Below are 995,562 nucleotides of genomic sequence, written 5' to 3'. Positions count from 1 at the left end.
ACGTGTAATTACAATAATTAGGTAAAGAATAATCCATTTCACTGCAAGAACATATAATAAATAAAACTTAACATATTGTTGACCGGCAATTTTATTGAGAATTTATCTCGTGTTACCGACTATTATTTCGTAATTGGATGTGAAAGTAAAACAATATAAATAAACTTTAATAAATTTTATATATTCTTATTTTTATTTTAACTTCTAATATTTCTTTCTCGTATGATAAACAGTGTAACAATCACTTACGTGTAATGGTACACAACAGCTTTTGCGGTCGGCAATGTTAGGCCAAGAAAACACGAGTTAACTCGTGACCGTCAAAGATGTCAAAGATGTGTTAAATATGTACCAATAACTGTAATTCGATTAAACTTCATTAATATTTACTTCCACCTGTTCGCTTGTCTCCGCCACCGAGTGTACGTGTCTGACCTGAACGTATACCATCTACTTGTGTTTCGACGAAAGCAAAGAGCTTCATATCGCAACAAACTGTTATATGAAACGAATTGAAAATTTGATTTCGTTTGAAGGTAAAGGAACATTCTATCTGTTGCGTATGTATCGAGTTAACTTTAATGATCCAAAGCCAGAGTTTCCAGGAGGAATCTCGTATCGTATGCAAATGTGACCACATTTGTTACAAACGTGAACTAACAAGCGCGTTGTAACGTTAAACTGGTTGCATAATGCAGGCGGCTGATATCCGATACGAACATTAAGCAATATTCGGTGGTTTAATTTTCGAATAAACAGTGTGAAAAATTTAAACAAATTGGTTTTATGCTTCTGGCCAACGAAATTGCTCTGGCTGACTGAAATTTCACGTTGAAATCGTCACATGGAAATGTTCGTGTCTCTTCGAATGGTGGTCAGGTGTCTGATATTTAGAGAGGTACACGGAAGGAAAATAACGTGAGATCTCGAGTATCGATCGAACGTGGAATTCATGACGACGACGTGGAAAGTCTTTGGAGAAGAATAAGGAACACGTTGGCCATGATGGTACCAGAAAGATGGAAGTAGAAGTCTGGTGAAGAATCGGTCACGTCTAGAAGAAGTGGCGCGCGTGAATTGACCGCGCAAAGTGGCCGTTAGAAGTGAGAAACTGTGTCCCGATTCTCGAAACGAACAACCAGGCGCGAAGGCTAATTACCGTGGCACGAAGCGAATGAGATTAATATTGGGTCAACACTGAGGATAACTATGGAGTTTCAAAGAAAACAATTTCGCGAATTTATCTCGGCGAAAACAACTTGTCGCGAATCTAGATTAAAATTACAATTACGAGAGGGCGAGAAAGACGGACACTTAATTGAATTTAAATAGCGTAAGAAAATTAGACAAGTTGAGAAATTAATAATATACCCTGAAACACCCGTAAAATCTAAATTGAGTATTGAAATTAAATAAGAACAAATTTAATAGTAAAATTAATAAGATTTTTATCATAACATTTTATTTTTGTTTTTTTGAAGGAAATAATAATTTTTACGAATCTGGCTATCTTAAATAATTTGCAGTTAATCAAAAACTAATATCCCATAGCTATACCTATTGTCTCTTTATAGAATCAACATATAATATATTTTAGTTATTCGTTCGAAAGTTGATATCATATTAAAATTTGAAATGCGATTCATCGATATATCCACCGGTTGAATTAACCACGATACAAAAGAACCTTTCTTATCTGATCCGTATTTCAGAGACCACGTAGATTGTAGATAGTCCGGGAATGAATAACTTTTCCAGACAGTTTCGTTATAGATTTTATTGAAAAATTGTACCGTAACTTGTTTCATTCTTGCAGACGCCAATATATATGGTTGCATATCGATTAATTATTTAAGACGAATTTTATCATGTCGAAATAACGATTTTTACTTGTAATAAGCAAACACAATTTCTCTCTATAATTCTGTAACAATATTATATCAATAATAAGCATGTATTAGGTCGTCCGAAAAGTTTCTTTCCTTTTAGAAAGAAATAATGGATGCATAACGTTTTTCGTTTTATATTATTTTATCAAATTACGTATGATCCATTTTTTTCTATCAAAATAAAGATCACAACGTTCGACAGATTAGGTTTCATGTTTGTATGAAGATGCATCGTTGTAAAAGACGTATCTGTAAAAGAAAGACACTTTTCGAACGATCTAATATTACGATACTTTTAAGAATGTGTAAGATTACTTCTATAAAAAGGCACCGATTCTTCGATCTAACGTTATTCCATTAAAAACGCACGCTTCTTTTCGAGAAGCACACACTTGTGGAGATGAAGCTTCGAACGAAATTTATTCCACTGACCTAGCAAAGAATGAAAGTTCATTTCCTAACACAAAATGTTGCGCGATAAACTTCCAATCGTTATCTCTTCGTTCACGAAACTTCCGAAATTTCCATTTCACATGACGAACATCATCCCCGGGGAATATCGACGATAGAATCATCGATACGAGTAGATTTACACTGTAGAAAATACCGTGATAGACATTAGGAGGTGGGAAAGTAGTTTTTCGTTGTTATTTTGATGATTTTAGCTACAGTTCGCTATTTATCGACTTTCGATTCGGGGGAAGGGGAGAGGTCTGTTCACGAGGGTGGAATGGTACAGCTTCCGGCGAAATGAAATAAGGAAACTGGGTAAATCGAGTTCCTTAGAGGATTCCCACAGAATCACGCGTATCTGCATCAAATTACTTTAATCGACAGGCTTTGCGGTTGAATGAAAAGGGATAAGTTCTTTCGAACTATACAAGCAAGCAATGGTATCTGTGTAATTTTAAAACGAAAAAAAAAAAAAAAGGATACGGAAGAAGCTTTACACTGGAGCAAACTCGTCACTAGGCTTCTTTAATTAGTTAATACCACGAGGACGTTTTCGAGATGAAACGGAATATTAGCATATCTTGCGAAGGCGGAAAAAAATTCATTAAAAGTTACGTACTTTAACCTGTTAATTATCCTCTAACAAGATGCATCATTTTATGGCGTCTGAAAAGATCGGTAGAATTTTATAATATTTGTTTCACACAGGTAATTACAAAACGAAAAGTGTACATCTTTTTCGAGGGTATTAAGTAGCTTCGTGATGTTCAAGAACAAATAAAGTTTGGGACTATTTGTTTAAATAACAAATGCTTTTTTAATAATTGCAAAATGAAAAGTCTAAATTCGAACTACATCGAGGTGTCTACTTTCTGGGAAATTCTATAGAGGAAGCAATCATAGGACGTCTGTTCGTTTTATACAGTTGAAAACGAAATGAATTGCAATGGAACAACCGATAATTAGAGAAAAGAAACGGGCGATTTTCAGTTTACAAAGAGGTTCAAAGCATTTAATTCGATCCGGTATTAAAGGCTGCGAAATTGTCGATAGAAGCTAACTCGCCTGGATTAAATGCAACGTTTACTGTACAGTACCTTCGCAAATGAAAACGATCAGTTTTAATTAAATACGATTCATTACGATCGGAATGCCAGAAAGGAAGGAATCAGAGCCATTTCATAATTGTGTAGCGAATAAAGATTTCCTAGTTTACCTTTGTCCTCCTTGTCGGAAAAATGCTCCTGAGTGTCGACGAAGAAATATATTTAACGAAAATATTAAACATTATTAAATCTGGAGGAAAGGTTCAAAGGAAACATGCGATTAATTTAACGTCGATTAGATTCCTTCCTCGCTCATTTATTCTTTCTCTCTCCCTCTCTCTTTCTCTCTCTTTTTCTCTCTACCAGCCTCTTATTTTTCCCCCAAGTGCAATGTTTTCTTCCTCTACGGTGCGTCAAACTACAATTATAGCGAATGAGTTCTTTCTCTGATACTGTACACATACTCCACCTTTCCACATCGAGTAAATAAAACTCGAGTTCAATACACGAGTTCAATAAACTTGAAAGATAGCGGATTTTATTGCAACGTTTGATAGGAATCTGAAATATCTGACTGCGTTTGTACACACGCGGCATACTGATTAATGATGATAATTCGAACTAATCAACATATTCCCTTGTCGTGGAAAACAATTAGCGCAAATATACGTGCAATATGAAAATTTATTATTGGATGCAACTCTAATGAGCAAATCAATACTTTCTATTCGATTGCCCCGACTTTTGACCAACTTCTAAAGACCCGCCTTTCCTTTTGACATATTTTCGAGCAGTAATTAATCGTGAGACGAAGACCTCTGATCCTGCTCTCGATCGATAACCTTCCCACTAAGCAGAAGAATCAAGGTTCTTCTCCGTGATATTTCATTCCCTCTGCTCTCTCCCTCGCGCGTCAGCTGCTCTCGTCGGGTTCCACCGGAACCGTATAATTTTTCTGTGGACCAGTCGCGCCATCCAAAAGAACGAGCATCACGTAGTAGAGGCTCATCGAGAAATTCTCTTCGTAGATAGGGGAGAAGGTCTTTCATCGTTTGTGCGATGAACGATCCACAGTCTATATCCTCTAATATCAGAATCATGGCGTGTAGCTAGTGGATAAAGATTATACGGATAAAGATCGTCAAGACACGGCTAAGATTTTAATTTCTTCGTGATACGTGTCTCGCATCGAACGTACTGGCTTGCGAAAGTATTAATCGAACATTCGTGGAGACTTATTTCGAATATACTATACTGGCTCGTAGAATATACTTTGATAAATATATTATGTGTGTTATACGAAACTTGTTGAAATGTAATGAGATGTAATGAAACACTATTATCATGATTCGATAACTAATCGTATATTTCGAGCATGTTTATGAAGTATATGCTTGTAATAAGTATTTTCCAACTTCTACGTACATTTACAAAGTCTTTTAAGACTTCATCGATACAATCGCTGTAAATGTGTTTCATTGTGGTTTCAACGAAATTTCAAAATGTGTAGATTATTTCCTGTCGTTGTTAAAGATAATGAAAAACAATTGTTCGTACGAAACATGCGTTTCTGGTGGTATCGCACGTGTGAGATGCAAATCGATTCTATGTAGAGGCATATAAAGCACTACGCTAATTACGCTAAATCCTACACACGGTGTATAGGACAGATCAGCAGCTGTGTCAAAGTGATATTGCTAAGAGATACTTGTTACATGATCGATAATTACCTCGTTAATGAGAAAATCGAATACGACGATCAATTGGTAGCTTTTCCTATCAATAATTGCTTTTTCCAGAAGATTTAATTAGTAACTTTCAATAATACGACGAAAGCACTAAAACGGCTCTAAATGGGCGAAAAGTCAACTCTAGTAACAAGAACGTGACAGGAAAATTCAATGACCGGTCGATCAAAATCGAGTTTGTCGTCTGAAACGCGTTCCCTTTTTGATATTTACCTTTATCCTTATCGGCGAGGATAAATGAAATTTCTTTTTTATCGCGTCTTAAATACATTAGCGATGCATTCTTTTTAATTACCACGAGCTTGTTTCCGAATTCAGTTACTCGAATGACAATCAATGGATTAAAGCTCTTTGCTAGTCGCTGACAACATTATAACGCAATTCCCTCGATAAAGTAGCTGTCATTCAGCCGCTTGTACCTCGTAGACGATGAATCGACAGAATTTAACGCCTTTGCCGAGACAGTAATGTAATTCGTTAGTTTAGTAACTCTATTCTTTCGCGGACGTGAAATTATTTACCTGAAATATGAAATTGCTAATTGGGAAGAAGATAGATGTAAAAGGAAGGTTCTGTATTTACAAATTAAAGCACCCCTAAGATAAACCTAAGAAAAAGAGAGAGACAGACAGACAGACAAACAGAGAGATAAATAAGAGAAATCTAACCCAAACCTAACTCTTATAAATATTTCTTCTTCGCCCATATTTAATTACTGTTCGAAACACTCGAATTTTGTAAAATGAAATACTCGTTGTAATAAATAATTCTTATCCTTCGGCATCTTTAACTTCTATTTAATACATTTGAACGTATTTAAACAAAATATTCATTACTCTTATACTTCAGTATCTTCAATTTGTATTCGATACATTTTAATTTTCTTATTTACACAATATTCATTATAATACATAATCCCAGTAAGTGTCTCTGTAATTATATCGCAGAAGAAGTATATTTAATAAGATCGTGAAGTTGTGGATCTTATGATGAGCGTGTTTACATCACCGTCAATTTTTATTCAACAACAAATGAAGATATAGGTCGTTCATGATATCATGTTCGTAAAATTTTGCATAGATATTCATAGTTCGTTATTAAAACAGATTCCTCTTTTTCATCTACATATTTTTCCCTCGTTTTCCTGCTTCCATCGGTAAACAGACGAATGTTCAACGATGTTATGAAGAAGTATGATATGCTGAGGAAAACACGGAAATATAGAACACGCGCGCGTTATTTTGAAATGAATATCACGAACGTGTTAGTGCGCGTAGGTGCTTCCGGTAGTTGATATCAGCTGGATTTATTACCAGAAAACGACGTTGGAAATCTCGGCGTTGCAGTGATTAGAAAGAATAGTCTCAACGAGACTATTTCTGTCAAAGAACGAACCTCTGCCAATGTTAGTTTTTCCCCTGCTTTAACCCTATACAGCCATTAACGAGAGAATCTCGGAGTACTGCGAGTTAAGGGATGAACTGGAGTGGAAAGTTTTCAGCGGGATTGCAAATTTTATTAAATCCAAAGCAAGGTAAAAAGTTTCCAATATATCAAGGCTATTATACCGCGAATGGTAGTGCTGCAATTCCGTCTCTCTCCCTTTCTCTTTGTATACTTTTTTTTATTACTTATCTTTAGCGTCGTTAGGCTATTTTTTATTGATGGAACTACCCTCTTTGGTGTTCCTGTTTCTTTATCATTAAAACTTCAGTTTAGTGTTCTCGTCCAGTCTTTTCTTCTACCTCTTTTTTCGTATTTCCTTCGGTGATATTCTTGATCTATTCTTATTCTTCGAACTTCATATCAGTTTTGTTTTTTATTACTAGAATTTCTCTTAATGTCCTTAACATTTTTTTTAGTCCTAGCATATTCCTTTTTCGATATTCTTCGTTTAGATTGTGAAACTATTTTTTAGCGTCAATTTTTTTCCTCCTGAGTGTCTCCCTTTTGTTTGATAGAATCTGCATCTCTGATAGCGAAAATTGTTCTACGTTCCAAATAAGGTGCCGATAGCCTGTTTATTTCACTAATCTGGGATAGACAGTGTCTGTGAAAGTAGGTGAAACTACTAAGAATCCCCCGGAAAGTTTCACAGTGATCAAGTGGTCGACAATTTTGGTGAAAGTAAGCACTAAATAACCACGAAATGGACGTCGTCCACAGAAGATGATTTGTCAAGGAAATAGTTGCAAGTTTACACGGTAGCGTCTGCAGAGAGATTGCTCGCGAGGCGACGGATAATTCTCCGCCATCGATGTAGGTAGTGGACACTGTCCAAGAAAACAGTTGGAGCTGGAAGTGCACCCTCGAGGCATTGAGCCATGGAACGATTTTAGTGAAGGTGACCGGTAACTGGAGTTGCTGATCAATGGAGTGAACATTGCCCAGGGCAGAGATTCGAGTAAGGGTTAGTTATTACAAGTTACTAGAGAGAATAGCTTCGGACATTTTAGCTGATTTACAGAGAAAAATCTGACAGACTCGAAATTTGCATTCGATCCCAGTGACAAGACTTGGATGAAACTTTGTAGGCTTGAAGGACAGTCACATTTATAATTGCACATCTTTTGTAGTCGCGATAACTCGAGTTCAAGGGGTGAAACCAGAATACAACACGAGAGTAGAACATTTTATTAACAAAACTTGAGTGCTATTTAACATGTTGGAAGTCAACATACAATTTTCCAAAGTATACAAAGAATCACGATCAGAAATTTTATTCAGAAATGAATTCGATGGTCCATTTCGAAAGTAAAATAATAATTTTTTATTAGAAAGAATAATGGAACAATCCGTCCATAGTTCGACCCGCCTGTGTACATTTGACAAACAGAGTGTTCCATAAAAATGCGGCAATCGAGAGATGCGCGACCATAACCAAATAGATTTGAAATTGATATGGAAACGGAAGGTTTCCGTTGCAAATCATGTTAGTTCGATACGTTTATCAGCTGACTGACAAATTCTGTGATCACTATCCGGAGAAATTTTCGCTCGTTCCAATAATCGTCGAAGATATAATTCTAGTTTGATTCCAATCTCGCGAATATTGCAATTTGGGAAACTAATGAAAGTGGAAAGCCCATAAAATCGTGTCGCGATATCGACGCGACAGGTGCTTGCCAATTTTAATGGTATATTTGCTCGGTTTGCTTCTATATGTTCTCTCAATTTCGCTATGACATCACGCAGAAATCAATTCCTAACGATCACCCTTTACATTGGCGTAAAATACATTTTAATCGTACCCAAATGTATTTTACACTTTAGAACTAAATTAAAATTATCCATGGAGTTTTAAGAACTTTTTCGACTTCTTCGGCAGTTCGCAACTTTCACGAATTACTTTCGTAGGACGCTGAACTTCCACATCAACACGGTACTTGTTCCTTTCCGTTCGGTTCATTTGCACACGAACTAATGAACGGAGATTTCGATTTGAAAGTTCAAATTCTGTACCTAATTGAAAAAGTTATATTCTGGAGATTGTCACAAAGTGGATAAAGTTTCTCGTTAACTTCGTACCTCAAGATATCCGTCGTGATGAGTTTTCGCGTTGCCAGAAGGAAGAATGCGAAGTGGAACACTTCTGTAGCTAAAGAGTTAGAGAAATGGTTGCAATACATTTGTCAAACCCTGATTCTTCTTCCTAGATATAATCAAACCACAAAGTCATAGAAAAATTATTAAATTCACGCCATTTATTTTTTTTAATTTTTTACTTGGGAAAGTACTTTGTTATCAAAGATGGCTATAACGTGTCTGAAAGATTTAAGCTATTTATCTCGTTGATTGCATAACACAATTTTTAAAACATTTTACCGTAACAAGAGACGGAGACGTACAAATGAAATAAACTAATTTGATAGTATTTTTATGTCACTTGTATCGAACTATGTGTAGTATAGTGATTTTATTCATAAACTCACATTCAGAAGGAATATGCTTTAGTCTATCTCTGCTAACAATGCCTCGCATGTATCTGCTATGTCAAGAAAAAAGTTTTATTATCAAATGACGACACTATGCATTTAAGGATTAATAATTTATACCCAAAAGATTACCTCGTGTACTAAGTGGTTTCGCATGTTCTTCTGCTTCCAGGAAGCGGTATTTACATCTTGCAAAACCCTTTAGCCACGCGAACTCTGCCTTAGAGCCCCGCTTTGTGAAGCTTCGCGCGAACATTCCATAAATTACGGACCAAAGAAAACAGCCTGCCTTGAAGAACTACAAAACCAGCGCCATTACGTTTCTATAGTGTATCGTGCATTTACTCGCCTCAAATAGCTTCGATGCATCGTAGTATTTTATCTACGAGCGTATTACGAACGTATTACGAACGTCTATTGAGAATATCTCTTTCATATCAGAAAATTTTCAACTTTTACACACTAAGGGAACGATCCACCGATGCAATTTCTGTGACACAGAGACGATCGTTAGGGAAAAGTTAAACGATCCCATAGCTCGTAAAAGAATATAACAGAGAATATGGTCGATAAATATACGTAAAGTGAATTTCGGGTCGGACCTTCTCTGTAATGGTTAACTCTTAACAGTCGTCCATTTCCTTCGACGCGGCGATGTATCATTCATCTTCTTCGTTAGGGCGACGTCTCGCGACACCGTACATGGTTCTACAAATCATTATAATTCGACACAACATTTGCAAACTTGCGTGAATATTCCATCCAAAACACTTTAAAGTTTAAGGGAAGCTGAGACATTGATTAAAGCTACACAAGCTGTGGAATATCACCGCATCGCAAACGTGGAAATAGTATGTTCATCTATCGAGACTTAATGCTAGTTCATCCGCAAACACGACATCGACAATACATCAGGAACTTTCTTCTAAAAGAGCATGCTTCAAACTCACAAGTTCCGACTAGTAAATAATTAATGGAACCTAAACCATAGCTTGGACTCTCCGAATACCAATTTCTGGTTATCCCGAAATTAATGGGCCACCATTCGGTTTCCATTGCAATATCATCTGCAGTACAGAACGCTATTACTGTCTTGGAGCTTCTGTACAGGCATTTGTTTCTACATACATATGTATATTATTGGTTAAAATGTTCCCATAAGTTGGTGCGTAAAAACAAACTTGAAGATATTTCATTTGTGGTTCCTCTTAATATAGTTATTACCATTATACGTACACGGTGCATCGATACGATTATCTTATTTGAAATTGTACATCTTTTTTTATTGGAAATGTCTTCCCTTCGTATTAAATATAAAAATATTTGTTCCAACGTATTGTCCATTGTCTTGTTAAAACGAATAAAAACAGAAACGTAACAATTGTATCAACGTCATTATTTAACTCGTAGAATATACTTGAAATTAATCAGTATATTTTAATACCGTTGTTACCTCTCGGATTTAACTCATTCTAAGAAATAACATCAGGTATTTGTCCATTAGTTTCCATAAGGTTTTCATCTGGGAAATGTTCTAATGTTTGTACACAGAGGACGTCTAAAATAAGCACATCTCTCATATTCAAACTAATTTTTTGCTATTCTAAGACAGAATTACAATGGAGTATGTTAGAACGAATATAATTGGTTTCAGAGCCTAATTCAGCTATTCGTTCCAGATCGGCTAGAAAACAAATTCACCATTCAATACACATAAGATAGAAATACTATCGAGTTAGTTTATTAATTTTTCTGTATCGTATATCCGTATATAATATTAAACTGGGCAAATTACCTATAACAGGTATAGAAAATCCAACACTCGTGAAAACGATAAATCAATATCGTAATATCAGCTGCTTTTATTGCGTGCTGATTCTATACATCAAACCAGATTATCGCGTTTAAGAATAAAAGAATAAAATCGGGTTTTTCGCACGACTGGTCGAATTTGAACGAAAATGAATATGCGTGGCCCATTAGAATGGATCGTTGAAACGTCGTTACACATACATCGTCCATTTTTCGGCCACACTTCATCGGCAATCGGTTTCAGTTGGTTGATTGTGGCACACCATAGAATATGTATATGACAGACGTATTTTTACAATGTTAAATTTGTGCACCGCAATCGCCATTTCGCTCGTAGCGAGTACAACCAGGATTATCATTATTAAAAAATTACATTTAGTCGCGTCCCGCTGCGTTATATTTACAACATGACACCTGTTACCCTCTGTCGCAACGAATTCACGGCATTTCAGTCCGAAGCAATTTCGAATAATCACTTTCAGCGACAGGGCGGATAATATTTCTATAACGTCATTAACATCAATTATTGCAAATGCTACTGCAACTATAAATGCAATGACAATCCTTTTAATTTCACGTGTGAGCTATAGTAGTAGGGCGATTTTTAAATGCGTGTCCATATTCCTGTGAAACAATTTTTACCAAATTTTGTGTATTTAACTTATGGAAAGAATAGTATAGTATAATAATAGTATAGTTTATAGAATTGTGCTTCACTTGCATACTGGAACAAGACGACTTTACTATTACATTATCGGAGGGAGTTACATCTTTAATATTATAATATTTCAAGTTCTATGACTTCTGTAATTGGATTATGTCAAACTTGACACATTCCCATGAATTTACTTCAACTGGCAGAGTTCGATACAAGGTATATTCCTATCACGATCATTTCTCTTTGCGACCGAGAAATTCCAAAACCGCAATTCAATTTCACCCTACCATAAGAAGAGAGAAAATAGATAGCTTGGGTGTCTACGATATTGAGAACAGATACATCTTATTCCGAACGTCGAGGGCATGATACTGGTGCCATTAACGAGTCTGAAACTAGCAGATTGAATGTTTCGATCGCAAGTACGAGAGTTATTTTTCAATTGCTCTAAGAGAACGTAATACGATAGTTCTTTCATCTGGGATCGTAGACGATTAAAAAAACACTTTGAGGACTACATTTTTAACACGATACTTGTAACAGGATGATGAAAAGAAGTGGACGACATTTACAGTGTATCATTCAACAGGTCGAAATGTTCATACACAGGAAGGTTTAAAGCTTATTTTTTTTTTAAATTTATGAATTATAGATTTTTCTCTTTATTTTACGCGAACTTTGCGTTCCTCTTGAGAAAACAAACAACAATAGAATTTCCATTGTTATGTATTTAATTTCTATTTGACTTAAAATGAGAAACACGAGATGTGAGTAGAATAAAGAGAAAATTTCATCAGCTGATTCATCGATCTGTGCAGCTATCAGTAAATTTAAAATGATTTTCGTATAACTATCTTGGATAAATATTTATTTCGAAAATAATTCGTGTAACCAACTATGTATGTTAAAAAATAAGCCTCGAATAACATTTTTATAGATAAGTATTTTTTCATTATCTTCACGTTTGACATGTAATATATAAGATCCTATAAATATCGTCCATAGCTTTAACACCCTGCATATCCTTTTATATCATAGCCACGGTTGATTTATTTCACTGACTGTTTGAAAACTAAGTTGGACTCTTTTAACGCGTGACACGAAACTCGTCACACATTGTGTTCGCTTCAAACTCGTTCATGAAGTTCAGGCGTAAATCCAGTCTGATTCATGAGACATGGAACATCGCGCTGAAGCTGCAGAGATCTTCGTAAAATTCTACAAACAGGGAATCGAAAGGAATATATTACCAGTCATGAAATCACGAAAGCGTGACGAAATCGTTGGAAATGTTTGTGAAATAACGAAGTTTCAGCGATTCTATGACGTAGATAAATTAAACTCAGACGGTGCAATTTCTTTTGAACGCGGTCGACTTCGTTCCATTTCTCTTATTTATCAACTTCGTGAAATATCACTTCGGGAGACACCACGTTTAACTTCGCCGGTAACGAAGCGAGACAATACGTAGTTTCACAGACGGGAGAATCGTTATGGGAACCCATAAAGTTTCGAAGAATACGATCGTGCAAGATACGCGACTCAGCTCGTGAAATTTACACATACGTTCGTCGATGGTATCGTTACTATAAAACACTGTTTCCTAAGAAGATAAGAAAGTCCTTCGGAAATCAAACGATGTAGAACGAGATTTCATTAATTCGTGTGTATCTGTGTTTTATTTCATTAGAAGAGTTAGAACTCTTTTTCAAATATCGTTAAAGCGATATCGTTAATATTCGATTAATATAATCACACATCTATTACACATTTGAATCACGTGAAAATTAAACTGACCAACTCTATCAACTTTTATTGTTTGACTTCTGAAAAAATTTTTCGATAACGATCGACTATATTGGTACGAAACTGAAAAAATTTTCAAAAATTGGAATTACGTATTCAGTTTGCCTTCAAAATTATTTATTCTTTTGAATGCTGCGTCGTATTATACAGCCGTACGTTATGATAGTAAATTTGGAATTATCTTTCTAATTGTACATTTTTATATTGAACGATTCGTTCATTTTACCATTAGGTAGTTGGAGACTGATGCTATAAATATCAACAATAGTAACATTTTTCCATGGAAAATTGACTTTCTAAAAAATTTGTAGGTTCTATGGTTAGTTACTTTTGTATTGATTTCTCGTCAGAATATGAAGTTTCGAAATAGCATCGACGAGCGTTTTCGAGTCGAATAGTTCTCAATAGCGCCACGCAGGTTGATTTTTTACCACACTCGTCTGAAAAAATTTTTTAAATTACATGAAAACTCTGTTCTTTACTAGGTGTCTATAATATTTGACAAAAATCTTGTTTTTTTTAATTTACAAAAAGGAGCTAGACAAAAACAATAAATATGATATTTAAACTGAGCCAGGGAGTAGGGAAAATACTAAGGGAGATTTGGTAGACAGACTTTTATACATCGAATTCCCTGATATCAAATTTCTGGAAAACTGCATATTATATGTATTTAAAAAATTTTTGTCCCGAATCCTCATTCAAACGCCGCACTGTAGAACTTGAGAACGTGGCCTGCGAACGTGCAAACGTGGCCAGCAAATTCTGATTTTTGTCCTAAATCCTCATCCAAATGCCGTACCGTGCAGCGTTCGAAGCTGTCGTTGTCGTTGAATTTATATCAATTTAAAATGGTAGAAAGGTCATATAGCAACGCGATCGATCTGATTAGTTTTTATTGTGCCGCGATTCGTTATCGAGCATCCAGATATGGACGCGTGGGTTTTGCATGGGACAAAAGGAACGGCGTATCGGAAAATGAAAAATGACACTATAGCGCAAGGCTTATTCCTTTCCATTTCCAACTAAAATATTTTAAATGATAAATATAGAAGAGACTTATTTAAAGACTTACGAAGATAAAAAGGAATAAAAAACCAGGATGGAAAGCGAAGTTAAAAGGCAATTACACGAATATCATTCCATTATATTGCATTCTTGAATCGTTTTTCCAGCATAAATTGTTCTCTTCTCCTTTAAAGGATTTTCTAGGATGTTGGCGTTTTTAGATCAGCAAGATACAACGTCGCAATTTGCAATTCTAACGTGCAATCTTCAACGTATATTATACTTCGTTAGTAAGCATTTTCGCTTACGTTCGTGTCTTATCTTTACAATCGCGTACAACGTTTACCCGTTTGCGCTAACTATAGTTACCCCTAATCTTCATGCTTGATCCCCAAGAACTCTTGTATCTCGTGTATACGCTGAGAGAAAATTTCATAGTTACGTTCCCTTTGTGCCTATCCAACTTTCAGCTGATTGCAAAAGAAATTGAAATTGAAAACGTCTAAAAATTGTAACACGCAGCGTGAATTTCCTTATGGCAATTAACAAATTTTAATGAAACACGCCGCGTGGCAAGCCACGAAAAAACTACGTTCAAAATGTCTTCATGCTAATTTATCCTTGAGTATTATAGTTTAATATTCAAAAGCTTATGGGAGCCCTTTGAAACATTTGGAAATTTCGCTTTGAGTAATGAGACTCAATTATCCTGATTAGATTGGTAAAACTTAAAACAGGCTAGAAGGTATTTATTGCAATTAACAATTACTGTTATCGCGTTGAAGCGCGTCAACGGGAGTCGTAAATTCCTGTTAGGATTATAACAATCGACACCACAAACAGGTCGATCCCCTTATTTCTTGTGGGATAATAGGGGTGTTTGTTGTGTCATAAAACTGTAATCAACAGTTTTATAAAATTTATATTTTCAACAATTTATTACACAAAAGGGAGGAGACGCCTCCTGCAGATGCGACTCATGGGTGTCCTTGTTCATGGAAAAAACCTGCTATTTCGTTAGACAAACATCCGCTTTCTCCGTGATTTGTAAAAGTGTGCAATAAACATAAGGACTGTTCTAAGGACAATCCATAAACCGAAAATACTTATATGAATAGAGATTAAGTTAAAAGGATTTGGTTTAGATGTTAATATTTAATAGATATTCATTGTAATATAGTATTCACAGCTGCAATTATTCATTATATTAATGAATACAATGTTGAATTATAATATTGTTAATATTGTAGAATTGTGTTTACCATTAATTATATATTTAAGATATACTTGTTTCAACATACAGCGCTATTACTACCATAGATTAATTATTCACCGAGCAAGGAAATAACTCGAAAGTTCAAACAAATTTGTGCTTTACAACAGCATATGTGATCGAAATTTAAAAAGCAAACGTTGGAAAAATATTTTACAAAAGAAGATACACAGATATATATCCATCTGACGCGGGTGGCTCAACTACATTAATTCGAAAACAGGATGCTGCAGCGATGGAACCGTGATATTGCAACTTCGTCTGTAACTTGCTGGAAATAACAAACAGACGATGCAAAAGTGAATACACAAGATGTTCGCTCGCTTGAAAAAAGTATCGTGGAAAATATGCAGATGCCAAAGTATTTGAACGTTCCGTCAGATTCGCTTACATGAAGTTATTTTCGTTTTCATTACTCTCTTGTTGTGTTTAAATAAAAAAAAACACGGACCACGAACAAACAAGCGATATATTTTAAATACTAATGGAATTTATAGGAATGCATAAACCTTATTTATAAAAACATTTTTCATGAAAAAAAAAAAATAATATTTCAATGAAATATCACTTGTTGGGCGTACGAGCTTCGTTTTCCTCGTCCCTCTACCTGTTTTTCTATTTTAAAGAATACACATTGGATTTTTGCGCCATTGTCGGGGAATGATATTAAAACAACCAGACAAAATTTAGTCAATAACTGAAGGAAATCGCACTCGACTGGTAAAAGGGACCTTTTCTTCTCTCACGTGAAGAAAAATCCATCTGGTATCGAATGATACATCTTTTCTCTTTGCTTCTTTTATCTACAGTGGTTCGCCACACTACATGTATTTGAATATTTATCGTAGGAAATTTTATGCATATATTGTCTGTGTTATATAAAACAGTTTGGAATTTAATTAGAACTATTAACGGGACACTATTATGTATACGTAATATAATAATTACTTAATAATAAAAAATTGCTTGAAAAATACTAGAACACTTAATACAAAAATTAGTATTTAGTATAAATACTTATTTTAAACATATAATAAATGTTAAAAATAGTCTGACTGAATATCTAGGCTTAATAACATGATAAAATATTTAAATAAATATTGCGATCTCTACGAAATATTATTGGCACGCGGCGATATAAGTGTACATCTTGTAGTTTCTGTATACATTTACAGATTTCTTTCAAACTTTACCGATGTAACTATAATAATTTCATATGAAATACATAATATTCGTAAGTTTTCTATAAATATTCCAATTTTTCCAAAATGCAATTTAAATATTCGTACAGCCTCCTTATCGCTGCAAACTACAAAGCTTTCGATTACAGGGTATTACCACGTGCCATTGGGCGAATAATTTGTTTAAAACGCACACACAGGTATCGAGGTAGTTTTCCTGAAATATCAAAAGAAATGGATAATTTCTTTGCCTGCCTACCTTCCACGGGAACGTTCAGTCCTCTCGTTTTATTTCTAGTGAATAAACACACACGTAAATTCACATTCGCCCACATACCAATTTAGCTAACCTCCATGGAAATACACAGAAAGTAGAACGTTTACAATACATTCAAATGACTGTATAGTTGAGTGACTAGTTTTACGAGGGAGAAAGGCACGTTTATTGGTATCGTTTCAATTTTTGAACTAGTTGATCGTCGAAATCCGAGCGATTCTCCGGCTCGATGAGAAATTGTTATCCAATCATTCGATAGTTAGACGTAGAAGCAGCGTGAGGAAATAACGATCGACAACCGGCGCAATTTGTCGAAGGGCAATCGATCGAATTAAAATAAATAGAAATATCAATTTCTGATTGATGAAATTCATGTTTAATTTCATTGACAAATAAAATCTCGTCTCTCTATAAAAATGTATACGTGTAACGAATAGAGTTAGTACGCGCGTTCAACGTTTGAAAATGGAAATAAAATACATAACGCATAGTTTTCTTTGTTATTGCGCGGAAAAATAAATAAATTTGCTGGAAAAATGTTGAAGAATTTCAAGTTGTCCTTAACGTGGTAAAAGGGGAGTAAATTGCAGTAACTGCGGTTGAATATTCAAGAATAGAAAAGACGTGGATTTATTCTTTTACAGATGGCTGTGAATCTGAATGCAACGATCTCCAACAAGGAGGACAATAATTACGTTCCATACGACCAACGCCCGGAAACGTACATAGTACCTGTGATATTCTTATTAATCTTGGTGGTGGGTGTAATTGGAAACGGAATCATGGTGTTTACTTTGTTGAGCGACGCCAGCATGAGAAATGTGCCCAACATTTACGTGCTTTCGTTGGCTTTGGGTGATCTTTTGGTAAGGAAGGACAGGATGTGTATATATTATCTCTAATGTATCATTCAAGACCGACATTAAAAAAAGGTATCCCTGACGTCGAATAAAATGGAAGAAGATTTCGTGCACGTTTGAGAAACGTTCAGATGGGCAAGACATGTCGAGAGTTTCCTCCCGTAAAATATAGAATGTATTGAAAAATTCATAGCATAAATTTTGTGAAAACATATTTCTATATGTATAATTAACTGGGTAGAATTAAACTAATCTATTATTATTCTTGCAAGCCACAATCAAAAGATTCATCAGTTTACTAACACGGAAGGGATAAATATTTAATCGTACTTTTGTGGTTATGATTCATATATCTTGAAAAAGCCCTCTGATACCCATTGTATTTCACGTATAAATATATATAATAAATCAAAATGAATGTCCAATAAGTTGGAAATAAATTGCGACAAAGCTGGAATGGTGGAAACTAACAATCCATGAATATTCCGAATATAGATGAGAAAAATCTTTCCTTCCTTCGTCGGGATCCTCTTTACATTTCGATTTCCCGTCAATCGGAAAATGTTGCTAGGACCCCATGTCATTTGTATCCTGGCGATATATCGAATTTATTCAGACTGTCGGATCGCGCGTATAAATCTGTCGCGAGCGAGTTCAGAACATCCGGTACTTTCTCCGTCATCGATTTCGCGTAGAATGTAAGTAGGTACGATAACGCACGAAAGCATCTGAAGGTCCATCATAGAAAATTTTTCTGAATATATATTATGACAGTTTTATTGCCATTGTCGATTATCGTGGTTATATTGATAAAATGTATTATATCGTATAAATACGTGGGAAACGCAGACATTAGTCTTTATTATCACATATAATATAGCAAAATTTAAGTCTCTTAGAAGTTCATAATTATTCTTGTATAAGACAATATATTTTTATATAATATAGCGATTTCTGTGAATTGTATGCTTGATATAAATATCTTGTAACTTCTATACGTATTTTTTAATTTGTTACATATATTACCAGTATAATCACGATAGTCTAGTAACGGAATTTCAAAATTTTTTGTATCACACGTGTAATACATTCATAAAAATTTCTAGAAATATTCAAATATTTTCATAAATCACCGTATTATTCACTAAATAATACGCGTCTAAAAGAAGCACATGCTATATGATACCTTGAATCAGCCGTTAAAATTCCGTCGTTCTGGACACGTAATCGTGGACCAATAGCGAGTTCGATTATAAACACGCTTATTTTCGTGGATATCGAGCTTACTTTATGATATATGTAGCTATACATGCTGATCCATGAACGATTTATAGCCGGACGGAGAATAATCAAAGATTAATGCGATCCATACGGTATCATCTGTGAAAATCATAAATAAATATTTTCTCGATTATAGTGTTCGAACGATCATGCTTAAACACAAAGAAAATGTGTATTTCACGATTACCACTGAGAAAAGAGAGCAATAGTATAATTGAGTGTTCGATCATACGACGGAATTTGTACATCTCGCATAAAATTGCAGAAAATTCGCTTAATCTACGTATTTTATTATAATATTCGATACAAAACCTTCCTGTTAATATCCCCCTTTTATCTCGAAATTCATCAGAGATGTCCGTATTTCAGATGAAATTTAGCGAGTTAATGAAGGAATCTTTTTTTCGCAAATTGGGTGAACGTTACACGGTGTGTTAAAAGGATGTGGAACGTGAATTCATTACGAATATTTTTAATAGACATTCCTGTATCATTATCGCGAATTCCTTTTTATTTTAATTCTCTCGATAACAATGAATCCTGATAAATGTTTCTCTAATAATTTTACTATATGCCCGATGCCGTACAAATATAATATCGAGTATTGTTTATTTTATCGCTCTCACCTATCGAAATTTCAAAGGCATCATTTTCAACGAAACAGATTTTCAAACGTTTCCCATATATTCGTAGCATTCAATCAAATTTTGCAAAAGTACAGAAAAATACTCGAATAAAATTTCGATAAAGGGCAGATTGAATAACACGAGTACAATTGGCCGTGGAAATACAGTACAATACAATACGCGTGTACCTTCTCTTTTTAACTTTCGTGTATTTCAGGTGATCATAACGAGTGTACCGTTCACGTCTCTTCTATACACAATCGAGTCATGGCCGTGGGGCCTGGCAGTTTGCAAATTATCGGAGTGCGCCAAGGATATTTCGATCGGTGTCTCAGTTTTCACTCTGACCGCGTTATCAGCCGAGAGGTAAGTTGTCAAACCCAGTTACGGTTGAGGAAATTGTTGTCTCAGGGATAGGCTGGCCGTCCTAACTTTAGTGAAGTTCCGCCCCATTAATGGACCAATCGACCGACTGGTTGTTCGTGCGTTTAATCAGTAATCGAAACGAAATCTTAAACGTCCAATTTCCTTTTCGCCATTAAGAAAATCAATTAATTTACATTAACAAGAAAGTTCAACTTTAAAATAAAGTATAACTGAAGAATTGATTTGATTAGACAAGATGATCTTAACCCTGCAATACTACATTTGTACACAATCCAATTAACGCTATATTGAAAATTACGTATCATTTTATTAATACAACGCTCATTTCGAACAAACGATACGTTGCTAAATAATTTTGATTTCCTTCATGTCAAATAATTATCAGGATCTATCTGTACATTTGAATTAGTATCGTTAGTGAAGTTTAATAAAACAGAAAGCGTTAAACACCCTTGCTCAATAGTAATAAATTTAGTAATGAAACAAATAAAGTAATATAATAAATAAATTGTAAAACAGAAGCCTATATATAATCTAAGATTTCTATCTTGCCAATATATTAATATTGTTACACGAGACAGCTCGGGACGTATAAACAACAACCATTTCTCAACAGTAATAAATACACCCACAACAAACATCTTTAAAAGAAACATTTAAGTGGGGTATAAATTATTCCGTTCTGTAGTATTTCAGGGTTAAAGTTCAAATAAAAATTGATTTACAAATAAAAGAAAGATATGTTCGTGTTGCATCGTAGGTACTGCGCGATCGTAAATCCCATTCGCCGCCATGTAGCCGGATTGAGTGCAAAACCATTAACGATACTAATAGCCTGCCTTATTTGGGTGCTGGCGATTATTCTGGCGATGCCAGGTGCTCTTTTCTCTCACGTGCTGATCGTAGATATAAAGACTAACTACAGCATCCAGATCTGTAGCCCTTTCCCCGTGGAATTCGGTGAGTATCTCACATGTTGAAATATTTCTATTCGGATTAAAAAACTATTCTACTCAATCCTGGAACGAATAACAAGAGCAAGTATACTTCGCCTAAACTGAACACACAGAAAGCGAAATAGCTGCCCGTTTATGATCTCCGCTTGAGCATTTCTCCGTGTGTCACACCCACGAAGTCGTATAATTTATTTCTCGTTTTGAAACGCAGGGAAGAACTATAAGAAAGGGATGGTGTTATTCAAGTTCCTGGCTTACTACGCCATACCGTTCCTCGTTATAACAGGATTCTATCTGGGAATGGCACGACACCTTGAACTGTCCACCAGAAACATGCCCGGCGAATTATCCACCGGATGTCATCGGCTGGAGCAAATTCGAGCACGCAAAAAGGTAGAGTGAATCGATATTGTTATGAAATTATACAATTTTCAAGTAAAATCTAATTTTGAAACAAAAGATACACAGATATACCAGTGAAAAAGTGTAGAAAGGAGAAATTGAAATTGCTACCTGTATGATATTTTTATGAAATTACGCTGCTTACATATGCAGCCAATTTGTAAATAAATTTAAATTGTAACAAATTGTTACTTAAACTGTGATGTAAATTGAGTTATAGATGAAATTTCACGCTCGTCATGTAGCCGAGTAACAAGGTGCAAGAAGAAGCGGAATTAATTTAGCGCAAATCTCGAGTCGATGGTGCAATTGTTATAAACTATACTTTACTTACGCAATCTTCGATACGATCAATAATAAGATTGTGTAATACAAGCTTAAGCCAATATACAGTTAAGCATCGATGAAACAAGTCTAGTCCAACAACTCGAAGAAAGCGCTCCATAACTTCCGGGATAGAATGCTAATTATAAATCACTATAGATCGGAATATTCTCTGGCAATACCTTTAGCATGTAATCCAACTTCACTTTCCGTATTGTATTTGAATGAAAAGTGACGGTCGATCATCTTAAAGTATCGACGTATCGACCAATGAAGTTTCTTCAACGAGCCAACTCTTCGTCTTCCTTGTTTCTATCGTATATAAAATAATAATTTACTTGTAAACTTCGTACACAATTTAAGATGAATATCGTTCGCATATTTGATCAAGTCTTTCGACCAATTGTTATTTCAATATAAATTTATTTCTTTTTATGCAACGTGGGTGCAATGGTTTGATCGAATACACCAAGTCAGTATATTAAAATACTCGATAACAGAATGTCATTGTTGTCTGATTTAAAAATCACTTCACAGGCGGTTCGATATTCTGATTCACTTCGACTGATTCGATAGAAGGTGGCATCGAAGCGTGTCTAGCGAAGATACGACGGAACCTTCAAGAACCACGGTTCTTACTTCTACTTTTCCAATGTTCTCGTCCGTCAAATGCATTCAACCGTTCTCTAATCCACTTTGATAACAAAAAGCCATTTCGTAGTAGTAATAACGGTAGCTATGTTTCGTGAAAATAGAGTTTCGAGATTAATACAATTTCATGGAACAATTCGGACAAATAATATAATCGATTGGCCTATAAATACAGCGATGACAAATCACCTCTAGATAACGGCTGAGAATTACGCCTGTACGAGACATTCGATTTAACTGGTATCCGCTGGCAATCCATACCAAGACACGCTGCATGCGAACCAAAATGATCCATTCGCTCGAACGACTACGAGTTATCGCCTCTTTATTTTTCGTAGATGCCAGAACGCCTGCACTCTTCCCAGATTTGTTCCTCGACTGTGAAAAGACTATTTCTCTTGGCGACGTTTTCTTCCAGCTAATCTCTATTTATCTTTCAGATAAAAAAGGCTTCTGTGAAAGAAGTTAAATATCGAACTTGAGAATTTATTTGACGTAATATTTCAAAAGTTGAAGCAAAGGCGTATTATCTAACGACATCGGTGTCGAGATGTTAAAAGCATATTTACAGGATCGATTGAACGATGACTAAACCTGCTAAGGTCGCGATCGATCTGAGGCAGATACCTGCGAAATCTTATTATAGATATTTTTAAACGGACATATCGTAAAGCTTGCTGACAAGCGTTAGTTATCACGTCAAATCTTTACTTGTTCATCGCGTAAGATGACCGAAAAGAGGGAGAAAGAAAAAGAAATAGGAAGAAAATGGAAGAAAAGGGGATGAAGCGAAGACAACGACAGGAAAAGGAGGCAACTAAGGGAAAAAAGAAAAGCGAAGCTAAAAGTAGAAAAGGAAAGGAGGAAAAAGAAAAGACGGAAATGGAGAGAAGCAAGGAAGGAAACGAAGCGAAAGAGTAGGAAATGGATCATGGGGAAGAAAATGACGGAAGAGAAAGATAAAAACGCGATAGAGAAAATCTGCTTATTTCAGAATTTAAGAAGTAATATTGTAATGCCTAATTCAAATTTAAAAATTTATCTCAGATTTTTTACTATCTTACTAAAAAATATTCTAATCTAGGTTTCTAATAATTAAATTTTAACCAATTAGGCCAAGTTCCAGGTTAGTTGTCCCAGTTTAATACGTATCTTTCGTTCGCTGTGATCAACAGGTTGGAAAGATGGTGATCGCCTTTGTAGTTATCTTCTTCGTCTGCTTCCTACCGTACCACACGTTTATGATGTGGTTCCACTTTTGTCCATCATCCGAGCAAGACTACGATGACTATTGGCATGCCTTCAGGATCGTTGGTTTCTGTCTGAGCTTCATCAATAGCTGTGTCAATCCCATCGCTCTATACTTTGTCAGCGGAACATTTCGCAAAAGGCGAGTATGACAAGATAAGCGACCAATCAAATGTCAGCCATTAAACCTAAAACATTGTAGAAAGAAATAACAAGTCGAAGCACACATTCTCCTTAAAATATTATACAGAGACTGGAGATGTTTATGCAAATTTATGTTCTTACGAACACGATTAGAAAAAATGGAACCTAAACAGAATTTTGTTCCACTCCCCTTCTATCTTTTTCCATGTTATTTAAATATTTTGAAATGCATAAATATCTGCATTCTAATTACTGTATTACATTCTGTACTACATGTTGCATGAAATGATAACATATCTATGCTATAACTGACTAAACAAACAACCAAGCAGTATAAACGAGTATAAACACGTCTGTAAACAAACACGTTTGTAAACCGGAAACGTAAAAAAGCAAACAAACAATTCAATAACAAACAGAAAGCTTTTCATATCTAAATATAAAGTTTCGTACTGACCGATGAACAAGGTTTTGTTTATAGATTCAACAGATATCTTTGTTGTTGCCTGAAGAGGAGGAGGTTAAGCGTCTGTCGAACAGAAACGAACAGTTCAGACAGGAATGGTAATCGAAGAGCGAAATTTTCACAAAGGAAACGAATGGTTGGGCGAGACAACTACAACGAAACCAGCTTCGGCTCGATATTCCGTAGAAACACTCAGGAACTGAATTCGACCGCTCTTTACGAGTTAACAAGTGACGGAACCACGAGACCGACTTGAAACTCTAGATCGTAATTCATTTTTTAAAATGATCTCGAGGTGTCAACACGACGAAGACTAACGTTAAACGTTGTTAAAAATCGAGGACCATTCGCAAGTAAGGTAGATCTACGTTGAATGTTTCAATTATGATTAATGATCGATTATGATTGAATCACGAGAGACAATGAATACATGAGTCGAATTCTTCGTTGTAACTATAAATATACGTAAATCTGTACGTGCAATCGCGATAATTTTTTATTTGATCGACGAAGTGCAGCTTCAGCTTTCGAAATTTAGCTTAAGGATTTTCAACGTCGTTAATTGACTTCGACATAAAATAATAGTGTAATATAATTGATTACCGCAGTTCGGTATCAGGAGGGACCGGTTCTCGAAACAAAGCCATTGATACAAAGAACACTTTTGACCAATTGCCTCGTTCATGCCTGTGTACATCGGTATGGGTACGCGAGCACATAACACGAATAATAGGACATTCTCGAGACAAGCGGTAACTAATATTCCAATCGCTTTGAACAATTATCTTTCGATCGTTTGACTAATTGTCGATAACAAACCTGAACTATTTTTGAGCTTACCTTTAGCGATATCGATTTATCGCTAAGTCAATTTCCAGATTAAAAAAAATAGTCCTCCTTTATCGAATCCCAGTTATCCTCTTCTCGAGCCGATGGAAACGAATTAATTCATTGCAGCCTGTCGATAACCTCAGCCATTTGCAACTCTTTCCTCTTCCCAGCCTCTCCCCATTCTTTCCAAATTCTGGTTCCCGCCGTTTCTCCGATCCTTCCCTTATTACGATACTTACCGCGTTGCATCGCGTCGATCCTTGAATGAAACCATTCGACGGATTGTATCGCGGCAAACTGAACAACGCACGTAAGAGAAGAGACGATCCCGACGTTATTGAATCGCGTGGTGAAATTTAATTAGAGAGGGCGTTAGAAGGGACTGTGTGCATTAATTGTGTTCTGTCTGACGACCTTGCCCCCTTCGCTTGTTAATCGAGAATTCCTGTTTGACGTGCACCCCTGTTAACAGGATTTAGCATCGCACGTCTATTGGCCGTCGCGTTTCCGTACGTTATAGACGTTCTCGTCGTTCAGATAACGTCTGGACGTCTTCTCGATACCCCCATTATAACTGTAATTAGGCCACGCAACGACGGAAGCGTTTCCAAGTGAATCGATACAAGGTTGGAATATGTAAATGCCCGGACATAACCAACTGACTTGTACCATACGACCCTAATCTTTCTGTGTGGCGAGAATAAAAATTCATATCTACGGACAGGACTCGGGTTTGTTATTCCCACTACACGTAGCGTGCTGTGTGCTAAGTTGGCTTTCTGGACCGGACACTGCGCGGACTGTGCCAAATATGGCCTAACGCTTAGCTATTCGAGTTACTATATTTATTTTTTTAAGTAGATTTAGTTTATTACGAGACACAGTCCGTAAATAGTTTGCAGATACGATACTTATATTAGGTTGTTCTGAAAATTCATAGCGAAGGTTAAGAAAGATCTAAAAGGAATGTAAAATTAGCATCTTATAATAAGATATGCACCGTCTCTTTCCATGATTTTTTGTCATCTGTAACTTCATGAATCTTGTCCTCAAAAACTATTCGTCCTTTTTTGTCAGCGTAAATAGTTCTTACAAGATTCTTGGGTATTTAACTTTTTGCGTGTCTCTTTTCAATAAGTTTCTTTAAATGACCAGACTATTGTATATACTATATCCAGTAAGTGAAAGAGTTCGTCACGCTGGGAAAAGGAAATTGTTTTATCAACGAGTTTTCTATGTTTCTCTTCGATTCTCTTTAGTAGCCAACTTGGAACAATATTTGTTCATTATTCGATAGAAGTTCATAATAACAGAACTTTCTGAACAACCTACTAGTAACTGGGTATAATTAAATCATGTTAACATGTAGAGTGTTGACAGTGTCCGTGAATTTGAAAAATTTATTGCAGGCGAAAAATAGCACTTGACTTTTATTGTTAAAGTTATGATTTTTTCCGGTAAGAGACAGCCACTTTAACAGACTGTGCGGTGTACTGTTCTCCACTACGACGTCGTTTCGGGCCGAGATCGCACTAACGTTGCAACGACGTCCGTTATAGAAGTACATTGTTGTATGTTGGAGCGACTCACATTCCCAGCCTGTGCGCTTCAATATACGACAATATATTTCTGCAACGGACGTCGTTGCAACGCTCGTGTAGCCCTGACCTTACGAAGAAAATGAACGTGCCACTCGTTTCGAGAGCTCGAGTTTTACTCGGAACAGACGAAGGCTGGTTAAAGGCAAAAATGGGAAGAACTCGAGAGAAATTTCTATGCAACGTGCAAAATGGAAATGAAATGATGCTGTGATCGATGATGATGCGTAATCCTGAAAAAAAGCACGGTAAGCCACGTGTTGAAACTTTAGGTGGAAAATTATCGAGAAAGGTATTTTTCTAAGAAATTTCAAATATCTCCTTTCCGCGTTGACTGCAAGTAAGATACGAATACCAGACATGCACTAGCAGCAAAAAGTGTGCAATCAATATGTGTTTCATAAAACTGAAGAATGTTCCAAATAACTCAGCGTAGAATTTCATTAGCTTATATCAAGTACCCTAATACTTATGAACAGACGTATACGTAATATGAAGGACTTAAAAATCTGGTGCAGATGCAAACGACCAATTACCATAACATTAACAAACCAAAACCCTGTCCAGTTAACACAGCACTTCCACGTCCTTTCAAACTTACTTCCACGAATAAATCATTCTTTATTCCACTCTACCGTTTTGTTTCCATTTTGCGTAAGAATCGATAGTAACCAGTAGGGCAAGATTTATCAGAGTCTTATCCCCACAATCTTCGACGAAACGAGTAACCAACACCAGTTCTATGGCTACTGTTCCGGGATGTCTGTAACGTATTCGCTGCGAGTTTCGAGTAAGGGGCGCGTGCCAGCCGTTTTTATCGGGCACAGGGCACGCGTCGAACAAACAGGGGTTCCCGATACAATAGTTCGCATCTGCAGGGGTGGCCCAGTGCAAGGGGCACGTTTCTAGGGGTTTTGAAAGGGGAGCGGAGAGTGGGTGAAGCCATGGCAAACCGTCACCCTCGCAGCAGTCTCTACTGCAACAAGGGACTGCTACGATTTGGACGTGGTTAGTCGATGCCCATCGACGCCAGTCAACGGTTTTCGTAAACTACATTCGTAACTACCGTACTCTGGAACGAGGAAAGAACCGTCTTTTGGGGGAAGGAGAAGAATCTGGATGGACAAAAGAACCATTAGCTCGAAGGGGAAACATCTCTGATCCAGGGAGGAAGAGAAAAGCAGCAGAAGCTTAAGACCGAGAGCAGGAATTTATTTTTGACTGCCGTTAATTCTGTGCCAGAAAGAAAGTGTTATCGCGTGAAGTCGTTCGTGAAAGGTCGTTAGTGGATCGATGGTGAAGTTGTTTTGTGGTTTCGTTGTGTCTCAGTAAGAATGAAAAGATATTCGTCGGTAAGTGGTTCGAGAAAAACGCTTTCTGTGTACACGTTTAGTTTTTAATTGTGTTCTATTTGTACGATACAGGCTCCGTGTTTGGCAGATGGAAACAACGATAGCAAGAAGGCCAAACCGATGAAGGTAAATTCCATGAGTACAGCGCGAATGTCGATTATGAGTGAATTATCGATCCTGGAAGTTGTAAGATATAAACTAAGTACTTAAGAGCGTGTATACTCATGTGGTGTTTATACAGGAGCCGAATGCCAGAGAGTATCTGCAGTTGGCGCTGGCCAGAATCTTGGAACTGCAACGAGAGATCAAAGAAGGAACGTACACAACGGACCATACCAGCGATCTCGGTAACATTAATTTATAAATTTATTATTCGACTTTTCCAGCATCTTCTCTGGTCTCTTTATGAGGCCTCTTTGCCATGATCATTAATTTCCTATGCTCTTTAGAAATTTGAAACCACTCTGGAACCCAAGTATCTCGTATCTGTTCTTTGAAAACTGTCTTGATATTCTATTTAGTTTTCTTGCAAGCTAATTTATAACGTAAAGCATTGAATGTATAATGATTCAATCCATTTTTCTCTCGTGTATTGAAAAACATCGTAAGAAGAATTTTATTTTTTGGAAAAGTTTCCGATCAGATACATTCTTCGCTCCATGTTATAAAAGTGATATCCAGAAGAATTTTAATATTAAGTACAAGTAAAAGAAAATAATACAACAAACAAATATCTTGTGATATAGTTATGATATTAGGAAAAAAATTTTTAAATATTGTTTTTGGAATGTAAAGAAGCCAGAATCGTCCAAATTATAGAATCAAAATATAATGGACGTAGAAATCGATATTTTTACTAATTTTCATTTTTTTTTTTTTTTTTACTATCATGGAAAATAATAATTCTTTAAAATTGGTTTACAAACCAGAATCGATATATAACAGTTTTCGTGCCTCATTCTGCCTTCTTACGTTTTCACAGTTAATTGAACCAGACACAAAGTTAACACCTGGAATTTTTTTGCCAGGTGAGTCCAGCAGCGAAGAAGACCTGACAAATGAAGTTCTTCGCAAAGTGTTCGAGGATCTTCCTGGGACACCCGATTCCGTTGGAACAATCATGAACAGAGTGACTAACAGCAAATTAAATAAGCCTCAATTAGACGCGATTCACGGTAAAAGGATTCAGCTGCTGGGTTATGACACCTGTCGCAGAGCTACAGTGGGCTTCATGAAGAATGTTGTTCGCGAGACGAAATGGGAAGTAAACTCGAAGTCGTCTCAATCGAATTACTCTGGCTTTCGATTGGGGATTTATTCGAGAAACGAGCCGAGAGTGGCGCATTGTAGAACTGGTTTACGCAAAAATACGTCGTCTCACGACCAGGAAATTCAAGACAGAATGCTGAGAAGCTTGGACTTGCATTTAGCGAGTAAACAAAGAGATTATACTGCCAAATTGATGAGGTCGGGCATTTAAAATGGATACTGTCGTAGTTTTATTGATTCTCGTCGTTTCTCATTGAAACGATGGCGAAACTTTTTGAAATATTTGTATTTTTGCTGATTTTTGAAGTTCTATGGTTAAGACTTTGTCTAAGTTTCCATCAAGGTCTTGAATAGTAAACTGCGAATATTTATACAAATTCATATTTTTATGAATACAGCTGAAGAAATGCAACCTAAGCAGAAACTTGCTTGACTAAATATTCTAACGACTGCTCTATTTTGCGTACTTTATATATTTTTGCATATTACGTACGTTCATAAGTTTCTCATAAATGCATGTTCGCAGTTTACTTAATAATCACTTTTTATCTAGTCAAACTTATTCAAAGCTGTACCTGTTTCTATTGAATCACTCTAGTCATACACACGAGTCATCGAATGTTAATTGCGGATGTTATGTTAAGGAAATCACGATGTGAATTATTTTCATATATTAACTATATGTACCCGTAAATGTAATTTGCATTATAAATGAACTGATATTGAATTATGCTAAAATTGATTATCGCATGGATGATAATTTACGATGAGTCATACGAAGATTGGTCGAGGAATGTAGAGGTACCACGATATTTTGTAAAAAACGTTTATTCGTAATATACAATTAAAAAACAAACAAACAAAGGAGTTTAAAAGGTATTAATACGACTTAACATTTAGAACGCTCTATAATTTTTTATTTCGATGCCCGCATAGCAAAAGAGAAAAAAAAGAACGCCAGAATGTTCAGCAATGAATGGACTAGATAACTTGTGCCATTTGTTACGTGCGAATCAAAGACAAATAATCGTTTTGCTTGACTTGTATAGAAAATTAATTTTCTCTCTGTAGTACTTAATTCATCTCAGAATAAATTAATTTCATAAGGCTTATTTATTTTTTATTCTATTCACATTTTGCGAATTCTCGAGCTTGTCTTGGATAAATAGATTGCTCGAAGATTTCCACGTGATGCCTAATAAAATATTATGCACATTTATATGCGGTCTACAAGATAGAATCCTAATCCTAAGTGAAACGTAACAATGTATCGACGGAAGAAGGCGCCATTCTGTTCTTTTCTTTCTTAATCACCTCTGTCGATTATTTCTCGCGCTTTTCTTCGTAGAGAAAAATACATTGCACCCATGTTACTTTGACATTTCTTAAATGAGAGCGTAGCACAGTATATCGCTGATTCTGTGCGTAAAAATATACATCTATCGTTCGAACACTCATACACACTCGAAAAATACAATATTCGTTATTTCCTTGTTAACAATGATATCAGGTCCGTTTTATAGTCAAACTTTATATAACGCTACGGTACAGTATCTTTCAATTGTACTTTACAGTAATAAAAATCCTAATATCGTCCAAATCTCAAGGCTTACAATCGTTGTGCTAGGAACTAAGCAAACGAAAATACATAAATCTAAAATTCTATCACCTATAAATAGTACAATACTAAAAAGACTGTCTTTCGTGTGTTCGTTGTATATATTATAACAATATTTTGAAATAGAATTTAATACGAGAGACATGTTTCGCATTTCTACAATTTAAAAGATTGCCTGTCTTGCTGCATTTTACAATGTACAATTAAGATATTTGTTGCGATAGTCGTCTGCGACATATTACAGCTAATATAACATTTGACTTGTATGTGATTAATAAAATTAAACTGCTTAAACATAACGTATAGAGGGCTCCAGCAGCAGGATACTAAATTATTGCCAATGGGAACAGAATCAACGAGGAAAAACACGATAATCGGAGTACATCCCGCGAAGATAACAGAACTCGATGATAAACAAGTCAAAGTTGAAACGACTAAAGTTCCTCAGGGTTTCTGAGAAAACGAAAATTTCAGAAATAAAATTCCAGCCTCGATAACAATTATTCGATCCTACATGTCGTTTCTTTCACGCGATCTATCCAATCTATTCATCGAAAAATATATTCTGAATTGACTCCAATATCATCATCTTCCGTCTCATCGAATCTGTAATTCTTAAAGATACCTTAAAGCGATCTACTTATACATATATACATACTAAAAATATATTCAATCCATCACTTGCATGATATTTCAAATCTTCATCCCCTGCCTGAATTCAAAAGCAAAAATATTCCAAGAAGATATCACTGCTGAAAGCTCCAGGGGTTACAAACAAATAGACATCGAATTTTCGACATGATCGTAGATCCCCGAGCGGTTTCTCAGTGTTGTTGCACGAGAGTGGGTCCGTTGCCAAGATTTCGCCAAGGATCCGGTATGTCGAAATGTGCTGGCACTGTGAGTAGAGCATCGTCCGCGGTTCTGTCTGCGCTGCAATTCTGCGGCTTCACGCGAGTCGTGTTCACACACTCGATGGGTAACTTGAAGAAGTCCACCTTGTAATTGTAACCCTGGCTGCTGACTCGGATGATGGTATGCAGTGGCACCTCAGCGTAAGGCACCTCTTCCGGTTTTTTATCTGTGAAGAAGCCGATGATGCAGCGCAGAATAGCTTGATGAGACACGACCAAGATGTTGTTGGATCTCTGTAATTCAGCAATAACCGGTTCCACGCGGTGCATCGCGTCGATGTAGCTTTCTCCCCATGGATAACGATAGCGCAGCTTATCTTGATCGCGCCATGCAAATTCCTACGCAAAAGCATTGGGTTAAAGATGTAGAAGGTATATACGCTATCTATGTACTATATGCTAAAGTATATAGACTTTTGCTTGTAAGTCATGGAATAGTTCGTACATCGAGGTTCCTAAAGCATTAAAACCTAGCTTATGCAAAATCAGGGAACAATGGCTAATTTTAAACATAAACTTTAATAAAGTAAATTTGCGATATAATATTCAAATTATGGTATAATTTAAGTTTCGTTATAATACACGGTTAATAAGTACACGTCAACTTCGTATTGTAATTATAATATTCATTTATGCGTGTTCTAAAACTTTGTCCAGATTAATCCGACTGATTGAATTCGATCTAGTAACGCGAAACGTTTTGGTCATCGTGAATGTGCTATTTACTTGACTGGAGATATTTTTTTGAACTTCAACGCTCATTCTCATTAACTAAGCAAATATTTCGTGGACGTAAGTGGATAAATTTGCATACAACTGAGTTTTAATCAGTTACGGACTGTTAACGCAGACATTGAGTCACTCGATACTTTTCCCCAGTGGCCGAGTATTCAATACCTGAGTCATCCGCAAAGATTTATGTTATTACTCGTTTTCTATGATAAATATATATATAATAAATATTCCATATCTAGAACCATAAACTTATCGAAATATAAACTATAACTGCAGTAACTAATCGACCACTACGGAAATTTTTATCAAATATCAATCTTAAATATATCAAGTATAGTATATAATGTTTCTAACGTAATACTGATATGGTTATAATAAATCAAAAAGCTTATACTATGTACTCTATAACCTACAATGATAACTGTTACAGCTACCACCATCTACTACTTATTACACAAATAAGTTAAAGCTAGGGACTGATAAATCCAACCAATTGAAGGCTCGTTTAAATACAGCCAGAAGTTTAGGCAAGTAACAAACGAAGCCGAATTTACACGTTTTTCGATTAATCATACGTAGTGACCCTTCAAAGTAAACGGTATAAATTATCTTCACTCGATATTTCACTAATCTACTGACAGTGTCCGAATAAGGCTTTGGTCAACAACACTTGAAACGGAATTCAATGCAAGCAGTGACGAAATTTCGAGGAGGAAGACGCGTTTGATCTGAAATTACCTGCGGGTAATGCTCCTGCATCTCTTCATAAGACAGACCCTCACAGATACCGGCGTGGAGTTCGTTGAGTGCTGCCACGTGTTCTTGAGGCGCTTCCACGCCACGAGCAGTCGCGATAGTCCTTCGAAGGCGACTAGTTAGCACGCGCAGGTCGGGAATACGCATAGCGTTGAACTTGGTGGCCAACGCTTGTGCATATCTCTCGCCACGTGCGCTTAAAACTGCGTCACCACCAACCTTACCCAATACGTTGTATTCGCTTTCACCGTGCTGTAATCAAGAGAGAGAGGGAGGGCTTTAGTTTTACCAAATGATAGAATATTCTGGTTTCGTTCAAGAAGGATTGGGAATATTACATTCTCGTAAGAGAGGCGTAGCAATGATAAGATTACAATCAGATGAGAAGAAATCGCTTTTGGAACCAAGCCCTGATAAGATAGCAAGATTTTAAAAATACAATATGTATGTTTTTACGTATACGTATGTTTTTAAAACAAGTTGTATGTAAACAATTGAGGGCTCGTCATGCTAAATGAAGTGCTCAGTTATGTACATTGATCTTTTTAATAATTGCAAGCGCCACGACCTGGCTCAATTGTCCTTGACTCAACTCGTAATCTAAGAACAAACACGTTTCTTCATTATCGTTATCATTATCACTTGTCGAAAAATTCTTTTAATTAAGATTAAAGACGCGAAGACTGGGCCTCTAGGATTAGAACATCTGAGATAAGGATTAAACGATGACAAATGTGAAATTTGATGGATTACTAACCCGAGAGAAATAAAGAGTATGCGGTTCAACAGTAACGCTTCCAAGATATCCAAGGACATTTGTCTCCACGTGGCCTGACACATTGCAGGACTCGATGTTCATGCTGCCGGTGTCGATACGGATTCGTGGATACGTCTTCTCATCCATTGGCTCGTAAGATCGAATGTAATGAGCTATCTTCAATCGTAGATCTTCTTCAGCTGTTATTGAATCCATGCCAACATAGTCAGCGCTGTACCGCAATATCTCCTTGCAATTTCGCTCCAGTACAACCGGATCGTCGCAGACGCACTCGATGAAGAGGACGCGATAACCAAGCTGTCCGGAAAAATATTCGAAGACTTCGGCGCGCTGCGCTCGCATCACCAGCGTGGCATCCAGGATCTTCAAACAGGAAAATTCTTAAATGCAACTAACTGTGACAACTCGCAAACTCAAATTTCATATTTATTCCTACGCGTTTTATTTAAATAGACATTAGTCTATATCGATTTTCAGTTATTTTTCTTTGTATTGTATATTTGGAGAGATTGCTGCAACAAGGAGGTAGCTTTCCAATAATTTGTGTAAACCAGCAGAATGCAAGTTAAAATTAACCAAAACTATTTTGACACGCGCTATAAACTAATATTTCTATTATTTAAACACATTTGAATATGAAACCTATGCCTATGTTTTTCTCTTCCAATAAATACAATATAAATACTGAAAGTGTCTTCATGTTGCTGCAGGCCCTTCGTCAAAATTAATTATCGCTTTATTCAATTAAGAACACCGCAAGCCATAAGTATTAGGGAACATATTGATATTTAATACGAATGGAGTGCCTTTCGTTTCTAGTTATTTCGTTATAAATCTGTTATTTCATTCGCATCACTTGTACTTTGTAATATAATATATACCAGATAAAGAAAAATTCGTCAGTGTTCCAATCGATGCTTCTAACGTGTAGATGTCCTAATAATTATGGCGAGTAATTTATATATAAATTTACATGTTGGTTTCTCTTATTGTTAACTTATATATCAAGACCACATAGGAAGAATACGATAAATTAGAATAAATAGGAATATTTCAATATGATATAATTTGGAAAGAAAAATGCACCGTTAATTCCAGAATTAAATAATTAGTTTCCTATAATATCTGAGATGCGTTTCCACATAGAATTTAAAATTTACTGAAGACACGTTTTACCGTTGTAGTCTTCATATAGAAAGCGTGTCATATTTGTTCAATTCTCGACTATTTCTAAAGCGTATAATATCGAGAAAATAACGAGCCGATCTTAAGCTACTTTCAACACCATGAACTATTGCGGTTTCTATCATGGAACGTTGGTACATGTTGTTAAAAATATTAAACCAGGTAAAACTCGTACGACAAGATTCGGTTCAGTTGGAGAAAGGTAGACCGGCTTGACTAGCCTCGGTTTAATCGCGTCGTCCACCGTTAGCGAGATCTATGTATAAATACGACCCTTGACCGTTCTAATATTCTAATCTATTCTTGCAGCCTCGGTTACATAATAACAAAAAAAAAAAAAAACACGTGTTTTATCTTCCGGTCGGATTTTTCAAATGCGCAACGATTAAAATTCTTTCTTAACTCTGTTCTATTATTTTCGATCAAATGCAATCGCGCGTGCTTCTACTCGTTTCGACATCGAATCTTTCTCAACTTTTTTCGATTACTTTCAATCAAGTACAACCGAGCGTATTCTCGTTCTCGTGTTGATACCGAATCTTTCTCAACTATTTTCAATTATTTTCAATCAAATACAATCGCGCGTGTTGTTGTTCTCGATTCGATACTGAAATCTCTTGAACTTTTGCGATTATTTTCGATCGAATGCAACAGCACGCGTTCTCGTTTCGATATTGAATTTATCTCCAGATTCTATTCAATTTCACATCTTTACCAGACGTTTGTCACACATCTAATTGATACTTACAGCTACGGAATTCCCGCCTGCGAGCCATGTAGCGCACTCGTGCATCGCGTCTCGTTGGGCCAGAGCTCTCAACGCTGCGTTCGTCGTATGATCCGGAAGAAACAGCTCGTGCGATACGGCCTCTCCGTATGGTTCCAGTCTTTTCCTGCGGTAGTCGCTAACCCTCATCACTAAAGCAATAATTAAATGTAATTCATTAGTCGTTGGAAGGGTCTAGGAGAGCTTAGATAATTGGGTATTTTTTGATTTAGGTTTGTATCGTTGAATGGAAACAATATAACAGTACGGTCGTAAAATATAGTGAACTAACCTACCCTTCTTTGTCAATGTCTCATTTATCATTTTGAAGCATTCGAGAAAATTGAAATTACGCTACTTTCCCTGTGATTCTTGTTTTTCATCGATTCAATTCGCGAAACATTCAGTCATTATCTAACACGTTAAATGCCATGGGGGTCACCGGTGACCGGCACTCAACTTGGTCGTGGCATAGTGGGGGTCACCGGTGACCGGCACTCAACTTGGTCGTGGCATAGTGGGGGTCACCGGTGACCGGCACTCAACTTGGTCGTGGCATAGTGGGGGTCACCGGTGACCGGCGCACCAAGATTAGTAGAAATACATATTTTGAATAATTATATGATAATATAATAATAATTATATAATAATAATAAGATGATGTTTTTTTCGATCGTGTTATATAGTCTCCACCTGGTATACATACATATATGCGTATGTAGAGAATATATCTATCTGTAGTATTTTATAGGGTTGTAAAAACTAGGAAATGCACGATGTAATATATTACAAATTAAAATTTGTTTAAAGTGTCGTAAATTTACGTAACAAGTCTATTAAACGTATATAATAAATGCTCTTAACGACCGCGTTGAAAACAAAAATGGGAAAAATGAAAAATAAGGAATTAATGATCATACACGTAACTTGTATACATAATACAATCGCGAAATAGGAAGTTAAAAATGAAAAAAAAAAAGAAACACGGATAATTGATGGTCGAGTGGAAATAATATTACGAAACCGCTTATTCAAGATGACTAATATGATTTAATGAACAGGTTTCGTCTTCAAGCGTAGCGATTGTCAGTAAACGAAACAGAATTCCCTACCTTTAGTGGAATCACCGTTCCAGTTGAGTCTGCGCGAAAGGCATTGTGCCACTTGGCTTTTTCCACGACCTGGTAAACCGCACATTGCGATTACAACCCCTGAAAATTTTCGGGGAGACTTCATTATCCCCGACGTCCTTACTGGGATTTTATCCTTGGGTTCTGAAAGCAAGAGAATCTATGATACTCGTGTAATCAATTGCATTTTCATTTGCTCAATGTGTAGACGCATGGCCATTGATAAACCTTAAGGAGACAAAGGATTGTGCAACAAAGACGCGAGTATAAATGTACAGATCGTGAACAAATTTAACAACGCCAATACGCGATTACGATAGAAGTCAGATATTTTCTAAGGCATTTCATTGTAGCATTCGGTTATTTTTATGTGTATAATAATATAATAATAACGACCAATTTTAGAAGATGCACCCAAATGACTATGATAGATCTGACTCGGTGCCAAGTTACTTTGTTAAGCCAGCCAACGGTCGAATGATCATTAACAATGTGAACGTATGTGACGTAATTCGATAGAAAATTGAACAATGTGATTGTATAGTAGTATAAGAATGAAATTAGCGAGAAAATTATCGTTTCCCTCTGACGTATCTTCGATTCACAAAAGAACTCTTTCTCGGGCACTATGAACAAAATATTTTAGATTTTCATTTTGTTTTCGTCGAATGAAATATTTAGGTTTCTACGAAACAGTGAACGTAAAAGTGAAAATAAAAGATCATTTCCATGAGCGTTCTGGATTTTACCCGTACATTTAGATTAATATCTTTTTCGCTATTGATCGATGGAAGAATAATCCTTACCGATCACACACATGTTCTTTACAATGTACCGTTAACAACACTGTTCGACCATCAACTAATGACGAATCGATAATGACAAATGCGTTTCAATGGCACAACCGGCTAGACGAACTCGCGAGCTTTAGTGTGCGAATTTCAACTGAGTACTGATGCCTTCCTGTTGGGTTCCACGTTAAAAACCGAGCGTTGGTGAACTTTATATTTAGAATTCTCTCCTCATGCACGAGAGCTTTTGGCTGCACTTTTGCGACTGCCGCTTCTTTCGCGGTATTAATCTCAACAAGAAATTTTGTTTTTTGTTTGGTCGATATTCTGACTCATTCTATTCTCATTTTTCGAATACGGATATTCATGCGAAACATTTGTGAGAAACATTTGTTTCACTTGCTAAATATAGCAATTTTATAGTTCATATATTAATCTATATTTATATTAGTTGGAAAGTTCGTAGTGAAGTTCAAAGAAAATGTATTTTCATATATTTTACATTCTATCGAATGTAAAATACAATATTGTTTCATATAAATTAAATTTATGAAACCTCTATAAAAAGTATAAATTAACCCCTTGCAATTTTATAGCAATCGATTACAGAGCATATCAATTCTCAGAGATGCTAGGAACTTTTCAGACAGTTTAATATTTTCATATATATTATTTTATATAATTGTGTAATTATTTGGATACGTATTTGATTACTATATTTTCCAACACTCTATATGTCAAAGTTTCTATGTGTCATGTGATAATTTTTATAATATATCGTGTAATCGTTCGTAATCGATATATAATCGTTTAGCTGTGTATGGAATGAAAATTCAAAGCAAGATTAAAGTTCAAGTACGAAAATACGTACGACGACCTGTTTGTAACGTTATAATTAACTCGTTGTTTACAATATAAAAAATTTAAATGGAGTAAGAATTATCGAATTATCTGGGTTCACGAAATTCGACATAGCGATAGAAATATGCGTTATCGCGTGTTGTTTCAAATTGCTATGTCCTCGTGCGTAATAATCGAAGCTCGAAAAGCGATAAAGGTCATTACATTTGGACTAATTTAACGAATCTCGAAGTAGATTTTTTGCCATAAGCAGAAGCACGTACGCCAAGAAACGATTTCGTCATTCGTGATATCCGTCTTCATTTTTATTTGCGTGTCTGTTTTTCCCAACTTAACGCGTGTCAACAAAATAATTACGAATTAGGCCGCTTGATCTGTGGATAAAAGAGCTTTGATACACGTTTATAAATTATACAAATGATCCGCACGTTTCGCTTTGAAAAATAAAACGTATTGAGAACGGAAGTTTTTCAACTCAAACAAACGGATGATACACCGATATATGTATATTGTTTTATAATTCAAAGTGCAGCTTCGAGTGTCGTCTTTACCAAGCTATTGCATGCGATACACGATCAATACCGATCATTCGCGTATACCAAACGACGTACTATCACCTATCGAGAATCCCCATGAAACCAACCTTAACAGTTGGTGCGTTGACCTGAAACGTGTCGTCACTCGATTCATTATTCAAGCGTTGAATTGTAACAACGCACGTGCTCTCGCCACGCTACAGCTACCAACGTATGCGTGAATACTAAATTATTTCATGGAATACCGTGCCGATAATATTTATTTATCTACGAACAAATGGCAATGAAACTTATGTCGACAGAATACAGTAATTAATTATGAAAATAAGTTTTTCGTGTCGTCGTTACGTCCTCGCGAAGATTCATCACGGTCATTTCCATACGCTTTCACGCGCAGGATAAGAACAAGGTCAGTGGCAGAAAATCGATAATCGGTCTTGTGGAGAAAACCACTTTCGTTGCATCGGAACAGCGCTGCAACGTCAGCTACCGTTACATCGCATTTCACCAAATTTCCCTCCAGTGTTTCGTTAGAAAAAAAAAAAAAGTAAACGGAAAAATTGAACTGACAGCTACTTGAACTAGATAAAACAAGGTAATTTCTGGAACTCATCGTACTCGAAAACTCTTGTCAAAATTTTACGATAGAGAGGAGCTTAAGTTATCGAAGCTTTATAGAATTCGAAAGCACTTGAGTTTGATAAGATGAGATACTCGTGGGACCTGGTACGATCGTTCAGTTACCAAGATATAGAAAAAAGAAACGAAACCTTTGATAAGAAACTACCGTGCTCCGAGATAAGGAGCATTTGCGTCAACTGAATATCGTAACACGTTAGTGTTACGATATAAGATACAATTCTTTCACAGCTGACAACAGCTACTATTTTGCCACTGTGTATTTATAAGCTGTGCGTATCTACAAGGACAATACAAATAATTGACGTATGCTGACGATAATGCACGTGTAACGACTACATGCACGGCTGGTCACGAAAGTAGCAGTTCAAAGAAACACAAGGGACACACCCTCGATCGTGGAGGTTTTAGTCTTATTGGCGTACAACTCGTACGGTGTGCAATGTGCACATTCCCGTTTCTCAAGCTAAGATAATATCCCGCATGGCATATCCTTGAAGAAATTTTACCTTTCGTTTCTCTGGTTTTTCCTCTCTCTCTCTCACCCCCTCTTCCTCTGTCTCATTAAATTCTTTTGCGGTTTATCGCAAGGTAAACATTGGGGAACGTGTAACGAATTCTTACTAGCAATATCCACGTTGTCAAAAGACATCGTTGTCTCGAGTGATTCTTTGTTTAAGTTCAATTAAATAACGAAATTAATAGCGCGTCTTTGAAAATATCAGTGACATTTCTATGTGGTACGATGCCGATTGCAAATTTAGAAATATCAGACACCCGTTGATACTCAAAGATCGAGGATACTCGAAGGTTTAATTTATCCCATCGAGAATTTTGCTGTGCTTAATTTATGTTACTACGACTAGCAATAAGATGAATTTATTATACGATATTTCGACATCCTTCGGTGACTGGTACTGAATAATTTCCATTCATTCGCGAATAACAGCTTTTGTGCTCGAGGTCACGTTTAGAGGAAACATAGAAGCACGCAATTCTTTCTCCGCTATTGATTAATCCCTTATCTTCTAATATTCAGACACACTTATGAATACAAAGATTATAATTGTAAATGAAAGGAATTCAAAAGGAACCTAATGCCAAGTCCCCATAATTAAATCTTTTAATTGCGAATAGCTAATGTATAGTTACCTAAGTATAGTTACAAAAGAAAGTAACAACGCAAATGGTTAAGAAACGATATTCCCCTGGGACTAGATTACAGTAATCGCAGGGATTAGGATAATCCATGTCATTACCATAATTTTCTCGTTTACATCTCTGAATCCTACTGACCTTGGTGATCTTTTCTGCTTTTACGAACTGTGTGACTATACCCGTCGAGTTTTTCACTGACACGCAATTTAACGTCATTAAAAGAAAACCGGGGACAACCTTAGGCGACAGAAACGCCTCTTTGAAAGGCGCACGTTGATTGGTCCGACCGGACTGATGATAAATGGAAAAGGACAAAATATTTTTTTATCAATGCATACTAACTTTTGAGGCAACAGACCTCCGTTATTAGACGCCGTAAACTTACCTCTCGCGATAAATTTATCTGTCAGATAGCGTGGCAAGTGCAAATCTATGTACAGATTCTCCGTTTTTATACCGTGAATCTTTCTTTGTTTATCGTTTTCATTTTCTACGTGAGTTCAATGAAAACAACAAGTTTATCTGTTTTAAGTTATTTCTTACAAGTTGGATTTTCTTTCGTCGCACGCGTTTCGAGCATACGACACGGATATCTATTTAAATCGCGTTTTATTTATAGTCACCACTCCGATTACAAGTGGAGATCACAGATTCGTGAAACCGTGGCCTGGTTTCGTGGGAATTTCGGTGCAATAGCTAAAGATCTGTCTGACACGAGTCGAGAAATTCAAAGAGAGCGAGCGAAAAAGCGTAACGCGTTTCAATGAAAAAAATAAACGATGAACAAAGCCATTATTTCGTCCGGTATTCCGCAGATGGCATTTGCTAATTTCGTTTGCATATTGCATTTCCGTGCAACTTTTTATGATGACTATTGCATTGCGTAACTCACAGTAATTCGATGCTTTCGTTTTCGATAGATAAGAAATAAATAACGTTCCCCATCGAATGTTTCGCAACCTGATTACCGATTGAATTGCTATTAAATAACATCGTTACCTATCGAATGTATCGAACATGGAGTGATTGTACGAGCAAATAATATCAACTAGATGAAACTCATATTACTAGTGCCCCATTTGATCTTCCTACCTTGGCGTTGTTCCTCGATACTTGGTGCCATCGTATCGGCGCACGATGAAGTCTCCTCTTTTGTAGTCGACGTATTGGTTGCTTGTGTTATGATTGGTTTGTTGGTTTCTTCGTGGAAAAAGCCGGCTTGCAGTGCAAGTTTCCTCACGGCCAAACAGTAACCCAAAATCGGTGCCGCCAACAGGTCGAAACAGGCGGCAACCCAGGGCATAACCCAACGGTAAACTATTCAAATTGGGGTCTTTAATTTCCCTTCAGGAAAACACAAGCCAACAAATAGACCGGTCGAAAAATAGACAATTACAGGAAGAGAATGAAAGTAATCCTGGTAACGCTTTTGTTTGAAATATCCAGCAAACAAGAGCCCTCTATTTGTATAAAATACTCGGAAACAGTTGTCTATTGCTAGTCTCCTTTGTACTCGTTTTACTGCTCAATCTTCGGCTAGAGTTCTTCCGAAAAATGATCGCTGCTTGTGTGCCGTATTATGGACAACAGGTCCTCCCTCATTCCAATTTGCTTGATCCTCACCTCTGGAGCCAGTTTGCGTGCTTCTTTGCCTATGCTCGAAGAAAAGCCCACTTCTCCGATATTGTCCTCTTCTTTCTTTAAATCTTTTTTTACCCTCGATTTACTTGATTGTTTGATCGTCGTCGATCTATCACGTTACGATATACCTTTATAAATATTGTCGGTACAGACGTTGCCCGACTGTGCGCACGCGCTGTCACAAATATATGCTAGTAGTTTACATAGTCACGGTGCTGCCTCACCGTTTTCCAGCACACCGGTGTTCCCTTCTCGCCGCCACTTCAATTCTAGTTATGTTTATTTATATGAAAGGTATTCCTTACCCTTTTTGGCTTCTTTTCTCTTCCTTTGCCGCCCACGACAACGCGGTTTTACTCGGACAGTCTGTAGAGTCACCTCTGCAGAATCAGTTCTCGTACAACCGGTTTACCAGATTAATTTTATCCACCAAAGACCTTCGAATATAACTGTCGACTCTTTATTGCTTGATTCTAATTTCTGCGTTTGTTGATGTCTTGTTCACTGTATGTTGCGTGCAGATCTGCCTAACCTTCTGTAACTATCGATGCACAAAACTTTAAAAATTAAAGTGAAAACGAAGTAAAAATGTGTTGTTGTGAAGTGAAAGGACTTGTCTGTAGTCCGATCGACGAGGTATTAACGACTGATGTTCCCTCATTTGCTGCAGCTTTTAGCAACATCGACCCGGACCTGCTAGGCGCCCTCTGTTGAAACTGGCCAATCAACGGCTCGCTCACCCCACCACTAGTACACAGCAATCATGTTGGGAACACGTCGAATGTATTTACGTTTGAGGACAAAACGTTGATATTTACTGGGCCACTGCAACCTTAGACAATGCGATTTTTACATAATATTTTACAAATCTGCGTAAAAATATCAACAGCAGTCATGAAGAAATCGGCTAGAATTTTTATTATATAATATCGTATAATGTCTCAACTATAATTTCGACAGACGTAAGCTATGTTCCACCGAATTTGAATCGCCGTTATAGTGCATTTTAGGTACGTTTATTTTAGTCTGTTAACTATAATCGCTTTACTTAGACATTGTATTATAGAAACTAGTCTAATTTGGTCCATTAACGTGTTAATTCTTGAAACGATGACAACATAGAATTTCGTTCTTAAGAGTTCAATTGTACGCGCCTTCAGTTCACTCGAACTGATATTAGAATCATTCTTTCGTCTCGTTCCATCATTGGACCTTATGCATCATAAATTGTTACCGTAACGTGTCACGTAATTCCTAATTGCACGGCTTAAGCATTTTACTCTTGCTTCCTGGGTAACAGTTTCGACGTCACCCAAGTATTATTTATTACAGGCAATAGATTAGATAATACGTGATTTGAACTGAAAACACGATTGCAATAATAAATGATAATTATTTATAATCTACTTGGATGACAAATTGCAAACTTTGAGTATCATTTCTTTTGCAATTCTGCGACGATTGAAATAATATTTGCTTTGATTGGTATCTAGCGTTCACGAATCGACCTTCTAATTTTTCTTCGTCTGTTAATCGACCAAAGTCCACGTTTGTTTCTTCTATTTCTCTGATGATATTTAGCGGACACGAGCGGTCAGACTCGTGTACTTCACATTCAGTGTCATTTAGTTCAGTCGGTGAATGGTAACGCATTATTACCCTGTGAAATTGCAGTAGGTACAGACTAATACGGCATAAATTATGGAAATAGTTCGCACACTGATGTGAATTTGAATCATAAGATTTCTTGGAATTGATTCTATAAGTTTGATTATAATGCGTATATTGCTGCATCTAGTTTATTGAAAAATACACATTTTTATTTGACAGATGATTTGTAGTCATACGATTTGCGTAATTACTGGGGAAATGAATCAGAGTACCTTGTGATTTATATAGAAAGCTAAAATTAAGGCAATCGTTATCGTTGTATATGAAAAATATTATTATCTGTTAGGGGATGATGAATGATTTGAATGAATTCGTGGAAGATCTAAATTAGTCGAGGAAACATTGGCTTTGGAACAATTTTCCTATATTGTCTTGTTGCCAAATAAGACGTACATTGTACATGTTGGAGACTTTTCCTAAAATTAATGATAGTTTTGTCTCAAACTTTTTTTAATCCTAGCATAATGCAATATTTTCTACAGTTGCATAAACGTGACATTTGGAACACGTGATTCACGCGTACTTTCCGCCGACGCGAGTTTAGTCTGTGGTGCAATTTTTTGCAGTAATACAACGCTTGTTCGAGGCTGTGATTTAGCATAGCTTTTGCTGAATACTTATCGTCTGCAAACAAGAAAAATTTTTGCGCACGTCAAATGCGTTCGTGACTTTCATCACGATATGGAAGATTCCGACTTTTCTTTGCATACGCAAAACGATATCAGAATATTAAAATCCACGAATATCCTTACACGTGATAAACGTGTGCCTCGAACGCCGCGTGATAAAATGATGATAGAGGTCATGAACGATCGAGGGTAGCATGAAATGAACTCTAAGTTCTATAACTAAATCGGCACACATGAATTGTTAACGTAACTCAATTGAGAAGGGAGCGTCGAATCGTCTAGAAACACTTGTACTCCTGTTCCAAAAGCGTTAGTGCCAAGAAGGTGCGCTTTGTCGTTCAATTATTATAAATAGAATAATGCTCCTAACCATCCGTTGTATTATCGCGTTGTTAAGTTACTTATAAAGTCTACCAATTCTTTCGAGTATCGTTTTAACTCTTAGTTTCCATATCGTACTATTTCTGCAAGCATTTGTAAAATAATATCGATGAAATTCAAGATTTTCGAAATCTTGAGCGATGTTTAAATCTCGAGATTATTCTAAATGTATTTTGACATAGTGGAAATAAATTTTAATTCAAATTTCCCGCATAACGCCACTGTTTTAATTGATAGTTTCCAGCGGAACACAGAAGATGGCAGGACGGTTCCTAATCGATACAAATTGATTGGTTGATGCGTATGAAGCTGTTTTACCTTTCCTTACGCTAGTGGCGCTGCGTGATATTCTCAATGTTATCATTCATCATATCGATATAATATGGCGTTTACACTTTGGACACTTTTTGAAGCGACTATGTTGTGTTTGAATGCGATCTGCGTTTTGAACGAAGAAAGATTTCTTGCAAAAGGTACGCAATATCGTCATATTTTTGTTTGTATTATTCTTTTATACTGAACTTTTTCCCTGCATAGAAATGAAGAATTTGTAGGTTATGCTGTCTATTGTATTTACATATATCGCGTTATATGATAAATATATAAATCATATGTATATATTTTTACTTGTATATTGAAATACATTACTTAATTTTTGTTTAAACATTGTTACAGTTGGTTGGGCGTCGTGGCAAAATGTTCAAGGCTTCGGAGAACCTCCTACAGCAAAGTCACAAATTTTGAACCTTATTAGGTCGATACGAACAGTTGCACGAAGTAATTACAAACAAATTATTTTCATTCGTTTGATAATTAATTTAAATATAATAACAATATATTGTTTGTTGCAGTTCCATTGATATTCCTAAATATCATAACAATAATTGTGAAATTGGTGCTTGGGTGAAAGAAACGATTGATGGTGTAAATAAAAGGACAATGAGCTGTGAAAAGTGATGTACATAAACGCAAAATTACATTCTTTTATTTTTACCTTTGTATCGAAGAGTAAAGTATTTTTTATCATATCACGTTTCAGCGTATTCTTGTACTGCAAGTATTTTAAAAGATAGCAGTATTTATATATGTTGCTTCTGTCTACATCACTTCTTATTTATTTTTATATTATGTTGTAAACTTCCAGCTGTTTAATTATGTTGGATATGTTCTACATATTTTTTAATCACCAAAGTGAAGACAAAAAATTCCTTATACGATAATGCGGTAATACACAACAAACCTTTTATCATATCAAAATACATATATTTCCATATATACTTAAATATTCATCTAAAATATCATTCAATTTTTCGAACTTTTTAGAATATTTCTTTCCACGTTATCCAGCAGTTCCTGTTCCATCTGCACTAAACATCTGCTTTTTCCTACACTAAACAACATCTATTTACTTCATTTTGCCAATACCTACAAATAAACTTGAAACAACCGTCGAATTTCATATTGCAACATCAACTCTATAAAAGGAAGTTTGTCATGCGACTTCAACATGTAACTGTAAGTTGTAATTTAGTTCCATTTCTTTTTATCGACGCCAACAATTAAAAATCTCATACTTCATTAGAAGAATCGTCAAAGAATTGAATATTTTTTTACTTTTGCTTTATTTCGAAATTCTATTTACTCAAGAGATGTGCTAGGAACTTTTTTCATTTTCTTAATTAGTCATTTACATTTTATTCTTGAAAGTACGGAGAAATTTCATGGCGAAGAGATGCAACTATGGCCAACTTCCGTTATAGGACGTCTCTTTCCGTTAAGTGTCTTCGAATGTACTCTCACGGGTAATTTAAATCATAAATCAACAGACGAACGTACTGTAAATTATGTTCGACTTGGTGTGAGGTGTAAGTAGTTGGACAGAATGCTCATGCCTGTTTGTCTTCGTGTCTTCATAGACGTCGTGATGGCACACGCGGGAAGCCAATGATTTTCTCGTAACTTTCTCCCCTTCTTCGCTTTCTCGGGGTGGAAGTAACATACATGCATACATACAGTAACACACATCTCCGTGCAGTCAATAAACAAGTGTCATGTCGACTTTGCATTCTGTTATTAGCTGCTAACAATTCAATTTTTGTCACATTTCAGCAACGTGCAAATTTCCTAATTTCTTAACTTCTTATTGCCAACTTTAAAATCTTTCGTTTCTTATTTCTATCATTAAAGGATCAATTTATTTTCCTCGAGTTATACCTTGAAATATAGATACATATCTCACGTCTAAAATAGATTCACTAAACACGGAAAATCGCCACTGAAACGCACATTTGTTTACGTCCGCTTAATCATATATTCAAAACGGTAAATAGAATGATTTAACTATTTCAATTTCCTCCGTTAGATTTAATTTATAGTGTCCATTAATCTTGGACGCCTTCGCGGTCGATTGGAACGGAAATCGTGAGGCAATATAACGACTGGATCACTTCTGGCTGATCTCCTTCACCGTAATAGTCATAGAAGTGATAAACACGTTTGTGCAATCGAATCCCTGCGATTTACACAATTTCTGAGCACGTATGGGCCCATCAAAATTGCACCGCTTTTTTCTCTCGTGCAAGTTCCACAGTTGCAAGTGCGACCTGCATTCCCTGGGCTCTTTCGTGTAATGCTTGTCCAAGTTACATAACCGACCCTCATCAGAGAATCTCTCTTTCCTTCTTTTTTAATTTTTTCCTACGAATGGCTGAAGCTGCTCGATTAGCTGCGCTGATCCACGGCAGTGCCTATTCCATTTTTCGCAGAATACAAACCTGTTGCGTAACCTTTCCGACTTGTACGTGCACGTGCGTACTGAACAACGCGGAATGCACATGTGTGTTCACAAGATACCAGAAATTATTAGAAGCGCTAAAGATATAATTTGAAGAAAAGAGGAAGAGGAAAGAGATATTCGTGGAACTTTCTTGACATTCTGGCGAACGAATTCCTCCGTTCTTCTTTGTTTTTCTTTTCAAAACCTGTGAGAGGATGTTGTGCAAGTTTGTTATCTATCGACCGCGGTTGTTTATGCAAACTCATCCACGCGTTTATCAACGCAATTCAATAAATAGACTTGAATAAAAAAGTAGAGATTTGTTTTGCTTATCAAATACTATATTATGATTACTGTATTTTAGATATTTTTTATATTTATCTATTGTTACGTCCGGTGACCCAGAATCCCACGCGCAAGCGACTGGTAATGAGACGATCAACACTCGGCAATAGTTTTCCTCTGCGACAGCATCGTCACCGAACTTCACTGGTTTGTCATCCTTAGATCAGTCAACAACTCTTGACTGGTTTGTCCTCTTCAGATCAGTCAACATTTCTTGACTGATTTTCCACTCTTAGACCAGTCATCTATTTAACTTGCTTGTCATTCTTTCAAAAGAATGATTGAAAAGTAATTCTGTTATATTTTACAATTTTTATCGTTTGCAATACATGGTTATTTTTTCAGTCTTTTCATCAGTGTACAAATTTAATTAACGCATTAAAATTAATTAACGTCTGTGTATAAGAAAAATGGCAGTATTTTAAAAAATATCACAAGAAAAATCGAGTTACATGCAACGGATGAAACCAACGGAAAGTGTCGATACAATTGTCGGCAGTAGTATTGTTACCAGGTCCCATAATTATAGAAGGCGACGTATCTTGGTTTAAGAAGCTCGTTAAAAAACGCATCCGTTGTCGCGTTAATGAAGACATCAGCCATATGTTGAGCAATCGGCATTAGGCTCAAAAGCTTGTGGCGCAGAAACGGGATTAGCGAAAGTAAAACAGACAGGGCCATTGTAAACGCGCACATTTTACGAGCCGGCTGCTCGACAAATCTTCTTCCCATAATTGGCCGAGCAGATCGCATTGTGCGTCATCGTGCCCGCGTTTTTCTCTCCTTTCACACGCTGCGACTTCTCCGGATCTGATAGATCGTCCGATTACGTGTTTCTCGTGGAAAAAAGTTCGTTATGAGCTTGGAGACTGAAAAAGTTGAGAAAGGAATTCGAATTCTACGTTGTTTAAAATTGTTGTATTAAAATTGCCGGGAATTATTATCGTATTAAATCCTAATCTTACATTATTTAGAATTAACATATAAATTTTCAATATTAAATTACTTGGAATATTTTTATCATTTCAATGCGAAGACAAAGAGCTTTCTATGTTCGCGTTAAAGTATTCATTTCTTTTAGAAAAGTACATGTAAAAGAGATCGGATATCGGTTTACTGGATGAAAACCTCCGTGCGATTGGCTTTTTAAAAGAATCCTCTTTGGGACATGGAATTCCACTTTGCAATTTCATCCAGAACTGGAGCACGGATGGACCTCATTGCGTGAGCGTTTTTCCTCCTTTCGCACGGCTTCTGCCTGGCAGGCACGTTTATGGATTATGTACGGCTCTTACAAAATTCCACAGAGAGTCTCACAGTTCCTCTTCTTCTCTCCTTTCCCCTTTCTCGACCTCGCCATCCCTGGCGAAGAGTCGCGGCACTTTCCCTGCTGGACGTCGTACATACGTAAGTCCTTTTAAAATGGCCGAATCGGAATTGACATTCCGATTTTCTCGTTGTTCATAGAAATAACACTTTCTCAATCGCTACTATTCCTTTGTTAATTCCAAAGACTAGAACGATATTTGTATATACATGAAAAATAGTACTCGATAAATTTCGTCATTTGTTTAGCTATTTCATATTTTCCCTTTAAACAATCAGATGAATATAGAAGATGATAGTTTCACAGTGCATAAAGAAGTTGTTTGAGCAGCGAAGAACGTTCTACGAAAGGCTCCAAGCCTTTTCGCGCAATATCTCCTCCACGTTTTTACTATTAACGCCTTCCGCTTTCTCGATAGTATTTTTTTTTTTTATTGTCCACGATATCTCGCCGACATCAAATATTTATTTTTCTTCTGCAATGTGTTACACGCTCTCTTGCGCAAAATCAGCTCGATTAAACACAACGACGTTACCAGGAATACGGAGAAATATCCAGCTTGATGATTTAATTTAGCTGCAGTATAGCGTTCACGACTTATTCTTCATCACGGCGTGTTTAATTGCACCAGGCCCGCATTGTGTCCGAGACGCTGGCTGATTACTTAATTCTAGCACACGTTACTCAATTTCTAATTACCCGAGCCGCGGAACTCCTGGTGATCCTAAATCGAAATTGTTTCGAAAGCCACAAGAATTTCCTATTTCATGAGAATTTCTATATTATCGATTTAATCGCTTTCAAACAGTGCAATGGGATCATCATAAAAGACAGACATTCCCATTGAACATTATGGATTTCATAAGGCAGGCACATGAGCTCTTCTAATGGAGGAAATTCTAGCGCCTGACTTCAATAAATCTGTTACGTGTAGCGATTGCACAAACAACGAAATCTAAACACGCGTAAGCGATTTCACGAGGCGTATCGCGGCTCGTTGCTCAGCGTCTAAACGTTTCCATTAGTTACGGACTTACGTACGTCGAATCGCAGTTGAAAAATTTCCTGTAAATTTCTGATAACACGGAACACTATCTCGTCGAATCGATTTATAAAATTCGAATGACGTTAATAGTAGAAATCTCCTGATCGGTTATTATTTGCTTCTCAAAAATACATTTTTCGAGATAAAATTGAAACCTCGAGAGAAAATTTCTGTCAACACAAGATACTATTTCGTCGAATCGTCTGTAAAATTCTAATGACGTTCGTTAGAAATCTTCTGATCGATTATTATTTGCTTCTCGAAAGTATGACATTATTCGGTAATAATTCAAAATCAAGAGTACATAACGTGCGCACGTAGTAGAGTCTCGCTCACGTTGGAGCGAGTAGAATAGCGAAGTGAAGCCACTTTCGAATCCCTGACCGGTGTCCAGGCTTCTTCGATCCGCTTTACGAGCATCTGTTAAACGCAGTTCGTGAGAATTTACGTCATGTCCAGGCTGGAGAAGCTCGTGAGCCCAGAGGCGGTCTGCGAACGAACCATCGCGGTCGGTTCTGATCGGTACAGTGAAAGGAGAAAGGCGTCTGCTGAACGAGAAGAAAAAAAAATTGGTCGTCTTTAAAGGAGGAGGAATATTCACGTAGCTGCGAGCGAACGCCCAGAGGTCACGAATGGCATGGGACCTAGAGTAAGAAGTTGGTGGCTGTAATTCAGGAAGAGGCCAAATCGATAAGGAAAAGAGAAATTAAGGACAAGGAAGAGGAACAGCGAAGGATGGAGCAGCGACCAGAGAGTCGTCATTGGTGAAAAGACACGTCGAAATAGAACACAGGCGGCTGTTTCAACGGTGGCGACGTTTTTTTTTATTTTTTTCTACAAAAAAGCCTTTATACAAGTATAAAAAAAGATGCATAGTTAAGGAATAGCGTTTAAGAGACATATAAAAAATATAATGTATTTGTGTTGTGTTCCTTGTATGTACGTATGTATTTCGTGTCAGCGTTCGCTCCGTTCCTCGAACTCATTTTTATCTTTTATTCCTCGTTTTTCATTACTTTTTTTCTTTTTTCTTTTTAGATAAGTTGTTCGATCTTCCTTGAAGTAACTGTTAGACCAGGTTCGATGATGTACGCGTTCAGTTCCTCCTCGTACTGTCGGATGACGCAGCGAACGCTGTGGAAAGCGTGTGTAAATTGTATTTACAAGGCGCGTTCTCGCGCCGATCACGGCTTCGACTTCGGCTTCGGCTCCACGGCTATGCCATCTCGAAGTCATAACGAATGTAACTTACGTCGAATCTCCTATGAGATCGTTCTCTATAGCGATTTGTTTCTTTTCGTGTTTTCGACTCGTATGTTTCTATCACTGGTTACGTTTTTGGATCCCTCGTGGATCCGACCGCGACGACGACGATTTTGGTACGATAAGAAGATGGACACCTCGTCGACGCTCAGATCGTTAGATCTATGTGGCCGGTTCGTTCGAACGTTCAAGTTCACTCCTCGAACCCTGTCCCGTTGAAGCGACGACCTTTTATTCTCCAACGAGCCAGTAGCCAGGAGCTTCTGTTATCTTCTAGTACGTACACCCGCGATTCCTCGGAGGATCGTGGCCCGTTGAAACGACGACGAATTGATTTCAACGAAACAGGAGCCTCTGGAATCCCTGCTCGATGTTAGCTTATACGTACACCTTTGATTTCATCCTCGTCCTGTACCCCTGAGAATCCTGATTCGTCGAACGACGACGACCCTCGTGCTTTGAAAATAGCACCATCTTTCTATTTTCTATTATAGTATTCTTTTTAACGATCCGTCCATTTTACGACGACCTTCCGAGCGGACTTTAGAAGAGGATAGGTTTCGCTTGAAAGAAATTCTTCTGTCCGGTTATAGAAACCTGGATTGTCTTGTGTTTTACTATCGATTAATCTATTTTTGGTTTTTCTCGATTCAACCTTAACCTTCGTTTCTCTCGTTCGTTAGGAGTTTCAGCTCGGAAGATAGTCGCGGTGGTCGACTGGTGTCTTCACTCGCTCTCACTCTTTCTCTCCCTCTCTTGCTCTCCCATCATCCAATCTGTAGTTTAATCTGATGTATGACCGTTTTAGTACGGTGCACCGTAGCTACCGCTTGGCCTGCTTGGTACTCCGTAGCTTCCGCTTGGTCCGCTTGGATAGCCACCAGGCCCATGGGTCACTTGGTTGAACTGTGCCACTTGGATGGCTTGCCTGATTCCTTCGAGATCGATGCCTACAACGCGTGTCTGGTAACTTGGTACACCGTAGGACGAGCTTGGTACACCGTATTGACTGGATGGAGCGCCATAGCTCGAGCTAGGGGCATAACCACCACCACCACCTATGAATCCACTGCTCTGTTCTTCCCTCAGCAAAATCTGACGGATTTGTTCGAGCAACGCGCCATCGACGGATGCTCCCTCGCTGGTTTGGTAGCCGGTTGATACGGCGGTGTATCCACCACCGCCACCACCTATGGAGTAACCACCCCCTCCGGATGGTCTGCTGTAGCTGTAGCCGGACGAGATCGGTGGTTCAGCCAGGGCGAACCCTGCTAGACCGACTATCATACACTGGAAAAACGAAAGACATCATCAACCACGTTAGTGTCTATTGTATTCAAGATTATTATTCTGAGATTATTTTCATTATAAGATATAGAAAGCAGTTAGAAGCGCGATTCCTTCGAGAAAGTGCCGTTTGAAAGAGGAGATTCGGATGTACGAGGTTCAATCAACCATAAGGAAAAAGAAGACGCGAAATCGCCACGATCGTTGAAGCGTAGTTGAAGTTAAATAGAAATCACACGACCGAGAGGGAAAGCGGGAGTGCAAGATATCGTTAACGGGGAAACTCGGTAAATACATGCATCGAAGTAACCGAACAGATAGAACGTAATCCCAGCGGAACTTAACGGAGTTTCCGGTTCGAAAATAGGTACAGGGACACAAAGTTCTAACAAGAATCGGGGACACGAATCACTTTTCAAATATCCCGTGGATCTCACTTTTTTAAAAAGACGTCTACACTTTGTCCATGCACACTCGCATTCGCTCTCTCTTTCTTTCTTTTTTTCTCTGTTTCATTCGATTCAATTTAAGAATAATGTTTAAAAGATTTCAGCGTGCTTACCGCGATCAGAGGATTCATGTCGGCTTCTGCGATGCCGCTCTGTTCTGTGACTCTGAGCAAGGTAGACCAGGGTCCTTTATACCCCACGAGAAGCAGGGGGATACTTGAAGCCCCCACAAAGAAGAAGAGACGGGGGCCTCTCAAGTGAGAGTAATTCAGCTGTGAGACGATTCTCTCCTCCCCTCTCCCTCCATGCCTCTCCTCTGTCCTTTCAATTGTGTTTGTTTCTCTCTTTCTCCGGTGGACGTTACACCTACCACGTTCTCGTTGCCCGTCCATCCACAATCCCTCGACCCTCTGCCCTCAGAATTAACCGATTTTGGACGATCCTCGTGTTGCAAAATGTCTCTCTCTCTGTGTCTTTCTTTCTCTCTTTTTCTCTCTCTAGCATCCATGCGACCAACGGGCCTCAAGTTGCGTCCTAGACCTAGACTCTTGGTACACACTCGAGACATCGAGCCTTTGGATGATTTCACAAATGTAGGTTTCGAGCCGATCGTATGGCGATGCTCGATCTTGGTCCGGGTTTCTTTTACAATTACATGGCGCAATAACGCTTCGAAGAAATTTAACGAACAGGTGTTCGATAATTTTACGCTCCACTTCGTCATTTTTTGGTTTTTCTCCTGTGAGAGATCTAAAAGACTACAATGTATTTTTTAAATTGAAATAAGAATATCTTTTCGATTATAGTAATATCTGGAAATTATAGATTATTTGAATATTTATCAAGGTACGAACATAGATATAGGATATTTATTTATTTATATTGGAATTAGAATATTTTGCAAATAGGTGAAGTGTAAATTCTATATGATTGGAATAATTATTTAAATATAAACTCAGATATGGAATATCGATCTATTCAGAGCAGAATTGGGATATTTTTTAAATGTACATTCGTATTTTTTAAATGTAAATCGTAAATTCATTGCGAAAAGATTACGAAGAAGTCCGATGTCGTCAACGTTCTGGCGTAATCGTCCAAGTTCTAACTCGATATCGATTGATTCGTACGTTGGTTAATAAATACGCTTCCAAATCTTGCTAAAATTCCCGTCATTTATATTCCACCTGCGTGTTCGCAAAAGGCACGTAGACCCATCTATCTAAGTAACATCGCAAGTAGACCATGGTGATTCTTCGTTTCTTTCTTTTTCATGATACTTTAATATATTTATTCTAGTTCCTTACAATTTAATTCTACGTTCATCCTCAACGTCTCTATTCTTCATCTTACTGAGAAATCCGTTTTTGTCCAAGGAAATTTCACTCTAGTATCGAATGCAATAATACGACCAAGCGATTTATGCCACGAACGGAAATCTCATAACCGATTTCCGTGTTCTCGTCGAACCCGTTTTGTTTTTAGATCGCAGGAAGCGAGACGATATTTTATTTTCATATTTAATCCGTTAAATACATCCATCTTTCTACTTTTCAACCTAACAACTCTCTGAAAACGATATTCTTCAAATAATCCAATTACCATTAACGATTTCTAGATGTTTTTCACATCTTACTAATGACTAATCTCATCATGTGACAAGCTTATGGAACATCGTTCACTAACGAGAAGATTCGATCCAGAAGTTTGCACAGTTCTTTGTGTTGATTTTATGTAACCTGGTTACGTAGTCTTAGCCTGAGCGAAACATGTCGTACGAACATGTCGTACGAATATGTCGCAGTCATCGAGCGTGTCCTACAGCCACCCGTTAGATCGTTGATCCCTGATCTCCAGAGGGAGAGTATCAGGAAGAAAAGTGCGCGATCAACTGTCGTATCATCCTTGTCGTAGAATTTCCTTGCGTCTCGAGTAATCATCGTCGGCTTTCCTAACAGCGTGTTCATCTTAAGGTGCATCCTTACTGGTATTCATCAAGATCTCGTGATCAGCTCACCGCCTGTTACTACACTATAGCAAGTACCATAATCAAAGTATCTTATATATTTTACATTTCTGGCACATTCTAAGCAATTTTACATCTCCAAGTTTCCTGCGAATGCGTACAAATCCGTAGCCTAACAGTAAGAAAATTTGTGCAATCGTCTTACGACTACTATTAGCGAATATCGTTCGCGGTGAGTACGCGCCTTTATTCATCTTCGACCCATACGTTTGTATACATTTACGTCCATCTATTTGCAAACACACACGCATACGTTCACGGAGAAATATCAGACGATATCGAACGGTTGTTCAGCTGGTTGGTCAGCGCGTTGGCGATGGTACCACGAAATGAGAGGGAAAACGCTTTCTTCGTTGAGGAATTTAATTATACGGCTCGTGAACTCTTGACCCACTTTTCGACACGATTCCGATCCAATGTTTCTGTCATCCTTCGCCTCTTTCTTTGCCTCTGTTCACCGGGTTCGCCTTATTTCCGGCCAGATTTGCGCGTCGTACGAGCGCGTGAGCACGGTCAGTCGTTGCTGCGAAGCTTTTTCTCGCTGTTCGTCGAGGCTCCGTTCTAACACAGTGTCGTTCGTACGGCTCGTTGGAAAAGCGGGAAGTAAGATGGATTTCGATGCTCGCTTCGGGAACCGTTCGTTGGTTATCGATAAAGGAAACAGGAAATTAGACGTTTAGTGCACCGGCAGATATATCGTTTCTGTTGATTTTTGCTCGATAACAGGGGGAGAGTCGTGGTAAAGTTGCAGTGTTACGAAATATCTACGTACACTGATGCCGAGAAGTCTTAGGATAGTTATTACATCCGTGTCTGAAAGCTGAAAAAGCTAAATAGTCGGGAAGGAATGCAGAGTTGTCGTTTAATATAAAATATATTTTGTACGATGATAAAAGTAGCTAAATGTACAAGGCGCTGATGTATTAATAATAATATTATTAATTATTAATAATATTAATATTATTATTGAGAAACGTATGTAATTGTAAATTTATAATTTACATGGAATATTGAAATTATTCCAAAAACAAGAGGTTTTAAGACTTCTGAGTGGAAGTGTACGTGCTCAAGACTCGTTGCAATGCTGTTTCTTTGGAAAATAAAGTCATTCTAAACGCATAAGTAATTTTCTGTTGGGATTCATCATTATGGTGATTCCTCGAGTGAAAGTGATTTTTATTCGCATCGCATTTGACCTGAAATTTTTTTCTAATCATTCTAGAATGTAGCGGAGATATATTCTCGTAATTTCATTTTTGTTAAACGCGCCGTTATACGTTGAGAAGAACGGAAGCTTCGGTGAACATTAAATCTTTGGAATCATTAACGACAACGACTCGTATAATGTATGGTCCACGATAATACCGTGCGTCGCGGGGTAATTTATCCCGGTGCATTTAAACGAATCGAGCAAGAGAAAGCCAAAGTTGCGGAGGTGGAGCGCGCGAATCCTGCTTTTCATTATAAAATTAAATGGATCGTACGGTACACACGCGGTATTCTTCCGACAATTTGCAAGATTCTTTAAATTACATTCAACTTCTCGTAATTATACGTTTTGTAGGAATCATCAATTCCGATATCGAAGAGTGAAATTTTTCAAACATTTTTCAAAAAGGGGACACGTTCTCTTTCACGACGGCCAAAAATCAGAGGAAAGAGAAAAAAGTAAAAAGACGTTGACCTACTCTGCGGATTAAGTAGTGAAATATCGAAGGCAGTGTCGCAGTATTAGTTCGGCCAATAAATTCCTGCTGCGATTCGATTCTACCTTCCCTAACATGTTGAACGACACGCTACTAGCATGAGCTTACAAGATCAAGTTCAATTTAGAGAAGACGCTTGAAATGAAGAATCAGTGAATAACAAGTAACGCAGATTATTTAGGAGGAATAAATATGATGAGTAGAGTGCGGATTTTTATGTATTTATAGGAATTTTTAAAGTACAAAATTACATAGAATATAGGTTTGAGGTTCTTTTTAACTGGATTCTCAAAAATATGAACTTGCATAAAAATTCGCAGGCTAATAATAAGTAGGATGTCGTTGGTTTTGTAACTCTGATGTTACTTAATGGCTAAAAAGCTGTATTCTAATATAAACTACTTAGAAAGAGGAAGAAATCTTCTTCTCTATAATTTCACGATTTTCCGTTGAGTGGAATAACGAGATGACTTGCAATTTGTAAACTCTGATTGTAAGATTTTATTTGATTTATATTTGATATACCTTGATTTATTACCTAACTTATTTCTATTATACAAGACAATTTATTTGTACCAGTAATTTATGACTGGCTACTTGTCACTTGTTACTGTACGTGTATCAGTGCAAGAGGATCCTAGTATCTGAAATCTTGAATATTCCAAAATAAACTATCTGTTGATATATACAAAAATTTGGGAATGGACCGGAAGTTGAACACGACTAAACAAGAGGAAAATGAATAACAAATAAATCAAGTTTGCTGTACGAAAAAATACCACGTATCTCTTGAAGCAATTCAGTTACTTGTGCGTAAAATAAATGGAGAATTAACTGCAGATTAGTTGAAGAGGCGCTTGTGAAAAATTTCGATTTCCTTGATGCCTGCCGCGATTCATCTCGACTCGTCGATCCCGATGACTCGTGATATTCTTGAGCCCTCGAGTCACGTCTTGTCGTGTACTGCATCCGAGTTTCTCGGATATTAATGTTGCAGGGTCGCAGGAAAGAAGGGGAATCCGTAAGCCTGGGGCTTGACTTTCGCTCGTCCGTTACAGCTTCTCCCAACATTGGTTCTCTCCCTTTTCGATGTTGTTTAGTCCGTCTCGTTCTTCTTCTACCTCCAATGGATCACTTTGATCATAATCGTCCAAATCAATCGCCATGAATCTTCAACACGTCGGCTGCTACATGAATTTTGATACTTAATTTTCGCAAAAAATATTACATCGCGTTTACATATTTTTTCAGCAATGTTAACTAGATCGTCCACGCTTCGTTAAAAATTTGTTAGTCCATGAAATTTATCTTAAATTCTAATCAATCTATTGGGTAATGTGGGCAGTAGGTGACCAGTAGGTAACAAGCTAGAAACGAGAGGAGAACGTCGGTGTCGTTCGTTATCCGTGTATTATATCCTTCGAACATGGTATCCATAGTTTCGCTGTTTGGCTTTCAAGTTTTGTAGTGCATCGCTCGCACGAACTTTCTTCCTACATACAAGATGTAAGCGCCGCCGGTATAATTAAGAATTTCAGACGGTGACTTGATTAGTCGTTTATTTAGACAATTAGCAAGTATCCGTAGCGTAAGAATCACGTTGTAAACTTTCACGATTTTTTTTCCTTTTCCGAGTGAAATTCACAATAAAAATTGTCGAATTGCTTGAACAACGAAGAAAAGAAAGCTTTCGTCTAGCCTTCGATCTCGACTTAACTTTAAAAAAATTCATGAATTTTGTAACTTATATAACCGGGTCTTTTTTGATGCTCACATAGTTGAAGAATTTCGTTCGCATACATTTTTCATGAGGCTGACCCTTATTTTCTATATAAAGAATGGCACGCTGTTTCGCGTCCGTACCCGATACTTCCTCGATGCTGTATCTTTGAGAAATATCGTATGATCGAGGATGTGATGGGAATCATGCGAAAAAAAAGTCTAACATCGCAACAGAATCGTGTGTAATCCCCGTGAGGTGAAAGGCTGAATTCAAAGTGAAAGGTGAAGGGAAAATATTTTTGTGTGGCACTCGAGAAAATTCGGTACTTGTTAAGAACGCGACGTCGCTGAGATTCGTCTTTAATCCGATTCGGTAGCTGTCGTCATGACACCCATTCGCTGCGGAATCATTAGCAACACGTTTGCATAGTAAGAGGCTATAAACTAAGTAAACAATAAAGCGGACGTCAGTGGGTCACTTGGCACATTAGCATACTAATAAGAATATTTGAGTCACTTAAATATTTACTCGTATGTGTGTTACTGGTCGATAATATTCTACTTTACGAGTGGAAGCTGCAATAAACATCTACAAGGACGCTTCGAGAGTATATCTAATGATCTATGAAATTCATAAATACGTCTCATTAGACTTCTTGTACTATTTACATGATAAATCAGATATAGTTTTTACGATAATCTGGGTTAGAGAGTAAGGGGAAATTTTCAGTGAGTCGGACGATTATCAACGTCGCAGGGAGCGGCTGTGAAGGAAAGATCTGTGGCAACTGGAGTACTCGTTAACGATGTGCAAGTAACTGAAGCAGGTAGTACGATTACGCAAAATTGCTTACGGGAAACGGAGCAAGCCTGCGTTTAGCTATTGCACAAGAGAGGACGCTTCCCTACCCATCAACAACTAAACAACAGATTATTTATAAAACATGAATTACCTCGAATCGTATTTACAATAATATACGTACGAACGTTACGTATAAGTGAAAAGTTCAAAATTGTACTTTGATCCTTCGTCGAAACTCGTTTAAAATATTCATACGGCGCATACAAATATGTTTGAAAGTTTGAAGACTATTAGATTACTTTGCCAGCGGCGATTAAGGAAATTTGTGATGAAAGTGGCGGATAGTGGACGAATTTGATTCGTTCTAGGCTGATCAGGTATGGTGAAACGTGGCAAGGATATAAAATGACCTCATCGCTGAGAAATTGGTACAGGCAGGTAGTATCATTGTGAGAGCAGGGAGCCCCGTTGAACCGGCAACAGCGTTAATGAGAAATCTTCCTGGCGTATCTTGGCTATTACATCGTGCGATGTTTATCAAAATAAGAACGAAACGTTCCTTGTCCCTGTTGCAGGAGCCAACCACGGAAGGCCAACGTACGATGTATACATATTTCAACAATAAGTCATATTTTACCGAATAATACAGCTTTTGCCTTGATGAAAAATGAACACCGAGGAAGCTACCTTCCAACGCAACGAAGGAACTAATTCTTCACGGTTATTAGCATGTGAATGTCATTAGGATTTACATACAGTCAGCTGACTGGTAATTAATGAGTTCCTGAACGACTTCTGTTCATAAGTTAAAAAAATGTTCTATACGTATTTATCGATGTGTCAAAATTACGAATGATTTATACCGAATCTATACAATGGTGATTGTACTCGTATAGAAAACATACCATTACTACGTCATATGCGTGTATTCCACGGCAAAGACCGGTAATGCCTACGACCAGACGTCCTAGAAAAGCGTCATGAACATCTTCCCATGTACGTAATTATCACTGTGGTATGTGAAAACTGGAGAAACTCTTCCGGTTGGCTTATACCGGACGAAACAGGTCGCAATAAAAACCGAGCTCATCCATTTTTTCTTCTTTTTGAGCACCCATCTCATTGCCTTTTAATAACATCCGCGCAATCTTTCCAGAAGTTCACCTTCTTTCTCCCCTTTTTTAATCGCTTGATTAGTAACCGGGAGAATGGCGGCAATTACCGGAGTTAGGTATAACTCACTTTCTTCGAGCAGAAGTTTCCTCAATTTTATTACTAAACAGTTACTTAAAAAGTTATTCGGTTACGAAACGTTTAATTGGCAATTTTTTCTAGCAATTAAGGATCGAAGTCGAAAGAGGAGAAAGAAATCCAGCCAATTCTTGTACAGACACACGAATGCTTCGTTAGAAACGTTTAGAGACAAGTCGCTAATTATTTGGATTGTTTTTATGCTTAGTAATTACACGACAACGTAAAATGGATCGAATCTGATCTCGAAGAAGTTCTATTCTTTTCAGGAAACGATCACGTTTCGTCGTATTTTAGATCTCGGTTCATAGTTTAAGTCACGGTTTTGTCAAACGTTAAATAAAAATTGTAAATTTTGCCTTTCGAGGTGGTAGTAATTTATTCAAGAATTCCATTCTTCATCGCGAGAATCTTGATATTTAACGCGTGAATCGTACGGTACCGTTAATTTCATGATGTTTCTGACACTGTTTTGAGAATTTAAATAATCTATTATTGCAGTCGTAACGTGATTGTAAAGTGTTAAATACGTATGGAGTTGTTTCGTACCTTTCGCTTCTTTCTAATCAGCTTGGCACCGTTTTAATCTCACCGCTTTCCTTTCCGGCTCAAAATACTTATTTGGCACGGCGCGTAACGTCCATTAAAATGCTTCCTCTGCCATCTTCTTCTCTCTCTCCACCCGCTATGCTTTTACCACCTTTGTGTCACGTAATTTGCAGTCACCTTAATTATTCATTTTCCTATCTTTTATGTAACCATTCTCATTACCAAACTACCCGATGAACAGTTGAAGAGCTTTGTGAGAGGAGGATCTATAGGTATAGCAGAACATGTAATTGTTACATTTAGCGGAAGCAAGTAATAAATGTTTAGTTACGGAGTATATATGGTGCGAATAAAATAACAATGAAATAGCTAGCAAATAGAAACAATGAAAAGTATCATCGAGTTTTCTATCAAATACTTGAATTAATTAGTAACTGAACAGTTCGACAGCGACAGTAACGATTAAACGCGATATCATTGGAATTTGTCCTTTGAATTTACCATTAATTGACAAAACTGTGACGAGATTTAAAATATAATGAGAATTTTTTTGATTTTTTACATAAAGATATACTAATAAAAATATTTATTTCATAAGCATAAAAAGAATCAAATCTTTTAAAAGTCGTCATCAATTCAAATGTCAAAACTAATATTAAGGAGGTAGAACGCAATGTATTCAAATCACCATTATGTCCAAGACATAAAACAAGAAAACTTCTCAGTTATTAATTAGCGTACTAAAGCGAATACAGGGAAGAAATAGCTTGAAGTGTTGAATAATAATCAATCAAAACGAAACGATTGCGCCAAGTATTCTACTCAGAATAAGGAAACGATCATAAGGAAAATATATAATAATAATCACCAAAAAAAAAAAAAAAATTATGGCAGAGATCTAACGCGACTACCAGGCCGCTCCTGCTTGCTCTTCGTCGGATCACTTTCTTCGGAGAATCATTAGAGTAGCGACCTTTACAGAGGTCGCTTAAACAACGCTTGAGTTTCACCAGCACGCTCATCTTGTGCTTTGGTTCACCGTTATTCGGGATCGTTTACTTTGCGATCGATTCGCGCACTTCCTTCTTCCTGTGACTAAGATGTAGCAGATCACGAAGCGCCCTGAGAACACACGCTCGACTTCGTGATCCGCGCGAAGCATAGAAAATTGTTAGCTTGGCGGAAATACGAGACCCATGCCTGTTAATCAATTGGGAATCAATTGACATGGCAATTGGAACGCCTTTGAGAGAGAAAGGCGCGTTTTTGTAATTGGCAGTGTTTCGAACACGGCTATTAGGTAAATTCTCTCAATAGCTTTTATGGTTATTCACAATGCCTCTATTTACTAATCGAATAGTAGATCGTTTTAAGAAGACAACGGCTGATTGTCTCTTTAATGTACAATGATTCGTATTAACATCAGGATATTTTCTGAAATTATTGATATGATATTATTGAAGATCTTTGTGAGGAAAGGATTTATAGGTATAGCAGAACACGTAATTGTTACATTTAGCGGAAGCAAGTAATAAATGTTTAATTACGGAGTATATACGTTGCGAATAAAATGATATGATATGATTGATATTGTGAAATTATTATTATTAAAAAATTGATTTAGAAAGCATGTATATGCGTTAAATAAGTAAAATATGGATACGTTTGTACCAAATATTTTCAATTTCTTTTTTTAATTTATTGAAAGTAGTCGTATGATTAACTATGATAAAAAAAATGTACGCGAAAATAATGGTCCCCGCACTATGGTTTCTTGAATATGTGTTTCTCCACTAGTCGAATGATAGATTGCTTTCGAAGAAAACAATGTTAGATCCTTTCATTAATACACTATATGTAGGTTTTACGATTATTGACTGTACCTCTACCTATTAGTGAGCGGAATGGTAAATTGTTCCAAGAAATGGCTTACAGCCCCGCGTAAACTATGTAGAAAGTCGTGATAAGAGAAGAAGCGTTGAAGTGTCAAAAAATATCGTTGCAGAATTTCTCGCGAAGTTTCCATTTCACCATGCTATTAAGCCGAAGATCCGCTATATACCTGCGTCTTCGATTCTCTTCGTCTAGTTTATGAACGAGTACGTCTCATTGAAGAATACTGTGCGTTAAATTTCCAACAAAAAGCTTGTTAATATTTGTTAGACATGTACCGTTATTCAACAGTAGTTCTACGAGAAATGTGACATGTGCAAGAGGCTCATTGCGTGTGTGACGTCTCTCGTACAAACGCGTTACATGATTTACCGCTTCGCGATTATGCTTGCTACTTCTCACGGTTACACTCTCGTAGATGTCAGATTCTAGTTTTTCTTAATAGCGTATCAAAAAGACGTAATTGTCAGCAATTATTATCAACGTCTCCACTCGTATTTATTGATAAACCATGGACATCAGTATCGATGAATTATATAACACCACGAGATTCCAGCATGCTTCTAACTAATAATTACGTATCGAACTATGCATCGAAATTATGCTGCTTTCTTCGTCTGGTTCCCAGAGAACATTCATCAAACTCTTGTGAATGCAGGTTCCATAGAAATTCGAAAGAAGGCAAGACAAGCTTCTCTCGATTTCATCAAAGAGTCGATAATTATTCGCGATTATATGAATAAATTGCTCGTGATTGATCAGCGTGTACCACGAGACAGCATAGATCGACCTACGATAACAGGCTGGCGGCGGTAAAAAAGTAACGATGACCCGGGTCGCTCTCACGCGTTTGTCTCAGTTGTTCACTTCCGCTAGTGAAAGGTGCATGCACACTCACCTCGGTGTATACGGTAAAATGCGCTTACGTACACCTACGTGCATTCTCGTGTGCGCATCAGACTATCCAAGTACACTTGGTCTATCAGTAACCGGCGATGTTTGCCTGGAAAGGCAGCCTTAGATCGTAGCATCATTCTGATTGAAATTCTAACGGGTGTCCCGCGACGAACCAGCAGATTTCTCTAAGCCTGTTCGTCCTGTCGTTTAACCCCTACAAGCGAAATCAATTTCGTTGGACATGTTGCATTAAAACGTTAGACGTTCAGAGGCATGAAGACATTTCGTTGAGGATTCTTGCGATCGAAATCGAAATTTTCTCTCTTGGCACGACATTTAATTTTTATGGTAATGAGAAGGAGATATGTAGATGTTTGGTCGTGATTCACGTTGAAGATTCTTCGAATCGAAATCATAATTATCTTTCTTCGATGATGGCAGATGAAGAGATTCGAATGATGATGTAAAGACACTTGGCGGCAATTTCAAACTGAAGACTTTTATACATTGAAAAGAGGATTTTCTTATTTCCATAAGAAGAGAATTTTAGTCACGGCACCATCGGATTATGTTTTAACGCCGCTTATCCATTATAATTTTCTAACATGGAACAATATATCAACTTTCTTTGATCGAAATATGAACAAATTCTTATTAATACTTCATTCTCGTTTCAGTTTCAAATATTTCCTTAAATCTTGTTTGTTAAAATTAGATATAAAGTTAAGATTAATTCACACTTTCTTTTCCTCTTTGCTGGTAACATTCAATCTGCTGGAAGAATGAAATAGAAAGAGTTTAGAGATGGAAGTTGTTAACTACTTCATATCTCTAACCGCCAATGATTTTTTAGTCACAAGGAGTCTGGGAATTTGTTACATAATCATTTACACGGTTGGCTATCGTTTTTCTTAGGCGTATCGTATAAACGCTCGAACAGGAGGCAACGATCGATTTAAAGGAGAAAAAGAGAAACGCGGAAAGACAAACGAGATCCACCAAGAGAGCGTTCCTTCTCGGTAATTTTTATCGTATGAAAATGCGTTTCCTCGAGTATCGACAACCAACGTGTACTTAAGATTTTGAAAAAGTGTCGAAGCGTTAATCAGGTAATTTTGCGATTTTAAAGAGTAACCTGGGTGATTGCAACTTCATTGATATTGTATCAGAAACTCGATCGTTCTGAGCAATCATCATTTACTTGCATTAGCTTTTAGACGAAATATCTCCGATTCTACGAAGTCTATAATTATATTTTACACTTTGACTTGTGTCTACGTGACTTATCTGCATCATTATTACTGTTCTCTATTAAATCGTTACATATCAAATGTCAAATGTCGCCGTAACAATTTTCTACACCTTTCTTGCTTCAATCGATATTTTTATATTCATATAGATCACTTTATGTATATAGTTTTAGAATGACTATGAATTTCTTCTTTCATATGTAACAGTGTGCAGATATGTTAGGTCAGTTACCAAATGAAAATGTTTCGCTCATACCATCGGATTAGAATGAAAATCATTTTTGAAAGAGCGAATATCGTGATACTTTTCCCTGAACAGAAAATGAAATCGAGGAAGAACTTTATACAGTCGCGTCACGATGCGCTTTGTAATTCTAATAGTCAGAATTTCTAAACCATTTTATTTTGCCTGATTCGGTCTGCCAAGTGGAGCGGCGCGTTTAATCGATTTCTTGCATCATTATTGGCCTAATTCCATTCGAATTTGTATTCATATTTGGGAAACACCCTTTCGTAGGTTGTGCAACTTTATTCACTATCGTCGGATGAATACCAAAAGTATAGTTCTCAAGTTGTATTCAATTAAACTGTGTCTATCTGTATCTACTTAATACAGTGTTCGCTAACTTGTGTTTAATGTTGTAGTTTCTTACATAATTACGCTTGATAAATCCTCCAACAAGTTTCTGGAAGCTTCCATTGCATTATCTGATTATATTGCGTTCCAAGAAATCACTGATAAAAATATTCCAGCCAAAAATTATTATTTTCCCCCTTGAGGAGATAAAAAGCATCACAACGTCTGCAGAGTTAAAGCATCGTTTTTATCTAATTAATAGGAAATTATCGAAATAATTAAGAAATAACAAATGCACAATCTACTTCATAATAAAGGCGTACAAAATAAACTTAATTTACTCCATCATAAATTAACAGATACACATATCAAAGCAGATACACAGATGTATAATTTCTTCGCTCTTATCAATAAAATGTTCACGAGACTACATTGATAATCGCTTAGAAGTATCCAGACGTTTGATTTGATTGAAAAATCACGAACAAATCGAACATAAACGATTCTAATATTTATAACCATCGTATCTCTCTTTAATCGATTAAATTGATCTTCGAAAGATAGTATAGCAATAATAAAATTTACATTGCAATTGTCAGACCTTGTAGAATTATTTTGTTGTTTGACAAACTCTTTATCTTTGGATGATGATCTTCACTTCCTTCCTTAATCTTGAAATTATAAAACAGATTAAGAACTATTACACAATTAAACTATTATTAATTTTACAAGTTACCGATATTATTAAATACCCACTTCTGATAGCAACGAGTTAGATTACAGATTATCCGATTTTCTTTCTCATGAAAAATGATAAAATCCTTAAGAAAACTCTACGGTATACAACTTGTGATTTGTTTATTTATTAATGGAATTACTTGGTTAATTAATTAGTAAATTATGGTGCAAGAGGTCTCTGATGTTAATACACCCATCGGTGTTTCAAAATGTATGTAGTAGTACATATACCTACAATAAGTAGCAAAATATACTATTGTTGTTGCTCAATAAGCGATTTAAATTTATAGTTTGGCGATAAAAAAGTAGCGAGTAATATTTCTAACTGCCAATTTATTGATAATTTATACATTTTATTAAAAGCTTAGAATAGCATACTGTTACTTTAAATTACTCAAATTGTCCAGATATATGCCAGCAGTAATATACGTCGCACTAATTTGACCTATGATCCCATTCGCAAACATCGAAGCAGTCAACATGCAGTCATTATAGAACTTCATTGTTCTATCTACGCAATCATTCGCGATTAATGGCGGTGTCAGTAAAAATAACAATCTCACATCGTACAGACTATACACAGTATATATTTATAACAACCAACATCAAATATTTGAATAATCTCAGTGTCCCGATATTATGACAGTCATTTTATCATAATACATAATGACTCAATCAAAGAAATCCAATCGTACTCTCATTTACCGTCGTCGTTGACATGGTTTTCAATATTAGGCAAAGAGCTTCTTGGATCTTTTTATTCAACCATCCCACACCTTGAGTCCTTTTACATTTTGAATCTGTTTCACACACTCGATATCATCTTTGATCGTCATCGTTCACGAAATCCTCCAAATACTTCCAATGCCTTTTGGAGCACCATTTGGCGCTGACATAAAAGATATAACTTAGAAAACACGAAGTTGGCACCCCGTTGGGGGTAGCCACCCACATGCTATATCTATTTTTTTTTATTACCAATGAGATATAACACTTTACCAAATGTCCTTCAGGACAAATTGTAAAAACCAAAATAAACTATAAAAAAAAACCATTTAGCGCTGTTTATCTGAAAGTCTCCATAACAGTACCAGTCTTCGGGCTAGTGACCAACTGTGTGTTCGATCCACTCTCGCTCTCCATAAAGCAAACTCAGTTGCTGATCCACCTGAGTCTCTATCCGAACAGCCAGATGATACAGGATCAAGCAGAGCTTCGTCTCTCGGTTCGTTTGTCCTCCCGTTATGATTTTGTTATTGACGAAATTGGACGAAGAAAGTGAATTAGTAATCGCCAAAGTTTGGATGCAATACTATCCCGTAGAGGATGTAGCAGCACGATCCCAATCGAGAATGACTCATGTTATTTTGCCTCGGAGTATTAACACCGTTATGATATACGAAATGTAATAATAAACAAACTCCAGACAAAATAATATAGCCGCTACACGCAATCGTCAACCGAAGTCTAATTTTTACTTTCACGTACTACCCCGATCAGTATAAATAAACGAACACGATCCTTGAGGACGATCAGTATCGAGCATTCTTGTAGCGATTAGTATCGAGCGTACGTAAGCGTTACCTTGTATAAGCATCTCGAGCAACACTGAGCGAACGACGACTAACTCTGTACTGCAAATAATTTTAAATACATTTGATTACACTAAGTATCAACTTGTCTAGTCATTAATCAACAACACGTTTAATCGTCCTCCACAAGGATTCAAATATCATGCGACTTGCTTCACCACATGTGTTGCGCAGTGACGAACGATATGCGATGCCCCAAGCTTGAACGATAAATCGTGATTTCCTAATGCACGTGTGCCAAGAATGTCCGACGATCGATGTTCTTGCATTTCGTTTTCGCCTACTTTGATGCCACTCGTCGTGGACAGGTTGCTTCGATGATCTTACGATTGATCCAAAATTTTTCTTCACACATGATCGTTCTATTTTCTTTTATTTCTTAACGATAATTGTATCTTCCTTTTTTATCTAATTGAGCCGTAAGAAATTCCTAATTGATATTACGGAAAATTGATAAGAATATATACATGCTTCGCTAATAAATAAACAACTTCAAGATCGGAATGTTTTGCATAGGTCTTTAAATTCTTAATTATTTGTAAATGTTTACACGGAAATGTTTACGAACACATTAAAGAAATGGATTCTTCATACATATAGAATTTTATTCTATGTATGACTATTATAGTAAATTCCTTTCTTGAAATATTTGTATTTCGATGTCTTGCGTATTGTCTACATTTTGTAGATTTTTTCAATTCCATATACATATGTATATACGTCACATATCTTTTTTGGATTTGGTGATTTTTTTTTTGCGCTATTGATGAAGAGCATGGACGTTTAGCTAGAATAGTCAGAAACGAGAGATGTCGAGAAAAGATTCACAGGATATCGCTTAATTGCAGTCGTCAACTAATTGGAAGGCTTCGTCACGCTCTTTAAAGGGACCTTGAGTGGAATCTTTAGAGCTAAATACACGTTCTAATGGTGGAAGGTATGGACGATGTTGGAAACAATTCCCTCGACATATGGAAATATATGTCGTGATGTCTTTGGAAAACGGGACGTGTAATGAGTCTTGCTGCGAGTTGTCCATAGTTGTCTTGTATTAGATGAATTTTATTTATGGGAATGTATTACAAACGTTAACAAATGATGTCGATGATTAAGTGATCGTGATATCTATGACAATGAATTTAGGTTCGATAACGAATACATGGTCAACGGGATGAAAATTGCGATTAGGAACTCGATGTACGTGTTTACTGGACTAGTCGAACTTATTGGATTGCCCCTCAGTCCAAGTGGAACTGTCCTTTTAGTTAGTACATACTACACTCCGTATTCCTCAGATTAATCCCTGTTTTTAAGGAGAGTTATTTAAGTTATTTACTTTATACCTCTGTTAGGTACACGTCCCTTCCGTGACCGTGGCTACGTTCAGTGACCCGTCATGTCACTTCGAGCCCAAGCCCATAAATCTCGAATAAACATAAGTAACCAATTCATAAACAGTTATTTCTCAGTTCTATTGTTTAAGTCTGGACTAGAGTATCGGGGACTTTCCCAAATATTCCGAAGGAAAGGCTCCGGCGTCCCTTCGTCTCCGACATATATATAGAGTCGAACTGATAGGAGAGAAAGAATTTGTTATCTTCAAGACGTAATTCAAATGTGATAGGAAATTTTTTATCGAGGTACATTTGCCACTGATGCAACGCTATTATTTAATAGAGAAATTTTATTTAGAGTTTGATGAAACAATTCCAGCGTCTCAACCAATCGCATAAACTATTATGCAAGTTGGAAAATTTGCATTGTTACACATCTTTTATAATACATCGTTACTTAAGTACAAGTAATATCTAATAGACAGTATGTAAAGTGTTTGCAAATAGAAGTCTATACACAAAGCGGAATAATGTCACATATAGTTACAATTGGACTTCACATAGATACACACTTCACATGGAAACAGCATATCAAATCAATAATAGACAAAATACAGACAGCAAGGAGACAAATGCACTGGTTAACAAGCCGAAAATCCAAACTAAGCACAGAAAACAAACTAAAAATATACAAAATAATCATTAAACCAATCTGGATATACGGAATTCCACTATGGGGAACAGCAGCAATGAGCCATATAAGCAAAATCGAAACAATGCAAGCCAAAATCCTTAGAACGATAGTAAACGCCCCATGGTAGAATACTAAAAAGGAAACACCCAATAGACCTCATAAAAGATATAACCTAGCAAACACGATGATGGCACCCCGCTGGGGGTAGCCACCCACATGCTATATTTTATTTCTATTTTTTTTCCCCAATAAATAAGATATAATACTTTACCAAATGTCCTTCAGGACAAATTGTAAAAAAAAAAACAAAATAAACTAAAAAAAAAACATATAGTTACAAACTTTGTTCAAGAGTAACGTTACGCTCCATACTTGGTGAGCATTGATACTCGAGTGCTTATTTATAAAAATATTGCTCTTTGTACTAAACTAGCAACGATTTTTATATAGATGCTTCGTTTTTTCCATATTATAATATTTGTTATAATATGATGTGTCAAAAGTATCAGTTTACTCTTCTGGTGAAATGAAATGCATTCAACACGTGTTACACGCTATTAGCAGCCAAGAGAGACGCATCATATTCATAACGTAAATAATAGCAAAATTTCAATTAATTAATAATTAATATATATCAACATCGATTATCGCAAAGTCTTGTTCTTCGATATTTCCCAATACTCTGCGTATCAATGGAGTAATTTCTATACGTAATATAAAGATACGAAAATAACGTAATCAATTTATACATAAGAATCGAACGTTTAATATCCTTTTCATTACATAAATTAACCTTCTGTATGTCTCCATTTCATTAAATTAAATCTGAAGTTTGGCGATCATTGTCTATCTGTTTTGTGATCACTACGATAAACAGAACAGCGACTCTTAAGTTGTATTCACGTAGCAGTATTTGTTCGAATCAACTTAATACAATGTTTGCTAAATGTTTGATAAATTCGGCAACAAGTTTCTGGAAAGTATCATCGTATCATGTGATCGCATTTCGTTCCAAAAAATCATTGATACATATATTCCAAGCAACAATAATTATTCTTCTCACTATACCTGAGGTAACTAAACGCGTCACAACATTTGCAGAATTAACGAATCGTTTTCCTTTAATTAGGAAATTACCTAAACAATTTAGTATTGATAGATGCTTAATCTACTCCATAACAGAGACGTGCAAAACAAATTTAATTTACGATTATAGACACGTATATTTCTTCATCCATCATAAATTCACAGATACACATATCAAAGCAGATACATAGATGTATAATTTCTTCGCTGTTATCAGTGAAATGTTCATCGGACTATATTGATAACCGCTTAGAAGTATCCAGACATTTGATTTGATTGAAAAATCACGAACAAATCGAACTTATACGATTCTAAAGTTTATAACTACCATGTCTATCTTGAATCGATTAAACTGATTTTCGAGAGATAGTATAACAAAATTTACATTGTAGTTGTCAAACCTTATAAAATTATTTTATTATTTGTGAAACTCATCTTCGGATGATGATCTTCACTCCTTTCTTTAATCTTGAAATTATAAAACAGATTAAGAAGAGTGTTCTAAATCGATAGAAATCAATCATGCAGAAAGGACAAGGGCTTTAACTATTATATTAATTTTACAAGTCACAAATGACAATACAATATTACCAAATATCCGCTTTCGATAGCAACGAGTTTAACGATAAGCTGGATAATATTTTGCCCACGAGTTTTATAGATTACAGGTCATCTGATTCTTCTTTCTGATGAAAAATTAGAAAATCCATAAGAAAAGTGTACGGCATGCAACTTGTGACTTGTCAATTTGCAAAATGCTATTCCTTGATAAATTATTGTGCAAGAGAGCCCTGAAGTTAATATACATACCTACCGTTATTTAAAAGGCAAATTTATGTTGCGGTATATATTCCAACAATAAGTAGTAAACTATATTATTGTTGTTTCTCAATAGACGATTCAAATTTATAGCTTGACGATGCCATAAAAATGTAGCGAGCAATGTTCCTAAATTCCACTTCATCGTTAATTTATACATTTTGCTAAACATCTAGAGTAACATATCGTTATTCTAAATCAATCAAACTGTCCACATACTTATAAACACCAATATACTTCGCACTAGAGTGACCTGTGATCCCATTCACAAATCACGACTTGCAATTATTATAAAACTTCATCGTTCTATATACGCAATCGGTCGCGATGAATGGTGGTGCTGATAGAAATAACAGTCTTACATCAGACAGACTATACATGATATATGTTTATAGCAACCAACACCTAATAGTTCATGAACCCCAGTGACGCGATACTATGACAATCGTTTTATCACAGTACATACTGATTCAAAGAAAAAAATTCAATCATACTGTCACGCGTCGTCGTCGTCGACGTCGTTTACAGTTTCCAATATTAGGCAGAGGTTTGTTCTTGCATTTCTTCATCCAGCCATCCCACGCCTTGAATCCTTCCATACTTTGAATCTTTTTGGCGCACTCGATGTCATCTGTGATATCGTCGTTGGCGAAATCCTCGCAACGTTTGTTACAAATACCTCCGCTGTGTCCTCTGGAACACCATTTGGCGCTATTTATCTGAAAGATTCCAAAACTATAGCTGGAGGCAGTCTTCGGACCAGTGACCAATTGTGTGTTCATTCCACTTTCGCTCTCCATCAAGCAGACCCAGTTGCTGATTAAGCTTCTTTGAACTTTAGCTCGTTGAAGCTCCTGCACGGCTTCACACTGCGTCAAAATCCTTCCTTCCACCTGGCTGCCTATCAGAACAGCCAGAAGGGACAGGACCAAGCAGAGCTTCGTCTTTCGCTTCATTTGTCTGACGATGATTGTGTTATCGATCAGATCGAGGGGTGAACCGATAGCCAGTAAACTGTTCGATGTAACACTACTTCTACGAGAATTCACGCTTAAATATCAGACGACTTGTTTCGCCGCTTGTGCCGCGCTGCGACGAATGATATGAGACGACCCTGAGCTTGAGCGATAAATTGTAATTTCCTAAGCCCCGCGCGGCCGGAAAGAATGTCTGGAGACCGGTGTCTTTGTTCTTCTTTCTACGATTCTACTTTGGCGTCACTCGTCGTAGACAGGTTGTTTCGTTAATCTTACGATTAACTCCATATTCTTTTCCGTACATGTTTCTTTCATTTTATTTTATTTCTCAACGATAATCGTATCTCCCTTTTTAATTGAATTATATCGTACGAAGTTCTTAATTGATATTACGCAGAATTGATAAGAATATGTACATGCTTTACCAACAAATAAACAACTTTAAGATCGCAATGTTTTGTGCGGTATTCCTTAAATACTTCATTACTTGCAGGTGTTTATGCGAATGTTCATGCAAATACGTATTTTTACGAACACTATTAAATAGATGAATTCTGCACACGTATACAATTTTATTTAATATTATAAATATTATGAATTATTAATATAATAAATTCCTCTCATTAAATATCCTCTATTTAGATATTTCGCATAGTGCTTAAATTTTTGTGCACTTCAACTGTATATACGTACGTTTTAAGAATTTGAAGTGAATCTTTTGGAAGGATTGCTGAGGAACTACCTAAAATGGGCGTATAGTTAGAATGATCAGAAATGGGAGATGTTGAGGAAAGATTCACGGGATATCGGTTAATTGGAAGGTTTCGTTCTTTAAAAGGACCTTGAGTGGAGCCTTATAGGCTGTAGACACTTTCTAATGGAGAAAAATATAGATAATATCGGAAACGATTGCCTCGATGGATGTAAATATAGAATCGAATTGACAGGAGAAAAAACATCTAGTATCTTGAAGACGTAATTGAAGAGCGATAGGAAATTTTTTTATCGAGGTACAACGATTAACGCAACACGATTATTTAATAGATAAATTTTATTTGCAATCCGATGAAGCAAGTCCAGCATCTTAACCACTTGCATAAATGATTATGCAAATTGCAAAACTTGTATGGCTGGACATTCTTTTATAGCCGATCGTGATTAAGGTAAAAATAAAATAAAATAGGCAGTATTTAAAGTGTTCACGAATAAAAATCTATACAGAAGGCACAATAATATCACATGTACTTACAACATTCGTTCAAGGGTAATGTTACGCTGTATTCTTAAAGAGTATTGGCATCTTAAATCGTCTTAAGTTACTTATTCACAAAATTATTGCTGTTTATACGAAACTAGCGGAGATTTTTATAACAGATTCTTCGTCTTTTTTATATCATAAAAGAAACAAATTTGTTATAATACATTAATTTACTCTTATGGTCGAAATGAATAGTATTCGGTACGCGTTACACACTAATAGCAACCAAAAGCGATACATCACGTTCGTAACGCAAACAACATGGAAATTTGTATTAATTAATAGTTAATATACAAAATATGTATTAATATCGATTATCGTAAAGTCTTGCTCTTTCATATTTCTTAATACTTTGCATATCAATGGCGATTTCTATATGTAACGTATACGTACGAAAATATGATAATCAACCTATACATATATAATAGAACACTTAATATCCTTTTCATTATATAAATATATCTTCTTTATTTTCATTAAATTAAATCTCAAGTTTAGGATCTGTTTTATCGATGCAGCGAGCAAGTCACAGTTGCAAACGTGACCATTATGGTAGTCCAAGTAGGACAAAGACTTTGGTGAATTCGCGAACAATTATTAATTATCATTCGGTGCGAACTTCGATGTAAGATTCGTTGTCACACCCCGTATTTACAAAATATCCTATCTACGAAACGTTCTGGCACCACCATGTTTGCAAACATAATTTCTACCTTATCAACCGAGATACAGTAGATATCTTCAGCCTTTAGAAAATCTTTCAACCCGCTGCACGCGTCAAGTTCTCTCTCCTGGCTTTGGCAAATCGTAGTATCTCCGGATTTCCGTAGATCATTTTAGCCAGAGTCTCTATCCCAGCGATTGTGTCGGTCTTGGTTCCCATGCACATGGACCACTGTGTCTCTGAAAGATCCTTACTGCACTCAACGTCGTGATAAATGTGAACCAAATCCTTGTCAGCCGCCCTAAATATCTTAATATTGGATTTCACCACTTTCTCATAGAAATCCACGTCTTCTTTGCCCCATCCTTGGATAGACAAATTGAAACCACCCACGCTTTTGTAATCCTGTTTGTACAAGGAGACGATGCCGAATCCAAATTGCCTCCAATATCCCGATATTTCGTTTATGGCGAACGTATCTTCTTTTCTGTTATCTTTGTAAACGACCTTTGGATCATACTGGCTGAACACCACCGGGAAATATATTTGTCTACCTAGAAGACTGTTCGCGCGAATTCTGTAGAGGGCTGACTCGGTAAATACGATATCGACGTCAACGAAGAACATCAAATCGTCGTCTTTCAATCTTGACACACCGAAATTGAGAGCTTTGGCTCGAGAAAACGTACCAGAGACAGGAATAACATCGATACTGACGCTACGATACTTGTATTTTAATTGATCTATCAAATCTGTCGTTCGATTGAACGAATCTTCTGTTCCGCGACGATACAGAATAACTAAAAGAGCCGTTTTTTCTCCGCTCGTCAAACAGACCTCTTCGTAGTTTTGTAGGAACCTCCGGAAAACCTGGTACCTTCCGGATAAAGGTAGGATAAAGTGAATAATCTTGCTCTTGACTGGATCCTCTTCCTCGAAGTTGAAATTCAGGTTTAGAAATCCACCGCGGAATATGTTTTGCAGAGATTTGTCGTTTTGCTGACTTCTTTGCGTCTCGTCGACTTCCTCACCGTTCACGGTCTCTCGTATTTCTAGGCCTGTGAGCAAAAAACCAACGCATCTTTCGAATCACCGTTTCCTATTCGTCTCGCATTTTATTACGTCGCTTTCTACGAGACGATGGAAAATGTGTCTGATGAGATATGAAGAATACCTGTGAAGTGTTGGTGAAGGTACACGTGCCTCCTAACGGGCAACGTAACCTTTCTGCCTCTGTACTTTCGGTACACCAAAAGAAGATCCAGTATAGTGTCAGCGCCGTAAGAATCCACTCGCCTGTATCCGTATAAAATTGACCTTTCCTCGACGACTCGACCACGCTGCCGTGAGCAGGCATTTATAGAGGCCATTACTTCCCTCATGATGTCCTCCAGACCCTCCTTTATGTCACTGTGAATTCTTCTCCTGGGATTCGAATCGCCTAAGCTGTACTCGGATCTCGATAAAAAATCCCAAGGAATTACTTCGTCGCTACTTGTCGGTTTAAACGAGCGAAGTCCTGCTGGAACGCCTGGTTAAAACAGAAAGAAAAGAATTTTTATTGACATATTCTTATCTTGTGCGAAATTTACACCTCCGCTTGAAAATTCTAGTACATTATATTTCCTTGAAAACTAGGAAATGTTACGTATTCATTAAGAGATTACTCAGCTTGATACTTTATATAACAACGAAGGTACGAAGTACTAACATATTTTTAATTTTATTATGAAATTGATGCGACTTAAGGTTTGTAATTTACATTAAATACTTAAATTTGATTAATGACAAAAGATGTCCAAGCACTTTGTATGAACAGATATAGCATGTTACGATTATCCCTATCGTTTGAACAACATTGTATTATAAAATTGTATTAACCAATTAAACGTTAAATGTATTTGTTTTCAGTGAAATTGCTCCCAATTTGAATGCATTAAGTTTTCCTTACAAGAAGATCGAAAGAAATGTATTTTATTTTTATTATAAACATCGTCGATAGCTGACCAGAAATTATTTTTTCGTACAGTCCGAAAAATATTCGGTCCTAAAAGGCTTACATAGATGCATAGAAGTGATTCGTACAAGATACGAGAATTATGTATAAGATGGAAAAGTATGACTCTCTGGTTCCATTAGCGTATTGAAAATTTTATTAGCGTGATACGAACGCGGATGTAAAGCCAGAGCAGTTGATGAGTGCTTGCTCGCGTATTAGACGTGAATACGTCTGTAAGTGCAGAAAATGGAAATGAATAGAATCATTGAAAATGATCGAAGTGCTGATCGTTTCGTCTGATGGGCTCAAACGAATCGTGTCGTAGCTCGTTTCTGCAACGCCACGTCTGTCCGACGATCAATTCGCACGGGCTAATCGGTCTAAATGGTTCTATTAATAACGCACATCCAGGGAAACGCGATTGTTCTTTAAATGAACGATTCGAAAGCTGTAAAATATTTCCGAGGACGAAAACCTTCTCGCGACATCGAATTTATCTTAACGATGTCGTTTAACCGCCCACGTTCATCGTGGAAATTTTACGACCTCGGAATTCCTGGGAAATATTCATTTACCTAATATTTCTGTGTCATCGGGATATTCCTTCGAGTAGCGATTAACTGGAAATAGCGGGACACCATCGGCTATTTCGAAATTCTTGAGATTTTCCACGCTAATTCCTAACTGTTTCGCCATTGTGTAAATATCCCTGTGAAGATTGAGTCTCTCCTGTTGCAAATCTTGAATCTGTAGCCCCTAGAACGGAAATAGAGAAGGTTTTGCAACTTGCAAAGGAAACTAGCAGGTAATATTACGCCAGTCGATACCAACCCTCATGTAATTGTGCAACCTGTACATGTGAGGTGGACTTTTAACAGGATGCAAAGTAATAGCACGGTGAACTTCTTTTTTCTTCAAGTTTCCGGTGAATGCCTGTGCTCCACTACTGTTGTGATATAGAATAGACTGCATCTGCAACAACGAAAGCATCGAGTATCGTCAGCTGCAATTGCCATTAAAGGGACAGAAATAAATGACAACCGCCTTCGTTTATTTTGTTACATGGTCTATAATTTAGTATCGCGATAATTATTTTTATATTGCAAACGATATTTTAAAATTGAAATTGCTATCTCTCTGATCATTTTTCTGTCGATGAAATTTATTGATAGTTAGACAATAAAGATTTGGGGGTTCCTTGGTAAATATTATTGAGAGGAATTTTTATAATTCGAAGTAAAAGCAAACTTGAGGTATACAATTTTTACTGATTTAATGTCTGATGATAAATATTATCAGCAATATGAAACTGCATCTTACCGAGACTGCAGAGCAAGTGTTAATCAAGCTGCGAGACTGGGTGTGGTGGTGTCTTATTACAGGGTATTACTCTAGTATTACATCGCTCGAGTTAACTCGTCCATGTTCTAGTATTGTCTGTTTTCAATGTTCCTTTGAGTAATTTACAAATTATGTTATTGAAAATATAGATTTGCTAATCCTAATCATCTTAGAATGTTTCGAAGAAGAAATGAAATTTGAGCTTCATTTGCAAAGACATTTCATATGGATCGATCTGATAATTGAAATGTCGAAATTAAATCGTAATGCTGTTATTGCAAGCTTAATACGCGGAGCAATCAATCGATTGACGCGTGAAAACTTCAGAACAAACACTTCGTAGTTATTGCATGTAGTATGAATAGCTATTAAGTGTTTCGACCTTACGACGAACGTCAAGACGGGAACATACAGTAGGTTAGCAGGCTACGATTTGTTCGAATCTAACGACTAACATCCTCATCTCTGTATTTTGCGTCCCGAATGAGTTATTCCATTATTTCAATCCACGTCTCCCCATAAGTCGATATTTCCAGGCATTTACATTTTCCAAGAAGAGAACGTTAGATTTAGAAGTTAAATTTGTTCCTTGATCAAAATCTCTAATATATATATATTTCTTTTTATTTTTTTTATCTATTCAAATTTTGTATTTAAACAAGAAGAAACAAAGAAGGGAAAGTAAAGAAGGATCTATCTTTTCTCTTCTTTCTTTCATATTGAATATTCCTCGATCTAGCGTGACCGCTTTTTCTAACACGATAAAAAGAAAAAGAATTATTTTATCGAATCATGATTCTGTCGATGTGGTCGTTAGCAGATGCAGCGTGACATAATAATTCGCATTGCAACATCGTGCAACCATGAACGTAACCGTGCAGTTCGATTAAATTATTGCAAGGAGTGCGATAAGAGATTCAAGCGGTGCGTGCTGCAAATTGTTACTTAAGCACCTCGACCTAATGTTGAGTGTCAAGATGGAGGAGAATGACTCGATCTGGCCACTGGGTTACCAGGGTACTATTCGCTTGTACTTAACGACTAACATCCTCATCTGTACATTGTACCTTCCGAGTTAACCCAATGATAGCGTACCCTGTATATGATGCAGATGCGTAGCTTATGTATTTAAACCGATAATACGTATCGTGTGGGTCCTGTTTAGAGCGTGCGAAAATTCTATTACATCCTACTAAACAACAGTTATTAAACTGCTTCTAGAAATGATCGATTATCAACGACACAGGAGATGAATTTTTTCAAGGGTTTCAAAGAAATTGCGAATTCTTGGGGCAATGACCGTTACCTCAAGCAAGATTCCATTAACGTTCAGCCTATTATCAAGGTATATCTAAGTACGTATTACGTTCTGTGGGATAGCACGTTGTTTTAATGAACCGTGAGCCCGTGTCGATCAACAAATTACACGTGATACGTACGTCCCCAGTAACTATGGTGTATCAGGAGAGAGTAGTAAACTAAACGACCGAAAATAGATTTAATAGTTATATGACCGACGATGAGATACATAAAGAGGTCGAACGAAGCGGAGGAACATTACATAGAAGGAGTGAACCATGAAAATAAACTTTACGACAATCATTTTGCGCGGAACTTACGCGACGATTAAGCGATAGAAGAAAAAAAGAAAATGTCAACAACTTGTCGCGAGCGAGCAAAAGTTTGGAAATAAAGAAAATTACCTCGTAACTCCAGGTACAAGGTATACCGGCGTACTTCTGCACGCACCTTCCTAATTCGACGTCTTCATGCGTGGTGTACAAATGTCTCAGGCAATACTTGATGTGCGGCACGATCCTCCTTAAGGTCTCCCTGGATAGAATAACACCAGGCCCACCCATGCAAAAGTTCTCGTCGTACTCCAACGATAGCAGACCGAATTCCTCGGAGTTGCCTCTTCCTGCTTGGCCAATGTACATGGCCCTCTTGGAGTTGACGGATCGTAGCAATTTTTCCAGACGATCCGTTCTCACGTAGACGTCGTCATCAGCTCTGAGGAACCACTCGAAACGATCCCCATAATTGTTCCACATATATTGTAGCATCATGAATGATTTCTTCTGCGGTGGATAAGTGTCGTCGACTCGTGGCAAAGGTACCAGAGGTAGGTCTGGACAATTATCTGGGACGACGGAGTTTTCAGATGAAAAAAAGGCAATTTTGCCTGGAAGCTCTTTACCCCAAGTCTCGTAAACCGCCTTAGCTCGCGAGTCTAGATATTTGCCAGCAGTCATCACGCCCACGAAAACCAAGCTGGTCGACGAACTGTTTATCTGTTCATCGTCGTCCAATTTGGGAACGTTTCGTGCCGACGATTTCATCAACATTCGTGGTCCAGGCATCGAAGACGAGTAAACATTTAATCGCTGGTGATGGCTCGACGAGAGTATCTTGTAGCTTTGAATGAGAAAACCTAGGACAAGGCCCAGTATCAGGCCTAGAATGGCGCTGGTCAGTCCACGCCGTTTACGCATCACTGGGTGAAACGTCACCTCTTCCATTGATACTCTTCCGGGGTGCCTGGACCTCCGGCTAGGTTCATCGTCATCTTTCTAACCGCCGCGATCCTCTTCTTTAATGATTTCAATGTGCTAATTAGCGTAATTGCTGGGAATTCTTTGTACGATCCCATTGCTCCTCTTTCTCGACACTGAGCGCGAGTTCTGCTCAGACCTGTTAAACAACCGTTCATAATTCTTCTTTAGAATCTGATCCACGACGGTTTGGCGTTTAAAATCCAGTGAACAAATGTCGCTTTGTAATCGTCAGAAAAAACAGAAGTCGAAAGAAAAACGAAGATACTCCTTTGAATTGGCAATTCGCTCGTTTCAAAGGCATTCACTGGACTTTGGCTCACGTTTGTTTGCCATTTAAAGAACAAACTTTGCCTGTGTATTTTTCACTGTACCCGGCAAGACTACAAAAGCGTTCGTTGTTTAAACTAGCCATTTATTTTTACGTTAACCTCGCGGCTGATGAGTCCACCGAAATCTATAATCTTTGTCAACGATATGGTATCTTTAAATATGACGTAATCAACTGGTTTCTCCGTTCACAGTTACCACAAGTAAACCACGTCTACTTACGTTCAACATGTTCTACCACCTCGATTCCTTCCACTGCATTTCGCCGAATTCCATGGTGCAGCAGTTTTCAACGCGAATCGGTCGTTCATGTTAATCTGAAAGATACGCAAACACTGTTGCTAGATACAGAGCAAACAATACGCGGATAAAATAAAAATTACTACGGCCAATCGAGGTCGCACACGTGCTAAATAATACTCGGACTGGAACCTTCGAGTCGGCAATTAATGACTGATCTTCTTCCATCGCGATTACTCTTTGACACATTAAATATTTCGTAACTGTCCGATCGTAAATTCCGATAGATTGATGCGATAATTCGTATTCATTTGTCGTTCGAACGTTTATGGTCTGAGGCAATTTATAGTCGACAATGGCCGATCAACATGTCCCTTGATAATATTGATTGTAACAAATTCGATCGTAACCTTTCGATAGAGATGATCAGACATCTGTTGCACTTGAGGATTATTTCTCGAATAGGGGTCAGGAGTTTAACGATTCCGTTTTCGTACAATTTTCTCCAACGTCGTAAAAAAGGTGATAAGAAAATGAACAGACGTGGTACTGTGTGAGTCCGAACAGCCGCAGGATACACAATATAACAACGTCTAGAAATGAGAACCTGGCGCCGTTAGAAGAAATTGTTGATCAATTAACCTGCTAGTTCAGTCACTGTTTTAGCAAATATGAAAGAATTTCTTACATCGTCGAGTTAATCTGTGACTCGAATTCTTCATATATATTTTTTAGTTTCTCTGGAAGTACCGTTAAGCATTTTTTCCATGTGTTTCAAATTACATACATGGAGATCGCAAGCATTCTACTTAAGTGCTTCTCGATGTTCATCTCAGTAATGGATAATGCGAGAAACGAGCAAGTTTGTTGAGTCGTCTCCCAAATGGTTAGTGGAGATTTATTCTCTAAATCGGCGTAGACAAAGAATCGTTCCTTGAGGAAACCGGTTCCAGCCGCGATCCTGCATATCTGAATGCGGGCAGTCATTGAATTTCGATGCATGACGTCCTTTTGTTCGCGCGGAGCTAACGAGACAAAACGTATGAGTACATTGGCGATTCGAAACTTGATTATTTGGGTCAAGATATATTTTAATTATACATTTACGGATAAATTAATGTACGATTATTTTATTCTTCGTAATCGTAAATAATATTTTACCACCAACGATTGAATCGATTTTCCAAAGTCTGTACGTGATAGTAAGACAGAATTTTGATTTCGAATCTCTTCATCACGCTGATCAACTCCACAGATTAAAATAGAGAGAGAGAAAGAGAGAGAGATAACAACTAGAGGTAGCTTGAAATTTCTGATTATTTATGTCATCTCCTTGTAATAAATAGATTCATCAAAAAAGGTCCCCCGTTTTTGAAGGCATTGAATACTAGTTCTGCACCTGGTTTATAAATTGAAAACTACACGAACAGTGTAATTAATTAGTTTTTCTTTCTACAGGCTAATTGGATTGTAAGAGACGAATCTAAATGCTCACGAGATATTCACATGATAGTGGGGTTTAATCAAGAAGAAAGTACTTTCGCGTTAACTGTAAATTAATTATTCGTTAAATGAAAGGTTGCTGATGGTCATCGTCGATTGTTCCCAATGGTTATTCGCACACCCGTGTTTCCGTTCTCACAATCTTCTCGCGTTTATTCTCACCAGGAACTAAGAAGAAACAAATTCCCGTTAAAACCCATGATTAATGTAAATTATCTCAATTTGTAGAAAAAAATCCGATAGCAAGTGACACATAAATTCAATATTCATTCGTGATATTTTAATCTTATCGCTTTCAAGGAAAGATTGTTCGGAATAATAACAGTTTGAAGATAATTTTGAAGTGTCGGTGTGAAAAAATCGTCGCCATTACTTTTGTTACATTTTTATTTTTTCTTTCTACGAATGTATAATTCCACGGAGAAACGAGGAAACGAAAATTTCCAGAAGAATTCAGCCTGATACCGTTAGAAGTTTCCGGGAATCGATACGCGAGGGTCGTGAAAGGTGTTGACAATCGTGATTACACGGTCGAATCGGCGAATCCACGAAATCCCGGTGTTCATCCCGTTAAAGGATGCGATTCGAAGTGACGTGCACGAACGAGGACGAAAGGCGGGAGAACCGGTTTAAGCCGAAAGTCAGCTCCAGATCTTCTCTAGTTCCTACGGTAGAATACGACTTCTAGTTCTTTATAGGGGAGATAAGGATGAGCTAGCGCGGATGAGTCGCTTGGAACAAGAATCTCTACAGTCATCAATACCATAAAAGAAAATGTCAATGCACTTTCATCTCCTTTATCGTTGACGCGAAGAAAATTGAATTTAAAGTTGATGCAACAGAATGGAGGATGAACAATTTAGAGATTACCTAATGGAAAATTGTCATGAAATACTATTCCGTTTAATGAACGTTCGTTAAAGAACGAGGAAATCCCCATGTTAATTTTAATCGCTTCTACATGATAGATTTGCATACATTTCTTGGTGAGTCAGAACAAAGTGGTCGGCCGAGTAAAAACACGCCGTGATCAAAGATTCTCGTGGCTATCGATGTTCATGAACTTCGGAACGATGGCATTTTCGAAAGACTGACCTGACCCATCCATTAAAAGCTGTTACTGGAATGAGGCCTCCGCTAATTGTTCCCACAGACATCGAGCCGCGTTCAAGACGCAGAATCACCGGAGCAAAGACACGTTAGACGACTAGATTCAACGTGATCGTGACTCGAATCGAAGACAATCTGAGCCTGTTCGATCAACCGATGGAAGTCTCCAAGAGTCATCGACTTTTCGAGTCCGAGAGCACGATAATAACGAAAGGAACGATTCTAGTTCACGGCTGAACAATCTCGTTAAACGACAACTCGATCTTCTAAACAAATATCCTTTGTCCTTCTGGCATCGTAATTTGTTAAACGCGGAAGCACTTACGTAAGCCAGCCGGTAAATGAAATTTCAAATTTCATCCGGGAATTAAAATTTCACTTTCGAATAATATTGCTTTTCGTCCGCCGACGAGACTTTCTCACGATCACAATTCCAGCGAAAAAACACGGATTGTTCCACACTATATCTTCCTCGACATTTCACCATTCAAATTACCAATGATGTTCGCGTATTCTTATTAAGAGAAGTAACAAGCAAATCTCCGTTAATCACTGATCATCGCTCGCGGATGCATGTATCTTGTCTCCCGAGGCAACTTACTCTTCTTCGTGATCGTCGTCTACCCGGCTAATGGGTTTCACGTTGAACGTGTACACGTGGGTCTATCTGACGCCGAAAAAAGCCGTGTTACGGCCTCGCTGCATCCGCCACGGCATGACAGAAACCGTAACCCGTGAGATGACGAGAGAAACGTGGAAAGGCCCACGGAATACACCGCACTGGCACCGACCGCGGTCGTGTTGCGAGCAGGATGTCGGAGCAGCGACTGAACGAGACGAGCTGGCTAGTAGCAGTCAGACAGTCGGCCAAGCAGTTGTCGGGCAACAAGCAGTCAAGCTAGAACCAGCCTGATCGGCTTGCCGGGGTATACTAAAGCTTTTTAAGCGACGAGGCAGAAACTTTTCGTTCAGATACGATGGAAATGAGTCGATACGCAGGCTTCACTCTCTGCTCCTGACCTCGGCTACTTTCGACAGCCTCCGATTCGGAGGATTCTTTTCTTTGCTTCTCCTTTTCTGACTATGACGCGTATGATCTTCGATGCTGGCTGAATTCTTTAACATTTTTAGAGGCATGTGCACGACTCCTAAAGTGGGGATGTGAAAAATTATGTAAGAACCTGTGGTAAGCATTCCTTAAACGAGTTTCCTGCTAAATATTTTTTAATACGACCAGAAACTTGCGAGATATTATCTTTCCCAAGTAATCGTGGCGAGGTTCGTGCGCGGAGTCCGTGACAAGAAGTGAACTGTAAAATTGTTTTATTTTAACATAGAACAGACATTGAATTGTTTAATCTCGTCGATGTAGCTTCTATTTTTAATGGATGGTCGGTTATCGATATAGACGTGATTAATTAAATTTTGGAGCAAACGGTACGGTCGAACACATACAGGGTCTAAATTTAGAACTCGTGACCCTCTAAAAGTACTCTTATCTGTAGAACGTTCTATACCTTGAGACGGTGACATCTTTAGAAGAAAAATGAACAAAACTTTTCGCAGGAATCGTGACAGCTAAGAAATACACTACCAACTTGCACCTTTTTTCATATAGAACGTACTATCTATATCGCTGTCCGTATCATACACTATGGCAAACACATAGGAATAACTTTATCAAAGATAAAGTAGTCTTATCGTTCTTGATACGGTCAGAGAGATTTTAAATACGAAACTAAAACCAATTGCTCGTGTATCTATTGTCATGTAAATACGATACATTCTATACCACGCGCCATCGATTGTCAGCAAACGGGACGTTTGTTTACTCTCGACGAGCGCTAAGAGAGGACATGTGTATATGAGTATATCTGGTTAACGTATTGTGTAACTAAATGCGTAAAATAAATTATGTATGTAGCCAACGCCTACGCGATTGTCGCGTGCTAGAAAGTAGCACACAACGAACATTACTAAGCGCCGACTAGTAAGAACAGTCGAAGCTGACACACTATAGCATCGTGTCCGCAAAGCAGGAACTTCCGTCGAAATAGAAGCGAATTGAACTACCTTTACGCTTCGTGAATTTTATATTATCTTCCATTCGCCATGCTCGAGCTTTGCTCGAGCGGAACGATCGGATTAAGACGCAAACCGTAGACGTAGGTGTACTATGAGAATTTCAAAGAGATCGGCTAGCGACACGCGATTATTTACAGCGATATTTGGTTATCCATATCTCGATCTGGTATTTTAATATGTACTTTCATTCGTTTAATTTTGATAGCTGCTTATTTAACGATCGTTGATCAAGGCGAATTATGAAACGATTAGATAACGCTAGTTCTATGATGATTCAAATGATTACAGCGAAGTCTAGACCGGATGAATCAGTCGAAAGAGGAAAGTTTACTCGTGGTGAGACGGGTTAAATAATTTTATTTTTAGCCGCTTCGTGGATATCCTACGGGCCGGAAAGCAGTGGAGAAAGAGGAACCAATCCCTCGAATTCTACACATGTGATAACCTCTAGTTTAGACCATCTTCGTTATGGTTTTTGGTCGACAAATATGCTTTATTGTGTCCGGAGAAATGCGCGATCTTTAACGACGTGCAGGATGGAAAATAGGGTGAAAACGTATCTAGGCACACGTTTGAAAAAGTAACAGTATCGGCATAAGTCTTTAAATGTTCATGTTTCACACTCGGATGTTTAGAATCTGTTACTTCTATCCTCTAGTGAAATTTATTTGATCAGCTCCTTTCCAATGAACACGTGTTCTTTTTTCGTAATGACGTAACACTAGATACTTAAACAAAAATTCAAAGTAGAGATATACATTTTTAAAAATATCCAGAGGCTAACGATTGCTTTGATGATCGTTCGGTTCTGCTTGTTTTACATTGTCGCAGTTTATCAGATAAGAGATTCGACATGATGCAATGCAAATAATTCGTCCGAAAAGTAAGAAAAAAATGCATAAAATTATTTTTGCATTGCATCATATGTAAGTGTGATTTATATATTTAATTTGTTGTTTCTGGTATATATTTCGAACATGATGTTTGACTTTAAATTCAAGCAAAATGTGTTTAATTAGATCTCACATGCTAACGTAGGAGATTACATAGATTTTAATAAAACCATCGTTCTTCATGAAATTAATATTGGTGTAGACACTAATGCGTTGCACAATGTACGGTTTCTTATACATTATGCAATAACTAGAAGATTGCATTTTATGTAGGAAGGAAATTAGTATATTTTATCTGATAAAACTGTGAATTTGCGATAGATATACGATAGTTTGTGATGTAGATACATTTTTTCATGCGGACGGGCACGTTCTCACGATTAAAGAAAGAGGGTTCAATTTTCTCTGTATAATACGAAGCGTATCTTCAATGCGTTGGTAAGTTACAGTCGATTTAAAATTTCCCGCCAGTTGGAGGACAAAATGGCGGGAGCTGTGTGACGACAGATCGTTGAACCCAGAAGCACTACTGCATTCAACTGGTATATTTATTCCGACATATTTCCTATTTATTTATTATCAATATAAAAAAAAAATTTATTAATCATTCCATTAGTTGTTTATTTGCATATTGAATTCATCGAACTCGTATAATATTTTCTTCAGGATTGCAATAACCAAAACCTTACGAGACTTTAATCGGTACAAAATTTCGATTACAATTTGATTCCTTAATAAGAGAAATATCCATTAATTTTCATAAATGCGTGTCATTTATTTAGAAAAAAAATAATGTTAGTCAAAACGTGAATTATTTAAAGAAAATAAAATGTAGTTGGAATACTCATATTATAGAGGGGGTATTGCTTCGTACACACACCCCTGAGGCGCCAATGAATACGATTGCTGATTTGACTAGTTCATTAACGGAAGTGACGCGAGTCGCTTCGTTACGTTTACATTCTGTTCTCGACGTCGCGTTCATCGTAGGGAGCCATTAGCCTCGTCCGCGTTAAGCATCGTGCCATATTCCCATTCGCGCCCTAATACTAACAACATTCTCGTAGTTTTAAGTGAAATAGTATGAGAGTGAAGACCGAAATGGACGACGACGAAAAGGGGTAAGTTTGAATTGTGTATTAGCAGCCGTTTGAAGCTATATTTTATGCGAGAATTTTCGATCGACGCGTTCACGGGCTGTCGGGTTTATTGCGTGGGATCTCCATTTGCGTATTGCAGTTACTTTGTATTTCGCATTTCCTCACAATGTTTTCTTGATCTCGAGCTCAATTTCTTATCCGCACAACGTAAAACGTCATTAGCTATTTGTATATGATTTCCACGATACGCGAGGCCAACCTTCTTTCCCCATAGCAATAAGCGGCTGGGATATGTAGCATTTCGTGAGAGAGGAATAATTCGCCGATGCCGGTCTTGCTTAGTGTTCTTCTCGTGCACTATCCAGCACTCTTAGTCATTTAGATAGTACCGTTTTGGAGATATCGTTGATCATGAGTATGGCAGCTAAGGGATAATCGTGCATTTTCTATATATTATTTCGGTGTGAAAGTATGCTACTGCATCGTCGCTCATTACATCCTTTAGCTCTAGATTCTCTATTTTTATGCTCTATATCCTGAAAGATCGAAATATTCCAATACTCCCTCGCTATGTGACTTTCTTCGTGCATGCTTCACTAATAATGATTATTGTTAGATACGTGCTAATCCGTGTATTATATACCGATTTTTCCAAGAATTTTTATTATTGAGGAAAATTGCATCGTGGGATACGTTAATGTTATGAATTATTGTCGGAATGAATAAGTCACTGACAAATGGTTTTATAATACATATTATGTACTTTTATATATATATATATATATTATAATATAATATATATTATATGTATATATGTGTGTGTGTGTGTGTGTGTATTTATATATATATAAAATACGAAATGAATATATATGAAATGTAGATATCATTTTTTGTTTTCCATTATTTATTATATTAAATAACCTAGATATATTTCGTACAATATATTCCTCGAAATTTTTTTCGTTATATAACCTATTATAAAAATTGTATTCCAGTAGTTATTTTTTTCGAAATATTTGTTTATTCTTGTTAATTGTAACATGCATTGAATACATTGCTTTTTAGATTGTATTAATTATATGATTATATTAATAACTTTTTTTTAATTTTTTGCTATAGAAAGCTGTTTGTTGGTGGTTTGTCGTGGGAGACAACACAAGAAAATCTTCAGCGTTACTTTGGCCGTTATGGCGAAGTAATCGACTGCGTTGTTATGAAAAATAGTGAATCTGGACGCAGCCGTGGTTTTGGATTCGTAACATTTAGTGATCCAGCTAATGTTCCATTAGTTCTTCAGAATGGACCACATCAACTTGATGGGCGCACAGTTAGTATTAGTTTATTTAGTAAAATAAAAATAATATAGACATTTCAAAAGTTGATGTAATTTAATATAACAAATTTATTTATGCCTATTATTTATGTGTCTATGACAGATTGACCCGAAACCATGTAATCCACGTACTCAGCAAAAGCCGAAACGTAGTGGAGGCTTTCCAAAAGTTTTCCTTGGTGGCTTACCAAGTAACGTGACTGAAACTGATTTGAGGTCATTCTTTACCCGTTTTGGTAAAGTTATGGAGGTTGTTATAATGTATGATCAAGAAAAGAAGAAATCGAGAGGTGAGTACGATGTGATAATTATATGTATATATCTAAATTGGCATTGTTTGCAATGGTTTCCATTTATTATGTTAATGATATTTAATATATCACTTTATGTAATGATATTTTGCATTTATAAGAGAATTTCTTTTTTTAACACAATGGGAACCACGGTCAACAATGTACTTTATAAATATTTGGATATCATCATCTTGTTTATTATGTGTCCGAAAGTACAGTCAGAATTCTTGAAATAAGTTTTTTCCACTAACGTATTTTTGATATAATTTGATATGCACATTATAGTAATATAACAAAGCAAATATGTGCAGTATGAGTATGATATTTTATAAGGAATCAAAAATTCTGACTTGAATGCAGCACACCCATTACTTTAAATACAACATTAAAATTTTACCTAGTTTTAACATATAAAAAGACAAAAGAAAATAAGCGTAAACATTAAAGATAATAATTAATTAATATAAATTTGAGTAATATGATTTTGTACTCAAAGTCAGTTAATAATTTGTGGTCATTAAACTTCCTCTGCTTGATTACCCTTTTTTAAAGACCCTGCTCTTGCTTCCTTTAATAATTACGATTAATACATCCTGACTCACAGTCTTCTCAATTAATATTATTTGTTTTCAATACATATTTATAAAATATTTTAAGTACTTATATATAAAACTCAGTGCATTATGCATAGTTATTTACATAGTATTCTTATCCTACTTTGCTACTCTTAATAATTCGCCTTGTCTTACCTTAAAAAACGTTAAGATACTTTATGTTATATTAAATTACATTAAATATATATTGTGATTTTGGCTAAGTTCTATTAAGGATAGCTTAAGACTATCAGATTATTAAGTACATAAGTTAAAATGTACATAACTTAAGTCAAGTTAAGCTATTAGTAAGATATGCTGTAAATTCGATTTTTTATTACTATTACCCAGTTATTATTCATTAAATAATAAATGATTTAGTTATATTTATTCTTAATATCATATGTGTATACAAAATTACGTATAGCTTACAGTTTATAATAATTATATATTTATATAAAGTAGAATATTATTTATTTCAGTAGTCTTTTTACTTGGAAATTTTTTATCTTAATACTGATATTTTTATATTTTAATATGTAGTAACTGTTCAGTACTCAGATATAGGTATATTACTTCTTTATTCTTTATATATTCATTTTTGGTGGCTGCATTCAAGAAGTTAATAAATTTAGTGAGGACAACAAATAAACCTTTTTTTATGCATAATATCTTTTTAACAAGATATATTCCTTTACAATTGAGATGATATGCGTTTATTTAACAAGATTAGTAGATAATCTTATGTGTTGACAACTTAATCTCTAAGCAAAATATTTCCCTAATAATAAAAAAGAAAATTAGCATCGTTATAATCATTCAAAATATGTGAATATTTTTTGTGGCATTAAATCGGAATCTAAGAAGCTTCTTTAAATCAGCCATCATAAATTTACTAGATTAAGTATTTTAAGTTTATGAATATTCAAAATAAATACTATATGAATTTCTTCTGTACAATAAATATTTACAAAATTTTGAAGGATGCATGTTCCAATTGATACCAAAAAATTACTTGTAAAATACTATAAAAATATGTTTTTCTAAATCATACTCGTAATCATTATCATTAATATCATAAAGGATAATTGATGTAACGATCAATTTGTACAAATAAAATATGCAGAGAAGAATAAAATGTAATGCTAATGGTATGATGACAAAAATTCAGAAGGTTGGGATTATATATAAAGGAAATGTATTTGTTGTATAAATATATGGGGCACCTTTTGATATACTCTCACGTTTGGACGATAGGATTTGGCTTTCTCAGCTTCGAGGATGAAGATGCAGTGGACCGATGTGTAGCAGAGCATTTCGTCAACTTGAATGGAAAACAGGTATAGCATATCTACACACTAGTATATATTATATATCATTAGATTATTGTAATGTAAAATAATAATAAGTACGAATGTATGTGTTAATGATAATTTACTGTTATGTACCGCATAGTTTTACATAATCATGTTAGTTATAGTACTTATTTTATTTTACACAATTTTCTCATACTATGTTATTCTTAACTATTGTATGTTTAGTCCTTAATATATAAGTATCAATTTAAAAGAGTGAAAGGTCTAGAATATCGTATATATATATGCGTTATATGGCAAGTCAAAAATTAGAATATACTTTAGAATCGATGTAAGACTTGGCGAGTTCTAAAGGTTTAATCATATGCTCACAAAAGAGAAAGAAAAATAGAAATTAAGATATAAATAGGATTATTTATATTCGATCGAGGTTGAAATCCTATTTATCTCAAATTAATTTCAATCATAGAAGGTGGATAGTAAGAGTGTTGTGTTTCATGCAGATCGTCCCGATTTTTTGATTACAGGTTGAAATCAAACGTGCAGAACCACGAGATTCTTCTAGCAAAATGAATGACAGCCATCAAGGTCAATGGGGACCTCCTCAACAAGGTGGGCCTCCGATGGGAATGGCCGGGAATATGGGACCTATGGGTGGTCCAAATGGACAGATGGGTGGACCTATGATGGGAGGTCCAATGGGTCCACCAGGGAACATGATGCAACAGTATCAGGGTTGGGGTACCAGTCCTCAGACTGGAGGATATGCTGCTGGATACACTACTCAGTATAATTCTCAAGGTTGGGGTGCACCTCCTGGTCCTCCACAACAGCAACAAATTCCACCACCACCACATCATCAGTGGGGTAGCAGTTACAATGTGCAACCTGCAGCAGCTACTCAAGGGTATGGAAGCTATGGTAAGTTCTAATAAATTGACAATTCAATTTGTTCTTAAAAATAACAAAATATTTGATAAGTACCAATGTGATTTCATTTCTCATCACGTTGTGTATAATTGTTTTGAAGCAGTGTTAATTGTAATTCGTTATAATGGTAATATATATATAATAATATAAATGGTAATTGGAAAGTTTTGTCTTAAAATTCAGTTCGTAATTTAAGAATCATCTGATAATTTTATTTATATATTTTTCGGAAGGATAGTATACTATAAGGTCATAGTTATAAAGGTTAACAGTAACTTTGATCCTATCCTTACCCCTTCCATCCCTTTTGGAGATGTTAGGAAAAAATAAAGATGAGAAAGCAAATATTTTCAGTACACAATTAATTATCATTTCTTTGATATCCTCTGGAGGTTATTATGGAAAGAGAATACAATAGGACATCATAGATATTAAGTGTATATCGAAATTATGTCAATTCAGACTCATTTCTTACTTATTTTTTAACATACTCTTTAATATCATATGTTTATCAGTATTGTTACAAATTGCGTTTTTTGTTTAACCATATCGTGAGACCAGTAATTACATTTTATTTTTGCAGAATAATTTGGAATTAAAACATACAATGTTTTCTTCGTCGAGTCTGAATCAATACATTTTCTCGATAATGAATACTTCCGAGATATTGAACCTCATGATGTGTTATCTACTATGTTCATGCTTGCATTTCTTATAAAATAATTCAGTTCCTGAGAAACCGATGTTTACCATAGTTAAGCGTAAGAGATAAAACATTTACGATGCTTATACGTTTTAAATACATTCTTATCGCAGGATTATCTACCGAGGAAATCAAGCATGGACATTTTTAGGTCAGGTAACATTGAATGTTAAGGACACTAAAAGACATTCCATATATAAAACCGAACATTTGAGTGCCAAGATCAGCTAAGAACAACGAATACAACCTGTCTCTAAATTACATACTTTCTTATTTGTTACAATAAAATAATTTACCTGCTTTTGCGTAACAAAATTTGTAAACAGGACTGTCATCTTTTTCAACCTTTAATATACTGAGAACAATTGCAAAACTTCTCGATTGGTTGATACAGAATGTTCAATACTCTTCCAAGTAATAGTAACCCTTTCAATAATAAATCAATTACATTTTCTGTTCAGCTTTTTTAGTAATAATGTTCGAATATTTTTAAAAACCGTTAACGATGGTAATATTAATTTGGTAAGGATTTAAATGTCGTTTATTAGTACATACTTGGCACTAAAGTGATCGATAAAATTAATAAGAAAACGCTTTAGAGAGAACGGTGGTTGGTGACATGTGTTTTGTGTGATTGATAATCGCAGGTGGGCCGGCGGCCGCCGCTTCAGGGGGCTATGGGCCCACGGCGGGTACTGGCGGGGCTGCGGGGGGCGGGCCCGGGGGTTCTTGGAACTCCTGGAACATGGCACAAAACGGTCCTCCTCCTGGGACCCAGCCACCACCTCAGCCCCCTCAGCCTAACTCCTCGCAGCCCAACTCCAACTCGAACCCCTCTGGCCCGCAGGGTGAGTCTTCAAGCTCAGTCAAACAAACTCTGTCCTCTTACCACCCTTTCGCATACAGCTCCATTTTCACATAGTCGAGCCTGGCTATAAGATCTATTATTTCGTATTTCTTTTATCCTTCATTTTCTTTCTCTGTGTCTGTCTGCCTTTCTTACTATTTCAACTAAAAACACATTATTTTTCTTTTTTTTAATAAATTAGCTCATTAGAAAATCTTTATTATTGATCATATCCGGGTGTGTATGTATCCAGTATGATGTTCTCATAACGAATAAGCACGCGGCGAAGAGAGATATGGCATGATTATAATTTAGCGTGATATCGAGAGATATCACGTTTTGCTTATTAACAGTATTTTTTTACTGCGGAAATTATTCTATAGTTAAGTGTCCCCTTGGATCGTCCAAGAATGTAACATCCGTTTTTTTATAATGCCTTTTGTCTGTTAACGTATAATTCATTAATTGTAAATTGGCTTTCGGAGTTCGACAAGAGATGAGCTTTTCATGCATTGGGGAAGGAGAGGAAGTTCCTCGTTGGAGGAACGAGGACCGAAGAATTTAATTATGTTGTAAAATGAAAGTGAAGAAATTTATTTTTATTGAATAAAAATTTTCTCCCATTTATAAGATCCTCTACAGATCCTCGATTCCCATGTAAATGCACATTTCGTTAGTTTGCCTAATTATCCGGCAATTCTAGCATCTCTGCGCTTGTTTCCTTTTTTGCGTCCGGAATTGTTCGAGAGCATGTACTTTCGTTTGTACAGATTATAAATATGCGTAGTTTTTATGCAGATCGACTTAGGATTACGAAAATTGTAAATCATGTCATTTTATATATGTCTATTTTATTAGTGTGTATAATTAAAGGTAGAGAGCTATGCTTAGAATATCTGTTATGCTTATAATCGTTAGACAAAGTCCACTGGATAATCGTAGTAATGTAATCATCGGCATTTCGCATTTACTCACTCACATCACCCCTAATTTTGTATTTTTTAATTTTGAAGTGGATTATTCTTTGTCCTATGTAATTCAATACAAGTATTTTCTTTCTATTTTCATTGGTTGTTTTTTAATACCTCCCACGATTAGTAATTGGTCAGTGCTCTTTTAGTATTGGTATTGTTAGAGTAGATTAGGTATCTGGAAATAATTTTTTAAGTGTATTAGCGTTGTTTTTTCTGAGCTATTGTAATTGTCATTGTAAAAAGGAATATAAAAATGTGGAATTTTATAAAAAAAAAAGATCTTGCTATAATGTAGTATAGTGCAATCCTATTCTCGCTCCTTCCAGTTCCTCTAGAGTCTAGTAGAATTTGTCGAATTCAAGTCTTCGATTTTATTTCTTATTAAAATTTACATTGCATAGAATTTCTAGAATTTTATAACATAATAACAATTTACGTTTCCAATAGTAATAAACATCGATTCGTTTTTTAATCTGCCGAGATCAGTACAATTCTCTGCTTGTTTTGCATAATCAGTCTTTTACAAAGTCAACGCGTCCAAATGCATTTACATTTATTCGTAATTGTCCACGATGCTTTTTAATTGCACGTATTTATGTCTATTCTTTACACGTACTGATCTTAATTTATTTAATACAATAATAATCCCTTTATGTTAAACTTACTTTTTTATTTAAAATTGTTCATAAAAGAAAGCGAAATGAAATGAGAGAGATATATTTTCGATACTTTCATCCGATCGTTTGTAGTTCACGAACACTCTCATAATAAATTCTCTGTCGTAAAGTAATCGAATTATGTATCGGTGCCTCGGTTATTCCATGGGAAGTATCCAAAATGTATCTTTGTCGTGGGGAAAACTGTCTCACAGCTTATGAATAAACGAAACGAGGTAAGTGGGGAAGTTGGATAATACGATGAAAATCAATGTTCCAGGTGACATGTATTCGCGACAGACCACCGGTTCAGGTGCACCTGGGTCCAGTAGCAGTTCAGCGAAAACTCCGGATTATACTGGGTACTCTGCATATGGTAATTACGCTGACACCAGTTATCCTCAGCGTTCGTATCAAGGAGGAGAAAGCAACCAAGGTGGGTATGCCGCCAGCGCTCCTAAACCCCAGCAAGGCTTTGATTTCAAAGAGTGGCCCACCTCATGACCATTTTAATTGATCCGTGATGGAGAGATGCGCTGAATGGCTTGGCCTTGCTCGTGGGTTATTTCATATTACATTTTTAGAGAAACACAAAAACATACAATATTGCGCATTGATCGTGAGAATCTGTGCTCGAATTTTTGGACATTCTTTGGATCTATTTATATTTTATGGGTATACGAACAACAGATTTTATTTTGAACGCCACGGTGTTGGATTATTTTAAAAAGTTTTCGCGACTTTTATACTATATTTTCTAGAATTTATTGCGAATTACACGATCGCGTTTTCTACCGAAATATCGTACGCGAAATGGTTTATTTATCGCTTGTTTAAACTCTTTCGAGTATTTACGCAAATCGTTTAATTCAAAGAATGTCTTGATCAAGCCAGTATGTCGTTCGCGAGCGGTCGTATTTTCCAGTCCCCTCGATAATTTTGATGGAAGATAGTAATTTTCTGACATATCTTTTTCTGGTATTCGTATAAAGGAAAGTGGAGAAATGCATCTGCCGAGTTTATAAAACGGAAGCGCCAAGGAAAAGAGGGTGTTAGGTTCTAGAGATATTGATTTCATTGATCGCTCGCGACAACGGCCCATGATCTTATTGGGTTTCAAAGGTACTGTGGAAACAATTGAAACCGCACATTTAAAACAGATAAACAGAGAGGAATAAATAGCAAAAAAAGCAAGACGAATAAAATACCAGGACAAAGAATAAATGGACACCCATGGTGCAAGTAAATTTTTGTATGGCACTGGGATAGAGGGTAGGAAGCGGAACATAGAAGTATTATAAGAGTTAGATTGAATGGAATAAGTAAAATAAAGCAAATAAAATGAAAGCGAGTGTAAAGAATAAGGGAATGCTGAACATTAATTACTTACCAGCATTTGAGCGGGGGATGGATGAAATTTCGTTTTGAGAAATTTCTTCTCAGTGGATGGCACAAATTTCGATGCTCGTTCACCTTTTTGATACTTTTAGTGAACACTTCGGTAATTTGAAAATAAGAATAATTAAATAAAAGAAATACTATATTAAGGTCTCCAGTAGGAGGCCAACGAATGACTGGCACATTTGAGACACCCGTCCCTCCACGATCTCGTATTTATTAAAATAGATATGCTGGAACGAAGGAAAATGAAAACGTAACGAGTAATTAATGAAATAATTAAGTAAGGTGTTCACACAGGCTGACTTATAATCTAAACTACAGAGATAGTGTAAAATAAATAGATCCTTTTAATATGATGTACGTATATCTATAACATTATTGACAGCAGGCTGCAGTTTCCTTAAGCATGTTTTTTTTCTCCTTTCCTTTTTGTTTTTTTTTTTTATTTTGTTATTTTCATGTTGTATCTCTAATACTGTACAATATGTTAGTCATATTGATGTTTAGTTCCTTTTTCTGTTATTCTCCTTCACTTGTGACTTTTTCTAATCTAAATCTGGTCCTTTTCCGTTTCCATGTATCTGAAAAAAGTTTATTGTTTTTGGAGGGAAGAGGACGAGAAAGGAAGCGAAAAAAAAGATATCGAATTTTTTAATGAAGATTAAAAAAAAAAAAAAGAAAATTTGTATAATAAGAAATTCTGAATCGTTAGACATGTTTCTGTATGGTCGTATTGCATCAAATATGGAAACTAGTTTATTTTTTACCTCGGATTTATAATAGTTAATTATTAGGCACCTTTAAGACTACAATTATTGTTACTATTATTATTACTTCTATGATAATTATTACTATTATACTACTATTATCATTATGAACTATTTACAGCTATTTATCACTATTTACTGTTGCGACTGCTCCTACTGCAACCATTATGATTGCACTACTATACACGCTATTATTACTGTCTATGATAATTAACAAATATTGTACGATGATGCTTATAAGTGTTTAAATTTTAGATGATTAGATATGAAAGAGATCATGATATCTACTGGATGGAGGGAGGGGTATTTGTAATTTGTGCGGTGTACTCGGCGGGGGGCGTCGATCTGAAAAGTCTACCTGATTAAATATATGACTTAATTGTATTTACTCTGTAGGATTTACCATAGTTCTAAACAAGGAATATTTCGGAAGAATGCTCTCAAATGCTCATGTTTATTATTGAGCGAGTCGCGTTGTGTCTTACTTTGTCAATAAGAATTGCAAGTATTGCGCTAATGTAATTTTAAATTTTTTACGAGGTCAACACTATAATCAGTAGGTTACAATTAATAACGGATCAACAATTTGCGTAAGCTTCCTCACTATTGATCTCAATACGATTTAGCTTTTTCTTTCCCTTTATGGCATCTGTTCTTTCTCTCGTCAAATTGTTGTAACTTCAACTACTTCTTTTTTCGTTTCTACATTTTTTCTTTATTATTTCAGCTTGCCATATTTCTCGTAACACACAAATTCGTAATAAGCGGTGCGAATTTTTTTTTTTGTGTATGTCATTGATCGACTTTCAAATCAATTAACTCCTGTACTTATCCTCCGCATTGTCTATTTAAACTGCTCGTTACCATTTTCGGATTCGATACGTTTAATTAACAATATCGCGTAGCATCGTAGAAACAGAGATATGTAAAAGTCGATGGGATAATGAGAAAGCATTAACAAACGCGACTCGTGGAAACTTCTGGGATCAACGCAATAACACATTTACTGACTAAACTAAAGACAAGAAAAGACGAGTAGGGAGCTCAATCAAAGGAAAACCACCTTTTACACTAATTATTATGGTAATTACACGAAACACGTAAAACATAACCGTACTCTCAACAGATACACACGTAACACGTACACTTCTACGCGCATAAAGAAGTAAACTAATTAAACAGAGGCCACAAGTTATTGAACATCCAAATAATAGTAAATTAATAAGATGCTAAAAGTAGATAATGAAAAAAAAAATTAAAATGAAAGGGCGATGACTTTGTGGTTTTACTAAATAATACGTTATTTAATACCTACTTGAGAGGCAGAGAGCGAGAGAGGGAGAGAAAGATGAGAGAGAGACTGTGAGAGCAGCAAATTTAAATAGCGAGAGAGAGAGAGAAAGCTTTTATCTTTACGGCTGTTTTTTCAGAACTTATTTTATAAAGTAATATAATAAAGAAACGTAAATGAAAAAGCCACTAGTATATCGATTATGATTATAATTATTACTACTAACTATTGTATTCCTTACTATTATCGATTTTTAAAATAAAGTTAAAGCGTATAAATTTAAAGGATTTTTAAGTGTATGCAAAGCGTTAGGAGAAAGTGATCATAATAACATTTGATTTATAGACGTATTAACGATATAATTAATGTGTTTGCTGGAATCGGTAAGCCAGGTAAATTAATTTATATTATAATTAACGAGTCTCAGAGGGATGATTAAATTAATCTAGTACGAAGGGATGGGAAATGTGAGGGAGAAAAAAAAAGTAAATAATGACACAAAGTTAAATGGCTGCCTTGCCACACTTGTATATACATATATTTTAGGGTACGCTGGAAAAGTATAATATCGAGATAATAAGCGAAAGTGGTAGCAATGGATTTGAAAAAAAATACACACAAAATGATGACGAGAAAGCGGGACTATTCGAATAATTGACAATTAATAATTATAACAGATAATATATTTATATTTAACGCGATATTATTAGTATTTTTCAATACAGAAATAATGCATCTAATTAACGTAATAGGTAGCAAATAGGGAAAAATACTTTGATTCTAGCTGTTGTTACTATCTGTCGTAATTTCGTCATTTTTACGAATTACGACTTGCTCTCAGGGTTGTTACTGTCTTTTTTCCTCTTTTATCTTTTAGTCTTCTAACTTTTTCAATCACTTTTTTTATATTCTCCCTGTCTAAGATTTTACTTTCTATTAGAATCTTTGAAAATGATTGTATTTATATTTTTTTTAGGTCGGTATCTCATTTCTCTTCTCGTTCTTCCTTTTTTTCTTTTCTGTTAATTCTTTTGTGTTAAATAAATAGGCACTGAACTCAGTATTTGAAGGAAGCATTCTGAAATGTCTTTTTTTTTTTTTAAATCATTTTATGGGCGTTGTCATGCGGAAAAGCATGGTTTTTGCTGTAAAATATTTATTGTTGATTCGTAGGACTGAAACACTTTTTATTTCATATAGAGAAGTAATAATTGTACATTAAGGTTTAAGTAATGGGAGGGGGGAGAAAATCACATACAGCTAGATTTAATTCTTCGTTACTTTTAAGACATTACCAACAGGGAGAGTAAAAGAAACAAACAATTCAACTTTATAAACAATGTTAGATGTGTAATTTTTACAATTTTTACACTTTTGCATGTTTTAGTATTTTCCCTCTACTTTACCGAATCATTTACTATTTAAATAATCTTGCTGTCTGTTTCGCGTATTGAAATAATAAAATAATGTTTATTCATTTGTTCATGCATTTCATAAATTCGCTTAATCATTGTCTCTTCTATGTGTTTTTTTTTCTTGTTTTGTTTTTGCGAGGAATTTCTTAAAGATATATAATATATTTAGTTAATTCACCGTTTGCCTTAATTTAATTAGATAGTGCACGCATTCAATATTTTTAATATAACGAACTTAGTTTGCAAGGTAATTAAATAATAAAAAAGAAAAAGAGTTAAGCATTCAATATTTAAAGATGAGATACGATAAATATATTATAATTCCGGGGGCGTTACATGTCTGTTTTTAACGTTAACACATACTTGACGTCCCGCTCACTGAAGACTGGTCATTATAATTAAATGTTATACTTAAATAACTTACTATTCATATTGTAATTTATACAAGAAACAGTTTTTATCGATGAGTTTATCTTGTACTTTTAATGGATATTAATGTAATTAGTTGGTATCACAACGACGTATTGGCTATTGCATTTCTACACGCTTATTATTGTGTATTTCAATTGATTCTTCTAACACATTCGCATTTTTCCCCCTCTTGTTTGTTGGCTTAGTAGGCGAGAAAGAACAACGTCGAAATTCGATAATAGAGTACATATATTTGCCACGAATCAAAACGGCACGAAACTACGTGGGCATTTTTCCAAGTTGTAAGGAATAACGTTCGGGAAAGATCTGTTGGTCGCACGACAATGTATTTTTAACTTTCACGTTGAAATCATTTTAAACTATCATTCAAAGCACAAATTCCATCGATGATAGGTAATAACCAAAAAGAAAGTTAACCACTGCCTGAGCTTGTTCCTTGTCTATCATCGGTTTCGTTGCATGATCAGTTAACGGCCCCAGAATTTTGTAACTTTTCGAGCTGTTGCCAATTGTATCTTAATCATTGTGAGGCACAAAGAAAAGCAACAGAGAACAGAACAAATGAAACGTCGATTAAAGTTGAAAATTGTTTAACACTCAGTTGATCGCGTTCGAATGAAACGATAAGAGAAAGCTAGGAAAGGGAAGAATGGGGGAGTTGTCGTTGGTGTAGCATTCAGGTAGTGCAATGATTTCGGTATTACACGAAAACGTAGGCAGAATACACGCGATTTCAGAGAGGAAGGAAAAACGAAAAACGAAATAGAACAAAATTAAATAATAAGGAAGGGAATGCGTGTCATATATGTATATGCATATATAGACGTACATTACACTGTTAGAGACACACGAGTACACTGGTACACACCATGAATATTCTAAATTACGTTTACAGTAGATGCAGTTAAGGTATTAAATTCTAATTCTGCAAAGTGATTTTCTGCGCGCCTGTTAGGACGACGTAATTGTTGTCGAAAAAAAGAAACTAATTAATAATAATAATAATAATAATAAAAAGAGAAAATTGTATAGTAGCGAAGGGAAAACGTAGAAAATTAAAGGAAAAACAAAAATATTGAGGACACTTCAAGTTTTACAATAAGAGAGAGACAGATAGAGAGAAAAATTCTAAATGTACTACGTTTATGTTAAGTACCCTGCTATAAGCGTGAAAGAAAGAAACTTTATATCGACGCATAGATGGTGTATAGGCGAACCGTTTAACGACACGTTGTGTGCGCAAGAAAAATCGACACGTGTACACACACTCATCGACACACATGTTCACACACCACTCCACACTACTACATTAAAATGCTTCACATTCTGAGACTAAGGGCTTTGGGAGGGAGAGAATTTGAAAAAGAAAAAAAAGGGGGAGGAAAACATTTCTAGAGATTCTTAACGAAACCGTGAGTGCATTAGCGGATTGGAGAAACGATCGAATAGGAACGACTAAATAATAATAAGACTTGTTTCTTCCTGAAATGTTACTCGAGAGCCACTAACCGCAAAAGAAAAATTCAGCATGAACGAAAAGTAGAAAAAGCAACAAACAAAAGCAGACACACAATTAAACAATAAAGAAAACGGGAGAAAAACGAAATTGATATATCTTTATTTCGCTGGAGAAAAATGAAACAAACGAGAAATGATTATCCGCTTTAGTGAATGGAATTCCTACAGTTTGGAATGCTTTGTCTCGCATTGAACGTACGAGAATCGATCGATCTACTTTTATCATATTTTAGTGTGAAGTATAAGATAAAATAAACGTAAAGAAATGAAATAAAGTCGACGATGACGATTGTAACGATAATAAATGAAATTGTTAACTGTAATAACATGACCTGTATACTTGTAACTTTTAGCATTATATTGGTAAGATCGTGCCCCCCTGTACGAGACAAACGATTAGAATATTTATAGTGGAACGATAGATAAATGTGAAACGACGACGAAGAAAAATAAGGAAATATGATTAAATGAAAATGATATATGTTAGTAAGATTACGGTCGCATCGGCTGCCAGTCGAGAAAAGTAAACGGCCTAGCCGATGTGACTATGAAACGGCGAAAAAGTAATACGTATCCATGTTCATCATGTTTTACCTCAGATTTAAGGATACATTTAAGGATCTTTACGCTCGCACGCTTTCTGTCCATCTCATTCCCAGTGACCTAGGCTAGAAAACTCTCTGTACCGAATGGGGTGCTCGACTTTTCAATCGTGTTAGACGAATAACACGCTGTCAAGAATTTCAAACAAAAATTTCCTTAGCTAGAGAAAATTGCTCGTGAATTTCTTTTTTCGGGATATATGTATTCATAATCCACACGAAGTCGAACACTCCATTATCAGCACAGTAGCAGTAAAAAAGAAATATATATATATATATACACATATATATATATACACACACACCAGGCCAAAGCGCATTGTCTCTACCTTTAAGAATTCTCTTAAGGAAGAGTCTAAGAAATTAGAGTTGTAGAATCAAGAAAGAGAGACGAAAGAAGTAAAAAAAAAAAAAGGAAAACAGGATAGGATAAAGAGAGAGAGGAAGGAAAGGAATAATTATGTAGGAGGAGTAAGCACGAGAAAAAGAAATTAAGAGCGAAGAATATTACAGATTGAGAGAGAGCGAGAGAGAGAGAGCGAGAGAAGATTTTTTGTCGCGGTGAACATTATAATATTATGCGCGTTTACTGATAATAACGATTTAATGAACGATGATTGATTATTATTATTAATTACTATTATTACACATAATACAGAGAGCGGAGATGTTGAGAGAGAACACATGTTTACATACTATTCTGTATATATACACGTATATATACAATTTTTTATATATATGTATATATATTCCAAATATATATGTATATATACATATATATGATATATATATATTATTCATTGCAACATATATGTATGTACACGCACTCGTATGTCTGCTCGTGTAAATGTATATCTTTAAAAAAAGCAGGACAAAATATATCGATATAGGGGCGTACGTATTTCTTTTTTAAAAAAATTATGTACATTTTGCATGCACGGCCATTCGTGCACGCGTAATGTCGACATATTAACGTCTATGTATACCACATATATACACTTCTATACACACTACAATTTTCTTCGATCTGTTTTATTTTTCTTTTTTTTGTTTTGATTCTACTCTCGAGGGAAAATGGCTGTATAAAAAGAAAGAATAAATCACGTGGAGGGAGGGTGGGAAAAATCATTGGGAAAAAAAAAAGGAAATTTAACGGTTGATATTCAGACATTGTAATTCGGAACGAAAAAAGAACAGATGAGATAAGTAAAGACGTTATTAGTCTTAATTAGCTGTGAATAAAGAAAACGAAAGGGGAAGGTAATGGACAGAGAGAGAGAGAGAGAATGAGAAGAACCGTGTTCGGTAGGGAGAGTGCGAGAGAAAAGTGTAAGATTGTGTGTGAAAGAGAGAGAGAGACAGAGGGTAAATTAATTAGTCTTTAATTAAATAGGGAGAAAAGGGTAGTAAATTCCATTCAACACATTTTTTTTGAAGCATGTATTACGTCTCGATAAAAACAAATATTTTTATCTTTCTTTTTTTTCTGTACAGATACATTTAATCGATTTGCGGATTGCCGTGTTAACGATAGTTTTTAGCTTTTAGTTAATTCGATAACTCAACTATTTCTTGGAGACTGAACGTAGTCTTTATCTTCCTAAACGATATTTAACGGTGGTGTACGCATGGTTCGATCGATAATGTCAAGTTGGGTGGTGAGTTATTCAGCCGAGTCGTATTATTCGATTTGTTTTCGTTGTGCTAACGAGACACGATAACAATTCACATTCAAATGTTTCAAATGTATAGTGCTTGAAAACAGCGTATATATGTGTATGTATACATGCGCAACATTGTCTATGAAACATGTGGGAGTCATTAATTTCGCATGCGTAGCACAGAAGTCGACAAAGAAAATTGGGTAAATACTACATAAATATATAGAGAGGTGTGTGGGTTTGTTATTACGATTCGCTATTTTTAAATTGCTGCTACTTTTATTATTGTCATTACTGTCACTCCATAGTAGTTATTTACTTATGTAGTGGTTGTTGCTAATGCTATTATCACTCTTCTACTTTCCTCACAACTAAGATTATCGCTATTCACTTTTGCAAATATCGCTTTTCCTTTTTTCATATTTTAATCTAACTGTTTCCTAGTTTTCTTGCTCTACTGTCCTTTTTCGTCAGGGTTACATGATTTTATGTGTTAAAACTACAATAGAATATCAATGGTCGTATCTAGCAACAAAAGTTCATAAGGTCGACTATGTAAAAATATAAAGATCAGATATGCATCTTGTTGGTCGTCACATTTACATTCTCGTCCGATTCGTATGATCGTCACGTTCGTCTGAACGTGTACCATTTACTTTCCGAAACGACGTGATAAGTTGAAAGATAAGAGTAGATATAAATCATGTTAATAGGTCGAATTGTTAGCAGACAATGGAACGATCCGTAAATTTCTTTTTTTCTTTTTTTTTCTTTTTTTTTTTTTGGAAAATAAAATGATAAAAAGAGGACAAACCGGGAGAAAGGGAGAGAGAGAAAGAGTGAGAGAGTGAGAGAGTGAGAGAATGAGATTTTTGGTATCAGAATAAAAGCTGCTAGCAATTTCTGTAATCTACTACCGTTTGGATACAATTTACTCGCAGGCATCATCTTTTTAGAATACTTTTAGAGATAATGAAAAAAGAAACAAACGAAAATGGAACGCAAGAGGGATACTCAGATGTTTTTTAATCGTTCTTAAGGATTTGTCGAATAACATATACCTCATTGTAATTAATGAACCGTGATTTTCAACGAGGCGCCAGCTGCTTCTTTTTTATTCCTGGAGTTCCTAAACGTGTCGGTCCTTTCGTAATAAGTCCTTCGCTCGTTAGCTGATATCGCAGGCAGCCAGGCCGTCGATTTTCGTCGACCATTACGTTACGTGTTACATACAATTAAATGGTATTATTCCACTAAAGATGTAAATTACTAACCGCTAAGGAATTAACGTGTTACGAGATTTTTCACACTATAGTTAAGCATATTCACGCAGCACACAGAGACATGCACGTCCGCATTCATTCAACGCCTCTTTCTACGATACTTCCGCGATCGTGAGTTACTAGACAAATCAAAAGAAATAATCGAGTAGCCTGTAGAAATTTTGTACAGTCGAACGTTTGTTCAGTCCATAAATTAACGCTTAACATCAGTCTCTCAGATCACGTATATAATCGTAACGATAGGTCAGTTTTCTTTCCCGTTTTCTCTTTATATTTTCTCAAAATAACAACCAAGTCCGAGAGATGGATGTTACGGGTTAAAGAAAAGAAGAAATCTCGACGTTTCAGACTGAAACTCTCTAAGCGGTTAAGAATAGTTATTACTCTCGCCTTGATTTTCACGCATTATTTGCAGAACCGGCGAAGAGAGATGCTATGGTAGCTCACGATTAGACCGTTCAATTTTAAGTAAGTCAGCCTCTAAGCAATTCGGGACCCGAAAGAGACGTTTTTCGATTAAGTACTAGTTAATTATAATACGTAATTAATTCCTAGGGATATCGTGATCAGGCAGAAGTACAACGTAAAAAAACGACTGAATCGAATGGATTATAAAAAGTTGGATGCAGAATGCGGGGATTACGTATGACTGAGGGGGGTGGGGTGGAGAGTAGAATTTTTCGATAAGAAAGAATCGTGAACGAAGCCTTAAAATGCAGCTAAACAAAAATAAAACGGTACTTTTACTCTTCGTATAGAAATCTACTGGTTAATATACTTAGACGGTACGTCCAGATCAGAAAGATACAAAACTTGTTAGATTGTTATTACTAATATTAATCGATTAATTGATTAATTAATTAAGGGATTTAACGTAATGGTTTATTGTCGAATTAAACAAGCAACAAGTTCTCTAGTTGGACACGCAGATACGTATCTTTCTATCAGCTGAATTCGTGTCGGAATAAGTTCACCCTTGCATTTAGCATTCGTAATGACGAGTGCCGCCGCGACAAACGTGACCGTCATGCGACCAGAATTTCTATGATATTCGATGTGCTCGAAATAGTAAATGTGACGACAACGGAGGACATTTTTCCGTTTTTTAAGCGTAGGCATAGTTCACTGAACTTGGACAAGTCGCGAAAAAGATACAGAATATAATAGAATGTTGAAGAATTTGTACACACAAGCGTACTTTGCTTGAACTTAATTAGAAGACCACGTTACCCTTATTAGAGACAAGTACGCATATACCTGTACACCGTTCGACTATAAAATCGACATAAACGACGGTATAAAACGAGATTCGATAAACACGATAGATTTTTACGAGTCTTGTATGCGCATGCACTAATCCTTTTACCATAGAATTAACTGTTTGTACTTTAACGAGTAATATTTAATATTTCGATGTGCATCTATCAATATACGTGTGTACGTACGTACGTAGAAAAAGAGAAATCGCGAAGATAAATAGAAGTTTCCGTGTATAATTATAACTTAAGAAGAAAAAAAAAAATTATTAACGAGAGAATAAATCAGGGCCGGCTGGTGGTTGGAACGAATTTTCGATAACTCTGTCTATCATAGCACGTGTTTAAGATTCCATAATTTTATTTGCTAAGATGTTAATTTTAACGATGAAAATTAGTTATTCGATAATAGTTGCTAATTACGTTTGAGTCCCGACTGAAAAGTATGCGAGTACAACTAACAGCTTCGAACATAAGCAAGGCTGAAACGAATGAAATTGACTTTGCTCATTCCAAGAATGTCGAGTCCTCTGAAACGGTCCTAATAAGACTGACACTCTCGGACAAAACGAAAAATAACCAAAAAAAAAAAAAGAAACAAAATAAATAAAAGAATATCTTAGATGAAACAAATTGTAAAAAGTAAAAGTAAAGATATGTTGTATCGTAAAAAACGATTCCTACGGTAAGTCTTAATTTTCGCGTTTAAAAGACCATACTCTTTGCTTATTTAATCATTACGGTACTTTTTCGCTGAGCAAAATACGTCCAACGACCACTGCCCTTTAAAAGGAAAACAGCTTAAGCAAAGAGAGGACCCTTTTTTCGCGTAGGTTAAAGAAAAATTCTTCAATCTGAGGTTCTCAGAAATGAATATCGAAAAAGGAGGCGAGGGTTCGTATAAAGAAAAAAAATGATAAGAAGAAGAAGAGAAGAAACGAAGAACGAAAAGATGAAAAAAAAGAAAATTGTAAATCAGTGTTAATTATTCGAACTGAAAGGAAGCGCCTCTGCTTTTTCTCCTGCGAACGATACGTCGATTTGGAAATATTGCCGTGTCACTTTAGGCTTAGGATTATTAAACGTGAAACAAAAGGGGGAGGGACGTCGATGAAACTATTAAAGGTAAAAGAAGTGTCAAAGTACTGCTACGATTTATCAAACTATTAACTATTTACGACTAGTAACACTTAAACAAGGAACCATACTGTTGTTGTTATTATTTTCTATTGTAATTAATTAATTATCACGAATTACAATGGCTTTACTATTTTCTTGAATAAATGCCTATATCTACAGCTTCTCGAGCGCGTTTCAGCGTAGCTTAAGTTTATATCAGAAGAGGAGAAAACGAGGGAATGAGCGGTTGATTAAATCATTCGACAGGGAGATTGTATGGCATGGAGAGTAAAAGTGGTGGAGAACAAGATATCGCGAGATGGAGGGTGAACGAGTTAAAGCGAGAATGAGACGCAATTTGATTGGTGTTTTGCGAAAGAATGTGAATGAACGAACGGGAACGAATCATTTGCAGAAAGTGGAAAAGTGTGGACAAAGGAAGAAAGATGTAAAAGAAAAAGTGAAAAATAAGATGAGTATGAAAACAGGCTGCAGCTAACGTAACAAATAGGAGAAGACGAACGGGTAGTTAGATAAATAAGGGTAGTAAGTGAATTTAAACAGAGAATTATTATATTTAACGCACGAGGTGCTGACGATCGGGCCCCGCGGACACAAAATCCTCGAAGTATTAATTAAAAGTGGACGCCGTTTTTAAGGTTATTATCGACTATCATGTTTATTATATTAAATAATAGTTAAAGGCTATCTAACGTTTAACGGTCTAGTTTACACGATAAATGATTACATGAAAACTTTACCTCTGCCTAAGGATAGATTGTACGAATCGATTTAAAGAGAAAATAAGGAAAAATAAAATGATGATAAGACAAAAAGTTGTAGCTGGTTAAGAGCGAATCGAAAATAAGATAAGTAAATAATGAAATAGAATTTTACGGGGAGGGGGGTTGATCAATAAATACTCGAAAGTACACCAAAAGTGCTACCAGGGGAAACGGGAACCGGTATATTCAAGCGATAAGGAATCGTGTTATAGTCCTAAGGGAGAAGAAGAGATAATGTTTGTTTTATCTTTCCGTTTTACCGTCGTCGGACGAGAACATTTACCGATTCCTCTCTTTAATTCTTTTCTTCTTTTCCTTCACTTTTCAGTCGTAGAATTTTTCGTTTGCCACGTTTGTATCCTGTCGCTATCTCACTCTTGCTTTGTTATACTTCGATGCTGCTTTCGAACGTTTACGTAGCGTTTCGGTAAAACGGCAGGCTCTTAGAACGTGTCTTAAAAGCGTACGGCCGTTAGTCGTACGATTCTAGTAATCGTAAAAAATAAAAGAAAAAAAAAATGAAAAAGAGAAGGAAGAAAGGTCGACACTCGGCGGAGAGAGTGAGAATTGTGTGAATCGAGCGTATATGTATAGACGTGAGAGTGCATGAGGGAATCCGGACAACGTTGTAGGTAAATCGATATAATTATTGATTAAGGGATAAGTTGTGTACAAATGTATTATAAATTAATGATTATCCTCAGAGTACCTTAAACGCAGAAAGATGAGAGAAAATGAGAGAGAAAAACGAAGCTTACCTTTGACTTAAACACACATACATACACACAATATTACGTAGAATTTTCTCCCAAACCTCCCCCGTTTTTATACGGTTGGGCCTTTTTGGCTGAGGTCGCGAATACTTTTCCAGGCCGTGCTTTTATGGGGATGAGGCAAAGCGTAGGATCAATACTTAAGGTATCCATTACTTATCTAATTAATTAATTAAAGCGTATAAACTTGACATAAGAGAAAACCGTTGCTTAGGGAAGTATTAAAATAGAGAGCGAAACGAAGATATTTTTAATGAAACAAACAAATGCCAACCATTGTGTTCTCGTGAGAATCATAATTGTTCCGTAACTCTTAAGTGAAAAGGAAAAATCGCGTATCTAAGTCGTTAATTAGTCGTTGTAATTTTAATTCTTTTGTTAGAAAGCAAATTGTAATAAACGGGTGTACGAAAGGTCAGGGAGAGAGAGACTGAGAGCATTGTTAAATTGCCGATTAATTGGTTAATTGGATGAGGAGGGGAGATAATAAAAATGATTACAAGAGCAGAGAGTGACGAATGTTGACGAATGAGAGACGGATGGATATTACGGTATATAGTACGAGGAATGAATCGAGAGCCGACGAAATTAAGTTTACGAGAAAGCAAATCATAAAACGAGCATGGATCGCTGGTGACTGCAGAAGAGAGAATCTAGTGACATAGAGGAAACGATTGTTGGAAAGTTTCATGGACACGAGAGGGAGAGAAAGGCAAACAGGTGCGAATGGGATTAGCGTGGAAGTGGCGAGAGGAGAGCCTGTAGAGATAAATTTTCGACGTTCAAACGACAGAGACACACAGTGCCGCCGGATTTCTAGTAATACAAAGAACATAGTTTGTACGCGATGTACAAGTGGCACCGTTTGGTGCCGAACCAGGTTTAAGGTTTGCCAAATCTTCGATAAGTAAAGGGATAAAAAAAAAACGTTAAAATAAAAAGATAAAAACACGCGAGACAATGTAAAATTTATTAAGCTGCATTACGTATATAGTGCATAGGAAGTACTTGCATTAAAAGAATCATAGCTAAACCGTTAGTGCTTAAAACGTGACGATGTGATGAAAGTGCCGACGCAATATTTCCAAATCGTATCAAGAGAAAAAAAACCTCCCTAACCACCTGAAATTTTCATCAGAAACTTTTTCCAATAATTAGATCCAGCATTACGAAACTTTCGAAATAAATCGAAGACGAGCTGAACACAGAGGTAATTGTTTTCCTCCTCATCCCATCCAGATCGTTTCTTATTAGTGTACTAGTGTTGATTTGATCGTGAATTGTAAATTTTGTTCTACGATAGTGTATGTAAAATACGTGACCCACGGTGAGCAAGGGAAAGGAGAAAGGGACAGAGACTAACGAAAATTTCAAAGAGTAGCTTAATAGCGGATTAACGATCGTTATCTAATTTTAGCGACATTAGTTAATCTGATAAGAATGAGGGAGTGATTGGCAAAGAATAGGGCACGAATGTCGTCGCGTGTAGGTCCTTGGATCGATGGAGGTACACAGATTTGATAGTCTGTAGATTTGATAGTTACGCAATGTTGATGGAACAAATCTCACACACGTGAAGCTGAAGCAAAGAAATACACACATATATAACAGAACATCCCTTGTCACGTGTGTGATTTGACAACGATATGAGAGAGGAAGTAAAAAATGAGCTGCGTAAATCTTGCTATTCATCCGATAGAATTTGGGTGGAATGAGGGAACGGATAAAACGAGGAAAGACGAACGATAGAAAAGGTAACGCGAACATGGTTGATAATGACATAGAGCGGAATATCGTCAGAGCATCGAAAAGTGTGCATGATCATGTGTGCATGAATATTTTCATTCAAGAGGAAGAAAGAAAATTCTCCGAGATTGGTGTTTAATATTTTCCGTGTGCTGTCAGAGTAAGACGGGAAAGGGTTAACCATAAAAGGAGATTCATTAAGAAAGATTTAAATTACGATATCAAAAGTGTTGTCAGGCAGGTCCAATTGGGGAGGGCACAATTTCTATTTGTGAATTGCCGATTTCTGCTTTATTTTCATTCAATGAATATATCCATTTATAATTGTGTAACGTTTCACTTCTACCTGCTCTCCTCACTCCCAAAATGACACATAAAAACAGTACCACTACTATTGCTACTGTACTATTACTATTACTATTACTATTACTGCTACTACTATTACTATATTGTAACTACTACTATTATTATGATTATTAATTATTATTGATTATTGTCATTATTACTACTATTATTATTATTCATTAAATACACACATACACATATATATATAAATATAAATAAATAAATAAATATATATATATTATATATATTAATATACTTAACGGTGTTTCTAGTGGATTAATTGATTATTGATACTTAAGATATTATATTAATAATATTAATATAACGATTATAATGATGATATATATAATTATATATAAAAATATATGAATATATATATATGATATACTGATGATAAGTTGATATGCTGATAATTATTATGATAATAATATAGAAGAAAAAGAGTGGATCATTATTCGTAAAGTACATACTGGTATAGATTATGAGGATGATTAAATAGAAAATGATATTGATGAAAAAAAAACAAATGAATTTTGTCAATCGAATCCAAACAATCTCTTCCTTCGTTTTAAAGTCATCTGTTTTTCGTATTATTAAGTAGTTAATCTTAGAACTTTTATTTTATCCAAAAGGTTGAGAGACTTAAAACACTGCACAGTTTGATATTGTTATCATTAGATTATCTATTCCCGTTTTTTAATAACCGTGAATTAATTACGTAAGAGGAATGTATGCAACTCTAAAGAAAATTAGAAAATATTTTGCGAATGAATGAGCGCGCGAATGAAAGCGAGCATGCGAGTGCATGTGAAAATTCCTTTTTCGCCTAATTGTTTCGGTAGCCACGCCTTTTCGTCATTCGCTCAAACAGTTGTTAAAATTGAATTGTTATTCTAAACTAGTTCCTTCTACTTTCTTTTTGTCGCTTCTGTTTTGCAATTAGCTCTGAGCAACAACTTCCGTTTTCCGAAATCATTTCGTTTGTGAAAGTTCTACGCGAATTTCGGTTGCTGGTTCCTCTTCGGTCCTAATTCAACTCTTTTTTTTGGTACAAACTAAAATTTTCTTTTTATCCGGTACGATTCGAACGCAAACGTAAATGATTTTGTTGTATAGGACGGAATTACAGAGGTGGTCCACTATTTCAAAAAATATTTTTTAAATTCCTTTTCTTTTTTCTTTTATATCATTGACGTAAGTAAAGAAACGGTGGAGACGAGCTTTTCATTGGTGCAGTGTTTTATGCGCGTCCCAACGTATCAGTTCATTACATCTCGAAACTGAGCTTGATAAATGTATTCATTAGATTAAAAATATATCAAGTCTACTCTCTTATATTTTATTGCAAAACTAGGATATTTAAAGATACTCAGGTTCGAGGTATCTTGTCTTTGTCGATACTTTAGGGGCCAATTATTTATTTACTCATCAGATTTTAGTTGATAATCCCTAACGATGAATTACTTTACTTTTATATCTATATAATATTTTTCATTCATAATTAACTTGCCCCTTTAGTATCTCTCATCTGTATCAACATATAGTTTTCTTTTAAGTTAAGTTAAATCCCATGTTTTCTAAGCTTATGAAAACAGAGGTACTTTTCACTATCACAGTATAAATCATGGAAATTTGCATTGGTGTCGCCGCGCAGACACGTCATTCTAAATTTGCACTTTTACGCCTAGCGAAGGGCGTGTTCGGGACGGCCCGCATTACCTAATTTCCTCCTTTATTTCCCGCAGACAACACCCCGATCCCAAAGTTCAAAAATACTGAAAGTGGAAGTCCGACCTTCATTCCGAACGGAGACGCAGCCCCAGGTCCCCAACGGTTTTCCTTGACCCAGCACACGAATTATCACCCTTATAGGCGCTAAGAAATAGCAAAAACAGCCTACCAAAGACAAATCAAGCCTCTAGGTTCTTAATATAAAAAAGGAAAAAAAGCAGCAAAATTTAGGATAATGGAAAAGAGGGAGGTTGGCGGCGCTGTAATGGAGGAATGAAAAAAAAAAAAAAGAAATGGTGTGAGGTGGTAGATTTCGATGAGAACGTTCCCAAACGTGGCCATCATCCTCTTTGTTTCCCTATGCCTGAATTCATGTCCACGTTTTGATACATTATTAAGGAAAATTGCTTTTATAGTTGTCACTTTTTGATCGTTTCGTACCGAACGATGATTCGTAAATAGCCCGTAAGATGATTTATCTATTAAGGATTTATATAAGCTACGTGCAAGTGACGCGTCCTTTTAAAAATTAAGATTACTTAAGGCCTACCATTTAGATCTGTTATTAAGTTACTTATATTAATTAAATTTTACCATACGGGAGCTTTTTAGATTTGTGAAATGTCTATGCTATTCTTTTCCCTTTTTTTTTTTTTTTAATTTATACGCATAGATCTAATGTAAAAAATGGAATCATGGTATTAATGATTGTCTGTATATTTATTTAAGAGGCTGCGAAATATAAGTCGAAATTTAGGGCAGGGTCCTTTGTTGTACTTGAACTTGAAAGTATAGCAACTTGTTTCAAGATCGGATCATTTTAATTCATTTACTGTGCAAAGCCGAAGCTCGACTAAATTCTACTAAACTGCGTCCTTTGCGTCGACGTCCTGTTCGAATCGGGAAGACGCGTTGAAATTCGTGTGTAGGAAGATGAAGCTCCCAGCGGAGATTCAAATTAAACTTGATCGTAAACTCTATTTGCTTCGAAGTTGCTCGGCGCTCGTGATACATAGTACTAAGTCCTTTTATACTAATTATTAAGACCGCGAGAGATATGGAAGAAATATAAATTTTGTACTGAAAATTGTAAGAGAGAAAGAGAGGGAGAGAAAGGGAGAGAGCGAGAATTGGATGAGAAGTAACGAGCATATTATAACTTCATTGTTTTAATCCTCGTATATTTAAGTCGGCGGTGTTTAGACAATAAGCACTATACGATTAAGATGATCAAGGACGTAATATAATAAGCTTTTCGTACTTGCACGTTACGAAACATTTTTGATAGAATTTATTTCTTTGTTGCACGACCTGATCGTTTTCTGCTTCTTTTTTCTATTATACGTTAATCATATAGATTATTAATTAATTCTAATATATCGATATTAATACACCATTTTTTTCCTTTTTATAAATCTTATGTAGTGTATTCTCGGAGCTTTATTGACAGAGCACGTTCTAGAAGATCTTGAAGATTCTCGCCCACGAATCGACCACCTAACATCCTTCAATCGCTATTACTATTTAATTTACTTTTACGTTCACGTGCGCGTCGCGTTGCTCGAGCCAATTCAATTAATTCGTAATTCCGGGGGCGATCCTTTCCATTAACGCTGTCGATCTCTTCTTTAATCCACCATTTCTTCCCTGTGACCTAAAATTCTTTATCGCGACGTGGCCTTCAAACCCGCTACTGTGCCCGATGAGATTATCAAAGAGGTTGACAGATGCTTCGATCAATACTATTATATTTCGGGCTGGATGATACGAGATATTTTTTATTTGATCCGTAGTCAATCTCTTCGATCATCCTCGAATCGTTCGATCATTCGTTCGTGACTACACACGCTACTGCTCTCTGTCTCTACCGGTCTTTCCTTGATTACAATCCTGGATCGCGTCCTGGCACACGTACTACGTTTATTTATACGATTCTAACAGGCACCGAATACGGACCTCCGAGACTAGGAAGCGTTTCTCCTGCCCCAGGAACCAACGGCAACAACGGTGGCGGTGGACCCAAAAGGGGTCACACAGGATCCTCATCCAGCTCCAACAATTACCATCCCTATCGTCGCTAGAGATGGACTGAAAAACGAATCGGTTTCTCGCCGTGTTACGCGATGTTCCGCTTCTTGTTTTCATCTTGATCACCGATCGACTGCCGCATCATACATGTCGCGTTTACACGACACTTGCATATCACACGTGTAAATCTTCGTTTGTGTGTGCGTGTATGAGTGAGCATGCATGGCAACGAGAATCATAATAGAGCAAAAGAGACGAAGATGATTTTTGTATGCCTTTTTTAAGTCGACGAGAGAGGCATCTCTCGAACAACGGTTTCAGAGCAATGGCAGAACGATGGTTACACTTTTTGTAAGAATGGAACGCAGAATGGTCGTTCTTTTTGCTGTTCTCATTATGACTTGAGTCAGAAGAGGAGCGAAAAAAGATCTCTTGGACTATCATCGAGAAGTTTGGAGAGTATTCGTGGACCGAAGGATAGAAGTTCTCTGAAGATGTGACGAGAGATCATTAGAAGAAGACGAGTTGCCAGTTCTGAAAAAGCATCAAGGACCAATTATTATACACGATCAGGAAACACCAGTTCCAAACTCAACGCGAAGTTTTTCCCAGCATTGTATTATAAACTCTATATATATACATACATATATATATGTGTATATATATATATATATATATACTTTTACGATCGCTTTTAAGGAGATAAAATTACTTTCGACTAGGCGGTGTATATCAAGCTGTCGAATTAGTCATTTACTTCTTATTTTCTATGAGAAAATTCGTACATGAAAACCTCGGTCAGATCGGTCGAGAATTTTTGTTTCGCGAATATAGAGAAAGATGTGGTAAGGAAACTGGAATCTTATTAAGAAGGTTAGAGCATCGACGTTAGTTGGTTCATCCAAAACGGTTGTAGGTATTGTAAGATTTAGATGTAAGCATTTTTAACGTATCGATCAATTGAAATCTTCGTCTTCGAATTAGCTGCAAGAAGCGATCAAGTACTTTAGAAACGTGACTTATCAGTTTGTCTGATTGCCTTTCTCTTTTTTTCATATCCACCCCTTTATTTGGTTAATTTGTAAGAAACGTTAATATAGGAAATTACCTCGAATCTGTGATCAAATAAAAAAGTAGTTAATGTTTCTTTGGATTATCTCGCGACGAAACATTTTATGAGAAAAGACACGTACAGAATAAGCTGATAGCAGTTTTATTCACTTTTTTAATTTAATAGTTCCGACGGGCGATTAAAATAAACAAACAAACAAAAAATAAATTCCTTTCAAAACTCGACAAGAAACCTAATCCTTTGTTTTTTTCAATTTCTGCCGTAGGAAGTTTATTTCCTAGACGTCCTGTTCATTTTACTGACTGGATGACGCGAGGCTTGTGGACTTGAGGTAAAAGAACCGGAAACACGCGTATAGCCGCGGTCACCGCTTAACGGGCCGCGAGAATTAAAAGGGATGTTTTGCATATTAATTTAAATAATCAAGTTGGTCCTTCGTCCTAAATTCAATCTTCCATCTCCTATATATTTTCTGTTTCCTTTTGTTTCTTGCGTTTTACGTTTGTACTCTTCCACTTGTGTCTGTTGTATAGTTGTTTGTGTATTAATTTGGTACCCACTTCTTTCTTCCGCTTCGAGACTCGAAGAATTATATAAATATGCATATATATTATTATATATCGAACGAACGAAACAAGAATTATTCTGTGCGAAACGCACATCGTAATAAGAGCAGCAACTCCAATCCTCGCGAATTCCTCGGTAATTATTCATATGTATTCGAATTAGAAAGGTTTCGTGCGTTACGATGAAAAGAGAATGGAGGTAAAGTTAGAGTATATATTTTTCATGGTTCGAGAATAAGAATATAGAGAACGAAAGTATGCACGAAAGCGGCAGAGGAGTGGAAACGATTTAAAAAAATGCGTAGATGTATCACGTATCTGCGTTTTATGCGAGCCAATAGCTTCGTCCATATTTAGAATAATGTGTAATTTAAAAACATTAAACTAAGTAGACCTCATTATTTACGTAAGTGGAGTTAACAGTGAATATTTGTATTTATTAATTGTACATGCCTATGAGACTAAGTATAACGTATATTTTCGTACATCCGGGAAGTTGTTACGATAAAGGGTGTTAAAAAAGGCGTAGAAACACGTGTGAACGTTTCCCTCGATATGTCAGTGTTCTTTTCCCAGACGGAAGAAATAAAAGACAAAGAATGAAAATAAAGATGCTAAACACCATTGTGCTTCTCGTCACCGGCACGCACGTACTTTTTCGCAATGGTATGAAACGTACATCATCACTTTTTTCGTATGTAAGCGTTCGAACGCAAAGAATAAATAGTTATCAGAAAGGCTGACATTCTACGGAGGTTTGAAAATAGACAGAACCACGGAGTGATTCTCATTATATTAGTAATAATTAATTATTGATAGCACTTAAATGTAATGTTAAGAGTTAGGAAGCCTTGCGCGAATTTATATACCTATTTAACGTACGATTTGTACAATTCTGAGTACGATATACGATTATGATAATTAATTGCCGTTGATGGCACTCGAGCCTTGTTTATACCATCACCGCTGATAGCTATTATAAATTAGTAATGAAATAATAATAATAATAATAATAATAATAATAATAATAATAATATGATGATGATAATGATGATGATGATGATGATGATGATGATGATGATGATGATGATGATGATAGATATATCGTTCATAATATTTTGTTATATATTGCGAGGATGGAAACAGCAAGAAATGCATTCTTTTATAGTATAGAAACAAATGAATATTCCGTATGGATTAATAAACATTCACATTTTAATAGAATACTCTGTTTAGGCTACTCCAGATACACCATTGTCCTGATAAGTATCCTGCCAATTTTCCTGATAACCACCTTACACTGCCTAACATCCTTATCATCCCCCGCTGCAAGTTATCATTTTCAAGATCAACAATTCAAGGACTAGGATCGATTTAAGGTAAGATATTTTTATTTTTATATATATTTTATTTGAAGATTTATAGAATATCGAAATTTTGTCAGTATATTTTCACGAAATTTTATCATACCGAGATATTGATGCCTGGAACTATCGCATAAAATGACGGATTTCAGTTTCTTTCGTAAATTATTAAGAAATTGTATTTTTAAAATTATTATTTCTAAAATTAGAATTTCAATTATAATTCTAACGTTATTATTGAAATTCTAATTTTCGATATTTGAAATGTTGAGAAATATAAATCACATTTTCTTGCTTTCTAATGGATAATTCTGTTAAGTATTGTTTCATAATTGGGCGGGATATAGCGGTTTAAAAATAGTTTACTATAGACTATTAATCAGGCGTTTATTTAATTGTACGTAATACCCAGATATGTAGATTGTCTTCCTCGAATTATACAATGATTGAAAGTTTCGTGATAATTTTCTTCGCCTACTCTCTATGCATTTCTTTCATCACATCGAAAGCCCTGAATAATTTCTCTGTTTTTTCGCACTTATTCTAGAAGTATTTACGTATTACGCTGACGTATTTACAGTAGAAATTTGGAATAGGATTTTCGAACAACGGGATGAATATATTGAACGAAAGATAAAATGAAATAGGACGGCTTCGGACGTCGATCATTTCTTTAACTAACAAATAAAAATGAAAGTTACAACACTGCTGAATTGTTCGAATTTTCTAAAAATATATACAAAGTATCAACATTAAAATATTTAGACTCGAAAATTTGTACATTTGCGCGATGATATGAATTTGTTCCGTTTCATTTGAAAGATTCAAATCAGATTTCGCGATATATCGAAAGCTTTCGTTGATTCGCAGAACTTATTTTCGTTTCGTTGATCTTCGAACGCTAAACGACAATTTCACTATGATACGCGTTTCTATATTGAAACATACTGTAAAAAAGGTAAGATCAGCGTCTCTACAGATATGCCACATAGTGAGTATCGCTAAAATTTTCTACCGAAGATCCCTCAAATTCTCCTAATTCCTGTTCTTCGTAACTTTCTTCTCATTCAAGCAGAATCGTCAATTATCTTTAAGTGATCGAGCATTTATGACATCGCTGTTTGTTCATTTTCTCTTTCCCGTCTTTCTCTTGATCCATGTGCTTACGAACGGATTCTATAATTATTTTAAGGACAGTTTTTTTTTTCGTTGCAAAGTAAATATATTAGTAATTTTGTAATAAATCTCTTACCAGCGACAGACTTTTTGTCTACTGCAAACAAAGCGTCGCAAAGCTCTTTCCCTATGGAGATTTCAGGATTCAATCCCGACGCCCAGATCATCAACATTCGGAAACCGTGTTCCTTGTAACTCGAAGGACCTATAAGAGGAGCTTTATCGTCCTTTTCGTAAGGCTGTTCTCGGTTTACGGAGGCAACATCGAGGATCAAAATATTTTTGTAAATTACAATTTATCGCTAAATCATTTAATCGTCTTCATCATTCGAGAACCATTTATTTTAAGAAATGAACTTTATACCTCGATGACTCTTTGCAATCTTCGCGTTTTCGATTTGAAATTCTTTTATAAAATATGTATAAAATTATTTTACCAGTGTATTGATGCTCGATTGCTCGAATCTGATCGTTCGTGAACGCCCAATGCAACGCCAATTTTTTCCAATCCTCGGGACCTAACTGTTTGTATGCCAACTTCCATAAAATCGATCGAATATGCTCCGAAAAGGCGCCATTGTTACTGGAAATGCTTCCACCCCTCGATCCTTCTCGCCATCTTCTTCTAGCTGGCGTTAGATCACGAATTTCTTTGTCGGATGTTGAATCCTCCTGAAAAGATCCCTGTCTGTCACCTTTATCTGCTGTACGTGTAAAATTTGATCCTTCTACAGGTTGTTTATTCTTTATGAACCAAATTGAGGTGTAAAAATTACGTAAACGTAACATTATTGACGAACGTTGATAAAGTATAGTATTGTTTTATCAAGGTAGATACTTTAGACGTTTTATTATACACATCAGACACACAAGAAGAATTTCTATAATGTGAAAGTAAATGGATTATTACAGTAGTATAGAGACATTTCAAGACTGAAGCTTTATAAAATTCTAAGATCTAGATGGAAGAAGAGATAGCGACGATAAAAATATTAAATGAATCCTTGGAATTGTTTGTCAGAATCATACATAAGAATTTCCATGATTTTGAAAAAGAATAGAAATACTTTACATTTTGAATTCCATAACATCGCAAGATTCGAATGAAAAATTGCAAGAAAATATCAAACGAATCGTCGGAATTGTTTCTCTCATCATCGATATTAGGAAACGAGATTCAACGATGCAAATTAATTGGAAAAATATATGCAAACGAAGTACTACGTTAATACACCGCTTCTTAATGAATTAACACAAAAGTCTCGGGTCGTCGACTGAATAATAATTGTAAACCAAGAGAACATAATATTCTACAAATTTTACGTCATCTTAATGGAACGTTTAAGCCACCTACCGGTGTGGGATAGTCCAATCTCGCGGTTTTAATTATCATGTCGACGATTGCCGTGAAACTGCCTCTTGCCGCGATGTAAAGCGGTGTCCTGCCGCTCTGTGAACATCCGAGCAACTTCGTTTTAACTTTATTAACTTTATTAAGTTCACAAATGCCACAGCGGTGTCGATGTCAAGTTGGAGTACTCTCGAATCGAAGGATATCATGCACGCTGCCCTGCCTATGTAAACTTTGTTCAAGGAAGGTAGCCTTGTTGACTATGTTAGCTCGTCACATTCGTGTTAAACCGGGGTTAACATACTCGGTACAAAGAGACGCCTACATTGATTGCGTTGGGTCGACATGCCACACCGTTGCAAGAAATTTTCCCGATGGAATAACCCCGGTATTATTTTACAAACGAAGTTTAATGCTTGGAAATGGAAATGGACGTCGAGTACGTTATGACACGTCCGGGACTACGTTCGCGGTTGCAGGTAGTAAAACCGCGATACACTTGTGCAACTAAGTTTCCACCGTAACGTTGATTTTAGTAGTTGTACCAGTTTCAGCTATTTCGGTAATTTCACGTCAGATGTACGAATATTTCAACAGTTACCGTGGAAAGCTTTTATATAATATTACATGGTTTATAGGAAACGTTTTGGAACTTCGTCAACTCTGTAACGTGATACGACTGTTATGGTTATATTCGTGCAGTTTGAAACAAATCTGAAAACGTAGATAGAAAAGAGGAAATATTTACTGCGATCATATATTTAGCAAAAAATTAGTATACCATAAACAAACGTCTTAAACATGTATTACATGTAAAAAATGGAATAACTGAATATCGAAGCTTGTTAATAGAACGGTTAATTGCTCGTTTTAATACTTTTGTGCTCTCTACGAAATATATATTTCCACTGAATTTACATTTTTAGTTGGGATTCAAACTATGCCAATATAGTCACGACAGTCGCGTCTCATTATAGCGTTAACAAAATTTTGAAATGTTTCCTATTACATACATGATGTGTTGATAAAAAGTATCTACGAGTTTTCGAATCTTTTCATGGACCTATTTATATCATTCTGGAAAAGCAAATAAAGAACGAAACTACCAAAAGCGTATAGTATATCGGTATTTACCTGTTCCCTTTGTTCGATATTCGCACCTGCTGCTAGCAGCAGTTCGCAAATATCCGTGTGTCCCATTTCTGCGGCGATGTGAATAGGCGATTGTAATCTCTGTAACAGATCGAATCGAATCGTGTCACGGGCGAATGTGTAAAAATGCGTTTCATTTCACGAACACTGTCGTACGCACCGAATTTAAGCAATTTAGATCGACGCCTTTATTGATCAGTATCTCGACCGTTTCTACTTCGTTATTCTGACAGGCCAAATGCAAAGGCGTGTTCCCATGCTGCAAACCGATTCCCGGTGATGGATGATTATTGAATATCGATCACACGTATCTTAAGTATACCTTGGATTGTTTGTTGAGTGCTGCCCCGTGGTGAATCATCGAATCTAATATCCCTTTGCAACCCTGACTGGCAGCCACGTGAAGCGGAGTAAAACCCATCTATAAAAAGAACGATCGAGTACGTTCGTTGATTAGTAAGATGATAACGAAGGTAAAACGTTATTTACTTCGTCGGTTAATTCTGTGTTCGCCCCGGCTCTCAATAGCAATTGAGCTATAGCCGTGTGCCTCGTTCTCGTTGCCACGTGAAGGCATGTGTTGCCTTCATTGTCCTGAGCATCCACCTTAGCTCCCAATCCTATTAAAACTTCCACGGCTTCTAGATGTTCTTCCGCGCAGGCACAATGTATAGGCGTCTGGCCTTTCTGTAAATCAACGTGAAATTGTTAACTTTGTCATGCAAGATTACGTTTTGAAGAGTTTCCAGTTTCTTATGTGATTTAGTTCTGGATAAAAATTAGTGCATCTCAGGGGGCAGTTTAATTTTAGTACAAGTAGCTAGAAAAACATATTTTCTACAATTAGAGAAGATTCAGGTGTGAAAGAATTAAATGATATTTTATGAAAAATGTTACCATTATTATTGAGTTTATTTAAATTCGAATATTCCTACAGTTTTCTGACCAAATTTTGCAATTTTCCGGAATACTGAAAAGATCAAACGTTTTCATTCAAAGAAGAAGATACATATAAAGGGAAAGGTTACGGATGAGTCGTCATGATCGAATGTACGATAGCTGGAAGTGGAAAGCCGGAAGCATCGGCAAAACGATGCAAGTTCTATAAAATTCCCTCAAAGGACTGTAGTTAGATTCATGCTGCTGTACGTTGCACTCTCTCCTTCGGGGATTTCGCTTGTCTTCGCGATAAGAAGGCAATATAGCTAATGTCGGAGACCTAGTTTCGTAGTATCTAAATCGAGAGACACAGAGGTAAAGAGAGAAAACGGGCACTAGTCTCCGTATAAATTGAAGTTTCTTGCCTCCTCTGCATCCGTTCGTGTGCAAATATTTACATTCTCCTATCAATTTAGGGTGGATTAATATCTTACGACACATTGAATAAACTGCTTTCGAGAAACTGGGTATATAACCTGTCATTCTGGGGACGAAGTTGAGAAAGAAGTTGCAAGTACTTTTTGCTTATGAAATTTAAAGTAATGCAGGGTAACAAAATAAGAATAACGGAAAGTTACGAAAAGCAACGGAAACTTTGGATTTTATATTTCCAAATATTTGGAAATTTAAATCTAAACTTTCTTATTTAAAAGTTTGTGTATTAAAAAATACACATTAATCCAGTGGTTTCTTTTCAAGCTGAACTCATTTCTGTACAGAGTTACAAAACAAGAGAGAACAAAAAAGAAAGAAAAGGCAGAAAATAACGAGAAGCACTCTTCTAATTTCAAATTTTCACGCGCTTGAAATTTTTGAACTTTTAAATCTATTATTTTATTGAAAGATCACAATTTCCATTACCTGCATCATCGACTTCTCTTTCAGTTCAACTCACATTTTTTCCGGTTACAAAAGAAAATAACGGAATATGATAGCTCTTACTTTATCCACAGCATTCAGCTCGATTCTTGGCACATTGGTAAGCGCAGTTATCATACTTGGGTGACCGGCACAGGCTGCATGATGAAGAGCTGTCGCACCGGTACAGTCGGTTGCATCTCCGTTCAACGATTCCACTGCCTCAGCAAGGTAGTCGACGACGCGAACGTTGTTGCCCCGAGCAGCACACATTAAGAGAGTATATTGCTTCTGTAACAGAGTAGTAGTTACGCATACTACTTTACTAAATGAACGTCATCGTAATGTTGGCCTCGTTACAGCGCCAGTATATAAATCTTTTATCGGACCGTATTGTTATTGAATCAAACGAACTGAAACATGCTCCAAAAGGAAAGCTCCTTTAGAAATAATCTTGAACGGTTTCTTTAAGAATTTCCGAGAACAGTGAAGGGTTTTCTTTGAAAGATAAGGTCACGTTCAAAGCTTCTATCGTAAGAAATACTCTATGAGAAAGGTTCGTGACTCGATTTATGATCCTATACGAGAACGATGCATGAAATCGTAGACATGCTCTTATATCAACTTAAATTTTCTTTTTTTACGAAGTTGTAGTCGGTTCGAAAGATTCAAATTGATTCGATTCCGATGTTTTTATTTAGTATCAATTTATTGGTATAATTATCGATATACCTTGTTTACCGCTGAGACATTCGCTCCCGCGTTGATTAACATTTTAACAGCGTCCCTGTGTCCATATCGCGCAGCCATGTGTAACGGACGCATGCCGAACTTGAAACATGGCAAATGGAATTTAATTACGTTATGTCAATTTTATATAAAATTTGTTCAGATTCCAGCCACTGGTTTTCTGACATGCGATAAAATTCTCTTCAAATATAGAAAATGCAAGCGTATGTGTAAAATAATTAACATTCGAACGAAACAACGAGAAACACTCGTAATAACGTTCGAATTGTCATCTGTTAATTTGTTCTGACAATTATTCTGGTTTAGTTCAATTTTATTTGAAGCAAATATCTGAATGATAATATTTTCACTGCGATATTACCTTGTCTCTGGCCTCGATGTCGCATTTCGCTTGTATCAACATCTCTATGATCTCCGTGTTCCCCCTGGATGCTGCCCAATGAATTGGTGCCCGACCATACTAAACAATCATTTTCCAGTGCAAACATACGTGTATCGTGCGTGTTCCTAGCGTTTCAGTCGATATTATATTACCCCTATTAGTCACTAGAAACTCGTCTTGTATTAGATTGGCACAAAAGTTTATTTCATAAGAATATTATTTTATAAGAAAATAATAAATGCACGATATTTTGTAAAAGGAAAGAAACTTTTGGGGCAATCTAATATTCTCGTTTCCGGTCACTTTTCATGCGAATAGTTTCGTTGAATACGACATAAGATAAATATAATTAATTTTCATGTAGGGAACGCGATGTTCGTTCCTTCGTCGCGTGCTGTTCAAATACCAACGTGAAATCTCGAGGAAGAAATATGTAAACACGTTAAAGCGAAATATTTCGTGCTCAGTCAGACGTTTGATTCGAATTCAAATTTCATTGCATTAATATTAAATGCAAGAAGATTGAAATAGTTCGAAAGCAACGACGAAATTGGCAAAACGATAAATTTCCTTAATTAAATCCTTGATGTTTCGCTAATGGAGCCTCTAGTAGTAATACCTCGTATGTAGTCAGACGCGCGCCCTTACATCGACTTACATCTCTGCCATTACCACGAACGCATCATGTTATCTGCTTTCGACAGCGCGGTGCGTTTTGCACAGCATTAGCGTTAACGAAATGGCGCAAAGCGAAAAATTTTATTTGCAACCGTACTATTTTTCGACTCCATTCCGGGAAATTCGATTTTAGTGTCGGAAATTGATTCGACGTAAACTGTGATTCGATTGCAGCGGATTTCTTTCAATGCTTTTATATTCACCCGTTTGAGATTTGTTCGATTTATCATGTAGCTTGTTTTTTCCCACTTACATTGTTCCTGGAATCGACGTCCACGGGCTCTTTGAGCACTTTGCGAACAGTGTCCGCTTCATTCTTTATCACAGCCTCGTATAATAGAAGATCGTTCTTAAGTACTGGTAAACAGAAATTTTCAATGAGCTTCTTTCATTATAAATATTAAAAACAATGTTAATCAGAAACCTGCGCTACTAAATATTCTATTTTCACCTTTCTAACCTTTTATCTCTTTTGCTCGATACAAGAAACCTCCTATCTACATTTTATTTTGTATCAGGTTGTTCAGAAGATTTATAGCGAAAGTTAAAAAAGATCTCATTATAATTAGACGTTTTGCCATCTACAACTTCTTGAATCTTCTCTTGAAATATTTTTCATCTTCTTCGATAAAGAATTCCTTCGAACAAGCTTTTACATGCTTCTACATAGAATATTTAATATTTTGTCTACTTATTTGTTTTATTCATTAATTTTGGCCGTTTTTCCTTAATTTTTTTTTAGTATTCAATAAAGTGTAGTATTCGTTTGAATGTTTCATTATTTAATAAAAAATTATAATAAACATGCTACGAACTTTTCGAACATCCCAATACTTTCTTCCAAAGAGATTTCTAAAAATCTTGTCTTTTAAAAGAAATGTTTCTCATATCAGACTCGAGAGCAATGAAAGATGCTGTATCGTAATCTCTTGAAATTTGTTCGTTTACTCAAACCGATGACATAAAAAGACGAGAATTTATTGTTTTCGAGTTTAGATCAGATGGAGAGTTAATACTAGCGAGAACAACAAAATTTCTTGAGGATATCGCATTCTCGTTTTATCTGATACTTACTCCTAGCAGTCTTTTGGTTCAACACTTCCCCTTCGATCGCCTCGTTGATATTCAGGGGCGAGGGTGTCTTCGTCATTTCTTCCTTGTCCACCATGTTTTGTTATTTTCTCGCGTCTCTCTTCCGTCTACATGTTGGCTCTCATCCCGTGTACTTATTAAATCTGAAATTTAAAATTGAACACGAACGTGCTTCGTTTTCTCGTTATTCCCAGCCTGCACTAACAGGCTGTGAATTATAAAACATTTTACGTGGAATTACGTAATGGAACGGAAATAACAAGTTTTCCAAGTCTCGTTTAAATTTAACGTGAAATTATGCAAACGAAAGTTTTCGTACACGTTACAATTTTATCATGCAGTTCATTAGCAAAATTTATTTGCATCGGATTTGTGTAACGCCTCCGGTTATTAGTCTATTGATTTTGCCCTCGAGTTCATATTTTTTCTGATGTTACTTTGACCTTTTATTAACTATAATGCCACGAATTTATTAATCCATGAAACCTACAGTGAAAGCAATTCGACCAACTTGCAGTTATTAATAGTCGGAAGTTTCCATTTGTATCGAAATTCGGCGCATGCCTGGCAGGCTGCTCGACGAACACAAATGAAATAATTATACGCATATTTGCGGTTTCGCTTTAGTATGCTATTCCAAGGATGGCGTATGTATTTACTAATTTGCATCGGTGACTTGACTCACTAACTATACACGAATTAACGTCGTTATTATGTGGGGAATCCGTTGCTCAATTTCGAAACGACGTCGGCAAGAGGTTCAATAGCGGTATTCATGGAACAGCTATGGTCCTCTAACAGGTGTTTGAGATCACAATTAAAACGCATAACGCCATAGAGATAGACGGTTACTAATTGGAAGTGGAACGTATGAAAATTTCATTGCTAATTTTCCTTCGTCGATTTCACTCACGGCTTAATTAGAATGTACAAGTTGCCACAACGAAACTCGTATCGATCTGTTTTTCTAATGTTCTATTCATCAACCTAATAACAATATTATCCTCCCACGTTAACCAAAATCAAAAGTTACGATGTTGTAGGTATCGATCCGGTCGAGTAACCACTAAAAACTCTATCTTAGGCGTGGAATAATGTAAAGGAAAATACAAAATCCTGCAACGTCCGTACATGTCGTTGTCAGTCTAACTGCAAATACTTTATTTATGAGACTCACAACTGTTTCACTCACGTTTATTGGTTATACACGTTTTTCCTTTCACAAGTAACTATTTCAATGTTATCCGTTTGACGATACGTATCTTGTATTCTGTAATTTTTCTCAAAATCACTCAGGTGGATTTCGTGAAATCAATGCATGCAAGGTTCTCGTGTTACAGACGTCAAGAGGCGAAAGTATATCACGGCTCGAGATGAGAAAGGAGAAACCCCCTTTCAAAATATGTAAATACAAAACATTCCTCTCACGGACGAACGCAGTTGTTTGTTCGTTCCGTTTCACGTTTTCTGTGAGAGGCATCATCGAGTCAGTTTCATGGACACGAACAGGGAAAATATATGAAAACACAACGTGTTTTGCGAACTGGTTTTTTTCATTCTTCTTCTTTATTTGCACTCTCCGCGATTTATTTTTTTTTTCCGTCGACAGAACGCTTCCCATCGTGTTTTAGTCGCGTTCTATAACTCGCGGGGAATGTTTAACGAGTTGCAGAAGCGACCAGAAAAATGAAATTCTCCAACCGAGAGTTTGATCTGCGACACCTTTATGAAATGCGGACAACGATGTTGAATACGTGGAGAAATTCTGTCAACTGTTTGTTACCGAATTTATTGTGCTGGAAAAGTTTTAATAAGAATCTCCTTTCCGCTTCTGATATTTTTATGATTACGAAATGCGAGCAGAATCCCAGGGATGGGCTGCACGGTCTAAAAAATGTAACGTGGTAATAAGAATGGATGGTGTTCCAGAGAAAATTCACAGTCGGTTGGAAAGACCAGTTGGATTACTGTAGTTCTCATTGTCTTTCTCTCTCACTCTTTCTTCCTTCCACAGATCAAACAATTTTTGCATAATTGCTACGATAATATGTAATACACTTTTTAATCAAATACGATTTAATTTCTGAAACGTTTCTACCTTAATAGAATTTTTCAGAAAATTGTTTGCAATGTGAGATGTTGGCTATTGCAAATAAAGGACGCCTGGTCAATCTGAATTGAGATGAGTGATGATTGTAGTACAGTTTTGATTGCAAACACGAGTCTACATAATTTAATTTCTGATTCTTTTTATCTTGTTCGCTGCTTGGAACATGGTTGGATTGGTTAATCAAATTATAATGAATAGTGGTTTCATGATATTCATTGTGTTACGTCGCGTGAGATGGTCTGTGCGATGTCCCTCATGGTCTGGCCGCCAAGGCCTTCACATTGTTATACTGACCCGTAATAAACCTAAGGAACCACCATAAGCCGAATCTTTTTAGTTCTTCTTAGTTCAAAGAGGCACACCCACACCGAGCTTTCCTCCTTAATAGTACGAGACGAGTCTTCTACTGTTCTTTTAATTTTCGTGTAGTCAAGTCAACGGTCTTATCCTTAGAGCAGTCATCTACTGTTTTTTCTATCTCAGCGCAGTCATCTACTATTGCCACACATTTAGATCAATCAAATCTATTGTTCTTTCAATCTCGACGTAGTCATCTACTGTTGCCGCAAACTTAGGCCTCACTACGGTCTACGCGACATTAACTTAATCTACTTTTTACTTATTCGAAGCAACTAGCAAGTATACAATTATCAAATATATCTTCCGACACGGCGCAATAATAAGTGTAATAAATTGTTGAAAATATAAATCTTATAAAACTGTTGATTACAGTTTTATTACACAACAAACTCTCATATTATTCCACAAGAAATAAGGAGATCGACCTGTTCCTGGTGTCGATTGTTATAATCGTAACGGGAATTTACGACTCCCGTTGACTGGAGGAAAAAACACACTGCAAAAGCGCGTTTTGCACCATTTAAATTCTGTTATATTTTAACTTCAATAGAAATTAAAAAAAATAATACGTTTGTTATTCGAGACACGAGTGAACTGGTCAATTGGATTCTGATGAATGATGATGTTGACATAATTCTCATTGCAAACGTGACTCTGTATTCGGTGGTTACATCGTTGAAATTCAATCGAACGTTAACTATGTATATCGTTAATTTATTGCCATCGCATTTAGACGCTTGAAATAGGAGTCGGCGTTTATCTATAGTTGTATTGGATAATATTTCGTGTATAAGGTTAATGAAGTTTAATCGTATCATTGATATTTTCGTTTTACGATTCCACGAATGTTCCATTTCCTAAACTTCACGCTCTCATTAGTTGTTAATGATGCGAGTTTGAAATAACCTGGCTAACTCAAATTACTAATGGCAATGCAACGTAGGAGGATAATCGTTATTTTCGCAGAATATACTATTATGCTATTATATCGCGATTAGTCAATTAATCGCGAAATCGATTTCTCTACGATTATCTTTACTAGTCGAGCGTTAATAGGAAGCATCGAAGTTCCTTCGACTGACCTATAAATGGCTAAAACGAAACGTTGTGGACGCACGTATCGGCAGAGACAATCTTGAGAATTAGGATATTTTTCAAGCTTAACTGCAGCTTCCGCTGACTCAACTGAAATATTTCATGGAGCAGCGAGTTTTAGAAAGATTGGACAGTAAAGGAATATACGAGTCTCGAAATATAAAACATTGTAGCATAGCTCATGGTTTCGATGATACGATTTCCAATATACTTTCATTTAACAGGTTTTTAATATTAGTTCGGTTAAAAGTTGACAAACGAGGCCGTAAGAGAAAGATTAATGTTTGAACGGCTGGCTGTACAATTGATAGACAAATTTTTATTTAAAGAGAATACACGTTTTTCATCAACTACCCTGTATTCCGAAAATTAAATAAATTATGCTGAAAAATAGCCAGGAAAAGGGAGAAAAATAAAAGAAAAATATAAAATACAATTTAGTTGTTCCCTGTGACGCGTCTGGATAGTTACGTCAGTTTCTACTTGACGATCAACGCTCGAGATTTCGACTAAGTTTCTTATTCACGTTTTGCTAGTATTTCCCAGATAAATCTTAAAGCGTTTTCCATGTATCAACAACAACTTTAATCGGTTTCCTCGACAGAAAAGTAAAGTTGAGACTAAAATAGCAAAGATGGGAACAATTTTTGGGCGGGAATATTTCGCTCGAGCAAATCGTCGATATCTCCCACTTAATGCAACTGAGAGCACCGGCGATCAATTACACTGCTTTTAACCTTTGGTAAATTTTGTCAGCAGTGAATGAAGAGCGTTTATCACGTCACGTTTGACTCAGCGCGGTGTTACGATAATCTGATGGCACAGTTTTGTAATCCCTATCGAGCCACGACGTTAACGTCGTTACGACATAAATGACAAGCTATTCAAGACCACCGATAATACTGTCGTGAGAATTAAGTAAATAATAATTTCCTGACCATAATTTTATAGAGGGAGTTATGGGTTTTCGAAATATTTCGTATTTTGACATACAACATCGTCAATTATGGAAATGATAATCTAGTAATTATATTTTAATTGATCAATGTATAATATAGTGTTTCCCCGAGCATAATGAAATTCCAATAACTCCGTTTCTCTCTCTTTTTATTGTTTCCTACACATTAAATGTTGCTTGAAATATTAAATAGACCGTTTCAAAATGGCTTCAGCAAAGATTTGCATTAATATGTTGTACAATATAGCGTCAGTGATGTTTATTTTACTTTAAAACTTCAGGCGATTTCTGTCTTGCATCGATTCAATAATAGATTAGTTTAAAATGATAATACGTTGTAATTATATACACCGGTGTTTCCAATGTAAATCCCCGTAACATCCCGCGTGAGGTCACACATTTGCACTAATATCTTTCATTAAAAATGACAAATGTTTGCGGAGCGATCGATAAACGCCTCCACGAACTCTACGCTGACGATACAAAACGAAGGAAAAATGCGAGAAAGATGAGCGAAAAGCGCTCTACTCATTTCTTATCCGACGGGTCAATGAAGCTGTGTAAAGAAAAGGGCAGCTATTTAGCGCGTGGCTGCAAGATGAGAAGTCAAGTAATTAGCGGTAACCGGCCCCTCTGTTTGCTCTCCTTTCTGTGCAGTTGGCGACAAAAGTGGAGAACGTGCGGGTCAACGGATAAAGAATGACGGTTGACTGTGAGATGACGCCTTCGGTAAAACGACCAGCGCGCGTTACTTCGTCCGCTTTTGTGCTAAAAATAAAGGTCGTCGGTAGGTTGTTACGCGTCAACGATAATCCCTTACTGGACTCTGATCGTATTGTGGATTAACTTGTTTTCCTTCTACTTCGATAAAAATTCGAATTACAGGGTAAAAGTCATTGATGAAACAACGTTTGATATAAACTTTCTTGTTTCAAGATTAAAGACTTAGACTTAGATTGACATTTAATACACTTATACAAAGGTCCTCTTTTTTTTCAAAAGGTTCCTCGGTTGTAATTTACTATTATCCACTGCTATTAAACTTCAATATCTTCCATCTCTGGTTGTTTAAAAAATCCTATACCTTATAATAGAAAAAAATATATTTCCAATATCATTTTCCTCAAGCTCTTTGTCAATTCTAGATTTACGGTCGAAACAGCAGAGTCAGAATTCAACAGATAAACGATAATACCTTGTAACTTATATTTTTTACACTGGTTTCAAGCTTCACAAATATCATTGTGATAGTCGAGCCTCGCTATAGTGGTGATAAAATTTCAAGATATTTCTTCTAACATATTCAGAAAAGGCTTTTACAATTGTTCGAGAACTTTCGTAAATCACTGTACCAAAAGTTCCGAACCGATAAAAAATTTGGTCGAATTTTCGACCTCACCGTTGTTGCTGCAGTGTTGTTGCCTATGTTACCTGCAGACACACGCAACGAGCTATTTGTCACAAGCTAAAAATAAACACAATACAACCGGCCTGTAGGTTATTCTCTATCCTTCTTCATTTCCCTGGCGTTCGTTTTTTCAATGCGCTTTCTGGCGTTCGCCGTCTCGATTTTCCCGAGAACAAGAGAAACATTTACGATTTACTTCAAATAGGTGAATATTCTCTCGATCCTCGAATCGTACGCTCTTTTTGTTCCATGTTCGCAATTTTTCCATTGGTCTCCCGGTTACTTTTATTCGCGACTTGTTAACGCTCAGTTTGGGATTCGCGCGGTTCACGACTGAGTAATTACGTGCCGTGATAAAATCGATTTTCAAGGAGGCTTTGGACACGCTGGACTTGCCGCAGTACTTTGAAATTGAAAATAACAAGTTCGTTGAATTGAAAATAACAAGAAGCTCCTCCTCCAACCTAGATCCACTCGCGCTAAATATACACGACCACCGGAGATTTCTTTTTAGTTCGTGGTGTTATTCCATTATTATTTTTCATAGGACAATGTTCTCGATGCCTAATGAACAAATTTTTTATTTTAATTCTAATTTAAATTTTTAACTTGCAACAAATTTTATCTGTTGACGTCATAGCGATGGCTACGCTCGCGGTAGCTATCTCGCGATTTATCTATCACACAGAGAATATCTGTATCTTTTCGAGTCAAAGAGCTTCTCCACTGGTATTGTTACGAAAATAGAATTCACGAATTCCGAAACAGCGCGAGTTCATCTATGGAGCTATTACTATAACTGTTTCCAGTTTGCTTAACATCGAAGATCACAGGGAGAAAAATGCAAGCCCACTTTTGCTATTTTTCTGATTTTTAACAAGTGTTCGAATAATGTGATCGAAGAAGCAGAATAAATATACTGTATTTTTCAAGAATTAAATAACATTCATTTATTTGCTACGTTAATTTAACTCGACTAATAAGGTGTTTAGGTAACTAAGTGTCTTGGGACTCGATCTTGTTTTAGTTCCTTGCACGAGTATCGATCGAGGGTTGGTCAGAAAAAATGGAAAGAAAGATAAAAAAGAGATAGCAAAAAGATATGAAGGAAAGGAGGAGCAAGATGTACTCAGTGGCTCGAATCGTGACAAAAATTTCCATTTCTCAAATGAAACTATTCTGAATCTCGATGGTTTTCAATAGTCATGCCGGATGATAATCGTCCTATCAAGGAAAACTGATAATTTCCTGCTTCCATACGCGATTAATTACCATCTGTTAAAGCGACCTCTTATCACAGTGAAAGAGCAGAGCAAAGTTTCTCGATAGAAAGCTTGAACTGGAAGAGAGAGAGAGAGAGAAAGTAAGTTTCATCGGATTCGCCAATAATTTAAACCGAACTTGCGGTAGGATATGTAGGTATTTCTGGCCAGCTGTTTGATATCGGTGCAGTGATATATTCGCGGATACAAAAATGTCTTGCATTTCGATTATCGATTGAAGTTTCCAATAATCTGCTCCCGCGCGCTGATGCCGCAGCCTCTAATACGCATTTTATCCTTCTTTCTCGTAAAATATTTGGTTGCGCGGAGAAACTCGCGTGATTTCAAGCTAAAACTCGGGTTAGAACGAGTTTAATTCGCGTGGTTTTCATACGGCTAGTTTTTTTTAATAAACTGTTCGATCCAATTTATCCTCTTGATTCGTTTTTATGCCAAACTGTATAAATTTGTTCTGCGTCTTCGATAAAATTTTTAGTTGTTTCTGACGTTTCCACGGATCGATTCGTATTTTTTGAAATAATATCTCGCTCTAGAACGAATTTATTCGCATGTTCCTAACGTAGTAAATTTTTTTTTTTTCATAAATATTTCGATTCGATTCACCCTTTCTATTTGTTTCCGTTTCGAGCTATATACATTCATTTCATTCCCTGACTCTAATTTTTAGTCGGTTCTGACGTTTCCACGAATAACTTTAATATTCATGTTCCATGAAATAAGAACGAGTTATTTTAAGCGAGCTGATGTCTGATAGCGAAATCATCGGTGTTAAACGGTTTCTCGTATTTTTCTCTCCGAGGAATTATTTCGACGGATTATTTAGGGTTTCTCTCGGTGAGGTTAGTTAATAACGCGTTAAGTAATCGATGCTACTTGATATGCGAAAAGCGACCGCTATTAACCCAGATGGTGGAATTCGGGCTAGCATTGAATAGCCATCGATGCACATGCGTTTCACGGATTCAATGAGCATTCAACGAGCCACGCTCGAAACTCGGAACTCGAAACGAAGAAAATCACTCAGAGAACTTTTTCTAGGCTGCTGCTTTCATTTCCCTGCCACACTCTCTTAGGCTCGCTAACACGAGGAATAAACATCATTCGTATCATTTACTACTCACTATCTGTTCCATGTTGGAATTTTTTCATATTGCAATTCATATGCATCATTTTCTTCCTTATTATTACTACTACATTCTTTAGGTCATCTTTTTCACAATAGTGTTTTTCTGTTGTTTTTTAAGTTTGAAGAAAATAATAAGAAAGATTGTTGTTGATGTGCATGAATTTTTCTTTCAGTTTCTATTACTAAGCGTTTCTGCTTGTTCGAACAAGAGTAAGATTTAAATATAAAAATTAACAAAAAAGTATACTTAATTGAGCGCAATTGTAATTAAGATTAAATCTAAAGTAATCTTGGAGCATCATGAAAATGTTATATGTTAGGGAAAAAATACGTTTGAATTCTTTGTAGTGTGAGCTGAAAATGTTTCACGGAGAACGATTCATGGCAGTAATATATTTTCCCTAAGGACACAAGATGGAGAAGTATATGAACCATCAGCTTTTTTCCTTTTATGCTATCTTCTATCTACACATCTGTCGGATATGTCGTTAAATGAAACACGAAGCTGATCCCAAAGTTAACATTCACTTCCTTATTATTTTCACTGGTGCAGTGGTTGACAGAAAGATATTACGTTCATCATTTCCTTACATTTTGAATAAACAGTTTTTATTAAAAAATTGTCCACGTCCATATGATGTGTGGAAATAAATTAAACACAAGAAGCAACGTCTACCTAGGGACCGATCTTTAAATCTATCCCTTTTAAAGTTTAACTGCACTTCGTACACCTCTTTTGTTCTCATCTCCATTTCCTCGTCTCGTAAAAAAATTTTATTTACGCAAAGAATTTTTGCTCTCATGCACAAGGAAAAGTCAAATATCCTTTAGGGAGCGTAATTAAAAAGTTAAAAAAAGAAGAGTAAACGTCGTTGTTGCAACAAAGTTATCAAATAATCGTCTATTTCATTAATTACACTAGTTGAATGTGCGCGAGTGAAACGCAAGGGTAAGATAAACTCTGCCACACAACTACTGTATTGGTCACGCAATGATTACCCAGGGGTTTAATGATTTTTTTTCCTCGAGTATAACCGACCTGTTGAGGGGAAAGTTCGCCCTACATGCGAGTAGTTACTTGCATCGTGAAAGTAACTTTCTTTGGTTTGACCTATCTGCGCTAACTATCTTATAATATAAAATACTATTAAATAGTACACTGATCGCAACAATTGTTAAATATTTATTATTAATCTGCGAATTCATTTATGCAAATTCATATTTTTATATGGATAAAGAAATTGTTGTTTTGTTGTTTGTATAAAAAAAAACAGATATAGTTGGTTCACTGTATTTTATGTATCGTTTAAAAATATCCAGATATTTGGTCATTTTTAACGAGATGTATTTGGATCACAAAATTAAGAATAAATTAGAAAAAGAGAATATATATAATAGAGTACATAAATTTTTAAAAGGCAATATGCAGTAATTGGATTTGTTATATTTTATGAAAACAATTGAAGAAACGAAATGTAGCCAAAGTTCTGTTATGTTCGCGAGTTTTACATTTTTGATATTTTTTATATTTTCGTGAATTGCGTATTGTTTACATTTTTGTTGTCCTAAATTTCCAATAAATGCGTAATCCATCCACTCGACCTAATTCTATTTTCTCCATTATTTATACTCTTTTGTATTTCGAAATATTTTTGCAAACATATTCCATAAATTTGTTTGAATGTGCGGAAGGTAATAGTATCTGAATGCCATTTATTGGAACAAAATTTTAACTAGTTCCAGATTAAACAAACTTCCACTTATTGACTCTACTTATCTAAACGTAAACTTCTATTAGACAGGTGAAATGTCACACATAGTACGAAGGATCTGTGAACTTCTACTAGGTAAACTCCAACGACATGAACTACTTGTTCCCCGATAGAATCAGATACGTGGAATTCTACTCCAATTATATTTATTTCTGCACTGCAACACTTTTCTTCGAATAAATGGGCAAACATTTACTTGTTATTACCCAAAAGCATGTAATTCACCCGATTAAGTTTTCCTTGCTCCTTACCACCACATATTTCAAAATGTTTTTCCGAAAATACATACAAATCCTCAGTTTATTTATTATTATTACCCTAAACGACAGATTTATATGCAATTCAGTTTCCCCTCGTCTCTATTCTTCTGTACATTAAAATATTCGTGAGAAAAACTTTCCATAGTTCTGGTCGTACATGAAAACACGAAGAATGCAATGAATTCTTTCGCATAAGCTCGAATAGGTGCGTGGCGGTATTGCGTGGAAGTTCGAAATCGCGGCGGCCACTCGCCAAAGAGTCAGCATGCTAAATGAATAGTGCGGAACTCGCGTCTGTACTCAGGAAGACACTCTGCGGATGCAGCATTCAGGCAGCTTCATTCGCATCGTCACGCCCTTTATCATTGTCTAATTGCGGTGGAAAGCATTGCTCGTACGATTAACACACCCTCTTGCCGCGTTACTTGTATCTCCTCGTACGAACTCTATTTATCCCATGTTTGCATTTATAATTAGATAAAGAAGTTAGTAACTAAAAGAGTTTACTCACGCGGATTCACTCTGTGAAGTGTGTTGCTGATGACGTTGTTGTATTATGATTGCAGATGTTGAAACAGCGGTTGAAGAAGTCAAATGCAGTGGATGGATACCATCAATGTTTCGTTTCAAGTAAGCTGCACGATGTTTATAGCACGAAGGGCGGCATGCTACTGGCCGAATAGTTCCCGTCTCACCCCCAACTCACCCCATTATCAGGTCGACGGCAGCGCAGCTACGTGGTGGTTGCAACGACTATGATAGGCGTTCGCAGTAAGTCGAATTTCGAGAGCTTTGTTCTTCCTTCTTTATGTTTCTTTCACCTAGCTAGTTCTCCCTATTCTTTCGCCAGCGTCCCTTTGTGCTGTTTGAAAAATGGACAGTGATTTATTTTTTAAGCCTTTTTTTGCTTAAACATGAAATTTTTAATACGAATGGAATTGCAGTCCATTTCGAAGGTTGTAAAGTGAAATATCAATATTAGTGTTAAGTTAAATTTAGCGTTAAGTGTTCTTTTTCAGAGAGGAAAGAATAAAATTTATAAAGCGCGGCAGTTTTGATTTATAATTCATCCGTGCGCTCTGAATACAGAAAGCTACTTTAAAGTAGTTGTTCGCTTTTGTACCATTTCTCTGATACAACTTCCACGTTGCCACCTTCACGGCCATTTAGAAAGCGTAATTATTTATACATCGATCGGGAACTCTTTCTTTAGAGTTCCGGATAAACGCGGTAAAAACGGATTTTCTTTCGGTGAAAGCTTCTTTTGATCGAATTTATAATTTCTCGACTAATTCCACGCTCGATGTCGTTCGGTTTTTATTAAAACCACCGGGGTACATACTTTTTACATTTTTTGATATTAATTATCAGTTTATTGTATCGTGATTTTCATTTGCCTTGTAATTTTTGCCCGTCAATTATAATATCAATATACGTGCGATTAATTCGCGGTAATATCGTGTCAATCGATAAAGCAAACGGCTTTTAATAACCAGAAACACGTTTTGCATAGTGGCCAGATTAATTCGCGTTTTAATTAAATTCTCCATGAAGAACTGTATTTTCCGTTGTAGATCGATTGATTCTCGGCTTTCATCCACCGATATTGTTTCCCCCTATTACAACCGTTTCTCATTGTCTCGTCCGCAAGTGAAACGCGTATTTGCTTCATAATCAAAAATAAAACACGCAAAACTGGCTCGCAATGTGTGCCTCGTCGTTGCCTACATTATTGTTATTCCATCCCTCGTTCCAACGAAAATTAAATTTCTGAACACGAGACAAACAGCTATCCGTCTTCTTGAGATAAAATAGAAAAGTGAATTTCACAAATATCATGCGCAACCGACGCATTTTTCCTTTGATCTGGAGCGTGAGTTTTCAATCAGAAACGAAGGGATGAAACGAGCTCGTTGCTTGTTTCTTCATGCTAGCGGAAAATTACAATGACACGTGCAAATTATGCCTCGTAGCAGAAAAATGCGAAACGGACGCGTTTCCACTAACATTTCATCTGGGTTTACCCTCAAAGGACGAAATAGCTAGCGAGCCACGCTAATAGCTTCCACCATATTCCACCACAAATGTTTTCCTGGATATGCAATACTTCAAAATATTCTTACGATTTTACATAAGTCGCATTGTTGCATTACGATATGATTTATGACGGCGAGGAATGAACTGCTTCGAAGATTGTATTTCTGACGATTACGTGTATGTGAATGTTAAAATGTGATAAAATATGATTTTGGATAGAATTGTCATTCGCTTTACTCGTTGATGTTAGGCACAAGAATTAGACTACTTATTTATATTATGGTAAAAATTCCATAGAAAAATAATAGAATTAAATTCTTTTCTTACGTATATACATTTTTCTCGACCACTGTTTCAACTTATTTTGATATTTTTATTGCTATGTTTTTCATTACACTTATTATTCTTTGATAATTTATACACGAAGGCATTTAATATAAATAATTGACGAGTGAGACGATTGAAAGAGTTTTACGAAGATTAAAAGAAATTTGCAGACTTCATCGAATTTTCTGATTGATTTATTAAAATTCTCAGAATGAATATCTTCATTTATTTAGATCAATTGTAGAGATTGTGCTAGTATTTATGTACGTATAAAGAATTCATGTTCCTCGTAACACGGCATTCAAGCACAGCGACACTTTCCTAGAACTATCAAAGCTCGTTTAGAGAGGAACGAATTTTAAGAAATTTCATTACTCGAGACGAGAAAGAATATCCGAACTCGGTCACGTTCTATTTAAGATGTGTTCCACGATGTCTTAAATACTTTTTCCTTACTCTTCATCCAGCTGCCATGAACCAAGTAATAATATCCTTCCAGAAAGGTGCCATTGAAGAGTTAGGAATACTTCCAAACGAGTAAATCCACGTTTAACCCTTACGTAGCCAATGAAAATGTTACGACAAATAAATTTCAAGCTGTAATATTTCTAATTTTTTGTTTATTATCAAAAATATTCAAAGAATGAGAATCTGAAACTTTTTGTGATATTTTCATTCCAGACTGGAAAATTGTTAGAAGAAAAAAAGAAACGTAAGGATATAAAAATACGGAAATCCCTACACAAATATAAAATACGGGAATAGAGAAACATAGAAGTGCAAGAAATAAAAGAACTTGCTAAAAGAAATATAAAATTACTGCCCACTTTTTAAATTAAACAGAAGCTTTCAATAATTTCTAGGATTATAACCGTGAGTTATTTCAGCAAATCTTAAATGTTTGACATACTACTGCGAAACCCTGCAGGGACTTGAAGGCGATGAAGGTTTCTAGGAGGATTGTGAATGTTAATTCGTCGTAAAGTACAGAGTCCCCTGACGCTAAAGTCGCCTTCTAGAATTTCGCGACTGCAGGGTATAGTTGGAAGTCACCACAAAGACGTTAGGTACAGTGGATGTATGGAACAAGGAAAACTTGCACAGTAAAATTCTCCGTATGTCATAGCAGCGAGACATTTGCACAGAAAATGAAATTTGATTGTACTACTCGTCGACAATAGTGAGCTTCGTGCTGGCTAAAAATTAATTAAATTAAATTAGTAATTAAGTTAATACGACTTCTTCTATTCTATTTTCCTTTGAAAAGGAAAATAGTAGGTTCCTTTGAGCCAAGTTGCTAGAAAATGCTGTCTCTTTTACAATTCTGTTTGTATCGTGATCATCTGTTAATTGCCTTTGTGTCATCAATTATTTTCGTTCAGTGATACGAGAGATCGGTTTTAATATAATAAAATAATACAAAGATATGAGAATAGAAGAATGAGATAATATAAAAATAATAGATTAAGCTAATATAAAAGATGTAGATAATATGGAAACGAAATTGGAGGAATTGAGATTCGAAAGATTCTTATATACGTATATTGATTTTTATTATTTTTCTTATTTTTGTTCAAACGGATATTGTATTTTCGTTGGCGCACAATGCAGGGCAATTTAATTCCTCGGAGAATTTATATTCACAAAAAACTCCAACCAATCTTTTTCATAAATATCGTTTGTCTCTTGCATGAGTAATTCCAGCTTCTTTTTGAACGTAGATGATTGATCCTCGTCCTGTGACAAATGTACACGTACATTTTTTATGTAATTTTATGTCAAAAATATTAGGAAAGAGCACACAGCACGTTTACAATTTATCGAAAGACCGATAAGTTCTTTCTACAATACTTACGATGTTTCGCATTCGATTGTAGTCCTGGTTATAAATTCGTGGCCCATTTTTTCGGTATCCTGGCATTTTTCTGGTCCCATGTAAAACCAGCGTAGACGTTTCTATCGTGCCGTTATTCTCTTTTGGTCCGATCTGTTGAGATGCGAATGAATCGAACAAATATACAGGTTCCACTCAATCGAAAATCCCATTTATTGTTACTCAATGGAGAAGAAATTGTAACTTTGTCACTTTATTAATAGGAAATGTTCTCTTTTCTCTTTTTTTTTTTTTTGATGATTTACCTCATCGAGAATGTCTAGAAACCAGCTGCCACGTGGGTCCTCACCCCATGACGCCACAGACATAAATTTCCACTTCTCGAAACCCGCAGTTGAATCGTCCAATTTTCTTGGCTTTAGTATCTGTACCCGTGTCCCTTGAGACCATGCGAAAAGAATTAATTGCATTAGATTGTATGACAAGTTTATTCGACTCTTGGTATTACATTTTGTGCGATATTATAGAAGAGTTACGTATGTTGGTCGTAACGGACAAATTGACGATAAATAAACAACTAATATCAATAAATATCGATTACCTAGAAGCGACGCAAATCAGTTGCGTAAATTGAAATACAGAGAAAAATAATAATTACAAATGTTATCCTTTGTGAGCTTTTATCATGCTATGTACGATTATTTAACCTGTTAATTACAGAGTATCGTTTCAAATGTCCTTTACGGAGTACGTAATTAAAATCAAGCAATGACGAGGATCGTACGTCGAACGCAGAGCAAATGCTCCTGTTATAAATTTTACAGAAAAAGTAAAACAAGACGAGGAAGCGTTTCATCTTTATTCGATAAAAAAATTAATAATTCATCAGCGCAATTCAGTTCTGCTACGGTGGAATTATTTGCTATATCTCGTTTTTACCTCGTGTTACCTGTGCTCATACTAGCAATCTTCTTTCCAAAACGCATAAGCTGTCAGAAACTTAATTACTTGATAAATAGAAATTTATTTTATACAAAACGCATGTGTTACACCCGTATCGTAACTTGTAAAATAAAATCTTTATTCATCGTTTCGAATATACCAGTTCACTCGGTTTCTCGCGTGATCAACTTATGTATATTTGACTTGCTAAGCGGCGCGGTCATACTACAGAAGATAAAAATTATTAATGACGAATCGATATCGAATAGCTTGATCTTATTCAACTGGTCTTCTATGATCGGCAGTTTAAATATTACATCTGGAAATAAATCAAACATTAAAGATACGAGCATGATAATAGAAACTCAGGCAATCAGCAGCTATTTTGATTTTTTCAACAGCAAATTCATAGAACATTTTATCTTATTGAGATATGTTTAATTTTATGTGCTAGATTAGGTTAGATGCGTAATATGTGAATATCAGTGTGTAGAAGCATGTGTGTGCACGGCGTCTCGAAAACAAATGAATGTAAACTATTCAGTCGGTTAACAGTCGGGTATGGAGGAAGGTGCTGAGACGCGTGCAAGTGTGTATCGATGAATATCATTGGAATCATTTATAAAATAAATATATAACTATTCTAACATAAATTCCAAATGTAAATTTAATGTTCATACACCATTATCTCGGCTATTAAGATCCGAAATTCTCAACATATCTTATGAAGAAATTTAACAATTTTTCAATTAGAATATATTTCGAATGATAGAGGTGCATTCCTATTCTGAATCGTTCCAACAATCTGATATAAATGTATATGTATAAATGACAAAAATTAATACATTTTATATTATATATACACCAGAAACATATAAACAAGTTTTCCTTATGAAAATTCCGGCTTTAATTATTTAGAACTGATAGAAAGAGATATCATGAAAGTGCTTGCTAAGTGCAAAAGAATAATGCATCTCTCACAATACTCGCCCGCACGTAGAACCTTTGAAAATTGGAGGGTCGAAAAGGTTGGAAGTGGAAGATTTTTCGCTAAATTTCTCTTTAGAAAGTAAGAGGTTGTACCACGACCATAAATCTACACTCCTGACTGTTCGTCCGGTTGGAAACGGTAGTTCACGACACGAAATCGATCTCGAGATGCGACGTGTATCTCGATTGCAAGTGTGTACACTGTAAAAATCTTATTTCTCGCGAATCTTCGCGAGCATTTTTCACTCGTCATACGCCGCAAACGCCGTAAAAGCTGTGTTACGCGGCGATAAATACGCAACAGACCGAAACAGACATTTCAATCTACATTCAAACGCATCTTTCCAGTGCATACGAGAGTTTTACGCGTCACTTCATCTTTAAAGCCTTTGAACAGAAACCTCGGGTCAATGCGGATGCATTATTGAAAATCGTCGAGGCATTGTATCAATAAAAGACCTTTATATGGTTACATTATCGTGCATAAGTATTGGCACACTTCTAAATTATTGTAATTGTACGTTGTAAGTATTCGTACAGTTACCAGAGAATATTTGTACGTACTGTATTGTATGTATTGTGTTGCACGAAACATTTTGAAGTTTCGTTAGCACTGTAACGAAATACGACTGTCATAATTATACTGGTAAAATTTGAAACCAATTCTTGCTTGATGGTATCAATTTCAATTAAAACTGCGGAAAATAATACATTTACCATAGGAATATGTACATATATATTGCGCGTTGTATAAAATCAAGAACTGTATGAAATTAAATATTTCATCGTTATTCAATATTCGACGAAGGGTAGAAAAACTATTGCTTATGATTAAAAAATAATATTACGATGTTATTGGAAACGGAATTCACTTTCTATGATGATCTTTAAAGATTAAGCAGTTCCAGTTATAGGAACAGGGAAACATTTGATAATGGAAAAATATTCCTCGATTATAATTTTGAAAATACTGTAACAAGAATAATATTCACCGTCTTAGGATATCTTTATATATTCGAAGCGATTACTTTCTTGGATAAATTTTTTTTAACTCCTAGTGTCGACTGTTTCATAGCATATAAACAAATATTAGAGACGAGTTAAGTTGACGCAAATGAAAAGTGCATACCTGAGGGCGCAGTCAGATACATTTGAAGTGCACCACGAAGACTGTACTCGAGGCTGACCTCGATTTCCACGTGTTCCAAAAACGTAATCTCGTTTCCTTCCGATCGACACTCGTTCTCCGTCTCGAATCGTAACCGCCTGGTATTTCCATAAGCCAACTCCTTGTCGATTCTAAGCCAAACGGAATATTTTCTTATACATGTGTGAGTAAATTGTGGGTTGCTTCCGGACACATCCGTGTCTTGTCAATAGAACATGTTGAAGCTTTCTGGAATATCGATTGTCAAGACTGAAGCACGTTCTATCTCGATAGTCATAAGTCTTTAAATGCCATTTGATAATTACATGAGATATTAATTAAATGTACAGTTCTACATACCGTAGAACGAGAAAATGATGGAAATTCCAGTGGAACTTTGTGAAAGTAAATACAGAGCAATGAATATATCAGTCTGGACTATTACGAGCGTTTCGAGAAACGAACACGCTTTAAATTTCATTTAATAATTATTGTAAAAATAGCGTCAGATATGAGATAGTTAAATAACAGATAGTTAAATATTTGAAAATAAGAGAATTTTTTATATCGATATTCCAGTAGAATTTTGCAAAGGAAGTGCAATGGTACGAAAACGTTAGTCGCTTCGACGAGCTATCGGAATATTCTAATTTTCATTTGATAATTAAGTTACAATGTTGTTGAATCAACATCCATAAATATTTTAGGATAAGAAAGTTGTTGATGTTGAAATTTCAGTAGAATACTTTTTTAGAAGAAACCTGACACGAAAATGTTAAGTTGGAAATTTGCAAAAAATGTTGACTGCACTCTGTAGTGTGTCAGAACATATTTAGCTGAAAGGAGGAGACGGGGCTACTTTTTATCTGAAGAAACAGTAAACTGACGGGTGAGGAATGTACGAAAAGTCCTCGAGACGTTCCACTTTTTCGACTATGCTTCCCTTACGGTGCAGCAACGAATGAGTGAAGAGCACTTTCCCGTATGTTGAGTTTAACGACGTAAAAAGTCACCGGGCTTTGCTGCGCTTTTTAAAGGACCAAGGACACAACCTGCATATCGGCTCAAGCTCTGATTGCATGAAACTGCTTGCGACGTAATTCTTGTCTCTGTTTTCTACCTGAGAGAAGTACATGCCCTGCATTCCCTGAGGAAACAAGTATCTTTTAATATTCTTCAACTGGATAAAATGATAAAAGTATAACTTCCTTTCGTGGAACCGAGGACGACGAGTAACTCGTTCCTGTTCTTTGATACAACAATTTTCTCATTTATGAATCTCTCTAGAATTAGTTTTAATTAGATTTAAAGTTGTGTCGGGATTAAACCGAGAACTAAGTTTTTGTGTTTGTTAACTTGTAAATCTATGATTAATATATCACCGGATTAACTAACTAAAGGGCATCGATTAGTAATAGAAGAGTGATTAAATTTTCATGAATTTAGTCAAAGTCGAGATGTAATGCATGTAAAAGTTGGCGCAATAGTGGGTGGAAATACCAGGTTTGCAAGCTGGGAAGCTTACTTTAGTATTCAAGGTTCACGATGTTCAAAACAGCGTACAGAATTACGTTTTAACCGTGGTAATCTAAATGGACCCTGTGTGCTACGTTCTACGTACGCTTGCGTAGTATTTGCATGTAGCCTGTTCAGCTACAACGGAACACGTACACATTATCGATTAACGAACACGTAGATATCTGTGTCACATTCTGTAAATTTGACTAATTTTTTAACCGTAATTTTACGCACATACATTTTAATACGAAATACGGTTTAATACATGTTTGAATTCGTGTTAATTCCCTTTCGAATATGAAGAAAATGTTGAATCGGTGAAATACTCCTTTACGATAAATACAATTATTTTAATTATTTACAATTATTAAGCGATGAAAGTCAAGAAGGAAATTTTCTCATAACTCTACTTACGATTTAGCGAATTCCACTTTACAGATGGTTTTGTCCGGCACAGTAGTCCAGTTGTAACTGGCCGAGACTAAAGCGTGCGCGTTCATAAGTCCAAATCCGAAACGTGAGTTGAACCAAAGTCCAGCAGAGTTTCTGAACCAGCCTGGATTCTCCCTGAAAGTTGATGCAATTACGGGGTCTGCCGGTGCGAAAGAAAGAACGGCCAACGTAAAATGATACGGTTTCCGACGTAGGTTGGTGTAATCCCTTTTTACACGCGGCAAAGAACCTCCATTTTGCTAGGGAAACACTCGCCGGTAATTCTATTTCCTTTTCTTCCTTTCAAAAATCCAATATTCGTTTCTAAATTGCTCCCGGAATTTTTGTGTTTTTACATTAAAATCTTCTGAGAATTATTTCACGGACAGAAATATACTTCATTCGCAAAAGCGTAGATTCCAGTTATATCCATAGTAAATCATAATATTCAGAGATTGATAAAAGTCTCAGCCATGTCCATAAAAATTTGATTTTTCGCAAAATCCCGCAGTGACGATGCAACGATCGATAATCTATGACTTTAACAAACATCGATTTAGCCGACAAACGATTTTATTTAAGCGATATCGATACAGAATAAGGCATTGTTGGTCGCATTTCGCTGAGAGCCCGATACAATCGCGCAATCAGGTCACTGAATTCGACGTATCGCACCAGCTCTTTGAACGACGTGAATGAAGTTCTTGACATGAAATTCTCGACATGAAGAACATTCTTAATAAATTCAAACCTATGTTTATATTTTTTGGCATCATTTTAATCCTCTATTTATTTTCTCGTGTCAAAATAACGTAACTATCTCGTTTATCATCGAGCACGATAAAATTAAAATAAAATCAGAGTTATTATTATGAACTAATTTATTATATAGCTCATTATGCATAAAAAGGAAAGCTCGAATGGTGCAAGCACATCTTGACCCTGACTGTTGATCAGGTGCGCGTAACAGCACAGAAGCCGTGGCATTTGTCTTTAACGAAGAAAGAAACGATCTCTGCTTCCTGTTCGTTTCACTGCAATTATCGTTTCTCGTTGAAACAGCACGACCTACATTTCCTCTCCGTCGCGGAACGAATAAGAATGACACAATGCTTCAATCCACCGACGGTTCGTGGTGCCCAAGGAGAAAAACGAGATCGACTTGGGCTTCCTATATCACGAAAAAGTTTTTTTCATAACCTGGGGAATTCGGCGAGATATTTTCCCCGAATAATCCATCCATGATACGACCAGATAGCGACACCGCGATCTGCTTGAAATTGGATAAGCATTTCGGTGGATATAAATGTAGTGCAGTTAATTAAAATCGATCACAATTATCGTTAAACGGTGTTCCGATAAAATTCGCGAACTGGAACTAGGACTGGTGTTCAGGTGGTTTTAATTCTCTGACAGTATAGCAAACTAGCTATTTGTGATTCAAGCTGATTTTGTAATCCAAGCTTTTATGTATCGTTACACTTGAAGTCTGCATAATAATATATCTGTTTAAAAGAGGACATTCGTGAAAAACTGGGATCATACAGATTAGCTTCATACCGTATCAAAAACTGAAAAATACTGTTAAGGGAAAGCATATCAAAATAACATGAAGATAAAAATGTAAACAGCATTTCATATGAATAATTTCAATTATATTTTCAAGCAATTATATCAAATAGTTTGAAAGAAATTTTCAAGTATGTATTACATCGAAGTCGTATGAAGCATTATTTCAAAGAAACAGAATAGAACATAGAATATGATAATTTCTTATTGGACGTGTTCTTGTTTTTTTATACTGAGTTCGAGAATTTTATGACACCATTTATATATACTGCATGCTCGTCGCTTTGATTTACGATATCCCAAAAATGATAAATTTAACATGCTTCATAGGTAGAAAAAAGTACATTCTTTACAGTGTTGTTTCAAATCGATAGCTCGACCATTTCGAAAATATAACATCAAACTTAGAATGAAAACGTAAAGGGTCATGAATGGCATGCCCAAATAACGTTGACCTACATGTTCTCCCGGAAATACGTACGACGTAAGTAGTATTAACGAAAAACCGCATTAGCGCCTGTCACTGACCAGAGCACGTGGCGCGGCAGTGGGATAGGTCATGGCGATGGTTCGAGCGAGAACTTCGGGTGTATGACAAGGACAGCGATAGCGTTGCATTAAAAATTACGTTTCTCTTCAACCGATGGTATCTCGAATACAGAAAGTGATATCGACATGAATAAGAAAAGGAATCAAAGAGAAAGGTTCCCAGTTTCTAAGAATATCGATTAGATTATTCAGATATGGGTCGTTTCTGAACTATGGAAATTTAAATTTTGGGAAATTTTGATATATCGGATTGGAATATAAATTCGTTCCGTTCCTATCTCTATTCACAAACGGAGGAAACGAGGCAAATGAAGAGCACAGGGAAAAGTATGATAAGTTTTTGTTAATTTTTTTGACTTTAATGTCACTGCATGACTGATATATATAAAGGATATATTTTGATATGAAATGGCTAAAAGTGAAAAGAACCAAATCCAGCCAGAGATACGATCATTAAAATAACTCGTATTTTTATATCATCAGTATTTTAATGTTTCTTACTAGTTTAGTATTAATGCAAGCTATATTTTTGAATTCATATATTTTTAAATTATGAAAAGGAAACATATGTTCAGACTCAAAGTCAAATAAAATTGCAATTTTGGTGATATGGAATTAATTGATTACGTATCAGATTTTTAAATTGTTTGTCTCTAAAGAATACATGTTACAAATACATATTATAGTCTAATATAATATTAAACATACCTGAGTGGATTATATTCTGATGTCCAAACGATGAGATGCTGCACGTCCCTCCAGGTTAAATCTTTGCTTCAAGGACAATACATAAATTGTTCTGATGGTTGCAACTATGTTTCGAAGAAGTACTTGTAGTGTGTGAATGATGGAATATTTCGTAATCTGATTGGAACAAGTTAGATCGGCCCAAGACAGGAAAATAGCCTAAAGTGTTTTTCTGAACTGTTTAAAACAACCCTTGGGAAACGTTGATGCCGGCAAGTTTCGTAGTTTCATAAACGAAACGAACACGTGGTTTGTTTGAAATTTTCTTGACGGTCGAGATAACGATAAGTTTTTAATCGAGCCCCGTATTATGTTAATTCCGCGTGGATGGATTTATGCTACGAGCGTTTCCTCGTCGGAGCCACAGATTTCCGGTAACAACGTTTTCATAAATGAAAAAGAAATTAGAGGAATCTGTGGTGAATAAATATCGAATACGAAAAGGAACTTTTCTTTCCTCCTGCCTTTCGTTTTAACTTTGCTAATGGCGTATTATGTATTTCACATATATATTAATTAAATACAGATATATAGAAGAGAGATATAAGAAAGAAAAGGAAATTGGCAAAAGAATAAAAGAAGGGAAGGAAATAAGTAAAATAGCAAAAAGAGAGGAATAAAGGAAGAAACGAGAGGAGGAAATGAAAAAAATGAACGCAACGAAGGAAATATTTAGTCTGCTGATTCTAAGGTTCAAGCAGAAATGACCAATATCTGCTTGATATAAATCTGCTACACTCTACCTCTTCATGCTGTGATGAAATTTTTAGTAACGCGACCTCCTCCGGTACTAATACATGTTCTACTTCGTACAAATATTCAATTCTGCAAACCCATTTAAGGATTGTGCTCGAAGTTACTTGAATCTTAACGAGATTCAACCATAGTCGCGCTAATGCATTTAACGATTTTTCCTGCAAATGTGATGGCCCCAACCCGCCTCTAAATAGAACAGATATTTCAGTGGGTCCGAGAAAAAAGGAAACTAACGAGCTCGTACTTCACTTGTAAAGCTAAGGCCAGGATTCCTGCAGCTAATGGAGCGGACGCGGAAGTGCCAGTATGACCCGTGGTGCAGGTGTTTCTTAAGTCTGTTGTCGCCTGAAAGCATAAAAAGACAGTTCGTTAAATTATTCCATTAGCTGCATTCCCAGTTGTACTTCCATTCATTCTGATATAATCCAAAATTTCAAGCGATTCAATTTCGAACATTTCAAACCCAAAAGAGACATCTAAAATATTCGAATTATAAAGATCTTGTTTTATCGAGATTTTTGAGTTTAAGAGTGGTTAACATACAGAAATCACTGAAGACGTATCTTACGAGGCTTTCACGATCAATTTTCCGAATTGTAGGTGCTCAAAAAAGAACGAATTCAACTTCTAGAGGTTTAGAAATTAATTAATTACCATTTTTAAAATAATTTTATCATTCATTTATCGATTTTTCTTTTCTACCCTTTCTCTGATTTCCGAAGCGAAAATATTATATATAAGTGAAAAAATTATATTTATTAATACTATTATTCATCATTTGTCTACTTATAATCATATCATATTATCTTTGGAATTAACTGTATTATCTTCTTGCGATAGTTTTATAGAAGTAAGTCATTTTCTTCTTGAGAGTTGAACGTTAATTGTGTATTTGTGTAATGAAATTAAGCAATTGATAGAAAGTGAGGTTGATCAGTTGCCTCATATAGATTTTCAAGTTATCAAGTTTCAATTGTAGTAGAAAATGAGACATGTAGAATATCGCTTACTATCATTTGATCGTGATAAGCGCCACTGCTATACGTGGTCGCCAACGTTGCGGGACAGCTTTCACCGTACCATGGAAATCTTCCAGTTTGACTAGCAGATCCCACAGCGATGGTATAAATGCTTCCTACGTATCCGTCACATCCGCAGTTGTCCGATCTCAAGCCCCCATTCCCGGAAGCCCACACGTAAATGCTACCTCTGCCGCCTCTGCCCTGAATAATCGTGTCAAATCAATAACTTTAAGAAACCGCGTACTACATGCGTTATTATCTTTATCCAGCTTGAAAACGATATTTTTACGCGTATCAGATAAAATGATGTTATCACGAGGAATCGTTTGATAAATATCCACCCACGACATAAATATGCATCGAGGCCTATGCTTCTCGACCTTTCGCACGATCTATTCTACATGAATATTTAATTGTTCACTACCACGCCGTGTATTTTCTACCTGCTTCGTGACACCCATTTATGGCGTATCTCGTATATTCTCATATAGAATTAATTAGAATTGCAGGAAATTTTTTAGTCCGGGTAAAAAAGCAAGATTTTTATGATGATGAATTTTCATTGTTTCCACCAGTTTGCCAGGTGACGAAGAAAATATTCTTCCTGGTGGGCGTGTTATAATGACGACGTTAATACAACTTTCTCGTTTCAAGGTAATTAACGTTCCAAGTAATTAGAAACTCTTGATCTATGCCGAGAATGACACAAAGCGTCTCCAGCTTTCGTTGCTGTTCGCTAACTCGACTCATCCGTCTATGATTAAACGAAAACGTTCAGTTTCAAAGCGTTAAGTTTCGATTCGCTTTATCCCTCCCCTCCTGCCCCTATACTCGCCATAACGATACCACGTTCGAGAGCTTCGCTGGCCAGCCTGCCAGGAGCTTCTAGACTTTTCCCATCGTCGGCTGGGCCCCACGAGGCCGTGTAAATATCTACCAGTTCCGGTTTGTATCCTAGCGCTTCTCCCTCAATGCGATCGTTTACCAAACCATCGAGTAACTTGATGCCGCCGATTGAAGCCTCGAAAGCGATGCCCACGCCGCATTTCCGATTGTTAGCTTCCATTGCTATTTCCCCTGCGCACCTCGTTCCATGGCCGTTCGCCCCTGAGGACGCGTTGAATAATTGTTACGCGCGAAAAAGTAATGTTCGATGGAATTACGCGCGACAAGAAAAATTCTTATAGGAAACGTGATTTGTGCTGATTAGACGGATGTTTCTTTGAATGTCTAGTCTTTCTGCCTTCTCTAGGCCATTCTTGATTAAATTGTATTTTTCGATCGTTAGAATTTTAGTATGTTTCTATGCTTTGTTTCTATGATAGACGAGATCTTAGAGTATTAAGTCGTTTTTGTTTGATAAAACAGGGGCAAGGTTAAAGTATGAAAATTGGAGGATTACTGCAGAGATATTATGTTCCTGGTAAATCTTGATAAACCTTCTTGGCGATGCAAATCTTGTGATATGACGTATAAAGTTACGGCATTCAGTTCGGTATAAACTTTGCTGATCGCGTAAATCTTACGATATGACGTATAAAGTCACGTATTTAGTTTGTATAATAAATGGTTGGAAGAATGTGAGCTCAACCGAAAGCTATAATTTCGTTTCCACCTTTTGTATTTATCGTGATAGGATTGTAATACTACTTCAGGATAATCTGTATAATATATATTCACTGAAAACGTATATCGGAGTTAAGCGTATAAGCGATTTAATCTGATAATTCATACCTGATAATTCGTATCGTGGCAAAGGATCATCGTCAGCCTCGTTTACATCATAACTAATATCAGGATCCTAGATCAGCGAATTCATAAAATTAATTAGTAAACCACTACATAATGATCTTGGCTGATGAAAGAGCAAAAATATAAATCTTGTAACGCTGGAAGGTTATCCTGGATTAAATTTCACCTCGAGCGAAGTTTCTTTTTAACATTATCGTTTTACATTAAATTTTATATTTTTCATCTAACACTAATAATTCAATTTCACTTTTTTATTTAATTTCATTTGTTAGACTTTATTGATTTCTAAAATAAAAAAAATAAAAGTCTCTCCATCTCTCTGGGGTGAAATTTCAATCACTATGGAATTAACATGATTTCTTTTGACGGTAGCTTTTAAGAGTTAAAAAATTCAGGATTAAAAAAGGATTTAAAAAAGGGTTAAAAATTTCAAATCAAAGGATGCAATTTTAAAAGTCCACTCTCGGTCGCCTATGAACTAGAAAATGTAACTAATATCAGAATTCTAGCATTAATCCAATAAATTGATTATAAGATTAATTGACAAGCTAAAAATCGTTGATCGAAGTAGAAAAATAGAAAATATTCTAAAAACTCTAGGGTGCAATTTTAAATGATCCCTCTCGTCATCTATGAGCTGTAAAGCGTAGTTCGAAGCAAAGTTTCTCGTTACTCACGTAGTTATTTCGCAAATCGTCGTGGGTATATTCCAACCCATCGTCCAAAACTGCGATTCTCACGCCTCGACCAGTTACCCCCAGTCGATAGAGGGACAGTACGTTCAGATCCAGCTTAGGGAGAGCTTTGTTCGATCTCGTGTCTTGCTGCAACAGTTGATAAGGAAGCTTTGTCTTATCGTCAGATAGCAAAGTCACCCACTAAAACTTTTACCAACAACCCTTTTATTGATTTCACTTATTATTGATTTCTTTCTACGTGTTCCCTCCTTTCTTTTTTGAATTATTTTTCCTACGTTTTCAAGCAATTTTTACGCAATTTTTAAGGATATTTTGAATGAGCTTAATTACCAGGTACCATTCTTGATCCCAAAGTTCGTCATTGAACATCAGTCTAGAGTCTTGAGGATCTTCTTGCCAAAATTCTTGCCAATCTTTGTCGTCCTCCTTGATGCTATTCAAGTGATACTGATCTATCTTCAGTCTCTTCTCTCTTATCAGTGGTTTCTCCGAGTCGAAGCTAGATAATGGCACGTAACCGCGCTTGTGTCGCTCGATCGTTTTCTGCTGATCTGCCCAAATGATCTTCAAAATTGAAAAATCGTGTTGGTAGAACCTAATATCGTAGTTTAAAAAGAATTTAACTCTGACACTATCACTAGGATTAAAGCTTGAATTAAAACGATCGAAATAAAGCGTGAAAAGATATATAAACGAATAAAAAGTATAATATAACGCAAGTAGAAGATCATGTTCTATCCATATGTTTTATTGAAAAGATCAATTAAATTCAAAAAAATCTATCCATTACCTTGCTGCTCGAATTTAGTGGTTTTGTTAACCAAACTCCACCCCTTTTCTTCTGGCCACCATTGCCATCTTTGAGCCATATATACGTATCCTCGAAGCCCAAGACCTGAACGAAGAATCTCGTATGAAAAGATCGGAAAGATTGCAATTTCGGCAGAAAAATTTAAATTAACGTGACGCTGGGCATGGTAGTGGCTTCATAAAAATTTAAATTAACGTGATGGTGACGTGCAGTGCTGCGTATTGCTTTCATCTACCAGTAGTTCTTTTATTTCGATTTTTTATGTTCCCAATTCGATAATCGTGTAACACGACTCTGTACCACATTGCGGCAGCATTTTTCGAGCCAAAAATTTAATAAAATACCTGAAACGAGATCGCGTTTAAATTTTCGAAACTACCACAAAAATGAAACTCGCAAATTTTTACAAATTCACAGAAAAATAGCTGTAGTCTGAATACTCTAAATTTTTCTACGAAGATCATAGGGAAAAATATGATAAACGTAATTTTGTAGATTTTCAGATTTAATCACTACAAAGCGAAAATAACATTTAGCAAAAAACGGAGCCTGAAAACTGTTACAATATGTATGTATACGTATAACTATACACATATGCGTGTAAATATATACTCGTGCATCTGAAGAATATGAATGTGTACGTATATATATCGCAATCTTTTATGCCTATGGGGAAGGGGTGTCCCCATCTGTGCAGATAGCCGACGACCCTAACCGAGAGTGTGAAAAATATGTACCTGATTTATTTATTTCATCGCTTTGTTAGAAATCAATAATATTCACAAATTTTTCCCCTTTGTCTATAATAATTTTATCAAAAATATGCACATATATAGTGTGATCCGCAGCTGTAGTAATTAGTGATATCAATTAGGGAAAAGTCGATACTTTAGAAATAGGAACCATGATCGAAATGGATAATAGTTGGATATTTCGATTTTTCGTGACAGTTATTAAAGATAAAAAGATTCTTCGTAACTGTTTTAATCAGAATCTTTACATAACAGCTTTAAATAGTTACTTTTCCAACTGTTTCAAGTGTCCCCTTTACTAAAAAGTTTTGATAATTTGCAATCGGTTGGTAAGATATTGGATTTTAAAATTACTTGCATATAAAAAATTAGACACGTGACTCATTATACTTTTCTCCGTTGTCTTCGCACGGCAGACTGTACGTAAATTGTACAGCCGCTACCCTTCTGACTGAGCAAGCAGGGTGCTCGAGCGGGGAGGGTGCGCCGCGACGTCGCAACGATTCAGCCCTTCGAACGATCGAATGGGACGCTTCGAATAGGATAGCAGGAACAGAAGGTTGGTGTCATCTTCAACTTCAACAAGAGATAGACAGACAGATAGAGTGGAACAGATGAAAGGGCTTTCGGGGAGCATCGAACGTCTAAAATGGGGTATAACGTTATTATTATCCAAGTGCTACGTGTTGGTGGTATTTTTGTATGGTATCTCTGGTATTTGATGTCGCTTTTTCCTCATATGAAAAGGGAAAGACCCGGTCAGAACCTCGATATTTCCATAACGAGCGAAGTCTGTTTTTTATTTTCGATCCACCTCCTGATAGTTGGATTTTCCTACTGGCTGCTCCTGATAGTTTATCGATCCACGCTCTCCTGATTGATGATTGTAGTGGTAACTGCGTGTGCTGGCGCAATAGGGCGCGACGCATGGACATACGTGCACGGGGTGACGAGGAGCTGCAGGTGCAAAATGGTTTATGACTTATGACCGCAGAAAGAATATGAATGGAAAAATTGACTGGAAAAATTGAATGGACTTTCTTGGCTCGCAATTCCTATTTGACTATTTCCTATTTGGTCGATCAATGATTCTGGCTGATCAATGATTTCGTAAGGATTGAATGTATATTGTTGTGCAGAAATATTTGCAGTCAATTTGTAGGAACGATGATCGAATTTGATTAATGTTTACCAGTTAATGATGATTTAATGATTTATTATAACAATATTATATTGTATTATTTGTGGTGTACACTAATATATAAATTTACTCTTTAAATATCACTGCTTGAATTGGCATAAATAGTCCTTTCATCAATTTAGAGGATCTTTTCTAACTGCCTCATAATTCAGAAATTAAAGAATCTGAAAATGAAAAATTTGTTATGCAACGAAATAGTTCTGCGAAGTTTAACATTTAAAAGTACCGGTTGCATTGTATCATGTTAGCTTTTAAAAATTAATTTAATCGCGTCATGATATTATACGATAATTACGAAGAAGAAAATCATTGTGGTTTAATTTATCTAAAAAGTTGTGCGATTAGAATACATCGTGTCAAGGATAATCAACTACCGGTATATCTCTACACGGTCACATACGTAAACCGAAGTATAAAATATAATTGAACCGAATATCGTATCTTTTTTTCATGCAAATACCAAAGTATTGGCGCATCGCCAAACAACATGTCCATATTGTGAATGTTACGAATATGTCAATTACAAATATTACAGCAGTTCATGGATTACGAACGTTGCATAAATCGAGCGTATCTGCACGAGCAGATGTGTATCTCCTCTCTTTGCCAATGTAACGTCATATCTCGTTACATCGCGCTAGATCATTTCCATATTTGCATCGTTTCAATGGACGTCACGATTAAAAACCTCGTTCGTCACCGGCAGCAGCGAAAAAGCATAGGAAAATGAACTGTCAGTAGTCGAAATATTTCTCCGCATTATCAAATAGCTGTATATTTTCGTGGAATCAAAAATCACACGATTTGAAACGTGAAAAAAAAAAAAATGACACAGCGAGTCACTGACCTGCCATCTCATCGTACATATCATTTGTAGTTTTTCATCGGTAATGTTACCCGATTAATTAACGGTCAAAGATATTTGCAAATACGCGTTCATACTTTATAGAACGTTCACAACACCAAGCTGTGGATAACATGACCAATTTGATAATGAAAAAGAACAACGAACGGTTCGCGATTAGTATGTTCCGCGCGATATCACCGCGGACGTCGCGTGGTTGAGCGATACCCTCAAAAGTGACCCCAATTTTCATCGAATAACGTGGACAGGGAAAACAAAGGCCGGAAAAATCCACGAAGCCTGTTATGAAACAATAATCCCACATTTGGCTTTGCTTGGCCCATGGAGAAAATATACCTATAATCCAGTATCCATTATATTTGAAATGTATTCAGCCAGAGGGAATGAATCCGACCGGTCGTTGCCATCGAACCAAACGATAAACGGCTGAATATCCTCGACGACGAACGCGCTTGTTTTTTTTTTTGTATTTTCCTTTTTATTCGCCTCTCTCTCTCTTTCCCTCCCTCTTTCTCTGTCTCTGTCTCTATCTATTTTATTTTTATTGTTTTTTTTTGTATTTTGGGAGGCGGGTGGAAGGAGAGAACAATTCAGTTTGGACGCGAGGATAAAAACGGTCGTACGTGCGAACGATCGCACGTGATGGCGTAAGCAGCTACCGATTTTTATGCCACTGGCCCCGGTACATCGATGTTATCGCGATTTCCGGCGCCAGTAGGAAGTCGAAGCGCGGCAATTTACATCCACGACACCTCCGTGTCCCGCAAATAATTTCGCCACGGCATTTCAGAAGATTTATGGAGCCGATTTTCGGTCATTCGACGTCCTCGTTCGCTTCAAGTCGCCACGTATCATGGATTTCTCGTTTCCGACTAGATGTTTTATCCCATTGGCTTTATCTTCAACCTGCTGAAGAATGGACGGTGCTTCTAATCATGACTTTTCCAGGTTAATCTCCGATTCTTTCCTCTTTGCGATGCTCTATTCATCCTGCGTTTGGAATTAGGAATGCGAAGCTGGAGCAATTCTTCATTTTTTTTTTACTGTACGAAGATTAGAAGAACTCGACAAGTTAAATTTCCTATCTTTTACAGGGAATCATTTTTGAAAGTCAGTACGCTGTCGTCGATATCATGCTACTAAAATTCTTCTTTTCTTTTCTAATTTATTTTAGAGTCAAACATATGCCTCTTCATGTGTCCACAATTTTGTCTATTTTTGAAAAACTTATGTTAGACTGGTAACCCTGTTATATTAAAGTCTTTCTGTTTAGATGTAGACTTATTAAAGTCACGCTGTTCAATCGTAAAGCGACATTAAAATAAGAAAATCAACAGAAACATACGTATCGTATGTTCCACCGTGTCTCATACGATATGAATTAAACCCCGAAGAATCTTTCCCCTAATTCCTCCAATTCGAAAGTCTGGATGTCCATCAAGGTCAGCTCTTGAGCAAGAGAGTAACCTTAAAATGGGGCACGTACAACACGGCTCGCTTTAAATTCCACGTGGGAACGCTTCAAACTCGAATCTGTCTGTTACGTGATAATGGTTCGATTCCCTTCGTCCCGGTGGCAATCGACGCTTGGTGCTGCCCAAAACTACCCTCGAGACGAGCTCTTCTATTCCCCTTGTGTTTGTTAGCCTGCCAGATGAAAACCAGCCACCGATTCTATCGTTCGTCTACGTGAAACGAACGAGACCTGAGAGATAGAGGACAAGAAATCAGAGTCGCTCATTACTCGACGATCAGCGATTCCTCGTATCGATCGGTCAAATTACGCCCGGCTGTCTCTCTCTGTGGGAAAATCCACGAGCTCCAGGCTATCCAGGTCGGTTTGTAACAGTCTTCCCGCGCAAACGACTGATACTATATGCGCCAGGAGTGAAGGTATGAGAAGAGAGGGAGACGAGGTAATAACAGGAGGAAGGGAGAGTATTTTCGCAGTCCATTTGTTTTGATCGGATTTCCAACTGTCTCTGGTAATCCCGCGGCAGTAAGCTCCCGCAGGCATCGCCACGTTTCAATGAAAACCCTAACGTTTCTGTTCTACCGTGGAACAGAAACACCTTTCGTGTAACATCCACGGGGGACGTGTACCTCGCGCATCCCTTCGCTTGTACGGTCCTTGTTTTGCGAACTGGTTTTGTTGTTACTCTTCGTTTCGAGTTGTATTACCTTGTGTTCTTTCGACTAGGAGAAATTTTACTACGTTTAAACGGTGATAGTGATTTTGTCATGATTTCAGAAGAAGGATTCTTTTGAGCGTAAATTAAATGATTGACTCTTTAATTACTGTTTGTTCAGCATCTCACGTAATAGCATCACGTGATAAAATGTAACATGGTAAACGTTCCTCTCGTTTGCCTCTTCATTTTCATACTACAAAGTAAAATATTCAACAGTCGTGACGAAGTCGAGGAAGTTCCTGTTAGACGGGGATTAAAACGTAATCTGGATGAATTCAAAGGAGAAATACCGTGGAAGAAAACGTTATTTTAAATCTTATCGCGTGTGTGGAATATTAACTGGCACAGTTCACTTGCAATTAAAAATGTTAAAGAATGAAATACTCAGAAAGTAAATGAATTTACGTACAAATTAATAACTGGTAAAAGAGATACGAGGTAACAACGGATTTCTGTAATATACGTAATATCCAGTACATACGACTGCCTAAACGATTCCACAGTTGAACGTGAAGTTTCTTATACCCACGAGTTGCGGAAATGCTACAAATTTCACAGATATTGCGCTCGTACCGCGCCATTTACTATCCCGGTATAATAATCGCTTGTATATCGTTCAACGTCGTAGGTGGCTCGAGCTTATAACGCTCTACCCGGTGCGTGTTTCTCGAGATTACGCTCTCTCCCTGCCACTTAAGCACGCTAAATTCAATTATATACATTGAATTCCACGATGGAAATGGTAATTTCGTGGCACGAAAGTTTGCAGATCCTCGAATGGAAACGGATGCTCACAGTGTTTACCTATCAATATGTAACTTCGCCAGCATCGCCCTTGATAATGACAATGCTTATGCGAGAAAACAATCTTCAAGATTGGTGTCTGCGAGCAAGCAACGCGGATATGTATCGCGTAGATTTGTGTGTGAGCCTCGTAAAAATTCGAATCGAGGGTACGAGCATCCCGAGAATGAAGAAAGAAATAGTGGAAACTCGTTGGACTTACGAGAACGCTGCAGTCGATTTCATCTGCCTGGTTAGCTATACCGACGGCTACTGTGCGAAAAGTTGCGAAAATGAATTTTTCTACGCGTAGCATAGAAATTGTTAAACGTAACATTTATTAGAATCGATCCGATCGTTGGAAGAAATATTTCTTAATACGATTAAAAATGAGAAAGACAATTCGGATCTAAGCGAAACGCTATGTAATATGAATTCTTCTATCTTGGAGTATAACCGGATTTAAGGCCAAAGTATATTTCGTTCGATCCTTGTTTTTCGTTCTTTGTAATTGTTGAAACGAAAGAAAAGTTCGTCGGTGTACTTCCTGGATTGAAAAAGTTTATTCTCTGATGAAACTAGGTTAAAATTAGAATTGAAAAAGTTGTCGATTTAGGTGAGATCATGGTGTCTCACCATGGATCGTCCATTTGTACCAGGCAGCGCGTCCAGGGGCCCATATAATGCGTGGGAAATTGAATTAGCAAAGGCAATCTTCGAAACTACGCTACGTCAAACCCGGCTACGTCAAAATCAAAGTTTTAATTGAAATCAACGCCGTAACCAGCGTCACGTGAATTTGGTCAAAGAGGGTCCGGACTAGTTTCATATACTCGATCTCACTTAACTCTTGAACCTATTAGTGCCGTATCGATTATGTTATGTATCGGAATTATGTGGCTGACACGCCGTGCTACCCATAAGTGTGCACGTAAACTAATACGTAATTTCGCAGCAATATAGGCGTGGGAAATACCTGTCTGCCACACGAGTCGATCATAATGTTGTCACGCATCGATCTTTTCCAAAGCTTTCGGTTCTCCAGACATGCTGACAATTACACGTAAAAAGTTAGAACATCAATTTTCTACAGAGCACTGCAAACGTAAAATTAATTAAACCGTGTAGTTGTACAAAAATCGTGAGCACGTCTTTTTATGCGAACAAAACGCATTTATTGACAACGTGATATTATTTTCCTTTTTGGACAACGTTGATGGTGTCCAAGTGAAAATTTTGAAAATCCCGGAAAGTGGAATTAGGTTATGCATTTAAAAAGAAGTCCAAATATTTAAGATGATAAAGTCAAACGTGTTATATGTATGAATGGAACATGGAATTAATATCGTTAATTGACCTAAAAAATACTTGCCTGTGTTGCAAACACGTAAAAAATATACCGTAGAACGGTGCCTCTTTCTACATATTTCTTAACGTATATTTGCAAACTAAACTTTTGCGTACATTACGATTTTATATGGCTTCTGCTGTTTATTATTTACTACTCTTACTATTTGTATTGCTCGGTTATGGTAATTTAATTGGCAAACAGTGCTTGCGAAATGAATAAATACCAATGTAATATAATATTTGTCATCGGATCCATTGAACGATGCACGATCGAGTCGATGATAAGAAATATCGAGAGCGAAGTTTCACGGAAATCAGAGATCAAATATCAGGATCTACTTGAACCGAGATTAAACCTTTTCGAAGGTAGGAAGCTAACGAAGGCGAGCACCGAGCGGCAGGTCGCTATGACATCTGTCAACCCCCGTAACGTGGAAGTTCATTATGGCGTTCAGCAGAGGACGCCATATCATTTATTTCAATTACTGCCAAAAGCTGAAGCTGAATCGGCAAAACCTCCGCATCCGCTTCGATCATTTATGAACGTACCGTCATTAATGCCTCTACCACGAGAAGAGGTCGTTAAAACTGTCATAGTCACGCTACTCGTCTTTGAAACATTTTTGTTTCGATCCTGGAACACTCGTGTTACTTCTCATCGTAGTTGATCGTTTTTGTATTTTAATCAAAGACTAATTCGTCCCTTTGTAACTCTCTTTGTCAAGAACGAGTTTACACCGTATCATTGGTGTACAAAATTGAATGTCGTCGCAATAAAGAGACATTTCCAATATTCGAATTGTATTTATTGGAAGAGAAAGAGAGGCACGATAAGGCACTTTGAATTTGTAGCAAAAACGTGATTTGATTTCGATTGATTTTGCCTTGACGTTTGCCGGTTTACGTAAATTACACGAAAGTGACGCTATCTCTTTATTGTAACAGTCCCTTCAATTTCTGCTCCGAGCTTACGATACACGTATCGCGCCTCAAATGTTTGTCTCTTATTTTAACCAAAGATTAATTCCTTTCTTTGTAATTCTCGTTTCTGTCAGGAACAAGTTTACATTGCCCCATTGTTGAATAAACATGAGAATTCTTGGCAGCTTATAAGTATGAATATGCTGAAATTTGATGAACGTTTCATTTCACAAAGACTGATTGTTATTTCACAGGGTGGTTAATTACTTTCCAAAATTTCCACACTTAACGATACACGTGTTAACGATACGAAGTAATTACGCGTATTATATGTTCCATGAAGTTATTGTTGTTGATAATTTCGAAACTGTGACGTTCAACGTATTCTATTAAAATTCGAACGTTTAATAAATTTTGTCGGCGATCTAATTCCATTCAACGGTATTGTCCATTTATCGTAGTACGATTCCTACTGTCGCTCGATTATACAGGAAATAAAGAAAACACTGTTCCCTCGGCCTGTTCCGGAAATTAATGTTAGGAAATTCATTCCAACAGTTTCATAACAGCTTCTCGATAACTGGATTTCAATTTGCCCTGAGGCCAGGCTTGATTGAGCAATCTCGTGCCTTTATAATATAGGGTGTCCGCGTAAGATATATGATAAACCTGAGTAACTTAGACGTACACAAGTTTCACTGCGAGTAATTAACTGGCTTATCGGATTTTCTGCTTCCTGTGCATAGGTAGGCGACAGTTTATAACGAAAATGCGGGTCACACGTTAAAAATGTCGTTTGCGTTTCTTCGTTAAAGCAAATTGTTATCTCAATCGTTTTTAATGCAACTATAAAACTAGTGGTATATTGTGTGCCATGCGATGCCTATCAAACGAGTCATTCAGAATAAAAATAGACTGGGTCACGTTTCTTCTAAATATGAATTTATACATGAACTCGGTATACTACTCGTCATTCGATACAATTAATATAACAGTGTCAAGATAAATAATTTCATTTTTATCGTGACCGTTATAATATACGATTTTGTCATAACATTAATTTATTTCAGTAAGCTGGATTAGTCGTAGAAAAGTGAAAGAATTCGTCTTTCCTGAATCAAAGACAAATAGCATTTGTGTTTACGCGTGCCTTCAACAAGAAATTACTATTACTCATTGTCAGAATATTGGAAGCAGTGCACTTTTGTACACACAGTGGTATAAATTTAAGAGACGACGTAGCTTCTGCGATCAATGATGAAATCAATTTTATTTTTATCAAACAAGTAGTATTAAAAAAGCAATTGCAGAAGTAAGATCGGGTAGAAGGAATATCGCAGAATGTTGGGTAGAATCCAAAAAGTATTGGTTTCGAAGTAAGAGAAGAGTAAAATAAGTATCCCAGAAATGGGACCATCGAAAATCTTCGAAATATGAATTTCCAAAGATTGTCTTTTAATTAAAAACGGTACCGTATGTATAAAGACAATTGAATTACAATTCTTGGAAAATTTTCCAAACTTGACTTGTCTATGGACGTGTTGCGCACGAAGATGGTACGTTGTATTTCGAAGAGAAAAATCGACGAAATTTCATACGTCGTCGCGTCGCCAAGATCCTGGATAGGCAACGTTATATCAAATGGTCGAAAGCTTTCGAGGCTACGACGGCACTTCGTTTTCGAGCCCGATGAATAATTACTTTTTCCCTATTCCACGTCTGTCAGTCACTCAGTTCCAGGCATGTAGCTGTTACCTGAACGGACGTAAACGCGAGAAAATCCTAGAAAATTTAGGCGACTCTCTGCTCAATTCTCTATCAGACTATCGAATAAAGCACTATGATAATCGATAAATATACAATCGTTGGCAATAATGAAGTATAGAATGGCTTGCTTAAATATATAATGCTGGAAAAAAATATTGAGATTTCAAGTTTTAGTAACGCCATAAGAATATAATTTTTATATGAACGTAATTGTAACACGAAATTTGGCAACCCAATTAAGAAGTTATTCAGAGGAGGATTTCAGATCGAGTTGTCTCTACGATATGTTCCCTTTCAATTCGCATGATCTATTAGCTATAATGTACGACAGTCGGAGAAAAATAGCAGTTGCTGGATGTTACGTTTCGCTGCCAAATCGATGGCACCTAAGTGTCCTCTTATAATCGTTTAGCAGTACAACGTCACGACTGGAGCGATTTACGGAAGATCGATCGTCAACCCATTGCCGCGTAACTATCAGCCTTCTCATTCGTAATTATTCGAATCATAGAATCAATACGCTACGAATAAAGAATAACAGATTTGTATTAAATTAACTAGAAAACAGAAGTATCGAAATCACTGAATTTGTATATTAAACATCAATAGATGACCAGCGATATATTCATTCCAATTTTACTTGGCACCAATTTCACACTTTTATCGCTACTAGCTTTCTGCTATTAATTTACTTCCAATCGAAAATTACGAAAGCCACTGGCTTCAACCTTATCTCGACCAAAAGACCGAATAACCCAATTCCAAGATTACCACCGTCGACACCGACGTTCGTGTTAGGTCAGTAGTGAAAAAAAAGCTCGATTCGAACGGCTTTTCGCTACGCCGTTCTACCCTTTTTCTCCCTTTGAGACCGAGAGACCACATGAGCTTAATTATACGAAATAATTACACGACGTGACTGGAAAATAAACGAGCGAGCGAGGGCATGTGAATCGTGCTCGCCATGGATTGCGGTCGGCCGCGAGGCTGCTTGTGCAGCTGCAACTGCGCCAGTCGGCTTTCGTGGCTGCAGCTGCAGGGAAATGCAGTTTCGCGGGCGCAGAAATACAGAGTGCTCGACTGGTTGACGGCACCAGGGGCCAGGAATCGTGGTAAAGCGGTTGAAAAAGGAGAGTCACTCTGTTAGCGTAATTATGCCGCATGCTGCCCACTTGTATTATGCCGGTTGATGTTCAGAAAAAACACACGTCACTTTTCGTAGGCACGAAAAATGATTATGGTAATTGCGACGATCACGGCGAGGTAGTGCCCTTCTCAACTCGTCTGGGACGTCTTGCTGGAAAAGTGGATCAAACTTTTGATGCGTGTGCCGAGCGTAGGGAAATTCTGTGGAGCATGGATGCTCAAGAGTTTGTGCACACGCGCGTTTCTTTCACGAGGGTAAACGCTCGTTCGGCGACGGGGTTGCTGCAATTTCATGCGGGTCCATGTAGGTCACCTTCCTTATTGGTAAAGAAGAGAGTTAAAAAGTATGGCTGAAGAAGAACGCCTTTAAGAACGTTGTACGTACTTACACTGTCAAGTAGAAGTATAGGGATGGTTGTTTGTTTTTGATGGAATGTAATTTACTTAGAAAATTATCGGTAAGAAAATCTAGAAGACAAGTGAAACCATTGGGTTAGTTTCCGAGATCATTTTCGTTGAAGAACACGTTGCAATCTGTTCATACTTTCTTCTTGGATCTGAAATCCCTTTTATTTTCCTCCTTTGTTCCGTTCTTTTTTAGAGTAGCTTTTTACAATACACGATTATAACTATGAATATAACATTTGACTGTGACGTATGTATCTCAAGATTTAACTCTGTTCAATACACTTTAAAAACAGGGAATATACATAATTCAACACAATGGACGTATCATTTCTACAGCTTCCAACAATTCCTTCTTTCCTTTTTAATAATTCTCGGGAAAAATCCGTTCTCCGCGAAACGACACAGCGCACAAAAAACATTATCTTATCTTATTACATTGATACTCGCGCAACAAATTCTCGTCCATCGACGCTTTTAGACAAAGCATACACCCTTATCGTGCTACTCGATTTAAGAGTTATCGAAGGCATTCATGGCACGGCGCTCGTAAAAAGCTAGATGAAATTCGATTCGCCCTTCTCTCTTACACTTGCATACGAGTGTAGTTACCTTCGCGATACACGCTGCGATACATCGAGTCTACCTTCGGATGAACGTGCAAAGAGAGACAGCACGAGCGAAAAGTCACCGTTATTCGAAGATCACGGGCGCGTCTCAATTTCCTCGAAAGAAGTTTTCGCTTTGTGGCCCCAGTCAAATACGCGTGGAAAGAGAGGGTTGCCGTTCACTCTAGAAATTTTCCCAGCTTCCCGAGCCTTTGAACGTGGATCCCGTACATTTTACCAAGCAAGCTCTCTTCTTCTCCTCCTCCCCACCGTGTTCCCGTTGGCCTGGTAAATCTGCGCGAAAGCGTAAACGTATTTCAGGCCTTCGAGATCCAGCGAGACGTGAATGTAGCGGGGAAGCGTCGAAAAAGTGCGGCCAAATCGTTTCCCCACGGCACACGGATCGCTGCAAAGAGATTATCTCGGTAAGCAAGCCTCACGAACCATTTGATCGCTCGTTCCAGCCATTCTCTCCCTCCGTTTCCGCGTCGAGATTCACCGAGACATCGGCCAGATCTCGTTCCACGGTTCCTCCTTCCCGTTCCACCTTCCTTCTCCTTCTATCTTTCTATATTTCTTCTCGTCTCGTCTCTTCCCCTCGCTCGTGCACTTTGCAAAACGAGTTCTGCCTTGAGATCAAGTCGCGCGAGAGAAAACGTCCCACCGACCAAGAAGATATCCCCGGACGTATTTTCTCCCTTTTGCCTCTGGACCAACCGATGTTTAGCCGATCGTTTCGTTTCCTCGTCCCTTATGTACGTAAGCTAACCCCATTCTTCTCGCAATGCATCGCGATTGCATCGACCAGAGAAACGTTTCGGAAACGATTTTTAAGGTCGACGTTTAGAGTGTGAAGTTTAATAAAAAGGTGATAACAATATTGCCTTTTCACTGTGTCCTTTTTTCCTTTTTTAGCTTGGGGAGTTATATGTCAAGGGATTATAGATAGATAGTTCTAAGCCAGATTTACGACGTGGGCGTGATATCATTGCTATTCTTGCGTTCTAGATTTCTTAATTATACGGTTTAGTCACTTTTCGGAACTTGATCTATTTGACTCCCTCTTTTCTAAAAAGCTTTATTTTTATATTAAAAATACAATATTTCTTCAGTTCAATTTACTTGCTCTTTAAATTTGTGACAAGACAATTCTTGTCAATTTTCTGATCTTTATATCAGTTGGTGACTAAAAAGAAGTATTCCAATATGAAATAATCGAATGATGGCTAAATAGATTCGAAGATTTGTAGATAGTTTCCACGTAGGATTGGTCGACGACATACTACATCAAGAAATTGTTCTGTGAGAAACGGGAAACTTATCACTCTCTTCACCTGCGGTGTTCATTACTAACATGATAATTGCTGCATTTAATGTCTCGTGTATTTCGTCACCACTCAATTATATTCATTTCCGATAAGGAAACGCAGGTCCGAAAAAACGTTCGTCGTTCCGGCGAAATTACATCGCGCCAACCGAACTGGAATTATATGTAAATATTATTTGTCGATAAAAGGTTGGAGGCTGCGTCAGCAGAAATATCGCGTCCGCCCGCGGATTGACGGAATCCCGGTGAACGATCGACGGCAAAATATTTCCGCGAAACGTTTGCTCAAGGTATTTGAACTACTACTGCAATTTTGTAGTAACAATTACGCTTTGAAAATTCCAGGCAAAGAAATATCCTCTTTAAACTACCAATGAAATAGAATAATTTCATCCGCGTCCCAATGAATCTGTACAAATATTCTCTAGCCAGTTCCTCTCAAGAGACAACCACTATCACCCCCTCTCCTCATCACCTATTACTCCTCTTTGGTCGCTGGTCACTAAGCCTTACAACCTTTGTCTTGCTAACTGACCGTAAATTCTTAGAAGTACGGTGCGTAGTTTTCAACTAACTATATAATATATGAAAATAAGGAAACATAAATATTTCCTTCAACTGAAGACTACTGTCATCCCTTTCACGCCACCTCGGTCGCTGACTACTAAGCCTGCAAGTTTTATCTCGCTAGCTGGCCGCGAATTCTCAGAAGCATAACGCGTAGCGTTCAACTTATAATATAATATATGAAAATAAGAAAACATGAATGTTTCTTTATTTTAAAAGAGCAGTACTACCTTGTTTATGTTATGGGCGAATCTTGGACGCATGCTTGCAAAATCCTAATCAATTCGCTTGAAGAATTCGTGGTATTCTTTTGGAATGGATATTATTCTAGGAACCGGCATGATTCACGGTTTTAACAACAACGTTTCAAAGCGAATCCGTGACTCTCTTGAAACATCGGGTTTGCGTCACGCGTGAAATGGAGCGGACGCGTTTTGCGCCGCTGTTTAACGAACACTTGAGATTAGAGTGACTCGTTGCGGATTATCGGAACGTGTAAAACATCTGTTTGTACACCGCACATGTTATCGTTCATCCGTTCCTCGTCCTATTAATTAGTTTCGTTTGATGTTCGGTACTTGAGCCTTTCTCCGATGGCGCTTATATATTTCATATTGTACGTTTAATTACTTGTAACTCGATATCTATAGAACGGTTTTAATTCGGTTGATAATGAAATTATCGATCTGTATTACGCGTTTCTAAATATACTATACATATAGAATGATCGTAACTAATCCGCTAACCGAGTCGTTTCTTGAAAGGAAATTTCTGAAATCGTTGAATCAAGGATTAGCAAAAATCAATGCTGCTTAAGTAAATGTTACTTCTCGCTAAATGGAAAACAATGGATGAAAATAAAGAAGGTATAATAGAAATTAATTATATTATTGTAAGCATGGCAGTCTTATACCAGACATACAAGTGACTAGTGTTGACTTTATATCGGAATTAATTACTTAAAGATTAGTTAAACTTAATTTGTTAGAAGTAATAAGATAATTAAGAGAAGATTCAGCACTGATACAATTCCAAATTTTTAGCCAACGAAAGTCGGCATTAATTTTGCTAAAAACACTTAGATTTTATTAGTTTCTATTAATTATTTAGATTTATTAGATTTTACTAATTGTAAAGAGAAGATACCTACAACTGGCCATTTTAATATGTTCTGCAGTTGCAGCGTTAAACGTCGAATCATCGCGAGCTTTTCAATATTTGAGAAACAATTTCTCGAAATCTCTGTTGAAACAACAGAGATTTCAAAGGTTTAATCTGATGCTTTTGCCAGTGTACATTTTACGATGATTGAATTCAGAAGACATTCAGCGGGCTCACAAATCCGCCGGTTTTGTTTTCGTCGATTTGCCGACGAATAATTTCGGTTTCGCGGCAATAAATTCACTGCCAGTCCTTTCTCCCTACCGTTCAACGAGAAGGAAGTTCGTTCGCGACTACTTCTGTCTGAGATAAACACGAAAGTTAAGTTACAATGGCGGGATACTCTGGTCGAAGTTAAACTGGAATTGGGCGTTGCACAAGTGGCTAACAATAAGTTATTAAGCAGTTGTTCAAGTTTTAATTGCATCTCGCAATGCCCTGTGTTCAGAGGGATAGAAAGCTGTTCTACGTAACGTTGACGAACTTATTCCCGGAATTACCGGTGAATATTCTATGGAACGGCGACTCCCACGCTTTTTTCTCTATTCTGTTTCACACCCATTCTATCTTCAAATATTAACTCACTCGACCACGCGTCCTCTGCAAAATTAAACCGCTGCCCACACGAAAAAGTGAATATCTCGTGTAGTTTTCACCGACTATCTTTCCAATTTTCCATTCGTTGGAACAATTCAAATACTTAATTCGACGTAAAGCGATAACTCGATGCGATATCGTTACCTATCTGAAGCTTTATAAGTGTAAAAAGTACACACGTAATATACAAAAATATACAGAATATTTGAAGTAACGCAGTTGTTACGACATTGGAGCTTCTCAGAAGTCAAACTGAACAATTCCACTACAGAATTCTAAGGTAAAACGAAGCAGTATTTGCAACATCATCCTTTTTCTCTGCTTTGCAATTTACGTTGATAATCGATCAATATGGTTTCGAAACAGTCCATTTAATAGGTGAAACTTATCATTGTTTAGCTTACAATTATTTAGTTGTATTTGTAGTATAATTACAAGAAAGGAATATCGTCTATCCAAAAATTAGATCGACATACCGGTCCGAGATGTCTGTATCCACTCTGCAACGCCAAAAGAGACGCAACTTGGGGCCCACCTTGAATTCTAACCACCCATTCCTCTCGATGATTATCACCATCAACCACTATACTCGTTGCAAGCTTATTCAGGATGATCGAAAAGATAACGAGCCAAAAGTATACACTGTGGACATGAATTCACTCGTCACTGACACTTATCTGTAATATTATGAGAAACACTTTGTGTATTGCGATTTAAAACTGATTAGATACCTAGCCATATCGGTAGCTGAATTCGCGTAATTAATACTGTCGATGCAATTAGAGGATTTTTATTTTACGTTTTCTTTCAAGGTGATTTCTCTGGAAGAACAATCGCTGTAACGAAGTTCCCTCGGTGACTATTGGATCTCGAATGACAAGTGATCGGACAGTGTGTGTGACAATTAGTTCCGATCCTCCTTTTTGCTTGTAGGGGAGCTCACATTCCCCACCAGGCCTGGCAGGTAAACGGGGAAGGGTCACGCACGTGATAACGCAAACAAGGTACGATTAGGGACGAAGAGTGATTGCCTGTCTGTTTTAAAAAGACACCATTTATCTTGTTTCTGTCCTTTTTCCGCTTTCTTCTTTTAACAGAACTTCGACTCCGATAAATGGTTCTATTGTAATCTTGCATACAATGAATTTTTTTCTGAACTATTTGTTTTTTCTGACTCATTATAAAACACATTGTTGATATAATTCGTTGAATATATTTCTCTGTGCACAAATATCGTGATATCTCTATGGTTCATATAAAGATGTCATAAGTGATTTCACTTATTGAGGAAATGATTAAACAATGATGATTTTGCATTGGTGAAAGATAACGACAGAAAAGTTTTTGAAAATTGTTTGCAATAGTTACAAGAGGAGCATAATGAATCAATCATCTTATTGAAAAAGTTTCGTAATTAAGAGAGAAGTTTATGTGAGATTTTGGAATTATATTAAGAAGTTGATTATCAAGGGACATACATTATACGCATGAAATCTTTATTATAACATTAAATACATGCATTCCCCATGAATTTAATTTCCCCATCTGAATTTATCTCGTCTTCTGAAAGTGTTTCGCATTTACCACCTGTCATTGCTTATTTTTGCGAATGTCTGTTCTCAGCTCAGGGTGCAGCTCTTGCACCGATCATTGAGACAGGTTGCGATTAATTTCGACTATGTTTGCTCTGGAAAGCGTTTCGATTACGCCGAGGAATTTCCAGAGAATATAACACAAAGCATCCAGCGGTCGGTATAATTTTGCATCTCAATTACAATCAGTAGTGAGTCAATTTTGCGAGAAATAACTCGGAATAATTCCCCTATTTTACGAAATGTCACGAGTGCGACGACCAATCGAATAATATCAACAAACGTTCCAAAAAGCCTTTGCAACGATTTCTTTTTCACGAAATATTATGCAAATAATAAATTTTGTTTGATCATCGTCTTCACCGCCTAATTTACTCAAAAATCACATATGGTTTTCTATATGCGTGATTTTCATACGAAGTTTTATTCAAACCCATCGTACGATCAAAATTTTCCGGGCGAGTATTTCCAGTTTATTTATTTACTTGCACCGTTTGTTTATTTACATATCCGACGTGTCTATTTGTAATTCTGACTTATGCATTGTAAACGTCGGTACATATAGCGTGAAACATGTTAATATTCACGTTCCCGTAGGACAACAGTTACCAAAGGCGATTTGCACCCATGATATTTAAAGTTCGTATGAAATTTCGCTTCTGTTACGCTACGCAGATATTGTCTCTTTGTGATACGTAGAAATCCGGTCGAATCCTTCGGGATAATTGGTTCAATGGCGCGTACGTAGAATTTTTCGGTTTGTATTGATCAAATACGCGTACAACGACGAGGTTTGCAATTTTTTTATTTTTCTTCCTTTTTTTCCTTTTTCTGTTAAAGCACGTTGTAGAATTAAATATTTGTTCTGTCCTGTTACATTGTATCTTTCTGTACCTTTATCGTACAAACAGAGTAATTCTTGTCTAATCCTTGTGCGCTAGCTCAATTGTTGCTGCCGATTTAATATAGTTTCTGACGTTAATATCTTTAAATTGAACCATTAATATCTTGTTCGTTATTACCTCCGATTTCATCTATATGCTGTAATCTTGTGAAGTTTTATGACGACTTTATGAAGAAACTGCGGTACTTACTGTATCTCTATGATGAACCATGTTTCTCAAGTTATGGGAACTTTATTCGTGTCTTTGAATCATGTAGCGGTCATCTATGCAGTATTTATTATTTTTCAATATTATTCGCATTTTTAAAAAAGTAGTATATCAGTTATTTACTTGTTTCAACGATATCTGCATGGCTTCTTACAATTTAAAACAGTATCACAAATTTGACCGGAATGTGAAAAGATCATTATTGCTAGTCACAAATTCTCCGTTCAGTTCTATTCAATTTTCTTAAATACTTTCGTAGAACTTTACATTTTATCGTCCAAACCGAAATCAAAGTTGAAATGGAAAAATTCGAAGATTACAACAGGTTATGGGTTATAAGTCATCGCAGAAAGACATTGAATATTATCGAGAATTATAAGAAATCATTTATTCGGTGTTTGAATAAACTCGAAGGGGAATATGTCATAAGAATTGAATAAACTTGAAGGGGAATATGTCATAGGAATCTGGATATAATTGATGGACGAGAAGTGCGGACAGATAGAGAAGAATTTCACACTTTTCAACCCAGAACGACTTCACTTTGTCGGCCTCCGGAGGGTAGTACTTATAAATAAATTCAAGCTCCCTTACTGGGTGCCTTCGGATAAATATACACGCGAAGACACACTGAAGGGTGGCTGATAAAAGCAGAAACAGAGAGGCAGCAGGCATCGTAAAGTTCGTAGGGAAAGGAGAACGGGATATCTGTCGATAAAGGGAACTCGTTTTGCTTCTGCTCACGTCGAATTCGGAATAAATCCTTGCTTCTTCTATTTGCAGGGATTTTCCACTTTGGCTGAAACATTGTCACGGTGTAAGTCGAGCTTTTTATTGCCAAATTTTTAAATGGATGGCTGAGCACTAAACACGCGTGTAACATTTTACATTTTTTTTTTTTCTTAGAATTTTTTATGCCGAAGATACATAAAAACAGCAAAGATAATGATTTAAAACAGTAGCACACGAAAGTGTTCGAATATTTGTAGACACTTTTTATGAATATATTATGCTACATGAAACATTTTGAAATTTAATTGGCATCGTAACGAGGCGAAATTAATTAATTTGAAACTCCACAACAGAAAGTAAATGATATCTAGTGCAAGTATATGTTGCACAGATACAAACAGTGAATTATCAATTTTATTAATGAACCACAATATTCTTTGGACTTTAACACTTACATAATAACATTAAATACTAATTTTGTAAGAAATATATTTACAGTACTTATATGACTTGCGACTTGTACATAAATTTCTAGATCAGTTAAAAAATTTATTAATATAATCATACCAGTCGTATCTCATTACACTGCTGACGAAACTTCAAAATGTTTTATATAACATATAGGTAGGGTACATAGATAAAACTTTTCTATGATGAATGCTCAAATACTTTTGCGAGCAACTATAAATTTTCTCCGCAGTGTACACATTAATTTGTCCAATATTTCGATCGAGAAAACGACCAAATAATAACGATGCAAATTAATGGGAAACGTCGAGAAATTCGTTTGCTAAAAATGTACGACCATTTCCACGGATGGAATTCGATTTCCCGTGAACGTGTAGGACCTTCGACGATCGCGTCCATTTTCCACCGAGACTTTGCTATTCTGGCCCGCCGACCGACCAGTTCCCACTATTTCGAGGCAATCGTTTATGGCTTCGAAACATGCATTACTTTCCTGTTAACGGTCCGTTGTCACCCGTTGACAGTTTTCAGATAATTCCGTTACAATAGTTAACGGAAGTTTGTATTCCATTAAGGCAGCATGTATTTTGTGTATTTCCATTTCATCGTCTGCATATATCACGTTCGCGTTATTATCATTGAAAATTATATTTATTTGTTGTCTGGGCGTTGATCAAAGATTCGATGCGCTTAGATTATTCAAATTGTCGTAAATAATGATACAACGTCACGGATAATTTTCCATTTACACTTTTATATTCATACAATACATCTTCCTAGCGGAAGAATTTTAAAATCAGAGAGATTCACTGAAGAAGAAAAAAGAGAATAATAATCATAGATTTGATGTTGCTACATTGTTGAAATTATCATCGTACATATTCCATTTTTTATCTCCTCTTCTGCACATGCACGACATTTATGCACCGTAAAGAATAAAAAATAAAATATAAGTAGATTCTCTAGAGGAACGAAAAGGAATAAGAAAAACCAACGCAATTTCAAGTTAGCTTCTCTGCTTTAGGAAAGAAAGCTCTCTCGTGCAACTCGCGTATTTTGTAACGTTAGTTAGGAAGTTGGTTCGATCAGCTTCGTCTCGTTCGCGAGCATAATCAGGCTATGACGTTTATTAAGCTTCCTCGCAGTCAGCCCCGTCGCAAATTCTTCGCCAGTCGGTCGAAATAGAACGCGAAAGTAACCGTAGAAAATTGGAAAGTTTCCGCGCGATAAAATCGGACTTAATTTTCAATAAATTCGGCCCCCGGTTGCCTCGAGGAGGTGGCTGCTTGTTCTCGTACGTGGCGGGTGGCGGCCAGCCGAAAGGGGTTGGAAACACTGGAAGGAGGAAGAAGGGTCGGAAGGTGCGGAGGAAAGGTAATTTACTTGGTAATTATAAAGTTACCAGCTCCGGCGACGCGCATAGTTGTGAATATTCAAATGCGATTACATCTATGATCGCATAAATTATACGTCGCACCCCCGTTGCTTCTTACCCCGCCCACTTCCCGCGCGAATTTCGTGTTCCTTCCCCCTCTTCGTTTCTGCTTTAATGCAACTTGCGAAACTTTGACTCTGTACACGAGGCCCGGGGCGGTCTACCGACGTTTTTCACGATCGACCTTGCGAGTTACCGTATTTTTCTCAGCGTGATACCGATCTGTCTTGCATGGAGGAAACTTCCGACCAAACTGCTAGCCGTTACTTTTTCGATGGATCGGTCGCGGTTTCCGCACCCCTTTCTTTCTCTATGATTGTAGCATCCATAAATTGAAATTGATTTTCGCTAGTTCTTGGTAGTGTTTGGTAACATTCGACATTTCTCTGTCTATATTTCCCTGTGAACAGTGGCAAAGATAATTCTTTCTTGCTCGGAAGAATGGAGAAGGATTAAAGTAGCTTTGTAAACTTTTATAATCGTGGTATTTTTCAATTCAGATTTCGCGAGCTTGGTCAACAGTTTTTAGGAGCTTCGAAAACTTCTCTGTCTTTATTTTCTTCTAGAAAATTTTCTAGATTTGAAACTTTCACGATGGTAAAATGTCACGATATTGATTTTTCGGCTGTAATCGTGTGGCTGTTGCACTTGTACTTTGCATTTTGCACTTTGTACTTGCATTTTGCATGGAACAGGTTTCGGGTCTAGCTTAAAGAGATAGACTGCAATGAATACGAAACGTTAGCGCAAAGTGCAAGTGCAACAACTACACGATCGATGCCCAAAGATTAATATCACGAGAAACAAATAGCTGTACTCTTTTTTACTGTAAAATAATACCAATTGTAACAAGAATTCGAATATTTTCACCATTTTCAACGATCCTGGTAACTATAGATTGATTCTCGGAGGCCTGGTTGGTAGTTTTTGGAACGTTCTGTATCTATATTTCCTTCTTTAAATCATTTCCCTAGAAAACTAGTTACTTACGTTGCTAAGACAACACTATGTAAGAAGAATTGGAACATTTCGATAATAGATTTTAACCTGTCTCGCCTTCTGCGATATTAATTCATCGTAGAAGCTGCGATTACATCGCGAGAGAAGATCAAATAGTATTACCTAATCCCGATCTAATCCAATCTTAGAGCTTGCTCGACTTAACTCGGACCTAACACAGTCAGCTCGAGCTCCATTTTCTGCTTCTGTAGTTTGTTGTTTCAACGAGGCATTTATAGGAATTAATTAATTCGTTTTCATAACAAAGCTATTGTTTCACCCTTCTTCGAAGAAATCCATTCTCTCTTCCGTTCCGCGTTTATTTTGCATTATCCAAACGTTCAGCTCGTTTCACTCGAACGAGGGAAGAAATTTACAACGGGTAAGAGCTCTCCACGGGAAGAAGATTCTTTAAACATCGCGAATACCCGGCATTACAACTGAGAGCCGTATCGAGTCAGATAAGAGAGTTCCCTCGCCTTATCGTCGCTTTTTACAGTCTTTCTCGCGAGACAACAGCGAACTTATCCACGAAACAATATTTTTCACCCTTCTTTTCCACTTTTTCCACTCTCTTCTTTTTTTTTTCTTGTCTTCCGGCCCTCGTTTCCCTTTTTATTCTGTAGAACGCGAAGACCTCGTTAGCCGTTAAGAACGAGTCTTGTGCATCATGCAGACTTTGTAGATAACGGCGGAAAACAACAAGCTATAACCGTGCTATCTTCATCGAATAATTAAGAATTGTTTAATTGTCCGTGGAATTGCTTATCGCGCGTTGAAAAAGAAAATTCGCCCCTTAAATCTTCCAAGTGCGTGGAAATTTGCACCGTTTCTATCTCGCGGCGAGCATCTTTTCGACATTTATTCTGCGACCTTTTTATTCCTTCTGAAACTATTATAGGCATTAGAGGAGGAGTCGAAAGAAGCTTTCTTATGAAAACAGAACTGCGAAATACAAATTGAGTAGACATAAATTACGTTGGAAGAAGTTCTGATGCCGGCTTTCTAATATTAACTATGTTTCCCTTGATTATCATAATGGTTCTTGAAAAACATTTGTACTTTTTATATTTGATTAGAAAATATATTTAGCATTTGCATATTTACCGCACGCTTGTAGGTACCCTTATTCTGAAAGCGTCGCAATTATGACAATTAGACTGCAGATTTTTATGCGTTAATGGGCAGCTTAAAAGCACGAAAATGCATAGGATGTACATAATGTACAAAAATATATAAAATATTCAAAGCGAAGTATTTATTACGATATTTAATATTAGAGACTCCTATTATATTCATAAAAATATGTATTTGCGTAAATATCATCAATATGCGGTCTAACGATGATATCACAAAAATACTGCATTAAAGCTCATAGGTCGAATACTTTCGAAACGAGTCCATTCTAGTAGCCAGTAGATCAACGACCATAAACCACATGTGGTCGATGCGATCACACGTGTCAAGGAGTTGCTTATACTGCACGTGTGTACAGCTTACTCTAGTTGATATAGTTGTGACAGGCATATGAATTCGTATCGACGCCAATTGCCATTGATCTTCATCGTGAATCATTAGAAGGACCATCAAGCTAGAAATTTTCGCGATACAATTCTGCAGACATTTAAGAGCGTTTAATTCTATGTTCAGTACCAAAAACTTCAGACACTTTACCGATACGAAGATCGGTGACATAATAATAGACTCGGTAATTTGATGAAACTATGATGCAAAGTAGTTTCTAATTCTAATGTTATAATATGGCGAAATTCACTGGCAGATGGTCTAGAGGATTTTTAGGTGAGAATTTTAAATGGCCTTCTATGAGCAGCTATGAATTTAGCTTTCCTCTTAGTCTAAAGAGACCGCGGCTTCGGTTAGTTTTAAAGGAGCCTGTTTACTTTCAAAGTAACACAATTGCGCGCGTGCCGGTGAAAACCGAGCACCGGCGTACACTGAAGCGGAATCTCATTTGAAAACTAACTGGAAGTCTGGAAAAGCAACCGAGAACGGGTTGAGATCATGTACGATTAAAAACAATAAACCTTTATCTTCTTTGGCGAAAATGCAATAAAAAGGTAGTGACGAACCGCAGCAAGGTGGAAAAGGGAAGGTTAGAAACGCAACAGGAATTTACTAGCCTCGTAAAGAACTCTGTAAATAATTAAATTCCCACTGAAAACACTGGAATAAAAGACTGAAAGACTGTCTGTGAGGTTCGTAGATCGTCCGTCGAGCGATTTAAACCGCGATCTCCGGCTCGTAAACGGAAGAGGGATGATTGATCTCGCAACGCGGAGAGCAGCTTCCAGGTCAACTTCTGGAGAAAGGTCGGCTGGAAGCTCCGAACGTTGCTCCATAAAATGCACCCTCGAGCTACATTCATGGCGACGGGAGCGGGCGTTTTGGTTTCCCTGCGGGCTATTTAGCGCATCTGCCTCCACCTTGGTGAACAGCGATGGAAAGGGCTGGTTCGTAGGGGGACGCCAGTGGTGGCCTGGATCGCGGAGGAAGTCGGTTGATGGAAAGCAGAGACGGAAAAGGTGGATGCGAGGCGGCTACGTGACCGAAAAGCTTGGCTCCTATCGCAGGATTGTTTGGATTTTCTCTCCAGCCAAGTGCTTTTAATTAATTTGCTAATTCTCTTTGAGCCGCCACGTCCGACGAATCGTAACCGGCAATTTACTCTCTTCCTCTCTTTCTCTTTGTCTTTCTCTTACTTGCACGGACACACGTTGTTTTGCGCACGATGCGAATTTTCGGCATCGACCGCCGCGGACCGAATTTCATTAATTCGTCCGCCACCCAGTTCGTCGACCAGGAAGCGGAAAAACAGCCTCCTCTACTCGAGGACCAAAGTAAACTGCGATGCTCGCTCGCGATGTGATTTCGATCTTGAACGGTGCTGTTGGTTGTTCCTCTAATGGATACCTAGCCTCGTTTGTTTTCCCAACGAGCTCTGTTTCGACGGATGGCTTGTTAATTGCTGGAGACAGTGCTCCGTGTTTTAGAAAGCAGCTCGATTAAGGACGAATGTAACAGCGTGATGTCGAGCTTCGAGAAATTGAAAATTCTGCGAGAATATCGCAGATTGTCGCAGTATTATAGGATTGATCGAAAACTTCGTAGCGAAATTTAATAAAGGAGCGCTCGTACAAACTTTTTATAAATATATTATGCATACAATTTGAAAATGTAATTGCATATAATTAAAAAATATAAAATCACTTTGCTTGAGGAATATGCAGATTGACTAACAGAGATGCTAGGAATATTCCTCGCAGCCTGCTACGAAATTTATTATAACATTTACGTATTAATTAATTAGATCGAAGGATGTTAAATTTCGTATCTCTTCGTAGTGCCTTCGTTAGACGTCGATCACTTGATACTATGAAAATAAAATGTGAAAGCTGATAAAAAATTCGTTTCATCGGAAAGTAAGGATATGTGCAAATATCTTTTGTAGCCACTGTGTATAATTTTCGCGAGAAGGCTAGATCGATCGGTAATTTATCTAAAGTACCGAATCTTTTCCTGTATTTTCGTTTGTTTTTTGTATCCTGCCCTCGATTCATTCGAAGATAATTGATAAAAGAAGCAACAAGGCGCGGCTATGGCCGGCTGCAGTGTACGTGACCAACGGATGCGTCCGAAACCGCAATTGTTCAGTTTCTATCCCGACGCTTTTAATTCATTTGTTAATTTATCGCGCGTACCATTGTCCCATGGGGCCGTAACACTAATACCATTCCTCGTGGTCTCGTGTATGTGTGCTCCCATATGCAGAGAGAGAATCGCAGTATCGGCTTATCTCGCGGCAGATTACGGTCAGTGCATGATAAGAGGAGCCCGGCGTTCCTGTACCTCATCTTGCTCCTTACTTTGTCCGTGATAGCATTTCCTACAATATTTACCCGATATTAATAGTTTCGTGGCAGAAAAATAACGATAGGAACAGGTCTGTGATGTTTCAAAGTGATCTGTATCTTCAAAGAATGTAATCATAGTCCGAAGACTTTACATTCGTGAGCCGATGAAGTATAAATTAAAATCGCAGTACCATGAAATACAAGAAGTCCGAGATTGGATACAAGACACTTGCAACTTTGCAAATGACGAAACGACCAGCACCGTTGCTCGATTTTCGTTTCCAACCAACTCTCTGCTACTTACAATATTTTTTGTTCAATCTTCTCGTTCTCTACTGTATTCTTGAATTTTCTCTTGCATTCTTTCTTCGAAGCTTCCTGCCTCTACATCTCTCATAAGTGATTACTTACCAACGATTCTTTGCTGCATAAAATATTAAAATTTTTCTCCAACGTGTCTGCCGGAATTTTTTCCGTTCATATTTTTCTCGAGTCCTTTTACTTTCTATATACCTTTCAGAAATTAATCAATTCTTTGTTGCTCAAAATATTTCTTCCTCCACTTGTTCTTCGTTTTCTCTATTACCCTAAAGATATTTTTTCTTGTATCTTCTTCTCGAGGTTTTACCTTCTGTGTACAGCCTTGTCCATTCCTGTCGACGTAACTCTCATGAGAATCGAAGTGCAATTCTCCTTGCCAATTCCACGTGACTCGGTACTCATCCTATCGGTTGTATCTCCGAGTTTTGCAATGAATTTCGAGCGGTCCTTTGTAAACGGGAGGCATACGGTATTAGCGGTACGCCGATTTCCTACGTATTACATTTCAAAATCCCCGGGCATTAGTGCTGTGGTTGGACAAGGGGCTATTTGCGAGAGTCCGACTGCTTGAAGCGGCCGGAAAGGGTTGGCAGGCTTTCGGGGATAGAACAACGGAATCGTGAGCACCCTTCGTAGTTCCAGCTAGACTCTCCAGCTAACTAAGCGGCGAGAGAACGCCAAAGAGGGCATTTACTTTCGAACACGAATCTCTAGGGTGTCGGAGATGTCCAAAGAGGAAATGAAAGCAGATTGCTCGTCTACAGGTCTGTTCATAAATGTACCACTATGGAAAGCTAGATTATCGGATCAGTCATTATGCGATGTTTTCCATTGCTCGTCAAAATTGTCATTTCTACCCGGACAGAAAATTTACTCGTATCATCGATTCGTACCAGTTTCTTCTCTCATGTATTTCTTCTTCATCGTTACATTAGTTTGCAACGTATTCGTTAAGTTCTATAATAATTTTCATTATAATTATCATGAACAGTGTCTGATTGATGAATTGATATCGTAGATAAGAGTATTTTTTTTTTGTTCCTCCATTCTAAATGGAAGATTTTTAATTTTCCAAAATTAAGGCAAAATCAGTTTGATCTTATGTGTCCTCTGGTGGTAAACCTTCGAGTCCCACAAAGATGATAGGGCGCGTTCGATAGCTAACGTAGGTTCCTGCCTGATCACGGGGCAATACAAATTATAGTCTCGCGAGGGATGTAAAGAAACACCCTCGTCGAGTTCTTCGATTTGTGAATTACGTTCTTGGTTCCTATTTGATATCACACCCTTCCTCATCTAGTCTATCATCCCTGTTTGATCTCGATACAAAATTCCCTTCATAGAAACTTCTAATGCAATTTTAATTACGAGTACCTTATTACGTTCAAATATTCGTATCTTTCTCTTGAGATTGTAATTACAATGGATGCGTGTTATTTATTTGACGAATAAGTTAGAACAGTCAAATATATACGTGGATTCTAATGAGTATATACATTTCGTTTGTCAGATGATTCATTCGTAGTTACGTTAGATTACGGCTACGGTAGATGCATTTTCTGATGAACTATAGTTCTGACGAATGTGTTAAGGTAATCGAATATGTAGATTGTTATAAGAACAGCTGTATCATTTGCGGACAATTAATTTATCAGAACTGCGACACTAAGAAGGGCCTAATTCATGGACTCATTTATCATCCCTTCAATGTTTTCGCTTTTCCCTCTTGGAACTTATGATGATAGAAATCGAACGTTCGAAGCTTCATGTTGTTTTTTTTATATCATTATTTTACGTTTAATGCGTAAACCATGTCAGCAATCCGATGTGCTTATAATAGAAGAAACCGAGAAGAAACACACCTCAGACGAACGATACAACGAGGAAGAAAGTGTTTAAACGTACATCGAAAGAGGAAAGAAAAATCAACGTCGAGCGGCATTAATTCAATTTCAGAATTCAATTAAGTGGTTTTCCTGTCGCATCGTGCCTGGCCATTATATTTCTTTTCCGACACGTTCCTGGCAGCTGGCGGAACGCGAGCTCGGCCCGATAAAACGCAAATGGTCTAGTCGGCCAGAACGACAGACCGCCAGGCCATTCCGCCTCTGTGAACCTACGACGACGTTCAGAAATGGATTTAAAAAATAATACTAGGAAAACGCTTGGACCATGGAGCGGATATATCGTTTGTTTTCCCAAGTGGAGTATCCAGGGTCGCTGCAGCCGACGCTTGAAGGAGATATAAAGATCCCAGGCAGCATAGAATTCGCGATTTCCTTCCGCGCAGATGGTACGAAATGATCCTTTTCACTCCGCATTATATACTGCAGCCACTTCATGCATTCCACCCTCCTGCCCCCTTGAGAAACGTGGACAGCGCATATTTCGTTGTCGAACTACGAACCACATAGATTTTCTCCACGTGCAATTTCCTAACGCCGGTTCTTCACGTTTTTCAAGTTATCGAGAGGAATCAGGCTACTGTCATAATGGATGCGTCCTTCTGACAAACTGTCCGATACAGGAAATTTTCGTTCTTTGCAAATCGTCGAAACAAAGACATACGTACATATATCTGTATAGATTAACAAGTGTTAGATGTCAAACACATTTTTATCGATTTTATCTTATACTTACAAATAATTCTAATTCTAAACATACTTTCATTCGACATAATTTGCTTCTCTGAACTCTCAGCTCTTAATTCTTTGACAATTTATTCTAATTACGTTACTGCACGTTTAAACACGTCATATATATATATGATACATATTCTTACATGTGCGGCCTTTTTACGTGGCCTCGTGCATACTGATCATGCCGCACGTTCTAGCTATCGATACTTTAACGTTACCATTCCATTTTCTATATCGTCGCCCGAACCAATTCTTACTTGTACGATATTTGTTGATATTCCTTCAAACTCCACCCCGTTGAAACCATTTTTCAACCCGCTGAAACCTCTAGGACACAATGTTATCTTATCATTAACTTCCACAGGCTCACCGTAACATAGAACAAAAGATTAGGTTCTGCATCTTAATTGGATCTCAATTAGAATATACGTCGATAACTTGTATCTCCTAACCAAGTTAAACATAAACAGCTCATTGAAAGAATGTAGTATAACTTTCTGAGATTTGTCGTATATAAGTGAGACCATAGCATATCCAGAGCGGACCACGACTACGGTTCTATTATGTCCTTGTTGAATCTACGATCACTTGAATCAAGGAGGATCAAGACTGGATTGCTTTCCCTTTACAAGCTTATCAATAGTGTTGTTCTCTGCTTTCGACTCCTTGAACTTATAAATTTTTATGCCCTGACCAGATCGTTCAGATTCACAAGGTACTTTCTCCTATATCGCTGTGGATCCTTACTTGTGAATTCAGACCCGGTTAATCGCATATGGAATACAGCAAACTCTTGCTGCACCTGTTTTGATTCCTTCGGCGTTGGTATCGATAGCTTTAGAAATTCGCTACATAGAATTTTGTAAGGGCTGTTACATGTCGGTTGTAACAGTATATTCTCTACGAGCTCTATACAGCCTCTCTGAAGCTAGCATTGTACATTAATAGAGATTCACCCCGTTTATCCCCAAATAAACAAATAAATAAGTAATCTGAACCTTGTTCATGATTAAACGATTAAGAGGTACACGTCAGAAGATAAGCGTATCGACGAAGGATTTTGATTCAGCGTTCCAAAGTATGGGATCTATACATATTCTCAGAACACGGGTTCGCACTTTCGCTAAATTTACATTAACCTGGCTCTCATTAGAACGCTGCCTTATTTACGTGAATATTCATCAATCCGGTTGAAACATATTTCTCGGGATTGGCGCGTGTGTACTGCACGTGCACCGTATATCCGGTCGCAGTTATGTCGCGCGTTTCACGCACTAACGTCTCGCAGACAGTTCGTGTACGTACGTACTAACTGTACAGTTGGATGTTTTCTACTTATGTCTCTCCTTGTCTACTTTTCGTTTGGCGGACGTAGAAAGGCGAGCGGCCGCGTAAATAAGGGCACACGAATGGCTGCGAACTCAAAAATGGAACAACAGCCGCATCCGCCGGCTATTATTCGTCGCGGAGGTGAATCCTGCGGGTTCTCTGCGCATCGTTGTAGAACCAGAACCGCCGACTCCTCTCTCTGTTTTATACCGCTTTCCATTTTCCATTCTACAACCCTCATTTCCATTTTGTTGCTGGCACAATTTAAATCTCCGCCGGCCCGATGACACTCGGGAAACGTACGTCCACTACTGTCACTATTCTTCCACTCTTCATCCTCTTCGCGCTTCCTTTCTTCTTGTTTCCTTCGCTTTTCTATACTTTCAACCTCTGTTCCTCCAGTCTCGAGTTCCTTCTCTGTTCTCCTTCAAGACGTTCTACTTGTCTTTTTCCGCTTCCATTCTGTTTTTCTTCCGGGTTTTAATCTCATGTTTCTTACGTGTTTTTTTTTTTGTTTTTTCTCTTTCTCTTTCTTTTTTTGTTTATCAATCTCGCCTTATTCCACTTGATTTGTCCATACCATTTTTCAAACTATATTCTTTGCGAACGCGGCGAGCCACGCTCTCAAAGCGGCAGTCGTCGAACGTTAATGTCCGCGCCGAGAACAAAGACGTTGTAATTTAATCAAGCTGCAGTTGGCTTAATGAGAAAATGAAACACCGGTAATGGGATCGGGATTAAAATGGCCCGGATAAACCGTATCAAATCCCACGGTGTTCAGCTATCGTTCGACTAATCGTGCGTGGCTGTTAATCGAATATCATATTCCATTTTCCATTCGAGATTCAATCGAACCGTTGACCCGTTCGAATTATTTGTTTCCTTCACGATTTTTCTTAGAGATATTTTCTTCCTAAAATTCGTCCAAGGCAAATAACGTTTTACATTTTCACGAAATCTTCTTAGCGACGTAAAATTTTCGAAATTAGCGAAACGATGATCGAATCTGCGTACCTTTGGTACCCTACATACCTTTGGGTACAGGCACCGGTTAATGAGATTTATTGGCAGAGCTTAGGCAAGACGCAAGAGAGAAAGGACAGTCCTTATCGCCTGGTCGTGGGTGAAATACTTATTCGATGGAGGTATCTTATCCCGAAGGTTATCGTGGGCGACCCTGTGGGACTTAAACAAAGTTGCCTCGGTTGAGGAGTCCCTAGCAGGACTGAGGGGAAGGTCGACAGAGTACTCCTTATTGAATCATGGATCTAACGACGAGACCAGACACTAGATCCCAGAACGGATATCGGGTTACTCGTTAGTCGAGCAGCGTTCCGCCAAGATTTATACGATTAGACGGATTTCCGTAATGTAATTCAACGACGTTTTCATCTTCCAATTCGACGTATTTAAACGAACCGAGGAAGAAAAGGGAAACAAATTGGTGGATAAATATTTATTAACAAAATCCTCGATTGAATCGATTGTCTTGTATTTGACGAGAATTAAGATAGCTAATACTTCATCGTATCATTCTCGATCTTCGGAAAATAACGATAGGATATTCATGATCGATTCTAAGAGTCTACATTTCGTTCAAACAGATAACTACAGAGAACTGCTTGTACGTAGTTATTTAAATATGGTATTACGTGAAATTTTCATTGAGATTTGGTGAAATATTAATGTATTAGCCCCAAGAATATGTAAAATTTTTTAATCGAGTCCTGTTAATTCTTTATATAGCAATTAATATTATTATTCTCTCTGTGCTATCTCATCTATCGTCTCTTTGCGATGTAATCTTTTAAAATTAAACGAAATTAATTAATATCTTCATCATACAATTTTTTATTCTCTATAGTCGGTACTAAAAACCTTGTCCGTAAGCTGCGTGATGTTTCTCTTTGGTTAATCAGATACGGTTCTATTCTATTTAGACGATTTAGATCTACTTGTAACTCTTTACTAGTAGCGAACAGTTCGGCTGTTCAGCCGCAGCTGTTCCGTTGCGCGCAATTTTCTTCGAAAACTTGCGAAATTTACAGCGTACCAAGTCGCAAGAATGAAATTTTCCACGCGGATCCAACTTTGAGTCCAACCCTTTGTATGGCGTTGACATTTTGCTCAGCGTGCTATGCTGGCACGTCTGCCGTCTCTTTGCGATCGGATAACGTGGCGGACGCTTCGAAACGAGGACAATAAAGTCATTCTCATTTACCTCGAGTCCCAGCAACCATTTGTTCGCGCGCCACCTTCTCGTCCTCCCTATGCTGCCGAGAATACTATCGTGGAGAAACGATACAGGGGTGGAATAGCATCACAACCATTCGAATGGATGTCGGGGAATACGACGAAGTAGAAAATAACAGAAGAGTACGAAATATAACTCCGTCTTGTAGCTTAGAACGTGAAATAGGAATATGTTAATCTCAATGGTTGGTCGAACATTACGAATGTTCGGTGTTTGTTAAATTTTTAGGGTAGTGTGCCGACTAAGTAAAAGTAAGCTAGCTGTTTAGTTCGAAGAACCACCCATTGCTGGGAAATAATTAGTGGAACGATTGTTAAGGACAAAAGATAACAAGTAAACCAACGACGACGAGATCAAACTAGAGACAACAAGCAACTATTATTAGCTAGCACAAGCGACGACTACGAGTGTCGACTCTGTGATGAGTGGCGTCTAAGAGGGACAACTGGCAATTACGGATGGCGATTAACAACTAACCCGACTTATTTCTAAGCGACAGCCAATTTGCCAGTACCGGTACCAAGCATCTGGCACCATAGAAGATCCTCTGGGACATGACTTTATGATATTTTTTTAGCAATAAAACGAACAATAATCCACCTGTAACAAGATGAATTTTTACTAAGTGCCGCATGTTAGCTGCAGACTGGTTAAGAAAATTTGCCGACTAGCGAACTAAGGGAATAAAGAAACGAGGCCATCGAAGTTTAGTAATGTGAGCGAAGAAGAGAGGAGAAGAAGTGGTAGGCGTAGAAAGAACTCGGTTATTGGTTTTGCGAAGGGAAACGCAGAGTCTGCTACGAAAGGAAATCGTTGGAAAAGAAATATGGAGCTTAATAAAAATGTAATTAAGTTCATATAAGATGAAAGGTAAGGATGAAGTTGGCCAGTTGGACGAGGGAGCTTGGACTTTACCGGTACGGTACTGAACGCACCGAGCAGGACGAAGATGGTGGAAGAAATTAAGACAGTCTCCAGCCGACGTTACTTACTGGCCTCACAGTTTCTACGGATTTCCTCTTCATTTCGTTGGGAATTATTATGTCCGTTGCACTCGCGTGATGAGCCAACTTTTTACCACCACGACATTCAGCAGGATGGTAATCAAACTTCCGTTAATGAGGAAAGTAGAATATTTAATTAATATATTTAAATTTTCTTATGCAACGAGACTCTGCGAAGAGTTTGATGGCGACCAGCCACGTCTTTGACTCTCGTTCTTATCAAAACTGCAGTATCTATCTGTATCTAACTGTAGATGATGTTGCGCCTCGAATCCTTCAACGAGTAGCTCGATACCTTAAAATATCTTTCCTTGGAAATTGTAGAAAAGAATTAATCCCTATTGCTAATACTAACTGCATGCAAGATTCGAGACTTGACGAGATTGTGATGCGTTAAACTCTGGATTTTCCGTTAATTCTTATTCCCTTTCCGTTTATTTCCTTTATTTTCTGTTAATTCCGAGGATTAGGAGTTGTCCTGGCCATAAACGAAGCTAAAACGGAATACGGTAAAGACGCATCTAAATAAAATATAAAGCTCGAAGGTGTCAGGAAAATCACGTCTACGTCATAAATCCGGCTTAAAACTACTACTACGGTTGCTCACGATCGAAAAGACGAATCTAGTTATTTTCTCTAAGTATTATAAATGTACCTAGAAACGATTAAGTATAGACGTATTCTCCTTGAGTCGTACGCCGATCAGATAATTACATCGAACAAGTGACGATACAATCACAGAGTAAGGTAACGTTTAGCCAGGTTCCAGGCGTGTGCCCACCAATCAGCATACTCCATTAAGGTCGATCGAATATCGATTGGTAAACCTGGCTGAGCTGAACACATGAATCTCAAGGAAGCCCGGAACCTATGCTAACTTCGACACGGTTTAGGTTAGGTTAAGTGTTGACCAGCTCGGTTGTCCTTGAGGCCCTTGCACCCGAAGGTTTGTTCGTCACGATGCTATCTGCGCCGTCTGCTACGTGACGAAGATCGAATCTCTTCAAGCTGGCAGGGAATCCAGTCGGCCAATGGTCGACGTTTGATCGACTTGTTACATCCCAAAGGGTAGAGAATCAAAGGGTCCGTTTTAGTCGTTGACATCTGTATGGTGCGAGCGCGTAGAAATTATCGACAGCCGCGATTTCGCTGTCTGTTACCTGTAATCGATGAAATCAAAACTATGTTTCTTCAATTAATAGCGAATAGGGACGTTTGTTTTATTTGACCATTGTACGATGGTGCAAATTAAACGAACATTTCAAAAGTCAAAATGGATAATTCTACTTTTTCCAAATTTCACAATTTCATCACTCGAGTACACGAGTAATTCTCCATTCTGAAAAATCGAATTACGTACTTTCTTCTGTCGTGAATAAAATAATATTGATAGTGGTAAATTCCAAGATTGGAAATAGAAGAGGTTGAACACGAAATCTTTAGAGAACTAGTTACGGGAAGTAGTAGTCAGCTGAGATACACGTGTCTGGATAGTAACGGTATTAGTCTACTTTTTGTATTGGACTTTGCTATTTGACTCGTCTGATCGGGATAGACCTCATTCTACTTGTACGGGAGTTTGGCCTTATTCGACTAGTGGAAAGAGTTCTACTTCGTTTGTTTCACCAAGAACAATCCTATTCTACTTAGTTGATCCCAAGGAGCTGATTGTATAGAACAGAATCCACCGATATCAAAGCTACCGTGGTGCAACGCTTCTAAATGCAGTCAGGTATAGTTGATAATTTCTGAGAAGTATCGATTTTTCTTACTACGATCGATTGTCAGTGTTGACTCGGAACAAAGCAACGAGTTGGTGATTCACGTTTGCGAAGTTGTACCAATGTCGAAGGGAAGATTTATCTTCTGTTGTTTTCCTTTGGCAAAAATTAATGGATCCGTCGTATTGTTTATTATAAGCCGATACAGTAACAAAATATTAGAAATTGAAAGAACTATCGTTCTCTCGGAAGACATTTGTTCGCGCGAACTATTCTACGTTAACGCAACAATTAATTTCAATTTGGTGATTTCACTGACAGAACAGCGGAGGAATTCGGTTGACTTATACGAAGACGATTTCTGCTAACTGCAGTTGACAGATACGATGACAGAGATCGCCGCGAATGAACCTAATTTTCGCAGAGCCAACTTTTGCGGTCTGCTGGAATACGTTTCGCGTGCAATTTAAACTCAGGCGAGGTTGAAGTGTCGCGGATTAATCGAGATTTCGATGGTCCAAGTTTTCGAGAGGTGTGACGAGAAGAGAGGAATGGAAATGGCGCAGGAGGGAAAACTCGTGACGACTCGCGCGGCACGCGCTCGGTCGTTCATTTTCACGTTGTTGTTAGTGAAGTTGCCGCGTGATTTGTTCAGCCGTCATTAATTCGACAGAGCAGTGAAGTGGCGCTTATAAGTCTCTTGCTAAAGTTGATTACTTCTACCACAGGTCGTTGTTGTTCTCTCAATGGATTTTGAACGATCGCCATTACAATGGCCTATAATCTGCTCTTGACAGCTATTGTACCGAGAGAAGGAGGGGGAGGAAAGAGAGAGAGAGAGAGAGAGAGAGCCCACAGAATAAAAGAATCCGTGATAACGATCCGCAAGGTATTGATAAACCGTATTGATGCACATCGAGTTCATGTGATTTAGATCCGTGCTTTAAACACGAATGCACCGCAACATTCGTGTTATCCTTATCAGGATAATTTAGCAAATATTCAAGCATGCTTGAATTACCAACCCGTTACCCCGATTCTATACATCAACATCATTATTACATTACACGCAGCGTATATCGATGTTAATTTTATCTTTCGATACCGCTATAGGCATATGCTCATTCATATAAATATACTGTATACATATACAGTAAAGGATGATGGAAAGTTTAAAGGGAAATTAAAGGACGAAATTATAGTTGACAGAAACAGTGAATAAATATAGAATATTATATACGATTATTATAATAACGTGATAAAAAATTCCTACTTCAGAAATGGCTAATATTCACATACACAAGTGTGAATTTCAAACTTTTGTTCGCCACTTGTCCCAATAACTTTAATACCAATTTTAAGATCCTTCATCCTTCGGATCTAATTAATCACGTAATTCGTTATCATGCCCCTAATTATCATTACCATTATTATATCACACGCAGTGGTATATCGGAATGGTAGCTTTTACGTTTCCGTATGAGCATAGAATCGTCTTGAATTCCAATTTTCATTTCCGTACTAATTGTAGAGTTTCCAGTCTAATCGATGACACAAGCGCATACAAACAGGTATTCTACAAGTGGACAAACTGTCGAAACATTCATTTAACACGGTAGACTCGAATCGATATCAGGAATCTATTTACATCCCCCCAGGGCCCATTACTCGTAATACTTACGTCCTCTCGAAATTGCAGACCGTTTCGAGAGCGGGCCGTATGCACGCCACCGAAAGCGGCGTGATTTCGAGCACGCGGCAACGAGCGTAACGACAATATTTTGGTACGATCCAATCTTCCGTAGTGTAGTGTTGCGATCAGGTGGATGGAAAATATCCCGTTTCTACTGAGCCAGGTGCTCTAGTTCCACTCTATATAACGTTCACATGTGCACGCGAATTTCGCCTGTCACACTTCTGCAAGTCTCTACCAGAGAAGCACTAGCGCATCTCAATCCATTGGCCTTGGAAAACCCTGATTGGAGTGCTTCGAAGTTTCCTTTCGATTCAGAATCACTTCATCGCTTAGGTCTTGTCATTCACAGCCAGAGTGGATTAACTTCTGTTTCCATTGTATAACTTTTAGTACGTTAAATTTTTCAGTATCGATAATAATATTAATGTGCGATACAGATACACAGCGTTTGCAAACGACATTTGCATAGCATTGTATTTATTATAGCGCTTACGTACTAATTAATTAAGTCTAGTTATATTAATACATCGTTAACGTTATCCAGTGAAATCAATTTTACCTCGGTCTCTGCATATTTTTGAAAAATCAACATTTATGAAATGAAAAACGTTAATTCTCCTCTTCCATCAGCAATGTATTAAATTCTGTATCATATTTGTAATGTAGTACTTTCATATGCTTCTCAGTATGTGATACTTTGAAAATTAAATGTATAGGACCTGGATAAGAGAACGCTTTATGAAAACACGTGTCAATATTTTTTCTAGCCATGGTACATGTATAGATGCATGTAAATTGAATTTCGAGATGTACCTTGATGAACAGAATTCGCGCAGTAATCTAATATTAAACGTTCAGTCGCCTGACTTTTTGATGTGGCTATTTTAATTTAGCTGAACAAATATCCGTCGCTGGTGCAATCGTATATCGATGCTAACTGGAGTGTCTTCGGTGTCAGAAAGTTTGAGAAACGCTGATCTGGAAAGCTAGGCTGGCTACTAACATCTGGCGCATCGGTGGTTTCCCGTTTCGCCGTGATTCCACACACTTCTTCTGTTCGAAAGTCCAGCCCCGAGTCGGCATTTGTCCGGTAAATTCCCTCAAAAAAGTTTGTCGAAGAAATATGATTCGGTTCACGTTCCACCCTTCCACCGTAGGTGGACACCACCCCTTTCTCCTGTTATTTCGTTCTTCTCTTTCTCGCAAAAATTCTTCCAGCGTCGTACGTTTCGTCGATACTTCATTACGGCCGTACCTCGAACATAATATCCGAAACGTGTTCCATCGGGAACGAAAGATGTTTCTTTTACGAACTTTCTCGTAGAAGCCGCTCCTAAGAGGTTTGCGACCCTTCGAACGCACGTGAGAAACAGAGTGTAATGCTCGATACGTAGACTTGCCCGCCGGTCAAATAAAAATATCGCGCCGACAATTTCATCGCAGAACATCGCGCGTTAAAAGTTCGTTCGAAGGATCGTTCGGTCGGTTGTAAAAGCTCAACGTTAAAAAATACCTGTCAAACTGACTAATTGCTGGGTTTTTATACGAGCTTTATTGTAGAGTATGGGATTGATAAGGGATTTGATATGATATGATTTATTTGAGACTTCAGGTTGAAATTCTTTTTTCTGAAATATATATATGGGTGAAATTTTATTTTGTTTAATTTTCTATGCCTTTAATTTTGAGTTCTTTGGTAAAAGTTTTATGGTTACAACAATTGCTACTTTCACTGCTACATTTTTGACATCTGTAATTTATACAATGCTGATTGCCACGATTAGATGATACAAATCTATTTTGTCGAAGTTTAGAATTCAAATATTTTTTCCCTTTTTCGACAGAAGAATATTCCCATATCTTTCTTGTGCTGCCTATTTTAACACTTTGTTTGGCGTTGGAAATTTCCTCATTTACATTCTGGCTTTGTTTATTCATATTTTTAATCTGGTCCTTTGTACGATACGAAATGTTTCAGCACTCCTCGCCTTCTCCAAAGTGTCCCAAGCTTACCATGCAATTGTGGCCATTAAAGCGTAACCTCATTCATATGCAAGGGCAGTGGCTACGAAAAGGTGCGAACTTTTCACCTTCTTATCAAACCTTTGCTCGCGTATAACGAATGTACACGGTACACCATCCATGCCGTGTTATGGGCTTTGGGTATACACACCTCTAGCTGACCGTATTACGTCTCTCGAGTATGATAACGACGCCGTATTAACTGAATTAGCAGCGATATAAAGCCCACTTGCGGTTTAATCTCGACCGCTTCACGGCCTGCCTAGAATATGGGGTCTGATGGTTGCACACTTAACATGGCCGGCGTACCGGCTAATTTTTCATCCGTCTACAGTGTACACCCTCGACTGGCGCATCGATTGAATTCAATATCCCATTGGATATTAAAGAATAATATACGAAGCCGTCGATTATTGGCAACCCTATCAGTTCCTGCGATGCGACGTCAGTTTGCGTCGGTGACGCAAATATTAAAAAAAAATATTGTTTTCCTTCATAGAAAAACAGTTTTCTCATTCCCTCATTCTTTTTTGGTCAAATTTTGGTCAGTAAAATTTTACAGTATCTTCTTCGTTACCTAGATACTTTGCAGAATTGCTTGACAATATTATAAGTAAAATATTAATTATTCATGTGAATACAGTTTGATGTACGAACAAAGTGGCAATTTAGTAGATTGTAACGTGAAAGAATTTCTGTTAAATATACATGAATTTTTTTTAACGAAACATTCATCATATTATAAAATTACCGTGGATATATCTATAGTAATGTCGCGAGACAAGTATCTAATTAAATCATGAAGTTGTGCAATCATGACAAGATTTATGTATCTAGAATGTTAATTTCCGTTGTAGAATAATTCAGCGTATAGATCATTTTTCGTAATACCGATTCCATTATGAATTTCGATTTCGACTAGTAAAATGTATTACTACGTAATAATTGGAATATTTTAACAGGGATCGTGTTCGCTGCGAGAAATTTTTTTTGCCAATTTACATTACGAATTCTATTTTTTAACTTCATCATGGTTAGAAAAAGGAATTCCAATAATTTAACGCATCCTTTATATTCTACGAAAAATATTTAAATTACTTTGTATTACATTTTTACCTTTTACGCAGCGAGTATTAATTCACCATGTTTGGACTTTAATGGTTTAAAACAGTCTATTCCATACGCATTAACATTCTCCATCGTCGTCGACGAATATCGCGGGTATCTACGTCGAAAGATTCACAAAATCACCAGCGATTCCTAAATGAGGGGTGAACGAACCCCGTTGTTTCAACCGTGACAGCCACGCGTTAACGACACAATGGAATACTCGGAGGCAGCCGAGTCGAATTTCCAACGGCGTCGATGAATCGAGATGCTGCGTTCGAAAAGTAATTACTCGCGATCGTTCCTCTCCTTCCTCCTCTTTCACCCCTTCCTCCCTGTATCTCATATTGTGCGGCGGGTATTGTGTATCGCACGACCTCGATCGCGTTTCCATGAACGCGTGAGTGGTACATAACGCGTCCCATGTCGCGCTGATAAATCGGTGAAAACGATTTGATTAACTTCATGGCCATACGTCACGGCTGTCGATCGATAGGCCGCTTGGTTACGCGGTTCACACGTGTCCTTACCTGCCTTAACACGTGTGTGTACCAGCCTGAATATCATCGAAAGATTTACTGGCGGTGTGCACGCATGCATAATCGAACTTTCATGGAAACCGATCCCCGTGTCCGATATGCACGTTTCAGCTTTTACGACGTTTTCCGCCGATCATTGCTCGCCGGTTTAAGGGAAATCGCGCTTTAGCATCTTCCGGATATTCAACCTCGAATTATAGCACCGTTTCATGCCGGGAAAAAGTCTCCAACGTAACCTTTAAGTAGAAAGAAGCAGGATCGTAGATGGTTGATCGAAAGCGTTTAATGAAAGGGCGCAAACTTCTCGAAGGGAAACTTAAGTCGTTGGACCGATGATTAAAGTGGACCACGTGTTAAGCGTTTGTTAAGTGCTTGAGAGTGGTCGCGTTAATTGGCTGAATGGCACGAACAAGGGTTAGTTGGTGATTTAACTTCTGCAAATGAGATTTTATGCTGGGTAACGTGTAAATGGGTGGTGGGTGAGGATTTTAGGTGGAAGTAGGTAAAGTACTTTCTACGTACGGTCCCACAACTTGCGGATCTACTAGACTATACGTGGCGTAGAGGTGGCAATAATTAGATGACATTCGTTAGCGATGTTAATATAGGAATCATGAATACAAACGTTCTACTAATGAAGGAGTATCTCTAATGACGAATTGAAATAAGACCTGGTCTCTGTTGCACAATAATGTAATAATTGATAATATTAGTCGGCTGATAAGTAAGAAACTCGTAGGCTGTCACCGTAGATTATCAAACTTGTGACAATCATGTAGGAAAATAAGGAAGAAAAGAATCGACTTTTTTATTTGATTGAACGAAAAGATTTAGACACATAAAATGGCAAGCAACGAAGTTAATGCAAACGTAATTAAACCAGAAATGTTTCTGATAAAAAATGCTATTTAGTTTCTAATCATAATTCAGCAACTGTTCCACAGCTATTCACTTCCTAATGCTATATATTATGTGTTAATTCGAATAATCAAAGCTCCATCGTATTTACAGTAATATAATCCTCAAAATTGACTCGTTTATCATCCCTATTTAACTAAATACCCCTAAAATTCAATCTCCACCGCAGCATAATCCGTCGAGCCACGCATCTCTCGCTCTGGGATCAGATCAATCCCATCGCTGCCCTAAACCAGCATCATCAACGTCCTCCTTTCGGCCGAGGTTACGTTGGATAAGGGATGTGAGCACGTAAACGCGGCAAAATCGCGTGCATACCGGATGTTCGACGAAGAGGGTTTAGGAGGGTTTTGTATGGATGAAAGGAGACGACGAAAGGGTCGTGGCAGATAGCGAGGCACAGGGTCTGCAAGCATCGACATTACGAATTCCGCGTGTTCTGCCCGTCGCCTATATTCCGGGTGCGTTCCATTTATGAATACATAACGAACTCCTGAGGAAAACTGAGTTGGACGTGGCGCGTTTCTCTGTAGCCGAGTTACACTAGCTAAGAGGACGATGGCTGGATCGTAAATAAAGGTGTTAGTAGCCGGTTGTCAACGACTTCTTCCTTCCATTTCTCTCTCTCTCTCTCTTTCTCTTTCTTTCGTCCTCGTATTCTCTATTGAAGAGAACTATAGCTTTTCTCTTTTGTAGAAACGCCGGAGCGTTGTCATTAGCGCAATTGCGAGGAAACATTTTGGTGGAAACGTTCCGTGAGGTCGAAAACGCTGCTGCGCTTTTTTTTTTGCGACAAGCTAGTTTATCTTGAGCCATTCTGCGAGGGAAAAGAAACCTTGACGAGTATTTGTAAATGTGAAGGTGCACAGTTGTCAGAGAGGGAACAATTTCCGAGTGCGTTGCGAATTGTGCGGTAGGGCGAAGATGGAAAGTAAAAAGGGCGAGGTTAGCCTGTTGTACGCGAATCGGTGTCACAGAGAAGGAGAATGGAGTGAAATTAAGGGAGAAGTGGTCGAAGCTAATTGGAATTCCGGGACAAAATTCTTGAATGTTATGGCCGCGTGATGGGTGTGCCTGATTGTATCTCGTCTCCGTTCAAAAGCTCCATCGAATTCCAATATTGCGTTATATATAATACGTCATATAAAATATTGTTGGAAAGAGATGACGGTCTAGGATAATTTTTGAAGGATATAGAATAGAATGATAAATATTTATTTATTGATTAATAATCAATAATAAAAGTAAAAAATTATTTATGAAATAAATATTTTTTAAATAATCAACTGATGGGATCATAATCACATTGGTCAACTCTGTAAATTGAAACGTAGAAAGAAGAGACGATGCCACGAACACTATATTTGAAATTTATTTCAGAATTTCTCTTGCTACTTGTGTCATGTTATTACGTTAAATCTATGGAAGTAAGTCATTTGTTCCTTGAGAATGGAACATTAATGAAATACTTGTGTAATGGAATTGAGAAATCTATTAAAAGAGAAGTCGATCGTTTTAGTTCAGAAAGATTCAGGAGACGATGAATTCACAAGTGGTGGATGAGTATCAATATTTTAGAAACGTTTCTGTAATGAAAAGTCTTTATTTGTCTTTCGAAAGAGCATTAAAAACAGAGAAGAGCTGTTGATTCAAATAATCACTGGAAGGCTATATGTTTGAATAAGCAAAGAAAATATTTTTTCGAATAGCCAGTGGATAGGATCATAATCGGCACGATGAATTCGTACGAGAACAACGGATATCGATTTTCCACGAACACTTTGGATAATACGCTTTTCGTGATAAAAAGTCTTTATTGGCCGTTTCACGCCTTTAAAAATAACGTCATTCGTCAATTGCGACGTTCGCTTTTTCGCCATGTAAATCGCTTTAACTATTTATCCTGCGCTTTCTGGTTATCCTCCTTCATCCACGAACAGCGACTACGTGGTACTTTTCACCGAAATGAAACATTTCACTCCGTGTAAACGTCCTCATAATCCTTTTCCACTATTTTCTCCAAATTCGTTTTGCCGACGAATCTTCTCTCGATCTCCATATTTATTCTTCTAATGCTTTAAAACATCGCAACACGTTTCATTCCATTAATGCACGTTGCGTTAACGCAACATTCCATTTTGAATTATTTCTTTCTTTTTTTAATTAATTTACATTATCAAATTGCGTTCTTTGAACACGAAAAAGAAAACTAAGGACTTGCTTAATATTTTTTCCATCGCTGTTTGTGCTTCACGTAAACATTTTACTCTTACAATTTCATGAATATTGTTAGAGTAGACATAGAATCGATGTAATCGCGACACCTGTTGTCATCAGCAAAACATTGTTATGTATGGTACCATAACCGTCGCTTTGAATGTCGTCGTTACAACTCTCTTATTCCTTATTGTTATCTCCACCACCGAGTGATTCAAACGTACATTGTAAAGTTTATGAAATATGCATAAACGTATAACGATTAGAAACCATGCGAAGTGCTTGCTGCTAATTTACGAAAGGCCTCGTAAGAATTATGTTACGCATAATACTATGGTAAAATTTTTCTTTAAATCATAAAAGTACCTTTGGCTTGATGATTTGTCAATATCTTCAATATTTTATTTGTAGCGTATCTGTATGAAGCATTTATCCCAACACCAGTAGAACTCTATTTATATAAGCACTATTCGTTTGAACGAAATTTTAATGAATACCCCATTCAATGAACACTCATCGATTAAATCCACTTATACGAACGTGAACTGCTACATGAACAAGAAATTTTAGTATAATAAATATTATAGTAGGTGGAATTAGTGGGAATCTTCCATTATATGAGCTATTTATCTGCAAATATATTCGAATAGAGTTCTATCGTACATTGACCATATCTTGATAAAACAATATGTAATTTTATATTTTATATATGTAATTTTATGTTTTCCAATAAATCCGCAGTGTTTTCATATTTTGGATCTTGGAAGGTTAATTGTACACAGTTTCACGAATTTCATTTTTCTTTTAAAACTCTTTTCGTTAAAGTTGTAAGAAGAACAAATAAAACGGACAAAAGGGAGCTAGTAAAAATAAAAAACAGGCGCAGAGCGAAAAAAAGGAGAGTATAAAGGGAAAGAGAGGTCGAATGGCAGAGCGGAAAGTGATATAAAATATATCCGTATTTTTTCAAGGGATTCGCGGGTTCTACGGTCGGTCCAAATCCTGGATTTGGCTCTGATGAGTTTTCCCATTCCGGCTGCTTCTCCATTTTAGCTCACCCGAAAACCTACAGTTCAATCGCGACCATTGAATACCAATGTAAACGTTCCCATAGATTTTTTACTTCTTGCGTTCCTCTTCTCTGTTCGTCCTGTGTGGAAAAATTTTTACGATTCTCCGCAGCTCCTTAGCTCACTTCGTCTTATACCCTTTCGACCAGCTAGAAAAATTGAGATATTTGTTTCGTGCATTTTCTGACCCATAGCACGCTATGATACGAAGTAAAGGAATATCAGACGATCTCGTGTGTTAAGAAACTCGACGAATCCATGAATCGTTGGCTTAGGGTGCCCCAATTTGAAGAAATACCGTTTGATCCATTTCACGTGTGGAATCGTGATATACAATTCATCCTTTTGTAGATTTTTCTCTGAAACGAGGTACGTGATAGAAATGAAGAGAATTGAGAGCGAAAGTGTGAAACTCAGCTTGATCTTTTATCAAGTTGAAATGAAATTTTTGCCAAGAAGCACGAATTTTATTATAGAGTGTGTTTAATAAAAACGTATTTAATTTTATGTTTTCTAGCTGTGTCAATATTTTATCAAACGATTTGTTCACTTCAGTAAAATTGATTTTACCTTATTTTACTTTATAAATAACAGTACTGAATGCCATTGATTTCTGCTATTCACATTGAACATGTTTTATTAAATCGACGTTTAATAAAACTGGATCTGTTGTTTCTTTTTCTTTCTTTGTTATCCCTCTTTACTCTGGACAGCACGTTTCAAAAATATAACTATTCACACATTGCCCATAGACAGAAATACGTGGCCTCAACTGATGGGAAATTTAAGCGGGAAGTTTCAAAATAATTCCCACTGCTTATGAAAAGGTGAAATTAAGAATTATTTATCTTACCAACTTTTCCTGAGTCGAAAAGTTGAAAATTTACAGCGTGACTCCAAGCTTAGAAAATTCATAATTCAGAGAACCTCTGGACTATCTAGAATCATCCAACGATCCAGTCTATTTAAAACATTAATTGTTAGTAAAGATCGGTTCGGTCCCCACTACATCCAGACAGGAAACAAGCATCGGCACACGCTAAGGCTCGTTCACGAATACGTAACGAGCTCGAGATTTGGCAGGCTCCCCTATATTTGATTTGAAATCACTTTGCGCTCCTCCGACCAACATAATCCCGGCTATGTGGATCGTCGTTGCTCTATAATTCCGCTATTTCCACGGACGTTGCATCAACATACATGTATGTACATGGTCCAACCGATGGGAAACGGAGAATCGTTCTGACACACGTCGATCCTATCGATCGTAGATCACCGGCCAATGACGTTCGTTCGTATCAAGGGATTGCCAAGCGTCCATTTGCCTCCACGTTCCACGTGTTTCAGCTTTTTCTCTCGATGCGCGACGTCTCCCGATTTTCGGTCCCATCCGATGGAACGCGCGATTCCGTCATCGATCCGGTTGCTTATGCTCGCTTTACCGCGGAAATCACGTGTTCTTTGCGCGTCAAGGGATCGTCTGTAGTCTACCTGACGGAAACGTCGAACGAGTTATGTCAAATCTTGGGTATACAAAGTTCAGCAGTTACCAACGATTGACGTTTATTTTTCTCGTTCTTCTGCTTTTTTTTATTTTTTTGCTTCGGCTTCGGTTTTGTAAAATTAGTGGAATTATTCGTAAGCTGAGGTTATCTTTTGGGCTAACTGAAATTCGATCTTAAACTTTGCATAGAGTAACGAGTCTTGTTGTACGACGAGCTGAATATCATAATGGTGTACGTCAAGGTTTGGAGAATTTGAATCTTATCACGCGTTTCGGCTTCTAAAAACATTATCCTACCAAGTATCGGGAAAGTTTCGTAATTAATGAGGTTCTGAGTTTATTTTCTATCGCGATACGATTTAATGACACGGAAAATATAATGAAGCTTTTATAGTAACAAATATAAAACAGGAAATTCTATGAAAAATGGAATTAACTTGTACCACTAAGATTTTCAGCGTTGCGACTACTAAAGAAAATATTTCTAGGGTAACCAGTCAATGAAATCATATTTGATTCACAAGGAAACCAGACTCATTAACTTTAGTGCGGTTAATTAATCGTTTCATTTTTTAAACGTTTAACATTTCTTACATATGAATACAATCTATTTCAGTCAACAGGATTACTTATCGTTACTCAAGGTTACAGAGAACTTCTTGTATATCTATTTAATTGTTATTCGTGAATCTAATTAAAACAGACTCAGTCACCGAGTAACATTTAACTTGTCCCTCGTAATCTATCGCTCTTATTTCGCGCGGTTTACCTCAAGGAGAGCTCTCCGGGCAATTAGTACGAGTACAATGATTACAGTAAATATTCAACCGTATTTTCTCCGCATTAACTCTGAAAAATAGAAGAAAAAGAGTGTACACTTTGAGGCGTATTTGAGGTTGCATTATCGCGATTCGTGGCGACTCGTTGACGACTTTTCTTTGGTCTCTTGCTATTTTATACGAAGATCTGTTACAAATTCGAGGATTGGCGTTTAGATGAAATGTTAATGAGGCTTCCTGTGATATTTTCATAAAAAAGGTCCTTCGTGGCAAAGCGTCACAGTTGCGCAGCGAGATGCGCGCTTTTTGTAGTTTTGAGTGGCGTGCACCGCGGAATGCGTTCCGCTCGCCGGCGATTGGTCATTTGTTTCGAATTGCAGAGATTTCTATTTACAGTGGCGTGATTGACTGCTGTCACCGATTGATCCACAGGAACAGGTTTCTTCTATTTTTTTCGCTCGTGTGGCGAGTTGTTGGAAAGCGAAATATTTTCAATCTACGAGGCAAAAGTCTGGCCACTTCCTTTATGCTGAAACTGCGACACAAAGTTGCTATTGTTAATCTTATCTTTATAGTTTCAACCTGTTAACTCGTCTATCTTTCCATCGCGAAATACCTTTTGGTATTATTGGCTTGTTCGAAAAGATCGTAGCGTCTTTGTTATCCAATAGTGGTATATTATCAAAAATAACGTTTGAATAAATCCTGTTGTTGGTTGAAGACTTCGCTAGAGAGAGTTAGAGAAAGATATAACAAATTTGTTAAGAAAACAGATCCCTTCTATTCAATGAGAACGTTGAACTTGATATATGCAGGAATTTAAATCGCAGCTGGAATGCTCGCCTCTATTCGTCTATACGTTCTACAAAACTTATTTGAAAGATACAGACAAGAAATGAAATATTCTATAAGTCTGTGAAAGCTACTTGAAGAAATTTATTACCGAGAAAGATGACAAATTTTACGAGGAAAGGTCCATGAAATTATAGATGACGAAAACTTTAATTCTGCTTAAATCTTCCTTAACTTATTACGAATTCCTCGAACAACCTAGTATAAAACGTATACAATTAAGAGTAGACAGCTTCAACGAGCAATTACGAATAATTCGTCCAAAAAGGAAAAGGGCGAGATTTCTTTTAATGAACATTCTATTGAACAAATCAATATTTTATTAGGCAAATCAAAGAACAATATTCTGTTTGATTAAAAAGTTATATAATAATACACACAAGTGTAAATGCTTGTTTCCAAAATACGCGTTACAAACAAGTGGCAAACATCTTAAAAAAAATCTGTCACGAAATCCAACTAGCGTAGTTGCATCAACGTTGCGAGTGCTACAATGCTTGGTACGCACCATCCTTCAGTGTCATCGTTATCAACAAAGCTATCATCCCATCAACATAGCGAGCAATAGCTGTGCTGTTACGAATCAGAAACAGCATTCACGTATTATTATACTCGTGCACAGTTGTATACCACTGCTACGAGTCTCCATCGCCAGTTTCTTACCAGTGTCTGACCAGACGTCTATCTATTCTACTGTCTCCGATTCGTCTTGCGGCGGTCGAACGGCTTTTTATGCGAGACGTGCGCAAGCGATCGCGCTGATTTAAAATTCTAATGTGGCAACTTTGTTCCCTCTTCAGGCATGGATACGCATCAGCAACCAGAAAATAGGTTAGCTTGTCCTGGCAGGGTGTGCTCTTGTTTCCTCTTCTTATTTCATTTTCCCTTCTTTGTCCCCCGTTTTTATTCCGTTTCCTTTTCCTCTCCCCTTTTTCTCCGTTTCCTCTCCCTGAAAAATTCGACGAGCTAGAGGCCCAGAAGAGAGGCTAACTGACTTTCCCTTGGAATCGGACCCGAAGTCAAAGGGTTATGGAACGCGGCCAGGATCCCAGGTTCACAGGCTCGAATGTCATGCAAACTCGATTCCACACCGCCGGGATCGTTTGCACCTCACTTGCTGTTTCGGGCTTTGCCTTCGCCTTTCTTCTCGACCTTCGGGAATTCTTTTCTCGAGTGGTTACGGGATACCCGTGCCGAATTCTTCTGCGGCCAATGTCGGCTTGCGATATATGGGTTGACAACTAAGTGATTGCGGATTTTATCATTACCACTTAGTGACAAAATTCGCAATCACTTAGTTGGCAGTCCAATAAATACGCATGTTAGAGCTCGGCTGCAAATATTTCAGTATAATGCGATTTAGGGAGCAGGCTTGATGCTTCGAATGTTTATTTTGGATTCGACTCGATAAATGGTATATCTGGATGCTAAAGAGAAAGTTAAAATTGGTTCATTTCCTCTTGCAGCCGCGAGTTAATCAACGGAGCAATTAATAGACTGAGGATGTTTATGAAAGAAATATAACCTGAATTAGGATTTGTTTCGTTGTCTCGGTATTATAACGAGTATTCTACCGTGGATATCCCATATACATTTCTAGATTAGATGTATTCTGCGTTATATATTTCGTTCATCACAGTCATTAACTCAATCCATTGCTCTTGTCAGACATAAATCTGTCTTACAAAATTAAGTTATCCTTTCCTTCTTAAATTCCAAGCATTCTTTTATTTCTCGCTGTATGTATATACAAAATCTCACAGAAATTAGCAGGTCTCTGTTCGCTATACCCTTGCCATTCGTGCAACAAAATCATCGAACCGTGCAGTGCGCCCAGAAAATCCGAGATACAAGACAAAGCACAAGTATACGTACATCCGAGAAATTAGCTAAAAAGCGTTTCGGGGTTCTCCGTGGATTTCAAATAATTCGTTTCCACTAGCGGAGCACACAAAACCATTTTTTCCTGTTCTTTTCGTTGGAATGTTTTCAGCCACAAGCATCATCGAAGGGGGTGATTTTTCGTGGATTAAAATAGCTAGGGAAGAAAGAAAGAGAGAGAGAGAGTTAAGTTTCTGCGAAAATGCAAAATATCAACCGCGTACCATCGTACAAAAGGGATCGACGGATGGGAAAAAGATACAACGGTCCCGACGTATAACCTCCCCGCGACCCACATTTCAAATCGACTAAATAAAATAGGTCGCTCTGTATGCAACGCGACGATCCGGAAATCCTTTCTCTTTTCCACGCTGATCCTCGCGTCGCGGCAGCCGAGCTCGAATCTACAGGCTCTCTTCCCTTCAACTTCCACGTCAATCTCTGCCTCCGTACTCTCGTATTTCCAACGAGGATTCTATGTCTCGATACGATTTCCAAGTTGCGTCGTTCACGATATTCACCCACGTGCGACCTGCTGCACCTGCCAGCGAAACTACCATTTCTTTTCTTGCTATCGACTTCGTAAAACGCGTGGTAACTTGGTTAGGATAACCTGAATTCTGCTGACCTTCCAACTCGCACGCGCCCACCATCGACATGGATGCCACGTTTCTAACGGAATACGGGAATCAAACGATATTTCGTTTGGAATTTATTTATTCACTCTTTTTTTATTGACTCTACCGGCTGTAATGGCCTCGAACGATGTTCGTTATTTATTCGATTACTTAACGCGATGGATCCCGATACACACAAGTTGGAATATTTAAGGTTCCAGTAAATCGAATTTGCCACGAAGATTCTTTTGCAACTCATTACTACTGCTTGCTGTGAAAATTGAATTCTTCCGCGTCTCTCTCGCCACGCGTAATTTTCCTCGATTCTTGATATCCGAACAAATATGGGAAGCCCGCACAGAATTGTACACTCAAGATTCTGGATCTATAAACTTTTTAATTTACGAGTAGATTGCGGATTTTCCTGCATGTTCAATTCATGTTTTTCATGCACGTCGATTACAGAAACGGAAGTCAAATAGAAATTCATTTTACTTCTTAAACGGTACTTACTACTTTTACTTAAAAATTCTAAGGAATATTCTACTGTATGTATATCATATATTTTTCTATGTTACGCGAATTCTCCGCATTTTTGCACCTTTAAATTTCACGTGGATGTATGAAAATGCGCAGTTTATTTGTGAAACAAATGGTGTAATCAAAAGTATTTAACGGATGGTCGCCGGTTTTTTCGAAGTAGTTATGGAAACAAGCGTAGTTTTGTACTGTGTTTCCTTTAAATTCTAAAATATTCGACGATCTCTCTCTCTCTCTCTCTCTCTCGCGATTCCCGAAAACAGGTTAAGGTAGAAGAAAAATACCGAACAACATAAATTTTCAAGCGTTCGAAAAATGTTTTTGATCGATTCGAGGTTGGCGAGGACGCGAAAAAAGCTGCAACGTCGTGATTTACCGACCGCCTGTCTCAACTTTATATCACCGCACGCGGAAACGGTTCGTCATCGATCTGTTTACTCGATCTGGCGTGTTCCATCGAGTTTTACCATCCCGACTAATTCTACTTGTTTCTGCTTCCTGTCTCGCCACCTAGCAACCTACATCCCTTTTCTTCATGGTTACAGTGGAAACTGTAACAACTTGGCTGATGCGAATTCTCCGTGCCAAATTACCAAGGTGAACGTCGACGTCGCAGTCTAAACGTGTTTCAGGCCGAAATGAATGAAATTTCTTTGAACGAGCTTTCAACATGATTTTATACCGATTGCCTGCGTAGAAATTATAAAGGTTCTTTCACACGGTGATATGTTTATCGCGATACGCGATACGATGAATATTGATTGTACATTATCAGCGGTGGAGACGTTCAAACAGCGATTATCTCCAGATACAGCATGGCGATAATAATTTTTGATATCCTCAATCGGTTGGCAAATTTTTTCGTGCGGCTATTGCCACGGCATCGTTTAAATTCCTTAGAATTCTGAAGCTGAGTCTACTGTCCTTTATCAGGTGTTAATTTTGAAGATTCTATTTTGAATAGTGGCTTATTTCGAAGATGAATCTTTGAGGAATAAGATCATATTTGTTAAAATTGTTAAATTCCTGAACGTCAAAGGAAAATTTGTAAAACAACAATCTGTGTATAACTGTCAACGTTACTAAGCTAATTTTTCAGTATAAAAGTGTTGCTCGAACACGTCGAATCTTTTACATCGGTATTTAAAAAGTGCAATAGGATTTTCATTTTTGACCAGTTGATTTCCCAGGTAAAAATTCCTAAGTTCAGTCCGATTTCATAAAAACGGGCAAATATTCAAATAATCAAAAAAAATCGGAGGGTTCGTATTTCTTAAATGACCTCGAAACCAACAGAATGTTGTCTTAAACCTTCTATTTTCACACAAACATCGTATTTCACTTAGAAAATATTTCTGGCACTGTAAAAGACATGAAACTAGAAAGCAATTGAACGCCTAACTACGAATTGTATCGCCACGTGAGAGAAGCCTAAATGTTTCCAGAAGTTTATTAATAAATGACTGCTGTATCAATGTTGGCGGGGACGAGATATCGTTCGGATCGGGATTTAACCGAACGGAATTTTTATTAACTCGGTGTCGAACGTGCTCGCAGCTTCCAATAAAACGCTCATTTTCGTGTTCGATTATATACAAGGATCGAATCGATCGCGTCGAATCGTCGAACGTCCGTGGAACGACCGACGCGAAATCAATTATCGTTGATCAAAATCGATCCACGTTGGCCATCAGGAGACTTTAATTAAATACAAGCTGCAACTCGGAACACGGAACAAAGAGAAAAAGAGGAAATAAGGAACGAAGTGTGATTCGATGTTCGTCGCCGATGTAGCCCGTCATCGGTCTGTTGAATTGCCCGTGGAACTTAGCGTTTCGAAGCTTCGCCGCTCCTGAAAAGGGTCAAAGGTTAAAGATAAAAGGGCCAAAGAGAGAGTGCATTTGTCGGCGAGGCGAATCGAAAAGGGAGAGCTGGCTCGTGAACAGGAATTTAATCAGCGGTGAAAATTACGCGTGGACGATAAAAGTTGGAGCATGCGCCGGCCTCTGCGTCTGCTTTCATCGATATTAATTTATTTTATTCCTCTTTCGCTTTACTAGAAAGAACGTCGGTTATTTTACACCGGTTCAAAACCACGTCCCTCTTTTCTATCGTGTAATATTTCAGTAATCGATACTTTGACATCGGACAAAGCGGTTAGTTCAAGGGATAATTGCTTAGATTCAACTGATTATATTTCATTAAATTAATTTTCTAAATAATTCAATTGTCCCTTTATCGAAGGTCGAGGCGATACATTAAACGTGACTAAGTTTATTGCAAATAGATTTTTACAGCTAACGAGATTTGGAATATAACAGAGTACTTTAATGTTCGAACGTTTTCCTATCCGTATGAAATATTTTCTAGTCATAGCGGATGCTTTTACTTTCGCTCAACTATTCTGTATTACTGTGTGTATGACGTGATTTTTATATTTGCAAAAAGAACATACTAATATACGAAATAGGAATTCGAGTAAGACGTTATATATGTATCCAATGATAAATCAACGTTTCCTTTATAAGTGACAATGATGTTGACACGATCTTTGCACAAATTGAAAGAGCAAGCGAAAATGACGAGGACGTGTCTTCGTACGTCGAAGCATTCGAGGAATGAGAAAAAGACTTTGATGGTTTGAAGCACAAAAAGTATGTAACTCCGGAGTTACTTATATTAAAAGGATTGGATAACTCAGCAGTTGAAAGAAAATATGGCGTTCTTAGATATCGAAGTAAATTGGGAATTTTCTCAATCTCCATTTGCATATATATGCAAATCTAATATCGGTAAAGTGATCGTTCTATTATCCGAAAATTTCGCGAATTGAATACTTTTGTCTCCCTATTAGTTCGGATATGGGAAGTTGTATTAACGCGAGGTTTCAAAGATTGCTACAGTCGAGTGCTTAAATATGGGTGACAAGTTTCTCTTTGAAGTCTTATGAATCCGCGACTCGCTCACCTTCAGCCAATAGTAGGAAATTACGAATAAATACAGTTTGCTTCAAACCGTTTATTCGACCAAAGAAAGATTAAAACGTATTACGAGAGCGAGTTTATAGCCGGATACTTCTTTTTCACAGGAATTTTATATTAAACTTTCTGCATCTTCATCTTCCATCCACAGGAATAAGAACGTCTTTCTGTCCATTGTTCCCCCCAAAACAAACAACTGACTTGCAAACTTACCCCCTTCGCGATTCAATTTCAAGCTTAGACCTTCCTTTATCTTTTTACTGTCACATCCTTCACCGATTCAACCTTTTCCGATATTTGCTTTCTTCTATACGTAATTCTCAACTCGATCCGGCTTATACTTGGTTCAAATATGACGATGTATCGCGAGAGTCGAAGAGCGATTCGTTAAAGACACGAAAAATTGCAAAATACAGGAGAAGAACAGAATGAGTCAGGTTTTCCATATTCAGTCTATCTCATATCACTAAAATTATTTTTTTATTTGGTTTCAAGCCTGTGAAATATCATAGTTTCGTAGAAATATTGTCGAAATTACGAAGAAGGTGGAAGAACATACAGTGGTTACAAAATTACAGTTTTAGCAGATATCCTTATTTTCCAATAAAGCGTTTTATTTATTGTATGGATAATATCAAATTTTTGTAATTATACGGAAATATATATTTGGAAACGTAGATACTATATAATATAAAATTTAGTATACTTGGAGCTACTTAATTAATTTGAATTTGAAAATATTTTTTATCATAAAATTGATACATTGTTTCCTAAAAGTAATAACTTTGTTCTCTCTCAAAACTTCGTCAATCTAGGAAAAAATTTTCTAAGCAGTATTTATCATATAACTAAACTCCAACACATTTAATTTGAATTGAAATCAAAGTCGTATGAACTGAAGGAATTAAATTCCGGTGTCTCGAGAAATTACGCAACACTGTGCGTCGCGAATTCAAATGGGACAACTGTGAAACACGTGGAATCATCCTGTTCATATTTCGCTCTAATCCCGAACGAATCTCGCGACGAGCAGAGCAGTTTGTGAGACTTGGTTGCAGGAGTTACGACGCAGATGTCAATGACGACGAGGATTCCTGGCACAAGCGCGTTTCAGGTCGGCGATAACCACCCTGACAAACGTACGTCGCGTTACTCGCGAAACGACTTCGTCCCTTGTGTTTCGTGCACGTGAAAACGCTTCCAGCGTGTCAGACAGAAGGTTTGGAGTCGGAAAATCTTGTAGCACGGCGAAAGTTGTTGCCCGGTTGTCTGGGAGATATAGTTTTGAGTAGGAGAATTGTACATGGAAAACAACACCCTCGGGACATTTTTATAAAAATTGTTCCAATGTTATACAAACGCGTTCTCCCGCAATTTTCGATGCGTTTGCAACATTTTATAAAAAATATGAGCAGTAAAAGGTTTCTTTGTTTCTGCTGATTTTACTAATTACCAAGGATTGTAGAAGCGGTTGGGTTGCAGGCACGCATTTATTCTTTAAACTAAAGTATTATAATAGAAATATATATTTAACGATAGAATGGAAATAAAGCGGTAATAATTTTATTTTAAAATGACTTTTATCGATCACGATTTCTGTGAATTTTACATAATGAATCTTGTTATAATTCTTTAATGACTCGCATAACAATATGTAAATTCAGTGTTTTTATGTTCCTGATCATTCTGGAAGATTGCACGCGTACAACATACGTTCTTAACATACTCAGCCATATCTTTACATTATCTCATGCAACTTCACGTACGTTCTAGGAGTCACTCCTCATTCATTCTTAATACCTTAGCATAAGTATTCCCTCAGTTCTCTGTTATTCGTCGTCCACGCGAATTCTTACTCGCTGTCGCAGTCCGTAATAAAGTAAATCCTTCAAGAAACTAAACAACTACAAAAACTATGCAGCTTACCGAAAACCACATTAACGAATAAAGCTGAGCGCAGTGACGTTCCAAGATGGTCGAAGGCTCTGCGAGAATGCTAGTTAATTGACCGCAATTAGCGCGCTTAAGCAAGACGTACTTTCGGCTTGCATCAGTGCTGAATCTCCCATCCGCGCGAGACTTGTCGGATGCTCGACAAAAACACGGATCTAAACGTCAAAGGGTGTAGAGGATCTGTGGCTAGACAAAGAAACGTGCTAACATGATGGAAAGAAGGAAGATGCAACGAGGAAAGAGAAGGAAAGGTGAAATCAGAAAGCGAGATTGTCCGAGTAAAAAAGGACAGCTTCGAGAGCAAGAAAGGACTAGTGTAAGAACAGAAGAAGAGGAAGACGAAGAAGCAAAGGAAAGAGAAGAAGAAGATCGAGCAAGTGAATGTAATTGGCTTGAGCCGGCGCTATCTTGCTAGTCAAGCAGTTTCTCAGCTCGGTCGCTATCAGCGCGAATATAAATTCAGCTCCTTTTATTTTACCGCCCATCTCGTCCTTCCTCACCCCACTAGACACATTTCTACCCTTCTTCTTCTTCTCCATCCTTTTCTGTATCTCTCTCGTCCTTTCATCGTGCACTACTCCTGCCGCTAGGATTAACGGCGTTAATTTGTTTTAAGTACGCTTGGCGAAAGTTTCTACGTTCTGCGCTTACCTATCGATGGCCACTACTATCAGTCGATACTCCGACAATACGTGCAAACGGTGGTAGCATCAGCGAAAATAGCGTGGTGGCCGAGAAAAAGTGCAACACTATTTGATTTCTCAAACGACTCGCATTCGACTCTTACGAGAATTAGCGAGTATTCGAGTTCTTTGCTAGCGCGTTAACGTTTCCTCTTTCGTTTTATTTGATCACCGCCGATGGCATTTCCTCCTTAATATGTTAATCGATATGCAAATTACCCTTTGCCCACGGCCTGCCTTTTGACTGGCGTCGTCGTTCGATATCCCGGTAAACGACTGGAACTCATTGTAACCGTCGTGGGTTTTCGGTCTCTCGTTTTACTTAAATACCACCGCGGTAACATTGTACCAGCGTCGGTTCAATAATGTTCGTTTTGTGGTTACTTAACGATAAACGTACATGTTTAATTCTGCGAAATTGTCTGACTAATGTCGGTCCACTTCTACTTAACGTTTATACTACATACTCTAATCAATTTATGTTTCAAAACAGGCTCATCGTAAGTTCTTGTTCAGCGGCGGTAAATTTCTACTGGAAATTAAAGAGTATCAAGTATTCCGTACTTTCGTTAGTTAGTCCGAAATATGCGCGTTTTCATTCTTTTGGATAACACGGACTTTTAATTTGCTGGAATTTGGTTGTCTGATCAGTGACGGCCATTTTCTACTGAAGGAGAATACGTAATACTGTAGCTAATTCTATAGTGTAGTATAGTCGACTAATCTGGCAAGATTCGATCTGTGAAGTTCCATTTCTGCTTGAATATGGATATCATACTCGGGCGAATTATACTCCATTTTAGACATGCTGCAAGTTTTCGAAAGATACAGCCATACGATTTGACGAGAGTCGGTTGTTCGATAAGTGACGTTCCATTTCTATTTCATTTACGATAAGTATCTGACACTTTGGTCCATTGTACTTCGATACAAACTTGCTACAAGTTTTTGGCAGATTCGAACGTTCGGTTTCATGTGATTTCGTTGTCTAATCAGAGACGCTCCGTTTCTACTTAAGACAAATACCCGATACTCTTAACTACTCGTATCTGAAAACAGGCGTATCGTAATTTTTTGTCGAATACGAGACGCTATTCTCGTTATTACGAAGTTATCAGCAGGCGGAAATCTCGACGAGCATCGATCTCGTTACAATTATCCACACGAACACGAGTTTAATTGGAAGTTTCTCGACCTATTTCTACGAACGTTAACTACGTTTGGTTTTTCCACGAAAAACAGAAGAAACGGACTTCTTCGCCGAAGATTATCCACTAAGCAATTACAAGGGAGCGTGTGCAATGACGTGTTGAGCCTTAACGAAGGTGACGTCAATGCGCTGTAATCGTTCACGGCAATATCTGGGAAAAGTTTTGTGCTGCGTCGGAACCACGTTCTCGTTCTCGGATCCGATAAGAGTTCTATTGAAGAAGCTACGATTAATTGTGCTCTCGATTAAAGCCATTCGATATCTAGCCTATTGATAGACGTGTTTGTCGCACTTGTATAAATTTAACCTGGTTAGAAATACACGAGCCCCGTCTGGCATTGTACGGAATGAAATTACGCCGAGTCGATCTCGGGATTTCGAATGACTTAATTATATGACTTTATCGAAAGTTCTCTTTACCATGCTGTTTAATTTTGAAAGAAGATTAATTCTCTTACAATTGGTAAAGTATTTTGTTATAGAATATCAAAGAAAGTAAGATTCTTTAATTTCCAGTGGTCAAAAATTAATCTAATTGTAGAATATCACGATCTATTGTCCAAGGATTTGTTAGGTCGGAACGTTCTTTCAGTAAGCACGTTGTTTCTTTGATTAAAAACACGTGTAATTATACAAGTCGTAGACGGTCCGCAGTCGCCTCTCGCCTCTAATATTTTACTCATTTTAGTCGGAAAATCTTGCCAACGCTACCGTGTACAGTAGTAATTATTCATAGCAATTACGCTGTTTTCCGACTTGCACAAAGGTCTCCACATTTTTACAAGTGTTTCCCCCACACGACCTAGTGATACTGTTCAAAATAATACGGTCGTGTTTAACCTGGCACCATCGTGAAAAAAGTCCAAGGCATTTCAAATGTTACTTCTTGTTCTTCGTAAATTTCCTATTGAGAATGCATCTCTAATCCAAATTCTAAAAGAAACAAGTACATGTCGCATAATAAGACTGCAGTTTCCAAGGAGAGAATATCCGTGTTAAATAAATCGAAATTTTATTTGTGCGAAACCTGCGTTAAAATGCGGTGAAGAAACAGAGGTAAAACGCATTCGTACAAGTAAGCAAGAAGTGTCCAATTACTACAAGTCTTCAAATGTCGGATTTCAAACGCTCATACGTTTCTCCTTCTAGTTTCCACTGCCGCGAACAGCGTGCCAGTTACTCTGCCGTTTCTCCGACGTTTTCGCTACGTTCCAATGAACGTATCAGCCGATGCTAGTATCCGCCGCTTCGTAAAATTCCACGCATTTACAGTCGATCAAATTTTCACGGCAAGTCGCGCCCGAACGAACGAAATTGCGATCGAAGATCGAGGGCGTCGAAATCGCTCGTTAGCCAGGGAGAAAAGTCGTTTCGAGGGGATATCCGCGTCGCTTAGTGGTGTAGCTGAGAGTGGGAGTACAAAATGGAGGTAGTTCCAGATCCTGAAGTTTTATTCCGCTGGTCTTCGGGACGATTTAATGCCTGTAAATTTGGGGGGGAATCGTAGTTCTCGGCAATATTGGCCTTGGCGCGAAAAAGAAACGAGAAAGAAGGACGAAATATCGAGAAAGCACGAGTAAGGGATAGACACAGGGTGAAATTGTTCGATATTCGAAGAACGTCGCAGGATGGTACGCGCAACGACGATCAGGCTAGTCACGAGGAGTTGGGTTATTACTTGGACCATGAGAAATATACTTGCGGAGAAAGTTTACCGATGCTTTTCCTCCATTTTAATTTCTGCGTAATCGTTTCATCGCTTTGTTTCGATTCGATTTAAATTCCCTTTCCACAATGACTCGCTCGTCGACACGTTGTTTCTGAAAGTTCCCTTCTTCGTTGTCAAGCTTTCGATTCGCTCTTGACATGATTCTTTCTATGATAAAATTCCTTCTGAACCGCTGGAACCTAGAGAATCTTCGCATCCCACAAATCCGACTTCTTCGAGGATTCACCGTGAAGAACTAATCGTTCTCAATCTTTCCGACCGGCACTCCGTCTAATTAGATCGTTAATCACTTTGTCATACACTTCCGCGTGGGTCTGGTAAGATTTAACGCCACGACGACGTAATAAACGACCAATCTATCCACGTTGGGCCACACACAGGGATCGGCTGGCAGTTACATCGCACCGTGGAAGCACGAACGTGGGGCTTGGAAGCGCATAAAAACGCTCGCCGCACACAGCGTTCGGTCGTTCCGCCTTTCATGACTATCTGATGTACATTGCCAACGTGATAGATGTTTATGCCTCGTGCGACACTCCATTTGCCCTTATTTTCCGGACATACACCGAGTACCCTGCCTCCGTCAGCAATCCCCTCATTCCGCGTTACTCCTTCTAGCGTTTATACAGCGTTGAATATTACCGTTCTTTATATTTTCAAAGGGACTCACGCCGACGTCTCGCTGGAAAACGTAGACAGAGGAGAAACGGTTGCTCTCTCTCTCTTTCTCGCTCGCTCTCTTTCCTTGCGCTATATTACGCGTTTCCGTATCTATGATACACGTGTACTTATAAAAGCTGCTGTGTGCTAGCGAGTAGCCGTTCAGACTCGATTGAACGGAACACAGACCCCTGGGGAAAGTGAGACTTCTTTCTTTGCAGTATCCAATATCGGTAACTCGACCAAGTTCCCCGGGTCCAGCTACCACGCAATTAGTTCGGTTTTTATTCATCCTTCTCCCTGCACGTTTGATAGAATTGACTTTTAATATCGCATCTGTCAAACAGAGTTAGAAAAAGATTGGTGGAATAATGAGGTTGTGAAAAGATTGGAACGCTTGCTTCTGGTATCGATGTTTTTAATGCTGTTTGACCCGATGGCGAACGTTTCGCACTGATAATCGCTTTTGCCTATTCTCGGATAGGTATTTTATTTAGGCGAGATGCTTTTGTAGATGGAAGCTTTAAGTCGTTGATATCCCCGCGGCAAATGAACTTTTGTGTTTCCGCTTCTATCCTTTTTAAGTAAACTGCGCGATGTTCGTGTATTTATAAGAAATTTAAATGTATACCGTGATAAAGGAATAATAGTAGATATAAATGTAGAAAATATCTATAGTTTCAGATTGAAATATCTAAAAGCAAGTAAACTTACAGGTATAATATTTAGAGATTAAAATAAATCCTTAGTTAGATTCTATTTCCTCAGCTATACATATTTATAAAAGTTTTAAATTTCTATATTCTCTTCACTGCAATAATTTCATAAACCTGAACAACATCGTAGTTTGAATTGATCACGAACAACGACGCGTAAGCCACATAGAATAGTTCATCTTAGCAGAATCGAAAATTCGAAATTACCTTCCCACTAAACCAATGTACTTCGTCTCCCTTCGACCGAAGTTTACGTATATTAATTACACCAATAGATATTAATTACGTTTATTGGATTAATAGACCTGTCTTTACAACATTATTATAGTTTCCACGTAATCCCTTGCACTATGTATTTTATACAGGCTTAGCCCGTCAACGAGTCGTCGATTTATTCTGACGCAAAGCGCGAAGACCCGCAAAATTGATCGTTGAACGCGGTTCGTTGTCGCTTCACTCCGTTGCCCGTCGAGGTCGGCGACGTAACCCGGGTAATGTACTTTTCAAGCTGCTACTTCGAAAGAGCTTGCACTGTAATTTGTTTATGCGCGGCCTTTTGTCAAAGAAGCTCCACTGAGACCGCGCGCCGCTCGAAAATATCACGAAACGAGAATGAAATTACGAATCTCGTTGCGTGAATGTATGATCCTCGCGAAACAGGGAAGATAAATAAAACTATGAATAACGAGTTTTTAGTGTAGCCTGCAAAATTACATTCTTGGAAGTCAATTTCAGCAGCCAGGAATAAGATTCGGTTGCTTAAAAATGTATACCAATCTTTGTTTTAATTAAAAAAGAGAATTAGATGTTTCTCTAAATGATCAAAGTCGAAGAATGGTAAGACAATTGAACAAATATAAGATATCTGAAGAAACATATTTAGTTTCATGTATATGATGCTCTTGTTTATTTGAACCTGATTATGCAAACACAGGTGAAAATAAATATGCGCATAATTGAATTTTCAATCAATAGAATAAAATAACAAAGTAGGTTGAGTTTTTTTCAACTCAAGCTACCTTTTATACAGAGTTCAACAGTTTAAAAAACAACGTAAAGAACTTTCAAACTCTTGTTAACTATGTTTTAAACGTAAATGAAGTAGAAATTATTCAGTAAAAAAAGTGATTATTAAAGCAAATTCAAGAAAACATTGTTCATAAGCGTTAGGAGAATAAACTGAGAGAAAAGTAGTGCAAATAAATAATAAATAGTATTATAAATGGTATTATAGTATTATAAATAATAAATAAATAATAAATAGCATTCGTCGAACATTATTCTTGTTCGTGACTTGTAGTTCTACATACTTTACATTAGCAATATATAATTTCGGATTCTTATCGTTCTTCGACTCTCCGATTCAATTTAATTCAATCGTACCTCCGTAAAATCGGTGAAAATCGATTTAATCCGTTCCACGAGAGTTAGTAGTACTGCTTGTTACTATTTTACTGGCTTCTCGGTGGATTTATGGCTGGACACGCGCTACATGGAACGAAATCTAAATAATATTCATTGATATTCGTTGATTTTTTATTTAGACGAGGGACGCTCGATATCGGGTGGCGTCAGGGGCGTTTGCATTAAAACTTAACGAAAATTTCGAGGAGAACCAGTCGGTTTCCGTCTGAACGCTAGATTTATGACGCTATGCAAATTCTGGCTATAGTTTGAAGCTTAAAATTTACATACAGACGTAATTTTCAGCAGCACGTTTCGCGTTCACCGGCCGAAGATATATTATTCCTCATGTTTCGTTAAAGAGTACACCGAAATGTTTGCGAAATGTCGCCCATAAAAATCTTCGCGGTTACGAGCACGCGCATCCCGACGAAGCTGCTGTTGGAGCACCATTTTTACGAGTTTCTACAATAGTTAACGGTTTCCTACCACGTTACTCGATTAACAATCAAGCGGAGAAATACGCAGAGGAAGTATGGAAGAAGTTGTACAAAATTCAAGAATAGAAATGAAATTACGTACGTAGAACTTAACGCGTTGTTGGCCTACTATTTTATGCAAAATCCAACAACTTATTTGTATGCATGGAATCTTGAGTTTACTCGTGACCGGTCAACAATATTCGTGTATAGATACTCAAACTTACTCGTGACCAGTCGAGTGTAATACAGTCGACTGCATTAACCATTCGCTTACTATGATTTGTTAAACATGATCGTATAACAAATGCTCTAACAAATTTCATAGATTTGCTGTTATACGATTCTTGGACAAATTCAATCGCGTAAATTTCAGTGGTCACTTTCAAGGCCTTATTGTCCGACTTATAACCTAAATCTATCACTGTTCAATTTTTCATGTGTTTGTTCGAACGAAGCGGCTGATAGAAATAGCAGAAATGGCTGCGAATCGTCCTAACACAGATGATGAAGTAAAAAGTACAATATTCGAATGATGTTGCAGAAAAGTCGAGAACTCTATATCGTCGAAATCGTTAAGGAACTGTGTTGAGAATTAGTAAGTGAAGTTTACGTTAGGTATAAGAATATATCTTTTTAGAAGGGTTTAGCAACTCACTTATTGCCTGATGTCCACGTACTCTCTGAATTTCGCTTCGTTGCAAAATAAAAATATGTTTTACTCGCGTAACATGTAACAACACGAAGGAAAAACGAGAATCGAAGAGGTCTGACGCGTTGTCAGAATATTTTTACATTACGGCCGGCCAGTTTCTTTGTCAGGTTGGAACGAGGTAAACTTCCATAGGGAGGGTCGTCTACATAATAGGGACCGACACTGGGTCGAAGTACGTTCGATTTGGATTAACGCCAGCATCGACATTAGTCTTTGGCCTCGCGTTCGAACGAGGAATAAATTGGAAAAGAGCTTATCGCGTGATATCCCAGTGCCGCTTCGCGTCTATGTTAATCTTGGAGTTGTCCAAAATGTTATCCACGCAGCCAGGAATGCTCCAGATAGCGCGTTATCGTGCGACTTTCGCTTATTTAAAAATGTTAGCTCATTTATTTAGCGATAATTTGTCTACGATGTGATATATCCTTGTTAATGCTAAAAAAATGATTGTAAAGGATTATTTTGCCACGTTAAGTTCCTAACACTTTCGCGCTGTGTCGTAATCATTTTTAAAACGTGAAACACCTCGCTATTTAATCAACAACACTGATCTCTTTTCTCTTAGATTGTCAGATAAAAATAAGGATATTTGTCCGATATCAATGCCCACTCTTCTACAAGTTAGAGGAAACGATATAAAAAGCAAAAGTAACTGACTCGTTCATCAACGCCAAGCTCAAACCGCTGTACTCAGAAGTGTGAAATTTAGATAGTATATTTCTTCTATGGCGTAGAAGCAAATACGAACTCTTAAGGAGTAAAAAGGGGAGTAAAAGACTTTTTTAAAGGATACCGCATCCCGCGAAATGTTAAAGTTGAAGGCGTGAAATTCGGTGTATGTACTTCGCGTTAGAAATAAACATACACGTGTTCAGGCGTTTTTCGAAATTCAGCCTTCACGAAGGTGGAAACGAGATGTTCTCCTTCTTTTTCTCCAAAAAATAATCATATTTTCATATTCATTGAAGCTGGAAAATTTGGAATTTGCAAGCATGGAATCCTCTATAGAAACAAAAATGAACAAACACGTGTTTGAACAGTTTTTGAAATTCAACTCCTAAAGGATGTTCGAATAGACGATAATAAACGTTGCGTTAAAAAAAGCTTTTCTTACTCAAAACTATTAACAATCTACTATTTTTTCAGCAAAGAAAACGAAGATCGCGCATATGCTGGTCGAATTATACGTGTGATGGGACACAAGCCGTAATCGCAAATGGGTTTAATGGCTTTAGCGTTTGCTTCGCATACGATCGTGGTTTGTTCGTAACAGAACAATCTGAAAACAATTTGCGAGACACATATGTATGTACATCGTCGAAAACTATTTACTACATATGAATGCGGTAATAGGGCATGCGGACAAATCTCGGGGCAGCCGGTTACGAGGCGTAGCTCGTACGACTATCCACGAAGTCGATATTAATTATACCGCCACGGCCGAGCAATTTATAGGAGTTATTATTGTTTACCGCCACTTCAGACGGCCGCAGCGAGCCAGAAATTTTCCAGAAATTCCCGACGACCCGATCGATCATTATTGCACGCCGTTATTCCGTTTCATTAACAATGCTTGCACCGCCGCGAAAATTATCAGCCACGCAATTTCTCTCACCCGTCTCCCCTACGCACGACGAATTAATTGTCGAACAAAGCATGTTTAAAGTGAATTACGGTGCACGCACCGGCTGGCCAGAATTATTGACAGATATTTAAATATGTTAACGAATATACGTATACAACGTACGTGAACTTTCGTTAGAACGTATTTTCCATAAAACCGTATTATATCAATTCGCTACTGACCTTTTCAGAAATGAAACGCAACAAATTAGTTGGCTTGTCAAGATAATTTTTGAAATTTCACATTTTAAATCTTCAATTTACAGATGCGCGTGCTCGATTTTAAAATACAAATTGTAACGTTGAAAGAATGACGTTTGATGACAAAGAATGATATTTTCCACACTGTTTGTTTTTACGGTCACTAAAATCACTAAAGTCGATTTATGTTATCCTCTGTCAAAGTAGAAACACAAGGCTGCCTTTTTTACGAAATTAGGACACTAATCGAAAAATTGTCTACTTAATTCTTTTGGTAGCAATTAATCCTCTGTCGTTTGCACTACGATTTAACGGACACCCTGCATATTATTATGTCTATATTTGAAATGATCATTCACGTTGTATGTTAATTTAATGTTGAACGTGTTTGCAGCAAATATCTTGCCATGCATATTTGTAGATTGGTTGCAGATTTTATCAACGTAACCCTGACAATCGTATCTCGTTAGTGTACTAATGAAATTTCGAAACGTTTGTCATCAACAATGCTATAATATCTCTAATGAATTATTATCTCTATTTTGCAGAAATGCTAGTAAAATTTATTCGAATCAGATACGACATGAAAATTCACGATGGTGTACTCGGATAGCACCATAAGATCATTTAGGTATCGATTACTGGTCTATCCTATAGAGATGACCGATTTGTATATATAGGGATAATCGATTAGTCTGTTTACTGTGCGTGACCCTCGGCTGGATTATGCCTGCAATCGATTAACTGGAGAATCGATCGACCACATTCGGTTAACAGATACTGATACATCCTGCTACAATTAACCGCTTAGTGGTGTACTCAAATTACCTAATACTCTTCGACACGTTGTATTGACTTTGAACCGTGGTCAGTGCGGCGTAGCTGTAACGATCCGACTTGGAAATGTTTGTCTGTTGATCATAAATCTGTCTCTGATGGAAGGTGTTTCAACCGGGATTTCATCTATTCCCATCGTTTATCACACGCTAATTTTGATTCTAATTTTCCTTAGTTTTTTCTCTAAGATATCAGACACCATCGTTTACGTTGATTACAATCCACTCTGAATTTCCTATTTAAAGAATCACGGCATTAATAAGAGATTTAGAAACGCGGTTGAATATTTTACTTTAACAAGTGTTGATGTGGGGAATGTTCACAGTGAAGTAGGAGAGATATGGTAGGTACTATAAATTTCAAGGTCTTAATAACAAATTTGAAAAAGGAGCTTTGGAAAATTAAACTTTACGAGGATCGATCCCTAATCCCTTCACAGTGTAACAGAGAAAAATATTGTAGTATAAATCATATCTTAAGTATCACGGTCTCAGAAGGAAATTTGAAAATAGGGTTGAAGCTTAGACCTTACCAGAGCTGATGTCTAAACACGTCATGCTACAACAAGAGAAATAAAATACTATATCACATCTTGAAGATCGTCATACGTGACACAATTATTGATATTTACTTCGTGGACAAATTTCAGAGTATACGTTTTCTGTACTCGATAGCACAAATGTAAGAAAGATTCGTCTTAATGATAAAGAAATAATTATTCTTTAAATATTTCATTTCAAGTTCTTCGTCGTTTGATTATACTATGCAGAAGAAGGAAATAATTATTCTTTAAATATTTCATTTCAAATTCTTCGTCGTTTGATTATACTATGCAGAAGAAGGAAATTTCTTTTATGTTTCTAACAAAGACTACTAACGATACTTTTTCTTGCGACTACTGTTAGACCAAAGAAAACAGATTGACATTTTTATCGAGACCAAAATGAAGAGTTATAAGAGTAAGCGATACAGTTCAATAAGAAAGAAACATTTCCTAAGAACAAAAGCCTTACGGAGTAGCGAAAATCGAGTCAAATTGATGATCATCGGGTCAGAATCTCGCACAATATCTTCAAACGCTCGGTTGGACGACGAACTCATGTGCGAAACGGCGGGAAAGCTCCTTGTCGAACACAGACACCCTCGTTTCTGATAAATCAGAGCGCCAATTCAAAGCAAAGGGGCAAGGCAAGATTTCGCGTTCATCGTCTCGAGGAAGCTACAAATGGCGTGTGCAAACAGGGACAAACAAATGAAGAATCATCGGCGTGTATCGATGGTGCATCGACAGCGTCCCATTTGTCGAACAAATCTCGCTTCGAACATCTCTCATTCTTTAAGACTCATCGATAGCTAACGATACTTGTGTATAGGGTGAGCAAATAATAATATATCGACGAAGGAACGCTTCTATGTGATAAGATAAAAAAAGTCTTCGAAGATGTAAGATAAAATTTGCTATTGAAAATCGAATTTGAAATTTTGTCAAACACTCTCAAACTTGGGTAATTCTGGACTGAGGATAAGTGAATAATCGATAAGGCGTATATTCTACGTAGGAAAGTAAACCGAAAATGTAGAGTTGTTTCAGAATATACCAATAACATAGTCGTAAGATCGGATTTCATTATAGCGTTAATGAAAAAGAAATTAATGTTCAGATACTTTCGTAAGTCACTGTACGTACTGTAAATTACTAACGTAGCGCCGCATGAAAAGGTCTCATCTTACATTCTCAACATATTTTTTCACGCGGAGATATCCTTTTGTCGATTACACCGCAATTATTAAGACACCCTTGGTAGAAGGGGTGCGTGGAAGAAAACGAGGGAAAGCGGCCACGGACGAATTCTTGGAGCGCTTACGGTAGCTTGAAGTGGCACTCGGTATTCGAAAAGAGGCGGCAGAGGATCGCTGGGCCTGTTTATTCGTCCGCCGTTGCTTGAACTTTAAAGTTCGTAGGTGAGGCCGACGGTAAATCAAGCGTTTCAAACCGGCCACCTGTGGCGTCGCGACTCTGCTCTAGTCTCGTGCTCGCTCCCATAGAAACCTTCGTCAGTCTGTCTTGTTCCTTTCTTTCCTTTCTGCTTTTTACCCCAAAGCAACGATCCCGATCCCTCGTTCATAAATATCAAAACATTTAGAGGAAAACATGGTAAACACGATTCTAAAGCCTCTTCGTCACTAATGAATTCCTTCGAATGGACTTTGTAAGTCTATAGAGTATTTCATTGCTTACCTATATCTTTACCTACGTCACTCTTATAAACCCTATGATAAATAATAATTCAATGGGCAGTGGATTTTCATGCGTTTATTTAGAGATGCAAATTAAAAGACACAGAATGTATAGAATATACAAAAGTATTTAGTTTACATTGGCTGGTATTAATTATTTACTATTAATTTGTGCTCCTACTTTATATCTTTCGAATTGATTTCGATTTGTGTGTAAGAATTTTCGAATAAAATTCGCTCCTTCGAGTTGTACACTCGCTTTTGATCTTCACTGTATGTTTCTAGCAAGTCATTCAACGATCAAGCATATGCTAAACAATCGCTCGAACATTGTACAGTTGAAGTATTAATTGTAATAAGAGTAACTGAATAAAAAGTGAATCGGTTTATCTTCCCAAGACTTCACTTGTGAACGAAAGTACACGCGTATAGGATAAGCAGTCGAAGAAAGCGAAAGGCGCATAGAAGGAACAGGTGAAAAAGAAAAAGCCAGTTACGAGGGGCGTAGACTGCCGATTCGATCGGAACACGGTGAAAGCGAGACACGGTCACGATAGTTACGAGGTACCTCGAGCTGACGTGGTCGGAGCTACTCCTGGGAACGAGCCTGGCCGCCATTAAGGGATTCCAGTGGCGTCCGTCGGTTCAAATGACGACCTCCAGCGATCCAGAAAATAAACCTTCCGTCTCAACCTTTCCTATATATGGTCCCCCGTTGCTGGCCGAGGTTATGAACCTACACCAACTACTACTCACCTACTATCAACCAACAGGAAACCGATCGAACTCCCCTTCCTTCCATTCTTGGTCCTCGTAACGGAATCAAACCGGTGCCTTGGCTCCTCTGTCTTGTAGCATATTCTGTACATGGGTTTAGTGGCCGTCAAGGAATTTTCTCTGCTTCTAAAATCGATCCTGTGACCTTACCGATCAGAATTCCAGATTATAGGGATGCAGTGTTTGCTCGTAGGATACTTTCTTGTGAAGTTGACTGTTCGATTTCGAAATCGTTGGATCGTTTAGCGAGGAAAGCGATATATCTGTTCCATTATTTTCTTAATTTTCTAATGTGAAATGGTTGGCAGTTGTTTGATGGGTTATTTTAATGGACAACAGAAAGGTTTTACGTTTTCTACTGTGCAAGATTTTAGAAAAGACTGCGTAACTGGAAAATTGTACTATTCTGCGAGACTTCACTTTGCCTAGTTAGAAAAGATATCGCGCGAATACATAGAATTTTCTAAGTTTTCCAATACAGACGATGAATATTTTCCGGTGACTTGGATATTACTTTTGACTGATTGGATTAATTAGGAAGGTTAATCCTCGTTTATTTCTCATTTTCTGATATAGATACTAAATTCTAAACATCATTTTCAACGAACTAAAGAGTTTCAAGCTTGTCGCTGTACACCGTTTCGAATTACCTAATCAGGAAAAAATATAGCCACTGCAACCTCGAAGCAAACGGTAGATTTAATAGGGCAGAAATGAGCTCGATCGTTCGTCGAAGCGTTAAAACAATTAAAGTAATCCCGCGGAAATAATCTTCGCGACAGCAAACTGTCGAGGAGGCGAGGCTTTAAGCTTCGATGCCGACGTATCTCTTTAAGCCGAGATAAACGGGAGGAGCAGTTCAGAAAGGAAGGCTCGCTGGCTTCGCCGTTTATCATCAAGGCATAGCTATTTCGAGAACAATCCGACTCGTTTTAGTGGCTTTCAAAATCAGGACGCAACGGGAAAATGGGCCAGAAGGGGCGATTCGACGACAAGAATGCTCCGAGGAGCCGGGGGGATCGGGGAAAGACAACGAGCCTGAAAGGAGGGTAGGAGTATCTTATCCGTATAAACGTTAAATGATTGCCACGGCCAACGAAAATTACGAAGAAACAAACCGGCGTGCTAATACGAAACGATAAGTCAACTTTGTGTCCTCTTTTCTGCTCCCCTTCATTGTTTCCTCTGCAAGGGGACATCTTGAGCCTCGTGCATTCATCTTCCGGTTTCAACAGACCTCGAAGAATTTGTATTCGCAAACATTGGGAATACAAATTAATTTAGAAGCTTCGTGCTTTCAGCTTTACGTTGTTGTTTCTTTTGTTTGGTCGAACAACAGGCAACGGAAAGGAATCGGAGAAAATTAGATAACTGTGAGGAAAAAGGGAGGAAACGTTGAATGCCGCAGAAGAATCGCATTTCTATCAGACATACTAAATTAACTTTCATTGTTTAACAATTTCGAGCCTCCGCTCTCGTTCATTTTTCTATGTCGTTCTTCTTCTTTTATCTTTGTTTTTTTTTTTTTTTTTGTTTTGTAAACTAATCGATATCCCTTTTGTCGACCAAAGACAACAACGTCGACATCGGGCCGGTAAAGGAGTAGAATACGGCTCCGTAGATAGAGCCGTAATTAGAAGCTATTTATTGCTGGCCTTGAGGAAATTTCTTCCGTATCCCCCGCAACATCTATCTTACTTTCGTTCCTGCCCCACCTTCGGCTGCCACCTCCTGCCTCTTCTACTCTTCCCTGGTCGACTAGCGAGCTCTCACGCGAGATTTAGCAGTATTAGCGTCGAATAGAGGACCGAGGCGTTTAAGGCAAATTGCCGAGATATACTTAAAGGGGGCGGTTGCACGGGTTTTAAGTATATTTATTACCTCGCAGCCGCTAATTATAACACTAAACACGGTTACGCTTATTGTTAGCAAAGAATAGAGAATCTATGACGTTCAATTGTAAATATTACAAACAGATATTACACACACTATCGTGATATATGGAAACATTATTCTGTGACACGGATAATGCACAATCGAATGTCACATTCGAGTTCAAAGCGCCCAAAGAGAAAGCGCCAAAACAACTGTCTGTCTGTCTACACGTTCCGATTCTACTTGCAACTGGCGTTTGGCAAGCCATTGTTACAAACGTCGTGTAGTTGCACGAAATCAACGATAAATTTGGATATCGTGATCCGTGAAAGAGCGAGGTTTCATCGCCGTTTCATCATCGTTCAACGTCGTTTTATCTACAGCGTAGGCGATGTTATCAAAGGTTTCGTTTTCATAACACGGCGAATTGTGCATCACGTGAAGCGCGCTTTGAATAAATTTAGATCGATATCTTACGCGACCACGCTTTGTGATCCCCTGTCTTTTTCTCTTTTCGCTAAAACCATCCCTTTTTCCATATCCATCGGAGATATTTTCCTTCTTCTTCAGCTCGCATTATCGGTATAATGAAATTCAGAAAGCTAGTGCATTTTTAGCGGGAGTGGGTAAGCGAGCTTATGTCGCGCCGAAAAGATTATGCAAAGTATTATACTGGCTGGTTGAATCTCATTAAAAAGCGGCCAGATGCGGCCGTGGAAAAGCCAGAGAAGTGTGTTTTCATTTGCCGGCGAATAGGCAGAGTCGAGTAGGTAGTTAAGGGGCGAACTTTCAAGGCGACAGCGGACACTAATATAATTGTCCCTTCGATCGCGTGATTTCGTACCGGCTAATGACGTCATTACGTCACGCTAATAGCCTTCCCGTAACAGCCTGTCGAGACTGAAGATTCGAGTTTTGCTGTCTATGGAAACTGTTTCCAGCTGCATTTCCCTTTCCATTCTTCTACATTGTCATACAATTTATTTGGCAGATTTACTTGACACTCACAGGCTTTCCATGATTCATAACTTGGTTCGCAAATATTACGACATAAATGAAAATTTAATTCCTAGAAAATTTGTTAATGTCCTAATGATCTTTCAAGCGTACTTTAATTATCATTTGTCCCGTTTGAAATATTCCAACAATCTCATAACAGGATAGTGCATGTTCAATGATTAACAATGGTAGCCAAATGAGTATAGATATCCTCTGTCACGCATGTTATAATACTCGATTATACTGATTGGATAATTCTAATAAAATTTAATCTTATCTGATATTTTACATCATAAGACGCGCATTAAACTGAAATAAATTTACAATAAAATAACTAAAGTATGAAAACAGCGAAGAGTATTCAACGTGCACTAGATATCAGCAGGTGTTTCAACGCTTATAATTAGCAATACCCGTACGAAGTAAGAAATTCATAATAAACTAATTGGAATATAAAAACTGTGCAAAGTACCAGATTTATATTAAAAATCAGGTGTCGAAATATTTATAGCGAGTAGTATGCGTAAACGAGAGTAGCTTTCCCTTTCGTCGTGGCTCTGTATAGCAAACAGGTTAGCGAAGAAAAAAAAAACGAGCGAATCTCGTTCCCTTTGCAAAATTTAGCTGTCGTTTGTCAGAAATTTGTCGCGTTGTCGCGACTCGGGCACGTAGCGGGCCGTTTTCTCTCCGCGTGACGCTCTCTAGAATTTTTATTTTCAAGCCGGGGGCGCCGCTCCCGCGCGGAAACAGAGACCAAGGGAATCCTCTCGTGGAGGCAACCCTGGCAGAAGATTTTTAATGCGTTTTCCCCGTGTTTCACGGAATTCCTAACGAACCACTCGTGTCCCTCAAAGGATGATTACCGAGGGAACGATTACAGCGTGATTCAGCCTGGATCCGGATGCAGTTCGACGCGTTTCCAGCCGCGACACAATGGCCTGGCAGACAGAAACGTAAAAAGTATCCTCGAGGCTCGGCCACGCGTAAAATCAAGCAGACGAGGCGAAACTTGATTATAATTACGATTTTCCCCCAAGTACACTCGAGGTGCGGGAGTAACGAACTGCACCCAAGAGCCACGCCAAACATTTGCGTACCTGTATGCAGTCGCTGCATTCTCCGCATCTTTGTGCAACAGGGTTGTGTGCACCCGTTATCCAAAGAGAACTTCCGTAATACCGGGCGTTCTGCGCGCACGTACAACCCGCTTCCACGCACGTACAACACACGTTTGCACACGATCGTGAAGGGCTTTGAAGTAGTAGCCTCGTGCACACGTACGCAGCAGCTCGGAGTACACACCATCGTATAGACACGATTAGGGTATACTGACGATAACGATGCCGGCGTATCGCTTTTGAGGAGTCTTGTACTACTTCGAGGCGAAACGCTGCGGCTTAATTTTATAATTCGCTTAAAGCATAGTTCTCGCTACTTGGAGAAATTTCATTTCATTTACCTTGTTCTACTGTAGTCGTGCATAATTTTCCGCCAGAGATATCGGGTTTAATCCTATCTCAACGCCTGACAAATACACCGGTTCATAAAAGTATTTGCGATATTTAGCATAGGAGATTGTTGCGCGTACGTTGGTTGCGCGTGTTGCATAAAACTATCGTATTGTATAAAATATCGTAATGGAACGCGATAGCCGTGATTTATTGATGAATCTTAAAACCAGTTCAGAAATTAATGTGAAATTCATTTACTGTAAATACCGAATATCGGGCTTCGTTAATGTAAGGTATAATTGGCTGTTTAAATGGCCGATCTCTGCGATATACATACGCCCGAAATAAATATCTTGCAACTTCTGTGAACATTTTCCAGATATGTTACAAATTTACATAATCACGATAGTCGAGCCTCGTTACAGCATTAATTAAATTTCAAGATGTTTCGTATAACACGTATAACATATTCGTGAAAGTCTTCTGATATAAGCGTTCGAATACTTTCATCAGCTACTCTATATACGTATATCTACGTTCAACTGTCGTTCTTACGAAAATCACATACGTCGTTTCGTATACCGTAAGCATCTCGAGCTTCTATTTTCGCTTGTCGCCGCGTTATTATGCAATGACCCAGATGCTCGCTAGCGTCGCTACACGAGTACACTAATTTATATCGAGTCGCGTTTCACTCTAGATTTCCTATAATTATCCTCGGGGATTCAGACGTGGGAGATGGCGGGCGAGGGGGAGGGGAAGGGGGGTTAGAAACGAGAGAACCAATACGAGAGAAAGGGCAGGACAGGAACGCGTCGAGTTTGCAGCTCGAGTGAAAGGCGGCACTCGAAGCACTCGAGACGCGCGTATACTTCCTCTGGATATTCTCGACGACTCGCGACCTACTCTCTTCCTGTCTCGACAAGGTAGCGACGAGGGAGACGAGACACGGCCTGCTGAAACACAAACAGAGTACATCATTATTGTCGAACGCAGATTCACGGCCGATCGCTTGCCGAAAGCTCCCGATGCAAGCCTCGTTAAACACGACAGGAGAAAAGAGGACTTTATTGTTATCGTCTTTTCACTGTGTCTCGCCTTCTTCTCACTTTCTCTCTCGCTTCTCGTTTTCATCCCTATCCTGCCCAACCCCAGTCTTAACAATCCAACCTCCTACTACTGACAACTTTCAGCCTCAAGTATCCGGATGGTACGCGGTCATTACCGGGCTAGCTTTCCTCGGCCGTAACGAGACCGTAAAAGAGTACGTGTATTCGCCTACACCCTAAGAAAATATATGTCTCTAAAGTTGGAAGGACGTTTTCCAACTATCCGCGTGAGCTCGCGTATCCCGGCTAGTTCATTCTACGGTCTGATTAAGTCTTTCGCGACTATTACGCTGCTCGTAAAAACGTCCGATTGTCTGTTGCGTTAATTAATGAACATTTTTGTTGAGGTTCGTGTATGTTTCTTGGTGGTTTGTTGCTTCTGACGGGACATATCCAGCATGGGACGACAGAGGCACTGTAATTGAGAAAAATTTCGTTGACTCGATTGAAACTCTCGAGTATCGCTTGTTATCTATAACTTATTATTATGTATCGTTTGCTGATATCATTTTTATTCCTATTTTATTCCGTGTTTCTTAGCCATCCTCCTCTTCTTACGAAAGGTAGCTACTACCTTCCCTAGCATGAGACGACCGGGAAACTATAATTAATAAGAGATTTCGCTGGTTGAATCGAAACTTTCGAGTATCGTTTAGTTGTCAACCTGCCCCCTTGACAAGTTTTCGACGATGCTGAAAGTAGAAGTCGTCCGAGCATAATCGTTGGAAACGTTACAAAGTGGTATTGAGAAAGAAGAGAGGAAGAAAAAATTACAGAATGTGATGGGAACAGAGTTATCAAGCTCGAAACTCAACGATCTCTCGTTTCATCGATGATCCCGCTATTCGTTTTCTCGCTTCGACATCGCGATCATGTTCCTCCATGTCGATAAAGAACGTAAATAGATGGCAGAACGAGGGCGGAGAAAACGCGATGAAGGGTAGGGGCGATGAAAAAGTAGAAAATGTATTCCCAGCTTTCCGCTGGTCCTTTTTCTTGGCCCGATTCCTTGTCTATTGGTTCTCTCAATTGCGGAAACTCAGTTATCTGCTCTGATTCTCCTAAATCGATCCGGGAGGAAGTCGATACTTGCGGTGACTCTTGTAACCTGCATAACGAGCCAGCGAAATAACACGACCACTCGACGAGTCGAAGTACTCGCTAGAATTTCTGCTCTGCCGTTTCTCCTCCACTGGTCGACGTTTTTATTCCCGCGCAAAAGACGGACATGAAACTTGTCTGTCACGATAATTAAATATAAACGACGAGTCTGCTGCTCCTTGTGAAACGTTGCAAAAATTTCCTTCACGAACGTATTTCAACATTAAACGTACAACTCTTATATACATACTGTATGTTTCTTATGAAATATTTCGAAGTTTGATTAATACTGTAATGAAACATGCGCGTCATGATTCTAATGAAATCTGAAACCAATCTAAAAATGTGTTTAGGACCTACAGGACATTTACCGTAATAGTGTATTTAGCAAAAAGTTAGTATACAGTTCAGCTGGCGAAAGTATTCAAACACTTACCATGGAAAACTTTTGTGAATATATTATGTATATTTACCGATACGATAATGTTAATGAAATTTTAAAACATTGGCGTGATACTTTACTTGTCCTTTCGTAGTTTCATTTCTGAGAAGTGGAATCGTCCGTGGAAGCAACGACTAAATCAAGACGAGAGAAAGAACGGAAGAAAAATTATTATCGTTCTTACTTCTCTGTAGCTGAGTCTGATACGTGTTGATTAGTTCCCTTAACTGCGAAGCCGTTTCCTTCATGGACCTTCGACTTCGCGAAGTCGATTGGAGTCGAGGGCGATCCTTGCGTTAGCTTTTACACCTGAACGGTATCCTTTAATTGAGCCAGGCCGCGTTGCTGTTAATTGAACACGCTCGAATCGTTACTTCACGCTTCTCTTAGCCGCCTCTCCTTGCTAGTTTCTACGATCAAACCTTTCGTTTTGCCCACGGAGTTCGCGACGCTTATAGAAAACACGTTGTCACAATGCTTCTTCTTCACTATCCATAAAAAGGAGAGAGAAAGAGAGATTCGTAACATTTCTTGCGGAAAAGAGTTGTAACAGGGTTTGGAGCGCGTTTAAGATTGCAATTAATGTGGATAAGTTTTCTAGAAACAGTCCTTGAAACGCGTATTCGAGGTTGTAAGGCGTAAAAACTGGTACAGCGGATGTGAGTTATGTCTGACTATACGCGGTCTGCTTCTACTTACGCCTCGTTTCCCTTACGCTCTCCCGTTAAACGCTTAAATTTCTTTCCAACGATTAAATGGGATTACAGTAGAGACTACAACTTCTAAATTACACCCCTTAAGGGATTACTCTCGCCATCCAAAGGGATTGAAATTACTCAAATTTTCTTACAACAAAGTTTTCAAACCATAGACATATTATAAAGTAAATTAAATTGGATTAACGTAATTGCTATAATGATTCAGTGGAAAATAGACTCTCGCCATTCACCCGAACGAGGCAAATTCTGAAAATCGGTATCCGAGAGCATCGATAGCCAAGAAAAATAGTAGAGATATGTGTACGTGCCTAGAAAACTTTCGCTAGCCACGGAATTTAGGAGGCACGAGGTGCTTTATACATGTTAATTGCGTCGCCGAGTGTAAGGTAATGTTATTAGCGCGTGGCCCTTTGAGCTTGAAATTCAATTATTTTATAGCGTACGCTGCGTTCACCCCGCTACCGCCACTTAAGGCGAACATACACAGGGAGACAGGACTAAGTGTGCAAGTTCTTCAGGGGAGAATCTATAATTTCTTATTAGCGTTTCGAACTTGAGACTATAACTCCGAGGCATCGCGTAATTGCAAGGTTTGCCCGAATGTTTCCACGGGGTCTGAGACTTAATGCATCGGCGATGCAAAAGCACGAGCGTGGTTATTGCGACATAGTCGCAGTTTTACTTCTTTTTGCCTTTGAGGAAACACGTGGCCACGCCAACAATCCAGCAACTGGAATTTCAATCGAAATTTCTATCATCTATCGCTGGCAGCGGTACACGGCTTAAATATTTAAATAACTCGCTTGCCGATTTATTACAGTCATATTGAAATTCCGATGCTCTTATTATTACGCTGTCCGGCCAACGTAATAATATTATTTAGTTAACGAGCATTACTACAGTCAGTAGTAGTAGTATAATAGTACTGCCAAGTAGTATTATTACTAAAATATTTGTTCAAATGCGATTCCACGAAGAATATAGATATTTTTAAACTCAATAGAGGTGGTAAGGAAAGGGAAAGTCAACCGGTGTATAGCAATCGATCACTATGCATCGTGTCTACCTATAATATCGATTGTGGCTATATCGATTTTATTGTATTATATTTACTTCCGTATAAAGTTATTCTAACGTTAACTCTCCTATAATCCTCAGCTTTCTATACGGCTACTACACAAGTGAAACTGATCAACTTTACTTTTTAATAATTTCTCATTAGCCTTGGCAAGCTTTCCTTTAAATATCCGTGTACTTAATAACATGAAAAATATTTCTACATTCCAAATGTTCGAATACTTTTATTTTTCACTGTATACATTTTCTTCTACCAGCAATTTCAGTGACGTATACTGAAACAAAGTATCACAACCCAAGTTCAGATAGCAAGGCCACGAATATCCTATCGAGCGAATAATAAATGGAAAATTAGTTGACGTTTCGATATGCAAAGGATAAGAAGCTGCCCAAGAAATTCCTTCGTCGTGTTGGCTTTGACTATTCAATAGCCTGAATGGAAATCTAACGAGCAATACTTAGGCAACATAATCTCCGGCAAAAGTTTCGTAGGATAGTGGCGATTGTACGGGAGACAGAGGGATGGCTTGATGCTGTAGTGGTGGACGTGGTGATTTTGTAGCGAGAGCCAACATCGTTCCGATTGTCGTTCTTGTGCTCTTTTCTGTCTGGATAGTCGTGGTTCTTCCTACCAAAACGTCTCTCTGCCTTCGAAACTCGCTTCATCCCGAGAACTTGCACAGCCTCATTCTTCCCTTGAGCCACCAGTCCGACCTTACCACCCTGTGCACCAACCAGAGCCCACCCCTAGGGCGGCGAGAACGGCGGAAGTACGAAACTTTGGCCGCGACTTCGACTTCGTGAGATCGTCCGCGAATGTTGTTGGAACTTTGGGAGCATCGTCGCTCGGGCTACCGCAATCATTGTTCACCGATCCTGACCACGTTCCCGTGTATAGCAGACGACCACAAGGAGCGGCGGATTACGCGTTCATTCAAAGGATTCCAGTTGTCGCTGTTGGTTATCGGGGAATTGCGTGGGAACGACGCGCCACCGCTTCCATCCGACGAGATTTCTGTGTTTCTTTGATGTGGTTTCCTCGGTTGTCTTCTCATAGTTCCTTAACTGTTATATTGTTATATAGTTACACATGACGCGACAACGCTGTGTCTGACGTGTGGTCTGTATTTCGCATTTCAAAGAGATGTAACAGAGTTCCATTTACGTGGCAGTAGAAAATCCCGTATTGATCAGACGCGGTTATGATCCGTTTAGTTGCTACGTAAACTAACGTCGCGTATTCGTATAAAGCGCTTGAAATATGTTTTGAATTTGAGAAAAACAGAGAGATGTTACACGTGTGCCAGTAGAGAGTTCCGTTGCTCGTCAGACATTATTTCACCGATCTCCTACGTAGTCAGTCCTTTATTCGCTATTAAAATCAAAGTTCTTTATTTGCGTCAGGTGTTCTGCTTTGAATTTTGTATATGTGGTAATAGGTAATACCGTAATTGGTCAGACGTATTTACGGCCTTCCTAGTCGCTACTTAAATCAGCGTTAGAGACTCGTAGCAGGTGTTCCGTATGCATTTTGTATTTGAGGAAGAAGTAGGAAAGCTTTATAAATACGATAGTAGATAATTCCGTAGTTAATCAGACAGGAATAAAATCTTAGTTTATACTGGAATCTACGTTATTTATTTGTATGAGTCGTAAGGTGTGCATACATTACGACTCATAGAATTCTTAATCTGAAAAATTGCAATTGGACAGTCAAGTACAATCGTAATTATTTTAAATAGTTTTTTCAAATTGCTTTTCAAGTTATCCATTCAAATAGAATTGTAATCAAATAGATTCGATATTACAAGATTACTAAGAGATGAAATAATAATATTTCGACCTTTGCTGCAGGATAGTTTAAACGTTAACGCCGCTGATACGTGAATATTATTCGTAAACGATGGCGATAAAAGTGACACGTATCCTACTCTTGTTTCAAGAAAAGATCGTCTAGAAGCGTATCTTTTATAAATGAACGTTACACAGGAACTGCCAGCCCATTAATATAATGGCAGCGACGTGCACGGACTTCTATAATCTTTGTCACGACGCAATTACTTCCGTGAGCATTATCTTTGTTCCACGACTTCTTTACGATCCGCTGAGCACCAGTCTCTCCTCCCCTTTGTATCAGCCTCGTGAAGTTACTACGCGTATCGTGCGTCCTCTTCGGTTTCTGCCATACAAAGAACTTACAAAGCCCGCCACTTCCACCAGACTTATCCACTTTGTTTTATAATTTACCTTTGTTCTATATCATCTGCTGATAATCACAGATTAGAATAGTACAGACAATAGTACAGAGAAACGAGAAACTATTTGCATTTCAGAATGGGGAAGGGAAACTGCAATTAATACAGGAATTTTCTGATTCGATTGAAACTTTCAAGTATCGTTTATTTTCTTATATCATTATTTCTTATATTCTTATATTATGTTATTTCTCAGTTATTCTTTCCTCCTTACGTGGGATAGCTGTTACCTAACATTAAACGACAAGGGAAGTTGTATTGAACGAAAGAATTGGTTGAATTAGCAGAAGGGTTCAACTGGTTTCTGGGTCCGGTTTATAGCAATCTACAGGGACTCTGGTTTGAGTCACGTTTATCTAATGGCAGGACACAGGCGACGAACGCGATTATGTTAACGGAGAAACTGTGAGCCAAGGTTCTTGTGAAAGATTGATATTGTAATTGAATTGCGGGATCTGTGGCTAGACGCACACGAAGAATGTCTAGGATTTATGAGATTCCACGAGATATTCTCCGGCTATGGGGTTAGATGGGACGTTTCCTGCGAGCAGACTCGGAGAATTTCCGCAATAAAACAAGCCTGAAGCCGGTAACCGGTGTTAACGCCATTGAAAACGTAAAAGCTCTTCTAATAGATCATTTGGGGGTGGAAGGAACGTTTCGAAGGAATAATGGAACTGCTGGTAAAAATCTTTTACGGCTGTGTTCCCCTTATGGAACCTGGAATTACCATTTTAATTTCTCCGATCGTAATAACGCTATCCGCCTCATGCGTTTATTTTCATTGAATGATTATCTTTCTGTTCCAGTTTGCGTCACGAGATGAGATAGAACGCGAGACAGGGTCCACCGAACGACCACGTGAATGAAAGTCTAGAGACGTTAGCATAAAAGCCAACCCATCGAGGCGATCGCGAAAGAACCAGCTCCACCGTGTAATCATTCCCGTTCCAGATTGCGTTTCCGTCTCGTTGCATTTTCGAGTTTTCCGGTCATCGTAATTAGCATGTCTCCGGGCTGATGTTCCGGCTGAAAAAACTGGGATCAGCGACACAAAATAGAATTGGCCGGCGAGTGTCGCGTGAATGGCAAAAGATTCTCTATGGTAATGGACTGTAGAATGTCGACTTCGTTATTAATCATCCGGTCGAATTTGGCCGGGGTTTTCTAGGAGTCCTCACGGCGCGTGGCGTTCGCCCTACTCGCGTTACAATTACTGAATCGGAACGAACCGAGGCCGTGAGCTTGAAACGCTGGCTAATGCCCGGAGCTGCGACGCAATTGACGCCAAGTGGAACCGATGTAATGTTCGTTGAAAGCTATTGATATGCCTGGCGCAACGTTTGCGACACGCAACTCCGGATTTACCTTATTCAGCCACGACAAAAGCGGGAATGTGTACGTCAATGCGTTCCGAGATATTTATCAGGATAATCTTGGTCCCGCGGTGAGGCAAGAATTTTTAGAGAATTTTAACTATTCTATAGGCGATAGGAATTATTTTCAGGAAATAAAATCACGCGTATGCGCAGTCAAAATATTTCCTCGCTTCTGATTCCATATATTAAAAATACAAAATACGAAAGATTAAATTTTGTTAAATGTTGTTTAATAAAATATGCCCTATACGAGCAGTGGACTTGACAGTATTCATAGCATATATCAACCCCTGGAGTGATAGAGACAAATGAATTGATTTTTCTAAAATAAACATGTCGTTGCCGAGTTATGCAATTGATGAATTCATAAAAAGTAGAATCTGGTTTTCGAGAAATACAAATATTAATTTTCATTTTAATTTATTCAAATACACGGGAAAATCCCCTTAATATTGGGAATATACAAAAACATCTGTAGATATATAGCTTCGCGTTAATAGAAAACGTTATACAACGTAGTAGAAAATGAAATAGTAAAAATATTTAACAATTGAAATTGCAATATTTCAATGCGTAAAGTATAGTTCGTTAAATATTACTTTGCTCCTATTTTATACATTTTTCCATGTTATATCCATTTCTGCAAATTTCTCATGATGTATAGAAATTCTCAGTCCGTGTAATCAAGCTACGTTTTATGAAAATAAGAATATTTCAACGCGCCACCTTTTTTCTCGTTTGCGCTCATTACACGCAAGAATTCGAACGGAAAGCCCCGTGTCTGAGAGCTTGGTTCGCAAGTTTTCACCGACCTGTCAGTTGAACTTGCTTGATTGTACAACAACGACCGAATACAACTAGGGAAGACCGATGCAGGCGCCTGTATGTATCTAGTCGAGTAACAATCGCCGATGGCACAGCTGCAGTTCCTCTACCGGCTGCACTCGCTAATTAGGATGACCGAGACACTTAACATAATATTTTTCTTCGTAAACACTCGCCGCTAATTCGCGTCACGTGTTTCATTTTCTCCGTTCGTTCTTCTAACTGTTCACTATTGTACGTGATATTTCATTGACAGTTCCTTGGACGTTCATTGACGCAACGAGGAAACACAAATTACACAACTGAGAATAGCTATTCCAGGCAACTATATAGTGAGCTGCTAAGGTAAAGCGTCAAGTAGAATCACTCGTGTTCCCTGAAATACCTTAAATTATTCATTTCGACTTTCGAAATTTATACATTTTTACTACAGACGAATTAAATCATTATTATTCGAACATTGTCTTCTCCGAAATATTGCAGTCAAGAGCGTCGATTAATCGACAACGAAATGTTTGATAAATAGATTCCGTGGAGCCAGGATGGATCATCGAATTCCACACGGAGCGGGCTACATATAGTAGGAGAATTTCAACGGCGATCGTCGTCATGTATACTAATGCACGCACGCTGCGATAATTCCCTGAGGCACGCTAGCTAATTAAGATAACTGAAGATGCTAGATCGTAGGTAGGAATAGATCTGTAATCACGATTTCCCTCGCTGACATTATTCCAATCCTTGCGTTTGAATATTTTAGAAATATGTGATTTTCAAATCTAATCTCTCATTATACGATCTGTGTATTTATCTATTTATTGTATAGGCTTTTGGTTTATGGTTTCTGAAGGTATTTCGTTTCTAAAATTCTTTCTTAGTCTTGTAAATGGGATCTTGTTCATTTTTCTCGCAAGAGATGCACATTCGATTCGATAATCGATCGGCATGGCGGAATTTCTTCGTTCGAGTGACAAGAATTCCCTTATGGGGAGACTGGTGAATATGCAGGCACGTAGCATACGTGGTAACTATTCCTGGAACCGTGTCTCCGGCTGTCTCGTATCCCAGTCTACTGCGGCTGCTGCGTCAGATCGGAATGCGGCCACAATCGTACTGCCTTCCGGTTTATTTTCCCGTCCTTCTGAAAAGCCAGTTTCATCGATTTCTTCTCCAATTTCAATTTCTTCTATCGTGCAACTACGAATTTTCTTTCAACCATCCTGCAATTGCGCTTTATCCTCTCCTTCTTTATTTGTTCCATTTCTAATATAATAAAATAGAGGGGAAGTAAGTTCGTTACCTTTGGTGGAATTTATGTCGCTCTACGAACATAGTTTCTTTGAAAGAGTTCCAGAACGCCGGGATTAACTTAGAATTAAATATATTTTCAAACAAGTGTAAGTCATAAAAATACAACGCGACAGAAGGTACAACGCGCAAGGCAGCTTAACTGTGGTTCTAGAACTACCCCTGCCACGTATCATCCTTTTTCTCTGTTTTACTAAACATTCGAAACCTCAATACTAGCCTTTTTTTTATTTATTTAAGTGAGTTTAAATACGTATGAATGTATAACAGATTATATCACTATAAGAACTCAAATATATTATTTAACTTTTAAGTTACAGTCTCTCTAAACATAGAAAAGACATAGGAATACGCTGTAATCATCGCGATCATCGCTTCGTTGTTAATCGAATAGCTGATCTGTAATCACGATTTCCCTCGCTGACATTATTCCAATCCTTGCGTTTGAATATTTTAGAAAAATGTGATTTTCAAATCTAATCTCTCATTATACGATCTGTATATTTATCTATTTATTGTATAGGCTTTTGCCTTTCTAGCTGTCATTTCACTGCTTACTCTTTTTGGAAATCGTAGAGATGACGTGATTTCTGAAATTACGTTTTCCGTTTAGGCCACTCTTGATACAAGCAATACACGAAAGGTAGCCACTGACATATTACAATAGTCGGCGCTAGTTCGCTGTACCGTTAGAAGAAATCCTCTAGTCAAGTTTCTCTCAATCATATCCTAACACTTGCACAGTCTGTCTTTTTCTGTTTCAATATTTATTCCTCTCGTTTGAAGCAAACTACTCGGACACATTTCTCAAGATCAAGATCCTTAAAATCTTCGCGTATTTTTCTTTCTTTTCATCTTGACTCCAATCGGTCGCCTTTCGGCGCATTTCTATCGCTGAAAAGTCATTCTCTGGCCATGAATAAACCAGTGCTGAGAATTCACATTGTCACAGAGTACACGGGGAAATTTTTATTTTCGTTATTAATCGAATGTCTCGTTCAACTGCTGTGGTTCGATCGATCCGTGCTTCGTTTGTCCCGACTCGTAAAGTGTCAATCACTGTTCCAATGTGAACAGAATCGACCCTCACTCTCGTTCTGGCTAGTTTTGGAACCGAAACTGTTCGGCGGATTTTGCCGTCGCCGGCCAACGAGGTTTGCCGAGATCGTGTAAGGGAGAAATTTCGTCATGGGAAGGGGGCGGGCGGTCCAAGTGCTAGAATGTGCATTTCGTGCAGCAGCAATTCCCGCAGGCGTTACTCCACCCGCTGTACTCGCACTCCCTTGCCGCTATTGCTAATTAGAATGGCGTGAAATGGTTGACCGTGCGCCGATTCCATCCAGTAATCAGCTTCTACTCTAATAGCCACCTTTCCTTATTCCGTAGACCAACACACTTACGAAAGCCTAATATGATATTATTGGATAGAGCTATTTGTTAAATTCACGAATTTATTTTCCTTGAAATTGTTGGAACACAGTTCACTCGTGCATTTCGAACGAGTTACTTAAATTCAAGTAACAAGTCTAATGCAAAGTGGTATCTAAGAAGACGGCGCAACCCTTATAACATTGTGAAAATTAATGATTTTGAAATAAAGAAAAATATTGACGATGTTAATTGCACTCACGGACGTAATAGAAATATGATGTGTTGTTGTCCAACTGTCGCAATATTCGTAGCTCGATGAAACTCGTTAGAGTGACACTTAACGATCTAAGGCTTACTGTCCACGAAGTGCCTCTTCATGGACGCGTTGATGATGATAGTACGCTTCCTTGTAGCGGTAGTTCTAAAATAATGTGCAAGTGTCCATGAAGCAGTAGCGAGCCGTTTTCGTCATGACGACTAATGTTAACATTGTCAGTAGCGAAACGTACGTTATAGCTATACACAAATGTAGCGACGATATCGCTTGATATTTTAATAATAAGACAAAATGTATTTTATTGTACGCTTCGTATACTGAACACTGGCGTACACATATCGTCATGTTTAATAAACTACGCTTAGGTTTCCATGAAACGACGCATCGCGAACGATGGGTCTCAAAAAGTCGTCTATAATCAAAAATTAACCCTACAGCTATTAGGTATCATTGATCACACCAGTAACGAGATAACTGTGAAGCTATCAGGTGTCATCTTTCATCAGTGTTGGACGCTTTTACGCCAGGCGTAATTTAACATTCCGTTTCAAAGATACCAACTAACAAATTTGTAATCCACCGTGCGCATTCTCTCTATGTCCTGATACTAATATCCAAGTGGTACTCGGTCATTACATACGATCGTACTTGCCTATCAGAGAGATAGAAGCGAAGATAACGATAGTGGGATGGGGACCGCTATAGAAACAGCATCGTTCGACCGATCGCAATTTATCAGACGGTAAAATGTTACGATGCTGTCGCGTTCGTCAATCGAACAGCAACGAATGGACATACACAGGCTGAACTTTTCTAGATATCTTTTATAAATATATTATGCGCCTATACGAATCGTAAAATTTTGTTTCTTTTTTAATAAAAAGAACGAACGTTCATTAACACTGTTACGAGTATCGTTTATCGCGATTGTAAAATTTGAAACCATCCTGGAAATATACAAGTGTAAAAATTGTAAGATATTTAATACGAGTATATATTCCACGGAGACCAGAAAGAAATTTAAATAGTCATTATCCGTTGTATTAATAAAACAATATCCAGTGGAACGATATTTCATTCTTCTTATTATAGAATATAAATTCGCAACAAATATCACGTCGATTTTATATTAACTTTCAGATTTGATCAGTATAATAACGATAGTCGTATCTCTTTACAGTGCTAATGAGATTTCAAAATGTTTTACGTAACACAATCTTTTCTATGGTCTTCGAATGTTCTGGCTAGGCAGTGTAGATTTCGCACGCGTCAGTTACCCAAGAAAGAAATCGTAGGACTCGATCGAAATAAGGAAGAGGAAATAACGAAAGATAGACTGAATAGGTTCGCGAGAGGGCAAAAGGGAGGAGGGTAGTAGGATTTGATTTCGGCAGAGGCTCGGTTCCGCCTTTAGCGTGTTGCCGCGTCAGCGTTACACCCCTACCGAGCTTCGCTCGCGATTTACTGCTAAATAATATCTAAACAGGCGCATTCACCATCCTGCGTTTTCCAACTGGCGTTGTCAGTCCCGCAACCCGCTTTCTATATACTCGATTTCCAGGACCAACCCCTCGAAATTGCACGACATTCGTCTCCAATGACTAACCGAGCTTTGTCTGCGTTTACCTGCGTTGATTAAATATTTGGCTTGATTAACAATCGCATGGCAAGCAGAGAGTACACAAGTTGGGATTGTATCATTCCGCTTTTCAGTTTCGTCGGTCGACTAGGCTGAATACAACGATCCGGAAAACCGACCATCGATCGGATATCGTCGCGTTAATAGCTAATCGACGATCTGGCCTCGCACAATCTCGCGGATTCCACGAAATCCGAACTTCAACAAGCTGTTGTCACATCGTGGTCTAGCTGCTAATCGCGTCGATAATTAGGGTCTATATCGATCCCTGACGAGACCAGTGGTCCAAGCGAAGAATCGAGAGTAGTGACGATTAATCCTGGCTTTCTGTCGTTTCACTTTATGGCGAATGGCATTTGAGATCGTTTGACGGCTCTGAGGTCTGTTATTGAAATTGCTGGATGCATTTGACGTTACAGATGTAACAATCAGATGTATTAAACTGTTTTAACTTGACTGTTTTAGTTGAGTAGGAGATTGCGAAATCGCAATAGTCGAATCTTATGAGTAAAGTGTGATGTAGAAATGATACTTAAATCATATATTTAATCAAATTAAATTTCATATTATGTAACACACTTTCCCAACCATTCCAGACCTCGTTCCAAATGTCCATTCCAAATTTATAGTTGCTACAATCTAAATAATTTGTGTATTAAAAATTTTGAAGGGTAAAAGGATGTTTTTAGTCTTTCTGAAATATCAAATCCACATTTCTAGCAACTTTTATAAGACTTTCTTTTAATTCAAGTTCATGCGAGAAAATTGTACGTATATTGTGATTGCGATTGTTTATGACGGATAATAATAGCGTTTTTGTTGTAAATTTCTGTTTTATTAATGTGCTCGGTAATTGAGAAAATTTAATAACTGACATTGGTCTGCCAAAACCAAAAGAATAACGTTTACATTTTTAGTATATTTTCAATATGGACGATATTCTGTTTCATACTCGTCATCCATAAACCTTTGATTGATTATTATTATCAGTCAGACGATTATAAGCTTGGTGCATCAAACTCTGTGTTTCATCATCCTTGGCAAATTGTCACTGTCAGCCATGGTTTTATAATCCATCAAATGTCAATCTTCCGATAGAATATTTGCTACGTACATATACCTATGTCACGTCTTTGGAAAATATCAAATTTCTGTCATCTCTATTAAATGATCTAACGCCACAGCAGGCTCCCACTATGCGCTACCATGACAATGGTCATCGATGACTCACGTTTTCTATATTTTTTAGAAAAATTAAGATAACATAAATGTGAATGAGCTAAATAGCGTTGTCAGTTGTATATTTCGATATACTGCGCCTCTCAGGGAAAAATATATAAAATTCGTGCGGCAGTGAACGCGGTAAGTGTCTATTTATGTATTTTCCCCCTAGAAAAACATTTTCAAATATTTTTTCGCTGTCTTTTAGCTGGGATGCGCCACATGATTCGCGCGAGTCGCATAACTGAAGTTTTCCACAGCAAACAACGTGTTCGAGAACCATAATTCTGAATTTACCTGACGTTAATAAACTTACAAGATTATAATACCACGAGAAAATGGTTGCGTTGTTTCGATTCTGGTATACTATAAAGGAAGAATATTACGAGACATTTGAACCATGGCGAATTGCGGCACGAGACAAACACATTTGACACGAGAAGCGGATTTGTCATCTGTGGGCGATGTTGTGATGCACCGTGGCAAAGTGGATGTTAAACGGATTGTCCGCCCTACGCCATGTCAAAGCGTTTTTCTCGAAAATTGCCGCGGAAATTTGTTCAGCTTGGCACAGCCGGCGCGACGCGTTCGCCTCGCCTCCACGGCCGATAAGCGATTTTCACGCATGGAAAAGGGAACAGCCCGGGGTCAGTCCCAGCAATTCGTTTCGTTGAATGTAAATTCGCGTATTTATTGGCAACAAAAGGGGTCGCGACGGCGAAAATTATTTTATTGCACAACGACATTATTAATTCCTTCTACGGGACGAAATATATTTCTCTACCCCCCCCCCCCCTTTTTTTGCCCCGATTCTTTCACGTTAAAGCTTTTACGATAATTGAGAAGATTGATTGTTTTCATGGAGCAATCGAGATAATTCGAAGTAAATAGGATTGATGGGAATTTTAGATAGATGAACTAATCGTGACCTCTGGATGGAAGTTGGAGGTGAAGATTATAACAGTGAACTCGTTTTATGAGAAAGCGTGTAATCTGGTTCCTTTTGGCAAGGAAAGCATCATGGGCCGTCTGGTAACGTAGAGTTTCGTCGTTAACCAGGTAATATCGTTAACCTATCAGAGAGCAGTTGTGCCTGCGTCACTATAATGCGTAACTACGATATTCCCCAATGACCCTAGCCATTTACCACCAACCCACCCTCTTACCATCACTTCGCAAACCTCTATCCTCTCATGGGATACGAGGACAGATAATTGTGTCATCATTTCTAATGCACCGCTACTTTACAACGATGTCCAGATGGTTGTCCGTAAAAAAACTCTTCTCGTTCTATTTATTTTTTTTTTACTCTTCCCTCTGCTATTCACAGTTGTGTATATAGGACCAGACGAAGATTATTCTCTGTAGCCTCAGAGTGAAAGAAGATTTTGTTAAAAAATAAATTTCTATTCGGGGAATTCACGTGGTGGCTCGTGAAAATATTTAAAAAAGTTTATGTACGCACATATTATGTGCGTTACGTAAAATTACATTTCAAATTTGATCAAATAAGGCCACGATGGTCGTGTCTCATTACAGCGCTAATGAAACTTCAAAATGTTTCGTATAATACATTCGTGAAATGTCTCCATAAACGTTCAAGTATTTTAGTGAGCCACTGTATATTCCTTGTTTACAACAAATGTAGATAAATACTTGCGTCAGAATGAAGTTACGTTTGTAGAAGAATTCCATGAAACGTTAAAAATGTTGTTGAAATTTTGCTCGGTACAAAGACTTTACTTACAAACAAATTTCGCGTCCGATCTAATATTGTTCTTTGATTCGTATCAAGTTGGAGAAAGCAACGGAGTTCGGCTAACAGAATGTTGACAGTGGAATATGTCAAGGGTTCGTTTGTCCATTATGGCAAATAATCTGTCCATTGCCATTTCTCGTTTTCCCCGATCTCTTCTTTACTCTGGTCACCGACCATTCCGTGCAGCCTTTCTATCTTTTCTCTCTTTGACCACGGAGATACTTCAGGAAAATCATCCACTCTTTTTCAGGGTATTTCACTCTGCGCCCCGCCTTTGTCCCCGATCGACACATACGTACAGCATTCCTGTTTATCGAACACACAAACGCATGTGCGCCTGTACAAAATACAGCTGTGTATATATCTATTCCATGTCAAATTCTATGATACTATATCTAAGATAGTATACGACCCTTCTTTCGTGTTATGAAACAGAATTTTTCGAGCGTACGTTCGTCCGAGTTATCGACGATGTTTCAAAGGTGTGCAAGATATTACTATAACATATAATTTCATATCACCATGAATAATTTCATTTCATGTGTAGTAATTTGTTGCTTAATATATTCAGTTAATTCTATGCGAGGAAATAAATACATATGTAACATTTGTAGTATCAATTTGGACATAATCAATGTGCGTGAATTAATGATGAAGTAATAATTGCAAGCAACATTTACTACCTTGTTATGGGACTGGCGGATTATACATTTAAATTACGGATCAAAAGACGCAGTAATAACATAGTGTATCGTTCGTTATTTAAACTCCATTGTTTGTATTCGTCTCAGAAATTTTTCCATATATAATAATATATGTGTATACCAATTTAGAAGATCCTTCCATTCACATCGTTAAGTATACAAAGGAGTTTCAAGAATCTGTTTAATTAAAATTTCATTATGATAATTTGCGTTATCAGAGTTTCTCTGATATACAGAACTACAAGGAACAAAGCTTAATCTGTAGTACGAACGTACTGATATTTCTTTTTCTATTATTTTTCTAACTCGTACAAGCACACGCCACGTTTCTCTCTGTAACATATTTTACTTAAGCGGAATACGCACGATTTCACGTAAAACGCTCTTCCTTTAAATTCGCTCATGTGTTTTTATCAGAAAAGAACTGCACGGCAACGTTCGGTATACTTCTGTAAAATTTCGTCGCATTGACGTGGACGTAAGTGCACCGTAATTAGTGTTCGCTCAATTGGACTCGAAAGACACGGAGGAAGGAGACCTACGAAGGGATACGTGGCTCGATAAAGAAAGAAAAACATCCGCACATGGGGCGAAACAGTCACTGGGAGATGTTGCTGGTTGAAGTAGCTCCTTCGTAATTAGGATTTACTAGCATACAAGTGAGTTTAATTAAAATTTTTTCCGATCGCCACACTTTCGCGGTCGGATATCGAATTTTCTTTTATTTTTCCTTTCTCTTTACTTGTGGGTGCCCATATTAAAGATTGTCCCTGATAATTACATAAACGATTGCGCGACGTTTATGGCATTAAGAGATATAACACGGACCTGTTTCGTCATTGCTCCCGGCCATTTGTAACTATTATCGCTCATTAATGCATAAATGCTGGAACGTAGGATAATGCTCAAGGGGCCAAGCGTAATTATTCATTATCCTGCAGCAAGTATTCGATAGAACGTGATATATAGACAATTACTTTAAATTATTGCTCTCCTACGATAACGCAACCTTTGATTTTCTCTGGTGGAATAACAATTTCAATATCACGATCTCGTTTCAAGTAATTTAATACCATCTAAAATGGATTCCATCCGTAAAATCACGATTCGTATTCTTTTATTGTTTCTATAGATCTTCGTGTTATAAATGTTAGGTGTATTCAAAAGATTGCATTATGTGGCTGCTTATTTATTTTATTCTATTTCCATTTTATCCTACGATCATTCCGATCAATAGATCAATTCGTCGATAGATCAGAATCGATAGAATCAGTCGAGGAATAATATTCTCGATCGATTAAAATACTTTATGCAAAGAATCATTAGATGAATGTGATATGCTTTTGTTGAATTTCTGAAATTAATGCCACTTTCTGGTTAAACAATTTCCACGATTAAAAATGAACAACTTTTTAGATCAAAGATGCAAACCATTCGAAAACAGATAAACAGTCTACGAAATTTTATAAAAGCCAAAGTCACGGTAACTATAAAAACAAGTTATTGCTTTATTTTAACACCTTTAATATCGTGAGATTATGACGAGCAATATCTTCAAAATTTTGAACGAACAAGAAAACATGTCTAGAAAGTGCATAGACAATTTTGGTGATACGGAATTTATTGACGACTTAATGAATCTTAAAACTACACCCCTGTAAGAAGTAGTAAAAGTGAGCAATCTCGTTCCCCTCCAGCAATCTTTAAGTGGAAAGGAAATTGTAGGAGGGAAATTTAAAGCACGATAATTAGTTGGATAACGCGTTACCTGTTAATACATGGCCGAGCACAGTGGCGCAACGATATCGAAGGATAATGTATATCTATGTATAGACGCTACGAAAATCGGTAACTACTTTCGCATTATTGGAAAGTTTCGTCAGGATTGAGCCTGGCCGGTTGAATCGAGGGCAAAGTTAAGCTCGTTAAAGAATTATATAGCAACCGATCGATTGCCAAGCGAGCCCCGGTGAAATTCTCACGTGGCGAAACAGCGAACAACTCGGCTCGCTAATTATCATGCGACAACCAAGTGACCTATTTAATCCTCTTCAACTTCCATATCCTTCCAATAGCGTCTCGTCCCTCTGTTGCAAAGCTGAAAGGGCCCTCTCCTAAAGAAGAACTCGCGTTAACTCGCGCTAATCCGCTTCGATTACCGAGCAATTTACTCGCTAAATACTTCGCGTAACACCTTTGTCGCCACTCAACTTCCATCACAACTCGATACCCTTTTGTTCCCCTTAATTAATCGCCATGGACGATCATTGTTCGAGCCATAAGCGCTCGAACATTACTGTTTCGAAGTGATCAAACTTACGGCTCGTCGTCGTGATATAACGTCGAAGAATAATCGATAAACATTACGCTGTGCGTGTATAGCGTTACGGAGATGCGATATCCGATACTGTGTAAAAAACTTAAGGCGCCTACGTTACTTGTCTTAGAATGGAAATCAGATACATTGGGTTGATGCATCCTAAGAGACGTTTTCTCGAATAAAATTGTAATTATTCGTATTCTCTTCGAAATATCATGTGTTCAGTATATTTCTCGTATAGTCACGGACAGTATTTCTAAATATAGTCAACTAGCATATTTTCTAAATTTATATAAGCCAGTTTTACAACGTCAAAAGTTCCGTATGTATTTCTTATGCGATTTATTTCTTAAGAATTGTCCAAATGTTTGAAAAAATGGAAATCTGTGACCACCAGAACGAGAGAATACGAAGGTTGTGGGAGAAATGTCATATTTTGTTAGCTTGCAATTTAGCAAGTGTAATGTAGTAAGTTTTGTTTTCATCCCCATGGAAACGATGTTTCATACGTTGTTACACACGAAGCAAAAAGAGTTCACGCTAAATATTAATTATTTTAAATTAATGGACCTTTCAGGATTGTTACTCGTGTTTGAATTAAATATTTCCTAACATTTTTCTTCCCACTGATATATTTACATATATATAAATGTATAAGGCTCTGTGAGAGACTTTACTTATCCTCATTAAGTATTCTGTATGGTGACCACGGTAGTAAGTTTCAGTCGTTGGAAATATCACGCGAAACTCGGTTGGTTCGACTCGAGTTCGCATCTTGTCGGTTGAAAAATTAAGCTAGCCTGCGTGAGTTGAAATATTTAAGTCCCGTAGCAGCGACCGCGACGGTGCAACAAAACTCGTGCATTATTGCGGTTGCACGAGCACCGACGCGTACCGGCCGGCGTCGTTCATTTTTTCATGGGCGTCGTTAAAATTGAGCGCTTCCTGCGCGGTCGATTTTTATTTCTCGCCACCGACAGCCGTCAAAAACGAAAAGAATCATCGAGATACGAACATAACATTAAAGAGATACTAGAAGAAAGAAAAATGTAGAGTCACAGTGAAAACGGATGTCTGAGCAAGACAAAGTCATAATTTTTACTAAAATTTTGTTTATCATTCTTAGTTTTCAAATTCTTACAGATTCCTCGATGCTATTTATTTATAATAATAATAATAATAATAATTTAATTGAGGAAATATGTACATGATTACTATACATAGGTGTCTTCTTGAAAACTACAGTAATTTGTACAATAAAGCGCCATCGTTGTTAATCTGCGCGGTGATGATGTTCTCACTATCAGATAGTCTTTGTGCAACACTATGCTACTGTGGCTTTGCTATATAGAATTTTTCGATCCAAGTGAAGGTGTGAATCGAGAATGGTTCTAGATGGTTCAAGTACGATCGTTCACTCGTCGTTCAAGTACAAGCCCGCGTCGTTGCATCCTGCTATCCGTGCAATACGGTGTTTAATATTGGGCAGTTTAAAGCCAGCTTGCGGTGGCTGGAACATTGGCACTGTCGGTCGTTCTCTTTAACGGTTATTGGCTCGCAGTAATTCTCTAATCTCTGCTGTCAGCGGCCTCTGTGTTTCCGTTTCAATATGGCCGTGCCACGGATTACGATCGCAGGTACGACGGGTGCGGTGTCCTAGGCAGCTGCCACTGGAACTTCATTACTTCGAGGCTTATCGAATCATCTTGCCGGAAAATCTGCGAGAGGGGAGAGGAATAACAGAAAGTGAGAGAGAGAGGGTGGACGGGTACTCTAAGAATCGACTTGCACTCACTGTGATCGCTTATACTTGTATTTGACGTTTCTGCTTCAACACAATTCGATCGATCGACTAGATTCCTTATCGTTAGTTACCATGTCGTTCTTTCTCTTTCTAACAATATTTTTTGCAGATTGATGTAGTGAAATTGAGCTTGCAAATGAGAGAGGAGAAGAGCTGAGGAGAACGATGATCTTAATCGATATTGACTTCTATTACGTACACCGTGTTTCTGAATATTGCACTTAAGCCTCTTCTAAATATTCCTTAAGCTAGTCTTAAGTTGCTTCCTATGAAGGAACGAGATGTTGTGCGAGTGTTGATCGTAACGAGCTTCCAGCGTGCACCAAGCTTCCAGCGTGCTTGAACGATTTTGGTTAATTAATCGAATATTCGAAGATCTTTCTGTTGCATTAAATATCAGGTGGATATTTTCAATCGTACGAAGCTTGCAATTCTTCTGTTAGATTTACTGTCTAAAGTTATTAGAGGGCCGCTTTCTGCGACGCTTCCATTGTCAGAACTATTATTTCTATCTGTATACTTTTTTTTCTAATGATTGTTTTAAAGCCAATTTTTATTACGGTGTAAAAATCTCGTTGGATAAATACGAGGAATATAGTTTTGATATAGTTGAAAAGAAGAAGAAAACCAGTGAAATCCAAAGCTGTAAAAAGTATATAAATGGGTACTATCTCTAACAATATATATATTTTTCTCTCGAAAGCAAATAAAGAGGGAGTCTTCGAAATATAGGATGGGTTAACACCATCTGAAATTTTGAAATTATTCTACCAGAAGACTCCAGTAACATATTTTATTCCCGTGGTTTTTATACGAATAACATATTCATTTATGAAACCTACAGAACTCTTTTACTTCTGTTTGCTTTTATCCGATAAAACCATTCATAATAACGATCTTCTAATTGCTTTCAACTGTGTACATGCAAATTTTTCCGCATAATCGTATAATAAATTTCTACTGCAGCATACATGAAACTCGTTATATCTTCCACATAATCTGTTACCCGCGATACAATTTTTCGGACCACGACCTCCGCAGGGTTAAGTATCATCCGTATCGTACGTCCGGGAAAATTTTTATCAGTCTCATGAAATCCTTCTAACGTTTCATACGACGAAGGAAATGTAATGCAGAATTTTATATCGAGGAGATACCTGTAGTAAATTCCATCGATTAAATTATCCTGTTTACAACGATCCATAGTTACAAATCCGCCCGACATCTCAGAAAAATGCAAACCTCTAAAGATAGTCCCTGGGTGCGTTTTATGCAGCATTTCGTCGAGTTACGAGCGCCGCGAGGAAATTTGGATCTCTGTCTGACTCGCACGGTCTACCACTACTTGGAGCGGTAGCTCACGCTAGTTTCGCCGTTGCTCGTTCAAAGTAGAACTCGACAGTATAGATCAGACAAGATTTCGATGGTTATGCTTGTATGAAAATATCCGGCGTTGAGATACACCAGAAATATCTGTTACTTATTACCGAAAGTAGATAAGAGATTGGACAAGTTACAAGTCGTCGTAAAATTGTTTCGTATCTGATGAGATGTACTTCGAACGAAATAAAAATTGGAAATATATAACACGAGGTTTGTAACGTTTACTCTACTATATGAAGCGACAACTCGTGTTAACTTCATTATCTCCACTTCGAAGTGGAAGTCGATAGTAGATCAAACAAGATTCCGATAATTATGCCCGCGTTAAAATATCTGGCGTTAAAGGAATAGAACCTAAGCAGTTTTATCAACCGTAATATTAAATATTACCTGATAAACTTCGCATATTTTATATACCTTCGTATGTTACATGCATACTACACATTTTCATACTTTTGAATTTTCCATAAATATATACAAATCCACGGTCTGCTTATTATCAAACGTAGATTTAAAGATGGTATTTTGTACAAGTTTCGACGTCCAAAATTGTTTCATATTTAAGGATACTTTGAAGAAAATAAAAATTGGAAAAAGCCAGCAATGAATTTATGGCTTACCAGCGACTGTCACGACACGATGACACGAAGCTTTTAACGCTGGCTTCGATTTCATTTATGCCCCGCCCTCGATGTATCGGAATAAGGCACGAAAGCTGCGGCGTCGTTGGGCCAGGGATATCTGTCGCATTTACGCAATGTATCAATGTGCTTTTCACGCTCGGCACGCTTCAATGGTAGCGCATATTTTCTTTACGTCCTCCTACCCTCTTAGAAAGCCACTCTCATACGGAACCGGCTTGTACGTCAAAGCTCTTGTCAAATAAACGTTGCAGAAGCTGAACGACTTTAAGTTCTCGGATGGAATCGATGTCAATACCGACGGTACTCGTTCGAAACTTATTTCGCTTTTCGTAGCATTCGTTGCTTCGATAATACAACTCTCTGCCGGATAATACGCGTCATACGTTTTTCCTGGGGACTGGTGATTTCATGTTTTTTTTTCCTGACACACCGCAAAATTGCTACTTTTCGTTACAAATTCGCATCTGTGTCCGACTCACAAAATCTGCTAGCACTTTTGAGCTTACTCGCTTTAGATTCGGCGTTGTTCCTTTGAAGTAAATCTCGGCATTGTACATCAGATAAGATTCCGATGGTTATGTTCGTATGAAAATATGCGGCGTTGAAATATACCAGAAGTATCTGTTACGGTCGACAAAAATTGTCATCGCTCGTTGACAAAAAGCTTCATTCGTAAAACTCAACATTCATATGGTATTCCTATGATAATATCGGAGAAAGAAATCGGCTCGTGGGTCGAGCAAACACACGACACGCTCTGCAGACGAACAATCCCGTTTTTACGGTTCTACTTTCACGTACGAGCTCGCGTCAATTGCGCGTAACGTATTCCGGACACCAACCAGCCGAATCGTGAAGCGAATTCACCGAAGAGAAGGGGTGTATTCATCGACGAAGATTCTACGATCTAAGAAAAGTTGCCGCTAAAAGGATTCACACAGGTGCGCGAACAACGACGTTCCAATCAAGAAGTTACGAGAGAGAACGTCCCTTGATTACCGGGCATTCATTTTTAGCAGGCCGATGGAAGGGACAAAAAGGGAACGGAGGCCGGGCTAACCAAGCTCGTTTACGTCGCAAGCTCATCTCGGTTTCTCGACGACCGAGGATTACCCTCGACGAACGTATATACTATCGGGATCTTTGGAATTTATCATGAGACTTCTTCTCTGAACGAGGAGGGCGAGGAAACACGTATCCACGGAGAGCAAGGCCGGATAGGATGCGCCTTGGCTGAGAGAGCCGAACGAATTTATCACCCGACGGGATCCCAGCAACGAGACTTTCCGTAATCCGCGTTAAAGAGAAAGGAGCTATCCTCTGGTTGCAGCTCGAAGGAGACTCAAGCTTGGCTAACCGATCGAGTAGCAACGTTGGAACAAAAGCGAAGATCGAAGACCAGTAGGAGAAAGACCTTGGTCTTCCGACGAGGACAGAGACGAGAAGCAAGCAGGAGGGAAAGAGAAGGACGGAGGATTGGTTGTAGCTGTAACACGCGTAAAGCAACGACTAAAGGATACGTCGATATTTACGAAACACGTCGTGGAGACACACAACGTGAATCAGCCAGAGTCGAAGAGATAGAGAAACTGAGAAAGAGAGAGAGCGAGGTCGGTAGGTGAGGCAGAAACTTGCGCCAGGCTCCCAGCAATTTCTACCTTCCATTCCGACGTTCAGCCGTCGCCAATTTCGTAGCAAGACATTCAAATCTCGCTCCTCGAAACGACGGGGTGCCCCTGTCCGTGTTTCACCATTTTGGTCGCATCCGAATGTATTGGAATTCACTTTGACGGGATACTGGGGGTCCGAGACAGTCTTTCGGTCTCCATGACGAAGATAGTAAGACACCCATAGAGTCCAACATTCTTGGTGCGCGACGGAGAGACACGAGAATAGACCGAGGGTTGAAGCGAAGGTACGGGAAACGAGAGAGAAAAGCAGGATGGAATGACAGGAGGAATAGAGAAACGGAGGGCGGCGAGAGGGAGGACCGGAATAGTAGAGCACAGGCGCTTTACGATGATGGGGGTTTCGCTCGTAAAAGCCAATGTAGCGCCACCCCTTCGGCTCGCATCCGTTGCTAGCCCATGCTCCCTTCTATATCGCTTTCTCCCTCGTCGCGACAGGTTTGTCGGTGCTACTCGCACGCGATTCCACTTTGGGTACCGCGAACATCTCGAAGAACCGCTTCATTATCCGCCGCTGGTGATTCGAACTTTCAGCGACCGAGAAGAGCGAGTTATATAATGATCGAGCGATCTCTCCTCTACCTTTGCCCACCGTTTCGGTGGATCGTAGTTGTTGAACGGATTCTTCTCATCCAGGGAGGAAGTTGAAATCCCGGTTATATACAACGTGGTCTTAACTTTGTGGTACAGGCAAAGTCAAAAGAAAGGAGATTCTATGACTCAAAAGAGGACGAAAATCTAAAATAGTAAATTTGCGTTGAAGATCTCTTTGAGTAGGAGGAAAACTTGTTAAATACATATATCTGAATATACGTAATTTTCAGCTAAACAGCAGTAGGTAATCGACACGTGGAAATAAATCAAAACTATAGAGTAACACCTTTTCGCTTGAAATTTCTTTCTGGCATAACCGAATTTGAAAATATATTTTTGGTACTATTATTTATATAATTTTTAAGTAGCACATTCAAACTTGGTATTCTCCAAAACGAGGCCTTGAATGTTACAATTTTCTTCCATGTTTGTCATTTATTTTCGTACTTGGAATAACCTGCCATTTGTCCACTCTTGTCCTGTCAGAAGTTTAATCAAACACATGCATACTTGACAAGCTTGCAAAATCGATTCTCTCGAAAATCAGGGTTCTAAAGTAATTTTCTTATTTTCGATGATCATCTTGTTTCGAGTTATAGAACCTCTCTGACTCATCTGTACCACGAAATTCGAACAACGGCGTACCATTACTTTCTCGTAGATGGTTTCAAAGTTACGAAGAAGAAGAAAAGGAAGAAGAAGAAGAAGAAGAAGGGGTGAAACGCGCGAGCGCGAAGGATTGCCTGAAACCGCAGATTCGCTTGGCGAAAAGCTATTTGTAATCTGCCGCCTTCGCCGCTTCTTATCGAACGGGAAAGGTCGTTCGGTCCGCCGGGAGCTGCGGCTGAATTCTTTTATCTTCCTTGATTTTCCGCTTGGAAATGAAGCGATTTAATAGGGTGCAATGAGACGGATGAAGCTCCCTGGCACGGCTGTAAAGGGAGCCATTCGTTTCGCGGCTTTCGATCCGCCGACCGTAACACGTAAATGAAGTTTCCACGGTTTATCAGAATTCAAGAGTAGAGGAGGGGGCCCTCCGAGTTTTGCGCCAGGAGAAAAGAATCAACTGGGAGAAAAATGTGTATGGAGTAAGGGGTTGTTACATGGTATAATCAGCTAGTCTGTTCCTGATAATCGTTATCTCGACGGAAAATTAACGAAGTAGCTCCGACAACTGGGATTACTCGTGCTCCCCTTTCTCCCCCTGCACGGTTACCAGGAAAGCAACTAATTAAACGGTCCCAGCACTTAAAACCTAAAGTCGTGGCGTCGAAACACGAGCGATGTCAAGCGGCCCTCGAGGGCCACGAATCTTCAATTAATTATAGCAACTAGTTTCGACTTAAAACAATTAAAATCGTTAAATTATTCCGTTAAATTGCCTCGAAGCATCAACTGAGAAAAATCTCTCGTGCTTCCCGTCCTCCGAGTCCATTCATTTTCCTTTTTCTTATCGAACAGTTCTTGCTTTAATTTCGCACCATCTATTGTATACTGTAATTCAAATCGAATATTAAATAACCATACATTTCATTATGTATATAATATATAATGTTCGAAAGTGCAGCAAACGTGCACCTAAAAAACTTCCATAATGCGTGAAAACACGTGCTATAAAATCTTTTAACTTTCGACGAATCACGCTGTTTCGTAAGTGTACAAATGAAAAAAAAAGACAAGATTGATACATTGTTCCTGGTGTATTCAACTATCTCGGGTAGCAAAAATTGTACGGATTACATAAAATTTTTGATATAGACCTTTGTGTCCAGCTTTGTTGGTGCGAATACCATAGCCACTGTACGAAGTATGGAACAAATGGCACCGATCTATTCGTTGAATTCAACGCGAAGTGGCAATCGCGTCGAAGTGGATGATGCGTTTTGAAAAGTTTCACGCGTTCAAAGCGGTGAACGCACGCACAATTCTCGGATCAGTGCTCTCTTCATTACACGCGATGCGCCGGCAGAGGCGAGGGGTTGCAAAGTGCTCAAACAACAATCAAGCCACGAGGGTATGGCGTTCGGTACATATTGTGGAACATCACCACTCCGGGACTCGGCCGGTACCTGTGCCTCTCCTCTTCATCCCTCCAACCTAACAGCCACCCATTTAACCCCTTTAACTCTCACCCGTGGCCAGGCTTGACACTTCGACCTGTGACCACTGTCGTTGCGTACGGGGACCGACGGTTATATTGCTATTTGTACAGTGGCAACTATCAATTTGCCGCCATCCATTACGGCGTTAGAGAGGGATTCAGCGATTTACAGGTGCCTGCTGAAACATCCACGTATGGCTCACGCGTGAATCGTTTTGGCTTGCTTGCTCCTCTTAAAGCGCGCGTCACGATCCATTCGATTTCGATGGATTGCCAGGCGCGCGAATCGTAAAATTCGATTAATGGACAATTAAGTGAGAGCTATCCGATGTTTGTCTAACCCTGCCGTTTCCTTTCAGTCATTTTCGATTAAATACTCTGTTGTCGCTGGAAAAATTCTTAAGTTAGTGGAAAATATAATGTGTATGGTTTCTGAGAAGATATTCTTAAAATACAAAGCATCCTTTTTTCGGCTCGATTGAAACAAAAGCGAATTAAGCAACATGTTTAACCCTATGCTTTATTATTCATATTTATTGTATTTTTTTATCATTAATGAATTCCTTTAGATTGAGGAGAAAGGACGAAATAGTAGTTATTGAAACGCGGGATCTTGCCTCTCAATTTTACTAATTTTACTAAATAATTATACTTTATCCTCCGTTAAAATGTTAAAATGTCCCGTTTTGCATGTTTCACTTTTGAAGATACATGGTGATATCTGACCGCGCTTCCCATCTTTTCAATTTTACAGGCCGTTATGAAGTATTAATGACGAAATACTTCAGTTTTCTTTAGTTTTCGGATGATGGAACAATTTATATAAAGAGGATGGTAAACGTTTTTAAACATTTTGCAAACGGTGAAACTATCCGAGGTTGAACAGCAAGAAGAGGCGACTCAGTTCACAGTAAAATAAAATTTTCCACTACGTATTTACGTTATTCGACGTCATATGCCACTAGAGCAGGAAATCCCGTGTGTCAATGTATATTTTAAATCACTCTGCCATTCACTCAGCTTTCACCGCTCCATTCACTGCTATGTAGATTCTCGCTCCATATCCAGGGTCGTTCCCCTAAATAGTTAAAGAAGGGTGTGGAATATTTAAAGTGGCACTGTTTAAAAGTCTCTGGGACAAGAAGAATCTCTCTCTTTCACACAGACCCTTCCACCTGCAATACATCTTACCAGAGGCGTTCTATACAAGTCCATAAATTCAAATTCGCAATATTTCACCAGGTCGCTGACAAGCTACTAAACTTCAGCCAGAAGAAAACTTGTACGTCACGTTCCTGTGATTCTGGCTGGCTTGTTGCATCATAAATTCTATCGGTGGCCGAATAAGAAGCCCTGATATCACCTTTCGCGCCAACCTCGATATCGGAGCAAGGTTCCTTCCGGTCTCCCCACTTATCCGCTCCCAGCCATGTATCTAACGTACGTGAATGTACACTCTCGTTCATAAGTATGAGGACACGTACCGATTCTCGTACGAAACAGGACAATTAATCTAAAGTAACAGGGAAACTAGTCGATCAGAATTTTATGTTCGTTCAAAAGATACTCAATGACAATTTGGTATAAAAGCAGTATCGTTCAATCGATTACAATTTATCAAACGATACCGTGTCACGATGCTGTCGAGCGAACAATAACGAATGGACATACACAGGCTCGCGAACATTTGTATAGGTACCTTTACCTATTATGTGCGTTATACAAAAATTTCAGTGATACTCTGATGGTATCCGGCTGTTACGATTGCACTGGTAAAATTTGAAATAAATCTGAAAATGTATTTCGCGCGAGCACATATTTCACAGAAATCGCGAAAGTAATTAAACATTTAATTACCCTTTAGATCAGTAAACCTCGACGTACAATGGAATTTTGAACACACGTTGCATGTTCACGACTATTATTCATCCTGTATATTAATTTCTTACTAAATATATTTTTATAGCAAATATTTTGTAGCTCCTATATACATTTTCAGACTAATTACAAATTTTACCAATATAATTCCGACAGTTATGTAGTACATGTAATATGTAGATAAATTTATTCTGTGGCAGGTGTTCACATACTTTCATGGGCCACCATACAATACGCTATCTTTCTCATAATTGAAATTGATATTTCTCACTTCCGTCATCTCTGATTGCATTATCAATGAAATTTCGAAATGTTTCGCACGACACGTGTAACGTATACATAAAAATCTTCTAAAGTACACGTTCAAATATTTTCATGAGCCACTGTAAACTCCTTTGTACTTATGAACGAGAATGTACGTATACGGCTACGGTATATGTACGACAGAGTGCACGTCCTCAACCATATGTACAATACGTATACATCTACATACATCGCCGTGTTACGACAATTAGGTAACGGAATGCAGATTGCGGTCCGTTGCTACCCGTAGTTACCATACGAAGGGGATGCGCCTCCGCTAGGGGGGTTAAAGGGGACCTATGGTGATGCCGTCGTGCCGGTAGCACCGTTCGACCATACCACCACCGTGACAATCCCACGGGATGCAAACCAATTGAAACAGTCACTTCGTAAGGGGGTTCCCCGTTAAACTGGTAACACTTCGTAACGTGCACGCTATTACCCGCTTCCCACCGTATAATTTAACACCTCACGAAGGAGGAGGCACAGGATTTCTCCGTTGGAATTTGATTTTCCTTGCTTCACCGGTACGAAAGCAAGTTGCACAGATACAGGAAAGAAAGTGTGTATGTGTGTGCCTCGTTTAACTCGATGATTGGGCCGATACGACTATTTACCTCGTCTAGGAAAATATTTCGATGCTTCCGGAGAGATACTCATTTTATATGACAAATTCTTGCACGAGCAACCTGGATCCTGGCGATTTTAGTGGGTTGTACGAGTGTTTAACTGAGTGTGATTAAGATAGGAAAAGTGAGCGCAAAACTGAATTATTCGACGGTTACTGTGTTGATGATTTGGACTGTTTTCTCCGACGATGATTTTAGTAGAATGTATCATCTCTTAAGTATATGATCATGATACGAGAGATGAGCGCAAGACGAAACCACTCGACAAGCACAAGACTAACGTCGATGTTACTCTGATGGTGGTTTGACCTGCTTTCTTGAATGGTTCAAACAATTCTTTTCGATGCGTGAAGTCTCGTCTCCGCAACTTCATTGTGCTCACTCATAAAACTGTCAAGTGCACGAATTTCTATTTCTCAATCGATCAATTCCTACTGAGATACAAGGATGACTCGGTTAATCCTAGAAAAGTAGAAGTTCTTTTGACAATGAACAAAAATAAAATGAGATAGATAAAAATAAGAGTGGAAAATTTTTAATTAAAAAATCACAACGAGATCACGTCATAAATCCGATTTAAATGTATTTGTAAAGCCTTAACAGTTCGATAGCTTTGTCATATTTGATATACAACGATGCTTTATATAAAGAGAATGCTACGCGTGCGTACGTATTGGAATTTTATACTAAATATTTATCAAAGGGTATTTTTCATAGAGTTTTAGAAAACATGTTTGGAAGGTTTTGGTGGAAAAATTTGCGAAGATTGACGACGATATATATAACGGTCCCGGAAAAGAAGGGTTTAATCCTGTTACAGGATTCTCTTTTGCCAAAGAAACGCGCGCACTGCTCACGCGTCGATGAACGAGCACAAACGCGGTGCGCTTGTGCACCTGCGTCGTTCAGGAACGGCATAAACCCCAGGAAATTGCACCCTCGGGGCATCGTCTTCGCGAAGTCGATTAGCCTGCGGACGATTGCGTCTTCCGGATTTCCTCTGTTCGTGTAAACGTGGACAAGTTCATTTGTTAACGATAAATTCTTCGATCCTCCTATTATCAAGTTATTATTAACTCCGCCCTTATTGTCTCCGTTAATTAAATAATAGGATTCTGGTGCGTTTATCAGAAATTAATAGTAAAATATTTTGAATGCGTATGAAAGTGCTGGTAGTAAAATGAACACAAAGACATAGAAATGATCTAAAGTGGAGCAGCCATAATAATATTTAGAGGACGAACGAAAGTTTTATTTAAAATACCGTTACTCAGAAGTATGTGGGCTCTTGCTCATTTTCAATAGAATATAATTTAGTTAGAAATTATAATAAATAGAAAGAGGCAACACGATTTTATTTTTTATCAGAAATACCGTGACAAGATTAAATTTATTTTGATTTGATCAAGAAATTTGTCTTTCAAATTGTCATTGTACTCGTGCATTGCTGAAAATTCAAATCCAAGTATTTTCATGTAAACGTGAATTTGCATAAATATCCATAGCATAGTGATAATTATTCGAGAAGAACGATCGACGAAGTCTGGGTTGATTCTATTTCGCCTTTTCGTGATGGACCTAAATATCGAGAAAAAGGATGTTCGCGCGGGAATTCAAAGGTTTGAAAGTATGCGCGATCGGAAACGCGATATACGAGGTAACGGTATCGCCAGAAAAGAATCAGGTGTCGAGGGATCGAGGATTTTCGGGGAAAGCAGTTTACGTCACTCCAGTGCAGAGCCATTTCAGACTTTCACGTTGGCCGGCATCAGATAAGCCAATCGGGAAACAAACTTTTCGGCAGTATCGTAGCGGCGCGCACTTCTCCGCTTTTTCTTCCAGCCAAACCAGCCAGCTTTCGTTATATCGCCGAGAGAGATCTCAAAACGACCTCGCCGTATCTCCAGTACTCCTAATAACTTCCGGTTTCTTTAATTGAATTTGATCAAGTGCCGCTCTTCTAAAACCCACCCCTATACCACTCGTAAACCTACCATTTGTACTGATCTCTCTAGCCATTCGCCATTTTATTTAACGATATCGTGTTCCTCGAAGATATTTAACGCGTCCAAAGACGAATGTACATGTTTCAGGAAGATTATATCAAATTTTGCTAGTATATAGCGTTGATTAAAATTATCAAGAAGTTTCGAAATAATAATTTTCATCTGTTAAATAAAGCGGTAGTAAAGCAATATATCTATTCAAATATCTGTTTGTAACGTGTTTAGAATATTTTCGTGAATAATAGTGAAAAATAGCTGTACTCATACAGTAATACAATATTACAATATTACAATATTACAGGGATATAGTGTTTCAGTAATACAGTACTTTGATATTATAGTCATACAGGAATATAATAGTAGTATTATCTACTCAGAAATGTTATATGGCAAGAAAACAGCAATTGGTCGTGCAGAGTTTTCCACGCGATTACATGGATAACAGTATGTTCCTTCTTGGAATGTTATTCTTCTAAATCTATAGAGTATCTGCTATTCTTCTGTCCGGATTCTCGTCAACTTCTTCTAGAACTCTTTCTCCTTCGAGATTTTCCGAATTCTTCTAAAAATACGAACTGATTTCGATCGTCTGCAATCTCAAAAATTACCTTTTAATATTCCAGAATTTTTTAATTGTTAATACTGACAACATTACCGGTCGGTTATTCGGGATAAAAATTGGAAAAAACTTTCCTAGATGATAAAATCTCGTATTCTATTATAGGCTGATAGCTAAAAACATCTTAATGTCTCTAATCGAAAACCAATGATATTTTGACTCGTGTTTATCGAGATCTTTTTACTTGTTATTTTGGCATCAACTTGCTGACGCAGCCTACATGCTGAGGTCTTTTTACGCAAGCATTCCAGTATATCTCATATCGTAAACGCTGATAGATCGTAAACCTTGCGTTTATAGCGATTTTCATCGTTGTCCCCATCCAGTTTTCGCGATTTTTCATTCGGTAAGAAGATTCTACTCTCCTCGAAGATCCACTCTACTTTCTTAGCCACGGAAAATTACACGGAGTTTTCCATCGTTTTCGTTCGGGACGTTTATCGAAGTCGTGGGACTAAAAGAAGTCGGAGATAAAGTCGACGATGCCTGAAGAAACTGCTATGAATACAAGCCTAAGTCAACAATTTATCACCAAGTTCGCTCTACGTTCCACTGCGAAAATACCATCGTGTCCCGCGAGAAACTATTGACCGGGATATTTGCTGGTGAAAATCGCGCGGGACGCTCCCGGAAGGATCAGCGCTTTTCAATGGTATCCGAATAAAAATTCAGCACTTTTCGTGGACGTCTCGATTCGATGGTCGCCCAAGGATGGAACGAGAGTTTCACAAACTGAAACTGCTATTTTTGGACGGTGCTTTTCGGGGACAAAAGATACTCGGTTCAGCGGCAGGATTAATGACTCGGTCGGTTCGTCACGCGTCAGGCTATCAGCTGACTAACGACGCGACACAGGAAACGTAAGAAGAGAATACATACTTACCTTTCACCTTTCGTTACCAGACTCTGACGTTCTAGAATCTCTCTAAACTATGGTTCGCGTAATTTCCGATGTAGGATTACACGGTTCTAAGAATTAGTACAGAATAGAATATGAATATCGAATTTTATTTCTACATCTTTCTTTTTTTAACAGTAGGTCGGTCGTACGATGGTGCATTTTTTATTTCGTATTTAATGTAAATCAATTTACATGCCGTTTCCATTTCTTTCCCCTTTTAATTTGTATTCCTTATCAATAATTACGTATCAGACGTGCGTCTAGGGCAAGCAAAATCAAACTCTGCTTTTGCACAGATTGCACAAGCGCGATATAAAAGAAGGTCGGTGGCGATATTCTTCAAAAATAAGGCGCGTCTGACGTTATTGAGATGCAGCGCGGAGGATAACTTTTTCCTGGAGAAAGGTGCGAGTTCACGGCGAGAATGTATAGAAAGAAGTTTCGTTCGGTTCCTTCGGGTCATATAAAACTTACCGCAACCACGCCCTTGAGTCTTTCACTTGGTTCGGATAAATATCCTTCCTGTTACCGGGGAAAATGAACTTTTGATCGCGCCGGAGTAATCACTCCGAAAGTGATCGCGTTTAAGAATGGTCTATTGTGTCGCAACAAAACCTCCTTCTTCTCCTCTCCTCCTCTTTTTCCCACACAGAAACGTCAATTCGAACCAGAGATTAAATAAAGTTTCCATCATCCCTTAACTTAAACGGAACCGTGAAAAGTTCTTCTCCTGTCCCTTCGGATAGAAATTCAGAGCGTTGGTCTCCTCTGCTTGAGCCAACAAGAGGAGATGAGACGGAAGGTTACATAGGTTACTCATGGTTACGTAATCTCCGGCGTAAATCCGGACACGTTGCACTGAGCAGTAACTTCCGGTTTCGGTGGTGCCGCAGCCGCACACCAATTTGGACTCGTGCTACCGTGCATAAGTGATCCAACGATCGGATAAGTACACAAACTTGTCACTTATTGTGTAACTACGTTCTGTCAAGTAGTTTGTTACGATTTCCCCTTGCACGTCTCATCACCGTATCGTGTACTTTCTTCCTCGCTGATACGCCGGCACAAACCTCTCTCTTTTCGTTTCTCCCGCTTTCCATGTCCTCTTACCGTTTCGCTGCACTGGTGGAAGAAGACTCGTATCGTACAGTTACAAGGCTGCCCCTAAATCCTTCCGAGTGAACGGTGCCACCGTGAAGAACATACAGAAGCAACTTCTCTCCCTCACCGGTTCGTTCAACATGCTCGCTAAAGGGGGGGGGGCGAAAGCAGTATCTATCTACCTCTAGCTCGGTACCAGGCTGCCTGTGCAGCTTTCGAGATTTATTTATCGCGCGGCTCGGACCCTTGTCCCCTTCGACTATTCCTTATGGACCCCAGAAGCACTCCTTTCCACGGTTTTACCTCGGACGGTAGTTCGCCTACATAGTGATTCAAGTGATAAACTCGCGAACCATCCCATCGAGTACCCATAATAGTTGGTACGAAAAATGAATGAATGGAGAATTCGTTGTGTTTCCTTTTTCTCTCTCTCTCTCTCCTTTTTTCTTTTTTTTTTTTTTTCTCTTAAAATATTCCATTCGTAGAAAGGTTTCGAAACCTAGTGCTAAGGTTTCTGCATGACGTGTCACGATTATAAATTACAATCGACGCTTATCCAAACGTCCAGAAGGTAGAAACGAGTTTCCAGATACTTTTCCTTTACCAGTCTCCGAAGGAAAAGATCGGTGAGTACAATACGTATGAGGCCAGTATAATACATCGAATCGGGACGAAATGCCTTTTCACAAGTTCTTTTGAGCTTTCAAAGCTCGGAACAATATCTGACTTGAGATTGGGGTCGCGGGAAGTCCCTCGGGTAAGAAGTGTTATCTACGTTTCCCCAAGCCCGAAACGAGACGCCCCGTCGACCACCATTCAACCCACCTTCAACCCCTTTTGCAGACCAAGCACTTACCCCTCCATTTTAATCACTACTTCTGATAGTCTCGTCGATTGGATCAGAGACCTTCTCGTACACTTGGTGTGCCTCTTCGATTTTCAAACGCTAAACCATTCTATTACGATCGCTACAACTCGATTTTTAAGATCTTTCTACCGTTTCCTTTTTATCGTCGCTTTGTTCATTAAAAAAGATCTCGAGCGAGACGAATATCCGGCACCAGATGATTGTCTTACGTTTTCTCTGGGTATTGTAAAACATCAAGCGATTACAATGGCTTAAGGAAATCTGCTTGTCGTCAGAGTTAATTAAACTTCTGTACCCTGGACAATAGGTTTATTATACGTACATACAACTGTTATACTCCTCTTCGGGGAGTATTCAACGTATAACAACATTGTTACCTGCGAGTATAGCTTTCTTGGTACTCAAGACGGCGTTGTTTCATTTAAGATGGAACTTGGGACAACGATCGTGGGACGTACACTCTCTGATGAAACGTAGCTACGAAACGTATGACATTCATTAGGAAATATATAATTTAATTGAAATTATTCGCCTGTGGACCAGAGCCCATTCTGTACGTACGGAACTACTATATAGATGACAGATACATTTACTCCACACGAAGACCATAATAAAAGGATACGAGCAATTTTAAAATTGAATAATCCACTGCACGTTACCAAAGTTGTCATTTCGTCTACTGTTTTGCAAGTGTCTACAAGTGTTCGAGTATTTTCGCGAGCTACTGTATGTTTGAATATCTTCAATAACAATATAGAAAGTATTAAATTTTGTTAGATACTATAGAAAATATTGGTCTTGTTATTTTTACGTTCCAATTATACGAACAGTTCTGTCCTTGCTACACGTTGAATCATGTATTATCTAACTTTCATCACGATCGAATAGGAATGTTGGCTGAAGCAAAAAATGTCAATTATACGAATGATGTTGATATATCGAAATACATTTAAATTTTGCAACGAGGTGAGAACATCGAAGTTTGGGAGGCGCGTTCGTTTGAAAGTTTCTGAATGTTGGATATTAATAAGCAACGATAGGAAGTTCGTTGCTCCGTTTAGGGTAAACGTATCCATAGAAGCGCTTCGCAACCGAAGCTGTGAAAAGACCCTAAAGACCGTACTCCCGACCCGCTATTAAACCCTCGATCGTTCAAGTGCTAATTATTCGCTTGAGTCTAATGATGCCAATTAAAATTTTCCTGCGATGCCTTCGACCGGCGGGGAATTTCGCCTTGTTAGTTTCCTTCTTTCCCTCGCCCGGAACAACACTTCACCCAGAAACAATTACTTCCTCGAATTTATCATTTTCGTTCCTTTCTTCTGAATCTGCCTTATCAATTTCAACCAACAGCTCTTATTTTTTCTGGACCCATTAAAATCCGAGTTCGCTATTTACAGTGTCATGGGTAGATAACTATCTAAGTAATTCTGTATAAATTAATTAATAAAACAGTTCTTGATCTACATAGATCATACTAATCTTACAGTGAAATCTTGTCGCACTTTATCTTAAATAAAAGGCGTAAATGACATTTTATTTTGAATAGCATTGTATAGAGTATAGGGTAAAATGACTGTGGAAGATAATGAAATGATGTTGGTTATCGTTATTGAAATTCTGTAAATGTAATATCGTAGTGTGTATCTAAAGGTGCGTGAATGTACCTGGCGCCACGAATATATCATGTACGGTTTAGGGGTACGAGCAGGGGAATGGTGTCGACGTGGGGTAAAGGGTACAAGGAGGTGGAAGGGGCGGATTTGGTGATGTAGCAGCCTGAGATGTAACCGCAAGCTATGCATGGAATGTTCCTGCTCAAGTCGGTAGGTAGGGGGGTGCGAAAAGGGGTGGTTTGATCCCGGGCAGTGCCATCTTAATTAATTTCCTCTCAATCTAGATTCGCGCCGTCGAAGGATGCTCGTACGATGCGCTGTACAATCGTGCATACAATATTCTCTTGTACGGTCCTGGGCATGCATTCTAATTAGAGCTCAAGCAAATGGCGGCGTAACGGATCCACTTTCCTACCAGTTTAAGTCAGTACTCATCGATCTTGCATTATTTATTAATAGAGAATTGTCGCAACGTCGAATGAAAATAATATAGTTTCTTGACGCATTAAATTTATAAGGGAATAATTAGAAATTTAGAATTTAAATTTTATTTACATATTAATAAATTTAGTAGAGGAATTTGTGTCATGAAGATAGTGGATTTTTCTTATAAAGATAATTCATCCTTCTCATAAGATTTTGTGTAATTTAAAATTTCATTCCTGTAATGTGTTATACTAAGGTTTATATATGAATTGTGAACCAAAAGTTTGGAATCAATATGTTCCATAGATCCGAAGAATTTAAAAAGGGAAGTCAATTTAGAATTCTGTCGCCTCAGGAAATTCTGTAACCAAAAATGTATCATAGTCAGAAGAAGTTCATATTAACGATAAAATCATAAGAAAATTCAGTATAGGTATAACTGTGAAAGTGATTTCAAACATTTAGCCATTTAGATTTATTTATTCTAACATTTTCTATTCAAATGAAACGCATTTGATTGTCTCACTCTTGTAACAATCTACATACTCACATGTATATGAGAAATGGTAGTTTTAACGAATTTTCAAGAATCCATTACTAACACATCTGTTAGCAAGATGCGAGAGAATCAAATTTAAAGGCAATGATGTTCGGAAATTGAAATTACTGTTTGAATCGTGAAGTGGAAGGAAGAGAAGCATAGGAGGAAAAAGAAACAAGGAAGGTCCTTAATAAGAAACGTCTCTAAACGACCATCTTGTACAAATCGGATTGGGCCCGAATGGTTAGAACGAATGACTAGTCGGCCAATTGTCCCTCCGAAGTGGAAGTGCTGATATCCAGTCTTCAGTTAGGACGAATACAGGTCAGATGGTCATCCGGAGATGTTATATTTTCCTGTAAGCCTGCCTGACCCTGACAATAAGAATTAATCGACAGCTCTTTTCTTCCATTCTCGAGGTTCATCGCCATTGTGCTTGCGAATCTAACAAATAATTTCCTCGTACGTTTCTCCCTCGCGATCATTCCTCGCGTCGTAAAATCTTTGATCGAACGAAATCGTAATACGTCGAACCGTCGTAACTCATTGAATTCGTGATAACTTTGATCGTCACTCGACGTACATTATTTATTTTCTCCATGCGAAAATTTTACAATCTTCCACCGTTGGACTTTTATTACCTCGATAACAATTGCACCTTTCTCTCTATTTTATTTGAAAAGTGAGAGAGTATCTTAACCACGGCAAGGGAGACGTAGCACAGTGTGAAAATTGATGTCTTTTAGTATAACGTCGTATAAAGTGTAATTCTTCGAACGAAAGAACGGACAGAGACGAATGGATGTAGGTCAGTGTCCTCGTTATTGTGACCGGTCTCGCCCCTCTATTTTTTCGATTCTCTTTTCTTGCTTTTGGGTTTTTTTAACCCCGACCCAAGTAGAACAATAACTATCACCGTCGAAAACGACAATCGTTATTTCGTTGGTTCTAGCTCCGTTTGCACTAGACAACCTTTTCATCGTCGTCATGGTCCCATCGTTCTGCAGTTGCACCTGCTGACACCGTGTATTAACTAACTTTGTTTCGCGGAATACGGCCGCAATACGCCGATATAACGAATATTTAGCGGTAGACGATAAAAAATCGTGCCATCTATTCGTGTCTATCACTGCTGATCGGAGAAAAAAGAACGAAAATGTGAAGAGAAAACACGAGGGGGAACAAATGTAAATGTTTTCGCAAATTAATCGCAAATACGCGGTGTTGATTGTTTTTAAAGTACATTGTGTTTACAGAATGCCGATTGTTTAACAAACAAATGCAGAAGCATCCAATATTATTCGGGACTTATGGAGTCCAGAAAATTATTATTTGTACCGGTTTCGGTTGTTTATATCCGACCATTGGTCGACCCGTTAATTATTCAGAATATCGTGAATTTATTATGTTCACGGTATACGATATTGTTATAACTTTATGACGGGAAAATAGGAGTAGAGAGAGTTCGGTGCTCTCATACGTTTTAGAGATAGTAAGCTATTGAGTTAACTATCCTCGCCCATGGGATCAAGCAGCGGCACGTTAGGGGAAGTTATAAGTCTTTAAACTTTAATTTTAAGTTGAACTCCCCGGCGGAAAGTTAGTTTAGTTCCAGCTTACTTATACTTTTGCGGTCGAGTTTTGAAACCTTAAGAACCTTCAAGATTTTACAATAAACTTCGAATGGTTTATACCCACAGCACTGAGAACGCAAAAGTACAGTGAAACATATGTAGCGCACTTTACGTTTGCTTTTACAACGTTTACTTGTGTCGTGTTATGTTTCGTTCCGCCTTTTAAATATCACAGCGAGAATTACGAGTCGAGCAAATTCTATGGTGTTCAATTAGGTAATTAATTGGGAATTATTAGGTAATTAATAAATTGATAAACGTACAGCTTCTAAAGTGTATTTAATATTTCTTCGTCAAATCGATCCTGATTAATTAAGCTAATCATTTATTCAAGCTGATTATAGTATTTATCACATCGATTGCTGATCGGCCATTGAAACTATTATTATATTAACTTTCGACAAAATCTGCTTTTAAAATATTCGAATTCAGAGACTCGTTAATAGAGTGCGGATATTCGTACGAGCTCGTATTTCTACGGAGTGAATAAATAAATTTATGAATACGATCAAATATTGTAAATGGTAGCTAGTATTTAAATTTATACGAATCATACATATGCGAATCATTATATAGTATTTTTGCACGAATATCCTCAGTTAGTTCTATCGTTTGTCTTCTAAACGATACAATTCAATAATTCGTCGTCGATAAACTTTCGCAAAACCGACAAACAATAGCGTCGTTCGATACTGGTTTCTTTTAATTTCTTTTACGACGCGTTTATAACCGAACTTTATCTCACACATTTGATTTTTTTAACGTGTAGATTGTGCTCCTACATTTCAGCCGGGAAACTAGGAAATGATACGTACAATTGATAATTAATAATCTTCCATAATATTGGTTTCTTCAAATTGAGTTCTTCAAATTCAAAATTGAGTACTTCTTTCGATATAAATAATATAAAAAGAAAAGATTGGTGTAGGGTGATGTATGTGATATCTCCGCCACTGTTACCACCCCGTGGCCGATAAGGGTGGTGGACACGGCGTGGTGGGGCGCGGGGGTGACGATTCCGCTTTGGCCCGAGTCGCGGCGACGCTAGCGCCGCGCCGGAGGCTCCAGTCCGAGCCCAGCATCACTCGTGGTGGTTTCGCGCGCGCATCCCCCGCCAAGGTGCGACTACTTTTCGAGGAAAGGGAAAGAGATTCCGTCCTGGCGATTCCGCCACGCTTTCAACCCCTTTTTCACGCGACACCCCGAAACACGCCGCGAAACAATCGACCGACTGTGTCATCAAAAAGACGAGGAAAATACGAGAAGAAAAGAAAAGAAAAGGAAAAGAAATCGCAGCGCATCGTTTCCGACGTGCTATGATCACCAGACGAAAGAAAGATCCGGCGAACGTAAGCCGACACCGTGAAACAGCACGATCGTCGAACATGTGAAGAAGATGGAAAAATCAGCGGCAAAAGGATACGAATCCTCGACGAGGAATATAAAGTCAAAACTACGGCAGAGAATATTCGCGTTCTCGAGGGAATCAACGAAACGTGTTGAAGAAAAAACGCGAGTGATTGTTTTCGAGACTCGAATGCGGTCAATTGCCACGACTTTGTAAACACAAGTATCAACGCTGGTTTTGTTTATCCCTCGTTCATCGGTGACTCTTTTAGCCATTCGTGTTCAGTGGCCTGGAATCGAGAAATCTCTGGAATCTTCGTGTTTATTCGCGCTTACGTTCCGTAAAGTAGCGCCTAGTAAGTGGAAACAGTCGCTGAGATACAGACAAAGAGAGCCAGAGGACAAGGGACATTGGCGAAAATCGTTCCACAGGACGCGCATCCTCGTGCGTGATTTTACTCGTCGTTTGTCCAAGTGTGTGCGCGTTTCTTATCGAACTATTCGTCTCAATGGAAGCCAGTAGGATCTTAGCCGAGTAGTTGGACGGACCGACGAATTGTTGGTCGTTGAATATTCACCGTGGACGAGGCTGGACGATCCACGAGCGGAAAGTTCTCGCCTCGCATCGCCGCTTATAATCACGTTATGAATGCACGACACGCCGTTCCGGCTTCGTAGCGGCGCATCATGCTCGGCTGCTTGAATGTGCCAGTGCAAGTGCGAGATCCGTGGTATCGATCCGTCGATCGCCGATAAATAAATCGGGCCCCGTGTTTCGCGTAACGTGTTCCGCGGAAGGTGATAAAGGGGAGAAACATATAGAGGAAGGAGAGAAATTTTGCGTCAGAGTGAAAGAGCAAAAGTATCGAGGGAAGAAAAGAGGAACGAAATTAAAGTGCGCGCGGGTTGGTTACTGGGGCGCGAATGATTTGTAGGTCGGATATTTCGAAAATTGCGATCGCCAGCTGTCGGAGGAAATGTTTCACCGAATGATTGCCAGATCGGTAGATCGATCGGCAATCGAAAGTTTTCCTTCCTTCTAAGCCCCTACTACTCTGTACTTTCTTCCCCTTTGTGTCCCCACCAGTTTCTACCTTAAGCTTTCTGCGAATTGCGAGCGTAATTACAAGTGCCGCGGCTGAGAAATATTACAGGTTTCGTCTTTCCATGGAATAAGAATAACAGTGTCGCTGCGAATTCCTTCGAGGTTGCTCGATCGAATATTCTTAGAGTAAATCGTACATCGTTATTCGTTCGGTTACGCGATAGGATGTCTAGTAGCTGATGAAGCTCGAAAAATTTATCCTGGAAGCTTGTGAAAGTGCGTGCGTATTATTATTGGAACGGTTTTCTACCAAGTGACGAACGTACATAGAGAAAGGTGTTGGAGAGCCGATCGAGGATTTCGGAGTGTGTAACCACGGAGTTTCTGTCGTTCCACGAGCTCCATTCGCAATCGCGACGCTTGATTTCGTAGCATTGTCCGGCTCCCTGCACGCGGTCCAGTGCATCAAAGGCGAGGATCGCTTTCGTGTACACGACAACGAAACAACAAAGGAAATACCATTTATTTAGAGGTGAGCTTCCAACCACAATGCGATCTTCTTTCTCTACTTTCTCTTTTTAATCTAGTACACATCGAGGGGTATTATCCTTTTTTACAATTTTCATTGAAATTTGATAAAACACTATACGATATTCTGCCAATTTTATACGCTGAATTTCGTGGCAATATCAACGGCTAGGTTTCAGGTCACGTGAAACGAACTTCCGACATTGTCTCGTAGCTGCGCACTTCGTTTCGGTGCGTCTGTTCGCGATGCAGCAAGTTTTGTTAGTCGAATCTTCCGAGAGCAAGTGTTCTAACTAGGTTGAATTAGGGTTTAATAACTTGCGAGCAAGAGCTTGGTGGCCGGGCGAGGATTTAACTGAAAGAGTAATTAAAACGCGTCCTCGAGTTTCATCTAGATTAACGCGTAAAAATATTATAGAACGATGAGTAGTTTCAGCTGAAGTAGAATATTCGACGGAGAAATATTGTTTCGAATGTAATAGATTTCGATGATCGAGGGAAGTCGAGTGGCAGGGAGAGGAACAAACTTCTCTGAGATCTTTATTAAAATTTCAGTCGGTCTTCTTCCCGATAAAGTTTACCGATACTCTAACTGGCATTAGGTCCTCGAAGGTTGCTTTTCACGGGACGTTATTAGTTTTCTCAGACAATGCCCCCGTTAAATTTATTCCCACCACGCCGCGGGTTCGGATACTTTGATACTTTAATCATCTTTCCTCGCATGCACCATCGCGATTTATAAGTTCTAATCTCCGCAAGTGAGAATGAAACGAAAAGGACATTAAACTTTGCCCTTTTGCCTCGCCAGACTTTAATCTAGGTTTAACAAAGGCAAACGATATTAAAAAGAGGATAAAAGACACGAGGATAGGATATCGTTGTGTGATATATCCCATGTTAAACAAAAGTATAGAATGAAGGAGGAAAGCTGTTGGTGAAACGTTTGACAAATATTTACGAACCGTTCGCATGAGGAAATCGCGTCGACATCATCTACAAAATTTATCGAAACAGTAACTTTGTGCTTGGCCAAGAATGCAGAGAGCGTGCTACCGAGTGTCCCGGTCGTAAAATGTTTACGATATTTTACGAACGTGGATCGACTTTCGAATCGAACGACTAAACAGCAGATAATTTTGTTATCCAATCGATTCGAAAGATTTCTGTCGTGTTAAACGACAATAGAATGTTTGAAACTTCGTTCGAATGTAATCATAGATGGTTTTAATGGGCAATTTGTCTTCTTTTTACCGCGTCGAGTAATTGCCTCGCAAGAATTTAATGGCGTTTCCAGCTTACTTCTTCTATGAAATCGTAACGAATGGTCAAGAGAAAGGTTAATCCATCGAATCGAAATCGTGGATTAATTTCTCACGAAAGAACGTTAACTTTGCGACTGGGAAATAGCCAATGCAGCGTACTTAATCTGTCCTCGTTGCTCGCTTATTACCACTGTTACGCGAAAAATTCACGGAAATAAACGCGCGTGCTCGATTAAGCGAATCCAATCAAATTCAATACCATCCTGCGAGAAATCTCATCATTTTTTAATATCATTCCATTTGCCGCATTTCGCCTATTCCCCAATGGCAACAACAGCAGGCGGTGCCGCTTACACGCACTGCCAAGCGATATTTTTCGAAAACAACTGCCGCTGCTACGGTAAACAGGATTTTAGTTTCAATTTATTTAATAATCCCTTCGAAAACACAATTACTCGTTCGCGTTTCCGCTATATTTCTCGGATAATTTTCGAAACAGTCGTTCGATCGCCACAGTGAAGTGGAAATAAATTTCCTAACTGATAATGAATACCAACAAATAATCCCTTTTACATGGAATTATTCTTGTTACGCGGACTATTCGAGTGGAATTCGGTGCTCGTTTGAAGGAATACTCAATGCCCTATTAAAACTAGTAAGCCACACGTTCCACCAGCTTTTCGTCCATTACGCGTTTATTGCTTTTCTAACGCTATACACCGACTTATACTATTCTCACGTTACATACACTACCATCCGCAAGTATTCGTATACTTCCATGTTATCCCAATTACTTAAAATAAAACTGTTCGATCTGATTTTGACATCTAATCTTATGTAATATAGTTGCTGGGTATCAACGAAAAGAGTAGTTAATATTAATTATTAGAAATAAAAAGAACAGTGACTGAACAATGAATGAAAGTTGATCCTGCAGCAGATGTCTCAGTTCACTGATTTTAAGTATCTCCAAATTACATTTATTCAGATTGAAATATATATTTTTACAAATTTACATAGATTTCGTAAAGTGTTAGTTCATTCATTATAAATATACAGCTAGATGCACTCACCTTAAATTAAAATTTAATACATTTGATCGTCGTAGGAAGTGAAAACTTAATAGTAGAGGGAATTTGTAAATAAGACAAATATATACATTTTTTTATCAAATTGTACCAAGTGTTCAGATCCTTATGGACAGTGTATGTATAGTCGGGAGATTTCTCAAAAAGATGGAAAAACAAAAATGTTATCGAAATTCTGACAGTCGATGTAAAACGAAATTGCTCGCTTTTCGAAAATCGAAGCTTCGAAACGAGCAGAATTGACGCGTGTGGGTGGTTGGGGGACGGAGAATCGAGTATAATGGGTGAATCTAGCGCGAAACTCAAATGATTGATGGAAGAACGAAGGGGCGTGCAACGTGAACAGGGCGCGAGGAAACAGTTCGACGAACAAAAGGGTTGAGAGGAAGTAGTTATGCTTGTGTACCGAGCATGGTCGACACCTGGGATGCTCGAACGCAGTTAACTCGAATGCTTCTCGTAATAGCGATAGTACTGGAAGTCATCAATCGAATATTCCCGTTTAGTGACTTCTCCTGTCTTTCCTGCTGACAGGTATTTGTCATACGTTCGACTTGACTCGAGAAATTTCTAACTTATTGCATCGCTGTCAGCGTCGAGTTTCTTTCTCAGTATTTTTCATGAAATTCGGAATTAAAGCTGCTATTTAGTACTAATGCAACGGAAAATGTAATTAGAATCTCTAAAAGATGAATATATCTCTCTCTGCAAAAGCGTAATGTCAGTCTAATTTAGAAAGCTTTTACCACTTGAACTATCAAAGGAGACAAGGCTACTAATTTGTAGCTTTTCATAGGAATTTTATAGATTTGCTACAGAGTATTTTTGAGGGTTTGTGAAATGTAAATTCGTTTTGATAAAATATGAATATGAATACAAGCTTCTTCTCATCAGTTTATATATCGCGCACTGAAGCAATTAGAGGAACATTTTCTATGTCATTTTCACTTTTATGCCAATTGCTTATGTTTCTGTTTCTTTTTTTCTCCTTTTTCTTGATGATTTTCTTGAAGTCAATTTTTATTATACCGTCATATTGATGAATCTATGAAGTTGTCCGCAATGGTCTTCAGCATTGTTTAATATAAAAAGGAAAACAAGCTTTTATTTATATACTTTACGAGAAAGACTTCATAAATACTCAAGTAACTTAATCTTTACAAATCTCCAGAAATTTATTGCTATATTTTTTCATATATCCTACCATTTTCATTTGTCCGATACAAGCTTCATACTTCTATTGTTCAGTGGTTCGAATGTTAATCCAAATTTACAGGTTTTATATCGCTGGCATTTGCGTGATAGAGACACATATCAGAGAGAGAATGCTGGAAAATCCAAATCATGGTCGTGTTCCATAAAAGTTTGTCGCATTCTCACGAATTTATTTTTCTTCTCAATTCCCGAGAAACGTTCTTAAAAGTTTTCACTCGTGATCTTGATATATTCCCGCGTTAAATTCGAATCGTACCGCGTTTTCAGCGCGCGTCTGACTTGGCAATTATTCTATTTCGAGATCCAGTCGCGGTCGCATCAGATAAAACGTATCTTCGCTAGTGATCTAGAAACGAACCAACGATATCAACGTGGAATAATTTTCCCACGTAATAAATTCATGATATCGCGGCTATTTGTATCAATAACGATGCGTCATAATATATCACGGATCGCGATCCTCCGTTAGGACATAGCTGATAAGGCATCTTACGCTACATTCCAATAGTGTGCACCTTTACACCCAGTTTCAATTAACTTTGCATACCGATTGAATTATTGTCTACAATATCTAGAATTCGAATGTTCATGGAAATTCAAGCTTGTCCGGATATAAAATATAAAAAAATACAACCTACAGAGAAATTTATTTTATTCTTCATGTATTGTAACAGATGCTTTGAATATTTTGTATAACTTGTATATTACATGAATTTTAAACAATTTAGTTTGTTAACAAATTAAAGTATATTTCAAAATTTTTGTTTTGTAATCGATATTATAAAACATAATCTATATATTGATTTATTGCCAAGTGAAGATTAACCGGTTCTATAAGAAGCTTCGTCATGAAGTATGTAACACAAAGATTCTTAACGTTTTAAGAAAATGTTGGTGAATACGATTGAAACACTGCATCATATATATCTTTTATGTTTTTTCGTAATTTAAAAAATTGTCTTGCTATAGAAAAATATAATTATATCAACAATGGACGAAAGAATGTGATGTTAAAAATACCAGAGTGTTGTTTTGTTTTCTTGGAGGAAGATAAAAATATGGACAAAGGTTTTTTTATCATGAGCTTTCAGTCAACCGTGAAATATTGAAATTCTCTACATATTCCAACTCTTTTTTACACTCTGCGTAAAATAATATCACTCATTCCTTTATTAATATTAATTTGTACATATATATTTTTTTAAAATATATTCAAAGACACTATATATACAATATTTATTAATATCTCTAATTTATATTCTTTGTATTATAAATACTTTTCCATATTTATAATAACAAATATTTCAAAACATACATTGCAAAAATACTAGTAAGTGATACAAAATTTAATGTACTTCAATTTAATTAATTGAAAGGTAAATGGTGCAAATAAACACAATAGTATGCAAAAGCTTTTTCCATCTACCGTATATGATGAATTATCAATGTTGAAGTAAAAAGTACAGAATAATCGTATGAGAATACTGTTAAACGATACGAAATTTATTCACACCTAATAGTATGCAAATCATTTTTTCACCCACTGAATATAACAAATTCTCATTGAAATAGAAGAGACAATCTTCTGATTCAAACATGATTGGTATTTAACACGTGTAAAAAAGCAATGGATATGGAGGGTACAAAGGCCATAGAATCGTCATCGGAATATGTAATCCCGTTTCCGTTCAATATTCAAGAAGCCGGCTGCGCCACAAACGGGTCAAACTAATCACTCATGGGTTCACGCGGCCATAACGATTCTATACGTTTCAGAGCGAAGGCCGATTAGCAGATTTGTCATGCGACCAGGATATTCGGGGCCTCACGAATACCCCATTAGTGATCTCGGCCAGACAATAGCCCTTATGCAAAGACGGAGGCAGACTCTGCTAAGTGAACGCCGGCCTCTGATCAATGGGAATCCTATATTTCGCGGGGGGAAACAGTACGTCATCCTGTGCAACTCTGTCCGTGACATCGTCCTTTTCACTGTGAAATGGATTAATGCATGACACGCGGGACTGATGTTACCGCGCTTGCAACAAGGGCCACGTTACAACGTGTACTATTAACGGAGCGGCACTAGACGCCACGAATTTATGGCTGTCTCGAAAAATGTTGCCGAGAGTCGTTGGTTAATTGTTCAAGGCTCGCGCGAGTGCACCTGGAATTATTTAAAACGGCCTGTTACACCCTTGTTTACGAGATTCGAGTGACACCGTTGTCGTTTTACCGGTTTACATTTTATTATTGCGAAACTATGAGCTTGTAAACAGTCGTAGGACGATGTTTTATGAGACTGGTTAGAAATGTGGTATGGTTACAGTAGCTACAGAAAGTATTTACGATGGTCATTGTATTTATTATTACGCTTACACGCTGATTATTTAGGCCTAGTCAGTGGGTAATACTTTTATACGACTAGAAAGATTTGATACTATAAAAACGCCCTGTTGCACCTTTGTTAACGAGATTCATACGTGATGATAGCCATCGTCGTTTCAGCGGTTTGTATTTTATTATCGCGCAGCTATGAATTTGTAAACGGTCGTAGGACGATGTTTTATGAGACTGGTTAAGAGTGTGGTGTAGTTACAGTGTCTACAAAAAGTATTTACATGGCGTTGTATTTATTATTGCCTTTACAACCACGAACAAAAGTATTGGCACAGCTTGGTTTGAATTATATACCTACAAATAAATCAAATAAAGAACATGATATATGTTTGGTTAATTTTTATATAAATAGTAGTTGTGGGATTCATATTTTTACAAGACTATACATATTGCATTTTAATTGTTTACGTAACAAGGAATAATGATAAAATGTGGAGTAACAAGTATTTTTGTTGAAACAGAATATTGACATATTTATAATTCTGCAGTAAAACATGTAGTGAAATATTTTCCATGTCGTCCTTTACTTTTTATTATTGCCTTTAAAAAGTGTCCCAAATAGTTATTTCTTCCGCAACATAATCCACAGCAAACTTTAACCTTTCCTTCTGATTAATTTTACTTATTGTTGCCTTTCCCCTTGCAACTTGGGATTGGTATCATCTGGTATCTTTCAATACTTGGCGAATGGTTATAGGATGAACATCTTTATTAAGGTCTTCGTTAATTGTTTGCTGTGATCTCTGAGAAAAAGGTAATAGGATCATTTTCCACAGCATTAATAATATTCCTTTTTTTTTTTTTTTTTACTTGATCAACTTTTCTGAACAATCAGATTACGAAGTATTTATTACATTATCTGTGTTACTAAATCGTTTAATTACACTTTTAATGGCGAAACGACTTCTTTCCATTATATTCTCATTTACTTCTTTTGCAAAATTTATTATTATTCTTCGCTATTAGTATTATTATTCACTTTGCACATCGTAATGTTTTCGTTGAGAAAACAAATGAATGAATGAATGAAACAAAAAATATACCAAAATATTCTAAAAATTCCTAGGAAATTTCCAGCGAAAGATAAGTTTAATCAATATTTTTGTTTCGATGAAAACAACTGTTATTGTACATTTCATTATTACTCGTTGTTACGTAAACAATTAAAATGCAATATGTATAGTCTTCCAAAAATATAAACTCCATAATTATTGTTTATATAAAAATGAACCGAATGTTGTGTTCTTTGTTCGACTTATTTGTAGCTATATAATTAAAGCCAAGCTGTGCCAATACTTTTGTTCGTGACAGTATACATCGATTAATTAATTAATTAATTCGTTAACACTTTCAAACGACTCGAAAAAAATGGTACTATGAAAATAAAACGTAGAACCAGATAAGGAAACATTTTATCGGAAAGTGGGAGGAGGTGATTGTTTAGGTTTGTTAATTCGTAAGATAACTCACGAGGATTAGAGCGTAATACGTTCGTTGTTGATCCGATTTTCAGGTTTTTAAAATACAGTATCTTTCTTCATAAAACTTGATGTATCAGAAATAACAAGAGGGAAACGTTATAGTGAAATCCAAGTCCAAGTCTGTTGATCCGATCATGATTAATGATACTTAGTGGTTAAAAGGGCGTATTTTAATATGGCATAGTTGAAAAGGGGAACAATCAATTTAGTTTAAAGATATAAAACTTTCGGGTGATAAATCCATCAAGTTTCGTAAAAAAGAGAACGCTAACGACATACCTAATCTAATAACCAATATTTTAAACATCTATATTTTTCCAGAGAATTTAATTCCATTGATTTAATATCTTCGGTATCAATATTTTTCAAGAGAATTCCACAGACTTTGCCCATTGACAGTTTTCATTAATCTATATTTAATTAACGAGGTAATAGATTTTAAAATTGCTTTCGTATAAAATCAGGAAATCTGACTTATCGTATCTTTCTCCTGCGTCCTCGTACGTAAAATATGTGTGTGTAAAATATTCTTCCACAATTTCGTACCTTTGGTTATCTAAAGATTATAATCTAAAACTATGTACTTATTCTCCATTTTATATGCATGTTGTACACACTGAACTTTGTTTCTAGCACGCTGCGTTAATTTTTAAATCTTACGCACTTCTAGCCTCTTAGAAAGTAGTACACGTCAAAGGCTAAACCTTAAGTCACGTTTATCCCAACTTCTTACGAGAATCAGTTATATGGCCCGTAAAAAGACGAACAGCGAACAATAAAAAGGAATTTTGCTCTTCTTTTGTAATGTCTGCACGTTTTCGATGTCTTATCGTCTTATCACTGACGAAATCGTCGAAATTAGATCACGCGTCGGCACGCACATCGACTGTAGCATATTTACTAATCCGTAATATTCGGTGTTACGATGGAAAAATACCGCTAATGGTTATCGGCTCTGATATACGACGTAAGAGTATAATAAACCAGATATATTTGACAGGGTTACGAGCGCGCGAGGGAAGCATGGAAAATGTGTTGCATTGCGCTTTTGCTACGCACACTGGCCATGATTGCCTATATATCGCGTAAGAAATCGCGCGACTTACGCGATATAATCCTTTGACACGCGGCAAACATTGACGCGGTGAACGCTGAATCCCAAAACGATGAAATTTCCACGAGATTTTTCGTGGCACACGTTGTAAATACATCAGCAGCGGAGTGCGTGCGTGTCCAAAATCCGTTCGAAATAGTAGCGGCGATAAATTGAACAGAACATTGCTGCGGTTGATAGAAAAAGGTTTAAATTATCGTTTCTGTCCGCTTTCACTCTGGGGTGAAAGCTTTCCATCAACATTTGACGGTAATTGAGTGTTTTAAACGAATAATATAGTGTGGTGGAAAAAATAAAACGTAAACGTTAGCTTTTAAAAAAGAACGGGGGATATAAAATGGTAAAAGATGTAAGTGGTTATAATAGTCAGTTCGAACATTATTTAAATAAAACGTTTTAAAAGTGAATTTCACAGTGAATTTTTATATAAAAAGTACACAGTCACATAATTAATTGATATGAAATTTTATCGATATTGTTTGAACATATTTTAAAAATGTTGTATGTTACTTTATTTCTGCTGGCGAATTATTTTTTTAGAATTATATTTCATTATTCAGACGTCAAATAATTTTGTACGTTATATTTTCTGAAACAATTTCTGAAATAAATTTTGATTTTATTATTTAAACATTGTCAGCTGTTAAAAATAACAAGTTAAAAATATATTATTCACAAGTAATTGAAATCAAAACAGTTGGGTGGGATAATACTGTTACACTGTAAAATAACTCGGTTGCATTATTTGTGATTGAAACATTCAAAATCCAACATTGAAAATTTAGATTAGTAGCGAAATACAAATTCTTTGTTATTTTTTTGAAAGGGGAAATTTGAACTGCCCTATTCATAACTCTGGTACGTTGAATATTAAACAATACGAAAATTTTAAATTTCTATTACAAACTAAATTGTGTTTGTTGCTTTATCTGGAAGAGTTAACTGAGACGGAAAATTATTTGAAAATAATTCATTTGGTCTGTTAACGATATAATAAAGTACAGTTTTATCTTCTTAGACCATAGGTAATATTAGGTTGTCCGAAAAGTTTCTTTCGTTTTATAAAGAAACAATAGACGCACAATGTTTTTTGTTTTATATTAGTTTATTGAATTACGCACGAACGTAATAATAGAAATATAACGAAATGGATCATACCTAATTCAATAAAATAATATAAAACAGAAATAGTTTTTCATCTAATATCACCTTATGAAACGAAAGAAACTTTTCGGACAACCTAATACTATAATAACTTTAAAAGCAGAAATAAATTATTCCAGCTCTTAGAATCGTTTGCCGATGAAAACTCGTTTTCTATCTTTCTTTCTTTACCACAAACATTGTCAGGCATTTCATCTTCTCAATTATTAGAGTTGACAGAAGAATTCTACGGTTTACATTTCTTCACGCACGCTTTGAACTTTGTTTACTAACTATATCATCGTCCTGTGTAAGCACATAGGAGGAACGCGAAGTTTTACAAGCATAATTAACTTCGTGCGAAGCAAACGCTAGTTGCAAGTCACCGAGGAAACAAGGTTGTACCTTTAAAAATTCGTGGTCGAAAATAAACGCCGATTCACGTGGTGATCATTAATCCACGCTTTTGAGGATGCTTTTCAATTGGTCGGCATTGTTGCACGCGAGAACGTTCTAGATTCGTTACAGCTCGTATCGAGCTGTAACGTGCCAATTAAACGTCCGGTTTCCTTGTCTATTACAAAATTTGAATTTCACTTGAACTCATCTTCCTGTGCTTCGCAATAAATATTCATAATATCGATTACGCGTAAGTTACATGGGAAGTATTCAGAGCAACACGAGTAATATTGAGTTCTTTTGAATATCGATCGATGCGATGCGATGCGATGCGATGAACAAACAATATGTCACGTTGACAATTGGACTGATTAATTTCCATTAACGTTGCATTAATTCGTGTAATTTCGTCTCTGAGTGTTGGTGAATTTAAAAATTCACAGGATACACATGTTGCTATAGAGACATTATATATACGGTAGACTTCATACAAATACGATGGCATGATGCAATGATGCAAAATAGGATCCGTGTTGATTTTCAGCTTTTGCAACGAGGGATCGCGTGTTTGCACGATCCCAAGCACGCATCCACGCACGCAATACGTCCGTTTGACACCAACCCAAAGTGATTTACATTGTAGGTACAACACGGAAATACAAGCAATGTATATAGCACGATATCGCGATAGCGATATTGTACGGCGACATCTCATAAATATGACGACGCGTTCATGAGATACAGTCAAGAATTAGCTTCGTGTCGATTGGCAAATAACTTAACGCTTTCGGCTCAAGTTCGTTTGCCTGATAACGTCCGCCTCGTGAGGCAAGTTTCTACTGAAAATTCACGTCTTGCGTTCATACATCTCTTCTTTATTATCTCAGAATGAACTTTGAATCACATTATCGTAGGAAGAACGTGGCAATCTATCAAACTTATGGGATTTCTAGTTTGTGTCGATTGGCGCGATAGAATCGTTCGCAGTAGCAATCCTCTTATTGTTTTAATGAACCTCTCAGAAGTCTTCACCTTTTCATTAGTTTCTTACTGTCATGGAATTAATATTCAGCTTTCAACAGATTCCCAGGCAAAGTTAAAAAAAGTAGTGGTTGTAAAAAAATCTGCATCGTTACTTCTTCGCACTTTTCGATTCATGGAATTGACCAATTTATGGAATTGATCTTCTGAACTGATATTGTGACAATTTTCTACTTATAACTAGAATGTCCCACAGTAATCATACGCTATAATTATAGACATAATAAACACATAAATAAGCAATTAAACAATAGATTTTTCGAGATATTTTTCACGTGTTATGATCGAAAATTAGTCCATTGCAATGTTCAGTCACGAAACATTGAAAATTCACGTGTTATTAGAGGGGAATAACAACGAAACAGTGACATTCGATTTATAAATGGTTTTATTTGGCCGACTAACCGGCCATACAAACGGAACAATAAACGAAACGCGCATTAGCAACAGGATAGACTTCACTTCCGCAAATTACCCCGCGTACCGTGCTCGTCGCAAATCCATCCCGATAATGGCGTCGATTGTTCCCATTTAAACAGCAATCTGCATTAAGTTCGCTGGAAGGGTGGGCGTTTCGATGCGCGGATTACGCTGTTTAAACCAGCGGCACCGTGAAATTACGAGGAAAAACGTTTTCAGGCTTGTCTTACGTATCGCCTGCTACCCTCGTATACGAATCGCAAACGAACAACCATAGAACCAAATACATTCAGAGGGATGGTAACATCGAGGGACGATTACCCTGAAAACGAACACGCCGAGAATCGACACCGACGTGTATTTTTCTGTCTGCCTGTAGAGAAGTTCACGGAAGCATGGTTCGCTTGCACGTGGTTTGTCGGAAACGCGCTGTAACCTGGCTCTCGAATTTCAGCTCTTGATTCTTTTATTCGATTCAAGCCGGCATGCTGTAGTCTTTACCGACTCGTTTATACGTCGTAGGTAGTGTACTCGTTTCTTTCTTTCTTCCTTGGGAAAGCCAGGGGGTGAAAAAGAGAGAGGGAAATAGGGGTGTCTGTTGAATAAGGGCTGAGACTTAACGTTACGTTAGTTTAGAAGCTATTGTCGGTAGGGGGTTGCACATGAGCGTAGTAGAGTCGTGACTTGTGCTCTTTCGCTACTTGAAAGCGGTAATACAAGGGGTGGTTACGGTTTCTGACTCGGCTGCGAGAGGTACGTGTATGAATATTTTACAAAAATGCACGCTTCAAAGAACCCAGTCATCCCCTATTCACGGTTGCTCGAATCTCCAGTGCCGCACGGCACATGCTACCACAACCGAGCTGTTTCCTTGTTTTAAAACAACTATTGTGTGTTCTTCTTGAGCGTTTTAATCGTCCCTGGTCGGGTTCGATGCGTGTATCGTTCTTGCGGTTCGAACGAAGGTTAGACGATGTTCCAGAAAGATACAGGTTGTTTCTTAATCTTATTTAAGAGCTTCTCGGTATGTAGAATTGTATTTGATACTCTAGCTCGTAAAAGTAGTGGAGTATTGTCACAGGAAACTTTTATGTCCACGCTGTACGTCACGCGAAACATTTTGAAATTACAATAGCACTGTAAAAAGACACGACTGTCATGATTCTATTGGTAAAATTTGAAACCAATTTCAAAAGGTATACAAGGATTGCAAGATATTTATTGGAAACATATAATTGAGAAAAAAATAGTATGCAGCATGGATAGCTAATGTTAAGCATGTAATAAATGTTAAAGATAGTTCTACTGAATATTGAAGTTTATTAATATAATTAAGTAAATATCTTGACTTTCAGATCTGTTTAGTATTTCACCGATATAATCAGAATAGTCAAATATCGTAATGAAAATGTTTCGTAGAACGCACGCGATATACTATAAAAGGTGTATCTGCAAGTATTCCAACACTGTTGTAAAAACTCTGTTGTTAAAACTGTTCTCTCTCTGACAGCTAAATGTATTTTCTTATATGCGAGGACAGGATATATCATGAGGGAGAAAGTTGTAAATGAAGATCGATAAACATTACCTGGAAGACGTACAGCGGGTCTATTCTTTCGAGGACGAGATAAAGTTTCTGGACTTTCGATGCCGGTGGAAACTTCTAAACGTATAAACCGATAACAAAGCGATTCCTAAGAGGCGTACTACGTTGTTTGCAGCAACGTACGCCGCTAACTTTCCTTTCGAAACGAACTTCCCACTGAGACGCGACTGAAATTTCTTCCCGCGACCATCGTCAGAGAGTTTCGCGATCGTTGATTACAGGATTAAACGATTCGGTCAAACTGCCGCATCGTTTATCATGAATTCTCTTTATCTCGAGGCTGAACTCTCGAGCAAACGTTCGCTTGGTTTTCCAACCAGGTAAACGTCGTTGAACGACGTGAGATTTATTTTCACGCGCTCTGCTTCTTCGATACGTCACACGACTTAATCGTAAATTGTTCCCCCGCAAAGTCTTTCAACGCCAGTCAGACAGGACATTTATTTCCCCAGCTTTCCCTCTCCCTTATGCGTCATGATTTATGACCGCGGATCGGTTTCATCGATTTCTTTGCCCGCGATACCGCATTAACCAACTCTTTCCATCGTTGTTTCTCCGCCTTTCCCTTTCTTGCCGATCGGATCGTGCCGTTGTAAAATGAGATTTCACGGATCTTGCAACGAACTCGCTATTCCGAGCAGCGAAACCGACCCAGTCCTACGCTTCCTTGTTTGTTCCTGACATACATCCTCCTTTGTGATTGCGCGTAACATAGAGAGGAAAGGCTAGTATACGTGACGCAACGTGCACTGTAATCTCCTGAAAAATAATTACGTTGTGTAATTTGAATTTCAGAAGCTGTTGGGTTGCATGATATTATATTTATATCAAGAATACAAAAAATATTTGTATTAAAATTCTTTTTTTTATGATAAGAGACAGCTGAGTGTATGAGAGGAAATAGTATATAAAGTTACTTGCGAAATTGTATTTAGATTTGTAAAGCTGGAAATTTGTAACGCACCAAGGGTATCCTGTGTGTATTTTCAAATTCCAACAGTCGTATTACTTTATTCGATAACAACGTAGATTTTGTCCTCGTTCTAGTCTCAGTTGGAACAAGTATCCCGTAGTAAATCGTCCAACGTGCATGGCCTGTTTGCGTTAGGTAGCTGGTCGGTCGAGTAAACTCGTCGTGAATAAAAGTGTCCACAAGTATGCAGAGAAAATCTCGTTTCCAAGTGAGCTTTGTTTGTGTTTTAGTGTACCTTCGAGAATGTATCCACCAGTAACTTGAAAAATAAGGTATTTGCGCGTGCAACACGAGCCTCGTTGGAGAAAGAAAGAAAAGAATAAAAAGGGAAGATCAGAGAAGGAAGAGAAGAGGGTAGGAACGTAACGAGCTTCTGCACCCACCATCCAATTCGGTGGAAGTTCATTTGCAAAAATTTTATTGCCACGCGCGTGACTTCCTTTCCCCTTCCTCACATTTTGGCGTTTATTAAATCCTCTTTCTTTGTTTCTCGCGCCTTTATTCCCCCCGAACAATGGTACACACGGTCGATTCTCGAACCGCGGGAAAAATTCTGTTTCACAGCTTGGAAAGAGCTTTTTCTCGTTCGAAAATCGGTACGATCCTCTGAAAAGCTTACCTCTCAATTTCGTACAAATGACCTTTTCATGTGTCCAGGGGCATGTTTATTAGAATGAAGCGGAATCTGCAGCGCGAAAAACAGAAATATTGGAAAATACGATAAGCTAGGATTATTTAAGTTAGAAGGATATTCGAGACAAGCTGAGTAATTTGCCTTGTAATTCGTAAAATTCGGTTTGCTAACAATTCTTGAGCCAGTTACGTTTGAAAATCGACTGTTTAACTCGCCATTTAATTGTGTGACGAACAGTGAAATGTGCTTAATGTACCAACGATACTTAATCTTCATTGTAAAAGTCCATCAAAAGGAAGAAAGCTTATTCGATATTAATATTCTCATCGCTTATGATCATCATAATTCAACAACGCGTAAATTCTATTAGTTTTATTATTCCGTGCAAAGTTCTAGATTGAATTGTGAATATCAAACTAACTCGAATGAGCTTCTCGCAATCTAAATTTAATAATTCCACTCGATATAAAGTTATCCATTTCGTGTAAATCCAAGTGCGCGATCAAATATCCAACATCTCGAAGAAGAAATCTTATTTTCATAAATTTGTTTATTAGAAGGAGATACTATAAATAATTATGGATTCCAATATCATTTGGAATTTTCACACCCGTATGAATTATAACTTATGAAGTTGATCAGCGCGAATAGCTTCTCATACGAGAAAAGCGCGAGTCAAACAACCTCGGCTCGCTATAGGACCAAGGGAAAGTGAAGAAACAAAGTCGACCATTTGCGTTACTAAATTCGGTCGCGATCTTCATTTCCCGAATAAGAGATCGTTTGCAGCCTACGGTGTTTGGCTGCTTGTTCGACTTCTCGGGACGGAGGAACGCAAGAAAAATACAGAAACGAGCAGCAACCATTTCTCCGCTAAATGAGATTTTGATACAGCGATCGGATCGCTGCGGCTTGGCACTGTGGCGGTTCGATAAGAGAGGTGGGATTGGCTGCGATGGTGCGAGGGTGGTAGGGGCTTGATTTATCGGAAATTAATATGCTACGCTGTCGAGGCTGGTCGAAAACACCTTGCCACGTTCGTCGTTGGGATGCAACGCGGCTAGGGAAGGGAAGAGCGCGGCACGAGAATTTAAAATAGATTTGCTCGTGCCAGGAGCATCCTCGTTGCTCTTTCCTTGGCTTATCGGGCCTAAGAAGCTATCTAACGAAGCATAGATCGGCTTGGCTGAAGCATATTAATGTTACTGCAGCGTCGAGCCACTTGGAGAAGAACTAACACTGGACTCGAGGGACGGAAGGACTTCTGAACAGTGGAGATAGAGTTTCGTGAGCTCTAAGAACCGTCGTGTCCCCGAACGAATTCGGGAAATGAAGCACAGCTCGCCCGAGGAGTGATCTTGACTTATGGTTTCGGACCAACCCTACGGGGATGCTGAGTCACGACGAACATTGTCTCTCGGTTGTCTTACGATTCTGTCGCTTCGACTGTAGACATAGAATTGTCGTGGGGAATTAGGGAAATTGTTTTATAGTGTAGAATAAGATTTTTCTAACGTAGGAAGGTATCGTGGTTTAGTAACGACGAAGGTAAATACTATCGACGAGTTCTTTGAAAAAAGAAGTATAAATCTACGTAAATACATATATTTTTGTACTTTTATGGTTGACATATACTTTTGTTAAATGTTTCATAAGATCTTATACTGATAAAGCTAGTAAAACAAGTTCAAAATTGTACGTAGAAATAAGAAAAGTATCTAAACGATTAATAACGAGCCTAAATATTTTGTAAGACCATCTTACTTACTATATGCTCGAGAGAACCGCTCAAACTGTACATTAAATGTATATCTGGAATAAATGTCTCGTAACTTTTCTATACATCTCCAGATTAGTTAAAAGTTTCACCGTTACTGTCTCGATAGCTGTGTCTTATCACAGTACCAATGAAATTACAAAACAGTTTACACGACAAACGGAAAATCTATTCGTTTCTATGGTCAGGCATATCATCTATTTCGTAGTCGAATAGTTATGGAACATTCGTTCGTTTTGTAAATACGAAAAGAACAAGATTCCTTGAGAAGCAACGACTGGAACTAGAACTTGCGATGCGATTAATTCCATTCTGCATTTTGTTCTATGAGCCCTTCACTCACATGGGATAAAGTTTAATTGGAGGATAGAAGAAGTAGTCTAATGCATATACAGTGTTCGCATTTATCGTCTTGAGACTCATTCGCGGTTGCAAAGCACGCTAATGTAACGCGTGTTGCAAAGTTTTCGAATTAACATCATGTGTATGACGTTTATGGCGTCAAGTTGCAAAACATGGTTTGCATTATTAATATAAATGTTTCGCACGATGTAGAACGTAGTGAAACTTTGTTCAAACGAATCAAGCATGTAACATGTATCGATTAATCGACAATTTCATTGTTGGTTTCAGGAGTTTCATGGAATAACGACGCAACGATGATCAATATGAAGTTTTTTCGCGTGTTTTTGGCACTCCTAGGAGGCACGCACGTCCTCTGCGCACAACCATCCGCATCTCCAACTGTGAAAAGCACCGGTGAGTCTTTTCTTCGCGTTCGTACATTGATATTCGAACGACGAACGAAAAAATAATGAAAAAAGTTCAGTTTACTCGGGAGAATCTTGGGCGCGTAACTCGTGAGATACGAAATAACTCGTAAAAGCAGAATACTTGGCAATTATACCACTCGTTCGAGTTTTATTCTCAGTAGAAACGAGGTCAAACGCATCCGCTCCTCGAACGTTACAACGAAACGCCCGCTTCGTGGAAGATGTTATGCCGCAGCACGAGCGAAATAATCGAAATCAAGATCATCAACTCTTTAATGAAACTTTTAGCGGTGATGTCAGGGAAATATAGGTCAAAGTATAACGAAAGAGAGTGCAGAACACCGTCCAGGTACTATACAAGTTTTCCACTTGAAATGTTTCCACCAAAACCGTAGATAACATACCGACTTCCACTTCAACCCTTAACGAAATCAGTTTGCTCGAGTATTAGTTTAACCCATTGACATATTAATCTTTTCACGCTGAACCGTCCTCTGTATATATCAGAGTGGAGTGAAATTTAGGGGAAAATGCTTGTTGTACGATTTATGACATTCTTGTTTCAAATATTAAATAAAGGTATGTATATGAAGTATATGAATGAAGGTATTTTTCAAAATACGTCTTACAGTCGAGTGACAAACAAATATATTATAGTATACTTTCACTGTTATTTGTCGTATTTCTTACGAAGACTGTAGGAGCTATTTCGAGAAATTCATTCACGAAAATAGGAAACATTTTTGAAGATAAGGCTCGTGGAGTTATAAACTACACAGATATCAAGGTTTAATTCTAATTAAATTGTTCTTAACTTTCAGAATTTCTTCTTAATTTCCCAACCAATATACTCGCAACGTGAAACCACCATAACGTCTGAAACCAGTTGGCAGAGTGTTCATACCAATAGCAATAGTCGAAGCATATTCGTCGATATTTGAAGTAACGAACAGAGCAACGTTACGAAACGTGTGTGTGGATTCTTTGAAGCGCGTACTTTATCGCGGTTGGTAGTCGGGACAGTCGGTGGTTTTCGCGAGAATGCTCGAAGGTTCGTATCGTTTCAACGTGGTTGGTTAGATAGCGACGAAAGCGAACGGGTACTGCCGGCATTCTATGTAATTAACGACTATCCATCCTCTCCGTAATTATGAAGCCGAGGTCGTTAATGAAATCTCTACAAGCAGTAGCTCGCGTGGAAACGAAGCGGCATGCGAATGAGTCTGTCAAGAAGACTGACGACCGATGTGTACGTACATCATTGTAACGATGTAATTATACGATTCCCTTTGACATATGTCGTCCATCGACTCCACGTGACTCGTAATCCTCAAACTGACGTCTGTCACTTCGTTAAATGCGTTCGGCTTTCTACGAAACCGTTTTTCCGGTCTGATTTGCCAACCGAAGAAACGATTCCCTTTTCAACGGATGATCAAAAGCGAATAGCCTTCGCGTTGCTTTATATAAGCTCGAGTAGGTGTTGGTTCGCTTGTGTAGCCACGTATTGGGATGATTGAGAAACCAAAACGCCAGCAGGCTTTCGTTTCTTAATAGAGAATGCCGCTCGAGTTTGAATGAACGCTTTGGAAAACTCGAACAGACCGATACGAGAGTACGGCCGATCGATAACACTCGTTTCTTTATATCTCGACGTTTCCATTAAATATCCCATAATTGGCGCGATTTCGTGGATCGACCAGCCACGTAATCACGTTTGTTTGCGTTTCGTGGAAATTTTATTTCAACCGCCCGCGTTTCATTGCTACCGATCTCCGAATGTGATTAGCGTTTCCTGGTTATAGCCGTTTTCCATTGGATCGGAGACTGGCCATCGTAATTTAGAATAATTCTCGGCCGTGATACATGGAAATAACACGATTGAAAGTACCATTCGCGCGGCGCCACGCACGGCCGAATCATATCGCCTCGTAAAGTATCGGTAATTTATCGAGCAATATTACGTTCCAGAGTTGGAATCGTTTCGAAGCTCTTCTCGAAGCAAAATGTAGGAAGCGGGGCGGTGGAGAATGGGAAGAGAAGAAGAAAGCCTCTAGTTTCGTTCGAATGGAAAGGGGGACGCGATAAATTCGATTCCCATATTCGTCATCGCGTTTAATAGACGAAATTCCGCGGCGTGTTTCGAGTTTCCATTTCATTGAAAACCGATATCGATGCATGGTCTCGAGCCGACAGGCTTGCTCTATCCTGTATCGTGTACCAACATCGACTTTCTGTTAAGGTGCTCTTGTGTTGTCGTCTAGTTGTTCGAGTACCACTTGCGCCTTGATTACGTTCGAGCGGAAAAAGCCAATACCGCCGAGCATTCGCCGTTTTTCTCGCGGTTTCTTCGGGAAAAGGAACGAGCATTTTTTTACAGCGCCGTTGCTTTCAATATTTAATCACCAGCGTGCTTCTATCTCTTTCGAAAGAGAAAAGCGAATTCCCTCGTTGTTCGATAATCAGGAAGCGGTATTTAGTTCGATACTTTCAATTTAACGTGCACGGTGATTAATGACAGAGCCTTCTTGCGAAGAATAACTTTATGTACGCTGGGTATTATTTGTTTTTTTATATTTTTCATTCAGAAGCTTAAGTAATCCGCTTGGCTTTTTGTACATTTTTTTTAGTTTCGTTACTTAGGTACGCGATTAACGAGTTTGGTTTTCGTAAGAAAGTGGTACAAATGATGTAATAAAGTCTGATGAATTTAGAAAAATAATATTTGCGACATCGTATTACTCTACTTTTCAATTTCCGGAGTTGATCAACTTTTAGAACGATTTATAGAGTAACTCGCATATAAGTCGAATAAATTCAGTTAGTAAAGTAATTATTTCATGAAGAGTCTCGTGTCTCTTTTTTCTTTATAATATGGAATTTTAAAACACATTTCTGATAATTGGAAGCACTGTATACATAGAACAGCTTTCAACTTCTTACTTCGAGTAATGGTTGCAGACTGAATTAAATTGAATTTGACGTAAGAACTTTATATTTTCTATTTATACGCTCACTATTTCAAGTCATTTTAAAAAAATTACAGAAACATTTCTAGACTGTCGCAAGTTCGGATACAACTACGTTTAAATCTCTTTCGTTTGAGAATCAAGTCGATTTTACTATACGTTCAAAATTAATCTTCCTTCTATCACAGACAAAAATAAAAATATACGTGCTTTGCCTATTTATATATTTCTCTCTGGAGTTTTTAAAAACAAAGAAATCTCTGCAGAGTATCGCAAATATTTTAATACAATTAGGCCCATAATATCGTATAAATAAATCCATGATCTTTCATTACAATCACTAAAATCGATTCCAACGCAACTCACGATCACACTTCTGTAATAGAGAAAAACCTTAGAATAGAGACGACTCGTTCAAGTTGCGATTCGACGAAAGCGAGAACGTGGCGAACGTGGCGAAGGCGGCTCACGAATTTCGATTTTTATCGCTCAAATGTCATGCTGTGCGACGAGTCGATCTATCAAACTCATCGGTGACAGGTTCGTCCGATATTACCGTAACGCTTCTTTTCTTGGTCATTTCCATTGAATTCGTTTTCCCTTTGGTATCCTCATTCTTGGCGGAATTCGACGGGATGGCGTGTATAATGCGGTTCACGACCCCGATATCATTCGGTGCGGAGCGAACACGAATGAGAGGAGGGCTCCTTCGAGCAATTCTAGAACTCGGTAAAAACTAAGATTACTATGCAATGCAATCAGCGGCGTACCAGGGTTCTTTCAGATTAAAACACAGCCCGGGATTACAGGTCGAAACTATTGTTTTGCCAGGAACCGTACCGAGGCAGATTGTGTGACCGCGATGCGAATATTTCAGAGCAAAAAAAGTTCGAGTAGAACACGGTGTTCTAAAGGGAGAAAGTCGAGATCGAAAGAAAATTCCACGGTCAGTTTCGCGGGTTGCGGGCACGTCGTCAACAATTCAACACGCTTGGCCGCTTATTTGCGGACGCAGTCGGCCACGTTTGAACTCTATCAGGCATTTGCATATTCGCTGGTCATTTTTACAAAAGTCACGAAACTGCGGCAGGGTTCGTACTCGCGGAACGATACGCCCGTTACCACTTGTTGAAGCGACGATAATATTAGTTTTGCGGTTATTCGCGCCGGCAACTATGCTGTTGATAAAACATATTTATCTGCAGCCTGTGCCCGCGGTATGGATCCCATTGTTTTCTGTTTTCCTTTGCGTCTATTTTTCGCATTTTCGCTGAGCTTGCATCGCTCGGTGGCAGAAATTTTTCGGTTTTTTGCTCGTTTTGTGAACAATTCGAAAGCGGAATGGCCGACAGGAAATTTGCGAATTATTCGATTGAAATGAAACGAAATGTTTAAATTCGTCCACCTTCGAATAGTCCAGCGTCAAGTTCTCACATCTTTTTATATTTGCGAATTTTCGAATTTTTTTAAAATATTCGGAATTCCAGGTTTTCCAGCGTTTCAACATTCTGAATTCTAAACTTTTTCGCTCAGAAAATTTATCATTCCCCAATTTCCGGTGGAAGGAGCCACTCCATCCAATTATAAGTCGCAATGTTTCGTCTAAAATAATTTCAACAGTTTCGAGATACTCGCGGCGAATCTAATAAGCTTGAAGTGCGTTTTTTTTTTTTTTTTTTTTTTGAAAACGGTCTCATCACCAAAATCGGTCGAGTTTCTGCGAAAAATGTATCATCACGATGACGACACTCGTGCACGTGAAAATTGAAGTGTACACGAGCGGCTCAAGTTGCTAGACTACTCGTTAACTTTATCCCGTTTTCGGGCTGGACGATGGAAACGTTGCTCTCTCGTCGAGAAACGAAGAAATTCCCTTCGAAATTACTGCCGCGTCTTCACCGCTCGGAATTTTATCACTAGCTGCCGCGCACCAGGTTCGAATTAATGGTTATTTTATTCATACGAGTCGGTCTGGTTCCTTTTGTTCCGCCTGTATTTCGTAGTCCGATTGTCCGCGACAGAAATTCGTGATTAATCGCTTCGGTTCTTATCTACGCGAAGTCCGATTCAAACGATGACAGAAAAACCGCCGGTACTTTCTTCCATTCAATTTTCGCTCCGGTTTCATTCATTATCCCTCCGCGGAATGCATCGTAAATAACATTTTTCCTTTGAAAGAAGTATATTAGCACGAACTGTAAGAAACATCATTAAGAGCGCTACGTCGGATACCGGATCATTTCGAAGTTCTAACGAATGATTCGCCAAACTCTTGTCTTCTTCTTTCTTCCAGCCAGCTTTCATTTACCATGAATAAGCCGGAAAGAAAAATACCATGGAGAAGTATATACAAAGCGTAAAAAGGAATCATTCTTTACAGGTGCTTGATACGTCATCCATTATCAAAAATCAAGATGCAACCATGCTTTGAAAAATATTCCATCACACCGTTTCGCTAACTAGCCACAGGAAATATTAATGAGAGTCGCAAATTATTTTGTACCTCGGTGATACGTACAGCGCAGCTACAATTAGCTAAATAGGTTTGATAAGCTGGAACGAACGAATCGAAAAGAAAAATGTACAAAGCTGTAAAAAGGATTGTTCTCGAGATATGTTCGATATGTACGATCCACTGTTAAAATCACAGTATCAAACTGAAGAACAAATTTCAGAAAACTATTACCTTCAAAATTTAGGAAAATTTAATTGGTTTCATGAACAGGTAGAGAGAAACGTTAATAACATTAATAGATCACAGATTATTCAGTTGAAATTACGGCCTAAGGAAAAGAGATTTCCAAAGATATTATCTCGGGAAACATAATTTATTTGACGAATTGTTTAAGGGAAAGGTAATAAGGGTAGATCACAGATTACGTGGTATCTCGGTAACGCGTTAAACGTAGACACAATTAGCGAGGGAAGTTTGATGGGCAGCAATGTGAGAAAAGGGAGAATCTACTGAGTGGGCAGATCGAGAGATGGCCAGAGGCAGGGTGTAGGCTAATGCATAAACAATGCGCCGTTTATCCACGTTGGGGATGCAAGCTCAATGAATAATAAACTAGCCTACAGACACGCGGGATAGATAGACCGGTTCTGGTACGGAGCACGGCTTCGCCCTGGTGGGAGGATTATCGACGAAAAAGTGCCTTTGCTTGTGCACACGATGACCCCAGCAGGATGTGAATATTATTGCTTCCAAGATTTCATCCCCCTATACGCGCCATTTAAGCTATACCCAGTGCCGTCGATAAATTCTACGAGACTTCGCGCGTGGAGTGCATAGAGATGCGTACAATTGTCTGCGACAATGGTGAAAATGAGAATGATATCGGATCAGGGATTTATGTCATGGATGACTTATGTACTTATTTATAGGGTGCTTTAGCAAATAACGTTTATACGTGAAAGCGATGTTCGGCGTTATGGATAAAGCGTGTACGAGAAAAAAGTGTTCCAATTTAACGCACTTTTTTCCAAATTCAATTTTCATCTCGTACGATGCCTGTATATTAAAGTGATACTAAAGTTTGCATGGGATATTATTTATTAAGAGGTAAGTTTCTGAGATTTTATGTTATGAAATTTTATGTATTAGGTTGTCCGAAAAGTTTCTTTCGTTTTATAAGGAAACAACAGACGCGCAATGTTTTTTGTTTTATATTAGTTTATTGAATTATGCACGAACGTAATAATAGAAATATAATGAAATGGATCATACCTTATTCAATAAAATAATATAAAACAGAAATTGTTGTTGATCTATTATCATCTTATGAAACGAAAGAAACTTTTCGGACAACCTAATACATGCATAAGTACATCTAGAGGTACGTGGATAGTTAATTTTTGACAGAATGTAATTTAGTTAGAAAGGTAGGGAATATCAGAGGGAAACCGAGCACGGGAGATTTTATTTCTTGTTGAAGCTCACGTGGCATATTATGACACAGCGTAATTTACCTTCGAAAGTTAATACGCAATTTAAAAGTTGGCATCTGTATGTGTGGAACGTTATGCAGCATTTTTGTTATTTAGAGAATTTATTATCCCCGGCACTCGTTTTATTATCAAACTACGAATAACGTAGAGTAGGTTCTTTCTAATTAATTCCAATATGTTATCGATAAGATTGTTATTATTATTGATAGATAAATAATTCACGTTCCATATGATACATGAGTTTTAGTCGTCTCGTTCATCAGCCCCATGCATTGAAAATTTGTATTGTTAATAGAAATCGACTAAAGCATACTTATGAGCGTTACATCAGTACCATAAGCATGATTTAAAAGTACTTGTGTATATACAAATCCACATCGTGACTCTAAAGAACAGACAATGCTAAAGAGAATTATATAGCGTAACGTAGCTATACGAGTTATGCAAAACAATTAGTAGAAATTCGTCTCAGAGTTACGTTTGACTCTCCACGATCTTTCCGACGTATTCAACGTTTTCATCCGTGGCAACGTCGTTATATGTCAAAGAACAAAGCAAGCGACGCAGAATGACTTTATGAACATTGTGATACGAACATAATTACGCTGATATGTGAACCTTCGCGCAAACGAATAACAGTTTGGCAGTAGCTGCCGAAAGAATCGCTTTATATTTCCGCCAGGTATCGGTCCTTCGCCTCGTCTTCTTCGAGAAAACGTCCCGACAATTTTCAACGCTTTAATGAAACAAACTGTCGTTCGCTTTTCTCTTATTTTTCCTTCTCGTTGCCGAAGGAACAATTTACCGACTGGAAACGAAGAAGGGGAGTGAAACTTGCGGCGGGATTACTCGGTTGACGGACCGTTTAGCCGTTTGAATTACCTCCAACAAATATTTATCAAGTTTTACAGAATTCATTATCTCGACAAGGAAGCTGGAAGCACGCAAAAGCTCGGACGGTTTAATTGTGTAAAACCGGCGAATTACGGGGAATAAGTCAGTGGCGGGAAGCGAATACGCGGATAATTAAAACGGCTCGGAGGGAAGGGAAATGTGACGTAACCGGTTTTAAATTTCCGCCGATTCTAATTCCAGCCCTTCATTTTTCCCTTATTAACATATTCCGTGGTTCGCCGTAACTGTTACATGGTCCAATGAATTGTTGTTTGCGGCCGCATTTCGGAAAAATTTACCACGGTTTAACCGTCGCTTTAGCGTTCCTTCGCGTTAAGCTTGCGTCCCCGCATTGTCGCAACTTCTATAGCATTCTGCCAGCTGCGCAAAACAATTTCAATTTGCCCGCCGCACGCGAACACACTGTGTAAAAAGCGTGCACGCTTAATTTCACCGTAGTGTCGCGCGCTATCTCGTTTGCCCGTTTTGTCAGCGAAAACTGCATCGCGCATCCGATGCACGTAACGCGCACTCCATCAGCGCAGTTCGTGGCTAAGTCGGTTACGCCTCCGCTGGCAAAAAGGTGTGACTTACGTGGAACAAGTGATTATCGCTTTATCGTGACCGAAACTGTCGTGAGAATGGAATTTATCAGACGCGTCGTAGATAATAAACGGCCAGGCGAAGGGAAGATTCGGATTAACGAAGAATTTATGCTATTCCGGGTTTTTAGTCGTACGTTTAACCCTTTTGTTCCGGAGACGTTAGTTGAATAGCTATGTAGGCACATAGGAGTAGGAATAGGAGTAGGTACTGGTGGATAATAGTTAAGGTTTAAGTTTGCAGAATTGTTGAATTCATTTGAAATTAAGACGTAGCAAACATTCATTTTGAACGTTCATCATGGCTGTACGTCTCTGTAACGAATTTATAGAAATCAACGAACAAGTCGACTAGATTACATGATTATGAAAATGCAGAGATATTTTTTGGTATAGTGCAGCAACGAAATAAATTAAATAATTGCTGGATACATACGTTGACCTGTGCATTTACTACTGGCTGAAGTTAAATAATTGTCATATACTTTGTATTTATTAATAATTTGAACAATCGAGGATCTGTTACTTGTCCGATATATCGTAGTTGGAAAAATGGAATCAGATAATTGTTGCGTATTATTTGACATTTCGTAGCTAGAAGAAAGTGAAATACCTGCAGAGGAACCAATCTCGTGTGTAACAAATAAAACCACTTTTGAGAACAGCGGAGTTAAAAGACTACAAACGATAGTTCAATCGTTATAACTTTGAGAATTTCGCAGAAACATTCAGGATGCTCGAGCGCGGAATAGAGCGAGTGTGGTAGTTCGAGAAGCGTAGCGCAGTCGTTAGCAAGCGGAGGTTCGAAGACCGTATTGTTCTATAGTTCCTGGAGGATGTAGGAATTTCTCTGGGCAAAATTCTCCGAGGCAAAACATTAAATGTTACAGTATATCCCGTCATAATTAGTATATACAATATTAATTAATCATGAAAGTAGCGTGAATCTCGCGGGAGGCAAAGATTCCGTGTTGGAACGAACGTGGTGGCGCGGCCACTGGAGATAACAGTCCAATTAAACATTAATAGAACAACTTGAGCGAAATATGAGGGCTCCGTCTCGTTGTTTAATTCGATTGAAAGTTAGTAACACGCGTGCAGGATACGCGCAACTTGCTCGAAGACACAGACCTAACGCATTTACGCCAAATTAGATAAGGCGGGAAACGTATGGATCTGCTAAGGAAGTTCGTAAATGCGACCACGAAACTAGGCTAAAACGGAGAGGCGAAGGAATAAAAATGCGTACTAGTTCGTAATGCAAGATACGAGGGGAAAAAAGGATTAGAGAGAAAAAAAGAACATGGACAGAGATAAAGAAGCAAATGTAAAATAGAGAAAGCAGTAGAAACGGGGAAGACGAAGAGTAAGAGAGAGAGAGAGAGAGAAACGAGGAGAAGAGAGAATGTCGGTGGGAAGGGTTTTCTTTAACCCGATAAAACGTGATCCTCGGTTTATCAAGTTAACGTAATCCACTTATTTTCAACCAACAACTAGGTGGGTTGTGGAGGCCGTCGGATGAAGAACGATCGTGGAATAGCGAGTGTGGGACGAGATTATGCAGGTGTAAAGCCTGCGGCAGAAAATACTGCCTTTTAAATTAATTTCAGGGAATGTTCGTCGTCGTATACAGAAGCGACGAGCTGTTTGTCCCTTCGCCGTGTAATTCCACTCCTCTATATCTCTTTCTCTCTAGCTTTATACCTTGTACGTCTCTTCGTCTCTTCCTCTCTGCCTCTCTCGTCGGTTCTCTAAATTCTGCCCCGCCACACCTCACGGGTTTGCCCAGGCCTTCGTCTATATCACATCCTGCCGGTTGGACCGGTTCCAATTGCGAATTGAACCGTTCGTAACTGTTGAACGTGAATTATGGCGTTTATTTATTCTGCCCTGTCCCTCGTGCCATTCCCCGTTGGCTATCCTGTTCGCAACCATCCATCCTACAACGCCCCCGAAATCAGTGCTTCGCGGACGATGGCACGATTGTGTAACGACGTCGATTTCCCTTGATTATAATCGAATCGGTCAATGGAGGATCGTTGCAAACCGGGCCCTGTTAGGCCACAGATTGAAAACGATAGAAATAAATAATTAGTTTTAACGTTGAATCGCGTAACTTCTCGCAATTGATCGAGAACGAGAGCTGGGTGGGACCGATTCATTGCTGCGTTTTGTAGTTCGTCGTTTGCTGGAAACAAGACAAGCGAAGGAAGTGCAGCTTCGATTGGTCGTGATGGATTAGACCTCGATTGGAAGTGGTCACATCTGCTATACCTTGCTTGGTTAAAACGTCCCGTCTAATATTTTCAAACTGAAAACGACTTCACTTGAGGTTTTATCATCTTGTTTATACCAATTTCTCCATTTTCTCTTACCTTCTACTCTATTTCTCTTCCTTCGTAACTCAGTTAATTATGAAATTAAATGATTTTTAAATTCGTCACTCAGATACCATTATGATTCTCGAACTTGTACACAATATCGCGTGATGTTAGAGAGTGGAATATTTCCCATTCTCCTGTGCTTTGGAAGCTTCTTTCCATCCCTGTGTTATACTAATAACATCGCCTGGTGAGCGAGGCAAACAAAATATCCACTTTGTCTCTGTACTATTCTACTAATTTTCTATCCATATTTGCATAGCATTTTTCTAGCTTGCTCCCATTTCACTCCATTATCAACCGATATACGTACGTTTGTCTAGAAGTACAATTTGCCATCGACATCCTGAACTTCCGCATAGCATGCGACCGCGCTGGCAGAGCGAAAATCGAACCAACAGAAGCAACAAAACGTATCATTCGCGCGGGACAGTCAGCGTCGGTGACTTATCGCCACGCGATGTATGCGTAAACATGTACAATCTTCATTACTATACCGCCGCCATTATTCCGTATCAGAGCATCGCTGGTTCGCCGCGTGCAAAGTTTCAGACGTTGTCTGAGTAGTTTATGAATACGGCGACACCGGGGTGAGTGTGACCGTGGAGGATGACTGGGGTCGTCGAGATGCCAGTGAAAACGCAGGGGTGGTACCGGGAAGCGTTTATCAACCCTCTGTGCCTGACAAGCGCGCATACAGACGTGGAATATATACAAACGCGGATCTCTCGTCTGCTTTCCAGATATTTCTCTCGTTCTCTATACCGCGCAGCAACGTCATCGTGAGGCGTTATAACTCAAATGCCAAGACTCCTTTGACTAGTACGTACTCGTACAGTAGATATTACTTTTATACACGTGATACCGCATCAGTTGCTCGAGACAAAGGCAAAACACATATGACGTTTCGAAACAACGTAACGTGGCAATTGTTGGACGAGGACTATATGCGCTTCAATTTCGTCGCAATGACAGTAATTTTCTATTCCCTTCTCCTTCCCCGCTTTCCATTTCATCCCTATCCTCCTTACAGACCTGCTTTTTCCTTTTTCCTTGCTTTCTCGTAATCTTTAGCTCCACTGGCTCTCTTGGATTTTCTAAACGGAAGGATTAAACGATGAACTTTCGCGAGAGAAGCAAGTTCTTTTTGTTATTTTACGTTTGAGTTTTTGTACTTTTTAACGTCTAGAAATGTTGCCCTTGGAGGAGTTTCTGGAAACAGTTATGATTCGATATGAGTAGAATCCCCGTTTGCTGTATATTTTTTCTTTTTTTTGTTTCTTAATGTTCAAATGATGTTTGAGAAGAAACATTAGGAAGAAAGAAATTATTAAAATGCAGTACCGTGTGCCGCGGTGTATTATGAATTGCTCGACTATCAATTCATCGTGCGGTGATTTGTGATGGAAATTAATTCATGGCAAATCGGCTAATAAAATTTCCTCAGCGAGATTTCAGGTTTTACGAGGCAGAACCGCGATGAGAGACATGACTGATCGCGGTCGCGGGTGTCATTTTATCAATGCATAGCAAGGCGAAAGGACATTGACTAATGATATTACCGTAGCAACTTATTTGTTATCGAAATTGCCTATTACTTACTCTATTGGACGATATGTCTACCGTCTCGTCGATATCGCCGCGGCCTATAGGAAGCAGCAACTCGTCTTCAAGGCTTTCCATCGATTGTTGCCGACGATATTTGTCTCCGTAGAAATGATACCACTCCTGTTGCTGAGATACTCGAACACAAAATTAACCGCGATAGGCATCCTGCGTGGAAAATTTGTCTTCCCGACCAATTTCATCTCTGAAAATGAAAGCTCACTGTTAATTAACCCTCGGCTCGGAAGGAAAAAATATCTGCCGGTTCGTCAGAGATGGAAATTTTACGAAACGCTCAGAATCTGTGGAAATGAGATAATGGAGATATCTCGACGTTGTTTCTTGGAATTTTACCCTGCCCCTGTTTCTATTCTATCTCATCGAAACTGAGCAGTTTTCCAGATAACGGTAAATACGGAAAAGAAAGCGGAAAGAAACGAATCGTACGGAGATAAGACACGTGTATCTCGATTTATTTGGAAATTATTCATATTCTATCATAGATAATTCATATTTATATTTGTCATATGTAGATAATGCAGTTGAAATATTACGGAACCAATGAAACGTAAATATAGTTATCAAATCAAACATCCGAAAAGCGAGTGTATTGCATTTGCGTGGCACGGTGATAATGGTAAAATTGTACGCAAGATCTTAGCAGTGGATAGTACGGACGACACGGATAGTCGTTGATAATATTGGAAATTTCTCTCTTTCATTTTCATAATACTCGGCTAACGAAACAGCTTTGTGTTACGAAGAAGAAGAGATTGGGATTCGTGGCGCCAGGTATGCAAGATCCGATTAATGGCAGTTCATCTCGGTGTAGGTATCGGAGATAGCAATCGCCTGGTGATTAATTTGATCGTTTGTTTCGCGTCACGTACACGCGCATGCATAAATATGCTCACGGACAAACACACAAGTTCGATTTAATTGAAAGGCGAAACGCGTGTCCCGGGCTTCGAAGATATTAATTAGCTTTCAGAGTTAATCGCGTTCTCCATGATGCCTGCCGCGGTGTTCACGGAATCTATGCGTTTTCACACGATCCGCAGTAATATCTCTGACCGCACTCGATCAACGCAAAGAGGTCGATGACCCCGGGCAGATAAATCATCGAAATCGGCCAGAGAATTCACGAGGTTCGACCGTTCTGCTTTCCGATAATCTCTCCGTGAATCTCGGTCGAAGATAAAGGAAAGAGAGAGAGAGAGAGAGAGACGACGGCTATTGGTATGAAACTTGGGGTTTAAAAGATTTATCTATTGACGAGAACTGAATCGATATTAATAACTGATCCGTATCAAAGAAAGCAGAAAGTACTTTCAGTAATTATTATTACATAAGTACTGGCTGGTTGGCGAAGCGAGCAGAGAAATTGCTTTGATACGGGATTGCCGAATCATTGTGTGGCTGGCTCGTTGAACAATTCTACGAACAGCTCTCTCCTTCAGAGTAGACGTTCGCGTTTGAAATAAGTGATTTGCCATTGCGATGTACAAACGGCTGTGATTTGTACAAATCATCCTTTGAATTCAGCTCGTTACCAAGCTGCTTTGGCAAGTGTATCGCGTATCTGTACATGAAATCAATATACGTGTTTCATCCGAATAACAGTCTGAGCACGCGTGTCATTTCAACGATACCGCGTATCGAATTTAATTGTCCGTTAATTTTCCAGCGGTACAAATATTGAAATTATGGGAAGATGAAGGAGAGAGAGATATATACATATATATAAAGTGAGAAAGAGAAAGAGCAAGTGCAGGAATAATTTTCGTGTAATAGATTGCAATTTTTGTACTCGAATCTTGTCGCCGTTGCATAATTATTATTCATATTCCATTGTTATTTCACGCCGATGTTTAATTACGCCTTTCAAATATTCCGATCGGTCGTTTTTAATATGCTTCTATCAAACGTTTATTTTCACGTTGTCATGGAGGAAATAATTTTTTCGAGAATAATTTACATAGATATCGCGCTCGAATCGATCTCGCAGCTCGTTCGATCTCGTCTCTCTTTCTTTAGATTTGTATTCGACTGAAAAATATTTGCAAACGTGATTATTAAACCTTCGCTTATGCAAATTCATTTCATCGTGTTAAAAAATGAAATCCAGATAGAGAACGTCATCCTGGAAATGTTATAACAAATGCGTTATTTCGAATATTTTTTTTTAATTATTATTATTCCGCGTGCATATAATATGCGCACGGATTGTGCCGCATGTGACGAAAATATATAAAATATTCAGTTGTTAATAATTAAAACAAATATATCTAAGTTCCATTCAATATAAATTTGCTTAAAAATCCGCGGTTTATTTATTATATCTTTCTATCTGACGTGCACACGGTTTCATTCTTGTTTATTTAAATTTTTCACAACTAAATGAACATCAGGAGTGATCATGGCGCGTTTTGCCAAGCGTAAACCGACTAATCTTTCGTACGTATGAAACAGGAAGCTTTATCGCGTTAGACGGAAGAATTTCAGGGAAAATTGGAAACGATTTTCCTCATACCACGAAAATGTACCGCGTATTTTTTTCATCCGAGTTTCCGTTCCCGTGTTCGTCCGTAGATTTGCCCGTCAGTCCCGCGGCACCGCTCTGAAAGTGCAATTAATCCGTAAAATAGGTATGCGCGGTGTGCAACGCATGTTCAACAGCAATTTCATCGTCCAGGCTTCTCTTTGTCCGTACCGAAACGGTCATACGGTATACGCGAGGAAACGTGACACGGACATTTATTCAAAACACCACGACACGTTTCGTTTGCACGACGCGAAAGTGCAATTCGCTCCTAAATCTTTCCCCGCTGCAGCCAAGGGAAGATTTACGCGTGTGACACAATGACTGTTTCAATGACAGCGTGAATAATACAAAGGAGAATGAAAAAAGGGACAAAGTTCATTTAAGACTTATCTCATATATTAAATCAGGGCAAAGTTATTGCTTTCTTCCTTTCCATTCGCTTTCTTGTTTCTTTTTTTTTCTTTCTTTCTTTAGAAACAAATAAAATATAACGATGAATGATCAAGGTGGATACTATTCGTTTATTTTATTCCTTATTTTCTTCTTTTTTTTTTTTTGTTGTACTCAAAGGGAAACAAAGTCAGTGTTGGTAATATACAAAGTATAAAGTAATTCATTACTTGCTACGTTGACAATTAGACAACACGAATAATAAAAATAATCGTTTTGTCCTAGTTTTCGCTATCGATTGTACGAGTTTGAAGTATTTAACATCTAGTTTAATACCATGTTAATTATATTACACTCGACGAAACTTATGATACTGTATTGCTGAATTTGTACTATCGACTGGTGGACTAAAAAATATTTTGTAAATTGAATTACTGGTCGTTAAACCGACCAATCTTATCTTACGTTGCCTACGAAAGACGTTGAACTTTGGTTTCATGAGCCTTGTAACGATAATGTTGAAATTCGACTAAATAATGACAAACGAGTGCCATTGTAAGCTCGTTCCAGCGTCGGAATGACTATAATTTACAACAAACCACGATTCCACAACCAACAACGTAATACCCAAATACAATATGCAGTTAGCTAACCCTTTTCTGCCCAACCTTCTACGGTCTAGTATTGTCGAATGAAAATAACGGAGAATTTTGACGACTAAGTTGATGGCAGTAACGAGAATCTGATGCAGAGTAAACATCAAAAAGACATGCTATATAAAAGATAACACGTACCATACAATTAATTAGAAAATGAACGAAATGTTTTTCGGTTTAAAGCTCGTCTGAACTTTTTCCCTTTCTTCTCTCATTGCTCCCATCAACAGCGCACAACATATACGTACGTACCAGTAATTATCAAATTTAAACAGACATAATGCATAATTCTAATTAAAACATTTGCGAAATATGAAACTTCAATAAAAAACTAAACGAGATACTTTTAATATACTCAAATACTTCCATATTAAAATAATTCCTACGGTAGAAAACATTTATAAAAAATATTTCACCGAAAATGGTTAACTCTGTCGTAGTTGTCTATAATCAAAATCCTAGTTTAGGCTTTATATATTAATCTAATAAGCCTGCTGCGTCGAATTTCTCTAATCGTTTCAACAATATCCTTTGGAACAGCGGATTTTTGTACCCAGGATGTTGATAATTGTTTATATCTTCCAGCAAGCTGTCCAGACCCTGCGCATCCTCTTTATGAACCAAAGCGAACGGCAACGTGGTCATCGATGATATCATCCCGTATACGAGTCGTTCGCTCATGTACTTTTGTATTTCCTTCAAGGTAGGCGGTTGCGTTTTGCAACCGATTTTCTTCATGGTGGCAGCCAAAGTTCGCTGGTACTCTTCGACTAGAGAATCGGTACCGTTGTTGGAAATTTCCTCGTTGATGCTAGTGTTGAGGAAGTAGAGCAGGTCGATTGCCGGTGAAGTGTAGACAGAGATTTGGAAATCCACCTGCAATGTCGATCGAATTTCGATCGATGTGAGCTGGTACGAATTGAATTGGAAATGAAATCTGTGCAACGCGACGAGGAACGAAAGAAGCATGCGAGGGTTCGTGTTTAGGAAATCATCGTAGTCGAGAGTTTGTGCCCGTAGGCCCTCGTCTCCACGGGACAGGTGGGGAATGTACCTAAACGCGATCGAATGGGATTTATTGCATTATTCATAATGCAGCGTCTTCCACCAACGTGAAATCAGGATCTTTCTCTTCTCGGCCTTTCGCGTTAAACTAAATGTTTAGTAATACCATGTTGTCGAATTAATTAAACGTAGTACGTTATGCAACACGATTATTATGCAATGGAAAGTGTTAATAACGTTTAGTAATCTCACTGTATTGAATTGAATCGTTGTTGAATAACCGAATACGTAGTACGTAACGTGAAATGACGATAATGTGTTTAAAAAATGTATTAAAAGTATGTGTAATTACTTACGAAAATGTGATCGATAGGTTTGTCGTTTTTGTCGTATCGGAACATCATGTTGTTCGTCCATGCGTCACCGTGGTTAATGACGTTGAACTCATCGTCCTTGCGTCTCATTGACTCCAAGCCCCTTTTATACACTTTTTCAGAGAAGTTTCTAACTTTTTCCGCGTACCTGGAGACATCAGGAACTTTCGACACGTCGTCATCGATTCATTTCCAATAGTATAATAATTACGTGTTTTTATTAGTTTCACCTTTTTCCATTTTGTGGCCAGCTTTCCATTGCTTTTGCAAGAGAGATGCACGAGATTTTAAAGAACTGCACTATGTCCTTTGTAGTTGCATCATGGAACATTCCTCTCCAATATAATTCTTTTTGTTTTGGTTCCTACGGAAGCACAGATTATCGAAGTATTTAACATAGTATCTCTTAATTGCTATTTTATTAAATATTAATATTAATTAGTATTAAGAAAAATTAATTTGCTTAACCATTTTACTGCTTAGTCGATATTGCAGCTGATAAAAATTACATTTTTAACTTGTTGGTATCTGAGCCTAATGCAGAGTTATTTTATACAAATTTTACTATTAAGCCAAACGAAGAGAAATGTATGTTTGGTGTGCTAAATGTGTAATTGAAAATCAAATTATAAGAGAAGTACTTTTCACGCTGTGATGTAACCTTAAGTAGTCTTGGTTCGAAAAATTGTTTCATATAGGAGTCACAAGTAATTTAAAGATTAACGTAAGAACAATAAGACAAATTGAAATATACATGAAACACAGAAGTACATATACAAATGATCAAATCATGGTTCTGTAACTATGTTACTTTAGTGAGCACTGAAAAGATTAATAATAAATATGATGATCAGATTGCGGATCTTCATCTATGGGAATAAAGATGCAAAAATATTTGAATAGAATATTTGATAGATGATACTATTTTCTGCCAATATCATATTCTTTTAATCGTATTCACAAACAAGATACTAACGTATATAAACATCCGTAGCTTAATTACGATTTATAAATTGAAATCTATCGTTCGTCAGAATCATTACCTTCTCGCATAAGGCGACTGACGCAGCATGGAATCTCGCCAATCCTTGAATAGCCAGTATACAATGATCCATATCGAGACCAAGTAGACGATTGGCCATACGAAATCCTAGTGGAGCCAGATCCTCCAGTATCAAGCACATCGGTCGTTCCATTTTTATGTAATAAGCATGTGCACTTAAACGTTTGTCTAATAATTTGTTCATCTTTCGCAGTGTATTTGTCATCATGAAGATTTCAAAGTCGAAGATTTGTATGTCCACGATCTTAGAAAACGTTCAGAAATATCTGTCGTGAGATAATATAAGATGTGAAGTCGCCTATCCACATTCTTTATAAGTACAACCTGTCCACACACATTCTACCATTTTTAATAATTAAAAGTTCGTAATAAAGATAGTTTGTTAGATTAGAAAGCTTATTGTTCGGTTACTTAGGAAAGTATCTTTGAAAAGTTTTCATTTGTAAGTGTTTACCATTTCTTTCCTTGGTCCCTCGGCTATCGGCTCGAACTTGAACAAAAGCGACTTTTTTTCTTTGACATAAGTTTTGCCCTCTTTTCGCGTGAAGTCCGCCACCACTCTTACTAGATCACTAGCGTAGTTGTCACCTACGGCAGTCGCAGGTTTCGAAATTATATCGGTCACATGGATGGTACTGTCGAGCTCGGCAAATCGTAGGACCCTCTCGGTGAAATCGGCGTTCAGCCATGTCAGTGTCTCGTGGGCCATTTCTGAAATTGGAATAGGAATTGCAGAATTTCATCGGCGAATCATTGTTCTTGGTGGAGCGTCAGGAAACACGGAAACGATCCCTTATAGTAACTTATTGTTCAGGGCCAGATTTACGATATCGTGGTTTCCTTTCGTTTTCATTTCGTCCCTATCTCCTTTCCACTCTTTTTAACCTTCTCATCTGTTTTTTCTCTCTTTATGTACATATAAATACGTACATATATATATCTACATTCGCCTCTCTTTCTTCGATTTGTACTCCCTTTCGACTCGACGATTTCCTCTTCGAGCCTCGATATTCACAGGGATCGTTTCTCGCGTTCGAGATCGCTGTTTCAATTAGAAACGTAATGGAACGAGGCGTCTCCTTTTCATCCCGCCTCCTGCTTTCCCCTTTCGGCGGTTTCCGAGCGATGCAGCACGTTTCACTGCCGAAGGTTCCATCGAACGCGATCGAATCGTGGTATTTTAAGGAAATTTACGACCGGTCTCTCTGGAACGCGAACAAAAGAATGCGTTCCTTTTTTTCATTTCTTCTCTTTTTACCATTTTTTTCTTTTTTTGTCTTTGGCCACGATCAACATTCTCGAAGGACGAGAAACTTTTGTACCAGCAAGTTCGCGAACGTTTCGAGAGATTTAAATCAGAAGTCGAATAGTGTACACGGAACTTTTTAATGGCCATGGATACAGAGGATTTTAACTAAGTGTATTTAACCAAAGTTTCAACGATCACGTGGAATGTGCTGGTGCGAAAGTTAAAGTGGAAGATAAGAGAGAACATTTGGAAAAGTACATAATTCGTTGTACATATCGATAAAGTTTCGTTTTGATATCGATTAACTGAAAAGGATTGAAAATAACTGTGCCACTATTCGAGGTTATCGAACGCTTTTTAGATCACGCGAGGGCACTTAGTATGAATCGTACGGTTGATTATTCTCGCGGAGAGGAACGAAGAAATCGAGGGCAAGCGATTATGACGTTCCTCTTTTAGAAATCCGGTTCTTACTTTTTTCCTAGTTCGAACATATACATACATAACGTAGAAAATGTATTTGAGTCTGTTATTATTTACAACACTCCATATACGTATATATGTATATATATATATACAACATCTCCTGATATCCTATAGCGTAGAATTTGTTCTTTAAAAATTCAATTTCATTTAACATATCCAAGCGTGATTAATGATTTCTTGAAAATATTGAATTGAGAATGTATTTGAGTCCATGATTATTCACGGAACTGTACGTACATAAATATAAAACGATCTCTTATTCTAGCGATGACTCAACCGTTCCGTAAAGCGCCAACAGCATAAAATACAGTTTCACGGTTTGACAAAATTAAAAAAACTTAATACTCACTTATGATCGTTAAATATATTAATACATTTTAATGATTTATTTACTAGTTTCGGTTTGACGAGGCTGTCGACAGACTGTGATACATAAACATTAATCACGCAATTAGAGTGGAAACAAATTCTTTTCGTTTTAAAATTCCATTGAACACGTTCGATTCGTTTTTATTCCTTCCATTCGCTCACAAAAGTCATCATATTACTTTGACATTATCTGAACCTTCGGTAGTGTTGCCAAATATTTTATTCTTCGCCGTTTAATATCATTGGTTGATTTTCCACTATATCGTACACTGTGTAGTTTGCATGCCAGATATTCTACGCAATTGGAATAAGAAACTCGAGAGTGATGTGAATTGAACAAACTCGAAGAGCACACGAGTCGTAAAAAAGCAAACACGATTGCTTTCGCTCGTACCTGTTTCACTAGTTTCACTCGCTTTTCGTAAATCTTTTTGTAATACCTTGCACTGATGAATCTGGCGCGTTACTTTACAAGAAACCACGAAAAATGTAGGTTATCATCGGACACTAACCTGCGAGAGATTGAAGCAAATGATTTAAGGCGCGTACACGAAACAATAATCACTGCACTCTGCCTCCGTGAACGTCTGATACGGAGTGAGCTACGCGGAATAGACGTGTCAGGTTTTATACGGCCGATCGCATATTATTTATTCTCCAATCAGAATTTGCCCGGACCGTGGACGTCATCTATCGTGAAACTGTCTGATAACAATTAAGCTGAGTAAGATGTGTTCGACAAATAGCATAGCCACTCGGGATTCAGTGCTGCTCGAAAAATTACTGTTTCGAATAACTTGGAGATAATCACAATTTCTAAATATTTGAGAAGCGTGTCACTTCTTTAGCTTCTAACTGGACTTTCATTTCGGATATCTATTATAATTAACCTTTAATGTTCTAGCGTAAACGAGACGTATCTGGAGCAAATTATTTTGATACGAACAAGATACATACTTAGGCTAACGAAAATATTTGAACACTCATAAAAACTTTCTTTCGATGCATTACATACAAAACATTTTTTACATTACTGTAACGAGGTACGATGATCATGATTGCATTGATAAATACACGTAATACCTATATTCATAAAGAATCGTCCGAGGTAATACTTTTACAATGAACGTCTGATAACTTCTGTATACATTTTCAAATTGGTTTCACATTTTACTAACAGAATTATTAATATTAATTACATGTTAAAATATATATATATATAGAACATTTCTGTGATAAATATTCGAATATTTTCGCGAATCAGTGTAGGTGACTGATAACGAGAATAATGAATGGACCGCGGAAATTTATGTAAATTCATATTTTTACTCGTATAATTAAAAATGTAGAATTTAGACGGAAATACTACCTGCTAGATGTAACAAATATTGATGAGCGGATCGATCGTAATTCGATAGACGAAGAAGAAATAGAAAAAAAAGTCTTTTTAGTATTCTATTTTAGATGTTTCGCATATCTTCCTACGTTATGTGCATTTTATATATTTTTGTATTTTCCATTAAAAAATAAGTCTAAACGTGGATCGGGATCCATTTATATCAGCTGACAAGAGATTTCTTTATTTCCGTAATTTACGCTGGTGTGGTACATCGCATTAGCGACTCCTTGATAGTTTGTTCACGATGTGCATCGTGGCTCATTGCGATAAGAGTTGCGAAATAACAGTGGAATTCAGTGTACTGAGTTTGAATGCATCGATGGGAAGATTCGCGATGGCACACGTCATGATTATGCAGATGTCATCCTTATAGGGATGCCTCTATCGTGACGTATTGTTTCCTCAATTTTGATGGGAGAGATCGATTGGAGCAAACGATAAAATAAGCGTTGTTTTCAACGTGTGGAAACATCTCATTCATAGTGTTCATTCAGTGCGCGATTATCCATCCACTGCGAAGAAATTAAACTGGAGATTGATACAGCTCGTCACGTAGCCGCTGCACCCATGGCTATTAATTTAAACCATCACGCAGCTAATTATTCAGTCGACTTCTTACGTTAAATTTATCAGGTAGCATTTTTTATAAATTGCAAATTGCATTTCCTGAGCCTTGTCGCGCATAACGAGATTAATATTATTAATGAAATTTTATTACTTACAGATTACAAGTTACAAGGATTAAGAAGTATCCTTGTGTATAGTTAACAAGTATTGTAATAGAAAAAATGAAATTTTACAAGTCAATTTTTATAATTTATAAATTACATGATTACCTTCTTCCACAAAGAATCATAAAATTGTAAAAAAACTGACCTCTGATCTACAACTTGTAACTTGTCAATTTACTGATATTATTGATCAATTTTAATTAAAATTATCGATTAAAATTATCGTGTATGTTATATGATTCATTTGTTAGGAAATAAATTGTTTACACGATCTCACGGGAATGTTCGAGTATTTCCTTAATTATAATTCCTTAATCGTAATTTCGTTGTAAAAATTTGCAAATGTGTATGTACAAGAAATTTATTGCCAATATTATGGATGCACTAGGTAAGAAAACTAGCATGAATAAAACATACAATTCACGCATCTTACGCATAAAATTATCAGCTGATACTCTAAACCTGTATGTAAATAGTGTCATTAAACATTGTCTTATTGAATATTCCGGTTTAATGATACGATGAATAATTGACTGTTGAAATATTCTATTTTATTTTAATAGTATTTTGCTAATTTTTCATGGACATTTTCATATTCGTTTCAAATTTTACTCACGCAATCACGATAATCGTAATGCTAATGAAACTGTTCGTTGCATGCTAATAAAATTTCAAAATGTTTCTTGTAACACGCATCTTAAGCTATGCTACGATATGTATAGTCACAAAAGCTATCTATAATCCGTAACACATCCAGATGATTATTTATTGTTAGACTGCGAAGTTTTACTCGAATTTATCTCTTTATCGTGCAAACACAAAGAAATGAATTCCAAATAAAAACTTATTTTACCCTTTGGATATTTGACATATCCTCTCATATCTTGTACCTAATTCTGTATCTAAATTTCTGTGCTATTAATATATCTCCGCAAATGCATAAAAAGTACTCAGTCTACTTGCTAAAAAACGCTTAGCAAAACGGTAGCATAGATAATCCTAAATCTCAAGCTTTTCAACGAACTATATTCGTAAAACGATAAATTCTTTACTGTTCTAATTTATGGAGTTAATCGACGTGGCTTCTGAGCGACTTATACATAAAAGAATTTACATAACGAAGAATAAAATTCAACTTGCAGAATTGTTGGTCATAGAGACGACGTTGATGAACATTGGTTGTCTGGTCCCCATTGGAGACAGTGTCAGTGTTACCGAAGCGACACTCCCACGCGAACTTGAAGCGTTTACGTAACCGACAAACACGTTTATTGTGTTGAGGTTGAAGGAAGTCAATTGGCGCTGTTATGAAATCCCCCTCATCTGACCGTAGGGATCGCGGCGATTGTACAAGTCGCTGCCTTCATTATCATCGTCATGGGCAGTATTGTACGGTTTCGTAATAGCGAATGATCATATAAAACTATTTAATTTTTATCGCGTGATCGGTGATGTTTTTATATGTGAAGGAAGCTTCACATATTTCCTGCAATCGCTCACAAATTCCATGTTTGGATTTCTGCGTAACCTCTTGATTACTTTTTTTTTTTTTTATCTCTGAAAGTGTAATTTGACAAGAGGGACGCTCCTATTGATAAAGCAATTACATAAGGTTGATAATAAAAGTAACGTAAAAACAACATGTAAAATTAAATTTTTATAATTAGTAACGAAAGTTATAATAGCAAAAGTAAATCAAATTTAGTCAAATCAGTCTTAACGCGCGCAAACGAACATCACAGGCAAAGAAGGCTTTATAGGTAATTCTTTTAATTCAATAAATTCCCTGGTCCTCCTTGTCATGATCTCCTTTGGAAATAGAAATGAAGCTATACATAAAAGGATAAGAGACCTTCGCGCGAAGAAATAGATAGTCAAATGATGAATTAATTCGTCTTTCCTGGTTAACAGTCTAAAAGAGAATCTTGAGGCTGTGAGAGGCGGGACGAGACTGGTTCTGTTATAAGTGCAGCCTGTGACCACTATCAGACTCAATTTGTTAACACGTGACGACAAATCGGAGAACTACGATCATTCAATTATTATTGGTGAAACAGAGTGAAACGGCGCGATAAAGAAATGTATGCAATGGAATTTTATAGCCACTTTTATGCATAATCTTGGGATAGGAAGCGATTGCATTCACGGCACATGGCTCAATACGCGTCTCCGAGCGGAGTATACGATCTCGCATACTGTTCTTCATCCTTGTCCATTTTAATCGTTCCGAAGGAAACGCCGATAAGGGCAATACCAAATGCATTCGATTGGCCTGAATCGCGAAACAGGCGCGTGACCAAAATTATACAGCTGCGCGTAATTCTAGAATTCTAGCACGTACCAGTCACAATCCGGCCGATTTATTTACATGAGCCGATTAAATAGAGCCATCCACTAGTTTTCAATTACATTATTCAACGATAGCTTGCCGCGAATCGTGTCGATCCTGACGTGGTCGTCGAAAATTCCAATTACTATCGACGATAACCGACGAAATATTGGATCATATGCCACGTGGAACATTGTTTTTTTGTTTCTCAATAATACAGTATGTTATTCTTATCGTAGACACTTCAACAGGTGTATAGTTTAAAAAATTGGTCGTTATAGTTGGTTTTATCTTTCTCCTTAAATCGAGTGAGAAATTTTATTTTGCGTGACTGTGGTTTTTCGTATGGGAACAGCACAATGGTTCAGATTCGAAAAAAAGTTTTTAAATCCACGAAAAAGTAATTCGGAAGCTTTCATGATGACGATCTTCGTACATGTTTCAATAATGTACACGTAACCAGGTCTTCTGCAGAAAAGAATGTTACGGCAGAATTCTTCTATGGGCGTTACATAATTTAACAATTTTCGTGAAATCTTTTGATTTCAATGAATTTTCAGGGTGGACTGAAACAAGAAGATCAAAAAGGTTCCTAGTCAGTATGCTTGTCGTTATTGTCTGAAGTAAAATAAATGATTTATGTTGAATATTGGCAAAACGGCGAATGTTCCAATTGCAAACTTGTTCCAATTTCATTCCTTTTTCGGTAATTAATTCGATAAGTACGAGAAACTCGTCATAAAAACAAAATAAATTGTTCAGTTTGATGTAGATGACAACGATAAACATACTAATTAAGAATCTTCTTGATTTTTCTATTACAGTCTACTCGATAGCCTTGATTACCTACGTCAGCGAAGCACGAGTTCTAAACATGTGTTTATTGCGGGCGAGATAAAAGCAAGGGACAATTAATTAAAGCTGTCTTAAATTTTGCAACATTTACAAGAGAATGCACTCTTAAATATTATTAAAATGAAATCAAATGAAATGATCAATACATCGTTGAGTGAAGATTCGTATTTAAGAAGATTACCCTTATTTTCATAATTTAAAATCTAAAAGTACACTGCATATTTCATTCCACGACACATTCTATCTTATCATCAATTTTTTCCTCGATGCACATATTAATCGTGACAACTTTAACAACAGAATGTGACGACGGTTCAAACAAAATGTTGACTTTAGACCTTATCGAGAGTTAGATTGTAGTCACATGATATGAACATCTTGAAAATTCAATATTTGTGCTTAAACACAAATTCGTAGGAATATTCCTAGATGCGAGTATATAATTAGGCTTTATGTTGCCTTCGGTTCGTGTAAAGGAATAAACATGAAACATCTCTTATCCTCATTATGTAATATACTATAAACGTACATCGTGAGAAGGCGTTACGTTACTTGCGTCGAATCGGCCTTGAGCTTGCGCTATATTGATAGACATACATGGTAATCTACATACATTACAAGTCTCTTCTGTTTAACCTTGAGAGGGGGTTTACTAAAACAGGAAACTGCAATCGAATGAATATTTGCGGTGATCATAATCGAAATCTTTAGAGTGATGATTACAGCCGCGTTTGATGTATGGCGTTTAACTAATCCATTCATTATAGATAATGAAGAAAAAGTTGATATTACTATCATTATTTAAGAAGAAACTCACATCAGCTCGTTAAGCAGTTTTTGTTTCTTTTTTTTTTTTATCAAAATCAAAACGTTCTTTCGCAATATATTGGAGTTCATAAGAGTGTTCGATCATTTATAACAAATTGTTATGAACATGTACGTAGCGATATAAAATATTTTGAAATTTCATTAGTATTTTACAAATTGAAATACTTTTACGAACCACTGAATAACTCTGATTCTGAAAAAAAAAAATATGATTTCAAAATTTACCAGACATCGATACGTTTAACGTTATTAATCGACCTCAGTATCTTTAATTTCATCGATTTTGATGAATGATTCAGCGTAGCGTGCTACGTGGCGTCGATCCAAGTTGCTATATTAACCAAGCAATGAGAAAAAACATCACAACATTGGTCACGGTTTGATACGAACGCCGCGCTGAATTATCGGACCGTTGCGCAATGAAAAATTATATCGCTATATACGAAGTGAATTTACAATCGCTCCGTTTTATCGATATCGCCGTATGGCCACCGAATGATGCTTTAAACCGGCGCGGAATATACGATGCAATTTCTATAACGCCCTGAAGCTTTGATAAGTGGAATTTTATTCTTAGAATATCGTGAAATCGAGAGATTAATGCGAACGGCTTGGTGTTGTTATAGAGAAAAAATAATATTTTATGGTATCTTTAACTTTAACGATATCGTTTGATATCTGATTATTCGAGATAAGTTGAGGATGCTACTGTGTAAAAAAGGATAGCCGACACATCTTATCTTAATATTGTCAATTTCAGAGTACATACGTTATCAGGAACTTCCAATTGAATCAAAAGATACACACGTAAACATCTCCAACACTTAGACATTTAATATTTGATGATTCAACATGACATGAAAGTAAAACAGAAAAGTCATTGTAGCATGTAAATTTTTTAATCATATAAACCTCTTAGCTTGTATAATTGTCATCAAGTCAGATGAAGCCATAATTTCGTTGATACAGTATCATCATAAAGCAGACAAAATTTTAAAATTAAACGTTTGATCACTCGAGATGACTTAAAAATATTTCAAGAAGCATGACGAGTCATTAAAACACAATGATAATGCGACTATTAAAATACGCATTATTTAGACACTATTATCTGGATTTTTTGCTTTTACTAGAATTTTTTATTTTTCGCTGTACATATACTTTTATCTAAAATAGGCTTGTGAGTGTGTTGTGCACTCGTCACTGAATTACTCGTTTACTTTTCTGCTTCTTTATTCATTCATTCATTCATTTATTTATTATTTATACTTTGATATAACAGATTAACATACCTGACGGAAGAACAAAATGGCAAAAGAAAGAAAGGAAATAAAAAGGAGCAGCAAATGCATATGCGTATGATATACAAGAAGTGAGGAAAAGGACGAGGATAGACACGAATAAGAATCAACGAATTATCAAGAAGGCCCAGCAAATAACGCAGAAAGATAGAACAAATATTAATACTATGGATAAATATTATTAATAATTATATCGATGTGTTAATATAAAAAGACTCTGACTAATTACTTTTGCATATAGTGCTACGAAAGAGGCTAAATTACAAAATTACATGCGATCATGCCATATTTCAAACTATACATTACCCACACATTATTAAAAAAAATTCAACAAAGAGCATCGTGCCACAAATATACCGGTCCCAGTTGTATAACTATCGCTTGTCTTTCCACGAAGTAACGAGGAATTCATTAGCGAGCATAAAAAGAAACCGTACCCAGAAGGATCGTTTTCCAGGAACATCGAGCTACGATATTACCAGGAACCAGTGAAAGGAGCATCAATTCTTGTTGGATGCAGGCGTAATACCGGCATGCGCCGCGCTTGGAAGAGTATTTTGTAACTCTTTCTTTACCAGCACGCGCTTGGTAACTGCGTAAGAATAAACGTTTAGTGTTATCGCGGTCATCGAACGTGATCCTGAGACGCTGCTGGAAGGCTCGTAATCGCCCGGTATGTTCGAATATCGAGTTCGAATATCAATAAAAGCTGCCGCTAAGTCGTCGCGAAACGCGCGACGCGATTGCAAGCACTTGGCTTGAATACAGTCGTTACATTTTCTACCACCCGAGGTCCTAGGTGTTCATCCCGTTCGCGCAGACATCCCTTTCGAGTCTTCTTCGTTTATTCCCTGGCCGATCCTCTGCTCCTTCGAAACCGTACTCCGTTTGCTTCCCGTTCGAGACAATTGTACGACGAGACGAGAAAGGTTACCCCCAGCCAGGCCGACTTTTACCAATTGTAGTTCGAACTTCGTAGAAAAGAGACGCTTTTATCGCTTTTATGGCTAGAGAGAGAAAGAGAGCGGATTTGCAAGAGAAACAGAGGGTCGATCGATGCTGCGAACGTGCCAGGTAGAATAGGGAAAAGGGACTTACATTCTTTTCGATGTTCTTGCTCGGTATTAAATAAAGACAAACGTGGGATAAAAAGGTAATAAGGATTTCGTTTTTGAAATACGATATCGATAGCGTTTGTATATGTACAGTATCGTTTAAAAGTTTCACTTGCTTGGTTTTAACAAGATGTAGTCTAATCGAGTACTACAGGAAAAAAGACTTTATGATGGACATTGTGACACACTTTGCGACTGAAAAGAAGTATTTTAATGTAATATAGATAAAATAGGGGAGGTTCTACTGGGTGTAGTCAAAGGTGTAATTGTTAAAACGAACAATATTTCAATATTTTCAATATTTTAATATTATAAGCAGCAATATTTTGCATATTATAGGGAGGTTGAAGAAATTTGTGTCGTGTCATCAAAATGTACACTCTGCCGATTCCATGAAAATACGGTAAATAGACAAGCACCGCTCCTAAATATCAAATTCAAATGCTGTTATTTTGAATTGTTCTTACGCGCCACCAAGTACATGATTTATGGCATCCTTGAATATTTTGCGCTTCTCTTTCCACAGTTCATGGCCGTACAAATCAAACGACCGCTTCAAACTTTCGAAATTTCACCTTCTCTCGTACTGTTTAGAAAGTGACGTAAGGATTTACAATTCAAATTATTTGACGTTCGTACAAGGATCGATAAGTTGATGAACATATTGACTGATAGAGAGGGATAATATTTGGTAATAACAAAACGAAATAATTAGGGTCTTCGTTACAATAAAATATACTTGAAGAGATTGTCGATACGATTTGTAGGTTTTTATTTATTAACGTGGAAATTTTCTACATTACTGTATATTCGATGTAACGCGCACAGCGATGCCTTGAAAATTTTCCAAGTGATCGCCTGCTACGATATTCGCCCCTTGCCAGAATACTTTATTCAAAGAATTCGCTTTGTGTCGTTATCGTTGCTGCGCCCTTCTTCGTGAAGTTAATCCAATCACCCCCTGCCGGGTCTGCAAAATTTCCAGTCGATGTCGGTAAAAGAACAGAAGCCCCCGGAAGAAGGGCTGGCTCGTTTTTGGAGCCACTCAATTTCACGTCGAGGCTCGCAATTTTCTTTATCTTCTCTATTGCAGCGTGTATCTTCTTTAAATAATGATAAACCGTAACGTGTTTGTTAGCAGAGTGTTGCAAACTCGATTAGATAACACTGCTATGACGTATCAAGATGGAAGAAAAATGACACGTATGTACTTCACGATTGTTTAATTATTATTAGTTACCGCGATAGAGATGATTTCCCTGTTATTTCATTGATTGCCTACCAAGCCGCGTTTATCGTGCCTCGCGTGTTATATAACATCGCAGTATAATTGAAATTTGTTTTCAACTGAATCTATTAATCACTTACAGTGATAATTTAAAGTGTTGATTTCCTAAGTTATTTTTTTCTATTAAATTTATACATTCCATTGATAAGATCAAAACGAAAGGATAAACGATATAAGAAAAATCTCATCCATGTACTTAAAAAAAAAAATTGCAGAAAGTCTGTCAAAAATTATGAATTAATCATTTTCTCTTGAAAGAGTTTTCATCTATATCTCCGTATCTGCTCCATCTGGAGCACACGAGGAAGTGTTTCTTGGTAAAGTTTATAGCAGGATCGTAAAGCTAGTTTTCAGTCGGAACCTTAAGGGGCACGAGCAATTGCATTTAGGATTTTTAGTTTACTTCGCACTTGATAGACAGGCACATGCTGTAACCTCTGTATTTCCGAAGGGTTCTTTGAAACCATATTGTGACGGTACAAGTTGTCGAGCTTATCTGATCTGGCGGAGTAGCAAGAAAACCTTTCAAGAAAACCGAACACTTTACATGCATTCGGGTATCTCCCGACCCTTACCAAGAGAAGCCGAAAAGAAGGGTGGTCGTAATATTTGGGACGTCGATTGGAAAACAAATTTTTGACGAAAACCAATCAGCATGTGTCCCGAATAACCTTGAAATCTCGGATAGTTCGAGCGGGATAGACACTTTCTAACCTTCCATTGACACAAATTCCAGTCACCTAGGAGGACAGACTAAAAAGGAAACACCCAATAGACCTCATGCTATATTTATTTTTTATTTTTATTTTTTTTTCTTCACCAACAAGATATAACACTTTACCAAATGTCCATAAGGACAAATTGTAAAATAACCAGAAAAAAAAAACCTAGGAGGACAGACACTGTAGCATTCAACCAGTATATGATACACATTTTAACTTTCCAGTAGAACGCATCTGCCATGAATTGAGACATACTCTAATATTCATTCAGTATATTTCTTTTAACATCGGTCGATCAGCACAGACATCATCGTACAAACAACGAATTACGTACATTGGACTGTATTCGGCTACACGTCTAGTTTTCATTAAAACACGACTGACTTGTTACTATTATTACTATATACTGATATTCATAGTTATATCAATACACAACGTTCGCGTCCAAGTCGACGAAGTACCGGAGGCAAACGTGTCCGTACAGTATCTACATACAATGCAATAGAGGAAGGACCGAAGGCTACGTTAGATGATTGTTTGGCCTGATTTCATACTGAAGAAATTTCTACGGGCATCGAGGTATCGGAAGCATCGAGATTCTGATCGGTAAAGTGTCGTTGGCTCGGCGAGCCCTCGAGTCTGCTAAGAAGTTGGTGAAATGGCGTTTGCAATGACTCCTCGACGAGTGAAGTAGCTTTAGATTGGTATTGCTGATTCGATTATTATTGGAATGCAATATGGTAACAGTGCTCGTTCAATTATCATCGATGAACATTGACCATAAAAGATTAGAGATCGAGATATCTTAACGCTAAATCTGCCACTGCTGATTAAATCGACTGTTTTCAAACTTCTACACAAATTTAACCATATTTAATCCTTATCATATCGCTTCATAATTTATGACTATTCATAAAGCAAGCATACTATATATTGTTCGGTATTTACTTCTTTGTTTGTTTGCTCTTTTTCTGAGAAAAAATTGTATTCTGTCCTGCCTACCACGGGTGGATAATTTGACCGGTTGATAAGATATTTTATTTACTCAGCACAAAGTACTTGTATACATTTATACGCGATCGAACGTTCGATCGACGTTCCACTTCAGGCAATTAAAGAACTCATAAACACAAAAAGTTAATTTTAAAGTATCAGTGATACAGTCGACGATAATGATAACGTATCGTCGCAGTCGAATTTAGATGTCGCAGTTTAAGGTTGAATTTCTGTTCATTGCTACTTTCGTAAATTATGTTTCTAGACGATTACGAAAGTACGAAAACCGCTTCTTATCGGACAAAATCCGTGAAATACGAGCCGCGTTCCTTCGTGACATTAATTTCCTGTCGATAATGGACGGAGTTATAAAACGAACGGCCCATTATGGGATTTTCACGGTTAATTGCTCATTCATGACCCGGACGCATTTGTACAGCCGTTTTCTTTTTCCCTCTTTTCTCGCTCACTTTACGCTTTAACGTATCCGTGTTACGTTTACTTTTTTCGTACTACGACACTATTCGATCGCGTGGTTACGTGAGAACATCGTTTATCATCGTTGTTATATAATCGACAGCAATTATTGTCACTAATGAACTACTGTAAATTACGATAGCTAATATTGTGTACAAGTTATCGTTCATAATTACAAGACTGGATGGAAAAATTGCTGTTCACCAAAGTGGAATATATATGAAGCTGCGGATATTTATGCATTTATTGGAAATTTTAATATTCAATACTGTGCAGAATATGCATAATGTGTAAAAGTATGCAAAATAAAATACTTAGACAAATATTATTAATAAAATGTAATCTCGAGTATGAAACAAAGCATTTTCTTAGATCTCAGTTTTTTCTCTGTGATAAAAATATGAATTTGCATAAAAATCAGTGGTTCATTGATTAGTCTCGAGGATTTAATTAACAAAATTTTATTTAATTCGCATCATGGATACACAGCTTTTTGAATGGTTTCCATAAGAACAAATGTAAGACGCTCGTGTTATAGATTCATGGGATCACTTTGTACATGATCAAATTTATTAGGGGAAACCAAAATAAACGGCCGATCGCTATCAAGTTGGGAAGTCGAATCACGCCCCGAACAACCCTGAAATCTCAATTTCAGATCCCGGAAATGGCTTTGTCCCTGAATGGGCTTCGATCTCGAATCGGGGACCCTTCTGCTTTGTATATCGGCCACTGTCTTCTCGATTCTTACAACAGGTGCAGGATAATAGCGACTACTGTCTGAAGTTTCCAATCTCGAGCAAGACGTCTATTTAATTTAAAAGCCATAACAATTACAGAAAGACAGATAAGCATGGGTCCAATATCATTCTAATGAAAATATCTCTAAGTTGAAGGATAAAATTTTATCTTGAAACATTGTTTCTAATTTTATCTTCGTTTCATTCATCGTTTTATCTCCTTATTTTTTAACGTTGTTTATTATCTAACTCAAACCAAATTCCTGTATCTCCACTTTTAACATTCAAAAAACCAAACTAAGAAGTACGTACGAATAAAGATTAATCGAACTAGTATTACACAATTTTATACACATCGATTACACTTATTAAATACATCTACGGTACGTAGATCATTTGGTAAATAATTGAAATTGTTACGTTTTTACGTAAACAGTTCGTATTTAACGAAACTTCATTGATAGCTATTGCCGCTATTTATCCTGACCGCATGGATTACTTAAATAACTAACAAATTATTGTACGAAATCGCCCAAATAATAAATACACGAATCAAACAATTAAAATGGCATCGTATGCGTGAGTTGCAAGGAAAGTATTCTGAATGAAAGTAGGATAGAGGGGAAGATAAAATATGACGAGCGTTTTAAGCGAAGACGTTGGAGAATGGATTGCGTTCCAAGCGTTCGTCTGATGGAAAAGTTGGTCGTGCGAAAAACTGACACGTTTCGCGAAGAAAAATAAATGTATTCGCAATGCGCGCAAAAAAACTTAACCGTCCTTGAGTCTTTGTTACCGGAAATGTTGGTTCTATGCGAAGAAAAGTAGGTGTTCGTGTGTTACTGTCGCTTACGCAATCATTCGCCGGATAATTTTCAAAATCGTAAAATTACGTAATACAATTTTAATCGATATTACGCGTTATTCGATTTTGTGTGGGAACCAATGTCATGGCTTACATCATCGTCCGAAATGTTACATCGCATAAATTTTCGCAAGTGTTTCGTACGATTAAAACATTCCCGTTGAAATCATCGATGTTACACGGCTATTGTTAAACGATATATTCTACATATTGCATATTGAACGTGATAGATGGACAATGAAATTAATGACGAACGTAATAATCGTCCGGGCGACTGTTCAATGTAAACCACATCAGGCAATTCTGTTTTATCATGACGTTCACGGCTAGATCGTAATGACACTCGATGTGCTTAGTATACTTATGTAAAGCACAATTATCATAGACTTTCCGTGTTTTCCATTCCATTAGATTATCTTACTAGTTTCAGTTTATTTAATTTATACATTTACTAAGAAATTCTTTGTTATCGCGCGTTAACAACAGAAGGCATAATTCGAGACAAGTACCTTTGACCTTATATATACTTTTTATCAATGTGATAACACCAAAGATGTGACCTATAAGACGAGTTCATTGGAATGTCTTTGAAGATCGTTTGGTGGCCATAAAAAGCCAGCGTGGTCTTACCATTGAAGGTCAAAATCATTCAAAGACCGCGAGAGATCAACGAGATCGTGTCACTGAGTGTCTGAATCATTCGTGGATCGTGGAGAATCATCAAGTTCGTGTTACTAACAATCTAAGTCACTTGAAAATCACAAAGAATGATCAAAATCGTGTCATTAGGTATTCCAATCAATTGGAAATTATGTACTGCATTGTCAAGGTTATATTATTGACTGTTGAGGCTGTTAGGAATTTACAGGAAGTGATCATGTTCTTGTCATTGATATTAATAGTTACATGGAAATTATAGTACTTCGAATAGAGTCAAAATTATGTTTTGTTATGAAGGACCTTTCTGATAATTAATAAGATTGTGAACTATGGACCACTTGCAAGTTGTTGAGGTTGACTGATAGAGGAACGAGTGGATGAATTTGTAATAGAAAAAATATATTGAAATAAGTATAGGTATAGTGTATACTGATCCAGATCCTCACCTTTACAGTGTTACAAGACAATAGAAAGGAGGATAAGGAGCACGTTCATACATTTATAGCAAAGGACATTACCAAAAAGTTAACCTTGTAGCTCTAGCTGAAGGCTAAAAGAAACAGCAATGGAAATCTACTTATAGCTCTTTTGTTTCTCGACTTGGTAACTCAATACAAAATTTACATTCAAGGGCACAATAATATGGACCTCTTCTTATTTTGAATCTTTTTTCACTAAATTCTATTCTCTTCGGAACAGGTCACGGATATACAAAAGTAAAGATGTAGAGTTTTTCTTGAAGTAATTACTTCAACACAACGAAATGATCTTGTTCACGTTACAAACTCATCTACAGGTCAACGTTTCTCATAATTCACTTGATTCGTGAATTTCTTCTGCTAATCGTTTTAGCTCGTACTCAGCATGTACAAGGAGGATTCTACTGAAAAACGGTACGCTAGATTTGATTTTGCCATTTGCCGGTTCGCCCTATGGGCAATGTTAGATTTGGTCCACAGTTAACAGGGAATATCATAAATCCCCAGCCGCTGCATTAGTTCACGGTTCACCGACTACGATAGGATATAATCAGGCCAAGTCGAGCTGAAGATGACGCCCAGGAATATCCTCGATTCTCCTCTTCTCCCAGGTTTCATCTCGTTTCGTGGACCCCAAACCCCGAAATTCGCGGGATTATCCACGATATCTATGATTAATACCCGGCCCGAGGGCTGGTATCCGGTTTCGTTTCGCCTTGTTATCGATTTCGTTGTCGTGGAAAACCCGGACATCCTTGTACCAATGATCGTGGACATTAATTTGCGCCTGGCTTACGGGCATAGTTATGATTAATCCGAGCAATGTGAAACAATGCGCCGTATGACCAAGCCTCTTGCAATGTTGGCGACAAATAATGAAACGGGGACAATACAGTTTCCATTCGACCACTGGATGTTATAAATATCTAACTGGCCAATATACAGATAAATACACCACGTTCTTGCACCCAGTGTATTTAACGTTAGATTTAGAATACTAGATTTTGCAGCGAATAACTGTTTGCTACTGGCCAGTGTTTAACTATTAATGTAATGACATTCTCGTTTAAAGGTGTTAGGTGATATCTTCTGTGTTTGATAAAACGTTGGTGTTTAATGCAGATCGTGTACGTTGTGTATTTAATTCTTTTTCAAATTTTGAAGGCAATATAATAGCTTAATCTTAAGATTGCCATAATTACGTGTTTCTACATCAATTACCGGTGTTACATTTTTGACTTGAACTGTGAATCAGAATTTTCTCGTTCAAAATTGCTTTGGACCATTTATAGAAGTTATAAATAACTGATTAACATAGGAATGAGTAGGTGTAGGAATGAGTAAACCTTGGGTTTAATATCCCCTCCCTCTTCCTCTTGGAATAATTTTACGAGACTGTATCACGTTCGTTTACACTTGAAGATCAGAAAAAGTGCAATAAGTTTTATTGCTTCTATTATTTCAATGTCATTTTGTAACCGAAAGAGAATATTTTAATATAGAACGGCACAACGCGTTGAATTTAAAATCTGCTGTCCTGTAAAAAGTGGAAAATACCACCTATCATGTTCTTCCCGTGTAGGGGAAACTTTAGATTTATTCTATTGAAATTTAGATGTTGAAACATTGATTTCCATTCTACTTTCGTGCGCTAATCCTAATTTTAATCTTAATCTTAATCTTCGTGCTTCTGTGAAAATTCTGATTCACAGTTCAAGTCAATGACCTAGATATGACAGTGTGACACCGGTAGTTGATGTAGAAACACGTAATTATGGCAATCTTAAGATTAAGCTATTATATTGCTTTCAAAATTTGAAAAAGAATTAAGTACACAACGTACAATCAATAAAATACTATCGTATCCAAGCCATTGATTGATATTCTTCCTCAATTTTCGTCACTCAAGAAGCCATTTCGTAATCCTAATTGTGAGCACAATTTTAAACGTTGAAATTTAGCTATTGAAACGTTGATTTACATCCTACTCTCGTGCGCTAATTTTAACAATCAATAAATTACTATCGTATCCAAGTCATTGATTGATATTCTTCCTCAATTTTCGTCACTCAAGAAGCCATCTCGTAATCCTAATTGTGAGTACAATTTGTTACGCAAGTAAACCGTAGTCAAAGTACAAGGTTAACTGGAACGGCAGTGATACTTGACGTCATACGTAATTGGGAAACTGTTCGTTCGAAATGGTTGACCTCGGTTCAAACTGAACTTCTAAACCGACACGTGCCAATGATAGACGGAACTATGTAGTTTGTGCAAGCAAGAAATTCGCTCCGACGGATATTTAACGACGAAATTACACACAGTTCGTTCGATAGTTCTTTTGTGACTAGGAGAGAAGGTTGTGCATTGACGCCATTTGCATAGTTTGCCTAACCGATAGACGGTTTTGATCGTACGTTAAACCAGGCAAAGGGATAACATTAAATCGGTGTGGCCGGTGAACAGACGAGGGTGAAACGGCCCCGTGGTTGTTAAAGCAGCCAGGTTAAAATCGCTGCTGGCCGACCAACGTCATTGCACGATCGAAGGTTTATCGGAGTCTGCAGCAAAGGCTTTAATAATCATCGTTGCTCTACCGCGTTCCAGACCAAAGTTTCGCTCATCCTTCCACACTCTGCTGAAATTTTGTCACGTAATTAAGGCGCAGACTGACGCACGATGGGATTAAAGTTTCACCCCCTTCGTGCACATACATACGCCTGCTCTTTCTCCCTCTCTGTCTATAGCTTCGTCCCTTGTTATTTCGCCGTGTGCTCTGATCTTCCGATATCCCCAGGAAGCTTAACCGACTGTAATCTGTTCGGCGCCTCACAACTTGCCGGCTGCCGGATTTTCGCGACTCGAACGATTACAGAAGGGCGAACGCGTGTTTAGAATATTAATTGGCCCGGTTTAGAGAAATCGGGGGTACGTGGCGTGCGAAACATGAGCTGCAATCCCTTCGTAATAACCGTGTAGCGTATTCGTGCGGCAATTTAATCGTTCGCTGCGTTCTCTTCTGCTCGAACCTAACTTCTTGTCTTCGCTTCTATTATTCGTTGACGCTAAGTATCTTTACTAAGATACAACGATTCTATTGGAACCATAGACGTTCTTATATCGAAGGTTATAATTAGATGGCGGGTGACGAAGCGTTCGCAACAAATTCGACGATGCGCAAGTTTTTAAATCGCGCATTAAATGAAAAAGCTACAAGAAATATCCACCGTGAGTCGTGTGTCACAATATTTAGAAACAACTTTTACTAGATCAATTTTATTAACACGGACACTTCGAACACCTTTTAAAAGTAGATGATAAATCTACTTTGTTCTACATTAAACGAATAACATTGGTTGATTCGTTGTGTCAGTGTACCTTGATTTACATTAATCTGTATATAACCAAGCTTATTAACATTGTCTAATTGTTCAAAGAGACGATAGAAATACATAGATAATCCTAAATGCAAGGATAATTTCGATATAGTATTGCTCGATAATATACTCGTTTTTAAAATTGTTCTTCTATAAAGGATAGCAAATATAAGTTATCGTATTGTTGATCTGTGGTTGTCGCAGATACATGAGAAACCTCGCAATATTATCTAAAAATGACGATAAACTGAAATTTAAAAAGCATTAGGAAACATTGTGTGTGAGGATTCGAGGCACGGTCGCGATGATAGTTTCCGATAAAACGACCGAGGAAAGCGGACAAAGAGTTTCGTCCTTGGAACGTTCACACGAATTGCCAGGTTTTACCAAGTATCAAGAAGCGAGGCGCGTTCGCGTGCAGCCGATTACGTAAGAAATAACCGGGAATAATGGATTCGAACGAAATTGAAACGCGAGCACACTCGAACGTGAAATTGTGTCTGGTTTAATTTGCCTCGACCAGCGTAGTTGTTAACAACGTGCGCCTCGTGTTAGACGCGAGCAAACTCCCGAATATCGGAGATACAGGGAAACATCGAATTACTCGGAACAAACGGCCACCGATAGCAAATGCCGTCATGCCACGCACCTCTCTTTGTTCCTTTAAAGAAAACTAGTCACCGTTTAACCCGGTTATTGCAAGCTGTTTTCGCGACGAATTCCCCTGGCTCCGTTTAGACGAGCGAGATTGAAGGCACGTTTTCACGCACGCCAGCTTGAATATCGCCACGATCGTTTTTATGGTTTTGCTTCTAAATGCCTTTCGTTGGTTTAACGGTATCGTAATTGTAGCGTGGAAGTATCGTATTGTAAACCGTCGGCGTTATTTTTAACCGATCGTATTTTAGCGATAATTTCAGAGAGAAAACGAGTATGGCGCTATTTCTTTGTCTTTTTATCAGTTTTTTACACAGTCTTGGATAAGAGTTTCAGTAAGCTACTTATCGGACCAAAATGTTTCGTTTTTATGAACGGATATACTGGGTATTATTGTAATCCTCTGATAATTGACAAAGAAACGAGTTAGTCATGTTTCATTCTATACTATTTTTAATTAATGTTTCTCGCGTATTAAAATATTAAACTATCTTTCAAATGGAAATGAATAAATGTAGAAGAATGTTCGACGTTATTTTAATCTTGTCTTTATTTCGTAAGTGGTATATAATACGAAAGTAAATGATCATTTCGAAAAATAATTTTGCGCAAGCTGCTATTGTTCTCTTCACGGGAACAGATTTTTCAAGTATATTATCAAATAGTATTGTAATAAATTTAGTTCGTACTTTCTATTATGTTCACGATATTTCAAAAACTTGTTTTACATAATTCCGCGCGTCTCCTATCGTATCCAGATCAGGGTTACATTCGCTGTAATATTTTTAAAGCACCTATGAGTTAAAAGATGGATAAACGAAGATAATATTTAAAGATTCATTTCCATGCAATATAGTACGTAGAAACATTTCCTAGAAATATATTCGGCTTTCATTTTAAGATGCATAACGTAGATAATTAAAAACTTTTGCACAGCTTAATTATTCTAATTTGAAGATTAAAATTACATACAATTTTTGTTGCTACTCAAACACATGCAAAAGCGTTTGCGCGGAGATTAACGACCAGTTCTTTAAATCTGAAGAGAGATCTTTCACGAAGTGACTCGCGGCCGGCATAATTAGCCTGATTAATTCAAATCCGAAGAGGAGGTAAAGAGACGTGAAAACCCTTTCAGTCAGACTGTCTCGTACCTCATAGACTGAGGTTTTATGTAAATAGACGTGTGTAAAGGGTAATGGCTCTTCCAAGTATTCCATTACGTTGTATTCGGCGGCTTGAATAAATTTAATCTCTAAACAATTACCTCCGTTAATATTCATGGCGAGTAAATAGTGTTATATCCGCGTTTATTGTCTGGCTACTGTTCGCTAATACTACTTACCGTAAGTATCTTCGCGATTCTTAGACTTTTCACAATATCGCGTCGTTTAAAATGAAGTGCGCTCTCATTTCTTAATAACGAGAAGAAAGGAAGGTTTCCAAGGCACGGCGGAACACGGAGGTGAAACATAACCGCGCGAAAGCACGCGTTTAGAGAACTTGAAACGAGTGGTCTAGTTATACGTGCGAGTATACACGCGATAATCGTACTTTGCTGTAACGAACTAACTCCACGTTGGCAGCGTTCCCTTAAAAATCAACGATGGCCAGGCAAACGATCCCGCGTAATCTTAATCTTCGCGGACGGGGGAAGAAAATTGTCGTTAAGCATAGCTCGAGCACAACTCCGTGTATACAACTGCATTGAAGAAACACGTGAGATGTGTGAAGACACGCACACTAGCTTAAGAGAAACTAAAACTAAGTTGCAACGTTCAAGCTCATTTCCTTGATCTAATCAAACTTTCTTCCTAAGGGTGTCAGGGAAACACGTTTGACGAGCGTTATCAAAAAGAGACCATCCCTTTCTTATCCTTTCCCCTCGATCTGCCGATTGCGTGGGACAAAGATAGAGAAAGATAGAACACGGTGAACTGGTTCTCCTATCGAGCACACGGAAAACCGTGCCGCCTTTTCGCAACCCCTTTTTCTCCGTGATAGAAAAAAAAAAGACACACACACAACCAGCTAACACGAACGTTCTTTTATCTCGGCCGTTTCCTTCGAGTTGATCCACCGGCGACGAAATGCCGGCTGATTTATAGCGACCTGATTTCAGCCCCCCTCCGCCAGAGATTCACCGTTTGTCCGGTTTATTTACGGTCTGAAAAAAGCTGAAGCGTTCCGGACCTCGCTTAGATAATTCGTTATTTATCCGGATACACGAGCTATGTACGAGCGAACCACGCCGTTTTCATCCCTTTTCATCGAATTGTCGCGATTCAACGACGCGCGGCGTTTTCCGGTCTTCAAAGCAACCGGCGGCTATTTATCTCCGGGGATCGAATGACCGGGTCGCGCCGTTTCCGGTCCTCGTGCCAACGAGATTTCCACCGCCAGGAAAGCGAACCACGTTGCATCGCGACGATTCTTCTCTTTTCAACGTGGTCGCTGTATAAGAAGGTGAAGAGACGACGAAGCCAGTGAAAAGGGATTGCAGAGGAGAAGGATCGTGGTTAGAATCGTCGTCGACGGACGCTTTGGGGGTAAGGAAGTTTGAAAGAGGACAGAAAAAGAAATGGCTCGGGGGAAGGGTGACGAGTAAGGGTTGTATTTTCTAAAGACGCTTACGCTTCAGCCAGCCGCGAAGTCACGGCGAGGAAACCAGGCTGCCGTCTATATTTACTCATTTTCTTTTGGGCGTTTGTCAAAGGGAGCGTCGTCTTGGTCGTCGCTCGGCGTAAAAATGCGCAGCTATTCCGTCTTGCCTAAAGGCTTAAGCTCGCATGCGGTAATCCACACACCGGTTCCAGCATCTCGTTTGGCAGCTTGGCTGGCTGATTCTCCCTCGACGCCCCCGCACACCTAGAAAATTTCGTTTAGACGCTTCGGGTTGGACGCGCGCGCAAAGGAAACGCAAGACCCGGTGTGGAATCTCGCTTACTCGAAAGGAAAGGGTCGATTTGAGTAATCCTCGTGGACAATCGGCGGAGTATGGATCCGCAGGAATTCTTATTATAAGGGATTTTTCTACTTTTGGTCATTCGATCAGTTCGCGTTATTTATTTTTCTATTATAGAAATATATTTATTAGCTGTCAGCGTTGGTTGCATTTCCATATGTTAAAATATCGAGCTTAAAATATCCAAGATTTTTGACACCCATTGCGACAATAAAATTATTGCTGCATCTAACAGATAACGATTTTTGTCCATTTTTACTTAAGATGATATTGTGATAAACCCATTGATCCATTCACTCGTTGATCAGCAATGTAATAAGCAGGCTTTTCGTATAATTTTATGCTATTTATATACTTAAGGAAATGAAAGCCACTTCGTTAAATATAACAAATACTTCATTTTATATATTACGAAAATGGAAGGTAATTCGAGGAAAACGTAGTTTGTAAATTCTGAAATTTTATTAGATCGATGGTAACGTCGTGACGCAACATTCTGTGGGAATCTTAAATTGGTTTCTTCTGAAACAAAACTCTTTGTTCTTATTTTCCGTCTTATCTGAGACGTGAAAGAAGATGAGTAATAGGGAAAGCTGTTTCTTCTTTTTTGCCAGATTTTTTATGTCACTGGGATGAATGCTAAGGAAGTTTTCGAGGGGGAAGTCTTCTTTTTGAGAACGATTCGTCGTCGATGACAGGAGACTGCGTCCCGTATATTCGAGGAAATAAATGAATAGCAAGATATAAGAGGATTGATTCGGTTTCTTTCACTGTAAAAAAATGATCGCAATTTGCTTTAACGGGCAGAAATATGTAACACGGTACATTTTCGTACAAAGGAAGATCGATTTATATTTGTGCGATAATGAGTAAGAAGGAGAAAGGGAAAGGGATTTCGAAGAATGGGAAAAAGTATCAAGACCGTGATACGACGTATAGTATCCGAAAGAATTCGAAAAGAAAAGTAGAGACGTGTCTCGGACGATACTTGTGCAAAAATGGCCAAACTTAGAAGTTTCCTCGAGTTCTACTGGTTTTCTTGGCACATTCAACTCGTCTACGCTTTAACTATTTCCGTCTTGCTCCCGCCCATAAAAATCGCCCCTACTGATTCTCAGAAAGTCGACGAACTGATTTAAAATTTGGCACGATTTCGTGGAAACTTTTATCTTTGCCAATAATATCTATTTCTATTATGCTGCACAATAATCCTGATTGTTTAACGCGTCCCTCGAAGATCGGACAACCTGGATTCATAAATCAAGGCCGAATTAAAAGAAATCCTAAGAAATCCTGTATAAATCGTGCTTTTTTGCGCGAGGAGACGGCAGTTTGGAGCCAAACGGAGGAAAAAGCGGCGCGAAAACGGGCGAAACAAGGACAAGGAACTCGCAACGATCCAGGGAAAACGTCACGGAGAGCTTTTTCTCGTGGAACGTCTGGTCCTCGCGAGCCCTTCTTAAAGTCGACGTGTTCGCTAGACATTTTTTCGACGGAAGGATACAAAGTATCGTGTGAACGAATCACTTGAGAATGCTAGATCCTGTTAACTTCGTGTGGCCTGATAAAGGACGATCGATTTGGAATTTGGACACATAGAATTTTCTTCGTTCAATTTCAAATATCAGAAACTTCCAAACTTTGATTTGCGCATCCTCGTACTTTCACTAACTAGATTCAATCTATAATCTCGTTTAAATTAATTAGGACGCCCGAATGCAAACTACTTGAAATCAAATTGTACGATTAATAAGAGCAGATGTAGAAACTAGAACGAATACTTCAGTTGCATACATCGAAGTCGTTTGAATTCAAGCTATTTGAACCACGTTGTAAGTGCGAACTGGGTATTTTACTTAACTTCAAATATAAATTCAATTTGTTAGATAACGTAGACAATGCTATTTCCAGTTTCGTACTTGCTGATATTGCACTTTTTGATTTCGGCTTTCTACAATTAATATACACGATACATATTTGCATCAAACATCTTGCAGCTTCTATGTACATTTTCTGATTAGTTTCAAACTTTGCGAACGTAACCATGACAGTGGTTCCTCGTACAGTGCTAATGTGATTTTAGAATGTTCCATGTAACACAAGCGACATGTAAATAATTTAAATTCATGTAAATACGTATAATTACATTATACAACGAACGATAAATTACCATAACTGTCTGAACGCTGATTAGCGTCAATTTAACTAACACTAACGAATTTTGAAGATACATCGCCGCTAACGTAATTCACTCAAATTCGCCGACGGTTTCGTGTTTCATTAGACAAAGACACTGTCCCTCGTTCGTGAATCTTCGCCAGACTGACTGAGGCCATCCACTTTGGACGCCGCGGTAAACGTCGGTCGAATTGTATTTCGGATTCGCGGCGAAGTTAGGTGGTCTGGCGATGTCAAGATCGTATTTCGATCAAGCGCTGGAGAGACGCGCGAGACACGGTTTTATGTGCTCGCCTGGCGATAAAGAAAATATGCCGCGGCATTCCTTGCAAATATTCTCGCCAGCTATCTTCGAGATTACTACGATAGAACGTCGCTGCGCGGACACACTTGGCTAAAAACCGAGATACACACGCGATTCACCGATGGATTTTGTTGCTACTCGAAACTTCCTCGCGTGCATTTACGTGCCAAGAGTGGTTGCCGGATTGTAAAGTTACCGCTGAAGGGTCTGCGGTGTCGTATGTTTCGTGAAAACTTGCTGCTCCTGTTTCTCGAGATTGAAGTTAGCTTAGGAGAAGCAACGGGGTATCCGCTTGCGAGCCGTTTCGTTTACGAATCGATGTTGAAAGGATCTACCGAGGGAATGCTTAAGTCACAATTGCACTGGTTTGGAGATGTTTTGGAAATTTGGTCGATGAGATTGATCCACATATACGAAACGAATTTTTATGATCGTCATCTTACATACGTTGCACTCTGCTTAGTCGAAATTCTTTGTCAACAAACTATTCATTCTATTCTGCAATGAGATCATTCGAGCCCTTAAAACACCGAATTTCTCGTACTTAACTGAATTCTATAATAGTCAGAATAGATGATAGTACGACTATGTTACGTTTGATGAATAAACTAAAACATTTCAGTGAGATTCGTTATTCTTTGTCCATTCTTCATCGATACATTGTGCCTATTATCTTGTCGAACAATGGTTGGTAATTAATGAATTCCGCATACTGTTCACCAATTCACTTTTAGTGCTCAACTAGAAGCAGAATTTATCGGTGGTATTCATTGAATTATATATTTTCCGCTAAATAAGGAACGCGCATTTAGCTACTAATACTCTACCAATCTATAGTGCTAATTACCGCGTTAATAGCAAATCATTTTCTGTATTATTCTACATATACAGTGATTATATCGCCCTATTACGAAAGAATAACTAAATATTTTACAATTGCAAAATAGAAAAGAAAGAAATGCTAAATCATTGGTTTTCTAGAATATTTTAAAATGCTGACAAAATATTTTATCGAAATTGTTCTATCTATGGCAGCGTTGGCGAACGTAGGCTGAAACAGCAGAATCTGAAGCAGTTCGTTTCCCTCGGTCAAAAAATCGTTTCCCTCGAAACGATTCTCGAAACGAAAGCGATATCCCAGCTAGGGGTTAGGAAAAAATTATGCGGCTAATCAAGAATCGCGAGTGTCGTTCTCCGGCCGATGTATCACTGAGGATCCGCCGCAAGAAATGGCCGGATCGCTCGAGTCTCGGGTCAAGGGGTGGTTTTAGAAGGCAAAGGAGGGTGGCTGGTACGTGGAGGGCAACCGCAGCCCACATCCGACTTTATGAACCGCCATCACTCATAGAATCTTCGCCGCAATCTTTCGTGAGAATCCCTTAGAGAGGCTTGCACGGGGAGAAAAATGTCCGACGGTTTGGAGAATCGATGAGTTTGCATTAAACATCTCCAACCGACCTCCGAAAGTCCAGAGAGAGGATACTCTCTCTCTCTCCAAAATGATAGCCCTGCATAGCCCTACAGTTCCTCAGGAATCACGAATCCACGCTTCCAAGAGATAGAAGGTATAAGAACAGTGGAGCGAGTTTGGAATCAGGAGAACCGAGCTACCTAAGAACCAACCTGGACTATGTAGGCCAGGCACGTGCCATTCGCATTGTTAGGAAAATGTTTCACCACTGGTGAAAGGCTGAGAGAATAGAATCCTGCTAGAAGAGGTTCAGTTTGGAGTATGGAGAAGGAGAGTTGTAAGTGCCACGTATGGAGCGTTTTATCTGTCGATGAGGATGGTGATTCAATTAAAATTCTTTAATTTCGAAATGATTGAATCTTGAAATGTCGAACTTCCTGGCCTGAGAAATGTCAAGTCTTTAAAATTACGAACTTTCAAATGCCTAGAATTATTTAATTTCAAATCTTTTTTAATTTTCAAACTTTCGACATTTTGAATTTGCAAATTATTGAGATTCCGAGTGCCCCATTTCCTGAAATTTCTAATTCCCTAATATCTTCTAGACAAAATCACGAACCTTCGAATCCTTGAAATGTCCAATTTTCAAACTTTCAGAATTTTATATTTTAAAATTTTTTGTCTTGAAACCTTTGAAATTTTAGATTTTCAAAATTCCAAACATTGAAACCTCCAGATCTTCCAAGTAACGGATTCTCAAATTTTTGAAATTTTCAATTCTTTGAATTTAAAACATTTGATCCACGAAATTTCTTGTTCCATTGCTTCAACGTGAATAGGTTTCTATGTATTTTAACCAAGGGTGGAACTGTGGAATATTTTTTACAAGATCGTACGATTTGTTTGGTAGAGTATACATATATGTGATAAAATGCATTAGCGGAGTTTCAGCTACAAAGCGCAAGCCATCCACGGACACAATGTTCCCAATCGATATATTTCATTAAAAGCGACGGAAAAGGAAGATATTAATCAAGGAATATTTGAAGAGAGAAAATACCAGCTAGAAAAATATTTCTCGTTCCACTGCACACTAAAAACGAGCCAGTTAATAATCTTCCTTTTTTCTTTTTACAACATCCAACCGAGATACGAGATTGTTAGGTTCGCATTGCTGGAAAATTGACTTCGAAAAAAAGTCCACTATTTTCTTCTGTTAAAATGATTAAATAATGTTGTAGTAGTTCCCTTGAGTTTATGATTCTAATTACATAAACGAAATGCTCGAAGAATTTACTTTTATAACCTGGTGCTCTGATCGTGGAAAATTTAAGAAATTATTGCTTAATTTTTTAAAATAATCAAATCTCTAAGAATTATTGACTCATGTGGTACCTTAGATTGGAAAGAATCGCATGCTTATAAAATTCTCAAAAATTACTATAATTTATAATTAATATAATTTTCTGTTATTTAATGAATTGGGAAAAGGTGAAAGGATTTTCAAAGAACGAACTTGTGTAGCTACTCGATGTAACTTAAAACCCTATGGAAATACATTGCCTTTGAATCTTTTTTTAATTCTACATTTTGGAATTCTCCGTACAGACCAATACAAAATTCTAATCGGTTGATTATTACCTTAGCAATTTAAGATCATTATGTTATATTGTCTCCATAAAATGTGTAAAAGTTTTCAAATAATATATCAACGAGTAACTTGTGTCAGATAAAAATAAATTTGGTGGAACGATTCTCCAGTGTTTGTAACGAGTTGCCATGCCAGTTGGTATCTATCATGCCAGTTGGCTCATCCCACAAATGCCTCTGTTCGCGACATTTTCTATGGGTCGTAGCTCAGTCACGTAGAAACGTAATGTGTATCGTTTACGTGTCCCACGGTATTTGTTCTTCCATTTCTCGAACCGTTCGTGCTATGTACCTTTACGCTATTATCCGTGGAACCGAATGCAAACGCGTGGACCGCGCATAGTATACGATGCCCAGGAGAATACGTTCATTTTCATCGAATGTTGGGAAGGGAGAGGGCGGCTTGCATTCGACGCGACGCCAGACAATGCTTTTTAATCGTGCGCCTCTTTTTTCAAATTGAATATCCATTGGCGATATACTTCGCACAAATTGTACCTGGGCTATTACATAATGGGTTTGATATATGCCGATATTTATTAGCTGTTGTAGCAATACACCGGGATTCGTAGTACGATTGAAGCCAGAGACACTCTGTCTCATAAAAATTCATTCATTTACTTCTCTCAAATATGCATTTATACCGTATTTATTTGCATATACACAAAAACTGCAAGCTATCGCTATTTTATCGATGTAGAGGACGCGGGTCGGTTGGACTATAAAAATATGAACCTTTATGCGAAGTTTATTTCTGCTTTCGGTGGAAGAATAATAAACATGTTTTATATGTATAAAACAGGAAAAGGGAGAAAGGGAGGAAATACGGAATTGAAAGGAAATAGAGAAACAGGAAAGAAAATGATATGGAAGAAAGGAAAAAATAAATTGATGTGAAATGGAAGCACAGAAAAAGAAAATGGGGTAGAAACGGGAGAAGGACAAAGAAGAAAGAGAAGAAAATGGATTTGGTTTAGTTTGACTTGCAATTACACAGATGAGACACCATTATTACTATTTCAACTTACTGTTACTTCCTATCGAGCAAGCGTATAGTTACTCAACAAAAATCGAGCGGTCGACGACTCCATCAGCCATAAATTGTTGATTAATTCAGGAATCGTCCAGAGACTTGTTTCGAAAGTAGAATAAACCGCGGAATTTCTTGAGATCCTGGGGGCGGGACCCCGGGGGGCCGTACGTGTCCTGCGGGTCGAAAGTAAGTAAAAAGTAAAACGAGAAAGGCAGCAGGGAAGAAAAACGAGGACGCCGAAAGTACAAGGCTCGCCCAGAGCAATAATAATATCGGAAAGGTCGAGCTTATACTGCGGCGAGGTTTTCCCGATAGTTCGAACCTGGCGAACTTTCTGCCAAAGTTGCGAAGCTTTAAAGCGAAGGCTTTAACGGGGCTTCGCGCCTCGCGAAACTCTTCTTTCCTTTCCTTCTTCCGTGGAAACTCGCGTGAAGAAAGAGGAAAAAGGACAACAGCGAAGAAACTGAAGGAGGAAAAGAAAGGGTTGAGAATAAAAAGCAAATTGGAAGAAAGAAATGATAGGTACAAGAAGAATGCTACTGAAAGTAAGTTCTGCTGATATATATATATATCGATCTTAAGACGCGCTCGAAGTTCATTTTCTGGTGCACTTGACTGTACTACGTTCCCTTTGGAACTTTTATTATTCGCTGTATTTATCTTACCGATCGAGAGTGGCCGGATGGAATAAATTGTTTTGGAAATGAGCACCTACGAATCGGCACGTGAGAGCCATATATCCCCCACTGGCATTCGCGAATCGAGTGAACGTTTAATTCGTTCTCTACGAGCACCCCTAAATAGGCTTTGTCTGTTGTGGCCAACTTCTCGAGCGTTAGCACGGGATATTCATGCCCGTTTATTCGTGCCTCTGCACGAGTCTCGCCTGGCATGGACGCATTTAATAATTCATTCGGATTAATGTGAATTGCACTTGAATACATAAAGATCTCGCCGCGTGGACGGATTCATATTTGATCGTCATTTTAATTGGGCTTGTTTTCAGTTCGCTGGAAGTATCAACGCGTGTTAATCCCTGTTATGTCGTTCTGGTTCGACGAGACGCAGCCACTAGAAACGAGCTATTCGAAAAATTCGTCAACCGTTTGTTATCTTGGAATGGTATATTACTAGGATACTATATTGATAAATATTTAAATGTATATATAAATGATTAGAAGCAAAATGGCGAAAATGAGCAACTACTTTTCCAGTTGCACCTATACTAAACTTTCTGCCAATTTGTATTGTCCATTTAACAATTTAAGAATTCATACGATAGGGTTTCATAGTGATTTACGTTATTTCTATCGATTTTTGACTAGGGATGTTTTTAAGGAAATAGAAGTTGCTTGATTTTTTCTTGAAAATCTTTCGCTGCAATGAAACAGCGATTCGAAACATTTGCCTGCTAGTGTATAAGCTCATAGCTAAATCAGATTTGAATTTGAAAGCAAAGAGGCATAATTATTACGACAGTTAGCAATATTTGATCGTTTTGAAAATTACAATATTCTGAGATATTTTGTACGATCTACGATATTTTGAACATTTCGAAAAAGTTGAAAACACAGAGATTTAGCTCCGAAAACAGATATAAATACAATTTTGCTATATTGATTGACAACGTGCTGAATTTTGAAACCGCTTTCCTCTAAAAAAAATAGAAATGTGACTTATCGTGTCTTTCCCCCGTAGCTCTCGGATGTTTTCTACCCCCCCCCCCCCAACAAATAGAACATCGATATTTGAACAATACAGTCGATATAGAGTCAGAGAGACGCCGGATACAATCTCTTCGAAAGAGCAACCGAAGATTTCGATCACGTCGAAGCGTAATGGTCAGTAAATAACAAATGACCCATGTCTGGATGGGAGGGGCAGTCATCATCCTTCATCGGAGTAATAGTCGAGGAGATGCTTTGGAACTTTTGTGAGCGGGCCAACGAAGGCGCTCGTCGTTTCCTTATTCCCATTCAAGCGGCGCGAAGGGGAAACTTTTGCCACCGATTCCGCGCCGAAGCTTCTGTTCTAATTTCCACTCGATGATAAATCGGTAATAAGTCTGTTCAACGGCTGCAACTTTTCTTCTCTCGCCTTCATCGTAGAGCGTTGCTCCGTGGCTTTCTTACTCGCCGAACAAACATACCATTGGTTCTCACCGAATTTTTCTCGTGCGTCTTCCTGGCTAAAGCAACGCGCTTGTTTACTCAGTGGAATTCTCGCCAATGGCAAGTGAAAATTGCGGGATGCTTTCGTTGCAACATTCATCGATTATTCATTCAGGAATATCCGATGAAACCCCGTTTTCCGTAACGCGATTAAACAAACGCTTAATTTGCATGCCACTCGAGCCGAAGTCCAGTGAAATTGGAAACACAGAGAAACATATACGAAATCCTCGAACGAATCTACTTCTGTATCCTGTTGATGTGATCCTTTGTGTGAGTATATTTTAACATTACAGTAAAACCAGTCTCGGATGTACATAAGGTGATAAGTTCGAAGTGAAATAAGCAATGAAATATACATAATCGTGTTTCGATCCCCGAAGAAGCTCTAAGAAACAAGTTGTATAAGGCTGTAAAAAAGATCTTAGAAAGTTCTAAGAGAATGCAGAAACTAGCTTTCGTCTCTAGTCGTGTTAGGAAGCTTTAACAATTAGCTCTAACACATGTAGCCGTAGCAAATTGTAAACGTTGATCCTCAAAATAGCCAAATGCCTCGCCACGTACAATAAACTCACTAACGCTGGTTACGTAATGTAATGGTTTCCTGATTGGAATTTCCTCGAGTCGATCCGTGCCCGATTTTGTACCCCCCGCCCTCCTCACTCGCAATCGATTTGCGTTAACCGAACAACGTACACTGCCGGCAATGTTTCGTTACTAGCGAAAAACAAATATCAGATATTTTGTAGCAACGTTTCGATATCATAAAGAATTTGTTATTGTTTTTTCGAATGGCGAAACGATTTGATGAACTGTGCAAATTTTACGAGACGTGATGAATGTGCGCAAAATGTACAACACACTCGTGCACGCTGTTATTTATTGAATATAGTGTAGAGAAATTGCGTATCGCGTGATGGCAGAGTGTTCACATTTGAAAATTTTATTAACAAAATGTATTAAGAAACGAAACAGAAAGCACAGATTTTTGTAATTTCATTGTGACAGCTACACAGTAGAGAAAGTTCCGATCAGACTTGAGACTTTGCGATCGTTTTAATTAACTTTTTTTTTTTAATTTTGCAATACAGGCGGACAGACATATTCACGTTCGAATCTTCGAGGACGTACTTACACCGTCGTTTTGGACATCCTCGTGGGACCCGGACGTCCGTGAATTTAACCGCTGACTTAGCTTGAGATACGACGTTCCCTCGATGCACGCTAATGGTCTTCGAAAAGTTTAATCTGTACTTGGGATATCGTATGCATTAGCGACGTACTTGTATTATAAACTTGGTTACTCTTACGCGGCAAGTTTGATCATCGATACAACTTGAACGTCGCTGGAATATCGTTAACGACACGGTAATCGTTTCTCAGCTGTTCCTTTCAGGTGCTTGATGAAACATATGATCCTATAATACGTGGGATGCTGAAACGATAGGAATGTCACGTATAGAATTCGAACATGTTTCATTCACATTGAAGCAACGTTGACTTTCAGCCAGATTTTTACGCTTTAGATATAAATCGGCAGGTATTATTTTAACGCGTTGTTTACAATAACTCTCGAAATTTTTCAACAATTCACATCTCCCTTGTTTTCTTTCTTCGATGAGCTCTCTTCCTACGTATGTCGAGAAGTTTATCCGTTTTCTGATAAAGATAAGAACAAACAAGTGACAACTACCGTTTAAAATTGCAAGAAATTAATTCATTAGACATAAGAAAAAATCGTATAAAATACTTCAGTGCCATAATTATATTCCAACTCTCTTACTTCTCGATCATATCACCTTCATGGAAATATTATGCATACAGTACACATTTTTTCCATGCACACGCAAAGCTCCACGTATCTTGTTTAAATTATTCTTAGTTAGCTACCATTTACTCAATGGACATTTACTCAGTTCTCTGTCATTCGTCACCTATATTAATTCACATTTGAAAAAACGTTCTGCGATTATTAAGCTTGAGATTATTCAGCAGTAGAATGTTGTTTGTTGTCTCGCGAGCAAATAAAACAGAAGCATAGAGTTGACAAACGCAAATACATTTCTGCGAAAAAGTGCAGTAGCAGCTGAGTAATTAACAGAAAGTTGCAACGTAATCTCTACGGTTAAAGACAATCCCGGTGATTAATGCACCTTTCTGTCTCGTTCTGATGACCGATTTTATACCCGGCAAGGGACGTACTATTATTAAGCGAACTTTCAACCTGAACGAATCCCACGGTTCCAGCTGCTGCATTTTAATCTCCAAAGTCCGGTCGCATAAACGGCAGTCGGATATTCCAAATAGTTGCGCATATGTTTGCAGGACAGTATGCCCCGTATAGTTTCGGCGAAACTTTCTCAACGTGGAAGAGGGTACACGTTCGTTTCAAGATTTAATAACTTTTTAAACTATACGTGCTACGAATTCCCAACTGTGAACTTTAAAATCTATGAAACTACCTCTAGAGACGGAAACTGGAAAAGACCGATCCTTCAGCTCGATATTTTTATCATTGAGCATTTGGTAGTTCGATAATGCTTTGTATTCATTAAGAGCTTATATATTGTGCTATTCAAAAAGTCCGTAGTCCTTTCTTCGTGCGTTTATATCCGATAATATTCAGCAGAATTCATTGTATCTCAGCGCATTCATTGTATCTAGACTGCGTACTCTTCCAGTCTGCATAAAGACTTATTTCAGCCGTTAAGTGTTGTAACAAGTTTGAAAATATTTTATTACTTTGCATATTATATGCATTTTGTACGTTTCCGCATATTTTATGTTTCTCGTAAATGCATAGAAGTTCGCAATCCAGTTACATTGGATGCGTATTCTGACAAAATCTATTTGTAAGAATAACTTTGTTGCAAGTTCCGAAACGCTTATAAAATTCCTGAAATCACCATCTCTCGTTTATGTTCTTCTTAGATTCTTTCTGATCTTCGATTTATCCAGAATTATTATTCTTTATACTATTAAGGATTAAGAATTACAAGTGTCATACTAACGATATAAAAATTCGTCGTTCGCGAAAGAAAACAGGGAAGAGAAATAAATAAGAAGCTTCTGCATAGCTCGTGCGATCTTTTCCTGCCAGAATGCATCGTCGCACACTGATGAAATTGGCGAACGAAACGGTAGCAAGCTTCGATGCCCTCCCACGGTGTGTTAGTGCGCGAATCTGTTTACCGGTTCTATTTACGAGGTTGGGCAACCGTGTAAACCATCCTGCTAATAGAATATGCCCATATTCTGGCCCCGTAGGAAGCATAAGGGCTCAGACCCGTAACGAGCAAGCTCAGCACCGGCCCGTTATCGCGATTTTCCCCGGTTACACTCGGGCCGAGTTTCAACTTTACACACAACGAGCTATCCCGTGCAATCTGCCTCGTTCCTGGCCGAAACTATTGAGTTATTTAGCAGTTCCGGGACGATTATTGAAACGAACCTCGAATCGCAGCCTGATTTGTGGAACGGAATGCTTGCACTAGAGTTAACTCCACGGATTGGATAACGTCGTATCCAGTCATACTTTATGGACTAATTTAGGTTGTTTGCGAGATTGTATGTGAACTACGATCTACGTGGAAACCGTGCTTTGTTGGTCAGTTAGTTTTTCAATATTTATTTTCTAACTCTGCCGTTTCCACTTTAGTTTGTAGCTATCTATTCGGAATTATAAAGTGAATTTTATTTTAGCCACAAGCCAATTATAGTCGCATAAATTACGAACTGCATGTAAACGACACTTAACTCTGTTGTTTTTAATTTTACATGTTCGCAGTTATAAAATGGAACGTGGTGCAAATTTGAAGCTAGTCATGGGATCGAGTTAGTCAGAAACTATATTGATCAAAATATTTGATGAATTTTGTTAATTTCACTTGGAATTCTCTATTATTATACTGTTTTCTTGCTAAGAAAAGAAAGAACTTACGAGCAAGTCATTTGTATCTGGGGGATTGAATATCAATCATACACCTGTGTAACGAAATCAAAAAATTTATGAGGAGCGAAGCTCATTAATCTGGTTCAGTTATACAGATCTCTTATTTCACTTGCAAATAATCTTCTTGAGTGTTTTAATTTTGAAATATTTGTATTAAAGGACAGAAATATTATAAACAAACTGTTTAATGTTTCATTCTTGCAGCTAATAAATCAATCATTTCTGTAATTACTAGAATCAATGTTTTGTAGACACAATGTTTTCTACGGAGATAAATGTTCGCATATTATTATCTTTGTTTTTCACCATATCGCTTCAATCATAATTATTTATGTGTGCTAAATTTACGTTCATATTAAACCACGGTACTCTTTTACCGTTAGTTATAATTTGAGAATAAAGGAGATGAAAATGTTTTTAAGTGAAACGACGTTTTAGTATGGGGAAGATATAAATCGAAATTAAACGAAATTTCGTAAAGGAAGAAAGGAGCACAGGTTGCGTTAAGTAGGAACAGTTTTAATTAGAATCACATTTGATAGTGAAATATACGCAGAGCAATTGAGTTGGTCGCGACACGGCTCTGTTGAATATTTTAATTGAGTAATTAGAATCTCCTGTTTCCCCTGGCTTCGTTCTTCTTCTGTTCTCCGTACCCCAGTATTCGTTTCAAAGGACGAACTGAATTTCCTGCTCCCAATGTTACGTAGGACGGCAAGTACTGATTAGAAAAGGGGGAAACAAGCCGGTTCACCGGGACATTTATATCCAGTGACCTCTGTTAAATTACTAAAACGCGACCGATATTTAATTACCCCGACTCCATTTGCCCGAGCGTTAATTTTAATTCAATCAATTAGCGGATTACGTGGCACTAACCGTCGAATATTCCTACGAAATTAGCTTTTATTAATCCTACTAAAATAATATGAACAATATCCGAATCTATTCTATTACATCGCTATTGACGCTTTGGGTATTAACTAAATGTTCCAAACGTTAAAGAAGCATCTTGGATAAATTTATTCGAAACGTATACGAAACGTATGAATTAACGATGGATTAATAATTATACTAAAGCAGCAGTTATTATTGGGATTATTAAAATCATACCAGTAATATGTTTGATTATTTGTTAGATATATTAATAGATATATTTATTGTTATTACTAACATCAGAAGATCTTCTAAGTTTAAAAGAATCTTTTCATCTTGCCTTGTAATAAAGAAATTAAGGAAAATAGTTTTATAAGATTCGGCAATCATGAACTACAATTTTATCATTTGACTTTTGGTTTTTCTTCTTCTGTTATTATACCAGTGTCCACGTGTAACTACGATTATAACAAATAGAGAGTCATACTATTTTATATCGTACGATGTCTGACGAAATAGTGCTACAAATACTTCAAAGAACCTAATATTATGCGAATCGATCGTTTTGTATCATCGACGATGCTTTAAACGTGAACGAGAAGATCGAGAAATGTGAAAGATGCATCAAAATCGACGATTGCACACACAGGCACCGAGTTTGTAAAGGAAACGGTAATACGAAAATTCTAGCCGGTAGAAGAAAAAGAGAGAAGCAAAAAAAAAGGACTTTTGAAGGCCCGGCAATCGTATAAATAGCCAAGGTTCAGGCGTATAGCTCCAGTGAATCGGTGGAAAATCATAGAGCGAAACGGTTGAAAGGAGATCCTTCGGCGATGCTCGAAGTGAATTCAATGCCGAAATCAACGATACGATCCTGTAGGAAAGAATCGACGTCGTAGTTCTACAGCCAACTACCAGTTTCGAATAGAAACTATAGGTGCAGTACGGAAAACTCTGTCATGAAACAAGAAGTGGGTAACAACGGTGCATCCTTTGTAGGCATTCGATCGTGCTCACAGATATTTACCCCTTGAAACGATCGTTAAAGAGAAAGAGAGGAAACGCGTGGACTAAGTAAATTTGTTCGTAACTTCGAACTATTCATTTGGAAAAAGCTATAACAATGCGGAGAAAGAAAGAGAAAGGGAGAGAGAAAGAGAGAGAGAGAGAGAGTTTATATCATTAGAAAAGCAGAACTTCGCGAGGTTCTCTAGATTTCGTCGATTTTTCTTACGTCAGATTGCAGGCGAGCATTGTTCAGAGCTTCAATTACGATTTCTTATCTCTGTGTGATGCATTCCATTGAAATTACAAGGCACGAACACGGACGAAGGAACCGACGAATTTAAGGGGTCGGTTTGCGTGTCAGAGCAGAATACGTACGCTGACTGGTATTACACCATAATTTCACTGCGCTTTTTTTCCCCTCTTGCTTCACCACGCGACGCGGTACGGTACGAGGCTTTCCGTTGTTCCTTTGATTACTTCAGACCACCCTCCCCCTTTCTCCCGTCCCTCTTTTTCCATTCTAGCCCGCTTCTTCCCCGTTCATTTCCGGGACGACTCTAAATTCACGGACGAGGTAAACGATAGGAGCGGGTCGAAAGGTATCGCTGGCCGTGCTTTTGGCCAACTTCGAATCTAAGGGGAAGATCAAATAACTGAACGTACGTGCTGTGACTAGAAGCCACCGAAATTTGGAGAATCACCAAACGGTCAGAGATTGCGGTGGACCCTGTGGAACACGTTTGTTTAAAACACAGTTTCCTTGTTTATCGTTTCTGTGGGCAGAAAAAAATCAAGAATAACCAGCGGAGCAAGATTGCCATATAGTATCCTTGGAAAAATTCTCCGGATTTTCCTAGCTGTATTTAAATCGACGGCATTCATACGCGTGCTACGTGGCAGATACTGCCCGCATAAATTCAAATTTGAATAAATTTGAATAAACGCACCATGGAGGAACGCGTAAAGAATATTTCTCGCGTATCGTCCCGGCTCGTTTCTTCGTTCGTTCATAACTTCCTATTTCGAGAATCAGCTATCGTTCTCCCAGATCAGACGTGTGTTTATTCGTTCACCTTAAAGTTAAAACTGGCGGACCGTAATACGAACATGTTAAGGTAAAGAGGCACTACCGTGCATAAGTTATGCACGGTATTGGCAGTGCAGATTATTAGTTAGACAAATTAATCCAATGTCTGTTTTTACATAAATTTGTCGGTTCTGATGTTGGTTCAATCTCAGATAGAAAGAATGGAAGAGAATGAGAGAAGGGGAGAAGACAGATAAAACTAAAATTTCTGGAATTTTTAAGATATCTCTATGTCTGGTTCGTACGTCAAGTTCTGATATATCGACGATCTCCCCAAGTATTCCCTGGCGCAGGAATCCGATCGATAGTCACTCTTTTTGGTCCATTTCCGCGTGTGCGGAGCAAAATTTCTCCTCGTGGTGCTCGATAGCGCGTCCCATCGACATTCGTTTCGCCGGACGCTTACAGGTTTTCCATTTCATCGGCCTGCCACGGGACACCATTAAATCGACTGTTCCGTGATAGTAGCGAACAACCATGACCATGGCGAGGGATGGACGGTCGTGACGGTAAATTAATTTCACGACAACTCGTCGACGCTTCGTTATCGGCTGCCAATCCCTTCCGTTACTCCTTCCTTCCCCGGAACGCATATCGATATCGTCTGGGATATCGTTGAGCGATTTCCAACAATTTCGCGTCTGCCTTGTAACAATTTCAATTTCTGCCCCGACGAAATCCCATTTTACCCGTGGAACACAATGGGAAATTTTATCGAGCGCCATAGCTCTGTCCCACTCTTTCCGTTCGCGTCCAACGCACCCTCAACCCCCGTCGACCGTTTCGAGCCTCGTTCGACACAGCGCCGTTTTTCCACCGTTTCTACCCACTCTCACGGGATTATGTTAATGGCGATTCCCTCATCTCTGCGATCGACGAAATCCTGGTTAATGGCGAATCGAGTGAGTCATATAAATCAGCTACAGCGTAACCTAATTCGGCGGAAAGATAATAGTCATCATTTGTGACCCCTGAAATCGTTGGATGGTTGTTGAGTTATGAGAATGTTTTTCTTTCTTCGGTATATATCATTTGGCAAACTCCAATAATAAATCCGAGATGGAAAGGATCGGTGAAAGTGACTGTTGCGCCATTATGACACACGGTAGCTATACATCATATGCGTTTATTTAATCCCACCAAGAACGAAACTTCATTCACGCCCAAATCACGTTGATCTGGTGTATAATGAAGTGGTTAGCGAGATAAACGTCATCATAATGCGAAGCATAAATTATGTTGATCGGAGATCAAGTACAACCAGTGACAAAAGTGCATATAACCCGAGTTTTATGTAGGTCAAGTTATTTTATTTTGCCAGAGAACCGTGTATATTTTCGTGTCAGCATAAAATGGCTTTGTATTTGCTCAGTATATTAACGTATTTCCGGGAAGAATTAAACGAACGCGAGACATTTAAGTCGTAGAATTTATGAAACGAAATTACACCAGTAGTTACCCAATCTTTAATTTTATCAATGTCAAATAAATTGTAAAATTATTTTCAAAATGTAAAGTACATATTTGACTTTAATTAATATAATGTTTAATATTAAAGATATTGTTAAAACAACATGGACATCTTTTTCATGATATCTCAAAAAGTGGTGCATGTAAACTTTTATAACTGGCTGTATCTGTAGATTGAAATAATTTGTTTCTCATATGAGAGTCTTTTCATGCAATTGTACCAGTGTTATTAATAAAATTTTACAAACCATAGGTTTCAAATTACAAATATTAATAAATACCCTTGCGTCACAGTGACAGGCTTGATAATGAAATAAATCAAATTCTACAATTAAATTTTGCAAAGTATATATTATCTGACCATCCTATTTGACAAAATATAGCATAAAAAACTACAAACTTGTAAAAGAGGTATTTATACTAAATGATTAGTTGACAAATTACCTACTATACAAGATCATACTGTTGTATTATTTTCACTGTTGCATTCATGACGAAATTACGATAGAGTCCGTTTTCGTGTACCTAAATCGAAGGTCAGTGAGGCTAGGGGCGAAGCAGGGATGGAAGCATGCCACAGGGAAGCCGGGCATTCTCGAAATTATTAGTTGGCGAACTATTTGCATTAACGGTGGATCAAAGAAGAAGACGATGGGCTGTCCTGGTGTAACTAACACGGTATTTCATGAACGTTAACCGTGATTGCGTACTACGGCCATATACAATACCGTAACGCATTAGTATTGCTGGAAGTTCATCCTTAATCAAGTGCTTATTAGAATTACCCGCGTGCGCGTCAGTGTGTGCACTTGTGTGTGTATACGTTTCTGTTGGTAGAAAGCGAGTCGGCAACAACTAGCTCACTCAAGAGGTAGAACTTTTGATGTTGCAAAGCAGCTGCATCGTCTAACCTCGTTTGAACGTAAAGCTCGAAGAGTTTCCATATTCATCCAACTTACTTTGACTTTGCGAGAAATACTCACGCTGCTCTGTTGCCGTGACGCCTTGTTAAATAAGAATAGATTTCTCCATTATTTATGCGCTTCTGCGGGAAAATTTCAACGTTTGCGTTCGTATAACTGCGAAATTTTATGCTCTCGGAATATTTATTGCGATTTCTAGGTGGTACATCAAATATAAATACGCCTCTCTTGATAAATATTAAAATACTTACTAGTTTGATACGGAATGTAACAGTCATACTATATTATCGAAATATAAACGAACGATCAAGCAGAATTTTATATTCGTGCAAGATAGAGATCTAAGATACTGATGCAATAAATGCTGGTAAAATTATTCGTAAGGATTGTAGAAAAATAATAATTCACTGTAAAAGAATAGTTTGCATATCATAGTATTATAACCGTACACTTAGATATTCGACGATTGAATTGTGAGATCGATACTGCGTGTAAAAAAAGACTAATCTATGTTCTAGTTGAATATTGTTTATTAAATAACTTGCGTGCTTTAATTACAAATTTATTCACTTACCTCTGGTAATATGTTGCATTTCACTTCGATTTTAGCTGAGCTGTATAAATACCACGTCACCATTTTGAAAGAGTTCGATTAAAACTATAATATATGCGTATACACAAGTATTATGGGTAAGAATATACTCACACATACATACATCCTTGGATGTTTCTCGTGACACGCCATCTGGTACGCCAGGGTATAACTATCGTCATTACCAAACGTGTCTCGGTCTCGGTATGTTTACATTTAGTGCGGCTAGGTTCTGTTCGCGATAAAAAATTGTAAATATTACAACGAATGTGGGTTTCGTATCGCAAACTGTCTTCAGTTGCCGGTTTCACTATGCGGCGCAATCAACCTCTCCGGTACGAACCTCTTCGCTCGTTCGCGCGTAGTATTAATTGTCGGTCGCGTGCAATAACGATTGCGTAGTGTAATGCCTACTTTAATTGACGTTTCTACGGAAGAAGTTAGACAGAATACAGTGGAAACGATCGAAATCATGGTAAGTTTTTCGCAACAATTATTGCATCAAGATATCGCGAATGTATAGATATTCGATATATAATTGAATCAATATACAATATGGCGGAACGAATGCTCTCGAAAAAACATACTGCGTACATACACACACACACATATTACGTACTTTGCTAACGTATTTTGATTTTGACGCGATATGATGTATGTGTCGTGTACGATGCAACGAACACACGCTGATATATTAACAGCAAAAACTGTTACCGGAAATTTGCTATGTAACATAACGATCGATAAACAGCGTTCTCTTTTCGAACAACATCCGAGTTAACCTTTTCGATACGAAGTTCGTTTGTATTTATACGTACGTATCAGTTTTTCCCAGTGAGATAATAAATGAAAGTTTTAGCAATTGCCTAATAATCAATGGAATTCCCTGCAAATTTTTAGAATAAAAAAGAACAGATTCAACGAAAAGACAATTTCCTTAATGGTATTGTCCATACTCTTTGCAGGTGGATCAAGCCTGGCAAGCGTGGTCGCCGGAAGTAAACCTTTGAACAAGCCAGATTTCGACGACATCGCCCCACGAAATGTTACTGCCATCGTTGGTCAAACAGCGGAATTGAATTGCTTCGTGAAGCATCCTGGAGACAGAGTAGTAAGTGACTTATTTTTCTAAAAGATATTATAGCGTCCACCATTCTGGGGCTGTCTATGTAAATATTTATCTACAGATGATCGCGGATCGTACAATTTTTCGATATAAATCAAGCGTATCGTTATTTTCTCGTGACACATTGATGCTGCATAAATCATCCGAGCAAATCATAGAAAATAGCCAGTTTAATGAATCACTTTTTCCGCCATATTTCTGTTATTCGATAATATTCGCGGAAAAACTAGTAGACAAACGTTTATCGTTTATCGTCAGAAACATTTCGAAATCGTTAGGGAAAATAAGAGAAGAGGGACATTTTCATTTATATTTCATGGTATTCCATTTATCGATTAATTCCATGAATCAATATACTCGCCACGGTTGGCTGATTGTATACAGTTGTATTTTTCTTTTGCGTAATCCGTACATCAAGAGCGTTTACAATAATTGTATGAATACAATCGGGAATAATTTTAGGCGGGACGAGAAAGGTCCGATAGGATCGGCCAAACTTTAACGAGCCGGTACCAATAATTTTCTAACACAATACAGTTCATTAAATGCCGGAGGGAGAACTGTTAAAATCGGTAGGAACAACAGCGAACCAAAATCTTCGCATAATTATTGGTATTTATTCATTAGCATACGTACCTATAAACCGTATCAATATGCGTAATGACTAGCTTTCGCTTCGGACTCACGTCCGTGGAGATTGTGTAATATTTACTTATTGCTGCGTACACGCATATTGTTACTACATTTTCCGGTCACCTGCTCACGGTTCATGAGATACGCGTGAGTTATTAATCATCGCAGAAATTAGGGGAAATTAAGATACTAGACACACTCCGGTTCTAATTGTGGACGCTGTAAGTTAGTCTTGATTCGGCGAAATCAAGTATCGTCCGTACTGTATAATTTCATCGACAGAAAAGAAAGTTTGATAGATAGAAATCGTCGTTTGTTGCCACGGCCGCTATCGCTATAAACTATAAATCCTATTGCCTTCTTTCGATGCTCGTGAACGATGTTCCGACAATAAAAATCACCTTTCTTTCGATAGCGGTCGTCGTGAATTCAATTACCTTACACTACAGAGCGAATCCATCAGCCAAAGACTATCGCGTTCCGCTTTTATACGATGCTCACTACGACCGATGTCTCTTTGACATCACGTGTTCAGCTCGAGTCTACTTTAACGCGTCACTGAACGTCCATCGGGTTAGCAGCAAGAAAGACAGCCCTTAAATCTCTTCTTCTCCTCGACTCGCATTCTCGAATCTGTGCTGAATACTCGACGTCCGTGTATGCGCGTAAATACATACATGCTTCCCTGTACTTGTCAATAGCGGCGTGTCTGTCTTTAGCCCGTGCTGCTCAAGCACTGTCTTTAATTGCTGGACAGGAGAGTCTCTAGTAGCGGAAGAAGCAAGTGCAGGTTAGACTAGGATTGCCAAGTGATCACAGGGTGACTGTACCTTCGCCAGCGGCAAATGAACCGATCAGGTATACTCAACCAAGTGGTTACAGAGCCAAGCCCCTTTCTCTCTATCAATACTTGGTGTACTGTATGCATACATGAGATGTAGAAGCGTGTGCGGTGAACGCAAATGTAGAGGCTGCGAAGGTGAACAAAGATCAAAGAATATATGTTAAATAGTGAATTAGGAATTTTTAGTCAGGTAGAGAGGATTGTGTAATTTTTGGAGATTTTAAAAATGTTATAGTACGTCAATAAGGAAAGTTACATTAAATTCAACTTAATTCAGTTTTTAGTTGTTATACAAAATATAGTAGTACAAGTTTATATTTAAATCCTCTGTAGCAGAGAAAATAGAAATATTTTTAACACAATTCACTGTGTATTGAAGAATGAGGTAAATGATACAGCCGGTGCACAATCGAATATTTTGGATTATACTGTTGAATTTTATGGAAAAATTTATATTTTTCTGAATACAAGTAAAGGAAAAGTAAAATACAAGTAAAATATTCGCAATATGAGATATAGAGTGATAATACTTGGTTATCAGTTTCGAATGAAATAAAATCATTCCTTAGACGATGAGAAGAAGTACAGATGCTTTACATTTTCGCTTAAATACCTTTCACGCAGTCGAGATTTCTTTATCTTCCGGTTCTTTTTTCACGCTTACTATACCGTTCAATTTATTACCTCACTGCACGATCGCATACATTAATCGCATATTGTTATTAAAAACTACATAATATCATGTTGTTTTTTCCCCATTAAGAGGTAAAATGCTTTCTGTAATTCACAAAGAGCGTTATTCTCTTTTTACTCTATTTTCACGTACACTTTTCTTCCAAGTAACCGTACTTTTATTTATTCTGCATCGTGTTTAAGGCGCATTAGTAACACCGCGAATTGTCGAGTGAAATCTATTCGGTACTTATTAGGGTTATACATTAGCTTGAATAATGCAGTAGGTTTGATACGGTGATATATGGGCTTCTTAAAATTCTCCTGGAAAACTGTTGCTTCGCGCTAGATCACTGTTCTCTCCTTGGTGGAGAAAAATAGTGGAGGGGGTTGCATCTCGTTTGCAACCGGAGGGCAGCAGCACGATTGTAACGTGCCGGCTCCACGGAAGTGATCTGTTTAATCGAGCCCTTCCCATCGCATGTACCGGCGCAAATAGTTCGAATGGCTTAGGCTTAATCGTGTACGATGTACACCGGCGTGATGCTAGTCCGCAGAAGGAATTCGTGATGTGCGTGGCAAGAGTGACCATTTAATTATTCTATCTAGTCGGTTTGCTTCTTCCTCGCTTAATCAATCGTTCGCTACGCATATTCATCGGATTGTTTTCTATTGGAAACAGTTCGATCGTTCGCAAAACATTATCTTTCCTGTCTGTCGCGTTAACGAACACAGGAACACACACGATCGATCGATGGAACGTAAACGTTTCGGCGTATTGAACGAGCTGGGAACGTTAAATTCACTATCCAAACGATATTTTCGAAGGAAAACGAAAAAATACGCGTTCTACGGAAATATTTCGAGTATTGGACGAATGCATTTGTAAATAAAAATCAGAGTAATTATAACGGTTGGAGAAAGTATTGGAATCTTTTATGAGTACATTAAGTGTGTTCTATGAAATATGTTGAAACTTTACTAGCACTCTGATGACATTCAATCGTCATAGTTATATTGGTGAACTTTAAAACAAATATGAAATTCCACCGAAATGTCCAGTTGTCATGTCTTTTTTCTACGATTTTTATATAATTACCATAAAATCACACATAGATTGCAATTTCTTTTTTTTTTATTATTTATTATCTAATCTAAACTTAATTCAAATCAAATATAGTACATGATATAAAAGATACTTTTATATGTAACTGCGAGTCTGAAACTTATAAACGAAATTACTCAGAATGTTGACCTGAATAAGAAAATCAATAAAATCGACGAAATATGCTCCTATGTAATTATCAAAATCAGTTTTATAATAAAAAGTCAGACGGTTTATCGAGGCACCCGAGACGAAGTGTAGTCACGTGACACTCGCTGGCGCTTGTGTAACTCCGATAATTGATTTAGCGGCGGATCAGGAACGTAATACATATAACTGCTTTATACCAGGGGGAGGAGGGATCCGTTTAAACTTAGTTTAATTAAACCGTGGATTTATTGGGCGTCGCTTGATACGTACACACGAAGATACGGATGCAGTGTCTAGCGACAAGGGGCCCACGTTCAGTGTACCCGGCTTCCGAGGGTTGGTAGGGGTAGCTACGCCGTCGAATGAAATGTTGCACGTGTTTGCAGCCGTATGCATGTGTAACACAGGTATATTTGTATGCGCACACGCGCGATAAACGAGATAGTGAATCCTCCAAGTGATTCCAGCAGAGATAGGCGTTTCTGATAACGTCAATTGACATAATGGCATCGATGATGTAGGATACAAATGTCAGCACGAAGAATCTATGGAACATGCCGTAACGACATGGGGTGAATCATAAGGGCGAAACGAATAATCGTGGAACGAATAGTCGTGGAACAAAATGTCGAGGAATTAGTCAGGATGGCATATTCAGTCAGGTGAATCGTAGTTTAACGAAGGACAGACAGCTCTTGCTAGCTCGTTGGAAATGGTAAATTGGCGTAGACGACAAGGGCGTAGTTAATTGAGATGAAGGAGTTGCCGGGGAAATTGGGTTGAAGTACGACGACCGGTTGTTTTGTGTCAGCTGTTCAGCACGGATGCCCGTGGAGTTTCTTCTGTTTGTCATCGATCACACGCCGTGCACGACTTTAGGGTGAAATAATTGTCTTTGAATATATTTACCTGTCCCCGGCACTGCTATACATAAAGAGAGTTTGCGATGTGAATAAAAAATTCTGTTTAGTCGAAATAGATTTGAGGAGAATATTTAAAGAGACCATGTGTGTCTTGAAATATTTACACAGCCAGGGCAAAGTTTTAGAGAGGTAAATCTCATCGACGGCAACTAATTATACGAAATACCAATTATAGCGAAGCCGATCCAAGAAGTTTCAATCATCTCGGACGGGCGTAATGTATCCTGTGTTGGAGACGAACCGTTTGCACTAGATATCTTATTAGCACTATGGTTGCGTTCATTAAAGTTCAATGAACAAATTAATCGATCGCTGTCGCTCGTATAAAGCGAGTTTCGCCTCTTCTATCGAAACGCTAACTAAAGACATTAACAGGTTAATTGCAGTAGCGCGTATGTCATTGTTCAAAACTATCTTCGATCATTGTTCATTAAACACGATCTAAAAATATTTTCAAATTATCGCTCATCCTAATGTTCATAAAAATTCTTTTGATATTACTAAAAACGGAATGTCGTTTATAACACGCTCCACGCGAAGTTTAATTAAAAGAAAGAAGTATGAATAATAAAGGAAGCAGAGGAGTGCCTTCCTCTGGGAAGAACTAGCCAGTATGAAACAATGAATATGCTTTGTTGGCCGCAATCCGGCCAGGAAAAAATTTCCAGTTTCCGCGAGCCACCTGCAACCTGTGTGCCGGACACGGTCAGTAATGAACAAAGAAAATGCAAGTCAGCACGCTGGTGGATATAGGAGAGCAAAAGGACGAGAGGCAGCAGCTTTCGAGCAGACAGATGTTATCTTTGGACAGGCTGCTTTATCATAATCCCTCTAACCGTGGCAAAAAGGTCTCCTCGTCGTTTCTTCTTAATTACCCGTCACTCTACTCTCGTGTCTTCTGGAATCATTAGCCGGGCTAATTAATAATCGAAGATGATCGATCGACGAGAAGGTGGTTCGGTGTGGCCACCATCCGGGGATCGTTGCGAGGTAGAGGAAGCAGGAAGTTGGCAGAAGCGGCGAGCGACTTTTAATTGCGGTGAATCCAGGAAATTGTTTTCCACGCCGGTGAAATAAGCCGGGACATCGAAGAACGCCACGATGAGGAAGGGGAAAAGAGGGGAAGGGTGGACTAAGTCCGATTTAATCTCGTAATCGACGCGTCGGCTCTCCGACTAAAGGGACAGAGAGTCGAATTGAAACAATTTCTGCTGGAAGAACCGAGAAATGCAATCGTCAGCGAGCCGACTGAGAGACACGGGATTCTTCCTTCCTAATCCCCGCCTAGGACGAGTGTTTGCGAACGAACGGCATTCTCGAGGATTTCTGGACTCTCGAGGAAAGCTCACCGGTCCCCCTAGTCTTTCTCGATTACGAGCCTCTGTCCTACGGAGTTTGCACAGCGGTCGGAGGATCCTGTCCATCTAGGAGCACCATGCGAGACACGCCCACTTGCACGCCACCGTTCATTTTCAATAGCGTATATTTGCGGATTGGAGGACGAACGAGCACCAGAAACCACGAGGAGTGTTAGTATCCTTTAATATACGAGATACATATATGTGCAGGTACAGTCATCGTTCGACGATTCTTCTAATACCATGGGCAATGAACGCGGTTGGAGATTGGAACAATAACATAGTAGCCTGTAGGGAAGGGATCAGGGGATGACGAGGCGCAATCGAGAAGAAGCTTTTATCTTCTATCCGGAGAATTAAAGGAGTACCGCCCGTCTCGGTCAAACGATTGCTCTCAATTAGCTTTATCTGTATTTACGGTGGACGGAGGTGAAACGGACACGAGGACCCCGCTGGCTGTTTGATTCTTCGGGAAACTGGGATAGTGAGAATCCTCTTCGTTTGCAGTTAAAAGAATCCGAGGGTAATCGCCGAGAGGCCGTGAATTATAATTCCCAATTAAAACCGAGTAAATGCAGTTCACAATTCCTCTTCATCGACGAACAAAATCGTATTTCCAGTAGAATTGATTCCACACAATAAAGTATGCGATGCAATATGAAGTTAAAGACACGATACTGTAGTAACAAGTCAAACTAATGTATTCCATTTGTTGTAAATATTTTAATGTTAATACCTAATATGATTAGAAAGCAGAAAGCATAAAAATGTAAAATTTTGTCGGGACTTAATGACAACGAAAATTTCTTTCAACACTGTAAACACTGTGTTTAATTAATTCATCTTATATATATATTCATTTAATATAAAACGAGTGGTATTGAGAAGTACAATACATGAAAAAAATAATCCATAATCGCATAGTTAAGTCCTTATACGAACATTATTATGAGATTCTGTTCAATCTGTTTTACGACGGCATAGCGCGGATAGAAAACTAAAAACGACCATTTCGAATTCGCGAAAGCTGCTGGACAAAGTGCGGCGCCTAACAGAAATTACCAGATTGACGCTTAGACTGATTGTGGGTGTGATGGACTAAATTTCGTCTACCAAACTGGCTTTATTGCCGTTTCTCTCGACTCTATGGACGAATTGAATTGACGTGGTTATTGCGGTTGCGAATCAGGAAGATACGAGCAGAACGAGCCTGTCGGTGGAACTCGAAAGGACGCATGATGTTGCCTTGCTAGGGATTCGATCGGAATGATAAGCAAGCCCCTTGTTTTGTCAAAATCTGACACGTGACAAATTGCAACGGTGATAGGTACATGTACCACGTGCTAATTTTATCAAGCCTGGGAGATAAAACAAAGTTGCGAGATTAGATTTTGATGAAAAGAAATCGTCGATTCTGCAGCAGATTCCTTTGACTGGCGATTTTTTTACATTTAGGAAAGTCTGGAAAGTTTCTAGGTGTTTAAGGAAAGTTGAAGACGCGAAACTGAGTACGATGTACGTAATACGCGAAAATGTATTAAATATTGAAATTTCATTTTTTTTAAATTATATTCATAGAAATCTGAATTTGCATAAGTATCCGCAGTGTAATAATGACGCTTTGGGATCGTGTATAGCAGAGCTTGCGTAATAAATTTGATAAATTGTGGAGGATTGGTTTAGGAATCCTAATCAATTTAAATTTGGGAATTTGAGGGTTCGAAAATTGAAATATTTGGATATTGGAACATTTGAACTTGAATCTTCAGTCATTGAAGAATACTGGTCATTGCGTGATAGGCTTCACCTGGCCTTATTATTGGCACAATTGAAGAATTCACAGAAAGTTCATTAGGGCGAAAAAGAAATGTATTTTTCAGTTGTAACAAATAGCCGGAAGATTGACTTTAAATGCGAAACTTCTTTAAACACTTGGCGAACGACGGTACGCTTCGTTAACTCGAGTAATCTTGAACCGAGACTTCTCGAGTTATCAAACCATTCTAAGAGCTGTCTGTTAAAGGCGAAGGGAGTCATTTTCCGTCGCATGGACGATGAAGTCTCGACAAAATTATTTTCTTTCAGCCTTTTATTGCCCAAAGCTCGTTCAGATTCACCCGTTTCGAACCATTTCACGAGCACTGAATAGTTTCTTTCTTTCATTTCTTTCCTTTTCCTTCGTTCTATCGGTACTTATTTATTCAGCACGAAATAACATGGATAAATGATGAAGCGTAATCAAATCTTATTTCACTGGCTTCCGCGAAACTTGTGGCTTAACAAAATGAAACGCTTCCAAATTCCTCCTGAAAACTCCTCTTTACACGTTCCTCCGAGACGCTACGAGTTTTTGATTTGGCCGTTAAGAATTTTAAATCTATCATAACCCACTTTCCTACTGCAAGTTGTATTCGTAATACATCACAAAGTCTCCAATTTCAAAGCTGGCTGTCGTAAACATTTATCGCCAAGAAACGAAACCATTCAACATTTCGAGTTATTTTCTCCTTCATAATATTCTCGAAACTTTACTATTCACTCTGTTTATGAATCGGGGATATATAGAAAATTGTACGATTGATGGAAGATTAAATTTTCATTAACATTCCAACGTCGTGCTACATATCATAAGTCTTTTAAACAAATTGAATTTTAAAAAGGCAATAAATATACAAGTTGGAACATACGAAACGTTACAAGATCCTCATCCTTTTCTTTTTTCTCTTTTTATTTAAATTGACAGAGGTCAATAAGTTAGAGCGCAACGAATTTGCAAAGTTTAAATTATATAGATTCCTAAAATGATATATAACTTTCCTGAGGATTGAGCTAAGAATCCTTTGTTTAAGAAAAATCACATATTCAATTGTCTGAATTATTGTTTGTAATATAAGTTATTATTCTTTTCCCTCGAGACGTTCTCGAAACTTTACTGTTCTCTGTCTATGAACCACAAATACACAAAAAGTTCTAGGATTAGCAACCAAAGAGAAAGACGTAATTTATCAATAGGGATGGTTGACTAAGGCGATGGGATTTCGATAATTATTTTTCCTGAAAAAGAAATTATTATTATCTTGAGTAAAAAACCAAATCTGTCGTAGCGTGATCTATTAAACCGGGCAAAATGAGCTACGTTCTCGCTGGTCGATATCGAAAGAGGAGAGTTGCGACACGAGCCATAGAAAAAAAGACGCGGAAGCTCGAGTCGAGGGTGAAAGAAAAATGGAAGGGGGATGAGAACTGACGGAGAATGCTAGGCGTCGATGACGGTCGATGCTAAAAATGCCTTCCAGCTTTTATCAGCGGGTCGCAGACATAATTTAAGAGGGGGCACTATTAAAAATGTGGCCTCCGGGACTAAAAAGGAGAGAGTCTATGAGACATCGTTCGCGAATGCGGGAGGCTATTAGGAAAAATTTTTGAAGTAGGTAACTCTCCTCGTAATGAGTTCGTCACTTTGTTCACTCTTCTATTCGGGTAAAATGATGGGGTCTTAATGATAATCGTTTTATCAGCATCTGCTTTCTACGATATAATGGAAGCCATGTTCGTTAATGATTGATACGTTCGTTGTATTCATCTGGATAGGTTTGAATTATTTGCAGAGTTTCTGGGTACAGTCAGTCACGAGAGTCTACTAACATATTTTATAAATATTATATGTCTTTCTGTATTTTATATATTCTATATATTTTATTAAAAGAAATTACAAAACCCTACTTGGTCGTAGAATTATTTACGTTCACATATCAACGATGTACAATAATTTTGTATTTCCTCTTTAGTGTTAAAATGTTTGAGGAGGAATGAAGAAGAAACATGAAACTCATAAAAGATTTAGGACGAATTATTAATAATTAGAAGACAGTCAATGTTATAAATATTAAGAAGGATATTTATACAAGTTTGTAATTAACAGATAGAACGATCAAACGTTATTTTTATAAATGTGCATCTGATTCCAACAGATAAAATATTCGATTTGGAATGGAAGGAGGTGTATGTAGATTTTTGCGCCTGACTGTAAACGTATGTACAAATATACGATACACTGAATGGGTATATGCATTAAAAGACACGTTGGCCATTCATTAATAAAAATTAACGATGTCTTGATAATGAACGTATCGCGATAATTTATGAAATATTACCTTTTCCGACGTAATAAAAGAATATTAGTGGCTCCTTCGTGCATATTTCCTCGTTCATTAAACAATTAATTAATTCACAATACAACGGGAAAGAATTTCAGTTACCAGGCGGATTAATTTGACATGGTTCGTTTCCTCGCACATCAATTCATCAATTTCACGCGGAACGTTTGATTCAGGATTGACGTTTGAACAATTTTTACATACTCCGCGCACACGGTGCACAATAAAAATTGAACTATATCGTTGGTGATTCCCCGGTGTTCATTGCGCGCTGCTCGTAAAATATATACGAGATGCCATAGAATGCCTTGGGATACTTGAAAAATTTTCACGATAGCATGCTACGTTCTTCGCTAGAAACAAAACGAGCTCGCTCTTTTTCATTCCCCGAGTTCTTCACGATACATTTCTCCGAGAAAAATAAAATTTACGCTTGATCTCCGACTTTTCTCATTATCATTCCCGCTGTATCGTTCGTCTGCTTCGACCACGTCCTAATGCACTCTGGTATAAAGAAAAGGCGAAGGAGAAAGAGGAATCTTATATAACTGAAACTGGTAAACGACAAGAAGCAGAAAGGATTGTGGGTATTGTTGTCAACCGCGGCTGTGTAAAATGTTACGCGATACCGGTTGACTAGGTAAGAAAAGCCGGTATCAAGCAGCCAGGCTGGACTAATCGTATCCGCTATCCGTATCCTTTTGTTGCGGGTGCTAGTCTAATGATACGGCCATTGTGCCGAGATTCAAGCCACAAAGATACGAGAATCTTTTCTTAATGGAAACTCGATGTAAGACTGACGCCATCCAGTCGAAATCGTGACGATCGTAAGAGTTAATAGAACGTGACTTTACAGCGGAGGAAATGTTCATTTTTATGCTTAATAGCTACGTCTTCTTCATTCGGTATATTAATCGCTTGCTTTACGATTTTATCACGAACGAGCTTTAGTTGATCGCTGCTGTAACATTGTCAGGTGCAAAATATACACTTGGAACGTTGTACATAATTATCTCCAGTTTTGCCAAAAACAGATTTGGCGAATGACTCGTGAAAATATAATACTATACGCTGTATCAAATATAAGAGGATTAAAAAAGCGCATTGAAAATTCAAGTGAAAGTTAAATTTTGCTACAGGCAAAGATAAATTCAAGTTACTGAGAATTTCATTTAGAAAAGTACTGTGTTAACGTAATGAATGAAAAATTGAGATTCTTTTGTTTAACATAATCTTCTCTTAGATTTTTATATTTTATGCAATTTGTGTTTGAAATTGAAAGAAGATCTGATAAAACGACACAACGAAGTATCATTTTTACGTATCTAATCCGAGATATTATAATTCCGCAGGTGTATAGAGTATTACAGAAGGATTAGTTGGTACGGTTTATTTCGCGATACAAAGGGACAGGTATTAATTTCTTGTCTTCAGTTTGTTTTTCATACAAAATAATACTTTCTGCCTTGGTTATTTACGAGTAACACGGCACTCTACAGATTTGCCAGATTAAGGGTGGGTCCGCCAGCTATAAATTAAAACCTTAAGCTCGTCTCTTCTTCTCTCTCTTTCCTGTTGAAACTCTGTCGAGGATCCGTGTAAGTATCCGTTCCCAGCGTTTCTACCGGAACTGGTCGGGTTCAAGCGGTTTTATTCCGTTCAAGATTAATTGCGAACTGACGAATGTTTTCTCTCTAATGTAAAAAGAAAAATAAAAAAAACGAAGAGGATTCCCTTTTGTACCCTGTAGCCTTAGAAATCTGACATTCTGACGAATCGATCCGAAGAAAATATAAAATAAAACATCAAATTGTTCGCAATTTTCGAAACGAATTTGAATTCGATCGCAAATTCAAATTTATTTCTTTAGTTTCAAATTCAACTGTGATTTTATACATCAAACAATGGCGAAACGCTATTGTTACAAGTTTGTGACAGTCACTGAATTGACCGTCAAAACCAACATGTGCTGTGGCGGAAAATTAACCAAAATTTGCCGGAAAAATAATATTTTATATCATATATAACATATATAATATTACAACATTTTATATGATATATATATAATATTACAACATTTCATAATATGTATAAAATATTATTTCTAATATCTTTCTGTGAAGCCCTTTCACGAATTAAATTAATGATAATGGGAATTAAAGTTTTATGAAATGGCCACTCTTTTCACAAAATTTCCGATAATGCGAATAGTGGTGCAAAAATCAGGAAACTGTTACATAACTAAAATTAAACATTCGAAAGTGAATACTTATTCAAACAATTAAAACGACACTCGGTTTTTATTGACATCCGGGCTATTGATTAAACAGAAAGTCGTTTTAATTAAATAAACAGACAGCCGTTCCCTTCCGACTTCCAATAGAACACGGGTAATATTATCGTAGATTTGTATACTATTGCATAATAAATGAAATATCACATAACAGGAGGAGCACCGATATCATAGGTAACAGTATAACGAAAACTAGCTAAATACTTCACAGGAGCGATTAACGTTTCTAGCAGTCTGATCCGCAACTCATACATTCGGCTGTTGCCTCGAAATTTGGCAGCTTTTTTGCGACCTCGCAGCTCATTAGTCGTCGCTAAATGAATAAGTACATCGTTTGCTCTATCGGCTCGTTTAAATTTCGGTTCGTGTTGCCATAGTTTGAGAAAAAAGCAGAGAAACAGGAAAATAAAAAAGGAGAGAGAAGAAAAAGTAACAAGGAACTAGAACGTTAGGTAGCCGTGGTGAAGAACAAAGGCACGGAAAGAAGAACTTAGGCGCATAGAGTTAATTAACGTTCGAAAGTCACGGGTCAGCACATTCTGTTCGTTAATTGAACCGATCCAAGGGTTTGCCTTTGGTGAATAAGGTTCGGCTCTAGGGAAGGGGGCCAAAGTGCACGGGCAACACTTTTCCGCGGGTAGAGTACACCAGGCGTCGTAAGAACTGTGGAAACAATCGGGGAAGTTCAATCGCGTTAAAGCTAACTCGAAAACGGTTGCGCAGCTGCGAGCCCTTGGATAGGTTTTGTGTGGATGTTTAAGAGGCTTTGAGTAAAATAAACTTCTGATCGGGCTGCAATATTGAATTAGCTAGTGACTTGGGACTTGGTGTTTTATGACGAGTTCCACTGCATTCAGAACCCGGAAACGCTTATACCTGACAACTTTCCTAAAGTTGCCAAGATATTATTATAAAACAGGTATACGTATTCAGAAACGCAATACGCGTTGGTAAGTGATCCTATTAATTTACGACAATGGAAAGCCGGTTAGGAACTTGGACACGTACAATTTTTTCAATTTCTTGTCCTATGAGTTCTTTGTCAATGTATTGGGATCTTTCGAAGGTTGTTTTTAACACGTTTATTGCGTACAACGTTTAGCTTACATTGTAGAGTTACATACAGTCTCAGGTTATAGGTACGAATTTCCTGTGTGTGTGCTTATCGATTTAAACGTGGAGAATATTAATTGAGAGTCAGGAAATTGGAGCAAAAATTTCGTAGTAATTTGTATGGAACTCGTGCGAAGACCAGAAGAAAATATTTTTTATTCTTTATATGGAAGTAATTCAAAAATTCTTTGTCAATAAATTATAAGTTGATTGAAACAATTTTTGTGTTTGTTCGTGGATACTTTAAAAAAATATACTGTATATTGTTGGTCTTTCTTTTTATAAGACTCGACGATGACTTGCCATATAAAAAGCTTACATCTTTGAATGAAATTGACTGTTTCTCTTTTCCAACTACGTATGTTATATTATAATATTCTCTTTTAACTACTAAATAATATTAAAATGAAATTTCCGAAAAAATTATTTATTGGTATCCGGGATCACAGATAAAATGAACGAATGAATGAAAATGAACAGCTGACGTGTCAAATGCCGATCAGATACGACAACGATATCGTACCGTAACAGTAGCTTTGGTTACTCCCTTTTATGCTCTTGATTGATGACATTAAGTAGCTTTCTTTTATTCGTCCGCAGCTACTACCCTTCCAGCAGACGGTTTTTCAATGGTGACTGATTCGCCGGTGATTAATGTCAGCCGTATCTTCCGCCGGTTTAACGATATAACGCGGCGGTGTTCATTTATTACGGCGACGCGCGTTATTTACGATCAGCGCAGTACTTAATACTATTTCCCCGGAAGTGGCTTTCCTTTCGGCGGATTCGCGGGTTCGCGTTTACCCAGCGAACCAGCGCCTCGACCTCTCGAGTGTTACGTAAGCAAGATTTATCGATTCGGCCTGTTTCTTTAACTTTTACCGTCCGCTCGTATTCCGTCCGTTGAATCCTTAATTTACTATCAATTCCGCGTTATGAATTGTACTCTGTGGCCGCGTGACGTCTTGGCTAACCGGGTTCTGACCTGGCAAAGAGTACAGATAAATCATGGCGGCTGTATACGCAAAATCTTGCTGGTTATTATTTTTCAGTATGACTGGCGGACCTTGCCATAGAATATTCATGCGATTGCGCAAACAAAGGCGATGTAATTCTTCTTTGAAATTAAACGCCAGACAGCAGGGCGAATAAAAAGTATTTATATGAAAGAGAAGTAGGAAGTAGAAAGAAGGTTCGAATAGTTCGAGTAGGTGCAATAAATTCGTGGAAAAGCAGGAAGGCAAAAGAAGAGTTTGGGCAAAGAGGGGGAGCGTCTATTGACCCGTTTTCCAATTGTTATCGGTGTTCCGTGTAAGCTCTTCCGTCTGTTGAGAGCATTCCCGTTGCTGTACCGTCAACACTTCCGACGAATCGACGGAAACGAACAAGAAGGAAAGGGGTGAACGTTCGTTTCTTCGTTGATTCCACTTAATTGGCCAGTTAGGTCGTGGGTGAAAAAATAACCTGGGGTGGAAGAACAGGAAGGGAAGATTTACGAAGTGTCCAGGGAAGCTTGGAAGAAGCAATTTCGTTGAGAGATGCCTGGACACTCGAATCTCACTCGCTTTTCTAACCCCGTTGACAGGTGGTGCAAATAGACAGGGCAAAAAGTTTGGCGTATCTTGCTTTACTAAATCACACAACTAGGAAACTGAAACATTTACCGAAACTGACCTATCAATCGAACTATCAAACATCTAGTAAACTGGAACGTCTAGATCCACTCTAGCTAAATGTTTTGTTTAGAGAATTCTTTTTACTTATCCTTTTTATTTCTTGCAATTCCTTAGACGAGATTCTTTTATCGAATCGTTCCCAGTTCGAAGATTTTCACAGCTTCGAGCATAATACATCTGGAAATCGTAGCTTCCTTCGATTATAAACTCCCCCGGTCTCGCATCGGGTGGCTCGTTCATTGCTCCCAGGACTCATCGGGTTGTCTTTTCCAATTCTGTCCTGCGAATCATCCCCTGGCGCTCCGAAAAGGAAGAGATTATGGGGTCGCGAAGAGGGTGAAATCGAAAACAGACCAACAAAGAAAGAAAAAAGACGGCCGTGAGCGACGCAATCTCGCGCACTGTGGAAACGATACGAACGTTAGACTGTTGGAAATCTCCTTCGGGAATCCTCGCCGCGGGACACCTGCGCTCCCAGATCTTCGAAGAAAAATCCACGGTAGAAGTTCTGGATCTGTCTGTGTGGTTGGATGCGCGTGAACAGTGAAAATGGAAAAAGTAAAAGGGAGAAGCAAGGGGAGAGATATTCGAATGTTTCGACATCGATATAGACGATAGAACTCGACGTTCAGTGACCGTCTGATCGATTTCTCGATCGTTCTCGTTGATCGTGGGTTATCCGTGACCCGATTCATGATGTGTATCCCTGAAAATGGAATGTGGACATTGTACTCGATCTTCTGGGCATTTTTGCTCGGCCACGATTCGGAACGCATTATTGAGCCGTACGTACATTTGTTACTAGGAGGGGCGAGAGGTCGACAAAATTCGATTCGCGGCTGCACGACACTTGGGAACGATATTGTCGAGAAAATCGAGACGCGAGAGGGGAGCATAGATTGAATCGTGTCTTCGCGAGTGGCTCGCTGTGTCATAAATTCGTCGGAAAATTGAAAAGTTTAGTAACAATAGATATGCGTTGGAAATACTTGGTATCGAATGGGAAATGATAGCGAGAATCGAGAGGAATCGGTGTAGGATACGTCTAAATTACGATTCAACGCGAGCTCGAATATTTCAATTGTGAATTCAAACTGTAATTTGAAAATTTGAATTCGAACTTTTGCACCTGATCGTATTTGGGTTTGAATGTAAATTCGATTTTGAATATTTTAATTGAAATTTTTGTGTTTAATCGTTTGGGTTTCAATTTAGCTTTCAATTTAAATTTCAATTGAAATTGTTGAACGCGTTGCTACGGATTTTAATCGAATTCAAATGAAGCAAATAAAATATGTGACATCTTCGTTGAAACGCTACGTTTGTTTCTTTCGTGGATAATTCGAAAATCGGTTGATAAGTTCGTTATTATGGCAAAACTGGAAAGTAGAATGAAGGCGTCGAAGAAAATTGCGTTTTACGTTCAAGATCGCCGTCGGTGCTAGTAGATTATGGTAGCTTCATTGATAGCTTCATTACGGTCTATATGATTTTAATAAAGGTGGAAGCAATTTGAAAGTTTAACAGAAGCGCAACTCCAGCTTTAGAAACTTTCGATATTTCAGGGATAACGATCTTGTTGAAACCTGGCGTGCTAGGCCAAACCCCGACTTAAAGGTTAAAGAGGCGTGAACTTACGACAATTGGATGCCACTGGCAAACATATGGCGTTATTGGAAAAAGTTTCGAATATCAGTTACCCTTTCTACTTTACAAAAAGATGCTTGTTTTTTTTGCACTTTCTGTTACATATAATTTCAAATATTTTCAGATTGCTATTTAAAACTGGAGACTAAAGTATGACATTTGTATTAAGGAAACGACATGAAAAAATATATAATACAAAAATATTAAAATCCGTAGAATCACACTCTTTTAAATCCGTAAATTTTTACGAGAAATTACAAATTGATCATTTAGATAGATTCGCTTTTAATTATAAAATTCTTCAATTCTTAAATTACCTACTAATTTCACTATTAATTCGAAATTAACGAATTCATTTCCTTCAAGGACGATTTTACCTTCTACAATTACACTGTACCACCGGAAATGCACACAATTGCACAGAATGTTCCATAATTTTTTGATTTCTCCTAACTTTCCTTAGAAGGTAGCGAAATTCTAAATTCTCCCTTTTTTACATTTTTAAATGATACGAAACCCGAAAGCATTCCAAACCTTTGAACAAAGTTAAGAATAATGGAGCAAAGCAGATTATAGAGGAGAAAATGATAAATTAAGTCTTCTCCTGCAAGAATATCGTAATACGAACTAAAAAGAATAAAATACAAAAAGTATGAAAGCTAAAGCCACTCTCTGGCGTAACGAACAGAAGGGTACAAAAGGAATGCACGATCAGGAAACTTCACTTATTCACCCCGTGAAGAGTCCAGTCCGTTCTAGTTTGGTCTGTCAGTTGCAACGTGCAGCCGCAGTGTCCGCCTCGTGTTAGTTTTCGCTGGCAAATCAGTCGCGCGTCCACGAAGATTGTTCGCGCGATTATTAACGGTGACGGGCGTCGCGGACGATAAGAGGAAAAGGGTGGAGATTGACGGGCGAATCGATCGAACGTACATGTAAAACGGGAATTCGTCGATGCGTGTAAATGTCCAGTGCTCGAGGTAGTCAGTAGAGACAGCACAGAAGGATCGGAGGAAGAGAGGGGAAAGGAAAGAGAAAGTGAGACGAAAAAAGCGTGGAGTCCATCAGGAGAGGGTCGATGGAGCGCGATCGGAAAGGCAGGCAAAAAGGTGGGGCAGTTGGAGAGCGTTGGAGGCAGCCCAACATCCAGACAACGTGAAATAACATTTTCAATATTCGCCAGAAGCTTGCGCGAACAAACTCGTCGCCGTCAACTTTTCCTCGAACGTTCGCTTGATTTTTAATTTGATACGAATCGAGTTCGATCGAAGCTGGACATCGTTGCAGTTTCACTCACCCTCTTTCCAGATTTTTTTCCCCCTCGCAACTTTAGTTTCAGAAACGAACGAGTCTACGAATGGGGAATGCGACGCGGTTGAAAATTCTTCGCAGGCCGGTCACGAACCACGAGATCGATACTAAGCCACTTTGATACCGACCACGGAAGAGGTCAAAGTTTTCCGAACGAGGACAGGGGACAAGTAGATGCAACGATACGTAGAATTCTCGATAGCCAATGGGGTGTGTATGAAAGTTTCTACGCTCGGTGAAATCCACTTTTTCCTACCCGTTTTCTATCGGAACTCACAGGACTACGTTGCCTCGTGATAAGCAAATTTAATTTGAACCCCCATAACGATCATGTGTTCGTGATCATCAACCGCGAAAACTGATTCAGAAAGTTCGTCAGTTGCCAAGAATTCAAAGCTGGTATCTGTTGCGAGAAGCTGGTGGTTCGCCGAATAAAGACCTTTCGAAGCAAATCTCTCGAAAGAAGTATTTTCACTGAGCAAGTTCGAGCGACTGCTTATTGCTGTCTTCTACAACTTGTCTCGAGATTATAAAACTTGACTCGGCAATGAAAACATCCAGATACTCGGAGGAATTTGTAAAACCGCTAACTGTGAAACTTGAAGACACCTCCAGAGGGACCGAAGAGAAGCTAACAGAGTTTCTACGTTCCAGAAGCAACGATCATAACTTCTGCTACGTTTTACCAGTGAAATTTGTATTTCGAATTGAAAATCTGACGAATCCAAACGAGCATTGAAAGAGCAGGCGACGTAGCGAGAAGAATACGGAATCAGGTGCCGCGGATGAGGCAAATGTAGGGAACAGAAGAAGAAGGAGATGGAGGGTGAAAGGATGAAACAACTAAGGAGCAGAGAAAAGTCGTCGAAGGAGGATAAATTCATTGAAGTGGATAACTGCATTGTGCCAGAAACACTGCAGGAACACATCCGATTATTGGGAAGACGGGATTTCGGCATTTCTTTACCGTTTGGCCGGATTCCAGGGGATGTTGTTTCCTGTCGTCGGAGGCCGCTGGCTCGGAAGAATCGGTTCGGTTATTGAAATAATGCACTTTTATTGCTCATCGGAAGCCGATGGCGCGCAGAGCTACCTTCGATCTCTGTGACTACGCGATGTACATATTGTACATAGGCCATGACTGGTGTAGAAAAGTACGCGGGTGAATAAAGCTGCGCCTTCGGAAATACCGCGTGATGTTCCACCAAGGGGAAACCACGAGAGGGCGAATTATGCACGCTCAACTTTATTTCTTGATGCTCCGGACTCAGCTAGCATTGGCTTTGCTTTTTGTCTTCTTATCCGGCAACGAGTTCCCCCGGTTTCTTCGGAAGAATCTCGTGGCCGGAATACGGTTTCCGGCCACGGATAACCTTCCCTCGATTCCACGAGGCAGCAATATTGAGGCAAGCTAGTTGAAAGGAAGTGTACCAACCGAGATTACCGTAAAGATTCGATATAGACGACCGACTTCTGGAGACCTTCCCCTTACCGATATCGATGATTCGCGAGCGTTTCGCGGCTTCCACCAGGAATTCCATTAGTGTTTCACAACTTTCGAACGACGCTCGAAGATGAATCTCGGCATGAAGCTCGGGATTCATGCTTAACTCGGATCTATCCGACTCGCTGCATCTGCTAGCGACTTCTGTTTTACAATTTTTCTTTGAGGATTATTGAATATTTCGTTTGCGTGGCAGAAATGTAAGCTTCAGATACAATTTCGATCATTGCATGCGAGTATTTATATGGATTTCTATACTATTTAGTTATGACAGTTATTCGTTATAAATGAATATAATTGTTATAGAATTCTCTTGTTTGTAATAATTTCTATGAACTTTGATTCGTGTTTTTGAGGATAAAACAAGAGATGATTAAACAGTTATTATTTCAAACGAAATAGATATAAACTAAAAGCATAGTACTGTGGAATATATCCACGTAGAAAAGCAAACCAAGTTGCAGAAATTTTCAGAATAATTTAGTAATTGAATTTTGGATGCCCTATTATTTTACAATAATTAATCACGTGATGTCCAGTAAACCCGTAACAGTATATAAATTTTAAACATACCGGAACAAAAATCTAATAGTAATCAAGCGGTATTGAAATATTTTAACAGAATCTCTCGACTAGAAAAGCTTCGTTTTTCGAATTACGATCAACGGGGCGCGTAAAAGTCGAACGTGTTTCGCGTGTAGCGATATAATAGCTAGCTGTTAACGGTAACCTGTGTAACACCATAGATCGGGATGTAATTTGGCTTGGCGGAGGTGGAGATTTCACGGTGTACTGGCCAGTCCTGACGTAATATCTCGCGTCGGTAGATTATACGAACAATGTGGGGTTCGCGTTTGGGAGGACGGCTGGATTAAAGAGAAATTAATGAGAAACCTGGACGCAAAAACGAGTAATAATGGGCATGTGAATTATGCTGCAGCCCAGGGAAATGAGCTCGTAATATTCCGCCTTGGCAAATATTTTAAATCGGTTTTTCTATGGATTGGAATTTCATAATGTGCTAGGCAGACACACGTACACGCGCGCACATACAAAATATTTTACATAACATCTTCTATTTATAATTTAAATCTTGTCCCGATGGACCCTTTGAACTTATTACTCCATGCAAAATTTTCTGCTCATTTTTCTTCCTCTTTTCTATTCGTTGCTCAAACTTCGTTACGTTGCGTTAGTTTGATAAAGCGATTTGCAATTTTTCTTACAATGGCATAGTTAGTCGTTCGCTGACAAAGGAACTTAATTCACAGATTAAAATTCTCATTAACTAATTGCCAAGGGATTAACGAAACTCTCCATATAAACGAAGCTCGTTAACCAGAGGGCATATTCAAAGTAACAATTGCGAGTATTATTGCGGTATAACAAGTTGTCTAAATATTTTCTACAATCCTGTCTCGTATGACATGTTTGATAAATTTTAAAAATTTTCGTCTATGCATTCCCGTCTATACCTATAGTCATTAACGCTTACCGCGAACGAATTCATAATTAATAGAACAAAGGTCTGGCGTATAATTGGATCGAAAATGAAGGTAAAATTCACGAGAATACTTCGACTTGTTCGCAATTAACATAATGAATCGTTGCGTAAAACGAAGGTACCATTGGAGCTCCCAATGTAGCAATTGTAGCACGAAATATTTCTCGTCAGGAGCGATTTCTATTCGAAACTCGAAATGTGGCCATGGGAACAAAGAGAAACAGAAACGATCCGCGGTCGCGTATGAATCTTTTTGAACAGCGGCAATTTTTCAGAGATATCGTCAGCGATCGTGTCCCTCCCCGCTCCTCTCTCGTGTGCGAATTTTTTTCTATCTCTCCTTTTTTTTTTTTTTTTTTCATTTCACGTTTCAACTCTACTACCATTTGAGCGACGCGAAACGTCACGGACGAATTCTCCGCATCCGTCGGCGCTGAATCGCCGGCTTATTCACGTTGCAACGATGAAAGAGGAAAAGTGCTTCGTACTGGCAATAAATAATAACGAGATCCACCCGGTTGATGTGCCTTGCGAACGATATTACTCCGTCTCCCCCCCTTTTATTCTCACCAAGTCTGATTCCTTTCTTGTTTTCTCTGGTTCGACACAACCCCGGCCACTTGCTCGCCTCTTCTTCTTTATCGGTTTCGTCCGCCTGAACGTGATAATGACTGCTGAATTCCACTGTGAGAAAGCCTGAACGCTTAAGAATTGGTTTTTGCGAAGATGATACGTCTCATTTGTCTTACATCTGTCCCCTTCGTAATTTATGGAGTACCGTAGAAATCTTTCCTCTAACGAGGGGTGAAAGTCGGGCATAGGGATGCTGGAAGAATTATAGTTAGGCGAGTTTATTTATTCAAATTATTTTATTATTCCATTCTGGAAATGATACATCTAATTTATCTTCTGTTTCGCTTTCTGAATTTACGAACTGTAGGAAATGTCATTTCTATAACGAGGATTGAAAATACCGCAATGGGAACCATTTATTGCTGTTACACGATATTTAAATAGCTTTATTTACTCCATTTATATTCTAAGAACGATACATTTAATTCTTCTAGTAACTTTTATTCGCAATCTTGTATAGCGTGCAACACTGAATGTAACAAGAATATCGAAAGTATCGCGAAATATTTTCAAATCATTTAATTTCTCTATCGCAGAGATAGCACATGTACTTCATCTCACTTCATAATAAAGGGTTGGGATGCTCGAGTCATTAAAAGAGCCCTAAATTATTTTATTGCTATGTCGTAAAGATAATTCTCAGTTCATAAATCGTCCCTGTTCATTTCGCGATATAGAGCAGCAATAACTCGTACGGGCAATAAATAATCACGGATCTACCGACTGGGTTCTCGAACGACGCGCCATTTTTCCCCCAAATCGTGCTCGTTCAATGCTCGTTCCATCTCTACCTCGAAATGACTACGTACCGTCAGCGGGACGTAATAATGGGCCCGTGAACTTTACGCTGCCGTTGCTCCCAGCCTCGTTTCTCAGACCCTTCTCCTTCGTCTTACCAAAGCCACGGTCGTTCGTCTGCCTCCGTCCATCAAGCTCCATCTGTATTCTCCTCCATTCCCAACCGACAGCCAGCTCGTGTTCCGCCTGTAACGGATAACTCTTTATTACCAATGGGAATTCCAAGTTTCGTGCTGCTGCCCCCCTGGAGCCAACGTCTGCCGATATTACGTATGCTAATGCCGAAACCTGGAAATCCACGCCACTTTCTCACGAATCTCTCCCTCTTTCTCTCTGTCTTTGTTTCTCCCATCTTCGGTTCTCGTCTCTTTCCCTCTTCAAATTCTCCCGTTTCTTGGTTGATTCCAACTAGCTTGTAGCCCTAGCAGGTGGAAATCCGTGCAGTTCATCATCGAGCTGCATGCGCTGCACCCTCGCTAAAGACTTCTCTTTTTTCCATTCTCTCTCTCTCTCTCTCTCTCTCTCTCGTGGAATTTCCATTTCTTCCCTGATGTATTCCTCGTTGGCGTGTCGTTTCGCACCCAATATGGTCAACTCTGGATCGAAATCAGCGTGAGTGAAAAAAGCGATGGGGAAATTCGAGTCACGGATTAAATTTGCGCCGAGAGATCTAACCAGCGCGGTACGCTTCCGTGTCAACGGCACGCCGCAATCCTCTTCGGTTTCCATCGTCGAAATACGAGGCAGGTTTAAATCCGCATCGACCATGCCCTCCGTCTGCGTTCTCGCGGAACGCTCTGACAATTATGCGATACTCCACTCAGCGAACTCTGCTACGCGATTCTCTCTGCGTTTTGAAAATATGGAATTGAGTTTATGAGCCGCTGTGTCGCGGAACCACGACTCGCAGATGCCAGGATGTGGAACGTGGAATAAATAAATAGATATATGCGCTGTTGTACTTGTAATGTTTGGGGCTAAAATAAGCAACGACGATTCACGCTTCATGCGCGGAAATATTTCATTACTTTTTCTCGATTATAGCGCGCTCTTAGAAACTTGACATACGCGTGAGAGTGGATATTCTTATCACGAGTAACGTAAGATCTTCATGTAGCGTGTTCGTTTTTTATTTGCTATAAATTTTCATTCACTGGCGATTTCCATTCGCTCGTTTTTCAATCTCATAGTAATCGTAACTGTCGCTCTGGTCTCTTATTCTAGTCGCAGGTATTTACGATTCTAATTCCTCTGAAGACAGAAAAACACAATAAGATACATTCTTTTCAAGAGAGCAGTTCTTAAATTCAGTACATTGTTAATTAATTTCGCGTTACCAAACTTGTTTTCCTACTTGCTTTTATATCCTCTGGATAATTTCTACGGATTCTTGTTGATCTATCAGCTACTTTCAAAAAGTAAAATCTTTGATCCTAATAGATTCTTTCCGTTTTCGTGTACGTCACGTAGTTTTTAATCACGAAATAACGTCAGAAGTCAACAAAATCAACAAATATTAGGTTGTCCGTAAAGTGTCTTTCTTTTACAGACACGTCTTTTACAACAACGCATCTTTATACAAACGTGAAACCTAATCAGTCGAACGTTGTGACCTTTAGTTTGATTGAACAAAATGGATCATACGTAATTGGATAAAATAATATAAAATAGAAAATGTTCATGCATTATTTCCTTATAAAAGGAAAGAAACTTTTCGGACGACCTAATATATACTGGTCAGATTTTTCTCCTCTGATCTAAACTTTTTTATCTAAATAAAATAATATATAATTTATGTTTTCCCGTAAATTTTATGCTGAGTTTTCGATAGTTTGGCCTCGCGCGAATAAAATTTCATTATTGAAATGGAAGAGATATTGGACAGCGGGCACGATCGTTGGTAATTAAAAGAGCAAATAACGCGTGTGCTCGTTTTATGAGAGGCGTTTCGGAAAACGACAACCGTTGAATTTCGTTGAACTGATTTTCCTGGTCGCGTGTCACACGTGCGTCGACGATAAATTATAATAACTGGAGAAAATGTAATCCGCTCAACAAGTTCAAAATGTCAAACATGCTGGCAGGTAACAGTTAATAACGTTAATTCGCCAGTCGACCCCCGTAACTTCGGTGCGGCGAATGGCATTTCGCAGTGGTGATTAAGTCCGTAAGTAAAATTCGCGTATCCGCGGCTCTCACCACCGTTCAAAACTGTTTCCAAGCATTTTCTGCCAACGAACTGTAGTACGATCAGCTGTCATCTAGTTTGCCAGGAACGAGCGGAATTTCAGCCTGTTCCGTGCAATTGGCGATGGAATGGATTAAATGCATCCAATTGCACTCGGAAATCGTAATGGCTCGTTTCCATCCCCTTTTTTAGCCTCTTGCACGGTGTGTTGTGCTTGTTTCATGGTGGTCGATGAATGTCTCGCTGGCAAACTTTCACCGAACATTTCACCCGTTAATGTTTCCTGTCTATCATCCTTTTTTGCCTGTAATATGCATATAAATATTCTGTCTGTGGATCATTTTAATTCAAATATAACATATAATGAACGCAAATAAATGTACATAATCATGTTTTCACAATATTCAGATAAAAGCCAGCATCAATCTTATCCAGAGCGCGTGTATATTTTTGCGAATTGTAAAAAAGGCTAAAAGATTTTAGATGCATTAAAATGATGAATTTGATAGTTGCCAAAAGACGATAGTTAATAAAAGATACCTTTAAATGAAGTAAAAGAATTACTATTTCCGATTCGTATTTCCACGACTATCGAGAATTTGTATTCCATTTATAGAAAAAATTCTATCAATCTGGCGGGCTTAATAATTCTAATGTTATTAAAAATTAAAATTAAAATTACATTTCTGTGAGAATTAACATTTCGTCGACTAGCGGAAATCTTTATTTTATTCCTGGCCAAGATTCTAGGATTCCAACAACTTTGGTAATTGTATTAATTACTTAAAGATATCCGTATACAGAATAAAATTTACATTTTTATTTTCCCGGCCAGCAAGAATCTCTGCTTCATCTCAAAAGAAGATTCTTGGATACATTTTGCTGAAAGTAACGTAGCTGCATTAAGAAGGGACTTTTCCATTAAACTCTTTAGCAAGCACCGTACGCTTCCTTAACACTTTCCCGATGAAGAAGAGGAACAGATAGAGAAGAAGGAAAACGGGGGAGTGCTTCAATCGAGATTCATTTTCTGCAACAGAATCGTGTCGTTTAATTAATAGTCGATCTTGCAGTGCTTCGTATTCATTTGGTCTCTTCAGCCTCGGCCGTTTCCCTCTCTTTTCATTTCCCTTTGATACCGTCCACGTCTTTCCATACGCCGGTGTCTCGACTTTTCTTTTTCTTCTCATTCCTCCACTCTCGTCGAAGATACCTTTGGTCTCCGGTTTTTGTAATCGAATAATAGTTTAGCGGGCCAGCTGATTGGCGTTAATTAAATTTCATCGGATCAATTTCCATTCATTACTCGACCCACCCCTCCTTTTCTAACCGAACGTCAAATCTTTCTTCGTGTTACTGCACTAGAGATCCGTCTAATGAAAGCTCATCTTTATTAAACGCCGTTTGAATCCCTTTTCGCCGCATGATTTTAAAATTCATTTTTATTCATATCGTAGCGCGATCCCCGATGAAATCTCATTTCGTTATCAATATTTCCAACCGGATTATTTCCATGGAACACTGTTTTCCGTTAATAAAATACAGTTGGTAAAACTATCACGACTTGCCTGTCTGCCTCGTAAATTCCATTTGCTTCCCGTTACCGAATCAACGAATTATTTTTACATTTTTCCCCCGTTCCATGTTACCCCTGTTCCCTTACGTGAGAGGGTAATGGAGCAGAAGGCACGTTAAGCGTCGAAACGAAAAAGAAGAAAGTCTCGTTGTGCGCGGAGATGCGACGTACACGTGTTTCGGGACTTATTGCAAAGCAATTTGCTCGAGCAACATGTTTTATTAACCGTTTTGTTGGTGTTCGTGAGGTAGTATCGTTCGCCTAATGGTATTTGTGTTATAAATAGAAAGAGCCCTGTGCAGGACTGCTCAAACGAAGAATTTATACGTAACTGCTTCCTCGGCAAAGATTGCTCTCTCGTACCTTACCAAAGGTGAAACTTCACTGGATTCTTGGATTATTTAATTAAGTGCTCGGTAATGGAAAGGCAGCCGGTCGTGAAGCACAGGATATTACCATCGATGAATTCACTCCTCTCTCTTTCTCTCTCTGGGTTTTTCAATCCTATTTAGTAGCGAAATTTATGAAATTGACTCGATTTCGTCCTCGAACTATATTTAATTAATATTTCCTTCCAGTGAAATAACTTTCTCGTGCTCGAGAGCGCTTCGAATGAATATAATTTATTTCACACCGGAGCGATAAAGCGTTGATGATCATTCTGTGCCGAAAAGTAAGACGAATAGAAACTCTCGTAAAATCCAGCTATCACAAACATGTAACTTCAGTCGATCAGCGTTGCCTCTTGAAATTTTTCCGCGTCCTTTGACACCCACAAATATTTCCTCGCGTCAGAAAATATTCCAGGACGCGATCGTTAGATGCGTGCGTTTCGGTTGGCTGACCAACGACGACGCCTCTGTGAAAACGCTTCCTTTGCCGAGGAATTTCGTGAACGCGGTCTCTCAGAGGGTGAGAACAAGCCACGAAGAGGTGTTTCCGCGGCTGCTCGATTCGCCAGCCGGAAACCAGTAAGACAATAAACGCCGCACCGCTATCCAAAACGGTGTGGGAACAGGTTATATAAAATCTCATAAATAAAATTCTCATAATCCCCGGGACAACGGGGACTAGACTAGACTTGGAAACCGGGGTAACGCCTTATATTCTTCCTTAATTGTTTCCGGTCGTCGGTGGCGACCGTTTCGCCGACGACGAGGGTAGGGGGAGGGTTGAACGTGGTCGTTTAAAGCCACCGAGAGAAAACGTGCCATACGTTTCGGGGCGAGCTTGCAGGGACATCGACATAGATCGTGCCCAGACTACGACCATTCCGCCTACAACGAAGGGTAAAGGGTAGGTAAAAGCTTGCCACACGTGGTGCGATGCGTAATACCGGAGGGGAACACACGGTATTTCGATAACGAGCCGTGCAGCGATGCACCATCGCCCTTGCAACGACCGAGTCCACGTTTGTTGGATTTTTCGACCATGATTCTTGAAGCACATTCTCTCGGGGCTTTGCACGACAATTTGACACGAATTGTTTCCGATCATTCTTATTCCTCTTCAAGGATACGTTATCGTTTGGGCGCGGAATTACTGTGTATTCTCATCCACTTTTTCTTTAGGGTTGATTCTGCCTGTGCGTTTAAAACCTTGTCTCTTGAGAAAATTTTAAAATACGTATAGGAATATATAAAACGAGTAGCTGTGTAAATTTCGTTGGTATTTTGTTTCTCATAATTTGAACAGTTTTGTGTTTTACTCAGTACTTTTTAATTAATTTTAACACTAATTTTTCTTACTTTTAGTTGGTTGTTGTTTTGTTTTTTTATAACTGCGACGTTTTTGCCAGTCTTATGATTTTTCGTGCAGTCTCATTCCCTGGTGACTGCTCCGATTTCTTTTAACGAAGCGCCATTCGTTACCCGGCCCCATTTACCCTCCGTCTCGTCGAACAAGAAACAAAAAAAAAAAGAAGAAAGATGTTTGGTGGGGGAAAGGAAAGGAAAAGCTGGGAATAAGTGAGCGAGGGGAAGGGAGTGTCGCTGGCTACTCACTAAACGGCGTCTAAAGCTCTGTCCGCAAGCTAAGTAACGAGCTTTCGACCAAACTTTTTTCCCGAACGGCTGCCAAGTGGTCGAGCAGGTCCCAAGGCGGCAAAAGAGAAGGTTGGGAGCCAGAAACGGGGGAAAGTAGAAAAAAGAAAGAGGTGGAGGAGAAGAGAAAAAAGAAAAAGAAAGATTCCGCCACTCTTTCGCGAACATTCTTGCTCTCCAGCCAGCTTCTCTGCCTTCATAAGTTTTTTTATTCGTGACAAGCTCTCATTAAGCTCATTTTCCGCTTAATATTAAGTGTCCTTTCTTAAGGAAGGTCCAAGGCACGCTCGCTCTTCTTACGGAAACTCTGATTCTTCCTCCTGCTTCCTTGCAATTTGCATAATCGTAAAGTTCGTCGCTCTGGAACAATCGTATGCCTTCAAACGAACCCTTTCGCGAACAAAGCTGCTCTGAAATGCCACGTCTCGGGACAATTGAACGCGATTAATGTTAATCATTCGTCGTGTTTCCTGCAGATTTCTGCCTTACTGCCTTCGATAATGTGCCGAGCTCCTTGGGAACCATAATTTCGCCAGTGAATCGTGGCCCTTCTATCCCGAATTCTGGCTCAGCTGTTTCTACATATAGAAACCAAGCAATCACGCGAGATTCCGAGCGTGCGGCTGATCAGCTGGACGCGGTACACCAGCCGGCGGCGTTCTATGCGAAATCGTTGCCAACGGCGTTTGTTTAGTAGTTCAATATTCGAAGGCCAGCCTCGAGCGGCGTGTTACACATTATCTGCGCCATATGCGTTCTATTGCTCGTTACCAAAGTATTATCCACACTTTCACCTGACTATCGAACGCGTCCATTCTCACCACACAATTGGAAGTATCTAAAAATCGTTCAACCATTCGATAGAAATTATTTCCGATACAGATGGATTTATGACGTGTGATTAACTCCGTAAGAATGGTCGATAGATCTGCGTGTATACTTGCGTTCATAAATATTAGAACACTTCTAGAACCTTAAGTAAACCAGGAAAATCATTAGGCAATTATCCAAAGAATCGTTTGAAACGTTCAACTATAAAGGATCTATGTATTCAGTATCATGATAATAGTTTCACCAACTTGATATAGCAAGAAGAATTCTCCTTTTGTCTAAATATATTACGTCCTTTGCTTGCTATTTTGATTGACTTTGACTTTCACATTGTTAATACGTTGTATTTCTTCATGATCTTCGTATCTGCTAAACTTTGCACCATCTGAAGACCGCCACTCGGGTGGTTAAAAAAAAGAAAACGAAAGTCGATCTCCCTGAAAAATAGCAATTCGTGTCATAAATATTCAAACTGTGTCATAAACAACATAGTTGGAATGCTTCGTACATTGAACATGAGACCCATGAAATGACAGCTTAAAGAGATCGAGAATCATAGAAAACGACGTGGTGCACGTTGATTGCAAAGTAGGCAGCTTCCGACAGGATCTTGGGGAGAAAATGAGCCGGGAGTAGCCTGACGATGAGCAATGGTAAAAAAAGAAATGCGAAATGCGGGATGTCTGGATGGTCGTAGAAACGGCGACAGAATTAGAGGCGACGTCGTGGACGGTGCAACGAGGTAATAGCTTGAATTTTGGTGATATTACGAAGCCAAGTTGACGACTAACGAGACACATTCATCAACCACGAAGATACAAGGAACGAGTTTCGTTTCCCTTCCCTGTCAACCTACTCCAATTCAACCCGAATAACGCATTTCATCCCCCTCTCAGAACGTGAATACAAACATACGTGTGTGTAGCCTGAGAGACTCGTCGTCGTGTCCCCGTAGTCATACAATTTAAACGATATATACAAGTGCACAGCTGCGCGGCTAGCTCGTAGGATGGCGCATAGTTTCGCAAATTGTGTCTACGTGTTCATTCTAGCCTTATTGTTGGTTGGCCCATCTTCTCGTCTGGATTTCCTGCGGTTGTTCATATATATTCTTTTATTTCTCTCTCTCTCTCTCTTTTTCCTATTTCGTGGGAAAATTGTGGAAATAATAAATTTCTATCGCTCGCCAGCTGCTTGTTTCTCAGTCGTCACTGATAAAATTGATTAATTCGCTGCTCGCAATACTTTTTCCCCCTTATAAGTAGCCTTGTTCATATACGCTCGACGATATTCATCAAAGGTATTTACGCACGCAGGATATTGATAACTAGTCGTGATTATCCACCAAACAGAAGTGTTAAAGTAAAAGGGACAGAAGAGAGGAATTAACGAGTTGTATATTTAATCAGTGGAACCAATCAAAGAGGCAATTACCGCGGTTAATATTTGTATCGAGGCTCGTTCTAAACTCATCAAAACCGTTATAATTAATGTCCTGATCATCGATAACGAAGCGAGGTCGATCACGCGAATCGAATTATCCGTTGCATGAATTTTTCTTGATAACGCTCGAGCAACATCCAGATCAAATCATTGTTCTTCGATGGAACCACACGCGCCTCATTAAGTATGTTCACGTTTCCGCTACGAAAAATCAGGTACACGACTATGTCAGCCGGTACAATTACATTATGCAGGTCTCGTCCTTTTTCTTAGTCGTAAAGGAAGAAGAAGAACGACAGAGGAAAGACAAAGATAAGAAGAGGAGAGATTGCACAACCACCTGCTACTGGCCTGTTCCACAACAACCGTCCGTAGTTCTTCGTAACTCGTAAACCGACAACCCTCGTACCCAACAGTCCCAGTGACGTAGCATTGATTTCATGCATCCTACGAATTTCCCTATTTTCAGATATTATTGCTGGTTTTTGTACGTCGTCGTTTGGTAACCTCGATGCTTCATGAAACCAGCTGGAAAATCTTCTGCCTCGAGAACGATCGGTTGTTAGTTCAGAACTTAGGCGAATAAATTCGGAAACAATTTCCATCGATGGTCCGAGATTTTAAACTTCGTTTATTTACCATCGTGCTTGCGATCTCGTCGCGTTCGTCTGGTTTCACGAGTCTTACGGAAAGTTGATACGGCAGTTTCCACGTTCATTTTTCATTTATGACCGGAAAGTTTACCGGTCAGGATGAAAGTTGGCGCGACAGAATCTCAAATTACGTAACACAGTACGACAACGAAATGGTGGAATTGGAATGATTTCTGGAGCGACGACGCGGCGCAGCTCGGAAATCGATGCGGCGCGGAAGATTTACGCGGTAGTTTTAGGTAGTTTTACGCGATACGAACCGCGAAAGTTGCACGGTCGAAACCGCAAATTGGCTTCGCTGCTTAATTGTATCGACGAATTAGAAATTCCATTTAGGACCGTCGATAACGCCTGCCATTCGCTTGATTATTCAGAAAGTTCTCTCCACCGTGAACGAGGGAGAAGTATAATGGTATATGTAGATAAGGGGTGTCGCGATCGTTACTACGCCAATTTCGCCGATAATTGCTCCCGTTCGTTTTACGTCACCGTCTCGCGCCACTGTCTCACGAATTTCACGCTTCCAATGTCTAGAGAAACACGCCCGGATCTGCTGAATGTCTTACTCTGCTGAACAAGTCGAGCTGCGACTTACGTCCGATGTTTCGCTTTATCTTGGCTTCCGACGAAATTGCACGAGTGGAGCGGTTCAAAAATGGATAAAGTAATCGGTGCCATTTAAGATTGTCGCCTGTTTAACAGTACATTGTTCGATTGAAAAGATTGAGTTTAGTCCAATACTATTTGCTGAACACTTAACGTATCGACGTGAACACTTTAGCACAAGAACAGCATCGTATTATATATGTTTCTGTGGTTTTTTATGTCATCATATTTTACATGATTTATGCTATACGAATGTTATAGAATCCCCAGTATCAAATTACTTATGTGAAACGAACTATTAATTGCGTTTAACTTTATGCAGCAATAAATAACAGTCATGTTGCGATCATACAATCGCCATAAAATCAATGTATAATCGTTGCTAATCATCAAAACGTTTATGTCAAAAGCTCTTCTACAGAGATCATACGTAGAGCTATCAAGTGTTGTTGCGGACAAGTGGATGTGTTTATTCGAACTTCATGTAGTAACCAGGATACGTCAATGTTGGTTTGATGCCGTTTATGCGCGCTGTTAAATACTCGAGAGCTTTCATCCGTTGCGATTTTCACGGTAAAAGCAGACACGAAATTAGAACTCGTGTAGATAGAGCTGAAATTTGTTAAAACACAGCGCATGTCGTTTCGTTTCATGTGATTCTATTCCAGACGAAATTCTTTTTTAAATCGACCAAGCAAGCTAAAGAAAGAAACCGTGTTACGAACTTGTTCAATTTTCTTGAGATAACATTGACGTTTTTCGTAGCAGAGCACACCGAAGAAATTCTTCGAAATTAGCTACGTTCATCGGAGCGCAATTACGGATGACGAAAACGCATTTCTTGTTCCTTCACTTTTGGCGTTACTGTGCCCCGTGGCAGTTCACAGATGAGCACGATTTTCACGGAAAACCGTGCGTGAACCTTAAAATGCGGTCGCCGAGACGTCCAAGAAGGTCCAAGGAAATGGATATTGGTACGTGGAACGTATGTAACTTTGTGCTCAGGCCCGTCGTAAGCCCTGTATCTTGCCTGCAGTGAGTCTGGATTTAAAGTTAAATCCGCTGGGCTAATGCCTGCCAAGAGTTATACGCCATCCATTTAATAAAACCACCGAAGAATGGAGTGCGCCGCGCGCAATTTCTGTAATTGGCCGAGTTAACGTGCTGCCCGTTAATTAGCCATACGCATACCAAACTTCTTTGCGTTCGCTAATTACCAGTCCAGGCTAAATACCACGTCCTCCGGCTGATTTATATTTTTATTTTACAGACAATAAAGTTTTCTCGCGATTTTAATACTTTCGCAGTGGAATCTATTTTTCGCTGTTGATTGCAGTCATTTTTAAGAATTGGACAGATAGAGACGTTTATTGATCTCAAAGAAGGTTCTATCGCCTTATCTATAAGAAGCAAGATTTGTTCAGATTCAGGATCCGATGGAATATTTTTAAGTCAGTTGAATCTGTGACACGACATGAGTTAGACACGGCGTGCGCAGAAGTAAAAATCTGCCTAGCTTTACTTTAATCCCGCGGCACACATAGTTGGAAGTTTAGAATGAGAGATCTCGCCTCGCACGTACCATATTTCAGCTACAAATTGCCTACCATCTCTTTCGCAATTTACAAAGTAATACGGAGAAGAAACTTTTAGTAAACGCGCAGACATATCAAATTATCTAATTTATAATTTCACAAACAAACCATAAAATACGTACGACCATCCCATGACGCCTAATAGATAACAGTACTGTATTAGTGCTCATAAATAATGTGTCGTTAAGGAGAAGAAAGTCATTTTATTAGTAGCAAGTAATAGGGATACGTGTTAAGCGAAAGTAGATCCACATGTGATCAGACACTGATCTCAGAAACGTGGTGTCAATCAGAAGAGATACCCCGCGCAAGTAAAAATCAACATCAACGAATATCAAGTAGAATCAACCCGTATATAGTCAGACAATATCAAAGCATTATTGTTTACAGACCAGTGCTCATAAAAGCATTATTAAGAAAAAGATACACACTTTTCAAACAGTTACGAAGCAAGAACAATACGCGTTATGTAGGATAGCTACGCATACTGTGGGCCGCTACCAAAACAGCGTAAATTGAATAGCATCCGATAAGCAGAAGCGATTCACCTTTGATCGGACATTCTTAACAAAAGCTTAACAAAGCTTAAATAGAAACACAAAGTCAATCGTCAAAGTTTCACAAGGCGGCGTCGTTATCCCAGCAAAAGACTATCGATTCCTGTTTTCAACAGCTGGCGCCTAGTGTCGGAAAGGGAAGCTCAGATGAAAATTAAATCGCGTATCCCGCGAAGGATCTGGCTGCTTCCTAGAAGCAGCGATCCATTGGATGCCAATTAGATGCAATATCGGGTCAGCAGGACAATTCTCTATCGAACTGTCGGCTCCTACGTTTTCAATAATCCGCTTAATACCGTGGATGCGCCAATGGGAAGCGCACGAACGTTAAAGCGATCAGAATCGAATTATTCGATTTCCCGGCGCTTCTACGAGTCGGGATTCAACAACGGGGATTCAGCGTTCGAACCACTTGAATGGAGCAACGCATAACGATCATCGCATGAATTGCAACATTCGGCTCGATGCCGACTCGAGCCATACTGCACCAGATTACGCTGATATTCGTGGCCATACTCTACTGTCATTACAATTTCAAAGCGGCTGAATAGCCTCGCCGATTCAACGGACAGAGTCACGGGTGCTTACTCCACGTGCAACTTTTTCTCCTTCTTTTTTAGTTTTTTTTTTTTTCTTTACATTTTTTGCATTTTTTCGCTATTCTTCCCCTGACGCGTCTCGCTTCCGGCCGCAATCAAGCGGCGACTTCAAAGCGATTTTTCGTAGCCGTCGACGGTATTCTTCCGTGAAATATCCCCGATTCGTTTCCGTGGTTCCTGTGAAAGTAACGCTGGCAGAGGGATTTCGGTGAATGCACGAACCCTCTTCTGAAAGGAACTTATTTACATAAAAGAAGGGGAGTCGAAACTATCGGAAATTTATTAGGCAGAGGATTATACATCGAAAGCAACTTTCTACTGACAACTCGTGAAACTCGTCTAGCGTGATTTCGTCGGGGTCAATTTTAGTTGTTTTCGAAAGACTACCTTGAAGTGACAGAAGCTCGACAGCTCGATTTTCGGAGTTATATCCCGCCTTTGATCTTAGCCCTGATGTTGCAAGACATCGCTAGGCGTTACTTTCCTTAATCGTTGCTCCGTTGGTAACGCGGATACGATGTTTCTCGTCAGCAAACTGGAACGGTGATGCGAAGCTTTCCTTTAATGTCCCCGTGTCTAAACGCTCTAAACAGTAATCGACCGTGATCCAAGCTTCGTGCTACATTTTCTACGTGTGTAAAGCATAAAGCTGTTGACGTAAGCTTACTCGTAGGATGACTACCCCATTATACGTGCAATCTGCTTAGTATCATGGTGCTCCCTGGCGCATCCTCTCTAATGGGAACTCGACTCTCCTCGAATTACGTAACTCTTCTTTGTGCAACTTTGCCCCGCTGCCTGTCGTCGATTTTATGAAAGGCGAACGCCTTCCATCCGAGACATGAGATACCGCCGACGTGTAACGCTGGCTTTCCTATATTGTACGTGCAAAATTACTAAACGAGAGCCTGAAGGAGGCGGAGAACTTTGCATATCAATCTCGCGCATATACGAAGGACTATATTAAGCAGTTAATTGGTTTGCTTAAGGTAAATTTCTGACGTTTATGCACTTGTAGAAAATTTAGAGCTGCACAGATTGGCAGAACCTACGTATTATAATGTGAGAAACATACAGAATATTCGAAATATAGCACGCGTTCTTATAGCGAAACAAATCTCTAGCTGAGTTTGATTTTATTGAAGCAATTACTTCAAGAAAAACTCTACAACTTTTCTTTTGTATACCCGTCACCTGGAGACCGCTGTTACGAAGAGAATAGAATATAGCGAAACAAAAATTTCGAAATAAGAAGAGGTCCATATTATATTGTCTTTCAATTGACTAGTTTATTTTGGATTACAAGGTCTAGAAACAAAAGTGCTATAAGTAGATTTCTATTGCTGTTTCTCGTAGCCTTCAGCTAGAGCTACAAGGTTAACTTTTTCGTAATGTCCTTTGCTATAAATATACGAACGTACTCCCTATCATGGCTTCTTCCTATTTTATTGTAACACTGTAAGAGTGAGGATCTGGATCAGTATACAGTGTACCTGTACTTATACTTTTATTTATTTCAATATATTTTTCTATTACAAATTCATCCAGTCGTTCCTATATCAGTCAATATCAACAGATTTTATAATTACGATGCATATAAAATGTCAAAATCGAAAACAACCAACTCAATGCAGATGGAAATCAAATGAATTTTACAAACACGTCTTAAATTTATAACCAACAAATATATCGTGGTAGTAAACTTGTGCATTTTTCAACGTGAAAATCCTGTACTTTGGAACACTTATCCTTTCGTTATCTTTCAATAAATACTACTTAAATATTAAAGCTGGCTCCTTATTGCCGCAAGCCGTTCAATTACACCTCGATGAATAATTGAAGGCAGGAAAATTGCAGTGGGAAATTTCACGGAGAAGGGAGCGCGTAAACGAGCGTATAATCGGCAAGCATAGTTCCCTAGGGCGCGTTTTCAATGCCGCAGTCTCCCGTCGGAGGAAGATATCCGCATCGCACATTTCCAATAAATTCATCATCGTGCAAATGGAAGTCATCGAGCGGTGAAATCCAATATGGACTTGCGAACGGAGCCAGCTATATCAATCGAAGATACCGAAGCTATTCCGTCGTAAAGATGAAATGTTCATGAGAAGAATGCGCGGGTGTAACAAGAAGCTGCTGATGGCTGGCGTCAGGTGAAGGGAAGAATCGCATAGGCTAAATAGAAAGAGGGAGAGACGCGAAATGAGATGTTTAAAAAGAAATAGAAACGAAGGTACAGAGGTAAAACAATCCGCCTAACTAATGCGTGCCTCGGTATCGATTTGTACATGTACACATTTTGGAATATTTGTGTCAGCAGTACATGAATGTTAGTAAAGTATATAGATTAAGACGAAAGTAATAAAAAAGCAATATTTAGTATGATTTTATAGAATCAACAAATACCAAGTTATAAAGAGAATGTAAAAATGTATGTTTAATTCTAAAATCAAATAGAAGACAATGGAGAGTGTTATCTATTCCTGTAATCTTCTTATCTATTGGCCATACAAAAGCAATTTTATCGTGAAATAATAATGAAATAATGTAGCGACAATTTATCATTATACAATATTTTAATTAAATGTATCTTGTAATAATTGAGCGACTGTAATAGTTTGAAGAAGCAGTGTACGTACAGTTAGATATATGTTACGATGTTAGCTTTGCCTAAGACAACTTGACACGTTTGCCAGTTTCCAAGGAGTCGTTGCCGGCGTGTTTCCAAAGCTCACGGACCTATTTCCTTGTCTTAGGCTTCTCCCTCCACTTTCTACCTTTTTCTCAAGCCTTCGACCAATGTATTCCAGGGTCGACGAGAATTCTCTCTTTTGACCTAGTAGCTTGCTTATCGCTTACATGGCTCACGACCTCGTGTACGTGTATCCTACAGATGCATTGTTGCTGCCTTATGAAGGGTCTGGGCGCATTAGTGGCGCCTGTACTCGTGTAATTGAAGTTGCATCGTCAGTAACAGCTACCGTGTTCTCTGTATACGTTTACTACCTTCCTGTTATACCTCCGTGTATTAAGAAGCTTCACCGCGATTATTATGCTGCTACTGTGGCTTTTCGATAAAGGAATGTTTCTTTAAAACGTGGGAAATTTCACAGATACGAGACGTTGAAAACTTCTAAAACATAATAATCAATTTAAAAAATATTTATAACAATTATATTTCATTTTTATTTCGATGTCTTGTTAATGTAAATCATCGAAACAAAATATGTTTAACAAACTACGTCTAAAATCTTCAGACAGTCTATAAATTTTCGGAAAACAAAGATCGGAATCAGACTGTGAGTAATTCGTAGTTTGTGCATTTATGTGAAATTTGACAGTGCGAAATTTGAGGACGTTACTGAACAACGATATCGAGTCACCGAGGTTGTCTGACCACACGCGTTCCTATTCTACTTGCGTGTCTTTCCTATACTATGCGTCTCACTGTTTAGAAACCTAAACATAATGCTCATAATACAGAAAGATACATAGAGTATTCGAAGTAAATTGTACTATTCAGTAAATACAACAAATCTCTGTTTAGGTTTCACATTTTTAATTACAATAAAAAGAATATGATCTTAATGAACATTCGTATTCTAGATGTTGTTACTCATGATTTTGGTGATTCATTCCATAGAGTTCTCTGTTTGATGTTCAGATTTCCAATCATTGAGATACATAGCACAGAATAAATGGGCAAGTAATACGTGGTCGGGAAACATCGTTAATTCGACATTGTTATTCAATAAGGTCCTAAAATTTTGTTGCCGTTGTTCCTTAGCATCGAGAATGCTTCATCGTTGAAATGGGAACACTGTGGCGATGAAATGAAATTCGAACACGTAAACAATTTCAGCATCTTCGACTCCCTTCCCATGCATGCCAGCATTACAAAGCTTTCATAGACATTGTTCCGCTAATACTTCCGTAATTGGAGCTGCTTTGTGTGTATTCAGTCATGTAAATGCGCGCGTTGCCATAATCAAGTCGCATTAAATTACATCCCTCGGTAACGTGAACACAACTTGAAATTACATACTGCAACTTGGTTACGTTGAAGCTATACTGACAAGGTTTCTTCGACTCGTTTTGCCTATTAGTTCGCTCCAACTATTCGCGTTTGAAACATCGCCTGTCTTATCATCGAATTATTTATCATACTCGTTGAAAAATCGATCGGGGATAGCTATGAACGTAGAATGGGAGACAATAAATCAAAAGTTTGGCCTGTTAGTTCACTCGATCTATTCACGTCTCGTGTCCTATCATCCAATTATTTAAGTGTCGCGCGCCTAGAGAATCGATCGAAGATAGTTATAAAAGTAGAATGGAAGACGATAAAGCAAACGTCTTACTTGTTACTAGAACTATTCTTACTATCGAACTAGTTATCGCACGTATGGAAAATCCATTGAGAACAGCGACGAAAACAGAATAGAAAACACCGAGTAAAAGCCAAATCAACGGAGAGGAAATTTCTTCGGCGAAACACTTATTTACAGCGAACAAATGGGTGCAGCGTTGAAGATTGACAGGGGAAACGCGAAAAGGCGGCAAGAGGGAGGAATCAGGAGCACTGATCGAATCTGTCAAGCAATGAAAAAATATCGGTGGCTCAGTCAAACGAAAGATGAATGCATCGGGACAATGAGTACGGCCACGTTGTTTTTCTCTCTATCTCTATCTTTCTTTTCTTGCACGCTGACACCTAATTTTCCGCACTTCAACCCTAATCTGACTGATTCTCCCACTGTCCGCCTCGAATATACGGAGAGGACGCGAATCTCAGCGTTTCCTTGGGATTGTCTTGTTCGTGGTAAAGCTCCTGGAACGAAATTTGCCGAGTGTACTTCAATTTCCTGGTTCTTCCACCGTGGATTCTGCGGATTACCCGTGATATTTTAAAAGTAACGCGCGTAACCTCTTAAATTATAGCGCTATCAAATCCGAAGCTGCAGATAATAACCAACAGATAGGAGATACGAACGTGAAGTTTATTAATATTAGGACACTTATGAAAACGTACTAGGGAATTATAAAAACCTCTAAAAATGATAGTTTCGTTTAAAACGTTGGACTACGAAGGATCCATATATTCAACATTATTATAATAATCTCGTCAATTTGATATAACAAGATAAATTCTCTTCTTGCCTACGTATACTTGTTGCGTCTTCTAATTGCCATTCCAATTTTCAATTGGCTCCACACATGCTACAAATAATTTGATAATACAGAGTCGAACTTTAGGTTTCTTCAAGTTTCCTACGTAACTCAGCTTAACTCTTTCTTATAATATTTGCACTGGAAAACTGTTGCGGCCGGCGTATAATTGCTTCAACTTATTGTATTATATTAACGTAATTCTCTGGAACAGTTTCAACAAATGCTTGTTCGTTACATACGAAGACCATGATTGAGGGAAAAGGGAAAAATCATGGCTCGATCAGGGTGGAAATCGCTGGCCGGAACACTGGCGAATTATTCGATAAACCAGTCACGAATGCGCATTTTTCTTCCAGGGCAACGACAGGGAGTAAGATCAGTGGCAGAACTCAATTCCCATGGTTCGCCGTGAGGCGAGCCCGCGAACTATCTCGAAATTTCCAAGGAGCAATTTGTTAAACTTCATGGTACTTTTCAACCCTCGCGTTTCTCTTTCTTGCCCGCTTTGTTCGTTCTTTTGATATTTTTTCTTTATTATTTACGACTGGCATAAATCGGTAGGGATTGTCGATCGGTTCGCGAAAACTTTCGCAATGTGTAGGCAACGGTCAGGGAACGTTGGTGGATCGTGCTAACGCCCACACCTCGTGGACATTGGTCTCTGGAGAGGGAAAGCTCCCGATATGAATCGCAACAGGACCTCTAATTCTCACCACAGTTTATATGTTATTGCATTTATCACGCGTACGTGCTGTGGATTCGTGCACCGGATGTGAAAGGCACGTATACACACACACACGGCCGAAGGAAGACCTTTAGCTGCGCGATAACATACATTACCATCGTCGTTACATGCGATCACATGTATCGTGCCGCCGTGGAAACGAAATATTTCCAACGAGAGTTTCCTGATGGAGCTTTGTGTGTTGTACGATTCGCGAAATTAATTAATCAAACGCTGCCGTGAAACATGTTCATGATCCGCTAAATATTTCGTTATTATGTACATGCTCTTGCAGATAGTTAATTTTATTGCGAAATGTAATACGAGCGCGTAGCAGGTGATTCCTTATACTTATAAGAATGAATTAAAAACATAGAATGAAATTTTCTAGCTTGAGACTGGCTCTTGGAACAATCGATTTTGAAAATTCATTTCGTTTGCATACGGTTATTACCATATTCTTTAACCAGAATTTTCTATGATCATAGAATTGACAGTCAGTAAAGACGAATCAGCTTCGATTAGGTTGTTTACAGTTCTTGTAAATGTAATATAATATATATTTAATGGGAATAAAATGACAGGCGAATAAGAAATCCCTAGCAGAGAAATTAATCTGTCTAGGAAGTTAACAATTTGATGAATAAATTTGTCAACAAATTCATTGATAAAATATTATCGGAAAAATTTTTCCTCCTGCTGTTTTCAATCTAGCAACTCGTAAGAGTCACATGATCACATATAAACGATGTATAGTAATACTAGCAAAGCATGATATATAAAAACAACGCCCTATATACGATAGAATCTCCTATCCTCATATTCATACTTAAAAGGTAATCAATCGCTATGCAGACATATCAGCTCCCCTTCTTTCATTCGTCATCCGAAGCAGATGAAAAGCAGAGGAATAATAAGTTGGATGTTCATCAAGTTGCAGCAGGGAATCATAAATAATTTATGTTAGAGCGGGTAAGATGAATCGCGGGGACAGGTCGTGAGAAAGAGTCGGGAAAAGTTTAACGGTCTACGTAGCCACGGTATAATCATCAGAGAGCCTCGTAGTCTAAATCAAAAGCGGAAGGACGCCAGGAATTTTCGCAGAATACTTTGGCAAACTTATCTCCGTCTATGTCGCTGGCCAGCGCGCGAACCGAGCTCTAATCAATGCGTAATTACGAGCCCAAGCCTGGCCAAATGAAAATTAAGATTCGAAATGAATGCAAGAAATAAATTGGGTTCCCGGAAGGTTGTCCTCGGGTTCCCCTGGCGATATTATCCCGAAACGATGGTGAAGACATTATTTCAATTATAGCACGGCATCATGGTAGTATTCTCTCTGACTCCGTCTCTTTCTCTCTCTTTTTCTCTGGATTTGTGCGGTCCAAGTAACTTCTTAAAAGTTGTCCTTCCACTTTCTTATTCTTGCGCTTAACCTATCCCAACCTACTATGAGACGTATCGTGAAACGTGGCCATGATAGAAGACGTTATCGAATATCATAATAAATTATTGAAATCCGATCAGGAGTTTGGCAAAAGGTGGATGAAATGGAATATGAATATGTAACAGAGAAGAGTATAGCCAATTTCAAGGATTTTATGTTTGATATCAATTTACCACGACCAATATTTTCGATGCAGACCGAGAGGTTATTTTAATCCTCGCCGAGGACAATCCCTCTTTTATCGGTCGATATAGGCTGGTCGCTTGATTATTTTCTACCGGGCAGCATATTATTTCATCCCGTTTATGCGCCTTTTTAATTACTTTGCAAATGAATGCCAATGGAAATTAGCGCGTGACCATACATCACTCCTGTGGTTCGGTACCTCGTCTTTCGATGCACGAACTTCATTTTCGTTCAGGCAAGAATTAATTAGGATTCGTGATTGCGATCCGGATGATCGTGTAATTTTATTTTACTTTTGTTCGTCGAATTTCCTTATCCGAGTGACAGAAATTTACGTAGGACAGTTGACCGCTTTAAAATATCTGGACACTGGGGTGTTTTTAGCAGGTTTTAATTTTATTGTAATATTATATAAAAGGAACTTCATTGATTTTACCCTCCATTATTATCGTTATAATTATGCAGTATAAATAAGGAAATGCTATTATGAAAAATTGTCTTTCTTTTTTTTTTCTGCAACATAGGACTTAAAAATATGTTTCTTTACTTTACTCTAGAACGCTATAATTAGAGAATAATTTTCAGATTATGTTTAATCGATTGCTCATCGCTGTAATAGATTCAGCGATTTGTTTGAAATAATATTGATTAATATTAATATTGAGTTTCGTAATGTTTGGAAGCGATTGGTTTGTTTTACATATTTCAGCAATTGTAACATTTCATTAAAATTATTCATGTTCTTGTGAAATGTTTCTTTCAAATAATAATTATAAACGAAGGTGAAGTAAATTTGAAGTTGAGTATACTGAAGTGTTCAAATACTTATACGTGATGTTTTTCACTTATGTGACATTCGTGGATTTTATACGAATCTTGAAAGAAGCTTTGCCATGCAGATGTCTCGAGGATCAAAGTTATGAACGTGTTAATAATTTCCGTAATTCCGTCCGCTCATGCGGCGATATAAAAAAGAGAATTTATATTCTCCAACAAGGTATATCTTTTACGTGTTATATTAAGGCGGTCTTATTCTGTCCTGGTACAGCCAGCGATTCCAATTTTGTGGCTGCTTTTGCCTAACCCCGATATTAAATTTCTCGGACGTTTCTCGTACCGTGTAAACACAGAACATTTAAAGCAAGAACTACCAGCAATTTCTCGCACAAAACTACCACCACTACTTATTTACCAAAATCACGAACTAATTCTTAATATACTTGAAGTACCTGGTTATATTATACATACATGATTATAATTAAATTTGTATACTACATATAAATAACAGATGATATATTACATATTATATCTGCGAATATTTATGCAAATTCATATTCTTCTAAATACAGGGTGCGCCGTTAGAATCCGGACAAAAGAAGTTTTGTGCAGAAAGTTGTTTATTTAAGTCAATACACAAAAACACATGAAAATGTTGTTATATCTCATTTAAAGGGTCCTTGCTGAGAACTTTTATTCTATGTAACCACCCTCTGCCTCTATGACCTGCTCTATTCTTGCTCTAAAGCGCGAGCACGCTGACTTCAACTGGTCGCGTTTAATTGTCGCGAATTCTGACTCGATAGCAGCTCGTAGGGAGTTGACGTTGGGGTGCCTGCATTTATTAGTTTGTCTCTCGATAACGCCCCACACGTAATAGTCCAATGGGTTTAGGTCGGGACTGTTAGGAGGCCAGAAATCTTTCGACCAAAACATGTCCACATTGTCAGAGAGCCAATTTTGAACAAGATGACTTGTGTGAGCAGGTGCGCCATCTTGTTGAAATAAATACGGCCTTCCAGAAGCCGTAATTTCCATCCACGGCTTTATTACTGTCTTCAGGACCTCCAAATAAACCTCCTTTGTGATTCTTTCGCCTTTTTGGAAGAAGTGCGGAGGCATGACGTCGCCCTCACTTGAGACAACGCTCAAAACGTGAACACTTGCTGGAAATTTGGTTTTGCCCACAACAGGAACATCTTCGAGATTGTGGGCCAGCCAACGGTCGTTCCTCCGATTCACTTTGGCATCCACCCGGCGCGAAGACTTTCTATAATCGCCGCTCTTCTATCGTATTCCGGGTTTTGCTTAACGAGTTCTGTCATTTTGAGGTTATAGAAGACTTATTGACATATTTAACTAACTTCAGAGTCAATCAGCACAAACATCTGAATTCTAATATGGTGGGAACTACAAATTGAATTCTGTCCGAATTCTAACGGCGCACCCTGTATAATTAAAAAGATAGAAAAGTAGAATTATACTTTGAATACTTTATATGTTTTTGCATATCACATACATCCTGTGAGTTTCCGCTTCTTTGAATTTCTCATGAAACATACGTATTTTTAATAACCATCACGATAAAAGTAAAGAATCGAAATCGTGTCATTTAACAAGTTTGGTAGTTGCAATATTGAACTGTTATGTTGCTCGATTCGCTTCAGGAGTATTCGTCGCAATCAACTCGGCACATCTCGATGAAGGCGGAAAACGAAAAAGGTCTCATTAATTTTCGCCGGGAGTCTGGTCTATAGACCAGCCAGACGGTTCTGTGGAAGATAGCCCGGCATTTGCGAACAGAAGTGGGCCAGAAATTGAAAAATCAGACAATCTGACGGAGACAAGTTGCATCGAGGCATCGTCGACGTTATAACTCCCCATAATTATCGCCTCTTTGTATAATTGCAAACGTCTCGTTATCGCAGTAGCTGGACTGCCGAGGCGTCCAGGGGGTGATGGACTTTGAACGTGGCTGTTAAATGGAAATAATTCTCTCGAGACAGCTTTCCGTGACCCGTTTCATTCTTTCTTCGCGTTCAAACGTTTTAACTTGCCCGTACCTTTTCTTTTATATAATATCCACGCGTTTCCCGTGCTCTTTGTTCAACGTGTCTGACCGCGTTATCTCGCTTAACTTATGTTAATACAACCACCAGAGGGTTGCAGAGGAATAAGGGGCAGGAATTTCGTGTCACACGCGGATTAGAATAGACGTACAGTATGCATGGATGCACGTGTATACGTATGCATGGCCGAACAAGTATGCATCTAGTCGGCCGCTTAACACCGTACCTCGTCTACACATCGCTCGTGCTCTAACACATCCATCCCGAGCTGCAACGTGTCCACGCGTTTCCATCTATGAATACGGTGTTTACTGACGCAATATGCCGAATCCTGTGTTTACGTCGTCGGCGTACATATCGCTGGCCGACGATAGCAATCACCGACTGTGCATCCGTATTTCCAACCAGGACACTGTTCGCGCTTCACGCCCGCAGGAGCTACGGTTTTCGCCCCTGTAACGCGTCCTGCCATTCCCTCCATTTGTTCGATACCCTTCGAATCATGTGTTTTCTATATTTACAACGGGTCGCGTTGAACCGGCTGTAAGTGTTGCTTCTTTCTTCTTCGATATTTTGTACATTGTTCCATTTCTGTTTGAGGAAGATAGATGTAGAATGATAGGAACGTTTTAGGAGCATACGAGGCGGTTGATATTTAAAAACTAACAGCAACTCTTTGATCGAATGATTCAGATCGTAATTATTTCGTTATTGATACAAATTTCTGGCACGTTTGGTATTTCTAGTAAGTCTGGCATCAGGTATTTAAGAAATGCGTGCATTTAATATGTGAAACGTATAAAATAGAATACTATAAAGGATCGTGGAAGTGTTGCCGAGTAAGATTCCATCTGGTTAAATTTTTTTTATTTCGGAGGTCGCTAAAGTCAGACAAATGCGATAAAATGTTTTATCATTATTCGCTATTGGATGAGTGGTAACAGTTTGCACTGGCTATAAATAAATTGGTTATAAATGTTACTGCGATAATATTAAAATAAAAAAATTCGAATGGAGCGAAAGTTCACCTGTGATAACGTTAAGATGACTTCCTTCGACGATTTCAAGGGTCAAAGTGTCTGAAGTGCAGTCGAGGAGTTCCATTGAGTACCATTTTCCTTAGAAGATGTTCTAGTTCCGTTAATGCCCGGACGCCTACATCTTTCCGAACTGCTGCACTTGCATATATTCATTTTATATTCAGCCATCAGGGTAAAAGCCATCGATTCTCATCGCCTTTGCCTTCGAGAGAACTTAAAGAAACGAACAAGTAACTATACCTACGTACGTGTCCAAGCAACGATCGTCGCACAACTTCGAGTCCATCGGACGAAATCACTAACATCGAACTCGAACGGACGAAAAGGAAAAGAAGAGGAGGAACGCGCTGCCTGTGTTTTCCACTCCATTTGATATTTCTTTCACCATGCGTGCACAGTCGTGTTCTTTATAGCAAGGGCAGTTGTCCGTAGTACCAGGTTCCATTTGCCGTGCTTTTCGAACGTGTAACTTCCTTTCGAACCGATGCAGTCGATCCTATAACTATGTATCTGTCAATCGAATTCTTTCACGTGTGCTGCTTTACGTGTGCATTGTTCTGTTTTCACGTGTACCTTTCAGAAACATACATTTCTTGATGCTACTTCGTTATACTGACAATGAATAATAGGGAACTTAAGGAACAAACGATAACAGCAGTAGTAATTATTATTATTTATTTTTTACGTATGCTTTATAAAATTTTGTATATTAAAATTCTCAATAGATTGCTAGGATCAAAAAAGAAATTTTAATTTGATTTGACATGGAAACTGTTCTTAGCGTTAGACCAGCGATTGAATTTTGTATTATATGAAATGATTAAAAGAAAAGATAGTAATCTTGAAGCTTCGTAAGAGACAGAAGTTGTGGATAACAGATAGTTCCATAAATCGATCGATTTCAGACACAGTTTATTCATAAATAATTGGCATGTAGTCTCGAATAAGAAAGGTTTTTTGGAAAAAAAAGATAAAAGATAATTGTACGTATGGATATAATAAGACATACCTGACACTTCTATATGAAAATTACATCATAGGGATTAGACCCTTGACGCTCTTTAATTGTTATCGCAATACTTAGTGGCTACACGGCGAAACTTGGGAAGTTACGCAACAAAGGAGCAGCAACAGGATACCTGAAATAGTTTGTAGGTAATCCGTGCTGGAATTTCATTCTGGCTGATAAGCAGAGGCGCGTGGTATTAATCATTAACGTAACAGTTTCATCAACTCAAACACCAATGAGGATGACGTTTCATAGGAAGAGGGCACTTAGTGGGATATCCTGACGTATCCCCAATTACTCAGACCTTTCTCTCTGATGGTACGTTGACTGCGCGTTTCAACGATACAGTTTGAACAAATAAAGCCAAGCGAAGGATGGATTGTTCGTGGCGAGTTCTATAATTCCGGGCACGGAGGGAAGCCCACGGAAACGTTGGAAGATATACACGCTGTCGCGCGACTCACATAATTCCCCGGGCTTACAAATTTCTCGTAAAATTCCCGGAAGTATGTATTTCGCGTTGTGCAACTGCAACCGGGCGTGGAGCAACGAAGTAATCGCGAATGCGCCCCAATGCGGCGGACCGCAATCGCGTAGAAATACCATGAAAATAAGAATAATTCAGACTTCCCTTCCGTTACCCGGCTCTCGTTTTACCCTTAAGGTATTGTGGAATGCACAAAAACTCAGAGTTGGCGGGATCGTTTCGTGGTGCTCTATTAATGGAAAGGGATGCAGAGTTGAGTAGAAAAAAAAAATCGAAGAGTTTTGCTGAATTCTTTTTACCGAGTATTATGCTTGGACAACTGCTATTCGAAGCGGAAGGGCTTCGAGTGACGTTCAATTTTTTCTGCCCGCGTCTTCGCGATTAGCTTCCGAGCTAGTAGTATTATACCGGGTGTAGTCAGACGAGAGTATCAGTGATATAGATAAAATAATTGGAACTGTGAGCAGGCGAATCAAGTAGTATGAGTCAACGTATATATATATATCGAGACGAACGCCAATCTGAATTCCAGGCGTCTGACCATGGACGTCTGTTTCTACTGCGCGCTCTGTCGACTACGTCCGTCATATTTCATGGAAAATCATACAAGTAACATGTTTCTACGTGCTGTATGACGATGACAAAGGTTACGAAAGGAACACGAGGGACATACTTAAGTGATTAATTTTCATATTGTGTGGATTATGGCGGACGTTTCGTTATCTTCGAAAAATTATACCGACTTATCTCCCGCGTGTTACCGAGTGTAGCACGTTATGGATTGTTTGCGGCTGAGAGTATCGTGCTAATGAATGCTATGGCACGCCATATCTCTTTGTCAAGAACACGCCAGAAGCTAGGGGAGCAGTTGCCGGTTGAAAGACGCGGTGGCAAATATTTTTCCCTTAAATATGCACAGGGGTTGGTGTATTTCATTGATAAGGCTGGCAGCCCCTACATACGGAACTTTTATTCCCTCGTTCTCCGTCGTTTCTAACAATGAATCCAATTTATCGACACTAAGAAATTACGGCCGGAAATTTCCCCCGTCTCTATCTTTCTTTCTTCTTCTTCAGTCCCATTTTTTCGTCCCTCGAAAGGAAACTGAAAGGAAATATTGCGGACGATTTCTAATTAGGGTAAGTTCTTCCCGTCGATGCTGCGCAAGTAGCGTTAATGTTTGATGACGATTCCGTTAATTCGTATGTAATGATGGCCGATGGCATCGTACATTCAGGGCAAATCGAATATTATTTCGAATCAGCTTACATTACTGTGTAAGCATGTGTTCCATCGTATGCACCATCTAAACCCACTTTGCTTTCGATCACCCATATAAGCGATGTTGCAGTCTATTTGCTCTCCGTTTGTTTACAAACACTGTTTCACATTTACGTAACTCTCCAACACATCGATCGGAATTCCGCAATCCGAGCACCGAACCGTACTTCAAAAACATTGATGTCGCAATAAGCAATTCGCTTTAATATAATAATAAGTATTATACTTTTCTTTATTGAAAAGGGGATCCTGATCGAATTCTATACCAAACCATATCCTATCGGATACTTATGGATAATGCGGAAGGCAATATTCCGTCAAGTGAAGGAAGAAATTTGATTATTTAGCAAATTTTTCCGCGAACTATTACGCGAATTTATTACGCGAACAATAGCTATTCGATCGCAGCAAAATTACGTTTGAGTATCCATTATGAGATTTGAAAATAGTGCATAAAGCGAAATCTCGAATCTACGATACCAACCAACTTTCACAATTACTGGTTGCACGATGAAAACGTTTACATCGGATTTGTGTATTATATAATCAATTATAATTAACGAGAAATAATTGTATAGAAGAGCATTGAATTATAACAGACTGATTAACAGCGATGGGATCGAATCGAATTTATACAAGACTGGCACGCTAAAATTTATCAATTCCGGTTCTATATCCCGCGCGTTCTACTTATAACGAGTAAATCGATATACATTGCGACTCTACATACGATACATTGCCATACAATCGTTCTATTGCGTTTTCATTGATATAACATGGAAAAGAATGGAACAAAAATTTATAAACATTTATATAGGATTCTTAGAGTAATAGCCGGAATAATAATAACATTATTTCTACACAGACATTTATTTACTTATATTATATGTATTTTAAAGAATACTATTTTCAAAAAGAATTTCTAAAGAAATTCTATATAAAAAATTTTATTTTCGTTAGAGGAACGTGCTGAGACTGTTGATCGATATCCAAAGAGTTTGAAGTGCAAGATATTAATGTGTCACCGAGGATGCAAACCGTCGCGTGGAATGAGATTCGCGCACGTAATCCAATCGTTAAGTATGGGCATTATACGTGTCTCTAGAGAACAAATTTGTCATCGCTGCGAGCAACTACGTATTTTTTAATATCGGTAGTGTAGTGTCCCAGAGCAGGAGGGAATACTACTTAATAATTAAATGATTAAACGATGGTTTATTTACAAAGAATGGATTGATACAGATGTTGATTAGACAGGAAACGATGGTTATTTAACATGAACTAATCGCAATAACGTACTATACTTTAGACAACTCAATAATTAATTCAGATCACTCACGCAACTCTAGTCACAACGGATCCAACGCTCATTCTCTCGCGCGGACCATACTTTCTCGACAACGCAACTCGAACTCCCTGACTTCTCGATTCACACTTTTTGACTTCTCCACTGACACTGACTGCGAATTTGTCTCTCTGCCCCAGCATCCCTTTCGTCCCTTTGTCTTAGTCTAGCCACGCGCGTGTTACGCAATCGTGGCCAGAGTCACGTAGGTCTTTCTTCCACGAAACTCTTCAATTGAAGGACCGACGACACATTGATGGGTCTGTCGGCACTTCGGCTCGCGACAATGTTTATGGTTCACCCGATATTTTAGGCCTTTTTGTCCACGATACTGCAGTAGATTATTTTTATAATAGTACTTATTATATAGCAGATTCATATTTGTCATGCGATCGAAACTCTACAAGAAAGTGAAACAGGAACAAAACCCGATGCTTTAACATTGCTTTTCATATTTCTTTTTTCTTTCTCTTTTTCTCACGAAGCAGCTACATGGGTGTCAAATGATCATCTCGGAAAGGATTACGCTTTCCTATCAGATATTCATGAGATTCGTGTCAGGACAGGTGCAATAAAAAGAGGTAAAAAAAATGATAACAAGATTACTGTCGACGGAACGTCATCAGATATACCATTAATCACGTTGCTTTTGGTCGATCCGAAACTAGGAGCAAGATTGGCGTGAAACGGAAAGCTTTTATCGCGGCCAGTGTCAAAAATCGCTGGGCGTTTTCGAATCAATCATTTAAATGTATTCTTGCCGGAAATCGACTCGGACACGCAACTGAATTTAGCGGCTTGTGATTCGACACGTTTTCAGGCCGGCAGTGGGTGCAAATTATTTCGCCGTTTATTCTTCCGTGAAACAGATATTCCGTGTATCGTGCTGATTTCGTCGATGTGTATCGGCCAACGTGTACACACGGACGTAACAGCGTATTACATATTTTGAGCTTCGTGATTTTCGTTCCGTTGAAAAAGCAACACTACAGTGACAGACGATGATAGATCAGCTAATAATCTTTCGAATTCGTTACGAGTCTTCGAAACAAAAGTTTAATATTTAAAGCAAAGATACATTGAGATGTACAGTTCCGTGAAGAAGTTTCCAATCAGTTAGATATTATTCCATCCTGCGCTGCAAAATCGATACCTGAAAGAATTTTAATTGATATAACGAAATTAAAAAATCAACAGAAAATTGATTTATCTCTTCTTTCTTTCGTATTTATTAGACGTAGCAGAGAATTTTCTATTTAGTATAGGAAAATATTAAATCGAAGCTATCCAAACGCGATATAAGCTGTGTTTAGTCAATCGTTTTATAAAAGAGCCAGGTTTTGTATCGAAGTGAATTATCAATCAACGTGGAATTCATTTTTTTAATACAACATTAAACGTCGAACTGACGCTGTTAAGTAGCATTGAGATTAAAAAAAATCAACAAAACCTTTCAACCAACGAAATGTTCAACAAAAATGTGAAAATCTATGATTCTGAAATTGTCTGTTCTAAGAAAACATTCAAATACCCGGAAGAGACATTGAAATACGGAAGGTATTTAACACACGAACGAATCTACACGGAAGACGACGTGGTCCACGTAAAGAAAGCAGAAAGGAAAGGCTCGTTTGAAGCAACGACGCGATTTCCCCGCTATTCACGAAAGTGTCTCAATTTCCTGACGAAGTTCCGCGGAAATCGGATCGCGTAGGTCGCCTAGTCCCGATTGTACACGTGCTTAGCACGCCAACCGACCGTTCCTCCCTAGCTCGATCTTTTTAAAACAATCACAAGCTGGCACGCGATTCTTCGACCCCTGCAATCTTCCCTCGTTCCTCCCTCACGGTTCGTTCGACTTTTCGTTCCTTCGTTTCTCTCCCGGCAAGCTAAGCGAACCGCGGTGAATCGTTTCGAAATTTTCATTTAGCTTTCGCCCCGTGGCTTCGGCTACGCGGCGATGGTCTCTCGTGGTCGTCGGCCGTTATAGTAAATCGTCGTGAATTTATAGGCGCTCGGCGTTACAAGCCGCATAGACGGTCGAAGCGTACACCGACTTTTCGTTATTAGTTGTCTGGATTTGCTTCGCTAACGCGATCTGGCAGTTGGCCAATTTTTTTTACTCTTAATTTCCGCTCGAGCCACGGAATCAACCCGCCCGGATGGATTTCGCTTTGCGCCGATCCAGCGTTTTCTTCCGTTTTTTTTTTTTTTTTTTTTTCTTTTTTGCTGCACCCTGTCCCTCGAAAACACGATACGACCACGCTACCTTTTCCCATTTTTCTAGTTACCCTTTCCCATTGGAATTTAATCGAGAGATGCACGCCGATTCGCGACTCGCTAGATTCTATCCATTTTTTGTACGAGTTATTCTTAAATGGAATCGGTGAACATTGATAGCATATATGGGGAATCATGTCGAGTAAAGATAGTTAGATACACCATGGGTCGGTTTGTTTTATAGCTCCCGCGATACATACTCAGAAATATTGACACGATCCTCTATAGATTTTCCGCCATAGAACTGCATAAAATCGAAGCTGTGTTTAGATCGAAAAGCTCGATATACGTAAGTAATTGACAGCAAATATCACGGAAGCTGCTGTTGGCATTAGCGTTGATTTGATCAATATTGAACGAATGTTGTCGTTCATATAGACACGTGATGGTCATTCATTTCAACAATTTGTGTTAACCAGTATTATTCGGCATGAAAACAAGTTCACGTAGTTTCAAACAAGTAATTATCATTCAAAGTCGAGTGAATAGGATACAGTGAATCCGATTACGTGAAATCTGATTATACCAGAATATATTATATCGCAGTAGCTTCGTAAAAATCCTTGCGAGGTTTGCAGGTTTCATTCTAGATCACCCTGTAGTTTATCATTCAAAAGATGCGGGCATCGCTGAACTGATATTTATCGGAAATATTTGCAGAAAGACGAAAGTATGCGAAAAGTAGACTTCATATCAGTCGCTTTTACTCGCATACTTTCTTCGGCGGAATGCGTCGTTTCTGTAGAGTGCGGTTATGCATCAGACCTGTGCCTGTTTTTCTTCGAGAGTGACTGCTGAAAAATGTGAACTTCCTCGTAGTTTCCCTCTTATTATCCCTGAAAGTAATTTCTCTCGATATCCTCGTTCCCAAACTAGCTCATCGAGAAAAAGGAAAAGAGACAACTTTGTACATTCTTCTCGCGATGATTTTCAACTTCCAAAGGTGCGTGCATCGGTTTAAATTTTAAGTGTCGAAGTGGTCACCACTTCTAAGAAAACTCTACACCTGGTCCTTTTAGTTTTCTCAAGCACTGAAGCCATCGACAGCGTATAGGCAAAAGACTGGGACGAAGGCAGACCATAAACAGTAGACAGGTGACGATAGCTTCAGAGTTTTCAGTCATAGGGTAACACCGCTAACGTGCGGATCTGGACCAGCTCAAATTATATTCCTACTTATATTTACATTTCTGTATTAAAATATATTTTGTACTTTGCAATTTATCCACGCGTTCCTTTGTTCATACATCTAATAACCTCAACATTAAGTAATGAAGGTTATCGATTAATAGGACCGACGAAAGCTTGCCAATCGTATGAATTCCAGTGGATTTCGTAATTATTTTGAAAGAAACGAACATCGGCCCCACGGTTGCCTTGTCGCGTTGTTACCTTCATTTTTCCATTTCTATTTTATCGTTCATTATATTTGATTCACGACCGGTAATATGCACTTCGCGAACGTGTGATGCCCATTAATTACGAGGATGGTAATCGATATGGTTATGCCCGCGGCTTGTATCACCCGAGAAATAAAATTACGCACATCGTACGTCGCACTGACGGACAGGTTAGTTGTACGTTAAATATACATAACGCAGCTGATACTATGATCAAATAACCTGTAATCAATGTGTCGAGTGAGAGGCGTGACATTTTATGATTATACTGTGTTCAATGAGCTAAACGTGCAACGTATGAAAAGTATTCGAACATTTTGTTAAAATATCTTTAGGATAGACGATATGTAAAGCCGTAACATATATCGGATGAGATTATAAAGCGTGATCCTCGTATTCATAGATTCGACTGAATATTGGAAACCCCGTTATAAAATACACAAAAGTGTGAATAATACTAAACATTTGTATAACGCTTGTATATCATATATAAGTTGAACAAATATTTACACTATAAATTTGGTATTATATTGAATTGTAGCTACATCGAATTGTCTGTTAATATTATTAATTCGAAATTAATACCATGATGAATATAGACGCGTATGATACAAATATAGTACTACGGTAGGCTTCAAGATTAAATAACATTTTTTTTATTACACAACTTTTAATACACCAGGATTGTAAGCAAAGCCTTGCTTTCAATTTTTGGATATTAGAAAGCACACGGTAATTGGAAACTGCTAGCCAAGTAGCGCATTCCTGATACCTTTTGGAATATTTTTTAAAACAATTGCATCCTCTATCTGCGATTTAAATTGAATACGTTGATTGGGCTTTTTTAACGGATGCATTATAATAATAACAATAAGAATTTTTCTACTTGCCATAATGCAATGATGATACACTATCTTTATGATAATATAGATGTTGTGACATAATAATGGGTTACCGTTAACCCTTTTACAACACATTAAGGGATCATTAACAGTCCAGGCGCTGAATTTTAAACTCCACTATAGGATTTCTTACTGAACTTTACCAAATCACAAGCAACCTCGTTAACATCAAAAAGGTGGAGTCGATCATTTCATTTTATTGAGATACGTATAATTTTGTGTGCTACACTAGATTAGCCGCGTAGTAGTGACACACATACATGAGTATGAGTGCGTGGAAGTATGTGTGTGCATAGCGTCTCGTAAAACAGTGAATGCAACTGTTTCGTTAGTAATGTGGTATAGAAGATGATGAGACAAAGTGCTGAGACGCGTGCAAATGTGTATCGACGAAGATCTTGTAGATCACATATTAAATAAATTTGAAACTATTTTGATATCAATTCTAAGTGTAATCTAAGTGTCCCTGTACATTTATTTCGGCGATTAAGATCCACAATTCTCAATACATTTCTACATATATAAAAAAACAATATCGTTTGCAAAAATCATTCTCCATGAGAATTCTCTGTGGTGTAACAGTAGCAGAACTACCGCAACGAATGCAAACTTTATCATATTCCTTTACTTGTAATTTTCTTTCCTTCGTGCATCTTCTTGCTATTCAGTTTGTCATCGAAAGGGAGAAGAGAATAGGGAAAAAAGGACGTAACACGCGGAGAAAAGGCAGTGGCAATCTCGACTCTAAGTAAGGGACAGTCGGTCGGGTACAGACAAATGGTCTCGAAGCGCGAGAACACGCAAGAACAAAAGCGTCGAAACAAGAGACAATCGGTTATGATTTGCACCCTCGCATCCAATCTCGCTATTTACCACCTATCCCTTTTTCCTCAGACTATGCGCTACTACGTTCTAGGTGACGACGTTGCCACGAAAGACAGGAACATTTCTCCGTCCTTTGTCGTGGTAGCTCTGTTTGCTTTTGTTTCCGCCGTCTTATCTGCGCAGCCAGCATCGCGAAACACGCGTTGTTGGTTTTGTTAAGGTGAACGCGGCTCTGATTTACGGGGACCTGTCTCGCGAGAAATCGAGCCTCCTACCCTTCGTTGCGATCTCTCCAGAGATACGATTTCAAGTAATTGCGCTAGAAGGGTAACGAGATGCCTAGCCTCTTTTTCTTACCTTCCACTTCTCCTCGCTTTCCTTTTTTTTTTCCAAGGTATTCCGAAATCTCGGGATTTTTTAGGTAATTCTTCGAAGTAGGCACTTTGTCACGGGGAATCTTCCTTTTCTGCATTATCTTCGGTATTCGGAGAACCTCGCTATTATAATTTTGTAAGGGGAGATGATTGTCAGGAGAATTTTTGTTTGAGCATCTCCAGGGACGTGAAAAATAGAAGGAGCGTGTGAAATAAATTTAGACACCAAGGAATATATATATATTTTTTTTAAATAATTCTGGGTATAAATAGGTTGAAATAATAAAAAGTTTCATAGAGGATTGTTATAAGGATTTTTATTCGAGTATCATGAAGAAGAAGGAAAAGCATGAAGTTGTGAAACAGAGTTTCAAATATGTAGATAGATACATCTAAATAATTCTTACACAGAAAAGTAGAATTTGAATACAATTAACTTGATGGTGCATTGTAAATCACAGTTCTCATATAACGATGCATAACAAAGTATTCAATCATCCAGTAAACGACTAAGTTTCCAACAACCACAAAATACCTGCAGGCTAGCGAGGTTGTTTCTATTTTCCCCTCGTTGCTTTTCTCGCTTTATTTTACGTAATTTTCGCCGAGCTTTAAAGGGGCGCGCTGTTACGTAGGACAACAATTCAGATATTCAACGGCATGTTCGTCAGCAGCGCATAGCTTCAACTATACCGTGAAAGTTAAGAATACACGGTCGCGATTGTTATAAGATTTTATGGTGTGAATATTACAGGCATCCGGTAGACACAGTCAGGCTAGTGTTCGTTACGAGACTGCGTTAACTTATTATTGTATGGGAAACTCCGTTAAGCCATAACATTCTCCGCATCCTACCACCGAAACCTGTTAACCCCCAACTGCCATAACACCGGCCGTTACAGCAACGCGCAAATACACCATTATGTTTCACAGTGTTTCCGTTATTTGAATCTTTCGTTACACTGCACCGAGTCGAATGAATGTATTACGCATCAGATTTGTGCCCTTGCATTATTTCTACCCTTAGTCGTCGCCTTATATTTTCCCCTGGAACTTGAATAAGTAATTGAATTTCCCGCGGCTCCACGTTGGATCGCCAGAAACGTTTCATTTGTTACGTTTCAACTGTTTGAAATGCCAGTTTCAAAGATTTCTCTTATACAAAATTCATGTATTTTACGAGATTAATGTAGGTAAATGTTTAATTTAACAGGCAATTGTTAAGTCGAGAAATAAGTAAACAATGATATATATATTTATATGATATTTGTATATGGATATTTATGTATATATGGAAAATTTAGGGATACACAAATGCGCGTAATGCGTAGAACGTAATGTGTAAAATATTGGAAGTAAAGTAGCAGATAAAATAGTCTTCTCATGGACAAATACTTGCTCACAGGTAAAATAGGTAATTCATATTGGAGACAAATTTTCTTACTATTCTAAGTTTCCAACAACTTTGAAAAAGCTCTAAGATACTGATTAATATTTTTACTACATCATATAACTATTCCTGGAGTAAAATGTTGTAAATTTCTTTCAATGTGAATGAAGATTAGAAAGAAAGAAATTCGAGGCTTAAATAGTCAACGACCTGTAAAGAACTAAAGGAATTCGAACGAACCTGTTCTACAATCTAACGATTGAATAATTTTCTCTCAAATGATCGTTCGAATAATAAGAAAGATCTCAAATCCCCAAATTCCAGCATCTCTATGATCAATACCTCTACACGAGAGTCGTAGACGACACAAATTCACCGAGTCAATAGCAATCGGTCAAGACTTTCGTTTCCACGGGGAAACTTTCATTTCCAAAAGTGGGAGAAAGACGTACTATCGTCGAGAAGAAATAGAAAGACGAGAGAGAGAGGTAGAGAGAGGTAGGCGTTCGTGTTCCGTCGAGGCTGGTTTATCCGTCGACGAGGAAAAGCCGCCAGCCGAACCACGAGAATTTAATAGAAGGACTTTTCAGAAAAGACAATTTTCTCTCCGTATCTCGGACGATGTACGAGCTAAGGTTCCTTGAGCAAGGAGACCCGTGGAGTGGAGAAATGTAGTTGGACGTAGAGGATGGCCAGATATAGAAGCAGAAATGCCGTGGAATCTGTAAATTTGAAATGGTGAATGGCGGCCACGATAGAAGGCCATTAAGAGCGGAACGCGTATATATGCTATAATTTCTCCGATATGAAGCTTACGAAGGATTCTGCCGGTGGTTTATGGTGTTTCAATTACACACGCAATCATAGACCGTGTTACAGTCAGCTTTCGGGGCCAGGCAACGTTCAACTTCTACCGAAACATAAACTTTCGAACAGGTTGGTTAACAGTGTTGAAGGTGAAGCGTCGATGCGAAGGGTCGGTGAATGGTGACGTTGGCTATGAAAGGGATGGATGGACGGAGACTAAAAGGGTGGTAGAGTGGTGACGGAGGGGGTGAGCTGTCGCAAACCGCACGCCTCCGCCACTATTGGTAGCAATTCGACCGATGTTCCCCGACCGTAGTTCCGCCACTGGATTCGGCGCTATTGCCAGTGGCATTGTAATTGGCTGTCAAATGAGAGCGCGACCTCCCCTAAATCTTCCCAAGTTGCGCCACCATGGAATTAGAATGGCGCTAGTTCGTTCGGCTTGAGAAAACGAGCTGGCACCTCTTGATACGTTCTCGTTTGAAACGCTCCATTTTGAAACTCAGCTCTCATATTTCGTGGAAATAATGGATAACTCGACCGAACGATTTGGTTCGTTTAGGTAATTCGAGCGTGACCATGTGGCAATACAAAGGGATGAGAGGAAGATAGATAAGGAGGAAACAAAGCTGCATTTTGTTGGAAGTGTTTTAATTAATTACAAAGGGCAAATCTACAACTTGTGGATTGTTAATCCATCGATGTTATTAGTTGATTATATATAATGCAAGAGAATCGTCAAATAATAAATAAGAAGCCTGTAGTATAGGGATGTTGAGTTGCAGGCTATCTACTTTTACGTTCTTTGAATCATGCTTCATTCGTTGCTTTAGGAATACTTGAAGAAATTCAGAATTTTTTGCTTGGTCTCCTATTACTCGTCCTTTTTATGAATTCTCATACTCCTGCAGTAATTAAGTATATACTTTGAAAAATTATTCTTTCTGATATGCATTCCATTGGTAGCCGACGTCGAAGTACCATCATACAATATGCATAGTTTGTACTTCATCTAGCAAGAACGTAGAAGATCTTTATTTCCCATGAGATTCGTACGTAAAACGAAAAATCCCGGCATCGTAAAATGAAGAATCTTGCTGGATTTTTTCAAAAGCACGATCACCCACGTAACAGAATATAGGCTCGATGAGATGCTGCACGTAGAATAACGAGTTTCTAGATAGTCGAGGCAAGGCATCTGCCTCGCTCGAGAAACTGCAGACAAGACACGATCAAACTTTTACCTGGCTGAAAACTTCGGACTTCAATTTTGTACTAAGCACCGAGTCTCTCGCTTGTGCGAGGAAGGCTTCGTTAAAGCTTCATTCCCGAGGACGATGCTTTTCGAGAATCGATCCATAGAGAAAGAGAGAGAGAGAGGGAGGTAGAGGCGTTCGAAACGGAGTCCAGAAAAGATCTTCGCGCAATGACGAACGCCATGAAAACGGAACAAAAAAAAAAAAATGGAACGAGAGGAGAGGTTTAACGAAGAGGGCTTTTGACGCCGCTCAAGCTCGCTTCGACGGTCTTCTATGAAGCGTTTTGGCCCTGCGCCCTTCCGTTTAATCTCAGACAATGGCTGGTCTGCCGAAAAAAGAGGCAACCGTGGCTCGGTTTCGAAAGGATGAACGAACCGCGACGAAAGTATACGAATTCTCGTGCCCTCCCTTCTATTCCCACGTCGGTCTACGCGGAGCAGTCACGTTGACTACCGATTGAAGGGGATTTTTCCCTTCGAGTCAGACACACAGACACCGGACAGACCCGCGTGTATTCACAGACACAGGGGACGTTTTGTGCTCGTACTGGCACTCGTCTGGGTCTGAGCGACAGTCATTAACGGAGATGATGGTTAGGTGTGCAGTCTGCTGCTCGAAAATGATTTCCATCGGAGATACGCGGTTCGCAATAACGTTCGTGGAATATTACGGGCCGGCCCTCTCTTCTCTTCTTTCATTTTTTATCCTCCTCCCTTCGGTGCATCGCGTTCAGTCTCCTCGTTGCCCACGGTGTGTTTCACTCGGAACGCGTCTGCATCCTGTGTGCACCGGCTGAAAACGAGTTTGCTAATCGATTCTGTCGCGACTCCACGCCAGACGCTCCTTCCGTCATGAGCCTGAAAGGTCTCCGTGACCAGGAGCAATGGAATATCGCGACTAATCGAAAACTACCCTCGTGTTCCAAGCTTCGCCCTCCGAAGAAATATCACGATTTACGTCGATGACGTTCCTTTGAGTGGTGATGAGGTATCATTCTCTTGGGGGCTGACTAAGTGTGCGTCGATTGAAAAAAACTTTTCTTCTCGCTGCTCGCAAAGAATCTGTCGGAAAATCGTTGAAACGTGCGTTAGGTGACTCGCATCATTTGCAGCATTCGTGTCAAGACTCTCGTATCAAGGCTTTTCTGCTTCGTTGGTAGAAAATGCTAGACGGTTGATGGTAGAATCGCATAGGTTTGTTGAAAATGGTAACATAGAAAATAGATTCGATTGTTATTTTATATAAGCTTTCTTTCTTTACTTTTTAATTAAAGTGAATTTAAAGAGCGTTAAATGATAGGACGCCTATGATAGGATATGATAGCAGAAGTATTTAGGAAAAATTCTATTAATTTGAGCGCTGGAGAACTTTTGTGGAGAACATTAGATCGTAAATGATTAATAATTGATATATCTTCTCCTATTTTTGCAATTATTTGACATTTGTCTATTTAGCTTTCACCAACCCCCTTTTTATAAAATTTTGGCATCTATGAACTCATTTTTTAAATACAACAAATTACTTGGTATCTATCCACATTTATTCTAATTATATTAACTGAATAATTAACAAGAAGAATATTATTGGACGATTGCTAAAAAATATCATGAACTGTTAGTCAAAGTCAACTGGAAGCACAATCGTGCAAGCTCACGAATACCTTTTATACCGCGGTCTTCTCCGATCCGAGAAATACACCGATATCGAGGATTTTGCAGAATAATTTACAAGGACAATTGACTAAAGAAAAGGAAAAGAAATTATTATCAGCGTTATTAAAATACCTTCCGGTTTGGAAATATTTATCGCCTCATTATAAGTCGATTTCGTCGGGATTGTGCTTGTAATTTAGAAGAGGCTATCGTTAGTCTCATTAATCTTTCATCGAAAGCTTATACTCTGGCTGGAGCGCTGAATTTCCGCGTTAATTATTATTACAGTAATTAAAACGCGGCATCTAGCCGTGGAAGAAGAGCGCCAGGTCGAGGGACGAAAGTTTTGAAATCGAGAAGCGGATCCGACTCGCTCTAGCGAAGCTCAGGGCTGCCTGTAATTACGTAATAAAAGGAAGTGTTTAATAATGTATCGCCTGGGTACGCGAAGGAACGTCCGAGGGAACCGGTTGCCGGGGTCGCCGGTACCAACCTGATAAATTGAAGGTACGAATGCGCTTTAAACTTTTTAATTAAAGTGAATTTAAAGAGCGTTAAAACGTTGAATGCCAGACGGTCGAGATCTTTCATTCTTGACACCTTGTTGCTGCGTTGCAACAAAAATTTCAATTTCCTCCAGTGGCCTCGTTTCGAAAATGCCGTGGCCTCGGTACATCGAAGAAATATTCATTTCGTTGTCGCGTGTTCTCGATCGAAGAGACGGAGAGCAGACAGAGGAAGGTGACTGTCGGTTTTCTACAAACGACAGGTTTGGATAATGAACGAAATTAAGGAACTCTTGGAAGAAACTGGTGGATGCTGGGCGCGCACCCTAGTGCACCCCGACACGAGAAACCCTTGTGCGTAACAATCGTACAGAAAAGGGGTGTGTTTTGAATGGAAGCGTCGTAATTGCAGACAGACAAAAGAATAGACGACGCAAGATATAGCCTGCTATTTCTCTTGGCGGCGTCGTGGAACGTCGCTTACGGTGATGACGTCGACGTCTCGACTGGATACGAAAGGGGTTGAAAGGGTTGAAAACCATGACGCTCCTGTCTTTGGCTAGCACATAATGAGACCCGTTCGCGTAGTAATACTCCTAGTCAATCAAAGAGACTCGTCGTAATGTGGCCAGGTTGAAAAACGAGATGTCGAAGACAGCAATATTAAAGACGCGAATATATGGAATATATTCGAAGGAATAGTCACGTTGTATGTAGGTTTAAAGAGATGGTAGGGGTGATGAATGTAATCGTAGAGGATCGAGTTAAATCTCGGGCGTTTTTTTGAATTTTTCATGAGAGCTCTCTTCAGGATAGCTTTCACGCGTTTACTCTCTGCTGGCTTTTCACTGACTTTTCACCGGATTTACGTACACGCGTGTGGAACTAGACTGGTTTTTTTCTAGAGGAACACGAGGTTATAGCTGAGGCTCATTATTTCTGTAATATGATAGATGTCACTTTTGGCAACTAAAATTTAATTTAGGTTATCATACCTTTAGTTTTCCACGTCCAATTATTTCAAGTATTTGCGTTATCTCGTGAACGTAATAGCAAGAGGGAAATGACGAGAATGGAGGAAGGAAGTATTAAAACCTAATAATAAATTTAGATAAATGTAAGTCCTTCTATATCACAGAGTCTTGAATTTCTAATTTATGTTTTTAAATGAGAAATTTTATTTGCTAGCTACTGTAGTGGAGATCTCGCGCAAGTAATTATTAAAGTTATTCAGCTGTTAATTAACACTCGGTTATTATAGAATATAATATGACCGAGTTTGAATGAAAGGATGAAATATAGAAATAAATATTTAATATAAAGAATTGTGCATTAGCTTTCGTCTCGTTTTCAGTGTACAATATTTACCGGAGGTAAACAGTGTATATTTCTAGTGGAATCAGAGAAACAAATAATTCTTTGTGCCGAAGAGTATTAAATTGAAGAAGCGAGCAACCATGATGTTAAATAATTACAAGTGGCCATTGCTGTAGAAATTGTATAAGAATATAACTTTGGTCGATTTGTAGCGCGAATATCGAAAAAAAAGAAGAAGAAAAAGGAAACGAAACGATAGGAATAATCCACGAAGAAGTAGCTTTCTAAAAGAATTAATTGGCTCTCGACAGCGTTTGGATTGATCTGAGCTAGTAATTACAAACACTAAAGAACTTCGATAATTCCGCATCGACAATGATCGAGCAAGAGTTAACAGACAGTAGATCGACCCGTTCATAATCAGACGCAGACAAAAAGATCTTTTTCTTTTGTAGACACTTCAAGCTACGATCTTAACTCGCAAAGTGTAGAATATAAATTATTAATTGTTCAATTTATAATAAGATATAATAAGATATTCAAGATAATAGAAGATTATTTTCTATTTCTATTGTGTTCTTATTCAAATGAAATGACGGAGATCTTAACAATACCTTTCAACGTTCGTGCTGTTCCTTCTTCCAAAATTTCGTTCATTTTATCAATTTCTATTTTTTACTTGACTAAAATCGCATAAGGAGGCGAAATTAATGATACAAACATGATTCATAACATATTGAATTTCAAAATTGCTCCTTATAGAACACGAGAATCGTGAGCCGTTATGTTTTTCTCTCATGAAATGCGTGCTATTTAACAACGTTTTTTGAATACTAAATTCTGACTGATTTTACACGTCTGCAAAATTAACTATATCATATTGACGATAATCTAATACCTCGTCGAGCTCGTCCTCTTTTCCCAATTTGTCGTTCTCTGACTTACGAAGCCATATTCGTAGATTCTGAGAATCCAGAATAAATAGGATGGAGCAGAGAGAGAGAGAGCTTTCTGGGATTGTGGTGCTGTTCCTGAAGGCCTATTAGCGAATCCTCTGGCCGTCTGACCGGCTGAACAGGCCAAGCACACTCGACTACAAAGCTCCTCTGGCAGAGGTTGGAATAAATGCGTTGTCTCGAAACTAACTGTCCACGTAATTGCACGCGAGTCCCTTATTTATCCCGCGACTTTGCCCGTTGACTCCGGTGCTCTTTGTGCGCGGGTACGTGAAGAGAACGCATTCCCTGGAAAAACGAATCTCTGTTCGAGCGTTTAATCAAGATAAAAGGCAATACCCTTCAAGAAAAGCTGCGCTTTGCAACGCAACGTTGGATTATAAAGCGCTTATGCATTGCAGTTCCTTTAAGGAGCCCTTCCTTCCTCAAAGCAAGTCAGTAAGGACTATTATTAAAGATTCGATAAATGCTCGCTCGGTTACTCCTGCTTCTTGTTCTTAATTTCCTGATGATAAAATAGAAGCTGTGACCGAGGATTTCGCGACACGATGAAGTCGTTGGCTTGATTACTTCCTACGATGTATCGACGTAGAAGCGATCGTTATAATTTCTCTGTGGAGTTAAGAGTCGGTTTAACAAATGATCCGAGATCGCGTGGTTCACGTTGTGAACGAGGATATACAGATACAGCATTGTACCGTTAAATAAAATTATTCCCTCTTTCGAGTAAAAACAAAGGTTAAGAAAGGAACGTTCTCTCATCGAAGCATTAGAAACAGAAATTATTTCAAGTTTACTCCGTAAAGTTGTCAAGTTTTAATTACAAATTCGCTGTCTATGTTACGGCTGTGTACATCAATGTCCAACACTCAATGTAACTGCACGTACACGTGTTCTGTACGATCCTCTGTATCGATCATATGAAAGAGAAGAAGAAACGGAAATTTAAAGGATGACTGGGTGTAAAAGAAGAAGTGGAAGCCGAGAACTGGTGATAATCGAAAACTGTACCGTTATATCAGTCTGTCGTGCTACTCTTCGAGTACGGAATCAGCAATCGTTCCCCACAATCCTCATTGGCGGGCATTGTGCCGGTAACATAATGGCCTTGAGTGGAAAGCTGTGGGAAAGGAAGTAATAAAAAAGAAAAAAAACCTGCAGAAGAAGGGAAAAGAAAGAAATAAAGGAAGTAACCGAGCGGTGAGAAAGAAGAAAGAGGGAAAGAGAAGGGCAGAAACGAAGAGGGGAAGGACGAAGGATGAAATTCGTACACGAGAAACGAACGACGGTAATGACGAGCCGAATATAGACCCCGTAAAACCCGTAAGGCTTTCCTCATTATATTCTCCCCGAGCCGCCCTCCAACATTTCCCTTTCTCACCCTCTTTCTCTCTCTCTCTCTATCTATCTATCTATCTGTCTCTCTTCTTCCCTCGTCTCAAGTTCTACCCCTCTTTTTCGCCTTCTCGAGAGTAGAAACCGGGTACCGACTGTCGTCGCCCTCTCGGAATGCTCTTGGAACAGACGATTTCTTTGAATGCGGGCCAAAGATTGCCCACGGTAATAATTATTGCGGAGGCTTTCTTTTAAAAATCACCGACCTGTGAATAACAAATGAAAAAGACCAGGAGTGGGCCGGTGTCTACAAAAACGGGGTCACCGGCGAAGCTCAGCCGACCAACCGGAGAGAATGACGAAGACAGTTGACGCGATGTCTCGGTCTTGGTGAGATCGATTTGCGACCGTGGTAACGCGAGATCTCACAAAGCTTTCCTCTCTTTCTCGTTTCATCTGTTCTCGCGCCTCTCACTAGCCCTGCTCTGCCTTTGAAGTCTCGCCTCAAGTACACGCGTTTAACTCCGCGATATACGAAGCTTTCTGTGCTTTATGTTACGAATCAATTTGCAGATCCGTTGAAAAGAGACAAAGAGGATTCCGCCGGAATATTTCGGGAAATTGTGCCGCGATGATATAACATGAATCGATTGGTCTGAAAGAAGTTTCCAGGGTAATAGAATATCACGAAAGGGGATAATTAGACGAAATAACGAATCGTTTCATCGAAATGTCAATGTTTGTCTGTTAGTCCACGAGGATTTACGAGGATTAGTTTTATAGTTTGGAAAGAGCAGCCAAAGTGGACCGTCGGACACGAGATATAACATGCGCTTTGCGTTCGAAATGAGAGCCCAATCAATATCCGGGATATTTCGTTCCGTAAAGTGATATGTCCAGCTACCCGCGATTTTTCGTCTGTGAAAACGTTCATTCGCATATTTGCCATGAAAATTCGCGGTAAATATGCCGCGGTAATAACTTGCGCGAAATTACAAATGCAAAAAGAAGCTGATCTGCAAGTGCCATTCGAGCCAGAAAAATATAATCAACGATAAACGAGAGGCAGTCGGTCAAAAACTCGCGGTTTTCCACTGATCGATTTGATCGATAGAATAGTCCGTTTATATCATTGCGGAAAGATGCATTTTTCTTTCCAGGCAGTTCCATCCGAACGAGTAGAAAAGAAAAGGAAATTCACAATTTTTCTCCTTGAGCATATCGTTTCGCGGATAAACAGTTCTCCTTGTTTGAACTCTTTAGCTGTTAAATTAAGCGACATTGAGAATTCCTTCCATCTGAATAAAACGCTCGAATCATTATTTCTGTCTGGATTCATAACGATATTGTCTTTCGAACTACCTTCTGTCTATAGACTTTTAATTTCGTTACGATTTAACGAAGACGAATCGTTTGCTAAATTTGAATCTCGTTATGCAGGGATTTATCGAAGCCAGAAGAATTGTTTCTAACATTTAAATAGAATTATCTCACATTTTTCTGATTCTCAACAAAGAGAGGATTGTCACTCGTAAAGGAATTTCGTACAAATCGGATTATTTATTCACGGTAATGTTTATTACATTCTTCGAAGTCGGTTTGGAATGTCTTCGTGTTCCATAAAATCCAAGGAATTGGGGAAGATATCAATTTAAAATTCTACTATCTTAGAAAAGGGAGACGTTTGCAGAGAGATGTTATCGAAGTAACACTGATATTAAGAACTTCGAATTAATCTGTTTAATTTTGTTGATGTAGTCATCTCTTCTAAGAAAACTCTACGTCTGGTCTTTAGTTTTCTCAAGCACTGAAGCCATCGACAGCGTATAGGCAAAAGACTGCGACGAAGGCAAACTATAAACAGTAGATAGGCGACGATGGCTTCAGGGTTTTCAGCCATAGGGTAACATTGCTAGCGTGCGGCTCTAGATCAGCTCAATTATGTTCCGAACTTTGTATTTACACTTCAGTATTTAAAATATATATTTTCTACCTTACAATTTATCCACGCGTTCCTTTGTATTCACATACATCTAATAACCTCAAAAACTTTTTAAGAGATTCAGTGGACTATATGAATATCAAAAAGTGCTCCTACTTTGATGGAACTCGAATTGCTTTGCTTCGATTATTTAAAGTTGCAGCTGTCCCCTTATTTCTTTCAATTATGAAATGTTTCAAAAATCAATATAAGTATCCAAATATCTTTTTACATTTTCTTAAAAAAAAATCACTTGACACAAAATTAAAAAGAATTTATTAACACGAAACGTATCCCAAATGTTGTCGCATCGTCGTAATTTCGTCTTGGCGAAAGAAGAGGACACGAACACGAGGATTGGGAGGTTGACCGGCGCGAGGCGGTGTACACGCGCGCCGAGGGATGTTTATTTTTAGGGGATGCTAGTACGAACACCAGGCGTACTTTCCTAGGTACTCACTTGGTCGTGGAAGCCGTTTGTCGAGTATCATATCATACAACACTCGACCTCTCTAGCCTGGCTACACTAACCTATCTCGAGCTAACTCAACATCGTCGAAGCCAGGCCAGCCCCTCTGAGCTACCCCCACGGACAACGTAGATACTTTGTTTGCCTAGTGCTCGACCATTACTAACCCCGCTACACCCCAGAACCTGTGTTACCGTACAATACTGCACGGATGAGCTACAACGTTGTACCAGGCTATAACCGGCGGACAATTCGAGACACGGCGGCGTGTTCACGTTGCACACCGATGAAACACACAACCCTGGGATACATGTCCGTATTTATTTATTGTATCCTGCAATACTTTTTACAGTTCCAGTTTCCCGTAATTCGAAATCAGGACGGCCGGGCTTGTTTACTGCAAATATTGGCTGCTTTCGTTTCCAGGTCGAGATACGATGCTTTTACGTAATTGATAGCGCCGTACCCCTGATGAAACATCTGTCGTGATTATTGTGTACGAACCTGTCTTTGTATACGGAATACGATCCCAACGAGGAGTCCTTTTTATCGTCTTTGTATTAATGGTTAAATGTAATTTTTCGTATTAGTAGATAGTTTATGTCTATATTTTATGGTTTATATAAAACATTTGGAAATTTCGTTAGTATTGTAACGAGACAGGAGTTTCGTGATTATACTGGTAAAATATGAAACCAATTTAGAAGAGTTATTTTTGAATCAGCAGAATGCTCGAGTCGAGCTAAGTAATTTGTCTAGGCTAAGCAATTAAGTTACGTAAATATTTAATCGCCAAATTCGATTATGAACAAGTTTCAAGGGAACTACATTTGTGTCCCGTTTAATTATTTTGTACGTGCAAAGTCTATGGTTGGATTTTAAGATGTTGAAGTCTTGCTACACTTTTGTGTATCTTTGGCTTTTCTTTTTTTTTAATCCCAGAGAATGTATCTTTTGTTTATCAATTGGATTTGTAAATGAGATACGTATAACTATTTTCCTTCTGGTTAACCTTCGCAAACACTTCAACATTCAAACCGCATTATCCCTCCTTTATGAATATTTCCCCGTTTTCCAAACGCTGGCTGGACGTGCCCAGCGTTCTTATCTTGTACCATAAAAGGAACTGACTTCCCTGATAACAACTGCTTACCAGCCATCGAATGCCTCTTGTATATATTTACGATACGCTTTTCGAAACTTTTTGTCCAATCTCGACAAACTTCCGGACTTGAATGTTTCTGAAGAAACCTGACCCACATCATCTAGAAAGGAAGGAAAGAGAGAGAGAGAGAGAGAGAACGCGATACCCTGGCATGTAACAAGTTCCTTTTCGTTGATCTTACAAAATTGAGTTCAGTCTACCCGTTCCTCCGCTGGTACACAGAATATCACGATGGATTTTCCTCTTTCTTCCAGTCGCGCTAGGGATTAATATCTGTACACACAGTCCAGGTGAAAATCTCATGGGTGGAAAGGAAAGGTACAAGGAGAGGAAGCTTAGTGTATTTAAGGTAACATTTCCTGCTGGTGTGTTTGAGACCCTTCTATTTGCTCCTTTTCTTCCTCCATCCTTCTCTTCCTTACTACACGTACCGTCGACCTAAGGCCCGAGGGCTCGACCCTCCCTCTTGACTTTACGACCTGTGCCAGATTAGGATTTATTTTAATCCTAAAGGACTGGTTTGCCTTCGTGGTTTCACCCTTCTATTCCCGTGTATACACACAGCGACGTTCCCTCTCAGGACTCCCACGATCGAGTGTTCTTCTACACGCACGAAACGATCCTTTTCTCTTCAACAACTTCGGAACGCGATTTTCTATATCAATTTATAACCGAGCGCAACTTTCACGCCCATTTGGAACTTTCTTCGTGGCGTTCTACGGTAACGGAAAGGTTCGCTGGAAACTAGGACACGTATTTTTTCTTACGAAAATGAGATTACTATTTATTTGGAGGATCCTTTTTAAATCGAAAATGCAATCTTGTACTTGCATATAATCCACGCATAAAGCGTATCATGCTAGTATATTGTAATTCCAAGTATAATACAAGGTGTATTTTTATATTTAATAGAGAAGACTTTTTATTGAATTTTCTATCTTCATTCACTTCTATGTTTAGACCGACTAAAGAGATTACTAACTCTTTGCACGAACGGTATTTCAATTTGCCTATTCTCTTTGTATGCCAAAGGGTACTGTATCTTTACTGTTGATATTAATAGCTAGCTACTGTCGATATTAACCAATAAATAAATACAAGGTACTTGCTTTACAATAATTAATTGGTTGGAATTTTCAAATTTTACATTTTCTATAAAAATTTCGAAATGCTTTTACAATTACTTGTAAAGTTCTTTTTCTTCAAATCCCTCGATTTCTGAAATGAATATTCATGTTTGCGATTAGTTGTTCTATTTTACGAGAAATAGCGTGTACCTGAATAGCGTGTGTCGGACGAACAGAGTATCAGAGGCATTTATATCCAGTTCGTCTAATTTATGCACGCGCGCCAGGTACCACGAGTTGTGCGTTTTTCCTTTTCCCTGATTCCTTTCATCGAGGCAAATGAAACGGTCTCGCATCGGTTCCATCTATTCCCGACATTGTTCGAAATTCACCGATCACGAGACCGTGTGCCGTTGCTCCTTTGAACGTGGTGCATCTCCCCGAAGGTTTTATAGGAAATCGATATCGGGACGCGTGGAATGTTCGTTTCAAAGGTATGATCGACGGCGGGGGAGGCACGCGTGGACAGGCTGACGAAAAACAGAGAGGTCGACAACAAACGACGACGACCGAAAACAGAAGAGGTGGAGAAGGAAAAGAGGGGGAAAAAACACAAGGAAAGAGGAAAAACGGGAAAATAAACTGCCGTAAAGTCGTGCGATCAATCACGTGCCGCGCTAGACCGCGCGTAATCTTCGTTAGAATAAATAAATCCAGTCACGTAGAATACACGCGTGTTGCACGCTGTTGCAAACGAGTCCAAAGTGAACGACGATGACTACAGAGGGTCGAAAAAGAGTAGCGTGTCACGCTTATTAGAGGCAAGAGAGAACGTTCACGGCAATTCCATTTAGTCGATTCGATTTCCAGCTTGGTTACGTTCCGGTGTTCGGTGCTAAATTCACGAATAATGAAATAACCCGGGTATCTTTGAACCAGCGCTGACTGGCCGCCTGTATTCATCGGTCTCAGTTTATTTTACACGAACTATGCGACCATTAATTACATCGAACAAACGCGTGTAAACGTCCGTCCCACTTATGCGAATAGTTTCATTTTGCGGCAGCCAGCCTGCGGTGGCTTGTTTGCCGCGTAAAATATCCGTAACGAGACTCTGATCTTCATCCGCCTCGCTAACCAACGACCTGTAATTTATTTCGTCGACTATCGATCGTTTACTTTGACTATTGTTATAAACAAGCTGCGATTCATGTATATCTTTTTGAATGAAACTAGAAAAATGCCATCTCAGAGGAGATTCGTTATAGTAGTACTCTATTTGAATATTTTATATATTTTGTAAAATGCTGATGTTTCTCGTATTTCTTGCTTCCTTTTTTTAAAGTTTCTTTTTTGAACTTTCTTCCTCATCTTCATAGTTGGGTCACGTCGTACTGCTAAACTCCAAGTGGTAAATGTGTACACGTTCATAGTCTATATTTGTGTGGTTTCTCTCAAACTGCGACTTGCACGTTCACTTTACACACGACATTTACCCAAGATTGTGCTAATTGATAGACGTACGGCGAGTTGATTGGACCGACACGTATTAATTGATGTATAACGATCGATACGATAAGAGCCATTTACTAATATTCGCTGTCAGTAAATAGCAGTGTGACGTGTGTAACTACGTACACGTACCGTGACAACGTTAAAGGGGGTTAACAATGTTTAGAGTACGTTAGAAGACAGTTGTTTGGGAGAATGGGGCGGCGGCGAAATTGAATTTTCAATACGCTAAATATTCACGAACACGATGACGCATTTCCATAACCGGGGACTGTACACGCGTCGAACATAACTTTTCCATTTTCCATTTGCCCGGCCTTTCGTTCGCTTCGACACACGGATGATTGATCGATTACCGATGGAAAGCGAAAGTGATGCAACGAGAACGAAAGAAAAAGATTTGCAAAATCGACGCAGCCAGAAGACGAGTTACATGTATGAGAAAGATGATAGCAACAGGCTCCGAGTAGTACGAATGCACACCTGACACTACGAGTATTCTTCGTAGTGCTTTATATTCAAAACAGCATCGACAAAGAAACAAAAAATTCCTATGAATCTTGAAACGAAGTATTTTCTTTCTTTTCGTCTGGTATATTCATAGTCGCGATTTCCTTCTGATTCGCGCTTGTATCCAGCACACGTATGTATCTCACGATGGAGAATACGCCTTACCTATACGTATCTACTACCACAGTGACTAGATCCAGATAGATCCGCAACCTCAACATTTATGCAGCCCGCAAAGCCTGCGTCGAGTTGGCGCTTTAGCGTTGCTTAACATTAACATCAACACGAGTGCATGAAAGTGGCTGGTGTTCCCGAAGGAATCGAATAACGGGGAAGCGTGGAGGTGCAAACGCATCGTGAGATTTGTCGAACGAAAAGGAAGTTTCAAAGGAGTCGTGGCTGCGTTCGAGGGCAGGACGCTCGACCAATGTCGAGTTTCTCTTCCGACCCACGCGACAACTTTATAAATTTATATTGTGAATAAATCTGAATTCGAAAGCGATAGACGTGGAAGAAGTCGTAGTAGACACTCCGTGATGATCGAGGAAAAAGGGCCGTGCTTAAAGGCGAGAAAGAGGGAAGGGAGACACGAAGAAACGTAAGGGAGAAAGGGGAAGCGTAGGAATATCGAAAAAGTGGAAAGCAGAAAAGGGCCGTGCTCGTCAGACGACGCTACGAATGCAAATTTAACTTTTCCTTTCGCGCGAAAGAAGCTACGCCGATGAAAGTCGACGAGAGAAGGTTGGATTGCAGACGTTGCTGGATAAGGCCGTGGAAAAACGACAGCGAGGCTGAGTCGACACCACGAAGCCACCCCTTCGATCCTACAAGCGGAGCTTACGTAAGCGACAGTCGTGTGCTGTCTTTCAAATTATTTCGATGTCCTAGCGAAGACCGCGAGTTTCAGCGCGATCTTTCGCTCGGGAAAATTTACGACTACGGCGAACAGCTTTTCTTGCGACCGATCCGTGCACACGTTTCCCTTTTGAACGAATCGCTTCTATCCGTTCTTTGTCCCTCGCCAGCGTCGAGAAAACACGATGGTCCGATTCAGGATGAGCGGTTGCTCGCTTTTAAATCATGTAGGAGAATGTACTAAAATACTTTTTAGAAACTATAAGAAAAGTAATTGAATTCATTTAGTAGAATTCACAGTCATTTGGAAGAGATAATCGTCTACACTGTATACACGATAATTTATTAATTAATAACGTTAGTGACTTGAAAAGATACTGATTGCAAATGATACAGGAGTTTTTTATAATCTTATAATATGACGAAATAAGATGATTATAGTACTTGTAATTTATAAAACTTTATTTACTTGATAGAAAATTGTTCCTGTTATATAAGAGAGTATATTGGTACTGGTAATTTATGATTCATTAAACTCCACATCGGTTAGTCCAATTACGAAGAAGAGATCTGTATTCTCTATATTTTTCCCTCTTTTGTCGCAAACATTTGAAAAACTAGAAAACACAGACAATGGAAGCCAATTAATTAAAAGCGAAGAACAAATACTAATTGCCGAAGTAAAGCTATACCGACTTTATCAATAACTTTGAACAAATGATACCATTACTTTAATTAAAATCACGATACGAAACATGATGTTTCAAAGCGAACTTTAGACTATGACCTTACAGAACTCTTAATTGCAGCAGCTCATAGCTGCCTGTTATAGGACGTCGATAAAACTATACTCGGCCATGAAGTTCTCAATTGAGTACGTATGCATATATACACACGTACACATATATAGGATGAACCATAGTAACTTGAATTATAGGATAGTGTGGAAAAACAGTATAGCGAAACAAGATTAGATTAGCGTTTCGAGAACCTAAGACACGACGAAGAAGCGAGCTGAAAGTACTAAGCGCATAGGAAAGAGCTTTAACGTTCACGCGAGAAAAATGTTCTCGAAGAAAGTAATTGCAAGAGACGCCAGTCCGCTCGCAGAAATAGGAATAAATTTCTACCGTACGCGAATACTATTTTCACACGAGGAAAACATTGGTTATACAGAGGTCTTACGCGAATTGCACTTGCTCGCCATTCCAGGCTGCGGAAGACGAAATAGGACGATTTCTCATTCAGAATGAAGAGTAACGTTCCCTTCTTGACCTCGTTGTTTCGCGCTTCCCGAATATCGACGTTATCCTGGCATAATCGTTGTCTGATGAATCTTTCTTCGACACTTGTCCAACCTATAGATGCAGCAAATGGAGAACCAGCAGTGGATAGAAGGACAAACGACAGATAAATTATTCGAAATAGCTGTTGAACGCATCTCCGATTCAGCCGCGATCTGTCTGCCAGATTACAAGCAAATTACATCGAATTTGACGTCCGGATAATGCAGCAGAGATCAACGTGTCCTATCTAATTTATGTAACATCGTCCATCACGTTACTTATTAACGTTTATGCGAACACCAACCATTGAATTATCGAACAACGTTCCCCATCGTGTGGATAGTGGAATTTCGGCTATTGGACCGGAATGGGTCGAGTCCATTCGTTAGCCAGTTCTTTTATTTTTCGAAAAGCAACGAAACGTATCCAACTGCCAAAATATCGAGACGAAAGGCAGCACTAGGAGGATCGTAACACCCTCTCTGTCTTTGTCTTTGCCTCTGTCTCTGTTCCTCTCGTTGGTAGCTGCACTCTACGCGTTCGCTTCGATCGCATCAGTCAATTTACGCTCAGGACTGTCGATTAAACCGAGCGCGATACTTTTAATGGCGACGGCTTGTTTCCTGTCTGGAACAACCATTAATTTTAGGCCGGCACCCAAGCGATATCGATAGCAGAACAGATGTCCGTACTGTTGATAAAAGCGTGTCCATAAAAGTGAGCTTTACAGGATAATAACACGTGTACACGTGACGTATGTGTATTCTCCGGCTGACCGTGGCGCAACAAATGAGTATGAACGTTTTCCAATCAAACCGGCATCAAAACCGGACCGCGGGAGAGAAAAAGGCAGAGAGAGGGATGAAAAGAAGGGAACGGTCGAAAATCCAACCTAGAGAGCCGGAAAAAAAACACATAACAGAGACTTGGATACTTGATACCCTTCAAACGATTTCCATTCGTCAGTGAGTTTCACCGTTTCCCGTTTTAGAAATTTTACCGATGCTTTGTAATTGGTTAAACTTAGTTTCTATCGATCGGAAATCGAGGAAAGTCACTAGACGTAGAAAAAAGCCTCTGCGGTTGAAATTAATCAAGAACAGCGCAATTTGACTCTCTGTTCACATTTATTTGTACAGAAATTATCCTTAACTTCAGAGTCGGTAGTTTGCCGTGGACTTGCCACAAAATCCATTCCCTCGAATTTACTTTCAACCATCGAATTAACCGCTCGAAATCCATTAGTCGGCTAATCTCGTTTCTTGCCCGGAATGCTTCGGTCCTGTTGAATTTCCGACGTTGCATCGTCCACGGAAAGCGAATACACGATACATCGAAGTATACACACAGAGAAAGGGACAGGCAGAAAGAGAAAGAGAGAGAGAGGCATTCGTAAATCGGCCATATCTACGGAATTTTGCCGAAAATACGCGACCGGTGACAGAATGAAAAGCATACGGAGGTATGCCCATTCCAGCGATATATTGCTCCGTGGCGACATAGTAATAGCAAACGCCGCTGTGCAGACGGCAAAGTAAACAGGTGATCGATATTGTTTGATTTATGCGCCACGGGAGGGTGTGCGAACGTAGCGAGATCACGGAGTGTTTTCGGTGCCTGCATTTACAAGCAATGGTCGAGGTTACGCGTCCACCTAGCCACGTCTATTCACGTGCGCCAACCCCTCTGTCACCGAGCAAAATGTCTACATACACACGTCTCGCCGTACATACATAGATACATAGACACGCATGTGAGAGACCTGCTTCGAATTTCTAATTTTCGATATTGACAAGCGGACAACGCCAGCCCTTTTCACCTCACGCTCGTCCTTTGCCGATCTACCCCTTTGGCCTGCACCCTCTTTTTCAACCGAGGCGACTGTGATTCATGCCAGCTCGCACGTACCGTTTATTGGCCACTGGCTGGTGCACGCAATAGCCGAGCAGGATTTATGAAGCACACCTTGGTACGAGCTGCGCCATGGACCGCGCGAGGCGAATTTTAAGGGAAACGAGCCGCGAACTTTCCTTGAAAGTTGTGATAAAGAACCTGCCCTTAGTGGTGAGCTTTTCTTAGAATCTATCGGCGAACTTTGAAGATCCCTTAATGAAGACATTGTACACGATCGGCGAGACCATTAGGAATAGCAATTTGAAGGGCGAAGTAATTCACACCTTCGGTGAAAATATCGTTAAGAAACAGCAGACTGATGAAATTTACGAAAAGTTTCGATTGGAGGAGATTCATCCTGTGAAAAAAGTTGTAAAATATCGTAAAATAATTATATAATAAAATAGATAAATATATATATATGTACATATATAATAAAATAGAGTAATGCTTAATAAGCATTTAGATTAAGAAGAATTGTAAAGGGAAACAATGCAACAGAGTGTAGGGTTGCTTAGGAAAATTTCAATTGGAGAAAATGCACCCTTTGAAGGATTACAAAGAATTATAAAGGAATACGAAGAAAGAGGGCAAAGATATCTACAAAAACTTAAATTTAAAGAGTCCCTTGAAAACAGAAAATAAATAATAAATACAAAGTGACAAACTAGCGTCATTTGTATAAATTTCAATTTGTCGAGAGAACGCCTTCGATTAAATTCATAGCCGTTATGCCTATTGAAAATCCGCGAATTCCGTTTCTATATCGAAAACACGAGACGTGCGAAGTGCTCCTATGTATAATTTAAAAGTTTGGGAACGGTATTATTCGATCGCGACGATTCCGTGGCGTGGTGCAACGAACGTCGAATACAGAGGATCGCGAATATTTGGCCGACTCTCAGAATAGTTGAATGATGAAGGTGAAAATGGGAGGGATGATCGAGTGCAAAGAGGGTTGTAAAGGCGCGAGAGAATGCACCGGGCTGGAGGCTAGAACGAGATCTCTCCAGGATATATGGGCACGGAGGAAAAAGACGTCGTTACCAGGAGCTCATTAACGGGGAACTATCCCCAAGACAGCACCTAGTCGTACCTTCTAGTCGAGCTACTGGTGGAAGCTTTTGGAGGGTGTAGCCCGCGCGTTAGGCTGCGAGGAAACTGCGCAGCTCCGATACTAATTAGTCCATCGGTTCGATCGTTCACTGGGAAAAGCTTCTCTCGCGTTTACCTTCTCTTGTTTTTTTTTCGCCTGACTTCTTTTCGTTACATCCTGTTCTCATTTTTCTTCGAGCTTCTCATTGGAACTTGGTCGCCGACGAAGGTGAAGTAAAATCGTGGCACGACGAATTTACACGGGAACGAGGGCAGAAGTTTGTTCGAAAGAGCTTCCAGTCTTTCGCTTCTTTCTCATTTTATTTTTGCTTCTGTCCTCTTTGTTTCTTTCCAAGTTCTTTATTTCTGTCTCCTTTTCTAACGTTTTCGTTCAGACTTTTGCACGAGAGTAGGCGAAATTTGGACTCTTGCCATGTCTAACTACCCGACCCCCTCTCCGGCCTTTCTCGTGAACGTTTCAGGTTGGCGTTCCTGAAGTTCGCCCAATTACCAAGCATTAGTCTCGTTTCATCTCGTCGGGGGTGCGAACAGCGCAATTTCCGCGACGCTTCTGCATTCGCTATTATTTCATTAGGAACACCCGATACTTCAAGATGTGAATTACATCTGTTTTTATCGGAGGAAATTCCAGTAACCTGATTGGATAGTCAGAAATCTGATTTACTTGATGCAGTGAGGAAATCTGTGATTTTTAACAATTTGAAGATTCGAAGACTTTCCTTTATTTCGACGATAGCGCAGTTGCATTCTTCTTGCGAAGTAATAGGTATAATTTTGTTAGGTGAAGTAACGACGCTCTTATCTTAGGAAATAGTTCATTGACAAAATCGTTTTTCGCGTCACTGTTCCAGCGAGTTAACGATATTATCATCAAAACGAAAAGATACTTTGCATATGGAATCTATTGTTTTAAATAATAATACATTTAATCACGTTAACTCCAGCGGACTTATTTTGCATATGCAATTAGCGAAGATGTATTTGAACTTTTTTGTTTACACTTGTGTCTGTCTTCGTTCAGCATTGGTTGTATTTGTACTTGGTATTTATTGACAAACAACATACGTACATATGGGAAACGCGTATAATTTCATTGTCTGGAAAGCTATCGAAAACCACTCCTTGCACAATTATGTAATAAATCTTGCTTTAGTCGATATTTTACATCGCGAAACGATAGTATGAGTAGAATAGGAAATTTATGATAAAATATAACTGACAAATGAAAGGTACTCATCGTGAACGAAAAATATCTCATATCGTCTAAACGCGCTAGATATCCTGATACTTATGGCGGACAGTGTATATACGTGGCGTTATAAATGCTAAGCCTCGATTTCGCCGTTAACAGCATAGCGAGTACGGATGGGCAGGTAATGAACGACCATGCGAGCGAGAAGATGAGCGGCACAGATACAGGACATATAATAGCCTGGATAGTGGAACAGAGAGAAGCTGCAATCGATGGGATATTCAAGTAATGACAACGATAACGACGGTGACGATAATCAACGAGCAACACCCACGTCGAACGCAGTTCGCTGCAACGACGATGACGAACGACAGCGAGGGTGGCCATTAAATTGATACCACCTGCTAATTGGTATCTCTAATTTCTATCGGGCTGTGTACCAACCAGCTTACGATAAAATGATCGGCCAGAACCCATAGGATGATTGGCGTTTCCAGCGTCGAGGAATAATTTGTTACCAACGTTTCCATCGTTTGATCTTCTCACCACTTTGTTTCACAGGATTCGCGAAGTACGATTTTCATGTCATGATCCCCGTATCACTGTGTTCGAAAGGATCAAAGGTTTCATTTAATGCCGTTACAGTTTCACTTCAAAGCTTCGCTCGCAACAAACGACTTGCTACGTTCTCGCGCGACTAACACCTCAACATCGTTCCATTTCCCAGCGTCTCAGCGCTGTCGTACTTTTATCCCCAGCCGTCAGTCAATGTTTGTCGCGCATCTGCCGCGTAGAATGTACGAAATAAAATTGAGGCAAACCGATCTGCCTCCCTTAAACTGATTGACACGCTCGACTGCGCCCGTGGATCTTACGAAAGCCTGCGAAAGAGGCGAAATAAGAAAAGCGCGAAAATAAGACGATGGCGCCTAGATAAGTACAAGTGGAAAACCCACATCGCAAGCGTCTGTAAATCGAGTTTACCAACGACGAACGGTTCCCATCATTTCCACCCCTTCCATTTCCACCGTTGCACTCTCCAACCCTCTATTTCGCCGCGTCGTCTCAGATGTACCTTGCGTGGTAGACCTTTTATCCCGAGAAATTACCTTGAATGGTTGAGAAAATCATCGTTCCACGGGGCGGATCGGAGGCTTCTCCATTTTCTTCGTCAATGGTTGGGACGCTTCGTCGCTCGCAACCCTCCGCACGGAATCGCGACACGACTTGCCTGCGTGTCGAGGCCGCAACAGTCGTTCCGTCGACGCCGTTTAGAAAATGCCTGCACGTACGTTGCGGCACCCCCGCAAGGGGTTGAGACACGCCGCGCTACGAAAGGGAGACACGAACAGGAAATATTCCCTGCCTCGAGGAAATTCTTCGTATCCCCGGGAAAATTCGTTCGACTCCCAGCTGCGCTCTACATTTCTTCTTTTTCCACATCTTCTATCCCTACCTCCCACCCTTTCGCTGTGTTAAACTGCTACGTGCCCTTTATCCGATGTTAAGGCATTTCTGTTTTCCTTTTTTCCTATTGCTCGTCTCTTTCTTTCGAAAGCTTGTTTGATTCAAGAGCACCGGAATCTCCGGAGAATCTTGAAACGAATAACGTTGCCGGATTAATAGGAGATGAAGATCGCAGTTGGAGGTGCACGTAGCGATTCAAAGGCCACCTTTCCAGGCCACTTTCCAGGTCGCTTTCGGGTTGGCCTAAGCAGAAAATGGCAAGTCCTTCTGACTTTGAAAGGGCAAAGCCACTGAAAGTCTTACGCTGGTTACCACCCGGCAAATTGCGCTCCGAGATGTTTTACGTAGCGAGTATCACGAGCATCTGCTCCAAACAACCACTATCGCTTCTTTATCTGTTTTCTCTTAACCATAGATAGCGTACAAAAGGAAAGGAAACCTCGCGGGGAGCAGGTAACTCTCTTCTTGATCTTCTTTGGTAGTTCCTTCTTAAACAAGGCACGTTTATTGCCAAGCACTAACCTGCAGCTAGTATAGATGGCGCTCTTTGTTCGTCGGTAATTTCTCGTAGTCGAATCTCAACGAAGAAACGCGGTTGTTTCAAGCTTGGTCCTTCAACAGAGACTTAAATCTTTGTCGGAACAATTTTCACAAGAGTATAGAGATTTATTGTAAGAGAAAAATAAAAATTAGTTTGAACTGCTTTGAATGAGATTCAAAGAACGTTAAAGGGATCGTTGATTCGTGATCAGATCCGTGCTAACCGAACTATGACAAACTTTAATTCCAACTTGGGGAGCAAAGAAACTTCACGTGGAGTAGAATTTGCATTACATTTCCCCATAAAACTCGAACGATATTTATGTTTACCTGGCGCGAAAATTTTTGTATTCAGCTCGCCGTCTTCCCCGCTAGAAAAATATTCCTGTAATTAAAACGCTGCTACGTAAGCGGAATGTTTGAAGCGCAGCGCCGCTACCCAGAAAGCACGTTCCTTCTATTCGCAGATTTCTCGCCTCGTTGTACTTTAATAGGGATAAAATTCCGCGATAACACGTAGAGCACGTAACATCCTTGTTCTCCGCCGTGTAATCTCAGCGCCGAGAGGCGAGTTCGAAACTATAAGATGTCCGTGGCTGACTTACGAAGATATTCGACCCCGTGGGGCAATGGCTGGCGTAAGGGCAGGAAGATATTTAATTTTCCCCGGTGGAGCTAGTCCGCTAGATGTAAAAAGTGCGAGATGATAACTGGCCTATTCCTCTTCTCTTTCGTAGAAAAGATTACGCGACGATAAAGAATGCTCGTGCACGAAATTTATATTTAAAAGATCCTTCTTCGTCCATGTCGCGCGTTTTCCCTTTCATATCTCTCTGCAACGTCCCTCGGTCCTCTCGTTTTCTATCTCTCCTATGTGTTTCTCCGCCTCTTTCCATATCGCTCGTTACGGGTGCCCGAATTCGCAGAATAAATTCGCGGAACATCTCTGGCGTGAAACGCGGCCTCAATTCGTATCAAAATAACGCGAGTTCCACGGCGGAGAGGAATTTTCTGCATAGAGAAAAAAAATTTCACCCCGCAAATTCGAATCTCGCGGGAGGACGGATTATTTTCGCGGATTCGATCGGAAACGGAATTATTCCGAACGACGTGCTAACGTCGTTTAATTTCCGTATCGAATTTTAACGCGGTTGTCTAGAAAATATTCGTCGTGGTTACGGCCGCGTGATAAACATCGGCGATATCAAAATACGCGATATTTCGATTAATCTCGCGAAAGTGGTCGGTATTCTGTGGGGGTTGGAAGGTCGTAAAGCGAAACGAGGAATCCTTATCGAACGTCTGACGTCGAAAACTTCTCGCGGAATCCAAACGTTTCGACGTCTTCGTTCTTGACAGAGAAGGATTGCGTTTTCAACCCCCTTCTCCTCTTCGACTCCCGGTGTGGGACTACCTTTCCGTTCCATTCACTGTGTCTCTCTGTATGTCGCAGAAGGATGCAGTGGAGAATAATTAACGAGGGCGAGAAGATCTTCTTCCCGGTGAACATACGTTTAACGAGCCCCGTCGTTGGGGTTGGAAGTACCGGCATCCATAAGCGCGCGACGCCTTCCAAAGAGGGGTAACCCATCGAGGGGTGACTTTTGGCGTAGGAACGGCCGTCGTAGGACCGTCACGTACTTGTGTAATTGTTGGACGGTCTACGGGAGACATTTAACGATCAGCCATAAATGTCGATAAGCGGATAAAGCTCGGGAAATTTCGGGTATTTTTCAACCGCGATCATACCCGGCTGAATTATCAGGACCACTTTATTAAATTTGTCGAACGTCTCTATCGATTCATTGCGGTCGTTAACGCAGCCAATTATTCGCCGATAACATGCTCAAATATGCCGTTGATAAAATCTTCAATTTCGATTACGATATAATCGCCGATGAATATTTTTGAATATTGCGAGTCATATATCAGATTACCCGTTTGATAGGACGAGTTTGTATAATTTATCGGGTTTTATGTGCCTGAGTTGCGATCAGCGCGAATATGATTTTTTAAATAATTTCGAATATATTTGAAATAACTCTTATTTAAAAAAAAAAACACGCGAAAGAGGAAATTCAATATTCTTTTCAATTTCGAATTTCAAATTTGTATTAAATATGTGTTATTAAATATACTTATAGTGTCTCGTCTGTGGTTTAACTTGTACTAAAGAAAAATATATGTTACACCTTAGTTATATTATTATACTTTGTTAAAACGTCAGAGACTACTCTGTTAGATCAATAGAAATTTTATTATACATTTGCTAACAGATTTAACAAATGTATTATATAAATCTGTTAAATGTTACGTCCACTTCATCGACATCCTTGTTATTTCGACCTACTGTTGCAAAATTAGTTACCTATCGATCGATAGTCAATAATGGACAATTTTATGAGAAATTAACATTCCTTTCCTTGGAACTACTTTCAATGGAACCAATCGTTAACGATAAAATTACGCAATTAGAAGAACCTCTGGATCCACTGATCTAGCTGAGGACAAATTACAGTGATTCGTGAAAACTAGGTCGATCGAATCGGATCAAGCGTGCAGCAAATCTTTTCGTGGAAACGAGAAGAAGCTTTCTCCGACCTGATGAGAGAGAATACCTTTGAAACGTCGAGACGAGAACGATGTTGGAAACGAGTAATGTCGACGGTCCTAAAACTTTTGTTGAAATTTCAATGATGCTCAACCAACGTCATTTTGTTTTCAGGTGTCTTGGATACGTAAAAGAGATTTACATATACTCACGTCGTCCATCTATGCGTACACGGGGGACGAAAGATTCTCCGTGAAACATCCCGAAGCATCTGACGAATGGACGTTGAAGATCGATTACGTTCAGCAACGTGACGCTGGGGTTTACGAATGCCAAGTTAACACCGAGCCCAAATTGAATTTAGCCTTCGTGTTGAGAGTCGAAGGTAAAACTGCAGTTATGTTAACATTATCCTTACGATTAATCCTTTCGCGTGCTTCACACGTTTCAAGAAATTTCAGTTCTATATTGAAGTGGTTACTGCGTAGAAATGGAATGTCGACTATGTAGAATTGAAAAGAATTTTGTCTACAATTTTTACCATTAGAAATAGTCTTCTCTTTTGCTTGTATTTTCGTTCATGTCATATAAAATACTAATCTTGCGGTAGATTTTCTTCCAGTAGATCGATAGAAAATATTCGTAAAAAAAAGTTACGCGAAAGGATTACTCATTCCATTGACGAAACAAAATCTCTATACCACTGTAAATATTCGACTACTTCGTAATAGAGTCTAGATGAAACAGAGAGAATTTCTCAATGTTTGCGTACGTGTCTACCACCTGGTCGATCAGGAAAGACACTTCCGGTACCTTGACTACGCACCAGCATGAGAAAAGGGACTGAAGCTTTCCGCTTGCATGCCTGTTACCGTGAAACGTTAACATTTTAAAGAGGTCGGCCCCCCATTTCACATTTCTTTTTCTCACACGTTCGATCCAACCCCTTCGTTTGTATTTTGTATCTGACGGGATATTCTGATAAACGTGCCCTACTAACCGTCGATTTCATCTCCTAGTACTTCTGTTGTGCAATTAATTCGCCTAATTGATGGTGCTGTCAACGTCGAGCGCAGGTTGCAACCACGCCGCTACGACAACACTTTAGATTACAAACAGTGGTTGACGTTACGGCGTCAATTAAAAGTCCTTGTGAATTATCGAGCATCGTGCTTGTTCGCGTTATTAAGTATGTTCGAGTCACCGTTATAAGATCAATGGATCGATATTAAACGATGTTAGCACGTTCGCGTAATTTAATTTTCGAGTATCTTTCTTCCTCATTTATTGCCTTCATGTTTGTCTCATAAAAGTATTCGTCAAACGTGTTCTATGGTTTTTCTGTATCTTTAAATTTCTCACAAATGCATAAAATTCTGTAGTTTAATTACTGTTTGTGACCAAATAACCGTGATCGATGGAACATTACCAAAGAATGCTGACACGTTGTTCACGTTTGTATAATTTATTTTTCACGTATTTTTGTCCCTGTTTTCATCTGCGTGTTTGTTCCGTTTAATTATCGATTTTCGTTATCAATTAGCACTTGTATCGAAGTTCCACGTAATTACGTTACTTTATCGAGTTACAATTGGTCGACTCCTTTTTATGTTCCACGGGTTATCTGTGCAGTGCACTATTACGCGTTAACGAGCATCAATTATTTAGTACTTTACACGTTTACGGAAGTTAATCATTACGCTTTATCGCAATTAATCGCGCTACTGATGATTTGTGATGAATAACAATGTACAATGTTTATGCGTAAATTAAATGCAAATAATCCGATGAAAGAGCTATCCGGTTTATATGACGATAATTTAATATCGACTGACTTACTGATTACGTTATTTTCATAAATATAATTGGACGATGTTTCGAACTTTTTCGCGAACCATTGACTCTCGATCGTCAGTGTGGATCGAGAATTGCCAGGTAACAGTTTAATTAGATAGCTTCTTTGAGTTATTGCCACGTAAACTGTTTCCGCGGTTCACGTGATTCCGAAGAGTGTGCGTGCACGAGCAACGCTGTTCATTAATTATGTTCGTGGCTTCTGCGTGTATCTGTCTCTATCACGAGACAGCATACATGCGTGCATAACAGTAATTGCTCGTCAGTTGGCGAGCATCGATTTTTCCAATGAAAATCGATGATCGTGCAGTTAATTTACTAGAATTACATACTCCCTGGATATTCAAAATTTTATTCGTATTATTTAAATTTAGGTACCTAGGTTGCTTTAACGCATCGCTTCATTCGCGATCGTTTTCAATCAATTTTTATTATCGAATTCTATTCTCTAATATCCTGAGTACGATTGGGAATTCCATTAAGGATTCGTTTAATATTTCTTTCGCCGTTTATTTCTTCCAGCTAGATTTTCACGATTTTATGAAATGTAAAAGAGTTGACGAACTCATAATATTATGATAAATACGTGGTAATGGGTTAAACGGCCAGAAGGAAAAATATTTAAGATTCTCTTTTAATTAGTTCAACGTCAAATTATTCTCCGAGAAACAAACTTTACTCCCCGTGAAAACTAGTACAGGAAAGATAAATTCACATAGCCGGTAAAAGAGCTGCGAAGCTGTTATCACGATAGAAGAAAACGACGGGCCGTTACTGAGGACAAGAAAAGGGGCCACGAACGCTATGAATGAACAACGATGCGCTATGCATACGTACGTGTTGTATATACGTATATACATATACATATACCAGTTGAACAGCGAACGTAACCTATATCAGGATGGTTTCGGTGGCAATTCAATCCCCGGGCCACCCACGAAACGGTAGATCTCTCTCGACGAAATCGATTAACTCGATATCTTTTCTGTCCTCCCATTCCAGAAAGTGCCCCTGTCCCCGCCACCACCACACCGAACGCCATTCATCGGACGTTCAACTCAGGTTAGAGAATCACGCAAGAACAGAACTCCTTTTCCAAGCTGTTGAACTTGCTGCTATAGACGTTTTATTGCGACCAATGTGTAGATCAACGGATGGCTGCCTCTGCATATATATATATATATAAAATCCGTTCACTGTGCATGTGGCCAGCATGTCTGTATATGCCGGCTCGTGCTCTATCAGTGCATGCACGTCCACCTTCCGTTTAATGTTAATTAATTCAACCCCCTCAGTACCGGATGGTTTTGTTTTACGAGGGCTGGTCGAGCTGACATTAACTAGTAAAAGGGGATCCGTTTCACTGATCGTCACACCTGCTGACCTGGAATCCAGCCACGTATATGCGACGACACGCGTTTTCTAATTGCCTCGGAATTATGTACCCGCGGAATAATCCAGTCTGATGAACTTTGTAATGCAACGAGATACGTTAAAGAGATAATAATCGCACGTGCTCGACCTGCCTTGGGATGGATGCTTCTGGTTGCACTTCGTTATGCTTCTGCTTTGATGTTCGATAATTTGTTGCGTTTTGACTGTAATTACCATAGATGCATATACGGAGTGTGCCAATAGTTAGAATATTAATAGGAAGAAGGTGATATTCTGCGAAGAATAAGTCGACTATATGAAATGATACGTTTTTCGTAGGACTATCTGTTTTCGAAAAAATTGACTTTCAATACTCGTACTATTCTATCCGATACAGTTTCTTAGCAACATTTTTATGGTGCTGTGTTTCTTTGCTTAATTTTTATGGAACTAATAGGGCGATATTAGAGTAACGTAACGTTTTGGAAGACCGTTCAGTTGGTATAATTGTTCTAGCTTTTCTGATGCTATTAATATTTCATTGTGAATGGAACTATATATCAACTTATATTTTGTCAAACTTGTATTATGATTTACATTGTTATGTTATTGAGTTCATTGTTAAGTGAAAAATCTATCTCGAAACGGCTCATGAGGGTTTCCAAAGAAATCTCAAATTCATTTTCGTAATACAAATGTGATTTAAAACACTGTCCATGGTGGATTTCTGAATGAAATTATTACACAGTCTCCAACGTAATTTGCATTTTTAATTCTTCAAATGCCAGACGAAGCCCCGGCATATAAATGCCGAAGAAAGATATTAAAAATTGAATTTCCCGAAAACAAAGCCTCGTACGAAAAAATATTATTCTACATTTTCAACCTATTCTTCCACGCTGAATCACCCTTTTCCCCCCTTCTTCGATTGTATCATTATTGGAACATCCAAAGTATATATTTTTTTCTAGGGTAATTCTTTTTTATCTTTTGTACGAAGAATGTACCGCGGAGGTGAGTGATTTATTTTGACTTTATCGATCGGCCAAGGTAGTAGATTTTTTGTTTCGAGATAAACCGTGGCCCATTTCGAGGAATGCGATTGCATCGAGACAAAAAGCATATAAATGGGAAGGTTTTCTGGTGCATTTATCATGGCACGAAATGGTGTTTCGCGTGGCATTTGGCATGGTCCCCATTCTTTTGTCAAGCTACGTAGAAACCATAACTGTAGTATTAATACATAGCAATTTCTATTTTACGAACGCTTCTACGTGCACAACACACGAGGCCTAATTAGACTGCTCTGATTATCTCTATCTCTGTACTTCCATAGCAATTAAAATATTCACAGCAACAACGTAAGTTTCGGCTGTGGTTTTTCCTTTCTATTTTCACCGACCTCAACTTCGAAGTTCCATTAAAACTTTCGCGAAATTCGTTTCGAATGTTAGACACGAGCACAGCTACCAACTTGGTGAACACTCGCCCGCAAGCATTTGCATACGGTATTACACACGCCGAATTTAAGTTCATTCGCCCACAATTTGCTGATACCGGATCTTATGATTCACCCCCGATTACGTACAATTTACAGAACGATTCGGGATAATCCCGTGAAATTCGAAATGCCGACTTTCCGTTTCCACAAATAGACGCACGGTTTACTCATTAACACTAGAACTATCTGGTGTATCAAACGTACCAAATATATTGTGCTAAAATTATAGTGTAGTAAACATACCAAATATACTATAGATAATTAGAATGAAAATAGTAGCAGAGAAGTAAATAGGTGTACAGTGACAAACATATAAACAGATGCAAGAACTCCTGACAATTTCATTGAAATCATTTGGAATATATTTTTGCTTCAAATTCTTTGAACACTTATTACAGTTTTTGAATATTTCATTTCACAGAATGATGGTACTAGGAATAATGATATTTAGAAATGAATACTACCTGTTTCACACGAGTTAGAAAAGCAGAATTTTATATATCTCATTTTATTATATCCTCGCTATCGTATAATCACGTTTTTACCTGAATAAGCGTTGATATTAATTTGACCAAATGAAACCTTGGTAATTTCGCGTATTACAAAAATACGAAACAAACTACACAGTTGATAGTTCTGGCGTTAACGTTTCGACGTTTTATTTCTAACTCTGTTACCGTCCGACAAATATCCGCAATTATAAAAACTTCTACACTCGACAGGCGAGAAATGAAACGCAGCGGCTGCACGTGCACCGTAAATTTTGAAATATGTAACCGCGTGTCGTGTTTTGACTTCGATGTCGCTTTGGGGGACACGCTTTAAAGGGAATCTGCAAGATTCATGAGACAGAGTAGACAACACGATGTATCCGCGAGTATCCCTGAGAAAAGAGAACGAATAAACGAAATTTAAGCGGGACCGAGGACGGAATGTTTAAGTGGCCGATTTCCGATGTGTGTTGCAGCCGCTCAGGCGAAAATCCTGGGTCCGGAAGAAGTCTACGTGAAGAAGGGTAGCACGATAAGCCTCACGTGCACCGTTAATGTGCAAAGTACACCGCCCAGCAGCGTTTCGTGGCATCACGGAGGAGCTGTGGTGGATTTCGACAGTCCCAGGTACAAGCCACGAGAATCAAGTTCTCGAGTTCTCTCCGTAATGCCTTTACTCCTCGTGCACCTCTCTCTATCTCTATCTCTCTCTTTCTCTCTCTCTCTCTCTCTCTCTCACCTTTCTGTTTCGCCCCGCGACCCCTGCCAAAAAGGAATATGTAGAGGAGTGGTGCGAGAATCTACTTGCTTCCGTTCGATTACCTACGTTACGATTATTACCAAGCACCCTATAGCAGAGATGCATCGAAAACGTGGACCCTCCATCGCCCATATTCGACCACCATGAACGTCTCTGTCGCTTTGGTGGATCGGTCGCATAACAGATTCAGCAAGAAAGCTGTACGAGACTAGATCTCACACAGAAAGAGATCTTAATTCGGGTAACTTTTGTTTTCAACGACTTTCTCGCTTCTCCAATGGTCTGGAAAATGGTCTTTTGTCTCGCGAGTCGGAACTTTTGGAAAATAGCGGAAGAGAACTGGCGAACAGGCACCGGCAAAGGGGCAAACGGTTTCTCCTTCTGGAAACACGGAGACAAAACACGATAACGTGACAACCGTCGCGTCTCGGTGCATCTCGACGCTCGCGTTATACCAAGTTGGTGTAACGCGGCCGTCACGACCCTTAGAAAATACACCAACATTCTCTAACAAACGTAAACGCGAACGTGTGCGCGGTGAATAGAAGCAAAGTATCTTTGATAATTCAGCGTTCACCGCAGGGGCGGGGTTTCCTTGGAGACCGAGAAGACGGAAAGCGGCACGACGAGCAGACTTCTGGTGACACAAGCCAGATTGACCGACAGCGGAAATTACACCTGCATTCCCAGCAACGCGAATCCAGCCAGCGTAATGGTCCACGTGCTGAATGGTAAGAGCCCTTTTTATTCCCTGAACTCTCATTCGACCCCCGCCGACCGGCCCACCAGTTCCCCTTCCCTTCGTCCCCTACTCCGTCATGGCTTAACTTAATTTCTTCGGGACTCGAGAGCGACGATCAGTCTTGCGCCTAGACGTAGCTGCGCCGTGACACACAAGTTTCTTAATATTGATCCGCACTCTTCTTGTAACGCCGCTTATCCTGGCTAAAAGAACCTCGTCACGATTCTTTTTCACCCTCTCCACCCCCCGAAATATCGTTTCAACTTGTTAACGCGTCAATCCCAACGGAATTTGACCGCGTTATTCGTGTCAATTTTCAGACAGGCCAGAAATTCATCGGTTTCGATGTTCCCGCACGACACAAGAGAGTTTATTAGCAACTTATCAGCAATTCGATTATAATAATCCGTTGGCTATTACAACGTACTTTTAATTGTTTCAATTAATTATTATCAAGCCAATTACAAGGGAACGATGAAACGTAATGGATGATTTAGAACATTGATTCGAAGAGGAATGTGTGTGAAAGGGTTTGGCGCGTTTCATCTAGGAAGTTTGAGCGTAGAATCAAAATCCATTCGCCTATATCTCTCCGTTTATTGATTCACGTTTTATCCGGATCCAGAGAAATTTTATCCCCGTCGATTTATTTTTATGCTATTTGCTTTGAATCTCTATAGCAGCTTCCTCAATACGCCGCGTCAATGCGCGGCCGTGTTCATTTTTAGGCGCGTGTTTCTCTTATTTTTTGCCAGTGATATACGGGCATCATTTCAAACGTTCTGTTACGTCATGTACACGGCCTTCGATAAACGTCGCGAGCAAACGCATTTAAAAGGTGGAATCGCGCGGAAAAATCGACAAGCATCCGCTGCCAGGTTAAATCGCGAGCATTTTAACGCTCGCGCGATTTCCTTCGCTTCTTGAATCGACACGCGTCTCGGAACATCTTCTCACATCCTATCTCTGCCTTCGAGCAAGCATTAGCTCTCGTTAAAGGAAAATGAAATTTGGAAATCGTGATATGTTTGGAAAACTCGTGCAAAATAAGAAATAAGGCTAAACTTCAGACAGATCTATACACTACATAGAAAAATTGCAAGATCATTTTTCATGTCATCTGCTTTCTGTGCTTGTCTGTAGTTTTTACATTCGATCTGTACTGTGAGATGAACCGTTGTTATTAGACTGTGGCTGTTTATGCAAATCCGGCTCTTGATAGCAACGCTTTGTTCACTAAATGTTACAACGAATAATATATTTTAAATCTACGTAAGTCACACAGTCAAGTTGTTATAATAAACCTGTAATGATCCTCTGATCATTTTGGACATGCATTTCAACGCAATTTCTGTTTACGCAAGCTGCAAATTTTACTTCATATACAATTTACTTCGTAACTTGTTCGTCGCACTGTCAAGAATAATACATTCCAATTGAAACATTTCCAAATAATACATTTGGAATTTTTAGATGGAATATTAATTTTAGATTGCTGTGTAATACCAAGACGAAATATTATGTCAATAACTTTACGTAGGAATAAAATATCAAAAACTATTCTCCCGTTCTGTAAGGTTATTAAGTTAATACTACCTAACACGTGTTCGTAATTATGTCGCGAGTTTTTTATATAAAATTCCCTACGTATTAATCCATCAGCCTCAGAAAAATGTAAATCAAATTTTAAAATATATCGTACAACGCACATAATACACACATTCGCGTGTTTATGTATTCGCAAGTCTGTGTATTCATATAATACAGATATTAAAGGAAATTCTTTATCAATCTAGGGTCCCCCAGCACCCATAGGAAAGCAGCTATACACGCGTGTCCACAACAGAAAGCACGAACTCCCTATCAATTTTATTTCCCTAAAGTACGCGATGGAACCATCGAACTATTCGTCTGACACTTTGAGAATCATGGAACGTGGCCATGTTTGTCCACCCACTGGCGGGTTGCACGTCGAAGATGTATCGCCGTCCCTTTACGCCGCGATTGTTCGACAAATTCGCCGACAATGGCTGTCCTCCAGTATCGTGAGATGCAACTTGAATGGCTCGCGCCAAGAGGAGAACTCCTGGAAGCGCTAGGTGGAAAAGGGACGAGACATATTCATTCATCAAGCATCGAAATCCCTCGTCATAAAGTTTGACAGGCTCGTATATTGGGGGCCGCGGCAAGTACTCGGCCCCTCCCTCACGTGTACACTTGGTTTTGATCTATTGTCAGCCGGCAACATTCGCGATAACACATGCAATATCTTGCGCGGCAACTTCACCAATCCAGTCTGTCAATCATCAGGCGCGGCTCGCGCCAACCACGCATTCGTGTAGAAAGTACCGGGATTGAAACACGTCACGCCACGCAACTTGACGACTCACTCTCCGCGCCTGTTGTACAGTTCCTAAATTGCACACCATTTTAGCGAAATTACCAGCGGCGAAGTGTTTAAGGAGCAATTAAGCAGCGTTATAATTAGGCTGCGAATGTTTTACGGAAATTCATACTTCTATCAATCTGATTGGAAGAACGAAAGATGGATGAACATGTTTTTCGTCTACCGAACATTCTATCGTGCGCTTCGTTTTCTATATTTTTTATATCATACCGTAAGATTTTCCATAAATTCGTAAAAATACGAGGTCCAGTTATAGTCTGGACAGTGGGCACACCTTATTTTGCAGTCAAACTACTTATCAGTTTCTACTCCACGTTATTCTTTATTATTCTCTATTAACCCAGTACTGAGTGATGTAAAATTAAATATAAATAAAATTATTACATAACATATATAAAAAATATATATGGAAAAGTAGATACATCGTTACTTTCACTACCAAAGAATGGTCTTATATTACACCGAGCCGAAAACCACATATAATTGATCGGCTCGCTCATCTGACAATGAAAAGCTAATCAATGTGATCCGCATTATGACGTCAAGATTAGCCATACACGATCCTATTAACGTATTTCAACCGTGCATATTTTTGTAATCGACCCAGGCAGTACGAACAGAATCAATCTCCCTTTCAAATATCGTCGTAGAGACGTGGAATCCCCGCGCGGATTCGCGGCCGAGTAAAACGTGAACACCTCGCGCCGGTATGCCAGATGAAAATTAATGCGGCGCAGTTCGTCTGCATAATTAATTTACAATCGTGCCGCTACGAGCGAGGGATATAGCATCGACGTTATTTCAAACGCAGCTGATTACTCGGCAAAATTGACCGCAAATTTCAATTATTTCGCGATAAACCGGCGCGCAGAGCCGCGAGGATTATCCGTAGAGGAGCGCACTATCCGCGCATTAACGCAATTACGGGGACCAAGCCGAGAGTTGGACGACGAACGATGTCGTTTTTCGACGAAAACGCCAGCTTCGTTAGTACAGCGTGGCACAGGCGATGGTGGCCCTTCGAAATCGGCCGAATGAGATTTTCGATTCGGTCGTAAATCGCGACGATGCTAGGCCACGTTTGCTGGAAACACGAGAGGAGCACGACTATTCGTAACAAGACCTGCGTGCACCGGCATCGTGCACCGGTCGTGATTATCTTTATTACCGCCGGATGCTGCGTATACATCGGCAACGCTCACCCGGCCGATACACCGTTAACATTTGTCTGGATATATGAAATGTATATATGGAAATCGGGGAGCTGAATCGAGGGGATAGTTCGTGATTAACGTTGCCTCGTCGCTTCTGTTGGCCTCGTGCTTTCTGCTGCTTCCGTGGCTGGTTACATCTGGCATCATAATTATTCGATTCCATGGACCCACCTTGGCTGTTAAATAATTCGATCGCTCAGATAGGAACAGTTTTATTTGAAAAATATAGCGATTTCAATCATTTCTCTTCGAAATATTCTCCGCTAATATTTACTCGTCGCTCTGCACGTGTTTTCCACGCTTCGAAGCAGCGCTGCGGTTTGGAAAATCGAACATCGCTGCATATCAAAGTTGCTTTTGATAAAAAATTGGAGATAAATTCTAGGTACTACATACCAACGTGTATTCGATTTTTAGAGGAAGAGAAAATTACAAGTTGCTGAATTCGAAACGTACTAAATCGGGAATATTTGAGCTCTGCGATACGTTAATCAGTGAAAAAGTCCTTAATTGAAATGGAACTGTGAGCCGATGCACGATTCCAGCAAAGTAATTTAGTAACGTTTATTCGAAACAGTCCAATCAAAATTCAACGATAAACCCACGGTTGCTCACGAAATTATTTGAGAAATACCCGTAGAGAAACCTTTTATGAATATATTATGTGCGTTATATGAAAGATTTTGAAATCTCGTTGGCATTTTAACGAATCATAATATTCTTGGAATTTCTCTGGGATTCAATAATGTGAATTGATTAAAGAGCAGAAAAATTACAAGCAAAACATTGTCCCTCAATGAATTAATGAAATTATAATTTTCTTGCGGAGCACAACCATGTGAAAAACGGAGAGAATGTTTTAAAACGCGATATCGTAGATTTCTATCATTTCTGCAACAAAACATTCGCCTGCTTTGCTACTTGTCGTGTTTAGAAAATGTTTGACAATTAGATTGTGGATGTTCATGCATTTGTGACAAAATTGCGGGTATAAAACTACGCAGAATGCACGTATTTTTTATACACTGAAATGCAAAAATATTATGAAATAAAGTACTCGTTACGATATTTAACGAGCGAAAGAAATCTCTGGTTAGCTTGCTTTAATTATAGTTCCTTTAATTATATCGACAGTAATATAAATTTGCATAAACATCCACAGTCTGTTAAAAACGTGTATAGAAGAACAATTGGAGAATAACGCGAGACATTTTTCTGTTGCAGGCGAACATCCTGCGGCGATGCAACACGGCGGAAGTTGCGGCGTCACGCCGACCATTTTATTAGCGACCTTTACCCTGGTGATATCGAATCTGCTAAGGTGAGCAGTATCGTTGTGAATCGTGCGACTTCCAAGCCACACGGTCTGATCGAGCTCGTTTCGTGTACCGAGACAAACATGTATCACCGAGACCAGGAATCGTTGAAAAGGTAAAACGTGTGAACGAAGAAAAGCGCGTTCTCCTTTAGGAAGCACACGGAGGTCATTGTGTACGAAAGAAAGAACGCGAGATTTCGTTTTAAATAGCAACGTGACTGGCGTTGTTAACGCGTGAGATCATCGGAGATTTTCCAACGAAAAAAACAAAAGAAAGGACCTAGGCGTGGACAAAGTGCAGTGGATCTGGCCATGTGTGATAAACACAGTGACACGGAAGTGGAGCTCGACTTTGCACACGTACGTTTTTACCGTAAATTTATTCCACATAAACTATTCCTATGTCTATTTCTCTAGCAATTTTCCGTCGACGTTGACCCATTGACGCGTGGTCCGCGTCGCCGCGTGATTCCTTCGCAAGTATCGTGTGTGAGAAAAGAAAAAAGAAGACAATCGTTCGCTTTGTGGCCTCTGTGAATCTGAACCGACACGACGGTACTCAAAGAATCTCGTGAGAATTGCGAGGCTGCAAAACCGATGCGATCGATGAACGAGTGTGTCCAGCGTACTTACTTAGCCATCTCGTTGACTCTTAACGATTGATACAGATTCGTCGTATAGACTGTTCGAACAGTCGAAAAAAAGCGAAATCAATGATTTACAATCCAACGTTGGATAGTCGATTAATTACCATTAAATCGTATAGGTGGCGTGAGTCTCTCTGTATATAAAAGAAGAAGGTCGTTCAATAAATAGGATTCGTCGCGACTTCGTTTGTACAGTACAACGTGATGATCGAAAATTTCGAAGAAACATCGTCGGACCTGGGCAACGTTTGTACATAAAGGAACCACATATTTCGATTTTCTCTGGAACGTTTAACGTATATGGAACTTCTATCGTCGATCGTGGGATTAGATCGTTCAGAGTTTGCCCAGGTCTGATTCGTCCATCCAATGGACCCATCGAAATCACTGTAATTTAATCAAAACCGACGTTCGATTCTTGATCGACGAAGTGTGTTTTCCATCGACGCGTAAAACGTCATCGCTCTTTTTAGCAATGAATAAATACATTAATCACGCTCGATATGTTTCTGTTTGTTCGAGAAACTTCGGTAAACGAGGAGTAAGCGCGTCGATTCGTTGTTGCTCACGATATCAGCTCACTTTTTGTTTCTTAGGGAACGCGATTGTTTCTTTCGTACCTTTTTTTCTTTCGAAGAAACGTTTCTTTTTCTCCATCGTTTTCACTTGCAATTCGTCGCGATCGATCGGTCGCTGGTTTATCGCTTAACGTCTAATCAAAAAGAAGATGCAATCACAACTCTCCCTGAGAATTACATTGTAAGAATTACGAATTCTACGAACGTGACTTAAATATAGGACTCGTGTATAGATAGGCATACGAAGGATAACGTATGTGTACGTTTTAAGAGTATCGCTAATAGATATTCGTTACGCGAGAGAGAAGCATTCTGTTAAGACTTGGAAAAGATAAGAAGCACACGCGTGTAAAAATTTGCTATCGAATAAGCATCGAATTCGAGGATGAAACAAATACGAACTTTATCGAGACGATGGTAAGAGATAAATTTTCATTGTTTCGTAATAGTCTCGCGATTCAAGTTTTTCTACTCCTTTTTGTTCGTTCATCGTGTGTCGATTCGTCAGCCTCTCTTTAGAATATTCGCAGCGAGAATAACGCGAGATCTAAAGACACGACGATAGTAACTTTAATTAGTAGATTTACTACGAATAAAATAATGTAACGAGTAAAGGAAAAACGATATCATAAACGGCATAGCGAAATAAGATGCGACTTAACCATAGGTCTAAAATAGATTTTTTATAATGTTGTACCACGTGGACGAGAAACTGGGACGTACGGTGTAGAAGAGACTGCTAGAACGCATTCACGGTGTTACGTTGCACGGATTTTACAATATGAAACAGAAGGTTCGCGATATAATATATTATTCCTTCTTGTATAGTTTATACGGTAATTTATGTCGTTGTGAGAGGACAATATTTTGCAGTTGACGCGTGAGGATAGCGTTAAAGTAAACAGTTAAATGCGGTTACTTAAAAAGAAAGATAAAAAGAAGAAAAAAGGAACAATTTAACGAGACGCGAGAAATAAAACGATCGGTCAGACGCCAGGTTTTTGAATGTTGTTCCGCGTGTGATATTATTATTCAAAGGGAAATAGTGTTATCAGGATGGACGTTAATCGATTTAAATAATGTTGGATCAGGAAAGAGAGAAGTGGAAATCGTCGTTATCGATAAAAAAAAAAAAAAGTGAATTTCCTTCGATTTTTCAATACTTTGTTCCGGACCACCTTCGAGTCTCGTTCCTTTGGAATGGTGTTCGGTTATAATGATCTAGGTTCGATGTTACATAGAGATTGTCAACACTCCACGTGGCATCGATAACGGTCTCACGCGTGAGATAAAGCGAAGAAAATAAAGATGAAACGATAAGTGTAGCTCGCTCGAAGCACGCGTTAATCGCTGATAATCAAAGAAAGAAACAGAAAAATATCGAGAAGAACGTTACACGTTAATTGTGTCACTAGATAATCGATATCCGCGACTCGCATAATTACGAAATGTTGCACAATTTATAGTTAAGCCTAGATCGCATTGTACATACTAACAAGAAAAAAAAAAAGAAAGAAAACAGAAAAAAAATTCATAATCGATAATGTACCATGTTATAGAGGAACGTCAGCATAAATCAAAGTGGCAGAGGTAAAGTGCGGCAAAGGAGTACAGACTATTATACTGTAAAGATATTCATCGACGTGAATACTGTTTCAATAAATGTAATGATGATATAAAACAGACTGTCACAATTCGTTCCTCCCGTATTTCAATATCAGTTTCTCAACGTTCTTCCTCCTTTCTTCATTCTTTCTGTTTCTTTTCTTGCATTTCATTTTTATCTTATCCCCGGGACTAACAATGAATTTCCATTATATTGCATATATTTTCTTTCGTTCTTTTTGTGTATAGTACATTTCTTATCGACGTTATCCCGAGCCGAAGCGATACGCAAATTGCTCGAGCGTTTGCCTATCGTTCGACGCAATTTCTCGCTGCAACGATGGAAACGAGTTTGTTATTTGCACGAGTAGCACGCCGAACGGTTACCAAACAGCATCGACGATTTAAAAAAGAGCAGAAAAAAAGAATAGAAGAAAAAAAGAGAGAGAGCAGGGTGAAAAAAAGAGAAAGGTGATCGATGGTACTCAACCTAAAAATTCCGACGATACCGACCGTTCGAAAATTCGATCCCGATGATTTATCATCGTCAACGGCAACGCAACCGCAAGAAGTATCACTTAATCTCGCAAATGTCAAATTCTCCTCGGAACATTTTCAGATTCAATCTCTCAAGCCTGCCTGGTTTCGTGGAAAGAACGACAGGGAAAAAAAAAGAAAAAATTACAGAAAAGAAGAGGACACCCGGATAATACGCTTACGACAAAGCGCCATTACGTCATATTTCCCCAGACACCGGAGTAATCAATTTCGCCCGTCGCCGAAAAACAATCGACCGAGTCCCGAAGTGTCTCTCGACATTATTCGCCGCGTGAATAACGGCGTACAGGTCTCAGGTAGCCCAGGACTCGATACAATCACTCGCCGCGATCCTGTCGAACCTACCCTTGAATCGACCAAGGGAAAAAGAAGGGATGAAATGGTGGAAACGTGTGCCATTCCGAGTTTCGTTCCCCTTACCGAAACTTACCTTTCTCCATTTTACTCTTTTTACATCGCTTGATGTTCTCGCCCTTTCCATCGACAGAAATTTTTTATTTTCTACCCTTGCAGTTACGTTCCTCTGAACTCTACTTTCTCTTGTTATAGGTACAAGTATTTGAAATGGTAACTTTACCAAGGAAGAATTTATCAACGATTCGAATAAGCGTATTAAGATTTATTCGAAATTAGAAAATTAGAAGTAATCTACAGTGACTGTAAAAAGCATTGGCTCATACAGCAGCGGACAAAAGAAGCTTGAAAAGTGAAAAATTTCGGAATTAACGATTCTTCCTAATATGGTAAGAGGTTACTGGTAGCCATATGCGATATTTAGCAATTTAAACTTTATTTTATTCGATATTGTACCCTTACTCATAATATAGTAAAACAGGGTCATTCGAGTTATCTGAGCTCCCGTATTTCATTCTACAATTTTTCTTTCTACTATTTTCTCTTGACTTCTTTACTGGTTTGAAATTCGTTGGAAAATATTCGGGTCGTTAATCGCAATAGCAGTTGAAAACAATCGTGTTCGCGATGGCTCGAAGCCTTGTTCCGATATTCGTTTCCCATTGGCCTGGTGTGCGTGAATGTTACATACGAGGTGATTTCCACGCGTGAAACTCGACATTCAGAGATTGGTAGAATTGAACGTGTACACGCACCAACTAAACAGCAAAACATACTATACAAGAGAGGAAAAAGAAGAATAGAAAAAATCGAGAGGAATTGTTGTATACGAACGCGAGAGGATTAATTTTACATATTCGCCAACTTTTCAGAGGTAGAGGAAACGTATTGCGAAAAATTGTACGCGACTTTTTATCTTTTAATAGTTCCATGGTCGAATGATATTTTTCAAACGGTCGTTGAACCAATTTCGTGTCACATAATCTCTGTTGATTGCGTACGAACGTTCGATAGGCTATTACCAACTGGTTTCATCTAATGAAAATTGTGTTTTCTTGCTATTCAAACGGACGACGATAAATGTTTTCGAAATAGCGTCACATGTGGAATATTTCGATGTATTGCTTTTTTTCCGATCAATCTTCTATTCGTCAAAGAAAATTGAAGGTATAGAATATGACAGTGAAACGAATCGTTAGATATTTCCTATAAGCCGGTGGGAAAAGTTGAGAGAAACGGCTGCAAGCTACGACTGATAAAATATCAGCCGTCCATCGAGTCCTGTTTGCCGATATTTTACGGGTTTAATTGTTTTTCGATAGTCGAGAGCAATTCCGGCTTTTCGCGTGCGATTCGGGAGACACATAAGGGGTGGCAGAGGTGCAAGCGTTTCGGATCTGGCTATTCGTTACAGTGAAACTGAATCGCAGGTTAACGGCCCAAGATGGCGTATAGTTTTTATTGGTCACGTAATTCTCGTTTCCTTTTCGTCCCTGACTGGAAAACACTGGAATCTTCAACGATGTATCGATCGTTATAAACCATTAAATCTCGTTATTCTATGAAAGAAAATGTTTAATCGGAATCGAACATTTTCAATTTTATATTCGAGATCTTTTTTATTTTTGAAAACATTTTACGCAATAACTGACAAATTGTTCGGTTTATGCTTGTTCCAAGACAAACCATTTTCCGCCGATTTTTGATGGAAATATTGATATCCATAGCACGGTAGATTACTTTGGTAAATTGAATTTTTAGCGAAATCGCGTCACTTAACGAAATTCGGGACTGCACCCATGCTATGGTGGCTTTAAATCGGCCCAGTTTTTCGTAGCCATTCACTCGGATCTGTATCGAATTGGAGTGAACGCGGCCGAGAGTCGCCCGATGGAAATGGAACATTCGTTTGCCGCTGTTTATTCGTTACAGCGGAATTGAATCGCGCGTCAACAAAGCAAGATTACAAACATTTTTTATGGGAAATGCAATCCTTACGCGCTCGTTTGCTGGTTAACGAGGCAAATGACACTGAAAATTGATTGTCATTTCCTCCGATCGTGCAACGTTTCATGATTGAAACGCGAGAATTTTTCGCTTCAGCGAAAGGAATTAATTACACGCGTGATTGGTTTCTCATAATTCCCGTGTCTATTGAATAACAATCGTACCATTTTCTACTATCATTTCCATTAATTTACGTTTATTTTCACATAGTGGAATAATAATGCTATTCAAACACGTGTTATAGAAAATTTGTCTGAACATATGTGATTTTTACAAAACATTTTAAAATTTTATTATAAGATTTATTTTATTATAGAATTTCTAAAACATTTATCGTAAACATACATATAATAAATAAACAGTACAACTAATTATATAAAATAATAATAATATAGTAATTTTGCAATGTTACATATTAATATTACAATACATTAATATTATACGTTATAATAGTACAATAACATTATGTATGACCGTCCAAGTACTTTGGTGATCTCTGAGAACTATACTTTTTTTTTTACCAATTTTTTCCTGATTTTTACCAATATAATCTCAATGGCAATGTCTCATTATATACCCCACGTTCAAACTGTTTTATATAACAACGTAATGTATTCATAAATTACTTTCGTGAACCATCGTGTTTCCTATTATCCTATTGGTTAATCAACCGATACGTTTTCCATACATATATACAGAATCCTCGGTTGTTGTTGTTATTATTGCTGCATTTGCTGGATCGAGTTGATCTTTAATTTGAGCAAGGATGAAAGACGGGAATGTAGAAGATACGCGAAATTTATTGCCGGTGGACGATGCTGCTAACGAATGTGTCCCACGGGAACAGAGCGGCTGGACAATGCAGTTTTCCAATTTTCACCCTGCTACCCTCTCCGCCCTTTCGAACTGTGCGAGCTCTTCGTTCGACCTCTATGGTCTACCTACTTCTCCGCTCTCTCGCCCTTTATCATCCGCAACCCGAACAATCATAAAGCATGTTGATTCACGGCCGGTCGTAAATTTAGCGTTATTTTATCCTTATTCTACGTGTCGTTTTAAAGAGATACTTTAAACGACGATCCTGAGGTTCGCGAATTCCAATCCGCATCGTGGTTACACTCACTGACACGATTTGTCGATTTGTCGTCTTGAAGTTTCCCCGTGTTTGATCCGATATTTTCCATATAAGATCAATTTCCCCTGAAGAAATATATTTTTTATATTTTGTAAATAAAACGAATAATTCACAAACAAATTTCGTCTGTATCGCCAATACAATCCGGTTTATTTACTAGAAATACTACCCTTGGTAAAAAGTTTTCGATCAAACGCAATAACACGGAACGAGTTAGAAACACAAAGTTTTTTCTGATAATAAAAACCAGGATATTTCGTGTATGAGATCATCGTGCAACGAATTTTATTTGGACATTTATATCGTTATACCAGAACATGAATGAACAGTAGAGCTGAACGCATCGCTCGATCCACGAGGATTAAATCGAACCGTGACGTAAGTGATTATTATCGGCCATTATTTAACATCCCTGGAAAGTTAAATCCGAAAGAATTCCACTTCGGCGCACTGATTAATTTAGAAGACCTCCCTAGCTTCAACCGTTTTCCATCCATCCACGAACAGTGGCCCCGAAGCCTCAAGCAATTTTATGTGAGATCCGACTCGAAGTTCTCAGAATTTATAAATGAAAATTCAGCGGAAGCCCGATCCGCCCTTTCCGCCTCGAAATTGGCTGATTCCTCGGGAATTTTATATTCAGGACATTACTGCGTGCTGAATTATTTTTCAAGTTCGGACAGGGTTGGTTAGTGGCTGTAGTTGAAGTTACCACGCTGGTGGTGGTGTTGCCGGTGGTAACTGTTTCCGGTTGAGAGCCTTGTCATCCAGGTTCAACTCCAACCAGTCGGTCCCACCCCCTTACTCGCCGAATACCGTTTCACTCTTCCCTCGGTGTCACTGGCCTGTGCAAGACGACCAGCAAACTTTTTGCCAGACCTCAACAAATTTAGTCTCTAACGTTCCCCAAGCAGACTGATTTTATTGTTACATTTCATACGACTAGACTGAGATGAACTTACCCCGTGTGATTGATTGAAGATACGACCTGAGTTCAAGAAATTTTAGAAAATTCTCGTCTAAAATATTCTATGCGAGACACGACTGCGTGTGTGTTTTTAAATTGTAGTTAGAATAATCGCAAATTAACCCATAATTAGGATTACATGAAACTCTGTATTTTTATTTTTGTGGTAATTTACAAACTACACGATATGTGGTGTTACTGCAGAATTTAATAACTACCGATATGATTATGATTTATAACTTAATTACTATCAATGTAAAATGTACAACTTATAATATTACTTTTTGTAAATTCTCAATCTAATCATCAGACTTGTAGCTTGATAAATTCCTTCTTTATCAGAAATTAACAGATATCCAGTATACTATATGCAAAATTTTAAATTCTTCGAGAGATTCCATGAAACTGTATTTTTATTTTCGTGGTAATTTACAAACTACACGATGTGAGGTGCTGTACTGCATAATTTAATAACTACCGATATGATTATGATTTATAACTTAATTGCTATCAATGTAAAATATATAACTTACAATATTACTTTCTATAAATCTTCAATTTAATCATCAAATTTGTAGCTTAATAAATTCCTTCTTTATCAGAAATTAACAGGTCTTCAGTAAACTATATGCAAAATTATAAATTCTTGGAGAGAATTTTCAAAATTCTAATCTACAGAATCCGTAATTTTCTTGCCAATTATAAATTCCCTACTAAATTTCAGTGCAACGTTCTAAATGAGGATTTCACGTGTCACTTATGCACACTCATTCGACCAATTATTCTCTTATTACATTCTGTCCAGGTCATTTATCCCGAGTGTTTAGCTTCTGACACGAACGATCCATAATACCGAGGGATGTCGTCACGGTTTTATTAGTATTCGGACGTATAGTAGCGTGTCGAAGAATGCGTTGAAACGTTACAGGATATTGTTAAGTTGGCGAGGTGTCGACCGTGTAAAAAGGACGTGGTGAAGTGTAAAACCAGGCCGGCAAGAGTTACGTAACGGTTCTGACCCGCGCGTATCGGAGGGTCTGACCGGAGGTAAAAAACAGAGGGTGTAGCACATTCCCTTCCCCAAGTTACATTCTCGTAACACGACACGCAATTCACCGGGACGATCAAATATTTAATCCGTTCGTCACCCTGGCATCCGACCGCTCAAAAACCTCCGTCCCGGGTTATTTGTAATTCATAACACATCAAAATGTTGGAGAACGAGGAAAATCCGCGATCTGTGAAACGATTTTTCAAGCTTTGAACTGGCGTAGATTTGAACCTCGAGACATTCCCTTCGTCTTGGGTCTCGGGCTTACTGATTTCCTGAATTTCGTTTCGAAGTTCCCTTCTATCTCTTTTCCTTGCCTCCCTCTGAAATTCATCTCAATCAGCCGGTGTTAAAGGTTTTAGCATGTTAAAGTGAAACGTAGTATGGTGAAATGGCTCGGAAGGTTTTATCTTAGAAACATCGTGCACAGCGTGTTTAAATATTCATCTGTTTACGGATGCGTCAGGCAATAGACATTAAAATAAAATACAGTATGGTGATGTCGTTCTGGAAATTTTAGTTTGGAGATATTTTGCAAGACACGTTTATAAATACATATATTCACGTGTTTAGAAATATGTAGAGTATTATAATGAAATACAGTACGACGATATGGTCTGGAATGGACTTTAGTTTAGGAACATAGCACAGACCATATTTAAATATTCGCGTGTTCAAGGATTGTGTTTGGTATATATTAAAATAAAATACAGTATAGTGATACAGGTAATGAAATACAGTATGCGATTCGAAAGGTTTTATTTTAGAAATATCGTACAAAGCGTGTTTAAATATTTTAGAGGTACAGTTAAATATCATTGTGCCGTTATAAACCTATTGTTCCTAATATACAGACAAATTCGTTTCAATAATGATCAAAGGTCTACTTAAGGTATCGTAATAATAAATACTATCTTAATCGTGGCGTTAATTGTGCGTGTTTAAGACCGTTTAAGACCGTTAAGGTACGCTCATAAATAAACCTGAAACTAGCGAGGATAACTGCGAATTGTACGTTTAACAAGCTATATCGAGACTAAATTGACCAATTTTGTAAAGAAAAACCGTCGTTTTCTGAGGATTAAATTAATCATATTATATATATAACGTGGTAAAGAAAATTTGTAAGATACACAGTCACAAAGCATATCATAATTCTACGAAGTGAATTATGTTTGCATTGTTCATCGATCCTCTAATTGCTCTTAGTGTAGACTTGTAGAATTTGTAATGAAATTCAAATTCGCTTCGAAGTTTGGGAAGATTCCATTTCTTAAAATAAAAATAGATGATTATTATTAATACGATAAAGAACGTCTAGCATAAAAGTTACTAATTCATTCTTCCAATTTTAAACTTTCTTTTATCCACTTCTGTAGCAATAAAACAGAAAAATGTCGGAAAGAGAAATAAAAGAAAATTGGTTTGTTTGCCACATGTGAGTGGCAAAATAATTGAAAGCCACGCGACGTTCATGTGTAAAATTATCGCGAACGGCTGTTATTTTTCTCATGTTCCACGAATCGAATTACGAAGGAAGAAAAAAATTTCATTAATAGTGTTCCCTGGTTACAAAGAGGCATCGGCGGAGTTAAGATACAGGATATCAAATTACTTGCACATCCTTTGACGTTACTCGGCCACTTTAATCCCATTGACTTGAAGAGGGACGCTCAAAGAAGCGTCGTGAATTGCAAGGGCGTAGTGAAAAAGACGTTCCGACACCGTTCTCAGATCGCCGCTGCGGCTCACTTACTGAATTATTTACGTAAAAAATAAATTTACCAAAGGTTCCTTCAACGACTCTCGTTTCTACCACTTTTTCCGACGAATTGCCCTGGATTGCTCGATCTTCTTAATAATTCTTAAAGAGAATATCCACATCGTGAGGAAATTCAACATTGAAGGAGGAAGAGTAACGTGGAAAGTACTGTGAACCGACTAAATGACTCGTTATTTCCACATCGTCGTTTTGTAAATTCAAATATTTGAAATTTGCTTCCGATTAAAAAAAAGAAAAAAAAAAACGAACCATCGCGATGCGTCGGTTTTTAAAGTAATCTCGGAGATACAGAGTGGTTCGCGTAGCGCGGCTGTTCTCTAGTGTTTCAATAATTGCCGATTGCTGTTAAACTATCCTAATCGATTCCACTCAACTCATTATCATCGCTACGTATTCTATGCATCGTTTTGTTAGTTATTGCCAGACACGCAATACGATAGAAGTAACTCCATAGCCGAAAAGAACGAAGAACACACGGTGAAACTATGACAATAATCGTTATTTATTTATAAAAACTCATCGTTAGACTGCGAACAGAATCGACTTTGCACAGAATACGCGTACGCGCAAAAATGTATAAAATATCGAAAATGCAGTGCCAATTATAACACATAGCAGGAAAAACAAATTTCTCGCTAGCTTCCGTCTTTTTAATCGTATTCATAAAAATACAAATTTGCATAAATATACACAATCTACTTATCATGTTTTCCACCTGTGCTCTTCAAACCGGAATCAATTCTCTTTTCAATCAAATCAATCTCGAAATGAATTTCAGAATTATTTCATCAAGCACGCCGTGTAAGCTGCGAATAATCTCTGTAAATCGAGTTGGCTGTGAAATTCAAATGGGAACACCATGGCGGTGTTTCTGTTACGTGTAATGGCTCCTCGTTACCCTCTTATCAATAATTCCTACGTATCTAACTTACGATCTATTCGCTGTTTGGTCGAATTTCTAGGTACTTTCTCTCCCGTCGACGGGAAGAACGAGAGAATAGGGACAGGACGAGAGAAACGCGCGTGAAATACTGTCGTAGTGTGCGCTATTGCAGGAAAGTTTGGCTGTTTCGTGCGAGTATTAGAAACCACGAGAACGGAAGTAGAAGCCCGGCCCAGTGCCTGACGTCACATCCGCCAGAGACGTATCCGGCGTCACGTTGCATGGCTTCCGTACGTTCTCCTGAAACAGAAATAAAACACTCTTTCTCAGTTTAAATCCGGTTTTGCCGTGGATTCCTAAGGTAACGCACAATCATAGATTTATGATTATAACTCGGAGATGCGACTTTTGATAGATAGGAGTGATAGAGAGGACGGGGATACGAAGGGAGAAAGGTATCGATAACGTTAGCCAGAACGAAAGAGTAATGAAACTGGCCACTCGTAAATCAATGTCTCGCGTAGACTATCGGATTATTGGTTTTTTCTACGTCACCGGCCTGCACTAGTGAGCTAACGTCTTTATTAATTACCACGCTCTTTAGCCACCAGTCGGACACTTTTTACTTTTAAGTAGGACCATAACGTATAATTATTCGAACGTAACCGTGATTTTCTCAAGCAATTGTGTGTATCCAACGTCCGATTAGATGGTTACATTGCGAACTTTTATCACGATTGCTCTTGCTCGCGATTTTCATGTATTCATTAATTCTGTGTGAAGTATTTGTAATGTATTGAAATATTATTTGAGTGAACTGTATAAGTTTTGGCTCTTGAAAATTATAAGCAGAAAAGAAATAGTTAAAAACACGATGGGAATTTTAATTTATAAAGTAACTGCGATATCTTGAAAGATGATAAGTTCTAACATCAATTATTCTTAACGTGTCGACAGAAGGACTGAACACGTTTGCCAGGATGAGGTTGAATTTTGAGAAGCAGTAGGGGTTCCAGAAGCTGTAATACGTAATAAAGATATTACACGTCCCATACGTGAATGCAAAGAACATGCCACGAGCAGATGGCGTCGGGCACGTGTACGCGTACTCAGCTGTGCTTACAAGAACATCGCTTGACGTTGCCAAAATCTATTACATAAGGCGTCGAGCTCCACGTGCGTGCAAGATTCTCGTGGTTTAATGTCCTAATATTAAATTGTCGTGGAAGGATAACCGACCCTTCAAACCTCATCCTCCAACGTAAGATTTAACCAGAAAATCGAAGAAGAAACTGTCAAACCGAAAAATTAATAGATGAAGTAGAACGTTTATCAAACGAAGCTCTCTCGGATAAGAAACGTGTACTTGATCCCAAAATTAAATAGAGATAATTTTTTAATTGGTTGACCTGGTAATAGAATTCGAAAATTTACTTTCTCTGAAAGATGGAAATGCGATTTATACGCTTCGAGTGAAACGAAGCACAACGTTAATATTTTCGGTCAAAGGCTGTAGTTGAATGAGTACGAAGGATGTTCGAAGTTGGGAATTTTTTAAATTGTTGAAATTTTCATGATGGAATTTAGTCGAGCTACTAGAGTTCGCTAAGGAAGTTAGAGTCGTTAAAGGTTTCGATTATGGCTGTTGGCTTCTTGAGCTTGCATTGTTGGCGCGCTTTCGACTCGATGGTTCTTTGCGATTACCAATATCGACCAAGATCAAGATCTTGATCTTTTTTCTTTTTTTTTTTTTTGAGGACAACAGATACCCTGTTTAATGTTTTTGTCTACAATTGCACAAGTCTGATGCTCCAGTGGTAAAAATAGATAGAAGCACTTTATGAGACAAAAAAACTGTGTACGTTGGAAACTAATCAATTTTCCTTTCCCTTTTCCTTTTCCGAAATTGGTTTTTTGGCATCCTATCGCTGATTTCGTTCATGGCGAAAGTTCATCGGTTTCTGTGGCGATTGCTCTCATATTTTCTGGCAATTAAATACTTGTTGAAACTTCTACTTTTCCACAGTGTTATTTTTGTAACTTTGAAGTCAATTATTAGCTTGTAGAATTATTCAAACGGAACGTCATCGAAGGAATGTCTCGATCAATCTGTCAGGTGATTTTCAATACTGTAATTGTTAGATTATTGGAGAGACAGCAATTCCTTCGCTAAGATCGATCGCGATTGATCGCATACTATCGGTATTAATTCCTAAAGTCGCATAACATGCCTGTATATACAACATGAGGCCATTTACTATTAGATAACCGCATGAAATTCATATCTCTGATGGGATGGTTGATTCTGTCTACAGACGAACGTTTCTGATACCGAATAACATGATTTTAAAATATTTGACGGTCCTATCAAAATATATGGCTCTTCAGATATTATTTCACAATGGAATACATATTCTACGATTCCATGTTAATTTCTTCATTAATTTTCCTTCTTCTTTTACAGTATAACATTTATCATAAATATATATCTGATCCTAATCTCTAATTTACTAGCTGTGTGGAAACACGGCACAAGAAAACAATCGATTAAATTGCTTCATAATCTTTTATAGGAAATAACGGGTTGCTCATTAAATTATGTTAATATATTGCATTGAAAAAGCGTTTTTAACCCTCAGAGGATTTCTGCCAAATAATTAATGGAATAAATAATTAAATAATAATTAATTGTGAGCCATTCAATTCTTCTCTGAACGTTTGCACTTATATCGGATTATTTACAAATAATTTATAATCATAAATTATTAGTGCACATCCTGTATAGGTATCTAGCATATTGGATTATTATAAAATTCCTGTTTATTTCGTAAGTACGTATAAAACATCAGTTTACCAATTTGAACACAGCTGATATTAAAAAAAATTAAGTTAATAATAGAAAATTTCTAATGCAATTTACTTATTTCACCATTTTATTCGACGACCCCTTTTTTCAGAAAGCTTTTCAATCGACTACGGTACACGAGTATGAGCGCTATACCTAACGCTGTTGGAAATTACGATGACCCAGGGTCAGTAAATCTTAGACAATAGTAGCAATTGGAAATTCCTTGACCAATGCAAATAAGAGACGGTTCAGAGATAAAGAGGGAAGATATAAATCTTTGTCAACGCGATTTGGTTCACGGTCGATGGAACGTCCGGCGTACTAGAGCCTACAGCCTGCGGTTTACACAATTTCCTCGACATTTGAGTAGTCTGTTCTACTCGGCGCCTCGTGGCCAGAAGATCACGACGGATTCCGGACATCAGTGGACGATCCGTTCTCGTCCTTTGTCGAGGATGGGTATCAAGGATAGTTAATTGGCTACCCGAATAGGGTACGGCCAATTAAGCGTTTAATTAGAGTGGCAGGCTATCGATGGATTTTCGGTTGCTTGGCATTAATCGATGATCTCTGGTCTGACAGAGCTTCGAATATTCATCGTTGAAATTCGTGGCAGTGGATTTATGTTTCATTCAAATTTCAAAGTACTGTTCGAATATTACAATCAATCTCTCGGATAATCTGTTGTTGAACGAATAAGAACATTTTTATCAAATACGTTGAAAGGAACATAAACTGTGAAATTGGAACACTTATAATAGAATACCTTTATGTATATATCTTATGCATTATATGAAACATTTTGAAATTTCATAACAGTGTAATGAGACACGACTGTTCTTATTCAGTTGGAAAAAATTTGCAAGCTGAAGATGAATGTAGAAGCTGCAGAACATTTATTAAAAGCATATACCCATTGAACTATTAACTTAATAATGTATTTAATTGCTTGTTTAAATACTTTTATGACGTCTGTGAAACATATATTTGCATTAAATATTTTGTAGCACCTGTGTACATTTTTAGATTTGTTTCAAGCTTTTCCATAATAGTCGAGTAGTTTATCATCTTAGTTTACTTATCTTAGTATACTATGGTATAATCATGATAGTAGAGTCTCATTACAATGCTAATGAAATTTCAATATGTATCATATATATATGATAGACATAACGTAAGTATTCAAATATCTTCATCATCTACTGCGTATTTCATTTGAAGCTGAGTCTCCTTTTGATAGTAGAAGCAATATGGTCAAAATTGCGAGTGACTTATGAAGTAAGACACAAAGTCACACCTATAATAAGTTCTAACGTTATTCTCTGCCCGTAGAGATCCCGGTGCACCAATATGTCGTCTCTAGTCGAAAATTCACGAGCACTTTCGAGATTTTTAAATATATATGTATATATATATACATATATATTTAATATATGTATATATGTACTTGGTGCACATAGGCAACATGGCGCTAAAGTTAGTAGGAAGTTTAATACCTAACGACTCCCTGAGCTACCGTTTATACGGCTCCAAATTTCATCCCTTGCCTTTTCTTTTTCTCGTCGTCCCTCACTCGGTCCCAAGCTCGTCTTCCTGCGATATTATTAAATTTTCTGGGGGAATTGAAGCAGGAGAATCCATTCTTGTCCTTGTGTTATTGAAAAAGAGCGTACAACATGGTTGACTGCACGAAGGGCGGCTGCAAAATCGTTTCAAATTTTCGATTCGGCTGAAAGATTTTATTCGGTCTGTCAACATTTCTATATGTTGGAAATGTCGAAATTATCGCGAACCGACGAAACGAATTTAATTCCCCGGTTGGACGGAATATCTCAACACGGCAATTAACGTACTCGAAATTTTTTCATGACTGACATAATGAAATACTATTCTTTTGTGATTCTATTCGCGATTCAAAACGACACAGTCAAGCGAAGCAAGCGCTTTTTGAACGATACGTGGTGAGAAAATGTTACGCTACAACCACAGCTGGTTTCTCTATGTATTTTAGCTCATACACTCCATCATGAAGATGTACGTGAATGTTCGAATATCGATCGGTTTAATGACTGCCGAAACATTTCCAAAGTACGACGAGTAGCACTCGAAGAAGGATCGACTTTTGAAACGCGTAGGATACAGGACAATTTTCAAGAGTTCCTTCAGGAAAGCTAGGCCAGTTGGAGAGGCACTTTTGCAACTTTTCGTGCTTATAGATCATTCCATGGTAGTCGTAACGCCAACTTCTCTTTTTCTCTCCCTCTCTCTCTCTCTCTCTCTCTCTCTCTCTCTCTCTCTTTCTGTCTCCATGACAACAGATAGACTTTCACATTAACGAATCGATTTCGTCGAGTAAAAGTTGAAGCTACAATCGGCTCTTAGAGCCACTCAGACATGCAACACCGGCAAACCGTGATGATTGAGAGAAAAAAGTTTCGATTTCGTCAGGAAAAAGAATATTACCGACGATTGTTACAGTCCAGTGTTATTATCGTTTGAAAAAGAATGGTAATTAATATCGTTGATACACATCGATAACGAAACGATGAAACGACACGGTTTAGCTTGCTGTACATCCGGCAAAACAATGAGTAAAATCGCGGACCAATTAACGGTGTAATGGTTGCACGATAATTCGCAACGATAAAGCTTTCCTCTCTCTGGGGATCGTTCGAACACCACAAATTGCCCCAGCTGGCCTTAATAATTTTCTTTAATCACTGCATTCTATATTTAATTCGTAGCGTCTGATAGATACGTGCCGGTGATCTACAGTTCTTTGGTAAGCTCAGTAGGCTAGCTTAGCGGAGCACTTATGGCTGATTTATACGAACCATTACCACTAGCAGTGACCCAATAAGGTTATCCGCCAACCTCGGTGAACCAGATCAGTGGCGCTCTTAAAGGTTGATTCACAAGGCCCACCGTTAGCCTTAAACCGTCCTCGACTGTGAATCTTATTAAGGTCAATGATGATACTCTTGTACTTGGTGACTTGGAGATCAATAGCGGACTACTACAGTGTTATTATTCCTGTTATTGAATACGAATATGATTGTCTATGAATATTTTGATTGCGTTTAATAATGTGGACATTTTTACTGTTCTATCTCAGGATAAGACGAAGAGGTTTACTTACTACGAGACAGTTTCAGTGGCAGATAAAAATGTGACTGAGTATAGTATGAATGATTTTGAAATATGAAGCGCAGAAAGAAGGCTACTCGACTCGAAGACGAATTGAAGAACATAACTCAACGACTATAGATACACATCTTCCATATATTTTAACAAACGTTGTATTGTACTTTGTAACTTTCTTCACTTTAGATCGCTCGAAGCAAGGAAAGCACTTAACTCCAAGCAAATTAAACTCAAGAATAGAATTGGATAATTGGATTCAGAAATTGTATCGGTTAACTCGATAGTATTAGCATAGTATTAGTAATTATGATTGTGCGCTATTGCACTATTGTATTCTTAAACATTCGAGACTCGTTCTATGTGTCTCTTTCATATGCACTTTGGCCGCTTTAAATACTAATCTAAGAAGAAAGAAGTTTCCCATTTGCCATTACGACAGCAAGAAAGAGAATTCTTAGACGACACGTCGTTAAAGCGTGGGCGTAGCTTTTAACTACAGTTTCCGTGTTATTAGCGCTGGCTAGTCGTTAGCCAAATTTTTCCTGGGCAAACTATTCAACTCGTAATCCGAACACAACAGTGCTAAAAGCTCATCGTCGTCCTTAATAGTGCGCTCTGAATACGAGCCAAATATTAAAATCTCTTCTCGCGGAAGGCAAAACTTCAAAGACGCGGCGAAGCGGTTCAGAACGAAGATTCCAGAAGATTAGCCGGGAAGAAACGCGGAAATTCGGTGGCTCCTAGACATCGAAAATCCGCTGCAAAACAAGGATAGAGGCGAGATAGTTCGAGTGAAAGGTAGTGAAAAGGTGGAATAAGTCGTCGAATTGGAAGATAACGAAAGGAAGGGGGACAGGGGAAGAAACTGAGCAGAACTGAAAGTGGAAAGACGGTGAAAACTTTAGGTTGAAACGGTTAGAGTGCCCTTCGGAGCGAGACGGTATGAAGATATCGAGGATAGGGTCTCGAGACGAGTGGCAGAGTGAGAGGACTCACGGTGATGTGCAATTAGGAAAATTGAATTCCGCCGTAATTAACTTTCTTAATTAATAGAATCGCGGGATTGTATCTTTAATCTGGCCGTTGGAAGTGCTTCTGGCAGCTTCTGTCACCGAACGGAAGAGAATGTGGCTTGGCTCCGACTCGGGATGAAACCAGGAACAGATGAAGACGACTGCAAGGGACGAGGATAGAGAGAACGATAGGAAGAGCGGGATGCAAGATTGACGAACGTGCAGAGAACGTGGAAGAACAGGGAGAAGAAAGGGATAAGACAGGATTGTTGCAAGACGGAGAAGCGGTGGCGACGATTGCTAGCTACTCTGGGATGGGTAGTCGCTGTAAGTTTTGATATATGCGCCAGGTTATTTACGATCGCATAAGAATTAGCCCAGACAGTAAGCCGGTCTTTCTCTAGCAAAAAGCCGACTTTATGCCGCGGACTGGCACTGTACTCCACCGGTTTTTGCTCGTTCGCTTTCGGAAAAGTCGTTAAATCTCGCGCCGCATTCGACGAATCAGCCAAATGACGTTTCTTGCGTCCTGTGGTTGTATCGATGGAAGTTCGGACGACGATAATTCCACTCGCGTGTCTCAACTTCTTCGATACTGTACGGTGGTATCGTTCAAATCTGTAGGATATTTCGACGAAGCTAAACAATGCAACGAGTTCATTGATTCTCGAAAATGTAGTTCTTCGTGTAGTATCATTTCGCTATATCTCTTCAGTTATACGTTGAAACAATAGCCCTGTCATGGAATTATTCGACTCATCCTCTCGTTCTTTGATATCTTCCTTGGCTGGTCTTAAGGTACATGATATTTTCTCATTTTTTCGTTATTGTATTAACAACTAATAGTCTTTATCCGTCTCATAATATACAACAAACTTCAGTATTCCATGCGAAATTGAAGTATAAATTTGAACATGCCGAAGCTGGGATAATTCAAATAACCCCGTCTTCCATAGAACAGACCGGACAAGTGGCGATAGATTCGCGAGACTAGCTGTTTGCATTGGTTCGTGGATACTATTTGAAAATTCGTTGGATCCCCGGGCGAGATTGTCACAACGAATTATGCTGGTCGCGTGAAAAATTAACGGGGATCGTTTTCGACGATCGACGTACGTTAGAAATCCAAGCGGAAAGTCATTTTTCTCTTCTTTCCTTTAACGGCCACTGGCAGATTAATTAATCACGCCGTGCCGATTTCGTTCGACCACGCGGCTCGATTAATAAAATCGAACCCCGACTCTCGTCCCTTGTTTAAGTTAACTTGCTCGCCGTGCAGTTAATTACGCCGATCGATGAACGCCGCATATTTTTGACGTTCATGGAATACGAGGACACACGGTGTGCACTCGTAAAACTGGTTTTGACGAGCGCCTTTAATCCCGGCCAACGAATGGAAACGACTCTGAATTCACGATGAAACGCGTAAATTCGTAATCTGCAAAATGTACAACAACTCGCCGAACTTCTGATTTATGATCCTGGACAACGCTTTCACAGGATTTTCCACGTTATGCCGTGTTATCTGACACATCTAAAATATTATGAGGAAAGTTGTACATGCGTACATTGTATTTTTCGACCGATGCGCTGCAATTAAGAGAATCTCTACTCTTGTTATTCGACCGCTTACGCAGCAGTGAAACCTTGTCAGTCTGCCATCAAACTTATCGAAGTTCGAGCGTGGCGCCATGAAGAATATTAAAGCGACTCATTGGTGTTCTGATTGGAATGTCGCAAGGAATTGTACTTCGTGTTGTTTCAAAGGTAAGTCAATTGCGATTATATCAATGCATTGATCTTTAACGGCTATCGTGAGTGAACGTTTTGGTCATTTTGTTCGAACATTATTGTCCTGCAGTAACATCACCGTGATGTTATTTACGATCGTTGCAAATAGTAACTGTTTTTTTTTTTTTTTTTTTTTTTATAATATTGAATGATCATGATACACTTGGTCAAATTTGTGTAACTTTTTGAAACTAAAACAGGATGCACGGGCATGAAATTTCATCCATGATAGCTAAACCGTAGATATTTATACAAATTTATATTTTTATGAACGTAACTAAAAATGTGGAAAATACATGAGACTCTGTTTCACGCATCGAATATCATAACGAGTATTACACTTTCGATATTTTATACATTTCACATATATCTTCTGTACAGTTTTACATCTTCCAATTTTTGATAAATGAATTAAATGATAAGCAGTTTAACGATAGGACAAACTGATTTTCTTTCATGATACATTTCGACAGTTAGATGATCTTTTAATTGGCAATGGTCATTTTCTTCTCATTCTGCGTAGATTGTTTACAATTTCACTACGCTTCGATCTCGAACGGTGTTTTATCGAGATACACAATTTACACGGCATTCACGGGGATATTTATGAGAATATTTTTGTGTCGGAGTAAGCTCGTAAAAATCATCTCCAAAGCGCAGTGACGCTAGCGTTTAATTCCAGTCGGGCGGTAATTCTTTTCGAAAGCAGCTACTCGAACCCATAAACTGGTGTGAATTCGCAATTGGGAAAACCGTGCGGCGAATCACTGAAACTCTGATTTATCAACGCGATCGATATCTCTACAACATCGATTATAAAAGCACGAAACGTTGCACGGACTGTGGTAATGAACGACGCTTCTCGTTCGTTTTTCATTCAGTAGCGAAACAAGTATTTTATATGGAAACTGATCGATCAATTTGGGATTTTTTCATATTTCGTTCATACATTTTTTAACCAATCTTGCTGCAATTTCTACCATTTCCTACCGAATTATACTTTTCTGCCATTAAGAGCTTTTTGAAGTTGGAGAAGATATAAGAGAATCGTTGTTAACCTATTTACGATTAGAGGTAGATTAAAGTAGAAACTCAAAAATTTTTGTTTCCGAAGCACGATATGAATCGAAATAAAACATAATATAAAATAAATTTCAGAAGTCTGCTTCTATACACGAATAACTCAAGAGCTAGACTAGATGTTTCGTTCACTCGCGGAGAGACGCGATCGCAAAAGAGCACGTCAACGGCAGTCGTAAATTCCCGTTGATTAGACAATCGACGCCGCGAAATGATCGATCCCCTATTGCGGTTAGGATAATAGAGGTAGTTGAATTAAATATGGCACTGATGTAACTAATTATAAGTTACAGTTTATTCCAACAACTTTGTAACGAATATAGTTACACTGGTGCGCATGTATAAGTAAAGTAGGTGACTGATCTAAAGGTGGAAACCTGGTCAAAGGTGTTGACCGTTCGGAAGATGCAAAATCAGTGCCGTTCGGTGACGATGCTGTGGCGGAGGAAAGCTAAGGATGGATGTGTCTCGCGCACAGAACCATCGGATTTGTTGATGACAATTTTGGCTAGGAAAGTGAGGACAATAGACATTGCTTCCGATTGGATAATAGACGGCTGGTGGACTAGGAAGGGTCTTAGCCGCCCTCGAGAGAAAGTCGCTAACGGAAGATACTGAACGCGAGAGAAACCAACTTTCCCGTATCTTCCCGTAGTAGACAATAAACTATTCAATGAAAGATTGTTTGGTCAGTCTGAAAGACCTTACATAGAAAATGTCTGGGATTTATGGAGGATACTTGGGACTATTGAGGGTACGCGGTAAGGATGTGAAGACATCTGGTTGCCATCCTGCCCACGACGTGTGGCCCGGGCCAGGCAGAGAGTCGTAACACTAGATAACTTTACTTTTTGCAATTATTTCATTTTCGTTACTCAGGTGTGCGACTCATCTTCAACTCCTAACAGACAAATGATCTTTCCATAAATTCATCTTTGTAGTGAAACTCTATACATAATAAGAAATTCGAAGATAAATGTGAAAAGTATACATCTTTCTAACATCTTTCCTCTACTTTTCACTTTATAGTATGACATTTGTTTTTAATTCAAATGATTTAATTCGAATGGCTGTAAGAAATTTTGCTTGCCTTCAAATTATCGATAATTGTTTCGTCCCGGTATATTTCACACAAAAGCGTAAAACTTGTGAAGCAATTCGAGTTACGAACGAAGCACAAACAAAACCCTAACACCGAGGACACTGCCTCGCAGCTTCGTGAAATCGGTACAATCGGCGACGAGGAAGATGGAGGGGAACGTCTGCTGGAACGTTGCCTATAAACCGCGTAAATTCGCAATCTGTGAAACTACGAAACGAGTCGGCGAAGTTGTGATTTACGGCGCGTCTCGTCGCCCCGTTTACGGGACGGAAGAAAAGGAATAGTTGGTCTGCTGCTATATACGTATGTATATGTACGCGTACGACGAGGGTGAGTCGGCGGTGGGCGTCGGTTGTTCGGGAAAAATGCGACGTAGCGCGGCCCGCCGTTTTCTCGCAATAACTTCCGAAGGAAAATTCACGATAATAGAGACTACTGCCTGTGAATTCCGTATGCAAGTGTGCTTACGCCACTCCTCTGCTCTCTTCCAGCTCTCCTTTTCACCAAACCTCTCCACCTATATCCTCTCCTTCCTATCCCCTTTTCTCTTCTCCTTTTCCTCTTTCCAGTAAGATCTCGACCGCTCGTGCCACCCTTTCCTTCTCTATTTCTCACCAACGCGACGCGGGTACATGCACGTTTTACCCCAGGATTTTCCCTCTTTCTTTGCGGAGTCGAAACGACGTCCGTGGCGAACCAAGGGAGGCTGAGCTAGACAAATAGTCGCCCCGTGAAATACCGCCGCCTCCTTAAAACTTTAAAGTGTTTCGAGTAATCCTAAGGCACGACTTTAGATCATGAGGATACCTAGCCTTGTCCTTCAACCCTTTCCACCTCTTCTTTCTCACTTCCATTGATACGATTTTCTTCTTCTATCTTTTCCTTTCTTTGCGTGGTATGCTTTCTCTATGGTCGCGCAGACGTGGCGTGTACGAAGACGTTACGGCGAATCGAATACAAATAGCCGCGTCCGCTGCTCGTAACGCTCCGGCCGATGAGCTTCATGGAGGAAGGCTCTTGTTCCGCGGTTTGATCGCGGTGGAACGACAATTTAGAGTTTGCTTTTATGGCGGTAATTTGCACTGAACGTCCACCATTACGCGGAGACGTTTGTACGATACTTTGATAGTATTTTTCCGCTAGCCGCAAAGCGATACGGGTCGCGTCATTAAACTGTGTTTTAGTCGGTGTCGTATCAAAATAAAAGATGTTAAATGATTGGAATACAGAGACGAAGGATTTCAGGGAACAAAAGGAAAAGAGAAATACGTGGAAAGGTATCGTTCGGTGTGTAGTATAAAATTCGAGACTTTTAAGAGGAAACTCAATGCTAACCTGGTTCGACGATCAGCATTACAGTGTCGGTTCGTCCCTCTGTTGGTCTGCACGAATATTTTCCGACGTCGTGCGGCGTGACCGCCGCCAGAGTCAATTCCGAGACTGTTCGAGCTGCGCCTCTTTCAGTCTCCACGTTTATTCCCCCTCGTGCAGCCTGCAAACACAGGAAATGCAACGTGAAATTCGGTGCACGACGCGCCAGGAAAATCGCGCGCAACGTATCTTTCTTTCCTTTCCTTTTCTCTCTTTTTATTTTATCGTGGTATCTGATGGAACAACGGTTACTTGATTACACCAATGAATTTGCGAATTACCACCTACATATTTACGATTAATAGCGATTTATCTCGAAAGCACACATTATCCCACGAACGGTGTTCGCCGGTTGTTGACCGTGCGAATATTACGATCGAAATATATCGCGAGTGCGGAAAATTAAATAAATCTCCGGTCAGCCCCTCGTTCTCTCGCCCTCTCGCCCCTCTCGCCAAACGTTCACAGTTTGTAATTTCGTAATAAATCTGCCGAGATGAATTGCGCATAGCTTCCACGGATAAATTTTCAGCAGTTCGCCTATCGCGGTCTCGATCGCATTTTTCATTCCGCTATGAACCGATTTAAACGTTCGTTGTAATTACTTCGATCCGACGCGATTCCACAAACAACAAACACTCTCGAATTTCATTGTAAAAAAAACTGCGTTTCAGTTGCTGTGATTCGTTGTAAAAATTCAGTATGTTTTTCCAATCGTGTTTTTAATCTCCCTCCGATTCTTGCCGATTCAATTTCTCTGGAGAAGAAAATTCGACGCGTGTAAACAAAAATCTCGTAAGCCGAGGAAGGGTTTGAAGTTCGTAGCCGTTCAAGTCGCGTCCGCCGTCACCCAGATGATTTACGATCGTATTTCTTTCGTTCGAGACGAGAGATTCTCGTGAGAGAGGGTGTGCAAGGGGTCGATGTCGAAAGAGGATCCAGTGTAAAAAATTTCATTAGAGTCTGTCTCACGAGAAGACACGAGGCTGTATTACCTGGAATGTTAGGAGTTTGTTATCCCGGAGCCATTGCACGCCCCTGATGGGCCGCGTCTGATACGGAGACAATATGACGCATCTCAAGGTGATCGTCGACCCCGATGGCACCCTCTGCTCCCGTGGACCCATTATGGCAGCCACTGGTGCCGTGCTCTCGTAACCTGTAAACCATGTATGGACAAATATCATACGACAGGCAACATCTTCCCGTAAAAATTTAGTATGTTCTAGATATAGTTGTGTGGACTTAGGAGCACACGGTATTTAGACATTTCTTGTCTCGATTGTTGTAATTATATAAAATTAAATTCTCTAATATAATCTTGGCCATTCTGATATTATTTTAGACAATATATAGTTAACGAATATTGATGAAAATAATAGTTTGTACTGGAAGAATAATAACCACATAGAATTCATTCTAAAAATGTATATAGATGTTATACATCATAAATGAAGCTTTACGTTTAATCTCAGTTATGAATTGATAGTAGAAGGACGTTCTTATATTATGAATAAGTATACGATTATACGAAGAATACAATGATGCAAAAATGTGAAGCTTTTTATCAAATTATGCCTTACGAACGACAGTGTATTTATTTATCATGTTAAGAAATTTACTTATTATAGCTATAGTGTAGTTTTAATAGAAACCAATACGACCAACTTCGTTAAGAACGATCGTTTAATTTCTGATTGTATATTGTAGTAATAAAATCGAGGAATTGATCATCACGTTGGTATTTAAATGGCTCATTTATAAATATATACAATTTTCTAATGAATGGAATAATTTTTCGGGTCGTTCGTTCTTTTCAGGGTTTTATTACGGAGACTTGACCAGTTTCGTATATTCCGATTAATGTGCCGTGTATTTAAAAATGCCGTGCTAGGTATGCACGTTCGTTTGAATAAAGATAGCCGCGCGCCATGCGTTTAAAACAATGTTAAACAGCTTATGGGCTGGAGATCCGAGAAGAAAGTAATTACACCGAGGGAGGAACTTGCGGCAAAAAGAACGGAACGTGTTTTATGCCTTCCCGGCTGAAAAAGTAGATTCATTAAAAACCGTGCAGCACGACGAAGTCAAGATTTACGGAACGATGTCACCAAATGAAAAATAGAAAACTAAGAACTACTACTGCTAATAATTTCTCACTTTTATTTATCGAAGCCGGGCTCATTAGACTTTAATTAATCTTCGATTAATCGTCGCTTATTGCTAAAAATAATATTAGAAGAAGCTAAAGGAATTATAAGACCATCGATTGACTCGCCAGTATCGATCTATGGGCAATATCTTTTATTAACAGCATCGGATTAAGACGATTTATTTATTATTATATCAATTGGTATAATCCTACTTTAATATTTATTATCCCATCGAATGGAGCATAGTGTACGTATTAAAAGATTTTCCCGTTAATGGACCGCTTTAATACGCGCCATTGAGGGTAACCGACGAGTGTTGCGCGATAATTTTAATTAATGAGAACGTTAGCTTTGCCCCTTGAGCCGTGCATACAAGACGGCGCGCAGCTTTACAAAGCAAAGCGTTCCAGCGGCGAGAAAGACCGGCAGCGTAACACGGTTTTTCTTTCCTGCAGGACGTATGTACTGTCAAGTTTGTACATTTTAATTTAGAGGGTCGGCACAAGTGGTCGTTTAATATGCGTGCCACCGTGAAACAGCGTGTTCTTCTCTAGCTTCGTGCGACGCCGTGTTCCGTTCGCCCCAATTCCCGCGTTAAATCGAACCACGCCAACCTCGTGAAAAGATCGATTTGAAAACTCCGTCAACCAGCAGAAGAAAAAATCCAGTTGAATTTATAGTCTGCAAAGATTTCTTGGACCCTTGAGAAAGAACACGCTCAAGGACAGTCTGAGAGGCAAAAGAATCACCACGGGGTAACCTGAAAATCCCTTTGAATGCACCAAGTCGGTGGCAAAGAGATCACAATTACAATTCGAGACTTAAGGCTCGCTATATTAAAACGCGACCTATTTCTACTCTGCCAGTGGAAAAATAAGAAGACAACGAAGAAGAAGAGCGTGGATGGATGGATAAGATGGAGAGGAGAAGGGCTCTGTTCCTCGTTCGCTTCGGGTAGCCGGATCCTCAGTCCGGAAATTGGACTTTGAAGTGCGAAGAAACAAGAGAACCGTCTCACGTAAGGGCAACGACGCGGCCTAATAATTCATTACGAGACGAAAGGGAAAAACAATGGGAGCGGTAGCGCGTGTCTCGCAAGGGATGCCTCTCCCATGGTGTATGTATGATAATGTCGGGACAAGCATACATTATTCAGCGCGAAGGAGATGGCAGAGGGCCGATGACTAAGACTCGTTTAACGCCACGTTCCTATCCTGCAGTAGTCGTGCAAGCACGGTTACGGTCACGGCAGGTGACGAGGAAAAAGACTGGCGAGAACCGGAGGAGGTTTTCCACGACTACCGGGATTAAGGATAATCCTATTAGACTTGAATTAATCCTCGGGGAACTGCATTTCTCCTCGGCGAAATATTCCGTTACGCCGTTATTACACGGCCGCGGCAGCCTGTTTCTCCATCGCCGCTCCTGCTTTCTTCAATTCTCGTTCACTGCTTACTTCGATGATAATTATCCTCCCGTCTTGATGTTTAATTATTATTCGATGTCCTTGGTTGCCATCCTTCATGGACACAAATAGACAACTTGGCGTTCTTTAAAAGGTAACCTCTCTATGTTTGTGCGCTAACGTCTTCCGTTTTTAAGAATTTCAGATGAAGTTTATATCCGCCTCTGATTTTTACTTCGTTTTATTTCGCGAAAAAGGTCCGTAGTTTTATCGCGCAATTTTAATAAATTCTGAACATAACAGGCGTTCCATTTTGAATTCGAGGATTATTATCTTGAGTAGAATTCATAGTTTCTAGAAAATTGTTGGTCTACTTATTTCAACATAAAGTGGAGACACGATATTTTCTAAATGCATTTCTACCATTTTATTGTACTCTTTCGGAAATATTTTCAATCCTTGAACATCTGCGGCTTAATTCCATCAACGACTCGAAGAATATCGTTCAACTAAAATCAATTGCCGATTATTCCCGCAGACTTAATCAAAATATTGAAAAATTCTGGTAGCGTTGTATCGTTGAAGTATATTATAAAGTAAACTTCACAATTTTCTACAAACTATAAAATTCTACTAGTTTTTAGTTCAAATACACTTCAATTACGCTTCTTCTATCTAGATACATATTAAGTTCTGCTGTCTTTAAAAGTTTCAATTTAGCAATCATCAATGTACATCCGTTGATTCGCAGTTATCTCTCTCGTCGCTGTAATACTTGGCGTGCAATCTTGTTTAAAAGCACTTTAATCGATTTTCACGGAAATATCTCGCGATCAGTTGAGAAAGGGTTGCTTGTTTTTCCGCTGCTCTTAAATTTTAACCATCGCATCGATTCGAAGTCGATGCGACGGGGATGAATTTCAGTCGAGAGTTGGAAGCAATAAAGAAAAAGATCGAGAAATCTCGCGTCTCGGGCATGAAATGATGGAACTTGGAAAGAATTATGAAGCGTCTAGAAAGACGCTGCAAGAAGAATCGACGACAGATCCCGGCCGTCAAAGCCAGCGAAGAAGCGCACTTATCTTTAAGTGATTGATGTCGACTGGATCTTGTTGAAGGAATAAGAAGCGTCTATCGGATGATTTTTTAACGGGCCAACAGTGTATAAAGGTGGCACGACATCCCTCTTCGCATCAGGAAAATACATCAAACTCCATTAATACCGTCGCATAGTTAAGGATAAAAAATAGGCCGACATTTGGAAAATTTATCAAACTATTACAACTATACTACTACACAGGGGTCCAATTTTTTTCAGGTAAACTTTATTGCATTATTTCATAGACATAAATAAGAGGAAATATAAATCGTGCGATGCTTTATTAAAAAATCATCTGAAAAGTACGAAGAAAGTAACGAGTATCGTTTTATAATTAATATAATCAATAGGTATAAATGTCCTATTTCAAAACGTTCACCATTCCGAAAATTGGCAGTAAAATGTTGAATTTATTATTCTACGAAATTCCCTTTTTCTTTTTTTTTTTTTTTTCGTTTCAATAAATGCATCAATTTTTCGTGTCAGTTCGACACAAACATTTCTCCGAAGTAATCCACGTATTATTATAAAAGTCTAATAGCGCGAAATTGATCAACTTGATATTATTTTCTCCGTATTTCCTATTTTTATTTTAACTTTTTAATGAAGCTTCGAACTACATATATATAACCCAAATTTCACGTTATACTCGTAGGACATGCTGACAAAATTTACTGAAAAAATCTGCCCTATATGCATTTAACGATTACGAAAATTTAAATTTCTATAGTTGAGTATTACAATTAGAAATGCAGGAATTGGATTTGGTGCGTTGTATAATATATTTCGCGAGAGCGAAATGTGCGAATTGTAGCGGCAAAGTTTCGTTCAATGTTACGACTGAAATATCTACTAATTTGCTCGTTCAAAAGTTTGTAAATACGTACAAACATGCCGCGATACACCGTATTGCTTTTGAGAGTCGTGTATAATTTGCACGTGGAAAAATTCATTTTCGCAACTTCGGAATTGCGTCGGGCAAAATGCGATTTAAATGTAACGCGTGAATCAAAAGTCGAACGCGTTCCGTTGAAACAAACACAACGAAGGATAATTGTACTTGTAAAGAGTTGGGCAAATCCTCTTTGGAAAGTTCTCGCGGAATGAAGATCACACGAAGCGTGAATATTGTATTTTTAAATCCACTGAAAAGTGGATCGATCAGGGCGTCTTGGCGATTTAATTTACGAACTCGTATACGAAAAAAAACTTTCGTCCTGGGATAACAGTTGCAGGATAATATTACAGTTATCGAGTTACCACAAAGTGGATGCAGAATATAGAAACTCTGCGCGGTACACAGATTTGGATAGAGAACGAAATAAAAGAACTAAAAAAATGTAGAGATTAATTTTGTACGAATATCTGACATGAAAAAGCTTCCAATGAAGTTTTGATTGCATCGTTGACGTTTGCATATCTGCATAGTGTCAGTGTGCAGTATGCAATAAAATGTCAGACTTGCGGACGACGATTTATCGTTGGGTTTTGATTGAAAATATTGTTTAATCTTGCCCCACGTGTATGAAAATATCGCGTTGTCATAGTTATCCAGCTTCCTGTCCGCGACGTTGTTCCGTGCAACCGATAGACTTAAATTTAGTTTGACAAACGCTTCGCTGGTGAAATTAGACGGCGGGGATCTTTAAATTTATCTCCGTGTCTATTAAAATCTCCGACACAATGGCGAGGATACTGTTGGAAACGGAACTAATGGAACTCGTTCGCGGCGGTGTACTATTGGACGGAAATAAACCTTCGTTTTCACGATGCTCACTTACTTATTCGCGTCTGCTGAGAGTGTGGCTCGTCGTAACCCTCCGGTTTGTCAGGTTCTGGAAAGAAACAGTGGAAACAGTTAGTCGTTGAACTACCGTTTGTCACTCAATTTAGAAGATTTAGGATTATGTATAAAAGAACAACAAAGATAATTCACGATAAGATTTAAATGGCATTGAAAATATTTAGAATCTCGTTAAATCACCTGTGTACTGTGCCACCCCATTTAAACATAAAAATTAAAAAACTTAAAAATATTTGACGAATTGCTTACGAAGCATAAATAAAACATCTTTCAGTAATTAATAAACGTTGCCATAAAAAAAAATCTTCATCCGCGTCTTTGACTTTATCTTTTTTACCAGGAGACTGAAAAATATTGAAATTCGTGGTCCTGATTCAATGATCAAGTGTCAGAAATAATTCTGCAAAACGACCAGATCGATCATTCCCTTTCATGGAAATATTACATTCAAATATTTCCAAGTATTACCATATAATTAAAAATCGCTGGGCGAATACTGTGAAAAATATTCAGCCGGGTTAGGAGTCGGCAAACCTATTAAACGAAGACCGGCTTAAGGACAATTCAATTTAGTGGGCGGATTTAAATAAAGAGGCGAACTAGGAGAGTAACTGCAATTACCTCGCACAGACAGCTGAACAGCATACATCATTTTGGGCTCGGTGTTCACCTGGCATTCGTACTTGCCGGTGTCTGTCTTCCTGGCGTTGTCCAGCCTGAGCGTCCACGCGTCGCTACCCGCTGTATGCTGAGGCCCGAATCTCGTATCCGAGCTGAACAGAGTGTTTCCTGACGTGAGAATGTGGAGGTCCTTGCTTCTCATCCAGGACACCTGAAACAAGACCGCGCAGGACGTTGAAAATACATCGTAATGGAATTACCGTCGTGTTAAACACGAAGTTGCCATCAGGCCATGCAAATGCTTCTTAAAATTACTTTTCTAGTTTAAGAGGATCAACTTTGAGTTAATTTCAGCCTTTGGAAATTAACCTGCGAGTATCCACTAAAATTTACTGTCGTCAATTTTTTCCAGAATCTTGACACGCTTGGTCGATGATCGCTTAAAATTTTTCCCAGTAATTTTTCCCAGACTATCTTTGGATAAAGACTTTCTTGCCTCTTTTAGAAGACCTACGTTTTGATTTCTACGATAAATTTTATGCTTCGATCGTCGATACGACTATTTTGGTATGTTTCCGAATAATTTTATAAATTGTAGTGATTTTTGGTAAGATATATGGATAAAGGTTTATTTTCTTAAGATGTAGCTTTGCAACAATGTATTTTCTGGAGGAATGAACGATCTTCTATAAAGTTTATGGATGAAGACTTGTTTGTTTCAAAAACAACTCATTTTTATCCCTTTGATTTTCACACTTTAGTCGTCGACAACTCCAGTGTTAAAATTGCAATTTGTCGAAACGAGAAACAAACAGATCGATCGACAAATGCGAGTATATTTATTGAAGCGAATAAATAAAAGCTCGCACAGCAAATGAAGAGTATTAGTCTAGCCGACATAGATTCGTCTGATATGTACGACTACAAATGCGGTTTCCTCCCTTAAAACTGAAGCCATAGGAATGTACACTTGCGCCCCGTAAATCAGCGCTCTGTTACGACTTATTTCCTTTCCGCCTCGCTACTTTACACCCGTGTTACGAGCAACGTAATACATAACATAGTAACATGTTACGACGTCGTTACCTTATGGCCGAGATAAAGGATAGAGACTGTTAAAAAGAAAGTTCGGCCGCGAAGAGAAAAACAAGAGGAAAAGGGTGAAAGGGAGATACGTATAGGTGGAATTTAATGGAGCGACGCGTGAAAATCTCTATCGTTTGGAGGGAAAGGAACGAAGAGAAGAGAGAAGAGAACGAAAGGGAACCGAGTGGAAAGTTCGTATTTCCTTCGCCTCGTGTTTCCTTGTTCTCGAGCGAAATTTTATTTATCAAGACGAAATGGCGGGTCGAGACGAGGCGTCATATTATTTATGCTGGTATAATTTTATTATCCAACGGCGTATACCGGAGAGACTGGTTCAACTATTTTTATCGTTTGCAACAATAACGCCAAGTAATTTAAACGCCAGTCCGAGTTAATATACGGTGCAATTACTCTTTCTTGCCGTGGAAAATAAAATCGCTATTTTCTTATGTCACTGGCAAGCACCATTAATAAAACGCAGCAATGAACCGGTCCAGCAGCTCCACGTTCCATAGTTAGAGCCACCTTTGACATATCTTATTGCTTCGGGCTAAATAATTAATCCTCCCCATCCTACTTTCCCACTTTCACTCCGCAGTTCTGCTTAGGGGCGAGGGGAGGGGCCGAGCAAATGGGAGTTTACTGATTACTCAGTTAAATTCACGAGTTTCTCAACTCGCGGACTATTTCTTACGAGTTTCCCCGTAACTCGGTTCATCAATTCTTATGAGTTTTCTTCCTGAACACCGGCTACGTTCACCTGAAGAATTCGATCCTTAATTCGACTTGTTCGGTCTAAAGCGGTCCAAGGATACTTGCGCTTGGTAAATATATCTTCGTCAAGATCACCGTCCACGTTTCTTCCAATTCGACGCTTCGAACACGATGGCGTTTTCAGCTTCGTGAGAAGCTCTTTGGGTAGATGTTGAATATTCGTAGTTCGTTGAAAAACGACTTAATTCGACAAGTAACAACGCCTCAATGATGCACGGTACTGGGGCTAGCTGATGTACCCAAAAGATGTGAAAATCACGATGGAAGGATGCAAAGTAGCCTCTATATAATTCCTTCTGATTATCCATTCCCTTTCGCATTTTCGTTCGTCTTGTTATGAGTAAAAGTTTCTGCGACCCTTGACGATGAGTAGCACACCTCTAGTACCGAGGATGCTTCAGAAAGCTGCGCCAGCCTTTCCTCTCGGTGCGATTAATATTTCGCGCGATTTTGACGGCACGAAGTTTAAAGGGCCAAAGGGAGAAGGTGAAATGTCAACGTTCGTGCCAGCTGTCGAATACGCTGCTTACAATTAATATTTCTCACGACCTTGTAGACACGATCTTGAGCTTAAAGTCTTTGAAGGTTGAATATGATCAGTGAATATTACCCAAACACTCGATAATGCTTCATTGAATAGATTTAATATTATCGTTGAGGTTATTAGATGTATGTGAATACAAAGGAACGCGTGGATAAATTATAAGGTAGGAAATATATTTTAAATACTGAAGTGTAAATACAAATCGGAATATAATTGAGTTAATCCAGATCCGCACGCTAGCACTGTTACCCCATGACTGAAAACCCTGAAGCCAACGCCGTGTACTGTTTATGGCCCGCCTTCGACCCAGTCTTTTGTCTATACGCTGTCGATGGCTTCAGTGCTTGGGAAAATTAAAAGATCAGATGTGGAGTTTTCTTAGAAGTGATGACCACTTCAACAATTATAATTACGACTAAGAAGTATGCTCATTATACTTAATGTTTTTCGCAATTCTCAAGCAACTAAATTTAAAGACATCGTGGTTACGGTCGACTATGATCAGAAAGTACTGAGCTTATCCGATCACTCGACGATAGTTCGTAATAACGATCAAGGACGTTCGTCGCAAATAATACTTTTCATGATCTTGATGACAAAAAAGTATAAAGCTTCATAGGGTCAGGGGAAGAAGAGTGAAACGGTAACGATTCGATAACGTGGCAACGATCAAACATATTCGTTGCAATTAATATTTTTCACGATCTTGAAGACAAGTAGCTCGAGCCTTAAAGGACGAAAAGAAGAGAACGAAACGACGTCGAAGACGGAACGACAGTGGCTCGTGGTAACGACCGAGTATGGTCAGTGAACACTGCTTATCCGATCGCTCGTATTTCTCAACGTTGGACGGGGCAAACGGTGGGATATTAGATATCCGGTTATCGGGCTGCAGTCATTTCCGATCTGCATCCAGTTGCCATTTTCCCATTGGTCGTTTCGCGAGAATGTGAGAGGATAAACGATCGATCTGAATGATTTGTTTTGGGACAAGGGAAAGAGAAGAATGTGAGAAGGGGACGAGGAGGAAAAGAACGGTCGAAATGGCATGGAAGACGAAGAATCTAAATTGCGATCGTTCCGCGCGCGGCCTGGCGATTTTTAATAATGTCGTAATATCCAGGCAACGGAATCGAACCCGGTCCGCGACGTTTCGTCGCGAGACGGTGGGATGCAATAATCCACCGATGACAAAAAGAGGTACTAGTCCCTGCCTCGGATACATTCAGCCAGCCGTAGATTTATCGCCGTTATTAAAACAACCGTTGCGATAGGAGCAGCAACCATGCTCGCCGGACGAGCGTAGATATTATTCAGCGAGAAGAACAAAAGAAGCTGGGATTAATCGGTAATTAAATCGACGCTGGAAAAACCGTAACGCTTCCGATATGCTTTTTATGCACCTTCTTCCATGGTATCCTACTATGGAAACCTTTTTTCAAACGATAAAATAGTGATAAGATACAGATACAATCTGGTGAATCGGTAACACGTATATTCGTCGAATTTTATTTCCAAGTCAGATACTACAATGTTGTTAGGAACGGAGTATATGCCTCTAGGATGCTTGAAGTCTCGAGGGACGCAAAGCCCGATGGACACACGGTTTTCAACGCTGTAAGATCTGTTTTCAATGGTTAATCGCTGTGAAATCGCAGTAAAGCAGGAATGATTATATTGGTGAAATTGAAGAACAATCTGAATGTTTCCAATTAATATCATGTAATTCCTGTATACGTTTTCTAAATTGTTTTCGGTATTTATCAATACGATGATGATAGTCGAGTAAGTAGTATTAGGTTGTCCGGAAAGTGTCTTTCTTTTACAGACACTTTTACAACAACGCATATTTATACAAACATGAAACCTAATCTGTCGATCTTTGGTTTGATAGAACAAAGTGGACCATACGTAATTCGATAAAATAATATAAAACGGAAAATGTTGTGTATCCATTATTTCCTTATAAAAGGAAAGAAACTTTTCAGACGACCTAATAGTAACAAAGCTAACGCAACTTCAAAATGTTTCTGTAGTATCTTCGCGTCTGCTATTTAATTTCAATCTTCTCTCCATAACGACAAAGCCAAGAAAACGGGCATTTCAGAAATCCATGCCCAAAATTGTTCAGGCAGACGTCGAAGGTAAATCGATGCAGGCCGCGCAGGTCTGCTGGAAATCGGCTTTGTACATAACGAGAAGAAAATTCAGCGCCGCGTGCGGCTGATTTATACAATAATAACGTAAGCAGCACACGGCAGAGCGTAATGGTCCACGATGTGGGGTGGGAAGGCGGAATGTGAGCGGTGGGTCATAACGTTAGGGGGTGAGAAGAATGTACGGCGTGGCAGGGGCTCGGTGTATCACGGCATTTGGTCGTATGCCAGTTTACTCGAGTATACGAGTCGGATGGCACCAGAAATAGAACTGGCTTTGAGGTCGCGGCACGAAGAGAGCAAAAGATGGAAAAACCGTGGCTGGCGAAGGGGGTTGGTGGTGTTTGCTCGCGCGGCTGGCGGGGAGACAAAAGGACGAGGCAATATACGGAGCCGGCATAACCGCTTTCATCTGCTACGTCGACACAGACCAGGGCCGGATAAAAATGCAACTCCTACCAAGCCGTTTCATCGCAACCTTACGAGCCTCTCTGCTCGTTCCTGGCGCTTCTCCTCGAGGAAAGAGCTACCTTATGGCCACCATTCAGGCAGCACCGAGCGACCCTACGTTTGGCTCGGCAGATCGACCGTGCCACCGACACGATTCCCTCTGCTCGAATGTTTCTTAAATTAGACCACGTTTCCGCGTCGCCGCGAGATCGACCTGGAAATTTTCAGCACTGCTTGCAACAATTTCAAGCGTTGCTTCAACTGTGTAACGTCCGTTCTCTTTGCGTCAAAATGAACCTTCCTCCGGGATAAGAATTCCGCCGCGGTATGATTACGAAATTGAGTTTCATTTGCTCGAAACTACGTCAGGGAAGTTTCATCGAATGAGCGATGTTTAAGTTTTTAGTGTATTTATTTATACGTTTATATAATGCGATCTTGTGCTCCGACAGCTGTGTCAAAATAAGTCCTTGAATCGGAGATCACATCTTGCGAGAATCTGAAATCTGATAAGAATCTGTTTAAATGTTCGAGATCTTGTCAAGGTTTAGTTGAATCCTGATCGGTCGATAGCGATATGCTACAGGTGATTACTTAGATATCCCATCGATTATATTTTTAATGGAGCGTGTCAATGAATTTAAAGAAGTGTAACTGTCGGGGTGAAATTAAAAGAGAAGAAATTGTGCATCTATGTTTTGCAACGATCAGCTTTCGATTTTCCTTCGCTTGATTAACAAACTCGGCGACCAGAGTTCGATTGAAATTTATTACTCTGTGATTTATAGCTCTCGTCACGTTTTCTTTATTCGGAAGATTCAAGATCCAGAAGATTCAGAGATTAATACAAAGTTGAAGAAGTATAGTAAGATAGTTCACAGAAGCTTGAATTGATCAAGCTGCCTACTTTGAAAGTGGTTTTCGAAAATTCGTGTCCGCTGGAGATGAATGAATGAAAGATCGATAGATTTTGCTTGTATGGCGTAGCCTGTATTGTAACAGGTGGTAGAAAATCCGAGGAGGTGATCGTACTGTGAATAGAATTTGTTGAAAGACTACGTTTTCGAGAAAGTTAGGTTTATAGTTAGTACAGTGTGAATGTAGTTAACCGAGTCCCTGTGACTTCAGAGATTGTTGACTCTGAAGTAATAATCTCCGGGTTTAATCTGCGTGAAGACTCGATCCCGGCAATTCTAGAACAAACGTTGTTCGTGCGCAAACTATTTCGATTTACTTTCTTCGTTTAATTTACCTCCGTGTTAAGGTTCTGTATTCGTTTACGAGGGGAGATTGAAAAAGTAACGAGGTGTCGTTAAATGCAATTCATTGGCGTCCACGCTTTCGCACGCGTCCCAACACCGGAACACCTCGATCTTCCTGTTAGAAACAGACAAGGAAGTGGCTCGATGAATAAAGTGTAACTTCCTTTCGGCTCCAATTGCCAAAGTAGAAACTGAAAGTTGAGGAAAAGAGCCGAAGTAGCAAAAACGTTCGATGAGCTTTGGCGCTTCACGATGAACCATCGAATTGTACAATCGAATCGCTGTTCTTTGGTTAAATTATTTACTCTCTTTTTGTCAGTCGTAAGAAACGATAAGAATTGCGCTCGTCGACTTCCTTTTGGGCCGTGCCAGCCATTATCCACACTTTTGAATCGAACCGAGTCGATTCTGCTTTGGTTTTACGCTTCGCTGAAACTTTTCGATGAATAAAACCCAGCCAGATAATTTCGCGAATCGAGTCTCTCTTCCTAGGAAAATAGTTACCAAGTGTAACTTTTAGTTTGTTAATTGTTCTATCAGAGAATTATATATAATGGAGGAGAACATCGAGTTGGTGGAAAATTGAAATACAATGAAAAAAACATATACCGATTCGAATGGACAAAGACATATCACTGATTGATATGAAAAATTTTCATTCAGAATAATTTATATTCATCTGTAGCATTTATCTGGAAGCAACATTTATTACGAAATATTGTGATATAATTGCAAAGAAATATGTATCGATTCAGGTGGTCCTACTTGATTAAAAATTTCCATATGAAAATAATTTACGTCATAAATTTTCATTTAAAAATAATTCACCTATCGACATCGTTTATCTGGAAGCCATTCGATCACTGGACGAATAACAATTTTCAATTTTAACAAAGTGAAAGAGGCATTCTTTTTCGTGTGTGTATCGATGTGAATTCTGTTTTTAAAAATAATCTTCTATAAAATGAAATCAATGAAATTTATCATAAGTCGAATAAAATAATGCCTGCCACTGTGTTTAAACATAGTGGCAGCACAGAGAAAGAAGTTCATAATTTTTTGCGTCGACCGATACGAAAATGCTTGCCGTCCGTTTTTTAATCCGATTTCGTTTATCGAGGAAAGTCGAATATCGTCCGTGAAAAAAATTGCATCGCCGACGCGAAAAACGACATACACAGCCCGTCTATCCGTCAAAGCGGATTACGCGAACCGGCTAGCGCTGCTCGTCCGTGATTTTTTCCAGCTTTCGACAACCACGACGCTTTCGAAATCGTCGAAGGTCGAATAATTAACTCATCGTATCGATTATAACTCGACCGTTCACGGAGAAAAGAGAATTCGTTCGCTTAGTTTTACGTGATTTGCATAAATCAAACTCCTTCGTTTATTAATTTCTCGTGAAAATTTTGTCTTTATCAATATATCGTTGCAATTTTTCACTTGGGAAATTAACGATCGATTAAAAAGGAAAAAAGGAAGATTTGATTAACGCGAATCGAGTGGTATGAGAAATTGATTAAAACGTTGATTCGATGGAATGAAGAAGGTTGTTGTTATCTGGTTAGTTTCAATTTTTTAACGAACACATCGAAACCATTGATGAGAAACGTGGGCGCGGCATATATACCTGACTCCGACTAACCTAAACTAATCGGTGACCAACAAGGTTCCCGGGTCACTGAGCTTTTATCGATTACCTTTCTTGCGTTACACGTTGCTTTGGCCTAGACGATAATGCCGTTCGATTAACTATGCGCTTCTGATATCCTGCTCTACTCGAAACCGCTCGAGGAGATTTCAAAGATTATCAAGAAACGCTACGCATTAATTTCTCTGACTGAAGCAAACCCAACCCACTTAACTAAGTTTAAAAATCCTGTAAAAATCGTTCAACAAGTTTCTGAGGAAATCATAATGTTTTTAGTCCTCAACAAAGATTTCTCTTCTAATTAAACAAAATGAAAACCACGTATCTATGTACATTGAAAAATACAATAAAAATCATTCGACGAGTTTCTGAGGGACCAAGATGATTGCAACTTGTGCATGAAGATTTTCTGTCTAATTACAATAGAACAATATATTTAAATACAATAAAACAAAATATTGTATCTACAATAGGTTTCAAGAAAGATCAAACTGACAAGTGAGTTTCAATTTTCGATAAAGATTTCTCCATTTTCAATCTCAAAAAGATAAGACCTTGACGAGTTGCTTCAAGTCGACCATGAGATCGAAAGTAGAAATACAAATATCGTTTGCACGTGATTGAAGGTAATTAAAATACACGAGGATCTGAACTGGCAGACCATTTGCATACACGCAACCAGTCATAACGTTTAATGATAGGATTGTTCTAATCGTCGAATCCAGTCACATTATTTAACAGACACGATGTAAAATATATGATAAGCTATAAATAGTAATAAGTTCAAAATAGAAATGTTTTACTGTTCCCAGTAATAGTAATGGATACGTATGGTCAGTATTTTACTAAAAGCTCTCAAAACCCAAAAATTATTAGTTTAATCGTAAAACTAAAACGTTCTTTAATATTTAAATGTATCAGTATATAATCGATACTTTTCTACTTGAAGCATTTACAATTCCAAACCTATATGTAGGAAAATTTACTTTTCCTAGGTACGTCAATATTCCGACAAACCGAGGATACATTCTCGTCTTTCGTTGTGTGCAATCAATTCGATTTCGCTGTGTAAGTTACCAGTGGATTATCGTCTCGTGAAATTCGCGTTTGAAATTCCAGAAAAATAAACGGGGAATTCCGTGTTTGGAAAGCTCGGAGTTATTCAGAGCGTGCGGAGAAGACGTTAGGAGGAAAAAAGAAGAATTCACGATAAATTACGTTTTCATCCGAGTCACGGCTGAAGTTTGAAAGCGGCTCGAATTATCGTCATCGTCATCGCTGACATTCCGTTTCCTTCCCCAGAAAACGCGCCATTTCGTGAGAATTATCCTAGCCGCGGAGTAACGCTCGCATCTAGGCCATGAATTTATCATCCGCGCGGCGCAATCTCGCCGCACTACTCCTCCTTAAGGCGTGTATTAATTTTTCAAGCGGCCGGCACGCTCGCGATTTCATAATTCACGAGTCTAAACAGAGGCTAATGCGTCTGCAACAAACGAGGCTACATAATTATACCAACGTAGATCTATTTCTTCGTCTTCCCGCCTTTCCTTTATTCATTTTTTCCACCTTTTGCCTCGCGGCTTGAATATAAAAGGTGTATCGTGCAGTACTTGATAAATAAAAGGGCCACGCGCTCGTCAGTGCGATTCAGTTGCAAAAGGAACCTCTGTGAACGCGATGAAGAAAAGAACGCATCTTTCTCACCTTGCTCGTAAAGAGGGTGCAGATTCGGTAAACGCAACGAAAGGGAGGAAAAAGAGAGGGCAACCTAACTGTCGACGTAGTTAGAGAACTAACTTCATTAGGACATCAAAGACGCCTTGCCAACGCGTCAGAAGGATCGCGTCGATACGCGATGATAGAAGGGGAAGGGAAAGACGCTACAATGAAGAAAAGAAGGGAAGGAAATGGAAAAAAGAAGTGTCGTAACCGTAATTTGCCCGAAGCTCGGAACATGAAAGTAGCAGTAAAACGAAGTGCGTGTAGTAGAAGTGGATTGTAATTGTCAGACACATGTTTCGACGAACAATGAAGGAAAGTGTTATGCGAAATATTCTTGGAAATGTAGATTTTCTTTGTATTTGTTTTACGCAGAAGTTGAACATCACGCATTACGTTTTCTTATACTGTATATATCTTCTATATATCTTCTATGTATATGATACATACCATAGGAAATTTTTCTGTACAAATAAAAATATTTTGAAATTTCATTGATTCTCTACTGAAACACGATTGTCATGATTAGGTTGGTAAAATTTAAGACCAGTTTGAAAATGTATATATAAAAGTTACGAGATATTTGTTACAAACATTATATGATTATATATTTACAAAAGGTTTCTACAGGCGCGTAAATATTTTCACGAGCTACGGTAATTTGTTATATTGGAGGAGAAAAAATAGCGTGAAAATTCAATTCTAAATGCAATTACGTATTCACCGCGCAATCAATGCACGGAAAAGGCGTGAAATGAAAGGAAACTGTGTGAGCCCGGCAGGAGAACAGGTTAGCTGTGTAGCAACCATGGTTTCCGAGGAGTTTAGGTGGTTGAACAGCGAACTAGTATGGCTGCCTGTCGGGTAAATGGAGGGCACAAGGGGCTATGCGTGCACCCTCGCGACTCTTGCATTTTGCATACTGATGAGCCCACTTTCAAGCCACTTCGCCTCCCATTTCCTTTTTTCAACGTTTCCTTGTCACTTTTCGAGTTTCTTCTCCCTTCTGTCTTGTCAACATTACGCCACCCCTCGACAATCGCCACGAGGATGGCAAACAAAATATTCTCTCTTCCTTTTTCGTTGAAAAATCTCTGCAATTTTTATCATCGTGTTTCATTCTATTCTGTTTAACTGTTTTACAAACTATCTGTCTTTGAACAAATGAAATTGCATCAGAATGAAGAGAGGTGGAAAAATGTTTCGAATTCAATTGCATACGAGAATTTGGAATAGTCACCCTTTCGCACGGCTTTTGTAACGCATGGCTCTTTCATAACAACGATATTTTGTTGTTTGACATTGCCATGGGAACACGCGAGATTGTTATGCGGTGCATTTATGCGAATAATACGATTGTCAAAAGCCGAATCTCGCAGCTTTTACAACCCTCTCTTGCTGTTCTACGTTATTACTATTTCGTCAGTTGTATTCCGCGCGAATATGCTGACACAGTAACTATGGTCCACGACGAAACCGACGACCGGCCGCAGTAGTAGTGGAACGTCCTAGTCAGCCATCGTAGCCACTGGTTTCTCCTTCTGTTGTTTCGTGCAATATTTCCTAAAATTATCATCTCCTTGATAAGGATGTTTTAAATAACCAACGAGGACACTCTTAACTCACTTTTACGTAGTATATTCCCTACATACACTTGCGTATATTTCATATACCTTTATAACTTCGTGGAAGTTTAACTCGTTTAATATCTTGCTCGAAAAAATAAAGAGCTTTCATAAAGTCGAGATATTTCTAAATTAATTATCAACATTCAGGACGTTTAACTATTAAAATTAATCACGTTTTAAAATCTTCATAGTCTGCTATTCAATTATAATAACTTTAATCTGAGATTGCACACAAGTGCATGTTAAACTTCTATTCCCTTGTCATGCGCAGGTACTTGTAAATTGAAACCGATTTCAGTAGAAACAGATGATGTTAGTCAACTGCTACTTATTCATTTCCCCTCGTTTCTATCGAGACAGCGAAAATACCTGGAAAAAGAGCCACATTTTCTTCCTGGGACTCATTATTTCGGCTAACCGATAATTTTCCCTTTTTTCTTCGCCGGATAATGACCCCTGACAAATGGAAATTCTCGCGTAACCGTCCGCGATCGATTGGGAAGCAACCAGGAAACTTATGCAGCGATTTCTACGCGTGCTTATTTTGTCGGTCATTTGTAATGACGACCCACTTTGACATTTTTAAAATTGCCCCCTCACTCAATAGTTAAGTTATCGAAAGATGATATTTTCTTTTTCAATGACGATCAAGTATCGAGTGAGCTCTTCGCAAATTTAATTTTAATTTTAACCACTCAATTCCATGCAGAACAAAAAATGTAACTTATCACGTTCCTCACATAAATTCTTCTGTTATACTGGTTCGCTTCGATCAAGTGAATAGAAGCAAAAAGATCCTACATTTATATTATTAAAAAGTTCGTAGTCACAAGGAATGGTTATAACAGTTAAAGTGATACAAGAAAAGCAATCCTCTAATTGTGTTGAGTAATCTAATTCTCATTTTCATTTTCCATGGAAGAAATAATTTCTTTGTTTCTTGCTGTCATGTATCAAACAAATATCGATTATTGATTCGAAGTCATTCGAGGTAAATAGAAATATAAAACTACGTGTACTTGGTGAAATGAAAAATAGGGAAAGAAACGATGAAAAAGGTTTACGTGGCAAAACGTCATTCGAGCGGAGTGTAACGTGTCCGGGCTTATTTCCCCGCGTTGCAAATTGTACGATCTGGCCAAAAGAATGACGGTTGTCGCCTGATTGCTCCGCTGAGCAAATCCACGAATGCGTGGATGTCGAGTTTCGACCAACTCTGGCCAACAGCTGGATGCAACGCAGTTGTCGTAAATTCGAAGAGTCATCTCTCTGGATTTTCTACTCTATTTTTTCCATCCTGTTTTACGTAAAAATTTGGGACAAACAGAGAATCGACGTTAAGAGCGCCAGTTATCCAGGTTTTTCGTTAACAACGAAACGAAATTCGAACCAGCAACTGGTCGATACAGTTGTGGAAGAATCTCCGTTGTCATTAATCAACGAAACGAAGTGGTCGAACGTTGATACGAGCCGGGTTTTGCCAGTATTTTTTGAGTAATGAGGGTAATATTTACGTTTGGTTCTGCGGTGAGAGACGCTTTTCACAATGGGAACACAATCGACACGCTAGAGGATGAAAATTGCGTGTCGACCAGAGAGATGGAATATCCGCCGGTCCGCCTATGAATTTTTATTTTATACGCTTTCAACGTTTTCGCTGGAAATAGGCTACAATTTTTCTGTCCCGGCCGGTAGGTGGACATCCGGTCTATCGATGACGTTTTCCACAATACCGAAAAGCTGATGATTCCATCCTGTGACGTTGAAAGAGCCGAATATCCTAGCTTCGAAATAACAAGCCTCATTTTTTCCTTTCTTCCTCTTTGCTCTATGATTCGTTATCCTTTCTTTTTCTTTCGACTCTTTTCTCTCTCTTTATTTATTTTCCTCCGTTTACGTCTTCGAATATTTTTCACGATGTTACCTACGTCCAGTATTACGTCATCCAGCAATAATATGAATAATGAATATATTCCATTTCATAACCCACGGAACATTATATTCAATCAAAAATGATCACGTAATATCGACTGTCAATATCAATTACGATCAATCATCGATATCCAAACAGGTGCATTAACAACGTTGTAAACAGCAGCCGCTGTTTTATCACCGGTAACTTGTTGATTACTAATTTCGATGGCTCGCTGCTACACGTAAAATGAAATAAAACTCGGAATATTGATTCTGTCACAGGCGTATCTTTTTCATTAGGCATCCCAATTTCCCGCGTAATTGTCGCGTTTCACATAAACCAGCGGGTAGTTAATTTACTAGTGGAACGAGCAACGAAAAATAAAATTCATCAGAGGAAAGTGATCGTAGTTTCGGGAAAGAATCATCGATAGGGTGGAAAAATCGACCAGGTAACGTACGCCCGTGTGCAAAATGTTTGTCATTTGCTATTCACTTGCATCTTCGTAGTTGAGGATCTCTTCTAAGATGCAGCATTAATTATCACTGACGAAATTCCCTCGGCTAAGTCCACTAAACCTGACTTAGGACAAACTCCGTTCCACTTTCGTTTCAAATTTAAGCGGAGCTTCGAACTCGGCTTAGCATACTATCCTATTCGCTACGTGTAATTCAGCACTAGCTGAAGCTACTTTGACACTGAACGTGGTATCGAGTTTCATCGAAAATCGGTCGCGATCCAGGAAGATGATTACGTTGGTCTATTATTATTTGTTTCGCTTTCGAGGAGCAGTGTTGCGAACTTTTATACACGTCCAGTCATCTACCATCCATCCATTCACCTATCCTCTGTTTCTCTGAATGCGTTCGAAAGCACAACTTTAATCTGCAACTTCTGAATTTTCAATTAAAAACTTTTTCCTCCGGCAAAAGGGTGATTGCTGAACGAAAGGGTTTAAAGTTTCCTTTCGAGGGTTAAATTAATTCAGAGAATATAATGTTCTGCGAGAGAATGTTTCGCGGTTAAATCGATCTCTCGTGATTGATTTTTGTGAAAAAAATTTCAATAAAAGGAAAAGATATTGTGTTTCATTATTAGGTTTTTCGGAAAGTTCGTAACTTTCTCAATAGTAGATATATTGTGTGTTACGCTTTAACAAATTTGATGATAAAAAAAATGTTACTTCAATTTTACAATTATTATTACACTTCACTGGTTAACTAATACGACGGAAGTTCATAAACCAGAGAAGAACGAAGAAAACTGGTGGAAGTTATGAAATATATCTAGGTTTCATCGTTTGTACCATATTATTATGGTGAAAGAGGATTATCCAATAATTTTCCGCAGGCTGAATACCAGGATCATCTGCAAGCAGAATCCGTTGACTCAGGGTATTCGTTTCTGGCTATTCCACCTCCATTCTCATCCTCTTTCCGTCTCCTTAATTCCTTGCTGTCGCGATCTTATTTCGTTCGACGTTATGCACTTAACAGTCACAGCTAAGAATTTCCTCAAAGCCTCTCAAGTATTCCTTGATAACCGATGACACTTTAAGTTCGCATGGCAATTTAACAGGATACAAATAAACACGGAAGAGTTGTCAAGTAGCCGGAACATTTTTTAAAACAAATTTTCCATTATGATAAAAACAATTCGTATATGTCACAACTCAGAATAATCCAGTCTTGTGTAATATGCTGTCAATGAATTTCATAAATACTCGTCAGCGCCAAATATATTAAAATCCTCAGTTGCAGCTGTCAAATAGCATTGCAGTTGAAAAATCAGCAAAAATAAATTCGTCACGGTTTTTCCGTGTAATGTTCACAGAAATAACTTTTTCAGAAAACATCCAAATAGTTGGTTGTTTTCCCTGGAAACCTAGTTTGATTTGTTGCGACTTTTGGAATACGTACGTGCGCAAATTCACATGGGAACTCGTAAAATTCCCAAACTCAGCGAGTATATGGAACAACTTCGCGGAGAGGAAACGGTTGCCTTCTATCTATCGAGGTTTTCCCCCCGGTTTTCCTCATCAAGCGCAAATCGTGAGTGAAGTTTCAATTTTGCATTCGACCCGTTCGACCTGACTTTTCCTACAGACACGTGTAGATCGGGGATAAAGTGTCGGTCGATGTACTTTCACGCTGACGGGAGAGCGGGAGTTAAATTTCAAAGGAAACTCATTTGAAACTTCGATGCCGGCCAAACGGGCCTTGGAAAAACTACTTTTGTACCGAATACCCAGTCCGCATACCTGGGGCTTGGCCTCTACTCTCTGCAAGTGGTAAACTCGTCGGCACTGGCGTTGGGCCGTGTATTGAAAGGAGAGATCTCGCCACTACATTGGATATTTCAAAACCAGCTGCTTCCGACGCGGCCCGAAGAAAGGATCCGATGAAGAGCCAACAAAGGCAAAAGCCAGAAGCACCTCCGCGGTATGCCGTCCTGATACCAACCGCGAGAAAGATCGATGAACCACCGACTTCCTTTTCATATGGCGCAGCGACACTTGCTTCGAATTACACAACTTTTACCGTTAAATTTTTTTCATCGCGTTATTGTTCGCGGTCACTCGAACCAGATGACACTTGGACGAATTCATAGTGAAATTGTGCTATTGATTTTTTGAAGCGCTAGAATACGGATTTAATTATTAACTCTTTCTGTGTGAAAAATTAACGTGTACATATTAGGTTGTCCGAAAAGTTCCTTTCGTTTCATAAGGTGATAATAGATGTACAACAATTTCTGTTTTATATTATTTTATTGAATTAGGTATGATCCATTTCGTTATATTTCTATTATTACGTTCGTGCATAATTCAATAAACTAATATAAAACAAGAAACATTGTGCGTCTATTATTTCCTTATAAAACGAAAGAAACTTTTCGGACAACCTAATATATTGCCAGATATGAATATTAAGGTACTTTCTGATACTTAATACGATACCAACACTTTTATCTTTTTGTTATTTCATTAAAACCCTGTTACTTAATTTAATTACACGTACCTTATGAAATAAAATAGCGAATCAAGCAAAATTTGTTAGAAATTTTCAATTTTCAATATATCGAATGTGTATGTTCTCTATAACAAGGAATATTTATTATGTGTATTGTATTATAAACAAATTATGCATAGTATTTAAAAATTTCAAATGCATATTCTTTTCCGGATGACAAAAATCTCTTCGACTTGGACGCGTAGTTATGAATATAGCTTACAGAGAATATCTAAAAATTGTTAGAGTTAATGGTGGATGAATTCATAAATATACGTCACTTGGAATGGAAGAAAATTCCATTTTCACAAATTGACACCGGCGCAGGGGAACCGCAACACCCTCAAAAGCCGCGATTCCGATGGTAAAAGCTAAACGAGAATCGATCGACGTCGATAAGCACGGCGTTTCAGTGGAAATTCACGCCGTTGCCGGGAAAAAATTCCCGAATTCTCCGCCTCTAGTTCGCTAACTGCCTAGTTCGAGCAAATAGAGGAAGTGTTCGTAGCGCGATGTGGGGAGCGAAGAAATGAAAGGTCCTCAAGCAGGACTATCAAATCTCGTTTCCCTTTAACAAATTTCCTCCTTACCTATTCGTTCAGTAAGAGCATCGGTGGTGGCATCCAGTCTGTCCAAGGAAGGGAAATCCATGGAACGAAGGGAGCGGTCAAAGCACTTTGAAGCTCTGCCTTCCTGATAGCCAACCACCGAGAAAGATCGATCATCATCCACGACTACGATCCGCATTGAAATTCTCATTCCCTTGGGATCTTTCCTCCTCTGCTTACCACCCCTTCCACAACGGGGTTGAATCTTCCTTCTTCTCTTTCTTATGCTTCGTTCGATCTCGTCGTATAAGATTCAACCGCTAAAGCATCCTTATTGGAAACAACAAAAACAGAGGAAGACTGCACGAACATGATGGAGAAAGGGAAAGAAAGGAGAAGAAGAGAAGAAAAAACGATGGTTTGCTACGAAAAATTCATTTCACTTTCCGGTGGACTGTCTTCCTTTTTTTATTCACCCTTGGAAATCCAGGATCATTTGAAATCAACCCACAGTCGTGTCTACCCTTCCTCTCCCAATAGGTCCTCATCTGTTCGAAAGCTACGATATCCACGACGACGTCTGGATGTAGTATGACCGTCTAGGGGAGAAGAAATCGCGTTGCTGGACACCCTTCGTCCATCGAACGACTTTCATCCCCCTCAGTCCCTCTGTAACACGCCAAACCCATGGCGACGTTGATCGAGTTTTCATCCAGGGTTTCTACCGCGGGGACCTCGTAACCACCTACGATCCCTGATTTTTATTCGAGCCACAGCGGCTTCGTTTATAACTTCGTTTCTTCGCCGAATCGTCTACTCGATGTCCTAAGTTCACCTGCTTGTCCGCGATCAACTGCTGCGTGGTGTCGAGGAGATTTTTTACTTCTACTTTTTCATGGCTTAATTGGACAATTAAGAGCGAGATCGTATTTTTCGTTACTTGGCGTTTTCGTGGTTAGATACGAGTGGGGCTTAAATGAGAAATACGATAAGTTGGATCTGCAGTGTTTTAAAGAGCAGCAATTTTGAAGTTCAGTATATGGTGACACAGCTTCACAACAAGATTGTGTATCTCTTTTGATTTTAGAATTAAATATGCGTTTTCGTCGAACTTCTGGATATTAATAAAATAACATTAATAGTGTTAATTATGTAGAGTAAGATTAATGAGATTGAAACACAACAACTAGGCTAATATTATTTGTTTGTTACACAAAATTAGTCGTTTTTTCAACTATCTATTTTATATAAAAATACTTCTCGAATTTAAATAATTTGTTACGAGTAATTATAGAGAAAGAACCACGATTGGCTAGAAAATGACGTGAAAACGTAATAGGATTTATAAAATGATCTCATAGAAGACAAATACCGAAATTATAACTTTTTTCGTTTCTCTCAATAAATGTTAGTAGCCGATGGCACTTTCAAGCCACACGACGATTTCTATTATTATTATTATTATTCGAAAGTATCCCTGTATACTATCATTCTCTATTCTCATAAAAAGCAACGCCGAAGGTAAAATCTGCGAAGAGGTGAGGACCTTCGCATTGTGTTATGTCTCCCTGAAAATTCGACTCACACTCGGACACCATGGAAGATCAGAATTACCATAACGACATGCATGTATGTAGGAGAATCGTCGGAATCAGGGCGAGATCCTTTTGTTGGCCGGAATTGCGAATTTTCGTTGACCTTGGCTACGGGGTAGCTTACCCGTTTTCAACGTTGCATACTCACAGGGGATGCTGGCAGTTTATAAATCATGCAAATCGTCTTCCTTTGCACGGCGAAAGAAGACAGTTCTCTGGGTAAACTACCTGGTAATTCTCGTTATCCTAGAGCGGCTTTAAACCAGCGAAAATTCGTTCTCTCCCCCGTTGTAACGCGATTTTTAATTTACATATTGCTCGTAGCGAGGAATTAATACGCGACGGTAAAAAGAGCATGGTTTTTCCATGATACACGTCGTTGTGCTGGACTGTAAAAATACGCACCGCAGGCTCAAATTTCTTCCTCTCAGATATGTATTTTTGTAGAATGTTTTACCACGTTGTTGAGAAAAAGGGTTTAATATTTGTTGACGTTGAAAATCCCGCGTCTTAATAGTACTTGGCCCCCGGGGAACTTGCACTTCTTCTTACCGTGTATATTTCCAAACTTTTTCGAATATGCATTATCCGAAGGGTATATGAAGAGAGAAATGCACTGCAAATTCGTGCGTGTATTACTACACACGAGTGTTGGATAAAATGTGACATAGAATTTAAAACAGAGATCGAATATTTACGCTATAGTATCGATAACTAATAAGAAGAATTTCGTAGATGCATGATATCACGTGTTGAAATTGACTGCACGTGCGTTGTATATACGAAGTTTATTAACTTTAACATATATACATAAGGATTCTTTACAACCTAAAGTATAAGATCAGATAATAATTCTTAAAGACTTTGCCCAATAACTTTTCAGATTTATCTCATGCTCCATAAATATTCTAATATCATAAAGTAGGCATTGGAGGGACATTCCCTATACCATAAAATCATTCTTATCTTCATTCACATTTATTACGCGACAATTAATTATACCCACAGACAGATACTTGCATGTATTTTTATCATATAAAAGGAAGTTGTTTAAATATTTCTAAAGTTACCATAGATAAGAAGAATTAAGTATGTTCTGTTGATTCGAATCCATGAATCTTATAAAAACACCGTATTATCTGTCGTGCTGTAATACCATGTGTCGTTCAATATTCTTGGTGTTGAAGGATGTCACCCTAAGGAACAAATTAATTCGTGGAACGTTCTCCAGTCAAACAACCGAATGACCAGCTTCTGGAACGGGCGAGAAAGCCCGAAGGGTGGAATTACCAACGTGCATACATATATGGAACAGCAGCGGTTGGAATCCCGCTGTGTCCCTTTGGCCGATTCTGATCGGGAATTTCTTGCGACCTTCAGAGGGCCAGAGGATAGTACGCGTCGGGATTACATCAGTATGGATTGCGCGTAATACCCTGTAAACCGAGTGAAGCTTTCTTTTGTTTTTGCGTCGGCTTTCATCTCTCTGGAAAAGCGAGAACGATCTCCGATAGGGAAGCATCAAAGCGTTTCGTTTTATCCGGTACACGTGATCAGGAAACAGTTTCGTTCGTCATTTCAGTCAGATTCCATCACATCCAGATGTTATCAAACAGATATCATTCGTACAAAAATACAGGGTCCGTCCAAATAACATATAAAAACGGAAATGGTATGATTCCTTGTGCAAAAGTAAGACAAACATATGGAATCAAACTTTTTCATTTTCGACTTAGTTTTCTAGAAAATAGAATTTGAAAATTGATCATATATACGTGAACATGGCTAATTTTCGTACTACGTGTGAAGATAAGTCGACAATGGAGAATTAAATTTTTCACAGAACCCTTTGTTTCTGAGAAAAAAGTACTAAGCCGAGTCCTAAGTAAACGTGTTCACATTCTATTCTCTGCTTTAAACGAAGCTTTAAAACTTTTATTAATCTGAGAATAAAATTCGGATTTTATTCTACATTTTCAACTTATTTTCACACTTACAACGACCTGCTATCGATTATTTAGTTCTGTCCAGTGTGGAATTAAACATGTTCCAGTATACTTGGTAAATTTCCAAACTCGATTTTTTCAGCAATTGAGCCGAGAATGCAAACATTGTATTTTTATGTTTTTTTTTTTTTTTATTTTTCCACGAGGAAGAGTTTTTTGACATTAATACAATCGACGATATTTAAATAATAAATATATGTAGTAAATATTAAGATATATTATTATCATATGGTTCAGTAGATAGTTTAGCACTGTAGTCTTTATAATTATAAATCAGACGTAAATTGTTTGGATATCTATGAAGGACAGTGCACTTAGTGCGTGCGTGTACATCGATCGAATAAATTAGTTCGTCGGTAGAGTATGAAATTTCCCGTGGAATTTTTTAATAACACGTATGGAACGATAGAAGGACGGAGACTCGACTTTATTATGTTTCGCGGGTTTCGCTTAATTACTCAAATGATAGGCACACAACAAAAAGTCCGGTGAGGAATTCTTTGCAATCGCAAACAATTCTCCGGCTAATTAGCCTGAATCTGGGCGTAAATTGCCGATGAAATGGCTGTTAAAATCCATCGTGGAGCCGAAATGCAGAAGGAAGAGCAGTAAAGCAAGCTAAAAGGAGATGGAGATGAAACGAAAAGAAAAAGAGGAAAAACAGAAAGATAGTACAAAAGGTACCGCCCTTGAGGTCATTACTGTACCGTGGTTTGGATCGTGGCAGCCTAGAAAGTTTCTTGGTCGCTTGCCAGACACTCACGCGAGCGACCACCTTCAAAAAATACCCGTGAAAGAGCCGAGAATACCGATCGTCGCGCGACGAATGAAAGAGGACACGGAGAGTTTGCGAAGAGGGAGCGAAATTTCACGGGCCACTTAGAAACGATACTCGTGACGATTCTTTTCACCAACGTCGTCCTTCTCGTGAGTTATGAAATATAGCTGCCCGATCGGGCGTAGCTTTCATATTTCCTTGGAACCAGGCAACGTGCGAGCGCTTCGCCTCTCGTTGTTTTCGCCGTGGAAACGTCCACGGTGATGTACTTTCCGTCGGAAATACGAGTCCAATCGTTCATAAAGCTCCTAGGGTATTGCTTGTATGGCGCTCGACGATAGGTGAATCTACGCCCATACAGCGACTTCTCCTTTTTCACTGTGTTCCTCCGCGATTCCCTTCGCTGCTCTATTGTCTCCTCTCCGAGGCCGGATGCATGACGTGATTCTCCGTCATACAGAGCAGCGTCTGATGAAAATGGTATTTGGAAATCTGATAAAGCGAACTACCATCGTAAATCGACCGTTTCGACAACCGTTCTCTTTATCTCATGCTGCAAGAATCATGATAGTCTGGCATTAACCTCGATGCAATTAAATGAAGAATCTGAGATTAAGCGTTCTGCAGCATGACATTTTCTATGCGTCTCGTGTTCGCATGTGTGTATTCTTTCGAATGTCTTGTGGGTTCCTACGTACTTTATACGCGGTGAGTCAAAATATGTGGAAGGTACGGCAGTGGCTGATTCAGTACTCTAAAATAAGGAATTCGTATAAACATACGTCGATGTGACGTTGTTTCCAAGTTACAGCTTGTTTTACGATGCCAGACATTACTTAGATCAACGATTTCCTGGCAACTGAACAGGTCGCGTTGACCTTATTTCCTGACCAGTTCCCTCCTTGGATGGACCTGAATCCATGCGATTATTAGTTATGGGGACGTTTAAAATCTCTTGTTTCTACTGCGTCAGCTGAATGTGTTAATACTCCTCGTCGTCGTGACGATCAAAGTTACTGATAAATTCGTACAAGTTGGTCGAACAAGTTCGACGATCCATACCATGCGATGCATTTATGCTTCTGTTGAAGCTGGACCTGGTCACTCCGAGGAATTTTTCTGAAGGTAGGTAAGCAACTATTACAACGCGAAACAAACTATTTGTCGAAAAAAATGTCACATCAAGAAGGTCGTATGTGAACATTTCTTCCTACTTTAGTGTATTGAATCGATTCCTGTTGTATTTCCCGCACACTGTAACTCACTGTAACCCTGTATGTCGATTGATCGACACATGAAATCGATACAAAGTATCGTGCAGATTCGCTCGAATATCTCCGGACGATTTGAAATTCAAGAGTCGGAATAAATTCCCTGAACCTTGGTCGTCCTTTTGTCAGTTTTATTAGGTTCCCGAAGATACCACAGGGCTTAAGTATAATTCGAGAGCACAATAACGTCTGGTAAAGTGCCATTCCAGACTACCACCACTGCAGATTATGGACATTCCACGTGAACACTAAACATTGTCACTCATCCTACTCAATCTTCAATACTTGGTCGTAAAAGCACTAGAGCAACCAAACAGTATAAATCTGGGTTGCAAGGCAACCCGTTGTCGTAAAAAGTCTCATCGAATATTTCCATAAATCAATCTGTTTTGGGTGATAAAAATTTGTATCCTTCGACCATGAGAAGATTCGTCAGGAATAAAAAATCATTTCTTCGACGAATACAATAGAAGAAAAAAAATATATAAGAACGTTATATAAAACATCTTGAGGTGTCATTAGTATTATGACGAGACCCAACTATTGTTTCTATAAGTTTTTAGATATTTTTACCAGTCAAACCATATATTTTCCATAGTCTTATTCGTACAGTTCTTCTTTATAGGTGCCTTCTTCAAAATGCTCCTCAGTTGTATATTTATCCTTATCGTCATCAAACGAGCTCGTTGCTTTTGAACCTCGCTTTCTTTTCTAAAAATCTTATTGTTTATTATAGAACAATTTTCCTAATCTTCCTCGTTAATTCTACATCTACAACGAAAGCAACAAAACCAGAAACACTGCAGATAGACAAGATCTTGTAACTTCCACTCTTTTGAACTTGTTTCAAGTTTTATTAATATAACGAACATAGTCGTCTCTCATAACACACACGATGTGTCCGTAAAAAATTTCTACAAGCGTTCGCACATTTTCGTGAGCTATCGACTATCGTAAACTCGCGGATAACAAGAAAACGAACAGTTTGAGGACACTGTGAGAACAGGAGGCTGCGAACGTTGTATTCAGGTTGGGATCGACTGCTCGTTCAAATAATCTCTCGGAGGCACGTCAACGGGAACGGTGTCATCAATTTGACCCTGTTTTCACTTCGGTTCGATATTGCGATCCGCGACCTCGCGGCGTCGAGTATTCGCTGATCGTGGTATCTGACAGTAGCAATAACGGAACACAGTCGATTAGACTCCCTTACACTCGATTTTATCTTATATTCTTCCTTCTTTTCCTTCTGCTCTCCTCGTATTTTCTGACAACTGTCTCAGACCGGCAAACTACGGTTTTACTTCGCGTTCGCATGTGAATATCGATAACCAGTCTACAAGTTGGCGTTTCGTTCTTTCCACATATATAACATATTAATCGCGTGGTCGGAAATGCAAACAAGCTGCATAGACTGGTAGCGACAAACAAGGTGAAAAATGTTACGGGCAGGAAATAGTCAGGGAGACAAAGCGTTTTTGAGCGATTAAATTACGGTCACGAAAGCAGCAGCCATCTTGCATAATAATTTACCAAGCAATGTTATTAGTAAATAGACAAGTGAAAAGTTACTTAAATATCAGTGATGTGATATTTTATAGTGTTACAATTTCAGTGACTGGTAAATTGTAAAATTTGCTGAAAGAGCTTCGTTTACTTTATTACCAAACTTAGTACTGCCACGCAAGAGGATTTATTAGTATTATAACTTGTAAAATTTCACTGATAATATTAGTTCAATTGTGCAAGAGGGCTGCTTACAGTTGCACGTTTTCCGAACCAGAGCTTTCGATCTCTCGGCGAAATCCTCGTGGGAAACGTTGCAGCCAGTTCGATTTTTTCATGCCGTGGAAATTCGCAAAGAACAGGGTCGTCCTTCGATATCTCCTTGCTACCTCCATGCACCCTGTCATTTGCAACAGAGATACGAGTTCACGAGTTAGATATATCTGGCTTTTGGAATATTCTATATCATAGAAAATATTCTGTATGATTTCCATAGAAATTTCCAATAAACTTCGATTGTCGATAATTTAGAGAATTTAATATCAAGAACGCGGATGGAAAGTGGATTAAGAGCACTGTGATTCGTAATATAGAGGACTTCCAGGTATCCCGGAAGTTCGAGGTAGTTTCTAGGTTACGATTCTCCGGGAACGACGATCGACAGAGTTTCCACGGTGTTTATTAACCGCGAGACAAGGCGAATCGTAGACTCGAATGCGACGCCTGGGGCGTTCGACGAATACTCAACTGTCCAGAATTATATCCACGAAGATTAGAAGCGAACCTTACCCGCATAGACGCCTGAAATTCGTGGATCGAGAATCGCTAGATCCGAGTGTTCAATATCATAACGCCTAACGTCGAGTCGCTCTGTAACTCTACCAGCTGAATTCCAGTCGTATTGTCATGGTGATCGCGGTGATAATGGATGGCGGATTTGCAGGAATATCGATGGATTGGTCGATGGATTTCTTGGAAACATTGGAATATCAAGCCTAGATGATGGAAAACGAGCATTTGCCATTACTGAGCAGCGTTAGTTAAATGAAGGTGTAGAATGGTGAGTATTCTCTTCTCGATTATTTACTGAGGCTCGCAAGTATTATTATAGTCGCAGCTATTATTAAATCACTATTTTACGTAAGTGTTGCTTGTTCCTAATTATGTATACTAACCATTACATTTATCGGAAAACTTAATTTAACATATTTGAGCAAATTGTATTTTATTCGGTATTTTCCTGATATTTTTAGACGAAATGCATTTTTAACGTCGCACACAATATGTTTTCATATATCAAAGGAAAAAGGCTTTCTCTTGTACAATTAAATTAATTACTGTTAGTTACAAGCTATACATTATTAGTATTTTACTTTCATAACACCTAGAAATTTGAGTAATACAGCGAGCGAGACTTTGAAAAGATTTTGCAAGTAAATTTGATTAATTGTATAAATTATTTGATTATAATATATGATGTTGAATTTTATGCAGGAATTTGCACCTGTAAAATGATAAAATTGAAGTTTATGATGTATAACTCGTGTCTTGTCAGTTTATTAATGTTCTATTTTATTAATATTTCATCAATTGATGAATTATCATGCAAGCCGGCCTTTGTTAAAAATGATATTCAACTTTACATTCATCATCCGATATCTCATATTTAACAGTTTATGACGGTCATAACTTTTGTTACGTAATGAAATAACTTTCATCATTTTTTCATAATTTCATGGCCCTGTATCTTCTATTAAACATTCTCCACATATTCTCTATAATTTTATATCCTTCGCGTACATTTAGAATAAAAATTCATGATAAGAACAAAGTAGAATTTTGCTTTATTTAACATGGAAATTACGTGAAAAAAATAAAGCTATACATGTATCCAATAAAATAATTACACAACCGTAGTGAAAAAGATAAAAAATAACCCACTCCTCGTTCACAGACCACCGTTCGATAGTTTTAACATAGAAATCTCACGTATTTTATCAGTTATTTCTCGTAACAATAACATAATATTTTCGTCATTATTTTACGCGTAACCGGATATCGTCAATTATATATACTGCAGGAATGATAGCTAGCGTATAATAACGTACAAAAGTACGTATATCAAAGAAAAAAAAAGAGGAAACTCCGACGGGTTAAAAAATAGTCCGGCGGATGAACATCATCACAGTGGCCCGATTTCACGAGCATTGTTATGGTGATAGAGTTCGAGAATCAAAAAAAAAAAAAAAAAAAAAAAGATAGGAGTGGAAGGAAAGAAAGAAAAGGGGTGAAAAAGAGTGGGATGAAACACGAGCGAATAGCAATACGCCTGCACGAACGAATTTGTTACCAGGCGAGTTTTGATACCATTTAATTCGTTGTTTCGACTGTGACGAATTCATCATGAACGGAGGGAGGCGGGAAAACCTTCGATTTCCATTTAACCCATTCAAACTCGTTTTCGCGTGTTTCTTTAACGATCGAAATAGGAAATGCTCGCGCCGGATTGTTCGATATTTAACTGCAAATTTTTGCAGAGTTTCGTTTTTATCCAGGCCAACCAAATGTTGGAAATGCCGATTGGAAACAACAATCGATGAGAATCACGCGCGGTTTTCCACGTCGCGTTGCGAACATAATAAATCTTAAATTCCCTAGCTATTCGAAATTTTTATATTCGCGCGACATGGTCGAAGGGTCACGGGGTGGGGATCCAAGCAGGCATGCGATAGATTTGTAATCAAAAACATTCGTATTTAGTCCTTCGACGAGTGAATGGCAACGCAACGTCGCTGTCAAACTTAGCGTATTATTTTTGTAAGCACGTGTGTGGAATATCGTGCGTAGTGATGCATTGCAAAGCCCAATCTCTAGCTCTTATCTCCGGTAAAGTGTATGAAAGAATAATTCTTAAACTCTGTAAGAAAATTCTGTTGTAAAAATTTCTGTGTTCCTGTGAGCTTATCCGTAAGAGGAAACTTATGGAGTGGGGATAGAAGCACATAAGCTTTCATCGACGTTATACGTCTTTGATCCTTCGACAGGTGAATGTCAACACAACATCAAGTGCATTTTACGAACTATGCTGTGGATGCATAACATCGCAAGTTTGGAATTTAACATCGTGAGACAGTAAAGTAAAAAGATACTAAATCACGAATTCTGTAAAAAGATTTCTGTGATCGTGTGACTAACTTTGTCCATAGAAGAAATTCTGGAACGAATATAGCAGAAGCAGGTAAGCGTTAAGCACCATATGCTTTTTAATTCTTCAACGAGTCGAATATAAATACGAAAGCATTTCCATTGTTCGTCGAGTAAATTTCGCTTAATATAATTGTCTATATAACGTCGCAAGTAATCCTGAAATGTATTTTCTATCTCGGGAATCTACGGTGAAGGTACAGAATCTTAAATTCCGTAGAAAAATTTCGTGCTTGAAATTTCTGCATTCGTACGACTTTGTCCATAGGAGAAACTTATGGAGTGGGGTTAAGAGATACAGCATTCGTCGACGCCATGTGTCTTTGACTCTTTGACGAGTCAATGTCAACACGACGACGAGTGGACTTCTCGTGCTATGCTTCAGCGTGGAATCTCGTGTAGAGTGTAGAGGCACATGACAACTTTTGATGGAATTCGTGAACTGGATACGAAGCGGACTGCTTCAAAGAACCTGAATCGAGTAAGTACTACTCTCTCATTTACATTCTTGCGTTTTACCCGAGTGCAAATTTACAAGTTGGATGTTTTCGTGGTTATTCCATGGTGTTAGTTGTCGCAAGGCAATTCTGTGATCCGAACCTAACCTTTCCAAAAACGAACTTATCGAGGATAAGAATAATTATTTCTTAGTTCTGTTTGTAAATATATTAAAGCAAAGAATATACAATGCTAAGTGTAAGTATTAATTATGACACTTACCGTGTCCGAATAAAATTTTTGCACGATATATAGAATAATTTAAACTCGTAGTTTCTTGTTATTTTGTTATAAATCTCTTCTTTCATTCACATCCTATCAAATGTCTAGTAATATAAAATACTACACAAAGTATAATTTGCCAGAGTATTTCAATAAATGTAAAAATCATACAGGAACAACATGATAGATTATGGTTATATTACGTTACGTTAACTGTACACTAAATCGCATCAATCTTATAACATTTCGGTTCGAATATCGCATTATCATCATCAACAAAGCAGGAAGGAACAAAAAGAGAAAACAGAAATGCATGAAAATCTTGCAGCAACGTCGATCAGATTACGCTCTCGACTAGCATCTCGAAGTTTGTGTTGTTCACAAACATACTCTCTATTTGCTCTTCTCTCGTTCGCTTTAATCCGAAAGTCAAGTAGTGTTTTCATCGATTAAACTTCGTTTTCCAAAAAACTACAACGTAATGGAAACCGAAGTGGGGAGTGGTTGGGAGGGGAGGCAAGAGAAAAGAGAGAAAAATGATTGGGAGGAACGGAATGAAAAATATTAAAAGTACTTTACGTAGGTACTTGAAAATAAAAATCGTTGTAATGTTCGTCCCGTTTGAAACAGTATCTGCGCGTATTTTTTACGCGATGCGTGCGTACATAGGGGAAAAGGGACAGGAACAGGAGAAAAAAGAGCGAAGGATAAAAATACAGCAAATAGAATTATATCTGGAATAGCGGGCGTTACGCGCGTTGGATTTCGCGCTGTAAATGCCATCGTATAAAAGTGAGACGAATAATGAAAATGGTTTTGCACGGCATGCCGCGTGTTCGGTGTTTCGAATTTGCCACCGGCCGTGCATCGGGATTATGAAAAATCCGTGCTCGACGTTAGAGAAATTTAATGAAAATTTTTTATCCCCCTATTTTTTCAAACTCCTTTCTCCCCCTTTTTTTTCTTGTTTTCTTTTAATCATCTGCCTGATCAAGAATGGCGCGTTCAAACCACGGCGGGCCAAACTGTTTGAAATTAAATTGGTTGAAACGATGCTTGTCTAGTGGTTAAATTACATTCTGGCCATTCAACTTTCGAATTATCCTACGAATCGGAGTACGTTTACGGAAAACGTATTGTTAAGCACAATGAACAAAAAAATTAATTAGACGAGGCAGCGTAGTACGTTCGAATAGCAAATATATTACTAAAAGAGGAAATTGGGATGCTATTTCGTGGATGAAACGAGAGCACGACCGATGTAGATTACGTTTTGCTCCATAAATACCGGAAGTATGGAAAGTGTAACGAGATAACTGTCCGTATACTTGATTTGTGGCTAGATGGAATATGTGGGATTTGATGTTATTGCCAGTGTTTGCGCGAAAGGATCTCGCGAATATCCGCAGAACCACTTTGGCCAATGATGTGAAACAGTGATGGTGCGACTCTGAAAAACTGGATCAATTTCCTTCTATTACACGATATTAATCGACTAACTAAGAGGGAAAGTGGTACGAGTGACAAAATTTTTGATCGCGAAAGTTATAAATAAAATGAAATTTTAATTGAAGAGTCTGTGTTTTCAAACATCAGAAGATACATACTGTAGATACTCATAGAAACTTGTAAATTGATAAAACAAAATTGTCTAGAGAAATACAATTATATCCTAAATAGAATTCTAGGAAATTATATATCCTTTTCTCAATTTGTCTCTTGGAGGGGGAGAGATGCACTTCTATCTCTTTTCTCGTTATTTTATAGCGTATTTTAATTTTCATTTTTATTGCGTTATTAACATATTAACGGCCACTGTGGAGTTTTTCTTCGTGACTAAAGAATTACTACGTAAACCAGTTAAGAATAATTCTAAAGGAAAGAAACTCCAAGTATTTATTTCAATTAATCTTGAAATACTATATCTGTGCGATATACTGCTCATTCTAATTACGAAAACAATTATAACTAGCGTACATTTAATAGTTCGCAGAATATAATTTTACTAACCGACGTCTGCTTCAAATAAATTGAAACAAAAATGAGAATATCCAGTGAATATCGAACCATAGTATTTCGCTATACACGACGCAAACACGTGATATATGAAAACAAATTTTTCAAACCCCTGTCTTTAAAAATTATAGAATCTTTCAATTTTCACTATAAAAATCTGCATAAAATTGTATTAAAATCTCCTCTCTTTTAATCAGGTAACTGTCATGGTTAACGTATGGAAATGGCCGTTAGTTATGTCTATTAAATTGAAACAAGACGTCAGAATGTGAACAAGAGGACGAGATGTAATTTCAAGAACTCGTAATACGGGAGCTGAGGCAGCGGGGAATTCGATAACCATCGAGCACGGAAGTTAATTAAGACGATCATGCAATAAACATATCGAGCGTATCGTGAATAACCAGGCTTCCATGCAGTCGATCGAACTCGACCGCCGATCGGAGGAGCTTTACAATTAGCGGCTACATCGATTTCGTGTGTTTCGCCCCGAAGCGAATGCTTCAAGTTAGAGCATCGGCTTCCCAGGCATATTCTCTTTACGCGTGAAGTTGGGAGCGTCGTTGCTCGTCCATATTATGGCTAGTTGCCATTACGAAGCCACCGTAACACCGTCTCGATGAAATAGCTCTACTGTAACCCCTTTCCTCTTGCCCGTTTTGGCGTCATGAATATTCCACTCATATCGGGGAAACAATTCGTACTTTCCTTGGTAGTTGGAAAATTTAAAATTAAAATTATATCGTTGATATAACCAGGTATGCTTGTAACCGTATAATATTCATAGACTGGTAGCCAAGTATTTCGGAAAATAACGGTGCAACTATTTGAATTCATCGTATACGATAATTTCGTAACAATGGTGTGCGTAATGATGTGCCATTATTTATTTCATCGTCTCGTTATCCCAGTTATTTCGTTCACGTCAGGAAACAATAACGAAGTTCTCTTCGGCCCGTTATTGCGCCAATCGAGTTTCGAACTGCTTCGCAGACCGTGTTGTATCGCCGGTACGTACAAAGCAGCGTAATTACCGGTTTGATAACGGTATTACGGGTTGAGACGAAGGAAAAATTCCAAGCTTTTGCCGGCGATGGGAAACACGCACGAGAGAGATAGAAAGGTATAGTATGCTGGATGCTTTAAATCCTCGACGAACGGAGCTCGTTTTCAACGCATCATTTTCAATTTCCAGGGTTATTCAGCGCGATGAATCAACGCTCATCGATCGTTGCTAGCCGCGAAGCAATCGGTTTTTGCATCGTTCTCCGGTAAGGAATGGCGTTCATGACGTTCAAAAGATTTCTCTCTCTCTCTCTGTCTCTCTCTCTGTCTCGCTGTAGCGAGGGAAGAGAAGAAGGATGATATCGATAGGAAACGGTATCTGAGGAAAACGTCTTCGCGTGAGGGCGACCTCCGAAAGTATCGTTTTTGCGACGACATCCAGCCATGGCTTATCATCGAGAGGATAAACGAACGTCATACAGTCGGATCATCCGGATTTGGATGGTTCGCGAATCGATCCTTCAATCGAACTCACGCCACCCTTCCTCTCCTTACACTTTGATACATTTCTTTCTCTCTCCATTTTTCCTTTTCTCTCTCTTATTTCTTTTCCTTTTTTAAATAAATGGCAAGATTTTTCGAATCGAGGATATTTATTCCTCTCGACGATATACAGAATCTCTGCAATCGTGGTAGAATCGGGTAAGGGATAATTTTTCGAGAAAAAATAAGTCGAAGATACATAAATGTACGAATGCTTAAATTTTGCTTTCGAGAAATCCGATTTTGGAAGTCTAGTCGTGTTTGCATTTATGGATATGGGTAATGGCTTTATCTAGTTCTTGTCTTTATTACTATCACATTTTCTTTCTATCTGTACTGTTCGTCTCCTTTGGTGCTTCCTATTCAAATGACTTCATAAATAAGGATAGGACTTTTTAAAATTAATTTTCTCAATGCAGAAACTGTTCGATCTGTTGGACGCATGATATCGCATACGATTGTACCGCTGAAATGAAATTTGTATAAAGTTCTTGGGTATTACTTACATTTCCTAATTCTTTGAAAACAGTAATTGTTTTCTATTTCTCAATGGTTTTTATTATTTTAAATACACTCGATAGAGAGAAGTCCGTCAAGCCGAAACTTACAGTCAGATACGTGGCGATTTTCAAGATAGTTTTTCTTCTTGAAACCAAAGTCTCGCATTTAAAAACTTTATTGCACGCTCTCGACTGACTTTTTACGAAGGATCGTTCCTTAGGCGTTCTACCGCGATTACAGTCACACCGTATATATTCGAAACATTTACGACCGTAGGATCAATCTGATCTTCTCGCGGAAGTGGCGATTGTTTCCTGAAATCCAGGGATGTAATTGGTTCTTAAGGGGTTGTAAAACCGTTGACAGGGCTGTAAAACGTTTTCATGGTGTGAGACACATAAAACCCAGAGAAATCCGTGCGATCGTGGAATTATTAGCTTGGTGGATATTTCACCGAATAGCTTTTTCAAGCCAAAAGAATCCGTTATAAAATTACCGACAGAAGGCGTGTTCTTTCATTCTCTTCCCGTCTATTCTCGTCCATTGAAGCTCCACTTGACTCTATATCGATTGTCATTTCACCGGTAGTACGACGTCGATCAAACGTTCTATAACCCATTAGCGTTCAAGTTGTCCCATCCAAAAACAAAATAGACGATCGAGGAGATTCGAAACTTTGCGTCATCGAAATTCCCCGAGACGATTGAAAATCGAGAGAATACACGGAGGTTCCTTTTAACAGAAAACTCTCTGTCTCTCTTTTCCTTTCTCTCTGTCTCCCTCTCTAGTTCCTTTTTAAAGCTCCGGTTGATAGCGTATAGATGGTAATAACGTGAAGTTAAAGATTTTCGAACTGGTCATACTGTCGATACGGTCGCCACGGTTCGTCAATTACCGAAAGTTGAGAGTATCGTCGGACCTTAGGGAGGCGGAAATACGATATAACTTTATCCCTGGTGCTTTCGACAATCTCGCCGGAAATAGCGTAGTCGAAGGTCGTGGGGAGGATTTCGAGAGAGAATCGAGACTCTGATCGCAGAATGCACCTTCTGAACATATATTCCGATGGAACAATACGATACTAAAGGGCTTGGAGGGGTTGAAGCGGGTTGGAGTTGAAGCATCGACCAGTTTTCTCTGTTCTATAAACCGGGGCCTCTGTTTGCAATTCGGTTCGTGTACCCGCAATCCCATGCGTGCTGCTCCAGCCAGAAAGAACAGACATGTTCAATACCTTGTGGCTTCCGGCTCACTATGTGGTTTTAATTTAATTACACGTGGCTGTGACGATGCAACAGGAATGCCGATGCTCAAAAGGAATGCACCGAAACAAAGAAAATTCGAGTCCTTTTTTGATTGATTTCTGAAATTTGATTGTTCGCTTTTTTAAAACAAAGGAAATTCTATGGAGCATATCCTGAACGTATTCCACGGGGGTAATACAGCGGCTTGCTGGCGCGAATAAATGCTACAACGTACTGGTTTTATCAATAAAACGATGGCGATTCATTCCTTTCATGGGTGCCAGATGATCTATGCTTTTTTGTAACACTGAAAATACCGGACTAGTGAAGAGAATCGGAGTTTTTTTTTACAGAAACTTTATGGAGTTACCGGCAATATAGCTGTGGGGTTTTGAATGTTTTTTTTTTATTTATAAAATGTATGGGTGGAAGATATAACTTTTCATATATCTTTTATTTTGGTTCTTTTGATACACGTTTTATACTTTAATGGTTGATATTCTGATATTCTAATAATTCTAATATTAAGGAAAATTCGTTTGTGGTTTAATCTATAAGGAATAATAAGTTATAGTTAATTAAATTAATTCAATATTATCTTTATTACTTCTTGTATCGTTTTTATTGGGTGGTGAGTTTATTTTAGACTTGTTGCGTAGAATCAGACAATTTTCATATTACGTTTTACCTTTTTGGAGAGCCGGATAATTCCTCCTGGGTAGATTTTTCGTAGAATTGCAAATTTAATTTTGCATAGCGGCGTTAAAATAAAGAAAAAAGAACAATGAATGGAATTCGTAATTATTTTAAAAATTCACGATATGGTACGAGAATTAGAAATATACATCAAATATATCGGTAATATTAAAAATGCTATTGAAATTTGTTAACGTTAAACAACTTTATCTAAATTATATAAATAAATTCGGAATATAAATTCAAAACCGTGGCGAGAATACGTCCCATCGATCGAACTTAGACGTTTGCATGTTGAAAAATCGTAGCCACAATCAAAATTCTATGTTTCATCGTGACAGTATGCGAAATAAACGAAGCTTGTTTATCCGTGACCCACTTTCGATTCGATTTGTACTCCGGAATCAAACGAGAAGATCAGGACAGAGAAAAAGAAGATATCGACGGGACCGTCTATCGATATCATCGCGATGTACTCCCTTTTGCTGGATTTCCACGGAGCACAGAGCATCGTATCAAAACTAAATTTCGTCAAATCTCGTCATTCTCGATTGCACAGTCTATCCGTCTAGGGAAAATCGATAGTTGATCGAGGCTAGAAAAATTGTTTGGCAGAAAATGTACATAAAATGGACTAGCTAACAGAAATCACGTGACGGTTAAAAAAATCGATTAGTGTTCTCTCGCATAATTAAAATTTATATTATATGCGAAATTTGCAAATTACAGGTTATTAATATCCAAATTATAAATATTAATAAATATGATACGTTCTATGATAGTACTTCCAGAATAATAATTATTAAACCAGAGGATTCATATAATATTAAACATCTACGTACATATTTCAGGCGAAACGTACGGATCCAATATCTACCTGAAATAAAGTATACGATAACAGACTTCTTCTTAGTTTGACACAGTGGCAATCTGGCATCATTTCATGAAGTGGTGTAATAAAGGAAATAAACGAAATGCATTCGCACTCATCTTCCTTGGCGGATGACGTGAAAATGTGAATTAAGATGAATCGCTCGAGCGTCGTGGTAAGCGTAACGAAACGCTAGAGAAATATACCAACTGCATTTGCCCAACTGGAACGTATTTTTATCTCTTACAAAGATGGTAGAATATTTCTCCACCTTTTTATCCTACGTCTCTGAACAACAGAAAGATCCAACATGTGACTCTATCGAAAAAAAGCAGATATTCAATGGTCTAAAAAGAAATGTAATAAAATCTTCAAGTGGATTCAACTTGTCCTTCCAGTAATTTACTCAATCTTTCAATTTTTGGGAAATGACTGGAACCGATACTAGCTTTCGAAATCTCCAATTTGCAGTTCGATGCGTAAACGACAGAGACTATACAGAACGACACGTAAAAAGCTTACCGTGTCTCGAGAATTTTAATCCGTTGGCGAGAATATTCAAGCTGGTCCAAGCCGTTTATTGTAACTAGGATCAGCCTCGTTTCCAATATAATTACATTCGATTGGGAGAGCCGAGATGGCGAGCGGTCCCGAAACACTTTGGATATCGCGGCAACTTCCAGTCGGGGAAGTTTCACGTCGTTCCGTCCTCGATTCCCTCGTTAAGCTTTCAGTCTAATGTCGAAATCTCGCTGGCCGCGGCTGCGCTCGCTCGTAGACATGGCTGCAGATGTTGGAAAACTCGAAACGTTCACGCGGCTGCCGACTGACGGTCGGATAGCTCCTCATCGAAGTTCTTCGATCATCGTAATTACAGTCCACGTAACCGAATCGTTGCCGCTATATCAACGCCACGAATTACCATGTTAAAGTTCGTGGTCCGTTCTCGCCAACTTTCTCTCGTGACAACGATAACGAGTTCATTTTGAGATTGGCCACCACGAATTTCGCGTTTTCGGGAATTTCAGGCTCGCTGATTGCGTGAATTATATTTTTCACGTGATGCATGTGATATGTTTAGGAACAAAAGTGGGAAATTTCCGGCTTTTTAAGTTTCAGAATTTTTAAACTTCGGGAGATAGTAGATTAGAGCTTTTTATGCGGTACATATTTTTCACGTAAATTATATTTTTATCTGATATATTTGGATATTTTTAGAAGGGAAAATGATTAATTCCAAGTTTTTTATACTCATAAATTCCAAAGCATGGAGAGATAATTGGTAGATCGCGGATTTTTATGCAATATAATTTTTCGAATATAAGTGAAAGGATGAAGGCTGTGCAGAGATTTCTTTGGCCTGTATATCATATTTTTGAGTATTTTACACATTAACATTTTAAGTTCTCCAAAAATAAATCATTTACTTTTATAAATTTAGATGAGCGACAGTAAATTTCATTGCAAACTTTCAAAATCTTCTTTACGATACCACTCTATTTATATAGTTAACCAAGATGATTTTGAGGCAAATTTGAACAATTGAAGCACGAAGTTTCGGGTTGACCTTTTTAATTTTATTCAGCTTAGTGGATATGGATTTGAAGCATGTGCATAATACTCGACAGCGTGAAATTAAATTGCAACTAAAGTAATGTACATTCAACATACATACTTCCGACAGCAGTATATTATTTTCACGCGGCTGCCGCATCCAAAATTCTATCCTGGAGGTGAAACAATTTTTGGCTGAGATTTAATATGCTGCTCCCCGTGAGAGTTGTATATCTTTTCTGAAACGATGCTAGGACCAAGGGAGAGAAACAGTAAAACGAAGAAGTTTTGCTAGGGAAAAAAGAAGTTTATGAGTAACTGGCTTGGTGATTCGTCATGTAGTCGTGATATTGAATACGCACCATGTACACGTGACGTCTAATATCGCAAAATTGCAAGTAAATCGTCACGTGAAAGTTTCTTATTACCAATGCTAAAATAATCTCTTGAACAATAATAACAAGTTACATAATAAAGTAAATAATGTCCTATCACTAAATTTTATTAATTACAAAGCTGATTATCTTATTCATTGTATTATTTGTAAATTGTAAAATGTATGTGTAAAATCTATTTATCAATGTAATTCTATAATTTACATTTAATGATTTTTATCTATTCCCTAATATTATATTATATTATTCTTACAGATTGTATTATTATTACAGTTAAGAAATTCTTGTTTAAACATCTCTAGAAAATAAATATCAAGTAGAAAAATTTGATTGACATTCGCGAAGATTTCAATCGTATTCCGGACATAAAATGCTAAAGATCGTTCTCAAGTAGAACGAGATCGATGCTTAAAATTCTGCCCGATCGTTTCACCGCGTAATTGCAGTCGTTAAGCCGGAATTTATGCCGCGACGGTGTCACAGCGTCGACCGGACATAATTCCGCGTCTCAGCAGGCGAAACTGCCTGCTTTATGGCTGTGTATACTCGACTGATTCGACCATTATTTTTACAATACTTTTCCACCCAATTCCTCGCCGTGACTTCCATTCGCGAGAAATTACTCAGAACAAAGTGGCTGAAGGGAAAAATCGTCGGCGGGCGTGCTGAAAGGCGTATTAATTCGGGATAAGTGACGCGGGATGAGTAAAGTAATTCTTGAAGGTAAAAAGTACTCGTGCATGCATCAGAGACGCCGAACAGAAGAGAAAAAGAGAGTTGAAAATAAAGATCGTGTAGCAATGTTGAATTCCAGACAGATTTTTGTTCGTTACTTGCAAAATGAAGTAGTAGAAGCTATACTTAATAATGAAATAAAGACAACAATTTCTAAATCAAGTAAAATAATCTTCTTACAGATTCTGTTAGAATTTAATCATGAAATTAAGATTAGTAATCTGTGGAAGACACAATGTTTATGTTGAAATAATATTCAGTGATATTTATTAAACAGAACTACAGAACCAAATGTATATAAGCGAGTGATATAATTAACAACGTATGTAAGAATTATTGATTGTTGTCCAGTTACTCTCAGACTAGACTTAGATAGTGCCCCATGATCCCTTAAATACTTTGAACCCCACTCTCTATACAGTAATGAGTATGACCTGTGTAAGTGTCCTGTTCAAATGCCTGTGTGGGTGTCTTGTGTAAGGGTGCTTATGTCTATGCGTGAAATATCGTTGTATTCCAACAGATTCGCATAAAAATACTGGTATCTTTTAATTCGAGAGAAATTTCTTTTGTTAATCATTAACGATTGCTGAGCTAATAAAGAACGTATAATGTATTGAAATTAAACATCAGTTCTACCAAAACCAAATACTTTTATCGTTTAATTAGTTAATGAAATTTTGAAGTACAATCTTGCTTATCGAATTTGAAAGAGCACAACAAATATTTTTGTTACGTGCAAACTCCAATATAAATCAGCGCTCTCTCTCTATCGATACTGTACCATAAACGTTTACTTGATTCTCAAACACTCATTATCCAACAATTTCCGCAAATTTGTATTCGCTATAATAAAGATAGCGCGTAAAGTTTCCTTGCCAGTGCAAATAAAGCGTTCTCTTTATCACTCGACTAGCGAAAATATCTGTTACGATCTTGTTCAATATCGGCGATCCTGAACCAAATAACGATCTGCATTCATTTAAAGTCAGAGACTTATCTGAGAAAATGATCGATCGCGTTTTCTTTTACGTCTAGATTAGGGGCTGAAATCTCTCACAGAGTGGAAGAAGGGTGCCATTTAACTTGTTAAAACTTCGTTCCGTGGTGGAACGGAGTTTTACTGTGCCTCGCGTGGGAATTTTCACCGGACGAGAAGAAGGCAAAGAGAGTTTTGAAGAAAACAGGCAGGAGAGAGAGAGAGAGAGAGAGGGAACTGTCTCCGTTGAACTTACGAGGATAACGACGTTCGTTGCACAGAGAAATTTTACTTCCACCAGGAGTAAAATCGAGATGACGGGCCCTTATGCGCGACAACGACAAGCGAACCTGACATGGGTACAAGGTACAAGCTAGACGCGACACACGACAGAGGAAATACGGCGAGAAGTCGATGGGTGGTGGGAAAATTGTAGAGAGAAAACGCCAGAACAGAGAATGTAAAAAAGTAAGTAGGAAGAAGGGTAGGAATTACCAGGTCAGCTGGTAAATTGTCTCAGAGATAAGATTGAAGAAAACGTATAGAAAGAGAGAGAAAAAGAAAAGAGAAATATTTATACGAATATGAGCGAGATGATTAAATTCGATAAAACGCAACCTGACTAATAATAGAACTAATAGACCACATGCTAAAAATCCGACGAGAGACATTTTAAGAAATTTAATTTAATTTAATATCAATGAGTATAAAAGGAAAAAATAATTGAAATATTTGTAGAAATTTGAACACGAGAGATAATCAAATTTAATAAAGCGAAAATTAATTAAAATATTAAACTAATATACGGATCACCAGCTATACGATGAAAGACATTTTAGAATCACTAAATTAACACGTTAAATTTAATAAATTTAACGAGTCTACTATGATCTGTATTAATATATTATTTTCGACTATGAAATATAAATGATTTAATGAGTCTACTATGATCTTTATTAATACATTATTTTCGAATATGAAATATAAATGAAACATGTGCGAAACATATATGAAACACGTGTAAAGTGGGCACTAAAATTTATAAGCGTTATATGTGACATCCGTGTGGGCACCGTTTAATAGCATCAATGTCTTCCCAATACCCGCACAATGCATTATCGAATGTATTGCATGTATAATCCATGGGGAAAGCGTAGTGAAAGAAGAATGGCAAGTGAAAAGAAAAAAGAGAGAGAAAATTTAAGGAGAAGAAAGACGTGAGATTTATTTCGTGACGGTTCTAGTTTGATAAAAAGACGGTAAAACACGATTGGATTAGAGTTAGTCGCAATTGGTCCTTTGAATCCCCTGTAAGGGAGACTTGATGAAACACAATATAAAGTCCCTAATCAGAAACTGCTGTAAGAAAGGAAGATTTTAAAGAGGGATGATGAACCAAAGAAAAAGAAAAAAGAAGAAAGGTAAGCGAGAGAAAAATGGATATGGATGAAACGAAGATTCTAAGAAGATTTAGTATGAAATATATTAAATAGCTTAGCAAATGAGGAACCCTTGTTTCGAAACATTTAGACGTTACTACGGATATTATTAAAGACGAAGAGGAAGAAATATTGTATGCTGGAACGTTTATTTCAATGCACCGGCGAAATTTATAGAAATCGCTTGAACGGAAGCATGGTACGATGCCCCAGGGAATTTCCATAAAATTTGTATGCTAGAACGTTCGACATTTACCCGAGGAATCTCTCTTCAAACTAATAAATATTCCCTTACGGACAGTTTTAAAGTCGATCGAACACGGGAGGCGACGCCGATATCCGAACCGAAAAATTCTTCCGCGAGAAATTATTTTTCCTTCGGTGGAAACGCTTTCTCGCCTCTTCCCGCAGATAATTAGATTTATTAAGTCAGCCTTGTTTACACGTCGTTGGAGCACGTGATTTATCGAGGAGAGCGCTTCGCCAGAGAAACCGATGGTAAAAGGGGAACGAAGAGGACGCTTGGCTACGAAGATTATGAGGTGAATTCTGTCCAACCTTTTTCGTCCTCTCCTTTCGCCATCGCCACTCTCGTCTTCTGTGTTCTATTCGAGCACTCTTTTAATCAACCTCGATAAAGCTGATTCCTTTAAACGAACTAATTAGCCCGGAGAATAGTCGAGGCCGGGGCTGTTGTAAAATATTCTCGGCTTTTGGAGAGTTCGACAGAGCACTGAAAACCTCGCTTCCGCAGACGAAAGAGCGCTATCCAATGAGAATACCGCGGGAACCAGAAACTTTCTACACAATGATTAATCTTCAAAGCAGTCTTTCGATCGATGACGATATTCCATAGGTAAAAGGAGTGGAAAAAACCGTACAGTTGGATCAATTATAAAACATGGAAAAGGAGCTAATCCGAACCGTCGATCGCAGAGATTCGTACATGTCTAAAAAATATAGAAACGGCTTCCTCTGCTTTCCGCGACCAGAAAACGCCAGGCAGAAAAACAAACGTCCACGTGGTTCAATTCGAAATATCAATTACCGAAATATTCGGAAACGTAGAGCCGCGGGGGTGGCTCGATTTGGACGCAGTTCATTTTCGTTGCTCTGATACTTTCGTCGGGTCGACGAGTGGCGAAAGGTAAAAGATAAAAAAAAAAGAACAAAAACAGAAATATAGAGGGGAGAAAGGATAGAAGCTGAGTGGATCGTTATTTTTCGCGGCACGTGTAGCGCTTTCATTACGTACACGTTAGTCCTGAAGCGGTAACCGATGCCGTTCGATGAAATTTTTATACATTCGCCGCCGGTGTGGCGTTAAAGTTAATCGGGGATGAGAACTGCTCGATAGTGGCAGTCGCGTATAGGCGTTTTTAGCCCGGACTGCAACGCCGGACCTGGCCCACATTCGGCCGTTGATACGCTTAGATAAAACTAGCTCCCAACCTCTCTGGCCATCCCCTAAAACCAGCCTCTCCTAAAAAAAACGAGCCTCGTTTCGCCACACTACCGCTATTCGATTCGATATATACGAAAAAACCGATATTGTATCATCGTCTAAAATGGTATCGGCGTGCAGATGAATATATACTATTAAAGTGCTAATTGTAGATATTCTTTGTTTTTTCTTTCTTTCTTTTTTTTTTCTTTTTTTATCATCGCTACAATCAATATGTGTCTACTTGCTCTGAAGCATTTTCTTTCTTTCGTTTCATTATATCCAATTATTTTTCTTATTTTCGTGCCTTTCTCAAGCTGTTTCATTCGAGCTGATGTTACGTGTTTATTGGAATCGAGTAGTTGAAGAGTATCCATTACGATATAATTTACAAACGAAATGATTCGGTGTTCGGTGGATCATCGTGTTTCATGGAAAAACATTGGATACGAGGTTTCTGCGTTTAAGTCACGATCCTTCTGAAGCGTAAAGAAGTTTACTGGAATAATTAGTAAGAGCTACAAAACTGCATAGAAAACGTGTGTCACGATTGATATAAAATTGAAAGTTGTAAAAGCCAGAATATTTAGAGTAAAAGGGAACGACAATTTTTTACGATCATTTACTGAACTATGAATATTTAATAAACACATACGACGGCGAGGTCACGTCCCTTCGCGAAGTCATAAAAATATAAAAGTGCAAAAGTACGTGTATCGCGATCGATGTAGAGTTAAAAGTTACAATGACCAGTGTGGATAATTCCAAGTAGCAAGAACTATCTTCCTTAACTTCCTACGACCGTTCTCTCGCTCGATTCGGCTGGGATATCAGTCAAAGAGAAAAAGATACAACCGTTCTAATAGATAGAGACCATTGTGACAGTTTCATTGAAAAATATCCGGCTTAATAGGCGCTATATATTCGACGTTATCACTGACATGGGTCACATAAAGCAACGCAGGGTAGTGGTTACGATTAAAGAGCGGCATTATAGGACGAGTTATGACGCTCGTCAGGTTTAGAAATTCGCGTCAGCAGATTCTGCCCGGTCGAAAATTACCGGCTGTCTGGCGAGTAGAAAAGGATCCATGATTTTCCATGGAATTTCCATATGCTCGTTTTGAGCAGGCTAAAAATAGAGAAGAAATCATAGCCCGTAAACAGTCCGGGTTGAAACCCGAAATGGGTCGTTATAGTTGATCCCGAAATCACTTGATTCCGAAAGAGGGGAAGAGTACTGGGTCGGCCACGAACGAATAGGGGTTGAAACTGTGTGGCGAAAAAGGGTTAGAGGCGGCCGATTAAGCGACGAGCGTAGCAAAGTTATCTACCCGGCCAAGCTCGAAATCTCTCTCATAAAAGTGGTAACAACCCCTGTTTGGGAAACAATGGTGGCGCTACCAGACTCTCGAGGGTTCGTAAAAGTTTCGGACGCTTTTGTGGAAAGGGTGAAAGGTGCAGGCGTAACGAGGGAAAGGGAGCCACTGACGAGGTTTGGAATCGGATAGAGAAGAACGCTGGAAGGTAGAACAGCGCACGGATTTCGACTTTAACTCTGCTAAAGCTGTCCAATAAATATCGGACGTTGGTTATTAGCGTTTTAATTCGACCAGCCCAAAGTAATTTAATCTCTGCTGCTTGCAGTGGAAAAAAGTTGCCCTGGTAGAGGTATCTACCTTCGTAAATAACAGAATAATACTAGTTTCTCATGTACTAGCAGATGTAAAGGAAATGGATTGATGAATTATCGATTGGTTGAGTGTTTGAGACTGGTGTTTGTAACCTTTTTAAAATACCAGCCTGTCAGAAGTAAAATTCATCAACTCGACTTTTAGAGACTTCTCAATTTCACTGTCTAAGTGTTAATTAATATCGAACTTCTCTAAGAATTTTTTAACTTATGAAGTTAATCAGTGTAGTTCCTAAGCAGTCCATATATAATGACGGATAACGAAAATTTGAATAGGTAATGGATATGAAACAATACCGTAATTTTACGAAGCAAGATTGCATTTGACATGATCAGGTAGAAATTCGTTTATATGAAATCCATTTATTTCATCCAAATGTCCGATTCAACGAATCTGCGTTGATTGAATCCAATTATTTGAACGTGCATTATTATATGAATGAAAAATCATAGGTAGTGGGCAGAATCAATGGATTTCAATTATATCAATCTGTAGTTCTCTGCTGTGATATAATACACTGTACTATACTGTACAGTAATATAGTTCGGAATATAACCGTTAACTATATAATCGAAAAATTTCTAACATTCACGTAGAACTAATTTGAAACTTCCTGTTATCCGGCACGTATTGCTTTTTGGTCTAAAAATCTAATATAACATAATTTTAATTGTACTGTTTCCACTAAAATTGCGATGAAAATTTTTCCGTTGATCAAACCAAGAAGTTGATGAAATAAGAGGAAAAGAGGATATTTCTCTTACGTTTCAGTTCTTTCGTTTTTGTTTTTGAAACTCGAATTCTCGCAGCTGAAAGTTTGAAATTTTTAATTCTAATTCTCCTGTCTTAATTGTTCTGTCTCCGTTCCATTCTGTTTTCAAAAACTTTCTAATTGCGAGCTCTTCTCTTGAAACTACGTTTCCCTCAGCAGCCATTGAAAATAAAGAATGCTCTCACTTCGAATTTTACGATGCTGCCTAACTGTCTGAAAATAAAAACTTTCTTCTTTGAAACAAAAAAAGGAAAGTGCAGAAGAACGAAACAAAGGTTACTTTTCTCTGCTCACGATCAACGTTGTTTTTTGCCGTAGAAATATCCGACTGGATGATAGAGAGGGACGTCGTTTGTCACGACAAAATACCCTTTCTGGAAGTTGCCGAGGAAAACAATTAGATGACCTATCGCATGATTCTATCGACATCCTTCAAGCAGCAACCTGCCAGATGGAAGTAAAGTATGAAGCCAGATGGCGTCGACGTTTTGCCAGACACCAATTAAATTCTGGAACGCGATGTGTAAGTTCACAATTTTCCTCCATTTCGGTAATTTCTCTCTCGAAGTCACGTCTTTCCGTTTTCGTCGATCAAATTTTGATCAATTCTTATTTGATCGTCCACCGAGTGAAACGATGGAGCCAGAATCTGCTCGAATTTTCGAACATTGAAAATTGACCACGTAAGTTTCAGGAAATTTTACGAAGCTACCACTTTTTTAATCAAATCGAAATGAAAATTTCAAAAAATCAGATGATTGTTCACGGGGTGAAATAAGCAACGTGAATTTTAAATCGGGTCTAAATGAGAGAAAGTTAGGAAATGTCGTGAACATGACCGAAAAGGGTCATTTCGTCAGTGGGAAAATTTCGGTCCGCTAATAAACGCAAACCAAATAACTGAGCTGCATCTCTGGAAATCGAAAGGTTAACTTGCTTTGCATATTTACACTACGTTGTAATTTGGAATTTCGTGAAATTTCGTCGACAAGTTATCGACAACTTTTTAACATAATACATCCATATTTATTCAGTTCTGACACAAAAAGCCAAGGGAAATTATTAAATACGTTTGATTAATTTCCCGGTTATGACGAAAAACCATCTTCCTTTAAAGGATAATTTGATAAATCGATGTCCAACCAGAACGTCACTCGTTTTGCGAAAGAGACCTCAGCAAAGAGGAACGCCGACCGCTTAATTAAACCGAGAAAATGTTGTCTCTCATACGGATCGACTTATGGACGGTGGTTGTAATTAAAATGGTATCCACCTCGAAAATGTACGACTAGCTCAGCTTCCACTAATACTATTTCTCTCGTTCCTCCAATTCGTTTCATTTCACCGCACTGCTGCTACAGCTATTCCGCCATTCTACTAATATTCTATCAGCATAGCTTTTCCGCTGGTTCCATCGGATCTCGTTATTCTTTCTTTTTCCTTTTTTCTTTCCTTTACGCGCATCCCTTTAAGAGACATTAATATCAGTCGCCTTTCTATTTCGAACGTTCGAAGGGTAGCCATGCAACATCCTGTGTATTCGTCCACGATTTTTCGATGAAAAAAAATCGGCTGTCAAGGGAAAAAGGTAACCAAAGAATTTATCTGACCGGGCAAGTAAAATGGGTCTCGCTCGAAACATATTCGATTTGATATTTTTGTTATCTGTTCTTCTTCCTTTTTTTTTTCTTTTTTTTTTTTTATTCATCCGCTCTATTTTTACTCGATTCCTTCCAGTTCAGGATATAACCATCGGTCCTGACAATTGACTAAGGCTTTGTTTTATAGCTTGCTCATCGATGCCCGCTCGCCTGGACGCGTTTATCTTTCATTCGTTTTTCGATTGTCGAATGGAATTTTATGGTCACTTCGACGTACACATTGCAATAATTCCGTGTATTGTTTCTGTATCACAATTTTGCTTAGCTTTCGCAGTATTCGATTAATTTAAAATGTTCTTAATTCATAGTTTTAATTATAACGTATAATGTATGAGAAGTATTCAACGGAATTAAATATAAAGAGAATAAGATATATCATCTTATTTGTTTTGTTTTGTTTCCCTTTTTTTTTTTTTTTTAATTAATCGAAGATCGTTAGTGCGCTGGGTGATTTGATATTAAATCCTTTTCATAAACGTTGATCATTGTGAAAAAGCACACTGTTTTGCTCCGGGTTGTTATAGCTTGTGCGTATTTTGCATCTTTAATGCTACTTGATTATTAAAAAGACTGTTATCAAGAGGTTAAAAAGCTTTGAAATACTCCAACGCTTAAAGAGGTACCAAACAAAAGCAGCATGGAACGCTTCTTCGTTTCAACCATTGTTCACGTCATTTTCAGTAACTACAGCTTTCTAACAAGTTTTCCCTTCTGCGTCTTGACTAATTAGCAAGAAGACGGTATTTTAAAATGATAAGTTAAAAGTTCAAATTCAAATTTTCGAAATAAAATTAACATTTGCAGATTCAGATTCCAATTTCCAAAATAAAATTAACATTTACATATTTCAACTGAAATTTTCAAGCTCAAGCTCAAGTTGAAATTTCCTAGTTTACATTTAATTTCAAATCTTCCAATATAAATTCAAACCTTCGAGTCTCACTTCCTACCTTTAAATTCAACTTTTCATATTCAAGTCGAAGATCAATTTTTTAACTTCAAATTCAAATTCAAGTCGAAGATCAATTTTTTAAGTTCAAATTCAAATTCAAAATGTGAAGATACTCTTATCTGATCTAATTCTAATATCCAAAGCACGTCAAAATTTCATTTCTTCAGGCCTGGTCTGACGAGTAAGCGACTCAATCTACTGTTTCGACTTTCGTCCAGTAACTTCATCATAAAGTTCTCTTCTTCTCTTATATCTTTCTTACTATATAGACTGTGAAACAATCGTTCGAATTCGAATGATTCGACGCAATCATTTTACGCGAGAAGCACGCCAGTCTCGAGTGGTGACCGTGTGTCTCTTCGTCAAAAAAAGAACGTCAAATTTCTTCGACTAGTGTAGGAAAAGCACTCGAAAGGAAAGAAAGTCGAAATCTTAGTTTCAAAGCCTGAAATCTCATCTTCCAACAGTTGCGAGCAGCGTGAAACAGTCTCTCTAGTGCTTTTCAGCTTTTCCAACCAGTCGAGTTTATCTCTTCCCACTGTGACACGTCGGAGAAAAGAGCTCGTAGGACTAACTTGTTCCTTGAACGTCGCGCCTCTCACAGAAATGGCATGTGTCGTGAAGACCATCCATACGGAGTTCTTTTCGAAATACACTTCCTACGACAATAATAATTTGTCTTCGACCATTGCTCTAAAATCGAATAGCTTTTTCCCTTCGCCAATTTTTTCCTTATTTTTATATCAAATTTTAAGTTTGAAAATTAATTTCGTCTGAGCAAGTTCGATGTCTCGAAAGTATTCAAGTTTTATAATAGACGAGTTTCTTAGAAGTGAATCTAATTTCGAAAATTTCGCAAATTTCGCAATTTTATTACCTGAGTACGAGATTAATGGACTTCAGATTCTTAAGAGTATAATTTGAAAACTGAAACTTAGGGAATTATTTTACCTACTGAATATATTATGTACTCTTTATGAATATTCCCTATTCAATTCAACTTTTCAAAGCAATAATTCACCAAATAAATTTATTATACCATATAAAATCAATAATTATAAAATACAGAAATAAACTGTAAGAAATATATCATCAGTTTATAGAGTTCATTCATCAATATGGCTTCTGAGCAATACATATTTCCTGAGAGCAATCCATCGTCGGCGACATAGTCAATTACTCTGATCCGAACGATGTAGATCGACCATAAACTGTTCGATACGAACGGTCCTTTAAACAATTTTAACTTACCGCCACGTTCTATTTTTCCAGTGGTTCGCCAGCTCGCGAGCTATCGCCGACCCATTTTGGAATGTTAATTATCGAATTATATGAGGCGGCTCTAATTTAATTACGCAATTTCGCGGTCAAACGGCCCACACGAGCGCCACGCTGTCCCCATAAATCCAATGGGCGGGTGAAGTGTTGAATCGTCGCTGCTTTCGGCCAGTGGAGAACCATTTCTGTCGTATTTCCTCGCCTTTTCTATTCCAAACCATTCTTCCTTATTTTTCCCCATTCATTCGACTCTTCTATTTTCCGTCCTCCTTGCCCCGGAAGCCTGTTCTTCCTTCGAGCACACCTTCGTGCATTTACTAAGCTGTGAAAGTAAAGCAGTTCCTTCTAAGCGCAAAGTGGTCTCTCATCTTTGAAATGCCAAGCTACTTTCCCTCTGTTTTTTTTTTTTTTTTTTACGCGTACATTCTCCGGCACCTTTCTTCACTCAAGGCTGCTGTGCCTCCCTTTCTCTTCCTTTCCTCTTCGTTCACTGCCTGCTTCGTTCACTCTCTCGCTCTCTGTATTTCGTCTCGCTCTCTTTCTTTCTCGTGTTAAGAACATAACAGGAAAACGAACATTTTGTTTAGGGAGCACGAGTACCCGGTCGAGTGTAATCTTAATGAAAAAAGGCTTTTTACTTGGCAACTTTTTTCGTACATAATTAAAATTCCGTAGCTCTCTCTCTCTTTTTCTCTCGTGTACTTGCCTGTTTTCTCTGATCCGTGCCAACTGCATTATCATGTTACGAGTTTCTTCTCTTCGATAAACACACGACGAATGTTTTTCTGGGAAAGTAAACATTACGATAATACTTGATGAGCCTCCGAGGGTTCTTCTTGTTCCTTTTCGTCTAATGCGAATTTTTTTGACCATAGTGGAGGAAAAAGATTGACAAATGTATAGTGTATCTAGTAGATTAAGTAAGCAACGTGATTAGAAAACGATTAGAAAATCGAGAGGTTGATCTGCGTTTGTTAAAAATCGCATGGAAGCAAGCAGTTGTGAAGATACATAACGTCTCAATCAGTTGACACATAGAATACACTTTTTATAATATAATTGTGTATTTTTTTGGGCTTCAATTTTTGTACGTACAATAATTTACTAACTAGTAATATTAGTAAATTGGCAAGCTATAAGTTACAAGTTAATATAGATTTTTCTTCTTGAAGTATCCCTCTGATAGAATAATCAGTTAATTGACAATTCGTGAAATTTACTTGCAAAATTTCACGTTTGACTATCAAACTTGTTATGGAAAAATATACAAAATTACTCGCTAATACCGATAATCCGTAACTTGTAATTTGCAATTTGTGAAATTTCACTAATAAACTGCGGTCCTGTTATAATTGCAATTCTTCGAGGTCGTGTGAAATAACTCTCGGAAATTTCAACAAAAACTTGAAGATCGCAAAGAAAAGGATTTCATGCATATTTGTGACATTTCGTATTCCGTGAAGATAAGCTTGCGAATTTCCGCTAAGCAGGAATTATTCGGAAATTCGAAGATCCGAAAATTCTCAAGCCAGGAAACACCGGATTCCACGGGATCGCGTTACGAACACGTTCGACTACGTGTTCCTCAAGAAAGCTACTCACAGCCTCCAACAGCTTTTCGCGTAATTTTCGAGTTTGAAACGTGACAAATGATTCACTGCCTTCGTACAGCTGCGAAGATTCCCAGCTTCGATGCTATGCTACCTTTAAACGCAGTACAGAGAAACCGTGTGAATCCTGATTTCATGTATATAACTTCTTTCCAAAATCTTTTCCTATTCCTTTTATTCGCTGCCAAGTAGTTTTCGCTGGTACATCGTATACAATTGAACGGTTCGAAACCTTTCCGATACAGGCTGGGAAAAATTTGAAAATTGCACTCGATTCGTCGCTTCAAAGCCATTTAAGCCAGCGTGACGTCAAGCTGCGGCCGTATTACCTCGCCTCGAAACGAAATTGCGGAAATAACGCACGGGAAACGCTCGACCTCCGAATATCTTGCTAACCAATCGCGTCGCTATGCTTCTGTTATCACTCTAACATAAAATGGAACTGTGTCGATCGAGGTTCTGACGTTCACCGTCGTTCAATGTTTTATATCCTAAGATTTCAACATATTTTTATAGTATATATATATTTATATGATATTTGAAATTGAATCGAATATTCTATGCTTTTACAAAAGGGAAATTAGATGAGAACGGAATTATATCTGAAAAAGATTGCTAACGAACTATATTTCATAATGTGTGATTTATTGATATTGATTGTTATAATAATAATCTCTACTATATATCGGATACATAGCAAATTGCTTTTGAACAATTTCTGTCGAAATTATTATAATTTTTTATCACGCTATATGAAATAATATTCGCGTATTTTCGTGGTCCGCCGATCAGCAAACCATCCGATTTAAATGCCATTGGAATTATTTGGGGTCTAGTCGATTATCCTGTGTATTCATCCCCAATCATTAAATTGCTGAATTGAAGAGCGAAATCCAGAATATTTAGCATAATAACGAAAGCATAAAGTTTATATATAATACAGTAATGCGTACGGTATATATTGGAAAAAACATAAGATATAATGAATGCAAAAGAGGGAAATTAAATTTGTCAACGCATATATGTAACAACGCGTATCAACTCATAAATATTGTTATTAATAATTCACTCACACTTCTCAATTTTAGTACAAATGGAGTTTAGTAGTTTGATGTTAATGGAATAAAAGTATTTTCACTGAAATTAAGATAGATTAAAATGACTATGGTTTTGACAGTTTAATATTTTGTAAAAGAAGAAGAACTGATATTATGTTTTGTCACATGTCACATAAATTCTTCTTTCTAGCATTCTTTTTTTTTTAATTAAATTTGCAAATGGTTAATGGACAATTCACTGTCCATGGACAGTTAAACGCAATAAATACGAGTTTATGTAAAGATTGTGTAGAGGACAAGTCGGAACAAGATTATTATTGAAAATTTTTTTAAATATATTCCGGTGTTTATCGTTTATTTACTGTCGCCGACACGAATTAATGTTCACTCGTGAAAAATTCAAAGGTATTCGGTTTTCGAGGGCTTGGCATTTTATTCCGCTCGTGTAACAATATATATGGATCCGTTTGGAGGAAAAATAGAGCTCCGAGAACGTCAAAAATATAGGCAATTTTCAAGTTTTCAATTCCCCGCCCCGACCAGTTTCGACACAAAACTTTACCGTGTCCAATTTCATTTGGAAAACTGGAAATTCGACCGGACAATAGCCTCCTTTCTCCGCTGTCGGGCGCACTAACGAAAACGTGCTTTTATCAAAAACTAGTTAATTTGAGGAAATAACACCTAAAACAAAAAGGAGGGAAAAAATAAAATAAAATAATTCTGCAAACGATATCATAAATTTCTCCAAAAAAAAAAAAAAAAAATATCCTGTCCAAAAAAATATCTCCCATATCCAACATCCACTTCCAAAACATTCAATTTTCTCACCTCAAATTATCTCCGGGGCAAAATGAAAAATATACAACGCGATTACACAAGGTAGCGTGTTGAGTTCGTCGAAAAACACAGGAAGGGAAGGAAAATTCGTGAAATCTGCTGTGGTGGAACGGCGACGTCGATAACGGCCGTTCGTGACGAGCATTCGATTGCTCCAAACATATTTCGAGCGGGGAAAAATAGGCAGGAACGCGGTGTATATTCGCCTGCTGATTATCTCCCACGGTGCAGCTGGTTTTTCGGACGAGAAACGAAAATTAATCATATTTACGGCCGGCTCTCTCCTGTTCTCTTCCTCCCTTTCCATAAATAATGCGCGCCTGGAATTCGCGTGGATCAATTTATGCGGCAGCAGCTAACAGCCACGGGAAGAGAAAGAGAGAAAGAGAGAGAGAAACAGGGAGAGAGAGAAGGATCGATTTCGAGTTCTTGTAGTACGCGGAATCGATCTGACCCGACCGATAAGACTCTCTTTTTCACAACGATCCATCATGAGACCGTTGTTTGGCCTGTCTACCAGGTCAACAAATCACGAGTCACTTTCGGATCAGGGTAGGCGCGTGTTCAACCGTGTCCGATTCGTTTCTCTCCCTTTCGTCTTCTTCTTGTCCTCGTTTCGAGTACATTAGCGTGACGAAGGGGTGAGATTCCAGTGGAGTGGAGGGGATGAAGACAGTGACAGATCAGGGATGAGAAGCGATATACTGGTCTGTTGTTGGAAACGTATTGATTGGGCCGCGTTAATCCCTCGCTCGATGGAACGATGAGCGCCAGCCAGGGAATTTATGATCGATCGATCGTAAGGTGACAAAAATGATTCATCGATCGCCAGTCAAGTTTACGAGCTTTGTCCTACCGTCATCCATTGTTCCATCAGCCTGTGAAACCGTTTGAATTTCCGCGTAGAATGGATTTTTAAAATTGCCAGAGTATCCAAAGTTTGCTAGATAGATTCGTGTCTGGCTATTGACGGGTTCATTCTACTGCCATCAATCTAACCGCTCTTTCTTCGATTGTTGACTGATATTCGCGTTTCGTAGCGTGGCCGATGTAGTCGCGAAATCAAAAACACACGGTCGTGGAATGAATTACATGGGAAATATCGAACTACATTACTGTAATTTCCAATGCTCGTTGTTTGCCTCGCTGTTTGCCTCGCTGTTTGCTCGTTATTTGCCCGATATTTGCCCGATATTTCAATATGGGACAATCGAAATTGCAAGTTACGTCTGTGAAACCGGGTCTCTGCTCTTAAATTCCTGGCGAATATGCGCCATCGGAAATGATAGGCGGCGCACGACACCGACTCCTCGAGTTTTGCATAAACAGCGAAACAGGCTGCTTCCGGTCATCCATCAAAACCGCGAGTAGACACAGGCAAAGTCAACAAATCACGGACCACTTTGCGCTATTTACATCCAACATTTCGTGTCAAATAAAGCATTGGTAAATATTGATCGAAAATAACCTGCGTTGGAATAAAATAAATACGGCTACTTTGCCAATCACGAGCACTAGTCATGGTTAATATGAATTTTCGCAGAGTGCTGTAGAATGAGATAGAATTACTTGATTCAAAATAATTAATTTGCCTTATAATTCTGCTATGAAGAATTTTTAAGTCTCGATTTTTTCATTCACCACCGTAACAACTTCGAATCGTCATTCAATTAAAAATAAATCAATTGGAAAGAAAATGAATGAAGACAAATTCAATGAAGGAAGAAAACAGAGTAAGATTCAAATAGGGAAAATTGGATCGAAAGCATGTCGCGAAAACGGTTTCAATCTACACGGAAACGAGCTAAAAAGGACGTAGCCACGATATTCGAATCGGTGAAATATTCATGGACGGACGCAGGTGCAATACAATAGCGTTAACGAAAAAATTGTTTGAAATGGATGTACAATGACGATTTTATTTCGACATTAATATAATACCGTCAAATCTATGGGAGATCAAATACCAGTGTTTTGTAACCTAAGATAAATGTGTTTTGTCCGTGTGATTGATATTTTGTTAACAAAAATTGCAAGCTTTTATTAATCCCCCTAGCGGCAGATTAAATACTGTTAACTGAACTGTGGAAGTTTATGTACAAACGTACTCTTATACACACAAATAAAAGTCAAACATAAATAGAGATCTGTTTCACCTTTTAAAAATGACAGCCGCTCTTTTTTCTCAAAAAAATCTTTCATCTCAACGTGTTATACTATTCTACATATTTTTGCATATTATATGCGTATTATCACGTTGAACTTTTTCGCAAATGCATAAAATTTGCAATAAGACCGCGAGCTTTTACCGAACGAAAAATCAGTCAAAATCAGAGTGCAGCGTTTGATCGATAAAACTTCTCGATTAAATTTCATTTAGCTTCCATATTAATCGGTCGAGAATCGAATATGACTTGTCCATTATGCCATGTTACGGCCGATCTTTGATCAAACAACCGATCGTTCGGTTAAAAATAGATGAAAAAAAGAACCGAAGGAATATATATTGGAAAAAATCGGACAGGGCCCGATCGATTGGAAAATATTGGTGGGAAAGTTGATAGCCGGAAAGTGGCTTTTTCACTTTGACGCCACCACCGAGAATCGGATTCAGAAATAATACAACGTCGACGTCCGACGAACGGTAAAACGAAATGATATTCAGCGAACACGGCGTCAAGCGATCCTTAACCTAACGATTGTCTATGAGCAAAACGAATCAACCAGACAAGGTTATTGCTGGTGCGCGACGATCCGTGATTCCCCGTGAAATGATTATGATCATCGATTAGCATAAATTCCTCGCTTTTCTTTCATACTTTGCTTCCGCCCTTTACCATCCAACCCCTAGAAAGGTTATGTCTTCTCTCTAATAGTTGGCGATCGATTTTCAAAACTTTTATAACCACCGCCTGGTCCGCGTTTGCTTCCGGGACACAGAGAAAGATTTTAGCAAGAAGATTTTATCGCTGGTGGAAATGCTGACTATAGGGAATCGTTGATTACCGCTTTCAGCAACATTTCGCGATTTCCCGCACGGTAATCGACCGATGAAATAGAAAAATGCGCAAGATCCGCGGAAACGAGAATTAAATAGCCAGAGTGTTCACTGGAGAAAAAGAAGGAGAAACTTTGGAGACTCGCTAGGAATTCTTTGTCCGTGGCAACAGGAATTGTTCGTTGTAATTAATCGTGGTTGTTTGGAAAGCAAAATGGAAAATCAAGATAATAGTTGGCTTTCTCGCCTGATCGAGAAAATTCACAGGCATTTACGAATCTATGTCGATTCTACGATTGATACATAAAGCAATTTGAATGTTTATAGCAGTTTTATAAAGTACAAAATATTTTTATTTTCCATTGTAAAAGTTAATTTATATCTGATTTGTACAGTGATTCATCCTCTGTAACGTATATACTATTACATAATCTAGATCTTATAATTTTATGACAATTGAAATTCAAATATTTATGGCATCATAATATAAACTATTTTTATTTTAAATTACAGAAATTATTTTGCCTCTTTGATTTTTGTAAAATGTTTGATTTTGTACTTCTGTAAAGCACCTGTTCTTAAAGCATCCGTGCCCTACAATTTTATAACATATGACGAGGAATTCAAGTATTTAAAGCAGCATAAAGAAATTATGAAAATTATTCTGTGTCTCTGAGTTATATAGCGAACTACTATAAAGCTTGATTCACGGTGGGTTAAATATCTCTGCCAGTCTCTTCTCTCGCGTGGTCTCTATTCGTGCTTCTTAGGAACATTATCTAAGACCAATAAATTCCGCCTATCTCTCTGAAACTAGAGGTATCTGAAAACGACCTAAGATCATAATTACCCCTTAAAGATTTCTCCAAAACGTAGCAAATGGACGCACACGATCGAATCGTTTCACTTGTAAGTTCGCTTAAATTATGAAATACACTACTAAAGGGACTAGTAAGTCAACGAGGCCGGAGAATTTCGATTAGAGACAGCTCCGTATTCCGGTAGTGCGCGTACTTTGCAACAGCCCTGTAACAATTAATTTTCGGAAGTTGCGCTCGAGTCCCCGGTTCCCATTTCGTAGGCCAATTTCTATTCAAACAGGTTGTCTCGCGTCTCTGACGACAACGACGACGTCGTAGCCCTTTGCCTCCGTTATCTCTGCACCCCGCCTGGTGTAATTAATACCAGCCCATGACAAATCGCCGTTTCCGTAATAACGGCCGACCAATAAATACAGCGGTCACGATTAGAAACCAGCCAGCACGAAAACCGTAGACACTGACTGCTTCTAAAAGCCTGTACGGGTGGCGTGTTCGTGACAATCGATCAAAACGAGGCACATAGAGGAAGGAACACAGAGACATCAACGTGTTTCCTTTGAGGTTAATATCTAACGCTATATCGTCTATCGGTGATACGTTACCAGGCACACTGTTGTACACCTAAACATTTGGCCAAATATATAAAACGCTCAGATGAAATTGTTTGAGTTGATTTTTTATTTAAAGGATTAAAAGGATTGCGACAGTTGTAATTTTTACAAATACTTGCATCGTTCTTTTAAATGATTGTGAAAATTTCAATTATTATATGTATTGATATGTGTGGTGGGCTAGGCCTGTGATAGTCGTTGTAGTTGGTGTAGTGTCGCTCTGTTGGGGGTCTATTGTATTTACTTCCTAATTATTGTATCGTGGAAGAAAATATCGGACTACGGGCACCGGGATTCGAACCTGAGTCCTGAACGTTCGTAACCAAAGACGCTAATCGCTGCGCTATCGTCATCAGGTACTAGTTAATGTCTAGTGGCAGTATTTGTTGTCGAGTGCCGCCACATATGTTTAATTTTGTGTGCTAGACTAGATCGGCCGCGTAGTAGTGACACACGTATGTGAATATGAGTGTGTGGAAGTTTATATGTGCGCGGCATCTCGAAAAACAGACGAATGTAACTGTTTCGTTGGTAGTGTGGTGTGGAAGATGGTGAAACAAAGGAAATGCTGAGACACGCGCAAATTTATATCGACGAAGATCCTGGAAATCGTTTATTAAATAAATCTAAAACTATTTTAATATGAATTCTAAGTGTAGCCTTGGTGTTCCTTTACTATTATTTCGGCAATTAAGATCCACAATTCTCAACAATATGTTACACGGAAAGCACAGAGTGATAAGTCACGTTTCTTGTCTTTTAAAATTTTTAAATTCAATACCTTGTCAACTGATCGTATATTTGCAAAATTATCTTTCTATTAAATGTAGTAATTAGTGGAAGATGTTTATATCAGAAATATTGATTTCAACATTCTCGAAAAATATTATTTTCAAAGAATGACTTAAAATAAAAATAGTTCGTGTCATACTGCTATGGATACTTCGATTTCGTTCAACTTTATAAAACTGTATAATCCAAGTGGAGGAGGAAACAGTGAAAAAGAAATCATGAAGTAATTCTTTGAAAGTACCTAGCATAAGTGCAATATCAAAAAACGACGTTCAGTAACGTAAATTGACTGGAAGAAATTGCAACATTGACCATTAATTGGTCTGAATATTCCAAATAAAATACGATATAACAGTAATCTCTGATATTCTCTGCAAGGGCAATTAACCAGTAGGTTATTCTAAAGTTGGAGGTCGCTATATTCACGAACAAAAAATTCTTTCCTGGTAGTAAGAAACAAGATAAGAAGGCCTGTAGTCTAGGATTTTGAAAAGTGGCAAGAATCTTTACTGCCTCTGGTTAACGAAAGACTAGCCGGAGGGACAGTTTCAGCCTCGGTATTTTTACGTGGCACCTTTACGGTGCAACTTTTCATATCGGTTATAAAACTCACGCTGCTTTTATAAAATACGATCTACGAAGCTAAACATTTTTTTTTCTTCCTCTCAGTTCTGTTTAGTAAAATAAAAAGAGAAAACATAGAACATTCGTAATTTCTCGTCGTTTCTTCGTGCTGTCTTCAGAAATAACAAGGTTCGATGGGTAACTAGCGTTCCATTTGGCAAGAAAATTACTGCGGCTTACCACTTTATCTCCCAAATTTCGCACGCGGCATGGCAGGTACACGGTCTGTCCGACGAATGCGCTGACGTTCGCCGCTGTCGGTTCAAAAACGGGCAAATCCCCTTCGGCTGAGTCATTATTGGCATCGTTTGGACGCCGCTGCGAAACCTCCTTCGATATTTCACGAAGTTGCACAGGCGCTACAAGCAAAACAATTGGGTTTGTGAAATTATATTTCGTGAAAGGTATATTGTTGTTGTAATAGTCCGAAGTAGAAACTTCGTTAGTGGATGTGTTAGTCATGGTTCGTTTCTATTGAACTCTATAACAATAATACGAAAAATACAGCGAGAACCTCGCGGAGACGATACGACAAGTCCATGTTTATTGATTTCCTAACTTTTATGTTATTTGGTTAAAAAAAAAAAAAAAAAAGTAGATACTTTAACGTGGAAAAGTTGAAGAGTGGAATGTAACTCGATAAATTCCAAAGTACGAGGCTTTTAAAAATAGATGATAAATGTACAATGTTTTTTTTAGAAACAAATAATAGTAGTTTACTTGTAATGTTAATCTAACATAATTAATAAGAATCTTCATAATTAATGTTACTGATATTTTCAAATATCCAGGAGGGCGACAAAACGCATATTTAGGCGTTTTATTAATACGTTCTACAACTCATTTTCATTGTATCAGATTTTTGTAGCCGTATAAAAGAAATACTAAATGATACGAAATTTAATATGCTTGGAGCCCGTTGATTAATACGCAAACGCTGTAATAAATACGATAATATGGCAATATTTTTTGCAGCCACTGTAAGCAGCATTTTTAATGGAATCCATTAGTCTCGTAACTCTTACACGGTAGCTCATACATTTTTCCGCCAACGAAGGAATTACCCCAAAAGAAACTTAACTTCTTTGAAATATTTTCTTTCTTCTTAAAAAGAAAGGAAGGCTCGAGAAATTCCAACAGACTCGTAAAATTCTCCTCGATATTCCAGCGGAGGATAAAAGAAAAATCACATGGATCTTGTTTGCTCATTAAACGCCTCGCTTTCCGTGAATTAATCCATGTTAATCTCGAGGAATGAGATCGGGATATCCGTTTTCTTTCATCCCCCGTGAGTTTCTTTCTCGTTTCTCGACTTCTTCCCTTCTGCGTGTACGACTGGACACGTGTTACCCGTAATCTGTTGGAGTTTCCCCGAATGAACTCGTCCGTCGGAATGGTCGCGAGCTCTATTCGAACGGTTGCCTCGTTAGTATACCTAGGAACAGTCTCTCCATCATCATCCATCATCATCAGAACGACATGGAACGATACCTATTCGCGATTGACAGGGATTGATCCGAAAGGAAAGTTGGGAATAAAAGCATGGTTCATCACGACTTTACTAACACAACGTGGCGAGCCACGGAAAAGGAGCAGTTGCCCTTCATCTCCAAATCTTTCGAAATACGAAAGAAACCCATAAAAGACCCCATTTTCTTCGAATTCTTGATCATTCGTTCGTATCTATAAATCTTCAAGACTTTCAAGTACGAAATTGAATTCGTAGGAAAATGATTCGTAAATGATTCGTAAAAGACTCGACTTTCCTGGAATATTTAACTCTCCTTGATGATCCTTGATGAGTACATCTGTTTTTATTTATTGTTTTTGGAAGGACGAAAAGACTGTGAAACCGCGAGCGGAAAAATGCGGTAGCTTTTATCATTTGCGTGAAATGAAACGAGGAATTTTTGCTGCTTTTCGTCGTAGACTCGTAGTAATGACTCATGTTCGAGATGAGTGAATCACAGCAGCTTTCGAAATTCATAAAAAGAAAGAAGAAATAACGAGAAAAGGAAAAGGATGTAGCAACTGTATTCTCTTGTCCTTGTCTCTTCTACGCTTTCTACTACCCTTTTACAGTCACTGGATCGCGGACACGCTTTTTTCTCGAGGTCGAAAACACAGCCGGATAAATTTAATTGGACCGTAACCGAGCGCGTGTAGCTTGAAACGCGGAAAGAAAAAAGAAGAGAGACGAGAATCGCGATGCTCGAGGTGCAAAAGTGCTATCGAATTATCAAACGAAGCCAACCAGAACGAGCCGCTGACATCGTAACTCGCTGTGCTGACTGTTTCGCATAAACAACGTTCTACCCAAACATAGAGACCGGGTATCCTCTTTCCATCGTGTGCAACCAACAACTTTCCCCTTCGTCCCTCTCTCGTTTCGTGGTCTCACGTTAACGTGTCACAGGCCGTTCTTCCCCAGAGGGGCGAAGCTCGGTGTACAGATAACGCCCGTATATACAACAGCACGCTGGCGTCATACAAATGACCAACTTCCCCTCGGCTGGTTTCCCAACGTCGCACGAATTCATCCTATCCCGACCTACTGATAACTGCAGATTAATTGACAAAAAGCAGAGCTCGCGAATACGGATGATGTACACGGGTTGAAAATCGTCGTGCAACGGAGGGATTTAGTTACACGTCGACCTTTACCTCTTTATTTAGCGTTGCCCCGGGAAATGGGGTTGGGATATCGAGCCGCGTGACGAATTTATAGGCAACCGAGAGGGCTCACTGTTGACAGAGTAGAGTCAAAGGGGAGGATAGAAAAAGCTTAACACTTTCGCGCTGCTAGACGGGAATTTATGTTTTTGCCTAGTAAATGAACGCTGCACTATGAATTAAAAAGGAAACGTTTCCTTTTTATATTTTTGCATAATTTACCGCTATGCTTTGAATGTAAGAAAAGGACGCTTTTTTTATATTTTTGCATAATTGGATACTGCACTATGAATTTAAATAAAATGCTTTTTATGTTCCTGTATAATTGAACACTGCAGTAAGAGTTAAAAGTAATGTTTTCCACGTTAGAATTTATGATATATACAGTAGTTTTTAAACAGTAGATACATTGGTAGAAACGATGGTTTTAGGCAATTACTTTTATCACTCTAGTTATAATTGTCTGCGTATAATATATTTTCAGGTACACATTAAACGTTAATAATTCTAGTGCTAACTACTTGTACACATTTTTGTTTTGCGAACAAGTTTCACGACGAATATATCAGAACTTTTTGCACTATAATTTTTCCTCCGAGAATATAAAGTTGCTTATGCACTCCATCGCCTTTATTGTTGCACTTTATATCCTTGCATTGCATATCTGAACTTTTATGTGCACGTGCATATACGTTTCATATTTCCAGCATAATTTCAAGATATTATTTTATTTCGGCCCTTTATTCCTCTTCTCGTTTGCATACGTACCCATTTATATTAGACCGTATGTTAAATAAATATGAGTGTTTTGAACATTCCCCTACAAAACTGGAAGTATTTAAATAGCTAAAGTTAACGTATAATTTATATATCTACGAAACCAACGTATCTAATAAACGTCTTTAAAATATGCATATTTAATCTTACGTTATTATAGTAAAAAATTAACACAAGTATAAAAAATAAACATTATCTCTGAGAAATGTCAGAAACAAAAATAACTGCTGAATATTCCCGGTGTTCCACTATAGTTAAGAAAACCATCGAAATGAAGGATAAAGAAATCCGCTACTTTGGATTTTATTCTTCGTTTTAAGAACACAGCAAAATCTCTCCAATGGTAGAAACTATAATCGAAATGAGATTAAATATCCGAACACGTGCCTGTAATCCTAATCAATACCCTTAAAAGAATCAGTAGAACGTGCTCGAACGTGTCAGCCGCCTTATCTCAGCCGCACCGTCGCGTTACTTCGTCTGACCAAGCACCGTCTGTTTCTATTTTTTCACCGCTATGGGCTCGTTCTCAGGAAAATGTCGGCAGATGATTCATTCCTTCGCCACTTTCTTCACCCCTCAAGCTATTCCCCTTCCATCGACGTAGTTTTATAATATTATAAACCGTATACAGGGTCCCGTAAACCGAAAGTGTTTTCTTTCTGTCTCTAGCTGAGCCGCGGGCTATTTTCCTTTGGCCGATCATCGAGACATTTTATTTTTTCCTGCTTTTTTTCTTTTACCTTCCCCCTTGGGTTTTCCCTTTTTAAAGAATTATGCCTCAAGCGTAACGCCACCAACTCTCCCCAACGCACGCCAGTTTCATTTCCATTGGCGTTGAAGATCGACTAGAATAATTGTACAGCGACGCCTCAGGCTCTCTTAGTCGGTAATTAAAGAAAAACAATAGCTATGTTTGGGATGTGACAGACACGTTTCAAAAGATGAGGATAAAATTTCGAAAGATTCGTTGAAACTTTAAAAGTTCGTAGATTAAAACGTCGTGACAAAATTGGAAAATATTTGCCGAAATTTTGGAATTTCGTGGATCAAAATATCGTGATAAAATTGTGCAACACTTATCAAAATGTCGAAAATCAAAGAATCATTATAAAATTTTGAAACATATCTGTATTGTAATTGGAGTTCTCTCGTTGGCTTAGCAATTGCATATTTCATTCTGTACCCATTAAAGCAAAACTAAAGTGGATTTATCCGAGTCTATTACACAGTAAAGTTACTGTGAAACGCCACAGTGGATTAATTGGTTTATCGATCAATTAAGTATTAAGAACGCGATAGGTAGATGGTGCTTAAACGACAAGCTACTTTACTCACTAACTTTTTCATGGAAATTTTAACTTTCGATCCCCTATCTCTGGCCTTATAAAATGATACGAAAGTATATCTAACTCAAACTTAAAGCTTATTTCAAACATTCATTATAGAAAATGCAGCAAAGTATATAGGTTCGAAATAGATTCTTCAAGCGTCAAATACTTTTTACTCCAGCTACGTAGTATTACTTCTATTTCTTTTTCTACTTCACCCTTTTCCTTCTTACGATATTTTATTCGCATTAAATACATAAAATTGCATAAGCATCCGTAGTCTTATTATAAAGCATAGCGTTAAAAATGTAACTACACATCGTTTACAAGAAAAAAGAAAAAAGAAAATATACAAAGAATAATTAAGCCTAATTCGTATAGTCTACAACGTGTTGATATCGGCATTGTACCCGATAAAAGTAACCGCGACAAAAAGTAGTCATTCGTTCTGTTTGCAGTGTAAGGCGACGCGATAAAAGAGAAACGCGCTCTGGTGAATATCCTTGGGTGTGTTCACGATAAGGAGGCAGAGGCGGCACGTCCCACGAAATACAAATATCGCTTTCGAATGGAGCACCGACGAGGACGCGTATGTACGTCGGCATTAAGGCGAATTACTACGTGCTAAATCTCACGGCGTTACGCTATCTTTCGTAGGCACTCGACTCACCTCCTCGAAATCTCTCTCGCCCTGCTATTACGACCGAAGCTTTTTTCACTGGCAAACGACACTTTTATTTCCCGAAAGTATTATCCCGATTTTTGCCCCTTTTTGCACCCGTCTACGTAACGCGCGATTCCTTTTAGGGAGGAGGAGGACGCGTGTCGTTTGCGTAAAACGATGACGAACGATGTTTAAATCCGCATTCGAAGGAAACGAAGGGGGGATTATGGGAGCCATTACGTACGAAAGTAAGGAACGCCTTATCGTAGACGCAATAAAGATTGGAAGTTTTTGAAGAGCCTCTTTCGTTACAAATAATAGCTAAAATGCCATATATTTAATACGATTTTTCAGAGAATCTGCTACTTCCACGTAATGCTTGCAAGTTTTACAATATAAGAGGGAAATCGAAAATTTGATTGGAATGCAACAAACTGTTGTGAATTTCAAAGGAAAGCTTCAAGTGGCAGTATCTTTAATTTAAAAAAATTGTGGCTGAAGTTAAACTCTCCTATTAAATTCCAGCTATTAAATCTAAATGGAAATATCAGATCGTCTTATAAAGCTATAAGTAATACGATTTTCCTGTAAGTTGAGTTTGGAACGATGAAATACTTCCACGATTTTAAAACAAAATTCCCGGCGTAAACTCTGTACTTAATTTCTTTTTCGAGAAGGATGTGCTTGTCCCACTTTTTTACTGAGGTTTTTAATTTTAGAAATGGGAGAAGCTCTCCAGTTCATTTCATATATTCTTATTCTTAATTCTCTAATATATTATGTACCGAAAATAAATCGTGAATGTTTATACAATATTTATGATATCAAAAATACGAAAATATCCAGACGATATAGAATTAAATATTTCAAAGAAAATACTCTCTTTTTCTCTCTCTCTCTCTCTTTCTCTCAGCGCAAAATTTACTACGAGAAACACGTCTATATTTAGATTCCATTTCTCCAATCGTACCAATAAATCTTTACATTCACACAGTTAGCCTGTACTTTCTAAGGAAATTTTTACATCTTCGTCACTGTAATGCCGACACTTTGGCTATTTACAAGCAGAGAATCCAGCGATGCGATTATTTAAATTCTTCTCGTCTCGTTTAACTCCACCTACGACCATCCACTTTGCTGAATGGCATTGGGTACACGGTTTCTCGCATCGTAAATCTCCATTTAGAAGAAATAGTCATCGAGAAGGCAGGATATCGGATAGGCGAAACGTCGAAGCCACGAAAAAAGAGTGGGATGGGAATAACAGTTGGTGACTATAAAACTACAAAGCAAACCAGCCGTTAATCTTACGTCTGTCTCGAATCCTGCGGCGGTCTACCGCTCTTAAACCAGACCAAACCCCATCCCCTCCCCTCAACCGTCTCAACCCCAAACCCTTAGCGTTCCGTCGCTCGAAACAATGAGGACGAAAGTTTACGGTCGCGCTAGGCCACCGAGAGAATCATATATTTTCGCCGCAATGCTCGTAAAGTGCGGTCGCTCTTGCCAGTCGGCACATCGCTGTACGAGACCAACCCCCCGGTTACGTAGCCGTTGTACATGCGAGTACACCGCCGTGTCAGCGTGTCACTGGCCACTGCCTCCACGTAATTTCCGCGAAAGTGGACATTTCCTTGTCGACCGTATACTTTTTCCACTTTTCTGCGTGCCTTCATGGAACGCTTTGCCACGACGAGCGGACAGAATCAATGGGTTTACCCGTTTCTGACTTGTGCTTTATTGCTCTTTGTTGGGTCGGCCGCTGAAACGTGCTGGAACGCTCGAATGGGACTACGGGTCTGTCTGTTACGCTCGCAGCTAGTGATCAGATGAAGCAGATTGCAAGTTAGTTCGAATCCGAGTGTAAATCTTGAGACGGAAACAAAGTATGCGTTTAAATACTTGTTATAGTATTTCCATAATAATTAATCGATATAGTAGATTATTGATATGTTAAATCTCGCATGATTTAGTAACGTTTTTATATCGCTGCAAAAATTGAATATTATGAAAATCGAGTGTAAACTCTGATAGAAAGACCCGATAAAAGATAAGAAGAATTTCGTTGGAAGATAAGGGTACGTGTCAATACTTGTTGTAGCCACTATACATCAAGCAAATTGCAAGTTGAGCGTGAGGTTTGAAACAGAAACAAACTATGCTTTTAAGTTGATTGGAACTTAGGTAAGAAAAGTTCAGTTTCTTTATAAGCAGTTGAACGAATGTATAGATGGTAATTTCTTAAGTATATATAATTAATTCTTAATTAAATAGATTGGAGTCGTTTTAACCAGAAGATTAGACTGTGCTACCTTTGTTTTGCTATTTGCAACGGTAACAATAACTCTCATTCAACGTGACACAATTCGCCGAAATTCCGTCTCTCTAAATTCTGACTCTCGTTCTCATAGTCGCCGTAACTCTTCCATAATCCTCACAATTCTTTCCCTAAGTTCTCACTTGCACATTCTTTATGAAGAAATATGTAGCATGCGATGCTCTGCTTCACTTGTTCAAAAATTCTCTAGCAGCGAATGTTAATTTTCTACGTAGAAGTTTTTCTTCTCGAGATGAGAATCTATCTTTCCATACAATGATAAGATCACTATATTAACACTTGGTTCTAAATGACTCTTGAGATTTGGAACAATAGGTGTGAAGAGAATTGCTCTTTATTAGAGGATAAGTGAAATCAACGAAATAAAACGGAAATGGTTTTGAAAATAAAATCCACTCCGCGCAGAGAGGCTTTATCTACGAATATAGCAGAGATTCGAATCTTCTCTCTAATGAGAAAAGAGGTTCGTTCTTGATTTCATTGGCAAAGAGTTGCTCGAGCGAGGCTTGAATCGTTATAGAGTTGCTCCTGAACGAAATTTACTTTGCCGATGCTTCAAGAAATGAAACTTACACTTTCATTCCCAGCTGGGAACGTTACACAGAATGAGTTTCCCAAATGGTCGAGTATAAGTTCAGAGTAATTCCAGAGCATTGTATGTTATAAGCATTGTATATCATTCCAGACTTAATATCTAGTTTCCAATGTTGCGATCGTCCATCCACTCTAAACTCATCCATCTTCTAATTACATTCATATCAATTATTAATTACGTCCATAAACACTGTTGCGCTATAATTTCACGTGTCGTATAACGAACTCGTTCGATCCATCTTTTCGCAACGTAAATTATGCTGCGTTGCAATTCTAATTGTCGCTACGAGTGAAAGCTTACAACGGTAGTTGTTCCATTGTTTAACAAACTGGGCCACCGCCATCGACGTAGCAATGGAAACCTGAATATCCTATTACAATGTCAAGTAATTCCAAGACAGGACATGTGTCCTATAGTATAATAATAGTTTCTGATGACAATGGCTACATCTCGATTGTTAAAACATTCACGATTTCGAATAGCAAGACGTAGGTCGAGGCTCGACTGGCTCTAACTTATCGTAAAGCACGAACAATCCTAGCAATTTGAGAACATTTATGGCGAGCGACGTAATACGACTGGGTGCAATCGTCTTCATCTTCGAAATTTCTATCGTGTTCTCGCATAAACTTGCCGGTCCACGACCTCGCCCCCTTGCTTTATTTGCATATGATGCATTCACACGGCCGTGTCACACGCGTACACGACACTTCCGTGTGTTCATGTGACATGCATACCTGCAGTTAGACAGTTGAAACGACGCACAGGGGTAATGGATGTACTTTGCGATGTAGTTCGCTGTCAGCTACTATTTCGCTGTAATTGTAATATAATAAATGTAACAGCGCTCGAACCAAATTTCGCATAGCGCTTCGAATGAAATTAGAAATCGACATCTGGTTGCTTGGAATTCGCGCAAACGTTTCTTCACGTGGTACTTTTAGTGGTGAATATATAGACGGAGGAAGTTTTTGTAATAAGTTCAACATAGTTTAAATCGTAATTATTACCTGAAATAAGAATTGGAAAGTTAATTTTATATTTATAATGGTCCTGAGTATACGAAACGTCGAAAAATAATTATTTAGTCAAGTACTTGGCCTCGCTGTTAAATTACAAATTACAATAATTCCTTAATAAACTAAATAGTAGCACTGTATGCAATTTAACATTTAAAAAGTTAGCTAATCAGTATAACATCAAACCAACCACACGTTCTATTGCAAAGCCCTATGGAAAACCTATTGAAATTTCTCAAACTTTACATCGCAATAGCTCCGAATATAATAACGCGTCATCAACGACACGAAGCAGGTTAAAAGCGGCAATTCTTCTCCTTCAAAATGCTTTTTACCTCGTCCCGATACGACGCCCTGTTCCCGAGATATCGTCGTGTAAAGAGGAAGGGAATTTTTAATAATTTACTCGCTCTGTCCTTGTCGCACACTCGGACCTCTCTCTTCCTCTTTCTCCAGCACGCGCTCACTGACCTACCCCGCACTGGCGATACGTGCGCTGGTCAGTGACAGACGCTGAGTCAGCGTTTTTTTACCATTGCTATTGCGGCGTACGCATTTCCAAGAAAAAATGTAGGTCAGGCTGCATTCAGGAATTCCGTATTCCCTGTAACTTAATGAGCAGCTTAGAACAGCCATATCTCCGAAACCAGTGGAAATATCGGGATGAAATAAAAAACATAGTAATGAGCATGCTCTCCCCTATCCATGGACATGAATTTTAGTACACATTTGAACGAGTGTTTTAACTCGAAGTGAACATCATATAATTATCGTTCCATTGATTTCGATTAATTATCTCCAAAGGTAGTTGAGATACGGGGATGAAAGAAAAAACATAGTAATGAGCATGTTCTCCCCTATCCATGGACGTGAACATTTGAACGAATGCTTTAACTCGATGTGAACATTATATTAACATCGTTCCATTGATTTTAATTAATTACATCACGAAACTAGCGTAATTATACATTCATATGGTGTAGCATTATCCCATTGTATGGTAAATTAATTTGCCAACGTTATAACCGGGCATCATTGCGACTACACTGTACGATGAATTACTTAATTGGGAAAAAATTCAATTGTTTATAATTCATTCCGTAATAACACGCCAAGCATATTGAATTAAATGGCACCAGGCTGGAGTACGATTGAAAAATTCAAATTAACGAGAGACCAGTTTATTAAGCCGGACTCATTTGCTTCAACGTAATTACATCGCAACACGGGTTTTTTTCACCGTTTCTCGCGATTATTCCAAGTTGTAGTTTGGTTGCGAATTGTCGGTCTCAGATTAATCGACCGCGTGCACCTGCGATAATTACAGCTGTGCCTAATTTACGCTCGATCAACGGGCTCGTTCTCAACGGCGTGCTGCACGCCACGCCGTATATTACGTCCATAGTTCGCGGAGGAAATATAGAGACCGCGAGCAACTTCGACGAGGAATTACTAATCGTGGAACAACTCGGCTACGGTTAAAGGGAAAGTGAAATTTCCCGAGACGAGGGGATGGAACACGGTGTAAACAGCGTAGAGCTCTCGTCACGGTTAGGCTGAAGAACTACCACGTGCTCGACACGTGTGTTTGCGCGCGTGCTTGTCGTGCACGCATCGCGGGGTACATCCCATTGCATCGGCTCGGGTTACGGATTATAAACGTCGCGTAATTCGCGCAGAAACAGCGAGCTGAAGTGAAATTTGCCAGTCACGCCACATCATGCCGCGTAAATACGACCCTGCCGTGGGAGTACAGGGGAGAACGTTGGTCTTTTTCATTTGCCAGTGGCAACTTGTACAGTTCCATGCACATTTTTCTCTCGTCCTGTTTGCGTCTGTTCGTGTTACTATTTTCAAACGAACTACTAGATTCAAAAAAACGAATATGTCTTGTTAAACGTGGGCGATATATTAAGTCCAAATAATGTAAAGTCTCGCGTTCCTTCCTTTTAAACATTTATCGTTTCATTAACGTTGGGGAACGGTTTTATTTTGCCACGTGGGGTACTGTTCATATTGTTTCAATTAATTAACTGTTGGCAAGATTAAAGAAGGATCGAGAGAAAAGGGGGTTTGCAAAGGCAAAAAGAGATTAAATTGATGTAGCGTCCAGGAAATGTACAGGAAATGAAGACGTATTAGAAAGACGGAGAGCAGCGGGACAAAGAAAAGGTAGCGTGCCACTAATAAAACTAGACTAAACGGACTTCTTCAACTTTACAGGGGAGACAAAAGGCTAAAAGGGGGCGAGGAGGAAGAGGGACGATGAAAGGACAAAAATGTTAGAACTCCCTTACTGGTGACTGGAACAAATACTTTCGTCTGTTTTATTTCTTTGCTGTTCGAGGAATTGTGTCATGCGTTGTCAATGTTTCAGGCAAGTACCTTTAGAGTTTCTTCCTCCTCGGAGAACAGTTCGTCTTTTTTCCTCAATTTATCAGTAAGCTAGTAAACCTTTAAATGAGCTGAATCTACAAAAAGTTGGGGGAACAGATAATCACAATTAATTTTTATTTTCCTCCGTTCGCTTTCTCATTATGGTAAAAACTCTGTCGCGTGAAGATACTTGCAGAGAAGAGATTCAAAGGTTCTGTTCGTTATTCGCTTTGCGGACGAGAAAAGAGAGAAAGAAGAGGAGGACTTCTTTCCGTACTCGAAACAACCGCTGTGTTTCAAGTAATAAAATTAAACGACTCGACCTCGGTATAAATATGTGTGTAACTCGAGACACGAGAATGGTTACCTAGGAATTATGATAACGTTTGTCTTGACGTTGAAAAAAAAGCAAAGGGTGAAAGAATGGAAAGGGTACGAAAATTACGAAGGGGAATAAAAGCGTAGAAGACAGAGGGATGCAGATAAAGGGAGAGAAGGGTTGGAGGCGGACCAAGGGCTAGAAAGGGGCGAAAAAGGTATGGAACAAGGGTGGCCAGAAACTTGAAAAATGCGAGGAGAGGCGAGAAAGCTTTCTGGGTTTCATGGGTGGAAAATAGGTGGCAGGTAGCCGCACTTCTAAAGAGAAGAAATCACTCGACCGGATCCGGTCGTCTATTTTTTGCTTTTCTTTCCCTTCCTTTTTTTTCTATTTACCTAACGATCCGTTGAACGGGCCGTTTCTGTCCATCAGAATGACGGAACACGATATCTCAACGTCGAAACGGAAGCTGTCCGCTCGCTCGCTGCTGAATTTTCTCGCGCGACGAAATTAATGCGCGGCGATCAATCCACCCTGTTGATGTGCACTTCGCGAAACGCTTATCGCGTAACGACTGCTCAAATTAAAACTTGGAGACGCAAGAACCGAGCACAGAGGGAAACGGTTCTACTGGCGTACGGATAAAACTTCATCGACTTACAGCTAGGAATAAAAGAATATTAAACGTGTAATTAAACAATGTATCTTACGTGTACGACTACAAAGAATTGCTGTAATTTCGCTTAAAAAGGATTCTTTCAATTTGAAACTGAAAATATTAATTTTCCCACTCTTGAAAAAATGTTCAAACGCTAACTAAGTTTGTTACTTTAGAAGATTCCAATTTTGTAATTCTTAAATTTCAATTTAAGGACCGGAGAATTCCAATTCTTGATATAATAACTCAGCAATGGTCCGTCAATCTGGCCATAAAAAATGACCCACTTTCTACTGGCGGGGTATTAACTTCTCGGAGCGACGTCTACCTCTTTTGAGTACGAATCGCTTTTAAAATCGCCAGCAAGCCGAACCTGTTGGCGAACTTTCGTAATTGGCCGAACTACTTTGGACAACTTAATTTTTCGCTCGGGTCAGGTTGATTCAGCCACTAAAACGCAAATAAAACCACGGATAGCCCGGTCGGTGAAATTCAACTTGCTACGCTTCGACTATATGAAACAGGCAGCGTTTTACATATCCGGGATCATAACTGACAACTTAACTGGCTTCAGAAAATTACGTTGAAACGATTCGAGCAACGATACAGTCACGTCATAAAGATCGAATAATGCCTGAAGAAACTATCGTGAATCACCTCCCCCTTCCTCCCTCTCTTTCTCTTTCTCTCTCGATTTTCTCTTCCTCTTGCCCGCGGACAGGGGGCAATTTTCTCTCCTCTCGCGTTTCCACGGTTTATTGAAAAAGCTGAACAGAAGAGGAGAGCATGAAAGTTCGCAATTTGCACCAAGTGCGAGGCTGTCTCGTTGAAGCGGCGCGGAGATCGGGTCGAAAGTTCAATCTCGTCTCCGCTCGCATTTCGACCGATATTTTGTTCCGCGAAGCGCTTCCTCTCTATCTGTTTCTCTCTTTCACAGTGTCTCTCTAATTCTCTTCTCCCTTTGCGCCTCGCCGCTCGCGGATTGATTTTTACGATCCAACTTTTATATTGCCCGCGGCCGCAGCGAGGCTTCGTTCGATTTCAATAAAATTAATTACAAACTACCGACTGAGACGTCCAGATCGTCGGACGGGCGCCGCTTTTAATTAGTGTTCCGGAGAAATCGAATAAATGACTAGCTGGACTCCTCGGCTTTCGTCATCGATTCTGGTAATTTCGATAATGAAACGTCTCTCGACGGGAAGGATATTTTCTCCCATCTGGCGTCTCGTGATAATTACCGCGCCTTTCGAACATGATTACTCGGCTCTGCTTCGAGTCACGGAATGCACGGTAAATTTAATCAGAGCGCAATTGTCTGTTACGTGTACGAAATGATTTCGCATCGACTTTCTTCGTGGACGAAGACTTTAAGAAAATAGGACCGAGGCGATTATCGGTTTCGTTTAAAGCTAGATTAAGATGGATGCACGTAATAGGGAGTAAATTGAGGATAAATTACAGACGGGGGTACGAAGGAGCACTCTTGTTTCTCTTTCGTTCGGAGGATTACTTGCTCGCAATACAGCGAGACATTAACGACAATTGTCCCCTCCGTGTTTAATGTAGATTTCAAGGCCGTAGAACGCGATCGACAAGTGACATCGCAGACGCTGTTGCACAAGAATCAAACGAAGAACGTGATGTAGAATTATGTTTTATCGAACTAAGACTCTGTACGCGTACCCTATATAGTTTGTTCTACTATTTTTCCAAGCAAACTTTGTCTGGCTATGTTAGGATATAACATAAATTTGTCGTGTTTTTATATTCATTATGCGCCATTTATTATACACTTTACAGTAGAGAAAAAGTCAAAAAGCTTCTCTACTTTTTGACATATTAAAGTTTCGTTTTTACAGCCCGGTAAAATTTCATAAAAAACGTTAGAACTCACGGATCGCAATAAATTTCGAGTAAACTGACGGCTCAAATATAACTTTTAACTTTTATAAGAAAAGAATAGACTCGCGCACAATGTAGTTAAAAAGAAACTGGTATAAAAATATAGGATAGTAAAAAATTAGATTTATTATGCTACTCTGTTCATTTTGGTTTTATTTCGCTTCAATCAATCAATCAACTCCGATACCAATGTTTGTTTGATACCTCTAGCTTTAATTAAAGTTATTCGCACCAAAAATTCTATTGCTGTAAAATAGAAAAGATATATGTATATTCGTTTTTGTTATAACTTTATAACAAAACTACAAACATTGTTTCGCATAGTTATACGTACCAAATAATCTGATAAAACGTTTGCCATGTAAAATGTTAGGAAAAAGTTTGTATACCAGATGCAAACACATAGGCAAAAAACAAAATCACTTCTGAAAATTCCATATCAATTCTACCATATAATTCTACTTCTAATCAAATATCAAGTTTGTTTGTCACAAAAATTGCTGCACAAATAGCAAGAATAAAATAGTTTTTCGAAAAATTCCGTGTACTCTATTTTACTATTTAACACTAGTCAAACATCACGTTTATTTTTCGTGAGCGACGAAGGATTAGCCAAACAGACACAGTGCGATATGTAAAATTAATCACCGTGAACACACGGAGAGAGATAGAGAGTGCCCAAAGGAAAAAGAGCAAACGTCGAGTGGGTCGTTTATTTGTAAACCTTTGTGAGATTAGTTTCTGAAGCCCAGAAAGCGGAAGTGGCAAAACGAAGAAGAGAATAAAAAAAGAGGTATATGGAGAATGAAAGAGAAGGATGCATGCACGGCGCCAAGTGCAAGTTGCTCGTGAAAGCCATATGACGTAGGCGCATACCAAATAATTTATTTCTGGCTGTGTGGATGTGCACGTGGATGTATGAAACGTACGAGGGAATGTTCTAAAAGGAAACGTTTCGTGCAAGGATAATACCGTCCTGGCCAAAGTGCGAAGCTCGTCCCTCCAATTAGTTGCACAATGCAATTACCGTGGGTATTATTCCATTACGATGCCTGTTGTTCGAGTAATTTAATCATTGCGCGGCTCCTTATCTAATGTATTATTCTGAAAACCCGGAAAGGCAGAGGAAAGAAAACCGGCGCGAATGAGTTTTCGTTATCTTCTACTATTCGACGCAAGGAAATATGTAAAATAAATAAATATGAAAGATATTTGGTTAAGAGAAAATTATATTGCGGTTACTTCTATAATATTTGCCGAAGAAATTCATAAATTAAAGTGCAGTGAGTAAAATGAAAATACTTTCAGGAGCACTATATTTTATATACCTTGGTTATCGTTGAGATATTTTCGGAAGAGATTAATAAATTACGATGCAATGAATACATCAAAAATGTGCATATAAATTATTATTTTTATGAATATAATTAGGGAAATTCTACCTAATTAGAGATTTATTTCGCTTGGTAGAGATTATAGCGCATATCATAATTTAGATATTTTGTGTGCTTCTGTATATTATACGCATTCGGAGCATATTGTAATATCTTTAAATTTCCATAAATGTATAAACATCCGCCGTCTGAACATGAATTTATTCGTTGTTTAAACGAAGCAGGTAAATTCGCTTACTATCTATGTATTTCGTAAATTATTTAATTTTCTTTATTCATCGGTCAATAAATCTAAATCCATAAAAGAAGAAAAATACGTCTACTTGCAACGGATAAATATTTACTTAATATTAATTTATCGACGAACCCATAATCCTGATTATAAATGCAAATCCTCTTAAAAGATAGTCAGGATGAAAACAGCGGAGAAGCAGCTGTAATCGAAAGGTGCACCAGTTAACAGGTTGATAAAGCGGCCGAACAACTTTACCCTACCTCAGCGAAACTTTTAAATGAACAAATTCACGGCACGCTCGCAAGGCGTATGTTTTATCGCGAGCCGATGAAACTCTTTAAGCTGCATCGACGAAGATCGAACTAACTGCTGGCTCTTTGAGCACCGGCTTTAAACGAGCGAGAAAATGGATCCGGGGCAGCAACGTGGCGGCAGGAAGAAGCTGTCCTGATCGAACGGGCATTAGAAGCGGGATCGTTTGAGCGTATAAATATCGGTGAGCAGCAGGCCACGGGTATTCCACGGGTCCGTGAATGTGACACGAAGGCGGCGACATGGGCAAAACAGCACGGCGGGGAACCGAGAAACCGAAAATGCTGTCTGTCGCCCGGTCATTTTTCACTTTTATACTGGTTGCCAGGATAGCCCGGGTGCGGCGAATGCATAAAAGTAGAACAAAAAGGCTGGAAGTGGAATGGGAGGGAGAGGTTAACGTGCACGCTCGACTCACCGTATCCTGTACCAGTCGTAAGATGGAAGAAGAAACCGTAGCAAATGCTTTCCGGAAACCCATTGGACCGTCAGCACGAGCGTATCGAGGCGAAATTGCGAAAGAACGAAAATAAAGATGGGTCGCAGGGATAGAAGGAGAAAGGACAGGGAAAGGAGGAAGGACAGGAAAAGGACACTGGTGGATACGTGGAAAGTGGTTCGTAGTAAGGAGGTTCATGGACGATAAGAAAGCCAAGGATTCTGTGTGCTGGTCTAACGGAAGGAAGAAACGAGGCGAGGAAGAAAGGCGAAAGGAAATGCAATAAGAACGGGTCACCGAAGGGAGTGAGAGAAGAACGACAGATCGCGGGGAAAAAAGATGGAAGAATGGAGATAAATAAGAAAGCTGGGAGGGAAAAAAAAAATTGCGTGGCCGGAATCACGCCCTCGTTCTCGCCAGATGCAATTCTCTAAGAACGTATCGGCGACTAATTTTAGATAATGGCAGTTCGTACATTCTTCTCGGCTCCAACGATTCAGGGGAACGTTGAAAATAGGTAACAGCCGTGCACTTGCACGCGCCATTGCGTTAATCTTTGCATTTCGGAAACTGCAATGAATCAGATTCCACGAGGTAAATCGACCCAAGGGGAATGAAGAAGAAGCAATCGAGCGTTTCATCTTGGAATGAGACGATGGTATTTGTATGCTGGAATCGTCGTTAATTCGCTCGTCGTCAGCAAAGTAAAATGTGTGTAAAAAGTGTCAGTGGTAGTCGATGACGGCAATGGTTCATCGGGCCGATCTGACTACCAGCAGCATAAACAGGAAAACATTCGTTTGTTCGCGGCATCCCAGAATACATAAGGCGCAGCCACGCATGTCTACTATACGTTGGAACATCCACCCACGCGCGCACACAACACACACATTGTGTGTACACGCGGGACGACTCTAAATCACGGCGTCAGAGTCGAATTAACAGTCCACAGCCTCTGGTACAGCCCGTGACGTTTGCAAACCCCCAGCCCTTTCGTTACACGCCGGACACCTCCCCCTACGAGCTGTTGGTTCGTCTAATCGATTTAACATTTTTGCTCCATTCTTGTTCACGAGTCTTTGAAAACTTTCCAATTGCTTTCTAAAATATGTGACACTCCAAAGAGATCAATCCGTGAGAAAATATATTTGTATTTTCGTATTGAAATTAATCAATAAGAATCAATAATGATACACGTAGTTCAATTTTTTGGAAACTTAATAATATTAAATACTATTAAAGTCATGAAAATTCTATACGTGAGTTAATAAAACTCTTATCTACAGAATTACGTTCGAAGTACGTTTTCACGTATTAAAATCAATTTATCAAAAATCGTGATAGAATAACTCCAATATCATATCGAGATTAATCCAAAACTCTGTACAAACGAATAGGGCATGTCGCTTGTTTTATGAAAAATTGGTTTATTAATGTAATACTAAATTGGCGTGTTTTATCCCAGTACTTATTGAAGAGCTATTAAAGTTATCGAACCTCCGCATCGTCGCACTTTCGAAAATAATAACGGATAAAGTAGTGGGAAAAATAAATAATTGAGATTCCAAAGAAAATCAATTCGTCGAAAATCACGAATGAAATATCTCCAATTTCATATTGAAATTAATTGGATTCTTCTGCAGATTAATTCGTTAACGATAATAACGAGAATACCTGGCTACAGATGTAGCTGTGACGTAATGGTGGATGTGATTTTCATGGTAAAATCGGCACATTTATAGACGGATCATCAACGACATTAGATCGACACCAACGCGCCTGACGTACCTGACCCGAATTCGATTTGCTCGGATGTTGTGCAATGCGGCTGGATTACCGGATGTGTCGAATATCGTACCATAATTTCGTCGCTCCTGTTTGTCTGATGATTCTATGGCGCTAGCACGGCACCTGTTTGAAGGGCGGAACAAACGGCTGAAGGGGGATGTTATGAGGGATTAACCGGTCAGCCCGTGAAATGTGTCTTGACCATTGATATTAATCCAAACGAAATTAAATCAACGGAATTAAATAAAAAGAGACGAGATATTTGATATTTATTTTATTTTGTTCGGTAACATTTACCGCGACTTTACGCAGCATTGAATATCCCATTGAATCGTCAAAATAATCACGTTCCATATTTCAATAGAGGAGTATTTTATTCGACGTATATGTGTTGCGTGTTTGTATTCAGAATCATTTATAATAGATGGAGAAAAATTCATTACGCACGTCACGCAAACATACTAGAAGATAAACGATATTTTTAAATACTTTATAAATATATAATATCAATGTTTCGTACTGTTATGAAAATTCTGAAGCGGAAAATCACAAATTTTTATAACGTAAATATCGACAAGGATTTAAAGGAATTTATTTCAACTACGTATCATGTTTACGTCACTTCCTATCTCTAATTGAAATAGACAAAAGGAATCCTCGTTTTCCTAGAATCATTAATAATAATTAATCCAAGTCGCCATATTTTAGTAATAAAAAAATTGTAATATTACGAAACCAACCGTATCAATAATTGCAATTATTCCGTCATTACTCCATCGAATTTATAATTTTCTACTTTTAGCAAATTAATAAATATTACATTTCAATTGTCAATTTGTCCCCATCAGCATCATGTGGTCCGATCCTCTTCAGTAACATTTTGAGAGACATTTACACGTACGTATACGTGCTCTGAATAATTTTTCGTTACAGCATAAAATTCTTCCAGGTACAGAATGATCGAAATCTCCAAAAAATAAATATCTTTTTCTGAACTCGGTAAATTTATCCTTAGAAAAATAAACGTTGCGAGATTTCACGAGGGTATGGACGAATTTTCTATATAATCCCACAATACGGTTAGTCCAACCTATCGCGATGCAATTTTCCCAGGCACTTTGCGTGGAGGACATGGTAGAATTCCGCGTATCGGTGGAACGCCACGGATCGTTATTACGGCCGCGAGAATTCGTTTTAATTGCGCGAACGATCGTGAAAGTCGATAACGCGGCAGATAGGCATACGTGTTCCGCTTTACTCGCGTAATCCGTGGCCGGGACACGTGTAGAAAGAATTGATCGAACTCGAAAATGAAGGCGAACCGTGGCTATGCTTCATCTGCCGGATAGAATGTTTCCTGGCTAAGCTAAAAATATTTTTTTCCCGCGATAACGAAAATTATGTCATCCTATGATTCGTATTTGTCAGGCACGACTGTTCATAAATGCCATAAATATCTTTGGTACTTGAATTTGAAAAAGAGTGTACAATCGTAATGATAAATTAATTAAAAGTAGCAATAAAGAGCTGGTGAAATGAAATATTTCCACAATATTTTTATAAGCTTTCAAAAATTAAGAATGTCAGTTGTATTATGTCATGCATAGTTATGATAATCATAAACATGATAATCATTGTAGTTTGATTTTTCCATAATTTTGTAATTAAATTATATCATATTAAAAGCAAGTATTTGGATAATAATGAATAATAACATAAATTACACGTTGCTATACACGTTGTATACATATTTTTATCTGTCGCGAATAAATAAATTAAGTATGCAGATGAAAGCGCGACGACGAAATCCCGACTAAATAATACTTTGTCATCGCGATTTGCAGCGTGTTTACAATTTCTCCGGTGGAAATACGATCTAAAATATTACATGTTATCGATCGAGCCACTGAACAAACAAAACTGGCCCGCGTTAAAACCAAGTTATTATACAACGGTATAAAATCACTGGATGAAGGGGTGGTCTTTCTCTGCACGTACCCTTATAATATTTCTTCTAGTGGCACATTAATATTACACCGTAGCCACGATACTGTAACTTTATTTCTCTGCGGACGCGTATTCGTTGTAAATAATGTCATTTATTGAGTTTTTAAACGCCCCGTCTTTACAGAATTATTAATTACCAAGCATCGTTATGGGGATTTCTCGGCTATTTTAATTATCCTGCCATTAAGAACGATCGTTAAGTGAAATTTTCCGTGCAATATTAATCATAAGTCCCGACGGCTTTACTCTACTCTCTGGTCAACCTGCCACTTTCTTTCTCGCCCTTTTAATTTCGAGAAACTGTAGTTGCGGCAAGCAACACTCTCGTGTCGTGTGTTTTTATCGTCTCCTGTTAAAAGGCTGATAATCTATATAATGAATCGATTTTAACGAATGTATACCGTTGTACTGCTCATTTTTTCACGTTTTCCTTCTTTTACTTCCTCCCTCTCTTACACGACTGTGGAAAAAGAGCCATTTATCTTGAGGGTCGTTAACGTGAGAAAAATTTGGTGAGTTGGGCGGCAAGAAGGCGTGTCTTGCTTAGAACGGTTGTAAAAAAAATCAACGGATCGTTGTGGATCTTTCGGTTTGGAAAGCTCGACCGAAATTGGCTGGGAATCGACGTTTAGAGGTTGTGTAAATCCGCGAAACCATAACGGGCCGGAAAACGGGAACTCCGCTCAAGTTTCGTTGGCACTTGAAACTCTGTCGAACGGTTTCTAACTACCTGAACGAGAAATCCTGGTTGTACATTCACCTCGAAGGAGGAAACTGAGAGCAGAAACGCTTCTCTGAAATTACTTCGCCGAAAATTTCAATCCTTTAAATCGTCTTAAACAACAGGCTTCGACTGTCAGTTTCAGCAAGTCTTGTAATAATCATTAGAAAGTATGAGGGTAAATGTTTACAAATAGAATATAAATGAATTTTCCATGAAAAATCACAATTTTTCACAGGTATGAATTTCCTATTTAATGAAAGCAAAAGACGTAGATTCAAAGATTACATTGATAAAATTGTGAAGAGACTCCCATTTCCAAGAGCTTAACGACCAAAATAATTACTATAAAAAGAAAGAAGTAAATATTTGCAAACATTAGAAACGAAGTTCCCACGAAAAGTCACGGCTTAGATGCGAGTTTTCCGTTATGTGATGATATGTAGTAATTGAAAGAAGAGGATCGTGAATATCGATTGAAAGATTTCACTGATGAAATTGTGAACCGAGATGAACACGAAACTCAAAGCGGAACGACCAAACAAACCACGAAGACGAATTGCGATACAAGAATTTAATACGAATACGTCACGGCCAGGTGATTTTAATATCGCGCGTGTGGTGGATAGGATAGTTTCACGTTTGCAGTTACACGTGTACCGATGCAAACGCATCGCGGCTACATGACTTCGTTAATGAAACTCTGTTAGAGAAATTCGTGGTCGTGTCCGGTTCCCTTTTGCTGGATTGAATCAATCCGCTGACAGATTGCATCGAGATAAAATAACAATGGAACGGATGAAGTTTCGTTTGCAACGGCTTAATTCCACGTGTAAATCTCAGACACGCGAGAAACATCAACTCCATTTCCTCCCTCTGTTTTCTTTGAATTCTCGCTGTTGCAGAATTTTCCTTAATAAAATTATTCGTATTTTTTCAAATCATTGAACTTAAGAGATTATAATATCATATTTCTTCGTAGAAATAAATTTCATAAATTGTAAGCATATTTTCAATTCGATCATTGGAATAATTTAATGGCGAATTATAGAGATTATCTTGTCCATGGTATCGAAAATACCATAGATTTTAGTTTAGAAGAAAATCTATTTTAGAAGAAAGAAGTTTATACATTTTGCAGCAAGTAATCCAATTAAAAGTTGAAGTTGTCATGTCAATTGTCCATTTATCGTGATGTTGTTGCGGTATTGCCGTACCTTTTAATGACCAGAGGATCCCGTTTCCACAACTGGAGACGAGCAAACTATTAAAAGTTTGGTTTGAAATCACCGAATTTATAACTTCGAAACATTTTTAAAAGGAATTTTCAGACGTTGAAAATATTTACAATCTCATCATTATACATTTCAAGATAGTTTCAAATTAAAGCGAAGTTTCCAAAATTACAAATATTTAAAATTACATATTTCGAGATAATTTCAAGCCAAAACCAAATTGAATTTTTAGTAAATAGGAATTTTCAAAGTTCAGTTTGAAAGAGTTACAAGTCTTTGATTTCGCGCGAAAGTAAAAGGAAATTTTTAATAAATCCAAACTCTGAGAAACGAAGTCCTTAACGAAGTTCTTATCAAAATCTTATCATTTCGAGGTGATTCCAAGCGAAAATTAAAATTGCTTTCTCCTTCGGTGCGTTAGTTTCATGATTCCAATAAACCATGCCGATCGTCTTCAATTTCACAAGAAGAACTCGGCGTCTAGATGATTGGATACCGCGCGAAAACGCTGCGGAAATTAACACGCATCGAAACGAGCAACAAGTAAACCCTCCCCTTTCCGTAACGACCATTCTTACCCTCCTCCTATCTCACTCTCTCTTTCTTTCTCTTCCTCTTTCCTCCTCTTTCCTCGACGTATTTTATACCGAGACAATCGAGCCGAGTCGTTTAAACACTCGCGCCGCGGAGAAGATTGCGAAATGGGGCGCGGCCGGTCACCTGGATTCTCCAGTGCAATCCGAATCGTTCCGGACGACTTCTAATTAGAGCGGCTCGCCTATCTGTCTCCGGAGATCTCGCGCACCGAAAATTTCGTTTCTCTCCGTTTCGTGAAACGCGGATCGTAAGAGAAGCAAAAGAAAAGGAAACGCATACATAAGAGATAGAAGCCATAAGGAAAGAGGCGAGAAAGAGCAGTGAATCATTCTATGAGCATAAATTAGCGAGCCGTCGCAACGCCGGTTAATTAATTAAGGTAAATTGTCCTAAGCGTAAGTAACTGGCTGGCGCCTGGGTCACTCCTCTGAGGCTCGGTTCTCTCTTCTCTTCCTGGATAACCAGGACTTTCTTCGAGCTGTCTGGCTGGCTAGATGAGTTTCCGGAAAACCTGTCCTCCTTCTCTGCGGTTTCTTCTCACCGTTTGACACCACCCTTTTTGGGTCATTGTCTTTTCTCTCTTCCCTCGGGGACCGAGGGTGAAAATGTATCTTTTGGGGAAAGAGCTCTATCCTCGAGATTTATCGGCTGGAGTATCTCGTTGTCCCAAAGAAGAGGTTTATTCGCCGCGTTTATTTCACCACGACGTGATCGAACAAGCGACGGATCTCTTTTTTTTTGTTTGCCTCAGAGCACATGTAGTAAAACCGACACTTAAGTTTGAATCTAGAATGTTACATTTCGTATACAAGCGTCAGATTCGCTTTCGGATGCCTAACAGTTTGAAATATAAGGACTTCAACTGTTGCCTGGGGGATGGAATCAATTTTAGGTTTCTGAATGTTTCATTTGCTTCTCTATGGTCCTTGTTAGCTTTGTTTCTATCATATCTACGTGGAAAGTTAGATATCTCTATGTATTCTTATAATATAGGTTACATATAGGGGTTCAGAGGAAAAGTGATCAATTTTTTTATTCGAAGAAACTATGGACGATATTAAACTCTGAAACAATTACATTTATAGATAGCTTTTATGAATATATTGTGTTATACGAAACATTTTGAAATTTCATTAGCAATGTAATGAGAAATGACTATTATGATTATATTAGTAAAATTTGAAACCAATTCGAAAATTGTACATCGAAACTACAATTATCCATTATATTAATAAGCTTCGATGTCCAGTGGGACCATCTTTAATCTTATTACAGGTTTAAATGGCTATTAATGCTGTATACTAATATTTTACTAAATGTAATTTCTATATGCACTTTCAGATTGGTTTCACGAACGTAATTATAACAATCGTATTTCATTAGAATGCTAATGGCATTTAACATATTTCATATAACACGCACAATAGAAACATTAAAAGTTTCCTATGGTAGTTGTTCAAAAATTTTCATGAGCCATTCTCTATGCTTAAACGTCAAAATGTATTATTCTGTGCACTCGTATAGATTTGCAAATTCGTTATAAAATCCTCTTCAGTGAAATAAATTCGCTTGAAACTCACTATACACATCAACGCTTTTGATACCAGTCCCTCCTCAAACAACATATTACAGCATTGATTTTTCAACTGTTACCTCGTTACGTGTAATTACCTAAATTGTGTATGTCCAAAATGCATGCAGAATGCGGCATACAACGGATAAACATAGAAATAATTATTGTTGCGAACGTTTGAACGTTGCGTGCGAACGTGCCCTGCAAACGTGTAAACGTGGTCCGTGAAACTATGAACGTAGCGAACCTATTCTGCGAACATGCGAACGTACGTACCTGATCTGTGAACATGGACCGCGATCGCGTGAACGTTGCATTGCAAACCAACGAACGTGATGAGCGAATTTTGAATTTTGCCCCGAATCCTCGTTCAAATGCCGCGCTGTACGATCATTCTAAGGTTCAGCTCAAACCAAGCGTGGCTTTTGCAGCTTTTGCACTCTGAAGCTCGCGATTGGTAATCTCTCTGAAGACGATTCTGGGGGAACGCGCTGATCGAGCGTATCTCAATCCCGCGCCCATGAGGGCCGTGTCTGTAAGAGCCTCATAATGACTGCGGACGCTCAAATGAACGTATGACGAAAAATGTAAAAATGTACGACGATTCGAAATTATCCTTCAAACGTTCATTCGGTGAACGAAGACCCGTGTCGCGACAAAGGGTAAACATAATAATTAAGCAACGTCGAATTATTTGTTTGTCAGATTAATTTGCACTACGATCACGAGCTTGACGTTCTGTTCGTCAAGAAAGAAAGAAGAAAGGACAAAAGATGCAAAATAAAAAGAAAGAAGAGAGAAAAGTGAGAAAGCGTTTTGCGAATGCAAACGACGCAAAGTATGCGTGAGTACGATTAAGAGGGGACAGGTTCGAGGGTTGGAGACCTCGAGGTCAGACCAGTCAGCAACGTTAATTGCTTTCCTACTCGCAGTAACTTGATATTGCTGACATTCTGCGAAACGTTTATGTACACAAGCAAATAAAAATTTCCTTCTTGACTCTTCGTATAATATTGAAACGAAATAAGAATTTTAGCTGGAAGGAAGACTGGCAAAGCTAAAGGGATATTACGAAAACATAGGATAGTCGATGAAACTCGGTTGTTAAAATTCTCGTATGCGGTTTGGTACTCCGGGAGTTATGTATTAAATTTATTACTACGGCGAAGTTTTCGCAAACAACCACGGAAAAATTAAATATGTAACGGCCAAGGAACTTTTCACCGAACTAATTTCCCTAAACTGACACGGATAAGAGCTGGCTAACGTTTTCGACGCGCGCTGTTACATTATTTACGTATAAATAGTTGTGTCGCTGTTAGAGGAGACAACTCGGTTTTTCTGAATTTCAAGCAACCCCCACGGGGTGTCCTGGCCCACCGCCGAGTAGCGCCGAACCTGCCGCAGGAATTATTTAACTTTTAAATTTATTAATTTACATTTTTTCCCATCGCTTATGTCCGCGATTCTAAGTAAAACCGTGTTTTTAAACGGAACTGTTATTTCAAGGCAAATTAAAATAACCTTCCTCTTTTTTCACATCTTTGCCCCCGCCGCCCTTTGCCGAAATCGACGCGAATTTTTAAACTATAAACCGTATTCAGAACAAACTACATCTTTGCAGAAACGTGTTGATCTGATAATTAAAGAAATCTCGCCTCAAAAGACCCACAATCGTATGATTATTTACGCAACTATTCCGGAGCGCTGCTTTAGCTCAGTGTTCTCGCTTGAAAACGACGAAACCAGGCTCAGACGCAACTGTTTATGCTACTGAAGCCAGATGTTTGGTTCGCAGACCAGCTCGAATGTGTTACTTCATTCGAAAAAGCAACTAATATCTCATGCTGTGTCCGTTTCGTACGGGTAAATACTACTTACTGTCCGCTAGAACCGTCAACTAACGCAAAATATTTTGTACAACTATGCCTTTTTTAATCGCTTCACTTATAACATCGAGTTACACTAGTGACAAAAACTGTAGTCCTTCTTCGCTAATGCTAGCTTGTATTTTTGTGACAAAGTTCACTTTAAAGTCCAACTTTGGTTCGCAGATTAAAGATTATTAAATACGGATTATATAGAACTATTGAGATATGTATAATTAATTTTGTGTGCTAGATTAGCTTCATAGTAGTGACACACGCATGTGAATATGAGTGTATGGAAGTATGTGTGTGCACAGCGTCTCGAAAACCAGATGAATGCAACAGTCCCATTGGAGGTGTGATATGGAAGATGGTGAGACAAAGAGAGTGCTGAGACGCGTGCAAATGTATATCGACGAAGATCCTGCAAATCGTTTATTAAATAAACCTAAAACTATTTTAATATGAATTCTAAGCGTAACCTTAGTGTTCCTTTACTTTTATTTCGGCAATTAAGATCTACAATTCTCAACAAGAACAGCTGGACATTATGTCACTTGTAGACTGTGAAGTTTTATTCATCCCTGGCAAGTTTATGCAAAAGTGAACATAATGCACGTGATATAATATATATAATAATTTATATATATATAATAAAATAAAATATTTAAGATAAGATAACATACAAGATATTTAAGATATGATTCTTGTAGTTTTCATGGATGAAATTCCATTTCATTATACAAACTCGTAAGAATATGAAAAATTATACAGCCAAAGCTATAAAATTATAAAGCAATACATAATAGACTCTACTTTAGATACCTAGGTTTCGCAATAAACCTCTCGAAATCATTGAATTACACCAGACTTTAATTTAAGAAAGAAACTCACTTTTCCCAAAATAGAAATGTTATCTTTTTCTACAAGTCTTATCTGTTTCTAGTTCAACTGGATCGAACGACCAAGGATTAAAGAGAAAAAGCAGGAGGAAGCAAAAGACAGTTTTCGGTCAGCCAAAGTTCTGGTTTAATTAAAACCTGCCGGTACGATTACTGGTCTCATTCTGCGAACGATTTCATTCGATTTTATCTTTTAATTATGCTCGACGATACAAAGCACCGTTCTAGTTGGATCGCTCGAACGTGTAGAACGCGAGAAACGAACGAAAGGAAGGGGGATAAGAAGAAATCGTCGGGCGTGTTTTCTCTGACACAGATTTAACGGAAGTACTTATGCAGCCCGGCACATTTGGAATTGGCTACGCTGCGGTCGCGAGTCTGGGCGGACGTTTATGGCAACACGTGCGTGTCATAAAGAGGGTGTTTCCTCGAAAAAAACATGGAAACGTAGACGGACACGCAGGCGAGCCTATTTCGAAAATATATTCATCCACGATACGCGTCGCTTATATTCCTTAAAGTTTTTTCCAATGGAGAAAGAAAAATTTCACTCGAGGTGAAATAAAAATCATTGGGAATGTTCAAACTCTTGGACATTAAGGCGATCTTTTATTATTCTTCAAAATTAAATTAAATTGAATTGATTTCGTTCTTGATTCTTTCTCAAGTTTTCTTATCTAATAAGAAAAACGATTTATTTCAGGAGAAATCAAAGTCCTTAATGAAACATCAATTTAATTCCACTCTGAAGTCGTTAAATAATTTCAAAAACTACGACTTCACTGTACATTGTTCTCCAAAACCAATTCTCAGTGTTTAATTTGCCATCTATAAAAAGATTCATTATACATCGAAAAATTTAAGAAAGAGGAAAAATATACTAGTTTTTTCTATTAGAGTTACCAGGACCAAGAAAAATATTTCTCATTGATAATAATTTGTTGCAAAAAGAATGATAGCAGACGGAAGAATTCCGTGCAAGCGAAGGCAAGACAGTTCGAGACAATGGAGTTTTTAAGCAAACATTCAATTTCACAGTCGACCGCATGACGGAATTATCAAAATTGTAATAATGCAGCGGGAGAGGCACAATGACGAAGAATCACGCGACAGTCAAAGGTGGGGTAACAGAATGACGTCCACGTAATAGAATATAGCAGCAGAAATTTAATTTTGCCTTACAAATCCTCGGTCCGCGGTTTGTGTAGACAATTACGAGGTAATTGTTAATACGACTTGCCATTTACGCCAGGGGCAACGCATTTAAATTCTCGCATTCGCTTCATTCGTTTTCCCTTCGCTTGGCAAAACGTTGGGTCTCAATAATCACGATCGATTTAAACACTTCGACAAAATTTATTTCGCATATAGATACATTCAAGGCTAAAGCTATTTTTAAAGAAACCATCCATCGTATTGTTTTACAGTTTGGGAATGGTTCAATTTAAATTCCCAAACTTTGGAATTTTCATGTGAATTTATAAATGTATATTTTTTCATTTTCAAGTGGAAAACTAAAATCAGTCGTTCCACAGTCTGAAAATAGAGCAATTTGAATTTGCAGACTTAATTTTCAAACGTGAAACTACAATTCATCATATTGTTTTTCGATTTAAAAAAAATAGTCGAGTGAAAACTGTCAAATTCTGCTAGTATGTTCATCTCTAAAGTAAACTTTTTCAATTATCAAACTGAACTCTTCTAAACGTGAGCTATCAAAAATTTCGCGATTGAAATTTAATTCCAATTAATTTCAGTATCGCGCGTGGAATAATTCTGGTAACTGGATCGGTATCTATTTTTAGAAGAAAGGCCTGCTGCATTGTTCTACAGTTGGAAAACGGATCAGCGGAGCAAGGAGAAAATTTTCGATTGATCGGCAAACGGTTCCCATTGGCCGAAGGGGCGACCAGTTTTCGGACGGTCGTGTGTAGAGCTCGTTAACGCGTTCACGTTCAATCGAATTGAACGGATCGAGCACAACGTCGATTAAAATTCTCTACATTAATTATCGGGCGTTAGATTGGAACGTGAAACGTAGTTAATTGACGGAGAATGAAATTTCGATGATTGCGACGCGGATTGCCGTCGCCTGGTAACAAAATCGATCCCGACAGAAAAATATGGAAACGACGTTCCATCCTGTCATTTGAATATCGCCGATCTAAATTTACGGAGCATGAGGTCACTTGCAATTTGGTGACTATCTTTCTCGCTTAACAGCCTTGCAATTTCATCATAGAAGAAAAACAAGATAACATGATTTACGTTGATCTTCTGACTTTAATGCTACTTCACGACTAAATAGAAGGATTTTAATGTGACACCACATTTCAGGATAAAAATAGTCTCTTAAGTTTAAAAATATTAGTCTTTTAAAAATATTTGGTAAGTTGATAAATTTTTATAGATGCCATGGTATAATTATTAAAACAACCAATATTTTAATATCTTCGATATTTTACTATTATTACGAACAATATTTTTCAAGGTTTGAAGCGTATAGAAATACACGTTAGCTCCAAAATTAAATGAAAGAATAATTTTGATACTAAAAAGTTTGACCTATCGTCTTCTTCCTTCTTATTCTTTAATTGGCTCGATTAATAAATAATAATAAGTTCAGAAAATGTCCGAGAGCTTGTGTATTCGCTTCAACTCGTTTAAGTTCTAGTAACTCGACTAATCTGAAAACTTCAGAATTAATAGACGTCCGTCCGTGATTTAAATTCGTATCGTACAAATATTTTCATACGTGAAAGATATATTTAACACGAGAACAGTTCGATTATTCTCAAAACACAATTATTGCCCGAATATTTTCTTCCCTTTGTTATTGTTACGTAAACAGATACTGTCATCGCGATGGTAAAAAATAAAAAAACATTTTTTGTCGTTCTAAAATTGACTCGTCACCGAAAAGATGCTCAGAGTTAAAAGAATTCTTAAAAAGATGGAGATGGCGACGCCTAGGCGGCGCAGAGGAGATTTGCGGGGAAAGTTTGGCAAAATTGAGACGACGCGAACGCTTGATAAACGTATCGTGATTTATGCGGTTCATTTCTCAGGTGGGATTGTCAGAGTTCATATCGTGGAACGAACGCTGGGAACTTTCCACTATTTCCGTGTCGACAATTCGCATCTCGCAGCTCCATTCTTCTTTTCGTTTTTCTTCCTTCTCTTCGAGCAGAAAACGCGACGTTGCTACCATTCTTCGAATACATTCCTCTTTCTGTTACATTACTATTAATTTATACGTCCATTTGAAAAAAAAAAGTGAATATGAAAGAAAAAAGGAGAGACAGAGTTCAATGGAGTAAAATAATGGAGTGAAATGGAAAGATATCAAATAATATTCATTTTAAACTTCAATGACATAGAGGTATGAAAACGTTGATACTAATAAAATCAATGAGGCTGATAAAAACGTGTATCAAATTTCGTATAACATAATAATTCACTCAGAGAAATATCAAAAATCACGAAGCTGAAACGCGTATGATTCAGAATCGGGATTACGATCACGTTAGCCGGCCAATTATTTCAAACGATTTTAAGAGGTTTTTTTTATCAAATACGAAGCTCCCGTTAGCTCGTAACTGTCGGAGTAGCGAGTGAAATTTCAACCAGCTACCAATGTATCGACAAGGTATCGACCGCGAACACGAATTCCGAAACGGTGTATAGTTTCTTTTCTCTCTCACTCTCTCTTTTTCTCACTGTTCTCTTCTTTTTATTTTCTTAATTTTCTTTTTTGTCTTTCTTTGAAAAGAAACAGCTTCTCGGTGAGAATATGATAAAAAGAAGGATAGGAAAAGGGTGGGATAACGAAGCGAAAAAGAGAGTAAGGTGACGATCGAATACCAACCGGAGAGAATCGTGACAGGCAGTAAGGCGCAGATGCCCAAATACACCAGCAACACTGTCCAAGTGTGACGCGGCTCCTGGCAGAAGTCCAGCTTTTTCCCGCTCGGTAGGCCACCGATTCTTGGCCCCTTCATCGTGCCTCGTGCCGCATAGTTTTCGCCTCGGCCACGTAAACGCGAGCAACACGACCGGATTACGGGCCGGCCGATTTAATAATGCCTCCTCCACCAGCGTCGACTTCCTTCCTTCCTTTCTTCCTTCTCGTCTTCCTTCCCTGTTGTCGCGTGACGAAGGATTTCGCAACCAACTGAAAACGGACCAACTTTCCGCCACTAACATTCCACCGTGTACTGTCTCGAACACACGTACACGCGCGAAGTGACTCGTTTTCTTGGTTCACCCTCACATCGTGGACACTTGATGCTCGAACGAACACTTTGCACGAACACTATATGTAGTACACTATATATAGATTGTACACGGCCGAGCTTTGTCGCACGAAGGAACGCTATTTACCTTTTTCTTTATTTAGGAAAGCCAAAAAAAAAGTTTGTTCGCATATCGCTGTGAAGAAGATGAACGGGAATGACGGATAGAATCTCGAAGCAGATCCAAGGGATTTGTGTATCTGCATGTGCAAGAGAGTATGAGAAAGTATGAGTGTACACTTGGCACGTGACGTTTTTGCGATGGCTCCGTGCAAAACTCGAGATAAGAGCTCATTTACCTAAGGATGTGCTCCGAGACTAAAAGTTCCTGAATATAGCTTGCCCGAGAATCCAGAAGCTTCCTTCGAGACTCCTTTACAAGAACGACGCGTGGCTTCTACCGAAGTGATAGTTTTTAACTGCATTTTTATCTCTTAATAACGTGCCTGGCGTAGTGCTGCCTGTTACCACGGTATCTCGACGAGATAGAGGCTCGGTACGAGACTTTCGATTAGATTGCAGCTTCTGGAAAATGAAAATCATCGGCGAAATTAATGGGACTTCACGTTTTTCGTTGAAATACTGGGCGAGAGGATTTTTTATTCTTAGGTTCTTGGTGGTTGTAAAAACGACACACAGCAGCAGGATGTTTGAATATAAAATACGAGCTGTTTGAGTTTAATACGCGGCGAGTAGCGTAAGGTTAATTGAATCTAAACGTCTGTAGCGAAAATTGAATGATAATACCGCAAGAATAATCCGGGGACAGAGTTTGATGTAATAGTGCCACGGAGATTTGCTGACACGAATCATTCAGATTAATTTTCTAAGTATAGAAAAATTTAAACAGTTCGTCCTTATTGTATCGAATAAAAATATACGACTATAAGTAATCCTCAAATAAAAGATAAAATAATTCGGTCTAAAATTTTACTCACTGCTATCGAACGATATAACCAGTAAAATTTTACGTCCCCAACTTGTCACAAACAAAAGTAACTGTTACACGCACATTCTGAGTGTAAAAAAGCTAAAACACTTTGTCTGTATCTTCAGTTTCCAATAAAAACACTTAACTGTAAAGTAACTCCAAACGATAGAAAAATTCAAGAATCCAATAAGTCTCTTTCTCTCAATAACTCAACAAAGTAACGACTAGATTTCCATCTCTGATTTATCAGAAACGCAAGTAACTACTTTCCACGTGCGACCATAATTCATCCCCTTAAAACATAATTCACCAATGAAAAACCAATATTCTAAACATATGTAGAAATTGTTCCGTGTCTTCTCTCTTCAACAAAAACATTCGATTATAATGTAAATTTTCTCAAAAACAAATAGCAGAATCTAATCTGAGACTCTCGCCTATAATTCAACGAGCCAACGTTACAAAGTTTCATCCCCAATTTGTCACGGACGAAAGCAACTACAATCTACGTATACGCATGACTTACAAACCCTTTAAAATTAATCAAGCAATGAGAATAACCGAAGGGGGATTTCGTTTCGTCAATAGAACGAAACCAAGTCGACTTGTCCTTTGAGACATCAAGGTAAACCTGCTTGGAGTAACATTATCGCCTTGGGAAGCGGCGTAACCCATTTCCTCGATATCCATAAATTAATCCGATCGTCGGGATCCTTATGCATTTATTGCCGTCACGTTAAGTGGCCGGGTACGCCGTGAAAACACAGTTTACCGGCGGATCTACTCGTCCGGATTCGAGCTAAAGCGAATCCAAGTAGGTAATTACATCGTCTTAATTAATTCTTCAGACTGTCGGCGGACGGCAGTCTGTCCTTTCCCCCTCGTGTTGGTGGCACGAACACGATCATGGGGCGACGACGACTTGTCACGTCGTGAGGACGAGGTAGAGTTATTCGCCGGAGAATAGAACGTTTCTTCGGGGCGAGGAACGTTAAATTGCACGTGCAGCACGATTGCACGAGGGTACGACAAGACACGCTACGATTTTGTGCGTGACTACTAGGGGATGAAAGCAGAAAAAGAGAGACCGTGTGATAAATCTTAATGATCGAACGTTTTCCTTTGCTTTTTTGATTCTGTTATCCGTTTGATGTGATTTCTTTCTCCTCCTTTCGACAGAAAATCATTCATTTCTTAAGGAATGGATTATAACTTCTTCTGTTTCTAATTTTTGTTCGGTTTGCAGTATTGAAACTGATTTTTCTTTTTTTTGCCTTCGAGATTACGGGGATATATTGCCATTATTTCTTCTTCTTTCTATAATTGTACCAAGTTTAATGAAATTTAAGTGTTTCAGGTAGGAGAGATATATTATTTTCTTTTTTAATCGTGAATTTCTCCTTGAATCTCAGATTTATATAAAATACTTCTTTTGAGTACATTTTTTTGAATTTTGTCAAAATAATAAGTTTATTTACAGTTTTCAGTAATGATACGTTCGCTAAATATTTACTCGTTGTTTCATTATATTTACTCGATTTTTAATGGATGAAAAAGGCAATGAAAATTATTTCTCTCGTCATTGATCCGTTTATGGAAGGGAGAGTGGAACGAAAAGGGCACTTTAATCGTTACTAGTAAATATAATTTATCGCGTTGTTTATCACGGGAACGTTCGGTCGTAAAAAGAATTAAACGACGTTTCACGAGGCGGAAACTCGTGATTTTAAGTAGAACGCGTCGAATAGTAAAAATTGCCCTGAAAATTGGGTGGGAAGTAGAAAGCTCTGTAACACGCCACGATGGCGCAATTTTTCCATCAAGTTACTATAAATACAGTCATTTGTCGTTCATCAAGTACATGTAGCCATGCTCTGGTCTCCGATAAATCATCATTGATTTAAAATGCTCCGGCGAAAAAGTACGATGTACTCTGCGATAAAATTTGATTTACCGCATCAAAGAATGTGATGTCTCCCTGTGGCTTATCGTGTGTCTTATATTTATTTTAGAACGTGGTCAGGAAAATTACTCGTAGCTAGTTGGATCTCGACACCGTCTGGAGACATTGGTGGATCAATTTTTGAAGCGCGCCATGAACGACGTGGAGGGTCGCTACTAAGAACAATGACGATGCTGATGCGAGACATTCAGTCGTAAATTATCCCTGCAAGGTATTATTAATTAATAGTCTTGTTAAGTCGCGTCACACCGCGCCAAGAGGTGCCAGAAATTGAACACCTCGATAAGGGGCTTTATCTATTGACACTTTCTGTATTATTTAATTCCTTTAAAAAATTATAGGAAGACACAATAAAATAAGATCTTGGACGTAGAACTTCTGCAATTCTTCGATCTCCGGTATTTTTTTTCTGAGAATAGAAATGTAGTTAGAGATGTACAGTGGCTACAAAGTATGTTTGCACATATTACAAATGTATATAAATGTTATATTACAAATGTATATTATATCACAAATGTTTGCAGATATTTTCAAACGAAGTATCTTTTTATCAGTTTCTGCATTTTATTTTCATAGTGTGAAATTTTTGTATTCGCAAAATTAATTAACGCTGAGTGAAATTAGTATATAAATGCTATAATAAACGCACTTTATTTTTGTGGAAATATTCTTTGTTGCTACTGTACATCAAACTGTGTTTTCCAACAATGACGTCTCACTGTACAATTTTTTATAAACCTAATACAGCACCAACTATGTTAGAACGAAACTTTTAAGAGATAGCAGGGGAATTTCTCGGCATGGTTAATGCAATTCAGGAAGAAAAATTCGCGTAGATCTACGTCTCTGGAAGATCGCGTTTAAAACCGACGAACCGGTAGTTGAAGATATCCGAAGACAAAAAGGAGGATGGGAATTACGCGTCGCACAGGTGTGCACTGTGGAACATAAAGCTCGGAAACACGTAAATCGCGCGGTAGTGTGCGGAACTTGCATCCTGGATGTCGTCTGCGCGTATTCTCGCGTAGACGTATGAACGCGCGAACTACGACCACGCTGGGAGTAACGAAATTTTCAAGAATGACCAAATTAAAATGCAAAAGCTTGTACGCTGCGCTGGCTAGTTTCTCACCCCTGGGATACAGAGAAAAAATTGGAACTGGGAACTAATGTCTTGGCATAAATTCGGCAAAAATTGACAAAAGTTAAAGAACACGATCGTCAACTTGCAGAGTATCTGTTGAGTTTTGTTTAAATTAATCAATTCGTATACCACTTTATCAATGTGAACTTGTTATTTCATCTGATTTAATATACTAAATTGAATTTTCTGCGATGTTATATTCTTCAACTTGGCAAACAAAATAAATTCAAATAAAAAATAATAATTAAAAATGAAATAAATAATACAAATAATTTCGATTAACTAAATATAACTTATATGAAACTTCATTAGCCAAAACAACTTCTCTAACAAACTAAATAAGACATTAAAGACTAGTACCATTAAAAAAAAAAAAAAACGAAACGATTCAAATTTCAGCGTGTAGATATACGATCGACTGGCAAGCAGACACCAAGCAAGGGCTCTTCTGAAATCAGAATAAACGGGGTTCAACGGAAAAAAAGCGTCGAGGGTCGAGTGAATCGTCGTTTTCGCGGAACGGCATATCCATTCGAACGACTGTTCGTCAGGAGCTGTCAAATCTCACGAAATCTCCTTTCGGCCGCTATTTATAGTGAGTTCTGGTTGACGGTAGGAGCTCCGTTCCACTGGCGGTTCGCGCGTGCATCGTTCTGCATTAGCCCTCTCGTTTCTTCCAGAACCTCCTCTTTACTCCTTCCGTGTGTCGCGTCTTTCGAGTAACGGAGCGAGTGCAAAGCCCTTCTTTCTGTCCGGGCGTACACATAATTACCAAAGTTAATTAGGGCTTTGGAGATGAAAGAGAGTGAGAACGAAGAGCTTGGATGGTGACGCGACCAGGATGTATTAGCGAGCGGAAAGAAGGCAAGGGTAGCATCAAAACGTTGTGAAACGACCGAAACCGAGCGAGGAAGAATCAAAAAGAGTTTCCCTCGATTTGTGGTTCGTATAATTTTTGACGAAAGGAGAACTGTGCTTCCAGGAATCAGGCAACCCTTAAGGGAACACGAAAAATGTAGAATAATCCTTCAAGTCTGCTCATTCGATCGTTCTCCTGAGATGCAAAGAAGAAGCGAAAAAAGACAGTAGGTAGCAAATTCGAATAAAAAAGTTCCACAATTTGGTTTTCATTTAAGGATGAGCTTAGGAAAAGAGATGTACGCTCGCTATCAAGACACGATCAAGTTAGAATCTGAAGAAAACACGCTAAGACGTGTACAATACTCAGGAATCTGTATATTCTGAAGAAAAACGAACATGATCCTAATGATCCTACACTGCAGGAAATGTATATTACAAAGAAAAGTTCAATATAAGTACAATTTAATGGTCAATGAATCAATAATAAATAAAAAAATAATAAGATTATAACAAAGTGTGATTTCTGCCTCTTATGTTGCACACTTTTAATAAAATTCACACGAGCGGTTGGCGCGACGTCAAATGATAGAAATAAAAGAACAGTTCAATTTATTTTTCTCTTTCTTTTATTTTCCTTTTCTATAGAATGTCAGTCGGTCGAAGCACATGGAAAGCGCGGTAAAATTGCGCGAACGGAAACGAAATACCATTGAAAGTTGCTGCACTTGGCGTCATTCTATTTCCCAGACGGAAAAATGGAAGGGGCGCGCAGGGGGTGGCCTCGCTGTCCGTCCAACCGTGTAAATTTCACTTTTATTCGCGAATGGCAATTTTTTATTTCGACCTGACTGTTTTTCCAGCGAATGCATTTCGACGCCGGCGTGTTTGCACAAAGAACCACCGTTGCACCGCGTTGCTTCAGCTACACCTATCCATACCGCCAATTTTCCCCCTAACTCACATCCCCTATCTCGCCCGTCAGCACACCGGGTCGTCACCCCTCTGTACCGTGTCCCCGGTCAGCACTTGAGTACTCGTGCAATTGGTTTTTCGTGTTCGAGCCACTCTCGGTGTCCTCGGAATCCTAATTTCGCGTTTTTCATTCGCCCTCCCGTGCCTTGTCCATCGTCCCATGGAAAGCAGTCTCGTCATCCGACAGGAACGAAACCACCGGCCTCTTTTCCCCCGATATCTGACGGCTATCGCGATTCTTTCTTTCTTTCTTTCTTTTTTCTTTTTTTCTTTTTTTCTTTTGCGGTCAAAGTGAACAGAGAAATGAAATAAAAACGTCCTGCCGCTGGCATCGTAATCGGTGAATCGACGATATCGTTCTATCGCGTATTGTTTCCACGAACGGGAAAAAGGAAAACCGATAAAGCTTCCACGTGACTTTACCTCGGCGTCTGTTTATGCTCGTAAATTCCAGAAGAATTTTCGACATTACGAGGAAACTTTTCTGTCGCTGTATAGCATTCCTCGAATCACTCGCACCGTTGTCTATTATAAAAGGAACACAGAAACACTGGTAACGAAAATTCCTCGCATTCTTCAATCACCGTACCGAAAGATCACCGCCGTGGAACGAATTGTAAATCGAAAAATCACGTTGTACATCCGAGAAGGTACGCTAGTTCTTCAGGTGAAACGTTGGATTTCGCGATGGTATCGATTGAAGAACAATCGAAGGGAGCGTATATGAGGCGCGTGGTACCGGCATGGGCGTGTAAGAAGCACTAAATCCTGATGCCCCGCGTCCGTAGCTAGCCGGCCCCTCTAACAATAAACTTAGGTGAGAGACGAGAGACGAGCACGAGCACACGCAGACAGAGCGGAGAAACCGCACGCGTGACAAAGCGGCGCTCGTACGCGCGGTGTGCGTGCGTCAGCCACACTAGCTGGATCGTGGATCAACCACTCGAGACTCCGAGATCTATGGTGTGGGAGTGTCTCTGCGGGTACTACGGTGTGGAGGAAGCCGTATGCTGATCATCTGGACTCGTTTATTGGGCATTAAGCGTGTCGGTGTCGTTCGTGAAAGCAATCCGCTCCTTTCGACGCGGTTTTTTGCTCGCTCTTTTAGTGCTGCTCCAGGGAAACGATCTCTTCAATGGAGGAAGTTGACGAAACCTTTCGACTTTGGATACAGGAGATTAACTCATAAAAAGTATCATTGAATTATAGATAATTATAATAATTTATGTTGAATTATTGAAATTTAGAGTATAATTTTAATTTGTATTTTATATTCTCCGTGTGAGAGATTGTCAATTAAATTATGTTAAATGAAAGATTTAAAAATTAAGTGATCTAACACTAAATTGTTATAGTTCGCAATGGACCCATTGATACCAATTGTTGTTGAATTGGGAAGAAAAAATTGTATGGAAATACTGACAGGGAAACTGAATAGATTAAAAGTATGGAAATGTTGGTGTTCATGGTGCAAACATTAAATTAAGCTCCGGATTGACATAGAACCCATTTATAGAACGCCCACGCAGCTGCCAGTCTTGCGCGGACTGCACAAAACCTCCCGAAATACAGTCGCGAGCCGGAGCAATGTTTGTTCCTCCGGTACGACATAAAACAAGCCGCGTGCTTTCAATTTGGGATTCCTAACGAATTACCTGTCTCTTGTGCGCGAGTACGGAAGAAGATGTTAGCGAGAATACTCTTGGGAAGTTGAAAGTGGTCCAGAAAGTGTTTTACAAGTAGGTGACATCGAACCTCGACTTTAAACATCTTACTTTGAGTGAAAACCTAAATGCAACCTATTCCAATATTTATGGATTTCTATTAAAACACCAGAATCAACCACACGACGTCGAAATCAAGATAGATGCTCAGGAATTTATTTTGGGACTCGTCAGCTTAGTTTATAGATCGATGGAATGAAACCTAATTCAGGGAAGAGATACATAAATTTTATTGATTTCATTTTAATGTATATTCTATGCAGTTATTTATAACAGCTATTAATTACAGACTAACGCAAATTTGAGGTTTCTTTTATCTAAAAAATGATTTTTATGAACTTGGCCAATTATGTAAAGTGATTCATATACTTTGCATATTATACATGTTCTACAAAGTTCCATATTTAAATTCCCCATAAATCCGTAGTCTACTTACGAATTACTAAACACATTCTAACAATTAGTTTCTAAGAAGAATCAAGCACAATTAACCACAATACCCTATATGTATTCCCACATTCTTTAGAAAGAAAAGCAAACGAATCCCATCGGAGAACAGAATTCGAACCCCGTGCGAAAATCAGGAACGCGTAGCCGAAAGCGCGATCGATTTCGCGGTAATCGGAACGTCATCTTCCATTCTTTTCTATGTTCTTTCCAAGCGTTGTTCGTTTGAAAATTACACGCGACGAAATCCTCTGTCCCGTTCCGGGCGAGAGCTCTGCTCGGTGGCGTGTACACCACCTTGAATCCCTGTGTTCTATTCACATTTCACATCCGTTTGCATTCCACACGTGCGATCAGAACCGCAGACAGACTGATCCACGTTGGGCACCACGGTCCGGACACGATACCAGGCAAGTTCCACGTTGCCTGGATGCCTGGATGGTCGAAGAAAGAACGTGCAGGCGGAGGACGAAGACGGGACACGTGTGCCGGCGTACGTGTGAACGTGCGGGGTGGAGCGTGGCGAGATATTATGCAGATAAAATATTCATGGTTATCGGGGCTCGCGATCGGGCACGCCTTTATTTTTCGAGATGAATAGAAATGGTGCCATCCCTCCACGACCCGTGGGACACAAATTCTTTGCCCACCGATGACAATGGGGGTGAGAAAGGAGGTAGAAGAGAGAAAAAGGAGAATGGGATCGATGGACGGTATCGTAGAGACAGTGTGATTGCAAAATAATATCGATAACGTGTATTTATCGCTTTGGATCGTCGAAGAAAGATAACAGCGATTGAGGCGATTCAACACTCTGCTCTTTTCACGATTTCTTGGTTTTAACCCGGCTATCTGGTACTGGCTGATGTAATGATAATACAGAAGATAATTCAAAGTTTGTATCAGACACGTGATAAAAACGTATATGGAGAATACAGCCGAGTAACATGTACAAGCATGAGGTGATTCGTTATGAAGAAATAGGATTGTAATTCATGAAGTTATGTAAGAACAAGGTTTTATCTTAATGCAGTTCCTTTAGAAAAACTTTAAAATATACGCGCTATATAGTATAAATTTGAATACTCTTACACGTTAAGTGCCTTCTATATAAAGTATTAAGTTAAACGATATTTCTTCGTATCTCTTAACAATTACTTAACTTTTCCAGTTTTACAGCAGATATAATAGATGTTTATACGTTCATGAGAAATTTAAGTATACTCTACTTAAATGTCATTTATTTCGTTGTGTTCATAAAATTATCGATTTGCATAAACATTTGCAATTTTATAACAACTGTCCTGAGACTTCTTTGGGTAGAGGACCGGAAACTACCGTTGTATAAAAACACACTGGCTTCAAACGTTTCTTTAATTTCGTTTCGAATTGCCTGAACAACCTAATAAAAATAGATCAACGAAGGTGATAGATACGTTATCGAAAATCGTTACCATGGTTTCTAAAACCGTGAGCCGCGTTACTCTCTATTATATGGAGCAACATCGTTTTCTAATATCCGATTGTTGTACGTACAGCATCGACGAAGGCAATTTAATCTTGAAAAGGAAACAGCCTTTACCCGTGCTCGTTCGAATATTTTCCTGAGCGATCCGGAAACGGACTTCGCAGAACGTAACGAGCAAGCTTGCCAGGAATTCGAGTCTGAAAGTGGCATCGTTAAATCGTAACCAGCGCATTCACCGCGCAATTTTCATTCGTTCGATTCTTTTGCGTGACACCATTAACCGACACGCGTTTCCCAAGCGAATTCGTACCTCAGTGCCTGCCCATCCATCTGTCCATTCGGTACGATTTCGATGTCGGATTATTTTCCAATGATGAGAGTCAGTTGATGAATATTTCATCATTGGTGAAATCACGCGTTTATTAAGTATAACATACGCAAAATAACGTAAGCTGTATCTTTATAATATATGTGTTACGCATAATTTTTATCGTTCATTATACTGTACATTATACGACTACTATATAATTGTTATGGCATTTACGATAATGCAATTATTACAACTAGATGAATTTTTTTATCTCGTATCTTCTGCGTACGTGGGGTGAACATTAGCGTGATAAAACTGCAGAACGACACATGATTATTAATTATTCATATGGCAATATATGATCATGCTGGATATAAACGATGTAGGTGTTTTATAGCAATGACGCTATGTGATTCGACAACTTTATATTTCCAATAGCGAAATTGCACTCTTATGTCCATTGGGTCAACAGAAATATAGAGCTACGGAATAATGGCGAAATATAGAGCTGCGCGCAACGATATAGAGCTTCGATGATATAGTAATGTTCCATTGATTTATCTGCATCGACTCTTATATATTTTAATATTATATACTCTTAATTCATTAAGAATATAATCCGCCAGCCAAATGAAACTAACGAATAATACCGAGTGTTGAAATTCTCTTAAGAAAGGAGTTTTCCTCTGTCTTCCTCCAACTATAGAATAATATCGGGAACGACGGTTGGCCAGATCTGGCCGGCGAGTTAAGCGCAAGTTTCAGCGCGGAAAAACAACGATTGATTTCAGTAGACTGCCCTAACAGGAAGTTTCGTTGGTTACGACGACATTAACGAGCGACAAAGATTGCCGGTAGCACCGCTTGGTACGCAGTATCGAAGGAGGAAACTTTTCCTTCCTTAGATCAGATCGAATGCTTGGCCAGCTTATCAGAAAATCCGGCGAACTATCGACGCTTGCAATGAAAAAAATAAGCTTTTGCAATCGACCTGGTACTCTAAACTTCAAACGTATGCTCTTTAGGAATCAAGAGAAGATACTGTATAGATAACCAAAATAGTGAAATATAAAATTGAAGATATTGGATTGGAAGAACGTTGAAATGTGTAATCGAAGTTTATAATCGGAGTCGGGAAGTTGAAATTGTAAAATTCGTAGGATGAAGTAGCGTAATTGGCGAAGCAAATGAGCGGTCGTAAAAGAATGTTTGAAACTGTGGGCTCCGGCGGGAGATGATTAGCTGGATTTAACGATATTCCGTTGAATTTAATTGGCATTTTTGTACGTTAGACCAGCTCCCATCGAAACGATCCCCCAAGATTTGATTAAAGTCCTAATTTGCGTGGCCGGATATTAACTCGGCCGTGAAATATAAGTTTGCCGGATTAATTATCAACGGCTCGGAACTCATTATGGAACTATTGAAATTTTCATCAGAGTACAACTTCTATATTTTCCCGCGTGCAATAATCCTTCGCACTCGAAATTGAATTAAATGCACTTTTCACCGGGCAGCCGATGGATTACGGTTGCAAACGAACACGAACGACATCGAATCGACGCCGCACACATAAAATGTACAGTGACCGGCGGGAACACAGGCGTGTGTCGATCTGAAATTTATCTCGTTGCAGAAGTAATCCATGGATATTGGCAGAAGCCGGTACACGACGCGTTTTGAATTCTCCTATTTTTTGTCTTTTTTTATTTCCAACCCCAGAAAAAATTGTGTTCCTGTCAAAGTTACGAACGGGGTAGCTACGAAAGACAAAGAAACGAGATAAGAATTCAATCAGCTTCGATGTTGTCCGTGTATTCGATGTCCGTCAAATTAAATTCAATTAATTCCGTCCAAGTTAGTTACGCAGCCAACCTAAAAATTGCAACGACCACGGACCCTGTAATTAAGTCTGCTGTCTGGAAATAATTGGCTGTATAATTAGGTGACCGACAGACAGGGTGTGTAAATAATTAGGTACCTCACAGAATTTGGTAGAGGAGAAAGTAAATAATTCCCACCGCCGCCGTTGTCTGGACGAGCACAAAGAACCATCTGAGCAATTAAAACGCAACGTACGATCAAGTTGTCGCGTTAATAGCTCCGTTTATAATTTAATAAACGTTCGCAGCATATTTTGTGGTGTAAATTGTTCTCTGTCGCTGACTCTGTATGTCTGTCTCTCTTAATTTCTCTCTCGATTAAATTGAATCACAATTAACCGAACTAAATCAGGGTAATAAAATCCTCGGCGATGTCAAGAAAATTTCACGAACATAGAAAATAGCCGGTGGTAAATAGAGAGGGTTGAACCCGCAGGTCGATCCATGTCCCGATAAGACGAAAATGAAAAACGAGACACGGAACAGAGGGACTATTATGTCTGCCATGTGGAACACTCGTCTTGACGAATTCTATTCGCGAGCCTTCACGCAGATAATATCACGTATGCCAGTCCGTGCGTTAATCACGTAATGGTGGGAGACACTTGAAAGCTTCTACAATTTGCAGGTCGTCGGTATAATAATGGAGAAGAGATGTAGAACGCGAGGAACTTCAACTGCTCTCCCTGCGGTTCCTAGTTTATCTCTCTTTCTCTCTGTCTCTTTCCTCTTGGCGTCTCCTCTGCTTCTATTTATAATCCTATTCTCTTTATAAGCGCACAAGTGCGAAACGGTCTCGCGTGGCTCCAAATTAGACTCGTTATCACGATATAATTAGTACGGGTGCACGGTACCGGCACGAAATTTGGCGAATCTCGATACAACAATATTCCACCGACCATGTAGTCATATATATCTTTCGTCCATCGTTATAGAAACTGCAATTTATCACAATTTCCGGTATCCAAAAAATTGTACGAACTGATAATCTTTCGACGAACGGCATTATCTCTGCGGATAGATGATTCATCTTCATGATAGTTCTTTCGCGTCGATACACTTTCAACGAAGATGTTCTCCAAGGTGACAAGATACAAACGTAGCTGTTTTAAGAAATTCGTAATTTCTATGGAATACGTAGTGACTCCAGTGTTTCAAAGATAACAGGATACAAATGTGACTTTCTTTTAAAATTCATGGCTTCTATGGAATAGCGTATTTCAAAGAAATTCCAATTCTAAGGCGACAGTTTCTTTCAAAATCGCGCGTTGCATACGACAGATAGTGATTCCAAACTTTTCTCCAACGGTGTATATCCGTCGATCTTCTCACCTATTCCTCCCTTCAACGTCTATGAAATCGTCTACAAAGCTTCCCACGACTCCGGTCATCGGCGACTGGCAGCGTGGCAATGGCAGCGTACGCGACACGGTTGAAATTCGACATTTCCTCAGGAAATCCAGGAACAACTGGGCCGAAAATCGCTGGGTTAAAGGGTTAATGGGCTTAACCGGAGGACCCAGTGGTCCTAGGTGTGAGCCCACGAGAAATGCGCGATGCTGATTACAACGTCCAGGGTGGTCGTGTTAAACAGAGGCTGACTTAGAGACACAACGACGCCGGTGCCCGCCGGTGTAATCCTTTGATTACAGCGTGTTTCGAGAGTCGGCTGAATCACGAGGAAGCGCGTAAGGTGATATTCCTGAATGGCACGGCCGGAAGCCGAAACCGGGCCGCATAAAGGAGGATATACAACGGGGGCGAGTCGCTGGTGGTTCACAAGCGTGCGGGCGCGCGCGCATGCATGCACATACACATAGTCGCCTGACGAACTGATGCAGGATACACGGGAACGAACCAGCATAGCGCATCCGGTGTACTCTGGTAATGAAATACAGTAACATTATATCCGCGATATTCATCCGCGACGTGGTGTGCGGTTTGTCATTACATAGGCGAACGTGTGTGTTTGGCACACCACTGTCGACGGAGGAATACGTGTTCAAGGGTATCGCATGGCATCTGGATTAATCAGAAGAAGCCTTGGGACGATGATCGTTAAAAGGAGAACTCACAGCCAGGAAATTTTGAAAGCTGCGTGCATTTCGCGAGTACATCCGGGACCACCCACGGGCTAGCCATTTTATAGCCGTATCGTCGATTGAGTGAAACATATGGTGGAAATCGTTGATTTGGTGAATCATGGTACGGTAGTGCTTGACTCACTGTCATGGTCATGGGTTATGATCTTATGTGGGCTGTTGTAGAGAAAGGTACAATGGCTCGCGAGAGTATTTGGAGTTTTACTTACCGTAGAAAGCTTTTGTGTGTACATCTGGATGTGAAATATTTTGGAATTGCATTACGTAGATTTGAAGATATGACAGGTGATCAATTCACGATGTTTTGTAAGGAACTGGTAATATTACTTTAGTTATGTACATTTGACACAAATATATCAATTATAAATCGTCTGATTATTTGATTGTTATCTACAATTCTCAAATTTGTATGTTTCAATCCTACTGTTATTTCATCAAGCAAAGAGACATGTAACGTTTCAGGGGTAACTTTTTCTCGAACGTAAATAATTGCTCAATGATAAAAAAAACATAATTGGTTCGATGATGATCCAAAGAATGCTGGAAAATTAACATAAAATTGTACACTCTATATTGCCTATATAATCATATTGTCTGTGCAATATAACTTGTAATTTGTCAATTCCAGTAAATTATGGTATTGTATTATACAAGAGGGAGCGCAGATTCATTCGACGAAAGTAATTCCAAGAACCGATAGTCAACATGTCACTATTATAATTGATGTTTCGCGTTTAAGTCGAATATATGAGTTTCCTCTAGGGACTCGAAAGGTAGATGGTATTCTGAAATTTCGTGATAGGTGGTCCAGACGTAACTAGGATGAAGTATCGTTACAGGTAGTAGTCGTTAGAATTTCTTCGTGAAATCTCCGTTTAGTAATTGCGTAACAGCGCTATATTGAAGGAACTTTTATGACGTCCATTACGTTTTTCTTCCTTTTCTTTATTCGATAGATACAAGAGAAAAAGAATGAATAGGTTTAACCGAATGCATCGTGGTACAACTTTCGAACAATATCCACTTGCACGCAAGCGGCGGGCCATACGGAAGCGCCATAAAGCTAATGATCCCTAAGTGATCCGTACCACGACGACATGATGACTGTTGTGTTAGGGAGGATGGGATTACAACCGAATAGAATGGAACGAGATGGAACATCCCATCATTATCCAATGATCTATGTCTCTTTAGTGACATGCATGCCACACCTCTTTGCATGTAACTGTCAGAAACTATACGATTTCTCCCCGATCGACCGACTACGATGAAACGAATCCTAGTTTGCTAATCTTGTTTCGAATTATATTTTTCTACAGCAAAATCTCCGATGAGCTCATCGATTTTTCCAATGCGCAATGTGTACAACATGGACAATATCGCGTATGGTATATTTTTTCTCTCGCCATAAGAAAACTGTTTGAGTATGCAATTATAATTTAACCGTAATATCCAGTATCCACCTTTCACATTTCATCACACGGTTTTACGTTATCGTCTACCACTTGTCTCAAAGGAATTTCATGTTTCTTGAATAGAATGATCCAAAGACGAATCCAAACTGGAAGCTCGCTTTCCCAAGCGGTTCCAATGCCGTATCAGTATGTTTGCCGTCTAAGCCACTGTACACCGCAAGATTGTGCTTGGCTATTCATCAGGCTCTATATCCGGTGTATAGGATAGCCACCTGTATCTCGCTAAACGGGATTTACACCGTTATAGATCATCAAGTGCGTGATCGAATGACCCTTACACGCCTGCATTCTACGAAAGAAACAATTAGCATGGGCACGATGATTGGACGGCTTAGGTATCTGGTTAGAGAGAGAGATAAATCACGTGGAAATTGTTTGGAATAAATTAGAAATTATATTTTGGGCTGCGTAGTTGGTTTGACTAGTGTTCGTGGAGATTGTAGACGTCAACGCTGGAACTATCGATTTATCTTATTTGACAAAAAAATGTTGAAACTATGAAATCGACGTGTGTTACCTGTAATTCATAATTTGTCGCTTTATTAACATTATTAGTAGATAAATTATTAAATAAAAAAGATCGGTTTGTAAAAGTTGTTTAGTGTAAATTCACCTTAATTAATAAAGAGGAAATGAGAAATTAAACAGCCGTATTTACGAAATGTGGAAATTTTCACAACGGAAGTGCAACTTCCGCATTGTTATTTATCCGCGTTTCCGCCGGAAACGAAATATTATCAATACGTACGAAACATAATAAATTATTACGCCGTATTTCGTTGCCTCGTTGGACATCCATACAAATTTCGACGCCGCAATCGCGGATACTCTTTGTCGCGCAAATCGGCAAATTACATAGATTGGATTGTTATCGAGCATCGACAAACTTCATCACGATGATCGTTGCGTCGTTTTAAGCGTAATACCGCATTTACGGCCGGCGTTAATCTCGCGAGGATCGTTCGATTGGAAAAAGCCGCCTCCCAATCGCTATTATTCCCTTCTCTCCCCTCTCTTGTTCATCGAATCACCGGATAAGAACATAACGATCCTCCCACTCGGAGGTTACATTCAAACACGGGATCCTCTCGACGTATACATCCGGAAGGGAGAAAGAAACTATAAGAGAAGAAGGAAAGATGAGGTCTCGAGAGAAAAGGATCGAACGTTGAAACTCTCCCTTTCTCTTGTCTCCTTAACAATGAAACACCGTTTTCAATTGCGTCGTCGAGGATGAACAAAGAATTGCTCATTACGTAACGAGGTATCGATCCGTTTAACGATCACCCTCCTCTGTTAGGATGTTCAGTTTGAAATCTCGGCTCGTGGTTATATATCTCTCCCGCGATGTCAGAAATATAAATGTCAAGGAAACGCCGCGAGATAGAAGGCCGGTCGGCTTAAAAGCGATGTCACAAAGCGAACGCCGATCAACAACGTGTTGCAGAGTCACTGTACAGCCATAACTCATGATCCCAGGCGACTTTGGTTGCCCGGAGTCATCTGCCTCGCGAGAAGAATCGCTCGACCCCCTGCGGATAATTTATGGGGTGCAACCCTGCTTCGATAGCTGGCTTGTTCAATTTTTAAACGGCCGCCACACCGACATTATATACGGTTTCAGCGAGCACCAATCGGCCTAGATTTTTCAGCTGACGCGAAACATCGCGAATAGAGGATTCGTTGGAGGGCGAAAGAGATAAGAGATCTGTCTTACGGCCATGAATTGTGGACATCATTTTTTTACGATCGTTTCACTTAGACGGGGGCAAGATATATGAGCGGAGACAGAATTTCGTAATTAGATCTATTATGGAAGTTATAGCGATAGTTTATTCGAGATTGTAAAAAGAACACGATGTTAAATTCTGGAAAAAGGCAATAACCGTAAAATAGTATAAAACTGGTAAATTACACTTTTTTTCTTTTTATCTGAAAAGTAATATTGCGTTTGAATTTCACGCAGTATTCTCTGTAGCACTTATTCTACACGATTTTATTTCCAACCGATTGGAAATTGATTTTAATAGAGACTATATCTTAAATTTACCTTAAAATCTATTTTATTTATGGTTATCTTCTTGCAGTGATTGAACTCATGGAAGTAATTGTATACCTATGCAATGAAATTAAGAAATACACAAAAAGTGGAGTAGATCGGGTCGAATCATATGACGCGTACAATATATTACCAGTTGTAACAATTTCTCATTCTAATTCAACAGAGAAATATATATCTGGTGAAAAAAAGTGAATAACATTTTCCTGTCTTTAAATAAAACATAGAGAACATAGTGAGCAATAAAAGCAATTTTCTACAAATTGATTGCCACAAATTGATTGCTCAACAGCCATCTCCACTTACTATCTTTCACCAGAGTAATATCCCGGTCCATTTGAAAAGTGTTGGAAAATTGACAGGCTAATTGACAGACGACTGTCGTAAAAATTCTGAAGAAAGAAAGGAGAATCGATAGATACATTAATAACGAAAGACAGTCAATTGAATTATTATACCAGGCGACAAATGTACAACAGGGAGTTCAGAGGGATCTCTTTAAGAGGGTTTCAGTCTGAAATATATCGCGCCGAGTCTTGGGCGGGAAATTTAGAAGGGAGCAGTTTAATATACTGTGTCGTCTGCGTGCTCAAAATGGAAATTTATTCTCATTCTAACGATGCCGCGTAGCAGGAAATATTGTTCATCGTTTCGAAGCATTATGTACCGTTAAAGGTGAACGTCTATTTTTCATACCAGCGGCTAGAATCTACGTTCAGCGTGACAGGGACAAAGCAAGATGGATGAAAATGAAGTTCTCCTACTGAATTTACATCTTCCACGGATAACGATATACATACGTTACGTGGTCATCGCGTGTCCTTCTTTCCCATAACGAAGATACGATCGCGTTTAGCATACCTTTTTCATAAACCTTCGTTACAAGTCTCTCTACCATGATTGTCTTCGATGTGTATAGTCTCCTCTATGAATCTCTCCTGTTAATAGCTCATCAAAATTTGATTGCGAGAGGCATGGTTCTTCCCTGGAAGAAAAACCAAATAAGGATGCTCCCGCGTATAAATATTTCATCGACTCGTATTAAGTCGCTTTGACCGCGAACGTACGAAGGTTAGTGGCTTGTTTGAACCACGCATAAATCAACCTCTCCTCTCCTGGCTGAATGTTGCGCTAACAACGGTTTGCTCTCGTAAATTGAGAAATGGTTAAGAGGGGAAAAAAGGAGCATTCCTCGCGTGGAACAAAATCAACTGGGATAATATCATTGTTACGAAATCAAATAATGATTTATGAACCGACCCGGGTATCTTTCTTCGAAAACATCAGTCTATGGTTTCTGGGGAGCTGCCCTAAATTCTAAATGGAAGTCGAGCGTAGAAAATAACTTTTAGAACTTTCTATCAAGAGGAATTTTTTATCGTACGCTTAATGATTTCGATATCCGATATTAAATGTTATTAGGAGAAAAGAGGCTGGAAATAAATAGTTCAAAATTAGGATTTATTTGAGAAAATGAGAGAAATAATGTATTGGATATGATGTTGTATTTGTTCAAACATTATTCGTAACCATCGCTAATGGCATCTGCCAAGCGCTTTCGAACCCAGCTACGACGTCAGCCTATAAAACGTTGTCTTATATCTTTATTACCCCGTCTAAAGAACCCCTGCTATGCTGTGGCTCACGTTCGACAGCTCGTGTAGATATTTCGGCAATTTATGTAGAAACTGGGGAGGTCTGGAAGAAGGGAAGTCTACACGATCGAGTAGTTCGTTCATGGCCATACTTAATGCCTTTATTTATAGCCATTATGATAAACTAGAACGACTCATGTAGCTTACCACCCTCTTTGTGAACGGTTCATTATGTCAAACGTAAAATGATTAGGTAATGATATTTGAAACGCTACAAAAAATGACAGATAATTCTTCGCAAATGTTATACATCATCGATAATAAATGAATAGACACTAGAGTTACGAAGATTCTTTGCTTTTTCATTTACTAAAAACATGCATAAACTTTGGCAAAATTATTATTGACATTCAGATAGAAACATGATTAAGCATCGTATAATCTCCATTGTCATAATATCAATTAACGAAACGATCTATTTTTGGAAGATCAATTAATGAACAATTCGAGGATGAACCCTCGTAAGGAAAACTGGTAAAAACAAGGATAGAAATTTTTCTATTTAAAATTAATACTAGTAGTGAATTAGTCAGACAATTAAACAACAACAACAAAATTTTAAAAATTATTTGTACCCTTGCAACTTCAGTTTGTTTGCTCACATTCTTAGTTTCTTTATTTTCATTTCCATGTATCTACAGTACAATAGTATAAAAGTTAAATGCTCATGGAGGACTAGATTCCCGAATAGCTACATAAAACTAAAAAAAGTAACATGAAATGACGCGATGACCCTCTCCAGTGTATGTACTATAACAAACGACTCGGTCGAGCCGGTAAAAAGATCTCGTTAAAAGGATTGTAACGAGAGTTCCGGAACGGTGGTGAACACCTTGTACATGGAAGTCCATTACAGCCTGGAAACCACCCCTCCGCAATTGCTAGTTCGCCAGTTCGGCCAGTCGGTGCCGATAAAAAGCGCGCCTCCGCTCCGGAAGGAAGATCGCCCGTGAACGCTTTCATTGGACGAAATCGTGGTCATTGTCGTGGACATTAACCCGATTTCGTTGGCCGTCACTCGGCTAGACGAGGGTGGTTTGAAAGAGAAAGAAAGAGGAACCAGAAGGAACGACCAGGACCGTCAATACGATCTCTGACTAATAAAAAAGGAAGAGAGAACGATCTTTCCACCGAGTGACTTCGACGATCCAACTAGCTAGATCAACGCTATCGATACGATGTATGAAGCTCGTGTATTACCTAGGGCAAAAGGCGTTAATAGTGAAAAACGAACGAAGGCAGAGAGAGAGAGAGAGAGAAGGAAGAAGAAGATAAAAAAGAAGAGGTTGAAAAGTCAAAAGTGGTGTGGGAGGGCCTTTATACCAACGTGAAGGAATCCTGCGAATTGGGGCTATTGAGTACGGTGGCATTGGACGAACGTAATGCACAGCCAACTAGTATATATGCCTTTCACGAGCGGTCACACCAAAAGACTCGTTCAGGACTACCCAACCCTTTATCGTTATTGCACGTCCACCAGCAAGGGGTGATTATAGCAGAGCGCTGAAGGGGCTGGCTGGTGAGTTAGCCGCGTGTTTCCTGGCCGTTCGTCATTTTTAGTGGTCGGCACTCGTTCGCTCAGGTATTAAATTATATTTCACGAGGGTGATTAACGGTCCTGAGATGTATTATTAAACCGTAGGACCTCATACGACGTGGAATCCTTGCTGGACAAGATGGCACCAACCCCTCTCAGCTTCTCTTCGACGTTCTCTTTTTCTCGGATGTTGTCTCTTAGACGATCCCCTTTCTTGCCTCCTCTTACGCTCTTCTCGGAAAATGCTTTTTACCCTCCGATAGTGTGCTCGCGAAATTACTAAAAAAAAAAAGGCTAGATGAACCAACGGATTAAAGAAAAAATTGCGATTAAACGTATATGATGTTTATAAACGATTTGGAATATTTGATTTGTCCTTTCCTCGCTAGAGAAATATAATTATATTGCACTCGGACATTAGCCGTCGCTGCTCAAACACCTTTGATAATGATTCTTCATCTACGTTATGCGTCCTTTACCGGTTTAACGGAAGACCTGTCGCGAATGAAACGATGTCTCTTGAATAAATTAAATGAAATTTTACTGATTAAAGATCAGGCTCGACGAGGAACGTGCTCCCTCTTTAAATTATTCCCCGCGACGCAAAACGTGCTGCACCGTTTATTTCTGAAGTTATGCACACAATTATGAATTCACATGTCCCGGCTGGTTCGAATTTCAGAGGTTTTTGAATAATTAGCAGCTCATTCGGCGTACGTTCATTGCGTTTAAATAGTAAAATGTACTTGTTAAAGGGGCGACAGAAATTCCATAAAGCGCACGATACTCGTAGCTTCCCTCTAACTACTGCATCCTGTAAAATCATAAACATTGCGTGCCAATGTACAAAACCGTTCTCCACTTTACTCGTTGAAACGTATTTCTTTTTTTTTAAGTACCGCATTTTATCACAATATACGTGTCCCATTCATAAGTATTAAGACACTTGCTGGAAATGAGATAAACCTGAAAAATTATTAGAAAACTATTAAAAATCTTTAGAAGTTATTATCTCGTTCGAAACTTTAAAGAAACTCATATAGATTCAATGTAATACCTAATAAATGCGTTATCAATTATGTATAATAAAATATAATGCTTCTATTTAATATATACGATATTTTCATCAGTTTTATCATTCGCATTATTAAAATTTTAATTCGATCAAAATTGATTTAATTTAATATAATATAATTTAATGCTTATATCCGAGGCTTTTATTTTGCATGAATACAAAACTCTGAACGACTAATCATTTTAACGGTAGTTTCCATTAATTATAGCATTTTATAGGCCAGTAAATATCCTAACATTTAGACTTCGCAATGTATATGCATATCGTGATTGTTACTTATGGAAAAATTAAAGTACACCGATATGACGAGTTTCAGTAGCATGTTCCTGTCGCCACTACCAAACACACAACTTGCAGTAATTTCACCTGGAAACCTTCCACGGTTGCCTGCCGGTGACAACTTACATAGAATCGCACCCGCAGGAAATGTGGTGTACACACACGATCCTGTCGTCCACAATTTACACTTGTCCGAAATATTGACAAGGGAAATTTTACGTTTCGCAATATTTTCACCGGAAAAATTCGCAACTCTAACCAGACCGTACGCATCTAGAGAAAAATATTAATTCTAGTTTACTAAGGAACATGTGAAAAATGGAATTTGGTGACGTAGATTATAGCGAAGAATTGAGTTTCGAATTTTAGAAATTACAATGTGCGAAAGAGAAGTGCATGGCTAATCTAGGTCTTTGATGCTGGAATATATTGCGTAGATCGCAACTCAATCAATTTTTCATGCAAACCAAAAACCAAATCCCGTTTGATCAAAATTCAAACAGTGCAAGACCGCTTCTTGAGAATAATCCTCAACGTTCCCAGAGGATATCCTATCTCGAAACTCCGCCTAGAACTTGACACCTCTGACATCCACACATACATAAGAAAACTGACATGCAACACGTTCAAACGGAATGACAGCCCTTTAATCAAATGACATTAGGAATTACAATCTGCGCGAAATCCTTCAAAAGACGAACATAGCGTATCTCGTTTCCTTAAAAGAACCACTAGATTACAATTATTTTCAACGTCTCATTTATTTTAATTTTGATGTCAAAATATTTTTGTAATCCCCATCTCTTCAATCTTCAAAACACGGTATAATAAAAATTCCGAGATATATTTCTAAATAGTATCAATTATCCAACAAACGGTAAGTTTGAAACGTGTGAGTACAGGCGAATATTCAACTATAGCAAAGGATAATTCGAAGATTCGCGGAGAGTTATTTTATTTCCAGACGAGGTAAATTTTAATCGTGCATCGGTTAATTATACGCAGGAACGTGTACAAACGTATATTTGTTACGCATACGGCTACTCTAATTGCATCGATTACTATCCTCGGCGACTGAATCCAACGAGTAATTTATAACTTAGAAAGAGATCGTAAAGAGAGTAGTTACTAATAATATCGATATCAGAAGTTATGTGCTTTACCTACGCTCTACTATTTGAAATATGGACGAACGGCCTCCGTTTCAAATAAAACAGCTCGTGTTTAGAGGACGGAACTTCCATGATTAAAGTTATTCACATTTCTCTTCAAAGTTAAATAAAATCTCTAGGAAATGTGATTCGTAAATTTCAACAAGGAATAAAGAACGGTTCAAAGTTGTTTTAAAAAGGAAATGAAAATTGTGTACGTTCTTTCTCAATACGGTAAAAAAGAAAGGACACTTTTTACTTCCATAGGAACATACTTTATTTACAAGATTATACTTCTGTTTTAAACGCGCGATTAATGGAACGTCGAGGGTTTCCCGATGAAAGGTAGACACCGAAAAGGTTTTCACTGTTGCGGGACAAGTTTTACCGCAGGGTTCCGCGCGAAACCACAGGAACAGAATTACGAGATGGGTAGGAAGACGCGAAAATCGATTAATGGTTGAACTGCCATTGCGGTTTTACGACAAGAAATCGATATGGCTCCTTTATTAAATTGGCGCAAAGGATGAAGGAATTCAATGAACATAAAATTTTAGACGTTAGAATCGCGGCTTTCGCAATTTTTGTAATTTTCAAAACAATTCGAACTTCGTATACTGTATCTCACAGAACAGGATGGATATTGTTCTTATTTAATCTCCATCAAAAATATAAATTATTGTTAGTACTATTTTACACTTAAGTGATCAGAAAAAATATGGCACAAGGGACAAAATTTTTAATTTGAGGAAATTTTGGATAAAGTTAAACTCTAATAGAAAATTCTATGCACTTCTAAACATTAGATTTATTATACTATATTAGAAAAAATATAATCTACGAAAGTGCTACGAATAAGAAAACCTTTGATTTAAAGAAATTATAGATAAAATTGAAGTTTAATAAAGAATTTTGTTTGCTTCGAAACGTTAAGACATATTCCTATACTATATTGTTATGAATTTTCAATTCTTTACAAAATCTTATATTTGTAGAGGATGGTTGGTCGTGTGGTAGTTTAATGACGAGATTATTCGATATTGAAACCGTCAAATATATTTTAAAATAATTATAAATATAGAGACGACCGTAGATCGCTCGATACTGGTCGTTAAAAAGATGTTCGCTAAGACGCTTGGTACTAACTGATTCGCTAAAGACTGTGTGTTGATCGCTAACAAAATCGCTCGAGACTGGGATTGTAAAAACTGATCACCTTATGATCGTGTTCCTTTATTTATACTGGTCGAGGGGGTACCGATAAATTCCCATTTGCCTTTGTTAGACGGCTACACGTAGCGGCGACATTGTTTTCCCCGAAGTTGATTTATTATTACAATATGTATATCATAACGATATTGGTACTCCGAGGCAAAACAACAGCGTGGCTCGAATAGTCCTCTAGCTCATGTGCCGCTACATATTTACAAAGGAATATACTTGTAACACCTTTTCACTGAAGGTTCTACTTTATTTAATTAAATGAATAGTATTATTAAGAGAAACATTAACTGATTATATTAGTATTTACTATACTATAGCAGTATGCGGACAATATACATTAAAAACAGAATAAAAGCACGTGTTGAGTGGAGAACACGTGACTGAGTTTCGGCGGGAAGCCAGTAGCGCAGTAATAGCACGTGTGTAGCATGAGTAAAACATGAGTAAAACAGTTTCTAACCTCAACTTCTATATTCCACAAATAAAAGTTTAAAATGTTAAAAGAGTATTTATTAAAACATCACCTGGTGGAACTCGAAGAGATTTTAGATCATGCAGATGCTAGCTGCTACTACTCTATCTACATAAAGTGGGTATTTTACAATTGCATTTACTCTTCGTATAATACGAAGGATACTTTCCTTACAGCTTCGTATCGCTATTCGAGGATAATGCGGATGTAGCACAAAAAATTTTACGATATCCTAGATATTATTTACCATTCTGTGACGAATCAGCAGTGACGGTACAAGAAGAAATAGCAAAACCAGAACAAATTATTAAAAAGAAGGTAATAATGACCACTATATTAATTTTATTAAAATTTTAGTATTTTTAATCTATTATTCTAAGAGTATATTTGAGAATAGGTTCGTATTAGAGTCACTGCTGTGCCAGTCACACTGGACCAAGGACAAATTGGCCAATTAGTTTCAACAAGTGGCATCATTGTTAGGATCTCTCAACCAACAATATTAAAATCTGTTCAAAGAATGAATTGCAAAAAGTGCAAACATGTTACTTTTATTAAAGTTAGTTGAATGTACTATATACATTTTGTAACATTTGTTTGCTGGTAACATAAATGCTGTCTACTTCTAGTATGAATGGGAGAGACAGGATTTTGAAGATATTACAGACTGTGAAACATGTCATGCGTCAAAGCTCACAGCTCTGCCTGATTTTGAACTAGAGGATTCCTCAGATTACCAGGAAATAGGAGTCCAAGTATATTATTACTTTAATTTTATAGTTATCTCTTGTCGTGTTAATATCATTAACATTCAATTCTCTTAATTAGGAAAAGGGTAAAATAGACTTGAATAGATCTTTGACGGAGGAACTGAGAATTATCTTGCTGGATGATTTAGTTGATAAATGTAGGCCAGGAGATCATGTTGAGATTAGGTGAATAAATTGGTTACCATCTATAAATATATCTATATATGTTGTAAATAAAAACTACTCCTTTTAATTATAATATGTCATACACTTCTTCTCTAGTGGTGTTGTGATAAGAATATGGGGTCCCTTAGAGGTCGGTGAACGTTTAGAAGCAACAACTATGATGCTAGCGAATAGCATTGTAGTACGACGCAAGATATCCGAGACCTCTTCTTCGCAAGAGATGAGAGACGTTTTTAAGCGTTATTGGGAAAAGTATAGCAATAATCCTTTGCTTGGTAGAGACAATATTATCACATCTATTTGCCCACAGGTATCGATTTATTTACAATGTAAATGAACAAAAAAAGAGAATAATAGAATAGAAAATAGATATATATGGCACCATTTATACAAAAATTATTTGAAGCTCTATGGCATGTATACTGCAAAATTGGCGCTAGCTGTAGTTTTAGCTGGTGGCGTGCCAAAGTGTAACGAAAGCGGTAATTATGCATCACTTTTGTTTTTATTATCTCCTTAACATAAAATACAATTACATTAAACGAAACAAGGAACACGTGTACGAGGAGAACCTCATCTTCTTTTGGTTGGTGACCCTGGAACTGGCAAATCCCAGTTGCTTCATGCAGCATCTCGTTTGGCTGTAAGATCGGTTCTTACGACCGGTGTTGGATCGACTGCAGCTGGTCTCACAGCAACTGCTGTTAGAGTTAGTTAATATACACTATATCTTCTATTTTTAACAATTAATATCCATATCATTTTCTTTGTACACGCGTACATGTTACAGGATTCAGAAGGTTGGCATCTAGAAGCTGGAGCCCTAGTGTTAGCCGATGGAGGAGTCTGCTGCGTAGATGAGTTCACAACCATGAGCTCAGAAGATAGGACATCCGTTCACGAGGCTATGGAACAGCAAACGATATCAATCGCCAAAGCTGGGTTAGTTAGCACGTTAAACTCAAGATGTTCAGTGATCGCAGCCATTAATCCAGTTGGAGGTCAGTTTACCGATGATGAAGAATGGGAAACGAATTTAGGTGATCCTCTTTTATCTCGATTCGATTTAATCTTGCTTTTGAAAGACAATAGGAATGCAGGATGGGACCGTTTGACGTCCGACCACATTCTGAAGGCTGCTTACGAAAAGAAAGAGAACACTATTCAAACGTAATAAAAATTTATGCAGTCGATTCTTTTGTTATATACTAAATCATTAATTCGAATGGATGTTTCACAGAGACTCGAAAAATCACATAGAACTTTTAAATACCGAAGACTTATGGAAAGAGGATACATTGCGAGAATACTTGGCTTACGTGCATTCTTTACAACCGAAATTAACAAAAGAAGCGGAAATGGTACTTCGAGCAACTTATCTTTATCACAGATCTCATCCAGATAGGAGGGAAGAAAGAACAACAGTTCGACTTTTGGACAGTCTTATTAGGTAACAAGAGACAAGACATTTAAAGCATTTTTTGTTTTAAACATTCAGCGTAACAATTTTCTTCAGACTAGCCGAAGGACACGCTAGGTTGATGTACAGATCGAATATAGAAATTATGGATGCTATATTCGTAGCGAAATTAGTCGGAACAGGATCTACGTACGAGATCAATCTTAGTTGTCCATTTCCAATAGATCCAATTGCAACGTATCGATCTGAAGGTGCATTTGTATTTTTATAATGTATGCTTTGTTTGTCGAAGTGAAAGATAAGCTTATCTAATCATGGATCAAAATCAATGATTTATAATTCCGGAATTTTAGGTAAAATATTGTTGAAGACTATTGGCTTACAGAATCTGGAAAATTTATTATAAATATTTATTATATTAAATGGACAAATTTTTGTGCTAATCATTGGTGTGAAAGATATCTCCTTTTTTATGAGCAAACTAAATTTTTATTTCTCACTTTTCTTTTCTTTGCTTCTTACATAAGTAAATGTACTAGCGCGTATTTATAAAATTTAAATAACATTTCTTTCTTATTTTTCCTTTTTTATACAAAACGAAGTATTCTATTGTTCATTGCTATACAATAAAGGTATGTAATAATTATTGCAATCAATTTAAACAGCGTTATATATGTAAAAATATATTTAAAGAGCACAATATCTCTGTTTGATTAAAGTCTCAGTACATAACAAAGATCCTTCAACCACTCTTTTCCTATATTTCCGAACATTTTTTACTTGATATAAACTTTCCAGTTCATTGAGACATTTGATTACACCCAATTAAGTAACAGCAACGATATAAACCAATTTTCGTACTCTACAAATAATTTATCGATAATTAATAAATAATTAAACAATATGTAAAAGTAATATTTGTTTTCTTTTCAAAATATCCATTATGTATATATATTTATATATATAATATTTATATGTATATATAGTTTAAACTTTACAAAGTTATAGAATATTTTAAGGATCTAAGTAACAAGTACTTAATTTAAAGAAAGGCCATATAATGTATATTACACGATTTAAGGAATGTATAGGACGTTATTAAAGGTAGACAAAAGGATGGATGCCTTATATTCCCCTACCATAGGTAGTTAAATTAACGTTCCGTAAAACAAGAAATTGAATTCTACACTCGTGGATACAACATATTTTCATGTTAAATTAAGTTATTTTGATTTTCAACACAACCGAACGCTTCCCATTTATATAAAGCAGCACATGATTACAACATCATGATTAAAGTGCCACTAAAATACAAAAGCTAGTAAATATGTTCACGTATATAGAAGCAATAATATAAGAATTAGTGATATGATTATTATTAGCTCGTTTCCTTACTAGATGATAAATTATTTTGTGATTCATTTTCAATCAATACAAACAAAAAGGATATACACATCATATGTGTTTTAAATAATACACATACATACTCACATGATAATTGTGTTAATCCGATTTAAAATACTGTTATGGGGAATAAAGAAATACATAAATCGTTAAACACTTGCCAGGAGTAAATTTGTGATTATTCATTGGAGATCTTTCGATAAACGATACGAATCAATCATTTTTTGGAGAAAACGTGCATGAATAAAACTTCGAACGTACCAAGAAAAAAAAGAAAAATGATTTTATGAATGAGTAGTATAATTTTCTTGTTTTCAATGTAAGAATAGAATCTTCCATGGAACATTATAATTTCGAATCCCGAGTAATGCACATTATTAAGATGATCTACACATACGATTTTACTGAACAGTAAAATGTCAGAGAGTACCTGAAGAATAAATCCTGGAGTGTTGTGAAATCGCTTTAATAGCGTGGTTGATTAGCAGCATTAGCCATTTGGGCGCGGACAGCAGTGGCGGCGACGTTACTTGCCGCATTTTGCACGTGTTCATTGCGCAAGAAAGTCGTGGCGAATTCTTGTTGTGCTTTCGAAACGCTCGCATCCGACGAGCGATATATGCGATGAATCTATAGATCATATTTTTTTCATATTTTACTATTTGAAGACCATAAGTTAAAAACATGATAAAGGCAGAAGATGACTTTCTTTTTATGTTATCAATTATATGTTATCAATTCGATATCAAAAATGGCTTTGCGTCTGATTTTGTACTATTTTGAATATTTAAAAAACATTTATAACATCAGTTATGTAGATCAATATTAATGAAATTAAACTACCATAACAACTAAATTAATATTATTTGTAGATTTATCATAACATCGTAGATTTATTCCTTTTCCAACTACTATATTTTGAAATGCAGTTTAATCACTATATTAAATAAATATTAAGAAATCAATAAAACTGGACTTATCATATTTTCCTTTTATGTTCTCCATTTGCTAAAATTATTTTTCAAAGCTGAACAAATTTGACACTATACCTTAGTTAATAATAGCAGATCTCCGCATGCAGCAAGTACGAAACAAAGAGCAATAAGGAGCAGTAAAAAGCCAAGGAATATTCCTTTAGCTGTGTTGTCGAACATCGTGATAGCAAGTATAATACCGCTGTGATAATAAAATGATTGAAACATTAACATATTATCTTTAGAATAAATCTGTATCTTTGGGAATTAAAATATTACCAAGTTCCTGAGCCAGGAATGCCTATGGCCTGAATCCCTGTGACGATTAATTGAAAGAAGAAGACGAAGAAAAATACCATGAAGTTAAAAGAGCTATCGTTTCTAAAAGAGGAAAAATATATTGAATAATAACGCTAATACTGAGACATTACCATATGATCGATTACATACTTGAAAGCCTTGTATGCTGGTCTGAACCAGCATAAAAATGAGAATGGAGTAAAAAGTATTAAATACAATATTCCAAGACCAAATGTTGAAAATGCTCCGGTACATAACAGTAGAATAAAGCCGCCAATAACATTTAGAATTAAAATACAGCCGTGAACTGTAATTTGAAATTATTTGTTATTTACTATACTATTTTATTCATTAAAATTAGATGCAATACATTAAACTTACACATCCATAAACGGTATAGTTGTCTGACTATCTTCTGAAAATCTGTATGAATTTCCACATCGATATCTTGGTGGAAGCAAGGTTGGCAGCAGCATTTGTCAGGTAGAGGTGGCCAATTGTTCCTTTTTGCTTTGAAAATCAAGTATTTTCAATTGTTAAACAATACGAAAGTAAATATATTAAACATTGACTTGTTATATTTTGGACTCACGATAGTATGGCGTATTTCTTATGTCTTCTTCTGTTCCTGCTTTCCATCCTGGCTCTGATCTTTGCTAAAATTTCATAATTTTTCAAGACAAACTTAACACGATATTAAAATTCACTACAAAATATTATAAAACAAAACTTCATGTACATTTACATCTGAAGTAGGGGATAATGTGCTTCCAAGTGATGTATTCACTGTTTGCTGTGGAGTACGGGCATAATTAGTTGCAGGAGGTTCTTGATTTGAAGGCTGAAGTGTAGCTGGTTGCTGTGTAGCTCCAATACCTCCATAGATGGGAGGATTTGAAGCACCTCTGACTTGTGCAGTTCCTTGTGAACCTTGTTCTGCAAAAGGATTGTAATCTTCTAAACCCCTATTAGCTGGAGTAGAAGATACAGCCCTCCTTATCGCAGGATCCTATTTAAAAAAGTAATTGATTGTTAACTGCTTCTTTTATATCGCAGTCAACCTTCATAAAGAAAGTTAAATTTACTAACACTTAAAGAATGTGTATTTATAGAGGATGTCTATATATAGAGTCAACAGCAATTCAAAGAATTCCTTTATGGAATACATGTCCCTTTCACAATAAATTTGGAGCAGTAATTTTTTATTTACAAAACAATAAAAAATAATAATAATAGTATATATATATAATAATCTGGATATTATACTTAACATACATAATAAAACACGACTAAAAAATAAGGCATACAAATATCAAATAATTAAGATACTAATATCAAGACATAATAAAAGTCTTCGCCTACAGTCTTGACAAAAAATAATAATAATTCGATAAAACACATTTATTTCGATTTGACAGTTTTACAGGCAATATTGAACAAGATAGTGCGTGCCTCGGGTCTAGCCGCTAATGAAATACTCACTGAAAATGGATCATTGATATTCGGTTCTCCAAAAGGATTTTCGTCAAAGCCGGACATCTTAGCCACTGCTCACTGAAGAGCGTACTCCAATGCACCGTCAAAAATTAATAAGACTTTAATACACTCAAAATATTCTTATCTAAACTTGTCTATACTTGATGATCCATTGCGTTGCGGTTACCTATGGTATCGCCGGTACTTTAGCCATGTAGCATACTACAGATAAAGCAACTCCTGCCACGTCTATTGCAAACATGTAATGAACGATTCACACGCCATATCGAAACATTATATCTAGTTCCCAAGACGTTAGTAACATAATTATTTAACACAAATAACAATTACAGAATTAGAATAATTTTTTCAGCGTAATATATATGTATCTTGTCTTTGAATTTGCATAACGTTTCTAGTTATTTATTTTAATCCTTTAAAACAAAAAGTTAATATAACAGAATGAGCAGTTCTCTGCTATATGAGGAACTTAGGCATTGAAGAGGACAACCGTGACAGCAGTATATATTGTGATTCATAACGAAATCGAAATACATATATACATGTATATTAATTAATGTAAATTTATTTTAATTTGAATAACATTAAATCACTTAAGAAAAATGAACTAAAAAATGTTTTAACTAGGTATTATATTGATGCAAACGTACAATGATCGATATTATTATTTAAGCAACTATATATAAGAACTATAAAATATCAACCATATAATAACAATAATATAATAACAACTATATCAAACAACTATATAAGCCGATTATTTCAATACATATTTTCAATTTATATCCTCAAAACCAATAGATCTCGAAAAATTTCTTGAACTTATTAATTGTACAACATCGCAAAGTCAACAGGTAAGTATATAAAAAGTAACTATCTACATAAACATAGAAATTTAAAAGAACTTTTACAAAACATTCACCTGTTTACAACGTAGCGATACAAAAAAAGTAAGATACGTTTAAGTATATAAAGTAAGTATACAAGGTAAGTCGATAAGCTAAGTATATAATCTAAGTATATAAACAAAGCATATAAGATAAGTGTATAAGGTAAGCATATAGGATAATCATAAACGGAAAGTACATATAGAATAAAATTATCAAAAAGCGAATAAAAGTATGATTTGTAAGGAGATGGAACACCGAAACTCTCCATCAAACAGGTCGCCGAATACGTCATTTTTGTTCCGATATTTGAGATTTCGTATTATTTCAAATTATTTCATCTTACAGAGCAGGATACATTGTAAAACGTTACAATGAAGATTTACAGAAGATTTACACATTACAAGATCTACAGAAATTATATACGTACATGAAATAAAAATGGACACTATATTTTTTGTATCTTCTTGAAATTCGTCAATCTCTTTCCTCACACCTGCACATAGAAGAAATGCAATGAAAACTGTAGGAGACCGGAGTGGGAAATTATATAACCCCGTTATAGCGAGCTTGAAATGTTATAAAATACGCGGATCTACAGACATAAATAGGGTGAAGTGAAACAAAGGCAGTTTCATAGGTAATAGGACTGACGCAGGCGCAATCTGTATGATAGAACGATAGATAAAGTAGCGTTATAGTAGCGGAACTACCAGTCGCTATGCGCTTACCCCTGTACGTGAAGTGCTTTTTTGCATTGATTGTTACCCTGTGTCGTGCATTTTTGCGTAGAGAAAATCGTTGGAAAAAGATTCTACTTGAATTGTCAAACGTATCTGATAGGGACAGTGAGAGAGAAATTTAAGAAAAAATTCAATTTCTCTACGGCAATGAGATGGACGGAAGGGGCGTGATTATTTTTAAACATGTACGCCTATCTTCGATTTATTTAAATAAAAAGAAAGAAAAGCGAATTTAGGAAAGAAATATTCGAATAAATTGTTTAAGTACTAACTTAATACTTCCCTATTTTAATCGCTTTTAAAATAAATAAAATTTATAATTAGTATAGAGAGGATAATTTAAAGTTTGAGATTTAATTTGAATTATAAATGTGTCCAAGAGAACTATAGCATATTATAAGTTGTAAATGAACAATCAAACGTTGTTTGCAGAATGGATGTAAGTTCACTGGTACCAGCAGGTTTTCAAGCGGGCCAAGTGGATCTGTGCGAGGTCCAGGCTGGTTACAATAAATTCTCCGAAAATTTGCGAAAATTCACGCCGCAGGCTATACAGTGCGCGATCTTTTGCGGTGGCTCTAGATGCAAATATGAAAACTCGAAAGCGTGGCCGCCAGTGCACATGGCGATACAGAACATATTTTCGCATTGGTAAGGTCGCGATAACAATTTATGGAAAGCTATACAAATTTCATTTTTCATATTCGCGGACCTGCGTATAATAAAACACCTGTTTTGTATCCGTATGTCGAACTGTAATTTTGCAAATTTGTTCCTTTTTATTTTTATTCCGAAGAGAAATTGAATCGATTAATATCACGACGCGATAAACTACCGTGGACAGACGGAATTAATCTCGTCACGGAATCTAATATGTTAGTTGTAAATTAACTTCCTTAAATTTTAATTACAGTAAAATCTCGATTACCAGAATACTGGTACGATTAATGGAAAATTTGGGGATGTTTATTTGAAAAAAAAAACGTTGGAAAACAAATGTAAAAATTAAAAGAAATTATTTTTCATTCATATGGTTTTATTCTTGTTTGATATTAATATTTCTAAACCGCTTTGAAACGAGTAATTTTTTTTTTTTTCATACTAAGATATTTTAACAAAGTTATTCGATTACGTGAACAGCGTGTCATAATAATTATTTTGAAATGAATTAATTTAAAATTAATTTCGAATAGCCAAGCTATTCTACTGTACTTGTAAACAATATGTTTTGTTTGATTATATAGAATAATTAGGGACAATTCATTGAAATCTTATAATATTGATAATAATAATTCGATTGTCTGTTAAATTGATTTTTTAAAAAATTCTAATTATTCCAAAGCAGAAACATCTGTTTGTTCGAATGAAATGATCAGCAGCATTTATTGAAATTCTCTAGTAACGATAATGGATCTGATTTTCTTCTACATTGATTTTTCCTTTTTTCTTATTTATAATGATTTCAAAATGGCAATAACTCCAAATTCTATTTGATCAAATAAAATGACTAGTGTCATGTATTTGGAGGTTTAGCAAGGGATGTAAGGGTCGATAATTCTTCAGGGTGACAGACGACGTACTCGCGATGGCACGACCGAACACCGCACAGATAATAAAAAAGGACATAATCGCACAGTTTCAAGGGTGGAGTATAAAAACCATAGTAAACCTACAAACGCCTGGCGAGCATGCAAGCTGCGGTGGTCCCCTCGAAGAAAGTGGCTTTACTTATGACCCGAATGTCTTCATGAAACATAGCAGTAGGTATTAGAACGTTAAAACAATAGCTCCAACCATAAACACAAAAATAAAAGAGAAACATCGCATCATACGAACCTGATTAATTAAAATGTACGAATAAAAAAAATCAGTTACGAAGTTTCCATAAATTGAAAAGTAGAAAAAAGAGATGACATTGAAAATACTATAAAAAATCTACGTCGAGATTACCGATTATTTATACCATTTACTTTTCAATAATTTTTTTGGGAGGAGCGGACATTAACCACTTACACATTTCATAAAAATGTATGAAACTTGATTAATTCGGAAGGTTCATATTTTATTTGAATAAATATCATACATGGTCGATCATAAGTTACATAGTGTTGGAAAGTATCTCAAAATAAAATTAATACTTAATATTAATTCCTTTATGATCCAGGTTTATATATTCTGTTTTTGTGAAGTGAATTAAATTAATATTAATTCAATTAACTATAAATATATTTGTCTTCGCTAAGATGGTTCCAATTGTAGTGCATTATAAATTCTTCTTTATAAAGACGTCAGAGAAAACTTTTCCCACAACAGAAGGAATAAAAAAGCTCAGAAAAATTCAGAAAGGATTAGTAGCATGATAAACAGAATGGACAATAAGGATAATAAAAGCATTAAAATATAGGAATCACATGAATAATAATTACATATTTAACCGCGCGACGAAGTTGAGTTATACGTAAATGAAGACTAAACTTGTAAAACAGTTTCATAGGAATCAGTGTCGGTTCTGGTGAGGTAGATCGAAGAAGTTTAGCTGTAACATGCAATGCAGCAGAATCGTGTAACCATGCAGACGAAACAAAACTCAATTTCGTCCACAGTGATATAAATATTATTTCTCGAATTACATTTCTCCCCCCTTAAATACCAAAAGATGACAATTCCGTAATTACGATTTGCTAATTTGTTGCAGTTTACTATTACAATTTCGCGTTGAAGGACTACGGGGATGCGACCATGAGCAAACTTCTGGATATGGTCAAGGTCGTGGCCTTCGCTGTGCAAGAGGGAAGAGTGGCAATTCATTGTCATGCCGGTAAATCGATTCTTTTCGATAGGCGCACCGACCCAATTTTTATTTTTACACAGTCCCTTTTCGCCAATAAATTGACTTCGATCCTTGTTCAATTTCTTAATTCAAATTGCAGTCATTATCTTTTTAAATTGATAGAATTGGCGTGGAAGAGTTCATAGGAAGATGTTATCGCGAACAGAAACGTGCAGTTCCTCCTATCATCATCGTTTAAATAAGCCTTTTAATTCAAGACAATGAAGTCATCGATGTTTTAAACGTTCCCCTTTTACTTTCACACGCCCACCCTTTATCAACCGACGATTTCTAACCTTTGAATGTATCGATTTAAGCCACGTGTGAGACGCGTTCATCCAGAACGACCTGTTTTGGTGCATTGCGTGTTACAACACACGGTGTTAACCCGGTGCATCTGAATTTTCGCATTCATTACGATCTTTCTTAAACCTTCGGCTAAGGACCGTAAAAATTATACGTTGCATGAGCTACGTGGAGAAAATAGGTAGTGTAGGAGCGGTCTGTTATTATTCCCAGTTTATATCGAAAAGTTCCAATCAGTTTATAAAACAAGAGAAAAATTCGTATTATTCTTTAATACTAGAAATATTAGATTCTTCGAAATGACGATTTTACATTTTCTGTTTATATATTTAAAAACATGCAGTTGGTTTTGGCGAAATTGACGTTCCCTTTCACAGGAATGGAACTTTCATTATATATTTATTTATTTTCATGCAGATCTATAGTTATATGTACGCAGCTAAATAAGTGGGATCTAAATAGAAAGCTATACATTTTACAACGAATATTTTATTTCACATATTTTATATATCTTTGTATATTATTTTTTATAAATACACAGATATCCGCAGCCAAATTATGATCATCTATAGTGGTGAGCATATAAATAGGAATATGTATTTTGTTTCCACACTCGCGTAAATATAAACATACCGAAATATAGACATACCGTATTTATTTATAAATTGATATTAATACGTGAAATGCGTATTAAAAGAGCGTTTTGGGAAAAAATATATCTGGACTATATCGACAAAAAATAATTTCAATTAAATTGTCAGAAGTACTTATACCTATTTATATAAATATGTATAGCTTCAACCCCACTGTGGTACTTTATATTGCAACTAAATAAATTTCTATTTGCAGAATTTTCATATCTCAAACTTGAACTTGTTTCAACAAAGAAAAAGACTTGTAACGTTTCCAGAATAGCTTTGCCATGAAATTGAATTAAGAGATAGTTCTCTGAAATTTAGGAAATCTGCTAGGGATAGAAAAACGTTGTTGCATCGAAAGTAATCTAACGAACATAGCGTACATTACAGGCAAGAGATTCTAGTATTAACATATAAAACAATATTGTGATCCAGTGTTAGATAAAACTGTAAAAGTCCTAGCACCCTTTCTTACATGACTATTTCACTAATTAAATAGAAGCGTGTTCTCCAACCATAAACGTTTGTTAGTTTCAGTTCTTTAACCAAATTTATGGGCACGAATAATAGATAACTAATGATAAGAAATTGGGGCGTAACATCGAGTCTCTAACATTTACGTATCGTAACTCCACATGCAAATATTCAACCCCGCAGCTTCCTCATAAAAATATCTCACATGTATGAGGCTACAGCGACAGACAAAAGTATTCGAATAGCAACATTTTCTATATTATTAAATATACTCAAATATTACTATGTATTATACACAGACACTTATGGTAACAGATGTACACAATTTAATTTTAATTTACTTTAGTTACATTTATTACTCGGTATCTGTGTATAATATACAATTGCACGTATTTAAATATGTTTGATATAATACATTGAATATATTTGATAAAATTAATAACATACGAAATATTACTTTTTATTTCTACATACGAATACTTTTGTCTTTCATTATAATATATGACAGTCATATAATTGAATAACTGTTCTGTTTCCATCAAGAGGTTCGGCAACCTCGATGCAACTTGAGTTCGATCGTATCGATCGATTGCTTCCTCGATAACAAGGTCCTGTAGACCATGCATGTTTAATGATCATAAAAATTACATTTTCTTCATATTCTCCATATTCTTCGCATATGACAAATCGACGCAAGGATAGCTCCTTGTAAAACTACAGACCTGATCATTACGTACACGAAGGTATCCCAGTTTCCATATAACACGATATACCGTAATTATACGAGAACGTTTTTGTCAGTGAAATAATTTATTTTCCACGGCCCGTTCCATGCACGAAAACGGTTTATCGCCAGGAATATATCGAATTCTTTGATCAACGAATTGCCTGGTCGCGTTGTCAAGCGACGATTTAATTGAATAGTCGAAATTCCACGCGTACCTTGTATGCACGCTCTGCAACTTAATTACGAATCATGGATACGTGTTACGATATTCACGGACATCCACAGACGAAATACAGTTTATGGTTATTATCAAGTGGTTACACGTCGGGCACGTCATAACTCTTGTTAACCCCGGAAACAAGACCGAGTACGATTACGAGTTCCGCTTCCGATTCATGGCTCGAGCACGAGCACGAGCACGTAATTTATTTCCCGAATTAGGCACGATCGATAAGCAGTCCCGACCTATCCTTTAAGGATAAATATTTCATTTGTCCAGGATGATAGCAAAACTCGTGACATTATTAAAACAAGAATGCTAAAATCAATAGATTTTACAGGCTTATTAATTTCTAAACTAATCCTGTGAAAACTAGAAAATCAGCTTATCACGTGGCAATAATTCGTAAGGTTGTTCAAACGTAAACGTTGGAACTAATAAATTTTGTAAAATTCTTTTCCTTAAAATTGAAATATCATTTCACCGAGCGATTGTAACTCGGTAATGTTACTGAAAAGTAAATATAGACTAGAATTTTTTTATTTCTAAAATAACCACCACATTGTGTTTATATTTGCTCGTATTTATAATTCTTATACTAATTGTAATTATATTTTTATTAGTTTGTCATTATATTTTATTTCTGTTCCTATTGGAACAGGTTCAAAGCTTTAATTAACATGGATTTGGGTTAGTACAGGTTCTAATCTGATCCTGTGAAAACTGCAAAATCAGCTTATCACGTGGCAATAATTCGTAAGGTTGTTCAAACGTAAACATTGGAACTAATAAATTTTGTAAAATTCTTTCTCTTAAAATTGGAATATCACTTTACCGCGCGATTGTAATTCGGTAATGTTACTGAAAAGTAAATATAGATTAGAATTTTTTTATTTCTAAAATAACCACCACATTGTGTTTATATTTGCTCGTATTTATAATTCTTATAATAATTGTAATTATATTTTTATTAGTTTGTCATTATATTTTATTTCTGTTTCTATTGAAACAGGTTCAAAACTTTAATTAACATGGATTTGGGCTAGTACAGGTTCTAAAAATAAAATATGGAAATTTCTGAATCTCCACCAAGCGATTAATCATACATAGTTTAGACAAGTTTAAAGGACATGTACCTTTTTCAGGGCTGGGCAGAACTGGGGTTCTGATCGCGTGCTACCTTATTTACAGTCTTCGTGTGCGGGCCAACGATGCTATACGATTTGTTCGTATGAAACGGCCGTGCGCGATACAGACACGGGGACAAATTCTCTGCATCCAAGAATTCGAGCACTTTGTGCTTCCACAGATGATAGTTTTCCCTTTGAATAGCGCAATAGGCGATCGTAAGCCTTGCAGCCTGCAATCGCATCTGAAAAAGCAGCACAACGTACTGCACGGATACGAGCAACGTACATTCAAATACGTTCCAAAGGTTATCTTATGCATTGCAAGAATCACAGACGTCTTATGTCAATATCATAAATATGCGAATCCATAGATTATACAAATTTACATTTGAATATCGTACGAGAATTTAGTAGTAACGCTTTGTATTAATGTCTTATCCTATTTTTGTTATGGCATATTCATCGTCTTAATTTATATAAATAAATTAATACACGAGTCACACTAAGAATCGCTGTATTCTTCTTAGTTACTCATTTACAGACACGCTAGGCATAAATAAAATATGTCATGTTTATGATCAATACAGAGGCAGTCTAACTTTATTCTTCTAAGATATTAAGTGAAAATATTATTTTTCTGGAATAACAGAACCTTATAATAAAACAATATTGTATCGATGAACTTGATATTTTACAAATAGATATTAAAAAACAATGGAGAACATCGATGGATTTGGCATAAGACGACATATCGAACGAACAATTAAATGATTCTAATTAATCCTATTAAATTTGTCCAATAAATTATTTTTTTAGATCGTATTCACAATCTGTGAACGAATCCTTCAATTGTGCGATTGTCAAGAGGACAATTCTCCGTGTGAAATCAAGTACACTATTTCCAGTACATGTTTCACGAGAAAATTTATATCTCACGTTTTGGAAAAGTTTAGAGATAACAAAGGAAATATTAAACACTCTTACTCGTGGGCCGACTCACTCGCAGATTCTTACGACTGCTCCAGTAAGAAGTTAAAGGAAAACTAAATTTCAAATAGTCAAATAAATTAGAAATTTTTAATAATTTACACGAATTTTCTAACTGTCCATTATCCAGGTACAACGAAAGCGTGTGCAAGTGGTAGCCAAGCATCTTCAAGGGGAACATCCGATGATATTGGAAGATTGAGCGACGTATTTTGTACATCTCCGGACAGTCCATCCTGCGATTCAGCTTTTCCAGGTGCCCCAACCTAAAATAAAATCATTAAATTAGCATAAAATTTAATTTAGATAAAAAAGAACACTACCTTTTTATAGTGTTGGATGATAACTACGTGGACGACGTCCTCGGTGATGGAATTCACGGTCAGGATCTCGTAGATAACGACTGCTACAAAGAAATTCAATCTCACATAAACTTAAAAGCTGCTGCTCAAAATACAGCTCTGGAAACCGTGAACACCGACGAAGCAATCAGAGCTCTGATCAAAGACACCGCCAGTTTATCTGACAGGACGAAGAAACGTCTTCAGGATTATCAGGTTGAAGGATGGTTTTTATTTCGAATCAAGATATTCAGTGTCGAGGAAGTGAATTGTCTTGTGATAATTTTCAGATGGATCTAAATCATAGATCTACGGCGTGGCAGAGGCTTCAGATGGAAACTGACTTGTATATTCTGTCAGGATTATTATTTGAATGGCTGGAGACATTGAAACATCCTTTGCTGGACGTCGATAGTTTGAGTTATATCGTCGTCTGGAATTCGAAACCTCAAAGATGCCTGGAAAAATTGCATAGCCCTAATCGATATTTGTTGGAATATCTTCTACGATTTATTAGTCGTTTGAGGCCGATGACACCTGAGGGCCAAAGCTTAATAACGAAGAGGTTCATGGCTGCGCTCACGCAACAGAGTATATGGATCAAGAACTCGTTTTACCCTTCCAGTAAATATTAAAAAAAAATTTCTATATTTTAGTTTTCTTATATCGACTCTTCTAGGTTTTTCGTAGACTGCGAGTGTTTATGCAAATTAGGTATATTCTTATGAAACGGTAAAAAAGAAAATGGTAATTCAGCAAGAAGTTTCATTCGTTAAATTTTAAAACGAATACTCTACTTGGCGTATCGTAAATATCTTTGAATAATACGAGCATTTTGTGCATTTTTGCATTTAGAAATTTCCCATAAGAGCGTAAGAATCTACAGTCTGATCATTAAGAAAGAACAATTATGTGTAACGCAATATGTATATGGTGGAATTCTTTCACACTGTGTAAAAAAATTCTTTTTTTAAATGATTTTTCTTATCACGTAGAAGTAAAAAGTTTGCTGTATTCATATGAAATAAAACAACCGTTGTTTTCGATAATAACAACCTTCGTGGGTTAAATGATCTCATAAAATAATAGTATTCTTTGGACTAATATTGTGCTATCGTGTTTCTGAATCGATTTTTCTGCATTGAACCGGCAATTACAATAAGGGAGATCTTATTTAGAAATACCGTTCGTGTGTAATTTTATACCACTCGGTTGTTAAACGCGACATTATTGTTCTTTCTAGAAAGGGGACTTTCCATGCACCATGAATGATATCTAAAAATATATTCTCAACTATCGGCTCGGTAAACGAAAGAGAGGATATTGCATTTCTCTTGTTTGCTTGCCACTTTAATCCTATGCTATTTGCAAACAATGTAGGTGCTTGACAAAGGAGGAACTACTTATAAACTCGACTGCCAACATAAAATGAATAAGTATCCTTCGTTGGTGATTGTTTCATATTTCATGAAGGCATGACCATTTCCCGTGAACTAGTTGGCATAAGTATTCATTGTTGTCCAGCGTGCACATCACACAACTGATCGCCAGAAATATTGATTCGTCGAGCATGTCATATTGTTCTATTTATATTATCAATAATCGCGATTTATGTGCGGTGGGACTCGTATCACGAGAGACCTAGATGTCACGATTCTATCTAATCTCCTACTTTAGTTCCGGTCTCTGAATCGAATAAATAAATTATTTTATCATCAGTGTAATTTATATTAATATCGTTGTATTGTAGACAGAAATTTTCCGAAGCTACGACGAGGCACGGCAGCGAAATTGAACGAATTTTTCATTAGGATGATGATCTTGATAGAGGAAGTAAACACGCAAGAGATGGAGAAACCATCCTGGACTTCGAAATTGGATTTGGCGTCTAGTCAATTGGAGGAAACGGGGACAGAGGCAGCGAATGAAAAATTTAGTTAGAGCAAGAATAAATGAACGAAGAGTGTCGAGGATCTTGTTTAAGATGATCGTAGAATAGCGTCTATAGCAGTCGATTTATAATATTTATTTTTACAATGTTCCATGATTAATCGTACAAACTACTCGAATAAAGGAAAATATTTTAGTAGTAACAAGTACTTTGTCTCTTATTTATAATTTAAGTGGCAAGATATCGGAAGTTGTAAATCATTATATATTCAAATAATGTACAAATGTTTCCCTCATCGAGAGAGATGTCTTTGCACTTTTAATTTGCATGAATAAAAATTTTTATATATTTTATAGCAATCATATTCTGTTAATTTAACGTACAAGTTAGTTTTGTAACGAGTAAATAAAAATCAGATTTGTATATAGCCTTTTACCCTTTAATTAAGTACCTGTCAATAATTTACTTGTTTAATGTTCTATAATTTTACACAGATAAATCTTTAATAGCTTTTTACATATTTTACTTTATGTTGTGTTGGTATGTTATACATTATCTCATTATGATATCATATCGACCACAGTTAGAAGACTTCTCTTTGCCAGTACCGACGAGAATGGAGTAGGTCAATGTTACCAACAGAGATGAACATAAATCAACAGATGGTAACTAATTTACCGAGAAATAAAAAAGATGAAAATATTTTTATTGTAATGAAATATGATAATGATAATATTTTGAATTCCATAATCATAAGTTAACATACAGTAATAAATAACGTCAGCTCGTTTAAAGAAACTTATGCAAAGAAACTGACTGAAAGGAGATTACAATATTTGACGAAAGAATTTAACGGATTACTAATTGTTTGCAATTCTTTTATTTAAATATGACAAACAAGGAATTCGGAAACAAACAGTTTAGACAGCTTTGGATCCTCATGTTCACGAATTGCTGTTTTATTAAGTATGTATATTCTTTTCAAGACGATTCTATTAGATAAAGACTTAATTCTAAAGCTTAATTCGAGCTAGAAAATGCGATTTCTTAAGTGTTCTATTTACAGTATGATATAAGTCCTTCTGTGATCTAAACACATATAATCGTAGACACATTAATTTACGTGTATAAATCTTGACGTACCTAACAAGATCATATCTTTCTTTTTCCCTTTGTAAGCATATACAAACGATGTCAGTCTTATACAAAGAAAGTACAGTGAAAATGATAACTCTCGTTACTTACAATTACGACTACTTATAAATCGATAAATTGCTATCTCGCTACCTTTTTTTTATTGAAAAAAAAGGTCGATGAAACAGTTCAGAGATTGGTTTTCTTTTAGTAACACATTTAATTTCTCGGTAAAATCGGTACATTTTTACAAGGCAACTTATTATACAATACTTAATAAAATAAATCCAGACAGATAGGGTTTCCTAGAAATTTTCAAATGAGCTAAAGAGCACGGATCTTTGCAGATTTCTTTTTTTTTTTTTTTTATAAAGAACTTCCTCGTTTTTCATACGGCACAGGATAATACTGAACAATTCGAAAAATCGTTCGAGGAACAAGAAAGTTCTAAACTCGAACGCGTTTCCTGTATACGTCGTTTTTTCATACTTTTTCCACTTTTTCTTCTTCTATTAAAAAATAGATTTTTCTTCGCATGTCCCAATGATCCAAGTAATTTCCATTCGGCCATGTGTTTTTTCGCGGAAATTTTAAGTGAACACACGCAATGGGGAACACTTTATAAAACAATGATTTCAATTCGCGAATTGATTTTTTGTAGAAAATAGCGATACCGTATTCTTTTCTTTTTTTTTTTTTTTTTATACAACTACTATATAAAGCGTTCGAATCTATACGAAAGAAACATTCAGCGAACGAAAATATCGATTCAGCACTGTTCACTCGATACCTTTAATTTGATATGATCGCGCTGGTTCGTCATTACTTCGTAACACAACGAACGCGACGTAAGATTCATCTTTTTCATTCATCGACGTAAAAAAAAAAAAAAAAAAACAAAGAAATATAAATCGCTAGGCGAAGTATTATCTGGCCGATAAAATGTGAAGATCTCGATGAACCAGTGAATATAGTAACGCTAAATCCCGTCTTTCCTACGCCCGTACAAAAAAATTCGAACATTCGTTAATTCATTTTACTTTACAGACCTATTCGAAATATACAACAAACATAACAGGGAACGTTTAAACATGTACAATATAGAATTATTCGCAAGGTAACAGCGGCTACTATACATAAAAAAAGAAACATTCGTGAAATGAAATAATCACGATCTTCGTGCTACGTGAATCGACTTTAAATAACTTCGTATCTATACGAAATCGATCGATCAAACGTCCTCCATCTTTTCATAAATTTTCTTTGTTCTTTTCTTGTTTTTTTTTCTCTCTCTCCTTTTATTTCGCTTGCCCATTCATCTTTTATTCGCGACACGACCAATCGTGATACGATAAAACGAGAAAGTGTCTTCTGTTGGAGCTGCCAGCTCGTGAGAATCAACGGTCGTCGTTTTTTCTTTGTTTTTCACTTTTCTTTCTTTTCTTCGGAAATTCGTGACTTTAAAAATAAAAATTAAATGCAGCCGGGAGATACGCGTAACGCATTGTACGTGTGTATAGTGTGTTGTGTTCCTTCGTGTGTGTATTTATAATTATATTTATATTTATATATATAGACTTTTATATAGCACACTATCGATAAACTCATTCATTCGCAGAGTGACGCAATATTCGCAAATCCCTAATGCCTCGACAAAGTTCCATTTTTCTTCCAACTATTTACACGAGAGTCTTTCTATGTTATATCGTGTCCTTAAATCCATTATACACAATACATGTAGTCTTAGATTAGTAATAGTAGCATTACGTGAAAGCGAGCCCAAAACGGCACCGGTCATACGCGATACATTTCACTTTCTCCATGAACACTTTTCTCTTATAAACGTCTTTTCTTTTTCACTGTTTCCCTATTACATTTTCTCTTATTTTTCACTAACGTCTTCGTTTTCTTTGGCATCCAATGTTCGATGACGCACGCGACAACTACACACACTCGCATACACGCTCGTTCCACGCTTGATCCCTTTCTCTCTCTAATCAGAATGTCTGATCACTCGCGAACGAGAGTTACGGATGTCGAAAGATGATGGATTCGGATTAGAATAGAAAACCAAAGAATGTCTCGTACAGGGGAATTATTATGAAATAATACGCATGGGCGAAACTTAACTTTGTCCTAAAAGCTAACTATGTTACATGAGGAATGGACAGAGTATCTAACACGCAGGAATGAACGAATCAACAAATTGCAAAGAAAAAAAAAAAAAAAAAAAAAAGAAAAGAGAGAGAAGAAAAGAAGAAACTATAATCGCGACTACTGTGTCTCGTTTAATTTCCAGATAATCGAGCGACACGATCGATGAGTTTGAAATAAATCGAATGAATTTTATTCCGAGCTAGTAAAAAATTGACACGATGCTTCTCGCTGTGCTAATATTACTAATTAGAGTCGATCTAATATGGACGTCTCGAGACTAATATCTTTCTAACGGAAATAAAACGGCGAAGATATCAGAAAGACAATATCGATCGATGGGATTTTTACGATTACTGTCGCTCGATAATTGCTGAGAACGATCGAACTTCCCTCCCATCCCTATTTTTTTCTCGCGATTCTTCGTCACTGACACGCTAAACACAAATCGCCACAGCGACTCAGGAAGAGTCTCTTACGTCGAGCAATTAATACCCTGACAATGTAACGGATCCCCGATTCTTCTAAACCTATCTACACGTTCCCGGGAACGAATTAATTTACAAAAATATTACAAACAAACGTATAGACCATCCGTGTATATATGGCTACAGGTCGAACGGAATAATATCACACACACGATCGTCTCCCGGTCGCTGCGGCGCGATTAAAAACGGCACGCACGATTTTTACATACATTTAGTGGCGTCAACGACCATTGAAATAATAAATTAGATTCGATAGCAGGCGACTCGCCAACGAGTTGCCTTCGGCAAAAATTTCTTTTCGTACCGACCTGAGCACGCTTTCGTTGAAACTTCAGTGTTTATGTATATGTATATGCGCGTGTATGTTTGTGAGTGTGAACGTGTATGTATCCAGGGGCTCGAAGATCGACGAGTAACGGCCCCCCAAATATTTATTTTCCTCGTTCTTTCGATTTTTGGACGCGACAGTTACCGTCCAGGAAAATTGGACGCAGTCCCATTTCCTAAAAATTCGGAACCGAGCATGATTACGCGGGTTTAGGGAAAGGTTAAGGTTCAATGAGGGTTTGTCTCAAGGATCTGTTGGATAGAAAACGGAGAACAGGGCCATCGACATCTAATTTCCTTATAATTTCCGAGATACGTATACGTATTAATATATGTATATGTATATGCATACATGGTAATTTAATTTATTTATAAGTGCGTCCACACACGGCATCCGCTGTCTTCATTTTTTTTGCTTTTTTTTTTATTATTATTATCCCATCATTTTTCGTTTGCCCCCTCGACCGTCCTCGATCTCGTTTGCTAAACTTTCTTCACCGCTCGATCGATTTTTTTATTTAATTTATTTTATTTTCAATCACTCGTTATTTATCCTTTGAAAGGTCCGAACGATGAAATATCTAATGGGTAAAATGATGAAAATCGTTAGCACGAGCGTGTACGTTCTATCTCGACGTCTATGATCGTCGATCGTTTACGACACTACTTACATTTAATTTCCCCTAAACTATACAGTGATTAGCAACAGAGCAGCGAACGAGTACGCCGGGATCGCGGCCGTGTTTCATACTCGGCACACGTTTTTCTTAAGCTTACGTTGTCTGATATAAGGGAAAGTACCTTTTCCTTTAGAATCACCTCGGAGGACTTTTGATACTCGCGAAATTCCTAATTTACCACGAACGATATATTTAAGACTAAAGCGTCAGTCACTCCCGCGCGTACCCAGAACACTGCTATCACCACAGCTTCGTTATTTATTCCTTAAACTTAATTCCAGCCTTCTCTATCCGTTCGCCATTCTTATTATTATCTTTGAGACGTTCTGCGTGTTCCATTCAACACGTCTGTTTCTTCTCCTTTTTTTTTTTTTTTTTTTTTTTTTTATCAGTTCGCGCAAGAAATTTCGACTAAGACAAACGTGATTTCTCTCATAAAGAGTAGATCTTTACGTGATCTGTCTTTTTAATTTTAAAATTAACTTTTATTCGATCAGGATGGATCTACTACATCTTCGAATTGGTCCAAAAAATAGATAGACGCGATTAGTACACGCAGAAACGCAGTCGTACACGTAAGCACCGGCGCGATAGCGAAAGTAGAAAACGAGCGAGGACTACTCGGGGACTATAGATAGCACTGTCTTCCCTCTTTTCTTTTTCTCGTGTGTTCGTTAAAGAATTATCGATTAACATTATCCGCCGAGACGCTATGAGCGAGATCACGGATGCAATTCGTTTCTTTTCGCCCTTATTCGGTTTACTGGCTAATGCAATGTACACGAAGGAGAAAGAGAGAGAGAAAGAGAGAGAAAGAGAGAGAGAGAAAGAGAGAGAGAGTGTTATATGTATATGTATATATATTTTTTATATATATATATATATATGTATATAGAGATATATACGCGGTTCCGAAATGAAACGGAATTGAAGAACAGAAAATACAATCGTTGTTCGCAATTGCTTGAGTAAGGATATGGATCGAATGATCGCGCCGCCTATATCACGATATTCGCCGATTTTCGTTTCGACGTTTCGTCGCGATCGATCACGCACACAGTAGTAGTACGTTTCGTATTCTTTAATTTTTTTATTCTTTCTTCCTCTTTTGCCTTTACCTTTAAAGGGCCGCTCGATAAAACGTATCACGACCTTGGATATGATAAATGGGGATTCTCTTACGAAGGAGGAGTGGAGGGCTGGGTGGTCCTAGGGGCCTTCATCGTCTTCTTCGGAGTCTTCCTCTTCTTCTTCTTCTTCATCTTCGTCGAATTTTTTTTTCTTCTTCACTTCTTCGTACACCTTCCTTTTTCCCTCTTCGTTCGTCTTACATATTATTATTATTATTAGTATTATTATTATTATTATTCGCGCCTCTGGCTTCCCTGGTCTTGGCCATCGATCGACGAGGAAGAGAAGCTACTTCTTCTCGTTCTTCCATCACGATCGTACTTCGACGCGACAGCTCGAACCTATTTGTTCCTCGAGGAACGATACTACGCCTCGATCTGATCTTCCGGGGTCATTATGTCGGGCGCCATCGACAGGTCCTCGGCCATATCTTCGTCCTGTCCTGAATCGTGCCCGTGACTCTCGGGATACTCCCTCTCGTCCACCTGATCCTCTTCACCCTCCTGCTCCGCCGGCGCGTCAACCAGCTCTCGTTTTATTAATCTCGTGAGCTTGCCCCCCTCCGGGCTCTGGCCCTCCTGCTTTATGTGCACGGCTGGTTCATCCAACGGTGACCTGTCGATTTTGCGGAGAAACTGCTCGGTTACGTGTGCCGACACCATCTTCCTCGGGACGCTATCTTTTTTGGAAACTGTCTTTTTGGTTAGCAGGATCAGGTTTGGGTTTTTTTCATCCTCGGCTCTTTTCATTAACGCGACTGGATGAAATGTTTCTCGGCTGTTTGGTATTACGAGAGTTTGAGTAACGCGTTAGAAAGGAGTTTACAAGGTAGTTAGTAGGGAAATAATTGGTTAAGATGGAATTACGTTGATTACTTGTCTTATGAGACTTAGATACTTTTACGAGCCAGTGCTAATATTACCAATATGATGAGGAATGTCAAGTACAGAAGTTACCAATACTCATACGCCTCTTTTTAATTGGAACGTTCTATCAACCAAATCGAAAGAAATCAAAGTATTGTCTTTTTTGTTATATTCCTTGAACTACCTTTGGTTTTCCTTATTCAATTAAAAATCTTTAAGGACAATTTGGTAACCGTGATAATGTGGTACACGTAAGGACGTACAGAACAAGTAAAAAAGCGCGTTAACATATTTAAGGAGGGCTGTATATATGTGAAAATCAATTTTGAATTTTCTTTTCTCCACTGTGGTAAGTGTTGAGCGAGAAGTTACAAAATTCCACGAGTACGAGTATTGCAATTGCAAAATGAAATTCATCTAACAAGGTTCGATATCGCGTATATTAATAGATTTACCGAACCACAAATAATTGATTTTCAGGGAAATTGGTACGACAGCAGATTATGTCTTATGTATTTCCATTATTAATAATCGAGACGAAATCTTTTATTTCTTTTATCCAAGAAAGACATTAGTAGCTACTAATATCGTAAGACAAAATTATTCCGTGTTCTTAAGATTTTTTTAATATTTTTTATTTTTAAGATTTTTAAAATAATTTAGAAGGATCGGAGTAGAAATAGTGATTCGGCATGTTGGAAAGAGGAACGTAAACTTTGCACGTTAAAGACTCACTCACATTAGATCGTTATGGGCTAACACGTGCTCCTTATCGGGACTCGTTGTCGTCGACGTGCACATCGAGTTGTTTAGAAATCCCATATTAGAGTCCCCGAGTGCCGCCTGGAAATACTCAAATTGCATTAGATGGTTAGTCACGAATATTCCGTTCCTTTACCTAATCGTTGAAACTACGAAAGATACGTTATGTCATGTATTGATTTCAATTGATCCATGTTAATTTAACGAAAAAAAGGAATTGCTTGTATTTTTTAGACAGTTACCTGGAGATTGGCATTTAATGCGTCACCGTACATTGTCGGGCTGTGCGTCAGGGTTGGACTTTTTGACGGGACACCCCTACATATCGAGAGAGAAAATTTCTATTAGTAATCGTCGAGATTCGCCTATCGATAGTTTCCTGAAATAGAAACGCGTGTATATAAGCACGTTTTTCTTAAATATATAAATATATATTTTTTTAAAGTTTGTGTCGATGTATACGGGTGGAATAAATTTCTTTTCTCGAGAATTTAAAGGTTTCAGGTCAAGGGGTAAGGGTACGGGGATACGGGGCGGGTAAAGATAGAGCTTGTGTGTACAATGTGTGCACGTGTGATCGAGTTTCAATATGTAAAGGTATAATAGAAAGAGAAAGAGAAATAGAGAAAATGGAAAGTGAGAAATAGAGAAGTATAATATGAAAAAATGTACACACGTATATATAATATATAGTAAAAATGTGATAAAAAAAGAATGGAAAAGAGAGTTCGAAAACCCTTACCTATTTACCGGTTACGTTCCTCACTCGTCCAACGATCGGCTCGGTTGAGATTGAGCGAGGTTAAGATAAAAAATATAGAGGAAAATTGTAAAAAATAGCGCTCCCGTTTCGTTATATCATATATAACCTTTCATCTAATTAGAAATAAATTATACATCGACTTTTTTATCGTACGAAACGACGTCGTTGCTTGTAAACGGCTCTCAGGCTTACCTGTGCTTACCCTTTTATAGTTCCCACCGAAATCCTTTGTGAAAGTTCAGGCATCGAGTGCCGACCGAGAAACATGATACTTTTTCCAAACGACGAATGTCGAATGAAAAAAGTAGGCTTTCTCTTGCAAACGATAAAGCGATAAAAAAATATATTTCAAGTGGATTCGACAGATATCACGTTTATTCGAAATTCAAGCACGACGTGACGATTGCAAGAGAGATTGCTTGCATGCGAAGAAAAATATAGAAAGAATCAAAAGAATGCCTAGAGCCGTTTATCAAGTGACCAAGAGCGCAGTAAGTAAAGAGAAGAAAGTTGTAGTAGTAGAACAGAGTGAAAGAGAAGACAGAAGTAATATAGTAGTAGTAGAGAGGAAAAGTTGGAAGTGTGTAAGAGAGTATATAAAAAGAGAGAAATAGAAAATACGTTAAAAAATGTTTAAAAAGATGATGATTAAAACAGTAGAGAAAAATTACCGGAAGTTGCAAAGTTAGTACGTTAACGGTGAGGTACCTTGAGTTAGAAGAGAGTGGTCGTAGCGATGAATGGAGAATTCCGTATCATCCGAGATATCTTTTTTTTTTGCAGTTTGTGACGCTTAATTTACACAATTTACACATGCGCGAGTAGCCCTGACACACATTATCAGTCACACCGAAAACCATTCTCACGTTGAAAAAGCGTTCTAAAGGCAGAACAGAAATATAGAGAAAACGGTGAACGCCGTAACAGAGATAGAGAGACAGAGGCATTAAAAAATAAACTAAACACATACTTCAACAACGCCTCCTCTCATTAAACGCTAATTAAAAAAGAAAATGACGCAAAAGCGCTTCACCTTCCCTTTACGAACTCTATCGTCAACTTATTTGCTCTATCTATTACTACGCTACAGCCTGTTTCTTTGAAAATAGCGAAACACGAAAAGAAAAAAGAACAGAAAAAAAAGAAGAAGTAGAAGAAAAAACCCAAAACGATACAACAAACGCTTCGTTCACGCACGGTCTTTGCGAACGAACGAAACAAAAAAAGGAAAAAAAATGAAAGGAAATTAATGGCGATGCCGTATCGTAAACCAGCTTGTACTGCGAAACAGAGGGAGAAAAATCTGAAAATGAAGGGTAACGAAACGTTTGTCCACGCAAACACTTTCACATTCTCCCAAGACACTGCAAACGCCACTACGTAAGCACCATACAATTATAAGCACAGTGTTTTTTTTTTATCAGTGGTAAGGATAGTCTTACGGGGGATTCTTTTTCTTTTTTCTGTATTTTTTCTTATTCTTTTTTTTTTTTTTTTTTGTTTTAATTCTTATGGGAACGAATATTAGGATCCTTGATTATCCATGCGAGCAACCACTAAACACATCAGAGATCCTGCAGCACGGACCAATCGTCCTGTGGCTGGGCTCCTGCAGGATCGTCCAGGATTTAAGCTCTCTCGGGTGTGCTAGAGCCTCGGGCTACGGTACTAGTGAGACGTATACGGGGATGTACTATATGAGGGCTGTTTTGGACGTCACAAGCAGAGGTGCGCAGATTTAAACGTTAACAAGCACCAGCTGTAAATTTTAATTGGACGAAAGCTTGCCTGCCCCCTTGCGTTTACATTGGACGCAACCGACATTCCTTCCTCTTTTTCATCCGTTCCAAATTACCCAAGAAGGTTACATTACGCGTTAATAAAACATTCTTGTTCCAGTCTATGGCACATTGCGCACCTCTGATGAAGATCAAGGAAGGTTTGAACGGGTACTACTTATCCTTAGGTTTCTGAGGAGACGGATTTCTAAGGGCGTTCGAGGCAGGCATGATGCGGAATTCATTTCCTAGGGATTGGATAAACTGCTTACAGCCACTCCCTGCTGCCTTGGAAGTCATTTTCCAACGAGTTATATTCGAAATTCCAATGTAGAGGATTCCACGAAGAGCGCGGTAAGTGCTAAGTAAGTAGAATGAGCCGCTTTGCGTCAGACAGGACGTATAATTTATTCACGAACGATATACTTTCCTATAATTCTAGTTTCACGCGAATAACGTCCAACGTTATTAAAGTAGAAATGAATCTTTTGTTTCTTATTTTTTCTATTGTGTAACAGATAATAGAAGATAACGTGAATGGTCGTTTGATTGGCGATTGAACGACAAAGGCAGCAGGTTCGAGAGGGCGTTTAGTGGTTCGTTCATGTAGGCAACGACCAAGCGAAAACGTCCCGGTCGCCGCGTTACAAGAGAATACCGCGGTAAGGTCAGAACGTCGCGCCAGCCAGCCAGCAGAATTCTAAAAAGTGGTAGTGCTTACTGTGCGGAGAGGTGGGGTGGAGTGGGTGATGGGGTTGGGTCATATTTCCTGGGGCGGCCGCGGGACAGATGCCGCCGCTTTACGAACTCGGCGTCGTCCACCATCCAGAATGACCCGAAGTCGTCCTCATAGCGCACAAAACACTTGTGCAATGATAGATTGGTGCGGATCGCGTTCTGTATACACAGACAAGACCACCAAGAAATAGAGAAAAAGAGAGTAAAAAAGATAAAGGTTGTTTCTGCTTGTTGCTGTTGAAACTTATTTCGTTTGGTTTTTGGTTACGTTTCCTTCCCTTTCTATAGCTTCTACTTTTTTTTTCGTTTCGATTTTCCTTTTGTCTTTCGTTTTTTCTTTTTTGTTTTTTTTTTTTTTTTTTGGTAATTATTCTGCTGAGCTCTACGCTCTTCTCCTTTCTGCGTACGTTCTTAAAGCGTCTAACGAAAAACGTTGCCCTCGAGTGGCACGACCGTTTCTCGAACGTAAAACGATCGCGACTCTCGATCTCATGCACGTGTTGTATCATCTCGTAAAAACGTGAGACGAGATCACGAGCCGTTAATAGCTCGTAATTAGCCTCGTCGTCCTCTCCTACCCAGTAGGGATTCGATGATCGAGCAAGGCCCCCGACTCGATCGAATCCCGGCGTCCCAGAGAATAACAAAGACAGCACAGACTCGCAAAGAAGGGGGTAGAGAATAAAAAAACAAACGTAAAGTAATATACGTAGTAAGACGATTTTCCTCTCACTACCTGACCAAGTGCAATTCAGCGGTTCTCACTCTGCACTGGCATATCCCGCATCCGGCTTCCGGGTATTCGAGACTAGACTCGGGCCAGAGAGACTTTGGCCCTGCCAATTCTCGGTCGGTTAGTCGCTGCAAAGCCCACATGCTTGTTAAAAAGCACACACCACGGTTTTCTACGGTACTCTTTCACACAAGAGCAAAATGAAGTCGGCCACATTCGCACAATCACTCCCGACTGCTCCTTTCCTCCTCCTTCTCCTCCACCTCATCGTCGAATTTCACGATCTTCGAACACACATCCTTTCAACACGTTCTCACACTTCATACTGACGGCTACCATCGCACACGAGAGACGGGCAAGTAAAAAAATCACACGCACGAGGGACCAAACACAATACAAAGCTAATTTCCCGAGTACAATTCGTGAAAAAGAATTCTATCTTTCTATTCTTCCTATTCGTGGATGAGAATTTTGTTGAAAAACTAAGTTTAAAATTGTATAAGAGGAAAAGAACATTCGTCTTTTTTAATCATTCAATTTTTAAAGATCAAAGTTTCCGTGCGTTCTATGAAATACACGAAATTTGGTATGTGCGTTGGTTTTTTAGAAGAATGAAATTTGAACGATTGTATCTCGGGAAGCACGATGTTAGCAGAGACAGACGTACGGACAAACGACGCAAGCGAATTACAGATAATACAGATTATCATGGCGTACACAGGTGTATGAGAAAAAAGAAATGGTTTATATATACACACACGCACACAAATCTATACGTATGAGAAATGCGCACGCATGAGGTACACAAAAGGTCTGGAAACATACCTACAGATATACTAGGTATATACGTATTTAAAAAAGTGAGGATAGGGCACGATATGTAGGTAATCAAGAAATATATATATCGTACACAGATAAACAAATGCACAGAAGAGCGTGCGTGTATGTGCGTATACATACATATGAGGCTTGCGCACGCACGCGTTATGCGAGCGTACACAGATTAAAAAAAACCTTATTAATATGTATATATATAAATAGCTATGAAAAATACGTGAATATATATGTAAGAGAAGCTATATATATAAATATGTATACATATAAAAAATAGAATATTAAACACTATTAAATATTTATAAATGTATATATAGAAATATCGATATATATAATGTATATATATAAAAATGTATAAAAAGACGTATATTAATATATATATATAAAAGTTAAAAAGATAGTAAAAAACTTGACAAGTATAAACATGAATGGGCGTGGGAAAATGGGGTTAGCGGTACGAGTATGTAATTAGAGAGTAAAAGCGAATAAGTGAGAGAGTATTGTATAAATATATCTATATAAATATCTATATAAATATGTAAAAAGACAGAAGACAGAAGAATATTTAGAAATATAAAAATATATATATTATTATATTAAAAAACAAAGGGGGGGGGGGGGGAACACAAGGGACATAAGGAGAAGAAGATATAAAGAGACAGGATGCGACCGAGGCCGATTATTTCGGATTGTGGTCTGAAACCGGTTTTTGTTGTTGGTAGAACCATTTTGAGAGGGGGTACCAAGGGGGAAGATTATTATAATGAATATATCGATAGAAAAAGATAGAAAAAGATAAATAAGATATATATATAATATATGTCGTAAATATATATATAGAGGTAAATAGATCTATAGAGACGTAGTAAAGAGTATAAAAAACGCGGCAGTAGAATTTTTTTTTGTCGGTGGGACGGGGGCAACGTACCCGGTCGTGCTGCAAGCGCGTTGAGGACGTCTCTTGTAAAACTCCACTTCGTCCACCGTCCATACGGCGCCTTTCACGTTTTCGACTCGCATGAAACATTTGTGGAGAGACAGGTTGTGTCGCACTGCGTTCTATACAAAATAATACACAGACTAAATAAGCAACGCAAAAAACGAACGAAGCCAACTCAATCGCGAGGCCGGCTGTCGATCGGGGAACACGATTCGATGGCGTGTAATTTTTCTGTATCTTTTTTGGCTTTTCTTTTCTTTTTTTTTTTTAATACAGGCGGCATTCCGTCATCCCCGGCGTCGGATGACGACGACGACGACGACGACGACGACGACGACGACGACGACGACGACGACGACGACGACGAAGACAACGATGGCGACGATGACGACGATGATGATGGTGATACAACCGATACACGCTGAGATGAGACGAGGATGGATGAGATTTTCTTGTCTGTCTCGGAGAAGGTAAAGGATTACGAGACTCTTTCTCTGTTATCTCTGTTGACTCTGATTTAGACAAGCTGTATCGTGTCTTTTTGTGAAGGAACATGTCTATATCTTGCAGGCTATCACTTTAATACACTCTGACTGTAATAATTTATAGGAATAATAATACGCGCTAATAGAAAATAAAATCGTGGAAAATTTAAAGTGGCAGCCTGTCTCTAACTTGAATTTTAAGAAACGGCTCAAACGAACCGCTCAAACAGAACAGGAAAGCACCGGGAAAAACCGAGAAACTGATTGATGAGTGAATTAGTAAGTAACGTCGTGTGTGAGTAGCAAAGGATACCCGGCGATGGTCGCGCAATGACAAGGCCGTAAGAGGACATAACGAACCAAAACGATTAATCGAAAGATACACGGTATAATGTGGCATTCCTTTATCGTTAATGCACAGCTAGTCATCTAAGTCTAGGGGCAACGACAACAATCATACATGCCGCAGGGCCGTACAAAATTCCAAAAGAAGTAAAAAAAAAAATAAAAAAAAAAGAAAAGGAAAATCAGAAAAAAAATGAAAAAAGTATATAGGTGTAAGAAATTTAGGAAGAACTGTACGAGAAGATCGCGTCGAAGGTTACGACCTCCGCTGACGTGGAAAATGTGGATCCTGTGACGTTGAATCTGGCTGCCTCCTCTCTGTCTGATAGCCGATGTTAAACCTGTGGTTGCTTTGAAAATTTTCAGATACACATAACCATGCGAGGCGAAGCTTCATGGCAAACGTCGATTACTTCCACGCTCACTCGCACACACGCAAAAAACACACGCGCGCGCGCACTCTTGCCAACAAGCGTATCATATGTTATCATATTACGATTTAATTGTAATCTATCGTCGTATGATTTCAGTCAGAAATTACATTATTGCAATATTGTGTCAGATCATTGTTAAGTCCCAATTAGAGTAACAGCCTCCCAAGAAGATTTTAATTACGGGCTGCAAGACTGCTGGCTAAGAAAAGATACGATGGAAAAACAGAAATCATTCTGATAAATGACAAACGAATCGCAATACGACGTAATATTTCACATGTTACCGAGTCTCCCCCTTAAATCGGGAAAGCAACACAATTATCGTTACCAGCTCGTCTGCTTGGCACATCACTTAGCCTGTTAATTCAAATTAATACGTAAGATTATCTGAGATTCTTGAAAGCTCATCCTTTCTAGTTAAAACGCATTCAGCTTAATCTGCTCGTAAATGCAAATTGCACGACCAGTCATTTCGTCTTTGTGACTTGCAATCAAACGTTGCATAACTCGTGCCACGCTGAGTTCATCCATTTAGAGGAGAAAATTATTTTAGACTTCCTAAATGCATGGCAGCGCGGCGGATTTTTGCATCCGAATCGTTCGAGGACATTTTGACGAAATTTTCCCGATATTTTCACGCTTCTGATCAATTATTTACGCCGAAGATTTTTATAATTCAACGTGATCGTTTCTATAATAAAATAACATCCTCGAATCGTTCTTCCGAAACGAGATTGAACGTTCGATATTCGAATATCCGAATGAATAGAAACACTCGTTTCGAAAAAGAATCGAACTTTAAATTCGATGACCGTCGTACCTTGGTTTTTCTTTGATCTTTTACATTTCTCTGCATCCTGCTTAACGCTTGTTATATTTTTCCTTTATTATAGTCAAAAGATATACCTTCCACGTTGCTGCGTTGCGTCGGAAGTAGCAGAATGTGTTTTGAAACCAGTTGTAGATCTCGTTCAGCGTCAATTGTTTCTCCGGCGACTCGATGATCGACTGTGAAAAAAAGAGAACAGAAGAATTCCCAAAATTCAATTTATCATTTTACAAAGATGGGAGGTGTAAAGTAATCCTCACCGGTTTCTTTGAGTGTTCCTTTGAAAATTAAATCTAAAAGGGGGCGCTCTTAGGGGATAATTCATTCGATATCTGAATTAATCAGAACGCTAAAGGAATATGTCTAATGCGTATCGAATGGTTCACTCACCTGTCTGATTAATGATGCATACGTGAACGGCGGTCTGACATCGGCGTTCTTGTAAAATTCCCTATTTCGTTGAATTTCTGAAATATACCAAGAAGCTTCGCTTGTTTCATTTTCCAAAATGTAATGAGTATGAAAACGGCAAGAGTTACGCGGAACCCTTACGCGGCCGAGAGGTAAAAGTTCATCGACACCATCTCTTTTCGCGTGTCTCAGATGATTACTTAGATTTACAACTAACAAGCAGTACGCTAGTGTTTCAAGCACCGTTTAAAGAGATGGTCGTCAGCAAAATTCTTAGAGAAGCCATTATTTGAAAACGTTATGTGTTCATATTTTTGATTTTTCTTGCAAAATTAATTCGCGATAGTTCTTAGTTCTTTTCTATTTTTTTACCAAACAAAACAATAAATAAACAATTCGTGACGTTTGTGTGAAACGGAAGGGGAACAGCTTGTATTCGATCGCATGCTCAGAAAACAAATATCGAATCAAAACTATGTACGACATTCTTAAGACTAGATCAAAGATTAAGCAAGAAGCGATTGGATATAATTTAGGGTAGATAGAAACGGATACTTCTTGTCAAGCCTCGTTCATCCCTCTTTGTAGAAAATCGGGGATGACGATTGAAGTATCTGAATCTCTATTCTACAGGGCAAAAGAGGAGTAAGGGGATTGAAAGAGGTGAAAGTTTTCTTCCTGCATGCAAAGGGTGCACCCTTTAAGAAAATCCTTAAAGCCACCAAAGGAGCGTGGAAAGAAGGTTGACAGTACCTTGTTGGACGTCAAGGCCAGCACGCTCCAGCATGTAGGGCAGCCCTACACGGTGGGGAGGGCGGGCAGCACAAGAAATAAGGAAACAACAGAAGCATCGGTAAGAAAGAAGTTCGAACTGGCGTACGTTTAGAAATTCATTAATTTTTGTTCATTTTCTTTTTTTCTTTTCTTTTTTGTTTCTTGTTTTATGCTCGTTTATATATTTTATTCTTTTCTTTCTTTTTTGGTTTATTTCGACTTTTATTCTTGGTTTAATTGTTTTACACCTTTCACACTATATGTACCTATTAGATTCGTCGCCAACAAGGTTTCGAACAATGTAGCTCACGTGACATTGTTGCTACCGTGAATAAATCTGTGCGTGTGATAGAGTTTACGATAGGAAAAAAGGCACGAGATCAAGAGAGGACCGTAAAGAGCATTTGCTACAGGATTTTCTTTTCGTCGGGGCATAGTTGACAAGGACGAGCCGGGAAATGCTTTTTAAAATATCGTTTCTCAATTCGGAGCATAAATTCACTATCGTCTTCAGTGAAATTATGTTAACTCAAGTGTATACGGCTTTATTCGTATCTTTTTAGATTAAAATTAAGAAATAAATTGACGAGCGAGACAAAAATAGCATTTCGCGGGTCGCACGTTTCCCCGACTGAATTTTGGTTAAGTCGTTACCTTCGTTAATATCTATTCCAGATCTATCGACGGCTACTCTGCGCCTTACAGTGCCCTCGTCATACAGTCCTACGAATAGTATTCAATTTCTGAATTTACATATCTTTCGTTTCACCTTTCTCAAGACGATATTTTAATCCTTTCTTTCCTTATACATATATCTCTTAAACTTACATATTTGAAAAATGCTTCTTTCAATAAACCGTTAATGAATCTCATCGACAATTATCCATATTACTTTTAAATTGATTACCGGTATCTTTTGTATGCTAACCACTTTCTTTATCGCAGGTAAAACGGAAGAACGCACAACTTCAACAATGTCAAACACGATTTTTCGATACTCCTGACCGGTCCATGACAAGAAACTTACTAATCAGAAATACGTGAAAGATAGAATATAATCGTGAAAGTAAAAGATGACAGATAATACGAGATGACCTTACCTCCTGCCAAGGAAAGAGCGGATTTATCACTGATACGTCGTCTGATGGGCCCTGCCATGCTCGGCATCGTTGGCATCGTAGGCATGCTACCTGGCATGTTCGGTAAAGGTGGCATCCCAGACATGTTTGACATGTTAGGAATAGGTGGCATAGGTGCACCACCTGCTGAAGGTGGCAGCTGCCCACCTGCTGGCGACCTGACCGCCGACACCAATGCGGACATCGAGACTGGAGACACTTGAGAGACGCCGAAGTTCGGCGGTGGTTGGCTCATTAGGGCGGTTGAGAGATTTAACTTTGGTATACTCGAACCCGTCTGAAAAAAGAATGAGACGTTGTATACTTGGAGAAAGTATTTAGAGCCATTGTTTGGAGGATTTTGATGACTCTATCGACGCTTTTTCATTGTTTAATAAATCTTAAATGAACGATCATTTTGTAGAATTCATCAAGCCTTTTGGTTACTCTTGCACGTGTGTGTATTTTGTAACAAACCTATAGGTTTAATTTCTTACAGGTCATTGACACATAAGTTTACGCTCAATTTCTCTTTGAATTTTTCTCAAACGTCTGATATCATGAAATGCGACGAATATCGTAAAAAAATAAATATTTCCGAGTGTATGAAATCCTTTGACGAGTAACTGATAAACTCGGAAGCCATAAACTGAAAAATATAATAACGTATTATATTTTACACAATACTACAATAATGAATTAGGCTTTCAAATCAGCCTTGAAATTGAAATCAGATAATAAAACTGAAAAATTGTAATAATTATAAAAATAATAATACTGTACACGTACACTGCTGATTAATTTGACTTTTTAGGATTTTTGAGGGAAAAAGAGAGAATAAAATAACGTTATCTTTTTCTGTAGCCTTGATAAATCCTATTAAAAAAGTTAAAATACGCTTTTTTATACAATTAAAGGTATCTGCTTAATGTAAAAGAGGAAAAAGAAGACCGTGTAGAGCTATCCCCGCTAATACAATTCGTTATAGCATATCCATTGTTTTATGCCGATTTATAAAAAGTTATAATAAGGTTGGAAGTTTCTTTTTTATTAATGAACAAGTCACATCCGAATATGTTGATACGAAATATATTCCAGCAGTACGGTCTCGATATCAGAGATGATCCGAGCAGAGTGCGGGGGAAGGGGGTGGCTCCTCCCTTTCGCGTTAAAATAATTAAGTCGGCCAGAGAGGACGAGCCACGCAGCCGCATGGAGAGAGGGCTAATGCGATATTGGTATTCTCCGACTGTCGGACTTGTTAGAGGTTTTAATTAAGGCGATATAAAATCAACGAGGACCCGATGAATTATTAATGCAAACTTTATGTATAAATTAGCGAGTCTACTCGGCGGCGCGTTAAAACTGAAACTGGCGTTGTTGTTAGCCGCGGCGAGAGCTCGTAAAATTCTCCGAGCGCCGTGAAAATCTGGCTTTACGACTACCGAACGGTGATGCCAGAAGAGTTTACCATCCCGACACGATCGTTAGGAAACGTTTTTCCGGATTCTGGCCCCATACAGCGTTCGTTCCACGTACCAAACCGCATAACCTACCACCTTACGATTATTGCTATCCATATCGCTCGTATATGACTTGTACCATCCCTATAATTTACGCTGACATATTGTTTTTCTCCTGGTAACTTTCGATCGAACAGTTTCTAATGGCTACTTTACGAGAGTCCTTATTGCATCGAGCACAGCTTGGACAGCGCTATACAGAAACTGCTTCAATATGCAAAATTTGGAATTTTATTATTTAATGTATTCTATAACGATCATGTTTGGTAATGCGAACACTCACCGATGACTCGGAGGACTTTGGTGGTTCGGGGGAAGCCATTTGTTTCGCCACGTGCAGATGATGCATCATGGCGGTTAGCCGGTCCCGTTCCTTCTGCAACTGAATTTCTAGCTGCGAGACAACTTGCATCTGAACCCTGGCCTGCGCCGTCGATCTGTCGTCCAGCGTGTGCTCCGTGTTCAAGTGCCTGCAGTATCGTTCAAAAAGTTACTTTCAGTTCATTCCCTTTAAATTAGCACAATCATCATTGATAGGTAAATGGTAAAGAATTTAATCTCGATGTATTTCGTTTACTTTCCTCATTACGCAATTCCATATAATTCGACTTTAAGATGTGAAATTTCCAGTCAAAGGTGAATTCTTTTTAAAGGATTTCTGCTAACTTTATTGTTATTACTAGACATCACTTAATAGGTAAATGGTAAATTTACGTATCAACTCTGAAGAATTACTACTTGCACCGAAGAATTATTCGAGAACCCCTCCCTTCACCGCGAATCCTCCAGCGAAGACTAATGAAATTATGTCGCGAACAATGTCGGGTCGTTTACGGGGAAATCAAAGCTTCGCCGCGTTACAAAGAAACGTTTGTCTCTGACCGTGGTGAATCTTATCCCACGGGACACCGAAAGAATCGAGTTCCACGATGGTCTGAGGGCTGGCAACGAGATTCCGTATTTAAGAATTTCCGTAATCCTTCTTCGTCGCCGGCCGGTGTATCGCGAAGGGTAAAAGAGGGTGAAGAAAGGAAAAAGAGGGAGAGAGGTTGGTTAAGACCAAGAATACGGGAAGGTCCAACGGGAAGAGGCGCAGGGGACAGGAGGAAGGGGATTAGACCGAGAGGCATAACGATGCGGTCGAATGTCGTGAATATTAATGAGACAAAGGTAATTAGCGTTTTCCTTTTTTTCTCGTTCTTTTTTAAGTAACGGCTTGTTTGAGGGAGTTTGCGGCGACGAGCCTCGTGATTACTAAGGGATTCCCGTCGACCGAGGGAAGCAAATGCTGCCTCTGCTTTGAGACCGATGAAGAAGGTGCCGGATGTCAATGAGATACGCTGACTCGAGCGATTTTTCTACACTTTCTCGAGCCAACCCCTCGCGAGTAGCGCCTTCTCTTAACTCATTCCACTGGGCGAAATTGCCGACTTTATTCTTCGCCGGTTCTCCTCTTTCTCTGCCAGCCCAAGAATCACTGTCTATCCCTACTGCGCTGGGATTTACCTACTTTCCGGTTATATATCGCGGGTCTCAGATAGCCAAATCGGTTGTTAACGTCGGTGGATTAAAAAAGCTCGAAGCTTATGTTGTCAATATCCTTCCCCGTTTCGAAGAAATAGAATTAACCCTTTGGCAACGTGATAATACAAATATAGTATTAATAAATTCCTTCTTAAACGACCGATTAAAAATTATAGTATAGTAAGTTAAGATTTTTAATGTTTCAATGCTTAAAAAGATCTCCCATTTAGTGTCGTAATTAATAAGATTTCGTTACTAAATAATTTTATTTTTTGCCACGGTACGTTTTCATGTCCTTCAAGAAGTTATTTTCTAATTATCGATTAGATAATCGGTCAGAGGATTGACAATAGCGATCGACATCAAATCTCCGATTACTATGATAGCGATAAAACGGTCGAAATTTGAGAAATTTGAGGACTCACTTAAGGAATGCTTGATAGTCTTCACAAATAACTTCACAGCCTGGCCACTTGCAGACCCCATGGCCGTACAGGGGATGAACCTTGTCGTTGGAGGAAACATCCAGCGGTTTCTCGTCCAGAGGAGTGGTTCCGTTCATCTCCGACCGCCGACTCGACACTGTCGAATTGAGAAGTCCTGCGATAGTCCGGAAACGAACGTCGCATTTTCCAAGTACAAGCAAAAGAAAGAACAAAAAGTATGTGGAAAGGTGGTAAGAGGAAGGTGAAGAAAGGGAAAGATATCGAGAATACGAAGGGAAATTCGACTCTCGATCGTTGATGGATCGTGGAGAATTTCTGTTTACCATTGAGTCCAGCCACGGATTTTGGAACGTTCGAGTTCTGGTGGGATTCCGGACCATCCGATGTGTCCGATTTCCACATTGGTAGACCTTCGCCAGGTTGAAGACCTGTCAAAAATTTTGCACATATTTTATTAATAATCCTTTGAATATTTAAAATTATAAAAATTCTAACAATCTAATACTGAGCGAGGAATATAGAAAAAATTTAAGTGTTTTGATATATTTACCCCATATATTGTAATGTTTTATTCTGTCTGGACTTCTAATAAAGTGTTTATTTATTTGTTTAATCGTTTATTTAACGACGAGATTATAGGAGCACAATTATACGTGTAGGTAAAATGCATGATCAATCTATGCGAACAAAAGCATTTCGACGAAGGAAACAAAGACTGAAAATCAAATTACGTATAAATGTCAAAAAGATCGAAATAGATCGATTAAGTGCAATTAGCTCACGCTGATCCACGAGCTCCAGCCTTGAAAACAGAAAGAGCCATTTCTAGTCTTGCTCGTACGACATATGCATCAAATATTTAAAACAAAGTAGAAAATAGTACAGAAAAATAGAGAATTAAGAAAATGACATAAATAACACGTACAACGTGGAAAGAACATCACTTCCCATCTTTCGTTTACAATTCTTCGTCAAATACTACAAGTTTATTTCAAAGCGTGAATTTTCAAATCGAAAGCACGAAGAGCATACGTGAACGAGGTTCTGTCGCTTTCCTGGCCCTATTATTCCACCCTTCCTCCTCGGTTCCTGTACGCGCGTCAGAAAGAAAAACATGGTCGGAACGAGATCCGACGCAACCGAAACACTTCTGCGCGGAAAGTTTTGCCCAGGGTGAAGTAGAAAATGAGAAAGTGCAGAGGGAGAGAGATTACCTGACGGGATGGTCTTGGGGTTGGCCCGATGGATTGTTGTTTAAACGAAGCTTCGACATTAGCTTACTTCGGAAATTACGCGTTCTACGTATGTACCTAATAAAATTTACTGTAACTCTGCTTACTCTTAATGATAATCTCTAAATGTTCAAAGTATAAATTGCTTTTAGAAAGAATAACACAGAAGTTTCTAAACTCGCTTTAGTTTTCGAATTGCATTCTCGTTTCAACAACGAAGAAGATTTCTAATATTTTAAATAAATCTCTAACATAAAGTTTCGAATGAAGAATGATCTTTTCATATTTTCCACTTCCTCGAAGAATTTTTTAAATACAATAATAAAATTGTGTCATTGTAAAATGATTGGAAACATGCAACAGCATTAAGAAATTCTGTTGTATCAATTTTAAGTTCATCGATGAGTTCACTGGCAGACTGTGGAAACACTTTTCTTTCGTTTTCCCATTTTTCTTTTCTTTCTAATATTGTAACTCTCTAAAATTTTTACCATAATTAGTAATAATATTCCTACCTGAAGAAGGATTGTGACCCTGAAGACCCAGACCCTGTTGAAGAAGGTATTGGCTCTGCGTAATTTGTAGTTGCTGTATGAGGCGTTGCTGTTGAAGCGCCAATTGTTGAAGCGGCGCAGACGCCTTCTTTTTATCAGCCGTTTGTAGCAAATGCGTCTGTTGAATGACATTAAGCTGCAATTGTTCCTGCAGTTGCTGTATCGCCTGCTCCAACTTCTTCCTGCCTAGCTCCGCAAACTGGTGTTGATGCTGTAAGCATTTCGACAAACAGCCGTAAATTTGCTCGTTAAAATTCTCCGCGATTTACACACCTTATAACAACACTGGAAAACGAGGAACTTGTTGGGGAAAAAAATTTCATGTTGGAAGAAAAAGAAAAAAATTGAAGGGTGGAAAAGTTGCATCTTGACGCTGCTGAATAAATCTCAGACGCGGATAATTCGCAGGGGGAGGCAAGAGAAAGACAGGGGGCAGTTGATGGGTAGCCAGAAGACAAACAACGAGACACAACGGCTGATGGCGATGCTTAATTGCTTACCTCGTCCCCTCTGCGTTCATTCTCCGTCTTTTCTAAGCCTGGAGGATATTTTAAAACAAACTCACCGAAGTAGGCACGCCTTATAGTATCATAGTACAAACGAAAACTGCGCCATTAACGAGATACGACAAGGTTTTATTAAAGGAGTTTTATTTTTTCTCTCTATATATAGAAATAGTAGATGTCACCTCATGATGACAATGATCAAAGAGCGCTAAATTCTCGGTAATTGAGATCGTCTTTCGCGCGAGCTCTCGCAATAATCTGTTCGAGTGGACTGTCTAAATTTGTAGAGTAAAGCATACCGGTCAGGCCAGGCCGCTAAATAAATATTTGATGCCTCTATCGAAGCTATCGAGCCTGTGTGCGAACCTCGTATGACGATATGTATTTGCGTTAAAACGTTCTTTGTGCTGTTTATGGGTAACGTGCAAGAACGGTTCCACGTAGATATTTGAAAATTATCGATATTAAAAAAATTCAAGGAGTATACACTGGTTATAGAAAATGTTTCTATTATTATTTTCTATTAGAAGGTCCTTTCATTGATTCTACATTTCGTTTTATTACATTTTTGCAGTCGTATGAAACTACTAAATGATAGGAAAATTAAGTAACTGTAAGTGCTATAATAAAGACGATAGAAGTGCAAATAATTTTTGTAGTCACTGTACCAAAAGCATAATTACGTGGAAATTTTTTTTCCACACAAACGTTGATTGGAAGATAGAGACGCTGTTTGCTGAGCATCGAAATTCCCAGGTTCGCTGGACGCGAACGCACAAATTTCCAAATACCTTTATAATTAACATTACGATAAAATTCCTGGATGGGAAAGTTCGTGAGCAAAAAAATATTGATAATTCAGGAACGCGATGAAAATTATAAAATGTTTGGAAGTTTCGAATAGTTTGAAGAGACACGTTTATTTGAAAATGTCGGTATGAATAGCTCGAGACATTCTTTCGGAGGCTGTTATCCTCTGAAAGGTTGTCCGAATGTTTGTATAAGTGCGGTAAAGGACGAGAAAGAAGAACGTAGTCCATCAAACGGACGCTTTTTATAATTAAAATTATCAATGGCCGTTGGAGGGTGATAAAAGGCGGTCTGTTTACCCGACGGAGTATCTGGAAGATGTTTAACTATGCCAAGATGCAATGCTTGCTCGGTAAAAAGGACAAACTTCGCTAATGTACTTTGAAGAAGCGACACAATAAACTTGGAAGGATCGACCTATGAAACTTGAGATTCCTTCGCTGCAACAATGGAGGTCCGAAGAATGGAATACTTACGTCCTTTAGAGACGAAAAGTAGCCGAATCGTTCCTGATTGGACGCATGCTCCGACGAAGAGTCCTAGAAGAATAGAATCAATCTGATGTCAGTCGATAGTTGATTGACGTAACCCATAAAATATATTACTTCTAATAAAATTTAACAACACATCCTTATAGAAGCTCAGATGCGAAATTAAATATAAGTATTATTAAATATTCGATATCCTTGGTCTACACGATTCATGTACTGTCTTGCTATACTTAATCTTTCTGATCTTCCAATAATTGATTAAACGAGAAATTTAGTCTTCTAAATATAAAAACTTTTACGTAACAAGGAAAAATTAAGTAAAAGTGAGTAATAAAAAGTGAGTATTCTTAAAAATATCTAAAGAAAACCACAATATTTAGCCAGTCAAACAAATCTCTATTTAACTTTCATTTCTTTAGGTGTGTCCATAGGAATTGAAATCTGCATAAACATTCGCAGTCTAGCCATAACAACGTCAATCCAAATTACAGGAACCTAATTCTAGAAACTTTACATTTTCCAATAATTTAAAAAGGTTCCGTTATCATGGCAGATAAAAATATTCCAAAATCTGCTTACCTGATGATGTTGCTGTTGTTGTTGCTGTAAATAGAGTGAGTGTTGCTGCATGAATGATTGCAGTTGAGTAGGGCTGAGTATGTGTTGTTGGAGCAGCTGTTGCATCTGATGGATGCCGCTGGCCGGGCTGAGCATCATTTGCGGGGGGTTTTGCGAGGGTGGTGCCCCTGGCGGCCCTCCTGGTGGAGGACCTTGCGAAGGATTCGGCGGCGAACCCCTCTGAGGGGCCTGTGGACTTTGATGAGGACTCGGTTGGGGACCAGGCGCCCCCGAGCTCGGCTGTTGCGATTGCTGCGTAATGATAGGTTGCTTTTGCTGGGTCATGGGTGCTGCTGTCACTGCGTGTCCAGCGGGACTGAGCTTTCCATTGCTCTGATACTCGATCGTGAGTTCCTGTTGCTGCTGCTGTTGCTGTGGTTGTTGCGGTTGCTGCGATTGTTCAGTCACGCCGCCACCTATCTCGTTCCGGTTGTTCTCGCGGCTACGTACCGACAGCCGATCTCGTTCTCGGTTCTCGCGTTCCCTCGACGAGGGAATACTGTCGCGTGGTTGCTGTTGCTGCTGCTTCAGGGCTGCAAACAGCGAAGTAGCCTGCAATACGAAAATGGAGATCGAGAGCTCGATCAAAGTCGGTTGCGAGCTGTCTCTGATTTTGTTTTCTTTTCTCTTTTTACTTTTCTTTTAATAAAAAGATTGATAAAAGTTAATTCTTTTTATCGAATTTTCCAGGGGATTTTTGCAATATAGAAATTACATTAAAGTTACTTTGTGATACAACAACGATACACACGATAAGTTTTTGGATTAATTTAAATTCGGTGTTCGTTTAATAAGAGATAAAGGAGTTTCTGTTTTGGCGACACCGGTAGTTGTACGAAGTCAAACGCGAGATAACAAGAAAGGGTTGCTAGAGATGGTTGTTGCAAGGGACGAAGAAAGCGGGTGAGAACGAAAAGAGGGAAGAAGAAGCCCCGGGGCGGAATATTCATGATATAAATGCCGTGTAATGTGCGCGCGTTAAACTTCCACCGTGTTTTGAGCAATATTGATCTTATCTAATGGTATTCGAGACGTCTTGGTATCCTTCGTCATGATTGGTTGGCTTCGAGAACACCGAGATGGAAACTCGGTGTTGTCTGAATCGCGTCGACTCCAATCTTCTTACTTTGTTGTTTACGCAACGAGATTTGTTTTATTAAGTTCTATCATCAAGTAGATTGCAGAGTGTAAAGGCGGAACATTGTGCTACTGGTTTCGTCTTCCGCTCTCTGTTAGTTCCTCTTCGAAATGTCGTAGAAGGAAACCAGTCTATTCAACAACAGAAATTCTTGAAAAATTTATCATACGTAAGTTTATCGTACAACCCAAAAATTTTATCATACGTTGCCACGTAACGTTCCTTCTTTCCTGTCACTTTCTTCCCTTCCTCCCCTATCTCCTTTGTTTTATTTATTATCCTTCTTTTTCTACTTCCTTCCCTACCTTTTAATTCCCTTCTATTTATTTTCGCCTTTTCTTCACCTTCTTATCTTTTCCTTCCTTTATCTCTTATCCCCCACTCTTTGTCTTTCAACTTTATATTCCCTTTTCCAATTTCCCTCCTTGCTCTTCCATTCCTCCTTTAAGCGGACCAACGCGAAAGGATAAAAATTTTGTCACATTCACGGAAATGTAAAACAAACGTATCGTAATGTAACAGAAACTCTTCGTCGATAAACCTTTGCAATATACTTATTTTAAAAAGTCTACAAAATGATCTCGCGTGTAAATGTAACCGCGTCACATTGAATTTATCGTCCCATTAGGATTAATCATTTGGATGAATACCAGCCAACAATGGCTCGGCTTCTTTTTCCTTTCCTACTTAATCTGTTTGAAGAAATGTTCTCGACTTATTTGTAAGTTGCATCGGAACTTGTTTTCGATTCCTCGAAACGAGCAAACACGCCTCTGTCGTGCAGAGGCTGCTTAGAATGCCTGTTTCGAAACCGCATTTCCGCGTGGCCTGGAGACGATTCCTGACGAGCAGAACAACTAAGAACGCATGGTGAATCCTGAAAACTCGCGTCGCGATCGAAGGTCGTTCTTTGGTGGACCACAGGCGCGCGCGCGCACTTTTCGTTGAATGGCAAATGCGAGCGAGAAAGTCAGAGAGAAAGAAACAGAGAGACAGAGTTCCGTCAGAGATAAATTTAAAACGGATTCCTTTCTGCTCTGCTCCACCGTTTTTCTCGTTCCCAGTATGGAAAGTCAGCCTCGCGATTGTTTCTTCGAGCGTGAAAAGCGAGTGTGTCTCTTGGTTGATCCGCGAGTCCTATGCTAATCTTATTTGTGTACGATTACGTATGTTTATAACATGCAAAGAAAGTCCCGACGTGGAGGCGCAGGGCGTTATCAGTGTTTAGTCAGGAGTGGTGGCGTTTCGTCTCCGAAGTTCGAAGCGGACCGACGCGAAAGGAAAAAACGCGTCGTGGAAAAACAGAGGAGGAGTCGCCGCTGGAAAATCCACGCTGATTCTCCTCAGGAAAGCTCGTCCTGTGTTCCCGTCCGGTTCGTCGATTTACGCACGACGTTTCTTCGTTCGACGGAGACGAAATACCACGGGAAAAGAATTTTTCGAAACGAGGTCCCCGAGGAGTCGGCTCGGTCGCCTTGGAAAAAACAATAAAAAATGATTCGAGAGACGAAGAGCATGAGCGACAGGGCCGTTTACTCAACGAAATTAATGAAAAGCAACGATCGGTAGGAGGTTTTAATCCACTTTAGCCAGAGACGCACCGCCCCGCCTAGATCGCGATCCTTTAATTCGCTAATTAATACCGAGCTCGTTTCTCCTTCTCTTATTCAGCTCTCTTCGCTCTGTCTCGCTTCGATTGCTTCTGTTTTAACGAAGAAACGAAGAATCTTGAACGTCCAACGTCGCCGTGTCACCATAGGGTGAAAGGGGTGGAAAAATCGCGGGCGAAACGAAGTAGAGGGTGGGTTCAGCCCACGAAAAAAATGGGGGCCAAGGGGGTGCGGAGTGGGGTGTAGAGGGGTAACGACGAGCAAGCTCGACGTGTGTACACGAACGGGGCCAAAGGAAAAAAATATAAGGGTACAGAAAGAATGAAAGTATAAGAGCCGACTTTGAAGGGCCATCGACTACAGATAAGAGGGACTCCTAAGACTCTTTTAAGAAAAGGTTAAATAAAGGTCGGGGAGCCGCGCTTGTTGTTGGCTGTTCAGATTCCTTCGACCCCTTTCCTTCCCTCCCTGGCCACCGTAACGCCACTTATTTGAATCCCGAAGGCTCCTTCGACTTCAGTCTCGGCGCTGCTCCACTGCTACATGGCCGTTTCATCGTCGTCACCAGACCTTCATATCTTTTATATATTAGGATTTTCACCAACCATCCACCCCCGCGATCCTTATATATATATATCCGTATATATAGATATATATTTCTTGCTCTTTTTTTCTCTCTGTTTACTGTTTGGATTTATTCCAGCTCCCCTGACCTCTCCCTACGCCCCGAGAGAACCGCACCAAACTACTGTACGCCCCCGCCTAGCCTGTGTATATGAGTTCTCCGGAGACCTCGGTTTCCGTCTTTATACTTTCGATTTCCCCCCTTTGGTTGAAATCTCTTCGATCCTCTCGCTTCGTCTTCCGCTTCATCTGTCTTTGAAAAGCGTTGAAACTATCTGTGGCTGCGCACAGTGCCGCTCCCATGGCACTCGTCGTGAGTCACCCAACATTTCGTGAAATATACGACAGCCTGACGCGAGCTTCGTTTCGATGGCGAGAAGTAACATTCGAGGTTGCGGCGATTGCTTGTTTATTTGAATCGAGACGGGAGTGTCGCGAGGAGAATACCGAGGAGATTTGTAGTCGGAATCGAAAGATAATTTCCTCGCGAATTGGTATGTCTGAGGCTATGGTTACGGCGGATGCGTGTTTGAAGGAACTAGGAAATAAAGTATCTGAAAAAAGATGTAGCTAAGATGTAGCTTGTGGTTGCAATGGAGGCCTGAACGAGATATTTGAAGATGGAAATGAATATACTCACAAGAATATTCGTTCCTTAGTTTCATTACATGAGTACATGGTTAATGTTCAATTCTCGATAAATAAATTACTTACTTCCATGAGTTCGTTGATTATCAGAAGATGACAGCACTCATACCAAATTTCAAGATAAATTTAAAAAATAGCGTCTTAATCACTTCTTCTGCTTTTTAATTTATCGACTTGATTAATGTTCACAGAACATTGTAATCATGGGGTCTTCGAATCTATATACTGATTGTTCTGGCGTTATCAGAAGCCTAATTTTATCAGAAAGCACACCCGCTACGATCATAGCCTAGAAGAGAAGTTTGAGGAGAAAGGATAGTTTCGCGTTTGGGACGGTGGAATTCGATCAATTTGAATTCAGTTCGATGGAAATCGATAGGGTATCGTGAATGTTCGACTCGTTACGTTGCCACGGTATCTGGAATGTTTATTTAGCGTCGTTTTATACGCGCCAATTAAACTGCACGCACAGAGAGTTGCCGTGAACGTCATCGGAACACTTGTTACAGGAAAGAAATAAAAAAACGGGGAGAGAGGAAAAAAAAGAAAGAGCGTTGTCCAGGGGAAAAAATTCGGCGATTTGCACTGTCGATCCGTTTATTCCACAAATCCGAATCGGATTTACTTTCTAGCTTTCCCTCGCGTTCTATATTGAACATCCCTTTTGGATCTGTTAACCGTGATATTTTCATAGCCGCGATACGCCATAGCAAGAATGTTCTATTATGTATGTATTGATTAAAATTCCCGCTCGGATCTCTGTCCATGGACCGAGAGCGTACTCGCTGTTTGATTGATTTTTAACATCGTAATACCGAACGCACCCGGAATTTCTTCATATCGCAACGTTTTTAATCGGCCGCCTAAATTGTAACCGATGAAAAAGGAAATCTACCTGTCTCGCGTGTATTTTTTTTTTTTTCTCCTTTGCATCTATTAAAACCAAAATTATTCGGTGATTCATTAGAATAATTATCAGAATTATCAGAACAATTATCAGAAAAACTGGGAGAAACGAAAGGAACTTTTATGTAACAACGTTCAAAATTTCATTTTCGATTATAACAGAAGACTTTCATTAGAAACGCGACCTTCGTCCATGTTCGTCTTTTTATAGGAAAATTAAGACATATCATTTTTTTATAACATCGATTCCTCACCATGCTACTATCCCGGCTTCTCACTACTAAAATTAGAAAATCCAAAAGCTTTGTTAAAATTTGATAGACGTCTAATTGACGTTTGATCTAAGATATTACAATTTCGATGAATCGCTGAATAACTTTCGTTTGACTTTGTCAAACCAATCCAGAAGTAAATGATGTTTATATAACATATATAACACTGAAAAAGATACAATGTATTCAAAGGAAAGTATTATGAAAATATCACTATAACATTCGAGCTTCCATTCGTCTAACCGTGTTCAAAAAATATAACTTTGCATAAACGTCTGCAGTCTGGCGATTAAAATTCGAGCAATTTATCGAAACGCACAAAGTCGTTTGCCCGAACAGCGTCGAAAATGGAGCAGCGCCTGGGGTACAAAACAAGGGTTGCGCGGAGATGTCCCCGTCTCTCGTTTCGTATTCACGTCGACGGCCAATCAGAGACGCGTCTCTTTACACCCGCCTCCTGTTGACGTTTGTCATAATATTTTAATATTAAATCGCGTTACGACCAGCCATGCGTTCGCATAATCAGACGTTACTCCCTGGCCGCCGTTTATATACGTGCGACTGTAAGTCTCTCTCCGGGTGAGAGCAGACCGCAGTGTGAACACACCGAACAGGGTGAACGAGAGCAGGAAAGTAAGAGAGACGAAGGACGCGACACGGAGAAGGAGCACTCGTCACCCCTCGTGCAGTTCCACGTGAAATGTGGAATACAAATTACTCCGAAAAGTCCCTATTCCCGGCCCCGTTTTCCGTCATTCGTCGCGGCACGCAGTCCCTATGAATTCGTCGAATAATTCAGAATTAGAGAAACTATGCGTGTCTCTTTGGACACTGACGAGTCTTTCGAAAGACACGTCTGCCTCTTCTTCCACTATCGCCGATTACTTCCCTACCCTTATTCTATACCAAGTTACTAATTTCTGTGCTGCTTCTAGCTATTCCAAAGTTCAGACACGTCTGAAAATTCTAACCAATCTTAGCCATATAGTAAGAGGTAAGGACATTCGAGCCATCTGAGCTTCAACATCTTAAAACTCGATCTTGAACTTCGCACAAATTGGTCAAATTGTGTATTACGAGACACCATTAGTCATTAATACCATAATGAAAGAATATGGTATATTTGAGGTTCAACAAAAAAGAAAAAAAAAAAAAAGAAACAAAAACGAGAAAATGATTGGAATATATCTATGGTACGGTTATTTGAGTCAGTGAGGAGGCACTATATACGTAAGAATTAATAAAACATTTCACAATTTTACTATTTATTCCACTACTAATATAGGTAACTTAAAAATTGTCTTTAATTAAAAACCGAATTTAGCAAATTACTTTGCTTGACACAAATAATCCTACCTTAACCTATAACGATTCTCGGATCAATAAGAAACACGAGCAAAAATTAAAGAAGTTCAACGACTTGGACTAGAAAAATAACTCGATCGATCAACAAATTGATTAACCGATTAATACGAAAATTTCCCAGAAACCCGATGGGTCGTAGCTATTCGATAGAAACGAGGACATCTAAATGATCCAATGACTTTGTTCGAAAAGGATCCTGCAATATTGAGAGGAATTAACGATTCTGGGAACGTCTGCGTTGGATGGACGGACCGGTCCAGCGACTAGGAAGAGATCCATAGAAAAGAGAAAAGGGTGAGTAAGCCTGGTAGGGGTAGTAGGTTTCCTGGGACGACTCACTAGCCAGCTGGATATTTGGAAAATGGCTAGAACCAAGCGAACGGAATGTCTCTGGGCTCCATCGTTAACGGCCTGTGTACATTATAGATGGTCCCGTGATTGGTTCGTCAGCCTCTCAAAAACTCCAGCTCCCGTCGTCGTAGTCGTTCCTCCTCTTCTCGTTCCGTGTTGTTACCTAGCTTCGATTCTCGTTCTATCGTTTCGTAGGTTCATTTCAGCTGGCCCCAACCAACCACCCCACCTCGACTGCCTTTCACCCCCTAGACTTTGTCTTTTTCCAATCGTCAATTGACAATGTACAGAGGCGGCCTTTCACGGGTATCAATTAGTAGGATTCGCTCGTCGTTGATGTCCGTACGATCTCAGCTTTCGATCTCGCTTTCAATCCCCTTTTACCTTGTGTCAATTCGACTGCTCTATCTAATAAAGAGATCGACACTATCGGTGAATTTTTTATCGCACAATTGTGCGCCTTTCGTTCATGAACTGAGATATTCTCTTTGGTAAATTTTAGTTTTGGTTCGAAGTGTTCTTTTCCAGAGGAGAACTGCAGCAATTTTCCAATTTTTTAATAGAATTATCTTAAATTTTATCAATATCGAATACTATGAAAGTCGCACGAATATTCGTCATATTATTCATCGTATTAATTATTCGTTATTTCAAACTTTGAATATACGCGATTTATATCAAATTTCTTTTACTTTGATATGCTTCATTATAATTAGAATCGATAGAAATTATTAGCGATTCTGGGATTCATGCTTTCAATCGATAATACAGCAAAATTTAGTCATATCGTCTCGTCAAATTTTCAAACTTTTCAAATATACCACCTAATACGATAAAAATTCTTCCAGTAAATTATAGACATCCTCGTAACCACAAAAATAAAGTCAGCAACGCAGAAACCACAATCGTACGAGCGAAAGAATGATCACGGGAAAACGGAACCGGATAGAAGGAAACAAAGATTGGGGCGGCATTATGCAAGGTAAACGTTGCCAGAAGTATACCCTTTCCCGTAGGTATCCGCTGTCTGTATGTACAAGAATTAACGCATAGAGGTTGGGAGTGTCGCAGCTGGGTAGGCGAGATACAGAAGGTCGGGGGTGTCCAGAGGCAGAGAGCGCGTGGCGAAAGAGCACGAGAAAGGGGCGAAGGGGGTCGGAAAATTGGGGAGAGATCGGCGGAGGGTGAGAACGAGAACGGATAACAGAGGAAGCTGGGACAGAGGGTGCATCGAAGAGAGTAATTTCGGCATTCTGCGGGTTTGCTTACATCCATCGGTTCAGCGATTTTCGTTATGCGTGCACCGGTGAACGTGCACCGTTGTTTCTCCACGGTACACAGTTAGCCTTCGAGAATTTTTCCTTCTTTCTTCACTCTCCGATACGAACGAACGAAATGTTACTCGTGAAAGTATTTGAACATTTACACACTCGATGATAACACAGAAATCCTTTATGCGTGTATCGTGAGTGTTATATAAAATATTTTGAAATTTCATTAACACTAGAATGAGACGAAGACTGCAACGATTATATGAGTAAAATTTGAAACTAATCTAAAAATGTATGTGGAAGTTACAAGACATTTACTTTAGAGATATGTTTAATGGAAAATTAGCGTATGGCATATGTAATTTAAACATATAGCAGGTGTTAAAGATGATTCCACCGAATATTGAAGTTTCTTAATACGATGATAAGGAACTGTTTAGATACTTTTATGATTATGACGTTTCGTATAACACATATAATACATTGGAATATTTTTGTAAACTGGTTTGTCTCTCAGGAAGTTCAAATAAATAAAGTCGTATTGTATTTATCTGTATTCAATAGTGTAAATATTTGCGCAAGTTAAATAAAAATCCAAATTCTCCTGAAATCCGATAGTCACGATTTATCGAATAACAATACGAAATAGTATGTTTTTCGTGATTACTCAATTTCATGTTCGATGGACGCAAACTTTATTCCATTATCCTTGCTCTGGCCTCGTTTACCGATAGATTCTCTTTACCCTTCATCCCCTCGATGACAAGCAGCGATAAAACGCGAAATATTTTGTTTCTTCCCCCGTACGCTGCTAACTTTCGCCATTAGCCACTCCCTCCCCTTGATCCCCCTTTGGTTTTCTCTCGGGGGCGAAATTTCCTACTTGGCCCGTCGAAGAAAATGAAATAAAGGATGTATCTGTTTGGCGTAGCCCATAATTTCCCTGTTTCTTGACCCCATCTTCTCTTCCATCGTCAGAGGCCACAAGCACACCGTTGCAAGCCTGTGGGCTACCAGTCGTTAATGAAAATCAAACAACGGAAAAATTACATCCACTTGGTGGTAAGCGTGCGTCCCACTCTTTTCCACCCTTGAGACTTTACAGGAGAAAGGAGTGGATAGGGCGCGCAGGGTGTTAGAGGGGTTTGGAGAACGGTTTTGCCTTAGTCAGCTTTTCCTTTCCTCCACTGCATCAGCGGCCCAGCCAAGGTTTGTACTCGGGTAATCGTGCAATTCTTTCCTCGTGCCTTTCGCTTCTTCTCTTCGTCTTCCTGCTATTAATCATCTCGCGCGTCTCACGCGGGAAGGAAAAAAATTACGAGGGCCGCTGTTTTTAGGACAAAGGATCTCGACTTTAAATCGAACTTTACCATCATGGTACACGCTGAATCGTAAGATTCTATTTTTCTTTATTCTTTCTTTCTATTTTTTTTCCATATAATAATAGGCGCATAGTAAACGCAGTGCAGCTTTCTTCTTCTTGGTGTGTAAACTCTTAGTTCCTAGATGGGGGTTGAAGAGCGTAAACGTCTCAGAAGAATCGTGCCAAGAGAGAACGATGGGAAATTAATATCGACACGGTTTATACAAGCAGAAGACACGTCTGGATAAACGACGGTTGTTTTCTTAGAACAATGTTCGAGGCCCCTTTGTGCCGGAAACTGGTGTCTACGCGCATCCTTAGGCAATCGCCGTATAACCTGCGCACCGTGTTTTACTTTCGTTCCGGTTAATAATTCAGTATCAATTAGTGGCCGGTTGAATTATAAAAGAAGCTTTCATCGTTCCTCGACGTTCTGAACCATGGATTTCGTTGCTTCTTTGCCAGACAGCGAAAAACAGGGGGTAGCAACTCCAAGTCTCGTCGCATCTCAAAACTTATACTCGCAACTGTATTAATCGCAACAGCAATCCATCGACAAGAAATCTTATAAAACTGAAATATACTTTAAGAAATAATAGACCATAGCACACGGTAGAGTTTCGATTATCCGGTCTCGTTGTAACTGATCTGCGTTTTAATTGACTATACTTCTGTTTTGACGAGAACGATTGACCAAAAGAAAAATCACTGACACATTCCATAATCATTTTTCTTCGTCTAATCATACGTCTTATCATACATACATATATGTAAACCTACATACAATATACTTTCATACGTACATAAATAAGAAACCCCTCAATTTTTTATTAATAATTGACAAATTAATGATAATTGATAAATGCATAATATTCGGGTCAAGCGATCAGAAGTTCAGGTCCGTAAAGGCCGGGAAACTGTACAGATAGAAACGCACGAACAATACGTGGCACGATCTAGAGGCCATCGATGCTTTTTTAGCAATTCAGAGTTCAGAGTTTGCCGTTTCGAAAGAGAGAGGAAAAGAGAGAAGAAGGAGAACCAGTCGGAGAAGAGACAGAAAGGAAGGCAGTGAATAATGGAAAGTAGCGAATTCCTTTTCTGCTAGTCGCGGCCAGACGAGCTCCATTAAAGTCCCTAAATCCCCGACGTACTCCGCCCCCCTCGCGTAGCGCGACTCTCCCTCTTCTCACCCTCTTGGTGTCCCTCTTCGTACATGGACGGATCATGACCAAGCATACGGGCGTTCGCTTTTGCTCGTAGACGCATATTTATTCGCAGTCCATTTTGGTTTGTTTGCACAAACGGGAGAGAGTCCGTCAGGCCGACGTCGGACCTCTGTTCTCTGCTTGTGCCATACGGTCGCCGTGTCTGCCCGCTGCTTTTTTTCCAACGCCTCTTGTCGCTTTCGCATTCCTACGCTTCTCTGCTCACTTCCGGTGCTCCACGAGTAGATATCGCAAGGGTGATCGTCACCCTCGTCCTCGGAATATCTTGTTTCTTTTCGAATCTCGTCACCCGTCGCCTCTTCCAACGAGCAACTCAACTTTGTTCCTGTATTTGTACGTTCAGACATTAAGTCTAAAATATTTTGTCTCTTGACATTTGACAAAAGTATGTCCAATCGCTTTGTGGAGAATCGTGGTATTTTGAGGATTCTTGATGTGACAGAGTATCTGTCAAATTTGTCGCGACAAGAATTCATAATCTTTCTGGTGTCTCCTTTAGATAGAAACATGAAGTTTCTTGCTTCCAACTTGTGCTTTACATCTTTTGATACTTGACAAAAGTATCTCTCATAATTTAATACAGAATTGTGGTAATTTCCAGCGTTCTTGAAATTCTTTACACGACAGGATACCAAATTTGCCGTGACGAAAATTAAGAGTCTTTCTGAAAGCTTCTTCGCGACGAAACATAAAGTTTCCTACACGAAATTCGTACTTCGCATCTTCTGATACCTCGCAAAATGATTTCCATTCATTTCTCAAAGAATCCTATAGTCATTTGTGCTATTCTTGGAATTCTTAACGCGATAGAATACCAAATTTGTCGTGGCAAGAATTAAGAGTCTCTCCAAAGCGAGCTGGAGGCCAAGGCATCGGATGAAATCGCGGTTAAAAATTATACGCTATTACTCAAGTCCCAGAAGCGGAGCAGTTCCTCTGATGATACAATTAAGTCCGGCAACAGCAGATTTTCCGACTTGGAAAATTGTCCGATATTTTTCACGCGGCGGGATGCGAGGGTACGTCGTTGGATAGGGGATGGTCGGAAAGGGGTGAGAAAAATGCCAGGTTGTTCGGAGCTCAGGAATTAGGAAGACGACCGGGGAAATATCGAGAAAAGTATAAGGCGACTTTTAAACACCACGAAAGGGTGGTCGCTTGTTTTACTAATGAAAGTTCGCGACGTGAACTGATGGATCAGACCAGCTCGATTTATCGCGAAAATAAAGCTCGCCGATTAAAGCTGGGATTTCTGCAGAAATGAAAAGAATTCCGCGTGGTTTTCTGACTAGAAACGATCTGTTGTACATCCACAAAGAGACCAAGCTCGATTTCTTCAAGCAGAGTAGAGGTTTCGCTAGTTTACATTCATTTATCCTGTCACCCCTTCTCGTACTCTTACGGCGCCTTAACGCCCGATTCTTCTTCCCTCTCTTTAATATCGACATTAATATTCAAGACGGCGAACGAAATGAATATTAAACACAGTAATCGTTTTAACTCTAGTCCGGTGATAATGTTCGGACCACCGAAGATACCCGCATGCTCTCACCTCCGGCGGTTAATTTATTCCTCCAATTTCTTTACGATCGCGCACGATTATTAAATTACCAATGAATCCAATGAATCTCTAGAAAACAATTCACACGGCCAACAAATTTTACATCGTCTCACCTGACCTCAAAGACACGTAGCATCTAGCCAATGAAATAAGAATTCCTTAGGTTGAAAGAATTTCCATCGACGATGTTTCTAAGTAAATCACGTCTCAGCCGGGAAGTCGAGGAGAAAGGAAGCAGCAGAGGGGATGGTTCCCCTGTTTTTCCTCGCTAATTCGCCGGGAATTGCGCGAGAAAGGAGGAAGCGTGATCGCGAGAGGAAGGCTTGCTCGTCTCGGTACACGAAAGTCACATTTGTATTCCGTCAGCGAAGCCAGCGGAATCCGGGGTGCGCTCTAAGATCGCGCCGGATGAGGTGCTTTAAAAAGAGAAAAGGAGTAAACGCGAATAGCAGGGCTCGAGGGTGAAAAACCGGGAGAAAAGGTGCCGCTGCCATCGTCGTCGTTGGTCCGTGTCTCGTTTGGAACAACGGAGATGTTGGAACGGGCGACTACGAGAAGGGGGGTGGGTGAACAGGGGTCGGAGTTGCAGGCGCGATCTCGTATATTTCATATGCAAGGCGCCTGTTTTGCTTGGCCCCGGCAATATTATTACCATATTTTTCACATAATGCGTCCGCGTGTATGTCTCTTATTTCACGCGGCAACCAACCACCGCGAAAAGGATCGTCGCGGAGTCAAACGAGAGATCGAACCTGGCCCCGCGACCGGGCGTCTTAACGTCTTATCATTCATTGCTCGCGCTGCTGCTTTTTATGGGGGCTACAAGCGTCGCGGACACCCACGATGAAAAGTTTATACGCCGCGGTTCTGACTTGGAAAGAGGCGGCTTCTTGAACTCTGGCGAGGGTGTGAGAAGTCTTTAGGAGCGAGCACGCGAGATATATGAAAGCTGAGATTCTTTGGAAGAATTTGAAGCGCGGTTTTGGTGACAAAGAGACGCGCGAGTAACATCATAGTATCGAAAAGGACAAAGTATGGAAATCGATTAATTTCAATTTTTATTTGCATGGAACGGGGGTGAGAGAAGTTTAGAAGATTTAAATATATAAAGATACAGCGACTCATGAAATTATTTGTACGATTACCGTAAAAAATTTTTATGAATCTGTCATGCGTGTTATATGAAACTGTAATGAGATACTACTATCATAATTATATCGATAAAATTTGAGACCAGTCAACTGAAAGTGCGTATAAGAGTTATTTCATTAAGAACATATGAATAGTAGTCTGAAACATGGAATTGGTATTAATGATTGTTCCAATAAATATTTTGACTTCATGATGTAAGGAATAATTGATTGTTAAAATACTTTGGTTATTTCTCCGAAGTGTATCCTTAGGATAAATATGTCATAGGATAAATGTCGTAAATTTCCAATAAAACTATAATAATCGTGCTTCATTACAGTACTATGTAATAGCTAACAAACGCACGAGCAATATCATAGAATCGATTAGTTTCAATTTTTATTCCTATCTGAACGAGGCTCGTTCAAGCGCGATAAGTCACAGTCGTCCAGTGAAATTCCCCGTCGCGTGTAAACACACCTCAATTAAAGAACATGCACCGTGAGCTATGTATGTACTCTGGCTGAACAAATTATCACGAACACACCCCTGCGCACAATGCTAGATATATTCGAGCGCTATTTCGTTTTATGCCGTTCAAAGCTTCCCTGCCGCACCCTGTAAACACGGTTAAACTTTGTTTCATAAGAGTCACTCGAACGTTACGCCCGGGAGAATAAAAAGCTTCAATTTTTTTCCTCTATCTGACCGGGACATGTGTTTGGTCGCGTTTCACGTTGTTAATATCAAACATCGGTCAACAAAGTGTCCATGTTTCATGAAACATTTTGTGTCGATAGAGCGAGAATCAAAATTTGTCCTGTTCCATCGTCCATGATATTTCATTGTGAAATTTTTAAACTACAACATTCTATTTCTCCGTTAATAAGATTTACCATTGATATTCCAAAAATGAGATTCCCCGAGATATTTATTTAATATTATCGACGTAAAAATCTGGCAGTCTACGAGTTATAAGAAAGGGGTGTTACTATCCCGTTCAACAAGGAGAAGGCTCGCACCTCGAGAAGCATTTTTCCCCGCGAAAGAGGGCCAAATAAAATTTTAGAGTCGCCGAGAACTGTCGATACGATCGGGGGAAACGTTTCGCTTTTCAATACAACGGCCTGTGTATCCGAAACTACCGGCTCACCCCCTTGTTCTTACGTGTACAACGCGCGGGACCTATTCGTGTGTAGATTCCAGAAAATTATGGCCGATAAAGAAACAAATTCCGAATTCCACTGAACCGGGGCGTTATAAACATTATTCCGCTTGTAGCAACCCCTTTTTCCAACCCGAACGAATCGTCCGATTCCTTCTTCCGAATACGATTTTCGAGTATTCCAAGGCGAGTAATAAACAACGCGAGATCCCACGTATATATTTCCAAGCGATTAGAGACGCTTCGCGCAGATCCATTCTCACAGCGCTTTTGTTTTGCACGAGAAATTCAATTTACAAGACTATCTATTCTGTTGAATCACTGGCTTTCCATAGGGCACTGATAATTAATTTATATGGTGACACGAAAAAGGAAGTGTAAAATCGGTGGTTGAGTACATGAATATTAATAATTTTTATGCTAGAAATTATTTCCTATATCGATGACAGTCACCTATTATATCGTATGACACATTATACTTAGACTACGAATTTTTATATAACGTTTTAATGAATGGAATTAAAGAAGTAGAGATCAAACAGAAATTTATAGAGTCGTATAAAATCTAAATAGGGATTCCAGCTAATAAATATTAAAATGAACTACGATGAACTCTATCTTGGATGCTTTAATATCATATTATATGGATTTAGTATCTTTTTACACTTTCAAATGTCGTATAAATATTTAAACGCCCATAGTGTAGTTATACCAGATGTAACTCTGTTTCCTAAAAGTATAATGTTCCTTCCTACTGCTTCTAAACACTTTTCACCCACACTTTTAAAATTTTTAAAACGTTACATTAACTAAAGAAATATAATTTATGCAACCAAATCCCAGGAACTTTCCCTATTTAACAAAAATATTTAGATTGGATGAACATACTAATCTTTACTTATATCTTACACACCAATTGGTCAGATAAAATTAAACCTTGGTAAATCGTGATCTAAGAGAGCAGCAACGTGATATCGAAGAGGCAGGTAGAGCTGTACGTATTGGAAATAGATATCGGGAACAATGGTACGGAGGAGTAAGAGGGCAGCGAGCAAACAAGCAAGAAACTGTTAATACGGAGAATCGAGCGAAAATTCCGCGTTGCGTACAAGTTCGGCAATGTGGGTCGAATTGTTTGTACAAATCGGCCGCGTTTCTCCACGTTTGTACACACTTATGTACACCGTCGCGTCGATCTGCGTGCTCTCGCGAAGCACAACCGAGCCGAGCTTCGAGATACGTGGGCGTTGAAGACTCGCATATGGCCATCCCCTTCTTTCTTTCTCGTTCGTTCAACGACGTTGCCATCCTTCCAAGACCAAGCCACTCTATGTAAATAGTTGTGTAACGCGGTATAAGAGGCATTAAATAAATAATAGTCGTACGCGGTCCATGAAGTTGAAAGGAGAGCGCCGCCCGTCGAGAACAGATGTGTCAACATTCGTCCTGACCGTCGCTTCTTCCTTCTTTTTCCTCTTCTTCTCAGTGTCCTGCTATCTTTTACTTCGTTACGGTTCGAGTCGCATCTTCTTACGATTTTTGATCGCTCGTGTTATTAAAAGATGTTACAAAGTACAACAAATTATTTCTGGATCGAGAATGGAGGCTAAGGACTTCGAAGATAGCAAAGATATCAAAGAGTTATTTAAGAAATTGGTACAGCGCACGTTGATGTTGATAGTAAAGATGCTAACGTAATTTGTTGTAATCAGAGAGTGTTTGAAGGAGGATGCGAAAGTAAGAAATATTTCGAAGTGCGAAGTATCGATTTCAAAGCCTGCTCTTCTATAAACATGCGTAACTTATCCATGAAACTTTCAATACTTTTTCCTATTACTAATATTATATTATTAAATATTATTTCCTATTTCGGAACAAAAATACACGATATTTTGCACAAACTTTACAACATTTCCTTCCAGATCAGAAAATTTCTCTTCGTTTAATACTTTAATATTTTCATATAATGATTCGCATGAAAACTACCTACACTTTTGCGAATTTCGAACTTGGAAATATCTTGCCAAATTTCAACTTTTATTCGCGCAACTCCTACCTACTATTCTACTCGTTCTAATTTTTTAATACTTTGATATTCGATTACTTTCTAAATCACATATCAATAACAACAGCGTTGTGAATTCAAGAAAGCAAATGTCCAAAGTGAAAATGTCGAACTGTTAGGGAAAGTCTACGATCTACGGAATGACCGTGACAGAGTGGCGCGACCATTTCGAGCGTTCTAATACCTCGTAGACGCTTGCTCGCAGATTCCGTAAGGGGGTAGTTTATATGCAGGCTACGGATGGGTCAGCATAGGGGAGATATATATTTTTCAATATAACTCGCGCGGCCCGGTAAGGGTCGCGAGAATCGTCCAAGAGAGTAGGAGTCGACGTTATTTTTTATCTTTATTAGATTGCCGGGTACCCGTTAGTTGAGGTTCGACGTGCTACGGACGAACGTGCATGAATATCAAGTGCCCGGTAACACGTGGCGCATTTTATCGTCTTTTCACTCCGCCTGGCTGTGTCCTTTGGCCGAGTTGCCACTATCCTTCGTCAACCTCCTCACCGCGGGGCTGAGAAATTCTACAAAGTAACTTTCTTTCGTAATCTACGCTTCCTAACCAATTGTTTTCCTAACCCACCAGGTGATCAATACTTTATTAATTCTGCGGTCTGCCTTTTAAACCTGGCATTGTATAAGTAATGGGACACTGCATCGGAGTTTACTGCTCTCTTATTTATATTTCCCTTTACATAATAATTTATTAAGTAAATTGACAAATTACACGGTGTGGACATCTCCTTCGTCATTTCATAATTCTTTTTCAAAGTTTGTGCAAGTTCTTTTATTTTATTTCCAAACATGTTACTGTTATGTAGGGATATTTATCAATACTGATAACTTGCATAGATAACAACCTGTACAATATTACTAACAATATTATTTCTATTGTATCATATAAGATAATCCCACTCATTTTTTGATACGGTAGACTAAGATTATTCAGTGACAGATTTGATGTTATTTAAAGTATTCTTTAATACGCGAATAAAATTATGATTAGAGTATGTTATAGTCGTCCAGTATGTTAACAAAAATAAGTATACAATATATAGTATCTCAATGTAAAAATATGTCTTTTCACAAAGTTTCTTTTTTTATTGAGTCTTTCATATTTCAATTATCATGCGCGTTAATATTCAACCATTTTCTTCCATATCAATTTTCCACGATTTAAACGGAATTATCAAAGATAAAAATCTCCCTTGGGTCGATGTTTTTCCTACGATTTTTCCTATCGCAAGCCAGCGCACGTGAAGATCGCCACGGTTCAACGAAAAGGTTTGTCTGCTGGCGAAAGAGCTCAAACAAGAAGAACGCAAAGCAGGATGTTTGTTTGAAGGTCCGTTAATGTCGTCGTGTGTATTGTTTACCGTATAACCGCTGGTTTCCCCTCCGAGTTATTCGAAGTTTGTCGATATTGAAAGAACTCGAAGCGCGCGGCGGTATCGTTCTTTGAAAAATACTCAAGGTAAACTCGCGTGTTGATTGTATGTTCAGCCCGTGAGAGTGCTCGTATGTGTAAAGAGAGGCCGCGGCCTCGCTGGAATTTCCAGGATGCTACATCGACTCCATCGCAGCCACTTTCGTACTGTGGGAATCATAATCCCGGCTAAAAGATGTTTCCACCAGCTGTGTAATGCACGACCGAACCCCTCCCACTCTTTCTTTAAAACAAACCCTCTCGATAAAAACGACGTGTATCGGTTCCCTTATCCTACCGCGTCGCGATCGACTACAAATATTTTATTTTATGGAAACAATCCCTCCATATACACCGTAATCCTTTCATATCGACATGTTTGAACAAACTAATCTCAAATACAGCGGTGCTGCGCTTTGACTATCAAAAATTAATGATTACAATATTTTTTTTTAATAAAGACACGGATCAAGTCCACTATGTGTCTGTTATCGAGAGAGATACCAATTCTAGGAATTAAAAATGCAGCTGTAACAAAAAAACAGCACTATTCTCCAATAATACGAGTAAACGAACGAAAACAAGCTGAAAATCGATTAAAATCGATTAATTTTTTCAAATATGTTACAAATTTATAGTCGATTAATATTCGTAGCGGTAAACTTGTGCAGTATTATATGAAATATGTACCTTCCTCATTCTTCCAATAAAAACGATTCAAATAAATATACAATCTCGTACGAAGCAATAACAAAATATTATAAATTGAATCTAGAAAACCGGATGGTTCAAAGAAAATCATAGAAGTTTAATATTCTTTAAATCCTAAATGAATGATAGAAGGTTTTAAGAAAGGAGAGCAGCGTAGACGCACCTAAAGCGGTGTAAGGACGCGTTCACGTCCGGTAATTAATGGAGACGTAACGAGTGGGCGTAGCCGTGGACTAATATGCGAAATAAATCTGCGGTAATAGTAAGTAATTTGGCCAATAAGTCGATAACAAATTGGGTTTGCCAACGGCAGTGCGCGGGACCCGTAATGGCAGGCAAGTGACCGGATCCACCCCCGTTAACACCCCCTGTTCACGGCCGTCCGGTAACCCTCCGACGCCCACTCACCCTTTTCCGCCACCCGTCTAGATTTCCCTTTTGCCAGCGTATTCATATTTCACGGACTTGTAATATAGGAAAGTTTTGTTTAAGCCATAAAGCCAGGTAGCGACGTGGCGGAGTAGAATCGGTTTACGGGGCTAGTCACCCTTCAACGGACGCGATAGAGAAATGGAGAACACACAGGACAAGAGGATGGGAATGAAAGTGAACGAAACGAGACATAATTCACGGTGATGTAGCGAACGCGTGGCCATTTTCACGCGTGTCTCTGCGTAGAGGTGAAAGTTAGCGGTCAGTGGAAGAAATTGTGAGATAAAGAGTAAGAAGGGCGAGTGGAAAGCGAAGGGGCGTGATGTATATCGGTCTTTTACGAAAGGAAAGTCTCGCAGAAGACTGGGATACAGGGATCAGATCGTTCTTTCTCAAGACACTACTTTTTTCTAGAGAAATTAGTTTCCAGAATGGGATGACGATAATCTTTCTTTTTTCTGCAAGTATCTAAATCTACAGTGAACTTGAGAATATCGAACACTACAATTTGTTGAAATTACTGTACAATAATTAGAAAGTATCATAAATCACGTATTGGAAAAATGCTAACTTCTCGGGAATAATTAACTTCCATTAAAGAAGGGGTAGCGTCAAGTCTTGTTTTTTATCTAAATTCACCATGAATTTGATCGTTTACAATGAAAATATCGAATACCGCGATTGCTGAAATTACTATGCGATGGATAGAACGCATCCGGATTCAATTTCACGTATTTCAAGAAAGCATGAGAGAAAAATGGGATGAAAAACACGCAAAAGAATATATCGAGTCTTCGGAGAAAGTCAGTGGCGGGGATCAAGGAAAGAAGTGGACGTCTTCTTTCGCTCAAAGACGATAGTATTCAGAAAGTCTGCTGGTCAGTTGTAATGAATAATGTCCACATCTGTTCGGGACGTCCCATCAGTAACTGCTACCCTCTCGGCCCCGCGACATCCTTTTGCTTCACCTTGCTCCACACCCTAAAAACCATTTCCACCCCATCGCTGCTTTCTCGCTCGATTTCGCTGCATATCAAATTATGGAGTCCTGAATGGCCGATCGTCGCCTGCTGCTGCTGCTGCTGTGTGTGCTGTGATATATTTGGATATATTAAATTTTTTTCCCGCTCGAACATCTAGTCGGGACCAAGCGCGTTTATGTCCAAGCGGAATCGATATACGATCTGTCCACCACAGGAGAATTCGATTCTTCGAACATGTTAGGCAATTCTTCCGAATCTTACTCATCCAACATCATCTTGAAACAATCTCTCGTATTCTTGAATCTTTTTGAATCGTAGCTCTTTCGCCTCGTTACTTTTAACTTAAGTAACTCGAACAATTCTGCCTTGAAAATTCCTCGTTCTTTTTTTCTATTAATTTACCCCCATCTTTTAATGGAAGCTCTCTTCGATTATAAGAGAAAAAGCGGGACAGAGTAAATAACTCGAATTTTAAAGGGTTATCGGCTTGTATAAAAATCGACAAACAAGCATGGCTACCCTTCGGTCCACCTATTCGCAATTCTCCAGAAAGGTCGAGCGGCTTCGTTTGCATACTCGCCAACACCTTGCGTGTCCATTACGCGGGGGTGGCAACGGCCGAATGCCGGGGTGACGAGCAAGTGGACCAAGGGGTGGGGGATCGGGTAAGAGGTGTGAACCGTAAACGCGCCACGTGCGGCAAATGGAAATGGACCAAATATCGCTGCAAACACTCGACCGTGCGAGTATCGATATACGACGCACCCTCCTCCATCTCTCCCGGTCTCCTGATCCCCCTTTTGCTACGAGCAAAGGCACACACGCGCGCACACAAAGAACCACGATTCCACGGTCCGTTTGTCGTTTATACTGGCGCACCAGCTCCGCGCCCACGCCTCACACCTTCCTTTTCAGTCTGTGCACACGGCCGAACGTCGACTGGACGTTCTCGCCCTGTGAAAATTCACCGGTCACTCGAATCCATCAGGTATCCACAAAATATCGCAAGGCACTTCTCCCTCCCTTTCTCTTTCCTCCGGCTGTTCGTTTCTCCGCGCTCAGTCGCGTGCACGTGCGTAAAATCACGCGAACGTAGGCTTTTATCGTCATCGGGGTTGATTCAGATTCCACCCTTGAGATTTGACTGAACTCGAGGCTACTAAAGTGGGTTTCTTTCATTCACCCCTTGCCCTACGATATTTCTAGTAACTTACTAATCCAGTTAGTTGTTCGTTGTACACCATATTGATATGCTACACGTCACTTGTATCTAATTTCTTGATACTGGGCTTCGTATCTCGTATGGATTATTTATGTGGAGTAATATGAATCACTTATCTAAATCGTTTTTTGATTGATCAATTTAAAATTGATTCAGAGTCTGGTTTCAGAGACATTTCAGATATCGTTTCGATTACTGGCAGTAAGAGACGAAGAATTGATTGTTCCCTTATTAATCATGGAAATTACTACCCTGCAGTCTGGCTACGTGTAGACCTCTTATCTGACAATGATCAATAACGAGGTGTTAACGATCCTTTACGACGAATTGCACCTAATAATAAGGCCGAAACTGAACTTCGTAACAAATGCATCGTATCTTTATAAAATCAGAGCCATAAACCGATATTGTAACAAGATATACAAGACAGCGATATAAATACGGCTATAAATTTTTGATATCATCAGATAAGGAGTTGAATTCCAAGAAACCACGTTCGAGGCTAAATCGTTCGGAAGACAGAAGGTCGTAAAATTTTCTCATTTTATACTTTCCATTAATTTCCCTGGCTTCCCACCAACGAATCGCGTCATTTTATTTCGCCTACAGAGTTAGTGGGTCAACCGTCCACCATATTTTCAAGGCCCAATCAATCAGGTCGACGATACAAGCGAACGTAGTTACGTCGTTACGAGTTGGCCGCATTCAACGCATTAGTGTGGAGAATTAACTGGATTCTGGTTGTCGCCGCGGCCAAAAAGAACCCTTTATCTACCTCGAGAATGTAGGAAGATTACGAGGGAAGCAGTTTCGCCTTGGTACGATTCGTCCGTGCGGTTTATCCATTCATTGGATTCGCGAACTGGCACGGAAAACGGACCGCGTGTCCAGAAAACAGACGAAATCAAAGAGAAACGTGCGCGCAGAGGACCGTGGCAAGATAGAAGAAGGACAGGATGAAACAGAGGGTGTGGAGGAGGGATGAAGATAAAACGAGCGAGTGCTTCTAGCTAAACAAATATGTACTCACGTACTCATTCACCTATCTCTCAGTCAGTTCTACCTACGCTGCTACAGCCCTTTTAAAGACTTTTCCCGCTGTCCCGGACTCTAACCTCCAGCCGTCATCCCTACCAAGTCCCAGAGAACAGTTGGCCGTGCGTACCACGGGGAGTTTACAAGTTCGAGGAAGGGAGAAAGTAAGAAGTGGGAGAGACGGTTTCTCTGGCTCTTTTCGCGCGTTCGAAACCTTTCTAACCGCTCTAGACGTTCCGGGCAGACGTCGGACCACGTCGAGTGTCTACCGCGATTGTGATGGCCGGCTGCAACGTCATTCACCAAGACTTTCCAAGGAAATCCGCGTGGCTGTACCGCGAAGAGTCATTCTTCCACAGGATAAATCTTTCTCTTGTGAGAAATTAATTGTTATCGAATTAGATGTAATCAGGAGCTGAGCTTTCATGTAAAAAATTACGAATATTATGTAATTGATTAAATAAAACAATATATGACAGTATATGAGTCGATTCATTTTTATATCAACCAAAGCGATGTTACTTTGCTACCAAGCTAATATCTTAATGATCTTTCGGATACAATAGTGAAATAACAAATGCGAAGCTTAGGGCAGAAGTAGCGAGGGTAACATTTTGTAACTTCCACGGAAGCTCAGAAATTCAAATACAATACTTTGGATCAATGCGGATTGCATATATTGTATCCTCATTTATGGAAAAAATATATCCGATCTACTTTTCTACTGAGTCTTTGAAATAAACCTATATAAATATTCACACTCAAAAATCATCAGTAAATTTCCTTATATGGCGGTCCGCTAGTCAGACAAGCCTATTCTACTGTACAATTATTTCGCTGTCGTATCGAGAAGGGAGGTTCTTTATTAAGAAAGGGAACTCACATAGTCCGTGCTGTAAATCCTGAAATCGACTAAGCAAAAACGTTTCGAACGGCTACGTGCAGGGGCCGAATTTTTTTTCACGCACTCGGATGCATCGATCCTTCTCCAAGAGCCACCTATATATCCTTCCGGATCTAAATCCACGAAGGATTTTGTCTGACGCGGCTGGTGCTCTCGTGATTCCCCAGGAATCCTACGAAAGAGAGAGAAAACCAGGTCCGCCTATTTGTTTCGTCGCATCGTGTATTGACACTGCGCGACGGTAGGCGTCGCGGCGATAATATATCGACGACCGGGTGATATATGCCTCGCAGGAGTGAGTGGCTGTGCAGAAGAAAGACTTGTCTCATAAAGTATAGGGCGATTTGTCACGGCAGTTTGTGATGCGACTGGGAGAGAATAATCCTCTGGATATCATCTAGCACAACTTGCTCCCCTTCTGTGTTCTTTCTCTTTCTCTCGCGTCCTCTACGAACTTTTCACCCCCTCCGTCCTGAGAGCGGATTATTCCTGACCCGCTGCTATCACCCAACCCCCAATCGTTCCTCCCACGTGTTCTTCGTTAGTCTCGTTTCGACGATCCTACGAATTATTCGCCGTTTTACCACCTCTCTTTTTCGTCTTCGAAATTTACTCGAGATATAGAAATCCTCTGAGCCGAGTGTTTTCTTCTGACTATTAAAAACATCGTCTCGATGGGGCAGCGAATTTGATACATAAATGTTATCGAAAGAGGAGATATTTAGTGTTATCGTTGGTTCGTTACCGATCGATAGTTTAATTAGAAAGTTTCCTATTCTATGTTTTAATACGACGTTAGAATACCAGCTAATTATCCACGTTCGGCGAGTGTCTCTATCGTACAGCGTTTTACTATTCGGCCGTTTCTTCGGCCCTCCTAGCCATCCCTAGCAACCCTTCCCATAAATTCGCCGTTTCCAACTGGCCGATTTATAATTACCGCTTTCATATAGGCGAAGTGTAATTTGCTTGTGTAAATTCTACACGCCTCTCGTTCCCAAGTTAGCCGCGATATTTCGCCAGCGAGTACACCCGGTCGTTCTTCAGAGCCTGGCTTACCGATGATAACACTTTTGCCTGGAATTTATCTTATAGTTCGGTCGGATTCTTCGGATGGTAATTAATCGACTTTGCTGGATCAAAGAGTGGCTTTTTCCTTGGCGATATCCCGCAGCTACGTTGAAACTTGATCGTGATTCGATGTTCGTTGCAACATAAACGTCCTGCACGGAATTACAATTTCATGAGGTTCATAATAGAGACAGCCTTCGTACGATGTAACGAACGTTTTAATTCCCATTGCACGGCTACTATTGCCGTGTGCGGTAGCGTTATATTTGATCGAACTCATTTCACACATGTGTACGACGTCTAATTGCAAAATACAGAGGTGTAACGTGCAGGATCGCGATGCATCTCGAACTCAGCGATGATATATATACCACGAGGCGAAACGGTGTTCGCAATAGCAGCCGCGGACCGATTACATTTTAATGGGCCGATACATTATTCAAAAACCGCGGTTTCCTTATCGATCAAACCACCACAGCGGGGGTAATAATATGCATTGTCAGAGCGAATTAAAAAATCAATCCGAACACCATCATCCCATCTGCATTTAGCGTACAAGTCGTTGGTCGGCCGGTAAATTTTACATTAACTGCACCTATTAGCGTTCGACTGTAATCTGTCGCCTGTGTGTGTACGAGTATTTTTATATATCTATTAAATATAGATCGTATCAAATTACATTTTCCTTGAGATCATTGGGATTTGTAAATGCTGAGTTCTTTCCCTGTCGATTAACTCCGTCTCCTTCTAGCTCAAAGTACGATTATAAACTTATCTAAAAATATCATGTATCAATGATTTTTATTTCAACGTTTTCGTTGTCACGGTGCAGTAGTTAATGACGTAAATTAAAACTAAGGTACTAAGAGACGTCGTTATAAATAAAATTCAACTACTGTCAATCTTTCAAAATATTCTAGAGGAGATACAGGATGACTATAATAGAATAAATTCGAGATAGAACTGTTTTCGGGTGAATATTTATTTCTGACATTAGTAGAGGTATTTATCTAATTCTAATGTTAGTAGAATATGCATTAAAAATTGGAAGCATATTCATATCTCTTTGTAGTAGATTTTACGATACGAACAGAAAATTTAGCGTAAGAATACTAAATAAGGAATTCCAATAATAAAAGAAGCAGCACTAAGAAAGGAATTTCAGCAATAAAAGAAGCAGCACTAAGAAAGGAATTTCAGCAATAAAAGAACTGTACAAGGGACACTACACAAACAAAATTTTTGACGATAAAGAAAGTAATGCAGAAACATCGTAGAAGGAATTCCAGCGATAAAAAGAAAGAATCAGCAAGAACACCACATAGGAATTCCAGCACTAAAAAAGAGCAACGTAAAGACACTAAAGAAAGGATTTTAGCGGTAGAAGAAATTTGCTGGAACATCTAATAAAAAAATTCTAGCAACAAAATGAATAGCATAAATATACGAAAAGAAAGAAATTCTAGTCATAAAGTCGTGTAAAGACATTAATAGCAGGATTCCAGCAATAAAAGAAATAACGCAGAAATTTTGAAGATGGAATTCCAGGTAAAATAAGCAATCCAACGTTAAGGAAAGAATTCCAACAATAAAAATGCAGTTCCAGTTATAAAGAAAGCGACATGGGGAAGAATTTTAACGGTATAAACCATAGCTATGCTAGACGCATCTTGTCAGATTCTGAAGCTATCAGATCTTCATCTCTTCGTTATTGTCATACGCCTCAAATAGGTTTTCCATTCATGATCAATTATAGGACCTCGATATACTATAAAAGCTACATGACTGAAAAGTATGTAACGAAGGAATTCCACAGAAAGTGGAATTATTGGATTCTAAGGGTTAATCATCGTTCGCGAAACCAACTTCTAAGTTTGATCGACTCCCCTCTAGAGTTATAGGACATTGTATCGATATCGTAAAACGATGGGCAATATTTCGCAGCGGTTTCGTGCGAACGGTGGCGCAGTAGCCACGCGACTGTCGAGCAGGTAGGAGCTTTCAGCTTTTCGAGCATGGAGCTTCGAGGTTTCGCGGTTTCGGCGGGGATAGGACGAGGCCGGTAGAGGAAAGGGCGACCTGAAGGGAAGGGGACAAGCGTCGGCGCCCGACGATACACTACACACCCGACACAACGATGAGTTCACCGATCTCAGTGCGTGCCACGCGTCCGACATGACAGCACGCATCATTCTCACTCCGCATCCAACACCTCATGCAATTTCCTAACTCCACCGTTATGAAACATAGCAAAGTTTCTGATCAAAATCTTCTTAAATTTCTTAATCGATGAATCTGATATAATATGATATTGATAAATCTATTAACAGCAACGTCAAGTTTTAAAAGTAACGAAGGAAATGTTAAAAGGATGTAGTACACTCTATTCTATTGAACAGTGGTTCCAGTTTCAAATTTAATCGTAGATTGAATTAAATATAACAGCGATCAAGTTTAAGGATAAATAAGTAAATAGTCCATTTTTAGACTACTCTACCTCAAGCTACTTTTTCGTTCAGGCGACTAATTTAGTCGCTCGGGTTAAAGTACGAGGAAAAAGAGAAACGGCGAGTTACGAAAATCGTTTTGCGCATGATGAACTAGCGACAAGAGGGAAGGTAGAATTCCCCGCGATGCACGATATGAAAATTGATGCCGCGTGGAGGAACATAGCTGGCGCACGGGGCGTCAAAAGAACATCGAGTTCTCAACCATGTCGTTGCCATTCTATATTCATAACCCCGCCATTATAGGAGTCGGTAAATTTGCAAGAAGTTACATGAAAACATGCCGCGTGTACACTGCCACCCGTGTATCGTTTCTCTGATCCCGTGAATTATGCAATCACCGAGAAAAAGTGGCAATTATACGTAATACGAGTACGACACGCGTTTCATTAACGTTTTATCGTCAACTTCCAGTGATTCACAATACGTTGGCAATTGTATCGCACGAATAAAAAAAGTAGGTAATGCGTAATGTACGACAATTTTCCTATTGCAATGGAACGTTATTATCTCGTGGAGGAAAAAAAGAAATTAATTTCCTCTAAGTGCGATCGTTTCATCGACAAAGTATTGCCGGTATTATCTCGTTTTATAGCAGGCAGACCGTACGATGCTGTCAAGGGAACGCAGTGTTTACGCTTTATCGTCCGGCAAGCTGTTTTCCTTATCGATCGCGATTGTTATCAGGTCATCTTGCAGGCCATTGCTTGCAAATGCATCTAGCCAGGCTGCGACTTTGTGTCACCGTAAAACTTGCTATCGAGGCGAAAGACGACTGACTCGAAGCTTATGAAATCGTTTCCCGACGTCCACTTTTTATATCCCTTCTTACATTTGACCAATAGAGTTCAGCAAGTTTCTAGCGGCATAAACGTTTACGTCGTAAAGAATCACCGAGTAGACTGGCGAGTTTTGGATAAACCAAAATAGAAGATTTTAATTCCTCTCTTGCACTTGTCTCTACTTTAAACATGTAAAAATGTCTCTTTATGCAGTGGAGACATTGAATAAAATTTATATGTTCGAACGTAGATAAAATTCGATATCTAAACGGAAGTAGATACGGTCGATCAATGATCGGACGTCACGTACGCTAGACGTGCTCGTTAATTCGACGAATATAACGAAACAAGTAGGAATCCGATCAAACGTCAACATCTGTCGTGTTACATGCTATTTACACGATAAACGTTTACGATACACTGGCGTAAGACGTCACGAAAAGTAAGCGCGATTAATAAATGTTACGTCTCAAGTCACGTTGCGTTGTTCAAAGGTTGGCCGCGAACATTACGCAATTCGACTGACATTTTGTTCAAAGTTCGATTGAAAAGCAAACACTGTGTATTTCGATCGATCACAAATACGTCTATTTTTTAATCAAATCGTAAACGTTCCATTTACTTACACGATTTCTTGCATCGTCGACCAATTCTACGCACTGGACACGAGACTCTGACTCACTTCTGTCACGATCGGTTTCCGCCGCGTGTAATTGTGTTCCATTACTCGTATACCACTATATTCGTCTCCTCATATCGTCACTGTTACGTCCACTGTCACGTTCACGAGCGTTCGCGGAAACCTTTCATCGAGTCGCCACCGCGGGCGTGCACATCACTGCCGGGGCACAAAAGCCACGCGGAACCTTCGATCCATCGTATCATTCACTTCAAGTCACTGTCTTCTTGCTGCTCGAGGCACGTGGTAAAATCATCGACGCTTATTCACGCACTGCCTACACCGATCGAAGGAAAAAGATTTCGAAAATCGATTCAAACAGAGAAAGAGAGAGAGAAAAAAAACAAAAGATTCCAAAGGGACGATCGACAAGCTTCAAAACGAGCAAGGTTTCAAAGAGGAAGGGAGAGGTCAGTGAACGTTGGTATGAGTCTATCAGTTGAAGAGAGATGAAAGGTGAGTGTATGAGTAAAGGAGAGAGAGGCTATAAGAGAAGGAGTGGGTTCGTACATATGTAGGTTCCTATATACGTAGCTATGTACTATGTACGTAGATTCTGAGGAGAGCGGACGAGAATGAAACAGAGAGTGAATGATTGGATGTGAAGAGACAGGTTAGGTAGGGAGAACGAAACGTACCCGAAGTGTCGGATGGCCGCGGCGGAGATGTTTGGATCGCGTGGTCTCGACCGGTTGTCTCGAGATATGCACGGTTAGTAGGCGATATCGTGTTTGGCTCGGTGCGCGAGCCAGGCCTCCTAGGGAGGCCACGTTACAGCAACAGAGGACCGGGAGAAAGACAAAGAGAATTGTCGAGGGTGCGAGAGAGAAAGGGGGAGAAAGTGGTGGCGGGAGTGGTAGTAGGGCGACTTGCTGTGTTGTGTCGGATGCTACCCGGTAGCGAGTACTTGTTGTTGAGATGCCGAGTGTACGTGGGGGTGGGCGAGGGTGGGTGGTGACGACGCCGGAGAACAGTCGTAGGCGGTGTAAGCGAGGGAGGAAAACGGCGTGGAGCGGGGGGTGGCCAAGCCGAATGGCCTTGCGCGCAGTAGCAGCTACAGCGGCGTTGCTGGCGGTTGCTCGGTAGAGACGAAAGCGCGGGATAAGGCGGTGGTTACCGATGGAATAAAGGAGATGGAGGAGTTACCGGGATCAGCGTATATCGCGGAAGCTGCGCTGGAAGGGGTGGAACCCTGGCAAGATGTTGTACGAATTGCCGCGAAAGCCGCACCGAAGGGCTGTCTCGTTAAACAGCGCACGCAAAACACAACTGGGTCGCAGTTTCGTTTGTCGGCTAGCGGAATTGCAAGTGGGAAGAGAAAGAAAGGGGGAAAAGATGCGTGAACGGAGGGGATGGCGCGTGTTGCGCCGAGGGTTAAAGACGGATGAAAGAATTTTCTTTCGGATGACGATGTGCAATAGGGTTTTACAGGAGGATACGATACCTTGACGGCGTATCGATGCTAGGCTCGAGAAACGTGATGACGATCGATGACGATAAAGATAGTAGATATAGCGAGGTCGCGTCGAGATACGAACGCGATCAGACGATATACGATACGAGACACGATAGTAGCTCGGGCAATATACGAGCGCGGAGGACGCGGCGCGAGTGTACACGCGGCGCGGATGCGCGCAACTCTGCGGGCGGGCACGCTCGGCTACGCTGTTTTCCTCCCTGCCGTTAAAACAATAATGCAATATTTAACCATACACACGAAGAGAAAGAGAGGGAGGGAGAGAGAGAGAGAGAAATCGAGAGACAGAGAGGGGAGAGCTGTGGCACGATGGCAGTGGCGGTATCGGGGCGAGAAGGCATCGGCGGTAGGGAGATAAGGAAGGTAGGGGTGAACGTAGGGAGAGCGGATGTGGGCTTTCATTTCCCCTCTCCCCTGCAAAATGCCGACCTCCGCGAGCATGTCTCACTCTCTTTCTCTGTCATGTTCTCTGTTGCACACGTTCTCTGCTGCTTCTCGCGCGCCCCGTTAGTTGCCTTGCTTCTGCCTCGCGCTTTTCTCTCCTCCGCCCTTCTCCGAATCCATCCCTCTCGATTTTTTTCTCCCCCGATCCATCCGCCTGTCTCGCTCGTTTGCCTTTTTTCCTCTTCCCACGGGTTGCTTTTTCCCCCGCGAGCGTCTCTTTCTTCGGCGTGCTGCAAGCTTTTAGGGGGAATCCTCGCCCTGCACCCGCGCCGCTGCTTTTATGTGACGCCGCCGGTAACACAGAGAGTGCGTGCATCGAACGGACAGAGAAAGGACGTCGGGATCGGCACGAATGGAAGAGCAAGATCGAGAGGGATATGTGATGTGTATACGTGTGTATACGACAGTATGTACGCGTATACGTGTGTATATATATCCGTGTGGAGGATACAGGGGCGGATGCGAGGTGGTGGGAGAGCCGGAGGCGGCGCACGCCTCTTTTCAAGCGAATACGTGGGGCAGCAGAGGCTGGGGTAGCACCAGCTCTAGACGCATTCTCCGAACGATGCAGGTGGGCGAGCGGGCTTCGGAAAGGAGAGGAACAAACCAACGTGCACGCGCTGCACTCTGTCGTCTGACTGCCTACCGACCGCATCTCCTGTGTCTTGCCGGACCGTTCCACGCAGCCATTCAAGGAAACGATGTTGGTTCCGGTTCTTCCGACTCTATCTCAAATTACTTTCTCTTTTATTGCATGTATAAATAATAATCAATCGTTACTACGTAAATAATACTATCAGATATTATTCAATGGACTTTCCTTATTATATTTTCCAGACGTTTTTATACTTTATATAAGATATTAAAATATATTTGGTATTCGTACTTTGATGTTCAAATTTGTTAAGGTTTTCTTGTAAGGAAAAGACATATTCCGATTGTAGAATGGCACGGGTCAGAAGTTCAAGAGGTGAACATTCGTTTAAATAAATAATCGAATGATATCGACATATACGTTGATCGTAGACTGATCCCCCGATTCGTCGAGTCGAAGGGACGGATATCCCGTGTCTTGACAGTTGCCTTAATTAATAGCGGCGCGGAGGTTCCGTCGAAGGCCATACGTTAAGCAGGCAAGGGAGATCGAAGTTTTTGACACGAAAATGTCTCGTAAAATCGTGCTCGAACTCGTGTCATAAATTTCCAGTGTAATTCCAAGAATAATCGTCAAGAGCAGATGCTGCTAACAATAAACCAGCTACGGTGGATATCATCGAACAGTCTACTTGAACATTCTAGAGCCGATCCATTGATATACGCGGTGGCTACCGTAAGTATGAACATAAAACTATGTCGAACATCGGTGGCAAGGGAAGTAGCGACCGTGTGCATAGTTAGAAACCGACCGCAAATATTTCCGTAACACCATGCACTTGGCAACGTTCACTTGCCAAAATTTTCTACGTTGAAATTCTTCGCTTAGAATAATTCAGAACTAGGAAGTATATTTCGCGAAATCTCGACTTAATATAGCAACATCTATTTACCAATATAATCACGAATATATAGACTGTCAATAATTCTCGAGATCAACCGAAATATGTCGGCAACGTTAGAAATAGTTTCTAACCCGACCACGTTCTATACCTCGAAGAAAACCATCCCAAACGATGTAAACCCATAACTATATCTTCTAGCTTCAACCTTGAAGATTTCCAATTATCTTCGAGTACCCCAAAGTCACATTTGCATTCATCCAAGATAGATCATGACCATCCATCACGTTCCTGATCCACGCACACACGAAGAACAAGTGAATTTACATTCGGCTGCTAGCTAGAACTTTGGATGCAACATCCGCAGCCCTAATTCGAGGTGCAAGAGCTGTCGCATCAGTGTCGGTTGTCGCGACGGCCGCGCCGTTTCTTTCCCCTGGAATGAAATAAGAGCCACGAGCTGCATCTCTTCTTCGCCGAGGCATTACTTTTTCCAGCGTCGCCCGACGTAGGGGGGTGGCAGTGGTGGTGGCTGATAGCGGCCACGCCGATACGCCAGGCGAAAAGGGTCATCCCGGGGAGGTAGCAGCCTCCAGCGAACGGTGATGCAGCAGCAGCAGCAGCGGCGGCGGCGGCGGTGGCGGTGGCGGCGGAGGCGGTGGTGTGGTGATGAAGGGGTGGGTGCAGAGTGTCGGAGGTAGCTTCGAAGTCCAGAGTCCAGATAGCGGTACACTTAGCCGCGTGTATAGCCGTTCTCTCCGGAGGATAGAAAACGCTCGGCTGCAGGGAAAGACGAAGGGAAATAAAGAGAGAGAGGGAGAGAGAGAGAGAGACGAGAGAAGCAACGAGGTGAGGGATGTGGAGGGGTATAGAGAAGAAGGGGCGTGGGGGTGGTGGCCACCCCTTGCAACCCCCCACCAGCGCAGGAGTCGCGTCGCCTCGGCTCGGCCAATAAGGAGGCCCGCCGACACAGAGACAATTCAAATGCTGCGCCAATAACAAACGTCTTTTGTTGTTATACGGCAAACTTTCTTTTCGCCTGGTCCTCTGTTTGTGCCGTCCCCGGAATGCCCAACCCCGTGGATTCTCGTACCCACCGTACCCGTAGTTTCCTCTCTCTCTGTTAACCCCCCTTTTGCTCTCGTCGTCGTCGTCGTCGTCGTCGTCGGCGGCGGTGGCGGCGGCGGCGGCGACGGCGGAGGCGTCTAGCCTCTTTCTCTCTTTTTCCCTTTCGTTCTTGCCTGCCGGTAGTGCGCGTCTCCACCACCCTTTCCGACGACTTTGTTCGGGGCATATTTTCTTTTTTTTTTCTTCTCTCCTTTTTCTCTCCGCTTCGCTCCTCTCTTCCTTTTCTTTCTTCTCTCCTTTCCCCGGAGCGTCAACATATTAAAACGAGGGAGGGTCGGGTGGCTGAGATCGGGTGCGCAATGCTGACTCTGCCTTTCTCCGCTCTATGTGTTTCTTTCTTTTTCTCGTCTTCCACGTTGTCTACTTCTTACTCTTATTCTTCTCCCGTCTCCTTGTTGTTTCTTTACATTCTTCTCCAGCGGCTTTCGCCTCGCGCGCCTCTTTGAAACTTCCGCCACTCCGTGGTCTTCTTCAGCGAGCGTTCTCCCTGTTTGCGCCGCCCAGTCGGTTAATTCCGATACAAACTGCGCCTCTCGAGGCGTGCCTTTCGTGACGCACCATTTGACTTCCCTGGACGCCGATTATCTTCTGTGGTACGTCCACAGGAAAATTCCTCCGACTAACGACAGGTCGATAAGAATGACGTGAACACTCGTACATATACACATGTACGCACACAGCATACAGCGATAAATCGGAATATGATTTTTACCGGACGATAGGAAAGATGCGTTAACAGGTTCTTTGGTCCCCCGCGCTCCGAGCTTTTCCATTATGTTCGAACGTCCAATTAAACCTTAATAAAAACTCGTCGATCGACTATGGATAATAGAGACGCATTTGAATGTAAGTTCCAGCAAGCTTTCCAATTAAGAGCCTCCTCCTTGCACACGATTCGCCTCTGTCCCGCGCCAATTCGAAAATCATAACTTTTGGTGGAACAATAAGTCCGTCTCATTGAGCCCTACCCTGACATGATGCCCTGATCGACCTCGGTCGATCTACTCGGTTTAACTTTCCCGGTCGAAAGAAAGGAGCATCGCCCTTCGTCGTGCGACAATTTCGGCAAGAATGGAGCGGCGAAAGGATAAATATTCATTGACGTCTTCATCAAGACTTTTATGACTCGACGAGGAGGCGGTGACACCGAGGGCCTATGCCACCCTTCGCCAGCTGTTTCAATTTCGTCCCACGAAACACAGACCTAAATACTTTCCCACTCAAATAATAAAACTGTTATCTTTTTCCCAAAATAATATCACGGTGCACAGTTCCCTGAAGGATAAGCGTAATAAGATATAGTGAAAGAATAGTTCAAATCTGTCCAGTTCTGAGATTACCTTCGACACGCACGTATCTGTTTATAATATTAATATAGTTTATACTTTGAATAAACTAGTTCCTACGATTTATAAAATATTTAATTTAAAAAAATTTTTTTCCTTCGATTTACAACGAAAGAAAGCAACGAATCGATAACGTGACGGGACGATGAAGAAAACGCTATGCGGGCAGAAAAAGAAAAGAAAGGAGAAATCGGAGGATATAGTCGAAACGCGAGGAAGCTGCGCCGCGAACACGGTGGCAGGGCGGAAGGCAAAAGGGGCGGCAAAATTGAAATTTCTTCGCTCGAGCGACGACGCAGCAACTCATAAAAAGTTTAAACGTTTCATTCTAGTCGGCGGGCCTTGCCGCGCGAGCCTTGCCTTTTTCCCAATATAAACTCTCTTTTCTCGCTCTCGCCCTGTCGATTGACTACCGGAGCCTTTCCACTCGCCCTGATACGACTCGGTTATACCTATAACCCTCTTCTACCTCTCCGGCTGGTTTTGCTTCGCGGAGATGCTTACGGCTGGCAACTTTCATCCCCCCTAGAGAAATTAGGAGCTTACTTTGCTCCTTTCCACCGTTGTGGCGTACGGCCCGCCCGCACGCACCACTTCTGCTTCTCGACTCTCCCCCCACCGGTATCGTAAAACCCGAGTTTATCCGTGTGTCGCCTCTCCGCACGCACGACAATGACTTTCTTCGTGTCTACGATTGGATTACGCGATTCGCTCGATTAAATATTTTTCGAACGGATTAAGGTGACGCGCTGTCATTGAAATATGATCTAAATCCCAGAGGAACGATCGTAGGATCCTATGAAAATTTCTCATTTATTCTGGCTAATGTCGTTCTAAAATGATGACCACTTTTTCCCTTTTTTAAATCAGTTAAGAATAATACAGAGATTTAATTAATTACCCAATATGATTAAAAAATATTATAAAAAGAGCAGGAGTATATTTGGACTAACAGATTATCTGTGAAGCTCGAGGGAAGTTTGTTGAATGTTATTAGACATAATGTAACTATTAACGTTTACCTCTTGTAATAAGAAAATTGAAAATATGTATCCTTTGTATCTGATGCTAGAAATGTAAAAAAACGACAACGAAGCAAGTAAGTCGTTCATCTTGAATTTTTGATCCTTCTGTTACATTGTCAAAGAATTGAATGTCCTTGTAGATTTGTGTTGAATTTGGATATGATTTCGAATCTTCTCTTAACAAAACAATTAAGAAAAAGTTTATGTTAACAGGATGTTTTAATTTACAATATTTTTAGCTGGAGGAAATCCGGTGGTTTTGTAAAAATATCTGAACGTCAGTGGAGGACGATCAGCCGGTAACGTTTCTCATCGGGCGGTCACTTGCGTTATCGTTTTTTCCGTTAACGAGATGCCCGTCATTCCTGAACTTGCTCCGACAGTGTACCCGCGTAACGAACTCGCGCGCGAACCATTCGCTACAAAACGGAGATGCCGACCGACAGCCGATGGCTGCTTTAAAAAAAACCCGCGTGTCCGAACAAATACTCGCGAATAGGCGGTACAATGGTAGCCGTCAGGGAACACAATACAGGAAGCTTTTTACCCAGGACCAATGCGGAGGTTGCCGCTGACACGAAACGAAATTTAATTCCCTGTCGAAAATTCGCGCGGGTTCAGCATTATAGATCCTTCCGGCCCTATCCGGATCTCTCTTCCATTCGAATCAACCCAGCTAAACGATGAATGTGGTACAGATAGTTACAAGCTTTCCGCGATTCTTGCTAATTAAAATTTCTGGGCGCAACTTTTTCACGATTGCACAAAATAAATTTCTAACCAAACTCTCCGAGGAATCAAATGCCGCAAGACTTATTCCGATGGATTTAAATCCTTTTTCTACCTTTTTCTTCGTGCAACGATACATTTTCTTCTCGATTATAAAAAATAAATTTTCAATTAATTCCACGTTTCGAACGAAGAAAATAAATTATGAAAAACTAGATCGTAAAAAGTCGACTCTAATAAATGTGGATTTTTGTTTCTTTCTTTTTCTTTTTTTCCGTGCAACAATTCGCTCCATGTGTACCGTTACTTCGGTTTAATACAAAATCACGAAGGGTATACGCTAAACACGGTTGGATCGCGGGATACTATGTAGACTGTTTGTAGATTGCTATGTATTCAATCACGAGCGGGACCGAGGGCAGCCGAGCAGGGTTGCTGATTCTTGTTTGCCGATATGCTGATGTAATTATTATATTGGCTCCATCGTAGGCGCAGCTTCTTATTATTTGCCGTATTAATGCTGGCGTCGTTCATTAGCTGGAAACCCTGTCTACATTGGGTCACACGCATGCCTGCGTGCGTGTGTATAGGTGCTCTCTATTCCACGGTGTATTCACCGCAGACACAGGACACAGTTTCTCGTCGATGAATCCGTGAAACCATGGGAGAACAAGAGAGAAAAGGAGGATCACGCCGAAAGAGGATGAACCGGATTGAGAGAGCGTTTCGCGGCTCAGATTGTTTCGTCGACGGCATTCTATTATGAGAATAGGGGAGGATGGGCGTCACGAGTAAAAGAAAGAATAAAAATGGAATATACGCGGAAAAAATGGATGTTGCCTGGCTAGGCAAATATCGTTGCCACCGAACCAGCGGCTGGAGACACACGACCGATGCACGTGGAAATTATTAAGCGGCCCGCCGCCACCGCCAACGTGCCCGCTGCTCTTCGACTATCGATAAATATTGACGCTGCCCGTTACGGCAGGTATTACGGCCGCGTGCTGCCGGGATTTCGGCCGGCGTTTACGAAGATATTCTCTGAATTTTCTCGATGAAGCTTGCCCACCAAGCGAAATACCGAATCGCCTATGGAAACCGATCCGCACTTAATCGATCCCCGATTATCGTTAAATAACAATAATTTCAAACGTATACTGTGGTTATAGGAGATCTAACGTCCTGGCGATACCGTGGATAATTTTGTTAAATAAAATCACGAGCAAATATGAATTTATTATTCAAAATTTGGGTAGCATGTCGGTCGTGTCATAGAGGGGTAGTAAAATCAGTCAGCAGTTAAGGCAAACACGATTTGTCAGGACACGCGAATCGATCGGAATATGAGCAGATAATAACCTGAATTACGAAGAATCTTATAATACAAAGACGATCTATTCGATATAGTACATGTAAATGACAATTTATATTTATATTTATGTCACAACTTTCCTTTCTCACCCTCCAATTTGTTAAAATTGTAATTAACATTTGTAATTTTTTATCCGTGAATAAAACAAGTCACAAATCGTCATTGCGTTTGATTACACAGAATCGTAAAATATAATGCAGTATACCATCCTAAACTATCGGTCGACGCTTTTTCGTGATTTAATTTACCACCTCACTATATGTATACGTCGTGCATACTACACAGCTACCCTCGTCGTAGTACACAGTGTATTCTTTTCCTTTCAATCCTCGAAACTCAAAATTACGTTATTACCACATCATCCTCTAATTTCTCAACATTAATCCCTCGCCATTCGTGACGCCAACGTATAAATCACCTAAATTAAACTAGTCACCCTATACCTACGAATTCCTAGATCGAATCGCAGCACGAGATCCTTTCCGTTGCTTATAGGTCGCGAGGGTGTCAGAGTCGATATCTTGCCGGCTCTGTGTCACAGCAGGGACGCCGGTTTCCCGAGGTGGTGTGGAAGGGTGAGAGAGGGGTAAGAGAGAGAATCGACGACGGGTAGGGTGGATAACGTCGGGGGTAGGTGCGGCTGCGGGTGTTAGGGGATGGGTACGAGCGAAGGGGGCATGATTAGCATTACACTCTGAGCCTCGATGATCAATAGTGGAAACGTCTCTCCCTTCATTCTCATTCTCTCGCTGTGTTAGCCTTATCTCCCTACCTCCTCTCGCTTACTGTCTTTCTCTCTTTCTCTCACCATAGAGCCTGCTGCCTCCTCTCGCCATCGGATATGCGCGAATCTCCCACCCCCACGGAACCGTTTTCTACCACCCCCTGGTCTGTTCTACCTCCGACTTTTTCTCCGTCTCCTCCGCCCGGCTGGACGAGCTTCAGCTCCGGTGAATCGGCGAAAACTATGCACGGGTTATGACAACGAGCCATGTACGGTGTTGCGGTTGACGAGTCCCTGGGTTACATTCCTGCAAATCGTTTCATCCTTCATTTCCTATATGTCCTCCTCTGCTGCCCCTCGTCGAGGTTTCGTGCAGATTATCGGTGATACTCGATTTTCCCGCGATTTTAGATACACCAGGGCTGGTTGGAAATCTTAACAGATCTATATTTTTCTATAATATTTGCTTACGCGTTCTTTTTCCATTTCCACGTATGCGCATCTTCTGTATTTTTGTATTTGTATTAAACGTGATAATATTTCTATGTCTATACAGTATATTAATTACATTATCCACATACGTTCGACACGACATGAAAGAAAAATAACCTGTTATTGAGATTATTTACAGGAAAGAAAAATAGTCCCCCAAATACTAAAATTAATATTTCAATCTCCGAGTGTTACAATCACACACGATAAAACGAAACATAACATCTAACTTTCAAACAGAATTCTATTACTCGACAAGATTTGATCGCGATATAAGATGCCGCTTATATTCCCGTTGCTTTCTTATACTTCCCCAGAAAACTGCAGCATCAGCCGAACCATGCGTGCGTATCTTCACCCCCCGGTATACGTATGTACGTGCTATCGTATCAGCTACATAAAAGACCGAGATTCACCCCGAGCGCGGCATCTCGAATCTATAGAGAAGTTACACCTTCGTCGGCCGGCGGCGTCCCCTCAGAACCCCCTGTCAGGGGAACCAGGGGAATGTTTTATTTGACGGTGTCAGCAACCGGGAGATATTAACCGAACAGCTCTCGCCTGCTGGAATTATGTGGGCGGTCGTGGGTGGCGCGAGATTCGACTTCCATGGAATTTCCGGAGAACGCGCCACTGTGGTGAAAGAGCAGGATGAAAAGAGACGTAGCGACGAGGAAGACAAACGTAGACGAACGGCGACAGGTCGCAATCGGGAATTTACACGAAAGCAACCTCGCTGTTCTATCGTGCTACCTCAAAAACCAGTTCTCCAGCGTCTAATTACGAATCTTCTTTTGTTCCTTACTTCGTTTGGCTCTCTGGCTTCGTATCGAAAGTATTTCGCCTATAACTCGCGTCTCCGTCGCGCTTTACAGTGGAGGGTCGCCGTAAAGTTCGACAGTGTGAGCCATGATCCGTGCAAGCATCAGGGGAAGCAGAAGAATGGTCATTTTTGGAATTGCTTTTGGGATCGTAATTCCTCGTAGCACGGGCTCTTGCGGAGAAGATAAGAAAGCTTGGTCCCTTCTGGGCCAGAGGCATCAAGCATCAAACAAGAAGTCTCAAAATCTTCAAGGTGTACGCGAAGAGTGGCGTTTGGAAGAGTACGCACGAAAAAGTTTCACGATGGTAATATCGAGTACCGAGATAAGGGAAGGGTTATCGAATAGGATCGACGAATGAAGATTCTTTCATCTTAGTAACAGTTTGTTCAGGATACTACTTGAACGAGCGTGCAGAAAACGTATTCTGTCATATATTTATTATTCTATTAGCGATCCAACGTGCCGGTTTGGCTGGACAAAAGAAAACGTTTGGAAAAGAAGTAGAAGACGAAGACGAAGAAAAAGAAAGAACAGAGAGCGGAGCTAGTCCGCGGCCGAGAAAGGTTCGCCCGAGTATCTCAGCAAGCGAAGAAAAGGATCCGCTCAGACCGATACCGAGTCAAGCAGTCAAGCTTGTTGACTTTGGCTAAATATTGGATGGCAACTGCAAATATTCGCCTCTGAACTATGCTCGTACCCCGTACAGTGCACCCTCTACGCGAGTTCAGATCACTGTGCTCGACTAGAATCGGTGAAGCTGACCAATGTTAGAACTCGACCAAAGGAAAAGCACTTTGCATTCTAAATTGAGCCATGAAACACTTTTCACATACGTAGTGTACGTAAGTGTACACACATCGTAAACTTGAGAATCGAGCTACGTACGAGAACGAGATGGATTTCGATTTTCTACCTTCGAATATACCATCTTTTTGTCCGATGAGTTGTCGAATGACAGCCAATAATTGTGCCAGATAATTACTGCGGCAAAAGATCGAATCCCTTCCGATCATTCTCCTTTTCTATTTCTGTCGTTTTCTTTCTCTACCCTCCCAGCCGCTCGTTTCTTCTCCCGCTTTGACAATTTCTTTCATCGAATCTCTTTTCGGTTCATTTGACGGGGTGACCTTTTTTCGCGCCTGCCGCACAAAGTGTCGATCCATCGTTGTCCTAATGGCTGGCAGGCCACTCGTCCTTATTGCAGACTTAATTACTGGCTGAATCCAGAAAGTTATAATGGCCAACAAGGAGTACCTCGAGGACCCCGGCCCCTTTCAACTCGGCCGCACAAATCACCGTCGAAATAAAATTTTCTTAGTCGAACGATATTTCAAGTGACGCCGTTCCGTTGCTCTACGATTTAATCTGCGAAATCTAGTTCCGATTCTCGTTACCTTAACTACAGCTGAGAGCAACAGTACTCGTTTCTATGTTTGTTGTTTTAATAATTTTCCATTTTATAATTGAAATGTCGTAATACCTTTATGGATCTTTATACTTTGCATATCTTTACGTCTAAATTTATGCAAAGAAGATAATTAGCGAAGAAATTCTATTGCAAAAATTCCTGTACATAGACAGACATCTGCATAAATTAAAATGCTAGTAAAAAAATAAAAATAACAAGGGGAGAAAGAAGCCGATAATTCAAAGAATTCCATTCAATGCAATTCCTGTAGCAGCTTATCGTGCGTGTGATGTACTTTTCCGAGAGATACGTTTACGAGCGACAACGTAACGTGAAACGACAGAATTCGAAAGGCGCGTTTTACCCCAACAGAGGATGCCGTTCGAATCGAAAATCGGTCCACGAGGGGTAAAGGGGTCGGTGAACGATAGAGGAAGAACAGGGGCCAGAAACGGCGAGCCTAAACAATATCTTGCGGCAATGTAAGGAGCGTCTATTGGGCCATTACCGACGGTGGCTGACCATTTTGGCCATTTGGCTTGGACAGTGCTACGTCAGCGCTCCCGATTCTCTCTCTTGTTCTCCGCCTATTTCCCCTTTCCTCCCTCGTAGATTTCGACTCTTACCCCACCATTTTCGTAGTGTCCCTTTCATGCACCCTGCATTGTTAGCAAGGAATAATTCTTTTACAGGTTAACCTGGAAAATTCGAAAATTCGAAATTCCAAAGTAACTGAGAAAGAGACAGAATAGAGAAATTGCTCCTCGACAATTTTATCTTTCTTTCTTCGTTTTTTTTTTTTTGCTTTTTTTGCTATCGGAGATATAATGTCATGTTTTAAGTTTTTGATTCGATGACGTTTTAATAAGAACGAATGGGAAATGGATACGGAAATTGCGTTCCATTCCCCGGCGAAGTTTCGATGATCGCGCTACTCGATCTCTCCATAAAGATCGCACGCATGCGTATCTATATTTTCCACGAAGGAAAGAAACAGCCAAGTTCGAAGATCCTGAAACGGCGATAGAGCCACGATGATATACGACCGGCGATAAAACGGAGACATTGAAAGGCCACGATCGATCTCGTTTCGTTTCTTGGTCCACCATTCTTCCAGCGTTCTCCCTTTCCTGCGACCCACCTTCCACAATGAATCGCGCGATTCATCGATCCACCAACTGAACTTGATCGAGATTTTACAGGGCTTTCTCCGTTACGAATCTCTCTTACAAGCTACTCTTCGATACAGTTTGAATCGAAAATCCGTCAAAATTTCCTGTTACCTTTTCTACATCGATAACGCAAAAGAGAGAAGAATAGAAAAAAGAAAGAGAGAAAATAAGAAGAAAATTGTCAAAGTTGAACATTGCATTAACAATCGTCTGGTAGATCGATTTTCTTCTCTAGCGACCATAGAGGAAAATTTCTCGAAATTCGTTACACCGCTAGCGACGTTTAGCTCCCCTCCCCAAGTACAAACCAAGAATCATCCAACGATCTTCAGTCAGAAAGACATATTCCAAGTTTCTCGAATAACATTCAAAGCGTAAGACAAAATGCTCGCAGGAGGAAGTCGTTTTCCTTCCCCCGTTGCTGGTTTCACCACCTCGCTATTGCTCTCTGTTTCTTTCCGCTCAAGGTAACGAAGCTCCTTTCTCCTCCTCTCTTATTCCAGATCCAATTCTCAGCTGTTACCTCTCTCTTCTCCCGGTTTCATCGTGCTTTCAACCCCCGAGTAAGCCGCACTCTTCGGCAAGCGAAACATTGCGCGAAATAACGTTAAATATTTACTTTCGAGACGATTGTTCCCGTCGGTACGACGATAAACATCATTATGTAATGTATATAAAGCGACGAACGCGGGCCAAGACGTCGAGAGAGATATGCTCGTACACCAACGCCATCGCCGACGTTGAAACTTTTCCACGCGTTTTTGAAAGATTGACCTTGCGTTTCACACAGAGACGATACCAGGATCCATCCATCTGGACTGTCCGACCGAGGATCGAGTCGCATCGCTCATCCATATGTGGGTTTTCCTTCGATTCGATCGATCTTTGCGACGAGATGTTTCTGTTCTTCAGAAGTAGCAGTTTGAACGTGTCTTCGACAGGAGCGTTTGTATGAATGAATTATAGAATTGAAAATAATTGATATAGAAATAAGGAAGAATTTGGGATTACCGAGGTGTCTGTACGATACTCAGGTACATCTACATAATTAGCTTGTGGATTTTTACGCGTTTATGGAGAATTTAAATTTCAAAAAATATTAATGCGTATATCTAAAGGTGTTTAAAATATCCAAAGTAGACCGCTATACTTGTTACAACGATGTGAACGAAAGAAATTTCTGTCTAGGTTTTCGTGTTCATAAAAATATGAATTTGCATAAATATCCACCGATCTATCTGCGACTATTACCTTCCCTCGATAAGCATAAAACAAATATTGCATTTCATAAAACAAATATCGCATAAATGGTGAACGTTTCTAACTCGTTATGTTGGAGGGATGTTAAACGCGTTTTATGAGTATGTACATATTTTTACAACAATTTTATCACGCCATACAAATTTGCATTATAAGATTTCGATACAAAAATGACGATTGGAAGTAAATTTGAAATTATACGATCTTAAGAATAAATGAGTGAAAGATATTTAACGAGAAAAGGAAGGCAAAAGTTCGTTGACCGAGTGGGAAATCACAAAATTTCTACTGCCGTTGAAACTATTCGAGATTTGCTTGTTAGCGAGTCGAAGAAGATATCCATCATTAATAGGATAACAGTTAGCGGTACTCGTGACGAAGCTATGTCGCGAAACGCAAATTGAATGGTCCGCGGACAATTTATCAAAGAAGGGCTGATATTACTTCGTAAAATCCCCGGGGGTTGGCAGAGGGTCGTCGTACAGTCCTTGATGGCGACGCAATCGCCACTATCCTTTCGAGATCGTCGTTAATTATTTCTCACTTTTCGTCTAGCATCGTACTCGAGGAAAAGAAGGGCCCATACACCACTTGTCGTTCATTGTGTACAGTGTATACGCGACGATTATTTCTCATGTATTGTTAGTCTCGGTGTGTACGGAGACTCGAGTCAATTTCCAACTTAATATACCGCCAACCCTCTAATTAGACATTCGAATCATTGCAAAACTGTACTCACAACCATCCATGCCGATAATTGGAGAAGAAACAGAAAACGTTCTTTGTTGGTCTCTTACCTGGAACAAAAGGAAAATGGAATATGAATTAGTTCAAGCGTACATTCTTATTTGTTTAAATGTCTGTTTAAACGAATGTCACTGTTCGTAAGTATGAGAACACTTGTTATTCTCTTATAAAACGCGATAATTGACACGTATTATTAAACTGAAAATATACTGTAAAAAATTGTAAATTAATCCTTTAAGCTAAACTCCATTGAGAAAAGATCGAAACAAATTAGGAAACTTCGAAAAATGTTTAATTGAAATCTAATTTCTGGACAGTCATTTATAGTATGCATGGAATTAGATAAGTAGAAATAAATGTGATTAAATATTTAATAATACAAATATCAAAATTGCTCAGGGCAATGATCGACCGCGACGGATATACATATATCTATAAGAGACGAAATTTTATTTTATTATACATAATTGATACAGTATTTAATTCAATATTTGATATACGAATTCACCACAGTTCAATATTTCAACGACAATAGTAATGTTTAAAGATTTTAAGAATCTGTTGAGTATTTTTAAATATAGCTCATTTTTTTGTAAATGTCTTTAAACTTATGAACAAAGGTGTAGTCGAAGAAAAATCGAAATTCGTTCTTAATTAACAAGACTCTCTAGATTGGTTCTAAGGTTAACGAGGCTTATACAAGCGGCATGATAAACAGTATCAAAGGGAGGAACTTTCTAGGGGTATATATTGGACGATATCGTGCGTGACAGGTACTTTTGTGTCGCGCTGGCCAAGAGTACAAGCGGCCGGACCCGATAAGTGGCTCTATCAATCCATTCGGTCAGATAAGAATTTCACCATTGATCGCCGTTTCCCCGTATCTCCCTCTCGGTCGTGGACGTTCGTTCCGCTGCGATTAATGGACACCCATCAGCGCCTCGGACGGCCATCAATCACGATTCCCGAAACACTCGGACTCGCTAATCGGCGATTTTGTATTTTCACAGTGTCGAATTGTTTCCATCGTTAACGTCGACACGCTTTGTTCGCTGTTGTCGTCGTAAAAATACGTCGAAGGAATAATTAGCGCACAGTACGAATAAATCGTACTAAGCACCAACTGATAACTAATTTTTCCAAGATTTAAATATCGGTTATTATATATAGAGAAATCAATTCGATCGCATTCAAATCTTTTACAATTCTATTAATTTAAATTTCTATCGATGATAATTTCGCTTTCATTTCGATAAACAAAGAGACTTTTAACGCATTAAGAAACTCTTTAGCAGCAAATCAATAATAACTTTCATATTTTTCTCAAACTTACAAAATTTTATAGATTTCTATTAATCAGCCGTGGACTTCGTATCGTTATTGTTGCAAATTAGAGAATACTTCGTATGGTTTTAATTGTTATACATATTTCACAAACCTTATACCGTACGTCTGACTCGCTCGGCGTTCGAGACGATAAGAAGGAATAACAGAGTTGTAACGACGACCTCTGGCACGCCGCGGCTGTTACGACACAATACATAACAACGTTTGGCTTATGGCAACCCAACAGGTGTCGCGATGATATTAATTTAGCGTCTACTCTAACCAATATAATTCATAAAATCTCCTAACGCTATCCGAAAATCTACGGCATTAAATTCCAACACTCTTATTACCAATTATAGTTTTCTCAAACTTGAGGTTAAAACGAATTTCAAAACCAACGATATCATTCCTGCTCTTAAATAAATAGTACCATTCTTGTTTTATTTGCCTACGATCTACGAAGAGGAAAAAGACATCACAGTACTTTCCGAGGGGGTTGAGAAGCCGAACGTCACGGCAGTGCAGTATGTTACTAAATGATCCAACCCACAGCCATAATCCACCCCCAACGACTCCTCTAAGCGTCTCGGCCACGTAGCTACACCTCGATCCCCGAATTTCCCATGTTCCATCGGTGGGAATACGCAATTTAATACCCAACCAATTACATATACGAAATCTTGTTAGCCTCGGTTATACGGCCGGGGATACCGGTTCGTGGATTCGAGAGGGAGGGGGGTTGGTTGCAAGGGAGCTGCCGAGAAGCCTGACACCCGAGGCATTCTTCCGAGGATACCTAGAACGCGAAGACGAAGGTAGAGCGAGGAAGAGAGAAGGGATTGAACGACTTAAGAGGAAGAGGAAGAAGCTTCAAAAGGGTGGGGCGGTCGTAGAAACAGGCAGGCATACAAACTTGTTCAATTATGATCCTCGATTACAACTATAAAATGCGATATTGTTCTAACCGCCACACCCTAACGCTTTTCATTCGCCTTACCGTCACACTGCTACCCTTATGTACCTTCGCCTGGCGTACACTCCATCTCCCTCTCCCCCTCCCCTACATCCTGGTTCCCTCGTTTCGGCTTCTTCAGACCCGAATATTCCTATTCTGAAATATACGCCTTCGCCGTATTAAACGGCGGGCTTGATTGGCGCGTCACCGTTGCTCACGTATCGATTTATCGGAGAGGGAGAGGAATTTATATCCTTTCCCGTTGCCTCAGGCGGATGTAATGGACGGTGGAAATTCTCTGCAGGTGGATTTAATTTAATACAGAACCGGTCGTCGTCGGTTGTTTTATTCCTACTCGCGCTTCTCTCTCTCCCTTTAGAGATCGTTCGCCTTTTTACAACGGCTTACAGATTTCGAGTCCTTCATATTGAAAATGAGGAAAGAAAGCGGAAGGAACAATGAAACCTGCGGACCTGTGGTTTCAAGTATCCGTGGTCCGGAAAATATTATCACCACTTGGTGGGCTAAGATCACTCGAAGCGAGTAGTTGATCTCTTTGACAACACATTGCAATTGTTCGGGAAATTAATGGCGAAATTTAGGAAACATTTGAGGAAGTTGCCTTCTTATAGGGTTAGCGCACCATTAATAACCTGCGTATGCATCGTTTCTTATTGGGTAACTTGATGATCATATTTTTGGAAAATTTGTCTCTTAGCAGCGTGTTAGGAAACTGTGGAAGTTTTATCGAATATATAATACACAAAATATAACAGAAGAAATTTGTCAAATATACTACACCACCATTGCATTTCATCCCTCTCATATCATGGACATTATTACATTATTATATTTTTATTGAATTGTTTTATTATTCGTTATCCACGATGAACCTATCAGCACGGATTCGGGAGCTTCGTTGTATATTCTTTTCATACGAATTCAACAATGTATAACACGATTAACAAGACGCTGGTCAAACAAAGATCAGCAGGACAAATTCGAAGATTGTAAGAAGCAACCCGATGGGAATAATCGACGTCAAGTCGGCCACCTAAACGAAATTATAGTCGTTCCATGCGAGGGACGAAAGTGGCACAGAAGGTGTACCCCGGAACGAGTTTCAACGGCGAGGATTACGAAACACCTTGAAACAGTTCCCAAGGGTTTCCTAGGCGAACGGGACCAATCTTGTACGGACGTCACGGCTGGCCAATAAACGCGAAAATCACTAAGCTAACTACTTTGGGCCAGCGAGGCTTGTCCTGTTCTCCCTTCAAACTCTCTGCCGCCAACCCTTTCGGCTTGATGTTCCTTACACGAGATTTCCTGCTCGTCGCAACTCCATAGAATCGTTCCGCATGTACGGGATACATCCTCCAGCCGGATTTCGTGCGCATTTAATTAAGCTGAGAGCGTCGCTACGATCGCAATGACCTTACGATTCTCGAGGCGAACTCGCTCCCAGAATGCCTCCGATTGGATTGTGTCTGGTTATTTCGTGATTCTCCAAAAGACGCCCTTACAATCTCGTCGTTTCTTCTTTCTTTGCCTTCGTCGACCAACGATACCAATAGATATCACAGAGACGAGAGAATTTCTTATTACAGTTTGTTCGGTTTCATCTTAATATTCGATGCTAAACCGAAGGTAAAAAAAGAAACACATTAGCTTAAAGAATCGTGGTGGAATGATTCGTGGAGGAATCGTGACGTAAAAAAATATTACAGCCAGATGGCCAGTAAAAGTTTGAAGCAACGGAGCCATGGTTCTTGCCTGGCTGCGAAAGTAGATCGGCAAACAAAGTTATTTATTAGCGTAATACCTCGCGCAACTTTCTTCGGGGCTCGCTTTGTGTATCTTCGATTCCTCGGCTAGACTGTTTCTTCTCCTAACATCCACAATACAACACTCGCGTTACATCATAATGAAAAGGAAGAAGTAAAGCAAAAAAAATACAGACTACAAGATAAGCATATTTCTGGCTGAACCGAGTCCAGAAACGATTTTCCGTCAGCGCCGGTTCTTCGCGGCCATTCTTCCTGCAAGCTAAAACCAGGCAGGAAACGATTCTCCCTATCCCATCGTTTCGTCGTGGCTTCCTGCCGCGCAACGCTTACGAGCGTTTAATGCATCTGGTGTATAAGTGGCCCCTATAACAAGGATCAACAAGCGTGCCGGAGAAATCCGCGCCTTACGGAATACATCAGCCGCCGTATTTACATTCGCGTTCACGCTGTAATAGCGGGCGCGATGATGCCTCTTCCCTTTACCTCTTGGCCCACCTCTATTCGTTCGCCTTTCGCGAATGTACACTCGTAATTCCGTGATGTTTGTTTCCACCGTTGGCTTTCAGTGCAACCCTCTCCTCGGTAGGGGGTGGCTCGGTCCACCTTTAACTCGCTTCCTGTTTCTCCCTCCGTCCCCTTACTTCTGCTTCCTCTGTTCGCTCAATGCCTCCTCGCGTTTCTCTTATATTCGCTGCGTTTCCACCCTGCCTCCTCCCCTCATCCTTCTCTTATACACGTTTTCCTGTTTCCACCGACTCGCGTCTCTGTTTCCTGAACGATACCCCGTAAGCTCCAAGTAAACTCTCTCCCAGCGGCGGCGAGAGAGAACAGCCCCGCGGGCAATCGCGTGGCCTGTTTAACTAGCCTTTTAATTAGAAACGCTTAAAAATTCACTGGTGCCACGAAATACATCCGGTCGCCTCAAAATTGTGCGTAGCTGCAACCCTGTCGAGAACCCAGGGCGGCCACGGCTTTCCTTTTGTTGCGTTGTGCTCCCATTGTACAGACAGGCCCGCCTAATATTTACCGCCTAGGCACTGGGGGGTGCGCCACCCCAACGGCACCCTCGCCGGCGCTGGCTCCGGGCACTCGCAACGAAGATACCGCTGGTGTTTCGCGATAAACGATCGAAATCCAATTCCTACGCGTGTCTGTCATATTCGAAGCGTTACAGTCGGAAATGAAGTATTTTCGTTAGCTGTTGACGAACAGTTTGCGATTTGTTTGACAGTTACTTGCCTCTCGTTCGCGAACAAGTTCGTGAAATATAATTTTCTAAGGCGTTTACATGGAAACTTGGAAATATATCGCGAGATTGTAATAAAATAGTTTCACGAATTAGAAAATTCTCCTTTTATCAAAATTATTATTAAAATTACTATAAATTATTACGAGTTTATTACAAGCAGCGTTCGAGAAAATCTCGTAGAATAATTATAGAATTTTCTCTAATGAGTAGCATGCATCAAATTATCAATAACTTATATACCTATTGATTTTATAATTATTTAAGCAAAGGATTATGGAAGAATATACAAATTATAGAACTAACGAAAGGATCATGGATCAACTCGAATGAAATACACTCTAGTTTTAATCATCCACGTTCCATAACAAATTTCACAAATTAACTTCTAGTATACATAAAATGGACAAGGGTGAAGCAATTTAAATTCTCATAATGTTTGAGCGACGACGCGTACGTAAATAAATTTTATTTTAGTTGCAGGACGTAACTCGTGGTCATTTTTGTTGTATCAAAGAGTGGAGTATGAAATTAGGAAAACTGTGAATGATCGAGATCGAAGAGAAAAAGGTTACTGGAGGATATTACGATACACGAAGAGAACGATAGCGACCTGGCGGCGCTTGGTAAATTAGTAATTAGGTTCATTACGAAAGAATTCGACTTTGTAGGTGATATTATGTACGTGGTCTGTGTATCCTGGGCGAGAGCACGTGAAAAATTCTATCTCATTTGATACCCTCCGCCGTTGCATTAACAAACGTATAATAATGCACTGACCACGGTGTTCTACCGTGCATTTGCACGGCCGTTTGCACCGACTTCCGCTCGGCCCTTCCCGTGTGCCTCTCTTCCTCTTTTCCAAGTTTGGATGGACCACGCTCGTTTCTCGTTTGGCGAAAGAGAAAATATTGAATACAATATGGGCCGCGGCGCGGTATTATTTACACACGCAGGCTTGGATTTTTTCCAAAAAAAAACTCGCACAAAGAGTCGGATTTAATTCGTTTTCGGCGGAGAATATTCATTCGCCGCGAACGGAGCGTATGCGCGGCAGGTAAAGTGAGGTATAGGGAGAAAAAAAAAAAGAGAAAAGGAATGCACATGCATACACGTATGGAGAAACAAAAAGAAAGCTGCATCTGTTCGGGTCGTGTATTATACGCGCGCCTGCTAGCCAGCCAATAGAAAACGATAACAACGTGCTTCCCGTAAGGAGCCTACGCGAATTTTCGCTCCGGATTTCGCGATACCCTGACCCTTGAATCCTCTTTGCCCGAGGAATTAACGCGAAGCGGGCGCGCGCGCAGTTTGCGCGAATTTACAGACTATTTAAACGGATTTACCTTTTATTTCGTGATTTATCCAAGGAAATTCACGGTGAAACAGTGGGACGAGAGTACATACACTGTCGTGCGTAAGTATCCGGAGATTTTGGTCCGTTTCCACGAACGGTATTTGAATTTGACCAAAGTGGACAAATTAATGAAAAATTACTAACTACACGCTGCGTTTGCTATTATCTTTTCTGCGAAATCAGCAGATTATACATTGAAATCAGCTATTAAACGATGTGGCAATAATATATTATTTATTGTTTCTTAATAATCGCAAGAAAAAGAAAACGAAAATCTTTTGACGTATCTCCGACCGTAGCTTGGATTGATAATTGAGAAACGTGAAAGATCTGAAGATAAAGAAAACAACCTGTCAAGTAACATTCTATAAAATAGTTGTATAGTTTTGACGATTACGCATGCCAGTTTTATTATTGCGTATTGACTTCTAAAAATGAATTTAACCGTGTCCTGGTATACTACATATTCCGATTACGTAACACACTATCAGATGATTTCAAGGACTAAAATCATTACAATTGAATTTCATAACTTTGTAATTAAAAATACACTTCACCTAAAATAAGCAAATATCAGGTTTTACTTTTGAACGGGGTACATACATACGATCAACCGGCACCCTATTCGTGTCACCGAAAGATAACCATCGATCCACTCAACCGAGTGTTTCCTCGACGTCCACGAAAATCTTCTCGGGCGGAAAACTGCAACGGAGAATGAAAGTCGCTGGAACGAAATTCTTCCGGCTCCGTGAGCCTGTCCCGCGAGAGGATTCCCGTGCAATATTGGATTTATTCAAGCCTACGGGCGAAGTTGCGCCCTAAATAAAAAGGGTTGTCGGCCGTAGGCCTGGTGGAAAGCTTCCTTATATCCCGCGCGGTGAAACTTTTCTCGCCGGGACATCGCGACGTCGCCGGGGCAAAAATACCCAGAGACATTATTAAATACGATTATCCCCCTCTTTCGAGCAAAGGAGGGAAAAATAGGGGTGACGGAACGAGGAAGTCGCGTTCGAGGAATAAGACGGCGCGCAACAGTGACAGAGGAGAAAAGAAAGGAAGGAAGAAAAAAAAGGCCGGAAAAGGGGTAAGTGAAAAAGTGGGCGTGGTGGGCGAGTCAGGCGAGTAAAAGTAAAAAGTTAGGGTGATGGTATGCGACTTCTGGAGGCAACGAGGAGTGGGATGCAGTTCGAAAGGGTAGCAAAAGAGGCGGAGAGGGCGGGGGTTGGGGTGGCAAAAGAGGAGGACGTTAGGTTGAGCCGGGCTCAGCCGGTCGAGCCTGACTCGGCTCTCAAACTTTGATACGATTAAGACGGAACGAATTAATCTTCATCCCCGCGAACGCCGTCTGCTAGCAGCCACAGGGATAGAGAGAGGTGGCGAAGAAATTTTTTTAAAAAAAAGGGGTGAGCGATCGTAGAAGTAAAAGAGAGAGAGAGAGAAATAAGTAGAGAGAAGTCCGTTGGACGGAGCAACCGGGTGTCGAGGACCGAGGGGTCGCCTTTGCCGGAACCCTCTTCACTTTCTGGCGAGAAGGTGACGTTAATTAGAAAAGCGCGACGAGATTTCTGACTTCCGAGCCGGACCACGATCGGTTCCCGCCTCCTTGTCTCTTGGCTTCACTCCGAGGGTTGACCCTTCGGGATTTCGAACGAGAAAGATGGATATTCGAAGCATATTCCACCCTTCGATTGTAAACTGATCTGCCATGTATCTGGTCCTATGTGAATTTAAAATAATAAGTCACCCCCTGTCAATTTCCAATTTGATACACTCTAATGTTTCAGGGGTCTTGCCTTTTTGTTTCCTTTTTTAATTAATTGATCGTAATTCTATAGGAATAACAATGGTATAATTGTTGGAACTCTGAGAGAATTTCGAGAACACGATGTACGCCAATGCACTGCGAAGATTAAACAAACGCTTGTCGCTGCCGCACGAAGGGATAGTTCGAACTACGAAAGGCATGGTCAGCAGCGGTCTACCGGTCGTTTTTAATCCCATTGTGAACATGGCTTAATCGAGAAACCATTACCCTGGTTTGCTGCGCGAGCTAGACTGTCTGGAAGGGTAGGGCCCTCTTATAGTGGAAAGGGTGGGTATGTGTTTCCGTGTGGATCAAGCCTCGAACCTATAGAGAGAATGAATTGCTGCTCTTTGTCCTTTCTTCCTCTTGTTTCTCCATTCGTCAAAGAAAATCGGTATGGAAAAATTGTCCATCGAAAAACAGTATTCCCTACTCGATGCATCGCTCCTACTATAATTTTTCCATAAAGCTACTTGCGTTTCGTAACAGTACGCGTTAGATATGTCAGAATCTGCGATAGGAATACAAAAATATTAACGATCCAAGAAGATATTGAATATATGGAACAAAGGATATACGTGCATTTATTTACTTACGTTTTATACCACGACAATTCTGTACTAATTTTGCGAATTGTTTTATTAATATAAACACAGAAATATTTAGAAATCTAAGCAGCGTTAGTTGCAATGCGTAATTCACTAAAATAATACAAAGTAATAGTATCCTCTGAATAATATAAAAAAATATTTCCAAACGATATCTTCTTTCTAGGACAATTGATGCAAATGGAATCGATGGGTAATTTTCGGAAAGAAAGTAATATAGAAATCCAGAGGAATTTGCGATCAAACTGCTCGCCAATTTTATTTTACGTTGCCTACGAATTAAGCAATCACTGCTAATCTCACACTCTCGAATTCCCTGAGCACAACCAAAGACGAGGGCATAGAAATTTTCCCTCGACAGACAGGAAAAGACCTTCAATCCGCAAGTAGCCTCTAACTAAGCGCCAGTGCACCCTGTCGCGTTTTCCCTCAGCATTTGCCACTGGTCAGGAATTCGCCCGTGGTCGCTCACGGCGAAAAGTCAGGCAGAAACGTTGTCCAGGGTGGGAGTGGTTTTGCTGATCGGATGGTATTTAGCAATAAAGTTCGATTCCCCAGGTCCGGCCCGGAGAAAGAAGCAGTCCCTGATTTCGTCGGGGTTGCGAAAATTACAGCTCCCGGAGCGGTCGATCCGCCCGCACGTCCACTGACGTGCAAGTGGCCGTGTTTAAGCTCACCACGGTGTATCGGTAGAGGTGTGAGGCTTGTTCCACGACTGCAAGGGTCGCTTGGAAAAAGGGGATGGTCGGAGGAGAGAGACTGAAGCGGTCACCGAGGTGATCCAGCTGCGGGAGCGGAGATCTACGAGGTAGAATGACAAAAAGACCACGACTCGCGGGATTGTCGGCCATTCTATGGTACACGGTGCAGAACTGAAATCGTCTCGAATGGCTCGAGAAGGATAGCTTCAACTGATCGACTGCGATACTTTTTCGTGGTCGTTTGAATTTCTTTTCTTTCGAAATGAGACACTTGGTACAGGTGCAATTAATTGCTATATATAAAGTGTTGAAAAGAAAATTACAATTATTATGTTCGAATGGAAGAGGAAAGTTTTAAGCCCTTGATATTTCCTCTTCAAGATTTACTTTTGAACCTTACGGAATAATAAATGTTTCGTTATGTTATAACTGTTTCGTATCGTCAATTACAGCGTAAGTAATTTATTTCATGAAAAATAAAATTCTTCTAAATTCTTATTATGAAAATTTCGAGTGCAAAAGGCATGAGATCGTATTATTGGCTTTTAGATAAATAATTTTGTCACAAGGGACTAGCGACGTCAGAATCGTCTGACAATGAAAGCTTTGGATTCTGTCTTGAAACGAAGTCACTCTGGAACGAAGCTCGCGTCTCTATTTACACAATCGGTTCCCCGGTGATCGAACGACGGGTCCGTCGAGCAGAAGGAAAAGTATGGAATATTTAGCGTTCAGTGAGCTATAAAAGCAATTATATGGGAGCCATTGTTTGTCGGGAGTGCGCCTCCGCGATACGGGGGTGAACAGAGTCGAGATGACGGTAGAGGTTCGAGAGGGTGAGGTCCGACCAGAGGTAGGAAGCATCAGACCAATGAAAATCAGAAGTACGGAGCAATAAATACGACCGAGTCAATTCACCTCCCTCCTCCCTTTCTCCATTTAGTCCTACAGATCGACCCTGAAAACCCAGCGCGAATCTCCATTCAGTTCGAACGCAACCTTCTTCTTTCCCTTCGTCAACCATCCGGTTCGCTTCATTCTTGCCACCGTATTTCCCACTATCTTCCTTTGACTCGTCACTTTGTCGGAAATTGTCCTTCTCGAAATAAATCGATCCAAACGAACACGAAGCTGGGACACCAAGTTTTCGAAGAAATCACCTTTTTTTATTGTTCCAGGCTTTTGGAAAATTTGAACAAATTCTGACATGCTTATCCGGATCTTCGCTACATTATACTACCAATTTTTAATTTTTAAGTTTAAAAGATATTTCTGGGAGAATAAGAGTTCGCTTTAAAGAAATTTACGAGTGAAACGTCGCTTCAGGTGATTTAATTGCAAACGCATCGAAATATTGTAAATCAAATTTCCAAGCAAGAAAAATACCAGATGAAAATGATGGCGAAGAAAGATGAAGAGAGAAATCAGTCTGAAAAGTACGAAGTGCAACCAGCTGTTAGAGAAGAAGAACAAGACTTGGTAGAAGAAAAGAGAAGAGAAGAACGTGAAAACAGGGTGTCGGAGGACCATTCTAATATAAATGTCCCCGGCCGAAAACCGGAGCGGAGACATTCGCTAATTAAAAAACTTGAAAAATTAATACACATTTCTCTCGGTGCTCGGGGGGTTGTGTTACTCCTCGTTTAATCCTTGGTATCTGATCGGCCATCTGTTTCCAGCCATCTCGAACCTGGCACCGCTGCCAGTTTTCATCCTCTCGTTCCACCAGCTTTCAAATTACTTCTTGTACACGCCAAGGGTTTCTTCGATGCTGCTTCTAATCACTGGCCGTTTACGATAAACTTTCTAATTAACACGAACTAAGACAAGAAAGAACTTTCGTTGTTATATTAAATCAAGGATCACGAACGAAACGTCCTGTGTTTCAGAAACACGTATCCTGGCGAAAACGATGCATCGTATAGGAGGGTTCGCGTAAACGAGGATCGTGATTTTCAAGCTATCACATCGGCACAAAAGCGGAACAAAGACCGGAAAAGCAGAGGCAGCGAAGATATCCCTCGATAAACGGGCCAAAGAGGGCTGCAAGGAGAAAGGGTTGACGCGACTCTCGATGCTGGCAAGGGAGAGACAACCATGAAGAGACCGATCTGTCTCGTAAAGGGGTGAAAGGAGTCAGTCGAACTTCTGCTGGGAGCCTATCGTTATCAACAATTCAATAGTGTTTAACTTATTTATGTGCCGTTAAATGCCGAGACTAATTAGATGGCGGCATAAAGATCCGAGGTAGTACCCTCGGCGGGCCCTCTTCTCCAAGTGGTTCGGCGCAGCGCCTCGTGGGGTGTAACGTGCAGCAGCAGCAGCAGCAGCCGCAAAGAGGGCAGAGAGGGTTGGATGGAAGGTTACGGAGGTTAGAGGAGGCTTCCATAACCATCCGGAGACAGACAATAGCAAAGAATGAGCCAGAGTCTCTCTTGAATAGGCCTCAAGACACTGAACGCTATAATGCGAAAGACTCCATTGTGACGCGGGCAGTTAAGTGCTCCTGTCTGGTCTCCGAAACGAAGTGGGCTACGTTCTCTGTCTCGTTTCACCGCCTTGCCTTTTAACCGGTGTTCCTTTTGCTCGTCGCATCGTCACCTCCTGCTCGATTCCAGTAACTCGATGATTCGAGCCCGGGATACGAAGGAGAACTGCAGGTGTTCGATCAGAATCAATCCACCAAGAATTCTCTTCTGATCGTGTCACTCTTATTTTCCTGAGATAATTCTATCGCAGAGAAGTTCGAGTTCTCGCTTTCTTCTTTGAATTTCTAGCGAATCATCCGGGAAATCTTAATAGACGACGAAGTCCCACGCGGATCGGTAAGCGTGAATCCCGTGCAACGGATCTGGGTAAAGAATGAAATGAAATGTTGGATATTTAAGGCCGGAAGAGGGGGGTTGGACGATGGCAGGGAAGGAACGAGACAAGATGAGCCGTGGCTGCGAAAGTTTCGCTCCGGTCTGCGGAAGAAGCGTCTGACCGCGGCACGATTCACGGATGATAAATCGTTTAAACCTTTTCACCGGGACCGTTCGGCCGGAAGTAAAAGGAATTTAAGATCCAATTGCAGCCAGAGATACGGCTGTGTAGTTAAACAGAGCAGGATAACTGGGTTTCATCGGTGGAAAACAAAAATCTTTCCCCTCGTCGAATTCGTTGAACTTTCGATACGTTTCGACCGATATCGGTAAAAATATTCGAAATATAATAAACGCTGTTATAAAAGATTGCGGCAGCGTTTTACGAGCCGAACGACAAATCACGATCAGACGGTGATGTAACGGCAGTTCTCGTCGTTCGGTCGACTGGCAAAAATAATTCGAACTGTACACCGAGCAACGTTGCAGATTTACGACGTGTCGCCACGTCGTGGACGGCTAGCACACAAGCAAAGTGGCTCGACAACGCATTACGAGATTCAGCGATACAAGCCGCTATATACACTGTACACACATACACGACAAGGTAACACCTTTCCCCACTGTGCTAGCGATTCGCCATCGAGCGACGTTTTGCTTTATGTATACTGGCCTCGGCGATACGTGATGTATGATAAACAACACGTGTTAACATGTAACGAGAAGAAAGAGTGTCGATGCACACGTTCTGCTCTCCTGCTTCGATGCCACGATGATTTATCTTTTCGTAGAAAAAATGTTTTTCTAGTAACTCGTTAAAGGAAAACAGAATACTTTTATCGACTTTTTGCTGGCTGTTCTCATATTTTAATTTAATTACTAGGTGTATATTATAAAAAATTGCATCGTAGATAAGATTATTATTCATTGAGACATAAATGTGGTTTTATTTTGTTGTCATGTGAATTTAACATAAGGCGCTAGGTTTCTAGGAAGGAACTAGAAGAAGACGAACAATGTGTAGGTGTGCCACGATCTTAAGCGTGAAAACAATTCCGAGAAATAGCTTCTGCATTCAGAGTTCTCAGATATCGGACGTGCTGTTCTTTGATACATTCGGAAGGTGTGATATCTGGTTGCTTAACCGGCTACTCGATGCACGCAAACACGCCTGTCTTCGAGAATTTGCGTTTTATCAAGTCGATGCGACCGAGAATTAATTCAGCCCGCCTCGGTAATTGTTTGTAGTAATGAGAAAAGCGAAGGAAAACGCTAAAGGATTTGGCGCGAACACTATCTCCGTTCGCGATAAGTGCAAATTATTAGCCACTTTATCGTAGCTACTTTATTGTCGTAGATAAGCCCGTCGTTTACCTGATTGTGTTTCGCGAAACCTGCAACCACGACCATGACTACGTCGCAGTCCTAAAACCAACTGGCTTTATCGTAATTTATGAAATCAGTCTACCGTGGAAGGAAAGCCAGAATCAAAGCTATTAAACCATTTGCAAACACACCGTTTTCTAAAGACCTAATACGTTCCTGTTGAACACCTGTTTCTCATAATTTCATTTAAAAAAAAAAAAAAAAAAAAAAGAAAGGAGAAAAAAAAGAGACTTAAGAACCGAAAGAATTAAGTATAATTAGTCCCAACGGCGAATAACAAAATTACTATCTTGTATGATGGTGATTACATTTTTTACCGAACGTAATAAGCATAGCACGTCGAAAGGAAGGAATTCTGAAAACAGGTGAGTAAAAAAGTGTCGGCCGATTCTTCATACTGTGTAAAAAAGCGAGTCGCGTGCGAAAGATAGAGGTCGGTGTCGCCTCCGAAATGGCGCGGCTCCGCGGTCGTTCGTTTCTCTTATATCCTTGATAGTCGCTCGTAAACCGAATTAACAGTACGGCCACCACGTGACCGTAGTTAGCGTGCGCCTAGCGTGCACTCACACGATTAAAATGTAAACTCACGTGGGAGAGAGAAGCTACCTCGCGGACATATTCGACTTGCACACGACCGCGCGGAGGAACCTGTGAATTCGCCGACACGACGTGTACACACATCCATCCATCCACTCACACACACGTATGTATATACGTACGTTCTGATAGATACGTCGAGGAAACACATATACATACGTACACATAGAGAATTTCGTGTGGACGAGCGTGAGCAATAAGAGGAACCGACAGAGGATATCATAGAAGCGGGGTAGCAGCTCGTGAGGAATGGTAGGGGGCAGAAAATGCATATCCAGGGTATGAAGAGGCGGCCTCTCAGAGCTTGGCATGGTACAGTGGCTACCCAGCCACCCCTTCTCTCTTCCTCGACCACCGCCACCCCCATGCGAAAGCCGTACCTCTCGCGAAACGTACATCTACTTCCTCCTGCCTCCGGCTCGCACAGCCACCCCCTCCCTCTCTTTCTCCTATTTCAGCCGTAGTGCAGTAGTCGCTTACAGCGCTTCCAAATTCACGTAATAAAGCTAGCAAGAGAGAGAAAGAGAAAGAGAGGGAAAGAGAGAGCGAGAGAGAGAGAGAGAGAAATGGTGGTGGCGGTAGGATGGAGGGTGGAAACCAGGCGCCCACGCTAAGTACATTTACACGGATAGATGAAAATATCAGGAACGAAGGAACGGCAAAGGTTGGTCGGAAGTTGCGAAGGCGGTAAGGGTAGGGGTAGCTACTTAACATTCTTTGCCCTGGGTCCGACCAGGCGGCAAGAGGGATCGTGTTACCCTGAAAACCGACTGCACAGGTACTGTTCGTTTGTTTATAGATATAGGGTACATTTTTGTCGACACAGAGAAGAAGGGATCCGTAGGCACCTTGGGGGAAGAGGGTTGGATAAAAAACCGAGGAAGAAAGGGCGAGACACTCGCTATAATTTCGAGCGTAACCCGTTTGCACGGGTCTATATTTGCACTCGGATAGACAAACCTACGAAGGGCCACTTGTCCTTTATCTTTTTGCCCCTGCCCCTATCTCCGCTTCTTGCACCCCCTTTTTTTTGTCAAACTTCAAGAGGGAATCGCTATTTTTGAGGAACATGCACGAATACGAGTCGCCAGGATTTATTTTGCACGTTCCGCGACTCGAAGTGTTCTCGAGGAACGAGGGTTCGTTAGATCCGGAGATAGAAGATCGTTTCGTTGTTCCGTTATAACTTGATTCGACGATCACCACGACATTGTCGATTTTCTTTTTCAAGCAGCTTTTCTATACCACTACACTCCCTATAAATATATATATTTGTACTAGTTTCTCTCGAGATTTGCCCTTTCTTTCTCTGTGAAACAGACGAGGGTTTTAGAATACACGAGTATCTTTCCTACGAGTTTTTACATGTTCCTTTTGAAACCTCGTCTATTTATCGCGAAACAAACGATACGTCATCCAATTAAATAATCCCGGAGAAAGAGTCGGCCACTGCCAGCGGACCTATTATTAGCGACGGCTGAAAGCCGTGCGATTAAAAAGCTCCGACCTTCCAGGGAGGCCATATATCCGTAAGAAAAATACCTGTTCACTTTTCACTGTCTCCTGTGCACCGATACACGCGCGCGCGCTTGGCTAACGCAAACTAAGTTATAATTTACAACAGCACCTACGCACTCTCACTGCTAGGCAGAAAGAGAGAAGTGTATCAAGGGCTACTTGTCGTTCTTTTTCGACTCTTCCCTCCCTTCTTCTATAGCAGAGCCCGTCACAACCGTTCCATTCGAAACGTCCGACATGCATGTATATATGTATGTATCTCCCTTTTTCGGCTGTGCATCGTGGAACGAACGTGAACCATGTGGGGGGTGTTCGCGAGTATATATATTTATTTATTCGTTTTTCGCGAAAGAACAAGGGGGTCTGTCGGCGCCACCACCCCCGAAACGTACACCACCCCTCGCCCTTCTGAAACCGGTGAAGTGTGTGTACCAGAGGCAAGCGTAGGAAACCGGTGCTTTCGTCGACGTGCAGAGCTTGATAGAAGAGCGTGCACACGTTCCTGTTCATCGGATACCGACTCCCGCTGCAGGCTACATTGGAGCAGATTAACCGGAAGGGATTATTACAAGGGAGGATGGAGGGATGTACGCATTTATTCCGGCCAAGGGATGAGAAGGACCTGCATGTTACTCTGCAACCCAGCATCGCAACCGGAGAGAGAAAGATTCTTTTTAATTCTACTTCCCTTTTTTCTCCTCGACTTGTTCAGTCCCACCCTCTCGCCGCGTCTCCGTTACTCTATCCGTTCCTTCCACCTGTCCTTCAAAACCGATCTTCCTTCGATTTCAAGCGTTTACACGACAGAAATCCCGTGGCGCGTAATACGATGCAGCCCTTCAACGAATCCCTATCCTGTTGATCGGCTGAAACCTTCATCCTGCCGGTGCCTCCGAATCGTTAATAACGAGATCGATCGAATTATCGGGGCTACCTTTCAAAATCACCGATTCTACAGTGTGTTCGCCAATAAAGATTGTTTCGCGTAGGACACGATAGAAAGAGGTGAAACGAAGACAATGACGAATGAATGCGATTCGTACGAGTAGGTAAAAGTGCAAATAGCGAATTGGGTGTACACATGATGAAAATAGTGGCGCGGGACAGAACATGGGACATACACGGAGAATCGGGGCTCGTTCGACAAACAAACGATGGGGTTTCATTCCAACGATCGAATGCTTCTTTGGTCGGTACACAAGGGGGGGAAATGCACCGGTATTTTTCAAAAAAACTCTCCGTTTTAACATCCAGTTCACGGTTAACGTTGCCAATCGTACATTCGCAACTGATCGTTGTGCGCTCCTCAACAGATACGCGTACACGTGAGAAATACATACGTACGTGACGAATACATGGATAGGGAGTGCAGAGAGGACGTACCAAGGGTGGAGAAACTTGACGAAACATCCGCGCAGATTCCACGTGCACGCGCGAAAATACGCGATCGGTATTCTCCGACGAGAAGCTGGGATTACCGTGTGCACGTGCGAACTCCTCTCCGCGGTATTAAACGATTCGACGAGTTTTATTTATTCAGGAAATGAAAATCCTAATAGACTTTCGCTTCGTTGTTATATTTTCTTGCCCGGCTCAGAGCCCAGGCGTGCCCGGTATTTACGTACGTACCTTTTGCGCGTGCACGACCGCGTCCATCGCAGCCTCTCTTCCTATACACATCGAATACGTGATATCGCAACCCAGTCTTCTATAACGCGTTGTTAAATAACAGCATGAGCAGCCTTCTGGGAGTTTCGGAAGGAGCTTGTTTGAAGAGCGAGGGAACAGTTACCCACTGCGCTGTTGTTGGGATTATCGGACGAGCCACCTCCGAATGGAATCGGTCCACATATGTGTTTGGTAAATGATTGTTCTTGTTATCGAATGGGGAATTCTAATTGTTAAAAATGAATCGAAAAATTCCATCACTGTTTAAATACACGCTTAGATTTTAATAAATCAGAAGTCTCACTCGTAATTCGTTGATCATGGAACAGGTAGTAATTTTATTTCAGGAACACTTCCGGACCTTTTCACAGAGAAAGAAGATAGACGTGAAATTTGGGTTACTTGAATTGTAAGCTAGAGACATTCTGTAGAGGAGAGTGATGGATTTATTTTAAATTTAAGCCTTCAGTTTAAATATTAAATATCGAGAAGACTTTCTTTTTCGATGACAGTAACATCAAATAGAAATTTGTTTAAACTATGATGTAAATTCTAATTTGAAGATTTAAATTCAGACGAAACAACTCTACTGGTATTTAAGCTAGCACTAAACCATTCCCTGTTAACCGTACGCGCTCGGTAATCCAAAGAATTTGGTCGATGTAAATGTAGGCAAAAAAAAAAGGGTGGCATGTAAATCGTTAAAGAGACTCGATTAATTAACACCCACTTTTCTTCACCGTCATTTGCAAGAAAAATAGCCTGCGTTCGCAGTGAAGCACACGCGTCGGTTCGATAGAAGCTTACTTAGGTATTAAACTGTGGCCGTGTATTGTTTAAAGGTTCGCATGTGTGGGATCGGTCACCCTGTATAAGAGAACCGTGGTAAATATTAGGTACTATCCTGGCGGCGTTAAGTGTACAATGGTGAAAGGCAACCAGGGGGTGTAACGCAGTAGTGGGGTGCGTGCAGTGTGTCCGCGCGAGAAAGACAGAGCGGATGAAAGAGGGGGGTGGAAGGATACCTTTCGTCCGTAGAACAGCCGAAGGTAGAGATGGAGGCGGCGACCAAATTGAATTTGGGTTCTGGCCTCTGTTTAGATTCCTCGTTGGTTGTTTAGTTTAGAGGAACAAAGAAAACATCTATGTGTTTATTCTAGCCAACGTTTCACCCCCGTCTCTACTACTCTTGCCGCGACGTGCCTCTCTATCTCTTTCTCTCTCTCTCTCTCTCTCTCTTTCCCTTCTCCTCTTTCACATTATTTCTGTCCCTCGCGCGAAACCACTCTTTCTTCTTCATCCCTCTTCCCTCATTTCCCTCCAACCGGATTCCTCGACGATCCACAAACTCTTTCCACCATATGCACATTTTTTTATGTGAGCTTCCAACCCCTGCAAAACGCTGTGTCCTCTAATTCGTTAAATACACCCCTTGCGTTGCATCCCTCTTATTTTGCCACGAGTTTCTCTCGTTCAACATTTTCGATGTACGTGTGCCTCCTTTGGCGTTATGGATATCGACGGACGATATTTTTGTTCGGGCAAAAGTGTTGCCTCTCTTAAACCTCCATCCCACTCTCGCAAAGGATCCGAGAATTCGCGAGAAGACACTGTGGGAGACGCAATTTCCAAAATAAACGCCGTCTCCGCAAATAATCATCGCGCGTGCTTTTAATTAAATTTCACCGTCTGGCGCCAGAGTATCCGCGGTAGGATGCCGAGTTCGGTGCTATCTTCTTCCAATTCGCAAGTACTCGAGCCCAAAGTATCGATCCGAGATAGATGAAATATATTTCCCGACGTATGTACGTAGTAGGAAGAGAAAATGGTACGTCGCGAAAAGAATTGACGCTGAGAAAGGCGTGACGAAATCCCTATTGCCACGCCACTGTTGTCGGTGATAAAAGCCGATAAGGAAAACGAGACTGGCGCGTGTGCTCGTCAAGATAAAACCAAACAGATGTGAAAATATTCAACCGTTTTATATACGATGCACGCTTTAGACTCGACTACGTTTCGAGAAAAGACCCGTTTAAATATACCGTCCTATTAAGAGCCTAGTCGTATCTATCGGCGAACTTCTTTTAAATTCACCGTGGTCGATCCGTCGCAAATAATTACGAATATGAAAGACAGAGAGATTACTCGGCATAGACACGGGGCCGATGTTTAAAGATCGCGCGACGTGGGAACACAGTTGTTTCAGGTGTACTACGCGTAGAATCCCCTCGGTGTTTGAGATTTCCGAGGCGAAAGAGACGCGGCAAAGATTTAGCGGTATCCGATGGTGTTTACACGAAGCGACACGAAATGTTTGGCCGCGATTCTCTTGCCAGTTATTTCAGGTGGCCAACCGAGCCTCGTAGTTTTGTCAACCGACGCGAAGCTGATCATAAAAACTCCGGGAATCGCATCGACGCCATTCTATCGACGTGACCACTCCATTACCTAACCGTTTCTCGTGAACTGTTTCGTTGATTCATAAAACAGCGCAAAGAAACATGCAGCGATGAACAAAAGTATTGATACGAATCTGCGTCTCTCGTCAAATTCTGCGATTCTCTTTTTACGCAAGTTTCAGCTTAAAATATTATGAACAAGAGTCGCTAACTGTAGAACTATTATTTTATTGTCTGAACTGAATCCTTACGTTGATTGTGCGAAATATAACAACCGATCATGTACTTCTATTCGATTATATATTTTACCGATTTTTTATTGTTTAATGATGTAACAAATTACGGCATATTTAAATTACTCATCGGATAGTGACATTTTACAAATAAAAATGAGATAAAGACTGTCGCGTTTTATAGGTTTACACAGAACTCTACGAGAAATCCGCTGTCTGATAAATCTTTCGTCTGCCACGGTAAACTACGAAAAAAGGTACATGAAGGAGCTTGACAAACGAATGATCCTGGACCGCCAATTCTTCGTTTTACACTCATATATGCAATTTGTATTTCGCACATCCTTTAACTACCTTATTCTATCAATGTTCAACAACATTTCTACCGTTTCTACTGACAATTCCATCAAAGTTAATTGCGCGCGCCAAGGATACAAGGAAAAGAGGTGTCCGAGGAAAAAAGTAAAGAGAGAGGCATCGTTGTAAGGTATCGTTGAAATTTGGGAGGATGTTCTACTAGATTTTCTCAGGTATCACTCAGCGGCAGGAATCGAGCGTGTGAATAATAGAGGGTAATCGCCCTTGCCAGTCTCTGTCGACCTTCGCCCCTTGGGGGTAGCAAGGTGGGAGAGTAGAAGGGTGGGATTTCTAGATTGGATTTAAGTACACAGCCGTGAGGTTTCAACCGGTTAATAATGTAGATAAAACCGAGACTTCCAGGACTACGCGAGACGTCGCGATGTTGTGGCGAACTTGAATTCTCTCAGCTTCTATCACGGCGATCTGTTCTTACCCGCCTGTTCCTTGGCTGATTGAATATTCCAGAAATTGACAGGCATCGCCGAAACACTTGGCACGAATCCAAAATAAATACCTCGGTCTTGTTTCTTCGCAATCGTCAGCAATTTACGACGCTAACTGATCGAATTAGTCTGCTTATCGAGTTTTCTCCGAGATTAATCATTAATAACAATTTGTTTACGGAAACTGATTAGCAATCTAGTTAAAATAAACGACTTTCACTGTAATACATAATTTCTGAAACTGAAATGTGGATAAATGTTAGTTGTTGTTACGTGATTTATAGAAGAAACGGAAGAAAAGATTTATTCGTTTCAAACAAAGTGGAAGGCAAGCGAATCAATGGTAAGGCTCAGCGAAATAACGCGAGACGAGGTCAAGGATCGTTCATCTGTCGGAAAATTGCACGTTTCCCTAACTGAGAAACTAAGCGAGAAATGAAATAAGAGTATCTCATTCGCGTAACGAGCGGCTCGCGGAAGTTGAACCAGTCACCAGTCAGTGAACGGTTTCAGTAATTTATTAAAATCCTCGTCGCCGTCGTCATCTGACGTTGGTGCTCACGCGACCAGGAAAAAGCCTTTGCTTCCGACTTAAAAAAGAAAAAGAAAGAAGGGAAAAGTAAAAAACGGAAAGAAGAATGAAGAAGATCGCCGAGAGACACAGCGAGCGCGAAAACGAAGGAAACCTTTTATGCGCAGGCCAGCTGGCTCAGCACGACAAAAATTCTTTCAATTACAGAAAAGCGAGTTCTCCTTAATTCCCTGGGCATCGATATTCATAGCGAAGCGTGTTACGTAAAAGTTACGACGGGATTCGGCTCTCGAGCCGCAGAGAAAGAGAACGAGGAGAGCGTGGATGCGGATCAGGCTGCAGCCTGGTTATAGGCACTCGAATACCGGGGGTGGTAGCGCAAAGAGGGTAGAAAAGTATAACGGAACCAAAGGATGGGGGAGAAGAATTGGGCAGCAAAAAGAGACGGGGGAGAAAACGGGTGTGGGATGCCGAGCAGAAGCTTGATTGGAAAGGACAGCCTATCCGCAATTTGCGAGCCAAGAGAGGGGAGTCGAAGGTGAGAATTCCGCTTGTCTCTCATCGAGACTTTCTTTCTCCCTTTTCTTCGCCTCTTCTTTCGTCCACCAACGCCATCACAACCATCACCTCCTCTTCCATCCCAAGCTTTTTCTATTTTTCAGCCAACGTTTCTTCCCGCTAAGCACCCCTTCGCCATTGCCTCTACGCAACCCCTTTTTGCATTTCAAGGAAGGAGCGAACGACCCTGTCAATACCCGTGGTGTGGCTCTTATCCGGCCAGATCCTCTGGATTCTTGTTCATCCTCGCGCGGACCCGTTTCGATATTAATCGTCGGGATAAACGACCCCCGTGATTCTAATGAAATATCGACACACCGGCGAAAGTTTGTTTAATCAGTGAATACCGACGTCGTGATCATGAATTCCGAGTTGATCGAGGGACCAAGAAGAGGGGTCTCGTCACGTTTGAATTCCATCTTTCGCTTTCGCTTTCCGTCTTTGAAACTGGTTCAGCATCATGTACACGATATACACGTTGTTATATATTAGGACGAAAAACTGGACGAGATATGAAGCGGAGGTTGGACGAAACGGTTTATCGAATTCTATTTTCTGTCCCCTCTCGTCTAACGATCGCAGAATGTTCGCGGTATCGACTATCGAGCTAATATTAACGCGCAATCGCCGTATTCGCCTGCACCGAGTTTAGCCACGGCGTTCCATCAAAACGGATACAGGTCGAGGTACTTTATTTTCCACGGGTCAGACGAAAACGCGCTGTCCCAACCACCAAATTCACGGCTGTATTATTCACGAATATCTTATTTTGTTAATCCGTTGATAGAATCCGTACAGTTCGATACTACTCCGTCAGTACGAACGTTTACGATTTCATAGGGACACGTCTATTACGATTTCGTTTAGGATAGTCGCGATTATCGATCTGTGTATACACTTCTCTGCGCTCGTTTCGAGAAATGCCAATTTGGAGAAGAAACTTCCGTGTCTTCGAGGACCTACAGGTCTCCAGTGACGTGGTTCGAAGCCTCGCGAGCAACCCTCCACTCAGAGAACCTGTTAAATTATAAACAGCGTCAGCCAACACCGCGGGATTTCGATCGACTTTGAAACCACAGAAACTTAAGGTGGCTGGTCTCGCGACAACCAACATCTCAGTTTCGGAGCTGAAACTCACGTGGCCAGCGTCTCTTGTAGCCAAGTTTCGCGTCAACCTTCGTGCGAACACTGGCTCATTAATTTCGAAGAAAGGATAATGGAGCACGACGCGTCTTCCCCTGAGGTGATCTACAGTGGTTACGAAAAATATTTGCAACCTTATTTTATATTCTTATTCTCCTTATTCTCCGACAAATCGTTTTATTTATCAGAATCCAGATTTCATTTTTATAATATCAATTATTGTAATCACGCAAAAGTAGCACTAAATGACACGAAATTCGATGCAGTTGGACTTAATTAATTAGTAGATGCAAAATAATAAATACAATGGTGTGCAGATACTTTTTATAGCCACTGTATATCATGTACTCTACTTCGTAATAAATTTTCCTGTCTCACTCTTCTTTCGAAATATGACTGTGATTCGATATCGAGATAAAGCACGACAAAAAGGGTGCAAGAAATTATAAAACGAAAGCGTAGTGCGACAACCATCCGATTCTACGTATATTTCTTTTAATGATCTTTTTAATTTTTAGCGAAGATATCACAAAGCCACTCTGCATCCCCATTCTCTCATACGTCTACTTCGAAATACATGCAAAAATTTGAAAGACCAATGTTTCAATTGTATTTGCCTACTCGTTGAACAACTATGTTATTTCAGTTGTCCACGTAAAAATGAAGATCAACGATAAACCAAGTTTCAAAGACGGAATGAATATAAACAGACAATTTGATAATAATAATCTAATAAATACAATGGCAGCTTATAATTGCAAATAATTGGCCGACGAAAACAATTGAAGGTATTAACAGAGCCGACAAGTTGGAACATCAGCACTGGCGCTAAAGTTACGGTGGCCAGCAGGACTGGTCCCCGTCTATGGGACAATGGAGGAGGGCAGGAAGTCGCGGTCGAGCTGGCGAGTGGTCAGCAGAACTTGATAGTTTCTCAAAACTCGATCTTCGAATCGTCTCGAATCTCACGCCGTCAAAAAGACCTTTACGATCTATACAACACGAGTGTCGTGTCGAATCTAACATTTTCGTTTACCATCGAACACAACAATACGCTTGTTTGACATTTAAATATGTTATAAGTAACCGAAAATTAATCGTTCGATTTATCGATTGACGAGTAAACTAGATGATGGTTCTATTTATGCGGTTTTCGTAGCTCGTTTTAATCACAAATCAACGAATGCATTTAAATTAAAAACGCGTCGAGAAAGTAGACCAGTGTGTCGTTAAAATAATACCAAAAATACTTTTCTCTCTCTCTCTCTCTCTCCCTCTCTTCTCCACAGTATACTTATGTATACGTGTCAGACTGACGATAAGCGAATCTCTGTTTACACGTAACCAACAGGCGAGCAGATGTACGTGTCGCACGTGTAATTCATAGGCCCGTAGTGGTACACACGTATTTACCTGGTGCGTCACGTGAACTTGATATTCACCGTTACTATCTACGCATACGCGCGCGTAAACGCGGTGTACGAATGAAAATACCCTGGATAATGTTGCCTGTGCGATTATTAAAATAATTTATTTCCCGCCGGTGACCGTTATCGATGAAAGGAGACTTATCGACCGATCCAACGCACGAATGGGTTGAAGCGTAGTTAGGAATATTGACTCTTCGTGAAAAAATGAATATGGAAAAATATAGAGTAAAAAAAAAAAAAAAAAATGAATCGTGATCGACAAGGAGAAAAGAATTACTATTCCATAGTTTTGATCAATTTTGATCAACATGATGCATATGCTTGTGACATAAGAGAGTAAATTGTTTCTAGCTTAATCGGTTTGGATTTTATCCAATAATCTGTGTGAATTAAGAAGCTATGATACCCTATAGAAAAATATTGTATATACATTTACATCGTTGGTCGTATCGTGTTATAAATATGTAAGCACTTGTTGAAACATATTGCATAATATTATGACATTATTAAACTGTTATTATATCATCGTCGCGTTGTCGACGTTTTTATGCATTTTATATTATACGTTCTCGGTTGTCTAAAATAAGATATCGAAGACTAGAAGATAGCGGAAAAGCGTAACGAATAATTACCAGGTATTATTTATATATGTAGACGTACAATATGTCTAAAAAGACATTCAGAAGCTGGGTGTCCCATATGTCACGCATATATGCATTCCAAAGGTGACTGTATACCTGCTGCTTTGGTGGTATCGTGCGACCATATTCGTCCCCCTTTCGAAAAGGAAACCGTCGAAAAGGCCGCTTTAAGGGCCATAAAACATTTGTTTCCCTCGACGGTGCTCGCGCTACTATCCGAAACGCTATATTGCGTACAGCCGCGAACGCGGGATTTCGAATTGAATTTGAAATCAGGGGGCTCGATTTTATGGTGGCTGGGTGTCAAACGCGTCGCAAGTATCGCATTCGAAGCGGTTATTCCACGTGAGAGAAGGGGAAACTTTCGCTTGAACCCGAAACCCTCCATAGGCATGGATCGTTATCGGTTTACTGGTTTCCTGGCAAGTGTATCGACGCAAGATGCGGCTGTTCAAACGGTTCAATTTCGTTTTCCATTCCCTACGAGACTCGTAGGACAGAGATACGGCTGGGATAGATCGCAGTCGCGAGTCTCTTATCGCTTCAAGATTCCTCAATTCCGAGAAATCAATGAGTCTAGCCGGACGTCTTAGTAAGCGTTTTATCGCCCTTAAGCAGATGTTTGCCTCTAAAATTAGTGCTATTTATGGAGTGATGTCGTCGGTTATTAATAACACTATTCCCGAGTTACACATAAATTCCAGGAAAGAAAGAAAAAAAAAAAATACAATGAAAGATAAATATCGTCCGACAAAGAAATTCGAGTTTCGTAATATCGCGCTGTATTCGGTGAGAATGAAATTTCTTGGAACCATTGTATAAAAGTGAGCTTTCACAGAAGATAGTGTGAGGGGAAGAAGAGAAGAATCGTAGAGAAGAAAAGAAAACGTCGCGGTTATCTTATCGAAAGCAAATTTCCAGAGATTAATTCCTTACCTGGTCGTTGTCTTGTTGATCTTGCCCGTATGAGGGGGTGTCACCGTTAGGGGTGGTGGCGGCGGAGGGTCGCTGTGACGTTGACAAGTTGATCGCGCCGTCTCCGTCTGTGTCATGATCCATTATGCCATCGTCCTGAAATCACGATCATCGTTACGTCAATCGGACTGCTGGCTTCTTTGGTGCACTGAACTTCATCGTTGAACTCGCCGCTTTCGCGTATATACTGGTATCTTATATTACGTCATACCGCGAAATTTCTCGATCGGTCAACAACGTTTCGTTGCTATCGTTCGAGAGATGTTTCCCACTCGCGAAGCACGAAAGTTTGGGTTTCCGGTAACCACGGACCACGGTAAAAGAAGAAAGAAAAGGATAGCCGGCTTTACGAAGGTTTTGAAATATGCTTTAGTTATACGATATTGCCCTCGACGTAGGAACAATTTTAGATCACGTCTGACGCATGTGATTCCATACACTCGAGGCAAAGGCAACAATGTTTAGCTCGCGTAACACACGTACACATATACAAACGAATCGCTAATAATATATTCTATCGTTTGCATTCTCACGCGAGGAATTAACCTATACGATAATGTAACACTCCTATTTTTTCCTGTACCTTGACAAACAATATTATTCGACTCGCAAAAGTTCGCTTACTTTAAGAAAAGTTCGTAGTTCCTAATTTCAGTCATCCAATAGCCAGTTTAGAATTCATGGAAGCGTAATACATTTGAAGTGTCTCACAGTGAGAGAAGGACGTGTTTCTTCGAATGGTTTCGCAACGAATAACACTTTCCGCGACACGAAGAAAAAAAATAAAAACAACGGCGTAGAAAAGCGAACGTAAATAGCGGATCACACAAAAACACCACTCGCGAGGAGAAATAAGTTACACAGCGTCTTCAACGGCGAATAATCACCATACCGGAAGTACGCTGATCCTCCAGCTGGCGCACAACTATCACGCGAATCGTCGATCGCGTTCTTTCACTAAACGAATATACGCACCACTAATTTACGATCCGAGAATTCCTCGTTCGTTCGTTTAACCTAAAAACGAAACGACTGCATCGTCTACGAGGCTCGCGCACACATGGGGTGAGAACGCACTTGGAAAATGTCGTTGGCAACACGCACGTGGACACGAAGGAGCCGTCAAAACTCGTGTGCGCGGGCTATGGGGAAAAGAAAGAGAGGAGACGAATGAAACGAGGAGGACAAAGAAGAAACGGTTGGGACGAGCGCGCGTAAAAGGAGACGAAAACTATATAGAGGAGGAATGGTGAGGAGAGAGGACAAAACGGGCGACGACGCCGTAAAGAAGACGAAAAGCAACGTTCACGCGGCGACCGAGTAGCGAGGACTAAACACTAAAAGCGGCACAGGCATACCAAGCAGCCCAACCAGCGAGGCTGTTGCTTATTGTGTAAATATAAACAAATATAGTTGAAACCAACCAACAGGCCTGCTTTCAGCTCTCCCTTCTCTCCCCGCCCTGCTCCGCCGTCTTCTACTCTTGTGTGCCCTACCTTCTCTGTCGGCATCTCCCCTTCCCCACTTATCGCGGCCTCTCTGTCCTCCTCCCCTACCCCAGAGTCGTGTCTGAAGACTTTGCCCCTCTCGCTCCACCGTAACACCCACCCTTCGTCACGTCCCTGACCCCACCGCCGCCAGGCAAACCAGTACATCATATACGAGGCACGTTGTATACCGTGGCTCTGTGTGGCTGACTGGCTGCCTCGGCTTAGCTTGGCCTGTGCCTCTGCCCTCTCACTCTCTCTTTCTCTCTCTTTGCCTTCTGTTCTTCTCGTCCCATATGCTCGTCTCTGCTCGAACATTACACATCGTCGCACGGTTGTTTGGCAAGCGGCTGTTCGCGACGCCTAACTTCGTGACAACCGAGGGACTAGCCGACTCTTCGCTCCGACAAACGGACAACTATAGCCTCTTAGATTTTTCTACTGGAGGGTGTTTTGAAGATTCACGAAGTTTTCTTGCACGTCTGATCGAATAATTGTACTGCACCAATGAAAATCGGAAATATACTGCTCTTCCAAGCTAATCTTGTAAACTAAGTTTTAGGGTTGCAATTGATGTAAAAATATCGAGGAATTAATAACTGAAATCGATGAATAATGAAATTTGAAGCAAGAACCGATGTTCTTGGATTTTCAAGATATCGAATATATCTGACTTCCTGTATATATAGAGAATTATGTAAGAGGAAGTTAAATACACGTTAGAAAATGAATCGTTAGCACCCTGGATCTAACGAGTTAGTATTTCTCGAGATAACCGGAGATAAGTCGGCTGCGACTGTCAGGAACACTCAAACGGTTCGATACACCGACTTACTAATAAATTATGAATATTCCGTTCTTTAGTTGACTGGCCGTGGATATACATGGAGGCGAGGAGGTGGTTGCACACACTGTTGCTTCGTAAATATGTGTGTACACGTGTTGTCTGACGCAACCTGAACCACCGGCTCAAGTTTGTATAGGCGAACCGGAAATGGGGGACGAAATATTCCTCGAAACGGCATGTCCTTAAATATTCCTTTCACTCGTATTTCCAGTACTACAATTGGTACCGTGTACAGCAATGCTTTCAAAATTTTCTGCTGATACGTGAAGAATTATTCCGTTCTTGTCACATCTTCTCGTCGATACAATGTAACGAAGAAAAATAAAGAAAAGATAAATGGCCAAAGTATTTTAAATTTGTACGACTATCCTTTCCAAACCTCGTTCCTTGTATCATACACGCAGCAAAAAGAAATGACGAAGAGAAATTGCTCCAGTGGATTTATATTATTCAATGTACGATACTGTAGTCCTATCGAAGTTATACGAGGCAAATCCTTGGGTTTAGCCGTTCCCATTGTCGAACAGCTAGGAGTATTCCGTATCCCAATGATGATTCGGCGAGGGGTACCGTGACCCATTGCCTGGTCCTATGATAACAAAACTTAGGGCAAAAATAGGCGCAGCCGGCCTTGCGGAGCTTGTGTACGTGGCGTATACTAAATATGTATTTATTAAGTAAACAACCGTTGCGCTGGGGTTCTAAGGTACATACGTCTCGTTTCCTATTTCATTGTGAGTAATGCGTTCTCGTGGATCCGATGGTTTTTAGTTACGTCACGTTGCTCCAGCATGGCTATGATAATACTATATATGCGACGTGAAATGATTCTACAATTTTCGAACTCTTCTTTAATTTTTATCATTCTGCGTAGAAAGATCAAAAAGTCACACGCCGGGGGTATATAATTCGTCAACGATAAGGGAGACGAACCTTTGAACAATTAACCAGACAAAGGGTGTGTAATCTAACCCAAAGGACGAAGGGGTTAAAAATCGAAGGCAATGTCCCAGACGGTAGCACGGGTTTAAGAATGGATCTCGACACACCGTTCACGAGAACGCGTACGAGTATCCAAAAGAGGGGTGCGCAAGGGTGTACGATCCAGCAAACCGACCGTAAAGAAGGATAATCGTCGAGAGTCGAAGTAAGAAGAGATAACGAGATCGTATATCCCCATCAAAAAGGAGAGAAGGACAAGGTAAACGCCTTCGTCTGTGTGCGCACAGGTCCTGACCACCCTTCCTACACGCATATATACACCGTTGAGTGTTCATACTACCCTTCTAAATAATAAACGAGAGGATTTACCCCCGTCAGGTTCGCACGACGGTACATAAAAATACTCGAATCTGAGAAATTAGCGGGAGAGGACTAACGGGACATCGTTCGTCGCAGGAGTTCGAGGTGCAAGAAGGAGGTGGAGCGAGGACAGGATGTGGAAAAAGAGAGGAGCTTGATAGGAGGGAACGTAAGGGGTAGGGGGTTGGTTGGAGACGAGGCGGAGGCGGTTCGGTCTCGGGTGCGGAGTGGCCGCCAGGAAAAAAGGGTACCTAAAAGGGTTGAATTAATGTCGCGATAAATATATGATTTAAGGTGGAAACGTTTGCAACTCCGGCTAATTTTTTATCTGAGACCGCGGCGCGCTCCTCGTCGAGAGGGTTTTTACCCTAGGAAAGAGAGACCGACGATCTCTCGAGCGAGCCACACTTGGACCGGCCAAAAGGGGGGATTTGGGAACTCCGCGAGGGGAGAAGGAAACGAGGCCTTTAGAAAAGGAGGAGGAGCTGACTGGGAGGGGGTTAAAAACCAAGCGGCATGGTGACAGAGGCGGAGAGTGGTCGAATTCAACGGTTATTTCTTTTTTCGGGTAATTTACTACCGGCGAGAATTTGAGCGGACGCGCGCTTTTTAATAGTTCGCGCCACTCCAAGGACTCTTTCGTCCTTTTTCTCATCCCTCAACCTCTCCGAACCCCGGGGTTGCGCCTGGCCATCCTGGCAGGCATCTCTTTCTCCGTCTGTCGTCCAGGAGGATCGTCCAGAGGGACAACGCGGCGGCATCGTTCCGCCGCGGTTACGATGAGAATTACGAGACTATAAAGCGGCCATCTACGACGCAGTTTATGTCACTCGAGTCCGTGGACTGATTTTACTACAGATTACTCATCGCTTTTTTTCCTAATGTCGAAACCATCGCGGTGATTCGCGAAACCTTCCGCCATGCAGGACTAAATCCTTGTCTCATAACGTTGTCACATAATTCTAACTTTAACTTCAATATTTTATATCGGTAATCTGTAAATGTTTCAATATTTAACACGTTCGCTACATATGTGTAATTCTTTCAGATTAATTCAGACTTTATTTTAATATATATTGATAATATAAATTGATCAAAGAAATTGCGAACGAAATGTTGCCGCTTATTGATAAACGATTATATAATTGACATTAATAACAATGTATAATTAATATACCTGGCTAAGAAGAAAAAACGTGATCGATGTTTCATACTAATATCGACACTATAGTGTCAAACGCAAGTATCAAGTAGACGAAATGTAAGGCGAAAGATTAAAGAGGAAGAATATATTTATCAGAGGCATTTCTTAATAATTAATTAATCCCTTATAAGCAAATAATTTACTATCATCCTACCAGCACCCACAGATCAGATCAATGGATCGAAATACTCTTCGTATAGCCAACCAGCAGCAAACAACCCCTAAAATATAGAATTTCCTCCTCTGACCGATCTCTTTATGTTTCGTCGCGCAATTTCGCGACGACTTCCCGAAATCCTTCGCAGATACTACGTCATTGGGTAATCGGGGGTGAGAGCATCCCCGCGGGACCGCAAACAGCCGCTCCCTCAATTATGTGCGACATGAGCGAGCGAGCGAACGAGCGATTGCGAGGCTGGCGCGTATCAACATACGTGACAACGAGGCTGCAAACGAGAATCGTACAACTATTCCCAGCTACCCTTTGCTTCTTCGAAAACGCATAGGATGGAAAGGGACCGAGAACGAAGGATGATCCACCCTCTGTAGGAAGTGTGAGCAAGCCACGACCGCTTAGGTTTCCGCAGCGTCGACGGTTTTTGAATTAACCGGCTGGACATTAGAATACGAAATTGATATATTATGGGCGTAGGAGCAAGGCCAGTTTCTGCCCTTCCTCGACCCTTCCGATGAAAGGCCGCGAAACCGCGGGGGTTAGACGTAACGGTGAAAGAAGGAGGGCGGATGGTCCGGTTACACACACTCTTTAGGCATGACTGGCCGCAGTTCGCATCTTTCATCGTATTATCTGCCCTCGTAAAACACGCCTTTATAGGTTCCCGAAACGCTCCACCCCACCCGTTGTGTCCGGCGTGTGTCTCCTTTCGTCGTTTCTCTTCGCGACGATCGCATCGAGAACTATGGATATTAGTTTTTCATGGACGTATTTGTTAAAGAAATCTTTTGGTTTACAACCAAGGCCAGGCGACACTGTGTGATCCTGCCAAGGGAATGGAAATAATACTTCCTGAAATAGCTTCGGCGATTCTTGAAATATCTGTTTGTTCCACCATCATCGGAGGATATTACTTTCTTCCTCGATTCCTTCGATTTTATTGAATCCAAAGATAAGAATCAACTGGAAAAGGAGAACCGGCCACCCTATTCTGTACCTATTTAAGTACTCGCTGATGTAAACTCGCTCGCTATCGGCGACATCTAAGCTCCGCCTCGAAAAAATCACCCCTAAGGAGGCTACTCGAGACGTATCAGGTAGCGAAGCTTCGAGCAACGACCAGCGTCGCTTTTTCCTCCTGCTGATTTATCGCGGTGGCGATTAAGGATACGAAGAAGATTCGAAGAGAGAAGCGTTCGACCTTAGCCAACGTCGATCCGTGCTTTCGACGCGTTCGATCGGCTAATGGCCTCTGGTAGACGTTAACATTGACGAAGAAGTCTACGGCGTTTATGTGTGCGTGGCGTTAATTTGGCTTTAAGCTACCAGTCGACCGTACCACCCCCTCCTGTATCCGTGCCGGTGGTTCTCTTGTTAGCATACTTATCATCCGGCCGTGGAATTAAGAACGAGCGAGGTGTCTAGGGGTGTGAAAGCAGCGAGAAGCGGCGCGAGGGTAGAAGAAGACGTTAGGGGATGACTGTCGTGCGGAACAGGGCGGAGGGGGATGGTAAGCGGGCTGTTGATAATATCAGCCTCCAGCAAAGTAGAACGGGTATTGGCTGGCGGACTATTGTCGGAATAATGTTGATTGGATTCAAGACCGAAGGCATTAATCTGCCTTCTTTTATTATGGACCGAAAGGGACGATCTTAACCTTCCATTCTCTCGGTCTGGCCTTCCTTCGATGATACTTGCACGAAATAGGAAGGTCGCGAACCATCCCCTCGCTACTTCCATCAGCACCAACAGGGAGTCAGTCTAACCTTGTTAAAAATTAAATCAACGAAGTCCAACGGTACAGTTTGTCACTTAGGAAAAGGTATTTGAGTGGAACGCGAGCTCGATTGGTTATTTTCAATAAACCCGGGTATTAATTGAAAGTTACACATCTACGAATAAAATCACATAACATCGTGTGATCGTGTGCATTCTTCTTATCCTTTAAGCAACGAATAGTAAAAACTTGTGCGTAGAATTTGGAAAAATTCCAAGTTCTACGTTTACTCGATCGAAACCCCGAAACGCAACGAAGAATAATAGTAGCGAACTCAATCGAATCAACTTCATCCGTCACTTTCTGCCGTAACACCATAGGGGTGACGATTCGATTTTTCGCTGCAGCAAACAGACTGGCTGTATCGCGGAAAAATCCTGCGGAACAATGGCATGGGTGGTACTATCACATTCGTCGGAGCTTTCAGCTTTCGGGAAAGAAGCGATCCAGATGGATGGTCGTAAGTGGTGGACAGAGGCCGATAAGGGTAGTGGGCAGGTCGGTCGGGTCTCCCGGACGGCAGTGTAACCAGAGGGGGTTGCTCCTCCTGAAGAATGGACCTCTTTGTTTAGCCGTTTATGGTGGAAGAGATTTAGCCGGATTGCCGTCAGCCGATAGCCGCCAAGGGTGTCGACCAGTCCAACATCTAGAAGGGCGCGGGGTGCTGGCCACTGGAATCCGTGAAAACTTCTCACTAATACGAGCTAGCTTCTGACTTCGTTCGTCGTTTCCACCTCCCTTTTTTTCCTTTCCACCCTCTTCTTCCGCGCCACGCTCCGTGGCAACACCTTCCTAAAGGCGAAGAATCGCTACGCTTACGAGCGACCCCTTACAATGGCCGGACATTAGCTGACAACAGAGGTGTGGACATCGGGTAGTAGTCCTAACACCCTTCAGGCTCACCCCTCCGTTTGATTGGCCGACCAACCGCTCGAAACGTTTCGCATTTATAGCTTGGGATCTAAATAAAATCTCTGTCTGTTCGGATAAGCCTTCGTGGAGAGACCAGTAGCAAATACCTCGACTGGTAAGAGTGTTAGAGGGTTGCTTCCAAAGAGACGTACTCGTATTTCTATTTCCTCGAAGATTTTCGCAGACTGGAAGCTACATTGGTGAAATTGTAACAGTGAGCAGGTGATTCGATTTGGATGACTATCGGTATCGTTTCTCGAGCAACGACCAGGAAAACTACTGGTACGAAGTGGACGATAACAGGGTGTGAGAGGGTGCTTTGAAATAGACATTCGTAGAAATCCTACAAGAGGAGATCTAAGCGGACAGTACCCTGAGATACAGTTATGCAATAATGAGCTAATGTAGTTAATAGGATTATGCCGGAATCTCTTGTAATTGGCCGCTGAAAAGGTCAGCTCGGTTTTGCTAATCACCCGTTAAAAGGTAACTTTGGACGCTTTGCAGTTAAGCTTAAAAGGTTTACTAGGCTTTACACGCATATATGTGGATATTTTACGATTGTTTCCTTTTTACCGGGCCACGATGCCAACGCTAAAGCTCTGTCATTATCATTTTAACGCAGCAGGATTAATTATACATTCGTTAAACGTGTCATTCGCAAAGGAACCACAGGCCCCGGTTCACTCGGTCAAAGCGAAATTTTCGATTGGATAAATGGTAAATTTCCATGAAAGAAACGTACTAAGAATGCTGCCACGTGATCTATTGAAAATAGCGAGCATGATGAATGTACTTGAGTCGACTAGCGATCGCTTCATCATCTACGATATTCGTTCTTGGTATCTAGATCATCGTACTGATATTCGCGTGATATTTTCATCTTACGTTTCACGTACAACTTGATTCAAAAATAAGAAAAGACGAATATATTTTCATTGGATAGCGAGCAGCTGTCACTTTTCAATGATTGCTACTGCAGAGATGACAGAGAAGATGTAAATCTTAGAAGTAGAGGCAAACGGAAGGAGCGCTATAAATTTTGAGTGAATTTAGTGTGGCGCCATGGATCAAGCCTCGAGCAACCGGGTTTTCGGGTTGGATTAGGGACGAAGTTGCAATTCACTTCGATATATTTACTGTGAGAACGGTCAGGCTTCGTGAGTGGCCATCGAGCTATGGATGGACAGACCGCTGCGCTGCTCGGTTTTTCCCTTTTACCTTTTAGAGTAAATAAGAGCTTGGCCCGTGAGTATCTCCCTTCGGAAGCAGAGGCGCGTTCGCACATTTGCGATCCATGCGTGGCCACTTTCAGCTTCTGTACGTCCCCATGGTGATTTATGAAGTTTCAGAGTTTCCTTCTTCCTTGCAACTTTCATCCCTTGCCCTCAATTTTCGGCTATTCAACCAAACATCACTATATATATATACACACACACACACACACAATTCTATATACACAACTCTTCATGCCTCCTTTATGCAAAAATTAGACGAATAACCATCCCCGATATTTAGATGATAAAAACAATAAGTATCCATTACCCGCGTATCCACTTAACGTCAGCGAAATAAGAGCAGTATATAATGCGAATAATACTACCATAAGGAGGAGAATCTCGAGGGAACCCCAATATCGCGCAACGAGACCGAAGAAAAACCGAAGCACTCGAGCCGCCTCCGTCTTTTAGTCTTCGTGGTTGGAGGGTGCTCAGCCGTGTAGTGTCAATGAATAAAAATTTGCGGCCGAGGGTGGCCTCGCGTTTGACGCCGATTTTAAAGCTTACCCTCGAACCTCGAGGCCCAGCTCGCCTCGCTTCCGTCACCCACCCTCCGGTGCACCCTTCTCTCTACCTCTTCTTACCAAGACATTACTTTATACTGCGCTCGAGCATCGCGAAGAAGAGTCACGGTTCGCAATCAGCGGTGGCTGAAACTCGCACTTATTTTCGCCTGAGTGCCCACAGCCCTCACGAAAGCCACCCCCTCCCACCCCCGTCCACCACTCGCTGCACGAGCTATCGAGCTCAGAATAAGACGGTTTCGCCTCGAGATCATTATACCGCGCCTTAAGTCGAGCTAATATGTTCTTCTCTTGGCAGTCAACCACCGCCGTTTGGGAACCACCTTGCCCCATACATTTACTAAAGATTCGTATATAGGTATATAACCCTCGTCGAGTAGAGCAGCGAAGCGTCGCGAGCTAGAAACCGAGCCGCGACATTTAGACAATTTAATGCCGTTTTATAAATTATACATCGGCCGCGAGGTCGCGAGACGAGCCGATTACCGGGGCGGATCGTTCGTTCTCCGTTTAATCCGGCGTTCCAGGGCGCGTGCACAACGTGCTGGAAAAGCTTGGGTGTTGTAAAGGCCGGGACAGCGAGCGGCGAACGTTAAGGGTGCAATGTCAGGGAAGAGTCCGTGGGAAAAGCCACCCCAGACGAGTTTCGTTGATACGAATTTCTGATTTGTAGGTTCCTAGACGACGTGCTGCGCGAAGATCTTCGTTCATAATGTATCGGGCGGTTGGAAGCGAATCGGTGTGAAGCGATCGAACAAATGTATGCGTCCGTGGCGCTATGAGAAGATTTTTATCGAGACGTCAACGATAGCTGTAACTTTAAATTTTTATTCACTGTTTAACATCGCTATTTACTAGCTTGAAGGAATTTTTTGCTCTATGCAGGTGGAAAGTGGCTTTGGAAAAGATAGAAAAATATTCTAACGCTTAGTCGAGAATAAATAGGATTTCATATTTTTAATTTTTATTTTAGTTTCGTTATTTCTTTGCCTGAAAGGATTTTATTCCACGTAACAGGAAATATTTTTGAAGGAAGTGGAAAAATATCTTTAGGCTGACGGTCTTCTAGGAGAGAAATCTCTCAGTAGCCGGCTTGCAGAGAAGCTTCTCCATCTTTCGTTATACCCGCAATGCCTCATCCAAAAAATGGCGCTTTACCGTCCCAAAGATATAACCCAGACACCTCGTAAAGCCCCATACGTTGTATGAATAATAGTCGACGTGAACGCAAGACGCTGGCGTCGTTCTGTGGTTCATCCTAGCTGAAGGGGTGAGTTTAGGGGTTGCGGATGAATATATCAGCGTCGATGTATCCAATCATTCCCTTATTACGATATCGATACATTATTTTCATGATACGACGACAGTCTCGCGAGGGGCGGTCTCCGCGAGGAAAAAGAGGCTAACCCCCACGCAGACTTTCACCCCCTTTTTTTCCAACGGCTAGAGGAAAAAAAACCTGATACGTACGAGAGGGTAGGGAAGGGTGGAGAGGGTTCCTTACACTCGCGCGTTCTCTGGCAGGACTATCGATTTCGGGATTAGGTGGCAATTTTTCAAGCCTATGGCGAATAATTACCGAATCCTTCCCCCCATCGAGTGGTTTGCACCATAAACGACCTTCGCCCTCCGCTCGTGCCATCAAAAGACCACCGACACATGGATTCCGTTCTACAAGACGTCACCTTGGGAAAATGAGTTAAGAAATATTCAGATTGATGGTTAAAGATTCTTTCCACGCTCTTGTCTCTCGGAGAATTGAGAATTTAGAAGTTAAACACATTTTGCGGAGTGGAATAGAAAATTTCAAAGTTGAACAGATTTTGTTTGTCCAGATAGGAATAATAAGTATGTACCGTGACTTTCTTTCGGTATTTAATAAAAGTTGGTACTGATGTTGTTTCGTCATGTATATCACCAGTCACGGATATTAGAACACCTACGCGTTATAATTTATCAATGAACAATATCAGGATAAGAAATGAAAAAATTAACTAGTCGAAAAAGATAGATTTCTTTAGAATTTTAGAATTCCTTTTCAAATAAGACACTCAGGTAATTGGCAGTTGGTAAAAAAGTTTATTCATCTTATTCTCAAACTTGTCGTTATTACGCAACGATATATATTATTATCGACAAATTGTAGCTTGTAAAATTTCGTTGGTAATATTAGTTCACTTGTGCAAATAGAAGTCAGTACACATTTGATTCGCTGTTTTTATTTCCTAGTTAATTTATCACCGATTATTTCAATCGTTTCATACGCGCTTCACAATATAAATACCTGTCGAGTGAGATAATATTTATTACAGTTTCCGAATGAGCGTAACGAGTACGTATTCTAATACTTATTATCGACGATGTATACCATAATTTATCTACCATTGTTATCTCCTATTTTTACATAATAAATAGCCCACTTCTAAGAGGAATATTCGCACGAACCAGTCACAGATAATCCACGGTTGATTTTTAAAGATCCACCGGGCCGATATACGTCGACGCAGTAGCTCTCCTAGGAGGAAGCTCGAGCAAGAGGGGGGGAGCGACGGAATAGGGGTTGGGATACCTTCATCTGCGGATTACTTATGCACGAGCAGCCGCGACTCATTTCATTGCAACGGAGCCAAGACTTGGGAAGCAAGCCGAGTCAAGCCGACGGAAAAATGTTTCTATTTAGCTCGCTTAAGCTCTTTATTAAAGGTTCGCTTCTTCCGCAACCGAGACTTGGCTGGCTTTTAGAATCTGCGCTAAAATCCTACCGGAGGCTCACGCCACGCTGAAACTCGAGAAAAAGAGATTGTGGTCTTGTCTATCCTTTTCTCACGAGCACATTCTTTTTCCGCCCCCCAATGTTCCCCATTTCCATCGTCTTTTCTTCGTTTGTCTCTTTCTCTCGAGCTCGCACTAAGAGAAATCCTTCGGGGGGGTATCGGGGGAGGGAGAAGAAATTGCGTCAATTACCCGCTGATTTCGGCATCTGATCCACGGATTACGTCCCGCCGCGAATGCTGATCCCTCTTTCGTTTATTGAGCGACGTTTTCGAAATGACACGTCCCGATTCGAGGATTCCGCGATTCCCCGTCACCGGAGGACGCACCCTTCGCCCGTTCACTCAGATAAGAGTAACGAATGCGTAATATACGAAATTGAATGTTTTAATAAACCGAGCTGGCTGCGTCGTCTGCTCGGGAACTCGCAAGATGAAGGAACCCTTGAGTAGATGAATTAGAAAAAGGAGGAAACGGTACAGGTCGAGGTACATTCTCAAGGTTCTGTCACGTCATACACGTTCGATAGTTTCATAGTTAAACATCTTTGCATTCGCGTATCGTAAATTCTTTGGTGAAAATGAAAGAAGAAGACCTTGAAGAACTATGGACCCTCTTTTCGTGGCCGATTGTCTCTTCATCAGCGTCAGGAAGACGTGGCGCGGAGAGGCTACAAATAATTCCGGGGCGTTATTCGATGGCATATTTTCGATTATCGGCCAACGAAGCGTAATCTCGCCGTAAATGGAGGATTGTCTCTGTATAGCGGAAGATGAGGTGCTGCGGGTTCGGGTACTGCGAGAGATCGACGATTCTCCGTCGCTCGACGATGAAAGAACGAAGGAAAAAGAGAAACCATGCGGAAAAAGGTTAGTGGGAAGGAGATGGGAATAAAATTCCGAGGGTCTGAGGAGCTAGAACTTGAGGGGGTTCATGGCGGGTTCAGAAGGTTGGGGTATAGCCACCAGCGGCTCTTTAAAAGAAAGCGGGATAAACAGACAGTTCCAGCAAGGAGGGAGGAAATGTAAATTTCCAGCGAACTGGAAGGAAGAGAAAAGAATAAGGGCTCGAACATCGGAGCGTGGGTATATTGAGTGAGCGACCAGCCCTTCCACCCGCGCCGCCTCGTCCTTGCTTCTTTAAATTTCATGTGCCAATTGTGCGCGATTGTCTTTACTTTGCCTCCTCTTCAGTGGCAGTCGGTTTATACCTAACTCCCGAGGCCTATACCTTCTCCTCTCAACTTTCAAGAACGTATACATCGTACACCGATGGTCTGCGTGACCATGATCGTTTTCTGCCATCGAATCATCGATTTAGCTGACCCTTTCCTACTCTATCGTTTTAATAGTAATACAGAGAAGTATATGTATATCGCGCGGGTGAAACGTTAAATACACAAGGCACGCGAAAACAACGAGTCAGCTGCTTGTGATGCAATTCGTGCAGGTGCAACCTAACACCGAGTTTATCGCGTTACCGTTCGCTTCTGATTTCTTCAGCCACTATCGAATCAGACAAGTCTTCTGGTATGATATATATATATATATAGAACTGCGACGGGTAAACTCATTCGAAACTCCACAAACATTCCACTATTATTTCTACGATTAAATTTGTCCGTCGATAATGTACGCGGTGGCTGGAAATAATGAAAAACTTCCATCGAATATGGTCTCAACGACGATCAGCTGGCGGCGATAGCGAGACGTATACGCAAAGAAGTCAACGTCCCTCGGGCGGCCTCTCTCGATCGAGATAAATCAAAGAACCGCGGCCTGACGAGGCGAGAGATAGACGTGGCAAACATTCGAAACGTCTCGTCAGGCGGACACGTCGTTTCTCCTGACGAGACTGAAAAGGGATGCAAGTCGACGTTCGCGGAATGATATTCAGAGGGATGAAGGGGACGGAAAGAGGAAGAGAAGCAGGAATATCAGTGGTGGTGGTGGTGGTGGTGGTGGTGGTGGTGGTGGTAGAGTTTGCCGGATCGGTGTCCACCAGTGGATAAAGTGAAAGATTCTCTCGACGCGAGGGGGCAGAGAAGAGAGTCGTGTGACAGGGGTTGAAGAAGAAGCACGCCATCCGGATGGTCACCCTACGTGCCAAGAATTTCTCGCAGCGGAAGCCATGGACCTTCATTCCCAGTCGTGTTGTAGTATACCAACTGTCTGTCTTTGGATGTTGTGCGTCTCTTCCAACGGACAGAAGGAGAAGAAACGGCTGTAAGTGAGAGCAACAGTCGCTGAATAAACACAAAGTCCAGTTAAAGTCGTAATAAATGTCTCCTCCTTTCCGATGGGCTCTTCCGTCTCCGTCGTTTTCGTTCCGCCTTCACCCCCTTCTTCCAGGATCGCCTCTTCTTGCCCTCGTAGCTCGTGTCTCTCTTTCGCTCTTTTCACGGCCGCCGTGCTTGCTTTCCTTTCTTTCGCGGAGACAAACGGTATTGAGGGTGAAAATTGACGGCTTTATCGTGCCGCTTCCGCGAGAACTTTCCGAGGATTTGCCTTTTCCTTCTTGACGGTTTCGTATTTTCCGCTAGACATTTTCCTTGCCAACTTTTCCACCACCACCGTAGCCCGTTTCTCGGACGATTGTCTCGAGGAAAGTCTTTAAGAAAGACTGATTGGACGCAATCATTTGCTCTGTTCGTTTTAATCGCGTCACCCCGTCAAACTAATCCCTCGCCCTTCGTCGCGTTCCCACCAATAGAAATATTATTTCTATTCGTAATAAAAATAAAATTGTTTTTTAACGATGTCTGGCAGATATCGCAGCGTAGGCGGAAAAAATAAGTTCGACCAACCAGCAGGGGTATTTCCCCGTTTCCATTATAAAACGGTCGTACCTGGTCGAGTGTTTCAACGACAACGATAAAGTTGCTATGTATACAGCGATATCCGACAACACCGAATAAACACATGGCCGATAGATATTTATTTTTCTGCCTCATGGTCGGCTTAAACCCGGACGAGATACGCGAATAAACAATCCGGACATATGTTTCTTTTCCACTTGTCGTGCACCTTTACATGCAATCGTTCGGTTCAATTATATAACCGATCATTTTATACTTCTATCTCCATCTTCCTCGCAACCGGATATCGTTCTGTACGTAACGCGACTTTGAACAAGATCCGAAGAATATCGCGATAAAACCCATTAATCCTTATGGTTCTCGGGGAAAAGACAGGCAGATACGCCACATCTACCGTCTGTCCCTAACCTTTGCACGATCGGAATAATTTAAGTCGAAGGTTACGGACCTTTGGGGAACGCGATCGATGATAGTTGGAGAGCCTCGAGGCGACGCGGCCACTCGCGGCGGAAATAGCAACGATGACGTACGTTTTTTTCTGCGTGAACAACGCATCGGTCGCTGTCGGGATCAACATTCCGCTTGAACGCTTGTATATGACGCTCTCGATGACGCTAACACTCCCACGCGATTTTCCAGGCACCCTCGAATGGTATTCGGATCGCGAAACAAACATCCTGCGCTTCACGAGTACAGAGAGGACGAATGAGAGAGAGAGAGAGAGAGAGAGAGAGAGAAACAGAGATAGAATACGTCCTTTCGAGCACTGTTGTTTCGACTCGCCACAAATATTTACCAAATATCGATCCCCCTCCTACCATGTAACCCCTTCCTGTCCCCTTTTTCCGCTATCTCCGTCGCGCAGAGAAGGGAGGAGGATACGCAAATTGCATTTGCGTTGACCGCCGCTACAGTCCCGACATCGTCGATATTTGTACTAGGTTGTGTATCGAGGCGGAGATTGGCGGATCGCCAATTAAAATCTGCGTACTCGTCCCCTGTTCGCAAGGCAAGAACGCTCTAGCCGAGTTGTTATAATCGTGGATTCGCTTACAAATTTATGAGTCATTTTTTCCCTGTCTTTTCCTTACGCGTGGTGAAAAGTTAAGTGAATCTTAAGTACAACCAAATCGATTCTTCGCGATTCTGGGACGTTTATTCTGTCTATAGTTTCATTTATCTCATTTTAGTAAACGAACCTTTTTTTATTAGAATTTGAAATCGCGTAGTTCTTTACTTGCGAAAACTACGCAAACTTTATACGGTTTTGTTAACTTCGTATGCTCTTTGTACATAATTGACCGAGTATCAGCAGTCACAATCACACGATTACGATTGTTGCACATATAATCTTCTCGCGATACGACACGAGACTTAGACTTAGTATTATGCTATCATACGTAATACCTATTAACACGTAAACACGTTATCTCTTAATAAATAGTTGAACGATAAACTGTTGACAGTACGTATTCTTTATATATGACACCAGATATGTAAGACGTGTTGACGATAAAAAAGTATTTATTCTCTAAATTCCTCATTCTGAATTTCTCGTCATTCTATTACACTGTCAAAAAGGTAAATGTATTGAGGTGACAAACACTAGTATCGTTGACGATCTCGAAGCTTTCTTTATTAATTTAGATAATAGAAATATCACTATATATACCATAATCATCTATTATAAGAATGTGAAAATATATCCAAATTACGAACAGTTTTGGCTGATGGAGTTTTAAACGGAGGAATGAACAGAGTTTCAGAGGATTATTTCTGAATAATTTCCGAAGTTTGTGTTCTTCGATAAAGTCGTTAATGTACGAGATAGATGACATCAGGTTTGATTCATAGCTTTCAAAGCATCAAAAATGCAAGCGTTTATCGTGCGACGAACGTTCCCCCGCTTTGCTACCACTTTCTGGTGGACATATGTATTATGCAGATCGCTCGAATAACGGTACAGCAGTCGTATGTTGACTTCCACGGCTAGTAATAGATAGCGACGCGTTATTTTTAACGAAATTGCGAGCTGCCTTGGGATAATGTTAGCTTCCGTCTTTATACGCGAGGTCTATATAACGTTTTATTGATCCGCCAACGTTACAAACACGTTCCGGATATTTACTGTCCGCAATTTCTTTCTCTTCGAAGGACTTGGTCTATACACGAGCGTACGAGGCAAATGCTGTTTTACCTGACCATCGTTTCTTTAATGAATATTGACTTTAAAAATATTCCAACACGTTGATACCAAACAGGAGATCGACCGAGCCAAGCAATCAAAAAATTTGATCCAATAGTCGTAAGCACAGTTTCATACAGGGGGTGGAAGGGGAAAATAATTAGACAAAAGGGTTGGCTAATTATCATGGAACCGAGGATTCTCTTTGTCGGATCGAAGGCAAACGTACGATACGGAGGCAAAGGTGACGACGAGCAACGGCGTAGATCGTTAAAATAATAAAGGTTGTTATTGAACCGGCGGGCATTCAGCGCAAAAATTTGAATTCCTCCCGGTCTGCATCTGTCGCTGCTCGGTTTGTGTGCCTTGCCTCCCTCGCTTTCCTTTTCGCCCGTTTCCTCGACGAACGTTCCGAGAACGAACCGTGCATTCCCTTCAGCGCAATATCCGAGAGAACGGCTCGACATTATGCGAGCTATCGATACTGTACGCGGTTGCGGCTACGCTACGTCGTATTATTAAAGACGCTCCGCGAACGGGAAGGGGCCAAGCGAAAAGAGAGGAGAACAAAAAAAAAGAAAGAGGAAAAGAGGAAGAGAGATCAGGAACGACTCGAGAAGGCGAGAAGCAGAGTGGGAAGATGACGAGGGGATGGTATCGTGAGGTGGAAAACGGTGATTTCGACGATGCTGTTTTTTCTGTTTCCGTCGCGGCATGAATATTCCAGCACGCGCATCTGCATAGGTTCTCGTTCGAGAAAAAGGAGAACGGGGTGAAAGAATCAACCCGGTGGTGTGGGTTAAAATGGAAGAAGAGACAGAGGATAAAAAGGAAAAATGGAGAAGAGAAATATACGAGGAGAGAGCGAAGCTTTGAGGAGGAGGGCCGGGGGGGAGGGGGAGTCTCAACGAAAAGTAAAACCGAAGGCTTGCCTTTCCACCGGTGACGTATTATGCGAGAATCGTGAGGTAGGGGGTTGGAGACGCGGGGTTGCGAAGGAGGTGGCAGAATGTGGGCGGCTGGAAAGGTGGATGGCGGAAGATGGAAGGCGAAGAGTGGCGGGGGAGGACGTCGTTTGGCAATCTTAGGGGGATTCCGTGGATACAATGGGATCTCAATACATCACCTCGCCTAACCCAACGCCCACCCCCAACCCCCACCAACCGCCCTGTACCCCTTGGTGTTCCTCCTCTCGTGCCACTTCCTCGAACCCCCGCGTTCGTCCCGTTTGCACCAGCACCAACGAGCTTCCCAGATGCCGTAATAGCTTAGGAGCCGGCGTAATAGCTGCCACTGCCTTCCTAGAGAGAGTTATAGTTCAACAACGCAGAAATGGAATCGCGAGAGGAAGCAGCAGCAGCGATAGCAAAGTGTGCGACAGAGAGAGAGAGAGAGAGAGAGAGAAATGGAGGATTGGAGAGACGAACTGCCAGGTGGAAGTGGTGTAAGTAGAACTATAGAGGAGAAGAGAAGAGGAAAGTTGCATGGAGACGGTGATGGAGCACACGAGAATTGTTATACAAAAGGACGAAGAGGGGACGAGCGAAGATATCGAGCCAAACGACAGAAGGATGCAATAACCACGACGAAGGACTAACGATTACGGAGATACGGAATGTCGCGTACGGAAGGATGCATCGCTTATTGTAGTATTTTCGAAACGAGAAGAGCTCTCAGAGGAAGAAAAGGAACCAAATTTCACGATGAAATCGGGTCGAAGGACCTTGACTCAGCTTTTAATTCAATCGTGCAAAATTAAATGGAACGGTTAATCTAATAGTCTATTCTGTTAGCGTCAGTTCCTTCCTATGACTTCTCGTTCAATTATTGTAAATAGAACGAATTGTAACTTCTTCCAATAAAAGTCACAATTTTCTTGGAATATATAGAAACGGTAGCTTACGTTCAACATTCGGAAGAGGTACATTATAGGTTCTCCAAATAATTGGCTGCAATGACGATAAAAAGAAAACGACAAGGAACGAGGATTAACGACAGTGTCGATGTAAAAAATAAATTCGAACGGTATTTATCTTTTATAAATTTTTTACCAGTTCGCTAGAATACGCAGAGTGCTATATTAAATCAATTGTCATACGGAAGAACGTGCACTTCACTGTCGGAGAGGAAACCGTAATCGAAGCGTTTCGAGAGCTAGCCACGGCAGCGAGAGAGATGGAGAATAATTAATAGCAGGGACACCGTGTGTAACGAGATATAAGTATTACTCGGAGCGAATCGCGCGGATCTCCGGCTGGTTCCGTGTTTGGAAACCTCCGAGTACTTCAAATACGTTTATCGAGCTTCAATTCCACCTTTCTATCTCCTAATACGGATGGATCGTAACGCGATATTCGTTCCCCTGAAACGATTTATTTTATACCCTGGTCCAGACGTCCGCGTTACACCGTCCTATACTTTATGTCCGTTCCAATGATCCGTAATATATCAATCTAATTGACATACATACACAGTACCGGTTTTTACATCCAAATTCCTTACGATCTTAGGATTTTGTATTCCGAAGAAATTGTGAAAGCCGTAGAAACGAATAAACGAAAGAAGAAATCAGCATTCCTCGCGAAGTAAAATTACGCGCATCGAACATCCCCCCTGCGAAAATTTGTTCGAAGACAAGGTCTATAGATGGTGGAGACGAACGAATGGAGAATATGGCAAAATCGTTGGAGTTCGATATCGTGCGATCACGTCCGCGTGCTCGCGCCATTTCTGTTTACCGTGCACCTAGCACGGATGCATTACGTGATGCTGAATACCGTAATCCTGCATTCCAGTCGCGAGCATCCTGCAAGGCAGAAAGAATCCCGCTTTGCGCCCCATTCTGTCCTGTTCAACCACCCACCCAGTTTCCTCCCCACATGCCACCGCTACCTTGCCAGCTAGTGCCACCCTTCTCCGTTTCGCAACGTCGTCGTGTCTTCTCCCTCCAACCTCGTCCGCCCCCTGTACACCGAAAACGTAGAAGGTGCATATTCAGGAGAGTAGCTCGTGGAAACTTCGGGACGTTGACACCAGAAGCTGGATTCTGGATGGTTGGGTTGGACACAACCCGTCCGTTAACATAGTACCCCCTATGTGAAATTGGTAGGGGGTAGGTGGTACAGCCTGTAAGAGCAAGGCGAAGGGAGAGAGAGAGAGAGAGAGAGAGGAGAAAGGTAGAAAAGCAAGGCAACGAGAAGGGGGATGTGTCCCAGCTAGACGTTCCACGGGTGGAAGGCAGAAAATTCTTGGTCGACCGTCGTTAGACGAAGAGGGCCGTTATTACGTCGACCTCGTCGTCCTCCTCGTCGTTGTCGTCGTCGTCGTCGTCGTCGTCGTGGCTGTCGACGTCGACGTCGTGCAGTTGTAGGCCACGTCGCCCCGTGGAAAAGGCGTGGCAACGTCGCGTTCGCGCACCTTTGCACCTGGTGCGCCGGGGAAGACACGCCTCCGTGGAATTCCTCTCTCTGGTCCGCCTACACGCCCGTTCCTCTCGTTCTCCATCTCTGTCACTCTGTCCGCATCCCTCTGCCTCTCTCGCTCCAACTCGTCCTGGCTCACTCGTCCATCCGTTCTCCACTCCTCCGTTCGTCTCGCTCGTCGAGGCTAAGAGAGGAGATCTCGCCGATCTCTATTCTCTTCTCTACCTCCCCCTCTACTCGTGCCAACGTCACCGCTACTGCCATCCTCTCTTTCCTCTATCCACTACTTCTGGAGCTCCACCACCAGTTCTATCTTCCGTAGCAGGGAGAACCAAGCTCCTCCACCACCACCGCCACCTACTACTACCATCGTATCAACTCCACCGCCACCACCGTCGTCTCCTCCTGGACTACTCCGCCGCCACTATCCTGCTTTAAAATCGTTTCGGCTAAATGCATGTGTGTTTCGTACGTATGTACGTACGTAGACGAAAATCCGCCGGTGGCTGAGACGCATGCTCGTACAGAGTAGCGTAAAGGATACAACACGAGGCAACCGGAGTATGTGTTCTATTCACACACACGTTCAAATGCGCGCGCAATACTCGCCTCCGCTCTGCCAGCTAGCAGTGCCATCCGCCCACTCGGTATTCACGCTGTTCCACGTGACCCCCCTTAAACCGTGCTTGTGCCCCTTCTACCAGCCAAGCTTTCGGGGGAAGGAAAGGAAAAAAGAAAGAGGAAAAAAAAAATAGGGGGCGAAGCGGAGAGTTCGAGTAGAGGAGAGATGCTCGCGAGCGGGCGCGATTACCGCAGACTCGCGGAATCCCTTTCCGCTCCCCCTCCCTCAACCCCTCTCGTGGAACTTCCTTTTTTTCACCTCTCTCTCCTTGAGATGCGAACTACCGTCGGGACGTTACCGCGTACGCGTCTACCTAGCGAGAGAGCGGCAGGGGAAGGACGTACGTATTGATCAGGGCCAAGTAATGTCTGGAGATGCAGTCGGAATTACTTTGGGTCATTTGATTTCTATGCCCTGTCACGACGAGTCGATGGAAACCGAATTCATCCCCTTCAGCCTCTTCAGATTAAGTGCACGATTAAATGCACGTGTTTCGAGTTTCTCCATGAAGGGATTTTCGCGAGACGCTCGATCGTCCTCGTAGTTAAATTTAAAAGAGGAAAGTTTTCGAAAAATGAGGAGGCACTCGTTTGGGTAAATGATCACTCTGATACTGATTAGCCGCATTTCCTTTGTCCGTCGATTACAACTTTTGTTATATATTGTCCGATGTAGCGAAGAAAAGAAGTCTACCCTCCGAACCAGTGGGAAGGGGTAACGAGCACAGGCGAAGGAAATCGAAACTCTGCGGGAACGTTAAAGAAGTCATGTATGTACACGAACGAATGGGGAAGAGGCGCAGATAAAAGGGGATTTTCTCCCTTGGTACGTCTCAGTGGAGGAAGGAGAAGTCACGTTTGCAGGTTACGCGACTCGGACATCCCTTATCCCGAAGTCTGACATTCGTAACGAGCGGTCGGTAGGACAAAAATTACCAGCAGGACGTAAAATCAAAAACTATGTTTCTTTTACAACCCTACGGAATAATGCATGTCGTAAAGCGGTTTCCTCTGCCCGAATCGAACCGCAATGCTTCCGCCAGCGACGGAGTTCAACGTGAAGGGACGCGCGATGCAGATTTAATTAAAACTCGTAGACCGGGCATAGAATGAAAAAAATAGAGCAAGTTCATCGTCTTCCCGTGTATCGATCCTAGAAATTTAACGCGGACCTAAATTCCAACTGGCCCGGAAAAAATTGACAAAGCCTCTTCTCTATTCCAGTTAATTATCGCACTGCGCGATCGAAAAGCGAAGTTCCGTCCTTCGAGAAACTAAAAGTCCAAGGACGAAAATTTAAACAACGCGGCGGTTATTAAATTAAAGATAACGCGATACCGGCACACGCGAGCGTGCTTAAAAACTTGGTGCCCTTTTCGCGCTGTTCGAGATCGAAATCGCAAGCTGCGAATGCTCGAGCGTGAGATCACGCCTGTTGGTAATTATTTACCGAGTCTGGAGTCTCCCCTTCATTAAAACACTAATTGCCGGCGTGCATACGCGTGCATGTAAGAAGTTGGAGCATATAGAGAGAGAATCAGCTACTGTTCTGCCAGCTCGTACCTACGAACTTCCGACGTTGTAGCCCTTTCTTGCCGAGTATAGCGATATGCTGGAAACGTTCGCACGATCCAGACATCTATTTACAAGGTTGCACGTCTCGGTTACGTTGGCATACCTAATTCGACTTGACTCGCCTCCTTGGATTTCGTCGCTCGTTAATATCCGATCGAGGGAAAGTCAACCCTCATTAGCATCGTTTGCAGCATTTTACCGCATATGACATCGCTTTCTACGTAAATAGAAAAATAAGTCGGAATCACAAGATACAATTTTCCTATGCGACGGAATTTTGTCCTTCTTAACTTGTATTATGTTCGTTTGTAAAGTTTATAGCGTTTCTGAGAATCAATGTAATCTTCTTCTACTATGTATTTAACGGAATTCAGAAATAATGAAAAGGTTTTCGAAGAATATTTATTCAATAAAACTTTGATCCTACGGAAATGGATTTCCTTTTATGTCGTTTAAATTTTCCAAACACTGGATTAACCTGTTTGAAAGAACACGATGAAAGATTCTTTGAAGTTTGGAGAAAAAAATCAACCAATTTCCACGTGATATATGGAGAATGGTGAAGCAATAAAACAGGTTGAAAAGAGGTGTGCCGAGCAACAGCACGTGGTGTTTCGCGGCAGAGGCTGCGTTTCCCACGCGTGGGGGATGACAGGGGTGTACACGGTCGGCCGATCAGTAGAGGGTAGAGGGGTTGTTTAGAGTGAGCGAAAGAGAGGAAGACAGACGGTAAAAGGGAGGAGGAGAGAGGCGTTGAGGAGGGGTTGAAAGCACGTGGTGCTGGCGACGCGCGCCTCTCCAGCTACGGCTGGCTGTATATCTATCGAGCTTTCCACCCCCAGCATCCCCCCCACTTGTTGTGCTTTACCGTGTTGTGTTGCTATGTTGCCTTGTGTATCGAGAAAGTTCAACGCCGGCTAGACGATGTTTCCCATCTAACACCGGCCGTCAGAATCAACAGGCTTCTCTCCTCTCCGAAAGTCGCTCGCGTCTCCTTCCCCTTTTCTCTCTCCTCGAAAGGAAGGATCGAAGAACGAAACTTTTTCAACAAGATTAAAATTTCATGATACGTACAACCTGCAAGTCAGGGGAATAGAATTTTGATCGGGACGAGAAAAAACTGGCCACGACAAATCTCATTTCGAGATTTACCAACGTGGCCAACTTTCTTTTGATTACGTCGGGGACGTTGCTTCGGGAGATCCAATATTTCTTTTTTTCTCCATATTATCCCCTTTTTTTTGAGAAACTATCGTATTATCGGTAAGTAATTTTGGAAATTTCCTCCGAGGTAGAAGAATTAGATGAGACGTCTATTTTATGAAAAATAGTTGGCTTTCGGAGAGAAGCGAGAGAGAAGAGAATTAGAAACGAAACTTTTCCTTCGCTAAATTCGCGAGATTCCAGCTTCCTCGACGACGTCTGCCGATCTTCGACAAGCAACTTCGTTGATTATCGAAAGGGTAACGTACAGCGATGCCGAGCTCTTCAAGGGGATGTATGATTATTGAACGCCCGTTCTCGGTCGAATTTTAAGGGCGGCAACCCTAAAGGGAATATTCCCGCCCTTCATTTCCTACCGTTTGTTCCGTTGAAACTTTTAATTTCGACATCAATCCCGAAGCTTATATTGTAATAACTTTTCAATTTACATTTCAGAATCAATCGCTTAGGCCACGTGTGTTTTCTGAAATAACAATCACTGTGTATATTCATATGTAACAATGGAAGATAGAATGTTTAATGTATTCAAGGTGTATTCAGATGTCGACGAAGCAATTTTTTAAACATTCGAAAATGTAGTCCACCATCTCGCGGTAAATGGAAGATTCGGGAATACGAGTGACTACCCCGAAGGAAACATCCCCCGAGATCTTTAACTGTGTAGTCCTTCAGGAGCTGGCGGGTTACTTGGTATGCAAGAAGTATAGCCATTCATCTCCCGATCTCCGGCAAAGGCCCGACCTCCGGATATAAATTAGCTTTTGTTTAGCATTCAATGCAAGCCGCCTTTTCCACTGGCCATGCCCTTGCTTTTGGCTGATCCACGGTTAGACAGCCACCTGGTCGAACCACCCTTGGCAATACGATGCAATTAATGTAGCCACTGGCTGCCTCTAGGTCGAGCCAATTAAACATTTGCGACTGCCATGAAAAGGAATCGCCCCCGACGTTAAAAGGGAATTAAATTCCCGAAGGTATCGGGATCGGAATTCGACGTAAAAATTTCCGTTTGCTACATAGTCGAGTACGTAAAAACGAAGGAAATGGAAAAAGAATTTAGTTATCGATATGTTGAACAACTTTCTACTTGCGACAGAATCGCTTCGTTGAAGGATTGTGAAATTTATTTAAATCCACACACTTTTCACGGCAATCTGTATTTCCGTGGCAAAGTCAGGAAACTCTAGAGTGGCGAATAATGAAACGTGCGAGCCGAACGGCTGAAAAATCCTGGGAGATAAGCGAGGAGACCGTAGAAACGTCGAGTACGTGAGGTACATTGTCCGTCGCCGAATCTAGGAGGTTTAATCTATCATTACGCGGCGGAGAAGGAACAACCGTCGGGGGTGAAAAGCCGCGGTAACTAGCAGGGAATAATTAATAAATGCGAGGATGCATTAGTATGCGTGATGTAGGATGAGTTCGTGCGGGCCGTGAAGTCGAATGAACGCGGACGCGAAACTGTGTTTGAGAGAGGAGCGCAGAGTCGCAGGAATTATAAAATAATAAAGAGAAAATTACGTAATGTGAGGATCAGATGAGAATTAGAGGACAATGAAGACGGGGTAAACCAGCGCCGTCTAACGGGCTAGACCACCTAAAGGGGTAGGGAGGGGGTAAAAAATAGGGAAGGAGAGAGGCGAGCAAAGGGATGGGAAACGGAGGTCGAGGACCAGACGTCTTAATGTCTGCATCGTCGAGAACGCGTCCCTTGCGCATGACTATCTCTCCGTGAGCTTACATCTTCCCGATAAGAAGCTCCGCTTCAACGAATAAACTCGACCATTTCTAAATTCTTGTACTGCCACGGACTTTAAATTAATAACGTTACGCAAACATATACGTAATGGAAGCAATCTACGAGGACAGGATTTTTCCATTTGAAAGATCAATGGAATCTTTGAGATTTCATTAAAGAAGCGGTAGCTCGAGGGAATCGCACGAAATTTATCGGACACGTAGGAGGCGCGATCTCGTTCGCCTTGCCGCTAATCGGGCTTCCTAATTAGTAGTCAGGCGACGTATACCCGGCTGCGACTTTGTAAATGGTAACAATGTTATGTAATTAGGTAAAAAGTTCTGTAATCAAGAAGTAGATCTTCTCAGGCAAGACTCTCACTCTCTCTTTCTCTCTCTTCGCCTCGAACCAGCCCGCCCCTCTCATTCGTATTAAAATAGTCCCGCTAGGAAAGCGTGCGTTGTGCCCTGCATATCTTAAAACCCAGGGGTTGCGAGGGAAGAGACCGGGGCTAAGATCCGCCACCCCCATCCGGTTCTGATTTTTCTCGCGATTCATATTGCCCACGGACGAAAGAGCGCTCCGGATTACGTTTCGAAGGAGATCGTAGCGTTTCAACCCCCTTTTAAATTTCATCGATATTTCCACGCGCCGAAAAAACGGAAAAAAAGAAACATTTCCCATCTACCCTTTGGTTGGTGAGTGTACGTGGCGAGCGGTTTATAATACCGTCGCGAAATTCACTGGGTTCTAATCGCGTCTGCCGATCGGTCGCGATAAATTCAACCGCCTTTAATTATTTCGCAAGGCGCAGAGAACCAGCGCGGCCAGTTTATTCGAGCGGTTACGATGTTTAATGAAACAGGATCGAACGAGCCGGCCAGGTATAACGTTTGCACGTGCACGATCGGCATTAGTCTTCCTGATATCATCGTATCGGGCGAGAATCATTCGCGAAGTCAACGAAACCAGCCGAAACTGTTGACGTCAGTCTTTCCAACGACAACGTACGTTTGTGTAGAGTCACCGATGATCTCATTGTCCCGTACTCACATACGTAAGCGAACTAGCCTACGAGCGTTTTTCGCGCGTGTATCGTGGAATCGAGCTGTGTTCCTGGCAACCTATGCGCGTTTGTTGGCTTCTTAGAAAGCGACGAATACGTGTTCCAAGTCGCATGCATAATATCTTTTCTACGGGCATCCTCTTCCCGCGCCTAGACGAATCATCGTTCGTCCTCGTGGAAAACATTGTTTAACTTTTCCTTTATCGAACACGGAAACATTGTAACGTTACGTTAGAACAGCAAATGTGGTAAAAGAAGTAGAAGAATGGCAGAGATTTGGAACGGGTAATGCGGAATGTATTGAAACGATAGTCTTTTTGTACGCGTGCCAATACACGGTGGAATTTAGGTTCTTCCATCTATATTAGTAGTTCCACCCATATTTCGAATTACGTACAATTATTTAAACTACAATCATTTCACTTAACTGAGAATCATTTGAATTTTCAAAATTACACTGTCGCAAATCTACAAAAGTTTCTATAGAAAAACGTGAATTAGTCGTTTCGATTATCCTGGTAATTCTAGTGTAAAATATATGGAATGACGCAACATCGATTCTCAAAATGTAGAACACTCAAAATCATTCTACCACTTTCGATGTAATTTTAAATCATCGAAACTTGCGTTTAGGATTATTGTTCTTTTATACGTCTCGCTATAGTATCTTCGTTTCGACGCACTTTAAACGAAAGATAAACACGATACCTACGACTTTTTTCGAGTTTGGATGAAAAATTCTCGATGAAATTGGTACGTTCGAACGTAGAAATAGAAGACAAATTGTAAGTCTGATCGCGATGCAAAGGCGATCTTAAGCGTCTTACATGATTGCGTGCAGCAAGGATACGTACGATATTCGTGGCAGTGTATCGGCACACTGACACGCCGAAACGAAACGATTTCAATAAACATGCTTGACGCACACGTACGTGCAAAGTGGCACGAATGGTTTTTTCCTAGAGCCGGCTACGTGCGTGGGCGGCATCGACTTTGCTTCCCTATCGCACGTAAAAGCCAAGATAAACGTTATTTATTTTTTTTTCTCTTAACCGTGTGTATACCAACTGTAAACTCGTGTGGGTGTGATTCGCACGTTGTGTCGTGCGCATAAGCATCGGTGAATGAAGACGTTGTATCGCAATAAGACGATACGGTTACTATTCGATAAAATTAAATCCAACGATACTTGAACGCGGATATTGGCGCCCGGATCGTCGATGTAAATCGCTGGTAAAATACGACGAAGCTGGTTACATTAACCACGTTGGCAATTGCGTGTTACGTTCGTTCCTCGTTGCTTCGTATCGCGTACGATTTAGATTGCACGTCACTCTCCGTTTATTTAACTTTACCAGCACGCGCATTATTTGCGTTACAATACAACGTTTACGTCACGGCCCCCCTCCCCCCGCCGCCCTGGCATTTCGTGAAAATGTGCATTCTTTTAAATAACGATATATCAAGTTGCCGTTTGGCTCGAGTACATGGGTAAATAAACCGTCTAAACGATCCAATCGCGTCGTAATGCAAGTTTCACGCGCATCGTAGCGATTACGTACGCAATTCTATTCTTTCCTTCGTGCAAGACAAACGATTCATTGTTCCTTTGTAAGAGGCGATTACGTGAAATATAAAATCGAAAGTACTGGCGCTGCCAACTCTCGATTTGACCAAATCTTTCAATTTTATATCCCCAATTGGCGACGATCGGTACGAAGGATCAAGATCGAGAGGCAAATCGGCGAAGAAAGGAAAAAAAGGAGAAATTACTTCGGGCGCGTAAAGTTTTCCCTAAATCGTAGGACACGTTTCGCTCGTTAAGGGTCGTCGACGGATAAGTAACGACGGCGCCGGGCGTCGGCGGAGTGGTCGGTCGAGAGAGTAACAGCAGGAATGGATGGGGCGCGAGTTAGATGGTAGAGGACGCGGTAGCAGGCTGGAATTAAATAAAAATAAAACGCGAGATAATAACGTTAGCGAAGGAACCGAGAGCCCAAGACAAATAGCCGAGGGAAAACAAAGCGTATTATAAATACCGGGTGACAGGACGAGTTGGTGCGGCAGAGTGAGTCGCGCGAGCGAGTAAGAGGGTGGTTTTCAACAGGGCCGAGGCGGCCAGAAGAAGAAAAAATGGGAGAGGGGGGGGGGGTGGTCGGTGGTTGGCAACGACGACGACGACGACGACGACGACGACGACTACGAGAGGACGGTAGTGACCGTGTCGTGTCCTGCGAAAAAGAGAGAAGAAAACGCTCGGAGAAAAGCAGCGAACGATGCCCCTCTAGCATTTTTGCTACCTGCGGACACAATGAGTGGCCGGATTTCTTTTTCCGTGGTCGTTACTCACCCTCCCACCGAGGGATAGTATTCTTATCCAAGCCGGAATTACAAATTTCAGACACCGAGCCCTTGTGTCGGACAGGATTCTGACTGCGCGTTATATTCTCCTCCAAAGTGGCTTTGCTTCGCGCGCTCTTCTTTTACAATTACCCTATCTACCCTCTCTACCCTTTTCCTATTTTATTCACTCTCTTTTCCCTCTTTTCTTCCTCTCTTTTCTCCGCGTTCCTCCCTTTTCGTTCTTCATTTATTTTTTGGCGTTCGGACAGAAAACCGACGAAATACGTATGTATTGTGGATTACTCACACTGGGACGAGCGTGGCCGCGCGGATTCAGCTGCCAAGGAACCGTCGATGGTTGGAACTGTTCCTTTCCCCACGAACCGTTATCGAACGGATTCTCACCGATGTGTCCCTGCAAGAGAAACGTACGATTAGCATCATCATTGTTTTAGATCTTCCAGAAACCTGTGCTTTCAAACATTCAATCAGTCACTCCTTGATTCTCACCGAAGAAAATCAGAGAAAATTAAAAGAAGTTACATGGATCGAAGAGAAACTCGATGGAATAAAATCACGCGACTCGACTTCTTTTCTTCGTACAACGAGTCTCATTAACACGAAGAAGCAACTTCGCTCTTCGACAATTTCGCGGGAAAATATTTATTCCTCTCGCGGTATTTTCCTCTCGAGAGGCAAGCGAGCGAAGCCCTCTCGCGAAGAAAAGAGACATCGATCTCCGAGAGTTCGCAGTTTCAAAAGTTTTTTTCCTCGATGCTCCTCCACGCAGCGCTGAGCTTATTTTTGTAATATATTCCGCACCCTCCGCCGCCCTTTCTCGACTTTGCACCCCGTAAGCCTTATTTTTCTTTTAACTTTATTTCTAACCTAGAATCCCGCGACTGCGAGAGGTGGCACGCGCATAAATCAGCCGGTATAATGAGAACACTTCGTCTTCGGCCGGCTCGCCCTCTCGCTCGCAGACGCATCCCTTACGGGCCGCCTATTATATCATTCTTTACTTCGCCTGTGGATTTCTGCCTGCCGCGATTATATTAATATTCGTTCGCACGACTCGGGACTTTGCCCTCGATCTCGTCTGCCATCCACGCGATTTCGATGCGTCCATCACCAAGGGTGGTTTTCCTACCCCTCTCTAAAAATTTCTGTTCAATCGATTGCTCGATTTCTATGAAATTTTTGGCCTTGTTTTGTAAGATTGATATTTCGCGCATACACACAGAAAGTAGTCGAACATTTGTACGCGTTATACGAGAGATATTGAAATTCCATTAGCGCTGTTATGAGACCCGACTACCATGTTTATATTTGGCGCGTAAAATTTAAGTAAAACCGGCGTGATCCACTGATGAACCACATCTTCTTTTTACCATCAAGCGGCGTGTGTTTCACGCCATATACGTTTCCAATTTTAATTTATAAAAATGCAATTTAACGAAAACTGGAATAAAAGTCAAATATTATTGAAGAAGGCACAAACGAAAAATCGCGCCAGCGTGTTAAATGATTTTTACTTGACGTATTTTAGCGTTGGTATTATTTTCTTTTCTCAAGAATGAAAAGTAGATCGATGGGTATCCATTTCCATAGCACAGTGTAGATAAAAATTAAAGTAATTTCAGAAGGTACTCAGTTGAATTGTCATTTTCGTTCAACCAATAAACAAACTTTCGTTACAGCGGTTCGACTGTTTTAATAGCCAGAGCCTATTTTAATGATTCGTTAGCATGGAAGAACGAATCAAGACCGAGTATCGCAATTAGCTGTATTGAATCAGAGGAATTCCTGCATAATCAAAGATCCGTGGAATTAATCGTCGTTCCTATTACGTCCGATCGAAGAAGCTACAAATCAACGACTTGGCATGATTATTTTCTCACGAACTGTTAGGACGAATCGTCTAACAATCGGCGAGAGCTAGTCGTTCTGCCGTTTTATTCGACCGTGCAAAGAACTTGTTCCATAAGCGGCAAGGTACAAGGTAGAAATAAACAGTGGCGGTGGAAAATAATGAACCGGATAGCATATATAAATACCCCAGCGGCTATTGAAGTACATTGTGCGCTTCATTTGCATGAGGCAGCCGCGTTCTCGACGCGCAGCTGGACATACACGCGACAAAAGAAACGCGCAAACAAAACACGCAACGCGGCCACATCGTCGTGTGCCACGCAGTGGCCTAACGTTCCGCGTTCCACCTTCTCGGCCAACGGTGCGTCCGATGCCATCCGGTATCAAAGCGAAACAATGTGTCCCTACACTCCCTTGGCTTGTAACTTATGCACACTTTCAGTCGTCGTGTTCGTTGTTCGTTCGTCTTCGTCGTTCCTGTCTGTCCCACATACCTTGTTTTCGATACAAAGTATGCTGGATGCAATTAGCTTGAACGCGATTCACGACGAGAATTTGTTGCCACGTGGACAGATGGATGGATTAACGAGCGACGAGCGTGAGAGAAGCGCATAAGTTGCCCGATTTCGACGATGCGTTGATAGCGTGCACGTTGGCGGAGCGTGATGTACGATAAGCGAGCAGCATCGAGCGATCGACTTTTACGTTTGTCAGATTTGACGGATCTCCCGTTGGGAGTAGAAACATTTATTCCACAAATAAATATGTAGAATACGAGATAAGAATATCGGATGATGATATTAAGAAAAAATTGTACGTGTGTTTGAAACAAGAAAAATTATGCAGATGTACTGTGGAGTAGAATCGAGTGGCAAGAGGAATCTTCATGGGCGGTGAAAACGTAAAAAGGATATAAAATTAGTATACAAGGCGGCAATAAAAACGATGATCGACGAAGATTACTCGGGGAGTTCTTCGTAGGACACTCTCTGACGAAATGAAACGTTTTATCGGTCGGCCGTGTCTACAAAGGGAGTGTGGGCGAGCTGAGGGGGTTGCGGAGGAGCACGACGGGGGCGCGAGAGCCAGTGATTGTAATCATATTTTCAGAGGGACGGATTTATGCAACGCACCGCGCCGTCTCTGTACATAAAACGCATTTAAAATTCTCCAGGCAGCCAGGAAAGGTGGCTCCTGTCCCTGTCGATAGAACAGGCAGCTGAGAGAAGGGAGGGGGGTCGTGGAGCGCCGCGGGGGTTGTAATTGGCAATATCTATCGAATTTTACAATAAATCTCACCGAGCCCCGAAGGAGAGCCCACGGGGGTGGGACGTAGCAATAAAACACCGGGTAGTATCGCGAGGGGCTGCCACACCATGCACTTAACGACTTATCTTATCTTGGAATTAGGTCGCGGTTAGAACTCCTTTAATCCGGGACCAGCACGAATGCCAACGATGTATTCGTTGCTAATTATAACCCGCAAATTCATGACGGTGAATGATTAATAGACTTTTGCGTTTGTTTCTTACGCAGGAAGAAACGGAGGAAGCTTCGTATTAATAGAAAGATGGCCTGTTCCAACCTCTTTCTGTCTTTTGTCAAGAAAATTAGAAATATACAAATTCGTTCTAACTCCAAGATAAAATCGTATGGAACAATGGAAGTGTTTTCAGCAATACAAAGACCAATGTTCGAATTGTATTTGTATCGAAAGCGTAATAAAGATACAGGTTTCGTACTGAAAAGTGCAAAGTTCATTATTACGGATATTATTTCGCTATATGAATTTATAGAACGTTCGAAAAAGTAACTCGATTTTATTTCTTTTTTTATTTGACATCGTATCGATGTACGTTGTTTTACTCAAATTTCTGGAAAATAGGGCTACATATCTCTATTGCAATAGCTGCTGCAAATGGTAAAAAATTCGAGACAGTTCAGCTGAGATATCTTTTGAAAACACGCTTTCATTGGATAAATGGCTGGAACGACTAGACCTTGGAAAAACAGGCGTTAATATTTACTCTGATTCGTGGCCTTAAACGATCCACCGGAGTGATGCAGTCACAGTCGTAATTAATGTTGACTTCACAGTTTAGAAAGTGTCCTTCCCCGCGCAAAGATAATACAATCTTTTCCACGAAGCGTGACGAATATGTATAATGTAGGAAACGCAGGAAGAATTGTATTCTAGAAAATACTACGAATCTTTCTTTTACTTAAACTCGCAATAGCCTTCGTCCAATGTTACCTACGAAGCGTGCGTGAAATTGTACGAACGACAAAATTCACCGGGCAAGCAAATGGGTAGAGGAGGAGTTAAGAAATTTCCAAACACACGAACGGTATTTGTGGCCCCGTCGATTTTTATCCTCGGCCGTTAAGTCTTGTAATGCCAGCAAATAGACGCGAGGCTCGAGCAAGCGGTCGAGCAAACGAGTTACAGCCGTGGGGCCTCTAAAAATAAATATGTTGTTTATTCACAAGTAAACCGGATGCCGTTGTTTGCTTTGGAGCAAATTGTTTTGTTAAGTTTTGCCGTCCGAGAGAGCGTGGCCTCGTGTGTGTGTGTGGGTGCCGTGTCCTCGCAGATGAGGAGCGAGCGTGTGCGCGAGAGAAACGGTTTACCAGGAGGCGGGAGAACAAGAAAGAGTAAAAAGGAAGAAAGAAAATACACGTGAAGTCAACCATCCTCTCCTCTGTCCGCGCTTTTTCCGGTACGTTTTGCTTCTCCTGTTGCTAGATGCCTCCAGCTGTACGCAGATTCCCAATACGAATAACCGTTTGACGCAGCGTGAACAATTCCACGATCGATGAGCCACGAAATCGTGAATATAATTAAAATTATCCGACGGTCGAAAAATTCGAGCGAATAACTCGATTGAACGAACAGAGAAGAGACAGCGAGATAGAAAAGAAGATAAAAGAGCGTGAAACGAAGGTAAAAGTGTTTACCAAGTAAAATCAAGGAAACAATTTTTGCATGAACGCTACTTTACACCTTTCCACTCTGACAGGACGAAACTTCGGGCGAGCATTTTACCGACATAAAGCGGTAAAATCCTACAAAGGCCATCACACAGAGGCCGAGTTACACGAAACCGTTCTCAAGACCAGAAAAACATGAACACGAGAGAGGGCCGCGAGAAAGTATGGGGAAGGGGCAGGTCGGGGAAAAAGGAAGAGAGAGTCAAAGAGGGTGACGGTGAAGAGGAGGAACAAGAGGTTGGAGAACGCCGGAGGAAGAGTCGAGAACAACGGTTGGGTTCGTCTACGGGTCGGGCTAATTACAAAACACAATTAAAATGGTATCACGAAAACGCGCTAAGTAATATCGTTTCAACGGTGAGTCGAGTTTAACCGGACACCCGGTACAGATTCGTAGATTAATGCTCTTTAATAAACAGACCCTACAACACCGGTTGTACACCGGTGTTTCTCTCGTCCACTCGCCTTTATCTGTTCGTTTTGCTCCGTTTTCCACGTCCACCGCGCGAAAACACGAACAAGAAGAGGAAAGAACGTTTCACCTTCGCTTTTACCTACGCGCGTAAATGCATTTTCGTCGCCTCCTCTCGTGTCACTGCGAGCCAAGTATCGTGATTTAAGCAATGTACATAGCCCCCAGCATATCTAAGTTTCCTCGTCGCTATACACACAGTGACGTAGCCAAATTTGGCGTCAACAGACCATCGTCTCGAGATTCTTCTTCAAGAGGGAGAAAAAGTTTGATTGGAATATGAATTAACGCGTTGTCCCGACTATGTTGCGTGCAGGCGGACGCCGTGCCTCCAGGCGAGTTTCTGGACATTGTACTTTCACTTTTATAACGAGTTCATTATGTGTGATTATTTATGGTAAACGAGCGTGATCGGCTGACACGCGTTTTCACAGGCGGATTTGCATTATTCGCATTCAAATCGGAGATGGTCGTTGGAGATGTTAATTATCTGGTATAAATGATAGGATTAGAGAATTTTGAAATTGATCATAAATTTGAAAATTCTTATTATACCTCACGAAGAGACGTGGTTGAAAACAAGGTTGATGCTAATTTCGTCGAACTTTCGACGATGGAAACGAACGATGTTCTTCAATACCATTAGTCAAGCTAAAATTATTTGTGGTCGTTGACGCGTTCATTTGCTGACAAATACTTTTTCCCAATTCCGAGCCGAGCGTTGTCGTCACGGCGAGACACTTGATTAAATAATTTGGCAAATGTAAATAACATAACGCGTAAATAAAATTAACGTGTGTGTTCTAATCCGAATATCGAATTTCTGAAACATGCCTCGATATGCCAATGGGAATTAAAAAAGTATGCCTTCGAAAATAATAATTTGCATGAAAAAAGAAAACAGGAGATAAAATATCAATACATGAAGAAGTCTAAGCATCTAATATATTGAAATTTTCGCAAATTCCAACGAGCAATCCTTGGTGTGAAGGTAAAACGTATGGCACGAGGCAAAACTCGGTTCCTTTATGGAAAAACAGTGAACGAACGGGGCAGTCACATCTGTCAGCTGATTCTAAGAAACTGTGAACCTGACCAGTTCTCGAGAGGGCAACAGCTTCTCCCAAGGCCACGCGCTATGAACACTACCGACTGACTGTTGGTGTCGTAACCGGGGTTCCGATGACGAAAACTGATCCCTAATGGAGCCTCGAGGGAAGCTCTGTTTCTTCTGTTCGAATATTTAACAGACGTCGCTGAACGCGAGACCACACGTATTACCATTATTATATGTACTTCACCGAGGATGAAAAAGAGAAAAGAGGAAGGAGAATTACGAGGTAATTACCGGGCGACTTTTTCCACCGGTTCGTACCGGTATGCAAATTTGTATAATTCGCCGTACGATGATACGTTATTTAGGCTGACCTAAATGCTGAATCGCAAAAGGGGTAGACGACAGAGTAGAGTTTAGTGAATAACCCCTTCTACAGTAGGTAGTCCGGTAATCTCGCAGCTAATCTTGATTTAATCCTTGACACAAGCGCTTAAACGTTTCACGACTAGAATTAAATAGCACTATTTAACACGGTGCCTGGGCGGATTTACGCGGCTGCACCGTTAGATCTACCTTTGCAACGGGACGTCACGAAAAATATTGAAATTAGAGAAAAACGGGAACATTGTTCCGGTAATAATCCACGCAGGGCAAAGGATCCAGCCGAATTGCCAAAAATTATCAAGTTTTCCATTCAAGTTTTATTAGAAGTTTTTAAAATTCACGTTGTTCATTTTGTTCGGTACGTGCGTCCTATGTATCGTATTTAATAATAATTTTTATTACGTTCGGTGTACGCATTCGACCTGTGTCTTTTGGCCATGTAGCGGAAAAAAATGGCAAACCATCGTAGATATATAACCGGGGACTGTAAACGCGGGCTATATGTAAATATAGCATGATACATTGGATACTCGCTTATAAACACCCCATTTTTATTCGGGTAACGTTTCGCCACCCCGCGACCGGCCTCTCCCGAGCTCGTTCACCCCCATGGTCCTTAGACAGCACCTCTTCTCTTCGAGAATAACGAATCCGCAACCTATTATTTTTGAGTTCTTCCACCACGTCACGCGTGAGAACACATTTACGAAAATTCCTTCGAAAATTGTTCGCATATTTGCAACAAGATGTCGATGAGACTTAAAAATTTCTTTAGGAAAAATCGTCAGGATATGACTATCGTTCAACGACGAGTTTATAGTCCAACGAGTCGGTTCGTTTAAGGGAATTTCTGTTTGATCGAGCGTCCCTTCGATGAAAAGGGTCTCCGTGATTTGCCTGATTTTTTCGCACGACCGCTTCTCAATCTCGCGCTAAACCCCACGAGGACCGCGTTGTATACTTGCGAACAGATATTTCATTTGGAAAATCGGACCACCGTCGCGCAAATAAATTCCCTGAAAAGAGGAAAGAAGAAAGAGTCACGAAATAACTGCGTGGTAATGGTTGCAAGGTCGTCATAGAGAATTCTGTTCGCCTGGTGTTACCTTCATCCTGCGTAAGCGGAAACTGACACCCTTGGACTTGATATTCAAGAAGAATTCGATGGTGTCCAATTGAATTTTTAGCCTGGTTTACAGGCTGGGCGTCGAGGCGCGCTGTGATTGCCGTTGATTCGACCGCGACCTTTTCTCGCACGAATAATATTCACACGGGTCATCAGGCCTCTTCAAACATGGCAAGAATTTCCCTCCTCTGCATGAAAATCTCGGAAGTTTCCATCGAAGCAATGTAGGATGCGATAACGAAGTTAATTTCGTGGAATTAAAATACTTACGATGTTAATTACTTGTAAGTTCACCAGATAGGATCGTTAGCGGCTATGCGTTATGCTGTCTGTTTACTATTTGTGATTCTACATCGCTCTCAGGATTCCATGGGAATAGCCGAGGATCCGGAGAATCCGATGCTATAAAATTCGCATAATTCTTGCCGCGCCCTATCATTCGTAATTCGAAAAATTCGTAATGCAGTTACGCACGAGGATTTTATGTTCTCGTCAGAAATTACGGAACGTGAAAGAATCCCGTGATTCGTTCCGTGAAACTAAATATAATTGAGGTACTTCGTAGCTTGATGATACGATCAATTCGGTAAATCGTGTCCATAGTTTTAGTTCTTGTTTCATAGTGTTAGCTACGTTTAAATTGATAATTACAACGATTCCTAAAGAACCTTCTTCTTTTTATATTTACAGCAATTTATATTTTACAACTAGAGGTAACGGTTGTTACTTTTTTTTTTTTTAATTATTTTCGACTTTCTACATAACATGAAAATTGGAAAATCAACGACATTGTTAGATATATACGATCATTTTCTGACTGTAATCTTCCTTTATATACGTTCGAAACTCCCCGATTATAACATATATGGGGAGAAAAGTACATATTGATTAAACTCAGAATACAAGGAGAAAAAGATAACTGGAAGAATTTAGGTAAGGTAACGAGAGGCAGAGACGTTTCGACCGGCGATAAGATGAATCGTGATCGTTGCGCAAATCATAATGATCTATCCGATGGCAAAATTCCTGCGACACAGCGTGGCCGAGGTCACGTAGCCAACGTATATAACGAAACGGGGCGACGCAGAGAGTATAACCCAGGGAAACTGTGTATCTCCTTAGCAAAGTCGACGTAAAAATAATGGCGACGGGGCTTACGCGATTATTTATTATTTCATATACAGAGCCGAGTCGATAACGGGCACGACGTTGCATTAGCATTTTTTTGTTGTTTAAAAATGAAATATATGACCTGTTGTCGGCGTGAGACTGGCTCGGCCTAAAGTCGTCTCGCTCGAGGGGGCTCCTGATCTCCAAATAAGTGGCTATACGCGTTCCGGAATACTAAGTCATGAACGGAAAAACTCTCGCGAATGCGAGCACGCTGCTAGACCTGCAAAGTATCGCGATGCTTGCGAAACTTTCGTTGGAAAATTGTAGGTTTGATAGAAAAATACGTGCGAGGGTGGAACGGAAATTTTTGTAGCCAATGGTGAAATTGCTGGGAAATTTCAACTTGAACGCTGGAATTGTATTATTGGAACTTGAACTGTGGAAATCGAAATATTTGAAATCCAGCCTTTTGAAAATTTGAAAGCTCGAATTTCATCATTGCATTTGAATTCGACCCATAGAGTCGGGAAATTTTTATGAATAAAAAAATTTAAATTTTCGTTTCGGTTCAAGGTCTATCAAGCTGATTCGAACTTTTCCGTAATCTATTAGCTCTGAATCGATGAATTACGCAAAAGTTGGCGCAATAATTAAACGCCATTTGATTACGCGTCTCACGGAAGCAAGTAACGACAAGGCGATTCACTCAGGACCTCAGAAGCAGGGCGTTCGTCGGTGCACAGAACGGTGTTATTATTTGGAGATCAGACCGAGGCGAATATCTAATTGTAGTAACGACCACGATACGTAGCCGCGCCATCTGGCATGCTGTTTTCTCGCGCCGATTTGAAACTGTCTCTAACGAGAACAGCGTGGTATCGCTACAAGGCAGACAAAAGCTCTGCGACTGTGCCTTCGTGGGCCAGGGTAAAATCTGTGAGGTACACAATCGCTTTCGTCGCTCCTAAACTGTACCAATTACAAACACTGGCGGCTTCTCCATCCCCGATGTTAACTAAACACTAAATACTAACGACACACATCTACACCATCGCCGCCAAACGGGGCGCGGTGGCTACCTATAGGATGTTCTATCGTCTATCCGTAACCTCCATTCCACTCTTTCTCTTCCTCCTCTGTTTCTCTGTCTCTCATCTTCGTACATCGGGCAACATTTAACGGAACGAATGTGTGCTCTGGCTTGCATCGCGAGCTGTTGATTATTCGTTACTGCACTTAGCTGCGCCGCGACCGGCCACGATTTACCGAAGATATACTCGTATGTGCTGCTACGGAATTCATTAACCCCTTCGGCGCTACAAACGGATCCGGTACGCTCGTTACTCCGTACGTGAGAGGCCCGTAGACACAGCCAATGTGTTTTCCATTTTCTTCCAGGGCAACTTGCTTACTACCGAGTACCGTCGTTGTTGTAATTGGATACAATGGTCATTGAATCACGGTTTGATCAATGACGGTATTGTGATACTTTCCTCGAGAGTTTTTTGTAAATTAAGAACCCACTGCTCGTAGGAAAGGAACCGGCAAGTGGAGAACATTTTCGAAAATTAGAAATCTCCTTTTCGTGTAAATACCTGGTGTAGTCTTGCTTTTGAAACAACATCAATGAAATTATGTTGGTGTTTTCGTTGGTATTTCTTTTCCACACGAGGATTTATAGTTATATTTACTCGTAGAAGGAAAATTAGGAATTGAGAGGTTCTTTTGGAAGCTGCGAACTTCCTTGAAATATAAAATACTTGGAGTCTCGCTATTGAAATAATATCGATGAAAGTATTTTGTTATTTTCGCAATCCATAGTACTTTTCTAACTATACTGTTCTCTTCGAGTATATGTAATCCAAAATGAATATTATATATATTTATATTTATTTAGAATATATATATTTTAAACACTCAGTTTTATTATTCAATATACCTTACTACTTTTTGTATATTTCAGAATTTTCATGAGTGAAACATTCTAAAGATTAAAAAAAACTGTTTAAATATACACAAAAGATAAAGCAGCAGCGAGAAGAATAGCAGAATCAAAGGAGAACTTATCACTCGTAGAAAAGGAATCAGAAAGTAAGGATTCTTTAACTCTTTCTTTACGAACCTCCTGAAAAAGTAAATACTTGAAATACTCGATTTTCGAACCGCCTGTACGAACAGGTAACAAAAATCGGGATACATAGAATTAATTGTGCCGTTAAACCCTGGTTCCCCGAAAAGTTTGCCCAAATGGTGATCGCACTCGAACGAATCCTTGTCGGAGTATTTACATTCGACGGACTTCTCGGCGGGTTCCATCGGATTTCAGAATGGACTCGCGGCAGCCGTCCGAATCCTCTAATTAAATCGACGAGGCAACGAACCGTTCCCGACCGGTCAGTCTATTTCCAAAGGCGCGTTAATTAATCTTCAGGCTGGTGTTTACCCGCGACCATGCAAGAAACGGTTTGTTGCCGCGAAGTTCGCGGAGGAATAGGCGAAACACGTTAGCGGCGAGCAGTGAATTGCAAGATTCCGTGTTTATTGCATTTAACGGATGGCATTGGCCGTCCGCATGCAACTAAGGTATACTAAGCGGTTACGTATATACTGATAGGCCGTATAGCGGTATACGTAAGTACGTACACTTGCTTCCAAAAATACGCTCGACGACTGCCGCACGCTGCAAGAAACGTCACGCGATTGAAATCGCCGGGGTTGCGAAGAGAAAAGTCCGATGAAGCATGGATAACGATAGCTTGAAATAAATTTGATATTTTTACGAGTGTTTCTTTTCTTAGCGAAAGATCCTCCGATTCGCTAATATATTTTTCATGCAAGCTATCGATAATAGCTGGATGTATTTAAAGGTACGTAGTTTCTAGAAGTCGACGAGATCCATATTATTATAGAAGTATGTAATCTTAACTCGACGTTAGAAGAACTAATGTGTTTCGAATAAAGCTTAATACGCAGATAGATAGGCTTTTGCGAAAGAGTGTACAAGTTGAAATAACTATGCACACGATACGCTTGAACCATGGTTGTGGCCCTCGAGCTCGTCCGCCACACCCTCCCATTTCTAGTATTAAATCTGACCCGATGCAACCCCCACGTTATGCTTTATAGTCTATGCCATACACTCCCGGTGCGCCCTGTACGTGCACGTGTAGATACCTGCTAGAAGATGGAACGCGGCCATTCGATATCGTGCAAAATTTACCGTGTAATTCGCCTAAACGCTACGGACACCGGCCACACGGACATACGTATCGTACACCGTGCGCCTTCATTTGCATACTCTCTGTACGTCGCGTCGTGTCGATAACTTAAGAGCAAAACGCCACTACCAAGAAGCTGATCCTTCTTTCCACTCTCTGATATATCACATTGCCAAGTGAATGGAACTTGTATTGCATCCTCTCGATAGACGCGTGCGTTTAACCGGAGAACCCAGTTGAAACTAATGTAACGAGGCATAGGATAAAAGGAAGAAGAGCAGGACTCGATGATGGTGGAGAAAAATCCCAAGCATTCCTATCGTCAAATTTACGAGCTGACGACCGCAACCACTTCCCCTATGCATGGTGCAACTTCGCCCCTCAGTTCGACTCCTCCTACGCGTCTCGGTTTACTGTTTTACTTATTCGCCAGCAGCAACTGGACAGCGAAGATACTTTGTATATAAATTTTGGTTACCGGCTCGGCCACTGCCTCCCAGCCGTTTCTCAGCCTCTGGTAGTTTAGTTGCCTTGTGGTTTCGACGTTCCGGCAGATTCCTACTTCAGAGAATAGTAGTCAACTGCTGGCGCAATAGTCTCGTGCCACGTCCCGTGACTCGCGACTGGTTAAGACGTGGAATGAGTTATCGAAGACGCGTATCTAACTCGAGAAAACCAGTCCGACAACAGAACAATGTATAATGTTCTCCGTTTGCGGTTTTAATCAATTTAGTTGGGCCATATTAAAAAATGATTTCCTATTTCTGTAATAATTGTCTCTTACGACGGTCAGACACCGTGAATAAATTTCGATAGCAGAAGGAAAGGAGGAATCGTTTTGAAGCAGGCGGCTTCCTACAAACTAACACCGTGAAAAGAAAGGTATTAGGATCAGACGAGATATTTTCTCTTCAACCCCATCCCAAGGGTCGTCGTCCATGCTAATCGAACTCTTCCTCAAAATAATGGCGCCTCCCCCCTCTTCATCGAGCAACGAAAGCATATAACGTGAATCTCACGAGTAGAAGACCCCAGTCCTGACTGCCTCATTACCCGCTTTTAATGAAACTCTTTTCTCGAGGCAGGCCTCGGCTAAGCGTCGTTGCCAAACCTCGTTTAGGCGATAGGGATCAGCACGCGGCCAAGCAAGCAACCAAAAGCAACCGAGAAACCTAACGGACGAGCTTGGTAGCAGGCGGTCGAGCCAACCAACGCTTAGAAGGTAGAGAGAGGGCTCCGCTTGACGCTTCTCTTCTATGGACAAGTTCCGGCGTCGAAGTTCTCGGCAAGTTTGCCGTGGCGAGGCGAAACGTCTCTCTTTTCGCGTAACCTGAACAACAGCCACGAAATCGACGTGCAACGACGAAGGGAGATAGCACGAGCACACCGGAGTAAAAGGGTAAGTTTCGTTACGAGAGGAGAACCCTTAAGCTAGAAAATGTTCTTAAGACTCGGACGTGTCTGACACGACGTGCAGCACACCATCTCCTCTTCTTTTCTTTTAATTTCTTACAGACTTCCCTCTCACTCCTTCCGCGAACAGTCGACTGCTATATAACGCAGTTCTTGCCGAACCGCTACAATGAAGCTTTGCGTCAGTCCCTGCCGCTAACCGAAACTATAACCCTTCGCAAATAAGGGGAATGCCTGCCGCTTTGAAGCAAGTTTCGGCAATTATTATGATCCGTGCTATAACCATGGGCTACCGCAAGCCGACGCCACGACCCACCGTGATGCTTTGCACTTGCGTGCAGCTTGCGAGACGCAAGCGTGTTCCGCTGGCCGACTATTGGGCCACGTTCATCGTGGTCACGAATCGATGATTAGGAGTTGAGATATTTTCAAAGGAAATTCTTCGTGAATTATGCTCGGCAAGTAAAGGTCTGGTTGGGAATGTGGCTTTGGAAGAATGACTGTGGAACGGAGCTCATTTGAGTTTGCATTTAGATCCTCTATATTTAGTTTCCCTGGTGTAACGTGAGCGATGCCGTGTCAAGTGGAATCGATTATTGAAATGACAAATAACGGGAATTATCGTCGGTGACTTAAGGTGAAATATCGGGAGACACAGGGAAGATTGGGTTACTTTCGAGAAGCTAATAAATTCTTGTATTTGAATCTGATCGTTCAAATTTCAAGATCTGCATTATGGTGGTAGCAATTGAAGGCATTTAAACTATTGATCATTACGATTCAAATTCAACGAATTTGAACTACGTTGTCTGGAATCTACAAAATTTTAATTATGTCATTTGGATGCTCGAAAACATATTCTAAATTACTAGGATTAAATAGTTAATATTTCAACGTTAAATTTAACAAATTTTAATTTGTCTGATAGAATTTAAAAATTTACTTTCATTCTATAGTACCTTAAAAGTGAGTACTATGCATAAGAATTATTCCGAATTCACAGGAATTCCACTGTATCGTTCTATCAATTTGAAATTTCGAATTGTACAAGGACTCGAGGACGACAGGTAATCAGCGGAGCATACAAGGGATTTGTGGTAACCCAATAGCTTAGGGTAAGGTAATCGTGACTCTCCATCGAGAAAGCGTCGAGATACGGGGGATTACTTGCTTACGCGTATTAAGTCTTCAACGAGGTGTACACTGATGCTATGCGAGTCACCTAAGTAACATTAACCTAAGTAACACGCGTGCCTCGATATCATAGCCGGGCAGCTTCTCAAGATGCCAGTGCCAAATCGAAATGCTACATTATGGTTTTTGCTGGTCCGTCCTCGTTGTTGTCATAGGAGAACGATAAGCGCGACAAATCAAGAATTTGCATTCCGACACCTACGTGCACGTTTTGCTGGCTTATTTACATTTTAAGACACGTTGCCGCGCTCGGAATATTAATTTCGCTCAGGCATATAATACACGCTGCACCATACGAAGATGGCATGCTTGATGAAGCGCGTGCATTAATCACTCGGATGTTCTATTTCACGTGTTATCGTGAAAATTATGCCCGAGCCTTTTGCGACTTGGCTTTATGCGGTTAATGCAATTTCAAGCTGCCCTTTGGGAACTGTTTCCAACGTCATGCTGGAAGCAATAGGCCCGAAAGTTATTACAGTACCTTCTTAACACTATTTTGATCCTTGGCTGGATTACAGCAATGGTGGAAAGGCAAACAAAATATACCATCAATTTTGATGCATAAAATAAATTATACAGTTGAATTGTTATATAAGAAAATTTCTATTTGTTTTATAAATATAAAAAGAACAGTTCTCTAAGAGCCATTATAATTATTAATACAAATGTAACAAGTATGAAGAATTTGAATTTCCAGGAAGCTTTTCAATTGATGACATCTTCCACTCGAGATGCAACAGTTTGGTAATAAATAGATAAATAAACGACCATTGTGAAATTAATTTTATAGAGTTATATAAAGGGAAACTGTATGGTACTGTCTTTATGATATTTAAATAAGAAAAATGCGGAAAGCATAATTACAAGCTGATTTCACCTGCCAGATCAACGACGTGGTCGAGTCGCAAAGGCGGTGTACCGTAATGCATTAGCTGCATTAGAAATGCAATAAACGGCAAGGCAACGATACGGCACGTTAGAGAATACAACAAAAACATACACAGCGAAGGCGTACAGACGTGGGTGCGGCGTTTGCCCGATGATTCACGTGGCCTGCACCGTTATTACACATGCTCTTTGCACGAGCCGCGACTCTATTCTCTTTCAAGATCCGTAGAACCTCAAGAAATGTCCCCCAAGATCGATCGAGAGTATTCAAACTTAACAACACTTTCGAAATCGTTCGCGAGTCATCCGAACCTATAGAACACGGCGATAATTGCACGCTTGTAACTAAAACTATTTGAATATCATCGCGCCGTTTTATGTTCTATTCTTCTTTCGAATGTTCGCGAGCAGAAAAATAATTCGCTGCCATAAATCTCCGAAGAGCATGACGCGTGCAACAACATAATGTTCATAAATAATTCATAACGCAACATTCACGCGCAGCATTGTTCGCTATCTTTGATTGCATTCCCGCGTTGAACCACAACCTTAAATCATTGAATGAATCCACTATGCTATATTATTCTTCTAATTACTGAAACATTCCTTTACATGTCCACTTCTTTGTCCTTCACTGTACTAGCAACCTAAAAATATTTCTTTCCGAAATTAAAAGAAATTTCTCAAATTTCCTTTCAGTCTACAAATCCAACGATTTCTTTGGATTCTGATATATCATCGTATAGGATGATTGTACGTCAGAGGCACACGATAGCAAGACGAGAAATATCAGAAATCTCGATTCGATTGCGCGAGCATATATCCCTGTACACGCGCCTGTATACATTTGCCTGGCTAGAGTTATACCGGAAGCAAGATGCACCCTGACTGCGGCAAAGCCTTCGAATTAGTTCCTCCTTCTCGAGTGGGCTGCCTGGACGGGGGTGAGTTAGGGTAAGTATAAGTGCAGAACCAGCCCCACGGACGGTCTACATCGCGGAAGGAGGCCTACCGTTGATGACAAAATAGCGTGATTACGGGCCATCAAATAAACACTAGACTTACCGTTATTCTGCGCCACTAGCTCCTTCGGGCTCCCCTCGATGCCCCCGTTCGACCACGATGCCAACAACCCCACTACCACACTCGGCTTACCACACCATTGAACAAATACTGACCTCCTCCGCCACCTTCTCCTACTCGCCAGTCCCTTTGGACTCAAGCTTGAAAGTATTGCCACGTTCGATTGGCAGATCTTGTCGGAACGAGAAGGTAGAAATTAGCCTGCTGATCGAGCCAGAACTCGATCGGGAACACGAATCGTTGTCAATAAAAGGTGCGGTAATCTGAGTCGGTCTACGATCTTCCCAAGAAAATTTCTTTGAATTTCCACCGATCCATAGTGGATGGTATGGGAATGACTGCTACGTATCTTTTTTATGAAGAAAGAAAGCAGTATGATAGAGTTTAATCTTTTACACTTTATCTCGGTTTTATCCTATAAAACATATTCCTTGTCCGTACACTTGCAGACATCATGTGCAAATAGTTTTGCGAATACAATAAAAAATCTGGAATCCAGATAGAAAATTCTTTTAACTAATTAATGTTATAAAGAATGTTCTATTTTTTACACTTTATACGTCCTTCCGTGTTATCTGCGTTCTGTTCATATTTACGCTTTCAAATTTCGCATAACCGCATAGAAATACTGTGTACTTGCCAGTTACAAGCGTTATGAACGTGTTTGGAAAGTGACTTGTCGGATACGTATCGTTCGGAACGAATGCTGTTCGAACGAGGTTAAGAAAAGGAAAAATTAAAGATAACGTCAAGAGCGAAGGCTCATCTGACGATCGACCGAGATTGGAGAAACGCGCGATTTAATTTTTTTTCTTCTTTAATTGGCTAATCACGAAATTATCAGCCCCATAAAGCTCGGAGAGGCGCCAACCCTTTGCAACCCTTCGCGGAGGCTCCCGAACGGCGTTCAACTGCCGCGGTGCCTGGCGTTCTTAATTGCAAATTGGTGAAATAATTGAAACAACTGTCGTAAAAATAGTTGAAAAGTCGTAATTCGGTCGTAAAGGCTGAAAACCGCAACGCGCTGCCATTACCCCCCTTTTACGCGACGGTTACTTGGAGAAAAGGGGTTGCTAGTGGCTTCGAGGGCGCCGGAAGAGTTTTGTCGGATTTTCAAGGGGTCTGTGGCCTGGTCGATCTTCCCGTTGGATAAGCCTTATGATTTCAGCGTGATGAAATTGCACAGCCGATGTCTAATTGCGAACGAAATAACCCCCATCAACGATGCCAGAAATCGATGTTTATATTTAATAGAATTTTCCTAAATGAAGGCAACAGGCGAGAAATATGACGAGCCAGATTTTCTGTTCTTTATATTACAAGAGCAAGTTTGAAATTCAACGTGTTAACCAAATCCATGTTGCAGCTATTTTTTCATTTGACTTGGTGATTAAATATTTGTATATATTTTTATTATTCTCTTAAGCACTCAGGTTATACAGTTTAACGTTAATTAAATCAACTCAATATAATAACTAAATTGATATTATTCGTTTTTTAAAAAACATCATAAATGGATCCTCTATTCTCAAATGATTTGTGTCAGATTGTAATTTATCAGATTCTCTCCTGCATTTACTTTATATGAATTTTTTTTTTTTAATCATCAAATGCTATGAAAAATTTAAAAAATAAGAAAAATAACCTTATCATATTCTCCTGTCGTGTGGCCTTCGAATAATCGATAAAGAGGAACGTATTTTTAACGATACAGAGTATAGATTTTAGGTTTTGGACGAGTCGATTATGTTTCTCGACACGATTAAATCGTCAAGCGGGTAGAAAGAAGCAACAAAACTGTGCCAAATTGAGGTTACAGGGAGGCTCGCGGGCTGTCCATGCAAAATTTATCGCTTCATTTACATGTTACCGGCTGGCTCGTGCCTTCTACTAATACCTTTCGCGATCGATGAATTATTCATAAAATGCTACCTCTTCTTCGCCGGTGTTTTGACTTATTGTTAGCTTTTTCGGTATGTTGCAAACGATCCTGGATGCCCGCATAAAATAGCCTGGGTTTTCTCTTCTGTCAATAAAACGAGCATGAATATAGAGCTACAGAAGTGTAGCTACTCTGTTACCCATCCCCTGGCGCCTCTCCAGAAATCGCTCGAGTTGCTACGAAAAACCATTTCGAATATAAAATTTCGATTTTTAACGACCTTCTCTACATACAATCTTACGAACGAACGCATCAAGAGGCCCATACATCACACGCTGTCCGCTTCTCCTATCGTCCAAGCATCGAATGTATCAATCTTCCCACTATTTTGCATGCCACCCTGCAAAACAGCCCGCCATTATAGTCGACTATATTACGCACAAAATTCTCATCTAATGATGCGTTCAAACGGGCAGCAGCACAGAGAGGAACGAGAGCAAGAGCACTCGTTCGTGCTGGTTGCGAGCAAACGGTCATCTGTTCGTAAACACATTTACATTAAAAGAGTTTCATCATGAAGATGGCAGGCGAACACTCGCAAAGATTAGATCGAGCATCTAGAACGCTTATTGGGAATAGTTATTCCCAATTCAATCTTCGTTCAGATTCATGACAACAATGTGTGATGAAGAAATTATAATTGCAAATGCATTTTCACAGAGCACTCGGATGTTCGATTTCCGATTCGGCGAGCAATCGTCAAACAGCGATAGATTGCTCGTTTACGTTTCAACTTTATTAAAACCGTTGGAAGGACCACGCATTCGCTCGCTTCGTCTAAACGCATAGGAAACACCATAGGGTTCGATCGACCATCTCGAACCCTATCAATTACAATATTCGACGATGTTCGACTAACACCCCAGTCGCACGAACCATCATCAAGGAATGTCTCTCTGGCGCGCGAATATCAACCGGCGCTATCTCTAATACTCTCATACCCAGGCTTTTCCTTCAATCTCCAACTTCTATCCTTCCATCCCTTGCCTTTTACCAGAGCAGAATCGGCCCTCCCCTCTCCTCAGCCAACCTCTCGGCTCTCCACCTTCTTCGCCCCGCAAGGCAGAAAATCTGAGAGCGAGATAATTACGGTTGGAAGCGCGGATATTATTTAACCAACATTTCGCTGCACAGACCGAGGGAGTGGATGAGCAGAAGAGGGCCAAGAGGCAGTCGTGGAGGAGAGGAGGAGAAGAAGGAGAAAGAGGAGGAGTGGTGGTTGGAAGGGTAGCTGCGGAGGAGCTTGAGGGTGTTCTTACACGAACAGCCCAATCAAATATAACGGGGCGCCGGTGTAACGCCGGCTAATATCGCCCAGTGCAGAAACTTCTCCTTCCATGTTTTCGAATCTTTCGTCGTTTTTTGGCGATAGAAAAACACTCGACCGCGCGTATTTCTTGCGGCCATCGGCCCACCCAGGCCAGATATAATATTTTACTTTCAGCGGTAGACACACGGTTGAGAGAGTTAATCCAGCTGGATGGTAGGTCGGTTGGTTATTTCAGCGGGTTTCTTGGGAGAAACACGCCTCGCGGAATTATCGTGCATACTGTATGCTGGCGAACGTTGCCCGAAGTGGGAAGAGTCTCGAAGATCGAGACATGAATTTTCTTGTCGCTCGTTAATTCGCGCTACTTCGACTTTAACCCACGTGTCTCGTCGATGGTTGAACAGAATCGGCCGACTATCAGGCAAATATAATTTTCTAGCATAGCGAGGAAGCTGTAGGACTATTAGTCGAACGATTTCATCGTCGTGATACAGTCTATAACGTGTCTAATACATGAGAAATTGTACGTAGTTGTTAATCTGTTTTGTTCTTCGAGAGAAGCTTGAGAAACTCGGAATGAAAGCAATTCACTGGTGAAATTGCCGGATACCCAAGCTGATGTCAGACGATCGAAGAGAACGAGAGTTCTCGAACTGCCTCGAACTCAATGACTCATAAATTTCTGGCGAAAAATTCTCGACTTCCTAAATACCCCGGCGTTATGAAAGAACACCAGCTGACAGACGTGTCTCGACGGCGTTTCGACGTTTTGCAATCCCCGGTCCAATTACAAGGCTCCCCGGATTTCGGAAGGCTCCACGATTCATCCTCTCCCCTCTACTCGTTCCTTCGCCCAGCTCGTTCCTTCCTTTCAACTCTTACGCAGCCACCCTTTCTCCATTAATGAACCAGCAGAGGGAGGGATAGAGAGAAAGAGTCTAAACTTCGCCCGCGCCAGGCTACCTTTTTTCCTCCCTTACTCGCGTTTTTTTTTCTCCCCAGCGGAGAGCCGCTTTCTCGCCACAATCGGAGAAGTGGCCCGAAACTTTCGATTCTCGAAATCAATGGCATTATTATTATTACCAGTTTACTCTTTTTCTTGTCCGGGGACAATGAGGAATAGAGACAGAGAGGGTCGGACATTTATTATATTCGGAAAAATTAATAATTGGTCTCGCGAGTGCGACGGAGCGAAACGGCAAAGAAAAAAACCTACGAGAAAGGAGAAGAAAGGAGGGGCAGACTAAACGAGAACGTCGTTAGCCAACCAACGATTGAATCGCAATAAAATAAATAGCCCGGCAAAAGGGTGAAGAGGCGTGTGAACGCGCGTACACACTAAAAAAAGAAAAAAAAAGCAAGTCCCCCAAAACAGGAGAGAGGAAAACCCTCAAAAAGAAACATCACGTTCCGAAGCGGTTTAACGAAACGGAAAGAATCGAATGAAATCTCGCGATATTACGCGTCCACGAAAACCCATCGAAACATATATATATATCGAGCCCGTTCCATCCTGCACCTTCGTACAATCGATTTTAGTTAATTGCAAAGCGTCGGTATGCGGCCACGAAAGAGGGAAGAAGAGAGAAAGAGAGAAAGATAAAGAGAGAGAAAGACGAAAAGGTGCTGCTAGCCAGCTAGGGGGGCTCGCCAATGGTACGGGAAATATGCAAAGTGTTTACGATCGCGCAACATGCTGCCAGTTCGGTCCACCTTTTTCCCTCTTTTCCACCCTTGGAGATGCGGGGTGCGGCGAAGCTTGCAAGGAAGTACGGCTGGGTCGCCACTCGTGATATTAATGTACAAAAGCTCGAATCCCAATTCACGCCCCACACGCTCACGGAATTTTCGAGCAGCTCTCTTCTCCTCTCTGTTTCTCCCGACGGTACTCGACAGCGGAGAAAGCTTCTCCGGGGATACTGAGAGCTTTTCGGATTAATAAAGCCAGCGTGGCTCGTACGCCGAAGGCGTTGAAACGTGAAAAAGCTCGTTTCGTGGAATGTTTCGATTTTTCCCGCGAAAAAGCGCCCCTACCGTCTGTGTTTCCAGCAAGATGTTACGCGGTTTGTAGTAGATTCGTAAGCTTAACGTTAACAACGTTAATACACTGTAGTGGCGTTTGTGGGAAACTGTAGAGAATTTTGAAGCAAGATCGCGTGGAAATGCGAGAGGTTTCGCAAGAACGATGCGCGTTGAAAAACAGGAGGCAAAAATTGAGATAAAAAGCGAGTCTTTGTGGCTCGCTCCTCGAGCTGAGTCCGCTTATAAAAACGCAATTTCCTTGTAACAATATAGCATAATAAATGACGGGGGTTGCCTTCTCGGGGGTTAAAGAGGCCACTTTTACTCGGCGCGGACCAAGCAGCAACCTCCGATTCGCCATTACACTTTGTAATGTACTTACGTAACTTGTGTTTATACACCAACTTTTCCCTCCCCACGTCGCGTTCAACCCCTCTCTCGCTTCCTACGGGCCATTTCAACCCTTGTCCCGCGGCGTTTTGCCCCGATATCATTTTTAATGTCTGAAAATTATCCTCGTCTCTTGACTCGGTTCTCCACCCCTCTACCGACACCCTCGCCGTTTCGAGAAAAACATCTTCGCGACATAGTGTGGAGAAACTTTGGATGCTTTTCGCGAAACTACTCTTATTAAACATCGTTTTCAAGGCAAACGCTTAACAGGCAGCCTGAGAAGTGTCAGATAAAACAACACCGATAAAAATTGGGTGGCGCAGCTTCTTGCGAATTTGGTAATAAAAACTTTAGGCCTTGAAGGGTGTGGATTATATAGAACATCTGTTCCGCGAAGCGATCGAAAAGTCAAAGGAACAAACGCGTAAGTGTCACGTGTCGAGTTAAATCGACGATCGGTGACAAAGGATTCGCCCATGCTAAACCCCAAGAATCTTGGTTAAACGTATTTGAAAAACAAGGACGACGATAACGACACACGCAACGACGATACTCGGAACAAGAGAAATAACGCGAAGGGGTGGATGGGAGATATGGTTTGCGATAAAAAATCCCTTGTCCGGTTGGATATAATATAAAATCTGCGAGCGAGAGGAAGATAGAGAAAGAGCTCGTTTCGTGTCACGGGAAATTAATTTTTTAAATAATTTCTGACAAGCTCATAACAATGCGTAGGTCTCTCTCGGCTTTCGAGACCTCCGCAGCCCCGACGGGGGTGAAAAGAGCTCAAAGCACACTCCGGGCGATGCAATTACGATACCTCGACGAACTTCATCAAGTCGACTGTTGCATTTTTCGTTTTTTAGGTCAATACGACATTTTACAAAGGGCGCAGTTACCCCGGGTTCGGACGGTAACGATGGGGATGAGGAGGCCGCCCAGAACGCGGAGGCAAGGTTCAATGCAACTGCATTGAAAACAAGCCAGCAGCGCGCAGCACGGCGCATCGAAGCCCCTGGGCGCTTATAATCGTTATGTTTAGTCGCCTTGCGTTTCTGCATTTTCCGCAGTATTTACACTTCGCTGAAATCTCGTGAAAAAATGATAGAATAAACAGCGGACACGATCATCCCGCGGAAATAGGATATCTCGATATTTATTCTGTGCTTTGTGTCCGTGGTCCCTATTTATAATGAACGCCGTTTACCAATACAATGGTATTGGGAACCGATCCCTCCCCCCCTTGCCCAGGCCATCCTTTGTCGAAAAGCTAATCGGCCGTTTTCCAACGATTCGTCGTCCCACCCTCCCGTCCTCCCCACGAGAACAACCATCCAGTCTCTTCGTTTTAATCCCGATCGAACACGCGTGATTCGTAAAAATCTCTAAATAGAAGGTAGCAAGCCGAACCAGCGAATTAATTGGTGACCATGCCTCCTGACACTTTATCGTAAAACGATTTTATTTCCCACAGCGCGGTTCAACAAAAGACGATATAACCGAAGATGTCTGTTTCTATCTTTTTGAATATAGATTACTGTTCGATAGTGTCTGCGTACTCGCTTATCTTTGATAGGACGTAATTGAATCAGAAAATTACTGATAGAAAAATCTGCGATAATTTTATCCTTTATGATCATTCCAGATTTTTACAAACTAACACGCAGTTATTGTGCAAATATTATGTTATACGAAAAGCTTGTTTTCCTGGAATTGTTTCATTTTCAAATTATAAATCAGATAATGCAAAGAGACAAGTACTAACATTATCGTAAGTAGTCGTACGTAAATATGTCGATATTAGCATTGCTAAGTTTTTTCGCCTCTCTAAATTTAAATTTACAGTCTGCTAACCGATATAAAGAAGATATCGTGTAAATACCGTTACCAGCAAACTTCCAGTTAACTTACCGATATTTTGTTTGTATTAGTTATTTGTATTTTGATAAAATTAGTATTCATTTACGTATCCCGATACTTATGAACGATAGTCTGCGATACAGACAAATGGCTTGTAATTCAACTGTCCTATCATTTTCAGTATATTTTAAACGAAACGATCAGAAATCGTAAAGAAACTGGTGACGCATCCAGCGTTTTTTCCACGTCGATTCCGTCTTTCTGCTTAAGCGGATACTTGGACGATGTTTATTCCGTGCAGACCCATTGAACAGCGCAAACGATATTTGCTAGGAATCGAACGGCAAACTAAACAGAATACGAGGTGGCCATGTCCTGTACCGAGTAAAGTGACAACCTTCGCCTCTTTCCAGGAAGCATAAGCTATCTCGATGGCCTGTCGCTTTTGCCTGCAAATGTATTTTCATTGTCGTTTTATCCCCCTTTTCGATCGGCGTCGCAACAAGAGCGAAAGAGACCTCATCCACCCGTACGATTTCACCGGGTTTGATTGTTTTTCGAATGAATGAGACGAAATTATAAATAGACGCCCAGGAGCCCGGGTATTCCATTACCTTTTCAACGTTCCTCGTAGATAGAAATTACACGCCAAAGTTCAGTCATGTCGCTCGATTCCAGGTAAATTGATACAGACGCGCGTATTGTCAGCTCTAACAACCGTCGAGTAATTTATTGTTAGCGAACGTCCACAATGACACTACCTTTCAACAAAACACGTACATCTACGCCAGCTGTATCGTTGCTTCGTGCAACAGAGCCTGCGAGAAACAAGTAAGAAATTCGAGACACGACGATAAACATTTTATACGAATTCATTGAAGCCAGAATCCAAATCTCTCTCTCTCTCTCTCTCTCTCTCTCTCTCTGTTCCTCTGCTTTTCTCGTCCAATGATATTATTACATCCGGATAGATGAATCGATTCGTAAAACGAAGATTCTACCGTGGTCTACCCTTCGAAAAATTCCAAGCGTTCTCTCTGTGCGTTTGATAAAATTCAAGTTTCTCGAGCGTGACGTCTTTCGACGCGACGAGCCACGAAATTACCGACGTTTCTAACGATGCAGAACGACGCAACGTCGGAAACGGCCTGTTGCAGGGGGTTGCAACGGGCGGAAGAGTCGCGAGTGAACTGACTGAACTCTGGTAAACAATCCAACGGGGCGTCCGGTCGGTCCATCTCTGATTGCTAATGAATCCTAATGCTATTATGCATACAACAACTGGGAAAAAAAAACCTTAGGTCCGAGCACGCGAGGGCAGGAGTCGTCGGTTCGTTCGTCCGTGTCGCGTCGTCTCTTCGACGCTGACGTGCACGTACGCCTTTGTAACCGCGTGTGTGTACTTCTGGGACAAAGAGTTGTGCAAACACGAGTTTACCAACCGGGGGGAACATTATTGCCCCGGACGCAGGGCTTGGGCAAGTTACCCGTCAGGCACTTCGTTAGCGCAATCCTTTTTGCTCGTTACCTTGCAGGTTACTTCGACCTCGATGCGTTACGATCGTTACGATACCTGTTTGTACGTACGGACCGACTCTCACTGGGCACGCAACGACGTCGTGCAAATTGTCCTAGAGGTTTCGGTACGGTTCACCTGACAGAATCCGACGAAAGGGAAATTTTTGATCGTCCTTACCGATGAAAATTTTACGCGTATATTTTAAACCACTAAATCGTAGTGCGCTCAGTGAAAAGTCTTTTGCTCGATTTGAAAAAAGAAAAAAAAATGTTCCAAGCAAACGATCGATAGGGACGAACAGCAACGAGTCATTTTCATTCCCCTAATTTCTTGGAATATTCCGGTTTCACAATGTAGCGCGGAAAATCACAGTGTAGAGGTTTTCTCAATCAGCATGCACCGTGATTCGTCGTGTATTGTCGCGTAAAAAAGGCCACGCTCGAGACTGTTCTGTATCACATGGACGAGGGCAGTCGTGCACCAGGAGGAAAAAAAGAGTTGCCCGGGCTGGTGGTTCGTGTGTAACTCCTAATTTTAGAATACCACAACGGCATTTTCGAGGCGTCGGTTGTAACCGTTCCATGAAATTAGTTTCGCAGGAACTCTATTTCGTTTCCATCGTATCACTCCGTGCCGAACATTCCGGATTTTCGCGCGATCATAAACTCATGCATACGATGCATACCCAAATTGCCTGTGTGGTTCGATGCACATGGTACAGGGCAGTGCGAGCGACTGCATATTATTCGTTTAATAATCGATAGAATCACGTCATCGCGTGCTCACCTCACGATATAAACTCCCACCCCTTTTCGCCAGTCTTACTTCTCGGCAGCTCGTTCGTATTAATGCACGTTACGTGCTGCTCCTGTTTGCCGGCGTTCGCCCAGCGTGTTGTTGTTGTTGAGAAACACACAACCCCGCCGAGGCAATAAAACCGATAGGCGCACACGTATTTACAAAATTGCGATCTCCTCGCGAAATCGACTTTCCGCGCTCTGTAATTAACGCCAACCCCCGTTAAGCGTCTGTTAGACGCAAAAATACCTTCGAACGGTGGACTTGGTCTCGATTTTCTACCTATAGATTTACAGAACGATTCATACCCTGCTAGAGTTTGAAACATAAAAAAAAAAAAAGAAGGGAAAGAACGTACAGATAACCTGGATAATATAATTCAGAGATTACTTGCGTAGGAATTTCTTCAAATTACGACTTCACGCAACGGTAGCTGTTACCAGATTTGAATAAACTTGAACTCGATTTTCTACACATAGATTTACACGATAATACATACGCCATTACTATGCATATATTTATACGTATAATATGTATCTATTACGAGTATCACGAATGTGTCTCTTTTATGTTTGTGAAGCTAAAGTATAGAAGAAGAATAATACACCGATATTGGATATTGTGAATAATATAATTTACCGATTAATTTCATGGAATCTTCTTTTTTTTTTTTAAATCAAGCCCCACCGTGAGCGATGCAATTCGTTACCAAATCTGTAGGATCGATCGACGAAATTCAAGCGTCGATCGTGTCTCCTGTAAATGTTACAAGTAAACCGATTGGAGGACGCGTGCGGACTTGCGAAAGGGAGCCGAGGGAAAGCCGATTTATCGCGAAATGAGAGAAGAATCGAACGGAAGAATGCCGCGGGCTTCGTGCACACGGCGCGATGATCCCTCTCATTGCACGGGGGATGAAAGAGGACGAGGCGAGTGCGAGAGGGTGCAACAATAGCGAGACAGTTACTGTCAACACACTCGGTGCACATTAGTTGTTTCGCGGAAGCGGCTAAAATGTAAAACGAGGATACTCGGGAACAAAAGGAGGAACGTTGGAGGTGGAAAAGGTATAGGATCAATACAATAGTATATTTGTACAGACCGACTGATGAGGGGTGGTGCCTTGCAAGTGGGAGGCACGGCTCGGGGTCGGCAGTGGCTGTGCCAGGGGGATGGGTATGTCTGTTGTTTACCGTGGAAGGGCCAGAGGGTTGTGGAGGTAGGAAAAAACAAGCAAAGACGATAGCGCTATAACAGGTCTCTGTACTGCGACAAACCATTCCTGGCACGTGAATCGTTCGTTGAAACGACCGGCATTCTTGCCTTTGAAAACTAGAACGTGGTCGATGACTTGGGGAACTTTGTCCTTTATTTTTCCCCTTTCATCCATTTTTATTTATTTTCTGTCTATTTTTTTCGAATATTAATAATTACACGGATCACACGATATCATATTTTTGGATCAAATTGTTGAAAATGATAGGGGATATGCGGCAGGTATAAATACACGATGTAACTTTATTCCCCTTCACGTTCTATAAACGTGATTACTGTTTATTGATCAAGGTTGCAATTATCAAATTCAGGGGATCTAGAACGCTGCTTCTGTAGATAGACGATAATATTTTTCAATTCTTTTCTACGTCGTTAAATCATTCGATAATGGCCACGATGTATACGTATTATACATAAATTTCAATTCGATCGTATATTTGTTTAAGATAATCCATTAGGACGGTTCATCGGAGAGGAACGAAATTCGAGAAGAGATAGAAAAGTACGCGGATACGTTGTTTCTTTCCAGCGCAGCGGTGGCGAATCGTAATTAATATTATCGACAGGAATGAAAACTTTAATGAACAAGGCGAGGTTGGGCGGCAGTCCGTCCGACAGGCAACAAGCTACGGTACATAGCCTCTCGAAATCATTATGTCATATCCACTTCATTTGTCCAACCCTATCACGTGTATCCGCCCGTACATGTGTGTGCACCGGCGTGCGTGTGGACTTGCGTTGCTAACCCCATTGAATGGAACGTATACAAGCATCCGCTCTCACTCGGCCAGAGCTTCTCGCTTTTTCAGGTTTTTACCCCGCCAAACAACGGGGTGAAAACACAAAGGATTTCCCGCCGTTTCAAGCTGCACGGGGTATCATTAAACAAAAATGAAAGACAAGGCCTAATTAATAGTGTTGTCGCTATCTATATGTACATACATATATATTCTATAGGTATGATATATATGTATATTATATTACATGAATGCTACGAACTATATGAAATTATAGATACATAGACGCATATACCAGTCACGGTTGGAATCGTGCGCGATGCAAGTCCGAGTCCATAAATAATAGCATGACTACAAATATTCGTTTAATAAATAAAACACGATTGCACCGATAATCGGAGCCGAATCGTAATTAATCAACGTTATCAACGCGCCTACCTAACCCGCCTGCTCTCCCCTGTAACTCGAGAGGCCGGAATTAAAAAAAACCATCTCCGCTTAACTTATCAGGCCAGCGATGAAATGAAAAAGTATCGTGATCGCGTGCGTGTGAATTCCTCGTAGTAGGTGGTCTCTAGCCGATTATGAATATTATTCACCGAAAATTCGTCTGAATCGAATAGAGAAACGAGACGGATATACGCGTTTGCCAGACGAGTTACGTGGTAATTAACAAATATGCAATAACTATGATTAGAGTAACAGTATCGCAAATAGAATATTTTCATTTGACAGGTATGTAATCTATTGGAACGGAACGGGCAAGAGAGACGAATCTGTTCCGCGACAAAGAGCTCGGTTTGCAAAATGAGGATCGAAAATCAAAGCCCACTTAATAACGCGCTGATGAAATCATTCGCGTTCCCACATTCGAGCATCGAAAATGTCAGACGTTGAGGGTCATCAACGGTAATGTATTTTTAATTAAGTGGCCGGAATGATGGTAATAAATAATAAAACGGAGCACTTGTTTACAGGCAACCGCAATTGAAATTCGATATCCGCGCCAGCGCAGACAAGTATTAGCGAAAAATTAAACAGACAGCGGCGTTTGTGCCCCCAACCAGACAATATACGAACACGGTAAATACGGTATTGCAAAGAACCGATCCATCACAGAGTGCTACAGAGACGTTAAAAATTAACCAAAAATCGTCCGACATCCGATTCGATGTCTAGAATATATTAATAAATTATTCCAAAAAAATTTCCTCGATAATTTTCATTTTCAACGTCAAATCTGCCGAATAAAAGTTCCAAGTTCGACACTTAAACGAGAACGATGATTCACACGATGCGCCTACCAGGAAACTTCGTCGAAAGTAGTGGTACGGGGAGCGAGGTGTTCGGTTCAACGGCCTTGAAACGAAAAAGGGGATGAAAGTAACGCGTGTGTGTCCACAGGCCAAGGCACGATCTCAAGGGGTTGCGGGAGAAAATTCGGTGACAGTATCTCAATATACCCCGGAGACATTTCCTAACGCACGCGAGAAATCCGCACAAGGGATGGTGGTTGCATCGCAAAGGACCCGAATCTCGACGTGGTCCCTCCGATTCCTGGCACCTTTCTGAAATAATCCTCTCGCGGACGACGATACGTGGTGTGCTAGTTGGTTTGCACGAGAGGGAGCAAGAATCACACAGGGATGTGTGCTGGTGCGTGTGCCGGCCCGGGAGAGAGAAGAGGGTGAAACTTACATATGACAAATTCAACGCGCTCCTTCCTGTCCTTCCTTCCTTCCTGCCGGCACTGACACCTATGGCCCAGGGCCACGTTGGGTATTATTATTTTCATTCCTTCCCGCATGTCTGTCTGTCTGTCTGTCTCCTCTGTCTGACTGTCTGGCTGTACCTTCTCACACCATCAAGCTCCACGGAACTCTTTTCGGATGTTTTTTGCCCACCCACCTCACCCAATGGCTCTAACCACCTTCCACCCAGCAACCTCTTTCCACGTACGCGCTCATACTTCTTTTCTTTTCTTTTTTCTTTTTTTTTTTTTTCTTTTTTTGTACGGAACACGTGACTGAGGATCCTCGAGGACATTGGGACTGCTTTTGTCCGACGAAGAGATTTTTCCTCCTACGGGACACGTTTTCTCTGCTTCGGACAACCATCCCTACACCAGTGACTTTTTATCATTTTGAAGTAGAAAAGAATCCGTATCTACCAAGACCAGTTTATTCTTAGATATTTTACTTCGAAAAAAAGGGAGAAAGTATTTTTCCAAAGTCTATACGTACTTGGCGCCGTGGCAACGGACGGCAATTAAAAGAGGATAAAACGAAGCACCTGGCGAGAGCAGGGCGCACAACCCCTTGAGGACTTAATAAGAAGGGGTAATAATAACCAATTTTATCGAACGTCAGTCAGTTTCTTTGATATAGCGGCCACGGCCGCACGAATACGTGGTAAGCGCACATTAATTTCCCGGGCAAATAACCGGGATTCATAAGCGGGGGTTGTGATCCCGTGTGTACTCCAGCCCGTAGAATACCGTACGTGTCCAGAAAATACGGTCTCCCGTCTCCGTGCAAAATAATGCCATCAATATAAAAAAGGCGACCCACCGCGACGCGGTAATAGAAACCGATTTGTCAGGAAGCTTTTACATTTCGACGCAGTGAGTTTCACATCTGATAGCCCGTTTTATCCCGCGGGACCCTGTCCCGTGTACTCTTTCCCTTCCACCTTCTCCACCACTACTAGCCAGGTCGTTTCTCTACCAGCCAGCCCAGGGAATCACACCGAACCGCCACCCACCCCCTTTTCAACCCCCATCTGACGACGTGAACTCACCGCTTCTCTGTGTCCGAGTCACCCCTCGTTGGCTGGCCGATTCCTCGTCTTCCTCGCTTATAAAGCCGAGTAGATAGGAAATCTTGTAAAATGGCCCGGCGAAAGACAAATATTACCGGGGATCACTGACAGTGAGATCCGATTTATTTTGCGGGATTCCAGCTACCTTCCGCGACGACACATACCGAGGGGATACCTTTCGATAGCCTTTCCTTGTACACGCGATATATATTTCCGTTTGTGAATTCTTAGGTTTTGTACATCGACGAAATTTCTCGAACCTCTCCAACGATAGACCGGAAATCGCTGGATAATTACGAAAATTGTTTGTCTTGAACAAGGGAGTATAATGAAAACAGAAATGTCGAACAGACACAATGGCGATGGCCAGCCCCGAAATGGAGAATGGGAAAAACGCTGTAATTACACGGTACGAATCGCGCGCGTTCGAGCCGTTTAAAAACTTACAGCTCGTCCATTCGTGGAACGGTATTCGCGGCAGGGCGCTGCGGAGAATGGCGCAAAAGCTTCACGGGGAAGGAGAGGGGGTGGGCGACTGTTAATTGAAAACTACCGAAAAGCACAATTGCACGAGAATTATTTCTATTCATTAGCCGGGTGGTCGGTCGGTCGGTCGGTCGGTCGAACCAGCCGCCGAAAAACTTTTCCTCGACCAGGCGATTTTTTTCCTCTTCTGTTCCCACCCTCTCCCGCCTCCTCGCACCCGCTCCTCCTCTGGCTGGTTCCTCTTCGCTCACCAAACCACCCCCTTCATAACTACCCCTGCTTCGGCCCACCAGCCGCACCCCTCCTATCCGCTGGTCGCGCGTGGCGTAATTATGTAACATAAATACAATCCCTCTCGCGACGTAATTTTTGCGGTATAAGCTCAAAAGCCTGGGTAGCCCCAACCCGGCTGGCCACACGGCGTACTCTCCTCTCCTCGGCTGAGAGAAGAGAGCTTTTTCAGGAACGCTTTCGCAAATCAATTTATGGCGTAACGCGGACGTTCTCATTGTCCACGGGGTAGTAGCCGACGGTCGCCTCGTGGCTAAACCTTTTGTAACACCGGCAGCCATTGTTGTGACAGAAAATTATATCGTAATGCTTATTTACGACGAAAATCCTGAGCCGGCCTTTGTTGCCGCTTGTCAACCGTTCAATGCAAATGTCCTACTAATGGGGAAAATTTTTTCGAATCGTAGAACGTACAGGTATATTATGTTATAGGGGGAATACGGTGTTCGATAAAAATACTCACGACAATACGAATGATCAGGTTCGATGACCTATCCTCATCAAAATTTAAATAGGTATATGCATGCCTGGGTATTCACCCTCGCCACGGTACGGACGAGAGGTATCGATGAAATCGAAGAAGCTTGAAAGATGCTTCCGGGAATTCCGGCGGGAGTATTTTCGTCAGTCAATGAATTTACAGCCCCTCTTTAACGGAGTTCACCCTTAACCGCTTAACGCGAACTGCTTCACGGCACGTGAGAAAAAAAGCTAACTGGTTCGCCGTGGTCGCGGTGGTAGGGGGAGGGCGTGTAAGCGGTCTTGAGGGGTGAATTAGCGCGAAATAAGTGCGGAAGAGCTTCAACACCCTGGGGGTGGCCCAACGATAGAACGAGCCACACAAGTTCGCGGCCTTTCTGTACGTGCACGTCGACGGTACCCTGGTGTGAGCCCCATAAGAACATCGTAAGGGTGTGAGGGCGGTCTGAGTCGAATGAGACGATACCTACTACCGTTAGGGTGGCTACGGCGTCCCGAGTAGGAGCGAGAGGGCGGAAAACGACGTAACGCGTATAAAGTAAATTGCCGCGAAATCTGCGCGAGCTTCCAGAACAGCGTGGATAAGCGAAACAAATAAAATAAGAGCGAAAGACGAGTCGGCGCGGAGATAACGGGGGAAGAGGTCAAAAAGGGTACCTCGAAGGTAATGTGATTTAAGAGTAGAAAGGTAATGCGTTTCGAATATGGCCAAGAAATCGAATCTCCTCCCTTTTCGATAAAGTATCTTTCCTCTAATTCTGCGAGTCTGATGATGTCGTAAAATACTACATGGATATTTTGACGATAAGCTTTCGTGAATCTTGATAGATTCTTTTCTACGTGCTACGCTAAATTTCGTTCCTCTTTCTGGCGCGCTATCTGGCCTCTATCGACGATAATCATAATACACCGGGAAAAAGTAATAGGAACAATCGCGTTATGATACAGTCGTTTTTCGCAAAACGGTCTGACATTTTCCTCTATTCAGTCCCCAAGCCGAGCATGAAAAAGTACACATCGTGTGTTACCGTGGTGTACGGTGTAACGCTCACCATTGCCACCGTCTGCTCTCTCTTTTTCTCACGCCATCCCCTACTTTCCTGGCGTATCGTCGCCACACGCAGACCATTACAATTTCAGTTACATTTTAATTAGCAGAGAATACTAATGTTTCGCGAGTGGCGGTCGCCAGCAAGTAGCCAATGAGCGGCCAAGTTGACTCCTGCAACTCGAGCCCGTTCCAGAACCCGACCACTCGACCGCGCGCGCCCTCCGCCGCGCTCCTGTTCCCACTATTACGGCTCGGCAACCCCGTGAAACCGACATGCATTTCACACCCCATATTCGCCACTTTATACGCGGAGCGGCTGGTCTGGCGCAAAAACGAACGGAAGAAAGAAAACACGCGCGCGGGGGTGAGAACAAAACGAAAGCAACGTGCTGTGTTCCTCATTTATGTTATTAGCTCCCACTTTGGCGCCGAGTGTTCTTCACAGTAAAAAGTAAAAAAAAAAAAAAAAAAAGAAAAAAGAAAAAGCGAACAAAAAGAAAGGAACGCAACACCGTTGGAAATAAACTACGCTGTTACGCGCGCGTTTTCCGCGTTTTCTGCCCTCTCGCTTTTCGCAATTAACGCGCTCGTTGGAATGCACACGGGAGAGCAGGGATTTCTGCAGATTGTTTCTGTAGCTTCGATCGTGGAAATTTTGTTGTTGGTGCGAAAGTTTAAGTGAAAGATCTTGATATACGTAGGGAGATAGAGAAGTTAGATAATTGGAAATTGGGGGGGGGTGAGACAGAGCGAGGTTAGAGGAATATTCGAATAATATAATACTTCCTAAGTCATAAACTTCCCTTGCTCCTTAGCTGGACGAAATTCCGAAAGTTTCGTATCGACGGTCGTACAACAAATGCGATTATCGATGTCTCGCATCGTTCATCCCCTAAAACGACGGGGAGTAAAACGCGCGGTCGACCCCACGCGCTCGTTCAACCCTCTCTCTTCGTCTTTGTCGAGCTAACGTACTTTGTTTTGGAACTTGTCCAGAAATAATATCGCGCGGATTAAGCTCGATAGATATAAGATATTAATAAAAAAAAGACGAGTTTAGAAAGAAAAAAAAAAAAGAATTATTGTACTTCGCGTACAAAAAGTATCGTTCAACTCACATTAACAAGCCATGTCACTCTGTCTCAGAAGCCTGGGAAGTATACACCACTGACCTGAAGCAAACAGAAACCATATTATGTTATAAATAATAAATAATGAGGGGAAAAAATTAAACAGACGTGAACTAATTATCGAATTGTACTCTTTAATTTAAACATGTAATTTAACAACAAAAATAGAAGCTTTATTGATCCTTTCGAGCGTGGTGGTATTCTAACTTTCTAAACTACCACCTGATACGTAATTATGAACAAGTCGACAGTAAGAAGTCTCAGTTGTAATTCAGTCTTTCGATCGAAATAGAAGGTAAAGTAGTGATTAACGTTGTATGAAGACATACGTAACACCACTCACAAGGTAACCCTTCTCACTGCTTTGACTTATGTGAATACCTATACATCACCGTAACGTATCGCTATTTTTTTACGAATCATTTAAAGACCACCAAGGGTGTACCGCTCCGAACCTTTCAGCGTCTATCATCTAAACTTGAATCCTGTCAGGCAAAGACAATGTGGCTACGATTTAGGGTGCCTCGACTCGTCGAAAACCATTCTGACGTATCCTTCGACTGGACGCGAGCCCGCCAATGAGGCGGCGGTGCCGTTAATTAACGAACTCGAAAAGTAACGTACTGAAAGTACAACTCGACGAAGCATTGAGGGGTTCCGGGGGACTAGTCGAGGAGGAAGGGAATGAACGAGTCGAGCGCAGGACGGAAGCGCGCGCGTATAAAGGGTCGGTGTCTGGCCAGACGGGCAGAAATGAAGCAGCAAGGGTTTTGTTTGTCCGGCTGTCCACCCCTTTCCTTCCCCCAGTTCACCCCCGCGGGCTGGAGCCCTCGCTGTATGAACCTCGCGGTCCCCTTCAACCCCTTCTGTTCCACCTCTAACTCCATCCTCCGGCACCCCTTCGTCTCTCCTCGCCTCTCTGCTTTTCTACCTCCTATCCGGGCCTTCCCCTTAGCCCTCCCTGCCGATCTACCCATCCTATGTTACATCCTTCTTACACCCTGAACCTCCTCCCCTATTGCCGTGTTACAATGCACGTGTGTACACTGTTTGCCCACATTCTCTCGCATATATCTTGGCGAGCTATAATATTGATTACTTCGAACGAATTTCAACAAGCCTCGTATTACTCGTATAGCGTGAGCCGAGACCGTCGCTACAACGTTCCTACGATTCTCTCTGTCGATCGACACATCGTTCCTCCCTTTTACAAACCCGTAGCAGCCCTTTTGCATCGAAATGAAATGCTCCTTCCTGTTCCGCGTTCTGTAAACCAGCGTTCTTTAGCCCGCTGGCCTATCTTTACTCTTCTAACAAGCGACGCAATGCAGACTTTTCACTTGCGCCTCGTTCAAATTAGCCCCTTCATACAGACTCTCTTCCTGCAATTTGGTTCCACCGGTTCTACCGGCGCTACTTTCCGGTTTCGTAACCAGTGTACCAAGGGTCAATGATTAAAACCACGACTACTGAATATATCTCTGTGCGAGAGCCGCTCTGGTTGGAACCTTTCGTTTTCCCTTCAATTTTCCACGAAGATTGAAATAAACTTTATCGTTTGTCCACAATGTACCGAGCAGGACGTTACGTACGTTCCGTGCGCAGTCAATTTTTCGAGTCCTTTCCAAGAGAAGCCGCGTGTTCCGGCTAATAATTGGCGAATGAAAAATGCAACAATACCGGAGAGAGAAAGCCAGTTGTAACTCACTGCTGTGGCAATATTCAGCTAAAAGACTCGTCATTCCGCCCCAGTAAACGGCCACACGACTGAAATTGCGTCACGACCATCCCGCCAACGTTTAATTTCATTCGCGATCTTTCCACCCTTGTCCACCCCCTTTTCCACCCCCGGTTTCAACGTTGCTCTCCTCTCTCTGATTCGCATCACCGCCAACACCGTATGTCGCGAATCGAAGTACAAAGAAGCAATAGTAGAAATAAGATAATTGCTATTACAATTGCAATTTCACCCAGGACGATGAAGCCGCGGGAGAGCGAGGGAGAAAGAGACAGATCCGGAGACGAAAAGAGAGAAAGTCAGAGATGGGACGGCGATGGTGGTAACTGCCACAGAGAGTTCAACTACAAAGTACGTTAATGTCGTGCTCACACCCCCTTCCCATGCACCCTCAGCGTCGCGCCAATGCCGCAGAGAGTTTGTTGTCGAAGCTTCGGGGATTACACAAATGAGGTTGTTCAGCGAGAGAAATGTACATCCCGCTACAAAGCTGCTCGCGTTCAGCCACGTACGGAATTAAAAAAGAGGGAGGGTAGGGAACGAAAGGTGAAAAAGTTCTGCTCCGCTATCGCTCGTATCGTGGACAATATTTTCTTTGCTGAAAGCCCTGTGCCGCGTAGAATGGGATTTCCATCGACCCGCTTCCGTTTAAACCCTTCAAGAACGGAACCCGCTTTTATCGAGACCCTTCTTCCGTCAATATTGTCCTGTACATGTTTTTACACGCATCTTTCGAGGAAATCACCCTTTCAGCCTATGGATGATGTATCAGTGATTGTCTATTGAACGACCGATGGAATATTTTACATCTATAGAAATAACCATTTATTCTTCCCAGTATAAAATATAAAATAATCTACACGTTGCAACGACTTGACTTCGATTAATCGGCTCGAATACGTGTGTGCGTACGTATTCGATACGTTTCATAGAAACGAGAAGCCGAGGTACACGAAGAGAGAAACCAAGCAGGAGACAGTCAGCCCCTGTACTAAGCATACCGCAGGGGTTAGGGATAGTAATTGTATACGTACTAAGAGAATGGGGGCAAGGTAAACAAAACTATGTAAGATTGCCCCATTAATATACATATCTCTTGGTTCAGTTGGGCCGTGAGAGAGCCGACCGACCCTCTCGTCGTGCTTCCACCGTTGTGCCTGTTAACGTGGAGAGGAGTGGGGGAGGGGTGAGTAGTCTTGGCCTTAGACTCTGGGGTTAGGCTTGTTCGAGAGCAAGCAGGGTACACAATGGATATTGAGACCATAATTTACGGCTGATTGTTAGCTTCGCGATCTATGGATTCCTCCATCTTAGGTTACCTCCACCTTCTATTCGACCACTTTCAGACAACTCCCTCATCCTCGAATTGTGTCGAATTTGTATTAGATCTGTAATAAGTACCGAGAGAATATGCGTATACCAAGTACACGCAGTAGAAGGCTACGACAACGAAGGAATCTCGTGGAAGATTTCCGTACGTGTAATGCCTCTTCCCTAACGAGCTGTGCTTCGTTTCTTGTATCCAAGGATCAGCGGTCAAATCGCTGGAAGCAAAGATTTTACGACGCTTGCACGACGTTGAGAAATCGTTCGTAAATCTCTAAACGACTTGGAACGAAGTTTCAAACTATAATTTCCTAGATAAAATTTCAGGTGGAATAATGGAAACGATAAAGCAGTGGAAAGAGGAGGGGGATTGATTACGCGTGAAAACGAGGATAAGTTTGTTTACGAACGGTATCGTTAATTGGCCAAAATTCGAGTGGAACTGTACCGTACGAGGTCACCCACTCTCTGCTTATCCGACTGGCTTCGCAACAAGAACCCCAGTTATAAATTAATTACGAGGGTCAAATTCACAACTGGGTCCCATTCCACCAGACGATTTTGGAAGGGGGCGAATGTCTTACTAGTTCGCCGCTGGCTCAAGGGACCGAGTAAAGGAGGAGATGATGTTTGGCCTTCCTTACAAGGGACCAACTAACCATCCGACCGACCAACCTGCCACTTACCGAAGGATAATAACGTAGTAATCCTACCATGAGACACGGATGAAGTCCTTAATAACCCTATAAGCCCAAGATATATGTTGCATATCAATATACCAGAGACAACTGCTGTAGCTACATTATATTCCCGAGAAGCCTCCGACCAATTAACCTATCGTACAGTTGTATGGCTATAAAATCGATTATATGAAACTCGAAATATATTAATTTGTACTTTATAGTTAATACGATATTTCCTATCTTACATATATTTAACACTTTTTTAAGATTACTGCTACAATTACATTGATTGTAACGTTAATTAAAATACGAAATTTCAACTTTTATCTTATAATCAATACGCTTATGAATTGTAGTTGACACAACATTTTCTCAGTGTTACATATTTTAAATAATCTTTCAAGAAAGCTGTTATAATTACGTGATGTTCATTCGGAGCTATAAACAATTAAGCTATTAAACAGTTATAAAGTTACAAGATCGACTTAAATACGAAATTCCAATTTATAATTTGTAGTTGATACGACATTTTCAATGTTACATATTTTGAATGATCTTCCGGTTTATCGAGTGTAATAATAATAGCAAACGCTTGTTTGTCTTCATGACTTGTAATAAAATATTCCAGTTGAATATTAAATATGTATGTATCGTATTGCTTGGTACGCGCACTCATAAACGGACGCATCGCAGAATTCCAATTTCGGATCGATCTTCGGTAATTTTCCAAAATTTTCAAAAACCCAACGCGAATTTCAATAAAGCCCTAGTAATTAATTTGTAATTATATCACGAATGCCGGCAAATTCGTGTTACGTTGCATAGCGCGATAGGAATGCAACCGAGCTCAACAAGCGCCAATACGAAGTGCGTGATTTAGAGAGACGCATAAACGATATTCCGATATGGTTTCAATGCGATACTTTCATACCAGCAATCGAATCGACGAGCGAATTGACAAGTAACATCGCTCTCGAGTCTCACAGCTGGCCACACTTTTCCCACAATATTCGCCAATTGATTTTATTAATTTCCCCGAATGATCACAAAAAAGAGAGAGGACATCATTCAAGAATTATTCACACATTAACGATACGAATTAAAATAGAATATCGATGATCAGAATTAATAGAATTTATCGATTATCAAAAAATTTAGGGATAGTAACAAGCACGGTAAAAATGATTGAAAAAGGAAAGAATCGTGACATTTCTATTAATTTATCATTTGTGTTTCTGTTTATAAAGTAGTAAAAAATATATTACAAATATTACGATTAAAAATAGTAAAAAATTGTCAAATAAATTATTCGAACAGTATGTGTCATTAATTTTGACAATCAAAGTTTTGGTGTGTTTCTATCAATTTAGATAGATCATCCCCAAATTATACAGAAAAATAGATGAACGCATTTGTGACCAGATTTGCGTTTTCTCGCTGTATATTCGTAACTTATTCTCTACCATCCAATATTTTCTTCTGACTCACTCGGATGCACAAAATACGAGACACATTCGTTTCAGTGGTTTCGTGCAAACAGTAGATTAAACAACGAATAAAATCAAAACAGCGAATAAACAGCGGTTACGTCGTACACTGATGCAACTTTAAATATAGAAACTTTATAGTGAGAGAGATACGAGGCTATCGTGGTGGCAGGTATTGGACTTAACGACATCGACATTTTATCCGCAGGACAGTCTTCACGCCCCCGTCTGCCGGGGCAAAAAACAACGATCACACTGCGCAGCGGACGGTGTTATGAGCTGTTTTCCTAACCGATGGGAGACAGGTGGCGGCGAAAGTGGACTTTAACAAATGGTCACTGCTAGCTAGCATGAGACGTGCCTACTTGAGATGCGGCACCAGGATCTATGCCTCCCATTTCTCATCGGCGCACTGCGGGCAAACAATACCCTAAACCAGCTATGTAAGAACTGTCGAGCACGAGTGAAGGACTTCGGGGCAAGTTGATCAAAGTCAAGGTACTTCCGTAGACCCTTGCCAAAACGTTCACGCCAATAACGCGTACAAGATGCGACTCGAACTTGTTCGCAGTTAGTTCTAGTCTTTGGAAGACGTGGATTCATTGGGAAATTCTCTGTTTGCTTAAACTTTAATAAATGAAGCTAAAGAAACAGATTAAATTAGGTGCTGTTTCGCTTTTAGAAGAGGACAATTTTTTTTTTCATGGTACATTTCGTTCATGTTACGATACATGATTTAAATTTGCATTTGCCAATGCTATTTGTAAGAACAAGTTACAAGTGGAATATAATGATCTTTCAAGACTGTAACGATCTTTTAATTATTTCGGAGACTTACCTAACTTTGTGTATGTGTTCTAATGTTTATAAACGGAGGGCAGTACGTGCGGTAGTATTCATAAAAATTCGAACTTCATTTTTGCGAAAAATTAAATAGACTCTTTGCTGTTATTAACATCGATTCATTATTGCAACAATGAACTCAATCTTGAGCGTATTACTTAACGTATCAAATTTAAATAATTTAAAATACATTTGGCGATTATTAATGTCGTTGGAATAATTATGAGCGTCAATGTACGTATGTGGGCATGTTTACTATACAACTTTCTTGAAGAAGGAACGAACAGATTGCGAGAAAGTATTTTGCTAAACGATCGTCTACCGACGGTTTAGAGTTTACCGGGATATCGGGCGTAAACTGCCCTTAGGGACCTTGTTAGTTCAATTCGCCTGAACACCCTTTTCGTCGCGGAAAACTGCCACCCCTTGTTGACCACCCCAGACACCGTAAGTTTTCCGCGTATATTGTTACGTTGCTCTGAAAAGGGACGTTTATGGAAATATGCTTCCTGTTGTAGAATTCCTGGCCTCACTAGTAAATTCTCTTGCAACTTCGTTCAAGTAAAACTCAACGATAGCTACGTGATCAGTTTTCCAGTATACCAAACGTACGACGAGAGAAAGGAAAAGCTAGAACAAGCTGGAAAACACGCGAGAAGGGAAGGGAGAGCGTAGGGACGTGGATCCATGACGACAGAAAAGGGAGGAGAGTGGCTGATCTTGTTCGACCAGCGGTCAGAGTATTGTCAAGGTATTGTCCTGCCTCGCTTCCAAAATAATCGTCAACCGGACCTAATGGGGTATGAAGTCCCGATATCAAAATAACTCATCCGTGTCCGGCGCGTGGTCAAACGTTTCGAGCCTTTCTCTTCGCGCGTTCATCGCCGCAGAGGCCCCCGAAAAGTTAAAAATAGTGCCAGTAAAAAAAACTCCTTTCACTGCTGTCTATTGTCCTGGATCCGCAGATAGAACACGGAGATGGTTTCGCGTCCACAGCAAAAATCTTGAAGCATTGACGATAACGCGCGTCGCGTTAGTTCGATTCCTTTGTTCAGCGTAGAGAAACGATAACTTCCAGAGACGAAGATTAAAGGTTTTCCTTTTGTTAATGGTAACAGATTTTTAGTCCTTTTCACGTTAATGTTCAACTGGATGGTTAAACGTTTCAACATACGTTTCAACGGCGTTACGAAACGAACGAATTATCGATTAAGCCACGTCCAAGAATGACGTTTAAATTTTTGATGCATTTGTATTTTAGTACACGGTCGTATATAGACAAAAGGAACGGTTATAACAACCTGAAACACGCTGTGTCACAATTTATGCAGACAGCACTAACGTTGCATTGTCATTCGACAAAATAGAAATTATTCCTAGCATAGCGTGAATATTATTAAAATGCAGAGTCGAGAAGATCATTTGAATATCGTTGGAAAATTCTGCGGTAGCAAAGTTTGCGACCAACGACGTTCCATTGATTTTTCGTGACGTTATCTATCTGTAATTCGCGTAATCAGCGTATTTTCGTATGAACGTTGGCAATCAAATTTGACGACAAAACAAGACCGATGAAAACAACCGGCAGAATACATAATCCGTTCGAATTGGATAATTGTCGCGGACGTATTTCTAATACACGATCAACAGGTTCTCTGTCTTCTAAACAATTCCCTTGAAAGATCGTATTTGATATCAAACGGCTAAAACTTATATCATCCTACAAATATATCATCGTATCTAATTCTGTCTATAAAATTGCACATTACCGCATATCTGTTATCTAAATATAATTTCATAAATGACTCAGAAATTTCTTTGACCTTTGACCGATGCTAAATTGAACAAACACTTATTGAAGTTTGTCTCTACACTATAATTATTGCGTTCGAAGTCTTTCTATTTTTACCTTCGAAGAATATACTATCTGTACTGCCTTTTAAATAATTCTATCTGCCAATGATACCGATAACAACTTGAAATACTACAACAAACAGCCAGTCGTGAAGGCAACCGGTTTCGTACAGCAACACTTTAAACGAATATTCGACCGATATACTTCATCGTTACTTTAAATTATGCCAGGCAAACTAACCAACGAACAAAGCCATCCAATTAAAGTCAGACCGATCGAAACAAAGAAAGCCTTCTTAACAAGTTACCAACCGACTGTCGTACACTTTTATTCACCCACAATCGAATCTTCTCATTGAAACGATTAGAAACGAGTGGCAGACAATCGGATCGATCGGCGGGCACCGACGAAACCGAGCTTACGTAACGGTTATCGGAAAGCGAAATTACCCTAAATAGTAACAGCCACGCTGGGTGGCAATGCCGTATTGGACGAACCGAAGGATAGCAGGAGCCGTTTGGTGTAAAAGGCGGCGGCAAAGGGGTTGGGGGAGATGGGAGAAGGGTGCAGGCTGGTTTTCACCCTTGCAAGTCGAAAGTAGGAACCGCGACTATGGGTGAAGCTAAGTCTGTCCGTGTAATGGGGCATCGGCACGCGATTTCCAAGCCTCTGCGCCCTGTTCGCGATTCTAACTTTCAACTTCGCCCAGAACCTAGCGCCCACCCACTAAATCCGGCCCCCTCGTCTCACCGGTGTGCCTCATCCCCGCGGTACAGGGTGTTGCGCTGTGACTTATCGGCTCTAATTATTCGCCAGCAAGAAAGCGGGTAGAGAACCCAACGATCAGACCTGCCACCCTCGTAAAGTAGCTTTTCTCCGACGCATCGTTGCACCACCACCACCACCACCAACGCGACGTACAGTCGTTGTTTAGCCGTTTCGTCAGTCGATCGCGAACCCTACAGTTTCATTCGTGTGTCGTGAGGTGGTGAGTTTGGAGATAGAATCATGTACTATACGTAATCTACGCGGTTTAAGATCGTTTATAAATATTTCAGCTTCAGATAGCCGGATTTAGATTCTACGTAATTTGACAAATAACAGTCGAGTCTGAATTTAAAACTTCAGAAATATATCGGCCGAGATCCGAATCAAAAACTTGAAATGTAACTGTTATATTTAAATTCAAGAATTCTTAATTGAAATTTTAAAGTTCAAGTCGAACATACTCCGCTTCTCTGGTTTAGGTTAGGCCGACAAGTCGATCCTAGACAAAAGGCGACAGTCTTGCCTGGAGTCGAGCGATGTCGACTGGAATTAGGCTGCTTGGCTATCGCGTAACTACCGACCATCTTTGACCGGTGGCTACCCTCTCTCTAAACAACGGTTTTCAACGGTCCTCGCTTTGGTGTGATAATTTTTCAATTTGGCCTCATGCGTTATTGACGTCAGTAGACGTGCACCGACATTAGCAGCTCTTTTGACAAGGAGTCTGAGTGGTCGTCGCACAAAACAATGCTAACCCCGTGGTATCATTCAGCCCCACCAACACCCCCTGCTCCGCCAGCCTCCTACAGCCCGACCCCCTGTTTTAACCCTACGGGAATAAGGAGAGTCGCAATGTAAGCAACACACAACACGTTGTGTGCACCCATGTTTTTTACATTAGCCAGACGATACTTGCCCCAGAGTATGAGAGAGCTTGCCAGTGTGGAATGTCTATGGTACGCGCGTCCGTGTGTGTTTGCAAAACTTCTATGTACTGGTTACAAGTTCCCTAGCTCTTAGTAACCTTCTGCATTTCCCTGATCCCCTGCGACCCTATTGCGTCGAGGAGGCCACCGCCACGGAAGCTGTTTCCAGCTTTTCGCTAACTCCCATTAAGATTTTTCCAAACATCGATGACGAATCAAAAATTCCGCGTGTATATGCTTGCGGGGAGATCGAAACGGATACAACTTGTAGAAAAAAAGAATATGTAATAAAAAAATATGGAACTCTAACTTCCCAAAATCGCGTGGTAAGACGTCTCGGTGAAACTTGAACTGAAAGTCCAAGTCGCGTATACAAGATATCGCATAAACAAGACCGCTATCTAGACGCCACGCGGCCGACATCGTGTGCATCGTGTACACTTGGCTGGCGCGTCGATGCCTCGTTGCCTCGGTATACGTTGCAGCGTGTTTAATATATAACGACGATTGTATATACATGGAACGGACGGAGAGTAGCGATAGAGACGGAGATGAATGGGGTAAAGTGGAGGAGGTCGACGTTGATACGGCGAAGGAGGAACGCAGGGGGGCAAAAGCGGTAGTAGTAGACACAAGTAGAGGAAGAGAGAGAGGCAGAGTGGACGCGCAAGATAGAAATACAGGGATGAAGGGGTAACACGAAGATACGGGGTAATGGTGGTGGTGACGACGAGGGTAGAACAACCAGTCGTTTGTCGTCCGACAGATAAACAACGTCGTTATTGTAAATGCATTGGATCAACATGCTGCGGGGCTTCATTGGCGGCTTTTCTTCGCGATACGACCTACGAGAGGTTCTGGTTGTTTACGAGATCGATAGTCCGATCAGGAGGATCGATTTTATCGTATCGCGTCCGCCTCCCCAGGCGGAGAGAAACAATCGTTGTAACGCGCGCGTTGTACCGGGCCCGGTTCCTTTCTCTCTTTTTAGATTTCCGCGTATCCAAAGACCTCTCGTGCCTCTGCCTCTCGTTTACGTTCCGTCCTTCTCTTTGTCTCTTTCTCGTCTGTCCGCCCGTTCGTCTCGCTCGTCGGATGGATTCGAGAGAACGTATAGAGAATAACAAGGCGGATCACGTGACGCAGGTACAGATGCGTCGAAATTACACACCGGACATCGTCGTTTCGCGTACAAAATATTTGTTCCAGTATAATATATACTGATTCGCAGTCGCGCGTACGACACAGTGTTTTTCCATTACACCCACGAGGCAAATGCTCCGCACGATCCGTAGTAAATCATGCCCCCCCGGAACGGATCAAAAATACGATCGTTAACGACGTTTCCGCGGATCCCTTCGATCGCGATTATTGCACTTCTCACTACGACATAAAGTTGAGAACCGAGTCCATACGTTCGTCTGATGATGTTTCACCGTCCAGTGAATTTCGAAATAGAGTGAACGATGTAACGAATATATTATAGAAAGTACATCGAAGAGTCTTTTCATCCCTCCAAGGGTAAACGAAATATTAAGATCTAACAAAAAAAGAAAAGGAAATTTTTCTATAAAAGGAAAAATAAAAAAATGAAAGGAACTGTCCCTAAGGGAAAAAGGTATCGTAGAAAAAAAGTGGAAGCGGAATGCTTCGATTTCTCGGTCACATTAGACGATGCTATGACGGACTGTACGGTGACCATGAGAGCCCAATGCCCGCTGTTTGTTCCTCGTTTTATCTCGAACGTAAACACCGCATGGAATATATAGGAGGTGGCGCAAGCAAGAAAGGGAGACAGACAAATAGGCGGAGTGTTGTACCTGGTCACACGGAGAAGAAGGACGGACGACGACCACCGCCTGCCTGGCCACGCAAAGACCTGGACTGGAGGAAAAAGGAAAAATGAAAATAGAAGGACGAACGGACGGACACTGGATAAACAAGGGGCAATAGAGATAAACAGAGAATATTGCGAGGAATATGCGCAAACACGAAACTCTCATTCTTCCTCACCCTCTGCACACTTTTCCTACTCCCTTCTACTCTTTCCCACCTCTATTCGTTCCATCTCTTTCTTTCTCTCTCTCTCCCTTCATCCCAACCCTTCGATGTCCCCCTTTTCGCTTTCGTTTGTTCGAACGCACGTGTTCTCTTCTCCTGACCTTCGTCGCTCGTTTGGCATCCGCTTTTACAAACGCACTTCTCTTCTCCTTCGTTCGCGCTTACCCGATCCAACCGGGGCGGCTTAATTTATGCCTCGAGATGTTTCGTTAAGGATTTTTATTCCAATTCCCTCCGCGCGATGCATTCATGGCGAGAATCAACTACTTAACGCCGAGCTCTGTCATCGTCTCTACTATTCGCCCGCTTTTTTCTCTCCGCGAACGCTTTCGTCCCCGCACGCGCAATTTATAGCTCGTCGTGTCGAGGTTCATTAAAATTAAATACCGTCGCGCTTGTTTTCCTTATTTTCGTATAGTCGCGAAGAAGACTGGAAACGGAAAGAACGCAAAATCGGGTCAACGTTAACGGCATTCTCGATGTCTCGAAAAAGAAGGGTCGTACCGTTTTCGACGCGATCTTTCATTCCGATGATTGATGCGTGCCAGGGCTTTTCTTCAATTAGCAGACGCTCTCCTTTTCTCTGTTCACCCTCCCTCTCTACTTCTCTGATTCGATTACAGGGCCGTTCATTATGCCGATGAATTTAAAAATATACAAACATCATTATTCATCGCGGGGAGAAAATAAATTTCCTTCGAACCGATGAAAAACAAGCCACGGGCCGATCTTTATCCCGTAATCTCGTTCCTGTACTATTCAAAAAAGAAAAGGACTATCCTCACCTTCTTTTACCTCGAGCATTACCAACATTATCGACGTGATATACGAGACGTCGTGGAATAGCGGTGTGAAAAATCGAACAGTCGCGTTTCAATCGTGCCATTTCTCGGTCGGTTACGAGGTTCGATATGAAGGTGTCCAAAAAATTCGTAGTGTCCACCACTCAGGTCCACGGAGTGGCGATATAGGGGCGAGACACGGAAGGGAATGAATGCAGACGGGACAGGTAAGGTATTTGACGGTCTATGGGACCGGGGGCACGTCGAGGGCAGACTATATAATTTCCCTTGAGGGAGATCGGGATGGGCGATACGAGGTCGGAAGGGGTAGCGAAAAGAGGGGGCCAGGGGTGTGAGGGAGATCAGCGTGTTTTCCAGGTGGAGAGGTGTGCTGTGCTCATCCGCGAGCCCATCAACGCAACCATCCTCCGACAATCGATTATTATCTTTCCAATTTGCATAGCAACCGAGCTCTTGTTCAAATCTGCACCCCCTGTTTCGACCCCTTCGGCAACCCCTTGCAAATCCTACTTCGCTGCTGCGACTCCTCGTTCGGTATCGTTTCTGTAACGTGCTCTACCTTTTTTTTTTCCTCTCCTCTTTTTCTCTCCTCTTCAATCGAGCCGAGCGTGTTCGCGTTCGATCGTCTTTCGCAGGGATAGCTTTTCGACGTTCCCGTGAACCAATCTGTTTGGGGATTTTCTAGGAGAATGACACGTTCCAGTGACGTTCTACGGATCGATTGAATATCCAGGGACGAGAAAGATACGAATTTAGAATTTTTTTCGTAAAGAATGTGAGAAGAACAATAAGGTTGGTGAGGTCGTGCGGTAGGAAAGTAGCTGACAACTTTGGCTTTCCGGGATCTTTTCTTTTAGCGCCCTTGAAGAATGGACGCGTCACGCTGGTGGGTGGCTTGAAGAAAGGGAGGGTGAAACCCCTCCTTTATAAAATCTTTGACGCGTCGCACGGCGAACTACCGGCGTGGCAGTCATTAATAACTTTTAGGTGGCAGATTTTGCGCGTATTAATCCACCATATTATACCGCGAGTCTGCAGCCGTCCTCTGCCATCAGTCCCCTTCTTGCTTTTGCCTGCTTGGGTTCCGTCCACACTCTCTCCCCCTTATAACCAAGAGGGCGACCGGATAGCTGAGTCGACGTCTCCTTAATGAAAAATCTGAATCCCGAGTCCGCCTTTTCTTTCACCCACTATTCTCCACGGATTCTCGATCCTCTGCTAATGGTAATGACCGTCGCGGAATCGTGAAACTCACTGGTAAAAAGTGTTAAATCTCAAGCGTTTTCTTTCTTCTCCTCTTGCACTGTAACCTGGCTTCGTTCCTTGTCTCAACAGCGATATTCGCTGGAAATACGAAGGATAAATCTAAGAAATTTCCAGACGATATAGCTTCCTGGTATCTAGACTTGAATTTAGTTTATCGTCTTGGCAAAACCTGGCCATGCACACCGGTATTTATATCCATCGTTTAGGCAAACAACTTGGACTTTTCTCATTCCTCCGTTCGCAAGAACAGCCACCAAAGGCTCGCGTAACATGTTCGCGTGGCAAATTAACAAACGTCGGAGGAATGAGTCGACTCTCGGTTCCACCTTCTACGATATTACCTTGCTTCGACCCCCGTCAACCCCCTTCGGCGTTTCATATACAGAGACGTATACACACACTCTTTCTCCCATCATAGCGAGAAGGTATATTGTCGAGCGGCAGCGAAGGTAGACCGAGCAAATTTCGTGTACAATTAGAAGGCTTTTGTAGAAGCTAAACTGCTAATAGCCGCTGAAGAAGGAAGCACCGTCTCTTACTTCTCCGCCGCTACGTTTCAGCCACCCCTCGTCTCGTCTCTTCACCTCCGTGCGCACCTCATTTCGCGTGACAGTCGTCCTTCTGCTCGTATCTACCTCTTGCCGTCTTCTCCTTCCCTCTTTCTCGCACCCACTAAGGTCCTCCGTCTTACACGTCGGTCCCTTCGTTTTCCAACCCTTTCTAGAGCTCGCGTTAAAGTCAGAACCTCGCCCTTCCTCGCGGAACCTAGCCGCCAATTCACTCCTCCTGAAAGTCCTTGCGAGGCACGCCGCGCCGTGCTGACTTCTCTCGAGAGAGTCGGCCTCTCGCCAGATCGAGGTAAGAGAATTCGCTGTTCCGCTATGGCTCGTGCCAGGAGACTTATCGTGGATTATAAACTAGGATTGTTTTCATTAAACCTGGCGTTCAGTGCGTTCAACCAACCCCTTATTCGCACCCTTTTCGGCAGGCGAGCGAGTGTGTACCTTATTGAGTGTCGTAAGAATCTTGTCTGGCGGTGTTCGCATTTGTACGTACATCCCTTAATCGCTAAGGACGAGCTACACATATATGTTTCTGCTAGATTGAACTTTTTATGATTTCGTAACTTTCGATAGGATTTAAACAGCAAGGGTAGATTTAAAGTCCGCGATATTTAGTCTTCTTGGTACTTTTATTATCAGCAAATCCAGTAAAAATTCGAAGTAAAAACGACCGATAAGAATCGTTTCACGACTGTTCTACGAATAGACAACCGTTTCTCATTTTTCTGCCTACGTATCAGCGTTGCAAGAATGCCGGTAGATAAAGTAGCCGCGAAGCGGAACGAAGAACGAGATAGAGGCTAAGAACTAAGCAGAAGAAGGCGTGACGATAACTGGGCTAATGTGCAATAATGAACACGGTTGCTTATCAAATGGCCCTGACGGTTCTCTTCCTGCTGCTTCTTTAACTCACGCCAGTTTCTTTCATGAACCGCGAAACTTGCTCGTAACAACGTCTAACGATCGTTACTCTCGGCCCATTATTTAATATTTTACCTCGCCGAGTCTTTCGTTTCGCATCGTTTCCTCGTCCTTTGATATCGTTAATTAAAATTCTACCTTCGTTAGCCAATCGGAGACGTCACGGCACAGAAAGATGGAATCTTACAAGGCAAACAGACCGATCTTCTGCTCGACGTGCAACACACTCCAACCTCAAACGAAATACGTTCGTTATTGGTTCCCTGTATACGCGGCTCATGTAAGACCAACACCAAAGACGTGTATGTAAGAGCACGTACATACGTATATGTACATATACTATGCATATGGAGTTCCTCGTGCTAAGAATAGGTAACATACAGACGGTCAGATATAGCTAGGACTTTGTGCCTATAAGCGAGCAGGTCATTGGCATTAGGGGTTGGAAGGGTGTGCATTTGCACGACGTGTGTACTCGTATGCGATTTAGTTCCTCCGTGGCCGGTTGCCTTCCGATACCGGTTGCCAGTATCGGCCACGTTTTGTACTCCAATTGGAACACAGTCAGCTTGCCAGATACGCGGAGGGGGTAGGTGAGGGCTGATAAAAATGGGGAAAAAAAGAACGAGCAGAATCCCAGGCAGCGAAAGTTCCCAGGTGATTGGTCGTGGGAAATATCGCGGTTAGGAGGCGACTGATAAAGTGGATCGATGAGTCGATGCGGAACACCGAATATTTGCCGGTATTCGACGGTGTGCGCAAATTTTGCACACAGGTATAAATAGGCAGAACTTTTGCGGCCACATGAATAACGCAGATATATATCGTTCGTACTGTCTGAGAATCGAGAAATCCATGCACATTGCAGAACAATCAATCTATTAGTCGTTCGAGTTGTTGGAAAAACAAATTTAGAACGGTCTTACGATCGATGAAACTCAAATTTGTTACAGATTTCAATAAATACATATAAAAGTATTAAGGTTGACATCGTCGTTTCTATTTCTTTACTCGTTCGACAGGAAGCTAAACTTAACCGATCAATCGGCCCTTCTATATCGTTTTCTATAGATTGATGACGAGAGCAACAGTTAACATCAGGCTAAACTCAGGTTGATATTGGTTTACAGATATCAACTATGTCCAGTTTACGATCGATACAACTGTTCATACGGCATTGGAATTAGAATGGTTTAGAGGGTAAAATTGCACCTGTGTTACGACTGATATTTTATCTCGCTTTTTATTTTACCCTTCTTCCTATCTTTTCCCTCGTATCCACGTACACGAACGTGTGTGTGTTATTCGTCCAACAATTCCGGTGAATTTAATTGTTTGATTATTAACGCTTTCGGGGTATCCCATCGGTGATATAAAGCGCGCGAAATAACGCTAGTAAATTATCAAAAATTGCCGTTGCGGCCGGGGCTACTGCAAAATATAAATTCTCACGCAATTTTGATACCGTCCAGATGAATATTTCGAGAGCCGCATCGATAATAATCAGAATTTTAAAAGGCACAATTAATTGATTGTAACGCGGTGCATCAAAGGTTAATGTTATACGCTAGTTACATACGTATTACCAGCCTGGCAAACGCGAGTAACGCTAGGAATTCATCATTATTGGTACGTAGGTATGTAGAATGCCGTATCGCAGATTAAATACACTGGACGGTGCGTGCGCGTGCGATAAAACCGTGCCATCCACGGTGATATATTATTTTTATTCATTTATATACCGCATAAAATATTACGAACGATCGCGTTACATCATTAAAAATGTACGATTCCTTTGATCCAGTGCATTCCATCCCTCCTTGCTTTTCTTAAAGCCTGTGCAACCAGTACCACCCTTTCACGTGTGTCTTTTTTTCCATTCCCTCGTAGAATCGCGTTTCAAACACAAAAATTTCAATTCGCTCACGACGACGCCGCTGACAACACAGGCCTTTTACAACATAATCATATCCTTTATCATCGATCGTGCCAACCCACCAGCGTCTCGTTACACATCGTGAACGCCGTTCCAATACGAACTGTGAAAAATCTCCTGTAAACTCTCCGATACGCAATTTTCGCAATTTCTCTCGTAGTAGACACGGTATTATAGTTGCTTGTAATGGGGCACAAATAATGAATCCGTGCCGCTTATCATTCGACAGATTTTATCAAAATCTCTGTAAAGCTACCAGAGAGAATCGTGGTCCACCGATGGAGAAGGTTCGCGTAATAACAGTAAAAACGAATGTAGCTCGCGTCAGCGTGATCCGGCCAATACTTAAAGCCTATACATATACACGTGGGCGGTCACCTTCGGCTAAGTGCAAGTCTGAAGATATCGCGCTGAAAGGAAGAGCTCCGAGGAGGAGGGAAAGTGCGAGAGCATAAAATACCGTTCCGACTAGCTGTCCGCGTTATCGAAACACGCAATGCCACGGATTACGAGGAAATATGTGTGCACGGTTCAGATACACGCTCGTACGTCCAAGGAAGCGTCGTATCGATATACGCTGCGAGCCTCGAGCAAGGATAGTCGCAAATTGCTACCGCGAAGGGTAACTGAAAAACCGAGGAAGATCATTTAGAGACGTTAGCTAGGTACGTGGAAGTGGAAATAGATTCGAGTCACCGTAATAGTTTCAACTGTTGACACGAATCAAGAGAATTGGACAAACCGCGTTAGCCGTCTAACGATAATTCTATTTACCAAGAATTAGCGGAAGAACGATCCCGTTAATCGCGAGACGACATCGGGACGAATAAGTCTGAAATATTTAACGCGTCAATAACTCAATCAGAGTCTGTTCTGGTTTATTTCGCACACGGCTGCCCTGTGAAATCAGTCGATATTCGCGGTAAACTCGACTCTCAAGACTCGACTCGCGTCTCGATCTAGCGATTATTAAACGTGGAAACACGTAAGTGCTGGTACTCTCTTGCATTTCCTTCGAGTTGAAATTGCCGAGTGGTTTCATCAAAGGGTTTGCTCGCGTTTAATCGTGTATCAACGCCTAATGACACTGAGCACGCGTAAAGCAAAGACCGAACGGTACGAATAAGTTTCGTTTAAACAGCGTTATCAGGCTTAACACTAGGCGCAGCTACTTTTCCACCCTATTGTAGTCACGTGCGTGCTTTATGCAGTCAGATATTGGTCGCCGCAACACGCTAGAAAATACGGTTCGTTATATCGTCGTGCCGGTGTCCGTTTGCATTCACGTAAGTGCGCATGCAAGTACGAATAAACAATGACCAATACACCGGCTCGGCAAGATCGCGTGTCCCGCGAGACTACGAGAGCTCGCGCGTGAACCCTATTCTCCACATCCCCTGCGCCAGAGTCCAGCAACCGAGAGAAAACCCACCCGGTTATCGATACAACGTTGTATGTCCGTCGACGTTTCACACTCGGCTAACTCTTCTCTCTTTTACTCTGTCCTACTCTCACCTTCTCTACTTCTTCGTTTCTTCTTTGTAAATTCGCCTTCCTCCCCCGTCCCTAGTCAGCCCAAGCCGTACACGCTTTTAACCGCATAGAAAATTATTGCATATTTGATCGCGTAGTTTAACCGGCCGTGCCGTTATCGCGAGTCCGACGCGATACATTTGTAATTACCTTGTTCACGCCGAACAAGTAATATTGGTTATCTCAGCGAGATTGCCGCGCCACGGAAACCATAATCGAACGTTAATTGAATTTTAATTCTACGATAAAGAGAGGACAGACTGGAGCGGTAAAGGGGAGAAAAAAGGAGAAGAAAAGGGAAGAATCAGCTGGTATCGCGATTGAAAGACCGGCTTGAGAAGTTACCGGGTGAATTTCGAGCAGGAAGGTACGATTCTAGTGCTTCCAGTGTTCCTAAGTTTACCGAGGTCGCGGTCTGTCGAACGCGAAACAGGAAACCCCGTCCCTCGAGAGAAGACACCTTCCTCGACATCACAATACGATAGGAAGCGAAGAGTTTCGAGACGTTTCGCAGTTAGTTGCCCTCAGGAGATGAAGGCGTAAGTAGGTAAGAAAGTTATTTCCCGACCGGACACGCTTAACCCTTCCCCGGGGCTCCTTTCCCCCTGGTACAAGGTCTTTGCGTCGCTACCGCGACGCTGTCAGAACTCACCGCCGCACCCTTCGCTACCGTCACACCTCCGTCACGAACTGCTCGCCTGGCGTACCAACCATTCGCGATGCATCATGTTTACAGATACGTGCGACTGAGAACAGGAGTTTTAATCAACGCGAAATAAATTAACAGATTAATGGCTGCGATAAAATGTTTGATTCATTTCTTAGTCAAATGTAATGTTCTAATGAGCGTGAAATAGGGGTTAAAATCTGAAATATTTCATGCTAAACTGAATTATTCATTAACGAACAATTTTAATTTTCGTAATAGTGAAAGCGAGGTAGCAAGCAGGAAATGTTAAATGCGTGGTACCAAACCACAGATTATGAAACACTTCGAGTAACCTTAAATATATATTACGAGATATATGAAATGATAGTAATCTAACGACGAACTGTTTCTTCCTTCTTCGTCCCTTACCACGCCATCCCCATTATGTCCACGGATCAAAAAAGATATTTTGACGTAGATATACATCCTCCATATGTTACACTTTAATATTCTTCCACAATGTATCAACGTATTAAAACATTTTGAAACGATGTTATCGAGAAATAGATTCGAATACAATGATGCAGTAGCAATTCGAGACAACGACGAACAATTTGTACGATGCGTTTGAACGCTGGCCAAGATTTTCATTGCGTTAAGTAACATATATAAATTGTTATTGCGAGATATATCGAGAAAAAAGAGTGTCTATTGAAGCTATGAATTAGACATTCTTATCGCGACAACGCGTAATACCATGACATGGTTGTTTGTAAAGATAGCCAGTCAGAAGACAAGCTCATTGTTCTCGCGAGCATCGCTCCAACGAAACGTCGCAAATCGTCATCGTTACACCGCGGTAAACTACTGCATCCGAGTGTCATTTACTATTGAAGTCAAGCTAGCTAGTACACGCTAAACTTAGCATTCGGTACACACCAGCAGTAGAAAGGAAATGAGTGGCTTGAGTTGCGTTTTATACCCTACGTGAGAGCTATAATGCTGACGTCTGTACTAAAAATAATAAATCAAGAACAGAAGTCTATCTATAGAACGGCAACAATTCCTATCGTCTATAGCATTTCGCGAAACTTGCTGCTACTTCGCGTTACGATCTTACACGAAAGAACGCGTTTCTTCGCGTTACACATCCAAAGTGGGCTATTTCCCTTTACAGTTTTAAACACAGTTGTTGTTACGTGTCTTTGCGACGTGTACTCGGCTTTGGTAGAACGTCGCGTGATGTTCAACGTGTACAACCACGAGAAAAGAATCGCAAGGCCTATATCCGAGTTTGCATCGATAGCGCACGAGTTACGTGGTTAACACGGTGCGTGTACTTTAGAGCCAAACAACGCTTGTGACCAATGTCCAATCTTTTTACGGTATACCTTCATAAATTTCAAACGCGAGTACGTTCGAGGCTCATAAAGGAGAACTTTACGACAGACGTTTGCTATGTCAGTTGCAACAAACCAATGTAAAATACGAAAACGAAGAACTTAGTAATTATCTTTTCTTCGAAATTTCTCTCCTGGCTGTTGGTCTTGGAACAATGTCCATACGTAACTAACAACATGTATACTACCCTTACTCCTATCCACTTATTTTACATATATCTTCGTTCTTAAATATTAAAACACCTGCTTATTTAACACAGAACGCGGTGGTCGATCAGGCTGTTAAGGAAACGATTAATTAGTCAGAATTATATATTGATACAAAATGGAGTTTAGAAATACGCTGAAACGTGTCACGGTTATTTCAAGAGCTACAGGAAAGTACGTAATTAATTATCAATTATACACTGACAGGCGTAATCCTTCGATTCTAAGAATCCACGTAGGCAATTTTCAATGAATCACATATGCAAATCAGAGAGGTCTGTTAAAAATCTTTCCGGGTCATGAGATACATAAAATCAAAGAGCAACTACAAAATACGGTGAAAATCTAATGTCAAGAATTTTTACGCGATTTTTATTATAACATCAAATATATAAACTCATTATGTGTCAACGTTCCAAACGAGATAATAATCCCAAAATTTTTAAATGAATTCCGAACAATTTCTAAAGTTTCGTGCACGGATTTCGTAAATGTCCTACAATTATACTTATAAACGAAGGTGTACAGTAAAGCGAGAAGATGAATCGGACAAACTGATAGCAAGCACGTTAAGTGAAATTAGCAGTGCTAATTATTGCAACTCTATCTTCAATAAGAATTTTCCTTGCGATTTCAACTCGTTGGTCTAAAGTTTGGGAATCTCGGTTATTCCTAAAACTCCTGCAGACTGTTGGCCCGTGACCCAGCCGGTATCGGTTTCTCCCAGAAGGCGCCCCTTGCGAGGGCGCGGAAGCACGTGCGCGTCCTTATCATGCTGCTGCGAAGAGAAAATAAAAAGAGGAGAAAAAGTAAGAGAAAGAGAGGAAAAGGGAAAGAGAACGTCGCTACGAGCCGTACGAGAAGAAGAACGTGAGCTTCAATGACGTAGCTGGAAAAGTGCGCGACGGGGGTTGCCCGACGACATTTTGTAAGATAGAAAGGAAATGCTCGTGAGGCAAGAACAGCGAAGGAGAACATAGGAAAGGGAGGAAGGGAGTATACGGAGAAGAAAGAGGGAAAGGTCGCGGAGTTTAAAGGCTAAACGGCCGGGATGTGCGCCATGCATAACAATTAGCTTGGGAAAATCATGAAAATGTTGCGGACCTCTTTTAACTCCGGGGCACTGGCCCTCAAGTCCCTTTTGCCATTGCCGTTCCTCTTGCCCCCGTTGAGAAACCACCCCCACCGTGCGTTCAACCCCCTCAACGGAAGCACGGCGAGATAACGGAGAGTTACACGCCCTTCCTTTAACCCTTTCCTAAAGGTTCTCGCTTGGAAGACCTTCACAGTGGCTCTCAAACTCTTTTCTTCGGTCCTAACCAATCGCAATTAACCAACCTATCACGATAACGTGATAACAACTTTTTCGAAAATGTAACACGATTTTGTAAACAAACAAGCAAATACTGCAAAGTCGCAATTTTCTAAATTACGTATGTAAGGTTATTTGCAAGAGTACCACGCGGACAGTGCTAACGATAGTAAAAAGTAAAATAAAAATGACGTCGTCAAGAAAGTTGAAGAAAAAAAACTATTCGATATCCCCATTTGACGAGACGAGTTTAATTAACTCGTCTAGAAGAACTCGAGAGGAAATAATCAAGTATAATAAGGAGGATAAGAAAAGTTTGAGTCCCTGCAGAGGAACTTAAACGGGTGTATATACGACAGACGTAAGCCGGAAATAAACGTTCCAAGCAAGGCGGCAAGAGGCAGGGTTGATATCGTGTCATCTGAAGGAGCGGGAACCATCAGGGATGCACGCACGTACGGCCATATTAGGACTGGAATAATATATGAGATTCCTTCCAGGCAAGGTGCTGCTTAACGTGATTTACGTAATCTTACAATACGGCGCACCGTGCCGGGTTAGATCGGCCACATATTATATATTACTCGATCCCAAGGAACACCTACCACCTTTCAAACGTACTACGACCAATATACACCCGGCGCTCACTGGGCAATTGACCTATCGGGTGATAATTTATAGAAGCTATTTGCGCGTGAGATTGTAAATAGAATTTTCAAAGGGAATCACGATCGTTTCAACGTGCATTTCAACTAGCAGAAACGCTTTATGGTTTATGTACGAGAACAATGAGAAAAAATGGCTTGTATAATCATCGTTGATGCCAGACGTATCAAGATGGAGCGAATGTAAATTATTATCGTACCATTTAAAATTGATTTCAGCTTTAAACGCGCTCGTAAATGGACGTCGAGAGGGCTTGCGTAAAAAAACCACCGATCAATAATGAACTCATTTGGATATCGTGCGTAAATAATATCAAGCAGAGGTGCCGGTATCTGAAATAATTGCATGTCGACGATCATTCACGTTTTATTACATCGAACGCATTTTCGACAGCCAGATGGAACATTGTCCCGCGTAAAAATCTCGGTCGTGGCGATCTTGAAGCTTCGAAGCGTCGTACGTTAGATCTAAGGCACGTTGGGCGGAGTATATGCATAATTCGACACGATACTAACCGCGAATAGGCCGTATCTACGAACACCCACTTAATTCCGTAGCCTAAACAGGAAATCCTCCTTTCAGGTAATTGCATGACTCAGTTAAATCTGCGAACGGCTGAAGCCCGTTCAATTAATCAATTACCGCCAAGACAGCCTCGATTGTCACCGAGAACTCGCTACCGTGGAATTATCGCCACAAGAACATAACACGCAAAACTAAAACGACCTATATGACAAATACATAATTCCTTTTTCTAAGAAAACTTACGACCACATCGAAAGTGGCGTTTTATTCATAAGTATCGCCAGTTTGTCGCGAAGATATTTCATCGCGGCCACGATTGTTACGCTTCGAGCACGTGCAATATACGTAAATATACGCGTGTCGTGTGCACGTTCGTACACGCGAAACCTGAACGCGTATGTGTAAGTCGATAAGACAGCGTGCATGTACATAAAGCACGTGCGTGTAATTTCCGAGTCAGTATCTCAGTGGGCGACTGCACATTAAGCTCTCTTCATATCGAACCATGTGCCCTTCATCGAGACGTACGGACCTTAAATTTACGTTTTAAGATGTTAACTTCTCGTGTAATGACACTTTACTGGGTAATATGTTGATTATTTATGCGGTAGAAGCTGTTTGTCGGGTGAGTCAGTAGACGTCAGGATATTTGGTATGAGAGATCCCTTAGTTCCTGCAGAAGAAAACACGTCAAGCCGGTTCTCGGGACCAAGAAAACGGAATTAAACTGCATTCTGCATTGTTCTAAAACGACGGCGTCGCGACCGACCTTGATACCAGAAAGACACGGCTCGTACTAAGTGGAATTAAAACGAATTTCTTTCTCTAAAGTCACCGGCTGCTTCGATTTTAAAATGTATTCGCATAATAGTGCATCATCGAAGATCGTATTATACGCGAGATAAGATAGTTCACGATACTGGGATTAGTTTCTAAACGTTTGACTGGAAACTGTTCTTGGATTAATACGAATTAATCGCACGCGTTAGTCAAAAGGTCGTCCCCCCTCCCCTCCCTTCTGTAACAAACTTCTAGCCTTTTTGATTTACGACCATACGCCTGCTCAAACTCGCTTGTATATCGTAACCGACACGTTGTACAACCATAAATCCCTTTACACCTAAATAACTACTATCCGTGTAGATAATTTAAGTGCACGTCATTATGACAAATCGATTACACGCTCTCCGCACAAATAATCGGAATACAAATGACACCGCGAATATTTTGCCGTAGCGTTACACACGCGCCAACGTGCACACAGTGAAAACCGACTTTCCTATTTATCAAACCGTGAATTTTCATCGTATGCAATTGGCCTTGACAATGAGACGACGCCGGAGGAACGATCAATTATCGATCTCTTTCGATGTGTCTCGACTCGCCGAGCTAACCGAGGTAATTGCTTTTAAAATAGCTTTCGAAGGATCTCTCTATTGTCAGGCAACGCGGAAACGTTACAGGGAATTTTTTACAATTTTCACGAAGGAGACGCGAAGTGGGGGGAAAGCGAGCTCGATGAATAACACCGTTACAGAAAATCGAGCGACGGTGTTGTAACAAGGAATACAAATGATCTAATTTACAATGGATCCCGACGGGTTTGAAACTTTTTATTTCGCAATCCACACCGCGAAAACTAATCTAGCCGATGTAATAGATCAACGCTCGATATCTAAAGTACGATGACGTGAGTACCGGTGTTGGTATTCCACTTGGGAATACCTCTGATCAATCAATAAACATGTGAAATAATCAAGTGATCGCGATCGACCGCCTATCGTGACTCTCTGTTAATTTCTTGCACTACCAAAAAGCAAGAAAAGAAGAAAAGGAGGAGGATGTAAAAGGTAAAGCAATTTATCACGCTGTAATCGCAATTTCAAACAAGCGTGAAGAAGTGTGGCGTATCGATTAAAAAATAAAGCAACGGGGGTCGAATCGTGCCTTTAACACTTATTTAAGCTTATTCTCGTTTCAAGAGGATAAGGCGCGAACGTAACACGCGAACGGGTGACTTAAATTTTTCGGGGTCTCCGGGCACGTGTCACCGCGTTCTTCTTCTAAAGCGGCAAGGTAAACTCATTGTTTGTGCGCGCACTCACAAACGACATTATAAAGCGCGCGTGTAAGGCTATCCCGGTGGCTCTATTCAAGAAGGTATTATGAAACTCCCTCGGAAAACGTACTCTCCGCTTTGTTTCACCTTTTATTTTGTTCTGCTTTAACCGGATGGGAGGAATGAAATCCGTGTACGCGTATATATCTGTACGCGTCGCGTGGCCGCCCTACTGCTGCATTTAAATGCACCAACACCAACTTTTAAACCGTGAACACGTGTACGCACGGGCAACCAGAACATTTACAAGTTACAATGTCGAATCGTCTCACGTCACTTTCGCTTTCTTTTTTGTCAGGCGTACAAAAGTTGGCTACGGAAAAGAGGCAGAGAGAACAACGACTCGAAAGAAAAATTTCAGCCTCGCGTTAATTCCCCGATGGTCGCGGCGTGTTCTAAACAACACGTACACACAGAGAGGCACGCGTATATCCGAAACCCGTGGTCGTCGTCGTCGACGTCGTCAACGACGACGACGACGCTTAAAGCCTGCTTTTGTGCTTTGATATTCAGCCGAGCCGGTGTAAACGAAACCTCCAAGGCGCCATTCATGCCGCTTTTTTTCAATTCCGAGTGTACCGGTTTAAAAATGCTGCACTACGGTGTATGTATACAGTGGTCGCGCGCATCTGGTGACTCGCAAATGCCGCGATACGAAAATGTTTCGTTCAAGCGGTAATGCACCAACGAAGGATAAACAGGCATCGCGTTTGTAAAACGCGCGCGAGCCGACTTTCTTCGCAGCGCGGTGTGGTGTGGCGCGTGCAATTAGGTCGGAGAATGAGTAATGCTGCTACTCTAATCTCGACAATGGGCGAACATTGAGAAAGTAACGGACCACAGGAGGCTCGTGCATTTCTTAGGCCGTGTAAGAACCACGGGAAAACTATCGTAAACAACCGTTGTTCCACGTCAGGATGAAAAATGATCGTGAAACGATCCGTCTTCGAATGACTACTCGGAAACAATGTATATGTATGCAAATGAAGAGGAAGAAGACGTACCGTACCGGTGACGTCTGAAACGAATTTGTAGATCGTGGAATCGCGGAAAAAATGAAAACGTGGAACGTGTCATTAATGAATAAGGGAAGTAGAAATTCATTAACTTCCCACCAAACGCAGCGATTTCGAGAGCGTCACGTTTATTCCAAAGTGTTAGAGCGACACGGGAACAAACGATTAGTCTTCATTGAAAACAAAAGAGAAAGGAAACGATCAAATGTGTGCGAACTACACGCGGATCGACGTCACAGGCCGTGATTGTGGTTATTTATATAACAGAACTCTGTAAATCTCGCGTTTTAAACGACTCTGGCTCGCGCGCTAGGCAGCTTTATCGAGAAGCATGATTTTATTTATAGGAAACCGATAATGACCATACGAATGCAATGTGTCTGTTCCAAGTCATAGAACTGTTCGCATCCACTTCGGTGGGGATAAGCAAGAAATTTTAACGACCGCCGTTTTTTCTTTCGATAAAAACCGGCCAATAAATATTAACGACTACACCGATTAAAACAGTTCGATTGAAATTATGGTAAGAAGATACCAGAAAACAATTTTCTAAACGATCGGAAATGCCTGGTCTCACCGTGTTACGTTCGCGTTTTCTAAGATGAATCGAAATTCTCACGAAAGATACCATCGACTTAAGGCGTTGTACTTACTAATATCGTGAACGATCCGATGATCGAAGGTCAGAGGGATTAATGCGAGGTGCGAAGAAGACCTTGTCCCACGTAGAACAAAAGTTCGGTTCTACGATTTTCTAGGCTGGTCGGTATCGTGACGCACAATGTCTCTGCTTGTCACGGGAACACAGGGGCTTTAATAACAACGCATTGTTAACAATAGCTTGACAATAGTTTCTTTTGATAATACGAACCGTTCGGTGCGAGTCGTTAGGCTTGTGTACGCGCGGTGTCCATTATCATGGCAGTTCAATGAAATCTTTAAACGAACCACTCTTTATTTCGCTTGTATCAGTTGTTTGCTCGACGCTGTTTACGCCGCGTTACGACCGCAAATTGCTTTTGTGCTGTTCGATGCCTGTGTTCGATCAGCGTGTGTATTACTTTTTTTTGTTTCCCTCTTTTTATTTCGCTCCTCTTTTTTATTCTCGTTTCTTTCGTCACTTTCCGGTTCCCCCCAGTCGGTGACACCTTGCTACCGAAAAATCGTGTCGGAGCGGAAATAACACTAGTATGGCGTATCGTTCGTTTCGTAAACACTGACTAACGAACGAGGTACACACGAGGTCGCTAATCGGTGGACGTAAACTCATTAAGCGGATGTAGCAATACCAGTAATATATTTTTCCTCTTAGAAAATTACTTTTTTTTTCGTTTTCGCCGCTGTTTAGCTATTATAAAGCAATCAACGCGACAGCCTAGCCCGAGCGCGTCTCTTTCTATGTACGAGCGTTCGTCCTTTCTTGGGGCCGCTATTTATACATTATAACCGCAAATGCGATAGAAACCCGCGTTTCTTGTCGGCCTGAGTCTGAGTTCTATAAATTTCCAGACAGCGAAAAAAAAAGAGGAATTAATCTTCTAAGAAACGTATAACGATACACACGGTTCAAACGGCAGAGAAAGAAATTATCTGTGAACGGTATTAATCATTTCAATATTAAATAACGTTTTTTATTCTTCAATATGATGCGCATCATTAATCGCGAAAGGAAGAAACATAGAAAGACTTCTTTTTTCATTCGAGAAAATAACGACCGTGCCGTACATACGATGAAACCTCACGGTTTTCCCCGTTATTCGGTCCACCTTGCAAGTCAGCGCACAGCGCGGCTATAAATAACCAACTGTTTACTCGCTTTTGCCCTCAAACACTTTTTAATGTTTCTTATTCCACACGGAGGTCTAAAGACTCGACTGACTGGCGGCAAACGCCACGTCCATATCCGAGTGGAAAAGTGTAACCTGCCTCGAATACGAGAGGAGAACATGAATGAACAGAATCGTAAAGGAAAGCTTTATCGAGTGCCGAGGAAAAAGATTGCCGATTCAAAGTATCGATAAATAAACGACGATTTAGTAGCGATCGTTACCTCGATGTTTTCCACCTTCTCGAAACTCGGCAACGTTATTCCACGAACATACGTGTCAAGAAACCATGGTAGAACTTACCGAACCAAGATTTACTTCTTATCTGTGGCTGTAAAACCATTACAACCCGACACGCTTAATGGAAACTCGCTTCGAGAAATTTAACTTCCGGTTAGCAGAGGCGATTATCTCTGCCGTTTCATGGGCATTCTTTTGCTAGAAATAACATTTGTAATGAAGACACACATTGTTCGCTGTAATTACAAGATCACCTGGACGCGATAGCGACCGTTTCGAATCATACAACGATGATTCCGCTTTCTTTTCCGATACCATTATAATAAACTTAAGTTCGAAGCGAAATATGACTTCACCGTGACGTATTCGCGAAGTGAAAGGAAGTATACATAGTTGTTGGAAGATCATCCTTCAATGACATCGACGACTTGAATTTCGTCGAATTATTCTTTGACAGGAGCCATTAAATCGCTCGGATTCGATCAACGAGACCGAACCGACGAACGAACCAATTAAGTATATTTTCATGGAACGTCCTCGGACAAAAACGGCCGGCGATGATGAATTAAATGGGCGAGACAAAATCGATATTTTAACTCGTAACGAGTAACTTTTTGCACGAAATAATTGGCAGGTCGGTCACGCGAGTGACTTCATCGCTGTACAAGTTATTCAAGGTATGCTAAACAAGTGAAACACACGATAAACTTAGGTATTGTACACAATATCGTAACGTCACGATTTATCCTTGAACTTTGCTTCGATTCGGTCGGAGACGCGATCCTCTAATTGTTCCGTGGCAACATGGAAACACAACAATTAGAGAAACGCTATTAAATCGAATTGTTTAGGACACGGGCGAACGTCTAAAAACTCGTGAAAACGGAATTAACTTGTTCATATCGCAACAACTTGGAATTAGGCTGTCAACGTCTCGGAGATCGATCGATATTATTATTCGATATCGTGTGCAGCGTGTACACGTGGTCGCGCACGCGTTCCACGTGTAGCGGCAGTCCAGGTTTAAAGTGTCGACCAGACGAAACGCAAACGAATAGGAACAAGGACTCGTTGAATAACATCGAATCGACATTAAATAAGGAGAACCAAGGCAATCTTATAGGCGAAATACGTGTGTATGTAACCTATATGCGGTTGATGTTCACATCCATTAAAAAACCATTACGATAGTCGTGCTATTTCCGCATAGCATTTCTTTAAACCCAGTCAACGGTAAACAGTTATTTTCCTAAAGCTAGCGAGTGGCGCGTATGGTCGTTCTCGTGCAACAATTAGACATTTACACACGGCAACGCGTCGCATAAATCTCAATAAAACGCACGATAACGATTGCTTACTCACGTGGTAGCGAACCGCTGCAAGAAACTAATGATTCACGCGAGACCCCAGAGCACCTCCTCTTCAGTGTACACGGATGTTAACAGCAATCTCCATCGTCTCATCGGTGTATCATTAAGGTGTACACCTGTTGACGATCCACGGAGGAATGTTGTCTCTCTCTCTCTCTCTCTCCTTCCCTACCCTACTATATCGAGTTTCGACGATGCCTCGATTTTCACGTGCACGAACGAACATTAATCGATTTTCCGGTAACACGGTACGCGGTAGAACCTTGCATCATCGTGAGGAAACTACCTAACATTCCGCTTATCGAGGCAAACGCGGGAGCGAAACGTCGTTTGATCCTCGGGACGAAGAACAAAAACTATCAACACGACACTAACAGTCCACTGAACTACGAACAAGGATGAACGCGACGCGAGTAAACAAAGCGTACCAAACCTTTGTAGTCTCCGCAAAACTTCGTTTCCACAATTAATCGATCCTTAATGAATATTATTAGTATCTAGCGCAACAAACGTTTCACTTTATACCGTCTCACATCTAATGGTATTCAAGAGTATTAGCAATAAAAAGCTTGGTTTTTATCGGTGGCACGAGTCACATTCTTACGAATCAGTATCACGATCGCATCGCGATCACACGTCGTACGTCAAATCCAGGTGGAGGGAAAATCACGTGCACTGAACGACAGACCGGCAGAGCAGACGGTTCTCCAAAAACATGATTCCAACCTTGAATCACACGGCCGGAAAATGGAAACAAATTAGTTTCTCGATCGATCGTCGCGTTTTCAGCCGTTATCGGCCGCGCGTTATCCGTACAACTGAAACGCGACGCAACCGCGATCGATGCTTCACTTTACTCGGCTGGAACACGCCGGTACCCACGTCGACGGACGCCGCCACGAGATTCGATAAATCCGACACACGCCGGAGAGCTAACACGCGGGACCGGAGTAGAACAGACGGACCGACGGACGGAAACGAAGCACACACGAATGCCAGCCAAAGAGAACGCACGAGCGAACGAACGTACGAACAGGCGAGAGCCTGGCTGCCTCGTTCGGTGAACAGCCCGCGGCCCCCACGTTGTTTGTCTCGCGAGTGGCCTGTTTACATGTTGACTCTCTGTTTACGCGTTTTGTATCCCCCCTCTGTTCCCGCCACCACCTAGCAGCCGCCGCCGAACCACCACCCACCACCCGCCGCCGTTGCCGCCGTCTTCCCGCCACTGTCCTCCCGCCGTTCCGCTCTAACCCGTGCGTCACCTATCGCGTCGTTTATCCTTTTCTGTGTTAGGCCGAGTCGAGGGCCGACGAGCGAACGAGTCGAGCACGGCTACGCCGAATAAAGCCGAGTTTACACTGACCGGCTATAACCGAGTACGAACGACCGCTACGAGTCGCTCTTTCGATTCGGCTTCGTGATCGTTCGTGACGCGTCGACGGGCTACCGAACCTCTCACGAGCTTCCCTGTCATTTTCGATGTCGCCACGCTTCCTCTCGACAAGCCGAGCTACAGGTTGCGAGATCTTGAAACTCGAGAAGAGTGGTTGTATTTTCGATTGTTGAAAAATTGAATGGGTCGAGCGCTATATTTTGAGTGAAGGCAGTTTCATTGCGAAATTAAACTATTGCTTCGTCTTGTTAAGAAAAGAATGTTGCGTACTAGCTCGGATAGATTAAACTTGTTCCATTGTTCCATGGAATATCGAATGAAACGTAGGTACTACAGTACAATGGAATTTATATGATGAACAAATATTTTTAATAGGAAAATAAAACTCGCCACTTTTAACGATATCTTCATCAGGTTTCAAAGTCACGGAGTTCTTCGAGGCCTCCTTTTGACAAAGTACGTCAGATATGCCATTTTAATACGTAAGGTTCTACAAATTGCTCTAACTACCTATGTCCATAGACCGATCGATTCGACGTTATACATAAGTTCCAGTCACTTTTGTATCTTCTTAACATCACGCCGAGTGTTCCAAATAGATACTGACCATGAAAATTCAAGCCTGTAGGAGACTTTTGATCAACTATAAATTTCTTAGTTGTAGATCTGTAGATAATTCTCTTAGATGATCGCAAGCGGTTCAGTGGAGCAGATGAAACGGAAATTATTATCGAATACACCCTTTAAAGTAGGTAGCAGCACCCAGTCAAAGAAACATCCTGTAGATAATAGAAGTAGTTTGTGTCTGTTGTTATCAGACAGTCGCGTGAATACATGTATGCGATTAGCGAGTGCAAAAATTACACGCAGACGACTCACGTATCGAAGAAGCAGCGCGCGCCATTATCGTCTTAATGATGCGGTTTTATCCGTTATTTATCGTTTCTATACCTAATACAAGGAGGCTCGTGATATTAATAGCCGCCGAGGCAAGAACACGCCGGGGACGATCGTCGCGACTTCGTTTTCACGGATATCATGGGCTAATTGAAATTACACGGCACGTGCTTATTAAATCGGCGTTCAGGCGATTTCACCGAAGCACGCGTTTAATTAGATTTTCTTTCGGTTCGTTCTCCTGGCTTTAATCTCTCTGAACATTCTCCGATCTTTTCCTCGATTCTTGAAATATTACCGGGACTTTGAAACGTCGTTAAGTTGTTTCGCGATTAGATCATCGTAAAGTTCTTGCAACATGGTTATATATCATAAATGAGGCGGAATATATTGTTTATTCAACGTGTACAAGGACTGCGATAGAGAATTATAGACAAACAGATGACAACGTGTTTAACGGTTTATTATCGTTGAGTCATCGCGATCGTCGCGTTCAACGCGACAGAAGCAGAACCAATCGAAAAGAATCCGAAGAAAAGATGACGTTGGAAATCGAACTTTAACCACCGCCCACGTGCAGCCATACGTACCATCGACTTCGGTCTTTCGTGCGTGGATAACGTTTTCTACGGTTACCAAGCGTGTGACAGTATACTTCGTGACTGTCTACTGCCGCTTCGCTGTCTCTATTCCCTCGTGTCAGAAAACCTGACAGGTCAACGCGGACTCGCAGTATCATTCTCGTCAATGAGTTTCGACGTTTTCATGTCGAGTGCTCAATTTCTTAGACCCGTTTTACGATCAACCGATAACAGCCATTCGTTTATGTTTATGGCCGACTATTACGCGCTTGCCAATATGAATTTCCATCCGAATGTAACTCGTCGACACGTTGCATTCGTTTGCAACACGACTTATCGCGAGTTACGACCGATAGGCCGTTTTAAAAGAATGTCTTAAATATAGAAACCAAAGTTTGTATTTCCGTGGAATCAGTGGATTCGATTGATTAATCCTCGTGGAGTGCAATTCTTCGAGCGAAAACATCGGAGCAACACGGCTATTCAAACACATGTCCCGCGATGATACTACGCAGACTCGAGTTTCCCTTCTCTCTGTTCTACTTCAATCATCTTTTTTGTTTTCTGTCCTCTTTTTTCTCTCCTGTCTCGATTAACATGATGCATCACAAGCGGTAAGAAATGGTCTTATACATACATTCAGTTTATTTATTTGTGTTGCACTTCGTGGAACGATTGCGACACGTCTCTGAGAATCATCGGCTGCGATTACGAATCTACGATGATAAATGCCTTACAAGTTCATACAGAGATTTCGTACAATAAAAATTCCTATATACAATGTATCGTACTTTCTGATAAAGTTGAACTAGCTTCGCACTTTATCATTTAATGTCTTTGAACGTCTAATAGCTTTGAAACGATATAAATAGATAATATTTCAAGATATTCGAAGATAATTACCCTGGTATTTGCTGAAAAGCTTCTCTTTGATTTGATGAAATCGACGGTGATTAAAAGATTCAGACTGACCAAGTTCCTTTCTTAATCGTTACTCGAATTGGTAACGCCGGATAATTTTCAAGAGATTATTAAATACGGTATAAAAATCGCACGAGTAGTCTAAACCTATGATCGTTGTAATGATAATTTGCCACAGATCATCTCAGGGGTATAACGCATATTCGAATTAACTCGATTATCATTACCACGGCACCGCGAGATATTTATCTTTCCCCCGATAAGCCCAAGCCGAAGTGAAACTACAACGGAGCCGATCGATTTAGCCATTTATCAATTAATCTTATCGACGTGCTCGGTGTGCCCATAACGAATTCCCGTTTTAATCACGTACAGCAAGCTATACTTTCGTAACGGCGGGCCTCTGTTCAACGTCTGCTTCGTTAATAGCGAGTTAATTGCATCAGGTGCAGGGGAATCCCTTTTTCCGTCACTTGGAACTGGACCAAAAAAGGAAAAGAAAAAAATACATCGCGATCGTCCTTCTTTATCCTTTTAAAAAATAGGAAATAAAGACTAAAAGAGGCAAGTGGGAACTTTTTAAACAAAAGGCCATGTTGCTCTGTTGTGTTTTCTCGATCGCCCACGTTGACGAGAATTTTACGATCAGGCTTAAATCAATCGCAGCCCGACGATGTTTTTCGCCGAAATATGTGTTTCTTATTTTCATGAATCATAAATCGGTGCTTCACAACCGGATGGGCTACACGTGCGCGAGAAAACGCTCGGTTGAGATACGGCGGTGTATAAACGTGCATTTATTAACTGGGAAACGGTTGCAGTTGCCTTATCAATTGCTACGTTTGATTTTTTCGTGCGATAAAATAATTATAAATATATAAAGATGTAATTATATATAATGACAAAATAAAGTAATTAAATATAAATAATATTTGAAAGATTCAGTACAAAGATAGTACAAGTGTCAATACCTTTGACTCGAGAAAACCATGGGTATGTTTGAATTCTGATAAAGAAATCTTGTACACTTCAAAACGCTACTACGAGTATTCATAAAAGTTTAGAAATTCATAAGGTAATCGCTTGGAAATATTCAGAGATACTCGTTTCTATAAAAACTACGTTTACATCACCTTTTTACCGAACATCGAATTCAATTTTGATGGTACGTTAGTCACGTGTCAGGCGATCATTTCTGTCAAAGACAGTCCCACGCTATTTACCCGAATAAACATTATTCTCGCTTGATCATTAGAATCAACCGCTGAGTTCTTGTAAAACACACTGGATTATAATACGTGACGGGTCATTTTATTTTGATGAAGAGACTATGACGTAGACCGTGACAACGAGGGGTAGACACGCGGATAAGATAGTTCGTATATCGTATTACTACCCACCGGACTTAGGCACAATCACCGGAGGATGGTTTAAGGGGTAAATCGTCGCGTAAACGGCCCGGTATATGGACTGGCGGGATTTCGTTTAGGAATTGGCGCGAGCGAGCGAGTGAGAGTCCGTAGATAAGGTAATCCGGACCTCGAAAACTCTCTCAGATTCCAAAACCAGCCCGGCGCCACAGAAACTGTGTACCTGCAGGGTGCAGGGGATTGGGTCTCGGTCAGTTTAATGCGAACTTGCCCAATACCAAGTGGTCTCTCGTTGGTAACGGGCCTATCGCAATCCTGGAAAACAATAAACAGACTTTGCCAACTTAAAGGATCGTACGGTCGATCGAGCATTATTAATGCCTTGGCCAGGATCGATTATTTCCAATTTGTTTCGTCGAGAATTGGCAGCGGTTGAAGAGAGTAAGGGTGAAAATAGGGGGTGCTCGAAAAGTAGCTGGGAAGCTTGAAGAAGGCGTTGCCATTATTAAGAACCTCGTTCGATCGGTTTCTCATATTTTTCTACGTGCTTTTTTTTCTGGAGCTTAGAATTATTTGAAAAAATTATATTAGAAATTGACAAATAAAAAGAGAGTGTAAAATAAGATCACGGTGGGATCGCAGGTAGACTGATTGATCGACACTCCCACCAGAAGTCAGATATCGAAGAGCCCAACAACTTTTCCCATTATCGTCAATATGCAGGCTGAAGCTTTGGTTTCACGTTCGAGGGCGTTACGGCATCGATTCTATGGTAAAAGGAAACCGGTTAAATCGCGTCGACGACCTTTATTGCCGTCTTAAAGCAGTTAAGTTAATCGGCATCAGCATAAGAAAACGGAAGGGGCTGCGAACTTGACGCGGCAGGAATCGAATCGCCTTTCCTTGTATTTAGAGTTCCAGACAAAAACATTAACATAAATCACGGGGGAACGGGGGAGGTAGAGGGACAAGCAGAAGGAGAGACATCGAAGATACCAGAAAGGAAAGATCTAGGCAGGATCGAATGTTTATTCCGATTCCCTTCGAGCGTTCCCTTACGGCACACTTTACAGCTCCATCGAGCCTCGTCCTGCTTCCTTACCTCCCGCAATTAGTGCCTCGAAAACTTACGAACCATTTGTTCCCCGGATACAAAGAGAAAGTTTGAATTAAACTGCCAGGTTCTCGAGGATATTCAACGAATAAAGCGAAAGGCTGATCGTGATAGTCTAAGATCTAGATGTTTGACTCTGAGTATGAATACCTACGTGCTATGAGCCATTAACTAGGCGAAAAATTGACGAGAAAGCGATCGAGGGTCGTTCTATCAGGGAGCGAAAAAACGCGTGTACATACGTGAGAATGCGCAAAAGGAGAGGGGGAAAGGTGCCACTTAACTCCACCCCTGACATTCGTTCCCGACGAACGCACCTTGCGTTGCGCCACCGACAACCCTCGACCTCAACTCTTTCACTTTTAGCGGGAATTCGATGAATTGCCAGTCGCTACGGGCAATAAATAATGCATTTTGTGTTTGCCCCCGGTAAAAGGGTCCACTCTTAACCGTCCCCACCTACTCGTGCTACCAACCCTAAATTTTCCAACGACTTCGGTCGAAGGCGATCGAGGGGCGCGATTTAGTGAAACGACCGAGAATTGATACACTTACTAAAAGCTGCGTCGAGAATCGAGTATTGCTTGACCGTCACTTAGGGGAAACCAAAATCTCAAAATTCTCGACACTCTCTTCTCGGTATTCTTTATCGAGCTTTCCAACAATGCTTCTCTCCGGTTGTAGAAAACAACGAAATATTGTAACGAAGAATAAAGGAAGAGCTGGAAACGAATTTCTTGATAATAACAGATCCCCGCAGCCTTAAAGAGCAATACAAGAAAATGAACGAGGCGGAAGAGAATATCGGTATAATGGTAGCATAACATTACAAAGTATGCATTGTCTGCAATTTAGCAGGCAGGGCAACGCTGCCAATTAGGTGCAACTATTAAGCAGACAGCAGATTGTAAGATGATTCGAACGGTTTCCTCTGAATTCAATCGGGCACAAAAGGAATTAATAATTCTTATTGTCCTCTTTTCGTCTTTTCTCAAAACCATCAGGGAAGCTGGCCCGATGGAAAAATAGCTATAAATATCTCGTTCTTCCGTGGTTCCATTCGATATTTATCGAGGCTCGATCAGGCGTAAGTAATTTCCTCGAGAAGGATTACTCGATGCTTTTTATCGTAAATCTGGAAGAAAGGGAAGGACAAACTAAGGAAGAAGGGAGAGAAACCAGCGACTTATCGCGGCAATAATTAATGCACGGCACCGAACTTCCGAGACTTCTTTTACTCAACTAAAACACAAATTGCTTGTTTAATATATTATTAATTGGTAATTTCCGACTGCTTTATAACGCGCCGCCTTACAACCGAACCGCAATTTTACTCCTGTTTCCGGGGAAAACATTTTCGTTTCGGATATTTATTTCTTATAGTTTTGCGTGCAAACAAATCATTTTTATACAATACGGATTTCTTTCTATATTATAATACTATGCATATATGTATTTGATATGCATCATTAATGAAACATTTTTTTTCTAATTTTATAATTTTTATTTCACGTCCTCCACATTCAAATCTGTACCGTACACATAACTGGACCGCAGAACTTTATACAGCTTCACTCTTTTGTAAATATAACTAAAGAAATGGAACCCAAATAGAGACTCGTTTCATCTACAAAATATTGTAACGACTACTCTACATAATTGCATATTATGTGCATCTCTAACTACTTTCGTATACCTGTGAATTTTTTATAGCACAATGAAGATGTTACATAAATCGTACGCATTTACAGCTAAACGAAAACCAAGTCTGTCATCAATCACATTGAATCAATGGTGTATCAACCGATCGATAGGGAGCTTTTTTCGCATTTTCTCATCCCCTCCCGCCCCCTCCATCCAATGAATGAAGGACGCCGAAGAAAGGAAGGAAACTTTCTTATTAACACGATCAATCAAATCGCCACGAATTTAAAGCATTTTTCACGATTTTCCGGATTTCTGGGCAGACCAGAGCGCGGAGAGGAAGAAAAATTCCACCAACCAGTAGTTAGGGGTAACTTTCGCCAATCGATGCGGGATTAAGAAGTGGCGAACCGCTCTTCCACCGACTAATTACGAAAGTGCGATCGCTCATTGGAAATAATCGAACCGGACCAGCCTCGATTTCATCTTGTGAAAACCAAGGGAATACATTTCATACGACGTGGTCCATTGAATCAACAGCCAAAACGATATTGTTCGCATGGCCGAATTCTTGGATACTTTTTAATCTTACGCAAACCAAGAAGAAACTATTCTCTAGAGGGAGGATTTTAATTGTTTAGCAAATATCAGAGGGATATCACAACGAACGTTGGCGAGAAGGGAAAAAACTTGGAACTTCGAGCTCTCGTAAAACTCTGTAAAACGAGAATGAAACGTTTACTCCCATTGTTTATTGTCTTCCTGTGGCGCAAACCCTGGCAATTTTTTCCGCAACGTATATACATCTGCCACTTCTCGAATATCGTAATCGCGTTCATTAACTTTCAGAGTTTTTAATAGGAAACAGTCTGGGGAGAAAATGTTAGAATCGCAAAGTCACCTCGAGCGATCTCGATACAACGGGCTGACTTTATCTTTTACGAGGGTCGCGCCAAGGAGGACGTAACGCCGTGAAAATTGCCCAATAAACTTAATTTAAGTATCCAAGCCGATGCTTCTATAACGACATACTAATCATATTCCAACCCTCGAGCGTACCACGCAGGAGCCTCATTTATGGTCGGATGTATAAAAAAGAAGAAGTTATTTTCTGTCCTCTGTTGCTATCAAAGTATCGTGAAATCTACACTTTCGTTATTAATCCCCAGGCTTTCTTTGAGACGATTAAATTCGTGTGCAAGCAATTGTCCCGATACGCGATACATCTTGGAGAGATACGACTGAATAATTCACGAAAGGGTTGTGATGTATGATCGAATAATTCATTCGTGTGTAATGTCACGGTGCTACCGGTTGTTATATCGCATTATGGCACAGGGACAGACGTAGCTTCATTTAAATATCATAAACTAAATGAAAGCGTGGCAATGTCTGGCACGACTTCTGAAACGTCCATTCTCTGTGACTCGACTTAATATTTAACACCTGTGACGCCAGCCACGCTGTGTCCCGTAGACCACGTAACCGTCTTATTTTCCGCCACGACATACGCGTGCGTGTGTGTGTTTTATATACTAATCGGGAAACCGAGGAATTGATTACTCTCATTACTTTTTCAACGAACGTTGGCAAGCTACAAAGAATCTTGACAGACTGCAATTACGGAACGATCAAGCAAACGATCAGACGTTAAATAATTCATCGACTATCCGAGATCAGTGGAATCGTGATACTTTAAACGATCGATATAAAAATGTTTAACTATAAAACGGGTCAATAAAAACTCGATTTAGATCGTTTCCCAATATTTTAACTTTCACCGACAACTTTCTTCGGGCGGAACTATTTTCCGATTGATAAAACGAGGAAATTCGATGTTTATATACCAAATACGTGGATAACAATGTTTCTATACTTTCACCAGCGTTAAGATAAAATACAAGGTAAGGAGAAATTCCTCGTGCCGATTCGAACGGGTCAAGCAACTCTCCGTTTAAAATCTCGATCGCGAGACCGTTCACTCTCGTCCCGCGCTCCAAACAGATTATCCAACGAAATAGTTGGCGAATGAATGCTAGTCGCGCTTCGGTATCACTACACTGTATCGTGTCGCTATAGAATTCTATACGCCAATACAGGAGGCAGGTTCGATCATCGATTTCCCTCAACCTCTTTCTCGATTGCGAGTTAATTGGCCCGTAATCAGGTAAATAACGGAACAACCGCGATAAGCTGAATATGGTTAGACAAGAACGTTCTCTGCCTCTTAGGATTCTGCTTACATAACGTCATCGTAAGTGATAGGCTACTGGTCGGCGTTTTAGCGAATCTCCACGTAATTTAAGCATCTGATAAGAATCGTCGTATAATTTACAGAAAAATTGCGAAAAACAGGAATGAAACTAGTCGCTGAGACAACCTATACTACGAATCTCCTAGCGTTATCGTATTCAACTTTCGCTTTAATTATCGTTCGACAATATCCCAATGGACAAGATATCTCGAGCGCTCGTAACGGGCGGGATAATGGAAAGCGCAAGTGACTCCATCGTGCATTATCGATACGGACGAATAATACGATCGTTATAATCTTTCGCGCAGGCGACGGAGGATATTTTCGCGCGATCATGCAAAGAAGCGACCAAAGAAAATGGGAATCCAATTGCACCGCTATTATTTGAAGCAAGTATGTAACGAGCTTGTGGCGCGAGGATGTAAGCTCCGTTACCATCTTGCGGCGGTCGCGCGGAAATGGTATTTCATAAGGAGTAAAAAATAATCACGCTCGAGTATCCTCTCTGGCGACACTGGCTCTCTGGTACGTACCTATACATAGCTGTGTCTATACGTTCCTTCCTACCCATCTACTTGTCGTGCCTAAATTCTTTTTTCCCCCGACTATCGCCGGTGCTCGAATGAATGCACCCGATGCCAATGATTTCTAGCCCTGTTCCTGTCCAGGCAGACCAATCATTGCTTGTGCACGACACGCGAAGAACACTCTTTCCCTGACACGGTCCGGTAGCGTTTAACTTTGCCGCATCGTTTTAACCGTATAGAGAAGCGGCTGATGAGGGGATTCTCAGTATCAATTCACCGTGTGCAGAGGCACAATCATTGAGGGCAAAGTCATCGGGGAAAAATAATTACAATCGGTCGCCTAGTAAGCGCGCGCGTACTCCGCCAATACCCATGTCGTCATTCCACTCTATCTTTCTCTCTCTCTCTCTCTCTCTTTTTCTCTCTTCACCTCTCCCCCCTTGCTGCCTAGCACCCTGGGCTGACTCGAAACCCCTAAGTCACCCGTATCCCGGAACCACTTCACATATTCGCGGTTCGACGATCCTGTACAAAATCCTAGCCGTCGTTATACTTGGTGCTCTTTATTATTACTTTTTTATAACGATGTGACATACCGCGTCAAAGGTTCGAACCTGTATGCTCCATGAACGGCTCGATCAACGAACAACAATACTAACGACATACTACTCTCTATTCTCTCTCTCTATCTCTCTCCCTCTATCTCTCTTCCTATCGCTGTACGCGCCCTTTTCGAACCATGTACATTCGATTCAGATCGAACCGTCACGCTCGCGACATTCGAATAATCGGATACCTCTGCGTCGTATAGATACGAGATACCTTCTTGTGTAATTCGTTACGTGTAATATAATGACTGTACTAATGACTCCGTCAGCCAGACAAGCCTCTGCCATTGTGATAATCGTATTTGCGCGCGTCGCTCGAAAAGTCAGTGGTTCTCCAGCCGGACACCATACTCGAGAGAAAAGAAAAATGATAACGTATAGGTATTATCGTTGCTCTGGACCCTTTTTTATCCTAACCAACTGCAACTGACTGGGCTCTCTCGATTAAATTGCGCTACGCTATCGTGGTAGCAGCCATTTAGAGAGATAGGAGAACGTTTCCATTACTGGAGCACGCATTTCAATGACGCAAAGAAGAAAAGACGGAGAGAAGTTGGAGAACCAAAGCAGCGGCCTAAGGTGGTCGGAGGAAGAAGGCTGCCCAATGTTCTCGCCGACTCGTAGCCGCTAAGGAGACTGATCTATAAATAGCCAGTTGAACACAGACGGATCGACTAACACTAAAAAACAGGCACGATCGGCCAAGGAATGTTCATCCCTTAAGCTAGCTGGAAATCGATTAATTTCACAAGAACAGTCGCACCCAACAACCTCTACGCGAATGCTGCTTCGATCAGATTATCACGGTTTATACACTCATCGAAAGAACCTGGGAGGATACGTGTCACGTTTAACTTTATCGCGCGATAAACCGTACAAGCGTCCTTTCTATGCAGAAACGCGATCCCTCGGTTCGGTACATGAACTTTTGCATCCTACTAATTGCACTAAGGGAGCATAAATGCAAGCCTCAACGGAATCAGTTTACTCCCGATGCATCGTAATGTCTCTGTTCCTCGCATTCAGCCTCGTTAAGATCATTAACCCTAATGGTATTCCCAACACGTCCCGCGTAAACTTTGGGGCGACTCATACGCGAACTTCCTGGAAGATTTTCTTCGTCGGTCTCCCCATCGCCGAGCAATCTCACTCGTTTTCCCCTTTCTTGCGTCTCGTTGCGCGATATTCGTCGATGGCTACTATTTTGTCGTCGACCAGTGGCGAGAACAAACTCTTTCGATCGGCTCGTATCGGCCGACCGTAAAACGTGCACGCCGATGACCAAGCTCTTACAGCTCGCGTATCTACATAACAGCTCTGTGGTCCGTTCTATTCTAGATTCATAACTATTAATACTGATGTCCGCGAGAGACTCGAGCCAGCAGCAACTTCTTGGCCAACGTTGACCATTTCTACCTCTCATCAATGGTACATTCAAACACGGGCAAACATGAATTTATCAACGAGAACGAACCACCAGCCGTGTACTGCCTGTGTAACGCACCGCTCTCTCCTAATACCGTACACGCCTAAATTTATTCATAGTTCTGCGTTCAGATGCATCGAGGTATTTACAGTGTTTCCCGCGAATTAAAGCCTAGCTTATCTCAACTAATTAGTTTCCTCGTACGGCATGGTTTAATGAGACACGCGTAACGACGACGCAGGGACGATCGCGCGAATATTGTATCTCTGTTTTGCAGTTACTCGCCGTTTCACCGTACGAAACAGAATCATGGGCGTGGAGCGTGAGCAAGAAAAATGTAATATAACGAGCATGCAGCAGATAGTGGATGAAAGGAAAAGACGTGGAACGCGGAGAGGGAACTAGAAAGAAACGAGCACGAGCCGCAGAGTTGTTTCGTTCCTCCCGTATACACGCAAGACGGTTGGTTGAGTTATTTAGAGCACGATTATGTACTCGATGATTCATATTTCAATTTTCTCTTTGCTAACTAACCGGCGATTGAAGACAAGTATGCCTCGATTACTCTAATCATGTGATTCTCCGTGAGTATGCGTTATCTTATCTCGACTTGTATACAGAGAACAAGTCGCACGATAATATTGCATTTCGTGTTGTTCAACGTTTCATTTCTGCCAGGAGATTCTCTTCGAGTACGCGAGAAAGGAAAATGTACCGTACAAGGTGCGTTCGACTGTTAGTAATCAGATATATTTACGTATGTACATATATTAGGTATTTCGAATGCTTCGAAGAATTTATAGAATACGATGAGTTACGCGATAGGTTAACGATACGGCGATTATTGTATGAATAATGACAGGAAAATAGAGGTGACTATGAGAGACATAAATCTGCAGGGCGTGAAATCTTGAAAAAGAAAGCAGGCGGACCCGAAAAAGAAAGTTCAAAGGAACGAGCGTTGAACTTAGGCGCGCGGTGCTGGCAAATTTTTCATTATCTTGCGCCATAATCTATTTACAGAAAAGATTTAAAGCTGGGACGTGCGGTGCTCCCAGTCTGGGGTTACTGAATTCATTATTCCTTTAAAAATATTAACTTTACTAACTCTACCATTTCTTTTCTTCTTTTTCTTCCCTTTTTCTTCTATAAAGATAGAGGAAGAGGAAAAGAAACAGAAACCCATACGGAAGAACGATAAAACTTCATGACTTTTTTTCAACGTACACTTCCGTTACTTCCTCGCTTTTCGTGAAATATGCAACCAATTAAACAATATTATTTCGCACTTTTCTAAATAAGATTACTAACGTCCGAGTTTCGGGTTTGCGCAATTATAGACAACGATATTTCAGCGATATATCTTTGGAAACGTCTTGCTCTAAGAGCAATAATTAACCGAATTAAATAATTGCCGTTGCACTATACTTCCAAGTCATATTTCAAGCACGATACATGTTTGGAGATATACGTCGCTACCGCTGTCGCAATTAAATTTACGCGAATCTAAGAATAACCATCGTTTGAAATAGAATCTTGTTGTCATTGGTTCACTAGCCGATATTCTAATCTCGCGAGATTAAATCGGCCAGCGAGATCTCCAGCCAGCGACGAGTATCGAAACGAAATTGCACATCGAATCTTTGAAAACGAAACGTGTCGTGCGTTAAACAAGTTTCTCGGCGGGTATGTACTCTATTAAATCGCGTTGCTTATGAGTTATTTCCACGGAATATTCCCGAACCGAATCGCGACGATGAAAAATTTAAATTTTCGCAAAATTTATACCGCGCGTGTACCTGCACTTCTTCCACCGCGGAGTGGTGGTAAAATTAGTATTTTGCCGTGACTCGGTCGCGATATTAAGTGGCCCGATCGCGTAAAATAAATGAACCGATGAGAGCCAGCTACATACATACCGATGCTTAGTACACTTGGCTAACTATACTTGAAACTTCCGTGACCGCGAGGCGAAATATACCAAAGTCGCTAGGAATGGAGCAAAGAGCAAATGCGTCTGGTAGAGGGACGAACAGTAAATCTGTCTCATCGTTTGGCACGGTCGTGTTCACCACCTCGAATGAATTATTTACTTATCAATTATTAAGCGAAGTTGTCGTGTACCGCTTAAAGATTTATACTGGTCGAGAAATTGTCTTTGCATATTCACGTTGCCATTTCATAACAGATTCGCGATATTTATGACGTTAGACCGATTTCAAGGTTGCAATTAAGCCAAATATAAATAATGCTATAACCTATATTTCTATTATTTATAACCCATCGATCTGCCGGTTATTATATTTTTCATCAATTTGCTATTAGGGGAAAAAATAGAACTCTTAAATTATATGTCAAATGCACAATACCGTCGTTCAAGAATATACCATTCACTTCGTTAATTATTTTCCACGGCAACGCACCGACCTCGACGCTCCGAGAAAATCGAATAGAAACAGCGACGGTGTATAGTAGTATCGGAACGAGCTCGAATTCTTTGTCAGACTTCCCAGAATAGGAGCAAAATGGAGCAAAGTCTTTTGGTTCAACAGAGAGTCGCGTATACGTGGTACACAGGCGAGCGGTAAATCCATCGCGTCGTTCGGTATGTAAATCGCTTATCGCTTCGAGTGGACCACTCGGTATAATTAGGTAGGTAGGTAGCTAGGTAAGTAAGTATAGGTAGATAGGAATGGCATCATGCGCGCCGACATGTATCTACACATCTAATGGCGAGGAGGACGAGAGCAACCTCGCGGAATTAGGCTCTTCCGTTGTTTCTATTACAAAATAGATGGCACGATATTGCGGGGCATCAACGGCGCAGCTAATCTCTACCTTTTTTTTTTGCCGCGTGATACCGTTACGATACGATATCTCGATGATGCTAGTCGAATTATTTTAAGCAGCTGAAGATCGAACGATGCCGAAACACGAAATCGTTATCGTTTCCGAAGAACAATAAACGTTTCATCAATAAACGTAATTCGATATTAAATAAAAAAGAATATGCAGATCGTATATACTATAAATTCATCCATATTCAAAATTTTATTTCGACGTTGGAAACGAATTGAAATGCGATTATGTTTATGCGTGAAACTTTTAGAACGACTGAAATCTGTGGATTGGTTAATGTTCTAGCAGCTAAGAGGACAAGATATGAATGCACCTGGTTGAATCGAGTTTCCGTGTACGAAGCTGGGAGCAATCGACGTTGACGAGCATCACACGAAACGTTCGTGAACGATACGTGACAGGGGTCGGGAAATTGATGTCTATAACGCGGTCGCAGCTCCGCTTCAGAATCCGTAATCGATCGCGGTGGCGAAAATACAGCGAAATTAACGCGATTCAGTTTCACGGAAAGACGGTAAAAATACTGATAAATCGACCAGCTGGATGACGATGGATCGCGGAGGATGGTAACCGGACCATCGTCGTGCGTTCGTCTGAAAATTGGCACGGAAGAGAACGTCGTCGTTCTAAATTACTCTCTTAAAATGTATCCGCAATAATTTAATACGCGGTTCGAGTGGCCCGGACGAATTTATAGCGTAAATAACACGGTACTTCCAACAAGCAGATATCATTAATCCCGTCGGGTAGCCACGATGAAGAAGCCTAACACTCGTCCCGTGCCGTTTCTGGCGATTCGTCGCGATAAAAGCCAACAAATCATTGCATCCAAGATGTATCCGTAACCATTAATCCGCGGCTGCATCCTATCCAGCTACTTAACGGCACTGGGTGAGTGCAACGAATGTCATCCTCTGCAGCCCCATGCACTGTCGTTCCGCGATGCAGGCCGGTCACGTGACCGACAGGAAGCTACCAATCGTCTTGCACGATTATCCCGGTCACCCTCTTTCCCCGCTAGCGGGGATACACGGAGCATCGTGCATCGTGCAGCGTGCACGTGCGTGTGCTCATATGACTACGTAGCCGTGTGCGTCAGCCAGGGCATCAGGGACAACGTTAAATAGGATTCGCGAACGAACAACCACGTACGTATCTCCACACATGTCTCATACCACAGTCCGTGTCGTCCCGACGCTCATATCATCTATACACACGTACTATACCAACAGCATACACACAAACCCACGATAGAATGTATCGAACGCGCGCGAGCGAATAGTCAACGCGAATTTATACGTGCACGCGTCGTATACATGCGACGAGACGCGGCTCGGCGCAACCAGCGTCGAGAGTCGCGACCAGTAAACCGCGCTACACATTATCATAAATGCCCGCGCGCTGGAGTCCGTCCCACGCGTAAATCTGTTTCGCAAATTGCGCGAGTGGGATTATGTCATCTTCCTACAGTCTCTTTCTATCGCGTGCATCTCCTGACGCGATCGTGTCCCTCCACTTCACACAAACGGGATGGATGGAAACGAGCTGTCCTTCGACGCTCTTCCATCTTCGACTTTGTCGCTTTCATCGCTGTTTCCCTCCAATGTTTCGATAATCGTTGCGAATACATACATGTAGATAAATGAACGATCTACTTCTCTTCCGTAGTACCGTATAGTTAACACTGTTCATTAAAAATCCGGTTTTTATTCAGTTCCTACTCTGCTGCACGCTAATGGAATGCGAATAGATTTTATACAATACTTTGCTGTAGATTTGAAAGCTTTATATCTCAGTTTTCGGCATCTCTTTTCCATAACTTCGTGATTTTTCACCCAAGTATCGGTCGTAAACATAAAAATACGTGTTTACTGGAATCCGCGTCATACATAAGGAACGTGATAAAGAATAATAATCCTGTTTATTCGTAAGGTTTTAAGAGATTGTTTCTGATTTTATTGTAGCTGGAGAGAGTCACAAGTGCGAAATTGCATACGATTGCTAAATATTTCGCGACGATTGTGAAATCTGTAGAGACGACGTTGGTAAATAAACGCGCGGTTGTATAATGAGCGCATGGGACACTTATCTTCGGTACAACAATATCGTGCAAACAATAGTGGTTTCAGATAAGAAACTGATGCAAAAGGTAGAGTAAGGAGAGTCTCTTTTCATGAATCTCGCCGTCGCGGAATTATTTTCCTGCCGATGGATTCTGCGTCTTGATTATTCTAACGAGCGATCATCATTCTATACGCGTTAGTGTATATATGTATACATAGTGAATATATTCGTCGATACTTCGTGATAAGACGGTGGTTAGAGAATTAGAATTGAAAAGAACTAACCTTCTCAGCTCCTTTGGCTCACAAATTAGGAATTTTTATGCCGCCCTCGCGCCATCCAATGAAGAAGCACATTTGTAGCTCTTGCACGATCGAGCTTGTGAATACCAGAACGTGGAACATAAGAAACCCAGAAAGATCCAGTTTTGCGAAAATGTTTCTGAATCTTTCGACCAAACGAATATTTTCTTCGCGCAACTGTTCTCTCAAGTCGCTCTCTATTCGATCACTTTTCTCCACGCACGTTTCTATTGACACACGCATGCAGCGTCGATGTTAAAATTGAACTCAACTATCGTTGGACGAGATGAAACACTGGCGACGAGCGATGCAAACTTTTTGAAAGAAAAACGGCGAGCGTCGCGATAATTTAACTGGAAAAGAAGGAAAACTGGAACGCGTATCGTCCACTGTCTTCCGAAGACTTCTTCAATCTCTTTCAACGGCAGACAGACGGTGTCGCCGAACTGATAAGACCACACTGGCTGAGAGGAATTTAAAGTGAACTGCGTGGGTATCGCGAGGAGAATTATGTTTCTTCGATTGAATGCAACGATGCGATACTGCCACCTCCACCACGTCGAAAAAGGAATTTTACAACCTGTCTCTTCTCTAAGTAAACGCTCGGAACGATCCGCACGAGTAGAAAGTTCCAAAGGACGAAAACGATTACACTTGGTAAAAGTACACCACTGTTATCCGAACGAGGGAGCTATCGAATTTAGTCTAGAAAGTGAGAGAACGATAAGACCGTTTGTCAGAAAATACAAATCGAGGCAGGATGGTGGAGGCTCTTTTGGCAAACTCGTAAACAGTGGTATACTCTGATTATCCACGGCGACCAATCGAAACCGAGATAGATAAGACAGTTTAGGTTGCAATAATTTTTCCAGAGCGCTAGTAGTTATTTATTCCTGTACTGAATATACGCTTATCAGCATACTTGGAGATAATATCGCCATCCGTCTGGCTCGGTGACATGGTTCTACACTTCATAAATACACTGTTTGTCAATGCAACGTAAAGGGGTAAAGTATCTAGCGTGTTGATTGTTTTCCTCTGTCGCGGAAGATCACACGAGCTTCGAAGATTCTGGGAATCCGTCGTCTGAATCGTTTCGCGTATAGTGCGAATAGTTACGTTCTAAAACGGCTGGTCGGATCATCAAAGGGAGAGATGATTCGAGAAAGAAAGAGTTAACACGACCGGATTCAAAATGAGTCTGCCGTTATAAATACACTTCCACGCGAAAACAACTCTTCGTTAGCTTTGACTCGTTCAAATTAGATTTAGGTACTCGGCTGGATGTGTTGCGTAACCATTCACTGTCCTGACAGCCTATACGTTACGAATAGATATTCAAAACGTTTCTACGTTACAATCGACCACGACGTATCTCAAAATTAATGAAAAAAATATTTCGATGGTTTCCCACGTTCCGCTTGAACGGTTTACGTGGAACTTGTTTCTCAAAACGTTCTAAATTTTTATGGCAAAGACGTATTCGCGACACATCCAGAGGAAATCGTTCTCTAAGAACCGGTTCGCGGTAACCGATACAGAATACATAGTTAAGACTTCCTTTTGGCATCATCGATAGGATGAATGTTTTTAGAAGAACTCGTCCACTTCACGAAGAATAAAGGTGATTTAACCAGCCTGGAATATTCCTTCTTTAAACACGACGGCGACGGCGGCGACGACGACGACAACGACGACGAACTTACGTCGTTTCGTCGAATAGGCGAAGTTGGATGGAATGATTATCGCGCAGAGAAATATTGAAGTAAAGAAGAAAAAGAAAAAAAAAAGGAACAGTCGATGAACAACGATAAAGAAGCATCCATGTAAAAACGTTATGGCCCTACGCTCGAGTAGAGCCTCTGGTTGACGTTTGCGTATACATCAACAACACAGGTGAACACCAGCGTACAGGCACGTATCTACGCACCCACGACCCACAACCGTTTCGCCTGTTTGCGAATCCCTCTTTATGTCCCTCATCCTTCACGCGCGAGCTTTCGTCGCGATCCTCGTTGTGTACAAATCTGCGCGGTAATTGATTCATGATAGAACCGCGAATTCAAACAAGACCGATCTACATTTTGATATGCCGTCGCTCGCAGTTCACTACGGATTGCGATGTCGCTCTATTATGTCACCGGCGTTGTTGCGCCGAGATACATCGTAACCAACGCGGTATGGTCTGGTCATGATCGACTCTTTTCACTGTCGCGACGAGGTGACCAAGTTTTCTCCTATTGACACCGTGATATTCGACCCTGAAGAAACTTCCGTTATTCTCGAATAACTGCCAACGCTTGCACGATTTTACGCTAGATGAGCGTAAGGTGTGTTGAGGTAGATTTTTGCATAGACCCCGGTGTCGTGTTACACCATACTATTTAATATTCGTCCATTCCCTATTCCGTTTTTCACACTTCGATCTTCCAGCGGCTCGAAAGTTATCGCGAACAGCTACCACGCCCTGTATTTTAATTTTATTACGATGCAGTCGCATGAAGCGAATTCAAGTCGATGGAAACGCTTTTCGTTTCCATGCCGTCGGTACGCTGACTCACGCGACGAGATTTTCTTTTACGGAGTGAATTTCTTTAACCTGTGATTTGTCTTATCTTATATTAAAACGCCGTATAATTTTAGCGACCTTTTCATCGTCGAACGACCACACAAGGGAAATTGCATTTTCATATGGAATTTTCTTACACGATCGAATATTCTTTCGGGCGTAGTTATTCGGCTACCGACGATGAAACGTCGCGATGTCGAGAGAGCATGATTCGAATTGCAAGATAGTAGATGCAGACGATTATTGCGGTTTATATTGGGCGGCATACCGGCCGTCCCCCTTTGTGTACAAATCTGCGTAATAATTGATACGCGATGGGATCACGAGCTCAAACACGAATGGGTTTTAATACGGCGGTCGCTCCCAATGTCCAGCATCGTACAGAATCTCTATTATAGTAGAGGAGAGAGGAAAGTCGTTGCAAACGAGGTTGCATCGGGTAACGCGACCAATGCAGAACGAGTGGATAATGATCGGCTTTTTTTGAGCCCATCCCCGCGAATCGCTCCTCGGTGTCCCATAGGGAACGTGAAACGCTCTTTGTACGCTGCGATTCTGGTACTTTCGTCCTTCTACACAATGACGTCGACGGAGAAAGCTCTCTTCTCTCTTTTTTTCGAAAAGAAACTATACGATTCTCTGCGCGACGTTAGCAAAAAGTCAAAAAAGAAAAAAGAGAAAGAGAGAGAGAAAGAGAAGGAGGAGCGAGGTTGACGGAGAGCAAATAGTAGACATTATATTCTTAACAATTTTCGAAATCGTCTCCCGACAAGAACTCCGTACGCAAATACTGCTTGGCATTTCGACTATTATAATAGACCAAACATCTTCTAAAAATACTGTTTACAAAACCGAAACGCGAGCAAATATATAAATGTCGCCGTTGATGTTCGCAGTCTAAAAAGATGGTTTTCGCATTAGGTAACGTCAACGTCACCCTTCGATTACCCAAATTACCTAGTTAACGTCGGAACGGATCCAAACATATTCGATTTGATAGCCTTATCGCGATATTATTCATGATGCACCGGGATATCTGGGAAATTGTCGTCGAGGCGACGCCATGATCTTGTTATAACGAGTCGCCGTGCAAACCGTCGGTACATCACAATCGCTGGATGATAATTTAATGTAACGACGCGCGTTAGTGCGCCGATCGCAAATGAACGGCCGCCGGCGTTCCCGTGTTAACGCGCCTACGGGAACAGCCGTGGGGGCATATTTGACACGGAGCAGTCATGGATCGGCAAATCATCGAATCATCGGCGGTACTCGACAACGTAACAAGTCAACAGGCGGTCGTTATGTATATTGACGTATACTTGCCGCAGTTGCGGCGTCGATGCCTGTTTCTATTGACAAATACCCGTCGCGGGGGCGATGATGCATTACCGTACACGCGCTATCGGAATGACATGGAATGCGTATTATCGCGACAAAATGAACCAACCTCTAGGAATTCGAATGCCTCGCGTCGATATCGGTTGCATCGATATACAACGTTTCGCGTCCATGTCGCGACTCTATCATTTACAAAACAATTTATACACACCGTCTTAACATACGATCGCCGGATCGATCACCTCTGTGACTCCACCGATGTTAATTCCATCCAACTATCGTACTTTCGTCGAAACGTTCGTTTTTAACATGATCGACACTGTCGGTAGCTGTTCGTTAAATGATTGCTGGTAAACATATCAATGTTCAGACAGGCGTGTATTTTCTCCACAGCCCTATTGCCAATGCAAATTTAACCGTATCGTTATTGAAATAAATTGTCCTGAATCTGTCAACTCTGCTCGTTTATCGACGAAAGGGATGGTCAATTCGATGGAACGGATTTTCAGAAAGGAAATTGTAAATCCACGATGACGCGTTGAAGACGCTAGCCCTGGCGGTTTGCACGACGTACAGCCGCGTGTCGCGTGGAACGGAAAAGGAAAATAATAAAAACGAGCGGTCGCGATGAATTGAAGAATCGACGAGGACAATGCGGAGTGGCGTTGAAGTGGCTGTGACGGATGATAGGCGGCACGAGGATCGGTAGATCGCGAAAGTGGCGGAGAAGCAGTCACGATACACAACGTGTAACAATGGAACAAATATCTGTAGAAAGGTGGTGCTCGTAACGTGCACACTCGACGCGCACTGGAAACAAATGTCGTACCTATGCGTGACAACCCTTATTGCGGCGAGGGGGTGGTGTGTTTGTGAGCTGCGTGTTTATTGCTCGACCTGGCAATAATAACTGGTTATTATTCATTACTCTGGCGCACCGTGCTCGGAACGCACGAATGTCGCAGTCAACTACATGGCGACGAGAATCACTCTTTTTACTCTCTTTTTTTTTCGGCTCCTCTCGAGCCGTCGAGGACACGACGATTCGTGAAATATCGCACTACGACTCCCCTTCGCTGGTGCTGGGGAAAAAAGTGACGCGTTATAAACTACTGGAGAATTTACGCTTAGCGAGACGTCGAAGGATCTATCCAGATCTATACTTCTTTTGGAAAGATTATCAGACATAATATTGATTCGTTACTATAATAAGAGTCTAATCCGATAGAGAAACGTATGCGGTTATTTATTGCTTCGGCTGCATTTGCAGATCACCATGTACCATGTCATGATCAGGAACGTATAAAGAAAGCATCGTATCCTTCACCGTAGCGACAACCAAGTAGAAGAAAAAAAATTATATATATGGGGATTCGCGTCGCAAACCTGGAGCATGAATAAACCAACGAGCAAAGGTGTGGTTCCCAAGCGTCCACAGTAGGAAATCGCTCACCGGGGAAGAAAGATGGAGAACAGAAGCCAGGAGCGAACCAAGACGTGATTAATATAAAAGTGGGCGGAGCTTGGTCTGGCCGGAAGTAGCCGAAGAGGGATGCTGTGCCGTGCCAAGCAAGCGCGAAAACGGGGGTTATAGTGGCACAACTGTGTTGGTACACTGTACCGTATGTATCTTCATCCTATGCGGCTGCATACATGCCCGTTGCCCCTGCTATGTGTATGCGTGGAACGCACGTGTGTGCACACTCAGACGGGTCTACGTCCGAAGCAGCGAAAGAGGTGAGAAGATGGGCGAGCACGCCAGCCGTGGCGGGGATGATGCGAAATATACACCGCGATTGACAAGCAACACCCTTTGGCCGATCTGAACCTTCGTTCGAGCAACGAGAAAGGCGTGACAAAGACTTCGAATCGGTGCCAGGTAATGCCCAGCTCGAGCAAGAAGATGAACCGACGATACCACGCACCAGGCACTTGGAAATAACACGACGAATCGATCGGTACACCGGTGGACCACGCGACCATTCAACTTGGAACAGGAAACACCGTATCAGAATTTCCAACACTTCTCCTATCGATGTTCCATCGTTGTCTTCACTCCACACGGACCTCTAGCCTTTCGAGCGATCGTCAGACAGCGATCTGTTTTAACACGGCTGTCAGTGAGCAGCCGCCTTTGAATTTTGACGAAATCTTTGGTCAGCCAAAGGGACCAGAAGCAGATGGCTGCACGGAGTACCGGCAACCTTGAAGGAGCACTAGAAAACGGAAAAAGGAGAGAGGATAAGAGAAGCAGGGTGGGTTAGTTGATTGGCGAATATGGGATCGAAGGGAACCGGGCGATTCACAGGGGTTTCGGAGACGCGGGGTGCAAGGGTTGATGCGCGGGGGTGGCCAACCCCACCTACTTCTTTAACGCCCCCAAGTAGGGTAGGACCGCCTCCGTCTCTGCGTTGTTCCACCTACTACACCCCGGGACTTCTGCAGTCTCATACCTATACCACCCATACACCATCATCCTCCCATAGCTTCGTCTACTCCCATTGACTATATCCTTCTGAGAAAAATCACCCCTATTCCCAGGTAACACGAAGCGTTCTTCGATTGAAGCGTAACTACCATTACCAAACGAATATACCAAGCTAGGTGCCATCTCGGATGTTTCGTTGGATACGTCGGATAAATTTAAAGGGGAGATTGAGGCGTCACGATTAATCGATGGTCTTTCCACTGTAATTTTAGAGCAATCAAACGAACGTTAGGTTCCTATAGTATTCTCTTTCTGTTCCGTTTTTCTTACTATTTTCTTCCTTTGCCTTTTCTTTGATTCGAGTCATACGTTTCCCGTTAAAAGCGATAAATTACAGTTGAAATGGAACGATACCAAGCACTATACACGCGAAATAGGTTGCAGATAGTGAGTCGTTGAAATAATCGAGCTAATAACGCGATGATTCATATCGGCGTATTATATCTTTCAAATATTCAGGCAGTGTCAAAGCAAGCCTATTACTGCCAAGATTATTTTTAGGAAAAATGCGTTTTGCCGGAAAGATTTCTGTACTAAGGCAGATACGCATTTAGTTACTCGAGCGTAGTTAATCTTGGAACTGTGTAGCGAGATTTATTTGACCAACCATTTTGCTTGTCCGGTGCACCTATTTGTCTTGTCAGGATCGTTAAAGTGTCATTTCCACGAATATCGTCCGGTTCGCTCAACGTAAGATCAATCAGAAAACCCCAAAGCAAAGAGCCATTTATCTATATTATAACGAGAAACGCTCGGCTACCATTAAACGACAAAACGCGATAAGCCTAAACTTGATTTTATCAAAATACTAGAACCGCTATGACGCACATTACCGTGATCAGCGGTCGCCTGTTACATGTCTTTCGGTGGAATAATCGATAAGTTCGTAATATCGATCGTTTTTCCCAAATATTTAAATACCCATTTCCGCTAACTCTGTTTTCGTAGCGACCCAATTCCACTGACTGAAAATCGCGTTGCGCGTCATTAAAAATGTAACGATAATCTCAAGTATTTTCGTACTAAATGTCGATTTTATTCCGAATCGTATTGCAGTGCCTACCGATAAATATCCGTCCTGTACCGATCTCTAAACCAAAGACAGATTCTTTATACATATGTACGTTCGCCGATCGGTACAACCTATCTCCGCAGAGATGCTAAATTCTCCGGTGACAAAACGAAACAATACGAAACAACGGACAAAAAGGGGAGGAAATATGGTGGAACAAAAGCAGCACGCACACCAATGAGAGAAGGAAGCGATAGATGCAAATGATTGGAAAAAAGCTGAACAACAGTCTCGGGTAACGACAGCGTGCAAAGGGACTCGTCGATGGCACGTGGCGATCATCATTGAGTAAGAGCAACGCAAAGAACGATGAATGAGGCAAGCGGCAGAGAATGATGAGACAAAGAGACGGACTTAAACGAACGAAACGAAAGAGAAAGAGAGAAAGAGAGAAAGAGAGAGAGGAAATGCGTGATTGAGATACAACCATACGATTGTATTTAATCCTAGACAGGCAGACAGGTAGGCAGGCAGGCAGTCAGGCAGTCAGGCAGACAGACAGTCAATCAGGCATCGAGTGTCATTAAGAAGCAGTGCAGTGAAGACGAAACAAGTGTTGCAGGGGTGAAGAAAGTCTCTACCTGGACGGGTCTCCAGCGTGGTTCCAGCATGTCCCGCTTCCTCCTCGTCGTCTCGCTCGTGGCTGTTCTCGCTTGTTCCTCCGTCCTTCTCTTCGTAAAAGTATTTTTCGAAGAAACGAAACGGAGACACAAGACCCGTTTCCCGTTTCTCCTCTATCTTCCACAATCTTCGTCCTGGTAATTCGTACTTTTCCTCCCTGTCCGTCTTCTCCCGCCCACCCCCTCTCGCTCCTCTGTCCTTCTGCCACCTCTCTACCTTTCTCCGCCTCCCCCTCTTCCTTCTCACGGGGTCCACTTCCTCCCCCCTTTCTCTCTTTCACCTTCTCGTTCCTCTCCTTCCCACTCTCCTTCTCTCTCTCCCTCGCTCTCTCTCCTTTTCCTTCCTTCAGAGGTCTATTTATCTATTTATCTATTCCTCCCTTTCGGACTTCGCGGTTCACGGCTTCTCTCTGTCCCTCTCTTTCTCTTTCTCGTCGTTGGTCACCTCCGCGTGCGCCGCGCCACGTGTCTCTCTCCTTGGGGAGAGGAGGACGATGTCTCGATTTCTCTCGGTGTCGCGGTTTTTAATTTCTCTGGCCGGGACGCGAGCGCGACAATGCGGCGAGACAACGGTAGGTTACGACGATATCTGTCTATCTGTCGGACCAAAGGGAAGAGCGATGCGTATCCACGTGTTATCCTCGTAAGTGCTGCGTGATATTTTTGAAAGGAGGGTTGTGGATGATGATAGTGGTAGTGTAATAGTTGCAGTAGCAGTGGTAGTAGTAGTAGCAGTAGTAATAGTAATAGTAGCAGTAGTAGTATCAGTAGTAGTAATAGTAGCAGTAGCAGTAGTAGTAGTGTAGTAGTAGTAGTGGTGGTAGTGGTTGTTGGTGGTGGTGGTGGTAACGACGAAAGGCGCCCTCTTTCGCAATCGGAGCTGACCAGCGTCGTGTTCGTCCACGTCCTTGGTCTTTATCCTCGTCGTCGTCGTCGTCGACGCAGGAAACGTGCGCTGAACCGTGCGGAATTGAGAGTGTGGTTTAAAGAAAAAGGGGTACCGCGCGCCGGTGGCTGCCGTCGCGACTGTGCGACGCTCGGCACCGCTTGGCCGCGAAACCCTACGGCCGCACCGAACACGCGGCTACTGAGTCGGCGCACTCACACGGCCTCCCTCTGTCTCCATCCCTCCCTCGCCGTTTCGTTGCCTCTTCGTTTCACCTTCTATCTCGATGTATCTCGTTCCTCGTCCCTCGTTGTAGTCCCGTTTCTGTCAGACACGCTTCGTCCGCGAAGCCTCACTACTTGTACGTAGCTCCTTCTGCCTTCGTGTCTGTCGTTCTTTTCTTTGTCCGTGTCTTGCTTCTCTCGCGCTCTTTCTCTCTCTCTCTCTCTCTCTCTTTGTCCCGTTGTCACCCGCGTCTTCTTAGATATTCCGCCGAGCACTTACCAGTTTCTCCTTCGTAAATACGCTTTTGATTTGAACGTACAGCCAGACTTCGCTGCCACGCAAAAATGTGCAGAAGCTTAAATTTTGTATCGTGCCGCATCAAGGAACACTTGACTTGCAATGTGTTGCGGCAACACTGCCGAGATACCGGTAATTAGATAATCAGATAATCGTGGCACGTGTAGGTTTCCGCGATATCGTTTGTAAGATAGATGCTGATCCGTGTTCACGCACGGCAGAGGTTGCGTTAAGATATGGACGGGAGTTGATGCGGCTCGATGTAGTTATTGTTATCGATTCGGCCTAGTCCTAAGACCACACTAAAGCTGACGAGCCATTCCAATGCATTCATCACCATCACATCGCAGGGCAATTTATCATCGCCGTATGCACGTAGTCTTGGATATAATCATCAATTCGTAATACCTTTCTTTCATGATATTTAAAACCGACGTGCATACACCGTGAAAATTGCATGAATACCCCTTCTTCCCGTCTAAATATACGCGTTCGCTTCCTTTTTTTTTTTTCTTTTTTATTCATAGCTCGTTGCCGCGGAAGGGATCGTTCTTTGACATTTTAATAATCTTCCTCTTGCTTCCGGGTACGAGTAATTTCGATATACACAGAATGCACGGACGGTGAATGAGAAACTTGGATAGAACACGGTGAACGAAAGAGTAAGCAGATACTATTAGAGGTTATCATGAAAAGTTGTGCCAGACAGTGACACATATCGAGGAAAGGAGCGTATGGTATGCAAGATTGAAACTGTCATGGTTATAATCGGAACGATAGCGAATGATGGGGGTGAGGACAATGTAGGGAAAACAGGTCGTGGAAGGGAAGCACGGAGGGGGACTTTGCATTGGCTAGTTTGTTGTTGTTTGTTGTTGTTGTCCGTCTTGTTTCTCGACGGACGGAACCAAACCATTCGCACAATGCCGAGTGCATAGCTACGGTATTGATAAGAACCTTCAATGGCGGTGAGGAAAGAGGGATACCGAGGGAAACGGGCAATGTGAGAGCGTGAAAAGCAAAAGCGTTGCGCACACACAAGCGCGAGATACTACAGACAGCACGATTTTTGTTTCACTTCGATAAATCCTTTCGTCTTCTGACGTTATCGATTTCATAATTAAAAACTGTCAGGTAAGAATTCGATTTGTCCGATCGGATGTATCTTCTTCACGCTGTCAATAGTAATTACAGGGTCGACACAGCGGAAAGAGATGCGTTTAATAAATAAGAGGAGAGATCAATCGTTAATCGACAGGAAAATAATACCCGTCGGAAAGTAATATCCGGAAAATGCGACAAAACAGGAGCCTGTGGAAAGGGACATCGTTATCGCTTAAAAGCCCCGATATTCGGCGAAATATCGCACAAACACCGTCATTCTGATGAAAAGATTGTCAATAACCTCTAACACCTGTTGCACAGTTTAGCGACGGATTTTATTCTCACGCGTGGGCTATATTCATTTATTGGCTCGCGGATTTCATGGGTCACACATCGTTCACGTCGATGCACAGCGGCATAAACGGTTAATGTGGTTCATTCACACAGTAATAAAACTACATTCGGTGAAAATTTCTGATAAAATTATATCGGCCGCAATAAATTTCATCGAATTATTGCGCTCTAATTGCTATGCATTTATTAATCGTACGCAACGCCGCATATATGTTAAAAAGCAGCATTATCATTCTCGGTGAGAACGTTTGGATAAATTGCTTATTGAAATTAAGCCACCGTATCGAAAAAGTAACGATGAAGAAGATTAAGGTTTATAATAATTTCCCCCGTTCATGGTCGAGTACGAGCGTGTTCTATGAAGATTACGGTCTCCGGTTATCATTGTATCGGTGTAATTTCCTGGTCAAGTACAAAAAAGAAAGTTTTTAACAACCATAGGAGAAGGATCGTGCTGTTTCACCCTCGATCTATCCACCTTGCGTGGGAGGTGCATTTCGTAGTGTTGTTGATTTTTGCATAATTTATCAAGGTTGTTTGGTTAAGCGAACCGTTAGGGTGAGTCGCAGGGGTTGTCGAGCTTGGGGATTGCGCGATGGGGCGACAATTTCAGACACCCTTCGCCAAGATGATTAGCATCCGCTTCAGGGACGTACTTATTTCCAATCTTACTACTAATTTTTCTCAAACTCTACTGCAGTCACGTTATTTGTAAACAAAATAATTAATTCGTCAAAATACCAACGATCTTTCTACGATCTTTTTACATCGATCGACTCGGCCCTTTTCGAGTGTCTACGATGCTTACGCGGTGCGCGATGTCTGGCCATGGACATCCGAATCTACTTACACCGTGCGTCTACCATTATTTCACTACATGTGGAGCAAACACGAATTTCAAAATCACGTCGTATCGTAAAATCAAATGTAAACGACATTATAACTTGTTTATAAATGAAACGACGATTGTCGATAGACGAAGCGACGGATACCAACGAATAAACTAAAAAATACGAAAGTGAAAAAAAATCACATTTTTGCACGACACGCGTTTCTTCGAAAGAATCTTCGTTTAGGACGGCCCTGTCCGACACGTAAGCAGGCATATCGCGAGTACACGACGGAGTTGTTGAGGATGGGAATGGGTGGACGCAGGGTTGGCACACAGTACGAAGGGGTTGCGAGGAGCAAAGGGGTGTCCAGTGGTACCAGGGAATGGGACAGCGAGGAGCGGCAGGGGGTCGAAGGGGACAAAACCCGTTCTATACTATACTACTCTACAATAGTTGTTTACCAGAGTCATACTGATCGATACTCAGTGTTTGCTATCAGAGGGAACCATGCATGCCGGGCGCTACTTGCCCAACACCAAAAGTAAACACCCACCCCCGTCCGCTATCACCCCAACAACACTCCCACCGTTCCTCCACCGACTGGTTAGCGGCGAATTCTCACTCGCACATGCTACCCCTCTCGCTCACTCTTCCAATCTCTCTTAGTGTCCTAGCCGATCTTCGTGGAATGCATAGACATTTGGTTTGCGTGTTGCGCGGTACATACGTGTACGTACGATCATAAGTGCAAATGTACATTTCGTACATCGATAACAGAAGACCTCGCCTACACGGTCCACCTTGGGGATCGACGATTCGATCTACTCGCAAACCACTGTTAACATATTGGTTCTATGTTCGATGTCTCGTCTTAGGATTCGGTTAGTCTGAATATTTGGACGAATGCAATTGCCACGACATTTAAGAAAATACGCACGAGTATAAACGTTCGTAAACAACGCACGTGTGTATCACAGGCGTCCTGTTTCCCTGTAGCGTGCTTCTATGTTTAACCACTTCGTTCACGGTATAAACTGCACCCGCAGGAGCGCGCGGGGGTTGTCTCCGAACGATCATAGCTAGGTCCAGGCCGTTTCACCTCGTACATTTGCATAATAAGGTCTCTGCTACACGTGTCCGGGAACACGGCACCGGGGGAAATAAGGGTGTTAAAGGGTGTAGCGTGGAAAAAAATATACGTGTCGTAAGATTTTTCGGCGGACACGGAGATTTTGACGCGACGCTGAACAATGTCGTTACCACGAGCGGAACGGTATACATAATTTTCACAGAGTGCACGAGTATTTGCATAATATCCCAGGCCAAAGAAAAATAGGGCTTGTTCACGTGTGCGGATAGAATTATCCGTGCTAATGGAGCAATTAACGTGTCCAATGTATATCTTTTTTTCCCTTTCTTTCTTTCTTTGATCGTGACGTTCGATCGATTTTTGCGGCAAGGTGAATATAGTGGCGCCTAGCACGATAACTCGTTATGGTAAACGGCATTCGGAGTAATGATTTTAATACGAAGTCCCGTAAAGAGAGGGTGGGACGCGGCAAAAGCCGGAAAGTCGCCGCAAATCCTGCGCAGAAGGGAACAGAATAGGGAGACCGGTAAACAAACAGTGAAAATAATATAATTTACAGAGGATTAGGAATGGTCGGAACGGTGCAAGGGAGGGAAGGGTAGGAAAGGGGCGGAAAAGGGTTTCGGTGCACAGAATAACTGTTTCTGGTTATAATTGATATCCTGGCAAAGCTCTATAATCCCCCCCAGTCGAGCCACCACCCTCTTGAAAGTCGAAACCCACTACGGCAAAAGGTGGAGACCCCAAAACCGCACCACGTTTGGTCATGCTTCTATTTACGGAACATTTTCATAATGGTTTATTTCCGCTAATGTCAGCCGACCAACGGAAAAGACCGTATTTTCTCTACAAATTTCACAGACAGTCTGCGCCCGGTCTACCTTCATTTCGATTTCCCCCGCGAAGACGAAACTGCAAAATACATTATTTCATCGTCGAACTTGTTTCGTGCGGCTTGCGGTTAACATGGCCCATTTAGTTCTCGAACTTCCGACATTTTCCTATAACGTATCGCGTGTGTTTTTTCATAATAACGCACCGAGATTTATCATTCGCGAAATTTTTCCCATTATTTAAATTTATTCGCACAAAAGATTTTCATGAACCAACCCAGTCGAGTCTCTCTCTGAAAAGGCAGAGAATCGGGCGCGTCGTGTTTCGCGTTTCAACGTTCGCTCGCACAGAGATTGCTAATCGAATTAACAAAAACGACGCGATAAAAAAACATCGAAAGAAATGCCAACTATAAAAATGAGTTGTAACGAAGCGTAGGCAAAAAAATGTGGTGTAGAAAAGCGAAGCCAGGACGCGGCGACATCGGTGAAAGGAAGAGAGAAATGTAATATCTAGCGACCACGTAATTATGATTCCATTGAAAAGTTCGCCAGACTGGCCCTTCGTGGACGCATTAATGCGGCTGACCGTCTCTCTCCAATTATAAAAGTCTTCGAACAATGGAAACCGCGAGTACTGACATCGGGGCGAACACATGCACGACCGGGTAAATAATACTCGCATCTGTCCAGCTCCGTTTTTCAACGTTTGTTCTTCCGCCCGCCATCCGGATGTCTGGGGCTCTGTCTCGCAGAGCATTTCACTCTCAAGAGTATCATACCAAGGGAATCTCCTCTCTCTTCGTCCATTCCGGTTCTTTCTTCTCTACATTTTGAAGTGCGTAATAAGACAAATTCCAGCTGTTAGAATGATCAGGGGCACAGGACCTAATTAGCGAACATGAAATAATCTCCCTAGTTCGTGTACCGTGTTTTCCAGAGAATACGTAATTTTCAGCCTGAATTGAAGATACAATAGGGGCCCCGCGTATAGCGTCAGCTTTATTCTCATTGTAATTCGTTGACAAAGAAAAACGAAGGAGTTGACATTTAGCGAACGAACGGAACGTGGAACGCGCTACAGATCCTACGAATGACAAATTAACGAGCCGTGGTTTTCTCTCACGCCAAGATCCTCCGAGCGTTCGAAACGGCGCAAATCCACCCCCTGTTTCGACGAACGATCTAATCCTCGACAAAACTTCGACGAAGCCGTTAAAAGAGATTGATCGTCATCTCGTCACTCGTACTCGATCCAATTCTTCCCCCGCTCTCCCTCCCTCTTCCTCTTTCACCGCGTCCCAATAAATCCCACGAAACGTAGAAACGACGAATGAAATCTTCGCTGTAAATACCTGGTCCAAGTATCGGCGCATTAGTCACGTCCTTAAATGTAGCTCAACCCTAAGATTCGTAGAGCTAAGGGTACATTTGCATAGTAGAAGAAAGCATTAGTGACGTCACTTACCGTTACGATCAACTTGATTTCGAAGGATTTCGATACGAACTACGAACTAAGGCGATACTGTGGAACAGCTAATACTTTCGATGGACTATTAATGATGCCACTGATTCATCTCGAAACTTAGGTTTAAGTCAATGTTTAAATGACAACGTATGAACGTTGACGTAAAGATATTAACACGTCGCGTATAAACAGGATTACTATAACCCGTAGCAAAATGAGAAATCGTGTGTAAATTGCAGTTAGGGAAACCGTGTCTTACCGATAATTCTAAAGAGTCAAAAATTTTACAGGAATATCAACTCAAGAATGAATTGCGGCTATGAAAGTAGGGAAGGGGGTGTCATTAGAGATCCAGAGGGGTTGCCAGCCACCTCTCCAAGTCGCTACCCTCACCGTCCCCTTATCCGAGGGGAATTTCTAACTGATTTACGAGAAAACAAGACTGTTTAATATTTCTCTTGGTCCCTTGGCGCCACGGTTAGACTCCTGCCTCGACGCGTGACTTTCGCAACATGTCCAAAGTCTCGTAACTTGGTTAAATCAACGTGTATTACGATACGTAAGGTCGTTCAGATAATTATACGATTTATTACAAGATTTCTTAAATTTTTCATATTTCGATACGGTTAAAAAAAAAGTGCAAACGGTAAGAATCCAAAGGAATTTTTGTTTAAAACTTGTATGATCATATGTATATGCAAACCTGTACAGTATGACAATGAAACCTGTATCGTTCGCTTGTATAAATCTCCCACTTGAGATCTACTTAGAGACCCTCATTCTCTACGGTTTTAACCCTCGGTAACGTCCTCACGACCAAACAAGTCGCTTTTGCTTCCAACCCCGCTGCTTGACTGGCATGGTCGGTGGCGTATTTCCTAAAGATGTAAATGCCAATCCCGATGTTAGTACCTGCATTTATGAAAGATTCCTAAGGTTATCAATAACTTTGCTTTCACAATGACAATTTCGAATCATACTATTATAATTGACATCTACAGTTATTAAATTGTATTTCTTAATTTTGTTTTGGAACAAACTTCGTAATTGCGCGCCACGACGAGCTTCACAGTCGAGTAACCTGTTGGTTAAAACGCGCAAAACACTTTGGAAAGTTTGTGAAAACGTCGATTACCAACGACCTAAACCATTTTAAAAACTTGGTAATATTATCGTTCGGTTTTGAAAAATGTAAGAGGGAAGCTTGCGCTCGGCTGATAAAAATAAGGTTATCCGTCTGCTAGCAATTCGAGACATTCGCGATATCTTCGAGGAACTATTTACATCCGCAGCGCCAAATCATTAATAAGGCGCCTAGCAGACTTCTACTAACTCCAAGGGAACAATTGGGAAAGGAGCCTGCAAGAAGGATGGCAGAAGGGTTACAAAGGAGGTCAGAGAGTGGTTTAAGGAACGAGACATTCCACTCGACATTAATGATAATTAGAACGTTAAGGCGACAAACGAAAATAAAACAAAAGACGAAGGGATGTACATTTCTATAACGATGAACAATTTCCCTGCAAAATGTCCACATTAAGATTGTAAACTCTGGATTAAAATTTCAACTGTTATTGGACATGAAACAAAATGGAATTAAAACTTGAAAGACAGAGAAGCCAATGTCAGAGATCTAGTAGTATATGCCCGCGTAGATCAGCCAAGAAGAATATACCTACTACGATTCCCAAATAATTATCCAGCAAGTCAGAAATTGTCCCTATTTAAAGAACGCGAATGTCGCGCGTTTTAATAATTTGAGAACACAGCCGCGGCAATTGATAATCCCACGATGAACCCTCCTAATATTTTTCTCCGCAGTTCCCAGCGTCCTCCGTCGAAAGAAAAATGGGAAAAGGGTAGCAGAAGCATAAACACCCGCGATAGCGAGCTCTCGTTATCACGAATAAATCAAATGACTGGTGGATATAAGCGGACAAAGCAACCCCGCAGCATATTTTCTAGTAAACTTTCCCGAGGAGGTGTGAGCCCGGAGAGATAATAAATGCATGTACACGATACGAAGCAGCCAATATAACACCGGTGAAATTTATATAGACTCCGCACACGACTTCGTGGACCTACGTGTACATGCACAAGGGATGCTTCGTTTTACTGTGCTCTTCTGGCAACTGCCCGCGGTAAATAGCCGGATTATAAATAACAGTTGCGACAATATTACCCTTGCGGCATGGGATGGTAACCGCAACTGTGTCGCGTACATTCGTACAACATCGACGAATGCGATGCAATTGCAACTGATAAGAGCCTTTGCCAAACGAGAGAAGTCCTAATAACGTGGCACGGCTCGTTTCTCTTACCGAATTCGCTGCATTTAACGAATCCCTCTCCCTATCTCTCTTTCAACCGAATTCGACTTCATTCACGCACACCGACGCAATAGACGCTGGGTAGCCTCCAGAGTTTTTCCCTTTAACGAACGACCGTTATAAATAATTTCGATGCTTTGTCGTATTGCGTCGGCCTAGCGTGCCACAAAACTGAGTAGGGGGTGACTCCACGTCTCTACTCTTTCTTTTTTTCTCGACCGCGCCAAAAGAGGGTGAACCCCAGAATCAGAGGGTCCGAGAGAGGGAAAGAGGTTCTCCGAGGTTCTCGCTCATTTATTCCTTTATCTCGTTATGAAAGAAAGATATCCCACTAAGAAAGGATTAATTAATTAATACAACGCTTCATAATATATTTATCGGATCGACGCGTCCGCGGAGAACCCGGCACTGTCGGTGTATTTCATCGAAATTGTTTGATGTAGCTCGCGCGGTACGTTTGGCGGGAATTTATGGAGGCGCGCAATACAGTTTATTGAAAATTATGTAGATCCGAGTTCCGCGAGCGAAAAAAAAAATACAAAAAAAGGGCCAGATAGCTATTCTAATAATCGTGTGTACCACACTTATAATTCATGGAGGCGAAAGCGCGGCTCAAAGCACAATGCATATACTTGGTCGCGCGATAAATAACCGTTGGCTGTATGAATCATCGCAATTTATATTTCGCTCGGCTATTTTTATCGTTCGGTATATTATTTTTTATACGCCAGCGTAAACCCCATAAATCTTTCCTAATTAAAGGATTTAACGTACCTGGGCGTGAAGGAGCGGGAGGAAAAAAAGGTATCGCGAATGGCGAGCGAATAATTCGACGGAACACGTAGGTGACGCGAAAGAACAATAAGTGGTTGAAACGGGCGAAACCAAGACATCGAAGAACGACGGAAGCACGAAGATAGAAGCGAAATTAGCCCAGAGGGACTTCTTAACAACTGGCAGAGAATAGTAGGGAGTGGGTGGCTTTTACACGCGGCTCTAACCACCCTTACGAGATACAATCCACCCCCTTATGCCTCGGTAACTCTGTCGAATTTGTAGTTAAGGTTGTAAACGTAAACCTGGGAATTCACCCCCACCAAGATTCGCCGAGCGTTACCGCTCCACGCTTTCTCATTCGAACCCTTTTCCATCCTTCTTCGCACAGGCCAAATATATGAACGCGTATACGCGACACTGCTACGCAAATGTTAGGTTATGTTTGCAAACCCTCTCGTACGTAACACGCGCCTCGTTCTTCTACAACCCTCAGTATATGTACCACCCACGTCTTACAACCTCCCTCCGTGGATAACGAGCACGATGTAAAGCTCATCTTTCTCTATCTCTCTCTCTTTCACGGCGTTACTCTAGCCGATAACTTTTCGAACACGCGATATTATCCAACGTCGATGTACACGATACATTATTATTATTTTCTTCTCGACAAAACACGTGTCTTCGAGAATTCGTTGATCCAACGATAAGTCTAATAAAGCGAAACAACTCTGGAATATTCTCACCTTGGAAAACCTACGTATAAACTATGAACGAAAGGACAGAAGATCGGGTGGCTTATACTTGCCATCGCTAGTATATCGAATCCGCAGTGGAAACATGCTCGGGAAATGGTTGCGGATATTGGCCATAGATATATTTCTGAGGGAGCAAAAGGGAGCGCGTTGGAACATAAAAAGATCGCCTCGCCTTATAGCAAACGGCAACCACCCCTACTTTCTACCACCCCCCACCTTCACGATCTTCCTTCTCTTTCTCGTCCTCTACTAGCGTTCACAACCACCCTCCGATTTATGGAGCATTCTGTACATTCGATATTTTCTATTGTCGATCGCCCCTATTTGTCTTATTTATGTTTCTTTTAGGGACCACCCTCGGTCACCCTCCGCTGTTTCTGCCTTGGCTTGGCCGGCGTCCACCCCCGGCCAAGTACCGCGTCCACTCTCGTGCGAAATTCACCCCCTACGGATACGGACGGTCGACCGACCACTGGATATTCCGAAGGATTTGCTCGCGATGCAAACGCGCCGCTATATTAAAACGATATATTCCGGCGAGGCATAGGAAATTAAATACGAGGGGAGTATCGTTACCACTTAACGCCAAGCGAATATTCCTTTCGGCAAAGGGTGAAAAACAGGTATAAGAATGCACCGTATCATTGTGTGTGATGTGGTCTCCGAATTACAATGACCTGGCATATTTCGCGTAGGAGATGACGAGGCGAAACTATTTTCTGGATAAGCGGATAAGCGTATTTTATACTTGGTGTAGTGTGAAAATTGAAAATACCAGCATCCAGGGTACAAACTAATATAATAAGTTATCGCGGCGCAAACCTTTTAGCTCTATGACGACGAAACGATTGGAGGGAAAACGAACGAGCGTCTTACTCTGAAATCCAGCTCAGCCGATAGTGTCTTCTTCTTGTACGGTGTACACGATTTGTCTTCGGCTAGTTTAGACTCGGTGTTAATACGAGAATAAACAGCGAGGTAAGATCCCTCTTGGCTTAACGCGTCTCTCCTTGAGTAAGCCCGGTTAAGTCTAGAGGGAGGTTCGAGATTCGAGGTTCCAGGTTTCAGGTCTGGACGGCCTCGAGCTGGAATGAGCAAGGGCTTTCTAATTAAGATCGTTAAACTGCCATGAAATTCAAATTACGTTTACTGCTGTCCTTACTTCCCTTCACGGACCCTTTTGCGGACGATGGCGAGGCACCATTTCGCTAGACTCTTCGGTCAGAAATTAACTATACCTTTTTAAAAGTTCCTCGTACGTAATAGAACCACGACGTGGAAGCGTCGTTCACCGCGAAAGATCGAACATTGATAAAAAAAGATCTCTCGATACGCGAACAGTATACACGAATATCTTCTTGTACAGACGTCGTAACAGAAATCGGACGTTTTGTCGCACGTCGGTATAAGAAGACTAATCGATATCGAAATTTCAATAATACTGCAATCTGTGAGCACTTCCCAGACTAATCTGACGATATTAGCATAGATCCTCGGACGTTAGATAACTTGGAATCTTGAAGGGTTGAGGGAGGAAGGAGGCAAAGGACGTCTGATAACCGCCCCTTGTAAGTTAGCGTATCAGCCAGCGAGAAAGGGTAAGGAAAGGGGTGGTTTAGGACAGCACGCGTCCCTTCTATTAAATTAACGTAAGGCAAAGGGGTGGAAACCACCTCCTTCCCAGATACTAGGTCAACCGATTCAACCTCTCGGAATCCCAAGTGATTCATACGTCGTCCCCGTGACTCCTTGCATAAGACAAATTTTCCTGATGACGAAAGAAGAAGAGGATCGGCGTGATGGAAAGTTGTTCGACTAGTTGGTTAACCTACAGCCTAGTCTAGAAGCCAGGGAAATAGATAAGAACAGGTCCTTGCCCTTGACAAACACTGAATTTCAAGGAAGTTTGGGCTCGCTTGCACCCGCAGACGTGATGTCAGAAGCGGAGCAACTGATTAAACTATCACTCGTTATACAAACTACCCCCATAGACAAGGGTCGTCCAGTTCAACTACGTCGTTCGTGAGCTAGAGACACGATCGCGAGCATCTACTGCATAATGCGGTCAAATATTAACGCTAACAGAGCCGTACTAAATTTAGACAATCGATGAAACGCTCCGACAACAGGGTGAAATAAGAAAAATACGATCGACTGGCGCCAAACGATGAAAATTCAACGACCTCACACCATGTTAAATATTTTCCCTGGAGAACGTATGGATCGAACAAACACGGAGGATGTTTTTGAGATAAGCAAGGAGTACATTGGAGTAGTTCGGACCCGTACGAATTCGAACGAAGAAAGGGTGTGTCGGACGACCGTGTCCTGTCATGTTCGATAGCGATATAGCTTGGGCCCTGGCTCCCTTAGAATTTCCTGATTCTCCTTTCTCTAATTGCATAATAGAATGCCCGCATGTAGGGAAAAGATGGGTGGTTAGTATAAACGTCGCATCCGTGGACCATGTATGAGGGCAGTGATGATTTTTGTTAATTATCTACTCATTCAACTCTTTCAATTTGATCAATGATCATCTTTTTGTATTGTTATTTCTTATCGTTTTTTATCTTTTAAGAAGAGTGCATGCATCGTGGTACACGAAGCGACTTAAACGAACGAGTAACCACGTCGTTCCATTAAAATGGTAAGGACGAATACATGGGAGGACACCATGGCGATAAAGCTCTTGTAGAGACAAAAGAGGAAGGTTTGTTTACGTAACGCTTTATCGTTAGAGGGTTCGCCGGATTTTCTTGTTGATCCTACCGGTTCTTCTAATAGCGATTTTGGTTTATTTTGGTTAACAAATTAAAATGTTCCCTTCCTTTATGTTCTATCCCTAAAAATTACTCTGCTTTTGTTTCTCATAACTGGATAAATATTTATGCAAGATTATCGGGAGGAACAAAAGTTGTTTAGGAAAATTATAAATTTCCTCGGAAGAGATCGGGTAAGAGATAGAAAGCGAGGTAAGATTATCGTCTTCAGCAACTGTTCGCTTTAGAAATGAAACCATGTCTGTTTGTCTGTTTGTAGAAGCAATTAGCATCGTCACCTCGTAGATTGGAAGGATCACGGCGTTGCTCGGCCCGACGTCACGCCTTGCCACAAGCGGCGAATTACTATTACCTAAAACACACAACGAGCAAACGCTGGAAAGCAACAATAACTCGGTCTCGAGTTGAACCGTATCTGCGACCGTAATTCGGTAGAAGAGATCTAAAACGTTTAAAATAATCGACGAATAACAACCGTGAATCTTACGAAAGAAAAATGTTCATCCTTCGAAATACGAAGCTAAAAACATCGAAAAATACGATCTATCAATTTTAAGCATCTCTGTGGATGAAATCGGTGAAGTGGTTGAAGAACGTTACGAATAAATCGATGAGACACCGCCGGCCTCGTAATAAGATGACTACGTTATAACGATCGGACACTTGGCGTATTATTAATTAACACTTCAATGAGAAAGTCCTATCATTCTGCTTCGATATATCCCCTGTTACCAAGTAGCCCCGATAAGTGCTCCACTGGTCGATAATACAGTCTGGAATGTGCAGAGTTTCAACGTTTTTACTTATTGCATTAGAGAAAGGTTTGCTCTTTCGAGTAACAAGACTGTTGGACTTATTTCTTCGTATTTTTTTGTTAGAGCGGGTAGAGAGAAAAATTTAGGATACCGATAAAATCCGATAGATAAAACTCACGGTTCATCTTGAGTACTTAGCTTAAAGAATTTTTTCACGGTGAGAAAACGACCAAGACCGAGGTAACGAGTGAAGTTTTTCATCGTTACTACCATGAAAAAAGATTTCGCCGAGGAAATAAATACAAATTGTCGGATTATCGAGACTTTTCACGCTGATATGGGACCCCATGCTGTTCACGCGACAACGTTCTCCATTTTCCGAATACTCCGCATAACTTACGAACAAGCCGCTTCATGAAACCCAAATGCGTTCTGGAATGTTTCCTGGGATAATAATAATAATAGAAAAAAATATCCGAAGCAAAAGGTCCAATTACAGTGCGAAATTTCAAGAGAAATATTTGCTAATATGTTCGATTGTCTCTATTAAAATATGAAATACGTTGCTTAATGTATTCAACCATTAATGAAGTGGACATTTAATGGGTGTTTTTGTCGTAAAATTGCCTCGGGCGAGTCCGGATTTGCTTTGCGACGGAAGGCGTTAAAAGTTTCGGAAATATTGCATCCGTTCGTAAAAAAGTAACAGAAGAAATGAGACTTCGTTCCAACTTTTATAATGACGAAATAAAAAGCTAGGGGCATAGTCGGAATTGCATGTTCCACCGTTCAGCTGTTATTGTTACGCGCTTACGTCCCTCATAGATCTCACGAAAGTCGCGTAAAATCGTGCTTTCAATGCTCAGTGGGAAAAGAATTTCGTAAACAGTTTTATCTTTCTTCCAGAGCATTCGAACATTAATCGTCCACCTCTGACCTAATATCTACTGCTATCAATTATTCCTACACTATACGCTATTATTCAAATTTCCGTTTAACTCGACGACGAGTATGAGATAACCATAATCTATGACACGTTTATAGAATGTTAATCGCGATCCTAGCCATTTATTCGTTTATGACATCTTACATGTGAATCAATTGCAATTACCGCACTTACTGCAGAAATTAGAAAATCAATTCGAACCAGATTAATCCTTAATAATCCTTTCCTTTTTAAGAAAATAGATACGCTTCATACGTGTTTTAAGTTTGAACAAAAAGTTTCATACATGGTTCATTGAAAAAAATAATCGTCTGGTTGGATTCGTGCTTCAAGTTCGCCGCATTTTTGGAACGTTCGAGGCATAGCGGCGTTCGAAGAGCGAGGCATGTTAATTAAATAGCCGGAAAGAGTTTACCAATAACGTGTGGGGGTGTGTGACACGCGGTCTCGATAAAAAAAGTCACCAGGGTTTTCCAACGTTCGGCTCTGACCTATGGTCACGGACTTTCGATCTTTACTTTAATTAAATATTTTCTGCGCGTCAGACCATCGCTTTACCTGCAAACGATCCGTTGCAAGACGAGCCGCAACATCGCCATAAATCACACCACGGTATCCCTTTTTATTCCATCTTTAACTGCTTTATATTACGAAGCATGAAAAGGGAACCATTCTCTACGTCGTAATAAACCAATACGCTGTTTAGTAGTACGAAAGTCTGTGATTCTTGTGGTATATGAGAATAAAGTAAGAAAAGGATTCAAGAACAGAGGTATGAAGTTACAAGGAGGCACAGGGAAAAAAGAAGAGACGAAAGAGTCGGTATAACGGCGCTGCTAAAAATGTACATCTTAATAGATTAATTAATATAATCTCCGAGAGGGTCGTCTCTTGGCAGACGAACAACTTCGTTCCAGTATGGAAAATGAATATTGTTGAGGTTAATTATAATTGGAAGAAACCTTGGGCAAATATTTCAACTGGTGAATTAAAAAACGACGAAACGAAGGCAAAAGGAGGAGAGAAGGAACAGGAAGGCAGAAAGTGCTACTTTCTTTGTTTCAAAACCGGGGATTTTTCATCGTCTGACAACGTGAAGAACGTGAACTCGTTGAATCTAGAGCGGACATCGTGCTTTTTCTTTTTCTTTTTTCTTTCACCGTCGTTTTATCAATTACCGTAATAATATTTTTTACGCACTTTAAACGGTCGCTCTCTTTAAAGCACGTACGATACGCCAATGTCTGGACGTTGGACACGATAATTAAAACAATTTTACCATTCCGTCGGCCCTCTATTGTGTTTCCATTAATTTAAGTTGCTGCGTATACTTCATTATGCGTAGAAGGAATTTCAGATTATTACATCAATGTAAAGAGGGGACAGAGGATTTTCTGAAAACTTCAACTAAACTCCACTGTCGCCTTCTTCTCAAACTTCTGCGCCACAATGCCCCGATATTAAATGTGGATGAATATTTATGAACAATAATTGTATTTATACAATGTGTCGACGCACACCCGGCCAACCAACCAGGCGGTCTAATTAAATTCATGCTAATAAGTGTACACACTGAATGGAAAAAAATTAACTTTTTTTCTCATATTTGTTTAAGCCGAATTAGAATTGAAAATTGTATAAAAGTCTAACGCGTGAATAAAAGTCGTTCGACTTGTTTGATTCGCTGGGACGACGAAGAAGGGGAAATTATGGTCGTTCAAACAAGAGACGTGCAGACTCAGTGCCAAGACAATGCGTAAGTTATTTATACAACCTTCAGACGCCACCCTCGTTCATGGCAGTTAATTATACGTCTCCGAGGATGTAATCAAGCACTCTTTTCAAAAGTTGTTCCACTCGCTTAGCGCTCGAAGATAAATCGATATCAACCACTCGCGGTAAACGGCACGGTTAGCGGCTAAACGATTCTGCATTTACTCTAAAACATCTAGATAGATTCGTGTAACATCAATCAGCGAGATCTTGTTGCTCAACATCGAACACAGAGCAGAGCATGTTCGAATTTTCGGGCAGATACGAATGACGAATTAGAGCAATGGGGGGAGGGGGGAGGGAGGCAGCAACGAAGGCGTACAAACTCTGTTTTCGTATGCACAAAGCACTCGAGTCGGCAAAGGTTTTGCCGACCATACATGCGACAACCACCCTAAATTGCTTCAACCCCTTCTAAGTTTCATTATCTCCGCTGTCTGAGGAGTTTCTTCTATTACATTTCACGCTGCTAATAATTACACGATCCCACGTCGACGTTATCCAACGGTAAGGACAAAAAAAACGCAATTAGCAACTCCCCCTTGTTTTTCACTTTCAGCGACCATTAAATAAAATGACGGGAAAAGGAAAGAGGACGAAGAAACGGATAGTCGTATAACGAATACGATGGATGACGAAAGAAGAAACAATAAGCTTCCAACCAGACAATTATCGGAACCCTTTCGTGCAGAATCATTTCCAACTTCCATCGAGTCGAGACCCACGATCGCTGGGAATAATTCGAACTTTCATCAACAAAGAATCCAATCAGCGGAGACAAATGTTCGAGTGGTATGGCAAAAATTAAAAAGGATAAAGAGGAAGACTCGTGAAAACTTCGGCAGGTACTCGAGGCCAAATTGACACCTACGATCCGACAGAAGAGGAGGAAGTGCCGTTGAGGTAAATTGAGGGCTCGATGGGAGGGCGGTCGGGGGTGGAGTGCTAGCAGGCTTCTTCGAGGGGTTGGCGAGGGTTCGTAAGCAGAAGGGAGGAAGAAAAAAGGAAAGAAAAGGAGAGAAGGGAGAGAAAAAAAAAATAGAGGAGAAGAAAAAGGAAGGTGGAGGCCCATTACCGGTGAGCGTGTGTCTCGAAACCGCCTAAAGCGGATCTAAAAGAGAGTAAAAAAGAAGCGACGCTCGCATGTCTCATTGCAATCTGCAAATATTGAGAATGTTTTCCGGCATTGCAGAGAATCCCGGGGAGAGCGCGCGCGCGCTCCTTCACCACGCTTCCAACCAATTGCGATTATCTGACAGAGATACCACCGGGTGGATCCATCGTTTCGCTCGTATAATCCGACTTGACTACGTCTATACGTATAGCGCACGCGGAATTAGGTGTTCTCGTGTCCCGTGATACATGGAACAAAAAAGATTAGCTAATGGCATTTCCATCGGCCCACTATTTCTCTACCGTTCTCTAGCCTTCTTTTATCGGCTCTAGACAATTCTCGATCCGTTTCGAGCGTTATTGCCTCATTTTCAATCTAAAATTTCCTTCCCTTAAAGCATACACGCAAGGTATATTACGTAAACTATCAATAACTTATCTCTGTCAAGTTACGTTACAACCAGCGTGAAAAATATAGTTCCCCTTGCAGAAGGGGTGCAGCAATTAAGATCGTAAAGCGATAACTTGCCGAAGCAAACGACAAAGATACGTAATGGAACAAAAGTCATGCTGAACCCTTCCGCCAGCGTTTCGTACCCTCGACTGATCCCGCTACGCCGTCATTACGGTATCGGCCGTGTCCGTTGGTAAAGAAGAACAATTAAAATATGACAATCGTTAGATTTAATTATCGGGACAAAGGGCAGCGGGTAACCCTCCGATTGTCGGGCAAGACTGCTGCGCGCAGCTGAAAACTTGAAAGACATTTAAAAGCGCGGCTAAAAGGATGGAAGGGTGGCGCCTTCTCACGCCTGATTTCGCCGTCATCCGACTCAAACCACGCTCTCCTCGCCAAGGTATTATTAAGTACAGGGCATAACAATCAAAGGACGAATCTTCCGAATCATTTATAACAGGCGTTATGGTAATAACAATTATCGCGACTGCCTCTCATCCTCGTCCAGACCCGTGGAAGATTCTTCTCGACAACTTCTTGTCCCTCCGAAAACATCGAGTCGACAAAAAGAAAAAAGAAAGAAGAAGAAAGAATCTGGTATTTATGACACCGTCGTTTCGTCTTTGCCTCGTTCTTTCGCTGCACCATCGGTCGACTTAATCGCGACACGACGATGGAAATAGATCGTATATCCACGATACTATAATTATTTTGTCGTATCGATAGCCAGCTGTGTCATTCTCGTAGGGGTGAGTTGATATTGTTATTTAAAAATACGGCTGGCAATTGTAAAACTTGCGTGACATGTCTATAAGAAGAACCAATCACAGATACTAACTCGTGACATTTATAATTAGAGAGCGGCACGAAAGAGAATGCAATGAGAAAGTGTCAATAAATGAGAAGTCAATTTGAATATTTCAATCTCCTCGCGTTACGTATCGTGGGCGATACATTTTTACGTTTAAATATAGAATGCATTAGAAACGTAGCATGGTACGAAATGCAAGGATCGATGAAACATTTTTATTATTTACGATGAAGATCAACATCGGAATGAATAGTAACGTTAAACGATTGTTTTAATTTTTTCCAACATCGAAGCGAGATTTACGAGTATACTTTTCATGTTGCTCTTCAAACTTTTCCACCCTTACATTTACCGTACTTCTTCAACAGAGTATATTTTACTGCTGGAAAAACTTTCCACCCTTACGAAGGAATTTCATACGAAACAGGTTTACTTCGTTAAAGAAAAAATAAAATGAAAAGTAGAGAAGGCATCGCGATAACCTTCTTCGACTTTAACGTATCATCCGTAATGAGTGTCTATGTGGGATATAATTATCTCGTAAAGTTAAAATATTCACAAGGCGAAATAGGGGAAGTCCACCGTGGAAAACTAGTTTACTGGAAGCCGAGCGAAATTACACGATTTAAGCTCGTCGTCGTCGCAGCCGCGAGAAAGACGGAAACACCAGTCTTCCAGCAATGTGAACAAGACGTCGCCAATGTTATTTTCCAGCGTCACACCAGGTTAATCATCCCCCAAAGTTACGGAAACGACATGACTGACGGGCAAACAGCAACGACGAGGATCGTCGTCGCTCTTGCGCGTAAGTTTCCCTCGCGGTGCAGCGTTAAAGCACGACAAAACACGCTTAAAAAACTTTTTAAATTTAACCCCATCCTCAACCAACTTCTTCCACCAAAAGGACGTGGAAAAATGTGAATGCAGTATATACAAGGTGTCGAACACGTCAGACAAGTCTCGTAAAGAAAGTCTGTTGAAAAACCGAGGAAAATTACACCAAATTGATTTCTCTGCAGACTTTACAATCCACTGTCTTATATATAGCTTTTAATTTCATTTGCTAATGTTGCTTCGTTTGTTTTTATATTTTCAATTTGTTTCTTTACACTCTTAAATTTATTTATTCGCATTTTATGCCTGTTTGCATAAAATTTCAGATACCTTCAAATAATACGCGTTGAATATCATTGCTATTATAGGTGGTAGATATTTTGAAAAATCTAATATCTTTTACAATCGATTTGCCATAGAACGAAAGTCATAAAGGCACAGCCGATTCTAGCTCGCAGCGGATCGAATGGAAGCGGATCGAGCGGTATAAAAGATTGAACAAAGTTCGGTTGCCGTTTTGTTTCGTGAAACGCAGAGAAAGTAGTAGCGGGAGGATCATTGAAAGTTGCAGAAAACGGCGTAAACGCAAAACGGTTACGTCTGGGGGCAGAAATAGCCGAGTGGAGCCACAATGACTGGCGCGAGAAGAGGGGAGGTTTGCCGCGATTCGGAGTTTTGCCTCGATTTGTATCGAAAAGGGAGACGGCGATGTGAAGTTTTCCAATTAAACGCGGATTATATCGCTTTGTCTCGGTATTGAAAATACATCGATACTCCGGTGGCGGCCAGTCCTGTACCTGTATAGAGGGGCTAACCCCCGGCAACCGGTCTGTCGCACATAATCGTCCAGGCACGAGTTGAATCTTTCTCTCCGACCAGAATCATCGAAACTTCGGTCAACAACGACTCGGCGATATCTCGATGTATCACGAAGCAGACGAGAAGCGGGATTACCCCTAGCCTTTCCCCCCTTTTTTTTCCTTCCACCTCGTTTTCCCTTCGGCGATTGTTTAAACCGTCTGCCGGCTGCCGCCTAGCCCGCTCCGATTCCACGTGGAACGATTGTACGCGAAAGAGAATGTGAAAATTTCAAGCAGGCTTGCACACTTGTACACACCATCCGCGATACGCGATGTTTGCCGAAGTTCAACCAAAACGGCCTACGCTCTGTCAACCCTGAATCCGATTAAACATTCTGCCCCTCCCCCCGCCCACCTCCGTCTATTCAAGAAATTTTCAATCTTTCTTGACGATTTATTACACGACGACCGATATCGATCGTTATATAGCTAGTACAGAGATGTATAACAGAATCGTACACGTTACGTAATCTATAAAAGAAGCAAAAAAACGGAAGAGTGTCATTGGAAATTTTTGCTACGCGAATAGACTGTTTCGTTTCGTTGGGACGAGAAACAGCGGAGAAACGATGCGATTTGAATTCGATATAGAAATACAAGACTCCTATGGTTCGGCTAGTGATCTGTAAATACATCGACTGGATTGGATCGGTCCCTATCAACCTAACTCCCTGTCTACCAGGAACTTTCGTACTTTTCCAAACTTGCTCCCTTGGAAAAAAGCTTTCGGTCCTGTTTTCGCGTAATAGCCACTCGCCGAACTACGTGGCGGTTTGCAACGAATTCCCGTTTCCACGTTTCGCTTGCGAGCGATCCGCCAGAATCCGCGGAAAAATATTAATCACTCGGTTACCACCGAGGCAAATCATCTCGAGAGAGCTATTTCATTTCTACGAACACGATCGGAAACGACGAGCAACTTTTAATAAACCGTGGTTCGGCTTCGTTTTCTTCGCATCTTTCTCTTTCGTACGAAGATTAACGACTTTGCCGAGGAAGCGATCGCGCGGAGGTGAAAACGAGCGTATGCAGGCACGCGTATGAACACTATCGATTCCTGAAATTATGGCACTGGGTCAAAGAGGGGTGAAACGATGCCGGGGGCGCAAAGAGGAGAGAGCAGCATCATCGAGCATACTCAGACAGGGAGAAGCGTCGAGGGTGGACTTTTTGTTCTGAAAAGGATGAAATGATCCTCTTTAAGAATCGGCCGTACGCAAATAAAACGCTTTAACGGGTCCGTTTACCCGGCTACGATCTAATAATACGTTTTCAAACGCACGAAAATATTCGAGTTGCCTGGCAACGTTGAAAAAAGCTAAAACGGAAGAAGAGAAGGAGGGGAAAAAAAAGGAGAAGACCTAAACGCAACAGGAACGAGAACGGAAAAATGGCTCCCCTTTTATGCTTTCGATTTCCAAGCTGTACAGGAACACCCTCCAATAGCAAGCGGGCAAGCAGGCAGGCAAAAGATATTAAAACAATCGGGCGTTGTAGGGACCTCCCGCCCCCTCCACTTCGGTTCCCTTTAAAATTTGCAAATACACGAGTGAAGTGCGAATTTATTCGTCGGTCTCTAACCGCGCGGCTTCTCTTCACGCGGCTCAAACTCGGTTCAACGCCGTGAGCCGTTTGCGGCTGCCGCGAAATGGAAAAACGGGTTTTCCTTCTCTCCCGGAGAGGAGAGAAACGACTGCGTGCCGCGAGAGGGATTAGCATAGCCCCCTCATTAAAATACAAACACAATTCCATCGGCCCGTACAGCCACCCACCCCCGGCTGCACCCACCAATCTCAAATACCAACCCGATTCTACAGCCGGTTCAACGTCCCTTTCTCTTTCACTATCTGCTTTCTTTCTCCCTGACTGCTTTCCTTCCCTCATAGTATTGCGCCTCCAAGAACTTTTAATCCATATTCGTTAAGTCTCCTCCAGCAACTCTGACATTCACGCTGGCTTATTATTTTGTTAAAGGGATAAAAGACAACAGCATGCAGAGAATGGTAAACCGAGACTTTTGTCGTCATTTCTGGAAACTAAATAGGAAAACCACGTGAACTAACAGAGGCAAAAAGGGAGAGAGAGAGAGGATACGTGAAAGGAGTTGGGCAAAGAAAGAAAAACAAACTGCCTAAGAGCAAAAGACGATGAAAACGACGTTTCTTCCGCATGGTCGATCGGCACATGCAAATGCTCTCTAGCGTCGCTCTACCCTTAAACTTACTGCGATATTTCCCGTCCAATTCGGTCCCATTGTTTTTACTTTCGTAGCGTTCCCATATCTGATTTTTACGAAGGGTGCATCGCACATACCGGTAGCTTGGCTAATAAAAGTTGTCTGTATGGTAAAACCATAACGTTTCTCCAGCAATGAAAAGCAACAAACACGAAGCACACTGGAGGAAAAAAAAACCAAACAAAATCTGTACTCGAATAGAATAACCACGAAATGTTTCGCGAAATGAGATTCAAAGAAGAATAAAAAAAACCTCTATTCTAGAAACACGATGAAAACGCAACCATCGCTTGGAGGGAGCAAAAAACACGAGAAAAAATAGTCGTTGCAACGTCAGCAATTAGGAAAACTGGACGGATAGATCGACGGTCTCTAGGGGTGGTTAAACCTTATTGACCAGAAAAAGAAAAGTAGCCGTAAACAACCCTCCTAAATACCCCCGACCTCTTATTGGCCTATAGTCATCGGTTTAACCATTGCTGTAACGACCCTCGCTTGTTTACTGATCGGGGATACCCTTACGTGATTGAAGCATCTACTACGCCGTGAACTAACAAATCTACTTGCTAACTATTCCTTCCTGAGTTACATCGAAGCACATGAAATTTTCTCTCTACGTCCACTACAAAATTTACTAAGATTAAGATCGATTTCTGCAACGAGAGTAAAAGCTCGACAAGATAGTTCGATGAAAAGAAAATCGCGTGAACGAACGCGTAGAAAGGGCAAACATAATATCAAGCTTGATACGCGAGAATTTCCTGTACTCCGTAAATACCGACGAATCTACCTTGGAAATTGTTAAAAGCTACACACCCCTCCCTGCCTCAGGTTGGAATATTTTCAACGCAAACAACCCGTTACCAGCACTAATCGTAGGAGAAGCTTATACCGAGCCGTGGCACTTCTTTGAAGGGCTTTGGATGAGTGTAGGCCTTGCCAAATACAGAATCCGTTTGACCGTCAAACGTACAAACCAGAAAGCTTTTATCCTTTCTACCCTCGACTCATACCGCCGCCTAGAGGAGCTTCTTCAACCCCTTCGAATCTTTGTCCCGAAAGAGGGAAATATTTACAAATATTTCGCAACTATAAAACCGGTTCACGCTTCTATCGCCTTTCGAGAGCTGGCATATCTACGTTTTTACCTTCTCCTCCTGTTGTCTTTTCGTTTCGAAGTTTTCTCTTCGTTTACATTCCCACGTGTGTCGGAATGAAATTTTTACACACATTTTTTGCCACTTGTGCTCACCAAATTGCCAAACTCCAACTTGTTCTTCGGATTGTTACGTTTTAGCTGAATCGAACGATGGGTGTGTACGTTAAAGGCGACGATTACCAAAGATATAAGGACGAAAAGGGAGGCGAAACTCGATTTCAGTCTTTATCGATCTCTTTATGGAGTATTCACCGCGTTGATACATATGCAGACTCGATATCTTTGGTAGTTATTCTTTCCTGGCTTACCAAGGAGAAAGATAAGGAAAAACCCGCCAGTAATTTGAACCTAAAGGAAGCCACCGATAAAGCTTTGATGTCTTCGTTAAACGTTCGAGCTATTTTCGTTCGCAATGAGTGACGCCAGGGTATCTCAATTCCAAATTTACATATTTTTCACGAACGATTTTTGGAATAAATCTAAACCTCGATTAGTACGAGAGATGGGAAAATACAGGGGAATGATGCGAACTCGTTCTTGAAGGGCAGTAGGGTGTGGCTAACGGTCGAGTAAATGAAGGGTCACATTACGAGTTAACGTTCAGCTGTTACGTTCGTGTGATTCGCCTAATTGTTCGGCCCTAGAGAATCCGAAATAACCTTTGTTTCGTACACGGAATACGACGATATACAATTATACAAGCTGAATATATTTCTAAGAAGAAAGAAACTAGATGCAACCAACGCCTAAAGCGATTGTCTCTGGAAATGTTAGTAGAAACGTTTAAAACATTCGTGCACTTGAAAGCTTTGTCAACCTACACTCTCGATCGATCAAAAAATATGCCAAGTCGAATATGTTTTTATCGATTTGCGTGAAAAAGAGTCTCCGACCCAGTGATTCTATAAAAAAGAAACAAAGACAAGAAGATAGTGAAAAAGCTGCACGGGAAGATTGAGAAGAATGAAGGAACGGTTCAAGTCGGTGGAGTTCGCGTGTCGATACAGAAAAAAAAAAGAAGATGTAACGTAGGTAGGACTGTCGGGACAGGAAGCTAAAGAGGGCGGTTAACAGGAGCTTCGGGGCAATAAGCGACTCTACAAGCTTTGGGAGGCGACGAGAGATGACCGCACAGGAAAAGCCGCACTGGTCAGCAGAAACAGCTCGCAAAAACACGGTCGGCCAGCCTCTTCTCTGCCCCACAGCAGCAGCAACCCCAGGGAAAGCTCCACCGACCAACCACCCACACCTAAACCCTACTCCCACCATTGCTAGTGGCTCTTCCCCTCCTCCTCGTTCTTCGTCGTTTCCTCGCTCCTTTCCGCGCCAGCTACCGCCACACGTTAAGGGTTGCTTAGGTAGTTGGTACAGGGGTAGAGAAGAGAACGAAGTGGAGGAGTTGGAGGGGTTTGCTCGGTGGCAAGATTACGGCGAAGTTGCGCTCATTTAAATAATGCGCACAATAAAGTATGCAATGGCTAAGAGTAGGGGGTTGGCCTGGGTTCCGTTAGCGCTCGATGTTCCTGTTTCAGGGTAGAAGGGATGGCGCTCCCGGGTGCAGTCACGTACTCTTGAAGAAGGAACGACTGGGAATCCGGGCATACGTACACGCACAAATGTTTGAACACGAAAGTTTACGCGTCCACGATTAGGTTTAGAATAGATACGGTCTACTAAAAATAAAATATCATGATATTTTTTTTTTTTAGTTAGAATTTTCATGAAACGGATCGGGAGAATAATTCTTCTTTTTTCCTCGAGGCAATCGAATCAATAGACAGATAGTCTCTTGAAATGATTCTTTTGTAAAGTTTGCATACAAGTTGCAAGCATGCGTGAGATTACTTTCACGTGGAGCAAAGCTCCTATCGCGTATGTATCAGAGGGGTGAGTTGGAGCGTTCCGCCCTAGAGGTTTTGCCGATCGATTGCGATTCCCAAGGTCATCTAAGTTTTCCGACCATGGACATTGCGTGGAATGACCTGCTTCGATAGGTTACAGGGATTCCGGAATAAATCCCTCCTAGTCGAAGCAAAAGTTTTTTTTCGACGGTAATCTTGCATCTCCGACACCCTAAACTCGCTTTCTTTTTCTTCCCTCCCTGCCTCGTATCCCGAAATGCGATCGTTCGTCAGGATGAAATCGAGTATGCTAAAAATGATTTTACGCGTTGATTTTTCCTCCTGCCAGCCTCAACGTAACACTCGCCTCGTGATTTTCCTCTTTTAAAGACAAAAGTTGAACGATCCGTTCACGATCAGCCAACGTAACGAAAGAAACACGAGAAAAGAAATTTAAAAAGTTTAAGAAATAGTTTGTTAAAGTTCCGCAAGGATGAAAAATATACTTGTAGTTTTCTACGTGAATAGTAATCGATTCTACTTGAAGATGTTGAAAAAAGAGGAGCGAGAGAAATGCCAAAGATGAGAATAGTAAATAATATATTCGAGTAATAGGGGTGCTCTTTCTTCACTACTGTACCCATTCCGTCGGTGTGTCTTATGAGAATAAAGAGGGAGGCGCGAGGATGAATGTAATGAAAAACTGGGGCTGCTTAAATAAAATAAAGCTTGTCGGCATATTATTGGCGGGAGGGTTGCACTTTATCTTCTTTCCGTCCTGATCTCCTCCTCTGTCCCTCGTACTTCATTTTTTCAGTTTATTCTTCATCCGAGAAGTCTTTCATTTGCTCGATAACGTTATATTTCGCGAGCAGAGTTTTAACGATGCAAATACTACCAGGCTGTTTCATAAACGTCACATTTTTATCCTGACCACTCAATTATGTAACAAGAAGAAATGTACACTGGAGCATTGCCAGCTAACCGTACACGATCCACTTTGCCGTAGACTATGTTAAACGACAACTAATTCGACGCTAGGCGTTGAAACTTTTAGGCGACATCCCCGAACGTAAATGCCACAAATACTAATCATATCGCAGCATTACCGAGAGACACGAATTTATCTGTTACTATGTCTATGATGACATAATTGAAACTCTGACTTCACCCCCTTCGTTACGCAATGGTTTCTCCCTGTCTCTCCGTATCCCCAACAGACTGACTCGACAAAAATGACAAATAGCATGGCAAAGGAGGCGTCTAATTTACATATCCACTAATCTCTGCCTCTCTTCGCGTCTTCGGCTCTAATTCCACGCTAATTCGCTACCCTACAGGAAAACGACGATGAGATTGTTCGAATCCCCTAGCATCTTTTTCATCGCGTACAAACCTTCGCTGCTCGCTTCGTTTCTCGAAGATACATAAGCGAAGATAATTCTAACATTAATTTTACTTTTTTAATCGGATTCTGTGGTCGGAAGCACGAGCAGAATTTTAAGTGATAAACGTAGGACGTAACTGTAGAATAATCAAGAACAGATTGTAATATTATAGATATATACGCCGTGCGATGATTCTCAGAACGAAAGCAGCTAAGTAGCTGTTTCACTTTCAAAGCGAAATTAACGATATCAATCTAATTGGGTATCAATTAAACTCGAATCAGTATGCCGTTTCATCTATGCTTCGTCCTAATGAAGGATGTAACAGCACCGCCCTATAAACATTCTGAGATTGTGCAGGTGCTGTCCTTGATTTATGACAGGCAATTAGAATCTGACTACCTTATTTGCCGTCGTTGCCACTAAGAAGTGCCGCCAGCATGTGAATACGACGCATCCTAATCTATGCTCGAAACCCTAATTTTGAACGGCCGCCAGATGTTGTACGACGAAGAAAGGAAATCTAAAATATAAATATACCGCTTAGAATCGTGTCGCATTTACATAAATAACACATTAGAACAAATTATCGACACGGATTACGTAAATAATTGAGTCATGCATAATTAGAAACAAAAATGTCAAGCGATTAATAATCGACGAGCAACGAAGTGAATGTCTACTTTCAACGATAAATAATTTAAAGTATGTGCGCAATTAATAATGTAAATCGCGTAATGAGACTATACTGTAAACTGATTATAGAATGCAAGGGTGAAGTCGATGTCGGAAGGAGACAAATGAAGAGAGATGGTTTGCGGAAACTGGAAATGCAATATTCCGTGAGACCCGTCACCAGAGGGATCGTAAAATAAATAGATATACGCGATTAGAGTTCTTTAGCTAATTTGAGAATTCTGTCACTATTACTTAATGATAGTTACAGTTGTTGTTAATGGACACTAATTCTGTACTTGAGAGAGTTATACATGAACGATGTTTAACTTGCTTTAAAAATCATAAAGTGTTTACATATATTTATAAAAAGATTCCTTCTTTTACCTTTTATACATTTTCCTTTCCTTTCTTTGCTGTCCGTTCACATGTGCAACTGAATACCATACTACTGCGTTATAAACATATTTCAAAGAATTGGAATTTTTTATCTATAAAAGAAGACCAATTGCATCAGCCAGACTATAAAATTAAATATCGATGACAAATTGCCTGAAAGAGCAACCCTCGCTGTGAAACACGTCAACGATTGAGAAAATCACTAGATTCTAAGTTATCTGTAAATTCTATGAGCATCGTGGAACAGTGCTTGGACGAATCGAAGAATGCTAAGCTAATTCTGTAGATCCACCCCTTTGGTCTCGGGTAATATTCAACGAGAGAAAAAACAGCGTGCTTCGATAAATTCATCTCTGCGGAACAAGTGATTGTTTTCCCAATGAGCCTGATAAGGACAGAGGCGGAAATGAGTAAAAGGGGAAATAACCCGACGGAAAGCTGCGAGAATGGCAGAAGGAGTAAGAGAAGGAGGTGGAGACGACGGAGTATAGGAGGACTTCGGGGAGAGATGGCCTGGCGTTCATCGGACATTTATCCAATTAACCGATTCGAGTTGAGTAACCGGGGGTCAGGAGATCGTTCGGATACCTATATAGACGATGCACACGCTCCGGTGCTCGAGTATACCAATAATAGATACGCGTCCGTATAGAAAACGAGGAAGCTTGGTTACGTAATGTCGAATGTTGATCTGTTATGTTTAATTACGGAAACTGATATTGACGGGTCGGTATGTAAAGGATAGAAAAGGAAGAATCGTTAGATCGAAGAGGACGGAGGGTGAGATCGGCGCTAGATGCTTGTTCGTAAAGTCACCCCTTTCTCTGCGTGGGGTTAGCTCTGAAAAGGGGTTCGGGAACGGAGGAGAACTACTGAGGCGCTTGGGCACTGTCGAACGAAATGGCCAGCAATATTGTCGTCGTGGTTCGGGGGATTTGCGTGGGGCAGATCGAGGAAGAGCAGAGAAAGGGCTCCGAGTGACATGGGAAATTAATTATACGCTCCTGAAAATCCTGACCTTCGCCTGAACGCTAAAACAGATCATTGTCTATCTTCATTCCTCACGTACCTTTATCTACGATAATAAACGCGTTCGCTCATACGGCTTATTTTTTCATCCTATTAAATTTTTTAAGCATTGCTTGTAAATATTAATAAAATTATGAACAATTAGTTAGAAAACTTCGACGGTGAATTCGATATTATATCAAACTTTCATTTTTCGACTACCGTTTTACATTGGTATACGTTGCGAGTTATAAAATTTATTAATGAAATAGATTGCCGTGCAGATATACATATAATAAATTACAGTTGCATTAAAAAGAAATTAAAGAAGCACTGTTGCGCATATATAGTAACATGTAGTGTATCGAAATAAATTTGTAAACTTTATGTGTAAAATTACACTGTGGATTTTTATGCGTTTTATGAGAAATGTAAAGTTGCAAAAGTGCATTCAATGTGAAGTATCTATTCCTCATAATATTAAATAGTTATTCAGGTAGATAAATACTTGCATTCATGAGAATATAAATTTGCATAAATATACGTAGTCAAGTTATAATAAATGAAATATTGTAGACATATTCTAATATGACGCAGAATTCCTTCATTGCACACAGTATCGATATCGTGAGAAATAGAAATAAAGATAGACTGAAACTCACGGAACAGCAACCCTGAAAGTACATCCGGGGATCCATTATCCAGATCTTGGAATTAAACTGCCCGAAACGACCATAAGATTTGTGTTTAGTCTTTTGTATAGATGTAATCTGCTTCAATAGTTGTCGTTCTAACACTTTCATATTCATTCTGTAGCTGAATTATCTACGACAGAAAATAAAAAACAAATATTAAATTTTATAATAAATTTTATAATTTATTTTATAATAAAAATCCATAGCAGGATAGAAAGGAACACGAATTAGAAAATTATAGTACCTTTTGTTACAAGTCAGTTGCCACCAAATTCATTGATCACGATTGTCGTTGTACATACGCGAAACGTGTGTGAAATCTATAAAAATAAAAACCGATTTTATTCTAAAAATATGTTCGCTTTTATACATATATCGTTATGAAATATACACGTGGGGAACGACATCATAGCCTCCGCCTTCTATCCAGTTTCTACCTCCTTTCTCATACTTTACCAACCTACCCAGTATAGACTCGGAATATTTATTTTTATTGCATTATGTGTATACTCCCTGAGTCAACAGTTTCCTTTTTCTGAAGCATAAATCGAATCCGACTAGATGATTGAAACTGTGATTTCTTTTTATTTTTAATACTATTCCTGGTGATAGAATTTATATTAATTTTAAACTTTTAAATATTTAATAAATTTTTACAAGCAAATATGAGAAATAATACCCTTATTCGTAAAAAATTATTCGTATTCACACTACATTGCTTTAATACTTTCAAGAAGACGTAGCTTGCAAAGTTAGCGGCTACTAGCGAGTCCACTAAATCTTGTACCACCCCTGGTTGCCTAGCCATTCTTATTCCCTCGTTACTTGCAGCTTCGCTCGAGGCAGCTCTCTCCTTATTATATCGTCTTTCCACACCATAAAATCGGAAAAGAATTTCGCTCCCCAAGACAATAGAAACTAATAAATTTGATTACTGATTACATTTGCGAATTTTTCTTTTTAGATTAAAAACTGATCATAAAACAGATCGTAATTGTAACAGAATTTTTGTTCACGGTCATTGTAAACACATTTTAAACTTTAATTTGCCCACCATGTTCTAAAATGCACGCCATCGAAACATAAATACGACACGATGTTCCTAGCTATGATAATCTAACCCTGACAATAACAAAGTAACAAAATGACAACACCTCTTACATCTCGTAACTGCGAAGATATTTACGTTGACAAACCTAATTTATACCTTAGTGTGTATGGAAAATTAAGAAATTGCGTAAAATTTATTCTAACTTAACCACAATTACCAAAGATAAATAATTGCCACAAATTTGGACAATACGACAAGAACAACGAATTGAACAATATGAATATTCGTTTTTAGGATGATAGATACTCACATATTTCAATTAATCGATGGTACTACAATTGGAGCACAATTATATTCTCACAAACTAATTGTTGAACATAAAAGATGGTCCGACGCTACGAGGAGAAAAGATTACAATAGAAACGCGGGAAATTTAACTTTTGTATTCGAGTGCAGAGACGCGATACACGCAGAGCCATCTGCGACGTATCAACACATCTCAATCCAAGTCTAGATAATACAGGAAGCAATTCACTTGCAATCTGCTTTTCCGACTATTACATCAAATCATTTCACTGCCGATACACCCCTTCTCAGATTTCACTGACGAGTTTACTTCAGTAATGTTCATATTAGAACAAAAATCTAATTTCTAATGCACTTATTCGCTCAAATTACAACTTGATTTCCAATTTATATTACTAAAATAGTATCGACAGCTGGCATAAGTGTTCTACTGGAAGCAGTCTGCGACTTCATCAACGACAGCCATGCAAATATGTGTTAACAGATACACTAGGTATTAACGAGATACAAAATTTGTACACAGATGACATTGTCATCCTTATCTATACATTGTCGTGTTAGTAACAAAATGAAGAAGCAAAGAAATGAGTCAAATGTAGTGTACATAGTCGTTTTTGGTAATAACAATAGAAAAATCATCATTTCTTAATTCAGCACACATTGCAGAAGATTCCAGACAGTGAATTCTACGCAACAATGACTGGGGATAAAGAAAAAAGTAAAATATTCTATTCTTAAATGGTATTTATAATTAACTATATACTGTAATATGTATTTATTGTATTCTTATTGTAATCGCGTAGCAAAGTAGTGAAATATTTCTTTCACACTGTTTCACATTTTCAAATTTTAATCGCTATTGAATATTACCATGAAATGTTCTCAAAGTTGGAGCACTTAGTCAATGGTTGGAATAATTACATATTTTTATAAATGCTAAAAATATATATATATATATATATATATATATAATATATATATATATATATATATATATATATATATAATAATTTTATGGAGTAAAGTATAAAGTACAGTTATATATAAAGTATAAAGTATATAAAGTAAAGTATAAAGTAAAGTTATATATATATAATATATATATATATATATATATAATAATTTTATGGAGTAAAGTATAAAGTACTTTTGACCTGTATAATGTAATGTAATTATGTATTTATTCTTTGATAATTTGTACGTAAAAGGTTACATATTGTCAATAAAGAATTCATTCATTCAAAAATAAATTTTTAAAAATAAGGGAATTTAAAACTTCATTCAAATATCCATATTACAATTACAAAAATACTTTCCTCCTTTTTGTTTCCATTACATAAATTTTATTATATGTGAAAAAATATGTCGCAGATAAGACACTGGTAGGGATTATGTTTATATACTGTAATGGATTATTTTTTACAAAGTATTCGATAAGTTATGATAATAAACATTTATATAAATGCATTTCACTACAGTTATAAATTCTTAGCAAATATTAACATGTATCTATGCATTTTATCTTGTGAAATAAAGGGAATCTTGTTTCTTCTATATTCTTTGCTTGTATTTTCTTAATCGTATAAAACAAGAATACATAAGCATATGCTAAAGTAATGTATCACCTCAAATGGTGCGTACAATATATCATCCAATTTATTATTTTCTTCTCATTTGTAATCAATATCAGAATGAGAACATAGCTATAATAAACCGTTTACGTGCTTAAGTCAAAACAACTGCCCTTAGTGTCCACTATGAGTTGGATGTATATATACTCCTCATGTAGAGATTATCATTTTTGAATAATAATTTTCCGTGATAAAAAGTTCTGATATTATTGGATTAACTGCCTGAATTTCTAACTAATATTTATATTGTGAATGCGTGTGAATTTATGGTGAGAATTTTGTAACAAATTGTTTAATACTTATTCCACAGCAATAGTACTTATAGTTTCAGTAATTAAAGATTACAATTGATATTAAGTGAATAACAAAATATTCAAAGAAACATGTCTTGAAATAAAAATTGATCGATAAATAGTTCCTCAATTGAAGCTATTAATGACTTAACTGTTTTAATGGTTAGTAATGTAGTAATCGTGTCAGTTTTTAAAAACATTCTCAAAACATTTTTAAACATATTTTATTCTACCAAAAATATTGTAGTAACATATGAACGATGTATACAAATAATTCATATATTGCATGCCTTGGTTTCATTATAATAAACTATTTTCAGTTTTAATTGTACTATTATTAGTAGAATATTTACTTTAACAATTATACTCAGTACATTCTTGTTAAAAAAAATAAAGATAAATAGAAAGAGTATAATTTAGAAAGCTAATTATATTAATAATATAAATATTATATTAATACTCTAACTACACAAAATTAGTTTTTAAAAAATTAGAAATTCTTTTGTATTAATATAAAATGTTTTTGACAGGGTAAAAAGAATTTTGAAGTGCCAAAAATTTTAAAACAAGACTGAAAAATGGTAAGCAAATTACCACAAGAATTTAGAAGATATCTACGTAATAAAAATCACCTACAACATGTTCTTGTAGAAACTCAACGTGCTTTAGAAGTTATTAATCTAGAAAATTTCTTTCCTGAAGGTAAATATTGGAATTTTTAAATTTCGCTACGATCAAAATATAATTTTACCTTTTTTTTTTTTTACAGAAAATGTTGTAGAGGAATTACTACCTCCCTTAACATTGGACAAAATCACACATATTTTAGCGAATTCTCCAGCTATTGTAGTTCTTGGACAAAATAACAAGGCAAAAGCAACAATAGTTAATACTTTAATATCTACCAATATCTTACCAGTATGTAATGGATTATGGCGGTGGATTAAACTTACTTATGGTCAAACAAACCACATTAGTCTCACATTAGGTCTAGAATATGAAATACTTGAAAATTTGCAAGCAAATGAAAAACCTTGGACTACACTTCCAATCGAAGATCTAACAAAATCTGGAAGTGAAGATACAACTTATCCAACAGTACTTGAAGTCCAACTAAATCAACCTATATTAAAAGATGGTGTTCAAATATTTATTGCTCCAAATACTGGAGCGGTAAAAGTTCTCGAAAAAGAGTTATTATCTATTTTACCAATATTTTTATATGCGCTTGGTGATGAACCTTTAACAGAACAAAATTTGAAAGAGCTAAGAGACCTAAGGGAGACTTACCCCTTTAATCCAGTACTTTTTATATCATCTGTGGGAGATATCTTAATGACTGGCATTGATGCTGAATTGACTGAATCTGAACAACATAGACTTCAAAATCGACTAAGTTCTGATTCTACATCAAGTAAAACTGATGGTGATATTGATTTTGATAGAATGAATTCACTTGGTTTAACATGGTTGGATCAGCTCGCAAATTTAGGTTTCCTTGGAATGAAAGAGTCTGTTGAAGTTGATCAATTATCTTGGCTTGATAGTGGGCAATGTAATAGCTCTAGTGATTTTCTTGACTCGTACAAAAAAACAGACCGAATTTTATATTTCATTCGTGGATGTTTGCAAACATATCTTATTAATGCTAGCACTTATTTAAATGAAGTACATACAACGAGCCTAAGAAAGTTTATTTTAAGTGCCTTTGATATGGCACGTATAATTCAAATAACTCCTAAGAGAATACAGTATGCTCAACAGAAGGAAAATGAATTATATGACAATTTAATGAAAATTGTTCATGAAAAACAACAAGAACTAACTGGATTAATACAAAATATTATTCAAGAGATGAAAAATGATGTGTTATCATCTAGTAATGATGTATGTTTGTATCAAAACCTCTTCAATAATAGCGAGAGGACGGAATGGTCTGTAACCGTCAAAGCTGCAATTTCTGAAGTTCAGAGAATAATGCTTTACTGTTTAGGTGAAAAAGTTGCAAAGCAACTTGTAAATTCCGTCAACTGTTTACGTGAAAGCTTTTTTGGTACCTTACAGCGTTGTTTATTGAGTCTCGAAAGAACATACGAATGCGATACTTGTTTATTAGCTAGTGATGCTTTGAAACAAATACTTTCAGCTGCATATAATATTGAATTACATAATTCTTCACCATTTTCAATATATTCATTTTTAGAAAGATTAAATTTGATTTTTATGTCTTCATCTTTGCAATGGTCATCAACTCACACTCTGGATGTAGCTTGGTGGAAGAAAGTGGAAATTGAGATATTGAATTCTTTATCAGCATCAAAGTTGGCTAAAATGATATTGATGCAATTTGGAGATAAACTTGAGTCCTCACATGACGCATTTCAGGCTGCTCTCAGATCAATAGAAAATTATTATTCTGGGGAGTTAGAAAGAACTGAAGAACAAAGAATAGCTATTAGAAAATATCATGCTCCTAGATTAGCTAGATTAGCATTAGAATCCACATCAATGATAGATCTTGTTCGTTATGGAATGCCCCATTATAAAGAAGAAATTGGTCGTGGTCAATATGGCATTGTATTTGCTTGTGATGGCTGGGGTGGCACACCTGGTCCTTGTGCAGTTAAGTCAGTTGTTCCTTCAGACGAAAGCCATTGGAACGATCTGGCTATGGAATTTTACTATAGTAGATCCATTCCTGAACATAAAAGAATAGTGAAGCTTCGTGGATCAGTTATTGATCAATCTTATGGAGGAGGATTTGGTCTTGGATCTGCAGTTCTTTTAATATCAGATCGTTTAAGTCGTGATTTATATTGTGGAATACGCGCTGGTTTATCTTGGTTAGAACGCATACAAATAGCTCTAGACGTGTTGGAAGGAATACGCTATCTTCATTCTCAAGGACTAGTACATCGGGATATTAAATTAAAAAATGTTCTTCTCGATACAGAAAATAGAGCGAAATTAACTGACTTCGGATTTTGCATCACTGAAGTTATGATGTTAGGGAGTATTGTTGGAACACCTGTTCATATGGCACCAGAGCTTCTTTCTGGTCATTATGATAGTAGCGTCGATGTATATGCATTTGGAATTTTATTTTGGTACATATGCGCGGGACATGTAAGATTACCATATGCTTTTGAACAATTTCATAATAAAGAACTATTATGGACTAGTGTGAGAAAAGGTTAAAAAATTTATAAGTCTGGAAGAATTTATTTAACTTTGTACTCCTCTTTTCTAACTATTGTTTTCATTGTCCTTAGGTATACGTCCAGAAAGATTACCTTCTTTTGACAATGAATGTTGGAAGTTAATGGAACAATGTTGGTCTGGAGAACCATCTAAACGTCCTTTACTTGGTGCTATTGTACCAGTATTAGAATCTATTCAACAAAAAGCTAAAGCAAAAGAAGCTTTACAAGAACTTTCAACAGAGAAGTCACAAGCAAGTTCGTCAACAGATTTAAAAAATCCTGCATTAGCATTAGCAGAACCTTATAATCAAAGAGGTACTGTAGTTAGTCCTCCACCTACAAAACGTAGGCCAATGAGCATTATAAAATATCATCTATTTCTGACCAACTTATACATTCAAATGCGGGAACTATAAAGTGCGTATTTTTTTTCTCTGCTTGTGTATTTATAATTTTTAGGTGATCTGACTATATTCAATCTCAGCTCTAAATATTTTTTAAAACGATTTATTAGTTTCTATTGCATATATTTAGCGTCTTTCAATAGTATTTTAAGTGCTGCAGTATTAATTTGACAACCTAATTATTATTACTCCCTCAGAAATTTTTTTAATTTTATATCTGCCTACAAACAATTTAATTTAATTTAATATAAACAAAAAAGAACAAAATAATTGAACTGTGTAAATATAATTTATGATTAAATATGCAATTATGAACAGATTGTATAAATTTATTTTTATATTAGAAACATAAGTACATAATTATGATATTTGATGAATTACGTATGTAATTAGTGAGATATCCACTTCATTGTGATATGAAAAGATATAATAGAGAGTAAGGAAATCCAAGATTGTAAAGAATGAAAAATAAATAAAGATTCCCAGTTTTCTACTGACTGTTTTAATGCTATTAAAACTTTCTTTGGAGTATCTAATTCTTAACATTTTAAATTTTCTAATATTTGTACACATATATTTATATGTTGCCCAGTGACAAACTTCTCTATTACTGACATAAATTTATATTGTTTTCAGATCTCAGATTTTTCAAAATAGAATCTACATAAATGTTCAAGTGGAATTTCAAAAAATGATAATGTCTTTTAATGCGGAAACTTTTGTCATTTGGCAAGACATTCTTATTATACACTTGGACTGTAACATACAAATTCTTGATTACCAGCAAATACTAAGAACTGGACCCATAGGAAATTTGAAGTCTGTGCAATTAAGATTATATGGAAATAATTTTATTCATATTTAAATGATTATAAAATATTAAGGTTATTTTATATTTTTGTTTTATTTTTAACATTTTTAATTTTTATGTGAACTAGTCATAATTACATATTTGTAAGTAGTCAATCTCTAGTTGTATTATTTTATTGAATGTAATATTGCATTTATACAATTAAAGTATTTTTGTAAGATATAATCCTGTTAGAAGATTAACTTATAATCAAATATTTTAAATGATATTCAAAGTAATAAATCAAGATTACATTTTGCTTTTTCTAGATCATGTATAAATTTATAAAATTCACTGATTGTCATTTCTACAAAAACATTCCTAGTTTTGCCATTTTCTTCTAATTTTAATTTTAAATGCAAGAATGATTTCCCCATGTTGTCAGATTCATTACTCGCTGCAGTTACTGTAAAAATTTATCTATTTAATATTATGTTACTTTATAAAAGTATATTATTTAATTATATATACAGAAGAGGATTAAGGTTAGGTTCTTCAGTATGTCAATATTATATATTCTTTTGCATTCTTATACTTATTCCAACTTTAACTAAATAAATAACGTATTTCATTTTTCTATAGAGCAAAAAGAAGACCACCAATGATAGTTTTTATACTTTACAAGTTATCAAACGTTTTAAAGATATATAAAATATTTTATCTAACATAACAGAAATTTCTAAAATGATTTGTGTTTTGAGGTTAGATTCGTACCACCAAATCTCCACGAAATGTCAAGGATTTTTGTGATATTTTTAACCATTTTGTATTCAAAATAGAATCCTTTTATTTATTTGTTAACAATGCCTTTATTTATACTCTACTTGTTACTGAATATCAGATATTATATTAATAAATGTTATAGCAGTCTGTGTACTTAAACGAATGCAACAAGTATAAATTATGAAGGCGGGAATTAACGAATGTACATGATGAGATAAAAGGAAAATATTGTTTAATTATTCTGCCAATAGCAGAATTAACTTTTATATTGAAATGTGATTGTGAAATAACATATTTTAAAATCATGTAGAGATTATATCATACAGTGAACGAATAATTTTAATCTTACCAGATAATTTAGTTTTCTACTAAATGAACGTGTTAAGTCTGGATGACTTATTTTTATTTTATATTTAATTACATATGTAACATTATATTTAATATCTTTAGTATATTTACCTATTATATATTCACAATGATTCATATCTGCATACTAAACATTATTCAAGTGACATTTATCTTTGCATTATTATATTTTACACCTTTGCTTATTCCTAAGATTTTACAATTAAGGAAATTAGAGATCCTTCAATCTAATTGTACTTTATTTGGTTAACTATAATTTATCGATAGAACGACGAAATATTTCAGATCTTTATTGTTCCAGCTTAGCTAGATGGTTGGTTAGAGAAAAAACGATTATCACGGTTTCGATATAGTTAGTAAAGACCTAGTACGAAAATTGGTTCCAATAAATCCTTTGGATGTCGTCTACTTTCGATCTAGGATAAAAATGGCTAAAATCAAGAAATACCAGAATGCAATAAAACCTAACGTTAGTTTCGTAATACTTATATCACGAATAAAATCTAGGTAGATTTACAAAAGCAAGAGTTCATTTGTCCCATACCTAACTGTAATACGTTGAAGGGAGAACTCGAGATTCGTTTCAGCCAACAGTATCAAATATAATTTAGACTCTTAGAATAATAGACGTTGCAATGCAAAACAGATGATGAGTATCAAATTCGAAAGAAATTTTATTCTTCTTTTTGAGTCACGACTATCACGAATCATATAATATAACGAGGCTCGCGTATTTCTGTGGCTTGCGTAATCATTTTCTATCATCGAAGAAAAGAAAACGTTGGTATAGATTTGTTCTTATTAGAATGTTCGAGTATAATAATCGAGTAAAATAAAAGGTTAAAAATACATACAATCGTTATTATCAAGTGTTGATTGATACTCGTTGATTGTATCTTTAATTACGTAAGTGTTTGCTTCTGAATACAACACGAACTTCATTCGTTATTCGTCCTAAGACAAAAAGATTTCTTTCACTGCTTCTGTTCTTTGAAAGCAAGAGATTTGTTATGTTTTTTGAAGTAATAACCGATAACAAATGGAGCAGCTTGCGAAGTGTTGCAGTACTTAATTTAATTCTTAAACTACAGTCGTGTGATAAAATGTCTCGGATTTTTATAAAGTACGAGTATTTCTACGAACATAACAAATATAAATGCTCTTACTACGTAGCTAAGTACAAACTAAAAATAGTACCCTCTACACATAACTGCTTTAGACGATGAATGTTATTTAAGATACCTTTTTATATGATAAAGAACGAACAAAATATCAAAAATCAAAATATATCATGAATCTAGGAGGATGTTACGATTACAACTTACGAAGTAAGTCTTCGGCTATGTTTCGTTCGGCTATCCGTGTCGATTAAGGGCGCGAGAGGTATCGTGTGCCGTGCTATCTGAATTTATATGCAAATTTTCTCTATAACGCGCCATTGTTTTCCCGACATTCATAAATAAAGGATGGTAGAATCACGGATGAATCCCTTAACCAAAAGCTCGCTGTTTAGTTTCACGCAAACGGTACATCGGAACTTTCGAAATACGCCATATTTGTTGTCGAAGCTTGTTAGAATTTCTAATTAAACCACACACAGAAATGATAAATCTATCTTAAGCTACTCCGGCTTTAGGTCACTTGGTAATAAGTTGGTAAAGTTTCTTCGTGCGTACTTGCTTCGAGACATCCAGAGATTATGAGATTATTAGTTATCATAATTACCAGATAATCGAAATGTTATTTTCGTTTGACCGTTCTTCAAGCTAGCCCACCAATAAAATTCAAGATTCCATCAGATCGTTTCTTATTGAATCCCACTGTATCTGCATATATTTCGTTCTACGTCTCTCTATTGCATGCTCGTTACAGATGCAAAGTACGAGAATACGAAGAAGAGATCCTTCTTTTATATGCTTTTGGCAGAGTAGTACAGAAACGTTGAATAATTTTCAAAAGATCTTGAATAATTTTGAAACGATTTCGGTAAATGGCCTCGAATGACGCTAATATAATTCTTAAATAATCCCGAACAATCATCACAATAATTTTTTAACAACCCTGGTGGATGGGTTTCAAATAATCTCAATAATTCGTGTACTATTTCTTCGTTCGGGTTTTATATATTTCATAAATCACTTATGAGAGCAAACAAACCTTATAAGGGAGATTCAGTAGATTTCTAGTCTCAGACATATCCCTCTATTTTTTGTTAATCAAGCTGCGTTTGCTCTCTAGTTGAAAGCGAGCAAACATTTGACAAAAGGGAGCGGGAGTTAGGTGATTCGATTAAATAACTCGGTAACAGGAAGAAGGGAAGAGCAATAGCCATAAAATCGAGGAAGGGGAACAAGACGTTACAACGTAGCCTAGGCGTACGTCAGTTCAAGGAGAAAATCCGCATAAGCGGTGGCGTTTTAAAAAGCATCCCTGTAGACTGTAGAGTTACCTATCTTAGGCATCCCCTTTTTTGCCCCTCTATCGTCTGACTTTTTGCACGTTGCTTTACCATTTTGTGCTCCACTGTTGCTTCACGACTACTCGACAAATAAGCAGTTGCTTTGAATGTGGAAGGTTTCTTATTACTTTGCTTTGTTCATGGTAGAAAGGAAATTACAGTGTTAATAAATATCGAGTTAAAACGAATCGTGATAAAATTCTCTTTCCTCTCGCATTTTAAGAATATTAAAAGCTCGACTTGTGTAAGTAATATGTGTGAATGAAAATATGCCAAGTATCGAGCTCTAAATAGGTGTTTCGAAGTAGGGGCAACTTCGCGCGAAGAGGAATTTGCGCGTTTGTTTTGTCGCAAAAACCTCATCGATCGGTTAGTAAATTTTACAAACCAGGGAAGTTTTACAGGCTCGCAAAAATGGCATGTAATAAAGCATGCGGCGTATAATTTCGTAAATTATAGTCAGACTAATGCGGCCGTGTATGCAGTTTTACACCCCCACCAGGTTTAATAAAATTTATCCGGCAACCGTGACCACGTGCACCCTCGTGCATGTAGACGAGTCTCTGGCTTTGTATTACATTCAACTCTATCGTTGGATCGTGATTGTGTTGGTGATGATTCCTGCAACTGGGTGGGGCGGTGCGCGAGCGCCTGCGTCAGATAAGACATCCAGGAGCGTGTCTCCTGGGTTATCCTTAAAATATCCAGGTTATCCTATTACCACGAAATTCGAATCGCAGCAGCTTATCATTAATCACGGCCACCCTTCGACGGGCATAGTTGCTAGGGCACCCTGTAGTGTCCTTTTTTCATCGGTTCTATACTTGTTTGTGCGCGTTTTGAAACGCCATGCGTGGTCGTCATGCTTGACTTTCCCTTCCTGTCATGTTTTCCCTTTATCTTCTTCTTTGCGCTTTTTCCATTCCCACAATGTTGGTCGTTCTCTTCTGGAGCAGCGATTCATGGCGAACCACTGAAAGAGAACGAAACGATAAATCTACAGGCGATGAACGAGGTGCTCGGCAGCTTGCCCTTGTGTTCACTCGATCGACTTTTATTTCAAAGCTTGGCTGGAAAGGGATAGTCGTGGGAGAACAAGAGCAAAAGTGAGAGAAGAAATGTATAGATATGTAAGGGAAGGAAAGAGAGCGACGAAGCAGGTTGAGCCTAAGGAAAAAATAAGGTTGAGGGGGTGGGAAACCGAGGGAGAGTTTGGATGCGCGTACGACGTGAAACACGGCCCAGTAATTTGGAGAAAATTTAAAGCTCTCTGTCGGGGTAATTGCATAGGCGTCTCTATGCCGCTGTGTGCGCCGTTTTCTACCGCGTTCTCCTTTTTCACCATCTTTCTTTTTTCTTCGTTTTGCGGGTTTGTTTTTCATTGAAGGCGAGAGGACTGAAAGGGTTCCTAATTAAATGATACGCTCGCGTTTTCTCACCGACAAAGAATGTATCAAACGCGTATACGATAAAATTCTACGAGGTAGAAAGACGTGACGAATAGAAAAGATGAGACGCGTCCACAGGTACAAATACGGAACGATCTACTTCCGGACAGTGTGCTCGACTTTGTTCACTGTGTTACGAGAACTTATTACTATAGCGATCCATGGTTACTTATCGCGCTGGATGTATTATCCTTGCAATTTCGTGTCGCGGAAAGGGGAACAAAAGGAAGAGAGAATAGGTCATACGAATAGAAAAGAGAGGGTGGATTTGAAGTGCAAGACCGGATAAATCGCGGTTGTCCGACGAGATAGACCGATTCTTAATACACGAGGGATTCCGATTTTCATTTTTAAAGAATCGCGCGTTTCAGCAGCCTGCTACAGTTCTAGTACTGCTGTATCCAGAACTTTTTAAATGAGGTGTACGGTGCAAAGGAGTCGTCATCGCCCGGCAAAGTATCCTGGAATATAACATCGCGTAATTTCTAGCGTCTAACGTGTACGCCGACGCGTAATAAACGACAAAAGGGAAGAAAAAATTGACTCCACCCAGCGGGAAAAAGAATAAGTTTGCGTACAGGACGGATGGAGAGAAATGCGGTTGTGCAACTGGAGACACGAATGTAAGTGAGAAGGAGGAAAAGTGCGAGTAGTGACGGCGTATGTACTAGTCCGTTTGCAGCGATACGATGTGTTTCCCCACGCTTTTTGTTTTAATTTCGTAGGAGCCACCAACTCTCGTGCCCTCTCTCCTTCGTTTCTCTGTTTTTCTCTTGTTTCCTCTCTCATGGGAGCCCCGCGAAATGTACCACGGTGGTTTTCAGCACTGTGGATGCTGCTAGCTATATATCCACCAACCTCTTCCCCTTTCCTATCCTCATCCTCCCACTATCCCTCTTTCTTTCACTCCTCCATTCTCCCCTAACCCCCTCCCAGCCATCCTTCCCTCCATCGTGCTATATCCCTTCTCCTTGCACGCTTTTGCTGCCACCCCTACGAGTCGGTAAAGGGCTGAACCGGCCAGTGCAATCCACGACGAGTTCGACGTCGAATCCACGCGTCTCCCGTGTCTTATGCTACGTGATTTTTTCACGCGTTGCTCGCGTTTTGCCGCGCGGTAAAACAATATTGTTCCGTTCGTTCGTTTGACCTCTTATTTCGTTCCGTTCCGTTCGTTCGTCCTCCGTTCGTCAGTACAAGAGACATATACGTTTCACAATTCGCCTCGAGCTCGTTCCATTAGAGACGCTTTGTTCGCGCCTACGGTTCGTCTCCTCGTATTTTCCTTCCACATCGTTCTGAACAGCCTCGTTACGCGTCATGCATCGTCGCGTCGAGCGCGTTTATTCTCCCTTAGGTTAATTAGCGTGCGGCCCAGTTTAATGATCTTTCGAACGTCATTAAACTCCCGCTCGGCCAGGGCGCACTCGAGCCGTGAACTTCGACAGGGAAACGCCGCGCCAAGTAGCTGGAAAATGATACGTTTGGGACAACGACGTAACTTCGAGGATCGTTAAGCGAGTCGACAACTTATCGGCGGGATGTCAACACCGTGCCTGTCTCCTGTCCAACTTGACGATCTTGTAATCTATCGAAGCTACAGAATGTCGCGGCGACACGTAAGTCTGCCACTTGGCTCTTTTCAATTTGTCATTTTCATCCTGTTCCTACATACCTACACTCCGTAGCCATCGATTTACCTCGTTGTTTTGTTGCTCGTGAACGATACAGTTGCCGGTGAGATTAAAACCGTACAAAGAGCAATTGTCGCGAGTCGACTAAAGAAAGGTTCGGTTCGAACAGAGTCAATAGCGCACCGGAGAAACTGGAGGAAATTTATAACTCGTATAACTTTGCGATTCGTTGAATATATTTTCTCCCTTTTTCTTTTACCTCCCTTAGCCGGTGGTTCGGTTTTTTTTTACGGCTCGGCAACTCATTGAGTATTCATTCAATACACACGTTTTTTCCGCGGCCTGTACTCCTCGGCGTATACGGTATAAGTGTCTGTCTGTGTACCAACGTCCGCGTCTACTTGAATTCTTTTCGAGTGTCAGATGTTTTTTGCGTAAAAGCGGGTCAAAAGAACGGACGGAATCTTTTTACACACTACGATACCTACGAGATACGTGTCTATACGTATGCCTGTCTATGTATATCTGGATATATTTATACGCTCGTCAAAAATGGATTGTGTGGAAGTCAGAGCAGTACTGCGAATTTTATTTAATGTTGCCAACTAACTATGTTATCCCCGCATACGTACGGAATACGCGTAAAACCGTGTTTAATACGCTGTAATTCTTCGTCCTGGGAACTCGATGAAACTAGATTTTAACTTGGGTGATAAATTTTCATCGTTCATAGAGTATCTACACGACGCCGACTTATCTGTCGAGCAATCAGGTGACAGTTTAAACGAAGGACCTAATTGTAGAACGTAAATCGTCGAGTCTAGGATGGATAGGGTCGTGATTCTGTATATGGCGTAGGCTCGAAATTGTGGAATATACAGGAACTTAGCTGTAGTTTTGGTGCTGTTGCTGGTTCACTGTATCGGGTAGAAGTTTAGAAAACGTGGTATTCATGTAAGAAAACAGTTAAGCCATATTTCTAACGTCGACAGGATGCTACTAAAAAACGATGACGTGTTTCGCTTCGTGCAAGATCGAGGGAAAAAGTCTTGGTTGCAAGAAACAGAAAAGAAAAACGAGAAAACAGGGAGAGGGAGGGAGGGAGGGAGAGAGAGAGAGAGTAAAAAAAAAGACTCATTAATTCTGTTTTTTCGTGCACGATAATGGAAACTCGCTTGAACTTTCTTATTCCTTCGTTAGCCACTCTTGGCGTTGTGAAAAGGCAAAGCCTTATTTCGTACACGACCGACAAAGAAGAAACTTGTCATCCTAAAGGGTAATTAAATGGCGATAATTGTGGTGATTACACGCGGATAAATCGTCCGGCTATCGAAAGTTTTATTTGGCATATTAATTTTATTGCCACTGCGTCCGATCGACATGTAGACGATAACTTTAATTGGCCTGGCGTGTTTCATCGCGTTTCCCGATAATTGTTCAATAATAAAATAACGCAAGACTATGTCACTGTTGCCGAGGCTAGAATTAAACTAGCGTAGATTTCACGCTACGCGGTGGTATACAACCCAAAAGGGAGGGATGACCAGCGAAATTTATTCGATCTCAAAGCGAGCCGTTTCACCGTGAAACGAGACTTTGTAGTCATTAAAATAATCCGGATACCCATTCAAGGTACTTCGTGATTCAAATTACGTTGCAAAAAAATCTAATTTGTAAACATGTAATCAAATGACCGACCAATAGAGTAGCAGTGCGTGGAATGTAATTCTCGCTAATGAGCACTTTGTTAGAAAACTCGGCGCAAAGAGATTAGGCGAGATTTCGGAGACAGCTCGGAAATTAGTTTCCCATGAAACAACAGGTAAATTCTTCTTCGTCTCTGTCTTATTCGTTCCTCGTACTTTCCTTCCTTCCACTTACTCACTTTTCACGATCGGACAAATATTATTCTCTTGAACACGGATATCCCGACCGGATTTACGTGTATGTGTGCCGTTTAACTTTAAAAAGGTCCATTCACGATGGATTTCATTGCTGTTAACACCATGCTTCGCGTTTGTCATTGACGTGAGCTAGTGTATGCTTTGTCAGTGAGACAGGTTGAATGTCCCCGTTGATTGCTTTCTTCGATTCCACCTCTTTTCCACTATGATCAATAACACTGTCAATAGGTGATGGACGACTGGTAGAAAATGTATTTTCACCTGAACGAATCGTACGTTCCAGTAATCCTCATGGTTTCTACGAATTTCAACGGGAACCACCTTGCCTATTTCGGGCCGGTCATTTCGAATTGATTCCCGGTTGAACTAATTTCACGAGTGTGATTGTTCTCCCAGAGACAGAGGCAAACAAACGGCTAGTGGAAGAAGCTTGCATAGATGATATGTCACGATATCGTATCGGGAAATGACAAACACGTATATTGTTCTAAATTTCGCCGATCATTTCAAAACAGTGAAATTAAGCGAGAAATAATTGTAATCGATGGACCGTCGTTGCGATAATATCACGTCCGGGACGAATAAATATTGGTCCATTAGTGTGTTTTATTGTATACCATATAAATTTCCCCACGTGCTCCACGGAGAATTGAAAATATATCAACAATTTGCAGTAATTTACTGTTGTACATAACGAATTGTATACAATACTTTCATCCAACCTCGCCGGTCTCTGTTATTGATATACAACGTAACGCAGGCGCTGTTATATATGCATGTAATTTTATTCATGAAAAAAAAAAGCGACAGATTATTACGAGGTATTATTGAATGGCCAGCATCGCAAAAAATTTTTCGCGCTTCGACGGTTTTAATAAAACGGCGTTTTACGTTTCACGTAAACGACATTCTCACCTTTCGTGGAATATCAAACGTAAAACGTTTTCGCGCTGGTGGGATGATTTTCTCGCAAAAATCTCGATCACTAGTGTGGCTAACATCCTACTAACCGTAGTGTGGCATTTGCATTTTTCCTCTTTTCCTTTTTTCTTGTTTCTGTTTCTACTTCGTTTCCTCGTCTCCTCCACGAAAAGTATTTCTTTCCGAGAGACAAAACGTTGTTCACGCTTTCATTCTAAACTTTCCTCCCCATTTAATAACCACACAATGCAGCTCTACGCTTAACATCATCGTATAATATTCTCCGTAGCGCGAGTTCCTTACAACTGTTTTTCAAAGCTTCATCCTGGTCGTCGCACGAAACAAAAGCCTGGCTTTTCCTCCCGTGACGCGAGAATGTTAATCACACTTAGTGTAATCGTTCTCCACAGAAAACCGAATACCCCTCGATACCGCGGAAATGCAATCGTGAAAAGTTTCAATCGGCTCTCTCGAGCACCGAATAAATATCTCGATGTATCCGGTGTAGCGCCAGAAAAAATAACATTTTTTTGACCGTGTATATCCACGAAGTCTGGTTTGCGCGCGAAATTATGCACATATGTAATGCGAATCGATACCTACTGTACAATACATAGTCTCGATATGAATGAATACCAAACAGGATGATACAGATTTTCAATTAACCGCTCTTCCTTGCGCGTATTCATCGACGTCCTCTCGTTCATTCGTTTTGTTTCGTTGTAAATGAACCTATATACCTGCATGCGCGTATAGGTATGCATGTAAAGAGAAAGACGCTAGGGAGGTGAAGCGTATTGCGTCGCCGTGACGTTCGCCACAATACCGTTGTCTCGCTGGAATAAAGGGCAACGATTTTCATTTAAATGTCTTCGGGTCAGTCAAGTGGCCAAATAGGACGTGACATCCGACGACGATCGACTCGATAATCGATACGAACCCATAGGTTAAATCGATGCTCAGGATTATCGGCACTTTAATCGACGCGGCAATCCTGCAATTTCGTGTATCACCGAGAGACAGAACGAGAGATGAATCTGTACACAACGAAGTGAACTTAATTACCCGGTACGGATGCCAAATTCAGGCCAGACCGTTCCATCCTGTTCATGTACGAACGATACGTGTTTATGCGAAAGGGAAAGAGCGGATGGTGCAGATAGAGGGATCTACATTATTCAACGGTCGACTCTTTAGTCGAAGCTTCTTTACGTAATACGCTCCTCTTCGCTCGGTATTAAGTTTTTCGTCATTCTTCTCTCTGTGACGACCGATCCGTCTGGAAGCGTACCTTTTCAATGAGCTTCGTCGAGCTACGACAGAGGGTTCACATCCGATAAACCCGATAAATTCCACCGACAAATGTCCTCCCGGATACCAATTAGTATTCATAAAGTCGACCGCTCTTTATCCTCTGCTCCTGATCCTAAATCCTTAATCCGCCATATTTCCTAAGAAGATACGTAGCCTCTGTGAACTCCGTGACTTTGCTCCCCGATGCCGATAGATTCCTGAGAAATCGTGCGTTATCCTGCTGTTCGTTATCATGTCGATCACGTACCCTTCTTTACAGATTAAAACACGAGGTTTCTTAATTCGAACCGTGAGTCATAATCTCCAATAAGAGGGGAAACTCTAGCGTGTTTATTAAGATTCTGATCGGTCGCGGTGTTAATTCCGATAGAGGTACAGCGAAAAATATAGACGAAAGGAAGTTGAGTCGCGTGTATCGAGAAAAGAGGGACATTGAGTTATATTCTAGTTATTCACTGACAAGCCAGAAGCATGACAGCAGACTTATTTAAGGCGGTTCATATTTTCTAGGGTGCTTATTATTCAGAACGATCCATCGTCGAGCTTCATTCTCCAAATTCACCGAGAAGATGGCCGTTTAAAATATCAAAGCTTTTTCGCTTACTTCGAACTTTTAAATGGTCCGGTGAAAGATTCAGGAAACACTTTCCATTTCCTTCGAGAGATTTCTTTTATCGAAGTAAAAGAGCGATTCAAAAATGACCGAAGCCCACGATAAAAGGAATCAAATTTTCCAGAAAACTTTCTGCTTGTACGGTGAAGCGAAAGAGAAAAATTCTTGATAATTCGCATACCCATCGAATAGCTTGGAAAATATTTAACAGGTAGAATCGTTTTTCATCGATGCATACATTTCGAGTTCTCACGACTAAGATAATAGCGCGGTGGCAGTAACCATAATCGTTATACCCGCAGACTTTAACGTAAACTAAGACGGTATATACTCGAAAGCCGAAAGACACTACACACATACATCTGACATTATACCTTTTCCTGAATAATTCACGCTTTACACCATACTACGATTTCACAGCATAAAAAATGGACGGAAAAATAACATCGACTTGTTTTTCTCCGTCCACCGCTCAATCTTACGAGAGTTTTCAAAATCTTAATCCTACACCGTGTTTCCGGGTTCTTGATTTATTATTACTTTATCTTAAAATATGCATCTACGTCGGAACATTTACCACAATTTCATTTCTGTCTCACGCATCGTCTCACACATATTCCAAGCTTATCGTTGATGTTTCCACCACTAGTTGTTGCCTCTTCCAACGGCGTGAACCGCATCATCGTTTATATCCCGTTTGCTTCAGCCTCGTTTTTCCTCACTTTTTTTTATTACTCCGACTCGCTCGCGACCTTAGTCGCTCGTTAAATTTCGCGCCGTCTTCCGGGAGCTTAACGCTCCACGTAGTAAAGATAGGAGAGGAAGAAGTGCTCTTCTCGTGGACGAGGGAAAAGTTGCTTTTCACGGGATGTATCGCGGTGTACTCGTGAGCTTTGGTAGCTGCCGCCGTGGCGTCGCAACGATTCGTTCGTTTCTCGAGGATCCTTTAATGAGTGATGATCTTTTAATAAATGCCGCCTCTGTCGCGTTTTCCATCTTCAGCTTTGCCGTGTCCAAGTGAAAATTTTAACCGTCTATTCCACTCGTTCCATCCAAGAGTCCTCTTCCATCGAATCGTTTCGAAATGATTTTCTCTATCCTTTTGGCCTGTCTGTCTCTCACTTTTTTTCTCTCTTTCTCTCGTACCTCGTAATTCCCACCGGCTGGCTAACGCGTTTCACCGTCGAAAACGAAACCGTACGTACGTTACACGTCGGACAGATAGACTTTTATACGCGTACCTCGTGGGATCGTTGTTTTCTACGAGTTTACAATTCCCGGATGAACGACGAAACAATGAATAGCCCGGAGCAACAGATTCGTCGAAATTAATTCACCGAAAGTAATTCTCTGGTTTTATTATCATTAACGGTTATTACGCGCGTAAATTATTTACCGAGTTTCCAATTAATATAACGAATTAAAAAGCGCCTACGTAAACGCGAAAATCACGAGCTATTCCGATACGGAAACGTTTAAGGGACTAGTTTGAAGTGAAAGCCAAGAAGAAAGAAAGAATCGCTATTAAATTAAAGCGTCATTCTCTTTTCCGCTTTGTCTATTTCATTTTCTTCGTTTAGTGGTTTTCGAGATTTCGGGTCAGACCTAAACGAAAAGTAAAAAGAGCCCTGTTACCATTAAGATTTTACGAGCGTCGAGTCTGACAACGAGACGCTTCTACTATACTATACTATATCCACTGTGCTCGAATTTCAGGAGGGTGAGCAGTATCAGGAACGAGCCAACCCTTAAGGAAGCGAGTCATCCGTAATCTCTGAAGCAGTGCAGCTTGGTCTCGGCCTTGTACAGATACCAACCGCGGGACAGGGCAAATTCCTCAAAGGAGCGGGTTAACCACGACGATCTTCCACGAAGACAGGCCACGCGCTACTATCGCTTGAGAGTGGCATGCGCGTGTGTGTTTACGCAGGTAGACGTTCTTGGGTTCGAGGAAGTTGTGGAAGAGAAGGATCGGCTTCTCTGCCTAGAGGCAGACACGGAGAGAGCGTTAACTTGGTTGGCTAAAGACACAGTCGTCTGGTAGCCGCAGCTTGCCGCAGCTTGCCGCAGTATTCCACAAACTTGCACAATATCCACAAACCCGGGAGCCCGCGAAATTCTTTAGTAAATCTTCTGGCATTTGCCTCCCGAGACGAACGCAACGCGTGTGTAAAACGCGCTGAAGAGCGACGACGGTTTGCCGAGCGAGAAGGAAGCAGGCCGTGTGCCGGTTAAGTGTAGCCGAGCGTCGAAAATGCATCGTTGAAAAGGGTCTCGAGAAGAAGGTGGAAACGTTGCGCCGAGCTCGCTGTTAACGCGCACCAAGAGTGACGTTGGGTTGGAACAGTTGAGACATTCGTAAATGAGGGACCAGAGGAGGTAGGCGTGACAAGGGTCCGCTTAAGCCAGAATATTAGTCGTGTCATCTAATGATCGTCGTGTTTCGCTTCGTTCATTTAGTTTTGTAATATCTAGAGAAATTTCTACCCGTGTCGACCCCGGTGCGAATCCTCGTACATTTCAAAGTTCCGCTTTGGACCCTCCTCTCTCGGCGTTGACATTTCCTGTATTTCCAATTAAAACCTGAATAGAGGAACGTAGATTCACGAAGGAAGGACAACGTGACACGAAAGTCCTGACGGTTGACGCGGTAAAGAGATGGTAGTAGCTCGGATTCCTTATCGGTGTTGACGCAGGCAAGTATACCAGTGGATGTTACGTTGTGGAAGGATTCAAAAGGACGTAGTCGAAGGGACAGGAAGTGAATCGGAAGCAAGGAAGCTTTTGCGGCTGTGGAAATATTAATGTTAGAAATTAAGTCGTCCTGAGTTTTCGCTGAAAGCGTCGTGAAATTTCCACGCGATTCCGTTAATATCTAACCTGAAGCAGTAAAGAAAAACCTTGTAGTAGGAAAGTAGCGGAATAGAAGCGCGAATGTTGCTTGTCGACGGCTCTTTCTCCTTCTCTTTCTCTGCCCGTCTGTACTGTCGGTGTCTATGTACTGTTGAGTAAAAAGAAAGGCAGAGATTTCTTCACAGAAGTAGCCCGTTGGCTGTGGAACAGTAGTAACGGAACGCTGAAAGCCACTCGAGAAAGAGAAAACCGGGAAACGCGCTCGGTTCTATGGCCTAGAGCATCCTGTATTTCTGATAACGTACAGAATTCAGTAATGTTCCATGCAGGAAGGTTAGTGAATGAAGGCTGAATGGAAAACCGGTAAGCAAGAAAGTCCTTTCGCCTAGAGGCGAACTATTAACTTTGCTTCCAAAGGGTGTCGTCCAACGGCTCGCCACAACGTCTTGCGAACTTCAATAATATACAACACAACGCAGTTCAAGTCCGACGGTCGTTACGATACTTGTATCTTCCTGCTTGTCCTCCGGACGCATGAGAAGGAACCTGGTGTGCCTCGAACGTTTTGAGAGACCGTAACCTATAACTGTGGAACAATAGTCGAACACGACGACCGAGCAACTTGCCAGAGCCTTCCGTGGCATTTTCTTGGCTTGTACGCTTCGTGTGATCGTGATAAAACAAGCTCGAGAAACCGACTTTTGCCACGCTTCGATCGAAAGAACCTTTTCTCGAGAACGTTTGCTCGTGCGGTGGCTGTCACGGAAGAACGACTCGTCTGTAATTTCTAGAAATTAGCGACGGTTAACGACGGTTACCGTCGGTATACTTTAGAACGAGACACGCCTCATGGAGAAGTTGGTAATCCGTGAACTGACGTAAGACCAAGAGGATTGATCTAGCTAAGCTACTCACGGAGATGTTTTAGCCCTGTCGCAGGACCGAGGTCAGTTCTGCTTCCTAGGTTTCCAGGGCAACAGAAACTTTTCTCTTTCTACGATCGTGCTAATCAATCCTTGGAAACGGCGACCAGAGAACAGGCAACAATTGCAACACAGTGGAACGCGATAAAAGGTTCCCTCTGTCTACTCGAAATATCGAAAACAGCAAATCGACGCGGAAGAATCGAGTTTCTTCAACGACGTTTCCCGACCTGGTAGAGTAGTTGCGATGTAACCTCCGAGAATTCCTTCCGAGTGTAAGGAGCGTTTTCAATCTCAGATAAAACCCGTGGCTCGAGAACGGGTACCAATCGAGGGGTTAACGTTGGATCAGAGAACGACACGGTGAATGAGGGCGGGCGACGAGGCGCTGGCAATTGGCGGCAAGCTGGGTGAAAAAAGGCGAGGCAGAAAAATATGGTGCACGAGGCCACGGGTCTATGGCACGGTGCGGGATTCAACGTATCGAGGTGGCTGACGATCATAATACACGGATACCGGGCCACCACCCTTTTGCTATCCATTCTGCTTAACGTGCTGGTGCGAACTGCTGGTAAGTATAGACGTGTTCACGTACGCTTCTCGGTTTCCTCGGCACGTTTGTTTCACTCTCTACCATACAAAGCTCCGATCTCAAATGTTTGCGTTTCGCTCGATGGAACGTTTCGTCGTTTCGCCCTCGGCGAATCCATTCCATGCTACGTAGCACTCGTAATCGTCGCTTTGTTGAGACCAGGCGCGTAATACGGGGACTATATACGGGCTAGCGTGCCCGTCCTGGATCGAACTCCCTTTCGAAATGCCTACGATCATTTTTATAGATCTTCCCGAGTCGAGTTGCCCTCGAATCCACTTTACTGGTCTCGTACCATCGTAATAATATCTTCGCTTGTACTTCAATCAGCCGTAAAGATCTTAACGCGCTATCTTTTGCTAAGATTTTCGCGATATAGGGCCACTTCGGTTTTAACAAATTCCAACCGAATTACATCTGTATTGTTCGTATAGCGTACCTACAAAGCGTTTCGAATGTACGACGATCTTCTTCTTCGGCCGGAGACAATCTCTGGAAATCCGTCGAAGGTCATTACGCCTCATCGATTACTCGAAACACTTCTTGTTCGCATTCGTCTCTATTAACCGACAGTCTGGAAATTATTCTCGGTGAAATTGCATTTATTATTCATTGCCCTGTATGAATATGAATTTCCCGATTGACGGTATATTATCGTGCTAATAACTAAGAGAATTTTTATCATCTCCTACTCTCATCATCGAGAACGCGTATTAATCGTTACACACGACTCGAGTACAGGTTTGTTCGCAATCGTTTCGCGCTAATAGATAATACGCGTAGGTTCAACCATCATAAAAGTTGGCGCTTTTATGCGTCCCCAGGCGCACAGGGTGTGGACTTTATCGATCATTTATGACGCCAGTAGAAAGACACCGGGATTACGATGAAATTCACCGGAAGCAATAGCGTCGCCCAAACAGACCGAATTAACTATTATATAAAGTTCTTAATGTAGCCATTTAATGTGCTAATGCGGTCCCGTGCTAGGTTCCAGCTTCGATGCTCCTTTTAAGAAGTTAACTCGAGATTCTTCTCGGATCTTCCAGCTACGAAAACCTTTAAGCCCCTTTCTCTTTGTTATTTCATTATCGTTCACGTTGTCCTTTTATACCAGAGATATTTAACGCCCTTCATTCATCTCTATCTTTATGTACATATATAATCGTGAAAATTCTATTACTGAATTCCAAAGATAACAAGTGGCTTTGCCATTTTACGCGCCGGCTATTCTCAAAGTGAATAAGCGTGCATTATTCATCCGATCGGTGACATATGTAAAGAAGTTCTCGCGTTTCGAACATGTAAATTACACCGATCCATCCTTCGTTCGTTAATGCGCAATTAAGCAGAGGGGTTTTGAATTACAAGTTTATAAATTACAGATATATCTTTGGAGCAGCGAACAACGCAAGCCGATTATAATATTGGCGAGGAACGACAAAATAGCTGGTCTGGTGTCGATTAGTAGTGGACTCTTGATGCGTGACCATTATTGCTATCGAATTATCGCTTCATCGGGTCGAAATTGCACCTGAAATTCGATCATTTCGAGAGCCGTTCTTTAACGAGAACGTTATGAACCCTTGGCAACACCCTGCGGGCACAAGTGCTCGTTTATCTCTCGAAATCGTTGACATTTTACTTCGATTTCGTTCACTTCCCCTTTCTACTCTTTCTCGTCATAATTGATAATTCTTTGTTCGATAATATCTCGCTTATTTTCCCATATCCTTCATATTTCAAACAACATAATTTCAGTTTTGTTATTAACGTACCAAGAGGTTAATGATAACGTCACGCGTTTTCATTATGTAAATGAATGAACGAAAGTTTGTAAATAAAGTTCAGCTCTCTGGTACCTGGTATAAATCGCAATACGCGTGTTTATGCGCCAACAGATGCACGCGGTAAATATTTTCCCCGTAGATTACGAGCATAGATACTCTGTAACAAACTATGCCGTATGAGCACAATATCACGTTTAAGCACGGTAATAAAGCACTACGAGAGTTCCGCACTCTCCAATGCTATGAAATCTCATCGTACGTAACTTTCCTATCCTTGCGAGGCGTTACATCTCTGTTTGTTCTATCTATTGATTCCTGTCGTAGACATGATTCAATTAATACGTGTCTGTATTTTGATATATTATTTAGCAGGTATTATTTACACAAATTACAATTCGCAACGAATACGTCGAAGACGGTATACCAACAGCGAAATAAGAACAAAAGCTTTTGCCCTTTCATAGCGATTCATCGTGAAAAATATGAATACGTCCCGTGCGTTAAATTTAAGTCAAGTTTAATCTCCAGAATCCGACTGGACTGGCTTCCATCTCTCGGAATTTATTACATGCTATTTACCATTCTCCTTTCGCGAGGAATCAGCTTGGTTCACCGCAGATTTCCAAGAGTTCGTACAGAAGCCGCGTAACTTAATTTAATCTATTTCTGCGTGAAGCGATACCAGCAGGGTTACTTGTTCAATTTAGCAACACACCCAGAGATGCATCGCTCATGCAAATTTTAGATGCACGCTTAACCCTGCCGCGAAACTTCCGTGGAAGGCCTGGCGATTTACTTAGGAAAACATACCAAGCTAGTGAAACGCGCCACGTGTACCTTCGATGAACAAATATTCGCTAAACGAGTGGCGGTGAATTTATAGTTTCCCTTCAGGGGGTTTGTCGTTGGACCACGGTTAGGCTCGTTTATGAGCGTTTATTCGCTTTATTGCGTCCGTAGCCGGACAAAAAGCGTCTCCGCGAGTCCGCGTGTCTCCGCGCAGGCTATGTAAAGAACGCGGTAAAAAGGCCGCTTTCATCGTGACGCGTCTGTCGGATCGTAAAAGAGAAAAAAGAGAAAAAAAAGATACACGACGTGTCGGGAAGGGGTGAACCGGTGTGCAGTGTCGCGGTTGTTCATCAGTTTACTTGCTAAATATACTTGGATGAACGAGAGGAGAAATATCGCGCACGGCCCTGTTTCGTATTCTATATCTATGACCATCTGCTGGGCCGGCTGTTACACTCGTGTGAATGTTCGTTTTGCTCGTGTAACGTAGAATTTTGGTCGGAAAAATAGTTTACTCGACGGCTCGATCCAATGCGAGAGAAATACAGAGGCGAAACACAGAGAACGGCGCGTTCGATATATTTCATGATTGTTACTCGATGAAGCTTATGCCCGGAGCTACACGCAGCTATGTACCGTACTACGTGTTTAGAACTCACGATACTTATTATACGTACCGTGTGTAAGACGTGTCGGAAACACCAGTACTGTTCCGGGACGTTTTGAACACCGTCAAGAAATTTCCTTCGATGCCGCGATTTACGCGTGTCTCGTGATACCTGCACCTTCGTCGCGCTCTGAGATTTCAGGAAAGCGGAACGACCTTCGAAAAGCGTACTTGCCGTATTCCTACGCGAAGGAATCTATGCGAAGGAAATGTTCACGTTATTTTACGTCACGAAATCGTGCTGTCTCGCATTGGGAATAAATTTTCACAGCCGGAGTAGTTGAAGTTGCCAACCAGAGGGAAAGAGAGTGCGGCATGCTGAAGTTATGGTGAAACAAACGAGCTCGACATCGTGGTGTTTTATTTCTAGTTTAGCGAACGTTGGAGAAAAGTTGGTAGTTAAATTGCTCTGAAAGACGCTTAGCGCATGGGAATTTACGAATATTGCTGTTCCTTAAGCTCCAGAAGTATCTCATTTCCCAAGTTTTCAGTAATAACGACACCTTACAGTCGATTATTCCTGTCATAGGATTACTCTTTCCTTTTTTCCACTATCTTTGGTATAAAGGTTGATTTTCGTTTAACGAGCTGGTCAGAACGATTACAAGAACCTGGTTGTCATGCCTGGGTGAAATCGATTTACGTCGAGCAAAATGTAACACCAGCGGCTGCTATCTTTTAAAATGTTGATTGCCTCGTTCAGCCCGACCATCCATTAATTAAATTATGCAACAAGGAACGAAAAGGAACACGTGAAAGTAACGTTTACCTTCCGCTTAAAGAGAGTTTCGATAAACTGGCAGAAAAAAATTAACGCCTCAAACAAGATTTTCGCTCGAAAATATCTCGATGGGACTTTTTACCTTCACGTACCATGGTATAGATACGTTTCATAACAGGATCGGTCGTTTAAGTTCTTATTATTTTAATAGAAATTCTTGGCACGGTCTCCTTCTTGAAAATAATGAAACTTTTCCCGGATAGCCTTTCGAAGTTTCGCTATTTGTTTTTACCCGTCTCACGCGGTGCTCCCATATGTATATGTATTATCCGACGGCTCTCAAGAGTCCAAAGTTAGATCGAGTGTCGGACGAATGGAAAAATTTCGGCTAGTAAATTTGACGTTCTATTGAATAATAGGAATCGGGTAAAAGAAAATGGAGGAGGAGAATCAAAGCGAACTCGCTGCATTCGTTAAACACTCCCGCCACGGAATTCTTCTTATCCTCGAACTAAACTTTTACCTCGCCGTACGAACTCCCGCGAAAAATCCAGCTTCGCCTCGTGAAAAGACAGTTAACCGTTCACAAAACTCGTGGAGAAGAGCTTTTTAACATTTATCCTACGAAATTTTATGCGCATATCTCGGGCAATTGCACCCTAGCTGACTAGATGGCTATTAAATCCGCGTATGATCAGTCAGACGGAATTTAAATGATATACTTATGCATACGGTACTCGGGATTATTCCAGTCTTATTAAAATTGCAATTTTTGATCCGCTTTTATACCAACGCCATAAAAATTAATCGCGAAAGTATGTTAAAGATTCATGAGCGTGTATCATGACACTGATTTTCATACGTACGTATAGATAAAGAGGAATAATGTAATTAATACAAACGTGTATTGGTATAGCATAATTAGTACTAACACGTAAAAGATTCTCGCAATCTCCGCTTTTAATTCTTCTTTTTCTCCCTCTTTTTTTTTGGAGGGATAATGTACCGGTGGAAGGAACGAAAACCGCCAACGTCCCACTAGCATAAGTAAGGAAGCGACGACGCTGACAAGAGAACGTTTTTCTTTTCGAGAAGACGAAAGTTTCCCAAACTTTGCCCGAGCAACAGTAAGTCTGTGGTTACCCACCTTCCCAGGCTTAAAACTTTAAATTATCATTAAAATGATTCGAGAGTCGTATTATCCTTCGAAAAGGAGATCTACTTCCATCGTATTTTTTAAGCCTTCCTCTGACAAGAATTATTGCATTAAGTTAATCCTGTCCATCATGAAAATTAACTTCCATTGATCGATCGTATTTTCTGCTGCTTATCACGTTCGGTCATCAACATTTGTCCTGATTCATGGTTCGATCAACTTGTTCGACGAGAGATAACAAATAAACCCGTTAGAACTACAAGCCGTCGTAGAAAGACAGATCGACGGAAGTTAACTTTGACTTTCCAACACGCTCTACGGTTAACTAAATGTTTAAAATTCAACCCATCGATAAATCGTACTCGATCAAACAACGAAAAGCTATTCGTCCACAATTCTTCTTATAAGACTTCTTTCACTGACATTTCCATTTGACGCCTCTCATTCCCTGTTAGCAAATAAACACGAGAAAAGAACAATCCTTTGTTTCAACAAATCCTCTGGGGCTATTCGAACGAGGTGCGCATAAATATTTGAAGGGGTCGATAGGTAAGGCGCAAAGGGGTTGAGTAAAGTCCAGAGGAAAGCCTCTTAACGAGGATGCTGCTCGTGGTACGACGAGCTTTGTGCCGAGGAGAACCATCCTGAATCCTGCAAGGACATGGCAACGATTCCTTTGATTTAATGCTTATTTTTCAGAGTACCCGACAGCGGTTACGGCGGAAGTCGTCCCGGCGAACGGGAATTCGTTAGAAGCCAGCATGAAACCATTGGACATCGACCTACCGCCTACACTTCCGATGAGTTTCGGTACCGAAAATTCCACGGTGATCTCCGCCCAATCTGGATCTACCGCTCTCCTACCCTGCGTCGTCCATAATCTGGGGGATGGAATGGTGAGATTCAAGTCGAGGAACATTCTTCAAAAAGTTTTTCAAAAAGCATTACCCGGAGTTCGGGTTTTACGCGATTTCCGTTCCCAAGAGCGCGGAAAAGTTATTATCATATCAACGTTAGAGCTGAACGGGGTGGCCTCTGGGAGAATCGAGGGAAATGAGGGTTAGTGGCTGTTCGTGCCGGGTTCGTAGCCGGGGTGTAGCGAACGATAGGATTTAAAGAACAGAAGAAATCAAAGAAATAACCCCCTTTTTTCTTTTTTAGTTCTATGACAGATTTTTGTACGTAAATTGTGTCGCTGTTCCCGTTTAGGTTCATCTTCGTTAGCTATCTTGTATAGATCCTCTTAATCCTCGTTATTATTACGATTATGAACGAGTTTAAATTGGAGGATAATACGGGTACATCGGCTCGAAAGAAAGATTTTAATTGAAGTGAAGACAGTCGAGACTTTTAATTGGAAGGTTTATTCGTGGCACGCGATTGGGTAAAATGGAATTAAAATCTAAAAAGTCCGGCGACACGGGACTTTTAACTTTTCAGTTGTATCTCTTTCATCCCTTGGTTGTATTGTTAAAAGTAACAAAAGCTTTTACGAGCTCGTCAAATAGCATGTTTCAATTATGCTTTCAATTATATCCTATGGACCATCGATTATTCCTGGATATTTTACTATCCTTCCCAAGGAAATACGTATCCAACGTTCAAAATAGAGGACTACTCAGTGCCGGCCTGAATGTCTTAATGAAATTTTCGATGAAGCTACAGAAGGAAAAGAAAATCTATAGGAGGGCAGAACAAAGTGAACGGGGAAGAAAGAAGAAAGAAGACGAGTCCGAGAGAGAATTCACAGCCTCTTTCGTTTAGCTCGACAAGTTTCGAAAGTTGCGAAATAAAATGTTTGCGTTTCCCTTCGTTAGACGAAGTCGCTTCCCCCGGGTTCACCCATTGTTAGCCTCAGTTTACCTGCAAGCCGAGACTTCGAAACGTGGTACACGGACACGGGAATCGATGTGAGAACCAATTCGCTATCTTGAACTTTGTTCTCCATTTTTATTGAAGCGATATCGCCGTGAAGTAGAAAAAAAGAGACGTCAAATGAAACGGAGCTTAATAGCTCGTGACGACGGCTGATTGTTTTATGGTCGTTGCACGAAGAACAAACACAGTGAAAGAAAAAGAGAAAGGGGAAAGAACGTGAAGAGGAAAAACGAGCATGCTTCTTTTGAAATTAGTGGCTCGTAACGAAATTCCATAATGCATAAGCATTTCCTGAGACCGAAGTATAGATCGTGCCTCATAAATACGATAGACGCAATCAAAAGTCGAGTAGAGGGGTGAAAAGCAGCGCGTACCATTTCATTAAGCCGCATATTCGCGGGATTTTATCGCCGCTGAGTTACGCGTTACGTTCCAATGGCGAAAACTTTGCGTGTCGCGCGCAATTAGCTGCGACGCTCGAGAGGCGATCGCGTTCGCATTAATATCATTGGTGCACGTTACACGATACGTCCGGACGATAACGATTCCGGCCGACCTCTGCTGATTTAAACGTGGAAAAAGGGAAACGTTCCGATGAATGTTACCCTGAATGCTGCGACGAATTGTCATCGTCAAGCAAGAGAAGTAGAAGATCGACAATGCGCGCGCCATTAAGGCACGTCGCTATATTCGGGGAACGAGAAATCGGAGCGAAAGGTTCGGCAAGCAGAAGGCCGTTTTCCCATCCAATCTCACGAGATGCTTGACATTTTGTTCATCTCCGTGCACGCGCATAGAAATGGCACGGTTCCGCGAGCACCTCAGCTACCGCCATTCGAAAACTGTTTTGCCCGGATGGATGACATCCAACCGGGGAAATTTTCCTCCTGTGTTTTTTCCGCGATATTCACGGAGTTATTACCACGTTATTTGTCTTTTTCCGCGCGCGCAGTAGTCGCGTTACGCAATAATTTGGTGGTCGAGCACAGAGCATCATCGAGGTGGAATGAGGAACGCGGGGGATGAGCCGAATGGAAAGGGGAAAGCGATGGCTGGGAGGGTGAGTACGGAGGTCGAGTTAAATCGACGCAGGTGGAAATCAATAGGAAGGTCGCCGTCGAACAATTCGCACGCTACTTCTATTGTCGCTACGTGCTCGGTGGCTCGGTCGTATAAAATTTCATTGCGTGCTTGGGGAAAGAGCGAAAGAAGAAAACAGGGAGAGAAGGCAAGGGACAGCAGAGAAAGAAGAAGAAATAAAAGGAGAGAACGAATAGAGAAAGAGAAAGAAAATGGAGAAAGGTACGAGATAATGAAACCGGCCGTATCGCTGTCCGTGCATTGCCGGATCGCGCGCAAAGTCTTTTGCAATTTTGCAAGAGCCTTGCCTTCTAATTGAATGCGACGTCTTCGAACTGAAAGAAGTCTATGTACGTTTCGACTTATCCCTCGAAGATTGCCTGTCCTTTATATGAAATCTCCTTTATGTAGCCGGCGGATAGAAAGGAGAAGCGCACAGACACATCGTATCGATGGGTAAAACATACTATGCTACTTGCTCCACGAGATTGAAGCGGCATTGCCCATTAGAGAGCCACGTGTCTCGCGTACAGGAATCGTACATGTTGCACGAGACACGGAGAATTGCGGTGAAGCGACAAAATAAGGACAAGCATTTAAACACTATAGGAATTTACATACATACGGTTCGATTTTCCAAGTTTCTTTGTCTCGCGATTCATTGTTCACGGGCAACTTCTTCAATGTAAACCGACATCCGTCATTTCTCTGAGTACGTGCGTATATATAGTAGCTTGACAAAGATAAACAAATCGTCTGGAGACTTAATAAAGCCGGGGCTATTTTAGTCTCGCATTCTTGTCTCTTTAATTAACAGATCGAAAATCGAACGAACGTTCGATTCGCACGAACGTGCTCGTTTCCTCTTATAAATTCTCACGTTAAGTCACTCGGAGAATCCTGCGATAGCATCGTTTCAATTAATTCGCCAATTCCAGTAACCTCGATTACCATGTTCCGTTTTTCCCCCTTTTATTATTAAGGCTCTCATCAACGCTAAGTAATACGCACGACCCCAAGGTCTTCCTCCTTTTTCTATTTCTCTTCCATCTTTTCCCCTCCGTTTCGCTATCGCATGTTTTCCATTCTTTCGAGTTGCCATTTCGCGCAGCCAGTATTATGGTAATGGGTATTTTGGTTAAACGGTAGCTTGATAATCCGCGTTCCACCGCATCACGTGACAACACTTGCCGGTCTTTGAAGCTTTTATCTCGATTGCGCCCGACGAAAGTTTCACATTTATGAATGCGTGTCGTTACCGTCTCCGCCTCTCTTTTTTTCTATCTTTTTCTTATATATAGCAATATATGTATATATATATATATATATATATATATATATATATATATATATATATATATATCCATAGTTCGTTAGAAAGTAACGACAGGCTAACGTTCCGAAAAAAAGGGGTTAACTTCGGTTGGCCGACGAGAATAAAGTCGAGGGGCTAAAGCGGGTCGTGGCCGCCTTTTTATCCATAATTTACAGCAATATTTGGATTCCGTTCAAACGAGACGAAACCAAAACGCGATGTAAATCTAATTATATCGAATCGGTCGGATTGCTATTGGCCCTTTCGCTTCTGTCTGTCTGTCTATCTGTCTATCTGTTTGTCTCTCTCTCTCTCTCTCTTTCCTCTTTCACGTTCAAATCTCGATGAAAATATCACGCGAAACCGTGACGATAGTGACCAGATATGTCTGGTTGGATCGCGAAATGCGTTCCGCTATTCTATAAATGTTGGTTAAGAGAGCGAACGTGCTTCGACGAATTTATTTTAACGGCAAGTTACGTGAACACAGAACGGGAGGCAACGGAACGGAACGGCCAGGCGAACGTTGTTACAGACAATACGATAGTTTATTTGGTTCATGAATAATAATCTTGCCGTGGCACGATTTAAAGGCAAGAAAATAGCAATTACTCACGGACACTGTGCTCCGAGTTCCTTCGCGATCTGAATCTACGCGCGACTGGAAATTACGTGTACATTAAGGCGTTGTTCTCGTTGAACCCTGTGCCCGAATCGTATCCATCGCAAGAACTCTGTGCAACTTCCAACGAACGAAAATTCACATCGCGGAAACGGCATCGTTGGAACTCGGCCGAGAATCATTAATATGGATCGAATCAGAGGTTTTCCAGTGGGCAGATGAAAGAGCGCGCACACAGTCGACTTGCGTTATAGCTTATTAGTAACGACGGTTTCATACGGACAGTAGTTAAATAATTCTAAAAGTGTACATGCGGAAAATATCATTACACTACGTACAGAAATGAAGTCAAAGCGACTACGAGCAGTTTTGATCGAGTTTCTACGCTCTTTGATGTTCTAGTTCTTTATGTAACTGGTTCTATTCTTTAGACCTTTATATTTCATGTTTCTACACCCTGCTGTGCTCTTCCTTTGTACTGTTTTATTTTCAACCCAGGGTCTACCATAAACGTTGTCGTCGTTGTCATCGATGTCGGTGAACGTTCCCAGTCAGCGAATTTCAGTCGTAGATAGGTACACGCGCGATTTGTTACGGCGAGTCAGTGAAAGCATCTTGCATGGTAAAACGGGTCGAAAAGGGGAAGTTCCGAAGCCGAGTTTGCATTGTACAGGGGAATCTCTTTGGAAATCACTAACGATCTGTATCCTAGTAATTGGGTGGGCTCGCGATGCACGAGCTCGATGGGAGCGGAGAGAACGTGAAAGCGATGTAAGGCATTGCGCTGAGAGCCTGTGTCTGCATTCATGTCGGGGAATTGCTCAATAAGCGTGAACCGTTAGAAGGGTGTCTTGAGATCCGACAAACGTACAAGGACTGATTTTCAGATAGACGGCCAAAACTTCGCTACTGTGTTTCCGCTCTCGACCCCGGGAAACCAGCAACTCGCGCGAACGCCTGTCCGGAAGCTCTTTCCTGTCCATTTGCCCCGTACTAACTTTTTACTTTTATACGATCGTAATTTTCAACGGACCGTGTTTCGCTGGGGAAATTTAAGAGCCTAGGAATTGCAATATCGATAATAGAACATGCGATGCAAAGGGAAAAGAATATCACGAAAAATAAAAGACCTTCGAAGCTGGTTATTTCTGGAGCTTTGTTAGACCTCCTATTAAAATTCTCTCTTTCATCGTTTCGTCTCGTCTGGTTGCAATTAATATCGCCTGAAGGTGCCCACTGGACAAATTGCCACTGAACAATTTACATCGTTCGAGCGGTATCAGCATGTTGTTAGAGTTCTGAAAGCCGGTATTAATAACCAGGGGTACGTGTTTCGTAAAGGATAGCAGGCTAACATCCGGTTAGTCTCTAATGGTACAAACTGCATATCTGCATTCGGACTTCGACTGTTTGAGTGTTTACAGCACGAAAGGGTTTCCGTGGTTGAGATCGTTCCTCCTTAAGGTGAGGAAGATACACATTGACGAAGTTTCGTCGGGACTATTCGAGAATCTCTCCGTGCACAAATTCCTCGACCTATGGAGTTTCATTCAAGACGGTAACACGCGTCCCCGCAGACGTATTCGGTTGCTTCGTCCGCGGGAACTGCAAATATGACACTGGGAAAGTGGATGGGAAACGTCTGGTTCGAAATTTCCTTACGCAACAGGCATGCACCGCGTTAGTGGTTAAAGATGAGAAAACGGAGACGAGCAAAGCGAAAAGGAAAGTTATAAACGCACGCCACTAGACGGAGAATTTGAAATGATGGAAACACCTCAGAAATTTACTTTGGACAGACTGCGATTCAAGTTTGGTCAAAGAGTATATGCAGCAACTATAGTAAACATGGTGAACGCGGTTCGCGTATTGCTGGTAGGAGACACGAAGCTCCTTTCAAAATTCGCGTATGAATGCTTGGTTCGTGTGTTTCATTTCCGATTCATTAAATCCTAAAGAGTTGTTTCGTGACGGATTCTGGAGATAGCCGGCTGGTGCGCTCGCGGCTGTTCATGCATTATGCGCGCGCGGACTTTAATAATAATTTAAGCGGGATGTAAATCGAATGGAAGACTGCAGGGGAGCGGCGCGCCGCTGCATAGAAATATGCATGTGGCTTAATTAAAACGGTGCTTTTATGAAACAAATATTTATCGCGATGCACCGACGGAAACTAAATTAATCGTCCGCGTGATGAGACCCGCATTTTTACTCCCCCTTTTTTTATAGTTCGCATTCCATACGCATTACATGTGCGTAAAAAAAGAAAAAAGAGAAAAATTGGAGGGAACGCAGACAGAGGAAGCTCCTTGATGATCAATATTTGTGAACTTTTATTTATCAATATGTATTGTCCATTCGTAAATTGAACAGAAAGAGAAAAATGGAGCACATGTTCCGATACAATACGTAGTGGTCGAGTTTATTTGAAATGATACACTAGCTATGGTATTCTCAACGAAATAAATTTTATTATTTCGCTTTTTCATGACAAGTAACGATTTGAAGAGTTAACATTGCACATCTACGTACCGTCGGTTTCACCTCCGATCGAGCTGTTTGTAATCTGTGGCGGTGGTGAGCACGTCTTTTCTAATTCTCTCATTTCGTTTCACGTTTCCACCTCGTCGTTCCTGCGAATTCGAGCCTCTGGTATGACAACCTAACGGGTGCTTGTAGGAATTCTCCACGAGTAGAACAGTCATTTAACCCGATCCTAAGTTACGCAAAGCAGGGGAGCACGGCTTCGGCTTTCGTTCAGTCCCGCGAAACGGATATCGCGGTTGGATTTCCAGGAATTTCACGATTTCGCTGCGGTGCATGTTTATACGTAACACATTCCACGATTCTCGAACCGTTTATAGATTTGTGTACCATTAATCAAGTGCGAAGTGTAATCGATTTGAGGCTGGGCGTGGTAACCTCTGAAAGGTTTAAAGGAAAACGTGAGTCGAATAGCGTATCATCGCGTCCTTTTATCTACTTGATTACGGACCGATTGAATTTCTTTACGATACTCATCGTATTATAGGAGCACGTTCCATCACGAATTTTGCTTCTCATTGTTCCTCTATTCTCAATTTTTTTTGTTCCTAGGAATATTTCAACAGAGTAAGAACGATGAAAGTTCCGTCAGCAAATTTCGAGAGTACGTGAGAAACCGTCCTTGGAGACGCCGCTCTTTTTCATTCCGCTCTTTCACCGTGTCGGCTGTTTATCCGTCGTTTCTCATTATTCTTCGAGATGTAGCCAATACTTTTCATGATCTAGGTAATCGTTCCAGCCGCTTCTGTTGGCATACATTTCTGCTATTTAAATGCCACCTGAATCTCACGAGGTGGTGTCTTACGTAAAAGCTTCGGGTCGGCGTGGGCGTATAGGCGGGCAGCTTACTGAAAGCGGCGAAGAAAAATTACGTCGGAATTTAAAAGCGAAGCAGCATATATAAAGTATCGCGGTAGATGAAATATGAAGGTAAAATGTTAATGAGGGGTACGCGTTAAAGGACCAACGCGTGGCAAGTGGAGCAATTCTCGCGGAAAGCTTCGCGACACGTTGGGCTCAACGTCCGGGTTGGAGTCTTATCGTCCGAAGACAAATCTCTCTCCCTCTCCAATTCCACGCTCAATTTTTCTACCTCGAGTCGCGTAATCCTTCTCTACGCCGTGGCAGCCGAATCATTCCATTTAATCTCTCGCTGAGTGTTTGATATCGTTTCGAGAAGAGGCAGGAGTGCCTTGCGTTTTCTTGATACAAGTGCAGCTTGGCGAATTACTTGGGTTTCGTCCTCGTTTTTCCCTCTCTCTTTCTCGAAGGGCGAATTAAAAGATTAAAAGCTCGGAAAATGTAATTGACCGATCCTTGTAAAAGAAACGATGTATTAAAAGGAAGAAGATTAAAGGTATCTATCACGCCGAGATTATATATTTCACGTAGACAAACATCAAGAATTCAATTTTAGAGTAAAAACATTCGTGCCCCTCGTTACAAGGTAGCTAAACTTTACGACAGACATAAATACGTATAGGAGACGAGATCCTATCGTAGGGGACGGATCTATTTTCTCCTCTCTTCGCATTTCACGGCCAATTCCAACTACGAGAACGCCATCATCTCGTGGCAAGCTCCGAGGATTATCCTCGTTGATAGCACTTCTTGCAATAGGCTTGCGCTCTTTTAAATACAGGAAAGCTTGGCGTGAAACGCTGAAATAGACACTGAATCGCCTCGGCGAGAATAAAAATCACAGTACATTACACGGATCGCCTATTTACACCCCGATGGCCATGCGTAATATGAGTTTTATAAATTGTTCGCCGCGTCAATATTTCAAGGGGCGAATGTGCAGCGTGAAATGTAAAAAAAAAAAAAAACGTCACGTTTACGCGGTTAGCTTTTGTTTCAACTAGCCCGCATTGCGACAAGTTTTAATCTAACCTCTTGTTAAAGATAACGTTTTTTCATTCAAATTTTTTATCGAAATGTATGATATGACTCACGCGTCATGTGATAAAATTTGCTAACTTGGATATGGATATGGAAAAATTATGTCATTGCAAGTGTAAGTCATTCGGAAGTCGTGAAAGGTCGTCCCAGGTTAGATCATTGGCATTCGGGTTCAATTTTAAATTTTGAGTAATCATTAATATCATGACATTGACGTTTTAAGGTCATTCGAAAATCTTTAAAAACTTTGGCAATAAATATCGCACATTAATTGATTAACAGGTGTTTCCTATTTCATTATAGCTCATTTACAAAAGCGACGCGATAATGCTAAGTGTTAAAGAATGAAAGGATATCGATTTTCCAGATAATACGGTACTTTTAAAGCGAGTGGGTTGAAAGTAGCGATAATATCGGACGTGATCGAACCGACTGATAATAGATAATTTATCGAATAAACGCGAATCACCTGTAGATAGAATTTCTCATAGTGCGTGTTACGCGCTATATCATGCCTCAATCAATTCTGGTCACGAGCTGTGCAATCATCCTGTGTCACAGTTCGAGAAATTATTCTGGCCGAGGGCATTTCTTGCTTACCCTCGGGTACACAGAATCTCAAGTGAGAACCCGCGTACGGCAATTACTGATCGTTATTGATGTAGTACATTTACTGGACTGTAATATGCGCACGATATTTACAGGGCAGTTACTAGTTTCCGAAAGTTACCAAACTACGATCGCAACTCGATAGTTCTATTTTCACGAACTTGCGAACCAAGCTAATGAATAGTCCGAAGCGTTTAACTCGTGTATATGTCGATATTCCTACGAAAGTTGCTTGATTGCGTGTTATGTATATATATTGTATATATATGTATATTATATATTATAATGTTATATAAATATATTGGGTTTTCCCAAAAGTTATATTTTTATATTTTTATTTTATATTTTGTTTTTTATGATTTATTATTTATAATAATATAAAAAAATATTGTGTATCTATTATTCCCTTAGAAAACAAAAGGAACTTTTGGGACAACTTAATATATACAATATATATAATATATGCAAAATATATATGTACACACACATGCTACATACGTTATATGTACATAACGTATCACACGTCTTATACCACATTTTCCCTCTTGCTTTTTCCTGTATCGAGGAACGTTTAAGTTCTACTCGACTCTAATCGTTTTGAAGCAGTCATTTTCTTCGGCAGAGTTAAGAGGATCTAAGAAGAATCGATGGACAAGAGAAGAAGAAGAGTTAATGACCATGGCAAAATGGATATCGGGGTACTGCCATAGATAGAAAATGCTGTGACTAATGGCAACGTTAGTACTCATAACGTCAGGACGATAGTTACTGACCGTAATAGACAGACAATGGCAGAGGCCGCAACCGGGGACCCCGATATTACATGGAAGTGAATAGTGAGCGTCGTGAACAGGCACGGTGCTTATTTGTTCCTTCGGGCAATATCAGGCTGGCTTATTTCGAAGAAATCGTTTTCGCTACCACGATAGATCCGATAGTTACGAATTATTGTACACACAGGGAAGCACCGGCGATTAATTAAAATCTGGATCCGTAACGGGGCACATTTGTCGATAGAGCGAAGTACATATAGAAGGAACTAAATTACTTCCCCTTCGTTTTTCATCGAGCGATTTTTATCGGAGGAAGAACATTTCCAATTTCGTGGGGAACAAATGATGAAAAATTCGATCTGTGATAAAGGCAGGCCATGCATTCCGCTGGTAGTAACTTGAAATTTTTAGCTGTTTTCCACGTAAAGAGGCACAGAGGTGAATCCCTTGTCGTTAGACGAGATCTTTCTTTTTCGTTGTTCTCCGGTTTCATGACCAATTCTGGTTAGGGGCGAGAGATCATTCTTGTTAACGAGAGTTTTTGCCGGCTCTCCAGGTGTCGTGGATCAAGCGGAAGAACGTTCAGGAGTTACTGACCGTAGGACTGACAACGTACGCCAACGACGAGCGGTTCCAGGCAATTCATTTCCACCACAGCGAGGATTGGACTCTTCAAATAAAATACGTTCAACCGAGGGATGCTGGATTGTACCAGTGCCAAGTATCCACCCACCCACCCACTAGTATATTTCTGTTCCTCGAGGTTGTCGGTAAGCGTGATATTAAACACCGATATAAGCTATTTGCGTGTGGCCTGTGCCCGATTTTCGGTTATCGTATATAACGGCTGCGATGGACGCTTGTCCGATTTTTCCAATCCTCTTTCTTTTTTCCCCGTTTTCCTTTTTTTTTTTTTGTTTTTTTTTAATATGCTTTTCAGCTTCTCGCGCAAATTTTCGTCATCAGTTGAAAATCTACTCTATCTCCTGACCCATTAGATAGAATAAATTAAATTCTAGTTTATCTCGTCGAATGGTTAATGAAATTGGAATAAATGTTCCGAACGGAAACTTTTTTCGCCATTTTTTCCGCATTCACTGTTCACAATCATATTCGACAACGGTGGATAAACATCGGAGAAATATCGGTTCGATTATTCGTATCGATCGTCTACCTTTTTTTTTTTTTTTTTAACAACATGCATGACCGACTCGACGTATGATTTTTCTCTCTCTCTTTCACTTTTTTCCTGTCTCTCTCCATTTATGTAACCTCCACACGTATGCCTTGGCCCATATACATACACAATTACGTATTTCAGTTCTTTCTCCGTTAATATCATTCTTTTCTTTAGTGTCGCGTTTCGCATTTCACTGTTGCCCAGTCGCAATTACGTCAGCTGCAATAACGAATATAATATAATACGAGAACACAGTTAAATGCTGGAAATAAAATAGACCGAAACGCGTGTTCCGTTTGTTGGACGGCGTTGTAGTGCGAGCTCGAAAAGTGGGAATGCTTTCTACCAAGGGGTGCACGTAAAGAGCAGCGTCGCTACTTAGAGACAGTACACTCTCGTCCGGTTTCCTGATAAGATACCCAACACCAGAATATCTATAGCAGAAACTCTTTCTCCTTATACGCTACCACCAGAAAAGGAAAACAGCAGTTTAAGAATTCCCTCTCTTTTATCAGATCACCTATTTCTACCTGTCACCTTTTTCTTTTTTCTTCCTCTTAGTCTCATCCTCGGTCATTCCCTATTTCAATAGTCTTCTGTTTTCTTTAGCTACGGTTTACAGTGTTTACATTTTCATTTCCATTTACGCAGGCTCCACGTGTCGACGCGATCGGAGTCCGACAGCCTGTAGAAAAAGACTGGCAAGCACTTTTATCTGGATTTTATTAAGCAGATGGCCGATCAATAGCGGGAAAACGGTTTTTATCAGACCAAGGAGGCCGAAGTTTCGTGAATTACGACGTTTGGTCCCGGCGTCGCCGTTTTAAGCGACGTTCCTCTCCGTCTGTCTGTTTCTCTCTCTCACTATTTCTCTTTCTCTCCCTTTCTCAGTCTCTGCGTGTTTCGTGTATTTGCATTTAGATTCTAGTTTTTGAAAGTACGCTCTCTCTATATCTGTATCCATAGATCCATATATATACTCCTACATCTATATATGTATATTTTATATATAAGAATACATCTGTACTTGTGCGTTGTGTATGTGTGTGTGTGTGTGTATGCACGCGGGCGAACGCCAGTTACTATCTAATTTTGTCCTGGTTTCCGGGACCGTGTTTTTGTCGTGACATCTGACGGATACGTACTAGAGCCTTTCTCAGGTACTTTTAATATTTATACTCTCTCCTACCCTCGACTCCACCCCCACCCAAATCCGCGACGTGCAATATTTACGTTCCTTCCTGCACACTTGAAATTCATGGGCCGAGATTTTTCTGATCTGAGGATGATGTACAACGGGATCGCAGTCGGGACGTTTCGATTATAGTGTTTTATATACTGCTAAATAGTTATGATGTTTTATTGTATGGGACAAATAGGAATGTTACGCTGAATAATCGAATGAAATATTCTGTGGTGGATTTCGATGACCGATTTGTGCGCAATGTCCCGCAAATTTGTGGAATCGATTCGTTAATTAACGCTGTGTCCCTTTGCTTCGGCACGAATTTAAAGACTTCCCATTGAAAACTACGTTCTTTCATAAATTATTGCCGCCCATTCATTCAATTTTCAACGAACCACTTCCCCGTAAAAGATCTAAAAAGATGTCAACGATAAAACGTCACGGCCCTCGAAACTTATAAAAGAATTTCGTCGTTTGCTTGCTTCGGATAGTGGCCTGGAAAATTTTTCAAACACTCGTCGAGATATCGTATCGCAGTATCAATAAGAGATACTTCTGCTATAGAACGTCCGTACTTCATGTTAGATTTCAATAAAACGACGATCTATACCATTACTGCTTTGGAAAAACGCGGAAAATCAATCGCCTGCGAGTGTCTGACTATACGTGCACCCATACCCCTCAAACGTAATTCGTGCATACAGCGAATAGTTACAAAGGCGAGTTCCTGTGTTAATGCAATTAATCGATTAATTCGAGTTGATCGAATAAGCATTTTCAGGACATTTCCATCGTCTCTGATTATTAACGATTGCTCTCGTCGAAAGAACGGCGGAACGGATAAGGGTAAGAGGAAAAAAGAAATTGGATTACGTAGCTTGCTCACTAATTAAAACGCGATCGAGGAGAATAGATCGAGCCCTTTCTCGAATCAACAGTATGCGCGTTCCGTAGTAGCTTCGTGGCTGAAAATCAGATTGGATTACCAAAGAATAAGAAGTTGGTAAAGACGTATTTAACGAGGGCATTGATTTGGAAGGAATTTACCTTCTCCGGAAACTTTTGAATCGATAACGATCCTATCAATTGTCACGAAGACAGTTTCAAAAGTTGGCCTTAATAACGTCTCGTTAAGGCCTAATTAGACGTATCGTATCAAAAAAAAAAAAAAAAAAATGGAAGATTTTCAAAGTCTAGGGATAAATACACCTCCTAACGGTACGTTGACCTTTCCAAGTATGTTCACGATCGCACAAGCGCACCTTGTAGATCTAATTTTAATCATCCGATATTGCTACATCACCCTTAAAACTTTCAACATAGACCGGAGAAGGGATTAGATCACATCACATTTAATAAGCTCCTCAATTTCTACCTGGTATATAGACTCGCGTTATAATTTCTTTCTCATCGTGGAAATTAATTAAGAAACTAAATTACGAACTACACAGCCCGGATGATTCGATCGATGTAATTGAATGCTCGAAGAGCGAGAAAAGATTGGAACAAAAAAAGAGAGAGAGAGAGAAAAAGGAAGAAAGGGAAAGTGTTTCGAGTAAAACGAATAAAATAACGAAACGGCAAAAGCCGAAGCAGACGGATAGTTGAAAGAGGAAAAATTGGCCAATCTGGCGAAGCGTATAAACAACAAAATACAGTCGTTTTAACGGATCGGTTAAAATTCACGTATTGGTTCCGCGAGAAAATCGTATTGCACGATAGGAACGAAAAAGCGAACCATCGTTGGAATCCTGAGCGTTCTCGAATCGTGACGTTTTAATAAATTTCGGACGTGTCCGACTAGCTCGTGACGGATTTGTTTTTATTCGTGGTACACGTAGCGAGAATGCGCGTTCTTTTGCGTCTACTCTCGGGATTCAATGGTCCATCGCGATATAGAGAGAACCACTTGGAGCGTGGACGCTTCAAAAGAGCGTGCTTGTATCACGCAGAGAAGCGCTTAAAACTCGATCTACACTCCTGTTCACGTGCGTTCGTCCGTGACACGTCGTGAAACGGAAGCCCTGTCGCCGGGGGTTGAAGGCGGATGGGCAAAAGTGTATCCGACTAGGGATGGAGTAGGTTTTGCCTCGTGTTTACAGTGTTCCATCACACCTGACCCTATAACGGGTTCTCAGGGCTGTCATGTCAGTCTGCGTCGGTGAGCGAACAGACGAGTACGATAGCTCGAGTAAACGAAAAGGTAGACGGGGCTGGGCTAGTTTAGCGGAGAGAGACATCGAATTCGTGGTACGAGTGAAGGGTAACTTAAAATTCTTGGGCTTGGGGTGTCAGTCTGCGGAAGAGATAGCACAAAGGTAGCCTCGTCCATGAGACGGTTGAAAGAACCAGAACGTGCGAGAGAGAGAGAGAGAGAGAAGGAGAGACAGACAGACAGACAGACAGACGGAGACAGAGACGGAGAGAGAGAGAGAGAGTGAGGAAGAGGGTGAAGCGAGTGGGATTTCGTACGCTATCCCCGTACAACCCTTAACCAGCCACGATGCATACCTCATCCTTCCTAGTGCTCATAACCGCCTTGGACCCTAGTAAACAATATGGGATAGAACGGTAAGCTACTCACGTCTGACACGTCACGTTCTACCATTTGCAGAGGCCAGAGCAGAGATAGCTGGTCCCTCGGAGAAGTTCGTGAGGCCAGGTAGCACCCTGCAGCTTCACTGCCTTGTAAAAAAGTCAACAGAAACGCCTTCCTACCTATTCTGGTATCATAACTTCCGGATGATCAACTACGACATCGATCAAGGGGTCAATGTCAGCACGGACTTGGTAGGGCGCGAAAGTTGGCTGGAGGTGCCTCGTGCGTCTGATCGTCATTCCGGAAATTACACCTGCGAGGCAAGTAACGCGCAACCAGCGCGTGTCCTGGTGCACGTGTTCAAAGGAGATAATCCAGCTGCGATGCAGCACAGCATCGCTTCGTCGCCATCTGTCATGGCTTGCAGTGCGCTATTGATGATGTTCACCACACTGAAACTGGTGCTGCATTCCACCGCCACGAACTGATCTTTGTGCCCCGCCACGTGTGCCATTCGAAATATAGAAAAATGAACGTTGTGATATTTTCGAAAGAGAAGGAGATAAAGCTGTGTAATTCGACGAGAGAAACAAGGATAAATGTCCAGGTTGCGCGCGTGAATTTTATGACGTTGCAGGTGCAGTTTGTTCCGGCAAAATTGTATCCAATTTTGGATCCGGTTGGATCTGAAATCACCAGCCTTTGATCTTCGGAAGGTGAGCGACGTTATCGTGATACGCGTTACGTAATCGTTAAGGAATTGAATCGAACAGTTGATAGTGAAAGACGTGTACGTGTGTGTGCGTGTGTTATCCGTGTATACGGGGAAGTGAGACAAAAGTATGTAACGAGCTACGAGAATGATGTCTCTGTAAAATAACGGAACCGGTCTAGGGTGTATCGTTAAAACTATGGATGCTCGAGCAGCTACTTCGAACGACGCTCACGTATTCGTTGTATCGCGAGAATACCGAAGCATCCTCCCTCAGACGTAAGATTCCTTCCTCTCGACCGTTCTAAGACGAACGCAAATTTCGACGTTTCTTCAACGTATACACTCGTGTTTGCTCAAAAGTTGATATTTCGCCCGCGACTAAACTTCCCACCTCTGTTAGCCGTTGTGATATGTGTAAATGTGTAAGCTGTGTGTAACTATCACGATCGTAAAAGTGTAATTGTGTAATCTGTCCTGCGACGAGTGGTAAAATTAATGGCGATAATCCTGTCGCGATCTGGCGCATTTTGCCGGGTCAAACTTTCCAACGATGTTCCGCGGACAACTTTATTCGGTCACCGGCGTTAACTATTTCTCTCGTTCTCCGCTCGTGAAATTTGTTAGGTTAATGGCAACGACGAGAGATCGTCACAGTTTCAATGAATGATTCAGCAACTTGACAAAAAACAAACAAGAAAACAAAACAAAAGACGAAAGAAACGAAAGACAGAGAGCCGAATCGCGTTACTTACGTCTTACGTTATACGTAAAAGTTGAATCGACGAGAATTCCATCGTTATCTAACGTTTAATATCACAATTAGAAAAAGGACAAAGATTGCCGAGATTAATGGAATATTGCATATTCGGCCTACACGTTCAGGTACGCGTAATTAATCGTGATAATCCCGACGTAATACAGCACAGCCTAACGACATTATCTTCTATTGCCTTGCTCTGCACAGACGACCTTGCTCATAATGTCTAAATTAGTTCTATCTGACGTCCACGAAATGGCCGTGCTCAGGTGTTATACATACCATAGAGGGAACTGGCGCTTAGCGGACTATGGAAAATTGTTGCAAACTATCGAATTTGTTGGCGAGCGTGTTTCACGTTTTTAGAAAATTCATCGTTCGAAGCTCGTAATCGACGAGTGAAGTTATCGTGTTTAGCGTATCGCGTTAGAACGAGTTTATCCTCCCCTGTTAAAAATCAAATTTTATTGTGCCAATCGCGTATCGATCTTTCGTTTTCGATGATTGTTCGCACCAAATTTTATTGTACATATATTTTCTATGTCGGTTGTTCGTCGATCTATAAATTATATGATATAAATCCTTTATAGAAGACGGTTTTCGTTAATCCCTCGCGAAGAACGCAAGGCGATCTTCTTGGACCACGATGTTTCGCAGCGTTAGTATTGCCGCATGTTTCCAAGCTAATCCACTATTTCCTAGGTAGACAGCTGTTTCACGTATCCGTACACATTGTCAACGAGGATAATCCAGTTTCTGCAAATAATAAACCCAATGGTATTATCAAGCTGGTGTGCACGGATTTCGATGCGAGTAAACGAAATGCTCGTGTGGACTGCATCCAGGATACACACCGAGGAATCTCCCTTCTCCCCTGTCATATGAAACGGATCGATCGTGATTACTCCGATTGATTATAAATGATAATATTTCTTTGAGCGTACACTATTCGACAAGATCGTTTCATTTATTGTAAGTTAAAGCGATGGATTAATTAATGTGATGTTCGATGATATAGTCGCTGTCTGTTGTATGTACATACGTATACATAACATATATATACACTCACACACATATATATATATATGTTACGAACGTCGCACAATGTTAATCTCATTTACGGTTGAATAAAGTTTTCATATAAATTCCACTTCGGAAATCACGGATAAGAAATCTTGGATTATTCACAACTTTCGTAATAATAACAGATCGCTCTTTCATCCTTCGTTTAAAAGCTTTTTTCCCTTTTATTAACACTGCTATTTTAACACCGTCTCGACGTCTTTCTGGTTTTATACAAATCGATATTCGCATAGCTTTGCCAAGTAAGAGACAGATGTAAGTAATGAATTATACCTCGGTACTGTTTCGTCACACAATAGACAGTATTTTCGTTCCTGTGTAATATAACCGGGCCTCTTTATTGAAGTAAAATACTAGCGGAATGCGATGGGTTCATGGTGCATAAGCATTTTCATTCATATCGCTTTCTCTATGTTTCTCCAGCTCTCTGGAGATAGAGAATAATTTCGTCGTGACACAATTCGAGCCTCAGACCCCGATAATAGCTGCATGCTAATGGCATTGTTTGCCACATTAAAATTACCGCTTCGTCCAATCGGCACTAATTGATTATTACGCCGCATCGAAACTATTCAAGAATTATGATCCCATTAATTGACGTAGAGTGGATGTTCAAACGATCCGTTACCGCAGAGGAAAAACCTGTGGTCGTCGAAGGGATGTATTGTTCCTGTTATCCTATCGTCCCTTTACCCAAGATTCTATCGACGAAATTAAACTGAACGAGAAGCAAACGATTTGTTACAGACTATTGGTTTGCACGGCAGTTAGAAACGATCGAAACTAACTTTCAGGATCGCGAATCGAGTATATCTCTATTGAAGACGATTTTAATCGGCACTCGATTATGTTTACCATGCACACCATCAAACGCACTTGATTAAGAGATTCGATACCAAACTGGAATGCGATGTGAATTACCCGGCGCAACGGTGATTTCATCTTCCTGCTCGACTTGCCTAGAATATTACGCCGCTGGGGAATAGAGAGGCTTTCGGCCGATGCATTCAAAGATCGAATTCCTAAATTAAAACATTTACATCATCCGGTATGAATTTCGATGAAATCTATTCGATCCATTTGGTAACGCAATGAATTCCGTGTAATCAAAGGTATCACGGATTCAGAATGCAATTATGAAAGCATCGTGGAAGTCGCTTAAAGAATTTTTCTTTAATCGTTTTATCATTTTACTTCTCCCTTCAAGGAACAATTTCCCGTTGACCCGATTTAAGGTGGCGCGAATCAAAGTTGCCTTCAGCCTGCAATCAGCAGCCAGCATTCGGGCGTGCTAAATTTGAATCGTTAATATCGTGTACCAACAGCCAGCAGATCTGGACGTCATTATTCCAGAAAGATGACTCTAATCTATTCCAGCAGTCTCGTCAACGAGGCAAGGCCGAGTCCACTGTTTCCGAATTTCTAATCTTTGATTGATATTATTTCATTCAAGATGCTATGATTTCGTTGACGTACACTTTAGTATACTCTCTAAATTACAAACTGCCATCGAACATGGTATCCTTTCCCACGGCAACTTGTCGGTTCAAAATGTTAGTTTAGCCATTACAGGTTAGGCTAGTGTGTAACGAGTTGCAAGCTGAGCACTATATAACATTCGGAAGTTTCAGCTTTGGAACAGGACTCGTGACTCGAAGCCGAATCACGTTACTACGACGGGCAGATATCAATGTTCACAAGTACAAAGGATGTACACTCCTAATTCCGGTTGGAGACATGTACGATCGGTTGTAGTCGCGTTAGATCTCCGAAGACACTTTCCACCGATGCGAATCAATTATGCGTCTGTGTCACTCTCGTATTTCTCTTGTTCGACTCCACATACAGCATACGTCGGTAATTCGAAGCGCTGACCATGTCACTGGTCATTTTACAACCTCATCGATATGCAAGCAATCCTTTAGCCGGGGATGAAGCCCACGACTAGGTGAAATGATTCCGTAACGACAATCAATCAGAAAGCCGACCCACTGACCGGAAACTACCTTTCGTGTATTCTCGTAATTTTTTTCGAAAACCTATCCAACTCTCAGAGAAATTAAATACAAATTCCATTAAAGTCTTGTATATTCTTTAGTTTCGTGGCTGACACGATTATCGTGTATCGTATGTTTTAATTGGTAATACGAAACGATGTCTCGTTTGCATGCTGATTTTCTATGGCTCTCGTTCTTCCATGAATTTTGTACAGAGAGGCAACGAGACAAGAGTGAAAACAAGGATGAAGATTGATGCGCGAAGCTAACGAATTACAAGTTCACAGCATCAAGACCTAGAAAGTGTAAGGAGACATTCCACCGTAATCACACTTGGTAACTACTTCAAGTTTTAATGTACTTATTTTTAGATGGCGATTCTGATAAAAGCTGTTCGAACTTTATCTTCGGTTGAATCGACATTCGTTTCACATCCGTTTATTCGTCTCTCTAAATATACTCGTCTTGTTCTTTCAGTTCGATAGGAAATGAGAAACAGTTCGCGGCGAAACCAACGAAGTAACGTTTTGTCTACGCTCGAAGCTCGCAATTAGCTGAATATAATTTATTTTCGTTGCGTTGTCAACTTTCCAAGAAATTAACAAATTAATTAGCAGCCTTTGAAGCATTAGATAAACTACATGCTTCTTATGGCGCTCGATTAAAGCAGTTTAGCAATAACGATAATTTGATTGTGTAGCTATTACCTAGCAATGCTGTAGCAGCTCTTCGCCGACGCCACGAGGATCGATAAGAATGCTTATCGCGAACGACGCTCGATTTTAAGGTTATTACAAAAGAACTGCAAGAACAGTAGAGGAATTAAAGGTTAAAAACGCGATTGAAATTGGTTCCTCTGTGCCCCAGTCAGGCTTCCCTTTCATAGAGAAAAACAGAAAGAACAGTAACCTAAGCGTCGATAATCAAAGAAGATTATCAGAAAGGGTAGAACAAACCTAGTAAATTATGTATACAATATCGTGAAGTGTTTTACAAGAATTACAATTTTCAATTATTTTTTAATCCTATCCATCTTATGCGCAAGAACAACCACAGATTAATAACAAAAATCTTCTTCCACTCGCGAAACAAATAAAAAGGATTGCTCGCCTTATCGTGATGGTTTAGCAAAAAATATATTCGATCCGGAAGACCTTCATAGGTCTAAGTGCACGAAGTTTTAATCAGGCTCGTTAGAAATCGGGCCAGTTGAGCTCGGTATATTATCCGGTGCGACACGTGGAACGTGTTTCTCGTCCATCTTAGGTGAATTTCCGGAAGAAATTTCGAGCCCCTAATGCGGCCACTAAGCCCAGCCCGCTCGTCAACGAGGATAATTCTACGAGGTACCTGGCTGGTGTCGGCAAATGACTCTGGTCTCTAGCTCGATGACCTTATCGACCGGGCTGGGATTGACCCACGCCTCGTCAGCCTTTTACTGACGAACCGTGATAAGCCCTGATTGTTATATACGGCGAACGAGGTGGTTCATGCCGCCACGAGCTAGAACAAATTCGTTTTGGATGCCCCTTGGGCCGCGTCATCCACTTAAGGTGGCCGTCCGACATCGATCGACGTTTCACAAAAATTTGCGCACCTGATCTGGCTTAAGAAAATGGATAAAGGCGTACGACGGTTAGTATATTAGACGTACTTGTGTATATATATACGTTATATCTACATATCTGTATGTGTGTATGTATAGTGAACGTGGGTGGCATGAAAATAGCTCGATGTTCGTCTTAACCGAACCGTGCATTTTTCAAAATCAACGGCCTTTCATTATTACCGATATATGCAAAAAAGGAGATGAAGTAGCGGAGGAACAGAATGATAGAAGGGAAAAAAGGGTAAAAAAAAGCAATCGAAAAATGTGACTGCGACTACTATATCAGGAGCGTGTATGAAAAATGTAAATTTACACTAGCGTGTTGTAACGGCCGATTCGTTGGACGACGGAAGGGAAAATTTTAGTGCAAACGTATCTAATTGCACACAACCGTGCGCGAACGTGGCTAACGTAATTGCGGTAAAACATGCATTTAAAATCCTTTAAATATTGAACGTTCTCTTGATGAATATTTGAAGATACGAAGGGCCACACAGCCGATCGTATGTGAATTTTGTCGTCCGCCATTCTACAGGAAAGATAAAAACTCGTGGACGATTGCATGATTTATTCTGTGAAATACACGAAAATTGCATGCTCGCTTTTCCACGTGATAACAGCGTCACGTGGCGTTGGCTACGATTGACGAACATTACTCGTAGTTCCTCCAACGTCGAACGCCAGAATATCTTTACCTGGTTGAAGCAGATATGTTTCCGGAGCTAGATTAGATTTCAGGTGTAAAATGGTTTTTGACGCGTCTACCTTATGACAAGTTCGCGGTGCTATGCATACAATGTCAATCTCGTCTCCGTTGAAAGATTATACGCTGCCTAGCACGGATATAACGACTTTGACGAAACAACGAGATGATCCACTGCAAGATAGGTGTACACCTATACATACATATATATCCTATCCTCTCGAGACCTCGACTACGCAAAATGCATTTTAAAGAAATATTTATGCTGTTGGCCATGTACGTTGTTTGACGTCGCTATACGGACTTGATCTTCAAGAAGAAAAACATCCTATTTGAAACACGATGTATCGTTAAAGCTACGGAACAGATACAAAAAAAGAGAGCTCGATTATTATTATTATATTACATTTCGCTCGTTTATATTATTAATTCGTTTATTTCCACAGAAATCCAGAGATTACGAGTTAATGCGACACGAATTCTTTGTGTAAAACAAAAAGATACCATCGAACTTGAGAAACGAACGGACGATACATACTTGCAAGTACCTGGAGCGACTTTTTTCAATCGCCAACTGATGCATCTGTCTGCCGCGAAACGTACATTCTTTATGAAACGCTGGTAAACCAAGCGGCGGCAGAATAAAAATGGAACAACCGGGATCGATATCGAGCTTGTTAATGCTTATATCTGGTCTTATACAAAAATAATTCTTGCTGAAACAAAGGCAATACGCGTGGGGTGTGGACGGCGATTGGTGGGCTGAAGCGGGGGTGGATAAATTGGATTTTCAACGTTGCAAAAATGTAAAGAGGGACGAGAAAAATTCGATTTGAAGCGCGACTAGGTGGTCGCCGTTGCATCGACGTCGCGGTATCGGCAATCATTATCGCCACTTTACTCGGTCGTACGATGTCGGATCGCGAGAAAAAATTTAAGAGGAAAGTTTGCTTTTACCGTAGACTTTATCGGGTAGCATCTACTTTATCCCGGCTTCAACCGAACCGGATACGAAAATGCGAACTAATCTCACTGGAAGCAGATACCTTTAAATAAATGTCTTCCTGTAAATGTATCTGGAAAATTATACGCGGCTGTGATCCCATCAACGTTCGCTCCGAGCGATGAATGCTTTCTGGAATGGAAGCTTTTTTAATAAAGACTTAGCCCCGGTGTCGAACGATGGAAATTACTTTTTCCATCCACTCCACAACGTTCGTGAAGCTACACAAAAGATGCACACGAGCTGACGTTGGATCGGATCGTGAACGGTATCTTGAACCGCAGACGATCGTAGAAACGCAGCTCGTTCTGATAACACAGTGACGTACAACCACGAAGAGGCCGACTCTTTCATGAAAGAGGGGAAATAAACCGTGGTTTGCAGGGTAATTCGTTCCCGATCCGATCGATTACGAGATTCGTCGAGTTCAGGTGTATATCGGGTAACCAAGATCTCCCACGTTGTAACCTTGCGTAACGATCTATCCGTTCAAACGTTGACAAGAGGAAAAGAGAGAGAATCGTTCGGCAATTTCTGCTTACTTCTGCACCAAATGCAGTCACCTCGTTTGTGGGGTTACGTTATCATCTCGTTGCCATCGAGGTCTGTGTGTTTCGAAACGAAGTCTGTCTGTCATCGATTTTATCTTTTATCGTAAATTACATCGTCAAAAGGATACCCGAATCACGAGTTGGAGATTTCAAAGTGGAAGTTCATTCCGCGAGCACGTTAGGGGGAGGAGAATGGAAAATGGGATAAGTTGGATCAATGTGAAAGGGATATCTGACGAATATCGCGCGCCACGTGAAAACTACTGTGAAAAGGTAAGTTACTTAAGAAGAAAGATGCTCAGATGCTTCCCGTAGTTCGACCTACGAATTCTCGATTCCTTTGCTTGATTACATAAGGCTGAACTTAAGGCAGAACCAACGAAATTCCAAGTATAAGGGAGTGAAGGGAGTGTCGACGCTTTAAGACCGCTGGAAGAAGAATTTTTCGTCGGCTCCGTATATACCTGTACGTTCAAACTTTCGGAGGACCGAATTTAAAGTTGGAGAACTACGTCGATCGTTGAGTCTGTGTTCGATCTTTAAACGATACGACCGACACGGAGTTAAAGTTGCTTTTCTTCTTACGTAAATGAACATCGCCTCGAGAAGTTTATCGAATTCGTGTTTTTCCCCGTTATTTTTCTTCTCGGTTTTTTTTTCCTTCCATCTTCTTCATTGGCTCGTGTGGCCATCGAGGATAAACTCACGACTTGGTAAAGATCATCGAATGAAAAAGAGTCGCGATCGTTTGTATGACTACGCGTTCTTCTTCTTACGGTTTTCCCCGATCGGATCTTTTTTCCTCGCGTATCGCTATCGTTGCGTTTTCGTTGTGTCGTTATCGGAGCGTTCCGGGAATCCCAACCTACGCTCTCCAAGATATTACTTGTTGATATTGTGGATATAACGATTCCACGAAGAGGAAATCGCTAGTTTCGTTTGACGTAGAGACCAACTCGCTGCAATACATAGCTGTTCCTCCTCTCTTTTTTCTCTCTGCTTTCATCGAACCGTCATAAGTGATTTACAATTGTATTTCGAGTGGAATACGATGAACGAAAGCTACCAATAATTTATTCGTTGAAATATGGATGATTTTATCGTAATTTGCGAACCGTTTAGCCGGACAAATTTGAACGAACGTGACTGACAAATTGGTGGCGTGGTCGGGAGTCCGGCGAGAAGAAGGGCCAGCGCGCGTATAGATTCCTATGAATTTGAAACGAACAAAACGAATATCCGGTATAACAAAGTCACACTGGACACCCTCTACACGTTACATTCTACAAAAGAATTACGCCCTGGCTCGAATGATTTATATATCCTATTTCCTGTAGTTAAATCAATTTCTCTGCCGTTAGAGCGGAAAGAGAGCCGAAATATTCGTCCTGCGCAAACAGAGAACGAAATCACGAATGAAAATAACCAACGGTTCCTCCATATACTAGCAAAACGAAACAGCAGATAAATGCGTTCCCAAGTCCGTCCGAACGGCTCGTGTTTAATGAGTTTAAAATCTGGCGTTGACCCAAAATCATCCTGCTCTTCCTCTATGCCCGCGTTTCATATTAATGGCACGCACGTTTCACGAGATACGTTTCACGCGATAACGCGCGTCGGACTTTCTGTCAGTATTATACAAACAATTGCTACAAAATTTACCTTACTCAATGGGCAATTAAAAATTATACTTATCTCACGGAAATCATACTTTACAAGTATCATCGCCTTACGGTTCAGCGTGTTCCATGTCATGTTAACCATTCTGATTTATTCAAACACGAAATCCATGTACGAAGCAACGTTCTACCAATAAAACGATACAGAGCGAGACGAAACTCCTCGACATCTCGTCCATCTATCAACTTCATGGACTAAAAATTTCACGAAGGTGTTCAAAGCGAGTCGATATTCCCTTTCTAGTTGGCGGTATGCATCGACCTTTTCCTTCGATTGGCGTAACTTCCATTAGCAGCGACGTAGGCAAGCCAGAATGAAACACGACCGTTTCACTTGACGGGCGACGCTATCATGTCGGTGGACATCCGACAACTTGCGTTCCCGCGGACATAATTCAATGGCGCGCACAATCGCAGCCAGCGACACTACCCGCGTAATCTTGCGTGTACGCGTCGCGTGATATCAGCTTGGAATAGAGTCATCGTCCTTCCCGAACATCGAGGTTCCCTTTTTCAACCAACGATTTCACAATGTACTGTGTATATACGGTCGTGCCGTTTTCACCGAACGAATGGGCGCACGCTTTCGTTCGCAGCTTTTGATTTACATTAATTGATTCGCAGGCTCGATACCTGTGGCCTCGTGGATGAATGATAACCACGACGAGATTCGATCCGTGCATGCATATGTATAATTCCAGTCTGAATCCAGTAGAAGCACGATCGAGAGGAGAATATCGGTCAGAGGGAAAAGGGACGATTTACGAGGAAAAAATGAAACTACCAGCGGTCGCGGGTAATATCGCATCGCTTTTCGCATAGAATAGAAGCGCGTTTATTAACCCTGGTCATGACATATGCTAATTAAGAGGATAATGAATATATTGTCGAGCGTGAAAGTTAAAAGACCGCCGATTCGATATTATCCGCTCGTTGTTCCCGGTATGCTTAATTAACAATGTCGTTGTACTCGTTTGCAAAACGGTGTTACCCGGAATGTAATTGCCAGATTGCTTCTTTCTACCTTCCATCCCTCTGTATTCCTATCTTTGTCCGCCACTCTATTCGTCGCATAGTTCCTTCTTGTTTTAATTAAATCCCTCTCGTTCGGCTACTCTTTGGGAATTTAAATATTTCATCGAGGATTACACGATCCTGCCGCCGGTGAAACGAATATCCTAAAATACAGTCCTCGGGTTATCTATATCCAAAACCGCACTTATTGGAGGGAACGTCTAGCCAAAACCGATGAGAAATTTGCTGCCGTTAATTCCCATTTTGCTCGTTCTAGGATTAACAGTGTCCGTTGCTTGGTCAATTTCGCGGCCAGCCATCGAACAAGACAGAACAAGAAAAAGAAAAATTGAAATAGAGGGAGAGAAAAAAACTCAGGAACTCGAAGCCCATAGAATTTTCAAATCGTTATTATTGTACGTGTGCAAGGTCTTGCTATGGTTGATTCGGTATGGAAAGGAGACACAACACGCAGTTACATTCAATCGGGCGTAACTGGCGTGGAATTTCGCGGTAGAGAACTCCATGAAGCGGTGTCGTACGTGCGAGGTAACTTTGTTTCGACCGCCACTTCGTTGTCGGATACGGATTATAAAAGTTGCTGGTCGATTTTCGTTGACCGCGAACCTACGTGCATATACGCGTCAGATGGTGATCTACGGGGTAATCAAACTTTCCGGTAGCAAGTTTGCTCGCCTAAAAAATGAACGAAATTATTCCATGTTTTGGTTGCTTTTTTTTCCTCTTCCCTATTTTAGACACTTTTAAAGAAAGTTTCAAAGTTTTTGAACGCGATGGAGTATCTTGCTTTATGATTTCTTTCTTTTCTTTTTATAGCTACACGTGGTAGAGTTTGATATTCTCTTTTGCGGTATTACGACAGAGGAAACTATGAAAACGCTATACGAAGATTAAAGTGAAATTTTATTACTAGAGCGATTCGCATTTATCACGTTTCAATCGACCGATTCTTTGTTATAGAGTTATAATGTGTCGATATAATTAACGATTAAAGAGAAGTTCGGAAAGCGATTAGTCTAGCTTACGCAATAAACGTGGAAGCAAAGCATCGGTACCATTAATCTCGGTCAATCTTCGGTGGAACGTCGTTTTGGTACTATCTCTTAAACGTAATCTCGCGCTCTTCGTCGATACTGCACGCTAAGAGGGATTAGGAAAGTCGCAGTTTGAAGCATCGACGCGCAATTAAAGATCACCCTGTATTCGACCCTAACCGTATCCACCCTGTGGAACGTTATCAGCACCTACGTTACAATTTTCCATTCCAATGCCGAGCTGCGATCGTCGAATCGACGATGTGCAGACTGCGTGCAACTAAACAATGCATCCTGGTGCCAACCCTGGATGGCCGTAAATGCATCAGCATAAATCGACCATTCGATGGATCCATCGAGTGGCCAAAAAAAAGAAAAGGAAGCACTAAATTGGAGGCAGGAACAAAGGCACGGGTGAATATCATCTATTTTTTCTTTTTGTTCTGGTTTTTTCTTTTTAGGAAGTGGATGGTAGCAGGAGAGAAACTGTGAATTAAGGCAAGGCAAGAGGAGAATCCGTGCGTGCAGTAATAATGGAGAAACGTGTGTGGCAATGGCAACTGCACTTCCACAGACGACCATTCAAATTTGCACGTAAAAAGCGCGTCGAATTGCCTTCGTTTTTTCTTTTTTTCCACCGCTTTTGCTTTAACTCCATTTTCCAGTGGAAATGATTCCGGTCCGCGAGATCGTCATGAGACACCGCAGCGTACCTCATTTTCGTCGTTAATTCGTGATTAATTTGCCAAAGCTCGACGTTTCGATGGTCAAGCGTTTAAAATAGGTTTCGCTGAACTTTTTCCACAGTTCCTCCATGGAACTTTTATCCATGTTTCGCTCGCCGATTTCTCTCGAACTCGTTATCCCTTTTCATTTCCCTTCCCTTTTTTCATTCGTTGCCTCCCCTCTGTTTTTTAATTTTTTAGGCTTCGGTTCACGTAATTCTAAGCACGGATCGATACGGATGAAAGATCACGAAGAAAGACACGTTGAAAATGAGCGACCAGCTGGTCTTAATATGAAAAATTCAAACGTCTGCACGAATTTAACGCACGCCCTGTGAATATTTAATGCGTTATAAGTTGACGGCGAGATGTGAATTATTCATACCATAGATGAACTCCAGTTAACAGAGTTTAAGCTACATGCGTATACGTATATACACACCTTACAGTTGCTTGAATATTGTTAATATTTATAGTAACTTACACGGGCTAAAGTATCTGGACCGTGGCGCTGTTTTCACACAGGATTTTAAAAGCTTTATTTCATTTTCCGCCGGTACAAACGTACGATATGTAATTCTAATTAAATTTTTACATATTTTAAAATACATCGCGCAACTACAGCTGCGTTGCATTCGTTTCGTTGTGTTCTAAAAAAAATATAGTCTTGCGTTGTTTTTTAAATCGCTATTTTACCAAACAAAAAACATCGTTCGAAAAATCTACGTCGTTTATTTAGCATGTAACGAATTAATAAAGAGGCGAGGTCGAATAATTTCATGGTTTAACGAACTAATTCGAATCAATCGACGGGCGCAAACAATAACGATAACGAACTGTAGCGATTAATAATTCCATCAAATCCGTATATTTTCGTATTTATTCAGCTCTTTAGTTCTTTTCGATATGTTTTATTTTGCAATACTTTTTATTAGTTTAAAACAAGTCGACAGCTCCGAGCAAACGTACAATTGCGATAATCAGTATGATGATTTAAATCCAACACCGTGACCAATTAACACGGGAACGCGAGCGATGGTACGTCGCAAAAAATCAAGAAAATAGTACAGATTTTTTGTTTGCTTTTTGTAGAGAGCATGGAACACGAAAAGGGAAATTACTTGGTGTAAAGCGTCCAAATATTTCACGTCACGTTGAGCCACGCTAGAATACAAATGTTTTCTAACGAATGATATCGGGAACGTAACGAGTTTCGATTTAAATAATTTTCAAGAAAGGTTTTCGCTGAGTATTCGAAACAACGATTCTCGAACAAATCTAAATGGACGATGATTAATAAAAAAAGATCCGAAGCTTTCCAACGATACTCCACCACGTGGAGATTAGGTCGCATCGATTGCCAGAAGACAAACGTTTCGCATTAAATTAACGTTCCTCGGATCACATTTATCAAACGAAATCTCCTTTCCTTTTTTAATTTTTATCTGCCCTCCTACCTTTTCGATGAAAAAGAAGGATAAAGCTAGTCAATGATGATAATAGGGAAGAGTCGCAAATCTCCTAATTAATGCGTTCACGTTTGGCTCGTGCAAACGTCGTTCGCGTATTTGCTCAAACACGAATATGCATCTGCATGTTTGCAGCGTATATACGGGAAACATGCATCCCCGAGAAGCGTCGTCTACGTCTTCCAATATGGCAATCAGGTGCCACGCGCGAATAAATATTCGTTACAGACGAGAATTTCGTTAGACGTTTCTCACGATCGACGACTACAAGCCAACTAAATATACAGACACGTACATATGTCGCGTCGACGGAACCAACGCTTTTTTAAATGATTTCTGAAACGGCAGTTTTATCGAGTTTATCGTGTGCCAACATATGCGTTAATTACGACTCTGGGATTATACGTTCGAAGAGAATATTACGCATAAATACAATATTACATTTAAATGACTTTTATACGTGTCAATTGAATTTTTTTAATCGTGTACCAGTATCTGGAAACTATATATTTATGCCAACCATGAAAAGAAGCGAAACAAAAATAAAAAGAAAAAAATATGTAAAACATAAGTTCAGATTTTCTATTGAATAAGTTTAGCTTCATTTATCAGATAACTATAAATAACTAAGACTGTTTTCTTGAAATAATTAAAACAAAGACGAACGATGACTATAGTATTTCACTACGATATTCCAGGATTTATCGAATTGCCTTTATCGTCGATTGACAGATAACAGTCAGGAGCATATGGTTCAATGAATAATCCACTTTGCGTCAATGCAGGAAGAACGATTTTGATATGATTCAATGGAAGAATTATCATGCAACGCCAATCGTCTTGTTCGTGAAATAGAAATGCGTTTGAGCTGTAACTGCTTTTGAATCGCCGTATAAGCGGCGATTGAACCGCACCGTGATGATACATACGTTGGAAATATCGCAGCGTAATGACTTTATGTAATTGAACTTTGATTACGCGATGGGATCGCATCATTCGTTAACGCAATACCTATTTTCCAACGAACGTTGTGTAATTCCCCCATATCGCTTAAGAGTCGAATTATGTTTACTCATCGATCACGTTCGCCTAACTAAAGGAAAATAAAAAGAAATACATTCCCCTTTTTGTGCTTCGATTCAAAATCTTTTTCCATTTGGATCGGTGTTCTTTCAAATACTTATAAATTCTTTAAGAAAAAACATGATAAAGATAATAAGACAATAACATCTCTCAACGTTTACTTTAAATCTTAGAAGTGAAGCAACACCGATCTACAATAGATGTGTCGATAATCTAATCAAATAATTTATCTATATTGACACCTCGAATTCTTGTGATCTCTTTATCTAAATAGTTTTACGAACTGTTGGAAAAGCGTGGGAAGAGCTTTCCTTGCCGAAAGCACAACGATCACAATAGTAACGATTATACAGATCCACTTTGCGTCCACTTTTGACGAAATATTCATCGACCTGAATTTCTTATAGCCCAAACATTGTGACGCCATACCGATCGCGAAACACGATAAACCTAAGAAATTGTGGCCAAACTTGATCGTTATTGGTCTTATTACTTTTCGGAGTTTCGCGGCGATAAAAACAGGATAGCCGGTCAAAGTTAAAAAGATCATTATGATTAGAGATGTGATGCCCAGGATCCCGTGATTGGACTTGAAGTGAACCTTTTTCACTCGGTACATTAGCACGACACCGGCAATGATGCAGATCAGGCCAAGTAGCTGCAGAATCCAGTGCAGGTGTTTCTTCGTGCGGTGCGTAAAATATCTCGTCAAGATGTTGTCACCAGCGAGCACGACAATAGCCTCCGACATCAGCAGAACGTACTGAAAAGGGTAAGATCGAGTCGTCAGCGATCACGGAAGCTGCAATCGTTGGACAAAGTCGTTAGAACTTCTTTAGCCACTTTGGTTAGCCACGGTATCTCTCCCCTCGGGGAATAGAATTAGTTTGGAATAGGCGAACTCGGTCCCGTACCTGAATTTGGATTTCGTTGTTATCGTGCGAGGTACGAGAAGCGTGTAAGTGGGAAATAAATGGCGTAATCTGAATCGAGTGTAATCGTCACAGAGAACATTCTTGGGTAAGGTTGCCCGCGAAACTTCTGTTCTACGGTTCTCTCTATTTTTTGCCCTCTATTTACGCGTTTCTTTTGCCTCGTGGCCAACCAAAACAGCTTTTCCTTCTTTTGAACGATTAAACCGCGAAAGTGCAGAGTTCTTTCCTTCGTTCAATTTCATGGTTTACGTAGACCTGGTCTACGGTTGTTTTGAAATATCTGTTCGCTCGTTGCAAGCTCCTTTGCGGGAAAAAGATGTCGAAAGACGGAACGAATGAATGTAATCCGAAAGAGGGGTAATCTCGGATTAACTGGAAGATGTTTTGGATCGACGAACAGAGGAGGGTGAAAATAAAAAAGAAAATAGTTTGAAAAATATTTGAATATCCGTCGAGATACATACCCCGACAGTGCAGAGGGTCGTATGATTGAAGACACTGGGAGACACCGAGTAATACAGGGTGAACGCTGTCAGACAAACGATGAGTATATGGTTAACGAGGTCAACTATGGTAACGCACGTGCTCCATGCGCTTCGTTTCGTGTCAGAGGTTTCGAAATTCGCGGAACTATTCGGAAATTCCGAGGACGACGAAACATCGACTTTTGTCTGGCCCAACTGGAACGACGTTGCGTTTATTCCTTCTTCTTCCATGCTTTCAAAATATCTGCAAGTTTACAACAATTACGAAGTTCTCTCTCTCTATATATATATATATGAGGAAGAATTTTATAGCACGGCACTCTACGTAATGACTCGTTTGAATCGAATACATTCCATTCTACAACTAAGTAACTGTTTATTTGATTAAATTAATATCAGACTATCGTGTCGCTTTAATCATCTGTCTTAATAACTCTGTTTAATATTCCAAGTGTTTTACTGTTTCAATTGCAACTTTTCTTTCCTTTCTGATATTTTCTATCGTACTAAATCGATGTCGTATTGTGTGAGACATAGCGTATCGAGGGGAGGAATCTCTTCGGCTAATTTCTTGGCGGCGCACATAATCGGAGTAATCTGTTTGCCGTATCGGTGCGAAGTTCTTTACGACATGGCTGGAAAATATTTAGCAAATGGTGAAAGAGCTGGCCGGGCAACAATAGTAATTACTAGGTTAAGTAATTGCTATATAAGGGGAATTACAAAGGGGACTGGTTTGTATTTGTGTTTGAAGTGATTACATCTGGGAGCACGATGGTACTGACCCCTTTAAAATCGGGCCACTGATCGAAAGAAACGGAAATGAGTTCGTTGATCCCGACGTTCCGCAGGAAACGAAAATGTAAAAGGCCATATGACGTGGAGAATAGAAATTCAGCATATAATTGATTTAGCGATGCAATCGGATCGATGGGATGGCTTTATTGCGATCGGACTCGAATATATATTTGCCGTGAGCAGCTGGGATGTTCAGGGAGAAGGGAATAGACATAGACGATCGTTCTGTTCTCACAGAAACAAAGATAGAAAAGAAAAGTTCCAACGTGATTTTCTTTTTTTCATCCAAGCCGCCATAATCTCTTCGAAGCGAATCGAAGCCAGTGAATAAAACAAACAAGTTTCCTGTTCCACCGAAACGCGAGAGTATACGGTTCCCGACTATACAATATCAACAGCCGCGTTGCCTTTTTATTTTTGACTTATTTTATTCACAATGTAGTTCGTTAAAGGCGAGCTCTCTTCGTTTCGACTTTTCGTTCGTCTAGAAAACGCTGGCTGTCCGCGACGACTCGGCGCGCCTTCGGCTCCTCTTTTCTTACACGAGCGAACCTTACGTACTACGAACCTTCGAAAATTGTTTTGTTTGTTGGTTTATTAGACCGAGAATCGCGTCTTGCCGGATAATCAAGAGTACTGGATGACGAACAACCGGAGATTTACCGAATACGATCGTTTAATCGAATCGTGCGAAATTCTCTCTCGAGTTCGCGGCCGTGGGCGATGATTACTCCGTCTCGTGTCCATGGAAGAGACAGGGGAAACACGAGACCAGAGGATGCGGGGGTGGTTGGAAAAAAATTACAACGTACCAGTCGGTACAGGAAAGCCGGATCCAGTAGCGAAAAAACGAGATTTTGTAGAATTTTAAACGACTCGTTAACTCACCAAACAACCCCGTTCTCCTTCGCCCGAAATTACGTGAATTCTTCTTAAATTATAGCCACACTGATTGCCGCGCACACCCTTCGCACACTTTCAACCACTCAGATACGCGTTTCTATTTCGTGGAGCGTAAACATCGATGACGATCCAAGTGCGACCGCTTTCATACTAATTGCGGACATCCTTTAATCGAGCGGAATATTCTCGTTGCTGTGGTATTGAACATTTCTTTCTTTCGTTTCTCTTTCTCACTCGCTCGTAAGTCAGATAATTGGAATCGTAATGATGATCACGTGGTCGCGATTCCCATTAATTGAAGGCGTCGCACTGCTACGTGACGCTGATAATCGGATGTCACTTGTACGTGGCAGTTGGCTGCTGAAGTTTTACTTTTTATCTCTTTTTTTCTCCTTCTCTTCGTGACCAACGATCTCTGCCTCTGCTTTCTTCACATTGTCCTCGAAAAGTTTATTCTCACGCGTCAGGTGCGACCGAAAGGCGCGCATCGAAATTTTCCAATGCAAATCGGGCGCAATTTCGTCGAATCAGATTATCGAATTTAGATTCGATTGAAACGGGAAATAGAATTACGCGAAAAGTTCCGATCGATCGGTCGGGCAGCCTTTAATTGAGATTAATCCGGGTTCTTCCGCGCGCAATTTTCGAAGTGGTCAGGCCACTGTAGTTGCCATAGTCAAAAATACAGTGTCGTATATATACGCTGTAACAATTTTATTTCGAAGCAATCAATCGATCGGTAGTTATATTCGCTCGCGGTCCGTGCGGTACATGTGCACTTCGCTCGAGGACTTGGGGAAAACCTGATGATAATTTACTTTGGTAATAATTACACTGATTACGCGGAGATGAATTATTTGAGCAGTGGTCCGGTAAAAATGAAAACAATGACTCAACGGTGGAAAACGTGTAACGAGCGAATTAATTCACGTGGATCGCGTGCTAGCGTGTTATTTGCTTCTATTCACGAACCGTCCGTGTTATCTCAAAAACATCTGTCTATTGTTTGAAAATGTACGGAGCTTCGATTCATGCTGGATGCTTTCGTTTCGAGGAGACATTTCCTGCGTAATATCGCTGCCATGATTCGCGAATTCCTGAAAACGATAGAGTGAGAAATGAAGGGAATTGGATTCTTCCTACCTTTTTCCACTGGTTCTCCGCCAGAACAAATAAAAGCTAGACAAACATATACTTCCGTTATCTGGCTACTACACGTTACACGCTTGCCACGGTAATGAGCAATTTTAAAAAAAACAGACGGGTAACTCAACGCAAGTGTCTCTATTTAAATATAAATTATATTCTATTATTATATCCAAGCGTCACGGTTTTATCTGTTACGTTAATCAAGAGACCATTAAATATAGATACTTTTTTAAAATTGTGATATTCCAAGAGCTTTTGATCCAATGCAAACAACCTCTGATATTTCCACTAATAATACAATTTTCCCGATAATAAAATCTCCTGTTTATATCTGCTTTCTTTTTATCTTAATTCGTATAACGAACATTTCGTATCGTAGTAACCTAATTAGAGGTCAGATTACGTAATAATTGGTCGACCTCTATCTTCTTTCTCTCTTACATCTTTATGCAAGAACGTAAAGGAAGCGTAGTTAATCCGATAGCGTGTACGCATTGATTGCTTTGTTGACATCGCTCCAGAACATGTAATTGCACATGACTCCTCTCACGTAGAGATAATGCTTTTGATTCTTCGATGTGATCAAATACGTAGCACAGCTTTATCGTTAATAGATCCGACGTCGATAAAACGTTATCGATCTACGTCCCTTTTTCGACGTCGCTTTGTTCAGCCTGGAAGATCATGAAATCAGAGATGTTTCTTCTTTCTCTTCGTTGCTTTTTGTCTTTCTTTTTTATTCTTTTTAATTATCCCTTTGCGCGGTGCCTTCTTCGAAACGGTGAAGCAAAGGCAAACGGGGGAAACGAGTTAAAAGGAATAACGAAAAGGTGAAAAGAAGGTATCAAAAAAAAAAAAAAAAAAAAAAAATGGGGAAGACACAGAAAGAGAAAGGATTGCAGGTGGAATTAATTAGCAAAGTCGTTGTGATAGAAGTTTATCAATTTTAATTACCCCTGGCTTAACGAACTCTTAATTAGAAACGGAGGCACATAATTAACATCAACGTGGAGTAATTTATTTTTATCGCCAGATAACAGCGGCGAGCACGAGAAGTGCTATGATACGAGATTTACGAACACATCTAACAACAAGTCGAGCTTTCTAAATAGTACGACGATAGCGAAGCACGTTGACTTCGAAGAAGCTTCTCTCCTCCTTCTCTCTTTCTCTCTCTCTCTCTCTTCCTTGCTAATATCTCGTAGCTGCATTAGCATTTTGAGTGGGCAACCGACATAAATTTATTCTTAGGTTTCCATTAAGTCTGGCGGACAGTTATCCCAAACAGTTTCCTCGGCCCTTCCGCTTTTACGTTTATATCGCGTCCATTTCGTTCCGGAATGAAGGCATTCCGACGGTACCTGTGAATACTTCGTAACAGTTTCCACTTTGATATACGATCGACTTAAACCATGACTGAGAATTTCGCGAATATTTCACGGCTAAAAAAATGGGACGAGAAGTATCGGATCCTATTTACGAGACAGCGTATAAATAATTTCGTCTTTACCGTCTAGTGTTTTTCGTGGTTCGCATCGATTGCCCAAAGAATTCCCTTGACCCGTTCCGATTTCTTTAAATACTCGAAGAGAAAAGGTTCTCGTCGTACGAACAAGATACGATCAAACTACGATTTCGTTCTTATCACAGCAAGATAATTTTTCCCCGACGATAGATATTTTTTTCAAATATTTTTACCGATACCTACGGCTGATTAGAGATTTTCGGGTCACCTGAAGGTTAAAGAGTCACGTTAAAAATAGGAATGTCGAAAAGGTAGGACGCTACTACGTTACCGATCGTTACTAATGCCAGGGGTTGGTATGCTCACAAAGGGTGCGTTGCCTGTATTATCGGCCGAATTCCACCCCTATTTCCCTGATTAGAGCGAGGCAACGTATCCTGTTGTGTTCCCAGATGTCAGCATCTTCCCGATCAGGAAACGCAGTAGAAAAGGTCCGAAAGAAATTGGCCTTTTGAAGGGGCAGAAAGAATTCTTCGACAGTTTCTCTCTCATTAATCAGTTAGCATCGATTTTTTATTCTTTGGCACTATATTTTTCCAACATTTTTATGCTTACAGATGCAGTGAAAATTATGTCACAAAGGTACTTGTAAAAGGCATTATAAAAGATTGCGAGTGATTATGTTAGCTCGTCGTAACGCCATGGATTTCTTTGAAATGTTTGACAAAGGAGAGGCAAACACAGGTAACCTCGAATGTAATCGCCTTAGCCGATATTACCGGATGTCGTGCCAGGCTCTATAGTACATATTTGCCACACGTAATGATAATCCCATAATGCAAGGATCTGTTGGAAACGACTCAAATGCCACAAATGTCGAATATCTTCCGCTTGACATGCCCCAAAATCACATTCCTCGTTTGGTTCATCGTCGATCTTACATATATTGCATGTCTTTGGCATAAGGACGAGCGTGTATCGAAGCGAACAAAAATTTATACGTGTCCCTGAGATTCGACGAGGATCGATAATGGTTTTGTACCTCTGCTTAGTGGAGCGGATCGAAGAAGACGTTCAAGAATTCTCTTGCGCTCTCCGATAAAACCAGGGCGCTCTATTGACCAAAATTTAATGAGGTTCGAAAATTTCTCGTGACATTCGCTCGGTGTATAAAACTAAATTTCATAAACGACGATACGTGATTAGAGTACACTCTTTCCAGACATCTGCAGCGACGAATTAACCACGCCAAGTGCAACCTACAGAGAAGTACGAAGACTGAAGACCCAGTCATCAAACGACCACAAAAGGGACACAGAAGACAGGTGACACTCGAGGCAAAAATTAATCGCAAGTCTGCGCGCGTGTCACAATAAACAAATGGTAATACAATGAAACCGTTTTGCAAGAGAGAAAATCGTCAAAGATATTTACATATTTACAAAGAAATAGAAAGAGTAGCGGCAAGGGTGAACAAGCCGGATAATAAAGTAAAATAAGATAGAGAGAGACAGAGAGAGAGAGAAGTACCGAGAGGAAGAGGGAACAGTTTCAATTTGCATGATGGCCGTGTGGCTTCGTCAGGATAACTGTAATCTCTCTCGACGTCACGAGAGAAGAGCAAATTTTATCGCAGCCATCCAGAATCGCAGTCAGACGGAAAGACAACCAGGGACCGGAGGTCCTGGAAGGCTTTTGCCAAAGGGGCAAAAGCTCAACCTTTCATATCCATGTTTGCACTGGGCGAAAGCAGCAGCCAGGAGGTACGGAAGCCAGAGTCCGCAAGGACGGAAGTAAGTATACATTCGGCCTTTACCGCTCTGTATCAACCTACAGACCTGCCGACCTGTCTGCCTACCAACCTTTTCAAGGCGTAATTAAATGGCGGCGTGCCGCTACGCGACCTTTTCGCGAGTGTACCTCGGTTGTCTGCGTGTAAACGTGCAATGGAAACGGTGGCACACCGACGGGGCTGAGAAAAGTGCGTTTAATTCCATTTGAATCACACGACCGTGCTGAGAGGAAGAGAGAGGACGAGTGGTGTCGGACCGTGTGGTTTCCCGTTCACTGGAGAATCGACGGACATGTAAGATCTCGTTCAGCCTCTTTCATTCGTTTCCACAGAGATCCGGTGACAAACCGATGTCAAACTCATTGAGACGGAGCGTTGCTCGAGATTAAACCGGCGCAGCGATGCCATCGTCACACCTGTTTGCCGCGAGATCCTTCGTTGCTTCACGCGGCTCTGAAGGCCCCTACGAGATACCGTGCCCATCCTTCGCGATGATGAACGTCAGTTACAGAACGATCAAAGAATAAGATCTTCACTTAAGATCAAACTGGTCTACGAGACATTGAGACGAACGATCGATCGAATCGATGCTCGTTGCAAGGTTTCTGAAGCTTCCTGACGTTTACATTTGACGTCTCATTAATGATTAATCGCAATTAATTGCATGTAACTTCTATTTGTATATGACAAGGAAACGTTCATCAGCAAGAAACTGTTTATTATCTTCAAAGGAACGAATCTAATATCCATTCGCGTTATATTTCTCTTGAAACGATGAAAATGGATCAGAATGGTGACGAATCCTTCGTTCCTTGCGACAGAGAATTCGATGAAAAAGAAGACGAAGAGAGAGAGAGAGAGAGAGAGAGAGAGTGGAAAAAAGAAAAAGAACTCTCTTTTCATTTCTCCGCGTGCCCCCTCCTGTCTTCACCTCTGGAAGCAAAACCGATACGGATCCCCACGAGGAGAACTCGAAACATTAAAGAAAGCGCGCGGTTGTTAATGCAAAAATGCAAAGGTATACAATATGACGGGGTCATTATTTGAAAAGTACAGTTGAGCTTCGGCTGGGCCGGGGAGTTGTTTGAGTAATAAAGAGCGAAAGGTTCGCAGGGGCTGTGAGGACCTCGACATCGCAGCCATGCCTTTGATCAACTTACCGGCGTTTCCCCCGACTAAACGCGCGCTGATCTCCCATGAATATGGAGAATCCGTCAGCCGAGATTACACCGACTGTCGACTACGTCATCTAATTGTCGTCTTTTAAGCCTCAGGTGCGATATCGTCGTCGTGCTGCCACCAAATTCCTCGGGCAACGTCATTCGATGCAATTGGATTCTCCTATAACATCGATGAATCCCGAACTAGCCAAACTTCGCTTTATTTCCTCTTGCTTCGATTCACGAAAGAATCCAACCGATTTTACGAGTTAGGCTATACGAATTTTTCGAAAAACAGATCAAAGAGTCCAGAGTTAGTGCTTAAATTCCAGTTAGATAACGGAGCTTTATCTCACAGTCGTTGTACATTGTATTCATCGTTCGTGCAAAGGATGCAATTTTGGTCCAGTGACTCGAATACCGAGAGAATTCTCTCCCTAACGAGACAATGAATTCGTTTGATAAACAGGAACCGAAAAAAAGAACGCAACGGCTCGTCACATCCGTACGGTTCCTCTGTACATTTGCGTGTGCCGTATGAAGGGGGGTGGAACGAGGGGGTGAGCGAAAACGAAAAAACAATCGCACAGGCGTCATTCCTTTACCAACGATGACTACGAGCACCAGAGTATGCACGGTTAAGAGCACCTTCGACTCTTTGAAGCGTTCTCCAAGTGGATAAAATAACTGTGGGGCGTGCGTGCGCGGGGGTGGTAGTTCTGGAGGCCGGCATAGATCAAAGCTAAGCTGCGGGGGTGACCGACGACCTACCGAGAGAATACCGACTCGCGACTCCCTTTCTCTCTCCCACACTCTCCTCTCTCTCTCTCTCTCTCTTTCTCTGTCCTTTCCACTTCTGTAGCTTTATTTCGTCGGGTCTCGTCCTTATTCGTCCCGTGCATTCGCTTGCACTCCAGCTCGTTCAAGTGGCATCGGCTCTCGAGAATCGAGAAAGGAATAAAGAACGGTCGCGGCCTCATGCGTAAAACGATGCTACTGCAAACAATCCCCCTCCGATTTGTTTAGGTATAACAATCTGTCTCACCCCATCAGGAAGACCCTCTTCTTCTTCCACCTCCTTCTCTTGCTCCTCATCCTCGTTTCGTTTCCTTTTCAATCTACATGCACTTCCAGAGCTTCAGCCAGTCGACCGACTGACCAAACGACTTTGAACTTCTATTTCGACGGAGCCCCGTTTCTTTCTCGCCAGAACTTAATTATCCTTTTTTGTCTTCTTATCAAGGAAAGTTAGTAGCACGTAGAATTTTGTGCCAGAATTTGAGACCGGATAAGATCAGAGCACGGGATAGAAATGAAAATAAGCTCGTTCCCCTTCTTCCAGAACGTCTACGATTCACGCTGTGATCGGATCTCATGACACGTTGGATACCCAGGACTGATTAGCTGTTATCGTAATAATAGGTGACGTGACGTGTATGCGGAGATCTCCGCTCGGAGGGTTGAAGTCCATTGTCTTTCGATTGGGTGTCCTTTTCCATCGTCGCTTTGGCCTGCCAATTCTTCCTGGTACACCGAGGCGTGCTCGATCGAGTCTCCATAGAAAATCGAAAAAAGCCTTGAGTACATTTCTGCGTGCGGGCTTCCCTATTCGTTGCCAATCGACCAACGATTTTACTCGCGAAAGGAAGGAGGAACGCGGAAAAAGAAGAAAAAAGGAAAGAAGCGAGGGAAAAACACAAACGCTCTCTCTGTACTCGTGTCAACTGTTGTCGTCGTTCCTATATAACGGAAACGCTTCAAAGGGAACTCGATTGTCCCTCTTGGATGACAATTTATCTAATTGCTATCGTTTTCTATGCGCTGCCAGTTACTTTTGTTTCCGTGGTCCGCGGCGTGGATCTTTCATCTCTCTTATGTTCGCGAAGGGTGTTACCAAGTGGAGAATCTCTTGCTTCGGGGTTGAAGTGTCAGGATCGGTAAAACAATAAACCGCCGCTATTACTTTTGCCGGATAATCAGCCAATCACGGAATCGGCGTCGTTCGTGATCCTCTTAAGGGCGGCTTTTCGAGAGCGAACGAAGCTCGTTATCGCGTCTTAATCCGGGCAAATCCTTTCAACTTTCAGCCGTGTCTACGCTTTTCCAACCTAACTCGAGGATTCCTCTGTAAGCAAGCTGTCTTTCTTCGTCTCTTCCAATTTCTCTTCCATCGCTCTCGTTTCTTCCGCGAGAGAATCTCGTCCGGTGTCTGCGTTTCCTTGCTCCACCCTGGATCCTCCCTTCGACTTCTCTCCTCCGTTCTTTATCTTCCCTGGACAACTTAGCCGTGCGATTATTCCGTTTCGTCCGCGTCGAGCAACATGGCCGGGTTGCATCAACCAGTGTCATGGAAATTAGTGGACTAAGGTAAACGCCGAGGTTAAAACGTTTCGCGTCAAAGAATCGTAGACGAAAACACGATAAACACGTCGACTTAATGGAAGAAAAGACAATTAAAAATGGTCACTTGGCGCGGCTTTAAAATTCTGTTTCCGAAGATTTATGAAATGAAGAAACTAATATTCCGACTAGCTATTGCGAAAGAAAAGCACAAGCGTAACTTTCCTGGAAAGCAAGCTTTCAAGTTTTGTTTATTTTCTTGTCTTTTTTTTTCTTTGCTTTTTGCTTTTTTCGCGGACGAAAACCATCGCTCAGCCAACAGAGGTTAAAATGGAGGCTGCAATGCGAACAAACCTTAGGCGTGGAAGAGGGTTCGCAGCAGCAGAGGCAACAGCAGTGCCAGAGGCCGGTTCAGGGGTTGGGTGTGAAGAAGGAACGCCAAGGGATAGGAACGGATGGAGAATGGATATGGGGGGATGAAACACGGGGTTGGCTAGATAGATGGGCTGCTGGATGGTTGGCTGCTTAGCCAGTAGGTTCCTCATTACCGAGAACGCTCTATTCACACCTTCTCTCGAGTTCTAGGGATGTCTACGAACGACGTTCGATCTCGCGCTCCCACGTTTCTCACTTTCCTTCTCTTTCTTCTTGATTCTCTAGTTTTTTACGCGTTTACATATCAATTGCGTACGTATGTCGATATATCATTAAGGATGGAAACATTATCGATCTCATTAAGATTCAGATACAACTTTTCTTACAATACTCTATCCCTGACAGTTGCATTCTGCGTTCTAAAAAAATTCAAGAACTGTTTTCACATTGTATCCTTTTGTTCGATTCTTCGATAGTTCTTCAACACTCAAAAAATTCATAGATTGAAAATTAACTTAAATGAAAAGAAAAGAAAAGAATCGAATTTTTATAACGCTTAGTTCGTCCGAGTCTCGAGTTCATAGATTGCTCGCCATTAACGTTTCTTTGGCTTAAGCTTCAGACATTTCCAACTCCGAATCGCACCCATTGCTAACAAGAAAGTTCAGCCTCTCCATCTAATTCGGTTGAATGTACCATTTCACACAATACCTCTTTCTCTTTCGCTCTCTTACTCTCGCTGGTCTGATGAACTGACGAACCGTGCTGTTCCACCGTGCTTCGTATACCACTCGATAGCGTTATAATGCAGGGACAAGAGAAAACCGGAAACTTAAGACGAATGTCAAGTGCAAATAGCTTTCAAACTGAACGATATGTACCGCGCAAGTTCTTGTCTCGTTAGCAAGTAGTTAAGTCGAAGATTACACAGAACGCAAGAACGAAACTTGGACGTTTTCATCGTTTCATCGCGAGTTCATCGTTCTGCTAGAGACTATGATCATCTAATTTCCAATTGAATTTGAAGTGGTATGTAAATCGGCGTTCTCTCCATACCCCATTTCTCTCGCGCCTGCCAGGGTGAAACGGGAAGGGTGGAAACGCGGTCGCCGATCTACGGTCATCTGAACGAAAAGAAGGGTCCGACAGGGCGAAGTAACCAGATGAGCGTAAAACCGTGTGTGCCGAAGGGCAAACATTGACATATGTCCGCGTTAAACCTAACCACAAAACTCGAATCCAACTTCTCCCACGCAAACAACTTTTCCCCTTTAAATCACCTTAGCCTTTTTTATCGAAAATCCTTTTCTCTAGTTTGCGTCGGATTCGTGTCTTTTTCAATTTAGACGACGTATAATATAGTCTTCATTTTCTCATGCATATTTAAGAATACGTTTTTGTCTCGATTAATATCTCAGTCATAATTAACATAAGTTCGATTACTTAATTTTGGGCTATTTAATATGTGTATTCTATGTATACTTTAGACGATACGTACTATCTATGGCCTCTATCATGTGAAATATTAAATATTGTTAAGGTTGTTGGATGTATGTGATAAATTGTAAAGTGTAAGTACAAAATTCCAAATATAATTGAGCTGATCCAGATCCGCACGCTAGCAGTGTTACCTGAAGCCAACGTTGCATGTGTACCGTTTATGGTTTGCCTTCGACGCGGTCTTTTGTCTATACGCTGTGGATGGCTTCGGTGCTTGGGAAAACCAAAAGACCAAATGTAGAGCTTTCTTAACAAATATAAATTAAGATCAAGTATCGACTCTAAAATCAAGTAACAGGGATCCAACTTTTGTGAGATATCCGCGATTAGACGACATTCTTTGATGGTTAAGTTTCTTGGAAAGAGAAATTAATGGATCAGAGTGTAACGTTAAATTTATATCGCTCGTAAGGTAATCGTTTCCTTTTCTAAAAATCCAGATATCAAGTAGGACGGTGCACGCAGCTGAGACGCATAGAATTTAGGCAAACGGTATTTGTGTCGTGGTCGCACAAAAGTTTCGAAAAACGTAAACGGGGTCAGGAGGATCGCCTTTATGCTCTAATACCACAACGCTTATATACCAGAGCGTCATGGAAATGGGGTCGTTCGACGTAAGTGTATTTGCTCTTAATACCCAGCCAAAGCCAAAGTATTAGTAGCATTAGGCAGATAATCTGCGTATCCTTTCAGTATCGTCAAATCTGCTTGTTGTTGTTGTCGCTGTTGTGTCGACGTTTCAGTATCGGAAATGGAGACTGCAAAAGAGTTGCGCTACTGGAACGAGCGAAATTGTTCAGCGAGCACAGTCGCATTAGCTGTTGAAATTGATGAAGCGCGTGGGCCAAGAAACCCTTTCGAGAATTTTAAGAGTCTTTTCGTCGAACGAGCTGCCGCAACCGTATATTCAACCGTAGTAACCAACGAGAGTTACAATCTCAAAGAAGTTCCCCCTCCCCAAAAAGCTACAATAATCCTTCATTAATCAGCCCTTGAAAAAAAAAACTCATCGTGTCTATTTTATTAATTCCTCTCGTATGAACTTTCGAGAGTATTAATCCTTAATAATAGTATCCTTTGATATTAAATCTCTCGAAAGAACTCCCTTTGTACACGTGCAAGAGTGTTCCACCTACGAGTTAATAACCGAATATCTCGACGCATTACAACAGATTAGTGTTTTAAAACCAATAAAAACCTTTTCTAATTTTACACTAATAATGTCAAACTCAACACCTAGTATCATCGTCTGTCCGAGAATTTGCACCTAGAGTTGTGTCATTTTATCCGATTAATTGCACCGATCTCGCGATGAAATCGGGTATCGTCACTTATCCTCAGAACGAGGAAGCATGAAACCGAAGCAGACGTTTACAACTGCGTGTTTAGAAAGGCTGTCGGCCCTTGTCATCGTCATTGAAGATCCGTAGGGATTCCCCCTAGGTAGCTACGGGCATCACGGGAGCGCAAAGTCGGTGAAGCTTCATACATGGAGATTTCACGAGCTTCGGCGCTGTTCCAGCCGGATACACGTGTATCGTACGCGTGTGTACGCACGTATCAGAGGAACAGCAGTACGAATCATCGGCCTATAACCTTCACCTATCTGCCGTGGTGGGTTTCGTAAGGCCGGCTTAACTATTTATAGACCGTTTTTACGCCCCATTGGCGTGCAACCACCAATTTTTCCGGCCATGTTTTCAATGTTACGTTTCGGGATCCCTTAACGCGCTAGATCTTGAATAAAAGCGACCGCATTTCGCATATTTTTTAGACAGCCGAGACAAAATGAAGTGGGATTGTTGGGATTGAAACAATGTTGTAAAGTAAGTGAAAAGCTCCGTTATAAAATTTGTCAAGTTTGTCACGTAGTCTGAAACACGCGACGAATGTTTTTTCCTCTTTGGAAATGCAGTAGGAAAATTGTATTGTTCCATGCAGTGATTTTCGGTGAATTCTTTTTGACTCGCGACTCGCCGGTATCGAGTGTTTTCATCGAGATGGAGAATTTATTTTCCAAATTCCTGTGATCGCAGAAGAGTCTGTGACAAAGACCAATTGCCGCGGCGGCAGTACGCATGAAACGATGGTGGGTACCTGTCACGCCAGGAGATCGCGTTCTATTTATTTTCATAGAGCCCCTGTCTCCATCTCTCTCTCTCTCTTCCACTTTCCCACTCCCACTCTCGATTTTTTTTTCAAATTTCAAGCGCTCGTGTCACTCAACCGCAGTTTTCCGCACTCTTTAACAGCGAACAATCGTCCTGTCACGGCAATACCACCGCTCCGGAATTAATCGAGATTGAAAAAGTTTGATCTCGCTTTGACGTATAGCGATTCGTTCTTCGACCAACGCGATATCGATTTCTAATGGCGAAGAAGTGGGTCATCCTCCTTCGCCGAAAATCGTCTATCTATAAAATAAGAAAGAAGTAGCCAGAGTTCAAATCTTATTTTCTCTCTGAGAAAGAAATTATATTTCTTTAATATCAAAAAGCTATGCATGTAACGTGTATAATATAAATAAAAAATGATTGGAAAGCGATCTTGTACTGCGAAACGTTAACAAAAGACCGAGGGTCTTTTCATGGTTCCCATTAGATTAGCCATTTCAACCCCCGCGATAATATAGATACAAAATCTTCGGCGCAAACTCAAGAGGCCGTGCACTTGTGCATCTCCGGGACATTATAATGCCCGCATTGTGTGTTATTTTATAGGCTAGATACATATGGATGGATACACGAAGGAACATACTTAAAGGCGGGTCTGATTGAAGGGTGAGGATGAAACAGCATTTGGTACACAGAGGAGCACGCTTTTTGTGCCAACAGCTTGCCACTTTGCTTCCAAATCGGGACTATCTCATTGTCCATCCAGTTTGTAGATCGTCAATGGCCGCCCTATAGCTAAACCTCCTCTGTCCCGTTGTTATTTCCCCCTAAAATAGATACAACGAAAAGTCCAGATCATATGCGACCGATTTTGCGTTCTTCCTGAAACGAGAAACACGACTCTTTCTTTATTTCGTAAATTGGTCGATCGAAACTTAACTGCGAAACCCAATTGCTGAAAGTTTTCGAAAAAACGAAGATGTGACATCAGCCTGAAACAGAAAGAAAGAATCAAGGGTGAAAATCGCGGGATGGAAACGGTGCCCCCTCACGCATTTCCACGCGCAGATACACACACACAGGAACAGAGACAGGGGTGTGGCGAGGCATCCCTCTAGAATTGGCGAGATTTCAGTGTCTGCTCGAAATCCACCCCTTCTATTCCCTCGTGTTCCTCTTGCTGGTTTCTGCTCTTCCTGCTCCTCCTCCTCCTGCGCTGCTCTACCTCCTCTCTTCACCCCACGAAATCCCCGTCGGGCGTGTCATGCACGTTGTATTGTTGTATTGTCGGGTGCAATCTCGCTAAGCGTTTCACAGGGACACAGGAATCCCTGGTGCGCGTTAACCTGTCCACCCACGTCACGCACATCCCGCACAACACCGCAGAAGCGTGTACACGTATCGCGACACGCGCTTAGACTGCTTGATTTCAAGAATCTGGTCCACCCTTCGAGCAGAAAGGCCTTTTTGTTCTTTTGCGTGCACCCGCAATCGGCGCGAACCGTGACGTCGCTTACATTTCCTTTTTTCTCCCTCCTTTCATCCCTTTTTTTACGGTCGATTGTTTCCCTGCTTCGTCGATGATCGTGCTGGCTGATGCTCCTCTCTATCCGTATCCTACTACTTCGTCCTTTCTTATTCTGCTTCTTTCTCATCTTTCTTTTTATCTTCTAGTTCGTATCTCTGTCTTCTTTCGCAGACTTTACCTCTTCTTTTAGAAGATTGCGGATTTTCTTTTAAGTGGAATAGGTGACGCATCATCGTTCGTCATCGTTGGACCGCAGATTTGTATTTTTATATAATTTACAGAAATACATAAAATATCCGAAACACAATACTTTTACGATATTAGGTTGTCCGAAAGGTGTCTTCCTTTTACAGACCCGTCTTTTACAACGATGCATCTTTATACAAACATGAAACCTAATCTATCGACCGTTGTGATCTTTATTTTGATAGAATAAAATGAACCATACGTAATTTAATAAAATAATATAAAATGGAAAATGTTGTGCATCCATTGTTTCCTTATAAAACGAAAGAAACTTTTCGAACGACCTAATATAAATTTGCATAAATATAGTTACCAAGAAATGTCAAGAAACAATATCGTTAAAAGTATTCTGGATTCTTTCGGCGGGAGTATGAAACAAGAGGTGAAACACGATCGACGGGTCATTGGATTATCCAAAACGCGATGGGGAAGCCGGTTTAACTCTTACGTGTCAATCGCAGGAGGCATTAAATACCGATCGACGGTCTTTGCTCGTTTCAGCCCCCGGTTAATCCCGCGCTGGCTCCCCCGGATTCACCCCCGTCGCTGTTATTAAATTAAATTGGACCCTAAAATTGCCGCGCTCTTCCGCGTGACAAAGAGACCGTGGCCGCTCTTCACTCATTTTTCGTATCATTGATTTATACCAGCAAATAAGCACCTGTTATTTTGATTGGACAACAACCATCGATAAGCCTGTATACCCTCTATTCCTCTTCCACCATAGTCGACGATACGTTCGATTAATTGAAATAGTACCGTCGCTCGTTCGAGTCGTCAGCTTTTTCTGCTTTTTACCCCTTTTTCGTCCATCAAATTCGCGGACACAAATTTCACCGATCTCCACGTTATGACAGATAATTATAATGATACTAATAGAAAAAAAAAAATGAAAAAAACGTAAAAAGAACATTTTTTCTCGCGCGCTACGTTTTTCCGGCTTTTTCATCGTAATCCAGTTCAACGAACGAAGTATCGGGGGACCATGTTCATTCAAAATTTTGAATGAACCCATCTTCGAAGGAGGGTAGACCGTAGAAACGTAAACGAGCCGCACTAAACAGATAATCGTTAATCCATTAGATTATTATAGGAATTAGTGAAATGAACCGTGACTCAATTTATTGGTCATAATCTCGACTACGCCTCCCATTGTTGTTGGTGCGCGTTGTTGTTGCGGATTGCCGTCGACAGTCGGGGTCCTTTAATCTGGCTTGGCCACTAGCGAAGTCTACGCCGAAGAATGTCGGTTTCCTTTAGCGTCAAGACGAGCCTTGTAGATGCTGGTGGCGATCGTTTCCCAGCTTTGCCGCTTTTGAACATGTATACAAGCACAGGATCTCGCCATTGATACCCACGCTAACATCGGGAACGCCTGGTTCCTTTAATTGACGTTGAAACCTCGTGTATTTCCAAACGACAATACGAGGCTTTACTCCTTTCCCTTCGCTGTAAACCTCTTCCGATTTAAAAGAGTTTCCTCTCTACGCAGCTCTTCGACGAAATGGCTACGAATGGCCTATATGGTTTCTCCGCAATTATGATTTTCCTACGTTTTACGTAACCTAGCTTGGTAAAACTTACATAATCTTAAAATCTTGGAAACGTTGTTGGTATACGTAAGTCATCACACTGAGGCATTTCATTATAGTCGAACGCTTCGGCGTATTCCGCGAGATAATTAATCCATGTACTATTAAAATAAGTATATTTTCCTTTATCGTATGATTGGAGAACGATGAGTTCTAATAGCATGAAACAACTATAAAGAAAGATACACGATAGATTAACCAATTCCCCTTTTTCCAAAATTCCACTCTTCACGAATAATTAAAAAAATACACTGTTCGAAACGATTAAAAGATCACTAGTATGAATAACACGCCAATCGAACAGATATTGTAAGAGAGAAGAAATCTTGGAGATATTTCATAAAGTAACTTTAAGTAGATTAACTTTAAAACAATTATTAAAAAAATTTGTACGAAAAATGGATATGAAAATTTATAGACGGCTAAATATGAAGATCCAGGGAGAAGGTGAATATAAGATTGTAAAAATATCATAAAGACGATCGTTACGGTTGCACGATTTTACCATAGCAGGAAGGGAAAACTGAGGGAAAGAAAAAACAGACAAACGGGAGTCAAACAGAACACGTTCGTTCAGCTTCAGAGTTCCGCTTCCTGAATCGGTGTCCGGTCCATTGAAGATTTTCAGGATGTTCGTTCGGGCTGGAAGCAGGTATGAAGCCGGTGCAGACACAATGGTGGCTGTTACTATGCTCTCCTGGCGTCTCAATGGGTCCTTATTATCGCCACTGTCGAAACAAGTTTCAGGAACACATTCGTTCATCATTCATTCGTGTGTCGGTTTGGAACTCGCCGCCTCCGCCGACTAAAAACGAAAAGAACGGGAAGGATGAAACAAGCGTTCCTTTTAAATACGTAATCTCTGTGTGGCGGCGCAATAATTGTATCGTACACTGTCCAATTCTGGCTGGGACTCCAGGAAATAATAGAAGATAATAGTCTGTCTCGCCATGGTGTTGATTTTTTTAGGCACAAAGATGTTCCGAAACACATCTTGAAGTGTTTTTACAAAAATATAGAAACGTGAAAACATTGACAAATATTAGGATTAATATTGCATAGGAGAAAGTCTTACAAAACACGAAATTTACAGTGATTTTTAAAATGATTTTTACACGATGCGATACGAAAAATATTTGAGCCAGTTTGTCAATTATTATTGCACCTAACACGATAATTAAGAACTATTGACTATGACAAAATGATATATAAGTAAGCTACATAAGTTAAATAGCTACAATAACAACAATATATGACATCTTAGTAATGGGAGAGTAAAAGCTCGGTTATTATGAATTTCCTTTAATCGTTTTACATTCTGTAATAGCTGTACGCTATTTGCAATATGTCTATAGTATCTGTTCTCTTTCACTTTCTTTCTAATCAATCAATATATTGCAGACTACAACCTAATTTCCATTAAGTGGAAAAATCAAGAGTCACCGATTGGCAAAGAAACACGAAAGAAGGCAAACCCCCGTGAAATCAACGCACGATCGCAACGCATTACCGATTAATTACCGCGTCCTCGCTTCATCCTCTCGCCTTGACGGCGCGCGACGTTCCTCTTCTCCAGCCGATGTCGGCTGGTTTGCCCGGCTATTTCCGGTTCGATGACCTTACCGCTGCGTCGTCGGCGGTTGGTCCGCGGCTCGGCTCGCAAAGGGGTAGCTGGTTAATTATCCAACGAAAGTGGACTAAAGAGAGAGGGATGGCGGGTCGCATTCAGTAGCGATCAGAAGAGCGCAGCAAAAGCGAGAGCAGGGAAAAAATGGAGAGGCGTGGAAGACAGGAGGGTGGGAGACAGAGCGATGTAGGAGAGAAAGAAAGAGAAAAAGGCGAGACGGAGAAAGAGAAAAAGATTCGCCTCATAAACACTTGGAGTGTGACACGATGGTGTCGAGTGCACACATCAAAGCGTTGGTGCAAGGGGCGTAATCTCGCGCCAACTCGTTGCAACGCTGGCTGCTCTCGATGCTAGGCCGCAGGAGAAAAGGAAACAGACAGAGGACCGGTGACAGACAGGACGAAGACGACCAGATTGTTTGTCGCTTTGTTTGATTTTGCATTCACGGAGATAGCTTTCACTTACGCAGCGCGGACCGAGATTAAACAGATTCGAAAATGTCCCCGGCACCCTCGGCGACGACTTTCCGGTGCAACCCTCTTACCCCAAGACCACCTTCCCAACCCTTTCACGTTGGATATGCGTGACACGCTGCGTGGATCGTAGAACGCGATTATACTTTTCTTCTCGCTCGGTCTAATTTGACCTATATTCGTTTAATTAAATCGTAACCGGTCGCATGACCCGTGACGATTAAACTTGAGCCGAAGTGTGAAACGGTTTTTCTCCAGAGGAAAATTGTACGGTTTATTTCCATCTTTCACGACATTTCGTTTATTCGTTCTTACCGCTGGTTCTCGAATAATTTATGGGAAGGCTTGATAGTTTAAACTTTATAGCTGATGGCGATTGTTGTAATCGCTGTCAGATAATTAACCCAAAAAACAGTGACAGAAAATTGCATACTACTTATAGTATTCGGTATCGCAAATTAAAGAAGAAGTCTATTTAAAACTGTAACCAACGTCAAAATTTTCTGCCTACGGCGAAGATCGTTTCTCGAACCCCCCACGCTGTTCCTGTTTGATTTCGCGACAAGAGGGGCAAACCGAAGATAGACGTGTAATGAGGAAGATAGCTGTTGGAGGAGACGAACGTTGGAGGCAACGACGCAAGGTGGAGGTGGAGGGTAGAGAAGTAGCAGTAGCAGAAGGACGGAGGAGGTGGTTGGACGAATCGATGGCACTTCGCTTGAGCAAGAATCGAGAACGAAGGTGTCGTGGTAGCGAGAAATGGAACCCTTCACACTTGCTGCCGTGGCTCGAAGCGGATCGTCATTATAATACCAAACGTTCCTTTTTCTTTATTTTTTCTCTCTTCGACGATTCCCCGCTCGTTAAGTTGGAGCGCACGCAAGAATTCGCACACTCGACCACTTCCTTCGCCATTTCCAATCTATATACACCGGTATATAGATATAGGTATCTGTATGTATACATATCTTTCGACGTTCCTTCGTGCACCTCGACACTTCTGTCTATCTAACTGTATACAATCTGCAATCCAATTTGCTTCCCAACTTCGCGTTATGACACAATAAACTTTGATTATCATGATATCCGGATCGTTTCTGGAAACTCCAGCCAACAGGCAGGAGCACGTCATTATAACGCGCTCGGTTCCTCGTTAGCTCACCAGACGAACCTTTTTCACGACGATGATCTACCACGATTACTCTGGATGGAATTTTTCCATTAGCTGGAATACGGGGCGCGTAACCCGTCAGCCTGAAGAACAGAGGCAAAACGAGAAATTGAAACGAATTTCGCGTTCGCGAGTGGCGAATGTGTTTTTTTCCTTGTGCGCCCTCTACGTAGCCCTCTTCAATCAAAATCATAGAGAGGGTAAATTAATTAAAATAACCGAGATGGCTGTTCGGTGCAAATTTCGCATCGATTCTTTACTTTTCTTCCTCCTGCTCCTTCTTTCTATTTTCTCCCTTTTTCGAGTTTCATTAAACACGTCGATAAAATGAACACGCAACAGTGAGATCGTGCTTTGTTATCTGGTGAAAGGGTCTCGAAGCAGCGTGTCACATGATAACAAAAGGAAACGGTGCCACCTTTCATCACCTTCTTTTCCCAATCCACCCTCGACCATCCGAAGATCGCTACGTATTCCGTTTAGTCGAGCGATTCGAGTCGAGCGATTCGGGATGAATCGAGCGACTAGCTTCGTACGCGTCCCCCTTCGCGTTTTACGTAGGCGTCGAACCGTGTATAACGATCGACCGGAACACAATGATCGAGGAAAGGGAGAAGCCTCGATTCCCCGTCGTTGACACCTGATACCACGTAATTAGATGGGCTATCCATAGCTTTAGGGGCTGGAAAGTTCAACGATCAAAATGTAACTATGGATTCGAAAAATGTGATTCCTCCGGTTACCACATTTTTCAGTCTCTTCTTAATATATACATAGAACCGATCGCTTATTTCTACTTCTTTTCTCTATTGAAAATTGTACGTTTTTTTCCTCCCCTAAATTTCTACCTCGAATTTCGTCCAAGCGTTGTTTAAATCCGACAATATATCACGAGAATCTACAAAACGCTTCCATGGAGATCAGCCATTTTTTTTTTTCTCCTCTCTTCTCTTCTCAAACACGATAGTCGGACGAACGAAAATTCTGCTACCCGATGCGGTATTTCGAAGCGTGTAAATTCAGTCGACTGAATTCTTTCATGAACCCCGTAACGAGCCAGGCGTGTACCGGCGATCCGTGCCACAATGACATCGCGGCCGGGGACGGTGTAATACTACTGTACACACCGATACAGGACAATCTATCGAGGGATGAAGAGGGTAATGAAGAGGTGTTGAACCGTATCCCATAAACCCCCATCGTCGCGAGAACCAAGGGTCTCTTTGCATAATAACTTACAGTTTGCTCATCAGTTACGGGTTTTAACCAATTACGAGGATATTAATAGGGGAAGTTCGGCGGGGGTAGCTGGGTACGATCGTGTGTCCCAAAACACAGGACACACGGGGGATGAGACGCATTTTACGTAGCTCTATGTTATATCGCTCGCGTCAAGGGATTCTCGTGCGTCCCGCTGTGTCGCATTTTCCCCTAATCAGAAATATTTGCTTGCCTACGTTGATATTCGCCTGATATTCTGTCTCGTGACGCCATTTAATACTTTATGCTATATTTTATACTATATTATAATCTATGTATTTAATATCCAATAACCTTGCAAATTTTATTAAATAAAAGTACTATTTAAATAAGAGTGCTACTTTTTCATTTTGAAAGTGATGGAAAATTATAAAACGACGAAGATTCTTTTGGACGGAAACAGGAAACGCGAAATCTTTCGTGAATACCGATTAATCTGACGCGAGGAATGCAGGTAGCGAATTCTCAAACGATTTCACGGTTCTACGGATTTAATACGGCGCGCTTTCTTTTTTTGAAGGGCCGAGCCGAAAAACCGGAATCGCGGTAGAACGAGTCAGCCGTAGAAGGGAAGGGCAGAGGCGGTTAGTTTTGTGGTCCCCAATGATCGTCGACGGGAAAGTTTTTCATCTAACTCTCGGTAGCAACGACTCCTGGAACAGCGTGAAGCCAACTCCAGGTGTTAATAATCCTTCTCTAATTGTCATACCTCCGGCCCCGGATAATTCCCATTAAACGCCGCTAAATACTTGTTTGTATACAACCCCCGCTGATCGACGAGACTCTTTTACACCTTTCTTGAAAGGTAACGACGGACTTCCCGTCGCTTTTAGGAAGCACCGTTTGTAATCGACATAGAATGAAGGTGCAAACTCGGCAGTGGTAAATAATGTTATACAACTTACCGTCCCATTTGAAAAATGTTCATATTGTCCACATTTCTCTCTGCTAAAAGAAGTCAACTATTTTGTTTAGTTAAAAAGTATTCGGATTCTAAAACTAATTGAACATTATAAAGTTTTCCTTTTCGTTTGCAAAAATTTAATAACATCCAAGATTTTTTCTTCGCTAAAATGGTCAGCTAATTCTCTGTTTTATTTAATTAAAAATAAATAAATCCCAGTTCTAAAGCTAATGAAATAGAATAAAATCGTCGTTTGTGAAAATTTAACATTACTTAAATTTTTGTATCATTCTTTTATCGAGATGTCAAGTATATTATTCTATATTGTGTTTAATTAAGAAAAGAGAAGATTAATTCGATATATAAATCTAATGAAATTAATATCGAAACGTTGCGTGTTCCTGGAACTACTGTAGTCCACGTCGTCTAGTATGAATGCAATTTTACAAGTCAACCCCGAAACACGAAATTCCTTGTTGATACGTACACGTCGAACGAGGCATACTACAAGGGTGGCACCGTAACGACCGGTGGTGTTTGATAAGGGACGGCAGACTCTGCTGCGATGGCGGTCGGATGAGTCTCGATTTAATGGATAGAGGACAGATTCTACAGATACATCAGAAGGCCGGCGCGATATCTCGCGCGCAAATCAGAACAGAAGCACGTCATCCTCTCTGTCTGTCTCTCTGATAGGAATATCCTCCAACCCCTCGATGTTTCGACCACCCTCTATATATCGATTCGTCTCTTTTCTCACCTCTGACTAACTTTTGCTCCCTTTCTCGCTCTCGTGCACCGATACTCGTTTCCTATACGAGGTCTCGCCTCTTTCTAAACTAAACGCGACAGATTGCATCGTATCTAATGGCGGATGATGCTCCCGTGCGGTCCTCTTCCCTCTTTCACAACACTCCTCTTTTTTCCTACCAGATAATATGGTTGCTTCTCTTTTCCTCTTACAGATGACGAAAGATCGGATCAATGTAGACTATGTGCTTAAGGGTCGGTTCTTTTTACGGTAGCCAGCAGATTAGAGATCGAACGAAAGATGCGGCCGAGAGATTAGAACGCTCTTCTACCCTCGTTTCGTACATTACACCGGGGTTAAGCCTTCTTTTCTCGCTTCTGTAGGCCAATCGATGCTCTTAACTGTATTACGACGGCGTTGCAAATTTTGTCGCACCTCTACAAGTCTCTATAAAACGATATTATACGTATTACACGTATGAACTTTTTTTTGAAAGATTGCGGAGGATTAAAGGACTTGTAGATACGTTGGATGTAAGGTCATGATGTGTGCAAAGAAGGTGTGAAATGACACGATCGACGATTCATTGGTATCGATGATTTTATTGCATTGGATCGATTCATATTTACAATAGGGGACACATACATATGCATTTTCATCTACTCTACCGATTATCTACATATATAACGTTTCTTTATTTTCACCGTTAATCATGCTTAATTAATTCGCCTCGTCGTTAATGGCTGCTTATCTAGTTCGTACGGTAGAAACATGAAATACGAATCGATTAAGTTCTCCCTGGAGGAATCTGTTTCAATTGCGTTCGAATATATTAAAAACCGTTCCAAAAAATAAAACGGAACAATAGTAATTGAAGAAATTAAGATAAGCCAGTAGAGAATGCGTTTAATTCCCGGTAAAATCTTCTGCAAACTAAAAGAGGAGGAGAAACTGAAATAGTACGATTTTAAAAATCATAAGAGGTAAATAAAAATGCATAATGAAAATGAAATACACGCACGAAAACAGAGAACAGCGAGCAACTGTTCCCTTCGTTTTCTCTATTGCAAAAGCTCTTAAAAACGACCGCGTGTAACTCGATGGCCAACAATCGATCGCGAACGTACCTAAGCGTTATTTTACAACGGATATTAATTAATGGCCAACGTTTTCTGCATGTTCTCGCTACGCGTCACTTAAAAGCTACTATCACACCGATTTATACATTTCGCCTAAGTATAGATAAAGATAATGCGTCCAACGTGTCTGTACGTTGCTCTACGCTTATTTCCGCAAGAAAGCTCCTATGCGAGCCTCGGCGCGAGAGAAGAGAAATGAAAAGACGCGCCTCGATTCGGGCGAAATTTTCATCTTCTCGTTTCGATCGAATCGTCACGACGATACACACAGCCGTTACGACTTTTCCATATCGCTCGTTTTCTTTCTTCTATTTCTATCGTCGATAATAATCCCTGCGCGCCGATATTAATGGCGCTGTAACGAAATCACTCTCTGTCACAGGTACAAATATTTACAAATATTTACATAAATAAGTAATCATCTCTCACAGGATACCACCGATTGAGCTTTCATGCGTCGATTAATCCGATGTCATGGGGGATCCGCTGTTCAATATAACGTTCGTGCCAATACACGTTTATATATCCCTGATTTCTCTGTCTATCTGTTGATTTACCTCCCAGTGTAGTTTATTTCGCTCTATACGACCGATTATTTGCGTTCTCCAACATATTCAATCCGTGTTTTGCAGCTGGCAACTGCTCATTCGGTTAAAATATCATTGTCCTGGCAGAATTGTCCGCGACGAATCGTCTAATTCGATTATTCGTACTGTTTGCCCGACATTTTTACACTCGCCGTCGCGTTGTCCGATTCTGATTTTCCAAGTTAAGAATATTCCTACTTCCGTACCGGGGAAATTTTTCTAAATGGACGCACCTATATCGTTGTTTGCCAGCTCCTTTTCCCAAAAGACTTTTTTCTATGCTTACTTAACTTAGAACGATTTTAAAACGATTTTTCTATCTATTATGATTTTGTGAATCATTCTCAACCGCTTGATAATTTACTTGGCAATCGTGATCGAGAGAATTTTCAATACAGATGTATTTATTTCGGTGCTGAAGTTCTGTCTGGTTAAAAAACAGTTTCTAAACAAGATATCCGAAAGAAATTGTTAGAAATGATTTCGTTTCCTGACGAAAAAGACCTGAGACTAGCCTTAAGATAAAACAGAAATAATCTCCTACAATTTGGATGCTGTAGATGAGGTAGTTGGTTGTCTCGAAAGGATGCAGTAACACGTACGTACACGTTCCCCATTTGTCGAAGTCTCTGCCGCGTCTTTGGTATCTCTTCTTAGCCTCCGTATTGGAAACAACTTACTTTCATCGTGAAAACCTGACGATTTGTATTCGTCTATTTCCAGTTTCACCCTCTATATGTGTGTTTTAATCATCGACATCTTCCTCATGGAGGTCTTTTCATTTCGAGGGTTGCGTCAACTGACCGATGTCCCCCGTGTAACAGGGTGCTCCGAGGATCAAAGGACACTGTGTCTTCCTCGGGTAATTTATACCGTCGCCTTGTCACAACATTTTGCTGAGATAACTCGTAGTACCAGGAGGTGGTAGCAAGAAAGGATTGACAAACGAATGGCCACCGGCTCCGTGCTGTACCGACGCGTAACCAGACTGTTGATTGTGACTTTGCGATGAAGTACCTAGGCTATTTAATACAGGTGATCCGGTATCGTGTAATTTTCTCATGTGTTTTTTCAAATCGAAATTCCTACAGAATCCTTTGCCGCAGATCTTGCAAGAAAATGGCTTCTTGTCGTTGTGAGTATGCATGTGAAAAGTCAGATTGTAGATCTGATGAAACGCCTTGTTGCAGATGTTGCACTTATAGGCCTTTTCGCCACTGTGCGTCAACTTGTGATTCTTGTAGTTCCCCTTTTGATGGAACCCCTTGCCGCAGTACTCGCAGACGAACGGCTTGTAATTGGCGTGGATGCGCCTGTGGGTGTTCAGTGTCGAGCTTCGGTTAAAAGCTTTGCCGCATGTCGGACATTTATGCGGCTTCTCCGCTGTGTGGATGATCTTGTGCCTGCACAGGGTGCTCGCCTGGCGAAAGCCCTTGCCACAGATCTTGCAGACGAACGGTCGAGCTCCCGTGTGAACTGGCATGTGTCTGGTCAGATTATAATGTGCGTTGAACACCTTCCCACATTCGGGACAGGTGAACGTTTTCTGTTTGTTCGCCGTGTTGAGTTCGTTGTTCCGTGGTCCGGGACTCTTCTTCTCGCGTTGGCTCTCGGCTGAAATCGCTGTTAAGCTCATTTTCGAGAAAGCTTTTTGAATGGTGGTTGGTGGTGGTGAATTCTGCGGAACGGTGGGTGTAGTGGGCGGTGGTGCTGGAAAGGCACTCAACAACGAATTCGGATGATAATAGAGAAGAGAATAGGGTTGCAAGAGATTCTGATGCCTCAACGTTGGCACGTATTTCTTGAAGGCCGATTCCAAATGCGCGGAATAAGTTAACGAAGGAATGCTAGGCGGTGGAGGTTGCGGCGGTGTCGTTTGTTGATTATTGCTCTGCTCGGTAAGACGTTTATCCGGTTCCATGATTTTAGCGATGGAGAAGGTCAAGTTCTTGCAGGGCGCGGGTGAAGTAACCCTCTCTGGCGGAAGACTAGTCGGTGTTTCGGTCGCCATTGTACTGCCGGTTGAGAACGGTTGCATGATAGAGACCTGAAATGAAGACGTGCCAGGATCAGTTAATTTTTCTGTGCACAGGTATTGGATTTGTTTTTACGGTCCATAACAGTGACAAACCCACCCCTATATCTAAAGATCCATTTACCGGTCGATAACGCTAATTTGTGGCGTCTGTGTCTATCTAAATCTAAAAAATCTAAATCCTTAAATTTTTGTTTCAACAAGCACCCGGGTTTTCAACATTATGCATCGCAAAGCAAACAGGTTTTTTGAGACGATTATATTTTTTCTCTAATTTCAAAATCATCGATAATTTTTTATAACGAGGATACGACAAATTCGACGACTTATAATTTTACGACTTTAAGAACCCGAGTGGGTGAGCAGAAGTAGGAATGGAAGGAGGAAGAAAAAACGATGTTTAAAAATCCATCGTAACCGAATCGACTGATGCAATTGCCGGGACGAAACGTAGTGTACACGAGGCTTTAGCAGTCGTATAATGGGGGAGTAGTCAAATCATGGCGATCAATTTGATGACTCCAAGGACTGTCGTTACGTGGTCGCTACGATCCTCCCTTCGCAGAAGTCTGTTAGTGTTTTAGTGCACGTACACGGAGAGAACTAGCGGAACAGAACCCACATGTCGGCGAATCCGAATGAAACATGTGGTACCGTTATTATATCCACTCAATTGGCCCTCGTGTTGACATAAAAAAAGTACGTTCCGCATTGAACGATGAGGGCTGACAAACGTCGAACGGCGACAAGGGAATGCTGTTTCGCACTTCGTCTGCGAGTTAAACGCTGCTAAACGTCGTTTACTCTCATTCTTCTTTTTCATTGTCTCGAATGAATTTCCAAACAGCATCAAAAGGAAGCCTGGTTATTAAAAAAATGATAAATCGTTAAGTGTATAGGCAACACTATCGTTCGATATAATCACATATGCATACGCAATTTGAATGTTGATTCGCGCACAAAACAGCATGAATATACAGGTAGCCATTAAGCATGTGCAACATGGATACGAGGAATGAATGGCGGGGCTGAATGAGTCGCGAAATGGTCAGCACAGTTGAAGAGCAAGCTTCCCCGAGGTATCACGGAAGGTTTGCACGTCGAAAAGTAGAAATGTTTGCTCCGTAGAATAGCGTTATGTTTGGACTTGGAATGACGGTTAGAATTGGATAGGACTGCTGACTGGTGGCTTCGTAATACACTCGCTTCTGTCTCATCGAACTTTACGATTCTCTTCAAAAAAGAAGGGAAACCCGCAAAAATCAATGAATCTTATGCGACAAAAAATTAATTCGAAAAATGTAAAGTTAATAAGTGTGGTAGAAGGAGAAAATTTCAGAGTGTAGGGTAAAATGTTTGATATCAGAGAGAAAGCAAACGTGGTGCTTAACCACGATGAAAAATGCATGCTTCCAGAAACGGTGGAAATACCGAACTCCCGTCGATAGGGTGGAATATGACGCAGTGGTCCTGCCCAAAAGCTCCGCCCATTAGCTGGTACCTTTCGATTGTCCCACAGCGAAAGGCAGCCCTAATAACCGGGGAACAAGGAGTGGAAAAGCAAGACCGGTGTGAGAAGCGAGACTCGAGAAGGGAAACGATCTCCTCGCGCACCCCCGAAACGCCCCTATGACCTATAGAAAACCGTAGACGTCGACTTCATCGCCATGGAGCCGAGCAACTGTCGACTTAAATGACAAAGGATATGATTATATACCTTCGAACGCTTCCAAATGCAAGTTACGACTCGTACCCTCCTTCTTCCATGCAAACTTCGATTTCCACCCCCCCTGTTCTCTTTCCTTCCTATGTAATTTCTTTCGAACATCTTTCTCACAGTCTCTAACTTTTTCCGTCTTAATGAACAAGTTACTATGCCGTCTATTCTTTGCATTTTCTCTTCTCTGCCTTTACTTCGCTTGTCTTTTTCATTCCCCTTCTCACCATTTGCGTTACTTTCTTTCTTGCTCTCTTCTTCTGCGCCTTCTTCTCCTTTTGCTTCTTCTTTACACCATGTCCTCGCTTTTACCATTCAAATGTACGCTCTCTCTTTCTCTTCTACATTGAACGTGTCACACTGACTCCTTCCTTGTCCACGGTGCTCTAGAGAGGCAGAGACAACCATTCGGTGTATTCTCCTTCTCATTCTGGCTTATCGTCACTTGCCGTTTTATAATCCGTCGCAGTCGAGCCGGGGTGAGAAGAAGACGTAAAATGCAGGGTAAACGGTGGGGATGGAGGCGACAGGATTGGCCAACGGATCTATCACCCTCGGAAAAGTGACACGAGAGGGGAGAGTCGTATGGGATGTGGTGGGGGTTAGTATTGTTACAGTACTTAACGAGCGGCCGAGGTAATCAGTGTTGCTCCTTGCGGCAGCCGACAATTCTACCAATTTACTTCAATATCAACTGAAGCATGGCCGACCCTACTCTGGGACCATTTTGCTTCCTTCTTGCTCCATTGCAATCGATCTGCGTGAAATTTGTTAATTTTTCATTCATTCGTGTGCATCTAATATTCACCAACCTTGTACACCAATATATCGCGCAAATCGTTTTCCTTTTTATTCTTTATCATTTGGACATCTGTTAAATACTTTCTAAATGTTTTTACAATGACGTGAGATCGATGGGAATTTTTCGAGGGTCGTTTATACGCTTGTCGAAGTTGCGAGTACCAGCGAATGTTCGGAACGCGCGAAGGACGTTCGCGTGGTCGATAGAGGGGCTGAAACGATACCCGGCTTTCGTGAGCCACTCGATGAACACGGGAGCACCCCCGTCAGGTGAGGTTGGCGTTAAATGTACAAAGTTTACCGATGCGATTACAAATCGTCCGAAGAATTCAATCACCTACAGTAAACTATCAAACGACGACGAGCGAATCGCTGGAACTCGAAGAAAGTTGAAGGAGCTCGAAGAAACTTGAAATGGCTTTGCAAATTTACCCGCCCCGTTGTCGACCCATTAATTATCTCCTCTCCTACGCTCCGACGATCAACCTTTCATTTTCTTATACCACTTGCTTCTTCGTTGTCTCCGCCACGACGATAATCACTTCAGTTCGTAACCAACTACCCTTTGATACAACGTTCAACGCAAGAAACATCAATAAAATGTGTAAAATTGTAATGTGACATCGTGAAAGTAGATCCACACGTTTATCAAGATAAAATCAGTTAACCCCAAAACGGTAAGCAGGGATGATTCGAAACAGCGAGACTCCCCAATATGAACATTCCAAATCGGAAGGGGTGAAAGTGGGCGGATGGGAGTTTTGCGTGTACAGAGTGCATCAATCAGCAAGTCCTTCTGCGAATAATACCCGCTCATGAGGTCACACGCCTATCGCTCTTTTCCCTTAAGTGGCGATAAGGAAATGAACCGAACGAATTTTGTCGCTTAACTTTATTACAATCGTTGCTTAACCATGGATGATAGCGTAAAAATATGTCACACACTATCACCTGTCACTTTGACAGAGAAAAAAGGAAACGCAGGATGTGACAAGAATAAGCCGATTAGGAACTATAGCGACAAACACGTTTTCTTTCGAATTAAAAGCTGATTCTTTACAGTTTTTGCGCGCAAAGCTGCCAGACATTGTGTAATTTTTATTAGAACGTCTCAAGGTCCGGGAGACGTCTTTGGTGTGGAAGAGGACCATTAGCTCGAGCCACCCTTATTGTTCCATCCGTGACACCCGGTCTTCCATGATATGGCGCGTGAACAGTTGACATATAATTAGCATTTGGGGTAACGAAAGCTCGACTGAGGATGACAGGAGGCACAATACACACCCACTTGCTTATCCTCTGTCCCATAACTTGGCCACAAACCCGCCCTTTCTGTCCCGTACATCCAACGTACGTCGCGTAAGCCGATTCCAAAATTAGTCGGCTTAGAAACTTTGTAAGGGGTTCGAATTTCTCGACAAAAAATATATTACTTTTTTTCTTTTTCTCTACTTAGAAATATTTAATATGAAAGAGAAATGTATCTTGGGTCTACGACTGGATACACAATAGAAGAGAGAGCAGACAATAAAAGATGAAACAAAATTTCGTGTTCGGTGGCGAGGGTGGTAAACCGGCCGGAATTTGAATTGCAGTTGTAAGTAGAAACGAGGGTGAAATGAAAACGATCTCGTGCGTTCTTTTTTCCCGGGGAATTTAAACGCACCATGACTCCTGATTTCGAAGTTTCGCGTTATGAGGAGAGGATTCGCGGAGAGGGTGATTCAAAGTTAATTGGAGAGTGGTGGTGGCAGAGGCGAAGAGAGGCGAAGAGGAATAAATTGCGAGTCGCCTCGCACGAATCGGAAAGCGGCGGGTACCCCGGTGTTATATTCCGCCGGTATATTCTGAATTAAGTCGCTCAGTTGTGCGCCGTTTACTTTGCTCCTCGACTGCTCTCGAATCGTGTACGGGGGAATGGCTTAATTTTAAGGAACTTTGCGGCCGTTCCACCAAGTTTAATTCTATCCGTTGAACAACGTTGCACCGTGTGTTTCCCAACGACATATCCCGATAATGCCTGAAAATTACCTTTCGTGCAACGCGACTATCTGATCGTTCTAAATTCACGAGTCAAACTTCAAGTACAATTTTGGCAACATACGTGGAGATTAATGGAAATATTGAGATGCTTTGAATTTCTCAGATTCAGAGCAGCATCGTCGTTTACAGAGAAAGAGCTTGGCAGAGACAAAATTTCAGTAGGAAAATTGAGCGCTCGACAAAAGGCGCATTGTTTAAAACGAAAACGAAGTGATTCCAGAGAGCCCTGCGTATGAGCAAGCGTGTAAGGGTCGAAAAAAAATTGGCGCCCACGTGCGTGGCTGTATGAATACGAGCGGCTTTCCAAAATGGCAACGAATCCCACTGGGCTCGATGCATCTCGAATTCACATAGTTCGACGTATCGTCGAGTCGAGGATGGTTGGCGGGGGGTTCACAGCTGCGCAGTCTACGGGGGTTTATTACCCCTCGCCTCGTGGCGTTTCAACTCCCGGTTGGAACACCTCGTTATCACCGATTCGTCCTTCTCGTTCCTGCCCTAAGTACAGTCCTAGTATCCTAGTTGGCTCTCAACGGTTTTTAGACTTTTTATTTAAACTAAAGGAAATATATTTCTGTATAAATTTTGCCATTTATTGACTTTAGCAATATTCTTTGTCAAAAACAGCGATTCACTATCGTCGAAATTACGTTTACGAGAATTACGAGAATTGGAAAGAGTGAAATTAATTTATTAACATAATTGTTCGATCTTAATAGTTTCTAGGCTATTGATTTATAGAAAAACAAGCACGCAGGAGGCCATCCATTAAGTATAAAAGTGCACACGTGCCGTTTGGCTACGTGAGTTCACGATCGCCACAGCGGGCGCCTCGAATCACCGTCTGTGCGCGTTCATTTTGCATTTTCGGCGTCGTTGCTGCACCCCGCTGACAATGGCCGCGTAACTTGAGATTGTCGGCCTTCGTCAAACATAATGACGATCGCCAACGACGATCATAATAGTCTCACGGAATAATAAGTGGGATAAAAGTCAGGAAAACAATTGGTACCGCCATTGTCACTTCGCGGCCTATTCAGTCACCCCACAGACGGCCTGTTTGCGTTGCGCTCGTTTTGTCGAGAAACTCCACGGCTGCGATGGGAATCGTTCAGTCTCGCAATGGGAGAAATCAAATTATTATCGACTCGCTTGAGTCTATGATCGTTCGGCATGCTGCGGGTTGTAAACGTACAGTGTCTTTTCGGGAATCTTTTCAAGCAAAACATACGTAGAACCAAATGTTTCACGTGATGTAAAAATACAAAATTATGGTCTATCGCGCCATAAAGGATCTTTTTGGCGGCTTGAAAAATTTGCTAATAAATAATACTTTATTAATTTATAATTACACTTTAATAATTTTACAATGTCTAAAATAAAATATATAAAATAAGCTACCTACGTACACAAAAAGTGTTTTCATTGTTTATCAGATTATACACTTTATTCTCGACGTACCAAATTTTTGTAGTTATATACCTTGAAGTACCTACTACTAAAAATTATATAAAATTCCATATATTTGGATCTCATTAATTAATATATAGTAGAGACCTCAAAAACGAATCAATTCCTTATCGTGGTCGAGTTTACGAGTCTTATAGAGCTCTGTTTCTCTATTCATATTCCCAGCCGTCTCCTCCCACTTCCCTAGACAATGTACATTACAAAAGAGGTTTTTCGTAAGGCACGCTGCGTACACACAAACGGTGGCGTACGTCTGCGAGCGCCCTTCCGCCGCTTCCGCTCACGCTATTGAATCGCGATCACGATTTTCGAAGGAAGAATGGACCAAATTCGACACCAGCGGGGGGGTACTGCAAGGATGGATAGGGGTGGCACCGGAAGTCTTGCGTGCCATTTGCCTCGTACGATATACTTATCCACGTCTTCAAGAATCATCTGATGGTGAATGAGGGAGTATCCTTGAGTGGCGCGTGCCTGGCCGGATGACGAGTCTATAGTCTACCTTTAAAATGATCAGCCTCCGCGGTATCGTATTTTCCTTTGAAAGAAACTGAATGCCAGATGACGGAACACGCCTCTTTTCCAAACGCCAAACGCTTCGACTAACCTTTTCAGATCTCTTCTAACTTTTCTTAACCCTTCTTTCTTTTATTTTAATGTGTCTAATGACTATCGTTTCGAAATTTATTTGCCATCGCCATTAGGAAATTTTTAAAATTTCTGTTCTTCGATCATTTATAAATGTTCTTAACGTGAAACTACCGGTGAAGTATTTGCACAATGAATCACGGTAAAGGCGAAGGTTATTTGAAATAATTTAGCAAAGGACCGACTGAAATATTTGGTTATGGAAGAATAAATTCGCAATGTGCCATTTTCACGACGCGAGGAATTGCTCGAGGACGTCGTCGTTCCAGGGTCATCGACAAAACCGTGAATTTAATACGAGGATAAAGTCGAGACGAAACACCGTGGCACGTCTCTCCTACTTTTCCAGGATAGCGTACGATCGAGTCGAAGTTTACCGTCCTATGCCGTGTTTCTCGAAATCGCGAAATAAATTTCCTACGGCACGAACGAGCAAACAAGTCGAGCGAAGGGAGCTAAGGCATGAATAGTCACACGCAAATCCCGTCACGGCTATTGGTTCCTTATCAGATATCAGTTATGTGGTCGATTTGGGGTGCGTGCAGCCTATTACATCTGTGATCCATTGATAAGCACGTCAAATCCGCCAACAACACACTCCTGGCCGGGCGAACCGCCATTCGAAGCCCCTCGAAACCGCACTTCCTCGCTACTCGAATCGATTACTGAGACCTTCCACGATTGGAGTAGCTTCGATTCAACCTGTCTTACAGCGTGTCTCAATCACTCGTCCCTCCATTCTATCATCGTCCTTCTCCGTCCACGAAATTATGAACTTCTCCCATCATTTTCAAGTTGATCGAGTGCCCTCGCGGATTATGTACAACTTTAATCTATCAGAAATTCGTCGATATTATTGTTGAACCATAGTGTTCAGAATTGAAGTTCAGATAAAAGGAGTGTTCAACCCTTTAAGAACGGCTACATTTTCGTAAACACTTGCCTTTAAACGTTGCAAAATGACAAATCTAATTTCATCGTCTGTTTTAGGATAGCTGTATTTAAAGCGTTAAGGTTTCAAAGCCTTGTTCAATGAGCAAATTTTTCTAATCTTTTAGTAGCACTTTAACTGTTTAAAAATGTTAGATAACGATATACGAAACCATATATATTAAGCATGAACTCATTAAATTCGTTAACAAATTTTAGACGTCAAGAGAAAGATGTGTGAAAGACGTCCTGTTACGATCGTTGATCGCACGTATCCCCTTCTAGGGGTTAAGTGTCTACCGATTCTGACGGGTTAAAGTGTTGGAAAGAACTAGTCCGACGGCTGCCATCTGCCACCCCCAACCCCCGGGGGTTTTTAGCGGAGAACGCAGGAGCAGAGAGTTCGGAGTTCTCGCGAGTGGCTTGGACGGCTCAATGCCTTTAACCGTCTCTTGGCCACCCTCGAGAAATCACCCTCTTCCTCTCTTCCTGTCTGTCTGTCTGTTTGTCTCTTTCTCTCTCTCGTCTTTATCCTATCGCGAACCATAACGCGAAGCTTTTCATACAAGATTATATGGAATATTACGTATTAAATGTCGCAATTCGCTTTCTGACCTCACCCGCCTCTTTCACGTTCTCTCTCAGCTTTCTCCTTTCGTTCTCCCAACGTTCAAACACCAAGGAAAACGATAAGGGAGAGACCCTTGCGGAAATGGTTTACTCAGAAAAATTGGGAAAGACACACAGCATTGAACGGTCTGTTATATTTACTCGCGAAACGATCCTTGGCTTTTCTTCGCTTCTCAAGGATCTGGGAAGGAGAAGACAGGTCTCGTTTCAACGTCGAAATGAAAAGTGCTTGCCATGCGTGGTCGAAAAGCAATCCAGACTCTGTCTGAGTTGATTCGTTTGGACCTCTTTCTTATAAGTAAAGCACAGAGGTTTATGCGTTTACGGAGAATCTAAAGAAAATGCACAGAATGCACGTAAGAAACATATGAAACATCTAAATTACAGTAGCTACTCGTTATTTTTAATCTGTGCGTAGAAATCATTTTTTAATTTATGTTCGTGAAAATCTTAGTTTGCATAAACTTCAAGAAACTTTTCTTACATCTTTTAATTTCGGATAAAATAATCTACCAGTGAAAGGGTAAAAACCCTGATTCCCTTTCAACGATAAATCCACTCTGTATAGTACAACGAGCGACGGAGGATGAAAACGGGATGAACGAAGACGGAGAAACAGCCATACGACACACAAAAAGTGTCGTTCGTACGACCCACTCCCCCAATTTTGATCGAGCTCGAAGCAGCTGGCTCGGCTCGTGAATTCCATTTGAATAATTCCATGGCTCTGGCGCGTGCCGACGCTTCGTCTGGACCTTCGGCTCGATCGGTCACGAGATTCGTCTCTTTCCTCTGTGTCTTGAATCTTATTGGTCCATCGTAGCAAAGACACGTGGCCGGATGTCGGTCTATTACCTTCCAAGGGTTTCCGCCTGCTGATGAATAATACCGTCTCGCCTCGTACCGAAACGCTCGTCTTTCGATCGATCCTTTGTTCGTCTTTACGCTCCGTCTTGACTACGCCTGGCCGCAAAGGTGTGCACACGGAATTCGAGATCGCTCTAATTTCATTCCTCGTAGGAACTACCTTTGTCAGATTAATTTTGCAGCCTCGCTTTTCGAAATCGGCTTTCCAACTCGATGGCTCGAGATTTGTTGATTAGAGAGAGGATTCATCAACTGAACAGGATAAGAGGTTCATCAATTGAAGAGATCAGCCATATTTTAGTCATAGGTTCATTTTTGAAGTCTAGGTAATATCAAAGAAATGAGTAAAAAAAGACCATAGTTAAGACATTTTGTAATTTAGAAAAATCTGTTAATTCTGAATCGTTTTAGACGAAAGAATTTTCGATTGCAGTGATTTCTGAGGTTTGCAACAATTAAGCCAAAGATCAAATCAACGACGTCGGTTGTGAGAAATCAGGCAAAGCCCTCGAGAATCGAGCGGTCTTTGCTCTGTAATCGAATTCAATCCGAAATCTGTAAGGACGCGGAAGAGGAAGCGAATAAAGAAAAAGACGGGGTTGGTGAGCCCATAATCAAAGTGACCACTCGACGATTTATGTGATAAACGGGTGGTAGGGTCGCGGAAGGGGGATGTGGTCTACGTCGATGGAGGTGAGAAGTTTATTTAAGACCAAATCATCCTTCGTCGATTAAGGTAAGAGAGGGTGCGTGCAACGGGGCGACGGGGATGACGTTGTAAGAAGAGAAGGGAGAGGGCGGTACGTGTTATTGCTTGTATTGTGGCGCAGCCCCTCGAATCGTCAGTAGGGGTTGGTTTTAGTCGGCAAACTCTCCCCGGAGACTTCCAAGTTCTCGTTGCCGTTAAACGGGACGCTAACATGGGGACTCGAGTGAAAGCTACTTGTTGGCCAATACCAAGAAAACACCATGAAATATCTCATAGATAAAGAATATTTACCGTGTTTCTATCTTTCGCCACTTTCTACGTACCATTTATCCGTAACGTGAACTTGATATCTGCTCTATCGAAAAATTAATCATTTTCACAAATGGTAAGATCGTTTCTAGAAAGTCGACGAAATAAATTCCATTGCTTAAACACCGGGAAATCTCCAGTTTACCTTGATTCACGCGTACGGCTCACGAAATAAGCGTTAAAAAGTCCGGGAACCCTCGAAACAACAAGGGTCTCGAATAAAACTCGTTTAACAGATGCACATGCCGCCTTTACTCTCTCAGATAGACAATCACGAAACCGAACTGACAGGCAGCAACAACGCGAAAGGATATTTTTCTGCAGCAACCGTCTGGCCAGATCGATATCGTCTCCTTAACATGCCCGTAGCAACTTGTCCGCGAATAATTTCCTTATCTCGAGGGCGAGCATTATGAGCCCGTGCCTGGCCCCGTAAATATTTTCTGTACAGGTTTCTTTCTCTTTCTAATCCTCCTTCTTCTCGCTTTTTTTTCTCCTCTACATAGAAGCATTCCACTTCTCACCTTCGCAGCGGGTGCCTCGTCGAACCGAAATTTCCCCGACTCGACCTCGTTTGCATTAATTATCCTTCGCTGTATTCCGTCTTGCGCGTAATTGCGGATGCACACGCACGCTTCAACACACTGACTCACCCACGCGCATATACGTATACTCACACACGGCAAACGTCGTCCAACCGTACGCGTTTATCGCTGGCATAGCAGATATATATCGGGTTATATCAATCTTGCTAAGTGAGCAATGCATATGCTTATGGCGACGGAAGGTTTTCGACAGGCGGCAGAGAGGAACAGAAAGACGGAGAACGAGCGAGAGCGTGGGCGTAGAATGCCCAGTGGGCATCCTTCTTTTTATGCATATGTATGCATATATATGCACACGCATGCAACACCGGCCGGATATAAACACCTGCCCATCATGCTCACCTATGCGTCCCGCTCTTCGTCCACGTGTGAAAGGCCCTTTAAATTCTAACGGGGGAGGTCGGAATATTTATTGCCAAAGGTGCTACCGCGAGCGTTTATGATGCACGGTGAATTAACGATACCAATTAGCCGCAGACAAAATCGACATTGTCGAGTTATCTCGCACCTGATGAGGATTATAACAAGCTTCGTTTGCAAGCGTTCTTCATCGATTGGTATTTATGTAAATCCCCTTTCATAACTTTATCGAACATGATTTTGATATCCTGATAATATACGAGGATACAAATGAACGCGGATGTCGAGATCTTTTAGTAAAAAGAATTATCAGTTGCCGTTTTAACGAGAGTGGATTCATCCTGGTCCGTCGAAGCTGATAGTCCACGAGGACACGAAAAAGAAAACCTCATCCACGTTTTGAAAAGCACTCAGTTCCTGAGCAGCGAATCTTATCTGATGCCGAGAGCTGATTGATATCGCGATATAGCCCTCGAGAGGGAGGTTTGAGTCTCATCCACCATAAACCATCCCCATCGTCAGCTTTATGAACTGGCTGCGGAGGCGGGGACCAGTGGTGAACATTTACTGCCTTCGAGGTAGGTACACATTTAATCATAATCTAATATTTAAAAGGTAATTTCACGGCCTGTTTACTTCGTACGATCCACCCTCTATATCCCGTTGTCAGTTTTTCCTCCCTTCTTACGTGTATACCTTCGACCACCATGAATCGTGAGAATTACGATATTTTCGACAAATTGATTCGATTCTATTGTCTTTGCGCTTTTCAGTTAGAATCACTGTTACTCAAAAAGCGTCTAATACAACGTGTTGTTCGTAGTTGTTCTTTTTCGTTTTGCCTGGCTAACTTAAATAGAAGTGGTAGGTTAGTATTCGCAGAATAGACACAGAAAAACGAAAAAGCGAAAGGCGATTGTTTGTACCAGGAGAAGTCAGGTATCGCGGGCAAATTGTAGACACGATAGACACGGCTACGTCCACGTGGCGGTATAATGAAAAAGCTAATATATTCGTTTACCGCTCGTAAACAAGCCGGGCATTGTTATTATCACGGGCAAGCCATTGCGATTAATCGTCTGCCGTTGATTCATTCGGCTTAATTTATACGTAAATTATACCCGGTCGCCCTTTCGGTGCTCAGTGAATAAGCATGAACTTCCGGCGTCCATAAACTTCTGTTACATTCTAGCCGTCCTCTGTTACTTCTACTCGAGCACAAATTTCTTCTTTGCAATGGTGAAATAATTTTAAGTGAGAAAAAGCCTGGAAAATCACGTTCTATGGTTAAACAAATCTACAGTGAAATGAAACTAGAAGAAATCAAAAAAAGTAGGGGCACAGACAGAAACGAGTCGCTCACGACTTTCGAATTCGGTGTTTCCCATCATTTACCAGATCATTTGCTCACAGATACTATAGCGCGAGTAATCGTCGCGATATTTCATATTCATTTCTACCATAGCTATGTCTAAATATGTGTAGTTTCGTAATAGATAATTTAAAAGAAAATATCGAAGGAACGCATTGCATTGTAAGGAAGGTTTCCTGTAACGCAAAAGATCTACGTAGCAGGATCGCAAAATACTTACACGATAATGCACTTTAATCAGCGTGCGAGATACATCGCGTGAACGAGGTCGTCGGCTAATGGAGGAGCGCATAAAAATTAAAATAGCAAATTGGTGACATGGAGGCCTCTTGCATATGCATAGGTCGCGCGAACCTTCGTGTGAAGTTCATTCAAAACGGTTGGTTAATTAAAGTAATCGAGATAATCCGAATAGCCGAGTAATTAGCTACTAATGGTATTTATCGACCACCAAGTTCTTCTTAAACTGTAAAGCAAGGGCTTGAAGTTTAAAACCTAAACTTAATTCCAAAATAAAGTTGCAAGATCTTCAAGAGTAATTGAGCAGAGTTTCAGAGTAATAAAAGGACAAGACAAAAAGATAACGAAGATGAAGATGAAGAGAACTAAAAGGAAAGCAGGGTTAAGTTCGATCGAAAAACATAGCGGCTTAAACAGTCGTTAATACGATGCGTGTTAAATTGCATTACATCTGCTTATTAGTCACGGCACGGGCAAGCCGCATGCGACGTTGAAAAGGCAATCGTGTAATACGTCATAATTTCCATAGCGTGACTGGACACTCCTCCGGTGCCCTCCATGCAACATCACGTTAACACCTATACATGGGAATTTATTATTTTCCCGTGTCTTGTGAAAACATACCTCCTTGCTTCACGTCTTATCTGCTTTATAATTAAGTGAAAAGGAAGAAGCAGTTTTCCTTAAACATTAGTTAATTCCTATATTTCTCCCCAAACTTCTCCGCGTCTTTTAATTTTTCAAGCTATAATATGATGCGTATGGAATAAAATATCGAGCAAGAAATACAAACAAAGTTTCTTCTATGTACATATATAATTATTTTCAACGACGGAACTCATAACTCTTAGTCGCTATCCCAACTCTATAGAACGTGTCAGATACATTTTTTCTAACGCGATAATCATGCGATAGCGGAGCTTCTTTCCTGGGCAAGTGGCATCTTTTTTATGGCTCGCATTTATTCCCTAATTAAAACGAAGACCGTGCGGGTGAAGTACTTTTTACACCACTTCTTACCTTCGCGCGAAGTCAAATGAAGGAACTTTTCTTGCCACGCCGATAAATAGTCCAGATACACATTTCGACGCGGCGAATCTCTTTCCTCTACACGCTGGAACGCGTTTATGGAAATGTTCAGCCACATTGTGGCGTTCCGGCCAACGGGTTTCCATTTGTGGACGGCAACGATTTTCTGTTTCTGTCGATCTGAAACTAGCCGACGTGAAGTTCAAAATATTCTTCACGTCTACTGTCTTTTTTTTTCTTTTTTTGCTTTCGAAATACTTTTTACAGAAATGGTAAGAAAATACCGCCTGCGAGGAAGTCGAAACGAGGTTTTACCTAAAGTAAACGACCCGTGATGATCCGCCAGAGTTGCATCACCTGCCCACGGCTCGTATATATTTACTATAAAGTCCGAACTCGTCGCAAGCGAGTCAAATTAATGTCTTCGTTCGTTTCGAGATAGGACAGCGGGGGTTGGGCCGAAAATCGATATCTTTGATCTGGTGTTAAAGACTGGATACGTCGCACCTTTCGTTGCCAGCGAATGTTCGCGCCGATAATGGAACAGGCCGCGAAATATCGTCGTTCAATTAAAATCGTTTCGAGGAGTAGCTGATAGAATTGCTCGATCGGTGTCACGAGCGTTGTTCTGGTGAAATTCGACGCTGCAGACTCTGCTAAACGGGTAAATGGAGCGGTTGATTAATTTTACATAGATTAGCGAACGAACGGGCCGCGTGGCCGATCCTCGTTTTTCGAAGGCACGCTGAATACACACGATCCTGCCACGCGGAGAACCGAATTAAATTGATCTCGGTGAACTTTTTGTTTTTCAAAATTCTCCGATTGAATACGATTCCATTCGAAATCGCAGAGGAACGACACACGCGTTGCTTCCACGATTCGTTACTTTTTCCGGTTAGCGTTTAGTCATCTGCATAGGAATTTAAAAAAATGGAAAAAAAACATTCAACAAATTACGAGAATGGACGACGAGATCGATCTTGATTTGGCGAATAGAATACGATGAAACGAATCGATTGAAAATATCGTTGGAGAAATCGAGAGGATTTGCCTTTAAAGGAGTTTCACTGAAAGCTCAGACTGGGATCATCGAATAAGCAAAGGGCACACTGGTACGATGAAATTCGAGGTTACGCCGAGAGAGGAAGTGGTGCATTAATTTCGAGTTACCCCTTGAATATTCTCCAACCCCCGTACATGTGACCACTACACGACGAGCACAGGACTTGCGAGTAGCAGTTACCCCGAGGTGTTCGGGACGGCTGGTAATTTGTAGGTAGATATACGATAGACAATAACACCGGTGAGGGGCGGCAGCGCCGACTAATTTGTTTATCATAACTTTATCTTGATTTATTGCACCCACGGTGTGCGCCCGTCTTGTAGTGCCAATTGTGCACGTTCATACGCACCCTTTGACGTATTTACACGTGCACGAATTAAAAAACGATGGCCGGAAAAATGCTCGAGCGATCTTATTCTTGAACGATTCCTTCGCTCTTCGACGACTCCTCGATTCAAATTAAATGCACATTTTACAAAAATCACAAAAATTCCGTCCTTTCCTTAAATTCAAAAATTGAAAAAGCTTAACGAGCCATCGAGCCGGTTAACAAATTCCCTGAATTCGTTATCGACGTTGTATCCCACAAACTTTAGTCTCTGCAACTTAATCTTTCAAACTGAACAAAACAACTCGCGTTCCGAACGAGAGATTACACGATCAACGATTCCCCGGGAGCAATTATAGATTCCCCGATTGTTTCATCGCACGTAAATTATCAGTGAAAAAATGCAGTCACGCTACCTGACTGGCCAGCAACAAGAAAGCAACGCGACAAGATAAAAATCCGCGAGCGCGGTGGCGGCCGCCGCTCGCATCGAGAAGCTAATTTTTTAAAGAGCACAGCGAGAAGGGGGTGCGAACAGGCGGAGCAACCCTTAGCCACGCTCTATCCCTTCCTTTCCACCCTCTGTCTATCTTCCTTCGTTGCAGCTCGATCGGTGTGCACGCAAGGCCTCTGCAAGAGCTTCGTGGCCAGCTCGTATTTCTCACCCTCCAACAAGATACCAACCACCTTTAGCCCCATCCTCGACCTCGCGGTTACACATACTGCCGCACACATCTAACGCACGCATATACCCACACAAAATCCGAGAGGGTAGATAACGTCTTGCATGTATGTACGTGTGTTTCGGTACGCGTACGAGTGACTAACCTGTGGTACACCTACACGTATACGTCTAGAGACAGATATCGTCGTACGTGTTCACGCACGCTGTCCAATACAGAGGCAACATACTAAGACACGAAAGGGTGTACAGGTATAACCGACATCCACCCGCCACGATGTAAACCTGCAACGCTGCGAGTGCTATCTAGCTAACTATCGCTGATTCTCGGCGCGAGACGGGTTCACGGGGAGAGAAGGAAGGAAAACAGGCGGAAAGGGTGGTCTTCGGCTCGTGGATCGTTTAAAACAGAGCCTGCCATGGGAACACTCTGGCGCATCCGTGAAATATTCCGCCAAGAAGGTTCGTTCTTCGATTGGTAAAGGAAGATTGTTTATTGCCTTCAACATCATATGATATCGTATCAAGGAAATTCATTTTTTAACGCATTTTTGTTGGTGAAAATTGCTAACGGCTGTTTGAATTTGTCGAGAGTACAAGGATAATAATCGTTTTGCGCGAAAGGAGGTGTCAACGAGCAGAAATTTAAACAAAAGATGGAAAGTGCTTTGGCAAGTGACAGGAAATTTGGAAGTCTCTTCGCGAACGGTTGAACCCCTGTTTGGATACTTGAAATACTTAGTTCTGCTCGCGTGATCTCCCTCAAGTTTTAATGTTCCGCCGGTGCCTCTTGCAAGGTACTTTAACAAACGCGCAACGAATTTTAAAATTCCAAAGCGAAGTTTCTTGGCTGTCGCGCGACGACTATTTGTCGCCAAATTTTTGAAATGAAATCGAAACGAGGTGGAGAAAAGAGAAGGTGAAAAGATATCGAGATATTTACAGAAGACGATGTTCGACAAATTTGTAACGTCGAGTAGAAGGCAAAGAATGTGGAAGAGTACAACAGAAACTAGAGCTTAACGTCCGGTAAGACCCAAGACTACACGGGGCCTCCTCAAATATTAGCGGAGGACTGCGGGGTCCCCTTTGAACTCGAATCCCCCAAAATTTCTATGGTGAATAATCGGAGACAGCTGGCACGATGCGAAATCAAGTAGCGTAATAATGCCCCGAAACTTCAGCATCCAGAGCGGGAAAGAAATAAAACGAAAAAGAGGAGGAAAATGCACGGGCTCCCTCGGATTCGAGTATCTCCCCCGTCTTACCTCCATTGCTTCTTATTTCAAATATTTACAGAACGAAAATATCGGTTGAAGTTGATTCTTTGCTTCCTCTCGATATGAATTTTCATTCGTTAAAAATTAGCCGAGAAAGAAACGTTGAAAAGCAGTCAATTAGAAGAGCAATAATCCCTGATTAATTTACGACCGATATTTTGTTATTTATAATCCCCATCAAACTCGAATGCCTTCCCCTTCTCTAATCTTTCATTACTTGTTAATTAACAGCACACATCGTCGGAGTAACGAGAAATTTTCGGTGGCAGGTTCGTTTATCTCTGTCAATAAAACAGCGAACGCGGAACACCATAAACGGGACCAGGATCGACTAATAAAGCGATATCTCTGTATTCGAAGGGATACGTGGCCACATCTCAGCGGTCTGATCTGCAATTACCATCTCTATATAGCAACGTTTCAGCCGTGGCCTCTCGCGAATAAATGACATACACCGCACGCGTGATAGGTATGCTAATCGTGTGGCCCGCTGTAAAATTTGCTCGTCAGCTGCGCCAGTTACGATCACCGACAAATTCGATGCAACGAAATGAAATTGTGCCTTTCTTTCTTCCTGCAATTTCGTCGTGGAACTGCGATCAATTCGAATACAAACCCGATCTCTTTCTGTAAAATCATCAAGCATATAAATCAGCAAAAGGACTAACGCAAACTCCATTTCTATAACATCAAATTGATCCGACTATATGATAATTGAGTTACTCGAAAGTCAAACTTATCAAAATTTCGTAATTTTACTATTGGAATAATTATTACTTTATTCGTTATGAGAATTTCTTATTTTATGCTTTAAAAACCAATCGATAAAACTGGACGCAGCCGATCGGCGATCAGCCTTTAAGTATCTCGATTCTAGATACAGCAGATCTCCGTTTATACGAACTTGCCGATGGACAAATAGTTTATATAATTAATTTATGTAACAGGAGTTCATGCTCGAATGAATAGATTGAATCAGCAAGAGTTCGTTTAATCAGGCACTAGATAAAATTTCTTTCAAATAAATGGGATTTACATAGTTTTGCTGTAGCAGAAAAAGTAATCAATTCACGCACATGTGACGCGCGAAAAAAGGCACCGTCTAGCATGCCTCGGATAAAAGAAAAGCCTGAGGAAACTGACGAAGGAAAAAAGAAAGTGACGGAACCGCCCTGGTATCGGGCAGTTTATCCCGCGGGAGGAGCTACGATACAATGAATAAAGAACGAAGCAGCTTGGTCGAGTGAGCCCTATGAACGAGGCCTTATTGGGATATTAATCGTCGTACCAGGCGAACGCCCTGTCCCCGAGTGTTTGCACGAGGTTTGAAGAGGCTGCAACACCAAAGCTGCCTTGCAGCGAAACCCTCTCCGTAAAACCCCCTCCTTTTAAGCGCAACGAAACACTACAAGACCCCTTCTCCGAGCCCCTCCAACGTGTTCCTCTTTTCGAGCCCCGTGATACTCGAAAAGCCTAAGTACTACCACGCTCGAATACTGCTCGAATACTTCGGACACGCTCGAACCCCGAACCACTTAGGTAAAGCTTGCGTACACGTTAGAGGTAGGTAGGTACGTAAGTTGGTAGGCTTGATAGCCGCGTTACACGAATGCTTCGAAATAATGGGCCGTCGATCGGCCGCGCTTGTTTAGAAAACATAAACCGGGCGAGCTAATTGTTCGCTAATTTCCAGTGCCACTTGTACGGCCACTCGTCGATTAATGCGTCACGGTAAGTATACAGGGTGGTTTCTTTCTTAAAGAGGATCTCGTCAGCGATAAAAAACATTTATGTGATTTTCTCTCGACGATACATGTTACCGGGCGCGTTGAAAGCATTTCGAAAATGGTCTTTGATCTCCACCGTGCTTCGTCGATCCGACGCTTATCCTGCATGGGAATCGCTCCAATGGGAACGACGCTGATACGGTTTTGTGTCTTGGATTTTTATGGATTTGTTAGGTGCTTTGATTGATTTCAATGGGCACCGATAAGACGTGCTTTTATAAATCATCGTAGATTTTTTTCAACCGATGTTCTATTACAATTTGTTGAAATTTATTAGCGTGACAATTTGCGTGTCCTTGATGGAAATATATTCCGCGATGGAATGTGTACTTGTATCGTGTTAGCTCGACAAGATATTCGAGCGCGACGGGCGTTTTAATCCATTTAGATAGCAGCCTGAAGGGGAAGAAGTTCCTCCGTTTCATCCACTTAAAAAATCTGGCTAATTGTGCCATGTCATTCGTATCGTAATCCTCTCCAAATTATTTGATTTTGTACGTACAATCTGACAGAATCTGAATGCGCGATCTACGTATCACTAATTCCCTTTCAAAGATCATAATGTCTCACAACCACTAATTAAATTTCTTCGAGGGTAATTTTTGAAGAATAGCAAGAATTTATCAAACTCTCTGCTTAACAAAATTTATCGGAGGATAATTTTTAAAGGAACTATTCATATCATATTTAGTTATTTATATTATAAGCGAAGATAAATCAAGTACTTACAGAATACGTGAAAATTTAGTAGTAGCCCGATCGAATCGAGTTCCGTGATCTGAACACGTTCCGGTCCTCCGATAATCCTGAACACTTTCACCCAGACAGGACTCCCAGAGCAGAGTTCAAAGTTCCCGATGAAGTTGCAGCATCGGCGTCTTTTCTACTTGATCTTGCAGTTCGTTCGTCTAACGCGACATTGCAAAACGAGAAACTTCTTCTGGGTAACCAGTTCAAAGAAGCATCGGAACTTATGATGACACACGGCGACCTTCGATAGGTCGGCATCTACTAGAACAAAGTCTCTCAAATTAGCCATCGACATTATCGAAAGCTCACGATCAATTTTTTCGCTTCGATTTTCGACTGTGCGCCATTGTCGCAGGGACGCTTGACACTGAACCTCTCAGCAGATTAATACTTCCTGTTGCTCTGTTGTATTCACGTTCATCACATCGACGGATCGAACGCCTCCGAACCTTCGGTAGTCTTTGATACGACCCAGATGTATTACTTAGAGATGCGATTTGAACTTTTTCACTCCGAATAACGAAATTCTCCGATGGGAAAGTTGCAAAGTTTAGGATTCAGAGTAGCCAAGCGTCCAAATGTCAGCCATTCCGGTCAAACGTCGCAACCACTGGGCTTCTCCGTTAGGAACATCCGTTCCTAGAATCCATCGCTATCTTCTATGCCGTCTGCATCCTTCCAAAGCTTCCTTTTTAGCGAAACAACACTGTTGATTGGGCACAGACGATAGGCTCGCGTGTACAGCGGCCGGATGTCGCTCTCACCGTTTGTTCCGTAATCTCATAGCGAACCAAGCACACGACGGATCACTTCGGACTTTCCTCGGTTCTTTAACAAAAATTTTTCCTCGCGATGCCGTGGAAATGGTTGATCGCTGATCCCTGGCAGATGATCGACGGAGATCACGAACGATCCGTTTGCCGTTGGAGGCGCCGAGTTTGCCGCTGCTGACGTGTGTGCGGTGGCTGCTGGCGAAACCCAACGGAGGTTTCAACTGCAGACAGAAGGGTGAAGGGAGGTCACGAGTTGAAGGTAACAGCAACCACCAATGGGGCGGTACTAGGGGCGGAGCAAAGAGCAACCTAAAAACACGCCCATCTCGTTGCATGATCATAAGCTGCAACACCCCAAGGAATGCTCCATCCCTGTTCCACTCTGTCTCCTACTATCGTTCGTCTTTTCCTCTACGGCTACAGCCGGGCCACCTTTTCTCCCCATTTTTCCCTCTTTTTTCTCATTCAATTGGGACGAAGGCGACACGAAACGCGGCGACGTTAAAAGTGCAGGCGAACGACGACCAAGTTCCCTTGCTCGCGTTCGACGCTCTTCATCGATCCCTCTTTCTCCTTTGATCAGCCTCGCTGAGATTACGCTCTGCGATTCCATTGCTTTGCCTTCTCCAGAGACGAACACGGAACTGTATTCCAAAATGGGATTCCTTCCTGCTAATAGTCTCATCAAGCATCTGTCTTCGTGTCACTGATCAAGGACGGTCTTGAGATGCGTTCAAATCTCACTCGTCGACTATACAAACTCAGTTTTTTTCAAATTCAGGGCATTCCATCTAGATACTCCCAGAAGGATGCAATTTTGTATTTTCTTACGTAGAAACATACGGAGAAAGTTGCAAAGAGGCGTATTAACGAAGCGAGGGGTAGGTGTGCTTATTAAAAAAATATTTGCTTAGAAATATCCGGCGAAAGGTGAAAGCTGGCGGTGAAATGCATTGAAAAGATTCCCGTGACGGTGTACGAAGGGTGAGTTGCATCGAGCCTCGACACCGGCGGGGGTTAGAAGCGAAAGGAGAGATAGAGAGGAAGAGAGAAGGTTCGGTTCGAGGGTCGACGAATGAGCCAGCGAATGAATACCGAGTATGGATTCGTGAGGAGCCAATAGGGGTGCACGATGTCCTCCCTCGTTTGAGAAAGCCACGCCAATCGTGGGCGTCCGTCACCCTCCGGGCTTTTCCTGAGGGGTGGCGATGGTAGAGACGCATAGCTGGCTTCAAGGGCTCTACCTGGCTGGCTGATAAAGACAGACAAACCTCTGTCTTCTGTGGCGGATCATGCCAGCTTTGCCAGGCAGACGACCTCGTAGCAACCACACCTCCACCTTTGCATCCACTTTCATTCACTTACAACCACTTTCTACTGACGCCAATGCTCCGACGCCTTTTCTTAGATTACGCGCCCGTTTTCTACCCTCTTCCGCGTCTACTGTGATTAACGGATTATGGAACTCCGCCGATGGAACCGAGAGAGGGCTGAAAAACCGGACGGTTCGGATGGAAAACGCGAGTACATTTTTCCATGTGTGTTCTTTTCTACATAGAATTAAAAACGGGCATTTCAGGCGGATGGTAAAAACATACGAGAAGTTGATTATTCGTTAATTTGGTTAAACGTCGAAATGTTTGCTTTAACCGGAATTGTTTGTAACGTTAAAGGGTAGGAAGGTATTAGAGATCTGATCGGATGCGGCCACGCGTTATTTACAAATCTTATATCGAACAAGCTTTTATCCGAGGTTCAAGTGCGAGGGATATAAAGCTGAATTCATTGTTTGTTTCGCGACGAGTTTGGCACTGGCACACGTGGCGCGTCATGCGACGAACGTGTCCGGTGCAGTGTCATACGCAACCACTCGAAAGACAAAGGAAAATTTATATTCCCGATATCGACAGCGCAGTTTTTCCATTGTCGTTGATAGCGTTCGTCGCTGATGATATTCGTATGCGTACAAAAATCTGGCATAAAGGGATCCAAGTTTCAGGGAAACGTAACAGCCTGTCACGCTTCCTGGAGCAATCAATTTCAATTTCTCGTCCGCATTGTATACTTTTATTGTTTGCCAGCCACGTTCATGCACGTTGCACGTATATTTGCGTCTCGGTCGAACGAAGCAGTAGCCAGGAGTGTCGACGAGTAATCTCGTTTCCGCTTGGTCCACGAAGTTAAACTCCGTGCATTGGACCCGACTAGCAGTGTTCTCGTGTCCACATCTCGTTTCGTTTCCCTTCGCCGTCCTCTTTCCAGGGAATCGTCCGCGGTAACTTCGAGGGGGAGTTAGCCCGGACAATATATCAGTTTACAATGATAAAAAGCAAACACGGGAAATAACGCGAGGAATTACTGAACCAAACAATATGTCCCTCGTCTCTGGAGAGACTGCGTATATTTCGACCGAGCAGCTCGGCAGCAGCCGACGGAGGGTGTGTGCCAACACATTTTCCTTACAATGCGTCACGATTTCGTTTTATTCGCGACGGAGCGATACGACTGTAGGGACATCGAGAATGGACTCATTATCACCCGCCAAAGGGGATGATCGCTCAAGTTGCCTCAATTATATCGGTCCCTTCTTTTTCTTCTTTTTATCAAAGATAGATTCTTCCAGAAATATCTGTTGAAGTGATCGCCACTTCTAAGAAAACTCTACATCTGGTCTTCGGTTTTCTCAAGCGCTAAGGTCATCGATAGCGCATAGACAAAAGGACGCGTCGATGACAGACCATAAGCGGTATGTGACGTTGGTTTCGGGGTTCTTTTAGTCTCAGGGTAACGTTGCTAGCTTACATTGTATTCCACACTTAGTACTTTAATATTCACAATATATATACTTACAATACCTTACAATTTACCCGCGCGTTTCTTTAATTCCACATACACCGAACAACCTTAACAATATCGACTTTCGATTAGATTAGTCGCGTTCCAAACGAACGAAATGTCGGACTTTGAGGGTAAAAAGTATTCGTCGTACTGAAAACGCAAGAGGCCATAGCGTCACGTCACCTCGAGGGATAGAGAGACGAAAAAGATGACTAAAAATTGGTACCCTCTTGCTCGCAGGTGCCTCTTGGTGGGTAGTACTCATGTAAGCAGTGACTAGTGAGGTAAACTCGAGTGTCTGAGGGGAAAAGGGAATACGGAGGACTCAGGGGTGAGGAGTGGTCGTCGCTAGTGGGTGTAAGGAATGAAGGGATAGTAGTGAACCGAGCTATGTTGCCTACGGGGGATGGAAGAGGGATGGTTTTTCCTCAGTCTGAGCATTCCGTAGACGATATGTTTGCAGCTAGGCTCACTTCGTCTCGGTTCGTATGCGGCTTGTATTCCTACTCTACACACGTACAATCTCTCTCTCTCTCTCTCCCTCTCACTCTTCCTATCTCTCATCGGTCTCTTTTACTCCAGTTCAGGGAACTACCCTCTCTCTACTTTCTAGCTTCCTTTTTTTCCGTTCGTCTTCTTTCTTCCTTTTCTCTCTATCTGCGCGGCGGCGTACACGCGGGCCACCGGCAAGAAGTAGACAATTCACAATTAGCAAACACAAACAGAAGTACGAGTGGCTTCAAGTTGCTTGGGACGCGGTGGCAACGGGCTTAGCCGGAAGCAAACGGTGGGGTAGGGACTTCTGGGATGCGAAGCGACTAGCTTGGCAGTCCCTGAGCGTCAGCCTCCGCTCCAGAATACTCTTCTCAACTCCCGGCCCAACAGAGACCGGCGAAGGCGCATGTATGTTCTGGAAATAACGGGTGTACTCTCTGACGTATCTTGATTGCTCAAATTCCAAACGAATCTATCTGATTCAACCTTAAGACCATTTAGCGAATCCGCATACTACTAGATACACTGTGTTCGTATTTTCCATTTATATCACACTAGCGATTTTTCAACTTCTTTCACTATTTCCTCAATAATCGATCGAATCAGATAAAATTATGTATACGAGAATTCTTTTGCTGAGATGTATATATATATGTGTGTGTGTGTGTATATATATATATATATATATACATATGGTATGTAGTTTGGTGATACGATTTACATTGTCCATAATGTTAGAAAATATTTCAACCAGATCTCAGAATACCGCACCTTCCGATCGATCAATCGTACAATTTTATGATTACATCTGAACGTACACCCGGTATATACGCGCATCGGACTCTCGCCGTTGCGTTGGAACACTTGAAGCCCCAACCAGTTACGGCAACAATAGGCTTTGTCTTCGCGCCGTCGGCGCTCGCAAATTGGTAGAAATCTTGATTAAAGGTGCAATTCCGCTGCTGCCTACGGACAAATATGAATTGCACCCCCAATGCCCCCACCCACTCCCACCCCGCCCCCTTTTTACCGTTTCGACAAATGAAAATGGAAAAAACGTGTTGTGCTATACTCCTTACGGCGCGACAAGTCTGCGGCTTTCCACGGATCAAGATTGAACTACCACTTTCAAATCAAACACTGCCGCATGAAGGATATTGTCGTTGGTTAAGAGGAACGGTGATGATCTGTACCAAACGGTTTTCTTTCTGTACCGTCGATCCCTCATCTATTTCCTTGTTATCTCGTTTCACCTATATTAAGAAACATGTATTTATCGGGCTAGTGTGTTCGTCGATACACAACGTTTCGGTTTCGTTCATGGTTCCACGAGATAATCCGATTGCGAGATTACACGGCGATTCGGATCGATAGAGCATGATCCCGGCAATAGGAAAGGGAGAAACAGCGAGACACGTATAGAAATGGAATAATAACGCGTTGTATATGACAGATGCGACAGGACCACTTGCGATAATCCGCCTTGGGCTTATCCTTTTGGAGTAAACCCTAAAATAGGTTATGTCGTATGCGCGACCCGTCCGAAATTACTCATTAACATTTACACACGTTGATCCATCTATTAACAGTCTATTATTGTTTGTGGTAGTCATATCTTTTTCAGAATTTATTGTTTAGGTAAATTAATTCGGGCACGATATTTTTGTTTCTTCGTCGAAAGTCAAAAATCCAGGGATCTTAACTTTACTCAATCGGTATCCCCTGCACACGCATCAGTAGACCCTGAAGGCTCCGACGTGTTCATGCTCATCCTATGCAGAACACACAGCACAAAACTGAGTCAATTTACATAACGATAATTGAAACGTACATGAAAGGCTGTTCCAGAGTCACGGCAATACCATCTGCAAACGGGCTTTGAATTTCGAAAAGCGTATCGATATTCCCTGCAATCATGTATCGATCTGAAATGAAACTTACGAAACAAATTTGTTTGAAAAATCGTATCGCCTAACATTCCTCTGTATGTATTAAATGCATACGCAACGCAGGCCGTTGAGTGCTCAGGAAATTTTTGTAAAATAAAAACTTGATGAAAATCAGCGAGCAGGAAGTTGGAATAGCTGCAACTTTCATTTATTTAGAACGTTATTTGTGTGTGTGAATATATTTTAAGAAAAATTCGTAACAAAAAAGAAGCGAAGTGGCGCGATCTAAGCTAAATCCTAGCAGATATTACGATCATCGATTTACTTTTACCAATCGATGATACATGATGTCTTTAAATTGAAAATATTGTCTACGTAAAAAGGTACCATATATCTCGAAAGAAATATCATTAATTACTCGAGTATTTCTTATTCAATAGATGTAAAACAATATAGATGAAATGAAGAATAGACATGTTATTCAACTTTTCCAAGAGAAATCTATTATAATTTTAATATCATTCTCGACTTTACCGATTTTGTACGGAAAAGGATCACAACGCTACTAGTGGTTGGAATCAAAACTAAATTTTGCTATGAAATCGCGATCGTAGCCAATTGCTTATATTATTTACCATATAATTAATAATTATAGTTGTACAGTTAATTGCTTATCTGCATAGTGATACAATTAGTAATTATATATCAAATAATACTGATTGCCCGGGTCTCACCGGGAGGAGGTGCTATGAATGGAGGCTTACCGTATGCACGACCTGCCCACCCACTTTTTATGCAAAAAAGTCTAAAATTAATTCATTTTCAAATTACTTTTCCTTTTAATCGCTGCGTAAGATCAACAAAAGAGCTTTGAAAAAAACTAACGCGAGAAACTGGAAATCCTGATTAGAAATCCTGAAGATCTAAAACTTAAAAATTAAATAAAATCATAATTTAATTATAATTCTATGTGAGACCCTGCTTTATTAATTTTTTAAGTATATCAAAAATGTTTATTTTATAATTATATATTTTTATATTTTATATCTTCTTGATTTTACTTTAACATAAGAATACAGTTTTCAATCTTCTTACCTTTAATCAAATTTTTCTTTTTAATTAATAGTTGTCAAGGCAAACTATGGAGAATACAATTGCAGAGATACCTACATTCTAGTGGCTTTTGAACTACTATTGGGTTCTTCATAGATAATAAGAAGAAATGCAGGCTGTAAGAAATCTGTAACAAGACATGAAATATTATAATTGTTGTCAATCACATAGTTGGTTATTTCAGAAGATTCAAGTGGTAAAGGATAAAACTTTATCAAGTTTGAAGCTTTAGTAATGATAAAGATTGAAATTCTAATAAACTATAATAAGTATAAGAACAGGAACTTTAACATAAATGTTAAAAAGACAAATAAGAACAAATAGAACAAAACAGATAGAATTGATAGCTTCAAAATAGGGATACCTGTGTTTAAAAAGTAAAGATGCATCTCATAATTTAAGAAACAAAATTGATTAATGAAAAAGAAACATAACAATGAAATCTTTTAACATGATATAAAATAATATTCTTGGAGAAACAGTAGCAATTACATCTGCACTATCGTTATACAATGTAAGACGACACAGAATTGAATTTTTTATTGATATATAATATGTCAAAATCCATATGCATAATCTATTTTATTTATAAAAACATTTCATATTTCGAAAACATAAGTGATTATTAAAATAGTGTAAGATGGACTTTTTTGCAATATGGTGGCGCCATCTATCAGTAAGGAAATGTACTATTAGTTGGCATTGACCCAAGAACAGTAATTAATACCGTTAGATGGCACAACTATGTCCAAAAAAGCCATTTGCGACGTGGCTTACAATTACATGTAATTAATTAAGTACATACTTACGTAAGAAATCGAACTAAATACTATACAAAGAAGATTTCTGGGAGTTAAAGCTTTAATGCAATTCCTGGATAATTCAACAATTCTCATTATATATCAAGAAATTTGATTTTTTCATTTCGTCCCAAAAAATGTAGTTTCATCAACTCATCGCTAGGTGGTCATAGTTCCAGGGTCCATGTTTCGATTTTTTACTTGAACTTTTTATTTAAAAAAAAGCTAATTAGGAGCATTAATGTGTGAATTTTTATGTTGTATCTTCAGAAATTAGTTTCTTAGCTTTCTTCCGACGTTCCTTTCAACCTATGAAATGCATGTATACAGATTTATAAATTCAGCTCAATAGATCGAGGCGTCGTTCGAATAATATAATTTTTCACGAACTACGTTCGAAAATTGCATTCATTCTGAAAAATATCCAGGGTATAAATTTTATATGTGATTGCATAGGGATATTATATACAGTGAGTAATTAGCAATAAGTGTCTATTTTAAATATATTTTTATTGTCTTCTTTCTCAGATTCTTTACTTAGATCAAGAAGCAGATTTTTTATGAACAATTTACTTTTTCAGCACTTCAGATTTCATATATTTTACAGATTACTATCAAGAAACAGGAAGTCGATTTTACGTGTACTCCATGGATAGCTATTTACCTTGTATTCTCACTGGCTTTATATTTTATACCTTTGGCCTAAAGTGGTGTTACGAATATGCTAAGTATTGGGTATCTCTAAGACCTAGAGATGATCCACATACGACAAAGGGACTAAGACTTATAGAAAAATGTGAAAGACTTATACACAGACATCCTATAGAAGGAAGTTTAAAACTAATAGCGACTGCTGTAGGATTAGCTGGTACGATAACCGGTGGTCTGCAACAAGTTGGAACTGTTTCACCAAAAGTTGTACTTGCTACAATCTATTTATTTTTTGCATTCTCTGGCCTGGTTGATGTTTTAAATTTTTATTTTCCTCATAATGTGAGTGAAGGATTAGTTAAATTGGCCCTTGCTCAAAGTTTCTTCATAGAAGGATTTCTTTTCTTATGGGGGAGTGTTGGAAGCAATGCATTAGTTGATAAAATTTTAGCACTAATAGTATGGACAACATCTTTATCTATTTCTTTAGAACTTGTATGGCCCGAATTAAAACTTCTAAGGGGTTGTACAACATTACTCCATGGTGGTTGGATAGCACATGTAGTTCGCGTGTATGATACAGTGCCAATGTTACCAGAAGGTATTGCTCTGGTATTTTCTTGGCATGTAGCTGCTGCTTCAGCTGTGACATTATGTGTAGTAGCAGCAACAAGAAGTTGTGCTCCTAAACTTATGATAGAAGAACCACCAGAGATACCTATTTATGATTATTGTCAAGAACCAGACCAGAGAATGTAGATCCCACATGTGAATGGATACAACTTTGTGTCAATTGAAAATTTTTTATAGTATGCATAAAAGTAATATTTTTAGAGTAGTATACTGTTAGTACTGTAGTACCAAAAAATCAAACAATGTAAACTAATCACAATTTTTAAATATAGTATTAGTATTTTTTTACTTAATATTTATAACTTCATTTTATAATACAACGAACGACTCTATTTTTAACTACATTTATACAAATGCGATGGCATAAACAATTTTGTAATAACTTCAAATTGTAGGTAAAATACTCATTAAGAACTAAGAGGTGCCTTATTATTGTTCACTTATTTATTACTATGAAATTATTCATTTTTTGTTTTGTAATATGTTTTCTACCCTCCATAAACCTACTGCATGCTATGTGCAGAAATTACGTAAGTATATATTGTAAATAAATCATTTTATTAAACTTAATACAAAAATACTTAATACATAATTTATTCAACATTTAATTGTAATATCCATATATAAATTATAGTAAATTGCAAGTTTCCAAATCTTGAAATTCGTTTTAATACCAACCTTGACACATATATATCTCCATTAATTGTTTAGGGTGTTTTTTATAACTAGCAAAAAGTAACTAGTGTTATTCATTTATCAATATTCAATAATAACAATAAATGCTTCAATTGGTTAGGTTTTGAACCATAATATGACTGCAATAATGCACTGTTTAAATAACTTTTTTATTATTTGATTAATTTTTATCTACTATAAACTTACAATGTAGTGCAGTTTATAGTCAATAATCATGGCCTGAAGTTATTACAACTTACTTGCTAAGAAATAAAGAGGAAGAAATGGAAACAACAACAATTACAGAACCTATGGAGGAGAGTCCTGAAAAGGTTCAAACAAGTCCTCTAATACAAGTAGTAAGAGTACCAGTAAAACATGCTAACCTTGGGATAAGAAGCCATGCCATGTAAGAGAATAATACAAGACAAGAAAATTTCTTACATTACTAATAATTACTTATGTTTCAGGGATATGAGCACAATGGTAGAGCTTACATCTTTTAGCACACTTGGCAAAATACAACCTTTCTTAGTTACTATAACAACTACTGCAGCTTTGTTAGTAGATTTGCATTGTCATTTAACAGATAAAGAAGTTTGTGGCTATTTAGGTGGCCATTGGGATATTAATTCACACAGTAAATATTTCTGTAATGTTTAATGTAATTTAAATATCCATTTTGTTACTAAAACTTACTTTTTCTAATATAATAGATCTATCTATAACAACTGCCTTTCCATGCCGGTATTCTGGTAAAGATAAATCAGCTGCAGCTGCAGTTGAAGCTGAAATTGCAAGGGCAATGGAATGGAAACGTGTGACTTTAGTTGGATGGTATCATTCTCATCCTAGATCTCATGCTTCCCCTTCCTTGAGGGATGTTGATTCTCAATTAGATTATCAAATAAAAATGAAAGGACCTAGCGATAATGGTTACACACCATGTGTAGGTTTAATATGCTGTATGTTTTCTTTGACAAAATATTATTTATTGTTTAAAATCTTGTGATTAAGTCCAATGAATTCAAAATGATGGATTTCAGCTCCGTATAATACAGATGGCAGTTGCTATGAATCAAATTTTAATGTTTTCTGGTCTTTACCACCTCCAGAAAATCGGCCTCATGAATATCCAAGACCAATGCTTTTGAGTTATACATTATCTCAAGAACACTTTCTTTCTCAAGATACATTAGAAGAAATTGTAAGCATTTACATAGTTCTATTCAATTAATAATTCAGCCGAGACAATTAATACATCTTTGCATCTATTATTTCAGAGAAGATGCATAGAATATTATAGAAGTGAAGGAGGTATTGATTTTACTAGCAACTTTAACAATAATACGACTTATCTTGAACGTTTAAGAGTAAGTATATAAAAATAAGACTGAAATATGAGTACAATAATAAAATACATCGATATCTGAAGTGTTCTTTAGCGTCCAAGTTACCCGGTCGTAATAGATCGAACGGTTCGTATTGGGATGTAATTAGAGAAATGATTTGTCCTGGTTCCGAAGATGGGACATCACCGGAATTTCTGGCCATGAAATTCCCTCTGGTACCAGTTTCAGAATCACTTGTCCCCTCAGTTCCACCAGGGGTTGGCCTTGCACCTAATAATGCAGCTGTCTTCCTTACACCTGTGAACTTCAAGCCTGATGGTTCAATAATTACACCTACATCAAAACCTTTTGTAATGCAACCATCTACTTCTAGAGATAATATTAAAAAGGATATTATAACTACGGACACCACATCCATCACGCAAATAAAGGATGGAAACTCTACATCTAAGCAACATATATCACCATCAGAAGTGATGCCCAGCTTTCAATCCGGGGAACTTACAGTTTCTGTAAAAAATACTAAATGCGATTATGATTTTGCGCCAACTGATTTTTCGAAAGTATCTAATCCTCTCGGAACAGACATTAGTATCAATAAAACGCGGTCATCCACAACACCCGATTTTCCTTTAGCCGATATAACACAGCAAATTTCTAAATTTTCAGACCTATCAAAATTAGCTAATTTTTCTACAGCGGATTTGGCAAAGCTTTCTGGTTTTCCTATACCAGATTTTGCGAGAACGTCATCGCCATCACCATCTGCATATATGCGTAATATTGCAAATTTGTTTGGCCCAATTGGTAAAATCTCTCCTGCGAGAGATATTGAATCGAACGAACGAAAATCAAATGATTTTGCTATGGTTGATCCTATCCAGTCGCCATTCAAAGCAACTATTGGATCTTCAGAATCTTGTAGAAATTTTTCTGCAACTCCGGAGGATTACACAACTGATAGGAAAAAGATGGAAATACAAAACGATAACGCAAAACTCAATCGATCAAATGAATATCAAGGAACTGAAGATCTATCAATTTCTAAATCTGAATTTGGTGGGATGCTGGATATGACCACGATACATAAAAAGCAACAACAATCACAGGGTGGTGACATTGGTGATTCATTAAATTTATCGAAAGATCGTCAGTAATTTTCCTACATGAATGATTACTGATTAATCAGATTATGATTATTTCAATACATTTATATTACATTGCTGCCTGTATTTTGTACTCTTACGTTTACTTGTCAGACATTTTTACATACAAATTAAATTATATTTTGTAATTCTAGAAATACTCAACTCGATACAAATTAGTTTGTATATTTATTGTATTTAATAAACCGTTTTTTATCATTTTCTTCATTCATTTATATACTTATATCTAACTCCACTTTCGTAAGGAAAGTGATATTTTATATATAAAATATTAATATATTTCCAAATTATTATATGTATATGCAAATGGAAATGTTTATGCAAAATCATTGACAGTGATTTATCACAGTGATTGCAGAATCACGATCATGGTCGTGATCTAACTTCATTCACGACTGTGATCGTGACTTTTTTATTTTGAATGAATTTGTTCACTGTGATTGCAATCCTTGATCTTGATTGAATTATTTCTTATAAAATACTTTAATGTAGCTTACACAAAAATATATGTATGTAATGTTAATTTAAACGTTATATTTAAATGTTACGTCATGTTACGTTTTCTTCATACATATATCATAAATTTTCTTTATTTAATATTAAAAATGAAGAATAATTAAATTTTCTTTTTTCTACAGATACATCAGTATCCTAAAGAGTAAAATATTAATTCTTCCTTTCGATTGTAAAATCGTAATATTCATTTGACATTATTAATATAAAAAATAATATAAAATATATTAATATACAAGTTATGTGATACATGCAAAGAATAATTATGCTCTCCACCAATTAGAAACGATCACAAAAAATTACAAATCTCTGTGAGAAATCATTTTGATTAGGAATGAACATAATCGATTCACTTGTGATTCATAAGTAGCGGTTCACACCATCTCTAAATATGCTAAGAGGAAACCTCTCTAGTATATGTATATATACAGAAAATAATGTTGCACCATTTTATGAATTAGTTACATAGCGGTGCAGGTGTACGTACACATAAATTAGTAACTAATAAATTATAGATTTGTGAGAAAAAGTTATTAAGTACATTGTATTTGCAATTGACAGTTACAATTTACATATGTATGTACATTTACATAAGTACTCTAAATGTAGCTAGATCGATTAGATGTAACAGAACTATTCAGTAATACAGTTAGGTTATCTGTGATTAGAACATGTGTTATAAAAATAAGAGATAGTTGACATAAACTTGTGTTTTTATAAGAATTAATATGTTCCGGCCGGCAAGGAGCTTGTTATACTCTTTAAGTCGTATCAAAGAATGCCGTGCAGTGCATATTAGTAGTCAAAATTTATCAGAAATTACAGAATATGAATGTAAGGATTATTGAATTTTGTGCTATTTTAATATTTCGTTAATTCTTGTATGTGAATATTATGATTGAATTGTAGCTGTTATCTCAGATGAGTACAAAAGAGGACCTTCAGAAGGCAGGGCACTTTATCTCGATGCTCAAGCAACTACACCAATGGTAAATATGATGTGATGAATTACAATATAATTCTTGATATTTAAATCAATCATTAAATAGGATCCACGAGTATTGGATAAGATGATGCCTTTTCTTACGGCATATTATGGAAATCCACATTCCAGAACTCACATGTATGGATGGGAAACAGAAACTGCTGTTGAACTTGCTCGTAAAGTTAATATCATATATAATACAATGGTTTTTTTTTAAAGAGTTATAATCTGACAGAATAATAATCAAATATTTCATTCCAAATAGCAAATAGCAAACTTAATAAATGCAGATAGCAAAGAAATTATATTTACGTCTGGTGCCACAGAATGTAATAATATAGCTGTTAAAGGTGTTGCAAGGTTCTACAAAGAAAAAAAGAATCATATTGTGACAACTCAGATAGTATGTTAATTATATTGAATTATTAATTATGTATTATTGTGCATTTATCATTATATATAACTTTGTCAATGTAGGAACACAAATGTGTATTAGATTCCTGTAGAGCTTTGCAAGCAGAGGGATTTGAAGTAACTTATATTCCAGTAAATGCAAATGGTCTTATTGATCTTAATCAATTAGAAGATGCAATAAGGCCAACTACTTCTTTAGTTTCTATTATGATGGTAAATAATGAGATTGGCGTGCGACAACCAATCGAAGAAATTGGAGCTATTTGTAGGTAAGAAAAGATGTTATTAACTAATATCAAAAAAAATTTTGAATTCAATGATGCTATCAATTCTACAGAAAGAAGAAAGTGTTCTTTCACACAGATGCAGCCCAAGCAATTGGCAAAATTCCAATTGATGTTAATGCTATGAATATTGATTTGATGTCTATTAGTGGTCACAAAATATATGGTCCAAAAGGTACATCAAGATATAAACTTTTATTATATATCTTATATTGAATATATTTATTATGAATGAAATTTTAAGGAGTTGGAGCATTATATGTGAGGAGGAGACCAAGGGTACGTGTAGAAGCAATCCAAAGTGGTGGTGGACAAGAAAGAGGTATGAGAAGTGGTACTGTTCCAGCACCTTTAGCAGTAGGCCTAGGGGCAGCTTGTGATTTGGCACAAACAGAAATGGAGGTAATTTTAATTATAAACTATATATCTGTGTACATGTATATATATACTAATATTTAACTAAATTTATTCTTTTTTACTAGTATGATCACAAATATATCACAATGCTTTCAAACCGATTGATTGATAAAATAATGTCAAATTTACCACATGTTATACATAATGGAGATCCAGTAGCTTGGTATCCTGGATGTGTAAATTTGTCTTTTGCATATGTAGAAGGAGAATCTCTATTAATGGCTTTAAAAAATGTTGCTTTGAGCAGTGGTTCTGCTTGCACTAGCGCAAGTTTGGAACCTAGTTATGTTTTAAGAGCAATTGGAACATCAGAAGATCTAGCACATTCTAGTATCAGGTAAATTAATATGTTTATGATATCATAATGCCATAATTATCCTAATATTTATTTATCTATATAGATTCGGTATTGGTCGCTTTACAACTATCGAAGAAATTGATTTTACTGCAGAAAATACGATTCGACACGTTAAAAGACTTCGAGAAATGAGGTACATCTTATTTAATTATAATATATTTATTTAATATAAAAGCACGGGTAGATTACCTTATTGATATAACTTTGGCGGTGAATACGAAAAGCGCGATGCCATAATATAACGGAGGGAACAAATTTATTACTGGACGTTTCTCATAATTAAGAATATATGGCCTTAAATATTAGTTGTTATACATACTTAATAATACATATTTGAATTGCTTATTTTGTAGCCCATTATGGGAGATGGTCGAAGAAGGAATTGATTTGAAAACTATTAAATGGACTCAGCATTAGTGATGCTTTGTTACACAGCTTCAACTATGTGGATCTAATGTACAATGTTGACTGTGAGTCATATACATAGATTAAGACTAATTAAGTAAAATATCTTTCAATATCTAATAAATGTTTATTTAAAATTTTTTGCTTTCATGACTTCTTTGAAATTGAACTTTGATTGTATATAAATTCTTCTAATACTTCCCTTACTCCTCCCATTTTTTATTTTAGGATGCTTTCCCTTATAGAAAAGCTTGGCATTATCATTATTTGATATAAAAAAGTAATTTTACTCTTCACACTTTATTACCGTGTATTGAGTTATTCTAGTTATAAAAAATGTTGCTCCAGGATCATACACTTGCTAATATTTATTATTTAGCACAAACATGATGGATCAGCAGCTTCATCAATATACGAAATTTTAAATCTGTCTTTGTCCATTTCATGCAGTTCCATGCGTGATCTATTAGCTTCCACTAAATGCTGTGCTATATCTTCAAACATTTCATGTATGCCTTCTCCAGTCTTACATGATGTCTTATATATACCAGAAATTAAATTGTGACATTGTTCACTGTAACAAATAATACATTGTTTTTTTTTAAATATGTACATATATGTACATTGCATAACACTTAGGTTGTCATTAAACTCACCAAAATTGTTCCATTTCTGCATCTGTAACTTGTGGAGCTGTGCTTTCCAAATCACTTTTATTCCCACACAGAAATATTTTTGCATTTTCAGCATATGTGACAATATCAAGCAAATGTTGAGATAAAAGATGGAAAGATGTTGAATTATCTAATGCGAAAACTAGTATAGCAGCTTCTGCAAATTTATAATAGCTTGATGTTACTGATGCAACTCTTTCCATTCCACCTGTATCCCATAATTGTAACTGGAATATAAAATAAAATTAAATGTATAATATAAATGTGAATAGCAGTATATCATATATATAGAATAAATTTTCTAGGTACGTATATGATTTATTTATAAAAATATATATATATGAGGAAAAGTGAAATTGCTCAGAATATATATAGATATACATATATATATATATATATATAAACATGTTACTCGTATTCGTCTGTCTTCAACAACATATTCTTTATCGATATTATCGAGACCCAATGTCGACTTGCGATCGCTGCTCGTTACAAAAGTATTGTTCGCAAAACGTCTAAATATAGAAGTCTTTCCAACACCGTATTCTCCGCACAGAATAACCTTCTGTTCGGTTACTTTAACAGTAGCCATGTTAGGCTTATGTCACTTCGCCGGTCGTACTGAAATACAAAAACTGCAGCATCAGTAATAACAAATTATTATGTTTGGTATTTATAATATTTTATGCAATGGTCATTTGGCTGTATACAGTATATAGCCACTAACACGAGCACAATGACAGTCGTGACTATAGAAATATTATACCTGTAACGGACCATAAGATACAGCTACATAAGTACCATAAAATACCTATTCACATCGATACGGAGCAAAACAAATTCCGAGTAGTTCGTAGCTTTGTAATAAAACTCAATAATGTACTTCTAATGTAGTTTGAATTAAATATGAATTTAAGTAAAATTTAAAAATTCATCTCATTAGATGCTTTTTAACCTTGCAGCAACAGATAATATTATTTGAATTTTGTACAAGTGCTATGCAAACAATATTATAACATATAATCGTAATTACTAATGAAAGGCATGATTTACTTTTATGATGACGTTTTATATCGATATTTTTAATTCAAAACAATGCAATTATTCCAGAATTTTTAATAATAAGTTTTATTGGTAGTTTTTAGACAAGATCTAAAACTAGTTTGTTACATATACTATTTAAATACTTTTTATAGCTTTAAACTTCATTACATAATTCTAAAATTAAAATGGTCTATATAAATTGAATTATCTAAATTGATGATATAAAAATGTATTTGGGTTTAAATAGAAATTAATTTTAAATTAGAAGTTACATAATATAATTTGAAAAGTTGGCTTGTCGAGTACTGCCATCTATATTAAAGTAATACAGGAATTGCCAATATAACCTGTATTCAGTCTTCGGATGTTTAGATTTCTTGTTTGACGTTGATTATTTCAATGTTGCCGCGTACTTTTAACACAATTGTTTCAGTATCGTTTTTTTCTCTGCGGAAATAACGAAATTTCATCATGGTGCTAAGTGAAGTGGATAAATTTCTCCAGGAATTAGAGAAAGCTGAGTTGGAGGTAAATATATTTCTTGAGCAGTATTCAAACATAGGTTATGCCGACTACTGCTCCGTTTTTCAAAAATATTAGTAAATTCTTTATATATTTACTTATTACGTATTATTATCGCAGGCGCCTGGTGGAGTTGCATCACCACAAACTTATGCTCAATTATTAGCCGTATATCTTTATCAAAATGATCTGTGAGTACAACATGACTTTTGTTACTTTGCTTCCTTCATTTTTTAAATATCACTCAAAAATAAGATAATTTATTTTATCTAAGAATATCATTCATCTCATGATCCAAATTTGCAACATGTTGTACATATACGTTTGTGTAATAAAATTATTGTTTGTATATATCGTGCTGATGCCATCTGCAAATTTGTGTTCATGCTTGCGAAATACAAACTTTTTTTAAATATATGATTTCCTTGAACGATAATTAAAATAAAAATTTGTTACTTATTTATTTATGTATAGGTATATATATTTGCATTTTCTTGTAGATATATGATTAATGACATACGTTTATATATATTTTATTGTTAATTTTTGATTTGTTGAACACATTACTTAACCCACAATTATGTTCCATTTTCTTTATATATTGCGTTTATATTTTATTAGAAAACATCTCGTGTAAATGATTAATCGGTTTTATGAATTATGAGTCAATCGCATGACGCATTCTTTTATAATGCGTAAAAAATCATGAAGAAATAATTACATATTTATTATTGTAGCTTACTAATTTATGACACAATATTTATCCCATTTTATTATATGTATGTTGTTTGTTAACCGTATACATAATTTTATGAATGAACTTATTTTTTGTAATAAATAATTCTTTAGGGTATAATGTTTTTATGTTTCAATGGTTCATAAAATTTATTCTTTAGAGGAATATCGTCGTATTTCTTTAGTTTAGAGTTTGTAACAAACACTTTGCTTCTTACTCGGCTTTTTACTATTAACAATACTTCAACGACACAAATTCGTTCCTTATAAGACCTGCACGAGTGAGATTTCGATCCGTCTTTATTTGATCGAAAAATCGCCGTCGCAGATGCAACGCCAAATACTTATGGAAGCGGATACCAGCGGACTTGAAAAGCGGAAACGGAGAACTTGGCCAGATATGGGTGGTAGGACAACGTATGTGGCAGAGAGATTGGCCTGCTGTACACGTGGCCCTTAATGCAGAGTGGAGTGAGAATGTTTCTGATATTATGGCTGCTTTAAAAGGTATATGTCGTAGAATAAATGAGAAAAAATAACCAAATAACTATTCCAATCAATTGAAGCTTTTTTTCTCCATGTATCTATTTGAAAATGATTATTTTCTCAAAGAAAATTTTTTCTAGTTTTTATTTAATTTTTTCAAAGAATCTTTATATATCAAATCTTCAGAAAAAAATGTCTCGACGCTTGAATCGAAATATCAATTCTAGATCGGTTTTTCAGATAATGTTCGAGAAAGAGCAATTATCTTAATATCCAAGGCTTATTCGTCATTGGGTTTAACCGTGTTCGCATCAATGACGGGCTTAACGTTGGAAGAAGCGCGTCGCGTTGCCATCGAAAGAGGTTGGACCGTAGATGGGACGATGGTGCAGCCTTGCAAGATTCAGAAAGAAGAAAATAACCTCGCCCATGAGGTGTGTCTGACCGAGGATCAGCTGTACAAACTCACTCAATTCGTGTCTTTCTTGGAGAACTAAACGGGTAGCAGCGAGTTGTCAATGACGATGCTCACGCAACACGAAGACACGAACATCGACAGTACTTTAAACTTAGTTTTACCTCGTAATCGTATTATATAAAGAAGGAAGTGCTTCAAAGGAGGCACCTGTGTCCTTTCCCTAAGTATATACCTCGGTCTACCCACGCGTTCTATTCAGTCGGAAGACTCATTCGATGAAGCTCGCTGTAAGCATGGAGTCAACAACTCGATTAATCAATAACTGGCTGCTGTGTGCGAGGAAACTGGCATTTTCTAGAAGAAGCACTTTTTACAGGAGAGAAGATCCACGGACCGCATCACGGGTTTTAGCTTAATATACATACATACGTTCTGATCAACCAGTGTTCATTTAGAATTAAAACACCTGGGACGAATTATTCTGTTGTATAAAATAATAATCACAAATGTGACCAACTATGTTCTGATACAACGTCCGATGTTTAAAATGTCGCTTGCCTCTGCCATTCAATGATTTCCATTAACCATTTCGCTCCTTTCAGGTTCATTCTTCCCTACAAGATTTATTTATTCCTTAAGTAATAATATTTTTATTTCTTCATTTTTTTATAATAAATGAATTTCTTTCTTAGTATCTGTAGAAGAGGACTGGACTATCTACTGATTTTTTAAATGCAGGTTGAATTACGTAACTAATACAAGATCTTAGAGCAATAAAGTCATGTTAGCTAGGGGAAAGGGTGATCTCGAAACGAGTGGCTTCGATCGCGCGTGAAAGCAAGCGGGTGTATCGTGCTCGGTGAGGTCGGTTGAAAAATCCGCGCGAGGAGATTCTGCCGCGGGCATTGCGTCACGCAAATCGAATCCTTACGGGTCGCGGACAGATAGGTATGCCCGGTTGGCTCGTAGCTCGTGGCCCCCGAGTAATTCTCTATGAAATCGATTCTGACCGTCCCGTATTGTAAACGCTGAATATGCACAATCGTATGGCGATTGCGTAACTTCAGATATTCTCAAAGAAATCGTTTCCACTAGTCAGCAGGTAGTCGGAGTGTGCACCCACCGTCATTGGTATCGGTTGTTCTTTTTTGGCTCCGCTATACTCTAGAAAGTTGTTGCACCGGTATCACCAATCCTACACGATACGCGAGTTTCATATTTTACATGGTATACGGCTGTTGCGCGTAAATTTCCGTAGAAATCGGCACGATACTCGAAAGCGTGTTATCTAGTTGTGTTCTTATTTAATCCCTTTTCTTTCCTCCGTATACAATTGATCTGTGTTTTCAAAAGCGTTGTACAGCAAGTAGCATCAGATCCATCGTGAAGTATTCTTTTTTTTTTTTTTTTGCCGAAATGTTTTTGATACATTATCCACGGGCAAATACATGTTTAAAAAATTCATTATTGCTGAATCGTGGGAAGAAACGAAAAGAAAAACCTTCAACGTATCTGAAAGGCGTTCCCACGCGTTCGTACACATCAAAGCCTATCCTAGCTGTTGTTTATACTCACGAACGTGTACGATCGGTATAGTAATCGGTATTGAAAAAAGCGTTCGGTCAGCGGGGGGTTGCAAAATGGTTAGAATGTAGTTTAGGACGAGGATGACGATGCCGACTGTATGCTACGTACACCCTTGGACAAAAAGATAGCACATGTGTGCTATCATTAATTTCTCATAGATAGAGTCCGAATTTCCCAAGTTTGACGAATGGCATATAAACAGTACCTTGTAGTAATAAGGTATATGAGCTTGAAACTGTATCTTCGCTATTCCTCTTGTATTTATCAACAATGATTGTGAAATCCGGTCGGCGAAATGATAGCACACCAAGCATTTTGTTTCCATTCCTTAGTATTTCTGTGTATTCTGAGTGGTGTAGACGTAGTGAAAAGTAGAAGAATTTCATTAGAAACCTTACAAATTTCGATTCAAACAATGGGACGTGGAAAACAGCTAAATAGTGAAGAGATTCAAACAGTTTTGAAATTAAAGAAAGAAAACTTTACTATTTCTAAAATTGCAAAAGTTCTCAGTAGAAGTCGGAAAGTCATTTATAATTTACTGAAAGATGTAAATAATTATGGAACAAAAAAAAGCAGTGGGAGACCTTCCGCGATTAGTACTCGTGAAAAACGTGCAATTTTACGTGCCGCGTCAAATTCGCTTCTCACGTCACGTGAAATTGCAGAAAAAGTTGGCGTAAAAACTAATCCTCGGAATGTCAGACGTGTACTACAACAATCCGCGCACATAAAGCGGATGAAATTAAAACGAAGACCAGCTCTAAAGCAGATTCACAAGGAGCATCGATTATATTTTGCAAAAGAACATATACGGTGGAACAAGAAGTGGAGGAAAGTTATATTTACAGATAAAAAAAGATTTAATTTAGATGGCCCAGATGGATTCAATTTTTACTATCATGATGTAAGAAAAAAAAAATTGTCACAAATACGGCGTCAAATGGGTGGAGGTAGCATTATGCTTTGGGCAGGTATTGGGTATAACGGAAAGACTGATTTAATATCAATTCGCAGCAAGATGAATGCTATAACCTATCGTAATTTGATACAAAATCAAATTGCAAAGTACGCAACACATATTGCGAGACAAGATTTTATTTTTCAGCAAGATAATGCTGCAGTTCACACCGCTAAGGTTGTGAAAGAATATTTTTCAACAGAAAATATTGCAGTTTTGGACTGGCCTGCATGCTCCCCCGATTTAAACATAATCGAAAACTGTTGGAGTAAATTAAGCAATGCCGTTTATAGAGAAAATAGGCAATTTGAAAGTATTAATCAGTTAAAAAAGTGCCTTGAAGAGGAATGGAGAAATATATCGCTGGATTATATTAGAAAACTATATCGTTCTTTGCCGAAACGAATGCTGGAGGTGGTGGAGAATAAGGGAGGATCCACACATTATTAAATTTTAAAAGGTTTTTTATTTTTGTACAATTTAGTAGATAATAAACACTACAACTTTTGAAAGTGTGCTATCATTTCGCCGACCGGATTTCACAATCATTGTTGATAAATACAAGAGGAATAGCGAAGATACAGTTTCAAGCTCATATACCTTATTACTACAAGGTACTGTTTATATGCCATTCGTCAAACTTGGGAAATTCGGACTCTATCTATGAGAAATTAATGATAGCACACATGTGCTATCTTTTTGTCCAAGGGTGTATAAGAGATTCGTTGCCACGGCATATTCTGTTCACTGTGCCTTTGAATAATGCAGATTCATCGTCGTTCGAACGAGCGATGATTGCATCGCGATATAGCGCCGTTTTTTCTTTGCTTTTTATCCTCCCTCTTCCACTACCTCATCGTTGCTTCGATAGACAACGTGTGACTATCCGTCGAGGGTGAAACAGTCTTTCGAATATCACTTTGAAGTTAGAAGAAACTCGTGAATAAATAGCATTACTTTAACAAGTTAGGATAAATAACATAGATGTTGGAAGAAATGGTAAACGGTAACGATAAACTTAAAACAGTGCGAAGGAAGCATTCATATTAAAACGTGCAAATAACCAAGTTGTCCAGTAAGTTTTTTCTCGCCTTCTTATCGAATTAACGTATTCTTTAGTCTTTTTTATCCCTTGTTGAATCTTACTTTTGGAGTATAAATTGGCTGCTGAATATCGTATTCAAACATTCAGGAATGTTTTACGACAGATGAAAGTCTGATTAGAAAGAAAATTAACCGGATTCAAATGATCAGACGTTACTCCTTGAGTATCTGCACGATTTCTAGAAGCTTGTACGCTCGGTACCAACAAGTATTACTAAAGACGAGTACTAGTTTGCAACATAAAACGCGAAGGTGAGAGGCAAGAGGGAAGACCCGGGTTACCAGTTACCTTACCTGACCTCCCCTCGTAAGAGTACGCGCCGGTGACTCGCGTCTTCTTTCCCGAGAGTGTAGCTGTGCCGCGGCCTGTTGCGGTGACCTTTGCACGTCGCGGAAAACGCCGATGCTCCGTGAGCAGCAAGCGAGTGGCACGAATCGAACGCGACTAGTCGATTTCGAAAGTCTCATCGCGGCGGAAGAGCCGTCGGGGTGAGAGGACGAGAACGAAGAGGATGATGATAATGATGAAGAACAACTAGAAGGCCGATGAAGAACATTCCCCTTCGTTTAACTATCGACGTTCTTCGTTAGGTCACTGATAGACGTGTTCAAATGGAGAAGCAAGAGGGTGTTGCGACACCTGTCGTCCCCTTGTTTCCCGGGTACAAGGTCGTTGGAAAGCGTGTTTATACAGAGCGAGATAGTTTAAATCATAAAAAACTTTCTCTTTATACTGAACTGATAAGGGAGGCGAAATGTCTCTGGAAATTTTTCCATTTGTTAATAGTTCATGAGAGGTAAACTTAATTTGCCAATTACGAAGCTTGGACATCTGTGGTAGGGTCTAATCCAATTATCTAATAGGGTGAGTATTGAATTGAAGAGTAAAATAAGTGTATCCTATAGAAGGGTTGAAACTTTCGTCGTGATGTAATTTGTTTGTTTAAGCGATCTGAAAAAATGTGTATAATCATATCAGATATATACATTTACTATCCCTGGTTATTACATTCCCGTGGCAAAGCGAAACAAGGAATACGCTACGACGACATGTTCCATCGCTCTCGATCACCTAGCCTGGTCCCTAGATTGCGTAACACGGTAATCCATCTAGTTGGAGCTTGCATCTGAACCATAATCCAATGAATTTTCCTTTGTTGTTCGTACTCCGATTCCACCTTTCCCTTATTGGGTTGACTTTCTTTCTCTTCCTCCATGCTTAATTTCATTAATTTGTCATTCTCGACTATGTACTTATGAGAAAAAACAGGTCTATCTGTTATCGAACCGAAAATCACTTGAATTGTCTGGAACAATAAACTCGACGGGCCACTCTCTGCGGGGGTTGTACCGTTAAGAGTACCACAACGTGTCTCTGGTCCGAGCAGAAGGAGAGAATAGCTAAGAAAAGAGAGGGAAAAGGCACAATTGAATGTTGGCGGATCCGTGGGCGGGACGCAGTTCGATTGTTTCTTTATCGCGATCATCCTCGCTCCTTCTTCTACGGCGGAGCAATGGCAATCTCACCACCAATCCGTGCAATCATTCGTGTACTCGGTAGATTTCTATATCGTAGCCTGTATCATTGTCCTTGTTGCGTCGCGCGACGCGTTGGTTCACGCCGCGTTCTCGGTGGGTGCGCTCAGAATGCACCTTCTCCGCGGCATTCCACGCGGAAAGAAAACCGATCGTTACCTTTGCACAATTGCATCTTGCGGAACGTAACGGTGATCGGTCGGGGGATCATCGATTCGTCTCGATCAAGACACCCCCGCAGAATCTTTGAACGAGGAGTTTAACCAGCTGCTTAGTCGTGGCATTTCCAACGAGATACCAAGTCCGTGCTCGGGTTCGTGAGAAACGAATTTTGGGGAGCGTCCGACCAACCTGAATCCTAATGGAATTTAGAAGAACAATAACGTAGACGAATGATAGCTCCGCGCGCAAACTGTGGCCGTTTGTATCGCGCGTAGACTTTCAGTTCTAGATCCATTGTCTGGGAATGTCCGATCGAAGTATTCCCAACCTGAAATCTAATACGCAACAATGCTTTCCCGTGGCCCGCATTCGTTGGCCCCGGCCACCCCTTATATTGTATATACTTCGCTAGATTACGGTCGATCAACGATAATCGAATTACCCGTGCCTACAAAATATTCTAAATAAGGAGTATCACGCGGTTTTAGAAACGGATAACAGGCCGAGTTACGTAACGGGAATGAAGGAGGAAAAGAGAAACCGATCTCGCAGCACGACTGAATTTAGCCTGCATTAGGAATTCATGACTACCGAAGAGAAATTGGCGTGACGCGGCACCGTGACAAATACGCGGCTAAAGTTCTGGCACCCCGATTGACACGATAACCCTCTTTGTATTTGCAACAATGTCTAGTCGTGACTGGCTAGATTAAAAGCGAGAATCTTTGCTATCCTATTACTGAAACATCTTTAAGTCTTTTGTGTATTTTTTCGAAACACCAACAACACCATCGTCTTCATCATTTTGACTTTTACAGGCTAGCAACACGAGCCTATGGTTCGAAAAAGCAAGAGAAACAAATAATATGAATTTCGTTGATTTCAACTTGGACTTTAGACTGGTGGAACTGGAGACGTCTAGACACTTGCGGCTCGAGTCAGGTAGAACTCGTTCTGCCGACTGGTCCAGCTATCAGTTCAAATCATTTTTGATGTTCGTACTACTTGTAGCGTTCAACAGCTCGCTTCCGTTTAAATATTCAAATCCACCAATTATCCCGACAGGTATACACCGCGGCAATCAAAGTGCCACTACATCATCGAGAGAGAGGTAACTGAGAGGAAGCTGTGATCAGAAATGACTTCGAAAGTGTCTTCTACTTGGAAAGTGGTATAACGTTTCGTGGAAAGTGAAGGGGATCGTGTTGAAGTTGTTTAGAAATGTAACGAAGCTTTTCCAAGGGATACGATGTTCGAAACTGATAACTCCCTTCCGTGGTTGCATCGGTGGCACGCCACAAGGCGGCTGCATAGCGCAGCGTGCGCGCATGGCGGGCGCAGACTTCTGGGATTTCGTAAGCGCGGCACTCTCGCTACTCCGGAGATAAAGAGAAATACCTGAGAAGGTGCAGGTGAGGTAAGGCGCAATGAGGCGGCGAGGGGGAGAGGAGGAGGAGGATAGCTTCTCGCTGGCGACCTAACACAAGAGTTGCAGAAAGAGGAGTGAGAGGGGAGAGGAATCGGCGAGAAGAAAGACAGAGGAGACCGTTCAACGGGAGAGAAGGCAGAGAACGGAATATGGGATCACCTAAGGTTAGGGTTCGCGATGCTGCGCCCACGTACCTATTGTCTCTAACTTTCGTGCGCTGCGGGAAAAAGGACGCGAGTTGCCTACGGTGTATACCAAGCCGCGCCACGTGTATCGTCGACCCCTTCTAGCCATGGGATGCTCCGATATTCTGTTTCCTTGAGAGACAGAGAAAGATGCGTCTATGGTGTACGTGAAACGAACGTTAATCCGCTTTAGAATCTTTTTTAACTTAATTTAATTTCAATTGGATTTTTTAACTTAAATTCTATTTGATTAATTAAATTCCTCGGGGAAAAATTGGATGTTTGTAAAATGACGACAGATTCGTGTTCCTTTCTTGATAAAACAGCGAATGATCGAATTAATTATACATCGACTGTGAGAGGTCCAAATGTGTATTTTTATGACCGAGACTTTCGTGACCGTTAAATAACTATCACTGACTATAGTATTCCAATATCATTAACGTAAATCACGACTCGTTTTGACAAACTCTCATTCCTTTAGGGAATGTGTCACAAATGTGTTCTCCAGTTTGCAAATGATCGGTTGAATGGTAATTTTCTATTTATCAGAAGTGATGTCGTTCAATGAAAGTCGACAGGTGTATGGTGTAGATAATGTTATACGGATGGATTAAGATAACGCATATTACATCAGTCGTTAAACGAGAATAGTATCTATGATTATGTATATTTCGGGTTGACGATCTCATGCTATTCTAATCGGTGACCTATCGGTAAATCAGCTGCACTTCTTTTTCTCGTAGCCGATGCACTTGAGTATGCTCTACATCGGCTCGCTAGAGGGAAGATTTTTAATCGTAACTCGTTGCTATTGGACGAAATATTGAGCCGGTTTTAATTCGGTTAGCTCGTGACGTCATTACCAATACAATTGTCATCGCGCGTGCCAAATTCGTCACCGTTACCAACGAGAGGATCTGATTAAATGGTCAATGGTTAGTCGTCTTAGAGTAACTTTTTCATTTAATTATCGTCATCGCGAATGCTATCGTTTTGTTTTTATATTGCGCGCTATCTTCAAGACTCTGGCATGAAGAAAAGTCATAAATTCATAATTGCCACATAGTGCACCGAATAAAATGATTGGCACTGTAAGTTAATATAGTATTCGTTACGATACAAAATCTATCTTTCTAATCGCTTTTCCGATTTTTCGATCTTAATTAATATGATTAGGCGACATCATCTGGCAGTTACAAGTTTTAGGTTTGTAAATTGTATACGAAAATTTTGTATAATTGAAATCTTTAGCAGAATTGTTTGCCTTAAAGGAAAATAACTTCAAACTATGGAATGTTTTATTTTCATATGCTTGCTTTATTAACATTCTAACTTTCTTTTAGAGAAATGATATTAAAAAATAATAAGACTCGAAGTTAAAGACCGTAAATCGTTAACTGTTTCCAATTTTTGGTATTTCTTAGTACAAATCACAATAGGGATTATAAATGAATAGACCGCTAGGAAAACTGGTGACTCTCTAAGTCTGTTGTGCCGGGTGGCGGCCACCAACGTTGCGCACGATTCTGCTCGATGGTTCCCACCTACCGTAGCCGCGCGATCGTCCGCTTTAAATGTATCACAGTTCTTTAACAATCGTTTCGAACCAACGTGTTTGTAATTAGACACGATATTCGTGTCAAACGCGAGCTCGAAAGACTTTCACGAAAGGCAAAACGTCGACCGTACGGTTTTGTAACTCGTGGCGATCATCCACTCTGATCAAAGTTGTATAGATTTTTACCTTCAGTCAACAAGTGTTCGAGTCTATTCCTCGGATACGGTCCGTTGTCTTCGCTCTTTTACATCACAAACTTATATGAAAACGTTAGAAATTCCTTAGATTAGCGTTTATACATTGCACGTTGGAACTCTGGCCAGTGTCATTACCGTTTCTCACGCGTAGGTGTATCTTCTCAGTTTCTTTCTCCTCCGTCGATTATCGATGATCAATTTCACGGCTGACCACAGTACGCCTATCATCGGTATACTTGCGTAAATTTAAAGGGTTAGAGACTTGGAAACTCCCATCGATGACGCTATTCTGAGAACCGTTAAGTGGTGAATGCTTACACATTGTTCGCCGGTGCTTCGATCCGCCCTCCGTTGTTGCGCTTGATTCTTTAAACGATCTTATTGTTCGGTTTCGCTCGCGTGTTACTTTTCATCGGAGAAAATAAATAGGCATGTGCCATGCTGTTGCATCACAGGCAGATATTCCAACAAAAGTTTTTAGGGAGCGCAACGTCGGTTACATTAAGGTTTCGTAATCGAATCCCAAGTGCTAATCGAAAATGGAAAATAATTAGATCTTTCATTACTATGTTACGAATAAGATATTCTCTCCAGAAAGGAAATATAATACTGTTAGGTCTTATTGTTATCCAGGCACGATATGAAACCTATTACTCCTGACTAAGGTTTATTGATCAGTGATGATAAAGCAATGACGAGTTGTGTAGAGCTATTCGTTGTAGTACTGTACACGTCATAACGTAAAATTCACAAGTAAATAGTTAATAACACGTGTGCGCTTTAGACTCTTGAATCAATAACATGAAGTGAGGATCAATTTCCAGCTTGTTTACATTCTCAATATATTTGTTTTATTTACATTCTCAGTACCTATGTTTGTTTACCTTTTAGTTTTCTCCCACTCATTCACCAATGACGTTAATTTCGATTCTTTTCTATCGTCCCCATTTAAAGCGGCGTTTCCGGGTGTTCTCGTGCATCGCATCTGAAATCGCGGATTCGCATCGTGACTGGGCTCGCGGTTTGACTCCGCTCTTATCTGAAATCTAATCGGTTAATTAAGCTTTTAACGGGATGGGCATCGAACGGTTGAAACCAAGGACGTCGTTAAGTCGCGAAAGCAGCAAATTCTTCTTAATCTAGATAAAATTATTTCTCTTTCTTCACGAACTCTTATAATCTTTTGCTACTGGAATAAATTATCTTTTCACGTCGCATTGAAATTATGAAGTTAAAGAAGTTTCGTTTCCTCCTTACATCCTTGTAACATCAAACGAAAGATATTTTTCCTTTCAATCGTAGAGTAAATTTTCCCTGGATGCAGGCCGATCCTGTACTCGCTTCACCCTCGATATCCCTGCCCCTCTCTCTAATCGTTTACGCAGTAATCGTTTGTGTCCCACTTAAGTTGGATAGCGTGGGATAGGCCCTTGGGAGATGATAATTACACGTCGCGCTGCGGGTCGACCTACGGGCATGCCAGCACGACCGTATCGTACCGTACGTTACGGCCGTGCACTCTCACCGGTACTCTCTGTCCTCGCCTCTCTTTTTCCTTTCCACACTGTCTGTCTTGTTCTGGTCCTGGGAGCCACGGCTGGTCGGCTTAGAGGCGTTCGACACCGTGCGGTACTCTCTGTACTATCATCGCCGGCCGTTCGTGTCCTCGCCATGAGTAGTACCGGTAAGTACCGGGGTCGAACGCGCGCGCTGCACCGGTACGACCTCCGTATCGCACTATCGCCGAGCCCTCGCGCGAGTAACGTCGCGATTAGCGCGCATAATCGACCAGCCGGAGCGTGTCGATCTTCCCTCCTCTCTAGGAAAGTCCCTCGAATGTCTACAAAAGTTTCTTCATCCTCTTTTTTTTTTTTTGTCGCTAGTTACGTCATTTCGTTGGAAAATTCGAGTCGAGAGTCCTCATTTCCCACGATGTAATTTTTCTAAGAATTTCTTCGTGTGTTTCTTTGGTGTGGCAATCGATGTTTCTTTAATCCCCTTCGGGCTTCTACCTATGTATATATAATTGATCGCGTGATCGACACAGTCGACGAGAGGAGTTTCGGCGCGATTTTGAGCGGTCAGGATTGACAACGACGCCGGCGTCGTCGTCGTCGCACGGCATCGGTGAATTGGCTATAATATGATAATAGCACGAGGCACTCCCCACGGCGGGTCCTGTCTATATACGTTCGCCTTCGTCTTCGAAGTGAAAGGCGGGCGAGTCGCAGCGAGCACGCTAGTTTATGCCGCGCTAAGCCTATGTCTATGCCTATGCCTGAGCTATGCCTGAGCTATGCCGGCATGGCACAGTTGCCGCAAGGTCCCCGTCGCCCCTCATCGGGTCAGAGGTCGGCTCACCCACTCCCCTCCTGGCCCTTCACCTCCTGTCCTCCATCCTCTCGCCTCTCAGCTCTCTCAGCTCTTACTCTCCTCACGCTGATCTCTCGTTGTCTTTTCACTCCTCTGCCTCGCCGTCTCGCTTCGTCACCGCTTCTCTCCGTTCCCTCTGTCTCTGTTATTTTTTTCCATCTCCGCCGTGGTGTCTGTCTCTGTTCCACCCGATCGAGATGTAGCCGTCGCGTTGGTTCGTTCGTTATTGTAAAAGAACGGGCCAACAGGATCTAGCCTCGCGGACAGATGCGCGATTGGGTCACTGGAGGTGTGCGAGGATCCATTTCGATCATTATCCTCGACGCATCAGTCGTCGAGATCGGCACGCACTCGTAGTGCTACCTTTTGCCAATTATTATGAATCGTCGATATTACGACCACGTTTCGTTCACCTGCTTTAGGTAATTGATCGAGCGGTGAATAGGTCCTCTTTTCTTCGTGAAAAGATCTTGGAAAAATCCGATCACGCGGTTACATAGAGAATAGGGCATGGGAAACGTGTTGGTGGACATGCGAGCGCGTCTCTGGCATTCCACTAGCTTACACGTTCTTGTAAGCAACGTATACGTATCTAGTCTTCTCGGGGATGCACCCTCGTACACGTGTTCCGCGGTTGGATACCTTGTATGGATGATAACGCATCCTTTCGCCACTAGAAACATTGCGAGAGTCTCGTAGCCAGGAACACACAAGCCATCGGAAAAGTTAATAAACCTCTAACGTATTTTCTCTTTACACGTTAACTCGTTGGATTGCGTAGAACCAAATGGATGTGTTTCTCTATTATGCAATGTGTGTAGCGTTTAACAACAGGCTCCTCTTGACTTACATTAAAATCGCAATTTATTTTAACTTAATTGGTTGGTTACAGCTTTATTGTAGACTACATCCATTCTCAGTCGTCCCACGTTAATCTCAACGGACAGTTCCGCAACATAAGCAACCGAAAAAATATTCTTCTGGTTCCAGCGACGTTCACGCAGACGGATGCTAGGATCTATAGATCAAGGAGAAGAGACGGCGGCGGCTGGATAAGATAGATGGCGTCGGTCGGAGTAAAAGCGCGTTATAACTGCGGGGAATAAATATTGGAGTAGGTACACGGGCGGTATTACCATACAATACGCATACCGCGTAGAGTGATTTCGCGGGCCACGCAAGGGTGCGACGCTCGATGTTGTTGCTCCTAGAGCCGTTTCTGCACACGCTCGGTCTCGTGCTGTATACAGAGTTCTCTCCTTCTCCGTTTAGTCGCCATTAATCACCGCGATCTTCCACCCAGTCCCACGCAAGCAGACTCGCGAACACGATATCGAAATACCGGGGAATAGGTCTAACCCTAGAACCGAACTTACCACGAAACGCGAGCCTGTATTCCGTTTAGCTCCTACACACTATGGGAATTCTTCTTCGAATGGAAATTACTAATGCATCCTCAATTAGGTCATCCTATAGGCACGAAGACTCGTTTCGTGGAAGCGTCTGGAGAAATTTCTATAAATCGCCGATGTTTTCTAGTTCTCTTTCACGATTTTAATATTTCATCGTAACGATATTTCGTTTGGCAGTTTGATAAATATACTAAGGTTGGTGTTATTAGTAATATTTTTTTTAAGGTAGTCGTGTACAAATGTTTGATCAGGCATCCACGATTTCGGTCGATCTTGTTGCTGGCGCGTCCTTTTCTTCGCCGCCCGAAGCGATCGTCCTCTCTCTTTCATTTCTGTGCAGG

General features: G+C 39.8%; 27 protein-coding genes and 4 long non-coding RNA genes across 88 annotated transcripts; 14 read left to right on the top strand and 17 right to left on the bottom strand.

Moving 5' to 3' along the window:
* Positions 1–17,321: 17,321 nt before the first annotated feature.
* On the top strand, positions 17,322–25,933 carry LOC132911288 (neuropeptide CCHamide-2 receptor-like). The gene is made up of 6 exons (XM_060967852.1): positions 17,322–17,952; positions 20,071–20,219; positions 21,001–21,200; positions 21,408–21,589; positions 23,749–23,963; positions 24,447–25,933. The coding sequence occupies exons 1-6, from the start codon at positions 17,731–17,733 to the stop codon at positions 24,685–24,687; spliced, it is 1,209 nt and encodes a 402-aa protein (XP_060823835.1). The 5' UTR covers positions 17,322–17,730; the 3' UTR covers positions 24,688–25,933.
* A 2,261-nt stretch (positions 25,934–28,194) lies between these two features.
* LOC132911392 (uncharacterized) lies at positions 28,195–29,740 on the top strand. Its single transcript, XM_060968012.1, has 4 exons — positions 28,195–28,212; positions 28,285–28,351; positions 28,416–28,559; positions 29,241–29,740. The coding sequence occupies exons 1-4, from the start codon at positions 28,195–28,197 to the stop codon at positions 29,690–29,692; spliced, it is 681 nt and encodes a 226-aa protein (XP_060823995.1). The 3' UTR covers positions 29,693–29,740.
* A 1,129-nt stretch (positions 29,741–30,869) lies between these two features.
* On the bottom strand, positions 30,870–43,552 carry LOC132911259 (6-phosphofructo-2-kinase/fructose-2,6-bisphosphatase-like). 3 transcript variants are annotated; one of them, XM_060967778.1, is made up of 6 exons: positions 42,441–43,552; positions 37,346–37,507; positions 36,216–36,385; positions 34,262–34,645; positions 33,487–33,756; positions 30,870–32,352 (listed from the first exon to the last, which is right to left on the bottom strand). In XM_060967778.1, exons 1-6 carry the CDS (start codon positions 42,649–42,651, stop codon positions 31,924–31,926), a joined length of 1,626 nt encoding a protein of 541 aa, XP_060823761.1. In that variant the 5' UTR covers positions 42,652–43,552; the 3' UTR covers positions 30,870–31,923. The 3 variants fall into 3 exon arrangements, with proteins under 3 accessions (XP_060823761.1, XP_060823763.1, XP_060823762.1); XM_060967780.1 differs by lacking the exon at positions 42,441–43,552 and adding an exon at positions 38,170–38,422; XM_060967779.1 differs by lacking the exon at positions 37,346–37,507.
* Positions 43,553–44,772: 1,220 nt separating this feature from the next.
* Positions 44,773–46,422, bottom strand: LOC132911291 (uncharacterized). Its single transcript, XR_009658953.1, has 2 exons — positions 46,319–46,422; positions 44,773–46,199 (listed from the first exon to the last, which is right to left on the bottom strand). It is a non-coding gene; the product is annotated as an uncharacterized LOC132911291 (long non-coding RNA).
* LOC132911285 (immediate early response 3-interacting protein 1) lies at positions 45,904–46,694 on the top strand. The gene is made up of 3 exons (XM_060967848.1): positions 45,904–46,143; positions 46,346–46,447; positions 46,522–46,694. Exons 1-3 carry the CDS (start codon positions 46,053–46,055, stop codon positions 46,575–46,577), a joined length of 249 nt encoding a protein of 82 aa, XP_060823831.1. The 5' UTR covers positions 45,904–46,052; the 3' UTR covers positions 46,578–46,694.
* A 5,269-nt stretch (positions 46,695–51,963) lies between these two features.
* On the bottom strand, positions 51,964–54,961 carry LOC132911276 (pro-resilin-like). Its single transcript, XM_060967838.1, has 2 exons — positions 54,276–54,961; positions 51,964–53,716 (listed from the first exon to the last, which is right to left on the bottom strand). Exons 1-2 carry the CDS (start codon positions 54,552–54,554, stop codon positions 53,231–53,233), a joined length of 765 nt encoding a protein of 254 aa, XP_060823821.1. The 5' UTR covers positions 54,555–54,961; the 3' UTR covers positions 51,964–53,230.
* Positions 54,962–71,935: 16,974 nt separating this feature from the next.
* On the bottom strand, positions 71,936–74,745 carry LOC132911241 (lysozyme). Its single transcript, XM_060967720.1, has one exon. It carries the CDS (start codon positions 74,052–74,054, stop codon positions 73,587–73,589), a length of 468 nt encoding a protein of 155 aa, XP_060823703.1. The 5' UTR covers positions 74,055–74,745; the 3' UTR covers positions 71,936–73,586.
* A 363-nt stretch (positions 74,746–75,108) lies between these two features.
* LOC132911240 (chondroitin sulfate synthase 1) lies at positions 75,109–86,027 on the bottom strand. 3 transcript variants are annotated; one of them, XM_060967717.1, is made up of 7 exons: positions 85,677–86,027; positions 82,445–82,539; positions 81,041–82,031; positions 78,828–78,968; positions 78,572–78,752; positions 77,172–77,528; positions 75,109–77,055 (listed from the first exon to the last, which is right to left on the bottom strand). In XM_060967717.1, exons 3-7 carry the CDS (start codon positions 81,857–81,859, stop codon positions 76,094–76,096), a joined length of 2,460 nt encoding a protein of 819 aa, XP_060823700.1. In that variant the 5' UTR covers positions 81,860–82,031; positions 82,445–82,539; positions 85,677–86,027; the 3' UTR covers positions 75,109–76,093. The 3 variants fall into 3 exon arrangements, with proteins under 3 accessions (XP_060823700.1, XP_060823702.1, XP_060823701.1); XM_060967719.1 differs by lacking the exon at positions 85,677–86,027 and adding an exon at positions 85,455–85,665; XM_060967718.1 differs by lacking the exon at positions 85,677–86,027 and adding an exon at positions 85,061–85,445.
* Positions 86,028–89,001: 2,974 nt separating this feature from the next.
* LOC132911260 (heterogeneous nuclear ribonucleoprotein 27C-like) lies at positions 89,002–119,813 on the top strand. Of its 6 annotated transcripts, none has more exons than XM_060967781.1 (8): positions 89,002–89,174; positions 90,273–90,480; positions 90,590–90,776; positions 92,630–92,712; positions 93,216–93,609; positions 94,969–95,169; positions 97,079–97,234; positions 117,237–117,578. In XM_060967781.1, exons 1-8 carry the CDS (start codon positions 89,137–89,139, stop codon positions 117,449–117,451), a joined length of 1,482 nt encoding a protein of 493 aa, XP_060823764.1. In that variant the 5' UTR covers positions 89,002–89,136; the 3' UTR covers positions 117,452–117,578. The 6 variants fall into 6 exon arrangements, with proteins under 6 accessions (XP_060823764.1, XP_060823769.1, XP_060823765.1 ...); XM_060967782.1 differs by lacking the exon at positions 117,237–117,578 and adding an exon at positions 116,865–117,210 and having other exon boundaries at positions 89,003–89,174; XM_060967783.1 differs by lacking the exon at positions 117,237–117,578 and adding an exon at positions 114,938–116,319 and having other exon boundaries at positions 89,003–89,174.
* A 510-nt stretch (positions 119,814–120,323) lies between these two features.
* LOC132911258 (ankyrin repeat and death domain-containing protein 1A-like) lies at positions 120,324–139,386 on the bottom strand. 3 transcript variants are annotated; one of them, XM_060967774.1, is made up of 14 exons: positions 139,215–139,386; positions 128,314–128,474; positions 127,493–127,596; positions 126,541–126,639; positions 126,162–126,260; positions 125,514–125,720; positions 124,122–124,319; positions 123,955–124,053; positions 123,793–123,891; positions 123,615–123,713; positions 122,484–122,579; positions 121,567–121,801; positions 121,206–121,346; positions 120,324–121,129 (listed from the first exon to the last, which is right to left on the bottom strand). In XM_060967774.1, exons 2-14 carry the CDS (start codon positions 128,405–128,407, stop codon positions 121,044–121,046), a joined length of 1,656 nt encoding a protein of 551 aa, XP_060823757.1. In that variant the 5' UTR covers positions 128,408–128,474; positions 139,215–139,386; the 3' UTR covers positions 120,324–121,043. The 3 variants fall into 3 exon arrangements, with proteins under 3 accessions (XP_060823757.1, XP_060823758.1, XP_060823759.1); XM_060967775.1 differs by having other exon boundaries at positions 121,206–121,334; XM_060967776.1 differs by lacking the exon at positions 122,484–122,579.
* Positions 139,387–142,614: 3,228 nt separating this feature from the next.
* Positions 142,615–172,369, bottom strand: LOC132911286 (neuroendocrine convertase 1-like). Its single transcript, XM_060967849.1, has 15 exons — positions 172,208–172,369; positions 171,953–172,118; positions 155,814–155,918; positions 155,354–155,587; positions 155,003–155,149; positions 154,308–154,374; positions 153,409–153,680; positions 152,562–152,774; positions 151,796–151,896; positions 150,757–150,822; positions 147,913–148,065; positions 145,963–146,132; positions 143,207–143,340; positions 142,923–143,054; positions 142,615–142,804 (listed from the first exon to the last, which is right to left on the bottom strand). The coding sequence occupies exons 1-15, from the start codon at positions 172,213–172,215 to the stop codon at positions 142,685–142,687; spliced, it is 2,088 nt and encodes a 695-aa protein (XP_060823832.1). The 5' UTR covers positions 172,216–172,369; the 3' UTR covers positions 142,615–142,684.
* A 98,150-nt stretch (positions 172,370–270,519) lies between these two features.
* On the top strand, positions 270,520–446,305 carry LOC132911272 (basement membrane-specific heparan sulfate proteoglycan core protein-like). 4 transcript variants are annotated; one of them, XM_060967830.1, is made up of 8 exons: positions 270,520–272,393; positions 289,576–289,701; positions 351,656–351,801; positions 434,543–434,753; positions 437,225–437,284; positions 440,065–440,215; positions 440,919–441,079; positions 445,936–446,305. In XM_060967830.1, exons 2-8 carry the CDS (start codon positions 289,602–289,604, stop codon positions 446,034–446,036), a joined length of 930 nt encoding a protein of 309 aa, XP_060823813.1. In that variant the 5' UTR covers positions 270,520–272,393; positions 289,576–289,601; the 3' UTR covers positions 446,037–446,305. The 4 variants fall into 4 exon arrangements, with proteins under 4 accessions (XP_060823813.1, XP_060823814.1, XP_060823815.1 ...); XM_060967831.1 differs by having other exon boundaries at positions 270,521–272,393; positions 440,931–441,079; XM_060967832.1 differs by lacking the exon at positions 437,225–437,284 and having other exon boundaries at positions 270,521–272,393.
* LOC132911358 (uncharacterized) lies at positions 305,171–310,899 on the bottom strand. The gene is made up of 6 exons (XM_060967974.1): positions 310,764–310,899; positions 308,602–308,858; positions 308,128–308,391; positions 307,315–307,448; positions 307,067–307,232; positions 305,171–306,581 (listed from the first exon to the last, which is right to left on the bottom strand). The coding sequence occupies exons 2-6, from the start codon at positions 308,854–308,856 to the stop codon at positions 306,183–306,185; spliced, it is 1,218 nt and encodes a 405-aa protein (XP_060823957.1). The 5' UTR covers positions 308,857–308,858; positions 310,764–310,899; the 3' UTR covers positions 305,171–306,182.
* On the bottom strand, positions 319,416–351,019 carry LOC132911290 (uncharacterized). The gene is made up of 2 exons (XR_009658952.1): positions 350,673–351,019; positions 319,416–319,779 (listed from the first exon to the last, which is right to left on the bottom strand). It is a non-coding gene; the product is annotated as an uncharacterized LOC132911290 (long non-coding RNA).
* A 9,368-nt stretch (positions 446,306–455,673) lies between the features above and the next one.
* On the bottom strand, positions 455,674–572,827 carry LOC132911268 (uncharacterized). 2 transcript variants are annotated; one of them, XM_060967806.1, is made up of 9 exons: positions 572,304–572,827; positions 565,583–566,534; positions 534,159–534,347; positions 501,187–501,320; positions 477,029–477,239; positions 476,385–476,438; positions 470,942–471,105; positions 469,911–470,067; positions 455,674–457,897 (listed from the first exon to the last, which is right to left on the bottom strand). In XM_060967806.1, the coding sequence occupies exons 2-9, from the start codon at positions 565,713–565,715 to the stop codon at positions 457,761–457,763; spliced, it is 1,179 nt and encodes a 392-aa protein (XP_060823789.1). In that variant the 5' UTR covers positions 565,716–566,534; positions 572,304–572,827; the 3' UTR covers positions 455,674–457,760. The 2 variants fall into 2 exon arrangements, with proteins under 2 accessions (XP_060823789.1, XP_060823790.1); XM_060967807.1 differs by lacking the exon at positions 501,187–501,320 and having other exon boundaries at positions 534,169–534,347; positions 572,304–572,824.
* On the top strand, positions 462,729–571,524 carry LOC132911289 (uncharacterized). Of its 3 annotated transcripts, none has more exons than XR_009658950.1 (4): positions 462,729–466,369; positions 501,875–504,616; positions 521,062–521,266; positions 568,953–569,359. It is a non-coding gene; the product is annotated as an uncharacterized LOC132911289 (long non-coding RNA). The 3 variants fall into 3 exon arrangements; XR_009658949.1 differs by lacking the exon at positions 462,729–466,369 and adding an exon at positions 539,228–539,362 and having other exon boundaries at positions 504,181–504,616; XR_009658951.1 differs by lacking the exon at positions 462,729–466,369 and adding an exon at positions 570,447–571,524 and having other exon boundaries at positions 504,183–504,616; positions 568,953–569,114.
* Positions 572,828–581,873: 9,046 nt separating the features above from the next.
* Positions 581,874–587,434, bottom strand: LOC132911292 (uncharacterized). Its single transcript, XR_009658954.1, has 2 exons — positions 587,287–587,434; positions 581,874–586,819 (listed from the first exon to the last, which is right to left on the bottom strand). It is a non-coding gene; the product is annotated as an uncharacterized LOC132911292 (long non-coding RNA).
* A 3,264-nt stretch (positions 587,435–590,698) lies between these two features.
* Positions 590,699–593,832, top strand: LOC132911255 (DNA helicase MCM9-like). The gene is made up of 12 exons (XM_060967771.1): positions 590,699–590,858; positions 590,918–591,059; positions 591,139–591,300; positions 591,371–591,496; positions 591,570–591,676; positions 591,773–591,986; positions 592,083–592,158; positions 592,228–592,385; positions 592,467–592,846; positions 592,917–593,126; positions 593,193–593,347; positions 593,450–593,832. The coding sequence occupies exons 1-12, from the start codon at positions 590,764–590,766 to the stop codon at positions 593,500–593,502; spliced, it is 1,878 nt and encodes a 625-aa protein (XP_060823754.1). The 5' UTR covers positions 590,699–590,763; the 3' UTR covers positions 593,503–593,832.
* Positions 592,163–597,491, bottom strand: LOC132911269 (secretory carrier-associated membrane protein 5A). Of its 19 annotated transcripts, none has more exons than XM_060967816.1 (10): positions 597,257–597,490; positions 596,514–596,783; positions 596,367–596,430; positions 596,156–596,284; positions 595,925–596,081; positions 595,754–595,855; positions 595,550–595,676; positions 593,290–595,130; positions 592,458–592,812; positions 592,163–592,377 (listed from the first exon to the last, which is right to left on the bottom strand). In XM_060967816.1, exons 1-8 carry the CDS (start codon positions 597,311–597,313, stop codon positions 594,966–594,968), a joined length of 1,071 nt encoding a protein of 356 aa, XP_060823799.1. In that variant the 5' UTR covers positions 597,314–597,490; the 3' UTR covers positions 592,163–592,377; positions 592,458–592,812; positions 593,290–594,965. The 19 variants fall into 19 exon arrangements, with proteins under 19 accessions (XP_060823799.1, XP_060823800.1, XP_060823798.1 ...); XM_060967817.1 differs by having other exon boundaries at positions 592,163–592,374; XM_060967815.1 differs by having other exon boundaries at positions 592,163–592,812; positions 593,290–594,617; positions 594,931–595,130.
* Positions 597,492–598,849: 1,358 nt separating this feature from the next.
* Positions 598,850–608,651, top strand: LOC132911253 (protein tyrosine phosphatase domain-containing protein 1-like). The gene is made up of 10 exons (XM_060967768.1): positions 598,850–599,086; positions 599,334–599,552; positions 600,465–600,661; positions 601,597–601,719; positions 605,242–605,531; positions 606,043–606,250; positions 606,344–606,469; positions 606,547–606,770; positions 606,845–607,178; positions 608,305–608,651. The coding sequence occupies exons 2-10, from the start codon at positions 599,335–599,337 to the stop codon at positions 608,493–608,495; spliced, it is 1,911 nt and encodes a 636-aa protein (XP_060823751.1). The 5' UTR covers positions 598,850–599,086; position 599,334; the 3' UTR covers positions 608,496–608,651.
* A 723-nt stretch (positions 608,652–609,374) lies between these two features.
* LOC132911245 (forkhead box protein P1-like) lies at positions 609,375–825,843 on the bottom strand. Of its 18 annotated transcripts, none has more exons than XM_060967749.1 (18): positions 824,721–825,843; positions 768,659–768,712; positions 734,090–734,197; positions 704,472–704,606; positions 633,835–634,425; positions 633,241–633,303; positions 631,410–631,659; positions 629,986–630,090; positions 629,642–629,816; positions 627,976–628,162; positions 626,152–626,467; positions 625,706–625,774; positions 624,257–624,333; positions 623,944–624,045; positions 619,250–619,425; positions 616,230–616,305; positions 615,965–616,077; positions 609,375–614,974 (listed from the first exon to the last, which is right to left on the bottom strand). In XM_060967749.1, exons 4-18 carry the CDS (start codon positions 704,592–704,594, stop codon positions 614,725–614,727), a joined length of 2,673 nt encoding a protein of 890 aa, XP_060823732.1. In that variant the 5' UTR covers positions 704,595–704,606; positions 734,090–734,197; positions 768,659–768,712; positions 824,721–825,843; the 3' UTR covers positions 609,375–614,724. The 18 variants fall into 18 exon arrangements, with proteins under 18 accessions (XP_060823732.1, XP_060823731.1, XP_060823719.1 ...); XM_060967748.1 differs by lacking the exon at positions 824,721–825,843 and adding an exon at positions 798,702–799,132; XM_060967736.1 differs by lacking the exon at positions 768,659–768,712.
* Positions 825,844–857,232: 31,389 nt separating this feature from the next.
* On the top strand, positions 857,233–862,822 carry LOC132911361 (dual serine/threonine and tyrosine protein kinase). Of its 3 annotated transcripts, XM_060967981.1 has the most exons (5): positions 857,233–857,539; positions 858,391–858,435; positions 859,253–859,424; positions 859,492–861,915; positions 861,995–862,822. In XM_060967981.1, the coding sequence occupies exons 3-5, from the start codon at positions 859,301–859,303 to the stop codon at positions 862,339–862,341; spliced, it is 2,895 nt and encodes a 964-aa protein (XP_060823964.1). In that variant the 5' UTR covers positions 857,233–857,539; positions 858,391–858,435; positions 859,253–859,300; the 3' UTR covers positions 862,342–862,822. The 3 variants fall into 3 exon arrangements, with proteins under 3 accessions (XP_060823964.1, XP_060823963.1, XP_060823965.1); XM_060967980.1 differs by lacking the exon at positions 858,391–858,435; XM_060967982.1 differs by lacking the exon at positions 858,391–858,435 and having other exon boundaries at positions 857,258–857,291.
* A 475-nt stretch (positions 862,823–863,297) lies between these two features.
* LOC132911362 (COMM domain-containing protein 7-like) lies at positions 863,298–864,249 on the bottom strand. Its single transcript, XM_060967983.1, has 2 exons — positions 863,894–864,249; positions 863,298–863,585 (listed from the first exon to the last, which is right to left on the bottom strand). The coding sequence occupies exons 1-2, from the start codon at positions 863,940–863,942 to the stop codon at positions 863,410–863,412; spliced, it is 225 nt and encodes a 74-aa protein (XP_060823966.1). The 5' UTR covers positions 863,943–864,249; the 3' UTR covers positions 863,298–863,409.
* A 4,927-nt stretch (positions 864,250–869,176) lies between these two features.
* On the top strand, positions 869,177–902,324 carry LOC132911271 (lachesin-like). The gene is made up of 5 exons (XM_060967829.1): positions 869,177–869,793; positions 876,277–878,907; positions 884,751–884,947; positions 895,331–895,544; positions 899,755–902,324. Exons 2-5 carry the CDS (start codon positions 878,772–878,774, stop codon positions 900,165–900,167), a joined length of 960 nt encoding a protein of 319 aa, XP_060823812.1. The 5' UTR covers positions 869,177–869,793; positions 876,277–878,771; the 3' UTR covers positions 900,168–902,324.
* Positions 902,325–913,081: 10,757 nt separating this feature from the next.
* On the bottom strand, positions 913,082–918,448 carry LOC132911278 (transmembrane reductase CYB561D2-like). Its single transcript, XM_060967841.1, has 3 exons — positions 918,229–918,448; positions 916,522–916,786; positions 913,082–915,885 (listed from the first exon to the last, which is right to left on the bottom strand). The coding sequence occupies exons 2-3, from the start codon at positions 916,771–916,773 to the stop codon at positions 915,385–915,387; spliced, it is 753 nt and encodes a 250-aa protein (XP_060823824.1). The 5' UTR covers positions 916,774–916,786; positions 918,229–918,448; the 3' UTR covers positions 913,082–915,384.
* A 21,824-nt stretch (positions 918,449–940,272) lies between these two features.
* LOC132911265 (fez family zinc finger protein 2-like) lies at positions 940,273–964,902 on the bottom strand. Of its 3 annotated transcripts, none has more exons than XM_060967795.1 (2): positions 963,054–964,902; positions 940,273–943,463 (listed from the first exon to the last, which is right to left on the bottom strand). In XM_060967795.1, exon 2 carries the CDS (start codon positions 943,452–943,454, stop codon positions 942,300–942,302), a length of 1,155 nt encoding a protein of 384 aa, XP_060823778.1. In that variant the 5' UTR covers positions 943,455–943,463; positions 963,054–964,902; the 3' UTR covers positions 940,273–942,299. The 3 variants fall into 3 exon arrangements, with proteins under 3 accessions (XP_060823778.1, XP_060823777.1, XP_060823780.1); XM_060967794.1 differs by lacking the exon at positions 963,054–964,902 and adding an exon at positions 944,045–944,703; XM_060967797.1 differs by lacking the exon at positions 963,054–964,902 and adding an exon at positions 943,552–943,570.
* Positions 964,903–970,948: 6,046 nt separating this feature from the next.
* Positions 970,949–972,737, top strand: LOC132911277 (transmembrane protein 45B-like). The gene is made up of 2 exons (XM_060967839.1): positions 970,949–971,452; positions 971,590–972,737. Exon 2 carries the CDS (start codon positions 971,631–971,633, stop codon positions 972,390–972,392), a length of 762 nt encoding a protein of 253 aa, XP_060823822.1. The 5' UTR covers positions 970,949–971,452; positions 971,590–971,630; the 3' UTR covers positions 972,393–972,737.
* A 273-nt stretch (positions 972,738–973,010) lies between these two features.
* LOC132911256 (uncharacterized) lies at positions 973,011–975,655 on the top strand. The gene is made up of 6 exons (XM_060967772.1): positions 973,011–973,350; positions 973,412–973,581; positions 973,658–973,906; positions 973,988–974,148; positions 974,225–974,314; positions 974,377–975,655. Exons 1-6 carry the CDS (start codon positions 973,226–973,228, stop codon positions 975,448–975,450), a joined length of 1,869 nt encoding a protein of 622 aa, XP_060823755.1. The 5' UTR covers positions 973,011–973,225; the 3' UTR covers positions 975,451–975,655.
* Positions 975,656–976,248: 593 nt separating this feature from the next.
* On the top strand, positions 976,249–978,974 carry LOC132911263 (cysteine desulfurase, mitochondrial). The gene is made up of 10 exons (XM_060967791.1): positions 976,249–976,806; positions 976,882–976,961; positions 977,022–977,138; positions 977,223–977,360; positions 977,435–977,640; positions 977,709–977,830; positions 977,900–978,057; positions 978,138–978,409; positions 978,474–978,563; positions 978,784–978,974. Exons 1-10 carry the CDS (start codon positions 976,701–976,703, stop codon positions 978,845–978,847), a joined length of 1,353 nt encoding a protein of 450 aa, XP_060823774.1. The 5' UTR covers positions 976,249–976,700; the 3' UTR covers positions 978,848–978,974.
* Positions 978,668–981,190, bottom strand: LOC132911281 (ras-related protein rab-6.2). 2 transcript variants are annotated; one of them, XM_060967845.1, is made up of 4 exons: positions 981,174–981,190; positions 979,922–980,130; positions 979,492–979,736; positions 978,668–979,409 (listed from the first exon to the last, which is right to left on the bottom strand). In XM_060967845.1, the coding sequence occupies exons 2-4, from the start codon at positions 980,099–980,101 to the stop codon at positions 979,211–979,213; spliced, it is 624 nt and encodes a 207-aa protein (XP_060823828.1). In that variant the 5' UTR covers positions 980,102–980,130; positions 981,174–981,190; the 3' UTR covers positions 978,668–979,210. The 2 variants fall into 2 exon arrangements, with proteins under 2 accessions (XP_060823828.1, XP_060823827.1); XM_060967844.1 differs by lacking the exon at positions 981,174–981,190 and having other exon boundaries at positions 979,922–980,269.
* On the top strand, positions 980,867–983,246 carry LOC132911282 (COP9 signalosome complex subunit 8). Its single transcript, XM_060967846.1, has 4 exons — positions 980,867–981,081; positions 981,196–981,266; positions 982,139–982,317; positions 982,537–983,246. The coding sequence occupies exons 1-4, from the start codon at positions 981,025–981,027 to the stop codon at positions 982,791–982,793; spliced, it is 564 nt and encodes a 187-aa protein (XP_060823829.1). The 5' UTR covers positions 980,867–981,024; the 3' UTR covers positions 982,794–983,246.
* The last annotated feature ends 12,316 nt before the right edge of the window (positions 983,247–995,562 follow it).

Source organism: Bombus pascuorum, chromosome 10, assembly GCF_905332965.1.
Source record: "Bombus pascuorum chromosome 10, iyBomPasc1.1, whole genome shotgun sequence".
Lineage (NCBI taxonomy): Eukaryota > Metazoa > Arthropoda > Insecta > Hymenoptera > Apidae > Bombus > Bombus pascuorum.
This window is presented reverse-complemented; position numbering and strand designations above follow the sequence as displayed.

Excerpts from the sequence above, each read along its gene's own strand:
- LOC132911281 (XM_060967845.1), bottom strand. The coding sequence starts at position 980,101 with ATGGCTACTGTTAAAGTAACCGAACAGAAGGTTATTCTGTGCGGAGAA. Across the intron at positions 979,737-979,921 it reads TTGAAGACAGACGAATACGA|TTACAATTATGGGATACAGG; the intron begins GTAACATGTTTA and ends TTTATATTCCAG. Across the intron at positions 979,410-979,491 it reads GCAGAAATGGAACAATTTTG|TGAACAATGTCACAATTTAA; the intron begins GTGAGTTTAATG and ends TATTTGTTACAG.
- LOC132911256 (XM_060967772.1), top strand. The coding sequence starts at position 973,226 with ATGGAAACAACAACAATTACAGAACCTATGGAGGAGAGTCCTGAAAAG. Across the intron at positions 973,351-973,411 it reads GGGATAAGAAGCCATGCCAT|GGATATGAGCACAATGGTAG; the intron begins GTAAGAGAATAA and ends CTTATGTTTCAG. Across the intron at positions 973,582-973,657 it reads TTGGGATATTAATTCACACA|ATCTATCTATAACAACTGCC; the intron begins GTAAATATTTCT and ends CTAATATAATAG.
- LOC132911259 (XM_060967778.1), bottom strand. The coding sequence starts at position 42,651 with ATGCCCTGGGTTGCCGCCTGTTTCGACCTGTTGGCGGCACCGATTTTG. Across the intron at positions 34,646-36,215 it reads CAGGCGGGAATTCCGTAGCT|ATCCTGGATGCCACGCTGGT; the intron begins GTAAGTATCAAT and ends TCCTGTTTGAAG. Across the intron at positions 32,353-33,486 it reads TGCAGGAGCATTACCCGCAG|GAATTTGCATGGCGCGATCA; the intron begins GTAATTTCAGAT and ends GCTTTTGCGTAG.
- LOC132911240 (XM_060967717.1), bottom strand. The coding sequence starts at position 81,859 with ATGGAAGAGGTGACGTTTCACCCAGTGATGCGTAAACGGCGTGGACTG. Across the intron at positions 77,529-78,571 it reads CGATGACACAGAAATATTAG|GCGTTCCAGCAGGACTTCGC; the intron begins GTAAATGAATAT and ends TGTTTTAACCAG. Across the intron at positions 77,056-77,171 it reads CCTTCACCAACACTTCACAG|GCCTAGAAATACGAGAGACC; the intron begins GTATTCTTCATA and ends TTTTGCTCACAG.
- LOC132911245 (XM_060967736.1), bottom strand. The coding sequence starts at position 824,750 with ATGCTGGAACCACGCTGGAGACCCGTCCAG. Across the intron at positions 704,607-734,089 it reads GCGGCCACGCTCGTCCCAGT|GACGATGGCATAATGGATCA; the intron begins GTGAGTAATCCA and ends TCGTGATTTCAG. Across the intron at positions 616,078-616,229 it reads CATTAAATGCCAATCTCCAG|TATTTCCAGGCGGCACTCGG; the intron begins GTAACTGTCTAA and ends ATGCAATTTGAG.
- LOC132911285 (XM_060967848.1), top strand. The coding sequence starts at position 46,053 with ATGGCGTTTACACTTTGGACACTTTTTGAAGCGACTATGTTGTGTTTG. Across the intron at positions 46,144-46,345 it reads AGAAAGATTTCTTGCAAAAG|TTGGTTGGGCGTCGTGGCAA; the intron begins GTACGCAATATC and ends ACATTGTTACAG. Across the intron at positions 46,448-46,521 it reads GATACGAACAGTTGCACGAA|TTCCATTGATATTCCTAAAT; the intron begins GTAATTACAAAC and ends TGTTTGTTGCAG.
- LOC132911272 (XM_060967830.1), top strand. The coding sequence starts at position 289,602 with ATGATCAATATGAAGTTTTTTCGCGTGTTTTTGGCACTCCTAGGAGGC. Across the intron at positions 289,702-351,655 it reads TCCAACTGTGAAAAGCACCG|GTGGATCAAGCCTGGCAAGC; the intron begins GTGAGTCTTTTC and ends TACTCTTTGCAG. Across the intron at positions 437,285-440,064 it reads TCATCGGACGTTCAACTCAG|CCGCTCAGGCGAAAATCCTG; the intron begins GTTAGAGAATCA and ends TGTGTGTTGCAG.
- LOC132911260 (XM_060967781.1), top strand. The coding sequence starts at position 89,137 with ATGAGAGTGAAGACCGAAATGGACGACGACGAAAAGGG. Across the intron at positions 95,170-97,078 it reads GAACCCCTCTGGCCCGCAGG|GTGACATGTATTCGCGACAG; the intron begins GTGAGTCTTCAA and ends TCAATGTTCCAG. Across the intron at positions 97,235-117,236 it reads AGGAGGAGAAAGCAACCAAG|TCGACGAGAGAGGCATCTCT; the intron begins GTGGGTATGCCG and ends GCCTTTTTTAAG.
- LOC132911258 (XM_060967774.1), bottom strand. The coding sequence starts at position 128,407 with ATGGTGGACAAGGAAGAAATGACGAAGACACCCTCGCCCCTGAATATC. Across the intron at positions 126,261-126,540 it reads ACATCGAGGCCAGAGACAAG|TTCGGCATGCGTCCGTTACA; the intron begins GTAATATCGCAG and ends CCATGTTTCAAG. Across the intron at positions 124,320-125,513 it reads AGCTGAATGCTGTGGATAAA|AAAGGCCAGACGCCTATACA; the intron begins GTAAGAGCTATC and ends GTTGATTTACAG.
- LOC132911271 (XM_060967829.1), top strand. The coding sequence starts at position 878,772 with ATGGTGCACGAGGCCACGGGTCTATGGCACGGTGCGGGATTCAACGTA. Across the intron at positions 878,908-884,750 it reads CGTGCTGGTGCGAACTGCTG|AGTACCCGACAGCGGTTACG; the intron begins GTAAGTATAGAC and ends CTTATTTTTCAG. Across the intron at positions 884,948-895,330 it reads ATAATCTGGGGGATGGAATG|GTGTCGTGGATCAAGCGGAA; the intron begins GTGAGATTCAAG and ends CCGGCTCTCCAG.
- LOC132911362 (XM_060967983.1), bottom strand. The coding sequence starts at position 863,942 with ATGGTTAAAAATATCACAAAAATCCTTGACATTTCGTGGAGATTTGGT. Across the intron at positions 863,586-863,893 it reads CATTTCGTGGAGATTTGGTG|TAACTGCAGCGAGTAATGAA; the intron begins GTACGAATCTAA and ends AAATTTTTACAG.
- LOC132911288 (XM_060967852.1), top strand. The coding sequence starts at position 17,731 with ATGGCTGTGAATCTGAATGCAACGATCTCCAACAAGGAGGACAATAAT. Across the intron at positions 17,953-20,070 it reads TGGCTTTGGGTGATCTTTTG|GTGATCATAACGAGTGTACC; the intron begins GTAAGGAAGGAC and ends CGTGTATTTCAG. Across the intron at positions 21,590-23,748 it reads AAATTCGAGCACGCAAAAAG|GTTGGAAAGATGGTGATCGC; the intron begins GTAGAGTGAATC and ends TGTGATCAACAG.
- LOC132911269 (XM_060967810.1), bottom strand. The coding sequence starts at position 597,313 with ATGTCCGGCTTTGACGAAAATCCTTTTGGAGAACCGAATATCAATGAT. Across the intron at positions 596,082-596,155 it reads ACTATACCGTTTATGGATGT|TTCACGGCTGTATTTTAATT; the intron begins GTAAGTTTAATG and ends TTCAAATTACAG. Across the intron at positions 595,131-595,549 it reads ATCTGCTATTATTAACTAAG|ATTCATCGCATATATCGCTC; the intron begins GTATAGTGTCAA and ends TATGATCTATAG.
- LOC132911253 (XM_060967768.1), top strand. The coding sequence starts at position 599,335 with ATGGATGTAAGTTCACTGGTACCAGCAGGTTTTCAAGCGGGCCAAGTG. Across the intron at positions 599,553-600,464 it reads CAGAACATATTTTCGCATTG|GGTGACAGACGACGTACTCG; the intron begins GTAAGGTCGCGA and ends ATAATTCTTCAG. Across the intron at positions 607,179-608,304 it reads GAACTCGTTTTACCCTTCCA|ACAGAAATTTTCCGAAGCTA; the intron begins GTAAATATTAAA and ends GTTGTATTGTAG.
- LOC132911263 (XM_060967791.1), top strand. The coding sequence starts at position 976,701 with ATGTTCCGGCCGGCAAGGAGCTTGTTATACTCTTTAAGTCGTATCAAA. Across the intron at positions 977,831-977,899 it reads CAAAATATATGGTCCAAAAG|GAGTTGGAGCATTATATGTG; the intron begins GTACATCAAGAT and ends TGAAATTTTAAG. Across the intron at positions 978,410-978,473 it reads CTAGCACATTCTAGTATCAG|ATTCGGTATTGGTCGCTTTA; the intron begins GTAAATTAATAT and ends TTATCTATATAG.
- LOC132911241 (XM_060967720.1), bottom strand. The coding sequence starts at position 74,054 with ATGAAGCGAAAGACGAAGCTCTGCTTGGTCCTGTCCCTTCTGGCTGTT.
- LOC132911255 (XM_060967771.1), top strand. The coding sequence starts at position 590,764 with ATGTTAAAAGAGTATTTATTAAAACATCACCTGGTGGAACTCGAAGAG. Across the intron at positions 590,859-590,917 it reads TACTACTCTATCTACATAAA|CTTCGTATCGCTATTCGAGG; the intron begins GTGGGTATTTTA and ends CTTTCCTTACAG. Across the intron at positions 591,677-591,772 it reads GGAGATCATGTTGAGATTAG|TGGTGTTGTGATAAGAATAT; the intron begins GTGAATAAATTG and ends CTTCTTCTCTAG.
- LOC132911358 (XM_060967974.1), bottom strand. The coding sequence starts at position 308,856 with ATGGCCCACGAGACACTGACATGGCTGAACGCCGATTTCACCGAGAGG. Across the intron at positions 308,392-308,601 it reads AGGGACCAAGGAAAGAAATG|ATCGTGGACATACAAATCTT; the intron begins GTAAACACTTAC and ends ACGTTTTCTAAG. Across the intron at positions 307,449-308,127 it reads CAGTCGCCTTATGCGAGAAG|GAACCAAAACAAAAAGAATT; the intron begins GTAATGATTCTG and ends GTGCTTCCGTAG.
- LOC132911265 (XM_060967794.1), bottom strand. The coding sequence starts at position 944,098 with ATGTTTCATTCGGATTCGCCGACATGTGGGTTCTGTTCCGCTAGTTCT. Across the intron at positions 943,464-944,044 it reads GTTCCGCTAGTTCTCTCCGT|GTCTCTATCATGCAACCGTT; the intron begins GTACGTGCACTA and ends TCTTCATTTCAG.
- LOC132911277 (XM_060967839.1), top strand. The coding sequence starts at position 971,631 with ATGGATAGCTATTTACCTTGTATTCTCACTGGCTTTATATTTTATACC.
- LOC132911361 (XM_060967980.1), top strand. The coding sequence starts at position 859,301 with ATGGTAAGCAAATTACCACAAGAATTTAGAAGATATCTACGTAATAAA. Across the intron at positions 859,425-859,491 it reads AGAAAATTTCTTTCCTGAAG|AAAATGTTGTAGAGGAATTA; the intron begins GTAAATATTGGA and ends TTTTTTTTACAG. Across the intron at positions 861,916-861,994 it reads ATGGACTAGTGTGAGAAAAG|GTATACGTCCAGAAAGATTA; the intron begins GTTAAAAAATTT and ends CATTGTCCTTAG.
- LOC132911282 (XM_060967846.1), top strand. The coding sequence starts at position 981,025 with ATGGTGCTAAGTGAAGTGGATAAATTTCTCCAGGAATTAGAGAAAGCT. Across the intron at positions 981,082-981,195 it reads TAGAGAAAGCTGAGTTGGAG|GCGCCTGGTGGAGTTGCATC; the intron begins GTAAATATATTT and ends TTATTATCGCAG. Across the intron at positions 981,267-982,138 it reads TATCTTTATCAAAATGATCT|ATGCAACGCCAAATACTTAT; the intron begins GTGAGTACAACA and ends TCGCCGTCGCAG.
- LOC132911286 (XM_060967849.1), bottom strand. Across the intron at positions 153,681-154,307 it reads GCCACGATACGAATTATCAG|GGGCGAACGGCCATGGAACG; the intron begins GTATGAATTATC and ends ACGCGTCCTCAG. Across the intron at positions 142,805-142,922 it reads ACAATCGAATGCGAAACATC|GACGAGGATCAATCATCTAC; the intron begins GTAAGTATTGTA and ends CATTTGTCACAG.
- LOC132911268 (XM_060967806.1), bottom strand. The coding sequence starts at position 565,715 with ATGAAGGGGCCAAGAATCGGTGGCCTACCGAGCGGGAAAAAGCTGGAC. Across the intron at positions 477,240-501,186 it reads GGTTCGGAAAACGTGCAACT|GTGTCCTGGATGAGAAGCAA; the intron begins GTAAGCAGCCCT and ends GTCTTGTTTCAG. Across the intron at positions 457,898-469,910 it reads AATGCTGATCGTCGAACCAG|GAGAACGTACGGAAGCCATG; the intron begins GTTAGCATTGAG and ends TTTCTGTTTCAG.
- LOC132911278 (XM_060967841.1), bottom strand. The coding sequence starts at position 916,773 with ATGGAAGAAGAAGGAATAAACGCAACGTCGTTCCAGTTGGGCCAGACA. Across the intron at positions 915,886-916,521 it reads CGACCCTCTGCACTGTCGGG|TACGTTCTGCTGATGTCGGA; the intron begins GTATGTATCTCG and ends TACCCTTTTCAG.
- LOC132911276 (XM_060967838.1), bottom strand. The coding sequence starts at position 54,554 with ATGGACGGGCAACGAGAACGTGGTAGGTGTAACGTCCACCGGAGAAAG. Across the intron at positions 53,717-54,275 it reads ACATGAATCCTCTGATCGCG|TGTATGATAGTCGGTCTAGC; the intron begins GTAAGCACGCTG and ends TCGTTTTTCCAG.
- LOC132911392 (XM_060968012.1), top strand. Across the intron at positions 28,352-28,415 it reads GATGAAGGTAAATTCCATGA|TACTTAAGAGCGTGTATACT; the intron begins GTACAGCGCGAA and ends ATATAAACTAAG. Across the intron at positions 28,560-29,240 it reads GGACCATACCAGCGATCTCG|GTGAGTCCAGCAGCGAAGAA; the intron begins GTAACATTAATT and ends TTTTTTTGCCAG.